General features: G+C 40.3%; 2 protein-coding genes and 1 long non-coding RNA gene across 6 annotated transcripts; 1 reads left to right on the top strand and 2 right to left on the bottom strand.

Moving 5' to 3' along the window:
- The first annotated feature begins 434,208 nt into the window (after positions 1 to 434,208).
- On the top strand, positions 434,209 to 1,117,609 carry LOC132405639 (follistatin-related protein 5-like). Of its 4 annotated transcripts, XM_059990614.1 has the most exons (15): positions 434,209 to 434,413; positions 440,160 to 440,290; positions 552,520 to 552,547; positions 676,827 to 677,075; positions 878,671 to 878,861; positions 886,927 to 887,047; positions 1,047,344 to 1,047,510; positions 1,049,540 to 1,049,660; positions 1,053,272 to 1,053,433; positions 1,069,501 to 1,069,635; positions 1,093,691 to 1,093,809; positions 1,095,038 to 1,095,169; positions 1,098,474 to 1,098,581; positions 1,103,478 to 1,103,602; positions 1,116,416 to 1,117,609. In XM_059990614.1, the coding sequence occupies exons 2-15, from the start codon at positions 440,165 to 440,167 to the stop codon at positions 1,117,116 to 1,117,118; spliced, it is 2,487 nt and encodes an 828-aa protein (XP_059846597.1). In that variant the 5' UTR covers positions 434,209 to 434,413; positions 440,160 to 440,164; the 3' UTR covers positions 1,117,119 to 1,117,609. The 4 variants fall into 4 exon arrangements, with proteins under 4 accessions (XP_059846597.1, XP_059846598.1, XP_059846599.1 ...); XM_059990615.1 differs by lacking the exon at positions 552,520 to 552,547; XM_059990616.1 differs by lacking the exon at positions 676,827 to 677,075.
- LOC132405208 (uncharacterized) lies at positions 483,283 to 485,451 on the bottom strand. Its single transcript, XM_059989897.1, has 2 exons — positions 483,693 to 485,451; positions 483,283 to 483,414 (listed from the first exon to the last, which is right to left on the bottom strand). Exon 1 carries the CDS (start codon positions 485,227 to 485,229, stop codon positions 484,015 to 484,017), a length of 1,215 nt encoding a protein of 404 aa, XP_059845880.1. The 5' UTR covers positions 485,230 to 485,451; the 3' UTR covers positions 483,283 to 483,414; positions 483,693 to 484,014.
- On the bottom strand, positions 632,733 to 667,160 carry LOC132405207 (uncharacterized). Its single transcript, XR_009515791.1, has 3 exons — positions 667,085 to 667,160; positions 639,192 to 639,290; positions 632,733 to 632,868 (listed from the first exon to the last, which is right to left on the bottom strand). It is a non-coding gene; the product is annotated as an uncharacterized LOC132405207 (long non-coding RNA).
- Positions 1,117,610 to 1,153,433: the final 35,824 nt, after the last annotated feature.

Below are 1,153,433 nucleotides of genomic sequence, written 5' to 3'. Positions count from 1 at the left end.
CGGAGTCTGGTTCAGGAGTCTGATGGGTGCAGGCTACAGCCACGGAGTCTGGTTCAGGAGTCTGATGGGTGCAGGCTACAGCCACGGAGTCTGGTTCAGGAGTCTGATGGGTGCAGGCTACAGCCACGGAGTCTGGTTCAGGAGTCTGATGGGTGCAGGCTACAGCCACGGAGTCTGGTTCAGGAGTCTGATGGGTGCAGGCTACAGCCACAGAGCCGGGTTCAGGAGTCTGATGGGTGCAGGCTACAGCCACGGAGTCTGGTTCAGGAGTCTGATGGGTGCAGGCTACAGCCACGGAGCCGGGTTCAGGAGTCGGGTTCAGGAGCCGGGTTCAGGAGTCTGATGGGTGCAGGCTACAGCCACGGAGTCTGGTTCAGGAGTCTGATGGGTGCAGGCTACAGCCACGGAGTCTGGTTCAGGAGTCTGATGGGTGCAGGCTACAGCCACGGAGTCTGGTTCAGGAGTCTGATGGGTGCAGGCTACAGCCACGGAGTCTGGTTCAGGAGTCTGATGGGTGCAGGCTACAGCCACGGAGTCTGGTTCAGGAGTCTGATGGGTGCAGGCTACAGCCACAGAGCCGGGTTCAGGAGTCTGATGGGTGCAGGCTACAGCCACGGAGTCTGGTTCAGGAGTCTGATGGGTGCAGGCTACAGCCACGGAGTCTGGTTCAGGAGTCTGATGGGTGCAGGCTACAGCCACAGAGCCGGGTTCAGGAGTCTGATGGGTGCAGGCTACAGCCACAGAGCCGGGTTCAGGAGTCTGATGGGTGCAGGCTACAGCCACGGAGTCTGGTTCAGGAGTCTGATGGGTGCAGGCTACAGCCACGGAGTCTGGTTCAGGAGTCTGATGGGTGCAGGCTACAGCCACGGAGTCTGGTTCAGGAGTCTGATGGGTGCAGGCTACAGCCACGGAGTCTGGTTCAGGAGTCTGATGGGTGCAGGCTACAGCCACGGAGTCTGGTTCAGGAGTCTGATGGGTGCAGGCTACAGCCACGGAGTCTGGTTCAGGAGTCTGATGGGTGCAGGCTACAGCCACGGAGTCTGGTTCAGGAGTCTGATGGGTGCAGGCTACAGCCACAGAGCCGGGTTCAGGAGTCTGATGGGTGCAGGCTACAGCCACAGAGCCGGGTTCAGGAGTCTGATGGGTGCAGGCTACAGCCACGGAGTCTGGTTCAGGAGTCTGATGGGTGCAGGCTACAGCCACGGAGTCTGGTTCAGGAGTCTGATGGGTGCAGGCTACAGCCACGGAGTCTGGTTCAGGAGTCTGATGGGTGCAGGCTACAGCCACGGAGTCTGGTTCAGGAGTCTGATGGGTGCAGGCTACAGCCACGGAGTCTGGTTCAGGAGTCTGATGGGTGCAGGCTACAGCCACGGAGTCTGGTTCAGGAGTCTGATGGGTGCAGGCTACAGCCATGGAGCCGGGTTCAGGAGTCTGATGGGTACCGGCTACAGCCATGGAGCCGAGTTCAGGAGTCTGATGGGTGCAGGCTACAGCCACAGAGCCGGGTTCAGGAGTCTGATGGGTGCAGGCTACAGCCACAGAGCCGGGTTCAGGAGTCTGATGGGTGCAGGCTACAGCCATGGAGCCGGGTTCAGGAGCCGGGTTTAGGAGTCTGATGGGTGCCGGCTACAGCCACGGAGCCTGGTTCAGGAGTCTGATGGGTACTGGCTACAGCCACGGAGTCTGGTTCAGGAGTCTGATGGGTGCCGGCTACAGCCACGTAGTCTGGTTCAGGAGTCTGATGGGTGCCGGCTACAGCCACGGAGCCGGGTTCAGGAGTCGGGTTCAGGAGTCTGATGGGTGCAGACTACAGCCATGGAGCCGGGTTCAGGAGTCTGATGGGTGCAGGCTACAGCCACGGAGCCGGGTTCAGGAGTCGGGTTCAGGAGTCTGATGGGTGCAGGCTACAGCCACGGAGCCGGGTTCAGGAGTCGGGTTCAGGAGTCTGATGGGTGCAGGCTACAGCCACGGAGCCGGGTTCAGGAGTCGGGTTCAGGAGTCTGATGGGTGCAGACTACAGCCATGGAGCCGGGTTCAGGAGTCTGATGGGTGCAGGCTACAGCCACGGAGCCGGGTTCAGGAGTCTGATGGGTGCAGGCTACAGCCACGGAGCCGGGTTCAGGAGTCGGGTTCAGGAGTCTGATGGGTGCAGGCTACAGCCACGGAGCCGGGTTCAGGAGTCGGGTTCAGGAGTCTGATGGGTGCAGACTACAGCCATGGAGCCGGGTTCAGGAGTCTGATGGGTGCAGGCTACAGCCACGGAGCCGGGTTCAGGAGTCGGGTTCAGGAGTCTGATGGGTGCAGGCTACAGCCACGGAGCCGGGTTCAGGAGTCGGGTTCAGGAGTCGGGTTCAGGAGTCTGATGGGTGCAGGCTACAGCCACGGAGCCGGGTTCAGGAGTCTGATGGGTGCAGGCTACAGCCACGGAGCCGGGTTCAGGAGTCGGGTTCAGGAGTCTGATGGGTGCAGGCTACAGCCACGGAGCCGGGTTCAGGAGTCGGGTTCAGGAGTCGGGTTCAGGAGTCTGATGGGTGCAGGCTACAGCCACGGAGCCGGGTTCAGGAGTCTGATGGGTGCAGGCTACAGCCACGGAGCCGGGTTCAGGAGTCGGGTTCAGGAGTCTGATGGGTGCAGACTACAGCCATGGAGCCGGGTTCAGGAGTCTGATGGGTGCAGGCTACAGCCACGGAGCTGGGTTCAGGAGTCTGATGGGTGCAGGCTACAGCCATGGAGCCGGGTTCAGGAGTCTGATGGGTGCAGGCTACAGCCACGGAGCCGGGTTCAGCACTGACGTGAGTGCTGGTGTCTGGAGGCTGCAGTTGCGGAGTCAGTTCAGTGCTGAGGTGAGTAAAGCCTCCTGGAGTAGTGAGCTGAACTCCGGTTTGTCTTCGGCCCACAGCCTCAACGTCTTAATCTTTTTAATCTGGCTCATTGCTTAAATCGGCCGAACATCAGTTTGTAATCTGCTCTGGGGCCTGGGCCCTGCTGCTTCGTTCCGGCTCAGAAATTCAGTCCAACCCCAAGTTCCATCCAGCAATGACTGCCAAAGCCATACCTGCATTCTCACGAGTCCAGTTTGCCAAGTATTTCAGGATAGTATAAAATGCCTGCATGTACAGATGGTTCAAAAGCACGGCTCCCAGCGGGAAATTACAAGCTGTGGATTGCAGTTATTGTAGTCCTGATTCAGCATATTTAGTAGAATTGTTAGTAGTTTTGTTTGCTGTCTGCAAAGCGTCACTGTGTCTCACTAGTACTATCTTCACAGTGATGCCTAAAATTAATGGCATCTTCCACTCATAGTTAACGTTTTTCAATAGCATAAGACAAACAACATAACTTGCAAATAAATATTCAGAAGTTTTCTGCAGCACAGCTCTGCTTCTTATGTGTTGCATTGGCTAGAGGCAACATCATACACCAGATGCTGTGTTCTGATCTGCTGAAGAAGATGTAATGAATATCCTGGCAGACAGACTCAGAACTATTTCAGCCACTTCAGTACTAAACTGATTCCACAACTATTGCACTCATTTTCAAGGGCTCTGCAACCCTTGTATTTACCAACTTAGTTGCCTATCTTAATTTGTTTATTTATTTATTTATTTATTTTTATTTGTACAGTTTGTCTTTAGCACATTGACTGTGTAGTTTCTCATGGATTCCATCGTAATTCGTTTTTCTACTGTGAATGCCTGCAAGAAAATGAATCCCAGGTTAGTATATGGTAACATATATATCATTTGGTAATAAATTTACTTTGAATATTGACTATAGAGGCTGCAGCAGGAGGGAGAGTGGTATGAAGTGTGTGGTCGCAGAGCCTATTCACACTAACGTCTTATTAAATCTACATCATAACCTGTTGCTACACTGAGCACCATTTTCCTTCAACGACATAGCATTGCTTCCAGAAATGAAACAGTTGAGGAAAGGCTTGGAAAATATTCCAACTGAGAATAAGTCAAAACTGTTCAAAAAGGCACTTAAACCCTCAAAATAGGCAGATGATGATTTAAGTAGCCATACTAGCTACCGAAATGAAGATAGCCACAGCCAAGTCCTATGTGTCAGAACCAAATAGCTTTGTGTCCCTCCGCTTCCAATTGTCTTTAAGAGGCTGAGGAGGCATTGACAGGTGGAAGCTCCCATGCAAAATGCCATTTCTGTGGGGATTGTAATTCCTCTCAGAGAATGAGAAGACAAGACAATTATTTTATCCACTCATGCTATTGTATACAGAACCAGCCCAGACTTCAATATATGTTTTGCCTGTGGAACCAAATGCATGTGTATACTAGTATACTGGCTGATCTCATTTTTATAGACAGCTTTGTTACACACAGAGGGTCATATATCTGGAATGTTCTGCCAGAGGAGGTGATAGACTCAAATATAATTACTACTTTTAAGAGATATTTCTGTAGGCAACATATTGAAAGATAGAGTCCCAATACAAGTGAATGGGTTTAGTATAGATGGGGGAAATGGTTTGCATGGATATGAAGTGCTGACGGGCTTGTTTCTGTGCTGTATGACCCTTTGACTGTATGAGCTCTAAGAGATCTGAATGGTAATGATGCACATTGACTAAGTTTGACCAGATGCCAGTAAAGGCTTGGAGTGAGCTAGGATGCAGACTGTAGAAGTTTGGATATTTCTGGAGAGTAGAATGAGGAATGCTGTATTTTCTCATGTATGATTTCCTTGGTGGCTTTGTAATGAATGAGCAGAGAAAAGCTAGGTAATGACAGAGAGCTAGAAGATTATAAGGCTAGCTGAAAGGAGCACAAGAAAGAAATAAGGAGAGCCAGAAGGGGCCATGAGAAGGCCTTGGTGGACAGGATTAAGGAAAACCCCAAGGCATTCTGTAAGTATCTTAAGAGCAAGAGGATAAGATGTGACAGTGGGAAAGTGTGTATGGAACCAGAGGAGATAGCAAAAGTACTTAATGAGTACTTTGCTTCGGTATTCACTACGGAAAAGGATCTTGATGATTTTCAGAGGTCTGAAAAGCTTGAGCATGTAGATATTAAGAAAGAGGATGTGCTGGAGCTTTTGGAAAGCATCAAGTTGGATAAGTCACCGGGACCAGACGAGATGTACCCCAGGCTACAATGGAAGGTGAGGGAGGAGATTGCTGAGCCTCTGGCGATGTTCTTTGCATCATCAATGGGAACGAGAGAGGTTCCAGAGGATTGGAGGGTTGCGGATGTTGTTCCATTATTCAAGAAAGGGCAAAGAAATAGCCCAGGAAATTATAGACCAGTGAGTCTTACTTTAGTGGTTGGTAAGTTGATGGAGAAGATCCTGAGAGGCAGGATTTATGAACATTTAGAGAGGTATAATATGATTAGGAATAGTCAGCATGGATTTGTGAAAGGCAGGTCATGCTTTACGAGCCTGTTTGAATTTTTTCAGGATGTGACTAAACACATTGATGAAGGAAGAGCTGTAGATGTAGTGTATATGGATTTCACCAAGGCATTTGATAAGGTACCCCATGCAAGGCTTATTAAGAAAATAAGAAGGCTTGGGATCCAAGGGAAAATTGCTTTGTGGATCCAGAACTGGCTTGCCCACAGAAGGCAAAGAGTGGTTGTAGATGGATCATATTCTACATGGAGGTCGGTGACCAGTGGAGTGCCTCAGGGATCTGTTCTGGGACCCCTACTCTTTGTGAGTTTTATAAATGACCTGGATGAAGAAGTGGAGGGATGGGTTAGTAAATTTGCTGATGACACAAAGGTTGGAGGTGTTGTGGATAGTGTGGAGGGCTGTCAGGAGATTACAGTTGGGCATTGATAGGATGCAAAAATGGGCTGAGTTCAACCCAGATAAATGTGAGGAAATTCGTTTTGGTAGGTCAAGTATGATGGCAAATATAGTATTAATGGTAGTGTGGAGAATCAGAGGGATCTTGGGGTCCGAGTCTATAGGACACTCAAGGCTGCCGTGCAGGCTGACTCTGTGGTTAAGAAGGCATACGGTGTATTGCCCTTCATCAATTATGGGATTGTGTTTAGGAGCGGAGAGGTAATGTTGCAGCTGTATAGGAACCTGGTCAGACCCCACTTGGAGAACTGTGCTCAGTTCTGGTTGCCTCACTACAGGAAGGATGTGGAAACCATAGAAATGGTGCAGAGTTGGTTTACAAGGGTGTTGCCTGGATTGGGGAGCATGCCTTATGTGAATAGGTTGAGTGAACTTGGCCTTTTTTCCTTGGAGTGACAGAGGATGAGAGGTGACCTGATAGAGGTGTAAAAGATGATGAAAGGCATTGATCATGTGGATAGTCAGAGGCATTTTCCCAGGGATGAAATGGCTAGCACGAGAAGGCACAGTTTTAAGGTGCTTGGAAGTAGGTACAGAGGAGATGTCGGGGTAAGTTTTTTATGCAGAGAGTGGTGAGTGTGTGTAATGGGCTGCCGGTGACGGTGGTGGAGGTGGATATGACAGGGTCTTTTAATAGTCTCCTGGACAAGTACATGGAGCTCAGAAAAATAGAGGGCTATGGGAAACCCTGGGTAATTTCTCAGGTAGGTACATGTTCAGCACAACTTTGTGGGCTGAAGGGCCTGTATTGTGGTATGGGTTTTCTATGTTTCTATGCGCTTTGGGAGATCAAATGTAAAGAGATGGTAGAGAATTAATGTCAGGACCTTTAGTAGAGTCCACGTGCAGAGGGATTGTCAGGTCCCAGTACTTAGCTCCCTGAGAGTGGCTGAACAGTTTGATCGGCTGGTGAGGAAGACAACTGACATGCTTGCATTTTTTAGTTGAGGTATTGAGTTCAAGAGTCAGGAAGTAATGTTGCAGCTTTATAAAAATCTAGATCAGCTGAAGTATTTCACCCCTTTGTAGGAAGGAATTTGAGGCTTTGGAGAGGGTGCAGAAGAGGTTTACCAGGATGCTGCCTGGATTAGAGGACATACGCTATAAGGAGCAGTTGGGCACACTTGAGTTGTTCTCTCTGGAGTGATGGAGGCTGAGGGGAGATCAGACAGGGATTTATAATGTTATGAGAGGTATGGACAGAAGACAGCCAGTATCTTCTTTTCCCAATGTCCAATACTAGAGGGCATGCATTTAATGTGAAGGGGGTAAGTTCAAAGTAGATGTTAGGGGCAAGGCTTTGCATCGAGCGTGGTGGGTACCTGCAATATGCTACTCGAGTTTGTGGTGGAAAGGTGTGCAAGAGGCTTTTAGATTGACACATAAATGTGCAGGAAATGGAAGGGATTCGTTTAGATGGGCATTTGATTACTAATTTATTTAGGCTGGCACAATATTGTGGGCTGAAGGGTCTGTTCCTGAGCAGTATTGTTCCATGAATGTTTATCATATTAGAAGGAAAAAGCCTGATTGGATAGATTGAAACATGGAGCTCCAAAAAAGATGGACGTGTACTTGAGAAACCAGAGCATTGATTTGGAGAGGGAAGTAGGCAAGATGTTGCATTAGTTTGAATGGATAGAAAGGTATGGTATTTTTTCTTTGAAGAGAGGTAATAGCAGAGAGGAGTGACATTAACTGATGCAAATGAATGTTTCAAATTAACAGCAAATGGAGTTAGGGCATTTAATAGGTTGAACGTTTGTGGGGGAAAAATTGATGGAACAGTCTTTGGCACTTTATCACTTCTTCTTGATCATGTTTCTTTAGGGTGCCTGATTGGTTGGGGAAACATGGATGCATGGGGGCAGCAAGTCATAAACACAAATTTCTGCAGATGCTGGAAATCCAGATCATCACACATAAACTCAGTAGGTCAGGCAGCATGTACGGAAATGAATCAGCAGTCGACTTTTCGTGCTGAGACACCTTCATCAGGACTGGAAAGGAAGCGAGAAGAAGCCAGTATAAGAAGGCTGGGGGTGGGAGTTATAGGAGTACAAACTAGAAGGTGATAGGTGAAGCCAAGTGTCTGGTGGAGGGTGGATGAAGTAAGAAGTTGGGAGGTGATAGGTAGAAAAGGTAAAGGGCAGGAGAAGAAGAGGGGGGCAACAAGGGGAGGAGATGAGGAGGTGAGGGGAAGAGAAGACTAAGGGGGAGCCAGAGGGTGGAATTGAAAAAGAGGGAAGAGAGAGGAGGAAAAGTTGCCGGAAGTGACAGTAATCAATGTTCAATTTTGGCAGATTGTTGGGGGGAGGGGGGTTGGTAGTCTCTCCTTTCATTCTCTTGTACAGATTCTAAAGCTCAAGTGATTGCCTTTTCCGATGGTCAGTCAGCATCTGGTTTGGAATTATCTCAGCATTTTTCCAGTATTCACAATGCAGCTTCCCTGAAGAGGTTCAGACTGTTCAAAGTAAGGTGAGGCATTTTCGATATTAGCCCTCCACAGCTGCCTACAACCACAAAATACGATGCACAGCAGTCCTGAAATAAACAGAAGGCATAACAATAGCATCCTGCCTGCTTTGTAATGTTATCCACACAGCTTGTTTTGGGAAGTATCTGCATTGACCCTCCTTGACCTCTGCAGACTATTTAGTAATGAATCTGAAAATTTCCTGGCATTACTGACCAGCTCTTTTAATCTAAACGTTATTCCTACTTGAGTGCCTCCGGGACCTACACTGCAAACTTAATCGAGAATAAGCAGCAGAGACTAGTTTCCAAATCCTCTGGAAATGTTGCTGAGGTGAAAGATCAGCCAGTGATTCATTGAACAGTAAAGCAGGCCAATTCCTACTTCTATTTCTTTCATCCTTATCTCCTTGTGTTTTATGGTCCAAGGCTTAGGAATCCCTTTGGTATTAACAGGCAATCTTCTGAGAATTTACCTCATCTATTCCTATATACTGTTCAGTCTTTTGTGACAAGTTGCATTAAGGAAACACAGTCCATTTATCAATTGCAGAATCTGTAGACTAATGAAAATCAAAAACAAAAATAGAAGACACTGGAAATTTGAAATAAAATGAGAAGGTCTGGGAATGCACAGCAGATTAGTCAGCATCAGTGGAGAGAGATGCAGAGTTACCCTTTCGGGTCAATGGTCCTTCATCACAGCTGGAATTTTTGTTTAATTTTGTAGACAATAGGAATAGTGGAGAGAACAAAAGGAATATTGTTTTAGGGCAGAACCTAAGGTAAACACAAATGCTTTTGTTGCTATCTACTTAATAGATGAATGAGGGGAAAAGAGAAAAGAACATCCTGAAATTGTGTGAGGCAGAGCCAGCAGTTGCAGTAAATTTGAAATAAAATAAAATACAAGAACTAGTCAGCACACCAGGCACCATCCGTGAGAGAGAAAAATGGCAATAGTGTTACTGGAGGATAACATTCACATCAGAACTGGCCAGTTATTTGAAATTGATGAATTCCCAAAGACCACAACGTGCCTGGATGGTAGAATAGGCACTGGCCCTCAAGCTTCAGTAGAGCTTCATTGTACCAGTGTTGAAGGATGAAGATAAAAATGGCAGTGTGACAATGATAGATATCTGGAAGTTCGGTTATCTATCTTATAGACTCAATAGAAGCATTAGGGATTCACACAATGTGTTTTTGGTTTTCCAGTGCAGAGGAGACCATCTCAAGAGTGTCAGCTGCAATATACTAGATTGAAAGCTGTGCAAGTGAATCAGAACTTTACCTAGTTTGCATCCCCGGAGGGAACTCTTCAAGGCAGAGCAATATCAGCTCCCGACTCAAGCTAAGCCTGACCCTCTGTGGGATACGTGGAACATCCTTTGTTTCAGGATTCAGGATTCATGGATTCATCTTCAAACCTGGGTGAGTATGCTGCAGTTGTTACCGACTTCATTAAAACCTGTGTGGATGATTGTGTGCCCACAAAGACTTACTGTACATTCCCAAACTGTGGTGAACTACATATACCTGTCTGGACACGCCCCTCTGCTGACTGCTCCTGTGGCTCCTCCCAGAGACCCCTGTATAAAGGCGATCGAGGGCTGATCCCAGCCTCTCAGTCTCCAGGATGTAGTATGGTGGTCACTCACTGCTTGTTCCTTCTTCCAGCCAATATCTCGCCTTACGTCTCAGAGTGAGTTATTGATGGTGCATCACTCCCACAGACCCCTGTATAAAGGTGGCTGGAGGCACTGCTCCCCCTCTCAGTCTCCAGGATGTCATGTGGTCGTTTCTTGCAGCTAATAAAAGCCTGTCGTTCACCTCCCGTCTCCGAGAGTTATTGATGGTGCATCACAAACCAAAAGCCGTGGATGAACCAGAAGATACATCACATGCTGAAGGCGAGATCTGTGGCATTGAAGTCTGGCAATCTAGGCCTGTACCAGAAAACCAAGTATGATTTGTGAAGGGCTATTTCAAGGGCAAAGAAGCAATTTTAAATGAGGTTGGAGGTGACATCAGATGCACGGCAACTCTGGCAGGGTATGCAAGACATTACTTCCTACAAAGAGAAACCCAATAGCATGAATGGTAGCAATGCTTCAGTACCAGATGAACCCAATGTCTTCTATGCACACTTTGAAAGGGAGAACACAGCTGTGAAGATTCCTGCTGCTCCTGATGACCCTGTGATCTCTGTCTCAGAGGCCGATGTTAGACTGTCTTTAAAGAGAGTGAACTCTTCCAAGGTAGAAGGTCCCGATGGAGTACCTGGTAAGGTTCTGAAAACCTGTGCCAACCAACTAACGGGAGTATTCAAGGACACTTTCAATCTCTCACTGCTATGGGTGGAAGTTCCCACTTACTTTAAAAAGGCAACAATTATACCAGTGCCCAAGAAGAGGGCTGCCTTAATGACTATTGCCCGGTAGCACTCACATTGACAGTAACGAAATGCTTTGAGAGGTTGGTCATGACTAGACTGAACTCCTGCCTCAGCAAGGACCTGGACCCACTGCAATTTGCTTATTGTCACAATAGGTCAATGGTAGATGCAATCTCAATGGCTCTCCACACGGCTTTAGACCACCTGGACAACACAAACACCTACGTCAGTATGCAGTTCATAGCTCAGCATTGAATAACATCATTCCCACAATCCTGATTGAGAAGTTGCAGAACCTGGGCCTCTGTAGCTCCCTCTGCAATTGGATCCTCGACTTCCTAACCGGAAGATCACAGTCTGTGTGGATCGGTGATAACATATCCTCCTTGCTGACAATCAACACTGGTGCACCTTTGGGGTGTGTATTTAGCCCACTGCTCTACTCTCTGTATACACATGACTGTGTGGGTAGGCATAGCTCAAGTACCATCTATAAATTTGCTGACGATACAACCATTGTTGGTAGAATCTCAGGTGGTGACGAGAGGGCATACAGGAGTGAGATATGCCAACTAGTGGAATGGTGCTGCAGCAACAACCTGACACTCAAAGTCAGTAAGACGAGAGAGCTGATTGTGGACTTCAGGAAGGAACACATACCAATCCTCATAGAGGGATCAGAAGTAGAGAGAGTGAACAGCTTCAAGTTCGTGGGTGTCAAGATCTCTGGGGATCTAACCTGGTCCCAACATATTGATGTAGTTTTAAGAAGGCAAGACAGTGGCTATACTTTATTGGGAGTTTGAAGAGATGTTGCATGTCAACAAATACACTGACAAAATCCAGTAGTTGTACTGTGGAGAGCATTCTGTCAGGCTGCATCACTGTCTGTATGGAGGGGTTACTGCACAGGACTGAAAGAAGCTGCAGAGGGTTGTAAATCTAGTCAGCGCTATCTTGGCTATTACCCTACAAAGTACCCAGGACATCTTCAGGGAGCGGTGTCTCAGAGAGGCAGCATCCGTTATTAAGGACCTCCAGCACCCAGAGCATGCCCTTTTCTCACTGTTACCATCAGGTAGGAGGTACAGAAGCCTGAAGGCACACACTCAGCGATTCAGGAACAGCTTCTTCCCCTCTGCCATCTGATTCCTAAATGGACATTGAACCCTTGGACACTACCTCACTTTAAAAAAAAACTGTACAGTATTTCTGTTTTTGCATATTTAAAAAAATGATTTGGATGCGTAATTGATTTAATTGTTTATTATTATTGTTATTTTATTTATTTTCTTTCTTCTCTGATAGATTATGTATTGCATTGAACTGTTGCTGCTAAGTTAACAAATTTCATGTCACATGTCGGTGATAATAAACCTGATTCTGATTCTTTCCACCATAATCAGCTCTTTGGTTTTGCTGACATTGAGTGAGAAGTTGTTTTAAAGGCACCTTTCATCCAGATTTTTAATCTCCCTCCTATATGTTGATTCGGTCATCAGCTTTGATTCAGCCAATGATGTCAGTGGCAAACTTACCACATAGCATTGGAGCTGTGCATGATGTCACAGTCATGAGTATAAAGCAAGTTGCGATGTGGGCTGAGCACATAACTGTGTGAATTGAATTGACTTTATTACTTACATCCTTCATATACATGAGGAATAAAAATCTTTACGTTACGTCTTTGTCTAAATGTGCAATGTGCAATTTATAGTAATTTATAATAAATAGTATGTACAACAGCTCAGCCAATATAACATAGAAAGACGATTGTTTCAGCGTGAATCAGTCTGATGACCTGGTTGAAGATACTGTGGTACTATTTTCCAGATGGTAGCAGCTGGAACAGTTTGTGATTGGGGCGACGTGGGTCCCCAATGATCCTTCAGGTCCTTTTTATACACCTGTCTTTGTAAATGTCCTGAATAGTGGGAAGTTCACATCTATAGATGGACTAGGCTGTCTGCACCACTCTCTGCAGAGTCTTGTGATTGAAGGCAGTACAGCTCCCATATCAGGCAGTGAGCAGCCAGTCAGGATGCTCTCAGTTGCGCCCCAGTAGAAAGTTCTTAGGATTTGGGTGCCCATACCAAACTTCTTCAACTGTCTGAGGTGGAAGAGATGCTGTTGTGTCTTTTTCACCACACAGCCGGTAGGTACACACCACGTGAGATATGTGCGTATGTGCTGATGTGGAGAAGGTGTTGTCGCCAGTCTGAACTGTCGGGAGTTGTAAGTGAGGAAATCAAGGATCCAGTTGCACAAGGAGGTATGAGGCCTAGGTCTTGGAGCTTATTGATTTGTTTTCAAGGGATGAGAGTATTGAATCCTGAGCAGAAGACAATGAAGAGCATTTTGATTTATGTCTCTTCAATGGCCAGGTGGTCTAAGGTTGATTGAAGAACCAAGGAAATGGCATTTGCAGTTGACCTGTTCTGAAGGAAGACAAATTGGAGCAGATCCAAGTTGTCCCATAGGCAGGAGTTCATATGTTTCATCAGCAGCTTCTCCAATCCATTATTTCAAGTTTTTCATCTCCATTGTATCTTTTCTAATGATGAGATCTTTTCATACCAGTCCCTCTGAAAAATCTTCCTTTTTCCTTAACCATGGCTCCCCTCCATATCGTTGACAAGATTCTCAACTATGTTTCTATTTCCTTTTCATCTCACCATTTACCTGGTCATTCTTCACATTTTCTGTTTCATCCTCTGTAATTTCTGAAAGAACTGATTGTGGACTTCAGGAAGGGTAAAATGAAGGAACACATACCAATCCTCATAGGGGGATCAGAAATGGAGAGAGTGAGCAGTTTCAAGTTTCTGGGTGTCAAGATCGCTAAGGACCTAATCTGGTCTCAACGTATCGATGCAGTTATAAAGAAGGCAAGATAGCGACTATTCTTCATTAGAAGTTTGAAGAGATTTGGTATGTCAACAAAAACACTCCAAAACTTCTATAGATGTATTGTGGAGAGCATTCTGACAGGCTACATTACTGTCTGCAATGTGGGGGGGGGGGGGGGGTGGGGGGGGGCTACTGCACAAAAGGACCGAAAGAAGCTGCAGAGGGTTGTAAATTTAGCCCGGTCCATCTTGGATACTAGCCCACAAAGTACCCAGGACATCTTCAGGGAGTGGTGTCTCAGAAAGGCAGCGTCCATTATTAAGGACCTCTAGCACCCAGGGCATGCCCTTTTCTCACTGTTACCGTCAGGTAGGAGGTTCAGAAGCCTGAAGGCACACACTCAGCGATTCAGGAACAGCTTCTTCCCCTCTGCCATCTGATTCCTAATTGGACATTCAATCCATGATAACTACCTCACTCTTTTAACACATTATTTCTGTTTTTGCATTATTTTTAATTTATTCAATATATGTATACTGTAATTTATTTATTATTATTATTACTTTTTTATTCTTCTATATTACGTATTGCATTGAAATGCTGCTGCTGAGTTAACAAATTTCAGGACACATGCCAGTGATAATATACTTGATCTATTTTCTGCCACCTGATGCTTCTATCTCAACACCTCAGCACTCTGAAGGGACTCTTGATTCACTCTTCTATCTCCATCAACCACTTCCTCTCTCAGGCACTTTCACATTGAACTGCAGGGGATGCATTACCTGCCCTTTTACCTTATCCCTTATGGTGAAGTAGCAATACACCAGTACACTTCCTGCCTCGTATACAGTATTCTGTGTTCATGGTATGATCTCCCTCTACATTGTATAATCCAAGCACAGTTTGGGTACGTTGCAGGAAATCTCCATTTATGCTGCAAGAGTGTTCTTATATTTCCAGTTGCCAGTCACATTAATTTTCCAGTCCATTCTGACACCGACCTCTCTGTTGTTGGCCTCCTACATTGCTCCAAAGAAGCCCTATAAAACGTTAAATAATAGCACCTAGATTTTGGACTAGACAGATTACAATGCTTTGGATTCAACAGTAGATTCAGCAATTTCAGACAATCGGCCCTCCCTGTTTTCTTTTTGAAACAGCCAGTTCTGATTTCACATCATTCTCTTGTGGTATTAACTAAGTTTTTCTCTCTTCGCGTAGGCTGAGTATGGTCAGTATTCTCTTTGATCTTAAATTTCCAGAACAGGTGTGCCCTGTTGCTCACATCTCCAGCATATCCTTTTGTATATTTTTCCCCTCTTAACTGCACTCAACCATCTTTGAATTCACTGTGTCAATTGGACAATCTTTATTTCAACTGTATCACATGTATTCCCTTTCTCTTTTCCACTCTTTCCTCTCTCTGCAACTGGCACTTTATTCCCCTTTCAATTAAACAGTAGATTTTTTGCACTTACGATGTGGAGAAATATTCCAGGGCACAAGATGGTGTAAAGACAAAGAAGGAAATAAGGCTAACCAGCGGTGGATAGGAAACGAGTCTGGGCTGATAACTGATGTTTTATTGGGAGAACGTATTGGAAGTATTTTGGAAACAGTATAGTTGGGTAGGAGCTTAGGAGAGTAAACTAGGACAAGCTATTATTGAGTGAGTCTGCATTTGACCTATGAGAGTCATCTAAAGACCAGATGACCATACTTCAAGACAGGCATATATTCCAGTAATGAGGAATGTCGAAAATGGTAAGGTAAGGAAACTTGGATGATGAGAGACGTAAATTTAGTCAAAAAGATAAGGAAAACATATTTAAGGATTAGAAAGCTGCAGTCAGCTAGGAGCCTTGGGTAACATAAAGAAAACTGAAAAGTATTCGCTACACTTGGGTAATTCCAGGCAGTTTTGGTCACCTCTGTTACAGGAAGGAGGTGGAGGCTTTGAAGAAGTTTCAGAAGAGGTTTACCGGGTGCTGCCAAGGATAAGGAGAAGTTGGATAAACTCAATTTGTTTTCTTTGGAATGTCTGAAACTGAGAGGAGACTTGATAGAAGTTTATAGAATTAGGAGAATAGAAGGAGTAAGATATTCATAACCTTTATCCTAGGCTAGAGATGCTGAACATGAGAGTGGAAAAGCTTAAAGGAGCAAGTTTTATATTCAGAGAGTGGTGGGTGCCAGGGGTGGAATTGGAAACAGACACAATAGTGGTGCTCAAGAGACTTTTGGATAGCCTCATGAATATGCAAGGGATAGAGGGTATGGATCATATACAAGTAGAAGGGATTAGATTAATTTAGTATCATGCTTGGTACATACCTCGGGGCTGAAGGGCCTGTCTATGTCCTGTACTGCTGTGTGTTTTACAGTCTAAACTGAGAAGGGAGAGATAATTTAGTAAACTGATTGTCTTGAGGGAATTTGGATGAAATTTCAGTGGAAGTAGCTTACATAGTTGAGTGAAGGGAGCATGGCATGCATGATAGACTGGATGTGAAGAAGCAATCTGGGACAGATTCCGGTGCAACCTCGTTGGAAATGAAAAGAGTGGAAGTTTTTAATCTATGCTTTAGATTTTACTTACTTTCTGGTCCCCTGAGTAATATTTTAAGAACATAGAACATAGATCAATACAGCACAGCACAGGCCCTTTGCCCATGATGTTATGCCAACATTTTCACAGTAAGATCAATTTAACCCTTCCCTTCTACATAATCCTCCATTTTCCTATTATCCATGTGCCTATGTAAGGTTTTCTTAAATGCCCCTAATATGCTGTTCCTGCCTCTGCCATTACCTTTGGCTAGGTGTTCCATGCACACACCACTCTCTGTGTAAAGAACTTGCATTAGACATCCCCTTTATACTTTCCTCTAATCACCTTAAAATCATGCCCCCTTGTATTAGCCATTTCCACTCTTGGAAAAAGTCTCTGGCTGTTCACTCTATCAATGCCTCTTCGTACACCTCTATCAAGTCACCTCTCATTCGTTCCAAATGGAACGGTCAAAAACCACTCAACCTATCTCGTCCTCTAGTCCTGGAAGCATCCCAGTAAATCTCCTTGCACCTTCTCTACAGCTTCCCCATTCTTCCTGTAATTAGGTGACCAGAACTGAAACAGTATTTCCAGTGTGGCCCAACCAGCATTTTATACAACTGCAACATTTTCTCATAGCTCTTGAACTCAATCCCTCAACTAATGGAGGCTAGTACACCGTACATCTTCTTAACAACCCTGTCAACTTGAACGGAATCTTTGAAGGATTGAAGGACCCCAAGGTCCCTCTGTCCCTCCACACTGCAATGAATCCTGCAATTAACCCTTTATTCTGCCCTCAAATTCAGCCTTCCGAAATGAAGCACTTCATGCTTTTCCGTGTTGAACCCAATCTCCCAATTCTTGTCAGGTCTCTGCATCCAGCCAATGTCCCGTGGCAAGCTACAATAACCATCCCCACTGTCCTCAACTCCACCAGCATTCATGTCATCTGCAAACTTATTAACCCACCCTTCCACCTTTGCACCTAAGTCATTTTTAAAAAAAAATCACAAAGAGCAGGGGTCCCTGTAGATAAGAGATAAGATCCCTGTAGAACAGCACTGGTTACCATCCAGGCAGAACACATTCCACCTACTACCACCTTCTGCTTTCTACGGGCAAGCCAATTCTGCATCCACACAGTCAAATTTCTCTGGATCTCTTGCTTCCTGAATTCCTGAATGAGCCTACCATAGAGAACCTTATGAAATACTTTTCTAATATTCATATGCATCACATCCATTTCTCTACCTTCATCAATATGCTTTGACACATTCTCCTGGGGGTTCATTCAGGCTTGTGAGAGATGACCTGCCTCTCACAAAGCCACGCTGACTATCCCTAATTGGGCTATATTTCTCCAAATGCTCATACATCTTATCTCTAAGAATCCTCTCCAATAATTTGCCCACTACTGAAGTTAGACACACTGGTCTATTATTCCCAGGGATATCACTATCCCTTTCTTGAACAAAGGAATAATGTCTGGCATCTTCCAATCATCCAGTGAGGATGCAAGGATCATTGCCAAAGCTGCAGTCACCTCTTCCCTCACTTCCTGTTGTAACTTGGGGTGTATCCTGTCTGGCCAGGGGACTTATCTATCCTAATGTCTTTCAAAAGTTCTTGCACATCCTCTTTCTTAACATTGACATTTTCAAGCATATCACCCTGTTTTATGCTGTTGTTACAATTGTCAAAGTCACTGGTGAATACTAAAACAAAGTATTCAGTAAAGACCTCACCTACCTCCTTCAACTCCATGCACATTTCCTCCACTATCCCTGACTGGTCCTATCCTTACTCTTTCCATCCTCCTGCTCTTCACATATGTGTAGATTGCCTTGGGGTTTTCCTTAATTCCTCTTGCCAAGGCCATCGTAGGCCCCTTCTAGCTGCCTGAAGTACATTCTTCAGCTCCTTCCTGGCTACCTTGTAATCCTCTAGAGCCCTGTTTGATCTTTGCTTCCTAAATCTTAAGTAAGCTTCATTCTTCCTCTTGTCAACCATGGTTCTTTCATTCTATCATTCTTTCCCTGCCTCAATGGGACAAACTTATCCAAATTCCCTACAAGTACCCAGTCAACCGCATCTACATTTCTGTTGTGCATTTTGCCCTCTAAAGTTAACACAGTTCAGAGTTGATTTTATTCCTGAGGTTCAATCTGCAGAGGTGTGTGCATTCATTTGTGTTGTGTGTAATCCAAATAGAACATACAGGGTAAATGGTAGGGCATTGAGGAATGCAGAGGAACAGAGAGATCTAGGAATAACAGTGCATAATTCCCTGAAGATGGAGTCTCATGTAGATAGTGTGGTGAAGAAGGCTTTTGGAACGCTGGCCTTCATAAATCAGAGCATTGAGTACAGAAGTTGGGATGTAATGTTGAAATTGTACAAGGCATTGGTAAGGCCAAATTTAGAATATTGTGTACAGTTCTGGTCACTGAATTATAGGAACGGTATCAATAAATTAGAGAGAGTGCAGAGACAATTTACTAGGATGTTACCTGGGTTTCAGCACTTAAGTTACAGAGAAGGGTTGAACAAGTTAGGTCTCTATTCATTGGAACGTAAAAGGTTGAGGGGGGATTTGATCGCGGTATTTAAAATTTTGAGAGGGATAGATAGAGTTGACGTGTATAGGCTGTTTCCATTGAGAGTAGGGGAGATTCAAACGAGAGGACATGATTTGAGAGTTAGGGGGCAAAAGTTTAAGGGAAACACGAGGGGGTATTTCCTTACTCAGAGAGTAATAGCTGTGTGGAATGAGCTTCCTGTAGAAGCAGTAGAGGCCAGTTCAGTTGTGTCATTTAAGGTAAAATTGGATAGGTATATGGACAGGAAAGGTAATGGGCTGAGTGCCGGTAGGTGGGACTAGGTGAGATTAAGAGTTCGGCACGGACTAGGAGGGCCGAGATGGCCTGTTTCCGTGCTGTGATTGTTAAATGGTTATATATGGTATGCGCACATGCCTCTGTGTGTGTGTGTGTGTGTGTGTGTGTGTGTGTGTGTGTGTGTGTGTGTGTGTGTGTGTGTGTGTGTGTGTGTGTCTGTGTGTCTGTGTGTGTGTGTGGTGTGTGTATGTAAGGGTATGTGGGCATACACACACATTACTCCATCTGTCCAAGAAAGAAACAGATGTTAAAGGAACAAAACAAAACAGATGGCTTTCCTAAACTATCATTTTGGATTTAATCAAACTTCCGTCATTTATCTTCACTGGCTATTGAGTTGCTAACAGGATCTCAGTGAAGAAGAATTTTTCTGGTTCCTCTGTGTACATGCATTTTAAACCTATTCCAATCAAATTGCAATCTTTCTACAGACAGTGAATGGAACATCATTCATTTTAGGTTTATCTTGTTTTTTCCATTATATTTGCGTTGATTTAAAAAATATGTCATATTTTACAGTACCCTTGGAGATTGGGAGAAAATAAGAAATATTCCATGCAACTAATCACTGTAAATGGTAACATCATCTAAATTTTCTTGCTTAATGGGTCTGTCTGTCATGTACATGAGGGTTCCTGTACTTTTAAGTACTGAGTGTACCTTAGCTGGGACTTTTGATATATTGTTGTAGCAGTCACTCCTGATAAATGAAAAGTGACTATAATGGAACCAAAGAACCCATAAACACAACGAATTATTTGTTATGAACCTTAATTTTGTTTGCCTAATTTAATAAATTCTTCCAACCAGCTTTATAATCCAAATGCTAGTGATATAGGATAATAATATAGAGCTGTGATGTATCAGTGCACTGGGCAGAGCTGCACGTTATGTACAATAATTCCATCTTCCCATTTAATTCTCAATCTGAACCTTCTTCCCTGACTCCCATGTTACAGTGAAATTTACTTCAAGTTAGAAGAGAAATAGCTAATTTTCTAATAACCGCTGTTTTGCCTACCTGCTTGAAAACTTCAGATCTTAACTGAATCTTCTTTTTCCCCACTGACTGTGCATGCAAGTAACAGCATATGGATCCATCAGTGTGCTGGGAATGGTTGACTTGTGACCCAGTGTTTGGATGGTAATTCCCCATGGTATAATGGTTCTTAATTCTTATTGATACATGGCCTTTACTCTCATCATCATCCAATTGCAGTCCATTCCCTTACATTTGTTTTCTCCCTTCCTCCACTTCATTTGCATCCCTGAAGAACTGCTTATGCTTTATTTTATTTTATTCCATTCTGATGAAAGGCCGTATGTTGAAACGCTAACCCAAACTTACTCTCACAAGAAGTGCTACCTGAATGCTTCTCAGTCTGCTTCTTTTATCTTCTGGTTTTATTTGATATTTTCTTTATCTGAAGTATTTTACTTTTCAGGCAAAGCAAAGGCAGCCAGCAGCCAGGAAGAAAGACCACAACCATGGCAACATCTTATCAAGTACAGCATGACTGAAATTATTTACAAAGGTGTACCTTTCTTCACGTAATGCACAGTTGATTAAATCAATGCCTCTGCTGGTAACATCCACAAGGACTGCATCAAAGGATAATATTTCACCTAATTCTGGAATGATATGTGAGGTCAGGTCTGTAGTGAAATGATGTGACATATCTCATCTGGATCAGTGTAGAATTATATGTAAGAGGAAATGTCATCTGAGTTTTCATCATTTTATGGAAAATCTCCCAAAGGAACAAAAGCAGAGAACATCCTCACTTTGTATTCTGACTATGCATTAGCCCTTGTAGAACACAGCCGCATCCACCTAAACTGCACTTGTGCCATAACTGACTTCAAATCCAAGAACCACTTTGTGTTTTATTACCACAAGTTAAATATTGTGCTTTGAGAAATGAACATGTGGAATTGTATATAGACTCATGAGAATTAAACTCTGTTTAACAGAATATAGCCAAAGTACAACCTTAGAATGATCTGTCTATTAATTACCTAGGATAGAAATGAAAGTGAAAATATTCTGAGCATAGCCACTTAACACCACTGCAGACATTCTCATGTCAGAAACCTCTTGTCAGTGCTCAATTCCGAGTTTAAAGAAAGAATCTTGTTAATTTCAAGGATATCAAAATGACGTTTGTAGCTCAACATGTAATTCCAAAAAAATGTCACCTCTTCTTTTTGAAATACCACACAGGTCTCATAAAAGAGCGTTAACTGTAAATAAGGGGTGGCATTGTGAGTGTAGTGGTTAGCATAATCCTTTCTAGCGCCAATAGCCTTAGTTCAAATCCCACTGACATCTGTAAGGAGTTTGAATGTTCTCCCTGTGACTGTCTGTGTTTCCTCCAGTGCTCTGTTTTTCTCCTCCTGCTGTATCTCAAAATAAAAATAAATAAATAAAATACTGGCTTTTGTCAGAGGTACCCTCTCTCCAGCGAGGGCTTTTTCTTTGCAGGCAGTGAGAACAAATGGAAAATAAAATGGAATTGTGTTGTCATAGTGAAACAATGAATGAAAAAGAGACTGACTGAGGGATTTAAAGTGAGATTGAGTGGAATTGACTAAGTAATGGAGAGTAAGTGTGTGACTAACCAAAGGGAGCAAGAGGGAAGTGAAAGAAGTTGTAATACAAGTCATGATACGCACAGAATAAGACCAATGTCAGATCAAAGTTCAAAGTAAATTTATTATCACAATACAGATATGTCACCTTGTATAAACCTAAAATTCATCTTCTTGTGAGCATTCACAGTAAATTCAAAATTCACCATAAAATCAATGAAAGACCGTAACCAACTGAATGGACAAACAACTAATGTACAAAAGGCAACAAACTGTGCAAATACAAAAAGAGAGAAGGAAAAAGAATTAACAATAATAAATAGATAACCAATAAATATAGAGAACATGAGATGAAGAGTCAAAAGGTTGTGGGAACAATTCAGTGATGATGTGAGTAAAGTTATCCCCTCTGGTTCATGACCTCGATGGTTGAGGGGTAATAACTGTTTCTGAACCTGGTGTTGTGGGTCTCAAGTCTCCAGATTGCATGGCCGGGATGGTGGGAATCCTTGCTGATGGATGCTGCTTTCCAATGACAGTGCTCCATGTAGACGTGCTCAGTGACAGGGAGGGCTTTACCCATGATAGACTGAGACGTATCCACTACTTCTTGTATGATTTTCCTGTTCAAGGACTTTGTTTTTTTATACTAGGCCATGACGCAACCAGTCAATATACTCTCCACAGCACATTGATATAAGCTTATTAAAGTTTTAAATTACATGCCAAATCTTTGCAAACTTCTAAGAACATAGAGGCACTGCCATGTTTTTTTTTATAAAGGCAATTATGTGCTAGACCTAGAACAGATCTTCTGAAGTGATAACACAGAGGAACTTAAAGTTTCTAGCTTTCTCCACCGCTGATCCCATGATGAGGACTGGCTCATGAACCTCTGGTTCCTTCTTCCTAAAGACAATAAACAGCTCCTTGGTCTTGCTGACATTGAGTGAGAGGTTCTTGTTGTGGCACCATTCAGCCAGATTTTCTATCTCCCTCCTATGTGCTGACTCAGCCAACAACAATGGTGAGATTATCAGACTTATATATTACATTGGAGCTGCGTTTAGCCTTGCAGTCATACAAGTAAGGTGAGTAGAGCAGGGGGCTAAGCACACAGCCTTGTGGTGCACTTGTGCTGATAATGATGGTGGAGGAGATATTGTTGCTTATCTGAACTAACTGGGGTCTGCAAGTGGAGAAATCGAGGATCTAGTCTCACAAAGAGGTATTGAGGCCTAGATCCTTGATTAGTTTTGAGTGGGTGTATTGAATGTTAAGCTGCAGTCAATGAAGAACATCCTGTTGTATACACCTTCCCTGTCCAGATGCTCCAGAGTTGAGTGAAGAGCTAATGAAATGGCATCTGCTGTTGATCTGTTGTGACGTTAGGTAAATTGGGATGCATCCAAGTCACTTCTCAGAGAGGAGTTGATGTGTTTCATCACCAACTTCTCAAAGCACTTCATCACAGTGTACGTAAGTGTAACTGGATGATACTCATTGAAGCAGGATACCATGTTCTTCTTAGGCGCTGATTTAATTGGAGACTGCTTGAAGCAGGTGGGTACTTCAGAATGCTGAAGAGAGAGGTTAAAGATCTCACTGAACACTCCAGCCAGTTGATCAGCACAGGTCTTTAGTACTGAGCTGGGCTCCCTGTTGGGGCCAGATGCTCTCTGTGGGTTCATCCTCCTGAAGAATGCTCTCACAGTAGCCTCAGAGACTAAAATTACAAGGTCATCGGGGGATTTCAATATGTTCTGGACTGGATGTGATTGAAGAAATTGAAGGATGTGTGAAGAAGCTCATAATGTAACATAGGTATAGCCAACAATAATTTAGATGTAAAAGAGTCCTGCATTTAGCCTAATCTCGGAAACCCTATTGTGAATCTTTTGGGTATTAATGAAGAAAGAGAGGAAATGTTTTAGTTTTGCAGAAATAATTTTAGTTAGTTGCTTAATCCAGGCATGATAAGTGTTTATGATATCCACTGTGAAGGCAGCAGAAAGTCGTTAAGAGCTGTAATGATCTTAATGCAACAGGCAATGCAAATGCAATCATTTGGCGTTTCACTCAATCTCACTCTAAATTCCTCAGTCAGTCTCTTTTTCATTCATTGTTTCACCATGACAACACAATTCAATTGGCATTTTGTTCCTAAAATACTTTAATCCTGATTGTCTTCTTGTTTAACTCAAATCAATCTCCTATAACACAGTTACATACAATATTATGATGAAAGTTTTTGTTGTTTTCTGTTAAATTTTGCCGCATATACTCCAATCTTTATAGCAGACATTGCCACTTCTATTGCTACAATGGTACTGTTACAATTGGTTCAAGGAAATCAAGAGAGGGCATTTCAAACACGGCATCTGTTCCTATAGAAACAAAGGACACACAATTTTATCTCTCACGCTATTACATCATTTCAAATGTCTCAGGAGGAACCCGCCAACAATTTCTCTGTGCAAATGTGTCAATAAATGTTGTGTTGATTTGGCATAACTAAAGAGCCGTGGTCATGCAATTTGTACTATTATGAGAATGCTGCAGTTCCAAACTTAGATTTTTGCCACAGTTAATGAGCTGCTAAAAGAAATTTGAGCAAAATTCACTTACCTTGTTTTTCCTCTAGATACCAGCAAACTTCCACCCAAACTTCAATAGCTTAACTCACTTTATTTCCTATTCCTGGGAAGAACTAATGCCTTGTCAGAGTCATTTTATCACTTAAAAATCACAAAACATCAATCTTGTCAGATCGTAATCATTATATCATGGTTTTGTGTATATTCCAGTCATATCCTTTCATAATCTAATCCCTCCATCAATCCTTCAAGTTGGTCCCTTTAGCATCTCTTCAACAAACAATTTTGGCTCTGAATTCAGAGTTGAACTGCAGGTGCACTTGCATCATACACCGATAGCATATCATCTTCCACTACAGCAAAGATGGAGCTTAAATTCTAAACCTTGCAGCAATGGTATGATTCAAGATTTCAACCATTATCAGGAGCTTTGCTTTTCACAAGCAGGTGGATAGTTCTAATCTTCAGCAATGATTTATTAAACTTCAGCAATATCAATCTGTTCATATGGTTCATTACAAAAATCTGTCAGAATTTAAATCCTTGGTTGTACTCACCTCCAGCTTCAGTTATATTGAAGTCAAAATAACTGAATGCACAGAGATGAGTATAACAAACAGCTCATATTCACACTCACATTTACTGTTAAATATGGACTTCTGCTTTGCTTTTCAAGCAGTGTTTATTTTAAAGCAGAAAAACTAAAAAGGCAAGGTGTTGTCACTAATTTTGGAAATAAACATGTTGTTAACAATACATTGCTAATTATTTATCTACAGCATAATGTGAAGCCAGGTTTTAATGTAGACTTCATTGAAGGGGACATTTTAAAAGATTTCTGTTGCTTTGAGTATTCTGTTATAATGCTGTTTGCTGGTGTTTGGTTGCATCTTTTGAATAAATAGAAAGTCAGAAAAGTTAGTAAGAGAGAGAAAGAAAGAAAATTTCTTTCACTTCTTTGCAATGACCTCAAGTTATGACTTATTTGAAAAGATATATGTAGAATTTCACACATTGTATACTGAAGAGCTTTTCATAAAACTCATGCCATTTAAGTAAAAGGAGGTAATAATTAATTAGCTTTGAAACAGCCGTTAGTCACTTTCAGCTTGATATTTTCTGCTCCATTTCACTCTGCAAACCCCTGGCATAAATTGTGGTCTTAATATAACCCCACCATCTCAAAAATAGCTCACAGATTATCTGTGAGCATACCAGAGGCTCTGTGCACATATGCAAAACAGATGATGTTAGGCCAAGAGGCCAAAACTTGACACAATTACTTTTTATATCAGCTACCATCAAAACTGACCTTGTACTTAGGCATTTGAACTTGAATCTGTTGCTCAGTAAAGGTTACAATAAGTTTCCATCCAAATCCCTTTTAACTAAGTAGACGTGGGAAACTATTATTTTCAGTACTATGAAAATAATTTAGACAGTGCATAAACATGCATGCATCTATAAATCTTTATACACAACACTGTCCATACAACATAGAATACAAACCACTGCACATAACCTTATTGCTTGATTTATAAATGGGAGCATGTAATTGTTGGGCAATAGGGAATAGATTTTCAATCTGAATAGTCACAGAGTATGCTGTTAGTTCTAAGGATGTAAGCAGCCATAAGGCACCATTTGGAGGAAGGGTAAGTGAATTAATCCTTATGTCTGGGATAATATTTAGCCCTTAATCAACACTACTAACAGAAGATTATCAGGCCATTATTAAATTGTTTTTTGCAGACCCTTGCATGTGAAATCTGGCTGCTGTTTTTCCTAAAAAGAGTTTACATATATTCCATTACCTGTAAAATTCTTTGCGATTTTCTAAAAGGAAGACTCAAGAATTAATTTTCCTTTACATTCTTTTGGTGTTGAAATGGATCTTTTGAATGAAATTGCAAGTTTACATGTTAATGCAGAAATTGTTTTATTTGTTGAGCCAGCTGTTTCTTAGTGTCCTTTAACTACCATGACAGTTGTGTTCACTCAAATGACATTTCACCTTCCAGAAGGTTGCCATGAAGTCAGGAAAGGTTTTCTGGTATTGTGCTGGCTTTCAGCTTTGTGAGATGATACCCTTAGTACTGAGGAGAAGGTTTATTTTCCTGCTCCTCTTTGGACACTAGGGGTTGGGAATGGATTGTCATGGAAGATTTGTTATTGTGATGGACAGACCCAGCAGAACAGAAGGCACAGCAACATCCATATCATCTCCTTCATCCCTGACAGGAGCATGCACAGCACATGGGATTGATCAGTGGCTGTGGCAACCCAAGCATACAGTAATTAAAGTAAGTAACATATCAGTTAAGGCATTGGATGACAACTAAATATAGGTAACATTGATCCAGAGAAATGACTTTGAATCCCACCATAGTAACTAAAGGCCCTCAACCTATGTTCACCTGTGACAAATCACTGTTATATAAAGGGAAATTATTTTTATGATTTCTTGAACAATTTACACCTGAAGTACTCCCTGCACAGCTGGCATTGACCTGCATAAGCCTTGAACTTACAGGAAACTTTCAGTAGGGTACTTTTATGACCATGCTCCACAGCTGGATTCCTTGTGTAGTCCGTAGGTGAAGTGGAATGTTCTAGCAATTACCAAGCATTGACAGTGAGAAATCTGTTTGCGTAACCTGTGCCAGGGAATTTTCCTCCAGTGATTTCAACAGAAAATGGCATCGCAAGAATGAGGTAAATATTAGTTGTAATTACAGATTTTCCAAGTTATCATGATTTTTAATGTATAACTTTTCAGAATATTTGGAAAATTTAATAATTTTTAACACTTCTGGATGGCTTTTGATATGGATCTTTGACAACAATCTGAGCCAGAGGGCATGGGTAAACAATTGCTAGATTCCTATTGTTCCCATTGTGACATTATGACATTATGCTGTCATAGATTGACAATACCTGCCCCCCTCCCCCCAACTCCACACTATCCTATTGTGATTGGATTGGAAACTTGCGGTTGCAGTTGGAATCAACACCATCCTGCAAGTTTCCAATGAGTAGATGGGAAAATGGAAATTATGACCTTTATCTGGATATCAATGGTCAGCACAGGTAGGTCACTGCTGTCTGAAAATTTCGGGCCATTGAATTAACAAGGGAGATAGAATAAAGGACTTTATTGATTGATGAATTTCTCTAAAGAAAGGGCACCATGAATGAGCATGTGTTATTTGCAAGAGGTCAGCAGCTTGAGGTAAGGAACAGTTATCCTACTACGAGAACATCATCACAAAGAGATCTGTGCTGCTTTGCTGCCATAACTGCCTGAATAAAGTTCAGGAATAAGAAAACATGGCTTTCCCTTGACCTTAGGGGATATAAATCTCAACAGCATTTCCTTGGGTTCCTGCATCAATGCTGTAAGCCCCTCTCTCCTGAGACAGAATAAATATAGAGTTTTTCTGCCTTCTTCTTCAGAAAGAAAAAAAAAGATTTTTCCTGGTACTTGCATTCCACCTTCATATTCAACACATTGTTCTTTGCAATCTTTGTCAGCTCCTGGATCCCACCTCCAGACGCTACTTTCCCTCTCAACTTTCCGATTCCCATGACTCTCGCTACACGACTCACTGGTATGTTTTCCAACGCTACCAGCCCCCTCACCAACCTTGTCCCATGGCACCTTCCCACATAATGGAGGGGATGCAATTCCCATCCATTTACCCCTCTTTCCCATAATCAATACACAATAATACCAGGTGATTCACCGGCATCTTATCCACCTCAGTATATGGCAGATCTGGATTGGGTGATCACTTTGCAAAGTACTTGAACTCATTCTGTAGGAATCGCACTGGCTTTCATGTTGCATGATATTTTAAAGTTCAAAATCAATTTATTATCAAAGTACATAAATATCAACACTTACAGCCCTGAGGTTCATTTTCTGTCCAGTATACTCAAGAAATCCATAACAGAATCAATGAAAGACCACACCAACTTGGGCGTGCAGAAGACACCAAGCTGTGTAACTGGAAAAAGAAATAAATAAGCAATATATATCGAGAACATGAGATGAAGAGTATTTGAAAGTGAGTCCATAGTTTGGGCAAACATTTCAATGATTCAAAGGTTTCAAAGGTGCTTTTAATGTCAGAGAAATGTATAGAATCAGAATCAGGTTATCACCATAATGTGACGTGAAATTTGTAAATTTAGCAGCAGCAGTTCAATGCAATAAATAATCTAGCAGAGAAGTAAAAAAAATAAATAAAATAAAACATAATAGTAAATAAACAAGTAAATCAGTTGTGCATATTGAACAGACTATTAAAAATGTGTAAAAACAGAAATACTGTATATTAAAAGAAGTGAAATGGAGTCCAAAACTTCAATGTCCATTTAGGAATCGGATGGCAGAGGGGAAGAAGCTGATCCTGAATTGCTGAGTCTGTGCCTTCAGGCTTTTGTATCTCTTACCTGATAGTAACAGTGAGAAAAGGACATGCCCTGGGTGCTGGAGGTCCTTAATAATGGATGCTGCTTTACTCAGACATCGCTCCCTAATGCCCAAGATGGAGCTGACTAGACTTACAACCTTCTGCAGCTTCTTTCAGTCCTGTGCAGTAGCCCCTCCATATCAGACAGTGATGCAGTCTGTCAGAATGCTCTCCACGGTACAACTATAGAAGTTTTTGAGTGTATTTGTTGACATGCCAAATCTCTTCAAACTGCCAATAACGTTTAGCTGCTGTCTTGCCTTCTTTATAACTACATAAATATGTTAGGACCAGGTTAGATCCTCAGAGATCTTGACACCCAGGGATTTGAAGCTGCTCACTCTCTCCACTTTTGATCCCTCTATGAGGATTGGCACGTGCTCCTTCGTCTTACCCCTCCTGCAGTCTACAATCAGCTATTTCGTCTTACTGACGTTGAGTGCCATGTTGTTGCTGCGGCACCACTCCACTAGCTGACATATCTCACTCCTGTACACCCTCTTGTCACCATCTGAGATTCTACCAACAATGGTTGTGTCGTCAGCAAATTTATAGATGGTATTTGAGCTATGCCTAGCCACACAGTCATGTGTATACAGAGAGTAGAGCAGTGGGCTAAGCACACACCCCTGAGGTGTGCCAGTGTTGGTTGTCACTGAGGAGGAGATGTTATCACCAAACCAGACAGATTGTGGTCTTCCAGTTAGGAAGTTGAGGATCCAATAGCAGAGGGAGGTACAGGGGCCCAGGTTCTGCAACTTCTCAATCAGGATTGTAGGAATGATAGTATTCAATGCTGAGCTATAGTCGATGAACAGCATCCTGACATAGGTGTTTGTGTTGTCCAGGTGGTCTAAAGCCATGTGGAGAGCCACTGAGATTTCTTCTGCCATTGACGTATTGTGGCGATAGGCAAATTGCAATGGGTCCAGCTCCTTGCTGAGGCAGGAGTTCAGTCTGGTCATGGCCAACCTCTCAAAGTATTGACGATGTGAGTGCTACCCAGTCCACATTATTCTTCTTAGGCACTGGCATAATTTCACAACCATCCATGAAAACAGATGAGTGCCTCAAAGAATGAATGTCAGTTAAATGTTAGAACCCCAAAGCCCCCCCGCTCCCCCCTCCCACACATAAGCAGCAGCAAAGCAACAACTCCCTCCCCACCAGCAAAAAAATCAGTGCCCCCCCACTGAGCACTCAAGCACACAGCAAAGCATCAATAAAGACACAGACTTGCAGTACCCCAAAGACTACTCGTTCACCCAGTAATTTGACATAGCACAGGAATCTTAAGGAGAAATTTGAGAAGGAGAAGCTGAAGTCAGATGTATCAGTATTACAGTAGAGTTTAGGGAATTACAGAGGCATGAGAGAGGATCTGGCCAAAATTGACTGGAAAAGAACACTGGCAATGGTGACAGCAGACCAGCAATGGCTGGAATTTTTGGGAGAAATTTGGAAAGCACAGGATAGATATATCCCAGAGGAAGAGGTATTATAAAGACAGAAGGACACAACCGTGGCTGCCAATGGAGGTCAAAACCAACATAAAAGTCAAAGAGAGGGCATATAATAGAGCAAAAATTAGTGGGAAGGTAGAGGATTGGGAAGCTTTTAAAAGTAGCGGAAGGCAACTAAAAAAGTCATAATGAAGGAAAAGATGGAATAAAAAGGTAAACTAGCCAATATCATTAAAGATGATGCCAAAAGTTACTTCAGATACTGTAAATAGATTGTAAAAGAGTCGAGTAGACATTGGTTCACTGGAAAATGACGCTGGAGAGGTAGTATTGGGGGAACAAGGAACTGGCAGAGATACTGAATAAGCATTTTGCATCAGACTTCGCTGTGGATGACACTAGCAGTTTGCCTGGAAGTTTGAGATTGACAGGAGGCAAAAGTATGTGAAGTTACCATTATGGGAGACAGTTCTTGGGAAACTGAAAGATCTGAAGGTAGGTAAGTCACCTGGACCAGAGCACTGAAAGAGGAGGCTGAAGGGATTGTTGGAAGCATTAGTAATGATCTTTCAAGAATCAGTTGATTCTGGCATGGTTCTAGAGGAATGGAGAATTGCAAACGTAATTACACTTTTCAAGAAGGGAGAGAGGCAGAAGGAAGGAAATTATAGACCAGTTAGTCTGATCTCAGTGGTTGGGAAGATGTTGGAGTCAATTGTTAAGGATGTGGTTTGGGGGTACTTGGAGACACATGATAAAACAGGCCATAGTCAGCATGTTTCTCTCAAGGGCCTGACAAATCTTTTGGAATTCTTTGAAGAAATAACAAGCAGGAGAATGGGTTGATGTTGTGAACTTGTATTTTCGGAAGGCCTTTGACGAGGTGCCACACATAATGCTGCTTAACAAGGTAAGAGCCCATGACATTACTGGAAAGATATTAGGATGGATAGAGTATTGGCTGACTGGCAGGGGGAAAAGAGTGGGGAGAAAATGGAGCCTTTTGTAGTTGGCTAGTGGTGTTTTGTAGTACTAGTGGTGTTCCACAGGGGATCTGTGTTGGAACTGTTTGTTTTTACATTAATGATGTCAATGATTTGGATGATAGAATTGATGGCTTTGTGGACAATACAAAGATAGTTGGAGGGGCAAGTGGTTTTGAGGAAGTAGAGAGACTTAGATTAGGAGATTGGTCAAAGAAGTGGCTGATGGAATACAGTGTTGGGAAAAGTATGGTCATGTAATTCGGTAGAAAAAGAACTATTTTCTAAATGGAGAGAAAATTCAGAAATGTGTGGTGCAAAGGGACTTGGGAGTCTTCGTGCAGGATTCCCTAAAGGTTAATGTGCAGGTTGAGGGGTGAGGAAGGCAAATGTGATGTCAGCACTCATTTCAAGAGGACTAGAATATAAAAGTAAGGGTGTAATGTTGAGGCTTTGTAAAGAACTGGTGAGGTCCCACTTGGAGTACTGTGTGCAGTTTCGGCCTCTTGTCTAATGAAATTCGAAAGAATGAGGGTGATCTCATTGAAGCTTATCAAATGTTGAAAGGCCTCAATAGAGTGGCTGTGGAGAGGATATTTCCTCTGGTGGGGGTGGGGGAGGGTTTAGGCGTTTAAGACCAAAGGACACAACCTCACAATAGAGGGGCATCCTTTTAGAAAGGAGATGTGGAGAAATTTCTTTAGGTAGAGAGTGGTGTACTTGTGGAATTCATTGGCACAGGCAGCTGAGGCCAAGTCATAAAGTGCAGCATATTGAAGGCAGAGGTTAATAGATTCTTGACTAGTTTGGGCATGAAGGAATACAAGGAGAAGGCAGGAGATTGGGTCTGAGTGGGAGCATTGGATCAGCCATGATGAAATGGGCCAAATGGCCTAATTCTGTTCCTGTATCTTATGGTCTTGTGGTCAAATATCTTATGCTCCACTGTGATGATTTGCAATCCCCTGGAGTGGACATTGAGTTGTCCAAAATCAGGTAGAATGCCTTCATGTTGTTTTCCATTATTATTCTTTTGTCCCTTTCTGCCTGCCTCTTTGAAATACATTGTCAATGGCACATCCCTGTGCTCATAATCACTTGATTACCTATCTCATATAGCCTTTTTTGTAGTTCCGGACTCCTTACTTGAGAAAAGACACAGTGGCGTTGGAGATAGCACAGAGGAGGTTCACCAGGGTAATTCTGGAGAAGGGGATTAACCTATGAGGAGAAATTAATTCGCTTGAGACTGAGCTCACTGGATTTCAGCAGAATGAGAAGGGATCTTATAGAAACATATCAAATTATGAAAGGGTTAGATAAAATTGAGGCAGGAAAGTTGCATCCACTGGTGAGTGAGAGTAGAAATAGAGGACATAGCCTTAAGAATAGGGCAAACATATTTAGGACAGAGACTGCTTTTCCCATAGAGTAATGAATCTGTGGAATTCTTTGCCCAGGGAAACAATAGAGGCTACCTCATTAAGTGTATATATGACATGGTTAGATGTACTTTTGCATAGCAGGGGATTTAGTGATTTTGGGGAAAGGGTAGGTAAGTGGAGCTGAGTCCACGACCAGATCAACAATGATCTTATTGAAAGGTGAAACATACTCAATGGGCCAGATGGCGACTGCTCCTATTCCTTATGTTTCCTATGTTAATTCTGAAATAGGGTCCCTGACAGGAAGCTATGACAAGTTTATCTCCACAAATGCTGTGCGACTGTCTGTTCATCCAGCATTTCTGTTTCTGTGAGGTGCCCTGCTGATTCATTGCCTGGACTATGCTGCATCCACGTGTTTTCTGTGTCACTGGAACAACAGACTATTCCATTCCTCAGGTATAACATTATTTACTTTGGTAAGCAAAAATCCAGTTACTGATTAAGACATTCAGGCAGATCTTGAAGCTTTAGATCTATCAAAGACGGATTAATATAGTGATTTATTCTCAAAGTGATTCACTTTTGGACAGATTTACAAGAACATACCCTTCAGCAAAACATACCCCAGGCTGCAGTTTATCGATTACAGCTTGACGTTCAACACCATCATTCCCTCAATATTAATCAACAAACTTCAATATTTAGGTCTCTGTTACCTCCCTTTGCAACTGGGTCCTCAGTTTCTTATTGTGAGATTAGTCAGTGTGGATCAGTATTAAAATGCTGATAAAACAACCATAAGAAAGTAGTATCCATCATCATCCTACACCCCCACCATCCAGGTCATGTTGTCTCACTGTTGCTGCCATCGGGAAGGAGGTAAAGGAGCATTAGGACCAACACCACAAGGTTCAGGAACAATTATTACACTTCAACTATCAGGCTCCTAAACCAGTGTAGATATCTTCGCTTACCTCAACACCAAACTGATCACCAAACACAATTTATGAACTCACTTTCAAAGAATCTACAACTCATGTTTTCCACATTATTTGTTTACTTATTTATTATTACTTGTTTTTGCATATGCACAGTTTGACTTCTCTTGCATATTTGTTGCTTGTTAGTCTTTATGCATGGGTGGCGGGGTGATGATACAGTTCTACCAAAGGAGCTGTAAAGTGCTTCTTCCCTTCACTAGCCTGCACATCACCCTGGGGCAAGGTGAGGCATTTCCTTAGCCCCCTGATTAGGGTCTCGTCAAACCATGGGAGCAGCTGGTGCATATCACACTCCTGGTTACGCGACCACTGATGCCAGGCTGACAATCTCTGAAGGGTATTGATAATGGCTAGGGTCTCCTGTCTTGGAACAACATTGCCAAAGAGAGAAGGTAATGGAAAACCACTTTTATGGAAAAAATTGCCAAGAACAGTCATGGTCATGACAGATAGAAGACCAGGATCATACTCATCATAGCACTAAACTAATCTGGCAGGACGTTGGGAATCATCACAGAAAAGAAGAGGGAAGTGATGCAGAGACCAAAGCTAGAGTTAGTGAAGAAAAAGTAAGAGTAGAGTGCGTAAAAGCAAAAAACAAAAATCGCATAGGCCACTAGATTCTAAAAGGACAATGAATGTGAGGGCACTTTATCTAAATGTCCATAGTATTGGAAACAAGGTTAGTGAACTTGTGGCATAGATCAGTACCAAGGCATATGATTTAGTGGCCATTACAGAAACCTGGTTGCAAGGTGGAGATGACTGCGAATTAAATATCCAAGGGTATCAGGTAATACGGAAAGATAGGCAGGAAAGCAAAGGAGGTGGGCTGGCGCTCTTAATTAAGGGTGAGATTAGGTCGATTGTGAGAGACGATGTAAGATCTATGGAGCAGAATGCTGAGTCCATCTGGGTAGAGATTAAGAATAGTAAAGGGAAAAAGTCACTGGTGGGAGTTGTCTATAGGCCTCCTAATAAAAACATTGCACTGGCACAGGCAATTAACTAAGAAATAACTGAGGCTTGTAAGAACGAATGGCAGTTGTCATGGGGGGATTTTAACGTGCACATAGATTGGGTGAATCAGGTTGGTAAAGGAGGTCTTGAGGACGGCTTCATAGAATGCATCTGTGATGGCTTTCTTGAGCAACATGTTAGTGAACCTACAAGGGAAAATGCTATCTTAGATCTAGTCCTGTGCAATGAGAGAAGTAAGATTAGCGATCTTATAGTCATGGATCCTCTTGGAAAGAGTGATCATGGTATTGTCATGGCCCCTTCTGGTAACTGCCCACCTAGCTCTTTACCTCAGGAATTGGACCTCAATCACCTCTTTTAGTTCCAATCATTCCCAGGTTCCACTAACTACAAACACCTGCTTTCCATCAGCAAATGCAGCATAAAAAACCCTGTGAGCACAACAAGGAGCTGCCAGTTTGTTGGTTGACTCTGGTGTGAGTAACCTTGTTTCATGGTTCTTAGGACTGCCAGATCCAGGTCAAGCATTGCTCCTGGATACCGGCTCCACGCTTGCCATGTTAATAATGCCTCCTGACTCTGCCTCTGTGCCTGTGTTCTGCACCTGGGTTCGTTTCCACTGCCATGTCCTTGCAACAAGTATGATTGAATTTTGCATACAGATGGAGGATGAAATAGATCTAAAACCAGTGTATTATGCTTGAACAAGGGAGACTACAACGGGATGAGGGAGGAGTTGGCTAATGTGTTTTGGGAGCATGGGCTATTTGGTAGGACAATTGAGCAACAGTGGAATACTTTTTGTGGCGAACTATGTGTGCCTGTCTGGACACGCCCCCTGCTGACTGCTCCTGTGGCTCCTCCCACTGACCCCTGTATAAAGGTGATCAGAGCCTGGGCCCGGCCTCTCAGTCTCCAGGATGTAGTATGGTGGTCACTCACTGCTGGTTCCTTCTTCCAGCCAATAAAAGCCAGTATCTCGCCTTTTCGTCTCAGAGTTATTGATGGTGCATCACTTTTAAAGAGATTTTTCACAGTGCTCAACAAAAGTATATTCCAGTTAATAATAAGGACAGTAAGTGTGGGGAGAGCCAGCCTTGGATAACTAAGGAAATAAAAGATAATATCAAATTAAAAGCTTGTCTACAAAGTCACAAAGAGTAGTGGGAGACTGGAGGATTGGGAAAACTTTAGAAAGCAACAAAGAACAACTAAACAAGAAATAAGGAAAGAGAAGATAGAGTATAAAAGTAAATTAGCACAAAATATAAAAACAGATGGCAGAAGTATTTAATATATATGTATATATTAAGTGAAAGAGGGTGGCTAAAGTCAATGTAGGTCTTCCCTTGGAAGACGAGAAGGTGAAATTGATATTGGATGATAAGGAAATGGCTGAGGCATTGGATGACTATCTTGTGACCGTCTTTATGGTGAAGGACATGCCTAATATGCCAAAGAATGATGTAAATGGATGAAATGGGAGGTGAGGAACTCGATGAAGTCACTGTCACTGAGGTGGTGATGAGCAAACTAAAGGGCCTGAAGGTGGGTAAGTCCCCTGGTCCTGATAGGATGCATCCAAGGAGTTGAAGAAATTAGCGGAGGTTATAGTAGACTCGTAGGTGATCATTTACCAAAATTCTCAAGGCTGTGGGCAGGTCACGGCGAATTGGAAGACAGCAAATGTCACGCCACCTTTTAAAAAAGGATGTAGGCAAAAGACAGGCAACTATAGGCCAGTTAGCTTAACATCTGTAGTCGGGAAAATGCTTGAAGCTGTCATTAAGGAAGAAACAGTGAAACATTTAGAAAGGAGTGGATCCATGAGACAGATGCAGCATGGATTCAGAAAGAGCAGGTCCTGTTTGACAAACTTACTGGAGTTCTTTGAGGACATAATGAGTGCAGTGGATAGAGGGGAACAGGTGGATGTCGTATACTTGGATTTCCAGAAGGTGTTCGATAAGGTGCAGCACAAGAAACTTACAAATAAGATACGGATGCATGGAATTGGAGGAAATGTATTGGCGTGGATAGCGGATTTGTTAACCAATAGAAGGCAGAGAGTTAATATAAATGGGTGTTTCTCCAGTTGGCAGTCAGTGGTGAGTGGGGTGCCACAGGGGTCGGTGCTGGGCCCGCAGCTGTTTACCATTTACACTGATGATTTGGAAGAGGGGACTGAGTGTAGCGTAGCAAAATTTGCTGATGACACTAAACTGAGTGGAAAAGCAAATTGTACAGAGGATGTGGAGAGTCTGCAGAGGGATATAGATAGGTTATGTGAGTGGGCCAAGGTCTGGCAGATGGAATACAACATTGGTTAATGCGAAATCATCCACATTGGAAGGACTAATAGAAGAGCAGGTTATTATTTAAATGGTGAAAGATTGCAGCAAGCTGTTCAGAGGGACTTGGGAGTACTTGTTCATGAATCACAAAAAGTTGGCTTGCAGGTACAACAGGTTATTAAGAAGGCAAATGGAATGTTGCCCTTCATTGCTAGAGGGATTGAATTCAAGAGCAGGGAGGTCATGCTGCAACTATACAGGGAACTGGTGAGGCCACACCTGGAGTACTGTGTGCAGTTCTGGTCTCCATACTTGAGGAAGGATATACTGACTTTGGAGGCAATGCAGAAGAGGTTCACCAGGTTGATTCCAGAGATGAAGGAGTTAACCTATGAGGAGCGATTGAGTAACCTGGACTATACTATCTGGAATTCAGAAGATTGAGAGAGGACTTTATAGAAACATGCAAAATTTTGAAAGGGATAGATATGACAGAAGTAGGAAAGTCATTTCTATTGTTGAGGCTTCTTCACTAAATATATTTAAGATACAGTTAGAAAGATTTTTACAGTATAGGAGAATTAAGGGTTATGGGGATAAGGCATGTCGATGGAGCTGAGCTTATGGACAGATCAACCATGATCTTATTGAATGGTGGGGCGGGCTTGATGGGCGGGGTGGCCTACTCCTGCTCCTACTTCTTATGTTCTCATAGCACATAATGATATTGATAATGATGAGTCTTTGAGTGTAGTTTTCATTGATTCTTTATTCAACTGTGAATACCCGCAAGAAAATGAATCTTTAGGTAGTATATGGTGACCTATTTGTATTTTGATAATAAATTTGATTTGAACCTTTAAAGTTAACATTTTCACTATCAGCACAGTCAAACCTCAAGGATGCATACTTAGCCAGCTGCTCTACTCTCTCTGCACCCATGATTGTGTGCTAAGCACAGCCATCTATAAATTCTCTAATGACACCGCTGTTGTTGGTAAAATCTCAGAGGGCAATGAAGAAGTGCACAGGAGTGAGATGGATTGGGTAACCTCAATGCCAGCATCACCAAGGAATTGATTGTGGATTCAGGAAGAGGAAGCTGGGAGAACATACACCAGTCCTCATTAAGGTGTTAGTGGTAGAAAGAGTGAGCAACATCAATTTCCTGGACATGAATATCTTGAAGGATCCTATCCTGAGCCCCACACTTTGATGTAATCATGATTAAGGAACACATGCAGCTCTATTTTGTTTGGAATTTGAGAAGATTTGGGATGTCATCCAAAGTTCCTGCAAATTTCTACAGCTGTGTGGTGGAGAGCTTTCTGACTGGTTGTATCATGGCCTGCACACAATCACGAGGCAGCAGAGGGTTGTAGACATCATGGAAACAAGCCTCCGCATCTTTGTGGATATCTTCAGGAGTCAGTGCTACAAGGAGGTGGCATCCATCACTAAAGAACCTCTTCATTCAGGAAATGCTCTTCTTGTAATTACCATTGGCGAGGAGGTACAGGAGGCTGAAGACACACACTTCTTCCTCTCTGCAATCAGATTTCTAAACAGTGTATGAAACCATGAGTATTCCTTTTCTACTACTGTTTTATGATTCATAGTAATTTTTCCATTGTATGACACTGCTGCAACAAAACAACAAATTTCACAACATATATGTCAGCCATAATAAACCTGATTCTCATTTTGCTTGATTTAAGATTTATACTTTTAACAGGGGGTATGTTCGATTTAAACTTTATTTTGAAGCTAATCTTGAGAAAACCAATTTAAAAGTAATTGATACCTTTGGAAATTGTACCCCAGGCCTTGAAGTGATTTGATAAAGATTCACCAGATAGCTCATTTATAAGAATACCTCAGGTAAAGTGTTCTTGCATTACTTTGGCTTTTGACTGTCAAGATTGAAGATAACCAAGTTATTTGGTTTGATATGGCAGTTACAAAGAACTTCTATTCCCAGAAAAAGAGGTCACAGTAAGAAAATTAGAACTATGCTATTTAGTTGTGAAAAGGAAGCATTTTTCACATATTTTTCTAATGCTAAAAGTCTGTAAATTTGAGGCAATGTAAGTCTCCAAGACTGAGACTCATGAATTATTATTATTAGAGAAGGGTATCAAGAGATATAGGGCAAATGAGGGTAAAAGAAGTTGACGTAGAGAACAACCAGAATCTAATTGAAAAGCAGAACAGTCTCAAAGGAGTGAATAAAGTAACTCAGTCTCTGATACCTTTTATCAACGCTGGCATGGTCTCTCCCATGAATGTGATGTATGGCATCTCTCCTGATTATGTGATGGTCTGTGCACAGATCTTCCCAGACCAGGCTATTAACACCCAGTTGAAAATATTACTAACCAGGCAATACTTCATGTGCCATGGAGTCCCAGACACAAGCTGGATTCAGAGCAGTGCTGCCTATTGGTTGTGTGATGTTCCCACAAGCATTCCCTTGCAGCAGATCATAAACCTGCCAGAAAGATTTATTGTTACTTATAAGTCAGATTTGATTCAGATAATTTTTCAATGTCCCGTTTCCAGTAGCATTGCACAAAATGGAATCATAATTTACTGGTTGATTGAATGAAAGTTCTTTTTATGAAAGCAGAAAGGGACGGAATTTAGACCAAATATTCACAGTTGTTCCTGCTAATTGGCAAATGAATGTTTAATGGTAAGTGACTTGGTGAACAAGTTGCTTTTGACTGGAGGTGCATCTCTTCCAGTTGGCAATGTGCAGTGAAGAAGAGAGGATTGTGTTGAATTTGCAATGGATATTATTGCACTGGAATTCAGGCTTTCTCTATAGAGAAAGGAACATGTAGTGAAATGTGCATCAGTTTAATTGTTTTTTTATGGCACTCAGATACAATGAGAAAGGTATTTTGTGTTATAAGCTTTACCTTTAATTTGAATTTCCAGATTTTCTTTTGGGAAAATTGATGTACTGTACATTGTCTATTTATTATTTTGATAATTATTCTGGCACAACTGACATAAATATTGATTAAATAATAAAAGAATTGTGGAATTCATGTTGATTAACAATGAAATCACTTAACATTTTATTTAAAATATGAGATGATGTAATGAAAGGTAAGCACATCAAGGGTCCTTTATAAGTAGGCCTAAGAAGAGGAAGACATTTAAAACTATTAATTGGGGGTTCTTCGAGTGAATCTGCAGATGCTGGAAATAAATAAAAACACAAAACGCTTTCAGAACTCAGCAGGCCAGACAGCATCTATGGGAGGAGGTAGTGACGACGTTTCGGGCTGAAACCCTTCATCAGGAAACCCTTCATCAACCCTCTTCACTTACATTATTTTAGGAAACTGGGTGAATAATCTGAAGCAGTGAGAAGAAGTAATGGGCAAATACTCCAGTTGATTATACATGACTTGTGCCCTGCAAGAATCTATGTTGTGATGTTATTAAGCTTACTTCAGAATGACTTAGTTGATGAAGTGTTAACTACAAATGTATGTATAGCAGCATTGTACATTTCTAGTTGGAGGCATTAATTTGTAAAACAAAGGAGGTAAATGATGAAAAATGTGGCAACTCATTTTCAACTTTGGCACTTCCAAGATTTGGAACTTCTATTGCTTACATGATTTGTGTATTTTTTCTCTTTCTCTGCTCATTAGGTGCTGGTCTTACTTTTTTAAAATTGGGTTAGAAACAGAAAACCTACAGAACAATATAGGCCCTTCGGCCCACAAAGCTATGCCAAACATGTCCTTAGTTTAGAACTACCTAGGGTTACCAATACCTCTATATTTTTCTAAGCTCCATGTACCTATCCAGAAGTCTCTTAAAAGACCCTATTGTTTCCGCCTCCACCACTGCCACCGGCAGCCCATTCCACGCACTCACCACTCTCTGTGGGGAAGAAAAAAACTTATCCTAACATCTCCTCTGTACCTACTCCCCAGCACCTTAAGCCTGTGTCCTCTCATCCTAACCATTTCAGCCCTGGGAAAAAGCCTCTGACTATCTACATGATCAATGCCTCTCTTTATCTTGTACACCTCTATCAGGTCACCTCTCATCCTCCGTTGTTCTGAGGAGGAAAGGCCAAGATCATGCAACTTATTCTCATGAGGCATGCTCCCCAATCCAGGCAACATCTTTGTCAACCTCTTCTGCACCCTTTCTATGGTTTCCATGTCCTTCCTGTAGTGAGGTGACCAGAACTGAGCACAGTACTCCAAGTGGGGTCCGACCAGGGTTCTATATGGCTGTATCATTATCCCTTGGCTCTTAAACTCAATCCCATGGTTGACGAAGGCCAATGCACCAAATGCTTTCTTAACCACAGAGTCAATCTGCGTAGCAGCTTGAATTTTCTAAGGACTCGGATCGCAATATCCCTCTGATCCTCCAGACTACCAAGAGTCTTACTATTAATAATATATTCTGCCATCATATTTGATCTACTAAAATGAACAACCTCACACTTAACTGTGTTGAACTCCATCTGCCACTTCTCAGCCCAGTTTTGCATCCTATCAATGTCACACTATAACTTCTGACAGCCCTTCACACTATCCACAGCACCCCCAACCTTTGTGTCATCAGCAAATTTTCTAACCTATCCTTCTCAGCCAGGTCATTTATAAACATTACGAAGTGAAGGGGTCCCAGAACAGATCCCTGAGGCATACCACTAGTCACTGACCTCTATGCAGAATATAACCCTTCTACAACTGCTCTTTGCCTTATGTGGGCAAGCCAATTTTGGATCCACAAAGCAAGGTCCCATTAGATCCCAAGCCTCCTTTCTTTCTTAATAAGCCTTGCATGGGGTACCTTATCAAATGCCTTGCTGAAATCCATATACACTACATCTACTGCTCTACCATCATCAATGTCTTTAGTCACATCCTCAAAAAATTCAATTAGGCTCGTAAGGCATGATTTGCCTTTGACAAATCCATGCTGACTATTCCTAATCATATTATGCCTCTCCAAATGTCCATAAATCCTGCCTCCCAGGATCATTTCCATCTACTTACCAACCACTGAAGTAAGACTCACTGGACTATAATTTCCTGGGTTATCTTTACTCCCCTTCTTGAATAAGGGAACAACATCTGCAACCCTCCAATCCTCTGGAACCTCTTCTGTCCTCATTGATGATACAAAGATCATTGCCAGAGGCTCAGAAATCTCCTCCCTCGCTTCCCACAGTAGCCTGGAGTACATTTTGTCTGAGACCTATCCAATTTGATGCTTTCCAAAAGCTCCAGTATAATCCTCTTTCTTAATGTCTATATGCTCAAGCTTTTCCATCCACTGTATGCCATCCCTACAATTGCCAAGCTCCTTTTCTGCAGTGAATACTGAAGCAAAGTATTCATTAAGTACCTTTGCTATCTCTTCCAGTTCCAAACACTTTCCCACTGTCACGCTTGATTGGTCTATTCTCTCACGTCTTATCCTCTTGCTCTTCTCACACTCGTAGAATGCCTTGGGGTTTACTTTAATCCTGTTTGCCAAGGTCTTCTCATGGTCCCTTCTGGCTCTCCTAATTTCATTCTTAAGCTCATTCCTGCTAGCCTTATAATTTTCTAGATCTCTATCATTATCTAGCTTTTTGAACCTTTCATAAGCTTTTCTTTTCTTCTTGACTAGATTTTCAACAGCCTTTGTACACCACGGTTCCTGTACCCTACCACCCTTTCCCATCTCATTGGAATGTACCTAGGTTGAACACCACGCAAACATCCCCTGAACATTTGCCACATTTCTGCTGTACATTTCCCTGAGAACATCTGTTCCCAATTTATTCTTCCAAGTTCCTGCCTGATAGCTTCATATTTCGCTTTACTCCAATTAAACTCTTTCCTAGCTTGTCTATTCCTATCCCTCTCCAATGCTATGGTAAAGGAGATAGAATTATGATCACTATTTTCAAAATCCTCTCCCACTGAGAGACCTGACACCTGACCAGGTTCATTTCCCAATACCAGATCAAGCACAGCCTTGCCTCTTGTAGGCTGATCAACATATTGTGTCATGAAGCCTTCCTGAACCCACCTAACAAGATCCACCCCATCTAAATTCCTTGTTCTAGGGAGATGCCAATCAATAGTTGGGAAATTAAAATCCTCCACCATGACAACCCTGTTATTATTACACCTTTCCAGAATCTGTCTCCCTATCTGCTCCTCAATGTCCCTGTTACTATTGGGTGGTCTATAAAAAGACTCAGTTGAGTTATTGACCCCTTCCTGTTTCTAACTTCCACCCACAGAGACTCAGTAGACAATCCCTCCATGAGTTCCTATTTCTGATCAACAGTGCCACACCCCCACCTCTTTTGCCTCCCTCCCTGAAGCATCTGAAGTCTGGCACTCTAAATAAACATTCCTGCAGCTGAGCTATCCACGTCTCTATAATGACCACATCATATTGATATTACAAAAGGGGAAGTGCTGGCAGTCTCTTGAGTAATATTAAGATGGATAAATTCCCAGGATACACCATAAGACCATAATACATAGGAACAGAATAAGGCCATTCAGCCCATTGAATTTCCTCTGCCATTCCATCTTGGCTGGTATGCTGTCACTCTCAATCCTATCCTCCTGACTTTTGGTTTAAGGTGGCTCTGGCTGGTGTTGTCAAGTGACTACTTATCTTTGGCTAAAAACAAAACAAAGAAAACTATTAAACACCTCATTAATACCACCTTATTAATAATGACCAACACTAGCAATGAAGAGTCGAGTGGTGGTGGGACTGGAGGCACAGAAAAGGCATGGTCGAGACAAGTGAAGATAGAGGTGGGGTCAAGGCAGAGCTGTGCCATCGCTGAGCGTGAGGAAAATCCGAATGTCTGATTAGTTTAAGCTCTGAGCCAAATTGGAATGGTCGGGTATGGGCCAAAGTGTGGTGGTGGGGTTCAGGTCCCAGATCAGTCCAAGAGTGAGGAATGATTTGATGTTTGGATGATTTCATACCGGGCCAGTTTGAAAAGCTCAGGGTGTCTGGATCAGCGGTGAGGTGAGGGCAGGTTCTGCCCCGTTTAGCTCAGTTCTGCTCACTGTTCTGTGATGTTTACTCAGTTCCATGCTGGACTGAGTCTGCTCCAGCTGTGGTAATGCTTGGCTTCCTGTCTTGCATAAAACTTCAGTGTGGAAGCTATTTGCTTACTTTTACTGTTGGCACAATTTTTCTCTCTCTCTGCACATTGAGTGTTTGACAGTCTTTTTCATAATGGGTTCTATTGGGTTTCTTTGTTTTGTGGCTGCCTGTAAGGAGGCGAATCTCAAGGTTGTAAAATGTATACATACTTTGAACATTAACTTTCCCCATAACCTTTGACAAACTTATTGATCAAAAACCAATCAACCTCCTTTGTAAATGTACCCAATGACTTGGCCTCTGCAGCCACCAGTCGCAATAAATTCCACAGATTTACCACCCTATGCCTAAAGAAATTCTGAGGCTGCATCCCTTTGTCCTTGGCTCCCACATGAGAGGAAGCATCTCTTCTACTCCCACTCTATCTTGGACTTTTAATATACAATAGGTTTCAATGAGATCCCCCCCTCATTCTTCTAAACTCCATCTAGTACAGGCCATAAGCCATTAAAAGTGCTCCTCAGATGTTAACCATTTCATTTTCAAGGTGATTCTTGTGAACCTCCTCTGGACTCTCTCCAATGCCAGCTCATTCTTTCTTACATAAGGGGTCCAACACTGTTCACAATATTTCAAATGTGGTCTAACCAATGCCTTATAAAGCTTCAGCATTGCATCAGCAGCATATGACAAAATGTATCCTGGGATAATTTAGGAAACCAGGGAAGAAATTCCCGGAGTATGTCTTTATTTAAGAAGAGCCACAAGATTAGGCCAGGACTGACAGGCTTGTGAGCCTAAGATCAGCGATGGGGAAGTAATTGGAGAGGATTGTGAGAGACAGGTCTACCTGCATTTGGAAAGGCAAGGATTGATTAGGGTTAGTCAGCATGGCTTTGTGCATGGGAGATTGTGCCTCATGAATTTAACTGAGCTCACTGAAGAGGAGACTGAGAGGACTGACGAGGGTAGGACATTACATGTTGTCTGCATGGACTTTGTTAAATCTTTTGACAAGATCCCACATAATAGACTAATCTGAAAGAAGAGGTAGTTCGGGATCTAGAGTGAGTTAGCCAAATAGATACGAAATTAACTTTGTGATGGGAATCAGAAGAAGGTAATAGAGAGTCTTTTTGTCAGATTGAAGGTCTATGACCAATGGCGTGTCATAGGGGCTGTGTCCACTGTTGTTTGTCATATACATTAATAATTTAGATGAGAATGGAGATACAATTAAAAACTTTGAGGATGACATCAAAGCTGGTGGTGGGGTGGAGAGTGATGAATTTTGTCTCAGGTTACAAAAGGATATTGAATAACTTGTAAATGGAATTTAATTCAGCCAAGTATGAAGTGTGGCACTTTGGGAAGTTAAACCAGAACAGGTGATACACAGTCAATGGCAGGGCCCTAGGGAGACGTGCAACAAAGAGACCTGGGGCTACCTGAAAATGGAAACATAGATAGACAAGGTGGTGAAAAAGTCATACGGCCTGCTTGCTCATTATTTGGAGCAATGAATTGGAACATCATGTTACTGCTGTACAGAATTGTGGTGATACTGCACTTGGAATATTGTACACATACTATCAGAAGGATGTGATTAAGCTCTAGAAGGTGCAGAAAAGATTCACAATAATAGTGCCAAATCTGGAGACCCTGACTTATGAGGAAAGATTGTTTAGGCTCAGACTGTTTTCACTGGAAAGAAGGTGGCTGAGTAATGACCTTTTAGAGGCTTACCATGCCATGAAGTGCATTTATAAGATGTATGTTCACCCGTGATAGGGAAGTCTAAAACTCAAAGGCATAGGTTTCAGGTGAAAAGGTAAAAGGGGACTTGAAGGGTGAGTTTTTCTTAGCAAGTGTGGTGGGTATATGGAATAAGCTGCCAGAGGATGTGAGCATAATTGTAATGTTTAAAATGTATGGTACTCGTATGTGGATAGGAAAAGTTTAGAGACATATGGCCAAACACAGGTAATTGGGAATAACTCAGGAAGACAGTCTGTTTGGCATGGATGAGATGAGATGAAGGGAAACTTTCCATGTTCTAAAGCCTCTTGACTCCATGAGATCATTTTCAGCAGCTTTACCCAGCTGTAATGAGATCTGAAAGGGTTGTGTAAGCATACAGAGTGCTTAGATTATGAGCAAGGGGTCACAGACTGAAGAGAGTTCACTAATTAAAGGTTTTGGAACTGTATTTAGTATGTTATTTTACTTTTGCTTTGTGTATAATCACATTAATAATGTCATTGCATTTCTGCAGCCAGCATTAATGTAAAATGCTCCTGACACGTGATCAGTGTGCCTTAGAAAATACATTATAGTTCAACAATGTATCTAGAAATAACCAATGTTACCATGTTTAGCATTTATTTATCCAGAGGCCAGTGAAGAGATTGGCCAGAGATACAGAAGATTTGAGGTTAGTAGTATAAGAATATTGCAGAGATAGGGAATTCCAAAGAAGGATTAAGAACATAGAACATAGAAATCTATAGCACATTACAGGGCCTTCAGCCTACAATATTGTGCTGACCATGTAACCTACTCTAGAAACTGCCTAGAATTTCCCTCGTGCATAGCCCTCTATTTTTCTAAGCTCCATGTTCCTATCTAAGAGTCTCTTAAAAGATCCCTATTGAATCCGCCTCCACCACCGTCACTGGCAGTGCTTTCCACACACCCACCACAATCTGTGAAAAACTTACTCCTGACATCCGCTGGGTACCTTAAAACTATGCCCTCTCAAGCCCTTTCAGCCTCGGGGGAAAAAAAGCCTCTGGTTATCCAAATGATCAATGCTCCTCATCATCTTATACACCTCTGTCAGGTCACCTCTCAACCTCCGTCACTTCAAGGAGAAAAGGCCGAGTTCACTCAACCTATTCTCATAAGGTACGCCCTCCAATCTAGGCGACATCCTTGCAAATCTCCTCTGCACTCTCTCCATAGAATCCACATTCTTCCTGTAATGAGGTGATTAGAACTGAACACAGCACTCTAAGTGAGATCTGTAACATTACCTCATGGCTTTAGGACTTATCCCCACAGTTGATGAATGCCTACACACCATATACCTTCTTAACAGCAGAGTCAACCTCCGCAGCAGCTCTGAGTGTCCTATCGATATGGACCCCAAGGTACTCCACACTGCCAAGAGTCTTACCATTATATTATATTCTGTCTTTAAATTGGATCTACCAAAATGAACCACTTCACACGTATCTAGGTTGAAGTCCATCTGCCACTTCTCAGCTCAGTTCTGCATCCTATCGATGTCCTGTTGTAACCTCTGACGACTCTCCAGACTCACCACACACCCCCATCCTTCATGTCATCAGCAAACTTACTAACCCACCTTTATACTTCTTCATCCAGGTCATTTAAAAAAATCACAAAGAGGACGGGTCCCAGAGCAGATCCTTGAGGAACAACACTTGTCACCAACCTCCATGCAGAATATGAACCATCTACACCACCCTTTCCCTTCTGTTGGCAAGCCAATACTGGATCCACAAAGCAAGGTCTCCCTGGATCCATATTTTTAAGACCTTGCTTCTCAGGATCTTCTCCAACAACTTGCCCACCACTGAAGTCAGACTCAATGGTCTATAATAGTTACATGAATTAGAATTTTTTTTTATTAGTTTTTTTTATACATTTTACAGATTAAAAAACCCCAAATCACAATGAGGAACATTAATACAGTGCAAAATTAAGCATACAATGACAATATGATACAGAGAAAGAGAATTTTAAAAAAAAGCACCTCCCCAAGCCCCACAACACAAAAAAAAAACTCCAGACCAACCACAACACAATATAGAGAATATAAATCAGGACAATCAAACTCCCAGACTGTGAATACACTTAGCAACAGAGGATAATTAATGCCTACTACCAGAAAAAAAAAGGGAGCTGAAAGCAAGGGACCGAAAAGAAAAAAAAACCCTAGTCAAGAGGAAGGTTATGAAAGTACTCGATAAAAGGTCCCCAGACCTTATGGAACTTTAGGTCTGAATTAAGAACCGAATAATGAATTTTTTCGAGGTCCAAGCAGGCCATAATGTCGTTAAGCCATTCAGCATGAGTGGGCGGGGCGACATCTCTCCATCTGAGGAGGATCAAGCGTCTAGCCAGGAGAGAGGCAAAGGATAATATTCGGCATTTGGTCGGACTCAGACGTAAATCTGTCTCGCCCCAGAAACCGAACAAAGCAATTAAGGGGTTTGGTTCTAGGTGCTGATTCAGTATATACGATAACGTAGTGAAGACATCTTTCCAAAATTTCTCCAAGCTTGGACAGAACCAGTACATATGAATGAGAGAGGCTTTGCCCCTCTTGCATTTATCACAGAGCAGACTAATGTTAGGGTAGAATCAAGATAGTTTAGATTTAGACATATGGGCTCTATGAACAATCTTAAACTGTAAAAGGCAATGGTGAGCACAAAGGGAGGTTGAGTTAACCAATTTGAGAATGGAGTCCCAGCTCTCATGAATTAGAATTTTGAATCTAAACAATTGACTGTGCTCTAGATTTTGGATAAAAAACTAACAAGCAAGTAGTAATGAGAATTTTCAGAGAGGATGTATAATGTACAATTAGGAGCAGGAGCAGACCACTCATCCCCCTTCAGCTTGCTCCAGCATTTAATAAGATCCTGGACGAGCTGATTGTAGCCTGCATTCCTCATTCCCATTCACCCATGATAGGCATTCACCCTCTTGTTATCAAATATATATCAATTTAAGTCTGAAAATATTCAAAGTCTATTCTTACATTCTTGGGACATTAAATTTTTCAACAAAATCTCTTCTAAACTCTACTGGATAAAAGCTGATCTTTTCTCAAAAGACAATCTGCCTATTAATCTTATAAATATTCTCTGACCTTCTGAGTACAGACTAGAACTTAGATTAGAGTGAGCTGGAATAGATAAACTGAGCTAGTGTTGTCGACAATATTTCAAAGCTAGTGGCGTTCATGATGAAAAGGAAATAAAATCGGGTGCTGAAGTCAAATCATTTGTTTGTTTTTACATTTGACGGCACCTGTTGAGGGGAGTGTACTGTCGGCTCTCTTGCAAGGCTTTGCACCAGGATGAGAAATTGTTAGCTTCCATCTTCTCACTGGTTACGGAATAAATTGTTGCTCCTTTAGGTCTGAATCTAATAACAATCAATGGAAGAGTTCAGGAGGTGCTGAAGAGGAAGGCTTGGACCATCTTTCCATCTTTATACATGTTTGTAAATAATTACTCAAGAAGACAGCACATGAATAGGAAGAAGAAAATGTCTGGCATAAATTCTGGAAGATTAGCATGTCCTTCTGTCTATCTAGTCTATGCTGAACTATTAATCTGACTAATTCCATCAGTCTGCATCTGGATCATACCCCTCCCATTCATGTACCTATCCAAATTTCTCTTAAATGTTCAACAATTCACCTTTGACTCTTAAATCATACCTTCTAGATCTAGTCTCATCTAACCTTTGTGGAAAAAGTCTGCTTGCATTTACCCTATCTAAACCTCTCATAATATTGTAAACCTCTGTCAAATCTCTTATCATTCTCATACACTGTAGGGAATAAAGTCCTAAATTATTTGCATTTTCCTCCTAACTCACATGCTTAAGTACTGGCAATATCAGTGTAAATTTTCACTGCCATCTTTCAATCTTATTTACATCTTTCCTGTAGTAGGTGACCAAAACTGCACACAATACTCCAAATTAGGCACCACCAATGTCTCATGTAATTTCAACACAACATCCCAATACCTGTATTCAGTATATTGATTTATGAAAGCCAATGAGTCAAAAGCTTTTTTTATGACCCTATCTGTGATGCCACTTTCATGGAATTATGAACCTGTATTTCAAGATCCCACTGTTCAACTGTACTCTTCAGTTTCAATAGACAATAGACAATAGGTGCAGAAGTAGACCATTCGGACCCTCGAGTCTGCACCGCCATTCTGAGATCATGGCTGATCATTCACTATCAACACCCAGTCCCTCCCTTGTCTCTATATCCCTTGATTCCCCTATCCATCAGATATCTATCTAGCTCCTTCTTGAAAGCATCCAGAGAATTGGCCTCCACCGTCTTCCGAGGCAGTGCATTCTACACCTCCACAACTCTCTGGGAGAAGAAGTTTTTCCTCAACTCTGTTTTAAATAACTGACCTCTTATTCTCAATCCATGCCCTCTGGTACTGGACTCTCCCAACATCTGGAACATATTTCCTGCCTCAATCCTATCAAATCCTTTAATTATCTTAAACGTTTCAATCAGATCCCCTCTCAATCTCCTCAATTCCAGTGTGTACAAGCCCAATCTCTCCAATCTCTCTGCGTAAGACAGCCCTGCCATCCCAGGAATCAACCTAGTGAATCTACGTTGCACTTCCTCAATTGCCAGAATGTTCTTCCTTAAACCTGGAGACCAAAACTGTAAACAATATTCCAGGTGTGGTCTCACCAGGGCCCTGTACAAATGCAAAAGGACATCCTTGCTCTTGTACTCAATTCCCCTTGTAATAAAGGCCACCATTCCATTTGCCCTCTTCACTGCCTGTTGCACTTGCTCATTCACCTTCATTGACTGATGAACTAGGACTCCTAAGTCTCTTTGCATTTCTCCCTTACCTAACTCTACACCATTCAGACAATACTCTGCCCTCTTGTTCCTGCTTCCAAAGTGGATAACTTCACATTTATTCACATTGAATGACATCTGCCAAGTATCTGCCCACTCACCCAGCCTATCCAAGTCTCCCTGTATTCTCCTAACGTCCTCTTCGCATGTCACACTGCCACCCAGTTTAGTATCGTCAGCAAACTTGCTGATATAGTTTTCAATGCCCCCATCTAAATCATTGACATAAATCGTAAAGAGCTGTGGTCCCAATACAGAGCCCTGTGGTACCCCACTAGTCACCTCCAGCCAGTCCGAGAAACACCCATTCACTGGTACCCTTTGTTTTCTATCTGCCAACCAGTTTTTTATCCATGTTGAAACCTTGCCCCCAATGCCATGAGCTCTGATTTTACTCACCAATCTCCTTTGTGGCACCTTATCGAATGCCTTCTGAAAATCTAGGTACACTACATCCACTGGCTTACCCTCATCTAAGATCCTTGTTACACCCTCAAAAAACTCCAACAGATTAGTCAAGCATAATTTGCCCTTGGTAAATCCATGCTGGCTCGGCCTAATCCTATTACTGCCATCAAGATTCCTTCCACTCACTGGCTAAGTCCTACCCTGGTTTGTCCTCCACATCTTTGTCAGCAATAAGTTTCATCTGCCATTTTTCAGCCTATTTTTTCAGCTGGTTGAGATCCTGCTACAAACTTTGATAATATTCCTTTGCTTTCCATAACACTCTCAATCTAGGTGTCATCCACAAATTTGCTGATCCGGTTTATCACGGTATCATCCAGATCATTGATATATACAATAGATGACAAACAACAGTGGACCCATTACTGATCCCTGTGGCACTCCACTAGTTACAGGACTCTAATTAGAGAGGAAACCATCTAATACCACTTTCTGGCTTTTTCTGTGAATCCTATTTACAACCTCACCTTGAATGTCGAGTGACTGAAACTTCTTGACCAACCTCCTACGTGGGACTTATCAAAGGTCCTGTAAAATCCACGTATACAACATCCTTGCCTTCGCTGACTTTCCTGGTAACTTCCTCAAAAAGCTCTATAAGATTTGTTAGATACAACCTATCATAACCTGTACTCAAATCCTCTGGCATCTCACCTGTGGTTAAGGACGTTTTAAATATCTCCACTAGGGCCTCTGGAATTTCTGCACTAGCCTCTCACAGGGTCCAAAAGAACACTTGGTCAGGCCCTAGGGATTTCATCATCATCATTATATGCCATGTCATATGATGTGGGAAATCATGGTCTTGACCATGATTGTTCTTGGCAAACTTTTCACCAGAAGTGGGCAGTGCTTTTACAAGATGGGTGACACCAGCCATTATCTATACTCTTCAGAGATTGTTTGCTTGACGACAGTGGTCATATAACCAGGACTTGTGATATGCATCAACTGCTCATGAGACCATCTGCTACCTGTGGCCATGGCTTCATATGACCCTGGTTAGGGGGCTAAGCAGGTGCTACACCTTGCCTAAAGGTAACCTGCAGACTAGCAGAGGGAAGTAACATCTTTTGCCTCCTTTGGTAGAGACTTATTTCCACACTGCCTAGGGATATAGTCACCCTAAATTGCTTCAAGACAGCAAATGTCTCTTCCTCTGTAATCTGTATGTGGTCTATGACCTCATTTATTGCTGCTTTGCCTCATTTCTATAGACTGTGTTCATCCCCCAAATAAATACAGATGCAAAAAAATCCATTTAAGACCTTATCGATCTAATATCAGAGCATAGGCAGAATGAAAGTGGTAATTTACCGGTGCACTAACCGGAACTCTGAACTTCAAGTTAATTAGGCACATGATACATTCTATAACTTTATAAATTACTGAATGGACCTTGGATAAGCCCCATATATGAGGAAGGATTTTGTGGCAGTCAAGGGTGATGAAGGGATTATGTTGCCTGACACTAGAGAAAGGAAACCTAACCTAACATGAGGTTGTTGCTTTTAGAGCAAAGTAGAACTGGAGGGTGAAAACTTAATAATGATGTTCAAAATTGCAAAGGGTTTAATATAGAAAGAAACAGTTTCTCCTGGCATAAGGATCGATAATCAAAGAGCAGAGTTTGGAGAGCAACGGCAAAGAACTGGGAGAGTAATTTTGTAACATTGCTCTAATCTGGAAGAAAGCAGATTCAACAATAACTTTCAAAACTAACTTTGAAAATATATGTGAAAAAAGTATGACTGTTATGAGGATTAGTCAGTGTTTTCAAAAAGCTGCACTTTTACCAAGTATTAGGATTCTATGATTAGATAGGGTCAAGTTCTATTTAATTTATTTTCTAAATGATTATTTTTTGAAAGCAAGCCAACCTTTGAGCTGGTCAGGCAATTGAGCACAATTAAATGGACAAAGGTCTTTTAATAGGGCCCACAAGGTAGACTAAAACATAATTTCGAGATGATTTCTTTTAATTGGAGTTTATAAAGTAGAGTATACATTTTTATATATTCCAATTTACATGTGTATACATCTCAGCTTGAAATGAATGGGATTTTGGCTGCACATCACTGTCACAAAATTGAACAATGCTATTTGTATAACTCCTTTCAATGTGCATGATACTTGCTACAGATTAGATTTCGAGTCTCTTTTGAAAGCAGCCAAAAAATTTTAAAGGAAAACTTAATACAACTGACAGTCAGTTCGAGCACATTTGGTGAACTAAAGGTTTAATCTCACTTTTCTATATATGTACTTAAACTCTGACAGTCTTTAACACATTAGAACACTTCAGATAACAAAGAATATCATTCTCATTGCCTTCCGACATGTGATTAAATCTGTCAGAAAAGATTCAATAAATGAAGTCTTTGGTATGAGTTCTGCTCAGTAAAATACAATAAGCCTTATTTGCATATAGAAAGAATTTGCTGTGTAGGTGGTTTGTTTAAGGTTTAATCTTTGGTGAAAATGACTGAGGTGCATTCTTCCTGTTTGTTCAGTCTATATATCAATGAAAGAGTTGAGTGATTGACTAAGTGTGGAAATGCTGACAATAATAATACCTTGGTATCTTTTAGATGATATTTTCAACAGTTGCAACAGGTGGTTACGTTTGCACTGAACAACTTAGATAAATCTCATCACCAAAGAAAATCAAATTAGTGTAAGTACAAGGAGCAACAAAATTAATAATGAGACAGGGTTTTTATGTAGCTGTTTCATCATTTCAAAAGGTATTCAGAATGACCAAGGATGTCGAAAGTTAAAGAATACTGCTTCGTGGTGTGAATGCTGAAATGGTTGAATGTGTCATTTTTGCTTGTGGGCAAAGCCATTTATCTCAAAGGATAGATGTTCTGGCTCTTTTAAAATTGCAAAGTACCTGCCATCAGAAAATTCTGGCTTATAGACAGTGGCTTTCTAACAGAAGATCATGGTGCTTGATCTTTCCAAATCGTACCATATTTTTGACAGCAATTGGGTTGGGTATCTTTTCTCTCATGATGAACCTCTTAGTTAGGCAGTCAATCTTTACACAGTGTTCTGTATTTCTTTGTGATGTGCTGCATTCTCACGCAATATGCTGCTGTGTCACAAGGATCTAACACAAGTATTGGACAATCAAGATTCACAATTTCACATTATTTTGTCAGAAGATTCTACCCCTTGTAATAATGATCAACGAGAGACAGAAAGAAACTATAATTACTGACAAGTACCTTTATTGTCACAATGAAAGGACATGTGAATATACTGAACACCTGTGTGCACACCTACTAAGTTTCCCTGACATTCTATGAATAGTCAAAGAACAGAAAGTATAATACCTGTTGAATGAGAGTTTCTGCTGCTGGTCACATGTTCCTCATAGTCCTGTTTTGAATCTCCACATATCCACAATAGCTGTTCTCCTACAGAGTTACCACTGCCAGCACACTTGAGGCGTTGCTTTTATATTCATTTCTTACCACTTCAAACATTGCATTCCAATGTCATTAGCTATAGTAATGTGTCTGACCTTTAATGCTTTTTTATTGGCTCTGCTCCAGGCTAGCATCCATTTATTGCCCTCTTCCTAGCAAGTAACAATTGGTAATTTATAGCTCTTTGTTCTCAATCAGCAACCAGCTTGAATCTCACAGGAAAGATTCAGATCCAGCAGTCAAATAATGCATGTTATATCCAACCAAAGAAAACCTCACAAATAAACTTCTTATTTGGAAGTGATCCCTAGTTCAGCAGATTACTTGGGACGTCATTGTATCGACTTTAAAACACTGATCAAGCCAAGCGACTGACTCTCAAGATGGAGAATAGAGTGCCTTCATAAAATGGCAGCTCCATCTCCTCCCATATGGCAAGAACAAAGGCAACTGGTCCGTCTGATTCCACTGTCCTTGATTCATTTGAATTCATTGATTTGCAGACTGGCCAACAGTTAATTGCCCTTTTTCAGTATGCAAGTGAACAGGAGAACAAACTGATCATTACACTGGATCTGATGCAGCAAAGAAAAGCACAACAGGCATAAAGAACATGATAAAGTAATAAATATACAGTACACTCAGTAGCCAATTTATCAGGTACACCTATACACCTGCTCACTAATGCAAATAAACAGCCAATCATGTGGCAGCAACTCAATGCACAAAAGCATGTAGACGTGGTCAAGAGGTTTAGTTGTTGTTCAGACCAAACAGTAGAATGAGGAACAAATATGATCTAAGTACCTTTGACTATGGAATAATTGTTGGTGCCAGACAGGGTGGTTTGAGTATCTCAGAAACTGCTGATTTCCTGGGATTTTCGTGCACGATGGGGTCTAGAGTTTGCAGAGAATGGTGCAAAAAACAAAAAAAGCACTCATTAAGTGGCCGTTCTGTGAATGAGAGAAGCCAGAGGAGAATGGCCAGATGGGTTTAAGCTGGCAGGAAGGTGACAGTAACTCAAATAATCATGTATTACAGCAGTGGGGCACAGAGGAGCATCTCTGAACACACAACATGCCAAACCTTGAAGAGAATGGGCTTTCACAGCAGTAGATCACAAACATACACCCAGTGGCCACTTTATTTGGTGTAGAAGGTACCTAATAAAGTGGCCACTGAGTGGAAAAAATACATAAGATTCACTAATAGATTGATTATAAGTACATATCGTTGTGTTAGGTCCAGGAGTATCTGTACTTCAGGTAACTCTAATGGGAAACGGTAAAGTAGCGGTGGTTGGGGGTATGGGGGGGTGATGGGCACGTAGAGGGGTTAATCAGCTTTATTTTGTGAGGGGAAGTCATTGTTTTTGAGCTTGATGGGTCTGTCATGGATGCTGAGTTGTTTCTTCCCTGATGGGAGTGGGATTGTTGGTCCATAAGCAAGGTGGATTGGATGTTTAATGATATTGCTGGCCTTTTCCCTGTATGTATTTCCTTGATGATGTGTAGGCTGATGCAGGTCGAGTCAAGTCAAATCAAATCACTTTTTATTGTCATTTCAACTGTAACTGCTGGTACAGTACACAGTAAAAACGAGACAACGTTTTTCAGGACCATGGTGCTACATGAAACAACACAAAAACTACACTGAACTACATAAATCAACACAAAAGCTACACTAGACTACAGACCTACCCAGGACTGTGTAAAGTGCACAAAACAGTGCAGGCATTACAATAAATAATAAACAAGACAATAGGCACAGTAGAGGGCAGTAAGTTGGTGTCAGTCCAGACTCTGGTGTTGAGGAGTCTGATAGCTTGGGGAAAGAAACTGTTAAATAGTCTGGTCGTGAGAGCCCGAATGCCGGAGCCTTTTCTCAGATGGCAGGAGGGAGAAGAGATTGTAAGTGGGGTGTGTGGGGTCCTTCATAATGGTGTTTGCTTTGCAGATGCAGCGTGTTGTGTAAATGTGATGCATTGGGCAGCTTTAGCCACCCATTGTAGAGCCCTCTTGTCCACTGCAGTGCAGATTCTGCACCACAGAGTGACGCATGATCATATAGAAAATCATAACGATTTAGAGAGGATGTGCTTTGTGCTGCTGATTAGGTGACATCTCTCTGCTCACCCTCCCCAGCTATTGTACCTCCTTCTCATTGACTAGTGTTCTCTGACCTTGGGTCTCTGTCTCATAGCCTCCTAAAGCACGTTCCACCATTTGGATTTACATGATTTTGTTTGTGCATCTTACAATGGTATAGGGCACAAAGAGAAACTCTATAATATGTCAGGCCATTGAGGACAATATGCAGCTTGTGGGCAGTTGCACTTGAACCAGCATGATGAGTGCTCTGCCTCCCTTTGTCACGTGATCAACAATTCAGCTCCTGATTGGGAAGGCAATAGCAAATAACAAGCCAGGGCCCAAAAGTATTTTGACAACTGATTAAACTTTGCTTCTCCTCATCCCTTCCCAGGAAAGTGTTTCTGTCCTGCTGGTTAGAATGATTAGAGCTGTCCTTGATCAATTGCAAATACAACATTGTAATCACTCAATAGGTCGAGCAACATCTACTGTACTTGAAAAGAAGCTTGATTAACAGACTGACTGCTGGCCTTACATTTGAGCGGGCAAAAGTTAAATTTAAACAGAGTTCAGATACAGGAAAACTGGGGGAGGAAGTAGAAACAGAAGTGATGTCTCTAATAGGGTAGCACCGGAGATCCCATTTCAAACCCAACCACGGCAACTATGGTACTTAAATATGGGTTAGTAATCTGGAGATTGGAATAGCTTTTAGTAACTAGTCTTTGCAAGAATGATGAAGAACTTGAATCACTGGTCATCCTTTAGCGTATGCATTCTGCCAGATGTACCTGGTTTGGCAGATGTATGACTGCAGACCCACTTCTTCAGGTTGAATCTTTTTTAATGTAAAATGTCCCATGAGGTGATTGTCACCACCACCTTCTCAAGAAGCATTTAAGGATGCGCAATGGTGCCATCTTTGCAGGTGATGTTTGGATGCTGACAAAACTTTGTTATATAAATGAAACATCAATGGGGAAAGCAGAATCATTCTCTGAATGAGTAGAGAACTGGTATGACTGGGTCACATAGTAGCACAGCAGTTTGTGCAACATTTACAGCACAGTCAGTAAGATCTGGGTTCAACTCTCCGTGCCATCTGTAAGGAGTTTGTGTGTTTCCCCCATGACCCAGGTGCTCTGGACTCCCCCCTTTTTCCAGAGATATCTGGGTTGGAGTAAATAAGTTGTGGGCATGCTACCTTGTCACCAGACGCTTGGTGAGACTTGCAGGCTGCCCAACACAAAGCTCACTGATCTAATTTGATGCAAATGATGCATTTCATTCTATGTTTTGATATATAGGTGACAAATAAAACTAACCTTTATTTCCCTGAATATTGGAAAAGTGAATTAAGGTGCAGGGAAAGCTGATCTGAACTTGTTGAACTCATTGTTGGATCTGGAAGGCTTAAATATGAGGTATTGCCTGTTGAACATTGTTTACATGGGGCAGGGTAGGTGAGGGAGGTGTGAGATTTGATACATCATAGATGGAGAGTTTATATCACTCACATCTGCTTGAGTGACTCTGCTTAATAAGAGGCAAATGGCCAAAGGGCACACTTGTCTGAGATTGATAAAGAGATCAAAGTAGACTACAAGAGTAATCCTGCAGAGACCTTAAAAGCAGGAAGCAAAAACTTCTGTACTGTATATACCAAAGGCAGATTTATACAAGAAAATGACATTTCCTGACAGTCATAAACAGAACTTATTTTGTAGGACCTAGATAAATGTAGAGCACTTACACAAATACTTTAGCTCTGTCCTCGTGGAAGAAGATAAAATTACTTCCTAGAAATACTGGGGAACCAAGAGCCCAATGAATGGAAGAGATTAAAGAAAATTAATATTTGTAACAAGCTGCTTGAGAAATTAATGGAACATGAAAGCCAATAAGTCCCTAGAGTCTGATAATCAGCATCCCAGAGTTCTAGAAAGTTATTTATACCCTCTTTCATGAAGGCAGAAATACTTTTAATTGTTCTGCCATTTCTTTGTTTTAAATGTTCCTCTTTCTGATCAATCCTTTGCACATTCTTGAGAAAAAGTTTCTACAATACATTTTTTTGCATTTTCCCTGCTGCTGTTGATAGACTAACAAGAGGTAGTTCACTGTTTTCTCTCCCCCTTTTTAACCAGAGAAAGTGCATTTACTATCTGATCAACAATAAGGATGTGATTACAGGACTCTTAGAAAAGATCAATGAGACGTTAGTATGCTAAAGAGGAGTAGTGTTTGAGAAATTTAGAAGACTTATTGTGTCATGGTCCGGATTGCGATCCCTTTAAACTTACCTTGTTTGTGTTACGATCCGGACCGTTGACTCCTTGTTTCCCTTTAATTCCCTGTTTTCCCGTGTCTTTCGGGCTTGGTGCTTAAAGGCAATTTACTCTCGACTGAACTGGCAGTCTATAAATCTCTGGCTTCAGCCGTTTGGGGCGAGAGTGTTATGGAAGGGTTAGCGAAGTCACCGAAGCTAGTGCAAGCCAAAGTTATCTAGCCGGAGCCAACTAAGTTTCTTGCCGGAGTAAGCCAAGTCCCCCCCGAAGCAAATGCCTTCCCTTGTCAGAGCGGGTCCGGCAAGGTTAACCCGCCAGGGTGAGTCAGGAGCTCACCTGTTTGGAGCAAACTTGTGCCCAGTTATAGTACCGTCTATTGTAGTGTGGTCTCCATATCCACGTCCTGTGTTTAAAAAGGGTCCCCGCCCTGTACCCTAGAAGGGTCCTGACCCTCTGTCAAGAAGAGTCCCAACTCTGTCCTGCATCTAAGGAGGAGTCCTGGCTCAGTGTTCTATGTCCTGTGTTCAAGTATCAAGTCCTGGCTCCTGGGTTCAAGTATCAAGTCCTGGCTCTGATCCCCGAGCTCCAAGTCCTAGCCCAGACCCTGAGTCCCAACCTAGCCCAGGGCCTGAGTCCTTGTTCATTACGCCTATTCCCGCTTCCACTTTGCTCTCCTTGATTTCTCTCTGTTCTATCCTTGCGTCATGGCTCTCCTTGTAACTAGTAATAAACTCTATTTAGTTAACCCTACAAGACGTGATTGTGTCTTGCATTTGGGTCCTCCCCCAGCACCCTTGCCCCCACATTGTGACATATTGTTTTTGATGTTGCAGCTAGCAGAACTGATAAGGGTGAAGTAGTAGTTGTAACTAATCTTGATTTTCAGAAGTTACTCATAAGAGATTAATATGCAAAACTGAAACACATGGGACTGAGGTAATACATTGGTGTATATTAAAATTTGATTCACAGACTGAAAACGGAGTAGGAATAATTGGCAGGCACAGCCAATGAGGACAACGTAGATCAGGGCTAGGACCTTAGCTGTTAGCAGTATATGCCAATGACGATTTGGACAATGGCACTGTATCTAATATTTCAAAGTGTAGGTTCAACAAAAAAATGAGGTAAGAACACAAAGCTTCATGCTGATTCAAATATACTTGAACAAGTAAGCAATTAAATGTTGTTCTCCAGTATAACATGGATAAATGGGATAGTTAGCCAGCCATTTTTCCATGGAGGAATTGTGAAATACTAGAAGGCATAGCTTTAGGGTGAGAAGGGGAAAGTTTAAAGATTTATGTAACAACTTTTTTGTTTACACAGACTAGAAGAAGATTGGAATGCACTCCCAGGAGAACATGCATTGAATGGAGGGATATAGTCCATGAGCAGGCAGGTAGGATTTGGCACCATTGTCTGTGCATAAATAGCAAGTTGAAGTGCCTGTACATCAGCAAGTGCATTGATGGTGTCACTCTGTCCAAGACCATCAGTATATGCGCTAACCAGAAGCCATGGATGACCGCGGAGGTGCGTGCGCTGCTGAGGTCCCACGACTTCGCCTTCAGATCAGGCGATAAGGCAACTCTAACAACAGTGACGGCCAAACTGTCCCCGAGCCATCAGAGGGGCAACACGTGCACACTTGCAATGAATCCACAGCCACTTCCAGGACAGCAACGACACACAGTGCATGTGCAAGGGCATCCAGGACATCACTAATCACAGAACATCACCTGACTGTGCAGGTGATGCCTCCCTCCCAGATGCGCTGAATAACTTCTACACCTGGTTTGAGGCTGAAAATGACGTGGCGGCGAGGAAGTCCATCCCTCCTACAAATGACCAGGTGCTGTGTCTCACCGTGGCTGATGTGAGAAGAACCCTGTGCAGGGTCAACCCACGGAAGGCTGCTGGACCAGACAACATCCCTGGTAGAGTGCTCAGAGGATGTGCAGGTCAGCTAGCAGATGTCTTCAACATATCCCTGAGTAGCGACACCATTCCAATGTGCTTCAAGGCCGTCACCATCGTCCCCGTGCTGAAGAAGTCTTCAGTGTCCTGCCTAAATGACTACAGTCCCGTTGCACTCACATCCATCATCGTGAAGTGTTTCGGGAGGCTCATCATGAGGCACATCAAGACCCTGCTGCCCCCCTCACTGGACCCGCTGCAGTTTGCATACCGCCCCAACCGCTCAACAGATGATGCCATTGCCACCACCCTCCACCTGGCCCTAACCCACCTGGACAAAAAAGACACATATGTTCGAATGCTGTTCATAGACTTCAGTTCAGCATTCAACACAATCATCCCTCAGAAACTGATTGGAAAGCTGAGTCTACTGGGCCTGAACACCTCCCTCTGCAACTGGATCCTAGACTTCCTGACTGGGAGATCTCAGTCAGTCTGGATCGGGAGCAGCATCTCCAACACCATCACACTGAGCATGGGGGCTCCCCAGGGCTGTGTGCTCAGTCCACTGCTGTTCACTTTGCTGAACCACGACTGTGCTGCAACTCACAGCTCGAACCACATCATCAAGTTCGCTAATGACACGATGTGGTGAACTACATATACGTGTCTGGACACGCCCCCCCGCTGACTGCTTCTGTGGCTCCTCCCACTGATCCTGGTATAAAGGCAATTGGAGACACAGCCCCGGCCTCAGTCTCCAGGATGCAGTGTGGTGGTCAATTGCTGCTTGTTCTTTCTTCCAGCCAATAAAAGCCTATATCTTGCCTCACGTCTCTGAGAGTTATTGATGGTGCATCACACGACCGTGGTGGATCTCATCAGCAAGAACGACGAATCAGTTTACAGAGAGGAGGTGCAGTGGCTAACGGACTGGTACAGAGCCAACAACCTGTCTCTGAATGTGAACAAAACAAAAGAGATGATTGTAGACTTCAGGAGGGCATGGAGCGACCACTCCCCACTGAACATCAACGGCTCCTCGGTAGAGATTGTTAAGAGCACCAAATTTCTTGGTGTTCATCTGGCGGAGAATCTCACCTGGTCCCTCAACACCAGCTCCATAGCAAAGAAAGCCCAGCAGCATCTCTACTTTCTGTGAAGGCTGAAGAAAGTCCATCTCCCACCCCCCATCCTCACCACACTCTACAGGGGTTGTATTGAGAGCATCCTGAGCAGCTGCATCACTGCCTGGTTTGGAAATTGCACCATCTTGGATCGCAAGACCCTGCAGTGGATAGTGAGGTCAGCTGAGAAGATCATCAGGGTCTCTCTTCCCGCCATCACGGATATTTACACTACACGCTGCATCCACAAAGGAAACAGCATTATGAAGGACCCCATGCACCCCTCATACAAACTCTTTCCCCTCCTGCCATCTGGGAAAAGGCACCGAAGCATTCAGGCTCTCACGACCAGACTACGTAACAGTTTCTTCCCCCAAGCTATCAGACTCCTCAATACCCGAAGCCTGGACTGACACCTTGCCCTATTGTCCTGTTTATTATTTATTGTAATGCCTGCACTGTTTTTGTGCACTTTATGTAGTCCTGTGTAGGTCTGTAGTCTAGTGTAGCTTTCTCTGTGTTGTTTTTTTACGTAGTTCAGTCTAGTTTTTTGTACTGTGTCACGTAACACCATGGTCCTGAAAAACGTTGTCTCATTTTTACTATGTACTGTACCAGCAGTTATGGTCGAAATGACAATAAATGTGACTTGACTTGACTTGAAATTACACACTAGTAGGAAGAACAGAAAAGCAAGAGATTGCTTAAATTGTGATGGATTGGGAAATGTCATCTTTGTAACACCCATCAAATTCAGTGATCATGCCGATGCAACAAGCAGCATGAAAGCAATGTCATGTAGGCCTTCTTTGCAGGAGCTCTCAAGTTAGAGATGAGAAGCTGTAGTGTAATCATACAAGGCCTTGGTGAGACCATGTTTGGATTATTGTGTTCAGTTTTGGTGATCTTACTGAAGGAAGTACCACAGAAGTTTTCCAGACTGTTGCCTAGATAATGAGACTGTTGTGTAAGAAGAGACTGGACTGATTAGGCCTGCATGCATTCGTGTTGAGAAGGCAATCTTACTGGAATGACCAAAAATTCTCTCTGAACTGGGGAGGATGTTTCTCTTGTAGGTGGTTGTGGTGACAATCTCAGGACGCAGGGGGAGAGATATAGGACTAGGATTTAAGCACTTCTTAATGCAGTGGGTGGTGAACTTCTAAAATTCTCTACCACAATTGACTATGGAGGTCAAGTCACTGAATATATTTAAGATGAAGATAGATTTTGAGATACAAAGTGCACCGGGGAGTATGGAGACAAAGCAGAAATATGATATTGATTTAGATGATGAACTTGGATTGTATTGTGAAGCAAACCAGGGTTGAACATTGTCCTAGTCTGCTTCCAGTTTTCTAAGCTTCAATGTTTACACCTTTACCATTATCGTTATTTCATTATTGTATTTTACATTTCCCATAATAGAAATGTTCCTACAACCTATGGAATCACTTTCAAGGACTCTTCATCTCTTGTTCTCGTTGATAATTATTTCTTTCTTTTTGTATTTACACAGTTTGTTGTCTTTTGCACACTGGTTGAATGCCCACGTTGATCTTGGCCCTTCATTGATTCTATTACGGTTATTATTCTATTATGGATTTCTTGACTATTCATTGCCATTGTCCAACCTTAGGGTTGTATATGGTGACATATATATATATATATATATATATATATACTTTAATAATGAATTTACTTTGAATTTTATGTAAACCATTCTGTAAACACATTGGCTGCCACATTTTACTGCCTTACATAATACAGCATTGTTTTATGAGATCATAAAAACAGTGATAAATTTGGTAGGGCTTGAAATCCGCTGAAGAATATCTGCCTATTGTATAAAGTACTTGATAGCTCTTTCCAAGGCTGTTCCGTTTATGATGGGTCTTTCATGTCAATGAAGCTGAATGTTAGCCCAATAATTTCCATTATGGAAGAATTAGCATCTAAGTATTTAGCATAGCCTTCTGATCTTTTCTTAAGTAGTTTAATCTCAACTCTTATGAGACATAAACTGAATGCAATTTGTGCTTTCAGTAATCTTAAATTGGAAATCAATTAATTACTAAGCGATAAAAATCAGTTTGTGGCTCCAACAGAATTATTACAGCTGTTAATTGATATAATTTCTGAAGTCCAAGTATTTACTATAGACTGAGAAATGACAGAGGATCTGCATGAGAGGGGAAAAGAATACTAATGATTGATTTGCATTGAAAAACAAAGACAATCTTCATATTTAGTGGCATTGTGACATCAAACAATTGATTTAGTTGTAAAAATAACCCGTTAGCTTCATTATGTCCCACTGATTAAGCAAACTTCTCTTGTTTGTTCTTTCTATTGATTTCTTAGCAGAAAATACGTTAATTATCTCCAATGCATTATGTACAAAGTATCATATGCACTGAAATATGCATGATGAATTCATTTCATATTTCCAAACACTTGCAGCAACCCTGCCACGTGATTTGTCTCTGAAAGTATCACCTATATCTTGATAGAAAGTAATTATCTCAAAAATACAACAGTTCTGTGAATTAATACAAATTCAAATTCCCTGCTAAACTTTGCATTTCATTACACTTACAGTGCCACCATGGAATTTAAAGTGTGCTTAGGCTCTGATGTTTATGCATCCATAACTATGATTAATGGTTACAGTTTTCTTAAGTAAAATAGGATATTATAACATTAGGATGATTTATTTTCTATGTGGTGTAATAAACAAAACCATTATTTCTGAATTACACCAGATGAAAGACCTACTGTGCTAAGACTTAGAGGTTTAAATACATGTCAAACTTTTTCATCAAACATATCAGATTAGAAATGATTGCCATACTAGATGGGATTAATAGAGGTTCATGAAAGCATTACAAGATTTCTTTCCGGACAGTGTAAAGGAAATTCACTCTGGACATCACAGTTTTAGATGTATTCATGAGTTTTGATTACCTCATGGGTTCTTTGGTAGAATACTGGTCCTGATCAGCAGGTGGGATGGCACGTGGCTAACTTCAGCTGACAGTTACCTGATTTTATTTCTGCAGACCACTAGGGCTTGCTGTACAGGGGTTATAAAATAGATGTGGATGGAATGAAAATACTATGTGTCCATAACCAACAGTGGGTGGTGCAAAGTACTGAAAAATAGAAATGGGGAATTGGCCTGCATGAGATGGAGGACTACTCCAACTCAGACTAAAATGACCAGGAAGCACTACTCTCAGAGTAAGTAGGAGAAATATCAGAGACAGAAATGAGTTCAAGGCAGGGGCAGAGAAAAACAAAAGTCATGATTGTGCAAGTGAAAGGAAGCAGGAATCTTCTGCTAAACATCTGCTAAATCAACTGCCTAGCCTCGTTATAATATTTTCCATGAAAGTATTATGGTGTAGCAACATTTCCGTGGTAGTTTGCTCAGAGTTGTAATCTCTGGCTACACATTGCACTCTGTTTCAGAGTTTAGGTTCCATTAATTTTCAAGGGAAATGAATTTCAGGTCTGGGATGCATTATATATTTGTCACTCTCGTACTTTCACTACAAGCCAATTTCACTTCAATCAAACTGTGGGAATTCCTTTCTATGATAAGGTCACATAACAAATAAGCATTCTTTGTATGTCATCGACTGTATAGAATTACTATTCATTATATCCAAGCTCCATTGCTTTCACCAGATGCATCAATTGTACTCCTTCTAAGATATAACTGCATGTACCATCATTACCCTTATGCTTAATAAATTATTTGAATACAGGTCGCCTGAAATCCCTCAAGATACAAACTTCTTTCAAATGATTAGATTTAGTATTGGTTTTAGTCTTCATACTATTAGTAAGTATGTGTGTTATTCTGACACTAACTTCACCAATAACTGGTAAATATCTATGACCCTACCACTGATCCCCTTGGCCCTTGTCTCCAGGCTTGTTGCCCATAAGTATGCGCCCAGTTCTTGACCCATTGTAGCAGCTTTCCCCTAGTTCTATAAGGTTTTATTTTCTTGTTTAGCCTATGAAGAGATATTTAATTGAATGCTTTCTGAAAATTCAAATGGACAATGAGAACAGAGATAAGTTCAAAGTAAATTTTTTATCAAAGTATGTACTGTATGTGTCACTACAGACTAACCAGAAATTTGTTTTCTTTTGGGCATTCACAGTAGGCACAAAGAAACACAATCAGAGCAATGAAAAACTACACCCAAAAATAGACAAACAATCAATTGCAAAAGAAGACACACTGTGCAAATACAGAAAACAAATATTACAATAATAATGGCCTGTGAGGCAAGTCCCCAGCTGGAGGATTGGGAAACGCTCTGCAGATATTCAGGGCAGGTGGAAAATAAAATACCACCTGCAGACCAAAACAGAAACAAATTCAGGCACATCTGCACCCAGACTGGGCGGTGCTCTGGTCAGCATCTTATTTCAATGCTGGGGTAGCTGAATCCAAACATGGCTGTAGGTATAAAAACAATACCCTTTCACTTTAGAAAGAAAAGCATTTCAGGATGTATATTCTATATATTTCTCTGACATTAAATGTACCTTTGAAACCTTTGAAACGGAGAGATATCTATGGAATAGAGTGACATGGCAGCTGCTTGGGGAACGGCAGGCATGCCTGGAACTAAAAGGATACAGCCAGAATTCAAAGTAGCCCATAGAGACCTTGGACTGTGACTGTTGCTGGTGTTTCTCGGGAGCAGTCCACTTACAACTGAGACCAGTCAAGCAGTTAAGAGAAGAAAGATACACATGAAATGATCATTAGAAGTAAACATATTTCTAATGCATATATATTATCGAATAACAGAGTTGAAACCTGACCTGACAGCATACAGGTCATATTGGAACTGGGAATATAAGTGGCCCTGGTATTGAGTGTGGTTGGGGGTTGTCTTGTCAAGATACTCATGGAACAGATGACTGGCGGAAGTCCAGAATGGACTACAGTTCATCTACAGTTTATAACATCATATCCCTCCATGTTAGTAAGTGAACAACGAATCAGCGTAGAGCGATAGTTAAAAATGTAATCCCAATAGACATGTTAAACCAAATAAACATGAAGTTGCACAAGAGCTAGAGAGAAACCAACCTAAAGACCTGTGGTGAACTACGTGTGCCTGTCTGGACACGCCCCCTGCTGACTGCTCCTGTGGCTCCTCCCACGGACCCCTGTATAAAGGCGATCAGAGCCTGGGCCCGGCCTCTCAGTCTCCAGGATGTAGTATGGTGGTCACTTACTGCTGGTTCCTTCTTCCAGCCAATAAAAGCCAATATCTCGCCTTTACGTCTCAGAGTGAGTTATTGATGGTGCATCAAGACCATAACAATGCTCTGCAAGAAAATAATGAAGATAGAGCCCACCAAAGTGCTGATGAAAATAAGATTACTTCAACTGTTCTGTAATGCGACAGTAACAACAACAACACAGATATAGAGCTTCTGCAGAATGCTGCTGATGAAGCTGAGCTTACAGACTACATTGCCCTAATACTTAACACCACACTAACAGAATATATAGGCATTGATCTAGCAAGAAGACACTACATACCAAAACAAAATACATCATCCAAATTTTCAAAACCTGCTAATATATTCAACAATATTACAATATTTAGGAAAACTTGTAACATTTGAAGAACTACACACAATAACATATTGTGCAGGATTAACAGCAGTGCAGTACAGTGTCTCCAAAATAAAGTCACACAGTAAAAGAAACACAAAACTGAGTAATGAAGTGAGAACACCAAAATGGTAGAAGAGATTAAAAAACAAAATTGAAACCTTAAGAGTGGAAATGGACTATAAAATGAATAAAGTGAGCAAGAAAATTAAGAGAAAAGCTAAGGAAATTCTAAGGAAATATAAGGTCCTTACGAGATACAATCAACCTAACAAAAGTATTGTAGAATTTGTAGATACACTAAAAAAAAGGTTTTGTCCATACAAAGCCAGACTAAACATGAAATGCACCAGACATAGAAAACAGAATTATCAGTTCAGAAACAATGAAAAAAATTCATACAAGACATTGAAACTAAAATCTATGTGCTAAAATATCACCAATCCTAGCACAGAATTACCAACAAACACAGAGATAATGAATTTTTGGTCTAATATCTGGCCAGACTTGGTAATGCACAATCAAGAAAGAAGCTGAATTAGGGAGGAAAAAGAACACACTCAAACAAATGAAGACATGCAATGCAACCATCTGAAGTTACAATGGTTATAGTAAAATAGTTATAAAAATACTCACAACTGGAAAAGTACTGGCAGTGATAATATTCATAATTATTGGTATGTGAACATTTGCTTGCCTTCATACATATTAATACATATCACCAATTTTCTTAAAAATCCTGAAAAAGTTGCCAAATTTTTGACAGAAGGTAAAACATACCTCTTACCTAAAGGAGAAATCATAAATGATCCATCAAAATATCATTATATTACTTGTTTACAAACTATATTTAAAATTGTACCATCATGCATCTCACAACTAATCACCACTCACTTAGATAACCACAATATACTTACAGAAGATCAGAAAGGATGTAAAGAACAACTGATAATAGATTCTGCAATTCTAAATCAAGCCAAGCAGCAAAGCAAAAATCTTTCATGTTGTTATATTGAATACCAAAAAGCATTTGACTCTGTCCCACACTCATGGTTAATATATATAAACTACACCCAATACTTGTGAAATTCCTTCAACATCTGATGAAACACTGGGATATCACCCTACCTATTAACAACTGATGACAACAACCACCGTTATCAAAATAAACCGAGGCATTTTCAAGGGTGACTCTCTAAGCCCACATTAGATTTATCAAGCTTTAAATCTGCTCTCTAATTTATTGAATCAAGTGAAAATTAGGTATCAAACCAGAAACAACTAAATGAATTATACCTTGACACACCTTCAATACATGAATGATTTGAAATTATAAGCTCCTTCATCAGTAAAGCTAAAGCAATTAACTCAAGAAGTAGAAGTATTTTCTAAAGACATGAACATGAACTTTGGATTAGATAAGCGCAAAACATTAAACATAAAGGAAGGTGCAATAGAGCGAGTAGAATACAAAACAGCAGCAGGCTACAATACAACCAATGGATGAATATGAAACATATAAGTGTCTGGGATATCAACAAGAAAATTGATGATATTGCGATAAAGGGAAAACTTTTGATAGAGTTTATTTCAAGGTTTAAGAAAATCTGCCAAAAAGACCTCAATAATAAAATTATGACAAAGGCAATAAACCCTTTTGCTGTACCCATACTAACATATTCTTTTGGCATAAATCTTGTTCCAAAACAAATCTGGAAAATTTGCAAAGAAAAATAAGAACTGAAATAACAAGGATCTAGTGCTTTCCTGACATATGATGGTTAAACTCCTCGCAGGCTTCCAGCTGGGTACCACTGAAGGCCATGCAGACCTCCAGCATTACCTCCTCAATAGTATCCGGTGTTAATTTTCAGATTGCTTGCTCTACTCCGCCAATGTAGTCACGATAAGGTATAGCTCTGGGGACAAGAGTGAAAGTTAGCCCCTTGGCAAGGACCTGGTTGGAAGCCCGAGATGAGTTTATTCATTGAAATGACAAAGTTTAGAAAACACTACATGTACTCAAATATGCTTAGATTAACACTAGCTAGGACAGAAGGAGGAAGAAGAATAACAGACACAGACATAAAAAAAATTACACAACAGTCAGATGAAACTTCTAGGGATAAAGTATATTTTTATCAATAAATACAGGATTCATCACTCCTCATGAATGTTTGTAATTCTGATAAGAAGTACACACCACTACTAAACTTAAGTGAAGGCACAAACCAGAAAAATGAAGAAATTATAACTATAGAAGAAAAAGTCAACCAACGGAAGAGCATAACCTTCCATGAAAACATTCCTGTGATCTGAGCAGACTCGATGTTGACAAGAAAGCTTACAATGCCTTGCTCAGAGCTGGAGACCTCTTCCCAGAAACAGAAGGGTTCCCTGCGGCAATACAGGACCAGGTGGTTAGCACAAAAATTATTAAGAATACATGATAAAAGACCAACAAATTCAAGGTGATAAATGCAGAAAATGCCAAGAGAAAACAGAAATAATCCAACACATTATAGGATCCTGTAACAGTTTAACTCAATCTGATTACTCAGGCACAATCACATGGAAAACATCATTCATTAAAATCTTGTTTTAAGGTACAAACTCATAAAATAAATCATATCTTCTTACAATTACAAGTCAAAGTGCTACAAAATTATATTATGACTGATCCATTATTACTGATAGGTCAATCCATAATAACTTTCTGGATATAATAATATAGGATAAGCAAGCAAGAACAACTTACTTAATAGAAATATTCAACCAAACACACATTACTTATGGGGATCAATAAGTGAACAACACCAGAACTATGCTGAATTCAATGAGGAAATTGAAAGACTATGAAACATGAATACTTCATCCCAATAGTAGTACCTGCGATTGGTATCACCCCAAAGTCACTACACAATAGTGTTAAACAATTAGGGCTACTCAGCAATATTTATGTAAATCTCCAGAAAGCCACAATGCTAAACACTCCTAGAATAGTCTGAAAGTTCCTAACAATTGAGAAATGACTGTGCTTGGCTATGCCTGTACCTCAGGTTTTACCTGCTTGAGCTGAGAAAAAAAAATCCAACAGTAATAAATAAACAAGTAAATAAATAGATAAATGAATAAATAAAATCAAGTGCATGAGTTGTAGAATCCTTGAAAGTGAGTCTGTCAGTTTAGAATCCGTTCAGTGTTGAGGCGGGAGAAGAAATCCACACTGAATGAAGGGTAATAGTTGTTCCTGAGCCTGTTGGTTTGTGTCTGCAGCAGTGAGAAGAGAGCATGGTTTGGATAGTGGGGATCCTTGATAATGGATAAAGTTGTCTTGTGGCCTTGCTCCTTGCAAATGTGCTCTGTGGTAGGGAGGGCTTTTCCTGTCATGGACTGAGCTGTATTCGTTACATTTTGTAGGCTTCTATGATCATGGGTGTTGGTGTTTCCATACCAGGCAAGATGCAAATAGTTAGGATACTCTTCACTGTGCGTTTATAGAGTTCATCGAATTTTTATATGACATGCTAAATCTGCACAAACTTCTAAAAAAGTAATGGAAAGTTGTACCTACTTTGTCCTAGGACAGATTGCCTAAAATGATTACGCCAAGGAATTTAGAGTTACTGACTCTCTTTGAACAGTTGCCCATTATCAGCAACAATTATTATCCCTCACCCATCAAGCTCAAACCAAAGGGGACAACTTCACTCAATTTCACTTGCCCCATCATTGAAATGTTCCCACAAATTACGCATTCACTTTCAAGGACTTTTCATCTCATGTTCTCAATACTTATTGCTTATGTATTTATAATTATATTTTTCTTTCTGTAGTTGCACAGTTTGTTGTCTTCTGCACTCTGGTTGAATGCCTAAGTCAGTACAGTTTTTCACTGATTCTATTATGGTTATTATTCTTGTCATGAGCCCTGCAGTCCTGTGACCTGTATTTGTTAGTTGTGTCTTAGCTAGAGTCATTAAGTCCTTGTGCTTTCTGATTAATCCTGTCGTTTATTTTAACTGGCACGTGTTTTCTCTATACTGTGATTATTTAAAGTGGACTCACAATTAGTGCCTATCACAGGGCCCTTGCACTTCACGAATGATTCATCTCATGGTGTCACTTAGTCATGCCATCAACGTGTTGTTGGAATTCCTATGAACAAACTCTTGTTTCTGTCTCGACATAGGAGTGTATCGTTCCTGCGCACCTGGGTTCTGTCATCCGTCAGTGCACACCATGACAATTCTATCATGGATTTATTGAGTTTTCATTACCATTGTCCAATTTCAGGGTTCTGTATGGTGAAATATATGTATTTTCATAATAAATGTACTTTGAACTTTGATATTGAGTGAGAGTCTGTTACAAGAACAAACTCACTCAACATCAGCAAAGCCAAAAATAGCCAGTGGGTTCAGAAAACATCCTAGCCAACTGCAGTGTTAGTGGCAATTCTGTGCATACATACTGAGGGCAAAAAGTGAAAATATCCTTGAGGTCATATGAGATAAGCACGCTTTTTGTTCCCTCTCAGTCTGAATTCAGCGTTAAAATTTTTAAAATTCTTCTTTATTTCATATATGTTTTAAATCATGTGTAATGTATGAAGTTTTCCCAATAGTTTCCAACTGTTTTCAATCATTAAAGAGATTAGAAAATGGTGATAAAGTCTCTGGAGTTCACAGACTGCCAGAATGCCAACTGGACGGTCCATGGCTGAGCCTCCTGTGTATAGTGGTCACTCTTTGTCCATTGCACGCTGCGGTATGACTGAAGCAGTGCTGATGTGCTGATAACCAAGTCAGGAGCTGTGAGGCATGTTTGGGACCAACAAGATCTGGCCCACATTCTCCATTTTACCCTCATCCAATAACGGCCTCAGAGAATGACTCAAATATTGAAATGGCCTCCAATGGAATGAGTTGTAAGTGGCAAAAATGAGCTACTGAGCTTCTGGGGACCAACCTTTGATATAAGCACAAAGGAAAACAACAAATACTTTGTGTCACCTATGGCTTTTGTAAATTGGAAAGAATCCCAATGATATTTTTCCACATTTGATACTTTAAACATCAAAACTTCTTAATATTTTGAGAATGGGTGTAAGTATTAAGAGATGGGAAACTGGATTTGATTTTTCTGATCTGTTTACACCTTCCTAAGATTAATCAAAGATTTCATTTGGTGATCATATGTTGATCAGAACAAGTCTCATCTACTGTACATGATCTTCAAACTTTTAATTTAAGTGGGTCCTTTGACTACAACTTGCATGCCAATAATAATTTTAAACTAAATTAGTTTTGACTTTAAGCAGCTTTCCACTGGTTTTACAAAACTATGATATGGCAGCCTTTTGTGCTTATCGGTTTGAAATGCTTTCTAACTAACTAGGCCCCATCTATTAATGGAGATTTCTTACCATGATCACAAGAAGTAGGACTGGATTCTGATTATTATGGGGTAGTCAATTCCAGTTGCAGCTCCTCAGATAATAAAAGTCTTTTCTGGGCATGCAGCAGATGGAAGCAATTTGGCCAATTATTTGACCACTGTAAATTGATCGGATTGTGTATGCATCTGGTAAAATTTCAGGTGTTTGGTGTTGGTGGGAATGTGAAGAGAGTAAAAAGGATTTGCGTAAAGTTGGGGTAAAAATAGGTTCTTAGTTGTCAGTGCAGACATGATGGGTTGAAGGACCCGTTTCCTAGCTGTGGCTCTCCATTACTCAATAACAACAGATGTACACTTGGTGGCACTTTATTAGTTACCTCCTGTACTTAATAAAGTGGCCACTAAGTGTACATATGTGGTCTTCTGCTGCTGTCTATCCACTTCAAAGTTCAAAGTTCAGTGTGTTCGACAAGGTCCCTCACGAGGGACTCATCCAGAAAGTCATGAGGTATGGGATAAATGGAACCTTGGCTGTTTGGATAAAAAATTGGCTTAAAGGAAGAAAGCAGAGGGTAGTTGTGGAAGGAAAGTATTCTGCCTGGAGGTCAGTAACTAGTGGAGTGCCGCAGGGATCTGTCCTGGGACCCCTGCTATTTGTGGTTTTTATAAATGACCTGGATGTAGAGGCGGAAGGATGAGTGAGTAAGTTTGCGGATGACATTAAGATTGGAGGAGTTGTGGATGGAGCTGTAGGTTGTCGAAGGTTACAAGAGGATATAGACAGGCTGCAGAGTTGGGCAGAAAAATGGCAGATGGAGTTCAATCCGGACAAGTGTGAGGTGATGCATTTTGGAAGGACAAACCAGAAGACTGAGTTAAGGATTAATGGTCAATTACTTAAGAGTGTGAATGAACAAAGGGACCTTGGGGTTCAAATTTATACATCCCTCAAGGTCGCTGCACAGGTTGATAGGGTAGTTAAGAAGGCCTATGGGATGCTGGGCTTCATTAACAGGGGGATTGAGTTCAAGAGTAGAGAGGTCATGTTGCAACTCTACAAATCTCTGGTGAGACTGAGTATTGTGTTCAATTCTGGTCACCTCATTACAGGAAGGATGTGGAAGCTGTGGAGAGGGTGCAGAGGAGATTTACCAGGATGTTGCCTGGATTGGAGAATAAGTCATATGAAGCAAGGTTAGCAGAGCTGGGACTTTTCTCTTTGGAGCGTAGAAGAATGAGAGGGGTCTTGATACAGGTCTACAAGATTATGAGAGGCATAGATAGGGTGGATAGTCAGAACCTGTTTCCTAGGGCACCAATAGCAAACACCAGAGTGCATATGTACAAAATTAAGGGAGGGAAGTTTAAGGGAGACATCAGGGGTAAGTTTCTTACACAGAGGGTTGTGAGTGCCTGGAATGACTTGCCAGGGATGGTGGTGGAGGCTAAAACAGTAGGTGTATTTAAGAGCTTCTTGGACAGGCATATGGATGAAAGAAAAATGGAGGGTTATAGGGTAGTGTGGGTTTAGTACTTTTTTCTAAGGATTATATGGGTCGGCACAACATGGAGGGCTGAAGGGCCTGTACTGTGCTGTAGTGTTCTATGGTGTTATGCATTCAGAGATGCTCTTCTGCAAACCACCATTCTAACATGTGTTTATTTGAGTTACTGTCACCCTTCAGTCAGCTTGAGCCAGGCTGGACATTCACCTCTGACCTTTCTCACAAACAAGGTGATTTTGCTACAGAACTATCACTCTTTGGATTTTTTTTTTTGTTTTTTTTTGCACCATTCTCTGAAAACTCTAGAGATTGTTGTCCATGAAAATCCCTGGAGATCAGCAGTTTCTGAGATATTCAAACCACCCTGTCTGGCACCAACAATCATTCCACGGTCAAAGTCACTTAGATCACATTTTTCTCCATTCTGATTCAAACAACATCTCCTTGACCATGACTGCATGGGGCTCTGAATGGAGGTGAGGGGGGAGGTGAACAGGCAGATGTAACACTTCAAACAGTCCTTCCATATGAGGCAACACCTCACCTGCTACTGTATCCAGTATTTCCAATTACACTGGTGAAACCCAATGTAGATGGGGTACTATTTTGTTGAGCACCTTTGTCCCATCTTCAAAATGCAGGATTTCCTGGTGGCCAACTATTTCAATTCCAATACCCATTCCTATTCTGACATGTTGATCCATCGCCTCCTATACTGTCATGAGGAGGCCACTCTCAGGCTGGAGGAGCAACATCTCATATTCCATCTGGGTAGCCTTCAATCCAATTGACTTCTTCCCTTCCTTCTTCCCCTTTCTTCAATGGTCCCCCCTTACCTTTTCCCTTCTCCTCACCTGCCTATCACCTCCCACCAATGCCCCTCCTCCTTCCCTTTCTCCCATGATCCACTCTCTCTTCCTATTAGATTCCTCCTCCACCCTTTACATTTTTCACTTATCCCCTCTCAGCTTCTTACTGCATCCCCTCTCCCTCACTACATTCACCTGGCTTCATCTATCACCTTCTAATCTTATTCTTCACCTCCCCCATCTTCTTATTCTGGCTTCTTCCCTTTCCTTTCCAGTCCCGATGAGGGGTCTCAGGCTGGAACATCAACTGCTTCCTCATTTCCATAGATGCTGCCTGACCCACTGAGTCCCTTTGGTATGTTGAGTGGGTTGCTTTGGATTTCCAGCATCTAGAGAGTCTCTTATGTTTGTAACATCTGGTCAGTTACTTCTCAGATTTCACATAAATAAGTGAAAGAGGTTCACTGTGCAACTAGTAATCCCATGAGGACTGATGATGAAAACATAAACATAACATAGAGGAACAGGCGCTGGCCATTCTGCCCATCAGGCCTGGTCTGCCTATCATCAAGAACATGTCTCCTCTTCTACCTCGGTGCAATTTTTCTGCATAGTCCTTTTGTTCCTCAATTCCCTTAATATGGTGAAATCTATCAGTCTCTGCTTTGTTTGAATTCTATGACTAACCATGGACCTCAGGGAAAAACGATCTGAAATAATCACTAAACTCAAAGTGAAGGAGTTTCTGCTTGCCTCACTCCTAAACTGCATTACATTCAGAGACAGTGACCTGGGGTTCCACACCCCTCACACCCCTGCTGAGTCTAGGAAAACACTCCAAGCACACCTGGTTCACCTTGCCCATTCCCTTGTCTTCTTCCACCTACTGTTCATCTGTGTCCTTCTCCCAACCCCACACCTACCTCCTTAATCTGGTTCCATCTGCTCCTCATTCTGCAAAATGTCCTCTCAGTCTTCTAAATTTGAAACAACAAATGCCTCGTCCACAGACTCTCTCTATATTTGGCAAATCAGCCATACCCCTAGACCATCTAGTGAATCGTCGCTGCATTACCTCAGTGTCAGGTGTATCCTTTCTGAAGTAAGAAGTCTAAAACTATAGGTAATACTGTAGATGTGTACTGTAATATAATTTCAGTAAGACATCTTTACAAAGCCTCTTGTAAAAAGACCAACATAGCAGTTGCCTCCTAATTCCTTGTTGAACTAACATGTTGGCTTTCTGTAACTTGACAAGACCACTTAGATCCTTTTTCTGAATCAAAACTATCCAATTCCTCACCATTTAAAGAATATCCTGCATTCTTGTTTTGTGCACCAAAGATCACTTGGAACATTTTTTCAAATAATCTTGCACCCACCAACAGTTAGTCACTTGTTCTTATCCACATTAACTTTTTTTTTCACACACTTCTTCATGCAAACAATCCCATCTAGAGTTGTCTAACCTAGTGACATGATGTGGGAAGAAAGTCAGTAATTGAAACTTCTCACTTCTGTCTTATCACCACCACTCTCTGACATGGTGTCTTGATGCTGAGTCAGGTCCTGCGTGGCTGCAGGTGGAAAAATCTATGACAAGGCACCAAAACACAGAGCAGCAGTTAAAGGAATGTCCCCAGAACAGAAATTCTGCTTACTTCTATCTCTGCAGAAGCAACAAGGGTTGCATTCTGTAAGTACTTTAGGAATGTGGAGATTTTTAGTTGCACAATAATACGCTTATTTTTTTTACATGATGTTCGGTGCTAAGTTTCAACTCCTTGGGCAACTGAGGGTTCCAACTGATCATCTGAAAAATGTTCGTGATTAGTGACGGAAAAGTTGCTTTTGTAGATCAGAGAAAAGTAGGCAATTCTTGTATGGCTGTTTCCACGACTGCTTCGTGAAAAGTTTGGGGAATTAAGAGGAAGGGGTATATTAGTCATAGAGTTGTAAAGCACAGAAATAGGCCCGTTGGCCTATCATACTAATGCTGGCCTTTTGTCTGTCCACAACATTCTCATTTGCCCAACATTAAGGTTGTAGTATTTTCTGCCTTACCTATTTAAGTGCTTGTCTAAATGTCTCTCAAACTTTGTGACAGTATCTGATTGCACCACATCCTCTGTCAGAGTGTCCATGATATCAAACACTCTGCATAAAAGAATTTTCCCATCAACCCCCCATTAAAACTCTTTCCTCTCACATTAAGACCATCCCCTTTGTTTCTGATACCCCTACAATGGGAAAAAGACTCTGAAAATCAACCCTGTCAATTTATTTCTCTCATAATTTTACACATCTGTCGCTCAGTCTACTTCACTCATGAGAAACGAGCCCAGCTTATGCAGTCTCTTAGCATAGCTAAAGTCCTCCTAACTAGGAAACATCTTGGAGAATCTTCTCTGTACTCTCTCCAGCACAAACACATCTTTAAAGGGAGGATCAATGGATCAGAGGTAGCAATGTGTACCAATCCACTTGTATACCCACATCATTCTCCACTTCGAACAAAACCTCCTTCATTTGCCAACTGTTGGTTCTATCATTTCCTTTGTCATTGTTAGACCAGAAGAACATAAGACATAGGAGCAGAGTTAGGCCATTAGGCCCAACACCTCTGCTCTGCCATTCCATCTTTGCTGATTTATTACCCTCTCAAACACTTTCATCTGCCTGCTCCCCATTACCTTTGATGCCCTGAGTGATCAAGAACCTATAAACTTCTGCTTTAAAAATACTCAATGATTTGGACTGTCCATGGCAATAAATTTCATGGATTCACCACCCTCTGGCTAAAGAAGTTCCTCCTCATCTCTGTTCTAAATGGACATTCCTCTATTCTGAGGCTGTGCTCCCTGGTCCCAAACTACTCTGCTACAGGAAACATCCTCTCCACATCCACTTTATCTTGGCCTTTCAATATTCAATAGGTTTAAATGAGATCCCCTCTCATTCTTCTAAATTCCAGTGAGTATAGGCCAGGCCCATCAAATGCTTCTTATATATTAACCATTTTATTCCAGGAATAATTCTCGTGAAGGTACTCTGGACCCTCTCCAATGCCATCACAACTTTTTTTTAGATAAGGGGCCCAAAACTGCTCACAGTACTCATTTGCAGTCTAAAAAATACACTAGTAAGCCTCAGCAGTTCATCCTTGCTCCTGCATTCCAGTCTTCTCATACTGAATGTTAAAAGTTGCATTGGCCTTTCTTACCACCTTCTCAACCTGCAAGTTAACTTTTAGGGAATCCTGCACAAGAACTTCCAAGTCCCTTTGCACTGCTGATTTTTGAATTTTCTCCCCACTTGGAAATAGTTGCAGTGTGTGGTGAAACTGTGAAGAAGGACAGGCAGATGATAGAATAAAATTTCAGTGAGTGCAATGAATTTAAAGAGTAACATACGGGCAAAGTTGAAAAGGCTGATGAAAACAGGACTAAAGGTGATATATTTGAATGCATACAGTACACAGAATGAGGTAGATGATCCTATAACGCGGTTAGAAATTGGCAGGCATGATGTTGTGGGGATCACTGAGTTGTGGCTGAAAGAAGAACAGTGATTCCCGCAGTGTCGTACCTGGCAATTTTATTCTATCATCTGCCTGTCCTTCTCCATAGTTACACCACATACTGTAGATACCCGTATAACACCTGACCCATCCTCAGCCCTATCACTCTGCTCCCATTCCTCTACCAATTAGTTCAAAACAGGGGTTTCCAACCTGTGGTCCATGGACTCCGTGTTTAATGGTAGGGGTCCATGGCATGAAAAAGGTTGGGAACCCTTGGTTTAAACCTTTCTCAACAGTTCTTGCAAACCTGCCCACAAGGATATTGGTGCCCATTAAATTCAGGTGCAACTAGTCCTTTTTGTACAGGTACCTTCCACAGATGAGTTCCCAATGGTCCAGACATCTGAAACACTGCCCCCTGAACCAATTCCTCAGGCAGCCATTCATCTGCCAAATCATCCTATTCTTATTCTCACTGGAGCAATCCAGAGATTACTACCCTTGAGGTCCTACTTTTCAGCTTTCTACCTAACCCCCTGAATTCTCTCTTCAGGACTTCATCCCTTTTCTACCTTAGTCATTTGTGCCAATGTGAACCATGACTTCTGGCTTTTCACCCTCCCACTTAAGAATGCCGTGGACCCTATCTGAGACATCCCTAACCCTGCACCTGGGAGGCAACATACCATTCATGTTTGTCTTTCATGTATAGAGAATCTCTTGTCTGCTCCTCTAACAATGGAATCCTCATTACTACTACACTCTCCTTCTCCCCTCTTCCCTATGGAGACATAGAGTCAGACTTGCTCTCCTTCCTTCCACCCATTCACAGATGTCCCTTTTGGTTTTGTCTGTCTATCTACCTTTTCTGTCCCTTAAATCTTATTTTAAGATGTTCAAATTCTGTTTCTCCCTCCATGGATGCTGCTTGACCAGGTGAGTACTTTCAACATTTTATATTTCACTTTAGACTTCTTATGAAAACCTTTTTTATTATCTGACATTCTTCAACAAAAAAAAAACCCTGAAATGTCTGTTACTTTTCTTTAAGTGGCTGCAATTCTTTCTGCAAAAGGTGGTGTTTGAATAAAATCAGGTAAGACCAAGTGGATGCTGATAATGGACTATTAATTAATGCATGGTCAGTGGTTCAATTGGAAAATCAATGCTTTTTGTTGCAGTTTAATAGTAAAGTAGCTCCTCTGGTCCTATTTAAAACACTGAAGTATTCACTGGGAAATCTTGATGTGCCATGACAGTTAATGTCACTACTTGCTGGTGAAACACTACCACAGTAATATTTTTATGAACTAGAAATGAACTAGGGCTGCATGAAAGCTGGAGCTGAACCATCTGCATTAACAGCACTGACACACAGCCTGAGCAACTCTTCCCCATCAGTGAAAGAAATGGTTCACCCTGCTTTAAAAGGGTTTGCTGTGGTCATAATTCAATTTATGCAAGTTACTCTTGTCAAGCCTTCTTCTCATATAATTCTCATATAATCTCTTGCGGCCGATAGTTATGTTCTCGGAGAGATATACGAATATATACACTCAGTGGCCACTTTATTAGGTTCCTCCCATATCTAATGAAGAGACCACTCAGTCTATGTCTGTGATATTCTGCTGCTGCAGCCCATCCAATTCAAAGTTTGACATTGGTGCATGCAGCTATACTCTTCTGCATACAACCCTTGTAACACATGATTATTTTAGTTACCGTTGCTTTCCTGTCAACTTGAACCCGTCTGGCCATTCTACTCCAGCCACTCTCATTAACAAGGCTTTGGCACCCATGGAAGTGCTGTCCTTTGGATGTTTCATTTGTTTTTATCTGTAAATGATAGTGACTGTTGTGCGTGAAAATCCCACGAGATCAGTTTCTGAGATACTGAATAAACCCTAACTGGCACCAACAGTCAGAGGTACTTAGATCACATTCCTTACCCATTCTGATGTTTATCTGAAAAACAACTGAAGCTCTTGACCATGTCTGCATGCTTTTTTTCATTGAGTTGCTGCCACATGATTGGCTAATTGCATTAACAAACAAGTAGTGAACAGGTGTACCTAATAAAGTGGCCGCTAAATGCTCTCTGTGGCCACTTTATTAGGTACCTGCCATGCGAAATAGTGGCCATCGAATGTGCGTTCGTTGTCCTCTGCTGAAATAATCCATCACTTCAAGGTTTGAAGTGCTAAGCATTCAGAGATGCTCTTCTGCGCACCACAGTGGTTAAGCATGGTTATTCGTGTTACTGTCACTTTCCTGTCAACTTGAACCAGTCTGGCGATTTTCCTCTGACCTCTCTTGTTAACAAGGCATTTTTGTCCACAGAACTGCTGCTTACTGGATGCTTTTTGTTTTTCACAGCACTTCAGTCAAAGTTGGCTAGATCACATTTCTTCTGCATCCTGAACAGCAACTACATTGAGCTCGTGCCAAGAAATTGGCTGATTAGATACTTGCACTAACAGGTAGGTCTACAGATATGGTGCATAATAAAGTGGTCACTGAGTCTATGTTGTTATATATTAGTTATAAGCAGGCCCTTCTGCCCATCAACTGTGCACTGACAGTCAACCACCCATTCTACACTACTTTTGCACCTTGTATTTTAAATTAATTGAACCCATGAGCACTACCTTACTACTTCTTTATTTCTGTTTTTGCACTACTTATTTAATTTAGCTATGAGTTATATTTTCTGTAATTCCCAGATTTTTTTTCCTGTATTTGACGTAGAGCATTGTACTGCTGTTGCAAGGTTAACAACTTTCACAGCATATGCAGGTGGTATTAAACCAGAATCTGGATCTGAATTCTCTGCACATTCTCACAGACTCTTTCTGTATTTCAGGTATTCCCACTCTGTTCAGGGCTTTCCCTCTCCCTCAGTCTTAACTAGTCTCTATCTCTATCCCATGTTTTCCCTCTCATAATCCCCAGTTATTCTTATTTTAAATGTTTGGTTTGTTGGCAAACTGCTCAGAAATAAGACATGAGGTGTTTTTTTTCTATTGAACAATGCCTGTCCTTTGTGTGCTCTTTGTGTGCTCTCAAATTAAACTAATTTGCAAGGGGGATGGGACCTGGAGCGATAGAGCAGTGAAAGAAGTGCATGGAGTAAAGCCAGATCTAACATATAGAGAGGCTTTGAGGAAAGAGCAGCAGAATAAAGGGCGTAACGGTAGTAAGGTAGAAGGACTAAAGTGTGTGTACTTCAATGCAAGAAGCATCAGGAGCAAAGGTGATGAACTGAGAGCTTGGATACAGATATGGAATTATGATGTAGTGGCCATTACGGAGACTTGGCTGGCATCAGGGCAGAAATGGATTCTCAATATTCCTGGATTTCAGAGCTTTAAAAGAGATAGAGAGGGGGGGAAAGGGGAGGAGGGGTGGCAGTATTGGTCAGGGATACTATTACAGCTGCAGAAAGGGTGGGTAATGTAGCAGGATCCTCTTTTGAGTCAGTATGGGTGGAAATCAGGAACAGGAAGGGAGCAGTTACTCTACTGGGGGTATTCTATAGGCCCCCTGGTAGCAGCAGAGGTGCCGAGGAGCAGATTGGGAGGCAGATTTTGGAAAGGTGCAAAAATAACAGGGTTGTTATCATGGGTGACTTTAACTTCCCTAATATTGATTGGCACTTGATTAGTTCCAAGGATTTAGATGGGGCAGAGTTTGTTAAGTGTGCCCAGGATGGATTCCTGTCACAGTATGTTGACAGGCTGACTAGGGGGAATGCCATACTAGATCTAGTATTAGGAAATGAACCGGGTCAGGTCAGAGATCTGTCAGTGGGTGAGCATCTGGGGGACAGTGACGACCACTCCCTGACCTTTAGCATTATCATGGAAAAGGATAGAATCAGAGAGGACAGGAAAATTTTTAATTGGGAAAGGGCAAATTATGAGTCTATAAGGCTAGAACTTGCGAGTGTGAATTGGGATGATGTTTTTGCAGGGAAATGTACTATGGACATGTAGTGGATGTTTAAGGGTCTCTTGCAGGATGTTAAGGATAAATTTGTCCCGGTGAGGAAGATAAAGAATAGTAGGGTGAAGGAACCATGGGTGACAAGTGAAGTGGAAAATCTAGTCAGGTGGAAGAAGGCAGCATACATGAGGTTTAGGAAGCAAGGATCAGATCGGTCTATTGAAGAATATAGGGTAGCAAGAAGGGAGCTTAAGAAGGGGCTGAGAAGAGCAAGAAGGGGGCATGAGAAGGCCTTGGCGAGTAGGGTAAAGGAAAACCCCAAGGCATTCTTCAATTATGTGAAGAACAAAAGGATGAGAGGAGTGAAGGTAGGAATGATTAGAGATAAAAGTGGGAAGATGTGCCTGGAGGCTGTGGAAGTGAACGAGTTCCTCAATGAATACTTCTCTTCGGTATTCACCACTGAGAGGGAACTTGATGACGGTGAGGACAATATGAGTGAGGTTGATGTTCTGGAGCATGTTGATATTAAGAGAGAGGAGGTGTTGCAGTTGTTAAAATACATTAGGACAGATAAGTCCACGGGGCCTGATGGAATATTCCCCAGCCTGCTCCACGAGGCAAGGGAAGAGATTGCTGAACCTCTGGCTAGGATCTTTATGTCCTCGTTGTCCACAGGAATGGTACCGGAGGATTGGAGGGAGGCAAGTGTTATCCCCTTGTTCAAAAAAGATAGTAGGGATTGTCCGGGTAATTATAGACCAGTGAGTTTTGTGTCTGTGGTGGGAAAGCTGCTGGAAAAGATTCTTAGAGGTAGGATCTATGGGCATTTAGAGAATCATGGTCTGATCAGGGACAGTCAGCATGGCTTTGTGAAGGGCAGATCATGCCTAACAAGCCTGATAGAGTTCTTTGAGGAGGTGACCAGGCATATAGATGAGGGTAGTGCAGTGGATGTGATCTACATGGATTTTAGTAAGGCATTTGACAAGGTTCCACATGGTAGGCTTATTCAGAAAGTCAGAAGGCATGGGATCCAGGGAAGTTTGGCCAGGTGGATTCAGAATTGGCTTGCCTGCAGAAGGCAGAAGGTCGTGGTGGAGGGAATACATTCAGATTGGAGGGTTGTGACTAGTGGTGTCCCACAAGGATCTATTCTGGGGCCTTTACTTTTTGTGATTTTTATTAACGACCTGGATGTGGGGGTAGAAGGGTGGGTTGGCAAGTTAGCAGATGACACAAAGATTGGTGGTGTTGTAGATAGTGTAGAGGATTGTCGAAGATTGCAGAGAGACATTGATAGGATGCAGAAGTGGGCTGAGAAGTGGCAGATGGAGTTCAACCTGGAGAAGTGTGAGGTGGTACACTTTGGAAGGACAAACTCCAAGGCAGAGTACAAAGTAAATGGCAGGATACTTGGTAGTGTGGAGGAGCAGAGGGATCTGTGGGTACATGTCCACAGATCCCTGAAAGTTGCCTCACAGGTAGATAGGGTAGTGAAGAAAGCTTATGGGGTGTTAGCTTTCATAAGTCGAGAGATAGAGTTTAAGAGTCGCGATGCAATGATGCAGCTCTATAAAACTCTAGTTAGGCCACACTTGGAGTATTGTGTCCAGTTCTGGTCCCCTCACTATAGGAAGGATGTGGAAGCATTGGAAAGGGTACAGAGGAGATTTACCAGGATGCTGCCTGGTTTAGAGAGTATGGATTATGATCAAAGATTAAGGGAGCTAGGGCTTTACTCTTTGGAGAGAAGGAGGATGAGAGGAGACATGATAGAGGTGTACAAGGTATTAAGAGGAATGAACAGAGTGGACAGCCAGCACCTCTTCCCCAGGGCACCACTGCTCAGTACAAGAGGACATTGCCTTAAGGTAAGGGGAGGGAAGTTCAAGGGGGATATTAGAGGAAGGTTTTTCACTCAGAGAGTGGTTTGTGTGTGGAATGCACTGCCTGAGTCAGTGGTGGAGGCAGATACACTAGTGAAGTTTAAGAGACTACTAGACAGGTATATGGAGGAATTTAAGGTGGGGGGATTATATGGGAGGCAAGGTTTGAGGGTCGGCACAACATTGTGGGCCGAAGGGCCTGTAATGTGCTGTACTATTCTGTCTATGTTCTATGCTCAGGTACATCAATGCTCAAGTTTCAGATCATGTGGACAGAGACATCTGTGGATGTAGACGGCAGAGCCAGGGATTGGGAATAATTGGCTTGTTTCCCAGGAGTCGGGGATCAGTTAAGCAACTGTTTCATTGGTCAGGATAGATATCAGCATGATCTTCAGAATTATGGGCTGTAATTTCACATCGGAGGTTATGAGGCAGTTCTCATAGAGTGTGTCAGGTGCTGAAGGGCAGCCATGTCCAGTAGATCAGTGAGTGAGTTGGGTGGCTCAGGTAGTGTCAAAAGGTTCTCAGTGGTTTGGAGTTGTCACTGGTTTGGGCTGAGAGTTAAGTGAGTCCTGCAGGAGAACTGGTGAGTATGTTGCCTGAAGGGTGGCATCCTGAGCAACGATTTAAACCCTGGCTTGAAGCAGCTTGAATATCCTCACATCACTGTTGGGAAGTTGGTGCTCCCACGCAAATGTGGAAGTCTTAAATATGGCTGTTGTTGGTAACTTTCCATCTTTCTCTCCAGTGCTGGATTCTGAGCAGCCAAGCACCAGCTTCCCGCAGTTTCCCAGCAGTGTGCTAGAACGGACAGCTGAGATGGAGGGAGGTGATCCAAGTTCTTTACTTTCTTTTTAACTGAGTTAATTTAAATTAATTTAAATGATTTTAATCATTTTCCGTGTTTGTTTTAAAATTTTCATTTTAAGAGTACCCCTAATAATTTCCAGCATCAAAATTTAATAGACTGTTCAGTGTTCAATAGTTTGAAAGCTTTGCTTTCTGACAAGCAGGACAGTATAGATTAATTAGCTGTCAAAGCATTTTTGTGAGATTCTGACCCAAAATGATAGTCCTGTTTTTCTTCCTGCAGATGTAGCCTGACCCAATGAGTATTTCTAGCACATACTGTGTTTATGATCTGGGGGATTTAAGTCAGAAAGGCTACATTGTGTGGCCTTCTGGGGAGTAAAGTTCGATGAGAATCTGTCCTGCAGCTTCAGAGGGCTTGATTTGCTCTTGCAGTCGAGGTCATGACCTGGGTGTTACAGACCACTCCCCAGTGTATAATGATGCCAGGGTGATACCAGTGGCTCACTGACCAATGACGGGGTGGGTGGGTCAAAGCCGATTGACCATTGTCAGGGACTGGTGTGGAACATTGACAACTTATTTCTTATGTGATCAAGGTTTTGTTGTGTTTGGGCACAGAATAGCTCTTCATTTGGATGTTTATTCTATAGAGTGGAGTCCTCAAATGAAATTAAGAATGATTATTCATACCATGCTGAATCCAGAAAGATTTGGTCAGAATGTGATATTACTCGATGTCATGGCTCAGACTTTTTGGGTTCATAGGGATGGTTTTGTGGATAGCACAGGGAGGTAAGGGTCAGGTTAGGATTTAGGGATAGGGAGGAGAGGTAGAGGTCATGGGCAGTCAGGGGAAGGAGCCGGTGTTTGGGTCAACATGGTGATGAGCTGTGTTGCCCACCAGTGTTGTGGTTCAGACATGGCTTTGTTTGTTTAGGTCCATTGGAATTGCTTTGGGGTCGGTGTAGGGAGCTAGGGGTTAGGTTAGAATTTGGGCGCCGGGACAGGGGTGAATGAAGAGACCGAGGCAGGAGCTGGTGGTCGGAGTCCACGTCAAAGCACTTGGCACGGACTGATGGTTGAAAGTCAGCGATCCTAGAGGTAGGGTCGGCAGGTGCTGAGGAGGCCAGCGATTCCCAGACTGGTAAGTTCTGAGTTGGCGATCCATACGGGCAAGTGTCACTAGAGCCAGTAACTCTCCCAAGTCACTGGTGAAGGAGGTCCCTGTGAGTCCAAAGGTCAAGGCCCGAAGGTCAAACGCTTGATCAGAGAGTCCTAGAGTTGAGGCCCAGAGGCTGGCACAGTTCAAAGTCAAAGCTGATGGTCAATGTCCGAAGCTCAGTGAGTCCGCAGGTAGAAAGCCTGACCATCAAAGACTGAATTGGTGAGCCCGGAAGGTGAGGCCTGAAGATGAAGTCTGTGAGTCTGGACTAGGAACTGGAGGTTGGAGGCCCATTGTTAGCAAGTCAGAGAGTCCAGGTCCAAAGATTGGAGGCCCAGAGGCAGCCTGTCCTGGGGTTGGAGGCCAGTCTGTGACGGATGGGAAAGAGGCTTGCGTGTTTCTGTGTTGTTGTTGTTGCGGCTGCTGCTTGTGGGTATGCTGTGCTGACACCGGAATGTGTAGCAATACTTTTTGGCTGCCCCCAGCACTTGGCTGCTAACACAGATGACATATTTCACTGGATGTTTGAGGGTACAGTACATATCATTCATAAAGCTGAAATGGAACCAGAATCTGAATCCGAAGTGGCTTCTTGCTGCAGTCATTTGCCTTCATCATACTTTTCCTGTTGCTGTTGTTCAGATAGCAAGGACTGTACCAGCATGTAAGATGTTGAAGGTAATGGGGAGGAGGTAGATCCTCCCTGGATAGTGTTGTGTGAAGCCCCTGACCTATCCAGCTATTGAAGCCACCACTGACTGCTCCATAATATTGCTGGTAGTCCAGGGGCTGAGGATGTTTTTACAGACTGATACTTCTAGGAGGATTCATGGGGTAGAAGCTCAAGAACCTTCCAATGGTCCAGTATTGTCAGTGAAATATAGTGGCCCCAGTGGATCCCTCTATGATGTTTCTGCAAGAATTTGATCGTGAGGATATTTTTAGTGGTCCCAAACTGTTTGCCTGTTCAGCGACTGATGGACTTTTTTTGCTCTTGCAGCACCTGCACAGATCAGTATTCCTTGAATCTCAGGAAGCCTGAACCCCCCAAAAAATTGCTCTGTCTGCTCGAAAGAAGAGGGAACTCTCCCGTCACATTGGTAGAAAACCTCCATCACGTCACGAATACAGTGGTGCATTGTGGTCAGTGAGACGTACAGTAGCTGATATATATCTGGAAATACATGACCCAAACACAAATCCCAATACCTGACAGGACAGGTAATGGAATGTGTGTTTGCTACACATATTGTCGCAAAGAACAAGGGATGCATTACATTTCTGCAATTCTAAATCATGATCGAAGTTGTGGTCTGCTGCATGTAAATCTTTGATGTAATATCATTAGACTTAAGTTCCAAGTCTCCCCATAAAAGCCAGCAACAAATCTTGGGGCAGTTGGCAATAAGGTGAAAACCATCTTATTTTTTTGCTACTGATTCAGACGTATCTGCCATGAATACTTTTCGTAGTAGTAAATAATAACCACTTAGAATGGAGATGAGGAGGAATTTCTTTAGCCAGGGAGTGGTGAATCTGTGGAATTTGTTGCCACAAGTGGCTGTGGAAGCCAAGTCATTGAGTATATTTAAGGTAGAAGTTGATGGATTCTTGATTAGTCAGGGCATGAAGGGTTACGGGAAAAGGCAGGAGATTGAGGCCGAGAGGGAAATGGATCAGCCACGGCGAAATGGCAGAGCAGACTTGATGGGCCAAATGGCCTAATTCTGCCCCTATATATTATAGTCTTAACATGTTCTGAAAATCTCGTTGAACTATTTTAGTTTTAACTGAAGGGGCGGTATGGTAGCGTAGCAGTTAACTTAACACTATTACAGAGCCAGTAACCCAGTTTGATTTCCATGGTTGTCTGTATTGAGATTGTAAGTTCACCCTGCGCCTGCTTGGATTTCCTTCAGGGGCTCCGGTTTCCCCCCTCATTCTAAAGATGCATGGATTAGTACGTTAATTGGTCACGTAGGTATAATTAGGTCTCATTGAGGAGGAAGGATCTGTTAATGCGTTGTATCTCTAAAAGAAATGGAAAGTTCTGCTCTATTGGAACATACTGTGTGGTGACCTACATATACCTGTCTGGACACGCCCTCCCCCCCCCCCCCCCCCCCGTTCCTCCCACGGACCCCGGTATAAAGGTGATTGGGGACACCGCCCCAGCTTCAGTCTCCAGGATGTAGTGTGGTGGTCATTTGCTGCTTGTTCTTTCTTCCAGCCAATAAAGCCTATATCTCACCTCACGTCTCCGAGAGTTATTGATGGTGCATCATAATGTTATATCGCAAATATTAAGCAGTTATTCTAAAGGAATTAGAACAGAAGGATAGAAGGTTTCTTTGATAAATTTGACGCTTGTCTATGACTTGTCTTCAATTTTTGCAATATCTTTCCAAAATATTATGTGACTAAGAATTAGTCATGAAAACAGAAAATGCTGGAAACACACAGTATGTTAGAAAGCATCTGTGAAAAGAGAAAAAATAGTTAACACTTTAGGATCTTCAACCTGAATCATTAAGTCTGTTTCTTTTTCCACTTACCTGCAGTGTTTTCAACAGTTTCTTTTCTTAAAGACTGCTGTGATCTATTTCTATTTTGCTTTTCACTGGTTGGTAGTACAATGCGCTTAATATTTCAGTACTAACTGAGTAATATTGTAAAAATATTGCTTGATTAAGTATTCTTGCTCATTTAAACAGTTCATTATGTGTTACATGTAAAAATAAGTGAATTGCTTATGTCATGCCTCTACAACGTGATACATGTGTGTCTCGCTTAAACAAATAATAAAGTTAGATACATTATCTCCAGTTCCTTGTTTTTCTTTTAATTAGTTTAATGTTTTGGAGTTACAAAACATAACATGTAGTACTATATTTCAAAAATCCAAAAATACAGGATGAAAAGCTTAAGTGCAGTTGATAGAAACCTTCATTATTTTTTAATCTGTTATTTAAAAAATAAATATGATAATTTCAATTTTCCTTTATTGGATGTAAACATTTGGCTTGGAAATATAGATCTAACAATGCAGACCTGGCCATTCTATGAATAAAAATAAGCAAGAGTGTAACATAATATAAAAGTGGCTCTTGCATCATTTGAAGCTTTGAAGAGATTAGGTATGAGTAGGTGGAAATAGTTTTCATGTCCGTTATGTTCTTAAATAACTGCGGCTCAAAATCAATGATACCTGTGAGAGTGACTGAATAAATTTGTGAGGCAATTGTGATCATATAAATGAGCCAGCATTATTTAGAAATGCATCAGAAAACTAGAAATAATATAACTAAGTAGATACTGAGAATTATAGACATCTTACTTCAGTTACCTGTATATAAATATATTTTTTGGAATAAATCATTATGACAAGTTTTTGGCTATTTTTGTTAATATTTCCTCAAAGAGAAAATAATTATTTTTTGATTTGTGGCAATTTCCAGAAAGAAAAAGCAATAATCCAAAATTCCTTTTCTGAGAAATGGTTTTGAGTATTCTGAAGGGCATCACTCAGGATTAAACATGAACTCAATTTACATTAATAGAAGGAAACAAGAGGAATCTGTTGCAATGCACACAAAATGCTGGAAGAACTCAGCAGGTCAGGCAGCATCTGTGGAAAGGAATAAGCAGTCAACAGTTTGGTCCAAGATCCTTCTTCAGGACCTGATGTTTTGGACTGCTGTTGATTAGTGAAAAGAGCTTATAAACATTAGTTCTCATTGTGACTTGGAGCCAGGCGTTACAAGCAGCAACAAAAGAGTACAGTGAGCGTGTTAGACCAGATTCGGGAAAATACATTTGCTCTTGGAAAAAAGATCATAATGCAGATTAATTATTTCATTTACATCAAACAAAATGAATCATCAAAATGAGTTTGTTCTCAAATCATTTAATATTTAAATTAGTATGCAAGTGTAGTTTGTACTAATTGGACAAAGTAAATTAGATCATTCCTATGATTTTTTTCATATTTCATTTTATTTATATACATATATATATGCATATGCATATACAGTGGCATGCAGAAGCTTTGGTACCCCCGGTCAGAATTTCTGTTATTGTGAATAGCTAAGTGAGTAAAATATGAAACGATCTCCAAAAGTCATAAAGTTAAAGATGAAACATTCTTTTCAATATTTTAAGCACGATTAAGTAGTATTTTTGTTTTGTACAATTTTAGAGTGAAAAAAAGGAAAGGAGCACCATGGAAAGTTTGGACATCCCAACAAAGGGTTAGTTAAGTAAAAATATGTAACTATACTCATTTGCTTCTACCATGTCCAACCCACGTGACAGCTTACTGTTATAAATGTGGCATAAAATACAATACAGACAAAAAAAACATGGCTCCCACATCCCAGCCCATAATTATTACTCTATAAAAATGACAACTACATACTACTAAATAAGAGACATAAAATCTTCAAGGATTTGGAGCAAGAAGGCTGCGAGTAAAGCGGCTAAGGATTTCCGTAGCGAAGGCATTTTACTACTCGGGGTAAAAGAGAAGCAAGACTGCGCAGGTGCGTGACGTCAGCCAGTAGAGCGGGAAAAGTTTAAAAAGAAAACCGCCGTATCCAGCGGGCAGCAGAGTGATAGGGCTTTGGCTCAGCAGGCTTAGGCGGTAAAGAGGCGAGGTAATTAACCTGCGTTAGTTGCGGAAAGGAAGTATGTGTGTGAAGCCGGTGTTCTGTGCTTGGTGTCAGATGTGGGAAGTCCTGGAGTTGCCCAGCCTCCCGGATGGCCATATCTCCACCCGGTGTCTTGAGTTGCAGCTCCTATGGGACCATGTTAGGCAACTGGAGATGCAGCTCAATGACCTTCATCTGGTCAGGGAGAGCAAGGAGGTGATAGAAAAAAGTTATAGGCAGGTGGTCACATCAGGGCCACAAGAGACAGACAGATGGGTCATGGTCAGGAGGGGGAAGGGGAAGAGTCAGGTACTAGAGAGTACCCCTGTGGCTGTACCCCTTGACAATAAGTACTCCTGTATGAGTACTGTTGGGGGGGGGACAGCCTACCTGGGGGAAGCAACAGTGGCTGTGCCTCTGGCACAGAGTCTGGCCCTGTGGCTCAGAAGGGTATGGAAAGGAAGAGAAAGGCAGTAGTGATAGGGGACTATAGTTAAGTGGTCCAACAGGTGATTCTGTGAACGCAGGAAAGAAACTCGGATGGTAGTTTGCCTCCCAGGTGCCAGGGTCCGGGATGTTTCTGACCGCATCCATGATATCCCGCAGTGGGAGGGAGAACAGCCAGAGGTCGTGGTACATATTGGTACCAATGACATAGGCAGGAAAAGGGAAGAGGTCCTGAAAACAGGGAGTAAGGAAGGAAGTTGAGAAACAGGACTACAAAGGACAGGTAGTGATCTCAGGATTATTGCCTGTGCCACGTGACAGTGAGTATCGGAATAGAGTGAGGTGGAGGATAAATGCATTGCTGAGGGATTGGAGCAGGAGGCAGGGGTTCAAATTTCTGCGTCATTGGGACCTCTTTTGTGCAGGTGTGACCTGTATAAAAAGGATGGGTTGCACTTGAATTGTAGGGAGACCAATATCCTGGTGGGGTGGTTTGCTAAGGCTACTGGGGAGATTTTAAACTAGAATTGTTGGGGAAGGGTGGGACCCAAACTGAAGAGACTGGGGAAGAAGTGGTTGGCTCACAAATAGAGAAAGCTTGGAGACAGTGTGAGAGGAGGGGATAGGCAGGTGATAGAGAGAGGACTCACTCAGACCGACGGTCTCAAACTGAGATGTGTCTATTTTAACGCAAGGAATTTTGTGAACAGTGTTGGTGCGTGGCCTAGTGGATAAGGCATTGGTCTAGTGATCTGAAGGACACTAGTTTGAGCCTCAGCTGAGGCAGCGTGTTGTGTCCTTGAGCAAGGCACTTAACCACACATTGCTCTGTGACGACACCGTTGCCAAGCTGATTGAGTCCTAGTGCCCTTCCCTTGGACAACATTGGTGGTGAGGAGAGGGGAAGGCTTGCAGCTTAGGCGACTGCTGGTCTCCCATTAGACCCTGCCCAGGCCTTCCAAGGTGCAAATCCACGGTCTCACGAGACTAACAGATGCCTATAAAAAATTGTGAACAAAGTGGATGAGCTTAGAGAGTGGATCAGTACTTGGAGCTATGACATGGTGGCCATTACAGAGACTTGGGTGGCTCAGGGACAGGAATGGTTACTTCAAGTGCTGGGTTTTAGATGTTTCAGAAAGGACGGGGAGGGAGGCAAAAGAGGTGGGGGCATGGCACTTGTTCAGAGATAGTGTCACGGCTCAGAAAAGTTGGATGTCATGGAGGGATTGTCTATGGAGCCTCTGTGGGTGAAGGTTAGGAACAGGGAGGGGTCAATAACTCTACTGGGTGTTTTTTATAGACTGCCCAATAGTAACAGGGATATTGAACAGCAGATAGGGAAACAGGTCCTGGAAAGGTGTGTTGGAAAGGAGAGGAGAGAGAGATACTGCTTCTACCTCTTCCAACGATTCTGAGTGAGGCACAGAGAGATCGGTATTTACTGACGATTACCTTTATTATTCAAACTAACAAATACGTGAATTTATACACTAAATACCTTGTGCGCATAACTGCTAAGTACCCCTGACTCTCCTGGATAGTCAAACAATAGCAAAGGTATTACCCGGGTGGAGGAATTTACGCTGGCCAGGCGCTCCTTGTTCCTCATGGTCCTGACTCACTCTCCCCGTGTCCACGCAGGGTTCTTCTCGCTTGTGTCTGCGATGGTTATTCTTTGAAGTTACCGCCACCGGCGCACACAAAGCATCCACTTTTATATCCATTGCTTATCAATTCAAATGTCACATTCTCGTGTCATTGGCTGCAGGTCATGTGTCTGGCCTTTAACACCTGGTCATTGGCTCAGGTCCAAGGCAGCCTCCATCTATTGTCCTCTTCCCATCAAGGGACAGTTGCTGACTCATGGTTCTTTGGTCTCAGTCAGCAATGAGCTTGAATCACCTCAGGCATCCACAAGTCTGCATGTTATAGCCAACCAAAGAACACCTCACAAAGAACTCTTTATTTGGAAATGACCTCCAGTCCAGCAGATTACCTGGTCTTTGTGCCTTCTTTAAAACACTAATCAAGTCCAGCATGTCAAGCTCACAAAATGGAGAATCGAGTGTCTTCACAAAATGGCAGCCTCCATCCGCCAAGCACACGGCAAGAACAAAGACTGCTTCCACTGTCCTTGATTCATTTGAATTCACTGATTTGAAGATTGTCATTCTTTCTGGCCAACAGGTGTAATAATAACAGAGTTGTCGTGGTGGGAGATTTTAATTTCCCCAATATCGATTGGCATCTCCCTAGAGCAAGGTGTTTAGATGGGGTGGAGTTTGTTAGGTGTGTTCAGGAAGGTTTCTTGATACAATATGTAGATTAGCCTGAAAGAGGAGAGACTGTACTTGATCTGGTATTGGGAAATGAATCTGGTCAGGTGTTAGATCTCTCAGTGGGAGAGCAATTTGGAGATAGTGATCACAATTCTATCTCTTTTACAATAGCATTGGACAGAGATAGGAACAGGCAAGTTAGAAAAGCATTTAATTGAAATAAGGGCAATTATGAGGCTATTAGGCAGGAAATTAGAAGCTTAAATTGAGAACAGATGTTCTCAATTTAAGGTACAGAAGAAATGTGGCAAATGTTCAGGGGATATTTATGTGGAGTTCTGCATAGGTACGTTCTAATGAGACAGGGGAGTTATGGTAGGGTACAGGAACCGTGATGTACAAAAGCTGTAATAAATCTAGTCAAGAAGAAAAGGAAAGCTTATAAAAAGTTCAGAGAACTAGGCAATGTTAGAGGTCTAGAAGATTATAAGGCTAACAGGAAGGAGCTTAAGAAGGAAATTAGGAGAGCCAGAAGGGGCCATGAGAAGGCCCTGGCGGGCAGGATTAAAGAAAACCCCAAGGCATTCTACAAGCATGTGAAGAGCAAGAGGATAAGATGTGAAAGAATAAGACCTATCAAGTGTGACAGTGGGAAAGTGTGTATGGAACCGGAGGAGATTGCAGAGGTACTTAATGAATACTTTACTTCTGTATTCACTATGGAAAAGGATCTTAGTGATTGCAGTGATGACTTGCAATGGACTGAAAAGCTTGAGCATATAGATATTAAGAAAGAGGATGTGCTGGAACTTCTGTAAAGCATCAAGTTGGATAAGTTGCCGGGACTGGATGAGATGTACCCCAGGCTACTGTGGGAGGTGAGGGATGCAATTGTTGAGCCTCTGGCAATGATCTTTGCATCATCAATGGGAACGGGATAGGTTCCAGAGGATTGGAGGGTTGTGGATGTTGTTCCTTTATTCAAGAAAGGCAGCAGAGATAGCCCAGGAAAGTATAGACCATGAGTCTTACTTCAGTGTTTGGTAAGTTGATGGAGAAGATCTAGAGACAGGATTTATGAATATTTGGAGAGGTATAATATAATTAGGAATAGTCAGCATGGCTTTGTTAAGGGCAGGTCATGCCTTAGGAACCTGATAGATTTTTTTGAGGATGTGACTAAACACACTGATGAAGGTAGAGTAGTAGATGTAGAGTATACAGATTTCAACAATGCATTTGATAAGGTACCCCATGCAAGGCTTATTGAGTAAGTAAGGAGGCATAGGATCCAAAAATATTGCTTAATCCAGAACTGGCTTGCCCACAGAAGGCAAAGAGTGGTTGTAGATGGGTGATATTCTGCATAGAAGTCAGTGACCAGTGATGTGCCTCAGGGATCTGTTCTGGGATGCTCATTCTTCGTGATTTTTATAAATGACCTGGATGAGGAAGTGGAGGGATGGGTTAATAAGTTTGCTGATGACATAAAGGTTGGGGGTGTTGTGGATAGTGTGGAGGGCTGTCTGAAGTTACAGCAGGACATTGATAGGATGCAAAATTGGGTTGAGAAGTTGCAGATGGAGTTCAAACCAGATAATAGACAAAAGACAATAGGTGCAGGAGTAGGCCATTCGGCCCTTCAAGGCAGCACCGCCATTCAATTTGATCATGGCTGATCATCCACAATCAGTACCCCATTCCTGCCTTCTCCCCATATCCCTTGACTCCACTATCTTTAAGAGCTCTATCTAACTCTTTCTTGAAAGCATCCAGAGAATTGGCCTCCACTGCCTTCTGAGGCAGAGCATTCCATAGATCCACAACTCTCTGGGTGGAAATTTTTTTCCTGAACTCCATTCTAAATGGCCTACCCCTTATTCTTAAACTGTGGCCTCTGGTTTTGAGTGTGAAGTGTGAGGTGGTTCATTTTGGTAGGTCAAATATGATGGCAGAATATAGTATTAATGGTAAGGCTCTTGGCAATGTGGAGGATCAGAGGAATCTTGGGGTCCGAGTCCATAGAACCCTCATAGCAGCTGTGCTGGTTGGCTATGTGTTTAAGAAGGCATTTGGTGTATTGGCCTTCATCAATCATGGAATTGAATTTAGGATCCGAGAGGTAATGTTGCAGCTATATAGGACCCTGGCCAGACCCCACTTGGAGTACTGTGCTCAGTTCTGGCCGCCTCACTACAGGAAGGATGTGGAAACCATAGAAAGGGTGCAGAGGAGATTTACAAGGATGTTGCCTGGATTGGGGAGCATGCCTTATGAAAACAGGTTGAATGAACTCGGCCTTTTCCCCTTGGAGAAACGGAGGATGAGAGGTGACCTGATAGAGGTGTATAAGATGATGAGAGGCATTGATCGTGTGGATAGTCAGAGGCTTTTTTCCAGGGCTGAAATGGTTGCCACAAGAGGACACAGATTTAAGGTGCTGGGGAGTAGGTACAGAGATGTCAGAGGTACATATTTTACGCAGAGAATGGTGAGTGCGTGGAATGGGCTGCCAGCAACGGTGGTGGAGGCGGATATGATAGAATCTTTTAAGAGACTTTTGAATAGGTATATGGAGCTTAGAAAAGTAGAGGGCTGTGGGTAAGCCTAGTCATTTCTAAGGTAGGGACATGTTCAACACAGCTTTATGGGCTGAAGGGCCTGTATTATGCTGTAGGTATTTTATGTTTCTAAACAGCTTAACATTCATACAAATGTCCAGTTTCTACTTTCTTCTTCCAGACAAGTCATGTAACAGTCATCTAGGAGAGAAGTTACCAGCACTTAGCCCAATGCACAGTGATTTTTAGATAGATAGACAGATACTTTATTCATCCCCAAGGGGAAATTCAACATTTTTCCAGTGTCCCATACACTTATTGTAGCAAAACTAATTACATACAGTATTTAACTCAGTATAAATATGATATGCATCTAAAATCACCCTCCCAAAAAGCATTAATAAATAGCTTCTAAAAAGTTCTTAAATAGTTTACTGAAGTGCATTGAGTGGTAACTTAAGCTCAGTCCTAACCCCGGCACTTTAACATGTCTTGCCCCTGGTGGTTGAATTGTAGAGCCGAATGGCGTTGGGGAGTAATGATCTCTTCATCCTGTCTGAGGAGCATTGCATTGACAGCAACCTGCTGAAGCTGCTTCTCCGTCTCTGGATGGTGCTGTGCAGAGGACGTTCAGGGTTTTCCATGATTGACCGAAGCCTACTCAGCACCCTCCGCTCTGCCACCGATGTCATACTCTCCAGTTCTGTGCCCACAACAGAGCCCGCCTTCCTTACCAGCTTATTAAGACGTGAGGTGTCCCTCTTCTTAATGCTGCCTCCCCAGCACGCCACCACAAAGAAAAGGGTGCTCTCCACAACTGACCGATAGAACATCTTCAGCATCTCACTACAAACATTGAATGACGCCAGCCTTCTGAGGAAGCACAGTCGACTCTGTGCTTTCCTGCACAGGGCATCTGTGTTGGCAGTCCAGTCTAGCTTCTCGTCTAACTGCACTCCCAGATACTTGTAGTTCTTAACCTGCTCGACACATTCTCCATTAATGATCACTGACTCCATATGAGGCCTAGGTCTCCTAAAGTCCACCACCATCTCCTTGGTCTTGGTGATATTTACCACCACTCTCTGTCAAGTCAGATGTTAAAGTCAAATGCTTCTAGAGCTGTAGAACTCAAATCTCTGCCTCCATTAGAAGACAGATCTTAGTTGTAGGCCTGTCCAGGCAGGCGGTCTTGGCTTCAATGTGCACCTGCCACACAATTCATCTTCTGACTCTTCCGACGATCCGTGAATTTTGTGGCTCTCTGTCATCAACTATAAGCACAATGTCTCCTTGGATGAAATTGCACTTCTGATGTTCCTGTAACTATGGTAAATACTCCCGGAGTCTCCACTTCCAAAGCAAGTTTGACATGTGCTGGACTTGCTTCCATCTAAATGTTTTCCTTTCGGCAATCTCCTGGCATTAAAGATGATGAGCTCCTCAGAAGAAACAGATATTGCGTAGGTGCAGCAGATGTTAGGTGTTAGTGCTTCTGATTCAGTAGGCTCAGAGGATGCTTTAGTAATTGGACGACCATTAATGATAGCATCTACTTCATAAAGGAGTGTGGAAATCCTCTTCGTCAAGATTCCGTACTGTTACGGTGGAAGTGAGGACCTTTTGCACAGACCTGATCAATCTCTCCCATGTTCCTCCATGATGTGAACCATCTGGGGTTGGGGGGGGGGGTTAAAAATTTACTTGTTTCACCTTCAACCCTTTAGAGGCCACATCTTTTGGGTTGCTTGAAATGTTTACATATCCCTATTCAGATGCTTGTGGGACCATAAGGCTTTCTGAAACTCTCTTTTTAACAAAAGTTCAGAACCTGGAATTTTAATTCTTGCTATATTTCAGCTCAGAAGCACTATCAGTCCAAAACACTGAGTCATAATGCTGCATGTGCAAATCCTTCATCCATAATGTGTCCATACAGCTTGTTATTGTAGCAGCGTGAGCTCCATGAGGGATGGAAACTGACTTCAACTGACCTACCCTAGATATTCCCATCATAAAAGTACTGTGCACCTGGAACTTCTCCAAAATTCAGGGGTTTCAAACTTCTGACAGCTTTAAATTCTTCCAACTGGCAGAGCTCTTGACACAAATGAATATGAGGTCATGACAGAGAGACACTGCTTCTTCCTCAGAGGACACTGACACAAGGCAGTCTTCAACACAGAACCAATACCTTATCCATCATTTCGTGGCTGAATTGTTCTTCTGTGTATTCCTGAAGAGTGATGTTGGCACAGCTCAGTGATGAAGTTGCATCTAAGAGATATACCACCAATCTACAGTGCACCATGTTTTGGCTGAGGTCTCCGCTAGGCTACTAGAGAAACCTTGGCAGATTTACATCTTCCACTGGTACTTTAATCTGATGAAACATTGATTGAGTATCTGCTATGATCACCACTGGTTCATTTCTGCATCAGGTTATGACTCCAATCATCAAGCTAGTAAGATCTGGTCCCAGAGAAAGCTGAGAATTAAATGATATTTCCTGAAGCATCGCTCCACAGTCAAACATATCACGGAGATGGAGGTGGAATTAAAATGGCACTAAACAGCGACTCCTTTGCTTGCATCTTCAGAAACAGCTCTATTTCTATCTTTAATCTCTTTATATTTCCTCTTCAGGGTTCTTTTGAAGACCCTGACCTGGAGTTACATGTTGACTTTGGTTCTTGGTGGGAATGGGACCTGCTTTTGGGGTTTCAGGACTGGCTGGTGTTTGGCACGCCAAGGGTTAGGCCTGAGAGGTGGCCTAGTATTCTGAAGCCTAAGATCTTGGGACTCTGGAGATGGGCGGATTGAGGGTCGGTGTCACGGCAGGAGACTTGTGTGTCATCAGGGAGATTGGAAAATCTTTCACTGAGGGCCCGAAGACCCAAGACCTTTGCAACCTTCGGGCACAAAGCTCGTAAGAAACAACAAAATAAACTTTACAACATCATAAACCAGCGGGTTGTTGTTATGTCTCCCGCTCGTTGTGAAGATGGGGGAACACCTCCCTCTCCCTTATTAGGGAGAGAGAGAAGCTTTGGGTTGCTGAATGCTGGAGGAATTGTGATTGTCTTTGGGGTAACTGCAAGACCTGTGTTTTTGCTATTGCTTAGCTCACGCTTGTGCTCGGTAACAGGTGAGCTTTTTGTTTTGGCGATGGGGGGATGGGGGGTTATTGCTCACCACCACTTATGCGTGGGTGGGGGATCTTTGGAGCTCTCATGTTTAACTTTTGTTCATTCTTTGGGACACTTCTCTGTTTTTGTGGATGTTTGCAAAGAAAAAGCATTTCACAATGTATATTGTATACATTTCTCTGACATTAAATTGAACCTTTGAATCTTTGAAGTCTCCCATTTCCGGGGTGATAAACACCGTGATGTGGAATATACTAGACTTTCACATCATTGTATTCCAGATCCACTGCCGGCACTCTTTTGGCATTACCTTTGGAGATGACCTACTTCGTGAAAACCATGTAGTCAGTGTGAAATGACGAATACTTCTTAAGCCTCTTCCTTAGATTTAGAGCATGCTGTTCAGCAATCTTTTTATTATTTGGCATGTTAAATTCCTTCTTTCTCGAAGCTAAATGAATGTGGTAGCTGCCTTCCACCAGCTTTGCAGAATTTGTGACCAGCTCCATGAACTTGTGATCGTCCCTTGACAAACCAAGTTGTTCATCCTGACCTCAGTTATTTAGAGAAGTCTGCCTTAAACTGCTGAGGGCAATGCTCGTCCAGTGGTCTGTTAACAGTCCAACCCAACATTGTTCTGATTGCAAAGGGTCCGACATTTACACTGCAAATCACTTACAATGGCTCCAATGCTTTAGGCACATTCATCCCTATTGGCAGCTCAATTTCTGTGTCAGTCTCTGGCAAATGGACATGTTTCAGGTGAGACCATCCCTGGAACTCTCCCTGAGATGGCATGTTCCTTTTGTGGACAGGCATACTTTCCTGTTTATAGACGTTAAGTAGTTCACAATAGATTTTACCATCTGAGCCAGCCAGGTCCATTTCTTCTCCTGACTCATGGCGTGTAAGAGAACATGTGTTCCTTTTCATGTCAGGTTGGGCTTCTTCATGAGGCCCAGCTGTACAGACACTGCCACACTTCCTTGATCTAGGAAAGCACAGGCAACCACTGTCTTGTTGCCCTTCTTAGACTTCACTTGGACTAGAACGAGTGAGAAGTTTACAAACATGATCACCAACCCCTGTAAGGCCATTGGATACCAGGGCACTGCTCCCTTCTGTGTCAGATTCATTCATGGCTTGTCTTGATTCCGCATTCTTTTCATCAGGGTAACATGAAGTATGCTGGGGTGCTTGCAACTGCATATGTTGCATGGAAGACACTTTCTGCAATCTTTGCTGATGTGGCCTGAGCACAAACAGCCAAAGCAGACAGCATTTTTCTTTTGGAAGACAATTTTCTCAGTTTTCTTCTGCTGAAGGCATGAATCCAATGTATGTTCACCCTCACACCCTACCATTCTGACATCTATTAGCTGAAACAAGACCATTTCCATGCTGTAAGTGAATGACCCTATGAACCATTTGAGCTCTTGGGTCTGATATGTGCCTTTTTTGTGCAGGCTAAGAGTAAGCACCCTGAACTAGTTCTTTGAGGCCTTGTTCATGTTTCACAGATATTTGAGGAACAAATGAATCACAATTGACAGAGTGTTTTTGTTTTTCTCTGTGCCTTTTCAATTTAGGAACTCTCACCATTGGATTGGCCTGCTGCAGCACTTTCAGCACTTAGCACACCTGAAGCCCATTAGCTTTGGCCACCTGTGCAACAATTTCTTCCTGCAACATAAGATGTTCCTTCTTTTTCTGTAGCTGCGCCTCTTGCTCTTTCACCACGTTTGTCCTTCAATAATTGCTTTTCTTTCTTTTCAATATTTTTTATTGATTTAAGATAATAAGGATAAATACAAATCAGAGGAGAGGTTATCTCAAATACATATTTCAATAATATACAAAGAAAGAAAGGAATATACACTGTCAACATCATATATAATATTAAGCTAATATAAAGAAAAAAAAGAACCACATTTCCTCTTAACAGTTCATAGAAAAAAAGACTCAAAATTTCTGTTATTGAGAAAAAAAACTCCACTAAACTAATCTAAAACAAAAAAAAAGGGACTGGGCAGTCCATTTTGAGGACACAGTTTAAAAAAAAAGAAAGATCCTTCTGGTCAAATCTAAAACTTTATGGAGAAGAAAAAAATCAACTGAAAAAGTAAAAAAAATACTGAATAAAAGGTCACCAAGTTTGCTCAAATTTAAAGGATGTATCAAACGTCCCACTCCTAATTTTCTCCAAACTTAAACACAACATAATGGAGGAGAGCCAAAAAAACAAAACAGTAGGTGGATTGGAATCCTTCCAGTACAACAGCTCTCCTAGCCAATAAAGTTGAGAAAGCTATCATGCATTGGAATAATCCCAAAGTTTGCCGTAAATGAATTAGGTTGTAGGTCCAAACTTATGACTTTTGATAACATTCTAAAAACATGTCTCTAAAAATTAACAGGCAACACGAGTGAATCTGCAGATGCTGGAAATAAATAAAAACACGAAATGCTGGCAGAACTCAGCAAGCCAGACAGCATCTATGGGTGGAGGCAGTGACGACGTTTCGGGGTTTCACTACCTGATGAGGGGTTTCAGCCTGAAACGTCGTCACTACCTCCTCCCATTGATGCTGTCTGGCCTACTGAGTTCTGCCAGCATGTTGTGTTTTTATTTTCTCTAAAAATTATTTAATTTTATGCAGGACCAAAGCATATGAGTTAAGATGGCCACTTCAGTGTTGCAGCTATCACAGGTGGGATTTGTATTAGAAGGAATATGCGCTAGTTTATCTTTTGACATAAGCGCCCTGTGCACTACCTTGAACTGAATCAAGGAGTGATGGCTGCAGATAGATGAATTGTTAACTAAATGACAAATTTTATTCCATTGATCATCTGAAAGTGACTCTTTAAGTTCCAATTCCCAAGCACGTTTAACCTTATCATTAGATGTCATTCGTAAATTCAATTGCCGTTTATATACAATGGCTATCAGTCCTTTTCGAAATGGTTTAAGCTGAAAGATAACATCTATCATATTTGGTAAATGTGCAAATGGGTAATTCGGTAACAAATTACGTAAAATATTCATGACTTGTAAATATCTAAAAAGTTATGCATTAGATAAATCATATTTGTCCACTAGCTGTGAAAAAGACATTAAACTATCCTCTAAAAACAAATCTAGAAAAGTTTTTATTCCCTTGGTTTTCCATGTTAAAAAGGCCTTATCTAAAATTGATGGTTTAAAAAAATAGTTAAGATGGATATTACTAGAAAGAACAAAGTTATTAAAGTCAAAAAATCTGTGAAACTGAAACCAAATTTTTAATGTATGTCCAACAATGGGACTAAGATCTTGTCTACCAATCCTGAAAAACAAAAAGGGAAGAGGAACTCCCAGTAAAGAAGCCAAAGAGAACTGCCTTACTGAGTTCTCCTCTAAGTCCAACCATGAAGGGCAGTCCTGGTTATCCACACATTGAATCCAAAAAGTAATGTAATGAATATTAATTGTCCAGTAATAGAATCTAAAGTTTGGTAAAGCCAAGCCTCCATCTTGTTTTAATTTTTGCAGTAAAGGTTTACTCATTCTAGAACTCTCATTATTCCAGATATATGACAAGATCATAGAATCTATTCTATCAAAAAACATCTTTCAGGACAAAAGATGGAATAGCTTGAAATGTGTATAAAAACATTGGTAAAATTGTCATTTTTATAGCATTTATTTGACCAATTAACGAGATTACCATAGGCGACCATTTGGAAAGCGTTTGTTGCGTATATGCAATTAAAGTAAGAAAATTATATTTATATAAATCTTTAAATTTTTTAGTAATTTTAATACCAAGATAGGTAAAATAATTTTTAGCAATATTAAAAGGTATTTGATCATATTGATCAGAATAATTATTAATGGAAAATAATTCACTTTTATGTAAATTTACCTTATATCTAGAGAAAGTACTAAAATCAGTAAATATGGATAACATAGACAGAATACATTTCCTTGGATCTGAAATGTAAACTAATAAATCATCTGCATATAACCAAACCTTATGTACTTTATCATCTCTCTTAATACCCTGAACAGAGTTGGAATCCCTAAGAGCAATAGCAAGTGGTTCTTAAACCAAATTAAATAATAAAGGACTAAGAGGACAACCCTGACAGGTTCCTCTATATAGTCTAAAATACGGAGATTTTTGTATGTTAGTTATAACAGCAGCCATCGGGGCTTGATAGATCAGTTCGATCCAGGATATAAATCCGGACCAAAATTATATCTATCCAAAACCTGAAATAAGTAAGGCCATTCCGCCCTATCAAAAGCTCTCTGCATCGAGAGATACAATACATTCAGATTCTTTAACTGAGGGAGAATAAATGATATTTAACAATCTTCAAATATTAAAATATAAATACCTATTTTTAATAAATCCAGTTTGATCATTTCAAATAACAGTAAGCAAAATATTCTCAAGCTTATTAGCCAGAATCTTAGAGAGAAATTTAAAGTCCACATTCAATAAGGAAATTGGTCTATAGGAGGCACATTCAGATAGATCTTTTCCTTTTTGTCCTTCAATAATTGCTGTTGTGTGATTAATGAAGCCATATCAGCTTTAATGCTTGCAGAGGAGGTATTAGATACCGAAGAATTTCTTCCTGCGACAGAGCTTTGGGAACTGACATAAGACACACTATCATTCAGTTTTACATCATCCTATGGGCCACCTGTTCCATGCGTGGCCTTGGAATTTGAGAAACGTTGTCTGGTGGAAGGTGAGATACATGTTCACTTGTTGCAGGAACATGACCTTCAATGGAATGTTTTGTTCAACCATTGTTTCGAATCCTCTGTGAATGCACTGCCATAGCAATCAATGCTTGAAAAACACTGGTTCTGTTTTCTTGTTTGACCTTTCAAGGTCAAACAAGAAAGAAGATTAGCAAGTGATGTTGCTTAGCAACAGCTTCACAGAGATTAGTCATGTCCTCAAAATGAGATTTCACTTGTAAGGCATTAATGGATGGTACTGAACTTTTAATTTTGTTCACATTTGTTTTATACTACTTTCGAAGATTTTTAATTAGATTAGTTTTAATTTCTCTTTTGCAAGCCCCAACTCCAGGGCCATTGCTGCCAGTTCCATGCTTTAAGATACTCCTACTTTCTCTAGTTGTGCAACTCACAATCAACTCTTTGCTTGGCTGTGGTGCTGGTGATATTTGATTTGATAAATGGAGGCAGCAAATAAACTGTCCACACATCCATAGCACTTAAACCAGACCAAACAAACAGCCTTCAATTCAAATATCAGCAGCCAGAATATTTCAGCACTTCAATAAAACAAAGCAACAAACTCCCAGGCAAACACCACATGATCGAGTAATGGTCCTCAATAGACAGGCAGTGCTGACCATTCAAAATTGTGATCAAACACACAGCAAGAATCAACAAAAGGTCGTTTACTTGCCGCAGGCTGTTCAAGTTTTGCTAAAAGGTCTGAGGTAATCCTCTGCCATAGACTGGTGTTCATTTGGCATAACTATTCTTCTTGTTGACAAATGTAGTGGCCACTTGAAAACAAACCAAAGCCACTGGGCACTAAGCCAGGGTAATCGACACTGAATCACGCACTTCCAAATATCAAATTCCAAATCCAAAAAGGTACATTCGATCCTTTATTATGAAACCAGCAATGGTGAACAATCTTGTAGCAATAAAAAATTAATGGAACTAAATTAGTGATATTACAGTCTAATTAATGTAAGTAGTGATACTAGGAGGTGTAATAACATAATTAGTGGCCAAATATCATAACCAAGCAATCCAATTAATGAGGTCAGTGATTAAAGAGCGAAGTTAATGGTCACCAAAACTATAATTCCTGGCTACCTCTAACTGTCCTGAGTAAACTAACTAATGAAGACAAAGTGTGAATATGTAGCTATGCTCATTTGCTTCTACCATGCCCAACCCACGTGACAGTTTACCCATAATAAACATGCAACACACAATACAATATAGATGGACAGAAAATAGATACATGGTTCCCACATGCAACAAATAGAAGAAAGGATTGCAAGAGCTTCTACAATAATATAAAAAAGAAACAATTAATGAAGCGAGCATGGATCTGCATGTTGTTTGAACACGATAGAAAATAAGGAAAGACCAGAAGCTTCAGAAAGTCATTCGTAGCTGAAAGCACAAATAACATATCAGAAACAGTGGGTAAATAATCTATGCCCATTAACTTTGGGATACTTCAAGTAATTCACATCATTACAGAAATACTGCTGAAATTATTCATGAAACCTAAAGTCCTGCCAAGTCTCCTAAACTGGATGACTTTTGTTCTAAAGTTCTGGTAGAGATAATGGACGTATCAGTATTGAAGTTGCAGAATTTTTTAGATGAGAATAGTTGTTAATTATCATACTTAATAAAATTAACAGTGGTAATTTTATTAGAGTGTCCAATTAATCTATTTTTTTTAAACATGGTTTCATATTGGCAGTGGAATTGAGTGTTTCTGGATATCAGATTCAAATAGCATCACTTCCTCAGGAGTATCAAACTACTTCTAAATTCTAGAGTCTAGTCTAGAATGCAGTTTGTAAGCATAAGTTAAATTAGTCCTTAGACCCTGATGGATTTATACCAGGTTATTGAGAGAAGATTGCTAGAGTCTTGACAGTGATCGTTGTATACTCTTTAGACCATAAAACCATAAGATTTTTTATTGCACAAGATTGTTCACCATTGCTGGTTTCATAATAAAAGATCAAATGTACCTTTTTGGATTTGGAGTTTGTTATTTGGAAGCGCGTGATTCAGTGTCGATTACCCTGGCCATTTGGCCCATCGTGTCTGCTCCACCAGTTCATCATGGCTTATCCATTTTTCTCTCAGCCTCAATCTTCTGCTTTCTCCCTGTATCCCTACATGACCTGAACTATCAAGAATCTATCAACCTCAGCTGAAAATACACCTAAAGACTGCCTCCACAGCTGCCTGTGACAATGGATTCCATAGATTCACCACTCTCTGGCTAAATAAATTCCTCCTCATCTCCATTCTAAAAGGACACCCCTCTATTCTGAGGCTGTGTCATCTGGTTTTTGACTCTCCCACCATTAGAAACATTCTCTCCACATCCAATCAATCAAGGCCTTTCACCAGTCAATAGGTTTCAATGAAATCACCCCTCATTCTTCTGAATTCTAATGAATACAGGCCCAGAGCCATCAAATGCTCTTCATACGACAAGCCTTTCAATCCTGGAATCATTTTTATGAACCTCCTTTGAACCCTCTCCAGTTTCAATACATCCTTACGAAGACAAGGAGCCCAAAAACTGCTTACAATACCCCAAGTGAGGCTTCACCAGTGCTTTATGAAGTCTCAACTTTACATCCTTGCTTTTATATTCTCGTCCTCTTGAAATGAATGATAACATTGCATTCACTTCCTTACCACAGACTCTACCTGCAACTGAACCTTTATGGAATCCTGAACAAGGACACCCAAGTCTCTTTGTGCCTTAGAGTTTTGTATTTTCTCTTCATTTAGGAAGTAGTCACCCCTTGCATTTCTTCTACTAAAGTGCATGACCATACAATTCCTGATGCTATATTCCATCTGCCATTTCTTTACCCATTCTCCTAATCTGTCCAAGTCCTTCTGTAATCTCTCTACTTCCTCAAAACTACCTGCCCCTCCACCTACCTTCACACTTCGCAACAAAGACTTCAATTCCATCAACCAAGTCATCAACATACTATATAACAGGGTTTGTTGCAGTTGTTATATTGGAGAAGGAGAAGATAGGCTGAGAGTTTAAAGATGATGGGCAATGGACACTTTACAGTAGCTACCAGCTGCTCTGGCTTCCTGAAGGAGCATTGTATGAGATGTGACTGACATATGCCATCTGGCCATTTTCAGGGCTAGTTAATTATTTGGCATACCCTAGGTTTTAATTTCCTTCAGTTTTTGTGTCACAGGGACTACCTAGACGTCTGCAGAACATTTATTTGGCTCCTTTCTGTGGCAGAGACAGTCATGTACACTTTGTAAGATAGGATATTTTTGTTTCTAAGAAGACTTGAAAGGTGACCACAAACTTGATCAAATGATCTGGATTTTGAGTTAACTTCTAAAAAGATAGAAAAATAGAGAAACAGTAATTAAAGAAAGTAATTATATAGAGTAGGGCCTAGATATCTCTGTATTCACCTAATAAATAAGGATCCCACAGAGGATACAGATCAGGGGGGCAAAGAACAAGCTGTAGAAGGTGTCAGTATCAGGTAAGGAGACAACAGCAGACTTACAGAAACAAAGGAATTTCAAATTGGATTTTTAAGGCATGAGGAAGGTGTATGACTGACACATAACATTAAAGTTGAAAGTGATAAATCATATTTTTTTTTATTTTAATACATTTGTATGTTGAAATATTCATATGAAAGCATTGAAATGACATACTTAATGCTCGTTCTTTAGGGCCGGACAGTTTTGAAATCGAAAGCTCCCAATTTATATTGGTTGCTAATTCTCATCAGCCAACATCCACATAAAGTCTCCATGGGAGTAATTAAATCAACATTCTTAAATAAACCAATCTTAGCAAGTCTTTGAAAATATGTTGTTTTTCTGATAAAATTGGAATGCAGATTGTATAAAAAGGACAGACTCCTTCCCCTGAAAGTAATTAATAACGGTTTTGCTTCAAATTAAAAAAATCTTATACTGTATGAAGTGTAATGTTGAATTTTGTTTCAGGACAAACACAGTTTGACAGATTGACTCCCATATATTATCTCAATGGGAAGCATTTACCTTATATGTCATTCAAGATATGGATTTAAGATTATAGAAATTAAAGCTTTATCCACCACACTCTTTGGTTTGTCTTCTTTAAAGCGGGTATGCTTTAAAATGCTTTAGTAGGAATTTTGCTTTCTGGGTGAAAAAGGTGCCCATGAAGAGAGTAACTTGCTCAGGCATGGTAACAGGCAATCAAACAAATTGGGTTGTAAGGATTTCATCAGTAATATGATGATTGGCATCCCAACTCAAATGTCTGGCAAGTAGGTGGAATGAGATGGCAACTCAGGCAACCTTGGTGCTTTCCCTTTGTCTGTGGTCTGAGTGAGGGTTACAATAACGAGTCTGTAATCCCAAAAGGGAAAGGAAGCAGACGAAAAGAGTTCTGCAATTTATACATGTGATCTGACGGATCCCTTTTTCCCCCCAGCTAGAAGTTTTATACTTACTTCACAGAACATCTTTGATTTCTTGACCAAACTGTTGCTGTCAGGGCAAATACTTCAGCTCTTCTTCCTGGTTTACCTTCCGACATATGTGCTTGTCTTTCAGATATGTTCGCACTCAACCCATTCAGGACACAGGCTCCAGCTTTCAGTTCGTGCAGTGCCCCTGACAGGTTAATGTAAAACCAATCCTATATTCTAGGTCCTAAAGCCAGAATTTAGGAGACACTGTCCAAGTTCAATCTTGTGTAGGTACCTACAGGCCAAAAAGGTTTAATGCAGAACAAGAATACAGTTGTTTTGTGATTAAGTTACCACTCTAATATCCATTATGTTAGACTATCAATTTGGAGACTTGAGTTTAAGTTATACCAAGGCAGCTGGGAAATTAAGCTCAAGTAGTAAATTTAAGACATAAACGTAACAGGAATAGTGGTCATAAGACCATAGAGTATTGTAAACATCTATCTGATTCATGAGCAATGCACAGGCAAGGACATTTGCTGTCCTTATCTGCTCTCAGAAAAGGTCTGGCGAGCCGATCAGTTCAGGGTCAGTTAAGGACAGACAATAAACATTTCTCAGCTCCCAAGAAGGAATACAGGAACTGAGGATTTAATATTATTCAGAAATTACAAGTGGGCCTGGGTTAAAGTATCAAGGAGATCATACAGTTTGAATACAGACCCAATTTGCATGAAAGAATGAGCTTCCCACTTGATTCAGACATTTGGCTTCAGTCTGAAAAACTTAGGAGAGGTAAAACCCCATCTGAACAGGGACATGACATGTATATTAACTATTCCATTTTAATTCCCCCTCATTCTGGTGACTGATGAGTTAAAATTCATCTCAGTGTGTAATAACTGTATGAAAACATTTTATTTCTTCAGATGCTTAATTTGTTTTTCATGTTTGTCTAGTAATTGTCCATTTCTGACAATCTGTTATTGTCTAAATTTAATTTTTTTGTATCTGTGGAGCATCTCCTGAATAGAACTGGAAAAGTTAATGAATAATTTTTCCAAGAAACAATTGGTAAAATAATAATCCTTTTGCTAATCTGCTAGAAAAATATATTTCATCCTGGCAGAATCCCACTGACACCTAAGAATGAACCTCGTACATTAACATATTGTTTCATTTCCTCTTGTGTGATTTACATGTGTGAATGCTAAGAAAGGTCTGTACAATGCTAATTGGTAACTGACGTTGTTGTTCAATTAGGGTGTTTCTATTCCCTTAATCAAGTAAAACATGGTTAATAATTAGACTTAAGGTCTTCATCACCTTCCAGACAATTTTCATTACTATTGTCAAGTCAAATCACTTTTTATTGTCATTTTGACCATAACTGCTGGTACAGTACATAGTAAAAACGAGACAATGTTTTTCAGGACCATGGTGTTACATGAAACAGTACAAAAACTAGACTGAACTAGGTAAAAAAACAACACAGAAAAAAAAGCTACTGACATATAACATAAAAAGAATCAGTCCCAACACAGACCTCTGTGGAACACCACTGTCACTGGCAGCCAGCTAGAAAAGGCTCCCTTTATTTCCACATGCTGCCTCCTGCCAGTCAGCCACTGTTTTTGTTATGTACCCTGTAACTGGGTGTCTGACCAGCAGAGAAAGACAAATCCGTTGGAGTCTGGTGGTACCAAACTAAAGGTGTTTATTAGTAAACTACAATATCAAAAATGCAAATATACATATAAAACAAGTTAGCAGTAATAAACCTAAAAGTGTAGGAATAATAATAATCAATAATAAACAAGCTCTATCGATGTCTAGGGGTAAATGAATTGTCATCGTAAAGTATAGAGTTCAGTTCATAAATGCTGAGGTGGTTATGGTTGTTGTATTGAAATCGTTGGAGAGAGAGAGAGAGAGAGCTAGTGAGTGAGATGTAACAGTAACAGCAGCCAAACCTTCCGTTGCTTTCTTAATCCGTCATATTGTTGTGGCCATTCAGTTATGACCCCTCTGTCCTTCAGCTAGACCATTCTTCTGTGGTGGACTCATCACTCTGGCACGAGTGGACACACACACAAGTCCCCACCGGCCCTGCTGTCACACTGTGAGCTTTACTGACTGATCTCCTGATTCGGTCTCCGAAACCCCCACCTTTCTGTGGGTTCCCAACACTCAGTCAGTGTCCACTGGTGTGTCTGAAGGGTGTCTCTCCAGACCTGTCTTTTATCCCCACTCACGGGGTCTCAGCTATCCATCAACTCTGAATGACCGTGTCCATCAAATCAGGCCACTCCTGCTATCTCCTGAGGAATGTTAACGAGCAAAGTAAAGTCCTTGTAGTGGAAGGTAAATAATCCAGGAAGAGTCAAAATACAGTAAATCAACAGTCTCTCTCCCCCTCTTATCTGTAGCAAATGTTCTTGCCTGGGCTTTATCCCTCTATCATGAGCAGCATAGCAACAGCAATAGTTCGTAGTTCTCAGGAGTGGGGGCTGGGATTGGCTAACTCTGCACCCCATTGACCATCAGGTCTGTCCATCACTCATAACACTTTATCCTTGCTGGAATCTTTCTTGTAAGTCCATGGGCTTCTTCCTTGTTAAGCAGCCTCATGTGTGGCACACTGTCAAAGGCCTTCTGAAAATTCAAGTACACAACATCAACTGATTCTCCTTTGTTTATCCTGCGTATTGTATCTTCAAAGAATTCCAGCAGATTTGTCAGGCAAGAGGAAGCCTACCCAGGACTGCATAAAGTTCACAAAACAATGCAGGCATTATAATAAATAATAAACAAGACAATAGGGCAATAAGGTGTCAGTCCAGGTGCTGGATATTGAGGAGTCTGATAGCTTGGGGGAAGAAACTGTGACATAGACTGGTGATGAGAACCCAAATGATTCGGTGCTTTTCCCAGACGGCAGGAGGGAGAAGAGTTTGTATGAGGGGGTGCTTGGGGTCCGTCATAATGCTGTTTGCTTTGTGGATACAGCATGTAGTGTAAATGTCCGTGATGGCAGGAAGAGAGACCCCGATGATCTTCTCAGCTGACCTTACTATCTGCTGCAGGGTCTTGCGATCCGAGATGGTGCAATTTCCGAACCAGGCAGTGATGCAGCTGCTCAGGATGCTCTCAGTACAACCCATATAGAATGTGATGAGGATGGGGGGTGGGAGATGGACTTTCCTCAGCCTTCGCAGAAAGTAGAGACGCTGCTGGGCTTTCTTTGCTATGGAGCTGGTGTTGAGGGACCAGGTGAGATTCTCCACCAGGTGAACACCAAGAAATTTGGTGCTCTTCATTATCTCTACTGAGGGGCTGTCGATGTTCAGTGGGGAGTGGTCGCTCTGGGTCCTCCTGAAGTCAACAACCATCTCTTTTGTTTTGTTCACGTTAAGAGACAGGTTGTTGGCTCTGCACCAGTCTGTTAGCCGCTGCACTTCCTCTCTGTAAGCTGACTCCTCGTTCTTGCTGATGAGACCTACTACAGTGATGTCATCGGCGAACTTGATGATATGGTTCGAGCTGTGTGTTGCTGCTCAGTCGGGGGTCAGCAGAGTGAACAGCAGTGGACTGAGCACACAGACCTGGGGGGCCCCTGTGCTCAGTGTGATGGTGTTGGAGATGTTGCTCCCAATCCCAGACAGGAAGTCTAGGATCCAGTTGCAGAGGGAGGTGTTCAGGCCCAGTAGGCTCAGCTTTCTGATCAGTTTCTGAGGGACTATTGTGTTGAATGCTGAACTGAAGTCTATGAACAGTATTCAAACATATGTCTATTGAGCGGTTGGGACGGTACGCCAACTGCAAGGATTCCAGTGAGGGGGGCAGCAGGGTCTTGATGTGCCTCATGACGAGTCTCTTGGAACACTTCATGATGATGGATGTGAGTGCAATGGGACGGAAGTCATTTAGACAGGACACTGAAGACTTCTTCAGCACGGGGACAATGGTGGCGGCCTTGAAGCACGTTGGAACGGTGGCGCTGCTCAGGGAGATGTTGAAGATGTCAGTGAGAACATCTGCTAGCTGATCTGCACATCCTCTGAGCACTCTACCAGGGATGTTGTCTGGTCCAGCAGCCTTCTGTGGGTTGACCCTGCACAGGGTTCTTCTCACATCAGCCACGGTGAGACACAGCACCTGGTCATTTGTAGGAGGGGTGGATTTCCTCACTGCCACGTCATTTTCTGCCTCAAAACAGGTGTAGAAGTTACTCAGCGCATCTGGGAGGGAGGCATCACCTGCACAGTCAGGTGATGTTGTCCTGTAATTGTTGATGTCCTGGATGCCCTTCCACATGTGCTGTGTGTCGCCGCTGTCCTGGAGGTGGCTGTGGATTCACTGGGAGTGTGCACGCTTTGCCCCTTCGATGGTCCAGGACAGTTTGGCCCTCACTGCTGTTGTTGGAGCTGCCTTGTCGCCTGCTCTGAAGGTGGAGTCGCGGGACCTCGGCAGCACATGCACCTCCGTGGTCATCCATGGCTTCTGGTTAGCACGTATAGTGATGGTCTTGGACAGAGAAACATCATCAATGCACTTGCTGATGTAGCTGGTCACTGATGCTGTGTACTCCTCTAAGTTGGTAGAGTCGCCATCGGTTGCAGCCTCCCTGAACATGTGTCAGTTAGTGTGCTCAGAGCAGCCTTGAAGAGCAGAGATGGCTCCTGTTGGCCGGGTTTTCACCTGCTTCTGAACTGGTCTGGAGCATCTGATGAGCGGTCTGTATGCTGGGATTAGCATAACAGAGATGTGGTCTGAGTAACTGAGGTGGGGACGGGGCTCTGCCCGGTACATGTCTGGTATGTTTGTGTAAACAAGATCCAACACGTTCTCTCCCCTTGTTGCAAAGTCCACATACCGATGGAATTTGGGGAGCACTGACTTAAGGTTTGTGTGGCTAAAATCACCGGCAACAATAGACAGCCCATTAGGGTGTGCGTTCTGCAGTTCGCTAATAGCCCCGTACAGTTCACAGAGCGTCTCCTTAGCATAAGCGCTGGGGGGAATGTAGACACCGAATATAAAGACAGAGATGAATTCCCGTGGCAAATTAAATGGTCTGCATCTAACAGCCACAAACTCCACTAACGATGAGCAGTGTCTGGAAACCAGCACAGGGTTCTTACACCATTCCGTATTGATGTAAACACACAAGCCACCACCGCGAGTCTTACCGGAGACAGCTGCGTCCCTGTCTGCTCGAAACAAGGCGTGCCTGTCCAGCTGAATGGTGGCGTCCGAAATTCCATCGGTGAGCCATGTCTCTATAAAAACATATGCACAACAGACTCTGTACTGCTGCCAAGGATGTCAACTTTACTGTTGTTATTGGACAGAACTGATAGCAGTTTCTAATGATCAAAACAGAATCTAAGCACAAATGTCCAGAAGTTCATAGCATTATAGAAACCCATGGCATGGAAAGAAGCCGGCTGGCCTTCTGTGTGGCCAAAAATGGATGTCAGGTTAAATTCTACCTCACAACTTTTAGGAATTCTTTGGGTACTTACTCAGGCAGTAAATTCCAGACCCCACACTTTAATGAGTGAAATAATTATTTCTTGGCTTCTCTCCAATCCCTCTATAACATAACTTTAATCCATGCCCCTGAGTTACTGACCACAGTGCTTGAGGAACAGGACTTCTTTTTTCACTCTGTCCATTTCCCTCATTTTTTTGTCAATAGAATTTGCATAGACCCAATTACCATGGTCAGATTTGAACTGATTATCTAATATCTTTGGACGAAAGCCAATTGAACACCAAGACATTGTGTGTTCCTTCAGCAGGACTTCAGTTTGCTGCCTCATTTTATACTGCAGTCATTAAAATGTAGAAGTACTGGAAAAGCTGAGAAAACCAGATAGCTCCTGCGAAAAGAAACACGGTTAACATTTCAGGTTGAAAACCCTTCTTCAGAAAGAATTGCCTGTAATAGGGGGAAATGATGCAGTCATTACACAGACAGTTGAACTCATTTGTTCATGCAATAAGATTCTAAATATAGGAGCAGATTTAGGCCTTTTGGCTTATTGAGGCTACTTTGCCATTTATTTTCTGATTGGCTGATTTATTTTCTCTCTCAACCCCATTCACCAGTCTTCTCCCCATAACCTTTGGCACCTTCACTAATCAAAAACCTTATCAACCTCTGCTTTAAATATACCCAATAACTTGGCCTGTACAGATTCAAGACCGTTTGGCTAAAGAAATTCATCCTAATTTCTGTCCTAAGGGGACATCCTTTGAGTCTGAGACTATACCTTCTGGTCCTAGGGATTTCCCGCTACTAGAAGCCACAATCTGTCAATCCCAAGTAAAGATGTTTCAAGGGAAATCTCTCCCACAAGTATGTTGTTAATAGAGTGAAGTCAGGCTGATATTGAATTGTTTGACACCAGGCTTGATCCCAATATAAAAGAAAACAAAAGGTGGATGATAAATACAAATGACCAGTTTTGCTTTCTCTCACATTTCTGATGAAGGTTTTTTTTTTGTCTCAGATTTCCAGTGTCTAGTTTTAAAACTAATGAAACTTAATAAGTGTATACGTTGTACTTCCTGCTTTGATCCCTGAAAGGAGTGTTCATTCTGATTGTTCCAGCAGACTCCTTAACTGCTTTATCTGCTCACAGTAAATTTGAATGTACATCAGAGGACTGGGACTCAAAGCTGACATGCCGACTCAGAGAAGTGGACAGACCCTTCTTTGCTTCAGGCAAAATCCTGGGAGCTATTTATGATGCACATTTGATAGTTGTCTATGACACAAGGAAATATGTTTTTTTTCTCATGATGTTCAAGACAGTGAGGAAGTGACAAAAAAATCTAAGAACCGACGAAAAGATACAGAATTCGTGTTTCTACCCCTACCTGTCCACTGCCAGTTCACAAAACCCTGAACCAGCGGTTTAATAAAGGACAAGAGACCAGATTGCCCTTGATACATTCTTCCCTGAGACTGAGAGATCACAGTAACCTTAACGTAACAGCTGACAGCATGCTACCCCTCTGCCACAAATTGAGCTCCATGTTGCTATGGCTGTCCCTTGGTTACGGCCTCATAAATTGTAGTTTCAGTGGAAAATCAAGAATCTTAGTGGCCAGAGACAAAAAAAGGTTAGTCTCAACAAACAAACACATCTCACTCTCTCGCTCTCTCTCTCTCACACACACACACATGCTCTCTCCCTCACTCACTCACTCACTCTCTCACACACTCACTCTCTCTCATTCCCACTCTCAATCTTACTCTTTCTCTCTGTATCCTTCTGTCTCAAAGCTTGTACATTTTTGGGCACCATGGTTCTCTCACAGTGCGATGCCATATGAAATTTTGGTCATTTCTGGGTATGTGAGCCACCCAACAGTGGTGCTGAGCCAAGCAGCACTACTAATGTAGGTAGTTTGTTATATGTCTCAATGTACTTGTGGCCTCAATGTGCAAGAGCAGGAAGTTAGGTTTAACTACAGTAAGCAAGCAAATACATTAGAATGCTTTTACAGTATTCAGGGGACACTTGAGTTTGGCATCCTCTTGTTGAGCCTGGAGTTCAGGGTCCTGTCATTAGTGAGTCCTGGAATTGATTCTGATGTCTGAAGCTTGAAGGTTGAAGGCTGAATCATGGAGTCCGGAAGTCAAGGCCTGATGGTTGAGGTCTGATGCGGCATCAATAACTCTAGGAGACTGGAAGTGAACGATAGGGTTTTATTAACAGCAAAAAGGGAGCACGGCATGTCAAAGACTGAGGGAGGAGCAGTGCCCTAATCGCCTTTATACAGGGGCCTGTGGGAGGAGCCACAGGAACAGTCAGCAGAGGGGCGTGTCCAGACAGGTATACGTTGTTTACCACAAAGTCCGGGGTCTACGAGTCTGCGATTCCAAAGGGGAAGTTGCAGGCTTGATGTCTGCAAGTCCATGAATGCACTGCAGACTTGCAGACTGGCTGGAAGCCTAGAGGAGGCCTGTGGAGGGAGGGAGAGGGAGAGAGAGAGAGAGAAAAGCTGCTTGTTTTGCAGTTGTTGTTTTACTGCTGTTATTCTGTTATCATTGTTGCTACTTATGTTGTTTTGCTGAACATTGTGGCATGTTATGTTGGTGCTGGAACATGTGGGCTGCCCCCAGCACATCCTTAGTTTGTGTTACTTGTTAATGCAATGTGGTAAACTATGTATACCTGTCTGGAAACGCCCCTCTGCTGACTGCTCCTGTGGCTCCTCCCACAGACCCCTGTATAAAGGTGATTGAGGCACTGCTCCTCCGACAGTCAGTCAACATGGTCGTGCTCTGTTTTCGCTGTTCGTAAAAGCCTATCGTCGTTTACTCTACTTCCAGTCTCCTAGAGCTATTGATAGTGCATCATGCATATGATGCACTTATCTGCATGCTTTGATGTACATGTGATAAATAAGGGAATGAATCTGAATCAGAATGAATCAGTGCATGGAACCGATGTGCCAACATTCACAGGTCTTTAAGCCCAAATGACTAATTGCAAGTCGAAGCTTTGATGATGTAAACCAATGTGGGATTAGGAACAGAATTTGAAGATGACAGAATCTGAGAATTTATAGTTTATAGAGAAATATTTCCTTGATAATAAGGTAACTGTGATTACTAATAGAAAATACAAATGTTACTTTAACAAAAAGTAACTAAACTATTAGAGTCTCACATAATGTAATGAAATGAAATGAAAGTTATGACCAGAAGAAAATGGACATTGTGATGTGGCAATATTAAGAAAGGATACATCATGGAGGATTCTGAAGCCAGTCAACAATTTCCATTGGAATACAAATGTCTGCCAATTCATGAATCATCCTATCCTGTAAAATAAAAACTGCCATTTTATAACAAATTATGCTACCATATTATTTTAATTAATAAATCTGTAGGGTTGAAATTGAAATTGAATCATTAAATGCCTGATTAATTTGGGAGGCCTGCAATCATATAGATTTAGATAGAAAGTTAGCAGATATTCCTTCATCTAGAAAATACCTATAAATACCAATTGCTGCATATAATTGTTTCTTTATTGACTCCTTGCATTTTTCATTGAGCCCTCAAATAGAAATTTGTTCCAAGCATTGATTACATCTTGCTTATTAAATCTCCCTGAAAATTTCACTATAGTTACAGTTTACTGATATGAACCTTTACCTACTTGTTCTTTTCGCACTCTGTATTTCAAATTGAAGAGCAACCCTTTAGTATGAATGTCACTGGAACAGTGAGTAAAAATCGGAAGAGCCTGAGAAAGCAGCGGCGGTGGAGGTAGCGGGACTGTTGCCTCACAATGCCGGAGACCAGGGTTCAATCGAGTTTATATTCTCCTCCCTGAAACACATGGGTTTCCTCCGGGCCCTCCTGTTTTCCCTCATGCTTGAGGGTTGGGGTTGGGAGGTTAAGCGGCCACTGCAAATTTTCCCTAGTGTATAAGTGAATGTTAGAATCTGGTGAGAGCTGCTGAGAATGTGGAGAGAATAAAACGTGGGTTTAGTGTATTGGTATTGTAAATGGGTAGCTGATAGACACAGTTGGCTAAAGGGACTGTCCCCCCCTGTTGCCTCTATGATTCGACGCAGATGCTGGAACTCTGAAACTAGAACAGAAATTGCCATTCCACAATTCAAAAGAAAGATCTTGAACCTGAAATATCAATTCTCCATCACTCTTTCCTTGTTTTGCATCACACAACAATATCACAGCATGCACCTCGTTGATGTTTATGTGAACTTGCAGGAAGTTGCCCAGCTTGTTTCCTTACTGTTGAACAGCGAGTGGCCATCATGATCGTTTTTCTTGTGATTGCAAGACCCCTTATGGGCATTGTTAATCTGGTCAGTTTGATTCACTGACTTATTGAATAGCAGGGAATCTGCCTGGCCTGACCAGGCTTTAAGTCATTGCGTTACCTGTTTGCAGCTGCTGATCTTCGCTGGAGGTAGTGCGGTGCTGCCCTCCCGGCATTTCATTTGGCAGAAGACTATGTCTGTTGGAGCTGATGGCAGAGTTCTTGGCTGCACGCAACGGACTTGGGGCCTCAAACCGTGGGGTCGCCTGCCTGACAGCCACCAGAAAAGAGTCTTCCGAGAGGGTGCACTCTACCGGAGAGGTGTGGCACAGCTGTGGTTGTTGAGAAATATATCTGACATAACCACTATATATACCTGAAATATAATCACTATGTATTAGCTATTTACTGTACTATGTAATCACTTCTAGGTACTGAATATTACTATGTATTATTTTACTAGACACATTTTGTTATGTGTTGTTTTCACTAGATACTTTGTACTCTCTTAGCTGCATATTATGGCACTTACAGAACACCTGCTTGTTTAGCAGCACTACCAGCTGAGATGTATCCCATGTATTACACTCAGCCTTTGTTTAGTAAGAGATAACGGTGGCGGACAAGATGCTGCGAGCAGGAATGTAATGTGAGGGAGGTTGTCTGGAAAACATAATCTTGGCCACGAATAAGGTCCCAATGCGAACGGGTGAAAAATACTGGTGACGCACCGAGAGCTGGGCAAGAGCAATTGATTAGTTAATATATCGATGATACGCAATTATAAATTGATTGGTTATGCTGATGAAACCGGAATGTAACTGAGATAAGAAATTACTATAAAGAATGCTGTACACCGGAGCTCGGTGGGCTTTTGGTGACAAGTTCATTGATTGCCTCAGCCTTTGTTTGTAAATAAAGGTTTAAACTTCTCGAAGAATTGTCCGCGTCTCCTGGTCATTTCAAGTAACCACGACATGGTCAGCTGGACTGAGGGGTCTGGACTTAGACACTTATGTTTGTCTGGTTGTCTTTTTACTAATATTCCATATGCACCTGTATATGTGAGCACTAGGCCTTAGACCATGGTGTTGCCTGGCAGGTGTTGGGCCGGTGTGCTGTATTGTGATCGACAGATGATCTCGATAGGCTGGGGGTTCTGGACTATAGACGTGCATATTTTGCATTATTGCATTTTACTCATATTCTTTATAGGTTTGTGGTCTTGCATATGCGGGCATTGGGCCTCAGGCCGTGGTGTTGCTCGGGGCGTCAGGGCCAGTGTGTTTCATTGGTGGTGGTATGGCGTGTCTCATTTAATTCCTGATGCTCGGCTTGAGAACATCACTAGTGAAATTATGGAAGGGTGTTGCCTGTCTGATTTCCCTCCTGTAGAGACCAAGTGGAGGAAAAGGAGAAAAGATATTTCTCTGAAAGTAGAAAAGCACCAAACTTGAGAAAAAAAGGCACGAATAGTGTAAAACACACACAAAATGCAGGAGAAACTCAGCAGGCCATGCAGCATCTATGGAGGGGAATAAACAGTTGACATTTTGGGCAGAGACCATTATAAAATCCTTTGGGCTTGGCTAGTCAGTCTGCTGTTTTTAAAGATTTTGGGAGTGGAGGTTCCACTTCCAGCATTATTTCCAGCTGTCTAGAAAAGTAATTGATTACATTGCTCTTTTGGCACAGTGTTGTCTAATATCCACTTAACTGGGGAAAAATTATTCTATTCTAACCCCTTCAGCACAGCTTGAGTTATTGTGATCTTTTGCACTTTTTATGCCAACCTGCAGTGTAAGAACATTCACCCAGAAATCATTCCTAACTGAATTAATCACCTCTACAAATGTATGCATGTGCAGAGGCTTTTAACATTCAACTAGAATGTTTGACCACAAGGAGGGCAGCACATACATCATGAGCAAATTTTAACCAACATAGAAGACCAACAACTCTACTCTGAAGCAACTAGAAAATATTTTGTTATCTTTCTATAGTTTTCAGTCATTTAAAATTTATGAGTTAAACTTGATGCAACTTGATTAGTATAACTAAAAATCCATTTATCACGATTAGCCATGGTATTTATTCTTTAACGTATTCACAAATGCATATAATATGTATAATTAATTGTAATAAATTATAAATATATTTTATAATTAAAACATGGGGACTCATGGTGACACAATGCTTTACTGTACCAGAGACTGGGTTCAATTCCCGCCACTGCCTATAAAGAGTTTGTGCATTCTCCCCATGACCGCGTGGGTTTCCTCCAGGTGCTCTGATTTCCTCCCATAGTCCAAAGACAAACCAGTTGGTATGTTAATTGGTCATTGTGAATTGTCCCATGATTAGATTAGGATTAAAATCAGAGGGTGGCTGGGCAGTGTGGCTTGTAGGGCCAGAAGGCTTATTCCGCGCTTTATGTCGATAAAATGAAATATATAATCTACAAGTAAATTCCTAATAGTGTCATGATTTGTCAGTGCAAAAAATAATCACTTCTGTTTGGTTCCATTTGATGTCTGCTGAGGTTTTACTTTGCATTCACAGAACTGGCTCTTGCTTTCAAATACAATTCCTCCTGGGTTATGAACGGCTGATTTATAAATGAGCATTTGGGAGGCTGATGTGATGGAGGCCTTTTTCTGCCAGGTGGAACTTTTCATATCCTTTCTCATCCTTTCTGTCACTCTCCACACCCAAACCACTATGGTCAGTCGCTGGGTTGAGCTAAGCAATGACAATTGCTACTCTTCTCACTATTACCACCAGCCAGGAGGTACAGTAGCTTGAGGTCCCACATCACCAGGCTGATTTATTACCCTTTAACCAGCATGGATAACTCCACTCACCACAACTGATCACCTCAACCTATGGACTCACTTTCAAGGACTTTTTGCAACTCGGTATTATTTATGTTATTTGCACAATTTGTATTCTTTTGCACATTGGTTGTCAGTCTTTCCTCTATATAATTTTTCATAAATGTTACTGTATTTCTTTAATATCCCGTAAATACCAGCAAGAAAAGAATCTCAACCTAGTATATGGTGACATATACAGTACATACTTTGACTTATAGATTTAACTTTGGCTTTGAGCAGAGCGAGCACATTCACTCTCTCTCTCCGAGTCAGTGAGGCTGACCAGCGGCTGCTCATCCCATGCCTGCTCATTCTCCATCCCATCTGTTTCTGTGATCCTCTCCCACAATGTCTGTGTTCATTTCTGATGTACAAATGGTTCTGGTTTACAACAGTTCTCAGGAATGCATCGTGCCTTAACCTGGGGGACTTACTTACCATAATTATGTTTTTATTCTTCAGAGCTAAGAAAGCTATCACAGTTCTTTTTTTTCCTCATATTGTCTCTGTATGTTGGTAGATATTGGCAATTAATTCTAATTTATTGTTAGAAAGAATTGAATAGAGCTTGACTATTGAAGTTGGGAACTTATTAAATGTATTTGATGACTCCTCAAAGACTACTGAAGTGGCTTTAATGTGATTTGTACACATGACTGAAATGGCAGAAGTGATGATCCATTCTCAATGGGTTTGTTTTTGGAACATTTTTAATATAGTCAATCTACATTAAAACTTTGATAATTTAGTACTTTATTGTTCAGAAATCCAGATGCTTCAGCATCTGGCTCACCTGATCCTCTTTCTCATGCTCCCTTAAAGCAGACAGCTGCCCGATTCTTGCTCTCCTTTTCAGCTAACCACTGCCACATTCTCAAATTCCATTTAAACACAAATAGGTTTTGTTTCCCGTACTCCTTTTACATTCACCTGATTCAGTAGAAAATTTATTATAACTCTATGTAAGACAAGTCAAATGAAAGCACAATCTGGTATCAGCCCAAAACATCAACTGTACTCTTTTCCATAGATGCTGCCAGGCCAGCTGAGCTCCTCCAGCATTTTGTGTGTGTTGTTTGGATTTCCAGCATCTGCAGATTTTCTCTTGTTTCAATATGAGTAATCCAACTGGCTGGAAAATCTACTGGTCTTTTACTGTCAAAATCCCAAGGGTGTTGGAATATCAAAGTTGTACTATATATTAAATTTCTCATTAATGCTATTTAATAAATGGATAGTTATATCACAATGTCATTTTAAAGAGGAAGATTGCCCTGCCAAAGTTATCATGAGCTGCTGAAAGTGCAGGTTTTTGTCACCAATAAAATAACAGTCCTACAACATTTAGAGCAGATTGTTAATCCAAAAAGCAACGATTGTACTCCAAGCATCCAGCCACAGAGTCGAATTCTCTGAGAAGATGAGACTTTTACCTGTCTGTTACAGTATTCACTTTACCTTTCTGTTTTGCTGTTGATATATTTGATTCAGCTTAGAGAGGAACTAGCTCTCAGAGGTTTTCAGCATCTTCTTAACATCGCCCTTTAGGAATTAATACATTTTTGCTGGTGGTGGACAGAATCAATCTGCCTTTTGAGAACAAAGAAATAGGCCATGCGTCCCTTAAGCTTGTTCTGCCATTCAACAAGAGCACAGTTGATCCGAACTTGGCTTCAGCATCACTTTCTGCTCAATACCCATACATCTCTAGAGACCAAGAACCCATATAAGATCTGAAACTAGTCAATCATTCAGTTTCTAGAGCAGAGTGTTCTCTGTCTTAAGAAGGGATAAATTTACTCCGAAACTGTGTCCATTACTGCTAGTTTGACCCCTCCTCAAGAGGAAACATGCTTGCAGTATCTATTTTGACAATCCCCCTTGGATTTCTCTGTGTTTAAATAAGATCACCTCACATTGTTCTTCAGTCCAAAGAATATAGCTTCAACTGCTTAATCGTTCTTCCTAAGACAATCCTTCATCTGAACAGCGGAGCTGCTGAACTTTTGCTGAACTGCCTTTGTGAAATTGCTTCGATCTGATCTGACATGCAGAAAACTTGCTACAGGAGGCACAAGTCAGAAATTCACTCACCATGACCCAAAAATAACCCTGTTTTCTAGGAATGCAGTCTAGAGCTGTTTTGTATACTGAACTGTTGTACATTATACACACACAGGCAGGGCGCACACAACATATTCCGTAAATTAATACTTCACAGCTTGTATACCCTTTGTGAATATTAGCTGAAGTTAATTGCCTCCCTGGTAGAGATTATGTAGACTATTCAACATCGTTATAACATACAACTACAATGTCTGCACAACATTTAATCTTGAGGTGAGTAGTGTTTCCTGATTACATATTTCATGTTTTACATGGATTGAACAGTCATATTATAATCCACACTTACCGATATATACAATGTATATAGAAAGCTAATTCTGTAAGTATGGGCAGTATCTTTATTTTGATGGACTGTATCTTGACTTTGTTGGGCTCTGCAAGAATACACAAGTCCTAAATCTACCAGCAACTCTCTGCTGGTGATTTCCCAATCGGACTTTCTCATGGAATCCAGCTGCAGGGTGAGAATTGATGGCAATTCTTCAGCGTGTGCACTGATTGGTTGATAAATCTTCATCAGGCTAGACATGGCATAATACAATAGCACTCTTCATTTGAATGGAAAAGAAGAGCTGCAAAAGATTATGTACTTTACACTTACTTGAATTACTTGGATTCGATTTAATGGTTTTAACCATTTGGAACTATTTTAAGTGGTTTGAAGTGATTTATTTTTTTTATTTTTCTAATGCTTTAATATTTTTGCATGCCTTGGATTTTTTTTTATTTTTGCCATTGTTTTTGATAGGTTTGAAAGCTGTATGAGATGGCATCAAATTAGTCCTCTATCAGATTCCTTCTTCAGGCTTTTATCTTTTTCACTTATCACCTCCCGGTTTCTCACTTCCCCCTCCCCGCCCCCATCCACCTTCCCCCCTCACTTGTTTTGGCAAACACCTGCCAGTTTGTACTCTTTCCCCTCCCCCTAACTTCTTATTCTGGCTTCTTCCCCTTTCCTTTCCAGTCCTAACGACGCTTCTTGGCCTGAAGCATCAACTTTTTATTCCTCTCCGTAGATGCTGCCTGACGTGCTGAGTTCCTGTTTGTGTTGCTTTGGATTTCCAGCATCTGTAGAATCTCTTGTGTTTATTACAAAGCTTTTATTTCTTTATTTTTCACAGTCTGGGCATTACTGGAAAAGCCAGCATTTGTCATCATATCCATATCCCCTGAGAAGATGGTGGGGAGAGCTGCCTCCTTGGAATTGTTTTGGAGTTGTGAATGGTACCTACTATTTATCAGTTCACATTTGAATATTATCTTGGACTTGCTGCAAGCAGATTTGGCCTGCTTCTTTTTTTTAAGTATAGTAAATGCTAGAAACGGGTAGCAAGTCAGGCAGAGAAACAGAGTTGATGTTTCCATTCTGAGACTCCTCCTCAGAACAGGAAAGAAAACAAATTCAGTTTCCCCCAAGTTGCAGTGAAAGTGGGGGAGGGGTGCAGATGGGGAGATCAAATGGATTATCAATGATAGGGTTAACCTGGGTTTCCACTGTAATGTGCTTGCTTCTTCCATTTCTGTTCTCAAGGGATGTCAAGCTTGAAATGTTAACTCTTTTTTTCTTTCCTTAAATTTTATTCACTGCTGACAGTGCTTTCTGTTTCAGTTTCAATTTCCCACATCTGTATTTATTTTACAATTTTGGTTCTAGAGAAGTTGCAAATGGAATTAAACGTTGTGTAATTGTCAGTATACTACCTCACCGTTGAGCATGTACTGAAATCAAGGTAATTGAAAGGACAGCTGTGTGTTGCTTGGATTTCCAGCATCTGCAGATTTTCCCTTGTTTTTGAAGATTGTTAAACTAAGGACACTGGCCAGTGGAAAACAATGGCAGCAGTTAATCTCACTGCTGTCTGTGTACATCATGCCATCTGCCAGCTCAGACTGTTGTTGTGAACGTGTAAGTCTTATATCAAGCCATTTCAGCCCAAAGCTGCTTGAGTTTGATCTTTAAGAATGCTTGATATCCTTTATTGAAAATCAATAGATTTACACCAGTCTGCTGTAGCCACATCTGGTGGGAGTCTGTTGACTTAGTCAAAGTATTTCGGCACAGGCAGAGGTACAGAGAATACAAACTTACAGAATATTGAAAGGCCTGAATAAAGTCAGACATGAAGAGAGTGTTTCCAATGGAGGGAAGGTCTAGGGCCAGAGGGACATCACTTTTGAAATGAAATGAGGAGAAATTTTGTTTGCCAGAGCCTGGTGAATCTGTTGAGCCTTCTGCCACAGACAGTTGTGGAGGCCAAAACATGGGGTGTATTTAAACCAAAGGTGAGAGGTTCTTGATTAGTAAGGGTGTCAAAGGTTCTGGTGAAAAAGCAGGAGGATGGGGTTGAGAGGAATAATAAATCAGCTATGGTATAATGTCGGAACAGACTCAATAGACTGAATAGCCTAATTCTGCCCCCATGTCTTATGTTCTAAGCATGAGGGAAATATGGAAGAGTTGACATGTCCATGCAATCTTCTGTGCTTTGATTTATATATTTTGTTTGGAATATTTATTTTGTGTCAGGTTTTGTTTCTGGATGGCCAAAGAAATATTTAAAAGATAAGCTTTATTTGTCACAAGTACAGTGCATAAAAACATTGAAACTTACAGTGAAATGCATAATTTTGTGTCAATGGCAAACACACGTTATGCTGGGGGGAGCTTGCAACTGTTGCCATGCTTCCAGTGCCAACATAGCATGCTCACAACACACTAACCTGAGCCATACATCATTAGATTTGGGGGGGGGGGGGGTGGTGAGGACCAGAGCACACAGAGGAAATGAAGAACATCCAAACTCCTTACAGACAATGGCTGGAATTGGACCCCGATTGGTGATAGTTGGTGATTCAAAGCTATTGTGCTACATACGTATAGTTAACTATAATAGACAAGAAGAGGGAGAAGGGAGGGGTGACATTATTGGTAATTGGTGAATTATGGTTGTATTGTTGGTGTCAGAACTGGCAACTTGTGTGGTCGTTAGGGTCTGTCTCAGTTATATTTCTCTTCTTTCTCATTCTCGGCTGATTGTTGGATAGTAGTGGTAAGGGCCATGCTGTGGGAATGTGAGCAGAAAGGAGAACATTGTAAATCTTGATACGAGTCCTCCCAGGATGCAAACACCTGCCTCATGCACAGCCTGTACGTATGCACAAGCGTTTGGGAATGGGCGGTATGGATTTTCCAGTCACTGCACCTTCTGCCACCCAGGGACTTGGTTTGCAGCTGTACTTTGGACTTACAAATTGTCTATGTTACAAACAGCTCACAGAAGTGAAACTCTGTTGTAATCTGGGGATGACCTGTACTCACCAAAGTAGAGCCACTGTCTCTCCAGAATGGTCCAGACAGCAAAGACATTGTTGGTGCAATGTCATATTCTGCATAGTACACAGCGTTGGGCACCACATTTGAGAGCCATATCACTTACAAATAGCCACCTTTTGGATTGCGGTACTGGTGTGACAGCAATGCAGATGGCTCTGTGAATATTATACTTGCAGTGTGTCCTTTAGGGTACAGGGCATTACCTGTGTGATTCTCTGCTTATAGTGACTCACCAAATAGAGTGAAGTGCCTTTTTCTTGCAATATGAATCAGTACTGATATCTGGTGGCCACACAAAGACAAGTGCACGCTGTCTGCGGCACGCTAAGGCATTGGGAAGCATTCACTTTACCTTCTTCTCTCTGTTTGTAGGTAGGCAAAGAGTGATACGTTGTAAACAATGCAACCTGTGACCAAGAAGGGGCACAGAACGTCAGCTCTGATAGCCACTGAGGTTACACAGCCATTGCTCTGGGTTTGCAGCTGCTGCTGTAGCAACTGGCTGATTTTGGTGAAATACTGAGATTGCACAGCCTCTTCCTCAGTGACGTTCAGGAGGAGAAATACTTCCTGAACAATCTTGCCAAGAACTCTGATCTTGCTGCTTGTTTTCCTGATCACATGTTACTCCAGGGGCTTTCCCCCCACGACAACAAGTAACTGATATGAGTTGACGTCTTGGAATTTGGTCAATATCCTACAAACTTGCTAACCCTCATTTGTAGCTGCAACTACTGGAAGACCCCGAGTGTTACTGAATACGGCTTCAGAAAACTTGCTGCAAGATAAGATCAAAGATCAACTTTATTTGCTACATACATTTACATGTATTAAGTATTTGCTGTGCTGTGCTCACACAACAAAAAAATTACAATGTTCAACAACAATCCAGAATATATTATATAAAATAAGTTAGAAGTACGGATAAGAATAAAATGTGCATAAATACATAAATAGCAGCATGTATTTACAATATAAACAGCATTATAAAAAGTGGTTGAAATTGTTTGCAGGGCAGTGACTGAGGGAATAGGTAGAGTGGGTTTGCTAACTAGAATGACTGCTCAGATTAACAGCCTGGGGGATGCAACTTTTAACATGGTGTGAAGTTTTTGTTTTAATAGCTCTATAGCTCTTTCCAGAAGGAAGAGATTTTGGAATAGGCAGTTTGTAGGGCGGGTAAGTTCTGCAGTGAGGGTAGACTGCAGCCAATGACCTTTACTGCTGTCTTGACAGTTCACTGTAATCTTCTTATATTGTGTTGCAGTAAGTTAGACAGTAATACTGATGTGAGGATGCTCTTTATGATGACATTGTGGCACTGCGCCACCATCCTCTGTTCTGTTTTATTAAAGGAGCAGATAAGGCTCATCAGCATGAGGTCTTGTGAAAAAATAAAGCTGAATGTTGAAATGGTGCTAACCGTAGAGCAGTTGATGATGAATAAGTGGAGAAGAGAGACATTTCTCCTGAAGTTAATAAACATCTCTATGACTTTGAGGCCATTCAGCTCCAAGCTGAGTTAGTAATGCGTGACATGGAAATGGTGAACAATGGTGAATGAGTGTTTTGCATCAGTCTTTACTGTGGAAGACACTAGCAGCATGGTGCAAGTTACAGGGGTCAAGGGCATGAAGTGTGTGCAGTTACCATTTCTAGAGAGAAGGTTATTGGGAAACTGAAAAGCTTGAAGGTAGATAAGTCACCTGACCATATGATGTACACCCCAAGGTTCTGAAAGAGGTGGCTGAGGAGATTATGGAGGTATTAGTAATGATCCTTGAAGAATCACTATACTCTGGAATGGTTCCAGAAGACTAGAAATTTACAAATGTCATTCCACTCTTTAAGAAAGCCAGAGAGGCAGAAGAAAGGAAACTATAAGCCAGTTAGTCTGACCTCTGTGGTTGGGAAGATGTTGGAGTCAATTATTAAGGATGAGGGTTTAGGGTACTTGGAGGTACATGATAAAATAGGCCATAGTCAGCATGGTTTTCTCAAGAGAATATCTTGTTTGACAAATCTGCTGGATTTCTTTGAAAAAATAACAAGCAGGAAAGACAAAGGAGAATTGGTTGATGTTGTGTACTTGGATTTTCAGAAGGCCTATAACAAGGTGCCACACATGAGACTGCTTAACATGCTATGAGCCCATGGTATTACAGGAAAGCTTCTAGTGTGGATAAAGCAGTGGCTAATTGGCAGGAGGTAAAGAGTGAGAATAAAGGGAACCTTTCCTGGTTGGCTGCTCGTGACCTGTGGTGCTCCACAGTTGTCTGTGTTGGGACTGATTCATTTTACATTATATGTCAACCATTTGCATAATGGAATTGATGGCTTTGTTGTAGTTTTGAGAAAATATAGAAGCTACAAAAAGACTGACTGATTAGGAGAATGGATAAAGAAGTGGCAGATGGAATGCAGTGTCATGAAGTGTATGGTTGTACACTTTGGTAGAAGAAATAAAAGGGTTGACTGTTTTCTAAATGGAAAGAGAATGCAAAAAAAAAAACTGAAATGCAAAGGGATTTGGGAGTCCTTGTGCAGTATTCCTTAAAGGTTAATTTTCAGGTTGAGTCTGTGGTGAGGAAGGCAAATACAATGTTAGCATTCATTTCAAGAGGACTAATATATAAAAGCAAGGATGTAATGTTGAGACTTTATAAAGCACTGGTGAGTCCTCACTTGAAGTATGGTGAGCAGTTTTGGGCCCCTTTTCTTAGAAAGGATGTCTTGAAACTGGAGAGGGTTCAAAGGAGGTTCAGGATTGAATGGCTTGTCATTTGAAGAGTGTTTGGTGGCTTCAGGCCTGTATTTTGGGCCGAGAATTCAGAAGAATGAGGGGAGACCTCTTTGAAACCTATCAAATGGTGAAAAACCTTGATAGAGTGGATGTGCAGAGGATACTTCCTATGGTGGGAGAGTCTAAGACCAGAGGACCTAGCCTCAGAACAGTGAGATGTCCTTTAAAACGGAAATGAAGCAAAATTTCTTTAGCCAGAGAGTGATGAATCTGTGGAATTCTTTGCCACAGACATGTGTGGAGACCAAGTCTTTATATATGTTTAAGGCAATGGTTGATAGATTCTGATTAGTCAAGGCATGAAGGGATATAGGGAGAAGGCAGGAGTTTGGGCCTGAGAGGAAAAATAGATCAGCCATGATGAAATGACAGAGCAGACTCGATAGGGCAAATGGCCAAACTCTGCTCTTATATCTTGTGGTCTAAGTTGCTGAGATTAACTCTGGACACTAGCCTGTTCACTTCCTGGCAGTACTGGAATTTGTTGCCTCTGGTGATTAGCCCAATGACTGTGGTGCCATCCACAAGCTTTGAGTTCAGCTGGAGATGCAGTCATGATTGTATAGAGGAAAAGGAGAGGGGAGGGAACACAACTGTGGTGGACCAGTACTCACTCAATGGGATCACTTTTGTCAAATAAACAAAATATTCTGATTGGCAATTCTCACAATGCAGCCACAGAGACACTGAGAGGATTCACATAGTGTGTTTGTTCAATTAATATGGACCAACATAAACAGGGTACTGTGGAGCCAATTTCTGTGCATGATATCCAGCACCAGTACTTAATGGAATCAGATTTATTATCTCTGACTTGAATAATATGAAATTTGTTGTTTTGTGGCAGCAGTACAGTGCAAGTTCCTAAAATTATTATAAATTAGTAAAATAAATAGTGCAAAAGGAAAGATATATTGAGGTTCATGGACCATTTGGAAATCTGATGGCAGAGGGAAGAAGCTTTTCTTAAATTGTTGATTGTGATTGGTTAGGCCAATGATGGTGAAGGTTCTCATTAAGGGATGCCGCCTTCTTGAGGACCTGCCTCTTGAAGATGTTGTCAATGATGGGGAGGGTTGTGCTTGTGATTAAGCCACCTGAATCTAGAGCCTTCTGCAGCCTCTTGCGATCCTGTGCATTGGAAACTCCATTCCAGGCTGTGATGCAACCAGTCAGAATACTTTCTACTGAGCATCAGCAGAATTTTGTAAGAGTCTTCAGTGACATAGCAAACTTCCTTAAGCCATCAACAAAAATGAGCTGCTGACATGCAGCCTTTGTGATTGCATCAGTGTGATACCTCTGATACCTGGTTCCTGACGCTCAGGTCTTAAACATGCTGGATTGAATTTCTGGAGAACAAATTGGCTTTTCTAACTCAATTGGCCAAGTCAGCACAAACATCAAAAATCACATTACATCTACCACCAATCACACTTCTGCAATTTATTCCAATGTTTTCACAAAAAATTGTGCTGGACTAGATACTGATTAAACATTCTTTTTATGTGATGAAACCATTTTCAGCTGCATTAATCAAACTGTCACTTCTAAGTGCATCATGGAATATTTTTAATTGAGAGAAAAGATAGGCAATTGCATAATGTAATATTACCTTATTTCTGTGATTCATGGGAGATATTTTTTTAATTATGAAGAATGTTGTAGAATTTCAGAAACTGGTGTAACTTACTCCCTGATTGTTGATTGCCCCCCAAAGGAAAACTTAATGTGAAGCAAACAGGATAATTTCAAATCAGATAATGGAGTGTATGAGTTTACTTTATATAGCAACCTATAATTTCCTACAAAGTTATAATGTTGATCAGAAGGGTGAAATTGTTGAATGTAAAAGGATTGTATACCTACGTATTATGACATGGTAGGATGCTGTTCTGCAAAACTTGTCCTTACTGTCTCATAACAAAGCAATCCATCAGTCTCACTTATTTCCCTCCAGCCCTGCAACTTTATCCTTCTCACATGTCCATTGATTCATTTATTGAAGTACTCTTCTTTCTGGCATCTGGGCTTAAATACAGATTTGAGTAGTGAGTAACTTTAATGGTCGAAATGATTGAATGGATTTGTAAAATCAATGGCAAATCATGATCAGAACATCGCAGCACTTGATAGCCAACTGATTATTTTAATTCCCTTATATATACTTAACCAAAAAGTAGGTAAGCAAAAATTAATTATCATGTAATAATGTATGTTTGGTGGTCCTGTCACAATAGAGCATGAATTAACAATACTCAAACATCTGAGGATTGGATTGTCAACAGGCCATGGTCAGAGAAGGTCCAGTGAGTACTCCTTAAAGGGACGGGCCTTTCCTGAACTGTTGTTTGGGGGATTGCCAATGAAGACAACAAATGATGCAGTGCTAATAGATTTTTCACTGTTTTGCAGATGAGGTCTTCTGTTTTCACTGGAGGGGAAGGGAAGGTGTGAAGTCGGTTCTGACCTTCACCACTAGAGCCCAATCACGTGTCTACGTGCATCTTCCAGTGGTTCTGTTTGGTGGCCTGAATTCACTCCATTGCTCCTAACAGGAGTTCCTATCATAAACTGGGCAGTTAAGAGCTTGAGCCATAGCATGAGACAGTACAGGGAAGCTCTTAGTGCCTGCACTACTAAAATTACACATTGTTATGTCTTTGAACTCTGAACTAAACTAAAGGCTGAGAGTTGTGTTGTTTGTATATATAAAGCCAAGCACTTCATGTGCACATGAAAATTACTCCTTTGGATTTATTGTGGAGCAACATCTTATTGTGAATTTGGGCCATATAACCATATAACAATTACAGCACAGAAACAGGTCATCTCGGCCCTTCTAGTCCGTGCCGAACGCTTACACTCACCTAGTCCCACCTAGACCATAAGACTATAAGTCATAGGAGCAGAATTAGCTTCCTATCAAGAGCCGATTCTGTTTAACGATTGATTTTACAAAATCATTCAATCATGTTTGCTGTTAAAATTAGGCCGTTCAGCTTGTTGAGTCTGCTCCACCATTCCATCACGGATGAGTTATTATCCCTTTCAATCCCATTCTCCTGACTTCTCCCCATAGCCTTTGATTAATCAAGAACCTATCAACCTCCGCCTTAAAAATACATAATGACTTGGCCTGGACAGCTGTCCGTGGCAATGCATTATACAGATTCACCACCCTCTGGCTAAAGAAATTTTACCTCATCTCTGTTCTAACTGGATGCTCCTCAATTCTCAGGCTGTACCCTCTGCCCTAAACTCCTTCACTATAGGAAATAACCTTTCCACATCCAATTTATCCAGATCTTTCATTGTTCAGTAGGTTGCAATGAAATCCCCCTCATTCTTCTAAACTCCAGGGTACAGACCTGGAGTTATCAAGCGCTCCTCATATGTTAACCCTTTCATTTCAGGGATTAATATCATGAAGCTCCTCTGGATCATTAACAACACAGCACATCTCTTAGGTAAGGAAAACCAAAACTGCTCACCATGCCTCAAGTGCAGTCTGACCAAAACGTTATAACGCCTCAATGTTACATCCTTGCTTTTATATTCTAGTCTTCTAATCGCAGTACAATTTTTGGATCGATATACATAATGGACATTTCCATCAACTTTTGATTTATTTTGAAACCTGACCTCTAGCTTTTCTATTGGCATCAATTTCTGGTCTTTTCTTCTGATCTCCAGCTGTTTTAGATTTTCACCCATTAGTTGTTTTCCGAGTTTTTTGTTTTTTGAGTACTTCATTCATTACTTGATTCAGAGTAAAAGGTTGTTGCACTTCTCCACTCAATTGCGCACTCAATTTTGTTCATGTTGTTAAGATCATTCATCCGTTTGAAAATTTCCCCTTGAATGTTGATATGTTTCCAGTTATTTAGCTTCTATATTTATCAAACCAAGTAAACTTCAAGGAGAATTGTAAGACCCTTTTGGAAGTCAGAGAGTCAGGATAAAGGCCTTCCAAATAAATCCCACCACTCAGTAATATCGCTGCTGATTGGTGTTTTAACTGCTTATAGAGGAATTCTGGACAACATGTGAAGCAGTGCAAAAGATGGAGAATTAAACCAGATAGATGGTTGTGGAGGAATGAGAAATACATGATTTACTGATGTATATAATTAGGATCCGGATCAAGTAACAAGAAGATTTTGTGCATTATGTAAGTTAAGTTTCAACAGAACATTGTGAGCTTGCCACAAGTACCATGGTTTCCATTCCAGGAAATTATTGTGTGTCTGATGCACTGATATACAGAGAGGCACAGACACTATGGTGACATGCAATGTTGCACAATAGAAACTTTGAGTCCTCTTCTCAAGTTTCAGGCATGAATGGATTTGCAGTACTTGTTTTAAATTTGCCCAAGTAATCGACTGCAAAAGCTCTCCCATTTACACCCAGCTGGTTGCTATGAGCCACTCATTCAACTTTGAGACTCACGATTTCTTAATCTAACACCCAATTAACATACCAACAACCTTCAATTGCCCCCAATGATTCCTAGAATTTTACCCTCAAGTTCAAGTTTAATTATCATTCAACCATACATGAATATAGCCAAGTGAAACAAGGTTCCTCTTCTCTGCGCATTCCAACAGATCTCCTTGTACCAACCCCACAGGTGATCTCAAGCAACTAACCCTCCAATGACCAAATCCATAAAACAAAAGAGCAGAATTAGGCCATTCAGTCCATTCAGTCTGCTCAGGAATCTATCAACCTTTGCTTTAAATATACCTAAAGACTTGGCCTCCATAGCTGTCTGTGGCAATGAATTCCACAGATTCACTACTCTCTGTCTGAAGAAATTCCTCCTCATCTCTATTCTAAATGGACATCTCTAATTTCTGAAACCATACCCTTTGGTCCTTGACTCACCCACTATATCCTCTCTACATCCACTTTGTCTCACCCTTTTAATATTCAATAGGTTTCAGCAAGTACAGACCCAGAGCCATCAGACACCCCTCATATGGTAACTCTTTCATTCCCAGAATAATTCTTGTGAACATCCTCTGGACCTTCTCCAATATCAGCACATCTTTTCTCAGATAGGGGCCCAAAACTACTCACAATACTCCAAGTGCAGTCTGAGTAACACCTTATAAAGCCTCAGAATTATATCCTTGCTCTTATATTCTAGTCCTCTCAAAATAAGTGCTAACATTGCATTTGCCTTCCTTCCCACTTACACTACTTGCAAGATAACATCCTTGTGCAGGATTCCCAGTTCCTTTTGCACCTTTCATCTTTGACATTTCTCCCTGCTTAGCAAACAGTCTGTGCCTTTATTCCATCTATCAAAGTGCATGACCATATATTTCCCTATATTCCATCTGCCCTTTCTTTGCCCATTTTCTCCTAATTTATAAGTCTTTCTGCAGACTTCTTGCTTCCTCAACATTATCTTTCCCTTCACCTATCTTTGTGTTGTATGCAAACTTGACCTCAAATCCATTACTTGCATCATTCAAATAATTGATACATACCATGAAAAGAAGTCCCAATACCAGACCCTGCAGAACACCACTATTTACAACCATACAACCAGAAAATATCCCTTTATTCTCACCCTTTGCCTCCTGCTGGTCTGTCAATCTTGTATTCATCTTCTTTTCTGAAACACCATGGATTCTTATCTTGTTAACCAGCCTCATGTGCAGCACCTTGTCAAGAGCCTTCTGAAAATCCAAGTAAACAATGTCCATTGACCCTCGTTTGTCTATGATGCTTGTTATTTCCTCAAAGAACTCCATCAAATCTGTCAAGTAAGATTTCCCCTAAAGGAAACCCTGTCTATTTTGTCATGTGTCTCATAGTACTCCAAAATCTCAAGCTTAGTAGTGAACTCCAACAACTTTCCTATCACTAAAGTCAGACTACAACTTCCTTTCTTCGACCTCCCACTCTTCTAAAAATCTCGAGTAACGTTTGCAATTTTCCAGTCCTCCGGAACCATTTGAGAAACTAGTAGTTCTTGAAAGGTCATTACTAATGTCTCCGCAATCTCTTCTGCTACCTCACTCAGAACCCTGGGTGCAGACAATTTGGTCCAGGTGACCTACAGTATCTACCTTCCGGCTTTTGAGATTCCCAATCACCTTCTCTTTAATAATAGCAACCACACACAGTTCTGCCCTCTGACACTCTTGAATTTCTGGCATATTGTTAGTGCCTTCTACAGTGAAGATTGACACAAAATACTTAGTACATTTGTCTACCATTTCTTTGTCTCCCATCATTATCTCAACAGCATCACTTTTCAGAGGTCTGACATCCACTTTCACTTCTCTTTTGCTTTTTAGACTGAAAAAAAACTTTTGGATCCTTTTTTATTTTATTGGCTAGCTTTCCTTTATACTTCATCTTTTGTCTCCTTAAGGTCTTTTAGTTGCCTTCTATCTGTTCTGAAAAGCTTCCCAGTTCTCTAATTTTTCACTATTTTTTGCAGTAGCATATGACCTCTCTTCCTTTTATGCTGTTTTTGACTTCTCTTGTCAGCAGTGGTTGCTCATAAGAACATAAGAAATAGGAGCAGGAGTAAGCTATCGGGCCCATTGAGCCTGCTCTGCCAATCAGTAAGATCATGGCTGTAAACTCAGCTCCATCTACCTGCCTTTTCCCAATAACCCTTAATTCCCCAACTATGTAAAAATCTATCTACCTGTATCCTAAATATATGTAGTGAAGAAGTCTCAATTGCTTCCCTGGGCAGAGAATTCTACAGATTCACCACTCTCTGGGAAAAAGTTTTTCCTCATCTCTATCCTAAATCTTCTCCCCTGAATCTTGAGGCAATGTCCCATAGTTCTACTCTCACTTACCAATGGAAACAACTTTTCTACTTCTATCTTATCTATCCCTTTCAAAATTTTGTATTTTTCAATAAGAACCCCTCTCATTCTTCTGAATTCCAGAGTATATAGTCCCAGGCAACTCAATCTCTCCTCATTGGTTAACCGCTTCATCTCTGGAATCAACCTGGTGAACCTCTTCTGCATTGCCTCCAAAGTCAGTATATCCTTCCTCAAGTATGGAGACCAGAACTGCACACAGTACTCCAGGTGCAGCCTCACCAGTTCCCTGTATAGTTGCAGCATGACCTCCCTGCTCTTAAATTCAATCCTACCAGCAATGAAGGCCAACATCCGTTTGCCTTCCTAATAACCTCCCTTCTTGCTCATCCTCCTTTTCTTCATCCTTGGCATATATCTATCCTGCACCTTTTTCAAATTGCCCCCAGATACTCCAGCCCTTGCTGTTTTTTAAATCTTTATGTTTATAAAGGAGTAGGTTCTTTCGGTCCTTCAAGCAATACAGCCCCAGCAACCCCCAACAAACCCGATTAACCCTAACTTAATCACAGGACAATTTACAGTAACCATTTAACTTAACAGCTGGTAAATTTTTGGGCAGTGGGTGGATCTGGTGGATACCCAGGCATTACATGGGAAGCACGTATCAACTCCTTACAAAACAGCACCAGAATTGAACTCCAAACTCTGGAGTGCCATGCACTGTAATAGCATTGTGCTAGTCACTACTGAACTGTAATGGGCTGGGTTGATCAGACCCAAACTATTTGAGTGTCCTGGCGATTTGGTAATAAGCATACAAGCACAACAAAGTAACGTAAGTCTAATTTATTATCATAAAATAGAAAGCACAGATAAACCACACTAACTACTTTGTCGTAACCAGTAGATTTTCACAAGATTGAGGGCTCATGATTCTTAGTCACAAGCTGGTTGTCACTGCGGTTGGGGGAGCTCCGAATCCCGACTCACTGATGAAGCCACCCTGGCACCGGTCGCAATTTCCATTCTTGGGAAAGTCTGAAGAACCTAGGGAAAGGTGCTCCAATAAATATGAGTTTCAGAAGCATAGAGAGACACACAGAAACAGAAACTCAGAAACTCTTTGATCATTTGTTCTCATGCCATTAACTCAGCCTGGTTCCTTTCATTCGGGCAGCACGTGTTCAGTAACACAGTGTTCAGCATACCCTTGCAAATCTATTAGGCACTGTAATGGGCAATCCTTATTCATCAGCCCACCTATGGTTTGGACTTAACATTCCTTTAGCTACAAAAGAACATTAATATTATATATAAGCGATAAACTCAAATCAAAAAAAAAATCCATCAAGCTAATTTGACAGGCACCAATCCCAGCACTGGGCCCTCATGTAAATGCTATTATGAAGGACCATGGACACACCTCTACTTCCTTGGCAGTTTGGAAAGATTCGGTTTGACATTTAAAACTTTGGAAAACCTATAGAAGTTTCTATAGAAGAAGCTATAGATGTGTACAGGGAAATATATTGACTGGCTGCATCACAGTCTGGTATGGAATCACCAAGGCCCTTGAACAGAAAATCCTACAAAAAATGGAGGATATGGCCCAGTCCATCACGAGTAAAGCCCTCCACACCATTGAGCACATGCACACAAAATGCAGTCGTAGGTTGCTATGGTTATTATTCTATGGATTTATTGAGTATGTCCACAAAAAATGAAGCTCAGGATTGTAGATGGTGACATATATGTATGTTGGTAATAAATTTACATTGAACTTCGAACTTTGTTAAGGGTAGAACATAAAGCCTTTAATTAATAATAGCATAGACTTACCAAGGTCATACAAGGAACATAAAATGATACATATGGAAAGATGAGATACTTAGACAATTTACACTCCAATAAGGAAAGCCAAAAGTAGATTTAATAGGGTTATAAAATTACAAGGGGTTTTGATGGTGCAAATAACAAAAGACTGCAGTATTTGCACTGTTTGGGGAAATCAGTGATGAAGGAGCTGCAATTTAAAACTGTCACTGAGAAATGGGAAAGAAGCCTTTCAAGAAATTTACTTTTGCAGGAATTTTTACAACTTAGATTGCTCTGCCACAGGGAATAATTGAGGCAAATGTTATTGTGTCTCTTCAGAAGAGAACAGATAAACATTTGTAACAGAGGAAGATATAGGGCTGTGGGGATCCAACAGGACCGTAGTACAATTTTTGGATTACTCAAGCAAATAGCTGACTCAGAGATTATGAATTGATTCACATCATTCTGTGGTTTAAAGCCATTTGGTCTATGATTGTTCCTATGATTGCCAAACATTTTGATTATTAGTTTAGTCAGATGTCCAAAAAGGCATTAAAGAAACATAGCACAAAGGCTCCCAAATGCAAATTATTAACAGTGTTCACATATGCACATACAAAATTAATCTCGTTTCAGGTCAAGCAGTTGATGAATTTCAAAGTATTTTGGTATACTTCAACATTGTTGATAAGTTAGTGTCAAGATTTTCTCCCTCATGGGAGTGGAGGTTAGTTCACCAGTAGAGCAAGTAAATAGACAGTGTGTGAGGGAGGAAAGGCAGGTGATGGAGAAGGGATGCGCTCAGCCTGAACATGTAGGGGAGAAGAAAGAAAAGGATAATAAATTTGAATGCATTGTTAGGGATGAAAAGAGAGAGGAGGGGGTGGAGTATCTTAAATGTATCTATTTTAATGCTAGGAGCATTGTAAGAAAGGTGGGTGAGCTTAAAGCGTGGATTGCTACCTGGAATTATGATGTTGTAGCTATTAGTGAAACATGGTTGCAGGAAGGGTGTGATTGGCAACTAAATATTCCTGGATTTGGTTGCTTCAGGTGTGATAGAGTAGGAGGGGCCAGAGGAGGAGGTGTTGCATTGCTTGTCCGAGAAAATCTTATGGCAGTGCTTTGGACAGATAGATTAGAGAGCTCCTCTAGGGAGGCTATTTGGGTGGCATTGAGGAATGGGAAGGGTGTAGTAACACTGATTGGAGTGTATTATAGGCCACCTAACGGGGCGCGTGAGTTGGAAGAGCAAATGTGTAAGGAGATAGCAGATATTTGTAGTAAACACAAGGTGGTGATTGTGGAAGATCTTAATTTTCCACACGTAGACTGGGAAGCTCATTCTGTAAAAGGGCTGAATGGTTTCGAGTTTGTGAAATGTGTGCAGGATAGTTTTTTGCAACAATACATAGAAGTACCGACTAGAGATGGGGCAGCGTTGGATCTCCTGTTAGGGAATGCGATAGGTCAGCTGACAGATGTATGTGTTGGGGAGCACTTCGGGTCCAGTGATCACAATAGCATTAGCTTCAATATAATTATGGAGAAGGACAGGACAGGACCTAGAGTTGAGATTTTTGATTGGAGAAAGGCTAACTTTGAGGAGATGCGAAGGGGTTTAGAGAGAGTGGATTAGGTCAGGTTGTTTTATGGGAAGGATGTAATAGAGAAATGGAGGTCATTTAAGGGTGAAATTATGAGGGTACAGAATCTTTATGTTCCTGTTAGGTTGAAAGCACCATGGTTTTTCAAGGGATATTAGAAATTTGGTTCGGAAAAAGAGGGATGTCTACAATAGATATAGGCAGCATGGAGTAAAGGAATTGCTCAAGGAATATAAAGAATGTAAAAAGAATCTTAAGAAAGAGATTAGAAAAGCTAAAAGAAGATACCAGGTTGGTTTGGCAAATAAGGTGAAAGTAAATCCGAAAGGTTTCTACAGTTATATTAAAAGCAAGAGGATAGTGAGGGATAAAATTGGCCCCTTAGAGAATCAGAGTGGTCATCTATGTGTGGAGCCGAGGGAGATGGGAGAGATTTTGAATGATTTCTTCTCTTCGGTATTCACTAAGGAGAAGGATATTGAATTGTGTAAGGTGTGGGAAACAAGTAAGTAAGTTATGGAACCTATGACAATTAAAGAGGTTGAAGTACTGGCGCTTTTAAGAAATTTAAAAGTGGATAAATCTTCGGGTCCTGACAGGATATTCCCCAGGATCTTGAGGGAAGTTTGTGTAGAAATAGCAGGAGCTCTGACGGAGATCTTTAAGATGTCATTAGAAACAGGGATTGTGCCGGAGGATTGGCGTATTGCTCATGTGGTTCCATTGTTTAAAAAAGGTTCTAGAAGTAAGCCTAGCAATTATAGACCTGTCAGTTTGACATCAGTGGTGGGTAAATTAATGGAAAGTATTCTTAGAGATAGTATTAATAATTATCTGGATAGACAGGATCTGATTAGGAGTAGCCAGCATGGATTTGTGCTTGGAAGGTCATGTTTGACAAACCTTATTGAATTTTTTGAAGAAGTTACGAGGAATGTTGATGAGGGTAAGGCAGTGGATGTAGTCTATATGGACTTCAGCAAAGCCTTTGACAAAGTTCCACATGGAAGGATAGTTAAGAAGGTTCAGTCGTTAGGTATTAATGCTGGAGTAATAAAATGGATTCAACAGTTTCTAGATGGGAGATGCCAGAGAGTAGTGGTGGATAATTGTTTATCGGGATGGAGGCAGGTGACTAGCGGGGTGCCTCAGGGATCTGGTTTGGGCCCAATGTTGTTTGTAATATACATAAATGATCTGGATGATGGGGTGGTAAATTGGATTAGTAAGTATGCCGATGATACTAAGGTAGGAGGTGTTGTGGATAATGAGGTGTGTTTTCAAAGCTTGCAGGGAGATTTATGCCGGTTAGAAGAATGAGCTGAACGTTGGCAGATGGAGTTTAATGCTGAGAAGTGTGAGGTTCTACATTTTGGCAGGAATAATCCAAATAGAACATACAGGGTAAATGGTAGGGCATTGAGGAATGCAGAGGAACAGAGAGATCTAGGAATAACAGTGCATAGTTCCCTGAAGGTGGAGTCTCATGTAGATAGGGTGGTGAAAAAGGCTTTTGGAACACTGGCCTTTATAAATCAAAGCATTGAATACAGAAGTTGGAATGTAATGTTAAAATTGTACAAGGCATTGGTAAGGCCAAATTTAGAATATTGTGTGCAGTTCTGGTCACTGAATTATAGGAAAGATATCAATAAATTAGAGAGAGTGCAGAGACGATTTACTAGGATGTTACCTGGGTTTCAGCACTTTAGTTACAGAAAAAGGTTGAACAAGTTAGGTCTCTATTCATTGGAGCGCAGAAGGTTGAGGGGGTATTTGATCGAGGTATTTAAAATTTTGAGAGGGATAGATAGAGTTGACGTGAATAGGCTGTTTCCATTGAGAGTAGGGGAGATTCAAACGAGAGGACATGATTTGAGAGCTGGGGGGCAGAAGTTTAAGGGAAACATGAGGGGATATTTCTTTACTCAGAGAGTGATAGCTGTGTGGAATGAGATTCCTGTAGAAGTAGTAGAGGCCAGTTCAGTTGTGTCATTTAAGGTAAAATTGGATAGGTATATGGACAGGAAAGGATTGGAGGGTTATGGGCTGAGTGCGGGTAGGTGGGACTAGGTTAGATTAAGAGTTCGGCATGGACTAGGAGGGCCAAGATGACCTGTTTCCGTGCTGTGATTGTTATATAGTTATATAAAAAAACTACAGTCCATTACCCATCACTTCTGTATTTCAGACAGGCTCGAGTAGTTCGCTGTTTTGATGTTCCAATCTTCAGCTTCGCTTCCCCGAGTCCTCCAACTCGAGGACCAACATGCTCTCACTCACCCTCAGAGAGGGAGAGAGAGCAATGGGATAGCTCGAGTACAGGGGCCTTCCTCTGACAGCAGCAGACACTGCCTGCTGTCTTGATGTTTCACTCTTCCACAATGTTTTAGTCAGCGATATCGGCAAAGAACCGAGTTGTCTATGGGGCCACACCCTGAAGGCACAAGTGTTATGGATCTCACCTGGAGATATCGAAATACCAGGCTGCACTCTGAGTCTCAGTTTGAAAACCCACCGGTTGCGGAGAACTGTCATTTGAGTTGCAGTTGTAGATCACAGACTGCAACAGGACCCCAGCCTCCTTGAAAGGAAAAGAAAAAATTGAGAAAAGAAGAATAAGCTGTTTCACAGAGGAACTGGAATAAGTTGCCTTGGGTCTACAAAAGCCTCCGGTAAAATCTTTTCTAGCTCCTCCCCAGGTGGTAATGTTTTCAAGCTTTTGTATCTTCTGCCCAATTGAAAGTGGGAGAGGGGGATGCCCAGGGTGGGAGGGCTCTTTGATTATGCTGACCGTTTTTCTGAGACGGTGAGAAGTATAGACAGAGTCAAAGGAGGCGAGTCTGGTCTCCATGAAGGACAAAGCTGTATCCACAACTCTCAGCAACTTCTTGAGGTCATGAGCAAAGCAGTTTCTATACCAAGCCGTGATGCATCTGGAAAGATATATTGGGATGCAGAAAGCTCTAGACGAGTTGGGTTCAAAGGATTTATGTGCAAATATAATTAGGAAGACAAATGGAATGCTGGCCATTATTTTAAGGGCCGGAATATAAGACTGAGAAAGAAATGTTTGAAATTTCCCAAAGCTATGTGTGGCCCTAAAAAAAAAATCAAAGAATGTAACTAAAAATTATTTTTTAAAAATCATGATGTGTTCTTTCCTAGTTCAGCTCAGAGTATTTGCATCTGTATTCACAAACAAAAGGAGACAACACGTGTTCCAGGCCACAAGAAACTTTTTTATTAGAAATAGTACAAATGGAATACAAAAGTAAAAACAAATCTCTATAGCAGTACTGAAATCAAAATAATACAGCTCTCTCCTCTCTCTCTCTCCCCCTCCCTCTGCTTTCTAAGTCGAACTCTGACTCGACATACTCTAGCCCTCTTTGATATAACGTTCCCTATCTTAGCACTGGTCTCCAGCTGTGGCCTGGCGTAGGACAGAACTCTTTATTTTCTTTGGGCCACAGTTCTCAATGTCCAGCAAAATACAGACTCCTTAATATGATGTTTGCACAAAATCCATGTTTTGGCTTATGGTGTCGTAGACAAAAACATTCTGATGAACAGTGTGCCTCTAACGCAGATGACAATCAAGCCAGATTGAAGGCACACTGGAGCTTTTGAAATTAACTGAACCAGACACTACCTGCCTAATTACTTTCTACATGAGGATAATTCCATTAAACCTGGAAATATTTAGCTTGTGTGTCTGACCAATTTATAAAGCAAAACATTAGGTTTGCATTTTTCTAAACAATTTATTTTCATAGGTGATTCATTTATAGCAACAGGAACCCCAGTAATTTCTTAGGATTTAGGAATAAGACTACATTCAATATCCAACAAAAGCAGTAGAATACCATACCATCAAGGTAAAAAGAATTTATAGCTAGGATGTGGACACTATCCAAATTTGATTGGATCATAACATTATGACACTAAAATTATACTTTTTGACATACCTGATTACAATCTATTCTATAATACCAAGGATGTGTCCAAGATCACCGGAAGTAATGGAAAGTCAAAAGGTTTGCAGAATTCTAGTAGCTTTGATTAAAGGAAAGGAGGAGGAGGGCAAAATATTTTATGCTCAGGAACGGCTAAGCAGATTGGTGCAACATCAGGATCTTCAGTGGGGAACTGACTTTGAACTTAAATACTCCTGGGAGTATTAGTTTCCAAACCAACCTCCCACACAATCAGCCAAATGCAATGCATAGCAGATGGTAAAAATCTAATGTAAAACCAGAAATTGCTCAAAACATTCAGCAGTCAAGGAATATTTTTGTAAAGTGATTCAGAATTAAATTTCCTCAAACCAATGTAATTAAGCAAGTCTTGCAATGAAGAAAGGATAAATGGAGAAGAAGGAATAAATAGTGAGAGAGTTACACTGGACTACAGGGGAGATCACATGTCAGTCCTGATGAAGAATCTCAATCCAAAGCTTTGAGTTGAGACTCTTCCATCCATAGATGTTGGCTGACCTGCTGCATTCTTCCATTGCTTCATGTTTTGACAGACAGACAGACATACTTTATTGATCCCTAGGGAAATTGGGTTTTGTTACAGCTACACCAACCAAGAATAGTGTAGAAATATAGCAATATAAAACCATAAATAATAATGTTAATCATGCCGTGAAAATTGTCCAGGATCAGCCTATTGGCTAAGGGTGTCTGACAATCTGAGGGAGGAGTTGTAAAGTTTGATGGCCACAGGTGGGAATGACTTCCTATGACACTCAGAGTTACATCTTGGTGGAATGAGTCTCTGACTAAATGTACTCCTGTGCCTAACCAGTACATTATGGAGTGGATGGGAGTCGTTGTCCAAGATGGCATGCAACTTGGACAGCATCCTCTTTTCAGACACCACTGTCAGACAGTCCAGTTCCACCCCCACAACATCACTGGCCTTACGAATGAGATTGTTGATTCTGTTGGTGTCTGCTACCCTCAGCCTGTTGCTCCAGCACACAACAGCAAACATGATAGCACTGGCCACCACAGCCTTGTAGAATATCCTCAGCATCGTCCGGCAGATATTAAAGGACCTCAGTCTCCTCAGGAAATAGATTTTTTTCAGTTTTTTTCAGTATTTTCTGTTTTTCTTTCAGATTTTCTCAAATTTAATTTGATTTTCATAAAATGTGAATCAAAAGCAAACTGGAGAGAGTGATGTGACAATGAAACAAGAATGCACAATAGCAAAGGGCCTGAGGAAGATGTGGGGAGAGTAGGATGATTGGACATGGACTAAGAGATGAAGAGGCGCATGGTGAAGAGCCAGGTAAAGTGAAGCAGGAATATATATGGTGGCAAGGATTTGAAATGGAGATGGCAGAGTGGATCTAATGCAGACCTGAAGGGGAGACTGCAGGATGGATCGCCAATCATTTGACAAGAAGAATGCAAAGAGAAACCAACGTGGATCTGAAAGGCTAAGGACAGGAACCAACATGGATCTGAAAGGTGTTGGAGCAGGGGTCGGGGAGCTCAAGTGGAAAGGTGATGGTCTAGTGGACCCTGAAGGGTGAACCAAGGGAAGAGATGGACAGATCAAAGAATGCTCAGCCCAAAGGTGAAGCATTGGAGAGCAGGCTGTTTGGAAGTGGACCACAAGTTAAAGAGGATGTGGGTAGTGCAGGGTGAAACAAAAGCAATATGGGAGTATAGGATTGTGTAGGTTGCTACGAGCGTGTCATTGTCCTGTTTGACTGAAAGGTCTGTTTCTGTGTTGCATGATTCCATGACTCAATGGCTCAATATTATTATTTTTATTTAAACTTCTAATCTAGAGGAGTAATTGCAGAGGTTCTTGTGGAGATATTTGCTTCATCATTAACCACTGGTAAAGTCCCTGACAACTGGAAGGTGGTTAATATCATTCTGTTATTTAAGAAGGGTAGCAATGAGAAGCCAGTAAGTTACCAGAGGGCATTCTGAGGGACAGGATCTATCAGCATTTGGATAGAGAGAGTGTGATTATATTAAGTCAGCATGGCTTTGTGCATGGCACGTTGTACAATATGATTTTTTTCAAGAGATTTTTTGAGGAAGTAATCAAAAGGCTAGATGGGGAAAGGGAAGTGTATGTTATCTACCTGGACCTTAACAAGCCTTCGACAAGGCTCCATATGGTGGGCAGGTCTGGAAGGTTAGGTCCCATGGAATCCAAGGACAGATAATTTGGTCTATTCAAAATTGGTTCAGAGGTAGGAAGCAGAGATTGTTTTTCAGAATGAAGGCCACTGACTAGCAGTGTGCCAGAGTTGTTGATCTTGGGACCCTTATCATTCATTATTTATATAAATTATTCTGATGCAAATACACAAAGCTTGATTGCTAATTTGAAAAATGACATGAATTGAAGTGTGGCTGATAGTGAAGGAAGTTATTGGAGATTACAGAGGGATTTGATTAGTTAAGTAAGTGGGTTAAGGAGTGGCAATAGGATTTCATTACAGTTAAAGTCTTGCAGTTTGGAAAGTTGAACTAGCATATGTCGGTCTTACACTATGAATGGTAGGATATTAGGAATGGAACAGACAGACTTAAGAGGACAGTTGCATTGTTTATTGAGAGTGACATCACAAGTACACAGTGGTGAAAAGAGTGTTGGCATGCTGGACTTCAACAATTACTGCACTGAGTATAAGGGATGGAACTTTTTGTTACAACCGTATAATTCGTTGGTGAGGACACTCGGAGTACTCTGTACAGTTTTAGTTCTTATTACAGGAAAGAAGAAGTTAAACTGGACTGGGGTCTGGACTCTGACTTAGCTTTAACTTTAACTTTAGCTTTAACACCAGGACTTTAACTTTGTTGCTTTTAAGCCATTCTTGTGTGGGTTTGGCTTTATGCTTGTCTTGCTGGAAAATAATTCTCCCAAGTCACAGTTTGTTCTCTTGCAGACTGCAACAGGTTTTCCGCCAGAATTTCCTTGTATTTTGCTGCATTCATTTTACCCTCAACCTTCACAAGCCTTAAAGTGCCCATTGTCTTGAAGCATCCCCACAGCATGATACAACCACCACCATGCTTCACGGTATAGATGGCGTGTTTTTGATGATGTGTGGTGTTTGGTTTGCACCAAACATAGCATTTAGTCTGATGGCCAAAAAAGCCCAATTTGGTTTCATTAGACCATAGAACCTTTTTCCAGCTGACTTCAGAGTCTCCCACGTGCCTTCTGACAAACTTTAGCTGCGATTTCATGTGTGTTTTTTTCAACAGTAGCTCCCCCACTCTCTTTGCCACTCCCCCATAAAGCTGTGACTGGTGAAGCTCATGAGCAGCCGTTGTTGCATGCGCAGTCTCTCCCATCTCACCCACTGAAGCTTGTAACTCCTCCAGATTGTCACAGGTCTCTTGGTGGCCTCTCTCACTAGTCCCCTTCTTGCACGATCACTTAGTTTTTAAGGATGGCCTGCCCTAGGCAAATTTACAATTGTACCATATTGTTTCCATTTCTTGACTTAACTGTATTCCAAGGGATATTCGTGACTTGGAAACTTTCTTGTATTCATCTGCTGACATGCTTTTCAAGAAGCTTTTTGTGGAGTTGCTTGGAGTGTTCTTATGTCCTCATGGTTTAGTTTTTGCCAGGATACTGACTCATCAGCAGTTGAACCTTTCCAGATACATGTGTATTTTTATTACAATCAATTGACACACCTTGACTGCACATGGTGATCTCCATTTAACTAACTATGTAACTTGTAAAACCAATTGGGTGCACCCAGTGATGATCAGGTGTGTCATATTAAAGGGGGAGAATACTTATGCAATCAATTATTTTGTGTTTTATATTTGTAATTAATTTATATCACTTTATAGAGATTTGATTTCACTTTGACATGAAAGAGTCTTTTTCTGTTGATCAGTGACAAAAAAAATTCAAATCCAATGTGATTCAATGGTGAAAAACAATAAAATATGAAAACTTCCGGGGGGGGGTGTGAATACTTTTTCTAGGCACTGTAGATAAGGTGATTGATTACAGCCTTTTCCCCAACATAGGTGAATCCAAAATTAAGGAGCACAGGGTTAAGGTGAGAAGGGAAATATTTAAAAGGCACCTGCAGGGAAATCTGTCCATGCAGAAGATGGTGAGTATATGGACTGAGCTTCCGGGTGAAGTGGTCGAGGGAGGTACAATGGTTTTATTGAAGAAACACTTGGATAGGTACATGGAGGGTTGGACCTGTGAGGGATATGGGTGAATGCAGGAAATTGGGACTAGCTGGCTTCACACCATGGTTTGCATTGATATATCTTTGCTGTATTGCTCTATGACTTAAAATGATGATTAAATGTTTAACACAATAGGGCACAGCAATAAATCATGAAAAAAATTCACTCCTTCTTTCTTCAACTTTTCTGTGTCTGCTCTTGCTGTTGATTACCATGTCACTTCCAATGCTTGTCACAACTTCCAGTTACCTTATGGAATTGCCTCATAGAAACTGAAAATAACTTAGAATTTATCAAGATAATTAAATGTCTTTAAGAATATAACTTTTCTCCTGCAAGATCTTAATATTTGATTACATTCAGTAGAATTAGATTTTTATTATGTGCTGTGCACTGGAAAATTGGGTAACCAATTATAAGGAATTATTTTATAGCTTTGTTTGTATAAAGAAGAAAAGACACCTCTTCTATCCTGGCAATGATCATATATACAAGCTTCTATGAGTTGCTTATATTTTTAGAGGAGAAGTTTAAAAACCAAGACTGCAGCTTAAAATATTCTCAAATTATTATTTTTTAATAATAAAAGACTTAAAACCCACACTACACATAGGCTCTATTTTTTCTTGGCAATGTCTTATCTTTAAAAAAAATGTTTTCCTATGTTGCAGCTTTGAAGGGATTGTATGTATTTTCCACTGGTGTGATTCCATACTTACTGAATGTATGAGCCCTCCTCAATTATTTTTAGTGACTTCCATTCTGTGATAGAAATGCAGGCAACAAGTGACAGGTGTCCAGAGCAAGTAATGAGTGAAATCTATTTTTATGACATGTCGGGACATTACAATAATATGTAACCAGTCTCCAACTGAAGGGAACAAAGGTAGTAACAGAAATTATTAAAAAAAAATTAAAATGATCAAATACAAATATATAATCTGACCTTATTATTGTGATAGACTATTTGAATCATAGAGAATTATCAACTGAAAAAAATTATGCAAAAATCTAAATTAATTAATATCAGTTATGAACTAAATGAGCTGGAGCTATGTTTACATTTATGAAAAAATTCTTATTATTTCATACTAATATTTGAAATTCAAACAAATTATTAATCATACATTACAAAAATAGTTAAATAAAATTTGATATAATGGAGGAGTAATTTTATTTCCTCTGAGTAACATTCCACATAGATTTAACAATAACTTGAACTGTCCATTCAGCTGGAGTGAGTGAGGCCAAGACTAAGATGTTCCAACTGCCTATGCACTCTAAGTTACACTGGGCTTAGTATAGTTACAGTTCATGTACTAATAATTTTGTAGTCTAATGAATCAATGATTAATGGAAATCATATCTGTCACTATTAACAGAAATACAGATGCTTCAAATATCAAATGCTTCCAGAATTGAAAGCAGTTCTTGATAAATAACACTGAAAGGAGGGTGTGAATTGCAAGAAAAATGTCCCAAGCAGAAGTACAAATACAATGAAACATTGAAATGAGATAGGATTGAATATTATTTAGTCAGTTCCTGTGGTAACTGCAGACAGGGGGAGGACATCCTTTACAGAGGAAGAAAAGGAGGTAATTTAGTTGATACAGAGCTGCTGGGAGCAGATCCAGTTGTGTGTGTGTGTGGGGGGGGGGGAGGGTAGTTGATGTTTTTGTTGTCATTTTCATGATTTGTTTTTTGTTCATGGTGGGTTGTTGACATTCTTACTGTCATTTGTGTGATTTGTTCTTTTTGTGAGTGGGGAGGGTTGATGTTTTTCGTTGAATGACTCCATGTTTTTTCTTTTTTTTTCATGGCTATCTGGAGAAGACAAATCTCAGAGTTGTATATTACATAAATACTTTGATAATAAAAGTACCTTTGATCTAAGTGACTGACTGTGGAATAGTTGGTGCCAGACAGGATTATCTCAGAAACTGCTGATCTGGAATCTTCATGCACAATGTTCTCTAGAGTTTACGGAAAATGATGCGAGAAACAAAAGGGAGTGGCAGTTCTGTGCGTGAAAACACATTGCTAATGAGAGAGTGGCCAAACTGGTTCAAGCTGACAGGAAAGAAACATAAACTCAAATATCCATATGTTACAACAGTGGTGTGCAGAAGATCATCTCTGAGTGCACAACATATTGAACCATGAATCGGATGGGCTGCAGCCGCAGAAAACCACACTGGGTTCCAAGGTGCACCTGATAAAGTAGCCACTATGTTTTAAGTTTGGGAAGTGTTGCTTCAGAGTTTGCATGCATGTTTGTGTGAGCTTTCTCTCAAGTAGAATTCCACCTGTCTCTTCCTCCTTTTAATGTATGAGTTGTTGCTGCAATAGCAGAGATTTTCACAATATAGTCATTTTGTCCTGAAGCAACAAACAATCTGCTAGAGGAATTCAGTGAATTAAACAGCATCTACGGGAAGAAAGGAACGGTGTCCATTTCAGGTTGACCAGGATGGAGAGTGGAGAGGAGAGATGTCCTTACAAAGATAGAAAGGGGAGCAGTGAGAGGAGCCTGAGATGATTGGTGGACTGAGAATAGGTGTATGACGACAGGCAAATTGTGTCACCTAGGAAGATGGGAGACAGTGGCAGGTAAATGATGAATGCAGACAAAGAGAGAAGGGGAAATTACATTGAGAGGGAGATGGAACAAGGTGGGTGAAGGGGAGTGTGAGGTTTGGAGATAGCTGCTGGAAGGAGATGAATAGGAACACAAAAGGTTACAAATGCTAGACTCTAAAGGAGGTAAGGAAAGGAATCATCAGGTGAGAGGTGGATGACAATTGGAACAGAACTGGAAAAGAAGTGTGCAAGGGGCATTGAGTTTGTAGATTTTGTTGCTCCAGATTCCAACATCTGCACTCTTTGTCTTCAAATATTTTTGTTTGGCAAAGTTCTTGCAGGTTGTTTGGTTGACATCACAGATACAGAGTTGGAGAAAGGCAAATAAGTTCAGGAGCAAAATTCATCCTACAAGTTACTTATTATGAAGCATTTGAGTTTATCTTCCAACAGGACTCAGTACACTAAGTTAATTAGCAGACTCAAAATAAAATTTGCCACCTATAGATATTAAAGCTGAATCTTGACAGACAGTGGCCATAATATACAATAAACATTCTCTCAGCTGGATTCATTATTAAAATAGAGAAAGCTGTTAAGGTTTCTGAGATATCTAATTTAGATTTGTAGGTAAGAATGATTCTCTGGTCCATTTACTTCAGTAGGAAATTTCTGATTGATTTGATAGGAGAGTGATTATTAGGTTAAATAAGTCTAGGTAAAATGTAGTTTCATACTAAGGTAGAGTGAGAGAAGCAATAATGATTTTTTTTCTTCCTGAGGTTATACAAAGCAGTCATAGAAAAGAATAGGGGCTCTTAAGGAAAAAAATGAGGGAACTAGATTTAATTTTATTTTCATAGTAAAATAAATAACATAATTTTATTGGGGTCAAAAATAAATTGCCTTTTTAAACTATAGTAATTTGTACAAATGATATCTTGTGGCAATTCTAATGCGACCCATATCTCTATTCTGCAGCAGTTCGCTAGACATGACATGGTGAATTTCATTGTTGGAAATTACTGCATCCAGTTTGCATGTTAGGAATTTAAGTTAGTTCTCCACAATAGTCTGTGCAGTGGCAAGACGATAATGATGAATGAGCTATGACAGCCATATGACTGAAGATCAGCATGCTTAAATTAAGATGGAATGGATCCAGTTGGATAAAGACCCATATGGAGGAACTACTGAGACAAAGAGGTTGCATATGGGAAAATTTGGATGGAAAAATAGTAATGAGTCTGTTGGCAAAAGGTGGTCTACATTGGTGAGATGCTATGACATCTGCAGCTAATCTGATTAGGTGGACTAACTGCCTGACCTATTTTTTTTAATTTACTCAGAAAAAGTGAAGTAATAAAAAGAGTATTTATTTAGCTGCTGAATTTGGCATTCTGATGTAATTTTCATCCTAGTGTCCTTGCAGATGTTGATGTTGAAATCACAGGGAAAAATATACAATGAAAACTTATCTACATTGGTGCATATGTGTGGATTAGGTACGTGCATATGATGGTTATTGGATACATAAGACGCTGGGATGACGTTCAGAGAGGAAATGAAGAGAGATATGATTTGTTATTCATGTAAATCAAGCCTTTGAAGGCTAGGTAGAGAATTAATGTATACAGTATGTCAGTTGTATAACACAAATGGGCACTTGGCCTTGCATGTCTTGGCCTTAAAAGTATTGGTCTATATAATTCCTTAATATTTACAAGCATCCACTACCCTTTCAGGTATATCTAATTAAAGTGCTACCACACATGTGCAAGGATTGGAGTGCCCACTTGCTAATTTTAGGAGCATTTTTACAACCAGAAATAAATGTTAAAATTATTTCTGAGATTGAAAGGCTTCAAATTGCATTCAATTCGCACATCTGACAAGTAAAGAGGAGAACAGAAAAAATGGTAAGAAGAACAGATGGCAAGAAATTCATTTACATTATATTCATTATTTTATGCTGATGGAATTTAAATTTTTATTTTTTTCCAGACTAAAGAACAATAACAACATTTCCAGCTTATTTTCTGTCACTTACAAGATAATGTTATTGATTGGGAAGAACTGACTTCGGGGAATTGTTAAGTTGACAGTCCTGGAAAATTACGGTCCTCCTAGCACAGCTCTACATTGAAAGGCTCTTTGAATAGTTCCCCTCACCTACTCTGACCCACCCTCAGCAATCCCCATCTCCATGAATGTTCCCCCCACTCTGAGTCACAGGACAGAATATCATTCTAAGCACAAGTAAGTCTACAGATGCTGGAAATCCAAAGCAATACACACAAAATGCTGGAGGAGCACTGCAGGTCAGGCAGCATCTGTAAAAATTAATAAACAGTTGATGTTTTGAGCCAAGACCCTTCTTCAGGACTGAGAAGAAAGGGGTAAGACACCAGGATAAAAAGGTGGGGGGGGGGGAAGGGAGAGGAAGGAGGACAGCTGGAAATTAACAGGTAAAGCCAGGTGGGGGGGGGGGAGAGGAGAGTGGACAAGAGGAGAAAGGGAAGGAGAAGGGACACTGGGGGGATGTATTAGGCAGGAGAGAAGTGGTAAAAAGTCAGAGCGGGAAATAGAGGAATGGGAGTGGTGGGAAATTTTTTTTACCGGAAGGGGAAATCTATATTTGTGCCATCAGGTTGGAGGCTACCTAGATGGAATATAAGGTGTTGCTCCTCCATCTGGAGGGTTGTCTCATCTTGGCACAAGAAGCCCCCCCTAATGTTGCCTTTAAACTTTTCCCCCTTCACCCTTAACCCATGTCCTCTGGTTTTTTTCTCCGCTAGTCTCAGTGGAAAAAGCCTGCTTGCATTCACTCTATCTATACTCATCATAACTTTTGACACCTCTATCAAGTCTCCCCTCATTCTTCTACACTCCAGGGAATAAAGTCCTAACCTATTCAACCTTTCTCTGTAACTCAGCTTCTCAAGTCCCGGCAACATCCTTCTAAACCTTCTCTGCACTCTTTCAACCTTATTAATATCCTTCCTGTAATTAGGTGACCAAAACTGCACACAATACTCCAAATTCGGCCTCACCAGTGTCTTATACAACCTCACCATTACATTCCAACTCTTATACTCAATACTTTGATTTATAAAGGCCAATGTACCAAAAGCTCTCTTTACGACCCTATCTAGCTGTGATGCCATTGGACCCCAGTGACCCCAGTGGATTGCAGTTGAAGTGTTGCCTCGCCTCAAAGAACTGTTTGGGGTCCTGAATACAGGTGAATGAGAAGGTGTATGGGCAGGTGTAAAACTTAGGCCACTTGCAAGGATATGTGCCAGGAGGGAGATTAGCGAGGAAGGATGATTGAACAAGGGAATCATGGAGAAACCTTCAGAAAGCGGGATGGTAAAAATATTAGAGGTGGGTCCTTTTAGAGATGGCAGGAGTTGTGGAGAATGATGCATTGGATGTGGAAGCTGATAGGGTGGTAGGTAAGGACAAGAGGAACTTTATCACTGTTAAGTTGACGGGAAGATGGGGTGAGTGCAGATGTTCAGGAAATGGAGGAGGTGCGGGTGAGAGTATTCTGCTCTCCCTCCCCTTTGCTTTATAAACAATCTGTATCAGCATTCTTCATCCAGCTTCTCTTCTGTCCACCCAACTTCGCTGACATCTCTGATCAGTGATCCTGTTCTATCCCTAATTCAGTGTGCATATACCTCCACATTGTCCTCCCAGTTTGTGCCAATATCCCTGATTCTCACTGCCACCCTGCCATGCAAACCTACACACACACACTCGCACACAATCATCATTCCACAACTTTGCATTTCTGCCTGTCTCCCCATTTCCCAGTTTTATCTTCCCAATCATCCATTTGTCTCATACAAAATTTATCCCGCCAATCTCACCTATGTTGATATCTCCAAATTCTTCTACCATCCCTCTTCATCTCCACTTTTAATGAAACAACTTGCTGTGTCAGACATCTGTTGATAACCCAGTACCTGGACTTGTAATGGATTACTGGATAAGACAATGTTGAATTGGAAAATACTGTAGAGTAGATCTGAGATGGTGCTTTGGGGTGAGGAAGTGTCAATGAATGAAATAGTTCAGAATCAGGTTTATTATCACCAGTGTGTGACATGAAATTTGTTAACTTAGCAGTAGCAGTTCAATGCAATACATAATATAGGAGAGAAAAAAATAAAAATAATAAATAAAATTAAAAATAATAAAATTAAAATCATAAATAAACAAGTAAATCAATTACATATATAAAATAGATTAAAAACCTGCAAAAACAGAAATACTGTATATATAACAATGTGAGGTAGTGACCAAAGATTCAATGTCCATTTAGGAATAGGATGGCAGAGGGGAAGAAGCTGTTCCTGAATCACTGAGTGTGTGCCTTTAGGCTTCTGTACCTCCTACCTGATGGTAACAGTGAGAAAAGGGCATGCCCTGGGTGCTGGAGGTCCTTAATAATGGACTCTGCCTTTCTGAGACACCGCTCCCTGAAGATGTCCTGGGTACTTTGTAGCCTAGTACCCAAGATGCTGACTAGATTTACAACCTTCTGCAGCTTCTTTCGGTCCTGTGTAGCAGCTCCTCCATACCAGACAGTGATGCTGTCTGGTTGACAAGCCAAATCTCTTCAAACTCCTAATGAAGTATAGCCGCTGTCTTGCCTTCTTTATAACTTCATCAATATAGAACATTACAGCACAGCCCTTCGGCCCTTCTAGGCTGTGCCAATCCATTTTTCTGCCTAGTCCCACTGACCTGCACCTAGACCATATCCCTCCAAACCCCTCTCAGCCATATACCTGTCCAAGTTTTTCTTAAATGTCAAAAGTGAGCCCGCATTCACCACTTAATCTGGCAGCTCATTCCACACTCCCACCACTCTCTGTGTGAAGAAGCCCCCCAATGTTCCCTTTAAATTTTCCCCCTTCACCCTTAACCCATGTCCTCTGTTTTTTTTCTCTCCTAGCTTCAGTAGAAAAAGTCTGCTTGCATTCACTCTATCTATACACATTATAATTTTATATACCTCTATCAAATCTCCCCTCATTCTTCTACACTCCAGGGAATAAAGTCCTAACCTATTCAACCTTTCTCTGTAACTCAGCTTCTCAAGTCCCGGCAACATCCTTCTAAACCTTCTCTGTACTCTTTCAACCTTATTAATATCCTTCCTGTAATTAGGTGACCAAAACTGCTCACAATACTCCAAATTCGGCCTCACCAATGTCTTATACAACCTCACTATAACATTTCAACTCTTATACTCAATACTTTGATTTATAAAGGCCAATGTACCTAAAACTCTCTTTACGACCCTATCTACCTGTGATGCCAGTTTTAGGGTATTATGTATCTGTATTCCCAGATCCCTCTGTTCTACTGCACTCCTCAGTGCCCTACCATTTACCTTGTATGTTCTACCCTGGTTTGTCCTTCCAAAGTGTAATACCTCACACTTGTCTGCATTAAACTCCATCTGCCATTTGTCAGCCCATTATTCCAGATGGTCCAAATCCCTCTGCAAGCTTTGAAAACTTTCCTTACTGTCCACTACACCTCCAATCTTTGTATCATCAGCAAGTATGCTGATCCAATTTACCACATTGTCATCCAGATCATTGATATAGATGACAAATAACAATGGACCCTGCACTGATCCCTGTGGCACACAGGGACTCCCTGTGGAGTCATAAGCCTCCACTCAGAGAAGCAATCCTCCACTACCACTCTCTGGCTTCTTCCATTGAGCCAATGTCTAATTCAATTTACTACCTCACCATGTATACCTTCCTAACTAACCTCCCATCCGGGACCTTGGTCAAAGGCCTTACTGAAGTCCATGTAGACAATCCATTGCCTTCCCTTCATCCACTCTACTGGTAACCTAGAACCATAGAATCATGTTGGGACCAGGTTAGATCCTCAGAGATCTTGACACCCAGGAACTTGAAACTGCTCACTCTCTCCACTTCTGATTCCTCTATGAGGATTGGTACGTGTTCCTTCATCTTGCCTTTCCTGAAATCTACAATCAACTCTTTTGTCCTATGTGTCACTGCCATATCCATTAGCAGTTCGCCATCAATGTATTGTATTCAATTTTATTCTCTTTGCTGGCTTCCCTAACATCAACATGTATTGCCAGAGAGTGATCTTTGACCAGAAACTGTGGCTACAAACTATAAAGCACAAGTTAGGAATGTGAAGAAATAATATCCAAATACCTGAAAGAATGCAGCACAAACAATTTTCCATCAAAGACATAACATCCAATTGATTTGCATTCCATCCAACACCCTAAATATTGATTCCTTTATGTATAGGTGCTGCATTGTGAACTGCAACTAAACACAGTAAGGTGACTCCCAGAGCATCCCTCATGACCTGTACCATCAGAAGGGAAAGGGTAGCAGGCATATGCAGCTGCAGTGTTTCTATGTTCTCTTGCAATTCCCACACCACCCCAACAAGTGATTCTGCTGATGTTGGAAGTTCAGAGTAATGCACACAAACCACTGGAAGAACTCATCAGGTCAGGCAGCATCTATCGAGAGGAATAAGGAGTTAACGTTTTGGGTGGGACCCTTCGTCAGAAGTCCTGATGAGAGGTCTTGCCCCGAAACATGTAGTAGATGGCTTACAAGAATATATGTAGTGAAAGGGAGTGATGAAAATGTTAAAGCCTTCATAGTCTTGATGGATCGAATGCCCTTCTTTTGTTAAGAAATATGGAATAGATATAAGAAGCTTTACTGACCCATCTCCAATGAAATAATCTTGCTGTAAATATTAAATTGTTTGCAATATTAGTTTCTTGTACAGTAAGGCTTCCAAACTCTTATATTGAAGCATTCTTGAAATGATAATAAACTTTCCCCATTGCTTCTGTCAATTTTATTCCAGCTTTCCATGTTTTGAACAGAAGAATCCTCAAATCCCTGTGTGCTGCAGACTTCTGATGCTCTTCTCCATTTAAAAAATGTTCTTTTATTTTTCTTTCTCCAAAATGAACAATCTCACATTTCCTCTTTATTTACTTTATTTTCCAACTTTTTGCTAACTCTCCTCACCTACTGAAATCTCCATGTAAATCTCCTTTCACAATTTGCCCTCCCATTTACTTTTGTGTATTCTGCAAATCTGGCCACCATGCACTTTCTTCCTTTGTTTAAATAAACTCTTTCAAATTTCTACAGATGTAGGTGGAGAACATTCTGACTGATTGTATCATAGCCTGGTATGGAGCCTCAATCACTGGACTACAAGCTCCATTATGGGCTTGACGCTCCCCACCATTAAAGACATATTCATGATGGAATATGTCAAGAAGGCAGCTTTGATCATTAAGAACCTTCGCCATCTAGGACATGCCCTCTTCTTATTACTACCAACATAGAGGAGATACAGGAGCCTGAAGACCCACACTCAAAATTTTATGAATTTTTTTTCCCTTCCACTATCAGATTTCTAAATAGTCCATGTGCCCATGAACACTGTCTTATTACTTTTCTTCACACTATTTATTTATTGAATAATTTGTAGTAAATTTATGTCTTTACATGGCACTGCTACTGCAAAACAACTCATACACTATATAAGACTATGATAACAAACCTGATTCTGATTCTGTGTGGTTAAACTCAAATTCACTAATAATTGGATTAAGGTTCTTCAGAAAATCATTCAGAGGTAAAATTTCATGTTTTTCCCTTGTTGTCCCATGCCATTTTATCCTTCCTTGCTTTTCTACTCCAGACGGTTGTGATTTTATCTCAGTCAATGGATGCAGAGAATTGCCATGCTCTACACTTTGATTATCAGAGCACTTTCTACTTGGGAATATCATTGCTCTCGTCCAGATCAGAAAACTGTATACATATAACTGAATATTTGATAGAAATAGAATCCTTGGAAAATCCCCTTTCGTTATTATGATATAAAGACCAGTTGGCAAACTCTTATGACTTGTGCTTGTAATGATTAACAATTAAGGTTCTACATTTTTATTATCTTTCTAGAGGAATTGAGTGCAAAAGACAAGAAAGTTATTCTTCAGTTCTATTGGGCATTGGTGAGAACTTGTCTGGAATAATGCATAAAATATTGATCTTATTTTATGAGGCAGAATTTTAATACACTGGAAGCAGTTCAGAGAAGTTTTATACAATAGTACATAAAATGGATTGTTGTCAATGAGGAAAGTTGGACAGGCTAAGCTCATGTCTGCCGATTTCCATTTGTTCTCACCTGCTATCTCATGAGCCTCCAAATACATCATTCTCTGCAACTTCTGCCATCTTCAACGGGATCCAACCACAAAACGCATCTTTACCTACCTCCACTGTCTGTTTTCCACAGTGATTGCTCCCTCTGTGATATCCACTTCTCTCTCCCCACTAATCTCCTTCCTGGCATATACCACTGAAAGAGACAGAAATGCTGCACCTGATCATTCACCTCCTTCCTTACCTCAGTTCACAGCCACAAACAATTCTTCCAGGTGAGGCAACACTTCACCTGTGAACCTGTTGGGGTTGTCTGTTGCATCTGGTGCTCCTGATGCATCTACATTGGTGAGACCTGACGTAAGCTGGGGGAAGCGCTTTGTTGAGCGCCTCCACCCCATTCACGAAAAGAGGAATTTCCCAGTGGCTGATCATTTTAATTCTTATCTCCTTCCTATTCCAATATGTCAGTCCACTGCCTCCCCTTTTGCCATGATGAGGCCTCTGTCAGGGTGGAGCAGCAGCAACTTATATTTTGTCTTGGGAGCCTCCAACTTGATGGCATGAAGACCAATTTCTCCTTCCAATAATTTTTTCCCTCTTATTTTATTCCCAACTCCGTCCTCCTTCCTCTTCTCCTCACGTGCCTACCACCTCCCCTGGTGTTCCTCTTCCTTCCCATTAGACAATAATAGACAATAGACAGAAGGTGCAGGAGAAGGCCATTCGGCCCTTCTAGCCAGCACCGCCATTCACTGTGATCATGGCTGATCATACACAATCATTACCCCGTTCCTGCCCTCTCCCCATATCCTTTGACCCTGCTATCTATAGAGCTCTATCTAACTCTCTCTTGAATGCATCCAGAGACTTGGCCTCCACTGCCTTCTGGGACAGAGCATTCCACATATCCACCACTCTCTGGTGAGAAAGTTTTTCCACATCTCTGTTCTAAATGGCCTACCCCTTATTCTTAAACTGTGGCCTCTAGTTCTGGATTCACCCATCAGCGGGAACATGCTTTCTGCCTCCAGTGTGTCCAATCCCTTAATAATCTTATATGTTTCAATCAGATCCCCTCTCATCCTTCTAAATTCCAGTGTATACAAGCCCAGTCACTCCAACCTTTCGACATATGACAGTCCCGCCATTCAGGGAATTAACCTTGTGAACCTACGCTGCACTCCCTCAATAGCAAGAATGTCTTTCCTCAAATTTGGAGACCAAAACTGCACACAATACTCCAGGTGGGGTCTCACCAGAGCCCTGTAAAGCTGCAGAAGGATCTCTTTACTCCTATATTCAATTCCTCTTGTTATAAAAGCTAGCATGCCATTAGCTTTCTTTACTGCCTGCTGTACCTGCATGCTTGCTTTCATTGACTGATGTACAAGAACACCTAGATCTTGTTGTACTTTCCCTTTTCCTAACTTGACTCCATTTGACTCCTTCCTGTTTTTGCCACCAAAGTGGATAACCTCACATTTATCCACATTAAACTGCATCTGCCATACATTTGCCCACTCACCCAATCTGTCCAAGTTACCCTGCAGTCTCATAACATCCTCCTGACATTTCACACTGCCACCCAGCTTTGTGTCATCGGCAAATTTGCTAATGTTACTTTTAATCCCTTCATCTAAATCATTAATGTATATTGTAAACCATTCTTGCACGGTCCACTCTCCTGTCCTATCAGATTCCTTCTTCTCCAGCCCTTTACCGTTCCCACCCACCTGGCTTCACCTATCACCTTCTAGCTAGTCCTTCTCCTCTCCCCACCATTTTATTCCGGCATCTTCCCCCTTCTTTCCTAGTCCTAAAGAAGATTCTCTGCCTAGATGATGCACCATCAATAACTCTTGGAGATGTGAAGCGAGAGATAGGCTTTTATTAGCTGGAAGAGAGCACTAACAGCAGCAAGAGACCATCATACAACATCCTGGAGACTGAGGGAGGAGCAGTGTCTCCAATCGTCTTTATACAGGGGTCTGTGGGAGGAGCCACAGGAGCAGTCATCAAGGTGGGGCGTGTCCAGACAGGTATATGTAGTTCACCACACTGAAACATCGACTGTTTATTCATTTCCTTAGATGTTGCCTGACCTGCTGACCCACCAGCAATTTGTGTGTGTTTCTCTGTAAGCTCATGTCGGGTTAGAACAGTGAGAAGCAATGACTGAAACATAGAAGATATTAAGAAATCTGACAGTGTGCTGCAAAGAGAAGAATATAAAGCAGGAAGTCATAGCTTCCAAATAGATCATTTTGAGCCACGTGAATCTGCACGTGTTTTCTTTGAGCCATACGTTGTGCTTTTATAACATGCTGAGCACTTCTGGAGTACATCAGGTGCTCTCGCTTGATTTTTGTGGGTTGAGAATATTACCTAAATAACATGGGGGGGGGGGGGAGGTGGGAGAGGTGTCATGTATTTAAGACAGAGGAAGCTTTTCTTTCTCCTTCTCTCTCAGAAACACTCTTTTTTTTCTTTGGATATAAGAATATATGGACACTTTAAAAGGATGGAGGTCTAGAATAGAAAATTGAGTTTACATCAGATCAGCTGTTATCTTTTGAGTGGTGCAGAAAGCATGATAAGTTGAGCTCTTCCTTCTCCTAGTTTGTATGTTAGAAGCATATAAACTCTGTGCGGCTGGGTTTTGAACTTCCTACGAGACAGAGCTCAGATAGTCAGGATGCACTACTGCTCTTCCCTGCCCTTCGTCCTCATCACGGGTGCCCCCCAGAACTGTGTGCTGAGCCCACTGCTGTACACTCTCCTCGCACATGACTGCATGGCTAACTCCCAAGTAATTGCATTGTCCAGTCCGCTGACGGCATGACAATGGTGGGGCTCATCCCCCCAGCAGAGAGAAGGTGGACAAGCTTGAAGCTGGGTGCCAGGCAAGTATCCACTTCCTCAATGAGACAAAGGTGATGGTTATCGATTTCAAGAAAAGTCATATCACTCGCACCCCTCTTTTACATCGGCAGCATAGTAGTGGAATATGTGAACAGTTTCAAACTCCTTGGAGTGCACATCTCACACATCTTATGGTCCCAGAACACATCCTACACTATCAAAAAAGCTAACAAATGCCTCCACTTTCTGAAGATACTCAAGAGAGCTGTACTATGCACATCAATACTCCAGAACAGTTACTTCCCCCCAAGACATCAGGCTGATCAACACCTCCAGCCTCTAACCCACCCCACCACCACTACTTCATCGTTTCCTGTCAGAATCACCTTGTGTACAGATACTCCTCTACCTAGTATCACTTTATGTACATATAGTCCATCCACATATATAAGCTAATCATATGTTTTTATGTTTATTGTGTTTTTATGCTCCTTGGATCAGGGAAAACAATCATTTTGGTATACTTTATATGGTGTGGCAGTGTTGGCACGTGGCCAAGTGGTGAAGGTGTTCATCTAGTGATCTGAAGGTCGCTAGTTTGAGCCTTGGCTGAGGCTGTGTGTGTGTCCTTGAGCAAGGCACTTAACTACACATTCCTCTGCCAAGCTGTATGGGTCCTAATGCCCTTCCCTTGGACAACATCGGTAGTGTGGAGAGGGGACACTTGCAGCTTGGGCAACTGATCGTCTTCTATTTAAAAAAATACCTTGCTCAGGCTTGCGCCCTGGAAACTTTCCAAGGGTCAAATCCATGGTCCATCGAGACTAATGGAGGCTACACACACTGTGTGGCAACAAATAAAATAGATTTTGATTCTTGAATAAGACACATAAGAAAAAGGAGCAGGTGTCAGCCATGTTGCCTTTCAAGCCTACACTGCTATTCAATAATATCATGTCTAATCTGCTCGTGAATGAAACTGCAAGGGTAAAAGGACATTGATGGCAGTTATATACAAACCTCCCAACAGTGGCTGGGAGGTGGACCACAGGTTACAACAGGGAATAGAAAAGGTGAGTCAAAAGGGCAATGTTATGGTAGTCATGGAAGATTTTAACATGCAGGCTGATTGGGGAAAATTAGGTTGGTAATGGCTGTCAAGAGAGTGAGTTTGTTGAATGCCTAAGAGATAGCTTTTTAGAGTAGTTCGTTGTGGAGCCAACTAGGGATCAACTATACTGGATTGGGTGTTATGTAATGACCTGGAGGTGATTAGGGAACTTAAGGTAAAAGAACCTTTGGGGACCAGTGATCACAATATGATTGTGTTCAACTTGAAATCTGATAGGGAGAAAGTAAAGTCTGATGTAGCAGTATTGCAGTGGAGTAAGGGAAATTACAGTGGTATGAGAGAGGAGTTGGCCAAAGTAAATTGGAAGGAGCTGCTGACAGGGATGTCAGCAGAGCAGCAATGACGTGTGTTTCTGGGAAAATGAGGAAGGTGAAGGACGTTTATTCCAAAAATGAAGAATTACCGGTAAGATAGTACAACTGTGGCTGACGAGGGAAGTCAAAGCTATTGGAAAAGCAAAAGAAAGGGCATAAAACAAAACAAAAACTAATGGGAAGGTAGAGGATTGGGAATTTTTTAAAAAACCTACAGAGAGCAATGGAAAAAAATCATTAGAAGGGAAAAGATGAAATATGAAAGCAAGCTAGCAAATAATATCAAAGTGGATAGTAGAATTTTTATCAAATATGTTAAAAATCAAAGAGGAATGTGAGTGGATATTGAACAGCAAGAAAATGAGGCAAGAGAAATAACATGAGGAGACAAGGAGATGGCTGATGAACTAAATGAGTATTTTGCATCAGTCTTCACTGTGGAAGACTAGTAGTTTGTGAAGGAAGAAAAGTGGGTGCAGTAATTGTTACAAGGGAGAAGGTGCTCTAAAGCTGAAACACCTAAAGGTACATAAGTCACCCAGACCAGAGGAACTGCACCCTAGGGTTCTGAAAGAGGTAGCGTTAGATATTGTGGTGGCATTAGAAATGATCTTTCAAAAATGATTGGACTCTGGCACGGTGCCAGAGGACTGGAAAATTGTAAATGTCACACCACTCTTTAAGAAAGGAGAAAGGCAGCAGAAAGGAAATTGTAGACCAGTTAGCCTGACCTCAGTGGTTGGGAAGATGTTAGAGTCAATTGTTAAGGATGAGCTGATGGAGTACTTGGTGACACAGGAGAAGGTAGTACAAAGTCAGCATGGTTTCAGTCAAGGAAAATCCTGCCTGACAAACCTGCTGGAATTCTTTACAAGTAGGATAGATAAAGGGGATACAGTGGACATTGTATATTTGGACTTTCAGAAGGCCTCTGACAAGGTGCCACACATGAGGCTGCTTACTAAGTTAAGAGCCCATCGTATTACAGGAAAGTTACTAACATGGTTAGAGCATTGGCTGATAGGTAAGAGACAGAGTGTGGGAATAAAAGGATCCTTTTCTGGTTGGCTGCCAGTGACTAGTGGTGTTCCACAGTGGTTGGTGTTGGGACCACTTCTTTTTATGCAGTATATAAATGATTTAGATGATGGAACAGATGGCTTTGTTCCCAAGTTTGCAGACGATACAAAGATTGATGGAGGGGCGGGTAGTATTGAGGAAACAGGTAGGATGCAGGAGGACTTAGACAGATTAGGAGAATGGGCAAGAAAATGGCAAATGAAATACAATGATGGAAAATGCATGGTCATGCACTTTGGTAGTAGAAATAAGTGTGTGGACTACCTTCTTAACCGGAAGAAAATCCAAGAATTTGAGATGCAGAAGGACTTGAGAGTCCTTGTGCAGAACATCCTGAAGGTTAACTTGCAGGTTGAGTCGGTGGTGAGGAATGCAAATGCCATGTTAGCACTCATTTCAAGAGGTCTGGAATGTAGTGACAAATGGTCAAATTTCAACATCATTCCAGTTAACAAGGTCAACTTGACAAGGCTGTCCATTATCACCTGCCCTATTTGTATTGGCGATAGAACCATTAGCTGAGTTAATTAGAATGGATCCAGATATTGTGGGCTTCAGAGTTAACCAGGAGAAATATAAGATTAATTTATTTGCTGATGATGTTCTGATTTATTTAACAAACCCATTGCATTTGTTGCATAAATTATCTTTCAGATTGGAAGAATATGGGAAAATATCAGGGTATAAAGTAAACTGGGATAAAAGTGAAATTTTACCCCTTACTAAAGGAGATTATATTCAATGTCGATTAGTAACTCAACTTAGATGGCCGACAAATGGTATAAAATATTTAGGTATAAGTGTCGATAATGATATAAAGAATTTATATAAATTAAATTATTTGCCATTATTGAAAAAAATCTTGATAAAGATCTTGATCAATGGATGACGTTACCAATAACATTAGTAGGTAGAGTTAATGCTGTAAAAATGAATATATCTCCTAGATTACAATATTTATTCCAAACATTACCAATACAACTGCCCCAGAAGTTTTTTCAAGAGTTGAATAAATATGTGAGGAAGTTTCTTTGGAAAGGTAAGATGTCAAGAATATCGTTGGAAAAATTGACATGTAAATTTGACCTAGGAGGGTTACAACTCCCAAATTTTAAGAATTATTATAAAGCAAATCAACTTAGATTTGTTGCATCTTTTTTTGATGAAGAAAAACCAACATGGATTAGAATAGAGTTAGATAAGATAGGAGAAAATATATCAGAATATTTTATATATAAATGGGAATCCAAATGGATACGGGAAAAGAAAGAATCTCTTGTATTAAAACATTTGATTGATTTATGGAATAAGGTAAATGTGGATGATGAGATGAAGAAATCTTTATTAGCAAAGAGAACCCTAATTCAAAATGGACTTATTCCTTTTACAATGGATAACCAACTTTTATATAACTGGTTTCAAAAAGGGATCAGATATATAGGTGTTTTTTTTTCGAAGGAGGTAGATGATGTCATTTGATCAATTAAAGAATAAATATAAAATATCAAATAACACTCTTTTCTGTTATTTTCAATTAAAGGCCTATTTAATAGATAAACTGGGTCAAACAATGTTAATGCCAAAACCTAATGAAATAGAAACTTCAATTCAAAAAGGAAAAATTAAAAAATTTACATCTTGTATGTATAATTTGATTCAAAAACAGACAATTAAACCAGGAATTCATAAGTCAAGACAAAAATGGGAAACTGATTTGAATATTAAAATTGATGAAAAAAATTGGTTAAGACTATGTCTTGATAGTATGACAAATACAATAAATGTCTGACTTAGATTAGTACAAAACAATTTTTACATCAATTATATATTACACCACAAAAAATAAATAGATTAAACCCAAATTTATCTGACCAATGTTTCCGATGTAATCAAGAAATAGGTACTTTTTCACACTCTACTTGGTCTTGTTTTAAAATTCAACCTTTTTGGATAAATCTAAGACTTTTACTGGAACAAATTATTGGAATACAACTTCAACATAACCCAACATTACTCTTAATAGGCGATATTGAAGGGATAATACCGAAACCTAAATTGAATAAATATCAGAAAAAAATTATAAAAATTGCATTGGCAGTAGACAAAAAAGCTATTGCATTTACTTGGAAATCAGATTCATATTTAACTATGGACCATTGGAATAATGAAATACATAGCTGCATTCCACTTGAAAAAATTACTTATAATTTAAGAAATGAATATGATATATTTTTGAAAATTTGGCACATCTATCTACAAAAGATAGGATTAAATATAAAGGTCCTTTGAAGATAAAGTTACTATTTAGGGAAAAAATAAAGATATATACTAAAGTTATTTTGAACTCCATGGAGCATGTGAGGATCCTCTGATATCCAGGCAATCTCTCTTTCTTTCTTTCTTTCTTTCTTTCTTTCTTTCTTTCTTTCTTTCTTTCTTTCTTTCTTTCTTTCTTTCTTTCTTTCTTTCTTTCTTTCTTTCTTTCTTTCTTTCTTTCTCTCTCTCTCTTTTTCTTTTTTCTTTCTTTCTAGACAGGGATGCAAGGGGGGAAGGGTTAAGGGGAGGGCTAATATTAATTTTCATTACTCTATTATTCTATTCATTGTATACAATTGTCTTAAAAATTTAATAAAAAATATTTTGAAAAAGGTCTGGAATACAAGAGTAAGTATGGGATGCTGAGGCTTTTTAAGGCACTGGTGTGGCCTCACCTTGAGTATTGTGAACAGTTTTGGGCCTCTCATCTTAGAAAAGATATGCTAGCATTGAAGAAGGTCCAGAGGAGGTTCACAAGGATGATTCCAGAAATGAAAGGGTTAACATATATTTGTTGGCTCTGTATCTGTACTCACTGGAATTCAGAAGGATGAGGGGGAATCTCATTGAAACCTTTCGAATACTGAAAGGTCGAGACAGAGTAGATGTGGAAAGGATGTTTCCCATGTGGGAGAGTCCAGGACAAGAGGTCACATCGTCAGGGTGGAGGAGCACCCTTTCAAAGTTGAGATGCATAGAAATTTCTTTAGTCAAAGGGTGGTGAATTTGTGGAATTTGTTGCCACATGCAGCTGTGGAGGCCAAGTCACTTGGGTGTATTTAAGGCAGAGATTGATAGGTTCTTGACTGGACATGGCATCAAAGATTGCGGAGAGAAGGCCGGGAACTGAGGTTGAGGAGGAGAAAAAAAGGATCAGCCATGATTGAATGATGGAGCAGACTTCATAGGCCAGATGGCCCAATTCTGCTCCTGTCTTATGGACTTAGTCTTTTCCCCATAACCGTTAATTCCCCTGTTGTGCAAAAATATATTTAATTGTGGCTTAAGTATATATAATGATGTAGTCTCTACTGCTTTCCTAAATAGAGAATTCCACAGATTTACTATTCTCTGCAAAAAGCAGTTTCTCCTGATCTTCATTCTAAATCTGTTTCCCCAGATCCTGAGACCATGTCTTCTAGTTTTTTCTGACTTACCAATAGGAACAATATTCCAGCCTCTGTCTTACCTATCCCTTTCGTAATTTTATATGTTTCTGTAAGATCCTCTCTTATTTGTCTGAATTCCAAAGTGTATAGCCCCAGGTGATTCAATCTCTCCTCAAAGGTTAGCTCCCTCCTACGGAGGGAATCAACCTGCAGGTCTCCAAAGGCAACGTGTCTTCCCCCAGGCAAGGAGACCAGAACTGCATGCAGTACTGTCGGTGAGGCCTCATCAATACCCTGTACAGTTGCAATATAACCTCCATGCTTTAAAATTCAACTCCTCCAGCAATAAAGGCTAACATCGCATTTGCCTTCTAGATAACCTATTGCACCTGCAAACCAACCTTTTGTGATTCATGTACAAGTAGTCCCGTCCCTCTCCAAAGCATGCTCCAATCTTTCATGATCTAACTAACAATCTGATCTGTTTTCCTTCTGAAGTAGATGACCTTGTGTTTATTAATGTTATACTCCATCTACCAGATCGTTTTCACTCTCTTACCCTTTCTACATCTCTCAGCAGACTCTCTGGAGCCTCTGCATAATTTGCCTTTCCGCTCAATTTGATGTCATCATCAAACTTAGGGAGCTATTCTTAGAACCCTTCCAAATCATTAATGTTATGAACAGTTGCGTGCCCAGTACCAACCCCTGTGGCTTTCTGCTCACTACTGACTGCCAACCAAAGAAACACTCGTGGTCTCAACTCTCTGCTTTCTATTGCTTAACTAATCATCTACACTTACTAATATGTTACCCCAACTCCATATATCCTTATCTAATGGATAAGTTTTTTTTATGTGGCCCTTATTGACCATCTTCTGGAAATACAAATACACAACATTCACTTGTTTCCCTCTATCCATGCGCTCTCATTATATCCTCAAAAAATTCCAGTAAGTTCATCAAACAGGACCTGCCCTTCATGAATCCACGTTGTGTCTGCCTGATTGAATCATTTTTGACTAGGTGTCTTGCTAATCCTTCCTTAATAATAGTTTCAAGCATTTTCCCAGCTACAGACATTAGGCTAACTGGCCTGTAGTTACTAGCTTTTTGCCTATATCTGTTTTGTAACAGGTGTGATATTTTAAAAATATATCACACAACTGTCTCTGAATCATCTAGTCTAGAAGATCTGGTAAATTATCACAAATGCATTTACTATAACCTCTGCCATTCCTTTCAGTACCCTGGGAAGCATCCAGTGAGGACCAGGGGATTTGGCTATCTTGAGGCTCTCGAGTTTACTCGTCACTACCTCTTTAGTGACAGTTATTGTATCAAGGTCCACACCTATAACATGTCTCTTTGGCATGTAACAGTAGATATGTCCTCAACCATGAAGAAAATAATCATTCAAGGCTATTGTTATTTGCAAATATTTTCGTGACCAGTGCAGTACTTTTCTGGTAGTTGAATCTCTGCCAGCTACTTAATGCATACAAATATTAATTTCCCGAACAAATTTCCAGTTAGGTTTAAAAGAAACACAAATTCTACTCTACTAAAGTATTTAAAAACATAAATTCTATGCTGCTACAGTAAACTTCAAAAACATATCTTTCCAATTTATTTGGGAGAACTGTTATAGCAGGTAGAAATATTCCTTAGAATATTCACATCTTAGTTGTTAATCTAATTTCACTTTATTGTAATCCTAATCAGTAATTTCTCTGTCATACTTTTTGTGAGAATGACAGATGCATATAGTTAACATTGTAATGACCTTCCTTGCACTTACTGCAACAAAAAGGGATTAATAAGGAAATAATCCATCATTGGTGACAAGTTTATTTAGATTGGTGGATTCGTTGGTCTCAGCAGCCTATACAGCCACTTCCGCACTATGTTATTAAGTGTAATGTGCCACTGGTGTCTGGATTTCTAATGAGGAATTTAATTAAGATCTGATCCTTGAAATATAATTGTAAAAATGCTGAGATCCTTGCCTCGTTCTGCTTAAACTATAATTAAAAGTATTCACATTAAACTTCTATTTTGTGTTATATATAGCCATTCCTACAGAAGTTAATGTGAAGATTTATTAAGGATATTGCCAAACATTTCTATGAGTGCTTGGCTGCTTCACTGGTGTTTGAGCAACTCCTAGACACAACAAACTGTACATGAGATAAAGGTGTACTCTTTTTTTTGACAGAGGCTTTCTTTGTGGCCCTGAGGCCTGTAGAGCTATAATATTTATCTTTGAATGTTTCTGTCATTGCCTTGGGCCTTCAGTCCACAATGAAGCTTGACACAAACTCAGATATCTGGTGTATTGGAACGACTGACCACTAAGATCCCTTGGGTAAACAAAGATGAAACTGGGAGGAAAAACCCTCTTAACTAATTAACATTCTACCTACTCCATGCTGTCAGTTGCGTGCATCTGGGAAATCTCAAAGGAGTGTCATGAAAACAGACACTTAACCCAATAGAATATGAAAGCAGAATAGAAATACAAGCCTCATTAGTAATCAGTGAGAAGGAGAGACGGAGGTGATGGAGGGAATTAAAAATTACAGACCACATTCCTAGGCTGCTGTAAATAGCTTTGATGCCATCTTCACTGAATGCGATCAGAACCTGATTTAAATTGAATAGTTTCTGTCTGGTTTTCTCTGGTCTTAAAAAAAATACTGAGGTAAAATGAAGAGGATGTAATACCCAGGGATTCCCTTGCATTGTTAATTGCATAAGAAAATGAATGAGGTGCTGCTAAAAACTGAACATCTTTATAGAAGTCAGTAACTATCAGCTGCAGTGTCTGATACCATAAGATACAAGCTAGTTCTTCGATCTATCTTAATCCATATAGAAATACTCATACACATGCATTTATGTGTGTTCGTATAACTTTAATAAATGAAAATAAATTCATATGAACAACTAAACTATTTATACTTTTAAATTATACTGTCAGCTTCTGACTTACACCAGCATGCAGTTATATTTTTAACCAAACAGGAAGGCTCTCAGTCACTGGGCCTTCTTATGTGCTGAACTCTTCATTGCAAACTGCACTTAACATCTCTGAAGAGCCTCTTTCAGACACTAGCAATCAACCCTTTATGCAGCTTTCACATACATTTGGCCTGCCATTCTTGTTGGAAATCTATGCAAAAGCAGTCTCTTCATAAATTTGAATGCTTTGTATTCTGTGACCTGAATTTCCATCTTCTTTGTGTCACTCATTGCACTGAAGAATCACATAAGCCTTTACACAAAATCTAATTACTCTAATTAATGTCAACAATACATGCAGTTGTGCAATGTATCTGAAATTGGCTGACCCCCTAAAAAGATTGCTAGAGTTATTATTTCAATGTGCACATATTTTATCTCACTGGAGTGAGTGTGGAAAATCAGTAGTTGATGGCTCTGGTTCCTTAAAATAGTTATAGCTAGGGGATGATAATGGAGCTAACCTCCCACTGCCCATTAAGTACTGCCAATAGCATGTGCCTCAAATAGCCTCTGATAACCAAGTCCAGCTCCTTTCCTTCATGTTTGGCTTGGCTATTAAGCCTGGCGGAATTGTTTCTACTGACAGGGGCAGGGGGAAAGGTGAGTTTCTGGCACCCTAAAACCAGTTGCCGGACAGATGGGGCTTGTTAGCCATGGTTGGCAGCTCATCTTGGAGAAGAAAAACTCTGATCTTAGCCCCCACTGCCTTGCGGCTGTACTCAGTCATAGGTATTGGTCTCTGCTATTCCTTCGGGTTCATCAGATGCGTGGAGAGGGGGAGCTTACTACATGGGCAACAGCTTGCTCTCCATATCATACTGCCTAGGCTTGTGTCTCTAGGTAGCGAGGACGCAACATCCATGGTCAACCCTGACCAACAGAGGTCTCACTCACTCACTGATGGCCATTACCTTGTTAATACCTGCACCCACCCATAGCTGGAGGCATTCCACAAGTCAATATTGGTAAGGCAGGATTCATTATTATGAGGTTTTGTTCCATAAGTTTATTATTAATTGTTGTTCAGTACCCTTGGATGACACAGTATTTTTGTAATTGCTTGTGAAAGGGACCTCTAGCACACAGTCCACAAAATTTTTTAGTGATACCACAACACGCCTAGGAAGGAAAGTTCAATAACATCAGTCAGTTCCTTCACTCTGATGAGCTGCCACCCTTTATTGATTCTGCTACCAAATAGACCACTCTAAGCTTCACAAATACACACCTTGTCTTGTTTGAACCATTTGAACCATACATTATTCTTCTATAACCTGTTGTGTTTCTCTTTACCATCTTCAGGTGCTCATGTTTGGTCAACTAAATACATTGTGGTTCCGTGGAACATTTTATTCATTACAGCCCAAAAGACTTAAGGGCTGATTTAACTTCGCACATTATCTTGGTGAAGGCATGCATCCCCTGATCTGTTCCAGTTCTCAGATAATCCCAATCCTCTTGAGCCCATGTTTAGTTGCTCATTGACATGAGAAAGGGCAAGCTTGTCTTTGTGAGCTCACCGATGTTGCAAAAGATCTTGTGAATTTAACAGTGAATGCTTACCTTCATCAATGATTCTGTTTGGTATTGGTGTTGGCATTGGTTTAGTATCATGGCATCAAGATACAGTGAAATGCTTGTCATGTTTAGTACTTATACAGATTAAATTATGATCCAGTGCATTGAATTAGAATAAGATAAAACAATAACAATACAGAAGAAAGCATGAAAGCTATTAAAAATAACAGTGCAGGCAAATGACAAAGTGCAAGGTCATAATGAGATAGAGGTCTTATTGTACAAGAGACCCTTTCCAGAGTCTGATGACACTGGGATGCAAGCAGTCCTTGAGCATGGCGGTACATGCTTTCAGGCTTTTATCTTCTGCCTGATGAAGAGAGAATATCTGGGGTGGATGGGGGCTTTGGTTATGCTGGCTGCTTTATTGAACCAATGAGAAGTATACACAGAGTCTGTAGAGGGGAGGCTGGTGCCTGAGATGTGTTGAGCAGTGTCCACAACTCTTCATGGTTTCTTGCAGTCACATGCAGAGCAGTTGTCATACCAAACCACTCTGCACATAGACAGAATGCTTTCTACTTTTTTTTGATCTATATAACTGTATAATTTTATGCATTGGAAACTAATACAAATGTGTCTTCCATTCGCTATATTGATCTTCATCAACTCAATTCTGTTCTGACTGATATACAGTAGCTCTATTTCCACCTTAAGGACACGGTAAAATGGTCTCAGTTAACAATAAATAAATTTGGATATCAGCTTGGTAACCATCAATATCACTGTGTAAGTCAGTGAAGTGGTGTTTTTATTGTGTCATGCACTTCTGCAGGTCATCAGTTATTGTGACAACACTCCCAATCAAAGTGTTAAGCCTTGATTTACCTGTTCCACGTCAGTATTGGCTATTTTATGTAATTGGTTGTGGCCTCTAGCAATATTATATTCATGCCCATGTATTGGACCATGCATGATACTGACAAAGAATCTTTGACCAGAATCTTTGTTGTACTATTCTGTTCTAAATGTCTGCTCTGCTTCTCTGCCCACAGATGCAGCTGAGCCTACTGAGTATTTCCAGCATTTTCTGTTTTTCTTTCAGATGTTGTGCTATGTTCTGTTTCCAGCATTTGTAGTTTATTGATTTTTCAGTCTGCATTGAACAATTACAAACAAGAGAAAATCTGCAGCTGCTGGCAATCCAAGCAACACACGCACAAAAAGCTAGAGGTACTCAGCAGGCCAGGTAGCGCCTATGGAAAAGAGTATTGACAATGTTTCTGGCCGAGACCCTTCATCAGGACTGAAGAGAAAAGGATGAGGAGTCAGATTTAGAAGGTGGGGGGGGGGGGGGGTGAAGGGTAGGAAGAAACAAGGTGATAGGTGAAACCTGGAGGGAGGGGAGGGGTGAAGTAAAAAGCTGGGAGGTTGTTTGGTGAAAGGGATACAGGGCTGGAGAAAGGGGAATCTAAATGGTGAAAGAGACAGAAGGCCATGAAAGAAAGAAAAGGGGGAGGAGCATCAGAAGGAGTTGAAGCACAGGTAAGGAGATAAGGTGAGAGGAAAAAGGGAATGGTGAAGGGGGTGGGGGCATTACCAGAAGTTTGAGGAAATCAAAGTTCAAGCCATCAAGTTGGAGGCTACCCAAATGGAATATAAGGTGTTGTTCCTTCAACCTGAGTGTGGCCTCAGCACAACAGTCGTGGAGGCCATGGACCAACTGCATTTTGTGTGAGTTGCATTGAACAATTGCTTGTACAAGTCATGGACCATTGGTGAGTGATCTTCTCTTGTGCTAATTGCCATTTCATTGGACAACCATGACCTTGTATTCATCCCAATGATACAGACTTGCGTCAACATCATTCTTGGAGCTGCCAGATGTGCTTCCATTAGCCTTGTTGTGGATTGTTGTGACCCTCCACACACTCAACTTCCAGGTATGCCATGCCGAGAATTTCCTGCCACATCACATTCCATGAGGACATGACACTATTAAGAAGACAAAGCATTTTGTTGTTCTTTGGAATTGACCTACTTTGCCCTTTGGAGTCACAACCTGGGAAAATCTGCTTCACATTCCTAAAGGTTATTTCCACATTGCTAACCATCCTCCCTGTCCCCTGGGGCACTAAATCCTCTGGGTCAAATAGCTTCCTTGAATTATTGTATCAGCCAATCCAAACACTCAGCAATTTTGCACCACCAGCTCTAAAAACATATGGAAATTGCATCTCTTTTCTAGTATTTTCAACTGGAACAATTAGACATTTTCTTCTGGTCCTTGACTACATGTGACAAACCTGTAGCTATTGGGCTAAAATGTTCATTTGGGGTTTTCACTTCATCCTTACATGAGACCTTCTATGATCTGAGGCACAGCTAAATTCGGCAATGTCTTTTATGACTGCAGCCATCTAACCTTCCTCCCCTCAAGTATGTCCATTTGGTCTGTTCTACACCCTTCCCCCAGCATTTGAACAATATTAATACTCCTCAGGAATAACTCGACGGGAGGAATGGATGGAACACCTTGTATCTCTTAGGGTCATGAACATCTGCCTCATCCTCTACCTGCTTTTCGTCACTGGTCTACCTAGATTTTCATACTGAATCAGCTCCTGCAACTTGGCCAATATAGAAATTGTGAGGTTTTTAGTGTTGTTGCTAACCAGGGCTAAAACACAGACACAGCTATCAACAAATTATCCTTCACTGAAGGCATTAAACTCTCAATTAGCCTTGCAGAATGACAATTTCCAACCCCTTCATTGCTAAGATTTCCAGTCTGTCTGCTGTCTAAGTAGTAATAGACAATTTTATATGTTAATTAGGTTAGTTGCTTCTCATACCTCTCAACAGCAGGGCACTCAGATGTCCTGATTTCTGCTGCTGTGCAAAAGGGACATGTCATTTCTCTACACACAAGACTGCCTTCTTCATATTTAACTTCTCAGCCATCCCATCAATTATGGACACTATTTGGCTTTAAGTCCAGATATGCTTCTGCAATAGATATTGTCTCCCAAACTGTCATGCACTGATTCATTGCACCTCATTGAAATAAAGGAAATAAGTAAGCATTGCACTCACCGAATTCATTCACCTCTGTCGAGGAAACTAGTTGGCACCACAGGGATCGCTAGACATTATATGATCAAAACCTGGATTTAATCCAAACTGTCAGGGACAGTGCGAGACTTTGACATCTTGTCTGTTCAGGATGCATTAATCATTAAAGCAATCCATTAGTCTCTCCAACATCCAGTACTGCAGGGGTACACAGATTATCGGGTTTGTCTTTCTCTTGTACATTATGCTTATTGGTGTCCATCTGCTGCAGAAAGGCTTTACGTTAGAGCCAGCCATCAGGGAAGCAACATGGCATTGAATACTAAATTTAAAATGAGGCTGCTAATAGAGATTTGCCTACATATCATATTAGTGGATGAATTATTGAACACTGGCTAAAGGTACAAGGAATAATGTGCAGATATAAGCTGTATTCTAAGAGAAAGCTTAATTGGTGCATTTTAAGATCATGTCAAACTCTATCTGCTAATGGCCTGGTGAAAGTCCAAACATATTTAATGCAGAAGAAAGAGGATCCTGCACTGTTAAAACATTCACTGCCTTGTAGACTAATCAGATCATCAGACTTGCTGTCCAACATGGGAGTTGCTGGAGCATTCAATGAACCAGCATAGACATATCAAGTGCATTCTTTTGCTAGACACAGTGATCGATTCCACTTCAGTCTCTTGTAAACAACTTCCTAATGGTTCTTACTCAAAAATAGACAATCTTAATTTCCAACACCATCTTGTTTAAGACAGAACCCTTCTTATTTCCTTTCAATATCCCTGGGTGTTTCATGGATGTGGTTAGAACTATTTTTAACCCTGACAGCCAGTTGAACTTTGAAGATGTTGAACGTCACTACATAATGGGATTGGAGAAATTATACTCTAAAATTCACAGGGGGAAACTTAGCTGCCTTTTCCCATTCAAGCAGTTGCCATTGTTATTTTGTTTTTGAGGACAGGTCGCCGCTGAATCAAATACATTGGTTAGTTAACTTTTTAAACGACATATGGATGCCTAAGCCAGGACAGGTTGACAGTCTGGCCAAAACAAAGCCCAAAGGCGAATGCTTATTTGTGAGGCTGTGTAGAGCAGAACGCTTTTTGTCAGCTCCAGTAGAGCAGTCTGCCAGCTTCCTTCTCCCCTCACGCTGCCTCGCAATCCATGAGCAGACTGCATCAGCCGGCCTTGCACTGGACCTGCAGACAGCTGCGGCAGCAGAATCGCTGACAGCCCACTGAGCCCATGTTAATGAGGCTCCAGCCTGAGAGCAATCAAGTCTCCATTTGGTGTTTTCCAGTCAGTTGGCTAGCTGCCTGAAACTAGTTATTATAACAGTATTGTGCAATGTTTACAGAGATCAATTAACACTGCGGATCAGAAGTTTTACCATACATTTTTTGGTTTAAGATGATATTGGTGGTGCACAGCGATGACTTGCTGGTAGCATACACAACTATTAACTGCTTTATTACTCTTTTTTTCTTGAAAACTATCACAGCAATCAATAACCTGTAACTTCCCTTTTTGGAGCTGAATTTTCAAACAGACTGTATGACCTGGCATTTTTGCGGTGTGAACTGAAGTCTGGAAGGTGCAGGGTGGTTGCAGTGTGGGGTCTATGGGCTGAATCAGCAAGCCCCAACAGTGTGGAACGAAGAGCGTTTGGCCATTGCTGGAGCGGAATTGGAGGCAATTCGAAATGGTAGAACCAAGGCAAGATTGAGTTGTGGTAGCAGGGCCCAGACCCAAGAGTGAGGAACAACCCGCTGTTTGGCCAATTTAAACACTGGGCCATACCCATCTGAAAGGTCGGGTATGAGCTGAATCAGGGCAGATCTGAGAATGTATCGAAGTGGCAGGGCCTGGGGCATGAGAGCGAGGAGCATCCCAAGTTTGGCCAATTTAAGCGCCGGGCCAGATTGAAAAGGTCAGGATATTGGGCCCAGAGGCAAGGGATGGGTCAGTGTTCAGCTCGCTGGTCATGAATTTTGCTCATCTCTGTGCTGAACGGAGGGTTTGGCCTGCATCTAAAGTGGTCCTGGATTGGCTGTGACTGCCTTCATGACTGTGAGCTCACTTTCATGAACTTCAGTTCTGAAGGCTACTGGTGTGTTGGTGTGTGGCCAAGTGGCTAAGGCGTTCGTCTAGTGATCTGAAGGTCGCTAATTTGAGCTTCAGCTGAGGCAGCATGTTGTGTCCTAGAGTGAGGCACTTAACCACACATTGCTCTGCGACAACACTGGTGCCAAGCTGTATCAGACCTTGCCCTTCTCTTAGACATCGGTGGCATCTGCCGGTCACCTTGCCCAGGCCTCAGTCAACATCGAAATCGATGGACAGCTGAAGAAGAAGGCTTACTTTTATTGTCTGCAGGACATGTTTTTTTGTCCTACACATTGGGTGTTCCTTTTGTATGGGTTCTGTTGTTTTTTGTTTTGTGGCTGTCTGTAAGGAGACAAATCTCAAGGTTGTATATAGTAATAAATGTACTTTGAACATTTCTCTATGTGTGAAGCTATTTTATTTTGTGTCATGATCTAACCACTAGAGGGAGTTGATAACGATTCAAAAATCTAATAAATCTCTCCCAACAAGGATCACTACACCAATAACCTGCTCACCATGTTATTGTTTGCCTTGATCACAGCTTAAATCATTTGTTCTGAGATATCTGATTGCAGTGCGTATTTAAAGAGGACAACAGCAATTCAATGCCTTTGGTAATAATAAACTTCCAATTACTAATCAGCAATTCTTCTTGAAGTGCATTTGACAGAGTAAGATACCATACTGTGGTGCATTTGAAACTGAATTTGTGCCTCCAATCTTCCCAAAGGAATCACTGGCCTCTGAGTGAGGTACTGAATGGTGCTCTGTGGTTGTCAAATGCACTCTATGCTGTACACCTGAGGGTGGGGAGGTCTTCACTGCATTGGCCGAGTGCTACACTGCCTCTGGCCTCTCCTCTCCTGCGCTGCAGCAGGCAAGACTGCGGCTCACTGCTGAGTCTTTGCTACAGCCGAGGCCACACACTCCCCTGCTGTCTGTCAATCCATCATCTTACATTATCAACGTCCAACAGGGTCTTGCAATCACAAGAGAAACATCCAAAGCTTGCACCACAGTTACACTGTATGCCACTTTAACACATAAACTCTATTGCCTCCCTGTAGCAGCAGTAACAGAGTCTGCATCCAGTCCAGCTACTCCGAACCCGATCTAGTTACTCCGATCGACGATCAGCTCACTGATGGGGTAGACCTGCAGTACTTGGAGTCCAGCATTTTCTTCTGATCGTAAAAAAAGACATTTAACAAAAAAAAAAGCACCTTCAGTTGGCCTCTGACATGGTGTTGGAAAAACACAGGAGCTGGGATGAACGTGTCTATTTACTTACTTTCCTTTTATTTAGTGAATTTAGTAGCATTGTAAATTCTAAATTGTCCCATTCAGGCCTAAAGATTTAATCGCTGTGGAGGCTTACTTACTCTTGTGAAATAACTTCTTTTCTTACTGGTGGGTGGGGAAGGTCACTGGGACTTGTGGCTATGACACAATCTTAAGTTCTGGTGCCTTCTCCGCGGTGGAGGTAGGAGTCAACTTTGGGATTGGAGCACATGGTTCTGACAGCTCTGGACACCTTTTGTCTCCAACAATTGACTGCCATCCTGAACTGATTAACACGTTGTGTCTGGATATCATCCACAGTGTAGGAGAGTGATCCAGTTCTGCCCTTAATCTTTCCAAGTAGTCACTTTTGATCATCCTCACCTGGACTGCTTGTCCAGGACTGAAATATCCCACCTCCTTATTTGAGGAACCCTCAATTTGTTCTGCATACTGCTTCTGAGAACACAAGACAATAAGACCAGATTAGAAAGGAGCAGAATTAGGTCATTCAGCCCATTGAATTTTTTCTACCATTTCATCATGGCTGATCTAGTTCCCTCTCAACCACATTTTTCTGTCTTTTCCTTGTAACCTTTCACATCTTGACTAATCAAGAACCTACCTACCTCTGCCTTAAACACACCCAATGATCTGGTCTCCACATCCTCTGTGGTATTGAATTCCACAGATTTACCACTCTATGGCTAAAGAAATTCCTCCTCAACTCTATTCTAAATGGAGGTTCCTCTATTCCAAGGTTATTCACTCTTGTCCTGGACTCCTCACTATAGGCAACATCCTCTCTACATCCACTATAAGTCTTTCAAAATTCAGTAAGTTTAAATGAAGTGAGATCGCCTCTCATTCTTCTAAATTCCAGTGAGTACAGACCCATAGCCAACAAAATCCTTCTGGTATAACTGTTACGTTCCTGGAATTATGACAGTGAACCTCCTCTGAACCCTCTCCAATGTCAGTCTGTTCTTAGATAGGGGGCTCAAAACTGCTCACAATATTCCAGATCTGTTATAAAGCTTCAGAATTACATTCTTGCTTTTATATTCTCACCCTAGCGAAATGAATGCTAATATAGTATTTGCCTTCCTCACCACTGACTCAACCTGCGAGTTAACCTGCAGGGAATCCTGCATAAAGGACTCCCAAGTCCCTTTGCCCTCAGATTTTTGAATTTCCCATCCATTTAGAAAATAGTCTATGGCTTTGATCTTTCTACCAAAGTACATGACCATACCCTTCAAAACACTAAATCCCATCTGCCACATTGTTACCTGTTCTCCCAATCTGTATAAGTCCTTGTGCAGACTACCTGCCCACCACCCACAGCTATCTTCATATCTTCCACAAATTGGGCCACAAAGCTATCATTCTATCATTGACATATAATGTAAAAGAAACAGTCCCAACACCGACCTCCCGACCACTGCAGAACACCACCCACTGGCTCTCCTTTGTCTATCCTGCCAGTTATTCCTCAAAGAATTCTGACAGATTTGTCAAGAAAGTACCCTGAGACCTTATCTTTAACAATCATCTTCAATAATTTACTTGCTTCTGCTTCCCTCCCTACTTGTGACTCTTGAAAGACCATTACTAATGCCTCCACAATCTCTTCAGTTACATCTTTCAGAACACTGGCTTGTACTCCATCTCCATCTTCAGACCTTTCAGCTTCCCAAGCACCTTCTCCCTAGTAATAGCAATTGCACTCCCTCCTGCCCCCTGCACTCTCAAAGTTCTGCATACTGCTAGTGTCTTCTACAGTGAAGACTGAGGAAAATACTTATTCAGTTTGTCTGCCCTTTCCTTGTCCCTTGTTACTACCTCTCCAGCATCATTTTCTAGATGTCCAATATCTTCTCTTGCCTCTCTATTACTCTTTGTACTGTATACGGTATCTGAAAAATCTTTTGGTACCCTCTTTGCTTGTGTCCCCTTCCAACTTTGGTCAGCTCCTCTCACGTTCCTCTATAATTTCCTTTACTCCACTGTAATACTGATACATATGACTTCTCCTACTCAATTTGCAGGGTGAAGTCTTTCATATCATGATAACTACCTTGTAAGGGTTCCTTTACCTTAAGTTCCCTAATCAAATCCAGTTCATTACACAACACCCAATCCAGAATAACATTTCCCCTAGTGGGCTCAACTACCAGCTGCTGTAAAAAGCTACCTCGTAGGCATTTGACAAATTCTCTCTCAGGATTCAGCAGCAATCTGATTTTCCCAAACCACCTACACATTGAAGTCGTGCTGGACTATTCTTACCTTGTCTTTATGATATGTGTTTTATAAATCCCTTTGTAATTTGTAGTCAACTGTTCAGAGGCCTGTATATGTATAACTCCATTCAGGGTCTGTTTATCCTTGCACTTTCTTAACTCTACCCACAAGAATTCTACATCTTTCATCTCTTTCTAAGGATTTTGACTTAAGTTTTTTACCAACAGAACTACCCTATCCCCTCTTCCTACCTGTCTATTCTTTCAATTTAAAGTATATCGTTGCATGTCAACCATGACTCAGTGTCTCTACAATGTCATAGCTACCAATGACTAACTGCATTACAAGATCTTTATACTGTGTGCATTCAAATATTAAACCCCCAGTCCTGTATTCATCGCTCGCTTTGATTTTGTCCCCATGTTACACTACAACTCATCCCATAGACGACAATTTTGCTCTTTCATCTGCCTGCCCTTCATGATGGTCTCACTGCACACTGCATCCAGTTGCATACCAAATGTCCCATCATCAGCCCTGGTACTCCATTCCTTCCCCCCCCCCCACCAAGTAAGCTTAAACACTCCTGAACAACTCTAGTAAATCTGACGCAAGGGTATTTGTCCCCTCTGGGTTCAGGTGTAACCCATCCCTTTTGTACAGGTCATGCCTTCCCTAGAAGTGATGCCAATGATCAAGAAATTACCCACCTTGACCCAACGACCTTGGAGGCAACAAACCATCCATTGTTCATGCGGCCGTGAAAGATTCTGCAGTCTCTTTCACAACCACAGAATACCATGCCTACTTCTCAAGCTATGGAAGCCCCTATTAGTACTGCAGTCCTTTTCTTTCCCATTCCCTTCAGGGCCACAGTGCCAGAGACCCGGTTGCTTCAGTTCCCACTTAGTAGGTCATTGCCCTTTTCCACCACAATAGTATCTAAAGTGGTATACTTATTATTGAGGAAAACAACCACAGGGGTTCTCTGCATAGGCTACCCATTTTGTTTCACTCTCCTGACAATCACCGAAGTACCTGCCTCCTACATGTTAGAGTGACTACGTTCCTGTAGCTCCTATTTATCTTGTAGTTTCCTGTAGGAGCCAAAGACCATTGAGCTGCAGTTCCATTTCCTTTTCACATTTTTTGAGGAGCTGCAGCTCGGTTCCTCGGTGCCCCAGGTGCAGATGTTTTTTATACAGGAGGCCAGAGGTCTCCCAGAATTCTTATACTTCACAATAAGACACAACACAGCCTCTGGAGCCATTCTCAGGGCACTATGCACTAACAGATGGAGAAGGAAAAAGGACAAACTATGAGAAACTTTCCTTGTCTAACCCTGCTGAGTCACAGCCTCCCCACTCTAACAGTGGTCCAATCACACAATGGCTGCTCCATTTGTACTTCGCCAATAAACCTGTCCTTGACAATGAATCGCAATTTGATTGGGCTGCCGGAGAGAAGGTGGTTGGGTTTGAGGAGATCCAAAGATGAGAGCAAGGGATGTTACTGAAACAGTATAGCAAGGTAAAGGCCCTTAGCACAAGAGGTTACTGTAGACCAGCATGTTGGAATGGGAATGGGAATTGGAATTAATATGTTTGGACAATGGGAAGTTTTGCTTTTGGGTGTGGGTGTGCTACACTGCAACATGCAATGAGAAAATTGGCAAGCTTGCGATCCGGTGTTGGAGCAGTGTGTTCTGCTGACATTGCTCACAGTGCAATGCACAAAACACTGGAGGAAATCGTCAGGTCAGGCAGCATCTATGGAAATGAATAAACAGTTGATGTTTTGAACCAAGACCCGTTTTTAGTGCTGAAATAGAACAGGGAAGATGCTAGACTGAAAAGGTGGGGTTAGGGGAAGGAGGCTAGCTCAAAGGTTATAGATGAAGTCAAGTGACTGGGAAAGGAAAAGGGCTGGAGAAGAAGGAATCTGATAGGAGAGGTGAGTGGACCAAAGGGAAGGAGGAAGGGACCCAGGGGAAATTGATAGGCAGGTGAGAAGAGGTAAAAGGCCAGATTGGGAAACAGAAGAAAAGAGAAGGGGGAAGGGAAAAAGGATCACCAGAAGGAGAAATTGATATTCATGCTATCAGGTTGGAGGCTACCCAGATGGAATATAAAGTGTTTCTCCTCCACCCTGAGGGTGCCTTTATCTTGGTAGAAGAGGAGGCCATGGACCAACATGTCAAAATGGGAATGGGAATTGGAATTAAGACATTCTTGTGCAGTTTGGCCACCAAATTACAGGAAGGATATTAATAAGATTAAAAGAGTGAAGAGAAGGTTTACAAGGATGTTGCTGGGACTTGAGAAACTGAGTTACAGAGAAAGGTTGAATAGGTTAGGACTTTATTCCCCGGAGTGTAGAAGAAAGAGGGGACATTTGACAGAGGTATATAAAATTATAATGGGTATAGATAGAGTGAATGCAAGCAGACTTTTTCCACTGAGGCTAGGGGAGAAAAAAAACCAGAGGTCATGGGTTAAGGGTGAAGGGGGAAAAATTTAAAGGGAACATGGGGGGGGGGGCTTCTTCACACAGAGAGTGGTGGAAGTGTGGAATGAGCTGCCAGATGAAGTGGTAAATGTGGGTTCACTTTTAACATTTAAGAAAAATTTGGACAGGTACATGGATGAGAGGTGTATGGAGGGATATGGTCCAGGTGCAGGTCAGTGGGACTAGGCAGAAAAATGGTTCGGCACAGCCAAGAAGGGCCAAAAGTCCTATTTCTGTGCTGTAATGTTCCATGGTTCTATGGTTTGGCCAACAGTAAGTTCTGCTTTGGCAGATGGAGTGGAGGTGCTAAACAGAATAATCCCCCACTTTACAGCGGGTTTCACCAATGTAAAGGAGACTACATCGGGGGCATTGGACACAATAGATGATAGCAGCGGATTTATAGGTGAAGTGTTGCCTCACCTGGAAAGACAGTTCGAGGCCCTGAATGGAGGTAGTACTTAGCTGCTTGCAGGGATAAATGTTAGGAGGGAAATTAGTGTGGGGAGGGGGAAGAAATAGACAGGAAAATTGAAGAGGAATGTTCCCTGTGGAAAGCGGGGGCAGAGATGAGTTAACGATATGTTCAGTTGTAGCCACTTTCTAGCCGTCCTATACCCACTCCCAGCTTTCTTTTATTTTTTTACATACCTTAACAAGCTTTTACTATCCGTTTTGATATTTTTGCTAGCTTGCTCGCATATTTCACCTTTTCCAACCTAATGATTCTTTTAGTTGCTCTCCATAGGTTTTTAAAAGATTCCAATCCTCTTTCTTCCTGCTAATTTTTGTTTTGTTTTATGCCCTCTGTTTTGCTTTTACATTGGCTTTGACTTCTCTTGTCAGCTGCAGTTATACCATTTTGCCAATAGAGTACTTTTTCATTTTTGGAATACAACTATCTTGCACCTTCTTCATTTCCCCTGGAAACTTACACCAAAGCTGATCTGCTGTCATTCCTACCAGCATCTTCCAATTTACTTTGGTCAACTTCACTACCACATCACTGTATTTTCCTTTACTCCACTGCAATACTGCTACATCAGACTTTACTTTCTCCCTATCGAATTTCAAGTTGAATTCAGTCATATTGTGATCACTGCCTTCTGAATAGTGGTCACATTAAGTGATGCTTAGTTTAAAGAATTCATACCTGTTTCATCATGCTCTGAGCCCATAATCTGATCTTTTTAATACTGTTTTGAGATTTTAGAGATGTTCCTTTTCATCCTCACTGATAACAATGATGTCATCCAGGGAAACCGGTGCGCATGGGCAGCCTTGCAACTCCAGACCCATAGCATTCAGCTAGAGTGCAGGTGCAGATGCTACTCCAATAATAAGCCTATTATAGCAATAAAGTCCTATGTAAGTGTTTATGGTTAGAAACTCTTCATACTCTTCTGTCATTTTCTAATGTCATCCTTTAATATTGCAGTTCCGTCATACAATACCTTTGTAATTCATTTTCAGTTTACTCTGTTGCAGGAGATGTGGCTTATAAATGGTGGATAGATCTTCAATGAAGTTGTAGTTGTTTTTGCCAATTGTGTCCCCACAATGCTGACTCTCCTGTTTATACCACATACCAGCTTAAAATAGCTAGTTAGTTGTTCTATTTCACTGTTACTGATGTTTTTTCCCAGAGCAGGTATCTGTTCTGCAATAGAAACTTTTAGTTGGATATCTGCAGGCTTCAGTTCAATATCTGTGAAATGGCTTTCAAGCTCTTTTTGTGAAATGACTGAAAAGCTGAGCCGGTGTCCAATTTCATTTTGATTAATTTGCTGTTCACTTCTGGCATAAGTTCTATTACTTGAATCAGGTTAGTTTTCACATTGTAAATCTCAAGTCTATCCAGTCCTGTGTCATTCGTTATCAGATTTTTCACCAACATATTGCAGACTAGTGCTTTTTTGATACTACAACTTGATTTTTTATCTTTTTCTCTTCTCCATGTAGTCCATTTATTTTTGTCTACCTAACATGCTCTTTGTATGTGTCCTACTTTATTGCATTTTCTGCTAGTTTCACCTTTAAATCCATTTTGGTCTGGAGCATCTGAGTCCCTGCACAATGGGACATAATTTTTTGGCTGAGCAGTTTTCTGTTTACACAATGCAATTTGATTCACTCTCTCTTTCATTCCTGATTACAACTCAATTACATTTCTGGCTGTTGTTTCCATTGATACAGTAATTTCCAATGTTGTATAAAATGTGAGTTTTGCTTTAGCTGCTTTTGATCACTTTCTTATAAGATTCCATAAACTAAATGAACTCTCAATGTATCAATAAACAGACTATGGAACTGATAAAGCTTGGACAATCTCTACAATTCAGCCACATATGCTGAAATGGACTCCCCTTCCTTTTGATTGCATATAGGAAACCTAAAGTGTTCTGCAATAAACAATGTTTCAGTTCTCAATGTACCTATATTACGTCATGATATCAGCAAAGCTCATTTTGGCTGGCTTGGTTGGAGCAGTTAAAATTCTAAGTTAATGATATGCTTTTCCACCTATTACACTCAGAAAGACTGGCACTTGTTTTGCATTGGCTATTTAATTTACTTCAAAATACTGCTCAGTTCATTCGGTATGTATCATTTGGTTAACGGATGTGCAATTGAATATGTCACTCTTTCCAATATAGCCAGCCATTTCTGCTTTTTAAATTTATGTTATTATCATCTAGTCCTCATTGTTTATGATCCCTTGAATTTTGTTCATTTCCTGCCTTTTCAAAAATCCGAATGTCTCATTTTCATCCCAAAGAAACAAATGCTGCGCTTTTTGAAGTGCTGCACTTCAAAAGGTAGCTAGTTGTTGTTGCATTTACTTTAGAACTATGAAATTTCCAATGTTATATCTTGTAACACTAGAAGCTAATTGAAAGAAAAACCTGAGAACCAGGATGAATGTGTTTATTTACAAACTTTGTAGTTATACTTTCCTTTTCTTTAGTGAGGCACACACATGATATTGTGGCATAATGATGTATGCCATTCACATACTTCTTCATGCATATAACTCATAATGAATCATGTAAACAAACATAGAAAGCTTAATCAAACAATATATTTGCAATATTACTGAGATGTTGACCACTATAGAGCCTTGTTAGACCCCACTTGGAGTAGTGTGTTCAGTCCTTGTCACTTCACTCCAGGAAGAATGTGGATACTATAGAGTGCAGTGGAGATTTACAAGGATGTTGCCTGGATCAGAGAGCACGCCTTATGAGAATATGTCGAGTGAGCTTGGCTTTTTTTCCTTGGAATGATAGAGGATGGGAGGTGAACTGATATAGGTGCATAAGATGATGAGAGGCATTGATCACATGGATAATCAGAGGCTTTTTCCCAGGGCTGAAATGGCTAACATGAGGGGCCATAGTTTTAAGGTGCTTGGAAGCAGGTACGTTTTTCACACAGAGAGAGGTGGGTGTGTGGAATGCACTGCCAGCGATGGTGGTGTAGGTAAATACAATAGGGTCTTTTAAGGAATTCTTAGATAGGCACATGAAGCTTAGAAAAATAGAGGGCTATGTGGAAGGGAAATTCTAGGCAGTTTCTAGAGTAGGTTAAATGGTTGAGACAACATTGTGGGCTGAAGGACCTGTAATGTGCTGTAGATTTCTATGTTCTGTGTTCTGCTACAGGTGCATTCTGGTTAATTGAGCCATCGGTTAACTGAGGCAGTGCATATTTGTGTCAGCTCTTAAAGAACAATAACTAATAAAAAAGATTATCACTGAGATTTCCTTAATTTCTTTGACACCTTTTGGCACACTATGCTGGTTAGTTGGGGCAGGACACTGTTGTCAAATAGTTTCTACTGTCAGATGTGTACACTTGTGTGGCCATTATGCACTACTGTGTGTTCAGAGCAAACAGTTTTCAATTAGTGTCAATTGACGCTATTTCTTCAGATATATAACGAGCAAAATAGAGAGAAAGGATATTGGACTACTGGAAAATGATGCTGGAGAGGTAGTAATGGGGGACATTGAAATATTGAATGAACTGAATAAGTATTGTATCAGTCTTGACTGTGAAAGACATTAGCAGTATGGTGGAAGTTCCAGGTGACAGGGGGCATGAAGTATGTGAAGTTTCCATAACTAGAGGAAAGGTTCTTGTTGAAACTGAAGGGTCTGAAGGTGACTAAGTCACCTAGATCAGATGGTATGCACCCCGGGGTTCTGAAAGAGGTGGCTGAAGAGATTATGGAAGCATTAGTAATGATCTTTCAAGAATCAATAGATTCTGGCATGGTTCTGGAGTATCAGAAAATTGCAAATGTTACTGCTCTGTTCAAAAAGGGACAGAGGCAGAACAAAGGATATTATAGGCCAGTTAGTCTGACCTCAGAGGTTGGGAAGATGTTGGAGTCGAATCTTAAGGATGTGATCTTGGGGTATTTGGAGGTTCATGATTAAATATGCTGAAGTCAGCATGGTTTCCTTAAGGGAAAATCGTGCCTGACAAATCTGTTGGAATTCTTTGAAGAAGTAACGAGCAGGATAGACAAATGGAGATTGGTGGGTGTTGTGTACTTTGATTTTCAGAAAGCCTTCGACAAGCTGTACACCTGAGGCTGCATAACAAGTTAAGAGCCCATGGTATTATAGGAAAGATACAGCATGGATAGAGTATTGGCTGATTGGCAGGAGGCAAAGAGCAAGAATAAATGGAGCCTTTTCTGATTGGTTGCCAATGACTAGTAGTATTCCACAAGGGTCAATGTTGGGACTGATTCTTTTTTATATTATATAGTATACAAATGATTTGGATGATGCAGTTGATGGCCTTGTGCCCAAGTTTGTGGATTATACTAAAATAGGTGGTGGGGCAGGTAGTGTTGAGGAAGCAGAGAGGCTGCAGAAAACTTAGACAGATTAAGAGAGTGGACAAAGAAGAGGCATATGGAATACCGTGCTGAGAAATGTATGGTCATGTACTTTGGTAAAAGAAATATAGTGTAGGCTGTTTTCTGGGAGAGACAATTCAGAGGTGTAAAGGAACTTGGAAGTCTAAAGGTTAACTTGGAGGTTGAGTCTGTGATGAGGAAGGCAAATGCAATGTTAGCATTCATTTCAACAGGACTAGAAGATAAAAGCACGGATGCAAAGCTGAGACTTTATAAGGCACTGGTAGGGTCTCACTTGGAGCATTGTGCGACATCTGGGCAACTTATCTTAGGCTACATCCACACTAGACCGGATAATTTTGAAAGTGCCGGTTTCACGTAAAAACGATAGGCGTCCACACTATGCGTTTTTGAAAATATCTCTATCCACACTGAAACGGAGATTTCGGCGAGTCTCCTCCTCCTGCGAATGCGCAGGACACATCTACAGAAAACAAGCGACATGTTTGGTGTTGAATCTCACTGTGAAAGTGTGTGTTTGTGTAGTTACAGTCTAGAAAAACTTAAAACGAGGGACAGCTGTTGCCTCTCGTGCAGGAGAACTTAAAACTGAAACAAAACAAATACTGGAGCGTATGGCGGCAACTGCCAGGGAGTTCACGGACAGATTGACCCGGCTGACGATGAACATAGAAAAAATGACTAACTCTTGCATTAATAAAGCACCTTGTTAAATGTATAAAACATGTCTGCATCAGTGTTATCTTGTATTTCCATACAATGTTACATTAGGCTGTTACACATCTATTGTCAGAGAAGTACTTGCATAAATAGGTAAACCACTTTCATACGAGCAAGGACAGAAAACAGGACAAAGTGAGTACAGCACTCTTATTTATTCAGTAAGTTATGCATCAAAGTATTTGGTGAGTACATTTCTAACTCTACTGGCTTCAGTCTCGATGCCGTCTGTTCTGAAATTGTTAGGTTGCGTTCAAGAAAACAATGAAATAGCGCGCTGCCGTCTGACAGCGTTTTCAGAAGTCTCTGGTTACCCCGTCCACACTGATCTGCCTGAGCAACGTTTTCAAAAATATCCACCTTGGAAAGTGTTTTTGGAAAGCTCCGGTTTCAGGAGACGAATACGCCATTTTAGTGTGGACGGAGGGTAAAAACGAAAAGAAGACGCTTCGGTTACAGATTTATCCGGCATAGTGTGGATGTAGCCTGAGAAAAGATGTGCTGAAACTGGAGAGGGTTCAAAGGAGGTCCACAAGAATGATAATGCGAATGAACAAGGACTGATTGATGGCTCTGGGCCTGTACTCACTGGAATTCAGAAGAATGATGGGGGTGTGGGGAGTGATCTCATTGAAACCTATTGAATGTTGAAAGGCCTCGATAGAGTGGATGTGAAGAAGTTGTTTCCTATGTTAGTGGAGTCTAGGACCAGAGGGCACAGCTTCAGAGTAGAAGGATGTCCGTTTAGAATGGAGATGAAAAGAGTTTTTTTAGCCAGAGAGTGCTGAATCTATGGAATTTATTGCTTCAGATGGATGTTGAGTCCCAGTAATTGGATATACCGAAAGTGGAGGTTTAAAGGTTCTTGATTAGTCATGGCATAAAGGGTCATGTGGAGAAGGCAGAAGATTGGTGCTGAGAAGGAAATCAGAAATCAGAGATTTTTGTCACTGATAGTTTGCAAGAAATGAGCAAGAAGACAACTCAGAACTGTTTTGCTCACTGCTGTTTCAAGCATTCAGGCTTGGAGATGCCAGAACGTCTTGGGAATGAAAATGAAATGGTTTACTACTTCAACAAATTAGGAACTACGAAGAATTTGAAAGTATCAACAATCATCTTGAATGTTACAATGAACATTTGAAGGATACTATCATAGATAGTATTATATGAAGGCAGTCCATTGTCTACATGAGAAAATCTGCAGATGCTGGAAATTCAAGCAACACACACAAAATGCTGATGGATCGCAACAGGCCAGGCAGCATCTATAGGAAGAAGTACAGTCAATGTTTTGGGCCGAGACCCTTCGTCAGGACTAAATGAAGGAAGAGATAGTATGAGATTTGAAAGTGGGAGGGTGAGGGGGAGATCCAAAATGATAGGAGAAGACAGGAGGGAGAGGGATCATGCTAAGATCTGGAAAGTTCATTGGCGAAAGGGATACAGAGCTGGAGAATGGGGAGGATCATGGGACGGGAGGCCTAGGGAGGAAGAAAGGGTGAGGGGAGCACCAGAGGAAGATGGAGAGCAGGCAAGGAGTGATTGTGAGAGGGACAGAGAGAGAAAAAAGAAGGGGGGGAAAGGAATAAATAAATAAATAAGGGATGGGGTAAGAAGGGGAGGAGGGGCATTAATGGAAGTTAGAGAATTCAATGTTCATGCCATCAAGTTGGAGGCTATCCAGACGGAATATAAGGTGTTGTTCCTCCAACCTGAGTGTGGATTCATCTTGACAGTAGAGGAGGCCATGGATAGACATATCCGAATGGCAATGGGATGTGGAATTAAAATGTGTGGCCACTGGGAGATCCTGCTTTCTCTGGCAGACAGAGCATAGGTGTTCAGCGAAATGGTCTCCCAGTCTGCGTCGGGTCTCAGCAATATATAGAAGGCCGCACCGGGAGCACTGGACGCAGTATACCACACCAGCCGACTCACAGGTGAAGTGTCGCCTCACTTGAAGGACTGTCTGGGGCCCTGAATGGTGGTGAGGGAGGAAGTGTAAGGGCAGGTGTAGCACCTGTTCTGCTCACAAGGATAAGTGCCAGGAGGGAGATCGGTGGGAATGGATGGGGGGACGAATGGACAAGGGAGTCGTGTAGGGAGTGATCCAGTGGAAAGCAGAAAGGGGGGGGAGGGAAAGATGTGCTTGGAGGTGAGATCCCGTTGGAGGTGGCGGAAGTTACGGAGAATTATACGTTGGACCCAGAGGCTGGTGGGACGGTAGGTGAGGACAAGGGGAACCCTATCCCTAGTGAAGTGGTGGAAGGATGGGATGAGAGTAAATGTGCGGGAAATGGGAGAGATGCGTTTGAGAGCAGAGTTGATGGCGGAAGAAGGGAAGCCCCTTTCTTTAAAAAAGGACATCTCCTTCATTCTTGAATGAAAAGCCTCACCCTGAGAGCAGATTTGGCAGAGACAGAGGAATTGTGAGAAGGGGATGGCATTTTTGCAAGAGACAGGGTGGGAAGAGGAATAGTCCACGTAGCTGTGAGAGTCCTACACTAGGTGACTGTGCTGATTTTGTTAATTTACAGACAATCAAAAGAACATGACAGCATACTCTGAGCTCCACCGTTGATAACTATTAAACAATAATACAGTTTTATCGCACTATAGTAGTATTGATAGCATTTTAATTTAATCTGTTTCCCATTGAAACACATAAATTGTTATGCAGCTAAAGGGTAGTTTGTCCTTTTTATACCTTTTTAACTTTCTCCGTAAGATTTTGGCTAACTGGGGCAGCCACTTATTTGGGCCAAAATGTATTGGCCCCTATGTGTCCCAATTAATCAGAATCCACTGTATTCCATTAATGTTTCTATGATGTACACAATTCACATTTTCACATGTCATCTCTTATCATTTCAATTGCTGATAAATCTGAAAAATTTCTAAATTGTGCAAGTATCGAATTCTGTTCATTATTAATTTTCTATAAGAGTCTTTATTAGTGTAAAGCTTGTAATACATTTGAACATATAACAAACCTTTACAGGGTGTCCATAAAATAGAAATTCAATTTCTAAACACTATTATTCAAACATTAGATCCTCAGCAGGTTAAGTTATTGTCTCAACCAATACTTGTCATTTTTTTTTGTGTGGCCAGCAGTTTTTCCAATTAACTTCCCAGCTTTTCTGCTGGATACAGACTATGAACATATTGGTGAAACGAAATCAATACAAGGTTACAACTCAAGTCTGACATCAAATGGAAAATTGTGCCACACTCCTTCCATATGTATATAAAAAAGAATAAGCAAAATAAAAGCCCCACCTCTTAAAACAAACCTAACCATCACACAATGACTGCACCAGCATGTTCTTCTGACCTCACTGTTGATGCACCATCAATAACTCACTCTGAGACGTAAAGGTGAGATATCGGCTTTTATTGACTGGAAGAAGGAACAAGCAGTGAGTGACCACCATACTACATCCTGGAGACTGAGAGGCCGGGCTCAGGCCTCGATCGCCTTTATACAGGGGTCTGTGGGAGGAGCCACAGGAGCAGTCAGCAGGGGGAGTGTCCAGACAGGCACACGTAGTTCACCACAACTGTACAGCAAGAAACATCTGAATGCAATTTCTAGAACCATAAATTGGAACACCTACCATCACAATCTTGTGCACTACACTATTAATTTGAATGAAACATAAAAGTTAATAGAAATATGGGACTTGCAGTTAGTCTCAGAGTCTATAAATTTCCTTGCAGGTCCTCTGTAAGAAAATAGCAGGAACTGGGTCAATTGGTCCCTTGAGACTGTTCAGTAATTATTGAGGCCTTCATGGTAATTCAATCTATTATTTTCACTCTGTTCCCACACATTGTCTCAAATTTAGTTTAAATATCTGTCAATTTCTGTTTTAAAAACATGTCGTGACTGTGAATTCCAAGTATTTATAGCAACACACACAAATTGCTGGAACTCAGTAGATCAGGTGCGTCTATTGAAAAGAGTAAACTGAAGACTGAAGAAGAGTCTTGGTCTGAAATGTCGACTGTTTGCTTTTCCATAGGTACTGCCCAGCTTGCTGAGCTCCTCCAGCATTTTGTCTGTGTTGCGTTGGATCTCCAGCATCTGCAGATTTTCTCATGTTTGTAATCTAAACATGTATGATTTGTTGAGAGAAGAAATTCCTTCTGTTAAATGGGCAATATTCATTTTGAAATTATGTCCCTTAATTAAGGATAATCCCACTATGGGAAATAGCCTTTCAGAATTCCTGTCCAATACCATCAAAATCATATGTTTTAATTAGATCACCTTTCATCCTCCTAAACATTTTGAGTAAGTGCCTAACCAGTGCAGCCTTTCTTTGTATTCCAGAAATCAGGCTGACAAACCTTCTCTACAGTGCCTCCAATGTAGATCTCCTTCCTTAAAGAGGGGGAATCATATGCAATATTCCTGATATGGCCTCATCAGCAGTCTCTTATGTTGTATCAAACTTTGTGGGCCAAAAAGGAGATATAATGGAATTGTCATTTCAGGTAGTTGAGTTTAAATTTTAATTATGGTAACTATGCCCAGGAATCACCACAAAAACAACAGCAGCATTATCTTTGTAAAGTATCTTTAACACAAAGAGTAAAAGTTTAATGATACAGGTGTACAATCCTCATTAATAGTTTGTACAAAGCTTCATTCCATAAATAATAGCAGATGTTAGCCAATCATTCTCCTGTACTCCCACAAATAGCCTTTAAAAATATTCTGGAATGCAGACATTGGGCCATTTGCACAAGTTCTTTTTTAATGTCGTCTTTTGAACATTAGCTCATGAAAGCAATCATTTCTGAGTGCGTGTTCATTCTTTGAGAAATTGACCTCTGCACTCTAGCCATGATTCACCTTCATGCAGCCGAAAATAGACTAGCATTAGCTTTACGTCTAATGATGTCCAAAGTTGCAGAAATTGGAGCTTTTAGCTCGGAGCCTTAATGCCTCCATTATTTGCTCATGGTGCACTTGGATGCTTGTCATGCGGGTCCTGCTTTTCATGTGTCTGTGGCCAGTTTTGCAAATGCTTTAGAGGGTTTGAATAGGCATCAGTGTGATACACAGCATGTATTTAGTGCACTAAATGAGTTTTCGTTTTAAGTTCTAGACAGATTTCCTCATACTTGTGCTCCATACATAATATATTGACTAAAACAGTTAATGTTGCATGTGCTTATTCCAAAATGGTACCATGAAGATCAAAAGTCATCATTTTTATGTATGTAAACGTGCATTAATTTCCTCAACCTTCCCCTTGAGCATTCATGTTACCTTTGATGATCACTAATGGGAAATTAAAAGGATCCTATGTCTGATCCTCCTTCCGGATGTAATGTCTGAAAGCTTTAAGTTTTTAATGTGGTTCGCTGGCTGCCTCATGCACAGTCTAATTAATTGGCAGCTGGAAAAAGTGGATTTTTAATCTTACGTGAATCTTAGATCCTGAAGCACTGAATTACATCATTTTACCAATATGAGCCATTTAAACCATTCTGAAGATACTCAAAAACTCTTGTAATGAGCTGGTGTATCAGAAAGGGTAAACCTTCTCCCATTTCATGGGCCTTATTTATTACTGCATTATGAGTTTCAGATGGGCTGACGTGCTGGTAAATGCAATCATTTAATTAAAGTGCTACATTTGCACTTGCTAGATTTTTTTTGTATTTTATAGCTCCCATATTGCAACAGACAGTTTTCATTTTCTCTTACAATTTCCAAATTGAAAAGGTCACTGTAAATTCTTAGAATTGGGTAATTTCTGTGTGATCCTAGTATTTAATGTAAAAAAAAACCTCATTAAAATATTGCACTTCACCTGGAGGGCCACAGAGGGCAATGGAAGAAATATATGACCTGCTACACTGGGAATCATGCAGGTTTTACACAAGTCACCCTAGCTGTCTAAAGTATATGCATGCTTGGATCCTTGGCCATTTGTTCTAAATACCTTGCAGTGATGCAACAATACCTGTGTGTTGATCTCTGCTTCCAGAATCAGGCCCAGCCAAAGTAACTGAAATTGAACTTTAAAGCAGGGTGCAAAATATGTTAGATTGACATATGTGACCAGATTTTCTGATGACCAACTAAACTGGTTAGTTTGTTCTTTTTATGCATTGCTTTAGCTGTAGAAATTGTGACTCATTAATTCCATGGTAAATCTAAAATGCTGTAAATTAAAGAATTGTTACCATATTGTCAGCAAAGTGAACATTGTCATAGATCAAGGACTAATATTACAAAAGCAGGTCTTTCTGCCAATAAACCATCAAGACTAATCCCATTTTTTTCTTCCTTCATTGCCTTGACTCTCCAAGATCTTACCATACGTATGCATTTGTGGGAGAGTGCTTTACAGTAGGCATTTAATGTACAAACCTGCATGTTTTTGAAATGTAGAAGACCGAAACACCCAGAGGAAACGCAAATGAGCCTGTTGTGCATTTTATACAGTATTTCAGTAATATCTGAGTGATATTGTAAATATTAGGCATTAGGCATTTCTCGCTCTTTACATAATATGTTTAAACATATGCAAATAGAATACGTCATTACGCTACCATGTGGTAAGGGTGGCCTTGCTAAAAGTAGGAACAAACTAAGACCCATTCTCCTGGGCTCCCGTATTTTAGCTTTCAATTAATTTTATGTTTCGTAGTTACTAAACATAACAGTGGGAACGGGAATGTTTTAAATGAACCGGAGATGACTACTAATCCCATTGAAACAAGCAAGATGTTGGATTTTAAAAAGGTCAGTAAGACTTTGAGTTACAAAAAAGCAGCACAGCACTTGTCTCCTCAGAAAGTAGGGAGAGAGAAAATGGTGGAGTTACAAAAGAGGAAAAAGAGCATGTGGGGCAGACAAAAGTAAATGGACTGCACAGGGAAGAAAAAATGATAAAAGGTCACATTGGAGTTTTAAAAAGAGCACTATTCTGCATGCTGCCAGGAAAACGACGAGAGTGGGCAGTCTTGAGATTTACAATGTGAAAACTCACAACAGGCAGGCAATATGGGTTACACCAGAGACAAACAGCAAATTAATTAAAATAGATTGCATACTGCCTTGGCTCTTTCAGTCATTCCACAAAAATAATAAACTGAGTCCTGCAGAGAGCCAACTAAGAGCTTATACTGCAGAAGAGATAACTTCTGTGGGAATTACATTTATAACAGTGAAATACAACAACCAACAAGCCATATTGGGTTTATATGTAGTGAAAACAGGAGGACCAGCAATGCAGGATTGAGATTGGCTGAGACAACTACAACTTGATTGTAGAACCATCCACCATATGCATGCATCAGCCCTTGTAACAGAGTCAAGTGAAAGTGAATTAAGGAAGGTATTGGATGATGACACAGCAGTGTTCAAGAGTGGCATTGGAAAACTCAAACATATCACGCGAAAAATAGCGTTAAACAAAAATGTCACACCCAAATTATATGAAACCCTTCCACTTCCTTACACTGTCCACGATAGTATAGCTAGTCAGCTACATTGAATGCATGGAGACTGCAGTGGATCCTATGGGCAACAGCAGTGGTCCTTTTAGCCAAAAGGAATGAGTCTGTCAGGATATATGGTGATTTAAAGGTCACCATAAAACCAGAACTGAAAGTAGGTCAATACCCTCTTCCCAGGAGAAGAGGATACCTTTGCAAACCTTTATGGGGGGAAACACCTCAGCAAAGCAGATCTGGTTGAGGCCTACATGCAGATGGAAATGGAAGAAGGGTCTGAAGTGTTTCTCACTGTAAGAACTCATTTAGGGCTTTATCACACCAATAGGCTTATTTTTGATGTAGCATCTGCACCTGCACTTTGGCAGAAAGCGACATAACGTGCTGTAAGTCATTCAAGCATTCAATGTTACCTGGATGACATAATTGTTACCAATAAGGTTAATAAGGAACATCCCTAAAATCTCCAAGACTTTGTTAAAAAGATTAGAAGATTATGGGCTTAGAGTATGATGTAACAAATGTGAATTCCCTAAATCCAGCATTGGTTATTGTGGTCACACCATTGACACGCAAGTTTACATGAGTGTGCTGATAAAATTCAGTGACAGTCAGCCCCGAGATAAAAGAACATGCCACAGTTATAGTTCTTTTTTAGTTTTTGTCGAATACTGTAACAGAATCCCACAAACCTGGCTACTGTATGCAGGTGACATTGGACACTGTACTCACACATTATGACCCACATCATCCAGGGAAGCTTGCCTTGCACTGCTCGGGATGCCAACACATCCAGTGAGAGGTGTCCGGAGTCAACCACACTTCCTGTAGCCACAGAGTCAACTCCTACAACCACTACAGAGGAGGTCCCAGGATGCTCTGGGACCTGGGACACACTCTCACCCAGGCAACCCAGCCAGGGTTGGTCAATCCCTGGCACGTTTTCCAGCAGTATTGGTCCACGGGTCTCATCTCTTGATCCATAACTCTCCGGAGACTTGCTCAGCTGCCTCTGTGACGGCTCTTTTCTTTGCAGCCCTTGAAATGCCAAGAAGAGAGTACGCTTTGCTCAGCCAGCACCAGGTGAACCTCTACACCCCATCTCTATAGGCTCACAATGCACCTCCACCCCTGTCTTTGGCACTGCTTTACCAGCTCCTGGCATTTGGCTTTCTTTCTTACGCTCAAGCACCTCCTCAATCCAGTATTTACAAACAGCTGTCAGCTCTACCATGACCACCTGCTTCGTGGTTTCTGACAGGCCTTAGGGATGATGATGCCACGGTCAGTGAAATTTGATTGCTTGCCAATGTCTACTTTCACTTGCTAGTCAGATGCCATGGTGAGCAAGCATGCTGGTGGTCCGGGCTGAGGGTGTGGTTGGTCTTCAGCTTTGACAAAGGCTATGGGCTTTCTGAGTTGGCAGAGCTGCCTGGTGTTAATGGGCAAGAAGATATTTTCTGACACTGCATTTAGCACCTGGTCATAGGTCAGCAGTAGCTGCCTTCTTCCAGGGCTTTTAGGCAGCTGCTGAGGGTATGTTGCAGGGTCCCTCTGCCAGAGCAGAAAGGACATGATGGTGCCTCACTTTTGCTTCAAGCAATAAAGTTTGCTGAACTAGGCAGGACGTCGTACACAGCCTGGATCATGAACGATGCACTGGGATTTTGCCTGCCAGATGTAGGACCAGGAGATCCTCTGCTATAGTCCACCCTCCCACCTTGTCCAAGCTCCCTACTGCTCCATTCCTACCATCCTGGTGGTATGTGTTTCCTTGACAGCTGCTCACACCTCTTCCTGAACAGGTTTGCAGCTGTCCCCATCAAAGCTGGTCGAAGTGAAGCTGCCCAGCACTTCCTAACCAAACACAACCATCCCTAACAGATCCCTGTGCTTGAGATGTGATTCAGCTATCTCCACCGCATCTCTGGCCTTCCATTTCCTACCTGTCCAGACCTCAATGACTGCTGACGAGACTTTGGGTTTGCTGAAATCTCTGTAAAGCAGCAATTCTCTTGTATGGGAAACCATGAACTCCTCTGTCAGGCTGCTCATTCCTCTTCCCATACAGAGCAATAATGCTCCAGCTAGGTGGGAGGCCCAACCATATTCAAAGGCAGCCATTGACCTTTCTTTCAAGTGCCTCAACTGTTGGCATGAGTCCCTCATATACCAGCATGGGCCAGAGGTTTGGGGGGAAGATGCCTGGTGGGAGATTGAAGCCTTGAATTTTTCAGGTAGACCTGACTTGTCCGCACTGGTGAGCTAGACTTCAAACTCCTTGGTCGTTTTCTGGATGGTAGCTGCATCCCCAGGCGCTTATATATGTATGTAAGTTGAGATGGATTCTATATTGTGTTGTTTCTTTCTGTGGTCAGCGGTGCATTGGGCAGAAACCTTGCCATTTCTTTAGCATTTTTGTCTGTTCTTTTATGAAGCCAAGTTGCTAGCTCAATGCTCAACCCAGCATGGATGGGAAGTGTGTAGTCCGGTGTGGATGTCACTACACCACCAGCTGGCCAATTCTATATCGAGTTGGAGTTTATAGCTAAGCAGTGAGGAGTGTTATGTATTTAATATTTGAGCAATATTGTAAATATATTGTTTGATTAAGCATTCTTTCTTGTTTACATAATGCTTTGTGAGTTACATGTAAATGGCACACGTTATTACCCTACTGCGTGATAAGTGTGTGCCTTGCTAAAAGTAAAAATAAACAAATACCCCATTCACCTGGGTTCCCATCTTTCTGCGTACCATTAGTATTATGTTTGCAGTTACTACCCATTACAGAGACCAGCACTGAACCCAGATAACTGGAACTATGAGGCAGCGGCTGTATCAGCTCTGCCATTGTACCAGATATATCTCCTTACAGATCTTTTCTTTTGAAAGAAGTCATAATATTTTGATTACTTTATTCAATCACAAGATGTGCCATTACTGAAAATACTGATCTTTATTGACCCTCACTAATTTTTCCAGAAACTGAGGAGAAAATTAAGAGCCACCACATTGTTGAGATCTGGAACTATGTGTCAGGCCAGCCTAGTACAGATAGTAAATTCCCTTCTCTGAAAGACATTAGTGAACCAGATGGTTAATTTTAATGGCAGTCATTTAGCTTCATGATGACTGTTACTGAGATTAGATTTTTTTAAATGCCAAGATTTATTTAAATACTTGAATTTTAATTCCCAGGCTGCTGTAGTGAGATTCAACCATCTCTGGATCAATGATCCGAAGCTCTTACTATTAACGTAGCAACTAAACCACTATAATACTGCACCCCCTCAAATGAGCTTGAACCTTTTGATGCAGGAGGGTTCTTTGAGAGTAACTGATGAGTGATATATCGGCTCGAGTGAAATTATGAACAATATCATATTGAGGATCTAATAATGTTTCTCATTAAGGGAGTATCATGTGGCTGGTGAGGAACTGTCATACAGTCTATATATTTTTAAATCTTCTTGCTTGTTTAAAACTGTGTAAACATTAGAAGGACAAGATATATACAAAAATGTCTAAGAAATAAGACTTCTCAATTCTTTTGACAACCAAAGAAAACAATTAAGTCATGACTTGGATGGAAACATTTTGCAACAGTCTTCACCGTGGAAGACATTAGCAGTATGGTAGAAGTTTCAGGTGTCAGGAAGCATGAAGTGTGTGAAGTTACAATAACTAGAGAGAAGGTTCTTGGGAAACTGAAGGGTCTGAAAGTAGATAAGTCAACTGGACCAGATAGTGTATACCCTAGGTGCGGTGATATGATGTGTCAGAATGTGATCGGAAAGAGTTCTAAGCATGCGCAGAAATGATAGAATGATCAAGAACATGGTACTGTAAAAACGTGGTTTGGTTGTTGCTGTAAATAAAAGTTCTATGTCTTCCAGAATATGATTCTTTATTAGTAACCCACGGTATGTATAAATATAGAGAACACAACATGGTGTCAGAAGTCAGTCTGGAAGAATATGGTCTGTAATATGTTTCCTAACAAGGGACAATCGAAGATAAAAAAGAGTTTGAATTGTTTTAGAGTTCGCAAACAGTTTTACAAATGGAAGGTTTGCATTCTCCACTGACACTTCAATTGTCTGGGAACGTAGCTGAGAACTGGAGAAGATCTAAGCAGCATTTTGAATTATATTTATCGGTGATTGATGCTGATGGAAAACCGGAAAAAATGAAAGCTGTGCTTTTACTCCACGTAATAGGTGACGATGCGATTGAGGTATATAATCATTTTAATTTTGAAAATGGAGATAATTTAAAGTTGGAATCGATAATGGACAAATTTGAAGCATCTTATATACTGAAGCGTAATGTGACAGACAAGAGGGATAAATTTTTTACATGTGCGCAGAGAGCTGCTGAAACAATTGATCAATATTGAGTTGAGACATCAGAGTAAAACATGCAAGTTTGGAGAACTGACAAACTCTCTCATTAAAGACAGAATTGTTTGTGGCTTTCTGGATAATGGTCTGAGAGAAAGGCCGTTAAGAGAATGAGACTTAGACTTGGAAAAAGCTGTGATGCTCTGCAAAGCTTCAGAAACCGTGATGTCACAGGCTAAAGGCTTTTCATTGAGAGTTGCAACATAGATGCTGTAAAAAAGCGCAAACGTATTAGGAAAAATAATAAAACAACAAAAAAACCGACAGAGAGCAAGATGTCATCTGAGAGAAAGCTATGTAAAAGCTATGTAATCGCTGTGGGTGGCGGTATCGGCCAAAACAGTGTCCAGCATTTGGAAAAATGTGCAATGACTATAGTAATCATTTTTCATGCTGTTACAGAAGTAGAAAGAAAATAAAATGTAAATGCAGTGCTTGAAGATGAACTTGAGGAGTTTTATTGATGTGTTTTGTGAAAACAATCAAAGTAAGAATGACTGGACTATCCCATTGCAAGTGAACCAACACAATATTCTGTTTAAACTGGATACTGGAGCACAAGTAAATATTCTTGCAGAATCTGAGTTTAATGCATTAAAGCCAAGACCATATTTACATAAGACAAATATAAAAGTGACTGGGTATTCAGGTGCAGACATTCCAGTTAAAAGAACATATGTGGCAAAAGTATCACACAAAAATATTGTGCACACACTTTCATTTGTGATGGTACCAAAGAATGTACAGTCAATACTCGGTTTATCTGCCTGTGAGAGACTGAATTTGGTGAAAAGAGGATCAGTCCTGGACAGTGACACAGAGTCAGAATACAGTGACTTGATGAAAGAGTATGAGGACTTGTTCAAAGGGCTTGGTTGTCTTCCAGGAGAGCACATGATTCAAATTGAGAACACAGCACCACCCGTAGTACATCCATGTAGAAAAGTGCCTTTTGCATTACATCATCAACTGAAAACAGAGCTTGACAGAATGGAATGGCTAGGAGTCATTAAAAAAATTGATGAACCGACTGAATGGGTCAATTTACTTGTCACTGTTGATAAGAAAAATGGAAAACTGAGGATTTGCTTAGATCCAAGAGACTTGAATCGAGCCATTGAAAGAGAGCATTTCAAATTGCCGACTCCTGAAGAAATTATGTCACAGTTTGCTAATGCAAAGTACTTCAGTAAATTAGATGCATCCTCTGGATTCTGGCAACTAAACTAGATGAACCGAGTTCAAAGTTGTGTACTTTTAATACTCCTTTTGCCAGATCTTGTTTTCTTAGGCTTCTGTTTGGAATTGCATCAGCTCCTGAAGTGTACCATAAAACAATTCCCATGCTATATTGAGGGCATAGATACTTCCATGGATGATATTATTGTTTGGGGATCATCTAAACAAGAGCATGACTCCAGACTCAGACAAGTCTTTGAGGCAAAGGCAAACCTGAAGTTGAATAAAGACAATCCTCAGCTAGGAGTGACTGAACTTACCTCTGTGGGTGATATCATCAGCAACGAGGTTGTGCTTCCTGATCCATTGAAGGTTTCTGCTATTGAGAACATGCCAAGACTTCAATGTAAAAAAGATGTTCAAAGGTTCATGGGAATGGTCAACTACAAGGGGAAATTCATACCCAATCTTTCAGAAAAGCTTGCTCCATTGAGGCAGCTAACGGAAAAGAAAAACAAATGGAGCTGGAATCATGAACAGGAGAAGGCATGGCAAAATCTCAAGACAGTTCTTACTAAAGAACCTGTGTTGAAATTCTCTGATGCTAAGAGACCCATTAAAATCTTGTGTGATGCATCTCAAGCAGGCTTAGGGGCAGTATTACTCCAGAAACATGATCAGGAATGGTTACCAGTGGCATAGGCATCTCATTCATTATCTGATCTAGAAATAAGGTATATCCATATTGAAAAAGAATTGCTCAGCATTATGTTTGCTTGCGAGAGATTTCATCAGTTTGTTTCAGGGCAATCTATTGATGTTGAAACTGATCATAAGCCTCTGGTTACATTGTTTCACAAACCTTTAAGTGACTGTGCTTTGTGAATTCAGCGAATGATGATCAAATTGCAAAGATATGCATTGAATGTGTCATACACGCCTGGAAAATTCTTGTACATGACTGACACACTTTTCAGAGCTGTGGATCCAACAATAAAAGACAGTCACAGGGACGCTGTTGATATCCTGGCATTTGTTGATATGATCATAGAGACTGTACTTGTTGCTTCTGAAAAGTTGAAACTGCTGTGTCTTGAGACAGAGGAGGACAAAATTCTCAGTCAGGTAATACAAGTGATGATGGATGGATGGCCAGATAATAAGCATGACTGTACCTCAGAAGTACAAGAATATTGGAACCACAGATCAGAACTTTCTGTTGTGGATGGGATATTGTACAAAGGTAGCAGAATTGTGATTCTTAAAAGAAGAAGAAGAATAGCCCTTAACTCGGCAGTGGAGTTATCGGGGCACCGTCATGACGGTGTTTCCGTAGCAAGCTATTCTTGTTTTTATGAGGCCAAGTTGCTAGCTCGATGCGCAACCTGACTTGGATTCGAACATTCCTAAAAGTCTCTGAAAAGAAATGCTTGGGAAAATTCATGAAGGCCACATAGGTATTGAAAAATGTAAGAGAAGGGTGAGGGAAGTGATGTTTTGGCCCAGGATGAATCAAAAAGTTGCAGAATTGGTGTCTCCTTGTCAAATATGTTTTAAATACCAACCAACCTAGCAACCCTAAGGAGCCACTGCATCTACATCCTAGTCCTCAGAGACCTGATCAGTAGGAAGGCGTTGGTCTTTTTGTAACTGACAACAAAGATTATCTATTAATAACAGATTACTACTCATTGTATCCTGAAGTATGTGGTCTGAGCAGAACAACTGCAGAGAATGTAATTACATGCATGAAATCAGTTTTTTCCAGACAGGGTGTACCTGATGAAGGTTTCACAAACAATGGTCCACAATTCAATGGTGAATGCATGAGACATTTTGCTCAGGAATGGGGCTTTGTTCATACAACACCTAGTCCATTTCTCCTCAGTCTAATAGATTAGTTGAGATGGTTCTCAAAGCTTGTGTAGGTTTTCAAAGCTTGCAGAGAGATTTAGGCCAGTTAGAAGAGTGGGCTGAATGATGGCAGATGGAGTTTAATGCTGATAAGTGTGAGGTGCTACATTTTGGTAGGAATAATCCAAATAGGACATACATGGTAAATGGTAGGGCATTGAAGAATGCAGTAGAACAGAGTGATCTAGGAATAATGGTGCATAGTTCCCTGAGGGTGGAATTTCATATGGATAGGGTGGTGAAGAAAGCTTTTGGTATGCTGGCCTTTATAAATCAGAGCATTGAGTATAGGAGTTGGGATGTAATGTTAAAATTGTACAAAGCATTGGTAAGGCCAAATTTGGAGTATTGTGTACAGTCCTGGTCACCGAATTATACGAAAGATATCAACAAAATAGAGAGAGTACTGAGAAGATTTACTAGAATGTTACCTGGATTTCAGTACCTAAGTTATAGGGAAAGGTTGAACAATTTACGTCTTTATTCTTTGGAGCGTAGAAGGTTGAGGGGGGACTTGATAGAGGTATTTAAAGTTATGAGAGGGATAGATAGAGCTGACATGGATAGGCTTTTTCCATTGAGAGTAGGGGAGGTTCAAACAAGAGGACATGAGTTGAGAGTTAGGGGGCAATTTTTAAGGGTTACACAAGGGGGAATTTCTTTACTCAGAGAGTGGTAGCTGTGTGGAATGAGATTCCAGTAGAAGTGGTAAAGGCAGGTTCGGTATTGTCATTTAAAGTAAAATTGGATAGGTATATGGACAGGAAAGGAATGGAGGGTTATGGGCTGAGTGCGGGTCAGTGAGACTAGGTGACAGTAAGTGTTCAGCACAGACTAGAATGGCCAAGATGACCTGATTCTGTGCTGTAATTGGTGTATGGTTATATGGTTTATATAAGTCAGTAGGAATTATTAAGAAACTGATGCACAAAGCAAAAGATAGTGGAGGTGGTTTTTATAAAGCTTTGTTAGCCTATCGCAGTACTCCACTTGAATGTAGATTTTCACTTGCTCAGCTCTCGATGAGATGCTGTTTGAGATCCAACCTGCCAACAGATGAGAGCCTTCTGAGAACAAAGGGAGGTGAACAAGTGAAAAGATGGAAAGATGAACACAAAGCAAAACAGAAAACATACTTCTTTACAGATGTTCTCGTCCATTACCTGAAATGCACCAGAGAGATGAAGTAAGGATACAAGACAAAATGAACACATGGACACAGAAAGCTACAGTACTTGAAGAACAAACCAGATCATACATGGTCCAAGCAGAAGAAGGAACAGTGTTAAGAAGAAATTGCAAATACTTTAAGAAAGATCCAGCTTCAGAGTTTCAGTTAACTGATGCAGACCAGACAAAACATGGAAATAACAATGAAATACAAGAACTGTGTGAACCTTAGAAGATCTACTCGTGTTTGTAAACCCCCAGAGAGACTGATAGAGACATGTTAAATTATGTATTTGCTCTGGTCAATGTTGCTAATTGTTTTTCTTTTTAAGGAAAGCAAGATGTGGTGATATGACGTGTCAGAATGTGATTGGAAATAGTTCTGAGCATGCGCAGAAATGATAGAATACAGTAAAAACATGGTTTGGTTGCTGTAAATAAAAATTCTATGTCTTCCAGAATATGATTCTTTATTAGCAACCCACAGTACATATAGAGAACACAACACTAGGGTTCTGAAAGAGGTGGCTGACGAGATCATGGAGGCAATTATAATGATCTTTCAAGAATCATTAGATTCAGGAATGGTTCTGGAAGACTGGAAAATTGAAAATTCATTCTACTCTATAAGAAAGGAGAGAGGCAGAAGAAAAGAAACTATAGGCCAGTTAGTCTGACCTCAGTGGTTGGGAAGATGTTGGAGTTAATTATTAAGGATGAGATCTCAGTGTACTTGGAGGCACATAATCAGCATGGCTTCCTCAAGGGAAAAATCTTGCTTGACAAAGCTGTTGGAATTTTTTGAAGAAGTAGCAAGCAGGATAGACAAAGGAGAATCGTTTGATGTTCTATACTTGAATTTTCAGAAGGCCTTTGACAGGGTGCACTCACGAAGCTGCTTAACTAGCTACGAGCCCATTGTATTACAAGGAAGATTCTAGCTGGCTGGTAGTGTAGTGGCATCAGCGCTGGACTCCGGAATGGTCCCAAGTTTGAATCCAGCCGGCTCCCTTGCACGCTTTCCAACCATGCTGGGTTGAGCGTCGAGCTAGCAACTTGACCTCGTTAAAAAAAACTGGAGAATGCTACAGAAATGCCACATGATGAGCAATCACCAAAAAGATCGGTGCGAACAGCTTGTCATGACGGTGCCCCGATGACTCCACCAGGAGTTAAGGGCATTAAAAAAAGATTCTAAAATGGATAAAACAGTGACTGACTGTCAGGAGGTAAGGTATACAAATAAAGGGAACCTTTTCTGCCTGGCTGGCAATAACTACTGGCATTCCACAGGGTCTGTGTTGGGACTGATTTTTGAATGTTATATGTCAATGATGGAATGATGGATGATGGAACTAATGGCTTTGTTGCAAAGTTTGAAGATGATATGAAGATAGGTGGAGGGGCAGGCAGCTTTGAGGAAGTAGAGAGGTTACAGAAGGACTTAAACAGATTAGAACGGGCAAAAAAAATGACAGGTGGAATACAGTGTCATGAAGTGTATGGTCATACACTTTGGTAGAAGAAATGACAGGGTTGACTATTTTCTAAATGAGTAAAAATACAAAAAAAGAAATGGAGCTGCAAAGGGACTTGGAAGTCCTTGTGTAGGATTCCCTAAAGGTTAATTTGCAGGTTGAGTATGAGGTGAGGAAAGCAAATGCAATGTTAGCATCATTTTAAGAGGACTAGGATATAAAAACAAAGATGTAATATTGAGGATTCATAAAGCGCTGGTGAGACCCCACTTGGAGTATTGTGACCAGGTTTGGGGCCCTTATCTTAGAAAGGAAGTGTTGAAATTGGAGAGGCTTCATAGGAGATTTATGAAAATGATTCCAGGATTGAGTGTCTTGTTATATGCAGAATGTTTGCTTGCTCTAGTTCTGTATTCATTGGAATTCAGAAGAATGAGGGTTGACCTATCACTATCAAATGGTGAAAAGCCTTGATAGGGTCGATATGGAGAGGATGGTTCCTATAATGGGAGAGTCTAAGACCAGAGGACATAACCTCAGAATAGAGGGATATCCTTTTTAGAACAGAGATGAGGAGGAATTTCTTTAGCCAGAAAGTAGAGAACCTGTGGAATTTTTTGCCATAGGCAGCTGTGGAGATCAAGTCTTTATGTATATTTAAGGTGTAGTTTGGTAGATTCTTAATTGGTCGGGGTATGAAACGATATGGGGTGAAGGCATGAGATTGGGGCTGAGAGGAAAATTAGATCAGCCGTGAGGAAATGTTGGAGCAGACATGATGGACCAAATGGCCCAATTCTGCTCCTGTATCTTTTGGTCTAAAATGTAGATGCATGAGTTAGGAAGTTCTCAGATGATACAAAGATTGGTAATATGAAGAGTGTGGAAGATTACCAAAGGATAGAGCAGGATATAGAATAGTTGTATATATTGGTGAAAAATGGCAGATGGTGTTTGGCACAAAATTATGTTTCTGTGCTATATTTTTCAATGATGTAGGTTGGGATTAGGAAGTTCGAGAAATTGCCTTTTATAACCTCAGGAAAGTTACTAGTTGCTGAATCAATGTGCTAAGTCAATGATATTTAAATGTTTGATAATATGAATATCACATACTTTGCAAAATAAAGTATCTGTTTGTGTGTTTGTAATAATATTGGAAGAGAATCATGATACATTACTTTATCATCAAATACATTGTGAAGGTTCTGAGAAGGCATCCTAGTGGATTCTGTTCCAAATATCTATCTTGTTCACTGCCTTCACCCTTTCCCTTTCCTTCTATTTTATCACATTCTTTTCTGTCCACTTCTGTGTTGCATGAACCAAATATAATCATTTTTGTGTAACCAGGTCAACTTTAACTATTATGTTTTTTTGTAAAAGTGCACTTATGTATTCACCCTGGTAATGCTAAAACAGATGTCTGTGCCTTTAAGAGAAAATAGTGACATCATTATATTAAAGTTTAGGGGTAACACGAGGGGGAACTTCTTTACACAGAGAGTGGTAGTTGTGTGGAACGAGCTTCCAGTAGAAGTGGTAGAGGCAGGTTCGATTTTGTCATTTAAAAAAAATTGGATAGGCATATGGACAGGAAAGGAATGGAGGGTTATGGTCTGAGTGCAGGTCGGTGGGACTAGGTGAGAGAAGCATTCAGCATGGACTAGGAGGGCTGAGATGGCCTGTTTCCGTGCTGCACTTGTTATATGGTGATATGGTTACTTTATACATGTATGGAGTGCAAAGAGGTGTTACAATGTTCTAGAAAGTACATCAAGGACTGGGAGCTGATCATTTTCCCCTCGGAGTACTGGTTGTATGATTTTTAGTAAAGTTTTGGCGCTGGATAGCGTAGTTGTGCAAAGTTCCTTATCGGTCTAGTAGGTTAGTCTTTCTAATGAATTAACTACAAGGCAGTTGTATTGTAAAAGTTTTTGTAGAAGTTTATTTTTGTCTTACTTTATTGTTTCATGATCGAATGTGAATGTAGCAGAGTAATGTGAGTATGTTAATCTCTGTTCACATGGCATGAGTGAGGAGAACTTGTTTCAGGGTCTCGCCTATACGTGTTTGAAGTTAAGCATGTGTGTGCCAAAGTGAGTATCCCTTGATGAGATGCACTTATTCATATCTTTGATGTTGTGTATAAGGTATAGGGTTGGTAGGATTCTAATGTTGTCTGTATTTTTTGGGGATTGCTACTACCTTATTGGTTTTGTATACTGTGTTTTATTTATCTTCATAATGCATACATAACTGGTCAATACACATGTGTGTGGACTGAAATTAAGCTGAGGGTGTAACAGCAAGAACTTTGTTTTCTTAAAATAAATATTTTTGTTTTTATTTTGATACCCTCTTTCTGCATTAAAACATCTAAAACAATAAAGGAATTAAAGACACAAAATAGTATTTGTTGTCCTGAGTGTGTGTTTTTCCCAAGCTACAAAATTTGCTTGAAACAAAACACAATGGAAGTCGATCACTCCAAGTGTTTTAAAGACTTAATGTGTCACTGAGAATTATTTAAAAATAATTTGCTTTCAGTAAATTGGTTTGAAAATACTTGGGACTCACCAACTAGTTAAATTACATCGAACCAATATCACCGGCAGCTGCCCCTTGCTCCAAATCAGGACCTGTTTCCCTTTAATCTCGACAGAACTTGGTCCTGATCTTAACGATATTCCTTTACATATTCTGTCCCGTTGCTGTTAGCAAAATAAATATCTTATTGCTTTGGTCACTTCTTTGTGGTAGTTTACAATGGGTGATGAAATTCTTAGCCAAAATGTCTGTTTTAGTAGAAAGCTAGCTTTACTCAATGCCATTTTAAGTCCTTATTAAATTCTGAAATTTTTGATGTAAAACTAATAATCATGCCCATAAACCTGTGCTAAATCAGCCCAAATTATTCAATTATTATGAACGTACTTAGTTCTAATACAGATCCTGTCACATTGTGATGTATTTGTGTGGTGAACTACATATACCTGTCTGGACACGCCCCCACTGCTGACTGCTCCTGTGGCTCCTCCCACAGACCCCTGTATAAAGGCGATTGGAGGCACTGCTCCTCCCTCAGTCTCCAGGATGTCGTATGGGGATCTCTTGCTGCTGACTGTTCTCTTCCAGTGAATAAAAGCCTATATCTTGCCTCACATCTCCGAGAGTTATCGATGGTGCATCAATTTGGTGTCTCTGTGAATCTTTTTAAACATCTCTGTGTAACTACTTGCTCTTCTTTGTCTATCCCGCTTGTTATTTCCTCAAAGAATTCCAACAAACTTGTCAGAAACAATTTTTCTTTAAGGAAACCATGTTGACTTTGGCATACTTTACTAGGTACCTCCAAAGTACACCTAAACCATATCCGTAATAATGGACTCCCACAGTTTCCCAACCACTGAGGTCAGGCTAATGGGTCTATAACTTCCTTTCTTCTGCTTACCTCTGTTCTTAGAGTGAAGTGACATTTGTAGTCCTCCTGAACCTTTCCAGAATCTAGTGATTCTGCCTCCATTCTAATGTATGGATCTATTTCTTATAGAGCAATGACCTCTCCCCCTTAACACTACATTTGATCTGTTGACTGTGCATGCGCTGTTGTCTACGCATGCACATTGCCCTCCCCCCCTCTCTCACACACACAAGCACACACACTGCAATATAAAAACACCACTTAAAGCCATCTCCTGCATTCATGCTTTTATCTAATTGACATGTAGTTGTGCACAATCACAATAAATTGCTCACAAGTACAAACCTGAATGTCAGAATTTACCACAAACTGCACCGACAGTTACGGGACGAAACAGCAAGAGTTAAGCAACACAAGTATGCTGAAGGATCATGAGTAACAGAGGAAGACATGCTGAACTTAAAGTGAAAATAACATGGTGATGGCTTCAGTCGGGAACGTTGATAAATTTGGTAGCGCTAATGAAAACTGGGTGTCATATATCGAGAGTGTTGAACTGTATTGTAACACGAACAAAGTGGAGAAGCTCCTGCAAATCTTAGCTTAATGGTGCAAGGACGTACAGTTTCTTACACAACCCAGTAACCCCTGCAAATCCAGCAAGCTAGATGTTTGACAAAAGTGTTACAATTTTACAAAATTACTTGAGCCCTAAACTGCCGGTAAAAGCTTAGAAATCTATACTTTACAAAAGGAATCAGTCAAAAGATAAAAGCCTTTCTGAATACATTGCAGAACTGTGCAAACTTTCCCAGTACTATGATGTCAGAGGTGGACTTTCTGATGCATTAAGGAACAGGCTTGATAGTCAAAAGCACTCAAAAGAGTTTACTGTCCAAAAGAGATCTAACCTTAGAATGTGCATTGACCATTGCAATATCATTAGTGCCTGCAGCAAAGCATGCAGCAGAACTACAGAAAAGGAGGGCGGAATCTGAAATGCACTCAACACTCCAGAGTGGTGCAAAAAGGCAAAGATGTTATTGATGTGTCAAATCCTCCCATGATGCAAATGAATGCAGGTTCAAAGAAAAAGTCTGCAGAATGTGTCACAGACGAGGTCACATAGAGAGAGTGTACAAGGCAGACAATAAGCACAAGCGAATGAAAAGTCTCAAACACAAAAATAAGCAAATGCATAAAGTTACACAATGTAAAACAGAATCAGACAATGTAGAGTCTGACAAAGGTGACCTGTCATGCCTAGAACTGCGTAGTATTACTGAAGGAGATCACAATATATTATTGATCAGAATAGATGTGTCTGGTGTAAAACTGAAAATGGAGTTGGATATAGGGTTAGCTTTGTCCATGATTCCAGAGGCTGACTACAATAGGCTGTTTTCTAAGATACCATTAGAGAAGACCTCAAGGATGCTAAAGACTTACACAGACGAAGAAGTACCTCCCAAAGGCAAACTGAAGGTAAATGTGCCTTATGGAGGCCAAACAACAGTTAGAGTTTCACGTTTTGAAAAGTGGAGCGGTAGCACTTTTCAGACATTAATGGCTGAGAAAAATCCACTAGACTGGCACTCAATCAAAGCTCTCAGTGTGGCTTCAACAGGCAATTGCAGTCCAAATGGTATCACTAACCAGAGGCTGTCACAGCTGTTTAATGTTAATGAGAAGGTGTTTGAGAAGAGAATAGATAAACAGATTGAAGACTTATCAAAAGCTGTTTAGGGTGCCAAAATATACAAAATGCATCCACAAAGGCTCCGTTACATGTAAGTGACCGTCTTCACCATGACCAAGGGTGCATATTGATTTTCCTTGGCCATTCATGGACCCCATGTTTCTGATTGCTGTGGATGCTCATTCCAAGTAGCTGGAGCTTATCACAATGAAGTTAACTACCTCAGCAAAGACTGTCCCTGCTCTGAGGACTATCTTCACTAGAAGTGGCTTACCAGAGCAAATTGTGAATGACAATGGATCAGAAGAATTTCGGCTGTTCATGATGAAAAATGTCATCAAACATTTCAAGTCAGCTCCTCTCTACCCATCATGAATGTGTTAGCTGAAAGTTTTATTAAAGCAATGGACAAGGAGACAGTTCTCTAAAGCACAAGGTGGACAACTTCCTTTTTGTGTATCAGAACTCTGTTCATTTGATGATAAATCAAACTCCTGCAATGCTGTCCATGACCAGGAATCCGAGATCTCTTGTAGACCTCCTGAAACCAGATCTATGGTGGGAAGTGCAGAATAAACAGTTCAGTCAGTTGCCAAGTGAATCAGCAAGGAGCTTTGAGATTGGACAGGAAGTCCTAGCGATGAGTACTGAAAAAACGAGTGGACACCCAATAGGATAGCAAAAAGAACTGGACCGCTGATGTACACAGTGGATGCTGGAGAACAGACATGGAGACTTCATGTGGACCAGAGACTGGATGTTCAACCAAAGAACGCACCTGAGTCAACTGCATCCGACAAGATGGACACATTACAGTCACCGGACTTAGCTCTCAGTAATGATGTCACTGAGAGCAACATGACACCAGAAACCGAGAATGTTGTCTTAGCCAAGACAACTACCAAACCTGATGCTATTCCACAGGTCCAGAGGCTGTACCCTGAAGGAAACAGGGTGCCACCCAAATGACTGAATCCTTAGATCTGTGAAGTTTGTGATATATGTGAAAGCATGTTTATTTGGAATATGGGTTGTGAAAAGGAAATTTAATGTTTTGTACATATACCATTTATATTGCATTAATCTAAAGGGGGAGGAAGTTCAATGTATAAATCTATTTCTTTTAGAGCAATTTACAGTGCTACATCTAATCTGTTGACTATGCTGATGCAAAATACTTATTAAGTTTGTTTACCATTCCTTTGTCCTTGATTACTATCTCTGCAGCATAATTTTCCAGAGATCCGATATCCATCCTCACCTCCATTTCATTCTTTATATATCTATTAAAAAAAACTTTGCATCTTCTTCAATATTATTGGCTAGCTTACCTTCACATTCCATCTTTTCCCCCTTTATGACTTTTTTGTTGCCTTCTATTGGTTTTTAAAAGCTTCCCAATCCTCTAACTTTCCACTAATTTTTGTTTTATTATATGCCCTCTTTTTTTTCTATGCTCACTTCCTTTGACAGGCACAATTGCCTCATCCCCCATTTAAAATACTTTTTCATCTTTGGGATATATCTATCCCATGGCTTCGGAATTACCCCCAGAAACTCCAGCCATTGCTGTTCTATAATCATCTTTGCTAGTGTCTCCTTCCAATCAACTTTGGCCAGCTCCTCCGTCATGCCTCTGGAATTCCCTTTACCCTGCTGTAATACTGATACTTCTGACTTTATCTTCTCTCAAGTTGTAGGTGAATTCTATCATATTATGATCACTGACTCCTAAGGTTTCCTTTACCTTAACCTCCCTCATCAAATCTGGTTCATTACACAGCACCCAATGGAGAATTGCCTTTCCCCAAGTGGACTCCACCACAAGCTGTTCTAAAAATGCATCTCATAAGTATTCTACAAATTCCCTCTCTTGGGATCCAGAACCAATCCAATTTTCCCAATCTACCTGTATATTGAAATTCCCCCAAGACTATCATAACATTGATCTTCTTACATGCCTCATCTAATCTCCAGTTGTAATTTGCATTCCACAGCCTGGTTACTGTTTGCCAAGTGAATCAGCAAGGATCTTCAGGGTCTTTTTTACTTGTGCAGTTTCTTTACTCTATCCAAAAGGATCTTACACCATCTGATCCTATGTCAACTCTTTCTAAGGATTTGATTTCATTTTTTTACCAACAGATCCATCCCACCCTTCTGCCTACCTGCAGAGGGGATGTATCCTTGGATGTTAAGCTCCCAACTATGATCTTCCTTCAGCCACGAATCAGTGATGTTCACAACATTGTATCTGCCAAGCTGTAACTGCGCTACAAGTTCATCTATCTTATTCCATATACTGCGTGCATGCAAATAAAGTATCTTCAGTTCGGATATTCATCACCCTTTTCAATTTACCCCCATGTCACACTGCAACTCATCCCATTATCTGCAGTTTTGCCCTGTCATCTGCCTGTCCTTCCTCACAGTCTGACCACACACTGCATCAACTTGTATACCAACTGCCCCATCCTCAGCCCCGTCTCTCCGGTTGCCTTCATCCTGCAAGCACATTAAAAAAAACATGTAATTATAATAATCTCCTTGAAGGCATACCAGCTGAGCTATTATTAAAATAATTAATCTGATGAAGAGACACAGCCTGTTTTGTGGAGGGTTTGACTGCCAGTGAAATGTTTCTTCAACTAGCTTAATGTCATGGAAGCTCAATTGCTGAAATATCTCTGGCAAGTAATGCAAAATACATTAATAAATTGTAGCTCCAATTGAATTATGAAAGTCAATTTAATCTACAGTTCCAAGCATTAACTGGAAATTTAATGTCATTCTCCTGTGAGAACATAGAGCACAGGCATTAACAAATGATGACAGGATGGGCAACAGATATGATGGAATAGGCTTGCCACAGAGAAACAAACAACAGGAACTGGAAAGAAAAGCTAGCAACTATTTCTTCCAAAGTAAAAATGCCTATTCATATCAGAATAGTTTTATTTCAACATTTTCAAAATTTCTAACACATTTGCTTTACTGTCTTTGTGTGAAATGTCTACAGCATGATAAGACCTGAGGCAAATGGAAAATATGTATCTTATAATCAGTACAAATTTCATTTTGTCGATTGAATAGTTAGTTCCAATTTGAAGCCTATTTGAGGGAAAAGTCATTAAGTTCTCATACGGTCTTTCAAGGGTCAAAAGAAAGTGTAAAGATACTGAGTTAGCAGCTAGTTTGGTAGTTACTGATGAAAACTTTTTGGGTTTTGGTGTAGAGAGAATTGAAATAACTCCATGGCAAAGGCCACTTGTAAAAATTATAAAACACTTTTTATGTGTAAATGTAGGATTACAATTGATTGAAACTCCCGATTAAAGTACTTTATCTATTTTTATTTATAGAAGAGTTAAAGTTTGTTCCCCTCGGCTTGATCCATCAGGGTGTTGCTTTGTGGTGAAACAGTCTTAACTTCCCTCTTTTTTTGGTAGAGGATAGAATCAACTGCTTCTGCCACCCTAACATTGTTCGTAAAATTCCCAACAGATCTAAACCTTCAGCTGTGAAATTTAAACAATAATATTGTCAGTGTTAAACAGTGCTGAAACAGGCATTTGTTAGCTTTGACACAGTGTTGTTTACTGATGTGTTGCAAATTCTCACAAACGTCAGAGTGCAGCTTCACAAATGTAATCTCTGTATTCTGCTCCTAAAGTGACATACACCAATATAAACAACACTCTTCCAGCCACAGGGGAATGTTGCTGCTGAATAATGGATGCTGCAGTGATACAAGAGATGTGGAAAAGTGGGTCAAAGAGACATGGTACAAGCTGTTGAAGAACAGTGTCCTCAAGAGACAGATGCCTTGTGCACATCTGCTCCCAAACAATTTTGGCAATAGATTGGTCACACTCTTTAGAGATGTGAGTATAGTTTATGAATGTCTAGTAGCCTGGAACATAAGGAAATGCCCACTCGTGCTCTACTTCCTCCCCATTGAGCTAAAGTGACTTTAGAGCAGCAGTGAGAACATATCTAGACCAGGGCCATCTGTCTAGAATTGAAATTTGTCTTTTATTATCTGCTAAACAGGTCTACATAGAGCTGACCTATTAAAAATCAATAAGGAAATCAGAGAGAAACCCAGTAAAAGAATTTGCTCAGGAGGTTTTCACACTAATTCATTGATGTGAAGATAAGCGATTTTAGTCGGAGGTAAACCTGAGAGAGTGCCAACGGATCAAGTTTCCAACATCAACCACATGTAGCAGGGTGCAAACAGTCAACAGACACTGGGTTCTTTTTCCCAATCTTTCCCATAGCAGCAACACAAGAGATTCTGCAGATGCTGGAAATCCAGAGCAACAGACATAAATTGCTGGAGGAACTCAGCTGGTCAGGTAGCATCTACCAAGAGAAATAAAGAGTTGACCTTTAGGGCTGAGATCAGTCATTAGTACTGGGAAGGAAAGGGAAAGAAACAGAGAGGTGTGGAGAGGTGGGAAGGAGCACAGACTGGAGAGTGCTAGGAGAAGACTGGTAATTTGGAAGGTAGGCAGGTAGGGGAGGGGATAAGGTGAGAAGCTGGGAGATGATGGGTGGAAGAAATAAGGGGATGAAGAAAAAACATATCTGATATTTTCCATAGCAAATCCTTCCCCAGAAACAGCATTTCTGTCCCATTCTGCCTGTTAATATTCGGTGGCAATCTTGCTTTCAGGATGATAAGTTTTTAAGCATTTTCAACATTTAATTCCATTAAATTTAATTTAATTGGCTTTTTGTTGAAATTTATCCTTCATAGGCATTAGATTCATCCAATCTGTTCGCTCAATATAACACCAAGACTTGTCTATATACACCCAATACACATAAGGTAATGGATCTATACAATATTTTGCTATGGCTGCAACCAGTCCCTGTACAACACAAGAGTTTTATCTAACAATATGGAAAATACTCAAGTGCATATTATTTGTAGAATACTGGATAAGCTTAAATCACTCTGACCAGTGATTCACTAACCTCTCAGCCATCAGTACGATGGAAGCAATATCAGTTATGCCATTAATAAAATGCTTTGTAATGCTCAGATCAAGTTCTATACCACCTAAAAGTCTTTTTTTTTGTATACTGTACAGAAGGGATTCTGTAGATGCAGGGAATCCAGAGTAACAGATACAAAGTGTTGGAGGAAGTCAGCAGGTCAGGCAGCATCTGTGAGTGGAATAAATAGTCGATGTTTTGGGCCGTGATCCTTCATCAGGACTGGGAAGCAAGGGGGAAGTAGCTAGAATAAGACGGTGGGGGAGGAGAAGTACAAGTTGGGAAGTGAAGGTGAAACTAGGAGATGGGGAAGGTGGGTGGGTGGGTGGGAGAGCAGAGATAAAGTGAAAAGCTGGAAGGTGACAGATGGATGCTGCCTGACCTACTGAATCCTTCCAGAATTTTGTATTTGTTATTTCTTTATATGGTTGCCAATGGTTAAACGTGAAAGGAATTGAAAAACAGTGCCTGCTCAGAATTCCACACACTATTTATTGTAACTTCTGGTGCTTGTTAAGGAAAAAGAATACTTTCTCTATGAAAGCAGAGCAGAGAAAGTAGTAGGCTTTTCAGGATGAAGGATAAAAGTTAGAGCCCCTAGTGATGTTCTCCGATTCCTTTCTCCAACAATTTCAGGGCAACTGTTGCCTTATCTGAGTCCAGCAGTACTCCTCATATTCTTGAATCAGGACTTGTACTTGGTTGCTCTACTAAGGATAGGTTATTCTGTATGCAAACAGGAAAGATTTCTGAGGCCTGAAAATCAAAAAAACAGACAATATTTTCTAGACTAGCGAGAATGCTGGTCTTTGATTTTACTACATATATGGTAGAGACAGTGAGATCTCTATCTATCCTTGTGAATGACAGATTTGAATATTGTTAAGAACAGGAGCATGACACTATCATGGATCAGAGTAGCATGTACTGACGAAATCTGTTCAGTATAGGACTTCAAACTGATAGAAAAACTTTGATCCGTGGACACAACTCATATATCTGGAGTGTATTCCTTTGTCTGGTGTGTAAAACTATAAATAGCTGGATGTTTTACGTTTCAAGAAGGGAAAGCCCTACCCTCACCTTCTCTGACAGCATCTCACTGGCATTGTTCTCAAAAGAATGAATCCACCATATATGCAGTGGCTGTTTAATTCCGCAAGCTATGTCAAACTGATTCCGCCATCCACCTACCTAGACCAAATGATGACAATATGCCAGAGCAATGCTAGGTTATGTTTGGCTCTTCAATAAGGAAAGCAATAATACTACAGTTGCAGGAGAGCAAGATAACTCTGTGATATTGTTGATGAGCTGCAATAAGAGCTCAGCGTTATCGTCGAATTTCTTGAGCTATGATGATTGAAAACAAAATAATTTCTTCTGCAATCATGTCAAAGAAGAAATAACAAAGATGAGTTTGTACAGATTTCCAATGCTGAAGTAGAGTAATAATATGTCCTTTATGGACGACTGAAGTTCCTACATTACACACAGGTCACTGCACAAGATCACAGTTTCAGATCCAGAGATCAGCTGGATGCCAAACTAACAAAGAAGTTTATATACCTTGATGAGGTTGCTTCCCTTACTAGCTAAAAGGTCAGTCTCCTCCAAGCTCTTTCATGAGTTTGTATAACAATTTTCCAAATCATTCTTCTGCCCCCTTTCACTGTTCACTGATGTGTCGGACAGAAAGTGTTTGCTTGGCTGCCCAGTGCCACACTCGGCACTAAAGCTCACTGATCACAGTTCAGCAAGAGTCACATCCCTGAAATTTCAACCGCTGCTTCACTGGAAAAATATCATCAACTTTTAACTGATTCCTCGCCACACGAGTGCTTGACAAGGCACCATATCATTGTGAGCAAACAAGTAGAACTCATGAGATCGTGGATATTCAGGTATGAATTTTTTTTTTGAAATGGAGAATGGAAAAGTTACTTAATGACTATAACTTTTTTTTTGAAATGGAGAAATGAAGAATTTTTTTTGAAATGGAGAATAGAAAATAGTTACTTAATGACTATAATGAATATAACTATAACTTAATGACTATACTTAATGAAAATAGACACTTAATGAGATGGGGTCAGGGACTTGCAATTATGTTCTTCAGCACTGGAACTTGCTCTTGTTTTTAGAGACATCTAACTAGAGACTTGACTGAGTTGTTCAAACTGTTAATTAGTTGATACGAGTAGAACAGTTCCAGTGTCTAAAGGGTCTGAAATCAGTAATGTGATTGACACATAAATGGAAGGAATCTCTTTTAAACAGAGAATTGTTGATCTGGATTTCACTGCTTTAATTGATACGGTGCATACTCAATAGACAATTGACAAAGGAAGGAAAATTATGTCCAAAACAAGGAAGAAATGCAGGAAACTAGGTTTAACATAGAAATATAGAAAACCTACAGCACAATACAAGCCCTTTGGCCCACAATGCTGTGCCGAACATGTACTTTAGTATTGACCTAGGGTTACCCATAGCCCTCGATTTTTCTAAGCTCCATGTTTAGTTGGATAGCTAAACTCAATACCTGACACAAACAAAATAGCCTGGATTTGATCTCCTTCGTTGCTGTGTCCTTCTTATGTATCATTGTTAAAATAGGCATTAAGATGAAAGGATCATTTCCTAGTTGCTTTCTTTAGATTGGCATAGCCTTCCTCTTTCTTAGGCATCTAGAGATTCCCTGATAATGAATAGATCCAATTTTAGTCATAGTGGGAAGGGACAAAGTGAACAGTGACCATGTGCTCTGTAGCTGAAAAGAGGTGGTAATCTGCATATTTTGTAACCTGCTGCTCCTCTTCCTTTCTTTTTCAATCTTTTTATTGAGTTTCATATATATATATAAGAAAAAACATAACATAATAATGAATAGGTTATAAATGCAATAGAGTTGAAATTACATTAGTGATAGGATAATAATATCCTATTAAACATCAACAAAAAAAGTACATTAATCAATCAAGTCTATATAATTATATATGAAAAAAAACAAAAATAATCATCAAAAGAAATGGAAAAAAAAATTGAAAATATATAAAAGAGAATATATATTGAAAAAAACTCTAAACTAAACTAACATGGGCAATAATAACAGTTTATAAGTATATGATAGTGTCAAAAGTATATGCTGCTCCTCTTTCTTATTACGTACAAGGGAAGAAGATTGGGATCCACTGTGTCTACAAGGTAAGCAATTATGTGGGCAGAATTCTGTAGCCTGGAGCAAAGAGGTGTGATTCTGAAATTGTCACATATCTACATTATAGACAGAACTGGGCACATGATGTGCACTTTCAACATCTCAACAATGTGCCCAGTAATGACATGCTGGATGAATTAATATATTGTTCCAATACTCAACTGGCATCCTGGGAGAGCACTTGCACAGCATTAATCTTTGCTGCAAATGAATGTTATCTCCAAGGATGCAAGGGGCTTGTCTTTAATTGAAGAAAATGAAAATGCTGCCATGGTGTCCTGCATTAAAATGAACATAAGGTAGAAACTCCAAGAAAGCAGGCAATCAGTTGCATGCGGCTTGCAAATGAGCTTCAAACTGTGGAGAGTGTAATCCTTTTCTGACACCCTAGTTATTAAGCATTGATCAAACAGGTATATTTTTCCAAAGGAGTATCATTCCTTACACCCAGGAGCTCCTGCAACCTTGCTGTTCTGTTGCATCATGATTATATATCTATAGGGAAGGAGTTCAATTTTATTTCTGAAACATATGAAGAATAATTCCCTAACTTGCTTAAGTCGACCAAACACAGCTGTGCGTTTAATGCTATATGTTCCCCGTGAGGCAGCTGAAAACAATCCTGCGATATCGGAATTGAGGGCAGCTGGATGGCAGCTGTGATGATTGGGGACACTTGTGAAATGTAACCTTGCTCAGCAATGGGTCCCTCTGTGAGCATGAAGTCCCCACAGGCAATGTTATCAGGTCAGAAGTTGGCAAATGTCAGCAAATGGATAACACCGAGCCACAGTCTCACTGGCCCACCTCACCACTCTCATGGCTCTTTTCCTCTTTGCTGAAGCTCCAAGGGAAATTATCAGAAAAGCAAAGGTATTAAAATGGGGGAGGGAATAGCAGCCTCTCAAGAATAGGGCACAAGACAGACAATGTGATAATTCGATCAGGAACAAAAGAGCAAAATTTACAATTGGAGCTATATTATTAAGCTATTTTTCAAAAGGCCAAAATATAAGGTTAGCAGGCTCTTGTTTGAAACTGAATCCTTTAAATGTTCTTTCTTCCACCACTACCTCACTGCTTTAAAGCTCTTCTTTATATCAGCATGAATCTAAATGAAGGCAATGTGAGGAGAGAAAAATAGGGAGTTTATTGCAATTTCACTATCACCTTATGCTTCACCGTGAATTGGCAGGGGTGCATGCAGGTAATGAGGAGCAGAGATCTCCTGTTCTGGTTCATCGCCTTATCTGTAGTCGCCAAGTCACAAAATTGATTGGTCAGTGGTAGCACTGGATTATAAATTCCTTCTCTATGAAATAAACACATCAAGAAAAACAGAAATTATTCAGATCTCTAAATTTACATTCCACAGCGTAAAGTAACTGGATAAATGCAAAAGCAGCCACTGAAGTTTAATATCTGTAATAAGTACAAATGGATTTTATTGCCTATTAAGCCATATGCAAAACAGGTTTGGAACTTATTATCAAACAAAGGCTTACAAACAATACCTTAAAAGGAAATCTTGTTGTAAATAAGACTTGTAGGAATTCTTTGAGGACATAACAAGCAGAATAGACAAGAGATTGAATTTTACAGAAGGCCTTTGACAAGAGGCCACTTATGAGCTGCTTAGCAAGATAATAGCCCATGGTATTCCAGGAAAGAGACCAGCATGCATAGACCATTGGCTGATAGGTCAGAGGCAAAGAGTGGGAATAAAGGGAAACCTTTTCTGATTGGCTATCGGTGACTAGCAGTATTCCACAGGGTCAGTGTTGGGACCACTTCTTCTTAAGTTGTATGTCTATGATTTGGATGATGGAATTAATGGTTTTATGGCCAAGTTTGTAGATGATATGAAGACAGGTGGAGATGCAGGTAGTGTTGAGGAATCAGGGAGTCTGCAAATGGACTTGTACAGAAGAGGAGAATGGGCAAAGAAGTGGCAGATGGAATACAGTGTCAGAAAGTGCATGGTCATGTGCTTTGGTAGAAGGAATAAAAGCATAGTCTATTTTCTAAGTGGAGAGAAAATTCAAAAATCTGAGGTGCAAAGGGACTTGGGAGTCCTCGTGCAGGATTCCCTAAAGGTTAATTTGCAGGTTAAGTCAGTGGTGAGGAAAGCAAATGTGATGTTAGCATTCATTTCAAGAGGATTAGAAGGTGGCATGGTAGTATAGTGGTTAGCACAACGCTTTACAGTACAAGCGACCCAGGGCGATTTCCCACCACTATCTGTAAGGAGTTTGTATATTCAGCCTGTGATCATGGGGTTTTCTCCAGATCCTCCAGTTTTCTTCCACAATCCAAAGACATATCAGTAAGTCATTGAAAATTGTCCCACGGGTTGAATCGCATTAGGTTTGCTGGACAGCATGGCTCCACGTGCTAGAAGGCCTATTCTGCTCTAAAATAAAAATAAAAGCAAGGATGTGATGTTGAGACTTTATAAGGTACTGGCGAGGCCTCGCTTGGAGTATTGTGAGAATTTTTGAGCCCCTTATCCACAAAAGGATGTGCTAACATTGGAGAGTGATCAAAGGAGGGTCATGACATTGATTTCTCTAACTTCCATTAATGCCCCTCCTCCCCTTCTTACCCCATCCCTGATTTATTTAGATTCTTTTCCTCCTCCCCTTTTTTTTCTCTCTCTGCCCATCACTCTGCCTGTTCTCCATCTCCCTCTGGTGCTCCCCTCCCCCTTTCTTTCTCCCTAGGCCTCCCGTCCCATGATCCTTTCCCTTCTCCAGCTCTGTATCACTTTTGCCAATCACCTTTCCAGCTCTTAGCTTCACTCCACCCCCTCTGGTCTTCTCCTATCATTTTGGATTTCCCTCTCACCCTCCTACTTTTAAATCTCTTACTATCTTTCCTTTCAGTTAGTCCTGATGAAGGGTCTCGGCCCAAAATGTCGACAGTGCGTCTTCTTATAGATGCTGCCTGGGCTTCTGTGTTCCACCAGCATTTTGTGTGTGTTGCTTGATTTCCAGCATCAGCAGATTTCCTCGTGTTTGCTCATGAAAATAATTGCAGAATTGAAAAGCATATCATATGAGGAGCATTTGATGGCACTAGACCTGTTCTCATGGAATTTAGAAGAATGAGGGGTGATTTCATTGAAACCTATCAAATGTTGAAAAGCCTAGATAAAGTGGAGAGGATGTTTCTTATGGCGGGAGCATCTAGGACCAGAGGGCACAGCCTCAGAATAGAGAGATGTTCATTTAGAACGGAGATGAGGAGGAATTTTTTTTTAGCCAGGGGGTTTGAATCTGTGAAATTTTGTTGCCACAGGTGACTGTGGAGGGCAGGTCAGTGGATGGTGGAGGTTGATAGGTTCTTGATTAGTCAGGGTATGAAAAATTACAAGCAGAGGGCAGGAAGATGAGGTTGGGGGGGAAACGGATCAGCCAGATGAAATGCTAGAGCAGACTCGATGGGTCAAATAGCCTACTTCTGCTTCTATGTCTTATGGTCTTATGTCCTAATTCATTAGTGAAAGTTATCAAAATGAATCCAAAGTTAACTCCAAATTTTGTTTACACAAGGGATTCTGCAGGTGCTGGAAATCTTGAGCAACACAAACAAAGTACAGGAGGAACTCATAAAGTCAGGCAGCATCAATGGAGGAGAATAAAAAGCCAACATTTCAGGCTGAGACCATTCGCCACACCTGAGGGTAGAACAAAGGGCTTTAGCAAAGTGGTCAGCTTAACATGGACAACTATAATGAAATTCTTCATGTCAGTCGTCTGTGTTATCCTGCAGTCACCCTAGCTCACAACATCTGTGCAATGTCACTGTGAAAATGAAACCTGCTCATCGCCAAGTAGAGTTGTTGTACTTAGATATTAAAAATAGCTGTAATAACAATAGAGATGTCTGGAAGTACTCATCAACCAAGCAGCTTTTGTGGAACTAGAAACTGGAGTGTTGAAAGAAGTTTTAAGAGCTCAAACTGAGGTCTCAAGGTGGTGTCCTTTTCATTAGTGATCTTGCAGCTTTCAGAGGATAGCATGGTAGCATTAAAGCTATTCTGCCACAGTCTGTAAGGAGTTTACGTTCTCCCCGTGACTGTGTGGGTCTCTTCCAGATGCTCCGGTTTCCTCCCACATTCCAAAGGCATATGGGTTAGTAGGTTAATTGGTCACATGGATATAACTGGACAGCAAGGACTCATTCGCCCAGAAGGACCTGCTACCCTGCTGTATCTCTAAATAAAAGTAAAAATAATTTTAAAAATCCTATTCCTATAATGAAATGAACTGAGCTAATTTCTTTAATGGTAATGTTTTAATATTGAATGTTGGAATGACTCTGTTATTGAAATCCAATATGATTTCTTCCTTTTTGACAATGCACCATTTTCTCCAGATGTGTTATTTGGATAAAGTGTTAATGATGCTATTGAAGTTAGCAGAGCATAACCCTGAAAGGTCGTAAATCTTCACCTGCAGTCAGGATGTACAACAGGTTAACGTGGTTGCTATCGTAATGGAATTATCCATAAAGCTTCCCTCAGATGTGTTTTCATCATACATAGAATACAAAGGCTTACCTTAAAAAATATAAAGATGTAATTAGGTAAAATGGATTAATTGTCTGGAAAATTTCCTATTTTGAGCAAGGTCACCAAGGCAGCTGTCCATGACTCTTCTCTCCAGCATTCCTGTCAATCACAATCACAGACAGTACCTCAGCTGTTACTGGAAAGTGAACAAACTGTACGTGAGCAAAATTAATTTTTAAGATACAAAGTGTAACTTAAATAAATGATGTCTTCAGGAGAAAAGATGTCTGTTAAAGCTTTCCTTTAAAGAAAATTGCTTAATAATATATAGCATCTTATTCTATATCAGTTCCTAAATGAGCAATTATGTTTGGTTAAATTTGTTTGAGGTTTGCTTCCATGGAGAATTAAAAATGTGGCTTGCTGATATTTTAATTTCTCACCATGAAGCTAGAGTTCCTTCAGAGGACCACTAAGAAATGTTCAGCGTTGAGCATAGACTGAATTGATGCTCTAATGGAGTTCAATTACATTGAAAACTGTGGCATGTCTGTGTCTTAAGATCCATTCTATATAACAAATTTCTGGTGGAGAACCACTGCAGAATAACGTGCTGTCAGAAAATTGAAGTTATGAGTCTGTTGTCCAGCTTCTAACTTGCACTCAATTTACCCTAATATCAGCCAAGATTAAATAACTTGTAGTCTAATGTAGTTAGGTTATTGCATGAAGAGTTGTGTTATTGGTATACCCTGTTTCTATTTTACAAAATGGATTGTAATAATATCAGTTTATAGCAGAGGTGGCAGAAGAGACCTAAAATGCTTTGGAAATGAAGATTTTTTAACTTCTGAAAGAGTGCTGTCACAGTGTGTAACCAGATAATTACAGAGAGTGAGAAGCTGTATGCTACTTCTTTATTGCATTGTAAAACAGAACAAAAATTGCCAGTCTTTCATGAAATAAAAGACCAGCACACAGTCTACTCCTTATGATTCTAAATGCTTTAAACTGAATTGTCAGCTAATTTACACTTCCTACGTGACATTGATGCAACTGCTTAAGTTGAATGAACTAATTACTAGATAATTCATATAATTGTCAACTTTAAATTGTGAAGAGAAATCTATATTTCATAACACAATTCCCTATCAGGAAACCGTTCCACCATATTATGTAGCTTTTTTTAAAGTATTTCTTTACTGAAAGCTTTGTGAGTATTAGTGATCATGTATAAACCACGTACTTCCATACAGCACCTGACAAGCGTCACGGAGTAACTATGAGTCACCTACAATCAGTGTTGAACTGAACTGGAATTGAAATCCTACTGGAAAGGATGAACAGGTGGACTATAAGTAGTATGAAACATTAAATTAAAGAGGGTGTGATCTGTCAAATGCATCAGTAAAAATGATAGTTTAAGGATTTTTCTGAAGGGTACAACAACAGACAGTGTTCCAGGCAGTTGGTGTGAAGTGAATACTAAGACAACCAAGGTAATTGCTGGTAGAGGCAAATTGAACAGTATGAGACAGAACACTGACAGATTTTTGATTCCTAGAGAAGAAAGCCAGATTTGGATCTTTTGTTCAAGTTAATTTAGTGTTGTGTACTGTGTTAGAGATAAACCCAGTGATTTGGTGGTTTAAGTATAGATTGCAATAAATGGAATGGTGACCGTTACCGAGACAGGTTTGCAGGTTGGTCACGACTGAGAGTTAAACACTGAATTTTTACAAGATCTATAGAAAGATTAGTTTTATAAGATCTATAGAAAGATTAGAAAAAGAACTGGAGTACTCTTATTGATTAAAGTTACTGAAATAATCTTAATTCATCAGAACTAAGGGAAGCAAATCAGTAGTGATTCGATGAACATATCTGAGAAGTAGCAGAGGACTATAAACTATCCATGCTCCCTTCTGTAGTCAGCCCATAGGTTCCCGCTCACTTAATGGAAGGAAAAACCATGCTCTGAACAAACAATTATGCCTTCTGCCTTCCATGCAAAATCCAGCATTTGCTGGGTGCAAGCCAGTATTAATTAGTCCAAAGACATATAAACTTCTGCTTTACTCTAGTGTTTATCATAGTAAAGACCGATTTGAATTAAATTAAATAACAAAACTGTTTCCAGACTTTAATTCAGGTGACTAATTTCCAAGCCCTGTTGCCCAAGTGGCAAAGCTTGCCCTCGAGTGTTGATATCAAGCACTCTCAGCTCTGAAGCAGCACTGGTCACCTGACAATTACAGCTCTCCCCACTTTTCTCGACTAATTAACCTTACAACTGAATTCAAAGCAGCTTTCTGTCACTACATATGTGTTAGTTAATTTATTATCCATGTTAGTTATCCAAACAGTGCTTGAGTTTGATTGCTCAATCAGTTGCAAATTATGGCTGGTTTCATGCTCTATATTTGAATCCACTAGGAACAGATCTGAAGTTGCATAAACTAATCTCATTCAAGTCTTCTATCAGAGGACCTTTATTAGATAAATCACCAGCTCCCTGTTCATCCTCAGTTCAGACATACATCCCAGAGATAACATCGTCATGGTGGAATTAGTTTTCATAATCCAATGAATGAAGAAGGCTTCGGTAGTAAACCCTGAGGGAAAAATCTGGAGCTGGAGTCCCTAAGGCAGTCCTACACTGAGTTCAAGTTTGACTGGCAACTCCTGCGATGCTGTTGGTACCAGACCATATCGGTCTCTGGTGCTCTTTTGGGTTCACCAGAAGCATGGGGAGGGGGAGTTTGTTACATGGGCAACAGCTTGCTCTCCATATCGTACTGCTCAGGCTTGTGTATCTAAATGGCTAGGACACAGCATCCATGGTCGAGCCGGACCGATGGAGGCATCACTCACTCAATCCAAAGATGGTCTGGTTTGGTTTATGTTTGAATGAACATTCAATTGTTGTGTATTTAATATTTCAGTAATATTTGAGTAATATTGTAAATATATAGCTTGATTAGTTCAAATAATTCTTTGTGGGTTATAAGTAAAAGTACTGTATGTGATATCATGCCACCATGTCATAAATACGGATTTCGCTAAAAGAAAAAAAAATTAAAGTAAAGGCATGTTATCCCTGGGCTCCCTGTGTTTTTACTTTCAATTAGTTTTATGTTTTGGAGTTACAAAACGTAACAGTGATGACGAGGAAATGAACCTGAGATGACTACCAACCTGTTGAAGTAGAGCAAAATGTTTGATTTGGAAAATAAATCCCAGTGAGATGTTTGAGTTAATAAAAAAGAGCAGTGAGGCATTCAAGTTTAATAAAAAAAAGCAGAAAATGGATAAATTCAGAGGTTCACAAACACAGTGGGTACTGGGTGATAATTAAAGACATAGGTGCTGAATTAGGCCATTTGTCCCATTGAGTCTGTTCCAACAGTTGATCATGGCTGAACCTATTTTCCTTCCTCAGTCCCACTCCCAGCCTTCTCCCCGTAACCTTTGATGCCGTGTCCAATCAAGAACCTATCAATCTTTGCCTTAAATACCCCCAATGTCCTGGCCTCCACAGTTGCCTGTAGTATCAAATTCCACAAATTCACAACCTTCTGGCTAAAGAAATTTCTCCATGTCTCTGTTTTAAATTGACGCCTCTCTATCCTGAAGCCATGCTCTCTTGTCCTAGACCCCCCCCCCCCCACTATGTAAAACATCCTTTCCACACTACTCTGTCTAGGCCTATCAACATTCAAAAGGTTTCAACGTGATCCCCCCTCATCCATTTAAATTCCAGCAAGCACAGACCCAGAACCATCAAACGTTCCTTGTATGATAACTCTTTCATTCCTGGAATCATCCTTGTGAACCTCCTCCGAACCCTCTCCAGTGCCAGCACATCTTTTCTTTGATGAACAGCTCAAAACTGTTCACAATACTCAAGGTGAGCCCTCACCAGTGCCTTATAAAGCCTCAGCATCACATCCTTGCTCTTGTATTCTAGACCTCTTGAAGTGAATACTAATATTGCATTTGCCTTCCTCACCACCGACTCAACCTGTACGTTAACTGTTAGAGTGTTCTGCACAAGGACTCCCAAGTCCCTTTGCATCTCAGATCTAGTACTAAATGGCCCGACTATGCATTTTTCAACATTGTATTTCATTTGCCATTCTCCTAATTTCTCATTCTGCAGCCTTCCTGTTTTCTCATTTCTACCTGTCCCTTCATTAATCTTCATATCATCTGCAAACTTGGTAACAAAACCATTTATTCCATCATCTAAATCATTGATATACAGCATAAAAAGAAATGATTCCAACACTGAACTCTGCAGAACACCAGTAGACACTAGCAGCCAACCAGAAAAGGATTCTTTTATTCCCACTCGCTGCCTCCTATCATCATAATTTTTTTTTAAATCTGGCTATGCCAGAAAGATAGACAGGTCGATCTGCAGAAGAGCTAATTGGATATTGTATACTGGGTGAATTGAGCTGTATTTTGAAGCAAATGGAATAGCCAATGAAAAGTGAGTACCAGTTTTGCCTAGTGCCTTGGGCTTAAAGACATACAGTTTGCTTAGAAGCTTAAATACTCCATCCAAACTAACTGAAATGAGCTTTACTGATATTGTGAAAGTAATGTAGGATCATTCAGAACTGAAACCATTGCTGATTACAGAGCGCTTTTGGTTTCTGTGGATTCAAGGGGAAGGGGGGTCCTTGTCAGCATTTGTGACTGAATTGAAGAGATTGTCTGAGAATTGTTAGTTCAATGATGAGCTAAAGATGTATTGAGAGATTAGCTGTTTTTTTTGGAATGTTACAATAAAACATTAAAAAACGTTCCTAACTGAAGCACAACTCACATTTAAAAGAGCAGTTGAAATTGCTGTATCAATGGAAACATCAGTCAGAGACACAATTGAGTTGCAGTCAGGAATGAAAATGAGTGTGAACAAAACTGCAATGTCTAAATAGAAACCAGCCTGATCGAACAAATTGTGTTCCCGTTGTTGCAAGGACTCATGTACATCAGACTGTTGCAAGGACTCATGTACATCAGACTGTTGCAAGGACGCATGTGCATAGCTTTAAAGGTGAAAACTGCAGAAAATGCAACAAAGTAGGACACATACAAAGGGTACATTGAGTGCCAAAAATGGACTGCACAGGGAAGAGAAAAAGATAAAAATCAAGTTGCAGTTTCAAACAGAGCAGTAATTTGCATGCTATTGATGAAAAATCTAGTAACAATGAGACTGACACAAGACTGCATAGCCTTGAGATTTACAATATGAAAACTAATGATGGATAAGCAATATGGCTTATGCTAGAAGTGAAGGGAAAATTAATTAACATGAAATTGGAGACTGGCTCGGTTGTTTCACAAAATTAGTTTGAATGGCATTTCAAAGGTACTAAGCTGAAATTTATGGATATTCAGCTAAGAATCTCAAATGGAAAGAAGGTAACTCATGGGAATGACATTTGTAACAGTGAAATACAACAACCAACATCCACCTTGGGCATGCATGTGATAAAAATGGGAGTGCCAGCAATGTGTAGCTTTGATTGGCTGAGACAATTCACTTTGATTGAAGATCCATCCACTATTTGCATGCCACATCCCCTGCAATAGAGTCAACAGAAATCGAATTAGGAAAGATACTGGATGATGCCACAGCAATGTTCAAGGATGGCATTGGAAAACTCAAATTTATAAGGTAAAATAGTGTTAAATGAATATGCCACATATAGCTTTTATAAAGCCCTTCTGATACCTAATACTATCCATGATAAAGTAGCCGGTGAGCTGAAGGAAGTCTTTCCAAGGTTGAGTGGAGTCCATAGGCAATGCCCGTACTCCCAGTAGCCAAGATGAATGGGTCTGTCAGGATCTGTGGTGATTTTAAATTCACCATTAATCCTTGCTGAAAGTAGATAAATACCCTCTGCCCATGATAGAGGATATCTTTGCAAAGCTTTTTAGAGGGCAACGCTTCAAGAAAAATGGACTTAGCTGAGGCCTACCTACAGATGGCCATTTTATCATGTACAGGAGATACGTAATAAAGTGGCCACTGAGTAATATTGTGGCGACCCACTTTCTGCGCAGGTGAACCGGCTCACAAATAGCCAGCGCACGGGGGGAGACTTCGGTAATGCACCTCTGACGACATTTCCGCCCAGAGAGGGTGGGTGCTAGAGATTAAATGCCAGCGCCGCGAAGTTTGAATAAACTAGTTTCGAAATGATTTACTGACTGTGTGTCATTATTTCAGCGTTGTGTGTAGCACATCGCCACATTAAACGGGATTTGGATCAAAGATGACCAACTCTTCATCTGTTCACACAGTTTCACTAAAACTGCCGACTTTCTAGACGCTACAACCACGCTTGTGGTTTAGCCAAGCAGAAGCCCAGTTCCAGATTCGGCAGATATCCTCTGATTCCACGCATTACTACCACGTGGTGAGCGCCCTTGACCAGGAGACGGCCGCCCAGGTTGCGGATTTCATACAGTCGCCCCCGTAAGAAGGCAAATATGAAGCATTCAAAACGCTGCTCATGGGGACCTTTGGCCTCTCACGGCGTGAGCGGGGTGCCCGCCTGCTTCACCTGGACAGTTTGGGAGACACGACTGCCGTCAGCATTGATGAACGAGATGCTGTCCCTGGCTGATGGACACAAGCCCTGCCTCATGTTCGAGCAAGCGTTCCTAGAGCAACTGCCCGAGGACATCTGCTGCTGACTGACGCAGATTTCAGCAACCTCCAGAAGGTGGCAGCCCGGGCAGACGTGCTGTGGAAATCCAAGAGGGAGAGCGTGGCGCCCGTCGGTTAGATTACCAGGCCACGCGTCCAACAGCAGACCAGACCAGGCCTGGCAGGGGGGCGCACACAACACAGAGGCAGGAGTAAAGAGGCCAGTGAACAGTGGTGTATCTACCACCAGCGATGGGGCACAAAAGCCCGCCGTTGTCGCCCACCCTGCAAGGGCCAGGGCTAGCTACCGCTAATGACTATGGCGGCTGGCCACCAGGACAGCCTCTTGTACGTCTGGGACAAACAGTCGGGATGCCGCTTCTTGGTCGACACCAGAGCGGAGATCAGTGTCTTGCCCCTGACAGGGTATGACATCCACAACAGGAAGCCAGGACCCACCCTGAGGGCCGCAAATGGCAGCACGATACAGACCTACGGCACCTGCATGGTGCAGCTGCAGTTCGGCGCCAGCCGGTTCACGTGGGACTTCACACTGGCCGCAGTGGTCCAACCACTCCTGGGGGCGGACTTCTTGCGAGCTCACAGCCTGCTGGTCGACTTACAAGGGAAAAGACTGTTACATGCCGAGACTTTCCAGACATTCTCCCTGGGTGAAGCCAAGCTGCCGGCCCCACACCTGGTCTCCATCACACTGTTGAACAACGAATTCACCAGAATCCTGGCGGACTTTCCATCGATTCTGGCACCGCAGTTCACGGCAGCCATGCCCAGACACGGGGTACAACACCACATTCTGACCCAGGGACTACTCCTCCACGCCCGCACATGAAGGCTCCCTCTGGAAAAGCTCCGCCTGATGAAGGAGGAGTTCAAGAGGATGGAGGAATTGGGGATCATACGGAGGTCCGACAGCCCATGGGCCTCCCCCCTGCACATGGTGCCCAAAGCAGCTGGGGGTTGGAGACCATGCGGCGACTACCGCAGACTGAATGAGGCTACAACTCCAAACAGCTACCCCGTGCTGCACATACAGGACTTTTCAGCAAACCTGCACGGGGCAAGAAACTTTACCAAAGTAGACCTCGTCTGGGGATACCATCAAATCCCGGTGCACCCTGAAGACATCCCCAAAACAGCACTCATCACCCCGTTCAGCCTGTTTGAGTTCCTCTGAATGCTGTTCGGCCTGAAGAATGCCGCACAGATGTTCCAGCGGCTAATGGATGCAGTGGGACGTGACCTGGACTTTGCATTCATCTATTTGGACGACATCCTTATAGCCAGCAGTAGTCGCCAAGAGCATCTGTCCCACCTCTGCCAGCTCTACTCCCAACTGAGTGATTTCGGCCTCACAATCAACCCGGCCAAATGCCAGTTCGGTCTCGATACCATCGACTTCCTGGGCCACAGGATTACCAAAGACGGGGCAACCTCTGCCTGCCAAGGTAGATGCGATCCGCCACTTTGCCCGGCCCGACGCGGTCAAAGGCCTGCAGGAGTTCGTTGGTATGGTGAACTTCTACCACTGTTTCCTCCCCTCAGCAGCCCTCATCATACGCCCTTTGTACACCCTGATGTTGGGTAAAGGCATGGACATTACTTGGGACAAGGAGGCTGTGGCCGCTTTCGTTAAAGCCAAGGAAGCCTTGGCAGATGCCGCGATGCTGGTGCACCCCAGAACGGACGTTCTGACCGCCCTCACAGTGGATGCATCCGACACAGCAGTCGGTGGGGTGCTGGAGCAGCTCATCGAGGGGCGCTGGCAACCCCTGGCATTCTTCAGCAAGCACCTAGGACCACCCAAACTCAAGTACAGTTCTTTTGACCGGGAGCTGTTGGCACTGTATCTGGCAATCCGGCATTTCAGGTATTTCTTAGAAGGTAGGCCGTTCACTACGTTTACGGACCATAAACCATTGACCTTCATGTTCACGAAGGTGTCCGATCCCTAGTCGGCTCGCCAGCAGCGACATCTGTCCTGCATCTCCGAGTACACGACGGACATCCAGCATGACTTGGGAAAGGACAATGTCATGGCGGACGCACTCTCCAGACCAGCTGTCCAGGCCCTGTCCCTGGGGGTGGACTATGCAGCATTGGCGGAGGCGCAGCAGGCAGACGAGCAGATGCCCAGCTACAGGACCGCAGTCTCGGGTTTGCAGCTGCAGGACTTTCTCGTAGGCCCAGGTGATAGGACCCTCCTGTGCGACGTGGCTACCGGCCAACCTTGTCCTATCGTCCTGGCAGCCTGGAGGCGGCGAGTTTTCGACTGCAAACACGATTTGGCGCACCTATCTATCAGGACAACCGTCTGGCTGGTCTCCAGCAAGTTCGTGTGGCACGGACTTCGCAAGCAGGTCAGTGAATGAGCCAGAATGTGCGCGCAGTGCCAAACAGCCAAGGTGCAACGGCACACTAAAGAGCCGCCGCAGCAGTTCGAACCCACCCACCGGAGGTTTGACCACATTCATGTGGATATTGTGGGCCCCCTACCAGTGTCCAGAGGAGCGCGGTACCTCCTAACTCTGGTTGACCGGTTCACGAGGTGGCCAGAGGCGGTCCCCCTCACCGACAGATCTGCCGATTCCTGCACCCGAGCACTGATCGCAACCTGGGTAGCATGCTTCGGGGTACCGGCCCACATTACCTCCGACAGAGGCGCCCAGTTCACCTCCAGCTTGTGGTCAGCTGTGGCCAGCCTGTTGGGAACGCAACTACACCACACAACTGCCTACCACCCACAGTCGAACGGACTGGTGGAACGCTTCCACCGTCACTTGAAGTCGGCTCTCATGGCCCGCCTGAGAGGATGAGCTTCCTTGGGTCCTGCTTGGAACTCGTACAGCGCACAAGGAGGATCTGCACGCCTCGTCAGCCAAATTGGTGTACGGTGAGCCCCTGGCCATCCCAGGAGAGTTCATACCGGCCCCAAGGGGGCAAGAGGAAGAATCCGCAGCAGTCCTGGACAGGCTGCGCAAAAGGCTCGGCAATCTGGCCCCGGTACTGACTTCACAGCACGGACGGACCCCGACCCATGTACCCAAAGACCTGCAGAACTGTAAGTTTGTGTTTGTACGAAGGGGTGGACACCGGGCACCGCTACAGCGGCAGTACAAGGGGCTGTTCAAGGTGATCAACAACAACGGGTCCACATACGTTCTGGACATTGGGGGGAGAGAGGAGGTTTTCTCGGTGGACCGACTCAAACCAGCCCCTGTGGACTTGATGCAGCCGCTCGAAGTTCAGACACCGCGGCGCAGAGGCAGACCTCCCAAGCAGAGGCTGATCCAGACTGTGGACATTGGGGGGCGTATTGCCGGTTCTGGGGGGGGGGGGGATTATGTGGAGACCCACTTTCTGCGCAGGCGAACCAGCTCACAAATAGCCAGCGTGCAGGGAGAGACTTGGGTAATGCACCTCTGATGTCATTTCTGCCCGGAGAGGGCGGGCACTAGGGATTAAATGCCAGCGCCGCAAAGTTTGAATAAACTAGTCTTGAAACAACTTACCGACTGCGTGACGTTATTTCAGCGCTGTGTGTAGCACATCGCTACAATATATTACATAGTTGCTGAGGAAAGTAAAATAATTGAACCATGTAACATATATATATATATAAAAAACATAAAGGATATCTGAGAGGTTTCCTGGTCTAAACTATCTGAATTGCTATGGTTTCAACATTCTCATCAGGATTTGCCAGGTAACATTAGATATGAATAAGGATAACAAGAACATGTGATTTGAAGTAACTGATTGGAAATAGATGAAACTGTTTTCACTAAAACAGAACAGAGCTGTGCTTTTTGATTAGTGAGACCATGTAATGAACTACATGGTTGGACAGACATACAATAAATTCTTCTCTTGTGGCATAGTTTCATAAAGTAAAATAATAAGACTTTATGCATGATTGAAATGTTCATGTAATTTCAATAGTGTTCTAGCATTAAGAGTTGAAATCTTTTTTCAAATGCCTTTTAAAAAATAAAACCTTACTATATTATTCCTTAATTGAAATAAAATGATATCATTTTATAAAGTTTATTTTATCTGGTATCCTTCTAAATATTTTATTTATCTGCACTGTAGTAATAACTAATGGACTTGGTATCATAATAATTATTGCTACATTAAGTTGTTGGACTAAAAGCCAGAATTGAGGACCTTTGAACAAGACACAAGTTCAAATACCACCGCACAAACTGGAATTAAAGCAAGTCACAAAACTAGTGGATTTTTGTTAATAAATTTTCTTCTTCACTGATGTCTATCAGGAAAGCAAATTGACCATTCTTATCCAAAGTGGTTTATTATTCAGTTCAGGAGCATGCTGGGATGGACAAGAAAATACCAATGTGTCCAGTGACACAGATGATGAACAAAACAATCAAAACAAAATTGTAGATTTCAATAGAACAGAATGAAGCTTTGTTGGTGGGTAAATGATTAAGAGGTTTCTGATTCTTCATGCTCAGTTATGTCCAGCTTGTACTAATGTCAGGAACAGAATATGGTTCCAGGACTACTGTGGTTCAGGGAGTCACAGGATCATATAGGGAGCCTCAGTCGTGTAGCAGTTAATGCAACAGTACTACAGCTTGAGGCATCAGATTTCAGAGATCAGTTCAGGTGCCGTCTGTAAGAAGTCTGTGCATTCTTCCTGTGAGCGCATGGGTTTTCTCCAGATGCTCCAGTTTCCTCCCACAATCCAAAGACTCACCAATTCCAATCAGTAGGTTAATTGGTCATTGTAAATTGTCCTGTGATCATAGAGTCAGCGCAAAAACAGGCCCTTTGGACCAGCTAGACCATGTCAAACCATTTAAATCGGCTCCACTCATTGACCTGCATCCAGACTGGCATCCATGTACAAATCCTATCCAAACTTCTTAAACATTGAAATCGAGCTTACATCCACCACCTGCACTGGCAGCTCATTCCACACTCTTATCATCCTCCAAGTGAGGAGGTTTCCTCTCATGTTTCCCTTAAACTTTTCACCTTTCACCCTTAACCATGATCTTAGTTCCAGTCCCATTCAACTTCAGTGGAAAAAGCCTTCTTGCATTACCCTGTCTATACCCCTCATAATTTTGTATACCACTATCATATCTCCCCTCAATCTCCTAAGTTCCAAGTATTAAAGTCCTAACTTATTAAATCTTTTCTTATAACTCAGGTCTTCCAGGACTGGCAACATCCATGTAAATTTTCTCTCTGCTCTTTCAAGCTTATGTACACATCTCCTGCAGGTAGGTGACCAAAACTGCACCCAATACTCCAAATTAGGCCTCACCAATGTCTTAAACAACTTCAATATAACATCCCATCTCCTGTACCCAATACTTCGATTTATGAAGGCCAATGGGCCAGAAGCTTTCTTTACGACCCTATCCTCCTGTGCCTCCACAGGTTAAATAGGTAGAGTGCTGGGCACTGTGGCTCACTAGGCCAAAAGGGTACTTTCCGTGCAGTGTCTTGACATAAGATAAAATATATTTTTTTTACAATTGAAAGCATTGAAGATGTTTTGCTTTTCACAGGGGTGTATTCCTGCCATGATTCACCTTCTTCCAAGTACCAGGACAGCTCAACTGTCCTCCTGGAGTACTGGCTAAAAATGACCACAGCTACAGTAAAGCTGACATCACTCCACATCATCATCTGACATTTATAAGTGGTGACCATACATGAATGGCAACATACCTAGAAATGTGACTCATTTTACATCAATAATGCACAAAAGACAATTTTGCCTATGCTTCAATGCAAATATATCCATATCTGATTGAAACCATATGACGAAGAGATAGGAGTATAATTAGGCCATTAGGCCCATCATGTTTGCTCCACCATTTTATCATGGCTAATCCATTTTCTGTCTCAACCCCATTCTGCTTTCTGCCCATAACCTTTCATGCCCTGACTAATCAAGAACCTATCAACTTTCGCCTTAAATAGACCCAATGACTTGGCCTCCACAGTATTCCATGGCAACAAATTCCACAGATTTATTACCCTCTGGCTAAAGCAATTCCTTTATATCTCCATTCTAAATGGATCTATCTCTATTCTGAGGCTGTGCACATTGTGTCCTATACCCTCCACCTATAGGAAACATCCTCTCCACACCCACTCTATCTAGGCCTTTCTACATTCGATAGGTTTCAGTGAGATCCCCCTCATTCTTCTAAACTCCAGTGATTACAGGCCCAGAGCCATCAATCGCTCCTCATTCATTAACCCTTTCATTCCCAGAATCATCAATCGCTCCTCATTCATTAACCCTTTCATTCCCAGAATCATTCTCATGAAGCTTCTCTGAACCCTCTCCAATGTCAGCTCGTCCTTTCTTAGATAAGGGGCCCAAAACTGCTCACAATACCAAGTGAGGCCTCACTACTGCCTTATAAAGCCTCAGCATTGCATCCTTGCTATCGTCCTCTTGAAGTGAATCCTTGCACTGCATTTGCCGACTCAAACTGCAAATTAATTAAAAGTCATAAGGAGTGAAAAGATGAAATATGCAGGTAAACTAGCCAATAATATCAAAGAGCCTTTTATAATACCATAGTACTAAAAACATAATAAGACAAGTCTTTTCAGGTATAATAAGAGTAAAATAAACACAAGAATAGATATTGGACTACTGGAAAATGACCGCCAAAAAAATAACGAGCAGGATAGACAAAGAAGAACTGATGGATGTTGTGTGGATTTTCAAAAGGACTTTGATAAGGTGCCATGCGTGAAGATGCTTGGCTGGATAAGAGCCCAGGAAAGGTACTAGCTTAGATAGAGCATTGGCTGATTGGCAGGAGACAAAGAGTGCGAATAAAGTGAGCTTTATTTGATTGGCTGCCGGTAAATAGTGGTGTTCTGCAGGGGTCAGTGTTGGAAATGCATCTTTTTATGTTGTATGTCAATGATTTGGATGATGGAATTGATAGCTTTGTGGCCAGGTTTGCTGACAATATGAAGATAGGTGAAGGGGCAGGTAGCTTTGAGGAAGTAGTGCAGCCACAGAAGTACTTAGACCGATTAGGGGACTGGGCAAAGAAGTGGCAGATGGAATACAGTGTCAGGAAGACGATGGTTATCCACTCTGGTAGAAGGAATAAAAGTGTAAACCATTTTCAAAAAGGGAGAAAATTCAAAAATCTGAGGAACAAAGGGACTTGGGTGTCTTGTGTAGGACTCTCTAAAGATTTACTTGCCAGTTGTGTCGGTGGTAAGAAAGGGCAATGTTAACATTCATTTCGACAGGATTAGAATATAAAAACAAGGATGTAATGCTGAGGCTTTATAAGGCCATAGAGAGGCCTCACTTGGAGTATTGTGAGCAGTTTTGGGGCCCTTAAATAAGAAAGTACGTGCTGAAATTGGAGCAGGTTTAAAGAAGTATTACAAAAAAGGGTACTGGAATTGTAAGGCTTATCATATGTCATTTAATGGCTCTGGACCTGTACTTGCCGGATTTAGAAGAATGGGGAAGAGCCAAATCTCTTATTTAGTTCTTATTTAGTTTGCCCGCCATTTACTTGTCACCCATTACTAACTCTCCTGTGTCATTTTCCAGCATCCAGTATCTACTCATCTCTCTTTCACTATTTATACATTCTCTCTGAAAATATTTGGTATTCTCTTTGATATTTTTGGCTAGCTTACCTTCACCTTTTGAAAAGATATTTCACCTTTTCCCTCTTTGTGGCTTTTTTAGTTGCTTCCTGTTGGTTTATAAAAGCTGAGACAAATTTAAGGCTCCTCAAACAAGGAGGTTCGATGCATCATTTCAAGACAAGCAGTCCTGGTGAGGGATACAGAGGTGATCAAAAGTGGGTACTTGGAGGAATGAAGGACGAAACTGGACCACTTTTTTATACAGCAGAGATAGTGTCTGATGTCATCTGGAGATGACCCATCAATCAGCTGAGGAGAGCAAAGTCAATCATTAGATAAGAAAGGAGCCCAGAACTGTTAAACCACATCTTACGATGCCAGAGTCAACTCCTACAACCACTATGGAGGAGGCCACAAGTCTGAGGTAGTTTCATACCCACAGGTCTTACCTGCCAAGCAGATTATCCTCACTGGTAAGGAAAAATATTATCTCACAAGAATAAGAAATCCCCCACAGCAATTAAATCTCCAGAGCTAAATGGAACAATTTAAAATTTACAATGCTGTGGATGTGTATATCACACTTATATTGCATAGTATACGATGTTTGTATATATACAGTGCTTATAAAAAGTATTCACCCCTCTTGGAACCTTTTAAGTCGTATTGCTTTACAGCATTGAACCACAGTCAATTTAATTTGGCATTTTTGACACAGATCAACAAACAAAGACTTTTTTCTGTCAAAGTAAAAACAGTTCTTTTCAAATGATCTAAATTAATTACAAATATAAAACACAAAATAGTTGATTGCATAAGTATTCACCCCCCCCCTTTAATATGACACACCAAATCATCACTGGTGCAGCCAATTGGTTTTCAAAGTCACATAATTAGTTAAAAGGAGATCACCTCTGTGCAGTTGGGGAGTGTCAATTGATTATAGTAAAAATACACCTGTGTCTGGAAGGTCCAACTGCTGGTGAGTCAGTATCCTGGCAAAAACTACACCATGAAGTAAAAAAAAACACTGCAAGCAACTCTGTGAAAATAGTTATTGAAAAGCACAAGTCAGGAGATGGTTACAAGAAAATTTCCAAGTCACTAAATATCCCTTGGAATACAGTTAAGTCAGTCATCAGGAATTGGAAAGAATATGGCGCAGTTTTAAATTTCAGACTTCAGTGGCTGAGATGGGAGGGACTGCATACGCAGCTGTTGTCCAGGTCCTTCACCAGTTGCAGTTTTATGGGAGAGAGACAAAGAGAAATATGAAATCTTGGCTAGAGTTTACCAGAAGGCATGCAAGAGACCCTGAAGTCAGGTGAAAGAAGATTCTATGGTCTGGTGAAACAAAAATTGGGCTTTTTTTGCAATTGGACTAGACACTATGTTTGGAGAGAGCCAAATACTGAATATAATCAAAAACATACTATCTCTACTGTGAAGTATGGTGTGGTTGCTTCACTGCAGCAGGCCCTAGAAGGTTTGTGAAGGTAGAGGGTAAAATGAAAGCTGCAAAATACAGGGAACTCCTAAAGGAAAACCTGAAGCAGTCTGCAAGAAAACTGTGACTTGGGAGAAGATTTGCTTTCCAACAAGACAATGACTCCAAGCATTAAGCCAAAGTTACACAGGAATGGCTTAAAAACAACAAAGTCAATGACCTAGAGTGGCCAAGTCAGAGTCCAGACCTCAATCCAATTGAGAATTTGTGGCTGGACTTGAAAAGATCTGTTCACTCACGATCCCTATGCAATCTGACAGAGGGTGAGTAGTTTTGTAAAGAAGATTCGGGAAAATTTGCAGTGTGTAGATGTGCAAAGCTGATTGAGGCCTATCCACAAGGACTCAAGGCTGTAATTGCTGCATCTGCTAAATACCGACTTGAAGGGGTGAAAGCTTGTGTGATTATTTTGTAATTAACAAATGTATAATTTAGATTATTTTTTTTAGAGGTCTGTTTTCACTTTGACATGAAAGAGTCTTTTTCTGTTGATCAGTGACAAAAAAAGCCAAGTTAAATACACTGTATGTAATGTTGTAAAAAACCTCATACTTCCAAGAGGGTAAGTACCTTTATTGAGAATATATATATATATATATATATATATATTTGGGTGATGGCCCCGCTAAGGTGGTGGTAATTGCTGAGTGGACAGCAACTTCCATCAGGCTTGGGGACCATATGGAGGGGTGAAACCCAAGGGCTATTCAGCTTGAATACAATGCCAAGTAATTCCATGTTAGCAAACTCAGCCTTCGCACTGGCCAGCATTTTTGAATAGTTATATACTAGAGAGGAATACGTTATATATTTGAGATGAGTTTCATTCTATATTGAATTAGAATTTATACTTAAGCAGGGAGGAGTGGTGTGTATTTAATTTTGCAGTAATTTTTGAGTAACATTGTAAATATATTGTTTGATTAAGCATTCTTTAAATCATTACAGGTTATATATATTAAAGTATATATTCTTGTAGTATCCTCTTTGATATTATTGAGTACCTTACCTTCATCCTTTGAAACGATATTTCATCTTTTCCCTCTTCGTGGTTTTTGTAGTTGCTTCCTGTTGGTTTTTAAGTTTCCCAACTCTGTAACTTTGCACTAATTGTTGCTCTATTTTCTGCCCTTTCTTTTGCTTTTATGTTGTTTGTGTGATTCCTACTTTACGATTAATAATACTCACATTACAATAGTTTGAGTCACAGTTGCATCATCCTGCATTTAGTATACTACTTCTTTGGAATGTATCGATCCTGCTGCTTCTGAATTTCTTGCAGAAACTCCAGCCATTGCTGTTCTGACATCATCCCTGCTTGTGTCCCCTTCCATTCAACTTTGGCCAGCTCCTCTCTCATGCTTCTATAATTCCCATTACTCCACTGATACATCTCTAGGATTTTGTGAATAAAACATGCAGGAGTCATTTTATGTGCTTAACAGCAATTGCAGGTCTTTACTTCCATTATGAGCAAACTAAAAACGATTGCCTTAGACTGGTGTCATTACATCAGACACCATCTCTTAAAGTGAACAGAACAGAATGACAGTCTTTGTGAATCATGTGGAATAGCTTCTATTATGAACAATTGTGTCAGTTGTCACCTATTACCCTATGCATCTCATGTTAGTTTCTCCCTTTCAAATTGCAGAGTCAATTTGATCATATTATGCTAACTGCCTCTTAAGCATTTGTGGTCAACGAATGCTGTGAAATTCCGACCATCCAGTAGAAAGTAAAAATGATGGATGGCTATTTAGAGACTGAGGAGCTCATGGTCAAGCATGCAGTACTTCCACTTGGGGCTGGGCAGAGCTGCTGGCCGAAGAAGGGGAGCAGCTCCCACATGCCTTCAACAGACTGTTAGTCCATAGAACCTAGAGCACAGACTGAGGCCTCTGTAGTGATGGCTACAGGTCTGTTGGGGAACGAGTGTGCTGGTAGGGTTGCGTTCGAAAGAGCTGGTTTGGTGACATCAAATGCTCTGCTCACGTCTGCTGACGGCTCACGCATGCAATTAGGGACATTGCTTTTAAGAGCTCTGTGCAAGGGGAGCCTAAGCTCAGCAGCTCGTGGAATAAAGCAGTGATAGAAATTCACCATTCCTAAATACTCTTGCAGCGTTTTGGTAGTGTGGGGCAGTGGAAAGTTCATAATAGCAGTGACTTTTGATGGCAGGGGTGTTGTGTCTACTGCAGAGATGTGGTGGCCAAGAAAGTTAATAGTAGGCAGCCCAAACTGGCATATCGCCGGGTGAATAATCACCCATGTTGGCTTAAGCACTCAAAGTGTGCAGAGATGTAATAGGTGTTCGGTTTTGGATGTGCTGCTGACAAGAATGTTGTCCAGGTAAACAAAAATAAAATCTAAGTCTGTTAACACTGAGTCCATTAGTAGCTTGAATGCCTGTGTTGCATTCTTTAGTTTAAATGGCACGTTCAGAAAATCAAATAGGCCAAAAGGGGTTGTAACAGCAGTTTTGGGAAAGTCTCCAGTGTACACAGGCACTTGATGGTAGTCCACTTTAGAAAGAAATTACCTTACTGGCTAAATGTGCTGAAAAGCCTTGAATATGTGGCACTGGGTAATCATTGGAGGTGGTGGCTTCATTAACCTGCACGGACAGCAGCCACCATTAGGTCCCAGGGTGAGTACTCGGGATATGCGCAGCACATCTGGCAGGCATGTTTACAGACATTTTTAATCTTTCCCTCTCCCAGTGTAGAGTGTCCTCCTGCTTCAAATTATCCACCATTGTCCCTGTACAAAAAAAAAGACCAAGGTAGCATGACTGAATGACTCCCGTCCTGTTACAGTCACCTCAATAATAAGCAAAAGCTTTGAGAGGCTGGTCAAGGATTACATCTGCGCATGCTACCAGCCACACTGGACCCCCTACAATTCGCTTAACAACACAACCTATTGACAGACGACGCAATAGCCACTGATCTACACACTGTCCTTACACATCTGGAGAAGAAGGATGCTTATGTGAGAGTGCTGATCTTGGACCACAGTTCAGCATTCAACACCACAGTTCCATCCAGGCTCAACAAGAAGCTCAGAGAACTCGGCCTTGACCCTGCCTTGTGCAGCTGGATCCTGAACTTCCTGTCAGATCACTGGCAGGTTGTAAGAGTAGGCTCCCTCATCTCCACCCCTCTGACTCTCAATACAGGAGCCCCTCAGAGCTACAGACTGAGTCCCATCTTTTACTCCATGTATACCCATGACTGTGTCACCACCCATAGCTCCAATCTGCTGATTAAATTTGCCGATGACACTACATTGATTGGCCTAATCTCAAACAATAATGAGGTGGCCTACAGGGAAGGAAGTCATCTCTCTGACACGGTTGTGTCAAGAAAACAACCTCTCCCTCAATGTCACAAAAACAAAGGAGCTGGTTGTGGATTACAGCAGGATTGCAGGTGGGCTAACCCCTATTGACATCAATGGTTGAGAAGGTAAACAGCTTTAAATTCCTTGGCATCCATATCATCGAGGACCTCACATGGTCTGTACACACCAACTGTGCGGTGAAAAAGGTAGAACAGCGCCTTTTTGTATATAAGAGCCCTGAAGGATCATTGCGAACCCAAATCACCCTGACCATAATCTATTCCAGCTGCTACCATTTGGGAAATGGAAAGCTAGAACCAACAGGCATTGGGACAGCTTCTTCTACCAGGCCATCTGACTAATTAACTCACCCTGATTTGAGTGTACTCTATATTACCTTGACTGTTCTATTTATTATAAATTACTATGATTGTACATTGCACATTTAGGCGGAGACGTAATGTAAAGATTTTTACTCCTCATGTATGTGAAGGATGTAAGATATAAAGTCAATTCAATTGAATTAGGCTTAAGGACCATGTGGAGGAGTGAAACCCAAGGGCTATTTGACCTGTATACAATGCCAAGCATTTCCATGTCTGCAAGCTTAGCCTCTGCACTGGCCAGCTTTTCTGAATCTAGTTTACACACACAAGGGTGGATTGGCAAGCCAGTTGTGTAAAGATGATGCTCAGAATCAGATTTAATATCAGCAGGATATGTTGTGAATTTTTTCCACTTTACGGCAACAGTACAATGAGATACACTATAAATAAATAAGGAAAAAAATAAGTCACATTAAGTGTGTGTGTGTATATATATATATACACACATATATATATATATATACACACATATACACACACACACACACACCCCTTTATCTCTATCTATATCTGTATATCTATTAAATAGCTAAGTTAAAATAAAAACAAAAATAAAGTAGTGAGATAGTGATCATAGGTTCAATGTCCATTTAGAAATCTGATGGTAGAGGGGTAGAAGCTGTTCCTGAAGCACTGAGTGTGTGCCTTTAGGATTCAGTTCTGCCTTCCCAACACGAAAAGCGTGAAAGGGGCATGTGTTGGGTGGTGGGGATCCAGAATGATTGATGCTGCCTTCCTAAGGCAAAATTCCTTGAAGATGTCTTGGATACTACGAAGGTTGGTGCCCATGATAGAGCTGATTAATTTTACAAGTTTCTGCAACTTGCTTCTATTTTGTGCAGTAGCCCTCTTCATACCAGATGGTGATGCAGCCAGTCAGAATGCTCTCCATGGTACATATTTAGAAGTTTTCAAGTCTTTTAATTAGCAAACCAAATCTCCTCAAACTCCTGAAGAAATATAGCCTCTGTCTTGCCTTCTACATAGCTGCATCGACATGTTGGGACCAGGTTAGATAATCAGAAATCTTGACATCCAGGAAATTGAAGTTGCTCACTCTCTCCACTTCTGATCCTTCTGAGGATTGGTTTGTTCTCTCTCGTCTTACCCTTCCCAAAGTCCACAATCAGCTCTTTTATCTTAACTGATGTTGAGTGTAAGGTTGTTGCTGTGACACTACTCAATTAACTTTTATATCTCGCTCCTGTACACACTGTCATCACCATCTGAGATACTGCCAACGATGGCTGTATCATCAGCAAATGTATACTGTAGATGCTGTTTGAGCTGTGCCTCATCACACAGTCGTTGGTGTAGAAAGAGTCAACCCTAAGCTTTGTGACTGTAGTAGAAAATGTGGGCTTGGTGAGATTTTGGGTATTTGCCCAACAGGTGAGTGAATTGACATGTGGTGGTACGTGTGCCAGACAGAGTTGGGAGGAACTTACTGGACGTACAGGGTAACGACCCAAATTTTTTTTTTGTGTGCACAAGCCAAGACTTCTTAAGACCAACAAACAGTCCTTTGTCGCACAGGAAATCTGTACTGAATAGTGGACTAGCATGGGCCACTTGCATTGTGTGCGGGTTTGTGGGTTACGGGTGGCCATACTGAGTGAAGACACATACTCCCCTTTCTAAACACAAGAGATTTTGTAGATGTTGGAAACCCATTGCAAAACACACATGATGCTGGAGGAATTCAGCAGACCAAGGTCAAGGTCTTGGCCTGAAATGTCGACTGCTTATTCCTTACCATAGAAGCTGCCTGAACCACTGAGTTCCTTCAGCACCTTGTGAGTGTTTTCCCTATTGGCTTTTGGACTGTGCTCTCCCAGCCTGTGAGTGATGGGAAATAAAATAAATGCATGCACAGACTCCTGTGGTCGGGTCTTTAATGCAGATTCACATAAGAGTGCTTTTGTAATCAGCCTAGTAGGGGTCATTAAACCATTTTCGATGCACCACTGACAGCCCTCCTGTGACAGGACCTACTGTGAACCCTGACTGTCCCACTGCTGTGTGCTGGTGAACCTATAACATTGATGTCAGGGACCTACTGTGAACCCTGACTGTCCCCACTGCTGTGAACCCATAACCTGGATGCTAGCGACCTGGTGTGAACTCCTACCCTTCTCACTGCTGCGTGCCACTGTGCCGGGTTAAGGGCTTACCCTTCTGTTGATGCCCCTGCAAGCAGTGAAGCGGGCACAGTCATCTCATCGTCATATGCTTCAGAGCTGAGTGAGCTGATGTGTCTGTTTGAGATAGTGCTGGGCAGGTTCAGGCCTGTTGTGTGGCCACTCAGCTCAGACTTATGATGGCCAGGCGTGGCATGGGGGTGCAGGCCATTGCAGGTGACAGGAAGTGACTGCTTTATATGTTGGTGAACCTGTTGTTGTTGGATGTAGTGTCAGTGGCTGTCTCCTCCTCTCTTTATTTGGTTGCATGTCTCACCCATCCCAAGGTTTTTTTTTGTGTTGGAACAGGCTCAAAGCCCAGTGACCATAATAAATTTTATGGGGGTAAACTTTTCTGCTTGCTTATCAAGGATTCAATAATTAAGAAGTTTCTTCTAGCATTTACAGGTTATTCTAATGTAATTAATTTGGAAATGTGGCGCTTTGTGCAATATCTGTACGCCTCATAATACATTTGTACTTTGAGCCTGTTTTAACTATTTACTATAGTTAACATTTTTATCAAATTTCCTCAATCTTTATAAGAAAGAAAATAAAACCTTGAATTTTACTGAATCTAAGATCAAATGTGCATCTCTTTTTGGAATTCTCTCATATAATATATGTTAACTTTGTTAACATAAGGAGTGCAGCACAGTATGAAGTTAAGATAAAGACCAAGCATGTATCTTAAAGTACAACCAAATACAATCTCAACATTTTGGTGATTGTATCAGCTTGGAAGCACTGGGTTTAGTAGTCTGTCCACACAATTTATGTTCCAGTAATTACAAGTATTAAAAGCCTGTGTGTAACATGGTGCAGCAGTCAACAAAGCATGGGGAAATCTGAACGATGCAATAAAACAAGGGGAATTCAAGTTATAAAAAGACATGTCATATAATATGGAGTTCTGACTTAGTACTCTTCCACTTTGATGTCACTGAGCCACTGAAATCACTAATACCCTGGAAATGGTGCAGGTAAGAGCACTGAAACAGATCAATAACTTCAACAGACTGAATTATGAGGGAAAACTGGAAAGATGTGTCCCCCTTCAGACCTGAAAGAATACAGTAGAGAAATCATTTTAAAGAGAGATGCAACTCAGCAAAAGCAGTAAATTGGGAAAACTTGAGCGTGCTTTCAAATTAAGTTGTGACAGGAAGATAAATAGATTAGTTCAAATTAGTAAAAGACAAGCTTAAGACTGATTTCAGGAATTGATATGAACAGTAATCATTGTGTGAAATGGATCTCTGCACTTCCATGTTTATCCAGAACAGATCTCACATTGGCACACCGTGTGATCCAGTTGCTATGAAAAATAAATCAGGAGCAAAAATACATTGGTAAATTGGTTTATTGTTGTCAGATGTACTGAGGTACAGTGAAAGATTTGTCCTGCATACCAGCTGTATAGATCAATTCATCACAACATTGCATTGAGCTAATACAAGGGTAAACAATAACAAAGTGCAGAAAAAAGTGTTATTGTTCAGAGAAAGTTCAGTGCCGGTGGACAGTAAACTGCAAAGTTACAAGTTAGACTGGATTACCTTCACTAGCAACTGACCCGGCACGAAATGAGAAACTGTTATGTGCTTAGTCTTACAGGATTGCGGCTCCAGGAAAAAACACCCATGCACCATCAATCATAAAGCCATAACACTCAGGGACCTATGCCAATATAGTTTTATGACTGTATTGTGTTGTATTAGAGCTATATAAGACCATAAGACCATGCGACTATAAGATATGCGAGCAGAGTTAAGACATTGGCCCATTGAGTCTGCTCTGCCATTTCATCATGTCAGATCCAATTTTCTTCTCAACCTCAATCACCTGCCTTCTCCCCATATCCCTTCATGCCAATCAAGAATCTATCAACTTCTGCTTTAAATATATATAAAGACGACCTACACAGCTGACTGTGGCAAAGAATTCCACAGACTCACCACTCACAGGGTAAATAAATTCCTCCTCATCTTCCTTCCAAAAGGACGCCCCTTTACTCTGAGGCTGTGTCCTCTGGTCTTAGACTTCCCCACCATAGGAAACATCCTCTCCACATCCACTCTATCAAGGCTTTTCACTAAAGAAAAGGCTTTTCACCCATCATTGTACTGAATTCTAGTGAATGCAGACCAGAGCCATCAAGCACTTTTCATATGACAAGTCATTCAATCCTGGAATCATTTTCATGAACTTCCTTTGAACCCTCTCCAGTTTCAGCACATCATTTCTAAGATAAGGGGCCCAAAATAGCTCTCAGTACTCCAAGTGAAGTGTCACCAGTGATTTATAAAGTCTCAATATTACATCCTTGCTTTTATATTCTAGTCCCCTTGAAATGAATGCTAACATTGCATTTGTTTTCCTCCCCACAGACACAACCTGTAAATTAATCTTTAGGGAATCCTGCACAAGGATTTCTAAGTCCCTTTGCACTGCAGTTTTTTTGTTTTTCTCTCCCCTCAGAAAATAGCCAAACCTTTCATTTCTTCTAACTAAGTGCATGGACATACACTTCCCAACACTGTATTCCATCTGCTATTTCTATGCCCATTCTCCTAATTTGTTTAAGTCCTTCTGTAACCTCTCTACTTCCTCAAAACTACCTGCTTCACGTATTTTCATATCGTCTGCAAACATTGCAACAATGCCATCAATTTCATTATCCAAATAATTGACATATAACATAAAAAGAACCAATCCCAACCCAGACCCCTGTGGAACACTACTAGTTACTGTTAGCTAACCAAAAAAGTCTCTATTTATTCCCACTCTTTGCTTCCTGCCAATCAGCCATTGCTTTATCCTTGCTAGAATCTTTCCTGTAATACCATGGGCTCATGACTTGTTTAGCAGCCTCATGTGTGGCATCTTGTCAAAGGCCTTCTGAAATCCAAGTGCATAACATCAACAAATTCTTTTTTGTCTATCCTGCTTGTTCTTTCTTCAAAGAATTCCAACAGATTTGTCAAGCAAGATTTTCCCTTGAAACCATGCTATAGCCTATTTTATCATGTGCTTCCAAGTACCCTGAGACCTCATGCTTAAAAATCAACTTAGTCATCTTCCCAGCCACTGAGGTTGAACAACCTGGCTTATAATTTCCTTTCTTTTGCTTCTCTCCTTTCTGGAAGAGTGGAGTACCATTTGCAATTTTCCAGTCTTCTGGAACCATTCCAGAATCCAGTGATTCCTTTTTTAATTTTTTTTTTAAATTGAATTTTCAAATAAGTTACAGAAAGAAAAAAATTATCAACCCTCCCTCCCCTTAACCCCTCCTCCCTAACATATCCCTATAGAAAAAAAAGAGAAGAAAAAAGAAAGAAAGAATGCCTGGATATCGGAATAATTTAAATATAGGATTAAATATATAGGAGCTCAGAAGATAAAATTATTGGTTATCTGGGGAAAGAAATAAATATACATATTAAAGCTATTATGAACTCCATGGAACATGTGGGGATCTTCCGATATCCAGGCATTCTTTCTTTCTTTCTTTTTTCTTCTCTTTTTTTTCTATAGGGATATGTTAGGGAGGAGGGGTTAAGGGGAGGGGGGGGGGAGGGTTGATAATTTTTTTCTTTCTGTAACTTATTTGAAAATTCAATTTTATTTTCTGAGCTCCTATATATTTAATCCTATATTTTGTAAATAAGGGTGCCAAATTTTCAGAAATATTTCATATTTATCTCAAATTATAAGTAATTTTTTCAAGTGGAATGCAGCTAAAAATTTAATTCTTCCAACTATCTATACTATACTAAAACATTTGATTGATTTATGGAATAAGATAAATGTTGACGATGAGATAAAGAAATCTTCTCTTTTGTTATGTTAACTTCACACACTCCATGCCCTTTGACACCTGGAACTTCCACCATAAACAGCTTTAAGTTCCTCAGCATCCACATCACCGAGGACCTCACGTGGTCTGTACACACTAGCTGTGAGGTGAAAAAGGCACAACAGCACCTCTTTCACCTCAGACAGTTGAGGAAGTTTGATATGGACCCCTATATCCTAAGAACTTTCTACAGGGGCACAATTGAGAGCATCCTGACTGGCTGCATCACTGCCTCATATAGGAACTGTACTTTCCTCAATCACAGGGCTCTGCAGAGAGTGGTGCGGACAGCCCAGCATAATTGTAGTTGTGAACTTCCCATCATTCAAGACATTTACAATGACGTGTGTAAAAAGATCATTGGGGACCCAAGTCACCACAACCACAATCTATTCCAGCTGCTACCATCTAGGAAATGGTACCGCAAAATAACAGTCAGGACCAACAGGCTCCGGGACAGTGTCTTCCACCAGGCCGTCAGACTGATTAACTCACGCTGATTTGAGTGTATTTCTATGTTACATTAACTTTTCTATTTATTATAAATCATTATAAATTACTATGATTGCACATTTAGATGGTGATATAACGTAAAGACTTCTTCACATGCACGAGTAGGATGTAAGAAATAAAGTCAATTCAATTCAATTAGTGTCTTCCACAGTGAAGACTCATGCAAAATTCTTATTCAGGTCATTCACAATTTCATTGTCCTCTATTACTATGACTCCAGCACCAATGGTCCAAGATCCAATCTCACTTTTCTTTTCCACTTTATGTATCTGAAGCTTTTTGTACCTTCTATAATATTATTGGCTGGCTTACTTTCATATTTCATCTTTACCTTCTTAATGACTTTTTAGTTGCCTTCTATTGGTTTTTAAAAGCTTTCCAATCCTCTAACCCCATTAATTTTTGCTCTGTAATATGCCCTCTCTTTGGCTTTAATATTGGCTTTGATTTAGCCACAGTTGTGTCAACTTACCTTTAAAATATTTCTTCCTCTTTGGGATGTCTATTTCCTCTATCTTCCTTATTTCTTCCACAAATTCCAGCCATTGTTGATGTGCTGTCATCCCTGCCAGTGTTCTTTTCCAGTCAATACTGGCCAATTCCTCTCTCATGCCTCTGTAATTCCTCTTACTCCACTGTAATACTGATAGCTCTGACTTTAGCTTCTCCTTCTCAAATTACAGAGTGAATTTGATCATGTTATGATCACTCTATCTTAAGGGTTCTTTTACCTGAAGGTCTCTGATCAATTCTGGTTCATTGCACAGCACCTAATCCAGAATAACTGAGACTATAATGGGCTTAACCATGAGCTGCTCCAACAAGCCATCTTGTAGACACTCTAGAAATTCCCCCTGGAATCTAGAACCAACCTGATTTTCCCAATCTACCTGCATTTTAAAGTCCCCTATGACTATTGTAATACTGCCCTTTTGGCGTGTATTTTCTATCTCCCATTGTAATGTGTAGGGCCACATCCTTATCACTGTTTGGGGGTCTGTATAAAACTCCCATCAGGGTCTTTTTACCCTTGCAATTCCTTAGCTCTGTCCACAATGACTCAACGCCTTTTGACCCTATGTCACTTGTTTCTAATAATTTGATTTGATCTTTTACTAACAGAGCAACAATGCCCCCCTGCCTTCCTGCCAGTGTGTTTGCTACAATGGGTACCCTTCAACATTAAGCTCCCTCACTATGTTCTTTCAATGATGTTTCCGTGAGCACCGTACATGCCAATCCGCAACTGTGCTGCAAGTTCATGTACCTTATTCCGTATACTGTGCACATTCAAATACCACATCTTCAATTCTGTATTCACCCTTTTTGATTTTCTCTGCCTTTTATGTTGCAACTCATCCTGTTGACTGCTATTTTGTCCTATCAACAACCTCTCATCGTTAACCAGCTACCTCATCTTCAGCACTGTATTCTGCCTTTCCTACAATGATATATACACAGCTCAGGACGTTAGTCTCACAATGCTCAATCTTTCGATTCTTAACTTTGTCTGAGGTCTTAGCTTCTGCCTCCACAACCTCTCCACTAACTGTTCTGGCACTCAGGTTCCCATTACCCTGCAACTCCAGTTTAAACTCTACATGTTAAACTGTATAATCTTCCCTCTTCTGGCCTCACTAGCATGTTGCACAGGTAACAACCCTGCAAGTCCTGCTGTTTAACTTAGCACGTAACTCCCTATACAGAACCTTGTCAGTGAACCTGATTGAAGTTCCCTCCTCTCTAAATTTCTGATATCTGGATTGCGCTGTATGTGACTATATGTGCTGTGCTAGCACGTTGGCCCCAAAGGAATGATGTTTTGTTTAGCTGTATACATGTGTATAATTGAATAACAATAAACTTGAACTTGAGGAGTCCATCTTATTACACAAGGGAGCCTTTAAGTAGTCTTATAATAGAAACAGTGAGTCTCATCTCAAAACTTTGACTGTTTAACCCCTCCATAGATACTGCCTGTTTGCTGAGTTCCGTTATCATGTTGTCTATGTTGGATAGAAACATGGAAAATAGGTGCAGGAGTAGGCCATTTGGCCCTTTGAGTCTGCACCGCCATTCAGTATGATCATGGCTGATCATCCAACTCAGAACCCTGTACCTGCTTTCTCTCCATACCCCCTGATCCCTTTAGCCACAAGGGCCATATCTAACTTCCTCTTAAATATATCCAATGAACCGGCCTCAACTGTTTCCTGTGGCAGAGAATTCCACAGACTCACCACCCTCTGTGTGAAGAAGTTCTTCCTCATCTCGGTCCTAAAAGGCTTCCCCTTATCCTTAAACTGTGACCCCTCGTTCTGGACTTCCCCAACATCGGAAACAATCTTCCTGCATCTAGCCTGTCCAATCCCTTTAGAATTTTATACGTATCAATAAGATCCCCCCTCAATCTTCTAAATTTCAGTGAGTATAAGCCTAGTCGATCCAGTCTTTCTTCATAGAAGATAGAAGCTGTCCTTGAGCCATCATTACCTACGGGGCCCAGATTTTCACTGGTCTGGCCTATCACATTTGTGGAGAAGTGTAAATGGAAATGCAATACTATCTTCATTGTAGTGGTCCATACTGTCTAACGTCCTCAAAGTTCAGAGTCAGAGTAAATTTATTATCAAAGTACATACAATATATGACACCTTATGCTGTATAAGCCTACGATTTGTTTTTGAAACATAGGAACATAGAAAACCTACAGCACAATACAGTCCCTTCAGCCCACAAAAGCTGTGCTGAACATGTCCTTACCTTAGAAATTACCTAGGGTTACCCATAGCCCTCTATTTTTCTGAGGTCCATGTACCTATCCAGGAGTCTCTTAAAAGATCCTATCATATCCACCTCCACCACTGTCGCCAGCAGCCTATTCCACACACTCACTACTCTCTACATAAAAAAACTTAGCCCTGACATCTCCTCTGTACCTGCTTCCAAGCACCTTAAACCTATGCCCTCTCGTGCCTTTTCTTGCAGGTATACACAGTAAATCCAAGAAGCACAATGGAACAGTTGAAAGACTACATCCAACAGGATGGGCAAATAACCAATGTGCAAAAGACAACAAACTGTGAAAAAAGGAGAAAAATATAATAAAAAAATCAGCAGTAAGTATTGAGAACGTGAGATGAAGAGTTCTTGAAAGTGAATCCATAAGTTGTGGGAATAATTTAGTGATGGGAAAGTGAAGTTGAGTAAAGTTATCCCACTGGTTCAAGAGCCCGATGACTAAGGGGTAACAACCGTTCCTGAACCTGGTGATGTAGGTCCTGAGGCTCCTGTGCCACCTTCTTGATGGCAGTAATGAGAAGAGAGCTTGGCCTGGGTGTTAGGGGTCCTTGATGATGGATGCTGCTTTCCTGCGATACTGCTCCATGTAGATGTGGTCAATGTAGGGGAGGGCATTACCCATGATGGACAGGGCAATATTCATTACTTTTTGTAGGATTTTTCATTCCAGGGCATTGGAGTTTCTATATAAGGTCATGATGCAACCATTCAATATCCTGTCCATTACATATCTGTAGAAGTTTGTTAAAGTTCCAGGTGTCATCTTTGTAAACTTCTAAGGAAGTAGAGGTGCTGCTGTGCTTTCTTCATAATTACACTTACATGCTGTGCTTAGGACAGAACCTTTGAATTTTCTGACACTTCCCTCCCCCTCTCGATCTCTGCCTCCATCTCTGGAGAGAGTCTATCAACTGACATCTTTTACAGACACACTGATTCCCACAGTTATCTTAACTCTACCTCTTCCACCCTGTCTTCTGAAAAAAAAAAATGCTATTCCCTTTTCTCATTTTCTTCATCTCTCCACATCTGTTCCCAGGATGAGGCTTTCCTTTCCAGAACATCAGATATGTACCATACGCCTTCTCAAATACAAGGAAGTCTGTTCCCAGGATGAGGCTTTCCTTTCCAGGACATCAGAGATGTACCATACTCCTTCTCAAATACAAGAGAAGTCTGCAGATGCTGGAAATCCAGAACAATACACACAAAATTATGGAGGCATTCTGCAGTATCTATGGAAAAGAGTAAACACTCAATGTTTCAGGACTGAGAAGAAGGGAGAAGATGCCAGAATAAAAAAGGTGGGGGAAGGGGAAAGAGGCTAGCTGGAAGGTGATAGGTGAAGCCAGGTGGGATGGAAAGGTCAAGGGCTGAAGAACAAAAGAATCTGCTAGGAGAGGAGAATGGGCAATAGGAGAAAGGGGCCTAGGGGAAGTAATAAGCAGGTGGCAAGAAGTGAAAGGTCAGAGTAGGGAACAGAGGAAGGGGGAGAGGATATCTGTTCACCAAAAGCAGAAATCGAAATTCATCCCATCAGGTTGGAGGATACCCAGATGAATATAAGGTGTTGCTTATCCACTCCGAGGGTGGCCTTGTCTGGGCACAAGAGGAGGCCATGGATCAACAGGTTGGAATGGGAATGGGAATCAGGATTAAAATGTTTGGCCACTGGGAGGTCCCAGAGATGATCTGGAGATGTTTGACAAAGTAGTTTCTCCAATTTACAATGGTTCTCACCAACATAGAGGAGGCTGCATCCGGAGAACCAGACACAATAGTCGGCTCCAGTGGATTCACAAGTGAAGTGTTGCCTCACCTGGAAGGATTGTTTGGGGACCTGAATGGAGGTTAGAGGGGAGGTTATGGGTACATGTAGCACTTAGGCAACTTACAGGGATGGGAGCCTGGAGGGAGATCAGTGGGGAGGGATGAATGAACAAGGGAATCATAGAGGGAAAAACCCCTGTGGAAAGAATGGGGGGGGTGAACGTAAAAGTATGTTTAGTGGTAGAGTCCTTTTGGAGATGGCAGAAATTGCGGAGGATAATGTGTTGGATGTGGAGTTTGATGGGGTTGTAGGTAAAGATAACAGGGACCTTACTATTGAGGCAGAGGGAAGATGGAGTGAGAGCAAATGTATGGGAAATGGAGATGAGGGTGAGGGCAGAATCAATAGCAGAGGGAGGGAAACCCCACTCGTTAAAAAAGGAGGATATCTCTGATGTCCAGGAATGGAGAGCCATGCGGAGGCAAGGAAACTAACAAATGGGAACAGCATTTTTAAAGGAGATATGTTGAGCGGAGGTATAGTCGAGGTAGCCATTGGAATCAGTAAGGTTTATTAAAGAGGTCAGTTGACAGTTTGTCTCCAGAGATGGAGATAGAGAGATCGAGAAAGGGGAGGGAGGTATCAGAGATGGCCCAAATGGACTTAAGGGTGGTGCCGGAGTAAGCGGTGAGGTTGAGAAAATTGAAAGCTTAGCATGGGTGCATGAAGCCGCGACAATGCAGTCATCAATGTAGCGGAATACGAGATGGGGAGCATAACTGGGGAAGGCTTCATGCATAGACTCTTCTACAAAGTTGACATAGAGTCAGGCATCCTCGAGTTTGGAGTAAGTAGTAGGAGCCAAAGGAAAAATTGTTCAGGGTGAGGACAAGTTCTGCCAGATGGAGGAAGGTGGTGATGGAGGGAGATTGGTTGGTTCTTTTGTCAGAAAGAAGCAAAGAGCTTTGAGGCCTTCCTGGTGGGAAGTGTATATGACTGAGCATACAACGTGAAGGTGAGGTAATCATATCCTCCTCCTTCGAAGAATGGGGTTTCAGTTTCCTCCAACGTTAACGCTGCCCTCTATTTCCCAATCATCCATGCACATGCCATCTTCCCTCCACCTTAACAGTGATAGAGTTCCTCTTGTCCCTTCCTACCACCCCATGGGCAACGCTCTCTCTGAGGTGTGAGCATGTGCACCTTTTACTACAAGTACACAAAAGAATTTAAACCACGCACAGAAGCTTGTCCCCCTCTACCTCATTGCCATGTTACGTATACTTCACGATCGTACACAATCATATTTCCTTTTCTGGTTTCTGATGGTGTTGACAACTTGGAGCTTGAGATGATTTGACTTCAGATTTTAGAACTGGCTTATTTATACTATTTTTATTGAAGAAATTATTCAGTGCGCACATGTTGTCACTGGGCAAAAAATAACATTGCACAAGATCTTTGCATATGCTGGTCATTACAAATTAGAGGGAACATTGCCCATGAGCCTTTGTATCTAACTCGTCATTCTCCGCAACTTTCATAATCTCCAAAGGGATCCTACGACTAAACATATCTTTATCTCCCCACCCTCTCCACTTTCCTCAGGGATTGCTTCTTCCATGATTCCCTCATCCATTCATCCCTCCTCACCAATCTCCCTCCCAGCACTTAACTCCTTAAGCAGCCCAAATGCTACATCTGCCCATTCACCTCCTCCCTCTCCTCCATTCAGAGCCCCAAACTGTCCTTCCAGGTGAGGCAAAACTTAACCTGCGAACCTGATGGTCCATTGTGTCCAGTGCTCTCGATGTGGCCTCCTCTACATTGGTGAGACTTGTCATTATTTGGGGCACTGATTCATTAAGCTCCTCTGCTCCATCTGCCAAAAGTGGAACTTTCTGGTGGGCAAACATTATAACTTGGATTCCAGTTCCCAACTCAACATGTTCAATAGTTCCATTTAATATCGGAGAAATGTACACAGTATCCATCCTGAAATTCCTTTTCTTTGCAGACAACCACAAAAACTGAAGCGTGCCCCAAAGAATGAATGACAGTTAAAATGCTAAAATCCCAAAGCCCCCTCCCCTTCCCCCTCCCCCACACAAGCAGTAACAAAGCAATGATCCTCCCCGCTCACACCCACTCGCAAAAAAAACATCAGCACCCTCCACCCACCAAGCAAGCAATAGCAAAGGCCCCAATAAAACCCATGATCTGCAGTAACCCATAAACTGATCATTCACCTGACAATTTAACATGTCCTCTCTCTCCCTAATAAAGGGGAAAAGAGGTGTCCCCATTTACAACGAGAGGAGAAACGTAATAAAACAACTCACAGGTTTAGGGTGTTGAGAGTCTTTTGCACCACTTTTTAAAAAAAATACGGGTTCTGTGACCCGAGAATTGGCAACTATTTCTCACCCACCAGTGAGAGAGAGAGAACAACAACTCACTGAGCACAGAGCCTCTGACTCTGATCTGCTCCCGATGTTCCTTTCTCCCAGCTGGTGGCATCAGCTTAGAAACAGCCTACCCTCACAGGTACGAAACAAGGTGTGCTTTTCTTCCAGGTTGCATCCTTGGAACATTGAAAAGCAGTGGGCTGTGAGCCAGTCCCACCGCTGCAAGGAACAAGTTTGAGTGTAACTCCAGGTCAGGGTTTTCAACAGAACTCCACCCACCCTGAAAAGTAAAAGGAGAGACATTAAAGGTAGAAATTTAGCTGTTTTTGTAGACAAAAAGGAGTTGCAATTTAGTGCCACCATAACCCCGCCTACAAAACGTCAGTCCATGGCATCCTCTTGTGCTATGATGGGGCCACCCTCAGGTTGGTGAGGCAGCACCTTATGTTCATCTGAGTAGCCTCCAACCTGAGTACCAATTTCTCCAGTAAAAGAAATCCCTTCCCTTTCCCTCTTTTATTCCTCACGCTGGCTACATATCTCTTCTCACCAGTCCCTGGGTCCTCTCCTCCTTCCCATTTCCCATGGTCCACTCTCCCCTCCTATCAGAGTCCTTCCTCTCCAGCCCTTTACCTTTCCTACCCACTTGGCTCACCTAGCTCTTACAATAAAATTTGCCTCAGGCCAGGAAAGAGGAAAAAGAAACCAATTCATAATACAATAATTTTCTGTTAGTTCTGAATACAAATGAAACTCTACAATAAATGCTGTTTTCCTAACCTTGCTCGTTTATTACAACTGAAAGTGCTGCAGTGTAGTTCCCAATTACCTCAGTTGAGATGATTCATTGGATAAAGTGGAAAAGATCTGTATTTTGTAGGGCCACCTAATTCTTAAACAAATGGCAAATTGGAGGAGGAAATTAGCATCGGTTAATGTCTTCGTGATGGCGGTTGATCTCTGTTGTGGCATTATTACAATGCAACATGAAATAATTTCTTTTAAAGGTGTTGTGTGTCGCACTGCTGGAAGGAAATAATGTGACTTGCAGGCAGTTTTGACGTTGGATGAAAGTCTGAATTGGGCATTATTGATTTGACTGCCCTTTGTACCTCACTCTTGCTTTTCATTTCCCAAACTATAAAGCAAATAGAGATTAAACAAGGGCCTGAAGTGATATCAATGAAAGTCACAATGGCTCACTCTAGCCACCTTTGGTCATGATTATTAGGGCGAGACTGCATATGGAATTAATAAAAGTTTTGTGTCAGGAAGGCTTTATCAATTCCTAAATTGCTGGCCAACTTGAAAATGCTGAGTGACATTAGCACATAAACTTTACAGATCCTTACACTTTTGCATTATACACGTGAGTAATGTTTGAGTAAAAGGAAACCTTTAAATGAAAGCATTTATTATAATTCATGAACAGATAATAACTATTTAGAAAAATTAATCACAGGAGTTGTATTAAAATCAATTGTATTACAATTTATTGAACCTGCTTGAATATTTTAGTGTCTTTTACATTTCTTGCAGGATGAAATACATTCATTTTTAGCAATGTTAATTACTCTGAAAAAGTATGAATCATAATTTCACCACCCAATAGAGATTAGTGCTGCTGCATGTTCTAAGAAATACAACTGATACTTCATTTAACAAAATATTTCCACCACCCTTTTATTGGGCTGACGATATTTCTGCTAAAACCGATGTTGAATCTCCCCAGTGGCTCTGGCAGCTGCAGGCTCTAATAAGTACTGGAAAGGTTATCCTCAATAGTTTACAGAAAATAAAAAAATGTATTATGTATGAAGCCTTTTATGTGATATGACTGGATATTGCAACTGTAATCCTGATTTTAGAGGTTACTTTCAACTTGTTGCACATTGTCAGTGTGTCTGGAGTGAGTCCTTGGGGATATTTCCAATTGGCTTACAGGTCATGCTTTTGTTGCCCAGTCTGATTTCCACATCTCATTATAATGATTACTGTACAATGCCAGGTGTAACTATACTTAAAACTTTGTTCTCTAAATTTTCACATTGACTTTCCTGAATTAGTTGCCCTTCCAAACAGTGCCTAATACACAAGTAATATTTATCATCCAATTTGATTAGTTAAAAAACATAGTGAAATTAATAATGTTGATCTGCAAGTCTTTAGTTTTAATCAACAATCTGTCTGCTGGAAGAATGCCGCAGCTATTTGGTTGCTCCAGATTCCTGTATCTGCAGTCTTTTCTCTATCCATTTAGTTTTAATCAGTTTTATTTGGACTGAAACACCTCGAGATGTATAAATATAAACATTAGGAACAAAATAATTCAGAATTCCAGTTTATTCTTATTTAAATAAATGTTTTTATTGAATTTTCAAATGGTTACAGAAGGAAAAAAATTATCAACCCTTCCCCCCTCCCCTTAACCCCTCCCTCTAACATATCCCTGTAGAAAGAGGAAAAAAAAAAGAGGGAAAAAAAGAAAGAAAGAATGCCTGGATATCGGAAGTTCCCCACATGCTCCATGGAGTTCACGATAGGTTTATTATATATATTTATTTCTTTCCCCAAAAAAACAATAATTTTATCTTCAGAGCACCAATATATTTAATCCTATATTTTGTAAATAAGGGCGCCAAATTTTCAGAACTATTTCATATTTATCTCTTAAATTATAAGTAATTTTTTCAAATGGAATGCAGCTAAAAGCTATATCTATTTTCATTTTCTTAATGTATGTTAAAATTCTTTTTCTTTTCACCAGTCCATTAAGCCCATTAACATTAAAACTTTAAAAATTCAGTAAATTAGTCATTATTTTTAAAAGAGTTACTCCAGTCTATGGTAATACCTAACTTTTCAACTTTCGTAGTACCTTGGGGAATCTTTTTAAAATTCTCCGTGTTGCTATGTGTCTCCCCCCCCCCCCCCAACTCCCGATTGTCCAGGCAAAGAAAGAAAGATTAAAGAAAAATAGATTATAAAGAAAAAAATAACAAAATACCTCCCTAACTAATGTTGTGAATAAAAAAAAAACACAACATTCCCCCCCTCCATTGTACGGGTCATGGCAAATGCCATGATTACACACGTGAATCCCGTAGCAGTCAATCCAAAGTTCCCCCAGCTCCCCTGTAACATAAAAAAGTATATATAAGAGAAGAAAAAATAATATCACTACGATCTATTAATATTTCTCAAATTTTTACCTTTCTTCCCCTGTATCATATAATTAAGAATATATTTAAATATTCTTCTGTCCTTAAACATCCATCAACTCCATTCACTGTCCCTGACTTCATCTTTAATCCGTTTCACTTTTAAATCTTTGGCTGTGGTTAGCGAATATTTGGGAGTTCTTGTGCAAATTCTTCTGCATCCCGATAATCAGTAAAGGATCTTCTTTTTCCGTCATCCAAAAAAAGTATCAGGGTTGCCGGGTGGCACAATATAAATTCATAACCCCTTTCCCATAAAACTTTTTTCGCTGGGTTAAATTCCTTCTTTCTCTTCAAAAGGTCATAACTTATATCAGGATAGAAAAGAACTGTTTTCCCTTCTATTATCAATGGCCTGTTTCTGTTTCTGGCACGTTGGGCAGCCACCTTCAGGATCTTTTCTTTATCTTGATATCTTAAGCATTTTATCAAGATTGATCATGGGTTTTGATCAACTTGAGGTCTTGATCTTAAGGCTCTGTGAGCCCTTTCAATTTCAATTAACTGGGTTCCTTCTTCCACTTCCAAAATTTCCGGAATCCATTTTTGAAAAAAAATATTGGATCCTCTCCCTCTATACCTTCTTTAAGTCCAACAGTCTTAATATTATTTTGTCTGCTAAAATTTTTAAGTACATCCACTTTTTCCAACAACCGTTTTCTTTCTGATGTCCAGGCAGAAATATTATCTTCCATTGTATTCACTCTATCAATGGTGTCTCCTGTTGTTTCTTCCAAGTTTTTTATTTTCTTGTCCATTTTGACCTGTCTTTTCATCATTTTATGAAACATAATCTTCATATTTTTAATATCTTTTTATTACTTTTAATGCTTTTAATTCATGCATTATTTGCACCAAAGATTTTTAATGTCTCCAATATCACCTCCAAACTCTTTCTGTTGCTCTTCTTTGTTTGTCTCTTCATCTTCATCTGATTTATCCAGAGAATTTGATTCCACCTCATATTCACTTTCACTTTCAGTTCCGATCATAGCTGGGATTTGTAGTTTGGGTTTCTTGTGTTTGCGCATGCCCCTTCCTTCACGCATGTGCAATTCCTGTTGCTCTTTATTTTGGAAACGGTTGATGTTGCCGCAGTTTCCTGTTCTGTATCGCCGGAGGTAAAATACACATGAGCCTGAGGCTCTGTCATGGCAGCCGGCCTTGATTCTTTTCCAACATGTGTTGTCTTCAAAGTAGTAGTTTTCTTCTGCTTCTGTTTACGAGACATATCTTAAGACAATCCTGAGTAGTTTATAAGTAATTTTTAAAAAGTATTTACTAACTTTTCTTCACTTAAACATTATTTTACTGGTTTTTTACGGGAGAGCTGGATTTCCACATCTCGATCCTACGTCATCACGTGACATCCTCCCGTTTATTCTTTTTTTAACAGTCTTTATGTTCCAAAAGAAATAAGCGGTGTGATTAAAGCTAAGACCAGCCTAAATTTTAGGTCAAATTTCTATCCAGGTGTGATCCAAGAAACTTAAAATGACAGTATTTCCTTTTCATATTCTGGATTGTTAGGAGATTGACTTCTATTATTGTATTCCTGTTGATCACTGCCTGATAAATCATTTCCGTTTTAAAATCATTTTCAATTTTCTCCTTTTCTTTGTAGAGTCTGTCTTATTCAACAATCCTTTAATAATATTTTAATAAGATGTTTAGGATGACCCTTTTAACGTGTTTTGAAATACTTAAGTCTTGAAGGTTTTGAGACCAAGGTGCCCAGGCAGTAGCTTTTATATCAGAGGATGCTTGGAGACGTCCATAATTCAGCCACCTCTAGCTGATGTATGTGAGGGAAATATCTTATTAGGTGGTTCTTCACTTATTTACACTTTACTAGGTCATACTTCCAATGTCAGTATTGATGGAGATTTGAGAATGTATAGGACAGGGAAATTCACAACTCAATGTTTTGTCCCAGCATAAGCAAATGTATGCTAAAATAAACACTGAGTATCTTTTATTTATTTGTAAACTAAATTGACTATAATCTTTGGGTTTTAATGACATCAGGTGCTTATTGAAATAATCTAATATATAATATTTTGGAAGCAAATCCAAATGGTTCAACAATCCTCTTGAGACTAACCTGCAACCCCTTTCCTTTATCATGAGAATTTCATCAGTTCCTCTGAATGCTGACTAAATTGGCATGAGATAACCTCATGTTGGAATCATAAGATGCCTTATTCCACAGCAAGGTGAACATACAAATCAGCAAGTATTATCAGGTTTAGCTAATTCAATCAAATATATATATATCGATGGTGTCTAAAATGCTACTTTACTTTAAACTGGTGTTATATTTTAGCCTTTCCAAAGAATCCCCTTGTATCCTATTCAGAAGCACAAGATAATGTTATTCTTTCTCAATGTCTTTTACTTTTAGCTATCTTTTGCAACATTCTGCTTCCAAAGGCCTTGGTTCTGTTAAAAGCATCTCACTGTGTTGAAAAATAAATAGATCATTTTATGGACTGACGGAGATCAAAGGTTAGCTTTGACCATGGCTGATAGAATTAAGCAACATTAACTCAGATACACATCACTTCCAAAGTCAAATGAAATGAAAATTGAGAGATGTATAACGTGAGACTGAATCAATATCTCCCATTTTGCCCTATTGCCCAAGGTCAAAATGATCTAATAGCACTAACCTTCATATCTAAAGTTTCGCTGAGTATATCTCATTTACCAAATCAAGTTGGTATCTGATCCTTTTTTGTTAAGCCTCAGGAGCTAATTTTCTGTTTTCCCCCTTCTATGTAACATGATGCAACTTTTATCATGATTCCATCTTTGACCTCTAACAGCACAGAACATACAATGTTTAATATCCTCAGATCTGCAGTCAGCAAGTAGCCTAAAGGCTGAAACACCCAGCAGGTACTACACCGACATGCAGGCTACTAAAAACAGTGACCAGTCAAAATTAGATTTGGAGCTGATCTTCTGACAATTGCCCAAGATCACTAGGCGCACACCTTTTACTGTGTTGGGTGTAATCCCAGATGAATTGTTCAGTCAGGGAGACCATTCTTGGTAGGCTCGCCCAGCTGAACACAGCTAGTAACAAGTTGATTTGTCCTTGACATTCACAAAGTTATAAAGACACTTGGGGACTATTAGAAAATAAAATTAATACAAAGTAAAATCATCCATTTAAAAACATCTTCTCCAATTAAAATCAATGAAATGCTTTTAAACAACTGAACTATGTCAAATAGAGGGCTACTTATTTTTCTGTAGGAAGCAGCTTCTTTCGAACATTTTCATGTGGGGGTGGGGGTGCTCTAGACACTCATGCAGTAGCAAAGATCGGAACTCCAATGGATTCTAACTTACAAGCTAACTGGAATATCAGGCTCTGCTTGGGGAGTCACTACTTCTTACCTATTTAAGATTTTAAAAACTGCAGATCAGAAAAATTATACATGCTTTGTAACAGAAGATCTGAAACATTATTTCTAGACATTTCATGTAACCGGGAAAATGTTTGCCTCGAAGTTCATTCCACATGAAGTCAAACAAATGCACTATGTAGGTGTTAGGTACTATCGGATGTGTCCTAATTCAGCCCATTGATGTCAACAGAATAAGTTTTAGAGTTAAGTTAGAAATCATAATCTTTTTTCTGGCACTTAGCCTACCAGATCAGGATGAATTTCTGCACATTACTGCCTTCACAGTGATTCTTTTGATAGTATTGTAATCATACCAAGAAATTGAGTCATCAAAACTTTACAATATTTATTTGTCTAAATAATCATGAACAGAGCTAAAGCTGGCAGCAGTGTTCACTGATATCATTTTTAAGAGCCTTGGCCAGGAGGATCTACTGATGTTAATGATACAAGGAATTGGACTAACATCCTGAGAGATGCAATCAGTTAGCTAGGATGCTGGCAGTGAGAAATTATTGAGCCCGCCAGCATGATGGAGCAGGATTAGAATCAGGATAGATAATAGTCATTAGCATAAGGGATGATTCATATTGAATTTTCTTACACCATTGAGCGCAGAAACGCCTCCAAGCCATTTCTTCCTACTGCAATCATTAATTAAACAATATAAATTTGAAGATGACAACATTACTTTTAAACGGAGATGTTAATTCTCAGTAAGATTTTAAACAAACTATGAAGCATTGAGAGTAAAACATTAAATGCTTTATTACTAATTGTAGTATTTAAAGGATGGTTCATTCAAAACCACACAACTCTGAAGATGACATGGGGAAACTTACTGAAGTTTCTTTCAGTGAAACTGTATTTGTATCCATGTGCAAATTCCACTCATGTGGTCATGTTATTAGATGCATCAAGGCATCAAGACTTTGACTGAATATAGATGGATATAATGCAAACAAGGTGAGTTAAGTTTAATAGTAATTACATTGTGAAAAGGCCCCTGTGGAAACATGATCATAATGTAAAAGAATCTCACTTTCAGCTTGAGAATATCAAACGTAAGATTAAAGCAAGAAACTGAAGCTTAAATGAAGGTAATAGTGCGAGATGTGGAGGGTGATGGGGAAAAGTGGGTAGATGGGGAAATGACACAAGGTAGATTCAAAGGTCAGATTAAGAGATAGAGGAGTGGCAGTCGACCAAATAAATTTCCTTATGATGTGCTTTAATAAATTTTAATGATATGAAAACACTTTTAAGTGTTGCTTTACTACCACTTGTGACAGACCCATAAATATCGCAATTTTCAATCACAAATTTTGCAGAACAGCAATATGTGGTTCTCCTATGTAACAAGGTCTATTCTACTCTTGATCTATTGCAAGCACTCATTCTGCTACAGGGGAGTAGCATTATTTAAAGAATCAATGCTACGATGACAGGAAGGGATGGATGAGTACTATCCTGGTGAAGAATAGTACCTGCATGCTCCTTCTGCAATGGGAAGATCCATGTTTACAGCTTGGACTCCTAACACTCGGTTACCAGGGAATTTTCTGTAAGGTGCCACCAAGACAGGAAAATGGTACGTCCATGCCGTCTTGTAAGCTAAAGATATAATGGTCTGGTCTGTGAAGTCCGCGTTCCAGTTCACGGTCCGGTCCATGGACTCCAGACTCCGGGTCTTCCGGCTGTCCCTTGATTCATTTGGGCTTAATCATAGGCACCTGATTCTCATCTTGGAGCCGGGAATATAAATGGCCCTGGATTCGTATGTAGGTGCTAATTTGTCTTGTCAGTTTCCTGTCCTTGTCTCTGTGGGGTTCGTCTTGTCAGAAATCCTGTTCTTGCCTCTGCGGGGTTCATATCGTCAGTATCCTGTCCTCTCCTCTGTGGGGTTTGTCTTGTCAGTATCCTGTCCTCGCCTCTGTGGGGTTCGTCTTGTCAGTATCCTGTCCTTGTCTCTGTGGGGTTCATATCGTCAGTATCCTGTCCTCTCCTCTGTGGGTTTGTCTTGTCAGTATCCTGTCCTCGCGTCTGTGGGGTTCATCTTGTCAGTATCCTGTCCTCACCTCTGTGGGGTAAGTCAGGCCATCTTTGTCATTACTCTGTGGTTGGATCTGTCCCTTCCTGTCCTTGTCTCCGTTTTGGGTAAGCCAGGCCATCTTTGCTGTTACCCTGAGGCTGGACTGTTCCCTTCCCTTCCCCTTCTTTCTGTAGCCCTCGCCTTGAGCCTTGCCTTCTACCCTTGGCTGCATTGTGGATTCGGTCATTTTCGTGACCGGCTGAGTTGACTGCTGTTTGTGTCACTTGGAGCCAAAGGTACGAATTCTGTTATTTCCATGGCCAGTGGAGTTTTGCTGGTCCGGTTGCTGTTTCTCCGAGCCGAGACTCGAATGGACTGTGGTTGTTTTGTCGTCTCGTATCCAGCTCAGCAGGCAGGCCATTTGACACTACTCGAATGGACTGTCATTTGTCATTCCGTGTCAAAGTCCAGTCCGGTTCAAAGGCCCCGAGTCAAGTCCAGTCCGGTTCAAAGGCCCCGAGTCAAGTCCAGTCCGGTTCAAAGGCCCCGAGTCAAGTCCAGTCCGGTTCAAAGGCCCCGAGTCAAGTCCAGTCCGGTTCAAAGGCCCCGAGTCAAGTCCAGTCCGGTTCAAAGGCCCCGAGTCAAGTCCAGTCCGGTTCAAAGGCCCCGAGTCAAGTCCAGTCCGGTTCAAAGGCCCCGAGTCAAGTCCAGTCCGGTTCAAAGGCCCCGAGTCAAGTCCAGTCCGGTTCAAAGGCCCCGAGTCAAGTCCAGTCCGGTTCAAAGGCCCCGAGTCAAGTCCAGTCCGGTTCAAAGGCCCCGAGTCAAGTCCAGTCCGGTTCAAAGGCCCCGAGTCAAGTCCAGTCCGGTTCAAAGGCCCCGAGTCAAGTCCAGTCCGGTTCAAAGGCTCCAAGTCAAGTCCAGTCCATGTCCAATGCTCCGAGGAGGTTCCAGTCTATGTCCAAGTCCTAGTCATAGCCCAGGCCCTGACTCCTGGTCTCATTCAGGGCCAATGTCCATATCCAGCTATGCCTCTCCCCGCTTCTGCTTTGTTCTCCCTCAACCAAGACTTGAGCTTCAGGTCCAGCCCTGAAGTCCCGCGTCCTGCCCCACTTCCAGTCCTCGCCTGGGTCCGGAGTCCGAGCCCGAGTCAAGACCCAGGTTCCGGGTCCCTGTCCAGTCTCTGGCTTGGAGTCCTTGTTCAAGTTCCTAGTTCCTTGTCTAGGTCCCACTTTCCTACTCTAGTCCTAGCCCATGCCCTGTCTCCTAGTCTTGTCCAGCAATGTTTCTTCCGCACGTTCCTTGCTTTCTTGATACATCTAGTCCTCTCCCTAGTACCTCAGTGTCTGTGTCTTGCATTTGGGTCCATTCCCAATGCCCACCTTATGACAAAAGAAAAGGTACATTAAGTCTTCACCTCTGGAATGTAAGATTTGGATGAGCTCCCTTAGCCTCTGAGCCTGTACTCTTTGGAGTTTAGAAGAATAAGAGGGAATCTCAATGAAACATATCAAATATTAAAAGGCTTAGATAAAGTGGACAGGGAAAGGATGCCTCCTATAGTGAAGGACTCTAGGACCAGGGGGCAAAGCCTCAGAATGGATTAAATCCTTTTAGAACAGAGATGAGGAGGGATTTCTTGACCCAGAGGATGGTGAATCTGTGGAGGCAAAGTCATTAAATATATTTAAATCTGAGGATTAGTAAAGGCATCAAAAATTACAGGGAGAAGGCAGCAGAATGAGGTTAAGTGGGAAAATAAATCAGCAAGGATTGAATGGCAGAGCTGACATAAGGGGCTAAATGGCCTAACTCTGCTCCTATGTTTTGGCTTATTGGAGCGGTGAGCAGCAAACTGGGGCTGTGGCAAAATCAACAGTAGGTAGGCGGGAATGTTCCTGAGGCTGAGATGCTGAGAGTAGTCCTAGCAGATTTGTGAGGTAGTACTTGAGGTCAAAGATTATAGATCTTGGTGAGGACATAAATGTTTTGAGTATTAGATTCTTAAATAATAGGGGAAGTACAGTGAACAACATCTGTTCATCCTATGAGTAAATTGGAACTACCATTTTCACAGCAATGAAATAATAATGTCATGTCAGGTTTGGAGCAGAGTAAAGGTTGATGTTCCCTGGGTGAGCTTTACACTGGAAAATAGGTTCTACTGTGAAGAAAAGTCCCACTGGAATAGCAGAGACTGAATTTCTTGATGGGAGGTGTCAAGACCTTCTGAGATGGCTGCATTGCTCTAGTCCAGCTTAACTCTGTTTTCAACTCTATATCACCATAGTTGCTGGATTGTGTACAAGAGTTTCCAGGGACCCAGTTGCTCCTTTTATTCACAAAATGCTGGTGGAACTCAGCAGGTTGAGCAGCATCCAGAAAAGGAGTACATTCGACATTTCAGAGTGACAGGAAATGAGTACAGTCGATGTTTGAGTCCTGCTGAAGGGCTTCGGCCTGAAACGTTCACTGTACTCCTTTCCTAGATGCTGCCTGGCCTGCTGAGCTCCTCCAGCATTTTGTGTGTGTTGCTCGGATTTCCAGCATCTGCAGATTTTCTCTTGTTTTCTCTTTTTATTGCATGTTTCATGTATGAAAGCCAGTTTGCATGCACTAATTTGCACTTCTAATTATCTCCACGTCAATTAGTGATCATAAGGGATGTGTCCAGGCATGATTCAAGTTATGGAGGCTGATATCTTCCTGACTGTCCTGATTACTATTATTTTCATCAGCAGTAGCAATTTCCAGAGAAATTGGCTGTTAAAGGTGGGACCTAGAACCTGTATTTTCCACTCAGGGTTCTAGCAGAACACTCCATATCATGTTGACAAGGTGACAGCAATTAAAAAGTCCCCACAGGGAGATTGATGTTTTGCCCACAGCCTCTGCCAGACTCATTTGTCTGAGCTGCACTTGTATTCACAGCCTCACTGACGATGATCAGAGACTCTCCATTTTATATATCTTAATGCAAGATGCTGTAATCACTGGCCATTTGCTAAGCCTGCCATTCACGATGGCTTGAGCCCAGTGAGCTAGGCCGTCAGGGAAACGTGAATGCCTGATTCGCAAGTGACCTCTATGGCCCCCAGCACTCTCCTCCCAGTTTCCTTCGCCTCCTTTCTACGCGGTATCGTAGTTGCATGCAGAATATCTTTCAAGAGCTGAATCCCTTTCTCGTGATCACTGCATTGAAAGAGCTAACAATCATACACACCCCTAAAATTTATTAAAGGCTTTGATCCATCTTAAACACAATAAACAAACTTTACATTTTACCACAGCAACCGATTTCCGTAACTCATTTAAATGCAACTTACTCACTCCAGGTAGGCTCTCCAGTTAGAGAGCTGGGAAGCCTAAGTGAGTTTGTGCTGTCCCATTGGACTCCAATCATACACAATGAATAGGTAATATTTAACTAGGAACAGAAAAGGGAAGATTGTAAAGGAAGCACATAGTTAAAAAAACAAACTGGCAGGGAGTAAAACACTCAGTGGAATGTGTGTGTGGACACGAGAAGATGATTAAATGGTAAAATCATAAACGACAAAATGAGGCATTATAGGGACATTATGTCCTGGCCAAGGGTCTCGTCCAGAACCTTCAACTGTACACTTTTCCACAGATGCTGCCTGGCGTGCTGAGTTCCTCCAGCATGTTGTTTGGATTTCCAGCATCTGCAGAGAGTGAGAAGGGTTACGATGGATGAGTAAAGGGAATGGGAAGTAGGAAACAGTGGCAATGTCTTGCAGGTTTTAGTAGTAGGGGATGGTGGCCAAGGGAGCAGGTGATCAGCCCAGCTGGAAGTGGCTCTTTTAGATTCCACACTGAGTAAGAATCTGATTTTCTATCCAAGCCATGGCACAACCAGCTCATGATGTCACCTCCAACCTAAGGAGCAATGGCATGGTAGCATTGTGATTGATGCCATTGCTTTTCATCGCCAGTGATCACTGGTTGAGATTTGATTCCCGCCGCTGCCTGTAAGTCATTTGTAACTTTTCCCTGTGACTTATGGGCTACCCCAGCAGATTCTTTGAACTATGTTGGTCATTGGTGCGAAATAACATATTTCACTGTATGTTTCAATAAAGCTAATCTTTAACTACTGTTGAGTTCTGGAATCACTGTTGTAACGGAGGACTAGAAAATGTCCAGCAGGATAATGTTCTTTGGGCCCATGATCCACTTTATTGTTGCAGAATACATCAGTGATAGCGCAGTGCAGACTAGGCTTGCAATGAAAGTTTAGGAATGCATTAACTGAACAAAGGGGTGCTGATCAAAGCATCACCAAGTTGTATTTGTTTTCGTATTTGATATTCCTTTTACTCTAATGACATAGATGAAGATCAGGTGGCTGATCCAACTATTGTCAATCATTCTCAACCTATCATTCTCAACCTATTGTCTATTTCTCAGTCATTTTTATTCTTCAGCACATGCCCATTTAACACCCAATTGATCATTCTCTTGCCCAGCTTCCATTTTACAGTAGCTAATTCAATAACAGCGCCACACCTTCAGGATGCGAGATGAATCTGGAGCACTCAGGAGAAATCCACACAATAACAGGAAGAAATTGTCATGTCCACGTTGATATTTCTTGAGATTAAAATCAAGCCTGGGCCACTGCAGCTGGGAGGCATCTGTACTACCTGCAACGTCGTTATGCTGTTCTTAACAGACATGTCCAGAGTTTTAACAGCAGGTGCGAATTTGTCCAGTTGGTGGAAATACACGTTTCTGATTCTGCCAGAAAAAGTTGATTCCTGGAAGAATGGGAACTCCTGTGTTTACAGTGGAAAGCACTGGTAAATATGAGCAGTGCTGAGAGAGACATTTTTGCATCAGTGAGGAAATAAAGTAAACCAGATATGAGGAAATGCATCAGTATTCCTCACACACTTTTGAAGACGATTTTGATCCTGATCATTGCTTCAGTGTAAAGAAAATCCTGGCATGAAATCATTCACTTGAAGTAGTTCACCTGAAGATGCTGCAAATAGAGAAACCTCAACTAATTCCAAGTGAAGGAACTCTTTAGGAGACACGAACATGAATGTTAGGTTAAGGGATTTCCATTCAAATGGATTTTGGCATGAAGGAAAATACGCTCTGCACAAATGGAGAAACGCCAGCTCAGAATTCAGCAGTTTATATAGCTGGGATGTAAGCCTATGGATTGTTCAGGCCATTAATTATTTGCCAACACATCAAAGTGGCATGTGGCTCCTAAATCACAAAGGCTCTTGCCAAAGATAGGTAATATTTTGCTAAGAAATTAAGAAGCAACTCATAGGTGGGGCCTTCTCTTCTGCTTCATTTCATTATTGCATTGTATAAACTTCAATGAAAGGAAATGTTTATTATTTTAATTAGCATGAGCTTCTCAATATTGTAGAGGTAGATGTTTAAACAACCCCACTGTAATTTTTCAGGCTATGCTGATTTCAGCAAAATGCAGATACAAATGGACTGTGCTGCCACGTAGACCCAACATTTAATCACACAAATTGGCTGAGTTGAGCACTGATTTTCCTTTCTCCAACAATGGCCTAAGGAACATTCATAAGCTGCCTGCCTTTAGGTTGTTAGGAGAAAGATTAAATTAAATCTGGAAATTGTGCCGTTTTACACAGCTGCACCATCAAGGGAAAAGTTCGCATTTTACCTCAGCAACATGAATATATTGAAGGATAATCTATCTTTGTTACACTTTGGCAGTGGGAGAGGAGAGACAGCTTTCTCTTTTTTTATAGCCAATATCTGTAACTTGGGAGTGTCGACCTTTCACCATTTCAGAAAATTCAAACAAACTTCTTGCTTTAAAAGCTTACTCAAGTTCAGCTAAAGCTTAATGCTAAAATATAGGTTATAAAGGTGAGTGGACAGAACATTTCCTTCCACAATGAATCTTTGTAGCATGTAATCTGTAAATGCTTGCAGTTAACAATAGGAAGGAAGACTTTCTTGTTCGCTATTTGTAGGGGTGTCATACAGGTGGAGAAACCATCCTTCGTGGTTTTCCTACAAATAATGCAGAGAAAACCTTTGCCCAGATATTACAGAGAAGTGTGTTGCTTTTGGTAGCCTTTAATGGACACTCTTGTTATATTGGATAGTAAAGTATTTGGAGTGGAGCTTTAGCTCTGATGCTGTATTCAACCTCTAGCTCTGTTCTTTTCATTCCTACCCCCAACCCACCAACCCCCTTGTTGAACAAGGAAGTGTCTGTACTTCTAAATCAAAGCATGTCTCTCTTGACTGAATGCACTGTCACCTCAGATGTTGTTATTCATTGAAAACAATTTTGATTCTTGACTGAGCTGCCTTTGAAGATTGAAAAAGCAAGTTATTGAAATGCTACCTGTTTGCAAAGGGCAGCTGCTCATAGGTGATTGAAACCTCAAATGACAGATAGCATTACTCTGTTAAATGGCACTTTCGAAGCTCCTGCAAGACTTAGAAGTAACATTGCTATGATCAAGGAGAGATGGAACAATAACAAGCAATTTTGGATTGCTGTAAATTTCATGCTTGGTACATACAAAGAAGGACATATGTTTGTCTAGTAATATAATCATTTTATGAAACTAACATTCTGTATTGTAATTGGGACCTAGTCTTATGACTTTCCCTCAAGTTAATATGTCTGAGACAGCATTCTGGTATCCAATTCATTTTTTAATTAACATAAATTAAAAATGAAGGTCAATACAATTAATTGATTAGCTTGAAGTTATGGTTGAAAGAAGACCTCTTGAATTGATATATAGGATTGGCAACATACTATAATGGTATTTGTGTCTCTGTGGTGATGTCCTGGAGGGTGATTGCAGTCTGGGCAGAACAAATTGACAATGAATATTTCTGACTCTTTCAGCATATTCATGATGAATGAATGACCAGAAATTTTAACAGTAACATAATTGGGCTATCTGTATCTATTCTGATTTTAAACTTACAACCATTTTTTAAGCATTGTATTGAGTTCCCATCTCTTGTATGTTGGAGGGAAAATTATATGCTATTGTCATTTCATTTTATTGTAGTCTGGAAATGGTGACATTTCATTCGACCATTTTCAATTGTCCTCCCTACTCCCCATAGGGCCAGCAGTGTGTAGAATAGCTGGAGATTCAGTTCAATTCAGTGACCAGCCACTTCAGGATAGCCCGCAGACATCTGCTGCTTATTGCTATCAGATAAATATGTTCTGGGGCCCTTCTTTATCTGATTCACTGTGGCTGATTGGAAAACAATCATGTTCTTAGGGTCAAAATGTCAATGGGATTCTTCCCCCCCCCCAACGTCACCTGACTTTTTTTAATATCAGAAGCAGCTGTGGTATTCTCTGCAGGCATTGCGTTATTCGGCATCGTCACAGCAGTGGGGAAGGAACACAAGATGGAAATGTTGTGACTCAGGCAGCGTTAACTGTGCATTAACATGCTGTCATTGCAGCTTTCCTTTCTTTGGTATAAGGCATACCTTTGACATCTCTTGCTTAATTACTCTTCTTTCTCTTTCAAACAAGCAGCTCATTAGCCTCCTTTTACTGTTGTAGATAATGGTATCAATCATCACATGAGTGAAAAGATCACTGTTAAATGGGTCCTTTGGCTTAAACAATTCTAACCTCCATCAATAACAAAGTGCAAAGTCTGTGCACATTCTACTTTATTGCAGTGAATTCCCAAGTGTACATAGTCTAATATTAACATTGTAAATTCCAAGCGTCCTTTCTTCCTTTCCTATTCTGTTATCTCCTGATGTTCACTATCGCAGGAGATGGTTGGCCAAATGATCATGGGATAAACTGGACGTGCTCTCTGGGCAGTGTGCTTGTACATAGTGGTTAAGCTAACTATTTCTCTCAGGCAACAGGGTCTTGCCTGTCACATGAGTGTAGTCCTCTGATAGACTAGACTAGTGCCTGACCTTTACAGGTGGGCTGGAACACTCAGCAGATCTGGAGTACCTGGTGCTGCTGTGTAGACCTTTCTGGCTGCCTTTCGTGTTACCACCCACGCTGCACCTCCAACAATTCGCCTACCGACACAACCAATCAACAGATGACATAATGGTCACAGTTCTACACACCATCCTTACACATCTTGAGCAGAAGGATGCTTATGTGAGAATACAGGCTAACCCCTATGAATATCTGGGGTTGAGAGGGTGAATAGCTTTAAGTTCCTCGCCATAAACATCACCGAGGATCTCGTGGTCTGTACATATCGGCTGTGTGGTGAAGAAGACACAGCAGCACCTCTTTCACCTCAGATGGTTGAAGAAGTTTGGTGTGGGCCCCCAGATCTGAAGAACTTTCTACAGGGGCACAATTGAGAGCATCCTGACTGGCTGCATCACAGCCTGGTATAGGAACTGTACTTCCCTGAATTGCAGGACTCTGCAGAGAGTGGTGCAGACAGACCAGCGCATCTGCAGAAGTGAACTTCCCACTATTCAGGACATTTACAAAGACAGGTGTGTATATATTTTTAAAAAAAGTGCCCGAAGGATCATTAGGGACCTAAGTCAGCCCAAACACAAACTGTTCCAGCTGCTTCCATCCAGGAACAGTACCAGAGCATAAAAGCCAGGTCCACCAGGCTCTGGGACAACTTCTTCCACCAGGCTATCAGACTGATTAATTCATGCTGACACAACTGTATTTCTATGTTATATTGACTGTCCTGTTGTACATACCATTTATTGTAAATTACTATACATTGCACATTTAGATGGAGATGTAAAGAGTTTACTCACGTATATGAAGGATGTAAGAAAAAGTCAGTTCAATTCAACCTGTGCAGCACTGAATGCTGGATTATAACTAGATTTTTGTGGACTCTTTTCCCCACTTTTTGTCAACAATTTATAGTGAACTTACAACTCAGAAGACCCATTTTGTTCAAGCCAGTTAGAAAGAGCTACCCAGCGGAATCCCACTTTATGGCATTGATTTTTCCTAGGTTATAGCTCTTCATGGGCACATATATGCATATAAATATATGCAGAATTGAATTAGATAATTGTACAAACATTTGTCTCATCAAGCCTATTCCATAATAAGATCTGCATTGTCATCTACCAGCAATGCTCTTTCATTGCCTTGCTTATCAAGAATCTATCTATCTCTGCCTTAAAAATACTCAAAGGCTTTCACTGCCCTGAGAGAGAGACAATTATAAAGCCTTATGATCTTCTGAGAGAAAGAAAAAGGCCCCATCTTTGACTTAAATGGATAAATCCGTAACCCTTGGTTGTGGATTTTTCCGTAAGAGGAAAGAATCTTTCCACATCAACCCTGCCAAAACTTTTCATCATCTTGCATCCTTTCACTCCTCTAAACTCCAGCTGATACAGGCCCAGTTTGTAAGACCTCCCATTATATTCCAGGTAATAGTAAACCTGCTTTGAACTGTTTCCAATACATTGACTTTTTTCTTTGAAAACAGAGACCAATACTACAGGGGTTGTTCAACCATTGTTTTATATTACTGAAGCATAACTTCATTACTTTTGTATTCAACCTCCTAGCAATGGGCCAGACTTTTTATAGATGTGACAATGGTTTCAACATCTTCTATCCTTTGAAATAATGATTTGAAGATCCCAGTCACTATATGAATACAAAATATATTACTCGTTTCTCTTCTGCTCCTTATACCAATTATTTTGAAACTTGGTCCTTTGGTCTGTGCTAAAGGAAATAGGATTCTCAACCATTCAAAAGTCAAGCCAGCCATAAGCAGTGCAGGTAGTCCACATTGCTGGTGTATCTGTTCTACCTGGGTGAAGCCCAACTTGCAAACCTGCATCATTTATCACTGTGGCTATTTTACAAGTCCATAAAATTATGAGGTGTATGGATAAAGTGAATTCTCATCTTTTCACGAGAGTTGAGAATCTAAAACTCAAGGACACAGATACAAGATAAGAGGGGAGATATTTTAAAGATACTGGAGAGGTAACTTCCTTACACAGAGGGTAGCAAATATCTGGAAGGAGCTGCCTCAGGAAGTGGTGGGGGCGAGTACAGTTGCAACATTTAAGGGACATTTGTATAGGTAGATGGACTTGGGGGGTTATGGGCTAATCACAAGCGCCCGTGACTAGCAGGGTGGATATTGTGAACTGTATGGACAAGATGGAAAGAAGAGCCTGTTCTCCTGCTGTATTACTCTAGGTAACCGTGCCAAAACCAATGCCTTCTCCATAGCCAGCTTAATTTGTCTTCCTAATCTAGGAGATGCAAGTTGTAACTTAACTCAGCAGGGAAAATCAACAATAACATTTTCTTTACAATTAAGACAAAATCATATTGATTGAATTTTTTTGAGCTAATGTTCCCCTCAGAATTACACCTTGAAGCTGATTTGCTATGCGCAGAATGGGGTAGACGATTTGCTTCAGACAACGGCTTTAACCTTACATCTATTAGTCTCCAGTGTTTAATTTCACTGGTTTACTGTGAAATGCCAGAAAATATCTGAAAGATATATAATAGCCAAATAATATAATCTACACCATGTTAGGATTTATGAATAAAAATATGAGAGTTAAGGCAATTTGAGTGTGATATCAGAGAAACTTTCCGAACTTTCCAGGCTCTTGTAGTTGGAAGGGAATTGGGAAATAGAGAAAAAGAATCTTTTTCATAATGTCACCAACAAAAAGGAAAGAAATATATTTCCATTTCAATTGTACAGACTTCTGTTGTTAATATGACAAATGTTATATTGCCTTATATTTTAATTCATAAATCCTAATATGGTGTAGCTTTTTATTATTTGGCTATTATATATCCTTCAGCTACTTTCTGGCATTTCACAGTAAACCAGTGAAATTAAACACTGGAGACTAATAGATGTAAAGTTAAAGCCGGTGTCTGAAGCAAATCAACTATCCCCATTCTGCACATAGCAAATCTGCTTCAAAGTATAATTCTGAGGAGAACATTAGCTCAAAAAATTCAATCAATATGATTTTGTATGCATGGGCAGATAATAATGCATGACTGAGGTATGAAAGTGAGGATTGAATGAGTCATATTCTCTACTGTTCAGGAGACATCACTGGATAATGATCAAAAGCAGAAATGTTGGGCAATTTGTAGTTTCTTTCTACTTAAGTCAATAATGACATCTTTGTTGCTGACCCATCTGAGGTCATTGCGGATCAAGCATCTACATGGCACAAATGGTAGACTGGTTACCAGACTCTCCGATCCAGTTACCCAATGTACTCTGGCACCCGCTGAAATATATTACCCTCTTGTGTTCCCTCTGCCAATAGCAATTAACCTATTACATGGTGTGCACAATAAACAGTGAACTTGAACAGAAGAAGAATCAGGAACAACTGGCCCCTCAGGTCTGTCTGTTCATTCAATAAGATTAGAGCTAATCCAATCTTGGCCTTAGCACCACTTTCCTACTACTTTGCCATATTATATTAAATGTCCATCAATCTTTACCTTGACAGTATTCAGAGAAACCATCTCCAAGGTCTCTGCAATAGATATTTCTAAAAACTTATAAGACTGGTTCTCAGAGCCTTGTAACACCCATTGTGTCAACCTTCTCAGATGCTTCAATGTTACTTCCAATTATTCCCATATTTGCTCATCTTCACCTTTCTTTACACATCAACAACTTCATCCCAGGAATTGAACAACTGAACTATCTCTGCATTAGGGATTCGTCCTTACTTCCTTAAATAAGAGCAAAAGAGCATGTAGTGCATCTGGAATCTCACCAGCTTCCTATTCATATATGCATTTCCTTTACTAAAAGATTAATTTTCCATTAGCCTTCCAAATAAGTACCTATACCTTGTGGTTCATGTAACTCTTTGCATTGAAGTATTCTGTAGTCTTAATTCATTTAAATAATAATTTGTATTTTCATTGCTCATATCTGCTAACTTCTTGGTTACTCACTTAACCTACTTGCTGTACAATCCTCTGAAAGCCTCACATCCTACAAATCCTCTGCATGTTCAGTAAACGTGGCCACTCTATGCACAGTCCTTGCATTCAAGTAATCAATACAGATTGTAAGTAGTTGAGGAGTCAGCATCAGGAAAGCTTTAAAGACAAGTAAAGGAAAACTAAAATAAATTATGAAGTGGAAAAGATGGTAATGGTAATTAACTAGCAGATAACATAACATAAAGTACAGTAAGTGCTTTGACCGGTATGTAAAATAAAGAGAAATGTTAATATTAGTTCCATAAAGATGAGAATGTGGAATTAAGAATTATGAAGGGAAAATAGAAAGATGGCAGAGATACTAAATGATGATTTTCCATTGTTCTTCAAGTCAAAGGCACCAAAGATCTTACAAGAATAATAGATAACAAAGGGAGGGAGGAAAAAATCAGAAGAAATGCAAGAAATTTATTTAGAAACATAGAAAATAGGTGCAGGAGTAGGCCATTCGACCCTTTGAGCCTGCACCGCCATTATTTGCCCATGTGTAGTCTACGATTGGCAAAAGGTGCAGGCCATTTGCACAGAGTCAGGCTCTCAAGGCAGATGAGAATTGCCTTTGTACCATTAAAGAGAGACTGTCCTTACTCTGGGAATTCAATGAGTGTGTGATCATGTAGCTGCAAATATTTTACCTGTCTTGTATATGCAATCCCTTAATCCAACTTTACTGTCAATAACTTCCTGGTTCTCCACTACCTGATCCTGTGCTGATTCTGTCCACAAACCATCATCAGCTTAATTGCCTCCCCAACACCCGGTGCCCTGAAGTGATTTCTGAAGTCACACCTTTACCCCTCCCCGATTACTGCCCTGACGATCCTCCGATGCAATGGTGAAACCAGCAGAAGAATGGTGTACGTTCACGTGGTTGCATTCTACTGCACAAAATGTCCTCAGGTTCATTTGCAACAGAATATTTCTGGAACGGAGGGCAGCTGCACACAAAGCGCACAAGCAAATAAAAATAGAAAATGGCAGACAAAGAAGGGAGAGTTTGGGCCTTTGTTCAAAGCAGTGACGGGCCCTCAGCTCATTCTTTTGTTTGATAGGACTATAAGATTAGAGAGAATCCCAGGGCATTCTACACATACATCAGGAGCAGGAGGATAATAGGGGCAAGGTAGGACCACTCAAGGTTCTAAATGAGTTCCTTCCATCGGTATTTATCAAAGAGAAGGACATGAGGGATTGAGAATGCTGCATAGGGCATTTTGAGGTAAAGAAGCAGTAGTGTTGGGTCAGTTAAGGAACGGTAAAGTGGATAAGTCCCCAGATCCTGACAGGGTATACTTTGAGAGAAGCAGAAGATCAAATTGTTGGGGTCTTGAACAATATCTTCTTGCCCTCTCTAGCCACAGACATAGTGGAATTTAGATCAGTTGCAGGCATGGGTGGAGAAATGGCAGGTGATGTTTGACGGATAAATGTAGTGTTGTACAATGAGGTAAGACTGCACAGGCGTTGGATGTCGGGCAGTGAAGTGCGGAAGATTTAAAGGGACAGGAATCCTGATTTGGGTTTAATTTGGAGAAAGAAGTCTGCGAATCAGAACGGGAGCGCTGCGGGAGCCATTTTGATCTTCTCATCGGGGTTAAGAGAGGCCGGACTGCACAGGCGTGAGACGCCGGGCAGTGAAGTGAGGAAGATTTAAAAGTAACACAGCTTTGTACAGCAGGCAGCGTCGTGTGATGGGAGCAGAGTGAAGGCATAAGGGCTTTGGCTCAATGGGCTTAGGTGGAAACGGGCGAGGCAAGGTAGGTTTAGTTTTCAACTTTTTCCTGTTATTTGAGGAAAAGGGGGAAGTATGAGTGTGAGGGCAGCTTGTTGTTCTCGGTGTCGGATGTGGGAGGTCCTGGAGTCTCCGAGCCTCCCGGACGTCCACATCTGCGCCAGGTGCACCGAGCTGCAGCTCCTAAGGGACTGTGTTAGGGAACTGGAGCTGAAGCTCGATGACCTTCGTCTGGTCAGGGAGAGTGAGGAGTTGATAGAGAGGAGTTACAGGCAGGTGGTCACTCCGGAGCCACAGGAAGCAGACAAGTGAGTCACGGTTAGGAGAGGGAAGGGGAAGAGTCAGGTACTAGAGAGTACCCCAGTGGCTGTACCCCTTGACAATAAGTACTCGTGTTTGAGTACTGTTGGGGGGACAGCCTTCCTGGGGGAAGCAACAGTGACCGTGCCTCTGGCACAGAGTCCGGCCCAGTAGCTCAGAAGGGTAGGGAAAGGAAGAGGAAGGCAGTAGTAATAGGAGACTTGATAGTTAGGGGGTCAGATAGGCGATTCTGTGGATGCAATCAGGAGATCCAGATGGTAGTTTGCTTGCCTGGTGCCAGGGTCCGGGATATTTCTGATTGTGTCCAAGATATCCTGAAGTGGGAGAGTGAGGAGCCAGAGGTTGTGGTACATGTAGGTACCAATGACATAGGTAGGAAAACGGAAGAGGAGAATATAGGGATTTAGGAAGGCAGTTGAGAAGAAGGACCGCAAAGGTAGTAATCTCAGGATTACTGCCTGTGCCCTGACAGTGAGTGTAGGAATGGAATGAGGTGGAGGATAAATGCATGACTGAGGGATTGGAGCAAGGGGCAGGGATTCAAGTTTCTGCATCATTGAGACCTCTTTTGGGGCAGATGTGACCTGTACAAAAAGGACGGGTTGCACTTGATTCCTAGGGGGACCAATATCCTGGCGTGGGAATTTGCTAAGGCTTTTGGGGAGACTTTAAACTAGAAAGGTTGGGGGGTGGGAATCAATTTGAAGAGTCTAGGAGAGAGGAGGTTAGTTCATAAGTAGAGAAAGCTTGTAGACAGTGTGTGAGGGAGGATGGGCAGGTGATAGAGAAGGGGAGTGCTCAGACCGAAGATGTAGGGGAGAAGGAAAAAAAAAAGAAGATAGTAAAGTTGTTTGCACCATTAAGGATAAACAGAGTAAGAGGTGGAGAATTTCTTGAATGCATTTATTTTAATGCTAGGAGCATTGTAAGAAAAGTGGATGAGCTTAGAGCATGGATTGATACCTGGAAATATGATGTTGTAGCTACTAGTGAAACATGATGGCAGGAGGGGTGTGATTGGCAACTAAATATTCCTGGATTTCATTGCTTCAGGTGTGATAGAATCGGAGGGGCAAGAGAAGGAGGTGTTGCATTGCTTGTCAGAGAAAATATTACAGCGGTGCTCTGGCAGGATAGATTAGAGGGCTCATTTAGGGAGACTATTTGGGTGGTATTGAGGAATGGGGAAGGTGTAGTAATACTAATAGGGGTGTATTATAGACTACCTAATGGGGAGCGAGAATTGGAGGAGCAAATTTTGGAAGGAGATAGCAGATATTTGTAGTAAGCACAAGGTTGTGATTGTGGGAGATTTTAATTTTCCACACACAGACTGGGAAGCCCATTCTGTAAAAGGGCTGGATGGTTTGGAGTTTGTAAAATGTGTGCAGGATAGTTTTTTGCAGCAATACATAGAGGTACTAACTAGAGAAGAGGCAGTGTTGGATCTCCTGTTAGGGAATGAGATAGGTCAGGTGATGGAGGTATGTGTTGGGGAGCACTTCAGGTCCAGTGATCACAATGCCATTAGTTTCAATATAATTATGGCGAAGGATAGGTCTGGAACCATGGTTGAGACTTTGGTTAGAGAAAGGCTAACTTTGAGGAGATGCGAAAGGATTTAGAAGGAGTGGAATGGGACAATTTATTTTATGGGAAGGATGTAATAGAGAAATGGAGGTCACTTAAAGGTGAAATTTTGAGGGTACAGAATTTTTGTTCCTGTTAGGTTGAAAGAAAAGGTTAAAGGTTTGAGAGAGCCATCGTTTTCAAGGGATATTGGAAACTTGGTTCAGAAAAAGAGGGAGATCTGCAATATAGATCTGCATGGAGTAAATGAGGTGCTCAAGGAATATCAAGTCAAGTCCAGTCAAGTCACTTTTATTGTCATTTTGACCATAACTGCTGGTACAGTACATAGTAAAAATGAGACAACGTTTTTCAGGACCATGGTTTACATGACACAGTACGAAAACTAGACTGAACGACGTCATGAAAAAAAAACACAACACAGAGAAAGCTACACTAGACTATAAAGCTACAACGGACTGCATAAAGTGCACAAAAACAGCGCAGGCATTTACAATAAATAATAAACAGGACAGTAGGGCAAGGTGTCAGTCTCGGCTTCAGGTATTGAGGAGTCTGATAGCTTGGGAGAAGAAACTGTTACGTAGTCTAGTCGTGAGAGCCTGAATGCTTCGGAGCCTTTTCCCAGACGGCAGGAGGGAGAAGAGTTTGTATGAGGGGTGCATGGGGTCCTTCATAATGCTGTTTCCTTTGAAGATGCAGCATGTAGTGTAAATGTCTGTGATGGCAGGAAGAGAGACCCCGATGATCTTCTCAGCTGACCTTACTATCTGCTGCAGGGTCATGTGATCCGAGATGGTGCAATTTCCGAACCAGGCAGTGATGCAGCTGCTCAGGATACTCTCAATACAACCCCTGTAGAATGTGATGAAGATGGGGGGGTGGGACATGGACTTTCCTCAGCCTTCGCAGAAAGTAGAGACGCTGCTGGGTTTTCTTTGCTGTGGAGCTGGTGTTGAGGGACCAGGTGAGATTCTCCATCAGATGAACACCAAGAAATTTGGTGCTCTTAACGTTCTCTACCGAGGAGCCGTCGATGTTCAACGGGGAGTGGTTGCTCCGTGCCCTCCTGAAGTCACCAACCATCTCTTTTGTTTTGTTCACATGAAGAGACAGGTTGTTGTCTCTGCACCAGTCCGTTAGCCACTGCACCTCCTCTCTGTAAGCTGACTCATCGTTCTTGCTGATGAGACCCACCACAGTCATGTCATCAGCGAACTTCATGATATGTTTCGAGCTGTGTGTTGCAGCACAGTCGTGGGTCAGCAGAGTGAACAGCAGTGGACTGAGCACACAGCCCTGGGGAGCCCCCATGCTCAGTGTGATGGTGTTGGAGATGCTGCTCCCAATCCAGACTGACTGAGGTCTCCCAGTCAGGAAGTCTAGGATCCAGTTGCAGAGGGAGGTGTTCAGGCCCAGTAAGCTCAGCTTTCCAATCAGTTTCTGAGGGATGATTGTGTTGAATGCTGAACTGAAGTCTATGAACAGCATTCAAACGTACTTGTCTTTTTTGTCCAGGTGGGTTAGGGCCAGCTGGAGGGTGGTGGCAATGGCTTCATCTGTTGAGCGGTTGGGACGGTACACAAACTGCAGGGGGTCCAGTGAGGGGGGCAGCAGGGTCTTGATATGCCTCATGACGAGCCTCTCGAAACACTTCATGATGATGGATGTAAGTAGATATAAAGAATGTAAAAAGAATCTTAAGAAAGAAATTAGAAAAGCTAAAAGAAGATACAAGGTTTCCTTGGCAAGTAAGGTGAAAATAAATCTAAAGGGTTTCTACAGTTATATTAATAGCAAAAGGATAGTGAGGGATAAAATTGGTCCCTTAGAGAATCAGAGTGGGCAGCTATGTGTGGAACCAAAAGAGATGGGGGAGATTTTGAACAATTTCTTTTCTTCGGTATTCACCAAGGAGAAGGACATTGAATTGTGTATGGTAAGGGAAACAAATAGGGTACTTATGGAAACTATGATGATTAAAGAAGAGGAAGTAATGGCGGTTTTAAAGAATATAAAAGTGGATAAGTCTCCAGATCCTGACAGGATCCTAGGACCTTGAGGGAAGTTAGTGAGAAATAGCAGGGGCTCTGGCAGAAATATTTTAAATGTCATTAGAGACTGGGTGGTGCCAGAGGATTGGTGTATTGCTCATCTGTCTCCATTGTTTAAAAGGGCTCTAAGAGTAAACTGAGCAATTATCGGCCTGTAAGTTTGACGTCAATGGTGGATAAATTAATGGAAAGTATTCCTAGAGATGATATATGTAATTATCTAGATAGACAGGATCTGATTAGAAATAGTCAACATGGATTTGTGCGTGGAAGGTCATGTTTGACAAATCTAATTGAATTTTTTGAAGAGGTTACTAGGAAAGTTGATGAGAATAAAGCAGTGGATGTTGTCTATATGGACTTCAGTAAGGCCTTTGACAACGTTCCGCACGGAAGGTTAGTTAGGAAGGTTCAATCGTTAGGTATTAATATTGAAGTAGTAAAATGGATTCAACAGTGGCTGGATGAGAGATGCCAGAGAGTAGTGGTGGCTAACTGTTTGTCAAGTTGGAGGCCGGTAACTAGTAGTGTGCCTCAGGGATCTGTACTGGGTCCAATGTTGTTTGTCATATACATTAATGATCTGGATGATGGGGCAGTAAATTGGATTAGTAAGTATGCAGATGATACTAAGCTAGGTGGATAATGAAGTAGGTTTTCAAAGCTTGCAGAGAGATTTAGGCCAGTTAGAAGAGTGGGCTGAAGGATGGCAGATGGAGTTTAATGCTGATAAGTGTGAGGTGCTACATTTTGGTAGGAATAATCAAAATAGGACATACATGATAAATGGTAGGGCATTGAAGAATGCAGTAGAACAGAGTGATCTAGGAATAATGCTGCATAGTTCCCTGAAGGTGGAATCTCATGTGGATAGGGTGGTAAAGAAAGCTTTTGGTATGCTGGCCTTTATAAATCAGAGCATTGAGTATAGGAGTTGGGATGTAATGTTAAAATTGTATAAGGCATTGGTGAGGCCAAATTTGGAGTAGTGTGTATAGTTCTGGTCACCGAATTATAGGAAAGTTGTCAACAAAATAGAGAATGTACAGAATAGATTTAGTAGAATGTTACCTGTGTTTCAGCACCTAAGTCACAGAGAAAGGTTGAACAAGTTAGGTCTTTATTCTTTGGAGTGTAGAAGGTTGATGTGGGATAGATAGAGTTGACGTGGATAGGGTTTTTCCATTGAGAATGGGGGAAGTTCAAACAAGAGGACATGAGTTGAAAGTTAGGGGGCAAAAGTTTAGACTTAACACGAGGGGGGACTTCTTTACTCAGAGAGTGGTAGCTGTGTGGAATGAGCTTCCAGTAGAAGTGGTAGAGGCAGGTTTGATATTGTCTTTTAAAGTAAGATTAGATAGGTATATGGACAGGAAAGGAATGGAGGGTTATGGGCTGAGTGCAGGTTGGTGGGACTAGGTGAGAGTAAGCATTCGGCATGGATTAGAAGGGCTGAGATGGCCTGTTTCTGTGCTGTAATTGTTATATGGTTATATAGTTAGTGTAAAGAGACAGTACTCTGTTAGTGACAAGACGCTTAACAATGTTCATATATGGAGGGTCCATAAAGTCCATAACTCATTGAAAGTAGCAACACAGCTTTATAGGATGGCGAAGAAGACATATGACAAGCTTATCTTTATTAGTCTAGGAAATGAGTTCAAGAGTTGGGAAGCTACATTGCAGCTTTATTTTATTAGGGCCCCTCTGGAGTATTGTATTCACTTCTGGGCACCCCATCATGGGAGAGATGTGGAGGCTTTGTGAAGGCTGTAGACGAGGTTTATCAGGATGTGCTCTAAGGAGAGCTTGAACAAATTTCTTTCTTTACTCTGGAGTGTGAATGCTGAGGGGAAATCTGATAGAGGTTTGTAAGATCAGGAGAGACATAGCTGGTGGTGGAGGTGGATATAATAGAGGCATTCAAGAGGCTCTTAGATAGGTACATGTATGTGTAGCAAGTAGAAGGATGTGGACAGAAGTGATGTGTAGGCAGAAGGGATTAGCTTCGCTAGGCATTTGATTATTAATTTAATTGATTATGGACTTCAAGAAGAGGAAGTCCAGGGAACACACACTAGTCCTGATCGAGAGATCAGAAATAGAAAGGGTGAGCAGTTTCAAGTTACTGGGTGTCAACATGTCTGAGGATCTATCCTGGGGCCAACATATTGATACAATTACAAAGGCGACACAACAATGGCTATATTTCATTAGGAGCTTGAGGAGTCTCGGTATGTCAGCAAAAAGCACGTGCAAATTTCTACAGATGTAACATGGAGAGCGTTCTAACTAATTGCATCAGCCCCCTAGGTCAGAGGGACCACTGCACAGGATTGAAGAAAGCTGCAGAAAGTTGCAAAAGACACTAGCCTCCCCAGCATCGAGGGCATCTTCAGAAGGCAATGCCTCAAAAAAGGGGCATTCATTGTTAACGACCCCCATCACCCAGGAGATGCTCTCTTCACATTTCCGCCATCAAGAAAGAGGTACAAGAGCCTGAAGATACACATTCAACATATTCTTCTCCTCTACCATCAGATTCCTGAGTGGACAATGAAGCCATCTACACTACTTCACTATTTTTTTTCCTGTTTTTGCTCTTTTTTGCATTACTTAATTAATTTATTTAGAAAAAGCATATTTTTATTATCATTTGTAGTTTTTTGTTATTATTTATTACAATGTACTGCTGCCACAAACAACTAATTTCAAGACATATGCCAGTGATATTAAACCAGTTCTCATTCTGATTCTAATAAATTTGGCACAACATTGGGGGCTGAAGAAACTGTTCATATGCTCTACTGTTCTATGTTCAGTAGGCTGGTTGGAGTTCAGTATTGAGTTGGTCTGTTTCATTTTAATGATTTCAGCTTCTGTTAGTAACAAAGTTATTTGGGTCAAATGCACATTTTATTCCATTATAATGTGCGTATAAGGCAATCCCTCCATACCTCCATCACTCACCTGGATGGCTTGAGAGCCTGTCACTTGTTCCTTAAACTGGGGGCTGACCTCTCCCCCTCCACCACCATCCACATTCATACATGAACTCATGATATCACCATCATCATTTCCTTTTATTGAAATTTTCAGCACATGTAGCTTTTAGTTTCTGGCAGTTGACAAATTGCTTTGGAGCACTATTCGTGGTGCAGGCATGTTTCCAGGCCATAATGCCTGATCCAATTTTCCTCTCAGCTGAATGCTTTAATGAATGGTTTGCTTCGTCCTTTGCCAACTATTCTTTGGGATGAATGTATTAATCCTTATATCTCCATGCAAACCCAGACATACTGTAACCTATCCTTTGCATTTCCAATAACATTTTCTCCAATCGACTGTCCTGTGAAAGTGCTGATTAAAACACTATTGCCAATGCACTTAATAACCTTCTGCCATGTTGGATATGTTTCAGTGTATGGTGAGTATCATTTAACTGTATCATGATGTGAGTATCATGATGTATCATGATGGTGAGTATCATTTAACTGTATCATGATGTGAGTTTCATGATGTATCATGATGGTGAGTATCATTTAACTGTATCATGATGTGAGTATCATGATGTATCATGATGGTGAGTATCATTTAACTGTGTAAATTACTATAGCCTAATCAAATCCTATTCACACTCAGCATCAATTGTTGGGTACCCTAAGGAATGAGAGACACAAGGAATTCTGCAGATGCTGGAAATCTTCGTCAACACACAAAAATTGCTGGCTAACCTTGGCAAGTCAGGCAGCATTTGTGGAGATTATTAAGCAGCCAATATTTTGGGCTGAACAAAAGTTCTTTCTCACTTTTCTTTTCACTGACTGACAGGCTTTTAGATCATATGGAATCACCCACTTTGCAGATCTGTGGAGAGAGTGCATGGGAAAGGAACTGGTTTCATTGGGTAGCCAAGAATCAATGTAAAATTAGAGACAAATGGACACTTTTTGTGCTATAACTATTATATAATGCTGTGACCTAAAATAAAACAGATCAGAAATCAGACCTGGGGCCTTCATAGATAATTAATTACTGTTAAACCAAAAGGTAGCTTTGCTTATTAAGTGAAGCTCAGAAACAAGACTAGTTTGCTAAAATGTGATAGCTTGTAACTCCAACCAGGCTATATTGCCAACTACAATGGGATGTTGAAACATCTAAATTCAATGTTAATGAAATAGTAACAAATTGAAGATGTCTCAATTTTTGTCAACTTTCACTTGCTCTCAGTCACTGGTTGGCAAATGGTGTGACAGTAAAATATCACAGTGTAAGTCTGTGACCCACTTCCTTGTGAGATTGTGCATTGAAACCCTAACAAGGAACAGGGAGTCTGGTTGACCTCTGTCTGGAATTCAAATGACCCAGCAAATTGTGGCGTTGTGGTTACAGTGCAGCACTGATCAATGTACTTATCACAGAACAGCTTTAAAACTTGGAGCCTTTAATCATGCACAGACACATCAATAAATTGAGAAGGTGTCCTCCTCAGATTAATAATAATTATTGAAATTGGAGTGGGCAAAGCAAACTCTGGAATTACATTACTGTACTTGTATATACTTTACCTTGCATTTCATAAAATATTTATCACTTAATGCTACAGTATTGATTGCTTAATGGTCTAACAACTGAGTACAGAATCGTCAAGGACATCAGCGCTTAAAAGATTTCCTTAATTATTTTTGTGTTTACCTTATTTCTTAAACCATTAACCCTTCCACTGCCAGGTTATTTAGTATTGTGCTGTGATTGCATGACTCCCCATGACTGCATGGGTTTCCTCTGGGTGCTCCAATTTCCTTCCGCATTCAAAATACTCAGGATTAGGGTTAGACCATAAGATATAGGAGCAGAATCAGGCCACGAAAAACTGTATTACATTAAAATATAACTGATTTCAGTTATATTTCTGATCTCTACCTTTAACTTTGTAGAAATGATGCATTACAAATAAAAGTGAATTCAGATGATGTAATATTACTTGGTACTTGTGAGTTTTACTCAAGGCCTGGCTTCTTTATTGCTGGATTTTCTGGTGAATTCCAGCATTTTACATGGTTTATTTCAGCAATTTTGTCAGAGAAATGAAAAAGGAACAAGGTTGATGAGAGGTTTTGGAGAAACCAGCTCATTTTCTAACTTGCTATGTTTCTTAACATGTACTTGATGTAAACCAGCATCAGTAGATGTCTGAGTCAGAAGATTCAGATCAGCTGCCAGGCACTTAGGCTGATTTTCCATCACTGATGCACTGTTGTCAATGAGAGTTTGTAGACAACATTCACTGCCTTCTCTTCATCCACTTTCCTTGTAACCTCCTCAAAAATCTCTAATAGATTTGTTAAACATGACCTACCACACACAAAGCTGTGTTGACTCTCCCTAATAATTCCCTGTCTATCTAAATACTTGTAGACCCTATCTCTTAGTACTCTTTCCAATAATTCACCTACAACCTATGTCAAACTTACCAGCCTATAATTTCTCAGATTACTTTTAGAGCCTTTTTTAAACAACGGAATAACATGGGCTATACTCCAATCCTCCAACACCTCACCCATAGATACTGACATTTTAAATATATCTGCCAGAGCCCCTGCAATTTCAACATTAGTCTCCTTCAAGGTCTGAGGGAATACCCTGTTAGGTCCCAGGGATTTATCTACTCTGATTTGCCTCAAGACATCAAGCACCTCCTCCTCTTCAATCTGTATAGGTTCCATGACCTCACTACTTGTTTGCCTTATTTCCATTGTCTCCATGCCAGTTTCCTTAGTAAATACAGATGCAAAAAACCCATTTAAGATCACCCCCATTTCTTTTGGTTCCATACATAGCCGACCACTCTGATTTTCAAGAGGACCAATTTTATCCCTTGCAATCCTTTTGCTCTTAATATACCTGTAGAAGCTCTTTGGATTATCCTTCATCTTGACTGCCAAAGCTACCTCATGTCTTCTTTTAGCCCACTGATTTCTTTCTTAAGTATTTTTTTGCACTTTTTAATACTCAAGTACCTTATTTGCTCCCTGTTTCCTATACGTGTCATACACCTCTCTCTTCTTTATAAGAGTTCCAATAACCCTGGAGAACCAAGGTTCCTTATTTTTATTCACTTTGCCTTTAATCATTAGACAACAGGTGCAGGGGTAGGCCATTCAGCCCTTTGAGCCAGCACCACTATTCAATGTGATCATGGCTGATTATCCATAATCAGTACCCCGTTCCTGCCTTCTCCCCATATCCCTTGACTCCCCTATCTTTAAGAGCTCTATCTAACTCCTTCTTGAAAGCATCCAGAGAATTGGCCTCCACTGCCTTCTGAGGCAGAGCATTCCATAGATCCACAACTCTCTGGGTGAAAAAGTTTTTCCTCAACTCTGTTCTAAATGGCCTACCCCTTATTCTTAAACTGTGGTCTCTGGTTCTGGACTCCCCCAAAATTGGGAACATATTTCCTACCTCTAGCGTGTCCAATCCCTTAATAATCTTAAGTTTAGATCCTCTCATCCTTCTACATTCCAGTGTATACAAGCCCAGTTGCCCCAATCTTTCAACATATGACAGTCCCGCCATTCCGGGAATTAACCTTATGAACTGACGCTGCACTTCCTCAATAGCAAGAATGTCCTTCCTCAAATTTCGAGACCAAAAGTAAACACAATACTCTAGATGTGGTCTCACCAGGGCCCTGTACAACTGCAGAAGAACCTCTTTGCTCCTATACTCAATTCCCCTTGTTATGAAGGCCAACATGCCATTAGCTTTCTTCACTGCCTGCTGTACCTGCATGCTTACTTTCAGTGACTGATGAACAAGGACACCTAGATCACCTAATCCTGAGGAACATACATACTCTGCACTCTCAAACTTTCTCATTTGAAAGCCATCCACTTACCAACGGCATCCTTGTCAGAGAACAACCTGTCCCAATCCACACTTTTTAGAACCTTTCTCGTTTCTTCAAATTTGGCTTTTTTCCAGATTAGTACCTCAACCCAAGGACCAGATTTATCCTTATCCATGATCAAGTTGAAACTAATGATGTTATGATCACTGAAACCAAAGTGTTCCCCCACACACACTTCTGTCACCTGTCCTAGCTGGTTTCTTAATAGATCTAATATTGCATCCTCTCTAGTCTGTACCTCTACATATAGATTTACAAAACTTTCCTGAACCCATTTTACAAACTCTAATCCATCTAGACCTTTAACAGTCTGAGAGTCCCAATCAATATGTGGAAAATTAAAATCCCCTACTATCACAACTTTGTTTCCTGGAGTTGTCTGCCATCTCTCTGCAGATTTGCTCCTCCAATTCCTGCTGACTATTGGGTGGTCTATAATACAACCCCATTAATGTGGTCATACCTTTCCTGTTTCTCAGTTCCACCCATATGGCCTCAGTAGACAAGCCCCCTAATCTGTCCTGCCTGAGCACTGTTGTAACATTTTCCCTGACTAGCAATGCCACCCCCCACCCCTGCCACCCTTCATCCCTCTGCCTCTATCAAGTCTAAAACATTGGAACCCTGGAACATTGAGCTGCCAGTTCTGCCCCTCCTGTAGCCAAGTTTCACTAATGGCTACAATGTCATAATTCCATGTGTCAATCCAGGCCCTCAGCTCGTCAGCCTTCCCCACAGTACTCCTTGCATTGAAATAGACACACCTCAGAAGATTATTACCACCACACACAACCATTCTATTTTTGACTTTGCATGAACATTTAATATCATTTATTTTCACCCCTGCTCCACTATCACTCTGGTTCCCATCCCCCTGCAAATCTAGTTTAACCCCCCCCCCCATAGCACTAACAAACCTCTATACAAGGATATTGGTCCCCCTGTAGTTCTGGTGTAACTCGTCTCTCTTGTACAGGTCCCACCTGCCCCAGAAATCCCAATGATCCTGAAATCTGAAACCCTGCCCCCTACACCAGTTCCTCAGCCATGTGTTCATCCTCCATAGCATCCTACACTTACCCTCACTGGCACGTGGCACAGGTAGCAATCCTGAGATTACCACCCTCGAGGTCCTGCTTTTTAACTTCCTACCAAGCTCTCTATACTCACTCTTCAGGACCTCCTCACTCTTTCTTCCTGCATCATTGGTACCGATGTGTACCATGACATCTGGCTGCTCACCCTCCCATTTCAAAAAGCTGTGCACACGATCAGAGACTTCCCTGACCCTGGCACCCAGGAGGCAACTAACCAACTGGGACTCTCTGTCGCGACCACAGAACCTCCTGTTTGTACCTCTAACTATCGAGTCCCCTGTCACTACCGCTCTCCTCCTCTTCCACCCCCCCCTTCTGCACTGCAGAACCAGACTTGGTGCCAGAGATCCAGCTGCCGCGGCTTGTCCCAGGTAAGTCATCCCCCCCCCACCCCAACAGTATCCAAATCGGTATACTTGTTCTTGAGGGGAATGGCCACAGCAGAGCCCTTCCCTCACCTGACGGTAACCCAATTACCTGTGCACTGCTCCTTTGGCTACTGCCCTGAAACTACTATCTATAAACTTCTCATTCTCCCAAATGATCCAGTGGTCATCCAGCTCCTGCTCAAGTTCCCTAACGCGGTTTGTTAGGAACTGCAGCTGGATGCACTTCGCGCAGGTGTCGTTGTCAGGGAGATCTCCGGTCTCCCTGACTTACCACATCCTGCAAGAGGAGCATTTCAACATCCTTCCTGGCATTCTCTCTACTCTAAACGAACAAAACAAAACTTACCAGAACCTACCCTCGCCTCTGCCTGCCAGCGCCAAAGCCATCCCTCTCTCACTCAGTCCACTCCGACGATAGCCACTCTATATGGCGGTCTTTTTTTTTTAAACCTTTGGCGCGCTATGTCACGCGCCTGTACAGTCTAGCCTCTTTTTCCCGATCAGTGTGAAAAAGAGGCTTCTCTCTGAGATGTCTTTAGTCCTTCACTCTCAGCCTCTTGCTTCGATTTAAAAGTTAGGCAATGAACCAGTGATTCCCAGCAGTCAAAGTTCAAAGTGAATTTATTATTACAGTATATATATTTCACCATATATAACCCTGAGATTCAATTTCTTTTGGGCATATGCAATAAATCCAAATACTGATATCTAGGAGTCAAGATCCTTTTTTCAGTTCTATTATGAAGTGCTTAGCATTCATAGTAAACAGAACAAGATTTCAGCTGTTTCTTATACTGTATTCCAGGAGTGCAAATAGTAATATTTCTTTTTTCATTTTCAATCTTTGTTTATTGATAACAAAGTAAGTAATAGTTCTTAGGGATGTAGAAGTTGTTATTGCTGCTTTGTTTCTTAATGATCGTTTTGTTTTTTAATAATTTTTTTTACCATTTTCCCATTTTCAAAGATGTTAATAAATTAGACAATCCGTAGAATCGAAGAATAAATTAGTCGTACACTTTCATGTACTTTTTATACTTTTAATATGTCTTAAAACAATCTCTATCTTTTGGATACTTTAGATGTAAATTGACTGTCTGAAAAATAACAGAATATACAACAGACAATACAAAGTTCACATGCTTTTGAAATATGGTTCATTTTATTTCTCTGCCCGGCAATCAGAAGCAAATAAATAACAGCTATGGCTCTAAGAAATTTTAAGTTAGTATGAAAATCAACACTAAAAAATAGATTCATATGTTTGAGAGGCTGTTCCAACTGTTAGAGTTCAGAAACTTAAGCTTTTCAGAAAATATAGTATCAGAAAGTGAGAGTCAGAACAAATTAATCATTGCCCCTGTTCAAGTATATTGGAGAATTACTTTTCTTGGGCTTTCACATGACTCTCTTGACTTTAAAGGACATTTCTAAATAAAAATATATTTTGAAAGCCTTTTGTCTGAGCATGAAACTATCAGACTGATAGTTCTATACATCACTGTTTTCTTAGAATTTTCTGTAATCATGTAAGAAGTGACCAAGTGCTTTTCTGTCCTTTTTTCCCCAATCAAAGAAATACTTGAGAAAATGAAACACTTCATGAACATAGTTGCTTAGAAACCCATCCTGGTTGGTAATGCTGAATAATATCACAGAGTCAGCACACGACATCTTGTCTTGTCCTACCTTTGAAATTCTAGATGGAGACAAATTTCTTGTTGATTAAATTTTCCCATGCTTATAAATCAGCATATTGGTCAGAGATTTGGGACTGTTTCTCTGTAAACTTTGATTTGTCATTTATTCTCCAGCAAATCTGCCTCTTTAGTAGCTGAACAGAGAAGAGTACAGAACAGGCCACACGGTCCACAACGTTGTGGCAAACCGGCTAAAAAGCATATCAAAAACACCCGAACACTAAACCCTCTTACATACACCATGTCCCTATTCCTCTAATCTTCCTTACATCTATGTGCTTGTCCAAGCATCACTTAAAAGCCTCTAGTGTGTTTGCCTCTACCACCATACCAGGCAATACATTCCAGGCATCCACCACTCTCTGAGTAAAAGCCTTACAACCTACCCCCTCTCCCCTTCAATGCATGCCCTCTAGTATTAAATGAGTAATACAATTATTATGGACAAATGGATAAAAATTAATCAAGTATGCAGGATCCAAATTCATGGGATCTTGGGTAGTTTCACAAGGTTTACTTCATAATCAAAAATTGGCTTTGGCATTGGAGATTCTGTTAGTTGGTAGATCAAATTTCTACTTTTATTGATGGTTTTCCTTAGTTCACAAGTAATTTTCACTGTTCTGAATTAATAGTTCTTATAATTTCTGTTCTGTAGAAAATAGTTGCAATTAAATTTGATTTTAAATGCTACTGAATTTACACTTTGTAGTTTTATGCTAGAATTGTTATAGTGCAAACAAAATTCACTCAAGTCAGTCATGATTTTCATTCCAGAAAGGCTTCTGTGGATTTCAAGAAACTAATCAAAATCCAGGATATCAAACTTAAATTGCAAGCATTCAAGTATTCAAAACTGGCTCAAGTTCTATTATTCACTTAGTTTGGTTGTATTGCACTGACAGTATTTTGGTTTAAATGTGATAAAGATTATCCAGAATGTCAGTTGCTGTGGGAAGTTAAGATAGGCATTGGAACTGCTTTACCTCTTTGGATACAGATCAATAATGATGCTTTTTGTTACTTTGATTCTAAAGAAGAATTACGTCAAAAATGCTAATCCACCTTTTAATGTTCAGGAGCTGATTGAAGTTCTACCAATTTTAGCATTTATTTCAACAGTTCAATGCTCAGTTTACCTTTCTCTATTTGTGTTGTGTAGGTCACATACTGTTTCTTAGCCAATAAGGTGGGCAGGTGTTCTTTTCCAAGCTCTTTCAAATTTCATTCTAAAAGCAGTTCAAAGATTTGGAAAAACAACCCAAACTTGGCTCTGCCTTTTGCATTTCTCCTTTGTTATATGTGTCTTATCAATGTTTGATGCTTCTACTCAGCTATATTCCTGTGATTTACTCTTGCCAACTACTTGGGAGTGCAGTACATCTCATACATACAGATGCTTTCTACTATTTGACTTTGAGTCGCCAGTTTGCTGCACCACCCCTTCTTAAACAAAACAACCTGGTGAGCTGAGAATGCAGTCAGACACAACCTGATTACTTAGGAACTGTTTCTTCACTCTCACTTATCATATCAATTATGGATTCTAAGCCATGTGTTATTACTTGCAATGTAATCTAAATGATTGCATTTTTTCCATTCACAATTGGGCAAAAATATTGTGATTTTTTTTGAAGTTTTATCACTTCTAATCTATTAAATATTTAAGAGCTATTAAATCTCTGTGAAGAAATGAGTCATTGGAGCACTCTTCTTTTATCATTACTTACAAGAATTATTATTTTGCATTCCAAATGCTGCCTATAAAGATTCCCAGTAGTGCACTTACAAAATTAAATAAATCTATTGCATATCCTGGGAGCATAAAGAATGCCAAGGGCAGGGCTTAAAAGTCTATAACTACGGGAAGTAGTTGGCAGCTTGAGTATGTTAGATCCTTAATATTCATATTGCACCGTGCACACGAACACCTTGGGCTGCAACAGACCACTGAAGAACTGTTTATGACTGCAAATAATGTTTAACATTTATCTTCTGCTCCTTCTCGAGTTCTGCTCTTCACAAGAGCAAATAATTAATCCAACTTTTTGTTGCTGAGAGATCTTTAAATTTTCAACAAGAGATGCTAATGTTTTGACATCTACCAAAAGACCATGTTTCTTTTTCATGAATTTCCCAGTGTGAATATTATTGCGATCCTGCAATGCTGTCAAACACTCAAAAGCACAAAATATGGAATGTAAGGATCCATCAGGCCACTCGAACGTGTTATCTCCACAGACCATGTAGAATCTGCCTCATCGGGAGGTAGCTCCAATTTCTTCTGTTTCTGTGAGCTGATAATCGTATGCAAAGATCCACATCAGAAAAGGCTCTGTGCAATTTCTCTTCAGCCCTTAAAGATTTTCAAATTAACTTCCATGTTATTAATGTAATCAGCCAGTCCAGTATATTCAGCCATGAACAGTTGTTTTTATAAAAGTGATTCATGCATATTCTAAGCAGTAAATGAACCTCTGTTTTCTTTGAAGTGCCCGATTAGCCACTTCTCATAGCTTTTTTGTTTTATTTATCTTGTCAGGCTTAGTCAGTTTACATTAAGCTCAGACTGTGTATATTGATATCCAACAGATGTATCTTAAGCAAAATGACCAAGGAGGTTTGTGTTTAGATGTCAATGCTTAAATGAATTTGAGGCCAGCTGCTAGCTATGGTTCTACATGGAGGCGACATGGATGATGCAATATACTGCAGAGGGTTCCCCTCCAGCTATTGAATGCAGGGCTGATATTAGGTTAATGTCATATGTAGCATGCTGTTAAATGTGATTATCCTGAATATGCCTCCAGTAAGGGATATCCTGCCAGATCCAATATTCCTCAAATCCAATTGAAGATGTACATAAATACTTGCAGGCACTAAAGACTGCAAATGCCGGGATCTAAGGTGAATCAAACAACTTTAATAGACACTATGATGCATGCAGCACAACACCAGGCACGAGAGCTATCCCACTTCCAGGTGAGCAGCCAGTGTCTGTAACAGTAGCAGATGCAGGAAGGACAACCCCACATAAGGCTGCCGGGACAGAAAAGCTCCCAGTTTGAGTACGCGTGCATACCAACTCACTTTCAGCACTTCACCCATCCAGGTTGCTGTCCTCACACAATTCCATTCAGCTACCATCATTCCTGTACCAAAGAACTCTACACCAGACATAAAAGAATACCATCTGGAGACATTGATGCCAATCATCATGAAGTCCACAAATGAAGATGATAAAAACAGCTCTTCATGGTAGTGAGAATGGCTTCGGGGCTGTGTTGTGTTCTTTCTGCGAGATATGACCACATATTTGTTATGTTAGTCTCAGCATACAGACTGCTCGTCAGGCACTCCAGACCAGTTCAGAAGCAGGTGAAAACCTGGCCAGCAGGAGCCATCTCTGCTCTTCAAGACTGCTCTGAGCACACTAACTGACACATGTTCAGGGAGGCTGCAATCGATGGCGACTCTACCAACTTAGAGGAGTACACAGCATCAGTGACCAGCTACATCAGCAAGTGTATTGATGATGTTTCTCTGTCCAAGACCATCACTATACGTGCCAACCAGAAGCCATGGATGACCACGGAGGTGCGTGTGCTGCCGAGGACCTGTGACTCCACCTTCAGAGCAGGTGACAAGGCAGCCCTAACAGCAGTGAGGGCCAAACTGTCCCGAGCCATCAGAGGGGCAAAGTGTGCACATGCCCAGTGAATCCACAGCCACTTCCAGGACAGTGGCGACTTGCCGTGCATGTGGAAGGGCATCCAGGACATCACCAATTACAGGACAACATCACCTGACTGTGCAGGTGATGCCTCCCTCCCAGATGCGCTGAATAACTTCTATGCCCGTTTTGAGGTGGAAAATGACATGGAGGTGAGAAAGCCCACCCCTCCTACAAATGACCAGGTGCTGTGTCTCACCGTGGCTGATGTGAGAAGAACCCTGTGCAGGGTTAACCCACGGAAGGCTGCTGGACCAGACAACATCCCTGGTAGAGTGCTCAGAGGATGTGCAGACCAGCTAGCAGATGTTCTCACTGACATCTTCAACATCTCCCTGAGCAGCGCCACCATTCCAACGTGCTTCAAGGCTGCCACCATTGTCCCTGTGCCGAAGAAGTCTTCAGTGTCCTGTCTAAATGACTACCATCCGATTGCACTCACATCCATGATCATGAAGTGTTTCGAGAGGCTCGTTATGAGGCATATCAAGACCCTGCTGCCTCCCTCATAGGACCCCTTGTAGTTTGCGTGCCATCCCAACCATTCAACAGATGACACCATTGCCACCACCCTCCACCTGGCCCTAACCTACCTGTACAAAAAAGACACGTACGTTCGGATGCTGTTCATAGACTTCAGTTCAGCATTCAACACAATCATCCCTCAGAAACTGATTGGAAAGCTGAGCTTACTGGGCCTGAACACCTCCCTCTGCAACTGGATCCTAGACTTCCTGACTGGGAGACCTCAGTCAGTCTGGATCCGGAGCAGCATCTCCAACACCATCACACTAAGCACGGGGGTCCCCTCGGGCTGTGTGCTCAGTCCACTGCTGTTCACTCTGCTGACCCACAACTGTGCTGCAACACACAGCTCGAACCACATCGTCAAGTTCACTGATGACACGACCGTGGTGGGTCTCATCAACAAGAATGACGAGTCAGCTTACAGAGAGGAGGTGCAGTGGCTAACGGACTGGTGCAGAGCCAACAACCTGTCTCTTAATGTGAACAAAAGAGAGGAGGGCACGGAGCAACCACTCCCCGCTGAACATTGACAGCTCCTCGGTAGAGATCGTAAACAGCACCAAATTTCTTGGTGTTCACCTGGCGGAGAATCTCACCTGGTCCCTCAACACCAGCTCCATAGCAAAGAAAGCCCAGCAGCATCTCTACTTTCTGCAAAGGCTGAGGAAAGTCCATCTCCCACCCCCCATCCTCATCACATTCTACAGGGATTGTATTGAGAGCATCCTGAGCAGCTGCATCACTGCCTGGTTTGGAAATTGCACCATCTCGGATCACATGACCCTGCAGCAGATAGTAAGGTCAGCTGAGAAGATCATCATGGTCTCTCTTCCTGCCATCACAGACACTTACACTACATGCTACATCTTCAAAGGAAACAGCATTATGAAGGACCCCATGCACCCCTCATACAAACTCTTCTCCCTCCTGCCGTCTGGGAAAAGGCTCCGAAGCATTCAGGCTCTCACGACTAGACTACGTAACAGTTTCTTCTCCCAAGCTATCAGACTCCTCAATACCTGAAGCCGAGACTGACACCTTGCCCTACTGTCCTGTTTATTATTTATTGTAAATGCCTGCGCTGTTTTTGTGCACTTTATGCAGTCTTGGGTAGGTCTGTAGTCTAGTGTATTTTTTTTTTCTGTGTTTTTACGGTAGTTCAGTCTAGTTTTTGTACTGTGTCATGTAACACCATGGTCCTGAAAAAACGTTGTCTCATTTTGACTATGTACTGTACCAGCAGTTATGGTTGAAATGACAATAAAAGTGATTTGGCTTGACTTAACTTGATATGGGAATTCTGGGAGACCCCCAGCCTTCCTGATAACAACATCTGCTCCAGTTGTTAAGAAACTGGAGCTGCGGCTTGATGACCTTTGGCTTGTATGGGAAACTGAGAAAGTGGTGGACGGGAGCTACAAGGAGGTAGTGACCCCCAGACTGCAGGAGGCAGGTAACTGGCAACTGTCAGGAGAAGGAAGGGAAATGAGCAGACAGCACAGAGTCCCCCTGCGGCCTTTCCACCAAGCCTGGTGCTGTGGTTTAGTACAGAAAGAAAGGTAAAATGGACTGCAGTAGTGATAGGAGTTCCATAGTTAGAGCAGTAGAGATTAGATTCCGTGGATGTGATAATGATGCCCAGATGGTATGTTGCCTTCAGCTTCCAGGGTGGAGGATGTCCTGGATGGGATCCAGGGCTTTCAAAAGGGGGAGAACGAGCAGCCAGAAGTATTGGTATATATTGGCACCAATGATGTAGGTAGGATAGGCCAGGATTTCCTGAAGAGAGATTTTTGAGAGTTCGAATGAAAACTGAAAAGCAAGACCTCCAGGCTAGTCTTGACGAAGGGTCTCAGCCCAAAATGTCAACTGTACTTCCTATAGATGCTGCCTGGCCTGCTGCGTTCCACCAGCATTTTGTGTGTGTTACCTCCAGGGTAGTAATTTCTGGATTGCTGCCTGAGGCATGTGCTAGTGAGGGTAAGAAAAAGATGAGTTGGCAGATGAAAGCGTGGTTAAGAAACTGGTGCAGGAGGCAGTGGTTCTTCTGGGGAAGGAATGACCTAAACCCGAAGAGTGCAATATGCTTGCAGATAGGTTTGCTACAGCTGCTCAGAAAGTATTAAATTAATTTAGTAGGGAGATGGAAACTGGAGTGAAAGAGCTGGGGGTGGGGCAGTTGCTTTACGTGCAGAGTCTAATGGGATTGCTAGCAAGAACAGGCAGATGACAGGGCAAAATTGCAATCAATGGGATAAGTTGCAATGTAAAAGGGGGACAAAATTGAAAAGGGCTATGAATTCAGGACTGAAGGTGTCTAATTTGAATACATGCAGTATACAGAATAAGGTAGATGAACTTCTAGCACCGTTAGAGATTGGCATGTATTATGTTGTTGGCATCATTGAATCGCAACTGAAACAAGATTATAGCCTAGAGCTTAACATCAAAGGATCCACATTATTTTGATGGGGAGTGAGGCAAATACACTGTTAGTATTTGTTTCAAGTGGACTAGAATATAAAAGCAAGTATGTAATTGTGAGAACTTATAAGGCACTAATGAGGCCTCACTTGAAGAGTTGTGAACAGGTTTTGGCCCCTTATCTATGAAAGGTGGTGCTAAAATTGGAAAGGATTCAAAAGAGGTTGATGAAGATTATTCCACAATTGGAAGTGTAACGTTCTCCTTCGCGTGTAACGAACGCCGAATTTAACGTCGAGATAAACCACAGTTAATAAGAACCAGATCGCAGTAAGATTAACCATTTACTGTTCACTCTTCACATTAACATATGGTGAAAACTGTTGATAAAACAATACAAGATTGATACAGTATTTGTTCCTTCCTTAATATCACATTTCAAGTGTAAATACTTGCAAAGGTGACTATAACTACATTACACTAAGGTGCAGTATACAGGGAGAGTTTACCTGCTCCATTGACTATTTTAAATACACTTCCATGCAAACTATCCGCGACTCTTTAACTAATGAAAGCATAAACATTATCTACCGTCGTTACTTCTAACAGGATCGGCATTAACATCTTAGTTCAATATATCGATTATCTATTAACTTACAGCGTTGCTCTCACTGTGATTTCTCATGCCTGCAAAACAACTTCAGCTCGGGTCTGCCTCGTGGTGAGCCCCCACCCTCGCGTTAATTCCAAACCAGTATTTTCCCACAAGACGCGGCGAAACCGGATGTGACGTCATCGGATGCCAATATATTTTACATGCAATGAATATACTTTAAACACTTCTAATTCTAACTAGAAAATACTATCGAATGAATTACTAAGCAAAAATATTATAAACTAAATAACTGTCGTAAAGACAGCACAGGAAGGCTTATCATATGATGAACGTTTTAATGGTTCTGGGCCTGCATTCACTAGAATTCAGAATCTCATTGAAACGTATTGAATGTTGAAAGGAATTGGAAGAGTGGACGTGGAGAGGATGTTTCCTTTGGTGAGGTGGTCTAGGAGCAGAGGGCACAGCCTCAGAATAGAGACACATCCACTTGGAGCAGAGATGAAGACAAAATTCTTTAGGCAGTGTGGTTAGTCTGTGGAATTCAGTGCCGCAGGCAGCTGTGGAGACAAAGCTATTAGGTATATTTAAAGCAGAGGTTGATACGTTCCTGATTAGTAAGGATGTCAAACTTTATGAGGAGAAGGCAGGAAAATGGTTTGAGAGCTAAGATGGAATGGAAGGGCAGACTCAATGGGCCAAAAGATCTAATTCTGCTCCTATGTCAGGGGCTGGCAGCTAACAGGTGGAACCAAATGAGGGAGGGGAGAGGCTGGATACTGACTTACTTGATTAGATTAGTATATTTATGTTTTATATTGTATCCAAATGTCTATTATGCTTTGCAAATACATACTCAAAAACTTTCTTCTCACTCTGACAAGAGAAAACATTTAAAAGTTAATTTGTAAAAGAACTTGGTCATCAGGGTATTAACTGGAGCATTCAGAATCCATTCTCTACAGTATATCCTTAAAGAAGGGTCCAAGGTTCATTTATTCATGTAAGTAACCCAGTTTGCAATGGTTCTAAAAGCCAGCATCCACCCAGCTGATTGAAATTATACTACAAATTCTCTGCCAGTCTTATTACAATTTATGAATGATAATTTCTACCTTCCAGTGCTACCCATGACTGCTGTACACTGTGCTTACTGAATTGTGATGCAGCAGTGCAGTAGGAGAAGTTGTTGAATGTTTATTCCATGGACGAGGAAGCCATGAGTGTCATTCAAGAATAGAAAAGAGTCATGGCATGGAGAGTTTGAACTTAAAATACCCATTCTCTAACTATAGTATTTTTTTGCTATGTGCTTATGCATTAAAGTTTGATGTTGTTTTGTTTGAATTAAAATATAATTCTTTTTTTCTTAGTGCTTTGGAATGGTATAGTGATATTTTACTTTCATACTGTGGAGGACCAGCAGTCCATAGCACAGTAACCATGGTGACGGATAGGATGTTTGCAGATGCTGAAACAATGTTGAGAATACATGATAAATTTCAGTGTGTTGCGTTACTTATGCAACAGAGATTCTGCCGCGGTTATTGGCACATTATCGTGGTTACAGTCTGTGGCTTCTGGAATTTTGCTTTATGACTTACAGGATTGTATCTTTTTCCTTGCATTATGTGGAATGAATTTCATAACCTATCCAGTGCCTGTAACTTATTATAACATTTTGGCACACATACCAATGATTAAATCTGAGGCATAAATATAGCTTAGCTTTATAACTTAATCCTCACTCTTTGCCTCAGATGTGAAGCACAACCTGGGAGCATACACACTGACTGGGCCTTCAGCGGTGTTGAGGTGAAGGGAACCAAGTCACTCAGATCCATTCCTCCATGGTTACCCTTTCTTCAACAATGTATTCCTCACTGCAAGGCCTGCTCCATGCCTTCTGGACTCATCTGAGGTGATAGTCCTTGCCCTTTAATATTCCCTAGTTGGTCAGATGCATCTCCTGGAGGGTGGCAATGTCTTCATTTACTACAGCTGTCTTCCTGACATTACTGATATCTTAGAGGTTATCAAAGAGGCCAGTCATCATCATCTGGGCACTCCAACATCGCAGCTTTAATAATATTAACAATAATGATAATAAAATAATAAATTCTTTATTGATCCCAAATGTGAAATTCTTTCATTACAGTAGAAACATTAAAAAAACACTTAGCAGTGTGCAGACTTTAATAATAAAGTACAGAATAATAATATACCCAATAATAATTTACCAATGTACAAAATAATAAAATGGAGACTATTGTACTGTGAAGTGTATTCTGTCGCACAGAGGTGAACTGTTGTATATGCTTATTACATTTGGTAGGAAAGATCTTCTGTAACGATCCTTGTGACAGCAGAGCTGAACGAGTCTGTTTGAAAGGGTGCTCCGCTGCTTACTCAGTAGGTCATGGAGAGGATGTGTCAGACTGTCCGTAATGGATAAAGGTTTGTTTAGTGACCTCCTCCCCACCATTAACTCAAGAATTCTGGTTGTAGTGAAGAACAGATCCAGCCTTTTTGATGAGTTGACTTAGTCCTTTTGCATCACCAGCACCGATGCTGCTCCCCCAACATAAAGTCGCAAAGAAGACTGCATGCGATACAACAGGTAAGAGATCTCCAACATTCTGCTGCACACATTGGAGGATCTCAGCTTTCTTAGAAAATAGGATCTGCTCATTCCCTTCTTGTAAACAGCCAGGGTGTTGGTTTTCCAGACAAGTCTGTTGTCAAGGTGAACTCCGAAGTATTTTTACTCCTCCACCACCGCAACTTCTTCTCTCAGAATGTATGCAGGACTTGCCACAGTCCTCTTCCTCCTAAAATCAATCACCGTCTTCCCGGGTTTGGCCACAATCCTCCCACACCACTCCACAACTGTCCACCAGTCCTCTGTACTCCAACTCCTGCCCATCTCTGATACACCCAACTGCCGCAGAGTCATCAGAGACCTTCAGCAAGTGACAAGACTGGAGGTCTGTGTACAGTCTGAACCGAAAGGGAGAAGGGACAGTCCCTTGCGGCACTCCAGTGCCACTCACCACCGTCTCAGACAGGGAATGCACAGCCGAACAAATGGGCTCTATCTGTCAGGTAGTCAGTATTCCAGGAAGTAGTGGATTTGTCTACGCCTATTCTTTGCAGCTTCTCGGTCAGGAGAAGTGGCTGGGTTGTATTGCAAGCACTAGAGAAATCAAAACATGGGATTCTCACGATGCCACCAGCATCATCCAAGCGGGAGTGAGCTCTCTGCAACAGGTAGATGACAGCATCATCCATTTCCACAGGAGGTTGGTAGGCGAACTGTAGAGGGTCCATTGAAGATCTCACCTGCGGTCCAAGGTAAGTCAGGATCAGCCTCCCCCAGCACCTTCATCACATGAGATGTGAGGGCAATTGGTCTGTAGTCATTAAGTTCAGATGGAGTCGCCTTCTTGCGTACAGGAACGAAGCAGGAAGTCTTCCACAGCACTGACGTCTTTTCCTGACTGTGACTCAGATGGTGAAGGTTCTGCAAAATACCGGACAGCTGGCTTGCACAGGCCTTTAGAGCTGACTCATTGTGCTGTTTTGCCTGGCGCAGTGTTTTCAGTCTGCAGTTTGGATAACACCTCGTCCCCGTGCACTCAATGAAGAAAGCAGACCAAGCCGGGGCAGCACCTTTTAGAGTGGAGGCTGTCCATCTGAACGTGGGCAGTAGCTGCCCGGTGAGATCCAAGAATCTCTCCCACCATCGAAAGCCCACCCCCTGTGCCATCTTCTACGTCAATCGAGCGTTGTGACTTGGAGCCAGTAATTACTAGCTTCCTGTGTTGTGTCAATGTCATGAGGGGAAGCAGGAGTTTCCTGTCCTGAATACTGTTGAGCTGCACGGTAAAGTCGATATGCAAGCCAGGGCAGTATAACGCGGAGAGCAAGCTGTTGCCCATGCAGCAGATTCCCCCTCTCCATGCCGTTAAAAATAATGGCATCACAAATTAATTCTGGATTGATGATAGGATTTGGAAGTGAATCCTGATTTGTATTATACAGCGTACTTGAATTGCATTAGCAAGATCTTGGTGAAAATGATCTGAAGCTTCCCCTGCATACAGTTCATTACCCAACTGCTCCAAAGGTGATTTGATAATCAATAATTTCTTCGTAATTTACAGACTCGGTGAGGGAGAAATTAATCAGTTCCTGACCACCTGGCCAGAGGATTGCTTCAAATTGATCCTTAGGCATCTTTATCATAAAACTATCATCTGCCGGTGCAGCTTGTCAGTTGGCCCAGAGTAGAACTGGCTGACTTGGTTGTCTTGAGCTGCAGTATAGATTTGTTTAGTAATATTGCGCCCTGTAATTTCTTGACTAAAATTGTTTCAAATTCCTTGTCATGCAAGACAATAAACTGTCTAAGTTATTGCATCACAAAACACTAGTCACTCATAAGTTCCCTGATTTTATTGCTTGTGCACAAGATTGCAATTGTTCATGAATCAGACCAGAATTATTACCTTGCAGCTTTACTGTAACATCTTTGATTCAAAGTTGTCACCTATCATTAACAAATGTTGGAAACACTCAGCATCAGTGGCTACTGTTTCAGGTTCAGTATCTTCAGTCAAGGAGAAGGGCGCATTAGCAGAGAGGTGGGAGGATACTAAAACAAAGGAAATATCTCTCACCAGGATGAGGGCAAATGAGTTAATGGGACAGTTGCACACACACATCATGGTTCTTTGCCTGTGTAATGTCTTGTTAATAATGAGCTTGTGGAACATACCCAACAGGCCGGACTATATCGGTAGACAATTAAAAACCAAAATTATTACAGGCAGAAAGAAAAAGTGAATTATCTAAAGTAGAAGGATTCAAAATTGAAACCAAAAGCTTCAATATGATCAGGTAGAAATGAGGTCTTGTTTCTCAGGCTGTTTTGGGCCATATGCCAGAGGCCACAGACAGAAAGGGCAGCGTGGGAGTGGCATGGTGAATTATAGTGGCAGGTAACAGGGAGCTCAGAGTCACTTCTACAGAGTAAATATAGGTGCTCTGATAAGACTTACAATTACTATTGTCACCAGTCATTGCTTAGAACCCATTAATGGCAATCCATGGAGAAGAACTGACTGGCACATGTGTCAGTTTGTTTTTAATGTCACTTCAGAGCAGTCCAACATGGAAGTATGGAACATACTGTTGCTCTTTACAAAACTGTTGCCTGGTTTGCTGAATACTTTGTGCATTCCCTATTTCTTTTTCAGTATCTGCATTCTTGTTTTGCTTTTCTTTCACTGGGCTGCTAAAGGGCTCCACAGAATGGCTTCAAGGCCAGCAGGACTCATGCAGCTTGAAATGATAAGTACAAGCATGAGAATCCTACATGAGGCAAAAGTGAAGAGAATAGAATTGAGGGCATCCCGCTTGTGAAGTGGTGTACTGGCAAAAAAATGAACCAAGATATCAGTTAGACCATGGGCTTCATGTGAAATAGACAATAGACAATAGGTGCAGAAGTAGACCATTCGGCCCCTCGAGTCTGCACCGCCATTCTGAGATCATGGCTGATCATTCACTATCAATACCCACTCCCTGCCTTGTCCCCATATCCCTTAATTCCCCTATCCATCAGATATCTATCTAGCTCCTTCTTGAAAGCATCCAGAGAATTGGCCTCCACCGTCTTCCGAGGCAGTGCGTTCCACTGCCTTACTTACTGCCTTAATATGCCTTACTTACAGACTAAAGCAGAACTGCTTACACCCAGCCCTGTACCAGACAGGCCGTACTTCAATTTTGAAGTGGATTTGTTTGATTGTAATGGGAGGAGTCATGTTGTTGTAACAGACTATTTTTCCAATTACCCAGAAGTTGCAACATTGCAATCAACACTAGTTTCCCGGAAGCTGTGTGTGCGAGATATGGAGTCCTATGTGAAGTGGTATCTGATAATGGCCCACAATTTTTGAGCTGTGAATTTCAGTGCTTTGCCAATGTTTGGGAATTTCAACATATAACTGCAAGCCCACATTACCAAAAAAAAACCTAACGGCCTAGCAAAGAGTTTGGTCAAGGTAGTGCAGGGCCTCATGAAGAAAGTGCGAGATGGACGAGAGGACTTTTACAAAAGTCTGATGATTTACAGAAGTGCACCACTGCAGAATGGCCTTTCACCAGCCCAATGCTGTTGGGTTGATGCACACACACTAACCTTCCAGTGCATGAAGCCTGTTGACACAATAAAGGAGGTCAAATTGGCTAAAGAAAAAGGGAAAGAAAAACAAACTGTATTATGGCAAAACTGTAAAATGCCTACCAGTCCTGAAGCCTGGAGATCAAGTGCAAATCTGAGATCACAATTCCAGCACGTGGTCCATGCAAGGATATATGCAAGAGGAAGTTGTTCCACATTCTGACCAGATCCAGAAAGAGCAACGGACGCCTCTGAGAGGAACCATTTTAATCTACAACCACAAGCTCCAACCCATAGCTGTCAGTACACCAAAGGGGTCAGAAAATGTGAAAAATATGCTTGTTCAGAGTTCTCAGAAAGACAATAATATTAACACAACAAGTGAAAGCAATACACCCGTGGAGACAAATAGCAAACCAAAGAGAATAATCAAAACACTTCAGAGTCTGTTTGGGAGTTGTTGAGTTAATATGGGACTGTATTTGCTCATTACAATTCACGTTAATGTAAATATCTTTGTGGGATAGCATTATTGTTTCTTGCAGGTTTTTGAGGACATAGCATTGTGTTTTTTCTCTGTAAAAGGGAAAGATTTGTTATTATGTGTGTGTATATAATAAAGAACTTCAGTTCCCAGTGTGCAATGCTAGCAGTTCACACGGAACTGGAAGTGATATTTGAGAGCCGGTTGCAAGCGCTCAAGTTGAGCTGAAACCATGACTGGAGTGACCTATAAATGCATACGTGCTTGTTTTATATTACAATAGTGACTACAATTTTAAAACAATTCAACTTTAATTGCCTGTGGAAATTCATTATCATTATGAGCTTTTTGCATAGTATTGGATTCATTCACAGTTGGAAGTTTCTCATTTTTCAGGTCTTAAATGCTTCCCTGATAAGGATAATTTCTCATGTCTATAATATACATTCTGAACATTTACTAGCCTCTCAGTATGCATGTACAGTACTGTGCAAAAGTCTTAGGCACATATATAGCTGGGGTTGCCTAAAACTTGCACAGTACTGTAGTAATTTTATGTATTAACCTGTACTGCTGCTTCTGCAGCAAAAAATAACCCACATTGTTTTTGAGTAATGATAAACCTGATTCTCCTATGGTTCTCTATTGTGGACTGTAAGTGGGAAGAGAGCGGGAAGCATCAGAGAGACAGTCTATAATGATCAATAAACTACTTGTATGGAATCAAATTATCTTGCCTGGTGTCTCATGGTGTGGTAGAACCCATGCTACCCCCTCCCCTGGCATTTCTTCTCTGCCACCTGCCACGCACCCCTCCTGCGGCACTCTACCCTTGCCATTCCTAACATCCTTTGCTCCCACCAGATATAAAAACTCATTCTCCCCTCCATGTTGACAAATACAATACTGTGCAAAAGACTTAGGTACCTAGCTATATACATGTTTCTAAGACTTTTGCACAGTACTGTATAGTATGGTGTTAAAAACTATATATAGTACATAATACTGCAAGTGTGATCCAAATATGTTTTTGTATTAATTCAACAAGATATTTCCTTGTTTTTGTTTGCCTTTACATATCAGCTGAAATGCCTTGTTTGTTGTTTTATTAACCTACGCCACTAATTTTAGAGATTTATGCATGTTATTCTCAACCCCTCTGTTGCTCTATCCTGTTATGACGCTTCTTTCCTGAGAACAATGTGGTCTCCTTGTTTTTATTTTCTAGCATAGCATACCACATCCATTCTGCACAAATTAGAAGCTGCCTCTGTACCACCAGTTCAGCAATGCCTAACCAGAGTCATAGTATTTTCAGGCATGGAAACAAGCCATTTGGCCCCTCTATTCAACAACAATCAATAGGCATTCTTCTGTGTTAATTCCACCTCCCCCCCTTTTATTTGAATCTATGAAGGTATCTTTAATTATTCCTTCATGCTATGATTTGGTTGTTTATGAACACAAACTGTTAGAATTGTCCATGGAGAGGAATACTGAAGAAAAACAGAGGATTATTGAATTGCAAACGTTTGTATAGCTTGAACCAACAATTATTGAAACATAGGATTTCAAAAAGTAGATTGCTTTGTTTCAAAATTATGTCAACCAATGTCACAAACTGGGACAAGCTCAGTGCATTTATGCAATAATGGCCTCAGTGAAACTCACCATTAATCAACAATAATGCGGTGACTAACAACATTTTAGAAATGATCGTCATTGCTCCAAATAGCTACATGTAAAATAAGTCAACGTTATGCCAGAATGTATTTGTGATAGAGAAGCGCGAACAGGTTGATTAAATACCACTTTGCTTGCATCATGCATTGTATCTCAGTTCGCCAGATGGTATTTCCCTCAGATGCTGGTAATCCTGGTGATGAGGGTTGTCGGTAAACTGAAGAGGTAGGGAAAGTTCCCAGAAAAAGTTACATTGAAAACTGCTGAAACTAGCACACTGAGGATATTTTTATGTTAAGCTGATGACAAGCTCAATGTGGTAACTGCTTCCAGTTGCCAGCCAATAGTCTCACAGAATGCTTTGCAGTATTATTGTTCATCCTTTGAGATGCTGATAGCAATTCTTTAACATAGTTTGGGATAAGTGGAGGAAGGAGAGGAACAGAGTGAGAATGAACAAGTTGAATTGCAGAATTTATCATTTTGGCTTTCTGTAAAAGTGTAAAACAGTAATAGTGAATTGATTTGAAATTACCTCCGGATCTTTATTCAGTTGATTTCATGACTTCAGGATGTTCTGAAGCACTTTAGCCTTAATGAAGCACTTTTGAAGTCTACTCACAGTTATAATGTAGGAAAACACAGATTTACCAGATGGTTCTACAGAGAAATGAATGATTAGCTAATCCGCTTTGAGACACAAGAAGAATTCCTCTATATATCTTTGAAAAACTGCCAAAGGGTCTTTTATAATCATGTGAAAAGATGGACATATTTTGGATTATGTCTTTGCTGCAAGGTGGCATAGTCACACATGCAAGTAGACTTATCTTGGAATATATGCTATATTTTAATCATCAGAATAATTTTCTTAATGATGCTAAAATCAGGTATAATACCACATAAATGGAAGCTGCCTAATTTTATGAGGTATGTGTAAGATAATGCTCCAAGATGCCATAGTTTCTTACAAGCAAATGCCAAACTGCTGTTCTGCATGAAGGCATGCTCTCATTGTCAGAGCCACTCAGGAACCAATTGCATTCTCGCATTATACATGTTATTATGGATATAATCAGGATGATTAGTGATCCTTTTGCAAAAAATTAACCAAGCATGATTTCAGGAGCTGTGTATAAAATAGAAACTAACCTACTGGATGTAATGTTATGTGTTCAAATTAGATCCATTGCTGGATATAATAGCACAGATTGGGATGGGCTGCCAGGACAGAAAGGGGAATATGCACGCCACCTCTCCACTTCCTTCCTGGAGCCTGAGATTGCGGAGGTACATCCAGAGTGAACCTCAGGAGGCATATCACTTCATCCCGGCACTCCCTGACTCTCCATTACCTCATGTCTAATATAGAGGCTTTATCTGAACAATGATCAGAAACCATTTGCTGTAACTGAGTTGAACCTGACTTTTAACGTTGTAGATCAGCGAGTTGTTTGTTATGCTTCCCCTCTCGCTGTGAAACAGGGACACCTCTTTCTCCCTTATTAGTGAGAGAGAGAGCCTGTGCTACATCAAATTACTGGGTGAACGAGTAGTCTTTGGGGTACTGCAAGTCTGTGTCTTTATTGATGCTTTGCTGCGTGCTTGAGTGCTCAGTGGGGGGTGCTGGGAGGGCTTTCGGGTTCTAGCATTTAACCGTCAATCATTCTTTGGAGCACTCCTCTGTGTTCGTGGATGGTTGCGAAGAAAAAGAATTTCAGGATGTATATTGTATAGATTTTTTTGACATTAAATGTACCTTTGAACCCATCAAAGCATTTTCACACAACTAGCATCAACACTCTGTGTCTAGTGTCTTTCATGCACTCATGCTTTATACCTCCATAAACTCACACTTCATATTTGACTGTGTCTTTAAAGACCATTAATGTTTAGATTACACTCTGTGATTGATATTATAATTCAATTAGTCATGCAAGGCACAAAACATGAACTTTGCATTTGAATTCCCCACTAATAGAGCAAGGCAAAACAATGGCAAGGGTCATATCTTTCTCTTAGCCTTCATTTGCTGACCAATCATCTTTAACAGTGACTTCTGCTTTACTAAGCTGTTCCAATGCTGATTCTTTGTGTGAATATTTTGCTTCCCCATAAAAAAATCAGGAAAAAAAAATCTTCACATGACTTGCATGAAAACGGCACCAATTTTAGGAATACAGCATTTACGGGCATCCTGTTGCGTCGTTAACCTGCTAGTCTGCAGGATTGCACAGCATGGATCTGTTTTGTGAATCCTTCTGATGAACTGCTCCCTGCTGTCCAGAGATCATCTTGAGTGGAAGCTAATGATTTCACCTGCAAAGTAAAGAGAAAGGAGAGAAGCTTGCAGTCTGTCTGTAAGTAGGTATTTTTCTGGCAGAACTGTTGAATTCTATTCACAGGCATATTGTCAAATCATTCAGCCTGAGGAAGGATGTACAGATACTGGACTAAGCATATCAAAAATGGATTAAATTGAGTTATCTGGTAAACTCTGGAATTGCAGTGGAACTGACAATTCCTGAAAAATATACAACCATATTTTCTGATGAGAAACTGGTCTCAGCTGCTGCATCTTTCCTGAAATAGGTCCTAGGGAGAGCCTTTGCTCTGACAGCACATCCAAAACTGGCATATCGTCATGTGGTAAACATCTTCTACTCCACCATGAAGAGTTAGGTCCTAATGCACAAAACTACTGTGTTTATTTTCCTACTATCACACATTCAGATATTGCTTTAAAACAGTTTTGTATTCATTTGGAGGTAGAATTCTGGAGTCACCGTATGTATAATAACTTTTATTTTTTAATTAGTTTCTTTGAATCATTTGCCAATTCAGTTTACATACCATGATATGGTTTGCATAGATTCAATAAGATGGTGTTTTGAAGGATGGACAATATCTATCCAGATTTTCTTTTAAATTGGGGAATGTAAGTTCAGGGTTCTTTTCGAATTGCTACAATCTACCAATCACTGAATGGTACAGTTTACTCTGATTATTTTTGTTCTCCTCTTACCAAAGTTTGGCATTATATATTTGTGTTGGCTGAGACTAGCTGGTTGAACAAATAACAAGGATTTAATATGAGGCATATGTAGTCTTTATGACCTGGCTACTCATTGGATAAACCTATTGCCTAATCAGGAAAGTTACAGAGTGTAATTTGGAAATGTTTTATAATACATGGAAAGTGATGCACACATGCACCCTCAACAATGAATAATGTTTCTAATGCGGAAGAGGAGAATATATCTAAAAAAGACGTCCTTTGAGATGTGCACAGTAATGGGGAGGTTCCACACCACCAAGTTTAGGAACAGTTCAACCATCAGGCTCCTCAACACTGAACTGATTGTACAACCTATAAACTCACTTTCAAGGACTCTGCAGCCCATGTTCTCGTGTACTTTTTATTATTATTATTATTAGATTTTTTTCTATTTGCTCAGTCATCTTCAATTGCACATTGGTTGTCAGCCTTTGTGTGTAATTTTTCATTGATTCTATTACATCTGTTTGTTCTACTGTTAGAAAATGAACCTCAGGGTAATATATGGTGACATATACATACTTTGATGATAAATTTACTTTGAATCTTTGAACTTTGGGCCTTGAAAAGAAAGAATATCAGTGTAAAAGTCCAGAAAGAGTGAATATCTTCAACATAATTATTAGATGGGTATTAAAGCATCCAGCAGTCTTTATTCAAAAGAGGAATGAAAGAACATATTGCATTCTATCGAATAAAATTTAATAAAGAATTATGTTATTTCTAGCCATCATTCTGAGGAACATTTTTGGGTAATAGTAAATCACTGATGAAAACTCGTCTCTTCCTGTATCCAGCTCAGCTTCAACTTAAAAGCTAATTACCCTGAAGATTGTTGAGAATCCTTTCAGGCAGAGGAATGGTACCTGGATTTAGGAGGAGGTGTGAGAGGGATTATTCTTCCTGATGCTAAACTCATGAAATAAAACATGGATATCAAATGGAATTAGTAGAGTCCAATTTAACAACATAGTGTCAAGTGCCAGTTATAAGAGGACTGATCTACTCTCTAGAGTCTTTGGTCCTCACTGGTGTCAAATAAATGCTCTGATATGCACCCCTTTTTTTTGGAAAAGATTGTCAGTAATTTTTTTTTTGAAAATTTAATTGTCAGTAATCCATAAGCAATGCTCTATAACTTAGGTTGTTAAAGCTGTTTTATGCACTTGTTATCCTGGGTTTAAGCTTGGGGAAGGAAAGTACTGTGGCAAAGCCCCTTTACTTTCTGATATTTCTGATCAACATTCTGATATACTATCTAATGTAAATGGTCAAGTCCTTAGATTAGAATAAATTTGGGAGCAATAATGAAGCAATTGGAAAGGATCTGCAGAATGGGATATTTTGTTTTCAGATGGACCATTATGCTGTGGAAATGTGGGGCTGATGCTTGCCCACTTTGGAAACAAAACCATAAACTAATGGCTTTCTGCCTCTGTGATGATAAGCAATTGAGTGCCTTTGCTGGGAAATCAAACCAGCTTTACAATGAAGACAATGCCTTAAATGATATACATATAATTTCCCAGTATCCAGTGGGTCCTGAACATGACTCCCCCCTCAGCACCTTGTACGCTCCTTTAACATAAGAGCTTCAAGGCTCCCAAGAATGATGTGAAGTAAAATATGGCAAGTGCTATGTGTGCCCTGTATGCATCTTTTTAATATTCATCTGCCCACACATGATGCACTAACGAGTAGAGACCAGATTTTTGTAAGCACTTGTAAGAATTATGGCAAAAGAAATTGAATGCAGTTTGGTGTAATGTACCACAGTGGAAGGAAAATTAGATTTTGTATATATATCATGAATGATGAAACAATGACTGATGATGAAGTGGATGAGGATCAGTAATTGAAGTAATGTTATAATATAGAAACAAACCTGTGGCAGGAATAGACTAACACTGTGTCCATTTGTCCACACATGTAGCTGCTATCCTGATTCACCTCAAGTTATCACTCAAAGTATTAATGTTGCTAGTTTTCCTTTGGACAAGTCAGTCAGTTTCTGCATTATTCTTTCTCCTTCCTTCCAGATTACTAACAGTATATGTTTCCTCTTAAATTCCTCGTGTCCTAAATGTGTTTTTGTTGTCTCCTTTTCCTTTAGTCTCCCTCTTCTCTCCATTTCCTGAGAGGTATAGTAAGACTGGTTCTTTAGTTGAAATATTCAGATAGAAAACTAAACTGAAATTACTTGTCTTCCACTCTCCTATTGCAATGATGCTTTCTCCTGCTATTTGTAGCCATTATTTATTTTAATCTGCTCTACAAATTCAGCTGTGCTAACACATACATCATCTTCAAGAAAATAAGAGCCATTGCAGCTCCTCTTCTGTTCGCACTTAATGCAAATCAAAGATATTCACAAGTTTAACTGAATTATCAAACAACAAATCCTCTGTTTGTGTATCTGCATCTGTCCCTGATTGAAAAGGGATTAAATACAATTTAGCATCAGCTGCAGCATTTTTGGTATTGCATATTTATTTAGTGCATTAGCTTTCATATACATTTAAATACCTTTGTTTTAATCATATTTCAGCTCTTTTTCCTAAAAACATTTATCAGTGAAAGGGAATGAGCATGAAACACTATTAGACATTCATTTATATTAGTTGAGAACAGACTGCCAAACACTTCAATAGGGTGTACATTGACTCTGGGGACTTGCTATCGTGGCCAAAGCAGAAACATGACTGAGAAGTGGGCAGAATTGGCAGCTCACAAACAAAAGAAAAGCTGCCGAGGCTGGAAATCTGAGAAACACACAAAAAATGCTGGAGGAACTCAGCAGGCCAGGCAGCATCTATGGAAAAAAAAGTACCGTCGATGTTTTGGGCCGAGACCCTTTTTCCCATAGATGCTGTGCCTGGCCTGCTGAGTCCCTTCAGGTGTGTGTGTGTGTGTGTGTGTGTGTGGGAGGGGTCGGCCCTGGTTCACTCTATGTGTGTGTGTGTGTGTGTGTGTGTGTGTGGGAGGGGTCGGCCCTGGTTCACTCTGTGTGTGTGTGTGGGAGGGGTCGGCCCTGGTTCACTCTGTGTGTGTGTGTGTGTGTGCGTGTGTGTGCGTGTGTGTGCGTGCGTGCGTGCGTGCGCGCGCGCGCTAGGATTGGCAGCTCAATATTTTGGTATATGATACTTTAGATGTGACTCAGGAACAGGTAGGAGTAGGGGGTTCCTTCCCTTTTAATATGGGAGGGCAGAACAGCAATACCTAGAGAGGATGTCATTGAGGGATCATCTAACATGGCTATTTGCGTAGAACTTAGAAATAAGAAGTGGACGGTCACCTTGTTAGAGTTATATTATAGACTCCTTCCCATCTAAGGAATCCTGAGGAACAGATGTGTCAAGAAATTGCATGTAGTTGTGAGAATAGTAGGGTAATATTAATGGGAAATCTCAACTTTCCCAGTATAAAAGGACCAATCAGAGTGTAAAGGGTCTGGATGGGTTGGAGTTTGTGTGGAGTATTCAATACTGTTTCCTCACACAATACATAGAGGTACCTGCTAGGGAAGGAACTATACAGGAGCTCTTGGGGAACATAGCAGATGGAGTAACTAACGTAGCAGCTGGGGAACACCTTAGGAGCAGTGGCTACACTTTTATTAGATTTAAAATATAGGAGACAATTAGGATAATGGGCAAAGAAGCGGCAGATGGAATACAGTGTCGGGAAGTGTATGATCATGCACTTTGATTGAAAAAATGAAAAGGTTGACTGTTTTCTAAATGAGGAGAAAATACAAAAATCTGAGGTGCAAAGGGATTTGGGAGTCCTTGTGCAGGATTCCTTGAAGGTGATATGACAGGTTCAGTCTGTGGTGAGGAAGGCAAATATGATGTGAGCATTCATTTCAAGAAGACTAGAATATAAAAGCAAGGATGTAATGTTGAGACTTTATAAAGCATTGGTGAGGCCTCACTTGGAGTATTATTAATAGTTTTGGGCCCCTTATCTTAGAAAGGATATGCTGAAACCAGACAGGGTTCAAAGGAGGTGCATGAAAATGATTCCAGGATTAAACTATTTGTCACATGAAAAGCATTTGATGGCTCTAGGCCTGTATTTAATGGGATACAGAAGAATGGGTAGTGACCTAATTGAAACATATCAAATGGTGAAAGACTTTGACAGAGTGGATGTGGAGAGGATGTTTCCAATGGAGGGAGTGCCTGACACCAGAGGATACAGCCTCAGAGTAGAGAGGCGTCTGTTTAGAATTAGAATTTATTTAAATCTTACATCCATCCCACAACATGAGGGAGTAAAAATCTTTGCGGTATGACTCTGTTGTAATGTACAGACATGTGATTTATAAGTTTAATGGCTTGTAGGAAGAAACTGTCCTGTACCTGTTGGTCCTGGCTTTAATACAGCGGTAGCGTTTGCCAGATAGAAGCAGCTGACACAATTTATGGTTGGGGTGACTTGCGTCCCCCATGATCTTCCAGGCCTTCTTTATGCACCTGCTGCTGTAAATCTCCTCAATGGAGGGATGTTCACATCCATAGATGCACTGGGCTGTCCATACCACTCTTGGCAGTGCCCAGCGATCAAGGTTGGTGCAGTTCCCGTACCAGGCGGTGATACAGCCAGTCAGCATGCTCTCAATGGTGCCCCTGTAGAGGGTCTTGAGGATTTGGGGGCCATGCCCAACTTCTTCAGTTACCTGAGGTGAAAGAGGCACTGTTGTGCTTTTTTTTGCCACAAAGCCCGTGTGTACAGTCCAGATGAGACCATCAGTGATGTTTATACCAAGGAACTTGAAACTACTCACCCTCTCAACTGCAGACCCATTGATGTTGATCAGGCCATGTCTGTCTCCATTCCCCCTGTATACCACAATCTGCTCTTTAGTTTCTTGGACACTGAGGGAGATGAGGAGGAATTTCTTTAGCCAGAGAGTAGTGCATCTGTGGAATTCATTGCCACAGGCAGCTGTGGAGGCCAGGTTTTTATGTATATTTAAGGCAGAGGTTGATAGATTCGTGATTGGTCAGGGCATGAAGGGATAAAGGGAGATTGGGGCTGAGAGGAAAAATGAATCAACCAAAATGAAATGGTGGAGCAGACTTGATGGGTTCAATGGCCTAATTCTGCTGCTGTGGCTTATGGTCAGATGGAAAAGACAGAATAGGTCCAGAGGTTAATGCTCTTAAACGGAGCAGAGCCGGCTTTGAAGGCGTGAGGCAAAATCTAGCTGGAATCAACTGGGTGACTCTATTTAAATGCAAAGCTACAGTGGGCAAGCAGGAGGCCTTCAAAAGGGTTATTCTAAAAGTTCAGGAGCAGCAGGATGAAGGGTAGACACAGCAAGCTTCTGAACCTTGGTTGGCGAGACATAGGAAGTGTGCATCACTTTTAGGCAAATGGGTACAAATGAATCCCTGGATGAATGTAATAAGTTTAGGAGCAGGCTAAAGAGGGTATGAAATGGATTTGGCAGGTAGGGTTTAAGATAAACCTAAAATGTTCTTCAGTTATACAACAGTAATAGCTCAAGTTCACATTCAAATTCATTATCATCTGACTGTACATGTACACAAACAAACAATCTTCTTTGTAGCTTGACTAAGGAGAGATAAGCTCCTCTTAAGTCATTATATCTGTCATGCCTGAGGTGCCGCAGGAGGGGGCTGAGATTTTTTAGGTGTATTTTTCCTCGGTGTTTACAAGGAAGATATCATGGTTGACCAAGGAATGAGAGCAATATGTTGTGGCCTGAGCAAGTGCACACCCAGACCTTAGGGAGGGTAGGCAAGAAATTGTGGAAGACCTTGTGGAAATGTTTGCTTCATTCTTAGCCAATGGCTGGTTAGCAGAAGACTGGAGGATGGCTAATGTTGTTTTGTTTCAAGAAAGCTAGCAAACGCAGACCAGGGAACTACAGGCCAGTAAGACTGAATTCATTTGTAGGGAAGTTACTGGAGGGAATTATGAGAGATGAGATCCACCATCACCTCAATAAGCCTGACCTGGAACTGTCAGCATGGTTTTGTGTATGAGAGGTCATGTCTCACAAATCTATTGCACTTTTTTTTTAAAGAACTAACTGTGGAGATAGATGCAGATAGGGCAGTGGATGTTGTCTACATGAACTTCAATAAGACCCCACATAGCAGGGGGATCTGCACTAGAATACAAAAGCAAGGATATAATGCTGAGACTTTATAAGGGATGATCAGACTGCACGAAGTATTGTGAGCAGTTTTGGGCCTTACCTAAGGTAAGATATGCTGCCATTGGAGAAAGGCCAGAGGAGATTCATGAGTTATTCTAGAAATGAAAGGGTTAACCTACGAAGAGTGTTTGATGACTCTGGGCCTTTACTTGCTGTTGTTTAGAAGAATAAGAAGGGATCTCATTGAAATCTATTGAATATTGAAAGGTCTAGATTGAATGTGGAGAGGATTGTTCTTATAGCGGGGAAGACTAGGACCAGAGAGCACAGACTGAAAATAGAGGGTCATCCATTTAGAACACTGATTAGAAAAGTATACTTTAGTCAGATGATGGTGAATCTGTGGAATTCATTGCCACAGACGGCTGTGCAAGTCAACTCGTTGGGTATACTTAAGGCTGTGGTTGATAAGTTCTTAATTAATCAGGGTGTCAAAGGTTACAGGGAGAAGGCAGGAGAATGGGGTTGAGAGTGATAATAAATCTGCCATGATGGAAAGGTGTTAAAGACTTGATGGGCTGAATGGGCTATTTCTGCTCGTATGTCTTAAGGTCTAAATGATTTGTATGAGAACGTGCATGGCATAATTAGTAAGTCTGTTGATGATACTATACTAGGGGTTCTTGCTGACAGGATGCAGAAGAGATTTATGAGAATGCTGCCTGGACTAGATGGCCTGAATTGTAGGGAAAAGTTGGCCATGCTGGATCTTTATTTCTTGAAGCATAGAAACACAAGAGGTGAACACATAGTTTATAAAATCAAGAACGGTATTGAAAAGGTGGACTATCATCTTTTCCCCAGGGTTGGGGAGTTCACAATTAGAGGGCACAGGTAGAAGATACAAGGGGAGAGATTAAAGAGACATGAGAGATAACTTTGTTCCAGAGAGGTAAGTGCAAAAATTATTAACAAATGACACTTCTGTTCCTCAATTCAGATTTCATTGTTCATAAACAATAAACCACATCCTCTCTTGTTGTAATTTGCTAATTGACTTGCTTTTAAAATTACTTTTCATTCTAGCTAACTTCTAACAATGTAAGTGTGCTTCCTGAATGTCAATTTTCAGGTCTTGAGTCGGAGCTTCCAATTTCCTTTGTAAAGTTTTGTTCAACAGTTCAATTGTTTCTTTTATGTTTGCTGATCTTGAATTTATACATGGTAAAATAGACAATAGAAGGTTTCTGATAGTCATGCATGTTCATCATTTTGCAGAGTGGAAGACTGATATGTATTGTTATTAATGGATACGTATTTTTCCAATGATCAGCTGCATTGCATTTACCTTTAGTTAAAAATCTGAGAGGAAAGAAGCATGTCCTGAGGAACCAATATCCTAATTCTTTTCCTTTTCTGACTGTAAATTTCCTCCACACCAGTAACTTCCTTGAACAAACTGGGTGCCAATATCAAATATCCTTTACTGAGTTAGTGGCTGGGTTAGTGAAATGCCTTAGTGTCTTTTGGCGTAATGGGTAAAGGAATCCGACTATGGTCCATCTTGTTGGTTCAAGCCTGAAGTAGTCCTTGCAAAGTAAAATTTTATCATGACTCCCAGAACATTTTGTGTTCTTATTTCATTCACAGCCTCTGCCATTTGACTCTTTGAACATGCTGATTTAAGTAATCCATCAGACTTATTTCAGACATCCAAGATAAAAAAATTCTTTAATGTTGGTTTAATCCCTTGCCTGTTCGAGTAGTATAATTGTGCTGATTAATACTAAAGTTAAAACAAAAATATTCATGGAGTGGTGTATGTTTAATCCATGATTTTTTAGATATATTTGAAGCTGTATCTTCTCACAGCTCTTTAATATCTCAAAGACTCTGAAGTCCAGCAACATTTTCATAATGTGTCACTCAGGGTCATTTAGACCAGCAGTTTTAAGGGAACTTCTTTGTGCTCATGCTGTGTGGTATCTCCTTCTGCTGCCTTTATTTCTGCAATAATGTATTAATGTATCATTAGCTAGGGACATACTCTTTCATCTTCGTAGTGATATTATTAAGCTAATGAGTTCTGTGATGTCAATTCGTTTCAGCATTAGGTTCAAATAAAGGGCTTATAATGTCACTCCAGAGCGCTAAAGTGTTTAGTTCTTAACCATGGGTCAAGCCTATTACTGGCACACAGCACAGAATCTCTGAATATGGTACAAAATGCAATAAATTCATTCATACTTAATGTCTGTGACTGCTTAACATTAAACTTGAAGTATCATATTGAGAATATTTCACAAATATATATATATTAAACATTAATTTATTCCAGTAGGGTCTACGTTTTTGACTCTGTGTTATACTTTGTAGAATTTTATTTTTTGCTGTAATGGGACCATTGAAATTCAAATGAAGGCATTGTAATCATGGCTACATATGTAAATATGATGAGAAGGCTTTACTGTTCACACTTTTGATTTCAGGTCCGTCGTTGTACTTAGCCTGGGAATGTCAAGGATCTTGCTTATGTTTCCTGCATCCCTGGAAGGAAACAAATTGTTTTATATGGCTACTGGCAAGGATGACCACAAGAGATGCATTGTGAGGCCTGTACCCCCAGCATCAATAACAGCAAAATTATTGTCTAACACTGAGCCAGAATATCATGTGTAAAGAGGTATGTTGCTGTTCTCAATACAACAATATTTATTCTTCAAAAATGAGCTGTTATAGTGCTATATAGAATATGAAAGTTATAACACAAAAGCAAATCTCTTTTATTCTTTTTTCTTTCACTCTCCCTTTCTTTCCTTTGTTATTTCTTTCATCGATAATGATTTTGTTGGTTTTAGCATTATTAACAACAGTTTAGACTGAAATAAAATAGTCCTAGGATAATATAGTTTCTTCTTGTTTACCAATCACTTCAAATTACTCCAGTCAAGAGAAGTTTCTGAGACAAAACAATGTCCTAGCTGCAGTGTGGAGGTCCCGCTCTAAAGGCATTGCTGAGCCTCTGTCCAAATTGCTCCAGGAGAAGGTTGCCACAAATTGCAATATTGTTTTGATAGGGCCTCTTCTCAAAAGCAAGTTATCAAATCTGCTCTCAGTTATCAGATGGAGGATGTCAGTGACACTGTTATTACCATGGGTTCCATTGACTACCAGTGACTACTTAGATCCAAACATGATCACAGCCTTGGTCTACAAATGAAATAAGTAAATAAAATGTAGTGGTGAAGAGAGGGTGGTTACCCAGTAAGGCAGCGTTTGACAGAGTGCAGCAGGAATCTGAGTGAAAACCAAAGTCAATGGGCATCAAAGGGATAACACTTCAGGAGCTGGAGTCACCCCTTCTCAAGTCAAGTCATGTCAAATCAATTTTTATTGTCATTTCAACCATAAACTGCTGGTACAGTACACAGTAAAAATGAAACAACGTTCCTCCAGGATCTTGGTGGTACATGAAACAACATAAAGCTACACTAGACTACAGATCTACACAGAACTACATAAAGTGCACAAAACAGTGCAGGGCAGTACAATAATTTACTAATAAATAAATAATTAATAAACAAGACAATAGTCACAGTAGAGGACAAATTTCAATATAATAATAAATGATGTAGATGTCAGACTAGATTTTGGGTATTGATGTGCCTGATGGCTTTGGGGAAAAAAATGTTGCACAGTTTGGTCGTGAGAGCCCAAATGCTTTGGTACCTTTTGCCAGATGGCAGGAGGGAGAAGAGTTTGTTTAAGGGGTGTGGTGAACTACATATACCTGTCTGGACACGCCCCCCCCCCCACCGCTGACTGCTCCTGTGGCTCCTCCCACGGACCCCGGTATAAAGGCGATTGGAGACTTCGCCCCGGCCTCAGTCTCCAGGATGCAGTGTGGTGGTCAATTGCTGCTTGTTCTTTCTTCCAGTCAATAAAAGCCGATATCTCGCCTCACGTCTCAGAGAGTTATTGATGGTGCATCAAGGGGTGAATGGGGTCATTCATAATGCTATTTTGTTAGCTTTGCACGTGCAGCGTGTGGTGTAAATGTCTGTAACGGTGCTAACAGAGACACCGATGATCTTCTCAGCTGACCTCACTATCTGCAGCAGAGTCTTGTGATCTTGAAATCACAACAAAACAAGGTAGTTATTGCTACTGGAATTCTTTAGGGTAGTGTCTTAGATCTAAATATCTTCAGTTCTTCATGTTCTTCCTTTCATCATAGGGTCAGTAGTGTGCCTGTTCACTGGTGATTATTCGATGTTAATTCCCTTCACAACTCCTCGGCAAATGATATAGTCCACATCTACACACAACAAAATCTAATAAAGATTCAGTTGTGGGGCAATATGTGGTACATATCAAGTGCACCATAAAATGTCAAACATGGCCATCTTCAACAAGAATGTCTAACCACCTACTTCTAATATTCAATGACTTCACCAACACTGAGTCCAGAACCAAGGGCATCTTAAGGTTCACAATTGACCAGAAACTCAGCTGGACTAGGTTTAAGAGCATATTAAGGCTTAGCTATCCTCCAGTAAGTGGCTTACCTACTGGCAGCTCAAAGCTTTTTCACCATCAACAAGGTAGAAGTCAGAAGTGTGATAGCATACCAGTTGCCTGAGTGACAGTGACTCCATCAACAATAAGCTCGTCACCATCCTGCAGTCTTCTTGACTGGTTCCTCATCCACCATGTTAGGTGTACACTTCCACCACTATTGGTCACCATGACTGCTCCAATATTCTAAACAGAACTATCCGTTCTAACAGCAGAAATTCTCACCAATCATCTCTAACACCTAAAGAAAAAAAAAACACAGAAATGCACAGGATCACGATTTGGAAGCATACTGTTTGTTCCTTCACCCTCACCCCGTCTGAGCTGTGGAAATCCTTCTACAATATCATTTTTGAGTACCCTCAGCAGAACGGTTTAGTTGTTTAATCAGAGATCCACACCAACTTCTCAAGATCTCCTTGGGATGGGCAATAAATGCAGAATTTGCCAGAACAGGCACATCCTGAAAATAAAGGAAATTAAGAACAATCACATCACTAAATAAAGAGTCTACTGTTTATAATTTTCTGACCATTAAATGGAATTATTCTAAATTATTGATTGTTTCTATCTCTAGTTTTAATTTATATGGCTGGACTCATAAAACCAGCTTAATACTGCAAACAATCTACTGCATACTATTAGTAAAATTCATTTTCTTGGTCTAATAGTTACTGTTGTGCTTTCTTGCATTGATTTTAACCAATTCTGGTACTGAATTACAGGCAGCAAAACTGGAACACCTACAAAAGGGCAATGGTTAAATGATGCAGAACACAGAATTCAATGCACATCCTTCTCTCGTAAGTAGTTGTATGTAAAGACATTGAGAATATGAGCTTATTCAAGAGCAGTGTAATATTCAGTCCTTTTAAAATGAAGTGGTTTATGGGTGCAGATAGTATAGTGGCCCATCCAGGCACAAAACTGTTTGGAAATGCAAATGTAAGGTCTCTATATATAAACAAACTTTTGAGTTATCATAGATCCATACAGTATTTTCACCAAATGCAAATTACATCAATAAACTGTGATAAGTGTTGAAGTGATGTTAATGAATAAACTGCAGGTATTACCCTAGAAATAGTCTTTAATTGTTTTGCAGCTGAGATCAGGTGAACTGACAGTCTAAGAACTGTAGTTTTGTGAATTCTTGAGGCTTCAGCTGTATTTGAAATCTCTAACATCTGAAAGTGGAAATAGCTAATCAATTAAAAAGACAATGAACTGTACTTTATAAGTAATTGTCTGAAGGTTTGAAACAAGATGATGTGGAAAATCAAGCAGAAACATGACAGCATCAATATGTGAGATATGATCAGATTTAATACTACCAAAGGACATATTGGTCAGAATTCAAATGAGATAGCTAAGGGAATATTACTGAGAATGAATCCAACCTCTAATTAGAAGCTTGATAATGGGTGGTCAACATCAAAAGAAGATTTTATATTCAAATTATTAGATCCCTTTTCCACCTTGGCACCATCAAATTCCATTACTAATGCAATAAACCTCATTTTAAATTTCATCATTCCTCTGCCTAGATTTATAATATCATCTAACAATTCCAGTCTTGTGTATGCTTTCCATTTCTTTATCTAGAAGATTTCCTTTGCAATAATTTTGAGGTTGGAGATGCACAACTCCTCCACAGTTTCTTTGACATATTATGGAATTCCTTCTTGCGCTGCCATCGGTTTATTTAAAATATCTGTCGTTTCTTTCTTTTACAATTAGCTACCCCAATCATTTTTCAGTTTATAAGTTTTTCATTGTTTTCATGGTGAAATGATTCTGAAGATCTTTATTGGACTTCTTAGTTATAAAGATACCAAAAAATCAAAATTTGATCTGGATCAAGACATTATGAAATTTCAACAGAATATCTGGCAAGTCAATAGTGTTTCAAGATTATAATATGCAGTATCATCTTGTTCCTTTCCTGAATAGAAAAAAATATTTTTGTTTTATTCATGGACTGGAAATGGACATCACTGACAAAGCTGATATATGTTGACTATCACTAACTGCCTTTAGATTGGAGGTGATTTATCTTCTTCAGTTCTGGCAGTCAGTTTAGTAAAGATACTTACGCAGATCAGCTAGGCATGTAGGTTTCCATAATTACAATGAAAGAACAGATGCATATACCCAATACTGGATGATTTATGAAGGAGAACTTGGAAGTGCTGGTGTTCCCAAGTGGCTGCTGTCCTTATTTTTCTAGTTGTTAGAGTTTGTAGATCTTGAGATACTGTTAACAAGGTCTCTGAAATTACTGCAGTGCTTTCTGACTTTATACAGCATTTTTGGTAGAGGAACTGAATATTTAAGCTGGTGGATGGCTTGCTAATCTGGTTTGTCCTTAATAATCTTAGCTTCTTTCATATTTTTCTCATTGAGGCAACTTCACAATATTTCATCACGTGTTGATGGAATTCAGTGTATTTTATCTTCTTATCTCCAAGAACAATTAACCCTGGCACTGCACTGTAAGACATTGTTACCTAAACAATCACTAATCTTGTTTTCTTTTCTCCATAAGGATTCATATATTAGATTTATTTTGATGTATTTGTTGATGGATCCTTCTGTAGAGAAGAACCATACTTAGAGAGATTCTCAAATAGGAGAAAATCTGCAGATACTGGAAATTCAAGCAACATGCACAGAATATTGGAGGAATTCAGCAGACCGGGCAGCATCTAATCCTTCAGGACTGAGAAGGAAGGGGAAAGGTGCCAGAATAAGAAGGTGGAGGGAGGGAAGGGAAAGAGGCTAGCTAGAAGGTGATAGGGTGAAGCCAGGAGGGTAGGAAAGGTCAAAGGCTGGAGAAGAAGGAAACTGATGAAGAATCTCGGCTCAAAAGGTCAACTGTACACTTTTCCATAGATGCTGCCTGGCTTGCTGAGTTCCTCCAGCATTTTGAGTGTGTAGCTTAGAGAAATTCTCATTTTTTTTCTTCTTCTTGCTTGATTCAAGACTCTGGCTATTGTCCAGTTGAAGAAGAAGAAGGACACAATTTCAAATGGACAACAGCCAGAGTTTGGGCTCAAGCAAGAACAAGAAAGGAATGAGAATTTCTCGAAGGATGGTTCTCTACAAAATGATCCATCAACAAACACATTGATATGGATCTAGTATATGAATCATTACAGAGAAAAGTGAAACAATGATGTCAACAATCAATGAATTGCCAGAAATCTTGGGATCTGGCTAATGAAGCAAACAGTTCCAAACAGTTCGAAGTTAGCCAATCAGAATTTTCTACTGATGAACTTTTCACAGGGTTTTGAAACAGCCAACCAGATCACAATGTCTAATCAATATCCATTTGGACCTTGGAGGGGTGTATAAGCCGGCATTCTGAGGAGACAACACCCTCAACTGCGCACAGAAGATGGCTTCTCGATTGGAACCGAAACATCTGCAAACATTTTGCCAAGCTCGATAATCAACCAAACTTCCAAATAGCCAACCTGTGCTACCAATATTCCGCAACATTTCAAACCACACACCCCCCGTGCTCCCTCACCCTCTTTCCATCCATATGACCTGCCCATCACCTTCCTGTGGTTCCCCACTTTCTTTCCTTTATTCTACTTCATTCCTTTTCTTTATTCGACATGATCTACTGTCCTCTCCTATCAGATTCCTTCCTCTTTCGCCCTTTCGTTTCCACCTACCACCTCCTAGCTTCTCAAACGATTTAATCTAATCCCTCCTCTCTTGTCCTATTTTTTTCTTCTGGCTTCTGGACCCAGCTTTACCACTCCTGATGAAAAGTTTTAGCCTGAGACATCAACGGTTCACTTCCTTTCTTGGAGAAACTCAGCCTGACCTGCTGAGTTCCTCCATTTTTTGTGTATTGCTCAAAATTTCTATCACCTGCAGAGTCTCTTGTGTCTCCAACTTAAAACTAATTTGTTTTTCTCTTTCCCAGTTGTGTCAAGGGGTCTTGCACCTGAATTAACTCTTGATGCTGATGCAGCATTTCCTCTTTTTGTTCCAGATTTCCAGCATTTGCAGCTCTTGTTTGTTTCCATTTCTGCGTGCAGATACAGATGACTTAAGAGTACAGACTTGTGAATGCTTTTGACTTCTACATACACATTAGTTATTATTCTTCCTTCTGACCTTATGATGATAAAAAGGTTATTGATGAAGCAAGAGAAGATGTTTCTCAAATTTGATAAATAAATTCCAAATAATTTATGTATGATTAATTGAAGCAGCATTCAAAATCCAATAAATATTCTTCAGAAGGAATAGAATTTATCTGTTGAATGCTGAAGGAAATTTATTCTTGTGCTGCCATAAAGATTGTTGATTGTCTGCACATTTGTTCTACCAAGCAAAGGATTTATTTCAAAAGCAGAGACTTATGTGTTGATACAATTTAAAAAAAATCTAGATGGCACATAGAAAATATTTAAATAAATAGGACCAGACCTTGTGAACAATAGCTGTGAGTGGTCAGGACAGTGACAGATGAAATGCAATATGGTGATGCACACAGAAATGGAAAAAAAAACCTTTTGAAAAGGAATTTGGACTACATTATACTGTAAATGCTGGACCTGAATCAATAACTTTTACAATTAAAAATGATAGACACATTTACATACCAAGTGTTCATCTTGGCTATCTCTTGAGGATCTGATCATCACAGATTCAACCATTAACCAATTCACTTTGTGTCCACACAACTTGCTCTAGTGACGGTGAACTCAACAGTGGTCCCAAAGGCAAGGGTAGAATATTTACCTTCAGTAAATAATCCTTCTTTCAAGATTTTGACAGTCAAGGGAACAAATGGTATGTCGGTTTAATTCACCTCACGTGACAACAAGAAACCACTCTCTTGACATCAAACAGAAGAGGCTCAGGCAATATCCTTTCAGCAAGTCCTGAAAACTTGTGCTTCTGACTCAAACAAACTACACCTTACTTATTAGCATTTACCTAAAAAGCTGAAGCTGCCGAGATATACCGTGTCCAGAATAAAGCAGGCCTAATCCAAATTAGCCAAGCGTTTCTTCATAATTTACTCACAAATATCAACAAATTTTTACTGAATGGCGGCAGTGATAGTGAGTTCCAGTTGCTTATGAATAATGCTCAACGCTGCTGACACTGGATACTTCCAGGACTACCTGACCCCTCACCTCAACGATGCCTAAGTTCCAAAGATAAGGTCAAAACATCAGAGTTCAAAAGGTGACATTTGTTCAAGTGCTTCATTAACAAAATTGGAGTTCAATCTTGGGAATGTAGGGAAAGGAAGGAGGTTCTAATTGTTGCAAGCCAATCATTAATAGACACAGGCTACACGTCACTTTGGATCATACTCTAGTGACAGCCTTGTAGGTGGTGCAAATGTTTCAAGGAATCTCAAGATGAACTAGTTGGGTATAGTTCCAGATATTTGGCAACACTTTGTACATTTAACAGAAAAGGAATTTATTTGGTATTTTGAGCTATTTTTATATTATTGGTGTATGTTTCTGTCAACAGCAACTCTTGTGTACCTCATCTATGTGCCATTTGTTAGGCATATACGAACATACCACCTGAGTTCTTGATCTTGATCCAACATACATACTACATGCATAATATATCCATAAGATGATAAGACATAGGAACAGAATTAGGCCATTTGATCCGTCCAGTCTGCTCAACCATTCAATCTTGGCTGATCCTTTTTTTACCCTCCTCTGCACCACTCCTCAGCCTTCTCCCCATAACCTTTGATGCTGTGTCTAATCATAAACCTTTTAAGCTCTGCCTTATATATACCCAACGACTGGGCCTGCACAACTGCCTGTGTAGCAAATTCTACAAATTCCCCACACTATGGCTAAAGAAATTTCTCCGCATCACTGTTTTAAATGGACACTCCTCTCTTGAGGCTTTGCCTTCTTGTCTTAGGCTCCCCCATCCATGGGAAACATCCTTTCTACCTCCACTTTATCTGGGCCTTTCAACATTTGGATGAGATCCCCCCCTCATCCTAAAATTTCAGTGAGTACAGACCCAGAGTTATCAGATGTTCCTCATATGACAACCCTTTCATTCCTAGAATCATCCTTGTGAACCTCCTCTGAACTCTCTCCAATGCCAGCACATCTTTTCTTAGATGAGGAGCCCACAACTGTTCACAATACTCAAGGTGAGGCCACACCAGTGCCTTATAAAACAATAGACAATAGGTGCAGAAGTAGACCATTCGACCCCTCGAGTCTGCACCGCCATTCTGAGATCATGGCTGATCATTCACTATCAATACCAAGTCCCTGCCTTGTCCCCATATCCCTTGATTCCCCTATCCATCAGATATCTATCTAGCTCCTTCTTGAAAGCATCCAGAGAATTGGCCTCCACCGTCTTCCGAGGCAGTGCATTCCACACCTCCACAACTCTCTGGGAGAAGAAGCTCTTCCTCAACTCTGTTTTAAATAACTGACCTCTTATTCTCAATCCATGCCCTCTGGTACTGGACTCTCCCAACATCTGGAACATATTTCCTGCCTCAATCCTATCAAATCCTCTAATTATCTTAAACGTTTCAATCAGATCCCCTCTCAATCTCCTCAATTCCAGCGTGTACAAGCCCAATCTCTCCAATCTCTCTGCGTAAGACAGCCCTGCCATCCCAGGAATCAACCTAGCGAATCTACGCTGCACTTCCTCAATTGCCAGAATGTCCTTCCTTAAACCTGGAGACCAAAACAGTACACAATATTCCAGGTGTGGTCTCACCAGGGCCCTGTACAAATGCAAAGGGACATCCTTGCTCTTGTACTCAATTCCCCTTGTAACAAAGGCCAGCATTCCATTTGCCCTCTTCACTGCCTGTTGCACTTGCTCATTCACCTTCATTGACTGGTGAACTATGACTCCTAGGTCTCTTTGCATTTCTCCCTTACCTAACTCTACACCGTTCAGACAATACTCTGCCCTCTTGTTCCTGCTTCCAAAGTGGAACCTCAGCATCACATCCCTGCTATTTATTCTAGACCTCTTGAAATGAATGCTAACATTGCACTTGCCTTCCTCACCCACTGACAAGTTAACCTTTAGGATGTTCTGCACAAGGACTCCCAAGTTCTTTTGCACCTCAGGTTTTTGGATTTTCTCCCCATTTAGAAAATAGTCTGCTTATTTGTTTTTACTATCAATGTGCATGACCATGCATTTTCCAACACTGTATTTCATTTGCCACTCTCTTCCCATTTTCCTAATCTGCTTAAGTCCTTCTGCAGCCTTCCCGTTTCCTCAACCCTATCTACCTTTCCACCAATCTTTGTATCATCTGCAAATTTGGCAACAAAGCCACCTATTCCATCATCAAAATCACTGGTATACAGCATAAAAAGAAATTGTCTGAACACCACCACTCACTGGAAGCCAACCAGAAAAGAATCTTTCCATTCCCACTCGCTGCCTCCTACCAATCAGCCAATGCTTTAACCATGCCAGTAACTTTCCTGTAATACCATGGGCTCTTATCTTGCTAAGCAGCCTTGTGTGTGGCACCTTGTCAAAGGCCTTCTGAAAATCCAAATATACAACATCCACTGCATCCCCTTTATCCAATTTACACATATCATTCAGCTGATGGCACTGAATGAATCAGGAATTGGAAAACATTTCCTTGGCTCCAGCCTCTGGTCAATAAATCTGTACTACCTATACTTAGAGTATAGATTTCATGATTAAAAAACTTAAATAATTTGAATGAGATCTATTCTTATTGCTTCAGAGTTATTGAAATATCATCAATACAAGTCTAGTTCATGAATAAGAATTAGTTGTGTCAGTATACTATGTAATACATACTAGTAATAAGTTTTCTTCATGATTTCTTAGATTTTTCATTTTCAGATATTGTTTGATGCTACGATTCAATTTATTATTGTGCTTCAAATCAGATTAATATATATCAAAACTTACGACATTGATACACATTGTAGTGGATTCAGGACAGCTTCCATTCCTCACTTATCCCATTAAGAGATAATCATTTTATACAAGTGTCACATAGATTTTGAGCAAGGATGGAATGAATATTATTCCACTGAACATACAGGCATTATTAACTCCAATCATCTTTCCATTGCCAATGAGAAATGATAAGCAATTAATTCTTAAACTTTCAATGGTTGCCAATGGTGGCTCAGTGGATTGACTTCTTATCACAGTCAGAAAGATAATTATTTGCATGCCCACCTTCAGAAAATGGAGCACAATAATGTTAACTGAAACCCCAGTACAAGGTGGTTCAATATAAGAGATTCCATCATACAAGTGTGACATTAAATTGGGGTATTGTCTGCTTGGTAAATGGACAGTTTCAGTTTACAAAAGAGGAGGTGCTGGTGGTCGTAAAGTGCATACAGAGGGCAATTCCCCAGGGCCTGAACAAGTGTGTATTGGGACATTGTGGGAAAGTAGGGAAGGAATTGGCAGGGTCTGTCAGAAATATTTCTATCATCTTTAGCTATGGATCAGGTACAGGAAGACTGCTAATATAATGCCTTTATTTAAGGAGGACTGCAAGGACAAACCAGGATAATACATACCAGAGAGCCTAACATCAGTGGTGGGAATATTACTAGAGAGATTCTGAACAAGAAGGTCTACCAGCACTTGAAAAGGCAGTGCTGCTAAACCTTCAGTATTGCTTTGTGCATTGGAAAACCTGCCTTGCAAACATGATTGAATCTTTTGAAGAAATGACAAAGAAGATTGACAAGAGCAGGGCTGTACAAATTGACTACATGGATTTTAGCAAGGGCTTTGACAAAGTCTGGGATGGGACGCCGAGGGATGAGTTCATGGAGGTAGATAAGATCATGGGAGACATCGACACTGTAGGGGAAGTACAAGTGAAGAACACAGATTTAAGATGAGAGGAGAAAGATTTAAAGGGGACTTGAGGGACAGCTTTTTCACACAGACAGTGGTAGGTCTTTGGAATGAGCTGACCTTTGAAGTAGTACAGGTATGTATATTTATAATATTTCAAAGACATTTGGGTAGGTATATGGATAGGAATGGTCAACCAAATCAAAGCAAATGGGACTAGCTCAAGAAGGCAGCTTGGTTGGCATAGATGAGTTGGGTCAAAAGGACAGCTTCCATGCTGTCTAACTCTATGAATCTATTCTATAAGGAACCAGCAACAATATTTCAAAATATTGGGAAGTTATTCATTTTCTTCACCAAGAGCCATCATTTGATCAGTATCAAAATCAATAAAATTGATTAACTCCATGCCACACCAGTGTTCTGGCTGGATTTACTGCATGCGGTCCCTGACACACTGATGTCAAGAAAACAATCTCTCCCTCAAGGTCACAAAAACAAAGGAGCTGGCTGTGGACTACAGGGAGGAATGGATGCAGGGTAGCCCCTATGGACTTCAATGGATCTAGGTCTGAGAGGGTGAACAGCTTCAAGTTACTCAGTATACACATCACCAAGGATCTCACGTAGCCAGTAAATACCGGCAGTGTGATGAAAAAGGCACAGCAGCATCTCTTTCACCTCAGATGGTTGAAGAGGTTTGTTATGGGCCACCAAATCCTAAGAACTTTCCATAGGAAGTCAGACTTGCTGACTGGGAGACCTCAGTCAGTCTGGATTGGGAGCAGCATCTCCAACACCATCACACTGAGCTCGGGGGCTCTCCAGGGCTGTGTGCTCAGTCCACTGCTGACCCATGACTATGCTGCAACACACAGCTCGAACCATATCATCAAGTTCATCGATGGCATGACCGTGGTGGGTCTCATCAGCAAGAACAACGAGTCAGCTTACAGAGAGGAGATGCAGCGGCTAACAGACTGGTGCAGAGCCAACAACCTGTCTCTTAATGTGAACAAAACAAAAGAGATGGTTGTTGTCTTCAGGTGGGCACAGAGCGACCACTGCCCACTGAACATCGACAGCCCCTCAGTAGAGATAATAAAGAGCACCAAATTTCTTGGTGTTCACCTGGTGGAGAATCTCACCTGGTCCCTCAACACCAGCTCCATAGCAAAGAAAGTCCAGCAGCGTCTCTACTTTCTGCGAAGGCTGAGGAAAGCCCATCTCCCACCCCCCCATCCTCATCACATTCTACAGGGGTTGTATTGAGACTATCCTGAGCAGCTGCATCACCGCCTGGTTCGGAAATTGCACCATCTCAGATTGCAAGACCCTGCAACGGATAATGAGGTCAGCTGAGAAGATCATCGGGGTCTCTCTTCCCGCCATCATGGACATTTACACTATACGCTGCATCCTCAAAGGAAACAGCATTATGAAGGACCCCATGCACCCCTCATACAATCTCCTCTCCCTCCTGCCGTCTGGGAAAAGGCTCAGAAGCATTCAGGTTCTCACGACCAGACTATGTAACAGTTTCTTCCCCAAAGCTATCAGACTCCTCAATATCCAAAGCCTGGACTGACACCTTGCCCTATTGTCCTGCTTATTATTTATTGCAATGCCTGCACTGTTTTTGTGCACTTTATGCAGTCCTGTGTAGGTCTGTAGTCTAGTATAGCTTTCTCTGTAATGTTTTTTTTTGTGTAGTTCAGTCTAGTTTTTGTACTGTGTCAAGTAAACCATGGTCCTGAAAAACGTTGTCTCATTTTTACTATGTACTGTACCAGCAGTTATGGTCGAAATGACAATAAAAGTGACTTGACTTGACTCGGGACACAATTGAGAGCATCCTGACTGGCTGCATCACTGACTGGTATGGGAACTGTACTTCCCTCAATCGCAGGACTCTGCAGAGAGTGGTGAGGACTGTCCAGCGCATCTGTAGATGTGAACTTCCCACTATGCAGGACATTTACAAAGACAAGTGTGTAAAAAGTGCCCGAAGGATCATTGGGGACCTGAGTCACCCCAACCACAACCTGTTTCAGCTGCTACCATATGGGAAACAGTACCGCAGCATAAAAGCCAGGACCACCAGGTTCCGGGGACAGCTTCTTCCATCAGGCCATCAGACTGATTAATTCATGCTGATGCAACTGTATCTCTGCTATATTGACTATCCTGTTGCACATAATACTTATTATAAGTTACTAATTACACATTCCACATTTAGACGGAGACGTAACGTAAAGATTTTTACTCCTTATGTATATAAAGGATGTAAGAAATAAAGTCAATTTAATTCAATTCAACATGACAACTTTCTCACCAACCCTTCGTGTTCTCAAGTTGGTGGATGAGGTTTGAATGATAACCAGACCTCAGGGCGTTTAGACTAGGTGCACCTTTAACAGGCAGAAATAGGGCTATGCTAACAGTTAAAACCACCCTCAGATTCACAGTGTTTAAGAAACATTAAGAACTATTAATTCTAATAAATAATTCTAAAACAAAAATACCGCTTTGTCCAACATTAACAAGTTATTTAAGACACATGACAATGATTATAAATCATTAAATCAAAGTAAATGAAATCCAATAGTTTACCTTTACTTGCCTGTTAATCTCTTCCTCCCAGAATCTCAGATCTTTCATACATAATATGCTGTGTAAGGAAACAGATGTAAATAATCAATTAGATGAATCTCTCGTGAATGTTAACAAATTTCAAGACAAGCAACATTTATGCAAGAAAATTAACATTAGCATGTTTCACTCTATCCAAAAAGTTCTCACCTTTTGTAGAAATAATAGTGACAGAACAGGTGAAAAATTTAACTTTAGTTGTTCTAATTGGAAGCACCAAAACTTTGCCACCAGTATCTTTTACCACTTGCCATTCCATTTTGTTACTAGCTGGCACCTGAGAATCCCATACTTATTTAGAGACAATAACCAAAGGACAAATATTCCCACTGTTGGATTGGGGGTGTGGTGCAGAACTGTGATTTTTTTCTTGTAATTTAACTTTCTTATGCTTGTTTGTATTTTTATATAATAATCTCTACACACATGATTGTTCAATGTTTTCCAGCAGTTACAATTGCCTCTGTATTTTTGTGGAAACTTCTTGGTTTCAGTGGTGGGTGTCACATTAATTCAGTCTGATTATTTTATTGGTTAACTATCTATCACTGCAATTTCCTGTTATCGGTAGTCTGGTATGAGAAAATCACACATTTTAGTCTTTTCCTTTGTCTTTTGCCACTCTTCTTTTTCCTTCTTCTTTGCTCTTAACCATCAATAAAACGATCATAAGCAACAAGCTTTATGCCTCATTTTTGACTTTTGAAGGACCTTTGAATTGTAAAAGCATCAGGATTCGACACCACCAAAACGTTTTATGTAGTGAGAAATTCCTAAGTGATGAGATTCAGAGGGATTTAAATCTGCTTGCTCAGCACACAAATGGCTCATTTGCAGGAACAGTGTGCAGTGAAAGAATGTCAGGTTGTATTCTATTGAAATAGAAATAAAAATTATGTACAAAAATAGGAATGTCGTATTGAAATGTTAGAGGTCTTTGAAACGATGAGCAACTTTTCGTCTCTGTACTGAAGGAAGAATATACATCCATTAGAACTCATTTGTTCAATTCTTTTTTTTAGTATATTTTACTGTTTTCTGTGAACAGACTTGGAAAAAACTAACGAAAAATCATATACAGCACAACCACAAAAACCACAACCATAGCAAAATCAAGTTAAATATTGAGCAGCAAAAGAAGAAAAAAAATATAAAGGCAAAATGTAAACATACACAGCAGAGGTGCTTGGCACCAAAAAACCTCAGTCTTCACCCCGTAAGAAAGTCCAATACAGAGCCCCATATCCTTTCAAAGATGTCCCCTCTGTCCTCATTACGCAATCTCAGTCTCACCAAAGATCAGCCACAGATTGTACGTAGGCACAGAGTACATTTTCCACATTTGCAGGATTAACTTCTTAGCAATCACCATTCCAAACAATACAGACATTTTTTCATGCTTATTGGCTGAAGGTAGGGAGCTTGTTGCTCCAAGGATGGCTACGAGCGGGTCTGGTTCCCACCGCTTCCCATAAGCCTCAGAGAAACAGTGAAAGATACTTTTCCAGTATGCATAAAGCTTACAACATGACTAGAATGAATGTGACAGGTTACTGTTCACAGATTTACATCTATTACAAACTGACAAAACATCTGGTTAGAAGCTGTGCAACTTTTCTTTAGAATAAAGGAGTCTATGTAATGTTTTAAACTGTGTGAGACTGTGTCTAATGTTGACCGAATAATCATGTATAGTCTTTAAACCCTCATCCCAGACCTCATCTGTCACTTCTATACCCAATTCATCCACCCATGCCTGTTTAAGACCTGCAGTATTCACTCGAGCTCCATTATGTAGGATCTGATAAAAAAATAGGATACGGCACTACGAGTAACAGGATCAAATTTATTTATTGCCTCCAAGATCTCATGTTTGTCAACTTATATTGACACTCCAATCTGAGACAGTTTTTCCTTTTTGCCTGGCCTGAATGATACTGTTTTTTCCACCTGGAAACAGAGAGGCATCTGTAGTATAGGTAACCTATATATTAATGGAAACTTTGCCTCACTTGCACAGTTACAAGCAGTTTATAATATCCCTGCATCTAGTTTTTTTTTAGGTATTTACAAATTTGATTTGTTCTTTTCTAACACTCTAAAACCTCTATAGTTGTACTGTGGAGAGCATTCTGACAGGCTGCATCACTGTCTGGTATGGTGGAGTTACTGCACAGGGCCGAAAGAAGCTGCAGAAGGTTGTAAATTTAGTCAGCTCTATCTTGGGGATTAGCCTACAATGTACCCAGGACATCTTCAGGGAGTGGTGTCTCAGAAAGGCAGCGTCCATTATTAAGGACCTCCAGCACTCAGGGCATGTCATTGAATCTTTGGACACTACCTCACTTTTTTTTAATATACAATTTTTCTGTTTTTGCACATTTCTTAAAATCTATTCAATATATGTAATTGATGTACCTTGTTTATTTATTGTTATTATCATTTTATTTTAATTATTATTATCATGTTCTCTTCTAGATTACATATTGCATTGAACTGCTGCTGCTAAGTTAACAAATTTCACATCTCATGCCAGTGATAATAAACCTAATTCTGATTCTGATTCTGAATTTATTCCTCGGGGAAAGGGACTATTCTCTACTATGAAGGAATACTCAATAGGACTGGCAGTGCAAGGAAGTTCCTGAGTAGTGTTTTATAAAGTAAACGATAAAGTAGAAGCTAGTTACACTTGCAGGTCCTGAACTTGGCCTAAAGCTTAGGAAAAACAAGATGTTATTTGGAACTGAGAAAAGAAATTTAATCACTCAAGGTTTAGAGTAATCTTTGAAATTCTCTGAATGCCCATTTTTGTCGAATATTCAAATCTGAAACAGATTAGCCTTTTGGAATTCATGGCAATCAAATTATTTGGGAAATGTGCAAGAAATTGACAAGATAAGGATGGACCAGGGCTTTGCTGTTGGCAGAGAAGACATGAAAGACTGCTCTGCCACTCCTCAAATAGTACCTGCTTCTTGTTCTTATGTCTTTCAGATCATGAAAAAACACACACACAAACACACCCCACCATGATGCTGATCTCTTCTTCCATTGCTTCTGTCTTCAGGCCTAATTCTTTGGCAAGGAATCACTATCGCCCACTGAAGTCTTTTGATGCACCATCAATAACTCTCGGAGATGTGAGGCGAGATATAGGCTTTTATTCACTGGAAGAGAGCAGTCAGCAGCAAGAGATCCCCATACCACATCCTGGAGACTGAGGGAGGAGCAGTGCCTCCAATCGCCTTTATACAGGGGTCTGTGGGAGGAGCTGCAGGAGCAGTTAGCAGGGGTGTGTGTGTCCAGACAGGTATATGTAGTTCACCACATCTCTTCTCCCACCTTCACCCCTCTTTGTCTGCTTCAGAGCCAGGTCTAGCCTTCTGCCTGCTCTGGAGCTTTTCTTCTCTGACTACTGATAAGACATTAACTGTATTGACTCCAGCACTCCTCTCACCTATTCTAAACTCAGCTGCACTGAATGCACCGCCCTTCACCGCCCAAACGCTTCCTCTTACTTACCACTTAACCAGGACTTCACTAAGAAGTTTCAGACACTGTCTTCCACATCATCGCCAACTTCAAGAGAACAGCTTTCAACCTCATAATTTCCCTACACCTGCACTGACTATTTCTACCTCATAACAAACTCTCACTGTCGAGTAAGGCTCATTGTTTCCACCTGGATCCTGCTCCACCAAGCTCATGTCCTAGTATCTCAGCTCCATTTTGTCCCACTTGGATGTCCTTCCCCATCTACAGCCATGAAACTTAGCATGCCCTGAACCACTTGAACAAATTTCTATACTCCAGCCCCAACTGCCTCACCTTCATCAGAGATATCCAGTCATCGTACACTTCCATTCCCCATCAAGAAGGCTTCAAGACCCTCCATATTATTTTTCTTGGTAACAGACACAACAGCTCCCTTGCACCACCACTGTCCTCCATCTGGCAAAACTGGTATTTACCCTGAAATAACTTCTCTGTCAGCTTGCTCCAATCTCTCCAGAGCCAAGGTGAAGCTATGGGCATTCACATGTGTTCCAGCTACTGTGTTCCAAAACTACCATGGTAACATGAACCAATGCTTTCTCTGTTACTTTGGTGAATGCATTGGTGCTGCATCCTGCACTCATTATGAAACTTGTCAATTTCATCACCTTTGCCACTAACTTTCACTCTGCTCTTAATTTCACACAGCCCATCTCTGACACCTAATTTCCCCTTTCTTAATCTCTCTGTCTCCAGCTCTGGACCCAATATTTATTGATATTTTTTACAAGCCCACTGATGCACAAAGCTACCTTGACTACATCTCTTCTCATCCTGTGTCTTGCAGGGATGTCACCCTCTCTCATTTCTTCCTTCTCCATCCTACGTGTTCTCATCATTAGGCTTTTGATTTCAGAACATCCAAGATATACTTTTTTAAAAAACAAGACTTTCCCTCTATGGGCTATCAATGCAACCCTCACGTATCTCTTCTATTCTCTGTTTTCATCTCATTTTACCACCCTTTCCAAAATATCAGGGATAGGGTTTCCCTTGACCTTACCTATCACTCCAGGAGCTTCTGAATCCAACACATCATTTTCCACAAGTTCCTGTCTTTATTACTTGTCCATCATCTACTACTTCCTTTCTCTGGTTCTTTACCTCCTTCCTTTCTCCTATGATTCACAGTCCTCTCCTATCAGATTTTTCTTCTTCATCCCTTTGCCTCTTCCACCTTATCATTCCTTTGCCCTCACCCCCCCCCCCCCCAACCTTACCATCTCACCTGGATTCACCTTTTGCCCACCCATTTGTGCCTCTCCTCCTCTCCTCACTCTTTAATTCTGGCTTCTGCCCTCTTTCTTTCCAGACAAGATGAATGGTCTTGGCCTGAAACATTGACTGTTCATATCCTTCCGTAGATCCTGACTGACCTGCTGAGCTCCTCCAGTGTTCTATGTGTGTTACACCAGCATCTCTGTCTCTCTTGTGCCCAGATTTTCTCTTTCGAGAGCATCAAAGATACCACTCAGTGATAAAATGCAAGCTGTAAGGGAAACAGACTGGCAATTTGTGAAAAAGTCAACTTATAGGTGAAGTCAAATGAGCTCTCTTGCCATATTAAGACCTGTATATGGACTAAATCTTTAGTTCACTCAGCAGTTACTCCAATGTTGTGTGTCAAGATGGATGGTAATTGGGAAATCTTTAGAGAATTAACATCATATATTGTGCAAGCACCAATCTGAACCCAAAAATGGAGCTAGTTGATGACATACTGCATTGCAAGTAATCAATTCTTCTCTTAGACTTGATTAATGAACAGGAAATTCATCAATACGTATTTTCATGTTAAAGATCTGTGCATTGCTTATGGCAGTCCTAACCTCACACACTGTTATGAGGAATTGGGTTCATGGATTTAGTAAGTGAGACAGAAGACAGTGATTACAAATAAGCACATTAATCATTTATTTATCAACAGTAAAGCACATTCCACCAAACATCTAAGTGCCCCAAGTTATACAACTACAAAATTAAACATTGAACAAACAGATACTTAGCTAAGGGTGAGTGCCAATGTGCCTTCCTAATCTGCAGCATACTTTCCCAATATTTCTTCAACACCGGTTGCAACTTCAGTATGAAAATGAGGACCTAGGGACAAAGGAAACTATGAAACGCCTAATTCCAGGCACCAGTGCTGTGGCATGTATGACAGATTGTTTATTCCTCTCGATAGATGTTGCCTAACCTGCTGAATTCCCATAGTATTTTGTGTGTGTTTCTTGAGAACACTGTACGTTCCTGAGGGAACATTGGTTTGACAAAGGGATCTTGGATGTGGTGAGAAAAATTGCTTAGTGCTGGGTGAAGTGAGTGGAGGAATTTGGGGACGGAGAGGGAGGGGTGAAGATCACAATCAATATGAAAATAAGGCAAAATTTTTCTTTAAGGAAGATTACAACCCAAGGAAGATTCCCAAGCGAGAGCCCAAGTGGAAGATGGTTCTTTAATTATAGCAAAAGCAGTCTCGAATCTCCAGGAGAAACCTGTTCAGCATCTGAGGCTCATACGGTCTGTGGGCTACACATGAATGGTTAAAAACCAAGCAGGCAGCATCAATTCTACATTTTATCTATGAGGGTAATAATTTATAACTGAAAACCTGAAGCTGTGCCAACATTTATTCTTGACTATACACCATTGAAATTGTTTTATCTAGTGAATTACATCTTTTCCGCTTGTCTAAATTTAAGGTGCGTATATTGGCTTCTTTGTTTCCCTATATTATATCATTTTCTTCCAGGCATTTACAGGTAAAAAAGAAATATATTAGAATTTTCCAAAAATATATCTATATGAACAAAGACTGACAATACCAATGTGCAAAAGAAAGACAAAATGACCAATTAAAAGTAATACTGAGATCATAAGTTGTAAAGAGTCCTCGAAAATGAGTATGTATATTGTAGAATACGTTCTGTGAAGTGGTGAATGAAGTTTTCAATGCCAGTTCAGGAGCCTGATTGTTGTTGGGTAATAACTGTTCCTGAACCCGGTGGCATGGACCTGCGGTTTCTGTACCTCCTACCTGACGGTAGTAGTGAGAAGAAGGAACAGCCTGGATGGTGGAAGTCAATGACGATGGACACTTCTTTCTTGTGGCTATACTTCTTTAAATGTACTCAATGGTGCGGAGATGGGCTGTGCTATATCCATCACTTTCTGTAGCCTTTTCTGTTCCTGGGCAATGGTATTTCCATCCCAGGCTGTGAGGCGACCAGTTTGGATGCTCTCCACTGTGAATCTAAAGAAAATTGCCAAAGTTTCTGGTACCACAACAAATCTACACAAAATTTAAGACGGTAGAGACATTGTCATACCTTTGTTATGATGATACTTATGTTCTGGAGAGCACAGCAAACAAGTAGTTGTATCGTGAATAATTTTGGAACATTCTAAACTTGTGAAAGATAATGTTTTCCTTTTCTCACTTTCAAGGAATTTTCAAAGGTTATAATTAATCTTTTTTCACTTTTATAATGTCACCCAAGTCTAGGTCCAACCTCACATTTACTACTTCCTTCTGGACTTCATTGCCTCTAATTTAGAGTTACACCATACAGAACCAGGCCCTTCAGCCCAGAGTCTGTGCTGGTCTTCAAGCACCTATTTGTATTAATCCCAAATGTTCCCATCAATTCCCCTTAGTTTCTACCATACACCTACACATTCAGAGCAATTGACAGTGGCCAGCTAACCTACCAATCTACACATATTTGGGCTGTAGGAGCAAGTCTGAGTTTCTGAAAGAAACCCACATAGTCATAGGGAGAATGTACAAACACTACATACTGTAGATGACACTTCAGAACTGAACCCTGCCTGGTCATAGGAGCAATTATAGTGCATAGCACTTTGATTTATGCTCTCCTGCATGAGGTCCTCTAAATTCTGCTGCACGCATCTTCATCAACCCACGCTCACTTCAGCTCTTACCCCTGTGTTGCTGATCCTAAATTGTGTCCAGTTATGCTGTGATTTAGAGTTTGCACACTTGGTTTCTATTATTTTCAAGGTTTTGCATTTCTCTATTTCCATAATTTCCTTTAACTCTGTAAAACTCTTAGGTATCTGTATTCATCCAGTTGTGAACTCAGCTGAACAGGTTTACAGTGTCATGCAAAGGTTTGGGCACCCTTGGTCAGAATTTCTGTTACTGTGAATAGCTAAGCGAGTAAAAGATTACCTGATTTCCAAAAGTCATAATGTTAAAGATGACATATTTCTTTAATATTTTAAGCAAGATTACTTTTTTATTTCCATCTTTTACAGTTTCAAAATAACAAAAAAGGAAAAGGGCCCGAAGTAAAAGTTTGGGTACCCTGCATGGTCAGTACTTAGTAACTCCCCCTTTGGCAAGTATCATTGTGGATTTTGACGTGTGTTTTGGATCATTATCCTGTTGTAGAAGGCACTCTCTTTTTATCTTCATCTTTTTTACAGACGGTGTGATGTTTGCTTCCAGAATCTGCTGGTATTTAATTGAATTCATTCTTCCCTCTACCAGTGAAATGTTCCCCGTGCCACTGGCTGCAACACAAGCCCAAAGCATGATCGATCCACCCCCGTGCTTAACAGTTGGAGAGGTGTCCTTTTCATGAAATTCTGCACCCTTTTCTCCAAACATACCTTTGCTCATTGTGGCCAAAAAGTTCTATTTTAACTTCATCAGTCCACAGGACTTGTTTTCAAAATGCATTAGGCTTGTTTAGATGTTCTTTTGCAAACTTCTGACACTGAATTTTGTTGTGAGGATGCAGGAAAGGTTTTCTTCATGGTTCATATTTGATCAGATGTCGCTGCACAGTAGAACAGTGTACCACCACTCCAGAGTCTGCTAAATCTTCCTGAAGGTCTCTTGCAGTCAAACGGGTTTTTGATCTGCCTTTCTAGCTACTCTACAAGCAGTTCTCTTGGAAAATTTTCTTGGTCTTCCAGACCTCAACTTGACCTCCACTGTTCCAGTTAACTGGCATTTCTTAACTTACGAACCGAGGAAACAGCTACCTGAAAATGCTTTGCTATCTTCTTATAGCCTTCTCCTGCTTTGTGGGCATCATTTATTTTAATTTTCAGTGTGCTAGGCAGCTACTTAGAGGAGCCCATGGCCGCTGGTTGTTGGGACAAGGTTTGAGGAGTCAAGTTATTTATAAAACTTCGCAATTTGCATCACCTGGCCTTTCCTAACAATGACTGTGAACAAGCCTTAGCCCTAACAAGCTAATTAAGGTCTGAGACCTTGGTAAAGTTATCTGAGAGCTCAAATCCTTGGGGTGTCCAAACTTTTCCATGAGGCTCCTTTCCTTTTTTCCACTCTAAAATTGTACAGAACAAAGATAATACACTAATCTTGCTTAAAATATTGAAAAGAATGTTTCATCTTTATGACTTTTGGAGATCAGCTCATCTTCTACTTACTTAACTATTTACTGTAAACGGTTCACAAACTTTTTCTTGCTTATTATATCTCTTTCCTTCATCAAAAAACACATTACTATTTACCAGTGGTGGCGTGTGGCCAAGTGGTTAAGACGTTTGTCTAGTGATCTGAAGGTCGCTCGTTTGAGCCTTGGTGTGTGTCCTTGAGGTCCTTGAGCAAGCACTTAGCCACACATTGCTCTGGGACGAAACCGTTACCAAGCTGTATGGGTCCTAATGCCCTTCCCTTGGACAACATCAGTAGCGTGGAGAGGGGAGACTTGCAGCTCGGGCAACTGCTGGTCTTCCATAAAAAAAAACCTTACCCAGGCTTGCGTCCTGGAAACTTTCCAAGGCGCAAATTCATGGTCTATCAAGACTAACGGAGGACTACACACACTATTTACCACATTACTATGGTTACTTCATTAAATTTTGACCAGGGGTGCCCAAACTTTTGCATGCCACTGTATATGAAAAAAATCGTTGTGGCATTAAATTCAATAATCTCCCCCCCCCCCCCCCAAATCCCTCTGCTCTCCACTTTTTCCCTCTTTAATAATATATCTTTGACTGTAGCAACTTGAGGAAATTTGCATGGTGACATGAGAACATGCAAACTCCACAAGGCAACACTTGAGGTGAGAATCAAACCAGGCCACTGGAACTCTGAGGCAGCAACTCTACTGCTGTCCTATTGTGCAATTCAGTGTGAACTGTTGTCAGCTAAGTTTCCTGTTGGATATTTTGGCAGTGTTACTACATCAAAAACCACAATACTATTTACCACATTACTACAGTTACTTCATTAAGTACATATCTAAAAGGAAAACAAAAATGAGCAGTAGATCATGTAATAAAAAACAGGTAATGATAGAAACATTCACTGGTCAGGCAGCAACGACACTGGAGAATGATAGAATGGAAGTTTCAGGTGGATGATATTTTGTTCGAATAAGAAAATATTAGAAATGTTTTAGGTTGGTTGGCATTTGGAAGGGGTGGAAAGAACAAAGAGATCATGGGCACTGAGAAGGACTGAATGACACAAGTAGTGACTGAAAGGGTGGTGAAGGTCTGTTAGATGCCACTGAGTAAATTGAAGCTTGCAGTTTCAAGAAGGAAAGAGATATAATTTGCAAGAATAAGTTTGTGAACCTTTTACAGTGACCTGGTTTTCAGCATCAATTACTCATAAAATGTGGTCTGATCTTCATCTCAGTCACAATGAAGATCAGATCACATTTTATGAGTAATTAATGCAGAAACCAGGTCATTGCAAAGGGTTCACAAATTTTTTTTCTTGCAACTGTAGTTGTGAAAATAGGATTTTGTGCGACTATTGTTGGATGAAATTATGATCATCGCATAAAACTAAATCTGATGTTTTCAAATGAGCAGTTTACTCTGAAATTGCTGAAATTAAAGCTACTCTGAACTAAACTGACTTTGAAAGCCTTTTCATTCCCCCTTAAGCTATCATTGACACATATAAAGCTGGCAACATCCCCAGAACAGTAATACATTTGTCCAAAGATAATAAATGCAGAACCGTCACAATTCTATTCTGAATTACATCATTGAATTCTGTTGTGAAATCACTGAAGGTAAACTAGTGTTCACTAAATGGATAGAGCATTAAAATAGCAATTTGGGCTGTTGAGGCCATACTAACTCTTTGTAAAAGATATCCTGCTGGTCCTATTGCCAGGTTGAAGGACAATAGCTATTCTTTAAGTAAATATCCTTATGCAACCTAACATGTGAGTCTGGAGTTAAGGTTTGTTTTGCTTAATTCCTTTTGTCACCAGGTATTTGCTAAACATTTTGGGAACACAGATGAGTAGATTTTTTAAATTTACTTTAATATATTTCCATAATCCATGCACAAGTGTATTATTATTTACAACAAAATGGGGACTATATCCAAATGACTGTTCCTTTAATTTTTCAACCTTTCTAAATGAAGTATGTTTTATTAATAGTTTCGTTTAGAGAGGAATGCAGGAAAAATGAGCCAAATTTATTTCAAATTGATCTTGTATCTAAAAGATGCAAAGTTAGTTAATGCACCTTATCATTTAGGCCATGTGTTTGTGTCTAAAATTGCTAAAGTATTTTCATTCTTTGACTTTTAAACTCTTTAACATACCACTTGTTAAAGTATTCACTTAAAAATTGTTCCTTTGACTTTGGCTACATGCTGGTATATGAAAACTGAGTATCAGGTTTTTCATTCTTGAACAAATTTAAGGAAAGAAGTTTTTGTATTCAGCCTTGTAATGAAAGACTTTAGGAATCAAATCCAAGATATAATTGGTAGAAAGAATGAATTTCTTTTAATATTTTATTCATCTATTCCTTCTGAAGAATAAAAATTGATTTGAGAGAGAAATGAATCAAAAGTAATGTTGGAGGCATTTGGGGAAAAGCTGGAGGGTAGATGGAATAGCAACATGGTGCATTATTGATTTAGATTTTGGTTATTCAGTAATAGATTTAAACCCCAAATCTGTCGATAAGAAGCTTAGAAAAGATTTAAAGCATGATTTGGTGGGGGATGCCAAGTGCAGACTTATTTATAAATGTAAATAAAGGTCAAATGAAAATGCATTTTACAGCAATTATACCAGAATATGTAATATAGGCTTGAGGCATTATCATTATAAAACAATACTAATTAAAAGTAAATTGACATGCAATCAGGTATGCAATCTCAAAATTGTTTTATGTTTAGATCAACAAAAGTGATGAGATTTTGGAGTGAATAACATTGGATCATTTAATCATGTGTTTTGCTTCCATTTAGTTGGAATCAAATAGCTGTAAATCCCAAATTAAAAGTTTACTATGGTATGGAAATTCACTGCTTTATTCAGCGTAATGCAACATGACTATTAGAGTTAAACACAGATGTAGTGTTATTATATTGTTGTGTTATGTAATTGTTATGGTCTGTTACTGCAGACGATGTTATGTGCATTGCCTTTTACAGGCATTTTTCTGACCATGACTAGTATTTCAGTTGTTATAATAATGAAAAGCAGCCATTGTTTATATCATGTTCAGTGGTGAGTGTGTTTAACAATCTCAAGTGTAAGAGTTAAATAGTGCTTAAACTGGAAATGAGGATGAGGATACAGGAAATGTACTTGCTTTCAAATCTGAGCATTTTGTGCATGCAAATACCGTAATTTAATTGTGGTCAGATGTCTTTGGTAAATTATCCATGATTTGTGGCTCCACCATTATTGCTGTGGTGTTTCAAAAATGATTCAGCACCTTGCTTATCTCTGTACGTTTTAAGTTAAAAACTCTAATTAACTCTACTCTAATTAAGTTAAAACCATGCAAGTGATCCAATATTGAACAGGTACTGTAAGTAGAAGAAAATATATGCTCTATACATACTGTCACAGTGCCAATAGTCATGCCTAATCTTATGAAATTTACCTTGCTTTCTGACTCATTCTCACTTCTGTCCTTCCTTGTTGAAGAAACATCACTGGTGTATGGGAGCAATGACAGGATAGGGAATCAGAGATGACACAAGAAAAGCTAACTCTTGCTTACGAAATAGCAATTTATGACCATAAAGACATAGATAAGTTCGTTGATTGCTTGTCTTATTGCAAACCAAAATGTTGAGCATGAGACAATTACAGTTCACTGCACAAGGCAAAAAGCAAATGAAGTACTAATCAATGTTGCATATGCTTGGAACAACCTGTTGCAACGTGTGAAAATTCTACTCTCTTGAATGAGAGCTGAAAATATAGCTCATTAATATTGAGGTGGCAACTATCCTCAAAAAGTATTTTGTCTGCAAAGAGAAAACATTGCAAGCCTTATAGAAAACTTAAAGGTATTACAAAAGTCTGCCATCCACCCAGCCCAGTGCATCAGAACTCATCCAAGCATGGAGTGAATGTTGAAGCTAATGCGGAGATCAAAGACAAATTCCAATAATCTGGGTGTGCCCACCTGGAAGGACAGCAAGCCACAGATGTGATATGAACATCTAAAACTCACAACCAGTGTACTGGTTGGAACAGAAAGGTGAAGTATTCAGTGCAATGAGCAAAAAAAAAAAAATCTACTCTAACTCAGCAAGAAAAGGCTGGGAAAGTTCATTATAATAATATTATAATTTTGTCAGTTCTGGCAACATTTTCATCATAAATGATAATCAAATCTGAGAGCATCATCATAAGATTCTATTTAACCTCAGGTGTCCATGGTATTTCTCTGCGGTCTCACACAGCATCTTTTCATTACATTATAGTGATCATATATGCAATATTGACAGCTGAGCCCATCTGTCTCAGGAAAAGGATGCATGTTGATTATGTAAGCATGAATATGAAAGGAATGACACTGAGCAAAATCAGAAGCTGTAACAAAGCAGATTGTTGGCCCATCACTGCCAGCATTAAGTCACAAGAGTGCAACTCATGTCAAAGAAACTGCACCCTCTTGTGATATCACATAAAAACTGCAAGATATGCACAAAGTTCACAGTAGACTCACAATCACACCTTTGGTCTTGTGGTACAACAAATGCATAATAGACATTTCTCATGAAAGCTATCAAGGTATCATGAAATTTAGAAAGAATCATGGAAGCAAGAAGCTTGTTGCAGAGGAACAACTCCTTCAACATGAAGAACATCAATAACTACCCTGATTTTTGCTCACTATGTGCTTGCATCTTCCAGTGATACCCCATGAAGTGGATGATAAAAGTCTACTGAGAAAAAAGTGAAACAGTATGATAGGAATCTCAGACAAAAAATACAGAATGAACACTCAATGGCTGCTTTGTTAGGTACCTTCTGTACATTTGTCGTCTTCTGCTGCTGTGGCCCATCCACTTCAAGGTTCAACATGTCGTGTATTCAGAGATGCTCTTTTGCATGCCACTATTATAGCCTCTTGACCGTGTCTCCATGTTTCTGTGCATTGAGCTGCCGCCACATGATTGGCTGATTAGATACTTGCATTAAAGATACTGCTGTACCTAATAAACTGAGTGTAGATGTATGCTATTACGATCAGCAGATACAGTACTTGTGAAATACAATAACTTTTTAGATACAAGGAACTCCATATAACATGCAGGCCTTTAAAGTGATTACAGCAGTAAGTTCCACAAACACTCCATTGTGTGGTTCACTAATTATCACCTGAAACACACTATTTCTTGAAGTTCTCAGTAATAGTGAAACTAAAGTGGATAAAGTCAAATTTGCAACTAAAACCAATAAATCCCAATTGGCACAGTAGACAACACCCTCACATGAGAAAATAATCAAGTGCTGTCCATTGTACTTATAGAAAGCACCTTCTGAAAGACTTTTGATCAAAGGATATAAAATGCACATACTACATACTCAGAACTTTTAACATGTGGAGAGATATGCTATTGTTTACTTATTTTGCTATGCTACCATTAAACTATGTTATTCATGAATGAGTATATAAATAGGACAAGAGACTCAGTAAATGAAGCAGACCTGGTCAGCATGCATACAAGCTACACAAAATTCAAGAATGAGCTGATAAGTTGCAAGTTATAGTCCTGCCAAAAAAGTGCTAGACCTTCTCCAACATAAGAGAGTTGAGCAGCCTAGCCTGGGTGTTTAATTGCATTACCAGCACAAAGTACCAACACCATCAGCGTGTTGAAGACCATAGTCAATTGATCACAGAAATTCAGCTAGACCCACTGCAACAATATTGTAGCTACAAGAGCAGGGTTCCCTACAAGTCACCCTCTGTCATCCTAGCTTACTTCCACATTTACAAGGTACAGTCAGGAATATGATGGAATACTCTTAACTTGCCTGGATAACTGGAACTCTAGTAACAGTAAAGGCACTAAAGACACATCTAGACTAAATAGACTGCTTGATTGCCACCCCAAAGCTTCTTTCTCTTAACAGCAATGAATGGCTCTGTTGTAGCTATGTGCAAAATGCACTGTGTTTACCTGCCTAGGCTTTTCCAGTTGTATTATCCAGCCCCTATACAGCACAGTGTTTGGCAAAGCGCTTTTACAATGCCGGCTGTAACATCAGGGTGCGAATGCCACTGTGGTCTGTAAGAAGTTTGAATGTTCTCCCCATGTCCTTCGGTTTCCTTGGGTGCTCTGGTTTCACCCCATCTTGCAAAAATAAAGACATACATCTAAGGTTAGTGAGTTATGGGCATGTTACATTAACACCAGAATCGTGGTGACACTTGTGTCATATCCAGCACAATCCCCACTAATTAGATTTGACAAACAACATATTTGATTGTATGTTTTGATGGTGCAACAAGTAAAGCTAATCTTTAACTTTAAAATGGAAAGGTGCTTCTGCCACATGGTATACCAGCATTTATAGATCTCACTGCAAGTCACACACTATCCTGTCTTGGAATTTTATCATCATTCCTTCAATATACTGGGTCCAAATCCTGAAATTAAAGCATAAGAGAGATCCAACATTGTTTTCTGGTCTAATGTTAGATTATTGGCATAAGAAACTGAACCAAAGTCTTTCATAATTATGAGATCCAGTTGTAAAGATCTCTATAAATCAATATACCCTGCTCCTGAAAGCTTACTTCTTTGACCAGCTATTTGATCATCAGTCCTTGCTGCCCATTTTCTGCTGTGGGACCCACCACCCTGTCTCACCATGGATCTTGTCTTCACTTGGACTGTAGACCTGATGACTGAGGCATCTTCAAACCTTGCCTGACTTGATTGGTTCACAATGCTTCAATTGGCAATAAAAGGCAGTTTTATCTTCTATCGACTGTCAAGGTTTTGTAATGCTCAGAATGTGTCTGAGATTCAGAAGCTATTAAAAATAGAATAAGTAATCAAAATGTTAGAAGTTACCAATTTAAAAAATACAATCTAAACTATTTATTTAGAGTACTGTACATATTAATGTGTACCTTTCCCCTGTAGTGCAACAGTCCTCACTTAAATGAATGAATGAATACACACGTGTATCCAGCACCAGGTGTAACTCAAGCAAGATATGAGAGCGGATTTCCTGGAATGAGTGTTGGGAATTCCAGTGTTTGATTTCATGCAGAAACTTTGGCAAAAGCCATCACAATCTGGCCCAATGTCTTCATTCCTGGCCTAGTGCCAGATTTTGTTTGTTAGCTCTCCAAAAAGTAGCAGAGAAAATCCAGTTCTACACTTCATAAATAGAATAATAACACTGGTCTTGTAATTCCTTCTCTGTATGCTTCCAGCAGTGAAAAGACTTTGCGATAGGATTAGCAATCAGCAGTGAGCCTCTCAATGAGACCTCTGAAGAAAGTTCAGGCCTACCTTATGCAGCTCCCCAGTTGGAACATAGTGAGAAATCTGCAACATGCCCATTGCAAGGTCCTATAAGTGAGCAGTGCTTTCCTCACTACACAGGCAGCACACAGTGATGGTACTGGTGGTAAGATCAAGGGAATTTTCAAATGTTGGCCAAGATATGCTCTGCCTCTTGCTAATCTAATAGCATTTTTTTGTATTAGAAAATCCAAAGAATTAAAAACTAATATGACTTTTTAAATAACATAGAAAAACATAGAAACATAGAAAATAGATGCAGGAGTAGGCCATTCAGCCCTTCAAGCCTGCACCGCCATTCAGTATGATCATGGCTGATCATCCAACTCAGAACCCTGTACTTGCTTTCTCTCCATACCCCCTGATCCCTTTAGCCACAAGGGCCATATCTAACTTCCTCTTAAATATAGCCAATGAACTGGCCTCAGCTGTTTCCTGTGGCAGAGAATTCCACAGATTCACCACTCTCTATGTGAAGAAGTTTTTCCTCATCTTGGACCTAAAAGGCTTCCCCTTTATCCTTAAACTGTGACCCCTCATTCTGGACTCCCCCAACATCGGAAACAATCTTCCTGCATCTAGCCTGTCCAATCCCTTTAGAATTTTATACTTTTCAATAAGATCCCCCCTCAATCTTCTAAATTCCAGTGAGTATAAGCCTAGTCGATCCAGTCTTTCTTCATATGAAAGTCCTGTCATCCTAGGAATCAATCTGGTGAACCTTCTCTGTACTCACTCTATGGCAAGAATGTATTTCCTCAGATTAGGGGAAATAACTGCAGACTTCCAAAAATAATAAAAATCTCCCTCAAACACAAAGTACATTAAAAGGATTTTTACCAACAGGAAATCAACCTAAAACACATCTTAGAGATGTGAGAGGAAATTTTTACACAGGGAGCATGTCCAAGCCCCACACAGACAGCACCTCAGGTCAGGATTGGGCAGACTCCCTGAAATGTGAGGTAGCAGCACCAATACAATACCTTGTTTCTGCCTCAGACCCAATCTGATTGGGGTTGTTCATATGGATTCTCCACTCTAACTGTGCAACTCTGTAAATTTAAGACAGCAACTATAAAAACTGAACTCAATATTAAGTTTAATGTGTTACAGCAAATATCCCTAAATTGCTATCGGAACACAGAAAATGTCAGGAAATGCAAGTGTACCTGCCAAATATTTCCCCACAAAACCAGGTCCACAATTGCAGAATAAATGAATGTTAAAATATTTGCAAACTGCTCTCACAAATTAATAAGAAAGACTAAAAGTAGTTTGTTAAAAGTCAAACAATTTGAACAATTAAATTTATTAACATTGATAAAGTCTTTTATTATTATTACCAGCATCTAAGCAGTCAAAATGCAGATAAATTCACATCAATCATAAAGGAACTTTGCTGAGTTCAACAGAATCTTGCAAGTGAGTCTTCATCCAGCCTTCATATAAAAACTAACAAACAAAGCCCCTTCGTCTTGAATATACTAATATCAAATGTTTGTTCTCTTGCATTGAAAACTATTGTATAATTTACTAAAAGAAACCAACTTTTGAGAGAAAAAACTATATTTAGACCATAAGACCAGAAAAGATAGCAGCAGAATTGGGCCATACGGCCCATCAAATCTCGCCTGCGATTTCATCATAGCTGATCAATTTTTCCTCACAACCCCATAACCTTTCACGCCCTGACTAACCATGAACCTATAAAACTCCACCTTAAATCCACCCAATGTCCTGGCCCCAAAGCTGCCTGTGGCAACATGTTCCACAGATTCACCACCTTCTAGCGAAAGAAATTACTCCTCATCTGCATTGTAAATAGACATCCCTCTATTCTGAGGCTGTGTCCTCTGGTCCTAGAATCCCCCCACTCACCCACTCCCTCACACCCCCAATTCCAGTGAGGATAGGCCCAGAGGCATCAAATGCCCCTCACGCAATAACCCTTTCATTCCGAGAATCATTCCTGTGAACTTCCTCTGAACCCTCTCCAATGTCAGCAAGTCCCTTCTCTGACAAAGGGCCCAAAACTGCTCAAATATTGCCTTGCCTACCCTGCTTGTTATTTCCTCAAACAATTCCAACAGGTTTGTCAATCAAGATTTACCCCTTAGGAAACCAAGCTAACCGTTGTTTATTTTAATTTTAATTATTTATTTATTGCAAAACTGTGTTGGGTAAGACCTTACGGCCTTCAAAGCGTGCTGTTCAACAACCCCAGATTAGCCCTAGCCTAGTCACGGGAGAATTTACAATGTCCAATTAACCTGCCAACCAAGCCTTTGGACTGTGGGAGGAAATGGGCGTCAGTGAGAGGAAACCCACACTGTCACGGGAAGAATGTACAAACTCCTTACAGACAGCAGCAGGAATTGATCCTAGGTCACTGGTACGGTAAAGCATTGTGCTAACCATGACACTATTGCACTTTGAAGTACCCTGAAACCTCATCCTGAGCAATGGACCCCAACATCTTACCAATCACAGAGGTCATGTTAATTGAAGTATAATTTTCTTTTTCTGCCTCCCTCCCTTCTTGAAAGAATTATTACTAATGTCTTCACAATCTCTTCGGCTACCTCTTTCACAACCCTGGACAATTAATTGTGCAAGTGGCCCAGGTGACGTACCTACCTTTAAAAAGCCATCTCACAGCCTAAGTGACAATTCTGGACCAAACTTGAATCAATGAAGGAGCTCAACAGTTGTGGCAGGGCTTGAATACTACTACCTTTTATAAAGCTAAATCAGGCGACATAGGTGACAATAAGTCTTTGCTTTCAGACGAGCTCGATGCCTTCTATGCTTGCTCTGTCCATCAAAACATGGAGAAGTTATCACCACAGTTCCACAGTCCTCGATGACCCCGAATTTCAGCCTTCAGGAGTGGGGTCCCATGTGAAGTATCCAACCCAGTCACTGTAGCTGGCCAAGCATGAAAAACCCACGCTGATCAACAGGCTGGAGTGTTCACTGAGATCCTTAACCTCTCACTCCGTCAGTCTAAGGTACCCACCTGCTTCAAGTAGGTTTCAATTATACCGGTGGCTAAGAAGAATATGGTAAGTGGCCTTAATGACTATTGTTCAGTAGAACTCACATCCACAGTGATGAAGCTTTTTGAGAGGTTGGTGATAAAACATCTCAATTCTTGCCTAAGAAGCAGCTTGGATCCTCTATAAATTGCTTACCGGAGCAACATGTCTACAGCAGATATCATGTCATTGGCTCTTCACTCAACCCTCTACAAAGCAAAGTTGTACACATCAGAATGTTCTTTATTGACTGCAGCTGAGCATTTAATACCATCATCCCCTCAAAACTAATCAGCAAGCTTAAGACATTGTCCTTAAAAACTCCTGGTGTGATTGGATCCTTGATTTCCTCATTTGCAGACCCCAGTCAGTTCAGATTGGCAACAACACTTCCTCTCACTTTCAAGGACTCTTCATCTCATGTTCTCAATATTTATTGCTTATTTATTTATTATTATTATTATTCCTTTCTTCTTGTGTTTTCAGTTTGTGCTTTTTGCACACTGGTTGAATGCCCAAGTTAGTGTGGTCTTTCATTGATTCTATGATGGTTAATATTCTATTATAGACCTGTTGAGTATGTTTTCAAGAAAATGAATCTCAGGGTTGTACATGGTGATGCATATGTACTTTGATAATAAATTTACTTTGAAATTTGAACTTCAGACATTTCAGCTCCCCACACACTTTCTCCCTAGTATTAGCAATTTGCATTCATCCCTGACAATCTTGAACTTCTGTCATACTGCTAATGACTTATACAGGGAAGATGAATGCAAAATACTTTGTTTAGTTTGTTAGCCATTTTTTGTCCCTGATTATTACATCTCCAGTGCACTTTCCAATGGCCTGATATCTAGTTTCACCTCCTTTTTACTCTTAATATAACTGAAAAAAATCATTTGGCAACCTCTTTGATATTATTCACTAGCTTATGTCATCTTTTTCCTCTTTATAGCATTTTTATCTGCTTTCTGTTGGTTTTTAAAACTTTCCCAATCCTCTAACTTCCCAATAGTTTTTGACCTATTATATCTTCTCTGTTGCTTTTATGTTGTTTTTGACTTCTCTTGACAGCCAAGCTTCATCAGCCTGCCTTTAGAATACTTCTTCTTTGCAATGTATCTATCCTTTTCCTTACGCATTTCTCCAGAAACTCCAGCCATTGATGTTCTGCCATCAATTCTGCTTATGTCCCCTTCTGGTCAACGTTGGCCAGCTCCTCTTTCATGCCTCTGTAATTCTTTTTACTCCATCATAATACTGATACATCTGACTTTAACTTCTCTCTCATATTTCAGGGTGAATTCTATCATATTATGATCACTGGCTCCTAAGGGTTCTACCTTAAGCTCCTTAAGGAATCTGATTCATTACACAATAATCAATCCAGGATATCCTTTCCCATAATGGGCTCAACTGTAAGCTACAATTCCTCTTTTGGTTTCCATCTCCAACCTAATTCTCCCAACATATATTTTCAATAACAGTGTTGCTGAAAATTTAATAATAGCTTGTAAATTATAAACTGTTTGGAGCTGCTGTTATACTGGATGTCACGTGCTAGTTATGTTCTGATGTATGTTCACACTGAACTACTGCATGTACTTACCTACTGTAGCCACGAGGAAACATACTAAACTGTTACATGTCCATAAGCAGTTTTTTAAAAATACAAGCAAACAATTAATTGTTAAACTGCAAAAAAGTAACATTTAAACAGTATAATCCAACAATCCATCCATTGTTTCTAAATCTCACATTTTTAATCTTTGTATCTGGTAATTCAGAGGCAGAAAAACTTGTGGTACCTCAGTAAAATACAAAATATTTAAAAACTACCTAAGTGATGGAAATATTAAAAAGTATATATTCTTCCAGGTATTCATGAGATTATGTCATTGTTAGACCATAAAACCATAAGATATAGGAACAGAATTTTGCCTTTTGGCCCTTCGAATTTTCTCCTTCGTTTCATCGTGGCTGATCCAATTTTCCTCTCAGCCCCAATCTCCTGCCTTCTCCCCATATCGCTTCATGCCTTGACCAAGCAAGAACCTATCAATGTCTGTCTTACATATACATAAAAACTTGGCATCCACAGCTGCCTGTGGCAAAGAATACCACAGATTCACCACTCTCTAACTATAGAAATTCTATCTCATCTCCATTCTAAAAAGATGCTCTTCTATTTTGAGGCTGTATCCTCTGGTCTTAGACAGTCCCACCTTAGGAAACATCCTTTTTACATCCATTTAATCAAAGCCTTTCAGCATTCAATAGTAAGTTTCAATTAGTTCACCCCTTATTCTTCTTAATTCCAGTGAATACAGACCCTGAGTCATCAAACATTCTTCATAAGACAATTTAATTTTGGAATCATATTTGAATCCTCTCCACTTTCAGCACATCTTTTCAAAGATAAAGGGCCCAAAACTTCATACGATACTCCAAGTGAGGCCTCACTGTTGCTTTAAAAAGTCTCAACTTTACATCCTTGCTTTTATATTCTTGCCTTCTTAAAATGAATGCTAACATCGCATTTGGCTTCCTCACCACAGACTCAATCTGCAAAGTAACCTTTAGGGAATCCTGCAGAAGGGCTCCAAAATCCCTTTGCTCCTTCAATTATTGTATTTTCTCTCCACTTAGAATACAGTCAACACTTTAATTTCTTCTAGCAAAAGTACATGACCATACACTTCTCAACACTGTATTGAATATTCCACTTCTTTTCCCATTCTCCTCGTCTGTCTAAATCCTTCTGTAGTCTCCTTGTTTCCTCAAACCTACTTATCCTTCCACCTATCTTTGTATTGTTTACAAACTTTGCAACAAGTCATCAGTTCCATCATCCAAATCATTAACTTTTAATGCAAATAGAACCCGCCCAACGTAGACCCATGTGGAATACCACTAGTCACTGGTAAGCCAGCCAGAAAAGACTCCCTTTATTCCCACTCTTTGCCACCTGCCATTCAGCCACTGCTGTATTCATGCTAGAAAGTTCCCTGTAATATCACAAGCTCATAGCTTGTTAAGCACCCTCAAGTGTGGCACCTTGGCAAAGGCCTTCTGAAAACACATCAAACAATTTTCCTTTGTCTATCCTGCTGATTATTTCTTCAAAGAATTCCAACAGATTTCTCAGGCAAGATTTTCCCTTGACTACAGCCTATTTTATCACGTGCCTCCAAGTACCCCGGAAACACATCCTTAATAATTGACTCTAACATCTTCCCTACCACTGAGTTCAGACTAACTGGCCTATCATTTCATTTCTTCTATCTCCCTACTTTCTTGAAGAGTGGAATGACATACGCAATTTTCCAGTCTTCAGGAACCATTCCAGAATCTAGTGATTCTTGAAAGACCATTACTAATACCTCCACAATCTCTTCAGCCACCTCTTTGAGAACCCTGGGATGTACACCATATGGTCCAGGTGACCTCAGGCCTTTCTTTGAGTTTCCTAAGAACCCTCTCTCTAGTAATGGTAACTTCACACGCTTCATGACCCCTGACACCTGGAAATTCCACCATACTGCTAAAGTCTTCCATAGTGAAGACCGATGCAAAAAACTTACTTATTACATCCGTCATTTCCTTGTGCCCCAATACTCCAGTATCATATCAGTCAGATATCCACTATTGCCTCTTTTTCACACTCTATGAAACTGAAGAAACTTCTATTATACTCTTTAACATTATTGGCTATCATATTCCACATATTTACCTTTTCAATGACTTTTTTAGCTGCCTTCTGTTGGTATTTAAATGCTCCCCAGTTCCCTAACCCATAGGTGTCAAACTTAAGGCCCACGGGCCATATCTGGCCCGGCGTACAATTATATCCGGCCCGCGAGATCATTTTAGATAAATCTATTATTTTAATTATTAATGGCCCGGCGATATGAAGCCTATGATTGTAAGTTAATACCAATCATAAAAATAATGCTTGCTCAGCAGTCTTCTTCATAAGAAACGGAATTTGTGAAGTGAAACACTTTGTAGTTATAGCAGAGACTGAGACACAAGAGAACAGGCTGAAAAAACGGAGGCAATGAAAGCTGCGTTCGCACGTGCCCGGCTGATCCGGGCTCTTGAACTCATTCCCAGTTGATGAAGGCCAATACACCGTATGCCTTCTTAACCACACAGTCAAATTGCGCAGCAGCTTTGAGCGTGCTATGGACTCAGACCGCAAGATCCCTCTGATCCTCCACACCGCCAAGAGTCTTACCATTAATACTATATTCTGCCATCATATTTGACCTACCAAAATGAACTACCTCAGCCTTATCTGGATTGAACTCCATCTGCCACTTCTCAGCCCAGTTTTACATCCTATCAATGTCCCACTGTAACCTCTGACAGCTGTCTATACTATCCTCAACACCCCTTTGAGTCATCAACAAATTTACTAACCCATCCCTCCAATACCTCATCGTGGTCATTTATAAAAATCATGAAGAGAAGGTGTTCCAGAACAGATCCCTGAAGCACACTACTGGTCACCGACCTCCATGCAGAATATGACACGTCTAGATCCACTCTTTGCCTTCTGTGGGCAAGCCAATCAATTTGTGTTCTTTTCCATCAATTGTGGCCACCTCCTCTCTCACGCCTCTGTGATTTCCTTTACTCCACTTTAATCCTGATAGCTCTGACTTTAGATTTTCCTTCTCAAATTTTCCTAAGAGTTCTTTTACCTTAAGCTCTCTGATCGATTCTAGTTTGTTGCACAACAGCCAATCCAGAATAGCCGACTCCCTAGTGGGCTCCACCACGAGCTGCTCTAAAACGTCATCTCATGTGCATTCTCAAAATTTCCCCACTTAGAATCCCACACCAACCTATCTGCATACTGAAATCCCCAATAACTGTTGCCCTTTGGTGTGCACTTTCTACCTACTGTATACCACATTCTAACTAGTGTGTATACTTTCTGTATATAACTCCCATCATGGTCTTTTTAGCCTTGCAGTTCCTTAGCTCCATCCACAGTGATGCAAAACCTTCCGATCCCATGTCACCACTTTCTAATGATCTAATTTCAGTTTTTATCACCAGAGCCATGCCATCCACTCTGCCTTCCTGCCTATCTTTTCAATATGATGTGAATCCTTGGACACTAGGCAGATTAGTAAGCACAATGATACAAGTTTGAACTATTCGATTAATGAACTATCAGCTCATACAAGGAAAAGAGAATGTAAATTAAGATAAGGCATATTGAGTATGAATAATATGACTCATAATATCATGTAACCTCAGCATTAAAGACTTAAATGAATCCAATCAGAGAAATCCCGGTCAACAGATTGATGCATTTTAGCTGCCTCTTTATGAATATGATCAGTTATATTCAGTTATATCTTCAGACTCATCAGGTACGTAAATATGACACTCCATGCCAACAACTGCACATGTTCCCATCTTAGCTGCTAGGAAAAGATTAAATGTCAGATAATTTTAAAGAATCATCTTATGCACGGCAAATACTTCTGCTGTTACTTTCCCCGAGGCATTGATAGTGCCATTGCTTACCCTTTCGAAAGCTGCTGTGGCATTTTTAATCTCTCATACTCCTTGCAACACCATAAAATGGAAATAAAATTGATGCAAAATGATCTCCTTCTGAAATCCCTAGTTTACTTCTAGACTTGGGAGCTAAAGGTAAGGTGTGTGTATGTCTCTTATAGCAGGGAAAATATATCGTAGCCACTGTGGAAAGAGTCCTAACCAATTTGGAAGAGGGGTGTTGGTTCTGTTTTTGCACATAAAGTGCATATTGTTCCACAAACTTGGGCTGGTTCTCTTATTACTTGACAGGAGCCTTGTTTAATTGTAATATTTTTCTGATGGATATCGTGAATGAAAATTCCAAAGTTATTACCCTAATAAGGTCAATGTAAGGCATAATTGCATGAACTACACTATGCCCGACTGGAATGGTACCTTCTGAACTCAAGCGAAAGGTAGCTTTTATAGAGAACTCATGAAAAGATTTAATAGCTTTATCATGAACTTTAGATGCAAATATTGAGTTAGTCCAAGTAAGACAAATAGGGTCAGATATGATACAATTTCCTAAATTATGCTGATTATATTTACACAAATGATCCCATTTAAGATAGTGTGTGGGGGATATGATCATTATATTATTAATATTATGATCATTAATAACATATTATTAGTCTCCCTTAGAATAATGAATCATGGGCATAATGTCAACTTTGCCATTGCTGGTATGTTTAATAAAGGTGATGCATGTTTGTTCTGGATCTGCAGGAATGCCAGGCATTGGCAAATATTTTAAAGTGTATGGTATATATTGACATACCCAGTAGCTAGAGCAATTAACAGCATCAGCAAATTCATGTGATATTTGCAAGTATCTAATATAAGTCATCTCAACTGACAACATTGTGGGTAGGGAAATAAATCATACCAGGAAAAACTTCTTAATGCCCAGTAGCTGTCAACTTTGTTTTAAGTCTCTTGACTGGTTGGTGATTTGCTCACTGTAGCCCAGCAGCATTGGCACAGTGTCAGACGTTACTAGCCATTAACCACAGTACTTGTTGTCCTCTTCTGAACCACTTTAGCTTGCTTGTAGTGCTTGGTGTATATGCATTTACTGTATTTTTGCCTTCTACCTTCACCGTCAAGCTGGTAGTGGATGGGACTTGATAAAGACCCTCCCACTGAGCTCCCAGTGGTTGCTTCTGCAGTTCCTTGGTCGGTGCCTACTCACCAAGAATCCGGGTGTGTCCCCCTTCTGTTGGATCTCTCCAAATGCCAGAAACTGGCTGAGAAACAGTCTGGACAGCTTTGGTTAATTTCAAGTCAAGTCATTTTTATTGTCATTTCGACCATAACTGCTGATACAGTACATAGTAAAAACTGAGACAACATTTTTCAGGACCATGGTGTTACATGACACAGTACAAAAACTAGACTGAGCTATGTAACAAAAAACAACACAGAGAAAGCTATACTAGACTACAGACCTACCCAGGACTGCATAAAGTGCAAAAAAACAGTGCAAGCATGACAATAAATAATAAACAGGACAATAGGGCAAGGTGTCAGTCCAGGCTTCGGGTATTGAGGAGTCTGAGAGCTTGGGGGAAGAAACTGTTACATAGTCTGGTCGTGAGAGCCCGAATGCTTCGGAGCCTTTTCCCAGACGGCAGAAGGGAGAAGAGATTGTATGAGGGGTGCATGGTGTCCTTCATAATGCTGTTTCCTTTGCAGATGCAGCGTGTAGTATAAATGTCCATGATGGTGGGAAGAGAGACCGCGATGATCTTCTCAGCTGACCTCACTATCCACTGCAGGGTCTTGCGATCCGAGATGGTGCATTTTCTGAACCAGGCAGTGATGCAGCTGCTCAGGATGTTCTCAATACAAACCCTGTAGAATGTGATGAGGATGGGGGGGTGGGAGATGGACTTTCTTCAGCCTTCACAGAAAGTAGAGACGCTGCTGGGCTTTCTTTGCTATGGAGCTGGTGCTGAGGGACCAAGTGAGATTCTCCACCAGGTGAACACCAAGAAATTTGGTGCTCTTTACGATCTCTACCGAGCAGCCGTTGATGTTCAGTGAGGAGTGGTCACTCCGTGCCCTCATGAAGTCAACATCCATCATTTTTGTTTTGTTCACATTCAGAGACAGGTTGTTGGCTCTGCACCAGTCCATTAGCCGCTGCATCTCCTCTCTGTAAGCTGACTCGTCATTCTTGCTGATGAGACACACCACGGTCATGTCATCGGCGAACTTGATAATGTGGTTGTGTAATTTCACACAATAGTTAGCTGAACTGTCTACCATAATGTGTATATCAGCCTCTCTGAGATTGACTGAGTTTTAGGATGCCCTGTTACCAGCTTGACTGACTTAATTTAGTTTTCTTGTTTGGAGTTGCTCTAATGTTACACAAGAGCAGTAAGCCATGGTATACCTTCCTCATGATGTGTAGTCAGTCATTGTTTGATGAGTCCATTCATTTCTTTGACTTGTCCTGATGGTTCTGGATGACATTGACTATAAGAGCCATTCTTCTTCTTCTTCTTCCTCTTCTTCTTCTTCTTCTTCTCCTCCTTCCGACAGTTTAGACGTATCTAGGTGTATTACTGCCCTCTGCAGGATGTAGAATTAGTTACAGAGTTTCAAGAAACTCAAATTCTTGAGTAGGTCTATACACTAGTCACACGTAGAAACAGAATAATAAACAGTGGGGGCTACAGTGTGGAATGAGCTACCAGCAGTACTGGTGGATTCAGATTGAGTTGTAATATTTAAGAGAAGTTTGGATAGATATGTGGATGGGAGAGGTATGGAGAGCTGGGACAATGCAGTGTTACGTACCCGTGACACTTGACAGTGGTACCCTTGTCACGTGACTGGGGTTAAAGCTATACTGGACTTGAGGTAATGGTCTTGTGATGGTGGAGTGACATCATTTTCCTGCCAGTAGAGGTCATGTGACAAGTTTTTTATTACAGGGTATAAAAGGAGGACCCCTCTCTGCGAGGAGGGGCAGTTCGTGGCTGGATTTGCCATGTTGACTTCATGCCATTGTGTGATTAATGTTATGATGCAGTTTAGTTGAAAGATGAAGTTTTATCTAATGCCTAAAGTTTAAAAGGTCATTGCCAGCAGTTTCTTTACAATACTGCTAGTTGAGAATCAGTGGAGAGTGAAGATCGGAGTTCAGGAGTTAAAAGATCGAGGAGAATCGATTTCGACGGTGAAACGGGTTCGACCTTGTTTGATCCTCATTCGGAAGGAATTCATTGACTATTCTCGTGTTAATCCCTGTGAATAATAGCAGAAAGGTTTGGAAACAGTTCTGTAAAGGAAGGGTCAGTGCCTTTAAGCCGTTCCATTTGTCCATCTATGTAAATTCTTCGTGGGAAAAGTTCGATTTGGGAACCGAAGCAACAAGACGTGAAAGAGAATTTAAATCTTCTTAAAAAGTCTCTCCCTTAAGTGGACTGTGAGCATTTTGAACTTTTGCAATACTACTTTGAAGAACAGTTTTTGCAACATCGCTTTAAGAACTGTTTAAGCTTCCTTGCTTTAAGAACTGTTTAAGCTTCTGCACAGTAGCTGATTTCCAGTTAAGTTAGTGATTTGTTTATTTTTGGGGGGTTGGTTTTCAGTGTTTAATAAACATGTTATTTGTTATAAAAACCCCTGCCTAACTCATATATTTATTGTTGCTTGAATCCGTAACAGCGGAAAAACATTGACACAGACTAGATGGGCTGAAGGGCCAACTTCTGTGCTGTAGTGCTCTATAGCTGTAAGACTCTAATTGCACAGGATACTCATGAGTCCACACTTAGAGTGTTGCATGCAATTCTGGTCTTTTTATTTAAGAAAAACAATATACTGCCTTTTGGAGATGGTGCAGAGGAGGTTCACCAGGTGGATTCTGGAGATGAAGGAGTTGTCAGGAGATTGAGTCACCGGAGACTGAAATCACTGGAATTCAGAAGAATGAGAGGGGTATCATAAAATTATATAAAATTATGAAGGGGATCAATACGATCGAGGAGGTGTCTAGAACTAGAGGACATAGCCCTATTGAGAGAGTAGATTTAGGACAGAGATTAAGAGGAACTGCTTTTCACTTCTCTGCCCAAGTATACTGTAGAAGCTACATCATTAAATAGTTTATTGGGAGAAGTGGGTTGGCAGAGCTGAAACCATGGACTAATCAAATTGAATGTCAGATCAGGCTCAAAGGACTAAATGGCTTACTCCTGCTCCCATTTCTTATGTTCTTATTTGACTTCTCAAATGGATATGGCCCAGGCTTTCATGTGCATATGCTGTGGTTGCTCTGTGATTGGATCCTGGTTCCTTTGTGATGCCATCTGCAGTCACGTTCCAGGTTACCTATTGATTAGTAAAGGACTTTGGATCAGAATCAGAATTGGAATGGGAATTGGAATCAGAATAGATTTATTTCACTGACAGACTGTAGGGTTTGTTGTTTTGTGGAAGCTTTACAGTACACTACATAAAAATTACTATAGGTTACAATAAGAATATATAAAAAAATTTTAAATATAAAAAATAAAAAATAAATAAATAGTGCTAAATGAAAGCCGAATAGTGAGGTAGTGTTCATAGACCTTTCAGAAATCTGATAGTGAAGGGGAAAAAGCTGCACTAAAATATTGAGTGTGTGTCTTCAGGCTCCTGTAAGTCCTTTGTGATGGTATCAATGAGAAGAGGGCATATCCTGGATGATAAGAGTCCTTCATGATGGATGTTACTTTTGAAAGATGTCCTCAGTGGTGAGGAGGCCAGTGCCCACGATGGATCTGGATGCTTCTACAACCCTGTGCAGCTTTATCTGATCTTGTGGATCAGTGTTTCCATACCAAGTCATGATGCAACCAGTCAGACTGTATTCCACCATACATCTGTAGAAATTTGCTAGAGTCTTTGGGTGACGTAGCAAATCGCTTCAAACTCCCAATGAGGTACAGCCACTGGTGTGCCTTCTTCGCAATTTTAGGGCCAGGTTAGATCCTCTGAGATGTTGACACCCAGGAATTTGAAACTGCTCACCCTTTCCACCGCTGGTCCGTCAATGAGGACTTGTGTGTGCTGTCTTGACTTCCCCTTACTGAAGTCCACAACAGTACCTTAACCTTACCGATGTTGAGTGTAAGTTGTTTTTTTGTGATACAACTCAACCAGCTGATCTATCCCATTACACTGCACCTCCTCATTACCATCTGGGATTCTGATGACAACAGTTGTATCATCAGTGAATTTGTAGATGGTGTTTCCATTGTGCCTTGCCACTCATTCGTGAGTGTAGAAAGAGTAGAGGAGTGGGCCAAGAATACATCCTTGAGGTGTGTGTGTGTGCAAGGATGAGATCTTATTTCCAATCCACATTAATTGTATTCTCCTGATGGGGAAATCAAGGGTCCAGTTTCAGACCCAGTGTAGACCTGTTATGGTGTGAGGCAAATTAAATGCACTTGCTGTAAAGCAAGTCACAAAGATTTCCACAAAGTTTTCAGGGTTCATGATTCTTAGTCACCATTTGATTGCTGGTGTTGTCGTGAGAGCTCCAACTTCCAACTTGCTCATGAAACCACCCCTGAGTCCCAGAATCCGATTCCAATTTCCAGTCTGTGCAAAGTCCAACAAACCCAGGAAAGGCACCCCAATAAATATGAGTTTCACAAGGACAGGGAGAGAGACCAGCTCGTTCATGTTTTATCCCAGTGCAGCCTGGTTTCTTTCATTCAAACTGCACAAGCATCCATCAATACAGCATTCAACGTACCCTCATGAACCAATTAGACACGTTAATGGCCATTCTACATCGATTAGTCCCCCAATGTTTTGGACCCAAGATTCCTCAGGCTTAAAAAAGAACATTAGTGTTACATATTGTACAAGCAATAAGTCCGAATCCATTTAAAAAGCGTACAATGAATCCACTTACACCAGCTCACTATTTTTTGTTCTCTTTTTGCACTGATTTAATCTGATTTTAATACATATTTCTTACAGTAATTTATAGGTTTTGTAATGTTAATACACTGCTGCTGCAAAACAACAAATTAAATGACATATACCGGTGATATTAACCTGACACTGTTTCTGATTCGAATTCATTTGATAGTATAATGCTGACTTTATGTTTAATACAGGCTGTGTATTTTGATGGCTGTACTTGACAAAGCAATTAAAAAAAAGTATTTTGAATTAAAGTCATTTTTGATAGTTCCAAATATATGTTCCAGAATAAATTATAACCATTTCCAGATTTAGAGGATCTTGAAGTCAACAGATGGAGAAACAGATGAATTAATGCCTCATCAAATGGGGATGGAAAAACATCAGTGGATTCACAAAGCATATTTGTGCTGAATCTATTTATTGATCTATTTACTGATTTATTTAGCAATACAGAGCAGGGTGGGTCCTTCCGGCCCTTCGAGCCTTGACAATTCCCAGCAAACCCTGACAAATCCAATTAACCCTAACCCTAATCACAGGACTATAGACAACAACCAATTAATCTACATGGTACATCTTTGGATTGAAGGAGGACCTGGAGAAAACCCATTCTTTCCACCAGGAGTATTTATAGAAGCTCCTAACAGAACAGCCCCAGAAATGAACTCAGGACCCGAGAATGCCCCCAAGCTGTAATTGCGTCACACTAATTACTACACTACCTTGACACCTAACTGAGTTGATGTGCCTCACTTACTGATGGTAGAGGAGTTGCATGTTGTATTTACTAGTTTTGCCTAATTTGGCTCTTTTTAATGAAGTTAGTTAGTAAACCTTTTTGCTAATATTGATTAAGTAACAATAATGATAGGTAAAGCACTCCCATTGATCTTTATAAATCCTGCAAATGAAAAAGCAATTTTAGGAATTGGTTGTCAGTGGTACAGCATACTTTTACAGTCTCAAGAATTTAGACTGTTTTAAAAGACATAGGAGCTGAACTAGACCACTCGGCCCATCGATTCTGCTCCACCATTCCATCATGGCATTTTCATAATCCTTCTCTTCTCAACACTATTCTGCTGACATTTTCCCATAACCTTTGACACCCTAACTATGCAGGAAAGTATCAGCCTCTGCTTTAAATATACTCAAAGACTTCCCCTCCACTGTCGTTCATGGCCACAATTTCCACCGATTCACCAAACTCTGGTTATCAAAATTCCTACTTGTCTACTTTCTAAATGGACATCCCTCTATTCTGAGGCTGTGTCCTCTGATCCTAGACTCATCCACTCTATCTAGGCTTTCAATATTCAGTAGATTTCAATGAGATCCTCCCTCATTCTTCTAAACTCCAGCAAATACAGGCCCAAAACATCAAACACTTGTCAAATGTTAAACCCTTCATTCTCAGATCCATTTTCACAAACCTCCTCTGGACCCTCTCTAATGCCAGCACATCTTTTCTTAGACAAGGGACCCAACACTGTTTACAATACTTCAAGTGAGGTTTAACCAATGACTTATAAAGCCTCAGCTTTACATCCTTCCATACTACTGACTCAGACTGAAGTTAATCTCTATGGAATCCTGCACAAGAACATCCAGGTCCCTTTGCACCTCTGATTTTTGAATTTTTTCCCCATTTAGAAAATAGTCTACACTTTTATTCCATCTACACAAATGCATGACTGTATAATTCCGTATACTATATTCCACTTGCCATTTCTTTGCCCATTTCCCCAATCTGTCTAAATCCTTCTTTTGGCATGAGTCTCCAAATCCTAAAGACTTTCTACAGTGGCACAACTGAGCGCATCCTGACTGGCTGTATGACTGCCTGGTTTGAGAAGTGTGATTCCCTCAATCGCAGAGAGTGGTGTGGACAGCCCAGAGGATCTGTAGATGTGAAATTCCCACGATTCAGGACATTTACAGAGATAGATGTGTAAAAAGGGCCTGAAGGATCATTTGCAACCTGAGTCACCCCAACCACAAACTGTTCCTGCTGCTACCATCTAGGAAACTGTATCACAGAATAAAAGCCAGGACCAACAGGTTCCGGGACAGCTTCTTCCACCAGGCCATCAGACTGATTAATTCATACTAATACAATTTTATTTCTATGCTATATTGACTGTCCTGTTGTACATACTATCTGTTACAAATTACTATAAATTGCACACTGCACATTTGGACAGAGATGCAGCATAAAGATTTTTACCTCTCATATGTGTGAAGGATGTAAGAAATAAAGTCAATTCAATTCTGCGGATTCCCTAATTCCTCAACACTACCTGCCCCTTCACCTATCTTTGTATCATCTGTAAACTTGGCCATGAAACCCCATCAATTCCATCAGCTAAATCATTGTCATATAACATGAAAAGAAGCAGTCCCAACACTGATCCCTGAGGAACACCACTAGTCAGTGGCAGCCAAGCAGAAGAGGCTCCCTTTATTCCAACTCTTTGCCTCCTGTCAATCAGCCAATCCATGCCAGTAACTTTCTAGTAATACTGTGAGCTCTTGTTAAGCATCTTCATTTGTGGTACCTTGTCAAAGGCCATCTGAAAATCCAAGTAAACAACATCCACTGACTCTCCTTCGTCTATCTTGCCTTTTATTTCCTCAAATCTGGACAGGTTATGTTGTGCAAAATAATTGTGCTTAGTGAGAGAGAATTCCCCACTGTGTCAATGGTTGTTGATTCTCCTGTAATGTCACATAGAGGTAATTTGAAGCCCCTGGTTATCCTTGTTCAGTTGTAGTGGGAGAAGTGATGGAGTACTTGCCCATAAAAATGAATTTAATAAAAAGGTAAGTAATATAAACAAGAATCATTAAAATTAAATTATTCAAATGGAAAGTAATCAGGATTATCAAAAGAATTGCATAGCAATTTTTATAGCATCATTGATTTTTGAATTTTAATTATCTCTCTCCTTTTAAAAGACTGTTGAGGTGAACTATGTTAAAGAAAGGCATTTTGGAAAATCTGATCATCTGGCTGTAGTTCTACTCCCAAATCTTTGACTGGACAATGCACTATTTAATTTAACTTAAATATATATATATCCAAGGTTGTCAAGCTGAGGAGTGGTAGAGGGTACAAACTCTCACTACTGAAAAGTGCTCCTCCACGGCATGGACCTCAAATAGCCTCTGACAACCAAGTCCAACTCCTGGCCTTCTCGTGTGGCTTAGCCTCTAAGCCCGGCGGAACTGTTTCTACTGACAGGAGAAGGGGGCAAGGGCAGATCCTGGCACCTTAAAACCAGTGCTTCGGGTAGATGGAGCTCATCAGCCTGGGAAGGCAGTCCATCTAAGAGAGGGAAAACTCTGATTTCAAACCTTAGCTGCCTTGCAGCCATGCCCACTCATGGGAAAGGCTTCGGGAGTAAACCCTGAGGACAAATCCGGAGCTGGAGTCCCTAAGGCAGTCCGACTTTGTCTTCAACCTCGTTCTGGCAACTCCTGCGACAACACTGGTGCCAAGCTGTATCGGCCCTTGCCCTTCCCTTGGACAACATCAATGGTGTGGAGAAGGGAGACTCGCTGCACTGGCAACTGCCGGTCTTCCATACAACCTTGCCCAGGCCTGCGCCCTGGAGAGACTGAAGCAAGACTTTCATTATTATTTCCAAAGACTCACTGTTTATGCAACCAATCACACTTTATGACTTTTTTTTAAAACATCCATAGAAACTTACAGTTTTTTTATATCTGGCTTGCTTTATCTTTTACTCTGTTTTATTACATTGAAACATTCTTGTCAATTTTATTTTTCTGCTGTTCTACCCAGTCCTTAACTGCATATGCACAATTATGTTTCCATCCTCTTTGTTTTCTCTTTAAGTGCTTGGAGTGCATTTCAGCCAACCTAGTTTGCCCAGTCACTTTAATTAGATTGGCCTTCATCAGTATATATATTTACTGTAATTTATATTTTGTTATCATTTTGTATTGTAATGTACTGCTGCCACATAACAACATATGCCAGTGATAATAAACCTGTTTCTGATTCTGACCAAGATCATACAGCATCACCAGAATGAGTGAGACTGATTGTTCTATTTATGGAACTTCCAGTTGACCAGAAACTCTCAGCTCCAAAGTTGGAATGAAACTGTAATTGTAACTGTGAGTTCCAAGTATGTTTATTATCAAAGTATGTACAATATACCATATTCAATCTTGATATTTATCTTCTTGCAGGCAACCACAAAACAAAGAAACTCTATGAAAAACCCCACACATCAAAGACCATCAAACATCCAATGTGTGAAAAGAAGAACAATTTGGCAAACAATAGAAATTAAACCAATACACAGAACATGCAAAGGTCTAACCAGCTGCTGAGAATGGGGGTGGGAGGTGTTGGCTATCATAAGCCATTGGTTGATATTAATTCAATACATGTGTAAGCTTATCCACTGAATCTTTAACATGTAGACTTATTTCTATTCTGTACAATTATCTTGTATCCAAACAGGTTTGCTTCATTGGATTGCATCAGAAAATTTGTGTGCTGTGACTTGGCTCTGCTTATTGAATAAATCATAGTGAAGTCATTACCTAGCATGTTTTATCGCACTTCTGGCAATTGAAAATAAATGAAGAGGAACATTAGTCTGTTTCTTAATTCATACCATAACTATCTTTACTGTTAGAAGTGTTGATGGTGCTTTCTTTCATTATTGTCCAAATTAACCCTTTACTTATTGCTAACAATGTTACACAAAAGGAGACCAAGGCAATTACGAGGGCAAGAAGGCCGATCCAATTAAAGTGACTGGGTAAACTAGGTCAGTTGAAATGCACTTCAAGCACTTAAAGAGAAAACAAAGAGGAAGGAAACATGTAATTGTGCATAAACAGTTAAAGACTGGGTAGAACAGCAGGAAAGTAAAATGGACAAAAATGATTCGATGTAACATAACTTAGAGTTAAAGATAAAGCCAGCCAGATATAAAAAGACAGTAAGCTTCTATGAATGTTTTTAAAAAAAGTCATAAAATGTAATTCGTTCCATAAACAGTGAGTCTTTGGAAACAATAATGGAAAGCAAGAAGATGGCAATGAACTGATAAAGTATTTTGCATTAGTCTTCACTGGAGAGGATAAAAGTAACATCTCCAATTCAGCTGTAAACTAGGAACTGAAAGCAATGGAGGAACTCTGTCAGGGATGGTAGGTATGAAGGCACAATCTCCAGGGAAGTGATATTGTTGGAGTTGTGGGCTGAGAGGTCTCCAGGTCCTACTCAATTTCATCCTGGAGCCTTAAAAGAAATGGCAAATGGTGTAGTTAATATGTCAGTTTTAACTTTCCAAAATCCCTGAATTACAGCTGAGTTCAATTATATTAGAAAATAGGAAATGTAACATAAAAGAAGAAGACAGAAAGCAGAAAACTACAAGCTTGGAAAAAAATAGAAGCTAATGTTAAAGATGTTTGTGCAAGATGCTTAGAAAAAAATTCAGAGTAATACGGCAAATCCTCTTTTTTTTAAAGAAATCATGTTTGACAGATCTATTGCAGTACTTTGAAAAATACGTGGAATAAAAGGGAATTGGTGATATACTTAAATTTCCAAAAGGAATTTGATGAACAGCTCATGGTGTAGGTGGTGACCTTCTGAATGGAAAGTTGGCTGGCTAACAGGACAAAGAATTAGCAGAAAAGGGCATGTTTCTATTCGCTTAGTTGTAATGAAAGGCACATCATAGAGATCAATGCTAAAGGCTTGGTATTTAACAAAGTGATTTGGATGAAGATAACAGAAATAATGTTTAAAAATTTTAATGAAGGCACAATCCTTGTTAAGAAAGTAAATTGGTCAAATAGAATATAAGGAAATGACAAAAAGAAGTCTGTGGGTAGGCAAGGAGCTAGCAGCTGCTATTTAATGTCGGGCAAATGTAGATTATCCACTCTGGCTGGAAATTTTTAAAAAACTATCCAAACAGTACAGGATTGCACAGATGTGAGATGCAGAGAGATCTGAATGTCTGGGGTTAACAAAAATGTCTGAATTCAAATACGGCAAGAAATTAGGAAAGGGAAACAGAATGTTATTGCTTGTTGCAAATGGAATTTGAATATAACAAATTGAAGAAGATATGCTTCACTTACATTGGACATTGATGAGACCACATCACCCTGTAGATAGTAGCTATCCCCACACTTAAGGAAATGTTTCTGCATCTGACGATGTTCATGCCATAATCTTCACGTGCCGGTAAACTGAGGGTGCTTTAGATTGTGCGAGTAGCAGAATCAATAGATGACAGATTCTAATGAAATGCAATTCTGCTGCTGGTGAACTGCAATGTCTTTTCATTCAAATTTTCTTTCTTCTACGAAGGGTATGCACATATTGCAGGCAGTTCTGTGAAGTTTCATTTGTTGTTTCTTGGGTTTAAGATGTTGTCTTTAATGAAAGGATATTTTGAGTGTATACCATTTGGAGTTTAGATGAATCAGAGTGATTGATTGAAATATAAACAGTTTTGAGGTTGCCAGGTACAGTAGTCGCTGACAAGATATTTTCCATCTTGGGGGAATCCAGAATTAGGGAGACTGTTTTATTAAAATGGTTACTCATTTATGAAGGAGATGGGAATTATTTCTTTATTTGCATAAAGGTTTAGGAAGGGCAGACAAGAAAGTGGCTTTAAAGCCATGAGATCATAAGACCATAAGACATTGGAGCAGAATTAGGTCATTTGGCCCATCGTGTCTGCTCGAACATTTAATCATGGCTGATCCATTTCCCTCTCAACCTCATTCTCCTGCCTTCTGCCTATAACCTTTCATGCCCTGACTTATCAATAATCTATCAACCTCTGTTTTAAATACATTCAATGACCTGGCCTCCACAATCATCTGTGGCAATGAATTCCACAGATTCACCATCTTCTGGCTAAAGAAATTGTCCCTAATCTCCATTCTAAATGAATGTCCCTTTATTCTGAGTGATGCACCATCAATAACTCTCTGAGACGTGAGGCGATATTGACCACCACACTGCATCCTGGAGACTGAGACCGGGGCGGAGTCCTCAATCGACTTTATGCCGGGGTCTGTGGGAGGAGCCACAGGAGCAGTCAGCAGGAGGGGCGTGTCCAGACAGGTGTATGTAGTTCACCACACTGAGATTGTGCCCTCTGCCTCTAGGCTCCCCCACTCTATCTAGACCTTTCAACATTCAATAGTTTACAATGAAATCTCCTCTCAGTTTTCTAAGTTCCAGCTAGTACAGGCCCAGAGCTATCAAACACTCCTCATAAAATAAGCATTTCAATCCCGGAATCATTTTCATGAACCACCTTTGAACCCTTCCCAATGTTAGCACATCCTTTCTTAGATAAGGGGTCCAAAACTACTCACAAAAGCCACAATCAAATCTCCCATGCGTTTATTGAGGGACCATATGAGCTATGAGCTATTTCTGCCCCTAATACTTAATACTTATGTCTTTCATTCTTAATTACCAAGAGATAGGGTTTAAATTAAGGAACAGGAAAATCAATGGTTATGATTATCCATTTATTACATGATCTCCATTCGGTTCGACTTATGGATGAACAAGATCAGGAAGCAAGATATGTGGTTGAAACTATGGTTGAGAAGGAGGAGTTTATTTTCATAAAATGTTAGCGCTAGTACTGGGACAAATTGGAAGTAGCTGAACCGGTAGTGACCAGAAGATAAATAGACATTCAATAGGTTTGAATAGTTACATCTAATGTCAGAGAGGCATATATGTAAGCCCTGGTTCACATGGTTCATATTTTTTCTCTGTTATGCTTTTCTGTTCTCTGTGTGAGCTGTTTGTTTGGTTTACTGTTGAAGATAAGAGATAGGAGAAATGAGTGCCACCCAACTGGGATGAATGGATGCAGGGGAGCTTTCTCTGGTGAGGGACACTGAGGTTGGGCATGGGGCTTTTGAGAGAGGAGAAGAGAGAAGACGCCAGAGAGAAGAGGTCGGAGGAGTTGACCTGGAGAGGGGTCATGATTCGATGAAGCCCAGAGGTCGAAGGAGGATCAGTGGAAGGGAAACTGTGAGCTCCAACTTGTGCACATCAAACTGATAAATTTCAAATGGGCCCTTTTCTTTTTTTTTTGCTTTTTCTTTATGAACCCTTTAGTCAAATTAAGAATTATAAAACTAAATCTCTTAATTGTATGCAGTGCACTGTCTGTTACTTCATGGTACTGATTTGTAACTGGGTAACAAATCATGTAGCATCCACACGAACAAGGGATTTGGGGGGCTTGCACTTCCATCGCCCACATTTGGCAGGGCCGGAGGATATCTTCATAGGCTTAAGCACAGAGCGTTACATATGCAATATACTTCCTCAAATTCTTCTATTTTGCAAATGTCCACAAAAATACAGGGGTGCCCCAAATAATGAATAGCAGTTAAATGTTCGAACTCCAAAGCCCCACCCAGCTCCCCCCCCGCACATAAGCAGCAGCAAAGCAATGACTCCCCCAGCAGCAAAAAAGAAGCACCTGCACCCTCCACCAAACACTCAAACGTGCAGCAAAGCATCAATAAAGACCCAGACTTGCAGTACCCCAAAGACTACTCATTTACCTGATAAGTCGACATACCAAGTCTGTTGCGTCACTTTTTCTGAGCTCTATGCCCAAGAACTCGGGTCTCTGGGTACGCAGACAGCCTCCAGCTCACTGCTTTCGATCTTCCATGTACTCTCACGACCCATCACACATTCCATAGAGCTGTTAATTTTCAGGTTATAGATGGGATAGTCTTTGTTATCAATATTTAACTTGAAGGAAGTAATGGCCAGCAGTACATTCAGTGGCCACTCGTTGAGTATACCTGCTCAGTAATGCCAATATCTCATAAGCCAATCATATGGCAGCAATCCAATGAGTAAATGCACACAGACATGGTCAAGAGGTTCACTTGCTGTATAAACCAAACATCAGAATGGGGAAGAAATGTGATCTAAGTGGAATGATTATCGGTGGCAGACTGGGTGGTTTGAGTATCGTAGCAAATGCTGGACTCTGGGGATTTCCATGCACAAACATCACTAGAGTTTACAGAGCATGATGCGAGAAACAACAGACATCCACTGAGTGGCAGATCTGTGGGTGAAAACACCTTTTTAGTGAGAGAGGTCAGAGGAGAATGGCCGGACTGGTTCAGACTGAGAGGATGGCAACAGTAATTCAAATAACCACATGTTACAAGAGTGGGGTGCAGAAGAGCACCTCTGATTGCACAGCACGTTGAACCTTATAGTGGAAGGGTTACAGCAGCAGAAGACCACAACCGTATACTTAGTGGCTATTTTATTAGATACAGCAGTACTTAATGAAGTGGCTACTGAGTATAGAAGCAGCAGGACAGATTTGGGTTGAAATCTCCAGCTTTATTTTCCAATGGTCCAATACCCATTCTAAGCTTTATTTTACTTTTTATATACCTGAAAAACTTTTGGTATTTTTTTTATATCATTGGCTAGCTTCCCTTCATAAATCATCTTTTTTGTCATTATAGATTTTTAAGTTGCCTTCTGCTGGTTTTTAAAAGCAACTAACTTCCTACCATTTTTTGCTACAATATATGACCCCTGATGACTTCAATGCAGAGATTTGGCATGATATCAGAAACCTCGGCAAACGTTTATAGATGTGTGATGGGAAGTGTGCTGACTGGCTGCGTTATGGCCTTGTATGGGAACACCATTGCCTTTGAGCAGAAAATCGTACAAAGGTTTGTGGATTAAGCCCAGTACATCACGGGTAAAGCCCTCCCAATCATTGAGCACATTGGCATGAAAGATCGCTGTAGCAAAGCAGCATCCATCGTCAAAGATCCTCACCACCCAGGACATGCTCTTTTCTCACTGCTGCCATCAGGTTAAAGTTACAAACGCCTCACAACTTGCACCATTAGGTTCAAGAACAGTAACCATCAACCATCAGGCTCTTGAACAAAAGGGAATAATCACACTCATTCTATTTCTCGTGTTCCCAATACTGATGATCTCATGTTAAGGATTCTATATCTTGCTATTTCATGCTCCTGTTATTTATTACTATTTATATATAACTGCATTTGCACAGTTTGTCATTCATTGATCCTGGTTACAGTTATTGTTCTATAGATTAGTTATGTGTGCCACAGGTAAAAGAATCTCGAGTTGTTTATGGTGACATGTACTGTATCTAATCTGATAATAAATTTTACTTTGAACTTTTTTTAAAACTATGAGCTCACTTTTGCCTTTACGCTGTCTTTGTCTTCAGCCGGAGTTGCTTCATCCCCCTTGTGGAATAGTACTTCATCTTCGGGATATATCTATCCTGCTCCTTCTGAACTGCCCCAGAAAAACCAGCCTTTGCTGTTCTTTATCATCCCTGATAGTATCCCCTCTCGTCCCAATCAACTTTACCCAGCTCCTCCATCATGCCTCCATCATTCCCCCTTACTCCACTGTAATACTGATATATCTGACCTCAGCTTCTCCCTCTCGAGCTCCAGGGTGAATTCAACCTTATTATGATCACTGTAAGGGCTCCTTTACGTTAAGTTCTCTAATCAAATCTGGTTCATTACGCAATATCTACTCTAGAATTGCCTTTCCCCTAGTGAGCTCAAGCACAAGCTGCTCTAAAAAGCCATCTTGTAGGCATTCCAGAAAGTAATTTGTTTGGGACCCAGCACCAACCTGACTTTCTCAATCCACCTGCATATTGAAACCTCCCATGAAAATGTCACTCATTTGGGATCCAGCACCAACTTAACTTTCCCATTCCATCTGCCTGTTGAAACTTCCTATGATATTCATACCATTACTCTTACTACATGCCTTTTCTATCTGTTGTATTTTATATCCCACATTCCAGCATGTTACCTTTGCTACTTCCCATGAACAGGGTTTGTATCCTTCACCAGGCTGGTAGCCATTTTCTGCTTCCAATAATTATTCTGGATTCATTCAGTTTAGTAGGGTGGTAGCAGAAGTGTCATGCAACTACTGGCCATCAGTACTGGCGTGAATTTTGGACTTCGTCTCCCCAAACTCTGTGAAATAGTTATTATTATCCATAAATCAAGAAATTAAACAGTTCATACTGGTTCTCTTGAGACCATCGAGTATGGCAGCCATGCCTTTTTTATCAGTTAGTGATAGTCCTAATGCACAAGTTTTCTATTGGAAATTAAACTCTGAATTTTCAATAAAGTTTGTGATGATGAATGGTACGCTGATCAAGCAGATTATTTTGCTCTAAATGGTATTGTTATTTTTGAGGCAGATGGAGAATAGCCCCTCTGCCTCCTACCTTATCCCTTGTCAGTGATAAAAAGTCTTGTAGACTCATAGTTATTCACTTAACATAACATATATAACTACTAATTAGCTTACAGAAGCATATACTTTTACATAGCAGGTACAATTAAGTTTCATTTCAATTGTAACACCCTGGCTATTTATGGTGAAGTATTTGACAATGATAATGTGAATATAATAACACTGGGAGACAGGGAAATTGTCTCTTGTTGCAAATAATAATTACTTAGCACTTTTGCAGCACATCCATTGCTTACTGCTTAAAAGCTTAAACATGTTTTTGCTCTTCTTGGACTGCAATCATAATCTAACAAAGTCTGAGTAGGAATATGTATTGTGCCTCACTCAGATCACCAGATCGAGCATTTCAGGCCGCTATGTCCTGGGTGAGATGATAGGTCTCAAAACAGAACTGTTCTCCTTATGACTCCATTCTGTGGTGAAGTTTTGACCCCTACAATGAACAGTTTCATTGAGTGTGTTGTAATATTCTGCAATGATGTCATTGGCAGTTATGTTCTGGAGCTGGAAGTCGTTTTTTTTATGTCTTTGTCATGTCTCATTTATAGAATATAGTCACAATGAAACCTGGAATGAAGTAATTCTTGCAAAGGAGAAATTGCTCCAATAGACAAGTTTTTGGTCAGTTTGTGCAACTTTAATGAACTGTTCAAAACTCTTTTCAGCAATATTTTGTTCTGCTCATCCATTTTGGATATTATCAGAATCATAGCTATTCCTGTTTCAGTCTGCTGAACCAAATCAAGTAGAGGAAGTATCAGCAAGAACTGGAAATATTATCTGCAGGCATGAGTAAGATGATGTCAGAAATGTATTTAATGTCCCAGAAAATGCTTTAAGAAGGGATATAGATCATTTATATTTGTAAACAATACTATATATTTTATTTTGAAATTATTCTTAGGCAGTCCTTTGGAATTGAGTGATTGCTTTCATTCCACTTCTGTTGGTTGTGAACCTGAAGGTAGCCAATGTGGGAACCAGACTCTTCGACAGCGGAGACAATGGTAAACAATGGGATATTTAAATAACTTGTGAAGAAGTCAACCGCTGCTGCCTCTTTGTGATCCTGACATTGTTGAAACTTTTCTTCTGTCTATTTGGTTGCTGTCTTTTCGTAACAAAGTTTTCAATACACTACCTTTTATGCTGGCCTGGGAAAGGACAGTAATGTTGGTTCATTTACCTTTCTGTGAATTTGATCATGTGGATAGTCAGAGGCTTTTTCCCAGGGCTGAAATGGTTGCCACAAGAGGACACAGGTTTAAGGTGCTGGGGAGTAGGTACAGAGGAGATGTCAGGGCTAAGTTTTCTTCTCAGAGAGTGGTGAGTGCATGGAATGGGTTGCTGGAAACGGTGGTGGAGGCAGATATGATAGGGTCTTTTAAGAGGCTTTTAGATAGGTACATGGAGCTTAGTAAAATAGAGGGCTATAGGTAAGCCTAGTAATTTCTAAGGTAAGGACATGTTTGACACATCTTTGTGGGCCTAAGGGCCTGTATTGTGCCGTAGGTTTTTTATGTTTCTATGTTTCTATGTGCTGAATAAATTTCTCTCGGGCTTCCAGCCAGGTACAGCTATTGATTATAACCAATGTTTATATTCGATACCTGTACTTGACCGGAAGCTTGAGAAGAGTTTATTTGTAATTAGTGGTATCTTTTCACAGAGGTTAAAGAAAGTAGCTTTATTTGTCATAGTGAAATGAGTAGTTTGTGTCAAATCAAATTAAATCAATGAGTATATGCTGGGCAGTCCCCAGATGTCACCATGCTTCCAGTGCCAATGTTATATGCCAAAAACAGTACCTCTGAGCTGCCTTTGCCATAGCATTGTTTTGAATTGCCTGCTGTAGGTACAGTGGTCAGGAACCTATAGCTAAGGTTTGCACTGAGTAATATATCACGAGTTTCCTGTGGGTTTCAGGCTTTGAATTTCAAGTATTCTTTTCCACAATTAACAGAAGGCTGTACTGGAACATTGAAGATGATAGTTAATTTCATCACTGGGACATGCTCCATATTTTCTAGCGTTTCACTGTGAACCTTTATTATTGAAGGTTGGTGTGGTACAGTCGGGCAGATGAGAAGATCATCTGGATCTTCTGAGGATGCAGTAATGTAAGCCCCCATCTGCCTGCTTTAGCTCAGCTACTGAGATTCCTGTACAGTGCGGGGAAAATAAACAGCAACAAGAATGAATGAATGAAACCACTGTTGCCTGCTTCTAAACTGGAAAGATTTTCTGGGAAATTAATGAAATCTGCGATATTAACTACAATCCCAATGAATTTTCTTTTTTTTTTAGTTTTGATATATGTTTTATTTATTTTTAATTTATTTTTTAATTGAAGTTCATCATCAAACAAACATTTCCATAAGATGTATTTCAGACATTGTACATCCCAATGAATTTTCTAAGAAAATTAATGGAAGCAGCATGGTAATGTACCAGTTAACACTATTAGAGCAATGGTGACTCAGGTTCAATTCCTGGTGGTATCTCTTTGTTCTTACTGTGACCACGTGGGTTTCCTCTGGGTGCTCCAGTTGCCTCCCACATTCCAACAACATATGTAAGTAGTTAATTGGTCACATGGGTAAAATTGGGCAGTGCAGGCTCACTGGGCTGAAAGAGCCTGTTAACTGTGTTACATCTCTAAATACAAAATGCAAGTGAGGGAATAATGGTATATTTAATGTATTTCTACATTAGCAGAAGCACTTCAACTTGTAGAAATATGTTTAGAAAAGTGAAAGTTACCTCTTGTGGTGATGTGACCAAAATGGATGAACTTTTAGTAACAGCCAAGGTATCAAAATTCCAATATTATGTTAAAGGAATTACTCTATTTTTTTTATATAATTTCAGGCACTATTTAGGAAATGAAAAAGATTTTGATATACAGATGTCAGAAAAGCACTAAGTTTTTATACAAAAGTGACATATAATTAAAAGGTAGAACTCTCTCTACACCTTGTCTGAAGTATTGTAAGCAATTTCTATTCCAGCTGCTTTCAAGGAAGGAAGGAAGGAACAAAATATCAAAGCATATATTCAATGCTATTTTGCTTAGAAGTTCTGGATACTCCGATGAAATGTTGCCTGGAATATTGGAGAAAGTTCATGTAAAACTGACAAAGTATTAATTTGCTGAGGCCATGTACTTGCTTGTCTAGTGCTGAAGGTAGCACAGAGAATAAGTTGAAAGGTGTTAATTAATGGGAAGTGAAAGATTTGTGAAGCTGTAAGTATTTGCAGACACTGACAGTGTTAGTTCAAGAAGAAAATGCAAAGACAAAATTAAATGGCAAATCAGTTCTTGTTAATGAACCAGCAGGAGTGAGTTCCAAGAACTGTAGGATACTGAGAGAGACTACAACTCTAGATGATGAGAGAATGTTGGGTCTGGATGGAGAGTTTTGAATTAAGGGGTAATTCACAATGTAAGGTCATAGCCATTTAGAGCTAAACTGGGTTGAATATTCACATTGCCAAGGGTTCATAGATGATAATGATGACGGATACATTATTGATCCCAGAGGAAAAGACAGTGTCACAGTAACATTACAAGCACACAGACATGCAAATACCAGAAGAGAAGTAAGAAAGAGCAAAAATAAGTTACCTTAAAAGTAAGATTCCCAAGATTTACAAGTCAAAGATTACAAGATTACTTCCCCAGCTATAGGTTGACTCATTATAGAGCCTAATGGCTGAGGGTAAGAATGACCTCATTGTGCTCTTTAGTTGTAAATATTTGGAGCTCACTGCTTTGTTGTCGATACACATCATTGTGTATACTCAAGGCTGAGGTGGAAAGGTTTTGGAAAATATGGGGAATATGAGAATTGAGGAAAGGGAAAGTAGAGAGGCAATGGCATAATTTGATGATTTTAAATTACAGGACAAGGTTTATGTACCTTTTTGCCTATGCCTGCTTTTATTTGTTATGCTTTTGCAATTGATCGTTCATGCAAAAAGAAAAGCCTAGCAGTTCCACATGGGACTAGTGAGCTTTACAGATGTTTGGAGTTCTCTTGCAAGAATCCAAGAATGAAGGCCTCTGTAACTCAGCAGCTGCCATCATTCTTGACAGTGATGCAATGGGAAATTGCCCAGTGAAAGGAAAATGATAAGCAATTCCATTCGTTTGGAAAGAAAGGAACAATCAGTAACGGTTTTAGAAAGATTACAGATAGGTTACAATTTTTTGTATTTAATTGGGTTAATTTAACATTCAAGTTTTCTGATGTTTTTAACTATGAATTTGCTGTCAAAGGTAAAGATGTAAGCATTTCAGTCTGATGAACTGTTACATAGAGATTGAAAAAGTGGAGGTAGATAAAAAGTTTCATCAGTCAGTGTATGATATGTCACCTACCCCGTGACCGGGTTAAAGAACCAGCAGAAATGGAAAACACTTTGGAGTCTGGTATTGCTATAAACTAATAATGTTTATTAGTAAACTACGCAATACAGTAATATAAATGCAAATATATCAAACAGGTTAGCAAAGATATAGATATATATATATATATATATATAAATATGGAAATAGAACAAAACTAGGCTCTTTCAAACCTAGGGGTAAATGGATACAGTCTTACAATGTGATGAAGAAAGTTCAGTTCAGTTTGTGGTATTTAGTTGAGTAATGTTGGAGAGAGAGAGAGAGAGGTGGGAGGTGAGCTGTTGCCATCGATCTTCCCGTTGTCTTCCGAAGTCCCGTTGTGGTCACCGACTATGACCATAATACGTACGATCATTCTTCAGTGGTGGAATTATCACCCAGGCGAGGGTGGACACACAAATAATTCCCCACTGGTCGCACCTTTTCACTCTGTGAGCCACTGATCGATTTCCCGGAATCGATCCTCCAAAAACCCACCTTCACATGGGTGCACAAAGCTCGTTCAGTGTCCGACACAGTGTGTGCCCGTGTATCTGCTTTTTATCTTCCCATGTTGGACACCAGCTGTCCATCAACCTGCTCCACCCATCACTTTCTGCAGACTCTCTACAAGCAGGCAAGTGACCTTGGAGAAAAGTAAACTATCAGCAGAGGAACCAGAACATCACTTTCAAGCAGTTTCTGTCTCTCTCTATCTCTCTTAATATTGCGCTGGATGTCTCCCTCTCTCTCTTAATAGCAGCACAGTTCATAGGGTCTCTTCTGGACCCCTTTCCGAACTAGGGTGACCCCTAACATATATGATCCAAGTTGTCTTCTGAGATTTATGTGACTCTATGTTATCCACGAGATTCAACACACAACACAGAGCAGTCCAGACGAAGGGTGTCGACCGCAATGTCGACTTCTCTCAATGTCTATTTCTCTCCATGTTTGTTGCTGGACATATCATGTTTCTCCAGGATTTTATGTGCAGATCCAGATTCTGGATCTGTGATCTCTCGTGTCACCATTTATCCAGTAGATGGAGTGATAACCAGGCTTGTACATGTTCTGCCACTGGAATACAGCACCTGTGTGGTATTTCCTACTTGTTTGGAGAGACTCTTGTAGGTCAACCTCCCAGGGATAATCACCAAAGATCCCTGTGCAGCCATGTTTCTGTGGGTCAAATGCAAATAGTGTAACATGACAAGGCTTTACCGGTGACTTGGTTTTAAGCAACAGATTGATGTTGCCATGCTACTGGATCTGTCCTTCTACAGACCAAACTAGGGAAGGAAGCATTGCCTACTGTTGAAATTCCTGAGTCAGTTTAACTTTTTATATCATTGACATTCAGAAGTATTTAATAATAATGAAACCAGAAGCAATCATCCTTACAAAAAATAACTTAATTAAAATACACACAAACACACAAAACATGAAACATTACACCAAGCAAAATGAACAACACACACACAAAATAATTAAGTAAAATAATATTTTACAAGTATTCATTTTTCCTCCTGATCAGCAAGCCTAGAAGTGTCATTAAAGTTGGTGAGATTATAGCTCCTACAACTGGTTTAAGTCCTGATATCAGATTCAGATTCAGTTTATTGTCATTTAGAAACCACAAATGCAATGCAGTTAAAAATGAGACAATGATCTCCAAAATGATATCACAAAAAAACACACGACAAAACAGACCACACCAGAAAAACCACATAACGTTTGGTAATCCCCAATCCAGAGTCCGGAGAGGCTGCTGCCTATCAATATCGCGCTACCATCTTAGCACTTTCCCTGGAAAGGAACTCCAAACCCATCAGACAAAACAAGACTACCAGACACACCAAGTCAAGAGACCAGCACTACCACCCAACAAAGCAAAAACCTGCACAAAACCACATAGTTATAGTTAACATTTAGTTACAACAGTGCAGACAATACCATAGTTGATAAAAGATTAACTGACAAAAACTGCATAATTAAAACATATAGTTCCAACAGTCCAAAGCAATACTGTAATCTGATAAAGAGCAGACCATGGCACGGTAAAAAGTCTCAAAGTCCTGACAGCCCATCATCTGACGCAGATGGTAGAAGGAAAAAAAACTCTTCCTGCCATGATCCTCCAGTGCCACAACCTTGCCGATACAGCCCCCTGGAAGCAGCTGACCACAGCCAACTCCGAGTCCGTCCGAAAACTTCGAGCCTCCGACCAGCTCTCCGACACCAAGCACTGAGCACCATCTCTGCCGAGCGCTTCGACCCCGGCCCTGACCGACAAACAGCAGGCAAAGCCGAGGATTCGGGGCCTTCCTCCCGGAGATTTTTTGATTGCACAGTAGCAGCGGCAGCGAAACAGGCATGTCAAAAGTTTCACCAGGTGTTCCTCCGTGCTTCACCCGTCCGCCTCCATCAAATCAGGATTGTACACAGCATCCTACTTGACAGATTAGAGATATTTATTCGGAAGTGGCCGCTGCGCGCTACTGCGTCGCGCCACCATCTTAAAGCATTTTTATAGCATGATATTTTTAAAGCATGATATAGGATCATGTGGTGACTTCTGAGCACTACACTTGAGTCTGGTAATAGAGGATAGGGTTACATGTGACTCCATTTGTCTATCAGTATTTCTCTAACTTTATTGTCAGTACACTTGCTAAAATTTAAACAGCTGCTTGGTGGTGGTTCCTACCTAACCCATTCGGTTGAACTGCATCTTCCACACAACCTTGCTGTCCTAACAGGAAATTTAACTCATTGCCAACTATATATAAAATACTGAGCTAGCTATCTTTTATGTGTTGAAAACTGGCTGACAATTTGAACTCTAACAAAATGACGTTTGACAATATGGAACCACTTGCACTGAAGCTGGTGCAATGGGGCACACGCCTATAAGGAAAGTCTTCACCAGAAACATACAGCAATATTTAAAGTTGTTTAGTATTTTATTGCTAATTTCATAGCATAATAGTTAAAATAATAAGTTTGACATATAATAATGCATCACTTTACAGTGCCTTAAAGTGACATTAATGGATTAAAATCTGCTTTAAGTTAATTCCATCAAATTCAATGGAATGAATTTTAGAGCTGGATCATATTTGGTATCTTTGCTATGGGCCATATTTTACTGGGTGGATAGGATGTACTTTTTAGGTTTTCATACATGATATGACACTTGATTATCCACTTGACATAGATTGTGATATGATAGTGTGCTTGTCAGCAATGCAATTCTGGCAAGTTGAGTGTTAACATATTTGCTACTCTTAATATTCAGAAAGAAAATATTATTTTAGCAAGTATGTTGATAACATGTTAAATCATTTTTTCTTTGTTTGTCTTGTTCAATAATTATGCTTATTCACACCATGAACTTCATTTGCAAGTTGGCTGGTGATATCTACATTGATTGCTATGGAATAGTAAGCATTAAAGTTTTGCATGAACAAGAAATTAAAAATACATCTGGTGCATTATATATCTTTTCTGTAATAAAAGCAAGATATATGCTTCACAATAAGAACCAATGCTAATAAAATATCCTGGACTCTTGGGAAGTTTTGAACATCACCCACAGGCTGTAGCAGATATGGATGCAACTTCTTTGATGACCAAACGCAAATTTAAAAACTCTTTAGTGTGCTATTGTAATCACCTAGAACAAACAGTAGAATAAATAATAACTCCATTGCTGATCCTTAAATACAAAGTAGAAACCTTCCCAGTAACACACTCTATTACTCCCATTGCAATTTTTAGTTAAAACTCCTTAAGAGCAAGGCGTAATTGTTGTTCTGTGTCAACATCAGCCATAAGAATGAGGGTTTTATTGTCTCCTTATCCTAGATAAAGTAATAGCAATGTTTTCAAGACAGCTTTGGGACATGCAGATGGTTTGAGCATCTTTTTGGAGATAATCCAACTGAAATTTCAGAGAAGGCTTTGTGAAGCATTTTGAGAATCTGAAGGGAGTACTGGATATTTTGATCTATGGTACAAATAATCAGCATCATAAATGGAAGCTAGGATACTTTGAACAAAGTAGAAAACAAAAGAAGGATAAAAAGAAATAAAGGCAAATATCCTGCTGAAGTCACCATGTGGCATATTCCACTGCAAAAGCATCGATAGAATTGTCAGAAGGATTAAGTTAATAAAATGAGAAATAAAAAAAGTTGTTTGCAATTTGACTTTTCCTTGTACTGTCTATGTGTTTTTCTCTCAAAGGCATTAGAATATAATAATTCAAACTAATAGCAAGACATTTCAATTCCTTTCCCTTCTGTAATTCAGTAAATATCAAACATGAGAACATCTGCAGATTCTGGATTTCCAAAGCAACACCCACAAAATGCTGGAGGAACTCAGCAGGTCAGGCAGATTCTACATGTATAGAAAAAGTAAACAGTTGATGTTTCAGACCAAGACCCTTCTTCAGGACCTGAAAAAGGGCATTGACCCAAAACATCGACTATTTACTCTTTTCCATAGATGCTGTCTGACCTTCTGAGTTCTCCAGTATTTTGTGTGTGTTGCCAGAGTAAATACATTTTTTACCTGTTTGCAACAATCCTTACTCAGTGAAAGTACATGTGATAACCTTCCTCTAATAAGGAAATAAAAAGAAGTGAAAAATCATTATTGAAAGTACCTCTCCAGTCATTCCTAAAATACTGTACTTTAACACAGATTTCCAGATATTCAAAAATAGAATATTCATCCAGGGCATTTTTCCAGGTGCTTGATGTCAAGGTCTGTCTGGTACTCTGGTCGTTGTAGCTAGGTGGTGCATCTGCTAGTGACTCCCTATCTCTTCCAGTAAAGTTAAACTCTTCAGTGAGCTACTCTGATATGCAAAGTCTTCCGTTGTCAGGGTTGCAAATCCACAGGTGTGGTGGGCATTGCACCATTATCAGTTTACTTTAAGAATGTGTGAAGCAGAATTAGGCCTTTCAGTCCCCTATGCTTGTTCAGTCATTCAATAAAATCATGGCTGATTATCTGGCCTTACCATCACTTTCCTGCAATAGCTCACAATCATTGGCTCCTTAACTGAACATTGCCTGGTATGTTGAATATACTCAGTGCCCGAGTCTCCGCAGTACTCTTGGTCAGAGCATTCCCAAGATTCATTACCTCTCAGATGAAGAAATTTCTGTCACTGAAATCTCTCTACTAAATCTCTTCACTGAGCCATTAAGGTGTGACTGTTTCTACACACATCAGCCTGAGAAAACATCAACTCCACATCTGTTCTGTTGAGCCTACCACAAATTTTGTAGATATTCCAATTTTATCACCACTTTTTCTTCCCCCTAAGGTCTAGAGTATAGAGTCTGTCTGCTTCATCTTGCATTCTACAATGAGCCACTGTTTCTGAAACCGATTTAGTGAATCTTCATTGCTCTTGCTCTATTGCAGATATTACTTTGCTGGATTAGATGTGTACGCTTATTCTAGATAAAGCCTTACCAGTGCCAAGGTACCTAGAGCACATCACCTCTACTCTTGTATACAAATACTTTTACAATTAAGCAACTTAGTGGCTGTTGTGTCTGTACAACTACGTATCAAATAAATGAAGGCACGCACAGCAGGTGAGCTTTAACTCGTATTCACATTGCAGTGAGAAAGCAGAACAGATGAATTCACACAGGTAAGTTATCAGTCCATGAGTCATTGCTCCAAAACAAATGGTCCCATATGTTACACTTCTTCCCCTTTCAGATTAATGTAACACAAAACTGTATATGTAACAAAACATTCAATTTCAAATTAACAAACTATATTCAAATAAACTTGCTTTTACAATAACAGTCCATAACTAACTTCACTATACTAGATATTCAGTCTTTTGGGTGGTGCTCTGTTTCTTTCAGGATTGTGCCTTTGTGCCTGTGGAGTGTAGCATCAGGTTTGGCAGGTGTTTTGTTGAGAACAACTTTCTCTGATGCAGGTGTCACATGATCCTTACTGGGGGTAGTAATGTGTCCATCTTATTGGATGCAGTCAACTCAGGTGTGTTCTTCGGTTGAGCATCCAGTACCTGGTCCACATGACATCTCCAGGTATAATCGCCAACATCCACTGTGTACTTCAGCGGTCCAGTTCTTGTAGCTATCCTAGCAGGTGTCCACTTGTCTTTTCTGTAATCATTCTCTAGGAATGCCTTTCCAACCATGAAGCTACTTGCTGATTCACTTGGCAAGTGGCTGTTCTGTTCATTCTGCACTTCTCTCAGGAGGTCTGTACAAGATCTCAGACTCCTGCTCATGAACAGCATTCCAGGTGTTTCATTTGTCGTCACATGAGCAGAGTTCTGATACACAGAAAGGATATCATCCACCTTGTGCTGGAGAGAAGTGTCCTCCTTATCCATAGCTTTAATGGACTTGAAGGTTTGGATAAACCTTTTCACTAACTCATTTATTGCTGATGGTGAGGTGCTGACTTGAAATGCTTGATGTCACTTTTCTTCATGAATACTTTAAACTCTTCTGACGTGTATTGTGGTCCACTGTCACTCACATTCATTCAGGTAAACCATTTCTGGCGAAGATAGTCCTCAGAGTTGACTTGATTGGTATAACCTCCAGCCACTTCGAATGAGCATCCACAGCAATCAGAATCATGGAGTTCATGAATGGCCTAGCAAAGTCAAGGTGCATTTTCTGCCATGGAAAAGATGGCCACTTTCATGGTGCCTGTGGGAGTGCTTTACGAACTTTTTGGCATTCTGAACAACTTTTGGTCAAGTCTTCAATCTGTCTATCTATACTCGTACACCACATGTATCTCCAGGTGAAATTCTTCATCTTGACTGTACTCAAGCGTCCTTCATACAAACTCTCTAACACTCTGGTGTGCAGTTTAGAGGGAACCACAACACGAGATCCACACATCAGCATTCTTTGACATATGGACAGTTGGTCTCGTCTCACTGAAAACTCTGGAAACATAGCATCACCCTGAGCTGGCAATTCTTACATGGTAATGTCATGGGCTTTTGTTTTGTTTCTCTTTGCATTACAGAATTAGTTACTCGCAGTTAATCTACCAATGCTCTGTGGAATGCCTCTGCTTGATCACAGAATGAAATTGCCACCAGTGGTCAGTGCCAACAAGTTGTCAGTATTGCTGTGTTGTTTGGTACCCTTGAACTCGACGTCATAAGAGTGGGCTGCTAGGAAATGTGCCCAATGTTGTAACCGAGTAACAGTCATCACTGGGACTTTCTTCCTGGGATTGAAAATTGACTCAAGGTTCTCTCATTAGAGTAAACATTTGTCCATAGAGGTAGAGGTAGTGGTAGAACTATTTTATTCTCCATACTAGACTAGGGGCCTCTTGGTTGATCTGCGCGTAGTTGCAGTCTGCACACATCAGTGATCTCGAAGCCAATGCAATTGGATGTTCAGATCCATCTTTCATAGTGTGTTACAAAACAGCTCTAATGCCACAAGAAGACACATCGCAAGCCATTCTGATGGGCAGAGTTAGGTCATAATGGGTGAGCAATTCATCTGTTGTTATGAGTTTCTTTGTTTCCTTGAATATTCTGACACATCTTTTCTCCTATCTGTAACAGTGCATTCAATGGATGCAAAACCGTAGCAATATTTGGGAGAGACCAGTGGTAGTAGTTTATAAGGCCCAAGAATGACCTGAGTTGTGACAAATCTTCCTGTTTCAGTGATTACAGCACTGCTTCAATCTTTTCTTGTGACTTATGTAAGCCATGCTTGTCAATGACCTGTCCACAATATCAGATTCCATTCTTGAAGAACACACATTTCTCTGTCTTTGCACGCAGACCATATTCACTCAACCCGGTAAGCACCTTACCAAGGTTCAGGAGGTGCTCTTCATCAGCCTTGCCAGTCACGATGATGTCATCAAGGTAACATTGTGTTCCTGGGATATCTTGGAACACTTGATCCATTGTGCTTTTCACGTGTGGGTTCGAATCCCATCCTCGTCGCCAATTTGTCATGTCTGTACGACTACCTATCAAACAAATAAGGGCATGCACATGGGAGGGCTTAACTTTGTGTATTCATATTGCTGTAAAAGAAGGAGAGAGAGGGAGAGAACAGATCAATGGGCATGTGTAGACAACAGATCAATGCACACAGGCAAGTTAACAGTTCATACGTAGAGCTATAAGGGGAGTCATTGCTCTAAAAGAAATAGATCCATACATTACAGTAGCCATTTCTCTAATTTATTCACCTATCTTGTATGTTAACTCTCAATGATCTGTGCACAAGAACAGTTAGATCTGTGCTCCCTCTATGTCCAGTATAATGAATTGATATGCATGAATGTTATGCAAAACAAGGTTTTCACTGTACATGTGACAATCACAAACTGATTCCAATTGCCTCTGAACACCAACACCTCTCTGTCAATCTCTCACCATTTAATTAGACCACCTTTCTATTTTTTCTACCTTTGAAGATGACCTCACATTTGTCCATATAATATTCCATTTATTATATCCATGTCTGTAGCAATAATTTGTCTATATCATCTATTATATATGTTACATTTTTATCCCCCTTTTCAAGTTATTGTACTAAATTGCAAAAGCTCAAACATGGCCCTGAACTTGTGATAGCCCTCTGGTCATACCCTCTCACATTAAAATGACCCATTTAATTTTATTCTCTTTTTTTTGTCCATTAACTATTTCTCAAACCACTTCAGTTTGTACATTCTACTTTTGTTTAATATTCTCTTGTGTAGTGACTTATAGATGACCTTCACAGTTTTCTCTGCCTTTTCATTACTCTGGGGAAAGTGATGATGCGAAATGATCAAACTGCCAGTCTTTTGAGGACCTTAGGTATGCTTGCTGTGAATTGAGATTCACTATACATAATCTGCACCACAAAAATGTTATATCTCACAAAATAGTTATTGGTTTATTATTATTGTCAAAGTGAAAAGCTTGTCTTGAATCTTGTTCATGCAGATAAAATCATTACATAGTGAACTGAGTTAGATTAAAGTAAAACAATAACAATGTAGAATAATGTGTAAAAGTTATTGAAAAAGTGACTTGCAGGTAAACAATAAAGTGCAAAATTGTAACGAGGTGAATTGTGAGGTTATAAGTCCATCTTATTGTGCAATGGTCTGATAACAGTAGGGAATGAGCCTGATGCTCTCAGACTTTCTGACGTCTGTGTTTCTATCCAATGGCAGGGGGAAGAAGAGAGGGTATCTGGGAGGGGTGGGCTCTTTCATTATGCTGCTTGCTTTGCTGAGACTACAGACTTCAGAGTGAATAGATCTCCTGGTTCATCAATGTCCTTAACCTTCAGAATGTCCCTAAACTCCATCACCAATAAATAGCTGTTCACTAAGGCAAAACAATCTACTGTGACCAGTTAAATTTCCCCTATTCAGTAGGTGAAACAGATCTGACCAAACTTTTGGTCCTGCATATTTCTGGGGCTTTTTTCTCTCTGCAGATTGTTTGTTGTTCCAGTTTCCAGCATCAGATTCAGATTTATTTATCGCATGTATATCAAAGCATTCAGTGAAATGCATGATTTGCATTAACAACTGACAGCAGCAACAGAATTCGGCCTTGAAAAGAACAACACTTAGTTACAAAGACACTGCACTCAGGGAGATCTGATCTAGTCAGACATCATAAGATATTAACAGATTTACCAATGACTCTGTTCATAGATCGTATGGCACAGTACAGGCTCTTCAGCCCACAATGATGTGCTGAACTTTTAGCTCCAAGATCAATCCAATACTTCCCTTCTACATTTTTCTTTTATCCATGTGCCTATCTAAGAGTGTCTTAAGTGCCACTAATGTATCTGCCTCTATCACCACCCCGTGTGATCCCACCAGTCTGTAAAAACCCAATGACCTCTGACTTCTCCCCTATACTTTCCTTCAATCTTAATAAAATTACGTCTTCTTATTTGTGCCCTGAAAAAAAAGAAGGAAATTCAGGAAGAGATGATCCAGTCAGTCTTCAGAGGACATATGTAGGTCTCTGAATCATGGGCAAATTGACCATCAAAGTAGCTGAGTGTACACAAGGCTTGTAATTTAGAGAGGATGGTACTGGGACTTGTCAGCCATTCTGTGCAGTTATTGTAATCTCATAAATTGGGCAAAGGTAGATCATCTTTGATAAGAAGTTCTTGTCTGACACTATCATGTCCCAGGCTTAGATCCAAGTAAGCTGATAGTAATTCTGTTTCTGATCTTGCAAACATGGGGAGATTTGGTGGAGAGGCTCGTCCAATAATAGATAGATAGACAGATACTATATTCATCCCCAAGGGGAAATACAACATTTTTCCAGTGTCCCATACACTTATTGTAGCAAAACTAATTACATACAGTATTTAACTCAGTATAAATATGATATGCATCTAAAATCACCCTCCCAAAAAGCATTAATAAATAGCTTTTAAAAAGTTCTTAAATAGTTTACTAAAGTGCATTGAGTGGTAACTTAAGCTCAGTCCTAACCCCGGCACTTTAACATGTCTTGCCCCTGGTGGTTGAATTGTAGAGCCGAATGGCGTTGGGGAGTAATGATCTCTTCATCCTGTCTGAGGAGCATTGCATTGACAACAACCTGCCGCTGAAGCTGCTTCTGTCTCTGGATGGTGCTGTGCAGAGGCCTCATTTTATATGACAATAGCATCTTACTGTCATGGACCTTCTTCAGGAAAGATGCTATTGAAGGGACGGATAGGATCTATCCCAAGTTATTGAGAGAGGCAAGAGATAAAATTGCTGGGACTTCAAAGCAGAAGGGTAATGATATGCCAATAGAAATGAAAGTTATAAACTTGTGGCACATAGAACAATATTCAATCTGTGGTGAATGAAGGTAGTTAACGTTGAACTAAAGGAAGATGATAATAAGACTAAATAAGTGAAAGAGTTAGGATGCAGTAATGAATAAGCAAAATAGAGGAAAACATAAGACACTCTATAATTATGTGAGGAAGAAAAGTGGACCAAATACAAAAATTAATTCCTTTGATATAAACACAAAAACAATTCTAATGAGGCAAAGTAAATGGCTGATACTTTGTATGTACTTTCACTTTAGAAAATAAAATATAGTATTGGAGAAATTAAGAGAACAAGAAAATGATGCCCTGGATTCCTGTTTCTGAGGGGGATAGCTACAAAGATAATGACCTTTAGAATGCTGTAGAGTCAATTTGAGATAACACTTACCCTGGCACATGGGAAGTAAAACACCAGCAGGTTTTGCTTTTTCTTGTCCACAGAATCTCCTGTCTGCTCTTGTGACTGCGGAATCCCCAATCACTTCCACACTCTTCATCTCTCCTTTCCCTTCTGAGCCACAGAGCCTATTTCTGGTAGGGCGTTTCCTACACCACCCCACCCCCCAACAGCATTCAAAGCAGTATACTTATTATTGAGGGGAACGGCCATAGGGGATCTCTGCACTGGCTGCCTATTCCCGTTCCCTCTGACAGTCACCCAGGTACCCACTTCCTGTTATTTAGGGGTGAGTACCTCCCTGTAGCTCCTACCTATTACCTCCTTGTTCTTGAAAGTCATCGAGATGTAATTCCATTTCCTTAACACAATCTCTAGGGACCTGCAGCTCAATGCACTCCCTCCAGATGGAGTTATCGGGCAGGCTGGAGGTCTTCCAGAGTTCCCACATTTTACTCAAAGAACATACCGCTACCTCTGGACCCATTCTTAGCAACCTACCTTTGTAGTAACAGATGAAGAAAGAGAAACTAAAACAGTCCAGAAACTGACTTAGAATCTCTGCCCGTTCTCACCCAAGCACATAGAGCCAAAGCCAGACCACTCTATCAGTGGGCCACTTACACAATGACTGCTCTGCTTACACCTCACTTCCTTTCATTGGCTCAAATAAAACTCACTCTTGATGAGGCTTGTTCTTCTCAAATGGCTCCAGCCTTGCAATGATGTCTGTCTCTCATTTGCCACTTCGATGACTCACTCTTCATGAGACTTGCTGTTCTCAAATGGCTCCCGCCCTGCAAGATATCACTTTCTCACTCATTACTTCAAACAAGTCCCATCATTTGAGAACCAGCGGGATCACAGCTTGGTATTCTCAATTTATATTGATGTCTTTGAAAAGACAGAACATAATACATTTCAGTTCACTGAAGTTATGAAGCTAGGTGTGAAACTGAGCTGTGTAAAGGGCACAACAGATTCCCAGAGTGGTAGTGAAGTAAGTGCTGAGAGGCCATTTCCCTGAATTAAGGATGCTAGAATCAGGGGCATAATCACAGAATAAGGAGTTGGACATGTGCTTTAGCGATGAGGAGAAACCTCTTTGTTCAAGGGCATGATAAATCTTTAGGATTCTCTGCTGCATAGAGTTGTGAGCCTCAGTCATTGATTATATTCAAGGCAGAGATCAATTAATATGAAAATTAGGTGGACAGTGAGCATGGATCAGCCATCTTTATACAGAATAGAAGAGCATGCTTGGAAAACTATATATTCTACAGCTGTTTCTATTACTTATGATCTTAACTTCCTATGAAATATAATAGTAAATTCAAGATGATATGACAAAAACAAATTTATGACTGTCCATCCAGCAAAGACTGAAAAATAACATTGTGAGTTCCTTGACCTCTGTGTAGCATATGCATAATCCAAAAAAAAATTAAATTTGAAACAGATTCCAGTCAATTTCACTATTAGCCCAACAAAATACAGTTTATATTGAAGAGACTATTAAGATTTAAGGGAATAATATCCAATATTTAACACTGCATGGCTGTTTTAGCTAAGTGACAGCTTTTGGAAATGCTAGTTGAAGAATTAAAGATGGTGGCATTTAGAAAATGATTTCTTCTACAGCAAGATGTTAATCAATTTTGTAATGCACAAATGTTTAATTGATTCACAGTCATTTAGATATTTTATAAACTTAACAAAAACAGTTTCACTGGTATCCAGTAAAACTAATTCCTAACAACTTGGGTGTGAATAAATTTAACAGAGGTTATCAGGTTTTTTCTTCTTCATGAATGTACGTCACCAGGACATCACTCTTTTGTGCAATCTAACTATGAGAACTGCAGGCAGAAATATAATATATAATTCATTATTAAATAACTTTGTTACAAGATGGCAATGAGAGCCTTTTAGTTTCTTCGTATTAGTCATTACCGGACACTTTAAAATCTTCCATTTATGACTTGTTTATCTTTGAGTATCTCGAATATCTTTCTGCCAAATTAGGGTGGTTCTTTGATATAGTATTCCTAATGGCAAACATGAATCCCCAAACGAGAAACAGCAATCTTATTGGATTTATTCAACTGTTACCAGTATTGCTCAAGATATAAAGATATAATTGAGTACATGCTTTCCAAATGTAACAACAGAATTGTAGTAAATGTGTTGATTGTGGAATTGTTTCAGTTAACATTTTTCGCTTCTGAAGATAAGTCCATACTTGAAATATTTATTCAGTTATTCACTGCATAACTGTTCAGCATTTCTGTATATTCTGTGTTTGTTTCTTGCTTTTATGTTTTCTCTGCTTAAGTTATGATTCAATGTAATACTAGTGCAGTGATACCCTAGACATTTTGATGAAATCCAGAGCTGACTTGATTTCCTTTGTGAATACAGGTGGTGCCAGTCCTCAAACATGTTCTTTCTTTTCATTGACTATGATGAGGGCAAATGTTCAGGATGAACTGGCATATCTGTGCTGAGGTTGATTTGCAGACTGAAAAGAACTGCATTGGAGAAAGATCATAAAAACTGTTGACACCCAGACAGATCTTACATATTAATGCCTGGAATACAACATCTACTGTAGTTCAACTTTGATGTTCTGCAGCAGTAAACAAGTCTTCATGGAATGTTAACAACAAAACTGCACTTCCTAGAAAATGTCAGTGGCTGGAATTCTGACTGAGCAGTGCAACTAAAACATTGCTTGATCTCCTCTGGATATAAGCAGATGCCTTCAAATGTTTTGGGAGGAGGTCTTGATCAGTTTCTGTCATTTTATTACCTCACCTGACCCCACCGCCAAAAAGCACGTCCACTCACCACTATGATTCAAGTTTCAAATCCTCAGAAAGAGTTCCCTGCAGTTGCATTTCTTTAACCTAGAATTTAAGGTATGACTGAAAACATGCTTTTAATATTTTGCAGTTTATTATAGTTTTATGAAACTATTATCTTGTACTTTTAAATACTGATTTTATGTCATAAATTCAAGTTACATTAAAAAATCCATAATCTCGGGGGTTTCCGGTGATGTCATTGTCGAGAACGGCAGCTTAAGTCACTAGCTCCTCCGGAAAAGCACATATTAAGCCCCGTTAACCCATCAAATATAATATTTTTTGAAAAATATTTGAACTGAAAAGAGGGGCAAGAATGGGGAGAAGAAATGGAAATAAAAAAAGCGACACTGCAGAGCCTGCATCCGAGAGGAGTGCAGCAGGCGGCTCTCCAACCCGACCATGTGCTAGTGAGGCGGCTGCTGGGCCTCGCTCAGACGAAGCAGCGAATGTCTTCGAAACCCTGAAAGAAATAATGGAGGTCCAGAAAAATATAAAGCAGCAGCTCCGTGATATGAAGGCAGAGCTCGCCAGCGGTAATCAAAAAATAATGGTGGCAGAGACTCGCACTGAGAAGGTAGAAGATCGCATTCAAAACGTGGAATGGACACTGAGCAAGACGATAAAAATAATATATTACCAAGAAGGTAAACTGCTTGACCTGGAGGGAAGATCATGGTGGAAAAATATTAGAATCTACAATGGTACGCGCTGGAGCTTCCGCCGGCTATGGAGCTGGAAGTCAAAAGAGCGCACCACGTGTTAGTCCCAAAACCTACCCAGGATAGAAAGCTATGCTCTATTATAATTAAATTCCTTCGGTACAGCACCAAGGTGGAGATTCTACGAAGGGTCTGGGGTAAGAAGAGAGTGTTTTTAGAGGATAAATTAATATATTTCGAACAAGATTACCCCACCCCCGCAGACCTCCAGAAACGCAAAGAATACTCCGAAGTAAAGCAAGTATTAAAGCAAAATAGGATTAAATTTCAAACTCCGTACCCTGCTAAACTTCGAGTGTTTTATGACAATGGGACACAGTTGTACCAGACAGTGGAAGAGGCGACTACAGACATGAAGGCCAGATGGTTACCCGTTAGTATTACCAAAACAAAAGAAAGCCTGGCTGAGGAATTGTCCTGCTCGGCTTGGGAAATAGTGCAAGAAACGAGAAGGCAGGAGACGGGAGGGGGCTGAGAGAAACATATCAGGAAGAGACCGAGAGTTTCCCAAAGACAGTCCTCACCCCCTTCAGAAGAGCCATAAGGTTTGGCTAACTTTAAAAATGTTGAGAAGCTAAACAGAAGCAAAAGTACACGGTGATATACCTATCTTGAGAAATACTTATTATAATGTGGATTTTATATTACTTAGAAAACACGAGGAAATCTGCAGTTGCTGGAAATTCAAACAACAACACACACAAGATGCTGGTAGAACACAGCAGGCTATAGAGAGAAGCTGTATTACTTAGTTGTTATTCTTTATTCGCTCACTTACTCCTTTTTCCCCACCAAAATGAGAATATATATATATGTGTGTGTGTGCATATATGTGTATGTGTGTAATGTGTGTGTGTGTATGTGTATGTGTATATACGTATATATATATATATATACACACACACACACACACACACATATATATATATATATATATATATATATATGTATATGTGTGTATATATATATATATTTATATAGGAGGAGTACACAGGGAAATATTTTCTGTGTAATGAATTTGTTCACTGACTTTTATGAATACTGCAATGGGGGCCCTCAACTCACAAATAGGAGGGGTTATCCCCCACAGCTAGACATTTCCTCTAGCTCAACGCAGGGCCATTTACTAGAGACCTCAGCCTTGGAATCACATGTTCGTTGCCATTTTTGTTATTATTTGAGTTTCTTGGTCCTTATTTGTTCAGGGAGTAGATCAATAATGTTTTATTCTAATTTCAATGATACATTGACAGATAAATACAGATGGCTAAGGACAAGGTAAAATTCATTTCTGTTAATGTAAATTAGCTATTAAATCCAATCAAACATAAGAGAATTTTATCCAAAATGCAAAAAGAACAAGCCCATGTAGTATATTTACAGGAAACTCATTGATAATGACCATAAAAAACTAAAGAGAATGGGCTTCACTAATCTGTTTTTCTCTTCACATAAATCAGGACATAGGAGAGGAGTTGCTATTCTTATCTCAAGTAAGCTAAATTTTGAAAAAATATTTGAAATGGCAGATAAAGAAGGCAGATATATTCTGGTAAGGGGGAATATAGACGGCAATTCAGTTACTCTATTGAATATATACGCACCCCTGGGAAGTGATATTGGTTTCTTTCACAAAATTACTGATATTATGATAACAGAAACAGAAGGTCTCTTGATATGTGGGGGAGACTTAAATTTACAATTACAACCAAACAGACTCTTCGAATAGAAAAACCTATGAAGCAAAATCTTTATGTAAGAAGGTTAATACACTTTTTGAGGATGTTGGTTTAGTTGATATATGTAGGGACCTTTTCCCTGACAGAAAGGATTACACTCATTATTCTGCTCCACATTCTGTATATACAAGAATAAACTATTTCATAACATTTCATGCCACCCAGTTGGAAGGAAGCGATAATCTCAGCTATACCGAAAGAAGGCAAGGATAAAATGGAATGCAGGTCATTTAGACCAATATCCATTCTTAATGTAGATTATAGGTTATTTACCTCCATCATGGCCAAACGATTAGAGGAATTTCTACCCATACTGATACGTAATGATCAGACAGGTTTTATACAATAGCGCCAGACTCAAGACAATATACGAAGGACACTTCACATTATGGATCATATACAAAAAAAAAATCGAAGCAATAGTGATAAGCGTGGACGCTGAAAAAGCATTTGATTCGGTTAATTGGAATTTTCTTTACAGAGTTTTGCATAGATTTGGTTTCCATGACACAATTATTAAAACTATACAGACACTATATGACAATCCTACCGCTAGGATTAAAATCAATGGATATTTATCAAATAGTTTTACCCTAGAAAGGGGCACGAGACAGGGTTGTGCATGGTCACCACTACATTTCACGTTATATCTGGAACCATTAGCTCAATACATCAGACAAAATGAAGATATCAGGGGAATTACTATTAAAAGGATAGAGCATAAATTGGCTTGTTATGCAGATGACATTTTGATCTATCTAGGGCAACCAACATACTCTCTACCTAAATTGATGCAATCCTTTGAACAATATGGTCAATTATCAGGATACAAGATCAACATAGATAAAACCCAATTACATTCATATTACTATAGCCCAGCAAGAGAAATAGAAATTCGATATCCCGAGGCATGGCAAACAGATTCTTTCAAATACTTGGGCATCTGTTATATCTCTTTCAGACCCTACCAATAGAGATTAATCAAAATCAATTCAATGAATGGAACAAGATGCTATCAAGGTATATTTGGCAGGATAAAAGGCCTAGAGTTCGTCTCAAAACCTTGCAATTAGCAAAGGAAAAGGGGGGATGGGGCTTATTAGTGATTATTATTTTGCAGCACAGTTGAGAGCTGTGATATGTTGGTGCAACCCATCATATGACGCTCAATGGAAAAACATTGAGGAGCGGGTACTTCCCATCCCCATACAAGCAATTTTGACTGATAACAACCTGCAAAGGTACATAAATACTATTGATAACCCATGGGTGAAATTGACTCTTAAAATATGGAAAACTACTATAAAAGAATATAATCTAGAGGGAGATATTGCAATTCTTAAATGGTGTGCATATGACTCTGATTTTACACCAAATAAATTGGATGCTAGATTTAAGGACTGAACAGCTAAAGGAATAACGGTTCTTTGCAACATAATGAAAGAAGGAACACTGTTCAGTTTTGAAATGCTTAAAGAGAAACACTTATTAGAAAAACAAGATTTTTATCGGTATTTACAGATGTGACAATATGTTAATAAGATGCTTAAAAAGGTAACCATGGCAAATGCATGCTTGATAGAGCTCTTTAGAAAAGCATATAATTTAAATAATGGTAGTAGAATCAATTCAAGCATGTATAAGGGGTTGTCAAATCTTAAAACACGTTCGACTTCATATATTAAAACAAAATGGGAGAAGGAAGGAGGGATAAATATATCTGAGGAAGAATGGACAATAATATGGGGATATCAATGGAAGTGTACCAGTTCACAGAAATGGAGGGAGTTCGAATGGAAAAACTTTATAAGATATTTTATTGCACCCTCTCAGAAATCCCATTATGATGGTAACCTCCCTGTTTGCTGGAGAAATTGTGGAAATCAAAATACAAATCATTACCATATTTTTGGGACTGCCCTGTTATCAAAAACTATTGAAGGGGGATACACAATGCCCTACAAGACATCTTTAAATGCGAAATTGCCTTGGAGAGTAAGACCATATATTTTGGATATATACCTCAAGAATGGATGAAAAGAGATAAATATTTAATGTATATACTGTTGGCAGTTGGTAAAAAGACTCTTACTAGGAAATGGTTATCACAGGAGAGCCCAACTTTAAATACATGGATGGAAATTACAATGGACATTTACAAAATGGAGAAGATAACAACAGCTGTTAATCATAAGCTGGAACAATTTGATTCATACTGGGAAAAATGGTTTAACTACATAACGTCTCATAGGCCTGATTTTATTCTCACAAATCAATGAATATGTTGTAAAAAAAAAGATCACTTCCCACTTGTACATAGCTTTTTCCTTTTGCTTGTTTTTTCTTTCCACTCATTTCTATAAGTGTATACCCCAGATAAATACTCTGTGGAGATTTTGTGATATATGTGATTATATGATATATATGTACAATGTCTGAAATACATCTTATGGAAATGTTTGTTTCATGAACTTTAATAAAAAATAAATTACAAAAAAAAAAATTCACAATCTCTGTAAATTACCAGATCTTAACTGTGAGCCCCAGATGTGCTTGAGTGATAATTGAAGGAGCTGCCACTTCAGTCTTCAGGAAAAAATACTCGACTTAAGTTTTCATGAAGTATTTGACTATGATACAGAGGAAGGTCTATAATGCATCATATCAGTCCCAGAGGAAGAAGAAACACACACACATTCTAGTACTAGACCTGCAACCTAGTGATTACAGCTCTTCAAGTATACAAACATGTGTTTCTTTTTTAAATATGCTGGTTTCCTGCATCTCTCATCCTTTCAAGCAGCGAATTCCCGACTTCCAGCACTCTGGCTGGGAAATACTTTCCTCATCTTCCTAATAATCCTGCAACCTATGACTTTTACATCTTTGTCTCAGATTTTTGGCCACTCAGCTCTTATATTTGCCTCTAGGCCCTTCATAATTCAATACAAGCCAACTTGCACTTTCCCCCAGTCTCTATATATAAAATATACGGTTTTGATAGTATTTTAATCATGCATACAATAGCATTTTACAATCCAATCTCTGGGTTTTCCAAGGTACCCTTTATGCCAAATAATAAAAAAAGGCAGCTATAATTTAATACTAAGCATTGTCTTATTACTGATGATATATGAAATTGTCAGTAGGTTTCAATAGAAAAATGGCCAACATTGAGTGATATAAGGCTGCATGGACCCAAGTTTTAGCCCTGATTTCTTCTGATTTACATCTTCTCGGCCAGATGACTAGTCAAAATACATTAGTTTATCACTCATTGGATTAATTTCAGTGCCATTTAAATCAACATTCCATAGCATGCCAGGATGAAAGTTGCACCTTGTTTTCTTGGTAGTATTCTTGTCTCTAGATGATGGACAATTTTAGGTTCTCTGCAGAATTTATCAAGCTGTTGCTCTAGACTTGCAATAAGAGAGTGTTGCATTGTTGGAGTTAACCTATTTCAGAAAAGCTGTAAACCAAGGCTCATTAAAAGATTCCATGCAATATTCACAGAAGAAATGAGACCCCTTTTAGTGCCTAGGTAAGGTTGTGAGCTCAGCAATAACCAGACGAAATAACTTTGCAGTTTATGCAGACTCTCTATTTCATTATGTGTAAAACACATTAGCCCATTTCAGGGCATATTCCAATGCTATGTGTTTTCTTTTCTGAAACTAGATGTAATGATAAAGTTCAATTTCAATTTTATGTAGGAGTTAAATTAACTCCTGTAACTATATCTTGCAATTGAATCAATTGCTCTGGAGGACAATTGGCAAGTAAAAGCAAATGAAATGCCACTTGTTCAATGACATTTCACTTAAACATCACTTCTACAATTTATGACATTGTCTAACCTTCTCAGTTTGACTACTTGGCACAATCATTACTAAACTTATTTAATAAGATTTTACAATTCAATCTCTAGGTTTCCCAGATATTTTATATTGTAAATAAAAATATAAGGTAATTGTAATTTTAAAATAACTATAATTAACTGTCATTAAACTGACAATTAATGAGATTCTTAGTACGATTCTTTCTAATGACAAATCTAACATAAATAAATATAAGATTTTTTTTATCACAGTCATCCTACCAGAGTTTAGCTAGGATGCTTCATTCTGTATTGATAGACATGAAAAGGAGAAAGAAGTCATTAATCTGATGGTCAAAGGATAATCAAAGATTCAAAGGTTCACTTTATTATCAAAGTATGTATGCAGAATACAACTCTGAGATTTGTCTTCACCAGATAGTCATGAAATACAGAGAAAAACATGGAAGTCATAGAAAGACATCACCCACCTCCCCCCCAAAAGAGAAAAGAAACAAAAGCTCACAAACCCCAATTGCCCACCAAAAAAATGAAACAGAAGCAAAAATTCACAAACCCCAAATCACCATGCCCCTCCCTTGCTCAAAATGTAACAAACCACCCACCTGAAAAACAGCAGCTAAAGCATTACCTTCAAACCCCCAATCCCCTCCCTTGCAAAAAAAAGCAACAATAACATTAAACCCCCAACTACCTCTCTCGTACATAAAAAACTAATGGATCATCCACACAGGTGAGCATCATGAGCATCAGACCCCAAATCCCCAACCCCTCTCTTGGAAATAACCAAATAAGTAAGACATTCTTCTCTGCTGGACTGGACATTACAGACCAACAGCCACTTTAATTCCATGCCTGCCACTGAATCTTCAGTGAGCTTAAACCATAAGGCACTGAGCACCACTGCAGGATTTAATACACAGTACATTGCAGCCATACTCCCATGGAACACATATAGGAACTCTTGGATAAGTCTGGAAGTTGAACTGTCTCAAGAAGCTCATGAGATGGTTAAGGCTCGTGGTGAGAGGTAAGAATTCAGATCAGTAATCTATGGGAATTTGACTGTCAGACGGGGCTTTGAGAAGGGTTTGCAGTTCAGTAGGGCCTAAGGTCAAAGGGAATCACATGCTCAAACACATTGGAAGAGGTTGCTCAGCATTCTTGAGACAAGGGAAGAGGATTCATCAGGAAATTTATAGAAAGTATTAGCCAAAGATTATCACCCTTGGGTTTGCTGGTGGTAATTTCAGCCCAAGGAGGAATGATATAGAAAATCTGGAGCACATTACAGATCCTTCGGCCTACAAAGTTGTACTGACCATGTAACCTACTTTAGAAGCTACCTAGAATTTCCCTACCACATAGCTCACCGTTTTTCTAAGCTCCATGTACCTACTTAAGAGTCTTTTAAAAGACCCTATTGTATCCTTCTCTACCAGCTTCACTGGCATTGCATTCCATGCACCCACCACTCTCTGTGTGAAAAACTTACCTCTGGCATCCCCCTCATACCTATTTCCAAGCACTTTACCATTAATATCAAATTCTGTCTTCAAATTTGACCTTCCGAGTTGAAACACTTCACACTTATCTGGTTTGAACTCTGCCTGCCACTTCTCAGTTCTGCATCCTATTGATGTCCCGCCATAACCTTTGTCAACCCTCCGGACTATCCATAACACCCTCAATTGTTGTGTCATTAGCAAACTTACTAACCCACCCTTCTACTTCCTTATCCAGGTCATTTATAAAAATTACAGAGAGGAGGGGTCCCAGAACAGATCCCTGTGGAACACCTCTGGTCACCGTCCTCCATGCAAAATACAAACCATCCACAACCACCCTTTGCCTTTTGTGTTCAAGCCAATTCTGGATCCTGAAAGCAAGGTCTCCTTGAATCCCATGCCTCCTTACTTTCGGAATGAGCCTCGCATGAGGAAACTTATCAAATGCCTTTCTGAAATCCATATAACACTACATCCACTGCTCTACCTTCATCGATGTGTTTTGTTACATCTTCAAAGAATTCAATCAGGTTCGTAAGGCATTACCTGCCCTTGATAAAGTCATGAATGATGGGCCAAAGAGAATCAATGGATAGCTATATTAAAACTAATGAGAATTTCCCTGAATGGGAATCCTAACACCAGACTGGGAGTAGCTCTAACAGGTCTGTTGGCTCCAGAAGTAGCTAACAATTGACATAATTCAGTCAATATGATTCAATTTTCATTGCAATATTTTGCAATTTCATAGATTTATTTTTCTAAAAAGTCTGTAGATTCAGGGACTTTGACATAAAACTGGAAAATACTCAACAGACCAGACAGCATATGTAAAGGGCATAAGGCTAGAACACTCCCAATGATTCTGTTTCCTTTCTCTCTCTAAACTACCTCCTATAAGCCCAATAAGCCATTTATTGGGGGTGGTGCAGTGGTGGAGGTTAGCTGTGCTCGGAAGTTCCACATTGTACTTTGGTCTTGAGATCCTGGGTTTCAAAATACCCTGGTAGTTTACTTTTCTTATGTAACATCTCGGAAGGATCAACTGACCTAATTGTAAAACTGACTTTCTCAAGCAATGCTTCAATTTAAGCAGCACCAGGAAAGATTTAGAGGTCGAAGAGCAAGAAGAAGCATTAGAAGAAATAGAACTTCTATGGCTCTAATGCAAGAAGCAGTCAGTTTGCTGAACTCTCAAATGATTTTAAAATCTGGACGATAAAGTTATTGATATTTTTTACATTTCCATACAGCTGGCAAATCTGTTTTCTTTATGGACAGCTGTCAAGCATTGGACAGTTACAGGTCCTCCTGGAACATCGAACTGAATTTCATTCTAAGGGATCATGCCAGTTGTACTGTAAAAATGAAAGTGTTTTCTGGTGTTAGCTATTTAATTTGCTTTCTATTCTATTGGGCATATCAACAAAGGTATTTAAATAAGAGAAATTACTTCAGACATATAATAGGTACTAGTGCTACTGTTGGTTCTACATAGGAATTATATAGCCTGTCCTTTATTCCAATATCTATTTGCACTCTGCTTCATGAATATGATTTTTTTTTCTGAATTGGCTTATAATTCACACTTGATATTGGGCTTCCTATTCTAATTCAAAACTGGGACTGACTATTAATCCTAAACACATACTTCATTATTAAATATTCACTGCTCAGTGGAAATTGAAATGATCTGTTCCTATATACCAGTTGCAATGTATGTACATACAGTATGGCCTTGACAATTGTTCCTAATTATCAAATGCTACTGTTAATTGACTGTTTAATGTATTCATTAAAGGATATTCTGTTGATAATTCTAACTTTGTTTATTTGCTTATGCAATCAGCTGACAGATATATTGAGATTAGGTTCCTCTGGTTTGAGAGTGGAACAGGACATTGTGACAGATAAAAAAAGATAGAGAGTAGAATACTCTAAGTCTAGCAGTGATGATGAGAGAAACTGAACATTACATTCATATTGGAGAGATGTAAGCAAGATCAGCTACTTTGCTCTGTATGTTGAAAGACTGAAGGTGTTCCAGAAAATAAGCCATATTGTGAAGGTATTGGGGGCTAAGAATAAATGGATGAAGGATGCAAAGGAAGGAGAAAGTAATATTGTGACAGGTGTTAGGGATGGAAATACAAAAGAGATTAGTAGCGCCACAGAATAAGTTCCTCATACGGGGACATACTGAAACGTAAAGGAATTCTAATCCAGCACCAATGGAAATTTCATGAAAAATATTTGCATGTGGAACCAGAGAAAATGCCTGTTGATTTTATAGCTGATCTATAGAGATGGGCTAAATAGCTTAAGACTTTTTGGAGTTGGGCATTTTGGGTTTACCCAATGTTGAGGCTTCTGGTTGAAAATGTTCAGCCAAAATGTGGTGTGTTTTTCAATACAGAGAAATATTATATAAAATGAAGAGCTGTTTTGAGATGCAATGCATGCAGACACTAAAGTGAGAAAAGCACGAGTCAAGCAAGAGTAGAAGGAAGAAAGACTGCTAGTCATGCAACAGTGGGAAGGCCTTGACTTTGCTATTGTGGGAGGAGCCCAGCCTTGGAATCCCTGGTTTAGGGGGGCACCTTTTTTGGCTATTTGTTTTATTGCATAAGGATTGAAAGGCCTAAAGACAGCATCTGTTAGTCCCCATTATCTTGGAGAAAACAATAGGGTATTGCAGCAATTCACTTGCACTTCTTCCAGTCTTGTCTATTGGACTCAACATTCACAATGTTGCCTTCCCTATACTGGTGAAGCCAAATATAGATTGGATGCTCACTTCACAGACCACCTGTACTTATTCAGCAGTGGTGATCCTGAGTTTCCATTTGCAATAAGCCCACAAGTCATAGGAGCAGAATTAGGACATTCAACCCATTGAGTTTACTCCAGCTTCTCATCATGGCTGATTTATTTACTGTCTCAACCTTATTCACCTACCTTCTCCCCATAGCTTTTGACACACTTAATGTTCAAGAACCTATCAACTACCACTTTAAATGTACCCAAATATTCTGAAGTTGTGCCCTGTGGTCCTAAACACTCCCACTATTGGGAATGTGCTGTCCTCATTCACTCTATCTAGGCCTTTTGTTATTTGGTAGGTTTCATTGAGATCCCCTCCCAATGTTCTAAGCTCTAGTGAGTATAGATCGAGAGCCATCAAATCGTCCTCAAACTTCAACACTTTCATTCCCAAGATCCTTCCTAGGATGTGGGGCCCAAAAGGCTCACATACCCCGCACATAATATGATCCATGCTTTATAAAGTCCTAGCATTACGTCCTGGCATTTATATTGTAGTCTTCTCAAAATGAATGCTATAATTTTACTTGCCTTCCTTACTACAGTCTCAACCTGCAAGTTAATCTTCAAGGAATACTGTGCTAGGGTCCCAAAGTCTCTTTGCACCACCAATTTCTGAATTTACTTCCCATTTAGAATATAATCAACACCTTTATCCCTTGTTCCAAAGTGCATTACCCTACACTTCCTTACACTGTGTTCAATCTGCCACTTCTTTGCCATGGTCTCCTATCTTGTTTAACTGCCTCTGTGTAGGACCTTATCAAATGCCTTCTGAAAATCCAAGTAAAAACATCCACAACCTCTCCTTTGTCTATCCTGCCTGTTGTCACCTCAAAGAATTATCAGGAAAGATTTCCCTTAAGGAAATAATGCTGACTTTGACCTATTTATCATGTACCTTCAAGTGCGGTACCTCAATACCTCATCTTTAATAATGGATAAGTCGCTCTTACCCTTACACCCTGTAGCCCCAACACTCACCTGCTACTTAGTTGTGTCTCCTTGCTGATGTTTCTTGAGCCAAATCCTCAGATCTTAAACTCCCCTAATGGCCTACTAACACAATGGCCTTGACCTCTCCCACTTCTTCCTGAAGCCTTTTCAGCCATAGCCTTTGTTCCCCACACTAACTTCATCTCACTCTAACTCTAGCTGACCTCACAATGCCTGTTCTGCTTAAATCTCACTTCTTTTAATTGGTCCAAGTTAAACTGACATGCAAGGAGACTGGCTCTTTGTGATAGTTCCCTCTTTTGCACTTTCTATACAACAAAGCACGTCACTTTAATTCTCATTCCCATTCCCAGTCAACCTGTCTGTTTGAGGCCTCTCCCAATGTCAAAGTGATGAATTTACATTAATATGTTAATTTATCACCTGTCTAGGCACTTTGCAACCCTAGGAATTTTCTGAAGAAATGTAAACTATTCTCAATTATTCTCCATTATCATACTCATTCCTTTCTCACCTCACTTCTTTAAAATGTTGCTAATGGTGAGTACTCTTTCTCTTTATGACTTAATCTCTCCACTTTCCTCTTTATAATCTTTGGTCTTGCATCTCATTCCTCCAATCCCTGATGCCAAATTTACTGGTTTCTCTTTCCACAGAGATACCTGACTGAGTTGAGTGCTAACTTCTTTCAACATTTCTGTTTTTGTTAAGGAATAATCCCACAGCAGTGCCACAGATAAAATAGAATCAGTTCATTTAAAAGAGCTAGAAACAATGATACTTACAACACACACACAATGCAAGCCAGGCAGCATCTATAAGGAGAAGCACTGTCGACGTTTCAGGCTGAGACCGTTCGTCAGGACTCCATATTTCAGTGATGAAGTCCTGACAAAGGGTCTCGGCCTGAAATGTCGACAGTGCTTCTCCTTATAGATGATGCCTGGCCTGCTGTGTTCCACCAGCATTTTGTGTTTGTTGCTTGAATTTCCAGCATCTGCAGATTTCCTTGTGTTTGCTTTTGAACAATGATACTTCATGGTTTTTATTACTAAATAATAAAGATAGTATATTGAAACCACACTTTGTTGAATAAGGAAACAATTACAGGTATGCACTTTAGTCTCTCATAGGTCAGGACATGTTTCTGATATACCTCGATTGTTTTCTATTGGGCAATGCAAAATAGATATTGTTGCAGAAGGACAAGTCAAGTTAGACCACAAGAGATAGGAGCAGAATTAGGCCATTTGGCCCTTCGAGTCTGCTCCACCATTCAAATATGGCTGATCCTTTATCTCACCCTCAACTTCATTCCTTGGCTTCTCCCTGTAACCTTAGTTAAAGAGAAGTGGACTGCTAAATCTGCGGGAGAAGGAAAAGAGTCCAGTTTCTAACATAGTCAAGATCAGTAAGCATTTCCAAGTGATCTGAGAATCAATTGGCTCAAGTCATATGAAATGAGGGAATTTATTTTTGAGATGCCATTGCACAAGTTTTGAAAGTTTGGTGTCCATAAGAACTTTGTTTCTTCAGATTTACTGAATGGGTAGTTTTTTTTTGTTATTGTTCTTCATATAAGGACATAATCAACCATAATTCTTTTATTAAAGGCACTAAGTCTCGACTATCTCATACAATGCATCAAAGTCACGCATGTAATACACACAGTTATTAAAGGTACACTTATACTTGTGTACTCTACTCCTTTCATATCTATCCATTATTTTGATTTTTTAGATCTCTTTTCAATCTGTTTCCATATTTTAAAGCTTATATATATATATATATATATATATATATATATACAAAAAATAGTAATGTTCTCTAGCAAAAAAAGTGTATTCTGTTATTAATATTGTATCTTATCACAGCTGAGAATCCAACATTGATAAGATGTTCTATACTTATTAGCAAGATGATAAATTTGTTGTTATTTTGCCTCTGTATAATTCTGTATCTTAAAAGTGAGTTTTCTATAGTGATATCCTGAATTATACAGGCTTGCTTGGAAATTTGTAGGGATTTCAAAGATACATGAAGCTGTGGTCTTGCAGAGAGCTAGCAGAGTTCACCACTGAGAAATTCAGTTTGTAGCAGCATGAGGTCCAAGGAGTGCTGAGCTATTGAATAGGCTTTGGACATTCTTTTTCTTTACACAAAGGAATCAATTTAGTCCAGATCTGAAAGCAATGTGCTTTACTGCGGAAGGTTAGAGAGCATACGGTGAAAGAATATATCCCTCACCACTTGAAAATTACTTTGCATTTCTATTTCTTCTGAGACAGATAACCTCACAGTTTTACACATTGTCTTCAATTTGCATATTCATTGATTTGTTTATATCTTGACACATCTTTGCATCGTTGTTGTGACTAGCATGTCAGTGACAAACTTGGAAATGAAATGACCAACATCGACAGATCTTTTACCCTTACAGTTCCTGCTCACCTGCTCAATTTATCCAGCTATTTTTGTATTCATATTCTAGCATCTCATCTCCTGTGCCTGCTTGGAGATGTTATATATGGTCCCCTCAGCTAAATCATCATTACAGATTGTAAATAGTTAGGAACCAAATAGTGATCCCTCTCCTACTCTTTTGGTTACACTTAGCAACCAGATCAGGATCTTTTCATTCCAAATCTTTGTGTTACAAAGTGGTAGTGCTTTATTCCTCAGTACACATACACTAGGACTTGATGAGAACAAATGTGTTTCTTTTACTATCTTTCCAGAGTGCTATACTGTTCTTTAAGAACATCTTTACTGAGTGTGAGTGTAAGCATTGTTTGGAAGAAATTTAAAGTGTGCATTTTATTTTATGTAAATTGAAATATTCACATAATATGGCTACATAACCTACATAATTATGCTCATATATACTGTATATTGCACATGATAATATGTTATAGCCTTGATTTGGGGCAGCACCCATCTGTTTTCTATCATGGTTACAGAAAAGGCTTTGAGGTTCAAATAGATGTTAAAAGACAAACCTGTGGTCGTTCCGATGGAGATCAAAACATAAATTAAATTGCACTTGTAAAATAATGTTCCTAGGTAGTGATCTAAGTTTTCTTATCATAAACAAGAGAAAATCTGCAGTTGCTGGAAATCCAAGCAACATATATGAAATGCTGGAGGAACTCAGCAGGCTAGGCAGCATCTATAGTAAAAAGTACAGTTGACTTTTTGGGCCGAAACCCTTCGGCAGGACTGGAGGGAAAAAAAAGCTGAGGAGTAATCTTAAAAGGTAGGGGGAGGGGAGTGAGAAACACAAGGTGATGGGTGAAACCAGAAGGGAGAGGGATGAAGTAAAGAGCTGGGAAATTGATTGGTGAAAAAGACGGAAGACCATGGGTGAAAGAAAAGGAGGACTAGCACAAGAGGGAGGCAAGGGGAAAAGGTGAGAGAGGGTAAAAGGAATGTCAAATGCTAATGGTAAAGGAGTAGGGGGAGGAGGAGCATTACCAGAAGTTTGAGAAATCGATGTTCATGTCATCAGGGTGGAGGCTTGACCTGGCAGTTTTCTTCTTTTCATTTTAGCAGGTGAGAGAAAAAAACCTTCCCCAGATACAGTATTTCTTGGTGTAACTATACTTAGAATATAGGATATAGAACAGTAGAGCACAGAAATAGGCCCTTTGGCCCATAATGTTGTGATAAACCAATTAAGGTAGTATTCAAATTGTCAATGGAATTAATCCCTTACACCTACACAATGTCCATACCCCTCCATTTTCCTCACGTGCATGTGCCTGTCTAAATATCTCTTAAAAGTCCCTAAAATATCTCCCTCACCCACCATCCCTGCAGCACTTTCCAGGCACCCAACACTTTCTGTGTTAAATCAACTTGCCTTTCATATCTCCTTTAAAATGACCCTCTCTCATCTTAAATTCATGCCTCTGGTATTAGACATTTTCACCCTGGGAAAAAGATACTGTCTGTCTACTCTAACTATGCCTCTAATAATCTTATAAGCCTCTATCGGATCTCCCCTCAGCCTCCGCTACTCCAGAGAAAATGACCCAACTTTATTCAATCTCTCATTATAGCAAATGCCCTCTAATCCAGGCAGCATCCTGGATAACTTCTTCAGTACGGTTTCCAGTATACACTCTCTGGACATTTGACCTACCAAGATGCAACACTTCACATTAGGCCGGTTAAACTCCATCTGCCATTTCAAAGGTTCAAAGGTCCAATTTAATGTTAATTGCATATCTGCAGCTGATCCATATTCTGCTGTATTAATTGCCTGTCAATTACACTATCCGCAACATCTGCAATCTTTGTATCATCTACAAACTTAATTACCCACCAATCTACATTTTCATACAGGTCACTTATATACATCGCAAACAGCAAATGTCCCAGTAGACATTCCTCTGGAATACCAGTAATTACATAACACCAGCTAGAATAAATCCCCTCCACTCTCTGTCTCCTATGGGCAAAGCCAGTTCTGAATCCATTGACCCCACGCATCTTAACCTTCTGAATGAGCCTCCTATGATGGACCTTGTAGAGTACCTTACTAAAATCCATATAGACAACATCCACAGCTCTATCTTCATCAATCACCTGCATCATCTCATCAAAAAATGCAATTGTTAGTAAGACGTGACTCGCCCTGCACAAAGCCATGCTAGCTTTCCCTAATTAAGACATGGGTTTCGAAATGTTCATAAGTCCCATCCCAAAGAATTCTCTCCAGTAACTTCCCTATGACTGATGAGACACATACCAGTCTATAGCATTCAGGATTATCCTTGAGCAATGGAATAACATTTGCTCCTCAGCATTCCTCCAGGATAATGCCTGTGGCTGGATAGGACACAAAGATATTGGTCAAGGTCTCAGCAATCTCTTTACTTGCCTGTCTCAATAACCTGGGATATATCCCAACAGGCCCTGCATACAATGCTCTTTAAGAGACTCAACACTACCTCCTCCTTTACTTTGAAATGTCTAAGCGTATCAATACTCTCAGCGCTGATATCCCTATCCTTCACTTCCTTCTCTGTGGTGACTACCAAAATACTGATGTACTCATGAAGGACCTCACCCACATCCTTCACATCCAAGCAAATGTTCCCTCCTTTATCATTGAGTGGTCCCACTCTCTCCTTCTCCTAATGCATGTATAGAACTCCTTGAGAATCTCAGAGCCCCTTCTGGCTTTCCTAATTGACTTCTTGAGTTCTTTTCTTTATAATCCTCCAGGGCTCTATTTGATTCTAAAGCTTTACAAATTTTTCCTTTTTTTCTTAAATAAATTCATCACCTTCCTAAACACCAAGGATCTCTTACCTTTCCATCCTTGTTTATCTTTCTGACTGGAAATACACTGTCCTGTTCCCTGTGCAGTTCATTTCAAATCATCCTTCGCACATCGGGTGTGGACTTGCCCAAATACACCCGTTCCAAATTAACACTCCCTTGTTCCTGCCTAATGCTCTCGTAGTTTGTCCTGCTCCAGTTTAATACTCTCTGCAATGTCCAAGCTTATCCCTATCGATAGCTATCTTAAAACTTGAGGAGTTATGGTCACTGTTCCCTAACTGTTCACCCACTGTAAGGTCGGTCACCTGACAAGACTCGATATCGAACACCCGATCTAATACATCCCCTCCTCTTGTTGGATTATCCACATATTGGTTTAAGAAACCCTCCTGGATGCACCTAACAAATTCTGCCCCATCTAAGCCACTTGCATTAAGAAGGTCGCAGTTTATATTACAGAAGTTGAAATCCTCTGTGACAGCAACAATGTTGTTTTTACACCTTTCCTTAATCTGCCTGCACATCTCAGTGTCCCAATGCTACTGGAGGGTCTGTAACACAATCCTATCAGAGTGATGGCATTCGTTTTATTTTTGAGATCTGCCCATATAGTCTCAGTGGACAAGCCCCTCTGAGAGCAGATGTGATATTGTCCCTAGTTCATAGTGCAGCTCCCCCCACCCTTGCTATCTTTTCTATCTATCCTGATATTTCCTCTCCTGTCCTGTACTGTTGGGAAAAATGCATCCCTTATATTTCTGACTAGTTGTCCTCTTTAACTACTAGCTGCATGGTGCTTGGCAACACAAAAAGTAGAACAGGGAATTGGAATAAGGTAGACTTTAGAATGATGAAGCTTGAGTCAGATGGGAAAAATTATAACATGGCTTAAATTCAACACTAATATTGTTTTATACGAATAAAATATTCTTCTAAAGCACAAAATAAGTTTATTCACTGCCAATTTTCCGTAACTAAATAGGAAAAAATATTGAAAAGTTAAACAAAATCATAGAGGGCCATCAAAACCTGTAGGGAAAATAATGTAGAATAAGAGAGGACATTTAGAGCCAGACAAAGACTCTCAGATAATGAAGAAAATCTAGCAACGCGGACAGAGAACTTTTATATAAATACACAAGATATAAGAAGGTAGTTAAAGTGTTGCATGATTTCTAAGAGAGAAAAATAATACCTCCTTAATAACATGTTTTGTTAAATTGATGAGCATTTGAGAAGTAAATCAAGCAGTCATTATTGCCAAGGTATACAATATAATAATTAATAATATATTGGCATAAAGGAAAGAAAGGACCTGGCTTACATCCAATAAACTTGAATGTAACAAAGGATTATTAAGACACATATCTTGAACATTCATGGATTAATATATTCATTAAAATATTTAATTTCAGATCATTGTTACATGTTGATAATCTCAGGGGAAAAAATCAAGATATAAAATGATTATAAAGAGAATAAGTTATTCATCGACTTTTTTTGCAAAAGCTCATAATTTACACAGTAGAACATAGTTTGTAGAAATTCTATTAAAATATTGTCAGAGAACTTGTTTCAGTCTATTTTAAATATTTACACTTCCTGGTGATTCTTGAATTAATCAAGATGTGAGAAACCACTAATAAACAAAAACAAATTTAAATAATGAAACATTAAGTCCTCATTTTTTTTGATACTAAATGTACAGTGTAGGATTTGATGCTATGTGGACTAGATCTTGCAAGCAACCCTTTCCAGTTGAAACACAACCTGACACAAAACTGGTGATGGCATTGCTACCTATGATTCGCTTGCTTCTCTCTGCATCCCCAACCCCTCCTTGCCCAACTTTAGATGTTCTCTAAAGTTGTGCGCTGTTTTCTAAACCTGTCAGTAAAAAAGATAGAAGTTCTGTGTGCAACCTATGACTTTTGAGTTGTCATCTACAATAAGAAGTTCATCGTGCCACTTTGTTCCATTGATGATTATGTAAAGTGACTGTTTAATGACCTCAAGAGAATGAAATATAAAATTACCAGAAGCAGTGACAAGCCACTTGGCCACACACAGTTGCTCTACCATTCAGCAAAATTAAGGTTGCTCTTTTACCCCCAAACCCACTTTCCTGTACTAGTCCTATATCTCTTGATTCACTGAATATCCAAAGATCTCTGTCTTGAATAGCTGGGGAGTTCTGAAGATCATCATGCTCTGAGTGAAGAATTCCGTTTTAGCACAGCCCTGAGTGGCCCCACACCACCACGTTCAGGAAGAAGTATCTTGAACTGGTTTGGATAAACTTCATCTACCACTACTATGAACTGATTCTATGATGCACAGACTCATGTTTACGGGCTCTTTACAAGTCATGTTCTCAGTATTATTTTATTTGCACTGTTATTTCTTCTTTAGCATATGGGTTGTTTGTCTGTTTTTGCCTGTTTATACTGTATGTAGTCTTCCATAAAATTCTATTGTATTTCTTTTTTCCCTGTAAGTGCCTGCAGAAAAAAAAAGAATCATGAGATAGTATATGGTAACTTTAATAATAAATATACTTTGAACTTTGAAAACTGAGATGGATAGATTTATCAATATTACAGGAATTATGGGATATGGGGATCAGGCAGTTATAACACTTTGAGGTAAAAGATCAACCATGGTCTTGTTGAACGATGAAGCAGAATCATTTTCCCGTTAGTTTGTGATCCTCAATTATAGATAACTCAAACAGTGAAATCAATGTCTTACATATGAACTATAAAAATTCTGTCAGAATTTCATTTGTTCCAACTACTTATTATTTTTGCTTATGTTTTTGTGTTTGCACAGTTTGTCTTTTGCACAAAGGTTGGTTGTCAGTCTGTGTGTAGTTTTCATTAATTCTGTTGTATTTCTTTGTTCTACCGTGAATGCTTACAAATAAATGAATGTCAGGCTAGTATGTGGTGATATATACATAATTTAATAACAAATTTATTTTGAACTTTGAATATCCAGTATAGGTCCGGTGTGTTTAATATCTTTACAGTGTTAAACCTGTGAAAAGAGATTATGTAAACTTGATTATGGTTTCCTGTATGCTGCACTATTTTATACACTAAATGCTGCACTGGTGCCTGAGGAAAATACAAGCAGAGTAGAAATAGGACAGTCAGTCTCTCAGTCTTGCTCTATTGTTTAATAAAACCATAGCTAACCTTGTCGTAACCTCAACTCGATGTTCCTATCTACCTGACACAATCATTTAACCTATTTCTTATTTAAAAAGTGATCTAACTTTGCCTTAAGAGTAATGTTTAAGATTCCGCTTGCACCATCCTTTTGAGAAAGAAGGTTTTACAGATTGAAACTCTAACAGAGAAGAAATTGGTGCCCATCTCTGTCTTAAAATGACAATCCCTTACTTGGGAGAGATAACACCATAGTTGTAGATTCTCCTTAAAAGAGGAAACATCCTCTCCACATACAGTCTGCCAAAACCCCTCAGCATCTTGCTTGCCATGTACACGATAATAAAATTTGCACATCTGCTAGGTTTTTGTATTCGAGGGCACTCTCAGATTGATATAAGCAATGATATGGCATCCTGAGGAGATAGGTAATTAATAAATAGGAGCAGGAGTCACCCGCTTGGACCATTGATTCTGCTTCATCATTCAACAAGACCATGGTTGATCTTTTACCTCAAAATCTTATTACTGACCTATCCTTGTATTCCTTAATTCCAGTAATATTGATAAATCTATCTACAATATCTCAGTTTTCAAAGTTCTAGATAAATTTATTATGAAAGTTATCATATACTATCTTGAGTTGCATTTTTTTGCAGACTTTTAAAGGGAAAAAGAAATACAACAGACAGTATAAACAGGCAAAAACAGACAAACAACCCGTGCACTAAAGAAGAAAAAAACAGTGCAAGCAAAATAATACTGAGAGCGTGAGTTGTAACGAGTCCTTAAAAGTGAGTCTGTGGGTCATAGAATCAGTTCATAGTCATGGTAGATGACATTTATCCACACCAGTTCAAGATGATAATGATAGTAGGGTGATAACTCTTCCTGAACTTGATGGTGTGGAACCAAAGGCTTCTGTACCTCCTGCTTGATAGTAGGAGTGAGGAAACGGCATGGCCTGGGTGATGGGGTGTTCGATGGTGGATGCTGCTTTCCTGTGGCAGCTCTCCATGTAAATATACTCAACTGTGGTTTTGAATGAGTCTCTATTCAATCTCCAAAGCATCGATAGATATCACTGTCTACTCATTCTTCATAGGATAACTTATTCATTCCAGGCACTAATCAAGGAAAAGCAGCAAGGAAATGTAGAAACTGAGTACCATGAGGCAGAGGCTGAAGAGCATTGGAATAAGAAACTTCCATGAAATGACCCTGCTCAGCATCAACAGCTTCACCTCAAAAATGAGTGGAAGTGGGAAACATGTACCTCAGTTTCCTCGTGCGGACAGAGCTTCCAAAATCATATCACCTAATGCAAGACTAATGACCACCAATGGGGCACCACAGTAACATAGTGGTTAGCGCAACATTAGTAAGCTCGGGGCATTCAATTCCAGCACCATTCTGTACGTGCTTCCCATGGATTGCATGGGCTTTGCCCTGCTGCCTAGCTTTCATCCCACTGTCCAAAGACATACTGGTAAGTCAGTTAACTGCTAATAGTAAATTGTCCTGTGATTAGGTTAGGATTAATTGGAGTTGTGGGGTTGATAGAGTGGCGGGCCTTGAAGGGCCAGGAGAGTCTACTCCATGCTGCATCAGTAAAATAAAAATGTGGAGCTTAAGTAATGAGGCAAAGAACACATTTCCATAAGATAAGAATCCCTCCAAACATACACGTTTGGCCAACCTTCTGTGTTGATAACACATGAATGAATTATTTCCTTCTCCATTTACTTAAATGGCTGCTGCAACTTGGTTTCCTGATGAAGCGTATATCATCTTCCTGAGACGATTTCCTTTCAATAAGCATATCTGCAGATCACTCAGATACAAAATGTCTTTTCATGTTGCTCCCTTGTCTGAGGATTCTCAGTCTTGGATCAGACCATACAACTCCATCCTACCATGATATTATCAATGGTTGGTCTGCCATCTATCAGGATCTGCAAAATTCATGGGACCTAGAACCTAGCGTAGTTATCCTTAACCTAACTTGCTTATCTTGTTAGAGCAGTATCCCTCTTTTCTCTGTGCCATGGCCATTGTGTGGCTGCCATGGGGACGTGTGACATTACCCTGAATATTGTAAAGTAAATTGACAGGAACATGCCAGACTGAGTCAGGTCACAATGGGAATCACACATTCTGCTTTAGTGGTTATTCCTGGGCTGCACCATTTCATACTGAATTTGGTGCTGTGTGACTAAAGTGAGTAGAAGGAGAAAGATTTAGTGATTTGCATTGATATTTATTGACATAAAGATATACAGTGGCAATTTTTTTTTCATTAGGTTATTATTCAAAATGGAGGGGCATTGATTCGTCAGCTGAAGGAGGAGGAGGCACAGTGGTAATCAGAAGTAAGTATATTTGCCCATGGAATCAGGAGTCAAACTGGACTGTTAGGATTATTCGTTCTTCCCATATGCTACTGTAGCACCACTGCTGGTGGGCCCGAACCTACCAGAGGAACTAGGTGTAGACTGGGATTGTAAAGGCACCTTCACATCATAAAACTGAGTGACATGTTTTACCATTTCAGAGACATTAACTACATTGGGAGTCTAGAGCCATGTCCATGCTAGATTGGGTAATAATGGCAGATTTCTTTCTCAGAGGGACTTCGATGAGTCAGGCTGTTTTTCTTTTAATGACAATCCAATAGCTTCTGTTATCATCATTCCTAATTGCTATTTTGAAAAAAAGTAATTAGATTTCAAGATGATATTTGAGTTCTTGTCTCTGGATTGTTGGGCCAGGCTTCTGGATTATTTGTCATTGACTTACATCTACCTTTGAAACAACAGTGGTTTATATCAGTGCTGACATTTTGGAGCATAATATTCAAGCTGATGCCCCTATTCTCACATACCCATGAAGGAGGGTGCATCAGCACTGTTTAATTAGATCATCCACCATTTGTTCTACCTCTACTGGATTCTTCTTGCTGCTTTCTAGACTGTGGAGTTTCCGAAGTCCACAGGGATTTGTGCAATGTGCAATGGGACTTGCCTCAACCTGTGCACAGTTATGTATAATCAGTTACTCCGAGACATCAGCAAACAATGTGCAGAGCTTGCAGGAAGAAAAAGGTATTGTAACAAGCGGCATCTGTCCACAGTGTTCAGGAGGACGTTCTCTGAACTGAATGTCAGGGGGCAGCAATGTGTGAGTGTAATGAAAATTACCTTAAAATTTATTATGTGCTCTTTTTTTCAGTTCAGACTATTCAAATATATATTCACAAACAAAGGATACACTGCACATGCATTGAAGACCACAAGAAAACTCTTGAGTAGAACTAGCACAAATGCAAGACAGAAAGATAAAAAACAAAAGTCTAGAATAGTAGCAGTACAGAAATCAGAATAGTACTTATCATTCACTAAACAAGCCAATCTCTGCAACATCAGAGTGGAGCCACAAATCTGACAATACCTCATGCATTTTTTTTTCTCTCTGTTACTCTGACCAGAGATATTCTAACTTTCTCAATGTTTTTCTCCCTATCTTCTTAGCACTAGCAGTGGTTGTGACCTAACCTAAGACCAAAACTCTCCTTTAAGATTCCTTCAAAGCATAATATAATTACACATCAGTGCTTTTCCACCCCTTGGTGGTACCAGCTGCACCCTCTTATCTCTTACAGTATTTGACATCAGCTGATACATTCTTCAACAGCTCCACTGGGGAACCAGTGATTTTAGACCAATGCCGTCAATTCCTGAAATTAACTATGGTCACCATTCTTAACTGTGACCGAGTGTGGAATAATTTTGTGCATAATGACAGTACATTGACAATTTCCCCCATGGCTATCATAGATCTCCATTCAACTCTGTTTTGGCATATTGCCTTCCTGAATAGAAGAATACACAATGAGAAGGTATGGTGAAGGGAAGCTGGGAAAATTGAGTAGTATACATTTGCCATGTGCAATCAGAAGATGCTCGACCAGATGAACAGTTGGATTAGGTATGAGAATGGTACCCATATGACTGTAACATGACATTCACTGACACATTTTCATATTTTTAGAAGGCAATTTGGCATATATCTGATTTAACTCTGAAGCAAGAATTAGCCATAGGATTAAGGCCAGCTTCATGTGCCTTTATCTAGTTGAGGATATAATGCTTAGTGTCACTGGATCAATAAATACCTAAGTTATGACCACAGGCAGGGGTTTAAAGACATGCGAGATATTGCCTACACATTTGATGCTATGTACAAAAATAGAACGATTTGTGCTTCTTTACCACAGTTAAGCACATATTTGCAAGTAATTTCATGAATTAAAGCTGAAGATGTAGAAGTGCTGGCTCCCCACTGGAACTGCTGCAGGCTGATCCACTGTGAACTGTTCACTGTTTGAGTGATTTAGTTATAAACCATCTGGGCACTGATGCAATGGAATCCTCTTGGATGTGATGTGGCATTTAGTTGTTATTTACATCCCATAATGCCACATTTACATTCATATTGCCTCCTGCTCTGGGAACTGAGATTAAGTGTAATATAACCATATAACAATTACAGCATGGAAGCAGGCCATCTCGGCCCTTCTAGTCTGTGCTGACGCTAACTTTCACCTACTCCCACTGGCCCGCACTCAGCCCATAACCCTCCATTCCTTTCCTGTCCATATACCTATCCAATTTTACTTTAAATATGAGGGCACCATGACTACCAGTAAGTAATGGAGGACAGCATCGTAGGGTGATACTGTAACTATTTTTGGTTCTATCCTAAAAGGAACCCAACAGAAATACTGTCTTGCCACTGCACATAGGTTGTCTACCCTGTTGGTGCCGTCTTCCGTTGACTGTTATGGTTATTGGACTTACTGAGAATGCCCACAAGAACATGAATCTCACTGCTGTTTATGGTGACTTATATGTACTTTGATAACAATCTTACTTTGGTCTTTGAGCATTTCTGACAGTGTCAGGAAATGTAGTAATTGATGTACTCAAATGTTGAAGATATAGCTTGCAGGAAGTGGAAGCTTTTAGTGAGCAATTCTGAAGTGAACTTCAGACACTTCTCACAGTGTTTCTTGCTGGGATTCGGTTCAGAGAACTTCTGAATACGTCTCTCTTGTTACGAACCCTTTTCTCTCTGTTACTAACTCTGCATGAAGTTTCTCCATTCTTCTGGTCATGCTGGAAGACCTATTAATGTCCCATGTCTGGGAGTAATCATGCAGAATTGATTGTGCAAAGGTCGGAGCACCTGTCCTTTAAACGGGAAGAAATTTGGCTTTAAACTGTATAACCTAGCTTGAAATGGAACAAACCATTCAGAGTTATAGGCCCCCTGCTGTGATAAGGCAAATCAACAGTGTCACACTAACTGCATGGCTGAGCAGTACTTGCTATTAAATTAGCAGGCAAGGCAAAGAATATATACTGCCTGCTCTACAATTAACCATGCAATGTAATTAGCTCATCAATTTCTTTTGGCAGGATTATGCTCCTTTCCTAGAAAACAGCTCAGGTACCACATCTTGGGCCTTTCCCTTGTCATTTGTGTGAAATACAGGCTGTAAATAGTGATTGGAACCTAAGGTTGTCACTCCTTTATTGTTTGTTTCATATTATTAACTGCATTCTGTTACTGTGTCTTTGGAAAGATTCAGAGAGATATTGGCCAGAAAAGAGCTCACTAAACGTAGGAAAAGTAGCCAGAATAAATAACACACGGTCGTTTGAATTTCTCATGACTCATATTATACAATGAACTTCATTAGAAGTTAAGAACTCATAAATAACAAGAACGTTTGCAGATGCTGGAAATCCAAAGCAACACACACAAATGCTGGAGGAACTCAGCAGGTTAGGTAGCATCTACGGAAAAGAATAAACAGCCGATGTCTCGGGCCAAGACCCTTCTTCAGGACTAAGAAAAAAAGGGGAAACTGTACCCTAAAACCATGAGTATTGATTTCTCCTTCAGGTGAATAAATTCCACACCACCCCCACTTTTCTCTATTCCACTCTGACCTCTTCTCACTTCCCAACTACCTCCTGCTGGGTCCCCTCCTACTTCCCTTTCTTCTATGGTCCAGTCTCTTCTCCTACCAGATTCCTTCTTCTCCAGCCCTTGACCTTTCCCACCCACCTGACTTCACCTATCACCTTCTAGCTGGCCTCTTTCCCCTTCCCTCCCACCAGCTTTATATTCTGGCATCTTCCCTCTTCCTTCTCAGTCCTGAAGAAAAGGTCTCAGCCTGAAATGTCGACTATATTCATTTCTATTGATGCTATCTGACTTGCTGAGTTCCTCACTATTTTGTGTGTGTTGGTTAAGAAAGCATTGAGCATTGAACATCTTGTGTGTGTTGCTTTGGATTTCCAGTTTCTGCAGACGTTCTTGTTGTTTATGAGTTCTTAACTTCTAATGAAGTCCATTGTATAACATCTTGGGTAAATCACTTTACCCCAGTTGTGTGCTTAAAGTACAATCACAAAGATTGGAGGGATTAGAATCAGGTTTATTATCAGAGACCATGTGATGAAATCTGGTGTTCTGCTGCAGCAGTAGACTGCAATACACAAACATTACTCTGGGTTGCAATAGGAAATATACAAATAAATAAGTTATGCAAAAAGGGTGCAAAATAGTGTAATAGTGTTCATGGGTGCATGAAATCTGGTGACAGGGAGGAAGGAGCTGTTCCTAAAACATCAACATGCATCTTCAAACTCCAATCACTCCTACCTGATAACAGTAATGAGAAGAGGGCATGTCCTGGATGGTGAGGGTCCTTGATGATGGATGCTACCTCTTTGGGACACTTATTGAGGTACTCGCATTAATAGAAAAGATTATAGTTTGGAATTAGGAGGCCCATTGACATCAAGTAAGAAATATTTAAGTACATAGAACGCAATGATTTAGGATAAAATGACACTAGCAATAAACATCTACTTTCACATATTGCCTCACATTGCCTTACATTTGCGTAAATGTTACTAAAAATAAACAGTACACTTGTAAAAATATTATTGGTAAATGTTTCTAATTCTTTTCCTTTGTTATATTTTCCTGCTTTTTAATGTTGAATACTTAAAATTTACCATGCTGTGATTTCTGACAATTAGTATCGATTGCATGTAGAGACTGCCATATATTTACATAGCCCATCAAACAATTATATTCCTCTGTTGATGTGCAAGAGAATTAGGTTCTTCCTGAAATAATCCTTTTATATGCGTTACTGCCTATTGCTACTGATCACAGCCCATTGGCAGGAATGGCAAGGATCTAGTTGCAGAGGAAGGCATTAACTCATAGGGTCCATAATTTGCTGATGAGATTCTTTAGGTTAAGAATATTGAAGATTGAACTGAATTCAGTAAAAAACAGTCTGATATTGGTGACTTTACTATCAGATGTTCCAGGAATGAGTGTAGGGCCTAGGAGATGGTGTCCATCATAGACCCGTTTTCTCTGTATGCAAAATTCAGTGGGTCAAGGTTGTTTGGAAAGCTGGAGTTGATGTGTGCCATGATTAGCCTCTTGAAACATGTCATGACGATAGATATCATAGCCACTGGGTAGAAATAATTAAGACAGCTTATCTTGTTTTACCTGAGTGCTGGAATGATAATTGGCTTCTTAAAGCAGGAGGGAACCATACATTGCCTGAAGCAGGGAGAGGTTAAAAATATCTGCAAATATCCCTGCCAGCTGCTCCACACAGGATCTAAGGACATGGACAAAGACAAAATCTTGGCCCAATTCTTCCCACAGTTTTACCCTCTGGAAGACTAAACTTACAGTACAGCCACGATGGTGACTGGAGGCTGTCAGGATGGATGGTGACACACCCATTCCTTCCATTTAACACATGGATAGAATGTTTTAAGCTCAGTGGAAGGATGTGCTGTTGTTGGTGATGCTGCCTAACTTGGTTTTGTAATGCATTATATATGTAAGCCCTGCCACAACTAACAGCTGGACTGAGACGATTTTGGACTGGCACTGTAACTTAGCATCTCTGCTAGCTTTACAGAAGAGATATCTTGATTTCTTATAAAGCTCATGGTCAACTGATTTGACTGTTGCAGATGAACTGTAGCCCTCAGGAGAGAGGGATCTTGTGGTCCATCAATGGTATCCAGTTTGGAATCACCTGGATTACCCTCTTTGGTTTACTGTCCTCAATGCTGTTGATGATAAAGTCCATAATGGTATTAACATACTTATCTGGTCTGGCTGCTAAGTCTTTTAACATGGACCAGTCTACTTACCCAAGGCAATCCTTGAGCCTGGTGTAAATGCTTTAAAGCTTTTGTATCTTCTGCCCAATGGTCGGAAGGAGAAGAAAGAACAACTATGGTGGAAGGTATCTCTGGTTATGTTGGCTGCTTTCTTAAGGTAACAAGCTGTGTAGATATGGTCAATAGAGGAGAGGTTGAAGATACTGCTCAATTAAGATGGTAAACTGATACTCTGCCAACTTGTTTAGTTAGTTCTGGTAAGTAAATAATTTCATTATTCAGTTTTTTTTTAAATGCAGTGATTTTTCTTGTACACTGGACAGCATTCCTTTCCCAGCTATCAATATCACCAAAGTAAAATATTTGACATATCCATTGTTACAAGTTTTTGCTTTGTGTAAAACAAATGCAAACTTTTTCTTATGATAACAGCTGCACCTCAAAGTACACTCAGTGGTCACTTTATTAGGTACTGGAATGAAATCCAGTGTGGTCTTTCTGCTGTTGCCCAACCGCTTCAAGGTCCGATGTGTTGTGCTTTCAGAGATATTCTTCAGCACACCACTGTTGCAATGCTTGGTTATTTGAGTTACTGTTGCCTTCCTGTCAGCTTGAGCCAGTCTGGCCATTCTCTTCTGACCTCTCTCATTAACAAGTTGTTTTCACCCACAGAACTGTCCCACAGTGGACATTTTTTGTTTTTGCACAATCATCTATAAACTCTCAAGACTGAGTGTGTGAAAATCCCTGATCAGCAGTTTCTGTGATATTCAAACCACCCCATCTAGCACCAACAATCATTCCATAGCCAAAGTCACTCAGATCACATTTCTTCCCTGTTCTGATGTTCGGCCTGAACAACAACTGAACCTCTTGACCATGTCTGCATGCTTTTATTCACTGAGTTGCTTCCACATGAGTGACAACTGATTTTGTAGGAAATATGGGAAAAATAAAATAGGGTCAGTGTAGAATTCTGAGAAATGGGTACTTGAAAGTTAGCATAGACTGAGTGGACAAAGGGACTTTGTTAATGTGCTGTATGACACTACGATTCAGCAGCTAACTGATTACTTAATGGTTTTCATAAATCTGATCCATTGATACAGTTGTGCCAGATGCCTGCAAAAATATTCCATCCAGCATTACTCCCCATGAGCTTCATTAGTGATCAAAATGTATCGGAGAATCAAAACAAAACAGAGAATTTTTTTTATCTTGAAAGAGATTCTGGCAAAGAAAGGAAATCACAGAGTTGTAAATTGGTCAATAAGGAAAAGAAAATCGAAATGTTTTTTTTAATGAAAACATGAAAGGTAAATACATTGACAAATGAAGAAGGTGGCTGATTAAGTAGCAGAAAGTTTGTCTTAAGTAGGTAGAGGGTATGAATGGAGTGCAGGTTGAGTATATTATACCTGTCTTCAGTAGAATAGAGGAGGTTACAGAGAATTTTATTGACAGTTCTCAAAGTAATAAAGATCATGCTATGGACAGAATGCCATTGGGTTACTGAGGAATAAGAAAGCAGCAAATGTCGAGGCCACAATCTCTCTGAATATGATGGTGGTGCTGGATTACAGGATAATGGAAAGATGTTACAGATCTGTTTGAATAAAAAGGCGTGAGATAAATCTGAGAACCACCAAACAGGCAAACTTTGAGATTTAATAATCTTGTGAAAAGAATGATTTCGCACTCTGAAAAGAATGAATTTGAAGGCTAAAAATAAATGAATAATGAACGGAAGTCAGTGAGACTTGGTTAACAAAACATTGCTTTCGACTAATTTGATTGATTTTCTTTTGAAACAAAGGCAGTGTTGATGAGGGCACCAGAATTGACATTTGTGTTTGTGGAGTTCCAAGAGGTATTTGACAAAACACCTTTTTAACAATTTTGTTAGTGGAATTAAAGTCTTTGAGAAAGGGCCAATGGTGAATTTAAAGTATTTGAAGGACAGGGCAGGAATTTGTGGTGAGTGCTTGCTTTGTATTCTGCATGGGTGTGTCTGTCAACCTTGGGCTTTTGGATCATTGTATATATACATAGATGACCAAAATTATGGTACTTTTAATCATAAGTTCCATAATCTGCATATGAGAATAAATGTACAATGCAGGTAACAGATTTCTGAATGAAATAAATAGTTACACAACAGATAAACTTTAATGCAGAGAAGTGGTTTGTGCAGGTCCATTCCTATGAATATATGGTTACAAGTCTTTACAAGTACTGGTCTAGAAAGCTGATTTCTTTTGAAGTGAGAATATTTGGCATTGCAGAGGGAATGAGGTTATGCTGAATCTTAGTTTATAAAATATATTTAGTTTCTCTAACTTCCACTAATTTCTCCACCCTCCTCTCTTTTCCTGTTCCCATTCTGGCTATCTTCTGCCCATCACCTCCCTCTGGTTCCCCTCCTTCTTCAATTTCTTCCATGGTACACTTTTGGTATCCTCTTCAATATTATTGGCTAGCTTGTCTTCATATTGCATCATTTCCTTCTTTATGACTTTTTAGTTGCCTTCTGTTGGTTTTTAAAAGCTTCCCAATTCACTAACTTACCATTAATTTTTGCTATATTTTATGCCCTGTCTTTGGTTTTTATGTTGGCTTTGACTTCTCTTATAAGCCACAGCTGCATCATCCTATCTTTAGAATACTTCTTCTTCTTTGGGATTTATATATCTTGTGCCTCTGAATTGCTTCTAGAAACCCCAGCTATTGCTGATCTGCCATCATCCTTACTAGTGTTCCCTTCCAATAAACTTTGGCCGGCTCCTCTCTCATGTTTCCGTAATTCCACTTTACTCCACTGTGATGTGAATACATCTGACTTTAGCTTCTCCTTCTCAAATTGCAGTGTGAATTCTATCATATTATAACCATTGTCCCTTCAGGGTTAGACCATAAGACTATAAGACATCAGAGCAGAATTAGGCCATCTGGCCCATCGTCTGCTCTGCCATCCAATCATGGCTGATCCTTTTTTCTAACTCCTCCTCAACTCCAGTTCCCTGACTTCTCATTGTAACCTCTGATGTCATGTCCAATCAAGAACCTATCAATCACTGCCTTAAATACACTCAGCTGGCTTCCACAGCTGCATGTGGCAACAAATTCCACAAACTCACCACCCTCTGGCCAAAGAAATTTCTCCGCATCTCTGCTTTGAAAGGGTACCCCTCGATCCTGAGGCTGTGCTTTCTTGTCCTAGATTCTCCCACCATGAGAAATATCCTTTCCTCATCTACTCTGTCTAGGCCTTTCAACGCTCAAAAGGTTTCAGTGAGATCCCCCCCCCCCCCCATTCTTCCGAATTCCAGCAAGTACAGACCCAGAGCTATCAAACATTCCTCGTATGATAGCCATTTCCTTTACCTTAAGCTATCTAATCAATTCCATTTCACTGCACAACACACAGTCCAGAATAACTGATCACCTAGTGGGCTCAACTATGAGCTGCTCTAAAATATATACATAGCCATCTACAAATTGCCCCTTTTGGGATCCAGCAGATTTACCTGATTTACCCAATCTCCCTGCATATTGAGAAATGTTCTCCTGCAGCAGCAATACCTCCTTCCCCTTGTCTCAGGTTCCTGCGCTGCTGTGCTAGTTGTTCCTGTGGTAAGAGAGTTGGCAGATGCAGTTGTTGATGGTGACACAGCTCTTCTTTGGAGACAGTACTTCCTCCAGCATCTCCACCCAGCCCTGTGACTGGGCTGCAAAACACTTTGACTCATCCTCAATCTTGATGAATGTTTTTCTGATTTCCTCATCTTCTGTCCCCTCAAGATTCTAGGACATGTATTGTAATATTGTCCCCTCAAATTTCTTCATGATGGTGTCTATAGTCTCGGTTGGGGTTGGCCCCTGCTTCCAAATGTTGGCATTGTCGCACTTATTGTCTGGAGAGAAACTACTCAATGTCAGCTGTGCTCCTCTGAGGGGGTGGTGCAGTGTGTTGAGGGAGAGGGTTTTGGGAACCCTTCTGGTTGATGATGGGCGCTGGTGACTCTCACTGTGTGGTCCCTGTGGGAATGTGCCAGAACTAGGTCTCTGACATGCCGCACGGCCTCATCTAGCCCACTGGCAAATCTGCATCCATCTCAAAGGAGCTTCGATCACAGACAGTATCAGTGTTGCTGGGTGAACATCATGTCACACTGCCCTGGGACAGGCTGGTCCAGCTGGAGTCTTCATAACCAGAGACCATGTTCCTCATCCCAACGAAAAGGCAGAACCCCTTGCTGGTATCAGAGGAGGCCTCCAGGGGAAGGTCCAGCCTGCTGTATCTGGCGTTCACTGCTGTCTGCTCCCTGTTCACAGGAAGCTGCACCATGCTGTTCTCACTATCCATTCAGTGTCCAGGTTCTGGGGATGCCCCATCCAGGCACAGCTCCTGCTCCATGTAATTGCTGAGGAAACTCTTTCTTGCTAAGGCGACCTTTGGGCAGAGAGGCTGCCTGCACTTTGCTCACCACTTCCTCCCCCCTTCTCCGTGAGTGATGTTGCGATTCTAGACCTGTCTCTCATGCTCCATTGCCTTGTGCATTCGGCTTCCACCTGCCCTTCACCCACTTGGAGTTGACATCTGCAACCAGTCCCATGGTGGACTGCAGGTCCATTGGTGAGGCTGCAGTGCTTCAGGTTGGCATTGAGCTGTTCGCTGTGAGAGGACAGCAGGTTGAGTGTCAGTGAAGGGGCCATGCAGCCACTCACGTTGACTATGTTGGTCTCTTTCACCATGGTGTCTGATGAGGTGCCTGGATCCCTCTCTTCCTCCTCATCTCCTCCTCTCTGTAGGAGATAATATAACCACACAACCAAGGAATAGGCACTGACCAACATCTGAATTCAATCTTCTATGATTTTAATATACAAAGGTAATTACATCATACTTATTTAACTGCAATATGATTATTTAACACTTACAGCAATGTAACACATCACCAAAGTCTGATAAAATAATATAGACCAAAGGACATACAGAGACCACACCGTAGTCCTCTAATCTAAAGATCAATCAATCCTTCACTAACATTTTCTTCCTGCTTTGGCAAATCTGTAATCAGTTTAGTTAGCTCACCCTGGATCCCATGTAACCGTACCTCTGAACCATCTTACCAGGCAGTACCTTGTTAACAGACTTACTAAAGACTATGAAGATACCATCTACACTTATCCCCTGCTGACTATTGGGGGACCTACAATATAATCACCTTATAGTGATCACCTCCTTCTTATTTTTACCATATAGCCTCACTGGATGTTTCCAAAGACTATCTTCTCTAGGTGCTGCCATGATGTCCTCCCTATTCAGAAGTGCAACTTAACTCCACTTTTATCATGCCTATAGTATCTGCACCATGAAACATTGATTTTCCAGTCCTGCCCATTTCTCCTGCATGCTTGTGTAATAGTTATAATATCAGAATCCCAAATGTGTATCCATACAGTGAGTTCATCTCTCGTGTCCAATAGGTTTCTTGCAGTTATTTAATAGTGTGAAGTAATGTTAGGCTGAATACTAGAGGAAGTTTATGCACACTGATATTGTATGGGTACCAGAAAGAAATGGATGCTCTTGATTTGTGGAAAATTGGCTCACAGATAGATATCAGGAACAGAAATGTTTTGTAAGCCTTGATTACCTGTGTTAGGTTAATTGATTGAAATCTTGGTTAAGGCAAACTTTTGGAAGGGTCTAGGGAGGTAATGTGAAGCCTGGGGCCTATGCAGAAGATATTGGCAGCACAAGAAGGGAAAATTGGAAGAAATCCTTGTGAGTTGAGGATTGATGGAGATTATGGACAGTAAGGCATTTGAAGAATTTAAAACCATGGGAGGGACTTTAAGATCAAGGCAATAAAATGACACCAGATCAAAATTTGTTGCAACAGAGATTCTATTGCCATTTGGTGTAAGTCAGAATTTGACCCTACAACAAAACTTATAGAGTGAAAAATCCTGTGCATACGGTAGATATGAACAAAACCTACTGCCAATATTTAGAGATGGTATTGTACTTATTAATAAAAATGTTGATATTCATTTCATGTAATAATTGCTAAATACTGTTTATTTGGTGTTAATGAAGGCACAGAGTCTTAATACTTTGTATTATAATTTTCTGGAATTATAAACTGCATTTTTTTTCGCTTTCTTATTTTGCCTGTGTTTCACTTGCCTAATCTCTGCTTATTTGGTATCAAATTTGACAATGAATTTGTGTTCATAATTTACCCTCCTTTTATTTTTGTTTTAAAGATATCTTTTGTTTGTTTTCAATTTTTGGAGTATTATCGGTTATGTTGATATCTTAAATAAACACAGAACCTGTTGGAAACAACAAGTCAAACAGCAGCTGTGAAAAGAGAAGCAACAGGTAACATTTCAGATCTGCTACCCTTCATCAACACGGTAAAGACAGGAAAGAATTTGTTTAATTCAAAGCTGCAGAGTAGGTGGGGATGGATGGATAGGACAAAGAGAATATCTCTGATAGTGTTGAACTAAATAAGGTAATTAGAAACAATTATGCTTCCTTTCTGTGCTAGGTGTTGTCCTTTGCATATTTGTGACATGCCCAGCAGTCAATCTGTACAAATGCAGAAACAAGATACTTGTTCGTTACACAATTCATTGCCAAATTTTGTTCAAGGATATTGAGTGCAAATCAGTCATGAGTCAAATTAGTGAATGACACAAACATACAGCAGCTTTTGCTTATTCATATTTAACTGCTCTTCTTCTCATGGCCTGAAATAGCTGTATCATACATGACTAATTAATGTTGAAAGCCATTAACCTAACTATCTTATTATAACAACTTCTGTTTCATTATTTGTGTGTCAGCCTGGCTTGGCACTGGAACACTCAAACTTGGCTTTGCTATCTCCAGATGTAAAGATACTTTCCTCAAGTGTATCCTACATTCAGCCCACTCTTTAAAACTCTTCTCTCCACGAATTTACTCATTCTCCTCATACCTTATGTTAGTTGATTCACTTTGGCTACTGCTTCATTGACAGTGTGATTTTAATATGCTCATCTATATTTTAAATCGTTTCTTGTCAGTACATCTTTTACTTTGGCTTGTATTCAATTATCCAGAGTTTAAGCCTCCCTTCCATTCTGTTTCCCTTTTCTCATCTAAATAGCCCTTAAACCCACCTATTCCAGCATGTTTTTTGATCTCCTAAGGCCAGTGTCAGCAACTTGAACCACCGTGAAGCATTATAGAATATGTTTCTATGTTAAAGATGCTACATACAGTAATTACATAAATGTTGTTTTCTTAATTGACTTGTGTTTATGTTTTGGAATTCAGTTTATTTCTTCAAAGCTTTATGGGTTAATATGGTCATTTTTTTTGGTGGCTTCCTATTCGACTGAATTTTTTAATAGAAAATACCTATGTCTTTTTTGTGAATTTAGTACTAAAGACTACCAATTTATTAATGGACTATGATATTATTATGGGACTTTCTTGAAGCTCAAGGTATAACTGAAAGATGAAACATTAATGATGATTAAATGTCTTAATGTTTCTTCATGGTGCAAGGTGAATGGTAAATAAATTTGTTTCAATAAGTGCAAGGGTGGAGCAGAGTGTCTGTGTTGTGAAATTGTGTAAGGGACAATTCTACAGTTTACTGTCATCAGGTACGAGGTACCATATTCTTATAAACTAACCCAAGTGGTTGTGATGACTCGTCACTGAGATTTTCTGGTGGATTCTTCACATCTGAAGAAAGTGGGATTTAGAGTATTGAAATATTTGAGTTTTTTTCATCATGTTGCATATAAAACCAAGGATTTATTCACTACATGCATTAACCCAAAGGATAACATGATAACAAGTGCACATTCTGTCCAGCTTGAATATGTTTCCAATTTTCTGCATAAACCATCCTTACAATTGTCACAAATGATGTTATCAATATGTGACATATTATGGCATTTCTATGCTTTGGGTTCTCGTGGTTTTACTCAAATCCTTTGCAGACGGGACCTCTACAACTAAATGAAAATGGAAAATTATATCTTAACAGTCAGAGTTGAATTGAACCAAGGTCCCAAAAGCTAAAAAGAATTTGCTAACCTATTTTGACACGCTGTCCATTTGATTTTGAGATAAATGACACATCGAGACTACACAATTAAGAGCAGCAAGTGATCACATTGCTCCGTTATTTTTGAAGCTGAATGATCTGTTCTCAAAGCTGTTTGTCAAAATCAGAATAAAGTGTCTATTACACTGTTGTCTTTCCCCTGTATACTGTTGTTACAATGTGCCAGGATAATCAAAGAATAATTATTGTCTCCAATTTTCTTCGATGCTACAAAAAAAAGCAATGATATGATACAATCCTGGTTTGACAGCTTGATGGGATTTCTTGTAATCGGAGTATCAGAAAGCTTTTTAGCCACTTGGGAATCAAAACTGAACCCATTTCTCTGCAGCATTGGTTACATTCCTGTCTTGAGTCAGAATGTTGAGTCAGACACTGCAAATTTGTACTGATGTATCAGGGAGAGTATTCCAATTGGTCACAATACCAGCTGGGATGAAGGAACCACTGTACAGGAGTGGAAAACGGCTGCAGAAAGTTTGGAGCTCTGCCAGTTTCCCAGCATCCAGGCCAACTTCGAAAGTTGATGCCTCAGAGAGGCAGCTTCCATCATTAACTTCACCCATCAACCAGGAAATGCCCACTTCTCAGTGCGGCCATCAAGGAGGAGGTATAGGAGCCTAAATACACACACTTACTGTTTCAGGAACAGCTTCTTCTCTTCCACCATCAGATTTCTGAACGGACAGTAGACCCATAAAAACTACCTCGGTATTTTTTCCTCTACTTTTGCACTGCTTATTTAATTTAATTTTCCTTTTTTATATATACTTATTGCAATTTATTGTTTTCATTATTATCTACTGCATTGTACTGGTCCTGCAAAACACATTTCATAACATTTTCTAGTGATATTAAAGCTGATTCTGATGTAAGTATCATTCTGCAGGCTTAATATATAACACTGGAAATGGGAGAAAAAGTGCATTCAGCAGTACATCAAGCTGGTCTTCCACTCAATATCATGGCTGTTTAACTTCCCATAATTTCACAAGTGCCCAAAAGTCTACTAATTTTACAGTATTACAGTACATCTTTTGACTAAATCCAACAAACCTAGATAACAGTTACTAAACAAATGGTTCTGGATACAACATGAGCGATGCAATGGATTTTGAGCAATAAACTTTTCTTTTGTCCAACAAGTTCTGGTAGAAGTTGATACCTTGCCATATATTCCAGCATATATTATGAGTGGTGATGGGGTTGGAGATGATGTTGTTAGAACTGACTGCAGTATTTCCAATCATGACTGCAGGTGTCTACCACCAAATGCAGTTTTGGAAAATATATGAAATCTGGATTGAGAGGATTCGTAAAAATCAATAAAACTTCAGCATGCCTGTCTTTGAATGAATTCGTTGATCGAATGCATCTTGTAAATTCAGAATGATAGGAGATTGGAATTAATTAGTTCCCCACTTGTTCTTCAAATAGCTTTGACTGGTCAAGAATTGACCCCCGAAGACGGGAGAGCGCTGGCCCTGCGGATAAGTTGCGAGGCAGGGTACACGCAGATATAGAAAAACACGAGGTACTGCGGTCATTGGTTGGCATCCACTCGTGGGTGTGTCGGAGCCGTGTCGCGTGTTAGCATAAAGATGAAGAGTGGAGGTGGGACCCGCTGCTGCGAAGCGTGGTGTTGATGCTGCCGGTGATACCGACCCTGAGCCTAAATCAGGTTGCTCGCCGCGCTCAGGTCTCCGTTAGACCCGGAGCACTTCTTGGGCAGTAAGCGAGGACTCGTTAACATTTTCTTTGCCTCAGTTGTGGCTGCCGGTATCGGATTTCTCCCGTGACTGCGGGCTGTTGCAGGTAAAACTCGGGAATGCAATTGTCATCGCTGCATCTGGCTTTTCTGCATTATTTTAACGTATTTCTGTTACGATAAAGAGACAGATGGCCGCGATAGACTTATCATTGTTTCACCCACTAGAGAACCTTATTTGACTTGCGATGCACGAGTCTCACGGAACACTGGGAATGGCTAATAATTCAAAAGTCTAACTCTAAGCAGAAGCGCGGAAACGTTTCTCTGAGCGTCCAAACTACAGAGGACACTGTTCCCGCTAGAACCACAGAATGATACAGAGCAGAAGACATTCCGTCCATTAAGGTTGGTCGGTTCCAAAAGCAATCGAATCAGTCTTAGAAAGGGTTAATTGAAGAATACCCCCCCTTCTTTCCCCCTGGTGTAATTGATGCATTTCTTTTTGAATAATTCATGTCAATGACTTTCAGTTATTTTAAAATGCAAATTGGATGTGGCTGTGATCGGACGCCGCAGAAATGGCCAACTGTTTTTCCCAGCCGGGAACTAGTTTACTCTCGCTAGTTCTGAACCTGCCTTTAAATGGTTTGATTTGAGTTGCTCTTAGAAAACGAGCGATATTCACCCCGCACGCGTTTGCTTTATCCAGCTGGTGCCGTTGACATTTCTAAACTATTATGCCCGTGGTGTCATATATGCCGCGTTCACCCGCTGGCTGCATGTATCGGGAAGGTTTTCCTTGCGGCATACTTTGATAAAATGCAGGCTAATTAACTTTAATGTATTTGTCCACATGTATCGCAGATGCAGAAAACGACTGAGCTTTAAATGACATTCTTAAACCCTTGCACTCTGTGGATTTCTCTTTTTTTTGGCCAGGACTGCTGTATTTATCTCTCAGCAGGCTGAGAGCGAACAGCTGAGTTTGGTATTCATCATTTTCTTATCAATTACCCCAGAAACTGCAGCAACTTTTAGAACTACTAAATCTCCACTACTTCCGTTTGATACTGCATGTGACGCTGAATGCCAACACTATTTTCAGCATCTCCTCCAGCGAGCTGCTATCAGTGTGAATGTTTCTTGAATAAGTATTTGGAAAGGCATTTAGTGTACCTGTCCCAAGTGCTCTTTGAAGGACTCAAGAGGAGCCATTCACAAACGAGTCATTTCTTCCCGGTGCTTTAATTCACCTGTTCCAGTGAATATTAATTGTAGTTTTGTTCTTTGGTGAAAACACAGCTTTCCCGACTGTGCGCAGAGTGTGGCGCAATACTGGTTTGCACCTGCAGCTTATAAAGTGCTGTGCAGATGCTGCGCTGAACTGTACTCACCGGCCAAGTAAACTAGACGGCGTTCACTGCCCACAAAACTGAATGGAACCCTCAATGCAAACACATTTTCGCCCGCCATAATTAATGACTAGCCACGGCTGATACTTTTGAAGTGGGAAATCTTTTGAGTTAAACGGCTTCATTCCAGGGTGTAGTTCGTCAATTAGAGTAATTGGGTACACATGCAGGCACATCTGATGTTGTTTTTAATTTCATGCGATCGGTTTTTGTCAGCTCTCTGGAAATTTCCGCTTGAATATGCCGATAAACAATACCAAGCATAATTTATGATTTGGTATCATCAGGTCAAATCTAATTGAGTCGAGATCAGCCAATTTAAAAATACCTTTTAGGTTGCACTTTGTCCTTTTGTGAATCGACTTCTCTAACCGTACACAGAGTGGCGCAATATCAATTTGCACTTGCTTTTTACGGAGCTAAGGGCAAGTTTAAGTAAAGTCTCGCTTTGGTGTTGGTGTCTGAATAAGCCGGAGATGGGTATTGTGGGGAGTATAGTGCAGTGTGGTTGGAGCCCCCTATGAGCTGTTCACATACCAGTGCTGAAACCCAATCCTGTCTTCCCCGCTTCAGCAACTGTAATCCTACTTCACACTTGCACACAGCACCATAAAGTAAAACCTAGACTTTAAATTGCAGGTGCACATAAAAATATTGAGCTGCTACGGTGAGTCATCAACATGTGTTAGTTTAGAATGCAAGCATATCCTTGAATGTGTTGTACCTTTGCCGCGAACCTGTCTTGGACTAGGTCGCGTATGCTGTTGAGCATTCGCTATTGAAAACCGATGGCACATTATACAATATTTAGCCACTTTTTCTTAGAATGTCTTTCATTCCAACTGTGATATAGTTTGCTTTTCAGCTGCTGACCATGCTAATAGAATTTTATTGTCATACGGCATTATTTTCTGTGAGTTCATCAATGTTTTCCCTCAGCATGACAGTACCAGCAGCATTTGACTAAGTTCTATTTTATTTTGTAAATTCTGTTTTTTTTTTCACTTCCTCCTCTCTTCGCCAAACCTTGTTCCACGACAGCGAGGAGCAGGAGATAACGGTGCTGTGGGGTTTAGTGGCGCTGTTTACCCGCGAAGAACTCGGAAACCTTTTTTTGTTTGTAACCAGGAGACGATGTGAATAATTTGGTTTTGTTTGCTACTTTAAAAAATGCAAAATTTAATTAACTTTGATTTAATTATTAATTCAAAATGAATTCGAATGGACTCGTGTGTTGGTGATCTTAAAATCATCTTTCAAATTTCAGTCTTCGAGCGTTGTTTGATCTCCACGTTTTGTTTCAATGGCAACTACAGAGAGGCTCGCAATGTACAACAACCTGCCTTGTAGCGTTAATGAGTGGGGTCAAAATAAGCTCTAATCTAGAAAGAACAAAATCTCTAGAAAGAATAAATGAGAATATCTACAGATAAGTTAGTTTGAAATTTAAACTTGAAGTTAATTATCTGGCTAAACTGCGGATTATTAAGAATCTGCTACGTTTGCAATTTTTCTGTAATGGGATTTGGGACACGAATTTGCAAACGTATTTTCAATGAGAAGTTGTGCTTCCTTGGGTTGCAGGGTGATTCTTGGGCGTAATATAGCTCAGTACCCATCTGAACTGAGAACACATTTTAAAAGATATATAATTCTCCTGAAGTGTATAGGAAATGTGTTTTGTAAAATCATTCTTGTTTAAAAATCCATACATGCTTCACTTAAGTCTGTGCCCTTCTAAGACTTTCTTCTCTATAGACCAGCACTTTCCAAATAAAGGGCATGGGTGGATTCAAAGTGGGTAAAAATAAAAATGTTCTAAGTTAAACCTTGTACTTCAATGAAACTAAAACGTTGTTTACCAGAACTCCCATAGAATGATAGTTTATTTAAAGTCTAGGCATTAGTTTTAAGAAGCATTTTCAAGTGAATTCAACATAAATAACTTTATATAAGAAAATTGACTTTAATTGAACTTTGGTCTTGTGTCTAGGCCTCTGACTCTTGTTTTAATATGCTGATATAAGAATACATTTTAATTCAAATTTATGAGTTGCTATATTTAAGTTTTATTTTTCACTTTACTGAATATTTGTCTGTATTATTCAATCCCATCCAGCCCATGCCCATATTTAATGCTGTAATGTTCCACTGGTTCCTCATGCCTGAGTGAAGCAGCTTAAGTTTCCCATATCCATCCTCAACCCTATCCTCTATAAACTCCAGTCAGTTATCACTGTCGACACTATTTCTTGTGCTCTAAGATTACTCTCCATTTAGTGGTTCATCTGCTGTGGATCATGGAATGCTCTGGCAAATTGCTTTGCCTTTACCTTTTTGCTTCTCTCTTTAAAAGATCACAAAGTCAACTTTCTCCCTATCCTGTTGATTACTGGGAATAAATGTATTTTCACCTGTAAATTACTTCTCTGCTATTCCTTAATTGGCGTGGTATCTGATGCAAATGCTCAACATGTTTATGAATTCACAAAATGAGCTATAAGAAAGGTCGATTGAAGCTTTTTCTGTTTGACATGAATTCCAGTTCAAAGTGCATCTAATTGATTAATTCTATAACTACTGAATCATTGTTTCTCACACTAATTTTGAAATGTTCATGGAATGCTGCTAGACAGAACCACACTATCCATGGAGGCCAACAGCTGAATCTAAAAGTGGAGTAGCAAATCATGTGGAAGGATCCTAACTATTCTAGATTCAGTCCTGACACAAGGCAGTGACACCCTCTTGTATATTGTGGTGATGTAGCAACATGCAGTTTTAATGATAGTTGTTATTCTGTAATTGTATTTTATTTCCACTCTGCCAGATCACTACCAGCATTTTATCTGACTTGCCTTGCCTATCTCTAAGATTTGTTGGTTTACATACTTTGAGTGTTTAGAGTACCATTTATTTAATAAAAAAATTCAAACTCTAAAATGGTTTCTTTCACACATCCTTGTTTCTGTTTATAATAACTATTCTTAAATTTTATGACTTCATCACTTCAGCTGTTGGACTCCAAACTCCAAAGTTGCTGTCCCAAATGTCTCTGCATCTCTTTCGATATGCTTCTTAAAACCTTTATACAGTATAAAGTATAGAATTCTACAGTATAGAATTTAGTTGCAACAATATGTACAAGTGTCAATCGTTTTTCTAGAATGGAAGACATTGGTTTTCAATTGAATGCCAGGAAATTTCAATAGTTCCATTTAATATCAGAGAATGTATGTAGTATACAACCTTAAATTCTTGGCTTTCAGACAACAATGAAAACAGAAGTGAACCCTAAAGAATGAATGGCAGTAAAATGTTAGAACCCTAAAGGCCCCTTGCTCCTCTTCTACCTCCCCCCAATGCACAAAGCATTAACCCTTCCCACACCCTATACACACATGCAGACTGCTTTTGACAGGAAGCATCAGCACCCACCACACACCAAGCAAGCAGTAGCAAAGCTCACAGATAGACCATGATCTTCAGTCCAACAAAAAATAATTGTTCACCTGACAATTCAACCTTCTGCAGGTTCTCTCTCTCCCTAACAAGGGACAAAATCTCTTGGTATCTCTCCTTTGTTAGTCCTGATGAAGGGTCTCTGCCTGAAACGTCGACAGTGTTTCTCCCTATAGATGCTGCCTGGCCTGCTGTGTTCCACCAGCATTTTGTGTGTTAGCTGATTATGATGTTAGTTTGCTGTGTTGTTTTTATTCAGAGTTCTTCAACTCTCCTTTACAATCCAGAGAGGGAAGGGGTATTTGGATAAACACACAAAATGTCACTCCCCATGCAATGAGAGAGTGTTTTTTTTCCTGAAATGTGCCTGCCATTGAATATTCTTAGCTCAGACCAGTTTTCCTCAGAATGCTTGTTCTGAAGCAAAGAAATTTCAAAAGGCATCCTTGTACCAGTGCAGCAGTGGGGAACTCATTACAGGCAGGTCAAATTATTTTAACAACTTTTCTGCTACTGCTTCTAGCTTAACAACACTCTATAGCAAGTCCTTCTCAATCAGCAGTTGCATACCTGCTCCCTTTTGGCAACACCAGCTGCCCCCACCCTTTCAATGACATCTACCACTTGACCCAACACCACCTCTGCCCAGGTTGCCTACCTATAGAGTTCTCCTATCATGCTCATTTTTATTTGTGCATTTCAAGGAAGAACAGCTACAGTATCTTGCAGTTAATTTCAGTAATGTCTGAAGCTATTGGGCAGGATTAAAATTTCAAGTGGTATGCTCATGACAAGTGTGCATGCACATGCCATCCTGCAACAATTAATACCTCTGTAGGCACTTGATCTCTAGCCTTCTGTTTATTTTGAACATGTTTTGGCATAATCATTTGAGTCAAGTGAAATCAAAGCAAGTCTTTGTTTAAAATTAAAACAACCAGAGCACAATATGACTGTTGCCTTTCTGACATATTAGATCCAATGAAGTCCAAACTGTGGTGGCCATTTCTTTGCTTGCTTGGAATATGCTTGTTGATGGCAGAAGGATGGTTGGAAAAGAGAGCACCCAGGAAGCTTTTTGTGCATGGAGCTGCACTTCAGGAAGAGGTAACTCTGTTTTACACAGTTCATTGTTATATGCACATAGACTTTGCTACAAGTGAGCAATGTCAAATCAGATGTAACAGCACTGGAACATAATTTGCAACTCGGATTACTATCTGAATGGTGTAAGTTAGGAAAAGGAGAAGTACAATGAGATCTAGGTGTCCTTGTTCATCAGTCACTGAAATTAAGCAGGCAGGTACAGCAGGCAGTGAAGAAAGCTAATGGCATGTTGGCCTTCATAACAAGGGGAGTTGAGTATAGGAGCAAAGAGGTTCTTCTGCAGTTGTAAAGGGCCCTGGTGAGACCACACCTGGAGTATTGTGTGCAGTTTTGGTCTCCAGATTTGAGAAAGGACATTATTGCTATTGAGGGAGTACAGCATAGGTTCACGAGGTTAATTCCTGGGATGGCAGGACTGTCATATGTTGAAAGATTGGAGCAACTGGGCTTGTATATACTAGAATTTAGAAGGATGAGAGGGAATCTGCTTGAAACATATAAGGTTATTAAGGGATTGGACACGCTATAGGCAAGAAACATGTTTCCGATGTTGGGGGGAGGGGGGTCCAGAACCACAGTTTAAGAATAAAGGATAGGCCATTTAGAACAGTTGAAGAAAAACTTTTTCACCCAGAAAGTTGTGGATCTATGGAATGCTCTGCCTCAGAAGGCAGTGGATGCTTTCAAGAAAGAGTTAGATAGAGCTCTTAAAGATAGTGGAGTCAAGGTATATGGGGAGAAGGCAGGAGCGGGTTACTGATTGTGGATGATCAGCCATGATCACATTGAATGCTGGTGCTGGCTCAAAGGGCCGAATGGCCTACTCCTGCACCTTTTGTCTATTGCAACTCAACCAAGGGACAGCTCCCTGCAGTAATTAGCAAGTTTACACCCAAGTTTTAGATGGATTAGTGGATGTGAAATGAATTTGTAAAATTACTGATTTTTTTTTAGGATGGTTTTTCTTTAAGCTTCCTATCCAAGTCATTTAATTCACATTCACACCCTGGATATTATGCAGAAACCTGATTCTGACCATTGGAACCTATCTGAGACTTGGAATCCCTCACATCGGAACTAGTTAAACATTGCAACTAATTTAAATGTTCATTGACCAGCTGAGACACAATATCACTGTTAATTGTTAAATAAGTGTTGAAAAGACTTGTGGAAAGCCTTGCATTCCCCACAGAACATCTGACTTGTAAGTTGTGCTGCTATATCCTGTTGGAGAGCTACTATTCATCAGTCATAAAAATGGCATGAGCCCTCCTGGCTCTGAGTTAAAATGAACTAATGTATGGGCCAGTAAAACATAAACACAAGAAGTGGCTGCAGGAATTGACTTTGAGGATCTCCAGGCATGCTGTACCATTTAAGATTGTCTGCTCTTCTCCTTCAGCGTAACTTTCCATCATATTGCAAAACTGTTTCATGAACATCTAGTAATCTGCGGCTTGCTGAGTTGTAGTAGAGAATTCTAAGGTTTCATCACCACCTTATCCTATACTCTTCAGCCAGGGGAAACATTCAGCCTGATGAGCCTTTAAGGAATTGTATATGCTCCATTGTGAAATGGCCTCATTCTTTTCAGATCTAAAGCTTTTAATCCCAGTTAACCATTGTCAAGGTTGCCATGTCCAAAACTAGTCCTGTGATTTCCACACCCCTCCCCCGCTCCACCGTATTCCCTCTAAGGTAGCATATTTTAAGGAGACCAAGATCATGTGCAACACTTCTCTTGAAGAATCTACATATTTGCCTAAAGACTAACATATCATTTTAACTTGTCAAGCATTTGCAGCATTTCTGCCTGCTACTTTCCAGAAAATCAAGTGCAAGTACAATTGGGTCCCTTTTAACAAGCTCCCATTTAATAAATGATTACTTTTGTTATATATAAAACTTTACATTTTTAATGTTGTATTTTATCTGCCGTGTTCCTGCTCTTGCATTTAGCTTATCCATACCTCTCTGAAGCTTCTTTGCAGCTTGCATCCTCACAGTCCCATCAAGTTTATTATTAACATGAAAATTATTCCTTTGGCCAAATCATTGCTGTAAATTGAAATTCCGCAACCCAAGCAGCAATTTCTCTGGTTTCCTACATCAATATCTTACCAATTTGAGAAGGATGCTTCTAGCCAATTATCATTTTTTTGAATCCATGCTAGTTCAATGTGCTTTCTGTTTGATTAACTTGTGTGCAACCTTCTCAAATGCACCACACCAGACTTCAGCTACTGATGGGTACTAAGATTAACATGGACTCAATTGCATGGATACTCAGTCATGAAAATCCAGTTGAAATACTTGACCAATCTAAAACACAAGTGACTAATTTCATTAAAATATTGCAACATTTTCAAACTGTATTTAATTAACTGGTTTATTTTTAAGTGAATTATATGAAAGTATTGCAAAGAGTGGCAAAATCCATAAACTTTTAATTTAAAGGTTTTATTTGCTCTTCCTTTACTAAAGTCCATTGTAATGAGGCAAGCATAAAGAATGATAATGAATTCTATACTTGAATAATTTGTCCTAAATATTACTAATTGAAATTTATTCATTAAGGTACATTGAAGACATTATGATTGGATTAGGAGCAGAATTGAGTTTCTATATCTGATAGAAGCCAGAATCTAATATAATAATTTAGTAGTCCAATCAATTAATTCATTCATCTGATTCTCCATACTAAGTTCCTGTTTGGCAAGATGTTACTTCCTAAGATGCAGTCAGATGAATTATTCAGAAGTGAGCCAAGTGACCTGCATAATTGTTTTTTTTTAGCAATTTTGCTTTATTTAGTTTGTGTACTTGTGTATTTGATCAGACTGGAAACAAGATTCATTTGAACAAAAAGGTTCACTTATTTCTACAGTTCTTGTAAAAGTGAAATGCATGCTATTGGGGGGGGGGGGAATGAATTTAAGTACAAAAAAGGCTATCACAAAAATGAAGGCTACTCTAATATTTATGATCACAGCTTGTATTGGGAAATTTTACTAAGTTTCCCAAGACAATTCAGAAAATGTGTGCTGAGCATTAACTGGGGAAGACAAAGAAACAGCAATAATTTCAATGGAGCTGGTTGAAGAGAGCTACCCTAGGGTGAGTCACTGTAGCTAGAGAATTCCAAAATGGTGAGCTGCAATTGTCTTTTCCAGTGATTACAAAGCAGTTGGATATCTCTGCAGAAAGCAATTTGGAGTGATCAAACTAAATCAAATCACAAACAGTTTGTTGCACTAGAATTAAGATTGTAAAGATGGAACTGCTGTCAGTGGAAAAGGAATGGGACATTTGCTGAGTTATTTAGCAGGGACAATTTCATGAGATGAAAGAACATGTGCATCCAAAATTTAAGACCTCAGAGCTTTGAACTTTTTTTTGAAGTGAGCCCAAGACTAACATGGTCATTAGTCCACTATGCATTTGTTCTTAAGTACAAATAACTTTTGGCTGTAAATCTTTTGGTACAAATTGCAATCAAGTCATATGAGGGGAAAAGCTATTATCACTCCAATTCATATTAAAACCTCAAATATTAGGATTATCACTGGTAAGCTTATCACTACAGATTAATAATCAACAATAACTTGCATGCACATATGTATATAGCATTCTTACATGGTGAAACATTACTAGCTTTAGCTCTCCACAGGGGCTTAAAAATTATTTGTGTAAATTTGATGAATGACAGTTCAAATTGGATAAACAGTTGAACGGAAATTTATAAATGATCCAACTCTAAATCTACGGATAATTGTACAATTTGAAATCTGCATTTGCCAACTACCCATGAGCACATTAGGAATGCAGATCTCTACAACCATCCTCAAATGATACTTGATTAAGGAAAGCTGACTGTAGTTGATGCCAAAAATAGAAATGGGCACATGGTTTTATGAAATGAGGTTCATAGAAATAATGGAATGCAATAGAAATAGCTTGTCTGTTCCAATTATCTGTGGTGTGAAATAAAATAACAGACTGCGATAACCTCTAGGGAGTGTAACACTAGTTGTGAAGCATTATTTCTTGTGTTAAGCAAAGGATTTAGTCCTGTGCTTTTTATACATGTGACAATCAATAATATATCTTGTCAATTGTAATATGAATGACAATGATTTGTTAATCCATGAACATGTAGCATAGTGCCAAACCCACGTGGGTGTTGACACAATTAAATAAAAGTAATCAAATAACAGCCAAATCAATAATAGATGTGAAGCACTGGTAAATGATGCCAGTCTATGGATTAACTTTGCATTCAAGCAGATTTCACACCCTCCTTCCCAATCAGTCGCCATGACAGCTTTTGTGGACAATATTCCTGATTGAACCCAACTCTTCTCCATCCAATTGTTGTAATTATCCTAAAATTGGGAGCAGCTTGTAGCTTGCTCCAGAGACGAGTCTTAATTTAACTGCAAGCCACATCTTGACAACATCATTAAAACATCAAGTTTACCACTGCAAGTTGCATGAAATTTTGGCCACAGTATGAGTAGGATAAGCAATTAGTCACAAATTCAAGCTTGAACTTTTCAGATGAGAGCACATCACATTTCTGTTCTTATTTCCCAGTTCCTTAGTGGGGACAGTTACCTTGCATCTTCAATGGAGCTTCTGGGGTTTTTATTTTTTCATCTCGTGTCTTTGGGAAGGTTATTTCTGCAGGGCTTTGTTATGAAATGTTAATGAGGTGTGCATTGTCATTTGCTTTGTCCATTATGTTCTTGCTCTGCGTTTAAAATCTGGACTGTTCAAGTTTATTGTCATTCAACTGTACACATGTATACAGCTAAACAAAACTACATTCCTTGGACCAAGTACAAAACAAAGTACATACAGTACATTAAATAATAAAAGATTTAAAGTGTTCTGTTGGTGTACAAGTAGACATATGACCTAGTTACATATACAACAGTACACTGCTGTTGACCCTGTCATTGATAATGTGTACTGTGTGGTGGCAGGATGCTCAGAAGTCTCAGCCTGGGGTAAAAGCTGTTATTGTGTTGTGGTACCTTCCGCCTGATGGTAGGTGGTCAAAGACATAATGAGATGATGGGAGGGGACTTTGACAATGCTGAGGGCTCTGGAAATGCAACACATCAGGCCTATATCCTAGAAGGGGGAGAGAAACCCTGATCTCAGCAGTCCTGATGTTCTGTTGCATGGTCTTGCAGTCCCATGCCTTAATTCCCATACCAGATGGTGATCCAGCTGGTGAAGACACTCGCTAGTCCTCTGGTAGATTGTGGTCAGAATGAGGGTGGAGAACCTTGCTCACCTCTTTCCCGACAGAAAGTGGGGCTGCTGCTGTGTTTTCCTAACTAGTGTTGAGAGATTAGATGAAATCATCTGATGTCCACTCCAAGAAACTTGTTGCTTCTGACTCTCTCCGTGTTGAAGTTGATGTGCAAACAGGCATGGTCAGCCTGCACATTCCTGAATTCCACAGTCGTCTTCAGTCTTGACCACATTGAGTCTCAAGTTGTTGTGTTGACACCAGTCCACAAGCCACTGTACCTGTACTTCCTCTCACTGTTGCTAATGAGGTCAACCAGTATTGCATCATCAGTGAAGCTAATGTGGTTATCATTAACAATACAGTAGTGCATCAGCAATGTGAACAGTTTTGTATTGTCTCAGCATAATACGGAAACATTTTTGAATGAGACTTCATGCTCTGGCTGTAACTAGCAAATAGTACTTAAATTTACTCCTTCTAATAAAAAAAAGTTTTAAATACCTTGCGCAGCAAGCAACATGAGTAATAGTTTACTTTCTTTGTATTTAAAACCTGTATTTCAGAGGGATAACCTGATGCTGTTTTAATTGTACAACAAAGTTAATTTACCACCAATGGTGTTGCTAACTACTCCATCCTTCACCAGAGAGTAAGCTGATTATTTAATGTTGAAAATAACTTTGAAGTGGCAGGGGAAATGAGCAGTTCTAACTCATTTTATTGTTTGTTCCTTTAATTTGAAAACCTTTGAGATTTTTTCACTAACAACTTGTCTGTAAAGGCAAACTCAAAATAAAGACTCTTTGAACAGGCGAAGACAGATTCAATGAAAACCAGCCATCCTTGTTTTGATCTGGCTATTGGCTCTATGCAAAAATAATTTAATCATTAAAAGCTACAAAAAAACATATTTACACTTAATGTAGCTTGCTCTTAAAACAACAACTTTTTACCTGAATTTCTGTGATTTTTTTTTTCCTTTTGAGTGATCGTATCCTTGGATTTCTGCTATAGAATAATACCCACATGATTTGGGAATGGCAAATAGGATCATTGGTGTATAGACATGAATAGAAAACTGCTTATCCTTCATTCAGAAAGTCATTTTTCATGACATTTTTAAAAACAATGAGCAGAAGCTACTCATTATAGGCTTCTACACTTTGAATTTGGTAGTAAGGGACAGCATTAGAACTACAAGAATAATGTTAAAGAGTTTGTCCTGATCTAACTGGAGCATTCGTACTTTGGTAGTGTGGATCATTAGGTGCAAGAGCATTTTATAACAGTGACTTTTGATTGGTACCAACTGTTTATGGCTCGCTCAGAAGAAACACAAAAGCTAAATAGAGCATTCACCTCATTATAACAAATGGTCTGTCATTATCTAGGAAATCAATTTGCATGATTTGTAAGCCATATGCAGTTTTAAGTCAGTCAGTCAGTTTAATCATCACTAAAGGGATGTTAATCCAAATGCCTTGTATACTACAATAAATGAATGACAGAAGTGTCTATACTGGATTAACAGAGCATGTATCACTTGGTACTATACAAAGAAATATAACCCAGGATGATCTCAAATTCAATACCCATTTGTAAGTAAGGTTGACCTTTGAGCTATTCAGTCACAAGGATCAAAAAATTCACCTTGTCACCAAGTTGTAAGCTGTGGCTTAGTGCTTCTGTTTGATCTGATTAAGATGGTTGTAGGTGAGTCCCAATCCAGAATCCTGAGTTCAAAGATCCAGCTGACCCTTTAATGTTAAATTGAAGGAGTAGTTTTCAGGGATGTTATGACAAACTAACATTCTCTCCAGTCAGGATGTAAAAGATTTTGGATTTATTTTGAAAACTAGGAGTGTTCTGGCCAGTACTTGTCTCTAACAATAATGAAAACAGCTGACTATAACCAGTCCTGCATTCCTATCACGTTGTTCTGCTGTTGCAACTATCCTTAATCTTAAGAAAAAACACATAATTGTGGGGGAGTTTTAGGCACTCACTTTGGTTCAATCTAAATTATCAGCCTGCAGCTTATGGTGTAGTTGTAGGAAGCAATGGGATCTAACTTGAGCCGGAGCAGATATTAATAATCTAACTGAATGTAATAAAAGGACATTCAATTGCTGGATGGCATTAGGTATCTGTCATCCTTGGCATGGGATGGAATGGAAAATATTAAGATGTGGCATATACTGGTATAAAATGCTTTCCATGTTTGGAGAACAAACATATATCCCTAATGACACCAATGTAGGAATATAATATCATAAAAACTTCAAGACATATTTGAAGAACATTACCAAACACAAGCTCCTTTTTCTCCTATGCCTCAGTCTCTCTATCAAAGTGCTGTGAAAAAGATTTTCATTTTTCTGTACATGTGTATTCTTTGGACACATGCCAAGGATTCAGTTGTCTGCTGTAATTTGACTGATGGGTCAGATAGATTTGTATGTAGTTACAATAATCAAAACTTTAGTAATAAGTGGATTGAATGAAGCTTAAACACCACCTCTAAACTGAACCAAGATTAACCATCTTGCAATATCTCTTACATTTGCACAGTTTTATAATTAAAATGTTGAAAGAAAAATGCTTTGCTGAAATCTCCAGGTGGGTAAGTCAAGGGGTGCACATTTTAAGCTATTATTACACAATTCATCATATATCTAAATTTAGGACTTTTCCTTTTGTGACCCACAGTGTTAAAACAGACTTATGAATTTGTAAGTAATGTCATCAAAAAGACATCAGAGCATTGTCTTCATGGTTAATAGTGTAACTCTAAATCAAAATGATCAAGTTTCAAGTGGGCTTATTAATAATTTGGGTTGAGGATTAAAATTTTAGTATGATTAATTGCTCCAATCTAAGTGGGAATGTTCAGAATGCAAGCATGTCCTTGAAGCTAGATGAGGACTGCATCATGATACTAGTGTATATGTTCAGTTGCTAAGGAATGAGGAAGCCCAAAAAATTAGATCTTGAAGACCTCTCCTTACAAGCAACTACTAGACAGGTGATTCAAGGTGTGAAGCTTATAAATTGGCTGTGGTGGAACAGCACCATTTTGGTCATGAGGGTATCGGTGCTTTATAGATTACATAGGGATGCAAGCTGCACAAGGGCAAATGGAAGTCTGAGAGAAAATGCCTGATCACCAAATGAATGGTTTCCATCTTTCATGTTTCTAGCTGATCATATATCATTTTATAACCATTGAAGTGAGCAGTCTGCAACCTTCTTGCCTTGTACTCTTGTTTATGTAACATGCAATTGCCTCTTTAGATGAGTATTGCTAGTGGCAAAAGAAGGCTAATTTAACTATAAACCTAAAAATAACAAGCTTTGCTGAAACCAGAATGTTATATAAACTAATTCATTCATTTGTTGACCTTTTTAGTTGTCAATTTTTGCTATCCTTAAAGTAGATAATGATTTGAAGGTGCAAGGATGAGATTAATTTCAATCAAAGTTTTGCTCAGTCAAGGCGATATCATAGCTTGCAGCAACATCTGATTCATATCTTGGAGCACAACTGAATAGTTGGCTCATCAGTTGAAAACAGTAACTATCTGCCTCTTGGATAGAGATAATTATCACTTTTTCCTATTACTCTTTTTGCATATAGCATTTTTATATGGGGGGAGTAAGTGTAGAAATCAAAGTAACATCTTTGGAAGATTTTTCCCCTCTTACCAAGTTTACATTATTTATGTTCCTGGATTTTGACGCAAAGGCATTTTTATCCTTTTTTATAATTTAACCCATGGCATTCAGGGGGAAATTAACAGTGAAACTCGTGTATTCTCACCTTCATTTCCTTCCCCTCTTTACCACTGCTATCCTGTGCATCTTGCCCAAATCACATTCTAGGATCTGGTGAGCCCAAAGGTAATTAAATACAACTTAAATGTGCATTCCATAGTATTGGAATGAGTGTTTTATATAGCCTTTCTCAAACTTGTCTCCAGTTATGCACACAACCATATTATCTTTCTGTAAGATAAAATCAAACCTGGGTTAATCCAATGGTATAGCAATCTCTGGTGCCAGAATTGGGTTCAAGTAGCCAATCTGTGGTCCTGCTTACTACTCTTGCCTTCTGAAATAGGATTTCTTAAATTGTCAAATTCCACACTACTTTCCATGACAAGCTGCAAGTAAACAGTTTCAAGAATTAATAATATTCATTGCTAATGTTAAATTGCAATTGCCTTCTGTATTTTATACAGATACATTGATTCACAATCAACTTTTCTTTTTGGTCTAGAAATTCAGTTCAAGCAGTAGTATTTATTTAGTGTAATTTTACTGATTATTTGCATAATTATGTAAATCCAGTCTGGTGAAATTAAAGTTTGTTGTCTCAAAAGCAACCAGTGTTGGATTTTTCCAGGATCATATTTTCATAACACTTCCACAAAAAAATCCTAAATGTCACTTTTATTCCTACAAACCAGACAACCCAACCCCATCTTACTCCAACAGGGCTTCTGTTTATTGGCTTCCTCTCTCCATCTCTATCTGTGAAATCATCGACTGTTCCTCTTCATTCTGAATAGCTAACAGCATGTAAAGGAGCAAGTACCCTTTTGTTTTTGTCGAAAAAACTTTGCATATACCCGATTGGTGTGATGGGTCCCAATTGAAGTGGTTATTGTCAGACTGCACAACATCCACAGAGCACGGCTATAACAATGCATTAAAATATCTAGACTATTTTCTTTTGAACATGTAGACAGAATCCATTTCCTCCTGATGTGTGCTACTGTAAAGTTGCTCTATGCATATATTGGATCTAATACATTGGCTAGCTAATTCCCCTATTCTCCTCTTGGATAAATGTGATGGCTTTGTAATTTAAGTTTTTACCTTCACTGCACTTATAACGTGTATGTCTGCCGATGACCATACATTTGGAAATGGTCTGTGTTTAAGCAAAGGTACCTCAGAATTTCAGATTAGTCTTGAGGATTGATTGTAAAATGTCAATAGAATATCTTTACTTTCAAAAAATGCTCTAACATGTATCTCATTGAACATGGATGTAGTTCTTGAAGCCTCAAGTGTGCTATGAGCCTTGTATTAATCAACCTTGCTGCCCCAAAACCATAATTTCCATAACAAGGCATGAATGGATACACCCCTTCAGAAATGATGCTGGAGAGGTAGTAATGGGGGAGAAGGAACTGGCAGACTAACAAAAGTATTTTGCATTGGCCTTCTCTGTGGAAGATGCCAGCACTTTGCCAGAAATTTGCGTGTCAAAAGGCAGAAGGTAGTTAAATCACTAGGCCCAGGTGGACTACACTGCAGGGCTGTGAAAGGTGGTTGAAGAGATTGTGAAGGCAATCTCTTCAAAAGTTACTAGATTCTGGAATTGTTCCAGTTGACTGAAAAAATTGCAAATGTCACTCCACTATCGTCTGTTTGGTATTAACATCAACCATTCCGAGATGCTTTGAGTGGCTGGTCATGGATAACATTAAAACCTTTCTTCCGTCAATACTGGACCCTCTCCAGTTCACTTATTGCTCAAATTGATGCAATAAACTCTGCCCTCCATTCTGGAAAATGGGGTCTCGTATGCCAAACTTTATAGATTTCAGTTCGGCGTTCAACGCATCATATCCCAGAAACTGATGGGGAAACTATTCTCACTAGGTCTGAACACCTCCCTGTGCAATTGGATACTGGACTACTTAACAGCAAGGCTACAGCCCGTGTGGGTAGCAACAACCCTCATCCTATTACGCTGGTGCTTCCCAAGGCTGTGTACTCTGCCCGCTGCTGATGAATGACTGTCACATCACCCAGCTCAAACTGTGTCATCAAGTTTGTGGATGACACAGCAATGGCTGGCCTTCTCAGGAATCATGAGATGGAGTATAGAGAGAAAGTGGAGTGGCTGGTGCACGTGTGAGAAGAACAACCCGAATGTGAAGAAGACAAAGGAAATTGTCTGGGGGATGGTTTGTCTGGACTTCAGGAAGGTCCAGACAAACCATCCCCTGTGTGAATACAATGCTTCTCCATAGAGAGAATTAAGTGCACCAAGTTCCTTGGAGCTCACATCAGATGACCTCACCTGGTCCCTTAGTATTACCTCCCTGAACCAGGAGGCACAGCAATGCCTCCACTTTCTAAGAAGATTGAGGTGAGAAAGGTTCCATCTCTCTCCCCCATGCCCCACCCTAACCTCTATCTTAACCACATTTTACAGGAGCACCATTGAGCGTGGCCTGACAAGTTGCATCTTCATCTGGTCCAATGCTTGACTGCTTCCATACCAGAAGTCCCTACAAAGGACTGAGAGAGCTGAGGGGATCATAGGGGCCTTCCTACCATCGGGGACATCTATCAGGAGCTCGGCCCTTGGTATTATTAAGGATCCCACCCATCCCTCTAGCATCCTCTTTGATTTTTTTTTTGATCTGTCAGGCAGTAGACTCCGATGCATTAAAAATAAGAGCCATCAGTGAGAACCAGTTTCTTCCCCCAGGCCATTAGGCTACTGAACTCCCTGCTGAATTGTATTTGAAATGTCATTGGTTTGTATATTCTATACCTTCCAATATTTAAAATTGATCTGATTTCATTTATTCCTAAAGTTATGTCTTCTACTGTGCTTAACACCCTGGTTCAATGAAATGTCTTGTTTCTCTATATGTGTTTAATATACATGTACATAGATAAATGGCAATAAACTTGACTTTCTTCTAGGAAGGGAAGGAGGCAAATGACAGGAGATTGTAGATCCTTGAGCATGATTTCAGTGGTTAGGATTGGGAAGATGTGGATTCCATTATTAATTGTGGTTTTGGATATTGGGAGTCATATGAAGTAGACCAAAGTCAGCATGGTTGCCATAAGGGGGAATCTTACTGAACAAATCTGTTGAATTCTTTGAGGAATTAACAGGCAGAATCAGATGTTCAGACCTGGAACATCAATGATTAAATGCTGACTGTTTTATATGTGAGTTCTCTGCCGTGATCTTGACTGCAGTTTACATACTACCCAAGGCTGATATTAAGGAAGCACTCTATGTATTGAGAGCTATGACAAGCATGTCAACACAAACTTTCAGAGTATTCTCCAACCAGAAGCCCTAAATCAACCAAGAGATCCACAATCTGCTGAGGACTAGATCAGTAGCATTCAAGTATGGTGACCAAGGAAACTACAAGTGGTCCAGGTTTGACCTCCAGAAAGCCATCTTGAATGCAAATGGAAATTCCAGACCAATCTTGAATCACAGAAGGATGCTGAATAACTGTGGCAGGATTTGAATGCTATCACCTCCTACAAAACAAAACCCAGTGACCCATGTGTCAAACAAAAGAAAATCTGTGGATGTTGGAAATGCAAGCAACACATGCAAAATACTGGAGGAACTCAGCAGGCCAGGCATCATATGTGGAAAAGAGTAAATAGTCAATGTTTTGGGCCAAGACCCTTTATCAGAACTGGCATGTGTGACAAAAAGTTTCACTCCCAGATAAGTTTGATGCCTTTTTATACTTTGACCAGCAGAACATGGAGGCACCTTCATGAACTTCACAGACCCTAGTGACCCTGTTATTTCAATCTGAGTGTAACATGGGAGAACCCTTCAGGAGGGTGAACCCACAAAGCATCTGGCCAAGTACAGAAGACCTCTGCTAATGAACTGGTTGGAGTGTTTACTGACACTAACCTTTGGCTTAGGCAGTCTGATACACACATTTGCTTCAAGCAGGCTTCAGTCATACTGCTGTCCAAGAAGAATGCAGTAACCTGCCTCAATGACAATGGTCCAGTAGCACTTGCATCCACCGTGATGAAGTGCTTTGAGATGTTCATCATGAAACTTATTAACTCTTGCCTGAGGAATGACATGGATCCACTCCAATCTGCCTAACATCAAAACAAGTTAACAGCAGATGCCATTTCACTGACTCTTCACTCTGCCTTGGAATATCTGGGCAGTGAAGATGCACACATCAGAATGTTCTTCATTGACTATGGCTCAGCATTCAGCATGATCATCCCTTCAAAACTAATCCATAAGCTCCAAGACCTAGGCTTCAATACCTCCTTGTGCAACTAGAGCCATGATTTCCTCACTTGCAAAGTCCAGCCAGTTCAAATTGGCCACAGCATCACTCCACAATCACCATCGGCATAGGTGCATCACAAGGCTGCGTGCTTAGAGCCTGCTCTGCTTGCATTACACTTACTGTGTGGCTAAGCACAGCTCCATTCTAAAACCTTGACACACATTTATCAGTGAGAGTGTACTGACTGTTTACATCATGGCCTAATATGGAAACATCAAGGCCCAAGAACAGCAAAGACTACAAAAAGTGAATACAGCCCAATCCATCACTGGAAAAGCCATCCCCACCATTGAATGCATGTGCAAGGAGCACTGACATAAAGCAGCACCTAATCATCAAACCCCCCCCAAAGGAAAAATCTTCAAACCCCCCAATCATCCGGGCCATGCATTCTTCTCACAGTTGCCATTGGGAAGGAAGTACTGGAGCCTCGGTTCCCACACCAGCAGGATCAGGAGCAGATATTACCCTTCAATCATCAGGCTCCTGAACCAGTGTGGTTAACTTCACTCACATCAACACAACTGATTTGCTTTCAAGAACTCAATAACTTGTGTTCTCAGTATTATTTTATTATTATTCTGTATTTGCAGTTTCTCTTTGGCACATTGTTTGACCGTATGTGTGTAGTTTATTAATCATTCTGCTTTGTTACTTTATTCTACTGTGAACGCCAACAAGAAAGTGAATTTCGGTAGTTAATGGTGACGTATACGTGCTTTGATAATTTTACTTTGAAATTTGGATAGTCAGTCAGTGGATGTGTTACTCAGATTTTTAGAAGGTCTTTGACAAGGTGTCATACATGAGTGTGCTAAATAAGATGAGCACCCGTGCTATTTCAGGAATGATACCAGTAGAATAGAACCTTGGCTGACTGATGGGAAACAGAGTGGGAATAAAGGGGGCCTCTTCTGGCTGGCCACTGAAGACTAGTGTTCTTCAGGGGTCAGTGTTGGGATGGCTTCTTTTCACATTGATCATCAATGCCAATGATTTAGATGATGGAATTGATGGCTCTGTGACCAAGTTTGCAGACGATGCAAACACAAGTGGAGGAGCAGGTAGTGATGAGGAATTGGGGAGTTTGCAAAATGAATTGAATTGATTAGGAGAATGGGCAAATTGGTAGATGGATGACAGTATAGGGAATTGTATGGTCATGCATTTTGGTAGAAGGAATAAAGGAGTAGACTATTTGTAAATGTGGAACAAATTAAGAAATCAGATGTGCAAAGGAACTTGGGAGTCCTCGTGCAGGATTCCCTGAAGGTTATCTTGCAACCCCAGGTGGTAAAAAAGGCAAATGTGATGTTGGCATCCATTTTGAGAGGATTAAAGTTTAAAATTGAGGGTATTTTAATGCTTTAATAATGCGATGTTCTGGTTAGACTGAACTTGGAGTATTCTGAGCAGCTTGGGGGCCTTTTTTCTAAGAAAGGATATGTTACCATTGAAAAGCTGCCAGTTAAGGTTCAGAAGAATGATCCTGGGATGAAAGGGTTAACTTAGGAGGATCATTTGATAGCCGTGGGCTGATACTTGCTGGAATTTCATAGAAATTAAGGACAGATCTCATTGAAACCCATCAAATATTGAAAGGCCTAGATAGTGGAAGTGGAGGGGGTGTTCCCTATATTGTGGGATTCTGGGAGCATGGATTTGCTTCAGAATACAAGGATGTTCCTTTAGAACATGGATGAGGAGGATCTTTTTAGGCAGAGGGTGGCGAATCTGAAATTCATTGCAAGGAAGGCTGTGGACTCCAAGTCATTGGTATATTTGAAGCAGAAATTGATAGCTTAATTACTGAGAGACTCAAAAGTTACAGGGAGAAGGTAGGAGAATGAGATTGAGATGGATAATAAATCCACCATGATGGAATGGCAGAGAAAACATGATGTGCCAAATGGCCTAATACTACCCCAATACTCGAGTTCTATGCCACAACCCATAAACAGTTAAGTGCCTAGGCATTCAATTGTTTAATCACAATTGTTTGTGCTATGTTTATGGAAGTAATTTTTCCTTCTGAAATAAAAGGTAGTTGTGTTAATTTTCAATCTAAATTGCATGACTACAGAAACTTGAGCACTTCCAGTTGTGAATTGCACTCATGATGGCATAATTCTTGCTTTTGATATGCATGTATTCTTACCACATTTATTAGAGTATGGCTAGAGAGTACTGTTAGTCCATGTAATTCTGAAGGTCCCCATTTGGATACACTAGGCTCAATTGTATTATAGTACTGCTTTCACTGTTAAATATTTTGAGATGGTATCTCCCTGAAAATGTCGCTATCTGATTACACTAAGTACTGTATGTTCTTCTGGATCACAAGCCAGATGGCAGTCCCAACACTATCTTCCTCCAGGTGGGTACTGGTTGGAGTAGAATGCATTAGCAGTTGGCGTGATGCTGTTGCAGCTTGGGATTTCAGAGTTTAATGCCGGCATGATTTTTAAGAAGTTTGCATGTACTCCCCATGAATGTGTGGGCTTACTCCAGGTTCTTTGGTTTCCTTGCACATTCCAAAGGTGTACCAATTAGTAGGTAAGTTGGTCATTTTAACTTGTTCTGTGATTTCAGTTAGGGTTAAATCAGTGGGTTGCTGGGTAGTGTGGGCCATTGGGCTGGAAGGGCCTCTCTAAATAAATAAAACAGCTGGTGGCAGAGATACTACAGCCAAATGTTGACAGTATTCTGCAAAAGTCTCTTTTCTAGAGAAAGCTGCAAGAATAGGGATCTAGTCATCCCAGTCCCAGGACATCACAGCGTGAGATCTTCCAGACAGGGCCCTAAGCCCCACATCTGCTGCTTAATCAGTGGTCGTCTTTCCAGCATGATGTCAGAAGTGGTGATGTTAATTTATAATCTCTAAAGGTGTATTTATGACCTCACTACTTCAGTAAATGAAACATTCTATGCTTGCATGAAGCAAGACTTTAAATAGCATTAGGGGAATGGAATAATAAGTGATAAGTAAAATGTTGTTTAAGTACCTCATAGTGACCCTCTCCAATTAAAAGGTTTAATGGCTGCACCTTGATGTTCTAAAGCATTACTGCCAATTCTAACAGCAAGAAAGAGACTCTGTATGGGGCCTACAAGATGGCTTTTTAGAGCAGCAAGTGGTTGAGCCCACTAGGGAAATGGCAATTCTGGACTGGGTGTTGTGTAATGAACCAGATTTAGGGAGCTTAAGGTAAATATCCCTTGGGTGTTCCTAATATGATAGAATTTACCCTACAGTTAGAGGGAGAAGATAGTCAGATATATCTGTATTACAGTGGAGTAAAGGGAACTCCAGAGGCATGAGAGGAGCTGGCCAAAATTGATTGGAAGGGGACATGGCAGAGATGATGACAGAACAGCAATGGCTGGAATTTCTGGGGGCAATTCAGAAGGTGCAGGATTGATACATCCCAAAGATATGAAGTATTACAAAGGGAGGATGAAGCAAATGTGGTCGATAAGGGAAGTCAAAGACAGCAAAAAAGAAAAAGGGCATAGATATAGCAAAAAAAATCGTAGGTTAGAGGATTGGAAAACTTTCAAAAACCAGCAGAAGGCAACTTTAAAAAAACTAAAGTAGAGAAAATTAAATATGAAGGTAGACTTCCCAAAAATAAGGGGATATGAAAAGTTCCTTTGGATATATTGTAGGTTTTTGCAAACAAAAAAAGTGAGGTGCCAGGGTCAGGGATGTCCACAACATTTTGGAGAGGGAGGGAGAGCAGCCAGATGTCTTGGTACATACTGGTACCAATGACATATGAGGGATAAACAAAGAGGTCCTGAAAAAAGAATTTGGAGAGCTAGGAAGAAAGCTGAGAAGCAGGGCCTCCCAGGTAACTTCTGGATTGTTGTTTGTGCCACATAACTAGTGAGGGTAGAAACAGGACAATTTGGCAAATTAATGCGTGGCTGAGAAGCTGGTGCAGGGGGCAGGGCTTCAGGTTCTTGGATGATTGGGATCTCTTTCAAGGGAAGTATGACCTGTTCAAAAGTGGCAGGTTGTACCTGAACCCAAAGGGAACCAATATTCTTGCAGGCAGGTTTGGTGAGGAGGACTTAAACTAAATTGGAAGGGGGAGTGGGGACTGGAGTGAAGGGACTCAGGATAGAATGGATGGTTAAGAAAAGCAAAGATGGCATTCAGTCAGTAATGGGAAGAGCAGGCAGATGAAAGGACATAATTGCAGCCGGCAGGGTATATATATCAGTGCATAGGGTTGGGAAATCCAAAAGGGAAGCAAATACAGTACGCAAAGTGTTATATCTCAATGTACAGAGTATAAGAAATGAGATGGAAGATCTTGATGCATTATTATAGATTGTCAGGTATGATGTTGTGGCCATCACTGAATTGTGTATGAAGGATGGTTGTAGTTGGGAGCTAAATGTTTAAGGTTACACGTTGTATCAGAGGGATACAAAGGTAAGCAGAGGGGATGACCTGATGGTAAAGAATGGCATCAAATCATAGAAAGATGTGACATAGGAATGGAGATGTTGAATCCTTGTGGGTTGATTTAAGAAACTGCAAGAGTAAAATGACTCTGGCAGTTGTATACAGGCCTCCAAACAGTAGCTGGGATGTGGACCACAGATTACAACAGGAAATAGAAAAGGCATGTCAAAAGGACAATGTTATGATGGTCATGAGCAATTTCAACATGCATTTCAATTGGGGAAAATCAGGCTGGAAATAGATTTCAAGAGTTAATATGTTGAATGCTTGAGTTTTTTTTTTGAGCAATTTGTTGTTGAGCCTATTGGGGATCAGCTGTACTGGACTGGTTTTTTATGCAATGAACTGGAAGTGATTAGGGAACTTAAGGTAAAAGAACTCTTAAGAGGCAGTGATCGCAATTATGATTGTGTTCAACTTAAAATTTGATGGGGATAAAGTAGTCTGATGTAGCAGTATTTCAGTGGAGTAAAGAAAATTGGAGGTATGAGAGAAGACTTGGCCAAAGTAGATTGGAAGGAGATGCTGGCAGGGTGACAGTAGAGCAGCAGTGTTGTGAGTTTCTGGGGGTAAAATGAAGGTGCAGGATGATGTATTCCAAAAACAAAAATGCTCAATTAACGAAATAGTACAACCATGGCTGACCAGGAAGACAAAGCTAATATGAAAGCAATTGAGGCATTGATCATGTAGATAACCTAAGTCTTTTTCCCATGGGCTGAAATGGCTTCCACGAGGAGACGTAGTTTTAAGATGCTTGGAAGTAGGTACAAGGGGGATGTCGAAGGCAAGTTTTTCCTCAGTGCTGGATGCATAGAATGACTGCCAGCGAAGCTGGTAGAGGCTAATACAATAGGGTCTGTTAAGAGGTGCTTGGATAGGTACATGAGCTTAGAGAAATAGGGGGCTATACGGCAGGGAAATTCTAGGCTATGTGGTCAGCACAACTTAATGGGCCAGAAGGCCTGTAATGTGTTGTAGGTTTCCGTTATAACCATATAACAATTACAGCATGGAAACCAGCCATCTTGGCCCTTCTAGTCTGTGCCAAACGCTTACTCTCACCTAGTTCCACCGATCTGCACTCAGCTCATAACCCTTCATTCCTTTCCTGCCCATATACCTATCCAATTTTACTTTAAATGACAATACCGAACCTGCCTCTACCACTTCTACTGGAAGCTCATTCCATACAGCTACCACTCTCTGAATAAAGATCCCCCTTGTGTTACCCCTAAACTTTTGTCCCCTAACTCTCAAACAAGAGGACACGAGTTGAATTTCCCCTAATCTCAATGGAAAAAACCCTATCCATGTCAACTCTGTCTATCCCCCTCATAATTTTAAATACCTCTATCAAGTCCCCTCTCAACCTTCTATGCTCCAAAGAATAAAGACCTAACTTGTTCAACTTTTCTCTGTAACTTGGGTGATGAAACTCAAGTAACATTCTAGTAAATCTCCTCTGTACTCTCTATTTTGTTGACATCTTTCCTATAATTCAGTGACCAGAACTGTACACAATATGTTATGTTTCAAAAGGTGTACAACAAAGCAAAAAATAGAGGAAAGCCAGTGGATTGGGAAGCTTTTAAAACCCTACAGAGAGCAACTAAAAGAATCGTTAGGAGGGAAAAGATGAAATATGAAAGCAAGCTAGCAAGCAAGATTAAAATGGATAGTAAAAGCTTTTCAAGTTTTTTTTTAAAAATGAGAGTGGATATAGAACTGCTAGAAAATGAGGCTGGAGAAATAATAATGGGAGCCATGGAGATAGCAGATGAATTAAATGAGTATTTTGCATCACTCTTCACTGTGGAAGGCACGAACAGTGTGCCAGGTATTGAAGGGCGTGAGGGAAGAAAAGTGGATGCAGTTACTATTACAAGGGAGAAGATGCTCAATAAGTGAGAAGTTCTAAGGGATCATAAGTCACTCAGACCAGATGAACTGCACACTGGAGTTCTGAAAGAGGTAGTGGTAGAGATTGTGGAGGCATTGGTAATGATCTTTCAAAAATCATTGGACTCTGCCCTGGTGCTAGATGACTGGAAAATTGGACATATCACTCCACTCTATGAAAGGAAAGGCAGCAGAAAGGAAATTGTAGACCAGTTAGCCTGACCTCAGTGGTTGGAAAGATGTTAAAGTCAATTGTTAACAATGATATTATGGAATACTTGGTGACACAGGACAAGATAGTACAAAGTCAGCATGGTTTCCTTCAGGGAAAATCTTGTCTGGCAGACCTGTTGGAATTCTTTGAGGAGATTACAGATAGGATAGACAAAGGGGATGCCATGGATGTAGTATATTTAGATCTTCAGAAGGCTTTTGACAAGATGCCACACATGAGGCTGCTTACCAAGTTAAGAGCTCATGGTATTACTGTACAGGAAAGTTTCTGGCATGAGTAGAACATTGGCTGATTGGTAGGAGGCAGCAAGTGGGAATAAAAATATCCTTTTCTGGTTGGCTCCCAGTGACTAGTGGTGTTCCACAGGGGTTGATGATAGGACCACTTTTTATGCCATCTATCAATGATTTAGATGATGGAATAGATGGCTTTGCTGCTGAGTTTGCAGATGATGTGAAGATTGGTGGAGGGGCTGGTAATGCTGAGGAAATGAGTAGGCTGCAGAAGGACTTGGAAAGAAAAGAGAATGGACAACAAGTGTGGCAAATGAAATACGATGTTGGAAAATCCATGGCCATGCACTTTGATGTGCAGACTATTTTCTAAATGGGGTGAAAATCCACAGATCTGAGATGCAAAGGGACTTGGGATCCTTGTACAGAACACCCTAAGGGTTAGCTTGCCGATAGGGTTGGTGGTGAGGAAGGCAAATGCACTTTTATTCATTTCTAGAGGTCTAGAATGCAAGAACAGTGGTGTGATGCTGAGGCTTTATAAGGCACTGGTGAGGCCTTGCCTTTATTGTGAACAGTTTTGGGCTCTTCTAAGAATTGATGTGCTGACGTTGAGAGGGTTCAGAGGAGATTTACAAAGATGATTCCATGAATGAAAGGGTTATCATATGTTTGATGGCTCTGGGCCTGTACTTGCTGGAATTTAGAAGGATGAGGGATGATCTCATTGAAATGTATTGAATGATGAAAGCCTAGACAGTAGATGTGGAACAGATGTTTCCTGTGGTGGAGTCTAGAACAAGGGCATAGCCTCAGGATAGAGGGGCATCCATTTAAAACAGATGCAGAGAAATTTCTTTAGCCATGGTGAATTTGTGGAATTTGTTTCACAGGCCAGGTGGAAGCCAAGTTATTGGGTGTATTTAAGACAGAGCTTGATAGGTTCTTGATTGGACACAGCAGCAAAGGTTATGGGGGGGGGGGAGGGCCAGGGAGTGCTTTTAAGAAGGCGGTGGGGGGGACTATGAGCCATGACTGAATGGCAGAGCAGACTTGATGAGCCAAATGGCCTAATTCTGCTCCTCTGTCATGTGGTCTGTCGTATTGTTTTATGAAATCCATAATGCATTTCATTGATTGTTTACCATGTCATCACATCAGACCAGCCTCTTAAAATGAAACCTAACTCGATATCAGTGGTTATGAATTGTGTACATTTCTCCAATTGTACAACCTTGCACAACCCCCGCCACTCCAAGAATTCACTAAAACTCACATTATGAGCCTGTTTGCAGCTCAGACTAGCTGTCCAGCTTGGGTCCTGGGTTCTGTGTGTGGAGGAACTGCAGGTACCTCTGGCTCATCCAGAGGTGTGTGGACACGCTCATGGTCATGTTGTGAAGCTAGGGGCATGGCAGTAGAATACTCCAAATCTTGGTGAGATGGTATAAGGTGATCTACCAAAATGCATTCAGGTTTATCCCCCTCATCTATAATGTCTTTTCACCCTGTTCTAAAACATAGAACAGGCCATTGTAAGGGGGACTAAGGGGATGTTGGTGTGCATCATAATGGATGAAAACAAGCAAGGCGTGTAGGTAAAGTGGAAGTTACCCTGGTCTGAGTTGAGTGGAGCTGGTCTAAACACCCAGCCCAATTGGAAAGGTTGAAAATGGCTTCTCCAGCAGTGAAATCTAGGCAGGGAAGGATTTGTCATGGTGGAGCCGGGTCCTAGTGTGAGGTTTGGACAACTTTAGTGCTGGCCCAGATGGTCTGGGAGATCCTCTCTCCATGATGCTAGGGCTGTGAGACTGCCCTTGCTTCTGTACTTCGTGTCAGCAAACTTTGTGACAATTTGGCCTGCTAATATGCTGAACTGAATACAGAGCCTTTGGACCTACTCTGGGCTGCTCCAGGGATTTGTATCCGAGGACTCAATTTGGTTTGGAATTCTGTTGCTTGCTTCTGTTTCCATGACTTTTTTTTCTTTCTCTGGGAGTTGGTCTTGTTTCATTTTAATTGGTTCTTTTGGGTCCCTTGCTTTTTGACTATCTGTAAGCAAACAAATCTCGAGTATAATTTGTACATTCATTGTTAATAGATGTACTTTGAATCTTTGAACCCAGGAGTGCTGTATGCTATGATGGGAGGTAGAAACAGGTAAAAAGGGACTGGTTTTACTGTGGAGGGTAGAATGCTGTTGAGAGACCCACCAGGCAGTCACGGCTTCGGGAATGAAATTGTCTGGCACTTGTAATGACTGTTCGTATAGCAACTGCAGGTCCTCTTTTTGGAGTAGTTCTGAGCCCTAGCAGAGCCCAAAGGAGACAATCATGCCAACACTCACCAGTCAGGAAAGCCTTCGGAGCAGCCTTTCAAAAAGTGGTAAAACCACTCATAGGCTGTCGGACTGAGTGATGTGGTGTGATGTAGCCTAACACTGAGATTCTGGGCCATCGCAGCCCAGAGGTCTGAAATGAACTGGGGACAGTGGTCAGAAGAAATATTGGGGTGCCAAACTGGACAACCCATGTGCTTATGAGTCACATCTGTGACTGTCTTTGATGCTAGAACGATGACCTCTGGCCAACCGGTGGTACGGCTCACCATGGCAAGAAGGCATGTGGAACTGCTAAAGTGGGGGAAGAGGTCCAATAACATCCACATTAGCATGGTCAGACCATCACTCAGGCACCTTAATAGATACCGATGCCACCTAAACATGGCTGTTAATTTTTTGCCCACAGGCATCCAAAGGGGCTGCAGACCAACCATGCACGTACTTTGAGGCCCTGTCAACCAATCTTTAGTGCAACCAGTTTTTGTGAGGCCTTCCAGAATCAAAAACAGTCTGACTCCAGTTTGCAGCCACAATGGTGCAAGAGAAACTGGTTTACACATCACACAGCAGTGCAACCTCAGCTTCCCTGACCTTAATGTCAGCCAACTGCAGACACGTGACTGCTGTTCTGTATGTCTGGACCTCCGGATCAGTAACTTAGTCGGCTGCCATGCCAACATTGAGGCAACTGACCATGGCATTGTGTTTCCCTTGATGTGTTGTGTAGCTGTTGTGAACTCTATGTAGACCAGGTGGTGTTGCAACCTTGCAAATCAAGGGTCTGATATTTTGGCCATCGCCTGCAAGAAGGTTTGTTTTCAATGAGCACTGAAATGGTGACACTCGAAGAAAACGAAAATGTCAGGCAGTTAGATAGTCAAATGTACTGTACTCTCAGGTGATGGGGTTGCAGACTGAAAGTGAGTGGCTGCCACGTGCCTTGACCGGCATCTACAGCATATTCGGAGGCGTCTGTAATAATGGCTATGGGTGCATTGGTGTGAGTGTGTGCCAGTAGGGTCACGTTAGAAAGAGCTCGTTTGGTATCATCAAATGACTGGTCATGTCCACTGACCAGTAAAGCATGTGGCTGGGGTATTGCCTTTAAGCAAACTATGAAGGGGAAGCTAAGTTCAACAGCCCATGGATTGAAGCAGTGAAGGGAATTCGCCATTCCTAAAAACTACTGTAGTTTTTTAATAGTGCAGGACACTTCTGAGAGCAGTTTCACACCCTCTGCAGAAGTCCTATGGCCAGGAAAGTTGATGGTTGTCAACCCAAACTGGCATTTTGCAGGGTTAATCATCAATCCAACTTGGCTTAAGCACTCAGTGTGCAGAGATGAGATTCGTTTTCAGATTCGGGTACATTAGCCCCAACTGGCATCCAGGCCAACAGGGTAAATCTAAGTATTTTAATACAGAACCCCTTAAGCCACTGGAAAGTCTGTGCTGCATTTTTCAATCCAAACGGCTTCGAAACAAACTCAAAGGCCAAATAGGGTTATCACAGCTGTTTTGAGAATGGCCTCCGAGCGCACAGGCACCTGATCGAGACCGACTTTGCAAAAAGTTAACTTTCTAGCTAAGTATGCCAAAAGTCTTGGATGTGTGGGACTGGGTAGCAATCGGAGGTGGTGGCCTCATTCAGGCATCGATAATCACCATGTGGGTGGGACCCATATGGTGAGGCAAAGCCCAGATGCTATACATTGTACGCCCGTTGAAGAGTCTTTCCGTGTTGGTAAACCCGGACTTTGGTTGCCAGCTTTTCTGGGTCCAGTCCACATGCGCAGGCATCGACTGGCAGGCCAGTTGTAGAAATGTAGTGTTTGGCCCCATGTTTTGTGACTGTAGTGGAGAATGTGGGCTTGGTGGGGTTTGGGAATTTGCCCAGCAGTTGAGTAAACTCACATGCGCATGTGCTTGACAGTCATTGTGGGGTACTTGCTGGGGAAGCAGGACAACAACCCAAAGTCCTTGACACCCACAAGCCAGCAGTCCTTGAGATCGACCAACAGTCCGTGGGCACACAGGAAGTCGATACAGAGTAGAGATCTAGCCAGGACAAAGTCCCACGTGTAACATCACCCACTGAGGCAGAGCGTCGCCTGTCATGTCCTGTATGTCTGGATCCTGCTGCCGTCAGCAGCCTTCAGCGAGCTTGCGTAACTTTTCGTCTTGTCAATAGGTGCTACTGGCAACACACATTTCAGTACCTGTGTCAAACAGGAACAGTCACCCTGAAAGGGTGTCTGTAATGAACAGTAGACGACTCTGGCAGCTGAAACCCACAGTGTTCACACCGCTAATGTCCCAACATGCCAGCACTGCTGAAGCTGCCAGGCAGTTGGCACTCCCCAGCATTCCTATCAAAGTGAGCATGGTAAACAAATAGGCCTGGCATCATCTGTTTTGCAGACGAGGGCATCCTTATGTTGAGGGCCTTGTTGAACTGGCTTATTGAGATAGAAAGGAGGTATGCTGTACCTCGAGCGAATTGTGTGTTGACCATCAGCCATTTTACTAAGCTCCCTTATAGTCCTTCATGGTTATATCAGCGAGGGCTATGCAAATTTGATCAGACATTTGCTGCATAAGGAATTCATTGAAAATAAAGCAAGGATGGTGGTTTCCCAGGAGAGTCAGCATGTGGTCCATTAGCTCTGAAGGCCTAGCATTGCAGAAACTGGGTAAGGACAGCAACTGTTTAGTGCATTCAAACTCGGATAATCCAAAAATCTGACAGATGAGTTTTCAGCAATCAGTATTTATCATGTTCAGGCAGGTGCTGAAGTAGACTCATCACTCTTGCAGCTGTGGAATGGCTGAGCAATGCTACCACATAGTAGAATTTGGTGCAGTTGGTTGAGATTTCTCAGTGAACTGGGCCTTGGCTTCTTTAAACCAAGTGACGGTGGTTTTCTCCCAAAACTCCAGCAGTTTCAAAGTGACTGGCTGACAATTCAATAACTTTGGAATCGTCCTAGAGCACCAAGGTCATCGATGTCGGTTTTCAAAAAGAACAAAATGAATTATTTTGTTTAATGAAACCTGTAACACTTCATAGAACTCCATATACTAAACACACAAGCATACTAAAAATCTTGTAACAATGTCATGTCAGACCAGCCTCTTAAAGCTAATCCTCATCTTAATATCAGTGGTTGTGAATTATGTACATTTATTCCAATTGCATTACTCTATGATATAAAGAGTAAGGGCTGAGTGGATATTGGACAGCTGGACAATGGCACTAGAGAGGTAGTAGTAGGGGAAAAGAAATGGTGGATGAGCTAAATAAGAGTTTTGCATCAGTCTTCATTTTGGAAGACACTAGCAGTATGCCAGAAATTTGAGTGTTTGGGTAGGTGAGTATAGTTGCTATTATTAAGGAGACAATGCTTGGGAAGCTGAAGGGTCTGAAGGTAGATGAGTAACCTGGAGTAGATGGGCTACACCTCAACATCTGAAAGGGGTAGCTGGAGAAATTGTGGAGGCATCAGTAATGATCTTTTAAGAAACACTAGATTTGGCAAAGCTTTTGGGGGACTGGAAAATTGCAACTCCACTCTTTAAGAAGGAAGGGAGGCAAAGTAAAAGTAATTTAAAGGCTAGCTGGTTTGACTTCAATGGTTGGGAAGATATTGGAGTCTGTTAAAGGTGAGGTTTTGGGGTACTTGGAAGCACATGATAAAATGGGGTAAAGTCAACATTGTTTCCTTGAGGGAAATTCTTGTTTGACAAATCTGTTGGAATTTTCTGAGGAAATGATAGAATAGTGGGTGTTGTTTACTTGATCTTTAGAAACCCTTTGACAAGGTCACATACAAGGTCATACTTTGGGTTCAAGCATGGATAGAACATTGGTACAGGAGGCAAAGTGTAGGAATAAACGTTAGGATGACTTTTCACATTTTATGTCAATTATTTTGATGGAATTGATGTCTCTGTGGTCAAGTTTGGGAGATGATATGAAAATCAGTGGAGGGGAAAATGTTGAAAGATCAGGGAGTCTGCTGAGAGCCTTTGACAGATTAAGAGAATAGGCAACGAAGTTCAGATGGAATTTTGTATAAGGGAGTGCATGTTACTGCAATTTGGTAGAAGGAATAAAAGTAGACTATTTCTAAATGGGCAGAATATTCAGAAATCAGAGGTGCAAAGGGACTTGAGTCATCTTGCAGGATTCCTAAAGGTTAACTTGCAGGTTAAGTCAGTGGTAAGAAATTGGAAGTTGGCATTCATATCAAAATGACTATAATATAAAAGCAAGGATACAATGTTGAGGCATTGGTAGGACTGCACTTGGAGTACTGTATGCAGTTTTGGGGCCCTTATCAAAGAAAGGCTGTGCTTGCATTGGAAACCCTCCAGAGGAGGTTTATGAGAATGATTCCAGAAATGGAGTTGACACAAGTGTTTGATGGCTCTGGGTCTGTATTTGCTAGAGTTCAGAAGAATGAGAGTGGGAATCCCATTTAAACCTATTAAATGTTGAAAGGCTGAGATAGAATGGATGTAGATAAGACGTTTCTTATATTGAAGTCTAGGACGAGGGCGGATGGCCTCAACAGAGGGGCTTCCTTTCAGAATAGATGAAGAAATTTCTTGAGTCAGTCTGGTGAATCAGTGGAATTCATTTCTACAGATGGTTGTAGACTCAAGTCATTTGGTACATTTTAAATGGGGCTGATGGTTTCTTTATTAGTAAGAGCAACAAAGGTTATGGGGAGAAGGCAAAAGGGTTGAGAAGACTTGATGAGCCGAATGGCCTCTTTGTGCTCTTAGATCTTGATTTCTTATTTGAAAAGCTCAACATGACCTCAGTAACTGCTTTGTATTTAACTGGTTGTTTAAATGGAATTTGGGACAAGGGAGAAAGCGTACTGAAAATTATCCATAAGAGGTCTGAGTGTTTAATGCAGCATTGACATTTTGAGGATCTATCCGAAAGTAACTTTTTTATTTTCATATAGAGTAACTTGTTTTGCCTATGCTATCATTTTAATTGTTTTAAATTTGGACCGAGAGTAATATGGCCCAAGAGGTTTGTGATCCTAACAAGCTAAGCAACCTAAAGCCTTGCAAGATGTATGGTGATGATGGAAATTAAGGCTGGTAATTAATGAAGAACCCATTTTAATTACTTCTGGAAACAATAAGGTTTCTAGACTGCCCTGTATATGAAACAATCCAGCATCCTATTGATGAAGAAAAAAAATGGGGAATCTGTATTTTGGAAATCAGCCATCCAGTGGTTTGCAATGAATGTTGGTATCAGAGCTAGAATAATATCAGTAAGCTTTGTCACAGCCTAGATAATTGTCCTCAGTAATTCTAAATGGCGCCGTGTGTAGTTCAAGTGATTAATTATGACTGTCAGAACTTGAAATTGGCTGCTTGATTAAAGGATGAGGGTTCATTTGACAGATAAATCTTGCAAATAGATTAGGAGTTGAAATACAGCATTTGCATTTAGTACAGGCATCTTTAAAAGCACATGCACTTAATTGAATCTAGAAACTAAGTGAAGGTATACCGGTCCGAAGCAGATCGGACTGAATGTGATGCTGAAAGCAGCTTGGCAATCTCCAATAATGTATCAGCTAATCACTTTTGGAATATACTGAGTATTCAACCTCAAGGGAGGCTCAATCTTCAGGTGTCTTCCAAAAGAAAATCAATTACTTTGAAGAGTTTCATGTCAAGATGTACAGTCAATGTAGTTGCATGGGATAACACTGCATTCTTCAGTGGGCATGGTGAGGGAAGAAAAAAAACTATCCTGTAAAACATTATGATTAGCCCTCAGTAGAAACTGTCTACAATTTCAGACAATTTCTGAAGTTTACTTCTCATTTGAGAAATATCCCAAATCTAGAAAGTTGTACAATTTTAGTGACTAGTCTAGTTATTTCTTTTCCTACCCTACCTCCATGAACCCACAAAACATCTTTCACAAAGAACTGAAATGCCTTAATGCATCCGATGAAATGCTCTATTTAAAAAAAAATGTAGTTATTCGATTCAGTTGTTTTTTTTAATGTTAGGGGACAGTATCATTGTGCTGTGTCATATGGTGTTCATGGTCTTAAAGATAATGATTGTTCTTGGCAATTTTTTCTATAGAAGTGATTTGCCATTCCTTTTTGGGCAGTGTCATAAGGTACTTCTGATTTTTATAATGGGTACCCACTTCATTCTAATATCTGCAAGCTTATTTGCAATATTAAACACACCAACCCATTGCTTTCCTGACCTGGTGTTCCTAAGTATTGACTGAAGTATGTTTAGCGGAGGCTTTGAATTTCAGTAAAGAAAATTGCATGTATCTTTTGAAGGGTGTCCTCCAGCAAGACTGAGCCCAGAAATAACAGCTACAGCATAATGCACCTCCATTAAGAAGAGTGCGTTAGCTGGAGCAACGCAAGTGAGATAGAAGTCATAAAGATGAGATTCTGCAGATGCTGAAGGGTCTTGGCATGAAACAGCAATTGTTTTTTTTCCCCATCATTGATGTTGCCTGATCTGCTGAGTTCCTGAAGCATTGTGCACCACTTCAATTGAACACACACTGTGAAACTTTAACACCGTCTTGATGTATGCGGCATCCCTAATTGAACATAATCACATTCATTGAAGGTAAGATAATTATATGCACAGAATCGCTTTAAATAAGTATTGAATACACATATTCAAACTCGGAAAAAAGGGCAAGTTTCTTTCCAATATGCAAACAGAAAAAATTAGAAGTATTGGGAGTTTACTCTATGCCTTGTGTGTCCTTTGCCATTGTTAACCTTTTACCGCAGTCTCCGTTTTCTTGCTTGCTTTAATATCTTGGGGGGGGGGGGGTGGAATCTATTGCTCTTTTCAATTAAGCTCCAGAACATCCACTGTCCTTTTAGCTAGTAAATTCACAGTTTTGCTACCTTCTGCCTGGGGGGAAAAAAAAATTCTAATTTCTATTGTGAACTGTTGGTTTGATTTTTATATGAACTTTGATTCTTGTCCTTAATACTCCAACCAGGCAACATGACAACTCTACATCTCCCTTGTGCATTTGCAGAATCTTGTACATCTCAATGACATGTTTATCTAGAATGAAAAATCTCCTCACACTAAAAGCCTGCTATCACCAAAACAGGGAATAACATCAGTTCTACAGATTACCTCCTCTCATTCTATGCCACCCACCCAACATGTTATGGCAATTTGATTTATGTAAATATACTCTAGCAAAAGTCACAGATCATTCCCAAAGTTACTAAGCAATTACCATCAACAGATCACTTGTAATACTAGAGGAAACCAATACACTGGACCATTGTTACATTACCATCAAGAATGCCTACCAAGCTATTCCACACCCTCACTTGGGGAAGTCTGATCACCTGGCTGCACTTCTACTCTGAGTATAGGCAGAGACTGAAGACTGAAGCACCATTAGTGAGGACCAAGAATTTATGAAAAAGAGAAGCACAGGAGGGCCTACAGCACTGCTTTGAATCAGTGGACTGGACTGTATTCAGGGATTCATCCTCAAACCTGGATGAGTATGCTGCAGTTGTTACCAATTTCATTAAAACCTGTGTGGATGAATGTTTGCCCACAAAGACATACTGTACGTTCCCAAACCAAAAGCCGTGGATGAATCAGGAGGTACGTCATCTGCTGAAGGCTAGTTCTGTGGCATTTAAGTCTGGCGACCCAGGCATGTACCAAAAAACCAGGTATGATTTGGAGAAGGCTATTTCAAGGGCAAAGAGACAATTTTGAACGAGGTTGGAGGCAACATCGGATTATATCAACTCTGGCAGTGTCTGCAAGACATTACTTCCTACAAAGCAAAACCCAATAGCATGAATGGCTGCGATGCTTCACTGCCAGATGAACTCAATGCCTTCTGTGCCCACTTTGAAAGGGAAAATATAACTACAGCTGTGAAGATCCCTGCTGCACCTGTTGACCCTGTGATCTTCATCTCAGACGCTGATGTTATGCTGTCTTTAAAGAGTGAACCCTTGCAAGGCAGAAGGTCCCAATGGAGTACCTGGTAAAACACTGAAAATCTGTGCCAATGGGAGCATTCAAAGACATTTTCAACCTCCCACTACTAAGGACAGAAGTTCTCACTTTTTTCAAAAAGGCAACAATTATACCAGTGCCTAAGAAGAATTTGAGCTGCCTTATTGACTGTCGCCCAGTAGCGCTCACATCGACAGTGATGAAATACTTTGAGAGGTTGGCCATGACTAGACTGAACTCCTGCCTCAGCAAGGACCTGGACCCATTACAATTTGCCTATCGCCACAATAGGTCAATGGCAGACACAATCTCAATAGCTCTCCACACAGCTCTAGACCACCTAGACAACACAAACACCTATGTCAGGATGCTGTTCATCGACTATTGCTCAGCATTTAATACTATCATTCCCACAATCCTGATTGAGAAGTTGCAGAACCTGGGCTTCCGTACCGCCCTCTGCAATTGGATCCTCAACTTCCTAACTGGAAGACTGTAATCTGTGGATTGGTGATGACAGCTTCTCCTCGCTGATGATCAACACTGGTGCACCTTGGGGGCATCTGCTTAGCCTACTGCTCTACTCTCTATACCCATGACTGTGGCTTGGTTTAGCTCAAATACCATCTATAAATTTGCCGATTCAACCATTGTTGGTTGAATCTCAGATGGTGACAAGAGGATCTATGGGAGTGAGATATGTCAATCAGTGGAGTGGTGTTGCAGCAACAACTTGGCATTCAAAAACAGCGAGAGCTGATTGTGGCCTTCCAGAAGGGTAAAATGAAAGAACACATACCAGTCCTCAGAGGGGATCAGAAGCGAAGAAAGTGAGCAGTTTCAATTTCCCGGGTGTCAAGATCTGAGGAACTAACCTGCTCCCCCAATATCCATGCTGTTATAAAGAAAGCAAGACAGCGACTATACTTCATTAGGAGTCTGAAGAGATTTGTAATGTCAACAAATACACTCAGCTTCTATAGATGTACCGTGGAGAGCATTCTAACAGGTTGCATCACTGTCTGGTATGGGGGGGGGAGGGAAGGGCGCTACTGCACAGGACTGAAAGAAGCTGCAGAGGGTTGTAAGTTTAGTTGGCTCCATCTTGGTACTAGCCTACAAAGTACCCAGGACATTTTCAAGGAGTGGTATCTCAGAAAGGCAGCATCCATTATTAAGGACCTCTAGCACCCAGGGCATTCCCTTTTCTCACTGTTACCATCAAGTAGGAGGTACAGAAGCCTGAAGGCACACACTCAGCAATTCAGGAACAGCTTCTTCCGCTCTGCCATCCGATTCCTGAATTGACAGTGAACCCTTGGACACTACCTTTTTTTTAATATATTATTTCTGGGTTTTTATGCATGATTTTAATCTATTCAATATACATATACTGTATGTAGTTATTTATTATTATTTTAATTTGTTTTTTTCTTCTATGTTACATATTGCATGAACTGCTGCATCTAAGTTAACACATTTTGTGACAAATGCCAGTGATAATAAACCTGATTCTGAAATTCTCTCTTGTGAAATTTGTTTTCGGGGTGGGGTAGGGGAAGGAGTAGAAGTAATTTTTTTTCCATCTGGTGTTCCCCAGTGAATACAGATAGTTCCCTCACATTCTTGAACTTCTTAAACATTTAAAGATTTAAGAATGCCATTTCTTAACTATGCATTGTACCTCTTCTATTATGCAGTAGATATTCTATTATGTAGAAGAGATTTTTAAATGAAATTCTTTTTCAAGTTACAATAACCAGATTTTCACAAATTATAGTAAAAATCTATTCATGAAAAATCACTTAAGCCACTTTAATTCAGATCATTGTTTTATTAACTAAATGCAGAACAGCTAGGGTTATTAACTTGACATCTTAAGGAAAGAAGTGTTCATTCCTTTCCCTTTTCACTACTTAGGCATTTTTCCAAGTGACTGTGAAACTGAAGAGGTTAGCCTTTCTAAACAAAATCTTTACAATGCTATAAAAGTCTAAATCAAACACTGAATATAGAATGCCACCCGTTGCAGCAAAGAGAAACCATTGGCAAAGGCCTTGATTGTAAAACACAGGATATTCATTTCCATAACACCACATAATACCATTTGGCTCATTGAGTCTGCTGCCCCATTTTGAATGATGATGCATTATTCCTCTCAGTCACAATCTCCTGCTTTCTCCCTGCATCCCTTAATGTCTTCATCTTTAAATATTTGTAAAAACTTGGCATCCATAGCTGCCTGTTACAACAAATTCCACATTTTGGCAGACTATCGTTTGTAATGTAAACATTTCATCATACTCTCCTAGAGTGACCTTGTCTTTTTTTGTGAAGCAGTTTTCAATAACCAATGTAATACTTGCTTCCTAACTTCTCTCTCTCTGCTGATGCAAAACTCCAAGTTTTTTGTCTGGGTCCCCACCGATCTGTTATGATCCATTCAAAATTAAAGTGTCTTGGTGATAAGTGACAAGCGTAATAATGCAAAAATAAAGAAGAAAGCAAAGAGTCTAAATGAAAGACACAGTCCCTGCATTTTTCTTCTCCTAGAAATTTTGCTGTCTCACAAAGTGATGGCAGATCAGTTGATGTTTTGGACCAAGACCTTTCATCAGAACTGGAAAGGAAGGGGAAAGAAGCCAGAAGGAGAAGGTGGGGTGGAGGGGGGAGGAGTACAAGCTAGATAGTGACTAGTGAAACTGGTAGAGTGTAGAGGAGGGGATATGAAGGACAGAGCTGAGTGGTGACAGATGGACAAGGTAAAGGACTGGAGAAGGAATCTGATACCTGTTTGGAGAGGAGAGTGGACCATGGGTGGGAAGGATGAGGGGCACCAGCAGGGGGTGATAGGCAGGTGAACAGAAGAGGTAAGAGGAAGGCCAGAGGGGAAAAATTACCAGGTTGGAGGAATCGATCTTCTTGTTATCAGGTTGGAGGCTCTACAGATGGATTAGTTGCTTCTCTAGCCTGTGAATGGCCTCCTTGTTCATTAATAACATGACAGGACTCATCACCAATGCTGATGAGACAGCCAGCCGAGGAGGTGGAAGAGCTTGAAGCCAGGAAATGACCTCCTCCTCAATGTCAACAATGACCAAGATGGTGCTGTGTACAGCTGCCATGTTGCGATCTTTCCAAGGTCACTGATGGAGTCACATACTTCATTCAGAAATGTATCGATGTTGTCCTTCAGTAGTCAGTCAGGGTCTTCGTGAACCAGAAACTTTGGATCAATAGATCTGTGTGAGCAGCACAACATCGAACTTGCGTCATTGGAGATCAACTAGAGCTCAAGAAATGCAGCTATGATCTGCACCAAGCTATCAAGGCTGCAGAACAACAATATAGGGACAAGATTGAGTCAAGACTCACAACAAATAGCGCACGTGACTTGTGGCGAGGGCTGCATACCATCACAGACTTCAAAGCCAAATGTTGTGGTGCCGCCAATATCATTGTCTCTCTCCCAGATGAGCTCAATTGCATTTATGCTCGGTTTGATGTCGTTAACTCTGAACCTCTGCGGAAAGCCACTGTTACAACCTGCAACCTGGTCATTTCTGAGGCTGAGGTACACAGATATTTCCAACAAGTGGACAGTTGCAAGGCTGCGGGACCAGACAGCATTCCAGTGCAGGTACTTTGCAGCGCACCTCCTAGGTACTCGTGTGTTTACAGACCCCTCTCCCTCTCCCCCTGTACCAAAACAGACCATGGTAACAGGCCTGAACAACTGGCATCCTGTTGCACTCACCTCAATAATAAGCAAATGCTTTGAGAGGAAGGTGAAAGGTTACATCTGCAGCTTACTGGCCCCCCTACCGTTTACCTACAAACAGATGATGCAATAGCTTCTGCTCTACATACTGTCCTTACACATTTGGAGAAGGATCCTTGTGTGAGAATGCTGTTCTAGGACCACAGTTCAGCATTCAACACCATAGTTCCATCCAGGCTCAACAAGAAGCTTAGAGACCTTGGCATTGACCCTGCCTTGTGCAGCTGGATCCTGGACTTCCTGTCAGATTGTCAACAAGTTGTAAGAGTGGGTTACCTCACCTCCACCCCTCTGACTCTCAACACAGGAGTCCATCAGGGCTGTGTACTGAGTCCCCTCCTTTACACCCTGTATACCCATGACTCTGTCACCACCCACAGCTCCAATCTGCTAATTAAACTTGCCAATGACACTACATTGATTGGTCTAATGAGGTGGCCTACAGGGAAGAAGTCATCTCTCTGACACAGTGTTGCCAAGAAAGCAACCTCTCCCTCAATGTCACAAAAACAAAGGAGCTGGTTGTGGATTACTGGAGGAATGGAGATGGGCTAACCCCTATTGACATCAATGGATCTGGGGTTGAGAGTGTAAACAGCTTCAAGTTCCTTGGCATCCACATCACCAAGGATCTCAGGTGGTCTGTACGTACCGGCTGTGTGGTAAAAAATGAATATCACTGCCTCTTTCACCTCAGACAATTGAGGAAGTTTGGTATGGACCTCCAAATCCTTTCTACAGGGGCACAATTGAGATCATCCTGACTGGCTGCATCACTGCCTGGTATGGGAACTGCACTTCCCTCAATCATAGGACTCTGCAGAGAGAGGTGCGGACAGCTCAACACATCTGTAGTTGTGAACTTCCCATGATTCAGGACATTTACAAGGACAGGTGTGTAAAAAGGGCCTGTAGGATCATTGGGGACCCAAACCACCCCAACCACAATCTATTCTAGCTGCTACCATTTGGGAAACGGTATCGCAGCATAAAAGCCAGGACCAACAGGCTCCGGGACAGCTTCTTCCACCAGGCCATCAGACTGATGAACTCACACTGATTTGAGTGTACAATGTATTACATTGACTGTTCTATTTATTATAAATTACTATGATTGCACATTTAGATGGAGACATAATGTAAAAATTTTTACTCTTGTACGTGAGGGATGTAAGAAATAAAGTCAATTCAATTCAAGACAAAAGAGATGGTTATTGACTTAAGAAGAATTCAGACCACTTTGCACCCCTCTTTAGAGCAGCGGAGACAGAGCAGTTTCAAACGGCTGGGAGTGTGAGTATCAGAACGCGCGCCCAGAACACATCCTACACAATCAAGATATCTCACCAGTGTTTCTGCTTTATGAAGTGGCCGAATAGAGCTGGACTATGCTTATGACGTTCTGTGGGTGTACTGTAGAGAGCTGTGAAACAGTACGGTACTGAAACTGCTCTGTGGCAGGATGGCTCTGGAACAAGTAGTCAAAACTCCCCAAAGCACCAAAGGCACCAGCCTACTCGCTGTCAAGGGTATAGATATCGATATGTCCTTGTGTACAGACACTCCTTTGCCTAGCATCATTTTATGTGCATACAATCAATGTTTATAAGCTATTTAATGTATTTATATCATTCTATTTTTTTTATTATTATGTTCTTTATCTTTGTGCTGCAGCAGATCCAGAACAAATTAATTGTTCTTCTGTTACACTTGTGTACTGGAAATGACATTAAGCAATTTTGAATCTTGAATTTGAGACAGTAAGGAATAGCATTTGTTGAGGGAATAATGATACTGAGATGAGGGAAAGAGTAGCATTTTGCAACAGGGATTAAGGCACAGTGAATTCTGCAGGAGATCAAAAATACTGGTCAGAGTTTGGGTGGGTGAAAGAAGTGATTATTTTGTATCAAAGCTTGGATACTGAAGTGTGGAGTGGTTCTGGACAGGCAGCACTTTGGAGGGGTTATGTCCATGGGCTTGAAGTGTCCAGAGTGATTCAGTCAGGGAGCAAGATTGGGGCTTGTTGTGGTGGCAAAATGCACTCCTGTGTAGTGCTGATAGTGGGGAAAGTCAAAGATACAAGTGAGTATTTCCCTAATTTTATAGGTGTTTCATTCTTGTGCTTCAGAGGTGAGCCCAGGTTGATCTGAGAGTGCTGAATAACAGGTATCCCAGATTAATACCTTGCAAATTTCACTGCAATACTCTTTCATGGGAAATAACGCCATCTCATTCAACACCAGCACTGGCAAATCGCAATTGAACAGCAAAATGCAGCTGAATTCTCTGTGATGTATAATAACTTGTCATTAGCTTTTCTCATTCCACAAGAAAAGAATTTTCAATTGTAGAATTCTGAAAATGTCTTTGTTAACAGAAAGTGGATTAAAAATAATATCCTACAAAGCTAGTTTTCTTACAATGCAAGGGACCAAATCACATAGGAAAATAATTATGAGACAGAAGGAAATATGCAACCAATAATTTTGATTCTATTTTTGAAGCAAGTCTAGACTGTTGAGGATTTACTATGAGACCATTTTATGAAATGGTGTTTGTATTAAAACCAGTTTATACTTTAATCACATTAGTTAAAATACTAACCTTTTTAAACTTTTTTTAAAAAGAAAATAAAACTGTATTTCCTTGAACTTTTTACCCCCTTATTTAATATTGGGCGACCGCCTTTTGGCATTGCAGGGGTGGTCTTCCTGTTAGATTTGTAGCCTGGCCTCAAGGGATGTTGAGTTCCTATTGCTCTACTCAGATTTATTAGGCTGATCTGAACCGATGTACCGATGGCTGAACCAGGAAAGTTAAAATATCAGCCTAGTTTCTCACCTTTTATTCTTGCTCAATAACCTTCTCTTGAAGTTCACTCAAACAACTGTCCGTATTCTGGATATAGGTGAGCTATGCAGATGCAGCAATGATTAGAGGGCTGCTGTTTTCACTGTTTGGATATGAAGGGTTGGGGAAAAAGGGAATGGATTTTCTTTTATGAGATTATTGGTTGCTGCTTATCTAGTTTCAAAGCAAGGAAAATAAAATTCGAATTGGTAAAACTGAATTTGCATTTCTTTCTTACAAATACACAGCGGAACTTTTAAATTAAAATGAGTTATTATGAATTGTATCCCTAAAATGTTTATCAGTTAACTGTGAGCGGATGTTGCAAGGTATAGAAATGTCATGTTCCAATAAAGAATATTCTGCTGCCTCCTTATATCTTTTAAATCCTGTAACTGTGGAAGGTAGAGTTCACAAAAAGGGAGCAGAATGCATGTATTACACATCGCACCAGCTAAAAAGACCATAAGACATAGGAGCAGAATTAGGCCATCTGGCTCTTCGAGTCTGCTCCACTATTCAATCATGGCTTATCCTTTTTTCCATCTCCTCCTTAACCTCCGTTCCTGGGTTTCTCCCCTTAACCTTTGATGCCATGTCCAATCAAGAACCTATCAATCTCTGCCTTAAATACACCCAACAGCCTGGCCTCTACAGCTGAAAGTGGCAACAAATTCCACAAATTCACCACCCGTTGGCTAAAGAAATTTCTCTGCATCTCTGTTTTGAAAAGGCGCCCTTCTATCCTGAGGCTGTGCTGTCTTGTCCTAGACTCTCTGACCATAAGAAACACCCTTTCCACATCTACTCTGTCTAGGCCTTTCAACATTCGAAAGGCTTCACTGAGATCCCCCTTCATCCTTCTGAATTCCAGTGAGTGCAGACCCGGAACCATCAAATGTTCCTCGTATGATAACCATTCAATTCCTGGAATCATCCTTGTGAACCTTCTCTGGATCCTCTCCAATGCCAGCACATCTTTTCTAAGATCAGGGGCCCAAAACTGTTCTCAATACTCAAGGTGGGGCCTTACCAGTGCCTTATAAAACCTCAGCATCACATCTTTGCTCTTATATTCTAGACCTTTTGAAATGAATGCTAACATGGCATTTGCCTTCCTCACCACCGACTCAGCCTGCAAGTTAACCTTCTCAGACATCCCACCCTGCAAAAAAACATTTCAGGGAGGTAGCACCATCAACTCCCAGAACTTCCGGGAGAGGTGGGATGTCTGCAGCTAGCCAGCTAGTTTAAATAATGTTAGCTATGCTAATGAACTTGTTAAACTCACTTCAACATGTCTTTTACATTTTAACCCACCATGGGCAATGGAACAGTCACTGTTGCAAACAGTGCAGCAAGCAACACTGTCATTATTTCTCTCTCTCTCTATCCTCTCCTCCTCTCCGTCACTCTGCTCTCCATTCCTCTCCTCTCCTCTCTGTAGCTCTAAAAAAAAAAAATTGATTTCTGGGATATTGTATATAATTTGTGGGCATAGGGAGCCACTATCGATTTGCGGGAGACTTCCGGAAGACGTGGATTGTCTGCCTTCTGCACAAGTACCCCCAAGTCCCTCTGCATCCCTGATTCCTAGATTTTCTCCGTTTAGAAAATAGTCCACACATTTATTTCGACTACTAAAGTGCATAACTATGCATTTTCCAATATTGTGTTTCATTTGCCACTTTCTTGACTACTCTCTAATTTGTCTAAGTCCTTCTGCATCTACCGGTTTCCTCAGCACTACCTGCCCCTCCACCAATTTTCATATCATCTGCAAACTTGGCAAAAAAGCCGTATATTCCATCATCCAAGATACTTATATACAGCATAAAAAGAAGTGGTCCCAACACTGAACCCTGTGGAACACTACTAGTCAGTGGCAGCCAACTAGACAAGGATCCTTTTATTCCCACTCACTGCCTCCTACCTATCAGCCAATACTCTAACCATGTTAGTAACTTTACTGTAATACCATGGGCTCTTAACTTGGTAAGCTGCCTCATGTGTGGCACCTTGTCAAAGGCCTTCTGAAAGTCCAAATATACAACATCTATTACACCTCCTTTATCTATCTTACTTTTAATCTCCTCAAAGAATTCCAAAAGGTTTGTTAGGCAGGATTTTCCCTGAAGGAAACCATGCTGACTTTGTCCTATCTTGTCCTGTGTCACCAAGTACTTCATCACCTCATCCTTAACAATTGATTTTAATAACTTCAGTTGCTGAGGTCAGGCTAATTAGTCTATAATTTCCTTTCTGCTGCCTTCCTCCTTTCTTAAAAAGTGGAGTTACGTTTGCAATTTTCCAGTCCTCTGCACCATGCCAGAGTCCAATGATTTTTGAAAGATCATTTCTAATGCCACCACAATCTCTAATGCTATCTCTTTCAGACCCCTAGCATGCAGTTCCTCTGGTCCAGGTGACTATTGTAACTTTAGGTCTTTCAGCTTTTTGAGCACCTTCTCCCTTGTAAGAGTAACTACACTCACTTCTCTTCCTTCACACACTACAACATCAGGCATACTGCTAGTGTCTTCCACATTGAAGACTGATGCAAAATACTCATTTAGTTCAGCAGCCATCTCCTTGTCCCCCATTATTATTTCTCCTGCTTCATTTTCTAGCAGTCCTAAATCCACTCTTGTTTCTCTTTTATTTTTAACATACTTGAAACATCTTTTTCTATCCACTTTGATATTATATGCTAGCTTGCTTTCATATTTCATCTTTTCCCTTTTAATGATTTTTTTTTCCATTGCTCTCTGTAGGTTTTTAAGAACTTCCCAGCCCAATCCTCTATCGTCCCACTAATTTTTGCTTTGTTGGAGGCCCTTTCTTTTGCTTTGACTTCCCTTGTCAGCCATGGTTATACTATTATACAATTTAAGTATTTCTTCATTCTTGGAATACACATGTCCTGCTTCTTCCACATTTTCCCCAGAAATGCATGGCCTACTGACATCCCTGCCAGCAGCTCCTTCCAAATTTACTTTGCCCAACTCCTCTTTCATAAGTCTGTAATTTCCCTTACTCCACTGAAATCCTGTTACATCAGACTTTATTTTCTCCCTATCAAATTTCAAGTTGAACACAATCATATTGTGATCACTGGTTCCTCAGTGTTCTTTTACTTTGAGATCCCTAATCGCCTCTGGTTCATTACATAACACCCAATCGAGTATAGCTGATCCCCTAGTAGGCTCATTGACAAACTACTCTAAAAAGCCATCTCATAGGCATTCAACAAACTCACTCTCTTGAGATCCATTACCAACTTGATTTTCCCAATCAGCCTGCATGTTAAAATCTCCCATGACTACCATAACATTGTCCTTCTGACTTCCCTTTTCTGTTTCCTGTTGTAACCTGTGGTCCACCTCCCAGCCACTGTAGGGAGGCCTGTATGTAACTGCCATCAACGTCCTTTTACCTTTGAAGTTTCTTAACTCAACCCACAAGAATTCAACATCTCCTGATCCTATGTCACAGCTTTCAACTGATTTGATACCATTCCTTACCAGTAGAGCCACACCACCCCCTCTGTCTCCTTTCCTATTACTCCAATATAACATGTAACCTTGGACGTTCAGCTCCCAATTACAACCATCCTTCAGCTATGATTCAGTGATGGCCACAACATCATACCTGGAAATTTGTAATATTGCAACAAGATCATCCACCTTAATTCTTGCACTATGTGCATTTTGATACAACACCTTGAGTACCATTTTTCCTCTCCTTTCTAACTCTGCATCCCTAATGATTTCAACTCAGCCTGTCGGCTGCAACTAAGTTGCCTGCCTGCTTTTCCTGACAATCTGACTGCACGCTATCTTCACTTTTTTTACTTCCTTTCCTGATTCCTTTCACTCCAGTTCCCGCAAAAGCATTTGACCCCTCAGGTTCAGGCACAGCCTGTCACTTTTGAACATGTCATACTTCCCCCAGAAGAGATCCCAATTATCCAAGAACCTGAAACCCTGCCTCCTACACCAGCTTCCCAGCCACATATTTATCTGCCAAATCTCCTGTTTCTCCCCTAACTGGCCCATGGCACAGGCAGCAATCCAGAAATTATAACCCAGGAGGTCCTGCTTCTCAGTTTTCTACCTAGCTGTCTAAAACCTCTTCAGGACCTCATTGCTTTTCCTTCTTATGTCATTGGTACCAATATGTACCAAGACATCTGGCTGCTCCCCCTCCCTCTCCAAAATGTTGTGGACACGATCTGAGACATCCCTGACCCTGGCACCTGGGAGGCAACATACCATCTGGGTGTCCCGTTCACATCCACAGAATCTCCTGTCCCCCTCACTATCAAGTCCCCTATCACTACCACTCCCTCCTTCTCTCCCTTTCCCTTCTGCACCACGGACCCATGCTGAGTGCCTGTAACCCGGTTGCCATAGCATTCTCCCGGGAGGTCACTCCCACAAAAGCAGTATCGGAAGCAGTATACTTGCTTTTGAAGGGAATGGCCACGGGGTGCTCTGCTCTAACTGCCTATTTCCATTTCTCCCGACAGTCACCCAGCTACTCGCCTCCTGCAGCTTTGGAGTGACTACCTCTCTGTAATTTTGATCAATTATCGCCTCGCTCTTCTATACCTATCAAAGGTCATCCAGTTGCTGCTCCAGATTCCTAACACGGTCTTCAAGGAACTCCATTCGGATGCACTTCACGCAGATGTAGTTCTCCTGGAGACTCTGGGTCTCCCAGTTCTCCGACATCTGGCACGAAGAGCACACCACAGCCACTTAAATCGTACAGTAAGAGAGGGAAAAAAAACCCAAAATGGAAACCTTAACATGCACATTTACACAGAGCCGATACTTCTTCTGAGTTGAAGCCTGGTTTGAGCCGAAATCTGTCACTTCTACTCTTGCCACTGGCCCACTCCCTTCTGTACTTTTATTTAGTTCGTACGATTGTACTATGGTGGGTATGCTAATCCCTTTGTGATTGTGGGTGAAATTAATCAGGAAAAATCACAAGAACAGGGATGAACTTGTCTATGTTGCTGTACTTTAGTGAGTAAATATAGTGTGTGTGTGTATATATATATATACATATAATTTACATATACACACACAAATACCTGGGTATTCCGTAGGTTTGTGGAGGCAATGATGAGGACACAAGGAAGACTGTGACATCCAAATACCTCCAAAGAGTGAGACAGGTCCTATAATGCCAACTGAATGGGAAGAACAAGAACAAAACCCTGAACACATTTGTCATCAAATGCTCAGCTGCAATAGTGTGCTGGCCAAGGAATGAACTGGAAGCCACTGACTTCAAGATCAGGAAACTATTAACAACACATGGAAGATTCCACTCAAAATCCAACGTTAAATGACTGCACACCTGCCGGAATCAAGGAGGATGGGGGCTTGGATGGGAGCATCCATGCCCTGAAGGTCAACCTGCTAGGATAGTACCTCAGACAGCAGGCAGGGATCATGGAAATAGAAGTGGGTGAAGCAGAGCCAGAGAACCTGAAGCCATGGTAGGACAAGCCTCTGCAGAGGATGGACTGTCACTTGATATCAGAGGTGGCTGCCATAAGGAAGTCCTGCCAATGGCTGGAAATGACAGCACAGAAACACTGCTCATAGTTGCACAAGATCAGGAGCTGAGCGCAAGAGCAATAGAGGTGGGGGTCTATCACACCAGACAAGACCCACAATGCAGACTGCAAGGTATCTGCTGAAACCATGCAGCATGTAGTAGCAGGGTGGAAGATGCAAGCAGGGACAGTGTAACGTTCTCCTTCGGGTGTAACGAAACGCCGAATTTAACGTCCGGATAAACCACAGTTAATAAGAACCAGATCGCAGTAAGATTAACCATTTACTGTTCACTCTTCACATTAACATATGGTGAAAACTGTTGATAAAACAATACAAGATTGATACAGTATTTGTTCCTTCCTTAATATCACATTTCAAGTGTAAATACTTGCAGAGGTGACTATAACTACATTACACTAAGGTGCAGTATACAGGGAGAGTTTACCTGCTCCATTGACTACTTTAAATACACTTCCATGCAAACTATCCGCGACTCTTTAACTAACGAAAGCATAAACATTATCTACCGACGTTACCTCTAACAGGATCAGCATTAATATCTTAGTTCAATATATCGATTATCTATTAACTTACAGCGTTGCTCTCACTGTGATTTCTCATGCCTGCAAACTGCTTGTGCTCAGGTGAGCCTCGTGGAAAGCCCCCACCCTCGCGCTAATTTCAAACCGGTGTTTTCCCACAAGACGCGGCGAAACCGGATGTGACGTCATCGCATGCCGATATATTTTACATGCAATGAATATACTTTAAACACTTCTAATTCTAACTAGAAAATACTATTGAATGAATTACTAAGCGAAAATATTATAAACTAAATAACTGTCGTAAAGACAGCACACTCCCCGCTTGACCTTCGTAAGGTCACAATGAGCAGAGTACAAACTTAGTCTCTTAATCAGTCATTGGGTAGAAGTAGAATAACTTCTGTAACTGGCCTTTGGTAAATTTTCACATCGCCTTGGTCGGTAGTCTTCAATTCGATCTTCCTGACATGTCCATCCTCGCTAGGGAATGTAGCAGTGATTCTGGCCGTTGGCCAGCTGTTGCGAGCGACTTGCTTGTCCCTGAGCAGGACTAGGTCTCCAACTTGAAGATTCCTGCGGGGTTCTGTCCACTTTTGTCTCTGTTGCAACAAAGGTAGATATTTTTGTCTCCAGCGGGACCAGAACTGATTTGCCAGAGCCTGGACTTGTCTCCATTGCTTTGTGTACAAATCCTTGTCTGAGAAGTCTCCTGGTGGAGGAGGTGCTCCTGCCTTCTGCGTAAGGAGCGTTGATGGCGAAAGTATAAAGGGGTTTTCTGGGTCAGAAGACACAGGTAGGAATGATTGTGCGTTTATAATGGCTGTGACCTCTGCCATTAGGGTGCACAGTACCTCGTGGGCCAATCGGGTGCGTTGCTGTATCTCAGGTTTCCTTTTCCAGGTTTTCCGTAAGGATGTGAACCGTTTGACTGCCTGCTCTTTGTTATCTGGTGAGCGCTGGCGTGGTTCTCTGATTGGCAATGGGGCAACCCCATTATTTGCTTCATCTCTGAAGACCTTGGTGTCTTTGGTTTTTAAAGAAATGGTATCTTGAGCTGATTGTGCAAGTTTGTTGTCATACTTCGTTAGAGCGAAGACTGACTGGCCCAGCGACTCGTCGCTTGCCTCGCGCTTGTTAACGCCTTGTTGTGCTTCCTTGATATACATGGAACTTGTGCAGGGTTGAAAAATCGAATGGCGGCCACTCTCTAGCACATTGGTCTTGAGTGTGTCGACCGTCGGTTTGTGTACGTCACCGAGACACACCTCTCCTATCACCACCCAGCCCAGATCCAGACGTTGCGCGAAGGGGGCGTTGAGTGGTCCATTGATCTGCTGCCTAACCTTGTGTACCTGGATAACATCTCTTCCTAATAGCAGGAGTATTTCCGCTTTCGGATCCAGTTCTGGGATGTGTTTGGCGATGTGGTGGAGATGCGGCTGGTGTAGCACCGCACTTGGTGTCGGGATCCCAGCGCGGTTATTCATGATTTCATTGCACTCTAAGAGCGGAGGGAGACAGATGACGACTTTACCATCCAGGGACTCGATCTGGATGCCTTCTGCCTTCCTTCCTTGGGTTTCCATGTTGCCTGAGCAAGTTTTGAGGTAGTATGGGAACCGCTCACTCTCAATGTTGAACAATTTAAAGAACTCTGGACTGACTAGTGAACGATTGCTCTGATCGTCCAGAATCACATAGGCTTTGATGGCCTTGTCTTTGGCTCCTTTAGGGTACACCTTAGTGAGGCAGATCTTGGAACAAGAACGACTTGACTGAGCTTGACCGCAAACTTCTGTACAGTTCGTGCTGACAGCTATTGACCTAGAGTGAGCCTCTCCCTCCCCGCCGTCCTGTTGTGGGGGTGAAGGAGCGCTCTCGGTTTGTGGTGACAGGTCGGGATGCATGGCCTCGACGTGATCTGGGCTGCCACATTCCGGACACTTCACGGCGATCGTACACTCTCTGGCGAGGTGAGAGGTTGAGGAACAGCATCTAAAACATATTCTTTTCTCCTTGAGAAGAGCCGTCCTCTCTTCAAGGGGTTTTTCCCTAAACATTCTGCATGCTTTCAGGGGGTGAGGTTTGTTATGCAATGGACAATACTTGCCAGGGTCGTTGTTAGTCGTAAGGGCTTCGGTCTTGAGCACTGACACGGGTTTATCAATGTTGAAAACATTCGAAACGGATCTGCCTGGCTTGGTGTAAATCGAACTGCTTCCTGGACCTACAAGGCTAGGGTCGTTTCGCCTCTTCGCCTCCTTGCACACAAACCTAGTGAGGAGCTCAAAGGGAGGAAATCGACCATCGTGGTCTTCCTTGTACTCTGAGGCAACAGTCAGCCACTTGTCCTGCAGCCCAAATGGAAGTTTGTCCACAATTGGTCTAATCCCGGATGGAGTATCTAGGAATACTAGACCAGCTGAATAGCCATCTTCTTTGGCGCCTTGGATCTCCATGAGTAAATCTCCGAATTCTCTTAACTTAAAGTGATCTTTGGCTGACACCTTAGGAAAGTTTCCCAGACGTCGATATAGCGCCGCTTCAATAATGTCGGGGGACCCATATCTCTCCCAAAGTCTCTCCCACGCTTCGCTTAAGGCTAGCTCAGGTTTGTTGATGTACACTGAACGCATGCGTCTCACCTGGTCGCGTGATTCTTTCCCCAGCCATTTCGCCATAAGGTCCAATCTTTGGGTTGCACTGAGCTGGACCCCGTCAATCACGTTGGTGAATGTGGAGAGCCAAGCACGGTAATTTTCGGGTTTATCGTCAAACTGGTACAGTCCCGAAGTGACGAGATCCCGTCGTGCTAAATACTGCAGCGTGGGATCGGCTGCAAGCGGCATGCGGGCTGGGGAAGTACGTTGGCGCCCATATGACTGAGAACGCACGTTTCTCATGGAATTTGCCATCCTGGATTCAACCTCCGCGTCTCTTCGCATCGAACTTTGTAACTTTGGTGTCAAAGTATATCGGTTGTCAGCTCTTTCATTCTTGACTTCATCGCGGGGCCGCGAGGGTAAATTCTCTTCCTCGTAGCTGGGGAAGTTATCGAATAGGTATGGAGAGGGGAGACAAGCCTGCCTGTCTGCTTGATATTGTACATAGTCGCTCGTGCGTTCCAGTCTGGTCCTTTCCAAAGCAGAACTTGTTTCGGTCAGATCACGCGACCCTTCAGCTTCTTCTATGTACTCTGCTTCCACCCTGGCAGCTTCTCCTTCTCCTTCTAACTGCAGCACATGCAACTCTGTCGATATTTTTGTCATTTCCAACTGGGTTTCGGCTTCTCTGGCGGCCTCTTCTCTTTCTCTGGCAGCCTCTTCTCTTTGTCTGGCGGCCCTTTCGGCTTCTTTGGTGGCCAGTTTCATTTTCAAAACTGCCTCTTGTTTGGCGTAATGCAGTCGCACCTTGGCGGCTTCTGCCTTGGCTCTTGCCTGTGTGGACTTACTTGATGTCGTTCTACTGCCCTTGTCGCTGGGCGCCATCGACTTGATCCCGGATCGAGCTGACATTGCAGCACTTGGAACACCTGATAACGCCTGGGTGGGCTTACTTGATGTCGGTTTACTGCCCTTGTCGCTGGGCGGCGTCGACTTGATGCTGGATTGAGCTGACATTGCAGCACTTGAAACACCTGATAATGCCGCTTTTTCACTGTAACGTTCTCCTTCGGGTGTAACGAAACGCCGAATTTAACGTCCGGATAAACCACAGTTAATAAGAACCAGATCGCAGTAAGATTAACCATTTACTGTTCACTCTTCACATTAACATATGGTGAAAACTGTTGATAAAACAATACAAGATTGATACAGTATTTGTTCCTTCCTTAATATCACATTTCAAGTGTAAATACTTGCAGAGGTGACTATAACTACATTACACTAAGGTGCAGTATACAGGGAGAGTTTACCTGCTCCATTGACTACTTTAAATACACTTCCATGCAAACTATCCGCGACTCTTTAACTAACGAAAGCATAAACATTATCTACCGACGTTACCTCTAACAGGATCAGCATTAATATCTTAGTTCAATATATCGATTATCTATTAACTTACAGCGTTGCTCTCACTGTGATTTCTCATGCCTGCAAACTGCTTGTGCTCAGGTGAGCCTCGTGGAAAGCCCCCACCCTCGCGCTAATTTCAAACCGGTGTTTTCCCACAAGACGCGGCGAAACCGGATGTGACGTCATCGCATGCCGATATATTTTACATGCAATGAATATACTTTAAACACTTCTAATTCTAACTAGAAAATACTATTGAATGAATTACTAAGCGAAAATATTATAAACTAAATAACTGTCGTAAAGACAGCACAGACAGCATAAACTCAATGGCAAAAGTTGCAGGAATTGTGTGTAGGAACATCTGCACAGAGTATGGACTGGACACTCCCAAGTTAAAATGTGAAACACCCAAGAAGGTAGTGGAGAATGACAGAGCTAAGGTTCTGTGGGACTTCCAAATGCACTGCTAAGCAAGTACTGGCCAACCAACCAGACATAATATTGGACAAGGAGCAGAAGAAACTAATAGTAATTGATGTGGCAATCTCAAATGACAGTAATAACAGAGAAAGAATACGAGAAGCTGGAGAAATACCGGGGCAGAGGGAAATACAGGCCATTCCCAAGGATGGAGAGGCACTGCTGTAATTTTTCTCTGTAGCAGTAAGGGAACGGAGCATTCTCTTCCATCATTTAAACATGAGAGATGACTGCAGCGAAAGTATAGTGTAAGCTTCACTGGATGATATGGATCATAATGTGTAAGCACACTGTCCAACATTACCTAACAACAACACACACAAAATGCTGGTGGAACACAGCAGGCCAGGCAGCATCTATAGGGAGAAGCGCACCCTATATTTGTTCCACCAGCATTTTGTGTGTGCTGTTGTTTGAATTTCCAGCATCTGCAGATTTCCTCATGTTTGTTGTCCAACATTACCTTTTCCTTTGCCTTTTCTAAAACCATCTCGCCCAGCTTTGTCCATTGCCATTTCATCCCGATCTGTACTAATTTAAAGGGTGGAGCCCAGTGGTCTGGTTTGTCAAAAACCTGTTATAGTAGTTGACAAATCCTAAAAAAGGACCATAACTGTGATCTGTCCTTTGGCCTTGGGGCATTCACTACCACTTGAATTTTCTCACCATACCTGTGGAATTCAATAGTGTGACCATTGTAAATGATGCTTGGTTTAAATAACTGACACTTGTGTCATGCTCTGAGCCCATAATCTCCAAATCTTCTTAACACTGTCTTGAGATTTCGAAGATGTTCCTTCTCATCCTCACTGGTAACAATTGAGTCATTGAATGTCTAGGGGGCTTTACATAGCTTTCATAGCTTAATGCCAAAATGGTATAGCATCATCCAGTATCTTTCTTAATCTTCTTTCAGTTAACTCTATTGTATGCAAATGATGGATGGATTTCCAATCAAGTTGTAGTTGTCTTAGCCGATCACAGCCACAGAATGCAGGTTCTCCTGTTTGTTCCACATATAGTCCTGATGCAGGGTTTTGGCCCAAAACATTAACTGTTTACACTTTTCTGTAGATGTTGCCTGACCTACTGAGCTCCTCCAACATTGTGAATGTGTGTTGCTTGGATTTCAAGCATCTGTAGATATTCTCTTGTTTGCGTCCTGTTGGTTATAGTATTTCACTCTGATGAATGTCATTCCCACAGGAGTTATCTTTTCTCCAGTATAAGTTGTTAGTTTGATATCTGCAAGCTTCAGCTTAGTATCTTTGAAATGCCATCCAAGCTTATTTTGTGTAACGACTGAAACAGCTGAACCAGCACCCAGTTTCACTTGAATTAATTTTCTATTCACTTCTGCTATAAAACATATGGTTTATCTGTTATTTTTCACATAGTAAATCTCCAGGCTATTCAGTACTATGTCACTCTCATTATTATGAGACTTTTCATCAATGGCATGCAGATTAGTGCTTTCTTTTGAAACTGCAACTTGACTTATTTATTTTATCTTTATCTCTTCCCTATGCAGTCCATTATTTTTATATGCCCAATATGCTCTCTGTATGTGTCCTACTTTGTTGAAATTTCTGCAAGTTTCACCCTTAAAACTACGTTGGTTTGGTGTTTGTGAGCCTCTGCCTCAACGGTAACACTTCTTGTTTGCTCAGGCCAGTTTCTGTGTAGGTGTTGCTCTTTTGTTCACACTCACTTTAACTCTGGACAGCAATTCAATTGCATCTCTGCCTGCTGTTTCCAATGATACGGTAATTTCAACTGCTCTTTTAAATGCAAGTTGTGCTTCAGTTAAGAGCCATTTTTTAAATGTTTTCTTGTACAATTCCACCAACAAAACTCAGTGCATCATTCAGCCTATCATTGAACTGATAATACTCAATCTCTTCAATTTAGCCACACAAGCTGAAATGGACTCGCCTTCCTTTTGATTCTGCTTATGAAACCTAAGTCATTCTGTAATCAGCCCTAGGTTTGGTTCTGGATGTTCCTATATTACCTTCACAATAATGCTCATTTTGGATGGTTTGGTTAGAGCAGTCAAACTTCTAAACAAACTGTGTTTTTCCAGCTATTGCACTCAATAATACTGGAACTTGCTTTTTTCCTCCTTTCTGATGTAGCCAGCCATTTCTGTTTTTCATTATTATTATCACCTGGTACTCACTGTTTATGAACCTGTTAATGCTGTCTATTTTGTCTTTGTTTTTTTAATTTGGTCTTCTCTCTCCCCTTCCAAAGATATACATATTGAGCTTTTTTAAAATCTTGAACATTTCTCTACTCTTGCAAAGGGAAAAATAGTGCGGCACTTTAACTGGTAGATGATCACCACGAGTTCATTTTAAAATTACCTCTTTGCCACTATTATATTTTGTAACTCCAGAGATTATGGGAGTTCTCCCACTTCTCCCTCTGGTGACTCACATTCAACATGGGAGCCGGGATGAATGTGTCTACTTCATTTTACTTTAGTGAAGCGCTCACCTATGATGTGCCGGTGCAATGACGAATGCCATTCATGTACATTGTGCATATAACCCATAATAAAGTGTATAAACAATGCATAATCAAAGACCATACTGCATTTACAATATTACTCAAATATTACTGAAATATTAAAAGCACAACAATGTGTATCAAACATCATTAGCTATTCTGCTGTGCTGTGTACTGATCTTTGAAGATTAGAATTCAAATTGAATTTTCTGCAGAAATCCAATTGCATTATGTGTCTTTTTTTGTCAGCATTATGCAACAGAAGTTCATTTCATTTCACACTGAAATGCAATCACAATTGTCTCTGAATCATTTTGTGTCATTCTGGAAATTTGAATAGGTATTTACTGGCCTGAGTCATCTTTGCACTCCAGACATGATTTCTGTATTGGGGTGGAGAGGATTACATTTTCCAATGCAGCAATCCCTCGAAGCCATCTGAGGAAACTTAGTGTTTTCCTATGGCAACCATCACTGAACATCCCTTTCATCTTTCTGGACGCTCATCCTTCGCTCCTGATCTCTGTCCCTTCACAAATCTCCTTACTTATCTGAAGTTCACACTGCCCTACCCCAAAATCATCCATAACTGTTGGCTGCATAATTTATTATAGAAACATAGAAACATAGAAAATAGGTGCAGGAGTAGGCCATTCGGCCCTTCAAGCCTGCACCGCCATTCAGTATGATCATGGCTGATCATCCAACTCAAAACCTTGTACCTGCTTTCTCTCCATACCCCCGATCCCTTTAGCCACCAAGGGCCATATCTAACTTCCTCTTAAATATAGCCAATGAACCGGCCTCAACTGTTTCCTGTGGCAGAGAATACCACAGATTCACCACTCTCTGTGTGAAGAAGTTTTTCTTCATCTCGGTCCTAAAAGGCTTCCCCTTTATCCTTAAGCTGTGACCCCTCGTTCTGGACTTTCCCAACATCGGAAACAATCTTCCTGCATCTAGCCTGTCCAATCCCTTTAGAATTTTATATGTTTCAATAAAATCCCCCCTCAATCTTCTAAATTACAGTGAGTATAAGCCTAGTCGATCCAGTCTTTCTTCATATGAAAGTCCTGCCATCCCAGGAATCAATCTGGTGAACCTTCTTTGTACTCCCTCTATGGCAAGAATGTCTTTCCTCAGATTAGGGGATCCAAACTGCACACAATACTCTAGGTGCGGTCTCACCAAGGCCTTGTACAACTGCAGTAGAACCTCCCTGCTCCTGTACTCAAATCCTTTTGCTATGAATGCCAACATACCATTTGCCTTTTTCACCACTTGCTGTACGTGCATGCCCACCTTCAATGACTGGTGTACAATGACACCCAGGTCTTGTTTCATCTCCCCTTTTCCTAATCGGCCACCGTTCAGATAATAATCTGTTTTCCTGTTCTTGCAACCAAAGTGGATAACCTCACATTTATCCATCATCTGCCATGAATTTGCCCATTCACCTAACTTATCCAAGTCACCCTGCATCCTCTTAGCATCCTTCTCATAGCTAACACCGCCGCCCAGCTTCGTGTCATCCGCAAACTTGGAGATGCTGCATTTAATTCCCTCGTCTAAATCATTAATATATATTGTAAACAACTGGGGTCATTTATTTAATGTGATTCAGCACAGAGTAGGCCCTTCCGGCCCTACAAGTGGCACCATCCAGCAGACCCCAATTTAACCCCAGCCTAATTATGGGGCAATTTACAATGACCAATTAACCTACTAACTGGCGTGTTTTTGGACTCTGGGAAGAAACTGGAGCAGCAAGAGAAAACCACACTTTCTACTGGGACGGGACTCCTTACAGATGGCATTGGTATTGAACTCTGATGTCCCAAGCTGTAATAGTATTGTGTTAACAGCTATGCTACTGTGATATCCCCATAGAGCACAGGACTGTTGGGTTTGTGGATCTTGGGTAGAAGGTGGAACAGAGCAGTGTGGTGTGTGGCTGGTGGCAGTGAATGCAAAAATTAGCTGTCAATAACTATTTGTAAACAATGGATTGTTGTTCTTTTTTCCTGGAGTGCACACAGTCAAATTTTGATGTTTAGATGGAGTGAATTGGGCGGGAAAATACTTCTAAGTGAAGTCGCGCTGTGTGAAAAATTAAATTGAGTACATTCATATAAGCATGGCTGGTATCTTATAGTCATCAAGTGAGCATCAAGTGACATCATCATTCCCATAATATCCATTTCCACCCATAGCAACATAAATTGATCAGAAAGCTGCCACCAGTGACAGTCAGGGATGTTTTTCTGTTGAGTTGGGACTATATTTTCTGGAAGGGGGGGATGCAGTAAGAAGGTGGCGGGTGGAAGAGGGGAAGGGCTGAAGAAGGATACTGATAGGAGAGGGCCATGGACCATGGAAAGAAGGGGAGTCACCAGAGGGAGTGATGGACAGGTGAAGAAAAGGGAAGCAGTAATAGGGGAGTCAAAATGAGGAATGGTAAGCGAGAATGGGGAGAGAGGAGAAATTGATGGAAGTTAGAAGTCAATGTTTATGCACCAGGTTGGATGCTACTGAGAATAAGAGGTGTTTCCCCTCCGACCTGAATGTGGCTTTATTGTGGCAGTGAGGACATGGATCAATATTCTAGAATGGGAAGTCGAATTGACATATTTAGGTGTTTGGTTTTTTTCTCTCTCTCCCTGCCCATCACTCTGCCTGTGCTCCATCTCTCTCTGGTGCTCCCCTCCCCCTTTCTTTCTCCTGAGGCCTCCCGTCCCATGATCCTTTCCCTTCTCCAGCTCTGTATCACTTTCGCCAATCACCTTTCCAGATCTTAGCTTCATCCCACCCCCTCTGGTCTTTTCCTATAATTTCGTATTTTCCCCTCCCCCCTACCTTCAAATCTCTTAGTATCTTTCCTTTCAGTTAGTCCTGACGAAGGGTCTCGGCCCGAAACGTCGACAGTGCTTATCCTTATAGATGCTGCCTGGCTTGCTGTGTTCCACCAGCATTTTGTGTGTGTTGTTTGAATTTCCAGCATCTGCAGACTTCCTCGTGGAATACAAAACTAACTGTTTGAATATAATTGATAGAACTCCTCTCCTCAGCATTTCTCCCACCTCTCTGAGTGTGCCATCTTCACCAGCTCTGTCCTGTTTGCCTGCCATGTCCATGGACTGCCCAGAAAAGAAATGTTTCATTTTTGACTGCTGGAATAACATTAATATTTTTTTTGGGAAAGCCAGAGGCTTTTATCATTCTAAAAGGATGGTGAGTGAATTTTCTTGTGATGATCTTGATGCTTTACCTCCTTCAAAGTGTTCTGGGGCTGAACCTGACACACTGGCTTCATCTTCATTATTTATGTATTGACTTGTAAATTTTCGCTGACAGTCATACTCCAGGGGTCCCTGTTTGTGTTTGTATGAGCAGGTTTTTCATAGATTCCTCTAAGCTCAGAGCCTATGTGAGAATTTCATGATAAAGTTCTTTTGTTCCTCAAAACATGCTGGGATGGAAATTTTGGGAAATTTTTAATCCTAGTCATATAACTGAGAGCCAACATGCACATTCTAAAGGCTTTGGTTACAGCAGTTGACCCCAAAGTACGGATGATAGAAAAGTGACCTCAAGGAATTAATCATTTTACACCACTTTTTTCTATTGCTGAACTGAAATCTCGTGTCTTTTATTTTTCATTCTTACTGCGTTCGTTGTTATACCTCTGCATTTCATTGGCTGGAGCCGCGTCTGGGAATCTCTTCCCAGACCTTCCGTCTGGGAAGGTCAAAGCCTAATGTCTGCAGGCCTAAGTCCGTTCGAGGCCTGTGCTGGGGTTAAAGGACTGTGTACGTGTATGGGTGGGAGGGAGGAATGGGGCTTGTTTCTGCTGTTGTTGCTTGTTGGGCTCAGTGTTGCTCTGCTGAACTTTGCAATGATGACAGCAGAGTGTGTGCCAACACTTGCAGGCTGCTCTCAGCGCACACTTGACTGTTAACACAAATGACGAACTTCACTGTATGTTTCCATGTATACGCGACAAATAAACTTGAAATTTGAATCATCGCTAGATATAGTGTGCTGATCACAATGGCTGATTGGATTAAAACCAGTACAACTTCAAAAATTTATTTCAGCTGCTCTACCCTAAATTCATTCTGGCGGCCACCAAAGAGAAATACTAATGTTTTGTGTGCCTTTTCCCACTTAATTTTGTCTTTGATTTTATGTGACATCAGGGTAATCCAGTCACGGTGACAGGAGAAACTGCCGATGCTGGAAATCTGGATCAACACACAATGCTAGTGGAACTCAGTGGGCTAGGCAACATCTATGGAATGAAATGGGTAGTTGACCTTTCACCAAGTCTGGGGAAAAAGAGGGCAGATAGCTGGTATAAAGAGTGGGGGAAAGGCACGATGCAAAATTTGCACCTGCCCCTGCATCTCTCACAATCATTCACGGCCCGAAACAGTCCTTCTTGGTGAGGCAGTCCTTCACACAAAAAATACATTAGTGTCTTTTATTACATCTTGTGCTCCCTGTGGGTCCTGCTCTACATCAGTGAGACCTGACCAAGATTGGAGGATTACTTCATCGAGTTTTGCTGTAATCACCCAGTGACCAACCATTTTAACTGCACTTGCTACTCCTACACTCATATATTTGTCCATGACCTCCTCTACTGCCAAACTGAGGCTCAGTGCAGATTAAACAAACAGCACCACCTGTTCCACCTTGATAGTCTCCAACCTGACAGCATGAACATCGATATCTCTATCTTATCATTATTACCTCCGCATCCAACTTTTTCCCTTATTCCACTGTCTCCATTGCCTTTTCTCTTGCCTTTCTCCCATCTTTTTCTTTCCATCACCATACATTCCTCCTTCAGGTATGCCTCTCAACTCCTTCCCTTTATTCCAAGGCCCACTGTCCTCTCCTGTCAGATTCTACCTTCTTCAGACCTTTGTTACTTGCAGCTCTAGCCTCCCAGCTTCCTGCATCATTCTCACTCTCCACTCCTTAACCTGCCTGCCACCCCCCCCCCCCCAAATGGATCTGTCTATCACCTGCCAGCTCTTGCTCCATCCTTTTCCCCTACATTTACGTACTGATTGTCTCCCCTCTTTCTTTCCATTCCTGAAGAAGGGTTCCAACCCAAAATGCTGCCTGAACATTTCCCCTCAATTAAGGTTGCCTGACCTGGGTTAATCCAGTATTTTGAGCATTGCTCCAGATCTTTCGGGTCTCTTGGTTAATTCAGTCTGGGCTTCAGTATCATTTCAAAATTTGCTATTTTTCAGGTTTACTTTGGGCTATTTTTCAGGTTTACTTTGGGCAATTGATCAGGTATATTAATATTCAGTTTGTTTTCTTGGTGTAAGGGTTGTAGAATTTTGTGTCCATTTTGACAACCCTGAGTGAACATTGGGGTCAAACAAAAAGTTCAGAACATTTTAGATTTTACACAGTGCAAGGTAATCACAAAATATTTCATGGGAAAGTATTGGCTTGCAATTATTTATCATTCTACTTTTCCAGAGGTACTACCCCAGACAAATCCACGTACTGCTGAAATATGTTCCATGTTTCTGGTTCAAATACAGGTTCATACAAGTTTCTTAAAATACAATACATATATACTATTTGTAACACATTTATCAGGAACATACAACGATGATCAAATCCACCCTTAATACATAATTTGGTGGAACATGGTATTTTATCATGTGGCTTCTGTTCAGAAATTCTGATGAAGGGTCTCGGGCCAAGACGTCGACAGTACTTCTCCCTATAGATGCTGCCTGGCCTGCTGTGTTCCACCAGCATTTTGTGTGTGTTGTTTTTATTATCACTGATGTATGTTGTGAAATTTGTTGTTTTGTAGCAGCAGTACAGTGTAATACATAAACTATTATAATACAGAATAAGTTAAAATCAAATAAATACTGGAAATTCAGAGCATAAATAATGTTTATGTTCATGGGTTCATTATCCATTCAGAAACCTAATGGCAGAGAGGAAGAAATGTTGAATGTCTTCAGGCATTGTACCTCCTTTCTGATGATAGCAATAACTGATAAGACAGCTGGACTCCACCGCATTTACTTCTCCCATGGAATATGAACAATCCTCCTGAATTCTTTGTGTAAAGTTATTTAACTTGTACACTGACTACATGTCGTATTAGCTTCAGTACTACAGTAATACTTCCCACCTCCACCATTCCTGATGTCAAAAATGCAGCAGTTGGAGACCATCACATTTCCCAAACTAATTGTAAGGGATACTTTATTTGTCTACCATAAAATATCTCCTAAATAAGTGACATTGATTCACAACCTTCCCTGCTGACTGCTTCAGCGACATGATTTAGGCACTGTGAGAATATCCCTTAGTTCCTTAAAACTGTTCCTTTAACTTGAGAACAGAAGGGGAAATGTAGTTCTGTCATTACTTTTTCCATTCTCTGACGCAGCCCTACATTATATAAATCACACTCTTCCTGCTTTCTATGCCCTGGCCACTATTTATTTTACTGGTTGAGGTTCGGGAATTTTACCTGGAACCCTGAGAGTTTGGAGGGGGGGGGGTGGTGCTGGAGAAGCAAACAGAAAAACCAGAGGATAAATGAGCACACTACTGAATCTCTACCCTCTGGGTAAAGCATTAGTGCACCTGCCTACATTACTGAAGTTAGGAACTAGGCATGTTGCCCCATGTTAGGGCAGCATGGTAGTGTAGTGATTAGAACAACATTTCACAGCTCCTACGGGCAATCACTGAGAGGGTATCATTCCCCGCTGCTGTCTGTGAGCTGTTTACACATTCTCTCTGTGACTGTACGGGTTTCCTCCAGGTACTCTGCTTTCCTCCCACGTTCCAGAGGTGTAAGGGTTGAAATTAGGGTTAGAAAGTTTTGGACATGTTGTGTTGGCATGACGACACTTGGGGGCTTCCCCCAGCATGTCCTCAGACTGTTGGTCATTGATGCAAACAACGTATTTCGCTGTACGTTTCAGCATACGTGAGACAAATAAACTTAATCTTAACCTTTTAAACATTCTTTGCAGTCAAAGCATTCAGAACTTCATTAAATCTCATTGATAACTGCTGGAACATTCAATACTTATTCCAAATTCAACAATTCTGGGCAGCTGCCTGGAATGTGACAAAGCTGGTAAATCTATAATATAATTTTAAGCCAGGCTTGTTGTAGTTACTTCAGGTGGATACCAAAGGTGGTCAGGCACCACAGTGCACAACTTTGTTGAATTTGTTATGTCTCTTGTGAAGTTAAAAAACTTCACGGCACATGCCGGTGATAATAAACTTGATTCTGATTCTAAAGGAGGAATATATTTGCCTATGGACTTGGAGCTTCCAAATCTCCACAAGATAATGCTTTTACCTTAAACTTTAATCTAAAGCTGATGATCTCGGGATATCCACTCTGGCCTTTGATTTACTGTTAATGCCATGGTACTTGTATAGCGATTTTAAGTTTCAGTTCAGTAATGAAGAGCTGTCAGTAAAGATGGTGCTGTTGAATCTCAGGGTAACTAGACCTATTTCAGCTGGAGACTGTCATTTGCCTAATACTTCGTTGCTTGAAATGTCACGTAACTTGAGTTCAAATCAGAATACAGTTCTGATCCTACTTTATTATCTTAGTGGTTTGAAATGGAATTGAAAGTTAGAATTTCCTCACTTCTGACCTTGTGATTGAATATGTTGAAGCAACCAGAGTTGCTCAGGCCCAGGAAATTGAAGATGTTTTGCTAGAACGATCCAAAGAATTTAAAGAATTAAAATCTTTAATGTGGAGAGAAGAATAATGACACAGTGGTAAATAGTGTTTTTTGTAGAGAATCATCTGTTAGCATCTCGTAAAAATAATGAGGCTCTGTTTAAATTACTTTTGCATTGTAGTCCCTATGTGGGCAGGGGTTAATCTTCACCAAGATATTATAATTAACAACTTGACAATTTGATTAATTTACATGAGGGTGACAAAGGTGTTTCTATTTAATATTTTTTATCTATTCATTTTCATGTTACAAGTTAGTCAGTATCATATGAATTGGATGTTATCAGTGGTAATTATTATAGCAATGGATTGAAACTCACAGTGAGACCAAAAATTACTCAATGTCAGATTATATTGCTACTGGCATGGTAACAAAGAACTACGATGATTGCTTGCAAGTACTTGATGTAGAAGAAACATTAGCCCATGCATCTTTTACCTTCATTATCTGGGCAGGCAATTATAAGAACATGTTTCCCTTGAGAAAAAAGATGTTAAATAAAATATACTACTATAATTTATAACACATTTACCAAGACTATACATTTCACCAGTGAACTACCTGCTTGAGATATTTTAAGAATTGATCATACTTAAATTTAAAATAAATAGGCTAACACCTATGAAAATATTACAGGTAAGGCTTCGTGTGAATGAATGGAATAAAATGTATGCAGAAAATTAATTTGATAAATAGCTGGAAAAATTCCCACAGTATAATAGTTTGCCTTTATGTCCAGTTTTGTTGACTGGTTATGTGTTGTCTCTAAGAATCAGATGGAAGGAAACAAAGCTTATTGGTTAGAGAAGGAATATCATTAATGTAAATAACAACTTTGATTTTACTGATGGTGATCTGTAGCATATGGATTTGGTATAATGCACTAGTATGATTTTCCACTGCTATTTAAACAGAAGTGTTAAAATCATTTAAGACCATGAGACGCAGGTGCAGAATTAGTCCATTCAACCCATCAAGTGTACATAATGTGACTGATGGGTAGTGGTTGTTGGGAGTGTGTTAGTGGCGGGAGCTGTTGATCAGCCTTACTGTTTGGGGAAAGTAATTGTTTTTGAGTCTGGGGATTCAGTGTAGAAGCAACACAGCCTCATTCTTGATGGGAATAGGAGCAACAGTCTATGAGCAGAGTGGATGTGTTCCTTCATGATGTTACTGGCATCTTTTATGGTACCTTTCTGTATATGTGTCCTTGATGATGGGTATGCTGGTGCTAGTGATATGTTGGGCAATTTTACCTGTACATTATAGAGCCTTCCAGTCTGCTGCAGTGCAGTTTCCATACCATACAGTGATGCAACTTGATAGGATGCTCTCTACTGTGCATTTATTGAATGACGTGAATATAGACGTGCATAGTCCAGCTCTCTTCAGTCTCTTCAGAAAATAGAAGTATAGAAGTATTAAGCTTTTCTGATCATGTGGAATGTGTTCTGGGGCTATGAGAGTTTGTGTATGATGTGTACTCCCAGGAATTTGAAAGAGCTTGTAGTTTCCACTGCTGTGCAGAAGATCTAAAGAAGGGTATGAGTGGTGCAAGTTCTCCTGAAGTTGATAAACATCTCCTTTGTTGACATTGACAAAGAGGTTATTTGCCTGGCACCAGGCTTTGAACTCTTCCACCCCCTCACTGTAGGCTGTCTCATTGTTGGTGATGAGCTTAATCGTTGTCATGTCTGTGGCAAACTTGATAATGTGATTACTCAACACAAGATTCTGTAAGAAAATTAGATTATCAATGAGATAATTTTCCAGCATTGGCTTTTGTAGTTATGAAAGGAGCAGCCAGCTATTTGTCCATTTATCAGTTGAGACTTGGTGTCCATTTAGTGAACAGTCGATTTGGGAAGGCAGGACCTGTCACCCGTGGTTGGCAGCTCATCTAGGAGAAGGAAAACTAATCTCAAGCCTTCCACTCATGGGGAAGGCTTTGGGAGTAAAACCAAAGGGAAAAATACTGGAAGCATTCAGCCAATAAGGCAGTATTGTCCTCTCACTGCTACGGGCAGAAGTTCCCACTTGCTTCAAAAAGGCAACAATTATACCAGTGCCTAAGAAGAATAATGTGGGTTGCCTTAATGACTGTCACCCAGTATCACTCACATCGACAGTGATGAAATGCTTTGAGAGGTTGGTTATGACTAGACTGAACTCCTGCCTCAGCAAGGACCTGGACCCATTGCAATTTGCCTATCGCCACAATAGGTCAACGGTAGACACAATCTCAATGGCCCTTCACACATCTTTAGACCACCTGGACAGCATAAACACCTATGTCAGGATGCTGTTCATCGACAATAGCCCAGCATTTAATACCATCATACCCACAATCCTGATTGAGAAGTTACAGAACCTGGGCCTCTGTACCCCCCTCTGCAATCGGATCCTTGACTTCCTAACCGTAAGACCACAATCTGTGCAAATTGGTGATAACATCTCCTCCTTGCTGACAATCAACACTGGCGCACCTCAAGGGTGTGTGCTTAGCCCATTGCTCTACTCTCTATATACCCATGAATGTGTGGCTAGGAATAGCTCAAGTACCATCTATAAATTTGCTGATACAACCATTGTTAGTAGAATCTCAGATGGTGACGAGAGGGTTTACAGGAGTGAGATATGCCAACTAGTGGAGTGGTGCCGCAGCAACAACCTGGCACTCAACATTAGTAAGACGAAAGAGCTGATTATGGACTTCCTGAAGAGTAAGACGTAGGAACACATACCAATCCTCATAGAGGGATCAGAAGTGGAGAGAGTGAGCAGTTCCAATTTCCTGGGTGTCAAGATCTCTGAGGATCTAACCAGGTCCCAACATATCGATGTAGTTATAAAAAAGGCAAGATAATGGCTATACTTCATTGGAAGTTTGAAGAAATTTAGTATGTCAACAAATACACTCAAAAACTTCTATAGATGTACCGTGGAGAGCATTCTGACAGGCTGCATCACTATCTGGTATGGAGTGGGGGGGCGCGGGGATACAGCACAGGAATAACAGAAGCTGCAGTGGGTTGTAAATCTAGTCGGCTCCATCTTGGGTACTAGCCTACAAAGTACCCAGAGCATCTTCAAGGAGCGGTGTCTCAGAAAGGCAGCATCCATTATTAAGAACCTTCAGCACCCAGGGTATGGCCTTTTCTCACTGTTACCATCAGGTAGGAGATACAGAAGCCAGAAGGCACACACTCAGCGATTCAGGAACAGCTTCTTCCCCTCTGCCATCCAATTCCTAAATGGACATTGAGCCCTTGGAAGCTGCCTCACTCTTTAAACATATACTATTTCTGTTTTGCACAATTTTTCATGTATTCAATTTCTATACGTATTGATTTATTTATTATTATTATTATTATTATTTTATTCTGTTTTCTTCTTCTATATGATGTATTATATTGAACTGCTGCTGTCAAGTTAACAAATTTCACGTCACATGCCGGTGATAATAAACCTGATTCTGGAAAATCCGGAGCTGGATTCCCTAAGGTCATCCTAAGTTGAGTTCAATGCTGACTGGCAACTCCTGCAATGCCGCTGGTACCAAACTGCCCTGGTCTCTGCCGTTCCTTTGGGTTCATCAGATGCGTGGGGGGTGGGGGTTCGCTACATGGCATCAGCTTGCTCTCCATATTGTCCAGGCTTGCATATCTAGACCGACGAGGCAAAACATGTATGGTTGACCCGACCAAAGGAGGCCTCTCTTGGATGAAGAATCTTCAGCTGAAATATCAACTGTCCATATCCCTCCCTTGATGCTGCTTGACCTACTGATTTCCTCTGGTGTTGTGTGCTTTTCTCTAGAGTGCAGCTGCTGCGGTCTCTTGTCTCCAGTTCGTGTTTCAAACCTTCCACCCTTCACTGGATTTAGAAAGCAGAAAAACAAGTTAGTTTTAGGAAGGAGGAAAGGTGGGGGGTGGATGGATTGAACAAAATACATCTCTGACAGGATGAGACCAGATGATTTAATGGGATAATTAACTTCCAATTAAAATCATATTAACATTTCTGAACTATTGACTCAGTCACTGATAATCCCAGTGGATTACTTCTCCAGATAGACTTTGCTCATTTGGTGTCACAACTTGTTTTTAATTTATTTGCTATTACATAATTATTTCCATAACCACGAAGGCACTTTAACCAATTCTTGATTATAAATACCAAAATGTTTGTATAAAACTCAACATAGTTAACAACCATCATCAGTTATTACGCACAGTTATGCATTGTGTTTAGTACATTACAGGACATCATGAATTCTCAACAATCTTTGGTTGGAGTTTTTTCATCTTCTGTGCTTTCTCCAGCATTGATCTTGCATCCTGATTCCTAGTAGGTACCAGGACTTTGATCTTTCTACTGGCCTTCTTGATCTCATAAAGTCACCACTTTCAACTTTGCAAATTTGGATCATCTCCAAGACTTTCAACTCTGCTGTCATGGTTGTTAATCTGTGATGCCAAAATGTGGCTCCTCTGTGCTGGGCTGGCATCCTGTGACACCCTTGATAGGATCTTTAGCATTTGAACACTTTCTATATTGTGATGTAGTCCTCTCAACACAATCAGCTCAGTTGACTATTCGGTAATTTTGCTAAGAACAGTAGACCTGAAGATGGTGAGATCTTACCCAAAACTCATGCAAACTAGTTATCTCTGTTTATGTCATCATTGCTAGATTATTCCTATCACCTCACTCAGCAAATCAGATTGAGCATTTTGCAAGTCACAGGCACAGTCACACACACTGCTTTGTCTTTGTTAAAGCTGTTGCTTTTGAATGATTCTAAATGTTCCTACCATTTTGAAATATTAAATAGGTATTAAAAATGAAATAATGAAATGTAGTGTTTTAAAACAAATATTAAGTTATTTTTGTAAGGGTAAAAAGCACTCTTGATTAATGAAAGATGCTATAACAAATGGAACAAATTAAGAAGTGTAATTTATTTACACCTGCACCTTCAAAGGATCAGTTAGCAGATATCCCAGCCTGAAGTATGGGGAATTTCAGCAGATTTATGATGGCTGAAATCTTTCAGGAAATTCCTTGAAAGCACAAATCTCCTGAACTCTTGTTGTACTTGTGCCCCAGAACTGCTCCAACTTCCCAGTAATTTTCCAATATTCATTATCCTGGCATGATTTTAAAAATTGAATTCTGGGAAGCCAATACACACCATAAATGCTGTTGTGCAATACATATCACAAAAAAACACTGTGAAATTTAAGGGCAACTTTGCTTTTGCTCAGGCTGAAATTTGCTTCAAGTGATCCTCACAAATCAAAAATGTGGTTGAGAAAATAATTGAACTTGCAAACATATTTGTATATTTATTTTGAGTTTACACTGTGATCACTGCAGCATTAAGTTGGACACTGTTAAGGTATTTTCCTTCCTTTTGCTTCCATTTGCAAATAACATTCAATTTGTCACACTGCATTTCCAATTATTATTTAATTAGAACTATTACCCAATTTTTATTTAATCAGAGTCATTATCAGTGAAGTTTGCCTGAAAAATATTGCTTTATTTTTCTCCATCTGACACAGCTGAATAACTGTACAAACTTAAGATTAAATTAGTAATGTCATACATCAAAATCATAATCATGTAGCTGGTTTGTCAAATGGAAATGACATTAAAGTGTGACAGATTGAGAACTGAAGGAGCCTTGCTTTTAATCTGCCACGCTCTTGATATTACAGTGCCAAATTCAAACACTGGATGCCAGAAGCGGAAGAGTCCTCTTCATCTACACTTGTGTCTTACACCTAGAAAATAAACAACAGAAATACTTTAAATAAAAGCAATGTGCTTTATTACCAACTCCAAAGACATTGAGAAGAGGTGTTGAGCCAATGTCTTGAACAATTTCAGTTATTGTTGTAAATGTACCCCACAGGATTCTTGAGAAAGTCTGGGGTTTAGGCCCAGCAGAGACGGTGGAACAATTCTAGATTTCTATGTCCTGCTGATGTGTGACTGGGATGGGAAATTGCATGTGATAATGTTCTCATATTCCTGTTGCTTTGACATTTGTAAAAGGTACAGGTGATGGGTTTTGTCAGGGTAACTGAAGTGAGTAACTGCTATGCACTTTATACGTAGTGCATGTATACTACAGCTGTGGTGGAAGGATTGAATGTTTTCTTGGGTGATAAGGGCCATTCAGGAACACTGCTTTGCCCTGAATAGTTCTGAATTCCTTTTGTATCATTGGAGCTACATGTTTCTAGGCATGTGCAGAATATTTCACCAAGCCCTTGATTTATATTTTCACCATCTACCACATCCATTGAGCTCTGAGGAGTTGAATCACACTGTAAGGTACATATCTTCTGACCTACTCTTGTAGACACAGTAATTACATGGCTGATGCAAGGAGGTAATACAGATGCTAGAAATCTGGAGCAATAGAAAACGAGTACAGGAGGAGCTCAGCAGTCAGGCAGTACTGATCAATGAGAATAAGCAGTTGACATTTTGGGTTGAGACCGTTCATTAGGACTGCTGTCATCCAGTCCTGATGTAGGGTCTCAACCCAAAATATTGACTGTTTATTCCCAATTATATGGCTGATTTACTTGAGTTTCTCTCTAATGATGTCTTTCCAGGATGTTCTTAGCTATAGTAGTGCTATTTGATGTTAAGGGTGAATGTTATTTGCCATTTATCAGCCCGTGTCAGAATGTCATTTAGAGCTTGGTATATTAGATACTGGTTCATTCACTCAGGAGATGCAACTTGGTGCAGTCATCAGCTAAGGATGCTTTAGTTTAGCAATGTCCTGAAGACATCCTGTAGTGAAGTTCCAGAGCTAACCTGATTAACCACCTATAACTATTTTCCTTTATGCTTGTTAGGACAACAGCCAGTTGAGTGTTTTTTCCTCCTTGTATGTTAATTTCAGTTCTACCAAGCTCTCGACAAATGTTGCCTTGATTTCAAGGGCTTCCACACTCATTATACCTAAAGAATTTAGCTCTTTTGGTCCATGTTTGGTTCAAAGCTGTGATGATGTATGTTTGTTGTGAAATCCAAATTAAGTATTTATGTGCAATTATTTGTGAATAAATGCTGCTTGATAGCACTTGTCTGATAGCTTCATTGTTGTGTTAAAGATTAGAGGAGATCGTTTTTGTAATAATGAGCTGGATTGTCTTTCTTATGCTTTTTATGGCTAGAACATGCATGATGAATTTTTAAGTTAATACCAGAGTTGCAGTGGCTTGGCTAGAGGTGCGGCTGTTCTGGTGTGCACGTTTTCAACACTACAGCCACACTGTTGTCCAGTTCCATAGGTTTTGTTCTCAGCAATGTTTCCAGTTGTTTCATCATATTGTGTAGTAATTTGAATTTGCTAAAGCCTGGTTTTATTTGTATCGATGGGAAGAGACTGAAATAGAACTATGTGGCACTTCTTGCTAAACGTTGTTGTAAAACAATTTGTTTTGTCCTTGGCACTGATAGGTCAGACTTTCATGTACCCTTCTCATTCGGTTAGCTATTTAATTGGCTAACTCCAATCGTGATTGGACCGCTGTGCTTGTATTGATCTGTTGGTTGTGAGATTATTTTGATGCACATTGCATGTTGTTTCTGCTGAGTCCTGAATTGCACTATCTCCAGGTTGGGACCTCAATCTCAAACGTGCTTGGTGTTGCTGCCAGTATACATTTTCTGCACTCCTTGCTGTACCAGGATCGATCTCTTGGCTTGCTAGGTGAGCTCTACACTCAGTAGCTACTTTATTAGGACACCTACATGTTAATGCAAGTATCTAATCAGGCAATGGTCACTTCACTACAGGAAGGATGTGGAAGCCATAGAAAGGGTGCAGAGGAGATTTACAAGGATGTTGCCTGGATTGGGGAGCATGCCTTATAAGAATAGGTTGAGTGAACTCGACCTTTTCTCCTTGGAGTGACGGAGGATGAGACGTGACCTAATAGAGGTGTATAAGATGATGAGAGGCATTGATCGTGTGGATAGTCAGAGGCTTTTTCCCAGTGTTACGTATCCCGTAACTGGATCACTTACCAGCAAAGATAGAGAGGTCCGTTGAAGTCTGATGGTACTATTTTTAAAAGTCTTTATTTATAAAGAGGCACAAAAGTAAGGTTAATACAAACATTCAGATAATATACGTCATCAATACTCAATCGAAGGCGCAGGTATAGTAATAATCATCATTAAGAAATCGTTCTATAGTTTGTCTAGGGGATAATATATTGTCCGCTGGAAATATAAAAGTCAATCAGAAGTCTGCAGGCTTCAGCCTTTTGGGGACCGCTGGGTTTCACTTGTTGGAAAGAGAGATTTGTGAGAAAAGAAACTTGCCCAGTCGTTTATGAAGCAAATCCATTGAATCGGGAACGTTGGTTCCCCATTGTTAGTTCAAAGTCCTTTTCGGTGTTATCAGCCACCCGCTCCCCAGGCAAAGGAGAACGGAACGCACGTGGCTTTGAATGGCTTCCCGCTAGCACGGGAGCGATGAGCGATGGTGTGTCCTTCTGGTGCGTCGCTGAGAGATTGCCCCCTGCAGCCTACCTTTTATCTAGACTTACAGGGTTGTAGATGTCAATCAGGGTGGGGTGATGCAATCCCCCAGCCCACTTTGCCTGAGGGTGTGCACGTAGCCCAGCCCACGTTGACCTGAGAGCTGGCACGTAGTATAGGATCGTAATCCACAAAGGTGTCTCCAAGAAACAATGGCCAAATCCGTTGCTTTGTCCTGCTGAGGATTCTCTCTCATTTCCTGGGTCCAAGACCCGAATTAATAGCGATCTGGCGATTCTCAAAAAGGAGAGGGCTGGGATCATAACACCAGGGCTGAATTGGTTGCCACAAGAGGACACATTTAAGGTGCTGAGGAATAGGTACAGAGGAGATGTCAGCGGTAAGTTTTTTACTCAGAGAGTGGTGAGTGTGTGGAATGGGCTGCCGGCAACGGTGGTGGAGATGGATACGATAGGGACTTTTAAGAGACTTTTGGATAGGTACATGGAGATTAGAAAAATAGAGGGCTAGAGGTAAGCCTAGTAATTTCTGAGGTAGGGATATGTTCAGCATAACTTTGTGGGCCGAAGGTCCTGTATGGTGCTGTAGGTTTTGTTTCTGTGTATTAAAGCATGCAAACATGGCCAAGGGGTTCCATTGTTGTTCAGAACGAACATCAGAATGGAGGAGAAATGTGATCTGAGTGGCTTTAACTGCAGAGTGATTGTTGATGCCAGACAGAGTAGCTTGAGTATCTCTACGTGCTGATCTCCTGGGATTTTCATGCACAACAGTCTTCAGAGTTTAGAGAATGGTGCAAAAGAAACAAAGAGCATCCAGTGAGCAGTTCCGTTGTAAGGGAGGTCAGGGGAGAATGGCCAGACTTTTGGAAGTTGACGGGAAGGTGAGAATAACCAAATTGACCACTTGTTATGACAGTGGTGTGCAGAGAGTATCTCTGAATGCACAGCACATTGATCCTTGAAGTGCAGGGTCTACAGCAGCAGACGACTGTGGTACCTAATAAAGCGGCCACTGAATGTATGCTGAAGTATGAGCTTGCAGATAGAAATGCTGTGCACTTCTGTTGATTATGATGTTCCATTGACCCTCCGTGGACATCTAGTTTTGAAATGTCATGTCTCATACTTACTAGTCTATAGCGCTGTAAAACAAAGCAGAATGTGTCATCAGTGTGAACTCAGTAGTTTGTCTCAATGAGATATAAAAAGATTAGAGATTAGATTTGTTTGTACATGTACATCAAAACATACAGTGAAATGTGTTGTTTGTGTCTGTGGTAATCAGGGGATTTTCTTGACCATTATTATAGTGACATAAAGTCATCATTCACCCTCAGCTCCACTAGATGCATTCTACTGAGTATTTCTAGTTGTTTACCAAGCATATTTGCCACCACCTATGAATCCACTAATGTTAACCTGCTACCAATAATGCTAAACCATTCATCAATAAACTTCCCTGCTGCCAGATCTTGTTATTTTTCTTTTAAACCATTTCAATAACAGGAGTGGAAGTACTTGGAAGAATAATGATGTTCATTGGAATGTTCAACCAAGCATGATAATCCAGTGTTTGTGCTAAAGACTGCCTGTTTAAAGATCATGGAGAGTAGAAGTATTTGGTATAATTTTGTTTCTGTCCATTTTGACTGCAGTATATCAATTCTGTGGCTATGATTACGTGGTGCCTTCCTTGGTTCGACTCATTGGTTGGAAATCTAGTGTGGCTCTCAGACGTGCTTCTTGACTGTAAATTACTTCTTACCAGATTATCTACTGAATGAACTTCCCTAAACTGGTGTCTGGTTTTACAGAAGTTCTCCAGTCTGCTATTCCATAGTGGTTTATTGTCCAAAGCTGCATCATCTTTGTCTGCTGATAAAGAAGGACAGAAGACAGATATGGCAAGAGTGGATGAACGCATGCTGTGCTGGTATTAGGGATCTCATTTTTGCCATAAATAAAAACCTTAACATTTTTTGCCACCATCCTGGTCTAGGTACATACAAGACAAATTCATGGTCTCCACTCAGATGACTAAGATTGACAGAATCTTACTTGTGTTCAAAGAGAGTCCACTTGACTCCCTTGAGTTATTTATTAATTTATTTGAAAGCTTTGAGACCAGAAAAAATCCTTAAAATGTCCATGCTTACGGTGGCATCTGCTTGTAGATCATTCCGCGGTATAAGAAATAGTGATTTATTTTTGTAGAGAGAAAACTGTTAATGAGCCCAGGAAGTGGTAAATGGCCAAGGATGAAACAAGAGCAAGTAGAGACTTGGGCCCATGATGTTCTTAGCACTAACCAGGACGAGGGGAAACCCAAGACCACAAGCAATGATTGGATGAAATATGAAGTTAACGTTTTTAGCACTTTGAGTACAAACCTTTGGAAAAGTGCAAAATGTGCACCATTGGCTCTCGTCTTTTATTCCTGTCTTTGTGCGGTTTATCCTCCTTCAAGCCCTTGGAAGTACAGACATATACCCCCAGAAATATACTCTTTCTCCCTTCCTAACCTCCTCCCCACGGGAAAACCTCAAACCCTTTCATCTTAAGTAAGTTAGGATTTAAAAGTAGTCCTAGATTTTGTATGTTGTGATAGAATGATAAGAAACTGTTTTAAATTTCTGAAGATTTTCCTAAGCAGTAAGATCACTCAGCCACGAGCATTCTATTTTGTATTCACACAATGTCAAGAATTTCTCTTTTTGGTAGGCAAAATCATTAGCGACCTGCCTGTATTCTCTCACAAAGTACTCAATTATACCCTTTCATTAGTCAGCCAACAAACTCTTAATATACAGTATTCATCTTTAGGTAGTTTTTTCTTGCTTTCTGTTGGTATCATAACTGGCATTTCTGCTTGCCATTAAGTTAGCTCAATTTTTCTTACTCCATTCATATGGTCTGGTTTGTTGGGCATATCCCATAGGCTCATTTACAACATAATAGCAAAATATCTCAATTTTCTCAGAAAAAAACTATATTTTTTAAGTCAAAAGAGAAATGTGTGAATACTAGAAATCTGAATTAAAGACAGAAATATTAATCCCCTTTCTCTTTTCACAGACGCTGCTTGATCTGCTGGGCATTTCTAGCAGTTTTATTTTTATTTCAGCTAACCAGTAGTTAATGTAATGGGCATGGCACTGTACCGAATACTTGGAGGGTTCACGCAAATTCATAAATCCTTCATGATCTTCAAAAAAATGTGGTCTGTTGAAAGCATTATATATAATCTTGCTTACAAGGAATGGATGGTGATGTGACCTGGTGGAGGCTAAAAAAAATTGTTTATGGTAGGCTTGGGAGTTGACCAAGTCAAAACAATGCTATCTCCAGCTCTAACAGAGCTGTATCTGGGGAAATATACCAACTGAATCAAGGACATTAATATGGATAGAAACATGCGTCACAGCAAGAACTGTGAATAGTTAGCATCTGTGCTTATCAGTTCAAATGAAAGGTCATTAATGTGAAATAATAACTTTATTTCTCCATCCTGAGTTGCTGCCTGATTTGCTGAATATTTCTAGCATATACTGTTTATTTCAGACTTCCAGTAGCCACAATGCTTTAATCCACTGGGAGATGTTGACATGGAATGCTAATATTGTTTCAAATTGGCTACTAATTTTCCTTGAGCATAAAAGGCTTCCTGGGGCTCAAGAACCTGTCATGCGAAACGGGACATTTGCACTTGTTCTTTGAAATCTGAATAAAGTATTCCTAGACCAGCTACTGCTGCCATTCCTTCTGGCAATATTCATGTGGATTTAGCTTTTTATTGATGTTGGATAATATCAAACTGTCAAAACCAGGAACAAAGGCAAGAATTTGGCAGCATTTTAAAGGAGGACGGTCGTTATCATTGTAACAGTGTGAGTATTCTATGGCAGGGATGTCTACAGGGAGGAAGATTAGAATTAAAGAACATAACTCTGATCAATAACCTCCAGCTGAGGAAGTCTAGGTGGAAGATGAGAAAGGTGAAGTGCCAGATTGGTTTTAAAAATTGTCAAGTATACAAAAAAATGATTTGAAGATTCCCCCAGAATGAAATCTGATATAAAAATACTTTGGACCACTCCTAGCTGCCTGACCATCTTCCAAAACAAGGTCATAACACCCAGGCCATAATTCTCTTTGTACCAATTGCAGTCCCTAAAACACTTACTCGTGTCTTAAAGGTCCATCCACCTTGAACAAAGCAGCATTTGACTTTAGGAATACGAATGACCACTCTGCAAGAGTATAAATCATTATGTCTTTGCCATAGATTCATAAAGTGATGCACCATCGAAACAGCCAATTCAACTCCGAGTCCATGTCAAACATCATACACCCATTTACACTACATAAAAATACAACTGCAGATGCTGTGGATCAAGGAGTACGTACACAACATTGGAAGAACTCAGCAGGTCAGGCAGCGTCCGTGAGAAAAAGTAGCCATTTGCACTATCCTGATGTTAATTTTTTTAACTCATCAATACCCCGGATTCCACCACTGACCCACACACCGTAGACTAATTACAGTTCCCAATTAACCTACCAACCATCATGTCTTTGGGATGTGAGAGGAAAGCACAACACCCAAGGGGAAATGTGCAAACTCCACATAGAGATTACTCAAGGTTAGAATTTGACCTGGTTTTATTTATTTGTATGTATTAAGATACAACACAGAACAGGCCCTTCAAGCACGCTGCAGAGCTATCCCCAGATTAACCTACCATCTTTGGACTGTGGGAGGAAACTGGAGTATCAGGAGGAAACACATAGTCACAGGGCGAAGGTAGAAACTCCTTAAAGGCAGTGATAGGAATTGAACCCATGTTGCCTGTACTGTAATGTTGTGCTAATTATGTTTCTTGACGATGGCGCTTCTAGCTGCATCATTGTACTGCCCCCTATAATTTTTTTTTAAGGAAGAAATTTTCTGAAGTATAAATATCTGTCTGCAAGACCCCATTGAGTTACAGTTCCTTCACAAAAAGCTTTCTGTCTCTACTGCATAGTTACGAAACGGTAGATTCTGATACCCCTTTGTATTCAGAGTCAGTCTTAGGCATTTGGAATGCTCAGGAGCCCCACCTCAATTTTTACCTATTCCAGGGCAGACTTGAGTACTGGGAGACAGAATAGCACATTGAGATCACTAACATGAGAAGTGAGAATACAGCCTGGAATTGCTACTTCTGTTGTCTTTTTGCTGTACGAGTGCTTCACTCCAGTTGCTGTTCTCCTTCAGACCAGAGTGATATATCTTTTTCATTTATCGTCCAGTACCACAACACTGCTGCTGCTTTGCTGCAGGTAAAGTATTTGCTACATTAATCAAGATAACATAAGTTGCCGTTCAAATTCTTCATGACCATGGTCATTGGTCTGTAGGATTTCTTCTGCTCAGCATCTTCGCAATTTCCTACACTGTCAGTCAACTAACATTTTAGATGGGTTTTTCCACTCCCTCTACTATTTAGACTGCCTCACTAAATTGCTGATGGTGATCATCCCTGCAGTTCAGCATGTGTCCATCTATTAAAATACAGAGAGGATTGAATTCTTGACATTAAACTCTCCATTGGTGTGCGTGCCACCTGTGTTTGCTCTTGTCCAATTTCTGGCCCTAAGAAATAATAAAATCTCTTTTGAAATCTATCCTATAAAATATATTTTTCTGTCTGTCTTAATGCTAATAAGAAATGCATCCCTCATAATTTTGCTGATAACTCCACCGCACAAGGCTTTGAATGTTGCGAAAACTGGTTAAATTGCTTGTCCATCTGCCTGGGGAAAGATATTAAATAAATTGTATCGTCTAACTGTCTCTCTCCTTTCCTTCTGCTCTATGGCAGTGAATCTTGTTCTCTCCTAAAGTATGGCAAACATTAAGGTGATTTAAATTTATTTGAAATTAATTGTGACTAATTATCATTTTTTAAATTTAATTGCATACCTCCAAGCCCATCTGTAGACATACACAAGAAATCAGGAATGTCTCGATTGCAATAGCAGATACCTAAATCACTGTCTTAAAACAGATGTTTGCAACTGGTTGTGAGGAGACCTGGGAGCTCAGATGAGCTGAATGCTACAATTCAGTAATTTGATGAAGGGCTTCTCTCCCTGCACAATTTGACAGAAGTAATGATTAAAGCAGTTACTTTTTTATGGTTGATGAACAAATCCTCCACCAATAGTGATGGGTGTGATAGTTACTGTACACTTACTAACACATTAGAAGAATTTTTGTGTTTAGTAATGCACTGGTGGCAAAAATCAAATGTGAAAGTGGGTTCGAATTATTCTGTTCCTAATTGGTATATTAGTTAAGCACTTTCACTTTATCCCCAGTACAGACACCTTAAAAATGAACCTTGTAACATCAGTAAATAATCTTGCCAGGCAGAGCTTCCTATACATCAAATGGTATGCAGTCTCTGCAGCCCCATGGAGTATACGAGTGCTTGATAGATTCCGGAGAAGCAATGAACCGATCATTACACCAGCTGGTTTTGACTGGAAGCTATGCGGAAATTAAATGAACACTTAACACTAACTCTCAACTCTCCCTCCTGATAACCCTGGTTTGAAAATTCTGTTCAATCTAAATGAGATAAATAAATTCTGCATCCCTCAAACATGGGAAAACGTGGCCCGAAAATTATCGCGTAAGCTGACAAAAGTGATCCTTTGAAAATGAGCTCAGCTCGGGGTGGATTATTATTGCGCCCTTGGCACCGGGCAAGGATCTTAACCCCTGACATTCTGGCAGGATTTTTGTTAACACTAAGTTATTCTTCCCAGTGTTAAGCTCCCTCAAATGGCATCAACAGAAGTGTAAAATCCAAATTGTCTCCAGCAGGACTGTCTCCCTGAAAAATAAAGTTCATAATTACTAATAGACCAATCGTGTTTTACTGATCCAGCTCCTCCTGAATCTCTGCCACCCATCAAACTCCAACTGCTCTTCTTGCTAACATCTTTGAGCTTCTACGGGCACACTCACTGCTTGGCTTTTGCAGGCTTCCTGACTTTGGGGTTGTTGCTAGCTGCTAATCTCTGCCGCATCTCACCCTGTGCAGTGCACTATCACTAGAGGGTGGTCATTCCAACTCTCTACTCAGTTATGTAAGATTTAATCAACCTAAGATCATAGGAGTGGGCAGGGTGAGCATGGATATAATTCTGGATGGTCTTGGTCTCTGTATGTAATAAGATGCTCCATGTGGGGGCAGTTCATCAGCAGCTTGTCCAAATCAGTGCAAGGACCTGGGAACACTCTTCAGCCATATCCAGCATGCAGATGCATTATTTAAGGAGGTTCAATCGCCAGCAACGAGGTGTATTGTGTGAATAACCCTATTAAGGGCCAGCTTAAGTTCCTACTATGAGGCTAACTACTGGTAGCTGTAAGATCTTGCAATTCACCTTTCAAATAATGTGGGCTGAAACTGACAGGGAAACTCAACAGTGCTTTTTCAGAGGTTTCAAAGGTGCATTTAATGTCAGAGAAATATATACAATATGCCTTTATGGACCTTTCTTCTATGGAGTGTTTATGAAGCTTTCTTCTAAATGCAAGAACACAACAGGATGATGCACAAACTGGTTTAACTTCATTAAAACATAATAAAGCAATTTTTATGCCATTGAGTTTTTAATGTTGGGGATTGGGACATAGAAACATAGAAAGAAAATAGGTGCAGGAGTAGGCCATTCGGCCCTTCGAGTCTGCACCACCATTCAGTATGATCATGGCTGATCATCCAACTCAGAACCCTGTACCTGCTTTCTCTCCATACCCCCGATCCCTTTAGCCACAAGGGCCATATCTAACTTCCTCTTAAATATAGCCAATGAACCGGCCTCAGCTGTTTTCTGTGGCAGAGAATTTGGTCCTAAAAGGCTTCCCCTTTATCCTTAAACTGTGACCCCTCGTTCTGGACTTCCCCAACATCTGGACATTTACCTTAGGCATGTGACACTAAATCCTTCGTCCAATAATCTGATGAAATATGAACAAGATGTCCTTTTGATCATATTAAGTTGCTCTCCCCAGTGTCACTATACATCCTTTATGGTCATATTCAAATAGTCTGTTCAATGTATTGGATACAATACTCTACATTGTGAAAAGAGGACAGCAATATTTTCCAGGGTTTGTAATAAATAGGTTTCTTGTTGCAAACTTCGAGATGGATATTTTTAAGATTGAGATTAGCTTTATCATCACATGCATTGAAACATACAGTCTGATGATATACTGTGGATATGTTGACAAATTTAGCATTTAGTAAATAATATGAAACTGGTTGTTGAAGATTTTGTTTGGGGCAATTTAGGACAGATACAGAAATCACATTAATTTTGAACAAGGAAAAACTCAACTAAAGCTCATCTCATAAAATAAAAAGTTTTTTGAGCTCTATCTTGGACAACTTTGTTTCAAAGAACAAATAATATATAGAGGATTCAGTACCATACAACTAGAAAGTCAAGTTCAGCACCTTTTCTGGGTGAAATGTTGGTTTAAATAATTTATTTCCTTCTGGAATGGCCTTTAGCAAAGTAAGAATCACCACCTGATTCTCATCCTGAGGGTTTGTGGATGTGAAGCAAATACATGTCCTCGTAACCAAGGTCCATGATGTATCTCTGCCACCATTAATTCCAATAAGACAAAAGAGACTGCAGATTCTTGAATCTGGGGAGAGAAATCAGAATTCTGGAAGATCTCTGTGGAATTAAAAGGGTGTAAATTCCTCTGGACTATGAGCCCACCAATCGATATCAGACCACCTTCTCCTGTACCTATACAGAACTCATCACAGCAAGATGACTACTCTTCCTCACCAACAGTCTGATTATGTCCTAACCCCTGCAACTTGCCAGTACTGTCTCTTACCTAAGATCCTGAAACAAGACTCCCCTGGTAGGCTCCTTGTTTCTGCCTGCATATATCTCACTGACCTCATTTATTTATACATGGGCTCCTTTCTGTTTTTCCTTGTTCTGTTCCTTCCCACCTTCATCTCAGTGTACCTCTCATACCCTCCATCACTTCAAGCTTCTAATTTCCTGGTCCCAACCAGCTCATCTTTATAATGTATTGATTTTCTAAACACATCCAACCCCCAACCTTTAAGGCCAACCAATTATTCCTTGTTAGCATTCTCATCCATTGGTAGAACCTCTCCTTGTTCTCAACATCTTCTCTTTCAATTCCTCCCAGTTCCTGCAGATCAAAAGGGTAGTTAAGAACGTACGTGGGTCCTAGCTCTGCATGTCTCTTTGATGGCTATGCCAAACAGTACTTGTTCCAAGTCCATTACATACTATTTATTATAAATGACTATAAATTGCACATTTAGACAGAGATGTAATGTAAAACATTTTACTCATATATATGAAGGACGTAAGTAATAAAGTCAATTCATTTCAATTTTGGCACAGCCTCACCTTTCTTTCATTGCTGATTGATGCACATGTGCAGAACTTGTCCATTTCATTTCCTTTGCTGCCAACTTCCACCCGGCTCTCAAAGAGCCCTGGACTATTTCTGACACTTTCTGTTCTGGATCACCCGGTCTCCATCTCACAAGACAAACTTGCAACTGATATCTACAGATGCTCAATGAGCGCTCGCTCTGCTGATCATGTTTTGTAAGTCCTGTATTAAGAAGGGTGTTGGATGAGGAAAGACAGAATGGGAATATAATTTCTGCTCTTTGAAGAAGGAGAGGTTATCTTATCTTTTTCTCTTTTACTTCTGGGATACCAAAATATGGACGACTCAATGTAGTAGCTGTGATTGAAATGATGGAAATCATCAAATACTCTTGTTTTGGTCTGCTACAGCTGAGAACCACAACTACAGCTAAAGTGTGTACAGTCAGTAATGACATTTTAATGCAATTAAACAATCTATCGCTGCTCAAAACTGACAGAAATAGATTGGATAGATCTTTAAGCCACTGGTGGGATCAGGCTGGTGAATGGTGCGCTTAAAAAAATGAGGTATTTGACTACCAATACCAATGAACTTTCTGGCAATCATACAGACTCCAGTAAATAAAATTAATGAACTCAGAGCTACGGTGCTGTATCAAGGGCACATTAGGACTGCTTGTGTTTAATGGAGTCTTGGTTAACACCTTATGTATCTGTCGAGTCTTAAGAGCAGGGGTGGAGGTGTATGTTACAGAATCAGTTCCTCATTGTGTTCAAATGTATCAGCGACGTCCCAATTCTGCGCACCAGAGCTGGAATGCCTCATAATCAAGTTTCGTCCATTTTACCAGCCACGGAAGATTTCAGTGATTTTGGTGGCAGTGTACATTCTACCTCAGGCTCTAGGCAAACTGAGTGATGCAATCAACAGGCATAAAACAACACATCCTAGTGCCTTACCCATCACTTTGGGGGATTTCAACCAGGCCAGCTTGATATAGTCACTAAATAATTATGATCAACAAATAACTTGTAGGAAGCAACACACTGGATCAGTTGCACTAAGATCAAGAGCACTTACCTTTCTATTCCACGACCACATTTCGGAAAGTCTGATCTCCTGGCTGTACGTCTACTCCCTGAGTATCGGCAGAAGCTGAAGACTGCAACACCAGTAGTGAGGACCAAGAAGGTATGGACCAGGGATGCACAGGAACGCTTACAGGACTGCTTTGAATCAGTGGACAGGACTGTATTCAGGGTGCCATCTGCAAGCCTGAATGAGAATGCCATCGACTTCATTAAACCCGTGTGTATGATTGTGTCCCTATGAAAACTTGCTGTACATTCCCAAACCAAAGGCCGTGGATGAACCAGGAGGTACGCGTAGAACTGTGGCATTTGTCTGGAGACCCAGTTTTGTAGAGGAAAACCAAGAGTGACTTGTGGAGGGCTATTTCAAGAACTAAGAAACAATTAATTAGGAGGTTAGAGGTGACGTTGGATGCACATAAACTCTGGCGGGGTTTGCAGGCCATTACTTCCTACAAGACAAAACCCGACATCATGAATAACTGTGATGCTTCACTACCAGACAAGCTCCATATCCCCTTTATGCTAACTTTGAAAGCCAGAATAAAACTGCAGCAAATAGGATCCCTGCAGCATCTGATGGCCCTGTGGTCTCTGTCATAGAGGCCGCTGCCAGGTTGTCTTTTGGGAGGGTGAACTCCCACATGGTGGCAGGCCCTGATGGAGTACATAGAACATAGAACAGCACATTACAGGCCCTTCGGCCCACAATGTTGTATCGACCCTCAAACCCTGCCTCCCATATAACCTTAAATTCCTCCATATACCTGTCTAGTAGTCTCTTAAACTTCACTAGTGTATCTGCCTCCACCACTGACTCAGGCAGTGCATTCCACGCACCAACCATTCTCTGAGTAAAAACCTTCCTCTAGTATCTGAGTGAAAAACATGCCTCTCATATCCCCCTTGAACTTCCCTCCCCTTACCTTAAAGCCTGGCGATGCTCTGAAAACTTGTGCCAACCAACCGGTGGGGATATTCAAAGACATTTTCAATCTTTAGTTGCGATAGTCAGAAGTTCTGACCTGCTTCAAAAGGGCAACGATTATACCAGTGCCCAAGGAAAGCAGTGTGAGCTGCCTTAACAACTGTCATCCAGTAGCACTCACATCTGTGGTGATGAAATGATTTGAGAGGCTGGTCATGGCTGGAATCAACTCCGGCCTCAGAAAGGACCTGGGCCCACTGCAATTTGCCTGTCACCACAATAGGTCTACAGCAGAGGCAATCTCAATGGCTCTCCATGTGGCCTTGAACCACCCAGAAAACATAAGTACCTCTGTCAGGTTGCTGTCGATAGCTCACTATCATTCCTGTAGTCTTGATTGATAAGCTACTGAACCAGGGCCTCTGTACCTCCCTCTGCAACTGGATCCTCGACTTTTTAACCAGAAGACCAAACCGTGTGGATTGGAAATAACACCTACACCTCGCTGACAATCAACACTGGCGCACCACTGCTCTACTTACTCTTTACCCCGCGACTGTGTAGCTAGGCATATTTCAAATGGCATATATAGATTTGCTGATGATACAACCTTTGCTATCAGAATCTGAGATGATGATGAGTGTGCGTCTAGGAGGAGTGAGATGTAGCAGCTAGTTGAGTGTTGTCGTGGCAACAGCCTTGCACTCACCATTAGCAAGACCAAAGTGTTGATTGTGGACTTCGGTAAGGGTAGAACGTGGGAACTCAAATCAATCTTCATGGAGGGATCAGAAATGGAGGAAATGAGCAATTTCAAATTCCTAGGTGTCAATACCTCTGAGAATCTAACCTGGTTGAGAACATATTGAAACATCTTTAAGGAAGGCCAGAGAGTGGCTATATTTCATTCGGAGTTTGAGGAGACTTGGTTTATAACCTAAAACACTCGAAAACATCTACAGATGTGCCATGAAGAACATTCAGATTGCATCACTGTCTGGCATGGTGAGGATTTTGCACAGGGTCAAAGCATGTTGCAGAAAGTTGTAAAATTGGTCAGCTTCTTTGTGGGTAATAGCCTCCAAGACATCTTCAACAAGCAGTGCCTCAGGAAGGAGATGTCCATAATTAAGGATTCCCACCACACAGGACATGCCCTCTTCTCATTGCCACCATCCGGAAGGAGGGGCAGAAGCCCCTCATACTCAGTGATTCAGGAACATTTTCTTCCCCTCTGCCATCCAATTTCTAAATAGACTTTGAGCCCATGAACATCACCTCACTTTTTTTTATTTATTTGTGTTTTTGGACTACTTATTTTAACTTAACTATTTAAAAAATATATATTTACTACAATTCAGTTTTTTTCTTTATTTATCATGCTGCTACAAAGTTAACAAATTTCACGACATATACCAATGATTTTAAATCTGATTCTAATTGATTCTTATCAGATCGCTGACTTTCTAGAACCGGCAGAATACTAACGGGGAGAAGTTTCTAGTCGCTATATTTCAAGAGATCAGAGTGATGCACCATCAATAACTCTCAGAGACGGGAGGCGAACGATAGGCTTTTATTAGCTGCAAGAAACGACCACGATTAGCAGCAAGAGACCACCACACAACATCCTGGAGACTGAGGGAGGAGCAGTGCCTTCAATCGCCCTTATACAGGGATCTGTGGGAGGAGCCACAGGAGCAGTCAGCAGAGGGGCATGTCCAGAGAGGTATATGTAGTTCACCACATTCACCCCCCCCCCCTTTGTTTTAAAAGAGAGTCCCCATGGGCGAAGATACGTAGCACTGGTGGTGATTGCTCCAGTGCTGATGGTGATTGCACCGGTGGTTGTGCCGGCTCCGGCCTGACTTGAGGTGTCAGCCCATTAGGTGTCAGTAATCTCTCATGCGTGTGCGAGGCGCCCGGTATGGCAGTATCGTGAGGGGTCTGTGTAGGGCTTGTTGTGCGTGGTGTCTCGTGGGTATATACATCGGTGGGTATGGGGTTCATAGTCATCGTGGAGTGTTCAGGGTAGGGGTCTGCTGCACCTGCGGGCGCCAGGTCGCGAATGGAGACCGTGTCCTCCCGCCCATCAGGTAAGACCACGTAGGCATACTGGGGGTTCGCATGAAGTAGGTGAACCCTCTCGACCATCAGGGGGTATTTATTGCTCCGCGCATGTTTCCAGAGCAGCACTGGCCCTGGGGATGTCAGCCAAGCCGGTAGGGTGGTCCCAGTGGCAGACTTCCTGTGGAAAGAAAAGAGTCACTCATGAGGGGTGGCATTGGTGGACGTGCATAACAGGGAGCGGATGGAGTGGAGAGCCTTGGGGAGGACCTCCTGCCAGCGAGAGACCAGCAATCCCTTTGACTTAAAGGCTAAGAGTGTGGCCTTCCACACAGTGGCATTCTCCCTCCCCACCTGTCCATTTTCCCAGGGATTATAGCTCGTGGTCCTACTGGTAGCAATACCCCTAGCCAGCAGGTACTGGCGCAGCTCGTCACTCATAAAGGAGGACCCTCTATCACTGTGGATATAGCAGGGATATCCGAACAGAGTGAAGAGCTGGCGCAGGGCTTTTATGACGGACGTGGCGGTGGTATTGGGGCAGGGGATGGCCAAGGGGAACCGCGAGTACTCATCGATTATGTTGAGAATGTAGACATTGTGGTTGGTGGAGGGAAGGGGGCCCTTAAAGTCGATACTCAGTCGCTCAAAGGGGCAGGTGGCCTTGATAAGTTGCACCTTTTCAGGATGGTAGAAGTGCGATTTGCACTCAGCGCAGACTTGGCAGTCCCTGGTCATCGTCCTGATGTTCTCAAGGGAGTAAGGCAGGTTCCGGGCTTTCATGAAATGGTAAAATCAGGTGGCCCCCGGGTGGCAAAGATCTGCATGGAGGGCGTAAAGCTGGTCGAGCTGTGCGCTGGCACACGCTCCCCGGGATAGGGCATCAGGGGGCTCATTGAGCCTTCCAGGCCAGTACAGGATATCATAGTTGTAGGTGGAGAGTTCTATTCTCCACCGCAAAATTTTATCATTTTTGATTTTGCCCCGCTGTTGGTTGCTAAACATGAACGCAACTGAGAGCTGGTCGGTAAGCAAGGTGAACCTTTTGCCGGTGAGGTAGTGCCTCCAGTGCCTAATAGCTTCCACTATGGCCTGGGCTTCTTTCTCCACAGCGGAGTGCCAAATTTCAGGGCCTTTAAGGGTACAAGAAAAGAATGCTACTGGCCTTCCTACCTGATTGAAGGTAGCAGCCAACGCGAAGTCAGAGGAGTCACTCTCTACTTGGAAGGGAATGGTCTCGTCTACCGCATGCATCGTTGCTTTGGCAATGTCCCCTTTAATGCGGCTGAAGGCCGCGCGGGCCTCGGCTGAGAGGGGAAATGCGGTGGACTTGACCAGGGGGCGGGCCTTGTCTGTGTAATGAGGAACCCATTGGGCATAGTAGGAAAAGAAGCCCAGGCACCTTTTGAGGGCTCTGAGGGTGGTGGGCAGAGGGAGTTCCAACAGGGGGCGCATACGGTCGGGGTCAGGGCCAATGACCCCGTTCTCCATGACATACCCAAGAAGAGCAAGTCAGGTAGTTCCAAACACACACTTGTCCCTGTTATAGGTAAGGTTAAGAGCTTTGGCCGCTTGGAAAAAACGTTGGAGGTTAGTGTCATGATCCTGCCAGTCGTGACCGCAGATGGTGATGTTATCCAGATATGGGAACGTGGCCTTCAGTTGGCACTGGTCCACCATCTGGTCCATTTCCCTCTGGAAGACAGAGAGACCATTCGTGACACTGAAGGGGACGCACAGGAAGTGATAGAGCCTGCCGCCCGCCTCAAAGGCAGTGCAAGAGCAGTCCTCCGGTCGGATGGGGAGCTGATGGTAAGCGGATTTCAGGTCTATGGTTGAGTACACCTTGTACTGAGCTATCTGATTGACCATATCCGCGATGCGGGGTAGGGGGTACGCGGCAAGCTGCGTGAACCTATTGATGGTCTGGCTATAGTCCACGACCATCCTATTTTTCTGCCTGGTCCGAACAACGACCACCTGGGCCCTCCAAGGACTTGTGCTTGGCTCAATGATCCCCTCCTTGAGCAGTCGCTGCACCTCTGACTAAATGAAGGCCCTGTCCCCCACGCTGTACCTCCTACTTTTAGTTGCCACAGGTTTACAGTCGGGGATTAGGTTGGCGAACAGCGGTGGGGGAGGGATCTTGAGGGTGGAGAGGCTGCAAGTGGTGTCAGTAGCGCAGCTGTCAGCATGGTGCAGGGTGGGATGTGTGGGTCGGTGTGTGTGTGTCGTCATTAGCGGGGTATATGATGAAGTCCCACAAAACTGAGGATTTCTGACCGTGATTGGTGGGAGGGGCCCATCATACTCCATTGTCACACTTTTCAGGTGGCTCTGGAAGTTGAGCCCCAATAGCACAGGGGCACACAGTTGAGGCATGACCAGTAACGCAAAGTCCCGATATTCTGTGCCCTGCACCACCAATGTCGCTACACAACCCCCCCCCCCCCGGATGTCTGTGGAATGCAATTCAGAAGCCATGGTAACCCTCTGGCTTACCGGCCGTGTCACGAGTCCGCAGCGTTGCACTGTGTCCGGGTGAATAAAACTCTCAGTGCTGCCCATGTCAAACAGGCAGCTAGTCCTGTGCCCCTCCACCAGGATGTCCATCATTGACCTTGCAGCTAATAAAATTGATGCACCATCAATAACTCTCGGAGACGGGAGGTGAACGATAGGCTTTTATTAGCTGCAAGAAACCACCACACAACATCCTGGAGACCAAGGGGGGAGCAGTGCCTCCAACCACCTTTATACAGGGGTCTGTGGGAGGAGCCACAGGAGCAGTCAGCAGAGGGGCATGTCCAGACAGGTATATTTAGTTCACCACACAGAGATCACTGTTTAGAATTTGGATGAGAATTATCTTTACCCTGAAAGCATTGAATCCTTAGTATGAACTAAAATGGATGCTCTGTTGTTGAGTTCTCTCACCACTGAGATCAGGAGGCATCCGGGGAATTAAAGGCTGCTGAATTAATGCAAGAATTTTGTCATAATTTCCTGGAATGAGTGGAGCAGACTTGAGAGTCCTTGTGTAACCTGACATCATGAAATTATTTTCTGAAGAAACCTTCTGCAGGTTGCAGTTTGTGATTTGATCTGATACTTATCAGTCTCACCTCATTAGGGAATTCAGTAATAAACACAAGTATAAGTATAATGAATACCATTTCACCTACTTCAATATATTTATCAGTGTATAAATTGGGTAGGAGATTGCAGGTTAAATAGAATGCATATCTGATTGTAGGTTTGTGATTGAGCATGGATGGAGATTAATTTACTGTAGCAGATATTTTGCAATTAGGTCTTCCCAGAAGGTGGGAAATGCCTAGAAATTCAATCACCTAACTTTGTTTGCTTAACTGAAATGGTTGAGAATTGCTCTTTATTTTCCACAGAGAAGTGGAGACCATTTTGGGTTGTTTCATGCAGTTCTGAAAATTGATGGACCAGAGGTTCTTGTTTCACTTGTATCTGAAATTTTTAGGTTTTGCTAACTTCTATGTTGCAAGATTTGTTATCAGGAGCTGAGTCATGGTTGAGGGTACAGAGATAGTGTGGACGTGGAAGAGAAGTTGTTAGCTCTAGATCTGATTAGGAACTACTCTGTGATGAAGGGGTGTTTGAGATTCAGTGGGGTGGCTACTTCCTGCTGCACTTCAATCAAAGCTTGTCAAACTTGTTAAAAATCTCACAGTTCAAAGCTCAACTTACCACTATTCAGGACATTTGCAAAGACAGGTGTGTTAAAAAAAGGCCCAAAGGATCATTGGGGACCTGAGTCACCCTAACTACAAACTATTCTAGCTGCTACCACCTGGAAAACAATACCGCAGCATAAAAGCCAGGACCAACAGGCTCCAGGACAGATTCTTCCACCAGGCCATCAGACTGATTAATCCATGCTGAGACAACTGTATGTCTGTTATATTGACTGTTCTGTTGTACATAATGTTTACTGTACATTATTATAAATTGCAGATTTATAATGTAGGACGTAACGTAAAGATTGTTACTCATGTATATGGAGGATGTAAGTAATAAAGTCAATAAAAATTCCATATTATATATGTATGTATATGTACACAGATGCAGTATTATTTATCCTGAGTACCGGCTACATTTGTGTGAGCAAATCCAGAAAATGCTCAGGATATCACTGTCTTGCAGAAGATCGGCCATTGGGCACAGCCCAAGAAAATGACAAACAACCTCCCTGTGCTGTTCTTGGAAATGGTATTGAGCTTTCTCCCCATTGTCTTTGTTCCCTGTGCATCTTGGGGTGCTCAAGTTAGCTGCCATGCTTTGTTTACATTGCATCATTAGCGATGACATTTCAAGGGTAATTTATTGGATGCAAAGTGTTTTGTGTCACTTTGCTTAAAAAGCTGATGTATATCACATTATTCTTTATGATCTGGGGGCACAACAGAATTAGCAAAGCATTGATAAGGTGAATGGGGTGTCTAGAGATAGAGGACATAGGTTTAAGAAAAGAGGGGATTGGTTTATAAATTATCTGAGGGGAAATTTTTCAGAGTTGATGGTAGGTGTACAGAAAAAAGTTGCCAGAGGCAGCTATGCATGTGGGTCCAATTAGAACATTCAGGTTATTCTGATAGGTAAATTGATAGGAAAGATTTAGTATGATGTGAATCAAATTCAGGCAAATGGTCTAAGCTCAGGTAGACAACTTGCTTGTCATGGATAGGCCAAGAACCTGTTTCTGTACTGTATAACTCTAAGCAAAATAACGGTCATGAAAGAGCAATGATTTTAGAAGTCTGGAATGAACATTTTCTTGTCACGGAATTGTCATTTCTCAAAAGAAAATGGCTGAAAACATTGCAAATGCCCTAGTATAATTTTCCAGAGCAAAAAAACAAACTGCTGGAGAAAACAGTGGCTCAGGCAAGTTCTGTGTAGTTAAAGGGATAACCATTGCTTCAGGTCAAGAACTTGCATCAGTCCCTTTGTTTTCATGGATGTTGCCTGATCCCCTGCGTTCCTCCAGCAACTTGTTTTTATTTGTGCTCCAGACTCCAAATCTGCAGTCTCTTGTGTCTTCAAAATTTTCCAGAGTTCCTTTGATTTTTAAAGAGATTATTTTAAAGTCCATTATTTCAATTTTTTTAATAAAAGGTGAAAGAGGGAAGAATGTAATTATAAAGCAATTAGTCTAATGTCTATGATTGGAAATGCAATAATCTATAGTTAGGAAAAACATGAATAAACCCATGAAGTTTTTAGCAGAGCTGAGGGTGAATGCCAGCATTTGTTCAGGGTGGGTCACAGCTGATGAACCTGACTGAGATTCTTGAGGAAAGATTAACAATGAGTATTACTCCCTGGGAGGGAGATCTTTAGAAACATTTATCTAAAGATAAAATCCATATACTTGAAGACAAAATTGTGAAACAGATACAAAAATTGTCTGAATAACAGGAAACCACGATTAGGTATGATGGACAGGTAATTGTCAGGATGTGACAAGTGGTCTCTTGTAAAGATCTGTGTTGGATCTATTACTATTAATTTTTTTATAAGTTAATCCAGTAACCGTATAGAAAGCTTTGTTTTTCTATTCACCTTCTTAGTTCTTTGGTCAAACATCTTAAATCTTTTGCTCTTAACCATTCCACCAAGGAGGTGTCCAAAATCTTCCTTTGAACTTTTCCATCACGTCCTAATTGGTTAAGTAAATGGAACACCCAAAGTAAAAGAAAAGTTGGTACAATTGGCTGTAGAGATATTTTTAATATTTGTTAAGACCTTAAAATGAGTAGAATATACTACCTTTTAAATGATGGTAACAACCGTTGTAGTTGGGGATTTGTGTATGTAATGATTAAATTTCTGTGAGCAAGTGCAGAAAATAATCAAAAGGACAACCTGAGTCCTTGCCTCAGTAAAAGATGCAATGTTTAAAGCTGAAGATCATTTATTAGGATAAAAGATGTGCTGTAGATAAATAGTTCACTTAGATTACATGGAGAGTATTGTAGCAGTTGAGGTCAACATCCTTCGTAAGACGTGTTCTGGTTTGAAATGGAGCATTGTCTCTGTACCAGAATGATGCTCATACTCCCAAGTGTTGAATCATTATGAAAGAATGCAACTCCATGCTGATTCCTCAGGATGTAGAAGAAATGTGATTTTTTCAAAGTTATAGTAAGGAAAACTGATAGAATAGTATTATTGAGCTTTAAGGATCTTATGTCCAACTTGTCCATCTTAACCTAGATGCCTAAGGCGTCTAATCCCATTTATGAGTTTTTTCTTCACAGGATGAAAGGTTTATGGAACAAGCAGCCAGAGGGAGTAATGGAGAAGGGTATAATTACAATGTTTAAATGAGAGGTGCATGAAAAGGGAAAGGTCTTGGGAAGAATGTGGAGAAAACAAAAGTACTAAAGACAGAATTTGCTGGGTTCTCAGTTGGCAAAATGGCTATGGGTAAATGGGGGAAAGCATGAGAATGAGAAAATTGGCTGTAATTGAATGATGGATCAGACTCTGTAAGTTGAATGGCCAAATTATTCTTTGTATCTTATATTCGTCAACACCTTAATCACTTGGAACATGGAATTCCAACTTTGTGCTCAGTGCCCTGAACAATGAATGTCAAGTACCTTCACTGCCCTCTCTACTTCTGTTCTCCCTTTGCTGGTATCCCTATATCACTGTTGGATTGAGGTTCTTTGCTGCTTGGAAATTAGATTCAAACATTTCAGGAGCAGTCTGAAATCTGTTAAGGTTGAATGAAGTTTCAAATTCTCTGCTGCAAATGGCAACCAATGCTAAGTCAAATGTTAACTTTAAATCTGAGATTATTGTCTTATTATACAAGGGCAGTAAGGGATAAAGTACAAGGGCAGATAGAAGGCATTTCATGATATATTAACCATGATCTTCCTGAATAATGACTTGGGGACAAACATGTCAGCATTCATTTCAGCTCTTCTGGGTCTGTTGGTCAGGGTTCTGCAAGGCCATTTTGACCTAGCCCGTGGAGGATGCAGTGCAGGAAGGGCGAGGAGTAGCATTTTGTATTAGAGGTCAGGGGACTAGCCTGGTATTATGCTACAGGAAATCAGAGGCTATGTCTAACACATTTTGTTAGGCAAGATGGAGTTCAGGAGAGGGCGGGAATCAGAAATGCTAGTCAGGGAGCTTATTAAAGAGGCTTCACATTGTAGAGGGGACAGTAAGGGCACATGGGTACTGTGCTGTGATTGGTCAGTACCAAAGTATAATGATTTTATTCTCCGGTCTCTCAGCTCATCATGGTATTGATAAGGTATATGTTGCCCTAGGGGTGCTTGATAAATCTTGTCAGTGCAAGATGTTCTGAGTTCACATGAAAGCTTGAAGAGCAGGGAATAACGTCCCCTCCCCCCCGCAGCCCTGTGCACAAATTCTGTTGATTTTGCCAGTTGACTGATTCCAGGAAGAGTTTGAATATGATTACGAAGGGATGTTTGATGAGCCATTGCTAGGAAAATGGAGGAAGTTTCTGTTTCCACAGCAATGACTGGATATTTTGCAGTGACTTGCAGTATCTGTTTTCTTTTGGTGTAACAATAACTTAATGGCGACCAAGCTGGTAATAAGACTCTACAGTTAGCTTCTGTAACCCAGGTTAGTTAAGCCCAAAGACGTAATGTTAGAAAGCTCCACCCACAGAGGGATGAAAATGAAGCTTACTAAATTTTTAAAAAAGGACTTGCGAGGACGAGATGTAGTGCCACAGAGGAGAAGACATGAAACTTGGCGAGAAACACAGCAAACTGTAGAAACTAACAAAAAATATAAATGGCTAAAAGAGGGATTAGTGGTTTGTATCCCTACCCTATTCTTCAGAAATCCTTAGGGTGAAAACCCTGGAAGAGAGACAATATCAATAAGAGATTTATTGAAGCTATGACTATAATGAGCTATAATGAGATGATATGGGCAGAGATGGAGGTCCAAGACCTCTACCGTGTAGATGGGAATTAATTCTATTAAATCATACCAAGGGTTTTGGTCAGTTTTGTTGTGTAATTATGATTTTCCATGGATGACCCACCATTTAATCCGATGAACTAAGGAACAAGATGGCAAGCAGCCAAAGATTGAAGAACCAGCAGGGCTGGAATGCTTCAAGATGTAAAGGATTTACTTGTAATACAGTTGGATGTACAAGTTTATTTCTCATTCAAAGGATATGAATTTGATTTTGTTTTCTGGAAGAACTGTATTCTAACGCAAGGACAATAAATAGTGCTGGTTATTAGGATTGCTGAGGCGGGTTGCTGACTATGTCCGTCCCCCCCCCCCGCCACACTGCTCCCACCCGAGGAGTCAGCCGTCCCTGGCAACTCTGAGCCCACAACAAAGTGGTGGTCGACGCTACCGCCTGGGGTGCTGGTGGGGGGTTATGTTCTGGAGCCCCCCCCCCCCACCGCCCCAGGGGAGGCACCGTTTTGTGAGGCAAGAGGCAGGGCACCAGGGCTGTCACTTCCTTCCTTCAGCCTCGCGGGGTCAGTGGTGGCCAAGGGCCGATGCAGTAGCAGCCGGCTCCGCTGCAGCAGAGCTGACTTCCGCCACTCAGGCCACCGCGCCCGATACACCACGTCAGAGCTGCACGTGAGCCCCTCGCCTGGCCCCTTCCTGTGGCTTCCCAGTTTCAGGAATGGTCCCCTCTTCCACAAGGGGCAGAGACACATACTATATCCCCTCCGGTAAAGCCCTGTCCCTGGATGCGGGCATCATAAGCCCACTTTGGGCGGCCGCTGGCTGCGTTTTGGTTCTGCCAAGCCACAGCAATAACAGCCTACAAGCTGCTGCAGGTAGTCCAACTTGGCCTCCCCAGGAATCTCTGGCTTGGGAGGAGGGGAGGCCAAACACCAACTCCCAAACAAACGTGAGCACAGCCGGTGTTCATCTGGTGCTCTACTGGTACACACTCCAGTATGCCCACAGTGCTTAGCGTAGGTGGTGATCTCAGTCACGTTAGTGCTGGCTAATGAGGATGGCTAGCTGTGTGCCACAGTGCACCACCAGCCCGTGACTCTGTGGGTGAAGGGGGGTGGCCCACACTTTGGTAATGCCCAGTTGCCCCTGCAGACTTCACCCAACACCTGCTCTGCAAAATTGCACCCCTGGTCATTGTGGAGTTCCTTAGGGACACTGAAACAGCAGAAGAACTTCTCCACGTCTCCGCAGTGATGGTGGCACTCTGGCCCAGGACTACATGCACCTCTGGCCACTTTGTGATATAACCCGTGGCCTCGAGGATGTAGCAGTTCCCAGTGGGAGAACGGGCCCAGGGCCCCCACTCCACTGGGCTCCTGCCAGGTACGGGTGCCTTGGTGCCCCAGACTGACAGCCGCCCCCTTCTGTGACGTGCAAGTTCCACTTCCTGCCTGCACCCAGACCAACGGAAGTGTCCGCTAAGCTTGTCCAATGTCTTTGCAACCATGGAATGGCTGGCCCCTGCCAGCCCACGCACCGTCCCGGGGACCACCAGCTGCAGGAGATGTCTGTCGCTACTAGGAAATTGCTGCTGCTAGAACAGCACCTCCAGTGTGGCCTGCTGAGAGTATAAGGACCCCTGGATCCGGGGCTGAGACCTCCCACCTGGATCAGTGTGGGATCACTGTGAAGCTGCTGGGGGTCAGTGGAGGGGTGATTGCCCCCACTGCCGCTTGCCCTTGGCTTTGTTCCTCGAGGTGGCAACAGTAGTGACACTCAGTGGGCTCGTGGGGTCGACGAGAGAGGGCATCGCGATTGCTCCGGCGCCTTCTGGCACGGTGCTGTATCAAGAAATCAGAGTCCTGGAGAGCCCCCAGCTGCCCCTCAGAGGCTCCACAGCCAGGTCAGTGACGCATGGACTGTGCAAAGCAGGAGCAGTCGGCCAGAGAGGTAGGGGGACCTGGATCACAGTCAAGAATTCCTGGCGGCTGACGATAGTTCTGTGCAGCTCAGGTCATGGCTGAATTACACCATAACGCGTTCTCCTTTGCCCCCCCTCCTGGCCTCTGTGCCACCAATGAAGGGGCATCGAGGTACTCCAGTACCAGGGACTGGGTGAGTGAAGCTCAGAGCTGATCAAAGCCGGCAGTGCAGATCTCAGTCCAGGCGAAGGGCCTCCCCTTCTCAGGGAACTGGCGATAGTGATGGTGGCAAAGTCAGTAATAAACTGGCGGGAAGACGACGCCAGTCCCAGGAAGCTGCAAATCTCTGAGACATCGCGGAGGGTGGGCCATTCTCCAACCATCGCCGCCTTCTCGGAGTCTGTTGCCGCTCCTTCTGCACTCACCGCGTGCCCAGGAGCTTCATCCGGAGGCGCTGCTGGCAGCATTTTGCGGGGTCGAGGCGTGGGTTCACCTGGCGGATGGTGGCGAAGACCTCTTCCAAGTTCCGCAGGTGGTGTGCTGCGGGAGATCGTCCAAGTAGATGAGACAGTGGCTCTGCGGAATGTGTGCCAGCACCCTCTCCTCCCGTCTCTTCAATGTGTCCGGGATGTAACAACGTTACCTGGAAATGCCACAGTCCTTCGCCAGTGATGAGGGAGTCTTGGGCCTGGCCCTGGGGCCAGTTTGACCTTCCAGTAGCCACTGTGGAGATCAGGACAGCTGAACCAGGTCAAGCCTGTGATACAGTCCAGGACATCATCAATTCGGGACAGTGGTAGGAATCTGGGTCACAGCATTGAGATAGTGGTAGGCTATGTAGAAGCACCACAACCCGTCTTTTCTCCTGATCAACACCACAGGGGCTGCCCACAGGCTGTCAGAGGGCCTGACAATGCCAGCCGCTGCCATCTCTTTGATCTCTTGCTCCGCTGCCTGGCGCTTGGTGAGGGCCAGGCGATGGGGCCGCAAGTGGAAGGGCTGGATGTATCTGGTGTTAGTGTTGGACCAGCCCCCTGCACCTGCAGTCCTCATCTCTGGCTGCAGAGATGTCGGGGTGCTGGTCCTTTCAGCCACCGATGCTGGTCCTGATCCAAACCCTTGTTGTTCTCTGCACTGCCTGGACAGTCCCGTTGAAGGACGGCACAGTAGCATTGCCAATGTCATTGTGCTGTGCCGATGTGATTGCTGATGACGGGCACGGTGGGCTGTGTTGGGGTGATCAGTGGTGGTTGTTGCCGGGTCCTCCTGTTCTGCTTCGGAGCTGCCCTGCCGGAGAGCTGTGGCTTCAGTGTAAGCCTACTCTTCATCCAAACGGCACACCCAGGGAGATGACAACGAAGGGATTCTGCTGGAATTTTCAGAAGATGCTGGAAAGCCTTGTGGAGCTATAGTTGCTTCTGCCCTCTCCACCTCTGCCAGCATTTGCTTATAATGGTGGTTATAAGCAAAACTGCTGCCAGAGGTGCTCTGGCATTAGTGTATTTACAAAGCAGTGGAGGGCAAGCTCTTCCTGGGCTGGGGGTAGCTATGCCGAGCACAGCAGCAATCTGCTGCCAATGCCCCCAGACTTTCTCCCATCCGCCGCCCCCTGCTGCCCAGTTCTTCCCTCATTGCTTCCTGCAGTGGCCTCTGCCCAAAGTGCCACTCCGAGGTCACACTGCTCAGCCGGCATTAGGTCAGGAAGGGCCCAGAAGGCATGCCGATCCAGGGGAAGGTGTGCCTCTGTCTCGGTGGGGCTCCACCTGTTGTGCCTTGGGGCAAGTTTAATGCACCAGGTAAAGCTCCAGGCTGCCAGTACCATTGCATCCAGGGAGCTTCAGGGTGGATCTTGTGGTGTGAATTGCTGAGGCTTGTTGGTCTTCCTCTTGGTCTTGCAGTGTCGGTGATGCCTGCCCTGTTGCCTTTCCTCTCATGGCTGGGGTATCTTGGGTTCCCCAGTGTAGGACATGAGGGAGATGGGTAATGCTCTCCACTGTGTCGGGGAGCCTTGCTATGCTGACCCAGTCGGGGTTCCCTTGGAAGGCACGATGCTCTACCCAGGTTCTCCCTCAGGATCGGCGTCCCATCTTTGTGAACATATCCTGGGAATGTGCTAAAGGCATACTGTTCAGTCCCTTGAATTATCGCTTTTCAATCTCGCCAATGTTGTGAGTATAATAACAGATGAGGAAGCTTATTTAACTCCACAACCGTTTTTATTGTGATAAACACAAAACAGACTGGGCACTATGACCCAGGGAGAGAAGAGATTAGTTTTATACAGATGAGAGAAGTGATTATCACACTCTGCAGTTACAGTCACAATGACTCACCAATACACAAGTGAATAACTGTATCACCTAGGCTAAAATGTAACAATAAATTAACTTGAACATCCCACCGTAATTCCACAAAAGCATTTTAACACAAGAACAATAAATAGCACTAATCATTAGGTATGCTGGGGCAGGCTGTCAATCACACACCCCCTCCCCACCCCCCAAGCACCACAATATATTATTTTTGGGGGGAGCGGTTGAATTTGAATTTGTGGCATACTGAGTTGAAACTGAAACTGAAGTTAACCATAATACTTAAAAATAGGAATTCAGTGATTCCTCACTAACTAGGGATAAATAAAAAGACAAATGTTTAGTCTGTAAACCTTTGAATAGGAAATAAAACTAGACCTAATTAGTTAGAGAAACTGGAGTAGTAAAGGTTATTTGAATGAATCTTGCTGATTCTAACTAAAGTGGAATTTGATTTTCATTGATACCTGAGATTTGGAACCTAAACCAGAAAGTTGGAATTTTAAATTGTTCACTGGCACCTGGTGTAGTACTATGTAATTAAATTTTTCTCATAAAGAATGGGGCGACCGGTCAAGCAAGATCAGACCAGCACTACACAGGTGTTACTTAAGTTATGGAATTTATAAAAACTGTAAGTTAAGAGACAATAAATAACCTTTTGCCATATATCAAGGCAGAAATTCTGCTACCACAGATATCTGCTTAATAAATGCTTAAGTTCATTACAATTTAATGCATATGTTACCATCTTTTCACTTCAGTTTGGCACTTCTCACTTTGTTCGTTCAGGAGTATGCATACAAGCAGAAAGTAGCAATTTTACCATTCATTACCAAAATGAACGCATTACAAGTTAAACAGAAACAGCATTTTACTGTAAGTGCAAAGCGTCAGTTGTTACCAAACATTAATTTCGCACCGTGATAAAATATTCCATTATTTCTACTTAATGCAATTAAATAAATTATTCTGTTTCTATTATCTGTAGACTGATTAGGAATTTAAAAAAAACACATCCTTTGTCCAATAAATAACCTATCTTTTGTCTTGATCCTCTGTCTTATCCTAGAACTGCAGCAGGTTACCTGTCATTACTTATGTGCCTAATCTGATCTTCAGGCAGTTGACTCCTTTAATATATTCATTGCCCTAAAATCAGCTCCAGCTAGGTATCTTAACAAGGGTTATACATCTGTTAAATCTCGACTTTGCTCATATTATGGATATTATTCTGCTCTCTATCTCATATTGTTTAATTTCTAGATGAAAATTGCTTAATTGTCATGAAATTAATAAATGGCTGTACTAAACAGTTGAACAGAGGTAATAAATTCTGGCACTCTTATCACATTTAACCCTTCATATACCATTTAAATTATATGTTGCTTCAACTAACATAATTCTAATTGATCCTTGCACCATAATGGAGTCCTAATCTATGTGTGTTCATTGAAAACCTATTGATTTGTCATTTGGTGGACCTTGAAATATTACTTATATATGATCAGTCCTTGGCTTGGTCTGCTGACTTTTTTTTAGTATGGGGAAGTTATGCTCCATTTTTTTTACTGTAAATGATTCTTTGCACTGCATTTCATTTTATCTATATATATATATATATATATATACACCAAGCAATTGTACCACCACATGTAATTTATCATGCACCATTCAGATAGTGACATGGCAAGCGTGAATAAAATTCTAATGACAAAAGCACACCTTCTTTAGCTTGCATTTAGTAAAATTCAAAAGGTTGAACACCTTTCTCATTCAGTGTATTTGCATAGGACTATTGGATTTTAAATACTCAACCTCAATCTCAAATGCCTCTCAATCCACAGGTAAACTCTCTGAAGAGCAGATTTTACATGTGAAATAATTTGTCTATCGGACTATAATTTTCGGGTTGTGTTTAAATCAATGAACTATTCTTTGTCGAAAATTGATGGGAAACTAGAGGTTTGCAAAATATTCTTTGGCAGACATGGTGTCTATATTCAGTAATTTAGTGTGCATTTCCAATCTTAAAACAAATTTGTTTAATTGTTTCAAGACAATTGTACATTGTCTTGAAAGTTGAGCTGCTTTCCTGCCTGAGGTCGTATCAGAGACCTGCACAGCATACAGGGCTAGGCCAAGAATTTTCACTTGAGTCTGACCTTAAATTTAGTCCAGACTTTAAGGACCTTACGGCTTTGATTCCTTCAGATAGTATTGCACAACAAAAAACCGTACATTTCCAGAAATTCAATTGGGAACTTCTCTCTATAAATCATCCTTGTGACAATGCTGTGATTTCCACATGAGTTAGCCTATAAATGGACATGGGGAACCGGACCAATACAGTCCCTACCTTTTTATATTTAACATACTTGAGGCATCCACAGACTTCTGCAATCTATCCACTCGACATTGACTAGCTCAATCACCTCACACAAATCATTGAATATTTCAACCCAGACTCCTGTCAGTCCATCAATTGTTGACTCCTTCTCCTGTGCATTCCTCATTCCAGTAATTTCTGTGCTCACAGCAGCTTAGAATGTGATAGATAACTCTCTGCCTATCCATCAACTCTACAGTTTTGTGTGAAAGGCCCATAGATGAAGTGGTATGAGAATTTTATATAATGATAAATTTCTTTTCCCTTTTTTGATCATGCAAACACTGTTTCTTCTTCTTCACCCTTACTTTCTCATTCTGGTTTCTGCCCCTTCCTTAACATTCCTGATGAAGGGTCTTTCCTGAAATGTCGAATGTTTATTCTCCTCTATAGATGCTGTTTGACCTGTTAAGTTCCTTCAGCATTTTGTGTGTGTTGCTCAAGATTTCCAGCATCTGCTGAATCCCTTGTGTTACTGTTTCTCAGTATTTGCCCTCTAGCCAATGATTGGTTACTGGCAACCTTCTAACCTTAACACTTGTAAAGGATGTTGGAATGTAAACTGAGGTCTGTCAAAAGTTTCCTTGGAGATTTGTTATTCTGCTTCATGTAACCCTCTCCCCGTGACTTGTAACAAATAAGATTAGTTAGCTATCTCTGGCTAACAGCCTCATGACTCAGATGTGTGTTACTTATTGGAAATGGCCACCTCCCTATCACTAAGGTCAGTATGGTTTTGGGTTCAACTAAACAGGAAAGTTGGAATATTCTGAGGAGGAAATGAAAATTTTGGTGAATGGTGTATAAGCATTGCCCCATGCAAAAGTTGTCATTCACCAGGAAATAACAGAACTTACACCAGCATAAACTAATGTAGATGTAGATTTACAAATATTTCAACTTTAACAAACAGTTAACAGATAAGTGAGCCATTACAGTTAAATCAGTCTATAATGTGCATATAAACATTGGAGCTCATTGTTGTGCAGTCATGTGCTTCGCTTTAATTACTCCCAGTATTGAACTCACGTTCTGTATGAAAGACAAGACCCCTTTTTACTTGGTGTCTCTGGAACTGTGGCTTGGTAGCTCTTTGCTAATAGTCTCTAGATTCTGTGACTCAGTCTTTGTATATCTAGAGTGTATACAATTTGGTCCTGCCAAATCCATGAGGTTGGAATGTTTTACACACCCAAACTCCAGTTTGTGCGAATGCTGTGTGATTCACTGCCCCCCTGCAATTGCTCATCGGCAAGAAGTAACAGATCATACAATGCATACAATTATAAAGGCGGTATATTTATGAATGTTAACTTAAGCTAAGAGTTATTAAAAACAAACAAACAGGGTCCACATAAATTGGAGCTTAACTTGTCTGAAACTCACGTGCTGGACCCTTGGTCTGCGTGAGAGCACACACCACCTTCCCAGCATTGCTCAAAATCCATCTTGAACAAACAGATCTCCCAAGGGAATGTTGGTCCTACCTCCATGAAGACACTCATCTGCATAAAGCACCTTGTGCAACAGGGGCTATATCCACAGTCATCTTCCCTCCTGGCTTTTGCCAGCTCCTGCCAAAAAAAGATCTCGACCCACACCAGTGTCCCTCACAAAACCTCTCCGCCCAGCATTCTCTAGAACCTTCTTCCAATTCCACTATCCTAATTGACTGACACCAGATTCCTAAGTCGAACAATAAAGCCTGTTATCTTAGCTCAGACCCAAACGGACTGAAAGCAGAGAGACTACACTAATGAAATACCTGAGCATAGCAGTAAAACCCTTAACCAGAGCGTTGCAGACACCAGCTGCAATACAAAATTCCCTCAAAGTCCGATACAAACTAACTGGCTACCTCAGAAGTATTGGCACTTCCTCTATGGAGTCATTTGTCTGCCCAAAGAACTTCTGAGAATGGTGTCTGTCCTTCAGGCAGGGTTCTGTGAGCGATCTCTGTTATCTCTTCTCCGCACCTCACTTCCCCCCCAACTGCTGAAAAAGACCCAAAACCAATCCATGTTCTCCTAGAAATTTGATGCCACTTATCTCTCTCGGAAGTTCTGCGACATTCCACCAGAGAGAATGTTATCAAGCCAAATTGAGTGGCTGACACAACATTCCTAAGCAGATCAAATGACTCTTTAACAGAAACCCAAAGTACTGGACAATAAAGTCTGATTAACAGAACACACTGCCTTTTACAGAAAAGCTGCAGAAAGTAAAATACCCAACAGCATAACAGTAGTACTGCAATAAAACATCATCCTAACCAGTGTTGGGTGAATGTTGGGGATATGGGTGGAATTTTCCATATATCATTGCTGCACCATCAATAACTTTTGGAGATGTGAGGCGAGATATAGGCTTTATTGGCTGGAAGAAAGAACAAGCAGCAATTGACCACCACACTACATCCTGGAGACTGAGGCTGGGTCTGTGTCTCCAACCGCCTTTATACAGGGGTCTCTGGGAGGAGCCACAGGAGCAGTCAGCAGAGGGGCGTGTCCAGACAGGTATATGTAGTTCACCACAATCATCAAGGCACTTTGGACAGTAGTGAATAAGCTTCACAAAGTTATTAAACATTGGTTAAGTCACACATGGAGTTTTGTATCTGGTTCTAGTTGCCCCATTATGAGGAGGTATGTGATTACACTGATGATGGTGCTGAGGAGTCCTCAGATACAAACCTCGGTGTTGTGTGACACTGTGTGATGTACAGCACACCATGGCCATTCTGAAAAGTCTTACTGGTGTTACTGAAAGGCACATCCTAATCTCTCAATATAGTTATGAAGCCTATTAGGTAGCAGTACTTAATAGGCTTCACTCGTTCCCCGCAAATGTATTGAGGACAAGGAAGTGGGGATTCTGATGATTTTGAGAAGAGGAAAATGAGAGAAGGCAAGAAGCAGAATTAAGGGGAGCAAGCACATTATGATCAGTGAACTATTGTAGTCAGACAGCACAGAAACAGTCGCTTCAGCCTGCCTTGTTCATGCAGCCCACTTTCCTGTTGATATTATCCCATTACCCGCATAAGTTTGTAGCCTTTCATGCCCTGCTGGCTCAAGTGCTTGTCTAAATGCTTCTTAAATGAAGTGTGCATGAAAATCAGGTAATCATTGAAGAACCAATTTGTTTGCTGAGGCTATACTGTGAGGTCTGTTGTCTCTGAGTAACAGTAGATGATGTGTTCAAAATTACCTGCCCATGAAGCCTGTAAACTATATATCTCTGCCAAGCTCTCCTTTCAAGTGGAGTCGCAGCCCGTGAGCAGCAAGTAATGGCTCCTGTTTCATTGCCTGCTGCTGTTGTTCTCGTGAGGCGGTTTCTGCTTCTGTTGTTGACTCTGTCCTCGGCTGAAGCTCAAATACAACAACATAAGCTGTACCTGTTCATACTTCCTCGATCGGTGATCCTACAAAGCTGCCTGGCCTCACTAGCTGCGTGTGCTGATCAGGCTCATGCAGGATAATCTTCTGAAGCTGCACAAATTTTTTAGATCAATGCGTAACAGGCATACACACTTTCAAAATATACATGTAAACTTGCAGCGTAATTATTATGAAAGAGTGGAAATGAAGGAGCTTCTATGATATTCCAGTGGTTAGTTCCCCTTCTCTGAGCTCTTTCATTTAGAACCATCTGAGAAGTTCTACAAGTGAAATTAATATTCCCCACATTCAGATCTGGACCATGCATGCTAGTTGCTACTTCCTATCATTGACCTATCTTTAAGATATTCCTATATTATTGAAAACTGATGAGGAAAGTTCTATGAATTCAACAAAAATGCTAAGCACGCAGGCTTTTCCAGACATTTGCTAGCTGCCCAGCCCAAATCAACTTTTACTTGTAGCTTGGAAAACAAGTATTCTGTAGATTCTGGAATTTGAAATGAAAAAGGAAATACTGGAAGAACTCAGTCAGCCGAGCAGAATCTCTGGAAAGACAAACCAATCAGTGTTTTGAATCAATGACCCTCAGAACTGGGGGAAGAAAGTTTATTTGTCACATGTGCATACAGTAAGTTGTGTACTTTGCGTCAATAACCAAAACAGTACAACAGTTGTGTTGGGGGCAGCCTGCAAGAGTTACCTTGCTTTGAGAGTCAATGTAGCATGCCCACAACTTACTTCGCAAGAGTGCAGGTTTTGAAATTTTATAGCAAAGTTTTGGGAGGAGTGAAGTTTAAGGTAAAAGGGCATTTGGAGTTGAGGCTCATCAGGTGAAAAGGGACATGAACACCAATCATTGGCAAAAGTGTTTTAAAGAAATGAGATGTGTTCTTTTTATTCAACATGTTATCCTTTGCAATTTCTGCTAGCGCCAATCGAATCCACCATCAGTTATATTCCTTTTTCCTTTCTGCATTTCATAGGGGCTGCTAACTTCATTATTTACACATCTCCCCCCCCCACCTCCCAGCCTGCACTTCAGTCCCCACCCACTACTTCTGTTTCCACGGCACCCTCTCACGCAACTGGAGCAGACGCAATACCCGTTCATTCACTCGTAGCCTTCCCATCATCCAGGCACCCCAATCATTCCAAGTGGGGCAGCTGACTACTTGCATCATGGTCAGGTACAGCAAATCCAATGCACAGGGACATCAGTTGCAGAGATTAGTGGACTTTGCTCAACACATCACAGGCACATCAGTCTCCACCGTTCCTTATATCTCACTGGAGGTGCTGTCTTAAAAAAGTAACACTCATCAACAAAGATCCAGACCATGCCATCTTCTTGCAACTACCATTAAGCAGTAAACACAAAAGCCATCAGCTTCACGAAAAGCTAATTCCCTGCGGCTATTTGGTTCTTGAACTAACCAGTGCAACTGGAGTTGAGCAATACTATGACCACTTTTGTTGTGTTGAACTAAAATGTACTTTGTTTATTCAAATAGTATTTATTGCTAAAAAAAGATAGTTTTTCTTGTGAATGTTGCTTGTATATGGTCTGTCATCTGTGATGCTGCTTCAACTAAACTTTTCATTACACCTTTACTTACTGTATACGTACTTGTCCATATGTCAACAAACTCAACTTTGACTTTGACTCTGATTCACTTGAACTTCATCCAACCTAATTTACCACATTTGGTGTTCTCAACTTGGCAATTGAGAAACCAAATACAAATTGGATAATCGCTTGGCAGAGCGCCTGCTATCAGCTTGCCAGGGTAACCCTGAGCTTGCTATTGCATGCCATTTTAATTCTCAATCCCTCTCCCATTCCAAACTGTCACTCAGCGGACAGTGAGGCCCAATGTTATCTAACAGAACAACATTTTATCTTCTGTCTGGGCACTTTGCCACTCTGTAAATGAACACTGAATCTCTAAATCCAGGTAGTCAGTTCTCTCATCATTTCCCTCGTTCATACCAATGTACCTTTTTCACCCAGTGTCATTAAATGCAGTCACTTTCTGACCAGGGCTGTCTTTACTTGATTCAAGTTCTGCTGTATTTCCTTGCTTTACTCCCTTTTGCATTTGGATAGATTAATGTTACGTTATTACACGTGCAAAGTCACTATTTATTTTTAAAAGCTCTTAAGCTTTGTGCTCTGAATTCTTCTTAAAATTTTGTATGGTGCTACACAACAGATGATTCAAACTTTGTGACAGGGTTTGCTAGGAATTTTCTGGCTGCACCCTATCAGCAAACTCCTCATGAACTTCAGAAACAGAATGCAAATTTCCTGGACTTCTTCTGAAATATGATTGTACAAGTATCATCAGAGGCCATTTCAAACAGCCATTCCTGTCACCACTCTATTTATAGTCTTCTGCTTATTCCCACATATATGCCAAAGCAAAGTCTATTTGCTACATACCACAAAGATGAGAAAATCTGCAGATACTAGAAATCCAATTAATGCATGCAAAATGCTGGAGGAACTTAGCAGGCCAGGCAGCATTTATGGAAAAGAGTAAACAATCGACGTTTCGGCCTAATGTAGGGTCGCAGCCCGAAACACCAACTGTTTACTTTTTTCCATAAATGCTGCCTCGTCTGCTGAGATCCTGCAGCATTTTGTGTGTTGCCACATACCACACCTCTTTTTCGCAAATGACATTGGAATAAAAGACAATGAATCTTGATGACCAATAATAATTTAAAAAGTAAAATCAGTTGTTTTTTTGTTTAGTGAAAAGTCTCCAGAAGTGTAGATTTTAGACAGGGAAATGCAGTTGAACTGTAGGTTACCACACAACTGTCCATTTCCCTCAACAGATGACTCCAGATCCACTGAGTTCCTGCAGCAGGTATTTGTTTTTTGGTACAGATTACTATGACCTGAGTAAATACTGGAAACAGTTAATGAGGCTGAATGGCCTTCTGTGCCTGTTTCTTCAAATGAAGAGATTTGTGCTCCATTCCATTTCTCATCCCCTGTACAGCAGACAAAATGTAAATATATTGGCTCTGACTTACTGTAAATAGTATCATGAGATGAATTAGAAAAATAAATATTAAAATACTTCAAATTTTGACACCAATTCACCAAAATTAGTGAGGAATGCTGCCATCTATAAGGGTATCAGTAATGTACTGCAATCTCTCTGTTATGACAGCGGCATTTAAAAAAGAAATTACCTAGTAACTGTGACCATGACAACAGAGGTGTCCCAAAATTAAGCCCCTTAATATTACATGCAAGCACCTACAGCAGTTTCTGCTGTGCCTGTATCAAATAGATGGCAAAGACATACTTAAAGTAGTTATTGAAAATAATTAAAGATATCCAAGGTCCTGACGGGCATGCAAAACAGCTCTGCTTTTTGAAATGACTTGAACTCAGTATAATATTAAATGCCATGCCGTTTATTATTAGCAAATTCTGACATGGAGGGAAAGTCAAATACTTCCGTCTGACCTCTGGTAAGTATTTATCAGCGCTCTCTGATAATACCCTTGCTTCAAGCTAGTATTCGCTATGTGTTTTATTTTCCACTTTGTTGAGTTACTTTTTGGCACACTCAGAAGGAATTACTAAATATAAGCAATCTCTTGTCTGAAAGAATATCTAGTTCCTCTTAATTGCTGATTGTGCTGAGTGGAAACAGTTGATTTTGTTGTCATAATTCAGCTACCCTGCTTGAGTAGGTTTATGAGTCAGCACATAATTAGAGTACGGTTTGAGAAGGTCCTGGCACCTTGAACATCAGGCTTTCATAAATTGATTCATAGATGTGTGAAGCATAAATCTCAGAGCTCGTCTAGTTTAACAGAAGTAATCTCATGGACCTGAGTGATATGTAGGAGGTGTAGTGAAAGTGATAGTTTGTTGAAATCACTGGGCAAGTACTGCTTTCAATGTGTTTCTAGTGTCATGATCATTATGAGTCAAGAGGGTGTGTATTCAAGTTCCTTTCCAATGACTCAGCACACAACTTGAAGGTACTCACACAACACTGAGGCAGCTCCACACAAATGTGTAATTTGTTAGATACGGTGTTAAGGCTTCCTCTGTCCTTTTGGTTCATATAGAGCAACTTTATTTCATACAGTTCCTTTTACATTTAAAAAGGGTGAAAATTACTTAAGATTGAGATTCAAACAAGAGGACATGTGTTGAGAGTTAGGGGGCAAAAGTTTAAGGGTAACATGGGGGGGAATTTCTTTACTCAGAGAGTGGTAGCTGTGTGGAACGAGCTTCCAGTAGAAGTGGTAGAGGCAGGTTTGGTATTGTCATTTAAAGTAAAATTGGATAGGTACATGGACAGGAAAGTTAATGGAGGGTTATGGGCTGAGTGCGGACCAATGGGACTAGGTGAGAGTAAGTGTTGGGCACGAACTAGAAGAGCCGAGATGGCCTGTTTCTGTGCTGTAATTGTTATATGGTTATATGGTTAAGATGTACCTTACTAAACAAGATTTTGAACTGAATTGCATAGTTAAATATTCAGAGAGATCATTAGAAGGAGGGCAATAAGAATTTTAAAATAGAAGTGTTTCCAGAATCAGTATTGGTTACCAAGCAGAGGTGAAAAGTGAACAGGACTAATTTTAGGTGAAGAAAGAGGCATCTGATTTCTCCCTCATTCTTCTAAACTCAAGAGAGTGCGGGCCCACAGCCATCAAATGCACTTCATTCATTAACCCTTCCATTCCCCTGAAACTCTTCTGAACCCTTTCCAAAGCCAGCACATCTTTCCTTAGATGAGGGGCCCAAAACTGCTCACAATGATCCATGGATTAATATTTCAATAGAGGGTCAAGTGAGGTGGAGGTGGGTAATTTTACAAAGATCTAGTTCAAAACCCCTGATCACGCAACTGATAAATAATAATTGCACTTCTGAGTTGAAGAGCCTGTCTGGTTCAGCCTTTCACAGTGACCAGGTAATGCATTTTGCATCAGGTACTAGAAACATTGAGCTTGGTCTTGCCAATATTCAGCTGGAGGAAATTTCTGCTCATCTAGTATTGGATGTCAGACGAGGAGTCAGATCTGAGGGAAGAGAGATGTAATACCAAACAAACATGTGGAACTCAGTACTGTGTTTTCAGATAATGCTGGCAAGTAGGGTTGTAGAGAAGAAAAAGAAGTTGAGGTGGATCTTTGAAGGACTTCAGAGGTGAAAATTCAAGAACAGGAAGAGAAGACATGCTATGTGATTCTCTTGGTATGACTGGACAGATGAAAAACAATCAGTAGTTGGATCCAATCAGTGTATGGAGGAAAATACAAGAATAATGTAGTCCACTAGATCAAAAGTTAAAGAATAAGATCCAATATATTAATACTGTCAATTTCAAATAAAGTGCTTTTGCAACATTTAGAAAGTCTACCCTCTGTGGCAACTTTATTATGTACAGCTGTACGCCTGTTCATTAATGGAAATACCTAATCAGCCAATCATATGGCAGCAGGTCAATGCTTAAAAGCATGTAGACATGGTCAAGCAGTTCAGTTGGTGCCTGAAGTGGTGGTTGAGTATTTCAGAAACTATAAGACCATAGTCATTATGCCATTTGCCCAACTGAGTCAATCCCACCATCCCATCTTGGTTTACTTATTTATTGAGATACAGTGCAGAATAGGCCCTTCGAGCTGTGTCTCCCAGCAACTCCAGCCTAATCACAGGACAATTTTACAATGACCAATTAACCTACCAACTGGTATATCTTTGGACCGTGGGGAGGAAGACTAGAGCCATTGGAAGAAATGTAGGCAGTCATGGGGAGAACGTAAAAACTCCTTACTGGTTGATTCCCTCTCAGCCCCATTCTCCCTATAACATTTGATGCCCTGAATAAACAAGAATCATCAACCTCTACTTTAAACATCCCAATTAACTTGACCTCCATAGCCACCTGTAGCAATGAATTCAACTGATTCACCTCCTCCTCTTTGTTCAAAATGGACATCCCTATGTTTTGAGGCTGTGCTCTCAGGTCCTAGTCTCCTCCACTATAGGAAACATCCTCTCCATACCCACTCTATCTATGTCATTTAGTACTTGAAAGGTTTTAATGAAATCTCCCTTATTATTCTAAACTCTGGAGAACACAGGCCCAGGGCCATCAAAAGTTCCTCGTACATTAACCCTTTCATTCCTGGAATCATTATCGTGAAACTCCTCTGGACTCTTTCCAATGCTCCACGTGTGGTCTGACTAATGCCTTATGAAAGCCTCAGCATTACATCCTTGCTTTTGCATTCTAGTCCTCTCAAAATGAATGCTATCATTGCATTTGCCTTTTCTCATCCCTGACTCAACCTGTAAGTTTACCTTTAGGGAAACCTGCATGAGGACTCCCCAAGGCCTTTTGCACCTTCAATTTTTGAATTTTCCTCCTGCTTAGAAAATAGTCTACATCTTTATTTTTTCTACTAAAATACACTTCCCAACACTATATCCCTCTTTGCCAATTCTTCATATTTTCTGTAAGGCCTTTTGCAAACTCCACGTTTTATCAACCCTATCTGCCCTTGTACCTTTTTTCCTGTTGTCCACAAACTTGACCACAAAGCCATCAGTTCTGCCATCCAAGTTTTGACATATAATGTAAAAAGAATCAGTGCCAAAACCGACCCCAGTCACTGTTAGTCGATCAGAATAGGCCCCCTTTCTCCCACTCTTTGCTTTATACCAGTCTGCAAATCTTCTATTCATTCTGTTATCTTCCCTCTAATAACATTGACTACTGTTTTGTTAAGCAGCCTCATGTACAGCATCTTGTCAAAGGCCTTTTGAAAATCCACCCAATAACATCCACCTAATTCCCTTTGTCCATCCTGCCAGTTATTTCGTCAAAGAATTCCATCAGATTATTCAGGCAAGAATTGCCTTTAAGGAAACTATACTGACTTTGACCTATTTTGTCATCTGCCTCCAAGTACCCCGAAATCTTATCTTTGGAGCACCACGATAGCATAGTGGTTAGTGTTCTGGAGTTCAGAGATCATTTCTGAATCCATTATGTAAGGAGAGTCTGTAGTTCATCATCGTGGGATAGCTGGGTTTTTCTCCATGTCCTCTTGCTTCCCCCCACTGTCTAAAGATGTACCAGGTAGGTAGGTTAATCCATCATTGTTGTAGAAACATAGAAAACCTACGGCAAAATACAGGCCCTTTGGCCCACAAAGCTGTGCTGAACATGTCCCTACCTTAGAAAGTACTAGGCTTACCTATAGCCCTCTATTTTGCTAAGCTCCATGTACCTATCCAAAAGTCTCTTAAAAGATCCTATTGTATCCACCTCAACAACCATTGCTGGCAGCCCATTCCATGCACTCAACACTCTCTAAGTAAAAAACTTACCCCTGGCATCTCCTCTGTACCTACTCCCCAGCACCTTAAACCTGTGTACTCTTGTGGCAAACATTTCAGCCCTGGGAAAAAGCCTCTGACTGTCCACACAATCAATGCCTCTCAACATCTTATACACCTCTATCAGGGCATCTCTTATCCTCCTTTCCTCCAAGGAGAAAAGGCCGAGTTCACTCAACCTATTCTCATAAGGCATGCTCCCCAATCCAGGCAACACCCTTGTAAACGTCCTCTGCACCCTTTTTATGCCTTCCACATCCTTCGTGTAGTGAGGCAAGCAGAACTGAACACAGTACTCCAAGTGGGGTCTGACCAGGGTCCTATATAGCTGCAACATTACCTCTTGACTCCTAAATTCAATTCCACGATTGATGAAGGCCAATGCACCGTATGCTTTCTTAACCACAGTGTCAACCTGTGCAGCAGCTTTGAGTGTCCTATGGACTCGGACCGCAAGATCCCTCTGATCCTCCACACTGCCAAGAGTCTTACCATTAATACCATATTCTGCCATCATATTTGACCTACCAAAATGAACCACCTCACACTTACCTGGGTTGAACTCCATCTGCCACTTCTCAGCCCAGTTTTGCATCCTATCAATGTCCCACTATAACCTCTGACAGCCCTCCACATTATCCACAACACCCCCAACCTTTGTATCATCAGTAAATTTACTAACCCATCCCTCCCTCAACCAGGTCACTTATAAAAATCTCGAAGAGTAGGGGTCCCAGAACAGATCCCCGAGACACTCCACTGGTGACCGACCTGCATGCAGAGTATGACCCATCTACAACCACTCTTTACCTTCTGTGGGAAGCCGGTTCTGAATCCACAAAGCAATGTCTGCTTGGATCCCATGCCTCTTTACTTTCTCCGTAAGCCTTGCATGGGGTATTTTATCAAATGCCTTGCCGAAATCCATATGCACTACATCTACAGCTCTACCTTCATCAATGTGTTTAGTCACGTCCTCAAAAAATTCAAAAAAATTGTCCCGTGATTAAGTTAGGGATAATTGGGTTTGTCAGGGTTGCTGAGGGGTGTGGCTCAAAGGGCCAGAAGGGCCTACTCCACATTGCGTAAATAAATAAATACAGTACATTAATAACAGACTCCAACATCTTCGCAACTAGTGAAGTCAGGCTAACTAATTTCCTTCCTTCTGCCTCCTCCCTTCTGAAAGAGTAGAGTGACAATTGCAATTTTCCGGACCTCCAGAACAATGCCAGAATCTTGCGATTCTAGAAAGATCATTACAAATAAGACCATAAGACATAGCAGCAGAATTCGAATTTGGCCTTTTGAGTCTGCTCTGCCAATCATGGCTAATCCTTGTTTCTCCCCTCCTCGGCCCCACTCCCTAGCCTTCTTCCCGTAACCTTTGATGCTATATCCAGTCAAGAACCTATCAAGCTCTGCCTTAAATACATCCAACAACTCAGCCTCCTCAGCTGCCTGTGGTAATAAATTCCACAATTTCGCCACCCTCTGTACATATATTACTACTACAAAAGTGCATTTTCCAACATTGTATTCCATTTGCCTCCTTGCCCATTTTCCTAATCTAAGTCCTTCTGCAGCCAACCTTTTTCCTCAATATGACCTGTCCTTCCACCGATATTCATACTGTCTCCAAACTTGGCAACAAAGCCATCTATTCCATCATCTAAATCATTGATATACTGCATAAAAAGTAGCAGTACCAACACTGACCCCTGTGGACTACCATTAGTCACTGGCAACCAACCAGAAAAGGATCCTTTTATTCCCAATCACTGCCTCCTACCCATCAACTAATGCTCTAACCAGGTCAGTAACTTTCCTCTAATACCATGATCTCTTAACTTGGTAAACAGCCTCATGTGTTGCACCTTGTCAAAGGCTTCTGAAATTCCAAATATACAACATCCACTGCATCTCCTTTATCTAGCTTACTTGTAATCTCCTCAAAGAATTCAAACAAGTTTGTCAGGCAAGATTTGCTCTCAAGGAACCCATGCTGACTTTGTTCTGTCTTGCCCTGTGACTGCCGAGTACTCCATAACCTCATCCTTAACAATTGACTCCAACATATTCCCAACCACTGATGTCAGGCTAACTGGTTTATAATTCCATTTCAACTGCATTCCTCCTTTCTTAAAGAGTGGTGAGACATTTGCAATTTCCAGTACTTTGGCACCAAGGTTTTTGGAAGATCATTACTATTGCCTCCACCATCTCTACTGCTACTTCTTTCAGAACCCTAGTGCTAGTGATCCCTACCAATCAACTTTGCCCAGCTCCTCTCTCATGCCTCTGTAGCTTCCTAAACTTCACTTTAACACTGATGCATCTAACTTTAGCTTCTCCATCTCAAATTACAGGGTGAACTTTATCATATTTTGATCACTGGCTCCTAAGCGTTCCTTTACCTTAAGTTCCCGAATTAAATCTGGCTCATTACACAACATCAAATCCAGAATTGATTTCCCCTATTAACCTCAAGCACAATCTGCTCTAAAAAGCCACCTTGTATGCATTCTTTAAATTCTGTCTTTGGATCCAGCACCTACCTGTTTTTTCAATCTACCAGCATATTGAAATACCCCATGACTGTTGTAACATTGCCCTTACACATGCCTTTTCTGTCTCCTATTGTAATTTGTATCTCACATCTGGCTACTGTTTGGAGGCCTGTATATAACTCCTGTCAGGATATGCTAATCTCCTGGGATTTTCATGCACAGCTGTCTTTTGAGTTTTCAGAGAATGACTCAAAAAAACAAAACAAAAAAAAAAAAAATCCAGTGAGCAGTAGTTCTGTGGGTAAAAATGCCTTGTTAATGAGAGTGGCCAGAGTGGTTCAAGCTGACCGGAAGGAAATAGTAACTCATATACCATGTGTTACAACAGTGGTGTGCAGAAGAGCCTCTCTGAATGCAGAATACACCAAATCTTGAAGTGGATGGGCTACAGCAGCAGAAGATCATGAACGTACACTCACTGGCCACTTTATTAGGTATAGTATGTGTATTTCTGTGCTGTGGAGGAAATAAAAGGTCCAAGTTACTCTTTGAGAAAGGCAGATTAATTCATTTGGTGAGTTGGCCCAAAATTATCTTTCAACTATCATTGCTTAAAAAGAAATGGTCTGCATTTAGTTTATAGTTGCCAGTGGTTCCAAGTTGCCTGTTTTTAAGTGGTAGCAAGTCTGTAACTTCTACACACACTGAATTAAACATGGAAGTCCCAAACGTACTGAACGGAATTGTCACGATTTGTATGAAGGCTGTTGAACTGGGTTATTAGCTGTCAGGTTCTAGGCCTGGGGACAAGAAAGCAAAAGAAAACATACGTATTCTTGAGTTAGTGGATTTCAGTTCAGTTTAATTATTTATGTTTAATTAAATTGATTTTCCTCTTGTTTTCTTTAAGTTATTTATTTTATCTTTAATTGTCTTTTAAATGGCGCCATGGTAGTGTAGAGTGACGATATTACAGCTCGGGGCATCCGAGTTCAGAGTTCAATTCTGGTATCCTCAGAAGAAAGTCTGTTTGTTCTTTCCATATGTGTGTGTTTCCTCTGGCTGCTGCCATTTCCTCCCATAGTCCAAAGACATACCCGTCAGTAGGTTAATTGGTTGTTGTAAATTGTCCTGGGATTAGGCTACTGTTAAATAGGTAGGTCGCTGGACACCACGGCTCATTGGGTCAGAAGGGTCTGTTCCATGCTCTACCTATAAAATGAAATGTTTCTGCATATCAGAAAGAGAGGGAATGGGAATGATGAGATTATTCCGCTGGGAACTGACAGGGATGTGATGGGCCAAATAGTCTCCACCTTTCGTTGTAGATGTATGTTGGTACTCAACATTTGAGATACCTGCCTAGGTATGACAGCATTCATGGAATTTGCATTAAAATGGATCAACAAGGCCCATATAGAGAGAGATACAGTACTCAATTCCTTGCTTTCTCTGGAAATTGGTACAAACCCCTGCCCTCCCCTTCCTTGGTAGCAAGTTGCTACCAAGTGATTGCTGGTCATCGAGTTCATTACCATAGAAATATCTTTTGGCTGTTCAGAGCTATGCGGCCTCTCAGCCAGAGGGGAAAGACAGTAGCTTCCATTCATACCATAGGAGGTTAGGAGAAAGACTGGGAGCAGATGCTGTTTCACATCAACAGAAGACTACACTCACTGTGCAGGTCCTGGCATCGCTTCTCAACCCTGGGCAGTGGGGCTGCGGCCCTGACCTGCCTGCAACCTGCCCTTGCAGACAATCTCTTCAGAGCAAGCTGCGGGGATGCCAGCAGGAAGCCTGGAGTAATACCAGTCTTCTGGCACCTGTCCGCCTGGTGCTGCAGCACATAGCGGGCAGGACAGCGGTTCATCCCAGCTTCTCAACACAGCAGCGTTCAACTGAGAAATGTCTCTTTTTTAATGTACAGTAGGTATGTCTGTGTATCTATTCAGACTGGTGGAACAAAAGCATTGCAACAAGCCAGTGGTCTGTGAGTACTGCAACTAGCAGAGTAAGTCAAGGAAAGTTAAGTTTTAGAAACCCTTACAGCAAACCAGGGTCATCTCTTTGTTGGATGTTAAAGCTAGTGGTAGCTGTTTTCTACCGTGCATCAAGGAAGACCAAATAGGGAACAACTGATCAGCTTTTGCTGACAAAGACTGGGTTGTCTGTTGTTTGGATTGATCTTTGGGTGACTGTGGTTGGTGATCTGCTGATAGCATATGCAAGCCATTACTTCGTCACATCACGGTCCTTAAAGACCTTTCTCTACACATTTGGCTACTGCAGTGTATCACATTTACAACCATGAGAACACTCTTAAAGCCCTTCAATGGTTGTAGAATGCCTTTACAACAGCGCCATATAAGTTTCTACATGTACAAGTTTCCTTCACTTTGCTTCTGTAATTTTAGTGGTGATACAATGACACATAAACTATCAATAATTTAACCTGATTGAACAGAAAAAGTCACAAAATGTTCAATAAAAATGAAGATGATACAAAATTTAGTGGCATAAGTGATGAGCAGGGTAGTCATTGGCTCCAGCATGATGTTGATCAGCTGTTAAACTGGATGGGAGAACGGCAGGTGGAATTTAATCTGCATAAGTGTGAGCCGATACATTTGTGGAGGAGGTGTAATATATATAAAGGTAAGATATATACCATGAATGGTATGGCCCTAGGTGGTATTGAGAAATAAAGGAAATTTGGTGTACAAGTTTAAAGATCCCTGAATGTTATAGTTTACATAGAAAGTATGATGATGAAGACATGCAGGATGCTTAGGTTTGTTAATCAGGGTAAAAGCAGAGAGATCATGTTACAATTTTATAAAACATTGTTTGAGCCACAGCTGGAATACTGTAAGCATTTCTGGCCACCAGGTTAACGGAAGGAAGTGATAATGCCGAGGAGATTCACCAGTACGTTGCCAGGGATTGAATGCTTCAGTCATAAGGAGAGACTGGATAGGCTGGTCTTGTTGTCCGGAGAGCAGGGGAGGTATGGGGAACAAAATTATGGGAGGCATAGATTGTATAGATGGTAAGAAACTGTACCTCCATTATGGAAGTGTCTGAAAATTAGGGGGTGAGATTTAAGTTGAGGAATAAGAGGTTTTGAGGCGATCTGATAAACGTGGTGACAATTTGAAAAGCACTGTCTGAGAAGGTAGTGAAGGTGAGTACTTTCACAACATTTATGAAGCATCTAGACTTGAATTGCTTAAGCATATACTGTACCAGGCTATGGACCAACTGAAGGTTGATGGGGTTAGTATAGATCTGTTATTTACAGCTGGCATGGACATAATAGGCCAAAGGACTTGTTTCTGTGCTCCATGACTCCAAAATGCTCAGCATGTTACCTGCAGGAAAATGATGTCAACGTTTCTAGTCATTTGCATTTCATCCAAAACCACTTTCATCTGTAGTCAGTTGTAATGTATCAGCAGTCTTAGTATTACCTAATGATTGGTTGTCCTGTTTTACTTCTGTTACCAATTAGTTATCAATTTTGTCAAAGGTAAGTTAATGGGTTTGTACTATTTAAAAGAGCAGTTGATTGAAACATTGGGTATCTAAGTCCAACCCCCTTGAGCTGGAGCAAGCTATTGAAGATAAATACTTGGAATGCATCAGGGTGGCTTTCAATATTCAGCCATTTCAACCATAGTATCTTAATGCAAGCTGTTTTGAAGATCGTAGAAATGTACAGTTTGATTTGTCAGATTAGAAGACAAGAAGTGATGCAAAGAACAATAATAACAAAAACAGAAAATGCTCAGACATTGAACAGGCCAGGCAGCATATGTGAAAATTAGAGACAGAGTTAATGTTTCGGGTAGATAACTCTCTACTGGTATTGTCCAATATGCTGAGTATTTGAAGCATTTCTGTTTTTAATTCAGAATTCAAGCATCTGCAGTTCTAAGCTTTTGGGTCAAAGAATAGCACTCACCTCTGGAGCAGTGATAATAAAATTGCGCATTTTGACTAAAATGTAATTGTAAGATATTGGATGTAATAATATGCTGTTCATGTAAGTAACTGCTATTTTGATTACTTAAACAATTTTTTTTATTTTCCTTGCAGCAGAGTGAACCTTTAATGAAGAGAAGAGGTAAGAGAATATCATTTTGAATCAGACTTAAATGTATGCTAAGTGAATTTCAGTCAGAGAACCACAGTAGGGGGCAGGATACAATAAGTGTTTCAGCTGGGTGCCTCGTGAATCTGTCATCATCTTTTTTTTTCAATTCAGCAACCTGTGGAAATGCCATAGGTGATCTGCTGTTGGAGATTTCATTCCTTGGTTTACCTCCTGATGTACTCCACAACTCCTTCAAAGAATTACAAAAGCACGTTATTCATTCATGCAGTTCCTATCTGTCACTGAAGGCTTAGGATTTAACCCTATTTGAGAGTTTCCTTATTGATATTGTGTTGAAAGAAGCATTCTGCTTGCTTGGAGAAAACAAGATCAATCAGATGGGCACTCAATGTCAGTAAGACCAAAGAACTGATTGTGGACTTCAGAAAGGGTAAGACAAGGGAACAAACACCAGTCCCCATAGATAGCTCAGTAGCGGAAAGAGTGAGCAACTTTAATTTACTGATGTTAATATTTCTGAAGATCTAACCTGGGCCCAACATATTGATGCAGCTACAGAGAAAACATGACAGCGGCTATACTTTATTGGGAGTTTGAGGAGATTTGGTATATCACCATAGACACTTGCACATTTCTACAGATGTACCACAGACAGCATTCTGACTGGCTGCATCACCGAATGGTGTTGAGGTGTTGGACTACTGCACAGGATCAAAATAAGCTGCAGAGAGTTGTAAACTCAGTCAGCTCCATCATGGACTCTAGCCTCTGTCATCTCCAGGACATCTTCAAGGAGTGCTGCCTCAAGAAGGTGGTGTCCATCATTAAGGACCCCCATCACCCAGGACACACCTTGTTCTCATTGCTACCATCAGAAAGGAGATACAGGAATCTGAAGGCACACACTCAATGATTCAGGAACAGCTCCTTCCCTCTGCCATCAGATTCTGAATGGACGTTGAATCATTGAGCATTACCTCACTACTCTTTGTCTGAACTACTTATTTAATTTAACTGCTATATATATACTGTAATTCATAGGTTTTCTCTTGATTATTATGTATTGCATTGCACTGCTCCCCCCAAAACAACAAATTTCACGGCTTATACTGGTGATATTAAAAATAACTCTGATTCTGCGAAGAGAATGGTGTGTGAGAGAGGACAGGAGAGCTTGAGTGAAGGGGGATTGAATTAGGGTAGTAGGGTTCAGGAAGAAGGGAATGAGGATGTACTCAGAAGAAATGAGTTTCAAAGTGACCACAAGCAAATGAGATTGAATGGTGGGGGTTAGGAGGGAGGGTTGATGTGTGTTGGTAAGGAAGAATGTTATCCTATTATACAGATTTAGGCATAGAAGCATTGATTTCCATCTATACCTGCAAATGAATCTTTTGCTCTCACCAAGTTTGTTGGAAAAGCAAAAGTGTGCATGGAAATTAATGTCATTGTGAGAGATGCAATCTGTAAGGAAGAACACTCCTCACCCACTCCTCTTAGCCTAATAAAACCTTTAGTCATCCATGACCTTCAAATAATGCACCATCAGTCATCACAGCTCTCAAACTGGAGGGCATAGTTTGACAATATGAATACTTTCAGAATCCAGCAACCATTATGTATGAGTTAAGTCAATGATGCCATTTGAGGCATCTGTGAGACAGACCATGTGTTTCTGATAGTGATGTCACTTGCATTGATTTCACCAGTACCTGCTTCTGATGAATGAAATCTTCCTCACAAAAAAACTACTTTTCAGCCCAAATGATGTGAATTAGTCAAGGCTGCAGGTTTGTCAGATCCGGCTTCTGAGAAATAACTGCAGTGGTCCACCTTGTCATATGTTGCTTGTTCATGAGGTCACATTTTTGAAGGGCTCCATAAATCACCCCTGTGTTAGCAAAGGCATGCTGCTCTGTGCAAATGTTGCCACTATTCTTGATTCTTGCTACCACTTTCAGCATTGAAAGTAAAACACTGAAGTTGATGGAAAGCTAGATTGCTGGAAAATAAAAAAAGAGCTCCATTTATGGAGAGAGAAACAGAGTTAACTGTTCACATTTCTAATAAAGGCTGAATTGCTAGCCTGTTTCTCCCTCCATAGTTGCATGTTCGGTTTCCTTCATCAATCAGTTGAAGACTGAATAGACATTGATGAGGCACACTACTTATAATTAACCTTATTGTATTGCGACTGATGATAAAGCTTCTTTAATGGCTTTCAATAAACATATTAGATTAGGATTCGGAGTAGTCCACCTGGGCTCTTGAACTTAATTCACTATTTAATAAGGTTCTAGCTCACCTAATTGTGACATCAATTCTATTTTTCTCTTTACCTATAGTAATTCTTCATCCCCTGATTTGTCAGGTATCTATGCACCATTGCCTTATAAGTATCGAAAGGATTAGCTTTTGAAGAAGAATGTTCCAAATATTCACCATTCTCTGTGTGGCATAAAAAATCCACCTCAAATAGCCAGCCTCATTTTTTTCTTAAACAGTGACCCATGGTTTTAGTTTAACCCAGAAAAGGATGCATTCTCTCTGCATCCACTCCATCATGACCCCTCAGGATATGTTTGAAACAAGTTCCCCTCAACTCCACAAATACAAGCCTATCTTCCCCAATCTTCCACATCAATATTAGTCTGGTAAACCTTTTCTGAACTGCTTAGAGTGAATTAGTATATTTCTTTAGAGAAGGTGACCAGTGCATGTATGGGAGGACAGGCTTTGCTTGTACTTCAAGAAAAAAAGTACCATGCAGTCTGTTTTTGTTTTACAACATGGCCCTCGTTTGCAGCAAAATCCTGGAAGATGTGAGTTATATCAGCCCTGTTACTAAAGGCAGTCATTGATGATGAAATCCACTATCGCCTTTAGTATGCTTCCATAGCCTTTGGTTGATTGAGGAAGAAGATGTGTGAAGATCAAGACCTGACTTAAAACACCTGATCTTGTTGGCAACAGTAATCACTGTCCCTTTATGTACTTCTGAGACATCAGTACCACTGCAGGAATTTCAAGGCACTCAAAACATGCCACTATCACTGCCTCTGAAAACTCTTCCAAATCTGATGGAAAGACAAAAGGGCAAGTGAACAAATATATGTGTCCTTCCCCAGATTCACATCCCCACATCTTACTCCGTCAGTTTCATTAGAAAGCAAAGCAACTGCTGATGTTGTGAATTTAAAACATTTAGGTTGACTGGGTTGCTTTAAAGTAACAGGAAAGATAGATGAGAAATGTATGTGATGCACCATCAATAACTCTCAGAGACAGGAGGTGAACAATAGGCTTTTATTAGCAGCAAAATGGAGCACAGCATCTCGGAGACTGAGGGGGGAGCAGTGCCTCCAATCGCCTTTATACAGGGGTCTGTGGGAGGAGCCACAGGAGCAGTCAGCAGAGGGGTGTGTCCAGACAGGTATACATAGTTTATCACAGTATGGTTAATATGTACAGACATTTTCAACAGGCACGCACAGCACACTTTGCAATTTGTTTGGCTTATGTGCTAAATACTGGTATCAATATAAAATTGGCTAAGGTTTGGAAAAGTAATGTTGGTAAGCAGTTATTTTTCTGAATGGAAGAGAGCATGTTGCAATGTTCACAGTCCAACTACAATAATTTGGGTAAGGAGGAATTTTTTAGTGATTGAATAGTGAATCTGTAGAATGCTCTGCCACAGACTATGGAGGAGGCCAAGTCTGTGGATATATTTAAAGCGGAAGTCAATATTCACCTGATTGGTCAGGGCATCATAGTATATGGCAAGAAGGCAGTTGTATGGGGTTGAGTGGGATCTGGGATCAGCCATGATGGAATGACAGACCAGGCTTGAATGGCCTAATTCTGCTCCTATGTCTTATGGTCTTTTGGTTTAATAATCCTATTGGGATCATATTTTGTATTACCTAATAATAGGTGAGAAGAACACTCATGCATCAAGAACATGCAGACTCCGCACATTCATTTAAAATGGCACACTGATGCAGCTACTAGGGTTGCTCCCTCACAGATATAGCAACTCAGGTTCAATTTGGTACTGCACTGTGGAATCTGCAGGTTCTCTAAGACAGATGTTCATTACTAAGGACCCCCGTCACCTAGGCATGCCTTCTTCTCACTGTTACCATCAGGAAGGAGGTACAGAAGCCTGAAGGAAGCACTCAGTGATTCAGGAACAGCTTCTTCCCCTCTGCCATCCTATTCCTAAATGCACAACGAACCCAAGAACGCTACCTCACTTTTTAAAAAAATGAATATTATTTCTGTTTTTGCACCATTTTTGATCTATTATATATACTGAAATGTATTTATTTGCTTGTTTATTTTTTTCTATATTATCATTTATTGCATTGAACTGCTGCTGCTAGGCTAACAAATTTCACAATACCTGGCGGTAATAATAAACCTGATTCTGATTCTAGCGTAATGTGCAACATTCATTGTGCTCAGTTTCTGAATTTCCAATAGAGCTTTAAATGAACAGAGTTTTGAAGGCAGAGTTTAGCAACTATCCATGAACAGGTCACATCAAGTACTGATGGTGGGTTATACACTCACTTTTGTTTTTTTTCTTTTTTTGACTTGTCAGCTGTATGAAAATCCACTGAGAGTTACATAGTTACCAAATTTATTCAAACCTATTGTACAACTTCACCAAGGAATAACTTGACTTTCTAACTAAACCACGGTAGTCAATTTCCTGGGGCTTCTCTACCATCATAATTTTGTTGGAAATGCAGTAGAAATCTCTTTTGGGCACATAAACATTTTTATTGCAAGGCCTCCAAGAGATTTCCAGCCCACATGATTTCTTGTATCAATTTGAGACTTTTTATTACAATTACTCTTGAAGTGAAACCATAAAAGAGGTTCAGAGGGGTCAGATAACACATTTTTCAGAGCTTCCCAGTCACCTAGCAACTGAATACGAAATGCCCTATAAAAGAGGAATAGAAAATAATTAATTTCAGTGCCAAAGCAGCAAATACAATTATACAGTTGACAATATATTATTAAATGAAATGCATTAGGATAAAAGATTTATTATTTGTCTCTAAGTTCAACATCTCTTCCCAATAAGCTATCAATAACTTAAGTAATTCTGTTATCGGATATACAAATTAGGTGGTTGGGTTTATATTCGGAAGAGGGTGACTTCAAACTTTCTCAAATAGATGTTGCAGTTTGTGGGGAATATGTGAATGCATCAAAAGTTGTTGACAGTAGCAAAGTATTCCGTAGGTGGAGCATGCCAAATCCCAAGGTGCTCATCTTTCCAAAGTCCATAAATAATTCAAGGAATTTGTAGCACTTAGTCTATTTAAACTCTGGAATAAACATCTTGAGTTTCTTCAATACCCAAAAGATGAATATCTAGAGCACTTATCTTCAATTATATCTTATATTGTTTGCCTATCATAGTATGCCATTTGCAGAGCCCCAGCATGTCAGGGTTCAAAGAAGAACATTACCTTCAAACCTGTTTAAAAACATGACAGAGATAAAGTAAACCTTTTCATTTGCCTTTGTCAGATACACCACGTCATAACAAGATTTACATCGGAACATTTTATGTTATATTTGGTTTTGAAATCAATTGCAATAGAAATGATTACATAAAACGTAAAGCTGATTACGTGGTTCTGATTAACAATACAATATTGCTGAATGCAGGCGGTGACACAGTAACGTGGTGGTTCACATAACACTATTACAATGCCAGTGACTTGGATTCAATCCCTGCCATCGTATGTAGGGAGTTTGTATGCTCTCCCAGAGACCAGGTGGGTTTCCTCCAAGTGCTCTGATTTCCTCCGACATCCCAAAGATGTACAGGTTGGAAGGTTAATTGGTGTCATGGGTATATTTAGGCCGGAAGGTCCTGTTACCATACTGTATAGATAATTCCTCTTACAATACAGCATAATCCTAAGTAGTAGCTTGGATTTGCAGGGGTGTACAAAAGTCAATCCGAGTGGATAAGAAGGCAGAGAAATAAGAGCAGATGGATTTTGAAGCAACAAAGGACAGTCCAATGAGCAGAGGTGGTGCCGTATGAAGAGCAGGCAATAAAAGAGTAGTCAAAGCCATTACATACACAAGTATGGAGCATTTGTGACTAGTTGTGAATGATCGTTGCTCTCTGGATAAACTTGTTGAAGAACCATAGGATTGAAAAGGCAGAGGTGTACAGCATCGCTCACTGTGAGAACCCGAAGGCTATGAAACACAGTTGTAGGAAAACAGATTGTCTGGGAATTTTTCTGTGGCACTGCTTCAATGCAGCGGATTAAACCTCACATTGAGTGATAACTCCTGAGGCCTTCCTTGGGGGCAAAGTATTTAAATCTGATGGCCACTAACACCTGCAGAAATTCAGCATTCAAATCCATAATAAATGTAATAATGATATGAAGCATGTAATTTGAAATTTTTTGAAACAAAATTATTATGATGTCTGTGAGAGAATTCAAGTGTGACAGGTTATATTTAATGTAAATAATCGAATCTGACTTCCTTGATACTTGCCTGGCTTTCATCTTCCTAATATGTTTGCATACTGCATGTGCATGCATCAGGATGAAATAAATGTGGATCGCCATTGTGGAAAACACCTCTATTACAAATGTATTCCAGTGAATCAGTGCTGTATTCCATGGTTGATCACTGCAAACCTCACTGCCTTCCTTGCTCTGTTCTAAATGTGACTGTGTAGTTTCAGTAGTGATGCAGACAGGCTATTTTAAGCAGAAACACAGAGAACAGGTGGTATTTGTTCTGTACCCACACTGAATTGGATAGTTGTTCACTTCCATCAGGATTGCAAGATAGAAATCAGCAGTAGACTGTTTCTACCGATCCTTTATCCTACTGCTGGCACTTCTGTTGAGATTTATTAACCAGGTACGAGCTTGGGAGTACCTGCTCTGGGACATTCTTTTACTTATTGGAATGACTCCTCTTCTCTCACCTGGGGTGTAACAGGCTTGCAGAGATTAGTGAGCGCATGTCATATAGGAGTCAAACCAGGGAACATTTAAGTCATTATCCTCAAATGGCATAGATAATCATTATTTTTAAATAGATTGGAAAATGCTATGCTGGATATTTATTACTTTTTTTTAGCATTTGCCATTATTATTTCCAGCAAGTTCAAGTAACATCCATCAAACAGGAAGCTATCCACCTTTTTAGGGTTGGCCTTGTATCTTCATTGTTGAAGTGCAGTTTGCAAGGGAAGCCCACCTACTTGTATATTGCTGTCAAAGTATTGATGCTAGCTTGAGATTTGACCACTGAGCATGTACAGCCATGAGCATCATTTGTATTTTGCTGTTGGACTAGTATCATTAGGACATTTTTTTTTCCTGGAGTCCAGTTTTAACAGCTTCCCACCAGTTATGAAATTTGTTGGGAAGTCAGATGCAATATTGAAAGAGGAAAAGTTTGAAGATAGTTCTGGGCTGAAGACACTGTGTTTGACATTATGTTCTGCAGTGCACCCATTGATGGATTCCATGCCATTGTGGAGTGAGGTTGCGAAGGTTGTGATACTTTGTGCAGAAGGAGGTTACCAGTCTTTCCAGACTGATACAGTCAGAAGTCTTGGTGAGGACATAAAACAACATGTATAGTTCAGTTGCTGTTTGCTGTATTTTACTTGGGGTCACTGCTTGGCTGCTGGGAGAAGGGAGCTGAGGAGGACTAGCAGCATGGTAGAAGGCCCAGGTGTCAGAGGCCATGAAGTGTGTGAAGTTACCATAACTGGAGAGAAGGTTCTTGGGAAACTGAAAGGTTTGAAGGTAATTAAGTCACCAGGACCAGATGGTACACCCCAGGGTTCTGAAAGAGGTGGCCGAAGAGATAGTGGAGGCATTAGTAATGATCTTAAATGAATCACTAGATTCTGGAATGGTTCCGGAAGACTAGAAAACTGCAAATGTCACTCCACACTTCAAGAAGGGAGAGAGGTAGAAGAAAATAAATTTTTGGCCAGTTAGTCTGGCCTCAGAGGTTGGGAAGATACTGGTGTCAATTATTAAGGATAAGGTCTCAGTACGATGAGACACATGATAAAATAGACCACAGTCAGCATGGTTTCCTCAAGGGAAAATCTTGCCTGACAAATCTGTTGGAATTCTTTGAAGAAAAAACAAGCAGGATAAAGGAGAACAGTTGATGCAATGTTCTTGGATTTTCAGAAGGCCTTTGACAAGGTGCCACACATGGGGCTGTGTAACAAGCTGTGAACCCACAGTATTACAGAAAAAAATCTAGCATAGATAAAGCAGTGGCTGATTGGAAGGAGACAAGGAGTGGGAATGAAGGGAACCTTTTGTGGTTGCGGTTGGCTGCTGGTCACTAGTGGTGTTCCACAGGTTTTTACGTTATATAACTTGGATGATGGAATTGATGGCTTTGTTGTAAAGTTTGTAGAGGACACGAAGCTAAGTGGAGGGCAGATAGTTTTGAGGAATAAGAGAAGCTACAGAAAGACTTAGACTGGAAGAATAGGCAAAGAAATGGCAGATGGAATACAGTATTGGGCAGTGTATAGTCATGTATTTTAGTGGAAGAAATGAAAGCATCGACTAATTTCTAAATGGAGAGAAAATGCAAAAAAAAAAACTGAGGTGCAAAGGGACTTGCGTGCCCCTCCGCAGGATTCTCTAAATGTTAATTTGCAGGTTGAGTCGGTGGTGAGGAAGGCAAATGTAATGTTAGCATTAATTTCAAAAGGACTAGAATATAAAGCAAGGATATAATACTGACACTTTAAAAGACACTGGTGAGATCTCACTTGGAGTATTGTGATCTTAGAAAAATGTGCTGAAACCAGAGAGGGTTCAGATGAGGTTCATGAAAAGGATTCCAGAATTGAGTGGCTTATCATATGAGGAGCATTTGCTTGCTCTGGTCCTGTATCCACTAGAATTCAGAAGAATGAGGGGTGATCTCATTGAAACCTATCGAATGGTGAAAGGCCTTGACAGAGTGGATGTGGAGAGGATGTTTCCTATGATGAGCCGGTATAAGACCAAAGGCCACAACCTCAGAATAGAGACGTTCTTTCAAAACGGAAATGAGAAAGAATTAATGAAGGGACATGAGGGAAAGGCAGGAGACTGGGGCTGAGTGAAAAATTGGATCAGCTGTGACTAAATGGCATAGCAGACTTGATGGGCCAATCAATCTAGTTCTGCTCCTATATCTTATGGTCCAGTGGACTTTGTAGTGGACAGCATAAAAACTCCTCCACAGCTATCATGCTCTGACATTTTCTTCTTGAAGAAGGTCACTGTCACAATATTTCTCAGACACAAGAGATTCTGCAGTTAGTGAAATTCTTGAGAAACACACGCAAAATGCTGGATGGAACTCAGCTGGTCAGGTAGCTTCTATGCAGAGAATGAACAGTCAAAGTTTCAGGTTCTAATGATGGGTTTTGGCTTGAAACTACATCTGTTCATTTCTCTCCATACAGGCTGCCTGATATGTTAAGTTCCTTCACCATTTTTGTGTTTGTACTACCCTGGGTATTTAGGTTGTGGATAGACCTGTGATAGAGTGACGTTCAAAGGTTCAAAGTGCGGCAAAGGTTTACCAAATGGATTTGTTCCATGGATGAAGGATTTGTTCCATGAAGACAGAGTTAGAAGCCTGGGCTGATCTTCTCTGGATTCTACAGAGACAGAGGTGATCTCATTGAAACATGCAGAATTCTTTTGTAGCCTGACAAGCAGGAATGTTACTTGTCTTTGCTGGGGAGTGCTATCGCCAAATGGACAACAGTGGTTCAAGATAGTGGCTCACTAACACACCTTTGAGGGTAATTAGGAATGAACAATGAATGCTGACTTTGCCAGTGACATGAACACCCTGAAAAATGAATAAATAACAGGATACATTTACAGATGATGTTTGCCTTAGCTGGAGTATCTCAAATTTTGAGCTTGGCTACTCAGGGTTATGATAAGAAGAAAATTTTCAACTGGAGGTAGGATATCTTTGGATTTTCCTACACAAAAGGCCTTTGTAGGCCCAGCTGTTGTCGTTATTCAAGATGGGAATTGATTGATCTTTAGATATTAAGGATATCAAGGTAAATGGGATTAAAACCGGAAAATGGCAGCAATTAAAGAGTAGTCATGATCTTATTGAATGGTAGTGCAAGTATAAAGGGCCAAATAATCTTTTCCTGTCTAGATTTGTCATTGGTATGCTTTACATCTTTCAGGCTCAAGTCTTTTATTATTGCCGTGAATGAGCCCAACCCCCTTAAGGGTTTTGTCAATCAGTCAATACTTGATAGTATGCTGAGACAATGGAAAATTTTCATCAGTTATTTTCATGGTATTGGAAGTACTCTTTTGCCTCTTAATAAGAACTCCACAGCACTCCATAAATGGAATTTTTATCTAATCATATATCACTATATTTAAAATTTATTAAGCAAACATGTTAAACAGAAAAAAACAGTACAATATATAGCAGCAAATAATATATGTATGGCAGAAAAGCTCTCACACCATCTCAGAGACTCTTAAAAATTGCTGGTACAAAAGGCAAGCTTTTGTCTTTATGAACAATTGTTCTGTATAAAAATCACTATGATTTTGTTTCCTAATAAACTCTGCAAGCTGATTAACGTTAAGCATCTTCTTGGATTCACCTACACATTGATCAGTGCTGCTAATTCACTATTTGTGCAGCACATGAAATGTTGCCAAGACTCCACATAAATTCATAACCGCCAGCCACATTGAAAAGAAGAGATAATCATGTCTATAACTGAGCTAGTCACAAATCTGTATGGAATTGAAAGCCATGTCTTGTACTTAAGCACGGTACTTTGGAGATCAAAACAATAAACATTTCATCATATGCAACAAAATTGGTTTTAGACTTTGTGGATATTTTTTAAATCTCTTCTGCTTGGGAGCTACAAACAAAAGATGAAATTATAATGAATTTTTCACCTACCCTGCAAACAAGCACCAACAGCTGTACCAATCTGGCCTTATGCTAGACTGCTGTTGGCAGCGACTATCTTCTCAGGGAATGCCATTTTTGAGTCTTAGAGGAATAAGCTCATGCTTTTCTACAACATCTTTCACACTATCCAATGAACCATAAAATAATTACGAAACATTTGGCTGATGGGCCACATAAGTGACCAAAAGATTAAGCAGTGAGTCAAGTATTGGAACGTCTTTAAAGAAAGGCAGAAAAAAAACTTAGCAAGGGATTTGAAGAAGGTGATACAAAATATACCATTAGCAGCTTCACTGAAGGCATTTATGGCTGCCAATTATTAATAATGCTCTATGTGCAGGACATTGCTTGTCCTTTAAAACTAACTCTGAAGGAATTTCATGTCTTTTCCAATAAAAAAACAATGATTATGACAGACAAATACTGTTTAACATACGTGGCAGGATTCAAGTGAGGAACACAGTGGGTGAGATCAAGAGGTTGCATATTCTACTTAATGCCACAGATGACATCAACAGGAATGAATATTGTTCCTTCAGCTTAGGCTTTGTGCTTGGCTAGCAGCATTGAACAGTGCAAGTCAATGGTAGATTTTCCTGTAGTTTTTGTACAGCATTTGCTTTAGGGTAGCCCATTGTATTAGTATACTGCCACTTAGAAAGGAAACTTCCAGAATGACTTCTATTCTTGTTGATTCTGGTGTTATTAGTCAGTACTTCAAATATTGGAATGATGTGCATAAATTTGTTACATTAAACACCAGCATTTTCAAGGAATAATTGCTTCATATGGATGAATCACTTTTGGAGGCAATTGCAATATGGTCTGCTTGCCTCTGAAAAAATAGTAAAATAAAAATAATTCTTAATGCCACAACACTTAGTTAACTGATTGCTTGTTTAAATGTTATTCTGAGATTTTGAGACAATGTATTATATTATTGGTGACCTTTGTTTCAGATGTACTTACTTATGATCAAAATATTTGTGCAATCAAATTGGTGCATTCTGAGCAAATTCAGCAAACTTGTTCTGTTCGTCTCTTCAAAATTGTCAGTCCTACAAATTAGATTCTGTTTTTGCCAGCAAATCATCTTGCATTCAGTGAAACAGCTGAAGAAAATAAGTGGAGGTGTTTTGTGCTCTAGATCTGCCTTTGGAAGTAAAACACTGTGTTAAACAATATGACCTATATGCTTAGATTCACTAAACCAGTATGCAGCCGACAGCTGGAAGACTTCTTCTTGCCCATGGTTCCTTGCAAGTCGCTACTGCTGATTCCTGTGAAAAATGACAGCAGAGGTTAGATGCTTTGCTATCAGGAGATGGGAAGGGTTTCCCAAGCTGCCCAAAAAGGGCCTGGGACTGTATCCCCATCTGTTCTTGAATGACTTTGGGCTAAGGGCACATATCCACATGCATAAACAATAAAATTTCCCCAAAAATAGCCTGCAAATCTGACCATTTCCTGTCTTCTAGTCACTATCTGCATTGGTTTCCTGCTTAGATAATGGGGGAGTATTGGTTCACTTGCAAATTGAAAATGACTTGCTTTACGAAACAAGTTATTAAAGCTGGATATAGTGGAAGCGTTATTCTCAGCTGCCATGGAAATATTTGGTAATGCGTCAGTCAATCTTGTCTGAATGCTGTTTTTTTATTCATTCATCAGCATGTGGGTACTAATGGGTGGATCAAAAGCTCAAAAGATCAGCATTTTTTGCCCATCCCAGACTGATATTTATGCACATTTCCATGCAGTCGTCCTATATTCAGAGTTTTCTGAAGTAGTTGCCCAACTTAATTTGGAGAAGTTTCCACAATTTCAGACTCATTCAGTTCCCTCTATTCTTTAAATCGACACCTTTTTTCCAATAAGTATTTGTTCAGTATGAACCTATTCAATTCCACCCCTGCCTTCCATTCATTCTCTGAAATGGAGTTACCAGAGCACACTAGCCTAGAAACTCCTTCCTTCCTTTTAATCGTGCCCAAGCAATCCCATATGTCACATTAGCATTGTTTTGAAAAGTTCTGAGGAAAATAACAATTATCAACGTAAGGTTTACCTGAACAGTGTTCTTGGGTTTCTTTACAAAACAGCACACAGTATCAGTTTCAACAGTTGTTCTTCCATTGATCTATGGCAAGATAGCTTTGCAACTGTGATGCATAGGGCGCCTTAAACATAGGCAAAATACTAGCTGTGCTGTTTCACTGTTTAAAATGCAGCTTGTTTCAGAAATGGGTGCACTGCAGTGATGGGAAGGAGATGAGTCGAGTGCTCCCTGAGGCTCAGAGAGACATGGAGACACTGGCGAAAGACTCTGCCTGCAGGAGCAATTTACTTTGTGCAAGGTAGCCTTGTAATGCCTCCAGTGGCAACTAACTGGTAAGCATCTCCTGCAGGAGGTTACCAGATGTGTCTTGATGAGGAATGGTACTCTCTTTGTTCCTGTCATTTGGGGAATAGTAGAATACCCACATTCATGCTTTTGTGATCACATAGAAAAGTAGATGGTTTACTTCAATATGGAACTTGGGTGACCTGTCTTGTGCAGAATTAAGCAGAGATGTGGCAGTGATCTTTGGCTTCATGCTAACAGGACTGAGTGAACATGGCATTGATCTCTATGGAGAAACAAAGACAAATATGTGTCTTAGTCTGTATTTGGGGTTCAAGAAGTTACAGATCACAGTAAGGATAGTCTTGATATGGCCTGGCTTTGTAAACATTGTCTTTCAGCAAAGTCTTGCTCTGATGATGTGGTATCTATAAATAGTGGGTGTATGCAGTCCTGTAGGATGAGCCTTCTTATACTCATCCTCAAATGATCTCTGTGCCTGCCTGATATCTTGACTCCTGTGATCCAACTCCATGCCATCCAGCAAGAGAAATGTTGAACGTTGATAAACTTTCACTAGAGTTCTGAACACTGAATATCAAGTGTGAACAGTGTGAGAAGCAAGTGGTTGGACTGCAGAGTGTTCTGGAGCAGTCTGCCAACAAGTGTAATTCAAATGACATTTTCCTTTGAAATCAGGGTCGGAAAAAAACATGGTGGTTCTGTGATAACCAGGAACTGTTTCTTTTTACACCAGTGTGCTGGAAGTCATACTACCAAGGAATATGGAGCAATGTTAATGCCATTTGGGGACATTGCATGGAAACAATGTTCTTAGGGAATACTGCTAGAAAATCAGGGGTTTCATTTCCTTCATGGTCTTAAGAGATTCTGAAGAGAAAAACTATTTTACACTATTCCATGTTAAACTTATTGTCAATTGTGAAGTTTTCTTTTTTTTAACAAGAAGGAGTTTCTCGGTGTTGTAATCTGAGTATTATTAAAATTAAGTTAATACTAGTCGGGGAGCTGTTGGTAGCAAGAGGTGGGATCCGGGGTTGGCGGGGTCTTTACTTCCGTTCTTTTTACTCCCAGTGTGCATTGTATATAGTTCCTCCACCCTTGCTGCACGAGGTACCTGGAAGCCTCTGTGTTGTAAATATCATTTGCCGTACCAGATAAAGATGCTCTTTTGGCCATCAAGTTGTCGAGTGGTCTTTTTGTAAAGTAGAAGTTACCACACTAGGTTTGTTTTGTTTTATTATATTTTGGTTTGTAAGGCAAATTATGTTGAAACATGGGCCTGGGTTTAATAAAATTTCTCACTACTGGCAGCGATCTTGAGGAAAACACCACAATGTTGTATCAGCTCTTCCACAGAGATTTCGCCTTTCTAGTCTTTAATTTCATTTTAGTGTATTGGTAATGGTGTCTAGAAACAGTGATGTCATTAGACAAGGTGAGCAACCAATCACAGAAATGCCTTAGCTGGCAAGCTGGAAGCAACAGGTTTAATTTTCAATTAACATTTTAGGTAAATTGAAGATTGGGCTATAAAAATATAATTGTGAGAAGCTGAAGTATCACTCAATCACACAAAGTAAGTATATATCTTTTAATTGTTTTAAAAGCCATGTAATTGTGAAATGACTATTCTGATAAAATTCTTCCAGTATGTTTTTTCAAGGTCAGAGATCTTGCAAAGTAATATGATTTAGTACATTGCTTAAAAGCTCAGTTACACTTTGTGCAATTAGGTTCACATTTTTCAAGAAATTAAAGAAAATTGATGCTTCCTAAAATGAAATTTCTTGTCAAATAGGTGTTTTTTTTCTTTTTCTTTAAAAAAGATTTCCATCAGTGGAGATTTTGACAAAACACTCTGTCGCTGAGTTGGGTATCACTGACAACTACATGTGGATTATTGCATTTAACAATGTCTTCAGAAAGTGATGCCAGCTTCACAGTGTAATGATAGAAAATTCTGACTTTCTGTTGTCATTTCAATTACAAGCTCTGGACCATAACTGTCATTTAATATGGTGATTAAATTGGGCTAGGTATCTTTTTAAAATGTTGCATGAGCACCAAGTGCTCAAATATGGTTTTTAACCATGCAGCAAAAACTTGCAACCAGTAAGATAAGATTTAACATGTTGATAAAGTGTTTTAATGCATTGCCACTCAACTGCTGATAAAGTATATTGTTACTGAATGCTGATTTACAATTACTGTTTACATTTTGGGCAACATGTTCAGCCAATTTCCTCTCTTAACCTTACAAAGAAAGAAGGTCTAGCCACTAGTGCTAATCAAAAGTGTCATGGTATTCATGGCAGGGTGCTGAATTATTTCTTCTAGCAGTTTGTACAGATTTTGAGCCTTCTGTGTCCTGATTTAGTGTCTTGAACCAAGATGCCTCTGCCTCCTTAAATCCATCTTGACTGCTGAGTTACTCCAGCAGCTTACTTTCTGTTCCAGATCACAGCAAATACAATCTCGTGTCTCCATTGTGCAATTTTATGAGTCTTTGCACAATTAGCTAAGGTTTGAATGTTTTTAACGTTAGCAGTTTGGCTGGTCTGGAAAGATATTTCAGTCATTTCAGTGGTGAAATCAATTCTTCCAGTTTAGTTGCAATGAATTTCCTCCGAATATTGAGCATCACTGTGAACAAAGGGTGTCCACTCTGAAGGTATTTAAATGGGGGGGAGATAAGTTTTTAAAAGTTCTGGGCATTGAAGGCTTTGCAAAACTGGCAAAGAAAGAGCCGAGGCCTAAGGCAAATGGCCCACGAGCACTTTAAATGGCAGCACATGCTTTGAAGCCCAGTAGCTTGCTTGTGCTCCTGCTCTTGCTTTCCAGCGTGTGTTTCTTCCCTGTGATGACGCTCTGATATCTGCAAGTGTAAAAATTAATTAGGATGTCTCTTCATTTTTAGCCTGTCCCAGCTACTCTCTGTGTGCACTCTTTCCTTTTTCTTTCTTGATCTTCTGCCACTAATTCATCAGTTTTGTTTTATCACTCGTGCATTAAAGCATTGACTTTCTCTGCTGTTTTATTTGATTTTCTCATAGCATGCCGTTTCAAGCATTAATTCCCAATGTAACTGGTCATCAAAGTCCAGAATATAAATCAACCAGATGTCCTCGATGACCAGTACTTTAGAGATGACGATTGATATAGTAGTTGATCATTAAAACCATTTCAGTACCAGACATTTATTGTCCTTTGTGTTAATAGCTATTCAGCTCTTTACTTTTAGTTTTACTGTTAACTGTGTCAAGTGTAGAGTCATGAAAAGGAAGGTGCAATTATGATGATGGGATATGTGAGTACAGGTATCCTTTGACTGGTCTGATACCAATGTGGAAAAAATTCCAATAATCTACAGTTTATACCAGTTGTGCACATAATACAGTAAGAGACTCTCGTGTACAATATACCATGATGTATTATATGAATCTGCAATATATTGGAAACTTTAGAGGCTAATATGCAAACACTATTGTAACAAATAACTATTAAATTTCCTTCTTTTCTGTTACCATTTTGTGAAAAAAATGGTAGAGTCTTCTGCATTTGAATGAATGTGCATCTGTAAAATGATACCCAAGAAGTTTCCTATCATCACACTGTCCACAGTATTCAGAATATAAGACTATTCTTTCTGTAGTAGAATTAAATTGTGATCATTTCCATGTTGAATTGTACCTTCCCAGAAATTTATTGAGGTACTTATGATATGACTGTGTTGCCTTAATGGCATTTGTTTAGTTTATTGTATTTTCACTTTAGTAATTTGTTTGTTATCATTTTCTAGTTAAAGTTAAGATTGTTTAAAGTAAATTCATTGTCTGTGATATATCGCGGCATGCGATGACGTCACACCCAGTTTTGCCGCGTCTTGTGGAAATGGGAAGGAGGGGGCTCACATGTGCAGGATCAGCGCAAGAAAAGTTTTCTTTCTATGCACTAGAAACATAGTGAAGCAACGACGTAAGTTCATGAGATAATCGATATGTTGAATTAAAAATGTTAACGCTGATTCTGTTAAAAGTAATGACCGTTGATAAGGTTTATGTTTTTGTTATTTAAAGAGTTGCGGATAGTTTGTGTTGAAGTGTATTTAAAGCCAGTCGAAGGCGTAGTTAGACTCTGACTGTATGTTGCACTTTAATGTAATGTAGTTGTTGTAGTTTTACTTTTGCAAGTATTTACGATGTTAATGTGATATCAAGAAGGAAACAAATACTGTATATATTTTGTATTGTTTTATCAACAGTTTTCACCATACGTTAATGTGGAAGAGTGAACAGTAAACAGTTAATCTTACTGCGATCCTGTCTTCATTGACTACAGTTTACCTCGGTGTTTAGTTCAGAGTTCTTTTACACCCGAACGAGAACACTACAGTGAAAAGACGGCATTATCAGGTGTTGCAAGTGCTGCAATGACAACTCAATCCAGCATCAAGTCGTTGCCATCCAGCGACAGGGGCAGTAGGGCATCATCAAGTAAGGCTGCCCATGCACGAGCTAAGGCAGAAGCCACCAAGGTGCGAGTGTTCTACGCCGAACAAGAAGCAAAATTGAAAATGGAAGCGGCTGCCAGAGAAGCCTAAACCAGAAAAAAGCAGCTGCCAGAGAAGCCAAAAAGGGTAAGGACAGAGTCAGAGTTAAAAGTGCTGACGCTACACCGAGAAGCAGAAGCTGCCAGGGTGGAAGCAGAGTTAATAGAAAATGCCAAAGAAATGCATGATCTGGTTGACGTAAAATCTACTTCAGAAAAGATCAGATTGGAATGCACAAGCGACTATGTCCGATCTCAAACAGACTGGAAGATTCGTTCTTCCTCTCCAAACTTATACGCTAACACCCCATTTCATGAGGAGTCTCAGAGAGGCCCAATTGCATCACATCCATCCGAGGAAGACAACTTACCCTTGCAACTCCGCGATGAATTCAAGAATGAAAGGGCTGATGACAAATACTTCTCGACACCAAACTTACCAGATTTGGCAAGAAGAGAGGCAAAGGCTGAATTCAGAACAGCAAATTTCATGACAGATGTACGCCCTCAGTCATATACCCGCTGACATATTTCCCCAGGCCGCATGCCACTTGCGGTTGAACCCTTGGCACAGTATTTAGCACAACGAGATCTCATCACTTCAGGACTATACCAGTTCGACAATAAACCTGAAAATTACCCTGCATGGTACTTCACATTCGCCAATGCTATCGATGGAGTCCAGCTCAGAGCAACCCAAGAGTTGGATCTTATGGCAAAATGGCTGGGAAAAGAATCATGCAAACAGGTGAGACGCATACGTTCACTGTACATCAACAAACCCGAGCTAGCTTTAAGCAAAGCATGGGAGAGACTTCGGGAGGGCTATGCGGCCCCTGAAATTAAAACGGCACTATTTCAACGTCTGGAAAATTTTCCTAAGGTGTCAGCCAAGGACCACACTAAGTTAAGAGAGCTCGGAGATTTACTCATGGAGATTCAAGGCGCCAAAGAAGACAGCTATTTAACTGGTCTAGTATACCTAGATACTTCATATGGGATTAGACAAATCGTGGACAAACTTCCATTTGGGCTGCAGGAAAGGTGGGTGTCTGTTGGCTCAGAGTACAAGGAAGAGAACGATGGTCGATTTCCTTCCTTTAAGTATTTCACTAGGTTTGTGTGCAAGGAGGCGAAGAAGCGAAACGACCCTAGCTTCATGAGTCCAGGTAGCAGTACAATTTACACCAATCCAGTTAAATCCACTTTGAATAATTTCAACATTAATAAACCCGTCTCAGTGCTTAAGACTGAAGCCTTTACAACTAACAATGACCCTAGCAAGAATTGTCCATTGCATAACAAACCCCACCCCCTCAAAAAATGCAGAACGTTTAGGGAAAAACCCCTTGAAGAGAGGATGGCCCTTCTCAAGGAGAAAAAAAAATATGTTTTAAATGCTGTTCCTCTGCCTCTCACCTCGCTAGAGAGTGTACAATCTCCGTGAAGTGCCAGGAATGTAATAACACTAATCACGATGGGGCCATGCATCCCAGCCCATTACTGCAAACCGACAAAGCTCCTTCACCCCCACAACAGGACGGCGGGGAGGGAGAGGCTCACTCCAGGACAACCGTTGTCAGCTCAAGCTGCACAGGTTTGCGGTCAAGCTCAGTCAAGCTGTTCTTATTCAAAGATCTGCCTCACTAAGGTGTAGCCTAAGGGAGCCAAAGGGGCCATCAAAGCCTATGTAATTCTGGACGATCAGAGCAATCGCTCACTAGTCAGTCCAGAGTTCTTTGACTTGTTCAACATTGAGAGTAATCACTTCCCATACTACCTTAGAACTTGGTCAAGCAGCGTGGAAACTCATGGAAGGAAGGCAGAAGGCTTCCAGCTCGAGTCCCTGGATCTTAAAGTTGTCATCTGTCTCCCTCCACTCTTAGAGTGCAATGAAATTTTGAATAACCACACTGATGATCCCGACGCCAAGTGCGGTGCTACACCAGCCACATCTCCACCACATCACCAAACACATCTCAGAACTGGATCCAAAAGCAGAAATACTCATGCTATTAGGAAGAGATGTTCTCCGGGTGCACAAGATTAGGCAGCAGATCAATGGACCACACGACGCTCCCTTTGCACAACGCCTGGATCTGGGCTGGGTGGTGATAGGAGAGGTGTGCCTTGGCAATGTACACAAACCGACAGTTAACAACACTCAAGACCAATGTGCTAGAGAGTGGCCGCCATTCAATTTTTCAACCCTGCACAAGTTTCATGTGTATCAAGGAAGCACGACAAGGCTTTAACAAATGTAAAGTAACCGACAAGACGCTGGGTCAGTCAGTCTTCGCTCAAACTTAGCATGATAATAAACTTGCTCCATCAGCTCAAGACGTCATTTTCTTAAAAATAATGGACACCAAGGTTTTCAGAGACGAAGCAATTAATTGGGTTGCCCCACTACCTTTCAGAGAACCATGCCAGTGCTTGCCAAACAACAAAGAGCAGGCAGTCAAGCGGTTCACGTCCTTGCAAAAAACCCTGAAAAGGAAACCTGAGATGCAGCGACAATACGTAGCATTTATGGAGAAGATCTTCGCTAATGGACATGCTGAAGTAGCAGCGCCACTGAGGGAAGGCGAGGAGTGCTGGTACCTCCCAACGTTTGGGGTTTACCACCCACACAAGCCCAATCAGATCAGGGTGGTCTTTGATTCCAGTGCTCAGTGGGCTGGTGTCTCCATTAACGACGTGCTCCTTACAGGCCCCGACCTTAACAATACCCTTCTCAGGGTCCTGCTGCGCTTCGGGAAGGAGAAGGTCGCAATCTTAGCGGACATCCAGCAGATGTTCCATTGCTTCTTAGTACAGGAGGACCATCGCAATTTCCTCCGTTTCTTATGGCACAAATGTAACTTCTTTCGCACTGCAGATGAATTGGCCCAAGCAAAGGATGTAATCTTTAAAGCAATTCAAAGAGCGGCTTTTGCAGGGGAGTTTTCAGCTCTCCAAGTTACTAAACCAATACCAAAGGACAGCTCTTTGAGGAAACTCAGCCCGATCATGAAGAACCATATCATCTGCATTGGAGGCCGGTTAATACACTCCCAACTTCCAGCGCAGAAAATAGTCCAGTAATCCTGCCCAAAGACAGCCATGTGTCCTTACTGCTCACTCGCCATCACCATGAACAGGTAAAGCATCAGGGCCGTCACCTGACGGAAGGAGCAATAAGGGCAGCGGGACTGTGGATCTTGGGAGGTAAAACACTGATCAATTCAGTACTTCATAAATGTGTAACCTGCAGGAAACTGCGAGGCAAGTTGGAAGCTCAACGTATAGCAGACCTCCCAACAGAACGCCTCAAAGCCTGCCCTCCTTTTACATTAGTGGGGCTCGACGTATTTGGTCCCTGGACTATCACTACGAGATGCACCAGAGGAGGACAAGCAGAGGACAAGTGGTGGGCCATCATGTTTAGCTGCATGAGTTCAAGAGCGGTACACATTGAGGTCATCGAATCTTTGGACATATCCAGCTGCAATAACGCTCTCAGGTGCTTCTTTGCGCTCAGAGGCCCTGCAAAACAGTTAAGGTCTGATTGCGGCACAAACTTTGTTGGAGCATCAAAGGAGCTGGGGATGGACAAAACAGTGCAAAGGTACCTCAGTCAGCAGGGATGCAACTGGGAGTTCAACACACCACACGCCTTTCACATGGGAGGCACATGGGAGCGGATGATTGGCATCGCCAGAAGAATTCTTGATTCAATGTTTCTGCAGCAATGCACCCGATTGACCCACGAGGTGCTGTGCACACTAATGGCAGAGGTCACAGCCATTATAAATGCACGACCACTCCTACCTGTGTCTTCTGACCCGGAAAACCCCTTCATACTCTCGCCATCAATGCCCCTTACGCAGAAGGCAGGAGCTCCCCCTCCACCAGGGGATTTCTCCGATAAGGATCTGTACACAAAGCAATGGAGACAGGTCCAGGCTCTGGCAAATTGGTTCTGGTTTCGTTGGAGACATGAATATCTACCTTTGTTGCAACACAGACCAAAGTGGACAGAACCCTGCAGAAATCTTCAAGTTGGAGATTTAGTCCTGCTCAGGGACAAGCAAATCACCCGCAACAGCTGGCCAATGGCCAGAATCACTGCCACATTCCCTATTAGGGATGGACATGTCAGGAAGGTTGAGTTGAAAACTTCTGACCAAGGTGATGTGAAAATTTACCAAAGGCCAGTTACAGAAGTCATTCTACTTCTACCTAAGGACTGATTTAGAGACTGAAGTTTTGTATTATGTTCATTGTGACCTTACGAAGGTCAAGCAGGGAGTGTGTTGCCTCTATGGCATTTGTTTAGTTTATTATATTTTCGCTTTAGTAATTCGTTTATCATTTTCTAGTTAAAGTTAAGAATGTTTAAAGTAAATTCATTGTCTGTGATATATCGCGGCATGCGATGACGTCACACCCGGTTTTGCCGCGTCTTGTGGGAAAATACCGGTTTGGAGAAATGGGAAGGAGGGGGCTCACATGTGCAGGATCAGCGCGAGGAAAGTTTTCTTTCTACGCACGAGAAACATAGTGAATCAACACCGTAAGTTCATGAGATAATCGATATGTTGAATTAAAAATGGTAACGCTGATTCTGTTAAAAGTAATGATGGTTGATAAGGTTTATGTTTTTGTTATTTAAAGAGTTGCGGATAGTTTATGTCGAAGTGTATTTAAAGCAGTCAATGGCGTAGTTAGACTCTGACTGTATGTTGCACTTTAATGTAATGTAGTTGTTGTAGTTTTACTTTTGCAAGTATCTACGAAATAAATGTGATGTCAAAAAGGAAACAAATACTGTATATATCTTGTATTGTTTTATCAACAGTTTTCACCATACGTTAATGTGGAAGAGTGAACAGTAAACGGTTAATCTTACTGCGATCCTGTCTTCATTGACTATGGTTTACCTCGGTGTTTAGTTCAGAGTTCTTTTACACCTGAGCAAGAACACTACAATGACACTGAAATGTCCGTGTATATCATGCACAAAATCAAGCCATTCATATTAGAGTGCCCCTTTAGAAGGTTGCTCTGGAAATTAGATCAGTGCTCCCCAATCCAGGCAACATCCTTGTAAATCTCCTCTGCACCCTTTCTATGGCTTCCACATCCTTCCTGTAGTGAGGCGGTCAGAAATGAGCACAGTACTCCAAGTGGGGTCTGACCAGGGTTCTATATAGCTGCAACATTACCTCTCGGCTCCTAAATGCAATTCCGCGATTGATGAATCACTGAATTGGAGGCCACTCTCAGAACAATCATGCTTTAATATCAAAGCTGCTTGAGTAAATATCAGCCTGTGGGTGAGAACCCTGCCAATGTCTGATGCCTTCAACATTGAGTGATGCTGAATTTTACTACAATGGTGTGTCACACAGAAACACTTCAGCGTGTCTACACTGGGCCCATTTAAGTGCGCTCATTGTTTGCAGAACTCATGAGAAAACTAGATGCACATACATCTTTTTTTTTTCCAAATAGTTTCACTGAAAATGCAAGGTTTGTTTCTCTGAGGTGATTTTTTATATACACTTACTGGTTAGAATTTGACTTTGCATATGAGTAATGAACTGACAGCTCATCTCTTTTAATCTCACCCAATTTTTTTATTTCAGTTCAATTTTCAGACTGATGTCTTTGATGATACAGTTCTTCCTTAGAAATGCACTGAAATGCTAGCTTTTGGTTATGTGTTCAAGTGGAAAGCAGGGCCTTAAGATATACATTCTGATTCTCAGTGAGAGAATGACCTTTGACCTTAGTTCTCTCACTCTCACACACACACACACACACACACACACATATATATATATTTATATATGTCAAATGCATAATTTAGGATCATTTGAGCTATCTTCAGATTCTGACACATTTATTGTTTTTTTTTCTGCCACAGATTTCCTAACATTTGGCCAATTTATTTTCTTTTTATTTGTGCTGTTTTCCCTGAAAGAAATTTATTTTCTGTCAACTAAACGTGACTGAGAGAACTGCAAAAGGGTTCAAGGCAACAAAATAAATCTGAAAATGCTGAAGCCATTCTGCTGGAGGTCTTTCATCCCTGTTTAGTAAATTGTGTTCACGTCTCTGCAGTGTACACATCTAAGTGGTGTAAAGCTGGTACTGGTCTCTCAGAAGTTGTTGCTATGGTAATACCAGTCATTCCCAATATAAAGATTTTTGCATGCTTTATTCTTAATGCTATTTATTCAGTTCAGATTGGCAACAACCTCTCCTCCATAATTCCCATCAGCACAGGTGCACCTCAAGACTGTTGCTTAGCCCCCTGCTCTACTCTCTTTACGCTTATGACTGTGTGGCATTTGGCATGACATCTAAAACTTTGACAAACTCTCTAGATGTGTGGTGGAGACTGTATTGACTGTCTGGATCACATCCTGGTATGGAAAAACCAATACCTTGAATGGAAAATCCTACAAAAATTAGTGGATACAGCCCAGTCCAACACGGTAAAGTCTTCCCCTCACTGAGCACATCTATACCAAACGTTGTCACAGGAAAGAAGCATCCATTATCAGATAACTCCAACACCTAGGTCATGCTCTCTTCTCAATGCTACCATCAGCACTCACAGCACCAGGTTCAGGAACAAAACCTTCAACCATCAGGCTCTTGAACCAGAGAGGATAACTTCACTCAACTTCATTTGCCCCATCACTGAACTGTTCCCACAACCTATGTACTCAATTTTAAGGACTCTTCATCTTATGTTCTCCATAGATAATACATATGTATTCACTGTAATTCACAGTTTGTTAGTTTTTTGCACACTAGTTGTCCAGTCTTTTGGTGAGGTATTTCAGTGATTTTATTATGGTTATTAGATTATTGAGTGTTCCTGCAGGAAAATTCAGGGAGTTTAGAGAGTTCAGGGAGTTCAGTGCTAAGGAACAGGGCAGGACCACCAGGATTGTGATCTCAGGACTTCTACCCATGCCACGTGCTAGTGAGCCCAGAGCTAGGAAGATTATACAGTTTAATACGTGGCTAAGGAAATGGTCTAGGAGAAAGGGTACAAGATTTTTGGATCACTGGGCTCTCTTCTAACGAAGATGGGACCTGTACAGGAAGGCTGGTTTGCACCTGTACTGGAGGGGGACTAATACCCTAGTAGGAAGACTTGTTAATGTTGCACGGTGGAGTTTAAACTAGAGTTTCAGGGGGATGGGAACTTGAGTACCAGTGCAGTTAGTGGAGGGTTTGTATAAGCAGACATTGGTAAAAATTGAGACAGAATTAGCAGGTAGTGTGCTGAGCTGCATATATTTCAATGCAAGGAGTTTTGTAGGAAAGTCCATAAGACAAAGGAGCAGAAGTCAGCCATTCGGCCCATCGAGTCTGCTCCGCCATTTCATCATGAGCTGATCCAATCTCCTCTTTAGTTCCATTCCCCTACCTTCTCACCATAACCTTTGATGCCCTGACTACTCAGATACCTATTAATCTCTGCCTTCAATACACCCAATAATCCGGCCTCCACTGCTGCCCGTGGCAACAAATTCCACAGATTCACCACCCTCTGGCTAAAATTTTTTTTTTCACATCTCTGTTCTGAATGGGCGCCCTGCAATCCTCAAGTCACGTCCTCTCGTACTAGACTCCCCCACCATGGGAAACAACTTTGCCACATCCACTCTGTCCATGCCTTTCAACATTCGAAATGTTTCTATGAGGTCCCCCCTCATTCTTCTAAACTCCAAGTACAGTCCAAGAGTGGTCAAACGTTCCTCATATGTTAACCCTCTCATTCCCAGAATCATTCTGGTGAATCTTCTCTGAACCCTCTCCAATGTCAGCACATCTGTTCTTAGATAAGGAGCCCAAAACTGCACACAGTAAGGTCTTACCAGTGCCTTGTAGTCAGATGATAGTGCTGAAGATGAGGTAGCCAGTTTATAAACAGAGGCAATGTGTTGTGAAGAGAGGCTGTTGACAGCGCAAAATTGCAGTCAACAGAATGAGTTGCAACATGAAAGGTGGACTAAATACAGAATAAGGTAGATAAGCTTGCAGCACAGTTGCAGACTGGCAGGTATGATGTTGTAAGTATCACTGAATCATGGCTGAAAGAAGGTTACAGCTGGAAGCTTAATGTCCAAAAATACATTTTGAATCAAAAGAAGAGGCCGGACAGCAGAGGTGGCACATGTCTCTGCTGGTAAAAGGTGAAATCAAATAATTAGAAAGAGGTGACATAGGATCAGAAGGTGTTGAATCCTTGTGGATAGAGCTAAGGAACTGCAAAAGTGAAAATACCCAGTTGGGCATTGTATACGGAACCTCAAATAGTAATAAAGATGTTACTATGTATAAAATGCATGCCAAAAGGGCAATATTACAATAATCATACTGGACTTCAATATGCAGGTAGATTGGGAAAATCAGGTCTGTGCTGGATTCCTGCTCGGAGAATTCCTGGAGTCTCTATGAAATGCCGTTTTAGAGCAGCTCGTGGTTGAGCTCACCAGAGAATCAGCAATTCTGCATTCCATGTTGTGCATCAACCAGAATTAATTAGAGACCAAGGCATGAGGGAGGAGTTGGCCAGAGTTGTTTGGAAAAGAGCACTAGCTGGGATGGCAGCAGAGCAGCAATAGCTGGAATATCTGGAAACAATTCAGAAGGCACAGGATATATACATCCCAAAGTGGAAGAAGTATTCTAGAGGAAAGATGACATAACCAGGGCTAACAAGAGAAGTCAAAGCCTACATAAAAGCCAATAAGAGGGCATATGATAGAGCAAAAAGTGATAGGAAGTTAGAGGATTGGGAAACTTTTAAAAGCTAGCAGGAGGCAACTGAGAAGTCATTAAGAAGGTAAAGATGGAATACAAAAGTAAGTTGGTCAATAGTATTAAAGAGGATACCAAATAATTTCTTCAGATATATAAAGTGTAAAAGAGAGGTGAGACTGTATATTGGAAGACTCAAAACAATGCTGGAGAGGTAGCTGTAGGGACAAGGAAATGGTGAATGAACTGAATAAGTATTTTACATCAATCTTCATTATGGAAGACATTAGCAGTATGGTGGGAATTCCAGGTATCAGGGTCATGAAGTTTGTGAAGTTACCATTACTAGAGAGAAGATTCTTGGGAAGATCTCAAGCTAGATAGTGTACACCTCAGGGTTCTGAAAGAAGTGTCTGAAGACAGTGTGGCGACATTAGTAATGATCTTTCAAGCATCACTAGATTCTGGAATGGTTCTGAAAGACTGGAAAATTGCAAATGTCTATTCCAGAAGAATAGTTTGACCTCAGTGGTTGGAAAGATGTTGGAGTTAATTATTAAGGATGAGGTCTCAGGGTACTTGGTGGCACATGATAAAATAGGCTGCCAGCAGCATGTTTTCGGCAAGGGAAAATCTTGCCTTACAAATCTTTTGGAATTCCTTGAAGAGGTAATGAGCAGGATAAACAAAAGAGAATTGGTTGATGTTGTGTACTTGACAAAGTGCCACATGAGGGTGCCTAACAAGCTACAAGCCCGTGGTATTCCAGGAAAGAGGCTAGCAGTGATAAAGAAGTAGTTGATTGGCAGGAGGCAAAAAGTGGGAATAAAGGGATCCTTTTCTAGTTGGCTTTCAGTGACTAGTGGTGTTCCACAGATGTCTATGTTGGGGCCAATATTTTTTACGTTATATGTCAATGATTTGGATGATGGAATTGATGGCTTTGTTGCAAAGATTGCAGATGATATGAAGATAGGTGGAGGGACAGGTAGTTTTGAGGAATTAGAGAAGCCACAGAAGGACTTAGATTAGGAGAATAAGCAAAGGGGTTGTAGATGGAATACATTGTTGGGAAATGTATGGTCACGCACTTTGGTAGAAGAACTAAAATGGTTGACTATATTCTAAATGAAGAGAAAATTAAAACAAACTGAGGTGCAAAGGGACTAGGGAGTCCTTGTATAGGATTCCCTAATGGTCATTTTGCAGGTTGAATCTATGGTAAGGAAGGCAAATGTAATGATGTTATTCATTTCAAGAGGACTAGAATATTGAGCCTTTATGAAGTACTGGTGAGGCCTCGCTTGGAGTTTTGGGCAGCCTTATCTTACAAGAGATGCGGTGAAACTGGAGAGGGTTCAAAGGAGGTTCGCAAAAGTGAATGGCTCGTCATATGAAGAGTGTTTAATGGTACTGGGCCCGTATTTATTGGAATTCAGAAGAATGAAGGGTGACCGAATTGAAACCTATCAAATGGTATAAGGCCTTGATAGAGTGGATGTAGACAGGATGTTTCCTATGGTGGCAGAGGCTAATACCCAGTCTCAGAATAGAAAGACATCCTTTTAGAATGGAGGTGAGGAGGAATTTCTTTAGGCAGAGTGTGGTGAATCTTTGGAATTCTTTGCCTCAAGCAGCTGTGGAGGTCAAGTCTTACTATATAGTTAAGGCAGAGGTTGATAGATTTTTATTTTGGTCTAGGAGGCAGGAGATTGGGGCTGAGAGGAAAATTGGATCTGCTATGATGAACCGGTAGAGCAGATCGGATGGGCCAAATGACCATATTCTGATCCTATATTTTATGGTTTAAAATGAACCTCCGTATTGTTTGTATTGACATATCAGTGCTCTGATAATAAATTTACTTTGAAATTTTTTGCTTTCATTATGTCATCCTCTTACAAATCAGAACTGTTATGCAGTGGCAGCAATGTAAATAAGTCAATCTTATAACACCACTGGCACTAATGAACTCTTGTGTCTCAGACTGGCAATTACTGTTGTAAGCCTTTGCAAGTAACTCTCAGTTCAGCAATCTCTCAACACTAGTACACTTAAGTGTACTGTCTGCAAAAATATGACATCTATTGTTTTTAAATTTGCCACAGAATATACAAATGAATTTTTTTGGGGGGAGGGTGATTTTTTTCACTCTGGGGAATGGACTTTCAATTTAGCACATAGCCATTAAACAAATGCTGGCAAACTGATATTCCATTTCTCCTATCTCCAAATTTTTATTTCTGTTAAAGAGACAAGAAACTTTTAAAAAATCAGCGGTGATGTGAAATAAGCAGCTGATTTGCTATCAGCCATTTTACAGTATTGCCCTCTAGGCATTATGAATTGATACTAAAGAGGCTCCAACGTGTTCACATCTAGTTTCTGTTAATGCACCTATGACTTTTTAAAATATATTTATATTGAAGTTTCCAGCAGTTTCCATTTATAGAATCTTAAATTAGTCAGCTCTTTTATTGTTGAATTATATAATGATTATACTCCTGCTTGAAATACCAAATGTTCCATCTTCACCTGACAACAATAAAAATAATGCAAAGTAGTAACCTTGTGTTTCATTCAAGCACAAGTATGAAGTAAATATTTTATCAACGAGATTTAAAGTATATCATGTAGCCTATGATTTGGTTTTGCTTTATAATCTATTATTCCTAGTCTGGTCTATTACTTTTTATCTATAGATTTTATGTTACACATGACAAAATAGAAGGCTTATTATGAGGTAAATATTCTGTCTTTTTGGGCTAGTTCAGGACCCTTGCCTGCCAGCTGTTTGTATTGGAAAGTTGTAGAGAGTGCGTGTCCAAATTGTCAATATGCGCTGTCAAGAGAGAACACATCAAGTCAGAAAATTACCCTATTCTCAAAACTTGACTTGACTTGAAACTTCAGTGCAAACTTTAATGCTTTCAAAAAATTGTAGGAAATTGAGATGTGCTACAAATAAAACCTTAAACTCTTTGAATTAGAGGAGGGTGTTCCTGCTGCAAAAAAAAGGGAACCATTTACCTGCCTCAATCTTTCAATCTTCATTAAACCACATATTATGCCCTCATTAGCAAGTGCTACTTTAAACATTAAATTAAATAAGTAATGCAGAAAGAGAGCAAAAATATAGCGAGGTAGTGTTCATGGCTTTGTTCATTGCCCGTTCAAAAATCTGATGGAGGTGGGGAAGAAGCTGTTCCTAAAACATTGAGTTTGCGCTATCATGTTTCTGTATCTCCTCTGATGGTAGAAAAGAGAGTAGGGCATGTCTTGGGTGATGAGGTCCTTTATAATGGATGCTACCTTTTAAAGGTATTGCTCCTTGAAGCTGTCCTCGATGCTGGGGAGGCTAGAGCTCTTGATAGATTTAGCTTAATTTGCAACCTTCCACATTTTTTTCCAATCCAAGCAGTGGCCACTCCATACCAGATAGTGATGCAACCCGACAGTGCTCACACCCAGCAGGAAGAGTTTAGTTATTAAATCTTGCTTCTCATAGACGCAGGACATTCAAGATTGAATAGTTACCACTTGCCCCCTTTTTCACTATCTGACAATTGGTTCTACATTCTGCTAGCTATTATAGTGACAACATTCCTCCAACCACTCAGACAATGGTCTTCTCTTATACTTAATTTCACTTGGAAATTGTATATTGCTTTCTGGCAAATCCACAACTAATTCCTGTTGAAGCCATGTCTTCATCTTCCCACTGCTAGTTCTGTTTTAGGAGAAATAAATCTTTAAATATTGCAGCTCTAATCTCACTGATAATTCTCCTATATATTTTCTAAGCACTCTGTACAGTGTTAGGCCTGGTGATTGTGCTTATGAACCTTCTAATAATATTCTAATGAGTTTTTTACTTGATTCTTGGCATAATTTCACTATTGGCAGGGAGAATTTGCAACTCAATGCACTTCAAGAAATGGATCATGGGATTCAGAAACCTTGCACAAATGTTTATAACCTTTTCAAACTCGCTCATCTGTCACATTCATTGCAAAGGGAAACTACACAATCAATAAATAATTCATACTTCATGCTCTTCAATTACCAGCTTTTGTGAAAGTCCGTGAACAGTCTCACATTTTACAAGGCTACTCGAGATATGTGCACTTAAGCACCAGTGAATAGACATTCCAAATTCTGGATCTCAGCTGACGGGCAATGAAGCATGAAATGGAAGCAGGGCAAGGGAAAACAAATCAATGATTAGCCTCCTTTTCTTGTGCTGTTAAGATGATTATTATCCGATTAGTTTGGGCTCGCATCAAAGCTTCAAAGCACTTCCCTTTTAACGAAAGAGGCTCATGTGAAAAAGATAATATCTGGGGAAATGGGTGTAGTGATAGATGATTATGGGAAAAGGAGAGAGCGAAAATGGGTATATTCCTAAACTTCACAAATACATCCCTATTTCAAAAAAATGTTTTCTTATTTAACATTTGATTTCAAAATTACGTGATACTTACTGGTGAACTTCCATTCCCTTGTTAAAGAATGCAGTGAGCATTTCTTATTCTCTACTAACCTGATAAATTAAATCCTGAGCGATGCAGAGTTGTTGATTCTTCTCATATGTGCCAATAAAAGAATTAGTGGTGTAAAATTGCTTTGGGATTATAAAAATATCACCTTGACGATATTCTGGGAATTCACAGCCAAGCTGTGTAGTCCGACTGGATTAATTTTCTTTGTTCTTGTAACTCTAGTAAGTTGTAACATAAGCTTGAAAGAATTTACATTTCTAGTGATGTTGAGTGTCTTGCCAAACTAGATTTTGAAAGGGAAGATAAAAGCAGTCTGGCTTCTGACAGTAGTGCTATTGGAAATGGGGGGGATTATTTCAGTTTGCAGGGATAGTGGTTGGATGGCAGTTGAAGGATTTTGTGGACAGTTCATCCATCAACTTGAATGTCTCTGAAGCATGTTAGGTGGAGTAACAGAGGAACACAATAGTAAGAGTGGCCTTCCCTGGTCATGGAGATGTAATTTAGGATGGCAGGGGATTATTACTCTTGGGTCTGAAATTTTCAACTTCCATTCCAATAATATCAAATTAGATTAACTATTACAGTGCATAATTAAACTGAATAAGAACTGGCCATGGAAATGATTACGTGGAATATCTATTTGATTCCATATAGAATTAAAGCCACTGCATGTAAGTTTTGTGAAATATTTTCCATGTAACAAAGCACTTTATTTCAAATTTAAACAAACTAGGAACTGGAACAGACTATTTAGTCCCTGAGGCTACTATTGAGTTAAGTTATAAATAATCTATTCCTCAGATATATTTGCTCTGTATCTATTCTTACCATTACTTCTATATGATCCAGTATCCATAGACTTTTTATGGGAATTTGAGTCTGGGATGATACGAAGAGTTTCAGAATTAGCCTTCTATTTCATGTGGAACTAGTCAATCTTGATATCATTTCTAAGCTTGCATTCTATAGTTCGGAATTGATTACCTATGTCCATTCTGTTAAATTCCTTTTTAAAGATCTAATTTAGATTGCAACCCCACCTACATCCCAACCTTTGAAATGCCAGGGATCATAAACTAGCTACTGTATATTTAGCTTGACTTTATAATTTAGTTTTTCAGGCATTGACAAAATTCTTTTGGATTTATATCCATTTCAAGACCAACATTGAAGATCAAGTTGAGTTCTTTACAACTGAAGAATTGCATTTATATTTTAACCCTATTCTGATGAAGAGCAATGCTTTTTTGGCATACCTGTATGGGAGCTATTGATGATTTATGCATATAGGCACTCAAATTACTTCTCTTTTTCATTGTTTCTAATCTATTGCCTCATGCAAGATCTAAAACCTGCAACAGTGAATAATAAATGTAATAAAGATTATTACAAAGCAAGTAGTTGCATTTATATTGGACTTAGAGACATCTAAAGTACTTCGTAGACTATTAAGCATGTTTAAAGTTCAACCGCACCTTTAATGTTAATAATGTAGTGATCACTTTCTAAAGAGTAAAATGAAGCAAGAACTTGATATGACTAGATGATTTGTTTCCATCCTGTTGACTGTGGAGATTTCCCCTGGTGTTCTGCAAAATACTGGCACTGATTCGTTTATATCTATCTGAGAAAGCAGGTACTAGTTTGACAACATTTCATTCAGAAGGTAGCTTCATTATTCCCTTGGTACTAAACTTGAATATCAGACTAGATTTTGCACAAGTCTCTGTGGTGGGACTTCAACCAACTAATTCAACACAGCATGCCATCATTGGACCACAGCAAATAGCTTGACTACCAGCCAACCATGTATGTCTGAAATATACTTTTATTTCATTGTCTTAAATGCTATAAGAATTTTGTTTTAAGTTGCACTGAGATTTTCAAAGATAGAAGTCTTTTTTTGCTCTATTAAATTTTGTATTGTATTAAAATACATTTAAGCTTGTGAAGAACTTGAACTCCAATCTGTTGTACTGGATGTGACCAAGGCTGCATAATCTACAGGTAAGTTTTTCATAAAAACTCTTAAGGCTGATGAATGCAGGATCCAATGTGAAAATGATGCCACCTCTATCCTGTTCTTGTCTTCAAAATTACTTGTGACAGGTGAAAACATAGAAACATAGAAAACCTACAGCACAATACAGGCCCTTCTGCCCACAATGCTGAGCCAAAAATATACTTACATATACACCAGATAATGGTAAAGAATTATCATTATAGTGGGACACAATGAGTTAAACATTACCTTATGAGTTTAGTATAAATAAATCTCAGACTAGTCCATCTTGGGAAATCCACTGGTTTTGAAAGACAGGAAATTACATTAAATATACTTTATTAGGAGTATATGCACACAAAAACTTCTATAGTTGTACCTTGGAGAGCATTCTGACAGGCTGCATCACCATCTGGTATGGAGGGGCTACTGCACAGGACTGAAAGAAGCTGCAGAAGGTTATAAATCTAGTCAACTCTATCTTGGGTACTAGCCTACCCAGGACATCTTCAGGGAACGGTGTCTCAGAAAGGCAGCTTCCATTATTAAGGACATCCAGCACCCAGAGCATGCCATTTTCTCACTGTTACCATCAGGTAGGGGGTACAGAAGCCTGAAGGCACACACTCAGTGATTCAGAAACAGCTTCTTCTCCTCCGCCATCCAATTCCTAAATGGTAATTGAATCTTTGGACACTATCTCACTTTATTTTTTAATATACAGTATTTTCATTTCTGCACACTTTTAAAAAAATCTATTCAATATATGTAATTGATTTGTTTATTTGTTATCATTAGTGTTTTTTATTTTAGCTATTATTATTTTCTCTCTGCTAGATCATGTATTGCATTGAACTGTTGCTGCTAAATTAACAAAATTCATGTCACATGCCGGTGATAATAAACCTGATTCTGATTCTGAAAGACTGCACATATTTGAATCTGGAGCCAAAGGATAATCTGCTGGAGAAACACAGCAGGTCCAGCAGGATGTGTGGGGCTAGTGGAAGCTGGGGGAGAAGGAATTGTTGCCATTTTAGGTTGAAACGCTGCAATAGGATTGAGGGTGACGAGGGAAGTTATGGGGAGGGGAGTGGAGGAAGATTGGTGGACTGAAGAAGGGTGAAGGATGATGGACAGAAGAAACCTGGTAGGAGAAGAATAGATGAAGGTGGGGATGACTAGATAGTGATAAGCAGAAACATCAAAGCAGCTGGTGCTGGACTCTGATGACTAAGGAAGGTGATAATGGAAGAGATGAAGGGCAAATGCAATTGAATGGTGAATGGGGAACCAACAGGTTGGAGGTCATAGAGCAGAGATCTCCCAATGTAATGAGGTCTGTAGCAGTGCAATAGTGGCCTGGTGTCTATCGATGGGCTCGTGGTCCTGGGGTGGCGATGAGGAACTTTCCAGGAGCTGCTGCCTGACCTCTGCAAAGTAGAGGTTAGCCTGTCAGAGGACAGGGGCACTGCGTACAGGACTGATGACTAGATTGCAATTGGTGCAAAGTGAATTGAGGCCTGTGCAATTAGTCAGTGTGAGGTTGGAGTAGGGGAGGGAGTGGAGACATCAGTTGAAAATGACAAGGTGATGAGAAGGCAAGAGGCCCAAATGGAGTGACCAAGAGAAGAAGTAGTGTTGGAGATGCAATGAGGTCATCAGTGGGGATGAAGGCACTGTGCTAAAGAAATAGGCACAGAGACAGAAATGACAAAGAAGAACTTAATGTCACTGTGAGTCCATATCTGTCAGATGCAGGCTCAGGAGTACAAAGTTTACCTGATGAGGAATGCCAGCCCAGTGTCAGCAAGGGAGAGATTGGTGGGTGAAGTTGTTGGGGTGTGGTGTGCTTGTTGAAGACATGGAAGAAGTTAGAGCTGAAGCAAGGCCTTATTTCAGGAGAGGCTGAGGAAGATGATAGGAGGGGGAGAGAGGGAAGGAAGAGAGAAGTGTGGTAGAGGTGGATGAGGTTCAAGGCCAGAGGAGGGTGGTAACGGCAGGAGAAACAGTAGGAAGACCCAGTGGAGCATTGAGACACTATTGTGCTCTGCCTTTGTTACAATCAATTACATCAGTGACTTAGGCAATCACAGCTTTTGCATCCAGAGGAGTTCAATGCTCACTTTGACTGTCAAAACATGGAGGAATCATCATGAACTCCCACAACCCTCGATGATCTTCAGGAGGGTGAACCCAAGAAAAGCATCCAGCACAGATGGGGTACCAGGTCAAGTACTAAAGACCTGTGCTGATCATCTGACCAGGATGTTCACTGAGATCCTTAACCTCTCACTTCGGCAATCTGTTGTACCCACCTGCTCAACATAGGCTTCAATTGTACCAGTACCCAGGAAGAACATGGTAACATGCCTCAATGACTATCATCCAGTAGCACTTACATCCACAGTGATGAAGTGTTTTGAGAGACTGGTGATGAAACATATCAAATCCTGCCTGAGGAGCAATTTAGATCCACTTTAATTTGCCTGCCAGAGCAACAGGTCCACAGTTGATGCCATTTCATTGGTTCTTCACTCATCTGTAACCCTGGAACATCTAGACAGCAAAAATGCATATAACAGGTTGTTCTTTATCGACTACAGCTCAACATTCAATACCACCATCCCTTCAAAACTAATCAATAAAATCCATGACCTTGCTCTCAGTACCACCTTGTGCAATCAGATCCTCGATTTCCTCACTTGCAGACTATGGTCGGTTTGGATTGGCAATAAAATCTCAGCGATCTCCTTGTGCACCACAACGATGTGCTTAGCCCCCTGCTCTACTTGCTTTACATTTATAACTGTAGTTAAGTGGAGCTCCAATGCTATATTCAAGTTTGCTGATGGCAGCACTGTTGTAGGCCAAATTAAATGTGGTGATGAATCAGCATATAGGTGGAAGATTGAAAATATCCCTGAATGGTGCCATAACAACATCTTCTTATTCTAAGTCAGCAAGAACAAGGAGATGATTTTTGACTTCAGGAGATGGAGACTAGAGGTCCATGAACCAGTCCTCATCTGAGGATCTGAGGTGGAGAGGGTCAGCATCTTTGTTACATTGGAGGACCCGTCCTGGTCCCAGCACAGCAGCACCTCTACTTCCTTAGGAATTTCCCAAGATTTGGCATGACATCTAAAACTTTGACGAACTTCTATAGATGTGCAGTGGAGCATATTTTGACTGGTTGCATCACGGACCTTGAAACACCAATGCCCTTGAATGGAAAATCCTACAAAAAAGTAGTAGATACCACCCAGTCCATACAGGTAATGCCTTTCCCACTATGGAGCATATCCATATGAAATGTTATCACAAGAAGGCAGCATTCATTATCAGGGATGTCTTTCCCACCATTGAGCACATTTACACAAAATCACCATCCATCATCAAGGATCCCCTACCACCCAGAACATACTTTCTCCTCACTGTTGCCATCCAGAAGAAGTTTCAGGAACAGTTATTACCCCACAACCATCAGGCTGCAGAAATGAAAGGCATAACTTCACAAATTTCATTTGCCCCACCATTGAAATGTTCCCACAAGCTATGGACTCACTTTTATGGTGTCTTCCTCTCACGTTCTCAATAATTGTTGCTTATTTGTTTTATTATTTTTATTTTGTTCTTTTTATATTTGCACAGTTTGTTTTTGCATGCTGGTAGAACACTCAAGGTGTGTGTGTTTCATTAATTCTGCTTTGGTTATTATTTTATGGATTTATTGAGTATGTCTGTAATAAATTTCAGGGTGACATATATGGTGATATACATCTACGTTGATAATAAATTTATCTTGATCTTTGTTTTTCAATCTTGGAAACTCCAGGAAGGCAATTCCTGTGAAAAGTGAACAAACCACAGTAGGGAGTGATCGGTAAAGGCTGAAGTTGTGATTTGACATTGGTTCAGTATAGACAGAAAGAGCTTAATTCTGCATTTAATCAGAAACTTCACCTGATTATACTTGATATCTCACACATTTTGGATGTGCTTCAATGGCCGGTGATAATATCTGTCATATAATGAATGCACCATATTAATAAAACCAGAAATTATAGCTGCTGTTCCTTTGAGTCCAGATTTCATTAATTGTATGATGAGCTGAAAATTGTAGTATTGTTGATAAGCAGAAGTCACCTGTTGTGTACTTTGGATTGTAGAGAAAATAGGATGGCTAGAATAAATGGGTAAAATTTTATGTGACAAATTACAATGGAATAAATATTCTTACTGACAACGTTTTGTGATGCACAACTGAATTGCATTGTTTGTTCCCTTAATTAAGCATAGCTAATGCTGTTCTAGCAACAGGAGATTATTTATTTGATATAATGATTGTTATCTATCAAACTCCAATCTGCTGGCTTGAGTGTTCTTGGACTTTTATTTTCAAGCTTTCCATCATATGCATTAGTTCTCTTGTCACATTTATTGTCCTAATTGCTTTGACTGTAGCACAAATATTTTCTTACATTTGTCCATGCTTCATCTAGTAAGAATTTTCAAATTAATATTGCCTGAGGAATTAGTCTCAAGCTGTATGTAGATGTGACCTTTTCAATGGGTTTCTTCTAATCTGCATTGTTATTTCATTTATAATTGTTCATTTGTGGCCCTTAGTCTTCCATCATTTGCATTCAATGCATTGTATCTCCTCTTGGGATGTGACAACATTGACTTCAGTATTGCCATGTCTGTTTGTCTTGAAAGTATTGAGAGTTAACCATTCAATGTTGGATTAGAATGTGGAACGTGTAACTTCAACAAAATTGTGGGGATAGAGCAAAGCAATGTAATGGATGTCACTGATGAATGTTAATTTTTATGATCAAGTTTCAGTGTAATACATTCTTGTTCTTGCAGTCATTCTGTAAACTTCCAGGACTACTAATTTCAATGTCATAGCATGCTATGATTGGGTATGAGTTGCCAATCTTTGGATTATTGTCTCAACATTATGTCTATCTGGTACATCTGAACTGCATTGCAGTCTTTTCATTTTATACAAAGGTACTGGAAATATTCAGTAATTAAGTTAACAAGGTGCTTGAACAAAATCCTAACTTTTCATAATATTTATTAGGGTTGAATTAATATTCTTTCCTTGACATGCTTTGGAATTAGTCAGGATATTATGGTATTGTGTCTTTCACCAAATACAGACTCCGAAATGTACACCATCAGAATAACCACTTATCACAACATCTTCAGTACACACTGATTAAGTTAATGGCATTACTGGTTCACTGATAGGTTAGACAGTATAATTTTGTAATTATAAAATCAGGTTTATTATCACTGGCATGTGTCATGAAATTTGTTGTTTTGTGGAAGCAGTATAGTGCAATGCATAAAAACTACTGTAAGTTACTAAAATAAATAATGAAAAAGAGAAATAATGGTGTAGTGTTCATGTATTCATTCGCTGTTCAGAAATCTGATGGTAGAAAGGAAGAACCTCTTCCTAAAACACTGAATGTAGGTCTTCAGGCTCCCGTACCTCCTTCCTGGTGATTGTAACAAGAAGAGGACATGTCCTGGAATGTGAGGGTCCTTAACAATGGACACCGTCTTTTTGAGGTACTGCCTGTTAAAGATGTCCTCGATAGTGGTGAGGATTGTTCCCAAACATTCCAGAGGGACATATCCTACCTTTTGGAAAAGCCAAGGGAAGTGACAGTCTCAGACATGTGTACTGACCTTCTTGTCTCAATCTGATCGATCTCCATGGCTAGCTGTGTCTTTGCAGGACAGACAGACACTGACCGAGTGCAATACTTCGTATGGAACTGAACACACATTCACGTCTGCACCACAATCTGTTAATTTAATAAGGCATTGAACAGTGAGTCAGATGATCCAGCTCACTGTATTTAAATTAGTGTGATAACAAAGAATTTTCACCTATAGCACCAGACTACTGCTGTCCTTGACTATGTCAAAAGCTGTTTAACTCAGATAGCAGGAGAATGAGGGCAAAGAGAAAATAAATCCAAGTCACTGTCACACCACAGGAGATTCTAGTGGAGTCACATCTCAGACAGTTTTTCTTCCATGTTTATCACATTACTGTTCATAGGAGATCAAACAGCTGTGTATCGAACAGGCACTCTGGAGACGTGCTTCTGCAGATCTGTGTTATAATCTGCATTCCTCTGTTCATGTTCTGTACATTCAGTACAACAAAATTGTTCCAGTTTGCCTACCTATCTTCTTGGTAACAAACTGCACATAATGCAGAAAAATCTCCAAGGAGTGAAGAGGAAAGAAATAAAAAGCATTGGGCTTAAAGGCATTTTCTGAAAAGACTTTCCATCTTAATGTACTTCCTAGCTGTTTAAATTTACATGTTTTAGCTTGATTTGTGCAACACCATTGTGTTTAACTATCAGCAGAGCCTTTTATTGGTAATGGAAACATTAGTTTTTGTCAGGTCCCAGTGTGGAATTGAGCTACGAAGATCAAGAGTTGCCTTGTTTTAATTTTAAGTTTTCACTAACGTAGCCAAGCTCAGCCTGAATGTTAACCAGGACAATTTATTACTCCAGGATTCAGAAAGGGGAATAAAAACAATCAGCAGATTTTTCATATGTTCTGGATTTCACAACACTAGTTTTGTGCACAAGGCAGATGAAGGCAGGATTAAGTTTGTATATAATGGTCCTTGACATCCACAGAAAAGTTGTTGGACACCTCACGCGAAGCCAAATCCAATGTTGGTAAGAAAATGAGATAAGCTTTAGAAGATAATTTACTGCAACACACACAAAATGCTGGAGGAAAACAGCAGCTCAGGCAGCACCTATGAAAATGAATAAACAGACAACGTTTAGGGTCCCGACCCTTCATCAGGAAGTTAATTACTCCTGTATTAACATTGCATGGGTGAGCTTTATCGAATTTAGCTTTTAAATGTGGGTAGAACAGAAGACTGCAGAGGAGAATTGCACCAAGTTTTGAAAAAGGATGTTAGAACGAGAAGCAGTATGGCATGTGGTAGAACCGCAGCCTCACCAATGCTGCTGACCAGGTTGAATCCCAACCTTTCTGGTGCTGTCTGTGCAGAGTCACCCATTCTCCCAGTGACTATGAGCGCTTGAACTGGTGGTTCCAGTTTCCACCCTTATCCTTAAAACATGCAGATATGTAGGTTAACTAGCAGCTATAAATTGCCCCAAGTTAGTATATAGGTGGTAGAATCTTTGGGAAATTTGTAGAAATATGGGGAGACAGGATGTGTTAGAGCAAGTTCAATGTAAAGATGTGCTCGACTGGTTGGTATGAACTCAGTAAGCCTGTATCTTTCAATGACTCTAAAATTTAATTATGACAAATTCTACTTAATGTGTTAATTGTCATATAAAATATTTGATATTGGTTATTTATTACAAGGAAAACAAAGCAGGTGAATACAACGGTGCAAAATGGTGCTATAATGTTACATTACCATTTATTACAGGAGAATGTCAGAAATAAGCATTTTTTTTCAGTTCCATTTGTCTTAGCTACTATCTGGGAGTGTAAGAAACTCCCTGGTTTTGTGCAGTATTAAATTTCTGGATAGAATTGTGATTTGACAGGAGTTTAAGAACAGATGAATCAAAAAGGAGTGTTTGATACAAAAGAGAAAATTGAAATTATAGCCACAGTTTAGACATTGAAATGAAATGAGATCCAAGGAATGCACACAGACTGTGGGAGGAACTCAGCCGGTCAGACAGCATGTATGGAGAGGAATAAGCACTGATGTTTTGGACCAAGACCCTTCATCAGGACTGGAAAGGAAGGGGGAAGATGCCAGAATAAGAAGGTGGGGGAGGGGAAAGAGTACAGGCTAGAAGGTAATAGGCATAAATAGGTGAGGGGAAGGTAGGTGTGTGGGGAAGGGGGGAGGATGTGAGAGCTGGGAGGTGCTAAGTGGAAAAGGTAAAGGGCAGAAGAAGAAGAAGGAATCTGATAGGAGATGAGAGTCTATGAGGAAATGGGAAGGAGGGGGTCACCAGAGGGAGGCGACAGGTGAAAAGAAGAAAAAGGGGTAAGAGGGAGTCAGAATGGGGAATGGAAAAAAGAGAGTGGGAGGGGAGAGGGAAGAGAAGTGATCTTAACTGATTTATTGACCACTGATCACTGATTTTTTACTGAAATGGTCAAACCAAAGGTAGAACATAAGAGCATAAGAAATAGGAGCAGGAGTAGGCCATCTGGCTTGTCGAGCCTGCTCCACTGTTCAGTAAGATCATAGCTGATCTAACCATGCACTGACTTCCACCTGCCTCCTTTTTTTTGCTAATTTATATGTTTCTTCTACTATCCCTAATACTATCCCTAATTTCCCTTGTCAGCCACAGGTACACTACCTTCCCTGGTTTATTCTTTTGCCAAACTGGGATGAACAATTGTTGTAGTTCATCCATGCGATTTTTAAATGCTTGCCATTGCATATCCACCATCAACCCTTTAAGTATCATTTGCCAGTCTATCTTAGCTAATTCATGTTTCATACCTTCAAAGTTACCCTTCTTTAAGTTCAGAACCTTTGTTTCTGAATTAACTATGTCACTCTCCATCTTAATGAAGAATTCCACCATATTATGGTCACTCTTACCCAAGGGGCCTTGCATGACAAGATTGCTAACTAACCCTTCCTCATTGCTCAATATCCAGTCTAGAATGGCCTGCCCTTTAGTTGGTTCTTCGACATGTTGGTTCAGAAAACCATCCCACATACATTCCAAGAAATCCTCTTCCTCAGCACTCTTACCAATTCGGTTCACCCAATCTATATGTGGATTAAAGTTACCCATTATAACTACTGTTCCTTTATTGCACACATTTCTAATTTCCTGTTTAATGCCATCCCCAACCTCACTACTACTGTTAGGTGGCCTGTACACAACTCCCACCAGCGTTTTCTGCCCCTTAGTGTTATGCAGCTCTACCCATATCGATTCCACATCCTCCAGGCTAATGTCCTTCCTTTCTATTGCGTTAATCTCCTCTCTAACCAGCAATGCTACCCAACCTCCTTTTCTTGCCTGTCTATCCCTCCTGAATATTGAATATCCCTGGATGTTGAGCTCCCATCCTTGGTCACTCTGGAGTCATGTCTTCGTGATCCCAACTATATCATATTCATTAATAACTATCTGCACATTCAATTTATCCACCTTGTTACAAATGCTCCTCGCATTGACACACAAAACCTTCAGGCTTGTTTTTACAACACTCTTAGCCCTTATACAATTATGTTGAAAAGTGGCTCTTTTTGCTTTTTACCCTGGATTTGCCTGCCTGCCACTTTTACTTTTCACCTTATTACATTTTGCTTCTACCCTCATTTTACACTCTTGTCTCTCTGCACTTGTTCCCATCCCCCTGCCACATTAGTTTAAAGCCTCCTGAACAGCAGTAGCAAACGCTCCCCCTAGGACATTGGTTCCAGTCCAGCCCAGGTGCAGACCATCCTGTTTATACTGGTCCCACCTCCCCTAGAACTGGTTCCAATGCCCCAGAAATTTGAATCCCTCCCCCTTGCACCATTTATCAAGCCACGTATTCATATGAAATATCCTCCTATTTCTACTCTGACTAGCACATGGCACTGGTAGTAATCCAGAGATTATTAACTTTGTGGTCCTACTTTTTAGTTTATCTCCTAACTCCTTAAATGCACCTTGTAGGACCTCATCCCGTTTTTTTACCTATATCATTGGTACCTATGTGCACCACGACCACTGGCTGTTCACCCTCCCAGTCCAGAATGTCCTGCAGCCACTCAGACGTCCTTGACCCTTGCACCAGGGAGGCAACATACCATCCTGGAGTTTTGTTTGCGGCTGCAGAAACGCCTATCTATTCCCTTTACAATCGAATTCTGTATCACTATAGCTCTCCCACTCCTTTTCCTTCCCTCCTGTGCCACAAAGCCACCCAAGGTGCAATGAACTCGGCTGCTGCTGCCTTCCCCTGATGAGACATCTCCCCCAACAGTATCCAAAACAGTATATCTGTTTAGGAGGGAGAAGACCCCAGGTGACTCATGCACTACCTGCCTATTGCTACGCTGTCTAGTGGCCACCCCTTCCCTTTCTGCCTGTGTAGCCTTTACCCGTGGTGTGGCCAACTCACTGAACGTGTTATTCACAACTTTCTCAGCATTGCGGATGCTCCAGTATGAATCCAATCGCAGCTCCAGACGTTCAGTGCAGTCTGCCAGAAGCTGCAGTTGGACACACTTCCTGCACACATAGTCGTCAGGGATACTGGAAGTATCCCTGATTTCCCACATGCTGCAGGATGAACAAACCACAGGGCCGATCTCAGCTGCCATGACCTACCCAATACTTGCCTCAACTTTTGAAACTTTCTCCTTTGAAAGGAACTTACCTGGCCTTACCTCACTTGGAGTGAAGCTCGTCCTCAACCTCTTCTTGTTGAAGCCTCTCGAGTCAAAGCCTCAAATCTTCACTGGCCACTTTCCACAGGCCGCTCCACTTGAGGTATCCCTCTATTTATTTGTTTGAGCTTTTCAAACTGCTTGGTTACCTGACCTCGATTGCCCAATCAGCTGCTTTCTGCTGAGTCCGAGCTATTCAAATCTTGATTGTCTAATCAACGGCTTTCTGCTGAGCTATTCGAATCTTGATTGACTTGATTGCACAGTCCAACTGCCAAAACTGCCAGAATCTCTCAAGTCGAAGCCTCAAATCTCCACTCCTTCACTGGCCCACTCACTCACTGGCTGATTTCCTCTGGAATCAACCTGGTGAACCTCCTCTGCACCATCTGCAGAGCCAGTATGTCTTCCCTCAAGGAGACCAGAACTGCACACAGTACTCCAGATGCGGCATCACCAGTACCCTGCACAGTTGCAGCATAACCTCCATGCTCTTAGGTTCAATCCCTCTAGCAATGAAGGCTAACGTTCTATTTGCCTTATAAATGTCTGTTGCGTGACAAACCAACTCTTTGTGATTCACACATGAGCTCTCCTGAGTTCCTTTTGCACAACACCATGCTGCATCTATCGTCATTAAGGTAATAATGCGATATTCTATTTTTCTTTCTAAAGTGGATGCCATTAATAATCACAATTATTATACTCCATCTGTCAGATGCTTGCCCACACACTTAATAAATCCTGCAGACTTTTCGCACGCTGCTTTACCACTCAATTTAGTGTTGTCGGCAAACTTAGATAGGCTGTTCTGTCATCAATTCCAAAACATTAGTGAACAGTTGTGGGCCCATCGCCAACCCATGCAACATTCCACTCCCTACTGTCTGCCAACCAGAAAAACACCCATTTATGCCAACTCTCTATCTTCTATAATTAAGCAATCCTCTGTCTTTGCTAACACATTACCCTTAACACATGCATTCTTATTGTATGAAGATTATGAGAGGGAGACTCTAATTCCCCCACTGTTGACAGGGCCACCCAGAGTGTTAAGGTCCTGGATGGGGTGAAGTTTGTGAAATGTGCCCAGGGAAGTTTCCAGAGTTGATATATTCAGGGCCCTGCTTAGGAATGTACAATACTGGACCTCTTAGGGAGTAAGGCAGGGAAGGTAACTGAAATGGCAGTCAGAACACATATTGGCTCTAGTGGCCATGACTCTTTAAGCTAGTGATGGAAAAGGGTAGGACAGTTTAAGATCATAAATTGGAACAGGGTTAATTTTGGGGGAATTAGGATCTAGCAAAAGTTGATTGGGTGCACCTGTTTGAAAAGAAAGTAATTAATAGCCGATGGAGGGTGTTTAAAAGTGCGATATCAAGTTCAAAGTAAATTTATTATCAAAAACTGTTTGTATACTATATACAACCTTGAGTTTCATTTTCTTGCAGGTAGCCACAGCAAAATAAAGAAATTCAATAGACTCCATAAAAATATCTCCCACTAACATCCAGTGCGCAAATCGTGCAAATAATAAAAAAGTAAAGAAGTAACATGGGCTGCAGAGTCCTCGAAAGTCAGTCCACAGGAGTCTAGGAGCAAAGCTGTGTTTATGAAAATTGAGTTTATTATCATATGCACAAGTACATGCATACATGGGTACAATGAAAGTTTACTTGCAGCAACATCACTGGCACATGGCACCATCTAAGCAGCTTTCATAAGAAAACTATAAACATAAATCATACATGGTTTTTCCAAGATAATACAATTACAGCAAAAAAAAAGAAATCCATTGGAATGTAGCGTTCAAGTGCTAGTGTTGCTATACTGTAGTGACCAGGGTTTTGCCGGTTGATGGGATATGTTAAAGGATGGATGGGATGGTATTTTCCCACGGGAGGAGAGTCCAGAACTAGGGAGCATGCAGTAAGTTCAGCGTGAGAGGGGAAAGATTTAAAGGAGACCTGGGAAGGCAATGAAAAGAGTCATGAGTATATGGAAGGAGCTGCTAGAGGAAGTGGTTGAGACAGTTACAATAGAATCATTTAAGAGGTACTTGGATAGGTGCCTGGAGGGGTGGGGCTCAGAGGACTATGGGCAGTGGGTCAGCATGGACTGGTTGGACTAAGGGACTTCTTTGTATTCTTCTTTGACCCTAAGACTCTATGATCCTTTCTGTTACTTACCTCTTCTTGACATGTATTCTTACGAACAGAAGACTTACATATGCTTCACTTTAATCTGTCTTAAAAAGTGAAAGATTTATACAGGCATTGAATAGTCATCAACTGAAGTTGATGCCCATAAATTATTCAGTGAAGTAACTATGTGTACAGAAATCAGAATCACACCTGCGCAAGGTGTGCACAATACTAAACAAATTACAAAATTGAATGTTGTAAATTTAGCTGCCCAATGTTTTCTCTGGGTTAACTCAAGCTATCAACATACCTTAGTCACTTCAAGAACACATGGTTGAAAATTACATAATTAACAGTCACTAGTGAAGTACTACCTTGAACTAGAAAGCTTTACATGGCACTATGCAGTGTAGTTTTACTAATTGGAGAATGGGAATGCAATGCTGAACATTTCCATGTGAATGTAACTGTTTTGTATCCTAACTCGATCCATCCATCTTAGCTTACTATTGTTTATATATTCGCAGAAAGCAAAAATCCATTTGAGCTCAGGTTTGAAATTATTAATTAAGCTATAATGTATTGCTTTTTGTGGGGGTGGGAGGAATTGACACCTCTACTTGTCTTTATATCAAGTTTCCTAACTTTTTTTACTTAGTGGCCTGACTCTGATTTTCAGGCTTTGCTTCCATATTCCAGTTTCCCTCAGCACCCAAACATGCTTATCTCGATCTATCATACCACTTTCTTCAAACTTACTAAAATACTTCACTTGCTGGGTTGAGTACTCAACAGCCCAGTCCGCATGATCTCTGTTCATTTCTTAACCATCTGAACGTGATCTGATGAATATGAAACTTTTGCCTTCCCGGTGCCTGAAGCTACACACAACATTCCAGACATGGCCATACTTCCAAGCTTTAAAATCTATAGATAGTCCAGAGAAGCCTCAGCATGTGGGCACAATGTTCACTAGTCAATAGCTCACAACTCATGACATTGCTATGGCTTGAGCCTTTTTCAGCCTCCAGTTGAGGATTAATGATGGGACAGTGATGAAACTCATAGCTTGGATACTAATGACCTGTCTTCAATCCGGACCTTGGATTCCGTCTGTGTGGAGTTTGCACTTTCACCCTGTGACTGTATGAGTTTTCCCCTGCTGCTTGGGATTCTCCCACTTTACAAATATGTACTGGGTTGGTTGATAACATGGAAACTGTAAATAGGATGAGTGAGTGGAAGGAAATTTGGGGAGAAATTGAAGAGCACGTTAGAGATATTGGGTTACCAGAAACTGGAGTGATTTGACAGGCTGAATTCCATCCAGGTTGCAAGAAAAACAGAAATGTAAAAAAACCAAGAAATCTGAAATAAATAAACAAGATTTCTCTTATCCCTTCAGAATACATGTCCACTTTTCCATCTCTACCAACCAATCTCATTTTCATGGTACTTTCCTCTGTAAATAAAGTAAATGAACATGCACTTTTCATGTTATCCAAGGACCAAAACAGCTCAAAGCAGCAATTCACTTACATTTCTTCCAATTTACTGCACTGCACTCAGTATTCATGACGTGGCCTTTTCTATACTGAGTACTTTATTGTAGAACACAGAGATGATCCTGAGCTTCCAGGTACTTGTATCCCTATCAAGCTCTCATTCCATTTTCTGTCTGCTTGCATCCTATAGTGTAATGTAAACTCAAAGGACTGTGCCTCATCTTCTGTCTGGGCAGTTTTCAGCTCTCATGCTCAATATTGAAGTCAGTTTCAGAAAGTCAGCTTTCTTTATTGGTGCCAGAACCAGGCCAGTACTGTTCCAAGGTCATTTACAATATTCTCAATTTTCTGTCTGCACAATGCTACCAAATATGATGTATTTTATTTTTGATATACAGAAAAGGCTGTCTTCTGCATCTCACATTTCCAGCATTGTTTCATTTCTCTATACTGTCCTTGTTCTTCTCTTTCTTTTGACATCTCTGTAAGCAGACCGGCAGATATTAACAAACATCTATTCTGAGATGACACCCAGAACATTTGTGTCACCTTGCTCACCTTGAGTCTTGCTCTCTGCCTATGGCAGACATCTTTTTATTCTTTCTACCCTTCCACAGGTTAAATTTCCTTTTCTCACTTTTCTCATTCTGACTAAAGATCACTGAGCTGCAATGTTAACTCTCCTAGGATGTTCCCTAACCTGCTGAGTATCTGAAGTGTTTTTCATTTTTATTGAAGTGACAGTATATTTTACTTATCTTGATATTGAATCTATGCATAAAGAAAGATCTCAGTGAGATTGGTTCAAATTTACCTAAAGTGGTAAGGTAATGGACTGCCTTCATTATCTCACCTTGAATATTCGTAAATGAATATTCAGATATTGTAAGATAGTCAGATCCATAGGTGAAAGTACTTGATCTCATTAAGGATTGTTTGTATGTCAATAAGATTTAGGAAACTGACCTACATTGAGGATGACCATCATCTAAATTATTTGTTGATCACAGCAAAAAAAAACTTAGGAAGTGAGTTTCAGATTAATAATGGCAGCCTCAGCCAACTATCTTGCTAATGATGTTCTTCATAAGTTAAAAACAGTAAGAAATGACATGACCTATTCATTCTACCTCCTCATTTCTTGCCACATTGGGAGCACCATTCGGTCGAGTCAAAATCACTCGGTCAAAGCAGTGACATGTAATATTCAGTAATAGCCAACATCTGTTTCATCAGTTGCTGCATCTTGGGACTTTGATTGTTTATTGGGACTGAGGTGCCCCATCCTTTCTGAATGTGTTCCACTGAGGAGAACTCTAGCCTGCAGAACTGTTGCATACTAGTAAACATTGGCATGCAGGACAAAATATCATGCAAATCATTATGGATCCACATTGCCTTTGCCATCAAGACACCGATTTAGATCCTCATTCTAGCACTGAAGAGTTGGCACTAAACTGCTCTGGACCCTGCTGTAAAATTGTAGCCCACAGCCATATAAAGTGATCTCTTGACCTGATGGTGGCCTATCAATTTTGGGAATCAGGACAGTGATTGATATAATTATGTTGTTGACGTGAGAGAGGTGTTGACATTGGTTTGCTTTTTGAGAAAGTGGGTATGGAGGATATTGTGGAAGATGTGAACTACATCCAATGTTACTCTCAACATGAGCCATTTTCAACTTGGCAGATAGTGATGATGAAATTCATGATTGGATTTAAAACGCCAGCACATCCTTTAGTCGGATGAGAAAAAAAATGGAAGATCATCCCCAAATCTGACACAAGGCTCCTTGGTATATATAAATAGATGTGCCAAGCTTTTGGTACTATGAGGAAAGGAAAAACAGTTTAACTAACTGAAATCCTTTCACCATTTTATCCTTGCTTCCTGGGGCTGTTTGCTTATGTCATTGCTATCCCTCGTGACTTCAGCACCTACTTCTCTAGAAAGATGAATCTTGGGACAGCAGAACCTCTTTCCATCTGTGTCCTGCTTCTGGTAACTTCAGCTGGCACATCAAAAAGAAGTGTATGTGTAAAGTAGCTGCGATAATTGGTGTGTGTGTGTGTGTATTTTTGCATATGTAAAGGGGGTATCTTCTTTTTCATTGTTACTGTGTATGTTACTCAGAATGGCTTCTTTGTTTTGTTAAAAGTAGGAATGTTTCTTTGTTGCGAGAGAGTGCTGGAAGCTTGTTTGGGTTAAAATTTACCGTTAAGGAGAATTGTATTCCTTTGTTAACCAATTGGGATTAATGTTGTTCTTTCTTCTGAGTCTGTAAACTATTGTTGGCGGGCTTTTGGGAGATCAGCGCGAGGGTGTGAGAGAGAGAGGACATGTTTCTGTAAACTGGGCAAGAAATGGACCTCAAGCGGGGGTCCGAGGCTAAGAGGTACCCCAAGGAGAAGAGACGAAGATAGATGTGTTTGGTTGACCACTTCGGATGGTCCTGAGCTGTGAGTAGAGGAGTTCAGAGGGGGTCAAATGGCGGCCAGAAGACTTCAGTAATTGAGCTGCAACGGTTGTGCACAAAGTGGTTTGGACTTTGTTAAGTTTGGCGCCTTTTGCTTTTTCTTTTCTTTTATACATATATTGTATTTCCTAGTACTCTCTTAGTTTTAGTAAACTCTTTAAAGTGTATTCCGTAACGGTATCTGGTGTGAGTTTGATATTGTGTGTGTACGCACTGCATAAACTTGATTCTCACAGCACCTGCGTGTACGGGAGGTGGGGTTGGTGAGTGGCTGGATCTCCTTTTCCTCTAGACATATACCAGTCTGTTGGGTAAGTGTTACACATATTTTCCAGCAATTCTTAGAGTGCTGGAACTTGAAGGGTCATATCACCAACTCTGACACACTAGTGGGATATGATTTTATTTGCCCCTGATCCATGGGGATGTGTTATTTTTCTGGCCACTACTCCCACTGGTACTATGATCTCCACTCATCCAAATGTCTGAGGATCTATTCCCTGTATCATAGAACTACTTTCATTATCAGAATCAGAATCAGATTTAATATCACAGGCATATGTTGTGAATTTTGTTAACTTTACAGCAACGGTACAATGAAAGACCTGATAAATAAATATAGAGAAAAAAACTGAATTATATTGAGTATATATATATATCTACTAAATAGTTAAGTAGTGGAAAATAACAGATAAAAAGGTAGTGAGTAGTGTTCATGGGTTCAATGTCCTTTAGAAATTGGATGGTAGAGGAGAAGAAGCTGCTCCTGAATTGCTAAGTGTGTGCCTTCAGGCTTCTGTACCCTATACCTCCTTCCCGACAGTAACAGCCTGAAGAGGGCATATCCTGGGTGCTGGGCATCCTTAATGATGGACATCACTTTCCTAAGTCAGGACTCCTTGAAGATTGCAGATGATACAAAGATAGGTGGAGGGGTAGGTAGTGCTGAGGAAGCAATGCGATTGCAGCAGGACTTAAACAAATTGGAAGAATGGGGTAAGAAGTAGCAGATGGAATACAGTGTTGGGAAATGTATGATAATGCATTGGTAAAAGGAGTAATAGTGCGGGCTGTTACCTAAATGGGGAAAAGGTTCAAACGTCAGAAATGCAGAGGGATTTAGAAGTCCTCATGCAAGACTCCCAGAAGGTTAATTTACAAGTTAAGTCTGTGGTAAAGAAGTCAAATGCAATGTTGGCATTTATTTCAAGGGGAATAAAATGTAGAAGGAAGGAAATAATGCTGAGCCTTTATAAGACACTAGTCAGGCTGCACTTGGAGTATTGTCAACAGTTTTGGGCCCCATATCTCAGAAAGAATGTGTTTTCATTGGAGAGAGTCCAGAGAAAGTTCATGAGGAAGATTCCAAGAATGACGGAGTTATCATATGAGAACAATTTGGCAGCTTTGGGCCTCTACTCATTGGAATTTAGAAGATTGCATGTGGATCTCATTGAAACCTACCGAATGTTGAAAGGCAAACACAAGGAAATCTGCAGATGCTGGAAATTCCTGACAAAGGGTCTCGGCCCGAATTGTCGACAGTGCTTCTCCCTATAGATGCTGCCTGGCCTGCTGCATTCCACCAGCATTTTGTGAATGTTGAAAGGACTAGATATGGTGGATTTGGAGAGGATGTTTCCTCGCCTCAAAATTGAGGGACAACCTTTTAGAATAGAGTTAAGGAGGAAGTTTGTTAGCCAGAGAGTAGTGAATCTATGAAATGCTCTGACATAGACTGTGGTGCCAAGTCAGTGTGTTCCCATGTTTTGCCCTTCCTGAAGTCCACAATCAGCTCTTTGCTCTGGCTGACGTTGAGTGCAAGGTTGTTGCTGCAACACCTCTCAACTAACTGGTATTAGCTCGATCCTGTATGTCCTCTTGTCACCATTTGAAATTCTGGTTGTTTCATCAGCAAATTTATTGATGCTGTTTGTGCTATGCCTAGCCACACAGCCATGGGTGTAGAGAGTCTAGAGCAGTGGGCTAAGCATATATCCCTGCGGAGGACCAGAGTTAATTGTCATGCACTAAATAGTGTGCTTTAGAAGTCAGGGGTGCTGACCTCTATTAACTCCGGATGACATTAATAGATGTGCAGAATTTTCATGGTCTCATAGTGTCCTTCAGCTAGATGCTCCCAGAAGGCACTGGCAAGAATGGTCCCCAAAATGAGTGGTCTTTAAGTGGTGTGCATTTACCTGATTATGTCTGACATCATAGAGCCTGTAACAACTATTGCAATTTTGGAGGATTTCAGTCTCTTTATCTGGGGTGGCTGTCAATATAGTAATGATGGCCCTGAGGAATCCTCAGGACTCTATTTCCAAATATTAAGTGTACAAAGAGAACAGTTCTGTAATAAAGATCTTTGATGGAGAATTCATTTGAGCTATTCCTGAACAGTCTTGGTAACTCCCAAAACTTGAATGCAATTTCATTTTTTTTTACAAAAAAAGAATTTTCCTTTGCACGTGAGGCAAAATGTTATATTGACAGAACATGAAGCACTCCAAGCAAATTTCCTCCGTTGGTTTACTAAGTTCTTGCTCCTAACCTCGGCACTACAAAACTATTTCCACCCCTCATTCTATCATGCCCTTGCAGCCAGAGGTTTGAAAGAGTACAAGGAATTACAAACGCAGTAGTTTCAGTTGTCACAAGTTTTAATGAAAGCTTATTGATTGATTCCCACTGTGCAGCTCCACAAGTATTACCTTCTGTTCTGAGTATCTTTCAAATGTGATTAATGCTCCAACAGGTAACTGATCTAATTAAAATTGGCAAAAGAAAAATAACATAATTCATGCCTATTGTCTACTTGGCAGCCTTGTCAGTGTATTCACAGTAATTAATTGCATAATAATTGTGGTTGTTTCAGGCTGGTTGCAGTTTAGAAATGAATGCAAAAGACTAATGGGAGTGCTGTTGTCTTTTAAAATGCATTCAAAAATAGCTAATCAAAGTAGCTCAGTTCAGATTTTCATTATTAAAGGCTATCACTAGAAATGCTGCACAGCCCAGAATGTATCGATGCGACAGGTCCCAGGTCTTAGGGCGAGGAGCGACCCAAAGTTTGGACAATTTAAATGCCGGGCCAGGTGGATTGAAAAGGCAGGGTGTTGGGACCAGACGAGAGGGTCAGGCCAGTTCTGCTTGCTGCTCGGTGACATTGACTCCTCTCTGACGGCACCAACGTGAGGCACGTGGCCCTGCTGTGGTTGCTCTGGGGCTCATGCCTGCATGCTCTGTGACTTTTACTCCACTGTGCACTGCACTGAGGTGAGGCAGTGGCTTGCTCTGGCCGCTCGGGCTTCCTGTCTGAGGACTCACTTTCATCTTCAACGCTATTTGCTTAATTTTATTGTTATCACAACTTGTTTTCCGTCCTCTCTCTGCACAATTGGGTGTTTATCAGTCTTCTTTGTTATGGGTTCTTATGTGTTTCTTCATTTCCTGGCTGCCTATAAGGAGGCAAATCTCAAGGTACTTTGATAATATACTTTTTGGAATTTGAACTTTAAGGTAAGCTTATACTATTTTTAGCCTAGAATCCTGAACTAGTCCCTGATGGTTTTATACTATTAAGCTGTGCTTACTTTTTATGGTTATAGAATCATAGTTCAGCTTTCTTACTTACAAGGGTAAAATGAGCAGGATAAAAGAATTAGAGAAGTAACATATAGGGTATCAAATCTGTTCACAGATCCTAGACTTCCATAAACTTTTTCAAACCATTGTCTATAACTTATATTGGGTTTGTAACTTATTCAGAATTTGAAAGAACGGTCTCACGGAAACAACATATGTAAGAACTCAAAGCAAGTTGTGCTGCAGCATGTGACATGTCTAACTGAAACGTAGTACTGTTCATCTTCATTATACATGCAAGTAATTTCTCTCAATAAGAGGTAAATTGTCATTAACAATACCTAGCTATAATTCCAGATGTTTCCACAATTCTTGCATCTGCTACAACCACCAAAGAAAATGCAATAGATTTTGATTTCAATATAATTTATGTATACCATAATTTCTCTTTGGTCACATATTTATTAGGCTTTGATCCAGTTTTCAGACCTCCATACCTGAAAGTATATGTTTACTTTCTTACTTGATCATTAAGTGTGTTCTTCACAAAGTCAAATGCAGATATGGATCATATCTGATGGATGGCTTTGACATTAAAATGAAATGTCAATTTTACTGCCCAATCATAGATTTTCAAACAATGCATCATAAGGCTTAAAGTAAATGTTTTTTACTCTCTAGATATCCCACATGTATTACAGATAAAGAGTAAGAAATTGTCCTTGGTTTGTAAAATAATTGAATTCAATACAGTGTTTAAACTGATTTTATATGATGTGTCACGATGACGTTTCTGAGAATAGCAAAATGTAGTTTTTCAAATTAATTATAAAACCACTTTCAAGTCATGGAAACAGGCTGTTCAGTCCAAATCAACCATGCTAACCCATATTCCTCTAAACCTTTCCTGTCCATTAATCTGCCCAAATTTCCATTAAAAAATTGTTACTGTACTTGCATCCACAACTTCTCCATACCCATCACCCCTCATATTCCCTTTAAGTCTTTTCTCTCTCACGCTATAGACTTTTCTGATGTGGGTAAATGCAGTGTTACCATTCACCGCGTCCATGCCTCTCAGGATTGTATACGTCTCCTTCAGGTCATCCCTGTGCCTCCTATAGTCCAGGGTGAGAAAACCTATCCACAGCTAATCCAGGCTCTCCTTATAACTCACATCCTCCTGTCCCTGTAACATTCTTGTGAATATTTTTGTATCCTTTCCAGTTTAATGACATCCTTTCTATAGCTTGGCAATCTGCACTGCCCACAACACCCCAAGAATAGACTTCCAAATGTCTTATTCAGCATAACAACCAACACTTGTACCTAGCACCCTGACTAATAGATAGATAGATAGATACTTTATTCATCCCCAAGGGGAAATTCAACATTTTTCCAGTGTCCCATACACTTATTGTAGCAAAACTAATTGTGACATCTTCACCACCAAGTCTACCTCTATTGCCACTTCCAGAGACAATGCACTTGTTCTCCTTGATCTCTTTGTTCTACTGCAGTCTCCAGAGCCCTGCTATTACTGCGTAAGTCCTGCCCTGATTTAATTTACTAAAATGCAACCTTTCACACTTGACCTAGTTACATCCAATCATCCATTCCTTGGCCATCTTTCCAATTTGATCCAGATCCTGTTGCAATATTAGATACTTCTCTTCATTGTGAACGATACTGGTAATGTTGGTATTCTAGAAATATATCACACTTGAAATGAATGTGTGCATCTAAGAGGATGGTACAGGTGCCTTGCCGAAAATTTAATATACCAACTCTTCCAAGGTAACCAGGGCTTAGCTCCAATACTTCCCAAAATAAGTATTTGTACTTTGGCTTATTTTGGGTTCAATGCAAATTTGTTGTATCTATTTAAAATGTGAACTTTGGAAATTGCAGGACTAGAGTAAAATAGGCATAGGGAAGCAAAACATCAGCCATTATAATACTGAGATGATCAGGAACCATCTTCAGGAATTGACCAGTTGACATGAATTTTAAGGTATTTTTTTGTCTGCTATGTCCTTCTCCAGCCTCTGTTTCAAATAGCATTTGGATCTATGATTAATTTTCTGCTTGCAGTAATAGGTTTTCCTACATTATCCAAAGTGTTTGTTAGGCTTTAATTTGTAAACAGCAAGGAAAGCACATTTTACATTTTTATTGTGACACATATTGTCCATTATATCTAATAGCAAAATGCTGTTAGTGTTTTAGTGCTGAGTGATTGCATCAACCTTTCAGATTAGACTTCCATTTTGACCTCATAGTATTATTTATGTCATTGCTTTTTAAAAAAAATAAACTGAATCAGCTGGAGCTTGGTTGGAAACAAGCACTCTGATTTAGAGTATAAAGGTTCAGATTGTGCTCCAGGGATTTAAACAAAAAATCTAGGCTAACGATGCAATGTAGCACTAAAGGAATGTCAGTAAGAAGTAAGTCTGAAGAAGCATTTCTTGAATGTACTGTTAACCCAGGACTCCATATGTCTGCTGAAGTTTCTGTTATACAGTTTTGAAAAAAGAGTATTTATTCTTCAACTGACAAAATCAACAATATTTATTTCCCTCCATAGATGCTGTCTAGCTTGCTGAGTTCCTCCTGCATTTTGTGTGTGCAGCACTGGATTTCCAGTAACTGCAGAATCTTTTGAGTTTAAAATCAACAATGGTAATTATTATAATAAGTTTGCCAAAGTTCCTTGTGACCAGATTGGTTTCATTCCTTCAACTTTAATAACTTTGGCACTGAAAAATAATACATAATGAAATGAAGCATCACACACAAAATAGTCATAGAAAAGTACAGTACAGAAGCAGACCCTTTGGCCCATTCAATCCACAGCAAGCCATTTAAACTGCCTACTCCCATTGATCTGCACTGGGAGCATAGCCCTCAATACCCCAACCATCCACGTATTTATCCAAACTTCTGTTTAACATTGAAATCAAGGTCGCCTGCATCACTTGCACTGGCAGTTCGTTCCACCCACTCATTGAGTAAAGAAGATGTTCCCATTAAACTTTTCACCTTTCAACTTTAATCCATGAACTCCAGTTGTAGTCCCACTCAACCTCCATGGAAAAAACCTGCTTGCATTTACCCTATCTATACCCTTAATAATTTTGTATACCTTTATCAAATCTCCTCTCAATCTTCTACTGCACAGTCTAAGGAATAAAAGTTCAAACCTATTCAATCTTTCCTTATAACTCCAGACCCGGCAACATCCTTGTAAAATTTTCTCTGTACTCTTTCAACATTACTAACATCTTTCCTATAGTTAGGTGACCAAAACAGTATACAATACTCCAAATTAGGCCTCACCAATATCTTATACAACATAACATCCCATCTCCTGTACAATAATTTATGAAGAACAACATGCCAAAAGATTTCTTTATGACCCTATTTACCTGTGACACCACTTTTAATGAATTATGGACCAGTATTCCCAGATCCCTTTGTTGTACCATACTCCTTGATGCCCTACCGTTCACCATGTAAGACCTATGCTGGCTGGTCATTCCAAAGTGCAACACCTCACACTTGACTGCATTAAAATTCATTCTGCTATCTTTCCAGCTGGTCCAGATCCCACTGCAAGCCTTCTTCGCTGTCCACTATAGCTCCAATTTTGGTGTTATCTGCAAACTTACTGATCCAGTTAACTGCATTATCATCCAGATCATTGATATAGATGATGAACAACAATGGACACAGCACCGATCCCTGCAGCACTCCATTAGTCACAGACCTTCCGACAGAGAGGCAAACATTTACTACCACTCTCTGGCTTCCCCGATAAAGCCAATGTTTAATCCAATTTACTACCTCATCTTGAATGCCAAGCAACTGAACCTTCTTGATCAAACTCTCGTGCGGGACCTTGTCAAGCACCTTGCTAAAGGCCATGTAGACAATGTCCACTGACTTGCCTTCATCAACGTTCCTGGTTATTTCTTTGAAAATCTCCATAAGATTGGTTAGACATGATTTACTATGTATGAAACATGCTGACTATCCTTAATCAGCCCCTGTCTATTTAATTACTCATATATCTGGTCCCTTAGAATACTTTTCAATAACTTTCCAACTACTGATGTCAGGCTCACCGGCCTATAATTTCCCAGTTTATTTTGAGAGCCTTTCTTAAACAACAGAACAATATTGGCTATCCTCCAATCCTTTGGTACATCACCTGTCACTAAGGGGGATTTTAATATCTCTGCTAGGGCCCTGGCAATTTCTGCAATGCCTTCAGCCGGGTCAGAGGGAACACCTCGTCAGGCCCTGGGGACGTATCCACCCTAATCTGCCTCAAGACGGCAAACAGCTCCTCCTCTGAAAAAAGTATAGAGTCCATGAAGTTGATGCTGTTTTGCCTCACTTCTAAAGACTCTGTCTGTCTCCTGGGTAACTACAGATGTGAAAAGTCCATTTAAGATCTCCCCCATCTCTTTTAGCTCCACACATGGATTACCAACCTGACCTTCCAGGGAGCAATCCATTTGCTATTAACACATCTGTGGAATCCCTTGGGATTCTCCACTTCTTGTCTGCTAAAAGAAACCTCACACCTTCTTTTCACCCTCCTGACTTCTTTCTTAAGTGTTCTCTTCCATTTCTTGTACACCATAAGCCCCTCTTTATTTCCTACCTGCCTATACTTGCTTAACCAGTGCCTCAATAACTCTTGAAAACCAAGGTTCCCTAAATGTGTTTTCTTTACCTTTTATACTGATAGGCACATATAAGCTTTGTAGTTTCAAAATTTCATTTTTGAAGGCCTCCCACTTACCAAGTACACCTTTACCAGAGAACAGCCTGTTCCAATCCAGACTTGCCAAATCCTTTCTGATACCATCAAAATTGGCCTTTCTCGAATTCAGAATTGCAAATAGGCCTATCTTTTTGTGTATTTCTTTTGAAACTAATGGCATTGTGATCACTAGGTGCAAAGCGTTCACCTACAACAACTTCTGTCACCTGGCTTGCCTCATTCCCTAAAAACAGATCAAGTATTGCACACTCTCTCTCATTGGGACTTCTATGTACTGATTGAGAAAACTTTCTTGAACACATTCAGCAAACTCTATAGCATCCAGTCGTTTAACTGTATGGGTGTCCCAGTCAATATGTGGAAAGTTAAAATCACCTACTATAACAACCTTACGTTTATTGCAACAGTCCGTGTTCTGTCTACAAATTTGTTCCTCTAAATCCCTTGGACCGCAAGGTGTTCTGTAATATAGCCCCGTTTACATGGTCTTTCCTTTCTTATTACTCAGTTCCACCCATGACACTTCACTAGACGAGTTCTCCAGACTGTCCTGACTGAGCACTGCCATTACATTTTCCTAGATTAGTAACACTCCCACTCAGTCAGTCACGTCTAAAGCAACAGAACCCTGCAATATTGAGCTACTAGTCCTGCCCCTTCTGCAACCAAATCTCACTAATGTCTACATTATCATAATTCCATGTGTTGATCCGTGCTCTGAGCTCATCTGCCTTTTCTATGATACTACTTGCATTGAAATATATGCACCATGCTCAACCTTTTGTTAAGACCTTTTGACTTTGTCTGAGGTCTTAACAACATGTCTCCACAACCTCTCCACTATCCATTTTGGCACTCTGGTTCCCACGCCACCGTAATTCTAGCTTAAACACTTCCCCGACTCCCCACCCCCCAACATTGCTGTAGTAGCAAACCTTCCCGCTAGAATATTTGTCTTCTTTCCATTCAGGTGCAAACCATCTCTTCTGTGTGGGTCCCACCTGCCTTGGAAGACAGCCCAATGATCCAAAAATCTTATGACTTGCCTCCTATACCAAAAATGGGGGAGGAATTCAATGGGTATGGCAACATCTATGGAGGAAAATGAACGGTCAATGATTTGAGCACAGACCCTTCATTAAGACTGGAAAGGAAGAGGACAGAAGCCAAAGCTATAGGGAGAAGGGGAAGAGCTCAAGCGGGTGATACGTAAATCCAGGGTAAGGGTGTAAGGCAGGAGGGTGAAGGAGAGGATGATAAGTGGATTGATGTGAGAAGCTGGGAGGTGATAGGTGTAAGTGGCAAAGGACTAAAGAAGAAGGAATCTGACAAGAGGGCAGTATACCATGGAATAAAGGGAAGGAGGTGGGGAACCACAGGAAAGAATTTGTGAGTGATGAGAGATCACTGGGAGGGCAGCAGAGAGGAAAGAGAGACCTTTGCCTGTTCCCATATCACCTCCCAGTTTCTCACCTCATTTTCCTCTTCTCTCTCGCCCCCGCACTCTTGCCTCCACCTTCCCCCATTAGGAATTACCTATCACCTGTCAGCTCATGTTCCTCCCCATCTTCCTCCACTTAACCTTTTATTCTGGCTTCTTCCCTCTTCCTTTCCAGTTGTGATGAAAGGTCTCAGTCTGAAGTATCAATATATTTCCCTCCATAGTTACTGCCTGAGCCACTGTGTTCCGCCAGCACCTTTGCATGTTGCTCCAGCTTCCAGCATCTGCAGTCTCCCTTGTATCTACATAGGAAAATTGGTTAGTACACAAACTTTGACAAGTTGTAAGAAACATTCATGTGTATAAGTAGTGAATACAAAAGTGTTAATGCAGACAAAACCATGCCTAATCGCATCACATACCAAGTATACAGGAAAACATCTTGATCCAGAACACAAGAGATTCTGAGAATGTTGGAAGTTCTGGGAAATTCACACAAGAGCCTTGAGGAACTCAAGAGGTCTTTGAAACAGTCGATGTTTCAGGCCAAGATCTTTCATCGGGACTGGAAAGGAAGGAAGAGGGAATCAGAATCAGAATCAGACTTTAATCGCCAAGTACCTGTGCACATACAAGGAATTTACTTCCGGCAGTATGTCTCTCTGCTCATAACAATAATAATGATAAATATAAATGAAAATATAGATTATACATACAGGTAGTGCAATCCAAGTAATAGTTAGCCGACAGTTAACTGGCAGTTAACTGTTCAGCAAAGTGACCACAGTAGGGAAAAAACTTCTCCAGTGCCTATTAGTCTTAGTCTGGAGGGATCTGAAGCGCCTACCAGACGGAAGCAGTTCAAACAGTCCGTGAGCAGGATGGAAGGAGTCCTTTATGATGTTCCCAGCCCTCTTCTTCAACCAGAAACCAGAAAGGGAGTCTTTTTCCCCTCCATAGACACTGTCTGACCTGCTGAGTTCCTTCATTTTGGTTGTGTCTTTAACCAGAAAATGGTTAGAAAGTGAAAGGTGCTGCTTGTATTGGGCACAGTGAATTAAAGAAGAGTTTTGTACCTTGTGATATGACTGGTGTGTTGTGCTAAACTCCATTTACAATTCCTGTCATAATGAACTGATTGATACCTAGACATCAGGAGGAAAGAAGTAACATGAAGATTGTGTTGTTGTATGTCCTTATATCGACAGTCTTTGGTTAACTATAATCAAAAGCTGAAACAACAGCTACGTGAGAACTGTAACCTCAAGAGCACGATGGAACATGAGTACCATGACAAGTTGGTTATATTCTCAGCCTTGGAGTCCATTTACCTTCACCTTCTGAACAGGACTAGAGTGGCTCAGAACAGGGATACAAATGAATATATGCAAAGCATTGGATTTAAATATTGCATCCAAAACAGCACCCAGGAGGTCTGATATCACTCAGGAGTCAGATGTACATTAAACCATTGGTACTATCACTCAATGAGTCTTCATTCTCTGTTTAGCACCTGCAGAGTTGAGAACCAAGGGCCTTCATTTCAGGAGGAAATTGCCAGTTTAGTACTGGGAAGTAGAATTTCTTCACACAGAGATGTGAAACTTTGGAATTCTCTATCCCAGAGGTCACTGGACAAACATTAAGTACTGTATGATACAAAACTGAGGATGATAGTTCACTGATTCTAATGGAATTAAATAATATGAAGAACTTTGAGGCTGAGGGTCGGCCGTGATTCTAGTGAATAGTAGATTAGGTTTTCGAGGCCTTTTGTGTTGTGTTCTTGTTTCTTTTGTTGAAATCTTAGGAACAGCAGGTGCTGTCAACAGAATGCATTACAGCAGCTCACCAAGATTGCCTAGTCAGCAGTTCCTCCTCCGCAATTACACTGCTAAAGATTACAGGAACATCATTGTTGGTGAGAATATTATCACATTCACGCCACACATGCTTCTTACTTGGAAATGTATTGGTGTTCCCTCTTTGTTATTTGATTCTGTACTAAGCAAATATGAAAAAGTATTAATGTCAGAAATTTTGCATTAGTTGAAGGAGAAGACAATATTTGAACAAATCAGAACTGTATAATAAAGCTAGTTTACCTATATCTTCTTATTTCCAAGAATAAATAAAAGCCAAAGAAAATGAACTGAGTGGCTGGAACTCCAACTTCTGAACTTTGCAGAATGATTAATTATACAAAATTAGGCCATGCTTTCATGTGTGAAGAAAGAGTGAGAGAAATGGCAGTGGTCCAATGTAAGCAGAAAGTATACAGTAAATGGCAGGACCCTTTGGAGCTTTGATGTACAGAGCAATTCTAGGGTGCAAATCCTTTACTTTCTGAAATATTAACATATGTGAACAGGATGGTAACTAAGACAATTGGCAAACTTGCCTTTGCCACTTGCGGCATTGTGTGTGAAAGTTAGGAAGTAAAGTTGCAGGCGTAGAAAGCTTTGGTTAGGCCACATTTGGAGTATTGCACGTAGTTCTAGCTGCTGTGTTACAGCAAGTATGTGGAGTCTTTGCAGAGGCTGCAGAGAGGCTCCATTGGTATGTTACCTGGATTAGACAGTATTAGCTATAAGAAGAGGTGTGAGAAACCTGTATTGATTTCTCTGGGATATCAGAGATGAGGGACAACATGATAGAAGTATATCTAACTATCAGAGGCATAGGTAGGGTAGATGGTTGGTCTTTTGCCCAATTTGGAGGTGCCATATACACAAGGAAATAGGTTTAAGGTGAGAGGGGAAAGTTTAAAGGGGATTTGTGAAGCAAGTATTTTTATACATTTAGTGGTAAGTGCCTGGAAGACACTGCCAGGGTCGTTGTAGAACCAGATATCAACACTGAAGATCTAGGAATTTAAATGAGTATGTGAACAGATGGGAAAAAAGGGTTTGTGATCATTAGTAGAAGGATGTAGAAGCAAAGATGAATTACCAGGATGCTGCCTAGATCTTCAGGAACATTTGAGCAAGCTAGGGCTTTTCTGTTTTGGACTGATGGAAGGTGAGGGATGACTTGATAGACATGTATAAGATGATAGGAGGTATGGACAGAGTGGACTTTCATCACCTTATTCCCAGAGTGGACATGAGAGGGCATAGTTTTCAGAATCAGAGTCAGGTTTATTATCACTGGCATGTGACGTGAAATTTGTTAATTTAGCAGTAGCAGTCCAATGCAATACATAATATAGAAGAAAAAAAACAAAATAAAATAATAATAATAATAATAATAAATAATTAAGAAAATCAATTACAGTATATGTATATTGAATAGATTAAAAATTATGCCAAAACAGAAATAATATATATTTTAAAAATGAGTTAGTATCCAAGTGTTCAATGTCCATTTAGGAGTCAGATGGCAGAGGGGAAGAAGCTGTTCCTGAATTGCTGAGGAAGGTGATTGAAGGAAAGTAAGGAATGTGGGGAAGTCAGTGAAAGTTTTTATGCACTTATCAAAGTGTACGGAATGAACTTCTTGGGAGTAGTGGTAGAGGCAGATATGTATGTTAGGGGCATGTAAGAGACTCTTGGCTAGATGCATGGATGACAGAAAAACAGAGGACTATGTGGAGGGAAGGGTTAGATTGACTTTGGAGTAAGTTAAAAGTTTGCACAGCAATGTGGACTGATGTGCCAGCCTATACTGTTCTATGTTCTATGTGCAGGCAAATATGATTTGTTTAAATTGGCATGGTGGGGTCAAGGACCTGTTCATGTGCTGTACTGTTCTATGTTGAATATTTTTATATATTTGTTTAAATCAAAACAGAATATATTGATTTGATACCATATGACTACAGAAAAATACTGCTTTTTAATTACAGCATGTAACTAAAAAAAAATTCAATTGGGCTAAAAATTAACTGTCAAGACTGGGATCTCAACTAGGCAAAAGTCATTAATCTTTGACCTGACTGTATCATTTCTCCCCCACTTCATCCATCTCCAAGTAACACTTATGTACTTCATAATGGTCTGCCAGACATAGAACTAGAAGCAGATAAGTTAGTTATAATTTCATAACATGAATTCTTTTTCTGGATCAGAAATTTCAGTAATCCTTATTCTGCTATTGAGCTCCACCAGAATTAATTGGTGTTTAAATTAAATTGTCATGGGCTACATTAAAATTATTTGGCAAAACTTGTGCACAAGTAAGACTAGTTTTGCTTGAAAAATCATGTTTTCAATTGTACAACACTAATGTACTTGAGTATGCATCTTCCAATAGTACTTGAGCTTTCATCCCATTAAAAGTTATAAAATGTTGCTCAAGCACTACTACATAAAGGTATAAGCAGGATTTTCAAATATTTGTTATTATTGCAAAGCAAAGTGTTGAAGATTGGAAATAAGGCAAGTACAGGTTGACCACCAATTTTCCGGAAACTAATGGTTCGGCACCTTGTTTAATTTGGATGAAACTATGAGACATAGTTAACCGAGTAGCCATGTGTAGCACACAAAGTGCCATATGAGTCAAGACTCATTTTGATGAAAGAACGCTATTTTTATTATTTACATTGCACGTGCTGGTGGTAGTCCCAATATTTTGTGATTATTTTTGCTTATTTTACACAAATTTAACCCTAACTATGGCTTCTAAGACAAGTGCAAGAACCAGTGGTAGTGTCAAATGTCCATATCAGTCCATATTGAACCAAGAGAAGGTTTCAAACGTTGAAAAATCTGGACCAAGGTGTTACTATGCGTAATCTGTATGTCTCATATGGCATTGGTTCATCAACTGTGTATGGTATAAAGCACCAAAGAGGAAAAAAGCAATTCTATGCATACAGTGATTTGCCAAAGTAAATGAGCATTTGACAAACTATGAGAGTTGGGAAGAGCTCTGAGCATGACCGAGTGATGATTGAAAGGTTTCACCAGTGTCCGAGTGCTGGAGTCGATTTGTTGGGCAGTATGATAATGAATCAACTAATTTGATCCGTAAAGAACATAACTTAGAACATGTGTGTGACTATAGTGAAGGATGACTTCAAAGGTTTAAGAAGTGCCATGGAATTTCCATCCATAAGGTGTGTGGAGAAAAACGGTCTGCAAACCGTGAAGGAGCTACCAAGTATATGGGCGAATTTACTAAGCAGTCCTGAGCAGGTGTGTAATCCATTATACTGGCAATGCACACCTAGGAAAACATTAGCAACAGAAGACGAAGAAGATCCCACAGGATTCAAGCGATCTAAGGACAGAGTTACCATTTTAGGGTGCTCCAGTGCACCAAGTACTGACAGATATAAACCACTAGTGATTGGAAAAAGTAAATTCCTAGGACCTCAAAGGTGTTAAAATTTACCTAGTAACATATCACACAAATAAAAATGGCTGGATTACCACTGAGATTATGTTAGAGTGGTTTGAAAAATATATTGTGCCAGAAAGAAGAGCACATTGCACATCTGTAGGACTACCCAAAGATTGCAAAATTCTTCTTATTTCAGATAACTGTTCAGCTCACCCCAAAGCTGAACTCCCATGTAAGAATAATATTTTTACTCTATATTTAGCACTAAACTGTACATCACTTATCCAACCCAAACACCAAGGAATACTGCACTCTTTCTGTTAGATGAGGTGAATGTTGGCAATTCTGTACAGATATTTATTAAAGAATTTAACATGAAGGACATTCTTTGGTTCATTGCTCGAGGGTGGGAGAAGGTAGAGCCCTCAAAACTAAAGAATGGCTGGCATAAGTTGTGGCCTGCCTTGATGTTTAATAATGTGCCTGATGTAAAACTTGATGGTGATTTTACAGGATTTCATGTACCAAAGGAGAAAGTAGTTGTTCATGATTTGTTTGTATATGCAAAAGGTGCTACAGGACCTTTCTTCAAATATATAGCAAGTAGTCTTAATGAAGAACATCTAAGTGGATGATTATTGATGATGAAACACCTGTTATGTATCACTTTACGGACAGAAACTATAGACAGTGTTCTGAATGCTGACAAAAACACTACAAGTGATGAAGATGGAAGTAATGATGACAAAACGGGTGAAACTGCAAGGAACTGAGGGTGCTGGAAATTTGGTCGTCAACCTGCACTGGAAACAATCAGCTGATGAAGCTGTGTCTAAGCAGGGGGGAGTGAGGGGGGGGGATTAAAGTTTCAGTCTCATGACCTCCGGCTTATTAACCTGAAATATTAACTTTTACTTTCTTGACAGATCCTGTGTGACCTGCTTAGTATTTCTAGCATTTTCTCTTTTAGCTATAATCTAAAGTTGCCAGTTTGTCATGATGTGTTTAATATATGAAGAACTAATCTGTATTGTTGCAAAAAGATGTTAACAAACTTGAGCAATAGATATGCAACTGAAAAGTAAATTACTTTGGGATAAAATGGCTCTTACTCATTGTAGGAGCATGAATACATAAACCAATTGTTCCATGGAAAGTAAAGATTCAAATGTGATAAGGGAACAATGGGATTCTGGATGAAAAATCACAAATCATCCAAGGTAGACTTGCAAGACTATGAAAAAGTATGTAAGCAAATCATTTTTGAAGGAATAAATCAGATAAATAGAGAAGTTTGATTGAGCCTGAACAGATCAGTTTGATCACACACTCAGAACATCATTATATTTTACTCAGAATTTAGAGCATTAGATTTGGTGTAGCCAACATTTATACCAATTATATCAGAACTGAGAGGCTATAATAGTTGGGAAATATTGAAAATATTGAGTCCTTTTATACTCAACAAGAAATTAGCTGTGAACTAACAAGTTTGCAATCCTTAGAGTTATGAAGGGGTTTTATTGCATACATGTAGAGAGATATTTCAGTATGAATCAGTCCAAAACTAAGGAACCATAATCATAAAGGGGTTCCTTACAAAGCCAATCTAAGGAGAATATTGAGCTCTGTGAGAATGGTCAGAACGTGGAACCTGCTAATACAGAGTATTCAGCAAAATAAAATGGAAGCAAAGTGGGAAAGGGAGAAGCTTATGAGGAGGTTATATGTCCTATGGTCTATTTCTGTGCTGTGGATTCAATGGAAAGAAATATAAAATTTTTCGATACAGATTTGTGTGCAAATTGATTGAAATCTAATTCAAAGGGGTGTTCAGACAGATGTTAGTGAGTTGACAGTGATTTAAAGCTGATCAGCCCATGTCATCCGCATTACCCAAGTGTATCATTGACCCCTAAAAAGTGATCTGGTAAACGTGAAAATGTTGATTGCCACAGTCCCTGAGAAAAGGCATTACTTAGATACTTGGATTAGTCCTGGTGGTGCAGTGCACGGTTAATAACTGAATATTGCGATAAGTCTTTCAATTTCCCTCAGGAGATCTCTTTTAAACAGCTTCAAGGACACTTTGATGCATCCTAGCATCTATATTTAACCTTTCAACTCTATTAGGGCTCAAATTTACATTAAAGCAGTTGTGCGACATTATTTACACTGTAAATGCAAATGAACAGCACAGCACTTGAACTTCCAGCTGCAAATGCTGACATTATTTGCGCCATTAGATCGGTTCATTGCTGAAGCAATTTGTTACGGAGCTGAGCATCTTACAAGGCAGTTTCTCTGATTTAAGATGAGAAGGATTTCAATTGGAACAGCCCAGAAGCAATTTTCTTTATGTTGAATTCAAATGAAGATTTGTTAATCAAAATGAAAGCAAGTGTGTTTTCAAAATTAAAACATCGTCTGCTGTTGGTGAAAATTGTTGCATTCTGTGAGAATGCACAATTAGACCTATTAACCCCAGGGAGATGAGTTGAGTCTGAATGATATAACTTGTGGATAGGAACCACAGATGTTATGATATAGGGCATATGTTAGCCAGGAAAATGTGTAATAGATGATAAATAGCTTCAAAAAAGCTGCAATATCCTGTAAAAATAATATTAACAGCCAATACATGGTTCTACATATAGATCATGACCAAAGTTACTTTCACGATAACTGAACAGAGTTTTAGTTGCAGTATGAAATTTTAGCAAATATTCAGGGAATTTGTATTTTATATTTGCTCTGCTTTTCTATAAGGACTGAAGTTAAAATGATTTATCTATGAAATGGGAACAGAAAGTTACACTGAGAGTTCCATGCAACATAACTAACTGAGATGCAGCTGAACAACAGTATTCATCAATTATCGTCTGTGAAGAAGCATCTTTCTGGCCATGACATTTAAAAGTTGTTAAATAGGACTCTTTCAGGTCACCTCCTGCTAGCACATAATTGGGAGGGGGTTAGTGGGGAAATCTCTCCCATGTTATCAGTAGCAAGGCTCCACAGGAATAGATTGACCAGAAGTAGCAGGTCACAAGCTCACAGATCTTCAACATCATAGCTAAATTGTGGTCATGCCCTATTGCATTTATTGTGCCCTTTGCAATCAACCATTGATTTTCTGTAACTGATTTTAGTTAAAGGATATTGACACTGAATATATAACATTAAGTTGAGGAACCTGCATTGACTTGTTCATCTTGCTAAGGTTTCTACCTTCATAAGATTTCTCAGCTTCATGGCGCAATATCTATTCAGATCTAAAGAAGAACAAAAAAAAATTAAAGCAATCTATATATTTGTTAAAAGCATTTGACAACCAGTGTTACAGCTGACACTTGAACTTCTGACTTTGTGGTTTATTTAGCTGCGAGTATGTATGAGAACCGCATTTTTCAGATTAAAAAGACGTTACAAGACACAAAGCCAACTTGCTGGAGTACAGCATGGTGTTTCACTTCCTCGTACCTTTGTGATGGTGTAGGGTTTGCTGACCACACAGTTTTAAACTCAAAAGCTTTAAATTCAATCCAAAATAAAGAGCTATGGGTACCCTCATTAAAGAGAGATTGCACTATAACTAATTACTCTTCAAAGACTAGTTCAATTTCCTTTTTATTCTACATGGCAAATTTAGCTGACAATATCCACTATTTGAGTGGAGGGTCACCCTTTTCCACCAAGGAGGAGATACTTACAGCTAACAAATTAGTGTAAATACCGTTAATTTATTTTTTGTGATAAACATTTAAATCCAGGCAAAACTCTTAAAACTCATGTAACGCCCTGGGTCGCCTCAGGCTCGCTCAGCTCGTTTCGTCTAGGGGGAGCAGCCTTTGGCCCCGCCAAACTGGGTAATCAGCTGGTGTGGATGCTGTGTGATGTCCCCGCCTCGCCCAAAAACAGTCAGTACACCATAAGCGATTAAATGAGTACAATTTATAAAGGTTTCTATAACTAAGTGATTAATAACGATACAGTATATATGAAGAAAAAAAATAAAGAAAAAAGGTGCCAAACTTATCAAAGTCCAAACCACTTGGTGCACAACCGTTGGAGCTCAATTTCTGAAGTCTTCTGGCCACCATTCGATCCCCTCCGAACTCCTCGACTTGCAGATTAGGACCATCTGAAGTGGTCAACCAAGCACATCTAGCTTCATCTGCTTTCCTCAGAGTACCTCCTGGCCTCAGACCCCCGCTTGGGGTCCGTTCATCGCCCAGCTTACAGCATTGCGTCCTCTCTCTCTCTCTCACCCCTTCGCGCCGATCTCCCCAAAGGCCCGCCAACAATAGCTTACAGACTCAGAAGAAAGAACAACATTAATCCCAATTGGTTTACAAAGGAGTACAATTCTTGTTATCAGTAAATTTTAACCCAAACAAGCTTCCAGCACTCTCTCGCAACAAAGAAGCATTTCTGCTTTTAACAAAACAACGAAGCCATTTTGATTACATACACAGTAACAAAGAAAAATGAAGAAACCCCCGTTACACTCATTTAAAATTCAGGTTTTCTAACTTATAAAACATTTCCAAATTACGAATGATTTCTAAAACACAAAGGATTTCCAAAACACAGACACATTTTCTGTAAGCTAAAAAAAATACCAACAATGCAAACAAATGAATCATTCATCACAGAAATCGATGGCAGAAGAATGGATTCTAGTTCACCCTATGCTTCTGTCATTCTTCTTGCTGTTCCTAATAAGCCTGAATGCTCTCTACATTTATACTGTTTTTCTGCCACATGCGTGACTTCACATATATATGATATTTTTCAGATACCATTTTATACAAATGGTCTAAAAGCTTCTGGAGACAGAGTTCCTAGATTCCTACAATTAGTGCTATGAAGCCATCTCTCTGAGCACACAAACCTTCCAACTATTAACAGATCAGCTATTTGATGTGCTAAGTAATAATATCAATCTGGTCTGCAAGTTTCCTTCAACTAAATAACTTAGCCACTGTTGTTCAGTTTGAAACAAATCCAATTAAATATTCCCATTGTCTTACACTGTACCTTTTGAGAAATCTGCCCAGCTGCTGTGAACCATCATTCTGTGCTCTATTGACAGTGCATTTGTTTGCAAAATTGTCCTTTTAACTTTAACCTGATTATTGTTTAAACTGAAGACTGGCTTCCATGTATGACAAGAAGCTGAACTAAGAATGTTGGTTGGAAGTTGATCCTACTCAAAAACAACCCTTTGATCTCTAGAAGTTCCAAATGCTATGTTAGAAAGCTGGAAAAAGAAAAGTCCCTCTGGCCCTGGACAGTGAATATCCATCACACTTTCAGATTTTTCTCAATGATTGCTGCACCTATCTGTGCATTCATATTAATCAATGTTGCCCATCTAACTGTGTGCAAAGGTTTTCTTTCCCCTGAGGTCTTTAGAATATTTTTGACATTACCTGTTTCATGATTTATTGTATAAGGGCCTCAAATAATTTGTTATAACCTGAAAATACTTCCGCAGTAATAGCCTTCATTTACTTCTGACTTTCTGCATCCCTCTGAATAATTTTGAAAATTAAGGCCACAAATCATTATTGTATATGAGTCACAAGGAAAGACATGTATGTAGACATGCTGGTATATTTCCTGCATGGTGATAGAGCACATCAAACTACTTCAATGGCAACAATAACCACAAACAAATCTGCTGGAAGAACTCGATAGGTCAAGCAGCACCTGCGGGAGGAAAGGAATTGTTTGCATCCTTCACAAGATTGTTGCTCCAGATTCCCGCATCTGCATTGCCTTACGTTTCTAATGGTGATAAAACAACAAGATTTTTCAAAAAGCCCATGTCATTCAGCCACAATCTACTTGGTCTGGCTACCATGCAATTCCAGACCCAGCATTGTGCTTCACTTTTAAATGTCCTCTGAAATGGCTCTGTAAACTACTCAATCTCCCTTTACAGTTGCATTGAACCACAGAGTATTATAACCAAATTCAGACCCAGCAAAGTTGCTTTGGGCAAAGTCAATTTTGAAAATCCTCCACACGTTATTGTGCAACTTTGCTGTTTTCTTTCTACATCCCAAACAGGCAACGTTTAATATTCAGATGAAAATGAGAAGTCTAGTCTATGGTGTAATGTGTTTCACATCTTGTGGTGAGTCTTACTGACCAGCTGCATTATTATTAATCTTCTTTGTGACCATACTGTATAAGAGGCAGCTACAACTCACTTTGCATTTGAATCAGTCGGCTGTGAGTTAAGTCCTGAACCAGTGATTTCAGCATGAATAATGCAAGTTGGCACTTTGGTGCCACTGCTAAAAGTGCTGTCTTTAGTTGCCATCTGTTCTCTCTGGTCAACAGAACAAAAACACATGACACAATTTCAAAGCCTTAGAGATGAGTTATCCTGGCCAATCTAGTTTTTCCTCAGTCATTGCTTTTACAAGACTGAATATTATCACATTGCGGTTTTATTTGGACTTGCTGTGCACAAATGGGCTGTTACATTTCCCACATCACAAGTGTGGCTATGAAACACTTACAGTCATCCTAAAAATGATGTGAAAGTTGCTGTGGAATTGTAAGCTGGGACATATCGAGACACGTGCATTTTGGCCCAATCAAGTGGCTGCTCCGATTAGTGAATTTCATGAAAATAGTTAAAAAGGTATAAAAAAGAACAGAGTAACAAGTTATGTATTTAAATTAAATACCGAACAAGGTGGAACACAATCAATAGTACCACAGTACTATAAAACTGTATGTTAATTTCTAGTGGTTATCAGCAGAACGATTAAGATGTCGCTGGAGAATCTCAGTGACTTCTGGCTGGTAGCTAACGAAACAAGGAAGACAAATACTTTACCTGGCTGTTAGGAGATGACTGTCAAGGTTTTATAATGTATACATACTTTGATAATAAATCTACTTTGAACTTTGATTCATCCAGTGTATGCAATGAATAGAATCAGTGCAGACACCTGGAGCAGAAGGTGTCATTGTAATGTTCAAGATGATTATCAATACCTTCAGATTCTTTGTAGTTCCTAACTTGTTGAAGTGGTGATAACATTTCATTTTCATTCCTGGCCATTTCTGGCAGCTATGAGCCTGAATGCTTGAAACTACAGTGAGCTGAAAGGTTTGGACTTGTCTTGCTGTTCATTTCTCAGCAAGTATCAGTGACAAAAATACACTGCTTTTTGAACACAAACACATGTAAATGCCACAACGTATTTAAGAACTGTCCACTTGAAGCAGGGTGTAGCGTCTAACAGACACACAAGTACACATGGCTGATCCTTGTTAGTACCTATTCAGTAAGTCTCCTGCCCCGTTTAAGCAGCATAGCGTCCCAAATAAATAAAGGGAGTCCCAGCAAATTTCTCGATTAGGTTTTGTTCTAGAAGAGTTGTCCCAAATAAGCAGCTGACCTGTAACTGATGGCCCAATTAACCAAATTCCACTGCATTTCTTTTTTTTTGATGCCATACTTATTAATAGTTAAAATTTTGATTGTTTCCTCCTTTGATCGCTTGGTTATCCTAAGCATCAGGGCTTAAAATTCACAGGGCCAGGTATAACTGCTTGAGCAACCTGTATAATGGTCAATTGTTCTTGCCTTCAGGGCAAATCACCTTTACGTAGAAAATAGATTTTACCTGTTTTTTTGATCTGCTAAATTATTTTTGTGACCACATTGCATCATATTCTCTGCAAAGTTCTATTACATTGGCCATAATACGCAGGAACAGCTTTAAGATCATTTACACCCAGAAAGGAGTACTAATACTGAACATTCACTGTGTAGAGAGAGACATCTTTAATACTTTATGTTGCAACATTCAGAGAAAACATTAATTGTCCTTAAAATCAGATTCTGCATGGCATCCAAATAACTCAAATGGTTGAAATAAAGGATATAGGAGAGAGGGAGAGACCTCCCACATTCCTTCAAACAGACATTGAAGCCCTGGTCAACAAGATACATTACTGAGCATAAGGAGTCATGAGAACTATATACCCCATCTCACCAACAATGTTTCCTTCATCTTCTGGAAGGTGAGGCTTTGACTTTGGTTTGCATGGTTCACAGTTTTGCTTCATATTTTCACATAAGAGTAAAACCTCCACAATTTCTGTATTTAGTGTTTACTGTAGTATATCTCAGAAATAGTCATGGCAATAAAAACTTACAAACAGTATTTTGAGGAGATCCTAAGCAGTTTCCCCCACCATTATGGCCTTCCACTGCTCTTTTATTTCTGTTCAGCTGCACAGCATACAAGTGTGAGGGGCTAGGGAAATTGAGATAGACACTTTCTCCTCGAATTCATCCTTCTGGACAATGAAAATGGGCAACACTGCAATTCCCTTCAGGAAGAACTAGGGTTTCCATCTTCTCTAAACCGCAAGAAAGTAAATATCGATGGGCGGAAAGCTTTCCAGTTGATACAAACCTCAAGTCATATGTTTGTGGTCCAGCAGGAGATGATTTAGTAGAGGCAGAAGGAATGCTTGATGTGCTGATAGATTTCTTTCTACCTCTCTGAAGATGATGGTTCTGATAAGATCTCAGTAAAACAGGGAGTGGCAGAGGCATATGATGGGATATGAATAGATTGAATATTGCCACCTATAAATCACATGAAGTTTCAGAGTATATAGTTACTCGGTGGATGGTGTTGCAGATTAGACTCATGAGAAGACATATAACATTTATTAGCAAAATTGCAGCCCGTAAAATTATAAGAGGAATTGATATGAAATAGGAAGGATTGTCATCAAGCTGGAAAGAGCATAGAAAAGATACTGTAAGCTGGAAAGTGTGTAGAAACGATTCTTGAGGATGTTACTGGATCTGCAGATTGTGAATTATAAGGTGAAGATGGGATTTCTTTCCCTGGATAATAAGATACAACCTTAATCAAGGTACATAAGATCATGAGGGGCATAGACATCTTGGATAATCACAGTCTTTTTCCTAGGTAGGAGAGTCTAAAACTAAAGGACGTAGATTTAAAGTGCAAGGGGAAGTATTTAAAAGGGACCTGAGGGAAATCTTTTTCACACAGGGGGTGCTAGGTATATGGAATGAGCTGCCAGAGAAAGCTAGAATAGTGGATATAATCGCAATTTTAAAAGGTATTAAGATAGATACATGGACCCGAAAGGTTTTTGGAGGGATGTGAGCTAAATGCTGATAGATGGGAGTAGCTTAGACAGGCATCTATCTGGAAAAACTGGGCCAAAGGGCCTGTTTCCCTACTGTGTAATTCTCTGATTAAAATTGACTCAGATCAGAAGACAGTAAAATTGCTGTGGTTAAGTTGGTAGTGAAAATAGAGGCACATTGTGTAGCATAGAGGCAAGGCTCCAAAACTGGGTAATGTCATTAGTTCTGTGCACCACACGTTAGGCAAAATGTCTAGCTGTTGGAACAGCTACAGTGGGATTTAATGGAAATGATCAGGGATAAAGGATGCCAGATACATGGAACGCTAGAATAATTTTGTCAATGAGGATGTCAGTCAGCTGATAGTAGCAATTGCTAGCACAGGGTTCTATCAGAGTTAATTGACCATGCCAACGTGGAAGCTGGTATTCTATCAAGAGCAGAGAAAGTCAAGGGGGTATCTGATCGAGGCAGTAAAATTAAGAAGGGTTTTCAATAGAAGGAAAGGTGAATTAGTTTTCAAAGGCAAATGGCTGTAACAAAAGGTCACAGATGTAAGGTAATTGGCAAAAGAGCCAGAGTCAGTGTGATAAAAGCAATTGCTATATAATAAAATTTTATGAGCTGGAATAAGTTTCATGCATGGATGGTGCAGCAGACTATGACAATTATTCAAAAATATGAATAAATACTTTAATAGAAAAAAGCTTATATAGGTAACGGACAAGGGTAGTAAGTGGGGAAAAATTGAATTAAGTTCTTCAAGAAAGTAAATTGGCATTGTGGTAAAATAGCTTCATTTGTGCTTTGTTTCATACTTTGTTTCAATGAGAGTGGCCCTTTAAGAGCATTTTCATTTCATCTCTATAAAATGCTGTCTTCTCATGATTTATTCACCAATTGTTCTATAATAACATCATTTGGTCTGCTCTTGTATTGAGTTGTAGCAGTGGTTAAATGAGGTGAATTCTGAGACATGTTGATCATGCTTGTGGTTTTCAGGTAAACTTAAAATGCTGCTTCTCTGGAGTGAATGAAAATGCACAGAAGAGATGCATTGGTGCATTGACAGATCAGCCAAGTGCAGAAATGCAGCAGATATTATATGAAGTAATCAGTGACCATAAGACACAGAAGAGAAATTAGGCCATTTGCCCTAGCAAGTCTGCTCTGCCATTTCATCTTGTCTGATTCAGTTTCCCTCCCATCCTCATTCTCCTTAACCTTTCATGCTCTGACTAATCAAGAACCTATCAACCTCCTATGTAAATACAGCCAATGACCTGGCCTCCACAGTCGCCTGTGGCAACAAATTCAACAGATTCACCACCCTCTGGCTAAAGAAATTTCTTCTCCTCTCTGTTCTAACTGGACATCTCTCGATCCTGAGACAGTGCCCTCTGATACTGGATTACCCCACTATAGAAAACAACATCCCTACATCCACTCTATTGAGGCCTGTCAACATTCGATAGGATTCAATGAGATTTCCCCTCATTCATATAAATTTCAGTTAGTTCAAGCCCAGAGCCATCTAATGCTCCTTATAAGATAAGCTTTTCATTCTCTGAATCATTCTTGTGAACCTCCTCTGAAACCTCCCCAATGTCAGCACATCATTTCTTAGACAAGGGATTCAACACTGTGCACAGCACTCCGATTGAGGCCTTATTATGCCTCAGCAGTACATACTTGCTTCTATATTCCCATCTTCTTGAAATAACTGCTAACAGTGTATTTACCTTCCTCACCACTGACTCAACCTGCAAGTTAACTTTTAAGGAATCATGCACAAGAACTCCCAAGTCACTTTGCATGTCAGATTAAGGAATTTTCTCCCCATTTAGTAAATAGTGTATGCTTTTTTTTAAAATACCTTCTCCTAACATCCATGATGAAACACTTACTAGCACCATATTTCATCGTTCCCTTCTTTGCCCATTCTCCTAATCTAAATACTGCTGTAACATCCCTGCTTCCTCAACACTACCTGCCTCTCTACGTATCTTAATTTATATATCATCAGCAAGATTAGTCCCAAAGCTGTCAGTTCCATCATTTAAATCATTGACGTATAACATAAAAAGGAACAGTCCCAACACCGACCCCTGTAGAACACCACTAGTCTCCAGCAATCAACCAGAAAGGGCTACCTTTTTCCCACTCTTTGCTTCCAACCAATCACCCAATTCTCTGTCCATGGTAGCAGCTTCCCTGTAATACCATGGACCCTTAAATTGTTATGCAGCCTCGTGTGAGGCACCATGTCAAAGGCCCTCTGAAAATCCAGGTAACAATATCCACTGTTTCTCCTTTGTCTATCCTTTCTGTTATTTCCTCAGAGAATTCCAACAGGTGGGTCAGGCAACATTTTTCCTGAAAGAAACCATGCTGATTTTGGCCTATTTTATCATATACCTCCAAGTACCCTGAGAACTCAATCTTAGCAATCAACTCTGTTACATATCCCGTAACTGGATCACTTACCAGCAAAGATAGAGAGGTCTGTTGAAGTCTGATGTCACTATTTTCAAATGTTTTTATTTATAAAGGGGCACAAAAGTAAGGTTAATACAAACATTCAGATAATGCACGTCGTCAATACTCAATCTAAAGCGCGGGTATAGTAATAATCATCATTAAGAAATAAGCTCTACTGTTGTCTAGGGGATAATATATTGTCCATTGGAAATATAAAAGTCACTCAGAAGTCTGCAGGCTTCAGCCTTTTGGGAATCGCTGGGTTTCACGTGTTGGACAGAGAGAGAGAGATTGGTGAGAAAAGGAAAACTTGCCCGGGTCTTTATGAAGCATCCGTTGAATCAGGGGAGCGGGCTCCCCCACCCCACCCGATGTTAGTTAAAAGCGGTTTTCCTTGATTCCAGCCACAGATTCCAAGCCCAGAATCTAACGCACGTGGCTTCCTTCAAAATGGCTTCCCGCTATGACGGGATCGCTATCGTGTCTCCTTGGTGCGTCTGAAGGGGCTGTCCCCCTGAGACCCTCCTTTATACTTCCTCACGGGGTTGCAGGTGTCAATCAGGTTGGGATGATGCAATCTCTCTCTCAACCAGCCCACTTTGCCCGAGGGCTTTACACGTGGTCTCCATGAGACAATAGTCAATGTCACCTTATTTTGCAACCCGGTGGAACGCGGTATTCAGCACATCTCTCTCTCTCCCACTTCCTGTGTCTATTCAGCACGTCTCTCTCTCTCCCACTTCCTGGGTCTACTGACCCCCCCTCAACTAGTGCTCTTGCGATTCTCACAAAAGAGGGGGCTGGGATCATAACAACTCCAACGTCTTCCCAACCACTGAGGTTAGGCTAACTAGGCTATAATTTCCTTTTTTCAGCATCTCTTGAAGATTGAAGTGACATTTGCAATTTTCCAGTCCTCCAGAACTATACCAAGATCTAGTAATTCTTGAAAGATCATTACTAATGCCTCTGCAATCTCTTCAGCTGTCTGTTTCAGAACCTTGAAGTTGGATCCATCTGTTCCTCTACCTTCATACCTTTCATCTTCCAAAGTACCTTCTCCCTAGTAATATCAATTGCACTCTCTTCTACCCCCTGACACTATTGAACTCCTGGCATTTTTCTAGTATCTTCCACAGTGAAGACTGATGCAAAATACTTATTCAGTTCATCCACTATTTCCTCGACCCCCGTTACTACCTCTCCAGCTTTATTTTTCAGTGGTCTGATATCTACTTTTATCTGCATTTTACACTTTAGACTGTCTATCTGAAAAATCTTTTGATATCCTTTTTGATATTATGGGCTAGCTTACATTTCATCTTTTTCCTCCTTATGGCTTTTTAGTTGCCTTCTGTTAATTATTAAAAGCTATCCAATCCTCTAACTTCCCACTATTTTCTGCTCTATTATAAGCCTTATCTTTTTCTTTTATATTATTTTTGACCTCACTTGTCAGCTGCAGTTGTGTCTCCCTGCCTTTAGAATACTTAGTCTAGTTTGGGATGGGTCTATCCTGTGCCTTCTAAATTCCACCCAGAATCTCCAGCTACTGCTGTCAACCCTGCTAGTGTCCCCTTCCAATCAACTTCGGTCAGTTCTTTTCTAATGCCTCTATAATTCCCTTTATTCTATACTGATATATCTGACATTAGGTTTTTCCTCTCAAGTTAAAGGGTGAATTCTATTATGTTATGATCACTGCCTCCCATTGGTTCCTTTACCTTAAGTTCACTATCAAATCCAGTTGATTACACGACACCCAATCCAGAATAGTATTTCACCTAGTTGGCTTAACCCCAAGCTGCTCTAAAAAACCATCTTGTAAGTACTCTCTCTCTTGGATATTGAACCAATCTGATTTTCCCAAACTAGCTGCATATTGAAATCCCCCATGATAATCGTAATATTTCCCGTTTTGACATGCATTTCCTATCTCCCATTCCACTTTTTTGCCCACATCCTGCTCAGAGTCCTGTATATAACTCCCTTCAGGGTCTTTCACCTTTGCAGTTTCTTTATTCTGCCCATCTCCAGATCATCTGTCACCTCTTTCTAAGGATTTGATTTCATTTTTTACCAACAGAGCCACGCCACACCCTCTGCTTACCTGCCCGTCCTTTCAATATAATGTGTATCATTGGATGTTAAGCTCCCAACTATAATCTTCTTTCAGCCATGACTCAGTGATACCCACAACCGCCTTATTGGCAAAACCTACCAAACTCTAACTGAGCTACAAGATATAATCCATATACTTATTCTGTATACTGCATGCATTCAAATATAATACTTCAAAACCTGTATTTGTTATCCTATTCAATTTTGTTCCTAGCTTAGACTGCAACTTATCCCACTGAATGCAATAATGCTCTTTTGTCAGCCTGTCCTTCCTAATAGCCTCACTACACACTGCATCTGCTTGAATACTTACTGCCCTATCACTCCAGTTCCCACCCCTGTGGCAAATTTGTTTAAACCCTCCCCAACAGCCCTAGTAAACCTGCCCACAAGAATGTTGATTCCCCTTTGGATTCAGGTGTAATCTGTCCCTGTACAGGTCATACCTTCCTCAGAAGTGATCCCAGTGATCTAGGAATCTGAAGCCCTGCCCTCTGCCACACATTCAACTACCAATTCTTTATATTCTTATCCTCACAGATAGTAATCCAGAGATTACTACCCTGGAGGTCCTGCTTTTCAGTTTTCCACCCAACTCCCTATATTCTCACTTCAGGATCTCCTCCCTTTTTCTACCTACAGTATGTCATTGGTGCCAATATGAAGCAAAACCTCTAGCTGCTTTCCTTCTCCCTTTAGGATGCCATAGACCTGATCTGAGATCTGAGACCATGGCACCTGGGAGGCAAGATACCATCCGTTGTCCCTTTCACACCCACAGAATCTCATGTCTATTCCTCTAATGGAATCCTGTATCATGACTGCACTCCTCACTTCTCTTCTGAACCACAGCACCAGACTCACTGTCAGAGACCCAGTCACTGCAACTCCCCACTGTTAGGTCATTCCCCCTCAGCACTATCAAAAGCAGTATACTTATTGAGTGGAATGGCATAGGGGTGCTCTGCCCTGGCTGCCCATTTCCTTTCCTTCTTCTAACAACTACCCAGATACCTGCCTCCCCGTGGTTGGAGTTTGTTGCAGATTGCAAAATAAACATGGAATTCAGCCAAATTTTTAAAATTCTTTTTTCAATACATAGTTTGCTGGAGAATTGAATAGACTGAGATGCTTGAGTGATCACATTTCGTATTCAGCTTCTTTTGAAAATATCTTGGGATGCCTATTCTCTATGTATTAACAAATCTTTTTAATTGACATTGATGGTAAATCAGTAGTTTTCTCCCAATCGCTGTTGCTAACACCATCATGTAATATATTGGTATGTAAGCCCAATACCTTTTGGTAAGTTATCTCTTTACAAGTTCAAGTTCAAGTTTAGTTGTAATTCAACCAGACATATGAATATAGCAAAATGAAACAGTGTTCATCCGGGGCCAAGTAGCAAACCACAGTACCGACAGCACATAGCATGGAGCACATATAGTAATGATAGCAGAAAACCAGACAGTCACAAAAACATTATATAGCCCAAGTCCCTGCGTGGCATTGCCCATAGACTGACGGTGCATGGGATGTTGTCCTGGACCAGCTTGTCTTCCACTGAGGAAACAATGGAGAGCACCACCAATGGAGGAGCCAACCCCGAACCAGTTCAAATTTCAGCGCACCTGCAGAGGCCTCTGCTCTGTCCCACATCGCCGCTGACGCTCCCTCTCCAGGATGGCTGAAACAGACAACTTCCACGGCATGAGCATTTGGTCCGCACAGCAACCAAGGCAATGCGACTCCCCTGTCATTGGTCTCATCAATGAAGCAGTGAACTAGACTTGCAGTATTCTACATTACTAATGTCCAACAGGGTCCTGCAATCTCAATAAAACTAATTGTGCAAGACAATCATTTGCACTGATTATTTAACCATATATCATTTCTGCACAACACTGTACCTGACAAGTCCATCTTTGTACCCATTGAACAACTCACTGATGGGAGAGTCCTGCAGTATTTGACATTCTTAATATTTGGCAGTGTATTGGAATCATAAAAAAGACATAAAGGATGAACTATTACAGCTTTGCTTGGACCCAGAAAGGTTGCTGTGACCATGTGCTCTACCATCTTAGTGGATTTTTTTTTTTCAAAGTAAAGAATCAAAATATTGATGGAAATAGATCATTTGCACTATGTATAATCTCAGCTTTGTGCATTGAGAGATATATTAATAATTTTATTTAATAAGGTTTTATTTCTTTTTGGTTTTCCTCCCCAGACTTACCTACTTCTTTTAAAAGCAAGTAGCACATAGCTTTCCACAGTTTCACAAGCACTGGCTACCATCATGCATGTTATCCCTCTTTCATTTTTCATATGTTAGCTAGGATAAGCAAGCAAACTGGACTGAAATGGACATTGTGTAATACTGACATTATGCCCCTATCCCTTCAACATTCACCCTATTGACTCCCTCAGAATCTTATCTTTCAGTAAGATCATCTCTCATTTTCTGATCACTTCAAAGATGATTGGCCTAAAGCATTTACTTCCTTCACCAACTTAGAGGATATTTGTGAGAAAAAGGGAACTCCATCCCTTCAAGCTTTCTTGATTGTTCAGTTGGATCACAATTGAGCTGATTTTTGCCATTTTGTTACCTATTTCTATAATGCTTGATACCCTTTGTAATTCCAATGCTTCGTAACTACATTGAAGAAAGACATACCTCTTCATTTCAGTCTTAAGTGGTTAACTTCTTACTTCATTCTTTGCAACTAAGTTCTTGGTGTAAGAACAAGGAAAATATCATCATTAAGTCTACCCTGTCAAGCTCTCCCAGTATCTCATGTTCTAACGGATGACCCCATTACTCTAAGCTCCAGAAAATATGTTTTGAAGCAATGATGATGCCCAGGAGGAGTGGCTTGGTGGCACCCATTATTAGATGGGTCCAGGTCCTGGTTGCTCAATAGTATTCTCAATACACTTCCCATCAAAGGACACACCACCCTAAATATGCAGAATTTCTGAGGAAAGGTGAACGTTTCTGAACTAATAAGCTCTTCTAAAATCAGTTATGTTTACTCCCATTCCCCTCCTTTGATTTGTCATTTGCTACCATACCATAATGTAATGGTGAGAAGAGACCCTTCTATTTTTTTATAATTTACCATTATATGAAGTGCTATATTAATACATTGAGATAAAAACAATTATAAATGTTAATATATCAATAAATGAATGGGTGCTAATAAAAAAAAGCCTCTTTGATTTGTAATCTCTTAATTTGAAAAAGGAATTAGAAAAGCCAAGCAGTATTTCAATTCCATGTTTTGCACAGAACACATAAAAACTGCAACACCAAGGCCTCCATGTGTCAAGTAACTGCTGGGAGAAAGTTCTGCATAAATCTCCCTGGGCTCTGGATGTAAATAGCTGGAAGTGGAGAATGTCTGTCTATTCACATCTCCAGAGTTCATCCCCAGCTGGCTCTCCATTTTGACATATTTTGCTGCAGTCCCTTGGGTGCTTGAGAACTTTCCTGTCAAAAGTAAATAATACTTCACCGAACAAAAATTAGAAAAAACTGACTTAATAATTGATGCATTTTCTATAGCTATGTGGGCTAGATGGCATATTAAAGCTTGTATTTACATTTTACATGATAATATCATTCATATGGATTAAAATTTTTAAGCCATTGAATCATAGTAGAGGTATAGTAAAGTGCTGTAATACATTGAGCAAGACAGTGGTAAATGGATTTCTTTGATGGGTAACATAACACCATTTAATTTGGAATTTAAAAGGGAAAGTAGAGTAAACATAAATAGAAGCATGAATGCAAAAAAAGTTCCTTATACTTTGTCAGTCAAAAAGCTCCTGTCTGGTCTTTTAGATATACACCTACTTCCTTCTGCTCTAGCTTCTCCTCTTCCTTTCCAGTCCGGATGAAGGGTCTCAGCCCTAAACGTCAACTATTTACTCTTTTCCATAGGTGCTTCCTGGCCTGCCGAGTTCTTCCAGCATTTTGTGTGCATTGCATTGGATTTCCAGCCTCTGCATATTTCTTCATGTTTGGGTTCCCTCTAATAACTTTATATCTCTTTCCATTAATATTGAACAATATATTCACTATACTTAGCAGCTGGGCCTTCACAGCCTTATTAGTTAGAATATTTCAACAATATGCCTGCCTTCTGGGCGAAGATTTTTTTCTCTCCTATCCATCCTGACTGGCCATCCTCTTATTTTGAAACTGACCTTGTTCTGGATTTGGCAATCAGGAGAAATGTTTTTCTTAATCTATCCTGTTATGCTTGGTAAGAATTCTGCATTTCTGAAATAGAGTATCTCTCTATTTCAATTCTAGAAAGTATGAGTGAGCCCGGTATATTTTATATTTTCAAAATGGGGCAAACATGATATATCAGGAATCAATCTAGTGCACTCTTGTTGTGGTGTTTCTAGTGAATGTATATTCTCTGTTGAATAAAAATGTATTAGAAAATAGACATATACGTAAATGGAGTAGCCCTCTGTGCCTACTCTGCCATTCAGAAAGATTGTAAGAACATACTCACAATGTCAGGATAATTGGTCTGTAGCTTCATTTATGTTCTCCCTCCTTTCTTAGATAATGAGATAGCATGTAACAATATAACAATTACAGCACAGAAACAGGCCATCTTGGCCCTTCTAGTCCATGCTGAATGCCTACTCTCACCTAGTCCCACCTACCTGCACTCAGCCCATAACCCTCCATTCTTTTCCTGTCCATATACCTATCCAATTTTACTTTAAATGACGATATTGAACCTGCCTCTACCACTTCTACTGGAAGCTTGTTCCACACAGCTACCACTCTCTGTGTAAAGAAGTTCCCCCTCATGTTACCCCTAAACTTTTGCCCCCTAACTCTCAAATCATGTCCTCTTGTTTGAATCTCCCCTACTCTCACTGGAAAAAGCCTATCCACGTCAACTCGATCTACCCCCTCATTATTTTAAATACCTTTATCGTCCCCACTCAACCTTCTACACTCCAAAGAATAAAGACCTAACTTGTTCAACCTTTTTCTGTCACTTAGGTTCTGAAACCCAGATAACTTCTAGTAAATCTTCCCTGTACTGTATCTATTTTGTTGATATCTTTCCTATAATTTGGTGACCAGAACTGTACACAATACTGCAAATTTGGCCTTACCAATGCCTTGTACAATTTTAACATTACATCCCAACTCCCATACTCAATGCTCTGATTAATAAAGGCCAGCATACCAAAAGCTTTCTTCACCACCCTATCCACATGAGATTCCATCTTCAGGGAACTATGCACCATTATTCCTAGATCACTCTGTTCCACTGCATTCCTCAATGCCCTACCATTTACCATGTATGTCCTATTTTGATTAGTCCTACCAAAATATAGCACTTCACACTTATCAGCATTAAACTCCATCTGCCATCTTTCAGCCCACTTTTCTAACTGGCCTAAATCCCTCTGCAAGCTTTGAAAACCTACCTCATTATCCACAACGCCACCTATCTTAGTATCATCTGCAGAGTTACTTATCCATTTTGCCACCCCATCATCCAGATCATTAATGTTTATGACAAACAACATTGGACCCAGTACAGATCCCTGAGGCACACCACTAGTCACCGGCCTCCAACCTGACAAACAGTTATCCACCACTACTCTCTGGCATCTCCCATGTAGCCACTGTTGAATCCATTTTACTACTTCAATATTAATACCTAATGATTGAACCTTCCTAACTAACCTTCCATGTGGAACCTTGTCAAAGGCCTTACTGAAGTCCATACAGACAAAATCCACTGCTTTACCCTTGTCAACTTTCCGTAACCTCTTCAAAAAATTCATTAAGGTTTGTCAGACATGACCTTCCACACACAAATCCATGTTGACTGTTCCTAATCAGATCCTGTCTATCCAGATAATTATATATACCATCTTTAAGAATACTTTCCATTAATTTACCCACCACTGATGTCAAACTGACAGGCCTATAATTCCTAGGTTTACTCTTAGAACCCTTTTAAACAATGGAACAACATGAGCAATACGCCAATCCTCCAGCACCATCCCCATTTCTAATGACATTTGAAATATTTCTCTCAGAGCCCCTGCTATTTCTACACTTCAAGGTCCTAGGGAATATGCTGTCAGGATCTGGAGACTTACCCACTTTTATATTCCTTAAACCCGCCAGTACTTCCTCTTCTTTAATCATCATAGTTTCAGTAACTTCCCTACTTGTTTCCCTTACCTTACACAATTCAATGTCCTTCTCCTTAGTGAATACCGAAGAAAAGAAATTGTTCCAATTTTCCCCCCATCTCTTTTGGCTCCACACATAGCTGTTCACTCTGATTCTCTAAGGGACCAATTTTATCTCTCACTATGCTTTTGCTATTAATATAACTGTAGAAACCCTTTGGATTTATTTCCACCTTACTTGCCAAAGCAACCTCGTATCTTCTATTACCTTTTCTAATTTCTTTCTTAAGATTCTTTTTACATTCTTCATATTCCTCGAGCTCCTCATTTACTCCATGCTGCCTGTATTTATTGTAGATCTCACTCTTTTTCCGAACCAAGTTTCCAATATCCCTAAAAGACCATGGCTCTCTCAAACTTTTAACATTTCTTTTCAACCTAACAGGAACATTTAGATTCTGTACCCTCAAAATTTCATCTTTAAGTTTGACCTCCATTTCTCTATACATCTTTTCCATAAAACAAATTGTCCCAATCCACTCCTTCTAAATCCTTTCGCATCTCCTTAAAGTTAGCCTTTCTCCAATCAAAAATCTCAACCCTGGGTCCAGTCTTATCCTTCTCTATAATTATATTGAAACTAATGGTATTGTGATCACTGGACCCGAAGTGCTTCCCAACACATACCTTCATCACCTGATCTATCTCATTCCCTAACAGGAGATCCAACACTGCCCCTTCTCTAGTTGGTACCACTATGTATTGCTGCAAAAAACTATCCCGCACACATTTTATAAACTCCAAACCATCCAGCCCTTTTACAGTATGGGCTTCCCAGTCTATGTGTGGAAAATTAACATCTCCCACAATCACAACCCTGTGCTTACTACAAATATCTGCTATCTCCTTACAAATTTGCTCCTCCAATTCTCACTCCCCATTAAATGGCATATACCTCCTTTGAATACCTAGGAATTGTTCTGGAAGCTGTGATCCGACAAACAATTAGAGCCTATCTCAGTAGAAACAACATTAAAATATATGTATACAAGAGCAAGGATGTTCTTTTGCATTTGTACAGGGCCCTGGTGAGACCACACCTGAAATATTGTGTACAGTTTTGGTTTCCAGGTTTAAGGAAGGACATTCTGGCAATTGAGGAAGTGCAGCGTAGATTCACTAGGTTGATTCCTGGGATGGCAGGGCTGTCTTACGCAGAGAGATTGGAGAGATTGGGCTTGTACACGCTGGAATTGAGGAGATTGAGAGGGGATCTGATTGAAACGTTTAAGATAATTAAAGGATTTGATAGGATTGAGGCAGGAAATATGTTCCAGATGTTGGGAGAGTCCAGTACCAGAGGGCATGGATTGAGAATAAGAGGTCAGTTATTTAAAACAGAGTTGAGGAAGAGCTTCTTCTCCCAGAGAGTTGTGGAGGTGTGGAATGCACTGCCTCGGAAGACGGTGGAGGCCAATTCTCTGGATGCTTTCAAGAAGGAGCTGGATAGATATCTGATGGATAGGGGAATCAAGGGATATGGGGACTAGGCAGGGACTGGGTATTGATAGTGAATGATCAGCCATGATCTCAGAATGGTGGTGCAGAATCGAGGGGCCGAATGGTCTACTTCTGCACCTATTGTCTATTGTCTATTGTCTATATGAAAAAATAAGTAATGGTTATAATTTAAAGGACTGAGATCATTGCCACAGCTACATCTTTCAAAGCCATGTCATGCTCCAGGGAATTACCCAATTTCAATCTCTTGATTTTCTCCAATAGTATTCTTTTGGTTAGTGCTCATACCTCATTCGCTTAATACATTGGTTCTCTGATATTTTTTGAGAAGTTTTCTGTCTTCTTCTTCATCTTCTCCTCCTCCTTTTTCTTCTTCTTCTTCCTCTTCTTCAAGAGAAGTGAGAGAATAGTTGTTTTAATCTTTGTTATTTGATGATTTCCCAATGTATTTTCACCAGTTTATTTTCTTAATCTTCCCCCACATTCTACTTCCCTTTGCTTATTTATTTCTTGGTCGTTTGCTGAAATCTGACCTAATCTTCGGGTTGATTGCTTTATAGGCCTTTCTCTGAAAAATTCACATACTCCGCAGCTGAACTACTTTTCCTATTATGTTTGTTCCTTAAAAGGCGACAATTTTGTGACAAACTAATTATTTGTATTGGTATTGATTTATTACTGTCACATGTACCAATATACAGTGAACAGCTTGTCTAAGTATTCATTTGTTTGTAGCCATTGTCACACGTTTTTTTCATGTGTTTAACTCAAACCTCCGATCTTTATAATTGACTGTGATTAGAATTAAGATTCTGGCTTTGTTTGGATTTAAGATTCTGGTTTCACGTTGAACTAAATCACTTTAAATCCTGATATGAAATTCCATCTTCCATAAAGGCTGCTTAACAACCAACTTATTAAATCACTCTTTCTCCTTGGACAATTCAGCCTGTTCCCAGGTTACCAATTGCTGACTTATAGACACCAGCAGATAAGAACGAGCTCTTTAACATTACTAATTTTTAAAGCTGGACATATAGTATATACATATATTTTTTCCTACAAATGGCAGAGCTGTTTCAAACCTCTCTACTTCTAGTAATCATTCTTTCTTGTAAGTGTTGTGTGCTTTTGATACGATTGACATTTTGATGCTCTGCAATGTCCATCAGCACTGTGTGCTTAGACCTCTGCTCTACGTGCTTTACGTTTATGAATGTGTGGCTAAGTACAACTCCAATGCCATATTTAAGTTTGCCAATGACATCACAGTTGAATCAAAGCTGCTGATGAATCAGCATATAGGAAGCAGGTTGAAAATCTAGCTGAGTGGTGCCATAACAACCTCTCACTCAATGTCAGCAAGATCAAGGAGCAGACTATTGACTGCAAGAGGAGGAATCTGGAGGTTTTAATCTTGACCTGTGTCCAGTATGTAAGTGCAATTACAAAGAAATCATGATGGCACCTCTACTTCCTTAGAAATTTGTGAAGAATTGGCATGATATCTAAAACTTTGGCAAACTTCTATATCTGTGTGATGAAGAGTATATTATCACAGACTGGTATGGAAACACCAACACTCTTGAATGGAAAATCCTATAGAAAGTACTGGATGTGGCCTAGTCTGTCACAGGTAAAGCTCTCCCCACCATTGAGCACATCTACACAGAGCACTGTTACAGGGAAACAGCATTCATCGTTGTGGATCCCACTACCTGAGTTATGCTCACTTCTCACTGCTGCCATCAGGAAAAATGTACAGGAGCCTTAGGCCTCACACCATAAAGCTAAGGATCAGTTATTACCCCTCAACCATCAGGCTCTTGAACCAGAGGAGGATAATTTAATTCAATCTCACTTGTCTCATTGCTGACCTGATCCCACTATCTATAAACACACTTTCAAGGACACTTTGTCCCATGTTCTCGATATTTATTGGATATTTATTTATTATTATTCTTTTTTTTGTATTTGCTCAGTTTGTTGTCTTTTGTACACTGGTTATCCGTCCTGTTGGAGCAGTCTTTCATTGATTCTTTTATGGTTATTGGATTTATGGAGTATGCCCGCAAGAAAATAAATCTCATGGTTGTATACGGTGATATCTTTGTACTTTGATAAAAAATTTACTTTGAATTTTGAACTATTCATTAAAATAATGTGGAGATATTATTATCATACTGAGTGTCTTTTGTGGAATTTTTGATTTATGGTCAAAGTTGACTTATGGATGTCTATAAAAATGAGACCCATTCATTATCTGCAGGATGCCTGTATTGCATATAAAGTAGCCTTCTCTGTCATTGGTTTCTTAATCGGCATAATTCATACTCACAAATTTGTGCTTCTGTTACTGCTGATTTCCCCACCATATATGTTTAAAGTCTCCATGATTATTGTTTCATCCTTATTATATACACCATTAATTTTCTAATTTATTCTAGGTTCTATATGACTATTACAGCTACTAATAGTGCTGCTTCTTGGCTCCATCCAAACAGATTTTATTACTTCATTTTCCAAATGGTGATATTTTTTCCTCTACAGCCTTTATGTCATTAACTATTATGAGGACTAACCCTCTTCTATTTGACTATCTTTTCTAAAAGTCTCCCAGAATATTTAATTCACAATCTTAGCCATGTTGCAAACTCACCTTTGTAATGGTTGTGGAGTCAAGCATTTATTTGTGCCAATAATTCCTGCATTTTTGAACTTAGGATCAGGTTTATTATCACTGGCATACATTGTAAAATATATTGTTTTGTGGAAGTAATAAAGTGCAATTACTATAAGTCACAAATGAATAATGCAAAAAAGGAATAATAAGGTAGTATTGATAGATTCATAGATTGTTCAAAAACATGATGGGGGAGGGAAAAAAACTGTTCCTAAAACATTAAGTGTGGGCTTTTAGCCTTTGATACTTCCTCCTCGAAGGCGGAAGTACAAAGAGGGCATGTCCCAGAGTCTGAGACTCCTTGATGATGGACATTGACTTCTTGACGTACAATCTCTTGATGATGTCCGCGATAGTAGGGAGGGCTGTGCTAATGAGTCTAGCTAAGTCTACAAACCGCTGCAGCCTTTTTCAATCCTGTTCATCAGAGCCTCCATATCAGACAGTGATGTAACCATACAACTGCACAAATTTCTGTGTCTTTGGTGACATACCAAATCTCCTTAAATTTCTAATGAAGAAGAGCTACTAGCAAGCCAGGAACTTGAGGCAGCTTACCCTCTCTATTGCTGACCCCTCAGTGAAGACTGTTGTGCATTCTGACTTTCCTTTCCTGAAGTTTATAATCAATTCCTCTGCTCTTCTGAAAATGCTGGAATCACTTAGTAGATCAGCAGCATGAGTGTGAAAAAGAATTTTAAACATTTCAGGTTAAAACCCTCTTCCTTCCCTTTCTGCCATGATCCATGGTTGTCTCTTCTTCAGCCCTTCACCTCTTCCAGCTTCTTACCTCATTCCTCCTTCCTCATCACCTGATTTCACCTATCATCTGCCACCTCCCCCACCTTCTTATTCTGGTTTCTTCCCCCATCCTTTCCAGACATGATAGTTGGCATTGACCCAAAATGTCAGCTATTTATACCCCTCCATGGATACTGCTTGCCACGCTGAGTTGCTTCAGCACATTCCGCATATTGCTCAAGATTTCCAGCATCTGCAGAACTTTGTGTCCCATTCAGAAAGGTGTTTTACTTGAAACATTAACTCCATTGTTCTTTCATTCGATGACGCCTGATTTACTGAGTATATCAATCATTTCCAATTTTTATTTCTGATTTTCAGTACCATTTTTTCTTTATTTTCATTGTCTAGGGATGTGGATGTTGCTGAGAAAGCCAGCATTTAACACAATCACTAGTAGTTCTCAAAAGGTTGGTGCTTTGCATTTCTTATTAGCTACAGTTGAAAAGGCAATTGAAGCTTTGTGTAGTTATCGAATCTTCTGTTGAAATCCCAGAAGTTCCACATAGAATGGTCAGCATGTAATGCTTGAAAGATCAGAGCTTTCATGGACATCTCAAGCTTCTGCAACATAGACAATCAGTGATAGCTGGGCTCATTCAGTTTCCTAGCAGTGTGCTAAGAAACTTACCTATTGTCTCTGTATTAGATTGTAAGATTAGATCTGATGCATGGACAACAGGATATGCATTTAAATGGGAATGGGTGTGAGGGAAAGCAAAGCAGAATTGTAAAAATTGTTTTTAATGTTTTGAATTATCTTTAGTTTTTTATGGATATGGATGATTTTGGATATATATAAATGTAACAGTCATAAAAGCTCTTTAGCATCTTTAATCTGTCTGTTTTAAACATGGGTCTCTGTGTCTCCCTCTGTAACTGCTTCCTTAGACTCCTCATTGGAAGTCCACAGTCACTTTCAAAGTAAATTTATTATCAAAGTACATAGGGATATGTCACTATATACAACACTGAGGTTCGTTTGTATCTGGGCATACTCAATAAATCCATAGTATAATAATAACCATAATAGAATTATTGAAAGACTGCACCAACTTGGGTGTTCAACTAATGTGCAAAAGATACAAATTGTGCAAATATAAAAAGATTTAAATAATAATAAATTGATAAGTAATAAATATCAATATCATGAGATGAATCATCCTTGAAAGTGAATCCATAGGCTGTGGGAACATTTCAATGACGAAGTGAAGTTGAATGAAGTTATTCCCTTGGGTTCAAGAGCCTGATGGTTGAGGGGTAGTATCTATTCCTGGACCTGGTGGTGTGAGGCCTAAGGCTTGTTCCTGATGGTAGCAGTGGGAAGAGAGCATGCCCTGGTGGGGGCCCCTGATGCTGAATGTTGCTTTCCTATGGTGTCTCATGTAGATGGTGTGAAGGGCTTTACCCGTGAAGGACTGGGCCACCTTAGAATGGTGATAACATCTCCATGTTAACAATCAACGAAGTGTACTACAATGATGCGTGCTTAGCACATTGATCTACTTTCTCTTCACTCATGACTGTGTGGCAAAGCAGAGCTCAAACGTAATCTATAAATTCACAGGTGACACCAGTGTTGATAAAATTGCAGATGGAGATGAAGAGAGGTGTAGCAGGAATGAGATAGATTGGCTGGTTGAGTGCTGTTGCAAGACCAAAAAATTGATTGAGGACTTCAGGAAGATCAAATTTAGAGAACACGCAACAGTCCTCATTGAGGGATCAGTGGGGGTAAGAGTGAGAGCTGTAAATTCCCGGGTGGCTTGTCCTGGACTCAATGCATTGATATAATCACAGAGAAGGAACATCTGTGGCTGTACTTGGATAGGAGTTTGAGGAGATGAGGCATGTCACCAAAGCTTCTTCAAGTTTCTACATATGGAGTTAGAGAATCACAAGAGGTTGCAGGGAGTATTAGATTCATGCAGTTCCATCATGGGAACAATCCTCACCACCATTGAAAACATCTTCAAGAGCCACTGCCTCAAGTAGACAGCATCAATCATTAAAGACTCTCACCATCTGGGACATATCTCTTCTTGTTACTAACATTAGGGAGGATATACAGTATCCTCAAGACTTACACTCAACGATTCAAGAACAGCTTGTTCCACTCCACCATCGTATTTCTGTATGGTTTAGATGCTTCCTCATTAGTCCTTTTTCATTTGCACTGCTTATTTATTTTGTAATTTATAGTAATTTTATGTCTTTACAAAATGCTGCTGCTGCAAAACATCAAATTTTACACCAGGTCAGGCAGTGATAATAAACCCATTCTGATTCTAATGGCCAGCTCAGTCTGTTAAAGGATTTAAGTCTGACTTAAAATCAGAAGATCATATGCTGCAGGTTCAGATGGGAGCTGGCTTTCTGGAGAAGCCACAATTTGTTTCTGACTTTTTCTTGTTATTGATGTGAATGTACAAGTGCTCGGTGATTTTTACCCTTGCTTTAACCCAGGCAACCTGTTCATATTCTATACCTTCACAGTATGGTCTGGGTCAATTTTGACCCAGCCCAAGAATCCCCTCATAACAAGTGTCTATACCAAATTTTGAACCTCAGATCTATTTAGAATGTATAAATAGCCAATCTGACATTAATAAATGGGTGATTAATCCTTAATAATGTTTCAGAGATTTAAAATCCATTTCAGTAGAAACGGGTCAAATTTGACCTGGAACAGCCACAATGTATAAAACTTTGTAGCACCTGTACAAAAGTTTAAAATTTTTTAAAGTATTTTCATTTTTGCATATTTTGGGTCACTTTAGGAAAAGTCATTAAATTTTGACTAAAAAAATGGCATTTAGGGTGTTTTTACTTCTGTCAAGTGTCAAAATGGGTCAAATTTGACCTGAACAGTATGTAAGAGTTAAATTGCAGAACTCCACAGGGATGTGACAGCTGCTGTGGGATTTTTGCTGACTTTAGGCTTCTGAGCCACCAGTTGCTTGTGGAAATGGGTGTATTAGATACATTTCACTTGAAGTATGGTCTGTATGGGAGAATCAGCAAATCCCTGTAGTGCAGAGTAGAGAGAGAATATAGCTTTCTGCAGGAGGCTATCTTCCAGCAGCCTGCACAACTTTTCTCCTTGCATCTCATCAGAAACTGAGATATGTCTCTAAAATCTGCCAGCTGTTAGAATCGTCTGCAACGTTTAAATAGGATACCAGTTGCTATAAAGAGAATCATGGCAAAGAACATTTATTGTTTCCAGCAAAATTGAGCTGCAATAGGGTTGGGGGTTATTGTGTTCTTAGAAAAATAGGTATCCACAATATGGGCCAAAATCATCTGCACTTTTGTCAAGAGGCTCTACTCAGAAACAAATTTTGTGGATTAATTCACTTTTTTCACATAAATTTTATTCTCAAATGTTTGGGTTGTTATTTGTGAATTCCGTAACCTGTACAGCCGTAATCTGAGGGGTTTCATGTACTATTTTAGGTGTAGTGTTTTCTGTCTTGAACTAGTGCTAATCAGTCACTATATTTGATCACTTTCTGAAAGATCCAGCTAACACAAATGGTAGATCAATGCACAGAAAGCTGGATGAGCTCAGAAGTTCAGGCAGCATCAGGGATGGAAATGGATAGTCAACCTCTCAGGTTGAGATCTTAATCTGAATTCAAAAATCAAGGTGTGATAGGCAGTATAAAAGGGTGGAGGGAAAGAGGACATACCCTCAAGATTCAGGGGGAGTAGATTTAGGACAGAGATGAGGAGGAACTGCTTTTCCCAGAGAATGGTAAATCTGTGGAATTCTCTGACGTGTGAAACAATGGAGGCTACATCAGTAAACATTTTTAAGACAAGGTTGAATAGATTTATGCATAATAGGGGAATTAAGGGTTATAGGGAAAAGGCTGATAGTGGGAAATGAGTCCATGGCGAGATCAGCCATGATCTTATTGAATGGCAGAGCAGGCTCAATGGGCCAGATGGCCTACTCCTGCTCCTATTTCTTATGTTCTTATGTTCAATAGCTGGATGCAAGTGGGTGGTGTGGTGTTGATAGGCAGAGGGGAAAATGAAAATAGTAGCAAAATCTGGGAGGAGATAAATAGAAGTGAGAAAGAGATGAAGATGATGGAATCTGATAAGAAAGAGAAGTGGAATTTGGAAAGAGAGAGATGGGAGGAGTTGGGGAGGGGAATTAGTGGACAGAGTGTGGGGGTAATGGGCAGATGGAACAGGTGGAGAAGGATAAAGATTACCAGAAGTTGGAGAACTCAGTGTTCATGCCATTAGGTTATAGAATACCCAGTGAAATATGGGGTGCTTTTCCTCTAGTTTTCATTTAACCTCATCTTGTCAATAAAGGAGGCTGATGAATGAATGTTGGCGTGGTAAAGAGGAAGAAAATTAAAATGGCTGGCAAGCAAGAGATCCAGTTGACTGTAGTGGGCAGAGTGAATGTGGTTTGGAATTCAGTGAAGAAGGCAGTTAGCACTGGCTGGATGCTACAAACATTACAGGCAGCTGGCAGCTTAACTAGGCACACAGTCTATATTTTACTGGATTGCCTTCTTTAAATATGTATCATGATTCCTTTACATAGTTTTGGGGCTCTTAATTTAAAGTTTTCAGCAATGCCACATCTATACATTACCCTCCATGCCTACTTCTGCCCTGGAAATAGAAGATGTGAGTGAGAAAGATCTGATTCTAGGTTGAGAAGTGACAAATAAGATGAGATGCTCTTTTTTGCTGGGCTTCTCCTTCTAGTCCACAGTAACTTCAGCTTCTGAAGTAGAGAATTCCCTAGGGTTTCCATGGCTTTTCCATCAAAGTTATGGAACCAGGCAGATAAATCACACAGGAATTCAGTTCTGTGTTTTGGAGGTTTAAAAATATGTATACAGAGAAGGAATTGGGCTATATGCAGTGTTGTAAAAAGGATGAATATTACACTTTTGAAAGATTGGCTTACAAAAGAGAAAAATGGGCACTCATGCATATGTACATGCAATCTTCTATTATTTACTAAGTTAAGTTAGCTGTTTGTGAATCACAGATGACAGCCTTCCTGTTCACTGAGGCAATTATGGGCCATTTCCTTCTGCATGAATTGAAGCCCAGCTGCTGCAGAGCAGTAATGGAGCTAATGATACAGCACTCTGCGGACACCATGTCTGCCTCATGTCGTTCTACTTTATTTAAAGTTCATGATTTCATATTCGTGTCTCACTTCGATTCCTGCTGAAGAACTGGGTATTGTCCAGTCATGCACTCACGATAACCCCCTTTCCCACTAAATTATGGATGAAGCAATCACGCTGCCTGTAAAAGCAAAAGGAAAATGCTGAAATGCTCAGTAAATCAGACAGCATCTATGAAGTGAGAAACAGAGTTAACATTTCTGGTCAATGATCTTTCAGCAGAATTATGAAGATGTTGGAGGGCGATGAACACTACTAACATTGCAGGGAAGGGGGAAATGAAGAGAGCTATCAAAAAGGAAGGATAGAGACCAGGAGACATTGAACGACAATAAGCGATAGTGGTATTGATTGAAAGCAGGTGTCAAGATCATAATGAAAGGCATATCAGGTGAAGGTAGAGATGCAAATAGGAGATCTGTGGAATCTGAAATTACCGGATAAGGACAAAGAAAATAAATGGTGGAAACATGAGATGCAAGGCTGTGATAGCTGATTATCTGAAATGGTGAAAATCAGATCCTAAAGGCAGTAAACTGACTCATTGGAAGATGATTTGCTGTTCCTTACTCATTATAGCCAAAGACACAGAGATCAGAATGTGAATGGGATGTTAAAGTGATGGGTAACTGAAAATTCACGGTCACCCTTGTAGACTGAGTGTTCTCCAAAACAGTCATTTAATCTGCATTTATTCCCCAAATAAAGGGCAGACAATCAATTGGAGTAGAGTAAATTACAAAATGTATGAATAAATCTACCAAACTGGAAAAGGGTACATGGACTCTGTATTGGGGCTGTTTAGAACCCAAAAATTAGAAAATAGTATTGGCTCAAACATTTAGTAATACTCCAAGTATCAATCTGTATTACTCAACAGAAAGAAAGATATACAGACAAGTGATTGATGATTTAGTGAACTTTTAAAAATGCACTCTGTAGCATTAACAAGTTAAATTAGACAAGGATAATATATATCTACTGTGACATTTTATTCAGAATTTTAACAATAATATGTAAAAGTCAATACTGCAGGCACACTTCCCAATTATAGGAGTCTAGTTTGTTATTCAGCAGAGGTATGGACTGAAAACTAGAGTGTCTTATGTATTACCTCATCACTTTTCTTTGAACTGATGATAATACAGAGTGTGATTTTTTTTGAAGAGTCTCATAAGGAGCATTCTTCAGTCCTCTGTCTCAGTTGTTCATTACTGTCATGTGAGTAAGTGATACTAATAAGAAGAAAATGATTTATTTTTCTGAATGACTAATTTTAAATAAGGTTTGTAATACTGTTCAGGGATGGAATAGGAATACATTGATGCTCACAGTATGATGAGTTAAGGGGAGATATAATTTTTGTATCGTATAAAGTGAGTTAATGAGTCCAAATTGTTGTAACAGATAAAAAACTTCTCTAAGAACTAAGATGATGGGCTGATGACTTATTAAATCTTTGTAGTAAGCTCTGAAACCAATGTAAATTTACAATAAGATCCATTATTAATTTCTTCTACTCCCTGTTTTAACAACATACATAGTCACTTGACTTACATTTCTCAGATATATTACTACATAGTGTTGAGGTATGATATCACTCAATCACAAGAAGGACCAAAGTAAACACGAAACGTGTGGTTGCATTTCATAGGCAACACGAGTGAATCTGCAGATGCTGGAAATAAATAAAAAACACAAAATGCTGGCAGAACTCAGCAGGCCAGACAGCATCTATGGGAGGAGGTAATAACGATGTTTCGGGCCGAAACCCTCCCATAGAAGCTATCTGGCCTGCTGAGTTCTGCCAGTATTTTGTGTTTTTTATTGGTTACATTTCATGTTTAACCAGTATACTTTAAATCAAAGTAGTTCATTATTTCAGGCTGGGATCTGGTAGTCTGAGTTCCATAAAAATGACTGTGGGTAAATACTAGAAGAAATTACAATAGATTCTGCTGCTGCTCAATAATTCAGTCTTTGCTATAAGAAATTAATCTTGGACTTATTAAAGAGAGCTGTTCCCCTATAATTTAATCATTTGAGATACTTAACAATGTGAGGAATTTCTGTAAAATTCCATAAGGTTCAACATTTTCCATTGAAAGAGAATCTCATTTGATCCACATTATATAGGATCAAATTGTGTGGGTTGACTTTTAAGGTAACCCGAGATGCTTGGGTAATCCACTGGAAATATTCCTGGTCCCTTAAAAGCAATTCATTTAAAAAAAAGGAATTATTATAGGACACTTTGTCTATACATCAAAGGTGCTATATAAAGTTCCAATGTCCACTCCAGTGTGTGATCGAATAGAAGCAACGCTGTGGCCTTTGGCCTGATTCACATACTGAAATGGAAACTACGGTATGCAGTTCTTGTGACACTCTGAATGCTGAACTTCTAGCTGTTATATCATTACAGTGCTGAATGCTAGGAAGGTGGTCAAAACTTAAAAGACCTCTTTGATGGAAAACCAACCATAGAAAAGGCTGCCACAGGGGTTAAAGGAAATGCAGAGAGGGGAAACAGCAAATCTGAGTGTGTGTGGCCCACTCTACATGATTTACTACCATTGATTGAATACAGTGCCACAAGATGCATTCTGGTCAGTCCAGCAGTTAGTTAAACATTTAGAATCGAGCAGTATAGCATCAAGGTGCTGCAGTAACCAAGGAGGCCCTCAGTGATGTTCGCGCATACAAATTGAACACGGAAATCAAGACTGACACAATCTGCGTATAAACATCAACGTTACATTGGGAACCTTTTAATCATATGTTTTTTTTCCAAAGAGCTATCAGGATTACTTCGTGTTTTGAAATACTAATAAGGGAAGATTTTAAGTAGCACTTTTATGCACTAACATTTCGATAATTATGGCAATAGCTACTGTGCACCTGATAGTGTCATTAGGCTTAATTTTTGCCAGGCAAATATCAGACAAACTGAAGAAAATTGTGCGGAATAGGTCCTTACAGCCTTTCATGTTGTGCAGCCAGCAGACCACTGATTCAATCCTAGCCTAATCACGGGACAATTTACAATGACCCATGCGGGAGGAAACTGTAGCACCCAGAGGAAACACCATGGGGAGAACGTAAGAACTCCTCATAGAGGACACTGGGATTCAGCTCCAAATTCCAACAGCCTGAGCTGCAATAGTGTAGCTCTTACAGCTATGTTATTATGGCACCCCACGAGGACAGTAGAAGGAATAAAATAATACAGAGATAGAGCTGGATGAGATCCAGGTTAGGTACATATTGTGCTAGCAATGAAAGAGCCTTACCCTGCTACTATTAACTTAAAGGTGGCAGTAAGGCATGAGGACAGAGGAAATGTGCTCTATTCATCAGCAAAGCAATCCTTATCTGGCTAAGCTAAAAAAAATCCTGCTAGGAGATAAATCAAATTAAGGAATACTTGAGGGGGAACTGTTAAGGATTCCAGTCGCATTCTGGCATCTTCTTCTCACAGTTTATTGTTTAATTCAAATCTGTCTTGATGGTTGCACAACTTAGCAACATACTCCAAATATTCCTCACATTAAATCAATTCAATCGATTCCAGAATAACAGAATTTAGAGACTGCTCCTTCAAGGGTTTTATAATGTTATGATTTGGAAAGCTAAACAGCGAGTTCTACAGTGCAGCAATGCTGAAGCACTCGCAGCTGAAAGAAAATTAACTGGTGCATTATATATTGAGTGGTCCAGAGTTTGTATTGATTTGGCTCGCAATGATTTGTTAAAAACCTAAAATCAAAACAAAACCCCAGAGGGAGAAATTGATTAAACAGATAAGTTCTGTTTGGTGCCTGGAATATAAGCAGCCACACCCAACGTTTCATGACAAAACCGAGTTATTTCATACTAGTAGAATTGAGCTGATGTTTGTGATTTACACAAAATTCCATCCTTTTCACCTATCAGTCACAAATCTTTCATTGCTTTCTCCCTTAAGTGCATTTCTAGCTTCTCATTTACTGAATTAATGTCCTGCACTCCAAGCAGAGAATAGAGGCATATAATGTTTCCTTCCATTTATAAACGGACAATTATTGACACTATTCTTCTAATTTTCTCCATCACCTCTGTACTATTGTAATGCAAAGTACAGAATTAGCCAAGGTTCTATACATTTTAAGGTAATTTATCTCTTCAATTTCATGCTTCTGGAAATAAGCTCCAGTGATTTGTTCACATTGTTTGCAGACTTTTCCCCCTGTTTTGCTATACCTGATCATTTATCTACCTGTCATTGACTTAACATTCCTTTGCTTTTTTGTTTAGCGGTCACCCTTCCAGAATTGAGAATCTCAAATCAAGTTTAATTGCCATTCAACCCATACATACAGTCGGCCCTCCTTATCAGCGGATTCCGTATGCACGGATTCAACCAACTGCGGATCAGAAAAACCCGGAAGTTCTCTCTCCAGCACTCATTGCTTGAGCATGCACAGACTTTTTTCTTGTCATTATTCCCTAAACAATACAGTATAACAACTACTTACATAGCATTTGCATTGTAATAGGTAATCTAGAAATGACTTAAGAGTACAGGCAGTCCCCGGGTTCTGAATGAGTTCAATTCCTGAGTCCGTCTTTAAGTCGGGTTTGAAGTCGGAACAGGTATATCCCGTATTATTTAGTGTCAGTTAGTCAAACGTTTTTCTTAGTATATAGTACATATTTTACCTTTCTATCCATATAAAACACTTAAGAAACATATGTATTTCAATAATTAAACCACTGTGTTGCTTAGTAATAATTGTAGCTTTCATTGGGGCAGGGCCTTTCACATTCTCCATTAAAGTTATTCCGATCGTTGACCGACTGTAGCCTAACGCTTTTCCAATGACCGATGATGTTTCACCTCTTTCCGATCGCTTTATTACTTCCACCTTATTTTCAATCGTGATCGTGATTATTTTTGTGAACAGAAACACTGCGGATTCGGAGCTGCACTGCCAGGTCCTAATGTCCACCGCACAGAGACAAGTTAAATAAATTCCGGGGTTCCGCTAGGTCCTAAAGACCAACACACTGATACATGTTAAATAAGGGACTTGAACATCTGCAAATTTTGGTTCCGTGGGGGTCCTGGAACCAATCCCCCACAGAAAAGGAGGGCCGACTGTATATCTATATTGAGGTTCATTTGGCAGTTATGTTTTTGTTTTATTCATAATTGCTTATGTCATATATTTGCTATGTTACCATATTTCCTTAAAACATGGGCCATTTGGCCTTTCAAAACTAACCTAGCTCACAACACAATCCCATTCCACATTAACTTTTGCTGTAACTTATCTCTTCATGTTCTCATCTAGTTACACACAGATTTCACACACTAAGGGCAATTTACAGTAACCAATTAACTTACCAAGCTGGACATATTTGGGATGAGAAACCTGACAGAAACCCATGTGGTCAGAGAGAGAACATAGACAGCACAGGGAGTCAGGACAGCAGCCAGACCACTGGACCCATGAGGCAACAGTTTCACTAGCTGTGCCATTATGTTGACCCTTTATCTTGTATTTTATCACAATTTTCATTATTATTTATATTTTATCAATGTTGAAGCTATCCAAATATTTTGATATTCTAAACATCTGAAAATGTTGCTTATAGAGGAGTGATTGATAAGTTTATGGCCTAAGGTAGAAGGAGTCAATTTTAGAAAATCTAGCTCATTTATTTTTCAACATAGTCCCCTCCTATATTTACACACTTAGTCCAGCGGTCGTGGAGCATACAGATCTTGGACCTCCAGAAAGTGTCCACAGTGGGGGTGATTGATAAGTTTGTGGCCTAAGGTACAAGGATTTGAGTTATTAACTTCAAACTTTCTGCATAATCACTCAAAGTATTGAACTTCATGTGCATGTAACCAAAGCTGTATAACTCATCTCCTTCTACTTTAGGCCACACTGCTTGGATTTTCTCAGTACACTTGTGTATTCCTTGTGCATCAATAGTGCAACCACAGGAAGTGGTGGTTGGTTTAAAGAATTCACACTTGTTGGGTCACGCTCTGAGCCTATAATCTTCTAATCTTTTTAACACTGTTTTGCGACTTTGGAGATATTCCATGTCATCCTTGTGGGTAGCAATGAAGTCATCCAAGTAACAGAGTGCCTGGACATCCTTGCAGCACCTGTTCCATAGTCTTCATCCAGAGTGTAGGTGCAGATGCTACTCCAAAGAAAAAGCCTGTTGTAGCGATAAAGCCCTTTGTGTTTGTGTTATACTAAAAAGCAATTTGGACTCATCTCCATCTGTAGGTATGCCTCAGCTAATTCCACTTTACTGAAGTGTTTCTCCCCAGAAAGGTTTGCAAAGGTATCATCTATCCTGTTAGAGGATATTGATCTACTTTCAGCACAGGGTTGATGGTGACCTTAAAATCACCACAGATCCTGACAGAGCTACTGAGAACACTGACATTGTCCATGAACTCCTCTCAAACTTGGAAAGAATTTCTTTATCCTCCAAGCAACCTAGCTCTCTGGCTATAAGGATGGTATAAGGATCCGGACAGCCTTTGTAAAACTTCAGTGTGGCATTTTCATTTAACACAATTTTATTCTTGATATGTTTGAGTTTCCTAAGACCGCTGTTGAACACTGCTGTGGCATCATCCTCTACCTTTTTTTAGTTAGATTGTCTCTATTACAAGGAATGTTACATCCACATTACAGGTGGATCTCCAATCAAGTTGCAGTTGAGTCAACCACTCATGCCCCCACAATGCTGGCCGTCCTGTTTATACCACATATAAGCCTAGTGTGGCTTCTTGGTTGTTGTATTTCACTGCTACAAATGTCAGTACCACAGGAACTATATTTTCTTCAGCATAACTCTCTATCTGGAGATCTACGTGCTTCAGTTCAGTATCTTTGAAATGCCATTCAAAGTCATACTGTGGAATGACTGAAACAGCTGAACTAGTATCTAATTCCATTTTAATTAATTTGCCATTCACTTCTGGTATAAACCATATTGCTTGTCTCTTGTTAGATTTCAAATCTCAAGACTACCTTGTCCTGTGTCGCTCTCATCATTATCGGATTTTTCATCAACAGCATGCAGATTAGTGCTCTTTTTCAAACCTCAACTTGACTGTTAGCTTTTTCTCTTCTCTGTGCATGCAATGTTCTTTGTATGTGCCCTACTTTGCATTTTCAACAAGTTTCACCTTTAGACCTGAATTAGTCTGGTGTACTTGTGCCCCTGCCACAATGGTAACACAATTTGTTTGGCCAGGCTCTTTTGTGTTTAGACATTTCACTTTAGTTCATGCTCACTTTCATTCCAGACTGCAAGTCAATTGTGACTGCTATTTCCATTGATACAACAGTTTCAACTGCTCTTTTAAATGTGAGTTGTGCTTTATTAGGAGCAGTTTCTGAATGCTTTCTTGTAAGATTCCACAAGTTAAACAATTTCTCAGTGCATTATTAAGGCATTACCAAACTGACAATGCTCAGTCTCTTCAATTCAGCTGTGTACATTGAAATGGAAACACAAAATGCTGGCAGAACTCAACAGGCCAAACAGCATCTATGGCAGGAGGTAGTGACAACGTTTTGGCCTGAAACATCGCCACTACCTCCTCCTATAGATGCTGTCTGGCCTGCTAAGTTCTGCCAGCATTTTGTGTTTTTATTTATTTCCAGCATCTGCAGATTCACTCATGTTACATTGAAATGGACTCCCTTTCCTTTTCATTTCACTTCTGAAACTTAAAGTGTTCTGCAGTCAACAATAGTTTCCATTCTAAATGTCCCTGCATTACTTTCACAATATCAGCAATACTCATTTTGGTTGCTTTGGTTGGAGCAGTGATACTTCTAATCAAACTATATGCCGTTAAATCTAATTCATTCAGCAAAATGGGTACTTGCTTCTCAGTGGCTATTTCATTTGCTTCCAGATATCACTCAATTTGTTGAGTTATACGTGAGCCAGTTGCCTATTGTTCAATCAAATGCGCTTAGCTTTCCGATGTAACCAGCCATTTCTGCTTTTATTAGACTTATGATTATTATCACCCAGTACTCTGTGTATGAACCCTGGAACTCATCTGCTTACTGCCTTTTTAGAAAAATATTCAATCAACTCATGCACCGCTGTTTTGTTTTAACTTGAGGGTCTCATTGCACTTCAACAAGTATGTAGTCTTCTTAAATTTGTTTTATCCCACCCTTGTTGCAACTGCTAAGTTTTGTAACTCCAATACATAAAACTTAATGGAAGAAAACTATGGAGCCAGGAATAATGTGTCTTAGGTTCAATTTACTTTAACAGGGCATGTACATATGACATGGTGTCATGATAACATATGCCATGTACATATTTTTGCATATATAACCCAAAATGCATTATGTAAACAACAAAGAAAGCTTAATCAAATAATATATTTACAATATTACTCAACTATTTCTGAAATATTAAATACATGACCGAGGATTTGCATTCTTTTAGGGATGAGGAGTATAAACGGCAAGCAAAGTTTCGGGAAATAGGAGGAGAGTGAGTCACCAGCAAATAATCAATCTATGACCTATTTCTGGAGCAGTATACTTGGCATTTACACTTCTACACTTCGGGAAATAGTGAAAACAAAGGATAGTAAACTGGTTTTCGGCCACATAGTTATATTTGTATTGTTTGACACACAACCCTGTCTCACCCCACCAAGCATACTCAGGTGTATATATAGTAATGATAATGGCATGGACTAAGGAGATGATTCACTCTCTCATTAGTTACTGATGGCATAAATGACATGAATATCCTTAACAAATTTCACCTCTATCTTGAACTGGGATAAGGCCTATCATTGGCTATGATCCGATCCGGCATAAATCATCCAGGACATCTTTAAGGACCAATGCCTTAAAAAACAGCATCCATCAATAAGGACTCCCATCACCCAGGATATACCCTATTGTCATTGCTACCATCAGGAAGGAGGTACAGGAGCCTGAAGGCACACACTCAATGATTCAGAAACAGCTTCTTCCCCTCTGCAATCCAATTTCTGAATGAATATTGAACCCATGAACACTCGCCCACTACTTTTTTATTTTTGTATTACTTATTTAATTTGACTATCATTTAAGTATGATTGTCATATTTGCTGGAAGAATCTGTCCTCTTGATGTGCTATCTCTAAATATGTATTTAAAATGTGGTTAGTTTGTGGACACAATTTTGGCACAATTCTAAAGATGGATTTAAAGAACTTGCTGGATGAGTTGTCACTTTGTCCAATTCAGTGATGCCAGTTGCTTTATCATTTTTTGTGGTGTTTTGTATTCTGAGTGAAGGCTGCACATTACTTTCTCTGAAGAACATTAGTGAACCAGATGGGTTTTTAACTACAATCTGGTAGTTTTATAGTCAACATTACTGAAACTAGCTTTTTGAATTCCAGATTTATTTAATTAGCTGAATTTAAGCTCCCTTAGCTGCTGTAGTGAGATTGGAACTCACAACACTGGAACGTTAGTTCAGGCCTCTGGATAACCAGTTCAGTAGTGCAGCCAGTATGCTATTATACCCATTATGTTAATTCAGGAATTGTGCATATCAGTTGTCCATGCTGTCAGCTGCAAGCAGTGTGCATCCTTGGGGAATTAGCGAAAACAAAGGATGGTAATTAATTTGTTTTCAGACAAATACTTGTGAATAAAATTAATGTAGGGTTTTATCATGGAGTGTGCCCTAATGAGCAGAACAAAACTTAATCTAATCAGATAATCTTTATTCAGTGCCCATGATGATAGTGAATTTAGGAAAAAAACATGACTGATGCAAAATTTATGTTTAGCATCTGTCAAATTTTGCAAGAATGGGACATAAGCAAGAAAAATATACATCACCCACCCCAGCTAATCCCTTGCGTGCTTGCTAGATTCTCCAATGCTGTCATCTCACAGTATCATCTACCCACATGTACAAGAGGCATCCTGCAACAATTTTTCTGTTTAATTATATCATTATGGCACTTTGCTGACTTGTAATAGTGGTGATCTTCCTTCTAAAATGAAGATATTGACTTTAATAATCTCTTATGGCACATCCTGGACAAATGTTCATCCTTTTTCAGTAGAAGGCAATGATATCAATTCATTCTGTGTAATATCCATTTTGCAAAAGGGCTGACCTCAAAAAAAAAAGTTAGAAAAGAGACTTAAGCAAATACAGCCACGTTTTCTGTTCCTCAATTTCCTCTTCTCCAGATGCCTTTGTGGATTATTGAACATCTGGCAATCTGTTCAGCTTTCTTTTTGATAAAATAGTATCTGGATCCTCACTTCCTTTATTTGTAAGTAAACTAACTGATAATTTAATAGCTACACATACTCTGAGGATCCAAATACAATTTAGAAAACACTTTGGTTTATTTAGATTTTCCCTTTCAAGTACCATCTTTTCTCATTTTTTAAACCCTCCATGACCGACTTAGTTTTTAAAGAATGGGACAAGTTGGGTATTAAATGTTTTTAGGATCTTTTTGTTGGAGGAAACCTTTTTTCATTTGAGTAATTGTCAGCTAAATATAGCTTACCCAAAACCCACTTTTGTAGGTATCTACAAATCAGAGACTTTCTAAGATCTCAATTATGCACATTTCCTATAAGTTCAGATAAGAACTTACTAGATGTAATTTTTAGTTTGACACCTTTTCATAATGGTTCAATATCTAATATTTATGGTATGTTACTGGAGATGAGGAATGTTCCTTTAGACAAAATTAAGAATCTCTGGGAACAAGATTTATAGACATCAATATCGGAGGGAACTTGGAATGAAATTTTTAAACTGTTTAATACTTCATCGCTATGTGCTTGTCATTAACTCATACAATTTAAGGTGGTACATAGAGCTCATATGACTAAGGATGAGCTATCTCATTTTTATTCGGATATATCTCCTTACTGTGACAGATGTAATATTGGAGAAGCTTCATTAATTCATATGTTTTGGACTTGTCTGAATCTTGAAAAATATTGGAAGGAAGTTTTTCAAACTTTCTCCTTACTCTTCAAAGTCAGTGTTAAGCCTAACCCTCCAATGGCCCTATTCAGTATTGTTGCAGAACAAGTTATTAAGCTGAAGGCATCTGATTTACATATTTTGGCCCTTAGCTCTCTTATAGCTAGGACGATGCTTTTGTTTAAATGGAAAGATGTTTTTCCTGCTACTCATGGTCAATGGTTATGTAACATTATGTCATGTTTAGATTTAGAGAAGATTCGTTGTTCAATTTCTGAATCGCGTCAAGACTTTCAAACATTGTGGGGACCTTTTCTGAATTATTTTCAAAACCTTCAATTCGTTATTTAAATTCAGGTGTTGGCTATTATTAATTTTTATTATATGAGGTTATTTTACCTTTTTTTCCTCCTTAATAAGCAGCTTCAGACTTGGTAGGGGTTAGATTCATTTTTTGTAATAAATTAGTATATTTCAATATAACTATTGATTATCATGAATATGGGGTAATGATTAATAATTATTATGAAAAGATATAATACAATTGGTAGGTTTTTAAAATCTTTTTTGACCTTTTATATATACTTTCTTGTACTCTGTATTTTTCTATGTAGAAACTAATAAAAAATATTGGAAAGAAAAACTAGTATCTAATAAAAAAGATGAGGAAAAATGGAAGCATTAGACAGGTTGTAGAGGAGATTTACCAGGATGCTGCCTGGTTCATGACCTATGAGGATAGGCTGAGCGAGTTAGGGCTTTTCTCTTTGACTGGAGGATGAGAGGTGACTTGATAGAATGGACAAAATGATAAGAAAAGGATTACCAAAAACTTTTTCCTAGGGTGCAAGTGGCTAATACAAGGGGGCATAATTTTAAGATAATTGAATGTAAATATACAGGAATGTTAGAGGTAAATTTTTTACACAGAGAATGGTGAGTGCATGTAGTGCCCTGCCAGGACTGATGGTAGAGGCAGATATATTAGGGGCATTTAAGAAACTCTTAGATAGGTACCCGGATGAGAGAAAAGGAGGACTATGTAGAAAGGAAGGGTTAGAATGGTCTTAGATTAGAAAGGTCAGCACAACATTCTGGGCCAAAGGGCCTGTACTGTGCTGTAATGTTCTATGTTCTAGATCCCTGTCCAGACATCTGATGTCTGGTGATGTGGCAATGGAGTGCATTTACTTTCCTTCTTGATCTTGCGCTGAGCTGTTGCTGAAACACACATTCTGTGTGCTTGGCAGATTGCACTCTCAATCCTTAGGTGTCTGAGACATGGAATCTGCCTTAGTTAATTACAGGAAGAGAAACTGCTGAAGTACTCAGCAGGTCAGCCCACATTTGTGGAGAGAAAGGCAGTCTAAAAGCTTTAGGTGGATAACCCTTCATCAGAACAGCCTTTCCTTGTTAGATCTGATAATTTTGGCATCTCTCTTGTTTTGAATACAAACTGAGAAATGAGGCAAGATGCTATATCAGTAATTTTAAGATACTAGAGGTTAGCTGGTAAGTCAAACTAACTTTTCATAACAAAAGAAGTGACAGGAAGGAAAGGAACATTTCTTTTTGTCTGTGCATCCACTCTTAGACTACTCAAGCCCATCCAATACACTTAACATAACAATATATGAGAACTTGGTACAATTCTTAAGGTACACATCGATTTTAATATAAGCCAGGTATGTTGCTGATGAGGTAATTATTCATTAATTTAAAGAATTTAACTTAGCATAAAGTATAATTTGCGCCACAAAAAATGTTAGTTCTTCATAAAACCATTATCTTTCTGAAGAGAGCAACTCAAAGAATGGTTCAGTCATTTTAGCCTGAACAGAGGGAGGGAGACGACAGTAGTTCTCCTTTCATAAGAACATTAGAAATAGGAACATGAGTAGGCCATCTGGCGAGTCAAGCCTGCTCTGGCATTCAATAAGATCATAACTAATCTGGCCGTGGACTCATCTCCACCTACCTGCCCTTTCCCCAGAACCCTTGATCCCCCGACAATGCAGAAATCTATCCAACTTTGTCTTAAATATATTTACTGAGGTAGCCTCCACTGCTTTATTGGGCAGAGAATTCCACAGATTCACCACCCTCTGGAAAAAGCAGTTCCTCCTCATCTCCATCCTAAATCTGCTCCCCTGTATCTTGAGGCTATGTTTCCTAGTTCTAGGCTCAACTATCAGTGGAAACAACTTTCCTGACTCTATTTTATCAATCCCTTTCATAAGTTTATATTTTTCTATAAGATCTCCTCTAATTTTGGGCCTGAAAACCTGGGAGTCAAAGAGTCATACTGTATGGAATAGGCCATTGGGCCTACCAGTTCCGTGCCAACAAGTAGATGCCCATGCATATTAATCCTGTCATTCAGCAATTAGCCTGTAGCCTTCAATGCCTGTATGATTCAACTGTTCACATAGTCATTTCTAAAATGCTTTCAGTGGCTCAGCTTCTATTACTAACTCCACCAATGATCATAGAGACCTGACAAATTTCAGGAGCTTTAGGAGCTAGTTAATTATTTTTATCTCCATTTCCAGCTCATAAGCAGCCAAATTGTGAAAATGTATTGGCAAGAGGCAGGGATGCTTTGATTGTGGAAAGATAGGATCACAGACTCCCACTCCAATTATGCCTACCCATCTATAAAGATAAAAAGAAGGCATGTGTGGATGCTGTTCCACAACATTGAGAAGGTTGAAGACCAATTTTTGCTCTCTTTAGTCAATGAATTTTTTGAAGCCTAGAAATTTCAACCAGATGGATTTAAATTAAAAATGTAGATTAAATATGAGATAACCAGCTCTTCCTTCCAGATCCTCTTTTCCATTGTTTCAAATCCCCTGGTTTTAATACTAGATGGATTTTAGTTCTCATTACAAATTTATGGTTATTTTAAATATGGCCATTATTAACCTCTAGTCAGCCTTCCTTAATTTCCTATTTTTTCCTACAAAGTGTATTAATTGTACTAAATTTAGATCAAATTGTAGAAATTTGTTTTCACTTTGACACGAATGAGTCTGTTCTGTTGATCAGTGTCAAAAAAGCAAATTAAATCCAATGTGATTCTATGCTATAAAACAATAAAACTTGAAAATTTCCAAGGGAGTTAATATTTTTTATAGGCACTGTACATCTCTCTATCCTCTTCCTGTTCATGTGCCTAAGTGCCTCTTCAATATTACTATAATATCTGCCTCCACCATTTCCCCTGAGTAGATCCAGCCACCTACCACTAAAAATAACTTGCCTCATAGATCTCCTTTCATCTTTCCCCTTCACATCCTGTAACTATGCCCTCTAGTATTTGACATTTCCACGCGGGGTGGAGTGGGGAGAAGAATCTGACCCTATCTACTGTATGTCTCGTAATTTTATACATTTTTATCAGGTCATCCCTCAGCCTCTGCTACTCCAGAGGAAACAGCATAAATCTGTAACTCCTCTCTTTATGGCTAATACACTCTAATCCACACAACAACCTAGAAAAGTCTTGTCTGCATTCTCCCCAAACCTGTCACATCCTTCGATACTACGGCAACCATACTCTAGCTGCTGTGTAACTGAAGTTTCGTACTTGACTTCCTGGCTTTTATGCTCAACTCTCCAGCTGATGAGGGCAAGTACCTACAATATACTGTACTTCTGCTCTCTGTCTACCTATGTTGCCATTTTTTTCAGGGAAGCATGAACTGGACTCCAAGATTCCTCTCTACATCATGCTCTTAAGGGTCCTGCTTCCTGCTGTATACTTTCCTCATACATTAAACCTCATAAGGTCCAACACTCTACAGATGAAACTCCATCTGCCATTTTCCATCTGGTTTGTATCTTGCTGAATCCTTTAACCATCTTCTTCACTATCCACAACTGTGCCATTTTTTTTTCCAGCTGCAAACTTACATTTCAGTCCAACTACATTTTCATCCAAAACATATATATATATTTTTTTTTTCCTCACCCCTAATGGATGGTTTGTTAGTGTATTCTTCCTTAATCTTGGGTCCTCTATCAGAGGCCCAGGAGCTTAAGGGTTCAGCACAGAATCCTTGCTGTTCCTATTAGTGCACTTTTCTGGACCGAGATCTCAGATGTTGTTCCTGGGGTTTATTGGAGTCACTCCCCCAGTCCAGGAGTCACAGCACGAAGTGCCCCTATCACCACTGGGATTACTGTGGCTTTAAACTTCCACATCCTTTCTATCTTCTCTTTCAAGCACTGTTATTTCTCCAACGTCACCTCCATCACCTCCTTGATGGTGACTCTCATTGGGCATTGCTACATTTATTACTATTGTTTTCTTCTGTTCCTCTTCCAGTATTACTACGTCTGATTGGGTGGCCAGTGCCTATTTATCAGCCTGTATTGGAAAATCCCACAGAATCTTAGCTCTGACATTCTCCACTACCAACTCAGATGTTTCCCATTTGGACTAGGGAATGTCCAATCCATACACAGCACTGATGTTCCTGTACACAGTTCCTGCAGCTTGGTTGTGTCACTCAGTGTATGCTGTCCCTGCCCGTATCTTGCACCCTGCTGGATGGTTTCAGTGGATTCCTTGCACAGTCTGCATGGTGGGTCTTGTCTGGTGTGACAGACCCCTGCTTCTATTGCCCTTCTATTCAGTGCCTGTTCCTGTGCAGCCAAGAGCAGTGCATCCATGCTGTCCCACAGCCCTACGATTTCCGGCCACTGATTGGGCTTTCTTCTGTCAGCCACCTCTGATATCAGGTGACGGTACATCCCATGCAGTGGCTTGTCTTGCCATAGCCTCTGGTCCTCTGGCTCTGATTCACCCATTTCCATTTCCCTTTCCCCTGCCTGCTGTCTGAAGTATTCTCCTAGCAGGTCATTCTTAGGGGGCATCTTCCTCACATATTTCTTGGATGTTTCACATTTCTTCCAGGACAGTGGCCTTGACATTTCCAAGTCCCTGTCCTCCTTTATTCCTATGGTTGTACAGTCACTTGATATTGGACTTTGGGTGGAATACTCCATGTATTGTTACTAGTTTCCGGGTCTTGAGGTCAGCAGCTTCCACTTTATTCCCTGGCCAGCACACTATTGGGTCGGCACAGCATTGTGGGCTGAAGGGCCTGTACTGTGCTGTACTATTCTATGTTCTATGTTCTATATTGCAGTTGGGTATCTGATGACTGGTAGGGAAAATGTGTTGGTGGCTCTGATCTTGTTCTTTCCACTCAGCTGGCTTTTTAGGACCTGTCTCCCTCTTTGGAGGTACTTTGATGTTGTAGCCTTCATTGTGTCCTCATTGTGGTTTCCATGCAGCTGCAGGATCCTCAGGTATTTGTAGGTCGCCTGTTTACCTTCAGGAACAACGCTGGTCACAGACCTCCATCATTATTCTATCTTCTTGGCCAGGCCAATTTTGAATTTAGAGTACCACATCTCCATGCATTCAACATGCCTTAATGTATTAAGAAGGCAAATGGAATGTTGGCCTTCATTGCCAGAGGGATTGAATTCAAGAGCAGGGAGGTTATGCAACTATACAGGGTACTGGTGAGGCCGCATCTGGAGTACTGCGTGCCGTTCTGGTCTCCATACTTGAGAAAGGAGATACTGGCCTTGGAGGAAGTGCTTTCACCAGGTTGATTCCAGAGATGAAGAGGTTAACCTATGAGAAGAGATTGAGTTGCCTGGGACCATGCTCTCTGGAATTCAGAAGAATGAGAGGGGATCTTATAACCATATAATAATTACAGCATGGAAACAGGCCATCTCAGCCCTTCTAGTCCATGCTAAACACTACTTTCACCTAGTCTCACTGACCCGCACTCAGCCAATAACGCTCCATTCCTTTCCTGTCCATATACCTATCCAATTTTATTTAAATGAAAATACTGAACCTGCCTCTACCACTTCTACAGGAAGCTCATTCCACACAGCTACCACTTTCTGAGTAAAGAAATTCCCCCTCGTGTTACCCTTAAACTTTTGCACCCTAACTTTCGACTCATGTTCTCTTGTTTGAATCTCCCCTACTCTCAGTGGAAAAAGCCTATCCTCGTCAACTCTATCTATCCCCCTCACAATTTAAAATACCTCTTATCAAGTCCCTCTTCAACCTTCTATGCTCCAAACAATAAAGACCTAACTTGTTCAATCTTTCCCTGTAACTTAGGTGCTGAAACCCAGGTAATTTTCTAGTAAATCTCCTCTGTACTCTCGCTATTTTGTTGACATCTTTCCTATAATTCGGTGACCAGAACTGTACACAATACTCCAAGTTCGGCCTTAATGCCTCGTACAATTTTAACATTACATCCCAACTTCTATACTCAATGCTCTGATTTATAAAGGCCAGCATATCAAAAGCTTTCTTCACCACCCTATCCACATGAGATTCCACCTTCAGGGAACTATGCACCATTATTCCTAGATCACTCTGTTCTACTGCATTCTTCAATGCCCTATCATTTACCATGTATGTCCTATTTGGATTATTCCTACCAAAATGTAGCACCTCACACTTATCAGCATTAAACTCCATCTGCCATCATTCAGCCCACTCTTCTAACTGGCCTAAATCTCTCTGCAAGCTTTGAAAACCTACTTCATTATCCACAACGCCACCTAACTTAGTATCATCTGCATACTTACTAATCCAATTTACCACCCCATCATCCAGATCATTAATGTGTCTGACCAACAACATTGGACCCAGTACAGATCCCTGAGGCACACCACTAGTCACCAGTCTCCAACCTGACAAACAGTTATCCACCACTACTCTCTGGCATTTCCCATCCAGCCACTATTGAATCCATTTTACTACTTCAATATTAATACCTGACGATTGAACCTTCCTAACTAACCTTCCATGTGGAACCTTGTCAAAGGCCTTACTGAACTCTATACAGACAAAATCCACTGCTTTACCCTTGTCAACTTTCCTCGTAACCTCTTCAAAAAATTCAATAAGATTTGTCAAACATGACCTTCCATGAACAAATCCATGTTGACGGTTCCTAATCAGACCCTGTCTATCCAGATAATTATATATACCATCTCTAAGAATACTTTCTAATAATTTACTCACCACTGACGTCAAACCCACAGGCCTATAATTGCTAGGTTTACTCTTAGAACCCTTTTTAAACAATGGAACCACATGAGCAATATGCCAATCCTCCAGCACCATCCCCGTTTTCTAATGACATTTGAAAAATTTCTGTCAGAGCCCCTGCTATTTCTGCACTAACTTCCCTCAAGGTCTTAGGGAATATCCTGTCAGGACCCGGAGACTAATCGACTTTTACAAACCTTAAAAGTGCAAATACTTCGTCCTCTTTAATCATCATAGTTTCGGTAACTTCTCTACTTGTTTCCCTTACATTACACAACTCAATAACCTTCACCTTAGTGAATACTGAAGAAAAGAAATTGTTCAAAATCTCCCTCATCTCTTTTGGCTCCACTCTGATTCTCTAAGGGACCAATTTTATCCCTCACTATCCTTTTGCTATTACAAACGTAATATAACCTTTGTAGAAACCCTTCAGATTTATTTTCACCTTACTTGCCAAAGCAACCTCCTATCTTCTTTTAGCTTTTCTAATTTCTTTCTTAAGAATCTTCTTACATTCTTTATATGCCTCGAGCATCTCATTTACTCGATGCTGCCTATATTTATTGTAGATATCTCTCTTTTTCCTAACCAAGTTTCAAATATCCCTTGAAAACCATGGTTCTCTCAAACTTTTAACCTTTCCTTTCAGCCTAACAGGAACATAAAGATTCTGTACCCTCAAAATTTCACCTTTAAGTGACCTCCATTTCTCTTACATCCCATAAAAAGAATTGTCCCAATCCACTCCTTCTAAATCCTTTCACATCGCCTCAAAGTTAGCCTTTCTCCAATCAAAAATCTCAACCCTGGGTCCAGTCCTACCCTTCTCCATAATTATATTGAAACCAATGGCATTGTGATCACTGGACCCTAAGTGCTCCCCAACACATATCTCCGTCACCTGACCTATTTCATTTCCTAACAAAATATCTAACACAGCCCCTTCTCTAGTTGGTATCTCTATGTATTGCTGCAAAAAAATATCCTGCACACAATTTACAAACTCCAAACCATCCATCCCTTTTACACTATGGGGTTCCCAGTCTATGTGTGGAAAATTAAAATCTCCCACAATCACAACCCTGTGCTTACTACAAATATCAGCTATCTCCTTACAAATTTGCTCCTCCAATTCTCACTCCCCGTTAAGTGGCATATACCTCCTTTGAATACCTAGGAATTGTTCTGGAAGCTGTGATCTTGCAAACAAACAATTAGTGCCTATCTCAGTAGAAACAACATTAAAATATATGAAAAAATAAGTAATGGTTATAATTTAAAGGACTGAGATCATTGCCACAGCTACATCTTTCAAAGCCATGTCATGCTCCAGGGATTTACCCAATTTCAATCTCTTGATTTTCTCCAATAGTATTCTTTTGGTTAGTGCTCATACCTCATTCACTTAATACATTGGTTCTCTGATTTTTTTGAGAAGTTTTCTGTCTTCTTCATCTTCTCCTCCTCCTTTTTCTTCTTCTTCTTCCTCTTCTTCAAGAGAAGTGAGAGAATAGTTGGTTTAATCTTTGCTATTTGATGATTTCCCAATGTATTTTCACCAGTTTATTTTTTTTTAATCTTCCCCCACATTCTACTTCCCTTTGCTTATTTATTTCTTGGTCGTTTGCTGAAATCTGACCTAACCTTCGGGTTGATTGCTTCATAGGCCTTTCTCTGAAAAATTCACATACTCCGCAGCTGAACTACTTTTCCTATTATGTTTGTTCCTTAAAAGGCTACAATTCTGTGACAAACTAATTATTTGTATTGGTATTGATTTATTACTGTCACATGTACCAATATACAATATACAGTATCAATCCATGCTCTAAGCTCATCCACCTTTCTTACAATGCTCCTTGCATTAAAATAAATGCATTTAAGAAATTTTTCACCTCTTCCTCTCTGTTTATCTCTAACATTACAAAGAACTTTACTGTCTTCTTTTTCTTCCTTCTCCCATGCATCTGGTCCTACACTCTGGTTGCCCAACCCCTTTGTATCTATTTTAAATCCACTGGAGCCTCTCTAGCAAACCTACCTGCAAGAATATTTATCCCCCTCCAGTTCAGATGTAAACTGTCCGGATGGAACAGGTCTGACCTTCCTTGGAAAACTGCCCAATTATTTACAAATCTGAAGCCCTCCCTCCTGCACCATGTCTTCAGCCACGTGTTAATCTGCACTTTCTTACTATTTCTAAACCCACCTGCTCATGGGTTTATATCTTATAGAAACATACAAAATTTTGAAAGGGATAGATAAGGTAGAAGTAAGGAAGTTGTTTCCTTTGGTAGGTGAGACTAGAACTAGGGGGTATTGCCTCGAGATTAAGGGGAGAAGATTTAGGACGGAGATGAGGAGAAACTGTTTTTTCCCAGAGAGTGGTGAATCTGTGGAATTCTCTGCCCTGGGAAGCAGTTGAGACTTCTTCACTAAATATATTTAAGATACAGTTAGATAGGTTTTTTCCTAGTAAGGGACTTAAGGGTTATGGGGAAAAGACAGGTAGATGGAGCTGAGTTTACGGACAGATCAGCCATTATTGAATGGCGGGGCAGGTTCAATGGGCCAGGCGGCCTACTCCTGTTCTTATTTCTTATGTTCTTATGTTCTGGATAAGTCTACTGTGAGGGATCCTGTGAAAGTTTTACTGAAGTCCATGAATGTAATATTTACTGCCCTACCCTCATCAATCATCTTCTTCACCTCCTCAGTGAAAGAGCTTAATCAAGTTTAAAAGAAGTAACCTCCCCTGCAGAAAGCTGTATGAATTACCCCAAATAAGTTTATGGTTTTACAGATAGGAATGGATTCCATCTCCAAGAATATTCTCCAATAGCTTCCCAAACATTGATATATGGCTTACCAACATATAATGGCCGGGTTTGTTCCTATTGCCTTCCTTAAAAAGAGGAACAGTTTCAGCTATTCACCAGTCCACTGGGACCTCACCCATGGCTAAAGAGGATACAAAGTTGACTGTCAGGACATCTGCAATCTCCTCCTTATACCCTGTTCCCTACCAAATGCTTACTGCTTTGTGTACTAATTTGGGATGTATACAGTATTAGCTGATATTTGTAATAGTTTGCTCAACTCAGATGTAAACCCAAGGAACACATACAAAATGCTGGAGGAACTCAGCTGGCCTAGCAGCATCTATAGAAAAGAGTACAGTTGAAGTTTCTGGACGAGACTCTTCAGCAGGTTTGCAAGATTTAAACTTCTTCAGGGCAGGCATCACTGGAAGAGACTTCACAGTGCAGTAATCCAATCACAAACAAGAGAAGATCTGCAGATGCCGGAAATCCACAAAACACACACAAAATACTGGAGGAACTAAGCAGTCCAGGCAGTATCTGTGGAAAAGAGTACAGTTGACTTTTCGAGTCCTGCGGAAGGGCCTTGGCTTGATTCGTCGACTGCACTCTTTTCCATAGATGCTGCCTGGCCTGCTGAGTTCTTCCAGCATTTTTTGTGTGTTGCTTAGATTTCCAGCATCTGCAGATTTTATCAAAAATAAACCCCTCTGTTTGAAATCTCCCATTGCCACGACATCACCCTACCTCAAACAAAACATCAGCCTCTTTGTTCTTGGAAACTACCATTCACATTCTAACTTCCCTTCTTCCAGAGCCTATGAATGCTTGCCTTTCTTTTCCCAAATTTCCAAGAACTCAACTTTTCAATCCCTGTGATTACTTTTGCCGTAGAAGGAAAAATATGCCTTTCCAGGTATAACATAAAACAAATTTTAATAGATGCTCCTTGATGTTTTGTTACTTTTGTTACTGCTTATGTTGTTCTGCTGAACATCGTGGGCATGCTGGGCTGGTGCTGGAATGTGTGGCAACACTTGCGGACTGCCCCCAGCGCATCTGCAGTGTTCTCGCACAAGTGTAAAAACTCTGAACTAAACACTAACAATAAACCGGTCAATGAGGCGCAATCCCAGTAAGATTAACCATTTACTGTTCACTCTGCCACCTTAACGTATGGTGAAAACTGTTGATAAAACAATACCAAATATATACAGTATTTGTTTCCTTCTTGGCATCACATTTACATCGTAAATACTTGGAAAAATAAAACTACAATAAACTATATTACATTAAAGTACAACATACAGTCAGAATCTACCTATGCCATCAACTGCTTTAAATACTTCAACACAAACTATGCGCAACTCTTTAAATAACAAAGAACGTAAACATTATCAACCATCATTACTTTTAACAGAATCAGCGTTAACATTTTTACTTCAACATTTCGCTTCTCTTAAGAACTTATGGCGTTGCTTCTATGATGCTTCTAGTGCGTAAACAGAAAACTTTTCTCGTGCTGAACCTGCACACACAAGCCCCCTCCTTCCCGTTTCTCCAAACCGGTATTTTCCCACATGACGCAGCAACACCGGGTGTGACGTCATCGCATGCCGTGATATATCACAGACAATGAATTTACTTTAAACAACCTTAACTTTAGCTAGAAAACAATTACAAATGAATTACTAAAGCGAAAATATAATAAACTAAACGAATGCCTTAAGGGCAACACAACATCCTTGGGTTGCGTTGGTTGTTAACACTGTGAATTGTATCATTTGTGTTTTGATGTACTGTACAAGTGATAAATAAGTGAATCTGAACCTTCTCGAACCATGTGCAACTTTGTCATACCATTTTTTTGTCGTTGTAGATCTGGGTGCATCTATCTCATCAGGTTCTTTCTTGTCTATTCAGCCATAAAAGAGAATCAGCTGCTTTGGCTTCTTGTCATCATACTTGAAACTTCCAAGTTCCCCTGAAGTTCTTCCTTGCACCCCAATTTTCTCAATCCTATAAAGAAGATTCCAGTTTCCATTTGTGAGCTTAGCTGCACATCATTGCTCCTCTCAAACTCTTATTTGACCTGCTGTTTGACATGCATCTCATACTCAAAGATTTTCTCCAAATAAGTATGTAAAAGACCAAAAATGCCATCATCATCATCATTAGTTTCTTAGCTAAGTCTAATTGAACAAATAGATTTTCAATCCTTTTCTCTACAGTTATCAGCATTGCTCTTTATTGTCAGGTGTAAGTGCATGCAGACTCCTTTGCATTTCATAGAGATTCACCGTTTCCTCCCACAGCAAGTGGTCGATAAGTGTCTTGACCTCTGTCACTGTGCATTATATACGTCAGCATGTAAGTGAGAGTTTCATTCCACGTCCCTTATTTTGATTATTTTATGAGTTAAAAGAAAATAAAATCTTTCATTGGGTATTATACACCCATTTCCTGGTACTATGCAAATTCTGATTCAAAATTTCATTCCGATTTATTTTATTTTACTTCAATTGCTTTAATTAAAAGAAGTGATTAAACATATTTTTCTTCTAAATGAAACCCTACCTTTCTCACTTTGTGGTTATGAAATTTATAAATAGTAAAATCCATTAATACACAGTCTCAGTTGATTACACTTTCCATTAATGCATTTCCCAATCCTTGTGGATTCAGGAAATAATTCAGTTTTAATAAAAAAAGGAAATGTTGATGTGGGGCCGGTTTAATTAATCCATTACATCTAAATTCAATGTTCATTAAATAATGCACTGACAACTGATGATCTTGCATTCAGTTCTGTGTTCTGTAAGGAAATTCTTTTACTCTGAGGAGTTCTCTTGTCTTTAGACCATATCAGGCTGACATTTCTGGCTGACAGTTTGTCAGATGCAGATATTGTTAATAACCTTAAGAATGAGAGCACAGCAAAAATATGATCCCTGGGATTGTAACTAGCTCAGGCCCTTAGCAGACCTGGATACCAATTATTAAAGTGAATGAAATTTCAACCATTATTCCTTTTAGGACATGTACCATTTAAGCTTCCTGCTGCTACACTGGCCATGTAGTTCATTATCAAAATTAGGGAGTCAATTTTACTCTTAAATGCCTGGGCATAAGTGGGTATCATGAGTTGTTACTTGGATTTTAATTTGGAAAGTACCTCTGACTCTCTTTCACTACCCTATTCAAAGGTACTGCAAATTAAATTTTGTTGTGATTTTTGATGCAGCTCTGCGGCTAATAGCTAAGAGCCTGCAAAAGGCTAGATAGGGAGAACTGTCAGAGTAATAAATATTATGAACTATCAGAGCTAGCCCAATAAAAATTAATGAATGTTGGAAATACTTAACAGATCAGGGAGCATCTTTGAAGAGAAAAATTAAATAGCAATTCATGTTGATGATCTTCATTATAAATGGGAAAAGTGTTTTAAGATGCTGGAAAGAAGAGAGTGAGAAAAGAATAAAAAAGGAAAGGCCTTTAATTGGATGGCAAGCAAAAGGATAATAGTAATGGGCCAATTTTACAAAAATTGCAGAAGATGCGGGTGAAAGAGGGTAAAAGGGGAATGGTAGTAATTTAGCTTTATTTATTTAGCAACACAGCTTGGAGTAGGCCTTTCCAACCCTTCAAGGCACACCGCCCTATAAATCCCCAGCAAACTCAATTAACTCAAACCTAATCATGGGACAATTTACAATGACCAATTAACCTAGCAACTGTGCCATTGGACCGTGAAAAGGAACTGGAACTGGAACACCCTGGAGCAAGCCCACATGTTCCACAGGGAGGATGTACGGACCCCTCACAGGTAGTGCTGGAATTGAGTTCCGATTTCTGAAGCAACCCAAGCTGTAATAGCACTGTGCTAACTGCTGCACTACCCTGGCACTCAGAGGGTAGTGAATCTGTGGAAATCATTGCCAATAACAGCTGTGGAAGCCAAATGATTGAGTATATTTACAGCAGAGGTTAATAGGTTCTTAACTAGCATAAGCATCAAAGGTTGCAGGGTGAAGGCAGAAGAATAGAGTTGAGAGGGATAGATTCCAACCTTAATGGAATGGTGGAACAGACTCGATGGGCCAGATGACCTAATTCTGCTCCTATGTCTTATGCGCTTATGAAATTCTGTTAATTAGCCAATTTCGGATTTGTTAATTTTAAGATTACAATTTTCAATATTTTTCCCCTCAAATCTTGTTTATATTTTGAGTAATATTTATTTATGTTCAATGTTTTGTTCTGTAATAAAAATAGATTGAGTTTGTAGTTCTGGAGTTCTAACCTGAGAACTTTTCATTCTGCTATTATCTTTGGTAGTTGTCTGTTCACCCGATTCATGGAAGGTGCCTCGTCTTGTAAATATTACAAATAGGACATTACCGGTATAATGTAAGATATACCTGTCACCAAATGACCCTCAGCACAAACTTCCTTTTGTTGTTCAGAATTTTACATTCAGTTTATTGGCTGTGCACTTTTGTCACCTTCCCTTCTCTCCTGACTTTATAAGAAAATCAACTAACCATTACATGGTTGAGTATTGGTTGGTATATAACAAAGCTTTTAAGTATTTTCCATTCTGCAATCTCCACTATGGTTTTCTAACTGGCTGCTGTATACTTACAGTGATTATTCTTTAAAATTAGATTGTTAGAATCTTCAGTGTTTTGTCTCTTGTTGGGTTAGATTGGTCTATATACTCAGGAAGTGCAGGTTTAGGGTTAGATAACAAAAATGAATATTTCCTTTGTCCATTGGTGATCCAAATTAAAACATTTTTAAATCATGAGCCTGCAATCAAACACATAGCCTAGAAGTTGTTTTGCTAAATTTTAGTGCTGTTAAAACCGTGTTGGTTATTATTTAATGCTTTTTTTAGAAGTCCCATAATTGCCATTGTTTTCATTTGCAATGCTTAGTGAACAATATTTTCAGTGCTTCTTTCAGAGTGTGCTACTATATTAATCTCTTCCAAATTCTCACAGCAGCCAACACTTCACCTAGCAGCTGCAAGCTAAGTGACTAGCTGTTAAAGAGATGTGTCACAATGGAAGCAACATTATTCCAGTTACATGGGAGTGTTACTGCTTTATTAAAAGGAAAGAAGATGAATGTTCCAAGGGACTAGTAAAAGACGGTTGTTCTGTGAGCAAATAAGAACTGTCACTCTTCAGAGAAATTTTGGGCGTTGCACCAATAATAATGTCTTTTTGATGAGCTTTATAAAGGAGGAGGAAAGGTACTAACGCAACTGAAAATCCTGCCAGAAAGTCAGATTTCAAGTTTTTGAATTAGTACTATTAGTTCCAGAAGTGAAAGTTAAATAAGTCTGTTTACGCTTACTTCATAGATGATGCTTGTCGAGTTCCTCAAGCATTTTGTGTCTGTTGCTTTGAATTTCCAGCATCTGCAGATTTTCTTGTGTTTGCTATTCTGGATTAAGCCAATTTTTAAATGAACACTTGTGCTTTTGTTCAGCATCATGCAGAAGAATTTCCAAGCCATCAGGTCAATAGTCTGTTCTCCCAAAAATGCATCATCAGTTGCTACCTTGCATAATGAAGTTCCTGGAATTTCCATTATTGTTTATGCTCTGACAAAGTATTTCAGTTGGGGATTGAAGGCAAGATAATTTGGTCAACTGTATTACCCAATAAATTACCGGAGGCTTGAGAACAAAGGTAGTCCCCAGTCCTACAGACATTCAAAGATTGCTGTTTGTGGAATTAATATTGGTCAGATAACTGGGGAGTAGTCTTCACATAATAAAGCCAAATAATTTTTAGAATTCATTGACTGGCAGAATGAGGATTTGATTTAGCATTTCATCCAAAAGAAAGCATCTTTTGATAGTATCGCAGCCTTGAAGCCCCAACTGAGATGTGTTTTCAAGTCAGTCAAGCAGTGCTTGAGTCTTTATGTTCAATATTTTATAATTGATAATAGCATTTATAGTCAAGCATAAAAAAAACTCTTACTGACTATAATGTGTTGAGTATAATGATCCAAGCTCTACTTCACAGTGCATCCGACACAGGAGCATAAGACTTGAAAACAGAAATCAGGCTGATTGATAAGTTACACAACCGGGGCCTCGGTACCTCCCTCTGCAATTAGATCTGGGACATGCCCTTTTCTCATTGTCACCATCAGGTAGGAGGTACAGAAGCTTGAAGGCACTCACTCAGCAACTTAGGAGCAACTTCTTCCCCTCTGCTATTTGATTCCTAAATGGACATTGAACCCATGAACACTACCTCACTTTTTCAACATATATATTATTTCTGTGTTTGCACTATTTTTAATCAGGACGAAGGGTCTCGACCCGAAACGTTGACTGCTCATTTCAACTGATGCTGCCCGACCTGCTGAGTTCATCCAGCTTTTGCACGTGTTGATTTGACCGCAGTGCACTTTGTGTTTTCTGATTCTTTCAGTGCAGTACTGAAGGAGTCATAGAAAAATGCAACACAGAAAGAGGCCCTTTGGCCCATCTAGTCTGTGCTGAATCATTTGAACAGCCTGCTCCCATCAGTCTACATCACTTCATACCCTTACCTTCCTTGTACTTATCCAAACTTCTCTTAAATGTCAAAAACGCGCTCACTTACGCCACTTGTGGAGGCAGCTCATTCTATACTCACGGCCTTCTGAGTGAAGAAGTTTTCTCACACGTTCCCCTTAAACTTTTCACATTTCCACCCTTAACCCATGATCTCAAGTTGTAGTCCCACACAACCTCAGTGGAAAAAGCTTGCTTGCATTTACCCTAACTGTACCCCTCGTAATTTTTCATACTTCTATCTAAACATCCCCGAATCTTCTACATTCCAAGGAGTAAGGTCCTAACCTATTTAATCTTTCCTCATAACTCAGGTGTTCCAGACCCGGCAACATCCTTGTAATTTTCTCTGTACTCCTTCAACCTTATTTACATCTTTCCTCTAGGTAGGTGACCAAAACTGCACGTAACACTTCATATTATACCTCACCAATGTCTTATACAACTTCAACATAACATCCCATCTCTTGTATAATTTGCCATTGTACATGCTACTTCTTAATCCGAGATAAATGGTATTTAATCCAGGCATGACTTGTGAAACAGTTAAAGTTTTATTCTTCATTATCTATGTCTTTTGACACTAATATTTTAAAGCCATAGAACTGTACAGCATGGAAATAGGAAAACCTGGCCCTGCTCACCCATGCTGGGCAGAGACAGCTTTCTGTATTAACCCTGTTTCCCGGCACTTGGTTCGTAACCTTCTTTGCCTGCGTGACCCGAGTGCTCATCAAGATGTTTGAGAAGTGCTCTCTGCGACCCAGCTTCATTCACTCTTTCAGCCATTCTAGGTACTTACCACTCTGTGTGTGAAGAAGGTCCCTCAGTTTCTTAAGGTTGACACAGCTAGGGGAGGTCGTGCAGATAAGCTCCCATTTCCATTACCTATTCAATATTCCCAGTGGCCTGGGTCTCAAATGGCCTCTGACAACCAAGTCCAGCTCTTAGCCTTCCTGTGTGGCTGAGCTACTAAGCCCGGCTGAACAGTTTGTACTGACAGGAGGTGAAGCAATGGCGTGTTATTGGCACCTTAAAACTAGTCACTTCGAGCAGATGGGCTTGTCAGTTGTGGTTGGCAGCTCATCTAAGAGAAGGAAAACTCTGATCTCAATCCTCCAATGCCTTGCGGCTATACCCATGCATGTGGAAGGCTTTGGGAGTAAACCCTGAGGGAAAAATCCAGAACTGGAATCCCCAAGACAGTCGTACCTTGAGGTCAGCACTGACTGGCAACTCCTGCGATGCTGTTGGTGTCGAAATGTATCGTTCTCTGCCATTCCTTTGGTTTCATCAGCTGCATGGAGAGAGGGAGCCTGTTGTGTGATAGACAATAGACAATAGGTGCAGAAGTAGACCATTCGGCCCCTCGAGTCTGCACCGCCATTCTGAGATCATGGCTGTGGGCAGCAGCTTGCTGTCCATATCGCCCTGCCCCGGCTTGCCTATCATGTAGGCAGCTAGGACTCAACATCCATAGTCGACCTTGACCAATGGAGGGCTTCAAATCAATATACACAAGTTTTATCTAACTCCAACATGGGAACAATTTTCCTGCAGTCCATAACCTCATAATATTGTATATCTCGGTCATGTCCCCTCTTGACCTTCTAACTCCAAGGAGAATAAATATAATTGCTATGAACAAATATTAAGTCTCTGACAAATACCATGATTCAATGACATTTGACCCACTCTAATACACAATTTAAATTAATTTTTTGTTTCTGCAGTGCACTCTGGTCAGGATGGTCTGCACAGAGCTTGTCAAAAGAAGTACTGTGGCCGTGGACAGCAGTGCATCATCAGTAAACAGACTGAGCTGCCTGAATGTGTATGTATACAAGAGTGCAAGCCAAATTATTTACCCATTTGTGGCTCCGATGGGGAGTTTTATGAGAATCACTGTGAACTGCATCGTGCCGCCTGTCAACAGCAAAAGAGAATCCACATTGTAGACAATAAAGAGTGTTTTTTCCAAGGTAAGGCACCGTTTAACATCAATTATGAGAGGTTCGTTTTTGTGAAGTTAGGCAGTTGTTACTACTTAAGATTTGGTTTCCCATTGTTTTCTTACTTCACGCTGCATTGAAATCAGATGGCATTTTCCTCAGGAATCAGAACAGGAACCTTGAAGCCATATGCAATTTAAAGTAGTCCTATAGCATATATGTAACAATAGTTTCTCAATTGTACCATTGATTTTCTTATTATAAAACAATTTAATAGATGCATCAAGGACTTTTCAGGAATTGCAAAACTATGTTTAAAGCAGTTGAGTTTGGAAAAACAGAGGCTGCTACAGAACTTGTAAGTTTGTGCTATTTTGATAAAAATATGATAGAATATGTGCTACAAAATTTGACTGAAAGTTATGCATCCATATACGATTGACAATCCCCGTGATGTACTTTAAAATATTGGTTTGAATAATTATTCTTGCTATTCTGTTAATGCTATTTCAGCCTTTGACCCATAGGATATAGGGACATAATTAGATCATGAAGTCCGTCGAGTATGCTCCATCATTTGAACATGGCTTATTTTTCCTCTCAACCACATTCTCGTGCCTTCTGCTCATAACTTTTGGCAGCCTCGCTAATCAAGAAGCTACCAAACCCCACTTAACAAATACCTAAAATACCTAAAAACCAATATTTTAAAGTACATCACGGGGATTGTCAATCGTATATGGATGCATAACTTTCAGTCAAATTTTGTAGCACATATCCTATCATATTTTAATCAAAAATACCTAATGACTTGACCTCCACAGCCATCTGTGGCTCCAGAGAGTCACCATCCTGTAACAAGAGAAATTCCTCCTTATCTCTGTTCTAAAGGAATATCCTTCTATTCTGAGGCTCTGCCCTCTGGTCCTAGACTTTCATACTAATAGAGTGGATGTGGAGAGAATGTTTCTATCTAAGCTTTCAATATTCAGTAGATTTAAATGAGCACCCGTCCACCCATTATTCAGATCTCCAGTGAGTACAGGCCCAAAGTAATCAAACCTTTCTCATATGTTAACCCTTTCATTCTAAGACCATTCTCATTAACCTCCTCTGAACCCTCTCAATAGCCAGCACATTCTTGAGTATGGAACCCAATATGCAATCTGGAGTCTATATGCAGTCTGACCAACAACTTATAAAGCCTCAGCATTACACCCTTACTTTTATATTTTAGTCTTCTTGAAATGAATGCTCACATTGCACTTGCCTGCCTTACAACTGACTCAATCTGTAAGTTAACCTTTAGGAAATCTTGCACTAGGCTTCAAAGTCACTCTGCATCCCAAATTCTGTATTTTCTCCCTACACTGTATTCCATTTCCTGCTACTTTGCCCATTCTCCCAATCTGTCCAAGTTCTTCTGCAGACTCCCTGCTTCCACAGAACTACCTTCCACTGACCTTTGTACCATCCACAAAGTTGGCCATGAAGCGGACCCAACACTGACCCTAACAGAACACCAGTTTTCATCATAGGCCAACCATTAAAGGCCTTCAATTCATTAAAAATGTTTAAAAGCCCAGGAGAACACAGAAAAAGCTTAAGTGGAAGCAGAAACTATAATTAAACAGGATTATTTAGGGTAACTTGCAATAGGTTAATTGACAGAAACTGTGCACTGTGCTCTCTTCGAAAGGAGTTATTGCTGACTATTCAGCAGCCCAAATGCAACATATTGCACAAGCTGGAAGACTGTATGACCATAAGATATAGGAGCATAATTTGACCCATTGAGTTTACTCCACTTTTACATCATGGCTGATTCATTTCCCTCTCAGCTCCAATCTCCTCCCTTCTCCCCATATCCCTTCATGTGCTAACTAATCATTAATCTATCAACTTCTGCCTTAAATATACCCAATGACTTGGCCTCCACAACTGCCAATGACAATGAATTCCACAGATTCACCACTCTCCGGCTTAAGAAATTCCTCCTTATCTCTGTCCTAAATGGATGCCCTTTTGTTCTGAGACTGTGCCCTCTGATCTAAGACTCCCCCTCCATAGGAAACATTCTCTCCACATCCACTCTCTTGAGGCTTTTCAACATTTGATAGATTTCAATGAGATAACTCATTCTTCTAAATTCCAGCAAGTAAAGGCCCAGAGCCATCAATCGCTCCTCATTCATTAACCCTTTCATTCCCAGAATCATTCTCATGAAGCTTCTCTGAACCCTCTCCAATGTCAGCTCGTCCTTTCTTAGATAAGGGGCCCAAAACTGCTTAAAGCTAGAGAGTTGTGCTTAAGCAGTAAATGAAGCAATTCAATCAACAAAAGTGCTAAAGGATGGCTCGACTTTGTCCCACTGGATGTGATGTTGAATTTGTTACCTCCTCCAACTGATGCTGAAAGGTGCAATTATTAGTGCCTCATCATGATGTTCTGCTTGGATAATGTCGGTTGGATGGATAAATACTGTGTCAATTGTGATGGTGTTGCTTTTGTTTATCAATAGTTATAAATAGAGGTAACAGTAATGGATTTATGCTCTTGATGCAGCTGCCATTACTTTAAGTGCCACTCTGTTATCACAGCGGTCTACTATTGCAGGCTGCTCTTTCATGTTCTCCAATATGAAGCTAAAACAATAGCGACAAACTGATCCAAAGTAAAGCCCGAGAACCTGTCCGGAGCTAGCCAAGTGAATTATTCATGTCAAATATGATATTGCAAATTCAGAAAGATGGGAGTAGGACCTTTTAAAAAGATGTTGTGAAGACATTATAATGCATGATATGATTGAAACCTTATGAAAAGACATCAGTATTTTTAGGATTTGGTGACTGTTTATGAAACTTCATCTGTGGATATGAGCTGAAGATTCAGCATTTTAACTTCACAACCTCTTTGACTTTAAAAAACAAACAAACATGGCATCAAGAACTTTATGAAATTGTTTAGCTCAGTATTTCAAAAACGCGCAGAGCAAGATCATGTTGTTGAAGAGTACTGAAGCAGGTAAAGAGCCCATGCTGATGTAAAAGGGTGGCAAATCACATACAACACCAGCTCAATAACAGGGGATTCTGCTGTTTAGATTAATGCAAAGAGAATTCCTCGGTGTGGCACTCCAGGTTATCTGTCCCACAGGGAAGCTATAAATGATGTCTGACCCGTACTGGAAAGCCTGTGTGGCCAGTCATGGACCTGTGTTCAGGAAGCAAAGAAAGTCACTTTGGTTTGGGGACCCACCATGATAAATGAAGTCCTATGGAACCATTTACTATTTTTTTGCACAACAAAATGTCGCTTATACTGTATATTTGTTCCACATTTATGGCTGGCCAACAATAAGCAACCTTGCAGCTTGTTTTCTGTATATCAGAGTATTCAGAAAAGTTGCAGATCATCCCTGGTATCATCATCACATGGCCATTGTAATACATGCAGGTCGGGTCCAAGTCTTGTCTCAACTATGAAGTGGGTAGTCTTACCACTGCCCGAGACCTACCTTGAGTGTTTTTCTAACAAGTCCTGAGCCACAATTCTTGTCCAGAATAAATACAAAATGACTTGTGAGAAATCAGCAAACAATATTCAAGCATAATACTGATTTTGGCTTACAAGTAAATATGATATATTGTTAAAAATAAATGAAAATACTTTTCATGAAAGAAGTAATAAGATCAGATACTGTGAAGTGAGGCGGCAGAAGAAGATGTATACAAAGCTTGAAGACTTGATTCTTTTCTTGTGGAAATATATTTGGGAGCCATTCTGTGTCCATGCTGCGTCCCAAGGAAAGATCAAATCAAATCCCCTCCGAAGCAATGGAGAACTGTGCTAAGCTGCATTTCAGTGTTATGAGTTCAAGGAAGTCTTTGGATTTTTACTGCTAGTACACATGAGATTAGTCTAAGTGATTTGCTAGCAGGCTATTCCTAGCAATAATGCAGAATAGATTTAGTGACCATTTCTAGTTCTCTGGTGTCCATTGTGGATCAAATCTTTTAATGGCTTTACACAAAATTAAACAATCTGAAATCTCAGCACACTTCATGCATGCACATAGCATTAATTATGGTTTATAATTGAGTCATTATTGTCACATGCATCAAGATGCAGAGAGAAACTGTTTTGCATGCCACCCAAACATTATGCATTGATGCATAATGCATTGTTACAGTTACAGAGTGCAATGCAAAAATAAGGTATAAGGGCCACAATGAGGTAGATGGTGAGATCAAGAGTTCATCTCTTTCGTACAAAAGGTCCGCTCAAGAGTCCTGCAACAGCAGGATAGAAGCTGCTGCCCAGCCTGGTGGTGTACAGCGTTAGCATCTTCTGCCCAACAGGAGATTAGAAAATGACCAGGTTGGGAGGGATCTTCGATTATGTTGGCAGGTTTTCTGAGGCATTGGGAAGTGTAGACAGTGTCAATGGATGGGTGTTTATTTTTCATGAAGGACTGACGTGTGTCCAGAACTCTCTGTAATTTACTTCAGTCTTGGTCTGAGTGATTGATATTCCAAGCTGTTTGGATCATTTCAGCAGCAACAGTAGAACAGTTTTCTCCTTTGTTATTTTAATGAAAACATCTATGCTTTTGTAAGGTTTATGTGCATTATGATGCAATATCTGAATGGTTACCTCAGCCACAACAACCACTTAAATAACTGGGCTTTAGGCTCCAGTGACTGTCTTCTCAATCTTCTAACCAATTCGCCTCAAGCTATGCATTAACTTGCAGCAGTGATTAAAGGTGAACACCGCATCTTTAAGTTCTAGCCATTTTCTTTATTTTATAAACAATTATATATATATAATTTTCAAGTCTAGATAAAGCACAATATTTACAGTTTCAAATTAAAATGCTGCAATGCTGTCTATAACATACCTGAGCCCTTGAAGGGCACATTATTCCCATAAATTCCACATTATAACCATGGATACAACATGCTCTTTTCCAGGGGCAACTCGGGGTAAATGTAGATGTAAGCCCAAAAGAGCACAGGTGATCAGTTTGTCCTTTGCTGCCCATCACCTGGAAAGTTCCAGGCATGACACCACACAGCGTAGTGTGAATATGGCTCCTTACTGACCTGATTAATATTCCAATTCCTTAAAATATTGTGACCCCTGCCACGCGCATGTATGATAGCTGCCTGTGAACTTTTTCCTAGAATGGTATCAGAATAAGCTGATAGGTCCCCCACACAATGCCATTTTAGCACACTTTTTTCATGTGCGAATAAAATTTTGAGCTGAAGAATTCTGAGTTGAAATTGTATTTGATATTTGTATAATCTAAAATCATAATAAAAGAGCAGTCTTATATTTTTGTTTGAGATTCAATTTATCTAATTGAAGCAATATCATAAGATGCATTTTAATAATGCCTATTAATGTGTAAAGGCTTGTGTCTATTATGCATGCAATTTCTATGAGATTCGCTTAAACAATAAACACGTAGTAGTTCTAAAGGGACTGTGAATATTTTGTTCTCTGAATTAGAAAGACTAGTTAGGAGGCATCCAATTGGCCCATATAGATATTTTTGAGTAATAAAGGCCAGCTGTTTGTTGGGATTTATCATTTTCATGCAGCAGAGTTGTGAAGAAGGTAGTGGCAATTTCGATAATCAGATTAAAATGCCTCAGAGGAAGGATCACGATCCATAACAAAATTGGAAAGCTCAGTAGTCTGATTGTCACAGCTAGTGGAGCTCAATGACTGAAAAACATTTTTTTATATATATGAAAGCTGGTTATGACCCGATCCAGAATGCTCACACATTATTAAGACATCTGGAAAGCAGTGAAGAATTTATGATTGGATTTTTTTTAATCTGTTATTTTACCGAGAGATTTGGGAGGTTTGAGATGGAGGAGGTTGGTTCTTTCAAAGACCAATCAAATGCCTCGATTGAAATGTAAATTGCACTCCAGTGCTTAATCAAATTGAAAAATTTGGCCAGAAATATCTTAACAATTATCAATGCTTTGGACTAACACAGTCCTCTGGGTTAATTTCATGGAGGTAATTAGTTGATGTTCCAACTCATGCTGTGATATTAGCGTATTCAGCCATTTAACTTGTTATATGTGTATGTGATGCATTCTTAATGATTGCAATCCAATTAGATGCATATTTTGATAAATTAAGCTTCTTAATTTTATGGCAACGTACACTGAAGAGATTGTAAGATAAATCTTTAGAGAGTCTTTGGCCTGCTTAGCAAGAGTAAAATAAGGATAATGGAGCAATGAGATATTTTTGCTTGACACCAACTCAAAAGCACTTAGCATTTTTTCTCCTTAGAACTCTGTTTGAATTCACTTTATCAAAACCAAATGAAAATATCAATGAATCCCATGGTTATTCATGCTTCTGCTCCAAGACCACTGGAAATATGAAATAATAAAGGTCAGTGTAATATCTATGTTGGCACTTAAAAACAATAGAAATAAATGAAGTTAATTGATCACCTTATTCTCATTGCTCCGCACTTTTTCATTACAATCTTAATCACATTTTCCTACCTGATTCTAATGGCCTTTTTTATTTTATTGACCAATCCAATGTTTTTGAATATTGATACAGTCTTTTCCCCAAAATATCACTCTTGAAAATATTCTTACACAATCACAATTCTTCAAATAAACATTTCTTTTACTCATAGTTCTACATACATATTAATTTATAATATCCACTGAGATGCTTCAGTTTCATATCCAGAGTTTTGAAAAATGTAATTCTTGAAAGCCTAGAATAGATAGAATTTTGCTTAAATTTTACCGCAATCATTTTTTGTTCGGCAAAATAAAGGACCCCCTATAGTAGAGAAGCAATAATCAGAAGCAGGATATATATAATTAAAAATAGTGCAAAAGATAATTAGTATATATAAAATAGGTATTGTTCATGGGTTCAATATCCATTTAGGAATCAGGTGGCAGAGGGGAAAAAGCTGTTCCTGAATCACTGAATATATGCTTTCAAGCTTCTGTACCTCTTTCCTGATGGTAACAATGAAAAGAGGACATGCACTGGGTGAAGGGGGTTTTTAATAATGGATAGCACCTTTCTGAGGCATTGCTCCATGAAGATGTCTTGGATATTACGGAGGCTAATGCCCAAGATGGAGCTGACTAATTTTACAACTTTCTGTAGCTTCATTTGGACCAGTGCAGTAGACCCTCCCCCTCATCCCCTCCACTCCCATTCCAGACTGCGATACAGCCTGTCAGAATGCTCTCCATGGTTCATCTGTAGAAGTTTTTGAGTGTTTTAGATGACAAATCAAATCCCTTCAATAAAATATAGTCACTGTCTTGACTTCTTTATAGCTGCATCAATATGTTGGGACCAGGTTAGATCCTCAGAGAGCTTAACACCTGGGAACTTGTAATTGCTCACTCTCTCCACTTCTTATCCCTCTGAGGGTTGGTTCGTGTTCCCTCGTCTTACCCATTCTGAAATCCACAATCAGCTCTGTTATCCTACTGACATTGAATGCAAGGTTGTTGCTGTGATATCACTCAACCAGCTGGTATATTTCACTCCAGTACACCCTCTCATCTCCATCTGAGATTCTACCAACAGTGGCTGTATCATCAGCAAATTTCTAGATAGCATTTGATCTATACCTAGCCACACAGTTATGGGTATAGAGGGAGAGTCTGATCATCTCAGTAACTAGGAGTTATTGATTTATGTTAATAAATAAAGTGTTAAGACAGTGTGAAGCATATAGTTCTTTTTTTCTCAGAGTATTGAGGGTATGAAATTTGTCAGAAGTGGTGGAGTCAGAAATCAACATCACACTTACAATGTATCTGGAAGAGGAACATGGAAGTGCGTAATGTGCCAGGCTCCAGATCCTGAGTTGGAAATAGAATTACTCCAAAAGCTAAATTTTGGCTAATTTTAAACATAAATTAACATTGTTACTGTAAATATCTTTATTTGGAATTTTGTTTATTCCTCTGTTGAAAGGAGCTAAGCTGGAGGTTAGATAAGAGGGGCATTACAGCACCAGTATAAAGGAGATCTTTAAAAGGCAGTGTCTCACAAAGGTGGCATCCATCATTAAAGACCCCCATCACCCAGGATATTCTTTCTTCTTATTACTTCCATCAGAGAGGAGATACAGGAGCTTGAAGACACACACTCAATGTTTTAGAAATAGATTCTTCCCTTCCACCTTCAATTTTTCTGAATGGACAGGTAGCTGATGAGATTACTGAGGCATTAGTAATGATCTAGTGACTGTCAAAAGGCAAAGAATGGCTGACTAGTGGTGATTAGTGGTGTTCCACAGGAGTCGGTTTTGGGACAGATTATTTTCATGGAATTAATGGCTTTGTGGCCCAGTTTGCAGATGATATAAAGAAAGGTAGAAGGGCAAGAAAAAGAAGCAGGGAGTCTGCAGAAGGATTTAGACAGATTAAGAGAATGGACAAAGAACAGACAGATAGGATATAATGTAGGGAAGCTTATGGTTATGCACTTTGGTTGAAAGAATAAAGGCATAGCCAACTTAGAAATCAGAGGTGGGAAGGGAGGCCTCACGTAGGATTCCCTTAAGGTTAACTTGCAGGTTGAGTTGGTAGTCGTGGTGAACTACATATATCTGTCTGGACACGCCCCCTGCTGACTGCTCCTGTGGCTCCTCCCACAGACCCCTGTATAAAGGCGATTGGAGGCACTGCTCCTCCGTCAGTCTCCAGGATGTAGTATGGTGGTCACTCACTGCTTGTTCCTTCTTCCAGTCAATAAAAGCCGGTAGCTCGCCTTTACGTCTCAGAGTGAGTTATTGATGGTGCATCAGTAGCAAAGAAGACAAATGCAATGTTAGCATTCATTTCAAGAGGAGTAGAATATAGAATTGATGATGTAATGCTGAGGCTTTATAATGCATTGACCAAATTGCACTTCGAGTATTGTGAGCAAATTTGGACACTTTATCTGAAAAAGGACGTGCTGGCATTGGAGAGGGTTTAGAGGAAGTTTGTGAGAATGAAAATTTTAATGTACTGTCTAAGAGGTGTATGGCTTTGGGCCTGTACTCACCGGGGATTAGAAGAAAGAGATGGGGCAGTGGAGAGTAATCTCATTGAAACCTATTAAATACTGAAAGGCCTAGACAAAGTGGATATAGAGAGGATGTTTCCTTTTGTGGGGGAATTCAGGATCAGGGGACTCAGCCTTAGAATAAAAGGACATCCCTTTAGGTCAGAGATGAGGAGGAATTTCCTTAGCCAGACAGCGGTGAATCTGTGGAATTCATTGTCACAGATGGCTGTGGAGGCCACATCACTGGGTATATTTAAAGCACAGGTTGATAAGTTCTTGATTAGCAAGGCCATCAAGGGTTACAGGGGAGTGGGGTTGAGGAGTTATTAAACCTGTCTCTGATTCTCATTCTAATACAGGAATTTCTATCTGCCTGGATCATGCCCAATCTATCATTTCCTGCATGTTGCATAAGGGTCTCCCAGGTGACTGCTGAAGTTTGCAGTTCATATCGTCAAGCAACACCATTGTTTTTGTAAACTCTGGTCTCTTGTTGGGTTCTACGAATATGTTTCAAATGATGTAGATAACATTGGTCCATTGCTGACTTAAGTAAAGGAGAACACCTTCTATAATCACGTTCCAAAGAACAAGTGAACAAGCAGGGGAATTTACATCAAAGGACACAAACATTCTTGCACAAATGCATATTCTCATACATATGGAACATATAGATTAAGAAAAAGCAATGTTTGTGTTTCCATTCAATGCTGTAAACTAGAATCTATCCATTAGTTTGATCTGCAGGCTATCATTTGATTTTACACATTATAAAGCTGTATAGCTTGACAATAAAGTACATCTACATGAATGCACCAAAACATTTTCATCATTCATTGACCTACCTTATAAAGTGCAGGGGGATGTGGGAAGTTATACATGTAAGGAGACTCTTTAAGCAGCTTGAATTCTTATTGAATTGATGGTCAGAATACTTAGTTAGACTGAGTGCCTTGAAAGATATGCTTGAGGCCTGTACACTGTCCCCAAGGCCAACAGAACAATAGAGGCCTGCTGCACCATTAGTTCATGCAATTTTTCACAAAGGTCAAGTACTTGAGTTGAAGCAACTACCACAAAGGAAATGATTTTTTAAAAAAAAGTTCTTTACATGTGACTTTGGTGATATATTAGAGCAAAAAAGTCTTACTAAAAGGACAAATGAGTGAAGATGATAATAGCTCATTATGCCGTGGGCAATTCAGACCATTGCCAATTTATTCTCGACAATGTGCCTTGTATTTCCCAATCTTCCATTGCCTCTTGATTTTGTGGACTTGAAGCACATCCTCCTTATCTACACTTGAAGCATTGACGATTGCTGTTCTGACCCTTGAGGCAGTTCTTTCCTGCTGATTATTGGAAATCTTTCTCTTTGGAAGAGCAACACCAATTTGAGAAAGTTATCTAATTAGCTCACCATTTAACTTCATCCACGTGCTGAAAGACACCCTCCATAATCACCTGCAAACTTTCACTATGATCTTTGTTTGGGGGAAAAAAATCACTTCCTTAGTGGAAATCTGAACTCAAGAAATTCTGAAGATGCTGGAAATCCACAGCAACACACCAAATGCTGGAGGAATTTAGCAGGTCTGGCATAATCTATGGAGAGGAATAAATAGTTGATATTTTGGGCTACGATCCTTCATCTGGACTGATGAAGGGTCTTGGCCTGAAGTGTTGACTGTTTATTCCTCTCCATTGATGCTGCCTGTGTGTGTCAATGGAAATATTTAGAGTTGTTATAGAACACTACAGCACCGAGCCAGGCCCTTTGGTCCATTTAGTTCATGCAAGTTGTTGACTCCTACATAAAAAATCATAAACTTCCATTCATGCTCACGTCACTACTTTCAACCATTGTTGTTACTTGTCAACTGGACAATCTGTAATGGTGCCAAACATATTGAAATGGTGCAATGCCCATTTCTGTTTTCTGGTCTCAGAGTTCCTTGTGAGCGGCCTTTAAATCTGAAAGGTTTGATTTGAAATGGATATTTAGTAACAACTTTATTTGAGGTGTTTTGGACTGTGATTTTCAATGAAAAAGGAAGAGATGGCTTGGTGAATGAGAAACTGACACTCTGGTTAATGCTTTTGCAAACTTTTTGGAGATTTCAGCAAAATTGATTGTCTAATTTGCCTAGTTCCTTCCCCCTTATTTGAAGGACAATGCTGGACATTAAGAACTCTCCTAATTGCTCTCCCTTATCGAAGGCAAGGAGTGTATCCTCATGTCAATGAGGTAGTTTGTCTTCTAGCAGGTCATTACAAATTGTGACAGTTAGTCCATTGAATGCAGCAAATTTCTCCAGAGCCTTCTAAGCAGTGTTGTTTCATTATGCCAGTGCTCTGCCCTGTCATGTTTTCTCTATATGTGCATATTGCACATCTGCATTGTTTGCACAATGGAGTCCTTGGTCTTGTTACCTATCAGCCACCTTTTGGTTTGACATGATAGTCCAAATGTGGCACGGCTATGAAAGCATAATTTTTGCTGCCAGAATAGTAGGAATGGTTCGGTACCACTCATCACATTGGAGCTACATATTAAATTCCTATTGGTTTCAGTATACAATCAGTGGTGACTCTATAAAGTACACCTGCTTGTTAATGCAAAGATCTAATCAGCCAATTATGTGGCAGCAGCTCAGTGCATAAGAGCATGTAAGCATGGTCAAGGGGTTCGGCTGTTGTTCAGGCCAATCATCAGAAAGGAGAACAATATGATCATAGTGATTTTGATTGTGGAATGATTGGTGGCAAGCAGGGTTGTCTGGGTATCTCAGAAACTGTTGATCAGAGATTTTCAAACTCAACAGTCTCTAGAGTTTACAGAAATGTTAAAAACATAAAAAAATCTAATATGCAGCAAGTTCAGATTAATGTGTAATTATCATTCAACTACATATGAATACCCATGACTACAGCTAAATGAAACAACATTTCTCTAGGGCTAAGATGGAAAACAAAGTACAAACAGTCATACACAACTCAAGGCACATAGGCACATACAATATAGCAGTAAAACACAGTCACACAAAATATTTTTTATATAGCCCATCCCTGTAAGTTGATGGTACATGACTGTTATCAGCAAGAGCAAGTAGTTCTGAGCAATCTACAAATAAACATGCACTCATGCAGTCCAGCTTGTCATTCCACCAATCGTACGCTGGAGGGCAGCACTGACAGGAGGGGCCGGCCCCAATCCAACCTGGATGCCACGCTACACCACATCTGTCATCTCCCCTCCTGGACTGCTGCAACAGGCATGCCCACTGCTTGAGGCCCAGTCCTTTCTATGACCAAGGCCAAGCAGCTCCCTTGCAATCACAAGAGAAACCTCCAAAACAATCACTGACAATTAGAAAACACAATGACCCTGATGCCTTCTTGTAGCAGGCATACCAAGTCCAGCTCCTCAGCCAATCTGCAGAGTTCACTAATGGGGTAGATCTGCAGTACCTGAAGTTCTTAATGTCCAGCATTGTCCTGCGATCATAAAAACAGACAAAAACAGTCTTAGTTGCCCCCCACCCCCCAAGAGGCCGTTGCATCCAAATGCACTGCCATCTTACCAGAAGCAGTTCTGTGGGCGAAAAGATCTTGTTAATGAGAGGTCAGAGGAGAATGGCTAAACTAGTTCTAGCACACAGGAAGGCAATATGAACTGACATAACCACGAGTTACAACAGTTCTGTGGAGAATAGTATCCCTGAATGTGCACCATGTCAAACCTTGAAGTGGGTGGGCTGCAGCAGCAGAAGACCACCCCAGGTTCTGCTCCTGTGGCCACTTTACTAAGTATACACCAGTACCTAATAAAGTGGTTTCTGAGTATAGCTGATACGGTAACCACAAAGTAGCAGCCGTAAAGCCAAATGTCACAATATCCTATAAGGAAACCTCGTCAAGCAAGGCTGTATATTGCCACTGGTTTCTAGAAAGAAAATTAAGAAGAAGAATCAGATGTATTATCGCTGACTTACAGGTACTGTAAATGATGTAATATTTGTTGTTTTGCAACAGCAGTACAGTGCAAAGACATAGTTATCAATTGCACAATAATAGTGCTGAAATAATGAGGTATTATTCATGGACTGCCTCAGAAATCTTGTAGCAGCTGGGAAAAAGCTGTCTGTGAATCTTTCCTGAAAACATAAATGTAGTCAGTTCTTTTTGAATAAGGTCTCAGTGATCCTGTTTCTCAATTATAGATGGCAAAATGTGACATACTGTAAATACCTCCAGTTCCAGCCTGGCAGAAGCTAGAGGTATAAATATTCATTGGCACGGTGCTTGGCGACCACTATGTCTCTGTCCTGCTCTAAGTTTAAAGCAGTAGTTTGCAGATTTTGGAGAGGATATTATTCATGAATCACAGATTATTGAGCAAGCAGGGGTTCACAACCTGGGGTCCACAAACCCTTTGTTAATGGTATTGTTCCATGGCTGTCATTGAGGATCAGATAGGCAAAGTACTCCTAAAACAGTTGTAACTACTTGTCCATTTCTGTATTACAAGGATGATCCCTATAAATTTGTTTCTGTAGCAATAGCTTTGTTATTAATCCAAGAAGCCATCACATCCTGTTCAAGTCACATTTGATTGCTGTAAAGAAATCAATTGGAGCAAACGAAAGAAGAAATTAACCACAAAGTAACCAGTTAGCAGTTGATGATTATTTTCAACCATTCCTTGGTGATGAACCTCTTTAACTCTGTGAAGCTTAAAAGATTGCATTGAGCTCAAATGATGGTATTGACTACCAACGTCAAGCTAACATTGCATGCTGATTAACTTCATTGCCTCCCACCTCTGGGTCTGTACATCCCCATCTAATGTGTATGAGCTACTGTGTCTGCCAATGGAGTGTTGTAAATAAATGCTCTCGCAAATACCCATGTTCCACAGAAACCACGTTAGACATCGAAGGACACTTCCACTGCCTGAGAAATTTAAGTTTCAAATTCCTTGTTGTAAGGGTCAGAGACAAGTAAAGAATAAATACAAAAAAATAAATGTTCCATGCAAGGAGAAATAGTCAAAGATAATTTGACTTGGGTGAGCAATCCCCACCTATTGTTCTCTTAAGTAACCTGTTTCCCAGGTCTTGACTTTTTTACCCATTAACGGCAATACCAGGCTTCTGGATAACTTGATAGGATAAATTCTGTAAATGTCCCGGGCGTTCAAATTATCAGCTTCTCCACTTCTCTCTGGTATTTGATTTAATGAAATGAACATTAACGTCTGAACTCTAAAATGTTTGCTCCATTGAAACAAGAAGAACAATTCTCAAAATGGATGATAATGTGTACATTTTTGGGGAGTTAGGTGTGTGACCAAGGAATAATAAGATTCTCCTGTTCACTCCAGCTCCAATTATTCATCATTTCATAATCAATCCGATGTGTGAGTTGTACAAATTAGTTCTGACCCTTTTACCAATACTGTATGGATTTTTTTTTGCCCTAGAGAATGTAATGAAGGAGAGAAGTGAAGGGGGATTTCAGCCTTTTTCTCTCTCTTACTTACTCATCAACTCATCTATAAGTGGTGTGCTGGAGACAAATTCTCTACAAAGTAGGACAGTATTGTGGAGTTTTGTATAAAAGAATGATGAGCAAATAGTGCTTTCTGTGGAGATATAATGCAGACCAAATAATAACTTACAAAGTATTTCAGATTCAAGTTCTAATTTTTAAGGTGACACAATTAATTTGAATCTATCCCATGATTTTAAATTGATAATTCTTCTTTATTTTACATTTTACTAAATTTGTTGGATAACATGTTTCTTAAACATGTTTGAGGTCAATGATGTGGTTGAAATTAATTGCGATTTAAACGTGGTCATAAAGGCAAAATAAAATTACTTCTCTCGTCCTGTTAGGTATACAGTATGCCAGTTCACTCTGGGACCCATATAATTCATGAATTTGGAACAATTGTGTCATTACTTTATTGATTCCTGAATGATGCCTTTTTAAACTCCTACCAGAACACAATTCACACACCCCTGGCATGGATGTCTAACGTGTTTAAGATATCTATCTTCAATATTCAATATCTATCTTCGGGAGTTTGGTGTCCTAACACATGGAGCAGACGTCCAATCAGTTCAATGTACTTAATGCAGATCAGACTTGATGGGCTGAATGGCCTAATTCTGCTATATGCTTTATAGCTTTAATGCGGATGCATCTTGAGAGCTTTAACCTTATTAAATATCATGTGAAGCCACAGGAGCAAGGGTTTTCCAAAGTAAGCTTGCTCATAAGGATCCTCCTCAACTTGAGTAATGTACAGACCATAAATACAAGTGAGCATTTGGGATACGAGTAGGACAGATTGGCCAGCCTGGGAATTTGGTTAGTGGTCACAGTTCCGACTTGTGACCTGTCTATGCAACCAGCAGCTCACCAGAATGGCTCCCTGCCATAACCTAGGGAGAACCAACAACTGCTTCTTGCATGAAGGCACACTGTCAGTGAAGATGTCAGAGAAGCTCGCAGCTTGCTTGTGTTAGTCGGGCAAAGCTTATCCTCATGACGAGTACTTCAGTTTCCTCCCATGTTCCAAAGACGTGCAAGTTAATAGATTGATTGGTCACAAGGATGTAATTGGGTGGCATGATCTCATTGGGCCAGATAGGTCTGTTACTGTGCTGCATCTGTAAATGAGTAAATAAAAGAATTTATGCCCCTCCAAGGGCTTCCTGCCTTAGGTATCTGTTGCTGGCAGACCACCAAGGGGAAATGAAAAAGAAAGTCCGAGCTGCAGATTCTTCATTCTGCTTCCACTCATCGGCCTATTGTGCTTCATGTTTTCTTCAAAAGTCTGTACAATGAAATCCTGTTTAAAGTCAAAGCATCTGGCATAAAAGAGACATCAATATCAGGGACACAAAATAGAGAGGAGAGGGTTGAGGTAAATATTTGGTTTTGAACTGGGGGAATTGCTTTGTGGTACTCCTTACAGTTCAGTGTTAATTTTATTTTAATGATCACGATTTGGTAGGGCAAGCCACAGTTTCTAAATGTGCGGTTGACATATGCTTGGCGGTATTGTGTGTTGCAAACAGAAGTGATAAATTGTAGCAGGATTTAAGCAGTCTGTTAGAATTGGCAGTTGCTTGGCAGGTGAAGCTAAAAGCAGGGATCTGTGAGGTGATGATTTTTGGTAGGAAGACTGAGGAGAAGCCTAATAGAATAAAGGATATCATTCAAAAAGGAATGCATGAATAGATAGACCCAGGGATAAGTGTGCAAAAATCATTGAAAGTGGCAGGATAGGTTGAAAAAGTAGTTAATTAGCCATGTACACACACACTTCTAGGCTTCATCAACAGAGGTACAGAGTATAAATGCAGGAAAGTCATGCTGAGACTTTATAAACCACTGGGTCAGTTCAGCTGCAGCATTCCTGCAGTCCAGGTTGCTTTTGATTGAAATTCTGTGGATGCAACAGGGAGGGTGGGAGGAGATATACAGGAATTGATGCTGGGATGGAGGACCAGTTTCAAGGGTAGATTTAAGAGACTGATTCTGTCTCTTTAGGATAAGAGAAAGCTGAGGGAAACCTGATGGAAGTCTATAAAATGACAAGGGATCTGGGTAGAATGGATAATAAGAGACTGTTCACTTGGAGGGAGAGATCACGGGCTAAAGCGGATGGGAAGAGAACAGTGACAGGTAGAAGAAACTTGTTTATACAATGTGTGCTTAGGATCACAGGCAGATGAGGCTCAGAAGCTGCAGTTGGCAGCTCATCTAGAAGAGAGAGAACTCTGATCTCAAACCTCCTCTACCTTGCAGCTATACCCACTCATGGGAAAGACTTCAGGAGTAAACCCCGTGGAAAAATCTGGAGCTGGAGTCCCTAAGGCAGTTCTGCACTAAGTTCAATGCACACCAACAACTTCTGCATTGCTGTTTGTGCAAATTGAATTAGTCTCTGCTGTTCCTTTGGATTCATCGGCTGCGTGGGGAGGGGATCCCACTGCGTGGGCAGCAGCTTGCTCTCCATATTCTACTGGCCTGGTTTGTGTACTGGCTTGCGTAACATGGGCAGCTAGGAAACAGCATCCATGATTGTCTCCAACCAACAGAGGGCCTCAACATTTGGAAACTGAAAGTCATTGCCTGTATAAATGTTGGAGACAGGTTCTCAAAGAGAAGTAGAGAGAAAAATAATTGCAAGTCTGTGGAGAAGGAGTGGGATTAGTGAGTTGCCCTGGTAAAGGGAGTCCAGATGCAATGGGCCAAATGATTTCTTCTTGTACTGTAACCACTACTAGCTGCTCGGCAAGCTTTTCTAGCTTCATATCCTTTTATTTTGTATTTGCAATGTATTTTTAGAAGGAAAACACATGCTTCCTGGATGCAGGCTTGCCAGCATGGTATCATGTTTGCCATCACTCATTCACTTGAAAGGAGCGGGCCAGAGGCATTTATTACAGGGGGATTAGAGAATAAACTGCAGGTGTACATAGCAGCTGCCTGGTCATGGTGCTTTGATTTCCAGAGCAAAGCAGATTACTCTGCTAGGTTTATAGAACAAAGCAACATCTGTAGCCTGCTTTATATATTTGTACATAATTGTTTGGTTGATTCACTCTTTTTTAAAAAAAATTAGTTTGTTCGATGTAGTGTCACTGACAACATAAGTACATAAGGAATAGCAATAGGAGTAAACCAGACCCTGGTGCTTTCTCCATTGTTTAACTGGGTCTTTTACCTCAGTGCCAGTTTCCTGAACTCGCCACATATTCCCAATACACAATATACAAAAATATATTAATTTCTGTCTTGAATGTAGAGTTTGTTGGAGAAGTGTATCTAATAGAGGGACGAGTAGTTTTGTGAGATGTCTGCAAAGCATCACTGTTGGTTGCCAGCACCATCTTGCAACTTAAAGTAATAGCTTATAGTAATTCCTAGGTCTTGCTGGAGTCATAAAACACTACAGGGCAGAAACAAGCCCTTCAGCCCATCTAGTCCATGCCAAACTATTAATCTGCCTGGTCCCATCAATCTGTACCTGGACCATAGCCCTCCATACCCCTCCCATCCATCTACCTATCCAATTTTTTCTCAAATGTTGAAATGGAACCCACTTACACCTCTTTCATTGGCAGCTCATTCCACACTCTGAGTGAAGAAATTCCCTCTCATGTTTCTGTTTCACCTATAACCCATGATCTAGTCTCATCCAACCTCAGTGGATAAAGCCTGTTTGCAATTCCCCTCATAATTTTGCAAACTTCCATCAAATCCCCCTCATCAGTCTACGGTCTAGGGAATAAAGTCCTAATCTATGTAGCATTTCCCTGTAACTAAGTCCTCCAGTCCTGTCAACATCCTTGTAAATTTTCTCTGCACTCTTCCAATTTTATTGATATCTTTCCTGTACGTTGGTGATCAAAACACACACTATGCTCCATATTAAGTCTCACCAATGTCTTATACAATTTCAACATAGCCTTACAACTCCTGTACTCAATACCTTGATTTATGAAGGCGCAAATGCCAAAAACTTTCTTTGCAACCCTATCTACCTGTGATGCCAATTATGGATCTGTATTCCCAGGTCCCTCTGTTCTATTACAGTGCTCTATGCCCTACTTCTTACTATGTAAGTCCTACCTGGGTTAGTCCTCCCAAAGTGTATTACCTCACACTTCAAATTGCGATGAAAATTTATTCTCTGATATACATACATAGCACCACAAACAATCCCAAGATTCTTTTTCCTGCAGGCATACTCAGCAAATCTATAGAAAAGTAACTGTAAACAGGATCCATGAAAGAGCAAGAGCATAGAAGAACAACAAACTGTGCAAATGCAAATACAAATGAATAGAAATAAATAACAAGAGCATGAAATAATAAGATAAAGTGTTGTTAAAGTGAGATAATTGGTTGTGGCAACTCAGAAGTAGAATGAGTGTAGCTACCCTCTTTTGTTCAGGAGCCTGATGGTTGAGGGGTAGTAGCTTTTCTTGAACCTGGTGGAGCAAGCCCTGAGACAGTTGAACCTTCTACCTAATAGCAGCAGTGAGAAAAAGAGCATGATCTGCATTACATTCCAACTGCCATTTTTCAACCCATGTTTCCAGCTGGTCTAGATCCCACTGCAAGTTTTGATAGCCTTCCTTGCTGTCAACCACATCCACAATCTTGGTGATATCTGAAAATTTCCTTGTCCATTTTACCACATTATCATTCAGTTAATTGATATAGCTGACAAACAGCAACCGACCCAGCACCAATCCCTGTAGCACAAACACTAGTCACAGGCTTCCAATCAGAAAGGCAACCATCTACTTCCACCCCCTGGCTTCTCCTGTGAAGCCAATGTCTAATCCAATTTATGACCTCATCTTGAATGCCAAGCAATTGAACATTTTTGACTAACATTCCATGTGGGACTTTGTCAAAGGTCCTGCTAAAGTCTATGCAAACAACCTCCACTGTGTTGTCTTCATCAACTTTCCCAATAACTTCCTCAAAAAACTATGAGTTAGGTTAGATATGACCTGCCACAAACAAAGCCATGTTCCCTGCCCCTAATCAGTTCCTGTTTATCCAAATACTCATTTATTCAGTCCCTTAGAATACCTTCCAATAACTTACCCACTACTGATGTCAGGCTCACCAGCTTATAATTTCCTTGTTTTTTTCCTAGAGCCTTTCTTAAACAAAGAGAGCAATTTAATAATATATGTCAGCAATAATTAATCTGATTCTGACCTGAAAAGTCCCTTAATAATGACTTCTTGAAGAGAAGGGATCAGCCTTCTTGAACCATTGCAGTACCTCCGGTAAAGATACTGCCAACATGCTGTTAGGAAGTTCCAAGTTTTAAAAGCTAAAAAATGAACCGTGATGGTTTATAAATAGCTTATTGGGGACCATGTGAAAATATCTCATGCATTTACCACTGTAATCCTCCTTGGCAGTAGAGGTCACACATTTTGGAACTGGTGTTGAAGAAGCCTTGCAATATTGCTGCTGTGCCCTTTGTAGGTGGTCGAGAGTACAAGGTGGAGGAAATGAATGTCAGCTATGTCGAATTGGGCACAAATTAATTGATCTGCTCTGTCCTGGATGCTGTACAGCCTTTAGTTTGTTGTTAGTGTTGGACTCAAGCATAGAACATGGAACACAGAATGCTACAGCACTATACCGGCCCCTCAGTCCACAATGTTGTCAATCTAAGCTTTTCCTCCTACATAGTCCTTCATTTATTATCGTCTGTAGCCCTCCGTTTCTCTATCATCCATGTGCAAGGGTCCATGTTCCATAATACTCATGACTCAACCTTGTGATTGGTAGAATAGCATTTGGGACTGAGTTACTTATTGCAAGATAACCAGCACTTGCTTTTGTGGCCATTGCATTCACACGTCTGGACCAGTTAAGGTTGAGGACTACGACCACTTCTGCTTCTCCTGCAGTTCACCCACACTAGCGCACCTTCCTACTCCAGAGCTGACGTTGGGGAACGTGGTGAACGTAATGTGTTTCAACATCAGGGGTAAAGGTTTAGAGTCTCTCTTCTGAAGGATGATCCTTGTTGTGAATGTTAGTTCCCACTTTTTAGTCCAAACAAGAATGTTGATTAAGTCTTAAGCTATGCAGTCTTCATTACTGAAAGACTGCAATCTTCAGCCTGAGAAACTCCCTGTTTCTGACCTTATCAGGCCTTACTGTGTCAAACCAATTAAAGGTGAAATTAACCTATCTGCACAGCTATCTATGATAGCTTCATTTCCTCTTCTTGATGAAGAAAAACAGTGACCATAATAAATCCAGCTTTGACTGTGTTCATTACAGGAGTCATTACTCACTCATCCACTTGTAAGCAACAGATGAGAGACTCCAAGGAAACTCCAAGTAGGAACCTCTGTTCAGGACTTCTAGTCCAGATACAGGACCAAGACTCCAAATATCAGCTTGTACTTTTTGCCTCTGCATGTGCTACTTGATTTGATAAGTTCTTCCAGTGTTCTGAGTTTCTGAGTAAATTGCAGATGTATTTGTGATCAAGTGGCAATGAAGTGTTGGTTCCTGGAGCAAAGCAGGTTATATAGCAAGGTCTAGAGAACAATATACCTGAGGAATGCACACAAAACACTGGAGGAACTCAGCAAGTCAGGCAGCATCTATGAAGGGGAATAAACAGTTGATATGTCAGGCTGAAACCCTTCATCAGGACTAGAAAGAATGGGGGCAGAGACCAGAATAAGGAGATGGGGGAGGGGGAGGAGTACGGGCTGGCAGAGGATAGGTGAAACCATTTGAGGTAAAAGGTGGGTAGCGAAGGGGTTTGAAGTAATAATCTGGGAGCTGATAGATGGAAGAGGAAAAGGGATGAAGAAAGAAGAATCTGAAAGGAGAGGACATTCAACCATGGAAGAAAGGGGAAGAGGGAAAGTACCAGAGAGAGGTGATGGAAAATGAAAATGGGTGAGAGGGAACCAGAATGGTGAATGGAAAATGAGTGAAGGGGTAGGGGGAGGAATTACCAGAAGTTAGAGTAATCGATATGCATGCCATTGGTTGCCACCTCAATGGAATATGAGGTGTTACTCCTCCCACCTGAGTGCAGCCTCCTTGTGGCAGTTGAAGAAGCATATCTTGTATGGTTGTGTAGTTGCTTTGACATTTCTGAATTGCAGTGTAGAAATGAAGGAAACTGTATTAAAATGGTACCTGTATGTGAGCTGCAAAGATGTTCGCAGTATGTGGAACAAATTTGCTGTTGCATTGTGGAAATACCTCTCCTGTCAAAACTGCTCAAACAAATGCAAATAGTGAATAATCCAGCTGTGCACTGCAAGTGGTGGTGCTTTTGTGTGGACTGCTGTTTGCTTTCACTTATAACTTCTTCAATCTGATTACTATATGATGTTCCCCAATTTCTCAAGGGAAATTCAAAAACTCCAAGCAAGTGAGTAAAATGCCAAATTGATTGAGCTTTTCATTGCATCCATGAAAATTTAATCTGGGCCCTTAATCCTACTATTTCCCTGGCACCAGACACCCCAGATAATCACTTCAGCTGTTTTCCATTGATGTAAATGTTTTCAGCAGTAATTGTTTTTATTTCAGATTTCTACTATCTGTATTTCTTGATTTTCAATCATTACCATTATTCTTAATCCTAACCTTCTTGTCACTTGGATTTTTCTATTGCCCAAAATAGAATCTGATGAGTTATTTCTGTTGTTAAACTCTTGTTCTTAGTCTATTGCATTGGCTAATTCATCACCTCATTTCCTTTTTATAAAATTTGAGATTATTCCTTAAGTTGCTACTTTCTTTATCTTGCTGACTTTCTTCACATCTCCAAGAGAAATGGCATATCACTTTTTTTCAGGTGAAGCCTTGTGTTGTGCCATGTCACTCTGGCATCATCTGAAGTAAAGAAGTGACCATCATTTTCTTCCATGGTGCCAAAGGGGCACTTTAGAAGATTGTAGTGTATGGTTCAATTTCTTTTAGTGCAGTGACTCCACCTAGCTCTAGTTATGGACTGATAACTTATCCATGCATGTTTTGTATGGATACAAAACATTTGTATGTTTTGTAGTACTCTCTGCAAATTGAATATACAAGTTAACTTCACTTCCAAGTGCATGCCTTACACTATTTGAAATGTACTACAAATTGGCAATAAGTACAAACCTGAATGCTAGCAAGTATCACCGACTGCAGCGACTGTTATGAGATGACAGAAGTTGGAGGAAGGGAGAGGGATGGTGAGAGGAAAGATTGAACCAGTACAGAGAAGCAGTCATGGATGCTAACACAGGGAGGTATGAGTGACAGTGCACAGTACATAGTGAGAGATTCACAACTAGCAAAGCAAAAAGTGAAAATAATGTGACAATGGCATTAGTTTGGAAAATTGATGAATTTGATAGTGCTAATGAAGACTGGGAATTGTATATCGAGAGGGTTGAACTGTATTGTAATGCTAATGACAAGCATGAGGAAAACAAAGTCTCCACTTAGTCTTAATGGGTGCTAAAATGCATAATCTCTTATTGCAACGTAATAACTCCTGAAAAGCCAGCAAGCAAAAGACATTCAACAAAATTATGGAAATTTTACAAAATCACCAGAGCCCAAAGCTGCTAGTGATAGCTGAGAGATTTAGAGGAATCAATCTGAATACATTGCAGAAATGCAAAAAAAAAAGCCAATACTCTGATTTTGGAGATGGGCTTTCTGAATCATTAAGGGACAGGCCTGTGTGTGGCACACATAGTCAGAGCACTCACAAGAGGCTACTATCAGAAAGAGACCTAACCAAAGAGCAGGCATTGACCATTGCATTATCATTGGAGACAACAACAAAGGATGCATCAGAACAACAGAAAAAGAGTTTTGAATATGAAACACACAAAATGTCCCTGAATGGTGCAAAAAACCAAAAATGTTATCAATATGGCAAATGACTGTTGGTTCAAAGAAATCAAGTTTGCAGAAAGTGTCACAGACAGGGCCACATAGATTGAATGGGTAAGTCTGACAGTAAAGCACCAACCAAACAGAAAAAACACGCAGACTGAAAAGTTTCAAACACAAAGCTAAAAAAAAATGCATAAAGTGACTGAATGTGAAACTGAATCAGACAGTACAGAGTCTGACAAAGGTGAGCTGTCATACTGAGAACTGATACAGATTGTGAAATCATATGGATTACAACAGATGTTTCAGCTGTAAAACTGAAAATGGAGCTGGGTCAGCATTGTCTATAATTTCAAAGGATGACCACAACAGACTGTTTTCTAAGCTAGCATTAGAAACACATATGGTGATGCTAAAGACAAGCACGGGCTAAAAAATGTCTCCCAAAGGCAAACTAAAAGTGAATGTGACATATGGAGGCCAAACACAACAGTTAGCGCTTTGTGTTGAGAAATGGAGACCAGCACTTTTCGGACATGAATATTTGAGGAAAAATCCAACTGGACTGGCACACAATCAAAGCTCTCAAAGTGTCATCAACAGGCAATATGGTAGCAACAGCCCAGATGGTAGCACAAACCAAAGACTGTCACAGCTGCTTAATGCTAATGAGAAGGTGTTGAGGAGGGTACTGGTAAACTCAAAGGCATGAAGGCCAGAATTGAACTTGGTGAAGCAGCAACACCAAGATTCCATACAGCGCATCTGGTATCTTACACACTACATCCTAAAGTGGATGCTGAACTTCAGAGCTTGGAAGCATCTGGCATTCTCTTCAAGTTGAATGAAGTGATTGGGCCATGGCATTGTCCCAGTGATTAAGAAAAGGAAGGCTAGAGCTGTTTGTATATGCAGGGACTTCAAAGTGAGCATCAACCGTGTGCTGCATACTGTATAGTATTCCCTGTCATGTATAGAAGACACGTTTGCATCTTTGGCAGATGGGGAGAGGTTTGCTAAGGTTGTCTTGTCAAAAGACAATCTTAAAATGGAGATGGAGGAGTTGAGTAGGAAGTTCCTCACAATCAACATTCACAAGGGAATGTTCTAGTATAATTCTCTCATCTCTGGTGTCACATCAGCTCCAGCAATGTGGCAAAGAGCAATAAATCAAGTGCTCTAAGGTATCCCAAAAATACAATGTTACCTTGATTACATCCTTGTAACTGGCCAGAATGATGTGGAGCACCACCAGAACCTTGGCAGGGTGCTCACCAGGCTGAGCAAGTGTGGTCTGCGCACAAAGAGAGACAGATGTGAGCTTTTCAAGAATGAAAAGTGTCAGTGCGAGCAGCGGAGCGGGAGTAAGGAGTGCTCATGATCGACAGACGACTGGAGATCGGAGGATCAGCCGTTGTAGGTAGGCCGAGACCCTCGGACCTACCTGAAGAATACCTGAGGAGGAAGGCAAAGCTGCGCAAGCGCGGGTGACGTCAGTGGTGAGCGCGGGCTTTAAAAAGCGACCTACTTTCAGGACCGGGCAGCTTCGGTGCGGGCAGCGGAGTGCTGGGCTTTGGCTCAGCGGGCTTCAGCGCAAGAGGACTTCGGCAAGAAGCCTGCTTTTCATTTATTCTGACTAATCTGGGATCAGGTAATGGAGGAGACAGTTAGAGCAGTGCTGTGCTCCGTATGCAGTATGTGGGAGGTCAGGGTCAACACAGTTGTCCCTGATGACCACACTTGCAGTAGGTGCATCCAGCTGCAGCTCCTATCAGACCGAGTTAGGGAATTGGAGCAGGAGCTGTATGAACTACGGATCATTCGGGAGGCAGAGGCAGAGATAGATAAGAGTTATCGGGAGGTAGTCACACCAAAAAGACAGGAGGTAGGCAATTGGGTGACAGTCAAGAGAGGCAAGGGGAGCAGAGAGAGCAGAGCACCCCTGTGGCCGTTCCCATCAAAAATAAGTATACCGTTTTGGATACTGTTGGTGGGATGACCTACCAGGAACAAGCTGCAGTGGTCCTGTCTCTGGCACTGAGGTTGGACCCTCGACTAGGAAGGGGAGGAGGGAAGGGAACAGAGTGGTATTGATAGGGTATTCTATAGTCAGGGGGAGCAGATAGGAGATTCTGTGGGGAAGATCGGGAGTCTCGGATGGTATGTTGCTTCCCTGGTTCTGGGGTCCGAGACATCTCAGATCGGGTGCAGGTATTTCTCGAGAGGGAGGGCAAGAATCCAGATGTTGTGATCCATGTAGGGACCAATGACGTGGGTAGGATGAGTGAGGGGGTCCTGCGTAGGGAGTTCTGGGAGTTAGGTGCGAAGCTGAAGAGCAGGACCTCCAGGGTAACAATCTCAGGATTGCTACCTGTGCCACGTGCGAGTGAGGCAAGGAACTGGAGGATTATAAAGATTAATATGTGGCTGAGAGGATGGTGCAGGAGAGAGGGCTTCAGGTTTGTAGATAATTGGGCCTTGTTCCAGGGAAGGTGGGATCTGTTCCGAAGGGACAGTTTACACCTGAACTGGAGCGGTACTAACATTCTTGCAGGGAAGATTGCCAGAGCTTCTTGGGAGGGGTTTAAACTAAATTTGCAGGGGGTGGGAATCCAGAATGAGAGAGGATAGCGAGAAGAAGAATAAAGGACAGTTGGGGACTACACGGTTCCAGAATATTAAATGTGTAGTAAAGGAAGGTGGGGCGGAACAAGTGATAAGGAGGACTCGTGTACAGAGGGATAGTCTGACGGAACATGGAGTTAAAAGTGTTAAAAGAATAAGTAAATGTAGGAAGGACAACAAAATTCTAGGGGCGTATAGCCCGATGGGAGTTCGGGGAGCTGGGTTAAGCACAATAGGCAGCGATTCAAACAGAGAGAGGAGAAATGGGCTAAAAATTCTATATCTGAATGTACAAAGTGTCAGGAATAAGGTGGATGAGCTTGAAGCCCAGGTGCGAATGGGTAACTATGATGTTGTTGGGATAACGGAGACATGGCTGCAGGGAGATCAGACCTAGGAAGTGAATGTACAATGTGCTATCGTAGGGACAGAAATGTGGGCAGAGGGGGTGGGGTGGCCCTGTTGGTGAGGAATGAGATTCAGTCCTTTTCAAGGGGGGACATAGGGTCAGGAGAAGTAGAGTCTGTGTGGATAGAACTGAGGAACAGTAAGGGCAAAAGGACCCTAATGGGTGTTGTCTACAGGCCACCAAACAGTATCATGGATATTGGGTGCAAGTTGAATAGGGAGTTAACATTGGCATGTGGCAAAGGTAATGTCGCAGTAGTTATGGGGGATTTCAACATGCAGGTGAACTGGGAGAATCAGGTTGGTGCTGGACCACAGGATAGAGAGTTTGTAGAGTGCCTACAGGATGCATTCTTGGAACAGCTTGTATGAGAACCGACCAGGGACAAGACTATTCTGGATTTAGTGTTATGTAATGAACAGGATTTGATAAGTGATCTCGCAGTAAAGGAGCCATTAGGAGGTAGTGATCACAATATGATAAGCTTTTATCTGCAATTTGAGAAGGATAAGGGCAGCTCGGAGGTGTCAGTGTTGCAATTGAACAGGGGAAACTATGGAGCCATGAGGGAGGAGCTGGCCAAAGTTGACTGGACGGATAGCCTAGCAGAAAAGACAGTGGAACAGCAATGGCAGGTATTCTTGTGAATAATGCACAAGGTGCAAAATCAGTTCATCCCCCAGAGAAAGAAGGATTCAAAGGGGGGAAAGGGGCCACAGTGGTTGACAAAGGAAATCAGAGATTGCATAGCATTAAAAAAAAGGAAGTATGACAGAGCTAAGGTGAGTGGGAGGACAGATGATTGGGAAGTTTTTAAGGAACAACAGAACTTAACAAAAAAGACAATATGGGGAGAAAAAATGAGGTACAAACGCAAGCTAGCCAGGAATATAAAGGAAGATGGCAGAAGCTTTTTTAGGTATGTGAAGAGAAAGAAGATAGTTAAGAACAATGTTGGGCCCTTGAAGAATGAATTGGGTGAAATTGTTATGGGAAACAGAGAAATGGCAGAAGAATTTAATGAGTACTTTAGATCTGTTTTCACTAAGGATGACACAAGCAATCTCCCAGATGTATGGATGGGCCAAGGACATAGGGTAACAGAGGAAATGAAACAGATTGACATTCGGAAGGAAACGGTGATGAGAAAACTGATGGGACTGAAGGCTGATAAATCCCCAGATCCAGATGGTCTGCATCCTAGGGTACTAAAGGAGGTAGCCCTGGAAATTGCGGATGCATTGGTAATCACTTTCCAATGTTCCTTAGATACAGGATCAGTTCCTGAGGATTGGAGAATGGCTAATGTTATCCCACTTTTTAAGAAAGGAGGGAGGGAGAAAACAGAGAACTATCGACCTGTCAGCCTGACATCGGTGGTGGGAAAGATGCTAGAGTCCATTATTAAGGATGAAATAGTGGCATATCTAAATAGCAGTGATAGGATTGGGCTGAGCCGGCATGGACTTACCAAGAGTAAACCATGCTTGACTAATCTGTTGTAGTTTTTCGAGGATGTAACCAGGAAGTTAGACGGGGGAGATCCAGTGGATGTAGTGTACCTCGATTTTCAGAAGGCATTTGTTAAGGTCCCACATAGAAGATTGGTGGGTAAAATCAAAGCTCAGGGCATCGGGGGGAAGGCATTGACATGGATAGAAAACTGGTTGGCAGATAGAAAGCAAAGGGTAGCAGTGAATGGGTGTTTCTCGGAATGGCAGGTGGTGACTAGTGGGGTGCCACAGGACTTGGTATTGGGACCACAGCTGTTTACCATTTACGTTAATGATTTGGATGAAGGCATAGAAAATAACATCAGCAAATTTGCTGATGATACTAAGCTGGGTGGCAGTGTGACATGTGATGAGGATGTTAGGAGAATTCAGGGTGACTTGGATAGGCTGGGTGAGTGGGCAGATACTTGAGAGATGGGGTTTAATGTGAATAAGTGTAAGGTTATCCACTTTGGGAGTAAGAACAGGAAGGCAGATTATTATCTGAACAGTGTACAGTTAGGTAAGGGAGAAATACAAAGAGATCTAGGAGTCCTTGTTCATCAGTCACTGAAGGTGAATGAGCAAGTGCAGCAGGCAGTGAAGAAGGCTAATGTAATGTTGGCCTTTGTTACAAAGGGAATTGAGTACAAGAGCAAGGAAATCCTCTTGCATTTGTACAGAGCCCTGGTGAGACCACACCTGGAGTATTGTGTACAGTTTTGGTCTCCAGGGTTAAGGAAGGACATCCTGGCTGTAGAGGATGTACAGCGTAGATTCACGAGGTTAATTCCTGGGATGTCTGGACTGTCTTACACAGAAAGGTTAGAGAGACTGGGCTTGTACACGCTGGAATTAAGGAGATTGAGAGGGGATCTGACTGAAACATATAAGATTATTAAGGGATTAGACAAGATAGAGGCAGGAAATATGTTCCAGATGCTGGGAGAGTCCAGTACCAGAGGGCATGGTTTGAGAATAAGGGGTTGGTCATTTAGGACAGAGTTAAGGACAAACTTCTTCTCCCAGAGAGTTGTGGGTGTCTGGAATGCAGTGCCTCGGAAGGTAGTGGAGGCCAATTCTCTGGCTGCTTTCAAGAAGGAGCTAGATAGGTATCTTATGGATAGGGGAATCAAGGGATATGGGGACAAAGCAGGAACCGGGTATTGATAGGAATTGATCAGCCATGATCTCAGAATGGCGGTGCAGACTCGAAGGGCCATATGTTCTACTTCTGCACCTATTATCTATTGAAATCTCATATTGTGGGCAGGTCATTGACCAGCATGGCTTGCATAAACCACAGGAGAAGATTGAAGCAGTGCTGCAGGCACCCAGACTGAAAAAATGTTTCAGAACTCGGGTCACACCTGGGCCTTGTAAACTACGACCACAGGTTTCTCCCAAACCTTGCTACAGTGCTGATCCCACTGAATGCACTGCTGCAGGCAGTTATTATCACCTCCGAGTGCGTGACTTGATGTATTTGATATGCAGTTCTACAGAGACAACAAAGATTATGTCAGAGAAGGTTCTTTATAAGGTTTTGACGCCTTTGGTGTGCATACAAAATAAAACAAAAATGTGATCATAACTTCAGAAATTTTCATACCATGGCAGTGCCAGTTTTATGCCTTTATATATTTGTGATATGATGAATATATTTTATTTTATTAAAAGTGCTAGATTTTGAATAAAACATTTGTGTCACTGAATTATCACTGTGGGTGTAGAATTTACTATTATTGGGGGATATGCTTGTATGGAGGATTTCACATAGAAATTCCTCAACACAGTTTATGTAACCAGTGATATTTTTGCTCTTCTTGATAAAGCAGAGATATAGCAGTTTAAATTTCTAAAAGTGATGTAAATCATTAAAATTCTCAAACAAGTTCCTAACCAGTCATTGTAGAAAATACTGAATGTTCTTTGCAGCTGGACCGAGACTGAGGTCAATAACTTGGCTGCACTGAAGGGAGTTAATTTACTTTCATCTTCTGAAGATATGACTAGAGGAATTTTAAAATGCAGAGATTGCTACTTCTGATTATACTCAAACATAGATGCCAATATTTTGACAGAAATTTGGAAGTTATAGTCACTGCCTCTGACTGACTGACTTTCCTCACTGTCCTTTCATTCGATAGATCTTTGTACTTCAGTTTAAAGGAATAAAAACTTTTCTTATAAAAAGAGGTGCAAGAAGTGTTTTTCGCATGTTCTTAACAGCCAAATTACTAATTCTAGATTTCATGAATTTTTTTTTGATGTGCTAAAAATGCCCTCTGTTATTGGGAAGATCCAGTTGGATCTCCCTCAGTAAATGGTGAATTTGGCCAAAAATACATCAGCAATAGTTCACTGGTGATGTCTGCCTTGATTCATGCATTAATATGGGATCTGCTTGATCCCATAAGAGGCACCCTTCTGTCTTTAGTGTGATAATCACTGGGAGAGATTTCAGACCTTAAAAGAACTTCTCCATGGCAGTGAAGAAGATGAAAAATATTATGGGAGTGAGGGAAACAGGGAAGAAAGGGAACTCTGATCTGTGCATATTGGCATTCAACTCGCTCCTGACTAAGGCCTGTGCCATCTTACTGAGTGTTGTGGAATGATTCTGAAGTAATGCACCATTAATTCTGATGTGTACAATATGAAAGCACATCAATCAGAAATGGACTACTAGTTATAGATCTTAAGTATTTAAAACAAAGATTGGTAAATTATATGTGCTTGGTAGTAACTTTTTTTTTGCCAAGGCAGGCACTAATTAACACACCAGTGCAGTCTTTAGTCATTTAAAGATCTGGACGGCACTGCACCCTAGCAGATAATGCAACAGTTTACAGTGATCACCAGTTGGTGTTCAATTCCTGCCACTGTCTATTGTTATGATCCCAGCCCCCTCCTTTGTGAGAATCGCAAGAGCACTAGTTGAGGGGGGAGTCAGTAGACCCAGGAAGTGGGAGAGAGAGAGAGACGTGCTGAATAGACACAGGAAGTGAGAGAGAGAGAGAGACGTGCCGAATACCGCGTTCCACCGGGATGCAAAATAAGGCGACATTGACTATTGTCTCATGGAGACCACGTGTAAAGCCCTCGGGCAAAGTGGGCTGGTTGAGAGAGAGATTGCATCATCCCAACCTGATTGACACCTGCGACCCCGTGAGGAAGTATAAAGGAGGGTCTGGGGGAACAACCCCTTCAGACGCACCAAGAAGACACGACAGCGATCCCGGCGTAGCGGGAAGCCATTTTGAAGGAAGCCACGTGCGTTAGATTCCGGGCCTGGAATCTGTGGCTGGAATCACGGAAAACCGCTTTTAACTAACATCGGGGGGGGGGGGGGAGCCCGCTCCCCTGATTCAACGGATTCACTTCATAAAGACCCGGGCAAGTTTTTCCTTTTCTCACCAATCTCTCTCTCTCTGTCCAACATGTGAAACCCAGCGATTCCCAAAAGGCTAAAGCCTGCAGACTTCTGAGTGACTTTTATATTACCAACGGACAATATATTATCCCCTGGACAACAGTAGAGCTTATTTCTTAATGATGATTATTACTATACCCGCGCTTTAGATTGAGTATTGATGACGTGCATTATCTGAATGTTTGTATTAACCTTACTTTTGTGCTCCTTTATAAATAAAAATGTTTGAAAATAGCGCCATCAGACTTCAACAGACCTCTCTATCTTTGCTGGTAAGTGATCCAGTTACGGGATACGTAACACTATAAGGAGTTTGTTCATTCTCCCCATGATCGCATGGGTTTCCTCTGATCTCTGGTTAGGGTTAGTTAGTTAGTTATGGGCATGCTATGTTGGCGCCAGAAGAGTGCAACACTTGCGGGCTGCCTCCAAAATCATCCTCGGAGTGTGTTGGTTGTTGGCGCAAAAATGATACATTTCATTGTATGTTTCAATGTAACTGTGACAAATGTTTGTTGAAGGTAAGAGATCTCACATCTGGCACAAAGTTTATGGTCTACTGAGCAGTAGTATATGCTTTTGAGACCTGGATTATCCAGAGCAGACATCTCCTCAAAATCCTTCAAGCTCACTGGAAGGGCAAGTCACTGGAATGTCACTATCCTATGCCTGATGAGCTTTCATTCTGTGCACATTATTTCAGAATTATTGAGGCCCTGTTTATGTTCACTTAGGCCACCTACTCTCAGTAGCCACTTTATTAGGTACATCCGTACACCTGTTCATTAATGCAAATATACAATCAATCAATCATGAGGCAACAACTCAATGCATATCAGAATACAGACATGATCAAGATGTTCAGTTGTTCAAAGCAAACATCAGAATGGGGAAGAAATGTGATCTAATATCATTGCCATCCATTGGGAGCACAGAGAAGCTCTACATATGTAAAAAAAAATAGACCATCTCACAAATTTTCCATTCACCAACCCCATCCATCACCACCTGATCCATTTGCGGAAGGTTCTGCGGTTCCACTTTGGTCTGATTAGTCACCTCAACACCCACAAAGCTGGAGTGTAAGTGAGTCATCCTTGATCCCAAGGGACTGCCAAGATGAGAATGATGTGATGTCCATTTAACTGATGTCACTTTGGTAATCTCAGTGAAATGGACTCAATATTCCTGTGTTAAAGAAAAGTTGTATATTATACTAAAAAATCCAGTGTAAGCACATTGCATGACTTGTAACATCACTTGCAGTACAACAGAGATACATTGAATATGTTAGGGTAAAGTGTACACAGGAACATTGGGGCCAGGGCTGAAAACACAAGCAGTATCAAACTCTTTTCAAGTCATTTTATTATGCAATATTCTAATGAATTCAATTTCTAGGCATTAATATTTTAGATATGCTAAAAATAATCTTAGAGTTTTAGTTGGTAAAAGTTGGTAAAAATCCCAGTTTCATTATGTAGACTGGCTATGTCCACCTAATCGAGGTTGACAAGTGCTCTGAATAGAAGTGAAGGCATTCTTGTAAAACTTCAATATTTGCTCTATAAGTCTCTTAAGATATTTGACTATTTCTTTAGTCCAATATTTTTATCATCATTGCTGGTGCAAGAAGCATATTGCGTGAACGTGATGGTGTTTGTTATAACAATCTGATTCTGATCTTTGACCACGGGACTGATTTGTAGAATGATTTTGTATTCAAAAGGCAGAAGCTCATATTTTTGTAAAAAAAATCAATTTTGCAAATCTCCATTGTGATGTCAGAGGCTACATACATCAGTTGTGTATTGCACATAATAAGCTGAGTTTAAATATTATCATACTGAATAAGAGTACTTAAGTATATTTAGACAAAATTGCATTTTCTAATGCATTTGTTTTATCCATGTATACAAACTTAGCAATTATTATAAGAATTCATATTGAATTCAACTCTGCTATTTTAATAGATATATAAACTGAAGAAACTATTATGTAGCAATCATTTTATAATGTTGTTTGTAGTAATTTCAGGCTCAGAGTTATGTTCTTTCTTGGTGTTTTTATTGGATTTAAGATTGAGAAGATGGGAGAAGCTATATGAGGCAAGTGCAGATTAAATTAGAAGATGTTTAAAATGAGGTTTCAGGGAAGGAAGGATATATTTGGACTGTGATGTCTCATACTCTTGATATAGATGTACAAATCTAGGCAATGTAGATTGATTCCAACAGACAACTTGTTTCATTTTTTGAAGAATATGAGAAAGGCAACAGCTTTTAGATTTAAATTTTAAAAAGTCACACATATTTGGAAAGCATTTTTTGAATTGAGATGCCTCAAAATAAGTATCAGAAGATCAGCTGGTTCCTTTTTCAGAATGATCTCTGTTGCAATGGAAACAATGTGTCAGCCAATATTTGAAGTGCAAGGTCCTATGATGAATAATGTGTTTATTTGTCTGATTAGATCTTAGGAATTAACATCTTCCCCTTTCTTTTACATGTATATCAAGCATAAAGAGTTTTCTTTTGTGAGTCTTGATGTTTGCACCTATCTCTTGTGAAAGTCCTGGCACTCAGCAATACGGGAAAATTGATGGCTACCAAATATAATTACCTATTCTTTTTCCAATGTCAGATATTCAAACAATTTTTAGATTTATGCCTTTGAACCATAATCAGTTATTTTTCTCTGCTTTCCCCTTCTTTCCTATGCCATGCCCATTATCTTTGTTTTCTTCCCAATTTTCGGTTTTCTCTTAAACCTCTACAACTCTCTGGAGATCTAAGTATAAAGACGGCAGTTACTTATTATGATTTAGCTTTGTTTTCATTTTCACTATTATAAGAGAGTGTTTGAGGAACATGGGTTCTGCAATAGTCATCCCATGATTTACCAGTTGGACTTAGTTGAATTGACATTATTTAAGTGTACTGTATACTGTATGCATTGACTCACTGATATATGAAGGAGGATTTCTGGAAAAATACAGGCCAGTCCTTTAAGAATGGACATCGTCTAGGAAAATATAGCTGTTGTAAATTGTTTACAATTCTGCTTGGTGAATTGATTGCTCTTTATATTTCATTATTTTTAGTGGTTGAGCTCTTGTGCCTCCTGTACTTGGTTGTCAGTTCTGTAAATGAATGGGTGAATAATCAATAAAATAAAATATTGTGCAAATATTCCTGTATACTCAGAGAAACTTTGAATGGAAAAAGAAGTTGGAAGGGAAGGTGAAGTATAATTTATTTTACATGGTGGGAATCTTTTTATATTCTTTTGGGGAATGCAGCATATTCATTATGATGAGCCTCTTAATTTCTAATCTAGATAGAGAAGGAGTATTGCTTACTTCTGTTCAGAGTATTTCTTGCACTAAATTTGCAAAAAATATGAGGAAAATGAATCAAATTTTAAAACCCTCCAAATATCTAAGCTAGTGATTTCCAAATGTTGCAGCAAGTTTCCATTTCTTTTTTTCAATAACTAGTGGAAGATTTGAAGTACCCTTTGAAAGTAAGTGGTGTAATGATGCTGAATGATAAAGTGAATAAAAATGTATTTAGTTTCATTTATGTCCATCACCACAAAGTACAGTGAACCTTTAGCCAGAGGATGGTGATCTGTAGAATTCATTGCTTTAGACAGCTATGGAGGCCAAATCATTGGGTATATTTAAAGCAGAGGTTGATAGATTCTTGATTTGCAAGAGTTTCAAAGGTTACGGGGAGAAGGCAGGAGATTGGTTTGAGAGGGATAATAAATTAGCTCTGATCGAATGGCAGTGCAAACTCAATGAGCTGAATGGCCTAATTCTGCTCCTATGCCTTAAGGTCTAATCAAGGAATTGGCCTGGCAAGACCTGTTGCAATTAAGCTTGACAAGGTGCCACTTCCCTGTTAATTGCTCCCACTTTTGAGTATTTTTTTAAATGGAGGGAGAATGGGTAATACTGATGTACAGAGGGATATGACTGTGCTTGCAAATGGATGCCAGCATGCAGTTGAAGCAAGCTGCTAGTATGACGATTGATATGTTGTCATTTATTGCAAAGAGATTTGACTAATGATTTTTCTATTGCATTATATAGGGCCTTCAGGAGATATAACCTGAGGTGTTTTGTATAGTTTTGGTCTTTTTACCTGAATAAAAAAAAACATACTTTCCACAAACCTGCCTGTCCAGGTAGATCTATTGTCTCAGCTTGCTCCTGCCACACCGAACTCATTTCTGCATACCTTGACACTGTTTTATCCCCTCCCTTGTTCAATCTCTAATCTCTTCCCACCTATGTTTGTGACACTTCTCACGCTTTGAATTTTTTCAATGATTTTAAGTTCCCTGGCCCCCACCGCCTTATTATCACCATGGATGTCCAGTCCCTATGTACCTCCATCCCCCACCAGGACAGTCTCAAAGCTCTTTGCTTCTTTTTGGATTCCAGACCTAACCAATTCCCCTCTACCACCACTCTCCTCCGTCTAGCCGAATTAGTTCTTACTCTCAATAATTTCTCCTTTGGCTCCTCCCACTTCCTCCAAACCAAGGGTGTAACCATGGACACCCGCATGGGTCCCAGTTATGCCTGTCTTTTTGTTGGCTTTGTGGAACAGTCCATGTTCCAAGTCTATACGGGTATCCATCCCCCTCTTTTCATTCACTACATTGATAACTGCATTGATGCTGCCTCCTACACGCATGCTGAGCTCGTTGATTTCTTTAACTTTGCCTCCAGTTTTCACCCTGCCCTCAAATTTACCTGATCCATTTCCGACACCTCCCTCCCCTTTCTTGATCTTTCTGTCTCCATCTCTGGAGACGGCTTATCTACTGATATCTACTATTAGCCTACAGACTCTCGCAGCTACCTGGACTATTCCCCTTCCCACCCTGTCTCTTGCAAAAATGCTATCCCCTTCTCACAATTCCTCCGTCTCCACCGCATCTGCTCTCAGGATGAGGCTTTTCATTCCAGGACGAAGGAGATGTCTTCCTTTTTTAAACAAAAGGGCTTCCCTTCTTCCACCATCAACTCTGCTCTCAAATGCATCTCTCCCATTTCCCGCACATCTGCCCTCACCCCATCCGCTCACCACCCCACTCAGGATACGGTTCCCCTTGTCCTCACCTACCACCCCACCAGCTTCCAGGTCCAACATATAATCCTTTGTAACTTCCGCCACCTCCAATGGGATCCCACTGCCAAGCACATCTTTCCCTCCCCCCCTTTCTGTTTTCCATAGGGATCAATCCCTATGCAACTCCCTTATCCACTCATCCCCCCCATCACTTCCCACCGATCTCCCTCCTGGCACTTATCCTTGTAAGCAAAACAAGTGCTACACCTGCCCTTACACTTCCTCCCTCACCACCATTCAGGGCGACACTTCACCTGTGAGTCAGCTGGTGTGGTATACTGCGTCCGGTGCTCCCGGTGTGGTCTTTTATATATTGGTGAGATCCGACGCAGACTGGGAGACCATTTCGCTGAACACCTATGCTCTGTCCGCCAGAAAAAACAGGATCTCCCAGTGGCCACACATTTTAATTCCACGTCCCATTCCCATTCTGATATGTCTATCCATGGCCTCCTCTACTGTCAAGATGAATCCACACTCAGGTTGGAGGAACAACATCTTATATACCGGCTGGGTAGCCTCCAACCTGATGGCATGAACATTGACTTCTCTAACTTCCGTTAATGTCCCTCTTCCCCTTCTTACCCATCCCTGACATATTTAGTTGTTTGTTTTTATTCTCTCTGTCTGCCCATCACTTTGCCTGTTCTCCATCTCCCTCTGGTGCTCCCCCCCTTTCTTTCTCCTGAGGCCTCCCATCCCATGATCCTTTCCCTTCTCCAGCTCTGTATCACTTTCGCCAGTCACCTTTCCAGCTCTTAGCTTCATCTCAACCCCTCTGGTCTTCTCCTATCATTTTGCATTTCCCCCTCCCCCCACTACTTTCAAATCTCTTAGTATCTCTCCTTTCAGTTAGTCCTGACGAAGGATCTCAGTCCGAAACGTCGACAGTCCTTTTCCTTATAGATGCTGTCTGGCCTGCTGTGTTCCACCAGCATTTTGTGTGTGTTGTTTGAATTTCCAGCATCTGCAAATTTCCTCGTGTTTGAGTCTTTCCCAAGGTTGTTGGTGGGGGGGGGAGGGGGGTAGTTTCTGTCAAAATTCTCCAGTGTAGGCCTGCATCCTCAAGACCCCAGAAGAATGACAAGCAGATTTCATTGAAATTTACAAAATTTTTTGCAGGGTTAAACAGGCAAGATGCAAAGAGGATATTTCTCCTGGCTGTGAAGTCTAGAACTAAGAGCCTGAGTCTCAGAGTAACAGGTAGACCATTTAGGACTGAGATGCGGAGAAACTTTGCCAAGCAGGGGGTGGTGAACCTTTGGAATTCTCTAACCTGAAGAACTGGGGAGGCAAAGTGATAGAGATGATTCTAAACAAAGATTGACATATTTCTGTTAATTACATGAATCAAGGGATACGGGGATAGTATGGAAAGATCACTGAGGTAGAAGCTCAGTTAAGATAAGGATGAATATGAAAAAGTTACAGTGATAAATTAGAGATTCTGATATTATATTCTTCAGGAAAAAAGGTGTGAGTCATTTATATTTTTGTGGGATCACAGATATAAAACAGAAGGGAAGAGAATTAACAGTGACACGAGGGGAAACTCTACCATGGCATGTTTTTGGAATCTTGTGGTTGCTGCCTGCAGATGTGAAGGCAGGTTTCATCTTAGCCTCAAGTGGGAAATAAACACAGTGGGGAAAAATTTGTAAGGAGAAGTCCAGAAAGGTTGAGCTGATGAGTAACTGTGGTGGACCAGAAGACACTAACACGATGGGCTGAAAAGATTCCTTTAGTGCTATGACCATTTGGTGATAGTAATCTCTAGGGTGGCACTGTAGTGTAGGAGATAGCATGACCCAGGCCCAGTCCCTGCTGCTGTCTGTAGGGGTTCTCTCCTTTTTCCCCATGACCGTGTAGATTTCGTCCAGGTGCTCCGGTTTCCTTCCAAAATCCAAAGACATGTAGGCCTCTGTTAGTCTCGCTAGGCCATTTGGTAGATTAATAGGTCAAGGTAAATTGTCCCATTAAATTGGGGTTTGCTGGGCACAGCTTGAAGGGCTGGAAAGGCCTATTCCATGCTGTATCTCAATAAATAAATAACTTTGGTGTTAGTGCTATGCGGAAAGTTAAATGCACTAAATAATGGATGAAATCCATCTTTAAGATAAATGTGTTTTGATTCCGAGATGATGGTTGAATAATAAAAATTATCACTACAGTGGAAAGAATTATTTTGCTATTCTTTGAAGTATTGCCAAGAGATCTTTTATGAATTACTTGAGAGGACAGACAGAGCCTCAGATTAAAGTCTCATTTGAAAAACAATTATTGATATTCACAATTATAAAATTACGTAGGATCCAGTGATTACATTCCTGCCACATAATACTGACTAAGTGAGAGTACTTTGTGCTTCCAGTTTAGGATGGAATATTTTTCATCCATTCACAAGAAAAGAGTTCCTGCAGAACAGGTCAGATGTGTGGTCATGCCAGATGATGAGCTATCGGCATCAGTCTAACTGGATTAATTCATGTTGCATGAGTAAAGTCTAGGCTATCAGTAGATGTGCCTTTAGGAGTTTCTTTCTCTCTCTCTCTCTCCCTTCCTCTCCCCCCTTCTTCTCCCCCCTTCCTCTCTCCCCCTCCCTTTTCCCACTCATGCACTCCTCTCCCTCTCCCCCTCATTCTCTCTCTCTCTCTCTCTCTCTCTCTCTCTCTCTCTCACACTCACTCTCTCTCTCTCTCTCTCTCTCTCTCTCACTCTCACTCTCACTCTCACTCTCACTCTCACTCTCACTCTCACTCTCTCTCTCCATTCCAAAGAGTTTTAATTAGGCAGAAAGGGATTTTGCCTGGTCACTGAAATGTGTTGGTAACGATTTTTATGTTACGAGAAGTGGTGATGCAGATAAGAGTGACAAGATTACCAAAATGGCTTTCAGGGATTTGCAACATTGATAGCATAATGATTGTTTGTTTGGTAATCCATTGGATCCAATTCCGTGGGTCAGTGATGCAGAGGATGGTGATAATGTTGACCATAACAGGAAGTAGTAGTTTAAACATTATCAGCTGGAAATGACCATGCAGTGTTACAGATACTGGGATGTGTATCATAAATTCAGTAATGGTGGCCTTGCAACTTGAAGTCCAACTTGCTCCCTGTTTAATTTTTTAGCCTATAGTTGTACACCATAGTAATGCCTCTGAAACCGTACATAGGCGCCTTGCTGTTGAAACTATACAGCTTCCTCTTTGGGATTGGGATAAAACTGGGAATACATTGCACAGGTTCACTAAGATCTCACTGAGAACCATTTTGATTATAATATACACACAGAAAGTTTTCAAAATTTGGATGAATTTAATAACTTAGTGCACTAATCAAAGAACTTACACCAGGGAATGAAGAAACTTCATATTGAAATTTGATTGCTGTTGTCAATATGTTAATAAAAAATGTGTAAAATGAACACCTTTCAACTGAGTACCCAAGTGTTAGAAACTGCATCCTGGCTAGGGATTTGTAGTTACAATTTTTTTCCTCTTAAACATCGTATGCCTCAAAGGAAGTCCAAGCAAAAAGCCTGCTTACTTTTGAGCAAGACTGATCCTTACGTTCTTTGGTTGATATAAACTAAGCATTTGCATGTCCTTCAGTGCGCTGCAAAATAATTATTACAGATGAGTTGTTTCCACCATTCAGAATTTGAAAATGAAAACCCATTAGTGGGTAGTGAGATGTATTTAAAGTTAATGACTTCATGAACGGATAAAATTGGACCTGTTATGGTACTAAGAATCAAAGCATAACTTTGAATGATTAAATCTCCAAATCTGCCTATTAATAAAATAACAGTGAGGATTTCCAGAAATGTGAGACCTGCAAAATTGAATGTAATGAAGTAGATTTATTTCAATCACTTACATTTGTAAGCTGACAGGGTAGGTGAAAGCAGCTGGAATTATAGCTGCAAAAGCACAAGCTAGACCTTCAAAAATGTTCTGTCTCAGAAGATTGTTAAGTAGAATATTTAACTCTTTTTGACGGTTTGAAAATGCATGCAATGAGGTCCTGACCATACTGTTTAGATATTCATGCAGTTTCTGTAGAACTTCACATCAGGAAAATTGCCTCAGCAAAAAACGCCCTCATAATGTGGGCATCAACCTTCTTGGATATGAATTTAAAAGAATACTTGTAATGCTAAACTACAAAAGTTTAAAATTATTGGATTCAATGTTCAAAGAAAATTTATTATCTAAGTACATATATATTCATTTTATTGTAGGCATTTACAGAAGAACAAAGGAATATAATAGGATAAATGTAGAACTACAGACAGCCTGACAAACAACCAATGTACAAAAGACAAACTGTGCAAATGCAAAAAAAAGATAAATAAATAATACTAAGTGCATGAATTGTAAAATCCTTGAAAATAAGTGCCTAGGTTGTGGAATCAGTTCAGCGTTGAAGTAAGTGAAGTTATCCAGGCTGGTTCAGGAGGCTGATGGTTGAAGGGTAATAACTATTCCTGAACCTGGCAGTGTGGGACTGAAAGCTTCATCTGCAAAATAGTGGACTTCTTAATAGTGAATTTGCTGCATTCTGCATTTTCTAAAAAGGCATGAAAATGAAGAGCAAGAGTGTATCAATGTTGTACAGTTGGGGATGTACCAGCCAAATTCCCTGCCTGTTAACTATCATTAAAAATCAAGTAGCACAGTTGTAAGAATCCGGAAACAAAATCAGCAATGAATGGAAACACCCAGCAGTTCAGTCAGCATCTGTATAAAGAGTTTAAGTTCTACGTTGAAAACCCTTTTCGTCAGTACTGATTGATGTCCATTCATCTGCATCTCAAGACAGAGAAGTAGCCAGGTGGATTTGCTGAAGCTGAGTTTATATAGGGGCAACTTCACTTTGGAGAAACAACACCATACTATATTCAATAAACACAAAGTGCTGGAGGAACTCAACAGGGCGGGCAGCACCTATTGCAGGGAATACAGTAATCAACATTTTGGGCTGAGAACCTTCATCAAGAATGGAGAGGAAGGGGAATGAAGCCAGAATAAGAAGGTGGGGGGAATGAAAGGGGTACAATCTGGCAGATGATTGGCGAACCCAGCTGAGTGAAAAGTAGACACGAGGAAATCTGCAGATGCTGGAAATTCAAGCAACACACACAAAATGCTGGTGGAACGCAGCAGGCCAGGCAGCGTCTATAAGGAGAAGCAGTGTTGACATTTCGGGCCGAGACCCATCGTCCTGATGAAGGGTCTCGGCCCGAAACGTCGACGGTGCTTCTCCCTATAGATGCGGCCTGGCCTGTTGTGTTCAACCAGCACTTTGTGTGTGTTGAGTGAAAAGGTGCATGGATGTGGTGAAGGTGAAATAAGAAGCTTGGAGGTGAAAGGGGTAATGGATTGAAGAAGGATGAATCTCATAGAAGAGGACTATAGGCCATAGGAGGAAGGAAAGGAGGAGCACCAGATCAATAAACTCCAGTAACTATGAAAGTTACTTCAGATTTTAACTTGTACTCATCTGGTTCATTCAAGAACACCTAATAACATTCAATCTATTGTACATAAATTTGTAAAATGGATGGCTTAGACCTCACTTGTCAAAACAACTTTATTAACTTCCTGATGGAAATAAACATTGAAGGACATTAGTTTTCAAAATTGCAGATACAATTAAATTCCAGTCATTCCATTGATAATAAAAGGGTCAGGTTGGAACTTAAGACAACAAGATTACACTATGGTTGCCTGACCTTTGATAGGTGCTGGTATCTGTTAAGCAGAAGTACAGGTCAAAAGAAATGTCTGTATCAATCTGAATAACACCAGGCCCTATTTATCCAACACCATTGTGATTGGTGACCTATGTTCTTTGCTAAGCAAGCAGGAGATGTGCGGGCAAAGGAAAATAATGAGTGTAAAGACTGATGACTGGATGGAAAGAAGGAGAGATGTATGTTGATGACATATTTAAATGATACTGAAGGAATTCATGTGTAGCATCTACCTGCAGCAGATTGATGAACGCCAATCAGCTATATAATTTCTCCTTTTCCATCCCTCTGTTCAGTAGTAACAAAGCTAGATACAGAGGTGGATGAGATCAGCTGACTCAGATCAAACTTGAAATTTTCCCATCTGTATAATTCAGCTGCTCCCTCCTTTAACCAGCCTGCTCAGTCCTCTGGTGGTTAGCCTGATGAACTGGTTGAATTTTTTTTTCATTAATCAGATTAACAAAAAATGTTGGATCAGATTTTGAAATCTGTTCTAGAAGGAGCAAATGGACATTTTCCTGTCAAATTTGGGTCTCATTTCAATGAAGCATACTCAATTAAATGCTTATATCCCACAGTATTATCAGGAGGATTAAAAAAAAGCAGAAATAATGGAGTATTGAACTGTACTGAGACCTGAATGTGTGAATATAGAAGCATATTATATAAAAAGATCTAACATGCCTAATGAGGTTCCAGGGGCCAAATGTAGAATTAATTAGAATTACATTCACTAACTTAAAGAATTTGATGTCAATTCAGGCATTAAGTTAACGAGGCAACTGTGATCTCAGCAAACAATCGACACTTCAACATGAGTTTAAGGGGGAGCAACAAACAAGGTACTGGAAGAACTCAGGAGGATGAGCAGCTTAAGTTAAAGGAGCAGCTTAACTTAAGGGGGCATGGCTTTATCTGGTCTATTAGAGTGCTGAGGTCGGTCCTCATTTTAATTACTCTCTGCACACCTGTCTCACCATTTATGAGCTCAGAGTCATTGATTGTGTATCCGTCTCCTTCCTGAGCCTCACCATGAACTCTGTTGCTTATGTAAACACCACTTCCTCCCAATTCTTATTACAACCAACCTGCAAGCCACCTGCGGTAACACCTTTACTGTAAAAGTAATACTGAATGGATTTCACAATCTGCGGACTCACCTTCATAGACTCTGCAATTCATGTTCTCGGTATTATTTATTTATTTGTTTATTTGTTTATTTATTATCATGTTTTGTATTTGCAGTTTGTCACCTTTTGCACTTTAGTGGTTCTTCAGTCTATGTGTGTAGTTTTTCACTGATGGTATTGTATTTCTTTATTCTAATGCGAGTGCCTGCAAGAAAATGAAACTCCGTGTAGTATGTGGTTATATATAGGTAATTTAATAATAAATTTACTTTGACCTTTTGCATTTTGACTGGCTGGTGGCGTAGTGGCATTAGCGCTGGACTTTGGAACAAAAGCTCTCGAGTTCGAATCCAGCCAGCTCCCTTGCGTTCCATCCGTGCTGGGTTGAGTGTCAAGCTAGCAACTCGGCCTTGTTAAAACACGAAAGCCTGCCAAAAAAACACTGTCATGATGTCATCCTGATGACTGCACTCGGAGTTAAAGGCTTCCTTCTTCTTCTTCTTCTTCTTTGAACTTTGACCCTTCCTAATTTTGCCCAGTTCTATCTCTAGTCCATCTGCCATACTTCTCATCTTGTCTGGTTTTTCTCTATTGCTGGAAGCTGTTTTTACACGAAGTATTTTTTGTGCCTTGAATTGTCATTGTAATATTTTGCTGAGAGGTGCCCTCTCTCAAATTTGCCATGAGTGCCACATTCAACCTATACAATGCTGCTCTGGTTTGCATTTTAGTCAGTGTAGAATTTGTAGCCTATAGTCTTTTTCTGTGATCACTTGTAATTTGTTGGTAATAACAGAATTATTTTATTCAGATGATACAATGTTAATGCCAGTGGTAAAATCAAATCTATGCCTGCTAGCATATAGTTCATCTTTTGACAGCTGATACTCATACCCAATTATATATAACATGGAAACGGGTAGAGTCCTTGGCAAACTGAGTTTATATAAATATATTCAAATTGAGTTTATTAAAATTAATTTCATTTTCTGCCTAGTTATTGGTTATGCAGTGAAAAGGCTTGTGTTTAAATTAATATATTAAGATGTCCGTCTTAGTTCAAGGAAAAAGGAAGAGGTTTTATTTCTGAGTCAGAAGGTGGCAGGTATATGCTCTATTCCAGGCACTTGAGCACATTGCTGATAAAATATTGTTTCAGATGCAGGAACAATAAACATGTGTCTCTTCAAGCCGATGCAATAAATTTTATGGATGCAGCATAAGCAACAGCCATTTTCCTTAACAGGGATTTTGGAAATCATATTATCCTCCTCTAGTGTGGGAAAGTACCATTCAACATGAGGGAGGAACAGTTTTGAAATAGTCGCAAGAATAATTTTGTTGATCAGCACATTTCCAGGAAGCAGTGGTTTGGCAGAATGAAATGATGATGTATGGTTTCAACTTGTAACGGCAACAATTCCTCCTCCCACAGAGGCTGCTCAATACACCCAGTTTCTCCAGCAAACTATTTACTGCTAGTGCACATTTCACCGGGAAACAGTGATCAGACCAGCATTTAGTTTAAAGTTAAAAGGAGAAAGGTCAATCAAATCTGATAACACTCATCTGAAAGGTGACTAACTTCAGTGAATTGAAAGAGAATCTGGATCAAGTGAATTGAAATAAAGAATTGGCAGGTACAGCATAAATGACTAATGAGAAAGCTTCGGAGAGCACACTTTTTGGCTAGACACATTCCCTCAAGAGGGGAAGGAGCTTCATTCATAGCTTAGAACACACAGGATAATTGAAGAAATCTGCCTAGAAATTAAAAAGTGCCCATTTAGGCAAATTAAGCAATTAATTTGCATAGGTCAGTGAATATTTTAGTCCATTTGCAGCAGCTGAGAAATACATGACAGATATGAGTCTAACTTATAGATTGAAAGGCACTGGGGAGTTAGAGATAATAAACGTGAGATTCTGCAGATGCTGGAAATCTAGTGCAACACAAACATTCGGTCCTGGTGAAGTGTCTCGGCCCAAAACATTGATTGTTTATTCCCCTGCATGGATACTGCCTGACCTGCTGAGTTCCTCCATGCATTTTGTGTGGAATCTTAATGTGAAGAGGTATGGTCAGATTGTCAAACAGAATGGTTGGCCCTGAATCGATAAGGAGTGTAGCTGGGAAGGAGGCAGAGGAATCAGAATAAGGTATGATTGTGATGTTGGAGTACTGGTGCGAGTGAGCAGCCAGAGGTTTGCAGAGTCAAGACTACAGCAAACCAGATATACTATGGGACTACACCATATCCTCTGTCACATTAAATTCAACAGCAAAATATTGCCTCTGCTGGAAATGTCAAGTGAAAACAAACTCGGCAGGCCAGCTAGGACATGTGGATAGAGAAAGGAAGTTCAGATCAATGATTTTTTAATCAGAATTAATGCTAGGACTTCAACCAGAAACTGGCAATAGCAGTTCAGATGGCCATCCATCTTTTCCCTGCACCCAGCACTGATTCCAGCAATATTCTTCATATTTTTAAAAATACAGAGCTGGAGATAAGCATGAATTGGGAGGAACCAGGCAGAGGAAGGATTATTTAACATGGTTGTAGAAAATTAAAGACTGAGGATTAAACTGTGCTGGGTCTTGCCTATTTAGAAAAAGTAGAGAGGGGAAAGGAAAGATGGATTCATCTCTTTCCAATTCAATAAAATAGATCTAGCCATTAAAGAAGCAAATGCAATCATTCGCTGAGCTGAAGAGGGAAGATCAATCATTGGTAAACCAAAAATTGCAGTGATAGGGTGAGGTAAATCAATGTGCAAAACTGTAGAAAATGTATCAAAAATATCTTTCCAATATTTTTCCAAAAGAAGGCAAGCCCAAAACATATGAGTCAAAGAGGCTAACTCAGAATGACATCTATCACAGATTGGATTTATATGAGAGTAAAAACAAGCTAATTTATCTTTCGACATATGAGCCCTATGCACCACTTTAAATTGCATCAACAGATGTTTAGCACAAATAGAAGAAAAGTTAACTAATTGAAAAATGTTCTCCCATTTCTCTATAGGTAAAGAAAGTTGAAATTCCTTCTCCCATTCATTTTTAATTTTATCGGATATATCTGCCTTTATTTTCATAATCATATCATAAATGATTGCTATTAAACCCTTTTGATAAGGGTTTAAGCCTACATTTTTTTCTGTGATATCGGTTCGATATGAAATTGGAAAAGTAGGTAACATCATATTCAAAAGATCTCTGATCTGTAAATATCTAAAAAAAAATGGGATCTGGGCAAATTATATTTGTTAGCCAACTGTTCAAAAGACATGAAACAGTTATCCAAAAATAAATCACGAAAACGTATTATACCCTTCATTTTCCATACCAAAAGGCTTGATCAATGACAGAAGGTTGAAGGAAAAAATTAGATATAATAGAACTTGATAAAATAAATTTATTCAAGCCAAAAATTTTATGAAACTGAAACCATATTGATAATGAATTGGAAAGTGATGAATCCTCCAACTACTTCTCAGTGGTTTTCCCAAACCATATCCTGTTTAAACTTAGAAAAAATTAGAAGTGGTACCTTTGATCCCTTGGTTAAATTTGAAGAAATTTGGAGGCCATTTATCCAAATACTTTTCATGGAATGTAATTTGACCTTTTCTGATGCCTTTATATTATTTATTAATTTGAGTAGAGGAGCGGAGTTGACGACATTAATGATTTTATCCAGTATAATAGAATAGCCCTGCTTTGTTTAGTTTAGTTCACTTTGTTATTGATTTTTTCAATTTGGGTTTTTTTTTCCATCTTTTAATTTCCTTGTATCTTGTCTATATTAAGAGTTTGGGAGATCAGTTATATTGGTGTTACCTATAGTTTCAACTCATGTGTATTAATTGCCAATAATGCAATCCCACTTCCTTTGTACTATTATGACCACTATGTTCAATAAAAAGATTGAAAAGAAGAAAAGGAAAGATGAAACAACAGTATTTGATAGGGAACCAGATCAAAAGAAATGAAAACTTGATTATAATGCAGTAAAATATCAAAATGTTCTTATTAAGTCAAATTTGTAAATTTAGTAGAAAGGATGATACCTATTCACATGCAATAGGAAGTGAATAGGCCAGCTGAATGGGCATATATTTGGCAGGTAGAATTTAATACTGAAAAGTATGGTGTACTTTATTAGAAAAGACATGCAGAGCCAACATTGAGTAACGGCACTGTCCTAAGAACTGCGCGGGATTATGAGAGCCTGGAGACTCCGGTGCATCAACGTTTGGAGACGAGAAATGATGAGTGCATAATTAGGAAAATATGTGGCTTCATAAAGATAGGTTATCAAATAGAATATCTTTATAGAAAGTCTGGTTAAGCCATAATGAGGGCATTGTTCATGACTCTACACTTTAGGATGGATAGGAAAGTTCTTGAGAAGATGTATCAGAGATGAGGTCATTTGTTCACAAACACGTTAGAAGTAGGGGCAGGAGTAGATGATTCAACCTTTCAACCATTCAGTTGCTTCTCTCAGTGGCACTGAGATAACCCCATATCTCTTGGTCTCTAAGCAGCTTATTTATTAGGTTTAAAGGTCAGTTTGGAAATGCCGAGTTTTCATCTGCCTGAGGCAGAGGTAGCTAAGGGGAGGTTTGATTTAGGTCAACCAGTAATGGTAGGTTTTACAATACAATAGGATGAGATACAGCAGAAGTGTTTGATTTCCATTAGCTCACAGCACAAGCACTAGGGGGACACAGATTTAAGATTCTGGGTAATAGATATATGAAAATGTGAAGAATGAGAGCTGAGCTAGCATTGGACAATTTGGGCTGAACGGCTGCTCTCCCTGCAGTAGTGATTACAGAGGTGGAGGTTACAGTGATAAAGAATGGAGAACAGCAAAGCATAACACCTCATCATGTAAAACAAATAATTCTCCTTTGCTGACAGGCAAAAATCTACAGAGGCTGGAAATCCAAAGCAGCACACACAAAATTTTGGAGGAAGTCAGCAGGTCAGGCAGCACTTACGGAAAAGAGTAAACAGTCAATGTTTTGGGCCAATACCCTTCTTCAAGACTGAAAGCTAAGTTGGGGGGGGGGGGGTGAGGGGAAGAAGATGTCTGAATTCGAAGGTTGGGAGAGGGGAAAGAGGCTAGCTCGAAAGGGATAGGTGAAGACTTGTGGGTGGGAAAGATCAAGGGCTGAAGAAGAAAGAATCTGATAGGAGAGAGAGTGGATAATTGAAGAAGAGCAAGGAGGAGGGGACCCAGGAGGAAGTAGTAGGTAGGTGAGAAGAAGTAAATAGAGTGGGGAAGAGGAAGAGAGGAGAGATGGAATTTATTCACTGGAAGGAAAAACTGATATTCATACCATCAGGTTGGAGGGTACCCAGATAGAATATAAGGTTTCCTCCTCCACCCTGAGGATGGCATCATTTTGGCATAAGATGAGATCGTGGACCAACTCGTTGGAACAGGAATGCGGATGGGAATTAAAATGTTTGGCAACCAGGAAGGCCCACTTACAGCAGATGGTGTGGTGTTGCTGAATGAAGGGGTCCCCCAATTTACGACGGCTGTCACCAAAGCTAATATGGCAGGAGAATGGGGAACAGAGTGATGGTGCTGAAGATGAAGTAGTTGGTTTACAAACAGGCAGTGTGTAGTGAGACTCCTAGTAAGGAGGGGCTGATGATCAGGCAAAATTGCAGTCAATAGACTGAGTTGAAACATAAAAGGTGGACAAAATCAAAAAGGGTGAGTACAGGACAGAGTGTGTTATATTTTAATGCACACAGTATATGGAATGATCTAGATGAACTTTTAGCACAGTTACCAATTGGCATTTATGATGTTGTAGGCTTCAATGAGTCTTGGCTGAATGAAATTTATATCTGGGAGCACAAGGTCCAAGGATACACATTATATTGAAAAGATAGGCAGGAAAACAGAGGGGGTGGTGTTGCTCTGTTGATAAAAAATGAAATCAAATTATTAGAAAAAGGTTTGGAAGATGTTGAATCATTGTGGATAGAGCTAAAGAACTGTGAGGGTAAAAATACCTTGAAAATGGTTGTATACAGACCCCAAACAGAAATAAGGATGTGGTCTACAAATTACAAATGGAGATAGAAAATGCATGCCAAAAGGGCAATGTTACAATAGTCATGGTGGATTTAAATATGCTGTTAGATTTGGGAAAATCGGGTTGGGGCTGGATTCCGGGGGGGGGGGGGGGGAGTTTCTAGAGTGCCTATGAGATGGCTTTTTAGAGTAGCTCATGGTGAAACCTACGAGGGGAATAATTATTCTGGATTGCGTGCTGGGCAATGAACTGGATTTGATTAAGGAGATTAAGGTAAAAGAACCTTGGGGGAAAATGATCATAATACAATTGAAATTCACCCTAAACTTTGAGAAGGAATAGTTGAAGTCAGAGATATTAGAATTACAGTGGAGTAAAGGGAATTACAGAGGCATGAGAGAGGAGTTGGCCAGAATTGATTGGAAAAGAACACTGGCAGGGGTGACAGCAGAGCAGCAATGGCTGAAATTTCTGGAAGCAATTTGGAAGACCTAAGATATATACATACCAAAGAGGAATAAGTATTCTAAAGGCAAGGTGATGCAACCATGGCTAACAAGAGAAGTCAAAGCCAATATAAAAGCCAAAGAGAGAGCATATAGTAGAGCAAAAGTTAGTGGGAACGTAGAGAATGGGGAAGCTTTTAAATACCAACAGAGGGTAACTAAAAAAAAAAGTCATTATGTAGGTAAAGATGGAATATGAAAGTAACCTAGGCAATAATACTAAAGAGGATACCAAAACTTTATTCAGATACACAAAGTGTAAAACAAAGGTGAGAGTGGATATCAGAGCACTGGAAAACTCGGCTGAAGAGGTAACAATGGGGTACACGGAAATGGCAGATGAACTGAGCAAGTATATTGCGTCACTCTTCACTGTGGAAGGCATGAGCAGAATGGTGAAAGTTCCAGGTGTCAGGAAGCATGGAATGTGTGAAGTTATCATTACTAGGGAATGTGTGCAACTCAGGGTGTGTGCTTAGCCTACTGCTCTGCTCTCTGTATACATATGACTGTGTGGCTAGGCATAGCTCAAATACCATCTACAAATTTTCTGATGATACAACCATTGCTCGTAGAATCACAGGTAGTGACGAGAGTGCACATAGGAGTGAGATATGCCAACTAGTGGAATGGTGCCGCAGCAACAACCTGGCACTCAATGTCAGTAAGTCCAAAGAGCTGATTGTGGAATTCAGGAAGGGTAAGACGAAGGAACACATACCAATCCTCAGAGGATCAGAAGTGGAGAGAGTAAGCAGCTTCAAGTTCCTGGGTGTCAAGATCTATGAAGATCTAACCTGGTCCCAAAACATTGATGTAGTCATAAAGAAGGCAAGACAGCAGCTATACGTTATTAGGAGTTTGAAGTGATTTGGTATGTCAACAAATACATTCAAAAACTTCTATAGATGTACAGTGGAGAACATTCTGACAGGCTGCATCACTGTCTGGTATTGGGGGGGGGGGGCGCTACTACACAGGACAGAAAGTTCTAAATCTAGTCAGCCCCATCTTGGGCACTAGCCTACAAAGTACCCAGGATATCTTTAGAGAGCGGTGTCTCAAAAAGGCTGTGTCCATTATTAAGGACCTCCAGCACCCAGGGCATGCCCTTTTCTCACTGTTACCATGATGTAGGAGACACAGAAGCCTGAAGGCACACACTCAGCGATTGAGGAACAACTTCTTCCCCTCTGCCATCTGATTCCTGAATGAACTTTGAAGCTTTGGACACTATTTCACTTTTTTAATATACATTATTTCTTTTTGCACATTTTTAAATAATATATTCAATATATGTAATTGATTTACTTGTTTATTATTATGCTTTATTTTATTTATTATTATTTTTGTTTCTCTCTCTGATGGATTATGTATTGCATTGAAGTGCTGCTGCTAAGTTAACAAATTTCACGTCATATATCGGTGATAATAAACCTGATTCTGATTCTGAGAAAATTCTTGGGAAACTGAAAGGACTGAAGGTAGATAAGTCACCTAGACCAGATGGTGTACACCCCAGGGTTCTGAAAGGGGTGACGGAAGAGATTGTGGAGGCATTAGTAATGATCTTTCAAGAATAATGGGATTCTGGAATGGTTCCAGAAAACTGGAAAATTGCAAATGTCATTCTACTCTTCCAGAAGAGAGAGAGGCAGAAGAAAGGAAATTATAGGCCAGTTAGTCTAACCTCTAACCTCAGTGGTTGAGAAAATGGAGTTGATTGTTAAGGATGTGATTTTGAAGTACTTGGAGGCACATGATGAAATAGGCCATAGTCAGCATGGTTTCCTCAAGCCTAACAAATCTGTTGGAATTCTTTGAAGAAATATCAAGCAGAATAGACAAAGGAGAATTGGTAGATGTTAAGTACTTGGATTTTCAGAAGGCCTTTAGCAAGGTGTCACTCATGAGGCTGCTTGGTATTATAGGAAAGGTTCTTGTATGCAAAAAGCACTGGCTGACTGGCTGGAGGCAAAGTGCGGGGATAAAGGGAGCCTTTTCTGGTTGGCTGCTGGTGATTAAAGGTTTTCCACAGGAGTCTGCTTTGGGACAGATTCTTTTCACATTATATGTAAATGAATTGGATGATGGAATTGACAACATTGTTGCAAACTTTGCAGATAATACAAAGATAGGTGGAGTGGCAGATAGCTTTGAGGAAGTAGAGAGGACAGACGGATTGAGAAAATTGGCAAATAAAATGGCAAATGGAACACTGTGTTGAGAAGTATATGGTCATGCACTTTGGTAGAAGAAATGAAAATGTTGACTATTTTCTAAATGGAGAGTAAATACAAAAATCTGAAACGCAAAGGGATTTGGGAGTTCTTGTGCAGGATTTTCTAAAGGTTGTTTTGCCAGTTGAGTCTGTGCTGAATAAGTTGAATGCGATATCATTCATTTCAAGAGGACCAGAATATTAAAGCAAGGAAGTAATGTTAAGACCTTATAAAGCAATTCATTTAGGAGAATTGTGAATCATTTTGGGCCCCTTATCTTCAAACGGATGTGCTGAAACTGGAGAGGGTTCAAAGGAGGTTCTCAAAAATGATTCAATTTTGAACAGTTTGTGATATGAAGAGCATTTGATGGCTCTAGGTATTCACCAGAATTCAGAAGAATGAGGGGTGACCTCCTTGAGACCTACCAAATGGTGAAAGGCCTTGATAGAGTGGATGTGGAGAGGATGTTTCCTGTGATGGGAGAATCTAAGGCCAGAAGACACTGCCTCAGAATAGAAGGGCGTCTTTTTTAGAATGGAGATGAGGAGGACTTTCTTTAGCCAGAGAGTGGTGAATCTGTGGAAGTTGTTGCCACAGGCAGCTGTGGAAGCCAAGTCTGTATGTTTATTTAAGATAGAGTTTGATAGAATCTTGATTAGTCAGGGCATGAAGGGATATGGGGCGGGGATGGGGGAATGCAGGAGATTGAGACTGAGAGGAAAAATGGATCAGCCATGATGAAATGGCGGACCAGACTCGATGTGCCAAATGGCCTAATTCTGCTCTTATATCTTATGGTTTTATTGTCTCATGTAAAGGAGGCCTCATCGGGAGCACTGGACACAATATTCAACCCCAAAAGGTTCACAGATGAAGTGTTGCCTCACCTGGCAGGATGGTTGGGGCCCTGAATGGAGGTGAGGGAAGAGATATATGGGCAGGTGTAGCACTTAGGCCGGTTGCAGGGCTAAGTACCAGGAGGGAGATTAGTGTGGAGGCAAGGGACTCGTGAAAGGAGTGAACTCTGCAGAAAGCAAGGAGGGGGGAGGTAAAGATATGTTTAGCCCCTTTGGAGATGTCAGAAGCTGTGGAGAACAGTGTGTTGGATACTGAGGCTGATGGGGTGGTGGGTATGAACAAGAGTGACTCTATCACTACCACAGCAGCGAGAAGACAGAGCGAGGTCAGATGTACGGGAAATTGAAGAGACGTGGGAGAGGGCGGCATCACTAGTAGAGGGGAGGGGACCCTGCTCTTTAAATCAAAAGGACATCACTAATGACCTGGAATGGAAAGCTGCATCTTGGGAACAGATACGGCAGAGGTGAAGAAACTGAGAAAATGGAATAGTATTTTTACAGGAGATAGGGGAAAAAGAGGTATAGTCGAGATAACCATGGGAATCAGTAGGTTTATAAAAGATGTCTGTTGACAGTTTGTCTCTAGAGATGGAGACAGAGGGATCAAAGAAGGGTAGGAAGGTGTCAGAGACAGCCCAAGTGAATTTAAGTGGAACTTAGCTGGAAGTTGGAGGCAAAATTGATGAATTTGACGAGCTTAACATGGGTGCATGAACCAGCACCAAAGCAGTCATCACCATTATAGAGGAAGAGTTGGGGAGTATAACTGGGGAAGGCTATGAACATTGACTGCTCTACATAGCCGACAAAGAGGGAGACTTAGCTTGGGCCCATGAGGCTGCCCATGTCTATCCATCGGAAATGGGAAAGTAGAAGGAACTGAAGGAAACATCGTTCAGGGTGAGGACCAGTTCTCCCATACGGAGGAAGTTAGTGGTGGATGGGACTGGTTCGTTCTTTTGTTAAGAAGGAAGCAGAGGGCTTTGAACACTTCCTGATGGAGGATAGAAGTTCATAGAGGCTGAATATTCATGCTGAAGTTGAGGTGGTCAGGGGCAGGGAATTTGATATTTCACATTTGTCTTTGATTCTTTGTCTAATTTCTTAAGTCCATTGGTTAATAACCATTTTGCCACTTTAAACTGATTTTTCTTGTTCACATAATCTAAGCCAGTTGTGACTGGATGATAATAGCTACTATTTTACTCTTCTGTGCTCAAACCGAAACTACCTCAACTTCTACAAGCCTTTTAGGTAACTCAATTTCCATATTCTTGGCACTACAGGAAGTCTTTCATTTTTTTTTTTGCCGTTTCAGTAATTCACAGTCAAGCCCTTCGTGAATACTGTACAGTAATTTCTGGAAAAGTGACAGGACAAAGAAGAATAAGCTAACAGTGATCCTACCCAGCATTCAAATTGAAATTTGGAAATGAAAGCCATTTACTGAAATTCAGCTAGTCGGCAAATGATGCTCTTCCATGTGGCGTTGCCATCAGCGGGAGCACGCAGTTCAATGAATAACTTGTGTGTTTCAGCTTGTCAAAGCGAGCATGGTTTGCTTTTGATTTACTGCTAGTAGGTAGTGCTTGTTAGTGAAGCGGCAAATTGCAGAGTTGCCAGCACAGTAGATGATTATAGTGGTTATATTATGGAATATATTTATTAAAAAGTGTTGCATTGTTATTTGTTACATGTTACTGTACTTGCCTTTTTGAGGTGAATCTATGTAAAAATTATATTTAGCTTTTCAGGATTCATGGGCATTTCCAGATTATAAGACTATAAGACCTTAAGACATGGGAACAGAATTAGGCCATTTGGCCCATCGAATCTGCTCAACCATTCAATTATGGCTGATCCTTTTTTTCCTCCCCCCTCAACCCCAGTTCTTGGCCTTCTCCCCATAACCTTTGATGACATGTCCAATCAATAGTCTATCAATCTCTGCCTTAAATAGACCCAACAACCTGGCCTCCACAGCTGCCTGTGGCAACAAATTCCACAAATTCATCACCCTCTGGCTGAAGAAATTTCTCTGCATCTCTGTTTTAAATGGGTGTCCCTCCACCCTGAGGCTGTGCCCTCTTGTCCTAGACTCCCCCATCCTTTCCATAACTTCTCTGTCAAGGCCTTTCAACATTCGAACGGTTTCAATGAGATCCCCTCTCATCCTTCTAAATTCCAGTAAGGACGGACCCAGAGCTATCAAACGTTCCATGTATAATAACCCTTTCATTCCCAGAATCAACCTTGTGAACCTCCTCTGGACCCTCTCCAATGCCAGCATTTCTTAGATGAGGAACCCAAAAACTGTTCAGGACACTGAAGGTGAGGTCTTACCAGTGCCTTATAAAGTCTCAGCATCACATCCCTGCTCTTGTATTCTAGACCTCTTGAAATGAATACCAACATTGCATTTGCCTTCCTCACCACTGATTCTGCCTGTAAGTGAACCTTTAGGGTGCTCTGCACAAGGGCTCCTAAGTCCCTTTGCATCTCAGTTTTTTGGATTATGTCCCTGGTTAGAAAATAGTCTGTACATTTATTTCTACTTCCAAAGTGCATGACAATACATTTTCCAAAATTGTATTTCATTTGCCACTCTCTTGCCCATTCTCCTAATCTGTCCAATTCCTTCTGCAGCCTAGCTGTTCCATCAAGAGCTGTTGCCTCGCCATATCAATCTTCATATCATATGCAAACTTGACAACAAAGCCATCTATTCCAACATCAAAATCATTGATATTTCCCCAGTGTCAATTGTATTGACAATGTATAGCACCATATACATAGCATTCAATTGTATAGCATTGTCAGTGATCCTCCCATTTGTCCAACAATTTCTCAGACTCCCTACCATAAGGCAGGATGTACTGTTGCATTAGGACAAGGACAAGCACGAGAACAGTCAACAAATTCCTTCTGAATAAGGATCAAACAAGGTCGAATCTGTTTCACCGTCGAAATTGATTCTCCTCGATCTTTAACTCCAGAACTCCGATCTTCACTCTCCACTGATTCTCAACTAGCAGTATTGTAAAGAAACTGCTGACAATGACCTTTTAAACTTTAGGCATTAGATAAAACTTCATCACGCAGTGGCATGAAGTCAATATGGCAAATCCAGCCACAAACTGCCCCTCCTCACAGGGAGTGGTCCTCCTTTTATACCCTGTAAAAAAAAAACCTGTCACATGACCTCTACTGGCAGGAAAATGATGTCACTCCACCATCACAAGACCATTACCTCAAGACCAGTATAGCTTCAACCCCAGTCACGTGACAAGGGTACCACTGTCACGTGTCATGAGTATGTAACAACATGCATTTTGTTTTAACAGTTATCACCCCTGTGGTTGTTGGCTTATATAGCGTGTCTGTTAAGGCCAACTCAGTTTTAAAATTCTCAAGCTTGTTCCATATCTTGTTAGAAATTAATTCTTTCCAGCAGCTATAACCTCTTCCAACCTGACTACTTGCCACTTCCAGCCTTTATGGCATTCCTAAGCCTAATGATGTCACGATTGCCAGTCAATCCTTCAGCTAGAAGGCTTACATTTCTGGACCTCTACTCCTTTAAGATGTTTCCAAAATCTGATCTCATGAAAATGCATTAGCCCTAATATCATCTCATGTGCTTCAGAGTCATATTTTCTCTGATAGTGGTCCTGTGAAGCATTTAGGATACTTTAAGCTTAACAATCAACCTTATTCACCATGTACAGATATATGTTGTGGTATATTGCTGTGATGTGCAACAAAAAAAAATTCAACAATTATAAAGGATTATAGAAAAATAAATCTAAAGTACAGTTATGGAATAGAATGGACAAATGTAAATACCAGCATGTACATATTTACAATGTAAACAGCATTATAAAAAGTGGTTTAAAATATTTACAATACATTGCAGTGACTGCAATAATAGGTAGAGGGGAGTGGGAAGTACTGGAGCTATCTAAAATGATTGATCAGATTAACCTCCTGGAGGAAGAAACTTTTAAAATGGCATGATGTTTTTGTTTTAATAGCCCTATAGCACTTTCCAGTAGAGAGCTTTTGGAAAAGGCTGTTCACTGGGTTTTATATGTTTAAAGGTCGTTGACAATCACAAGTTTATTTGCAGGCCAGAAAGATTTGTGCCTATCTCAACTAAATGTCTCTTCTTGTTTAAAATGGAAGTATTTGGTTTATAAAAGAAGATAAAATACTTGAAATACTCTGTATGTCAGGTAGCAATGACCTTTCACCAGACTGCTCTCTTCTGCCTTCCTATCAAAGTCCATCACTTGACACTTACCGACATTAAATTTCAGCTGCTGGGTGTTTGCCCAGGTTCACAGTCTTCTACCTCACTAGAAGTTCCTGCACTTACCGTGTTTGTAATGGATTGAATGAAAACAGCAATGATTACAATATGAAAAGTGCAAGAGTGGAAAGTGTATGTGATAATATTTCTTCAAATTCACTACAAATACTTTACAGACTACATGTGTCTTTGTCAAATACTATATAAAATTGTAGTCTGGAAATGGGACCACTTGTGCAAATGAACAAATAAGTGATTTTCTCCAAAGTTACGTGAATTTGATGATCATGTCCAGGTCAAACAGGGTCCTTTGGGAAATTGCATTGTGTGGTTCATCTTAGTGTGGCTGACATGTACTGAATTATATTATAGGCTTGCAATGCATGCTTCCTTCAATGTCAGCAGAATTTAGAGATCTTGGCTGTATTTGGATTACTGACTGGCTTACCGGTGGAAATAGATTCTCCCTATTTACTCTTTGGCAATTTAACTGTAAACCAGTTAGTAATCAGAAAATGCTGCTACCGGTACATGATAATGTCTGCATTGTTCTCTGTGGTAAGATTCAGAAGGAAGTCCTGTTGTTTGCCTTTTGGGACACATTGTTTCATGACTATAGTCTCTGTTGATGTAATTAAATTGAAAAGACAAACCTGGCATGTTAATTTGAATTTCAATGCTCCCAGTTGAAATTCTGTGTTATACTCTCTAAATCTTGTGTTGAAAGCCCAAGTCATCTTGGCCACCTGAGAGCTTCTTGACTACACTTGTCAATGCCTTTATAAGAAGGGAGTCCTCCAGATGGTCTGAACATGCTGCTGTGCTCACAACAGAGAATAAAGAAAAGCAAAGCATGCTTCTAAGTTGTGACAAGGTAGAAAGATCAGATTGAATTAAAAATGATGATGCAAAATTCTTGCAGCTCACACAGTTATCTGACAGCCTGCTACAGATTAGGTTAGAAGTTCATAAACCCATAAAAATGAGATAACATTTCCCCACATGAGGGACGTTATTGATAATGCATGATTTTTTGTGCTCCTGCTTCACACCTTCATGTTCACAATTTCCTGCATGTTGCTGTTGCTTCAATAATTAAGTCCCAGATCATTGTTAATTCCAAGGGAATCTGTTAATGAGCAAAACTACTCCTGTTGAGTGTCAAGAGGACAAAATGAGACCACAGTGAAGGGGTGATCATAGTCAGTGTTGATATTGTCACAATGGCAATCCGAATTTAAAAATCCAAGCCTTGCAGCATTATTGGAAGGACTTTCTCACTGCTCCTGCCCAGGGCCAGTGGAGTGAGTCCTCAGGAGAATCTCAGGGTTGTAAAAAATGTTCAGAGAAGTCTTCTTATCCTCCTCACCCTGCTTCTCCTTCACTCCTTCCGCTGCCGTACCACAATGATAAGGCTTTTCACCCTCTCTGGAAAGTGTTACAATATTGCATCTAAATACTCCACACATTGGAATCAGAACTCGGTGACTCTGATGGCACACTCTACCTGTCTTCTTGAGTCTGCCCCTCTGGTTGTAATTCTGATCCACATGGATTGAGGATATCCCTTTTCTATTATTTTATTTGTTTTTACTTAACGATACAGCGCAGAGTAGCCTATTCTGACCCTTCAAGCCACATCGCCCTAGCAGCACCTGACAACCCCAATTAACCCTAACCTAATCAGAGGACAATTTACAATGACTAATTAACCTACAGTCTTTGGACTGTGGGAGGAAACAGTAGCTCCCGGGGAAAACCCATGCATTCCACAGGGAACACGTACAGAGACTTCTTAAAGACATGGCCAGATTTGGACTCCGAACCTTGACGGTTGAAACTGTAATAGCTTTGCATTAACCGCTACGCTACAGTGGCACCATATTAAGAGCTATGTGCTGATCTGACACAAGGATTGAAATGTGACAAATGTGGCTGAGTACAAACACAGCATATTTGCTTTTTGTAAATGGTAGTGCTCGTGAGAATTTTACTTCCAACTACTCAGAAGCCAGAGAATCTGAAAGGAGCTGACAGGAATTTGGGGGGATTACAATTGTATTAGTGCAAATAGGTACTCAATGATCAGGGTGCACTGTGTATCCTGGGGGAGGGGTCTCTTTCCATGCTATATGATTTTGTGTCTCTGTATCAGGCTGCAGTTCAATGCTGCCACGAGCTCACCATTCACCTGCCATGTGACTTCCATTTGCACCCTTTGACCCAAGAAATAAAGTGTGTTCAAACCATTTTCCTCAACTGATCTAAGCAGATATTGCAAAGCCAGTAAATATGATATTGTCCAAAATACATTAAAACAGCATGGTGGTGTTCAATTAGAAACACCAATGCCCTTGAATGGAAAATCATACAAAAATAGTAGATACAGCCCAGGCCTATCATGGGTAAAGCCCTTCCCACCATTGAGCACATCTACATGAAACACTGTCACAGAAAAGCAGCATCCATCATCAGGGACCCCCACCACCCAGGATGTGCTCTCTTCTCACTTGCCATCAGGAAGAAGGTACAAGAGCCTCAGGACTTGCACTATCAGGTTCAGGAACAGTTACTACTGCTCAGCCATCAAGCTCTTTGAACCAGAGGGGATAATTTCACTCAACTTTACTTGCCCTATCATTGAAATTTTCCACGACCTATAGACTCTTTCAAGGACTCTTCATTTTATGTTCTCAATATTGACCTGCTTATTTATTCATTAGTATTATTTCCACTTTTTTTATTTGCACAGTTTGTTGTCTTCTGCACTCTGGTTGAACGCCCCAGATGGGATGTCTTACATTGATTCTTTTATGCTTTTTATTCTATAGATTCTATAGTTATGCCCCTAAGTAACTAAATCTCAGGGTTGTATACAATAACATACATGTACTTTGCTAACGAAATATAACATTGACGTTGCTAAGGAGCAGAAAGATGCTGAGGGGAGAGCTGCTTGGATGTGGGGGTGGGGGAGGATGAGAGGTGCAGGAAAATTGGGGTGAAATGAGGGACACTCTATGACTACCTGGCAGTAAATACTTCCACCATGCCTCTTCCATGTTTGATAATTCTCTCTCAGTCTTCAGTTGCAGAACTAAATTTTATATCCTCACATATATCTCAGGGTAAGATGCACAACAGGATGTAAATAATTACTATTCAGCATCTAGAGTCCTGCAAATAATTATCGGTGAATTATATTTGTGTTAAAGACTGGAGTTGGTAGATGGTCACTTTTGTCTTGTTTAAAGACTTTGTTGGTATCTTTTAACAAATGTTTCTCTTTCAGGAGCTTCCTTATTGCCCTTACAAACAATTTCCTTTCTCCTTGGAAACTATAAAATTTAGGAGTGAATTTGGCCATTTGGTCTATCAAGTCTGCTCCACCATTTCATCATGGCTGCTAAATGATCCTTCTCAGCCTCTTTGATGGGCAATAAACTTTTTGGTATTTTATTGTAAATTTCTATAGTGACTTACCTCATTCTGCTGGTCTACGTCCCTTGTCTCCTGGCCCTCAGGCAGAGTCTGAATGCTATTCTTCCTCAAGCACCAGCTGCAGAATTTAAATCGCTAGGCTATGCACCATGCATAGCCATGTTGAGTGGCTAATCAAAGATTGCATTATGTTCCAGGAGCTCTATAGGCCACAATCTCAAAAGCAATTGATTTTGCACTCAATCAATCACTTAGCACCTTAAAAAGCATGTACTTCATGATTGAATTTCAGGGCCACTGATTTGACATTTTTGTTATAATTCGGCTATGATAGTATTTTTTTTTCAATATTTTTATTCATGTGTTTTTTGCAATAGTGGCTATGAAACATCAGTTTCTCTGCTCAAGTTTCCTGGTAGGGTTTTAAGAAGGGTCTTAGGCAAGCTAAAAGGGGAGATGACAAGGCCATAGAGATTAGGATTAGAGAAAACCCCAAGGTGTTCTACATGTACGTGAAGAAAAGGAGGATGACTAGAGTGAGGAGAAACATATGCCTGGAGTTCGAGGAGGCAGGGGCGGCCCTTGATGAATACTTTGCTTCAGTATTCACCAGTGGAAGGGACTTTGACAAATACAAGAACAGCCTAGAACAAGCTAACATGCTGGAACATGTTGAGGCTAAGAAAAAGGCAGTTTTTGAAAAATATTAATGATATTCAATTATTAAATATAATGATTAACATCCTCCCATATTGGACAGATGAGTACCCAGGGCTGGATAGGATGTACCCCAGGTTACTACAGGAAGTGAAAGAAAGATTGCTGCATGTTTGATGATGACCTTTGTGTCTTCACTGGCTACAGGAGAGGTATCAGCAGACTGGAGGATGGCAAATGTTATTTCTTTATTCAAGAACGGTAATAGGGATAACCCAGGGAATTATAGAACAGTGAGTCTATAATAGTGTGCAATTGATTGGAGAGGATTCGTAAAAACAAGGTTTATGAGCATAGTATGATTAGTGGTAATCAGCATGGCTCTGTGAGAGTAGGTTATGTCTTAGGAGCCTGACTGACTTTCAGAGTCAGAGTCATAATCAGGTTTATTATCAGTGACATAGGTTGTGAAATTTGTTGCTTTGCTGCAGCAGTATAACTCAAAATGTAACAATTGCTATAAATTACAATAAGAATATGCAATTCATAAAAGTAGTGCAATAAGAGAGTAAATCAGTGAAGTGGTATTCATGAGCTGGCCAAAAATCTGATGTTGGAGGGGAAGAAGCTGTTTCTAAAACATTGAGTGACTTTTTCAAGGAAGTGACAAAACAATTCGATGACGGTAGATGGGGTGTGTATGGATTTCAGCAAGGCGTTTGACAAGGATCCTCATGGTAGGCGCATTCCAAAAGTTGGGAGGCGTGGGATCCAGGGAAACTTGGCAGCATAGATTCAGGATTAGCTGGTAGTAGATGGAATGTATTCTGTCTAGAGGTCTGTGACTAATAACGTTTTACAGGATGGTCATGCTTAATATGGGCGAACATATTTTTTAAGGAGCACAGACTAAGTTCTTGAGGAACTCAGCAATTTACCACCCCATCATCCAGATCATTTATGTATATTACAAACAACATTGGGCCCAAAACAGATCCCTGAGGCACCCCGCTAGTCACCGGCCTCCATCCCGATAAACAATTATCCACCACTACTCTCTGGCATCTCCCATCTAGCCACTGTTGAATCCATTTTATTACTCCAGCATTAATACCTAACGACTGAACCTTCTTAACTAACCTTCCATGTGGAACTTTGTCAAAGGCTTTGCTGAAGTCCATATAGACTACATCCACTGCCTTACCCTCGTCAACATTCCTCGTAACTTCTTCAAAAAATTCAATAAGGTTTGTCAAACATGACCTTCCACGCACAAATCCATGCTGGCTACTTCTAATCAGATCCCGTCTATCCAGATAATTATAAATACTATCTCTAAGAATACTTTCCATTAATTTACCCACCACTGATGTCAAACTGACAGGTCTATAATTGCTAGGCTTACTTCTAGAACCCTTTTTAAACAATGGAACCACATGAGCAATACACCAATCCTCCGGCACAATCCCCATTTTTAATGACATCTGAAAGATCTCCGTCAGAACTCCTGCTATCTCTACACAAACTTCCCTCAAGGTTCTGGGGGATATCCTGTCAGGACCTGGAGATTTATCCACTTTTAAATTTCTTAAAAGCGCCAGTACATCCAACTCTTTAATTGTCATAGGTTCCATAACTTCCTTACTTGTTTCCCACACCTTACACAATTTAATATCCTTCTCCTTAGTGAATACCGAAGAGAAGAAATCATTCAAAATCTCTCCCATCTCCCTCGGCTCCACACATAGCTGATCACCCTGATTCTCTAAGGGACCAATTTTATCCCTCACTATCCTCTTGCTTTTAATATAACTGTAGAAACCTTTCGGATTTACTTTCACCTTATTTGCCAAACCAACCTCGTATCTTCTTTTAGCTTTTCTAACCTCTTTCTTAAGATTCCTTTTACATTCTTTATACTCCTCGAGCAATTCCTTTACTCCATGCTGCCTATATCTATTGTAGACATCCCTCTTTTTCCGAACCAAGTTTCTAATATCCCTTTATATCCCAGGAACATAAAGATTCTGTACCCTCATAATTTCACCCTTAAATGACCTCAATTTCTCTATTACATCCTTCCCATAAAACAACTTGACCCAATCCACTCTCTCTAAATCCCTTCGCATCTCCTCAAAGTTAGCCTTTCGCCAATCAAAAATCTCAACTCTAGGTCCAGTACTGTCCTTCTCCATAATTATATTGAAGCTAATGCTATTGTGATCACTGGACCCGAAGTGCTCCCCAACACATACATCTGTCAGCTGACCTATCGCATTCCCTAACAGGAGATCCAACACTGCCCCATCTCTAGTCGGTACTTCTATGTATTGTTGCAAAAAACTATCCTGCACACATTTCACAAGCTCTAAACCATCCAGCCCTTTTACAGAATGAGCTTCCCAATCTATGTGTGGAAAATTAAAATCTCCCACAATCACCACCTTGTGTTTACTACAAATATCTGCTATCTCCTTACACATTTGCTCTTCCAACTCACGCTCCCCATTAGGTGGCCTATAAAACACTCCTATCAGTGTCGCTACACCTTTCCCATTCCTCAATTCCACCCAAATAGCCTCCCTAGAGGAGCTCTCTAATCTATCCTTCCAAAGCACCGCCATAAGATTTTCTCGGACAAGCAATGCAACACCTCCTCCTCTGGCCCCTCCTACTCTATCACACCTAAAGCAACTAAATCCAGGAATATTTAGTTGCCAATCACACCCTTCCTGCAACCATGTTTCACAAAGAGCTACAACATCATAATTCCAGGTAGCAATCCACGCTTTAAGCTCACCCACCTTTCTTACAATGCTCCTAGCATTAAAATAGATACATTTAAGATACTCTCCACCTCCTCCTCTCTTTTCATCCCTGACAATGCATTCAAATTTATTATCCTTTTCTTTCTTCACCCCTACATCTTCGGGCTGAGCGCATCCCTTCTCCATCACCTGCCTTTCCTCCCTCACACACAGTCTACTTACTTGCTCTACTGGTGAACTAACCTCCTCTCCCATAGTTTCCTCAAATTGATTCCCGCCCCCCCCCCCCCCCCATCTTACTAGTTTAAAGTCTGCCCTGTAGCCCTAGCAAACCTCCCCGCTAGGATATTGGTCCCCTCAGGATTCAAGTGTAACCCGTCCTTCTTGAACAGGTCACGCCTGCCCCAGAAGAGGTCCCAAAGATCCAGAAACTTGAATCCCTGCCCTCTGCTCCAATCCCTCAGCCACGCATTTATCCTCCACCTAATTCCATTCCTACTCTCACTGTCAAGTGGCACAGGCAGTAATCCCGAGATTACTACCTTTGCGGTCCTTCTTCTTAACTGCCTTCCTAGCTCCCTGTACTCTCATTTCAGGACCTCGTCCCCTTTCCTACCTATGTCATTGATACCTACATGTACCACGACCTCTGGCTCCTCACCCTCCCACCTCAGGATATCTTGGACGCGATCAGAAACGTCCCGAACCCTGGCACCAGGGAGGCAAATTACCATCTGGGACTCCCGATCACCTCCACAGAACCGCCTGTCTGAACCCCTGACTATCGAATCCCCTATTACTATGGTCCTCTTTCTTCTATCCCTACCCTTCTGAGCTACAGGGCCGTCCTCTGTGCCGGAGGCTCGGCCACTGTCACTTCCACCAGGTAGGCTGTCCCCCCCAACAGTACTCAAACATGAGTACTTATTGTCAAGGGGTACAGCCACTGGGGTACTCTCTAGTACCTACCTCTTCCCATTCCTGACCATGACCCACCTATCTGCCTCCTGTGGCCCCGGAGTGACCACCTCTCTATCACCTCCTCACTCTCCCTGACCAGGCGAAGGTCATCGAGCTGCAGCTCCAGTTCCCTAACTCGGTCCCTCAGGAGCTGCAGTTCTGCACCTGGCGCAGATGTGAACGTCTGGGGGACTCGGAGACTCCAGGATCTCCCACATCCGACACCGAGAACAACAAGCTGCCCTCACACTCATACTTCCCGAATAACTGAAAATAACAAGGAGAACTAAAAGATAAGCCGACTGTGCCCTCTTCTGCCTAAGCCCTCCGAGCCCAAGCCCTACACTCTGTTCCTGGCTCACTCCGCTGCCCGCAAATGAAGCTGCCCACTGCTTCAGGCTGCATTCTTTTTATATCTTCCCTCCTTCCCAGGCCTCCTTCGCGCGCCTGCACGGTCCCGCCTCTCAGAACTCCAATCTGAAAAGCAATTTGAAAATGTCCACCGCCGCACTTCTTCTCAAAGCCTCGCTGTCTTCTTCCAAAAAAAAACTAAACATGAAAAAGATTCAAAAAAAATGTTTTTTTCAAGAGAAAAAGAAGTCCCCCTAAACTAAAAAAAAAGCACAACATAAAAAAAGCTGGGCTGCCATGTTTCATAAGTTAAAATCATTATTTGTCATTATACACAAACAAAAAGTTATTGAGAATGATTCGGAAAAGGTCAGCTTACATCATATGAAAATGTTGAATAAATGATCTCAAAGTTTCTTCAAATTTAACCGAAGGGTCGATAGTGCCACTCCTAATTTTTTCCAAGTTATAGTTTATAACGTGTTATAGTTTGGAAGAACCATTGAAATGTTGTAGGGGGATTGGGATCTTTCCACTTAAATAAAATGGATCTTCTGGCTATTAATGTAACAAATGCAATCAAACGGCAAGCTGAAGGGAATAATTGACTAGAGTCCATCACAGGTAATCCAAAAATTGCAGTAATAGGATGAGGTTGTAAATCAATATGCAAAACTGTTGAAATAATATCAAAAATATCTTTCCAATATTTTTCCAAAAGAGGGCAATACTGGAACATATGTGTCAAGGAAGCTACCTTAGACTTACATCTGTCACAGACAGGATTTATATGGCAATAAAAACAAGCTAAATTATCCTTGGGCTTATGAGCCCTATGAACCACCTTAAATTGTATCAAAGCATGGCTAGCACACATTGAAGAAGTGTTAACTAGTTGGAGAATTTTCTCCCATTTCTCTATAGATAAAGATACCTGAATTTCTCTTTCCCATTCATTCTTGATTTTATCAGATGTACCTAGACGTATTTTCGTAATCAGATCATAAATAATTGCTATTAAACTCTTCTGTTAGGGGTTTAAACCTAAAAAAGATTCTGTAATTTCAGTTTGATGTGATATCAGAAAAGTAGGTAAAATAATATTCAAAAAAATTCTGATCTGTAAATATCTGGAAAACTGTGATCTAGGCAAATTATATTTATTAGACAACTGTTGAAAAGACATGTGATAGTTATCAATGAATAAATTACAAAAACATGTTATTCCCTTCTTTTTCCATAAAAGAAAAGCTTGATCAATTCTGGATGGTTAGAAGAAAAAATTAGATATAATAGGACTTGATAGGATAAATTTATTCAAACCAAAAAATTTACAAAATTGAAACCATATTTGTAATGTATGTTTAGTTATTGGATTAGTCAGTTGTTTATTCAGTTTAGTAAGTGCAAAGGGAAGTGAGGCCCCTAAAATAGAAGCCAATAAGAACCCCTGTACAGACTCGTGCTCAAGGTTCACCCATCATGGACATTGAATTTCATCCACATCTTGTGTCCAGAATGTTAAATATCAAATATTTATTGTCCAATAATAGAATCTTAAGTTCGGCATTGCCAAACCACCATCCTTTTTTGATTTCTGTAAATATTTCTTATTTAACCTAGGATTTTATATTCTGCCATATATATGAAGAAATTTTAGAATCAATAATATCAAAAAAAGATTTAGAAATGAAAATTGATACCACCTGAAATAGATATAGAAATTTAGGTAAAATATTATCTTAATAGCAATAATTCTACCAATCAACGATATGTACAATGGGGATCATTTAGTAAGCAGTTGTTTAACATGATCAATTAAGGGTAAAAATTTAACTTTAAATAAATCTTTATGCTTCTTAGTAATTTTAACACCCAAATAAGTAACGTAATCAGTAACCAATCTAAATGGTGATTGTCTATAGATTGGAACTTGCATATTTAATGGGAAAAGCTCACTGCTATTAAGATTCAATTTATAACCAGAAAAACTACTAAACTGATCAGGTAATGATATTATTGCAGGGATGGATTTCTCTGGGTTAGAGATATCTAGTAGCAGGCCATCTGCATATAGTGATACCTTATGCATTTCATTCTCTTGAATAATGCCAAATATATTGGGTGAATCACGAAGAGTGATTGCCAAGGGCTCCAAGGCAATATCGGATAATAAGGGACTTAAAGGACAGCCCTGTCTAGTACCTCGAAAAAGCCAGGAAAAGGGGGATGTCTGATTATTGGTAAGTACAGAAGCCAAAGGTGTATGATATATCAGTTTAATCCAAGATATAAACTTTGGGCTAAAATTAATTTTCACAGGCATGTTAAATAAATATTCCCATTCACTTCAATCAAACACCTTCTTGCTGTCAAGTGAAATAACACATTCTGGTGTTTTAGATGAAGTATGTACAATATTCATTAACCTCCTAACATTAAAATATGAATAACAATTTTTATTAAATCCTGGCTGGTCGGCAGAGACAATTTGTGTCAATACATTTTCCAATCCAATTGCCAATATTTTGCAAAAGATTTTGGAATCCACATTTCAACAAGGATATAGGTCTATATGATGCATGTTCAGTGGGGTCTTTATCTTTTTCAGGAATTAAAGAAATAGATACATCATAAAAGGATTGTAGTAATTCACCTACAAATAAGACATCCTTAAAAATTCTACATAACCAAGGAGAAAGTAGATTTGAAAAAGATTTTTAAAATTCTTCTGTATACCCATCCAAACCAGGTGCTTTACCAGAATTCATCAAATAAATTGCTTCCTTTATTTCTTCTTCCATGATAGGTGCATCTAATGCTAAACATTCATTAAGTGGTAATTACAGAATATTCAATTTCCTTAAAAATTCATGCATTATGGTAGAATCATCAGGAAATTTCGATTGGTATAAAAAGGTATAGAATTCTTGAAAGGATTTATTAATTTTGTCATAGTGAACTGTTAAAATGCCATCCCGTTTACAAATGTTAATAATCTAACGTTAAGCTGAAGCAATTTTCAGTTGGTTGGACAATGTTACCCAATTTATCACCATACATATAAAATTGACACTTAGTTTTAAGTATTTGATTTTTTCAATCAGGGATATTAATAACAAACGGTGTTGCATCTGAAGTTCAACTCTCTTTTTATAAAGCTCAAGATTAGGAGCAGCAGAATATTTCTTTATCAATTTCTTTAATCTTATCAACCAATGTACGTATTTCATTATTAATTCGTTTTTTCTACTCAGCAGAATATGAGATAATTTGACCACGGATGTATACTTTAAAAGCATCCCATAATATCCCACTGGAAATTCCTTCCATAAAGTTAGTTGAGAAGAAAAAGGCAATCTGTTCTTTAATAAAGTTAACTAAATTTAAGTCCTGAAGTAGAGTAGAATTGAATCGCCATTGTATAGCGCTATAAGTTACATCGTTAATTTGATTGATAGTTTCAAGGGCACATGATCAGAAACAGTGATTGCATCGTACTCACAGGCAGTAACAGACAGAACTAATCATGTCCATAAAAAAGTAATCAATTCTAGAGTAATTATGATATACATGAGAAAAGAATGAGAACTCTTTATCATTAGCATGTAAAAACCTCCAAATTTCTAAAGTTCCGGAGTCAACTAAAAAGGAATTAATAAAAATAGCAGATTTGTTTGGAGGTACCTGATTGGACACAAACCTGTCCATCAAGGAATTCAGGCAACAGTTAATATCTCTGCCCATTATCAACATATATTCATTTAAATTAGGAAGAGATGCAAATAGATGTTTAAAGAATTCAGGATAGTTGGCATTTGGTGCATAGATATTAACCATAACAACTTTTTGGTTATAAAGTAAATCAGTAATTAATAGAAATCTACCATTTGGGTCTGAGATTGTTTCATAGAGAACAAATGAAATCGAGGAGTTTATAAAAATAGATACACCTTTCACCTTAGCCTGTGAGTTAGAGTGAAATTAATTTATCTTTTCTAAATCTAAAAAAATGCTGATTATCCTCCTTCCTCACATGAGTTTCCTTGGCAAAGATAATCTGAGCATTCAATCTATGAAAAACTTTTAAAATCTTCTTCCATTTAATCGGATGCTTCAAACCATTTGTATTCCATGAGACAAAGTTAATAATATTGTCCATTATATTTGAATAAACCACATGGTATGTAAAGGGTTAACCTTACTGCATAAGAAACTCATGAATCAGGAAGAGGGAAAAAGGTTTAAAGGGGAACCGGAAGTTACAACAATTCAGACATATTTGTAGTTTCAGTTCAGCCCAGATGGAAAAAAAACTAAACTAAAGATAGCCCCACCCCATCTGAAAACTGGCCAATAGACATCCAGAATGCTAACTAGAAACTCCCTTACCCCTACTCCTTTGAAGGCAAATCTCCAAAATTGAAAAACAATGCAAAATACCATTCATCGTCAAAACATTGAAAGAGGAATGTCATATGAAAACATCAGATAAATCTGCCATTTGCAAAACATTTTGAAAAGTGAGATCTTGAAAAGCGAAACAGAATACAATCTTATTAATATTTCAGGGGGAAAAAAAATCAATCTCCAGATCAGATTCTCGATTATTTTCAAAAATGAACAATTGAAAATAATAAAATAAGTTAATAAAGAAAAAAAGAACTTTAACATAGAAGCATGATACACATATATAATCCAAAACAAAGTATGAGTAGTAGAGAGAGCTTCACATCCATTAAAAATTGAGAAAAGAATTTAGAAGGTCACCACTCTCAATGTCCTTATGGTGTCCTATTATTTGCAGGTTCTGTCTATGACTGCAACTTCCCAGGTCAATAATCTTGAGTTCATACTGTTCCAGTGTTTGAGTAGTCGAAGTTGATTTCTTTTCCAACGTGTCCAATCTGCGATCTCTCTGTCTTCCAGCTTCCTTGAGTTCTGAAATTTGCTGCTGTTGTTTTTCACTCTCCTGCTTATGAGCTCCCTGTCTACTTTTGATCTCCTTTAACAGTACTTCCAAAGTAGACATTTTTTTATCGAATTTATCATCCAGGAGCTTCGACATAACTTCCAAAGTGAGTGGAGACCGTTTAAGTAGTTTAGGATCTCCTTCTTTCCTTTCACTTCCATTACCAGCTTCCTTGCCTTCGGCTGATGCCTTTTGCCCTCTGGTATTCATTTCCAGTGATTAAAAATCAAAGTTCAGGCATATAAAAGTGTTATAAACACTTTAATATAGATAGTGAAAGGGTGGTAAAAAAGTTGAGAAATGAACGGAACAAAGCCAAAATACAACTTACTCCATCCATGCCCCAAGGGAACTCTGTTCTGTGTTCTTTGAGGCCATTCTGTTGAATATTTTGAAGTCAAGGGCAATTGCTCACTTCTTCAATTCAGATCATTATAAGAATGTTCCAACCAAGTTTATCATATTTGGAGCCAAGTGTTATTGGAAAACCAAAAATGAGCATTATGAGCAGTGTATTAGTGATGGATGTTGCTCAGTTATGATAATTTGCAGTGATTTACTGATCATTGAAAGCAAGCCGATAGGCCAATGCTTTTTATAGATGGTATATGCTTGGGTACTCTTCATGTTAATGGGCAGTCACCAGTGCTGGAATTGTTTTGGAACAGCTTGGACTCAGCAAGGTCTATTTGTTGTATGCCAACATCATTGGCTACTGTTGGGATGTTGTTGGCCCACAAAAACTTCATGTTATGAACTCTGGCTGTGTCTTGTGTAAACAGTATTTTTCCCTACTAAATATCAGCTGCCTGCCTATCTCTGTTCCATCATCTGATTATTAGCATCAATTTTCCAGGTCCCTTTCTTTAGACCTTCAATTGATATATTTAATATATCAATTAACCATCTTACAGCCATTTCCTTGTGATCACTACTGTGAAAATCCAAATTGGTTTGATGTCTATGATCTATCTAACTACTTCTATGTGTTATGTATGGCTATGGAGGCCAAGTCATTGCATATATCAAGACAGGAGGTTGATAGGTTCTTGATTAATCATGGTGTAAACTGCAATGGGGAGAAGGCAGGAGAGTGGAGTTGAAAGGGATGATAAATCAGCCCATGATGGAATGTCAGAACCGACTTGATGGACTGAATTTCCTAATTCTGCCCCTATAAGTTAAGCAAGAGATACTCAATTAATCACATGCACCAAGCAAATAATAATAATAATCATCATCAATATTATGTGCCCAGACATGTGACATGGGTAATCATGACGCTGACCATGATTGTTCTTGGCAAATCTTTCTACAGAAGGGGGTTGTCATTGCCTTCTTCTATGCAGTGTCATTACAAGATAGGTAACCCCGGCCATGTCAGTACTCTTTGGAGATTGTCTGCCTGGCATCAGTGATCGCCTAACCAGCACTTGTGATATGTATCAGTTGCTCATCCACCACCTGCTCCAGTGGCTTCATAGACTCTGATTGTGGGACCGAGCAGGTGTTACATCTTGCCCAAGGGTGACCTCTCGGCAAGTGTAAGGAAGGAGCATCTTACACCTCCTTTGGCAGAGACATATCTCTGCTATAGCATGTGAATCATAAATTTCTCATTTACCTTGCTCCTTAATTCTTCTAGCTTTCCCTTTACAGTAGCACCTTAGTCACAATGGTGGATGAATCCAATCTACTCTGCTCCAGGTTTAAAATTATTATTTTTGTACTCTTGCACCAATCACCAATCTCCTCCATTTCATTTCTTCATCTCCTTATCACTAATATGGTGTCTCGACTGCTTCCTGGTTGCTACTTGCCTGATCATTACTCAGGCACTCTGTGGATATGAGGAGGTGTTGAGAATACTGTAATGTGTTTTATCACCACATTCACACATTGCTCTCTCCTTCAGTGTTGCAGAATTTGGCATTAAAGTGTCATCTCCAATGTGAATGTTTTTCATTTTATTTCATAAAGTGCAGGCAATCTCCCCACTGTTTGATATAGGTGTTAGGTCACTCATTTGAGATGAGAATTGATCTTGTCCCGCTTTTTGAGGAATTTTTAACACAGTTCTTCTGACCTCCCTATTAATCCATTCTGTTAGCACCTAGGCTCCATTGTGGTAGAATTTATCTCAATGGTGCCACTGAGTTTCGTAAAGGAACCCTTTCTTTCCAATTGAACTGCTCTCTGGACATAATGACAATTTTCACATCTTGCAGTAATTGAGTTCTAATCTGGAATGTCGAAGTTTGTATCTCCCAGAAATCCTGTTATTAAATACCTATTGCTTTGAAAAGCTCTGGCTGTTTCCATGAACTCCATTCTGCACAAAAATGCTTATAAATAGAAGTTTACAAAGGTAGAAAATTATATTTTTTTCAGTGAATTGGCTCTGCATGGCTTGTTGCATTCAATTAAAGTAAATTACAGGGATTTTTTTCAGAGCAAGTTTAAAGTGGATTCTGTTTTATCCTGTGATTATCAGCAACCTTTATTATAAAAGCTTGCCAGATTCCAGGTTATTTGCTGCTAAAGTGGAATTACAGAAGCACATGCAGTGACATTTTAATATAGGGCCATCTGGAGAAGGAGAAATTATGACTGTGGCAGATTGTAGAATGCTCTATCACCAAAGAGAGTATCATTTTCTTAGTCTTCTGCACAAGGCTTCAGATTGTTGTATGTCCAGCACCTGGGAGGCACATGATGAAATCCAGAACTAGGTCTGAACCAATGGCAGAAGGTACAGTTGATGCCAGAAGACTCAAAGACAAGGAATGATGAAAACAGTCAGCATTTAGACAACATCTGTGGAGGGAGATAGACTAGTACATCCAAAGTCTGAAGCTTTAATAGAAAATCTGGTTTTGTTTTATCCCTGGTTAGAGCAACACTTAATATAGATTACTATTGTAATTTCATTGTCATTGCTTTCTCTTAGTTGCATTGTATACTGAAGGTATACTGCACAGAATTCTTTGTATTAATTTTGTAGGATCTGGGCGTCCCTGACAGCCACCTTATTGGTAGAGATTGTGGGCTTGGGAAGTCTACGTAACTGTAGCTTGCATTGAGATGGAAAGAGTGTACATTTGGGGTAATGCATTAGGTACAGTGGCTTTGTCTGCACCCTCACGAACAAGAGAGAATCTGCAGATACTGGAAATCCAAGTGGCCTACAAGGAAGAAATCATCTCTCTGACACAGTGGTGTCAAGAAAGCAACCTCTCCCTCAGTGTTGTAAAAACAAAGTAGCTGGTTGTGGATTACAGGAGGAATGGACGTGGGCTAACCCCTATTAACATCAATGAATGTGGGATCGAGAGGGTAAACAGATTTAGGTTCCTCTGCATCCACATAACCAAGGATCACACGTGGTCTGTATACACCAGCTGTGTGGTGAAAAAGGCACATCAGTGCCTCTTTCACCTCAGGTAGTTCAGGAAGTTTGGTCTGGGCCCCCAACTCCTTAGGACATTCTACAGGAGCACAATTGAGAAGCATCCTAGCTGGCTGCATCACTGCCTGGCACGGGAACCGTACCTCCCTCAATCGCAGGACTCTGCAGAGAGTGGTGCGGTCAGCCCAGCGCATCTGCAGTTGCAGTCTTCCCATGATTCAGGACCTTTACAAAGGTAGGAGTGATAAAAGGGCCCGAAGGATCATTGGGGACCCGAATCACCCCAACCACAATCTATTCCAGCTGCTACCATCTGGGAAATGGTACAGCAGCATAAAAGCCAGGACCAACAGGCTCTGAGATAGTTTCTTCCACCAGGCCATCAGACTGATTAAGTCTTGCTGATTTGAATGTATTTCTATGTAACATTGGCTGTTCTATTTATTAATCGTTATTATAAATTACTATGATCGCACTTGGCACAATTAGACGGAGATGTAACAGAAAAATTTTTACTCCTCATGCATGTGAAGGATGTAAGAAATAAAATCAGTTCAATTCAAAATGCTTGAGGTACTCAGCAGGCCAGGTAGCATCTGTGGAAAAAAAGTACAGTCAATGTTTCAGGCTGAGGCCCTTTGGCAGGACTGGAGGTCTGCTGAGTTCCTCCAGCATTTTGTATATGTTACTTGTCTGCACCCTGGTGAGTTTATAGACTGTTGTTGAGAGTATTCTATTCCTCTCCTGACTTGCACTTTGTAAGTGCATGGTGGAATTACTCATAAGTGAGTCACTAGCTAAAGGGCACTTGTGTATAACCTATGTTTGTAGCTACTGTATGTTATTTGTATGACTGGTGCAGCTGAGACTCTAGTCAGTGGTGATTACCAGTGAGACTTGGCAGTGGTAGTACCACCTGTTAGGGTTCGGGTTAGTGTTAGGAATATCAAGTGTATTCTAGGTACTTATACTCTTGCTTTCGAGACTGAACTTTGGCTCCATTGTGGCACAAATATTGCTTGCCACTTCCAGCTCATTTCTGAATATTGTCTTCATTTTGCTGCATACAGTGCTGGACTACCTCACTTGCTGAGGAGTGGCTTGAGGAATTGAACTTTGTACAGGCATCAGTAAAACATCCTCACTACTGACCATGTGATAGGAGGAAAGCCATTGACGGAGCAGTCTAAGAAGTTTAGGGCCTAGGTCACTGACTCAGGAACTATTACAGTGATATCCAGAGGCCGGAACAATCACCCACCAATGGCCACAACCATCTTCCTTTGAGAAAGGTTTAATGCACTCCATGGGATTTTTCTGTTGCTGCACATTAGCTTTACTTTTTACAAAGGATCCTTGATGCCACGTTATGTTAAATGCTGTTTTGATGTTTCTGCCATGTCAACTTAGAATCCAACTCATTGATTCTTCTTGGATTAAGATTGCATTAAAGATTGGAGCTGAATAGTCCCACTGCATCCTTGAAGTCCTCTGTGCCGCAGTCTGATGGCTCACACTGAGTCCGACCCTCAGTGAATTGTCAACAAATTTTTTTGAAGCTTCGCATCTCTTTGGTCTTACCGTCAGCCTACGCCAGACCGAAGCTCTATTTCAGCCTGCTCCTGGATCAGCTGCTACCGCCCCCTCTGTCACCATTGAGGGTCAAGACAGAGACCAGTGGAGGAACTCAAGTATCTCAATAGTATCATTTGTAGTGTTGGCTCTCTAGACAGAGAAATCAGTGCCAGAGTTTACAAGGGCAACCAGAACCTTGGTTGACTACAATAGCATGTTGATCCAAAACAACATCCACCTGTCTACAAAATTAAAGATATACAAAGCTGTTATCCTCAACAATCTCCTAAATGGATGTGAAATCTGGACTGTATACAGAAGGCACCTCAAAGAGCTTAAGGGGTTCCATATGTGTAATCTAAGGTTGATCCTTGGCATCTGTTGGCAGGACTAAGTCACAACCCTAGAGTCCCTCGGCAGGGCAGTGTGAGACCCTGGTTGTAAATGCACAGCTTTGGTGGATGGGGCATGTCATACGCATGAAAGATACCCAGATCTACAAGAAGCTACCATATGGCATGCTTTCACTGGCCACGAGGAATCAAGACAAGCCTCGGAAGAGGTTCAAAGACAGTGTGAAAGATAATATTGCACACGTTGGGCTTATACCAAATGGCCAGGACATTGTGCACCAGACCAGAGTGGCTGGCGAGTCTTGGTTGGAACAACTCACGACCACCTAGAGGAGAGGCACCAAGCAGTACTAATCGCTGCCTGATGAAGAAGGAAAACAATAACAGCGGTTTCACTTCCAGATCCAGCGCCATTCTCAAGTCCTTATTGTGGGCAACTATGTTGCTCACAGCATGGACTCAGCAGCCACCTGCACACACAACAGAACTGCACAAATCTAACTGTTGCTGTTGGATATGATGGACATCCAATCTGTCCTGGTGGAACACAACTGGAGTGTTAGCGATTATCAGTTCATTACATGCTTCACAATTCCTTGTGGTGATGAGTAAGAACTTTGGGACTACAGTTCCTAGGATCATACTTCAATGAATTTTCACAGTTGTTATGATGGACAGCAGATTTATTTCACTCCTGCATGTCTCCTCATAGGCATCTTAGTTTCTACTCACGACAGTGCTGACATTGGTGAATTTGTAGATGGTGTTTGAGCCTTGCTTAGCAGGACAGTCATGAGTGTCAAGAGACTAAAGCTGTGGGCTAAGAATACATTCTGGAGATGTGTTGATTGTCCATGAGGAGGAGATGTTATTGCTGATCTGCACTGACTGTGGTCTCCAATAAAGAAACTGAGGATCCTGTGCAGAGGAAGGTATGGAGCTCCAGGTTTTGAAGCTAGTTGGGTAATATTGAGGGGATGATGGTATTGAATACCAAGGTGTAGTTGATGTACTGCAGCCTGATGTAGGTTCTCATATTGTTTGACTGCTCCAAAACAGAGTGGAGAGCTAATGAGATTGTGTCCACTGTAGAACTGTTGTGGCAGTTGGCAAATTGTTGTGTGTTCAGGCAGGAGTTAATTCTAGCCATAACCTTGGTTTTGGTCTGACCTCGGCCTTGAGACAAAGATCACGGGGTTGCCAGATGCTGTAGGGATTTGCACAGATGTAGTGTTATTCTCCCTTTCAATTGCTGCATTATTGGTTTGAAGCTCATTGGGGAGTGATACTTCATTGCCATTTATGCAGTAGGGTTCACCTGAAAGGAAGTAATTTCATGCAAACCCTGCCACAGCTGGTGTGTATCTGATTGTGTCTCTAACCTCACATGCAATTACGTTCTCACATTCACAATAGTCTTCTGTAGGTCATACATGTTAGTCTTGTTTGATTTTTAATATGTATTCAGTAGCGTGAATAGAGAATAGTTTAAAAATATTTCTGAATGTCTGAATTGAAACAGAAATGCCTACCAAATGTATCTACTGATTATATTTTGCATTAATATTAACAGCCACGGTAGCAAAGTGATTAGTGCAAAGCTATTACAGTTTGGGGTGTTGGAGTTCAGCGTTCAAATCCAGCGCCATCTGTAAGGGAATGTGTACATTCTCCCCGTGACCGCATGGGCTTCCTTCGGGTGCTCTGGTTTCCTCCCACAGTCTAAAGATGTACCGGTTAGTAGTTTAATTGGCTATTGTAAATTGACCTGTGATTTAGGTTAGTGTTGCTCGGTGGCACAGCTTGTTGGGCCAGGATAAATAAACATAAGCTGATAGATAGTATCTCATAGAAAATTCTCAGCAGGCATTTGAGGCAGAACAACTACAAATAATTGATAAATTATTTACAGTAGTCAATTACATTCATATTTCTCTACAGAATGAGAGCAGCTTAAGAGTTTCCACATGAACTTAGACATTTCACATGACAATGGTTTTCTCTACAAATCTCTTCAAATTGTGCTTTTAAATCTTTTTTTCCCATATACTTGAACCAGTGAGTTGGGACCTCGGTTTTACATTTCATCTGACATTCAGCAGTGCTTCAACTTTGACATGAACTCAACTGGGTTTGAATCCCTGACTCTTGTTCAAGTGAGAGTGGTACCAGTGAGCTGCAGAGAAACAGGGTGTTAAACATTTTCATTGTGGTGAGATATATCAAAGGGTAAAGAAGTCGGCATAAAATTCAATTTCAGTCACTTTTCTGATGTTAAGTTGGTTTAAACCATCTACTAGGCTGTTTCCGAAAGGCCTTTATACAAAAGAAACAAAATTCCAGCAGACAACTGCAAATATGTACGGCCTCGATGAGACCAAATGTTGAGCATCGATTCCAATTTTGGTTTCCTGAACTAAATGAAAAGGAATCAATCTGCTTTATTATTACTGAAATACTGTATGTAGTGAAATTTGTTATATTATGGCAGCAGAACAGTGCAAGACATAGAAAGTTGCTATAAATTACAATAAAACATAAAATGTGTAAAGAGTGCAAAAAAGGAATGAATCATGATTAATTTATTGCTCCTTCATGGCCGCATCAACATGTTTGGCCCAGGATAGATCCTCTGAGATACTGGTATCTAGGAACTTGAAACTACTCACCTTTTACATCTCTGATCCCACAATGAGCATTAGTGTGTGTTCTCCTTAACCCCCACCCTTTCCCAAATTCACTAGTCTTGCTGACATGGAGCAGATAGAAGGTTGTTGTTGTTGTGAAACACTCAACCAGCTGATCTATCTTACTCCTGTACGGCTCTTCATCACCATCTGAGATTTTGTCAATGATAGTGGTGTCATTGTTGAATTTATAGTTGCAATTAAAGCTATGTCTAGTTACACAGACATACAGTGTATTTTTCACAGAGAAAGTGCACATGACATTTAACAAACTTATCTAGTGTCAATGTTCCATCTGTATGAGAAGTGGTTAAATAATTAGGTATTTATTCACTAAAGATTACACGAATATGAGATGAGCTCACTGAAATTTAACAAATTCTTGAAAGGCTTCATAAGGTGGTTTCAGAAAAGACATTTCCTGAGGATGAGGAGATCATAATCGGTCAGTTAAGAATAAGGGACGGAGAAATTTCTTCATACAGAGGCTTAGTCATTTCAAGATAGAGATCTCTGATCTCTGATCACTAAAATATGATAAATATGGGTACAGAAGAAAAACTGTGATCTTGATGAATGGCAGAATAAGTTCAAGCAGCTAGATAACTTATTGTTTATTCATAGCTGTTCTGCTTCTTCATGTAACACCACTCTGATTTGGGAACAGTGGTCGAACATTGCATAATGATAGCAACTTTCCTCCAAGCTCTGACCTTGGGAAGTACTCTCTAAATACCACAACACAATACAACCATGAACTACTGGGAAATGTTGGCAAAGGATGTGCATGTCCTACAAAGATGAAAAAGGCCTCCTCAAGGAACAGAAGAATCTTCCACATGAAAAGGACATGTTATGCAAAGGACATTTATGGGAGGAAGTTACCAGAGATGTGATCATAATGACAAGAATGCTGTCTGTGTATGCTAGCATTTTTTCCAACCCTGCAATATAGCAACTGTTCCTTCCTTGTTTACAGTCACATTTATTAACATTGAAAGGTTCTTATTTTGCCTGTAGAGCTCTTATTGACCTTTGCAAAGCAGCACAATGTTGCATATCAGCAGAGGCAATCTGTGAGAATCTTGGGAGTAATCCTGACTTCCAGTGTGAGACTAGTGCAGGTGCTTGTCTTTGTTTTCTGCTGATATTTGTCTGGTACTCTGCCTATAACTGATCCTTTAATAACATTTGGTTTGAGCTTTCAGTGTTATTAAAAAGTGTTTAATTTTTTTTTTAATGAAAGAGTCCCAATTGTATTCAGACCAGCAGAACCATATTCTGTGCACTACAGTACCATCAATGCCATTTGAGCAAACCAGATATAACAGCACTATCTTGAATGAATTTTGTGGGCTATTGACTTTTGTTCATATAGGCTGCTCTTATATCTGGTTCTTACATTTACTCATGGTATCAACAAATTTGAACCACTAAATTTGTCTACACCACACTCTGTGAGCATTATACATGTATTCAGATGAACTGTGCTACCTGCTTGCTTGGATTTATCTGAGGATCAAAAGGGAATAAATGAACAATCCTTTCTTTTCTGGTCTCCATGTAGTTGCTGAGCTACTTCAACCTAATCTAGCTAGGGAAGTCCTTGCTTATGACCCACGGTGGACATATGCTCTGTAAAATCAACCCCAGGTTTGATAACCTCACTGTCCAGTGCTGGTCATTTGTCAGGGTCATAATTTGTCATAATAGGGTCATAATCAGGAGCAGAATTAGACCACTCAATCCATTGAGTTTGCTCCATCATTCCATTATGGCTGATTTATCCCATCAACCCCAAGCTCTTGCCTTCTCCCCATAATCTCTGATGCCCTCACAAATTAAGAACTATCAACTCTCTGCATTAATTACATTCTTTGAGCTGGCCTCCACAACCATCCGTGGCAATGAACTCGACAGATTCACTAGCTTTGGCTAAAGAAATTCCTCCTCATCTCTGGTCTAAATGGACATCCGGCTACTCTGAGGCTGTGCTCTCTGGTTCGAAACACATCCACTGTAGGAAACATCCTCTCCACACTCCACTCTATAAGGGTCCTTCAATACTTGATAGATTTCAATGAGATCCTCTCCACCTCATTTTTCTTAACTCCTGCAAGTACAGGCCCAGAGCCATAAAAAGCTCCTCATACATTCATTCCCAGAATCATTCTCATGAAACTTCTTGAGACTGTTTCCAATGTCAACCTATCTTTTCTTAGATGTGTCCCAAAAACTGCTCACAGTACTTTATATAGTCTAACCAATGTCTGATAAAGTCTCAGCATCAGATCCTTGTGTTTATATTCTAGTCCTCTTATAATGAATGCTAACATTACACTTGCCTTCCTTACCACCAACTCAGCCTGGAAGTTAACCTTCAGGGAATCCTGCAGAAGTCCCTTAGCACCTCTGAGTTTTGAATTTTTCCACATTTAGAAAATCGTCTATGCCTTTATTCATTTCTCCAAAGTGCATGACGGTACGCTTCTCTACACTATAGTCCATCTGCTACGTCTTTGCCCATTTTCCCAATCTGTGTAAAAACTCCTGCAGACACCTTGCTTTCAACACTATTAGCCCCTCCACCTATCTTTGTATCATCTGCAAACTTGGCCATCATCTAAACTGTTCATCCATGATGTGAAAAGAAGCAGTCCCATTACAGTCCCATCTGGATCACCTCCATCACTTTGGTTCAGCCATGCATCATATCAAAAATGTGCAACAACAGAAATACCGTATATTAAAAAAAGTAAGGTAGTGTCCAAAGCTTCAAAGTCCATTCAAAAATCGAATGGCAGAGGGGAAGAAGCTGTTCCTGAATCACTGAGTGTGTGTCTTCAGGCTTCTGTATCTCCTACCTGATGATAACAGTGAGAAAAGGTCATGACCTGGGTGCTGGAGGTCTTTAATAATGGATGCTGCCTTTCTGAGACACTGCTCCCTAAAGATGCCCTGGGTACTTTGTAGGCTAGTACCCAAAATGGAACTGACTAGATTTACAACCTTCTGCAGCTTCTTTCAGTCCTGTGCAGTAACCTCTCCATAGCAGACAGTGATGCAGCCTGTCAGAATGCTCTCCATGGTACAACTATAGAAGTTTTTGAGTGTATTTGTTGACATGCCAAATTACTTCAAACTCCTAATAAAGTATAGCCGCTGTCTTGTCTTCTTTATGACTACATCAGTGTGTTGGGACCAGGCTAGATCCTCAGAAATCCTCAGAGATCTTGACCACCCAGGAAATATGTGATTATTTCTTTTAAATCCACGGATGACATTATGTATTGTTCCAGACTGATGTCTACTCAAAACTGGGTAATGATTTTTCTCACCTGTGCAAATGACATTAGATATTCTTTTTGAAGATTTAGAATACTGCATACTAGATTTGTCTTATAGTTCTTCATAATGCCTGCTAAGCTACAAAAAAAAAACGGATTTGTGAAGTTACTGAACTTTCAACAGGATGTCCTTAACAAGGTTAGTCTAGGGTATGTGGTTAGAAATGGAGGAACCAAAGGCAACTTGTAAAATATAATGAGATAATCGGAAAAGAGGACAGGCAACATTTGAGCTATATTCTGGCTCCATTATAGAGACCAGAAACCTACAGTTTAACCTCTCTTAATTATGTTACACATGCAGTATAAAGGGGATTACTTAAGCACCAACGAGCTCCATCTTCAGGCATCAGCCATGGTTGACAGTTCATCTGGAAGAAGGAAGTCTCTGATCTCAAACTTCTGCCTTGTAGCTATTTCCATTCATAGGGAAGGCTTCAGGAGTAAAACTTGAGGAAAAATCTGAAGCTTGAATCAAGACAGTTCTACGTTGAGACAAAAGATGACTGTCAACTCCTGCAATGCCGCTGGTGATAAACTGTACCGGTTACTCCCGTTCCTTTGGATTCATCAGCTGCATGGAGAGGGGGAGCCTGTTACATGGGCAACAGCCTGCTCTCCATATCGTACTGCCCTGTCTTGTGTATTAGCTTGTGTTTCATGTAACAGCTGGGATGCAACATCCATGATCGACCATGACCAATGCAGGGCTTTGGATTCAAGAACTGTCACAATTTAGCAATCTCACTGTCAGCAAACCATTATGATGACATATATGTCCTGCAACAAATCTTTCTACGTTAGAGAGCAATGCATCTCTGAAGACAACTATTAAGTATTCAGTGCTGAAACATGCTATACATTATTCTGTTGTAGAGGCTGCAGGCATTAACTGAAATGGACTATAGGCTAACCATAAGGATAACCAAATTATGAAAAGAGTATTATTTTAAATGTCATATAATGAGGGATATGCCATAAATAAGGCACTTTATTGCATTGGATGATGAGGACTATGCTTCATATATTTCAAGCAAAATGGGGCTTAAAAGCAAAAGAAGAGGTGTAAACACGAGGAAATCTGCAGATGCTGGAAATTCAAACAACAACACACACAAAATGCTGGTAGAACACAGCAGGCCAGGCAGCATCTATAGGAAGAAGCGATATCGATGTTTCGGGCCAAGACCCTTCGTCAGGACTAACCAAAAGGAAAGATAGTAAGAGATTTGAAAGTAGAGTGGGGAGGGGAAAATGCGAAATGATAGGAGAAGACCAGAGGGGGTGGGATGAAGCTAAGAGCTGGAAAGGTGACTGGCGAGAAGAGGTAGAAGAGGTGTAATATATTTCAGCAGTTCAGAAGTATTTTTCAAAGTGACACTTCTCCCATGACTTTTATGCAAATCTTACAATGATCTTAAATTAGTTGTTAGACTTCTTTTAGCAACACACCCCCCACCCCCCACCCCACCTTTTGGTTCTGCTATTTTGTTTCTGCTATTTTGCAATCTGCCAAGTTGTATTTACCCAGAGAGCAGAGTCAAAATTTGATATTCAACTTTCACTGAGTGGGATTGGTTTGGATGTGTTCAGTGACTGGTCAAAGGCTACTTTCCCTACACTAGACTATTTAGTAAGGAGAGACCAAACACCAACTATAATCTGTCAACAGGGTCTGTGATGCAAGTCACCACAACATCCATCTCATGCAGAACATCATTTTCCAAGTGGCACCTGTGTGATGCAGTAGTGTCCTGTAATCATTTCTTGTCACTGTCCTTGTTATCAATCATGCTACATGGCACTTTTGTAAATATAAAATAATGTTTCTTCTCTTGAAGCACATCAATAGCTATTTGATTTATATGGTAATTTTGAGTCAATAGGTCAGTAATTCAGCATCAGTGCAGCACACTTTAATGGCCTTACTGTACATCCATCTTGTATATGGAGGTGTAACTCACCACAAGTGAACTGCTAGTTAGATGTACACACCATCAATGTTTGTTAAAACTACTACAAAGAAGAGAGGCTGTACAAAACATTTCATAGTGTTTGGTAGTTTTATTCTTTTACCAGACAGTTCCCCATCTTCATCCTACACAAAAACAGAAAATTACTGGGTTTTTTTTCATTTTTTAAAAGAGGAAAATGTTCACAAAGTACATTTTAGAATACAGAGGAGATTGAAATGTATCTGCTTATGCAGAAGCACAGTAATGTTTTCATTGGATGCACAATGTTTCTTTCGAACTTCAAATGTCTAATAGTGACAAAAGGAGCAGTTTGAAACAACTTTCACAATGTCCCAAAATACCTCAGGACAAATCAAATGTCTTGAGGTTGTATTATGGGAAAGAGCAGCAGCCAATTTAAGTACAGCAAGAACCCAGAATTCACAGATTCAAAGTACATTAATTATCAAATAATGTATAAATTGTACACATTGAGATGCGTTTGCTTGCAAGCAGCCACAAAGCAAGAAATCAGAAACCAATTAAAAACAAAAAGAAATACCATAACATGTTGGGAGTGGTTTAATCTAATATGGCAGGGGGATGGGAACCAATATGATAGAGCTGAGGATCAGCCAGCAGGTTTGCAAGTAGAGGATGTAATATGTAATATGAATTTAAGGAAGGACAAGCCAATGATCGGGTACAAATGTAGACAGAGGCAAGAGATAAGTTATACCATACAGACAAAATTCATTAGGGTGAAGAATGCATGACTGAAGGTGCTGTATTTAAATCCACGTAGCATTCAGAATAAGATGGATGAACTCGTGGCGTAATTAGATCAACCAGTATGAGGTTGTGGGCCTCACTGAGTTGTGGCTGAAAGAAGGTCATAGTTGGGAGTTTAACATAAAGGATATACTTTGCATTGAAAGCACAGGCAGGAAGGCATAGGTATTGGCAAGAGATCTATTGGTAACAGATGGAATTACATCTTCCGAAAGAAGTGACGTAGGGTCAGCGAATGTCTAATCTTTGTGAGTGGAGTTAAGAAACTGCAAGGGTAAACAAAACCATGGTGGGAATCATATACAGGCATCCCCCCGCTTTACAAACGTTTGCTTTACGCCCCTTCGTTTTTACAAAAGACCTACATTTTCGCATTGCTTTTACGAAAATTTTTCCCGTATAAATTAATGGTTCTTTGCTTTTTGCCATTTCGGCTTAAGAAAGGTGTATAGGAACACTCTACCTTTGTAAAGTGGGGGGGACCCCTGTATAGGTCTCCAAATAGTAGCCAAGATGTGGGGTTGAAATTGAAAAGGGAGCTAGAAAGGGCATGTAATAATGGTAATGTCACATTTGTAGTGGGGGACTTCAGTCTGCATGAAATTGGGATTGGGTTGCTGCCAGGTCACAAGAGAAGGAATTTGATGAATGCCTACAAGATAACTTCTTAGAGCAGCTTGTGTTTCGGCCTTCTCGGGAAAGACTATCTTAGATTGAGTGTTGTGTAATAATCTAGATTTTATTAAGGAGCTTAATATAAAGGAATCCTTAGGAGGCAGTGATCATAATATGTTTGAATTCATACTGCAATTTCAGAGGGAGAAGCATAACTCACAAGTATCAGTATTGCAATGGAATGAAGGGAACTACAGAGGCATGTGAGAGGAGCTTATCCAGGTGGGCTGGAGGACGATACTGGCGGGGATGATGGCAGAATAGAGATGGCTGAAGTTTGTAGCAATAGTTCAAAAGGCACAGGATAGATATGTTCCAAAGAAGATCTTGTTCTCGAGTGGCAGGGGTAGGCAAATGTACCTGACAAGGAAGTCAAGGACTGCATAAAAGCCAAGGAGAGGGCATGTAACGTAGCAAAATTAAATGGGAAGTTGACTGATTGGGAAGCTTTTAAAATCCAACAAAAGGCAACTAAAAAAGCTTTAAGAAGGGAAAAGATGAAAAGTGAGGGCAAACTAGCATACTAAAAGTTTTTTCTGTTATATGAAGAATAAAGGGAGGTGAGACTTGATATTGGACCACTTGAAAATGTTGTTGGTGATGTAGTAATAGAGGTCAAAGAAATGGCAGATGAACTTAATAAGTACTTTGATTCAGTCTTTATTGTAGAATAAACTAGCTATATGCCAGAGGTTCATGAGTGTCAGGGAACAGCAGTGAGCGGCATTGCTATGACAAAGGAAAAAGTGCTGGGCAAACTGAAAGGTCTTAATGTGGATAAGTCACCTGGACCAGATGGACTACATTCCAGCATCCTGAAAGAGATTGCTTCAGAGATAATGGATGCATGATCTTTCAAAAGTCACTTGATTTTGGCATGGTCCCAGAGGAATGGAAAATTGCAAATGATACTCCACTCTTTATGAAGGGAGGAAGACAAAAGAGAGGAAATTGCGGACCAGTTAGCCTAACCTCAGTGTTCAGAAAAGTATTGGAATCCATTATTAAGGACAACATTTTGGTTTACTTGGAGACTAATGATAAAATAAGTCAAAGTCAGCATGGTTTGTGTAGAGAGAAATCTTGCTTGAAAAACTCTGTTAGAATTCTTCAAGGAAGTAACAAGCATGGTGGACAAAGGAGAGGCAGTGGATGTCATTTACTTGGATTTTCAGAAGGCATATGATGAGGTGCCACACATGAGGCTGCTTAACAAAATAAAATCCTCTGGTGTTATGGGAAATATACTAGCATGGATAGAAGATTGGCTCTTAGTTAGGAGGCTGCAAGTGGGAATAAAAGGGGCCTTTTCTGGTTGGTTGCCAATGACTAATGGTATTCTACAGGTCAGTATTGGGACCAGTAGTTTTCAAATTGTTTGTCAGTGATTTAGATAGTGAAACTCTTGAACTTGGAACCAGATTTTAAATGACTGAAAGTAATTTACAAACATTGAATCACAGCAATTTAAGCTTTTAATTTGTATACAATGGAGAGTGTATACTAATAAATTAAAAGGCCTGGATTTTACAGGCGACAGTCGTCAATACCAGGAAAGCTAGTCACAAATTTCTTGGGATCTCTGCTGGTACAGACTGCTGTCTTGACGTGTAACATCAAGCATCAGTTACAGGGAACCTCTGAAACTCAATGTCTATGACATCATTCAGCATTATAACACAAATGTTGAAGGATTCTCTTAGAACCAAACATGGAAGAATACATCAGGTATTTTCACAAACATTTTGAGCATAATACAGAAGGCAAAGTAAGTATTTTTTTACTAATGTAGTATTAAGGTAGAAGCAGAATGAACATGAACCAATTTTAATTTAAAATGCATTGGCCTAGAACATGTTTGACACAATTTTGACACATCGATGTTGTGCTGTTTGTGAACGTAGCATAATGAGCGAGGTATTACAGGAACGTTGTCTGATGGAACACTGCAGTGAAATTGGCATTGTCAGTTTCAGTGTGGCGTTCCCTGTTCACAGATGTAATTTTTCAGACTTCTCATGATGTAACATGTCAAGTACTACACTTGCCAGCAACTCTTAAAGGGATATGACACATTTGAGGCACTATCTGCCACAGACATGCCACAAATAAGTGGATGCTGCAGTGATGAAAGGAGATTGAGGAAATGTGTTTGGAACGGTGGAAATGAAAGATTAAAGGTGAACTTTATTTGCCATATGTACATCAATAGATACAGTAAAATGCATCAAATCAAATCAGCAAGGATTGTGTTAGACAATAGACAATAGACAGTAGGTGCAGGAGTGGGCCATTCGGCCCTTCTAGCCAGCACCGCCATTCACTGTGATCATGGCTGATCATACACAATCAGTACCCTGTTCCTGCCCTCTCCCCATATCCCTTGACCCCACTATCTATAAGAGCTCTATCTAACTCTCTCTTGAATGCATCCAGAGACTTGGCCTCCACTGCCTTCTAGGGCAAAGCATTCCACATATCCACCACTCTCTGGGTGAAAAAGTTTTTCCGCATCTCTGTTCTAAATGGCCTACCCTTTATTCTTAAGGGGGTTGGGGCCAGCCCGCAAATGTTGCCATGCTTCTGGTGCCAGCAAAGCATGCCCACGTCTCACTAAGTCTTACACTAACCATGCATCTTTGAAATGTTGAGGAAACCAACACAGTGACAGGGAGAATGTACAGACTCCTGGCAGGCAAGGGCAAGAATCAAACCCAGATCAGCAATCGTTGGAGCTATAAAGTCATTGTTCTCATCCCTGTGCTACCATGCTGCCCACTGGAATATGGACAGGCTACTGAAGCCACGATGCCTCTCCCAGTTACATCCAGAAGGAAGCTATCAGGGCAGTCTTTGTGAAGAAGGGAGTCCAGTTTATTTTGGTGGAGTATTTGGTGGCGGGAGTTGCCTGCCGATGAGCCTGTGGAGCCTGCTGAATGAAAAGTAGATGAAATCCTCTTCCCTTTACTGTAGGGTTTGAAGCCATGAGCAGTAAACCATAGGTGTGGCAGAGATCAGCAGCAGCGTCCTTGGAATATGTGAGGCCAGGTATTTTAGATTCTAATCTTTATTAGCAAAGCAGCAACGACACATGACATGATTTTTGAAGATATAGGAGGGCACAGGTTTCATTGAAGACAATGCAGTTTGAATGTTTGCTCCAAATGCAACACAGTTTCAGGCAAAATAGTCAAAGTCAAAGTAAAGACAATGTAAAATTTACTATCAAAGTACGCATATGTTGCCATATACTACATTGAGATTCATTTTCTTCCAGGCATTTAGAGGAAAATAAAAAAATACAATAGAATTTATGTAAAATAGATTAATAGAAGTCAGCTTTGAGCAAATAAGAAAAAATGTGTTCCTAACTAGTGAGTTTGAAAATGGTGCTGCTGGCAAACATTACAACTTACCCTACAGTTGATATCATTTGAGGAACTTATCCTGGATATAAAGTGAAATGATGAAATTTATAGGGGGGCATAAGTTACTCAGAAACATTGTCCTACCCCTGGTGATCTTGATTTTCACCAGCAAATTGCCTTTTGTTTTGGAGTTGTATTTCTACCCAAGTAGTTTGGAATTCCTACGTATTGTATTTGATTAAGTTTTTGAAGGGTCAGAAAGTTAATTGTGTTTATGGCTCATCTTGTCATTAATTGTTCAAATGCAAAGAGTAACAGTTTCACAATAGTTTACATGGACAATAAATTTTGAGTATCTTGCCTAGAAGTTCTTTTCATTTATCTAACATGTACTGCGCACTTTTCATAATTCTTCATGACATTAATGGAGGCCATTTGGCCCATTAGTTCTACACTAGTTTTTAAGGCTGCCCTCACTCCTATTCTCCTGCTTATCACCGTGCAATCGAATCTTTTTTTATGTATGGATCAACTGTCCTTAAGCTGGCCATGATTTAAGTGGGATTGTTCGAGTAGTGCTACACCATTGTAGTAGTAATTGTTTCAAAGATTGTACAGTGGTTAGTGTAACATCATTACACCACCAGCATGCTGGGTTAAATTTCTGCTGCTGTCTGGAAAGAGTTTGTACATTCTCATTGTGACTGCGTGGGTTTCCTCTGGGTGCTCTGGTTTCCTCCCACAGTCCAAAGGTATACAAAAAATTGGTCACATGGGTGTAACTGAATGGTATGTGCTCTTTCAACTGGAAGGGTCTGTTACCTTGCTATAGTGCTAAATAAATTAAATAATATTGTTCTGTTGATTGTACTACTGCCAAATGCGAGCACCCTTTCCCTGTCGAGTGAAAATTGTGAAATTGATCATAAGCACATTTGAAAGAGTTCCCACCCTAAAGATCTTCCATCAAAATGGAATCTGTGCTTTTCTTGTCAGCTTGAACTGTTTGTTATTTGTCAGGAGTTGTTCATCAGCAATGTGCCGCTCACTGCAGAGGCCTTAAATGATCTCTCCCCAGAGCAGCTGCAAAAAAATGTGCCATGGAAGGTGAGAGAAAGATAATTGTCAGGAAAATAGTCCTTCACTGTGTGTGTGCGCACACCTAACATATAATTATGCCTTGCTTGATCAAGTCCTGGCCCCATGTCACTGCAAGTTGTAGGGTGACAAAGATTGTAGTTTTCAGTTGTGAAGTGATTGATGTAAGAAGGCTGTTGACAGTAAAGTACAGCCAGTGATTCCATTTCCATTATCCTGAGAACTGAAGACTGAGCCCGGTAGATGTGTGTTAGATATCAATGTCACAGTGGAGACCATTTAATTAATGTCTTGTTGCCAATCTCAGTATGACGTGCTCCTGGTTATATTGTGTGTATTCAGCAAAGGGGGTCAGATGCATCCACTTTATGCTGGTGGTATAGTAAATGGGGTGGGCACCTGTGATGACATCCTCAAAATCATACAATACATACTGTATTAGTGTTGGTACGTGCTTATCTTACTGAACTAATGGGCACAATTTTGCCCACAAATGGTTAAAATGAGCTTTGAACAGTTTTGATGTATAGGCTGTGCGTGAATAAACAATATTCATGGATTCTATTTCTAGACTTTGAGGTTCTTAACAATTCATTGATTAACTGGACAAGGTGGCAGGGTGAACAAATCACAGACGAACCTCTGCATTCTTTATGCTGGCAGTTTTGATGTGCAATTACAGTGTATCCTTGCTACCACAGAATGCTCATCAATGACTTTAAAAGACATTTTCCAATCTAGAGCATATTAGCAAATTCTGATAATTCAATCAAGTTTTACAGGTGGGGCTTGATCTGACAATTGAATCTTAAATCTGTTTTAAATACAAAAGTTAAGTCTTGGACAAACTAATATAGTGATTAGTTTGTGTTGATTATACTATTCCACACCCATCGCTACTGCCTGTCTTCTCTATACTTGCATGGTTTCTGAAATGATCACCAGTATCCTGAAGAAATGCTGAATTAATACCATCCATAAACCCACAAGGAAGTTCAAGTCACAGCTTATGCGGGTCAAAGGTGACCTGGGACTCAGGTTGGCTGGCATTTACAGGATTCCTTGTGAATGCAGAGCAGTGTGTATCGGCCAGAAGGGACACATGGTGGAAACCTGCATCAAGGAGCACAGGAAGTGTATCCATTTGAGTTAATTGGTGAAATCAGCGGGAGCAGAACATTGCATTCGCAATGGCCATAGGATTGACTTTGATGGAACAAAACTACTGTGTCGTGCCAATGGCTTTTGGGATCACCTGGTGAAGGAAGCTATTGAGATAAAACTAGATGAAATTAATTTTAACAAAGCCAAAGATCTAGCTCTAAGTAAGAACTGGAATTTGATTGTAAACAAAGTGGGAGAGCGGAAACCTGATTAGATGAGGACGAACCAGTAAAAAAAGATAGCAAAAATATTTTTAAATATATAAAACAGAAGAGGGCATCTAAAGTCAATGTAGGTCCCTTGGAAGACGAGAAGGGGAAATTGATATTGGGTGATAAGGAAATGGCTGAGGCATTGAACGACTATTTTGTGTTGGTCTTCACAGTGGAGGACCTCCACAGTGGAGTCTAATATGCCAAAGAATGATATTATGGACGAAATGGAAGGTGAGGACCTTGATAAAATCACTATCACTAAAGAGGTAGAGATGAGCAAACTAGAAGGCCTGAAAGTAGATAAGTCCCTTGGTCCTGATGGGATCCATCTCAGGGTGCTGAGAGAATTGGCAGAGGTTATAGTAGACACATTGGTAATCATTTACCAAAATTCTCTAGACTCTGGGCAGGTCCTGGTGGATTGGAAGACAGCAAATGTCACACCACTTTTTTAAAAAAGATGTAGGCAAAAGATAGGCAACTGTAGGCCAGTTAGCTTAACAACTGTAGTCAGGAAAATGCTTGAAGCTGTCATTAGGGAAGAAATAGCGAAACATTTAGAAAGGAGTGGTTCCATTAGACAGACGCAGCAAGGATTCAGAAAGGGCAGGTCCTGTTTACAAACTTACTGGAGTTCTTTGAGGACATAATGAGTGCAGTGGATAGAGGGGAACAGGTGGATGTCGTATACTTGGATTTCCAGAAAGCATTCAATAAGGTGCTGCACAAGAGACTTATAAATAAGATATGGATGCTTAGAGTCGGAGGAAGTGTATTGGCATGGATAGTGGATTGGTTAACCAATAGAAGGCAGAGAGTTAATATAAATGGGTGTTTCTCCGGTTGGCAGTCAGTGGTGAGTGGGGTGCCACAGGGGTGGGTGCTGGGCCCACAGCTATTTACCATTTACACTGATGATTTGGAAGAGGGGACTGAGTGTAGCATAGCAAAATTTGCTGATGACACTAAACTGAGTGGAAAAGCAAATTCTACAGAGGATGTGGGGAGTCTGCAGAGGGATATAGATAGGTTAAGTGAGTGTGCCAAGGTCTGGCAGATGAAATACAACATTGGTAAATGCAAGATCATCCACTTTGGAAGGAATAATAGAAGAGCAGATTATTATTTAAATGGTGAAAGATTGCAGCATGCTGTTGTGCAGAGGGACTTGGGAGTGCTTGTGCATGAATCACAAAAAGTTGGCTTGCAGGTACAACAGTTTATTAAGAAGGCAAATGGAATGTTGGCCTTCATTGCTAGAGGGATTGAATTCAAGAGCAGGGAGGCCATGCTGCAACTGTACAGGGTACTGGTGAGGCCACACCTGGAGTACTGTGTGCAGTTCTGGTCTCCATACTTGAGGAAGGATATACTGGCTTTGGAGGCAGTGCGGAGGAGGTTCACCATGTTGATTCCAGGGATGAAAGGGTTAACCTATGAGGAGAGATTGAGTCACCTGGGACTGTACTCTTTGGAATTCAGAAGAATTAGAGGGAAACATACAAAATTTTGGAAGGGATAGATAAGATAGCATTAGGAAAGTTGTTTCCATTGACAGCTGAGACTAGAACTAGGGGACATTGCCTCAAGATTCCGGGGAGAAGATTTAGGACGGCGATGAGGAGAAACTGTTTTTCCCAGAGAGTGGTGAATCTGTGGAATTCTCTGCCCAGGGAAGCAGTTGAGGTTTCTACACTAAATATATTTAAGAAACAGTTAGATAGATTTTTACATAGTAAAGGAATTAAGGGTTATAGGGAAAAGGCAGGTAGATGGAGCTGGTCTTCTGGACAGGTCAGCCATGATCTTATTGAATGGTGGGGCAGGCTCAATGGGTCGATGGATCTGCTCCTGCTCCTATTTCTTATGTTCTTAGGTAGGAGGGTCAAATGACGAGTGTATAAATACCACCAACTTATTTACCACCAACTGTTTTATTGAAATGCCGGTACTGTTCTTGTGCACTTTACGCAGTCCAGTGTAGGTCTGTAGTCTAGTATAGCTTTCTCTGTGTTTTATTTTTATTACGTAGTTCAGTCTAGTTTTTGTACTGTGTCATGTAAACCATGGTCCTGAAAAACGTTGTCTCATTTTTATTATGTAGTGTACCAGCAGTTATGGTCGAAATGACAATCAAAGTTGACTTGACTTGACTTGAACTAGACATGCCCAGGCATCAGCCCTGATGAAGATGGTAGCGTTTGTCATTGAAATGGTCAGAATCAATACCTGTAGCCAACTGGAAGCCTGAGAAGAGTTTATTCATTCCACACATTGTCCTAGTGCAACTAGCCAAGCAAGCAGTAAGCCTTGAGGAGATTAGGTTTGTCAACTAAAACAGTCGCAAACTGCTACAGATTACCATAGAGATCATTCTGACTGGCTGCATCTCCGTCTGGTATGGAAGTGGGAGGGGCTACTGCACAAGATTGAAATAAGTTGCAGAAACTTGTAAAATTAGTCAGCCCCATCATGGGTACTTAGCTCTGTAGTATCCAAGACATTTTCAAGGAGTGGTGCCTTTGGAAGGCAGTGTCCATCACTTAGGATCTCCCATCCAAGATATGCCCTTTTCACACTGTTTTCATTGAGTAGGAGGTACAGGAGGCTGAAGGCACACACTCTGCTTCTTCCCCTCTGCCATCTGAATTCTAAGTGGACATTGAACTCACGAACTCTTCCTCACTACATTTTTTTATTTCTGGTCCTTTTTTTTGAGCTACTTATTTCATTGTACTGCTGCCATAAAGTTCACAACTTATGACAGTGATATTAAATCTGATTCTGATTCTGCTGTACTTTCAAATGACCCAGAACTTGCATTCTTACTCGGTAATGCACTGTAAGTGATTTGCATCATCCATGGCATGGCTTAGAATTAGTAATGTTTCACACATATTAGTTCTAGCCCAATGATTCTGCTTACCTGTGAAATTTCAGACAAGGAACTAAAATATCCAGGGTTGCTCTCAGGAGTTGATGTTAAGGATGTACCTGTTTCAGAACAAAATCTGAAAGTGGTGTTGCCTGGCAATCTCAAACTAAGTCCACCTCAAATTCTTCAGAGAGAAAAGTAAATTTAATATCAAAGTACATAATGTATATGTCAGTATATACCACCCCGAGGTTCATTTTCTTTCGGGCATACTCAGTAAATTCATGAAACATAAAAGAATCAATGAAAGATAGGCAAATAACCAGTGTGCAAAAGACAACAAACAGTGCAAATACAGAAGAAAAAATATAATAATAAATAAATTAGCAATGTAACCTTCTCACCACAGCTCTTAACAAATTTGACTCGTTAGCTAACTCTGACTAACACCCACGTGACTCAGCATTGCATGGGTAATGGTGAGAAAGCCACCTTTCTTAAGTAACACATGTCTAGGGTTGGTATGCTTCAACCCAAAAGCATAGTTGGAATGTTCTGACAAGGAAACAGAAATTGTGGTGAATGCCATTTAAATGCTGCCCCATGCAAAGTTATCTTTATCAGGAAATAACAGACCTTGCATCAGCATAAAATTAAAGTGAAAGTACATTTACAGATATTTCAACTTTAATAAACAGTTAACAGGGGAAAAAAGAAAAGGGCCCAGTACAGTTAAATCAGTCTAAATGTGCACATAAACATTGGAGATCATTTCTGTTGTAGTCGGGTGCTTCACCTTGATTACTCACGCACTGAACCCACATTCTGCATGAAAGACAACAGCCACAGTTTTAACTTCCCTCGAACAAAATGGTTAACTCAGGAGTATTGGCACTTCCTCTTTGGACCCATTCGCCTGCACAAAGCACTTCTTACAAGGGAGTCTCTCCTTCTGGTGGAATATCTGCAAGCATCTTCCCTTGTGCCCCACACTGCACCACCTTCATCTTCCAACTCCTGCCAACAAATGACCCCAAGAGCAGACCACTGTTCTTCAGAAATCTGATTCTGTCCAGCTCTCTCGAATTTTCCATGACATCCCACTGGGCACAATACCAAGCCAAACCCAAGTGGCTGCACAACATTCCTTGGTTGAACAAATGGCTCCTTATGTCAGCTGAGGCCAAAACACTAGGCTATGAAGCTTAACAAACAGAATATGCTGCATTTGCAGAAAACTGCTAAAAATAAAATGCTTCACAGCATAGCAGTAGAAATACAATAAAACGTGTTCTTAACCAGGGCATTACAAAAGTAGATATTGAGAACATAAGATGAAGAATCCTTGAAAATGAGTCTATAACTTGTGCAAACAAATCAGTGATGGGGCGAGTGAAGTTATACCCTCTGGTTCAAGAGCCTGATGGTTGAGGCTTAACAACTGTTCCTAAATCTGGTACTGTGAGTCCTGTGGCTCCTAAACTTTCTTCCTGATCACACAAGTGAGAAGAAAGCATGGAGGAATTGATGATGGATGCTGCTTTCCTGCAACACCACTCTGTGGAGGTATGTACGATAGTGGGGAGGGCTTTACCCATGATGGACTGGGTTGTATCCACTACTTTTCATTTGCACTTTCCACTCAAGGGCATTGGTGTTTCCATACCAGGCCATGATGCAACCAGTCAATATACTTTCCTCCATACATCTACAGAAGTTTGTTAAAATTTTAGATGTCATGCCGAACCTTTGTAAACTTCTAAGGAAGTCGAGGCATTGCCGTGCTTTCTTCGTGATTGCACTTATCTGCTGGGCAAAGGACAGATCCTCTGAAATAACATTGAGGAATTGAAAGGCACTGACCCTCTCCACCTCCTATCCCCCGATGAAGACTGGTTCATGAACCTCCAGTTTTCTCCTCGTACAATAATCAGCTCCTTGGTCTTGATGATATTAAGTGAGAGATTGATGTTGTTGCCCCCCTTCAGCCAGATTTTTAACCTCCCTCCTATATGGTGATCCATCACCATCTTTGATTTGACCAAGGACAGTAGTATCATCAGAAAACTTAAATATGGCAGTGGATTTGTGCTTAGCCACACAGTCATAAATGTAAAGTGAGTAGAGCAGGGAAAGATGCAGAACAGCCTTATGGTGCACCTGTACTAATGGAGATTGTAGAGGAGATGTTATTGCAAATCTGAACTGACTGAGGTCTGTCTGCAAGTGAGGAAATTGAGCATCCAGTCGCACAAACGGGCATTAAGGCCAAGGTGTTGATGCTTTTTGATTAGTTTTAAGAGGATGGAAGTACTGAATGCCAAGCTGTAGTCGATGAAGAGCATCCTGATGTATGCACCTTTGCTGTCCAGATGCTCCAGGGTTGAATGGAGAGCCGATGAAATGACATCTGCTGTGGACCTGTTGTGCCATTAGGAAAATTGGAATGGATCCAAGTTGCTTCTCAGGCAGGAATCGATATGTTTTATCAGTAACCTCTCAAACGCTTCACTGCAGTGGATGTAAGTGCTATTGGGAATAATCATTGAAGCAGGTCACCACGTTCTTCTTGGGTCTTTAATTCAAGTGGACATATAAAACCCAGCACGGCATATCTGTTGCTATGTAGTAGCTGATCCAGCTTGCACACACTGGGAACAGACAGTAAGGCCATTTTCCCTTCCCATTCTCCAAGAGATAATGCTTTTATCAATAATTTTCCCTACCTTGGCACAGGTTCTGTTTGGGATGCAATCCACTGGGTGAACTCTTACAATGTGCTGCTATGTGCAGATTGATGGACAACGTAGAGTTTCAGTCGACCTGAGCATGTTTTCACAATATTAACTGGAAATTGATTTTGTGTCAATTTTGATTCTGACCAGAGATGACAGAGTTGGTATGAAAAATGGTCACTTCCAGTTTTGATGCATTTTTTTTTGTTGTCCCTAAAGTCTGTCACTAGAGCAACTCCCTGGATAAGACAATATCCTAAATTGCAAATCTCTGTAGGAGAAATTTAGATAGCTAAGAAAATGAAACGTCACCTTTTTTCCTCTTTGTAACATCACCCCCTCCTTCATTGTGCTATTTATCAGAAACAACCGAAGTCTATGACTCTAATATTGACAGAGATTAATTGAATCTGCAACTACCTTATTCTTAGAATAATAAGTACGATGACATTCTCTGGGATTTTGTCTTTGTACAATCCACAGGTTTTCTGGAAACTGTCATTCGCTGAATATTTTGAATTGAGTTCTGGGACGATTGCTCTGAGATTCTGGGCCCATTATCCACATTCTGCCCAGTTTACTTTTCATCTCACTTCAAAGACATTTTAGCTGCTTTGTTCTGTAGGTGTGGAATAAAGTAGATGTGGAAAATTAATGAGAAATACAAAGCAATAGGCAAGAACCTTTGACATTTAGCCAAAAAAAATCTTTCTTGTTTGTGGTCTGGTGACTGCAAGTTTATTGATGCCCAAAGCAATTGTATGTGATTTGTATCACATACTTGACAGATCCAGCTGAGCTCTCATTAGTACAGTTTCTCTATAACAAAAAAGAGTGAAAAGTATTTTTCTTTATTCCTGTTTACTAAACTTCTCTGATTTTAGTGGGTACATCTCTAGCTATGTTCTGTAGGTATAGCCTTAAGCTATGAATCCCCTACTCTAAATGTTTTTCTTACTTTCTTTATGATAAATCTCAAAAAAATAGTTCTTTTAAGCAAGTTTTCTATTATCCACCTTCATACCTTATCTGAAATTATAACATTTTCCTGTAATAATATTCCTGCTAAATGGCTTGAGGTATTTTATCACATTAAATGCAAGCCATTTGTTTGGCGGTTTTAATGATGTGTTATGTGATATTTACTACAAATTTTCTTTCAGCTAGTACAGTATATTTGCTTGAAAAATGAAAAGTTGTAATATAAACTTGGTTGCAAAATGTGAACAGAATTAAATAGTTTACAGTCATATGTTGCAGTTAATGGTCCTCAATGTAAAGTCTCAGAAAGTACTAAATAAAATTTGAATTCATGTCTCAATATAACAGATTTTAAAGAATTCCCTAAAAAACGTAAAAAGAGAATGCTGTAGAGGTAGCACAGATTAGGAATAGAATTCGTACTTCGGGTCATATTGTCTTTTAAAGTGATGGTGAACGGTGAAGTCAAATCTGAATGGGATGAAATGGACAACATGGAGGTTTACTGTGGTGGTGAGAGGAAGGAACCAGTATATTTAGGAATTTGAAAACAGGAGATAACTGTAAAAAATGAATTGTCACTTAGCTGAAAGCCACTTAAACCCACTGGTAGAAGTTAGAATTTGAGCAGCGGATATTTGGATGAGCTTAAGTTTATGGAAAGAAAAAGGTGGAAAGAGATGTCTCGATAGAAAATTCATGGAGAAGAGCTGAGGCTGATGTTGTAATAAGTAATTACATGGAGGGAGAACAGTTGGCACAGATGTCATTTGAAGCTTAACGCAGGGTCAAATGAGATACCAAGGTTACAGTTGATCTGGCTTGGTGGCAGACAACGTTCTGGGAGAATCAGTGGCCAGGGAGATGTGGTTGTAGCAGAATTTGATTTTTTACGCCAGGACATCACTCATAATGTGCTGTATACATGAAATATCCTAACTGGTACATGTCTCTGTCCTATTCTTCTTCAACATCTCTGAATGAGTTCATTGAATCTGTCTTTTCCTCACTTACTTCTATTTTTTCAATGTCTTTACCACTATTGTTTTCTCTTTAACTATATGCATGACAAAAAGAAATGCATAATTGCATTTTATGATATTATCTGACAGTGATGCTAATATATCTCATATCCAACCTAATTATTGCATAAGATCCTGTATAGCTAAAAAAAAGTCAGAAAAAAGGAAAATTCAGGAAATGAGGTAATGATTAAAATATTCACAATGCAGGTAATATGATTTCAGTATTCCAGGCCATAATTAATACTCTGTGACATCTATAATGGAGTTACATTTCCGATCATTAGCAACAATAGGCTGTGAATTTACATAACATTGTCACAAATAACACATATCTACAGGGATATTATAAGATAGTATGCAAAAGCATGAGTTAATTTTAGGTAAAATAATCAACAGCACACAATCTGCAAGCAAACACAACTTGTCAGTCTGGTGCAAAGTTTTCCCTATACATCCAATTAAAAATAATGTGATCATTTATCTTAGTATTCAGGGTGTTCCTCTTGTCCTATTATTGTAAAATATATTCTTTCAGACCCTCTTCAATATATATTTTGTTTGGATTTTCAGCTAATGAACTGAAATAGATTTCTCACGTGTTTAGTATACTTGTTCGGTTCTGTGTCTTGGTAATTTAAATTGCTGGAAAATTAGTCACGCTTCACAAACTTATGGGTCTTGCATCCTCTTCCCAATACATAAACATACCATTGTATTTGGTTAACTTTTAGCAAGTACCAAGCAGAACAGGGTATAATTAATTTGCATTAAATAGAAAGCCTGAAGGACATGTTGTTATGTATTTTGAATAGATGTTCCACATTGCAGAACTTCCAGCTGTGAAATAGGAAGAACTTTACTGACGCTCCATGCCAACACCTGCATCAAGCTCGATTTAAGGAGCAATGAAAATGTACTTGACCTTGAGGTTAATTCTATGCAGACAAATATCGGAAAAGGTTCACATCAAGTTTCCTCCCCTTGCTATATCCATGTAGACAGATCCTCCGGCAAAAACATTTATTTTGATCTATATTGTTTTTAACTGCATCCTTCATGCTAGAATAAGAATGAAGGCAAATAAATATAAATAAGTGGAAGAATTTCAACTTATAAAAAACAAGAAAATAGGAGATGGAGAAGACCATCTGCTGCCCACACCTGTCCTGCCAATCAGTATCATCATGCCTCTGTCATCATCTCCTCTTCTGTTCCAAGTCCACACTGCTCTGAATTCTCCAATCTTACAAAAATTATATGTTGCCTCTTTAAAAACCACCAACTGTGTAGCCTCCACAACCTTCTAGGGCAGAAAATTATAGATTCACCAGCCTCTGTGAAAAGAATTTCACAGACACCTTGGTTTTAAATGACTACCCACCCACCCCCACCCCCCCACCAGTTTGTAACTGCACCCGCTTGCTTTAGACTTTCCACTAATGCTTAATATGCTCCCTTAGAATGTGATGTATTTTAATCAGAACACTCTCAGTCTTCTGAACTCCAAACAATACAGATTCAATATTTTTAGCTACTCATATGACAACCCTGCTATCCTAAGAATTAGAGAAGTGAATTTCTTTTGGACTGCCTCTGGTTCTGATATATTGTTTATTAAGTAATAGGACTAAGGCTATGTGAAGTACTCTCAATGTGGCCTCAACACTACCATGTTAAATTCTAATACTATTTCCCTTTGCAATAAGCAATCTTGTGCCATTTTCTTTACCACCAACTTGCCGTATCTGCCAGTGAATGTTTTGAGAACACCAAAACCTTTCTGTGGAAATGTATCCGCAGGTACTAGAATCTAAGGCAAAAAAAAACTGGTAGAAAAACTCAGAAGATCAAGCAGCATGTCTGGAGGCAGAAGGGATGTTACGAGTTTTCAGGCCAAGACCTTGCATCAGGACTGATCTTTCTGTACTTCAGTCATCTGCGATCTCTCTCCTGTAGATAATAGTTTTGAGTTTGTTTCCTCTTAGCAAATTGTGTGACCTTGCACTTTCTCACACTGAGATCCACTCAGGTTTCAATCTCTCCCTTAACCTATCTATGACTGCAGAATCCAAATAATCTTACTGCAACGTGCCCTTCAACCTGTTTTAGTGTGATCAGCAAACACTGTTCACTCCATCAAGTCAATAATAGATACAGTGCATCATTCAAGGCCAAGAAATGATCCTTGGGGTGCTCCACTTGTTACATTCTTTCAGCCTGAAAATAAATCCATTTATTCTCTCTTTGTGCTGTGTGAAAACAAGTTTTCAAACCAAGCTGACACACTTTCCTCAAAGTTGTGAATTTTCTCATCTTGTGCACCAGACTTTTATGTGGCATCTTATCAAATACATTCTGGAAATCCAAATAGGGTACATCAACACATTTTCCTCCATCAGCTTTGCTCGTTACATCCTTAAAGAACACTAGAACAGAATAATGTAAAAGCCAGAGTGAGTGAGGCATATCGAAGGGTCTCAGCTCTCAGCCTCAACTATATGTCTTATTGTCTTATGGAAATGTCTAATGTTAATTTCCCTTCATTCATGCTCCCTGACTTGCTGAGTTCATAAGAATCTCATGTGTATTGCTCCAGTTTTCCAGAGTCTGTAATATTTCATGTTAGAGAAAAAATATGGTTACATTTAAGAAAATCATGTTGACTTGTTTTGGCTATATTAGCTTTCATAAAATAACTATCTTCTTCATTGGTTAATGTCCAGCATCTGATCAACAACAGGCATTAAACGAATGACCCGTATTTTCCCATTCTTTAATCTTCCCCTATTCCTGAATCAGGGAGTCATCGTTATGGATTTTCCAGCCTGTTGATACACACTGAAACTGTGCATTTTGGAAAAAAGAATTGACAAATGCCTCCAGTGTCTCCACAGCTGCTTCCATTAAGACTCTTGGATGCAGGCCATTGGCCCCCGTTGACCTCTTTGTATTTAGTCCCAGGATTGTTACAGTTTCTTCCATTCTATTTGAAACTAGCCCATCTGTTATCTTTGGGATATTTGCACAGTATTCAGCTATTGTATTATTTTTCCCCTTAATATGTTGTATATCAGTTGAGAACTCTGATACGTAGGCCAGGTGGCATTGCTGCCATGCAGATCAAAGGTCTGATTATTTGGACAATTGCATGCACGAGGGGTTTGTGCTCTACAAGCACTTTGAGGTGGCAACCCTCAAGCAGAAAATGAAGATGGTGGAGAGCCAGGTGGAGACTGAGAAACTCAGTCAGATGTGCTGTACTTCCTTTTAGGCTGCAGGCTGAAGAAAATGAGTCGCCGCCACACGCCTGCGACCAACTGTTCATGCACAGCACCAACAGGATACTCTGAAGTGTCAGTAGTAATGGCTATAGGTGAATTGGGGAGCTGGTGTGCCAGTAAGGTTATGTTGGAAAGAGCTTGCTTGGGATCATCAAACGTCCTGGTCATATCCGCTGACCAGTCAAGCATGTGATTGGGGCTATTACCTTTAAGTGCACTGTACAGGGGGAGCAGCACATGGAATGAAGCAGTGATAGAAATTCACAAGACCCAAAAGCTCCTCTAGTTTTTAGTAGTGCACTGCAGTGGGAAATCCATAATAGTGGCTACTTTGATGAGGGGGTTTCTCACCTTCTACAGAGATGTGATGGCTGAGAAAGCCAATGATTGACAACCAGACTGGTGGTTAGTAGGGTTAATAATTAACTCGTGTTGGCTTAAGCACTCAAAAAGTGTACGGAGATGAGATATGTGTTCAGAATTGAATGCACTGGTGACAAGCATGTCATCCAGGTAAACAAAAAGAACTAAGTCTTTTAATACAGAGTCCATCAGCCACTGGAAAGTCTATGCTGCATTTTTTTGGCACAAGCAACATGCACAGAAACTCAAAGAGGCCAAACAGGGTCATCACAGCCATATTGGGAATGTCCTCTGAGCACACAGGCCCCCGATGGTAGCTCCTAACAAAGTTGCCTTTGGAAAAAATTAACTTTCTGACTGAACGTGCTGAAAAATCCTGGATGTGTGGGACTAGGTAACAATCGTCATATGAGCAGCAAACACCACTGGACTTAGAGACCATATGGAGGAGTGAAGCCCAGGGGCTGTTCAATAGGTGTACAATACTAAGTCTTTCCATGTTGGCAAACTCAGCCTTTATGGTTGCCAGCTTTTCTGGGTCCAGTCTGCGCACGTGACCATGAACTGGCAGACCAGTTGTGGAAATGTGGCGCTGTTTTGCGACTGTCAAGGAGAATGTGGGCTTGGTGAGGTTTGGGAATTTGCTCAGCAGTCGAGTAAACTCACATGTGGTGGTGCATGTGTTTGACAGAGCGATTGTGTGGAATTTACTGGGGAAGCAGAGTAACAACCCAAAGTCCTTGACTCTCGCAAGCCGGCAGTTAACAAGAAGCTCAGCTAACAAGAAATCTGCACTGAGTACAGGTCTAGCCACTTTAGCCAGGATGTTAGCCATGTGTAACATCGCCCACGGATGCAGAGCATCACTTATCTTGTCCTGTAAGTCTAGATCCCGCTGCCTCCAGCAAGGTTTCATCGTTCTTTGCCTTCTCATCAGTAGGCGATGCTGGGAGCCCAGTCACTTGAGCACCTATGTCTCACAGGAAACATCACCCTGAAAGGGTGTCCATGATGAACAGTAGACATCCCTGGCAGCTGTTCACTGGCTTTTGATGTCACGATACATTGGCACTGTCAAATCTGCAAGGCAGCCAGCACTTCCCACCATTCGTACCGAAGCGAGCATTGTGGAAACACGAACCCGCTGTTCTCTATTTGGCAGGCGGGGACATTCTAACGTTGGTGGCCTTGCTGACCAGGCATATTGAGACAGAGAAAGGAGGAGGAATGATGCACTGCTGCCTGGCTGAGTATAGACTACAGCCATTTTAGCAAGCTCCCTATAGTCCTTCACGGCTGTGTTAGCAAAGGCCATACAGACTTCATTAAGCATTTGCTGCATGAAAGGTTCTTTAAAAATAAAAACAAGGATGTTGACTTCCCAGGAGAGACAGCATGTGATCTATTTTCTCCAACAGCTTAGCTTCGCTGACATGGGGCATGGAGAGCAACTATTTGGATTTGATGGGTAATTTTTGCCCACTGGCACTCCACACAAGTTACACTCCAATCACACAAGTCCTTTCTAAGGCCAGTTTACAAACTTTCGTACAACCAAGTGAGACATTCCAACCTGGATGCGAGAGGCCACGTATGGAGTCAAAAACAGTCCACCTCCAGTTTTTGGGCACTATGGAGCAAGGGTGACTGGTTAAGACATCACACAGGAGAGAACCCCCAGACGCCCCAAATTTAACATCAGCCAACTGCAGGCCTGTGACTGCTGTTCAGTAAGCTCAACCTTCGGGTCAGTAGTTTGGTCAGCAGCCACGTCAACATAGTCAAACCCCGTTGTACGTCCTCAACAGCTATTACATTACCCTCCAGCTTAACTTATCAATAATTTGTTATTCACTTGTGTTAACCAAATGCCTGGTATAAGTCATTTGTTGGAGCCTGTCTACTTCTACCCAGCTTCAACATCCACCCAGCCAACATGAAGCAGATAAGCAGTTCTTCGTGGTCCTATAAAGTTTCAGGGAGAAGGCAGGAGAATGGCTGTGAGAGGGAAAATAAATCAGCTATGATCGAATGGTGTAACAGATTTGATGGATCAAAATAGCCTAATTCTGCTGCTTTATCTTATGGTTCTATTGCTTAAAAGCAATGAAAACTCTCAAAAGGACTTTTGCCTTTTATTAGTGATCTTTAGAAGCCTGGAATCAATGTTAAATATCATGGTCCTGGAAAATAATTTTGTCAAACCAGATGCAAGATAAATCAATGTGGTGTTTATTTCTGAAAGACATTGAGCAGGGACCTGACGTCTGCAATACTCTGAAGTTGTACTGTTAGTTAATTGCCAATTGTGTGTCAACGCTCACATGTGGAAGCATTTTTTTTAAAGTTAATGTTTGAATCATCTTTAGACCTTTTTGGATTTGTTTGCTTTTTGTATTGCTAGAAGGGTTTTATCATCCTGCAGCTTTGTTTTCTATCACATATTTAATTTTAGAGGCTCAATATTGGGCAAACATCAGGCAAGGTATTTTGGTTAGTTTCCATTTTTCAAACAGCTATCGCCAACCGTAAGCCCCTTGTCTGATGTTGATAATACCAGCAATAAACCATGTTCTAAACTTAAAAAAAATGGTGTACCATGTCTTCTGAGGGTGCATGTATTTCTGCTAGGGAGAGCATCTCTAAGTTGTAAGCAGGTAGTGTGAGAGTTGGTGAATTGGTGTGGGGGCCAGGTGGGATACGTGGAGTTGATAGACGTATGGGAGGGAATATGGAATGGGTCAGAAGGAATGGACTGCTCAGAAATTATCAAAGCCAATAGAAACTGAATGGACTATGAAATAAAAATGTGTAATATCCAAGTACCAAGAAGACAAGCACAACATCCTGGAGGAAGCCTCTACCTGTGTAACCTGCTAAACTGTGCAATAAACATTAAATAAGATAGCTTTGGTCAGGAGAATCCTGGGCCACCAGTTGGTATGAGTTTTTATTCATAGCCTCAGAATCAGATATTTTGTCACTAACGTAACTCTTGAAATGTCTTGTTTTCCGGAAGCAGTACAGTGCAGGCATAGCAAATTGTTATAAGTTAACAAAAAAAAAGTGCAAAAGATGAATAGTGAAGTAGTGTTCATGGATTCATAGCTGAATGGAAGATGCTGTTCCTAAAACATTGAGTTTGCATCTTCATGCTCCTATACCACCTCTTTGATGGTAGTAATGAGAGGAGGGCAAGTCCTGAATGGATGCCACCGTCCTGGTACAGCACATTTGGAAGATGTCCTCGTTGGTAAGGAGGCTTGTGACGATGATGGCTGAGTCTACAATCTTCTGAAGCCTCTTGTGATCCTATGCATTGAATTGAATTGACTTTTGAATTGTTATTACTTACATCCTTCATAGACAAGAGGAGTAAAGATCTTTACTATATCTTTACCCCTATGTGAAGCTTTTGAAGTTTGCAGACGACACCACCGTCATTGGACTCATCCAGAACAGTGATGATTCTGCATATCGACAGCAGGTGGACCAACTGGCACTCTGGTGCATTCGGAACAATCTGGAGCTGAACACGCTCAAGACAAAGGAGATGATAGTGGATTTCAGGAGACATACCCCCGTTATGTCCCCCCTCACAGTCCTCAGCAGCCCTGTGCCCACCGTGGAGAACTTCAGGTTCCTGGGAACCACCATCTCTCAGGATCTGAAGTGGGAGCAGAACATCAGCTCCATCCTGAAGAAGGCCCAGCAGCGGATGTACTTCCTGCGGCTCTTGAGGAAATATGGTCTGCCTCAGGAATTGCTGCTGCAGTTCTACACTGCAGTCATTGAGTCTGTCCTGTGCACCTCCATCACTGTGTGGTTTGGAGCCACCACCAAGCAGGATAGAACCAGACTACAGCGCACAGTGAGGACTGCCAAGCGCATCATTGGAGCCTCCCTGCCCTCTATTGTGGACCCGTACTCTTCCAGGTTGAAGAAGAGGGCGGGGAACATCATAAAGGACTCCTTCCATCCTGCATACGGACTGTTTGAACTGCTTCCGTCTGGTAGGCACTTCAGTTCCCTCCAGACTAAGACTAATAGGCACTGGAGAAGTTTTTTCCCTACTGCGGTCACTTTGCTGAACAGTTAACTGCCGGTTAACTGTCGGCTAACTATTACTTGGATTGCACTACCTGTATGTATAATCTATATTTTCATTTATATTTATCATTATTATTGTTATGAGCAGAGAGACAACATCTGCTGGAAGTAAATTCCTTGTATGTGCACAGGTACTTGGTGATTAAAGTCTGATTCTGATTCTGATTCTGATTTAATGTTACGTCTCCGTCTAAGTGTGTAATGTGCAATTTATAGTAATTTATAATAAATAGTATGTACAACAGGACAGTCAATGTAATATAGAAATACAACTATCAGCATGAATTAATCGGCCTGGTGGAAGAAGCTGTCCTGGAGCCTGTTGGTCCTGGCTTTTATGATGCAGTACCATTTCCCAGATGATAACAGCTGGAACAGTTTGTGTTTGGGGCAACTTGTGTCTGCAGTGATCCTTTGGGCCCTTTTAACACACTTGTCTTTGTAAATGTCCTGAATAGTAGGAAGTTCACATCTACAGATGTGCTGGGCTGTCTGCACCACTCACTGCAGAGTCTTGCGATTGAGGGCAGTGATGTAGCCAATCAGGATGCTCTCAGTTGTGCCTCTATATAAAGTTATTAGGATCTGGGGACTCATGCCAAACTTCTTCAACTGTCTGAGGTGAAAGAGGTGCTGTTGTGCCTTTTTCACCACATAGCTGGTATCTACTGACCACATGTGATCCTCGGTGATGTGGATGCCAAGGAACTTAAAGCTGTTCACCCTCTCAACCCCAGACCCATTGATGTCAATAGGAGTTAGCCTGTCTCCATTCCTCCTGTAGTCCACAACCAGCTCCTTTTTTTTTGTGACATTGAGGAAGAGGTTGTTTTCTTGACACCACTGCGTCAGGGTGATGACTTCTACCTTGTAGGCTGCATCATTATTATTATTTGAGATTAGGCTAATCAGTGTTGTGTCATCAGCAAACTTAATTAGCAGATTGGAGCTGTGGGTGGTGGCACAGTCATGGGTGTACAGAGGTTAAAGGAGGGGGCTTAGGACACAGACCTGGGGGGTTTCCTGTGTTGAGGGTCAGAGGGCATTGGTGCCTCCATGCCAGATGATGACACAACCAGTCAGATTGCTCTCCAAGGTGCATCTGTAGAAATTTGCTAGAGTCTTCGGTGACACACCAAATTGCCTCAAACTCCTGATGAAGTATAGCCACAGGCATGCCTTCATTGTGGAGGCTTCAATATGGTGAACCATGCCTGACCTTGGACATAGATGATTGCACAGTTTGCATTTGAAATGAAAGTCAGAATATGTGAGTGCTGAGGCGTCTGAAGAACATAGAGGCTGGTAAAATGGATAGCAAATGGCAGTGGAAATTTAATTCAAAATATGAAAAGATGTAAGAGTGAGGTAAGACTACATACCTTCATGATTATTAGTAATGCCCTTCTGAGTCTGTTTGAACAAATGAAAAGTAGTCACTTGTATATGGTATTGTGGGTAGCAAGAACTCAGAACCATTTTGAGAAGTGGGTAGAAAGCCATAATTAATATGAAACACAGATCTGTATTGTGGTTTTGTACCATATCTACTTGTGCCTGACCACAGAGTCCCTTTAAGAAAATTGTGCAATTTTTGTTTGAATATTGGAGAAGTGTTATTAGCTGTTTATATACCAAATGCCTTTGTCAGGAATTTAATTTTCTATTATCATGAGCATCCTTAATTTTATGATACAGGTGATGATTGGAAATTGAATTCTTGATAATAGCTTCTCATGGAAGAGACTTGCCAATTGAAAGCAGAGAATTTGAAACTCTCCTAATGTATACTAATGTTGCTTTCCACATTTATAAATGCCCTTGTGTTAATGGTGTCAATGTAAGACCATCTTGTGGATGGCCAGTAATCTTCTGGCTTCTTGATACAATATTTCTTGGTTACCCTATATACTGCAAGTCATAAAGTACAGTAAAACTCCAATTCTGATATGTTCAGGGCTGTAGTGGTGCTGAGCAAACATGATGTTAAATATTGTTCCTATTAATACCCTAATATTTTTAAAGTTCACTTTATTAACTGTTACATAATGTTATAATAAATTTCCCAGTGAACCAGTTCTGATTAAACAGAGTGTGAAAACAGGACTCTAGACAATTCAAAGGTAATGTGAGACACAGAGCTCTAAGGATTGAATGAGAGTGTGGTAACCAAGATCTCAGTGAAACAACCAGGATCTCAATGAGTCAGGGGGATGGGTAGGAACCCGATCTCAGTGAGACACACAGGTGAGTGGGACCAAGCGTCTCAGCGAGACAGAGGAAGGTGGGAACCTGGATCCCAGTGAGAATAAGAGGAAGGTGGGTCCCAGGTCTCAGTAAAATAGAGGAGGGGTGTGGTAACTAGGATCACAATGAGGCAGAAGGGAAGGTGGGACCCAGGTCTCAGTGAAATAGAGGAGGGGTGTGGTAACTTGGATCACAATGAGACAGAGAGGAAGGTGGAACCCAGGTCTCTGTGAGAAAGAGGGGAAGATGGGTGATAACCAGGATCACAGTGAGACTAAAAGGAAGGTGGGAACCCAGTTCTCAGTGAGACAGACAGAAAGGTGGAAACAAGGGTCTCAGTGAGTCAGTGAGAAAGGTGGGAACCCGGGTTTCAGTGAAATACAGGGGAAGGGTATGAACCAGGTTTCACTGAAACAGAGGAGGAGGTGGAAGCTAGTAAACCTTGTGGAATTCATTGTATATGTTAAGCAAGTCCCTTATTTTGCATTTCATGTATTGGATTCTGCATTTGGGCACAGTAGAAGATACCAGGAGTTTGGCATTTAAGTATCCACCTGAGTACAAGCAATGTGTGCTTGTAATTCTATCCATGCGTGTAAAACATTATGCCTTGATATCTGGATAGGTGTGGCATAGGCTGCCCGCTCCGACGTGAGCTATAATTTTCTTAAAAGGTGAATTAAACTGATGTTTAACTATATATTAACAGGATCCTGACATGAATTTTGCACAAACAATATCGTATCAAATATAACCTGGTGGGATTTTTCTTTTTCCCACTTGGATCCTTTCCATGATTGAACTGCATGAGAATTGACCAGATCTGAAAGAAATTGTGAGCAATGCCTTTTACTGAGATCAATTCATTTCTGACTTCTAAATCTCTGCATGGAAACCTGGCAGTCAAAGACAAACAGGAGGTCAGAGATGGTGCATCTGATCTGCTGTATTGCTGGACTCAGCACCTTCATAGTCAGAAGAAAATGAATAGTCAAGTTTAATTAGAAGTCAGAAAATGCATTGTGGTTGAATGCACACAGATATTACCAGTAGAAATAGTCAGAAATAAATAAAAATGGGATCATTTCACAAGAATTGAAATGCCATTATTTATATTGAGGCTTTCAGAGGAACCAATCAAGACTTTTCACAAAGCAATGGCTGTGTGTGGATTAAGGAGAATTTCTCCTGACTATACAAAATTTGATTGTCTTTTTGGTTGAAATGAAGATAAAAGAGAAATCACCACTATTTATCACAGTCTAAGTACCTCTAAATAAAGACTTAGTGAAAAAAAGAATTGTAACTCAGCCAAATTGAAAGACACATTGGAGCTTCATTTTCTAATAACTTCAGTGTGTGCCTTAGCAATATTTTTGACTATTAACTCCCTCATCATCAGGACTGCAGAACATTATTGCAATTAGTTTTACACCCTTAATGGAGCAAGCAAGGTAACTACTATGTACCTTAGCCTTTTCTTCTTTGTCACGTTGGTTACCATCAATCTTCAGCCTCTTTAAGCAACTTCCATAACTAATCATTCACAATGCTCTCTGTTAAAGGGACGCTCCAAGTCAGCCTCAGCACTATGAACATATAGCTCCCCTGACGGCAATTACTTAGATGCATGACCCTGAAAGCCTGTTCTCTACATTAATAGCCTTGTACCTCCAATCTCCACATCATTTGTCCCATGACAATTGGTAGATACTGCTGGCTTTACTTTTATTTGCATTGCAATTTTCAAAGGCAAATTAATACACATAGTCTGCTAAAGTCAAGCCAAAGGAAAAGATCTCCCCTGACTTTATTTCCCCACCTGCTCCAAAGACAAGGTTACTGAGCTTGAGACTGTTACTCTGCTTCTCACAGGGGTGTTTACACCAAAATATTCATAATAGACTTTCCTTACTTTATGAGAAAAAATAAATCCTTGTTCTAGTAAATGTTAGAATTTCATTGTGTTTTTCATGATTTTCCACTTCCTTGGGATCGGATTTACAGAACAAAAAACAATCTAGTACAATGAATAGCATGGAAAGAATATCCACACAGATAACAATTTATGCCCATTGTATCATTGTTCTACAGATTCATCCCAGGTCTTTATATTTCTTACTTTTATGGTGAACAAAACTGCACATTTGATTGAAAATCTGAATAATAGATGTTTTCAAGAGCTTCGTGCACTATTTTTTGCGATGTTAAGCCCATTTTGAACTGTGACTATAAATAATTTGGTTGACTGAGCAGAAATAGGCAATTAGACAAGGTGTTAAAAAACACTGCTTTGTAGATGGGTCATATTCTGCATAGAGGTCAGTCACCAGCCTCAGAGGTCTGTTCTGGGACCCCTTCTCTTCATGATTTTTATAAATGACCAGGATGAGGAAGAAGAGGGATGGGTTAGTAAATTTGCTGATGACACAAAGGTTGGGGGTGTTGTTGGTAGTGTGGAGGGCTGTCAGAGGTTACAATGAAACATTGATAGGGTGCAAAACTGGGCTGAGAAATGGCAGATGGAGTTCAACCCAGATAAGTGTGAGGTGGTTCATTTTAGTGTGTCAAATATGATGAAAAAATATAGTAATAATGCTAAGACTGTTAGCAATATGGAGGATCAGAGGGATTTTGGGGTCCGAGTCAATAGGACACTCAAAGCTGCTGCACAGGCTGACTGTGTGGTTAAGAAGGCATACGGTGTATTAGCCATCATCAACCGTGGGATTGAGTTTAAGAGCCGAGAGGTAATGTTACAGCTTTCTAGGACCCTGATCAGACCCCACTTGGAGTACTGGTCACCTCACTGCAGGAAGGACGTGGAAACTATAGAAAGGGTGCAGATGAGATTTACAAGGATGTGGCCTGGATTAGGAAGCATGCCCTATGAAAACAGGTTGATTGAACTCGGCCTTTTCTGCCTGGGGCGATAGAGGATTAGAAGTGACCTGATAGAAGTCTATAAGATGATGAGAGTCAGAGGCTTTTTCCCAGGGGTGAAATGGGTAACATGAGAGGGCACATATTTAAGGTGCTTGGAAATAAATACAGAGGAGATGTCAGGGGCTAAGTTTTTTCCACAGAGGGTGAAGAGTGTGTGGAATGGGCTGCTGGCGATGGTGGTGGAGATGGATACGATAGGGTCTTTTAAGAGACTCCTGGATAGGTACATGGAGCTTAGAAAAATACAGGGCTATGGATATCCCTAGGTAATTTCTAAAGTAAGTACATGTTCAGCACAGCTTTGTGGGCCAAAGGGTCTGTATTGTGTTGGAGATTTTCTATGTTTCTATGTACATATTTTTTGAAATATTTGGCAACCATTATTGTCTGTAATTGTAATTTATCTGGAAGACTTATATCATCATTGAATTTATGCATTTCTGTGATCCCTAATCAAAATGTTAACACTGCCCTAATAAATTAATTAATGGCAAGATTAAGTAAGACTACTTTTCAAGATACATCCTTACTCGTTCTGCTTTTATTAACTTTCAATGAATGGGGAACTATAACGTTGGGTATAGAGCAATGCACTGAAAATCTGGTGTTTAAATGAGATTGTGAATTATACCTTTAGTTGTACAAACATCCCCTAATATTTATTGGATGAGAAATTTATTGTGCAAAATGAAGAGAAAATAAATATGAAATGTATTTATGAGTAAAAGTCTCTCAGAAATGCCATCCTCTCCATGGTGTAACTTTCAAGTGCATGGGATTTTAAAAAATGCTGATTTATGAATGTGTTAATCCCACATTCCAGCAGTTTTAATGCCTGGACAATTCAATTAAGCATCTAGACACCACTTTAATACTTTAGCAACTCCCTTTCCATCAGGCACTCACTGCTCCCTCACATCCCCTTTAAATCTCTTACTTTATCGCCTCCCCCTCTCATCTCCCTTCATTTCCAGTCCTGATGAAGGGTCGCGGACCGAAAAGTCAACTATTGATTAATTTCCATAAATGCTGCCTAACCTGCTGAGTTCCTCCAGAATTTTGTGTGTGTTGCTCTGGATTTTCAGCATCTGCAGAATCCTTTCTGTTTACATCCTCTAGTTTTAGTTACGTGAGGTCAGGGCTTAAGAAGAGCATGTAAATAACTGATCCATTTTGCCTTTTGAGTCCTCTTATCTAGGAAAAATAGACCTAAGTTCTCCGGTCTCTTCTCATTATTAAATTGTTCCATACCAGACAACATCCTGATGAGTCTCCTCCACACTTGTGTAGAACTTCCTATAGTGCAGCTCCAGACCTCCAGCTGAGGTCTGACGAATGTTGATAAAAGTTGGTCCATCCTGCCTCTGTATTCACTGCCATGAAATACAAATACCAGCATCCCATCTACTTTCTTAACTTTGCTATCTATCTGTACTGCATCTTCAAGATCTTTGGGCTTGCACACCCAGGCCTCAGCACTCCCTAGGACTATACTATTTACACTGTATGTCTTAACCTCATTTGTAATCCCAAAATGTATCACCTGATTTATCAGGATTATACTCCATCTGCCACTGCTTAGTCCATTTCACCATCACATCAATATTATTCTGTAACCTAAGGTTACCCTTCACATGACCAATAACTGCATCAATCTTAATGTCATCTACAAACCTACTACATCTACATCCAAATCATTCACCTATATTACAAACTGCAAGTGATGATCATAGTCATTGGCATCTATAACCCTTTGCAACTCCCTGTCTCCTATTACCAAACCAATCTTTTTATCCATTTTGACAAATTGCCCTGGACTCCATGGGCTTTAACCTTTTGAACCAATGACTTGTTGAAAGCTTTACTGTAATCAATGTAAACTATATTTGTGCTCATCAATAAACTTAGTTAATTTTTCAAGAAAGTTTGGTCGGGCAACCATGCTGGCTATCAATGACTAGTCCTTGCCAATCCAAATAATTATAGTCTAGTCCAGTCCCTCAAATTTTCCAGCAATTTGTTCCCATACTACTGATGTTAGGCTGATAGTTCTAATTGTGATTGTCATGTTTTTCTGATGGAAGCATGTTGGCAGATCTCCAGCAATCTGATATCTCACATGTGGCTAGTAAAGATGTAAAAGTCGCAACAGTCGAGGACAGATCTCATCTGGCCTGGGAATGTATCCAGCTTTGGCTAGGGTATTGAATACTTCCACCTTACTGAGACTTCGATGAGAATTTCACTTTCCTCTTCACTGAGTCTCCAACAGCAATGTCCCTTTCCTTTGCACATGTCAATGAAAAGTATTAATTTATGATCTCACCTATACCTCTGGCTCCTGATGGGCCCTACACTTCACTTTGTTATTCTTTTGTCCATAATAAATTTATAAAACACCTTTGGATTTGGGTTCATTGTGTCTGAGGTGATATATTGCATCACCTCTTAGCCTTATTAATTTCCTTTTTAAGCCTTTCTCTACACTTCCTATACATGAAGTTGCATCCCCCATCTTCAGTTCTCATAACTCATGATATGCTTCCCTTTTACCTCTTTATTCATCTCTCAACACTCTTCTATATTCAGTGTTCCCTGTACTTGTTACCCTTGGCTTCACTCTTACAGGAACATGATGGCATGAACTCTTGTTTCCCCCCCCCCCCTTTGAATGATTCAAAACAGTGCAGTAGACTTACCTGCAGGTAGATATTCCAGGTCTACCCTTGCTGTGTCTTATTTTAATGAAATAGGTCCTCCCCCAGTGTAAAAACTTCACTCCTGGTCTATTCATTTTCTTTTCCTTAAACACATTGAAATATACAGAGTTATGTACTATCTGTAAAACATTCCCCCACTGACACTCTGTCCACCTGACCAGCTACATTCCCCAGGACAAGAAACATTAACAAATGCTTCTTCCTTTGTTGGTTGGTCTACAAATGTTGTTAAAATGGTCTCCTGTACACATACCTCAAAACTTCCACCAATCTGAGCCTTTTATGTTAAAACAATCCTGTTAATGTTTTGGAAGATGTAATCCTCAAGTACTGTGTTCCTATTTTCATCACATTGCTTTGTCTTTTGCTCCAATCCATTCCTCTGTCTCCATCATTGGCACACCAGTGGCTATAGTTCATTAGGAGTTTGAGGAGAATTTGTACAGTATGTTGCCATAGAGTCTAGCAAATTTCAGGAGATGTACCGTGGAAAACGTTCTGACTGATTGCATCACCTTCTGGTATGGAGGTGCCAATGCAGAGGATTGTAAGAGGCTTCAGAGAGTTGTAGACTGAGCCAGCTCCATCAAGGACACAATCATTCAATGCTTTGAGAGGCTGGTCAAGTATTACATCTGTATCAAGCTACCACCCACACTGGACCCCCTACAGTTCAACTACCAACACAACTGATCGACAGTGACGCAATTGCTACTGCTCTAAATATCATCCTTACACATCTGGAGAAGAAGGATGCTAATGTGAGAATGCTGTTCTTGGACTACAGTTCAGCATTCAACACCACAGTTCCATCCAAGCTCGACAAGAAGCTCAGAGACCTCGGCCTTGACCCTGCCTTGTACAGCTGGATCCTGGTCTACCTGTCAGATTGCCGGCAGGTGGTAAGAGTGGGCTCCCTCACCTCCACCCCTCTGACTCTCAACACAGGTGCCCCTCAGGGCTCTGTACCAAGTCCCCTCCTTTACTCCCTTATACCCATGACTGTGTCACCACCCACAGCTCCAATCTGCTAATTAAATTTGCCGATGACACTACATTGATTGGCCTAATCTCAAACAATAATGAGGTGGCCTACAGGGAAGTAGTTATCTCTCTGACACCATGGTGTCAAAAAAATAACCTCTCCCTCAATGTCGCAAAAGCAAAGGAGCTGGTTGTGGATTACAGGAGGAATGGAGACCGGCTAATCCGTATTGACATCAATGGATCTGGTGTTGAGAGAGTAAACAGCTTTAAGTTCTTCGGCATCCACTTCTCCGAGGACCTCACATGGTCTGTACACACCAGCTGTGTGGTGAAAAAGGCACAACATTGCTTCTTTCACCTCAGACAGTTGAGGAAGTTTGGTATGGGACCCAAATCCTGAGAACTTGCTACAGGGGCACAATTGAGAGCATCCTGACTGGCTGCATCACTGCCTGGTATGGGAACTGTACCTCCCTTAATCGCAGGATTAAGCAGCATTCACCGTTAAAGACCCTCACCATCTCATACATGCCTTCTTCTCATTTTCCAGGTGATGTGGAAAGTGGTTGGGGGGAAGGCGAGTGGGTGGAATGAAACAAATTGCTAGTAGGAAATAGTTAAAAGTGGTAGAGGGCTGATGAAGAAGGAATTTGATGGGAGTGGACAGTCCTTTTCACTGGGAGTTATCTACCACCTGCCAGATTGTGCTCCTTCCTTTCCATTTACCCTCTTATTCTAGTTTAAGCCCTTTTCCATTTTAGCCCTGATGAAGGTTTTCAGCACGAAACGTCAACTGTTTATTTCCCTCCGTTGATGTTGCCCGCTTTGCCGAGTTCCTCCAGCATTTTGTGTGCGATACTCAGAATTTCTAGCATCTGCAGAATCTCTTGTGCCTGGACCTTCGAGGATCAATACTGAAATAATGTATCGCTTGAGAACAGTACAGTATCACCTTCTCCTTTACATCACTTTTGCCTTGCCTAAAAGTTCTGTACTGCATGATACTGGTTACCAGTCCTGCTCATCTTTCAACCATGCCTCAGTAATGGCAACAATATTGTACTCCCACATTTAAGTTAAACCTTATGAGTTCTTCAACTTTATAAGTTGGGTTCCAGCATTAAAATATATGTAATTTAGCATTGTATTCACCTCATGTGCAGTTACTCTCCTGTTTTGCATGCTGGATTTCCTCTAGGTGACTAGCCCATACCATCGGAACGCCATTCCCCTGCCACCTCAATTTAGTTCTTCTCCAACAGTACTGACAAACCTCTCCACCAGGATACTAGCCCTGCTCTAACTTAGTGTCACAGCATTTATCATCAAGGACCCCCATCATCTAGGCCATGCACTCTTATCACTGCTGCCATCAGGGAGGATGTACAGGAGACTCAGAACTCACAGTACCAGGGTCAAGAACAGTTACCAACCCTGAACCATCAATCTCTTGAACCAATGGGGATAACTTCACTCAGCTTCCCTTCCCCATCGTAGAAATGTTGCCACAACCTATGGACTCACTTTCAAGGACTCTTCATTTCATGTTTTTGATATTTATTGCTGATTTATTTACTATTATTATTATTTCTTTTTGTGTTTGAGCAGTTTGCTGTCATTTGCACACTGGTTGAATGCCCAAGTTGCTGCGGTCTTTCTTTAGTTCTGTTATGGATATTATTCTGTCGGGTTATTGAGTATGCCCACAAGACAATGAATCTCAGGGATGTACATGTACTTCGATAGTAAATTTACTTTACGTTGAATCTGTCTTTGTACAGGTCCCACGTTTCCTAGAAAAAGTTGCAATGATCCAGGAATCTAAAGCACATCCTCTTATGTCATTCCTTCAGGCACACATTCATCTGACACTTCCTTCTATTTCTGCTAATTCACCAGCTCATGGCACCTGAGGCAATCTAAAAAACTACAACCTCAGACTCCTTTAATATTTTAGTATCTCTTTTTTGTTATCTGAATTATTACAAGTATTCCAGTAGGTTATAAACACATTCTGTTTTGTTCACTCTAATAGTTTACATGGGCAAATTTAAATTTCCGGTTAATATATTTTCATTTACATGCAAAAACAGTTATACAATCAATTAGAACATGTTGTTGTATTCTTTAGGTGTAGCATATAATAAAAATCCTCAATGCCTATCATATCATGAGTTGAAAAAGAAAGACTATATTCAGCCCCTATTTTTACTGTAACCCATCAAATATTATGGCAATTTCAGTTTAAAATCTTGATGGCATTTCAGCTGTTGGTTGTGGAATAGTGCTTGATGTGCATGGAAGAACAATTAGTATTAAAAAAACAGTCATGGTTACGTGATTCTTATTAAATGATTCATGGACTGGTACTAAGAATTGCATTGATTTTTATTCAGCATATAAATATGATGTCCAGGAGACAGAATACCATATATTGGAAAGCTGTGCATTTACTAAATTTAGTTCTGTAAACCTTAGCATCAAGATTTCTTCTGTGCTGATGTTGCATTAACATTCTTGGTACAATTCAAAGTCAATACCAATGTTCATAAAATCTTTAATGGTGCTGTATGTAATGAACTTCTGAATCCCCTTGGATCCATTTTTACTAGTCCCAGTATTATATCTTAATAATTAGCCTCTTTCTATAATCATTAATGCACCCATATTAAAGAAACCTGTAAAATGATGCTGCTCTCTAAAGCATGACAAGATGAATTTGCACATTAATATGCCAACCTTGTTATGATGATGTACTATGCGCTATAACAGAAAAAGCTTTTCAAGATGCACTTGATGTAGTTCATGTTGATTAGTTGTCAGTACTACATCAATAATATGCTATCAGTTTGCAGTCAAAACTGCTTTAAGTTACTATGAATGTACACATTTAGATTAACCTCCCTGAAGTTTCAAAGAGTCACAGGATCTCCATTAAAAGCAGATAATTTTAAAGAAAGTTCAAATACAATCCTGAGGTTCTCGACTGATGGCATGCTGTCTCCAGTTCCTTTGGAAAACTATTACAGAAAGTAAGAACATGACATACTGAATATTGAATCAAATTACTGATACAAACCCAACCTTATAACTGTTTTACAAATTTTCTAGAAGTAGTCAAAGACTAAATCTGCCTTTACTTTAATTTGTAGAATTGACTATTTTACAAGCATATTAAGAATGACTTTAATCATTCTTGACAGAGTTGTATGCTACTTATTGCAATGCATCTCAAATGTGTTTGTTTAAATGAAAAGCAATTACTACAGTCATTTTACAAAGGAAATCATCTTTCATGTTACCATGATTATTCTTTTAATGGATCACTTCAGAGTGAAAGTTCATTACTTCTGGTCAGCTGGACTGATCAAAGATTAACTTAACTAATGTGAACGGGTATTTAACTTGGCTTAAACCAGCAATTCCATTTTAGATTGAAGGTATCAATAATCTGCCTCCCTTACCTCCTCTAGTGCAAACGTGACTTGAGATCCAACAGTGTGGTTGACTCTTTACTGTCTTTTTGGGTCAGTGATAATTAGGAATATATTTGGAATGCATTAGAAAAATAGTGCTGATATTGTTAGTGATGTGCATATCCTGAGAATGCATCTTACAGAAGATATACAGGCATTCCATTAACATTTTTATACTTTGCTACATATCATCACATCTTAGTTGTCTATGTCCATGGATCCACTGATGGCCAACTTCTCAAGAGAACATCATATTTGACTCAATATCACACTGTTATTGATCCATTCATATGTAGGGATGAACACCCAAAACGTTAACTCTTCATCTCTGTCCACAAATACTGCTCAACCTAGTGAGCTTTTTTAATGTTTTCTATTTTTATTTTAATTTGTTTTTTTTTATTTCTTTAGCTACTTTTTCACTGTTTAAAAGGTGACGCAAGTGTTATTAACTGTATCACACTCCGTAACCAGGAAATAGATAGAAGAAAATAATCAATGCTGCACTAGTTACAAGTTGAGTAGATTTTTAACCATGCCTTTAACCATGGTTTAACTGTTGGTTCCAATGAGTCAAGCGTAGCAGGTTAGTTGTCACCTTCTGTCAGCCAATAGAATATCTGTGTGACACCCAGGTGCGGTATGGCCCCTTCTGCGTTTGTGTATGTGTGAGCTTTTTAGCTTACGTGGACAGCAGAGTTACAGTTTGTTGCAAGACTTATTTAATGGACAAATGCTCTATGCTGGCAGCACGGCTGAGTGTTCTGTGCCTGTGTAATTAGAAAGAAGTTGAACAGTTGGCAGATCACTGTGCATCAAACTTATAAATCAGTGATGTAAAATTAAGTTTTTGGAAGGCAATTCTTGGCTTTGTATGCTTTTTAAGACCTGTCTTCCTGAGACCAATAAATCTGTCTATTTTTCACTGAAGTACATGTTTGGTGTATAAAGGAGCTAACATTGTTCCTTTTAACCATATTCAACTTGGCAGCACCCATGTTGCATTTGGCTGTAAAGTGTCTCTGTATTTCAAAGAGATCCGTGTTTCTCTGCAAGATCTCTGGTGCAGTGCATCTACAACTAGAACTCTGAATGATGCTGTTCTACCTCTGTGGCTTTCTCGTGCTATTTCCAACTCCCTTTGTTTTTACCTGCCTTGATACAGGGCCCTGGTGGAGGACTTTGTCAAATAGTATAAGTTGACTCATCTGCAGCTCAACATCAGTAAGACAAAAGAGATGGTGATGGACCTCAGAAAGACTAAGCCTGCACTGCTCCCTGTTACTACTGATGATGAGGACATGGATGTGGTGAAGACTTACAAGTACTTGGGGGTGCACCTGGATGACAGAGTTGAGTGGAACACCAACAGAGGCTGTGTACAAGACGGGCCAGAGTCGCCTCTACTTCCTGAGGAGACTGAGGTTCTCCTTCACATGTTCTACCAATCTTTTGTTGCCAGTATAATCTTTTATGCGGTGGTGTGCTGGGGCAATGACATCATCATGGATGATGCCAGCAGTCTCAATAAACTAATTAGAAAGACTGGCTCTGTTATAGGAGTCAAACTGGACACACTGGAGGCTGTGGTAGAACAAAAGACCCTACAGAAAATACTAGCAATACTGGGCGAATTTTCTCACCCTCTGCAAGCCACCTTGGCTGAATAGAGGAGCACTTTTAGTAATAGACTAAGACAACTGCACTGCTCCAAAGATCACTGCATAAGGATGTTCTTACCCGCAACCAATAGGCTCTATAATGAGTCAACCTATAGCCGGGGAAGTGATGACTGTTTGAGACTGTTAGAAACTATTTGACTGTTTGAAACTATTAGACTGAGGTAACTTATTTTTTTATTCTTTCTTATTTTGCTTGTATTATTTGTATATTTATATATCTGTGCACTTGTAATGCTACGGAGACACTGTATTTTCCTTCGGGATCAACAAAGAATCTACCTATCTTAAATTGACTGAATTCAAGTTTAATTGTTTAAGATCAAGTTCACTTGTCATTCAACCGTACATGAATACCCATGAATGCAGCCAAGTGAAACAGTATTTCTCTGGGGCCCAGGTGCAAAACATAGCACCATCAGTCATGCACAACATGTACAAGGTATCGGAAAACAATAAAAACATATAGTCACACAATAAAATACATTATAGCCCAAATTCCCAAGTATCATATCCTGTAGATTGATGGTGCATGGACATTGTTGGCAAGAAGAAGCACCCAGAAGTCTGATCATCAGCCGTGGACCAGCACAATCCATCTTGTCTTCCACTGAATGAACACTGGACCAACAGGGGGGGTCCAGTGTCCAACACAGCATGGACTCCAGCACGCCTGCTGCACTCTGCTCTCTTCCACACTGTCTCCGGCATCTCTTCCCGGGCGACTGGGTGACCCCGCAGCAAGAGGGCCTAGTCCACACTACAACTGAGGTCATGCAGCTCCGCTGCCATCAGTCTCTCCAGTGAACTACATTCTACATTACCAATGCCCACCAGGGTCTTGCAATCAAAAGTCAAACGTCGAAGACAATCACTTGTTCCATTTGTTAGGCTGCACACCGACTCCGATGCCTTCCTGAAGCAGGGGCAACACGGCCCACAACGTCCAGTCCAGCTTCTCCGTTACCGAGCAACTCGCAGGTGGGATAGACCTGTTGTACTTGATATTCTTGATAACTAGCAGTCTTGTGATTGTAAGATTACGTAAAAGATGAACAATTACATCTTTGTTTGGACCCAGAGTGGCTTCTGCGAACATGCATGCCTTCTTCCCAAATGAATTTATAAGCTATATTCACTAATTCCTGTGTGTTCACAAAGCTTTTATGAGTAAAGAGTAGACCATAGCATTGTAGAATAAAACTGCTTCCTAAACCACAAGTATTTACACAACTAAAGGCATCTAGTTTGGTAAAACTTTAATAATCCATGTCTTCCTCATTCCAGATTCGATTCATACATCAGTTATTTTTTGTCCAGCATTACTTTTCAGGGCTTTTCCTTCAATATTTTAAATACCCTATGTATATATATTCCAGAGAACAGAATCTTTCCTGCTCCAATGCAGATCTGAAATAGCCACTGAGAGACACAGCACATCATGCAGAAGAAGTCACGATGTTTAGTTAAGAAGGCATTGGCTTCCTGCAGCATGCACAGAGATAAATATTATCAATTCAGTAAAGTAGGGGAATGTCTCCTCAACACCATGGCATTTCTTTAGTACGTTACAGTAATTCACAAGAGGAGCAAGATCTACCATCATTTGGATATCACTGCCTGATTCGGAATAGGCAGCATGGTTTTGTGTATGGGAGGTCATATCATTTGAAGTTTTTCCTTTAAGTAACTCAAGAGCTGGGAAGTCCAAATCTAGAGGAGGAGAGTTATAAAATACCTGCATCTTTCTGCAGAAGGAAGTGAGTAACCCGAAAGAGCTGCTGGAGGAAGTGGTCAAGGCAGATAGAGTTTGTAATATTTAAGAAGCATTTGGATAGGTACAGTGGGGGGGGGGTGGTTTGGAGTGTTATTGTTCAAACTCGGGCCACTGGGGCTAACAGAGACAACATACTGTTTGGCATGGATCAGTAGGGCTGAACGGCTACTTTCCATGCTAACCAATTGTCCGACACCCATTTACACATTTTCCTACACTAGCCTCATTTTGTTCTTTCCACATCCCCGTAAACCAACCCCTATTCCAGACTCTACCACTCATATCACACCATTGGTTCACAATGTCTGAAGTATGAGTGTGGTTAGGCCTTGCACTTAACATCCTGAACATAAAGGTCTTCTGCAAACTCAGCCTTACTGCACTACTTTCCGCTTCTCAGCAAAACAGTCATTGACAATCAAATTCACCATTCACCAAATGCTAACTACTAAATACTCTGAGATGTAAAAGATGCAATGTAACGCTCTTTCTTCCTGTGCAGATACAGTATGGAGAAATCATAACAAATCTTTAATCTATTAAACTCACTGTATTGACTTGTTTCGTGTCAAATGTTTGCCCACTGACACATCTGATCGACCCAATAGCCACTGCTCTACATACCATCCTTACACATCTGGAGAAGGATGAATCTTGGACTACAGTTCAGCATTCAACACCACAGTTCCATCCAGGCTCAACAAGAAGCTCAGAGACCTCGGCCTTAACCCTGCCTTGTGCAGCTGGATCCTTGACATCCTGTCAAATTGCCAGCAGGTGGTAAGAGTGGACTCCCTCACCTCCACCCCTCTGACTCTCAACATAGGTGCCCCTCAGGGCTATGTACCAAGTCCCCTCCTTTACTCCCTTATACCCATGACTGTGTCACCACCCACAGCTCTAATCTGCTAATTAAATTTGCCGACGACACTACACTGATTGGCCTAGTCTCAAACAATAACTCGGTGGCCTACAGGGAAGAAGTCATCTCTCTGACTCTGTGGTGTCAAGAAAACAACCTCTCCCTCAATATCGCAAAAACAAAGGAGCTGGTTGTGGATTACAGGAGGAATCCTTATCAATGGATCTGGGGTTGAGAGGGTAAACAGATTTAAGTTCCTTGGCATCCACATCACCGAGGACCTCACGTGGTCTGTACACATCAACTGGGTGGTGAAAAAGGCACAACAGTGCTTCTTTCTACTCAGACAGTTAAGGAAGTTTGGTATCCTCAGAACTTTCTACAGGGGCACATTGAGAGTATCCTGACTGTCTGTATCACTGCCTGATGTGGGAACTGTACCTCCCTTAATCACAGGACTCTGCAGAGAGTGGTGTGGACAGCCCAGCGCATCTGTAGTTGTGAACTTCTCATGATTCAGGACTTCTACAAAGATACGTGTGAAAAAAGGGTTGAAGGATCATTGGGGACCCGAGTCACCCCAACCACAATCTATTCTAGCTGCTACCATCCTGGAAATGGTACCACAGCAAAAAAGCCAGGACCAACAGGCTCTGGGACAGCTTCTTCCACCAGGCCATCAGACTGATTAACTCATGCTGATTTGAGTATATTTCTATGATACATTGACTGCTCTATTTATTATAATTTACTATAAATTACTATGAGTACACATTTAGATGGAGATGTAACATAAAGATTTTTACTCATGTATGTGAAGGATGTAGAAATACAGTCAATTCAACTCAATGTTTTATTACCATTTGTACTTCCATAAAGTGTCTCTGTCCCTCTGTCCCTGTGCCCCTCTGCATCTATAGGAAAATTAGCTTTTACAACTGCATTAAGTAACTAAGCTATTCATTAGTACATCTTTGGATCTCACACATTGAATGAAAAAGATGAATTTAAGGATCATTGAACAGAAAGCTGAACTTAAGTTACACTCTCAGATCATTCCACATACTTCTGAAGTTCTTTTTTTTTGTCCAAAAATTACTGGGAGGTCTTTGACATCAAATAAGCCAAGCATTTTAAAATAAATGCCTTCAGGTGGAATCTTTCAGTCAAGTAATCCACCACATGAAACAATTCCCTCAAAAATATTTTTGATCTGCACTGTACTCTGATGGCTAAGGAGATTGAGCCCTTTCTCAACATGCTTCTTTAATTGTCCATCACTTTTAGCACTGGGCTTGTAGTCACTATCAGTAAATACAGCATGCCTCTTGAGCTGAAGGGATTTTATCTGAGGTTTTCTTGACAAAACATTTGGAAGCCCTTCAGAGAAACTCAATACTGAAATGAGTTGTCAAACATTTCTGACATTTCCATCACTGGATCAGATAGAATACTGGGCTGTCATGTTCCTCCACAGTTTTAAACAAGTTCAAGCTTACTTGTCATTCAATCCCACATGAATGCAGCCAAATCAATCAGCGAAACTTAGAAAATAATAACAGGAGTAGACCATTCGTCCCTTCAGGTCTGTTCTACCATTCAGTACGATGGTCCACTGTTGTAAGGCCATAACTACTAATAATGTCTCTATCTGGAAATCTATTTATATTCTTTAATATATTTAAATTCTTGGTTTCCATTGCCTAAAAAATTCCAAAGGACTACCACCTTCAGAGTGAAGAAATTTTTTCTTCATCATGATCCTTAATGTCTTACCCTGTACTTTGTGACTGTGGCTCCTTGTTCCTGACCACTCCTTCCACATTACCTACAAGCCAGGGAAAACATCCTTTCCTCAGTTAATCTCTTTAGCATAGATACTGCCTGACTTGCTGAGTTCCTCTAGCATTTTGTGTTTATTGTTCAAGATTTTCAGTACCTGCAGATTCCCTTCCCTTTATTTGATCCATGTCTCTGCATCCCTGAATGTTATTCCTGAAACAAGTTTTGGTCTTGTTAATGCTGTGCTAAATTTCCTGTGGATCTGCCATGAGAAACTCTCTGGAGGTTCTGATCTAAGTAGTTGTCAGGACATCTGCACTTTCAATTAGATGCTGTTTTTGTTTCACAGCTGCAGAAACCTTTCAAGGGGCCAGCTCAACTTACACTACACAATTTCAGGTTTAGACTTTGCCATTGTCTCTCATCACAGAATCAACTTAGAGGGCAGTACATGAATGTCACAGAGTGCAGAGAGCAACTAGGGACACAGCAGAAGAAAGCAAGTGTAGGAACATAAGACGATGAAAAAGAAGCAAGCTGGATCAAGGAGCTTTTTATTTCAGATTCAGATTTATTTATCACAAGCACTTTGAAATATGACATTTGCATCACAACCATCACATCCAGGTAAGCATCACGAGACACATTCTGGCACCAACATAGCATGATCACAATGTTCAGTAAAGCAACACAAGCAGAAGCAACAACAATAACAAAACAAAACAAAATAAGCTAACAACAACAGAACAACTCTCAATCTCAATCTCTCTCTCTTTCTCTCTCTCTCTCTCCATCTCTATCTCTATCTCTCTTCTCTCACTCTCACTCACTCACATCCCCGCTCCCCCAGGCTACCTCTGGGCCTCCAGTCCTTGATTTCAGACTTGCAGATGTTGGACCTCCAACTTCCAGTCCCTAGCTCAAACACGCAGACTTGTAGACACAAGGAATTTGACCTCCAAACAAGCCAGCCCAGCGGATCAATCCGAGCTCTCACCATTCACATGTTTGACCTTTGGTCCTCAATCCCAGGCTTGCACAAATCTCTGATTCCAGTGATAGGGGTAAGGGTCATACAGACCTCTAATCTGGAACACTCTGACCTGGAGAATCACTGATCTCCTCAGCGCCTGCTGACTCGCCCTCTGGGATTGATGACTTTCAATCACTGAGCACTCTGACCTGGACTTTGAACACTGGCTCCTGCTCCTGGCTCTTCATTTACTGCCCCTGACTATTAACTTTCCTCATCCCTCTCCCTAAACCCTAACCTGACCTGCAGCTGCCCATGCTACTCCCAACCATCTCTACAAACCTAAAATGCATGGTATAATTGTGTATGACTAGATACACCCTGCTTCGAATTTTTGGATTTGTTGAAGACAGTAGAAAGAGTGTGATTTAATGTATATCATCTACTTTATTGCAAGCATGGCATCAGAGGATGCATTTCTATGATTCAGCAGAAAGCATGTATACATTGCTGTTAAGAAAAATGGAATATATTAATTTCTTATGGTCTTGACAAGGTAGATGTAGAAATTATTTTTTACTTGACAGGGATATCTCAAACCAGTATATATATTGAAAGGAAGGGTTTTGTCATTCAGAAATGAGATGAAATTTCTTCTTTCCACAGGCCAGGGATTTGGATTTTCTGTCCCAAAAAGGCTGTGCAAGCTCAGTCACCGAGTATATTGTTCATGGTTAGTGAAGGAAAATGGCATTGAGGTAAAACATCGGCCATGCTCTTACTGAATGACAGAGAAGGTGTGAGGATCTGAACAGTCTACGTCAGCTTCTATTTCCTCCCAATTTTTATTTCCTCTTCACTTTTACAAAGAGTATTGGAGCAAGGCAGATATTTTAACCAGATCATTTTGATAGTAAATTTGAAAATTTTATATGGTATAGTTTCAAATTTCAGAGTAAATTTATTCTCAAAGTACATTTAAGTCGCCATATACAACCCTGAGATTTATTTTCTTTTCTTGTGGGCATACTCAATAAATCCATAGAATAATAGCCATACAGAATCAATGAAAGACCGCACCGACTTGGGTGTTCACCAGTGTGCAAAAGGCAACTGTGCAAATACAGGAAGAAAGAAATAATAATAATAATAATAAATAAGCAATAAGTATCAAGAACATGAGATGAAGATTCATTGAATGTGATTGCAATAATTGTGGGAGTATTTCATTGATGAGGCAAGTGATGTTGAGTGAAGTTGGTTCTTTTGCTGAGGGGTAATTACTGTTCCTGAACCTGGTGGTATGGGTGCTGAGGCTCCTGTACATTCTTTCTGATGGCAACAGTGAGAGGAGAGCATGACCTGGGTGGTGGCGGTCCCTGATGATGGATGCTGCTTCACTGTGTCAGTGTTTTGTATAGATGTGCTCAATACGTTACCTAGAATGGACTGGTCTATATCCACTACTTTCTGTAGGATTTTCTGATCAAGGGCATTGGTGCTTTCTAACCAGGCTGAGATGCAGACAGTCAATGTACTCTCCACTACACATCTATAGAAGTAGATCAAAGTTTTAGTATCATGCCAAATCTTCACAAACTGCTATCCTTTCTTCCAAATTACACTTAAGTGCTGGCCCAGGAAAATCCTTTATATATATATATGTGTACACACACACACACACACACACACATTCCAAAGATGTGCTGGGTAGGTAAATCGGTTATTGTAAATCGAGTGGGTTAAATGAGGGCTGTTGAGGATTGCTGGAGGGTAGGGTGGAAGCACTGCTCAAAGGGCCGGAAGGATCTACTCTACACTGTACCACTAAATAAATTATATATATATATACATACATATACATATACCACATTAGAAAAACTAGGGCAATAAAAGAGATGCATTTAATGCATTAACTTTTAAAATTCAAATAGCCTCAGGAACACAATCATAGGAAGAAAATGTATTTCCCAAATGGTTTTGACAGTGAAAATAAAACTCCTTCTTTTGGTTTTGTTAAATGGCCTGATGGCCGTGTTGTTAAAGTGACATGCTTCTCATTTTCCATTTCCTCTCCTCAGAGATGATAAATCAGTTAATCGAAATGACAGGTAGTCTGAAACACGTTTTCCTTCCCCTCAAAATAAGATGACTCTAATTTCTGATTAACCCACGTTCCTCTCAAACTGAAGAGCTGGGGTCCCTTTGGAATTGTGGAAAGCATCATCATGGACACATTTTCTAATATCTTCAAGTTTTAAAAACTAGTTTTCATTGATGATGTTTTTGGAGAATGGAGGGTAGGAAAGTAGAGAAGCGTGTTAACCAAAACCAGCATACACACAAACTTGTTGGAATCTTTTTAGAATATTAACAATCTATGAATTAAGTAACTTCATGTGCTTTAAGCAAAAGGGAAATTCACAAGCCTGGATTCACCAGTACCTTTCATGTATTCCTTGAAATATTACTGCATGCTGCAATCCTGTTTGTTAGAGGCAATCTGGGAACAGACAATTTTTGTAAGTATCGAAGCCTTTTGAATTAATATCATGTATTAAATGCACTGAAAACAGAACTTAGAGCTAAAATGTATATACTTTGAGTTTTAATATTATACTAAGCCACAAGCGCTACTTATCAAACTCTATGGCCTTGAGAAGATAATTTAATATAGGGATTACTATAATATTCAGTTGCTTAGTTCAATAAGCCATTCTTTCCAACATACTAAATACTTACTAATTTCAGTTCATTCTTGATATCATGTATATATCCCAAATCTTCATTTCATATCTGATATCAAGAAGGAGTTAACTACTGTTGTTGGGAATGGAGGAACCAAAAGATGTGGAAGAAAAGCTGGAACATGGTACTCATTTTGAATAATCCGAAGAGATCATAATGAAAGACAGAAGAGAATGGAGAAACTGTAGTGAATGGATGGGCTGAGTTTGTTTTTCTTGGATTCGAGGAGACGGTGGTGGCTTTGAAGGATGTATACAAGATTACATAGTCTAGAGGTAGGAGGGATATTAAGAACCCTTTTGATCAAAACCCAAACTTTTTGATTTAGGATGAAAATAAGAAAGGGTTAGCAGGGAAAAATATATCACCCAGAAGGTGATAAGAAGCTGATAAGGTCTCTCACATATTTTAAAATGTATTTGGCTGAGCACTTGAATCTCTAAGTCACTAAAGGTTAAGGACAAAATACAAATAAACTCAGTTGCCACCTTATGAGGTATACCTGTACACCTGCTCGTTAATACAAATATCTAATCAGCCAATGATGTGGCAGCAACATAATGCATAAAAGCATATAGACTTAGAAACATAGAAAACATAGAGCACAATACAAGCCCTTTGACCCACAAATCTGTGCCGAACATGTCCTTACGTTAGAATTTGTTCAAGAGGTTCAGTTGTTGTTCAGGTCAAACATCAGAATGGGGAAGAAATGTGATCCAAGTGATTTTGGTGGCAGAATGATTGTTGGTGCCGGACAGGGTGGTTTGAGTATCTCAAACATTGCTGATCTCCTTGGATTTTCACTCACAACAGTCTCTAGGGTTTATAGAGAAACATGCGAGAAACAAAACAACTGCCCTGTTAATGAGAGAAGTCAGAGAAGAATGGTTGGACTGATTTAAACTGACAGGAAGGAGACAGTAATTCCAATAACAATGCATTACAACAGTTGTGTGCAGAAGAGGATCTGTAAACACACAACATATTGAAGCTTGAAGTGGATGGGCTGCAGCAGCAGAAGATCATGAACATACACTCAGTGGCCACTTTATTAGGTACAGAAGGTACCTAATAAAGTGGCAACTGAGTATAGGTTTAGCATAGTTGGATATTTGAAAATTGATAAGGACATGATATGCCAAAGGGCCTGTTTCTATATTCTATTAATCTTTGATTCTCTGAGCAGGTAAAGGGCTAAGTGGCCTACTCCCACTTCTGCTTTTTGTGTGATTTTACAGGAGTAAATAAAAGCAGAACTGAGTTGAGACTGCATCTGTACAGGCCTTGTCTTGCTACCGTAGGCTGTATAAACTTGGCACTGAATAAACTTGGGATTGTTTCCTGGGATGGCCGGTTTGCTACATGGTGCAAGGTTAAGCAGCCTGAGTTTATACTGTTGTGTGTGTTGAAGAATGAGACAGATCAAAACATAAGGAATTCTTAGCAGGACTGAGAACATAGAGAAAATTTTGTCCAGACCCTTTTGCCCACAATGTTGTGCTATCCTTTTAACCTTCTCCAGGCCATAACCCCCCAATTGTTTTTCATTCATCTACCTATCTAAGAGTCCCTGGTGAATCAATCTCAACCACCATCTTCAGCAGTGTATTCTGGGCTAGTGTATTGATTAAATTTTGTGTAAAAAAAATCTCTGACATCTCTTTTAAACACTCATCCTCTGTTTCTCCAAAGAGAAAAGCCCTAGTTTACTCGTCCTTTCCTCTTAAGGCATTTTCTGTGTTCCAGACTGCATTCTGATATTTCTCCTCTGCACCCTCTTTGAAGCTTCCACCTCCTTCCTATAATGAGATAACCAGAAATGAAAGCAATAATCTAATTGTGCTCAGTGGTTACGTTTTCTCTTAAATGGGATGTGAAAAGCGGGAACCTGCTCAAAATAAGTTGTTGGCCATTCAAGGAAGAGATAGGAAGCAAATTCTACCCCCCAAGGGCAGTGAATCTTTGGAACTTTTCACCCAAATATCCATGAGATTCAATCACCAGGAATATTCAAGCTAGGGCCTGACAGATTCTGAGCTAGAAAAGGAATTGAGGGATGTGGGTTAATGCAGGAAAGTGGTACTGAGATAAAAGATCAGGCACAATCAGTAAATGGTGGAACCGGCAATTAAAGAGTCAATGGTCTGTTCCCACTTCTTTCGCTCTTCTGTGGAAAGGTTTTGTACCTGCAAAAGATTAAAAAAAGACCAATTTATGTAACTCATCCAAGAGAGAGAGAGAATAAAAACAAAGGTTAGATGCACAACCTTCATCAGAACTAATAACTTATAGTTTAACGTGGATTGAAAGTTCAAGTGAGGATAGATTTGGGCAGAGTCAACAGTTTTTTGTCTTAGAAGGGAAATTAACTGTTTAATATTGCTAATGGAATTCCTGAAGGAGGAGACTGTTTATCCTGTTTTGAAAATTGAGATAAAATGTCATTTTCGTCAGATAGTGACATATGATGGTGTACACAACCCATCAGATTAGAAGATTGTGATTCCAGGGATTCTGGGACCTAGTTCAGATCTTCTGCAGTTCTGCCTCAAGGTTTGATTCCACGTATAGCTGTTGTCAAGAGAGAAACTTTTAATCATTCTCTTGTTAGCCTGTTAGGCTTTGGAAAGGTGAGACAGATGTTTGAGAAGCTTTATCTGATTATATGCAGAAACACACAGCTCGTTTTCTATTGCAATCTAATTGCTCTCGCAGGATTAGAGAAGATCCTTGAAGGCAAATTGTTAATCTTTTGTATTTTAAGCAGCCCTAAGCAAACATTTTAATCTGTGCAAACAATGGAGAATTATAACTAAGACCCACATAGGGCAAGGATATAAGCAGCACGCCAGTGTATCTTGTTTACTGATGCCTTTTTCATGGTCATATTTCCTCCATTGCTGGATTGGTGATCTAAGTGAGACAATATCTACTAGATAGCACAAAGTAGAGCATATTCATGTAAGTGACAGTTTTTATGGAAATCCAAACCATGTGTATCCTGCATAGGTATGGTTTATGTATGCCTGCCAACTTATTGCAAAATAGTATTTGTCAAAGCCTCATTAATGTGAAAAGTCAGTATAAACAAGAACAGATGCTGAAACATCTTAAATAGAAGCAGAAATGCAGGAGTTACCCAGCAGGTCAGATTGCATCCGTGGTAAGTGAAATGGCGTTAATGTTTCAGGTTGGAGATTCTTTGTCAGAACATTGTGGTCAGATGAAGGGCCTTTGAACTGAAATACATACTTCTTTTCTCTTTCCTTAGGTGCCACCAGAGCTGTGGGGCATTTCCTCTATTTCTGCCTTCTTTAAGGGTGCCTGTTTGTGCACTTACCTCATTGTAAATCTGCAGGTCATCTAAAAAAGCACAAGATAATCCTTCCCAAAGACCAGAGCTATTTGTGATTCGTTAGGTAGGTGTTGAATCTGTTTTGGAGGTGATCCAACAGAGGGGAAAAAAGATCCTGAATCCAGTCCTCTGTCAGTGGTAGACTGACACATCTCAGAAGTGGTGCAGGTGTTATTATCTGACCTGCTGTATTACAAACCAGGGAGGAGAAATCCAATGTCGTTCCAGTTTAAGGTAACATGTTAACTCTTTACAAAGTGCAGTTTTGTGGATATCATTAATGAAAAATGTCAGCAATGAAAGCTGTCTTATTTATAATTCATTTGCAGGATGTGACCGATAGGTGGTGATGACAGCTTTAACTGTACATCCCCAATCACCCCGAAACTCAGGGGACAGTTTGAGACCCAACTTCACTGATAGGGCTGAAATTACATTCAGGCCAAGGGGAAAGGATGACAGAATTCCTTCCATGACAAACTTGAATGAATCAGGCAAACAGTTTGCTAAAATAGTCTAGTAGATGCTTTGGTTAACTTTACCATAAGATTTATTTAATTCCTTGAATATAAAACTGCCCAAATACCATGGTAGGACTTGAACTAATATCCCTGACCGCTGATCCAGTATCAGCTGTTCCACATCTGCTCTGCACAATCAAATATTGGCTCAGAGCAGCCTGGGAGTGAGAAACTGTCTGCATTTACCACTCACTACACAACATCCTAAGGTACTTTCAGCCTCTCATTGCTACGGTCAGAAATTCCCATCCACTTCAAAAAGGCAACAATTATACCAGTGCTTAAGTAGTGTGAGCTGCTTTAATGACTATTGCCCAGCAGCACTCACATCTATGGTGATGAGATGCTTTGAAAGGTTGGTCATGACTAGAATGAACTCCTGCCTCAGCAAAGACTTGGACCAACTGCAATTTGCCTATTGCCACAAAAGGTCAACAACAGATGCAATCTCAATGGCCCTTCAAATGGACTTAGATCACTTGGACACTTATGACAGGATGCTGTTCGTTCACTATCGCTCCGACAGTCATGATCGATAAGCTACAGAACCTGGGCCTCTGTACCTCCCTCTGCAATTGGATCTACAACTTGCTAACAAGGAGACCACAATCTATGTGGATTGATGTTAATATTTCCTCACTGACAATCAACACTGGCGAACCTCAGGGATGTGTACTTAGCCACTGCTCTACTCCCTCTGTATTCATGCCTATGTGGTCAGGTATAGCTCAAATACCATTTATAAATTTATCGATGATATTGTTGGTAGAATCTCAGATGGAGATGAGAGGTTTACAGGAGTGAGGTATACCAGCTAGTTGAGTGATGTCACAGCAACAACCTTGCATTCAACATCAGTAAGATGAAAGAGTTGATTCTGAACTTTAGGAAGGGTACGACAATGGAACATGAACCAATCCTCATGGAGAGATCTGAAGGGGAGAGAGTGAGCAGTTTCAAGCTCTTGGGTGTCAAGATCTCTGAGAATATAACCTGGTCCCAACATAAGATGCAACTATAAAGAAGGCAAGACAGCAGCTATATTTCATTAGGAATTTGAGGAGATTTGGTTTGTCAACTAAAACACTCGAAAACTTCTATAGATGTGTTGTGGAGGGCATTCTGGCAGGCTGCATCACTATCTAGTATGGAGCTACTGCACAGGACTGACAGAAGCAACAGAAAGTTGTAAAATTAGTCAGTTCCACTTTGGATACGAGCCTCCGTAGTATCCAAGTCATCTTCAAGGAGCGATGCCTCAGAAAGGTAATGTACATTATTAAGGACCCCATCACCCAGGGCATGCCCTCTTCTCACTGTTACCATCAGGAAGGAGGTACAGAAGCCTGAAAGCACACACTCAGCGATTCAGGAACAGCTTCTTCCCCTCTGCCATATGATTCTGAAATGGAAATTGCACCCATGAACACTACCTCACTTTTTTATATATATTATTTCTATTTTTGCATTATTTTAAATATATATGTATATTTATATGTGTGTGTGTGTGTGTGTGTTTATATACTGTAATTGATTTACTTATTTATTATTTTTTCTTTCTATATTATCATGTATTACATTGTGCTGCTACTGCTAAGTTAACAAATTTCAGGACACATGCAAGTGATAATAAACCTGATTCCAAGTTGTGATGAAGTGCCTCAGCTCAAAACGTTAACTGCTTATTCCTCTCCATTGACGCTGTCTGACCTGCACATCTCTTCCAGCACTTTGTGTGTGTTCCTCAAGATTTCTAGCATCTGTAGAACCTCTTGAGTTGATGATCCACTACCTGCCGCCTTCTACTTCCTGTGACAACTTGGCTCCTGAAGTTATGCCCCCTTCATATCAGTGATACACGGAGCCTTGTGCATCTAATTCCCACAAAATTGCATTTACAGCTGATTAAACCTCCAGCTGAACCAAATGTCAAAAAGCTTGAATGTTCCTGACATTTACAGCAAATAACATTTAAAAAATAAAATGTACGTGAAGATCCTTGCATGTGTAAATGAGGAGTCTGATTTGAAAAAAAAATACCTGGGAAACTGAACCATTATATGGGGAAGACATGAGACCAGCTGTGGCTGCAAATTGGTTCAATGCTTGAAAACTAAATTTCTATGCCTTTGTTTTCCATCATTGGATCTGAATTAGCCAGATACATTGCCAAGATTTAACTTGTAATTACTAAAACATTGATCTTTAACCTACCTCTTTAATTCCCTGCTAATTTCATCTCAGGGAGTGTTCATTTTTCCCTTCATTAGTCACCCTCCCATGAGAGATTCCCTCTCCTACACAAGATCCTGGCTACGTGTTAACAATTCTCATTCTAGGTCCTCAGAATTCAAATGACAATATTTATGTTCATGCTCCAGAGAAATGCAGTAAACGAGTAATAAATTATTGCAATGCTTGTCTTTATGTTCAATATATTTGTGAGTAACTAAGAAATTCCATAGATGAATAACTTGATCTTCAATTTGTCATTACTTTCTAAATGTGGCCTACTTTGAATTCTTCAGATTTTTCTGCTTCAGTCTGCAGTATGTCTATGAGACACAGTGCTGTCGGTTAGTGTAGTGTTTTTAATGGGATTATTTCACCTTGGTTTTGCTGTGTTATTTCTCTGTTCCAGATTATGTGATGATAGACTTGAGCCTAACATGTTTGCCGGCAATTTGTTTTACATTCTTTCAACATTTTACTGGTGAAGTGTCTCATGGGAGGAGCCCAGTAATTTGGAATTAAGACACAAGATTGCAGGTATTGCAATCTGGAGCAAAAACCGATCTGCTAGAGGAACAATGAGTCAGACCAAGTTTTTGGAAATATCTGGTCTATCTACATGAAAATTAAGAGTAAAGAAGGGAGATAGCTAGTATTTTGCTAGTCCATCATGGGTAAAGGTCTCCCCACCACTGAGCACATCTACACAGAACTCTGTCACAGGAAAGTAGCATCTACCATCAAGGAACCCCACCTCTCAGGCCATGCTCTCTTTTTGCTGCCACCTTCAGGGAGAAAGTGCAGGAGCCTCAGGACTCATACCACCAAGTTTAGGAAGAGTTATCACCCCTCAACCATCAGGCTCTTGAACCAGATGAGATATCTTCACTCATCTTCGCTTGCCGCATCACTGAAATGTTTCCACAACCTATGGATGCATTTTTGAGGATTCTTCCTCTCATGTTTTCAACATTTATTGATTTTTTTTTGTATTTGCAGTTTTTTTTGTCTCTTGCATATTTGTTGTCTATCCATCCTGTTGGGAATAGTCTTTCACTGAGTACACCTGCAATAAAATTAATCTCATGGTTGCATATGGTGACATATATGTAATTTTATAACAAGTTTACTTTGAACTTTAAACTTTAAAGAGGTGAGAGGGAGGGATGAGGCACAGGTGGCAAAGCGGGTAGAACAGATAGGAAGAGTGAAAACAAGAACAGATAAAGGTAGTGAATAGAAGGAAGCAGATTGAGCCAGGTGGGGAGAGGGGAGAGGAGGGTGGAGACAAAGGAGGCAAAGTGATATGGAGATGCTGGATTCTGATAGTTAAAGAAAGTTGAGCAGAGAGATAGAAAGGTACAGTACAAAACAGGCCTTTTGTCCCATGATGTGGTAAAATAGCAATTAAATGTCTATCTAAATTAATCCCTTTTGCCTACACAAGCTCCATATCCCTCTATTTTCTGCCCATTGTATTTGTCTCCACTATCACTCCTGGCAGCTCCCTTCAGGTACCCACCTCTCTCTGTATAAAGAAGCCTTGCCCCATATACCTCCACTGAACATAGCCCCTCTCATCTTAAATATATGCCCTCTATTATTAGACACTTTGAGCCTGGGGCAGATATTCCAGCTGTTTACTTGTGCTGCTTCATAACGTTATAAACTCCTTTCCATTCTCTCCTCAAATATCACAATAATTTCACAACAAACGGTGTGTCAGTAATAAACCTGATTCTGATTCTCACCCTCAGCCACTGCAGGGACAATAATGCAAGCTTATGTAAACTCTCTGTATAGCACGTGCCCGCTAATCCAGGCAGCATCCTGTTAAACCTTCTGAACCCTATCTGAAGCCTTAACATCCTTCTGATAATGGGGCGACTGAACTGATTGCAAAACACCCATTATGTCCTAATCAGTGTTCTAAAGTGTCTTATAAATTCAAAGTAACTTTATTATTGAAGTATATATATGTCACCACATACAACCCTGAGATTCATTTCCTTGTGGGCATTCACAGTAAATACAAAGAAACACAATAGAATCAATGAAAAACCCGCAGGCAAGATGGACAAACTACCAATGTGCAAAAGGAATTCAAGTGTACGCACATACAAAAAAGTAATAATAATAATATTCAGCGTGCCTTGCAAGCATATGCAATTCTGATAAGTATACAACATCTCATTAAAATGAGAGCACAACCCAAAAGAATGAAGAAATCATCACTAGTGACGAAAAAGTTAAGCAATGGAAGATCATGACTTTACATGGAAGATGTCCCCATGATCTGAGCAGATTAGATGTCAACAGAAAGCCTTGAATGCCTGGCTCAAAGTTGGAGACCTCTTCCCAAAAACAGAAGGGTTTCTTGTGGCAATACAGGACAAGGTGGTTAATGCAAAAAAAATTATCAAAAATGCAGAATAATAGACCAACAAGGTCAAGATGATAAATGTAGCAGGTGCCAAGGAAAATTAGAAACAATCCAACACATTACAGGATCCTGCAGCAATTTAACACAGTCCCATTACTTCCCAGTCCCAGGCACAATCAAGTGGCAAACATTATTCAACAAAATCTGTACAAACTCATAAAAGAAGTCATACCTTACTATAAGAACAAGTCTGATCAGACAGAATACAAATTATGTTTTGACTGATCCATTATTACAGATAGGACAATCCATAATAACCACCCAGATATAATAATACAGGTAAACAAGCAAGAACAGCTTATTTAATAGATAAAGCCATTCCAAGCACACATAACTTGCAGAAATCAATTACACCAGAAATATGCTGAATTAAAAAAAGGAAATTGAATGACTTTGGAACATGAATAGGGTAGATATTGTCCTAGTAATATCCACAACAGATATCATCCAAAGGCACTACACTATAGCATTAAGCAATTAGGGCTACATAGTAATATCTATGTAAATCTTCAGAAAGCCACAATACTAAACATCATTAGAATAGTCCGAAAGTTTCTAGCAATTGACAAATAAGTGTGCTTGGATATGACCCCACCTTAGTTTTTACCAGCTAGAGCATGCAAGAGGACTCCCAAGTCCCACTGCACCTCAGTTTTTTGTATTTTCTCTCCATTTAGAAAATAGTCCACCCTTTCATTTCTTCTACCAAAGTGCATGACAATATACTTCCCAGTGCTGTATTCCATTTGCCAGTTCTTTGTCCATTCTTCTATTATGTTTAAGTCCTTCTTTAAACTCAAAACTACCAGCCACTCCACCTATCTTCATATCCTCTGAAAACTTTGCAACAAAGACTTCAATTCCATCATCCAAATCAGTGACATATAACATAAAAATAACTAGTCCCAACACAGACCCCTGAGGCACACCACTAGTCATCGGCAGCCAACCAGAAAATACTCCCTTTATTTACACTCTTTGCATCCTACCAAACACCCAGTGCTTTATCCATGATAAAATCTTTATCGTAGTACCATGGGCTTGTAGCTTGTTTAACAGCCTCATGTGTGGCACCTTGACAAAAGCATTCTGAAAATCCAAGTACACAACATCAACCGATTATTCTTCATCTATCCTGCTTGTTATTTCTTCAAAGAATTCCATCAGATTTGTCAGGCAAAATTTTCCCTTGCGGAAAGCATGCTGACTATGGCCTATTTTATCAGGTGCTTCCAAGTATCACAAAACCATGTCCTTAACAATTGACTCCAACATCTTCCCAACCACTAATATCAGACTATCTGGCTTATAATTTCTTTTCTTCTGCCTGTCTTCCTTCTTGAAGAGTGGAGTGACATTTGCAATTTTCCAGTCTTTCAGAACCATTCCAGAATCTAGTGATTCTGGAAACATCATTACTAATGCCTTCATAATCTTTTCAGGCACCTCTTTCAAAATTCTGGTGTGTGCACTATCTGGTCCCAGGTGGCTTATCTACATTTAGGCATTTCAATTTCTCCAGTCTCATTTTCCAGCAGTCTGATATCCACGCTTATGAATTTGGAGAAACTTTTACTATTATTGGCTAGCTTATTTTTGTATCCCATCTTTACCCTTATGACTACTTAGTTGCCTTCTATTGGTTTTAAAAAGCTTCGCAATCCTCTAACTTCTCACTAAGCTTTGCTATATTATATGCCTTATTTTTGGCTTTTATGTTGGCTTTGACTTCCCTTGTTAGCCATGGTTGTGTCACCTTGCCTTTGGAATACTTCTTCCTCCTTGAGATGTAGATATCCTGTGCCAAATTCACTACAGATATTCTAGCCATTGCTGCTCTGCCATCATCCCTGCCAGTGTTCTTTTCCAATCAGTTTTGGCCCACTCCTGTTTCATGTCCCTGTAGTTCCCTTTACTCCACTTTAATACTGATTCATCTGAATGTAGCTTCTGCTCAAATTTATGGATGGATTTAATTATATTATAATCACTTTCCCTAAAGGGTTCTTTTACCTTAAGCTCTCTAATCAATTCCAGTTCATTGCACAACATACAATCCAGAATTGTCAGAGTTGGGTCAACCATGAGCTACTCTAAAAAGCTATTTCATTGGCATTCTCAAAATTTCCCATCTTGGGATCCAGCACCAACCTGATTTTACCAATTTACCTGCATATTGAAATCCCCCATGACTCGCCAGCAGTGAGAAGACATCATGGTCTATAAGGTTGGGGTCCTTGATAATGGATGCTGCTTTCCTCTGTGACAGCACTCCTTGTAGATGTGTTCAATGGTGGAGGGGGCTCTACATGTATCCACTAATTATGTAGGCTTTTCCAATCAAGAGCATTAGTGTTTCCATACCAGGCTGTGATGCTAATAATGGTATTGTGTTGCCCTTAAGGCATTTGTTTAGCTTTATTACATTTTCGCTTTAGTAATTCGTTTGTAATTATTTTCTAGTTAAAGTTAAGGTTGTTGAAAGTAAATTCGTTGTCTGTGATGTATCGCGGCGTGCGATGATGTCACACTTGGTTTTGCTGTGTCTTGTGAGAAAATACCAGTTTGGAGAAACGGGAAGGAGGGGGCTTGCTTGTGTAGGATCAGCATGAGAAAAGTTTATTTCTACACACTACGAAACATCATAGAAGCAACACCATAAGTTCATAAGATAATCGATATGTTGAAGTAAAAATTTTAACGCTGATTCTGTTAAAAGTAATGATGGTTGATAAAGTTAATTTCTTGTCCTATTGAAAGTGTTACCAGATAGTTTGTGTTGAAGTATTTAAAGAAGTTGATGGCATAGGTAGATTCTGACTGTATGTCGTATTTTAATGTAATATAGTTTATCATGGTTTTATCTTTGCAAGTATTTATGATGTAAATGTGACGCCAAGAAGGAAACAAATGCTGTATATATTTTGTATTGTTTTATCAACAGTTTTCACCATACGTTAATGTGGAAGAGTGAACAGTAAACAGTTAATCTTACTGGGATCGCGCCTCACTGACCGGTTTATACTTGGTGTTTAGTTCAGAGTTTTTACACCTGTGCGAGAACACTACAGTGAAAAGGCAGCATTACCAGGTCAGATACAGATTCAGATTCAGTTTATTGTCATTTAAAAACCACAAATGCAATGCAGTTAAAAAATGAGACAACGTTCCCCCAGAATGATATCACAAAAGCATAAGACAAAACAGACTCCACCAGAAAATCCATGTAAGGTTTGGTAATCCTCAATCCAGAGTCCGGAGAGGCTGCTGCGTATTAATATCGCACTACCGTCTAGCACGTTCCCTGGAAAGGAGCTCCAAATCCATCAGACAAAACAAGACCAAAAACTAAAGCTACAAGACCTGCACAAAACCACATAGTTACAACAGTGCAAACAATAGCATAATTGATAAAAAAAACAGACTATGTGCACAGTAAAAATAGTCCAAAATGTTAAAGGACTGTAAGTTCAAAAGAAATCACCACAGTTTCCACAAGTCCCCAGAGTCCCGACAGACTCACCATCCCACACCAGCGGCAGAAGGGAATACCCCCGCTAGGGGCTTCCAAGGCGCTGCCCGACTCATCCTCGCAGATGCAGCACACAATTGAAGCTCCATCGAAATCAGCCTCGCAGACGCAGCACACACCGAAAGCAACCTGAGTCCGTCGAACCTCCCAGCCAACAACCATCCCCTCCAGCGCAGCTTCTCCAAGCACCATCCTCTGCTGAGCGTATTAAGACAGCCCCGCCAAAGGCCATCGGCAAAGCGACCCCGAGGACTGGGGGCCTGTTCTTCCCAGCAGAGTCCCGGACCTCACAGCAGCAGCAGCAACGAAGAAGGTCTTCCTGGAAATTCCCGATGTTTCTCTGTGCTTCCACGTCCATTTTCAATCGATTATGATTGCGCACGGCACCCCATTTCACAAATAACAGATAATCAGTTCCAGAGTGTTTCAAGTGCTACAATGGCATCATGATCCAGTGTCAAGTCATTGGCATCCAGCGCCAGGAGCAGTAGGGCATCAACAAATAAGACTGCCCATGCAAGAGCTAAAGCAGATACCGGCTAAGGTGCGAGCGTCATACGCTGAACAGGTAGCAAAACTGAAAATGGAAAAGGCTGCCAGAGAAGCCGAAAACCAAAAGGAAGCGGCTGTCAGAGAAGCTGAAAACCAGTTGGAAAGGGTAAGGATAGAAGCAGAGTTAGAAGTGCTAACACTACACCTAGAAGCCAAACTTGTCAGGGTGGAAGCAGAGTTATTAGAAAATGCTGAAGAAAAGCATGTTCTGGTTGACGTAAATCTACTTCAGAAAGGACCAGATTGGAATGCACTAGCGACTATGTCCGATCTCAAGTGGACTTGAAGAGTCATTCATCCTCTCCATACTTATTTGTTAACATCCCGTTTCATGAGGAGTCAAAGAGAGGTTCAATTGCATCACATCCATCTGAGGAAGACAATTTACCCTTGCAACTTTGCGACAAATTCAAGAATGAAAGGGCTGATGACAAATACTTATCGACACCCAACTTACCAGATTTGGTGAGAGAAGAGGCAAAGGCTGAATTCAGAACAGCAAATTCCATAACAAATGTACACCCTCAGTCATATACCCGCCGACATATTCCCCCAGCCAGCATGCCACTTGCAGCTGAACCCATGGCACAGTATTTAGCATGACGAGATCTCGTCACTTCAGAACTATATCAGTTTGACGATAAGCCTGAAAATCACCGTGTATAGTACTCCTCATTCACCAACGCTATCGGCGGAGTCCAGCTCGAAGCAACCCAAGAGTTGGATCTTATGACAAAATGGCTGGGAAAAGAATCATGCGAACAGGTGAGAACATTCAGTGTACATCAACAACCCCAAGCTAGCCTTACGCAAAGCATGAGAGAGACTTCGGGAGTGCTATGCGGCCCCTGAAATTATTGAAACGGCACTATTTCGATGTCTGGAAAATTTTCCTAAGGTGTCAGCCAAGGACCACACTAAGCTAAGAGAGCTCGGAGATCTACTCATGGAGATTGAAGGCGCTAAAGAAGATGGCTATTTAACTGGCCTGTCATACCTAGGTACTTCATATGGAATTAGACTAATCGTGGACAAACTTCCATTTGGGCTGCAGGAAAGGTGGGTGTCTGTTGGTTCAGAGTACAAGGAAGAGAACGATGGTCAATTTCCTCCCTTTAAGTATTTCACTAGGTTTGTGTGCAAGGAGGCGAAGAAGCGAAACGACCCTAGCTTCATGAGTCCAGGTAGCAGTACAATTTACACCAAGCCAGTTCAATCCACTTCAAATAATTTTAACATCAATCAACCTGTCTCGGTGTATAAAACTGAAGTCTCTACAACTAACAATGACCCTAGCACGAATTGTCCATTGCACAACAAACCCCGCCCCCTCAAAAAATGCAGAACATTTAGGAAAAAATCCTTTGACGAAAGAATGGCCCTTCTCAGGAAAAAAAAGATGTTTTAAATGCTGTTCCTCTACCTGTCACCTCGCTAGAGAGTGTACGATCCCCGTGAAGTGCTCGGAATGTAATAGCACTAATCACGATGGGGCCATGCATACCAGCCCATTACTGCAAACCGACAAAGCTCCTTCACCCTCACAAGAGGATGGCGGGGTGGGAGAAGATCACTCCAAGACAACTGTTGTCAGCTCGAGCTGCACAGATGTTTGCGGTTAAGGTCAGTCAAGCCGTTCTTGTTCAAAGATCTGCCTCACTAAGGTGTACCCTAAGGAAGCCAAAGACCAGGCCATCAAAGCCTATGTAATTCTAGATGATCAGAGCAATCGCTCACTAGTCAGACCAGAGTTCTTTGACTTGTTCAACGTAGAGAGTAATCGGTTCCCATACTACCTTAGAACTTGCTCAGGCAGCGTAGAAAGATATGGAAGGAAGGGTGAAGGCTTCCAGCTCGAGTCGCTGGATGGTAAAGTTGTCCTCTGTCTCCCTCTGCTCTTAGAGTGCAATGAAATTTTGATTAACCGCACTGAGATCCCACCGCCAAGTGCTATGCGACACCAGCGCATCTCCACCACATTGCCAAGCACATCCCGGTACTGGATCCAAAAGCAGAAATACTCCTGCTACTCGGAAAAGACGTTCTCCAGGTGCACAAGGTCAGACAGCAGGTCAATGGACCACACAACGCCCCCTTTGCCCAACACCTGGATCTGGGCTGGGTGGTGATAGGAGAGGTGTGCCTTGGCAATGTACACAAACCGACAGTTAACACACTCAAGACCAATGTGCTAGAGAGTGGCCGCCATTCAATTTTTCAACCGTGCACAAGCTTCATGTGTATCAAGGAAGCACGACAACGCTTCAACAAGTATAGTAAATTAACTAACAAGACACTGGGACAGTCAGTCTTTGCTCAAACTGAGCATGATAATCAACTTGCTCCATCAGCACAAGATGTCATCTGCTTAAAGATAATGGACACCAAGGTCTTCAGAGATGAAGCAAATAACTGGGTCGCCCCATTATCTTTCAGAGAACCACGCCAGTGCTTGCCAAACAACAAAGAGCAGGCAGTCAAGCGGTTCACATCTTTGCAAAAAACCCTGAAAAGGAAACCTGAGATGCAGCAACAATACATAGCATTAATGGAGAAGATCTTCACTAATGGACATGCTGAAGTAGCAGCGCCACTGAGGGAAGGCGAGGAGTGTTGGTACCTCCCAACGTTTGGGGTTTACCAACCACAAAAGCCCAATCAGATCAGGGTGGTCTTTGACTTCAGTGCTCAATGCACTGTTATCTCCCTTAATGATGTGCTCTTCACTGGCCCCGAACTTAACAATACCCTTCTCAGGGTCCTGCTGTGCTTCTGGAAAGAGAAGGTCGCAATCCTAGCAGACATCCAGCAGATGTTCCATTGCTTCTTAGTACACGAAGACCATCGTAATTTCCTCTGTTTCTTATGGCACAAGGACAATGACAGGAACAAGGAAGTCATTGAGTACCGGATGAAAGACCAGTTTTTGGCAATAGTCCATCACCTGCCGTGGCCATCTATGGGCTGTGAAGAGCCATCAGAGAGGGCGCACAGGAGCACAGCGATGACACCATTAAGTTTGCAGAAAGGCACTTCTATGTTGACGACGGCTTGATATCGCTGCAGAAAGAAGTCGAAGTAATCGATCTGCTCCGACGTACATAAGCCTCACTCGCTGAGTCAAACCTCCACTTGCACAAGTTTGCATCAAACTGTCAGGCAGTAATGGAGGCCTTTCTGCATGTTAACTGTGCTCCGGCAATCAAAGACCTAGATCTAGATGGAGAAACCATACCCACACAAAGGAGTTTGGGCCTCCTTTGGGAGATTACAACTGACACATTCACATATTCACATTCTCCGTGCCGACCGTGATCAAGCTATTCACCCACTGTGGAGTTCTCTCCATTGTCAACAGTGTTTTTGATCCCTTGGGTCTACTGGCACCAGTTACAATCCAGGAAAGAGTCCTTCTCAGTGAACTTACCTCTGAACTCTCCTGCTTGGATACTCCCCTACCAGAAGACAAGCTAAACAGATGGGAGGCTTGGAGAGATTCACTTCAAGATCTAAATCAGCTTCATATCCCACGTAGGTACACCTCGACCTCACTCACCGAGGCAGCGCACACAGAATTGTGCATGTTTTCGGATGCGTCTACCAAGGCCATCGGTGCTGTGGCTTACTTGAAAGTAGTCGGGAAGGATGGTCAAGTTGAAGTAGGATTTGTAACTGGTAAGGCGAAGCTCGCTCCTCAGTCCGAGCCGACAATTCCAAGGCTTGAACTGTGTGCAGCTGTCCTGGCTGTGGATATGGCGGACTTCCCACCAGAACACCTCGAAGCCTGCCCTCCTTTTACGTATGTGGGGCTCGACGTATTTGGTCCCTGGACTATCATCACTAGACGCACCAGAGGAGGACAAGCAGAGAGCAAGTGGTGGGCCATCGTGTTTAGCTGCATGAGTTCCAGAGCGGTACACATTGAGGTCATCGAATCTTTGGATACATCCAGCTGCATTAACACTCTCAGGTGCTTCTTTGCACTAAGAGGCCCTGTAAAACAGTTAAGGTCTGATTGCAGCACGAACTTTGTTGGAGCATCCAAGGAGCTCGGGATGGACAAAATGGTGAAAAGGTACCTCAGTGAGCAGGAATACAACTGAGAGTTCAACACACCACATGCCTCTCACATGGGAGGCTCATGGGAGTGGATGATTGGTATCGCCAGAAGAATTCTTGATTCAATGTTTCTGCAGCTTCGCACCCGACTGACCCACAAAGTACTGTGCACACTAAAGGCAGAGGTCACAGCCATTATAAATGCACAACCACTCCTACCTGTGTCTTCTGACCCGGAAAGCCCCTTCATACTCTTGCCATCAATGCTCTTTACACAGAAGACAGGAGCTCCCCCTACACCAGAGGACTTCTCCGATCAGTATTTGTACACAAAGCAATGGAAACAGGTTCAGGCTCTTGCAAATCGGTTCTGGTCCCATTGGAGACATGAATATCTACCTTTGTTGCAACACAGACAAAAGTGGACAGAACCTCACAGGAATCTTCAAGTTGGAGGTTTAGTCCTGCTCAGGGACAAGCAAATCGCCCGTAACTGCTGGCCAATGGCCAGAATCACTGCCACATTCCCTGGTAGGGATGGACATGTCAGGAAGGTTGAGTTGAAAACTTCTGACCAAGGTGATGTGAAAACTTAACAAAGGCCAGTTGCACAAGTCATTCTACTTTTACCTGAGGACTGATTTAGAGACTGAAGTTTTGTATTATGTTCATAGTGACCTTACAAAGGTCAGGCAGGGTGTGTGTTGCCCTTAAGGCATTTGTTTAGCTTTTACATTTTTGCTTTAGTAATTAATTTGTAATTATTTTCTAGTTAAAGTTAAGGTTATTGAAAGTAAAGTCATTGTCTGTGATGTATCACGGCATGTGATGATATCACACCTGGTTTCGCTGCGTCTTGTGGGAAAATAACGGTTTGGAGAAACAGGAAGGAGTGGGCTTGTGTGTGCAGGATCAGCAATAGAAAAGTTTCTTTCATCACACTAAGAAACATCATAGAAGTAACGCCATAAGTTCATAAGATAATCGATATGTTGAAGTAAAAATGTTAACGCTGATTCTGTTAAAAGTAATGACAGTTGATAAAGCTAATTTCTTGTCCATATTGAAAGTGTTACCGGATAGTTTGTGTTGAAATATTTAAAGAAGCTGATGGCATAGGTAGATTCTGACTGTATGTCGTATTTTAATGTAATATAGTTTGTCATAGTTTTGTTTTTGCAAGTATTTATGATGTAAATGTGACGCCAAGAAGGAAACAAATACTGTATATATGTTGTATTGTTTTATCAACAGTTTTCACCATACATTAATGTGGAAGAGTGAACAGTAAACGGTTAATCTTACTGGGATCGTGCCTCATTGACTACACTTTATACTTGTTGTTTAGTTCAGAGTTTTTACACCTGTGCGTGAACACTACTGGTATACTCTCCACTGCACAATTCTAGAATTTTGTCAAAATTTTAGATGAGATGCTGAACCCTCACAAACTTCTTAGAAAGTAGAGATGCTGCTGTGCTTTCTTTGTGATGGCACTAACATACCACTACTTCCTAACTCTTGAACACAGTGCTTTGACTAATAAAAGCAAACATGGCATATAAATTCTTTATTGCTGTATAAACCTGTGCAGCTACTTTCAGGGAGCTATGGACTTAAGGTCCGAGATCCATCTACTATTAACAGTGCACTGTGCCTTTACATCTTATTTCCCAAGTGCACCACCTCACAAGATGATAAACAGAACAAGATAAAGAAGTTATGATGGGTACATGGAACCGCTTGGGAGAGGGATCAGAAGCACCAAAGGGATTAGTATGTGGCTGATATGCAGAAGGAACCACATGGGAGAGGGAAGCAAACTGGGTGACAGGGGCTGGGGTGAATTCACATGGGAGAAGCAGCATGATCAGAAGAAATGAGCTTGGGTGGGGGGGGGTAGTTCTCCTAGCCACCACCTACCACCACTCCCCACCCCAGGAGATTGCTGAAGCTTTGACAGAGCTGCAGAAAAAAACTGCAAAAGCAGGAATATGGAGCAACAGGCAATCTGGTGGATGAACTTGGCAGGTCAAATAGCTTTGGATAGAGTGCAGAAGAAGTTGTCCATGATATTGAAGGGCTATTACTGTTTTACTGGAAAAAAGCCTTCCTTATCAGAATTGAGAAACATTATTGAATTGACATGAGCTGCAGCTGTTTGTAAATAAGTCTTGCCATGAGTTAACCACAAGCGATTTTGCAGATGCTCGAAACTTAGAATAATGAACAAAATGCTAGAGGAGCTCAGCAGGTAAGCTGGCATCTATGGAAAGAAACAAGCAGCAAAAATTTTGGGCTGAGACCTTTTATTGGGTCTGGAAAAGAAGGGGGAAGAAACCAGAATAAGAAGATAGGGGAGGAGAAGGAGTAAACACTAGAAGGTGACAGATGAAGTCACAGGGCTGGAGGAGGGGGGATGAGCGATCCCCTCCTAAGAGATCAACTAAGAGATAATAAATGGAAAAGGATGAGTAGGAGAAGAGAGGGGATCTTGAGTGAAAGGGAAGGTAGAGGGGAATCAGGTGAAGTGATAGTCAGGTAAGGAGAAGAGAAGAGGTAAGAGGGGAGTCAGAACATGGAAAGGGAATGATGAAGAGTTAACATAAGTTAATGAAATCAATATTCATGCCATCAGACTGGAGGCTACCCAGCAGATGGAATATGAGGTCTTGCTCCTCCAACCTGAGAGCTGCCTTGTCATTGCAGTAGAGGATGGTATGGATTGACATGCTGGAATGGAATTAAAATGGTTAGTCATCGGGAATTCTTGCTTATTGCAGTCCCCCAATCAATTCTTGCTTATTGCAGTCTCACCGATATAGAAGAGGTTGCACCAGGATATGGTAGACGATCTCAACAGACTTGCAATTGAAGTATTTCCTCACCTGGAAAGACTGTTTTGGTCCCTGAATGGATGAGAGGAAGGAGGTGAATAGGTAGGTGTAGCACTTTTTCCAACTGGACGAATGTGCTGGAGGGAGATAAGTGGGGAAGGATGAATGGACAAGGGAATCACTCTCCTGCTGAATGTGGAGAGTGAGGGTGAGGTGAAGATGTGTTTGGTGATAGATGGTGGAGGTTGCAGAGAATGATGTTTCAAATGGGGAGGCTCATATGTTGTCATATGTTACCCCGTTAGTGCTAATGAAAATAAAATAAGTCTGCAGGTACTGGAAATAGAACCTAGAATATTTCTGCAGTGGACAGGCCATTGGGTTTGTGATATTATGTCAATCTTGTTTGCCAATTGATACTAATATCTTCTTCCTGTATCTTGACATCTTAATATTAATGTTCTCATCATGTAATTTTATTGTTAATCTTAAGTTAATGTCAGAAAGCACTAGAAATGTTCAGTAGGTCAGACTGTATTTGTTTAAATGAAAGAGAGTTAATGCTTCAGGTCAGTGATCCTCATCTAAACAGGGCAGGTGAGAACAAAGGTGTTGTCTGTGATAGGGTGAAGACCAAGGTTATTGAGGTGACACAATGCTTCTGGTGCCATCTTGTTAATAGATGAATGAAGGCAGTTCTCTCCACCCCCACCTGCGCCCCCCCCCCAGCAACTTGTTCTCTCAATTTTCCCATTCTGGTGAAGTGTGATGGGCATGAAATATTGGCCTTGCTTCTCTGCCTACAGATATTCCTGAACTGCTGAGTACTCCCTACATTTTCACATTTTATTTCTGAAAATATTAAGTTTTCTTACATAAGCTAAGAGAGATTTTAGTGGTGTACTAAATCTTAAACTACAGTATATCTTAGCAAACATTATGCCACAAATAAATGTATTTTTTTAACAGAGTTGAGGAGGAATTTCTTTAGCTAGAGGGTGATGAACCTGTGGAATTAATTGCCACAGACCACTGCCGATGCCAAATCATCAAGTATATATTGAAAGTGGAGTTTGATAGGCTGTTGATGTCAAAATGTACAGGGAGAAGCCAGGAGAATGGGATTGAGAGGAATAAAAACTTAATCGTGATAGAATGCAGAGCAGACTAGATGGGCCAACTGGCTTATTCTGCTCCTATGTCTTATGGTATTTTATGAATGCAAATAAAAAAATACCTGAATCAATATTTTAAGTGCAATGGATTTTCATTTTTAAATCTTTACTTAATATTTAATCTTAACCATTCCAAACTTTATTCTTCATAAATTATTTGAAAAATTAATGAGAAATGTTGCTTTTGCCTTCCGAAGAAAGTTTGAACAGGCTAGGCTTGTTTACTCTGTAGTTTAGAAAAGTAGCAGATAACTTGATTGAAATAAGGCAAAATCCTGAGGGGGCTTCAGTGACCTCTTGTTTTGCCCACGGTGTGACGGAGCTAGTGTTACTCAGAAAGTGCAAGATATTCTGCAGGTGCTGGGAATCCAGATGAATGGTTTGTTCCAGAAACATCGCCTGTTTATTCCCCTCTGTTGATGCTGCCTGTCCTGCTGGGTTACTCCAGCGTTTTGCTTGTGTTTGAAAGCAGGCAGAATTTTCTTATTCATGAGATGTGGGTAACACTGGCAAATCTAGTGTGCAATTCCCATAACTCTCCAGCTAATGTTTCCTTGAACAGTGAAGGTACTCCCACAGAGCATAAAAGTTCTGAACAACTGAATCACTTTCCAGACCACTTCATGAGGCAGTTAAGAGTAAATCATGTAATAGCCACAAAATAGAACAGGAAGGCATTTATCCTTCCTTAAGATATCAATGAAATCAGTTGGGGTTTTGTACAATTCATGGTCACCATCTCATTTTCTAGCATTAATTAACTGAACTAAAATTATCTTCCTTATTTTTGGATTTGAATTCCATTCTCCAATCCTTTAGTTCAGGTCTGTGGATGATTAGTCCAGTCATGGTACCATTCTACAACTTTATATCCATGACTATGAAGGAGAAATGCAAGTTGAGATCAAACTCATGAAAAACAAGTTTAGTGCCGATTTGAAGTTTTCTATATAGAAAATCATCAACAGGCTGGTTCTTTATAAGAAACAGATGGATGATATGATGGATGAGTACAAGATACTCTTGGATGACTAAAGGAGGATGAAATCAATACACCTCAGCGACTGAACTCACCAGCACCAACAAAACGCATGAGGTTACCGTAGTGTAAAATGTCAATGGAAACTACTAATAAACACAGGCAGTTCATAATCACTGATCTAATAATTTTTTTAACTGGAAAAATGGTAGTAACTTTATTCACTTGTAATACCAGTAAACTGCAGCAGCACTTTGCAGTTAGTGAAGCTGATTTTTTCCGACAGGGAGGTCTAATTTAAACAGTATGAGAATCATCAAATGATTTCCTAGGTGCTGCATGTTGACAGCTTGTCAGTTCTGTTTAAGTAGGCAATTTATTTAGTATATTCCCTGTTGCAGAAACATGATATGTGTTTTTATCCTTTGCTAGGGAAACAGCCCAGAAGCATTAGATACAATGAACTGTTGCATTTTTATTTTGAATGAAACACTTAACTTCCAGTGTATGATTTATCTACTTTAGCATCCCTGTTGCACACCTGTAAGGATAGATAGAGGCAACACAGATTTAGCATTTTACTCAACTGAACTTTATTGACTAAGATGGAACTTTGCCTCAGACTGTTCAGACTGAGGGCAGAAAGAGTTTGAAAACTGATGGGCTTGCTGGAAATAAACTAGAAAAATCAAAAAGTAAGGAGTGATTTTACCAGAAGTGGCTAAGATCCAGTTGTGATCTGTTAAACCAGTATGGATGACAAGATGAGTTAAGGGAGACAGATCTTCAAGCTGTTTGTATTGGTGTCCAGATATACTTGTGTGAATTCTTCTTCTTATATAATCTCTTGGTGTAAGCTTAAACATCTCTTATGACTGGCATATCAAGTACTTGTTACTTCCACTTTTGAATTTTTAATTTGTTAAAGTTTGAGCGGATACTCAACATCAAACCAAAATATTGATAACTAAGAGAAGTTCATCCCTCAATCCACCCTGCATCTTTGAAAGTGTTACATTTTCTTGGAGCTGTGTTTGTCCATGTTCTTTCCTTACACATTATTTGCCACATTACAATTGACAGAAAGATCTGCTATTTCTCTAACAAATGCATAGGTGTTTGATCAGGGAATTCAGAACAGGAAGATTGAACTATGATATCTATTGAAGTTATTAGGTATAAGCTTTAAAACCTGCAGACCTTTTGAGAGAATATAACTTAAGGTGAAGCATATTTCACAATATAGCAAGTATAGAAATAATAGCTAATAATTTATGAAAATTACTGTTAGAATTATTGTAGAATATACATTTTTCTTTTCACTATTATGGGGATTCTTTTGCATATGATCTACTGAAAAAATGATGATCAATTCTTATTCATCATGTAAGCATTGTCCTGAGATTTGCTGTATCTGTCAAGCTGCTTAAAAAAAGTTAGTTTGATTAAATGAATGAAAAATTTGCTGTGTTTCAGCAAGATCTTTCTCTCTTGCTGGAAAATATTGAAACTAATCTCAATCCAATATCAGACAAAAACTCTATTTTATTTTGCATTCATCATTTAGTATAAAAAACAGGCAAGAGTTTGCAGATCAATAATATATTTACTTTTATTAGTAGATGTGGCATTCATGACATGTAACCTTGAATCAGATTAGTTTAGGAAATGGCCTCAGCAGACATTGCATGAAACCTAGTTGTTTTAAAGTATATGCTTCTGTTACAGATGTAATTCTGACTACAAAAGTTCATCTGTTCCATGTCTATGAATAAAAGAAGATCGCAAGTCACAGCGTACCTGTTCTTGTTAGTTTATTGGAGAGAATGTCTCTGATGCTAACTCAATGTACCTGTTACTGTTGACAGTGATTTTGCAGATAAGCTTCTGATAACAAACCATCCCAATTATTGAGTGCAAGCAAAGGCCAGGACACCAATGGAATAACAAGAAACTGTTCAATAAACGCTACAGGTCTTTTCTGGCCAAGAAACTGAACTAACATCATAGTTTTGAAAATTGAGATTCAAGTTTCTTAATATTCAGGGACTGTTAATGGAGTTTAAATTTAGCATAGCCTGTTTCTATCTTGGACTTTCTGCTATATAGGCAGTGCCTCAAATTCACATATAATAAAATAGTGGACTATTTACATAATAACCTAGATGCCTTTGGTATAGGGGCATGATTTTACCGTGACAGCTGGTGAAACCTAATTCAGTTAACTAAATAATCTGAAAAGAAATTGCCAGTAATAATGAACACAAAACCACCCAATTGTCATATGTAATACTCCTTTGACCGTTAGGGAAGGGAAATCTGCTGTACTTAGTCAGTCTGGTATGTGTAGATTTTTATCTATTTGTGGCTTTGGGTAATACAGGCAACATCAGAACTTGTTTTCTTTTACAGCAACTGCAGAAAGATGAACAATTAACCTTTCCAGATTCTACCTTTTGGTGAAAATCATTGCCTAGGAAACACAGTGCCTATGAAAAGTGTTCAACTCCTGCCCCCCCACCCCCCGTCCCTTCATCCCTTAGAAATATTCATGTTTTATTGTTTTACAACGTTGAGTCATAGTGGATTTAATTTGAAATTTTTTGGCATTGATCAGCAGAAAAAGACTCTTGTCGAAGTGAAAACATCTAAATTAGTTTCAAATATGAAACAAAACAGTTAAGTGCATAAGTATTTACCCCTTTCAAGTCAGTATTTTGCAGATGCATCTTTGGCAGTACTTACTATATGGACTCTGTGGATAGGACTCCATCAGCATTGCACATCTAGGCACAGCAATTTTTTCCCAATTTTTTACAAAATCACTCAAGCTCTGTCAGATTGGATGGGGATCATGAGTGAACAGCCCTTTTCAGGTTCAGCCACAAATTCTCAATTAGATTGAAGTCTGGACCCTGACTTGGCCACTCCAGGACAGTAACTTTGTTGTATTTAAACCATTCCTGCGTTGCTTTGGCTTTATGCTTGGGCTCATTGTTTTGCTGGAAAGCAAACCTTCTCCCAAGTCGTAATTCTCTTGCAGACTGCAGTTGATTTTCTTACAGGATTTCCGTGTATTTTGCTGTACTCATCTTACCCTCTACCTTCACAAGACTTCCAGTGCCTGCTGCCGTGAAACATCCCCATAGTATGATGCAGCTGCCACCATGCTTCACGGTTGGGATGGTGAGTTTTTGATGATGTGCGATGTCTGGCTTATGCTAAACATAATGTTTAGTCTGATGGCTGAAAAGCTCAATTTTGGTTTTATCAGACCATAGAATCTTCTTCCAGCTGTCTTCAGAGTCTCCCACGTGCATTCTGGCAAGCTCTAGCCAAGATTTCATGTGAGATTTTCCAATAGTGGCTTTCTATTTGTCACTCTCCCGTAAAGTTGCAACTGGTGAGACACCTGGGCAACAATTGTTATATGCAAAGTCTCAACCTTCTCAGCCACTGAAGCTTGTAACTCCTCCAGAGTTGTCATAGGTCTCTTGGTGGCCTCCCTCACTAGTCCCTTCTTGCATGGTCACTCAGTTTTTGAGGACGGCCTGCTCTAGACAAATTTACAGCTGTGTCATATTCTTTTCATTTTGTGATGATTGACTTAACTGTACTCTAAGGGATATTGAGTGGCTTGGAAATTTTCTTGTATCCATCTCCTGACTTGTGCTTTTCATTAACCTTTTCGGAGAGTTGCTTGGAATGTTCTTTTGACTTTATGGTGTTTTTGCCAGGATACTGACTCACCAGCAGTTGGACCTTCTAGATACAGGTGTATTTTTACTACAGTCAATTGAAACACCTTGGTTGCACACAGGTCTCCAAGAACAGATCTCCATTTAACTAATTATGTGACCTCTAAAACCAATTGGCTGCACCAGTGATGATTTGGTGTGTCATTTAAAAGGGGGCTGGGGTGAATACTTATGCAATCAGTTATTTTGTGTTTTATATTTATAATTAATTTAGATCACTTTGTAGAGATCTGTTTTCACTTTGACATGAAAGAGTTTTTTTTTGTTGATTAGTGTCAAAAAAGCCAAATTAAATCCACTGTAATTCAATGTTGTAAAACAATAAAACAGAAACTTCCAAGGTGGGTGAATAATTTTTATAGGCACTGTACTTGTTACTTCTTCGCCAATGCCAAAATATTCATGGGCCTTGCTGACTGTTGTGAATTGAATCTGATATTGTGCAATCATAAGTGACCATCCCCAATCCTGACCTCATGATGAAGAGAAGCTTTACCGATGAAACAGATGAGAATCATTGGGTTTGAGATTGTCCTGTTCTGCTGAATTAACTGAGATTGCTACAATATTTTTAATTACAGTGGACTCTGGTTAATTGGGCCATCAGTTAATCAGGGCAGCTATTTATTTGGGACAACTCTTAAAGAACAAAAATTAATCAAGAAAATAGCCAGGATTTTCTTCTTTTACTTGGGAACAATTGGGATAGTTTAATTGAGATAGGAGACATTGCCGAACAGTTTCTAACTAGCTTGAGTCACATGCACTTGGCTTGGTCGTTTGACACTGCACTGTGCATCAAGCGAAAAGCTTTTATATTGTGTCAGTTGCATGTGTTTGTATTCAAAAAGCAGTGATTTATGGTATTGATAGCAAGAAATAGATAGTAAGATCAATTCAAAAGAATGCAGCAGCGTACAACTTATAAATTCCTTCATCAATAACTATTAGGAACTAATAAGCAGTGTTATAGTACTGCAGGAGTATTTGTAGTGTTCTGATTTGATCTGTATTTCATTTAAATACATAACTTGTTACTCAATTGAAGTGTAGATCATCTTTTTTATACCTTTGTAACTATTTTGGCTGATTGAGGCAGCCATTCAATTGGGCCAAAATGGTCCCAATGTGTCCCAGTTATTCACTGTACTTCTAAGTATTTAAGTGTCCTTAACTGATTTAATGCATATTCAGTTTTAACAGTTGTAACTTCTGTTCATGATTTTTAAGTCATGAGTGTTTCAGATTTTGAGGGATACTCAGAAACTTTGACAAAGTCATGATTTGCCAGCTGCAAATGTGTTTTTTTCCAAACATTGTGTGGCCCATTCATGTGACAATACCAGCATGCAGGGCTTTGCTTTTTAGAACGGGGACATTATTTTCTAATAACCTTGGAGAACCTGCAGAATTGAGCCTGTGGTCGGTACATCACTGAAAGGTGGGACAGATGGCTCAACCTCTCCATGTTCTGCTGCAACAAGAATTTTCTCATGAATAAATCAAGCTGCAACAAGGATTAAGCCCATTGTTCCATTGATTTATATTAACACACACAAAATGCTGGAAAAACTCAGCAAGTCAGGCAGCGTCTATGGAGAATTTTGGTCCAAGACCCTTCATCATGAAATAAATCTATGTTCTGGATTAAGTCTCAAGGAAAGTTTACCCAGCCCAATTAATCTTGAAAAATCATTCACCTGAAATCTTGTGATTTTGCTTAAAGTTGCAAGGAATGTCTTACCAGTGAGCCAAACATCAAACTCTCTGTAGAATATTTATTTTGGCTAATGATTCAGACTCTTCCATCGCCAGCACAATTGACCCATGAGAAGTGGTGGTACAGTAGTTCAGGAGTAGATGCTTCTCCAAAAGCAACAGCAGAATTTTAATTCACAAATATCATTTACATTATATTCCAATATGTATCCCTTACCCCACCTGACAAATCAATTTGGGGACCTGCATCCCTAGAATAGCATAGCTTAAAGAGAAGGAGACAGTATCAATACAAAATGTATGTCTACAAGCAGGTGGAGACAAAAAGGGCTAAGCAGTTCCTCTTAACAGTCACTGTCAGAGTCATTCTTTCTAACGTGGGAGGAAACCAGAACACCCAGAGAACCTAAAAACTCATCACGGATAGTGGCAGGAATTAAGCCACAATCTTACAACTGGCTCTGTAATAGCATTATGCTAATTACCATGCTACCGTGCTGCTGTTGGAGTTTAAATAATCAATGGGAAAAGATGGATTTCACCAGATATGTCAAAGTGATTTGCAGAACACTGTTTATCCTGCAGAATGAAGATCCTCACCGAAGATCAGTTTTATGTAGTTCATTAAGTTCTTTAAGCAAGATGCCACTAATCACTAAGTGTACAGATGTCGTAGCAAGCGATTTACATAATCAGAGGAAAGATTCAGTCACTCATATATTATTTTCTGCACTGGAAGACCTGCAGAGCAGGATGTGAGAGTTATTTATGCATTATCTGGGTTCTTCTGACTGATTATTTATGTACTATGTTGTCATTTAGGATTGCACATGGAGAAAGGCAGTTGGTTTCTTTTAAAGGTTATAATTTTCCAGACTCCATGAAAATAATTTTCGGTTAAGGAGGCTAGTACCTATTTCTTGCACTCAGCTGGAAGATGCCTTGGTGCTGAGCATGGGCAGCTCCTTTGGCAGCCTTCCTCTTCCATTTGGTCATCTAGCTCCTTCTCCACTTTATACAACCTCTCATAGTTATCAGCTGTGGGTCCCCTTGCTCTTCTTCCTTGGTCAGTAGCTGTTGTCTTTGACTGGCAAGTTTGTGCACCATTCATTAGTTGATGATTCAGTTTCCACTGTAAACCTCTCTTAGAGTGACGCTAGCATCAAAATGTCATGTTGAGGACAACAAAAGTGCTTTCACTTGTAGTCCGATAAATTGACCAGGTCTCATGTCTATGTTTGGTTGTTGCAGTTGGAAAACAAACTGGAATGAGTGGTCAGGGACGTAGAGTGTAGCACTTGAGCCCCAGGATATATCCCACTAGACCAAGGGTTTCCAGCCTGTTTTATGTCATGGACCAACAACATTAGCAGCGATCTGTGGACCCTAAGTTGACAAAGCTGTCCTCTGAAATCATCTGGCTGAGTAGACTTGTTTGGGATGGAGGAATTGTGTGCTTCCCAAAAAGATAGCATTCACCTTGGGTCCTGCTCATTGAGAGAATACACACGAAGGTCTGGATCCTTCATGTAGCCCTAATAGACACATGGACTGTCTTTTGCTGTCATAGGCTGTCTTTGCTTGTGAGAAGCCAAAAATGTTGGCAGATCCCAATGTCACAGTGCCTCCTGTTCTTCACTATGATCACAGTGCCTAAAATAATTTATTCCCAAATTTGCTGCCTTGGTGCTCCCCCTGGTGTAGTGGTAAATAACAGGTTGGGACATGTGACAGAAATCTACTGTGGCTGCTTGGGTAAGTCATGTGGTAAAGGAGTTGAGAGTTAATGTGATGCAGTGCTACTTATGATGATGAAGAAAACATTTAAATGGCTGATGTTTTTCCTACAGACTGTCACGTATGTCTGTGATGACAACCTTGAAAAACTTGAGCTTGTATTTTTGACTGGAGAGGTCTGGATAAGATACAGCATCTCTGAAGACTTATTTGGATTATTCTCATCCGTGATGGGAATGCCTTTACCTCCTCACCCAAGATCCTTGACACAACGATGGTGCCCATCCATTTTCATGACACTTCTTGTAATGGAATGCTGCCAGCAATGAGGTATCCTGTGCATACATATCTAGGACAAGTACATAGCAGACTGTCACTTTAAATAGTGAAACATCAGTATAATATGCTCTTAAGTTCTACAGAGTTCACTTATCAAAGAGTATATTGTAGACCTTTCCATACCAGTTGATGTCACAACAAGCAGAAATGTATATTTGTGAGTCATTTGTATGAACCTGACATCAGTAATACGGTACCTTTGATGCAATTGAATCTCAACTCCAATTTCAGCAAGTACAGATTTTTAATATAAAATCAAAATTGGACCATTCAGTAAACATAGATAGCAAATTAATTTATTTTCCTGTTTAGCAGTTTTAATGAGTTTTTTGTAGAGTTTTCTTCATCTTATCTCAGGATCAAGGATGACTTTTATTCACTCCAGCAGCATGGGATCTGAAGTCGTAAAAGAGGCCAGCGTAGGAACCACGAACTTCAAACAGATAGGGAATGTAGCTGGACAGGACAGACGGATGAGTGGCTTGTGAAGTGGAAATCTCTTACCATCCTTTTTTGCAAGGCTTCCTTATGCTCTCAATGCATGGATTTGATGTTCCAAATCACCCTGAGTACTTCTTCAATAATTTACTTCAGGAGTGCTTTGAGCTGAGGTTGTTTCCATCCCAAGCAAACAAAAATAACAAGGTGTTTAAGGTTAATCTAATTGTATCAAAATTACAATGGACTAAGGCAATTTAAGGATTTATGAAAGGTAAATCAAAAGTTTATTTGTCCCTGTAATGCCCAAAGTTGTCTTAAGTAGTAAAATTCAAAGTATTAACCCTGCAGTGATGTTGAGAAGTCAACATACGTCCAAATCAGAATTTAATAGAGAACATCGGTTTCTTTCTTTGTAGTGCCGAGGTTGGGGGAAACAGTTGCTCAGTGAAGGTGACCTTGGTGATATTGTGCAGCACATTCTATAGAACAAACTGTACATCCTCCAGAGATCAAGTTCCAGTGTTGAGTAGAATGAATATTTCATTGTACTAGTTTAACAAATAGCACTGTTCTACATCATTATTCATTGTCCATGGATATTTTTGCAAGCTTCAATAGCTCTGTCCTAATGTTGCTGTTAGTCCATGCAAATTTGAAATTTGAAATCCATTGACAGTGTATGAGGAATACCATAAGTAATTTGCAAGATTTTTAGGTAACTCCATCTACAAGAGAACAATGAAGCATCTTCAGGGAACAACAGATCACGACACTGTGTTGAATTGGTCATCTACATGTTTGGCCACTTTTTACTTTAATGCAGATTCATGCAGGCATTTGAGTAGTTTAAATAATTTATCTGGAGCCTAACTAATTCCATGTCTCAGTGAATCTGAGGCTGTTATCTGAGGGCAGCATTTAAGGAAGCTGTCAAATTTGTTGATGTTCTTTGCCTTGTCCTACTGAACAGTGAATTAACCAATAAACAAAAATCCTCTTCAGCAATCCACATTATTCATTGCAGGTGTGGGAGTTAAAAATCACTGACTTTTCATACTACAAACTGATTCAGAATGAGTTTTTATATCTGTAATTTACAATCACAGGAGCATATACCACAAATCATGAAACTGCCTATTTCATTGTAAATTTGAAAAATTAGGTGGTTCTTACCAAAAATGTTTTATGTCTTCCTTGAAACGTAGCTGATATACAGTATGATTGAAGGTGTAAAATGTTTCAATGACATTCCAATCTATTGCACTGTCTACATTGCAAAATATACTGGTTACTTGCAACTTGGGAAAAATTGAGGTGAATTTATAATTGTTTGCATGCACACAAACATATCTTGGTAGATATTAAAAGCAGCAATAAAAAGGAATGGAAGCTTCTTCACCAATTATCCAAAAATCATCCAAGAGCAGGAAAGGTGAGTTGTGGTGTTTGCTTGTGGGTTTCACTTTACAGGAATTTAAGAGGAAAGGCAGCTAAAATTATAGTTAATAGGTGATTGGCGAATTAACTAATTAGCAGCAGCAAATGAAAAGAAAGTTTTGGATAGCTTGAATGGGTATGAGCAAGAAGCACGAGAGAAGCATAAGCAAGTATTTAGATTCTTGAAACACTTGAGTTGTTTAATACAATTTAAGTCAATAGCATTGGGTTTTTATTTACGGATTTAGTTATTATTATTATTAGTATTGTTTGTTTTTGGGTGTGGTAGTGGTAGGTGTTGAGATCACTCTCTTGGACCATTCTTACACTCCAGTTCAGGAGGAGGTAGTAATGCACATTTTTAGTTCGTCTGCCAGTAAAAAGAAATAGAGAAAAAAAGAGTGGTCATAGTGAAAGTGGACTAGTGCGTAAGTGGGGAGGTTTTAGTGAAGGGGCACTGGTAAGATTTTATTCTTGCTTTACATTGTCTCTATTTGATTCAGCGTAGGCACGATGGCAGTCAGGGCAGTGGAATGGTCGTCCTGCATGGCGTGGGAAGTCAGGGAACCTCTGATGACTACATCTGTGGGAGGTTCTCTCAGCTTCAGCTCCTGACAGGTTGAGGATGTACTGAGGGCCACCCAGAAAGCTGAGAAACTCATAAATAAAGCTTTTACTGAGATGTTCACACCCAAGGTATGGGCTTCAGAGAGATGGATGACCACTAGGAAAGGAGAGAAGCCAGTCAAAGCAGGGTCCCCCTCTGTTCATTCCTCTCACTAACCGGTTGATCCCCACGGATACTGTTGAGGAGGATGCTCTTTAAGGGGCGAGCAGTAATAATCAGTTCCTGGCACTGTGACTAGCTCTCAGGTTCAGAGGAGAAGGATGCAATAGAATAGGCTGATAGTGATAGGATACTTGATAGTGAAGGGGGCAGACAGGAGATTCCATGGTTGTAGAAGAGATGTCAGGATGGCTTGTATTTTCTTTGGTGCCAGGATCAAGGACAGCTCTGAGTGTGGCATAAAAGTTTGAAATCATATATATTTATTTATCAAAATAAATATATATCACCATATACAACCTCATGATTAATTCTCTTGCAGGCAATCACAGTAAATGCAAGAAACACAATAGAATCAATGAAAGACTACTCCCAACAGGCCAGACAATGGCCAATGTGCAAATAAAAACAACACTGTGCAAAAACAAAAAGAAAGAGAATGAATAAATAAACAGATAAGTACATAAATAAGCAATAGATATTGGACATGGAGATGAACGGTACTTGAAAGTGACACCAGTTCAGTGGGAACTGTTGATTGATGGGACAAGTGAAGTTATCCCAACAGGTTTGAGAGACTGATGGCTGAGGGATAATAACTGTTCCTGAACCTGGTGGTGCTGTCCCGGAAGAGCCTGTAACAACCTCCTGATGGCAGCATTAAGAACAGAACATGGCCTAGATGGTGGGGACCTTGATGATAGATGCTGCATTTTTCTCTCTCACTTTATCTCCTTACCTGCCCATCACCTCTTTCTGGTGCTCCTTCCCCCTTTTCTTTCTTCAATGGCCTTCTGTCCTCTCCTATCAGACTCTCCCTTCTCCAGCCCTGTATTTCTTTCACCAATCAACTTCCCAGCTCTTTACTTCACACGTCCTCCCCTCCCTATTTCACCTATCACCTTGTATCTCTTCATCCCCTCCCCACACCTGCTTACTTTGACTCCTCATCTTTTTTTCTCCAGTCTTGATGAAGGGTCTCGGCCCAAAGCATCAATAGTATTCTTTTCCATAGATGCTGCCTGTCCAGCTGAGTTCATTTTGCATATTGTGTGTATTGCTTGGATTTCCAGCATCTGCATATTTTCTTCTGTTTGTATAGGAGGAGTCAACATAGTTTTGTGTATTGGAAGTCATACTTGACAAACATTGTAAAGGTTTTTTTAAAGGATTGATGAAGATTGGCACTGAAAGTTGTGTGTTTGGACTTTAGCAAGACCTTCAACAAAAACCTCACATGATAGACTATTCTGGAACTTTAGATCCCATGGAATGTCGGGAGCTAGTTTATTGAATTCTAAATTTCCTCGGAAGTAAGAAGCAGACAGTGGTGATTGAAATTTGCTTCTCAGTGTAGTAGCCAGTGAAGAATGCTCTGCATCAAGAGTCAGTTTTGGGATATTTATTACTTGTGATTCTTTACTGTATATATGTGGATGCAAATGCACAAGGCTTGATCTATCAGTTTCCAAATTATAGGAAATTATAAGGCCATAAGACATATATTTTACCCATGATAGGTTTGAGTTTTCCATTTCCATCCTTGAACACTGCTGTGGCATCATCCAATACCCTTCACAGTTCCCTTTCAGTGAATTCTATGCAGGGGATATGGCACGCAAATGGTGGATGGATCTTCACTCAAGTTGTAGTTGTCACAGCCACTCACCTTCTCACAATCTGGCCCTCCTGTTTTTACCACACCCAGACCCTAAGCGGCATGTTGGTGATTGGATTTCATTGTTATAAATGTCTTTCCCACAGGAATTATCTTTTCTCCAGTATAGGTTCTTGGTTGGATACCTGCAGGAGTCAGTTCAGTATCTTTGAAATGCCATTGAAGCTTATTTTATGGAATAAGTGAAAATGTCAAGCCAGTTGCCAATTCCATTTTAATTAATTTGCTCAACACACACAAAATGCTGGTGGCCAAGCAACATCTATAGGGAGAATCTCTTGTTATCTTTCCTTTCAGTTAGTCCTGACGAAGGGTCCCAGCCGGAAACATTGACAGTGCTTCTCCTTATAGATGCTGCTTGGCCTGCTGTGTTCCACCAGAATTTTGTGTGTGCTGCTTGAATTTCCAGCATTTGCAGATTTCCTCATGTTTGTTAATTAATTTGGTTACACTTTTGTTACACTTTTGGTGTAAAACTTATTGCTTGATATTGTTAGTTTTCACATTTTAAATCTCAAGGCTACACAGTCCTGTGTCACTCTCATCATTATCAAATCTTTCCTTAATAGCATACAAATCTGTGCTTTTTTTGAAACTGCAACTTGACTTTTTAGCTTTTTCACAGGGGCAGTCATTTGTTTTTGTTTGCCTGACACACTCTTTATATGTGTCCTACTGTTTCTATGTGTACTTTGTGCAAGTTTCACCATTTAACCTGCATTCATCTAGTGTATGCGACACCCTGCCACAGCAGTAGCACAATTTGCGCTGCCAAACAGGTTGTTCTCTAAAGGCTGGCAAATGTAAAGTTCCTCTGAAGTAGTGACAATTGCAGTGAGGTTAGTTATTCATTGAGAAATATTGTTATTTCCCATCATTTAATCCTTTTAAATAGATTAACTGAAAATATAGTTGTCTTATTAGTGTTTCTCTTAATGATTTAAAGAGATATTAATGTTGCTATCAGCATGAAATCAGACTAGCTTGTGTCAAAGTGCCAAACCATGCTTTGAGCTCTCAGGTCAAATCTGTAGGATAATGAAATTGAAAAGAGGGCCTTGACAATTACACATTCTGCAGCCATGTTGCCCTTTTGAAAAGATCAATATCCTGAGGGTCTGGATAATTGGATCTTCCCATCTATTATATTTCAGTTGGTGACCTTTTTCAGCTTAAGCTTTGTAAACATCAGCTCTTCACCTTCAATATTGAGCCATAATCTGTTTCAGCAATGGTTAGCATGATAAAGCATGATGTGATCATGGCACATTGGAAATGAGCAGAATGTATCTTTGCACAATGATTTAAATATTTGATGATTTCTTGTTGCTTATCTTGAAGTACCTACCATTCTTCGACTGCATTTTGAAGTTACTACATGGAGTTTTTTGTATTAACATTCTTTAACATTCCTAAAGTGTTTGTCTTCTCCTCACACTAGTCACCTGTTACTGTGACCCACATATAACAACAATTTTGTAGGCATACTTAACCATTTATTAAGTATACTTTAAATATTTTCCCTATTCCAGCTGCTGAGCTAATTTACATTTTTCTTGCATTAATTCAGGAAGGTGGAGGGATGAAGCTGTAAAGCAGATTAGCCAAATTCTAGGACTCAATAGAATCTATGATGTTGTCTTTCTGCTGCACTAATTTATGAGCAGAAGCTTCAACTAGTGTTCTTCAGAAAAGTTCCTTGGTAATTGGGAAGAAAGAAATATGGCTGTGTAGTGTGGAGAGAGATCAGAGGAAGAAGTGCTGAAGGGTTCAGTGGGGAGTGAAGTTGGGGATTAGTGTATGGAGGTAGGCTGCAGTTTATGGTGTACTTCCAGGTGATTCTTTCAGGATTGAAGGTAATTTACATTTGTTCTTACGAAAGACGAACTTGATGTGGATTTACATCAGAACATTACTGAACTGCTGTTCAACCCTGTGCTTATGCAACCATGTCACCATCATAGCTTATGTAGTGCAAAATAAACACTGCTTCGGTTCCAGCTGAACCCTTGCATTGCCTGCTGGGAACTAAAGTTCTTTATTATGCATACAAACTTACACATCTTCCCTCTTAAAAGAAACACAAACACCATACTATGTCCTCATAAGCCTATAAGGAATAATAATCTTTTCCAATAAAGCTATCTAAATTCCATAGATGGTAATTTTTCCTTTTTTTCAAATTTTGAACTGTTCAGCATTTCAACTTCAATTGTAAAGAGCAACTACAGACCCTTACTCACTCTTCATTTTCAATCAGTCTTTGAGGTGGTTTAATAATCATTTTTGATCAGCTATTTGTTTCCGCAGGTGTATTGCTTGCATTTGCTGTGTTAGTATTTGAGCCTTTCTGAGAATGCTGATCGACATGTTCATTCTTCTACATATGCTCACCCTTTTGGTGTACTGACAGCTATGGGTTGGAGCTTGTGGTGTAGAAACGTGCAGCTCCTTCTCAGAGGTGTCCCTCATTCTATCTGGATCTGATGGGAATGTGGAGCTACTTCCTTTTGCATATATCTTTGCATAGACCAGGTGCCAGAATCATGATCTTGGATTCGCACTTGATCTCCAGGCTTCGGGACTGGTGGGCTTTTCACAGTCTCATTGTGATAATGTTTCCATTTTTTCTTTCCATTTCACTTCAGCCAATCTGGCCTTCTGTGCCCCTGTAGATGTCAAGAGGTTTTCGTACACTGGACATCGACCCATCAGCTTTTGGGCTGGAGGAAGGCCATTCTTCAGTGGCACACTTCTGTAAATCATGAGACTTTTTTGGAAATCCTCACATCCATCATGTAGTTCATTCATGAGGACCTTCTCTACCTTGACTGAACTCTCTGCCGGCTATTAGACTTTGGGTAATATGGACTTGAAATTATATATCAAGACACTCAAAAGTTGGCAAAGGACTCAAATTCACAGCTCAAAAACTCTGGACCATTGTTTGATACTATTTCACATGGGACTCCATACCTTGCAAACAGTTTTCAGGAAGGCATTGAATGTTTTGCTGGACATTACCATAAATTCCGGTGTATAAGCTGAGAATTTTGCCCTAAATTTTGGTCCTAAAATTACGGGGTCAGCTTATACACAGGGTGCCAGCTTCAGAAAAATGAATACATGGAAGACAGGTTGTATTTATTGGCTGTTTTTGAATCAAATTTGTTCCACTGTCGGTGCATGAATTCTTTGAATGGTTTGTTTAAACTCACATCTAGTGGCTGGAGCACGGATTTCAAACCACCGGGGATGATTGCAATGTCCGTATTTTCAGCTTTCAGTGCTGCTTTTGTCTCACCTGACGTGCGCTTTGAACATGTCCCATTCAAGTAGCGACTTTTCCTTCCTGAAACCTACTTCAAGCAACACGCTTCGTCCATCCAGCAGCGTTCTTGAATGTAAACACACCAAGGGAAGTTTCTGAGCAATCTTTGTTTTTTGTCTCAACACAAGATCACGTCTATTCATAAATCGGGTGCATCAACTTCGTGTAGCTTTGAAATTTTCACTGACATCACGGTGTTTTTCGGCCCATTTCAACACTTGAACTCGAATCATTTCTCTGGTAACAATGTATCCGGACGATCGCTGGTGATTCACCCATTCTCAAACTTTTTCTTCCAGTTCTAGCCACTGGCATGTTTTCCCACAGTTTGTACATTTAATCTTCGGCATTTCCCTCAGCGTCGCCTCTGCCTTTCTCCACTGTCTGACTTGTTTCTCATTAATACTAAACTTCTTAGCAGCTGCAGAATTATTCGTTCCTTTAGCAAAATCAACAACCTTCAGCTTGAAGCCAGCATGATATCACATTCATTTTAATCTTTTGTACACGGTGGTCGCAATCTCAATACTGAGTAGACATACTGATCTCACCACCCCGTGTTATGTTTTAACGAGATTACGATGGGCACTAAATGGTTTCAAGGGGGTTACATTTCAGAGGATTCTTTACAATTGGAGACCTAATCCAAAATTTCCCTCCCTGATTTATTTATTAAGAATTCACTTATAACGCTCTACAATGTGTAGGGCTGTTTTCTTAGCAGGTACTGGTTCACAAAATTTCCCCATTCCAGATCCAGCAAAGGTGAGTACCGGCATGTGAGATCTTGTGATCTTTACTGGTTAAATAAAAAACCTCTACAAAAGGGGCTGGTTTTTACAAAGGTAACATGAAAAAGTCACTTTTTTAACCTTGAAAACGGGGGGGGGGGGGGGGGTCGCCTTGTACTCCAGGTTGGCTTATACTCCAGAATATATGGTAATCGCAATGTTGCAACCTCTGGGTAATTGGAAAAGTAGTCTGTTATAATAACATGACTCTTCTTATTGCAATCAAACAAATCCACTCCAAATTTGAAGTGTGGCCTGTATGGTACAGGGTATGGTGTAAGTGGGTCTGCTTGCTGCTTTGGACTGTAGGTAAGACATATTTCACATGAAACAATGGTCTAGCTGATGTCTTGGTTTTTTCTTGGCCAGTACATCACTTCACGAGCTCTACATTTACATTTTTCCTCAGCAAGATGTCATTTACGTATCCCTTTGGAGACCATATCTTTCACTACTGATGGTTCAGATCTGCATGCCCAATAATCCTAAATACTAATTGGACCATCATTCTTAGCTGCTGGCCATCCTTTCCATATTGTACCTTTGAGTTCTTTCATTGATTGATCTGACCCTGCTGCTGTTCTAATCTTCCCTGTTCTATCAGGAGATACTGAAAGGGAGGTGACAATCATGTCGACATAGGGCTGTATATCTGCATAAACCTTTGGTCACTCTTTTCTTTCTTGTCGACTGCTTGAGACAGCTCATTGGCAAACATATATTTTCCCGGTAGACAGATCATATTCCCAGCATATTTCTGCAGCCTACTGTAATTCTTTGAGGAGATTTCAAGTAGCATAGATAAAGGAGATGCAGTAAACATTGCATATTGGGACTTGCAAAAGGCCATTGACAAGGTGTTACTGATGAGGCTGCTTACCAAGTTAAGAGCCTGTTGTATTACAGGAATGTTACTGCAATGGTTAGAGCATTGGCCGATTGGTAGGAGGCAGTGAAGAGGAATAAAAGGATTCCCAAAGGGTCTAAGCCCAAAACATTGACTGTACTCTTTTCCATCAATGCTGCTTGGCCTGCATTTTGTGTATGTTGCTTGAATTTCCAACATCTGCAGATTTTCTCTTGTTAATAAAAGTATCCTATTCTGCTTGGCTGCCGGTGACTAGTGGTGTTCTACAGGGGTTGGTGTTGGGACCACTTCTTTTTATGCCATATATCAACGATTTAGATGATGGAATAGATGGCTCTGTTGCCAAGTTTGCAGATTATATGAGATTGGTGGAAGGGCATGTAGTGTTGAGGAAGCAGGTAGGCTGCAGAAGGATTTGAATGATTAGGAAAATGGGCAAGAGAGTGGCAAATGAAGTATAATGTTGGAAAATGCATGGTCATTCATTTTGGTAGAAGAAATAAATGTGCAGACTATTTTCTAAATGGGGATAAAATCCAAAAATCTGATATGCAAAGGAACTTGGGAGTCCTTGTGCAGAACACCCTAAAAGTTAACTTGCAGGTAGAGTCGGTGGACAGGAAGGCAAATGCAATGTTAGATTTCATTTCAAGAGATCTAGAATACAAGAGCAAGGATGTAATGCTGAGGCTTTATAAGGCACTGGTAAGGCTTTAACTTTAAGTATTGTGAACAGTTCTGGGCTCCCCATCTAAAGAAAGATATTCTGCCATTGGATATGGTTCAGAGGAAGTTCTCAAGGATGATTCCGGAAATGAAAGGGTTCTCATATGCGAAGGTCAGTACTTGCTGGAACTTAGAAGAATGACAGGGAATCTCATTGAAACCTTTTGAATGTTGAAAGACCTAGACAGAGTAGATGTTGAAAGGATGTTTCCCAGGGTAGGGGAGTCTATGACAAGAGGGCACAGCCTCAGGATAGATGGGCATCCATTTATAACAGATATGCGGAGAAATTTCTTTAGCCAGAGGATGGTGAATTTGTGGAATTTGTTACCGCAAGCAGCTAAGGAAGCAAGGTCACTGGGATCTATTTAAGGCAGAGATTGATAGGTTCTTTATTAGACACAGCATCATAGGTTACAGGGAGAAGGCTGGAGAATGGGGCAGAGAAGGGGAAAAAAGGATCAGCCATGATTGAATGGCAGAGCAGACTTGATGGGCCAAATGGCCTAAGTGTATTCCTGTGCCTTATGGTCTTATCAGCATGCACTGTATCCTCATGAGACAGTCATTCAGTGGTTTGGGCGTTATTGAGACCAATGGTTTATGGTCTGTCTCTACTTCACAAAAGCTTGTTTATAGACATACTGATGGAACCTTTCGCATTCATATGAGCTGGCAAGAAGCTCTTTCTCTATCAGAGCATAGTTGACCTGCTCTAGTTAAAGATGTTGATGTATTGGCCACAGGTTGCCATGTGTCATCATGCTGCTGCAATAGTACTGTTGCAAGGCTGTACTGGGATGCATCAGCCGAGGTCCTGGTACACCTTTCCAGATGATGAAACTTCAGTACGGGCTCTTCAGCTCATCAGTTATGATGATCTTCAGCATCTTGAAACATTCTTCTTGCTCATGCGACCAAATGCACTCATGTTGCTGCTCAAGGAGTGATGTACGTAGTGTTGACACGGATGACAGTTGAGGGTAAACTTAGCCAGGTAAGTCACCATTCCCAAGAAATGCCTCTCCATGTTTTCAATTGCTGAGATCTTTCTTGGGTCAAGCTGCACTCCCTCTTCTCCTATGACATCTTCAATGAAGTTCAGTATCTTAACACCAAACTCATATTTCCCTTTGTTTTAATTTCAAATTGACATTCCATGTCACGTCAGTCACTCATCTCAGTCATGTATCACATTCATTCCCAGACGATGATGTCTTCCATCCTAGTCCTGATATCAGCTATGACCTCAAACATCATGTGAATGGTTTTATGGTAGACTTCTGGTGTGGACAGAATCCCATACAGTAATGGAAGAAAGTGATGTGATGTAATGTGTTAAAAGCACACAGTCTCAAACATTTCATCTGCCAAAATCCAGATGACACGTCAAGCTTGGCACCTGCAAACCAGGGCATGATCTTCTCCCACGTTGGCAATTTGAAATGCTCTATCGTGATGGATTTCCTGAGATCTCTTGGATCTGACATATCTGCAGTGCTCCATATTTCTTTTGTACAATGACCAGTGATCTCACCAAATCTGTTGGTTTTTCTATTTTCTGTTTGGCATTCATTCATCCCAAGCAAACTAATCCTTGTTTAAGTTTGTCTCAAAGTGGAAAAGGATCTTCCCTGCATGCATGGACAACAGAAATCACTGTCTCATCTAGATAACTTTTGTGTTAGTATCTGGCCCCCTCAAAGACAGCTGTGTATTCTTTCATAAGTGTTGTGTGGTCCTCCTTGGTTTGTGAAACTACTATGAATACTCTTTCCACCAGGTTGAGCTTCTCACATGCACTCACATGTTGGCTCTACTCTCTTTTCCATAATCAGTAGCTGTGACTTAAGGTGCTATCCCTTGTGTCTGAAGGTCTCTACACAGCTCCCTTTTACTGAAGCATTGTCTCCAGTGTAGCCTCTCACTTTTAACTTCACTGGAAAATCTTGCTCTTTACTGTGAGAGTATTTTAATCATCCATGGATAACCGATTAATCTGGGCTGTGGTGTTAAGCTTAAGTGGAATTACTGTCTCAATCATAGTTGCTAGAATGACCCTTTTTTTTACCAGCCCCTGTGGTCTGTAGAGAATCCACAGAGTTTCTCCCTTTCATCATGAACCATTTGTACTTCTCTTGGTGTTGCCAGCTTTGCTGCTCTTTGCAAAGTGATTCTTCTTCCCACAATTATTGCAGGACTTTCCATAAGCAGGACATGGCTTTGTTACATCACTCTCTCCACATTTGCTGCATTTACTCTTTGAACATTCCTCTTTGCTGGACTGTTGCTTTGGGAAATGTCTTGTGCCCTGCCCCTCTGTTTTCACAGTATGCACTGTTGTGTCCGCCCTGTGCAGCTACTTAGCTTGTGCTCATGTGGTCTCTGCTGCCCTACACATATTCACAGGCTTTTCCAGTGTTGTCTTTTTCACCCAGCAGTCTTTCTCTGAGCCCATAATATGGAATTCCATAAACTATTTGTCTCTAACTAGTGAGCTTCTCAAAATTCCAAATTCACAAAACTCACTTAGTGAGTGAAGCTCAAGTAAGTTTTGGTCGAAGAAAACACCTTGTTTCTGGTCACAGCAGGAAAAATATTATATCCATCAAACATAATGTTTTTACTTGGGGCAAAATACTCTTCAAATTTTGTCATCAAAGTGTCCAGTTTAAAGGCTGTCTCCTCAACCTAAAAGCTGTTACAGATGTCCAAAGCATCTTCACCAATTATATGTAGAAAAATAGATGCTTTCAATTTTTCCATCGGTCCCTCCTGCTTGGCTAGCAGCTAAATATATACTGAATCTCTGTTTGAAGTGTTTCCAGTTGTCAGCTAGATTGCCAGTAAACTACACTGGTGAGGGAGAACCTAGCTTATCCATGATAGGAACTCTTGGCCTCTCAGCTGAATCTTTTTTGACATATCCAGTGAAAGCTGAACATCTGAAACAACATGCTCTCTCACCTCGTTGTTCAGCTTCTCTCCATCATAATTCGTGTCTGACCTCACTTGCTGCTAGCACCTTTCGTTCTCACACAGTCTCTTTCTCAGTCGTGCATGGTATTCATTTACTCCCCGTGTTTGGACCTCACGCCATATTCTGGCACCATGTTCTGTCTGTTCTTAATAAAGTCAAACGTGGTGTGCATTTATATTAGCATATTTTACTACTGAGCTACTGCTCAACCCTTTTTGTGTGGAATCAGGTTACCATCATAACGTCTGGTGAAGCCCTCCCAATGAGAAGTTATTATGCACATATAATAACACAGTTACTTTGACTTTGCCTCCGTGCGCTTTTAGGAAACTGATGGCAATGTAGAGCCTACAAGCTCTGACATAAATGAGACAAATATTGTTTGATCAGGTGGCATGTGCTTTACTTGTGTAATTCTTATCTTATTATGGGGGATCATCATATAGGAAAGGTTGCTGACATTGCTTATACTTGTTAGTTTATTTGGAGGGCTTTGCAGAGAGCACTCTGGAGCACCTGCTGCTATAGGTAGTTACAGTCTCATAGTGTACAGGGAAAGATCATAAACTTGTTGCCAAACCCTGGACCAGCTGGACAGTGAAGATGCATACATCAGGTGTTCTTCATTGACTACAGCTCAGCCTTCAATACTATCATCCTCTCAAAGCGAATCAATAAACTTCAAGACATGGGCCTCAATACCTCCTTGTGCAATTGTATCCTTGATTTCATCACTTATAGACCCTTGTTAGTTCGGATCGGCAACAATATCTCCTCCAAAATCACCATCAGCACAGGTGCATCACAAAGCTGTGTGCTTAGCCTTCTACTCTATTTGCACTATGCTTATAACTGTGTAGATAAGCACAGCTCCGATGCCATAATTAAGTTTGCTAATGTCAACACTGTCATTGGCCAAATCAAAGATGGTGATAAATCAGCAGAAATAAGGGGATTGAAAATCTGGCTGAGTGGTGTCAAAAAAAAAAATGACCTTTCTCTCCTTATCAATAAGACCAAGGAGCTGCTTATTGACTTCAGAAGGAGGAAACTGTAAGTTCATGAGCAGGACCTTATTGGGGTATCAGAGGTGGAGAGGGTCAGCAACTTTAATTTCCTCAGTGTTATCATTTCAGAAGATCTGTCCTGGGTCAAGCACATGAAAGCTGTTAAAAAGGAAGTACAGCAGTGCCTGTACTTTCTTAGAAGCTTGTCAAGGTTTGGCATGTCATCTAAAACTTCAACAAACTTCTATAGATGTTTGGTGTAGAGTATATTGACTGGTTGCATCATGGCCTGGTATGGAAACACCAATGCCCTTAAATGGAAAAACCTACAAAAAGTAGTCAATAAAGCCTAGCCCACCACAGGTAAAATTCTCTCCACCTTTGAGCACATCTAGATGGAGCGCTGTCATAGGAAAGCAGCATCTATCATCAAGGATCCCCACCTTTCAGGCCATGCTCTCTTCTCATTGCTGCCATCCGGAAGGAGGTACAAGAACCTCAAAACACACACCTGCAGTTTTTACCCCTCAAACATTATGCTCTTGAACCTGAGGGGACACCTTCACTCAACTTCACTCACCCCATCACTGAAGTCTCCCACAACCTATGGGCTCACTTTCAAGAAGTCTTCATCTCCTGTTCTCTATATTTTTTTGCTTATTTATTATATATCTTTTTCTTTTGTATTTGCACAGTTGTTCTTTACACGTTGGTTGTTTGTCCATCCTGTTGGGTGCAGTCTTTCATTGATTCTATCGTGTTTCTTGAATTTGCAGTGAATGTCTACAAGAAAATGAATCGCAAGGTTGTATATGGTGGCATGTATGTACATTGATAACAAATTAACTTAGAAAATTTGAGGCCTTGATCATTATGCAGCATTTTCATCAGTTGTGTAAAGACTATAATAGTGTGCTGAAGGCAACTGTAACGTTCATCACTGTTTCCCTTTGTTGAGATGCAACTACTGTGTGATCTGCACTTTCCATGATTTCTGTGACTTTCTATTGCTGGAGGGCAGTGCTATTGTGCATTTTGTATGTTATTAGTGAGGAATAGGTGGAAAAAGGCCTTGTTGAAGACTTGGATGAGCACTGCATCAAGCATAGAAGAGGGCCCAATGAGTACATGTTCCACTAAACTTCTGATTGTCCTCATCTAAATTTGTCAGCATTATCTGTGCTCCCTTCTCCGTATTTGGCCTTCACTTAAAAGTCTTACGTTAGCTATCCATCATTGCACAAGCACAGCACCTTCTCTTAATGGATTATTAAGTATGCGTAGTGATGTTTCTGCTATTTCTTGTCTTGCCTAAATATTGTCCATCTGTACCAGGAAGTCTATCCTTTAATGACCTTGTTAATATTTTATCACTCCATTTTCATTGATGTCTCAGTAAAGTATATTAATATTTTGATCTATGGTTTTTGATAATTTAATTTAATGTTTGCTCTTTATCTTCCTTGTACTTAATAAAGATTTTCCTTACCATAGGGGGAGGTGGATATGCCTATTGCATTCTGACTTCATGAATAGATGTATATTTACATTTTTTTTTAATTATTGAGAAGGACAGCATGTTAACAGGCTCTTCTGGCCCAAAGTTCCCATTCCACTCAATTACACCCATATGACTAATTAACATACTAACCCCTATGTCTCTGGAATGTGGGAGGAAATTGGAGTATCTGGGAGAAACCCATGGGGTCATAAAGAGAATATACTGTACAAACTCCTTACAGGCAGTGGTGGGAATTGAACCCCAGTCACTGGTACTATAATAGTGTTATGCTAACCACTAAATTACTGTGTTGCCCCGCCAATATGCAGGCTTTCTTTCTTTCTGTTGGAACTCCTTTCCATTTTAGATCAATTGAAGTTGTTTTAGAGCTATAAAAAAGATATTTTGTTCAGAGTCTTCAGACTTTAAATGCAGGTTGGCAAATATATTTATTTCAGTAATGTATTTTTAATTTCTGATTTGTGTAGAGTTATTTGATGTGCATTACCTTGGTAGTAACAAATAACTGCAGGAGAAAGTCAATGGGTTCAGTATTATCTAAGGAGAGGGAAGAAATTGACAATGTTTCAGTTCAGAACCCTGCATCAGTCAGTTGTGGTTTGCTAAAGTTGACCTTTAGCTAAGGAAGAGGAAAACTGCCAGAGTTTTTACCTCTAATTGGTTTTTGTTGATGCTGAAAAGGAGAACAAGTGCTTGATTGCACAGTGGAACTGAAAAGTTTCAGCTTTTAACTCCTATGGTTATATAGCAGGTGTCTCTGGTCCTTTTGCACAAATAATGGTCAACAATGCAAGTTCTCTGGCAGTTCACCAAACTCTCTTTGCTTTAGTCTAACATAAATCAACAGAACAGCAGAGAAGACTGCCAAGGTGTTTGAATAAATACTTAATTGCAGCTTAAAAACCAAGGGTCAAAATAATAATAAGTGGATTTACAAGGTAATTTGCAATGAGCAGGCATATTTCAAGTAATCATAGAACAGTGGATAATTGAAGATATTTATTGGTACACATTGGCTATGACTTCTTACAAAAGGAAGTCTGCTTGGATAGCTATTCTAAGATACTTGCATCACTGGGAATAAACAGATATTGATATTCCTAATTGTTTATAAATTAAAATTGTCTATAATGTCAAGAAGGGCATGCTAAAATCAGAAAAGTTTTTTTTTGAGAATATCAGGTATCTGCATACTCATTCCTGGGCATATCACTTGCATCATGCCTGTCTATCATTTTTGTCAACCTGCCAGGGAGTCTATGGTATCAATTCATTAATGATTCTGCAGAATTGTAGATTTGCTTGTTGGCAAATTTGATGTTCTCCCTTAAAATTTAGAAACTTTAAATGCAGCACTACACTTTATCTGTGAGGTATTTTCTCTGACCCTCTGCAATATGGGGAGCTTCAGAAGCCATGAACAGGTACTTCAAGCAATTCTTTGATCCGCTTCCTTTGCTCCAACCCATTACCCTCCACTGAAGTCCTTCCAAACCACTATAATATCCTGTTTAAGATTTTTGATGTTATGCTGTAGGTATTTCAATTTGGCAGATCTGTAAAAGCTGTCTGTTCGGCTTTCAGTATGTTTGGGTTTGAGCTAAAGATAAGGAGCTATGTTGTTCAACTTAGGAATGTTGTGTCAGTCAATCAAGATGGTGGAACTGCGAGAAGGTTCTGCAGAATACTGGGTGGAGAGGTTTTGGTAGCGGGCAGTGGCGTGGGTCGAGGTCTTTTTGGCAGGACTGTGAGAAGACAGGAGGGAAAATGGCTGAGGATGCCATCCATGTTGCACAAGGAGCTTTGTGCAGGAGAATGGCTTCAAGGAGGAAGGATCAATACTCCTGTGGGATAACATTCACAAGATGCTAGAGGAACTCAGCAGGTCAGTCAGCGTCTAGGAAAAGAGTGCAGGTAATGTTTCAGGCCGAAAGCAGGACTGAATGCCACCTAGATGCTTTCCTAGATGATGCCTGGCCTGCTGAGTTCCTCCAGCATTTTGTGTGTGTTGCTTGAACTTCCAGCATCTGCAAATCTTCTCCTGTTTGTGATTGGACTTCTGTGGGCTAGCCTGTTTGTTCGAGATGAATTTTAAGCAACATTAGGAGGTGCTGTGGGCTTTCATGCAGACTATGGGTTCACCTTGTGAGTTAAAGTCAACTTTGAGATTAGACAATAGACAATAAGTGCAGGTGTAGGCCATTCGGCCCTTCTAGCCAGCACTGCCATTCACTGTGATCATGGCTGATCATACACAATCAGTACCCCATTCCTGCCCACTCCTCATATCCCATTGGCCCCATTATCCATAAGAGCTCTATCTGACTCTCTCTTGAATGCATTCAGAGATTTGGCCTCCACTGCCTTCTGGGGCAGAGCATTCCACGTATCCACCACTCTCTGGGTGAAAAAGTTTTTCCACATCTCAGTTCTAAATGGCCTACCCCTTATTCTTAAACTGTGGCCTTTAGTTCAGGATTCACCCATCAGCGGGAACATGCTTTCTGCCTCCAGTGTGTCCAATCCCTTAATAATCTTATATGTTTCAATCAGATCCCCTCTCATCTTTCTAAATTCCAGTGTATACAAGCCCAGTCACTCCAATCTTTCAACATCTGACAGTCGGGCCATTCCAGGAATTAACCTTGTGAACCTATGCTCCACTCCCTCAATAGCAAGAATGTCCTTCCTCAAATTGGAGACCAAAACTGCACACAATACTCCAGGTGGGGTCTCACCAGGGCCCTGTACAGCTGCAGAAGGATCTCTTTACTCCTATACTCAATTCCTCTTGTTATAAAGGCCAGCATGCCATTAGCTTTCTTCACTGCCTGTTGTACCTGCATGCTTGCTTTCATTGACTGATGTACAAGAACACCTAGATCTTGTTGTACTTCCCCTTTTCCTAACTTGACTCCATTTAGACAGTAATCTGCCTTCCTGTTCTTGCCACCAAAGTGGATAACCTCACATTTATCCACATTAAACTGCATCTGCCATACATTTGCCCACTCATCCAACCTGCCAAGTCACCCTGCATTCTCATAACATCTTCCTGACATTTCACACTGCCACCCAGCTTTGTGTCATCAGCAAATTTGCTAATGTTGCTTTTAATCCCTTCATCTAAATCATTAATGTATATTGTAAACAGCTGCGGTCCCAGCACCAAACCTTGTGGTACTCCACTGGTCACAGCCTGCCATTCCGAAAGGGACCCATTAATCACTACTCTTTGTTTCCTGTCAGCCAGCCAATTTTCAATCCATGCCACTACTCTGCCTCCAATACCATGTGCCCTAACTTTGCCCACTAATCTCCTATGTGGGACTTTATCAAAAGCTTTCTGGAAGTCTAGGTACACTACATTATATTAGCTCCGACTTAAGCACACCATTTGGACTAGGTGGACTGCCCTTTTTATTTTTTTCCTTTTCTTTGTCCTACTAACTGTACAGTAAAGGTGAAATTTTTCAGTTCACTTTCCTTATCATTGTATGCAGTGTGTGGTCTGTAATTTCTTGCCAATGGGCAACTGCATTGGGGCAGTAACTACAGAACATTCACACAGATCGGGGTTCAGGTGGGAGAGACATCCCAATTGCCTGGGTTTGGTGGGACCCAGGTCATTTTGACCCTAGACGTACAGATCTGAGAAAGGTGGTTTTCTCACCACTGGCTCTGGTAGCTGTTAGTGAGGGACGAATGAGCTGCATCTCTAGTGAGGCTCGGTAAAAAGGGGTTACACCACCTCTCTCCCATGAGCTCTAACCCTTCCAAGTCCTTACCTAATCCGCAAACAACACACGCAAAATGCGGGAGGAACTCAGCAGCTTATGTTTCAGAGGAGATGCCTCGCGGATGAAGGGCATGGCAGTCCCATACTCTGGGATATCTGTTCCCATCTCTTCACACAGGAGAGAGTCTTGGCTGTGACTGCCACCCAATGAATGCAGTGATATCATGTCCAAATACTGTTACCTCCACTTATAATGTGACTAAAGATTAATAAAATAACGCCTAAGTCTAATGCTGGTAAATAACAGTAATGTGTTATTTTGTCATTACAATAAAATGGCTTAAAATGAGAGGAAACTATTCCTTGGGAACGCGTCTCTTATAACATGGAATTCAATGGGAAAAAGGGGTTTTGTATCATAAAATCACTCTGCAAGTAGTTTTCTGTGAATGCAACCCTTCTGTAATGTAAGAGTCACCTGTAGATCCTTCAGCCTATTTCTATGATTTTCTTGAATTGCACCATTTTGCTTTCAGGAAATGTGGTTCATTCTAGCTGAGAAAGGCTGATTTGACATGGAATCAGTATGATACTTGTAATTTTTTTTTCCTCAATCAGCAAGTTGGGTTTAGTTGTGCTATCAGAGTTAACTTCATTAGCTGTACAATAAATGTCATCCAGAATCTTTGTTTCCACCACCTCATTTGCTCATTGCCTGCTTGACCTTGAAATAATGCCTAAACAGAAACACTAAATGATTTTCAACTCTATCTCCATATCACCAGTTTGTTTGTTCTTTCCTCAACTGCATGGCCACTCTAAAAACAGCAGGCAATCTAAAAATTTCAGGAAAATATCCCTTTCTTTTGGGAACGTTAGGCTGACTATGCTTTCATTATTATTTCCTCTGGTTCTTCTTTCCATGTGCCAAACCTGGGGTTCTCAAAATATCTGAAGGTTCAAGATTAAAGAAAACTCTTCAAGGTTTTTAGTAATGTTATTTAAGAGACCTTGGTCATGATTCATTGTGTTAATAGACACATTAATATCTTATATGCATTCACCTCATTTGTCAGTAGTTATATCAGCTTGTCTTTACGTGTATGGCTATATTGCTTTGTCCTTTCCAGGGTACTGTTTGTCCTCAGGAACATTTCCACTTGGTCTACGTACAGGTCAAATTGGCTGTGACCAGTTGTATTTCTTGAGCTTGCTGACACTTCCAGAGCTGTCAACACTACTGCTCTATTAACTATTGCCAGTACTCTGACACTTGCTCACGTAGCAACATCCCATCCTCATCATTAGTGCCACATCTGTTAAAATCCTTTAGTGCTGTTTACCAAAACAAATGGAAGAGTTGGACCTACCAACAAAACATTCACTATTGAAGGCAACCTATTCCAAACTCTTAGCAATAGCAGATGCAATCATGTATTGAAAATCATGCTGAGTTCTTAAAGCCACTTAAACTAACATGCATCCTACAGCTCTCTGTGGAACAGATATTGACAGAGCCTCTGTAAAAAGATGTTTACCAGAGCAAACTGCATTTGATGCTAATTTCAGAAATCACCAATAATAGTCTCTGGTTCTTACAATTTTTACTTAATGTGGAAAAACTAAAAGCAGAGGGATATGCTTAACCCATTCACAAAGGAATAAAATAACACTTTACTTTCTATTATTGATTGTTTCTATGATATGTTCTTCTGATAGCCCTATTATGCATCACTATACTAACATAAAATGCAGTTAATAGTCTTATCTAACCAGCACAAAGCTATGAAATGAGTACAGAACTAGTAAAGAGACAACTTCTTGTCTCACTGAGCATTATATAGATCTTGCTCTGCAATTACTTCAGAAACAATAAAAAAAAGAAAATATAATTATGCCTTCAGGATACCATTTATTACAAGATGTGAGTCTTGTACTGATGCAAAAATTTAAGATTGAACTTTTGTGACAATGTATCAGGCAGAATTAATTGATTTCAACTTTGTCTTTTAATGCTGAGGAAAACAAGATGAAGACTCTAGAAGAACAGGGCAGCATCTTTTTTTTGTACACTTAGCACTCACTGAGAATGGTCTGTCCTTCTGCAATTGCTATTATTAACTACAAAACTTGAAATTGTCAGAACTGCTTGTTAGAAAACTAAGATGGTTATATCAGGGTGTGTGGAGTGTGCATTGCATTGATCCTGATACTGTGACATCCTGTATTAAATCTGAGTAAACTTCAAACTGTGCAACAGAAAAATTCTCACCCTATTTCAAAGAGGCCATATGGAAATGCTAAAACATTTTCACAATCTGACCATGTCTTTTGATCTAGCTCATAAAGCTGTGTTTACAATAAAATGTTTATATCTAGTATATCCTAATGAGAGGTTGAAAAAAATCACAGATCTCTTTCTAGTAAAGATTCACTATTGCAGATACATCATTAAAACATAGCTAGGAATTATTAATAGTATCCTCAAAATAAAAACTTCCATAGGATTCTATGGACCATGGAAACCTGGTCTGTGTATGCAGCAAGGCAAATACTTTTCATTGAAGTCTAGAGATACAGCTAATTGCTTCTTCAATTCTAACTATAGAATATGTAGTTTAATGTATGTGATATTAGTGAAGGTTGGTCATCATTTTTCATTTTGATGTTGCCAATCCGTAAATCCATGGAAGCAAAAGATTCGGAAAGCTAGGCTACATACTTTGTGAAAGAACACTTAGCTTAATTAGTCCCCTGAGCAGAAGCACTTTATACCATAAGGGAAGAAATTCCTGGATTTTTTGCAGTGAACATTTGTGAAGATTTACAATGCCTCCCACATGTGCTAAGGCTCACAATTATATTGCATCATTTCAATAAAGAGTTTGCTCGTGGTAGCTGTTGTTAAAAACAATTTTCCAAGGTGAAAGTAAACATTAAAAAAAATCAAAAAGGAAACCAAAGCTGTATGCTTGTGAAACTTGTACTGTTGTATTTTACCTTGGTTGAAAAGTGTGTGTTAAATTCCTGGTTTAATTGCAGAGTGTGATTTAAAGCAGGTTGCATGTTCTTTATCAGTAAATGACTTAGATTAGATGCAACATATATCTTCATTGAGGACCTTCCAAATTAAATAAATGAAAGCTTTCAAGAAGCGTAACATCATTAGAGATAGAGTGATGAACGGTTCACTGATTACGATGATTCTGCACATTCAGCATGTGTTGAGGCTGCACAGTGAAGATTATGCCACTATGATTGGTGTTTGGAAAAAGTACAAAACTTACAGCAACATTTTTTCGGAATGGATGCTCACCTCCTGGCAATCTCCAGGAGTTATTTCAGTGGGCCAGTGACTGTAGCAAGCTGCTTTCAAATCCGCAGCTGAGATTTGTTTAGTTGGCTGATAAGGTTGTACAGTAATGGTTGTTTTATTGCCACACTAAAACATGTTGCAGCAACTTCAACTTTTTAAGTTGCAATTACTCACACTGTAGAAGCTACTCAGGACAGTCTTCACTGAACTGTTGACTTCAGCAAATTATTAATCATGCTCAGTTGCACTTCTCTGTCCATTAGATCAAATAATTGTTTCAAGTATTTTTGCGAGGTATAGGTTCATGCCTGTAGAGCAAGGTTGAAAAGTCACCTCCCACTGAGCCACAGGTGTTTTGTTTAAGGGTATGCCCCTTAGAAATTCAGTATTATTTGAGGCCTCTAGTATCGTGCTATACTAAACTAGCCTTGCATCTTCAATAACCTTTCTTCGTTGTCACCCGCTATTGCAGAAGCAGGGAGAGATTCAGGCTTCAAAGCTCTGAGACAGGAATAGATGAAGGAATGGACGATGCTTTAGAGAATTCGTCCACGAGTACTACACTACTTCTGCTGAAGATACTCCCACAGCACTGTTGGCTAGGGATTTAAACCAAAAACAGTGAACTAAATAATTAAAATTGAAATTGGTTTATGATTGTCACATATACTAAGCCCAGCAGAACTGTTTCTGCTGACAGGAGAAGGGGCAAAGGCGGCTTACTGCCACCTTAAAACTAGTCTTTTCGAGCAGATGCGGCTCGTCAGTCATGGTTGGCAGCTCATCTAGGAGAAGGAAAACTCTCATCCCAAACCTCCGCTGCCTTGCAACTATACCCACTCATGGGAAAGGCTTCGGGAGTAAACCCTGAGGGAAAAGTCCGGAACTAGAGTCCCTAAGGCAGTCATACATTGAGTTCATTGCTGACTGGGAACTCCTGCAATACTGCTGGTACCAAACGCTTCCAGTCCCTGCCTTTCCTTTGGGTTTATCAGATGCTTGGAAAGGAGGAACTTGCTACATGGGCAACAGCTTGCTCTCCATATTGTATTCCCTAGGATGCAATATCCATGGTCAACTCTGACCAACAGAGGCCTCTCATATTTGAAGGAGAGCATGAAGGAAATGGTGTTGATGTCACAGAAGTGGTATTAAAGATGAGTAGGTGAGTGATTGAATTCACTTTATAGTAAAGATATATTAATGGATGATAGCAGAGACTGCAGTGTCCATCAATCACTTGACTAATCTGTGGGATAACCCTCAGAATTGAGGCACAAGTCCCCAGGTGTTTGTGAATTAAATCCAAGTTCAATGGCTGGAACAATGCCACGTGGTTTACTTGTACTTTTTTTTTTGGCCTGCTTTAATTGAGTAGTTTGATCAACCCAGTAGGATTTAGACCTTTCCACTGGCATTTAAGAATAAAATACATTAATGTGGGTTTGGAGCCAAAGATAGGGGCCCAACTAGCAAACATGCCAAATTTTCTTCACCTCAAAAAAAAAATCAGTGAACCTGATTTGATTTTACAACAATCTTGTCCAAATCTAAAAAGGTACCTCATGAATTTCAGTTAGTTTAGGATACAGATTTACTTGTCTGCTATCTTAAGCATTGCCCTACTTTGCTCTTCAGTCCAAACAGACCTTTATTATCCTCCTACCACTCAACTGACTAACTTCATCAACCTCCCCATCCCATCTTCCATGAGAATGTACTCTTTTCCTGTGCATTTTGTAAAAGCAAAAGTTGGATTTTGCTTATGATACCTTTAGTTTTGAATTCTTTGGAATTGAGAGCAATGGGCCTTCAGACAAAACACCTGACGTCACTACCATAACTGCACACTGACGATTTAACATGACTTTCTGGGAGCTGTAACCCCCTTTAATTATAATAATTCCCAAAATGTTATTTTGGATGCATCCACTGCCTCCCTCCAGTCACTAAAGAGTCAGTATGCTAGAATTCCCACTGTTGTTATTTTCACCACATGATCCACAACAGTTTAAGGAGAAGATCTATCTCTAACTTTTCAGAAAGGACAATAAATGAGAACTGTTTAGCATTGCCTATATCTTTAAATCAAGAAGAAAGATTTGTTTCTAATCTTTGATGAAATCTTGATGCACACTTTTCAATTGAGATATATTTGAATACAATATTGCAAAGTTCAAAATAAATTTATTACCAAAGTACATATATGTTACAATTATACAACATTGCAAGCAGTCGAAATGCAAAAGAATTCAAACTATGCAATACCGAGACTATAAGTTGCAAAGGTGAGTCTGTAAGTTGCAAAATCATTTCCAAGTTGTGGTGAGAGAAGGTATCCATGCTGGTTCAGAAAGGATGGCCTAGTAGATGATAGGGTCTTTAATAATGGATGCTGCTTTCCTGTGACAGCACTTCATGTAAATATACTCATGCTGGGAGGGGCTTTGTCTGTCATGGACTGTCTTTTCATGACAATATGCAGTTTTGAGGTTTAATTGTTATGTTCTTTATTAGAGATTAGAAAACAAGTATCTAGCCTGATTTTGCCCAATGACAAGCCAGACCAATTCATAAATGTGGTAACTTCTACTTTACAAAAAGACCACTCGACGACTTGATGGCCATAAGAGCATCTTTATCGGGGATGGCAAATGATACTTACAATACAAAGGCTTTCAGGTACCTCGTGCAGCAAGGGTGGAGGAACTATATACAATGCATACTGGGAGTAAAAAGAGCGGAAGTAAAGACCGCGCCAACCCTGGATCCCACCTCTTGCTACCAACAGCTCCCCGATTAGTATTAAATTACTTTTAATACTCACATTACAACATTACAACAATAACATTAACTGGAAACAGTATTAGAAATTATATAAAATCTTTTATACATAGAGAGGTTCAGTGTTTTCCTCTTTGGAGCAAAGGAGGATGGGACGTAATTTGGTAGATGTATGATTATAAGAGGCAAAGATAGAGTGGACAGCCAGCACCTGTTTCTCAGCTGCTAATACTACAGGATATCCATTTTAAATTGCGTGGAGGGAAGTTTTAGGGAGGTAACAGGGGTAGTTTTTACTCAGAGAGTGGTAAGTGTATGGGAGTGGTGGTAGACGTTGATATATTAGGGGCATTTAAGAGACTATTAGATAGGCACATAGATCTAAGAAAAATGTAATGATTGTGGGCTATGGAGGTGGGAAGGGTTAGACTGATCATGGAGTAGGTTAGAAGAGTGTCATTCTATTGTGAGCAGAGGAACCCGTACTGTGCTGTTCTATGCAGTGTTCTATGTTCATAACTGGGACCTATTGTAGGAATATGGGAATTGCTGCCATAATCCACAATGGCAAAACATTCTTCCTTTCTTTATTCCATTGAGTTGCTGTCAGGCAGAGAATAGGTTCTGTCCTCAGAGAATGAGGCAAAATTGAAGTCACTGAAAATGTTATTATACAGCAAGATTAAAGATTAAAATCAATGAGCAGCGATAAGTCCTAGAAATAGAATAAATATTCTCAAATTGAATGTTGTAGAAGGACTAGATACTGGACCCCCTGAAACAGGATTCGAATTTGATCTGGACTCACAAGATAATTTGTTTGCTGCTTGTGTTGAATTATCCAGGATGAAAAAATCAGTACATACGAACATGAGAAACTATAGGGAGAAGAATCCAATCAGCCCCTTGGGCCTGTTCACCATTCAATAAGATCATGAACAATATGATTTTGGCCTCAACACCTCCTCTCCCCGGGTCCCTCAACTCTTTTGTAGTTTGTGTCTATCAATCCCCATCTTGAATGGTGTGTTGCCCTTAAGGCATTTGTTTAGCTTTATTACATTTTCCCTTTAGTAATTCATTTGTAATTATTTTCTAGTTAAAGTTAAGGTTGTTGAAAGTAAATTTGTTGTCTGTGATGTATCGCGGCATGCGATGATGTCACACCCGTTATCACTGCATCTTGTGGGAAAATACCGGTTTGGAGAAATGGGAAGGAGGGGCCTTGTGTGTGCAGGATCAGCATGAGAAAAGTTTCTTTCTACGCACTAAGAAACATCATAGAAGCAATGCTGTAAGTTCATAAGATAATCGATATGTTGAAGTAAAAATGTTAACGCTGATTCTGTTAAAAGTAATGACGGTTGATAAAGTTAATTTCTTGTCCTATTGAAAGTGTTACCGGATAGTTTGTGTTGAAGTATTTAAAGAAGTTGATGGCGTAGGTAGATTCTGACTGTATGTCGTATTTTAATGTAATGTAGTTTGTCATAGTTTTATTTTTGCAAGTACTTATGATGTAAATGTGATGCCAAGAAGGAAACAAATACTGTATATATTTTGTATTGTTTTATCAACAGTTTTCACCATACGTTAATGTGGAAGACTGAACAGTAAACAGTTAATCTTACTAGGATTGTGCCTCATTGACTATGATTTATACTTGGTGTTTAGTTCAGAGTTTTTATACCTGTGCGAGAACACTACAAATGGATTCAGTTATACTTACTTAGAGATGCCACATCAATGACAACTGCTAGAGTTCTCCAGTAGCTCTCAGAGTGACAACACCTCCACTGCAGTCATAGTAGAGAACTCCAAAGACTCACAACCCTCTTGGAAATGAAACTTGTCATTTCAGTCTTAGAAACACAGCCATCATTCTAAAAACCATGTCCATCATTCTATATACCCCCACCAGGGGAATATCCTCTCAACATCTATTCTATCAATCCCCTATGAATATCTTCTACATCTCAATAAGAGCACCTCTCATTCCATTGAATTTCAGTGAGTTAAATGCCCAAACTGCTATTCCGCTCTTCTTTCAACAAACCCTTCATCCCTAGTTAATCATCCCTTACATTTGGAGATCAGAACTACGGACAGTAATAGGGTGAGGATTCACCAGTGCTCCAGAAAGTTGCATTCAAAGATTCCTAGTAAGCTTGCAGTAACAGCCATCATTTTATTTCAAATTGTTGGACGCTGGAGAAACACCAGATCACAGCGAGTGGCCTTTAACTTAAGACAGCACAGGAGGCTATTTGGTACATGTGAGCTCCCAGAGGAGCAATTCCATTAGGGCCAATCCTCTTTCCCTTAACACAAAAGATTCTGCAAATGCTGGAAATCCTGAACAACACATACAAAATACTGCCTGAAGGAACTCAGCAGGTCAGGCAGCATCTATGAAAAAGAATAAGCAGATAGCGCTTCAGGCCAAGAAACATTCATCAGGACTCAAAAGGAACCCTTTTCCTTATTTCCCCATAGCCTTTCAACTTATGCTGTTTTGTACATGCCTATCAACCCTGCTTTCTTTCTTTTTGCCATTGATCTACTCCAAAGAATAATTGATGTTAATTATTTTAACCTTCCAGCATATACCTGAGATGGTATGGAAACTGGAGCATGCAGAGGAACATTAAAGAGTGACAGGCAGAAAGTATAAATAAAGGCATAAATAAACCCTGTTGCCTGGAGCCATGGGGCATTGCCAAACTGTTAACATCATTTTGGGTGGATTTGGCACCAAAAGCAAACAAAAGTGAACATGAAAATTTCACACAAAAATGAGCATCTAATGTTAACAACTGAGGCATCCAGAAATATGTGCAAAGTTACACTTCTCAGCACTGCTTGAATTGTCAACGTAGCAGTGTCTTTTTTTGTCATTTTTTTGGCATTGTGTAGCTGACTTTAAGACTTGGTAGTACCTAGATAAATTTTCTTTATTTTTTTAAGAGAATTGTTAACATTGGGTATTGAATATAGTCTAATTTCATATGCCCAGCACTGGAAAATAGACAAGTTAGAAAAACCATGGTTTAATGTACTGAAGCATTTTTAAACAGCCTGACAATTATTTCCATTTTTTAGATGAATCAAGCCTAGCTTTCAAAGATATTATCAGTTGTACTCAAATTTCTGTCTCGTATGTTGGATCAGGATTAAACTCACCTCGCAAGATACTTATAGCCACAGAAGCTGTTCATTGTATCAGCTTGAAATGGAACTTAAGCATTTGCCACCATTCTTCTGATGAAGCAAGCTTTCATGTCATATGGTATTGCCTCCCTGTCTATCTTCTAGACATGTATCATGCAGTACCTGATGCAGTTTATGAATAAAAAAAGTATTTATTAAAATTGCAATGACATTCCAATTTTCTCTTTATTTTATTTCTCCACCAAGCATTTAAAGCTGACTTTTGAAATGAAATCCCATTTCTTTCTCCGGCACTTCTAAAGCTTACAAAGGTCACTGCCTGCACTTGCTGCATGAATAGTTATAAAGGAAGGACCTTGCGGTAATTGTCAGCTACAATTTATAGAAGAAAATGGATTTCTCTACATGAATTTGAGACCTCTCAGAAGATAATTGAAGAGTTCAGATTAATGACCTGTCATAACAACTTAGTTTAAATCATTACTGACCTTTGTGGTAGAATTCAGGTTTGATAGATGTGGTTCATTATGGAGTTTTGACTTGAAAATAAGATAATCTTACAAACTCTGTCAAAAAACCAATCACACTTTATATTCCTTTAAAATTATCAATAATTTATCTGCCTAAGGAAGCTGAAATACTAAGTAAAATATATTGTGATGATAGAGATAATAATATACAATGACCCTCTGTATGAAATCGTTTCAACCACAATTACGGATTAGTTGTCTTTGTCTTGGTGCCATTAATTGTAATGTTTCCATCAACAGAGCTCATTGTACAATGTGGCACTGATGTCAGCAGAACCTGTAGTAAATGAGAAACAGCAGGATGTCTCTTCAATTTATTTTTTGCAATGAAAAATTAGCATATTTTAATGGTTTTATTAAATTACAGTACAAAAAATTTGATCCATTGCCGTAAAAGTATTGCTAGCTCTTGTTCACAATTAGAAAATCGATTTGGATATTCATAGCTCATTACTAATTTACAATGTTGTCAAACTGCAGGTTTACAGAATTGAAAGAAAATATAACTTGTACCCTTTAAAACCGTCTCATAAAACATTTTTAAGAAAGTTTAAAAAATCTTGCACCTGTAAAAAATAATTTACCCTGTCCTTCATAATTCAAGGAATATGGTTGGTTTATGTCAATCTCAGCAATTGCTTTGTAGAATTGTCTCATCAGTATATAATTTAAAGGTCAGACTGTCCATCTGTGTTTTTCATAATTTGCTGCTGAAAACAGCTAAACAATTCTGTTTAATATGATTTTTTTGTTAATTTTCAGGATGTGGATATTGCTAACAAGGCCTGGGTTTATTGCCTGCCCCTATTTTAATTTAATTTAGATTTACAGAGCTTATTTTCCATCTTTAGTAGGGTTATTGAACCAGGTGAAGCAAACTTTGTTGTATGTTTGTACTGTATTTATAATTTTATTTAGAGGTACAGTACAGAACCAGCCCTTCTGGTGCTACATGACACTCTACTCACTGATTTAACCCCAGCCTAATCACAGGACAATTTACAATGACAAATTAACCTTCTAACCGTTAACGTCTTTGAACTGTGGAAGGAAACTGGAGCACCCGGAGGAAACACACATGCACATGGGGAGAAGCGTATAAGCTTAGTGACAGAGGATGCCGGAATTTAACTCTGACGCCCGAAGACTTAATAGCATCACTATGCTACAGTGACTCTGCACATGTGATGCTTTACCAAATATTCAGCAGTGGCTCCCAAGATAATTAAAGTCTGGGCGTAGAAAAAGGAAGGAAGAATGTTCAGAAAAATTGTGTAGTAAAGAACAGTTACTTTCCATCGACAACTAACTTACCTATTCCAATGTCTCAAGATCATGGACCTTCAGTGTATCAACACTTCCAAGTTTACATATTAACATTAAAGGAACACGGAGATTTTGCAGGCACAACGCAAGGAGTGAACTTAGCAATGGTGTTAACTAAAGCATTATTTAATGCAGCAGGAAGTTTGGTGACCTTGCCAGGAAACAATTAGTGTTGGAACCAAAAGACTATCAGAAAAAAAACTTCACTATCATCTACTTTGCCCTGTGTTTGAACTTCATGTACTATAAACCTGAAGCAAGCACAGGTGGATCTTTCCTCTTCAGAGAAAGCAAAAATAGCAAAAAGAGATTGAGTAAAGGTCATTCCACAGTCAAGTTTCAACAAGCTCAAAATGTGAAGAAACAGCACATAGTAGGTCATACACTACACTAACTAAAACCAAAGGTGCCCCAGAAGGGGAGAAGAGCATGGAATTCTTGCTCTTTATACTCAGTACATTAGGCAGCACCAGTGGAAAGTGAAACAGAGGTACAGATTCTGGTTAAAGACCTTTATTGTTCTGATAAAGGGACTTCCACTTGAAAAATTAACTCTTTCGCAAATGCTACCGACTTTGCTCAGTCTTTCCAGCTTATTTTCTGATTTTATTTCAAATTTCCAGCCCCTATAGTTGTTGATTTTTCAAAACTTGCTCCTTATCATCCAGCATGGTGTAAGTGTTGAGATCAGATGCAAGAGAGGATCTGTGAATTTTTGCCCTTCAAACTAAAAGATGGCCTCAGGTGATGAAGTAACAGAATAAAAACTGAGTTTGGGACCAAGGGATATTTAAATATGGGGCCAATGTCCCTTTTTGAAATCATAGAAACATAGAAAATAGGTGCAGGAGTAGGCTATTTGGCCCTTCGAACCTGCACCGCCATTCAGTATGATCATGGCTGATCATCCAACTCATAACCCTGTACCTGCTTTCTCTCCATACCCCCTGATCCCTTTAGCCACAAGGGCCATATCTAACTTCCTCTTAAATATAGCCAATGAACCGGCCTCAACTGTTTCCTGTGGCAGAGAATTCCACAGACTCACCACTCTCTGTGTGAAGAAGTTTTTCCTCTTCTCAGTCCTAAAAGGCTTCCCCTTTATCCTTAAACTGTGACCCCTCGTTCTGGACTCCCCCAACATCGGAAACAAACTTCCTGCATCTAGCCTGTCCAATCCCTTTAGAATTTTATACATTTCGATTAGATCCCCCCTCAATCTTCTAAATTCTTGTGAGTATAAGCCTAGTCGATCCAGTCTTTCTTCATATGAAAATCCTGCCATCCCAGGAATCAATCTGGTGAAAATTCTCTGTACTCCCTCTATGGCAAGAATGTCTTTCCTCAGATTAGGGGACCAAAACTGCACACAATACTCTAGGTGCAGTCTCAGCAAGGCCTTGTACAACTGCAGTAGAACCTCCCTGCTCCTGTACTCAAATCCTTTTGCTATGAATGAAATCAGCACCCATAGTCTGCCGATGCCGACACTCGGTGAACCTAATGCCGAGACATTACAGTTTCTCACCGGTGTTCCATAACCCAGAGTCCAGCCGTTTGGTCTGGATGGCTTCTTAGCCTCAAGTGGTCTACTGTGAAGTTTGTGTTCAAGCTAACCTCGGGAGGCTTGAGTAAAACTAAACAGGGCCTCTGCATGTTATTAAAGGCATTTGTGTTTTTAACAGGGACCATTAAATTGAAGTGCATAGATAATGATCGGCAAAATATTTATAAAATGTTAGAAAAGTCACATTAAATAAAAGGGAACAGCACACTACAGAACCTTCAGCCCACGATGTTTCACCATCCTTTATAAACCAACTCCACAATCAGTCTAACCCTTGCCTCCTACACCCTCCAGTTTTCTTAAATCCATGTGTACTTCTAACAATCTTTTAAATGTCCCTTCTTGATCATCCTCTACCACTTTTCCTCGCAGTGTATTCCAGGTACCCAGCCCTCATGGTGAGAGGAAAAAATGTCATCTTTACAGCTCCCTAAAATTTCCTTCACTTATTTCAAACAGCTGTCCTATGGTATTGGCCAGTATTGCCCTGCAGAAAGGTGCTGACTCTCTACTCTGTCTATGCCACTCATAATCTTATATGCCTCTATCAAGTTCTCTCATCCATCATCACTCCAAAGAGCTTGCTCAAACTTTCCACATAAAACTTGTTCTCTTATACAGGCAGCATCCTGGTAAATCTCCACTGCACCCTCTCAAAACCTCCACATTCTTACTATAATGAGGAGACCAGAGCTGATCACACAACTCTAATAATGGTCTAAACAGAGTTTTACAGAGGAGCACACAAAATTCTGGAGGAACTCACCAGTTCAGGCAGCATCTACAGAGGAGAATAAACAAATTTCCATGCCAGGACCCTTCATCAGGACCTACAAAGTTTTATAGAGCTATGACATTATAATGCAGCTCTTGAACTCTGTCCCCCAACTAATGAAGACCAGCACATCATAACCACCGGATCAACTAAATGCTTACAAATAATTTAAATAATTGCAAGTGAATTAAACACACACAATCTAATTCACACAATTAAGGAACAAAAGAATACTGATGGGGTAATAGGTTCCTATAAATTACCCTTTGGGTTGCATGGACGACAAAAGAATCACAGAGGACCCAAGGGGTGGCGGATAGAGAGAGGGTAAATTGCAGGAATACGGAAAAATGAAGGAAGAAAAAGAGCCAGTATGAATCTGATGGCCCAAGTGGCCTGCCCCGATAATGAATAAGATAAATAATAAACTGAAGCAAATTTACTTTTTTTTTAAAAAAGTCTTCTTTGCCTCCTTAAACTTTGTGCTACAATCCCCACTGAAGGATACAAAGTCTCAGTTGTGTCAAGTTTACACTGGTGAAGAATCTAAGAAGTAATTCAACTGACTAATAACTTAGCACAGGGCAAACTGACAGATTCAATTAACAACAAGGCCTAAGTTTGCTAGAACTACTAGTAAAGAAACAGTGCAAAGAGTCCCAGCTACTTATATTTGTTTCTCTGATAGATTGTGTTAGATCTCTGTTTTCATTGTGTCATCAAATATTGATACAAGTGACTAAGCATGAGTGAGTTCAATATATTTTTGAAGTGAAGTTTTAGTTTCTTAATAAGTAAAAAGAGCTGGAAGAGGAAAGGAAATTGTAGTATACTCAACTGGTTACAAACTGGCAAAGTACTTGACCTTGTCACTGGCATGCATCAGTCAAGTTGGCTTCTGTTGCTTCAACATGCAACTTGATTGGAAACAGTTCAATTGACGTGGTTACATTGCATGCACCGCTTATAATGTAACAATCAGCCTTAGCAAATCTGCCAGTTTTTAAACATGTTTGGAATCTAAAGAAAAAAGAAAGCAAAAAGCTAGAATATCAGCTTTTTGGACATATTCATTTGTTTACTTATCATTAAACCATATATGAATACGAGTACAGTCAAATGAGACAGTGTCAAGATTCAAGGACACATTACCAACAGTCACACACAAGATCACAATCTTGTAATAAGAGTTCTGGGGCCCTCCGCCCACCCACCCTGCAATGCCACAGCTTGACGCATACAAGTCAACAAACATGTATAAAGTATCAGTAAACATGCAACGACACAGAATATGCATGTATGTATACAGTCCAGACACCCCCAGACCACTGATATTATCTGTTGACTGGCCCTCGAAACCCACTAAGCAACACCATGGCTTTGAGACCCAGTCCTCACCCTAATGCCTGACTCCTGTTAGGCGAATCCGTGATTTTGAGGTCCAGTCCTCACATATACAAGTGCATTTAGAACAGTAGTAAAAACACATCTAGACAGATATGTATGTATATAGTCCATTTTAAATCTTCAGTCGCCACAACTGCACTACACTGCCCCCCCCCCCCTGTAGAACGTGATGCCTGACCTCCTGTGGCTGAAAAGCAAGCGACCCCACAGCCTGAGGCCTGAGTCCATTAATGGCTGCTAAAATATCTGCAGTCAGCCACAACTGAGCTTGTCTTCTGCCAAGCGAAACCCTGGGAGGTTCCGGGCACCATGCCACACTACTCTCGGGGAAGCACAACAGCTTTGTCCCTTCAGTTCTGGCAAACAGGCGGCACCGTGGCTTCAGCTCTCATCCTAAACCTGATACATCAGACTTCCGTCAAAAGTAATTATTGCTATACTGATTATTTCAATGAGTAAGGAATTATGGACAAGGGTTTAAAGATAGTTGTAGAGACAGTTACTGAAACATAGTATGGTATTTACTTGGACAAGAACAATGTCATATGTCCAAAAGTGCTTCATAATTTTGTACAGCAGTTCATCAGAAATAGAACAACAATCAGATGAGTTATGATGTTGGTTAACAGATGAATATTGGCCTCAGAGCCCAGAGAGACTTGCTGCCCTTCTCTACCCTTGAGATCTTTTACAATGACCTGAGAGAGCAGATACAGTAAATAACCATGTTAGATTAATGTTCTGGAGTTCACTGTTAATGTCTTTCATTAACCAAACATGAAGTTCATTGAATTTTAATCTGTGCACATTTGCTTACTTAAGACACAAAGGCAAAGCGATTTATACTGGGTCTGCAGTATGCCTATATCTAATGGGCTATGTTTTTTATTACCTTACTTTGAAAATCCTTTAAATTATATGTGCTTGGCTCAATTTAAAGTAATTCTCTTAGCTTCATTCATAAGGGGTGACAAACCATGGGAGTACACCATAACTGGAAGGATACTGAGAAGTTTTCAAGAGCAAAGGAATATATGCCCACATATCCTCAAAATTAGCAGAGCTGGCCAATAAGATGGCATCAAAAGTTAATTTGAGATGTTCTCCTTTGTTATCAACAATATGTAATTTAAAGTTAAAGAATATTACATGTGGAACTCCCTTTTTCTGGGCGTCTCGGGAAATGTGGCTCGTTAGCCCCTCGCTCAGAGCCACTGAACTCTATGGAGACAAACCCAGACTCCATATGTCTAGGGTGTATGTGACTTTGGTCCCACCAGACCAGTGAGTCTGGACTGTCTCACCCACCCAAGCCCTGGTTTGTGTGAATGTTGTGTGATTTGCTGCCCCCGCTGCAATTGGCCACCAGCAAGAAATAACAGGTTATTAAAAAGAAAGTATATTTAAGAATGTTAACTTAACCAAATAGTTATTAAAGAAAAGAAAGGGGAAAAAAGGAAAATAGAAGGGTCCATCATAACTAAACAGTCAAATGTGCACGTATGTTGGAGCTGATCTTGAAGTTCTCTTTAACTCAAGCACTGAATCCTCTGTCTGTGGGAAACCACACACCACCTTCTGAATGTCACTCGAAATCCATCTTGAACAAATGGGCATATCCATGGGTGTATTGGCCCTTCCTCCTGGAAGCCGTTCATCTGCACAGAGCACCTTGTGCAACAGGGATGGCCTCTTCAGCCATCTTCCCTCCCGTCTTCTACCAGCTCCCGCCAAAAATACCCTGACTCACACCAGTGTCCCTCACAAAAACCTTTCTTCCCAGCGTTTTCCAGAACCTTCTCCTAATCCCACCATTCTGACTGGCTGACACCAGATTCCTAAATTGAACAACAAAGCCTCTTATCTCAGCTCAAACCCAAACAGGCTGAGAATAGAACAGACTGCTCTTACAGAACTGCTAAATTGAAATACCTACAGCATAGCAGTAAAAATCTTAAATAGGTGTTACATAAAGACCACAAATTAGGTCACAGTTTGAGTATCAAGAGTAGCTCTTATATTCTGTCACCATGTTAAATAGAAGTATTTGCAATAGAAACATAGAAAACCTACAGCACAATACAGGCTCTTCCCCCCACAAACTGTGCCGAACACGTGCCTACCTTAGAACTACCTAGGCTTTACCCATAGCCCTCTATTTTTCTAAGCTCCATGTAGCCATCCAGGAGTCTCTTAAAAGACCCCCTTGTTTCCACCTCCACCACTGCTGCCGGCAGGCCGTTCCATGCCCTCACCACTCTCTGCATAAAAAACTTACCCCTGACATCTCCTCTGTACCTACTTCCAAGCACCTTAAAACTATACCCTTTTGTGCTAGCCTTTTCAGCCCTGGTGAAAAGCCTCTGCCTATCCACACGATCAATACCTCTCATCATCTTGTACACCTCTATCAGGTCACCTCTCATCCTGTGTCGCTCCAAGGAGAAAAGGCCGAGTTCACTCAATCTATTCTCATAAGGCATGCTCCCAATCCAGACAACATCCTTGTAAATCACCCTTTCTATGGTTTCCACATCCTTCCTGTAGTGAGGCAACCAGAACTGAGCACAGTACTCCAAGTGGGGTCTGGCCAGGGTCCTATATAGCTGCAACGTTACCTCTCGGCTCCTAAATTCAATTCCACGATTGATGAAGGCCAATACACTGTATGCCTTCTTAACCACAGAGTCAACCTGCGCAGCTGGTTTGAGCGTCCTATGGACTCAGACCCCTAAGTCCCTCTGATCCTCCAGGTTGGTTGGTTGATGTTTACAGGGTTCCCTGTGAACACAGAGCAGTGTGTGTAGGCCAGATGGGATGCATGGTGGAAACCTGCATCAAGGATTACAGGAGGTGTATTCGTCTGGGTTACCTGGAGAAATTGGCGGTAACAGAACATTGCATTCACAATGGCCATAGGATTGACTTCAATGTCACAAAACTAGTGGGCCACACCAATGGTTGTAGCACCACCTTGTAAAGGAAGCCATTGAAAATAAAACTAAAGGAAAATAATTTTTAACAAAGACCAAGGTTTCACTGTAAGTAAGAATAGGAATTTGATTGTAAACAAGGTGGAAGAGTGGAAACTTGATTGGATGAGGACTTGCCAATTAGGAGAGACAGACTGCTGGGAGATAAATACCACCAGACTAACTTAAACAAGCATCATCCCTGAAGGAGATGGCAGAGTTTGTCATTGAAACATCAGTTATAATTGATACATATGTCCGGCTTGAAGCCCAAGAAGAGTTTATTAATTTTTGGAATACTCTTCCCAAAATATATTCAAGATACATATTGATAAATTCTTAGGTATTAATGGAATCAGAGAATATAGATTAATACAACGGAGTGTTGTTAAGTTGAAAAAATTCAACTGTGATCTTATTGAATGGTGGAGTGGGCACAAGGTGCCAAATAGCCTATGTGACTCCCATTTCTTATGAGCCTAAGAGTAGCTCAGGTTTAAACAGAACTCTTTTCAATTGGAATAATTTCTCTTCATTAGGAATCAGTTTTGATGAGGTTACATTGGTGGTAGCATAACACGTTTAAAATGTTAATGAATGCAGCTTTGATTGATAATTAGGTGCAGTGTAAGGAAAATGCAAAGCAGACACAACTGTCACAAGCCGTTATCCCATTATCCACTGAGGTGTGAAGACTGCGAACCTTTTCACTGGATATCCCAATTCTGGTTGCTGTGCTTTTAGTTCTGATTAGATCACTCCTTGGATAGAAAGTGCACATAGATGATCCTCTCCACTCTGCCAGGTTACAGCCCATTTAGTGACATTGGAAATAGTTCCTCATTTAATAAATATAGAGTTTTGATGCAGAATGTCATCAATTATTTCAATAGATTATTACCCGTTATGTTGGTATGCACAAACTATTCAGATTACTACCAGCTGTCAGACATACATAGATTCATACTTAGTAAACTCCCTCACGTAATTTGCTTTTTAAATAAAAAGCTAATGAGTTAAATGTTGAAAGCTGTAATTACCACCTGCATTTTGTTGATGGTAATTGCATTTTTCTAAAAGTTATGACCGAGAAAGAGACAGACCAAAATCTGTATCTTGTATCTTTTAAACAAAAGATTTCTGTTTTTTTGTAAGTGGAGAGGCTGACTATATTTCAAAATGTTAGTACCGTAGCATTAGGATGCAGACAACTTAGTCAATCAGGACTAAACAATGAAGATAGGTTTAAAACATTTTCATGACTTTATGGATCCCAAAGTGTTTTACATTCAGTGAAGCACCTTTGATGTGGGGTCACTATTAGAATGCAGTTGCCTATGTTAGCACAGTGAGCTGCCACAAACAGCTATGTATTAATATGGTTTGGTTAGAAGGTCAATAATTGCTGACCATGTCAGAGCCTTTAAATTATAGCAGTAGGCAGCAGTTGATCTCAGGAATCATGGTTTTGCACCTCTGGTGAACTTGTCCTCTCCAGGGTGTAAGCCTGGGCGGGAAGATTTGAAGAACTGGCTATTGTCCATGCAGCAGGTTCCCCCTCTCCATGTCACTGACATAGTCCAAGGGAAGGGCAAGTGCTGATATGGCTTGGCACCAGTGTTATCACAGATGTTGCCAGAGTGAAGTTGAAAACAACATCAGTCTTCCTTAGGGACATCAGCTCCAGATTTCTTCCTCAGGGTTTACTCCTGAAGCCTTTCCCTTGGGTGGGTGCGGCTCCAAGACAGCGGAGGTTTAATATGGGAGTTTTCCTTCTTCTAGGCGGGCTGCTGTCCAAGGCTGACAGGCCCCACCCGCCTGAAGCAACTGGTTTTGAGGCACCAGTGCTCCACCTTTGCCCCTTCTATTATCAGTAGAAACAATTCCACCAGGCCTAGTAGCTAAGCCACACATGAAGGCCAAGAGTTAGACTTGGTTGTCAGAGGCTGTTAGAATCACACGCCATTTGGAGCACTTTATAGGTAGTGGGAGCTTATCTCCACTACCACCCTCGGCTACGACAACCTTAGGAACCAAATCCTTAAATTAATAGGAAATATAATTACATTCATTGAAGGACAAAATTAGACCTCGATATTGTGGCCTACCTTGTTCATACTATCATAAATGCCAGGAGACCAACCAGAGCTATGACTTAAAATTTCATTTGTTTGTATTAACTTAGAGAATGTGGCACAATTTCAGTACTGTGTCGGAGAGTCAGAATAGATTATTTGTTCTAATCTGGGATTCGCATTTGCGTCCATGGTGTTCTGATACAGAGGGCATAATGATACCAACTGAGTCAAATTGAAATGATCATACAGATATTGCTCTGAAAATCACAATCTACTGCACTTGCATATGAAGCTTCTCCCCCCACCCCCCACCCCACCAAAGTGAACCTCTTACTGATGGCAGATATTAAGATTTGATTAATAAGCTGAATTTCACATTAAACCTTACTTGAGCCAAAACTTAGACACTTCTTCTTCAGCCAAAGTCTAAAGAAGTCCAGCCAAAGCCAGATCTGAGATGAACAGCCTTTATTCACAAATGTTATAATATAGTGCAGTACAGTTGAACTCTAGATTGCCATTGTAACTAACTCCCTGTTGTCCATCTATATCAATACTAATCATGGAGTATCTGCTTCCAGCCATAAATCTGTCTACTGCAATGGGGTTAAAGTTCAGAGTGTACATGGGTTGCATTCCACTACCATAGGGAACAATGTGCTCTTTGAATCTAGGTCAAATTTCTTCTGCTACATTCTTAGTTAAAGGAATATAGCGGCCACTTGGTAAAACAACAAAAGTGATCTGGAACCTATGAGATTACAATTACCTTCAGAAGATGGACAAGCTAAAATGTATCTCAAGTGTTTTCAAGCAATGTTGTCACTGCTGATTGTAATGATTGTAATCTGTTGATATTTCCTTTGATTCTAATATCAGTTGATGTTTTTTAAGAATTGAATCCTTGTTTCACTTAGTGTAAATAACTTGGGCTTAATAATTAAGCTTCCATCAAAGGAAAGCTTCATGATATTATATTGTTTCTCCAAATGGACCATCTGGTGGGCTAGGTATTGGCCCTATACTTTAAATACTGTTTTCAAAATAAGCCTTTTTTGAAGGGATAAAACTCTCTTCCACGTGCTGTTCTTACAGATCTCATGTACAATAAATTGAAACATCAAACATTATAGCACAGTGCAGGACCTATACCCCGTGATGTTGTGCCTACCTTTCAACCTCTTCTGAGAGTGGGCGAATATAACCCATTTCATTTTCCCTAGTTGATGCGGCACTTGGGCTGAAAAGGTTAAGTAATGTGAATGTGTATGTTCTGTTTGAGGTTGAGATTATGGGGTGATGTAACTGATAACTGAAGGATTGCTAGGGAGCATAGGGAAACTATTTATTCTACTGTGGCGGGGAGTCTGGAACTGACTACTAGACAGGTCCTACCCCTCACCAAATCAAAAAAGCTCCATTTATGTCTATTCAGAATATCTAAACACATCTAACATAGCGGTATACTGGATAAACCATAATTTAATTAAACTTCCTGAAACCCTAGGTAGAACATTCATATAAAGGACTCATTGGCATTTGAAAAAGAAGTTAAAGCCCAAAAATTATTTCCAATTTATACAAGTTACAGAAATTGCAACTTTGTAGCATAAGCTACATTCTATCAAAGGTGCTGTTGGAGACACCATGCTGATTTGTTTCCTATAGCAACAGTCATTTGTTGCATCTCACTGGCAGTGCCAAGAGATTGTCAAAAAAGATGTTTCTTGAAAAATACTCCTGAGAGAAAGCAACATTGCATTTTGACAACAAAGGATAATAAATTGTTATAGGGAACCTGAAACCAGTGTGGTGTTATAGTACAGACCCTCTATGAACTGTGAGATTAAACCAATAAATTGAAAATCCATTTCTATGTGCTACTTGTTTAACAACATAGCTGCTACCATTGAATAATCATAAATTTCATGCTACAGCAAACTTCTATGCTGTTATGCTAATATATGTATATTAATGTTTTGAATTATTCTTCAGGGTATTGTGTTCTTTTTATTCACTACTATGAAACCAAAGCCTTCCTCTATTATCCTGTTAAACCCATTGTTCAAGCCTACTATTACCCTAGAGAACTTATTTATTCCTTCCATTCCCTTCTCTCTTTATGCATCCCTTCCCATTTACATACATAAATTCCTGATCTCTTCTGCCCTCTATACCCCCATCCAACAGCTGGCTGGTCTGAGGGCCCTTATACTTTCATTGAATGGTTCCTTTCGACCACTCACTCACCTGGCTGAAGTTGTTCTTCATGAAATAACTTTTCCTTTAATTTTACCTTCTTTCTTTGTCAAAGGTATAGCTATGGGAACATCCAAGAGTCCAAGCTGTGCCTGTCTTTATGTTCGATACATGGAACGATCTTACTTCAGGTCTCCTCCCTCGACGTGTTTCATTATATTGGTGACTGGAATGGTATTGCTTGGTCCACTTACAGTATATGGAACTGAAAAGGTCTTCATCTTTGCTGCCAATGTCTAACCTTCTCTCATTGTTATATAACCCATATCTGATTCTTCCCTTCTCTCTCCATCTGAAGGTGTAGGCTAGTTAGCAGTGTGAGTTTTAAGTTCACTGACATATGTATCTCCTCAGTCTTACTTTTTGCAACCATTTCCTGTTCCATTATCCCATCTCTCCACTTGTGGTGTATCTATTTATTCTGATCATAAGACTTTTTATACCAGTGTCTTTCTGTTACTTCAACCAATTTTTTTCTTATCCATAGTCATCAGGATGTTGCATCCATTTCCCACATACCTGGTCTTGGCCTGTCAACCCACAAGTCTTTACATTAAGTGGGTTATTCTTCATACTTTCCACCATTACCAATTAGTTTCCATCATCAAACAGTTCTACCCACCTCCTTTTTCAGCATTCTGAAACGATCATTATCCTTCCCCCACTCCACCCAATCTCTGGTCTATTTCTCCTTCTCCAACAGCTCCTCACCTTTACACAATATTCCGCCATGTGCCCGCAGGAGGTGCAACACCCCTTCCTTTTCTACCACCCAGGTAACCAAAGAAGTAGCAAAGTGCTTGTACTTCTTCCAACTAAGTGCACTGCCTTCAGAACTTAAGATGTGGTCTCCCCTCCACTGCAGTTTAGGTGTCTGTATTACAGAATACCTCCATTTAGTCTACAAAGGTGATTCTGAGCTCTGGTCACCTGTCACTTTAACTCTCCTTCTATTCCTGCTCTGACCTCTGACTCCAGCCTCCTTTATTACTCTAAATATACCTAATATATCTTGGTGCCTGAAGCTTGATGAACTGTGTTTCATCTTCCATCTGGTTATGGTGAATCCTACAGAACTAAATCATAAATGAACAATTTCAAATAATCACTGTTTTTTTTATTTCCTCTCTTCCTGCAGATGTGGTTATATCATTATGTTATAATTTGTTTATTTTTCTTTTCCATCTGCAGTACTGGTGTTTTACATAATGCACTCGTGACAAACTCTGCACTTTTTCAAAGATGTCTCCATTGCTCTTATCAACCTTCCCTTCTGAACAATTTAATATGCTATTTTCACAACTTCGCAGTTCTAATGAAGGGTTCCTTTGCTGAAATGTAAATTCTGATTCCCTCACCATTAAAGATGCAGCTTGATCTACTCTTTCTGTTTTATTTTCTGTCTGTTTCTCTCCAGTCAAATGCAATTTCTAATGCATTTCCTCGTGATTTTGATTCTAAAATGGATTAAAATAAAGAGAACTAGTGTTATTGAAATTGAAAGCCTTCAGTGAAAATTCTTTAACAACTAATTATAATTACCATTTGAAAAAACCTTTGGGGAGTCTATCTCAAAATAATATGAAAATTAGATTGATCTTGTGGACATTTTATTTGAAATTGTTATGCTTGCACAGTGCGGGCACATTGCACTGCTGTTGAAAGTTTAAGAGGAAATCATTTTTAGCTTGTTGTGTAATCAAGAAATCCTATCAGACGCAATTCCCACATGAGAGTATTCAAATAACTTTGCACTCTTTCTCAAGTGCTTCATTTCTTGACTTCACCACTACAGCTAAATCAGTGCAGGTAGAATATCATCACTAATGTGAACATGCAATCACAGTATTTTACACTAATGTTGTACTCCACAGCGCCTAAACCTAGTTGTTATACTTGAAAACAAGTAACAGAGAGAAGAATTGTTGTTACCAATTATCTAACTAAAATCTTATTTGACATCTAAAATGCAGTCCTAATCTTAATCATGACACAACCCTAAACAAAAATAAATAATTTTGCATGTCTTGTCTTTTGTCCAGGAGAACGGTGTAAACTGGCAGAGTACAGCAGACTGAAGAACATCTTATTGGATCTACAGAGTCAAAAGTGTTACCAGCAAGAAAATATAACAACAGATACAGTAACTTTCAAGAGGCATTTAGTGGAAAGCATGTTCAAAGAGCTTGACATCAATAGTAATGGTTTTGTTGACAACAGTGAACTAGAACAGGTAAATATCAAGATCTGAATCTCTCTTGCAAGGACTTATTTTACTTACCTTTTCTTCCTCTTAATAGTGAACTCGAAGAAAGCAATTTGACAATGTGTCTTGCCAGCTTATTGAAAGTTTGACAATCTGGCATTGTTTTTTTTGTGTTAGATTTTTCTTAACATAAGAGTGATACTATGAAGTAATACAGCATGGGAACAAGCCTTTCAGCATGATCCTGAACAACCATCAGCACTTGTTTGTGTTAATCTTACACTGACCCATTTTTTTCTCACATTTCTATCAGTTTCCCAGTTTCTGCAACACATCAACACAGAAAGGGAAATTTCAAACGACCAAGTAATCTACCAACCCACACACCTTGGACATAGGTGTAGAAGGACATATCTAGAGAAAACCCTCAACATCAGAGGTCAAGATTGAATCTTGGTAGCTAGAGTGAGAGGCAGAATCTCTAATAGATTGTCATTGTGTTGAACTATAAGTGGCTGGACAGTGGTGTCTACTGCCCACCACTGGATTCAGTGAGTGCCAAGAGTCATCCAGGTCTTGGATATGTAAGGGAGAGTTGATCAATTTGTGTTTGCAATTATGCAGAAAGCCGAGATGTATCACTGCTATTTTGAACTTCAGCATATATGTTTTGAACCATTAAACCTGGGAGCTATTAATTCAATGCTATAAACAAAAAAAAACTATTATTATCAATCCTGGGATTGTATAGAGCAAAGAACAGTACAGTACAGGCCAGCCTTTTAACCTGCTCCAAGATCAATTTAACCCTTCACTCCCACAGAGAACACTATTTTTCTTTCATCTGTGTGCTGATTTATGAGTCTCTTAAATCTATCTGCCTGTGCCATCACCCCCAGAAGTGCATTCCATGTATTTGCCATGCTTTGTGTAAAAATAAACATAGAAACATAGAAAATAGGTGCAGGAGTAGGCCATTCAGCCCTTTGAGCCTGCACCGCCATTCAGTATGATCACGGCTGATCATCCAACTCAGAACCCTGTACCTGCTTTCTCTCCTTACCCCCTGATCCCTTTAGCCACAAGGGCCAAATCTAACTTCCTCTTAAATATAGCCAATGAACCAGCCTCAACTGTTTCCTGTGGCAGAGAATTCCACAGATTCAACACTCTCTGTGTGAAGAAGTTTCTCCTCATCTCGGTCCTAAAAGGCTTCCCTTTATCCTTAAACTGTGACCCCTCGTTCTGGACTTCCCCAACATCGGAAACAATCTTCCTGCATCTAGCCTGTCCAATCCCTTTAGAATTTTATACATTTCAATAAGATCCCCCGTTAATCTTCTAAATTCCAGTGAGTATAAGCCTAGTCAATCCAGTCTTTCTTCATATGAAAGTCCTGCCATCCCAGGAATCAATCTGGTGAACCTTCTCTGTACTCCCTCAATGGCAAGAATGTCTTTCCTCAGATTAGGGGACCAAAACTGCACACAATATTCTAGGTGCAGTCTCAGCAAGGCCTTGTACAACTGCAGTAGAACCTCCCTGCTCCTGTACTCAAATCCGTTTGCTATGAATGCCAACATACCATTTGCCTTTTTCACCGCCTGCTGTACCTGCATGCCCACCTTCAATGACTGGTGTACAATGACACCCAGGTCTTGTTGCATCTCCCCTTTTCCTAATCGGCCACCGTTTAGATAATAATCTGTTTTTCTCTTCTTGCAACCAAAGTGGATAACCTCACATTTATCCACATTAAATTGCATCTGCCATGAATTTGCTCACTCACCTAACCTATCCAAGTCACCCGGCATCCTCTTAGCATCCTCCTCACAGCTAACATCACCACCCAGCTTCATGTCATCCACAAACTTGGAGATGTTGCATTTAATTCCCTCATCTAAATCATTAATATATATTGTAAACAACTGGGGTCCCAGCACTGAGCCATGCGGTACCCCACTAGTCACTGCCTGCCATTCTGAAAAGGTCCCGTTTACTCCCACTCTTTGCTTCCTGTCTGCCAACCAATTCTCTATCCACATCAATACCATACCCCCAATACCGTGTGCTTTAAGTTTGCACACTAATCTCCTGTGTGGACCTTGTCAAAAGCCTTTTGAAAATCTAAATATACCACATCCACTGGGTCTCCCCTATCCATTCTACTAGTTACATCTTCAAAATATTCTATAAGATTCGTCAGACATGATTTTCCTTTCACAAATCCATGCTGACTTTGTCCGATGATTTCACCTCTTTCCAAATGTGCTGTTATCACATCTTTGATAACCGACTCTAGCATTTTCCCCACCACTGATGTCAGACTAACCAGTCTATAATTCCCCGTTTCTCTCTCCCTCCTTTTTTAAAAAGTGAGGTTACATTAGCCACCCTCCAATCCTCAGGAACTAATCCAGAATCTAAGGAGTTTTGAAAAATTATCTCTAATGCATCCACTATTTCTTAGGCTACTTCCTTAAGCACTCTGGGATGCAGACCATCTGGCCCTGGGGATTTATCTGCCTTTAATCCCTTCAATTTACCTAACACCACTTCCCTACTAACATGTATTTCCCTCAGTTCCTCCATCCCACTAGACCCTCGGTCCCTTACTATTTCCAGAAGATTATTTATGTCCTCCTTAGTGAAGACAGAACCAAAGTAGTTATTCAATTGGTCTGCCATGTCTTTGTTCCCTATGATCAATTCACCTGTTTCTGACTGTAAAGGAGCTACATTTGTCTTGACCAATCTTTTTCTTTGCACGTATCTATAAAAGCTTTTACAGTCAGTTTTTATGTTCCCTGCCAGCTTTCTCTCATAATCTTTTATCCTTTTCCTAATTAAGCCCTTTATCCTCTTCTGCTGGTTTCTGAGTTTCTCCCAGTCCTCAGGTGTACCACTTTTTTTTGCTAATTTATATGTTTCTTCTTTGGACTTGATAGTATCCCTAATTTCCCTTGTCAGCCACGGGTGCACTATCTTCCCTGGTTTATTCTTTTGCCAAACTGGGATGAACAATTGTTGTAGTTCATCCATGTGATCTTTAAATGCTTGCCATTGCGTATCCACCGTCAACCCTTTAAGTATCATTTGCCAGTCTATCTTAGCTAATTCATGTCTCATACCTTCAAAGTTACCCTTCTTTAAGTTCAGAACCTTTGTTTCTGAATTAACTATGTCACTCTCCATCTTAATGAAGAATTCCACCATATTATGGTCATTCTTACCCAAGGGACCTCGCACGACAAGATTGCTAACTAACCCTTCCTCATGGCTCAATCTAGAATGGCCTGCTCTCTAGTTGGTTCCTCACCTGCAAACTTACTAACTACCCATCCACTTCCTCACCTAAGCCATTTATGAACATCACAATGAGCAGGAATCCCAAAGCAGATCACAGCGGAACACCACTAGTTACAGACCTCTGGGCAGAATACTACTATTGATCTGGCTTCTGAATGCAAGATAATTCCTCCCACATAGCCCTTCATTTTTCTTTCATTCATGTACCTATCCAAGAATCTCTTAAATGTCCCAAATGTATCCTCCTCTACCATTACCCATGGCAGTGCATTCCACCTGCCTTGTGTGTTAAAAAACATAACCTACCTTAGAAAGAGAAAGCTGTTCAGCCTCAAGTCTAAGGTGGCTCTGAGAATGTTTCTATGAATGCCATTCCTCATTTTTTCCCCTGAAGGTCACTTATGCCCATCACTCTCTGATGATTCTCCCGTCACCCATTTACACAAGGATAATTCATAGCAACCAATTCACCTACAAGCAACTCCTTGGCATGTGGGAGGAAACCAAAGAACCCAGGGAAGACTAGTATGCAAAATAATACTGAATATTTAAAAATGGAATATTTTGATGAGAATGTTGAACTTATTACTAATGGAAAGTGGTTGAGGTGAAGAGAATGGGTGTATTTAAAGGAAAACTAGATAGTAAATGAAGAAAAAGAAAGTTATACTAATGGAGTTAGTGAGAAAGCATGTGGCAAGTAAATCTAATCTATCTTTAAAAGGTTATATTGTACTTCCTTGCTGTATTATGGACTACCATTAACCAGACCTGTATTAAACTGTATAATGGAGATTTTTGTTGTTAATTTGAAACTTTGGTTTTCTTGTTCACTTCCTATTCAGCCATGCCTTAATATACAGGAGATTTTGTCCATCAGAATTTTCACCAGTGTTGTCGAGTGAACAATTTCACATGCAAATGAGTTGGCACATACAGTATCATTAGTTACTCTCTTGGCTTCAGGTTCCTTGTGCTCAGAGTCTACCAGTTTCTAAGCTTTCTTAGAATAATGCCCTGTCATTATCTGAGACTGTGGTTGCATGTGTGAAATCAAATGTCAGTCTTCTCAGTCTCAGACTTCGAGTTGTTCTTTCAGTATATGGCGAGGTTGCAGGAAACTGCAATGAGAAAGACTTGAGTGGTGTTGTCGTGAGAGGGAAATAAGAAAGTAATGGTGCAATTGTAAGGCAGACTTATGGGTTGCAAGGGTGGTGGGCACCAAGAAAGGCTAGGTCTAAGTTTCCAAATATCTTCAATGAATTGAGACCTGCTGCAGACTATTCCAGTGGTCAAACCCATCAGATCAAAGGTACATGCACCTACGTCCATCCTTTTCTGGTTGTCTACTGCAGACTCCAGTTGTGCATCACCTTATTTTGTTAAAGGAAGTGAGATGTATTAGTTAATCTCATGCAAAGTGATTGGCAGATGCAGCTATCGCAACTGAAAGGTCTTTGGTTAATACTGTCTCTGACCTGTATGGGTAGTAAGTGTATTTGTGTGTGGCTTACAGTGTTGCTAAGTGTGTGAAGTATAATACAACCTCCGATTGTCATATTTGTGATGTGAGACTATCAACACTCATGGTAAAATATTGAATCTATTGTGACCTTATTCATCTTGAACATTCATGAGGATCTTGAACACCTGATAGCATCTTCAACCAATTATGACCCCAATGGCTATCTTAACCAACTTGTCCTCTAAACATAAATCTGGATGACCACCTGAGCATAGGGTAATTCTCCTCATTTGCATCACTTCTGTCAGGTATGGATTAGGACAGACTGTTTTCTAGCAAAGGTGTACTTGATAAGTGGAAGGCCTTCAAAAGAGAAAATTTGAGAGCACAAAATTCATTTGTGCCTGTCTGAATAAAATGTGAAAATAGCAAGTGTAGGGAAGCCTTGGTTTTCAAGAGATATTGAGGCCCTGGTTAAGAGAAAAAAAAGGAGGTGCATAGCAGGTACAGGCAGGTAGAAACAAATGAGTTGCTTATGGAGTATAAGAAATGCACATCGCTGGTCACTGGCCTCCATGCAGAATATGACCCGTCTACAACCACTCTTTGCCTTCTGTGGGCAAGCCAGTACTCAATCCACAAAGCAATGTCCCCTTGGATCCCATGCCTCCTTACTTTCTCAATGAGCCATTCATGGGGTACCTTATCAAATGCCTTGCTGAAATCCATATTACACTACATCTACTGCTCTGCCTTCATCAATGTGTTAGGTCACATCCTCAAAAAAATACAATCAAGCTTGTAAGGCACGGCCTGCCTTTGACAAAGTTATGCTGACTATTCATAATCATATTATGCCACTCCAAATGTTATAAATCCTGCCTCTCAGGATCTTCTCCATCAACTTACCAACCACTGAGGTAAGACTCACTGGTCTATAATTTCCTGCGATACCTCTACTCTCTTTCTTGAATAAGGAACAACATCTGCAACCCTCCAATCTTCCGCAACCTCTCCCGTCCCCATTGATGATGCAAAGATCATTGCTAGAGTCTCAGCAATCTCTTCCCTCGCCTCTCACTTTAGCTTGAGGTACACCTTGTCCAGTCCCAACTTATCCAACTTTCAGGATGTATATCATATACATTTCTCTGATATTAAATTCGACCTTTGAAACTTTGATGGTTTCCAAAAGCTCCAGAACATCCTGTTTCTTAATATCTACATGCTCAAGCTTTTCAGTCCACTGTAAGTCATCCCTACAATCACCAAGATCCTTTTCCGTAGTGAATACTGAAGTATTCATTAAGTACCTTTGCTATCTCCTCTGGTTCCATAAACACTTTTCCACAAAATATACAAGGAAGATGCCAAGTCTGGAGGACCTAAGTTATAAGGACAATTGAACAGGTTAAGACTTTATTTCTTAGAACATAGAAGATTGAGAGGACATTTGATAAAGGTACACAAAATTATGAGGGGTATAGATAGGGTAAATGTAAGCAGGCTTTTTCTGCTGAGGTTGACTTGGACACCAACCAGAGGTCATGGCTTAAGGGTGAAAGGTGAAAGTTTTAAGGGGAACCTTCTTCACTCAGAGGGGCATAAGAGTATAGAATGAGTTGCCAGCACAAGTGGTACTTATGAGCTTGATTTGAAAGTTTGGATAGGTACATAGATAGTAGGGGTACGGAGGGCTATCGTCCTGGTGCAGGATAATGAACGTCGGCAGTTTAAATTGTTCAGCATGGACTAGATGGGCCAAATAGCCTGTTTCTGTGCTGTACTTCTCTATGGCTCTCTGACTTGTTATTTACAAATATTGTACTCTGTTCTTTCTAATAAAATGGCATTCTTCATGTCCCCTCACTCAAGTTCTTTTTGGACTGATTGCCTGCATTCTCTGCAGCCCACCCTTTAAAGGTTCAGCCTAGCTTTAAATGGAGTTGCCCCTCTTTGACATTAGCTCCCTGCTGATGTGTTCAGCCAATTAACAGTATTTAATGCTGGCTTTGCACTAAAATCCTGATGAACAGGCAACCCAGTAATACACCGCAGGCTGCACTGCCCTCACTGGGTATGGGTTGGTCAGCAACTGTGACGCTTGTACCTCTTAATTTCCTCAATGAACTTTTTTTTAAAATTCTTACATTTCAGAACTTTCCATTGCAGTTCTTAATTCAATTATCATAGTCAAGAAAACTACCTATCATACTAAATTAGTAAACAGCATGGACTTTTAAAAATCATTAGTTATGATGCATTAAGTGCATCACAATGAATGTTTTTAAAGAAGTCTGATTAATGATTTTCAAAGCTGTTCGAGTCCTTCCAGATTTGCCCTTACTGTAATCTGTTTTCTCGGTTATGCCAGCCAGAGTTGTGTGATCTAGGTTACCTATTTTGAAAGGATGGTGGTGGCAAGTTCAAAAGTAACTTGCACATTTTATATGACATATGTGTGTGCAATAAAAATTCCAAGGACAATTTGTTAACAGCTAGTTAAAGGGACAATTTGGATATACTTCTCAGAGAACCAGCACTCTACGATTTAGGAAATAATAACCAAGGTGCTGTGCCATTGATATGGAGGTGTAAGGATCAATTACAGAGGGACCAAAGACAAGCTTCAGTGTGCCAAGAATAATATCATTTTGCATTGTATTGTCCTGGAGTTCTCTGATTTTGCCTGTGTACGTGAATGTGTGAGAAAAGTGTGTGAAAAATAACTGTAAGTGCTTCTGTGAAGGTGAGAAACATAGTTTGTGTAGGAGGGAAAGAGCGATGCTTTGGAAGGTACTGCAATCTGGAGCAGTGAGTACCAATTATTCTTCTCAGTTTCCTTTGCTATTGCAACTGAAACTAACCAAAAATTTCAGCTCATCAAAATCTAAATTGTCTCAAAATTCTGACACTATTCTAATTATAGACTGTTTTGAAATATCTATAAAACTCTGTATCAAATGCACAATGAATTGCTGCTTAATGTGCATTGCTTGACCTTTATACCGGGATTCACTGTAACATATAGTTAATCTTCATCCCCAGCTGAGGAGAACAGCAAAATATTTTGCTCCAAAAAACAGAAGTGTTTGTCTTTAAAACTCCTGCTAACATTCAGCTCCGGGAAAGCAGCATCAGTAGACTAAAAACATATTTATTTTAAGGTTGAGATTCTAAAAACAGAGTTTGAAAAAGATTAATGGGAAATTTATGTCCTTAGTCAAATGTTGCTAGGTTCTCAACAAACCACACGGTGATAAAAGTCAGATGTTTGTATTTTCTTAAGTTTACTAAAGCCATGTTTAATTTTGTCAGGCAATGACACAGGATGCCCTTGATCACGACCCATTTGACTGCAACTTATTTGATCTTCTTCAGTACGATGACTACAATAATGACAGGATGCTGACACTAGAAGAACTCTACACAGCATTCCGTAAGTTCTGTCCAAGAAGTGTATTATTATGATCCTCTGTAAATATGTTTAACTCGGTAAAATGGCTACTGTACACATAGTGTAGCACAAGCTTAAGCATTTTAAACCACACATTTAATTCATGTTGGCAGCATGTCCTGCTGGGACCCGTATTGCATTGGGTTAACTTCAGCCTAAAGAACTTAAGACTGTTTAGGAATTGTTAGAAGTTTGTTTGTGTACTATAATATTATTACATAAGTTGAATATTTTGCAATGCAAAGCAGTATTGTGGTTGAAAGATGCAAACTGGTCCTTTTCCACCCTGAACATGTTGAATCATTTGAGTAAAAACTACAAAGTAGCAGAAGTAAGTTATTTGTTGGTATCTCTTTTTTTCCAGTTAGCACATTTCAGAGAGAGATTTCTTGCCATCTACTTAGCTATGAATGGTTTATCTGAGCAGAGAAGGAGGGGAAGTTATAGTATATTTAATATCCGATGTCACTGACGGCATCAACCAAGGACAGTCAATTTGTTGAAGTGTTTTAATGAAAACTGAAGGTGCAAGAGATACTCAGCAGTTCAAGCATTATATGTGGGGGAAGTATGGAAGTTAATGTTTCATGTTGATCTAATGAACAGTTGAAATTTCTAGCACCTTCATGATTTTGCTGTTGTTTTATTGCAAAAATACTGTGTTTCGCTTGCGGGTTTCAGTGTCCACAACAACGTTCAATGGAAAATACAATAAAATATTTTTGACCTGGCAAATCTTAGTCCTCTAGTAAGCCTGACTTTAGTAGGAGCAGTTGGGTTGATGGAGAGATAGCTCATTGGTAGCAACACAGCTCAGAGGGACTTCCCAAGCTGACACAGGAGCAGGTGTGTGTGTGTGTGTGTGTGCGTGCGTGCGTGCGTGCGTGTGTGCGTGCGCGCGCAGTTGAGGGTTGACTAGTGGAATGGATGGAGACAATATTCTATTCCTGTATATACGTATTGCCCTGGAGCTGGGTTTAAGGGCCTCTTCAGGCCCTTAAACCCAGCTGTTGCCCTGGAGAGTAGGAAAGAGACTTGCTGGCAGTTTCTAAATTAAACTCATCATTTTCTTTTTTTGTCTTCTTCGCTAAATTAATTTGGTAGCAGGAGGCAGAGTTTGCTTGAGCCAAGCATTTGAGCCTACCGTGGCCAAGGTTCAGAAATACAGCAACGATCTACTAGAATTTTATGGCTAGCCATTGGAAACTGCAACTAATTTTAAGAAAATGCATTTGATTTAACTATAAATAAAGTAGACAAGAAAGGTCTGTTTAAAAGAAATCTAACGAACAGCAGGGTAGTTGTAGGAGCACCCTCCAGTGTTGTACACAAGAAATGATCATATTTAACTATACAATTATATTTTGCCATATGTTCTAACAAATGCAACCTGCTATTTTAATAGAGCATATACTGATGCTTTTAAATAAGTTAAGGGTGATGTGATTACATTATATGGTAAAACTTTAATCCATTTAACTTTTTTTTCTGATAATGAGGAGCAATGAGATAAACTGTTCTTTGTGAAGTAATGGCCACTTATACATTTTGCTTCAGGCTATGTGGTTTTATTAACTACCAGAAGCTTGATAGTTTAGTCTTACTTGTTTTGTTGATGTTCAGCTGTCAACATTAATCAATGCTTTGTTCTTGTATTATGTTCATCCAATGTTATCAAAATCCTTTGCTGTCAATATGACAATCTTGAGCATAATGCATATTAAGCCCTTAATGGATGTATATGTGACAATGGGCAGTAGTCTCCATGTCAAAGATTTAAGGAAATTTACATTTATTATTATGATATTATCAAAATGTTTATATGTACGTATGTATATGATGCCTTTAAATCTTCTCAATATATAGTAGAACTGAGAAAAGTGCTCCATGAATCGTGTGACGTTTTCCCACTGATCCTTTCTCTCAGCTGTTGTCTCACTCCTTGTACCTAAAGCCCTTTGTTTATATCACTCACCTTCCCCTTTTCGATCATACTATTTCTTTCAAACTTATGAATGATGTCTTAATCCCAAAGTTTTACTGATTCTTTTAAACAAAGGTGTTCAGTAATTGAGATAAAGGAGGCAAGTTGGAAAGATAAGTCCTAAAGTTGAAATCCACAACTGTCTGATTGTAGTAGCTAATGAACAAAATCATCTGGACCAGCCTCTGTCCTTCTGTTTATACATGGCTTTATTTTTTATTACTTTTTTAAAAATGTATTCATCATCTATTTTCTGTATTAATGTTTTCTCCGCACTAGTTTTACTGTCAAGTCAAGTCAAGTCAAATCACTTTTATTGTTATTTCGACCAAAACTGCTGGTACAGCACATAGAAAAAATGAGACAACGTTTTTCAGGACCATGGTGTTACTTGACACAGTACAAAGACTAGACTGAACTATGAAACAAAAAACAACACAGAGAAAGCTATACTAGACTACAGACCTACACTGGACTGCATAAAGTGCACAAAAACAGTGCAGGCATTACAATAAATAATAAATAGGACAATAGGGCAAGGTGTCAGTCCAGGCTCTGGCTGTTGAGGAGTCTGATAGCTTGGGGGAAGAAACTATTATATAGTCTGGTCGTGAGAGCCTGAATGCTTCGGAACCTTTTCCCAGATGGCAGAAGGGAGAAGAGATTGTATGAAGGAGAAGAGATTGGATGAGGGAGAGGAGATTGTATGAGGGAGAAGAGATTGTATAAGGGGTGCGTGGGGTGTACTGTTCCATCCTTTGCTTCCTTTTCCTTCTCCAAATGTTTTTGGGCTCTGTGAAGTTGAAAAGTTGGCATTATCTTGTTTGACCTGAGAGAATGGTAACTACCTGGAACTGTATGATGAACAAGAATTTATCAGTAGATGCAAATGGCATATAACCATATAACCATATAACAATTACAGCACAGAAACAGGCCATCTCAGCCCTTCTAGTCCATGCCGAATGCTTACTCTCACCTAGTCCCACTGGCCCACACTCAGCCCATAACCCTCCATTCCTTTCCTATCCATATACCTATCCAATTTTACTTTAAATGACAATACTGAACCTGCCTCTACCACTTCTACCGAAAGCTCATTCCACACAGCTACCACTCTCTGAGTAAAGAAATTCCCCCTCATGTTACCCTTAAACTTTTGCCCCCTAACTCTCAGCTCATGTCCTCTTGTTTGAATCTCCCCTACTCTCAATGGAAAAAGCCTATCCACGTAAACTCTATCTATCCCACTCATAATTTTAAATACCTCTATCATGTCCCCCCTCAACCTTCTACGCTCCAAAGAATAAAGACCTAACTTGTTCAACCTTTCCTTGTAACTTAGGTGCTGAAACCCAGGTAACATTCTAGTAAGTCTTCTCTGTACTCTCTCTATTTTGTTGACTTCTTTCCTATAATTCGGTGACCAGAACTGCACACAATACTCCAAATTTGGCCTTACCAATGCCTTGTACAATTTTAACACTACATCCCAACTCCTATACTCAATGCTCTGATTTATAAAGGCCAACATACAAAAAGCTTTCTTCACCACCCTATCCATGTGAGATTCCACCTTTAGGGAACTATGCACCATTATTCCTAGATCATAATGAATTATCTGTATAAATTTCAAGTATTTCATGGCATTCATTTAAACCTTGAGTTTTATGGACTACTTTTAATCCATTGATGGAACTACTTTGTGATTTAATATTTTTCAAGAAAAAAGACTGGTTATATCTTTGGCATATCAGTCATTTCACTTCCATGCTGAATTCAAGAGGGGTATCGTGTAATTAAGGACATACGTTATTTTATGACATGTAATCACCCTGGCAATCTACTTCCATATCTTGCCACAGAAAACACCATTGACATCTACACTATCCATAGGGTCACCATAACTTAGCAGGCGACTCGACGACACTCAGCAACAACAAAAACATTCAGAAGTATGTGACAGCAGATTAGATAATCATAATGTGAGTTAACAATTAGTTTTTCTTCTATCCCCTCATCCGACATTCAATAAAAAGCAAGTCTTCCATGGTCCTAATTATTGATAACAAATGTGGTTTGGGGATAGATTTCAGGAGTACCTGTGGTGTCAGAGAGTGGTTGAATATAAGGTTTGGAATAGAGATACATTTATGCTGAACTTTCATTTGCAACCATCACTTCAGCTAAAAGAAAATGGACATCAAACAGGTTACAGCGAAGACAGGATGGGAGGTAGACTTCTTGCACAGTTCCAAGTAGTTTTCAGAGTACAAATAATGAGAGTTCGGAAGCAATTTGGGATCTGTCCTCTCACACTTAATGCATAGAAGAGGAAAAAAAGGAAAAGCAATTTTTTTGGTGCTAATAGCGACAATCTTATCTTTTCTTTATAAATGGATTTAATATAGACATGTTTATTGTCTTTTTCAGTTATTTGTTAGTTGGTCAAGTCAGCTGAAAAATTAAGAAGTCATCTGTGAAAATGTGCAAAAATAAATTCAAATATGTTACAAGGTGCTAATTATTTTACAGATAACACTTCCTAATAGGGACTGAAAGGAGCTTTCACACAACTTAATTCTTGTTAAAATGAGATGTTAATAGAATGTGTTGTCTTCATTGCAGATTATTATGTCTTTTACATTGCAACATTTATTCTTAAATAATTTGGAGCACAACTGGAGAAGATTTGGAAATAGCTGAAAATTGGGACTGCAATAGGAAGTTTCTTTACTGAGCATGGTATATGTTGGAATTCACTAACCTTGCTGTAGAGCCAAAGTCGCTCAATAATTATGAGGCAACAACAGGTGTGATATTGAGATAAATTGAATTCTGGATGATCTACTGTTACACTTGTCACCTATTTTCTTACCTTTTGATCCTCCAAGTTCTCAGTACAATTTCTCAGTACAGGATTAACAATTAGAAATATTGCCACGGGGAAGTACAAAACGCAACTCAGAAATTATCTCTTTAAAAGTTGCCAATTGACTGCAAATTTCCCAAACTTAGCTCATGTAATTAAAAAAAAGTTCTCCAAAACTTTCTGAACTATTTCCCTATACATTTCTGTGAAAATAAATTTTCACCAAATCAGTTAGTGTGGTATTTGTATACTCTTTTATATTTTAGCGTGCAGCAAATAGAGACGTATCACTATCTATAAATTGCAGTAACTCTCAACTAAAGGACAGAGTCTGATAAAACAATGTATCAAAGTTATAGTACATGGTGGCCTCAGTTTTTAAAAGTACCCTTTCACTTCTATACACTCTACTCAAGATGCAAATTGAGCTTCAACCTTGTCCAACTACCACCTTCCTAGGTGCTCAGGAGGTAGCTGTACATTGAGTTGAAGTTTTAAACACTTGGTAATATACTGAAATAGCAATTACTGCCCTGAGATTACCCTAAACTTTGCCCTAAGGGATGCCCTACATATACATGGGTTAAATGAGGAAGCTGGTGCATTGACTTTGCCACATTTAAGAGCCCATGTGCAGCTATGATATCCTTCCCTGTCCCCTCTGCCTGCTTCCAAATCTCCTCATACATTTTGAACCGTCCTTTGAGTGTCAGTTGAATGTTAAAGCAATCAAATTTAGCCTAGCTCTATTGTCACTCAGTCAATTATTCTGATAGGTGCTGCTGAAAGAAATTAGGAGTGGAAATTCTCCCAAGTTCTTTTCCTCCTTAAATTTATCTTAAAGGTGCTTAGACTGGTTTAAATACCTGCAATTGCCACTTTGACGGAGATGAATTAATCAGCTTAGTCTCCAGTATGGGACTTACTGCGGTCTCCATGGCTGTCAAAAATTATTAATTATGGAATTTGTTGACAATAAATATTCTTATGATTATAAGTAAAGTGCATTGATTAGATAGAATTAAGCACTATCAAGCAAATCAAATTAGATTTAAAGGGATAGCATAGCAGAAATAAAACCAGTAAAAGTGACTCTCTTTTTTCTGAAAAGGCCAAAAGCTTAAAATTAGCCCGTTTGCCTCCAGTTTTGTGAATTTCACTCAGGTCTGGAATCCTCTGGTAGGAGAGGGACAGCAGGCTACATTTACACACTTGTTTCCAATTCTATGTGTATAGCTAGAGAAACAAAAATAGATGGACCTCTCCTGTACATTCCTGACCCAGAGAGCTGATGGTGAATAGCATTCTGAGCCTAATGCATTTCACCTCAACACAAACAAAATTCATTGTAATTAACTTTTTGATGTTTATTGGTGCCAAGCACATGCATATCCTCAAAAATATTGTAATCAGTGCCAACCTTCAGTTATTTTATTTCACATCAAAGATAAAATTGTGTGGGAGATGGTCAATGCAATCAGCACTGGAAACTGTTTTCAGTTGAACTGGCTAATTAATCAGAAAGAAAAAAATTGCATCAACCAGTGTCTTAAGAGTCCCATTATGAATTGTGGTGACGGGCTGCAAATAATTTGTCTGAAGGTCACCTGAATTTAACAGAGCAAAGTTCTTTTAATGTTTCTGAAATTCCTGGAGAGCATGAAAGAAAGATTAAAGCAATGTCTGCTGGTATCTGTTATCACGTGGAGGTTACTGGCTTCCTGCAGAGGCAAATAATTTGTTTGGCAGGAGATGGCCAATTAAATCTTAGAAAATAAGTTATCGTTTTAACTCGGGTATAAATTCACAACAACTTAATACATCTGTCCTCTTTCAGAGTGGACTTTCTACCATGCCATTTGTTCTTCATTATAAGCTGTACTAAGTTACTGCCTGGTTGAAAATGGAAACCTGCTGCCTCTGCTCTCTGTGGTGATGCAGAGTGCAACAGTCTCCTCAAGCAGCAACCCAGACCAGTTGTTATTATGAACAGTTTGGAACTAAATGTACAGCTCAGTGTTTGTTGGATTACAGACAGTGACCTAATTTATATGTCGAAACAATCAGGACTCAGCAATTAGTCCTTGTTTCAGTTCAGCTCAAACCCTCTCCTTCACCAAGCCCAGATCAGTGATGCTTCCTGCTCTCACGAACTCAGAAATCTAACCAGCCTTTTTCTCAGTTTTCAATATGCTCTCAGTCTCACAGGATGCATTTTTCTTTACCAACTGTAACATATTCATTCAGATTTGAAGATGAATCCCTGAATATTTTACAGTCCACCAACTCAAAGCAATCCTGTAAGTACTCCTGCACCTCCCTCGACCAATTTTCTTGGTTCTCACCTCTGGTGCTGGCTGTGACTCTAGATTTCAGCTGTAGTTGTCCTAAATGGGAATATTTAATGATGCCCATTGGAACATCACCTTGGAAAGAGGTGGGGGCAGATGTGGTGGAGATGAAGGAACTGAAAGAATTACAAACCTGCCTATACACCAGGTGATCGAACTTTCTAAATCGTGAGATGGTACGGTAAGCATTCTTGATGGTGGTATAATGGTGGTCAAGTGTGTTGGCTCCTCTGATTCTACAGGAGATAGTAGTTGTTCAGACTTCTTCAAACTGGTATGGTTGAAATGATAGGGAAGGTATTCGGGTGTGCTGTTACGTGCCTACTGATCATGGTGCTCAACTCCTCCAGCGCTTGCTTGACATGGGCCTGAGGTGGAATATACACCATTGCCAGTGTGATGGCAGAAAACTCCTTCTGCAGATAAAATGGATGACATTTGTCCATTAGATGTTCCAGGTTGTGTGAACAGGATCGAGACTGAACTGCCACGTCTGTACATCATGCTGATTTAATTGTAAAGCATACTCCACTTCCTCTATCATTAAAAGACTGAACGGGCCTGCAATGAATGTTGAAGCTCTCAGGCTGCAGCGCTGCATGTAAAATGGTGGAAGTTAGCCATGTTTCCGTGAAGCAAAGTACACAGCAGTCCTTGATGTCCCTCTGGTACTGCAATATTGCTCTGAGGTCTTCACTTTTATTTTCCAGAGACTTATGTTCACCAGCAGGATAGTCAGGAAATGGGGTCTAAGTGCTCTGCATTTCAATCATACCTATAGACTGACATGTCTTCCCTGCTTCCATTCTCTTAAAGGGGAACTGCACGTGTAACCTGAGCCTGCCATCCAGAATCCACTGATTTTGAATATCAATAGATGTTTTTAACCATCTTTAAACAATACTGCTTTACCCATGGCTATGACTGTGTATTTCAGCTATAGTAGTCCTAAATGGGAATAGTTGATGATGCCCATTGGAACATCACCTTGGAAAGAAGTGGGGACAGATGTGGCGGAGATGAAAGAACTGAGTAAATGGAATGGCACTTTTGCAAGTGACAGGGTGGGAAGAGGTATAGTCAAGATAGATGTGGAAATTGGTGAGTTTATAAAAGATATCAGTAGACACAGATGGAAACAGAGAGATGAGAAAGGGGAGTGTGGTGCCAGAAATTGGCCAACTGAATTTAAGGGCAGATTGGAAGTTGGAGGCAAAGTTAATAAAATTGATACAGTGAGCCTAGGAGCATGAAGCAGCACCAATGCAGTTGTCAATGTACTGCAGAAAGAGTTGGGGAGCATTACCAATACACTTTTATCAATGCAATTGTTTATTTCCAAGAGGTTAAGGTGTTTCAGTTAAGCTAACAAGATATTTTAATTAATCTAGGCCCTTACTATTTAAAAAAATTGCTTTCCATAGGTTGTAATATAATAAACCCATATCAGTGCGCATTAGTTTGTAAGATAATCTAACTTCTTTCATGGTCTTCTGCATAGTTTTATGTAACTTTATGTCTTACTTTTGATTGGTTCATTCCTTGCACAACTCATAACCAGGCAATGTGGTCAGTGGTTCTGTGCATGTAAACTCAAAAGATGTTGATCAAAAGACAAAAGATGTCTGCTTAAAATCCAAATAAGTTTTACAACTAACTTTCAAGATCCAATGCTTGTATTACAAATAATTTATATGCACACATATGAAGAGTCAATACAGGATTAAAATTTAATCATTTGTAAAGTTCATTATGTACTATACACATGAATGATTCCAGTATCAATATAATCTGTTATACCTCATTGTACAAAGTGATGATTTATAATACCTCAGAACTCTTTTGTTTGATGCCTTTGTTCTGGTGCATTTAATCTTAAAGGAACAAGAAAAAGTTGATAATTGAATTAGATGGTGAATTAGTTAATTATGTTGTTGAATTATTTGAATTATTAGAAATCAAAAGACTAATACTTGCAGAAAGAGCCGATTTCAAAAAGGTAATGTTACATTTGGTTAAAATATATCTGACAATACTAATATGGGCTCAAAACTATTTTATTTACTCCATTTAATGGGAGCCAGATAATTTAAAAATACAGAAGTAATAAATGTAGAAATTACTGGAAATACTCAGCATGTCAGGCAGCAGAGAAGAGAGAGAAAAATAAAATTAATATATCAGGTTAATGACCTTGAATCAAAAATAGGAAAAGTTATAAATCAGTGTGTTAATTTATAGAGAAGAGGAATTAAATGGAAAGAACCAAAGGATCATCTGTGAGAGAATGAATGGCACAATTGTCATTGGTACCTCTTGAGAGAGGGCACATTATGCCAAAATGTTGATCTACAGCTGATCAACTGCAATTAATAAACCTTATCCACCCTCCCACCTGGTGAAAATAGAAAGAGATGGAGGATGGAAGAGTAAAAACAAATTACTAGATTTGCAAGTTCAGTGCACAGCAGTCAATGGAAAACTGAAGTAACCAGGTATATCCAGCAGGTCAGATGAAATCTTTGGAGAGAAAACCTTGAGTTGACATTGCAGTTGAAGAACAATTTGTAAGAACTAGCCAGTTCTCAAATTCAAAACTCAAAATACTTGGTAAATGTTGTTGAATTTGATGTTGATGTCTGAAGGCTATATAAGATGCATTGTCAGAAAATGAAGTAGGAGGCCAAAGACAGTGAAGTCAGAGTAGGATTGGGTGGCAAATTAAACTGAAGGACAATTACAGGATCAGTGTCACCCTTATGGAATGAATGAATGAAAGTGCTCAGCAAAGGGGTCATGCAGTTTACATTTGGTTTCTTAACGTAGACAAGACTATAATAAATGTAATTTTGTCATTTATTTCAAAGGGAATAGAATATAAAGGCAAGGAGATAATGCTGAACCTTTATATGACACTAGTCAAGCCACACTTGGAGAACTGTCAACAACCTTGTGCCCCATATCTCAGAAAGGAAATGTTGTCATTGGAGAGAGTCCAGAGGAACTTCACTAGGATGATTCCGGGAATGAAGGGGTTAACATATGAGAAGCGTTTGGTGCTTTGGGCCTGTACTCTCTGAAATTTAGAAACATGTGGGATCTCATTGAAACCTACTGAATGTTGAAAGGATAAGATAGAGTGATGGAATGGTGGAGAAGACTCAATGGGCTGAATTCCCTATGCCTTATGGTCTTATGGTCCATATTATGAGTACTCAATACAAAATGCTGATGTTGGATAAAATACTAGCAAATCAATGCTTCACCTGGGAAAGAAGAGGTAAAAGAGCAGATGTAATATCTCAAACAAAAGCAAATCTGCAAATGCAGACCTGCCAAAGGATCTCAGCCCGAAACAGCCTGGCCTGTTGAGTTCCTCCATCATTTTATCGGTGTTATATCTTCGCTGTTTGCATGGGAAAATGCACCGTGTGAAAGTGATCATAAAATATAGGAGCAGAATTAGGTCACTTGGCACATTGAGTCTGCTCTGCCATTTCATCAGGGCTGATCAAATTTCCCTCTCAACTCAACTCTCCTACCTTCCCCTAGTAACTTTTCACATCCTGACTAATCAATAACCTATCAAATTGTGCCTTAACTATACCCAAAGACCTGTGACTTCCACAGCCACCTCATAGAAAATATCTTCTCCACATCAACGCCTTCAACCTTTCGATAGGTTTCAATGAGATCCCACCTCATTCTTCTAAATTTGAGCGAGTACAGGTACAGAAATATCAAACCCTCCTCATACAATAACCCTTTCATTCCAGGAATCATTCCTGTGAACCTCCTCTGAAATCTCTCCAATGTCAGCCCATTCTTTCTCAGCTAAGTGTCTAACTGACTCAAACTACAATTTAACCTTTAGGGAATCCTATACGAGGACTCTCAAGTCCATTTGCTCCTCAAATTTTTGCATTTTCTCTCTCTTTAGAAAATAGTCTGAACTTTTGTTCCATCTACCAAAATGCATGACCATACAGTTCCTGAGACTGGATTCCATCTTCCACTTTCTTGCCCATTCTCCTAATCTAAGTCTTTCTGCAGCCTCCCTGCTTCCTCAACACTAACTGCCCCTCCTCATACTTTTCTATCATCTGCAAACTTGGCCCCAAAGCCATCAATTCTGTCATCCAAATCCTTGACATATAATGTAAAAAGAAGCGGTCTCAACGCTGACCCAACCAGCAGCCAACCAGAAAAGGCTCCCTTCATTCCCACACTTACCCTCCTGCCAATCAGCCAATCTTCTATCCATGCTGGTATCTTTCCTTTAATACTATGGAGTCTTGTTAAGCAACCTCAGGTGTGGTACCTTGTTAAAGGCCTTCTGAAAAGCCAAGTACACAACATTTACTGATTCTCCTTTGTCTGTACTACTTGTTATTTCCTCAAAGAATTCCAATAGATTTGTCAGGAAAGATTTTCCCTTAAGGAAACATAATGACTTTTGACTTCTGGCTGCTCACCCCCCACCCCCTTTTGGAATGTCATGGACGCGATCCGAGATGTTGCGGACCCTAGAACCTGGGAGGTACATCCTATTGTCTCACTCGTGTCCATTAAATCTCGTGTCTACTCCTCTAACTATGGAATCCCCTGTCACTACTGCAGTCCTCATCTCCCCCTTCCCTTCTGAGCCACAGCACCAGCAAGACTCACTGCCAGAGACTCTGTCACTGTGGCTCCCCCCGGTAGGTCGTCCCCTCAACAGTATCCAAAATGGTATACTTACTATTGAGGGGAATGGCTGCAGGAATACTCTGCACTTGCTGCCTATTTCCTTTCCCTCTCTTGACAGTCACCCAGTTACCTGCCTCCTGCAACTTAGGGATGACTACCTCCCAGTAACTCATAATTATCACCTCTCTAGTTTCCCATAAGAGCTGAAGGACATTGAGCTGCAGCTCCGGTTCCTTAACACGTTCTCTGAGGAGCTACAGTTCAATGCATGTGGTGCAGATGTAGTTATCTGGGAGGCTGGAGGTCTCCCAGAATTCCCACATTGGATACAAAGAACACAACACAGCTTCAGAGTGAGAGCATGATTAAGATGTAGCAATAAGGCTGATTGGATTTTTGAGTTCTTGGGAGCAGATGTATCATTGGTATGGTCTAGATGAAGGAGAAGTGTGAGTTGAACTGAATGCAAGGACATATTGTTAAGTCCTGAGGATTTTAACATTCCTGATCAGAAGATAAGGTGCTGTTCCATGAGTTTATATGGTGCTTCCTTAGAGCATTTATTGCAAAAGAAGATGATAGTAAGGAAGACAAATACAATGTTAGCATTTGTTTGAAGAGAGAACATAAAAGCTAGGATGTAATGATGTGGCTTTATAAGCACTGGTCAGACCACATTTGGAGTATTATAAGCAGTTTTGGGCCACAGATTTAACAAAGGGAGTACTGGCATTGGAGAGTGACCACAGGAGGTTTACAAAAATTATCCTGGAAATAAAAGGGTTAGCATATGAGGAACAGCTGTCATATTATTTTTGTGATAATAACCAAGTAATCTGTTTAAATGGTGAAGGATAAATGTTGGGTTTTTTTTAGAAATACTGCCATACAATTTTATATGTCAATTTGAGCTTAATGTCCCATTAGAATTATTGCACTTCTGATAGTACTGAACTCTCTTCCTGTGCTGGAATGGAATTTCATCGTATTATTTTTACTATGAATGTCCAATCCCTATACACCTCCATCCCCCACCAGGATGGCCTCAGAGCTCTCCATTCTTTTTTTTCTGGACACCAGACCTAACCAGTTCCCTCCACTATCACTCTCCTCCACCTAGCAGAACTAGTACTCACTCTCAGTAATTTTTCCTTTGGCTTCTCCCACTTCCTTCAAACAAAAAGGGTAGCCTTGGGCACTCACATGGGTCCCAGCTGTGCCTGCCTGTTTGTCAGCTACGTGGAACAGTCTACGTTCCAAGCCTACACTTGTGACTATCCCACACTTTTCCTATGCTACATCGCTGACTGCATTAGTGTTGCTTCCTGCACCTGTGCTGAGCTCATCGACTTCATCCGCTTTGCCTCCATCTTCCGCCCTTCCCTCAAGTACACCTGGTCTATTTCTGACACTTCCCTCCCCTTTCTCAATCTCACTGTCTCTATCTCTGGAGACAGCTTATCCACCAATGTCTATTACAAACCAACTGACTCTCACAGCTACCTGGACCGCACCTCGTCCCACCCCACTACTTGTAAAAACGCCATCCCCTTTTCTCAATTGTGCTGCATCTGCTTTGATGTTGAGGCTTTTCATTCTAGAACAAAGGAGATGTCTTCTTTTTTTAAAAGAAAGGGACCTCTTCCTCCACCATCAACATTACCCTCAACCATATCTCTTCCGTTTCATGCACGTCTGCTCTTGCCCCATCCTCCTGCCACCCTACCAGGGATAGGGTTCCTCTTGGCTTCACCAACCATCCCACCAGCCTCCACATCCAGCACATAATTCTCTGAAACTTCCACCACCTCCACAGGGATCCCACCACCAAGCACATCCTTGTCCATTCAGCCCTCCCCACTGATCTCCCTCCTGCCACTTATCCTCGCAAATGGAACAAGTACTTCACCTGCCCTACACCTCCTCCCTCACTATCATCCAGACCTTCCAGGTGAGACGACACTTCATCTGTGAGTCTGTCAGGGTCATATTCTGTGTTCAGTGCTCTTGGTGTGGCCTCCTGTACATCGGTGAGAACCGACTTAGATTGGGAGACCACTTCACCGAGCATCTACACTCCGTCTGCCAGAACAAGTGGGATCTGCCAGTAGTATCCCATTTTAATTCCACTTCCCATTTCGACAGGTCCATCCATTGCCTCCTCCACTGTCGTGATGAGGCCACACTTAGGTTGGAAGAATAACACCTTATATTCTGTTTGAGTAGCTTCTAACCTGATGACATAAACATTGATTTCCAGTAATGCCTCCCAACTCCCCTTTCCATTCCCTATCCCCTTTTCCCTCTCTCACCTTACCCCCTTGTCTGCCCATCGCCTCCCTCTGTTGCTCCTCCCCCTTTTTCTTTCTAGCATGGCCTTCTGTCTCTTTCACCAATCAACTTCCCAGTTCTTTACTTCATCCCCCCCTCCACTCCAAGTTTCACCTATCACCTGGTAGTTCTCTCTCCCCTCCCCTCACCTTTTAAATCCACTCCTCAGTCTTTTTTTCACCATTCCTGCTGAAGGGTTATGGCCCAAAACATCCACTGTACTGCTTTCCATAGATGCCTCCTGGCCTGCTGAGTTCTCCAGCATCTTGTGTATGTTGGTTGTGTTGGTGCTCAATTAACCACTACAAAACCATTGAAGTTCAATGTTGTTGTACCTAATAATTTGTGCACACTATGTGGAGAGAATAAAATGGGAAATCCTGTCAAACTTATTTCCTCCAAATATCATCCGCATATGCTTGACAGTAAATCCGGTGTCTTATATTGAAATTCCTTATCTTTTGGAAGGCAGTGGAGTCTTTAAAAGGGCAAGTTATTATAGAATGAAAACAATCTAATGTGCAGCTGGGATGATATGCATAAATCCCAGATTAATATTTTAAAGGAATATTTGTGTTCCTCTTTTAAAAGAGGCATCATTTAAAAACATTTTGTGAGAATGCTATTTTAACTATCTGTTAAAATATTACCATGAACAAGTGACATATTAGGAAGTAAAATAAAATTGCTGGAAGAACTCAGTAAGTCAGGCAGCATCTGTGGAAACTGAGGAATTGTCATTAATAAATTTGTAAATGAATGCAGTTGTGATCATTGAAGTTGCAAGTGAAAGATTTCTAAAAAATTAACCAATGGGTGGAAATGCCTCTGATGATGACCTAGGAAAATGTAGGTGCTATTAGAATTTAATATAGTCAGGCATTCCTAAAATATTCCAAAAAAGTAAAGTATTGCCAATAGAATGTGCATTTCATAGGAATCACCAGATACTGGAGGAACTCAGCAAGTCAGGCAGTATCAATGGATGGGAAAAATAGTTAGCAGTTCAGGTTGAGACCATTCATCAGACCTGAGTAACTGCAGTATTTTGTGTGTGTTGCTCTTGCTTTCCAGCATCTGCAGAAACTCTTGTGTTTATGAATTTAATGGAATTAGATTTCTCGAGTCAGCAGGGAAGGGAACTGGTGTTAGGCTAAAAACCAAGTGGGATGAGACTCAACATTATATAATGCTAAATGAGGAGTCTAAATGAAAAATAAAATGCAGATACTGGAAATTTCCTCAGATATTGTCTGACTTGCTGATTACTTGCAATATTTCTTGGTTTTGTTTCAAAACTTAAGACCAACATTTGTGTATGTTGGAATTTGCTTTCTAGTTCAACAATAATTGTCATATATAAAAAACTCCATAAAATGACCAAGTCTCAAAGAAGTTTAGTGAAAGGTAAGACCAGCAAAATTGTTGTCAGATTTAGGAAATTTCCTGTTGTTTTGCAGCATGCAGGAAGGCCATTCAGCCCAGCAAGTTTTTGTCAGCTCTCAGAGTATTGACATCAGTCCCAGTGGCCTGTTAATTCCTGTAATCTCTTCTCTCTAATGTAAATCAGTTCTCCAGACAATCACCTGTACTAGGCTTAATTTACTGTAACCAATTGACCTGCAAGCTAGTACATCTTTGGGAATCTCACATGGTCACAGGGCAAAAGTGCAAACTTGCACACAGATAGCAAATGAGATCAGAATTTAAAGTTGATCTCTAAAACTATGCAGCAGCAACACTAACCATTGTGCCACAACAAGGATGTTGGAAGTCATATCTTAATATTGGGGGAGTGGTGGTAGAAGTGGACATAATAGGCATAGATTTGCAGTCATTAAAGGAAATGTTTTTTTTCTCTGTGGTTATTAGAAGAAGGATGTCTGTATTGGTACCATATCTGATGTGGACTTTGGTGACCATGGTTTTCCATACAGATCTATCCCTCGTTCTTTGGATGACTTCCATTTCCTCGATGTGTAGCCAGCTGGCTAGGCTTTTGATTACATAAGCCGAGGTCTTCCTCTAGGTTTGCTCCCCTCGATCTTTCCAGAGAGTATGAGTTTTTCCAGTTCATCTTTCCACATGATGTGTCCTGGGAATCTGAGTTGTCTTTCTCTTATTGTTGGTATGAGTGATCTAACTGCTTGGGCTCTTCTGAGAACTTCTTCATTTGAAGTGTGTGCAGTCCATGATACTTTTAACGTTCGCCTGTAGAACCATAATTCAACTGCTTCTAGTCTCTTTTCCATTGCTGGGGTAATGGTCCAGCATTCACTTCCATAAGTCAGGATAGAATAAAAGTAGCACTGAAGTATTCTGCTTTTAGTGTACACTTTCATCTTTCTGTCTGTTAATATGGTCTTCATTTTCTGGAAAGCTTCTTTCGCCATTGTTATACTGTATTTGATATCTGTGTCGCACCTGCCATCACTTGTTATTCGGCTGCCAAGATATCTGAATTTGTTGACTTGTTCGATGTTTGTATTTCTGATCTTGATCACACGTTGTGGGATGTTTGTCTTTCTGGAGATGACCATGCTTTCTGACTTCTTGGAGTTGATTGAGAGGCCTCTGCGATTACTTCCTGCTGCCACTATAGTGAGTAGTTCTTGAAGTTTTGTATCTGAGTCAGCTATTAGTATGATGTCATCAGCATATCTGATGTTATTTATATTATGGCCTCCAATTGTGAGTCCTTTGATGTCTTTGATATTTCTCAAGATATTTTCGCTATACAGGTTGAATAAGTCGGGTGAAAAGACACAACCCTGCCTGACTCCTCTCGTGATATTCACACACTCACTCACTTCTCCTTCTATTCTGATGGATGCAGTCTGGTTACAGTAGAAGATTCTTAAGAAACGTGTATCTTTCCCATCTACGTCAAGATCTTGAAGCATTTCTAGGAGATCTTGGTGCCTGACAGTGTCAAAAGCTTTTGTATAGTCGATGAAACATGGGTAGATGTCTTTTTGTACCTGGTTGGCTCGTTCACAGATCATCTGTAGCATGAAAATTGCATTTCTGGTTCCAGTGTTATTGACAAAGTCAAATTGTTCTTTATTGATTTCTGGTTTTATACAGTGTCTTGCTCTCCTCATGATTACTCTGAGAATAATTTTTGCCACGTGGCTCATCAGGCTTATTGTACGATGTAACTCACATTCTGTTGCTCCCTCTTTCTTTGGAAGTGTGATGAACACTGATTTACTTAAATCATCAAGTATCTCCCGAAGATCATAGATTTCATTTGCTATTTCTGTTATTTTCTCTATTACAAAATCTTCTAAGGCTAGTATCATTTCAACAGCAATGTTGCCTGGATTATTTGCTCTGTTATGTTTTGTTTTACTTATGGCTGTTCAAATTTCTGATTCGTCAAGATTCTTCTTTATGTTTAGTTTTTCTCCTCTTTGGTCTTCAAAAAGTTCTTTTTATATATTCTGTCCATCTGTTTGGGATTTCCTCTTTGCTCATAATTAAGTTGCCGTCTGTTGCCTTGATGCATCCAATTACTGAGCAAGGTAATTTCCCCGTTAGTTCTTTAATCTTACTGTGCATCATCTTTGTTCCAGAGTTATGGGTTTGTAGCATTTCCATCTCTGAGCATTTCTCATTTAGCCATCTGTCTTTAGCTTCTCTGCATTTTTTTTATTGTCTTATCAAGTTATTTCTATCCTTCACTGTCCCTTGGTTTGATGGTCTGTTTTTATTGGATCAATTGTATTATATTTTCAGTTATCCATCTCTTCTTACTTTCCGTAAAAAAAGGTAAAGTTGATAATTTAAAGCAACAAAGAGCTCTAAAAGGGTGATGGTAGGTGGCATGTAAGTAAGGAGGGATGCATGAATTGAGTCTCCGTTAACCAACCTTGTTTCTATCAAGTGTGACTCTAGGTGGTCAGTCTGAAGAGAGAGTTGCCTGTCAGCTGATAGAAAAGTATGTGTCTGATTGGTCATTTGTAAAGAATACCGACTTGCCTTGCCTTGCCCTTTGCCTTCCTAATTTTTGTTCTACATTTGCCATTGATTACACTGAGATCTCACATCCTGGCCTGGGGTCTAAATGCATCTGCTGATTGTTTTGGTAGATTATTATTGGAAGAAAATAACACCTAGATAGTCATAACCCTTCTGATCTCTTCCTTTTGCTTATACTGTCTTGCGCAATAATTTAATACATCAGTTTCTTGTTTTGAAATAATCAATTGTTCAGTGTGGTTGTGCAAAGAAGTGGCACTTGATAGAGGAAAATTATTTACTTGGCATATATATGAGCTCATTTTTAAAAAGCATATTTGTCTGGCATTCTCTATATATTGTCTGCCTGGATTTTGCAATGAAGCAGTTCGCCTAAAAAATGTAAAAATATTCAACGTATATGGGCAAATTGGAAGTCAGTCAGGAAGTGTGACTGTTATTATATCTATAAATTCAACACTTTGAGCTTGTCACCCCAATCCCAGGATAGGATTACTCTCTCAGATCTTTTTATCAGCGAATTTTTGTTCGGAAATCATTTATCTTAATGTGCCAATGGTCCAATTCTTTACTGTGATCCTGGAAGAATAAGGTAATGCCATACATTACAGCTATATCTAGAGAATAACACTGCAATTTTTATAGCATAATAATCATGATGAAAATATTTAAAATATGAAATATATAAATATTGTATTTGATGATATTAGGCTGTGTTAGTAAAGTAATTTCTAATGACATTGACAATATGGTGTTGCAAAACCACCGGATTGAAATCCACCATTTGACTACACATGCTATTGGAGCAATTTTTGAGTAGTCAATTTTTTCTTGTATTTCATAATTGGTTTAGTTTGGAAAGTTTGCTATTTATCTCTAATGTATATGGGTTGCACTGCTTGGACATGCAGTGGAAGCAGCTTTAAGGAAGGTATAGATATTTAATTCTGCATATTCAGGGGCAAAGAACAATGCTGGGATGATTTGTACAATCATTCAATAAGCCAGTACAGGCACAGTAAGATTAAGTATTCGCAGTATTTCTACATTTTCATGATCTGAAATATATCTAATTGCCTTCTCTGACAGCTTCAGTTTAAACACTATTGTAGACAATTCCCTTTGTTCTATTACAGCCATTCTAATTAAAATTCCTAATTTTTCAACCACTATTGATCTTTTTTAGATTGTGTTCATTTCTACATTAGTACCTTTTTAATTTTTTTCTGATTTTCATATGAAGTCACACAACTGAAATATGGAAAATGTTTAGAAGGCCATTAGTTGGGCTCTGGGGAAATTGTAATAAAAACTAAAAGATGTAATTCCCAGTAAATGTCGCAACATCAAAGAACAGGTATGAACTCATAAATGATCTGTCTTTCTTTATGGTCAGCATTTTCTTCCACTGAACATCCTGATCTCCTGCCCGGTATTACTAAATTACTACATTTATTGAAGCACAATACTGGCTGTGGTGAAGCCTATCTGGAAATGAGTGTGGGAAGATACTGCTCTTGTTAAAATGGCTTCTCATCTGAAATCCTTTGAGTGGATTTTGTGGCAAGGCTTTCAAATTGTGCAAAAAGTTATTGGAAACAAAAAATTGTCACTACTATGTATGAAGAACTGGTATAAGTGCAATTGTGAACTGATATGGACATTTATGATATACATACTTGATCACTTTTGTATATTGTAAATCTTTGTAATTCAGTCTAAATATGAGCTCTGCACACAAAGTTTCCTTATATGGATTTAGATACAAATGGATGACTTCAAGGCCACTTCAGACAGCTCATAGGAATCAGTTATGTTTGAGTAGGATTAATTTGTCAGGCAGGCATCATTTCTGCACACTTCTGCTCAAAGTAAATTCATTATCAAAGTACATATAGATTACCTGAGGTTAATTTTCTTGCTGGTATTCACAGTAAATACACTATAGAACCAATGAAAGAGCTTGCCCAACAGGATGGACAGTCAACCAATGTGCCAAATAACAATGTATTGTGAATTTGGAGGAAGAAAATAAATAAGTAAATAATATTGAGAACATTAGTTGCAGAATCCTTGAAAGTGAGTCCAAAGGTTGTGGAATCAGTTCAGTGTTGGGGTAAATTAAGTTATCCATTCTAGATCAGGAGCCTGACAGTTGAGAGTTAATAACTGTTCCTGAGCCTGTGGTGTGGGACATAAAGCTTCCAAAGCTCCTTCCTGATGGTAGTAGTGAGAAGAGAGCATGGCGTGGATTTATTTTATTTTAGAATAGCAGCCACACTTTCAATTTATTGTTATGATTTCTAAAGGCTCAAAGAAAAGTGGTCTTTTGTCTTTATCCTGTCTTATCCCATCTCCTCCCAGCCCCATCACCACTCAAAGCCCCATAGAAGGGTATTCCTATTGTATCTTTTAGTAGCTCTTGTATTACTATTGTAGTTTTTCCACAAATAAAACAACATGAGGCATTTTATGTTATATTACCCTGAATAGGCACCCCCCCCCCCAACCCCCAGAATTTACTAGAACTGGCTTTGTGAGCCAGTCCGGAGCTGCCCGGCTTGGGTCATGTGTTCCTCGGGTAGAGGAACAGCAGATGCATCTGGCTTGTCCAGAGGTATGTGGATAAGCTTATGGTCATGTTATGATAGCAGGGGCATGGCAGCAGAATGCTCCAAATCTTGATGGGCCAGTTTCAGGTGATCTATTGAAATACATTCAGGTTTGCCCCTCTTATCGATACCTTTTTGTCCAATCCAAAATGCGGAATGGACCATTCCTAAGGAGACATTGGTGTGCGTCATGAGGGATGAAAGAAAGCAAGGCGGAATGTGGGTCAGCAGGAACCCAAGACCGCTGTATGCCATGATGAGGGGTAGGAATAGATGCAAAGGGATTGAATTTATGTAGGAGGGTGGAACACTGTTGAGAGGTCGACCAGGCAGTCATGGTGTCAGGAATAAAATCACCTAACACTCGTGACAGCTGCCCGTATTTGAACAGCTGTGGAAGACTGAAAGTCCTCGATTGGAACTGTTCTGAGCCCCAGCATGATGATTGTGCCAACACTCATTTTTCAGGGGCCCTCTCAGAGCAGACTTTAAGGAGTGATGAAGCTCCTCGAGTAGGCCGTTGGACTGCAGGTGATATGCTCCGCTGAGGCTCTGGGCCATCGCAGCCCAGAGGTGTGTGCGTTGTTATGTATGTACTTAATAAAGAACTTCAGTTCCCAGTGTTCAATGCAGGCAGTTCACTCGGAACTGGAAGTAATGTTGGTGAGCAGGATGCACTCATTCATGTCTGGTTGAAGCCGTTTACTGTAAATAAACAAGTGTTGGTTTTACCCACGCTAAGTTTGTCTTCATTAAAAAATCCATAGCATGGTGTCAGAAGTTGACTTGAGGACTAAACACAGAGAGTAAGTGTACCACAAGTGATTACAAAAGAGAGTCCAGGTTCCAACAGAGAGAAGCTGCCAGACAGAGAGCATGTTGTGTCTGGGAGCTGCCATTGTTCAGCAGATTTACCAAGAAAGATTCAATTTAGAGGCCAAAATGGATAACCTAAGTCCTATCTGTCCATCTATCTATTTATTTATTTATTTATTATATTTTAAATATTTTATATAAATAATTGAAAATGTCTATCTTTCTACATGTAATAAGCAAAAATGTTTTGGACATCTTTCAAATTGTGGATATGCTGATGACAACATTTGAGGAGTATTTTGTCCAAAGTAAAAACATCATGTTTCAAAGATATAGATTCTTTTCTCGTGACCAGAAGCAAAGTGTTAGCTTTGCCCAATACTTAGCAGAGCTTCAGTCACTAAGTAAGTCCTGTGAGTTTGGAGATTTGAGGCATTCAATAGTTAGAGACAAAGTTGTTTGTGGAATCCTAAATAATGGACTCAAAGAATGCTTGCTTAATGAAAAAGATTTAACACGGAAAAGGCTGTGGATATCTGTCAGGTCATGGAGACCACATGAGCACAAGCCAAGGAGCTGCACAGGGCAGAAACAATGCACACTGTGAAAACAGAGGGGCAGAGCACAAAACATTTCCTAAAGCAAAAATAAAGGAAAGAGTTAGTCTCCAACAGCAAATGCATCAAAGGTGTGGAGGTAGGTATGTCCCAACTATGTGTTCTGCAATAATTGTGGGAAGAAGAATCATGCTGCAAAGCTGGAGCTACCAAGAGAAAGGAGCTTGCTGTTGCTGAGGAAGTGGAGGAAGTGCTTGTAGATTCTCTACAGACTGCAAGCACTGGTAGAACAGAATGAATTGTTGCAGTGACAATGATTGAGACAGTAATCCATTCAAGCTTGACACTGGAGCCCAGGCAAATCTGTTATCCATGAATGATTACAAGACTCTCAAAGTAAAGAGCAAGATTTACCCAGTTGAGTTAAAAGTGACAAGCTATACTAGACAGAATATTCCAGTAAAAGGGGGCTATATAGTGACCTTCAAGCACAAGTGCCAACACCTAAAGGCACAGCTACTGATTGTAAAAAAAAGAGTACAGACAATATTAGGTCTGAGTGCATGTGAAAAGCTCAACCTGGTGAAAAGAGTTTTCATTTTTCATAGTGGCTTCATAGTCCAAAGATGACCACACTTCACTCCTGAAAGAGTACACAGATGTCTTTGAGGAACTCGGATACTTTCCTGGTGTACACAAAATTCATAGAGATGAGACAGTGGCTCCTGTTGTTCCTGCGTGGAGGAAGGTTCCGTTTGCACTTACAGACAAACTCAGACAGGAAGTAGCACGCATGAAACGGATGAATGTCATACAGAAAATTGAAAAACTAGCAGATTGACTGAGCTCGCTGGTCATTGTACAAAAGAGAAATGAAGCATCGCAGATAAGTCTAGACCCAAGAGATCACAATAAAGCCATCGAGAGAGCATCTTAAACTGCCAACAAGGGAGAAGATTGTGTCCTAGTTTGCAGGTGCCAAGTGGTTTAGCAAACTCCACACGTCATCTGGATTTTGGCAGTTGAAGATGATGAGGCAAGTTCGAGACTGTGCACATTTAACATACCAGATGAAGGATATCACTTTCTTCAGTTACTGTATGGAATCCTGTCCGCACCAGAAGTCTATCATAACTCCATTCACATCATCTTTGAGGGCATACCTGGTGAGTGTCAAGACCATGATGGATGACATCATCTTTGGGAGTCCACCAAGGAAGAACATGAAGCGTGACTGAGACAGGTGCTTGACATGACAAGGAATGTCAATTTGAAATTAAACAAAGAGAAGTGTGAGTTTGGTGTTAAGACACTGACTTTCATCGAAAATGTCATATTAGAGATGTTTCTCTTTCATTAAGAACGGGCATGTAGTCTGACAAGCAATCTCCCAAATGTATGGATGGGCCAAGGATATAGGGTAACAGAGGAAATGAAACAGATTGACATTAGGAAGGAAACGGTGATGAGAAGACTGATGGGACTGAAGGCTGACAAATCCCCAGGTCCAGATGGTCTACATCCTAGGGTACTAAAGGAGGTGGCCCTGGAAATTGCGGATGCATTGGTAATCATTTTCCAATGTTCCTTAGATTCAGGATCAGTTCCTGAGGATTGGAGAATGGTTAATGTTATCCCACTTTTTAAGAAAGGAGGGAGGAAGAAAACAGAGGACTGTCGACCTGTCAACCTGACATCGGTGGTGGGGAAGATGCTAGAGTCCATTATTAAGGATGAAATAGTGGCATATCTAGATAGCAGTGATAGGATTGGGCCGAGCCAGCATGGATTTACCAAGGGTAAATCATGCTTGACTAATCTGTTGGAGTTTTTCAAGGATGTAACCAGGAAGTTAGATGGGGGAGATCCAGTGGATGTAGTGTACCTTGATTTTCAGAAGGCATTTGATAAGGTCCCACATAGGAGATTGGTGGGTAAAATCAAAGCTCAAGGCATCGGGAGGAAGACATTGACATGGATAGAAAACTGGTTGGCAGATAGAAAGCAAAGGGTAGCGGTGAATGGGTGTTTCTCGGAATGGCAGGTGGTGACTAGTGGGGTGCCTCAGGGCTCGGTATTGGGACCACAGCTGATTACAATTTACATCAATGATTTAGATGAAGGCATTGAGAATAACATCAGCAAATTTGCTGATGATACTAAGCTGGGTGGCAGTGTGACATGTGATGAGGATGTTAGGAGAATTCAGGGTGACTTGGATAGGCTGGGTGAGTGGGCAGATACTTGGCAGATGATGTTTAATGTGAATAAGTGTGAGGTTATTCACTTTGGGAGTAAGAACATGAAGGCAGATTATTATCTGAACAGTGTAGAGTTAGGTAAAGGAGAAATACAAAGAGATCTAGGAGTCCTTGTTCATCAGTCACTGAAGGTGAATGAGCAAGTGCAGCAGGCAGTGAATACGGCTGATGGAATGTTGGCCTTTATTACAAAGGGAATTGAGTACAAGAGCAAGGAAATCCTCTTGCATTTGTACAGAGCCCTGGTGAGACCACACCTGGAGTATTGTGTACAGTTTTTGTCTCCAGGGTTAAGGAAGGACATCCTGGCTGTAGAGGAAGTGCAGCGTAGATTCACGAGGTTAATTCCTGGGATGTCCGGACTGTCTTATGCAGAAAGGTTAGAGAGACTGGGCTTGTACACGCTGGAATTAAGGAGATTGAGGGGGGATCTGATTGAAACATATAAGATTATTAAGGGATTGGACAAGATAGAGGCAGGAAATACTAACCAGATGCTGGGAGAGTCCAGTACCAGAGGGCATGGTTTGAGAATAATGGGTAGGTCATTTAGGACAGAGTTAAGGAAGAATTTCTTCTCCCAGAGAGTTGTGGGGGTCTGGAATGCACTGCCTCGGAAGGTAGTGGAGGCCAATTTTCTGGATGCTTTCAAGAAAGAGCTAAATAGGTATCTTATGGATAGGGGAACCAAGGGATATGGGGACAAGGCAGGAACCGGGTATTGATAGTAGTTGATCAGCCATGTTCTCAAAATGGCGGTGCAGGCTCGAAGGGCTGAATGGTCTACTTCTGCACCTATTGTCTATAATTAGGGGACCACGGTTAGAGGAAGTATCAGATGGGGTGCTGAACCAAGTAACCCAGGTGCTGATGAATGCCTGAGCCATGTCTGCGGTTGTCGTCAATGCTGGATGGACGACCCCTGTCCACCTTCTGATGTGGGCCACCATAATAAGGAGGTGTGTAAAACCATGGGAGGGAGTAAAAGGACCAACGAGGTCTACTTTGACATTGTCGACCTCATAAGCTACCAATGGTGCCTTGATATAATTTGTGATTTTTGTCCACTGGCACACTACACAGGCTGCACTCCAATCATGCATGTCCTTTCCAAGGCCATGGCACACAGACTTCAGTGAACCCGGCCTGGATGTGAAAGGCCACGTATGGAGTTAAAAACAGTCTGCCTCCAGGTTGCAGGCACTATGGGGTGAGGGTGGCCTGTTGAGACATCACAAATAAGAGAAACCCCAGCTTCTGCTAACATAATGTCAGCCAGCTGCAGGCCTGTGACTGTTGTTCGGTAAGCCCGGACCTCTGGGTCAGTAACTCGGTTGGCTGCCATGCCGGCTTAGTCAAACCCTATGTGCATCACCTCAACGACTGGTTGTTAGAGACAATCAGCCACAGCATTATTTTTCCCCTTGATATGTTGTACATCAGTTGTGAACTCTGATACTTCGGCCTGGTGGCGTTGCCGCCGTGCAGAACAACGGTCTGATAGTTTGGACATTGTGTGCATGGTAGGGTTTGTGGACAGGGAATGCTGTGAAATGGTGACCCTCTAGAAGAAATCAAAAACAGACAATAGACAATAGGTGCAGAAGTAGACCATTTGGCCCTTCGAGCCTGCACCGCCATTTTGAGATCATGGCTGATCATCTACTATCAATACCCGGTTCCTGCCTTGTCCCCATATCCCTTGATTCCCCTATCCATAAGATACCTATCTAGCTCCTTCTTGAAAGCATCCAGAGAATTGGCCTCCACTGCCTTCCGAGGCAGTGCATTCCAGACCCCCACAACTCTCTGGGAGAAGAAGTTCTTCCTTAACTCTGTCCTAAATGACCTACCCCTTATTCTCAAACCATGCCCTCTGGTACTGGACTCTCCCAGCATCTGGAACGTATTTCCTGCCTCTATCTTGTCCAATCCCTTAATAATCTTATATGTTTCAATCAGATCCCCCCTCAATCTCCTTAATTCCAGCGTGTACAAGCCCAGTCTCTCTAACCTTTCTGCATAAGACAGTCCGGACATCCCAGGAATTAACCTCATGAATCTACGCTGCACTTCCGCTACAGCCAGGATGTCCTTCCTTAACCCTGGAGACCAAAACTGTACACAATACTCCAGGTGTGGTTTCACCAGGGCTCTGTACAAATGCAAGAGGATTTCCTTGCTCTTGTACTCAATTCCCTTTGTAATAAAGGCCAACATTCCATTAACCTTCTTCACTGCCTGCTGCACTTGCTCATTCACCTTCAGTGACTGATGAACAAGGACTCCTAGATCTCTTTGTATTTCTCCCTTACCTAACTCTACACTGTTCAGATAATAATCTGCCTTCATGTTCTTACTCCCAAAGTGAATAACCTCACACTTATTCACATTAAACGTCATCTGCCAAGCATCTGCCCACTCACCCAGCTTATCCAAGTCATCCTGAATTCTCCTAACATCCTCATCACATGTCACACTGCCACCCAGCTTAGTATCATCAGCAAATTTGCTGATGTTATTCTCAGTGCCTTCATCTAAATAGTTGACATAAATTGTAATCAGCTGTGGTCCCAATACCGAGCCCTGAGGCACCCCACTAGTCACCCCCTGCCATTCCTAGAAACACCCATTCACTGCTACCCTTTGCTTTCTATCTGCCAACCAGTTTTCTATCCATGTCAATGTCTTCCCTCTGATGCCCTGAGCTTTGATTTTACCCACTGATCTCTTATGTGGGACCTTATCAAATGCCTTCTGAAAATCGAGGTACACTACATCCACTGGATCTCCCCCGTCTAACTTCCTGGTTACATCCTCGAAAAACTCCAACAGATTAGTCAAGCATGATTTACCCTTGGTAAATCCAAGCTGGCTCAGCCCGATCCTATCACTGCTATCTAGATATGCCACTATTTCATCCTTAATAATGGACTCTAGCATCTTCCCCACCACTGATGTCAGGCTGACAGGTCAATAGTTCTCTGTTTTCTCCCTCCCTCCTTTATTAAAAAATGGCAGACAGCCAGAGAGAAACCGAGAAGCACATGGTCAAATGTACTGTACTTACTTTTGGAGGGGGAGAACTGCCATTTCTTTGCTTTCCAATCAGCAGGCAAAGCTGGCAGCACACACACTTGAGCACCCATGTCGCACAGGAAGCGTCACCCTGAAAGGGTGTCCGTAGTGAACAATGGACGACCCCGGCAGATCTCTGATGTCCTGTTGCATTGGCACTATCAAAGCTACAAGGCGGATAGCACTTTCTAGCATTCGTACCAAAGTGAGAATGGTAAAAACACAGCCGCAGGCATACTTATGGTGGGGGCCTCGCTCTCCAGGCTTATTGAGGCAGAAAAAGGAGAAGAAATGATGCACTACTGCCTAGCTGAGTATAGACAATCAGCCATTTTAGCAAGCTCCCTATAGTCCTTCATGGGTGCATTAGCGAAGGCTGTGCAAACTTGATCAGGCATTTGCTGCTTGAAGAGTTCTTTAAAATTAAAATGGGTTGATGACTTCCCAGGAGAGACAGCATGTGGTACATTAGCACTGACAGCTTAGCATCACCGAGGCCTGGCAAAGGGAAAAACTCTTTGACACACTCAGCCTCCGATAGTCCAAAAATCTGGAAAAGGTGAGTTTTCAGTGATAGGTATTTTCATGTTGAGGCCAGTATTCCAGTAGACTCACCGCTCACGGAGCCATGAAGTTGCTTAGTGACACTACCACATAGAAAAATTTGGTGTTGTCAGCAGAGATTTCTTCCAGTCTGAATTAGGTCTTGGCTTTTACAAACCAAGCCATGGTATTTTGCTCCCAAATCTCCCACAGTTTCAAGGTGACTTAGTTGGCTGACAGTGTTTCAACAATATTGGAATCTTCCTAGAGCATCGTGCTCACCATTGTAGGTTTTCACAAGTAAAATGATGAGGCATTTTATGCTTACCAAAAGGCATAACAACTTATTTATTGTACTCCAAACACTGAACACTGATGCACCATCAATAACTCACTCTGAGACCTAGGGTGAGATATCGGCTTTTATTGACTGGAAGAAGGAACAAGCAGTGAGTGACCACCATACTACATCCTGGAGACTGAGAGGCCGGGCTCAGGCCTTAATTGCCTTTATACAGGGGTCTGTGGGAGAAGCCCCAGGAGCAGTCAGCAGGGGGCGTGTCCAGACAGGTATATGTAGTTCACCACAACTGACAGGAGAAGGGGCAAATGCGGGTTACTGGCTCCTTAAAACCAGTCATGTCAGGCAGATGGGGCTTATCAGCTGCGTATGCCAGCTCATAGAAACATAGAAAACCCACAGCACAATACAGGCCCTTCAGCCCACAAAGCTGTGCCGAACATGTACTTACTTTGGAAATTACCTAGGGTTACCCATAGCCCTCTATTTCCTGAGCTCCATGTACCTGTCCAGGAGAAGAAAACTCTGCTCTCAAACCTCCTTTGCCATGCGATGATACCCACTCTAGGAAGGATTTGGGAATAAACTACAAGGAAAAACGCAGAGCTGGAGTCCCTAAGGCAATATGTTAAGTTCAACGCTGACTGGCAACTCCTGCACAGCTGCTGGTGCCAAACTGATGTTCCTTAGGATTCGTAGAACATAGAAAACCTACAGCACAATAAAGGCCCTTCGGCCCACAAAGCTGTGCCGAACATGTCTTTACCTTAGAAATTACCTAGAATTACCCATAGCCCTTTATTTTTCTGAGCTCCATGTACCTATCCAGGAGTCTCTTAAAAGACTCTATCGTTTCCACCTCCATCACCGTTGCCGGCAGCCCATTCCATGCACTCACCACTCTCTGAGTAAAAACAACTTACCCCTGACATCCCCTCTGTACCTACTTCCAAGCACCTTAAAACTGTGCCCTCTCGTGCTAGTCATTTCAGCCCTGGGAAAAAGCCTCTGCCTATCCACACGATCAATGACTCTCATCTTGTACACCTCTATCAGGTCACCTCTCATCCTCCGTCGCTCCAAGCAAAAAACGCCAAGTTCACTCAACCTATTTTTATAAGGCATGCTCCCCGATCCAGGCAACATCCTTGTAGACCTCTTGAAATGAATGCTAACAATGCATTTGTCTTCTTTACTACTGATGCACCATCAATAACTCACTCTGAGACGTAAAGGCGAGATATCGGGTTTTATTGACTGGAAGAAGGAACAAGCAGTGAGTGATCACCATACTACATCCTGGAGACAGAGAGGCCGGGCTCAGGCCTCAATCGCCTTTATACCGGGGTCTGTGGGAGGAGCCACAGGAGCAGTCAGCAGGGGGCATGTCCAGACAGGTATATGTAGTTCACCACAAACACAAAAAGCACAGTAATAGAACTTCACATAATATACGATCACGACAGATCAGCTCCTTAAAGTGAACCCCAACTCAGTGTTGTTAATTATGTACGTTTCCACCAATTACATCACCCTACACTATGTATATCCGTATTGCTGGACTTTTGTGTGTAGAGACCTCATTACAATTATCTTATTTGTAGGTGCAAATGCAGGAAACAATAGGTTTGCTGATTGCAGAATCCAACCCATACAATCTGAATTAGATAAATTTTAGATTATTGAAACAGCATGCCCTTAAGGAAAACTGAGAAATAAATCTTCCGGTGGAATGGAGTAATGCTTCTGTGTGCCTGAAGCTGGTCAAATATTATTAATTTTATGTTGCCTGGAATGTCTAACAAAGAGTCGAGTTCATAACCACAGGTTTATACGTTTTGTGTCACATTCATGTTTCTGTGATCTATGGGACCCTGATCTTCTGACTTACTTTGTAATAGGAGTGATGAATGTAATGGTCAGCCTATTATTAGGTTCACACTAAGCAGCATCTCTCAGTATTTATGTAAGATGAGGCACAGTCCTGTTGTCATCTTGTGAGGGTAAGTCTAGAAGACAAAGAGAGTAAAATCAATTTAAGCCAATAGAATAAAATGGTCTGAAATTAAACAGGAACTGCTTTCCAAACTAAATCTGATATCTTTTCCATTTATCCTATTGTAATGTTAGTTGCTAAACTATAATGCTTAATTACTTGCCTGTCTTCACATTCAGATGACTAGTGAAATCTTGAGAGCACCTACCATTTTTATTATATAGTAAATATACACAGTATTGATTGTTTTTTCATGACAATTTCATAACCTTGTAATGATATTTATTTAGTCTATCCGTAATGATGCAAATTCAAATATTAATTCTAGCTGTCAAAGAACACATAAAAATACCACAGCCTATCTATCAATAGCATCATTACAAAATGATGCTATATTAAACATATTTATCAAATTCAAATAAAAAACTAATAAATTAGTCCTCAAATAACATTTTAAGTATCCATACAATTTCAAAAATAATACATGCAATATTAAAAATTTCCTGAGCTTCATTCTCAGAAAATACTTCACTTTAATTTGATGGCATCTAGCTTCCGGACAATGCAAAGAGAAGAGAAGAATGCTGCTTTTTACTTACCATTGGAATAAATATCCTATTTAATGCTGAGTTTGAAATACAGTGCATTCTGATTAATTGGTTCACACTGGGACCAGTACATTTTGGCCCATTTAAACTGCTGCCCGATTAGCTGAAGTTTCATAGAAATAGTACTGAATAAAAAAGACCAATTACCATTTAACTGAATAACAAATTATGTATTTAAATGAAATACAAAACAAATTAGAAAACTATCAGTATTATTACACTACTATAAACTGTGTATTTGCTCCTAATTGTTATCAACAGAGGAATTCCTCCAATACACCTGTACACTGCTGAGGTATTTTCTTTGACTGTAAATGAACAAAATCAGTGCAGACACCTAGTGAGAAAAATAGACTGCCTTCATAAAATCCTATTGGCAATTTCTTGTTCAAAATCTTCATCTTCATTGTTACAATCAAGATGATTATCAATACCTTTGGATTCTTCACAGTGCCTGACATTGTTTCATTTTCACTCCTGGCCATTTCTGGCATCTTCAAGCTTGAAGGCTTGAAACTACAGTGAGCAAAACACATCTGAGTCATCTTCCTGCTAATTTCTCACCATCAGTGACGAAAATCAGTGCTTTTGGAACACAAGGCTACACAAGTGCCATTATTTAAAGACTGTTTACTCTAAATACGGTGTTGTCTCTATTGGCCACAAAAGCGTATACTTCTGATGCTAGCTAGAAACTGTTCCGGAACAGTCTCCTGCCCCAATTAAGTGGTATCATGTCCCAAATAAACAAAGAAAGTTCTGTCTATTTTATCAATTGGTATTTGTTCTTTAAGAGCTAACCCAAATAAGCAGCTGCCTCGATTAACCAAAGAGCCAATGAACCAGAAACCACTATATTACTGAAATTAAATTACAACATACTTAGACACTATTTCGCTGCTCATGGAAAGCACACTAAATTGTCCTGACAATACATACAAGGTGCTGGTGGAACGCAGCTGGCCAGGCAGCATCTATAGGAAGAAGTACAGTCAATGTTTCGGCATGAGACCTTCGTCAGGACAAACTGAAAGAAAAGATAGTAAGCGATTTGAAGGTGGGAGTGGGAGGCAGAGATCCAAAATGATGGGAGAAGACAGGAGGGAGAGGGGTAAAGCTAAGAGCTGGAAAGATGATTGGCAAAAGGGATACACAGCTGGAGAAGGGGGACAATCATGGGACAGGAGGCCTAGGGAGAAAGAAAGGGGGAGGGGAGCACCAGAGGGAGATGGACAGCAGGCAAGGATTGATTGTGAGAGGAACAGAGAGAAAACAGAGAAAGAGAAAAAAGAAAAAAAAGCAAAAAAAAAAATTTTAATTGAATGAATGAATGAATGAATGAATAAATAAATAAATAAATAAATAAATAGATAACGTGAGTGTGGGGTAGGAAGGGGAGGGGGGCATTAACTGAAGTTAGAGAAATCAATGTTCATGCCATCAGGTTGGAGGCTACCCAGACGATATATAAGATGTTGTTCCTCCAACCTGAGTTTGGATTCATTTTGACAGTAGAGGAGGCCATGGATAGACATATCAGAATGGGAATGGGTCGTGGAATTAAAATGTGTGGCCACTGAGAGATCCTGCTTTCTCTGGCGGACAGAGCATAAGTGTTCAGCAAAACGGCCTCCCAGTCTGCGCCAGGTCTCACCAATATATAAAAGGCTGCACCAGGAGCACCGGATGCAGTATTAAACACCAGCCAACTCACAGGTGAAGTGTCGCCTCACCTGGAAGGACTGTCTGGGGCCCTGAATGGTGGTGAGGGAGGAAGTGTAAGGGCAGGTGTAGCACTTGTTCCGCTTACAAGGATAAGTGCCAGGAGGGAGATCAGTGGGAAGGGATGGGGTGGACGAATAAACAAGGCAGTCACGTAGTGAGCGATCCCTGCAGAAAGCAGAAAGAGGGGAGGAGGGAAAGATGTGCTTGGTGGTGGGATCCCGTTGGAGGCGGCTGAAGTTACGGAGAATTATATGTTGGACCCAAAGGCTGCTGGAGTGGTAGGTGAGGACAGGGGGAACCCTATCCCTAGTGGGGTGGCAGGAAGATAGGGTGAGAGCAGATGTGCATGAAATGGGAGAGATGCGTTTGAGAGCAGAGTTGATGGTGGAGTTAATGCCCCCCTCCCTTTCTTACCCCGTCCTTTATATATTTGTTTGTTATTTTTCCCCTTTTTTCCATTTCTCTCTCTCTTTTTTCTCTCTCTGTCCCTCTCACAATCACTCCATCTCCCTCTGGTGCTCCCCTCCCCCTTTCTTTCTCCCAAGGCCTCCCGTCCCATGATCCTTTCCCTTCTCCAGCTCTGTATCCCTTTTGCCAATCAACTTTCCAGCTCTTAGCTTCATCCCTCTCCCTCATGTCTTCTCCTATCATCTTGGATCTCCCCCCTCCCCCTCACACTTTCAAATCTCTTACTACCTCTTCTTTCAGTTAGTCCTGACAAAGGGTCTTAGTCTGAAACATCGACTGTACTTCTTCCTATAGATGCTGCCTGGCCTGCTGTGTTCCACTAGCATTTTGTGTGTGTTGCTTGAATTTCCGGCATCTGCAGATTTCCTCGTTTTTGCTAAATTATCCTGAACTTCATATAATCAATGTCAGTAGGAAAACCAGTAGGAGTTGCACCTCTGCTATTAGAAATAGTGGCTGGTGGGATGTCATTTCAAGATGTTAGAAAGGCTAGCTAAAGGCATTAACGTTATCTGCAAATAGCAATTAGTCAGGAAGTGAAGCTGTCCATGACTGAAAGCATCAAGATACTGGCCAATAAGGGGCATGTAACAGGTGTGCCACTGAGATTCAGACAATGACCACCTCCAAGGAGAGAGTCTTAATGTAACATTCAACATACTTACAGCACCAACCATAAATTTTTTGAGGTTACCGTTATCTCAGGCAAAAAAATTGTAAATATGATAGTTACAAGAAAGAGTGTCGTGGAATGTTCTATTTCTGGGATGAATGCTTCTCTGACAACACTCAGAAAGACTTACAAAATCTACACTAAAACTGTCTGTATGAGAACCTCCCGATCCTTTACCTGACTCTCCTCTCACTCATCATTGAGGCATCATTTGTGTAGTAAGTACAATCAGCAAAACATATTGCAGCTGTGTATAACCAATTTATAATCTATGTCCGGAAGAAGATGGTGCTAGGAAACAACACGACCAAAGGCGTCCCCCCACCACCCCCAGATGTCTGCGTATGAACAGTCTCTCTCCCTCCCTCCTGCTCGATGCTGCCAGAGGATGGTAGGTGGAATCCACGTGCAAAAGGCAAGGTTTAATCAACGCAGTTTGTGGTGTGGACTCTGTAGTTCATGTTATGATATGTTTCTGGTCGCTCCATTTTTTGTTGCTATTTTTGTGCGAGTTTGATCCTGCGGTTTACAGATGATGAAGACACAGTGCTGGTTTAGTCTGGACTGAGCGGGACTGAATACGCCTGGACTCTTTCAATAACTGCGAGACTGCAGCTGTGAAACAACAAATTCACGACATCAGTCAGTGTTAATAAATCAGGTTCTGATTCTGTTTAATACATTCACTCTGTGCTGCACACAGAAACGTTGACCAATGAATATCGCTGCCCAAAGGCTTATAGTTGGCCTTTGAATGATAATTTGAGAGGTGTGTAGGACTCATATAGACTGTAAGCACTGTCCTCCCTAAGATATCCAAACTCAGCCAGGATGAAATGTGAAAAGCAGTGAGATGAATGCAGCATCTTCCAGCAAAAATGGATGGTAAAGAGAAAGGAAATAATCTCAGATCCTCACAAACAGTCCCCTGCCAACTCAGACCACATCTGCTCCATTTTATTCTCTGAGCTATGAACAGTGAGGTGACATTTCAAAGGGAGCACTGACACAGATTAAGCAATGCCATCGACTGTGAGTGAGCCCAAAGGTCTACAATGTTGCAGTTGATCATCTACACCAAAGCAAAGCCTCACCAGTGTCTCTTGTAAAGGAATTAAACCTTGAAAAACATCCCAAACAACAAACAAGCTGTTGCTCGCTTGCTGGGAGCCGGGGGCTGATTATTCCTGCTGAAATCAGTGGGGGAGGGAGAGGGAGAAGAGGGGGAAAGGTTGAAGCTTTGCTGCTGCTGGTGCATGGGAGAGGGGGAGGAAGCTTTGGGGTCCCAATGCTGTACTGTCATTCATTCTTTGGAGTTCTCTTCTGTTTTCATGGATGTCTGCAAAGAGCACGAATTTCAGGATGTATACTGTATACATTCTCTGGGCCACTGCATGAAGAAGAGGTACTGCAGAATACAAATTTTCTCATTGTCTCAGTACATGAATTCTTTTCTCTCTCATAAAGATATATTCAGCCTGCTAAATTGTTGAGCTGTTGGATACAATGGATAAGGGAGCAGGTTTTCTCACACACTGCAGCTTTAACTAAAGAAAGATTAGCATTGATATAATATTTTCTTGGTGTCTCTACCTGCAAAATGCCTCGTGCGCAATGAAATGCTTTTGCAGTGTGGTCAGTGTTATACAATGGAAAGTACTACGGATAACTTCCACCAAACCATCACAATAGGATCGTGACCAGATAATCTGTTTCAGTGATAGTGTTTAAGAGTTAAGTATTGATTGAAGTACCAGTTATGACTGAAATAACTCCTTGGGATTTTGTATTCCAGCTGAGATAACAGACAACACCTTGGTGTAATATTCCCTTTTGAAAGATGACGCCTCTGGCAATGCAGCAATCTTCCAGTGGTTCTCTGAAGTGTCTATTTGAAATCTGAGATCAAGTCTAGGAGAAACCTGCAAGTTCACAATCTCATTGTGAGAATATTATCCAGTCAGATGCAGCAAACATCCAGAGAGAGTGAGATTAAGGCATCCAAATACATCTTCATTTAATGGAGAAGGAAGTACTTTAGAAATTTTCTCATGGAGCACTTTCCCTTTCTCCCTACATCAAAAGATTGAAAGAAATGTGAAGTTGATCATAAATGTGGTTAGTACTTCTCCGGAGCAATAAGGCATTGTGACAGTCAATTGCACACTTATGTGTGAATAGTTCTTCTTACACTCAACTTGTAGTAATGTTGTTATGGTTCTTTTCACTTACTGTGCAAGTTATGCATGATTTATGTTAATCCATCTATGTTAATTTAAGTTTGTCACGTTGCTCATGCACTGTGCTGCTGCAAAAATACTTTCAGGTCATTTATTGGATGCCTCTGTCAGTCAGGGTGGACCATGGATTTTCCATCCTAGCTGTCTAGGTATGCAGACCAGGGCAGTGCAAGATGGAGATCAAGCTCTTGCCCATGTAGCTAGCTCCCCCTCTCCTCGCATCTGATGAACCCAAAGGAACGGCAGAGACTGATACAGTTTGGTACCAGCAGCGTCACAGGAGTTACCAGTCAGCATTGAACTTAACATAGGACTGCCTTAGGGGCTCCAGCTCTGGATATTTTCTTTCGGAGTTTACTCCTGAAGCTTTCCTCATGAGTGGGTACAGCTGCAAGGCAACAGAAGTTTGAGATCAGAGTTTCCCTTCTCCTAGATGAGCTGCTAACCACGACTGATGAGCCGCATCTGTCCGTCGTGCCATATATACAGTACCTGATTTTTACTGTATATGACTGTACTGAGTAGGACTTGAATTTAGATGACACACCTAAGTGTGTCAATCAACAGGCAGCACACAGCTGAACTTCCCACCTCAGAAACCAACTGGGAAATAATATGAAGCTTACCTGAAAAGGAAGACTCTAATTAAAGGAAGCAAGTCCGCTCAAGTTCTTCTTAACAGCTAGACCCTACCTACACCGCTTAAGGGGTTGTGCAAAAGACCATAAGACATAGGAACAGAGTTAGGCCATTCAGCTCATCAAGGTTCCTCCTCCGTTCTAACATGGCCTATCCTGGATCCCACTCAACCCCATACTTCTGCCTATTTGCCATATCCTTCGATGTCCTGACTGATCAGGAAACTATCAACTTCTACCATAAATATAAACATGTACTTGGCCTCCACCACTGTCTATGGCAGAGCATTCCACAGATTTACTACTCTTTGGCTAAAATAATTCCTCCTCACCTCTATTCTAAAGTGTTGCCTCTCCATTCTGAGTTCTGGATACCCCCACCATGGGAAACATCCTCTCCACATCCACTCTTTTTTGTGTCCTTTTAACATTCGGTAGGTTTCAGTGAGATTCCCCCAGATTCTTCTAAATTCCAGTGAGTACTGGCCCAAAGCTGCCAAACGTTCCTCATGTGTTAACCCTGTCATTCCCAGAATCATCTTTGTGAACCTCCTCTGGACTCTCTCCAATGACAACATATCCTTTCTGAGATATGGGATCCAAAACTGTTCACAGTACTCCATGTGTGGCCTGACTAATGTCTTATAAAGGCTCAGCTTTATCTCCTTGTTTTTATAGTCTATTTCCTTTGAAATAAATGCCAACATTACATTTGACTTTTTTACCACAGACTCAACCTGTAAATTAACCTTCTGGGAGTCTTGCACAAGGACTCCCAAGTCCCTCTGCACCTCTGATGTTTGAACCTTCTCCCCGTTTAGAGAATAGTCGGCATTATTGTTCCTTTACTGAAATGCATTATCATATATTTCCCAACACTGAATTTCCATCTGCCACTTCTTTGCCCATTCTTCCAGTTTGTCCAAGTCCTGCTGCCATCGCATTGCTTCCTTGGCACTACCTACTCTTCTACCTATCTTTGAGTCATCTGCAAACTTTGCCACAAAGCCATCAATTCCATTATCTAAATCATGGACAAACAATGTGAAAAGTAGTGGTCCCAATACTGACCCCTGAGGAACACCACTAGTCACCAAAAGCCAACCAGAAAAGGCCCCCTTTATTCCCACTTGCTGCCTCCTGCCTGTCAGGCATTCCACTAAACATGCGGATATCTTTCCTGTAACACCATAGTTGCTTAACTTGTTAACACTTACCAACACTTACCCAAGTACTGAGGTTAGGCTAACTGGCCTATAATTTCCTTTCTTTTATCTTCCTCCCTTCTTAAAGAGTGGAGTGACATTTGCAGTCTTTTAGTCCTCCAAGACAGACCATGCCAGAATCAAGTGATTTATGAAAGATCATGACCAATGAATCTGTTATCTCTTCAACAACCTCTCTCAGGACTCTTGTGTGTAGCCAGTCTGGTCCTGGTGACTTATCCACCTCCATTCCTTTGAGTGTACCTGGCCCTATTTCCTTTTATAATAGCAATGGCATTCACTCCTACTGACGGACATCTGGCACATGGTTGGTGTTTTCCATTGTGAAGGCTGATACAAAGTACCCATTAAGTACATTTGCCATTTCCTTGTCCACCATTACTACCTCACTAGCATCATTTTCCCGTGGTCCAATATCAACACTCACCTTGCTTTTACTCTTTATATAACTGACAAAAAACTTCTGGTGTCCTGCTTTATTTTATTGGACCTCATATTTCATCTTTTCCCTTCTGATAGCTTTTTTAGTTGGCTTTGTTGGATTTTAAAAGCTTCCCAATCATCCAGCTTCCCACACACTTTTGCTACCTTATATGTCTTTTCCTTGGCTTCTATGCAGCACTTAACTTCCTTTGTCAGCCACAGTTGTCTACTCCTTCCATCTGAAAACTTATGGCTTTGTGGGTCATATTTATCCTGTGCCTTGTGAACTATTCCCAGAAACTTCAGCCACCTCTGCTCTGCTGTCATCCCCACCAGGATCCTCCTCCAATCCACCTGGGCAAGCTCCTCTCTCATGCCTCTACAATTCCCTTTATTCCGTTGTGATACTGATACATGCCACTTACACTTCTCCCTCTCAAATTGCAGTATGAAATTCTTCAACCTTCTTCCTGTTCTTAGGGTGAAACAGTCACTATTCCAATCTTCTTTCCAATATCCATCTGTAGCCACCCACACCGTTCCAATGTCCAGTCCAATTTCACAGTTGGGAACTTCCTTTTCCTGTGCCCACCCCAGTAAACTTTCCATTGGACTCCACCACACTTCCAATAATAGTTCCAAATAAGGACTGCAGCTGCAAGGGTGTGAGATATAGTGGGTCATTGTGCAGATAAGTTCAGGTTTCCTCAAGTTCTCAGATGGTTTTATGCTTTTAATGTACATAAGGTCCTCTGCTTATGACAGCAGTACCTTGCACTTTAATGTGCACAAGAACCATCTCCTTCTGAACCCGGATGTAGATGGCATAGATCTCCAGGATAGCACCATTTTGAATTGCATAATGAAAAGCAGGTACAGCATAATCCAAGCAAATGATGTCGCATGGCTGTACTTTAAGTCGCAGAGATATCAGAAACTACACAATGTACTAAACAGTCGCAGCAGATAAATGCAGCTTAAAAAAAATAACCACAAGCTAAATACAGCACATCACTGAAATGATAGCTCTTAGCACTGACAGTAAGCACTAAAATGACTGGAATAAGTGTAATGGCCTGGAAATTGCTTCTAAATTTAATATTATAGAAATGTGAAAATCTCTATGGTTGGAGGCAGTAAATGAGAACTGGGTCTGAAATGTTCCAATTTACTCCAACAACCTCTATTATTACCTTGAAACAGTGGTATGTCATTCTGCACATTGAGCCTGCTATACTATTTTTTTCATCCAAGACAGCTCTTTAAAGACACTTTCAAAGAATCCTCTAAGACACAGCATGTGAGTGAACCTAATTAGATGTCTAAGCCTTACGAATACTTCAAATTTTATGCTAATGAAACTCTGAGAGGATCTTGTAGCCATATGCCCATTGCTGATTCATGTGTTGAATTGGGAATGCCATAACCTGGATTATAAACTTCTTATGATTAAGTATCAGTTTTTCATCTTGTTTTCTGTAATCCTTCTTTTCTGCAGCTATTGCCCGTAACTCCCATGTTACATCCCTCACAGAAGTTTGGAGTAATTGAATTGTGATGCAATGATAAACAGGAACAGAAATTGACCATTTGACCTCTTGAGCTGGCAAAACCATTTAATAAAGTCATAGCTGATCTGAACAATATGTTGACTCTATTTTCCTGCCTGCTTTCCATAACCCTTGACTAACCTCTGTCTCAGCCTTGAATATACTCATGACATGATCTGAATAGCTTTCTAGGCTAGAGAATTCCAAGGACCTACAATTCTCTGAAAGAAGAAATTCCTCATCTTTGCTTTAAGTGGGTGACCACTTATCTGGAAACCAAGCAGTGCCAAACCAAACTTGCTCAAGTTTTTCACATCTGACAAAATCTTTCTTCAAGTAATTAGTCACCCAAATAAGATTAGAAATACTAAATGCTCCAGGTGTAATTTCACAGGTGCCCTTTAACATGAATTCCTTACTTTTGTACTCAGTACCCCCTTGCTATAAAGGCCAAAATGCCATTTGCCTTCCTACTTGCTGTACCAACATTTTCTGTCGTAAGTGAACAACTGTAGATTTCTTGACCTTGTACTCTAGATTTTTGCCCATGTCACTTAACCAAACTATATCTCTTTGTAGGCACACGAGTGAATCTGCAGATGCTGGAAATAAATATAAACACAAAATGCTGGCAGAACTCAGCAGGCCAGATAGCATCTATGGGAGGAGGTAGTGACGATGTTTCGGGCCGAAACCCTTCATCACTACCTCCTCCCATAGATGCTGTCTGGCCTGCTGAGTTCTGCCAGCATTTTGTGTTTTTATATATCACTTTGTAGATCATTTTTGGTTTTCCTCACAACTTGCTTTTCCTCCAGCCACACCGTCTTCAGTAAATATTACAACCATGTATTCAGTTACTTTATTTAAGTTATTAATGTAAATTTTAAGAAGTTGTGGATGTGGCAAAAATCCCCATGGTACCCCCTCGGTTACGTTTGATAACTTGAAAATGAACTGTTTACCAATTTCTGTTCCATTAATTATTCAATTCCCTATCCATACTAATATATAACACACAATTTTTTAAATAATCTTAATGTCTTGTTCAATGATCTTCTCAAATGCCTTTGTGAAATTCAAATATTTAACAACTATAGATTTCCCCTTCATCCACTCTGCTGGTAATACTTCAAAGAAGTGTGTTAAATCTGATTTGTCTTTCATAAAACTTGCTATTTCTACTGAAATGTATTATGATTTTCTTTAGAAACTTCAGTTTGATTAATAATGTTCTCTGCATTATTTCAATAATTATGCCTTGATTGAAAATTATGAATTATTTTCATAATTGTATGTCACTATTTTTGTACCATGTTCTTTTTTGATCTATTTTCCAAATCCATTTTAGCCATCTCTGCTTTTATGTTCTTACATTTTCTTTTATTTAAGTTTAAAATATTAGTTTCTCCAGCAGATCCTTTACTGTGATGTTATTAATTAATCCTGTCTCATTAACACCTGATAAGATCCACAATGTTCTGATCCTTTGACAGTTTCACCTTTATTCTTCTTTGTTTTTACTGATAGGACCCAATTCACATTCCCACCTTAAGACAATCTTTGGTAATTTAATTTGCCCAATCCCAGTGCACAATAAATTAACCACAATAATTGTAATGTCTTTCATACAAGTCCTCATTTTGTATTGATTTATATTTCATCTCATGCTGTTAATGTTACTGAAAAGCCTTTATAGCCTTCACCATTAGATACTTCTTTCATTGCTGTCTCCTGTCTTCGCCCTAAATGATTCCACATCTGGATCTGCAGAGGCATTTCTCATTACCACCATCCTTCATTAAAAAAATCTTACACCCCATTTTCCATTCTGCCAGGTGTAATGCAAAAGGATGTACCTTTGATTTAAAAGTCCAAAATATTACACACAAAATGTTACATTAATTGAAATATGCATATTTTCTTTGCAATATTATGTTAGAGAATGTGAGCCATAGATGAAAAAATCAATCCATTGGTCTTCATCAATTTATTGCAATGAAAGCATAATATGCTGGAACCGCTTAGCAGACCAAGCTACATCTGTGGAAGGAAAAAACTGTTTCTCTTTCCATAGATGTAGACTGACACGTTGAGTTCATCCAGCACTTTCAGTTTTTATTTCAAATTTCTAGCATGCATTTTTCCATAAATCCACTGACTGTTATAATTAACAAAACTCATGTTTTCACCTTCATTGACTTCATAAAGACTCAGAAGATCTTAAGAACCAAAATTGTTTCCAGAGTTTTAAATAGAAATTCTATTCATTCTGTTGTGTATTTAATATTTCAGTAATGATTGAGTAATCTTGTAAATGTATAGTTTGATTAAGCATTCCTGGTTGTCTCAATAATTCATTATGGGTTATATGTATGAAGACGTGGATTGCATACATCAACATGATACCAGTACACCTCGCTCCACCCACACTTCCGGACTCCCATGTCTTCCTTTGAATAGGTTCAGTGCTTTAAAGTTACAAAACGCAACACATTTTCTTTTAAAACTGAAGTATTATAAATTGATCGCAGTAGAGTTTACTGCAGCGAGTGAAGTAGCAGAAAGTAGTGGCCCAAACTACAACTGATTTAGCTGTTCTAAGACAAGCAGATGAGGTACAGATGTGGAATGAGGTGCAAATATGCAAAAAAGGGGAGTCAGCATTGCAAACTTAATTAGATGTCTTTAAATTTAGGTTTGATCATTTGAAGATCTTTTTATTTCCCACAACAGCATGTTGTTTGACCATTTATTACACAGCATCAAATGCTCCTTGCTATAACTCGCTGAACTCTGAACTCCTTGAATCCTTTAGAGTCATTGTTGAGCCACTGACGCTGATACCTATTGTCAGATCTCTGTTGTTTTGTGTGGTTATTGTATTCTGCATCAGTACAAACTGAAAAGCATGAGCGCACACCAAACAGAGTCCATGACCTTTGCAAACCACGGAGGGATGAGTTTCATGGTTGATGGGGAAAGCACAATAAAACTGACTGTGTATTTCTATTGCTTCAGTAGTGGCATTCAGCTCAAGGTTAATATCCTACAGTCAAAATTAATTTTTGCTGTGAAGTCCTTTGGTAGATTTACATTTTTACCTGTTATTGAATAGGTTCAAAGAATTGGATGAATTTTGTGGAACAGCTGCGTGATAAGAGGTTCTTTTTTCCTGTGGCAGTCAATAAATAGCAAAAAAAAAAGTGCTTGAAATCAGAACTAATTCATTGTGAACTAATAAATGGCCTTTGGGTTAGAATATAAGCACATTTGATCCCTCACTCTTACTCAGCATCCTCCACTTCCCGTTCTTGCTCTGCATCAGATTTCCTCTGTCTGTGGTCTTTGTGAATCTTGGGTTATACATGGTCACCGTTAAGCTAAGCCACCATAGAATTTCCATTCTTACTCCCATTGTGATTTGTGGGAGCCCGATGGGAGCATAAATTGACTGCTGAATTTTCAATGGATATACTTCACTGAACATAAAATTCTTTAGAACATTTTGATGTCATGAGAGGCAGTTTTCATTTAACATGCCAGATTCATTAATCACTTTCAAATGAGTCATGCAAATTGCCCATTGACTTCATGCTAGCTTTGAGTGAGTTCAAAAATCATCCACCCCAACATCTCTGAACTTACTAACACTAATTTACAATATACTGGTAAGCACACATACAATTTATAATGTGCAGTGGGCTCTGAATGCTGCAGTGCTTCTTCAGTATGTCAGATCTGATGAACAGTCAACCAGAGGGCGTGAGTTATTGGACAAAGGGATCCATGTAGAAGTGATTATGAAAGGAGCTGGAGAATGGAATTTCCTTTCACAGCCCTTTCAAGGGATGAACTGGGACCAGTGTGGAGGACATTCTGAGCCCTCGGCCACCTTGGCAACAGAACAGACTGACAGCAGGAAGCAAGAACAGGTAAAATATATCTCATTTGAATCCTTCCTGTATTGAGAAAAACTGAGGATTGAAGTCAGATGATTGGTAAGTTTACAAATGTCTTGCCTACCTTCTAGGAAATACGATAATTTTCTTTCAAACTCAGTTGATCAGTTTAACAGATTAGTGTAGGGTCTTCAATGTGTGTCTTGCCTTATTACTGTTAATATAATTGCATTTGAACATATTAGCAAATTAAATCATTTGTTGCCTTGTAATTTGCAACAATGTCTCATTTCTGCATTAACAGCTCATCATCGAAAAATTATTGTGTCCTTTTATTACCTAATCTTTCTTTACTTAACTATAACCCTGATCTTCTCTCACCCTATTACTTACTTTCCTTCAGCCATCTCTTTCCCTGCCTTTGCAAACTGATCAAACGACCAGCTTCTATGTCTCCAATAATATCCAGCATTGTAACTAAATCCTCATTTTATTTACCTGTTTCCTGCAGTCTTGATGTTTTTATTCCACTCATGACACTCAACAGAGCAACAGGACTCATGTATCATCAAGAGTCAGTGCTCCACTTGGTGCACCACATCGTCTTCTTTATCTGGATTTGTCAACCTCCTTAGTAACAGGAGTAATAATTGCCTGTGTTCTTCCTTTCAGACTTCTGTCTTGGTACGGGTGGCTGATTCACGTATCTTTATTGCCAGCTTACCTTCTGTTGAGACATTGATTCTTCAGAAAGTGCAGTTAAATCATTCAAGCTGATTGAATTTGCACCAAATTGTTCAAACCTGCCAATATAGTGTGAAGAAATAAGTAAGATCATCATTTATCCTTCACATTTATTATGGCATGTGTCTTTAGTGCCCAACAAGTAATGATCGGTTTGGATGAGAATTTCAATATCATAATTCACATCTTGTCATCACAGATAGCAAATATGTTATATTATTTTCCATTGGGTGATATCCTATCCTGATAGCTTAGTTCATAGCTACATCTCCATTCTATTAGTCTCAACCACCTAAAAGGACAAAGTTGGCAGACACATGCCACAACACCTTCAAATTATCTGCCAGGATGACACCATGATATCTTTAACTATAATCACCAATCTTTCCTTGTGATTTATTTCACTGTTATACATTATACCTGTCTCAAAACCCTGCAACTACAAACCCAACAGCACGCAGGGGTCATCTGATAAAAGAAGGACAATCAACATCATCTTGCCAAGTGCAGATTTGGGAATGAGAAACAAAAATGTTGACCTCACCGGCAATGTGCTCATCCCATGATCAATTTAAAAAGTTAGCCTGATATCAGCAGCAAGGAAAAAAATGATATAGCAAGTTGTTAGAGAAGTGGTGGAAGATCATTCAAATAGCAATAGTAAAACTCTGATCAGCTATTCAGACTTTTGGAGAAACCGATGAGTCAACATTTAGATAATCTGATTCTGTTTCCAGCACTCTTATTCTCACCAGGGGGGTGGTCCTGTGGTCCTTTTAAACTCATCACCAATCTGTTTCATTCATCTTCAGAAAGTCTCTGGTGCCCTATCCTAACTCCACTTAAACTTGCAGGGGTGCTGTTCAATGCTCCTTTAAAACAGTCTTTTAAAACTCCCAGGCCCTCTTTTCTCTCACTCCCTTTAAATTCCCAGACCCTGTTTTTTGCACTTTGTTTACACTCATCTGCATCACGAGAAAATACATTCTACTGCCATGTAACATTAAAATAATAGTGAGTTAGTTTATTAATGGCAGTAATATCCAATATTTCAGAAAATTTGACTTTACCGCAGTACCAAAGTTCTAAAGATAGAACTATGGCATATTACTGTGTGCATTGTGTACAATGCTGGCCATCTATCCACAGGAAAGATTTTAACAGGCTTGAGGGAGCACAGAGAAAATTTACAAGTATCTTGCTGGGTCTTGAGGATCTGAGTGATATGGAAAAGTTGACTAGGTTAGGATGTTGTTCACTGGATTACAGGATGATGAGAGGCACTGCAGTAGTGTGGTGGTTAGCGCAATGCTATTCCAGCTTGGGCATCAGAGTTTGGAGCCCAGTCCCAGCACTCTCTGTCAGGAGTCTCCATATGTCCTCCCTGTGGAATGCCTGAGTTTTCCACAAGTCTTGCAGTTTCCTCCCACAATTCAAAGGCATACTGGGTTGGTCCATGGGTCATTGTTAATGGTCCTGTGATTAGGTTAGGGTTAAATCAGAATTAGGGGTTTCTCGGCAGCGAGGCTTGAATGGCTAGACGGGACTATTCCTCTAACTAAATAAATAAAATCTTACAAAATTATTCAGAGTGAAGGTTTCAGGCTTCTCCCCTTAGGTTTGATGAGACTAGCTCAGGGTGAGAGGTGAAAGATTTAAGTAGAAATTGAAGAAGAACTGGTAAGTGTGAGTTCACTGGTAACATTTAAGAAAAGTTTGGATAGGTACTTTGATTAGAAAGGTATGGAGGACTATGCTCCAGGTGCAATAGATGAGACTAGGCAGAAGAACAGACTAGCATGGACTTGATGAGTTGAAAGGCCTGTTTCTGTGCTACAGTTCTGTATGACTCTAAGATTCTGTTGGAAGTTTACATTTGAAATTATTAGACAATGTTAACATAGTTTCATGTAGTGTTGATTAAATCTATTATATTCCTTTGAGGTGATATTTAACAGGAAAGTTAAGGTACTTAATATAGCATATTTGAATTTTCAGAACATATTCCTCATTGGCCTCCAACAAGATTAAGGGTCATGGGGAATGGTCAGAATCTTAATTAATGGAGAGTAAATGAATCATCATGAATTGGCAGATTGCAACCACCAGTCTGATGCAAAAATTGGTGCTTAACCCGCACTCATTTGTAACCTATATTAGTAACTTAAATGGAGGAATCAAGTGTAATATATCCAAATTTACACCAGTGCTAAGGTGGAAAGTAACATATGAGGGCAGGTGGAATGTAAATTGAGAAATATGAAACTATCCAATTGGTGGAGAATTTCTTTAAATATACCCAGTATGCTTTTATAGAGTATTGATTATTTTTTAATTTATTTGATCTTAAGAAACTTAGCATCACTATAAAGGCAAGTATTTAAAAGCTCACCTCTTATTTTGCCCAGAGAAATTGGGAATAGTCCTTGAGTTGCTGCAGTCCTTCTGTTAAAAATAAAACTCTCTCTGTATGACAAGCCATTCAATCCTGGAATCATTTTCTTGAACCTCCTTTGAAACCCCTCCAGTTTCAACACATCCTTTCTCAGATAAGGGACCCAGACCTGCTCACAGTACTCCAGGTGAACCTCACCGTGCTTTAGAAGTCTCAACATTACGTCCTTGCTTGTGTATTCTAGTCCTAATGAAATGAATGCTAACATTGCATTTGCCTTCCTAACCACAGACTCAAACTGCAAAGTAACCTTTAGGGAATCCCGCATAAGGACTCCCAAGAATCCTTTGGATCTCATTTTTTTGTATTTTCTCTCCACATGGAAAATAATCAACCCTTTAATTTCTTCTGCAAACATACATGAGCATACACTTCCTGACATTTCTATCCCAATTCTCCTAATTTGTCTAAGTCATTCTGTAGCCTCTCTAGTTTCTTGGAATTACCTTCCCCTCCGCTTACCTTCATATGGTCTGCAAACTTGGCAACAAAGCCATCAATTCCATCATCCAAATCACTAACAAATAATGTAAAAAGAATCAGTCCCAACACACACCCCTGTGGAACACTTACTATTCACTGGCAGGCAACCAGAAAAGGCTCCCTTTATTCCCACTCTCTGTCTCCAACCAATCTGCCACTGCTTCAACCATGCTAGAATCTTTCCTGGAATACCAAGGGCTCATAGCTTGTTAAGCAGCCTCAGGTGTGGCACCTTGTCAAAGGCCTTCTGAAAAACCCAAATACACAACATCAACCAATTCTCCTTTGTCTATCCTGCTTGCTATTTCTTCAAAGAATTCCAACATATTTGTCAGGCAAGATTTTCCCTTGAGGAAACCATGCTGACTACTGCCTATTTTATCATGCAACTCCAGGTATCCCAAAACCATAACTTTAACAGTTGACTCCAACATCTTCCCAGCCATTAATATCAGACTAACTGGCTTATAATTTCTTTTCTTCTGCCTCTCTCTCTTCTTGAAGAGTGGAGTGATATTTGCAATTTTTCAGTCTTCTAGAACTATTCCAGGATCTGGTGATTCTTGAAAGATCATTACTAATGCCTCCACAATCTCTTCAGCTGCCTCTTTCAGAACCCTGGGGTGTACATCATCCAGTCCAAGTGACTTACCTACCTTCAGACCTTTCCGTTTCCCAAGAACCTTCTCTCTAGTGATGGTAACTTCACACATTTTATGCCCCCTGACACCTGGAACCTCCACCATACTTCCACTGTCTTCCACAGTTAAGACTGATGCAAAGTAGTTAATCAGTTCATGCGCCTTTTCATTATCCCCCATTACTACATCTTTAGCATCATTTTTCAGTTGTCCAATATCCACTCTGGCCTCTCTTTTACACTTCATGCATCCAAAGAAACTTTTGTTCCGTCTTTAATATTATTGACTAACTTATTTTCGTACTCCATCTTTACCATCTTAATCTCTTTTTAGTTGCCTTCTGTTAATTTTTAAAAACTTCCCAACCCTCTAACTTTTCACTAATTTTTGCTCTATTACATGCCCTCTCTTTGTCTTTTATGTTAGCTAAGGTGTACAAAATTCTAAGGCGTATAAAGCTCTGAAAAACCTAGATAGACTGGGATAGACTAAATAGGAAGAACTATTCCCTATGACACAAGGATCAAAATCTAGAGGGCATTGTTTTACAGTGATTGATACAACAATTAGACGGCAGATGAGGAAAAGATTTTCTCTGCAAGGGGTGACATGTGGTTGGAATTCACTGCCTGATTGAGACAGAAAACTTCATTGTGCATGCATGTGAAGTGCTGCATCCTACAGTGGCATGAACCTCATGCTTGGTAGCTCTTTCTTTCAACAACATAGATAAAAGTTCCAAATAGTATCCTTTGTATCATAAATTTTCTTTGATTCATCAATCTTCTCTCATTAAAGATGTCAATTCTTGACTCTCTTCACTTCTGTAGCAACTATTCAATAGTAATAAAACTGAATTCTGGTCTATCTTTAAACTCACAATTCCCTTCTCTTGGGTATCTTGCACTGTGATGTCACCTGAGCATTTTAGAATCCCTCACCTACTCTTACAGGGAAGTTCTTAGAATGTTGTTTCTCCATATTCGCTCTGACATTCCATTTTCTCTTTTCTGACTTGTCTAATTGTGCCTACACAGCTTTATAATGTAATCTGAACCTCTTTCATAGAACATAAAACAGCACTGGTCAGGCCATTCAACCACAACATTGTGCCAAACTTGATGCTAATTTATGCTAATTGACCTTCTTCTGTTTATTATCCATATTCCTACATTCCCTTCATATTCATGTGTCTATCTTGTTACGTACTCCTGACATGTGACAGTGGTACCCTTGTCATGTGATTGAGGTTGAAGCTATACTGGACTTGAGGTAATGGTCTTGTGATGGTGGAGTGATGTCATTTTCCTGCCAGTAGAGGTCATGTGACAGGTTTTTTTTTACAGGGTTTAAAAGGAGGACCCCTCCCTGTGAGGAGGGGCAGTTCGTGGCTGGATTTGCCATGTTGACTTCATGCCACTGCGTGATTTAATGTGATGACGCAGTTTAGTTGAAAAATGAAGTTTTATCTAATGCCTAAAGTTTAAAAGGTCATTGCCAGCAGTTTATTTACAATACTGCTAGTTGAGAATCAGTGGAGAGTGAAGATCGGAGTTCGCGAGTTAAAGATCAAGGAGAATCGATTTCGACGGTGAAACAGGTTCGACCTTGTTTGATTCTTATTTGGAAGGAATTCGTTGTTTGTTCTCATGTTAATCCCTGCGAAATAGCAGAAAGGATTGGGAATAGTTCGTAAAGGAAAGGTCAGTGCCTTTAAGCCGTTTTGTTTCGTAAATCCTTTGTGGGAAAAAGTTTGATCTTGGGAACCGAAGCAACACGATGTGAAAAAGAATTTAAATCATCTTAAAAAGTCTCTCACTTAAATGGACTGTGAGCATTTTGAACTTTTGACACTACTACTTTAAAGAACCGTTTTTGCAACATCGCTTTAAGAACAGCTTAAGCTTCATTGCTTTAAGAACTGTTTAAGCTGCCGCACAGCAGCTGTTTTCCAGTTACGTTAGTGATTTGTTTACTTTTGGGGCATTTGTTTTCAGTGTTTAATAAACGTGTTATTTGTTATAAAAACTTCTGCCTGACCCATTATGTTTGTTGTTGCCTGAATCCGTAACATAAATGTGGAGGCTGCGTCCAGATTGGATCATTTGAGTTTAAATGCTTGTTAGATTTTGATTCGGTGTTTTGGATAAGGGGAATACTTGATTATTTTGTTTGATTGGCTTGTGAGTGGTATTCGGCAACAATGAATATTGATGAGTTTCTGGTTTCGCCAGGAGCGGAGTTGTTAGCGAAGGCAGAAAAAACTGAGGTATCTGAGATAGCTAGTAGATTGCAAATTAAAGGTATTTTGAAGACTACATCGAAGGCTGTAATACAGAGAAAAATTGCGTCACTCTATGTGGATTTGGGTGATTTTCATGAATTGATTTTAGAGTCGTTTCCTATAAGTAATCTGGAGATGCAATTGCAAATCGAACAAATGAAGTTGGAGCATTGTAGGTCAGAAGCTGATCAGAAAAAAGGGGAATTTGAATATGCAATGACGGAATTAAGGTCTGGGAATCAGTCTTCTGGTTCTAAAAAGCTGTTTGTTGCTAGTCAAGAAATTAAATTGGTCCCTCCATTTAGTGAAACAGAAGTGGAAAGATATTTCCAACATTTTGAAACTATTGCTCGGATGTCAGTGACCAAAAGATAAATGGTCAGTGTTGTTGCAGAGTGTAATTAAAGGTAAAGCACAACAAGTTTACACAGCTTTAACTGTTGCGCAAGCACTTGATTATGATATTGTGAAAATGCATATTTTAAAGGCATACAAATTGGTCCCAGAAGCATATAGAGAAAGATTCAGAAGTTTGAAGAAGTCTGTGGAAAAGGCTTATGTGGAATTTGCCTATGATAAAGCTATGTGTTTTGAGTGATGGGTTTCTTCTAAAAATGTAAATGAGGACTATGATACATTGAAAAAGCTGATTTTAATGGAGGAATTTAAAAGAAGCATTCCTGTTGAAGTAAGGACCTACTTAAATGAGAGGGGTACTGATAAATTGCAGGACTGTGCTAGATTAGCTGATGAGTATGTTTTAATCCATAAGAATAAATTTCCTCAGGGCAGAATTTTTAAGAGGAGAAATAACACGGAGACTCAAGGTAAATCAGAAATTAAATCAGAAGTTAGTGTGAAAGGTAAGGAGGAAGGAAAACCTGTGAAGGAAAGATGGTTTAGTCTCATTTGTAACTATTGTAAGAAACCTGGCCATGTAATAGCTAACTGTTTCAGATTGAAAAAGAAAGAGGAGGAAGCACTTCCAGATGCTTGTGTGCAACATACTGAAGCACCTGTAAAATTACAGTGTTTGATAAACACAAATGAGGGGTTGTTAGAATCTGACCAAGTTAGAAAGGGATATGATCATTTTATAACTGAAGGGTTTGTATCCTTGAAAGAAGGATCTAGTCTGGTGCCAATAAAGATCCTTAGAGATACTGGAGCTTCTCAATCACTGATGTTAGACAGTGTATTGAAGTTTAATGAAGAGTCTGATACAGGTGAGGTAAATTATATAAGAGGTTTTGGGAGTGATTTTATGCCTGTACATTTGCATAAAGTAAATTTAAAGTCAGGGTTAGTTACAGGATTTGTTAAAGTAGGATTACAACCTAGCTTACCTGTGAAGGATATTTCTTTATTGTTAGGTAATGACTTGGCAGGTGGACAAGTTTTTCCTGAAGTGCATTTGACAATGGAGTCAGAGGAACCAGAGATGAATTCTAACACAGATTCTTCCTGTGTTGTGACGAGAGCTATGGCTAAAAAGATTGATGCCCAGAATGAGGTTGTTGCTCATGACTGTTCAACTCAGGATTTGAGTTTTGAGAATGTGTCAGAGAGTTTCTTACCTTCATTGTTTGAACAAGATTCTTGGAGTAAGTCTGACTATGAAGATTTATTTCTGTCTCGGAAGGAGATGATAGCAGAGCAGAATAGAGACCCTGAGATTTTAAAATTAAGAGAACAAGCTTTACTAGATAGTGAAATTGAGAAGGTGCCAGTAGGATATTACTTGGAAAAAGGAGTGTTGATGAGGAAGTGGAGATCACCTACAATTCCTGCAAGTGAGGAATGGAATGTTGTTTACCAGGTAGTTGTCCCTAAAGTTTATCGAAATGAGAATTTGACTTTAGCTCATAGTGTGTCTTTAGGTGGACATCAAGGGGTAAGGAAAACTGTGGACAAGATTTTAAAACATTTTTACTGGCCTGGTCTAAGAAAAGATGTGGCGATGTTTTGTAAAATGTGCCATACTTGTCAATTTGTGGGTAAACCAAATCAAGTTACACCAGTGGCTCAATTACAACCTATTCCAGCATTTAGTGAACCATTTTCTAAAGTTATTGTAGATTGTGTTGGACCATTACCAAAGACAAAAACTGGTTATCAGTATTTGTTGACTATCATGTGTACTTTGTCTAGGTTTCCAGAGGCAGTACCACTTAGGAATATAAAAGCTAAAACTGTGGCAAAGGCCCTTATAAAATTCTTTACTTATTTTGGATTACCTAAGGAGATACAAACTGATCAAGGCAGTAATTTTTTGTCTGGATTGTTTCAACAGATAGTTTATAAATTGGGAGCTAAGCAAATCACTTCGTCTGCATACCATCCAGAGTCGCAAGGTGCCTTGGAGAGGTTTCATTCTACACTCAAGAATATGATTAGGACATATTGTGTGGAAAATGAAAATGATTGGGATGAGGGTATAAACTTACTTTTATTTGCAGTAAGGGAATCGGTACAGGAATCTTTAGGTTTCAGTCCATTTGAACTTGTGTTTGGGCATAGAGTTAAAGGACCTTTAGCTTTATTAAAAGAGCAGTGGACTAGTAAGGAAATACACACTAATTTGTTGGACTATGTTTTGAAATTTAAGGGCAGGTTACATAAAGCTTGTAGCTTAGCCAAAGAAAATTTAAAATTGGCTCAGGAGAAAATGAAAACTTGGTATGATAAAGAAGCTAGGATAAGGATGTTTAAGCCTGGAGATAAGGTGTTGGTTCTTTTCCCAGTGCAAACGAATCCTTTACAAGCTAGATTTCAGGGTCCTTATGAAATTGTGTCTAAAATCAATGATTTGGATTACATTATTAAAAACTGCAGATCGTAGAAGGTCAACACAACTTTGCCAGATAAGTATGATAAAACCATATTATGAGAAACAATCGGATACTGAGACTGTTGTGGTTAGTGAGAATGAGTTTGATTAAACTAGGAACATGATAGATGATTCATCTGAATTTCATTCTAAATCCAACATTGTTACTGTTAGGTTACCAAATTCAACCATTCTGAAAAATATTGATGAGAAATTAGTACATTTACAGCTAGAGCAGAAACAACAGATGAAGGAATTACTTATTAAATATAAGGATTTGTTTCCAGATGTTCCGAGAAGGACTACTATAGCTTCACATGATGTAGATGTTGGAGATGCCAAACCTATCAAACAACACCCATATAGGGTGAACATAGAAAAATGTGAACTTGCTGAGAAAGAAATTGAATATATGTTAGAGAATAATATTATTAGACCTTCTAACTCAAATCGGAGTTCACCCTGCATTATGGTGCCAAAACCAGATGGTAGTATTAGGTTTTGTACGGACTATAGGAAGGTGAATGCTGTAATGAAAACAGATGCATATCCAATTCCTAGAGTAGATGATTGTGTAGATAAAGTTGGAAAAGCAAAGTTCCTTACAAAGATTGATTTATTGAAAGGGTATTGGTGTGTTCCATTAACGGACAGAGGTAGAGAGATTTCTGCATTTGTAACTCCATCTGGGCTATATGAATACAATGTTCTTCCATTTGGGATGAAGAATGCCCCAGGTACTTTCCAGAGGATGATTAACTCTGTGATTCAGGGATTGAAAGATACTGATGCTTATATTGATGATTTAGTGACAGGAAATGATACTTGGGAAGCACACATTATTGCGGTGGAGAAATTGTTTGAAAGGCATTCAAAAGTTAATTATTAATTTAGCTAAGAGTGAATTTGGACATGCCACTGAGACTTACCTTGGTTATGTTGTGGGTCAAGGTAAGGTAGCTCCTGTTCAGGCAAAAGTTTGGGCAATTTTAGAGATTCCCACTCCAACAGGGAAAAAAAACTCTCAGAAGATTCTTGGGAATGGTAGGATATTATCGAAAATTTTGTAAGAATTTTGCTAAAGTTGCCCTTCCATTAACTAACCTTTTGCAGAAGAATGTGAAGTTTGTGTGGACAGTGCATTGTCAAGAAGCATTTGAAAAATTGAAAACAATGATATGTCAACAACCTGTGCTCAAGGCACCTGACTTTGAAAAACCTTTTTCAATAGCTGTAGATGCTAGTGATGAGGCTGCAAGAGCAGTATTAATGCAAAGGAATGAGGGTGATGAGGTTGATCATCCAGTAGTTTACTTTTCTAAGAAATTTAATAAGCATCAAAGAAACTATTCGACAACAGAGAAGGAATTGTTATCTCTTGTTTTAGCTTTGGAATATTTTGAGGTATATGTTGGTACAACTCAAAAACCACTTATTGTTTACACTGATCATAATCCGTTTATTTTTCTGAGTAAGATGAAAACCAAAAAAAGAAGATTATTAAATTGGAGTTTGATGTTACAAGAGTACAATATTGTGATAACTCATATTAAAGGTAAAGATAATGTGGTTGCTGATTGTCTATCTTGATGTTGAATATATAATGTAATTTTTTTTAATGGAGTGCTTTTTTTTCAATTGTAACTCCTACTGTATTGTGAGTTGTAAGATGTTATATGATGGTATTGTATAGTGAGTATGTTATAAAACTTATATATATGTTTTTCTTCTAAATAATTTTTGAAATTTTTGTTCTTGTCAGACCAAAAATGTTTTTTTTGGAGGGAGGTGTTACGTACTCATGACACGTGACAGTGGTACCCTTGTCACGTGACTGGTATTGAAGCTATACTGGACTTGAGGTAATGGTCTTGTGATGGTGGAGTGATGTCATTTTCCTGCCAGTAGAGGTCATGTGACAGGTTTTTTTTACAGGGTATAAAAGGAGGATCCCTCCCTGTGAGGAGGGGCAGTTCGTGGCTGGATTTGCCATGTTGACTTCATGCCACTGCGTGATTTAATGTGATGACGCAGTTTAGTTGAAAGATGAAGTTTTATCTAATGCCTAAAGTTTAAAAGGTCATTGCCAGCAGTTTATTTACAATACTGCTAGTTGAGAATCAGTGGAGAGTGAAGATCGGAGTTCAAGAGTTAAAGATCAAGGAGAATCGATTTCGACGGTGAAACAGGTTCGACCTTATTTGATCCTTATTTGGAAGGAATTCGTTGTTTGTTCTTGTGTTAATCCCTGCGAAATAACAGAAAGGATTGGGAATAGTTCTGTAAAGGAAAGGTCAGTGCCTTTTAAGCCGTTTCGTTTCGTAAATCCTTCGTGGGAAAAAGTTTGATCTTGGGAACCGAAGCAACACGACGTGAAAGAGAATTTAAATCATCTTTAAAAGTCTCTCCCTTAAATGGACTGTGAGCATTTTGAACTTTTGGCAATACTACTTTAAAGAACTGTTTTTGCAACATCGCTTTAAGAACAGCTTAAGCTTCCTTGCTTTAAGAACTGTTTAAGCTGCCGCACAGCAGCTGTTTTCCAGTTACGTTAGTGATTTGTTTACTTTTGGGGGTATGTTTTCAGTGTTTAATAAACGTGTTATTTGTTATAAAAACTCCTGCCTGACCCATTATATTTGTTGTTGCCTGAATCTATAACAATCTAAACTCCACTTAAACTCCAGCAAACTACTGTTTCCATTTCTATACCTAGTAACCTATCCTAGGCACAACACTGAAAACATCCCTTCACATTGTCTTTAAACATTTTCTCTCTTCCACCCTCAACCCCACCCCCATCCTCTGGTGTTTAACATTTCAACCCTGGGGAAAAGATTCTGATTGTCCATCCCTTCTATGCTTCTTATAATTATAAAAAAAAGTTCTATCAGGTCTTCCCTCAGCCCCTGGTACTTCAGAAAGAACAACTCAAGTTTGTCCAAACTTATAGTTCATACCTCCTATTCTAGGCTCCTATTATAGCTCCTTGCATCCTTAGACTTCCTGTAATGGAGCAACTAGAAATGCACACAAGTGTGGTTTGACTAAAGTTTTATCTAGCTGCAGTATGACTTCCATACTCTGATAACATCTGCACCAATGAAGGCAAGTATGTTATACACTTTTTTTTAACCACCTTACCTACTTGTGTAGCCTATTTCAGAAAACGATGGGCCTGGAATTCATCTGCATCTCACTGCTATTAAGGGAACCAACAACAACTGTATACTTTCTCCTTTCAAATGATATCCCAAAGTGCAACTCATACTTACACACACTAAACTCCACCTGCCTCTTCTGCGTCCAATGGTGCAAGCTGTATCATCTGCAGCTCAGCATCAGTAAGACAAAGGAGATGGTGATGGACTTTAGGAAGACCAAGCCTGCACTGCTCCCAGTTAATATTGATGGTGAGGGCATGGATGTGGTGAGGACCTACAAATACCTGGGGGTGCACCTGGATGGCAGACTTGACAGACTACACAGAGAATGTGTACAGAAGGGGCAAGAGTCACCTCTACTTCCTAGGAGACTGAACTCCTTTGGAGTATGCAGACCTCACCTTCACATGTTTTACGAGTCTGTTGTAGGTGGTGATGTCCCAAGGCAAAGGTCTTCAATGGGTCATGGCAACAGGCTCAATAAACTGATCAGAAAGTCTGGCTCTGTTTTAAGAGTTAAACTGGACACACTGGAGGCTGTGGTAGAACAAAAGACTCTATTTTAATTCCTGGCAATTCTGGACAGTGTTTCTCACCCTCTGCATGCCACCTTGGCTGAATAGAGCACTTTTAGTAATTGAATAAAACAACAGTGCTGCTCCAAAAAGCACAATATGAGGTCAATTTTCCCCTCAGCTGTTAGGCTCTTTTAGTCAACCTATAGCCAGGGAAGTTAAGACCCCGCCTGTTAGACTGTTTGAGGTAATTTATCTTTTATTCTTTTTTACTGCTCTCCTAATATTTGTTTATTTGTGCATTTGTACTACTACTGTGACACTGTAATTTTGAAATCAATAAACTATCTATCTATCTATATCTTTAACTGATCTATATCCCATCTTATTATTTGATAGTACTTTACACTGTCAAATCCACGAGTCTGGATATCACCCACAAAATTGCTAATCTACGGTTTTGTCCAACTAACTAATATATACAGTATCATTATCAACAGAGGTCCCAGCACCATTTCTTGTTGAACGCCACTGACCTCCAGTCAGAATAACAGCCTTCTATTCCTACTCTCTGTCATGTTTGGGCAAGTCAATTTTGAATTCAAATTTGCAATTCACCATGGATCCTCTATATCATTACCTTTTGAATCAACCTATCATGATATACCATGACACCCTTCATAGAATTTTTTGTGATATTTGCTTTGTTTCATGTCCCCTTCTTCATCCTTCTCTTTCAGACTCACCAGGACACTACCTGAGGCTTCTGTGAATAAGCATTTCTGTTGTAGTGTAGCACTGAACTGTGATTCTGAAAAAAAAATCCACAAGTTGAATCTTCATGTAAAACCTTATTTTCATTGCATGGCTTGCTCCTTTAGTGACTTTTTATTATTATATGTGTTTCTCTCTTAACTTCCCCATTTGAGGTTGGGTGATAGATGATGATCTATGTTTGATCCAATTGAACTTTACAATATGTTTAAATTGTAATCTCCAAAATTGTGGACCTATATCAATCAGACGCCTCTCAGAATGACCATCCATTGTAAAAATGAAGGTGACTTCTATCCTATCATTAATAGTTTATGACCCCACATGCTTTGTTTTGATCTGTTGTGAATACTCATCAACCAGCACTGTCCACACTCATGAATCACTTTTATGTTTGGAGTTGTGCTACTAATGGCAATGATCGGCAGATTTTGCACTGCAACTTGTTTCTTCCCACCTCATTATCTATGCCAAGCCATTAGGTAAAGCTAGATGCTATATATTAACAATGTCCAGGTGTCTGAATGACATTTCTCCAATACTAGGCTTTGTTATTCCTTGAGTGCAGAGACTCTGTGACTCCATTTGATATGTGGAGAGCGCAAAACATTTATGATGCTTTATATCATCATACAAAATGAGTATAAATCAGCACAGCCAATCTCAGGCTGCTCATACACCTACTTTATATCTGTATCTTTGATCAGCTAGGTGCCAAATTTACATCATCAAGACAGATACTTCAGCTAAGCTACACATTACTAATGCTCTTGCTCAGCTTTGGTTCTAAACTTGTAACTTTCTGCATCTCCAAAGAAGCCTTATTATAATTTACTAGCAAATTTCCATGGATAGACCATGGAGAGCATTCGGACGAGTTGCATCACCATCTTGGTACGGGGGCTCCAATGGACAAGAACAAAAGGGGCTACAGAGAGAAGTGGACTCAACCAACTCCATCACAGGACTCCCCACCATTGAGGACACTTTCAACACTGGTGCCTCAGTAGAGCAGCATCTATTGTTAAGGACCCTTACCATCCAGGAATACACTTATAGAATATAGACCATTGAAGAGTACTGCACAGTATGGGTCCTTTGGCCCACAATATTGTTCTGTCCTTTTAACCTACTCCTTAATCAATCTAACCCTTCCCTCTTCCACAGCCCAAAATCCTCCACCTTTCCTCTCTTTATTATCATCAGGGAGGAGGTACAGGAGCTTGAAGACACATGCTTTTCAGTGTCTGTCTGTCAGACCAAATCTGAATCACAGCAAAATGCTCAAAACCTGTATGACGACTTGAATGCTATCATCTTCCACAAAGTAAAACCAGGCAGCAAGGTTTTACTCCCAGAGAAGCTCAATGCCTTTTATGCTCATTTTGACCGACGAAGCATGGAAGCACCTTCAAGAACTCCCACAGCCCCCATCGACCCCATGCTTTCAGTCTCTGAGGTCGACGTGAGAGCATCCTTCAGGGGGGTTAACCCACAGAAAGCGTTTGATCCAGGTGGGATGCCTGGCTAATGTTATGGGTCCACAGTTTCAATTCCTGTGGATGTCACATGACATTTCATAAGTCCACCACAGAAGAACGGTCCAGCTGAAGGACAGAGGGGTCATACCTGAATGGCCATAACAACAACCCGACGGATCAAGAAGGTAAAGGAAGGTTTGCCTGCCTGTAGCTGTTACTGTTCGCTCTCTCTCTCTCTCTCTCTCTCCAACGATTACAACACCACAAAACAACAACTACCTCAGCCCGTATGAACTGAACTGAACTTTATACTTTTAAATGACAATTCATTATCCCCTAGACATTGACAGAACTTGTTTATTATTGATTATTATTATTCCCACATTTTTAGGTTTATTAGCGCTAATGTGTATTATCTATATATTTGCATTATTGATATTGATTTGTATATTTTACTAATAAACACTATTTGAAAATAGTACCACCAGACTCCAACGGATACTTCTTTCTCTGCTGGTTAGACACCCAGTTACGGGGTACGTAACACTGTCCTGAGTCCAGAACGTAGGTGCATTTACTTTCTGAGAAGTTTGCATAGATTCAGCATGCCATCTAAAATGCTGACAAACTTCTACAAATGCACGGTGTAGAGTCTACTGACTGGTTGCATCATATCAGAAAACCAATGTTCTTGAGCAGAAAATCCTACAAAAAGTAGTGGGTACAGCCCAATCCATCACACGTAAAGCTCTCCCCTTCATTGAGCGCCTTTACAAGGAGCGGTGTCACAGGAAAGCAGCATGCATCATCAACGACCCCCATCATCCAGGCCATGCTCTCTTCTTGCTGCTGCCATCAGGAAATAGGCATAGGAGACTCAAGTTCCACACCACCAAGTTCTGAATCAGAATCAGATTTAATATCAGGAACAGTTATTACCCCTTAGCCATCAGGCTTTTGAGCTAGAGGGGATAACATCACTCACACCAATACTAACTGATTACACAACCTATGGACTTACTTTTAAGGACTCTACAACTTGTTCTTGATACCTTTTGCTTATTTATTAACAATTATTATTATTTTCATCTTTGTATTTGCAGTTTGTTCTCTTGCACTTTGGTTGTCTGTCCATCTTTGGCGCACACTTGATCATTTGTTCCAATGTGCTTCTTTGTATTGTAAATGCCCACAAGAAAACTAATTTCAGGGTAGTTTATGGTGACATATACAGTATGTACTTTGATAATAAGTTAACTTTGAACACTCACTATTTTTGGAATAGAATCTTCCCATCTGCCATTGGATTTCTGAATGGTCCGTGAACACTAACTCACATTACCTCTTTTGCATTATACTTAAAGTATTTTTATGTCTTGCACTGCACAAATAATTTCATGGCATATTGTAAGTTTGTGGTAATAAACCTGATTCTGGTTCTTTGGTAAGATCTTGTCTGGAGTGTTGCCTACAGCTTACCTAAATAAGACTATACTTGTGATAGGAGAAATGCAGTAAAGAGTCAATAGGTTTGTTGCTAGGTGCAGATGTGTCACATGATCTTGAATTGATCAGCAGATCTTGAGCAGGTTAGGGGCCTCTTGTCCAGGATTTAAAACAACAAGTGACTCGGGCTACCAAATGTTTAAGGAATTAGGCAGGATAAATACAGAAAAGTTATTTCCCCTGACAAGGTTGTTGAGAAGAAATGGTTTCGATCTCAAATAAATATAGGCCACTTATTTCTGAAATGAGGTTGGCAAATCTTTGGATTTCTCCACCCTGTAGATATGTGAAGATTTGTTACAGATAGCATTCAAAGTGGTGATCCATAAAAGGGCTTTTGGATATTAGAGAATCGAGAGGTCTGGTTGTGAAAGACATAAAATGCTTTTGAGGTAAAATATAATCTGATTGGATGATAGAGCAAGATTGAAGGGTCATTTAGCCTATCTCTGTTGCTAACTTTTTATGCTTTATGCTGGGTTGAAGTGATTCTTTTGTCTTATTCAATGCCAGGAAGCCTGCCAAAAGTGGCAAATGCACCCAAGCTAATCTCTGTTAGTAATATTGTTTTTCTTCTGCTCCTTGATGGCTGTTCATTTCCTTCCTCTGTTTCATATTTTTTTAGCCTGAAGGAGATCTTCATCCATTCAAATAAATGCAGTTTTGTTTAAATGCCAAGGTTCGCGATTACGTCAGCTGAGACCTAGTCTGACAATCTTTGCCCAAGTCCATTGCTTCATGCTGAAATTTCTATGAATTATTCTGAGTATTCAGATTCATTCTACCACCATTAGTATGTTGTTCACAGATGTATTTAAAGAGCTTGTTGTTTTATGCACCTCCAATTCTTCTCCACTTCATTCTCACCGGCAGTGTATGTTCCTTTGTGGGTTACTAGTCAATAGCGAAACTTATGAAAGTGGAAAGATCTCTACCGAGTGTGCACTTGATGTTTTTTGACTGCACAAGAGCATTGTATTGACATTACATTTATTTATGTCAATATACACCCACCACATGCTGGAGGATCTCAGCAAGTCAGGCAGAGCTATGGAGGGGAATAAACAGTCGACATTTTAGACCGTGACCCTTCAGGATTGGAAACAAAGGGAGCAGAGGCCAGAATAAGAAGGTGGGAGGAGTGCAAGCTGGCAAGTGCTAAGTGAGACCAGGTGGGGGAGAGAGAATGAAAGAAGAAGCTGGGAAGGGATAGGTGGAAGAGGTAAAGAGCTGAAGGAGAAGGAATCTAATAAGTAATTTAAATTCATTACATATTTAAAACACAAAATAAAAAATTACATAAGTATTCACTCCCTTCAAGTCAGTATTTAGTAGATGCACCTTTGGCAGCAATTACAGTATTGAGTCTGTATGATAGGTATGGATAGGACATTAATTTTGTTGTTTTTAAGCCATTCCTATATTGCTTTGGCTTTATGCTTGAGTCATTATCTTGCTGGAAAACAAGTCTTTTTCCAAGTCGCAGTTCTCTTGCAGACTACATCAGGTTTTCCTCCAGGATTTCCCAGTATTTTGCTGCATTCACTTTATCCTCTACCTTTACAATCCTTCCAGGGCCTGCTGGAGTGAAGCATTCCCACAGCGTGATGTAGCCACCCCCATACTTCACAGTAGGGATGGTGAGTTTTTGATGACGGACAGAGTCCGGCTTACGCCAAACATAACATTTACTCTGATGGGCAAAAAGCTCAACTTTATTTCATCAGACCATAGAACCTTCTTCCAGCTGACTTCAGAGCTGCCCACGTGCAAACGCTAGCTGTGATTTCATGTGAGTTTTTTTCGACAGTGACTTTCTCTTTGCCACTCTCCCATAAAGCTGCAACTGGTGAAGTACCCAGGCAACAAATGTTGTATGCACAGTCTGTCCCACCTCAGCCACTGGAACATGTAACTACTCCAGGGTTATCATAGGTCTCTGGATGGCTTCTCCCGCTACTCCCTTACTTGTACCCTCACTCAGTTTTTGAGGATGACCTGGTCAAATGTAGTTAGATGTACAGCTGTGCCATATTCTTTCAATTTCTTGATGGTTGACTTACCTTTACTCAGGGGATATTCAGTGACTTGGAAGTTTTCTGCTGACTTATGCTTTTCAATAGACTTTTCACGGAGTTGCTTGGAGTGTTCTATTGTCTTCATGGTGTAGTTTTTGCCAGGATACTGACTCTCCAGCAGTTGGAACTTCCAGATACAGGTGTATTTTTACTATAATCAACTGAAACACCTTGACTGCATACAGGTTTCCAAAAGCAGATTTTCCTTTAACTAATTACATATCTTTGAAAACCAATTGACTGTCCCCATGCTGGCTTGCAATGTTAAGGGGATTGAATTAATATGCAGTCAATTATTTGAGTTTTGTATTGGTAAGTAATTCAGATCACTTTGTAGAGATCTGCTTTTACTTTGACACCAAAGGGTCTTTTTCTGTTGATCAGTATCAAAAAAGCCAAATTAAATCCACTAAGATTCAATGTTATAAAACCATCAAACATGAAAACTTCTGGGGGGGGGGGAGGTGTGAATACTTTTTATAGGCACTGTAAGTGCAAGGATGTTATGCTGATGCTTCATAAGGTACTGGTCAGATTGCACTTGGAGTATTGTGAGTAGTTTTGGGCCTAATATCTAAGAAAAGATGGGGTGGCAATGTGAAGGGTCCAAAGGTGGTTCAGGAGAATGATTCTGGGAATGAGTGAGCAGTATTTGATGACTCTGGGCCTGTACTTGCTGGCGTTTAGAAGAATGAGGAGGAATCGTATAGAAAACCTATTGAATATTGATAGGCCTAGATAAAGTGGATCATTAAGTTTGTTATAGCCTGGAGGTGGTAGAGTAGATAAGCTCCCATTACCTATTAAATTTGAGATATGCATCTCAAGTTTGATAGGCATCTCAAATAGCCACTGACAAACCAAGTCCAGCTCCTGGCCTTCATGTGTGGCTTAGCTACTAAGTGTAGTAGAACTGTTTCTACTGACAGGTTCACTGATGCCTTAAAACCAGTCACTTTGAAGAGATGGGGTTCATCGGACATGGTTGGCAGCTCATCTAGGAGAAGGAAAACACTGATCTCAAACTCCACTGCTTTGCAGCGATACCCACTCATAAGGAAGGCTTTTGGAGTAAACCCCAGGGGAAAAATCCAGAGCTGGAGTCCCTAGGCAGTCCTTCATTGAGTTCAACACTGACTGGCAACTCCCGTGACACCACTGGGTGCTAAATTATATCGGTCTCTGCTGTTTCTTTGGAGTCATAAGCGGTGTGGAAAGGGGGAGCTTGTTACAGGGACAGCAGCTTGCCCTCCATATCGTACTGCCCTTTCTTGTGTACTGGCCAACGTATCACATTGACAGCTAGCTGGGGCATAACATCCATGGTCAACATCAACCAATGGTCTCAAGATGGAGTGGATGTGGAGAGGATATTTCCTACACTGTGTGAGTCTAGGACCAGAGGATGGAGCCTCACAATAGAGGGACATCCATTTAGAACAGAGCTGAGAAGGAATTTCTTTAGCCAGAGTGTGGTGAGCTTGTGGAATTCATTGCCGTGGAGAGCTGTGGAGGCAAAGTCATTGAGTGTATTTTGGTTAGTCAGTGTGTCAAAGGTTATGGGGAGAAGGTTGAAGAATGGGATTAGGAGGTATAATAAATCAGCCATGCTGGAATGGCAGAACAGCCTTGATGGACCAAGTGGCTTAATTCTGCTCCTATGTCTTATGGTCAAATCCATGTTCTTCTTTATTGCTCAATACTTTATTTCTGATGGGAAACAAATAATCTTTCTGTGAACACATTCACAAATAACCAGTCAATATCACCCAGTGTTCCAAACCTTCTAAGTAAAGAATTTTCCCTCATTTCAATCTTTAAAAATCTGTTCTATAATCCAAAGAACTCCACCCAGTTTGGCTTTCTTCACCAGAGGAACACTGATCAGAATTTACTTGGTTAAGCAATCCAAAAATTGTATACCTTTCAAAGAGACCATCTTTAATTTTTCCTAACCAGTGAATAAAGGTCTACCCTGCCTTATCTCCCCACTGTATAGGCCTTTTATACTCGGAATCACTCTGATGCAACCATCTGTAAAACATTGTGCTCTTCTATGAATTAGGAGATCAAAATGATGCCTCTCAGTTTCATCTCATTTCTCCCCCATCTCTTGTGGCAAGAAATCTGTATCCTTATACTACAAAGTGCTTGCAATAAAGTTAAAACAACATTTTTATTTGGTAAAGAAGAATGGGGAAAAATTTGCTGCCAAAGGTACACCTACTGAATACTGATTTGAAGGGGTGAATACTTACGCAATCAATATTTTGTTTTATATTTGTAATTAATTTAGATCACTTTGTAGATATCTGCTTTCACTTTGACATGCAAGAGTCTTTCTCTGTAGATCAGTGTCAGAAAAGCAATTGTAATTTAATGCTGTAAAACAATAAACATGAAAACTTCAAAGTATATTCAAATCCTCCTGAAATGAGTGCTGACATTACATTTGTCTTCATTATCTCTGACTCAGGCTAGTTAACCTGTAAGGTATCCTGCACCAGGACTCCTAAATCATTTATGCTTCTGATTTTTGAATATTCTCCCCATTTAGAAAATAGTCTATGCCTTTACACCTATCAAAGTGCATGATTATACATTTACTTACACTAGATTCCACCTGTCACTCCTCTGCCCATTCTTCCAGTCTGTCCAAGTCCTTCTGCAGACTATCTGCTTCCCCAACACTAATTGCCACTTCCCCTATCTTTGTATCATCTGCAAACGTGGCCTCAAAGCCATTAATTCCATCATCCAAATGATTGACATATAAAGTAAAAAGAAGCAGTCTCTTCACAGATCTCTGCAGAACACCACTAGTCATGGGCAACCAACCTTTATTCCAATTCTTTGCCTCCTGCCATCAGTCAAACTTTTATCCATGCTAGTATTGTTCCTGTAATACTGCAGAAGTGATGACTGCCTCCTGTCAGACTGTTATTAAACTCTGTTTACCAGAGCTCTGTTTAAGCTCTGTTTAGCTCTGTTTACATCACCCTGCTATCATGGACACCCTATGCAATACAAATGAAATACTACCATCACTTCTTATCTGGATGGTGTGAATGTGTACACCTTGCTGTATAATATTGTGGTAATTTTTGCACTTCTGTCTTATCAGTGTAAATTAGCCAATCTTGTCAGCTTTGGCTTGTAAGTATTGTACATCATATTTTTAAAGTAACGCATTTTTAATTCTTTATTACTTTTAATATTTGTGCTCTTGTAATGCTACTATGACATTATACTTTCCTTTGGGATCAATAAATTATCTATTTAGTTCCAAAACTAATTCCAACAGATTTGCCAGGCAATATTTTCCCTTAAGGAAACCATGCTGACTTTGGCCTAATTTGTCATGCACCTCCAAGTAACCTGAAACCTCATCCTTAAGTCAGGGTAATTGGCCTATAATTTACTTCCTTCTGCCTCCCTCCCTTCTTAAAGAGTGCAATTTATCAATTCTCCAGTCCTCCAGAACCATGCCAGAATCTAGTGATTCTTGAAAAATCATTAATAATGTCTCCACGGTCCCTTCAGCTACCTCTTTCAGCAGCCATGGGGTGTAGTCCATCTAGTTCAGCTGACATCTATTTCAGACCTTTTATCTTTCCAAGCACCTTCTGCCACTCACTTTTGCCCCCGACACACTCATTTTCTGGCATGCTACTAGATTTGATGTAGAATATCAACCAGATGCACTCTCTTTGTGGACTTACATTCCGAATGCTATTTACTTGTCTTTATTGTTTGCATGGTTTGTTCCTTTTCTCTACACATTGGATGTGTGATGGGTTTTTTTATGGGTTCTTTGGGGTTTCCTTGTTCTGTGGCTGCCTGTAAGGAATCGAATCTCAATGCTGCATAATGAATACATACTTTGAGCTTAGGACCTTGAGGAGGTACGCTCGTTGAATTGTATGGTTTATTGCTACTCCAATTTTTTTGTTGTGCTTTGCCTATTTGCTGAAACAAGCATAAAACATGGCACTTAATGAGGAATACTGAGTTAATAAACAGCAATGTAATGTAATTGGAATATCCTTGCATCAACAGCACTTGTGCAATAACACAAGTGGGTATTTTTCTTGTTCATATCTTGGCATATGTTGGCGTGTGGCCTAGTGGGCAAGGCATCAGACTAGAAACCTGAAAGTCACTGGCTCGAGCCTCAGCTGAGGCAGCGTGTTTGTGTCCTTGAGCAAGGCACTTAAAAACACATTGCTCTACGACGTCACCGGTACCAAGCTGCTTGGGTCCTAGTGCCCTTCCCTTGGACAACATCGGTGGCGTGGAGAGGGGAACTTGGGCAACTGCCGGTCTCCCATACAACTCTGCCCAGGCCTGCGCCCTGGAAACTCCAGGCGCAGATCCACGGTCTCTCGAGACCAACGGATGCCACCACCATCTAGGCAAAATATTCCCATCCCAAATTATCTTCTCTAAGAGTCTTGAGAATAAAATATTTTAATGTATTTGAATTGCTAGTTAACTCTTAAAATAATCTGGCTTCAACAGCTGCAGTTGCAGAAGATATTGTAGATAAGAATGCAAATCAAACAATAATTGCTATCACTATGAATTGTGTACCTACTTCCTTGTCAAGAAGTACATGAATATCTTTGATTAGAAAGAAATATGCAAGGCTCAAAGGGCAGATTTTTTTGAATACTTCAAGCCTTCATTATCTGTTTCTATATTGTGTTGTCAGCACTGTAGCAACTCATTGATGCTGCTTTCTTCTATAAATCACTAGCTGTGTTCTTTTTTATTGTGTAGCCTGTAAAAGTGGCAGGTTAATCTGCAAGACATGAGCAAAATTGAATGAGATACTGAAACAATAAATAGAGTTTATATTTCAGCCTGAAATTATTATTTTTTGCATTGTTCTTTTCATGAAGCCTTGTTTCACTTGGAAGGAATCAGGAGCTTACTTGCAGAAATTATTTTGTAGACTGCTAGAAAGTGTATAAATACAAATGAAATTATAATTAAAATGCCGATTTCATAATTCATTGTGATTAAATTCTGTTGAAGTAATCTGTTCTCCAATTAATTTTGCAAGCACTAAAATTTTCTCAACAAAATCTAGCATGGCTGAAATGGACAAAAGAAAACATGTGAATCCAGTGTTTGTGGAAGTAGTGAGCTTTAGGAAATGCTGACGTTATTTGATAACAGTCAACAGGGAATAGCTTCCAGGAGAATGGTGAGCCAGTCAGAGTCAGCTCAGACAGCAATATATTAGTCCTCACTGTTAATGATGTGGGAGGAAGAAAATCAGCCAGACCTCTACTCTTGATCAGTATCTGAGAATTGCCACCAGGGAAAAGAGGATGTGAAACTAAATAAAATGGGATTGGATTTAATTTTAAAATAGCATGTTGATCAATGGCACTTTTTTTTAGGAATGTTGGCTTATCAGTTTTCTTTTCCACAAAATGTTCTTGATATAGGAAACAAGAGAAAATCTGCAGATGCTGGAAATCAGAGCAACACACGCAAAATGCTGGAGGAACTCAGCAGGCCAGGCAGCATCAATGGAAAAGAGTACAGTCGACGTTTCAGGCTGAGACCCTTCTTCAAGACTGCTCAAAGGTCTCAGCCCGAAATGTCGACAGTACTCTCTTCCATAGATGCTATTTGGCGGCTGAGTTCCTCCAGCTTCTTGTGTGTGTCCTTGATATGGAGTCATTTTTAAAGTATTAAGGATGGATGTAGAGTTCAAGCCTGTTATCGAAACAATGAGAATTGGTGTACTAAGAAACCCATCAGAGAACTTATCATTCGGTCATCAAAATAAATCTAGATAATCAAAACCAATCTAGATAATAGTAAACTGTCAGTGGGAAATCATATAAGCTGGTGGAGACAATTGTAGTCTCAAATTTAAAAAATTGAATTGTCTGCTGGGAATCCACATGTAAGAAAACAGTGGTTTATATACTTGTTGACAAAACCCAGAACTGGGAAAGTGTCTGATGTCAAACGTCCAAATGGCTTGCCACTACAGATCTGCACTACTCATTTTTTCCTGGTGTCTTGGCAAAAAGAGTTAGATTAGTTGGGGAGATGGCCCAAGGAATGGCAAATGGAGATCAACTTAGATAAGTGTGAGATGATGCATTTTGGATATTCAAACTAAAGTAGAATTTATACAGTCACCGCTCCTTATCTGCGGGTTCCGCATGCACGGATTCAACCAACCGTGGATTGTTAAAACCCGGAAGTTCTCTTTTCAACACTTGTTGTTTGAGCATGTACAGACTTTTTTTTTCTTGTCATTATTCCCTAAACAATACAGTATAACAACTATTTACATAGTATTTACATTGTATTAGGTATTATAAGTAATCAAGAGATGATTTAAAGTATACGGGAGTATACTTTAAAGTATAAGTGCATAGGTTACCATAGATCAGGATCGAAAAAAAAAACAGAAGTTCCTTTACTAAGTAAGTCGAAAAAGGTACATCCAGTATTAATTAGCGTCAGTCTAACGTTTGTCTTAGTATATAGTATATATTTTACCTTTCAATGCATATAAAACACATAAGAAACTTAAATATTTTAATAATTAAACCATTGTGTTGCTTAGTAGTAGTTGTAGCTTTCATCAGGGCAGGGCTTTTCACATGCTCCATTATTCTCACTTTATCCTTTAAAATTGTTCTGATCATTGAATGCCTGTAGCCTAACACTTTTTGAATAACCAAAAGCATTTCAACTCTTTCTGATCACTTTACAATTTCCACTATATTTTTAATTGTGATCGTTTTCTGTCAACGGAATAGAAATGCTGAAGATTCAGAGCTCCGCCAGGTCCTAAAGTCCACCGCACTGAGACAGGTTAAATAAGGGACTTGAGCATCTGTGTTTTTTGGTATCTGCGGGGAATCCCGGAACCAATCCCCTGTGGATAAGGAGGGCCGACTATACAATGAATGGCAGGACACTGATGAACATTGTGAAACAGAGGCCCCGGAGAAAACAAGTGTACATTTATTTGAAAGTTTCTGCACTAGACTGGATGATGAAGAAGGCATCAAGTATACAGGTCTTCATCAGTCAGACCATTGGGTTTAGGAGTAAGGACATTATGTTACAATTGCTTAAGTCATTGGCGAGGCCACATTTGGAGTACTGTGCACAGTTTTGGTCACCCTGTTATAGGAGAGGCAAAGTTAAACTGGAATGAGTGCAGAAAAGATTCATGAGAATGCTACCTGGAGGAGAGGGCCCAAGTTATAGGAAGAGGGTGGCCATTGTGACTCTTCATTCCTTAGAACATAGAAGAATAAGGGGCTAACCTCATAAAAGTTTACAAAATCGTGAGAAGTATGGACAAGTAGGATGGTGATCATCTTTTCACCAGTGTTAGGGAGGATATAGATATAAGATAAGAGCATTTAAAGGAGACCTGAAAAGTAACTTTTTACGCAGAGAGTGCTAAGAACTGTATCTTGAATGAGCTGCCAGAGGAAGTGGTTGAAGTGGATACAATTGTAGCATCTAAGGAGCATTTGGATAAGTACTCAGAAAGGAGGGATTTGCAGAATTATAGACTGAATACAGGCAACTGGGACTAGCAGGAAGAATGTGGTGTCGGCACAGAGCAGCTGGGCATTGAATGGTTGTGCTGTATACTCCCACGACTCCCAGTCACATACAGTACAATCCTTTCATTTTCCTCACTTATCTCTCTTCTGTGCAATTTATTCAATTTAAAACATTTCCAAGTTCTGATGGCAAATCATTGACCTGCAATTTTTATCTCAGTTTCCTTGGATGCTCTCTAACTCTCTGAACATTGCTACCATTAATGTTTTATTGTCTCTTTAACTACCATCCATGATGTGTACGCTAATGAGTTTTAGTCCAAAGAATAATCAAGTTTCTGATCTTACTTGACTCCAGGGTTTATTTTGGTGGCAAGATGAAGCCAGTGATGGTAGAGTTTGCTGCTATATGCAAACAAAACCAATTTGCAAAAATAATATACACAATGTGCCTGACGAGCTCAGCAACTCAGGCTGACTTTATAAAACAGTTGACATTTTGGGCCAAGATGCTTCATCAGGACTCATGAAGGGTCTCGGCTCGAAATGTCAACTGTTTATTCCTATTCATAAACACTGCCTGCCCTGCTGGGCTCGTCCAGCACATTTTGAATATTGCTCTAGATTTCCAGCATCTGCAATACCTCTTGTGTCTTCAATCTGTAGAAAGTCTGGGAATGAGGAGGAGTGAGAATTACAGAAAACATTAGATCAGGGTATAATCTGCTCCGAGATATAGTTACAATTACTAAGGCACAAATATAGTCCAGAGGCTGATTATTTTGAAAGCCTGCTCTGGCAACGTATAGATAAATTCTACCCTGAGTGCAGCAACAGTGATAAAGATGGAGGTCCAGGTGACGCATAATAGTTCATTCTTTCTTTGTTGATATGGAATCAGACTGTCAGATGGTCAATTAATGGCTAAGAGATAAAGCCAAATAAAAGTAAAACAAAATAAAAGTAGAGAACCCTGTATATAAAGGGTAGAATGCTCATAGCAACTGGAAGACAATACCAAGAAGACAGTTTATGGAACTCAGTTCTGTCACATAGAATGTGCAGTAGCCAAGTGAGATTACTTGTTTATCATTTATCAGTTTGTCTCTGAGTGTTACAGCACTATTGAGTCAATACATATTAAAGCTTGTTTAAAAACTCTTGGGCCTGAATCATGCTGCCATAAACTTGGCTAAATTTAGCATCTTATCTATGTTTAATTTAACATTTTAAACATGACAAGTGTTACAACAATTGAATAATTCTGCACCAAGAAGGAGAACGAATTGATTAGAGATTGAGCTGAGGAAAAATGAGTTGGAGAAATAGTCAATCAACACATTATGATCAAGAGCTTAACCATGGTATGTGTACACATGGTTCCTGATCTATAACCCAGGCATGCAGAAAAGAAATTAGAGTTAAATAAAGTCTTGCTAAGCAAAAGATCTAACAAGCCTATATAAAATTGTGTGACCCTGTTGAAATCTGCTAATGTATAGATGTGTAAGTTCTAATTGCTGAATGATAGCTGATGGTTAATCAATTTGAAATTCTTTAAGGCATTTTCTTATCTAATTGGATTGCAGCAAAATTTCTTATTACTTTAGTGCAGATAAATTAAAGATGTGTGGTCTTGTTTTAAATCAATTTAAACTCTTGCAAAACTTATTGTTTTCTGAAGTTGTTTATTATGAGATCTGCTCTTATAATTGAGTTTTTTCTCACTCGCAAAGAAACAAATGAAATGGAACAAAAGACTGCTTCTGGCTGGTTAGTTAGAGGGGCAAGAAGTTCAGTCCTGATCAATATCTAAGCCAATTCTAAAATTGGCAAGGCTGACCAGCCAGCCAAAACTTCATAGCCTGCCCTGGAAATATGGAAAGCACAACTAGTTTTGATTGTGAAATGAATACTTGAAAACAAAACCACTTTTTAAAATCTGTCATGTACAGGCGGTGAACCCATGTAATAAATTAACAAAGGTAGCCATCAAAGTGAAGGGTGTGACTGAAGTTATCAGCAGAGGGAGAATGCCTGAAATATTTAATGGCACTCAGTTATTACGTTCACATCATGCACTAGAAATTTGAGGTACCCATAGTTCAAGAAATGGAGTATTTTATTGATGACAGGATCTGTGGCAATATAGGTATCATCAGAGCTCAGGGTCAGTACGGAATGATCACTGAGCTAGAAGGAGATAAGTCCTCTAAAAAGTTGCCTCCCTTTAACGACAATACCAAAATGTTGATCAAGGTCTAATAATTGTGAGTGACCTTTATGGGGAAAATGTTTTCACTCTGTGAAATTCCCAGTCAAATTTTGGAGTGATATTTCCTGAAAATGGGTATTATCACATTTCCCTCCATGTACAAATAAAGAGCCTTAAATATCTATATCATATATACCCATTAATATGATTCTCAAGGTCACAATATTGAAGTGTGAGGCCTGTATAAAAGGCATAAGTAATCAGCTACAGTCTTCAAAGCCACCATAGTAAACATAATTTTATTAACTAATTCACAAACAAAACAATTCAAATGGTAATGTGAGATAATGAACCTGAAATGTTAACTCTACATTGCTCTATGTAGATGTTGCCTGACCTACTGAATAAGCTCTATCGCGCTATTAAAACAAAACCTTCATGCCATCTAATTAGGGTTTTTAAAACAATTGCAAGCAACCATTTTAGTTAGCCACCTGCACCCACTTTATCTATTACCCTAGTCACTGCAATGCACTCTAATCTCTTTAAACCACTTTATAAAATGCTGTTTAAATTGTAAATACACGCTGGTATTTATGTAACTATGCAAATTTTATGCGTACTTTAACCTCTACGTTTATTTTTATATAGTTCTTTATTCTTATAATTCTTGAATGTTGTTGTTTTTGTTGCATGTTGCACCAATACACCACAGCAAAGTTCTAATAGATGTACATGTATATAGCAAATAAAATTAGTCTTTCATCCTTGATTGAAGCTTGCATGCCATCCATTAAAAATTGGTTCTCAAAGAATTGCAGATGTTCCTGTTCTTTGCTTTGGAATTATATTAAAATCAACACTTATCTCCTTTGACACTGAAATTCAATACAATAAGTAGAACCAGGTCGAAGTTAGTACCTTTGGAATTGAACTCAATGTTTTATCAACAAGAACCTGCAAACATTTAGGAACAGAATTAGGCCAGTCAGCCCATTGAGTCTGCACCACCATTCCATCATGGCTGAGATAGTATTCCTCTCAACTCCATTCTCCTGCCTTCAACCTGTAAACTTTGATGCCCTTATGAATCAAGAGCCTATGAATATCCACATTATGATCCTTCATCAAGATTGGAAGGGGGGGTGGGGAGAAGGTAGTGCAAGGGGAAGCAGTAGAAACTTGAAGGTGACAGGTGAAGCACTCCATCTTAAACTATTGTACAGGGTATAGAGGACAGAGTAATCATTGGTGGTAAGAGAATAATCATGGCACATTGAACTCCGTTTTCATCACAACTACCAATTCCATCTAATATTCTGTCATTAACATTATTATGATTTAAGTTTGCTACATGATCTGTTTACACCAGAATGCCCAATATATGATGTCAAGCTGGCTGATATCTCACACACCTTTATGGGATCACACTAAGTTAGCTGTAATGCTCTAGAGGATTCTGGCAATTGACAGCGTTCAAGCTGGATGATCCATGCTGCACTTAGCTGCCTTCAGATCATGCAGATTGCCATGGCTGCAGATTAATTGTTTTTAAACAGCACATGGTAGGTGCAGATATGTTTCTGAAAAATACACGTGGAGCAGTACAGTTTGGTTAGTTCTCAACCACCCACTGCACACCATACACGTCTTTCAATATCTCCACGCCATATATCAGACACTGCCTAATGCTTAATGTGGATTGCCAAGGTCAATATTTAGTTATAACATTTTGTCATTTAATTTTCAAATGCCAAACAATTAAAACTAAATAGATTGGAACATGGTTAATAACTATTTTAAAATCTTAGTTTGCTTATAATTACTTGACATAATAAAATGTAAATTTGTGTTAAGTGCAGCATTATGTAATTTGCATACTACATCATTAACTTTCTCAAACACTGAAAGGCTTGGCAGGCAATTCACAATACCACATTATAGAATATATATTTCTACTACATTTCACAGCCTAAGACCTTCACCAGCACTTTTCTTCAAAATACTCTGAACTATGGTTACTACTATGATGCTGCAAACATAGCAGACAGTTTGTGTACTCCCTCAAGCAGTAATGTGATAATTAGCAGAAAATCTACTTTTGTGGATTAAAAAAATAGCCTGGACCCCAGGAATATCTTTCTTGTCCTTTCTCATGTAGTCTAATAGAACTTTTATTTCCATTTTGGGATTCAGGTAAAGCTAAGAGTTAATACCTCAGCTAAACAGCCCACTTCCCATAGTGCAGCACTCACGCTGTACTACAGGAAAGAGTCAGCATGGAATATTTTAGCTTAAATCTGTGAATTACAATTACACTTTGAAACCCTCTTATTAAGAGTGAAGCATGCTGCACTGTGCTGAACTACAACTAACAATTATAATGGAGGTCTTTTAACAAATGTAAACTTTTATCTAAAGAAATATCTCGCTATTGAGTGTGGTGTCTCTTAGATATTTCTAAGATCAAAAAATTGATTAGCAACTCGACAGATATCAGAGGATTGGAGGATAGCTTATGTTGTTCTTCTGTTTAAGAAAGGCTCTAAAAATAAACCAGGAAATTACAGGCTGGTGAGCCTGATATCAGTGGTGGGAAAGTTATTGGAAAGTATTCTAAGGTACTGGATACATGAGTGTTTGGATAGACAGGGATTGATTAAGGATGGTCAGCATGGCTTTGTGCATGATAGGTCAAGTCTAATCAATCTTACAGAGTTTTTTCGAGGATTTTACCGGCCAAGTTGATGAAGGCAAGGCAGTGGATATTCTCCACATGGACTTCTGTAAAGCATTTTACAAGGTCACACATGGTAGGCTTGTCAAGAAGGTTCTATCGCCTGGCATTCAAGATGAGGTAGCAAATTGGGTTAGACATTGGCTTTGCGGAAGAAGCCAGGGAGTGGTTGAGGATGGTTTCCTCTCTGATTGGAGGCCTGTGATTATGGAATTCTGCAGGGATTGGTTCTGGGTCCATTCTTGTTTGTCATCTATATCAACGATCTGAATAATAATGTGGTTAACTGGATCAGCAAATTAGCAGATGACACCAAGAGTGGGGGTGCAGTGGACATCGAGGAAGACTGTCAAAGCTTACAGTGGGATCTGAACCCAGATGAAAAAATGGGCTAAAAAATGGCAGATAGAAGTTAATGCAGGCATGTGAAGATGTTGCACTCTGGGAGGACTAACCAGTACAGGTCTTAGACAGTGAATGGTAGGGTGCTGAGGAGTGTGGTAGAACAAAGAGATCTGAGAATACAGGTCCATAATTCATTTAAAGTGGTGTCACAGGTAGATAAGGTTGTAAAGAAAGTTTTGGCACATTGGCTTAGATAGATCAAAGTATTGAGTACAGGAGTTGGGATGTGATTTTGAAGTTGTATAAGATGTTGATGAGGCCTAATTTGGAGTATTCTGTGCAGTTTTTATCCACTACTTAAAAGAAAGATGGAAATAAGATTGAAAGATTACAGAGAAAGTTTACAAGGATGTTGCTGGGACTGTCAGACCCAAAGGAAAGGTTGAATAGTTAGAACTTTATTCCCTAGAATGCAGAAGATTGAGGGGAGATTTGATAGAGGTATACAAATTATGAGAGTTATAGATAGGGTAAATACCAGCAGGCTTTTTCCACTGAGGTCAGGTGAGACTACAACTAGAGGTCATGGTTTAAGGGTGAAAAGTGAAATGTTCAAGAGGAACATGAGAACAATTTCACTCAGAGTGGTGAGAGTATGGAATGAGCTGCCATTGCAGGTAGTTGTTCTGATTTTGAATTCAACGTTTAAGAGAAGTTTGGATAGGTACGTGGATAGGAGGGCCATGAGGGCTATGATCCGGGTGCAGGTCAATGGGATTATGCAATTTAAATGCTTCTAAATGGGCTAGAAGAGTCTGCCTCTATGCTGTGGTTTTCCATGACTTTATGACTCTATGATTAAAGGGTAACAAAATAACATTAAAACCCAAATGAAGAAAATGGTTCTCTAACAGTTACATCTCACTGAAACCAATATCTTTTTCCCAACATTTCCAATGACTGCAATGGCAACTATAATCCAATTGTATGTAATAAAATATTAATATAAGTGAGATGATTAGTCAAAGTAAAATGTCCACTTTATAGGAAAGCACTTTGTTTTAACTCACCATGTTTTGTTAAACAATAACTGCGAGGCATGCAGATTCTTGATCTAACATTCAATAAAACTATTACACCATTATACTACACCTCTCAGTTGACACCAATATAAAGAGCTGGCATTGAGCATGTGCTTGAGAGGCATAAAGCATCAAGATGCAAAAATTTAGCAAACAATTTTATAAAGCAAAATTTTATTATGTTCAGTGACACAAATATTTGTAACCTCTTGTAATTTTGTAAACTTGCTTGTAAATTTGTAAATTAATATTTATTATTGTAAAATTTATTGTAAATATTTATTATTGCAAAATTATTGTAAAATAATTTTGTAAATTTGCTTGCTCATGTTTAATGTTTTCAGATAAGCTCGAGTTTCAACACTAACTACTAGGAATAGCGAATGAACTTGTCAAAAAGTAAAATCATAGACATATGAGAAACAATAAAATTTATCTCCCATGAAGGTCTCCAAACAGATTAAAAAGAGAACTGACACTAAATTCCTAATTAATTCATGTTTTGTCTATTTAAGATTAATGGTTGCCTTTTAATATGGTCGTAAGTATGACCTTGTGTGAAATTGCTAAATCTGCAAGTTATTCACAGAAGTGAACTGTTAATAAATTATCTCAACTAAACAGAATTGCTGGATAGTCTGAGTAATTGCACAATATGGAGATTCATTCTACGCTTTATTTTCGCCATATGAGAAATATAATCATTTCCACTTTTCCATTAAATGTTGGTCCCAACTTAATGGTTCTAATGATGATTAAACTGTTGGTGTTTATCAGTGATATTGTGAAACCAGTAATATTTCTGTTATTTCTGAGTTTCTTCACTCCTGATAAAGGGTTTCGGCCCGAAACGTCGTTATTACCTCCTCCCATAGATGCTATCTGGCCTGCTGAGTTCTGCCAGCATTTTATGTTTTTTAACATTTCTGGAGTTGAATGTAAAAGCTCATGTTGTTTAGTTACCTTAACAGCTTGATGCTATCTCTGTTACTGGGGGCCAGCAATGCACGGCAGTGCGATAACAGGAAGGATAATATCCGTAAGATATTTTTAGAAATAGTTTTATTTGTCACATGTACATCAACATGAACGACCAACAGCGTCCACAGTTGTGTTAGGGGCAGCCCGCAAGTGGCACCATGAATACAGCGCCAATGTAGCATGCCCACAACTTACTAATCCTGAGACATACATCTATAGAATGAGGGAGCAAATCACATCAGCCAGAGGAAACCCACACAGTTACAGGGAGAATGGACAAACTCCTTATAGACAGCTGCACGAATAGAAGTCCTATTGCGATCCCTGGGGCTGTAAAATGCTGTGGTAACCAATATGTAACTGTGCCACTCATAGATAACTATATCACAGATATCATAGCATAGTTGTGAACAATTTTCTTCAATTTCAAAGGTAAATGGTGTTATCTTACCTCTATCTGCAACATCTTACGATAATTTGGAATGTTGAATTGCTTTTAAGCTTACATTTTTCTTTTATTTTCTTCTTTTCCATAAGTTTATCAAACACAGCCTAGAGACTAACTTGGACAGTTACTCAATGGCCTTTTATTGAAGAAACTTGCCTGTGAATGTGTAAAACTGACCTCAGACATTAATCTATAGTTGTTCTTCCTTTCATGGGAAAAAAATCCTGTGGTTAATATTTCCCCTTTGCAATATAGCAAAGATGAAAAATTTAGCAGTGAACATATCTTTTTAAAAGGAGGAACTGAAGAACATATTTTTTCTCAAAAGAGCTAGCCTTACATACTCTCATTTACAACTGAATAAATTAGTAGATCAGCCAAACTCTGAAGAACATTTGTAAAGGACAGACTCGTGTTGCTGCAAGTTGATGAAAATGTTTATTTTTCTCAGCATTTTTAATGCATTGACTTGGAAATTCAATTGCATACAGTATTTTATATATATATATATATACAGTGGCATGCAAAAGTTTGAGCACCCCAGTCAAAAGATTCTGTTACTGTGAATAGCTAAGCGAGTAAACGATGACCTGATATCCAAAGGCATAAAGTTAAAGATGACACATTTCGTTGATGCTTTAAGCAAGATTACTTTTTTATTTCCATCTTTTACAGTTTCAAAATAGCAAAAACGGAAAAGGGCCCTAAGTAAATGTTTGGGCACCCTGCATGGTCAGTACTTAGTAACACCCACTTTGGCAAGTATCACAGCTTGTTAACACTTTCAGTAGCCAGCTGAGAGTCTTTCAATTCTTGTTCGGGGGACTTTCGTCCATTCTTCTTTGCGAAAAGCTTCTAGTGCTGTAAGATTCTTGGGCTGCCTTGCATGCACTGCTCTTTTGAGGTCTATCCACAGATTTTCAATGATGTTTAGGTCAGGGGACTGTGAGAGCCATGGCATAGCCTTCAGCTTGTGCCTCTTGAGGTAGTCCATTGTGGATTTTGAGGTATGTTTAGGATCATTATCCTGTTGTAGAAGCCATCCTCTTTTTGTCATCAGCTTTTTTACAGATGCTGTGATGTTTGCTTCCAGGATTTGCTGGTATTTAATTGAATTCATTCTTCCCTCTACCAGTGAAATGTTCCCCGTGCCACTAGCTGCAACACAAGCCCAAAGCAAGATTGATCCACCCCTGTGCTTAACAGTTGGAGAGGTGTTCTTTTCATGAAATTCTGCACCCCTTTTTCTTCAAACATACCTTTGCTCATTGCAGCCAAAAAGTTCTATTTTAACTTTATCAGTCCACAGAACTTGTTTCCAAAATGCATCAGGATTGTTTAGATGTTCCTTTGCAAACTTCTGATGCTGAATTTGAAAATCTGTGGATAGACCTCAAAAGAGCAGCGCATGCAAGGCAGCCCAAGAATCTCACAGCATTAGAAGCTTTTTGCAAGGAAGAATAGGTGAAAATCCCCCAAACAAGAATTGAAAGACTCATAGCTGGCTACTGAAAGCATTTACAAGCTGTGATACTTGCCAAAGGGGGAGTTACTAAGTACTGACCATGCAGAGTGCCCAAGCATTTACTTAGGGCCCTTTTCCTTTTTTGTTATTTTGAAACTGTAAAAGATGGAAATAAAAAAATAATCTTGCTCAAAACATTAACGAAATGTGTCATCTTTAACTTCATGCCTTTTGGAAGTCAGGTCATCTTTTACTCGCTTAGCTATTCACAGTAACAGAAATTTTGACCAGGGGTGCCCAAACTTTTGCATTCAACTATATATATGTTCTGCATGATCTAAATTTAGCACAAAATTGATTGTTAAATATGATCAGATTCTTTTAGTGTGCATATCTTCTCTCTCCAGACTCCCACCTCCCCTTACTTGAGGAATAATACATCCAACGAGTAAAATAGTCCAGGTTAGTGGCGATAAAGATCTGCCACTTCAACCAGATGGAGTTTCAATCACACACTGACGTCTAAACTCTTCCGCCAGTGTACTAGATAGACTGTCATCCTGAACTTCCCATGTGTTCTAATGAAATGCATCTGGTTGGTTTCAGCAGAAGATATGGAAATTTAATGTCTGCAAAAGTGTAATTTTTTTCTATTGACACTTCCTAGATACATCATGCATGAGCACTATTGGATTCCTTGCAGATCAGATCTCAAATCCACATTTCCATGCATAAATCAATTACTACCCCTTTGTGCTTCAAGGACTGATATTAGCATCTATCCCTGCCAACTTTTATTTGAAGCCATAGTGATGATTGAACTATACCGAGCCCTGGTTCTGATACAGAGGGGACACTGCTACCATATGCCTAGTTTTAGAAGTGAGGTATGACAACTATTATTATAGTTAAAGGGAATTGGGAGTAAGCAGAATCTGAATCAGAGTTACAAATATATACTGGATAAAATTCCCAGCACAATAAGGAAATGGTTCTGGATAAAGCCTCTGTAGCTGACATTGAATAGAGGGAGAAGGCCAAGAAATTTTAACCCTAGATCTCCATATAAAATAGTATATTTTTCCATTTCATATTTTGATTTTAAAACTAAGTTTTTTTTTTCAAAATCCATCTTTTTATGAACACTCTTAAAATATTGACTTCCTAACCTTTGGCTTTATCCTCATAGAATTACTATTGGATTGTTTTCATATTATTGAGCATCTCTGCAAATAAACATGTTGAGTGCCAGCTTACTTGCTTAGCTGGAGGATAAAAAGACTACAGTTTCTGAATCACAACAATTCAGTCCACAAACACAAGCAAATTAGTCCTCTTTATATCATTTTTTAAAATTATCTGTTCACTTGTCCAGAGTAACCATAAGTTTTGACATAGCTACTCTTAGCTCTTTCCTGTTAGATGTTGACTCTAGATCTATAATATCATAAGGATTGCATATTGGTAAATTAATATTTTCTTAGTATTAATTGCCATTCTAAGACTATATAATATGCTTCAGTTTGGCTTGATTTATTGTCTTTTCACTCTAGAGACCCAATTTTATTCATCTTTATGTTCATAATGAGTGATAATGACAACTTATCTACTTCAGTTTCTTGTAAAAGTTCTGGTTGTCATGAATCTAGATAGATAGATAGATACTTTATTGATCCCAAAGGAAATTATAGTGTCACAGTAGCATTACAAGTGCACAGATATACATGCATACAAATATTAGAAGTGAAGAAATAATATAAAAAAATAAGTTACCACAAACAGTCTATGGGGGGAGCGGTTATCACTTCCCCAGCTATAGGTTGACTCATTATAGAGACTAATGGCCAAGAGTAAGAATGACCTCATATAGCGCTCTTTGAAGCAGTGCAGTTGTCTTAGTCCATTACTAAAAGTGCTCCTCTGTTCAGCCAAGGTGGCATTCAGAGGATCAAAAACATTGTCCAGAATTGCCAGGATTTTCCATAGGATCCTTTGTTCTACCACAGCTGTTTGACTCTTAAAACAGAGCCATCCTTTCTAATCAGTTTATTGAACCTGTTGACATCATCTGTGTTGATGCCATTGCCCCAGCACACCACCACATAGAAGATTGGACTGGCGACAACAGACTGGCAGAACATGTGAAGGATGTGTGAGATTTCCTGCTATCAGTTTGATGTGGGCAATGATTCAAGTCATTAACTGAATGAAAGTTAAGGAATGTATACATTAATTGATAAACCAGAAAACTGTTATGCCATGTGCAAGAGGCTGTTCTGGAATTCTACTAGATAATCTAATTTTGGACAATACTATTCAAATATCTTAAGTGTTACCTCATACTGCACAATTCATTTCTAATATTAAACCATGATTGTTATAAATATTTTACTGGACTGCTGGAAAAAGTTAACAAGTGACATGCTTGTCAAATCATGCAAATCATTATATTCCTACAGTGCTGATTATCTTTTATTGTTGTAAAAACAGTAAAATATATTTATGGCATGTTTTTATTATCTTTTTACTGATCTGCTTTGAGTAAGCCTACACAAGTGGTAACAGCGTGTGAAATTAATAACTTGCACATAATTGGCAAAGGCATTATCGTTAAGGTTTTATATTGACTATTAAGTCCCAGCGAGATTCATGTGCTGATAAAGTATGAGTGTCTACTAAATGGATGCAGCATTATAACTGCACAATGAAGAGAAGATGAGATTGAAGTTAACAGGGATAAAGGTCAGGGACTCCATAAGAAGAATATATTGAATCTATCTTCCTGCTACTGAAGAAATTTTTGTTAAGAAATAAAGTATTGTTTTCTTAGTCTGTTGTTTTATACTAAACTGAAAAATGTTTGTAATTATAAAGTGAATTCAATATCAACAAGATGGCCTCAATTATTTAATCTTATACTTTATATTGGGAACTGTGACCACAGAGTGAAACTTGAACCCATAATCTGATAACCCTGGGGTGAGAATGGCCATATATAAACAAACTAATGTATAGGGGCACTTATTTGGCTGTCAGAATCCTGCACTTTATTCCATGTTGTAATTTCCAGATGTTAGTGTTTTCTGATGGAATATTATCTCACCTGAACCATGACTAATGATTCCAGTTATTTCCTTAATTAACACAAACACACACATGTACACAGAGAATTGGCAGAGGATTATCCAAGCTTACCCTAGGTACAGAGGCAAACAAAACCCCAACCCCAGTAGAGAACTATTCCAATGTTTAGTCAGTTCTGCAGTATCGAGATAAATATTGTTATTTCTCAGCTGTCATGCAGATCTGCGCATTACAACAATTTGTTGGAGAATGCTTATATTTTGTTTCATTTTTAGACAGGGTAATGATCTAGTGTTAGAGCATATTCTGGACTGGTGTATCACAGAACTTTAACTTCAGCGATTACTATAAATTTATCCACCAACCTCCAGATCTGAATATGGATTGTAGATTGAATTTAAAATACAGCTCTTGATGAGGGATTCCTAACAGCCATGAACCACAGTTAATTGGAAGACCAGACAATGTTTATTTAAAATTCATTTGGAGAATTTGTAGTTTGTGTGCAACGAAGGAAGTGTGAAAGTTATACATAATTCAAAGGAAAGCATTGTAGATACATTTTAAATATCAAATTATCCTTTGATCTTTAGTATGTATGTTATGAAATGTTGAGTCGCGCAGGCTTCTTCCTCTGAAAGGATCTCAATATTATGTCTGCTGTGTCTCATTTTGTCAGATAAAGAGACTACTTCTGCTACTTCTCGCAAAGGACTTTGTACACGTGACACTAGCACTTAATTATATATGGCTTACTGCTGGAAACTGCCACAACCAAATGATACTGAGATGAAAGGATTATCACTGTGTCAGGATAGTGTGGCAAACCAAAAATTATGCAATGGTGATATGACTGTACCGACACTTTGAGATTTACTTCTCACCGAGTCTGAAGTACAGGCTGTTTAGAGGATTTTGCGCTTCCTTTACCTTTTAGTTGCCATTTGATTTTAATTTGTTCTTTGGACAAAGAAATAATTTTATTTAATAACATTATAAATATAAAAGCAATTCATCTTACTACTTAACTATGTTATAATTATTTTTATGTTCAGAAGAAGATGGGAGATTGCAGTACTAAACTGTGAAATGATTAGGGTGTTGGTGATGTCTCATTTGGCGTAATGGAGGCTACCTTGGTTTTGGTATCTAAAGATGGCTGTCCCTGCCTTGAAGTCAGTGCAATTAAATTGCCAGAGATTAAGACCTGCATGCACATCTGCCATTAGTTTGAAATAGAAGGGAATATTAGCTTAAGGACTTGGCTATAAATCACAGAGCAGAATCAAAGATTCAACCTTGTACTTTCACAGATTCTAGTTCTGGAACTATGGTGTGAAAAAAATATGATTGAATATCAGCCTCTTATATATCAGTAAGACCTGACATAGCTAGGGAGAGCACTTTGCTGAGCACCTACTAGAAAAAACAGGATCTCCCAATGGCCACCCATTTTAACTCCACTTCCTATTCCCATTCTGACATGTCCATCCATGGCCTCCTCTTCTGTTGGAGGAGCAACACCTTATGTTCCATCTGGGTAGCCTCCAACCTGATGACATAACATTGATTTTTCAAACTTCCATTAATGTCTCCCCTTCTCTATTCCCCATTCCCTTTTTCCTCTCTCTCCTTGCAATACCATCACCTCCCTGTGGTGCTCCTCCCCTTTTTCTTTCTTTTATGGCCTTCTGTCCTTTCCTCTCTGATTTCCCCCTTCTCCAGCCCTGTATCTCTTTCACCAATCAACTTCCCAGCTCTATACTTCACACCTCCCCCTTCCCAGTTTCACCTATTATCTTTTGTTTCTTCCTCCCCTCCAACCCACCCAACCTTTTAGCTCTGACTCCTCATCTTTGGTACCTCCAGTCCTGATGAAGGGTCTCAGCCTGAAACATCGACTGTACTCTTTTCCATAGATGCTGCCAGGCCTGCTGAGCTCTTCTAGTGTTTTGTGTGTGTTGTTAGGATTTTCAGCATCTGCAAATTTTCTCTTGTTCAACAAAGACTTGGTTAAATAGTTTTCCCAGAGCCTCCTGATTCTGTGTAATCTCAAGAAACAATAAATCAATATCAGACCGAAATGTAGCCTGCTTTAGAACATGACACGGGGGTCTGAATAATGACTGATATCAGCGAGGTTTATTAACAATTTTTGGGTTCACTAGTCTTCTCTTTGGTGGAAAAAATAACTGTGCTTTGACAAATGAAAGTGTGTGTGCCATTTTATTTGTCAGATATGAAAGGCAACTTCAAGGTCTGCTCCTGGCTGCTGGATCATGGTCCATGACTATTGCCATTCCAACTTCAACAACAATGACACATTGACAGTTACTTCCTTTAGTATATACACTTCAAATCCTTTACAAATACCTTATCTGTCTGCCACCATCATCCCTTGACATTACTGAAACCCTCTGTTACTCAACCAGTCACGGCAGAATATCTGTAGGTAAATTAGGTGCACATTACAGAGCATCATGAGCCAGAACAGAAGCATGTCCTCATACAGGGAAGTGAGATGAATGCACTTAAAAAAGGTAACTGTGGAGCATTCAGGATTGACCTCAGAAAGATGAAGCTGCATGTGAAGAGTAGATTTTAAATGCTATATTACAAATGACAACCTTGAAAGTGTTGCACTTTGTGCTGAGTGTAAATTGGAAGGAAAAAACTTCTGAAAATGATGGAGAACACAGAAACCATAGTGATTACTTTTGATTGCATCATCGAGTAGGCTTCTGTACCTACTCCCTGATTGTAATAATGAAAAGAGGGCGCCCCATATAACTATTGGGTATATTGAGTAATCCTACTCTCAAACTGAACTGATCAATTTATATGGGTTGATGGAAGCATCCATACTACAAGCCTCCAAAATGTAGACGTTTGCTGGAAGCCACTCCCCATTGTGCAAACCCTTCAAGATTGATCTCCTTCTGGGAGTGAGTATTCAGTAATTAAACACACAGGTGATATTCTATAGATGGACACTTTAATGTACTGACTATTTGTGTCCCTATCCTTGCAACACCACAATCTCTTCACTCCTTACCTAAGCCTGAAAGCAATATGTACGTTATCATCAACATAACAATGATTTGGTTTAAGCAATGTTTCTTAAACATCTGTGAGTTTAAGAGTTTATCCCAGAGCTAGTAGTTCATCTAGAATGAAAATTTTATCCAGATAATTTGAAACTCCAGATAAATTCTGTTTTATAAAATATCTGTAAAATATCTTGATGTGTAACAGGTGATTGTTCAGTAGCTTCAAATGCATTTTAACTGGGAGCATTATTCATTAGTATTTTTATAAAAAATAAGAATGATTCCATTGCAAGACATTGCAGTTATAATTAAGTATCTATTTTGAAGCTGTTTAAGGAATTGACTACCTGGGTGTTAGAGTGATACCTGCATCATTATATTTTTACTTGGTCTCAAACTAAGTATAAATATTTGCTTTTGATGCATATTAGTTGTTCAAATATCCACTTGCAGAATTTCCTATCTGTATCCATAGAATTAAAGAATCTTAAGCTAATTTGGGGGAATGATTCTTTCCTTTCGGAGGGTGAATTAATGGAAAGCATCTGGTCCAGGTGGGACACCTGGCTAAGTACTAAAGACATGTGCTAATCAACTGGATAGAGTGCTCATTGATATCTTTAACCCCTCATTTCAACAGTCTGAGGTACCTACCTGCTTTAAACAGGCCTTGGTCTAACCGGTGCCTAAGAAGAACATGGCAACCTAACTCAATGACTATCGTTCAGTAGCACAGTGATGAAGTGTTTTGAGATTAAACATATCAACTCTTACCTGAGAAGCAACTCCCATCACAACTGGTCCACAGCAGATGCATTTCATTCAATCCTGGAACATTTGGACAGCAAAAATCCATATATCAGTATGCTCCTTATCAATAAGCTTTATTGATTTAAGCCTTTGCTTAAATATATCCTTGTACAATTGGATCCTTGATTTCCTCACTTGCAGACCCCAGTCAGTTTGGATTGGCAACAGCAACTCTTCTGCAATCTCCAACAGCACAGGTGCACCATAAGGCTTTGTGCTTAGCCCCATTCTCTACTTACTTTATACTCATAACTGTGTGGCTAAGCACAGTTCCAATGACATATTTAAGTTTGCCGACAACGCCACTGTGATTGACCAAATCAAAGGTGACGATGAATCACCATATAGGAAGGAGATGAAAATCTGGGTGAATGGTACCATAATGATAACCTCTCAGTCAATGTCAGGTAGACCAAGGAGCTGATTATTGACTTCAGGAGAAGGAAACCAGAAGTCCTCATCAGGGGAGAGAGGGTCAGCAACTTTAAATTCCTCTGTGTTATCATTTCAGTGGATCTGTCCTGGGCCCAGCATGTCAGTGAAATTACAAAGAAAGCATAGCAGCACCTCTACTTCCTTAGAAATTTGAGAAGATTCTGCATGACATTGATGAAACACCATTGATGAATTCCATTCATTGATGAATTTTTACAGATATGTGGTGGAGAGTATATAGACTGGTTACATCACAGCCTGGTATGGAAACACCAATTCCCTTGAATGGAAAATCATATAAAGAGTGGTGGAGACAACCCAGTCCATCACAGATAAAGCCCACCCCTCCATTGAGCATACCTGCATGAAGTGTTGTCGCAGGAATGTAGCATCCATCATCACCCAGGTTATGCTCTCTTCTCACTGCTGCCATCAGGAAGAAGGTACTACCAGGTTCAGAAACAGTTATAACACCTCAGCCATCAGGGCTGTTCCCACAACCTATGGACTCACTTTCAAGGACCCTTCAGCACATGTCCTCAATATTTATTGCCAATTTATGTATTTATCATTATAATTATTTTCCTTTTTTGTATTTGTACCCTTTGTTGTCTTTTGAACATTGGTTGCTTGTCCATCCTGTTGCACGCGGTCTTTTATTGATTCTCTTATGGTCCTTGGATTTACTGCGTATGCCCACAAGGAAACAAATCTCAGCATTGCATATGGTGACATGTTATGTACTTTGATAACAAACTTATTTTGAACTTTGAATTACTCATTTCTCTCAAGTGCAAGGACATTATATGATTATATCCAAAATTTGTTTTTGAAGGTCAAGAAACTTACTTGGAAGAAATTACTTCAATCCTGATTTAGACAGCAGTACTCATGTAATAGTAGGGATGGACAATAAAAGCTCAAGCTCATGGCTTTATTTGACTAAGATACCACCCAGGATCCTTATTCAAACCACAACATATTACTGCATTTGAATAACTATCCATGCTTTACTGCCTTGCATATTATATTGCACATTAAATTTTCAAATATCATTATTATAGAAATCTGATAAGGATATCATAAACAGCAGGACAATAGCATCAAAGGCAGACATGTGTGAAGAAAGATAATCTACTAATCAAAAATTTATCCACTTTTGCTGTAAAGCTTTGATTACCTTTCACAGGCAGATTCAACAATCGTTACATTTTCTTGCGAGTTGAAGTCCTGCTGTTCATCTGGAGCTGTTCTCTGAGTGATTGCTGATAATGAATTTGAGACCTTGCTTGTGATACAGACACTTTTGTCTTTTGATTCAAATGAAACACATGATTAACAAAGCTTCTCAGTTGTTTGGGGACTGGATAAATTGAGATGCAGTCTGTGGCGTGATTATGGCTGTTCCTTGAGAGAAAAAAAACTGGCTATTCCTGTTTTCTAACTCTCTTCTTCATTTGTACCGTCATCAGGAGCTGGTTAATACAAAGTGCCAGGGCCAATGATTAACCTGAGGTAGTTAGAACTATGTTTGGGACAAAAATCTTTTCAGTCACATTTTTTCTCCTTTTCCATCACGAAAAGGATCTTGGCAATTATGGGGATGACTTAAAGTGGACTCAAACACTTGAGCGTATAGACATTAAGAAAGAGAATGTGCTGGAACTTTTGAACAGTATTAAGTTAGATAACTCACTGGGACCATGTGAGATATACCCCAGACTACTGTGGGAAATGAGGGGAAAGATTGTTGAGCCTCTGGTGATGATCCAGAAGATTGGAAGGTTACAAATGTTGTTCTTTTGTTCAAGAAATGGAGTAGAGATAATGCAGGAAATTATAGACCAGTGAGTCTTACTTCAGTGGTGGGCAAGTTGTTGGAGAAGATCCTGAGAGGCAGGATTTATGAGTATTTAGAGAGACATAATCTGATTAGGAATAGTCAGCATGGCTTTGTCAAGGGCAATTTGTGCCTTACGAGACTGAATGAATTCTTTGAGGATGGAACAAAAGACATTGATGAAGGTAGAGAAGTGGATGTAGTGTAAATGGATTTCAGTAAGGCATTTGATAAAGTTCCCCATACAAGACTCACTCAAAAAGTAAGGAGGCATGGGATCCAAGGAGAACTTATTTTGTGGATCCAGAAATGACTTGCCCACAGAAGGCAAAGGGTGGTTGTACCTAGTTCATATTCTGCATGGAGAACAGTGATGAGTGGAGTTCTGCAGTGATCTGTTCTGCGAACCCTCCTCTTTGTGATTTCTATAAATGACCTGGATGAGGAAGTAGAAGGGTGGATTAGTAAGCTTGCCGATAACACAAAAGTTGGGGATATTGTGGATAGTCTGGAGGGTTGTCAGAGGTCACAGCAAGACAACAATAGGATGCAGAACTGGGATGAGAAGTGACAGATGGAGCTCAACCCAGATCATTGTGAAGTGGCTCATTTTGGTAGGTCAAGTTTGAAGACAGAACATAATATTAATGGTAAGGCTCTTGGCAGTATGGAGGATCAGCGTGATCTTGGTGTCCGTGTCTATAGGACACTCAAAGCTGCTGTGCAGATTAACAGTGTTGTTAAGAAGGTGTGTGGTGTGATGGCCTTCTCCAATCATGGGATTGAGTTCAAAAGCTGTGAGGTAATGTTAAAGCTATGTAAGACCTTAGTTAGACCCCACTTGAAGTACTGTGTTCAGTTCTAGTCATTGTACTACAGGAAGAATGTGGATACTATAGAGAGAGTGTAGAGGAAATTTACAAGGATGTTGCCTAGATCTTGGCATTTTCTTCTTGGAGAAACAGAGGTATATAAGATAGAGGTGTATAAGATGATGAGAGGCATTGATCATGTGGATAGTCAGAGCTTTTTTTCCCAGGGCTGAAAAGGCATAAGGAGGCATAGTTTTAAGGTGCTTGGAAGCAGGTACAAGGGGGATGTCAGAGGTAAGTTTTTCACACAGACAGTGGTGGGTGTATGGAATGCACTGCCAGTGACAGTGGTGGAGGCAGATACAATAAGGTCTTTTAAGAGACATTTAGATAGGTACATGGAGCTTAGAAAAAGTAGAAGGCTATGTGGCAGTGAGATTCTAGCTAGTTTCTGGAGTAGATTACATGGTTGGCACTACTTTGTGGGCTGAAGGGCTTGTAATGTGCTGCAGATTTCTATGTTCTGTGACTCTTTGTTATCCCCCACCCCTGCTTACCCTGCCCGGAGATCAGCTGGTTAGTACTTAGGTTATCCACCCAAACCTCTTTTCCAATCATCCATTCAGAAAGCAACAGAATATCCACTTTAAGTAAATTGATTTAATAACAGATTTTCTTGAAAGAAAAATTGGATGGTAGTGAATGATAGATGATTGATTCTGTACCAGTAGGTTTTGATTCTTACTCGATCTGAAAACTCTCTTCACTGACATCAGTGGAAGGGCAAGTCACTTTGGGTGTATTATAGGGAGCCAAATTGATGGTAATAGTTAGAAACTACCAATTATTCCCAGTTAATTTTGTTGCAATATATAAGGCTATTTCTTTTCTCAGTGCATTAATAGGGAAACATTGTGAAATTATATTAAGGTATCAACAGAAATGCAGGCAGAATGTAACTGCTTTGCTAAACAAAATAGCATTTTCTGAAATTACTCCATAAAACTTTAGATTACAATAAGGTTGCAGTTCAAGAAAATACCAATAGTTGCCAGTATATTAGCCAATCAACAGCAATTACATTACAGAGATGTAGAGGTCTTGTTTCCTTATGGTTCTATTCCAACACTTTTTGGATAACCCAGCAAATAAGTGGTGCCCAAGAAGAGCAGGGCAAGCTGTCTTAACGACTATTATCCAGTAACTCTCACATCTACAGTGATGAAGTGCTTTGTGTGTGCATTGTAATGAACCACAGTTCCCAGTGGGCACTGCTGGCAGATTGCCTGGAACCGAAATGATGTTGGTGAGTGGTTTGTAAGCACTATTATCAGGCTGTAAGCCATTGCTGGTGTGTCCCGAATAAAGATGTGTTAGTTTTACCCACACAAACATAACATGGTGTCAGAAATCAGTGTCAGGTCTAAACACAGAGCATAAATGAATAAAGTGGGTGACTAAGAAAGAGACACTAGTTCTGACGGGGTAAAAAAGACTGCACTAGAAGCAAGTGAGGTCCGTGGCCAGTGTGGTGACACAGCACATTGTTCCAGAGATTAATGTGAGAGATACAGAAATTCTCAGTATTGGATAACCTAAATCCTCCTGCACCTATGCAGTTTATTAACAATTTAACAGATAACTGGAAGTGCTTCAAACAGTGATTCAATATTCAAAAATAAGTTGATAGCTTTGACAAATATTTAGCTGAGGATCAAACACTGAGTAAGCCCTGTGAGTTTGGAGATTTGAAAGACTCACTAGTTAGAGACAGAATAGACTGCAAAATCCCAGATAACGGAATTAGAGAACGCCTGCTCTGTGAAAAAGATTTAGCAATAGAAAGGCTGTAAATTTGTGTAGGCCAGTGGAGACCAAACGATCACAAGCTAAGGAGCTGCAGAGGGCAGAACCAACAATGCATGCTGTGAAAACAGAGAGGCAGAGCACAAGGTGTTTCACAAAGCAACAACACAGCAAGGAGGGCTAGGAGGCTAGGAGAGCAATCTTGCTTAAGTGGAAGGAGGTTGCCCCCCTCCCCATGCATGCTCAATAGTTATGTGATATTACGTGATGTTTAAATCTAGAGAAGATACATTGTTAGATTTCTGATTCTAACCAAGATTTTCAAATGTTATGGGGACCCTTTCTGAACTACTTGAAAAATCTTTGAATTGCTATTAAAATATAGATCTGGTCAATTATTATAAAACACTATATGGTAAAGTACTCTTTTTTCTCTCTTTTTTTTTTTACCAACCAGCTTTGTCTTAGTAGGGGGTGTAGATTTTTTAAATAATATAATTAACCATACTATTGTATTTCAGCATTCAATTTATTTTATGTGATTGATCATCAATATAGGATACCATGATTGTATCAGTGTGATTTATATATAGTGCATTTTGTTCTATCTTATTTTGATTTATAATAAGTATCCTTATGAATTCTGTATTTGTGTATATGAAATTTAATAAAAATATTGGAAAAAGGAAGAAGAAAAGCTGAGAGGTAGTCTCAAACAGCAAATACAGCAATGCATAGAGTTAGGCACATCCTAAAAACATGTCCTGCTTATGGAAAGTCCTACAATAATTGTAGGAAAAAGAATCATTTTTCAAAGTGCTGCCACACTGGGGCTACCAAGAGGAAGGTGCACATGAATGCTGAGGAAATAAGGAAGTCTTTGTAGATTCTCTGCAGACTATGTTATCAGGTTTGGACATGGCCCAAGTGCGGAGTGAGGGACACTGAAGCAGGTTGATAGTTCACAGACTTTAATGAGAATAGTGTTAAAGGGGAAAAAAAATAAAACAATAAACGCTAGGCTAAACAAGGCCATTAACTATAACTCTCAAATGGAAAACGAAGCCTACACTGCGACTAAAAAGAACATCTAAACAGTAAACGAATACCGCTAGTCTTCAGAGTCAGTTGACTCGACAGTCCAATTTCTCAGGGAAGGCCAAATACAAACAGGTAGCGAAGCATTGCTGTGCTTTGTCCAAGTCTCGACAAGCACTACAATGAAAAGTATGGAGTTAAATACTATCATGATTAATAATAATTAGCTGACAAGTGCACATTCACAGGCACAATTGCCATATCTACTGTGCTGCCGAATCTATGGTTGCAACAGACTACAAGTGCTGGTAAAACAGAATGGATCATTCCAGTGACTCTGAATGAAACAGTAATTCCATCCAGGCTTGACACTGGAGTCCAGGTGAATCTGTTATCTATTGATCATTCATTACAAGACTCCCAAAGTAAAGAGCAAGATTTAACTTAGTTAAGTTAAAAGTGAAAGGCGCTGCCAGTGAGAAAGCTCCTGTAAAGCAGGCTGTATATAGGAATTATAGGAAAGATGTCAACAAAATAGAGAGAGTACAGAGGAGATTTACGAGAATGTTGAGTGGTGTTGCAGCAACAACCTTGCACTCAACATCAGTTAGACTAAAGAACTGATGGTGGACTTTAGAACGGGTAAGGCAAGGGAACACACACCAGTCCTCTTTGAGGGATCAGATGTAGAGAGAATGAGAAATTTCAAGTTCCTAGGTGCCAATATCTCTGAGGATCTAACCTGGACCTAACATATCAAAGCAAATATAAAGAGTGCAAGACGGCAGCTATATTTCATTAGGAGTTAGAGGAGATTTGGCATGTCACCAAAAACACTCACAGATATCTACAGATGTACTATGGTGAGCATTCTAACCGGTTGCATCACAATCTGATATGGGGGCCGGGGGGGGGGGGCGGCTACTGTACAGGACTGAAGTAAACTGCAGAGAGCTGTAAAATTAGTCAGCTCCGTCATGGGCACAAGCCTCCATAGCAGGATTTCTCAGCTGTGATTCTGCAGAACCCGAGGGTTCTGTAAGAGGTCACTAGGGGTTCCGTGAGAGATCATGATTAAAATAAATAAGCATCATTTTTTGAACTTCACATGACACTTGATGCTAGCGCTTCCAGTGGTGGGCAGTGACTGTGCAGCTCCGTTAGCAACCTCGTTAGAGATCTCTCAGCCCTGTATGGCAGTGCGCAGTAAGACCATGTTTATTTCATCAAGTCCTTTCTCTGTTTTTATTGCAAAATAGGGGAAGTTGTTGATAATTGGTGAGCACTGCATTGCACAGAGGGGAGGATGGTTGGCTGATAAGGAGCATTAAGTCCATTTTCAGAGCATTGAATGAATTCACCCAACTTGCGCTGTGACATCAGCCTCTCTCTCCTGAATTATCTCCCCCATCTTTCCCTTACTAATGGGAACAAACAAACTCCACCAGTGTAGTAGAAAATTGGAAGGAAATTTTCATTCCAAAGAACACCCAGGAAGCAGGTTATTTACTAACAGAATTTATTACTCAGAAAAGGAAAAGTCACACAGTTGGTGAGAGCTTAATAATTCCAGCATGTGAAATTATAGTGAGTAAATTGCTAGGACAAGGTACAGTACACAGAATTGAAAAGGTTTCACTCTCAAACAATATGTTAAGTCGGCGTATTGATGGCATGTCATATGATGCTTAAGAGGTTTTGTGATAAACTGAAAAATAACAGCTTCTTTATGCAGGTTGACGAGTCAACAGATTTCATCAATAAATGTTATGCTGTAGCATTTGTAAAATGGTGAAATTCAAGAAGACATTTCTGTTGCAAAGATGTGCCCAAAGCAAGCAAAGACGAAGATATATTTAATGTTTTTTTCTTCATATCTGGAAACAAAAGGTCTGTCTTAGAGGAACTGTGTTGGCATCTGTACTGATGGTGCCCCATCATGGTTGGCTGTATGAGAAGGTTTGTTTCTCTTGTAAAAAAAAGAATATCCCCACATTATCACAACACACTGCTTTTTTCACAGAGAGGTGCGCATGTCAAAACTCTTGGAAATGTAAATAAAAAAGTTCTGGATGATGCTACAAAAATGGTTAACTTTATTAAACAAAGACTAGTTCACTTGAGAATGTTTAAAAAACTGTGTGAAAACGTGGACACAGAGCACCCTGATTTCCTTCTACATACAGAAATCTGGTGGCGTAGCAGAGGAAGAGTTCTCAACAAGGTGTTTGAGCTGAAAGATGAATTGCCAGAGTACTTTCCAAGAAAATAGTAGGCCTGTTTTGGCTGAGTGCTTTGAAGATGAAGAATGGCTGTAGAAACTAGCCTACTTAGCAGGCATTGTTCATCATATGAACTAGTTGAACAAGTCTCTGCAAGGCCCCGGAGAAGACATTTTGACTCCAAGTGACAAAATTCTTGGATTTAAAAGGAAACTGAATCTTTGGAAAAAAGTATGTTCCCAAAGGAAATCCTAAAATGTTTCTACTGCTGCTCGGGCTGGAGAGTGGGGAAAGATATCAGAAAGTCTCGAGTCTTATTGAAAACCACCTGGAAGAACTGAAGAACAAAATTAAACAGTATTTTTCCTCCCTTTCAACACAAGTTGATAACTGAGTGAGGGACACTTTCTCTGAATTTTCTGCTGAGCCTGATAACTTGACTTTGTGATCTACAGTCTGGTTATGCACTCATGCTGAGACTTACCGACCTGCATCTGGACCAGTTCTGGATTTCTCTGAAAGAAGGGTATCCTGCCATTCATAAGAAAGTAATAAATAATTTGCTGCTGTTTTCAACTTCTTACATGTGTGAGCAAGGTTTTTCTTGTTTGCTAAGTATCAAGAGCAAGTGTAGAAATTACCTCAATTCAGTTGAAGGTGAAATCCATGTGTGCTTATCTCAAATTTGACCTAACGTTAAGTATTTGTGCAGTAAAAAGCAAGCACAGTTTCACATGCTAGGCCAATATTTGTGCCTGATCATGTCATTTAGTAAGAACATATTTTTTTCGAAGTCTTGTATAAAATTGTGTCTTAGGTTATATTTTTATTCATATTGTTTTGACATAGTTTTTTGTAACTTCACTATTCAATATTGTCAATAAATTTGCATATTGCACATTGCATTAATTAAAATCAATTTGCAACCTTTATTTAAATTAAGTCTATCGAGCCTACCTTCAGAAAAATTAAATCCCATTTTGGTTTAAGCCAGTTATTTAACAGAAATTTATTATGCTTACAATATGAGCTTTTAAAACTTATGAAAGGGGAAGAAAGGGATTAATTTCAAGATTGGTAAGCTAAGCTTATCTACCTGTTTTTTTTCAAGAAACCTTGTCTAAAGATTCATTCTCTACTCAAAAAAGCATTGACAATTATTTTTGGATTATTATATCTACAATTCACTGTTCATGCTAATGTACAGTGAGCTATAGATATAATAACTTTTATGCAGAGGTTCCCTGAGTATTATTTCAAGGTTCTTCCAGGGCAAAAGGTTTGAGAAAGGCTGTTCCACAATATACAGGGCATCTTCAAGGAGTGGTGCCCAAGAAAGGCAGTGTGCATCATTAAAGACCTCCACCACCAAAGCATGACCTCTTTTCATTGCGACCATCAAAAAAGCGGAGGTACTGAAGCCTGAAGACACAAACTCAATGATTCTGCAACAGCTTCTTCCTCTCTGCTATCCGGTTTCTGAATGGACATTGAAACCATGAACACTAACTCACTTCTTAATCTATTCTTTGCTCAACATTTTAAAATTTAGTTATTATATATATATATAGGTGTGGTATATATTTACTGTAATTCACACTTTTTTTCTTTCCATTAGCATGTTTTGCATTGTACTGCTGATGCAAAGTTAACAAATTCCACAACATATGCTGGTGATACTAAACCTGATTCTGACTCTAATTCTACATTGTCAGTATTTCTGCTGTGGCTTGTGTTTGTCTGATGGGCATATTACAAAAAAAATTGTTTTTTTCCAGGCAAATTTCAGGCTGCTCAGAGCCATGGTTGATCCATGCAGCTGCCAAAATAAATTCGAGGGAATATTAAGACCATAAAACATAAGACCAGATTTAGGCCATTTGGCCCAGCGTGTCTGCTCCGCCATGCAATCATGGCTGATCCTATTTTCCCTTCCTCAGTCCCACTCCCTGGCTTTCTCCCTGTAATCTTTGATGCCGTGTCCAAACAAGAACCTATCAATCTCTGCCTTAAATACACCCATTGACCTGGACTCCCCAACTGCCTGTGGTAACAAATTCCACAAATTCACCACTCTCTGGCTAAAGAAATTTCTCTGCATCTCTGTTTTAAATGGACATCCTCTATAGTGATGCTCTTGTCCTAGACTCCCCCACCACAGGAAACATCCTTTCCCCATCTACTCTGTCTAGGCCTTTCAACATTCAAAAGGTTTCAATGAGATCACGATTCATCCTTCTAAATTTCAGTGAGTACAGGCCCAGAGCCATCAAACTTTCCTCATATGATAACACTTACATTTCTGGAATCATCCTTGCAAACCTCCTCTGAAACCTCTCTAATACCAACTCATGTTTTCTTAGATAAAGAGCCCAAACCTGTTCACAATACTCAAGGTGAGGCCTCACTAGTGCCTTATAAAGCCTCAGCATCAATCAATGCTCTTATATTTAAGACCTCTTGAAATGAATGCTAACATTGCATTTGCCTTCCTCAACATCGACTCAGCCTGCAAGTTAATCTTTAGTGTGAACTGCACAAGGACTCCGAAGTTCCTTTGCATCTCATATTTTTGGATTTTGTCCCCATTTAGAAAATAGTCTGCACATTTATTTCTTCTATCAAAGTGTCATAAAGGTGCATTTTCCAACATTGTATTTCATTTGCCACTTTTTTGCCCATTCTCCTTATCTATCTTAATAGCCTTCCTGTTTCCTCAACACTACCTGCCCCTCTATCAATCTTCATATCATCTGCAAACTAGGCAACAAAGCCACCTATTCCATTGTCTAAATCACTGAGATACAGCATAAAAAGAAGTGGTCCCAGCACCAGTCCCTGTGGAACATCATGTCACTAGTCACAGTCGATCAGAAAAGGATCCTTTTATTCCTGCTCATTGCCTCCTACCACTCAGCCAATGCTCTAACCATGCTAGTAACTTTCCTGTAATACCATGGGCTCTTAACTTGGTAATCAGTCTCATGTGTGGCACCTTGTCAAAGGCTTTCTGAAAGTTCAAATATACAACATTCACTGCATCCCCTTTAACTATCCTACTTGTAAACTCCTCAAAAGAATTCCAACAGGTTTGTCAGGCAAGATTTTCCCTTAAGGGAGCCATGCTGACTTTGTCCTGTCTTGTCCTGTGTCACCAAGCCCTCCATAACCCCTTCCTTAACAATTGACTCTAACATCTTCCCAACACTGAGGTCAGGCTAGCTGGTCTATAGTTTGCTTTTTGCTGCCTTCCTCTTTTCTTAAAGAGTGGAGTGACATTTATAATTTTTCTGCCCTCTGGCACCATGCCAGAGCTTAATAATTTTTGAAAGATCATTTCTAATGTCTCCCCAATCTCCGCTGCTTCCTCTTTCAGAACCCTAGGATGCAGCTCCTCTGATCCAGGTGACCTGTGCACCTTTCGGTCTTTCAGCTTTTTGAGCACCTTCTCCCTTGTAATAGTAACTCCACTCACTTCTCTTCCCTCACACCCTTCTACACCTGGCACACTGCTAGTGTCTTCCACAGTGAACACTAATGCAAATACTAATTTAGTTCATCTGCCATTTCCTTGTACCGTTATTATTTCTCCAGCCTCATTTTTTAGTGGTCCTATATCCATTTCATCTCTCTTTTTTTATATAGATTTGAAAGTTTTTTCTATCCTACTTGTTATTGTTTGCTAGCTTGCTGTCGTGTTTTATCTTTCTCCTTCTAATGATTCTTTTAGTTACTGACTTTAGGATTTTAGAAGCTTCCCAATTCTTTATTTTCCCAATAACTTTTGCTTTGCTGTATGCCCTCTCTTGTGCTTTTACATTAGCGTTGACTTCCATTGTCAGCCATGGTGGCGCTATTTTACCATTTAAGTATTTCTTTCTTTTTAGACGACGTCTATCCACTACCTTCCACAATTTCCCCAGAAACAAGCCATTGCAGCTGCGCTGTCATTCCTGCCAGCATCTCCTTCCAATTTGCTTTGGCCAACTCCTCTCTCATACCACTGTAATTTCCTTTACTCCACTGCAATACTGCTATGTCAGACTTTACTTTCCCCCTATCAAATTTCAAGTTTAACTCAATTATATTGTGATCAGAGTCTCCTAATGGTTCCTTTACATTGAGCTCCCTTATCACCTCTTGTTCATTATATAATAACCAATGAAGTATAGCTCATCCCCAATTAGGCTCAACGATAAACTGCACTAAAAAGCCATCTTATAGGCATTCAGCAAATTCACTCTCTTGAAGTCCATTACCAACCTGATTTTCCCACTGTTAACATCTCTCATGGCTATCATAACATTGCCCTTTTGACACACCTTTTCTTTTCCCCATTGTTATCTGTAGTCCACATTCCAGCTACTGCTTGCAGGCCTGTATATAACTGCCATCAGGGTCCTTTTATCCTTGCAGTTTCTTAACTCAACCCACAGGTATTCAACATCTTCCGATCCTATGTCGCATCTTTCTAATGATTTGATGTCATTCTTTACCATCAGATCCACACCACCCCCTCTGCCTACCTGCCTATCCCTCTGATACTTGTAAACTTGGAATTCAGTTCCCAACTATAACCATGTTTCAGGAATGATTCAGTGAAGGCCACAACATGATACCTAATAATCTGTAAAACTGCAACAAGATCATCCACCTTATTTCTTATACTCCATGCATTGAGACATAATTCTTTCAGTACTGTATTTGCTACCCTTTTTGATTCTGCATCCCTAATACACTGATACTCACCCTGCTGGCTACAATTTTGGCTTATCATCTGCCTGCACACTGTCTTTGCTTTTTTACCATCTATTGTTTTCTCTGTCCTTTCACTCCAGTTCCCATCCCTCTGCCAGATTAATTTAATTCCTTCTCAACAACTCTAAGAAACCAGCCCACAAGAATATTGGTCCCCCCTCAGGCTCAGGTGCAATCCATCAGTTTTGTAAAGGTTATAAATCCCCCAGAAAATCCAAGGATTTGAAGCCCTGCTCCCTGCACCAGCTTCTCGGCCATACATTTATCTGCCAGATCATACTTTTTCTACCTTCACTGGCCTATAGCACAGGTAGCAATCCAGAAATTACTACCCTGGAAGTCCTGCTTCTCAGCTTTCCACCAAGCTCTCTAAATTCTCTCTTCAGAGAACCTCTTTGTTTTCCTTTCTATGTCATTGATACCAATATGTACCAAGACATCTGGCTGCACTCTCTCCCCCTCTAAAATGCTGTGGGCATGATCCAAGACATCCCTGACCCTGGTACCTGGACACATTCACATCCACATCCACAGAATCTCCTGTCTGTTCCTCTGACTATTGAGTCCCCTGTCAATATTGCTCCCCTCTTCTCCCTCTTTCCCTTCTGCATCACAGAGCCATGCCCAGTGCCAGTAATATATTGCATGCTATGTTAATTTTGTTTGGATAGGTATTTACATAATTATGAGTAGTATCATTTAGTCCATCCAGAAAGATTATAAATTTGACCCCACCCAGCATTTGTTTAAGTGGCTCTAGACGTATTGGCCTGAATTCTACTTTATGAGATATACCAGAAAAAAAATTATACAGGTAGCTTCAAGTTAATCACCCCAGTGTTGCTCTGAACTTGCTTCTGTATTAAAGACAATTCTAACTAACTTGATAGAAATTTTGATGGCTTCTCACTCAAAATCATTTCAAAAAATAATTCCACCATCCAAACCTTTCTTTAGACTTCTATTTTTTTCACATTCACAAAGGACATGGACACTATCAATCAATAGCCCAGTCATTAGTTATCTATTAGCCCTTAATTTTATTTTTTCCCTCTGACTTCATTTGGCTTCTGCCTATTATATTGCAAAATGACTTTAATAATCTGAAGAATTGAAAACTCTAATACTCTGACCACAGCCCACATTAAAATACAGAAAATTGTAGTTGACATTATATCTGCCATTGAAATGGTTTTTCAGATACTTACTTACTTACTGCCTATTATGCCCCATGGCGTTTTGAGCAGTAATGAAGATCTTCCATCTCTCGCAATGAACAGCTTCCTTCATCATTTCTTCTCTCATTTTCACTATGGTCACTCATGCATGACTTGGATGGAGACTCAGGAATACCATCGCACACAAATACAGGATTCTTCATTGCCGTACCTGCAAACAGTTTTGTTTCACCAGTCAAGGTTAGCTCTGAGCTGAACACCAAAAACTGGACCACTCTTAGTCTAGCCTCTACCCTTTGACCTGTTTGGCATGGGTGACCCTACCAAGAGCCAAATCATAAAGCGATGACTCCAACCAACATAGCTCTCCAGGTCACTGAGGCACACAAGCCTCCAAACCCAATGACAAGGTTATGGTCCTCTTAGAAGTTTGTGGGGTAGAATGTATTGTAAATCAGTAATTTAAAATCTAAAAGCAAACTTGGAAATAGTTAATTATTTAGTGATCATTATAGCACATTTGATATACTTAGTTATTAATTATAATTGTTTATAGACCCTCAAGAACCTGCTGCTGCACCAACTGCAATAAGCAGCACGTAAGTGAACTTTTTCAGTTATTAATGGGAAAAGAGAGGGCCAATGGGATAATGGGGAGACCCATTGCCTGAATTACCTGAATAACTGCTGGTATTGGAAGATCAAATGAGTCACTAGAGCAGAAGCAGCAACATTTATTTAAGGATAATGATGTTTCTGCTGTGAAAATTAATTTTAGATTCAATTACTTGGAGTACTTTCACTTTTGAGGTGAGAATTATTTGGTAACATAAAAACACATGGGCACTGCATGGTTTATTATTTGAATACATTGATTTGTTGACCTAAAATTTTATTGATGATAAAGGAAATAAATCTTTACTGAAGACTCTACGAGGGGTGATTGATAAGTTCATGGCTTAAGGTAGGAGTCAATTTTAGAAAATCTAGTACATTTACTTTTCAACATAGTCCCCTCCTACATTTACACACTTAGTCCAGTGGTCATGGAGCATACGGATCTCGGACCGCCAGAAAGTGTCCACAGCATGGGTGATTGATAAGTTTGTGGCCTAAGGTAGAAGGAGATGAGTTATTAACTTCAAACTTTCTGTATAATCACTCAAACAGTTGAACTGCATGGGCATGTAATAAACTTATCAATCAGCCCTGCTGTGGACACTTTCTGGAGATGCAAGATCCATATGCTCCACAACCGCTGGACAAGTGTGTAAATGCAGGAGGGGACTATGTTGAAAAGTAAGTGTGCTAGGTTTTCTGAAATTGATTCCTTCTACCTTAGGCCATGAACTTATCAATCACCCCTCGTATCTAGATCCAGAAAGACATCTATTGGTTCCATTATGGAAACTCCCCCCATTTGATTGGGCTGAATGACCTAATCCTGCTGCCTTGCTTTATGGTCTTTCAGAAGGGCTTTGCATTCAGGAAGGGGTATATATAACTTTGGTGATTCTTTGACAACTTACTTTTATCTGGTTCTATCATGTGACATTAAATCAACAAGGAAAGCCTGATGACAATGATGAAAGAACATGAAATATCATTTTGAATTTTGTGGGTTCTGCAGCATGTTTCATGCAACAATGGTAAGAAAGCATATGTTAGAAATACTATACTATGTGCAAGATAGTTAATTTAAGAAATGAAGGAGAGAGAGAAAGAAAATGAAAAAAATGTTCATTGGTCTTTGAATCTAGGATAATGAGTGAATCCTAGGGTTAGGAAATAGGAGCAGCTGTTCAAACTGGCTTAGGTTTTCTAGGCTTTTCTAATGCAACAAATTACATTAGTAAAATGGGATACACCGAGGATTCTTGACAATTTTATGTGCCAGCTTTTCTTCAGCAGAAACTATAGCTTGATTACAAGAATTGGACTGTTTTTACACAATTCTATTTGGCTTAATTTTATTTTGTTCCCACCTCAACCCCAGCTATTTTAAAAAGTGACTATTCTGATTAGGACCTGCTGATTATTGAGCAACACGCACAAAATGCTGGAGGAACTCAAAAGTCCTGCTGACTATTGATTTCCTTTACCAGCCTTAAAATTCTTGTCCATGAGCTCAGAGATGCTGGAGCTATCTCGGGATGTACAGTACATACCTACCTCTACCAACAATGATAGGCACTAACAGGCAAAGAGTGTAATTTCAGTTGCCCAACATCTGACATCCTGGGGTTTCAAATACAAACGTTTGTACAAGATGACATACAATTATATTTTTGTATATATTTCTCCCAGGTAGCACATAAGCAGAAGATGTAGAACAAAATTCTTTAAGTAAGAAACAGAAACTGCCTAAATATTTAAATTATTATACTTTTGTCCTAAGTGTAATATACTGGAGAGAAACACTGAGAATTGAAAGTGCGAAGACTATTGTTTATATATCAGGATATGTCTCATTAAAGTCAAATGGTTATGGAGAAATGGAGAAGAATAATGTGAGGAAATTGTGAGTGTCTGTCATCCCATTACCTTTCAGACTGAGGGTCAAAGATGATCATTAACCTTCAGTACTACATCATTTGGAAAGTCTTTGCATTTTCTGCTATCTTTCCCTTGTAATAATGATCTGTGAATGTACTTAATGCACTTTTCCAAAAGTACATTTGCCTTTCATATTTTCAGATAATTTAGTATGTAAAGTAATAACCCACAATTTGCAATGGTCACAGCTAAAACTGTAGTTTTCTAAAGTACACTTTTATTCTTGTAATCTCTGTCATTAGAAATCTACTTTTCTAAATGGACCATTTTGTAATGTAGCAACATATGTAAATGCAGTCACTGTTGATAAATCAGAAATAATCCCTTCTTCCACTCAGATAGGACTGGATATAATCTATTAACCACTTATGTAACCCAAGGGCAGACTGCATTATCAGAAACTTTTTTATCGGATCTTCATTAAAAGATGCTTTCCACTGTATATTGTATTCTGTGAAGTATGTTCAATGGAGTTTTAACCTCTAACAGTATCCAAAGCAGAATATTCAGATTGATCTGTGCAAGTCACAAGTGCTTAAGTAAAGTTTGTGTAGTCTATTCAATTACTCTTTCTAGAACATCTCTAAGACTTTCGATGAATATTGTTGCAGTCCAGAGAGCATTTAGTCATAACAATAATAATTATTGTTCAAAATCACTACTTTACATATATAACAGACCTAATATTATATATTGATTTTTTAAATATTGAAAATACACAGTATACCACAAACAAAACTTTAAAAGTTATATTAATTCCTATATATCTAAGAAACTTTAAAACATAAATGCCTAGAAATATGACATTTTTGGAGGTATAAAATATCATGCACCACCAAGTTCAACCCAAAATATGAAACAGTGTTAAGATGGTTCTCAAAGAAAAATAATGCTTTAAATGGTAGGTCCCTTATGTTGATCCCAATGAGAGGACAGTAAATTCAGTGTTACTTCTGCCACTTGCCAGCAGGGAAGGTGCCAAGTCCTTAAAACCATACTCCCCATGGCAACCATATCCGGCAGCATCATACAATATGGCTACCATGCTGAAAGGGCATGAAGAGAGTTCCTAGTCTGACAGAGACATTGGCTTGCTATTGAATGAAATAGAGTGTAGGAGGAGAATGTCCACAAATGTCAGAGAAATATCATGATCAGTAGATAAGTCTTAGTGATCTAAAGGACCTTTAAATGCTTCTGTTTAATGCTTACATTGGTGCTGCATACAAAGACAGACCCACTCCTACAGCCTCAGCCCAAGTCCCCCACACCTTCCATTGACTCTCCATTCAATGCACCTTTACAAACCCCATATATAAATCAATTCTATAAATATATAGTTAAAAAGATTATTTACTTCACTGGGAAAATGAAGACACTTAGTATGGTTCATTGGAAATTATATACTCTAGATTGCATTGATTCTGTCTTAAACATCAGTAAAATAAACAGTGGTATGCAATCGAGTTTAAGCAAAGTGGTTATTAATGCTGTCACTTGCAGAGGCGTCTGACAGACAGATCTAGTTTCAACTTGCTAGGTGGATATCTGAAGCTATGGTCCCCTGCAGTAATATGATTAAATTGACAGCTGAACAAGTAGGAGGAGTATCACAGAAATCATAGAGGGCGGTAGAGAAGGAGGAGAATTCAGATGATTTGAAGCAAATACAAAGAATTTTCAAATTGAACTGGAATGAAAGTCAACGAGCACAGGGTGAGAATACAAACAACATTTTGAAAAGCTCAGGTTTATGGAAAATGGAATATCAGAATTTGTCCAGGGAAGAAGTATGAATAACTCAGTCAACAAATAACAAAGGCTTGAATAAAAGTTTCAATAGCAGAGACGTGAAAAGCCATAGCCCTATATGTAGATATTCTTATTTAATTATATAACTCACTAAACAATTCACTTTACTAGTAAATTATATATTTCTCTTTATAATGTATGCTCTTAATTTGATAATTCAGGAAGCCAAATCAGTCATTTTATTTGTAAAAGAAGTGGTTTGAATACCTGCTGGGCTCTTTCCAGTTGAGTAAACCAAGCTGTTTAATTTTTCTAACTGTTACGTATTCAGGCAACAATAAATATATGAGTTCGGCAAGGGTTTCTTATAACAAACAACACGTTTATTAAACACAGAAAACAAACCCCCCAAAAGTAAACAAACACTACCGTAACCGGAAACAGCTGCTGAGCGGCAGCCCAAACAGTTAGTAAAGTGATATTCCAAAACAGTTCTTTAAAGTGATATTGCCAAAAGTTTGATATGCTCACAGTCCATTTAAAAGGAGAGACTTTATAGGACGATTTAGGTTCTCTTCCATGTCACTTGCTTCGATCCCCGACGTCAAATTTCCCACGACGAATTCACGAAACAGAACGGCTTAAAGGCACTGACCTTTCCTTCTCCACTACCTTCAATCCTTTCTAGTTAAACCTAGGGATTAACACGAAGATAGTCAACGAAATCCTTCCAAATAAGGATCAAACAAAGGTTGCCCCCGTTTCACCGTAGAAAGCGATTCTCCTCGATCTTTAACTTCCAACTTCGAATCTTCACTCTCCTCTAATTTCGAACTAACAGAATCATAAAGAACCTGCTGGCAATAACCTTTTAAACTTTAGGCATTAAATAAAAACTTCATCCTTCAGCTAAACTGCGTCATCACTTCAAACACGCAGTGGCATGAAGTCAACCTGGCAAATCCAGCCACGAACTGCCCCTCCTCACAGGGTGGGGTCTACCTTTTATAACCTGTAAAAAAAACCCATCACATGATCTCTACTGGCGGGAAAATGATGTCACCACCATCACAAGACCATCACCTCAAGTCCAGTACAGCTTCAACCCCAGTCACATGACAAGGGCTCCACTGTCATGTATCACGAGTACGTAACATAACCTTTAACCACGTTATGTTATTGTGACACCTACTTCAGTTTTATTACACTTTATTATTATTACAGTAGTATCTGATACAGCTTATTCTGTGAACTCAAACATCTTATATGTAAGGGATGTGTTACCGTTTGAACTGAGCAATGAAGCTTTATGATCGAAGTAATTCCAGGTGCTGCACAGCCTGTGGTGTACATCCGATCAAGCGGAAGTCAGCATGTCCTGCTGGAACTCAGCTATCGAAAGTAAGCCTCTAACTTCTGTGTATGTGCTGTAGTACAGAAGACCAGTTTTATTCAGTGACAGGTGCTATCACGTCTGTACAGGATCCTTGTTCAATTCCATTAGCAAAGGAATGTCTTGCTGGGATTTCCCAGCACTGAAATCACCAGAGCAAGTATATTTGCTGGCTATATTGATGATTCAGCAATGTACAAAATCCTGTCAAAGCATAAAATGAGTCTGCATTCAATGGAATATTTCCTCTGATGAGACACAAAGACTTGGCCCAGGTGCAGCTCCTTCATGTTCTTCCACTCATGGACTGACAGACAAGTACCCACTTTCCCTTTCTAGAATCATCCCACCCTCACCTAATGACAAAACAGTACCGTCAGCCTCTCAGCTGACAACAGTTAGTTTGACACCAATTTCTCATATCCCTGGAGCTGTCTCTGCTTCCTAGTGGTTGCCGGTCATGTCACAGGGGGAAAAATGATGAAAATCATTATATTTTACATTTTCTCCTCCCACATTTATCTTTACATTACATCTGCCATGGCATAATTTTGACATGAAAATGCAGAGCTCATAAATTTCTTCACTCAGGTTAAGATCTACTTGCGTGTTTAAAGCGTGCGTAAAATGTTGTGTATTTCTTCTTGTGTCAGCTTGCTGGCTGGTGGCGTAATGGCATCAGCACGGAACTTCAAGGAGAAATGTTCCAGATCTGAATCTGGCCAGCTCCTTGCGTGCTTTCCAGCTGTGCTGGGTTAAGTTTCAAGCTAGCAATTTGGCCTCATAAAAACCAGACAAATGTAAAGGAAATGGCAAAAATTGCTGCTCGAGGCACCACAAAGAACAACAACACAGGCATCTTCTTGTGCGTCAGGCTGTGGATGCTCAGCTTCTGAGAAATCCTTTCCTCAAAATTTCTCAATTCTTTGAGGACAACAATAATATCACTGGTTCTCATGCATCCATAAGCATTTTGGACTAGTTTCATTGGAAACATGGGAGGTGTGGTATACCATACTTTCTGGAAATCAGGAATGAAATTAAAGGCAGAAATATTTGAGGGAGCCAATGTTTAAGGCTGAGAACTTCATCAGAAGGAGGCAGAAGCTAGAAGAAGAAGGTTGGGGGCAGGAAGGAGTACAAAGTGAGGGGAGAAGTTGGGTAGGTGTGTTAGAGAGGATGAAGTAAAATGCTGAAAGAGGATAGGTGGAATTAGTAAAGGGCTGAAGAAGGAATCTAATAGGAGAGGATGGTGGTCCAAGAAAAGCATAAAGATGGGTAGGTAGTTAAGTAGAAGAGAATGGGTGAGAGGTAACCAGGATGACAAATGGAAAAAGAGAGAAGGAGGGAAGGAGAGAAACTACCAGAAGTTTGAGAAATTGGTGTTCATGTTGGCCCTCTCCAGATGAGGAGTTCCTCCTCCAACCTGAGTTTGACCTTATTAAGGCAATGGACAGAATGTCAGAATGGAGTTAGGAAGACAGATTGAAATGGGTGGCCTCCAGGAAATGATAGAGTGAAGGTGCTCAAAAGGCAGTTCCCCTATCTCATCTGGTCTCACCAATGTAGAGCAGGCCATACTGGGAGCACTAGATACACATGGGAAAGGCTGGAATTCAGTACTGTGTACTACGGAGTGGAATGTGCCTGAAAGATGAGAGTGTTTCTCAAGCTTGAGTTCCTAAATATCTTTACAAGGAATCCTGCATGTGCCATTCTGAAAATGTCTCTATTTCATTGGTGGCATTTCACTGAAAAATACGCAACAGAACTACGGCCAAGGCTAACGCAAAAGTCGAGGCCCAGCACAAGAAGATTTATGAAGACATTACTAATGTAAATGATGCAAAAAGTGTACAAAATATTCAAAAAAACAATAGGAAAGAGGAAAAGTTAAACTTTTACTTACTGAGCATGAGGAGGCAGAAAAACATCAGAGCCATAATCATTTGGCATCACACCACATCATATACTTTCCAGTTGCATTGCCAAGACTTGCATTGAGCAGTTCTTGGCACAGTTGATTCATCTGTTCCAGAGATGGAAGATTACCAGATTGAACTCTACAGAAGTCAAGGCCACATTTCTAGGGTTGCTGACTCCACCAATAGCTGGTAATATATGAGACAGAGGATCTGCCCTGATAAATCTAACAGAAGCCTTGTGAGCAATTGGTAACCTTAATGGCTGGTATACTGACAGAAATGGGTTAAATCCCATCCATATTAATGAATTATTCAGCACTCTACTGGTATAAGGCTTTAGTGAAAAATTCATTTAGCATGTATCGGATTAGTATTGAGTAGATACGTATTGTAGAAATAAAATGTGCTAAATGCAGTTTTAGACTGACGACAGCAGTGAACTAATAAAGTGAAGGTGAGTTGCTGCTGACAGGTTACTGGAAGATAAATCTCTAAGCAGATAGTTTCTTTAAGTTGTAATAAGCATGACGTAATGGTCAGAGACAAACGCAATTGCTTCAAATTTCCTAGGGCTGAGGAAGTATTTGTGGAAAACAATTTGGAACATAATATAAAGACTATGTATTGATATTCTGCAGTTTTTGTGGATACCTTGGTAAGACCAGAGTAATGTTTGTAGTATTTTCATGGAGAACAAAGGATGGGACAGAATCCATGTATGATGTACACCTTCCATGTACAGTGGAAAAATGTGCAAAACTGGCCATTTTTGATTGCATGTTTTCTTTTGACTTTCATTTGAGCTACCAGAAAACATTTAAATGCTTCCCACTATATGTCTTGATGAACATGTGAGTAATAAATCTAATCTAATAAGCTGCAAACATAAAGCATTTCTTTTTTTTTTTTGGAAACTTTTTTTATTGCATTTTTAAGTAGTTACAAAATGAAGTATGAAAAAAAATGTATATAACCCTTCCCCCCTCCCCTTAACCCCTCTCCCCTAACTGCCCTATGGAAAAAAAAGAGAAAGAGAAAAAAAGAAAGAAAGAAAGATTGTCTGGTTGTTGGAAGATCTCCACATGCTCCATGGAATTCGTAAAAACTTTAATATGTATATTTATTTATTTCCCCAAATGACCAATTGTTTCATCTTCAGAGCATCTATAGATTTAATCCTGTCTTTTGTAAATAAGGGCTCCAAATTTTCAGAAATGTTTCATATTTATCTCTTAAATTATAAGTAATTTTTTCTAATGGAATACAACCATAGATTTGTTTCTTCCAAGAGTCTATACTTAAATATGTATCCATTTTCCAAGTAACTGCAATAGCTTTTTTGGCTACTGCCAGTGCAATTTTTATAAATTCTTTCTGGTATTTATTTAGTTTGAGTTTTGGTTTTATCCCTTCAATATCACCTAATAAAAGTAATATTGGATTATGAGGAAATCCTGTGTTCCTGTAATTTGTTCCAGTAAGAGTCTTAAATTTGTCCAAAAAGGTTGAATTTTAGAACAAGACCATGTAGAATGTAAAAAAGTACCAGTTTCCTGGTTACATCGAAACATAAAGCATTTCTGTGCAAGTCCTAGTACTCCTCAGTGAAGAACTTTGATCATAAATCTACAATCTCAATGCCCATATCTGGGAAGAGGAGAATATACTAAGGGACCAGTTTTGGAATAATTGTGACTATCTTCAAGAAAAAAGACAATTCCAGTTGTAGTAGCAATTGAGGAATCTTTCAGCTTTCTGTCGTAGGATCCTCCTCAATTTCTTCTTCCCAGTGGGTGAAAAACTGCCGAATGAATCTCATCATGAATTTCATCCACTTAGATGAACAATGACATAATTTTATTGAACAATAACTTCAGGGTAAATGCAAGGAACAGCATCAGCCACTACATATTTATCTTAACTCATGCTAACCTTTGTTATCATCAACAGGAGAGACTGATTATAGCACCAGCGACACAGGTTCAATTCCACCACTGTCTGTAAGGGGTTTGGGTTTCCTCTGGTCTCTGGTTTCAATTTGTGCATTTTAATGTCAGAAAAATGTATACAATATACACTCTGAAATTCTTTATCTTCATTTCCTTCCTCATTTAAAAGATTAGTAGGTTACTTGGTCACATGGTTGCAATTGGGCAGTATGGACTTGTCGGGTTGACAAGGCCTGTTATCATGCTGTATCTCTAAATAAAATGAATCAATCTTAGATTTGATTAATGACAGTATGCACACCACAAACTTAACTGACGAGTGCACAATGGATTCTATCTCTGTGCAGGTTAGTATCAAGTAAAGTAGTGTGTGTCATTGTCCTAACACATTTGCTGTACCAATTCCCATAATGTTGTATCTCACCTTCATCAAGCTTCCTGTAAGAACAATGATCATTTTCAGAGGGAATGGGGAACTGCTCAACTACTCCTGGAACCAAGTTATCTGAAGCTCAATAGTCAAGCTGTATTTTGTATGCAATTAGATACTAAATTCAAATTATCATTTACTTGTTCACCAAAACATACAAGAGGAGGGGTTTTACTTCTAAGTTTTTCAAGTCAAAAGTACTCTACCACTCAGCCGTTAGTGCATTAGAGATTAGAGATGTTCTTGGGGTTACATGCTGCATGAGCACCCTGTCTTAATTACTTATTAGTTCATGTTGAACTTGCATGTTTTCTGCTAAATCAGAAATCTCCTTCGTTTTCTCCAAGATCAAGTTAATTTTTTAAGCCAACTGCATCACACCCTGTAGTCTTTATTTCCAAACAGAAGTTAGCCTTGAATGTATCTTCAACAATATCTGCATGAAACTGGCAACATTAGGTGGATTTTTGTAACATTTCTGCTTCGATCATACGATTTGCCATTTTTTTTGCTTTCTCCTTTTATACTTCAAAGTTCAAAATAAACTTGTAATCAAAGTACATAGAGCACTGTATATGTCACCATATACAACCATGAGATTCATTTACACCACTTAATGTTTGATTGAAGATGATGATAATGAGAATTTTTGCACCACTGTTAGATTTTATATTTATCCCACACTTTCGACCAGTGTCCAGTGGATTAAACTTTAAGCAGTAAGACACAAGGTGTGCTAGGTTCATTCTATCTTCTGCTCCAGCTTCTTTGCTGTAGGATGATTCTTCCAAGATAACTTGAATATCCTTGCCTATCTTAGCATTTTTCTGAAGTATTTCAAGATATTTTGCTAGTGACAAAGGTAGAAGTTAGTTTTTTGACACCAACTTCAAGTACTCACCAAAGTAAAAATCAAATAGCTTTATACAAAGAATTCCACCTGCTACCACATCTAGCAATCCTAAACTTATTCATGACATGTAGTGTAGATTTGTTACAAACACAGAATTGACTTTCATTTAAAGGAAAATAAACAAAATGCTTTAAGCACAAGACACAAGCTTTTACAGACTGCTTTATTTGATGCTTTCATGGAGAGACACCCAAGAACCTCTGGAATAATGTAACCTTTTCCTGTGCCCTCACTGTCACTGCAACTGCATTTATTCAGTAAAGTCAAAGATCACTGTGCATATGTTTGTTTGGGGGTTTTCTAGCAAGGATAGAAATCTCCAGCGAGGCGGCACTGTCAGCCTGGACACATGCCCTCAAGTGTCTGTCTGCTATTATCAGCAAGCTCAAGTATAAATGTATTATCTGCAGTTCCTGCAACATCAGCAACCTAGGTTTCATGGATCTTGGAATGTGTCTCAGACTTAGAAAATTTTCAATGCCGGACTATTTATATGAAGTGAAAAATATGCATTCATGATGTCTTCCTCACTGGAATAAGGCTGTTCTATGGTAATCAGTCTATAAACCTATCAGGTTCAGATTTATTTATCATATATACATACAGTGCAATTCGTCATTTGCAATAACAGCCAACACAATCAAGGATGTACTGGGACAGCCTGCAAGTGCCTTTGAGCTCCAATTAATGTTGGTACAGTTATAGAAATGGGCAATTTACATATTATAGTGCCACTAGGTGCAGCCTTGATGACAGGAAAAAATGGATTACAGGCAACATTGCGAAATACAGAGATGTGATTGGCATGATATTGCTTGGAAATAAATTACTGGTGTAAACTACTCCAGGTAAAATTAATTTTTGTATTGTTGGTGTCTAAAAACAGCCCAACACAATCTAATTTCTAGGTTTTATGTATATAGAATTTAAATAGCAGATTGCAAGAGTTCCTTTTAGCAGGACAATTAACAGATGTTTGCTTTGGTCAAAGTTATAGTTTTGGACAAAACTTATAGACACTTGAAATGCTATGACTTAAATAATTCCTGGTTTGATAACTGATTAATTACCTTGGTTGCATTATCTGTACTATTCAATGCAACATACACTTGTATGTCCTCTCTATAGAATATGTGAGACTCTACTTTTTCCTGTTGGCATTTCTCCTTTACACCATTCTTACTGTACTGCCTGTAAGGTTTGGTCACTTGGTTTTAAAATTTCCATATAACTGGCTATGCAAATACTGTTCTTGCTAGGTGTCTCAAATTGTGCTATCTATTTCTCTTGCTTCCTCAGATAACCCAGACAATAGAAAGTAGGAAATTAACTATTCTCAGAAGCTGAAATAGACAAGTGTTTCATTGGTAATCATGTTGAATCCTTTCTATCAGAATTAGAATTAGAATCCAGAATCAGGTTTGCTTTCACTGACGTAGGTAGTGAAATTTGGAAATTTGTAGCTTTGTGGCAACAGAATAGTGCAAGACAAAGAACAGCACAAAAATAAATAAATAATGCAAAAGAGGATTGTGTTCATGGATTACTCAGAGGTTTAATGGTGGAGGGGAAAAAGCTATTCAAACATAAGACATGGGAGCAGAATTAGGCCATTCAGCCTATCGACCATGCTCCGTAATTCCATCATGGCTTATTTATTATCCCTCTCAACCCCATTCTCCTGCCTTCCCCCCAAAACCCTTACTGCCCTTACTGATCAGGAACCTCTCAACCTCCATTTTAAATATACTCAATGACTTGACCTATTATGGCAATGAATTCCACAGATTCACAACCCTTTGGCAAAAGAAATTCCTTCTCATCTCTGTTCTGAATGGACATCTCACTAGTTTGAAGCTGTGCACATTAGTCCTCCACTCACTCACTATAGGAAATGTCCTCCCTATATCCACTCTATCCAGACCTTTCAATATTCAATAGTTTCAATGAGATCTGCCCCTCCCACCTCATTCTTCTAAACTCCAGTAAGTACAAGCTCAGAGCCATCCAATACCCCTCATACATTAATGTTTTCATTAACGGAATTACTCTTGTGTACCTCCTCTGGGCCTTCTCCAACGCTACACATATTTTCTTAGATATGGGGCCCAAAACTGCTCACAGTACTCCAAGTCAGACTAACACTTTATAAATCCTCACCATTACATCCTTTCTTTTATATTCTAGCCCCCTCAAAATGAACACTAACTTTGCATTTGCCTTACCTACCACTGATTCAACATTTAGGGAATCCTGTATGAGGACTCCCAGGTTCCTGTTGTACCTCTGATTTTTGAGTTTTCTCCCCATTTAGAAAATAGTTCATGCCTTTATTCCTTCTGCTAACATGCATGACATACATTTCCCTACACTATATTCCTTCTAACACTCCTTTGCCAATTCTCCCAATTGGTCTAAGTACTCTGCTTCCTCAACGATACTCAACACTCCACCTATCTTTATGAACTTGGCCATAAAGCCATCAATTATATCATCCAAATTTTTGATATATAATGTGAAAAAAAGAGATCCCAATACCAACCCCTGCAGAACACCACTAGTAACCGTCAGCCAGCCATCAAATGCCTGCAATATTCCCACATTTTGCCTCCTGCCAGTCAGTCAGTCTTCTACCCATGCTAGTAACTTTCCTGTGACACCAGGGGCACTTAACTCATTAAGCAAGGTCATGTGCGGCACTTTGTTAAAGGCTTTCTGAAAATCCAAGTACAGAACATCCACAGACTCTCCTCTGTCAATCCCGCCTATTATTTCCCCAAGGCATTCCAACAAATGTGTCAGGCAAGATATCCCCTTAAGAAAACCATGCTGACTTTGGTCTATTTTATAATGTTCCTTACCCTGAAATCTCTTCCTTAATAATGACTCTAATGTCAATGCAACCACTGAAGTCAAGCTAATTGGCCTACAATTTCCTTTCTTCTGCCTCCCTACTTTTTAAAAGAATCAAGTGACATTTGTAATTTTTCAGTCCTCTTGAAGCATTCCAGAATCTAGTGATATTTGAAAGCTCATTACTACTGTCTCCGCAATTTCTTCAGCTACCTCTTTCAGAAACTTGGGGTGTATTCCATCGGGACACTCGAATTTCTAGCATGCTGCTAATGTCTTCAACATTGAAGACAGATGCAAAATACGTATTAAGATCATCTGCCATTTCTTTGTATCCCTTTCCTATCTCTCCAGCATTATTTTCCAGTGATACAACGCCATTCCTGCCTCTGTTTTACTCTTTATACAGTATATCTGGAAGATTTTTGGTATCCTCTTTAATGTTATTGGCTATCTTACCTTCATATTTCATATCTTCTCTCCTTATGGCTTTTTAATTGCCTTCTTTTGGCTTTTAAAAGCTTCCTAAGCCTCTAACATCCCACTAATGTTGCTATATTATATGCCCTCTCTTTTGCTTTTATGCTATCTTTGACTTAACTTGTCAGCCACAGTTGCTTTATCCACCCTTTAGGATAATTTTTTCATCTTTGGAATGTATCTATGCTGTGCTTCTGATTTGCTTTAAGAAACTCTGGCCATTGCTGTTCTGCCATCATCTTGCTAGTGTCCTTTTACAATTAACTATGGCCCCCTCCTCTTTTATGCCTCTTTTATCCCCCTTACTCCACTATAATACTGCTACATCTGAGTTTAGCTTCTCCCTCTCGAATTGCAGGTTGAATTCTATCGTATTATGATCATTGCCTCCTAAGAGTTTCTTTACAAGTTCTTTAATCCCAGCTGGTTCATTACGCAACACCTAATCCAGAATTGCCTTTCACCTGGTAGACTCAGGCACAAGCTTTTCTAAAAAGCCATCTTGGAGGCATTCTACAAATCCCATCTGTTAGAATTCAAGCATATTCGAACTCTAAGATGAAAATCTTAGAATTGGTTTTCCCAATCTACCTGCATATCGAAATCCCCCAGGACAATCATAGCATTTTATTTTTTACACTCCTTTTCTATCTCCATTCTAATTTGTACTCCACAGCCTGGCTACTGTTTGGAAGCATGCATAAAAGTAGCACCCATGAGGATCTTTTTACCCTTGCAGTTTCTTCACTCTACCCAGAAGGATTCTACACCTTCTAATCCTATGTCACTTCTTTCTAGGGATTTGATTTCATTTTAACCAGTACAGCCATCCCACCCCCTCTGCCTGCCTGTCTGTCTTTTCAATACGATGTGTATGCTTGGATGTTAAGCTTCCCAACTATGAACTTCAGTCAGCCACAACGCAGTGATTCCCACAATGTCATACCTGCCAGTCTCCGACTGCACTACAAGATCACCTGCGTTATTCCATGTACTACATGCATTGAAAGATAACACCTTCAGTCCTGTACTCATTACCCTTTTCAATTTTGTTCCCATGTTACACATCAGCTCATTCCACTGACTCCAAATTTGCCCTATCATCTGCTTCTCCTCCCTCACAGTCTCATTACACACTGTACAGTGTCTACTTGCATACTAACTGCCCCGTCCTCAGCCCTGTCACTCCTGTTCCCATCCCACTGCTAAATTACTTTAAACCCTCCCAGACACTCTAGCAAATTGCCCGCAAGGATATTGGTTCCCTCTGGTTCAAGTGTAACCCGGACTTACTGTACAGGTCATACTTGCCCCAGAAGAGATCCCAATGATCTAGAAATCTGAATCCCTGCCCCCTGCACCACTTCCACAGCTATGCATTCACACTACTGTCCTAAAACCTGCTGTGATTAGCACATGATACTTAGAGTAATCCAGAGATTACTACCTTGGAGGTCCTGTTCTTCAGTCTCTTCCCCATCTCCCTATCCTCACTGCATAGGACTTCTTCCCCTTTTCTACTTGTGTCATTGGTGCCAATGTGCAGCACAACCTCTGGCTACTCACCCCCTCCCTTGAGTATATTCTACAGCTGCTCTGAATCAACCATGACCCCAGCACACGAGAGGCAGTACAACATCCTGGGACAGCCTCTTGTCTGTCCCACTACTATCGAGTCTCTATCATTATCACTCTAGAAATTCCATCTCTTAGAGTCCAGCAATGACTTTACTCTTCCCTGCTAAGCCTCAGTGCCACTGGCCTGGTTGCTGCTGCTGTGCCTGGATAGGTAACCCTCCCAGCAGTATCCAAAGGGGTATACTTGTTACTGAGGGGAATGGCCACAGGGGAACCCCACTCTAACTGCTTTCTCCCCTTACTTCTGAAGAGGTCTCAAGCCTGCACTCTGGGTTTTAAGTAACACCTCTTAAGTAATAATCTCATCTATGACATTTTCACCCTCTTGGATGATCCTGAGTGTATCCAGCTCCTGCTCCAGTTCCTTGAAGTTGTCGGTCAGGAGCTGAACTGGGGTGTACGTTCTACAGATGTAGTCAACGGTATGCTGCAGTCCCATGTCTTACACAAAGAACATTCCACTACCTTAACAGACCATCCTGTTATACCTTTAGCGCTAACTTCTTAAGCTTAATTTCTACCATCAACTACATGATTCCAAACAACTCAAAACCCTTAGCCTCTGGCTGATCTTACTAAAACCTGTTGAGCCAATGCGTAACCGCTCAAACACTGGCCCACTCTTGCAATAGGCGCTACTAGCTCATGAGTACTGTGGCATATGCTTACACTTCACTTCTTTGTAATGTCTCTTGTTAAGTTATTAATAACCCAAGCAATCTCCCCCTTGGCAGACAATTCCCAACAGGCCCCCGTCCCTTCTAATACCTGGTGAGTAAAATCCACAGGGAGTTGTCACCAACTCACTCCACGATCTGCTGCTCCACAGGTAAGTCCTGACAGACTCTGGTCGCTTTTTAAAACTGGCACGTAAAGTCTGCAAGGGCCTGTCTCCAATGCATTCTGCACTCTCCCACTCAGTAGACGTCCTAAAGGTCACTTTTGAAACCTATTGCATAAGGTCCAGAAGGAAGCTTTTCCTAAAACATTGAGTATGAGTCTTCAAGCTCCAGTATCTTCTCCTTTATAATGCTAATGAGAGGAGGAGATGGTTGTGTGTCCTCTTACTGAGGCAATGCATTTTAAGGATGTCTTTGCTGCTGGAAAGGCTTGTGGCCGTGATGGGGATTTCTGAGCCTACAAGCCTCTTTTGATCCTGTTCAAAAGACCCTCCATACTAGGCAATGATGGAATCAGTCAGTATGATGTAGAAATTTGATATAGTTTTTGTTGAATTACTAAATGTCCTCAAACTCCCAATGAAATATCCCTACTGGCAAGACTTCTTCGTGATTTGCATCGATGTATTGTGTTAACTAGATGGTATTGATGGTACGCGAATGTAGTTTGTAGCTATCCTGTGGTGGATTTTATGGGGTTAGAATTCCCACTTACATTTTGTTCTGTTAGATGACGTTTCAATAGAATGCTTTATCTATCTATAAACAGAAATTAAAGTTTTTCCACAAAGATCACATGTAAATACATTAAACATTGCAAGATTATCATTGGCTATAAAATGTTTAAAGTAATTTTATCAAGAAAATAATGCTTAGCTCATGGGTACAGTGGTATATGTTAACTTATTTTACACTCACTGTGATTTTTATTCCAGAGCATGGCAAATTAATGTGCTTTTCTTCACCACAGGCCTGTTGCTGCATGATCCAAATGCTGACCTCAATTACGTAAAGTCCTCATCTCAATATTAAACATTGCCTCTAGCAGCCTGCAGATCACGGCAACCAAATGATTTCCATGTTAAAGCAGCATGACAAGCAATAACTGCTCAGCTTAACTTTGAATTCAGATATGGTTGCTGTGTAGGATGCACAAAAATAAATATCCAATAATCTCTTGAAAATAGAGATCTGTGTGGAGTGAATGTGGGAGAGGAAAAGTCTGCATTAAAATGACTGTGGCTTACATGAACTCCTTAATTAAAGTTTTCACTGGTTTGATATTTTATTAGAAACTTCAGGTACTATGAAGTATACACTGTCATTGTCTGCTGCATGTTATTTGGAATGGGAAGATATTTTATTAAGAGAAGGAATAATTCATCTAATAATGCCAAACAATAATTAAAATGAACCATCAAAGCCTGGTGAAAAGAGACAGAATAAATGTGTTGTGCTTAACTCGAAAGTACTGAAATGATATCCCATCCTTTACTGGAATTTCAATGACTGGCTTTTCCATGTAAACAAGAATATCTGGCAAATAATTCCTGTAGTTACAAAACATAACAGTGGTGCGGAGGAAGTTTTAACCGACGACTACCTACATGTTGAAGTGTATTTAATGTTCGAATAATATTTGATTAATATTGTAAATATATTGTTTGATTAAGCATTGTTGTTTAAATAATTCAATAAGGGTAATATTTAAAAGTACATCTTTACGCCACCACATCATATGTGCGTGCCTTGCTAAAAATAAAACAAATTTAGAGTACACATTTTCCTGTGTTTTTCTATCAACTCATTTCTGGAGATACAAAACATAACAGCTTAATTAAAGTTGATTCTCTTTGCTTTCAATTGGAAGTAACCTGACTATACCAGCTGGCGGAAATTGGACATACGGTATTTATGTCAATTGTATTTCAACTGATCCAGATTTTAGTTGCTGTAAAAGGTTTCTCTTTATCCTATGCATGTCCCTAATCTGTCCCAAATGAAGTGTAATCCTGGCCTTCAAATGGCTAGGAGTGGGAGAGTTAATCTTAACTCTGCTAGAGAGAAAGAAAATCACTGACTTGCAAAGCCCTCCCAAAAGACGTTCCCCGCAGCTCAGAGGTGAGGAATGGAGAGTTTAAATAGCCCCTGCAAGAAAAGCTTTCCTTTGCATATGAAGTGCGGTCAAACGACATTCTCTACAATTCAGTAGATGAATCTCCCCTCCTTCATGCCAATCAACCTGATACTGATACCTGGAATTGCTGTCTTTCTTATTACAATGTTATATGTGCAAGACATCTCTTTCTAACATAATAGTCTGTGTTCAAATTTTTAGATTCATTTGCTCATCCAAACTTGATGAGCAATCATGGAGAAGTATGTCATTCAGTATATACTTAAAGCTTAATACATGTCCCCTTTTAAAAGCAGAATCCTCCGGGCTCCTAATTACAAGACTTTCTGTACAAAGAAGATTTGGGTAATAATTAGTCAACTGTTGCAAGCTCTAAATTCCCTTGTTGACTTCAATGAAACTGAATTTCAAAAGCAATATATAAAGACGTATTCAGCGCATGAAAGTTCAGGTAAATCTCTGCCCAATACCTCTCATAATATGGGTTACCATATAATAAGCTAAAGTACAGACATCAACGTGGAGCAGGTATGAAGCATTATCTTCATTTACTAGACCATAGCTAATTATTTTTGTTTGATGCAGTTAAACTGAAGCAATTATACAAATCTGGAATTAACAATAAAGACTGGTATCAGTAGTGCTATCTTTGAAACTTTTTTAATTGTCTAGTCCATCAGTGCCCTTCAGGGAAAAATCTGCTATCCTTATCTGAACTATGGTAAAGTTATAGGCTTGGGGTGATGGGTAGAAAGTTCAGAGGTTATCTGAGGATGATGCTTATTCACCCAGAGTTTGGAACACGCTGTTGGAATGGATGGTGCAGGCAGGTTTGTGAAGTATGTAGACAAGCGTTGGGTTTAAGAGCCGAGAGGTAATGTTGCAGCTGTATAAGACCCTGGTCAGACCCCACTTGGAGTATTGTGCTGAATTCTGGTCGCCTCACTAGAGGAAGGATGTGGAAATCATAGAAAGAGTTCAGAGAAGATTTACAAGGATGTGGCCTGGATCAGGGAGCATGCCTTATGAGAATAGGTTGAGTGAACTCGGTCTTTTCTCCTTGGAGTGACGGAGGATGAGAGGTGACTTGATAGAGGTGTATAAGATAATGAGAGGTATTGATTGTATGGATAGTCAGAAGCTTTACACCAGGGCTGAATTGGCTAGCATGAGAGGGCATAGTTTTAAGGAGATGTCGGGGTAAGTTTTTTACGCAGAAAGTGGTGAGTGCGTGGAATGGGCTGCCGGCAGCGGTGGTGGAGGTACAAATGATAAGGTCTTTTAAGAGACTCCTGGATGGCTACATGGAACTTAGAAAAATAGAGGGTTATTGGTAAAGCACAGGTAATTCTAAGGTTCTATGCAGAAAGCTATGTTCTGCATAGCTTTCTGGGCCGAAGGGCCTGTATTGTGCTGTATGTTGCCTATGGTCTATCTGCTAGCAGATACACTTCAGTAATTTATTTTTTATTTATTTAAAGATGCAGTGCAAAATAGGACCTTCTGTTCCAAGAGCAGTAGTTGAATTACAGGACAATTTACAATAACCAAATAAGCTACTAACCAGTACATCTTTGGACTGTGGGAGGAAACTGGAGCACCCTGAGGAAACCCACGCAGTCACAGGGAGAACAGACAAACTCTTTAGAGATGGCACCAGAATTAAGCTCCGAACTTTGGCACTCTGAGCTGTAATAGCATTGTGCTATCCACCTCTGAAATAGCCCAGCAAAGATTTCAGTTCAGGGGACAATTGGGATTGAGAAAAATGCTGGCCTTGCTAATGATGCCTGTATCCCACGAGAAAACAGAAACAAAACTCATATTAAGTCATCTTAGAATCTGATTTTCTCATTGTTATTACAATGCAAACTCCTCTGTGAACCATTTTTACTTGACTGACTTCCCATCATGGATTAGTTTCTGTTTTTACACTCCCCACAGCGTACGTATCTGGTTCACACACTGTGCACGATTTTCTGCCCATTAATTTATCCTAGCAAATAACTTGTGCACAGCAGACACCTGCATTGCCCATATGCATTCTGAACTTCAATCTATGCTCCTCTTGTCTTTGTACATTTATCTGCCTACCAATCAGGCAAAGATGAAATTTATCCCATTAAGATGGAAAGCCTCACAATTTACATTTTGAAATGATAATACATATTTAAACTTGGACTAGGGTATTCATATAAAGGGTAACCTTCATCCTACCTTATTGATGTTGAAAGGATTAATATCAGTTTATCCTGTGGAAATAGACACTGACAGACTACCAACTGCAGACTGGTAGGATGTAAGTTCCCCTCTGGGTGTTTCAACTTGTTGAGTATGAATTCCAGTTGCATCATATCATCTGCTAATTTACCAACCTTGGATAAACAGTTGTTTCGTGGTTAAATTGTTGTGGCTATGTGAAAAGCATAAACCATTAAACTATAAAACAAATTCCATAACATTGAATAAAGCCAATATTTAGTTTTCCATGTTTAAAATTATTAAAATACTCGATTTAATTTCCCCATTCTTGTGAATTTCAGATCAGACCACTTCATGCATTTAGAATCACCAGCTTTCTACAGTCTTGTCTGATATCTTTCCTGCAGTGTTTCATGAGATGAGATGTCACACTAGCAATTATTATTCTCTACATTTGGTCAAGATGTTGTATAATTCAGCTTCATTAAATAATCCTAATTTAACATCTTTGTCATAGTATTGACATAAATTTCTGAAGATATTCATCTGAATACCAATCCTGCTATTTAAGTTTCCCTTTTTCTCTCTTTTTTTTTTAATAATAGCATCTTTTCTTATTAGCATCATGGAGATAAAGGTTCTTTGAGTAAGGAATATTTGAAATGATGACTAAATGAGCCTAGCTTAGCCTTGGGGTGATTGCATTCATTTTATACAGGTTACTACATTTCACTTTAATGGAAAAGCATGCTATCTTCATCTAGCTGTTGCCATTTGACAATGGGCTATAGATCTAAATATGAGCTGCCAACTTCCATGGAACTAAACCATATTAAGACAATTCTTCATTTTAATAAGTAGCCATGTTTAGCTTTGAAACACTTGTGCTCAGCACCAGCATGCAGAGCTGCCTACAAGTACAACTTTTTCTAACTTCAGCACTGATCCGACAAATGTGTAAGATGATGAGAGGCATTGATCGTGTGGATAGTCAGAGGCTTTTTCCCAGGGCTGAAACGGTTGCCACAAGACGACACAGGTTTAAGGTGCTGGGGAGTAGGTACAGAGGAGATGTCAGGGGTAAGCTTTTTACTCAGAGAGTGGTGAGTGCATGGAATGGGCTGCTGGCAACGGTGGTGGAGGCGGATACGATAGGATCATTTAAGAGACTTTTGGATAGGTGCATGCAGCTTAGAAAAATAGAGGCTATAGGTAAGCCTAGTAATTTCTAAGGTAGGGACATGTTTGGCACAACTTTGTGAGCCAAAGTGCCTATATTGTGCTGTAGGTTTTCTATGTTTCTAAATGAAGCATTCCAAAGGAATGGAGGATTTAATAAGGCAGCAAATTGTCCTTTCACCTCTGAAATCTGTGATCCTATTCACACAAATTGATGGGACGCACATCTCAGCTTTCTGACTGAACCGCATGAATTGAGCTTGGTAAAGCTTTAATTTAACTACAGGCCCACAGCATGAATTTATCCAACATTTGATATTACCATGCATTATTAAACTAGTTAGTTTCAATCAGAAAGGTCAGAAGCATGGCTGTTGTAATAAGGGTACATCTCAAAGCATACTACAGGGCAAAATACTGTCCCTTTACAGCAGCTGTATTTAACTAAATCTATATTTGATTCTTATGCCAGCAGAAAAAGAGACGGAGGAGTGTTGCATGTCGGGACACGTGTTACTTCTCACTGTAAGCAGAGGGATTCACCAAATATTTAGAATCACACCTTGTATGATTTTCCCTTCAAAACATCACATAAGTATTGGATTCTTTATTTGTATTAAACTGTACTTTTAAACACACACTGTACTTACATAAAAACATAGATTATCCGCACACCATACGAGAAGTGATTGATAACCTACAGCTATAATTGATTCACAACTAAGAAATAACTGTGTCATGCCACCAATGTCAGAACTCACAAAGGGTTCTGGGCCTGAGAAGATAATTGCTTCTCTTCCAACAGATGTTTCCTGACCTACTGTGTGTTTATATCATTGTCTGGTTTTTGTGTCATATTTTCAGCATCTGCAATTGTTTGATTTTCACTGATCAAGATTTGCTTGATGAGTAGCACAAGTTTGTCATTATCCTTGCTTATCCCTGTAATACACCATCAATAACTCTCAGAGACGTGAGTCGAGGTAGGGTTTTATTAACTGGAAGAAAAGCACTGTCACCAGCAAGAGATCACCACACAACATCCAGGAGACTGAGGGAGGAGCAGTACCTCCAACCGCCTTTATACAGGGGTCTGTGGGAGGAACCACAGGAGCAGTCAGCAGAGGGGCGTGTCCAGACAGGTATATGTAGTTCACCACACCCTAATCATTTTTAATCCAAATAAGTATATTTCTGTATCATTTATGAGGTATGTAAACCCCATTAAGTTGCTTCTGTCAATGCACTGTCAATGTCATATCAAGAAATTAATAAGAACCTGTACAGTGACAAAAAAAAGTTAAGAAAACTTTCTACCTCCCTGTACCAGCAGTGATATAAACACCAGTAGAGCTTCTATGAAGCATAGTTTCCAAAATAATGCAAGAGAAATTTATACAAATCTTGATAAACAACTTGTTGCTTATTGAAGTAACGTGATTTAAGTTTCATATAATTATTTTCATATTCAATGTTTCTATGATTTGATATTAGAAAACTACACCTTAAATGTCTGCAGAGAATGTGTCTGGTGGAATAACCAACAAACAACTTATCTTGTTCTTTTCATTGCTCCTTCAAACACATTTTGAAACAATTTTGAAAGATGGCATGTTCATGCGTTTCTGCGGTCTACTCAGAAGGCAAAAAATTGCAGGACAGAGCACCACTGGGTTGTGGATACAGTTGCCTGCAGTGAAATTGATAAAACAAAGTATTCAGACTGCTGAAAGAAAATCAAAGTTGCAACTGGTTCTGAAGATGAAATTGATGGAAACCGAGAAACAATGCTGAATGAACTGTCAACAATGGAATGGATAATAACCTTTTTGATAAACAAAATCATTCAGCCAAATTGTCTCTGACCCGATCTGGTGGCTTGACCTGAATTTTTGTTGATTTGGAGGCAGAGCCAATTGATTTTCCACACTAAATAAATATTCGGTGAAGTAGTTAGAATTCCATATTTCAAACCTCATGGTCATGCTTCCAAAATGCCTAGTACACTTTTACTAAAAGTCACTAATTTTCGTGAAAGTATTAACACAGTAGAAAAACCATAACACCATAAAATAGGAGCAGAATTAGGCCACTTGGCCCATCTACCCTGCTCCGCCATTCCATCATGGCTGATTTATATCCCTCTCAAAGCCATTCTCCTGCCTTTTCCCTGTAACATAGAAAAATAGAAAATAGGTGCAGGAGTAGGCCATTCGGCCCTTCAAGCCTGCACTGCCATTCAGTATGATCATGGCGGATCATCCAACTCAGAACCCTGTACCTGCTTTCTCTCCATACCCCCTGATCCCTTTAGCCACAAGGGCCATATCTAACTTCCTCGATGCCCTTCGATGCCCTGACTAGCCAAAAGGTTATCAACCTCTGCCTTAAATATTGTCAATAACTTGGCCTCCATAGCCATCCATGGCAATGAATTCCACAGATTCACCACCTTCTGGCTAAAGAAGTTCCTCCTCATCTTTATTCTAAATGGATATCCCATTATACTGAGGCTGTGGCCTCTGGTCCTAGGCTCTCCCACTATAAGAAATACCTCTCTGCATCCAATCTATCTAGGTCTTTCTATATTCAATAGGTTCCAATTAAAACTTCAGGGAGAGTCAGAATTAGAATCAGGTTTAATATCACTGACATGAAATTTGTTGTTTTGTGGCATCGGTAGATTTCAATACAAACTGTAATTTTTAAAATACTAATTCCAATTAGTAAATATATTAAAGAGAAAAAAAAGTAAAATTAAATAAGTACTAGAAAAAGAGAGGGAGGAATAGTTTGGTAGTTAACTGTCCATTCAGAAAGCTGATTGCAGATGGGAAGAAGAGCACCACAGTGGTGTGCAGTGGTTAGCAGGATGCTATTACAGCTCAGAGTGTCAGAGTTCGGAGTTCAATCCTGGAGTCCTCTCTAAAGAGCCTCTCTACGTTCTCCCTGTAGAATGCATGGATTTACTCTGTGTCCTCCATTTTCCTTCCACAGTCCAAAGATGTACCGGGTTAGGTTAATTGGTCATTTTAAATTGTGCCGCAATTAGATTAGGGTTAAACTGGAGCTGTCGGTGGTTGCTGGGTGGAGCGACTTGAAAGGCCTATTCCGCGCTGTATCTCTAAATAAGTAATAAAATGATGGTCCTGCACATTGAATGTGTGTCTTCAGGCTCCTGTGCCTCCACCTTAATGGCAGAAATGAGAAGAGAGCAACTCCTGGGTGTCGACCGTCTGTAACAATGAATGCTGCCTTATTGAGGCATCACCATTTGAAAGAGTCCACAGTGCTAGGGAGGTCAGTGCCCAAGATGGATCTGGCTGAGTTTACAACACTCTGCAGCTTTTTCCAATCCTGTCCAATGACCCCTCCTTACCAGATGATGATGATGCAACCTGTTAGAATATGTTTCATGGTAATCCTGTAGAAATTTGTGAGTGTCATTGGTGACGTACCATGTCTCCTTAAACTCAGAATAGAATATAGCCAGAGTCATGACGTCTTTGTAATTACATCAATACATTACACCCAGGACAAGTCTTCAGAGGTGTTGAAGACCAGGAGCTAGATACTACTCAACCAGGAAATTACCGGCCAGTGAGTCTGACATCAGTTGTGGGAAAGTTATTGGAAGGTATTCTAAGGGACAGATATATACATTAAGTACTGGGATAGACATGGACTGATTAACAATAATCAACATGGCTTCATGCGTGGTAGGTCAAGTCTAACCAATCTTATAGTTTTTCGGGGAAGTTACTGGGAAAGTTGATGAAGGCAAGGCAGTGGATGTTGCCTAGAAGGCCTTTGGCAAGGTCTGCATGGGAGGTTGGTCAAGATCGATCAGTCGCTTAACATTCAGGACAAGGTAAATTGGCTTAGACATTGGTTTGGTGGGAGAAGCCAGAGAGTGGTAGCAAATGGTTGCCTCTCTGAGTGGAAGCCTGTGACTAGCGATGTGCCACAATGATCATTGCTGGGTCTATTGATGTTTGTTATATATGTTGATGATCTAGATGATAATGTGGTTAACTGGATCAGCAAATCTGTGGATGACACCAAGATTAGGGGTGTTGTGGACAGTGAGGAAGGCTATCACGGCTTGCAGGGGGATCTGGATCATCAGGGAAAATAGGCTGAAAAGTGGTAGATAGAATTTAATGCAGACAAGTGCAAGGTATTTCACTTTGGGTGGACCAACCAAGGTAGGTCTTACACATTGAATGGTAGGGCACTGAGGAGTGTGGTAGAACAAAGTGATTTGGGAGTACAGATCCATAATTCATTGAAAGTGTATCACAGGTAGGTAGAGTTGTAAAAAACGTTTTTGGTACATTGGCCTTCATAATTCAATGTACTGAGCACAGGAGATGGGATGTTATGTTGAAGACATTGGTGAGGTCCAGTTCAGAGTATTGTGTGCAGTTTTGGTCAACTACCTATAGGAAAGATGTAAACAAGGTTGAGGGAGTTTAGAACAAATTTACAAGGATGTTGCCGGGTCTGGAGGACCTGAGTTATAAGAAAAGACTGAAAGATTTCTTAGAATGTAATGTAGAAGATTGAGGGGAGATTTAATACGGGAATACAAAATTATGAGGGGTATAGATGGGGTAAATGCAAGTAGGCTTTTTCCACTGAGGTTGGGTGGGACTAGAACCAGAGGTCATGGGTTAAGGGTGAAAGGTGAAACACACAAGGGGAGCATGAGGGGAAACTTCTTCGTTCGAAGGATCATGAGTGTGGAATGAGCTGCCAGCACAATTGGTGTATGCAAGCTTGATTTCAGAGTTTAAGTGAAGTTTGAATAGGTACATGGATGGCAGGGGTATAGAGTGCTGTGGTCCCACTGCAGGTCGTTGGGAGTAGGCAGTTTAAATGTTTTTGGCATGGACTAAATGGACCGAATGTTCGGTTTATGCTGTACTTTTCTATGACTCTATGACAGTGAGAGCTTGAACAATCCTGCCAGTTGGTTGGCACAACTTTTCAGTGCCCTACCAGATACGGCATCACAAGCCTGACATCTCCTGAGATATCACCCTCTTAAAAGATGTTCTGTCATTGGCTTTTAAGACAAGGATCACAGGGTCAGATGCAGGGATTTGCAATGGTATAGTTTTATTCTCCCTTCCAAAGTGTGCATAATAGGCATTGAGATCATCTGGGAGTGAATAATCACAGCCATTCATGGCGTTAGGTTTGTTTTCTAGGAATTAATGGCCTGAAAACCCTGCCAGAACTAGTGTGCATCTGATTTCATTTCTAATCTCAATGGGAATTGTCTTTGCTCTTAAAATAGCCCTTTGTAGGTAGGAACTGAACTCCCTGTATAGCTTTCAATCACTGGTCTTGAATGCCACAGATCTAGTCCTCAGCAGACCATGAGTCACTTAGTTCATCTATGGCTTTTGGTTTGGGTATGTCTGGTATGTTCTCAAAGTCACATATTCATCCACACAGGTCTTCATGAACTTGATGACAACTGTGGCACATTCGTTCAGATTCAAAGATGGATCCTTAAATATTATCCAGTCTAATAATTCAAAGTAGTCCTGTAAGTGCTCCTCTGCCTCCCTTGATGTTATCTTGTTGGTCCTCACCACTGGTGCTGTGGTCTTTAGTCTCTGCCGATATGCTGGGAGTAGCAGAACCGCCAAATGATCTGGTATGGGATGGCACAGTGAGCGCTCTTAATGGGGAAGTGTGTTGGCTCTTCTGTTCTCCACGGGTGAAATGTTGGTGCTAGTTATTTACAGATTTTTTCAAGTTGACCTTGTTGAAATCCCGCACAATAAAAGGAAAGGTCTCAGGGTGTGTTGTTTCATGTCTGCATATTATGGAGCCACAAACTCAAGGTGTTCTTGGATCAGAAGCCCTACAAGAACAAATAAAGAACTCCGTAAGCTCCTGATATCCAACAGAAAATCTATCAGGCAAGGAACAGAGTGGGGCAGAATGAGGGAAGATTGTCCAGTCACTTCTCAACAATTGTGACATGAATGGAGTTTTCTAAATGTTGTCAAGACCATCTATTGCCTAAATAACCATGGGCCCACCCAAAGGAGAGCCAAGAATGGAGATGAACTTATCAAGGAAGTAATGGCCTACCAGATGGAACGTTTTGACACACTGCACATTTGTGACACTGATGTGAAACACTTTAACTTATTACTAATCCAGACTCAGAAGGACAAAAAGGCCACATACGACCAGAAAAACAATAAGGTCTTGGAATCATACTGTGTCCTTGCTGAAATTGTGAAACTTATTAGTGGGAAACTTCAGTCACAAAATCCATAACCTCATCTCTTATGTCTGGAAAGATGGGGATATGTCATTGACCTCAGAGACAAAAGCCATTTTCAAACAGGGAGAAGAAACCATTAAGGAAGCATGCAGGGGTCATTGCTGTAGGGAAAGTCATTGCCAGGGCTTTCATTATCTCCTGCTTTCCAACTGCAAAAAGCTACTGTCCTAGAATTACAAGGTGAATCCTATGCACTCAAAGACATGATGGACATGATCTTCACTGTGTGACAGCTCCAAAAATGGAGGCAGCAACAGCTGCACTTTACCTGAACTATTCTTACCACACAATAGCCTTTGACTCCATCAATGATGAGAGGCTGCAGTTCATCCTTCTCAATTTGACAGAACTACATCTGCATCTCATGTCTGCTATGTGGTGGCATGCAAATCATAATTTTGATTAGCATGTCATAATCTTAACCAATAAGTCTACAGCAGACACAATCTCACTGCAGAATGCTGCCAAGCAAGATGATGTCAACATCCCAATGCTTCTCCTGCAAGAGTGGACGAATCCACAGGACAACTGAGGAATTATTTAATCTATGTCACATCCCACTCCAGAACTAAAATCAAACATCAGTCAGAAAGAAGCAATATGCACATGCTGCTTGGTCAAGCTCCAAATCACTGCATTTTAGTCAACTGAGGACTAATATCACATGACAGAGGTCTCAAAGTCAAGGAGAGCTTATGGTCCACTGGTCAGTGCTGATCACTGTCGTCCTCTGTGTTTCTGGGTTATGGACTATATATGCCAGGTACATTGAAGAGTCTACAGAGTTAACGCCACTTTGTCTTCAATAATTCCTCCATAAACATATGAAGGATAAATGTACCAACACCAGATTCCTTTTGCAGGCCAAAATCCCCAATACTGAGGTGATTATTATACCCCATCTGCTTCAATGGACAGACTTTTTAGTTTGTGTGCCAAATACTGGATTCTCAAAACGCTCTATTCCATGCTTTGTCACAGGAAGAGATTACATCATCAGTGGAAGAAATAGCTCAAGAATGATTTCAAAGCCTGCTTGTAAGAGTCCTAGACCTGATCCTAGTCCTGTTGAAGAGTCTTGGGCCGAAACATCAACTCTTTATTTCTTTTCATAAATGCTGCTTGACCTACTGAGTTCTTCCAGCATTTTGTTCCTACCACTCACTAAAGATCACTTACTGTGCAAGTTCATAATGTGTTAAGAAGGTGTATGCGTGTCGGTTTTCATTAGTCTGTGGATTAGGGTCAAGAGCTATAAGATAATGTTGTAGCTCTATAAAACCCTGGTTAGACCGCAGTTGGAATACTGTGTTCAGTTCAGGTCGCACCATTATAGGAAGGATATGGAATTCTTTAGAAATGGTGCATAGTATATTTACCAAGATTCGTTGTTAGATAGCATGTCACAGGAAAATGGGTTGAGCAAGCTAGGACCTTTCTCTTTGGAGCAAAGGAGGATGAGAGGTGATTCGATAAATGTGTGCAACATGATAAGAGGCATAGCTGGAGTGGACAGCCAGTGAGTTTTTTCCAAGGGTAAAATAGCTCACATGAGAGGGCATAATTCTAAGGTCACTGAAGAAAAGAATGGGGGGGGGGTCGGGGATATGTCAGGGAGGTTATTTTATAAACAGCGACTTGTGGAATACACTGCCAGGGCTGGCGGTAGAGGCAAATGCATTAGGGGTAATTTAAGAAACTCTTAGATTGGCACATGGATAATGGAAAAATGGAGGACTACGTGTGAGGGAAGGGTCAGATTGAACTTTGACTTGGTTAAAAAGCTGGTCCAACATAGTGGGCCATGGGGCCTGTACTGTGCTTTTCTATGTTTAATCCATTGCCCATGAACCAACATGAATTTCTGAATGGAAAAATCATGTTTGACTAATCTGCTAAAGCTCTTTCAAATATGAGAGTAAGGGTTGGTAAGGGAAAGCCTTACCTATTTCACAGTGGACTTATGACTAAATTCAGAAACAAGAGGTTGGCCAACAACATTAGAGCTGGAGAATTGAGATTAACATACTGAAATGTAAAGAGAATTAGTTACCAACTAAAAAACAAAAGAGTAGGAATAAATGGTTCTTCTTAAGTTTGAGTCCTGTAGGGATCAATGCTTGTGCCCCAACTATTCACAGTACATATTAATAATGTGACTAAAGAGGACAATTGTCGTATCTCTGAACTTGCTGTAAATATTAAGCTGGAAGGATAAAGTATATGGAGGAGGATGTAAATGGATATGGGTGGGGGAGGTTATGGACAAGCTGAATGAAGAGGTGAAACATGGTAGATAGAATATATTGGGGGAAATGTGAAATCATCCATTTTGGTGAACATAACAGAAATGTAAGTTCTTGTTAAATGGTATGAGAATGCTATTGTTGATGTTCACAGTGATCTTGGTGTGTTTGTACACAAAATAATGGATGGAAGTGAGCACATACAGCAGGAGTTTAGGAAAGCAATCAGTATGGCCTTTATAATGACGATACGTGAATACAGGAGCAAGGTGAATACAGTATTGCAATTGCATTTGGCTTAAATAAGTCTGCAGTCGGTATGTTGTGCAAAATGTTGGTTTTCTTACCTAGAAGGAACTTGCCATGAAAGCAGCGAAGCAAAGGTTCATTAAACTACTTCCAGGCATGTCGGGTTTTCCCTATCAGGAGATGCTGGATAGACTATAATTATCTAGAGTGTTGGAAGAGTGAGAAGCAACCTTAAGGAGACTTACCAGACTATCAAAGGGCTAGATGCAGCGAAGATTTTTCATCTTTTTGAGGGATCTGAGTCAAGGGGTCACAGTTTAAGATTAAGGGGTTCATTTACGACTGAGATGAGAAAGATTTCCACACTGCCTTGGAATTCTCTGCACTAGACAAAGGCTCACTCATTGTGTTCATTCAAAGCAGAGATTGATAGAACTACCATTTACAGAGTCAAGGGATTTCATGATGCTGCAAGAAACTGGCACCGAGGTAAATGATCAACTGTGATCATAGTAAATGGGGAAAACAGGCTAGAAGAGCTGAATGACTTCTATTTTGTTTTCTTAATGCAGTAGAAGCATCCAGTATGGTATTGAGACCTCATTTCCAATCTTTGGGACAGCATACAAAGCCAAGGGTAATGTAGGTGGATCTACCTCGCCACCCTTCCCTATTTGTTGCTGTGTCTGTGGATCCCACATTTGCCTCATCAATTATCTACAATCCATAGAACCAGAGTGATCTTCAGTCTCTCCTCCAAACATGTCAGACATTAAGAATCCATTCAAATAGATTTCAATAATTAAAATAATTAAAATTAAATATAAATGCAATTAAAATATATTTAGAAATTGATTTGTATTTCAAAGCATTTAAAATTAACATAAATATCTTTTACTTTTTATACAAGGTCGAAGTTCCTCCATTTGTCCTCCCCAGTGTGAAGATAACAAAGTGATTAAGTGCCTCCCTGCCAAAGTTATCCTCTCTTCAGGGAGTCACTGTACTGCCATTGGATTCAGCAGTGAGTACTGTGACATAGCAGGCAGGGACTCACTGTCAAATCAAACTTTTTACTAGTAACTGCATAAGCTTTGAAGTCATTGATGTCCTGAGGTCTGATAGACGATGGTTCCCAGCAGTACAGCCTGGCCCATTAATCTAGAAGTGGCGAAGCAGTATATCATACTAATAGTACAAATATGTTATTCATATTTTAAGTGCATGCCTAGCTTTCACAGTTCAAATAAATCAAAACTAATTATTTTCTACAAAGTCACTTCCATGCCTATTCTGGAAAGGTAATTGAATTAGGATTTATCAATAGAAAAACAGGTAATTTTACCCACCTCAGCACTCCAGTTGCTGACCCACATGGGATCCCAGTCCAACAAAACTGAACTTCTGAAATTTTAATAGGAACAGAGAGCATAGTCTCATAATAATCGGCCACCCATTTAAGCCTGAAATAAGAAAGAATTTATTCTCCAGAAAAGTTGTGATTCTTTTGAACTTATTGCCTGGAAAGTTGTAGAGGGTGAATCCTTTAAGATATTCAAAGTTGAGATAAGTTTCAATCAATATAAGAGTCAAGATTCAGAGGGGAGAGTTGAAAAGGTTATATCAGCTAAAACCAAATTGAATGGCAGAGCAGGTTGAAGGGGATGAATGTCCATTCCTATTGCCGTTTCTTATAGTTTTGTGCTCAGCTTGCACTGTGGCACAGAAGTTAAGGTAATCTTCACTATTTGCGCAGTGACCTACAGAGAAAATCACTCACATTATGTAACAGTTGGAAAAGTATAAATGTTGGCAACAGAACTCAAAATAGATGTTATTCCATAAGACAATAAGAAACAGGAGCAGAATTAGGCCATTGTGATCTTTTAGTCTGCTCTGCTATTCCAGCACAATTGATTTATTATCCCTCTCAATTCTATTCTCCTGTTCCTTCTCAATTCCTTCTCCCAATAACTTTTGACACCTTTACTAAGAACCACTCAACCTACACTTTAATGTACCCAGTGGCTTGGTCTCCACAGCCATCTGTGGTAATGAACATCACAGATTTACAACACTCTGGCTAAAGAAAGTCCTGCTGAAGGGTTTGGCCCAAAATGTCGACTGTACATTTTGCCACAGACGCTGCCTGACCTGCTGAGTTCCTCCAGCATTTCGTGTGTGCTGCTTGGATTTCCAGCATCCGCAGATTTTCTTTTGTTTGTGGTTCCTCTTTATTTCTGCTCTAATGGGTTGTCTTAAATTCAGATTCAGATTCAGATTCAGTTTATTGTCATTTAGAAACCACAAATGCAATGCAGTTAAAAAATGAGACAACGTTCCCCCAGAATGATATCACAAAAGTATATGACAAAACAGACTACACCAGAAAATCCACATAACGTTTGGCAATCCCCAATCCAGAGTCCGGAGAGGCTGCTGCATATTAATATCGCGCTACTGTCTTAGCGCGTTCCCTGGAAAGGAGCTCCAAATCCACCAGACAAACAAGACCAAAAACTAAAGCTACAAGACCTGCACAAATCCACATAGTTACAACACATAGTTACAACAGTGCAGACAATAGCATAATTGAAAAAAAAACAGACCATGGGCACAGTAAAAATAGTCCAAAGATGTTAAAGGACTATAAGTTCAAAAGAAATCACCACACAGTTTCCACAAGTCCCCAGGATCCCGACAGACTCGTCATCCCACGCCGGCGGCAGAAGGGAATATCCCTCAATACTCCGGAGCTGATTATCTGTTATTTAGTGAAGTGGGGTGCCGTGCGCAATCATAATCAATTGAAAACGGACGTGGGAGCACAGAGGAACATCTGGAAATCTCCAGGAAGACCTTCTTCGTTGCTGCTGCTGCTGTGAGGTCCGGGTCTCTGCTGGGAAGAACAGGCCCCCAGTCTTCGGGGTCACATTGCCCATGGCCATTGGCGGAGCCATCTTAATACGCTCAGCAGAGGATGGTGCTCGGAGAAGCTGTGCCGGAGGGGATGGTTGTCGGCTCAGAGATTCGACGGACTTGGAGTCCGCTGTGGTCAGGTCGCTTTCAGTGTGTGCTGCGATTGCGAGGCTGGGTTCAACGGAGCTTTCATTGTGTGCTGCGTCTGCGAGGCTGAGTAGGGCAGCGCCATGGAAGTCCATAGCGGGGGTATTCCCTTCTGCCACCGGCGTGGGATGACGAGTCTGTCAGGACCCTGAGGACTTGTGGAAACTGTGTGGTGGTTTCTTTTGAACTTATAGTCCTTTAACACCTTTGGACTATTTTTACTGTGCCCATGGTCTGTTTTTTTTTCATCAATTATGCTATTGTTTGCACTGTTGTAACTATATGGTTTTGTGCAGGTCTTGTAGCTTTAGTTTTTGGTCTTGTTTGTCTGATGGATTTGAGCTCCTTTCCGGGCAACGCGCTAAGACAGTAGTGCGATATTAATACGCAGCAGCCTCTCTGGACTCTGGATTGGGGATTGCCAAACGTTATGTGGATTTTCTGGTGTAGTCTGTTTTGTCATATGCTTTTGTGATATCATTCTGGAGTAACTTTGTCTCATTTTTTAACTGCATTGCATTTGTGGTTTCTAAATGACAATAAACTAAATCTGAATCTGAACATGCATTCTGACTAGGCCTTTCAATGTTCAATAGGTTTCAATAAGATCCCTCTTCATTCTTCTTTAACTCCAGCAATATACAAACAATACAAAATATACAATATACAATATACAAAATATGTCAAACACTCCTCATATGTTAACCCTGTCATTCTCAGAGTCATTCTCATGAACCTCCTCTGTAAAATCACAAATGCATTCACATCCTTTCTTAGATAAAGGACCCAAAACTGCTCTCAATTTTCCCAAGGACATTCATATCAATGCCTTATAAAGCCTCAGCATTACTTCCTTGCTTTTAAATTTTAGTCCTCTTGAAATGATTGCTAACATTGCATTTGCCCTCCTTACCAGCGACTCAATCTGCAAGGTAACCTTTAGTGAATATGGCACCAAACCTACCAAGTCCACTTACAACTCTGATTTCTGAATTTGCTGCTGGTTTAGAAAAATGTCTTTATTCCTTCAACCATCTTAACATTCCAACAAGATGGTGCTTGCGTACAACGGTCCTTCTGAATAGATCGTGAAACCATATATTTCACTTCTTGAATATGATGCTGGAACTGTTGGAGCCTGCGATTTGCAGTTCGGAGATTGTTTGGATGTTCCAGTGCTCAGCAATCTCTGAGAAGATCCCGGGAGGCAGAGGTGGTGGGCATGGGCAGGCTATGGGACAAGGCATGAGCCAATGTTTGATTCCATTTCACTGATTAAAGCCTCCATCGTTACTGATTAAAGTAACGAGAGAGATTGAAACATCAAGGCGAATGCGGAAGTTTGGAGATTGTTTGGGTGTTTCAGCACTCTGCAGTCCCTGAGAGGATTCCAGGAGAAAGAGACAGTGTGCATGAACTTCATGGTGAGAAGGCTGTGGGATAGGGTGCAAGCAGGTGTTCAATTCTGTTTTGCCGATCAAAGCTTCCATTGTTTGCTATCAAAGTGGCGAGGGAGATTGAAACATTGAGGCGAATGAGGAAGGTGATCACCTGCTGCCTCCCTTTTGAACACTTGCAAACCCTTTGTGACCTGCGAGGGGAGAGCCTGCCACTCTGTCCGGAGAATGTTACCCAGGTTTTCTGCATTTTGGATGTGGACATGGACTATAGACTTCCTTTTTTCAGTCTTACATTTCTTTATATTCTAAGTTTTATGCCCAATTTTTCTCCTTTTTTGTGTGTGGGTGGGAGAATTTGGGAGCAGATCTGCCTGTTCCACTTATGTTCTTTTTTTGTGCAGAGAAGGGGGAACTTTGGGGACTGATGATTTTGCTACTTTTTTTTTCCTTCTTGTTTCTGTGGCTGTCTGGAGAAGAGCAATTTCAGAGTTGCACTTTGATAATAAATGAACCTTTGGACCACGGTGCATGACCATACACTTCCCTACACTATACTCTATCTGCTACTTATTTGTCCATTCTCCTGATCTGTCTAAGTCTTTCTGCAGGCTCCTTGTTTACAAATCACCACCTGCTCCTCCACCTATCTTCCTATTGTCTGCAAACCTGGCCACAAAGCCATCAATTCTGTCATCCAACTCATTGACATATAACATTAAAAGAAGTGGTGCCAATACCAACCTCTGCAGAACATCACTTGTTCTCAGCAGCCAATCAGAAAAGCCTCCCTTTATTACTATTCTTTCCACCTGTCAGTCTGCTAATCTTCTATGCATGCTCATTGTTGTGTATTTAATATTTCAGTCTGTTCTGAGTAATATTGTAAATATATTGCTCGATTAAGCCGTCTTTGTTTGCATATTGCACTGTGAGTTATATGCAAAAGTACATGAATGCCAATAGTCATCACACCACCAGCTTACATGGGCAAATCTTAGTTAAAGTAAAAATGAAACTAAGACACAGTCACAGTCCAGTCTGTTGACTTCTTGTTTCTGTTGATTTCCTTTTCCCTGTGTTTTGCCTGGCTCCTTGATTGAGGCACCTGGTTGTCATCCGAACCGGCAGCATAAAAACTCCGGCTTACACCTACTCGGGGCTGGACCATCACCTGAGCCTCTGGGGCTGTGCGGCCATGCTCATTCCGGGCTGCCACGAATACGGACCGTCCTCCGAGCCAAGACACGAATTGTCTGTCGTTGTTGGGTTTTGTTGCCTTATGTCCAGCTGAGGGTGGCTGGCTGTTTGCCACTCCTCCAAGCCAAGATACGAATTGTCTGTCTTTGTTTGGTGTTGTTGTCCCAGCTTGGTGTCCAGGTTCTGAGTCCTGGCTTGATGTCCAACTTCCAAGTCCCAGCTCGGTGTCCAAGTCAAGTCCAAGTCCAGGCTCCGAGTCCAAGTCAAAGTTCAAGTAAGCGTAAGAATCTTAACCACTCTCCGTGTCTGTGTCCTACACTTGGGTCTGCTCCAGCTGCTGACTGCAACAGCCAAACCTGGACCCAATGGACACTAACACTGTCTTACAGGGTCTCGCTAATCAGAGTTCCCTACTGGAATCCCACCAAGAGAGCAACTTGTAGGTTCTATGAAAGTGACTCAGAGCTCCCTGGTATCAAAAGAGGGACCTATGTCGGTCTGCCGTTGTGCAGTCCAGCCAAACCCCCTCCACCCTCCCAGGTCGTTGACAATCTGGGCAAGCCAGTTGTATCACCTGGAGGCTCCCATGGCGGGGTGGTATTGTCATGGTCTGGTCCATTGACTCCTTGTTTCTGTTGATTTCCTTTTCCCTGTGTTTTGCCTGGCCCCCTGATTGTCATCCAAGCCGACAGCATAAAAACTCCGGCTGTCATCTACTCGGGGGCTGGACCGTCACCTGAGCTTCCGGGGCTGTGTGGCCATGCTTGCTCTGGGCCGCCAAGAATAGGGACCATCTTCCGAGCTAAGATATGAATTGTCTGTTGTGGTTGTTGGGTTTTGTTGTCTTGTGTCCAGCTGAGGGTTGCTGGCCGATTGCCATTCCTCTGAGCCAAGATACGAATTGTCTGTCTTTGTTTGGTGTTGTCATCCCGGCTTGATGTCCAAGTCAATTTCTGAGCCCCAGCTCAGTGTCCAAGTCAAGTCCAAGTCCAGGCTCCAAGTCCAAGTCAACGTTCAAGTCTGCGTAAGAATCCTAACCTGCTCTCCGTGCCTGTGTCCTTCACTTGGGTCTGTTCCAGCCACTGATTGCAACAGACACAAATTTTCAGCTCCATGTTTCCTTTCAATTAGTTTTATGTTCTGGGGGTTACAAAACACAGCAGTGGTGACAAGAAAGTTTTAAATTAATCTAAGACAACTACCTACCTGTTGAAGCACAGCGAGATGTTTGAATTTTTAAAAAATGAAGTGAAACAGTCCAGTAAAAAAAAAAGTGCTGCACAATGTTTTTCTTCGGAGCAGCACATTTTTTTCTAAAGAGGAAAAACAACTGACTTTTAAAGAAAGGAAGAAAATCAACTAAGTTATCAAGTTCATAAATAATGAATACCAGGTGATAATAATCATACATAGAAAAGAGCAGAAATGGCTGGTTACAATTAGAAAGATAGATGTGTTCCATTGCTCAAGAGATAAATGTACATTGCATACTGAGCAAATTCAACAGTATTTTAGATCAAGTGGAATAACAAATGAGAAACAAGTACCAGTTTTGCTGAATGCATTGAGTGCTTCCATTCAAGATGTACCTCTATACAATATTCCTTTGGTCAACATCTTCTGAATGGATCATGAAACCATACATTTCACTTCTTTTATGTTTCTTTATATATTTGTTTTTTTTTTCCATCTTGAATGTGATTCTGAAACTGTTGGAGCTGGAGATTTGTAGCTTGGAGATTATTTGGGTGTTTCAGTGCCCTGCGGTCTCCGAGAGGATACCGGGAGATAGAGGCAGCATTGCAAACCTCATGTTGAGGGGTCGGTGGGACGGGGCGCGAACTGATGTTCGATCCCACTTCTCCAATTAAAGCTTCTGTTTTTTGCTTTTAAACGTGACAAGGTAGATTGAAACATCAAGATGAATGCAGAAGGTGCCTGCCCTTTGATTGCTGGTGGGATCAGTCTGCGGCAGAGAGAGGAGACTGCCTTTTCATTGGTGGTGAGATCACTCTTCTACCAGTGAGGGGAGACTACCTTTTGATCGCTGGTGGTTTGCTCTACTACAGGAGAGGGAAAGGTCTGCTGCTGTGCCTGAAGAGTGTTACCCAGGTTTTCTTCATTTTGAATATGGACTTGGATTCTGGACTTTTTTTCAGTCTTTTTTTTAATACTTGGGTTTTTGCCCGATCTCTCTCTTTTTTTGTGTGCAGGGAGGGGATTTGTGGGTTGAAGTGTCTATTCTGTTTTTGTTTTTTTTTGTGGGGAAGAGGGAATTGGGGGTTGCTGATTGTGCTGCCATTCTTTTCTTTCTTGGTTTTGTGTCTATCTGGAGAAAAAAGAATTTCAGAATTGAATACTTTGATAATAAGTGAATCTTTGAACCTTTGAAAAGCGCAGTTTGCTTAGAAGTTTGACTGCTACAATCGAACCGGCAAAATGAGCTTTGCTAATATCATGAAAGTACTGCAGAACATTTAGAACTAGAGTCATCGTTGATTCCAGAACACTTTAGCTTTCATAAATGGAATCAAAAGGAAGGGGAGTCCATTTCAGTTTAAGTGGCTGAATTGATGAGATTATCTGAGTATTGTCAGTTCAGTGATGGGCTTAATGATGCACAGAGAGATTGTGTAGTTTCTTGAATCTTACAAGAAAGCATTCAAAAAGGCTCCTAACCAAAGCTCAACTTACATGTAAAAGAGCAGCTGAAATAACTGTATAAATGGAAACAAACGACAGAAACACAAGTCAAAAGACTGAGTTGCAGTCAAGAATGAAAGAGAGCATCAACAAAATTGCAAAGTATAATCAGTAAATATCCTGACTGAACAAATTGTGTTACCATCGAGGCAGGAGTTCACATACACAAGACCAATGCAAGTTCAAAGGCAAAACTTGCAGAAAATGCAACAAAGTAGGACAAGTACAAAGAGCGTGTTGGGCAGACAACATAAATGGACCGCACAGGGAAAAGAAAAAAAACTAAAAAGTCAAGTTTCAGTTTCAAGAAGAAGACAAATCTGCCTGCTGTTGATGATCAAATTTGATATTGATGAGAGTGACCCAGAACTAGGTAGCCTGGAGATTTACAGTGTGAAAACTAGCAATAGGGCTTACACCAAAAGTGAATGGCACATTCATTAAAATGGAATTTTACACTGGCTCAGCTGGTTCAGACATTCCACAAAATAAGTTTGAACGGTAATTCAAAGATACTGAACTGATGCCTCCAGATAGCCAATTAAAAACTTACACTGGAGAAAAGATCATTCCAATGAAAATGACATTGTAACAGTGAAATATATAAACCACATTGGGCTGGCATGTGGCAAAAACAGGAGGGCCAACATTGAGAGTTTGTGAGTGGCTGAGACAAATACAACTTGATTGGAGATCCATCCATCATTTACATGCCACAGCACCTGTAATACAGTGAAATGAAAGTGAATTCAGAAATGTGCTGGATAATGCTACAGCAGTGTCGAAGGATGAAATTGGAAAACTCAAACATATCAAAGGTAAATAGTGTTAAATGAAAATGCCACCACCCAAGTTTTGCAAACACTGTCCAATTCCTTATACCACCCATGATGAAGTAGCCAGTGAGCAAGATCATGTGCAGGCTGAAAGAATTCTTTGCAAGTTTACTGGAGCCCAAGGGGAATGCCAATGATCCCAGTAGCCAAGAAAATCTGTGGTCATTTGAAGGTCACAGTCAACCAAGAACTGAAAGTAGATCAATACCCTCTGCAGAGTACAGAGGATATCTTTGTGAACCTTTCTCGAAGGGAACACTTCAGCAAAGTGGATTTAGCTGAAGCCTACCTACAGATGGAGATGGAAAGAGTCCAAAGTATTTGTCACCATTATCTCTGACAAAGGGCTTTATCACTATAATAGGCTTTTTTTAGGAGTATTATCTGTACCTGCATTCTGGCAGAAAGCTATGGACCAGGTGCTACAAGGCTGCCTAGGCATGCAGTGTTACCTGGCTGAAATCATTCCTACCAGTAAGGATGACAAGGAACATCTACAAAACATCAACACAGCATTAAAAAGATTAGAAGATTATGGGCTCAGAGCACAGTGTAACGAATGTGGATTCTCTAAGCCAAGCATCCCTTACTGCGGTCACACTATTGATGCACAATAAATACACAAGTGTGCTGAGAAAATTCAAGCAGTGGTGGATACCCCAAGACCAAATGAAATGTCACAGTTGCGGTCCTTTTTAGATTCATCAATTACTATAACAGGTCCCTGCCAAGTATGGCTACTGTGCTCCTCTCTTTGAACTCATTACTACAGATTGGGAAGAAATAGCAATTGTCAGCCGTGTCAGGTTGCTTTCCAAAAGGTAAAGAAAATGGTGATATCAGACACTGTCCTCACACATTATGATCCACATCTTCCAGTGAACCTTGCCATGTGTCATTTGGAATGCTTTTGGAACAAAGATGTTCAGAACTGACAGAACCACCCTGCAGTCCCAGTGTCAACTCCTACAACCACCAAGGACCTAAGATTGTTTCACAGCTTTTGGTTCTGAATGGGCCAATTTAAAATTTACTATACTGTGGATGTGGATAGTATATAGTATACTGTATTTTCTGTTTATATAATGACCAGAGATTAATATATTAAATAGTTGAGTTGAATTGCATTCTATATTGAGTTGGAGTTTATAGCTAAACAGGGAGGAGTGTTGTCTATTTAATATTTAAGTAATATTGTAAATATATTGTTTGATTAAGCATTCATTATTGTTTACCTAATGCATTGTGGGTTATATGTAAATTACACAAATAGCATATTCCACCGCATCATATGTGTGCATCTTGCTTAAAACTAAGGCAAGCATTCCTAGACTTCATGTTCCCCTTCCCTTAGGTAGTTTTATCTTTTGGGAGTTATAAAACATAACACTAGTATCTTTACTGTGTTACGTATCCCGTAACTGGATCACTTACCAGCAAAGATAGAGAGGTCCGCTGAAGTTTGATGGTACTATTTTTAAAAGTTTTTATTTATAAAGGGACACAAAAGTAAGGTTAGTGCAAACATTCAGATAATATACGTCGTCAATACTCAATCTAAAGCGCGGGTATAGTAATAATCATCAATAAGAAATAGTTCTATCGTTTGTCTAGGGGATAATACTGAGTCCGATGGAAATATAAAAGTCACTCAGAAGTCTGCAGGCTTTTTGCCTTTTTTGGGAACCGCTGGGTTTCACATATTGGAGAGAGAGAGTGATTTCTGGTGAGAAAAGAAACTGCCAGTCTTTTTGGACGCAAACCGTTGAATCGGGAACGTGGGTTCCCCATTGTCAGTTCAAAGTCCTTTTCGGTGTTATCAGCCACTTGTTTCCTAGGCAAAAGGGGAAACGGACCACACGTGGCTTCCGAATAGCTTCCCGTTATCACGGGAGCGATGAGCGATGGTGTCTCCTTCTGGTGCGTCGCTGAGAGACTGTCCCCTGCAGCCTACCTTTTATCTGGACTTGCAGGGTTGTAGATTTCAATCAGGGTGGGGTGATGCAATCCCCCAGCCCACATTGCCTGAGGGTGTGCACGTAGCCCAGCCCATGTTGACCTGAGAGCTGGCACGTAGTATAGGATCGTAATTCACAAAGGTGTCTCCAAGAAACAATGGCCAAATCTGTTGCTTTGTCCTGCTGAGGATTCTCTCTCATTTCCTGGGTCCAAGACCCGAATTAATAGCGATCTGGCAATTCTCAAAAAGGAGGGGGCTGGGATCATAACAACTGTAACACCTGTTATGTTGGAAATACTCAGCAAATTAGGCAGCATCTGAGCAAAGAGAAACAGAGTTAACATTTAACATTTAACATTTAACAGAAGACCTTCTGTTGGAACGGGAGAAAGAAAAGAAAGCCAGCTTTAAGTTACAAAGTGGCTGGGGGAGTGATGGATAGGACAAAGGGAATATATATGGAAAGAGCAAGAACAGGATTACTGTGGAGCAAAGTGTAGAGGTCAGTGGAAGAAGTGAAAAGAGAACATGAACTGAAACAATGAAATTCAGGCAATTGGAGAGTGAGAAAGTTTTCTCTGGCTGTATCAGAATTGGTAATTTCTGTGATATAGGGCCAGTTTTTCTCTGTCCTCATCATTGTCTGATCTGCTGGGCATGTCCTACAGCACCGCATTTTGTAACGTTTGCCCTTTTTTCTCTTTTCTCGTCCTATAAGGGGCATTCCCTTTGTCCTGTACAACACTCCTTCACCTTTGCTGCTATTTTTTTCTCTTTCCCATTTCCGACAAAGCAATATAAATTCTGTCTCTTTCCAGTCCAATTGAGCATCTCAAGCTGTCGTTTCTTTCACACTATATATTCTGATTTTAGAGAAATGACATTTATTCTACAACAGCTGCTGCATAGTTTTACAGGCAGAGAATTGGAAAGGACTATCCCTTTATTCTTGAGAGGACAATGAGCTGAGTCATGCAACATTTGCTCTCTCCACATTCTCCCAAGGCTTGTACTCATTTGGTATTGATCCATAGTCTAGTGATCCTTGAACTCCTGATCTTCATGATAGGCAGAATATGACCAAACTGGCAGGTACGCCTCAGCCACTATAGTGCTGATGTCATGTTCCTAGAATGCTCTGTTAGACTTTATCAGGAGGCAAGACTAGGGTCAGAGCCTCATCTTCTATCAGAGTTTAAAAACTTTTTAATATCTCTGCTTTACACACTTTTTTGCATGTAGTATGGAACTGGTGGAGGACATCCATCTTCTTGGCAGTGAATTAAGCACTTGAAGAAAGCAGAAAAAGCTTTATCCGGCTTGTTACTTCAACTGCTGATTATTTACTTTGTCAAATTTCAAGGCAAAATATAAATTTTCCAAGAACTTGACCCTTTCCTGCTTTTCCAAAAATTGTCTGAATTAATTTGATTATATTTGTAAAAACTGACAAGAACAATCTAGTGGAGGGGATGAGGGCAGGAAGAAAATCAATTTTTTTTGGCGTAAGGAAGAGTCAATTCTAATCGTAGCATTAGTCAACCCTGACAAATCCAGATGCTGCTAATTTAAATCCAATTCATTCCTCACAGCAAGCATAAGCCCTAAATCTGAATCTGTATTACTGCATCTTGGTAAAGCGCATTACGGAAAAGCCTTCCAGGGTAGGATTATATATCAATCTTGACTCGGTTTTGCTCTCAATATCATTAAAATGTTCACAAATATAAATTAAGAAAATGAGTTATGTAATACAGGATTTTGTGTTTGCAAATGTAGCAGGGTCAGCTACCTTGGGTTCTGTAAAATACAATGTCATTTAGTTACATGCAGCACTCAATACTCATAGTACCGTTGAAGTATTACTAGTAGTTGTTGCTACACTATTTTTACTCCAAACTCTGTGCTATTTCCGATTATGTGATTGTGTAGCTCTAATTTCATAATTGGAGGTACCACTATGGCTAGTGACATTGTTCATTCTACTATTTGATTGGAACAAATAAACAACTAGAAATTGATCAAAAGCAGAAATGATGAATGACAGTGAAAGGGCTGAAGTGGTGAATAGCTGGGAGTCTTTAGGATTTCTGTGGAATCTAAGATATTTTCAGAAGATGTCAACATGAGTGAGAATATGGGGAAAGATATAAAAGTTATAGATTACATCCATGGATGATTCTGAAGGAGTGTGGGAGTGAGTAGATGAATGACTGCACCTGGTTCTGTGATCATGACTGGTTATAGCTGGTTATTTCAGCTCCCTTGTCTTATGGTTATGAAACAAACCTGGTGAGTATGCATGTGGAGAATTGTGAAATCAGTTAGAATTAGAATCAGAATTGGGTGCAATGTCACTGGCAAATAATGTGAAATTTGTTGCTTTGCAGCAGCGGTCTATTGCATACATAATAATAATAAACTGTAAATTACATTAAATAATTAGTGCAAACAGAGAGGGAAAAAAAATCAATGGTGAAGTAGTGTACATTCAGAAGGCTGATAGCAGAGCATAAGAAGCTGTTCCTGAAATGTTGATTGTTTGTCTTCAGGCTCTTGTACCTCCTGCTTGATGGTAGCAATGGGAAAAGGGCATGTCCTGGGTGATGAGGATCCGTAGTGATGGATGCCAACTTTTTGAGGCATTGCCTTTTGAAGGTGTCTTCAATGTTGGGGAGGCCGGTGCCCTTGATAGAGCTGGCTGAGGTTACAACTTCATGCAACTTTTTACCACCCTGTGGAGTGACTCCTCTATACCAGACAGTCATGCGACCAGTTAGAATGCTTTTCCTGGCACATCTTTAGAAATTTGTGAGAGCCTTTGTGATATACTTAGTCTCCTCAAACTCCTCATGAAATATAGCCATCATAGTGCCTTCTTTGTAATTGCTTCAAAATGTTGGGCCCAGAGATGTCGACGCACAGGAACTTGAAGCGGCTCACCCTTTCCACTTCTGATCCTTCAGTGAGGACTGCTACTTGACTTCCCCTTCCTGAAGTCCACAGTCATTTTCTTGGTCTTACTGAAATTGAGTGCAAAGTTGTAGTTTGAACAACAATCAGCTGATCTGTCTCGCTCATGTGTGCCTCCTCGTCACTATCTGAAATTCTGCCAACAGTAGTTGTATCATCAGCAAACTTATTGATAGCATTTGAACTGGGCCTAGCTACACAATCATGGGTGTAGAGAGAGTGGAGCAGTGGGATAAGCATGCATCCTTGAGGTGTACCAGTGACTTTGATCGTCAGTGAGGAGGAGATGTTATTTCTAATCTGCACTGACTATCGTCTCCAAGTGAGGAAATCAAGGATCCAGTTGAGAGGGAGATATAGAGGCCTGTTTTGGAGCTTGTTGATTTGAACTGAGGCTACGATTGTGCTGAATGCTGAGCTGTAATCAAAAAAACATTGATATCGCTATTGTCCAGGTGATCCAAACCAACTGGAGAGCCAGTGAGACTGCATCTGCTGTAGACCTATTGTAGTGATGGGCAAATTACAGTGGGACCAGTTCTTGCATGGGCGAGAGATGATTTTGGCCATGACCAACATCTCAAAGCAATTCATCATAGTAGGTGTGAGTGCAACTGGGTGATAGTCATTGAGGCAGCTGTTGCCACTCTTCTTGGGTACTGCTATGATTGAAACCCTTTTAAAGCAGGTGGGAATATCTGACTGCAACAGTGAGAGGCTGAAGATGTCCATTTGGTTGGTACAGATTTTCAGTGCCTTACTAGGTATACCATCATGACCTGAAGCCTTGTGAGGGTTTACCCTCTTGAAAGATGTTCTGATCTAGGCCTCTAAGACAGAGATCACCGGGTCACCAAATGCTGCAGCAATTTGCAAAGGTGTAGTTTTATTCTCCCTTTCAAAGTCTGCATAAGAGGTGTTGAGATCATCTGAGAGTGAAGCATTACAGCTATTCATGATGTTAAGTTTTGCCTTGTGGATTTAGTGGCCTACTAATCCTGCCAAAGCTGACATGAATCCAAATCTGTTTCCGACTTCAATCAGATTAGTTTTATCATTCTTAAAATGGGCTCTGTAGGTCATACCTGGACTTCTTGTGTAGTTCTGGATCATTGGTATTGAGATCTAGCCCTCAGCTGAATATGAACCTCCTGGTTCATCTACTGCTTTTGATTTGAGTATGTCCGGTATGTTCTAGAAGGCACACGCTCATCCACATAGGTCTTGATGAAGTCAGTGAAAGCTGTGGTGCAGTCATTCAGATTTGAAGATGAATCCCTGAATACAGCCAGTCCACTGACTTAAAGTAGTCTTGTAAGTGTTCCTCCATCTTCCTTGAGTGAGCATAACTTGTTAGTCCTCATCACTGGTGCTGCATTCTTTAATCCCTGCCTAAATGTCAGGGGTAGAAATACAGCCAGGTGATCAGACTTCCCAAAGCATGGGCATCGGATGGCTGGAAATTGTTATACAAAAGGCTACAGACAAATCTTAATGTTACATGGGATTTTCATGTGTAAATATGATAAAGGTTATTTTAATCTTCTAATCAGGTAGGGGTAGAACTCTGATTTAAACTGTTCAAAGTGGATGAAGCGAAAGATGGAGACAGATTTTGGGGTTGACCACATTGCTGACGAATTTGAGGTGGCACTTTAACTTGCTAGAAAATGGTCGAGAATGGATGGGACAGAAGTAATGGTATCAGGGTTCAAAGGAATGTAAACAGAACAAAAAGAAAGAAAGTTGTGTGGATACAAGCCATTTGGCCCATCGACTCCATGCTGACCACAGTGGCCACCTAGCTAGTCTTAATTTCCTGCATTCAGTCCATATCATGCTAAGCCCCGACCCTGTATTTTCCTATCAAAATGTTTAAATGATGATATTATACTTGCATCAACTACTTCCTCTAGCAGCTTATCCGTATACTCACCATCCATATATTCACCATGAAAAAGTCACCATCAAGTCCTCTTATATCTTTCCCCTCTGAAATCTCTGCCCCTCAGAATTTAAAACTTTCTATAAAGTTGCTACTCATTCTCCTGTGTTCCAGGAAATAAAGTTCTAGCCTGGTCAGCCATTCCCAATAATTTAAACTCTCTAGTCCAAGCAACATTCTCTTAAATCCTTTCTGCACTTTTTCCATTTTCACCACATCTTTCCTATAAATGGGTCACCACAACTGTACACAGTACTCCATGTGCAGCCTCAGAATCAGCTTATACATCTGTAAAATAAAGTCTGAACTCCTATACTCAGTGTCCTGGCTGATGAAAGAAAACATGCTAAATGCCTTTTTCAACACCGTGTACTTGTGCCATCACTTACAATGAACTCTGCTGTTGTAGCCTTAGTAAGGAGAGCAATGGAATTGCCTATTCTGTTAAGCAAAAGACTAGTTTTGACTTTGACTAGTTCAAGACTTTGAATTAAGGAATGGAAGGTGACCCCCTACTTCACAAGCCAATGTGAGAGACAAAAAATGGTGTTAATGGGGATAGTGACATCAGAGGTAGACATGTAGCTGTGGAAATGGTAATCTGAGGACCAGCTGTTAGTACATTTAAAATTGGAGTGTAAATAACTCAAGAAATAGATATTTATTTCAAAACTCAGATAAAGGAGGAAGAGCAATAGGGATTAGCATGGAGCTGGATACCAGATAATGAGACTGCTTTAATCAGTGATAACATGATGGAAGTAAAACACCTCATGAGGTAGCAAAGCTGAAAATATGTGACTCTAAGTAGGCAGATTCATGTGCTGTGATGGATCAACAAAAAATTTGAGTACAATGATTTAAGAGGAATGAGGGCATGATGGGTTGAAATAAAAAAGATGAGAAGTCACTCATTGTAGGGACTGAGGGAGGAACGTAGTCAAGATCTGTTGGTGTGCAAATTGGAATGGATGTTAAAGAAAGAATTTAGATCCTGACATAGTTGTCATGTTTTGTCATGGGTCTCTCTTGTTGTTGATTCCCCAAAAGATGTATTGTGCTCCTATTCACCCAGAATTCTCCTTTATCCCTTTCCACACTATCAGTCCACCACAGTCCAATTGAGTTACTAATTCCAGTGACTGACAAAAATTGCTTTTGCTAACGGTAAACTTTGTAGCAGAGAAGTTTTACCTTTATGTCAAAACTTCACTGTCATGAACAATAGAAATTGCAGCAGTCTCTTTTCCCTTACGTTAAGTTTGACACTCCCCTTCCATTCCTGTCCTATCCTGAGTGAGCAGGTCCTTGGCTTCCCTCCCTTTCATATCAGGTATTTGTATTAGTTGATTCAATGTTTAACATAGCAAAGTCATAATTTTGAATTATTTTCCAAGTGATTAAAGATAATTATATAAATGTTACTCCCATGCAATTTTAGGTGTGAAAGTTAGTTCAATGAGGAAAGTAAAAACCATAAAAAAAGTTCCCAGCATCAGTTCTCTGTTTTTGAGCCAAGCTAACTTGTTGTCAACTGTAAACAGGTAACTTTAAGCCATTTTACTTAAAAATACTTGGAGTAGATTCAAGACATGAATAATTCATTTTATAGCAATATTATAAATATTATAGCTCTTGTGGATAATCAAAGACTGTTAAAGATTAGACTTGTGTTTCCCCTTCTCTCTTACTGTTACTGTCCTCTCAGTTTGAAATACAACAAAGCATAAGTTCTCTTGGGTTGTGATTGGATGCTGAAACTCCAGTCAGTTTCTGGAATGGTGGCACACTAATTTGTTTATTGTACAGCTGCTCGCTGTCAGTACCGTTAGCTAGCTTTCATTACCTGAGTCTTTCTGGTCATACCATTGTGCCTTTAGTCCAATGACACTTGTAATTCTTCATCAGCTACATTGTCAGTTTCTGTAAGATTTAAGTTAGTTGCCTTGGTCTTTCTTCAAGACTCTTGGGCACTTCAGCTCATGTTGAGACTCTGCATAGCCAAACTGCAAGCTTTTACTTCAGCATTTCAGCATTTAGCCTCCCATTTTCCAACACTTTGATTTATTCTCTTCATGTTCCCTTCATTCCTTACTCTGAGAATTTTTCTCCAGTTCCTCCTTTCATCTTATGCTTTTCCCTGTGATCCATGTTTTTGCGTACTGCAGTATATAAAATTATGAAGCTCTTGGAAAGGTCAAATAGGACGAATCTACTTTTCTAAGCTGAGAGAAGACAAAATCACTCATAATGAGTGATGGCAGATTGGACATCTTGCTTGCGAGTGTAACTTAGGCAGAAACATTTGCCATAGTTTTAAAGTTCAAGAATGAGCATATGATGACCTTCAAGTCTGCTACTGGTAATAATGCCAATAACTCTTTTTTTGATTGATATGAACATGAAATACCTCTTTTAGTACCGGAAATTTCTTTCATTTCCTATTGAGGCTATGAGTGCAAGAGGTTGGTTCAAGTACACACCCAGCTGATTCACAATATGCTAATGCAATGCCTGCCAAGTATATTTCAATGTGTACTTCTACCGCATAACAATGGCTGTAAGTTAATATTATCAATAAAAAGTCTCAACTTTTTAGGTAAGGGGGAAAAACAATGTTAAGTTTCAATTAGGTTCTGATCTTTATTTCATGCTAACTTTGTACCGTGCATCATAATGACAGTTGTATTCAGTGCTTAGATCCTGAGTACCTGGAGAGAAGGGAGAGCAGCCAGATGTCTTGCTACATATTGGTACCAATGACATAGGAAAGAAAAGCAAAGTGGTCCTGAAGAGAGTATTTAGACAGCTAGACAGACAGCTGAGAAATTACTTCCAGGGTAGTAATTTCTGAATTGCTACCCGTACTTGCGTCACTGATGATTTGGCAGATAAATGCGTGGCTGCAAAGCTGGTGCTGGGGGAAGAGCTTCAGGTTCTTGGATAATTTCTGGATCTCTTCTGGATGAGAGAGCTGTACAAAAGGGATGGGTTGTACCTGAACTCAAGGGGGACCAATATTCTCGCAGGCAGGTTTTTTTTAAAGAGTGTTGGGGATGGTTTAAACTAATTTGGCAAGGGGATGGGAACCAGAATGAATGGATTCAGGATAGGACGAATGTTAAAAAGCAAAGATAGTGTGTAGTCAGACTGTCAGGTAGGGCAGGCTTATGATAGGACAAAATTGTGGCCAGCAGCATGAGGATCAGAGTAATCAGGATGAAAAGTCAAAAAGGGTAGTAAATACAGTACTCTAAGTGTTATATCTCAATGCACAGGGTATAAGAAATAAGGTGGATGATCTTGTTACATTTTTATAGATTGTCAGGTATGATGTTGTGGCCATCACTGAATCTTGGCTGAAGAATGGTTGTCATTCGGAACGGGAAGTCCAAGATGATATGTTGTATCTGAGGGATAGGAAGGTAGGCAGGAGGGGTGGCATGGCATCAAATCATTTGAAAGATGTAACATAGGATTGGAAGATGTTGAATCCTTGTGGGTTGAGTTAAGAAACAACAAGGCTAAAAGGACCCTGGTGGCAGTTATATACAGGCCTCAAAATAATAGCTGGGATGTGGAACACAGATTACAATGGGAAATATAAAAGGCGTGACAAAAGGGCAATGTTATGATAGTCATGAGAGATTTTAACATTTTCAGGTAGATTGGGAAAATCAAGTTGGTAATGGATCTCAAGCGAAAATGAATTTGTTGAATGCCTATGAGATGTTTTTTTAAAGCAGCTTGTCATTGAGCCTATGAGGGTATCAGTTAAACTAGATTGAGTGCTATGTAATGAACCAGAGGTGATTAGGAAGTTTAAGGTAAAAGAACACTTAGGAGGCAGTGATCACAAAATAATTGAGTTCAACTTGAAATTTGATAGGGAGAAAGTAAAGTCTAACATAACAGTATTTCAGTGGAGAAAAGGAAATTACAGTGGTATGATTGAGAAGTTGGCCAAAGTAAATTGGAAAGAGATTCAGGCAGGGATGTCAGCAGAGCAGCAATCGTGTGAGTTTCTGAGGAAAATGAGGAAGCTGCAGATAAGATCTATTCCAAAAACAAAGAAATACTCAAAAGGCAAAATAGCACAACCGTGGCTGACAAGGGAAGTCAAAGCCATTGTAAAAGCAAAAGAGAGGGCATACAACACAGCAAAAATTAGCAGGAAGACAGAGAATTATAAAGCTTTTAAAAACCTACAGAAAGCAACTGAAAGAATCATTAGGAGGGAAAGGCTAAAATATGGAAGCAAGCTAGCAAACAATATCACGGTGGATAGAAAGAGCTTTTTCAGGTCTATCAAAAGTAAAAGAGAGAAGAACATGGATATAAGATCCCTAGAAAATGAGGCAGAGAAACAATAGCAGGGGATAGGGAAATCCAAGGTGAATTAAATGAGTGCGTTGTATCAGTCCTCTCTGTGAAAAACACTAGCAGTGTACCAGATGTTGAAGGGTGTGAGGGAAGAGAAGTGAGTGCAGTTACTATTACAAGGGAGAAGATGCTCAACAAGCTAAAATACCTAAAGGTACATATGTCACCCAGACCAGATGAACTGCACTCTAAGGTTCAGAAAGAGGTAGCAGTAGAGATTGTTAAGGCATTAGTAATGATGTTTCAGAAACACTTGGACTCTGCAATGTTCTGGAGGACTGGAAAATTGCAAATGCCACTCCACTCTTTAAGAAAGGAGAGGGACATCAGAAAGGAAGCTATAGACCAGTTAGCCTGATCTCAGTAGTTGGGAAGATGTTGAAGTCAATTGTTAAGGATGAGGTTATGGAGTACTTGGTGACACAACACAAGATAGGACAATATCAGCATGGTTTCCTTAAAGGACCATCTTGCCTGATGAGCCTGTTGAAATTCTTTGAAGAGATTACAAGTAGGATAGATAAAAGGGATGCTGTGGATGTTGTATATTTGGATTTTCAGAAGACCTTTGTCAAGGCCCACACATGAGCTGCTTATCAAGTTATTACAGGAAAGTTACTAGCATGGTTAGAGTATTGACTGATTGGTAGGAGGCAGCAAGTGGGAATAAAAGGATTCTTTTCTGGTGGGCTGCCAGTGACTAGTGGTGTTCCACAGGGGTCAGTGTTGGGACCACTTCTTTTTATGTTGTATATCAGTGATTTAGATGATGGAATAGATGGCTTTGTTGATAGTTTTGCAGATAATGCGAAGGTTGATGGAGGTGCAGATAGAGTTGAGGAAACTGGTAGGCTGCAGAAGGACTTAGACAGATTAGGAGAATGGGCAAAAAAGTGGCAAATGAAATACAATGTTGGAAAATGCATGGTCATGTACTTTGGTGGAAGAAATAAATGTGAAGAGTATTTTCTAAATGTGGAGAAAATCCAAAAATATGAGATGCAAAGGGTCTTGGAAGACCTTGTGCAGAACACCCTAAAGGTTAACTTGCAGATTGAGTCAGTGGTGAGGAAGACAAATGCAATGTTGGTATTCATATCAAAAGGTTTAGAATACAAGAGCAGGGATATGATGCTGAGGCTTTATAAGGCAATGGTGAGGCTTCATCTTGAGTATTGTGAACAGTTTTAGGCTCCTTATTTAAGAAAAGCTGTGCTGGCAATATAGAGGGTTCAGAGGATGATTCTGAGAATGAAAGGGTTATCATATGAGTAACATCTGATACCCCTGGGCCTATACTCACTGGAATTTAGAAGTATGAGGGATGATCTCATTGAAACCTTTTGAATGTTAAAAAGCCTAGACAGAGTAGATGTGGAAAGGATGTTTCCCATGGTGAGGGAGTCTAGGACAAGCGGGTACAGCCTTAGGATAGAGGGGTGTCTAATTAAAACAGAAATGTGGAGGTTTCTTTAGCCAGTGGGTGGTGAATTTGTGGCATTTGTTACCACAGGCAACCATGGAGGCCAGGTTCTTGGCTGTAGTCAAGGAAGAGCTTGATAGCTTCTTGATTGGACTCGGCACCAAAGGTTACAGGGAGAAAGCCTGCGAGTGGCACTGAGGAGGGGAAAAAGGGATCGGCCATGATTGAAGAGTGCAGCAGACTCAATGGCTAAATGGCCGATTTCAGCTCTTATGTCTTATGGTCTATTTAGATACTCTTGCTACTCTTGGGTCTTCTAATCAATATTGCCTTGTCAATGTATGAATTATTATACAATACTTTGATGCTGAAGCAGCTATATTGACTGACATGAAAAGCATTGAGTTAAGCAAGAATGGTGTTCAAGGAAGTTGTTCAAAATAGTAACAGTGTACATAACAAAGGGGAGTCTGTTTTGTTTTATTCATTTTCTGGATCTGGACTTCACTGGCATGGTCAGGAATTACTGCCCTTCCCGAACTGCCTTGTGATGGTGATGGTTGTGGTGATATTACATGTAATGACGTGGAAGAATGTGATTGGAAAGAGTTCTGAGCATGTGCAGAAATGATAGAATGATCTGGAACAAGGCTCGGTAAAGCATGGTTAGGTTTTGTTGCTGTAAATTAAAGTTCTAATTCTTTCAGAATATATTTCTTTATTGTTAATCCACGGTACGTATAAATATAAAGAACACAACAAAGGTGAGCTATCTTCATGAGCTGCTCCAGTTCTTTTATGAAGATACTTGCACAGTGCTATTGGAGAGGGAGTTCCAGGATTTAAATCCAGCAACAATAAAGTACAGGCAATGTAGTTCCAAGTTAGTGTTTTTGTACACTTTGAACAGGAAACTGCAGATGATAGTTTTACCATGTACCTGCTGACTTGGACCTTCTTGATGATGGAGATTATAGTTTTGTGAGCTCCATAGCTTGAAAGAATAACTTAAGAACATTTTGTAGATGATAGATGCTGCAATCATTGTGGACCCATGTTTGATGATACCAACAGGAGAGTATTTGATGGATTCCAATAAAGCAGGTAGCTCTGTCCTGAATGCTATCAAGCTTCATGAGTACTGTTAGCATTGTATTCATCCATGGAAGTATACACTGCACTTTGGACTTGTGCCTTGTAAATTGTAGAAAGGTCTTGGGATGTTAGACTACATGTCATCCAATGCAAGACATCCTGCTTCTGATATCCTCCTGTAGCCATGATATTTGTGTGAAAGGTCCAATTGAATTTCTTGAAAATATTGACCTATGGGTTATTGATGGTGAGAAATATCATTATAAATGCTATTACATGTGAATCATAGGTTGTAAGATTTTATTTTATTGGAGATCTTACTTGCTAATTATCAGTCCATGCTTGAACATTATTTACAGTTTGGTACAGATAAGCTAGAATGGATTCATTTACTTAAGTGTTTACAACAGAATCGGATAATGTACAAATCACCACAAGCATCACCACTTTCAACTTAATGAAGGAATGAAAATCTATTGAAGTAATTGAAGTTGGTTGACCCAAAAATACTGCCCTGAAAACCTCCTGTAGTGTTGGCCTTGATCTAGAATAATTGATTTCTGTCACACAGAGCCATCTTCCTATGTGTGATATATGATGTGCAATATATGACTCCAGTCACTGGAGTGATTTTGTCTTCATGTCCACCAACTTCCATTTTAACAATAGGACTTGTTACACATGTTGCCTTGACTCAAGGGCAGTCTTTCTCACCTCACCTGTGGGGTTCAGCTTTATTGTTCTATGTAAGCACAAAGTTTGTCATGAGATGAGAGCTGATTGGTCATGGCAAAATCCAAACTGGGCATTGATAGTAGACTACTGCTGAGTGAGTGTCATTTCAGAGTATTGTTGACAGGCACTTTTATCATCTTGCTGATGATGGAGAGTGGACAGATTGGCAGTAATTAGCCAGATTGATTTCTCCTGCTTTTTGTGAGCAGGTATACTGAGCAATTTATCAAATAATTAGCTGGATGCCAATTGTAACTGTGTTGGAACCACTTGATTAAAGATGCAGCTGGAGCTTAGGTCTTCAATACAGCAGCTGGAATGTTGTCTGGTTCCATGATGATTGTACATCCAGTAATCTCAGCCAATTCTTTATATCATGATGAGTTGGCGGAAATGAATTGGCAAAAGATAGCTTCCGTAATGGTCATCTCAAGAGGAGGCAGAAATGGATTATCTATTCAGTATGTCTGGCTGAACAAGGTTGCAAATGTTTCATCCGTTTCTCAGTGGTCAAATACTGGGAGCAAGCATTGATAAGGATGGAAATGGGAATGGGAATACTCTTCAAGACTGTTTAGTTGTCCATCCATACATAATTAGCTCTGTTAAGACCTAGGTAGGCCTGATGCCTTAGCTGAATTGTCTGCCAGTACTTCTCATTGAGACAAGGTTAATCACAACAGAGCCATGTCAGGGTTACAGAATATGGTAGTTGTGTTTCTGCTGTTGACCCACAGCACCTCAAAAATCATAAGTTTAAGCTGCCAGATCTGTATCTAACCCGTTCAGTGCAATTTTAATTCCTGTCTTTGAGGGTGAGCATTTCCACAGCATGAGGATAGCACTTTGCTTCCACAAAGATTGTGTGGTGGTGAATTCTAAAAGAGTTAAAGTGGATGGATGCTTCTGCCACAATTAGGTTAAGATTGGTGAGATTAATTTTGTTTACTCTTTGCATTGCAGGCTCAGACTGACAGTTTGTCCTGCAGCAGTTAGTCAGTTTAGTTCGTACTGGTTTAGGGAAGGGAGGAATGGGGCTAGGGGCTATAAGAAAGGAAGGAAGGAGGATGAGAGAAGTGAAACTATTAATGACGGCAGTCAGTGTCCACAGAAAGAATTGCTTTATAACATTCGTCAAGAATAACTTGTCTGTGACTTGAGCATCCTTGACACCACTACATACCTCATCTTCACTCTGAAAACTTCCAACTCATCTCCTATGAAGGAAAGATGAGAGACTCCCAAGGCCCTCAGGGAATGACGTATTTCATCATTGACCATCTTCAACAAAGGAGACATGTCGAATAGTGCTAACTTCAAAAGAGTTTCACAGTAGTTTGCCATAGAGAAAGCCAATGCGAGCATCCACCTCAACCATCTCTTTCTGGTGGCTAAAGAACTACCTTCTGAATTATAAGAACGTAAGAAATAGGAGCAGGAGTTGGCCATCCAGCCCATCGAGCCTACCCCACCATTCAATAAGATCATGGCTGATCTGTCTGTAAACTCAGCTGCATCTACTTTTCCCCATAACCCTTTATTCCCTTTCTATGTAAAAACCTATCTAACTGTTTCTTAAATATATTTAGTGAGGAAGCCTCAACTGCTTCCCTGGGCAGCGGATTCCACAGATTATTGTGTGGGATTCTGCCCACCAAAAGACATAATAGACATAAACTCCAAGTGCAGGGAGTAGCACTAATCATTATACATGGCCCTTTATTTTACCTCATTTAGTCTTTCATTCTGTCAACGCAGATGCAGAGAGATATATATGGCAGTGGAATCATAGAGCACCACATAACAGAAACAGGCCCTTCAGCCTATCTAATCCATGCCAAACCATTGATCTGCCTAGACCCATCAACCTGCACCCAGACTATAGCTGTCCATAGCCCTCCCATTAATGTATCTGTCTAAATTTCCCTAAAGTGTAGAAATCAATCCCACATCCACCACTTGTGCTGGGAGCTCATTCCACAAACTTACAAACCTTTCTGTGAAGAATCATCTCCTCATATTCATTTCAAACATCTCACCTTTCACCCTTAACCTATGACTTCTAGTAGTAGTCCCAGTCAGAGCCTTTCTTAAACAATGGAATGATATTAGCCAATCCTCCACCCCCTCACCCATGCCTAAGGATGTTTTAAGTATTTCTGCTAGAGCCCCTGCATTTTCTGCATGGCTCCCCGAGTGTCTGATGGAACACGTTATCAGCCCCTGTGTATTTATCCACCCTAATTTACCTCAAAATAGCAAGCACCTCCTCCTCCTCTGAAATCTGTATAGGGGCCATGACCTCACTGCTGCATTGCAGTGAGATCACAGACCCTATATGGAGTCCATCACATCGAATGTAGTATAATTTTTATTTTATTTTATTTAGAGATACAGTATAGTAACAGGTCCTTCCTGCCCTATGAGCCTGCACAGCACAATCCCACTCAATCCCTGACAAATTAACATACTAACGTGTACATCTTTGCAATGTGAAAGAAAACCAGAATACCTGGAGGAATCCCTCATGGTCACATGGAGAAGATACAAATTCCATGCAGACAATGGCAGAAACAGAACCCAGGTCAAGAATGGGTTTGATATTTAACAACTAACCGCTATGCCTCTGCACAATATCATCCATTTTGGAAGGAAAAATAGAAGATCAGATTTTTATTTAAATTGTGAAAAATAGCAGCCTGCTATTGTGCAGGGGGACTTGGGAGTGCTTGTGCATGAATCACAAAAGGTTGATTTGCAGGTGCAACAGGTTATCAAGATGATAAATACAAAATTTAGCCTTCACTGCTAGGGAGTGGGAATTTGAGAGACAGGAGGATATGTAGTGATAGTTCAGGATACTGGAGAGGACATATCTGGAATACTGCATGCAGTTCTGGTCTCCTTACTTGAGGAAATATATACTGGCTTTGGAGGGGATACAGGGGTTGAACACGAGAGGAGGGGATTATCTGATGAGGAAAGAATGGGTCACCTGCAACTGTGCTGCAATGGAGAGGAAGGCTTTACAATCAGCAGTCAAAACTGCGCAACGGGTTACCGGCACCAGCCTACCCGCCATCAAGAACATAGATACAGAAAGGTGCCGGGAAAGGGCCAGCAACATCATAATGGATCTCATGCCATCTTTGTTCCACTCCCATCAGGGCGGAGGCTAAACAGGATCACCAGACTCAAGAACAGTTATTTTTCTCAAGCATCAAGGCTGATCAACACCTCCACCCACTAACCCACCACCACTACTTCATCATTTCCTGTCAGAGTCACCTTAAGTACAGGTACTCCTGTACCTAGCATCACTTCATAGACATACAATCAGTGTATATAAACTATTCTATGTATTTAACTGTATTGTGTTTTGTTATTATTGTGTTGTTTATCATAGTGTGTATCTATTTCGTGCTGCAACAGATCCAGAGTAATAGCTATTTTGTTCTCTTTTACCCTTGTGTACTGGAAATTACATTAAACATTGTTGAATCCTGGATTTTGAGCCTTCAAGAAGCTTCACAAAGATGTTGAGCTAGCCGGTTTGCAGCCAAATTGGAAACTGTATAATGCATGTCTCCACTGCTCCCAAACAAAAGTCTCCACAACATTAGTCTTTGAGCTGCAGCACATGCTCAGAAGCTGAGTTTCAAGTCATCTTTGATATTTGTTCACTGGACCATGTGAAAGAATAGGTGTGCTATTTAACAACTGCAAACTGTCCCTGCTGTATAACTCTGCCTTCCTAAAATAAAGATCCACAACAAGACTCTGTAAAACATGAAAGCACTTACCGTATCTCATGAGTCATCTCTCAGCAAAGTCAGACATTATTAATTAAATTCATTATTGCCTTTGGCTTTCTGAGGAAAAGTGTCTTTGAAGAGCAAGACATCAAATCCAGTACCTTTCTCAAAGGTCTGATGAGCAGCAGTCCCTGAGCTTCTGAGTCCCTGACAACCTACAAAAGGTCGCTCTGAGCACTTTGGTTCTGTAGGTTCTAAGGTGGATGGTGGTATACTCTACCACGTAAACACAGAAGGTTGGTGTAAACAGCCAAAAGAGTGCACTGCCTTCTGAAATACCCACCCATCTAACACCACCACCTGCCCACCTGAGGCTGAATCTACAGGGTCCAACTGGCTTCATTGGTTATCTCAGAAAACCACAAATCCAGATAGAAGCAAATTGTACTCAACCTTATATTTTGCTTTTTAATTGCAAAAGCACCATTATAGACTGGTGCTTTTTGATTAAGTTTAGTTTCTCAATGATCTGTGCCTGACATATTCAGTCAATGATTGTACACTTACACTAGTCAAATAAAGAGAAGCCTTCTTGATTACAGATGATGACAAAAACTTTGTAATTTTGATTGCAGCAGGAACTAAGGAAAGATAAAATGCAAAAGCACCAGCAATGGAGCTAAAATTCTAAATAAAACATACATAAGGAGGAAATATACAAATTTGGTCAAATGTATAGTAGGGGAAATTAGTTTCTAAAACATTAGAAAGGGCTCTAAGATTCCTCTCACTCACTGATTGCATTAACTTGTGTTTTCTGCTCTTACCCACTCTTTAAATTCCTTGAGTTAAAAGTTTTTTAACAAACTCGACACTGTGTTCTCTGCAATTGATAATCCAAGTTACCTCCAAGCCCCAGGTCCTCATGTGTCAAGCAAACTTCAGTTCCATTCCTTTAGAAAACCCATGACCATTCTGGAGGAATTATTCACAGCATGGATTATCTGCTAGGATGGAGCTATTTTAGGAATGGAAGGTTGGGCTGTATGCTCCCCACCAAAGGAGAATAAGACCATTCATTTAGTTAGCAGCTGTCCACAAGTGTCTCACAAAATCTTCATTACAGGATATTTAAGCAGTGGAATTTTAAATAGTTAATCGTGTGTTTAAATTGTTTAACATGTTAATTTATGCACTATTTTTGGATGTAGGTCTTTTTGAATTGTTTGATTAGTTGCGATTTCAATATTATTCTTTCCAGAGGTTATTCAGCTGATTCTTCCAGAAAATAAGAAGGTCAGTATAACCACAGTAACTGTTGGACTGAGCGCCGTCTTGTCATGTGCTGTACAGGGCACCCTGAGACCACCGATCATCTGGAAGCACAATGGAATCACATTAAATTTCTTGGATCTAGAAGATATCAATGTAAGTTTATATAACAACATATAGTAACATTTGCCAAGAGCTTAGTGAATGACATGTTATGCAACCTTCCCAAGAATAATTTCCCATAAAGTCAATGAAAATAAAAATATGGTGACATTCAGCCAAATCAAGTCCATTGCAATATGTATTTCACCATATCAGGTGGAGTATATTACAAATGGCTGAATTCTGGCTGCCTACTTTATGCTTAGAACAATGTGGAAACCCTGCCTAAGATTCCATTCTCTAATGGTTTCATTCTTCACATTAATTAGCACATTTTTGTCTTCAATGCACTTTCTTCAGTTACATTGTATCAAAGCAACCAATTATTTTAAAATAACTGCAACACTTTCAGGAATATTAATCTATTTGGCCTGTAGCTATACAAGGGTTTTAGGACCAGATCTCATTTATTTCTTTCTGTTTCTACATTGATATATCAAGATCCAATAATGGGATCACAGACTTGTAATTAAGTCCCAGTTGTTCTTCTCTTGCTTCGCTTAAGCAGGGATTATGAAGCAGTACCAGAATGCTATTTTTGCTTCCGTATGGACTTGTAAGTTACTATTAATATAAACTTATTCTTTCAAAAACTACCTGAGAAAATCAAAAGATCAAATGGGTCTGACACCACATTTATTATTATCTGAACTCAAAATCCACGAAATAAAAGAGTGATGCAATGAATATCAAGACAGGTATTTGTCAGATGTGAGTGTCTGAAAAAAATTGCATTCAGTATTATTATTATTAAGGCATAAAATGTGAAAGTCATGGCCAATATCCAAGTGCATCTCAACCCACCCATTCCAGAATATCCAGCAAGAAATGAAGGTTGCCCAGTAGGCTGTCACATGGACTTTTGGAATGTTACAAACCCCGTAATCGGGTCACTTACCAGCAAAGATAGAGAGGTCCGTTGAAGTCTGATGGTACTATTTTTAACAGTATTTATTGATACAAATACACAAAAATAATATCAATGCAAACAAACTCTAAATACTAACTCTAAAAGTGCAGGTATAATAATGATCAATAAGAAATAAGCTCTATCGTTGTCTAGGGGATAATGTATTGTCCGATGGAAATATAAATGTCACTCAAGTTCATGCAGGCTGCAGCCTTTAGTTGGAGTCATGAGAGACAGATGTTTTAAACTTGCCAGCTTTTCCTTTTTATGATGTCGATCCTTCGAGAGTTCTGTTTTTGTGGCCAGACACTTTTGGCCTCTCCTTTAGCTAAGCCTTCTTCCGTGGTGGGGCCCCAATTCCTAGGCAAAGGGAAAGGATGCTCGCGAGCCCCCCCCCCTCCCCCCGGCTGTCACTATTAAACGCTGTCACGGGATTTCTAGCGTTTCTCCTGGTGCGTCTAAAGGGGTTGTTCCCCAGACCTTCTTTTATCCTTACTCAAGGGGTCTCAGATGTCAATCAGGTTGGAATGATGCCATCCCCCAACCAGCCCACGTTGCTCATTCCTTGAGGGCTTCGATGAATAGCACAGTGCTCAATACACAATTCTGACTCCAAGAGACAATGGCCATTTCCCGTGGCTTTGTATCGCTGAGGGGCAGGACATTCCAAACCCCTTGTGGATTCTGCATGTCTTTCTCTCATTTCCTGGGTCTCCTGACCTGAATTAATAGCGATCTTGCGATTCTCAAAAAGGAGGGGGCTACTTTGTACCCTTCGGCCCCTCAGAGTTGGGGCACAGGCGTAACAAGAACAACTCAATTTTATCATTAAGTATCACTTTTCCTCAACCTTTGTAGTCCCTACTCTTTATGCCTTCCACTCTATGCGTTTTCTTTTTACAAAATGTGTTTTACTCTTTACAAAATCTTTCCAGTTAAGGACTATCAATTGTTTAATTGTTGACTTCAACTATGATTAATTAATGCTGATAATTGCAACACTTAAAGGAATTTAGTATATTACTGAGAACCCAGTGTTGTTTTTGTACTTACTTTATATTCGCAATGCCATTTCTTTACTGCAAGGCGAAGTGTCTCCATTTCTTTTTGCAGGATTTTGGTGATGATGGCTCCCTTTATATTACAAAGGTTACAACGATCCACATGGGGAATTACACCTGCCATGCTTTTGGCTATGATGACCTCTACCAGACCCACATCCTGCAGGTGAATGGTTAGTAAATTATCATACCTGACAGTCACAGATAGTCTCCAAGTGCTATAAAACATATGATCTTACTTCCATACTTAGACTATTGTCTCTGTGGATTTGTAATTTGATGTTTCTGGTGTTTAAGATCATTACATCACCCACGTCAAACATTGGAAAGAACAAAAAAAATGATGAAAATGGGCCAGATTTTGCTAGTGGAATAATGACGTGTTAACCGCACCGTGCCGTTGCCAAAATAGAAATCAGATAAATGACAAGTTACAAATGTCAGCAAATTGCTGGTCAGCATATAAACTGGCAGCAGGATTAGTCAGTCTGTATCTCCAGGTCTGCACTTCTATTTACCTATTAAGATCATTGTGGATCTGATAGTATCTATTATCTTAATAGATGGAAAAATAGACCTGAAGGGCCACACTTCAATTCCAGATCCTTTTAATTTCTTGCTTCTCAAGAATCCATAATCTTCTGCTTTTAAAATATTCAAAATATCTGCTTCCGCTGCCTTTTCCAGAAGTGTATTCAAAGACAAAACAAAAGTATAACATTTTCATTTCATCATTGCCTTCAATTGACAACCTGTTATCTTTAGACTGTAATGCTGAGTTCTAGTTCCTTTCACAAAGAAACATACTATGTAAAAATCCCTCAGGATCTTGCACACATCAGTCAAATTACTTCCCACTCTTCTAAATTTCAACAAATAAACAATTAGCCTGCCCAACAATCCCTCAAAAGACAATCTGCCATCCCAGGTATGAGTCAAATACATTTTGTCTGACCTGCTCCTGATACTTTCACATCCTTCTTTAAGTAAAGAGAATAACATCTTGCACACGAGATTCTGCAGATGCTGGAAATCCAGAGCAACACACAAAATGCAGGAGGGACTCAGCAGCCAGTATCAACAGACCAGTCACTCTGTTGTCATTAATGCTCTAGATAACTAAAATGTGACATCTCTACTTTTGTAGGAACTCTATGCAGGCACAAAGATTGTTGGAGTTTTAATTGGAGCCCAGCATTAGAACTTGGAGTAGAGAGGAAAGATATAAAGAGATATAAAGAGGTGAAGGGGAGGGGTGACATAGGTGACAGAAGCAGTGTGAGCAGACCTCATGCTGAGAAGGTGGCAGGACTGCACACGAGCTGATGTTTGACCCCATTTTGCTGACTATAGCTTTTGTTGTTCACCAGTTGAAGTGACAAGGACAATTGAAACTTCAAGGCAATCACGGAAGTTTGGAGATCATTTGGGTGTTCCAGCACTCTACAGTCTCCAAGGGGATTTTAGGAGGTAGAGGCAGCGTGACCGAACCTTGTAGCGGGCAGGCTGCAGGACAGACCGCAAGCCGATGTTTGGCTCTATTTTTTCAAATATAGCTTCCATTGTTCATACTTAGGAGGGTGATTGAAGCAAGTGCAGGAGGAGAGCGCCAGCTGCTTGCCTTTTGATCAGTTGCTCTATATCAGAGAGGGAAGAGCCTGCCACTGCGCCCAAAGAGTGGTGCCAGGTTTCTTCTGTGTGTTGGTTGTGGACTTTAACTACAGACACTTTTCTTCAGTCTTACAGTTTCTTTATTCTGTATTTCCTTGCCTGGTCTTCTCGTTTGTCTCATGCAGAGAGGGGGATTTGGAGATCAATGTGCCTGATCCATTTTGTTCATTTTTTTTGGGCAGACGGAGGGATTTGGGAGGTCAATGTGCCTCATCTGCTTTGATCATTTTTGTTCTGTGTGAGAGGAGGGATTTGGAGGGGTCGATGTGCCTGTTCCGTTTTGCTTGTTTTTGTTCAGGAGAACGAATCTGCGGATTGATATGCCCGTTCCATTTTTGTTCTTTTTCTTTTGCAGCGAGATTGAATTTGGGGGATTGATAGTCATGCTGCCTTTCTCTTCTTACTTGGTTTCATGGCTACCCAGAGAAATGAAAACTTTTAGAGTTATATACTTTGATAATCAATGAACCTTTGAACAATCTATTTTCCTACCTTTCCTTGTGTTGTTTATAATGAAGGATGAGACCTTTCATCAGGATAGTCCTGATGAAGCACCTCAGCCTGAAATATCAAATGTTTATTCGCCACCTGCTGAGTTCCTCCCTACAGCATTTTGTGTGTGTTGCTCAGTATTTCTAACATCTACTTGTGTATAAGTCTTGTAATAAATTCATTTTCACAACATGGTCATAATATATTATTCAATACCAACAGAGCTCTTTGGCCAGCAAAATGAGCAGCCTCTTTATTTCAATTGATAAATTATTTTTAGGAATTGTAAAAAGTCAAACAAAAAATTACATCCTTTCCCATCTGCATGTTATTTTTTTCCTGCTGCACTTCATTGATACCGGTTTGGCACAAGTTTACCCTCCTCAGTTGTCCTTCACAGCACAGTGACTAATCACAGAGCCATACAGCATAGGAACAGGCCCTCTGGCAAAACTTGCCCTTGCTGACTAAAAGGCCCACCTAAGCTTGTCCCATGGTGCCTGCATTTGACACACATCCCTCAAGAATGTCTAAATCTTAATGGTTAGGAAGATATGGTCTTGCCAACTGGTCTCATACCACAGTGGGTCTCCAGTTATAATCTTGTACAGGAAAACAGCTTGAAAATCTAACTGGTGAAATCAGTACCTGTCCTTTCTGGACAGAACATTTAAGTGCTGCTGCCAGAGTAGCTGAGTTCAAATACTGATTAAGATCTACCCTATGTTTACCTGTTGTCAAAGAGGTTTGTGAATATCTCTGAGATGCTCAAGCATTCATAGACACTCAAAACTATTAAAACTTTTAAATACATTTGAATTAAATGATTAAAATATAGAAAATCTAGAAGATAATTAAATTGAAATCAATTTACATCAAAATTAAATGAAAATTACCTCTTCCCTGATGCTTGTGCCTGCAGTTATTGCTTTGAGAAGTATCAAGTGAAGAATAATCACACCTGCATGCATTAGTTCAACCTGTTTCTGAGCTCAGTATTCTATATAATCCTCTGTGATCATCTTGTTTAGCTCCTACAAAAAGGATTTCTCCTATTTTGACATGTTTTGATGAAAAAAAACAGCTCCATTTTGACAAGGAGAATATTTTAACTTACTCCGCAGCAGGATACTGACGGGTCTGGATCAATCACATATTTTAAGTACCATTTGATTTTCACTGAAGTTAACCGAGGAAAACCGGAAATGGTATAAAAAGGGCATTTATCATGTCCCAGCACATACCTTCTGGTGGGACAAGAATTACTAACACTATCCTGGTTTATGTATACATTTCTAATGCAAAATTTATAAGTGAACAAAGAATTCCTCTAATTAGTTATGCCAGCCAATGGTAAATACCATACAAATCACAAAGGAATATTTAAAAGCATAAAAAACACTCCAGCACAGCTATATAGATGAACATTTTTAAAAAATCAATAAAGAACTTTGTAAAACAGATGAAAGAATAATTACTTTCAAGTTAACTTTTATTGACATAATGTTGTTCAGTCACAATCTCTGGCTGCAGTTCATGGATAGTTTTTATTTACTTTTATGATTGATGATTATAATTGATACTTACTGAAGTATTCTCTCTTTTTTTTCCCCACTGATAGTCCCTCCAGTGATCAGAGTGTACCCAGAGAGCCAGGCACAAGAGCCCGGTGTGGCTACAAGTTTGAGATGCCATGCGGATGGAATCCCCAACCCAAAAATTACCTGGCTGAAAAATGGTTTAGATATTACTTCAACTTTGCCTAATCAACTTGTGCTGCTAGGTAGTATCTAATTCCACCCGCATTATGCATTCTTGAATACAGTGATATTTGCTTTTATATAGCACTTTACCTCTTCAAAACTTAGTAAAGCATTTCACAAGTTTAATGTCTTGTGAGGCTCAATAACTGATTATACAGGCAAAAGCTACAGACTTACTATAACAGGCAAATTCTATAACTATACTATTTTTCTGCATTGGCAAGCTCCCAACAGCAACAGCTTGATTACTGAGCATAAAATCTGTTTTGCCATGAATAATTATTCAGATCATTTGGACTAAAAACTTTTGTTCGAGACTTATTAGTCAAAGGCTTCAAGTTGTTTTATAGGAGTTTTACGTCAGATAATCAGTCTGACATAATAAAGATCTGCTTTGGCAAAAGGTATTAATTTGAGTGCAGGCTAATTACAACAGAATCTGGGAAGAGTAGACTGGGGCAGCTGCCATTGGGTAAGACTGCATCTGACATGTGGGGTGAGCTGGTCAGAATTCTGGGCTAACATAAAACATGCATCAGATTTAGAAAGACTGAGATTGGATTCTTGAGCAATACAAAGGAAGCTGGAAATTACGTGAACAGCAGATCAGGAGGGCTAAAAGGTACCATGAAATGTCCTTAGTGAAAAAGATTAAGGAAAATCCCAAGGCATTTTATACATACATTAAACACAAGAAGGTAGCTGGGGAAAGGATGGGACTGCTCAAGGACGAGAGAGGGAATTAATGCCCGGATCCAGCAGAAGTGGAGGAGACAGAAAATGAGTACTTCGTAATGCAATTTACCAAGGTAGGGTACATTCATATCCTTGGGTATGTTGATATCTCTTCTTCAAAGTGAAATTCTCCTTCCTTGTAAATCTCCTCTGCACCCTCTCCATGCAATATAACCCTTCTATATTATGGTGACCAACTGTGACCAAAGCAACTTTTTATAAATACTAACATGCTTTTACCTATTCTGTGCAATATCTAATAGGGAAAACATCCAATCTTCACCAGCCTATCTACCTGTGCTGCAACCTTCAGAATCATTGGATTTGAGCACCAAAGTCCCGTTGTTCCTCAATACTCTCTAGGCCCTACATTTCATGGGATATGTACTTTCCTCAATTGACATCCCAAGATGTATAATCTCATGCATCAAAATTAAATTCTCTTTCTTTTTATCTGCCCAAAGGACCAGGTGATAAGTTTTGAGACCTTAGATCATCCACCTCACTTTCAATACCACCACCAATTTTTCTGTCATGTGCTAACTTATCTCTTACATTCATATCTAAGCTATTAATGTATGTAACAGCAAGAGTCCTGGCACTGATCCTTATGGTACTGGTCACCGACTTTCAATTCCAAAGCAACCCTCAAAGACAAATCTGAGAGTTGCATTTAGCATACATACTTTGATAATAAAATGAACCTTTGAACCTTCACTGTCACCCTTGGTTTTCTATTACTAAACCAGTTCAAGATCCATTTTGCCAATTTCCTTGGACCCCATGTGATCTAACCTTTTGAACCTACATTCCAATTGGGACCTTGTCAATGGCCTTACTGAAGCCCGTATAAACCATATTGCCCTCCTCAATGTATTTAATTACCTCTTCAGAAAAGCTCAGTTAAATTATTAGACAGGATTTCCCACAGAAGATAGGTTCTGACTAACCTATCCCTCGGAATGTTTTCCAGCCATTTCCCTATCACTGATTTTGGACTAACTGGCCTGCAGTCCCCTAGCTTATCCCTGTTTGCCCTGTCTTTCTTGAATAATTGTTCCACATTCTTGTCTTCCAGTCATCTAGCGTCTTCATCTGCGACTACCTAAGATCTAAATACCTCCATCAGAGCTCTATCGATTTCCTCCCTTACCTTTCAAAGCAGTTGAGGGCAAGCCTTGCTATTTAACCCACTCCCTAATTCCCAAAATTAAGTTTCAGGACCTTATCGCTTTTTCTACCCATATTATTGGTACTACAGTTTCACAATTCATGCCACAATCACTGGCTGTTCATCTTTCCCTTTAAAGTGCCCTGCAGCCACTCTGACACCTCCCTGAGCTTTACTCCAGGAAAATAACATACCATTCCCCTGTCTTATTCACAATCAAAGCATATGCTCCTTCATGCCATTGATCCCATGTCACTATAGCTTTCTGGTGTAAATCATGGCACTTTCCTAAGAGACTATTCAACAGTATCCAGTATGATCCACCTGTTTGAGAGAGAGAGAGAGAGAGAGAGAGAGAGAGAGAGAGAGAGAGCACGGACAATTGCCACCAATATCTGCTGAAGTACCTGCTTTCATCTATTGCTCTTCCTGGTGGTCACATTTCACTTTTCCACTTGTATATCCAGTGTTTACAATGTGACCGATTACAGTGCAGGTGACCAGGGTTTAATTCCCTCTGCTGCCTGTAAGGAGTTTGAATTTTCTCCCCATGACTGTGTGCGTTTCCTCCAGGTGCCTCAGTTTCCTCCCACTGTCCAAAGACATACCGGTTGGAAGGTTAATTGTAAATTATCCCATGGTCAGGGGATTGCTGGGCCTATCCTATGCTGTATCTCAGTAAGTTAAAAGTAAATATTCTCTCCACAAAGTGTTCTGTACTATGGATCTCCGCAGTGAGTCCATTTGCCACTTAAGCTGTGCAGGAATTGCAGGAGAACACAACAGGAACACTGAATATCTCCCAGATTTCCCATATGTTGCAGGAGGAGCATTTCCACAGGGTCAAACTTTCCTGGCATACTTTCAGACTCAATATTTAATTACCCTCTTCAGCTTAGAGTTCCGTTTATATTGAGGAACCTTTCTACCTTAAACACTACTTACTTCAATATAATTCCCCTGAAAGGTTAAATAGAAAACACCTACCTGATTGATACTTGTCATTCAGCTGCCTCTGCTGCCACGTGACACTGCTTTGAGCTCTGCTGCAGTCTCCATGAGGTGAATGAGAGCTGATTGCTGCTTCCTGTGGCTCTCTCCCATGTCCTCCCTGCTCGCTCCTTTTAATGACCAGACTATCAGGTGGATTTAAAAATATTTAACTTCTGACAATCAATGGCCACATTTGTCACACAATTAATCCGCTTGAATTAGTACACCCAGCATTCTAATTCTGTGCACACATGCATATTTAAAACAAATATTTAACAATAAAAATGCCTTCCTCTTTCTGATATAAACAGGCATTACTGTTATCCAAAAGGGCCTGAGCACCAACTATGAATGGTCACATCTTCTAAAATGACATTCAACCGTAAACAATCATTTGTAGGAAGGGGAAGTCATTGGCGCATAATTGTATATCTCCATAAACACAATGAACTGTCACCCAAAAAGAACATTAACAATTAAAAGCATCTAATTTTGCAAATGATCTTGGTGTCAATTTAAAACAGAATTCAGGTAACCTGTACAAAAATTGACCAAAATCCAATCCACTGTGACGACCCACTTTCTGCGCAGGCAAACCGACTCACAAATAGCCAGCGCACGGGGAGAGACTTTGGTGATGCACCTCTGACGTCATTTCCGCCTGGAGAGGGCGGGCACTAAGGATGAAATGCCAGCGCCGTGAAGTTTGAATAAACTAGTCTCGAAACGACTTACCGACTGTGTGTCGTTGTCCCTAGCTCTGTATGTAGTACATCACTACATTTGTGACCCCAACGGTCCAAATGGGATTTGGACCAAAGATGACCGACTCTTCATCTGTTCAGGCAGTTTCACTAAAAGCTCTGGACGCTACGAACACACGTGTGGTTTAGCCAAGCAGAAGCCCAGTTCCAGATTCAGCAGATATCCTCTGATTCCACGCGTTACTACCACGTGGTGAGCGCCCTTGACCAGGAGACGGCCACTCAGGTTGAGGATTTCATACAGTCGCCCCCAGAAGAAGGCAAATATGAAGCATTCAAAGCGCTGCTCATTGGGACCTTTGGCCTCTCACGGTGTGAGCGGGGTGCCCGCCTGCTTCACCTGGACGGTTTGAGAGACAGACTGCCATCAGCATTGATGAACGAGATGCTGGCCTTGGCTGACGGATACAAGCCTTGCCTCATGTTCGAGCAGACATTCCTAAAGTAGCTGCCCAAGGACATACTTCTGCTGCTGGCCAACGCAGATTTCAGTGACCCCCGGAAGGTGGCGGCCTGGGCAGACATGCTGTGGAAAGCCAAGAGGGAGAGCGTGGCGTCCATCGGTCAGATTACCAGGCCAAGCAGCCAACAGCAGACCAGACCAGGACCAGCAGGGGGGAGAACACAACACAGAGGTAGGAGTGAGGAGAACAGTGAACAGTGGTGTTTCTACCACCAGCGGTGGGGCACAGAAGCCCGCTGTTGTTGCCCACCCTGCAAGGGCCAGGGCCAGCAGCCACTAATGGCTATGGCAGCTGGCCACCAGGACAGCCTCTTGTACATCTGGGACAAACAGTCAGGACGCCGCTTCTTGGTCGACACCAGAGCAGAAATCAGCGTCTTGCCCCCAACGGGGTACAACACCCACAACAGGAAGCCAGGACCCACCCTGGGCCGCAAACGGCAGCATGGTACGGACCTACGGCACCCGCTCAGTGCAGCTGCAGTTCGGCACCAGCCGGTTCATGTGGGACTTCACACTAGCCGCCATGGCCCAACCACTCCTGGGGGCGGACTTCTTGCGAGCTCACAGCCTGCTGGTCGACTTGCAAGGGAAAAGACTGGTACATGCCGAGACTTTCCAGACATTCTCCCTGGGTGAAGCCAAGTTGCCGGCCCCACACCTGGACTCCATCACGCTGTTGGACAACTAATTCACCAGAATCCTGGTGGACTTTCCATCGATTCTGGCACCACAGTTCACGGCAGCCATGCCCAGACATGGGGTACAGCACCACATTCCGACCCAGGGACCACCCCTCTACGCCCGCGCACGAAGGCTCCCCCTGGAAAAGCTCCGCCTGGTGAAGGAGGAGTTCAAGAGGATGGAGGAATTGGGGATCGTACGGAGGTCCGACAGCCCATGGGCCTCCCCCCTGCACATGGTGCCCAAAGCAGCCGAGGGTAGGAGACCATGCGGCGACTACCGCAGACTGAACGAGGCTACCACTCCAGATTGCTACCCCGTGCTGCACATACAGGACTTTGCAGCAAACCTGAACGGGGCAAGAAACTTTACCAAAGTAGACCTCGTCTGGGGATACCATCAAATCCCGGTGCACCCTGAAGGCATCCCCAAAACAGCACTCATCACCCCGTTCAGCCTGTTCGAGTTCTTCTGAATACCGTTCGGCCTGAAGAATGCCACACAGACGTTCCAGCGGCTAATGGACACGGTGGGACGCAACCTGGACTTTGCGTTCATCTATTTGGACGACATCCTTATAGCCAGCAATAGTCGCCAGGAGCATCTGTCCCACCTCCGCCAGCTCTACTCCCGCCTGAGTGATTTCGGAATCACAATCAACCCGACCAAATGCCAGTTCGGTCTCGATACCATTGACTTCCTGGGCCACAGGATTACCAAAGACGGGCAACACCTCTGCCCGCCAAGGTAGACGCGATCCGCCACTTTGCCCAGCCCAACACGGTCAAAGGCCTGCAGGAGTTAGTTGGTATGGTGAACTTCTACCACCGTTTCCTCCCCTCAGCAGCCCACATCATACGCCCTTTGTACACCCTGATGTCAGGTAAAGGCAAGGACATTACTTGGGATGAGGAGGCCGCAGCCGCTTTCGTTAAAGCTAAGGAAGCCTTGGCAGATGCCGCGATGCTGGTGCACTCCAGAATGGACGTTCCGACCGCGCTCACAGTGGACGCATCTGACACAGCATTCGGTGGGGTGCAGGAGCAGCTCATCGAGGGACACTGGCAACCCCTGGCGTTCTTCAGCAAACACCTACAACCACTGGAACCCAAGTACAGTTCTTTCGACTGGGAGCTGTTAGCACTGTGTCTGGCAATCTGGCATTTCAGATACTTCTTAGAAGGCAGGCTGTTCACCGTGTTCACAGACCACAAACCATTGACCTTCACGTTCACAAAGGTGTCCAATCCCTGGTCAGCTCGCCAGCAGAGACATCTGTCCTACATCTCTGAGTACACGACGGACATCCAGCATGTCTCGGGAAGGGACAACGTCGTGGCGGACGCACTCTCCCGACCAGCTGTCCAGGCCCTGTCCCTGGGGGTGGACTATGCAGCACTGGCGGAGGCGCAGCAGGCAGACGACGAGATGCCCAGCTACAGGACCGCAGTCTCGGGTTTGCAGCTGCAGGACTTTCTCGTAGACCCAGGTGAGAGGACCCTCCTGTGCGACGTGGCTACCGGCCAACCTCGCCCCATCGTCCCGGCAGCCTGGAGGCGGCGAGTTTTCGACTCCATACATGGTTTGGCACACCCATCTATCAGGACAACCGTCCAGCTGGTCTCCAGCAAGTTCGTGAGGCACAGACTTCGCAAGCAGTTCAGTGAATGGGCCAGAACATGCGCTCAGTGCCAAACAGCCAAGGTGCGGTGGCACACTAAAGCCCCGCCACAGCAGTTTGAATCCACCCACCGGAGGTTCGACCACATTCATGTGGATATTGTGGGCCCCCTACCAGTGTCCAGAGGAGCGCGGTACCTCCTAACTATGGTAGACCGGTTCACGAGGTGGCCAGAGGCGGTCCCGCTCACTGACACATCTGCCGAATCTTGCACCCGAGCACTGATTGCAACCTGGGTAGCACGTTTCGGGGTACCAGCCCACATTACTTCCGACAGAGGTGCCCAGTTCACCTCCAGCCTGTGGTCAGCTGTGGCCAGCCTGTGGGGAACGCAGCTACACCACACGACTGCCTACCATCCACAGTTGAATGGACTAGTGGAACGCTTCCACCGTCACTTGAAGTCAGCTCTCATGGCCCGCCTGAGAGGACCTAACTGGGTGGACGAGCTTCCCTGGGTCCTGCTTGGAATTCGCACAGTGCCCAAGGAGGATCTGCATGCCTCGTCGGCCGATTTGGTGTACAACACACCCCTGGCCATCCCAGGAGTGTTCATACCAGCCCCAAGGGGGCAAGAGGAAGAACCCGCAGCAGTCCTGGACAGACTACGCGAAAGGCTCGGCAACCTGGCCCCCATGCCAACTTCACAGCATGGACGGACCCCGACCCATGTACCCAAAGACCTGCAGGACCGTAAGTTTGTGTTTGTACGAAGGGGTGGACACTGGGCACCGCTACAGCGGCTGTACGAGGGGCCTTTCAAGGTGGTCAACAACAACGGATCCACGTACGTTCTGGACATTGGGGGGCAAGAGGAGGTTTTCACGGTGGACCGACTCAAATCAGCCCATGTGGACTTGGCGCAGCTGGTCAAGATTCGGACACCGCGGCGCAGAGGCAGACCTCCCAAACAGAGGCTGATCCAGACTGTGGACATTGTGGGGTGTATCGCTGGTTCTGGGGTGGGGGGGGGGTTATGTGGTGGCCCACTTTCTGCGCAGGCGAACCAGCTCACAAATAGCCAGCGTGCAGGGAGAGACTTGGGTAATGCACCTCTGACGTCATTTCCACTCGGAGAGGGTGTGCGCTAGGGATGAAATGCCAGTGCCACAAAGTTTGAATAAACTCGCCTCGAAATGACTTACTGACTGCGTGTCATCTCTAGCTCTGTATGTAGTACATCGCTACACCACTATGCAATGAGACAGATATGGAGTTTATTTTTAGTCCAGTCTGGCAGAGTTTGAATTAACATTTCCAACTAGACATGTGCTCAGGATGTATGTGGGCCCCACATTCTTTGCACAAAAACATAAGTACTTAAACACACCTGGATATAACCAGGAAGGAAGCCTTACTAGTGTCCTACCTTGCTAATAGACAATAGACAATAGGTGCAGAAGTAGACCATTCGGCCCCTCGAGTCTGCACCGCCATTCTGAGATCATGGCTGATCATTCACTATCAATACCCAGTCCCTGCCTTGTCCCCATATCCCTTGATTCCCCTATCCATCAGATATCTATCTAGCTCCTTCTTGAAAGCATCCAGAGAATTGGCCTCCACCGTCTTCCGAGGCATTGCATTCCACACCTCCACAACTCTCTGGGAGAAGAAGCTCTTCCTCAACTCTGTTTTAAATAACTGACCTCTTATTCTCAATCCATGCCCTCTGGTACTAGACTCTCCCAACATCTGGAACATATTTCCTGCCTCAATCCTATCAAATCCTTTAATTATCTTAAACGTTTCAATCAGATCCCCTCTCAATCTCCTCAATTCCAGCGTGTACAAGCCCAATCTCTCCAATCTCTTTGCGTAAGACAGCCCTGCCATCCCAGGAATCAACCTAGTGAATCTACGCTGCACTTCCTCAATTGCCAGAATGTCCTTCCTTAAACCTGGAGACCAAAACTGTACACAATATTCCAGGTGTGGTCTCACCAGGGCCCTGTACAAATCCAAAAGGACATCCTTGCTCTTGTATTCAATTCCCCTTGTAACAAAGGCCAACATTCCATTTGCCCTCTTCACTGCCTGTTTCACTTGCTCATTCACCTTCATTGACTGGTGAACTAGGACTCCTAGGTCTCTTTGCATTTCTCCCTTACCTAACTCGACACCGTTCAGACAATACTCTGCCCTCTTGTTCCAGCTTCCAAAGTGGATAACTTCACATTTATTCACATTGAATGACATCTGCCAAGTATCTGCCCACTCACTCAGCCTATCCAAGTCTCCCTGTATTCTCCTAACGTCCTCTTCGCATGTCACACTGCCACCCAGTTTAGTATCGTCAGCAAACTTGCTGATATAGTTTTCAATGCCCTCATCTAAATCATTGACATAAATCGTAAAGAGCTGTGGTCCCAATACAGAGCCCTGTGGTACCCCACTAGTCACCTCCAGCCAGTCTGAGAAACACCCATTCACTGCTACCCTTTGCTTTCTATCTGCCAACCAGTTTTCTATCCATGTTGAAACCCTGCCCCCAATGCCATGAGCTCTGATTTTACTCACCAATCTCCTATGTGGCACCTTATCGAATGCCTTCTGAAAATCTAGGTACACAACATCTACTGGCTTACCCTCGTCTAACATCCTTGTTACACCCTCAAAAAACTCCAACAGATTAGTCAAGCATGATTTGCCCTTGGTAAATCCATGCTGGCTCGGCCTAATCCTATTTCTGCCATCAAGATGTGCCACTATTTCGTCCTTAATAATGGACTCAAGCATCTTCCCCACGACTGATGTTAGGCTAACAGGGCGTTAGTTCTCCGTTTTCTCCTTCCCTCCCTTCTTGAAAAGTGGGATAACATTAGCCACTCTCCAATCTTCAGGAACTGATCCTGAATCTAAGGAACATTGGAAAATGATTACCAATGCATCCGCAATTTCCTGAGCCACCTCTTTTAGAACCCTCGGATGCAGGCCATCTGGACCCGGGGATTTATTAGCCTTCAGTCCTACCAGTCTACTCATCACAGTTTCTTTTCTAATGTCAATCTGTCTCAATTCCTCTGATATCTTATGACCCTGGCCCATCCATACATCTGGGAGATTGCTTGTGTCCTCCCTGGTGAAGACAGATCTAAAGTATGCATTAAATTCTGTTGCCATTTCCCTGTTTCCCATAACAATTTCTCCCAATTCATTCTTCAAGGGGCCAACATTGTTCTTAACTATCTTCTTTCTCTTCACATAGCTAAAAAAGCTTTTGCTATCCCCTTTTATATTCCTGGCTAGTCTGAGCTCATACCTGATTTTTTCTCTCCGTATTGCTTTTTTAGTTAAGATCTGCTGTTCCTTAAAACTTTCCCAATCATCTGTATTCCCACTCATCTTAGCCCTGTCATACTTCTTTTTCTTTAATGCTATACAATCTCTGACTTCCTTTGTCAACCACTGTGGCCCCTTCCCCCTCTTTGAATCCTTCCTTCTCATTGGAATGAACTGCATTTGCATCTTTTGTATTATGCCCAAGAATATCTGCCACTGCTGATCCACTGTCTTTCCTGCCAGGGCATCCGCCCATTTAACTTTGGCCAGCTCTTCCCTCATGGCTCCGTAGTCTCCTTTATTTAATTGCAACACTGACACCTCTGATCTGCCCTTATCCCTCTCAAGTTGTAGATAAAAACTTATCATGTTATGATCACTACTTCCTAATGGCTCCTTTACTTCAAGATCACTTATCAATTCCTGTGCATTACACATCACCAAGTCCAAAATAGCCTCGTTCCTGGTTGGCTCAAGCACAAGCTGTTCCAAAAATACATCCCTTAGACACTCCACAAACTCCCTATCCTGGGGTCCAGCACCTACCTGATTCTCCCAGTCCACCTGCATGTTGAAATCTCCCATAACGACTGCATTACCTTTAGCACATGCCAATGTTAACTCCCTAATCAACTTGTACCCAATATCCACGCTACTGTTTGGGGGCCTGTACACAACACCCATTAGGGTCTTTTTACCCTTACTGTTCCTCAGCTCAATCCACACAGACTCTACTTCCCCTGTTCCCAAGTCACCTCTTGCTAAGGACAGAATCTCATTCCTCACCAACAGGGCCACCCCACCCCCCCTTCCCATATTTCTGTCTCTACGATAGCACGTATACCCTGGTACACTCAATTCCCAGGCCTGATCCCCTTGCAGCCATGTCTCTGTTATCCCAACAATATCGTAGTTCCCCATTTTCATCTGAGCTTCAAGCTCATCTGTCTTATTTCTGACACTACGCGCATTCAAGTATAGAATTCTTAGCCCATTCCTCCTCTCTTTGCTTAAAACACTGTCTACTGTACCTAACCCAGCTCCTTGAACTTCCATCGGGCAAATTGCACCCTGAATTTTGATGACCTTCTCAAGATCACCCAGACCTTGTACACATTTAACCCCATGCACCTTCTGACCAACCCTCTGGATCCCTGCCCCCTGCACATCTAGTTTAAACCCCCCCCCCCCCCCGAGCAGCACTGGCAAATACTCCTGCAAGAATGTTAGTACCCCTCCGGTTCAGATGTAGACCATCCCTTCGAAACAGATCCCAATGTCCCTGGAACAAAGACCAATTATCCAAAAACCTGAACCCTTCCTTCCTGCACCATGCTCTCAGCCTCGTATTAATGTGCATAATCATTCTATTCTTTGCCTCACTCGCACGTGGCACAGGAAGCAATCCCGAGATTGTCACCCTGGAGGTCCTGCCTTTCAGCTTCACTCCTAACTCCCTGAACTCTCTAAGCAGGACTCCCTCACTCACCTTACCTACATCATTGGTCCCTACATGGACCACTACATCTGGGTTCATGCCCTCACTCTCAAGAATAGCCTGCACCCGATCTGAGATGTCCCGGACCCTGGCACCAGGGAGGCAACATACCATCCGAGACTCCCGATCTGCCCCACAAAATCTCCTATCTGCCCCCCTAACTATAGAGTCCCCTAAAACTATCGCTCTCTTCTCTTCCCTCCTCCCCTTTCTAGTTGAGGGTTCAACCTCTGTGCCAGAGGCAGGACCACTACAACTCATTCCTGGTAGGTCATCCCCATCAACAGTATCCAGTACGGTATACTTATTGTTAATGGGAATGGCCGCAGGGGTGCTCTGCTCTCTCTGCCTGCTCCCCCTGCCTCTCTGGACCGTCACCCATCTGCCTATTTCTTGGTTTTTTGGTGTGACTACCTCCTGATAACTCCTATCTATCTCTGCCTCCACCTCCCGAATGATCCGTAGTTCATCCAGCTCCTGCTCCAACTCCCTAACTCGGGCTGATAGGAGCTGCAGCTGGACGCACCTTTTGCAGGTGTGGTCATCAGGGACAACTGTGTTGACCCTGACCTCCCACATACTGCATACGGAGCACACCACTGCTCTGACTGTCTCCCCCATACCTGAACTGGATTAATAGAATGTCTAAAAAGCACCTAGCGACCTTACCTTCTACCCCTCAGCGAGCAATCACACAAGCTTACCAAAGTCCCCTTACGCTGAAGCCCACTTAGCCAAAGCCCAGGACTCTGCTTCCACGGACTCCGCTGCCCGCTCTGAAAAGAAGTCCTGCCTAATAATGGACCACATCTGATATCTCAAGAACCAACTCTCACCAAGGCAAAATTCAGTGATGAAATTGACCACTACTGTACCTTAAAAGTTGGCAATGCAGACATTGCTCAATTAATGAAAAAGGTATTTGAAGAGACATATGTGTTAGGGTTCGTAATTTGAGGGCTTGCTATGTTGGCACCAGAAGCATTGTGTTTATTGTGGGTTCCCTCCACTACATTCATGCCACAAACAATGCATTTCACTGTATGTGTCGATATGCAGTGACAACTGAAGCTGATCTTCAATCTTTAAATACTTTGAATCGAGCACAAAACAATGAGCTGAACAGCACTGATAGCTGCTCTTTTTTACACTTCTAAGACCTGGACTGCTAAAAGCAGCCTTTGCTGAAATAACAACACCAACACTACCTTTGCAAAGTCCTCAAAATTCACTGGAAGGACTTTCAAAACCATGTCTTCCCAGCTCTGTTTACACTCAGTTATTTGTATGCCATACACCAGGCTCCCAAAACCAATGTTGTGGGAGGAGATTACCAAGTTATCAGAAGACTAAACATTAGACTCAAAACTTCCTTGAAGAAATGCAGTTTTCCCATCAACTCCCAGAAGTCTCTGGCTGATGAACACTAAAGGCAGAAAAAGAGAATTCGGAGTGGTACTGAGAACCTCATTGACACGTTCAGTAAAATCACAATGGAGCCTTGGGTACATAGGAGCAAGAGCATCCCACATCTGCCTCATCTACAGAAGAGACTGCACAGTGGCCTAATGAGCATATCTCTTTCCCCGTTTGAATGCTTCGCCTACCCTCCCCATCAATAGAAGCCCTCACATACCTATCTGACTCCCAAATATGGATTCATCTGACAGTTTACCACAAAAGTGCAATCTCAGATTGGACTGAGGTTTTATTGGAGTTGGATAGTGTATTGTGGAGGCAGGGGTCAGGACTGATGTTGGAGACAGAATTCAGGCTGAATTTAGATCTCCACCAGGGATTTGAGGGTCAAGGCAAAATTGTTAGATGCAAGTGTGATTAAAGAGTTGGGGGTGAGATGAAAGGCTGGGAGGAAATAGTATTGTGGGGCAGGGATCCAAAGGAGAGGAGAGAAGTAAAGGAAACCCTTCCAAAGGGTTTTTTCATCAAAGGCTCAGGTTTCCTCATAGTTGTTCTAAAACAGTCCAAAAACAGGCACATCAGAATCAGGTTTATTATCACTGACATGTTGTGAAATTTGCTGTTTGTGGCAACACTACAATGCAACACATAAGAAGTACTACAAACATAGAAACATAGAAACCCAACAGCACAATCAGGCCCTTCGGCCCACAAAGCTGTGCTGAACATGTACTTACCTGAGAAGTTACCTCAGGTTACCTATAGCCCTCTATTTTTCTGAGCTCCATATACCTGTCCAGGAGTTTCTTAAAAGATCCTATCATATCTGCCTCCACCACCATCACCGGCAGCCCATTCCACGCACTCACCAGTTTCTACGTAAAAAACTTACCCCTGAAATCTCCTCTGTACCTACTTCCCAGCATCTTACAGTTGTGCCCTCTCGTGCTAGCCATTTTAGCCCTGGGGGAAAACACCTCTGACTATCCGCACGATCAATGAGTCTCAACATCTTATACACCTCTATCAGGTCACCTCTCATCCTTCGTCGCTCCAAGGAAAAAAGGCCGAGTTCTCTCAACATATTCTCATAAGGCACGCTCCCCAAACAGGCAACATCCTTGTAAATCTCCTCTGCACCCTTTCTATGGCTTCCACATCTTTCCTGTAGTGAGGCGGCCAGAACTGAGCACAGTACTCCAAGTGGGGTCTGACCAGAATCCTATATAGCTGCAACCTTTCCTCACAGCTCCTAAACTCAATCCCATGATTGATGAAGGCCAATACACCAAATGCCTTCTTAAACACATAGCCAACCAGCACAGCTGCTATGAGGGTTCTATGGACTCGGACCCCAAGATCCCTCTGATCTTTCACATTGCCAAGAGTCTTATCATTAATACTATATTCTGTCATCATATTTGACCTAACAAAGTGAACCACCTCACACTTACCTGGTTTGAACTCCATCTGTCTCTTCTCAGCCCGGTTTTGCATCCTATCAATGTCCTACTGTATCCACCGACAGCCCTCCACACTATCCACACAACACCTCCAACCTTTGTGTCATCAGCAAATTACTAACCCATCCCGCCACTTCTTCATCCAGGTCATTTATAAAAATTACGAAGAGTTGGGGTCCCAGAACAGATCCCTGAGGCACACCACTGGTCACTGACCTCCATGCAGAATATGACCCATCTACAACCACTCTTTGCTTTCTGTGGGCAAGCCAGTTCTGAATCCACAAAGCAATTTCCCCTTGGATCCCATACCTCCTTTCAAGTTACATTAAAAATTAAAATAAATAAGTAGTGCAAAGGAAGGTTATGGAGGAGGTATTCATGAGTTAGTGGACCATTCAGAAATTTGATTATGAAGAGGAGGAAGGTGTTACTGAAACATAGAGAGTGCATCTTCAGTCACCTCTACCTCCTCCCTGAGGAAAAGGACATGTCCCAGATGTGAGAGTCCTTGATGAAGGATGCCACTTCTTGAGGCACTGACTTTTGAAGATGACTTCAATGTGAAAGAGGCCTGTGTCTGTGATGGAGCTGGTTGAGTCTACAACCCTCTACAGCTCCTCACAATCTTGTGCACTGGAGCAACCATTATAGTGCTCCCCACCGTATAGCTGCAGAAATTTGCTAGAATCTTTGGTGACATACCTACCTACCAAATCTCCTCAAACTCCTAATGCAATTTAGACAATGACAAGCATTTCAGGACAGTGTAACTTAAATGTCACAGGCACTGCTGTAAGGGAAAATAGCAAGGAAAATGATGTCATTCCATGCACAATGAACAAAGAATTAAAATACTGCTGGTGGGAAAAAACAGATCTGTGAATTTGTAGATCTTCAACTCCTAGAGATGGTTCATGACCTGCTGCACATCAATGGGTTGTCACTAGATCTGGCTGAGAATTTATGGTTCATAAATATGGATTTTGTATAATCCTTATGTTTAAGGGCAAGACTTAACATTGAGTTCCACTTTAAAATGCCTACATAGTACATTGATAACTTTGTACATAACTTAATTTTCTCTGCATATTGATTTTTTACTAACTGCTACCAGCCAGAAAGTCCTGATGGCAATTGAGTCAAGTTTTCCCCCAGATTAATGAGATCTAACAAGGTTCAGAGCTGACCATATTAACTGATATCATCATTAACCCAGTTTCAGTTTTATGTGCTAGTTCGCTTTCTTTCTAACACTGGCGTCAGCAACTTCTTCAAAAGATGTTTGCCGAAAATGTCATCAAATCCAGCACTTCAAACAATGAAAAGAAATAAAAAGAAATCAGGTCCTTGGTCATGTAAAGGTACATCTGGTTACGAGCTCCCACTTTTAAAAGCTAACAATTCAATTTTAAAGCTCATAAGATTACTTTCAAATCACTATATGGCCTTCACCAACTCTAGTTCTTGAACTGGAATTGGAATATTATGTCATGTGAACAGAGATACGGTGTAAAGCTGGTCTTGCATACTGTTCATACAGGTCAAATCATTACTTTGAGGAATGACAAAGTAAACTTCTTGAACTGTCCTCCAAGTTCCCTATATTCCCTTTGTACATTCCTTTCTTTCAATTAATTGCTATTCCAAAACCTATGTAAAGTCCTAGAATTCCCACTTTAATCTTCCACTTCATTCCCTTTATCTTTCTATACATTCTTTAAATATAGTCCAAGTTTTCTTTTATCTTCCTTAAAAGCTTTTCATATAGTTTTGTATCAACTTTAGTAGAATTATTCTCGTGCAACATCTCGAGATGCTTTACTACATTAAAAATGCTATATAAATGCTGTTATGATTCTAAATGGTGTCCATCAATGCAGAATTATTGTTTTGTGCATTTTTGTTTGTTGTATTCTGTGTTTCTATTACAGCAAATGGAGGTGAAATTCATATTAACAGTGTACGATACGAAGACACTGGGGCATATACTTGTATTGCGAAGAATGATGCAGGAGTTGACGAAGATATCTCTTCACTTTTTGTTGAGGATTCAGCTCGAAAGACTCGTATGTCTAAAATGCATTAAACCACTTGTTATGATTGAACTTTCTCCAAAGCTTATTTGGTGTAAGAAAATAATCAAAATAACATCTGTTTTTAGTTATTTTGGATGTTAGCATGAGAGGACTGAATGCTACAGTGAGTTGGAATACTACAAACACAGAATAAACTGATGAAAGTTTATTTGAAATTAGATAGTCTTTAATCTGAAATTTAGTAAAGTTGCTTTGATCATAAATTAACAGAACTAATTCTAAAATCTATACACCTGTAAGTCTTAATCATGGCAAATTTTAAATATTTTATACAAAGAAAGCAATATGGGGGGAGCAAAACTGGTTTTTCAAATTTGATGAATAATAAGGTTGCCAAACCAAGCAATGTCAGTTCAAAAAAGTATTTTTTTCAATTAGAATTTTATAATAAAATTTAAGTAGGAACATGATAGGGTCTATTAATCTAATACAAATTATACGAAAAGAAAGTCAGTGTGACTAAACTCTAATAACTATATAACCATATAACAATTACAGCACGGAAACAGGCCATCTCGGCCCTTCTAGTCCATGCCGAACGCTTACTCTCACCTAGTCCCACTGACCCGCACTCAGCCCATAACCTTCCATTCCTTTCCTGTCCATATACCTATCCAATTTTTTTTTTAATGACAAAATCGAACCTGCCTTTACCACTTCTACTGTAAGCTCGTTCCGCACAGCTACCACTCTCTGAGTAAAGAAGTTCCCCCTCGTGTTACCCCTAAACTTTTGCCCCATAACTCTCAACTCATGTCCTCTTGTTTGAATCTCCCCTACGCTCAATGGAAAAAAACCTATCCATATCAACTCTATCTATCCCCCTCATAATTTTAAATACCTCTATCAAGTCCCCCCTCAACCTTCTACACTCCAAAGAATAAAGACCTAACTTGTTCAACCTTTCCCTGTAACTTAGGTGCTAAAACCCAGGTAACATTCTAGTAAATCTCCTCTGTACTCTCTCTATTTTGTTGACATCTTTCCTATAATTCAGTGACCAGAAATACAAAACACCCTTTTCCATATCTCTTAAATCAAAGACTACCTCAACTCAACATTTTTAACATTGCCTTCTTCTACATTGCAACTAGTGAAAGAATATTTTGTTCTTTTTATATCTCCAGAGCTCTACAAGGCAGGCTCCAATCCAACACCAAACTAAACTTCATAAATTCAATAGCCTGTGTCATAACATTCAAAAATCATCATGTCGTTTCTGATCTCAGCATAAACAAATTTTGTTTGATCTGTTTAAATCTACTAATGGCATTGTAAACTCCTCTTCCTATCAATTCTCTCATTTCTCAAAGGGTATTCTCCCAAATGTCCAACTCCTATTTCCCATTAACTGAAAGTCAAGAGGATGAACCTCACTTAACATTTTCAATTTTCAAATGGACTTTTGAAAAGGGGAACAGCACACCCAATGATTTTAGGCAGGGGTCCACTTTTATCTACAATGTTGGCTCCTGCTGTAGTAAGACTACTGTCCCATTTTACAAAGCAACTGGCTGGCCCATATACTAAGAATGCCATGCAACTTGTTCATGGTGATGAGTAGCTACTGTTCCCTCTAAGCTATGCTGCTGTGTGGCTGTATAGTAACTGAAATGCTCCTGCACTCGCCTTTGTTTCCACACAGCTAGAATTGAACATCGCTAGAAAAAAAGTTTACAAAACGTGAAAGATTTTCTTTGATGTACTGTATTTTATTATACCCTACAAATAATAAATAAAATCAAAAGTATGTGATTTTTCAGCTTCCATTCTAAATATTCATAGTATGCATATTACAAAAAAAAATTTTAAATGCTGCACACAGTTCAGTCCATATAAACATTTCCTGCTCAGGGCAGTGGTTGGTCCGTGCAGCTGTAAAAAATATTCGAGAGAATGTTGTTAACAGCGTAATTGAAGTTCTAAAGGGGACTACTGTTAGCTCCATGACACAATGAATTTTTGAAGGGAATTTTTGTTTGGCCAGAAGATGGAAGAGACTTCCCTCAACTCACCAAAACAAAAGCTTTGAAATACCTTGACCTGGGACCAACTAATCTTTTTCCTTCAAAGTTGCTGGCTAGACTCAAACTGCACACCAAAGCAGCATTAAAGCCAACTGGCTCCACAACACTTCTAGTCAACAATCCCTTCCTCTGAGATGCCATTTGCACTTCTATGTATTGTATCATGGTTCTATTTATTGCTTTGTGTTCTTATTACTTGTTAAGCCTGAAGGCTTTTCACTTAATTTTAGGTCCTGTAGAATTTAAATTAAAAGCTTCTTATGATACGTGTTATATGCCACACAGCTTCCATGAGCCCAATTAGAATAGCTTGTTTTAAAATCACAACGTTAATTTTATCTAAACCAAAATTTTTCCATCAATATGTTTTTAAGCAGTTGCTCAGAAGAAATCATTAAGAGCTTAGCAGACTTATTTAATCTATTTATATGTAATAACCCAGAAAAACACTGGAAATACTTTTTGATCTGTTTAAACACATTTGTGTCATACAACCACCTCTTGCAAATTTCTTCATTTCAGTCACTCTCTTGTGATATTATAGTCATAGATTGATAGAACACAACAGCACAGAATGAGCCCATCGAGTTTGTGCTGAACCTTGAATCTGTCTAGTCCCATCGACCTGCACCCGGACCACAGCCCTCCATACTCATCCCACTCCATCCTATCCATGTACCTATCTAAACTTCTCTTAAGTATTGAAATCGGCCCCACATTCACCACTTGCACTGGCAGTTTAATTCACCCTCTCAGCACCCTCTGAGTGAAAAATTTTCCCCTCATGTTCCGCTTAACCCATAACCTCTAGTTCTCATCTCACCCAACATCAGTGGAAAAAGACTACTGGTAAATACCCTTTTTATGAACCTCATCATTTTGTACACTTCCTTCACATCTGCCATCAACCTTCTACGTTCTCGGGAATAAACTATTCAGCCTTTCCCTATAACTCAGGTTTTCAAGCACTGGCAACATCCTTATAAATTTTCTCTGCATTATTTCAATCTTATTTACATCTTACCTGTAGGTAGTTGACCAGATCTGGACAAAATTCTCCAAATTAGGTCTAAACAGCATCTTATACAATTTCAACATTTCATCCCAACTCCTGTACTCTATGCATTGATTTATGAAGGTCAATGTGTCAAAAGATTTCTTTACAACCATATCTACCTGTGATACCACTTTCAAGGCATTATGTATCAGTATTCTCAGATACCTCTGTTCTATCACAGGTCTCAGTGCCCTACTGCTCACATTATAAGACCAATCCTGGTTGGTCATTCCAAAGTATAACACCTCATACTTGTCTGCATGAAATTCCATCTGCCATTTTCAGCCCATTTTTCCAGCTGGTTCAGATCCCCACTGCAAGTTTTGATAGTCTTCTTTGCTATCCACTACATCCACAAACTTGCTGATCAAGTTAACCATGTTATCATCGAGATCATTGATATAGATGACAAACAACAATGGACACAGCACCAATTCTTGTGGTACTCCCCTAGGTACAAACCTTCAGTCAGAGAGGAAAGTATCTACAACCACGCTCTGGCTTCTTCCGTGAAACTAATAACTAATCCAATTTAATACCTCATCTTGAATGCCTAGTGACAACCTGCCTGATCAAATTCCCATGTGGGACTTTGTTGAAAGCCCTGCTAAAATCCATACAAACAATATCCACTGCCTTGCCTTCATCAGCCTTCCTGGAAACTTTCTGGAAAAAAAAACTCCATAGGATTGATTAGACACAACTCACCAAACACAAAACCATGTTAACTATCCCTGTCTATCTAAATACCTGTATATCCAGACCATTTGAATACCTTTCAATAACTTTCTCACTACTGATAACAAGCTCACTGCCCTATAATTTCCTGGCTTATTTTTAGACAGTTCCTTGAACAACAGAACAAGATTAGCTAAATCCAATCCTCCAGCACCCATGGCTAAGGATTTTTAAAACATCTCTGCTGGGGCCCCTGCAATTCCTGCACTAGCCCCCACGAAGTCCAAAGGAACACCTTGTCAGGCCCTGGGGATTTATCCACCCAAATTTGCCTCAAGGCAGCAAGCACCTTTCAGCCTCTGTAGTCTTTATAGGGGCCACAATCTTGCTGCTGTACTGCGTCAGATCAATAGAGTCTGTTTCCATCTCCTGAGTAAATACAGATACAAAAATTCAATTTAAGATCTTCCCCCATCTCTTTCAACTCCATGTATATATTACCACACTGCTGTTTCAGAGGACCACATTTGTCTCTTGCTATCCTTTTGCTCTTAATATATCTATAGAAGCCTTAGGATTCTCCTTCACCTTGTCTACTTCAGCAACCTCATGGCTTCTTTTAGCCCTCCTGATTTCCTTCTTAAATGTTCTCTTGCATTTCTTATACATAAGTTCCTCATTTGTTCCTGCCTGTCTACACCCACTCTGCACCTCATTCTTTTCCTTAACCAGAACCTCACTACCTTTTGAAAACCATAGTTCCCTAATGCTGTATCCTTGCTTCTTTTATTCTGACAGGAAAATACAAACTCTGTACTCTCAAAATTTCACTTTTGAAGGTCTCCCGGTAAACAAGAATACTTTTGCCAGAAAATAACCTGACCCAATCCACACTTGTCAGTTCTTTTCTGATACCATCAGAGTTGGCCTTTCTTCAGTTTAGAAGCTCAACCTGAGTTCCAGACCTTTTCCATAGTTACCTTGAAACTAATGGCATTATTATCACTGGATGCAAAGGTTCGCCTAAACAAGCTCTGTCACCTGCCCTGCCTCATTCCCTAATAAGAGATTTAGTGTCACATTCTCTCTGGTTGGGACTTCTATGTTCTGATTAAGGAAACTTGACTAAACATATTTGACAAACTCTTTTCCATCCAGTCCTTCTATAGTGTGGGAGTCCTGGTGTTGATAAATCTTGATGAATGGCACTCCATTCAAGAATCTATCAACACAATACATCATTTTGTACTCTACACATGTCCTTGCAGGATAGTGTTAGCTACATCCTGCTAAGTAAAGTGCCTGCCATCTATCCTGTCTCCTTTCCGTTTCATTGTATTTGCCTGATACAGACTGACAGTGGCTCCAGTAGTCTGGAGCCAGACCTAATCTCATAGACAGCATATTCATAAATAACTGATTAAACATTTCATTGCTGATAAAAATTAAAGTAGAATAGTCAATAGTCAATTAACTGAACTTTTATGACAAATTACCATTTATACATCGATCAACTAAGAATAATTTAATATTCTTTCAGTGAGACTTTAAATAATTTAATAGCAGATCATTAAACTCTGAAAGGGAATTATAACCTTTATATCACCCTTGTATCTATTTTAATTTTTTGAAATATATGAACGACGTACCAGAAAGGTTTGAGGTCATCATCATTTCTTAAGATTCTCGTTCCACAATAATCTATAAGATGATTATTGTCAGTTAAGGAAGGATGAATAACTAGGATGAATAACTTTGTTTTGAAATAATTATGATCAATTTTATAGAATATGAGAGACAGTAGCTGTTAGATTTATTGACTCAGAGAATCTAATTATTCAGATTCTCCCGCTCTCCTTAGTTGTTCTATTCATCTGGTAGAAGACGGACTTCCCATATTCATGCATTGAAAAGGGCCTAATTGCAGTTAGTGGGATGCTTGAAATGCATCTATTTTACGCAAGAAGTATCAGAAACAGAGTGAAGAACTTAGAATATGGGTCAGTACATGTTGTGGATAACACAGAAACTTAGCTGTAACAAGAACAGGAATAGCTCCAGGATGTTTAGAGGTTTCAAAAGAGACAGGGAAGGAGGTAAAAGAAGTGAGGTAGCTTTGCTTATCAGGGATAAATTCAGAAATGCAGAAAGAGAGGACTTTGTGGAGGGATCATCGACTGAATCAGTAAGGGTGGATGTCAGAAACAGGAAAGATGCAAAAGTAACAGGGTTGTTGTCATTGAGTGCCTTCAACTTCCCTAATATATATTGGCATCCCCTTAATGCAAAAGGTATAGTTGGGGCGGAATTTGTTCGGTGTGACCAGGATGAATTTCTGACGCAATACATAGACAGGCTGAAGAGAGGAGAGGCCATACTGGATCTGGTACTAGGCCATGGACCTGGTCAGGTTACAGTGGGTGGGTTTTATCAGAGACAGTGAACAGAACACTCTGATCTTTACCATTACCTTGTACAGGGATAGGAGCAGTAAAGTATTTAATTGGGGGAGGCTGAGTTATGATGTTATAAGGGAGGAACTTGGGAGCATAAATTGAGAACGTATGTACTCAAGGAAATGCACAATGGAAATGTTAGGGTTTTAGGGAGCACCTGTATGGATCTCTGGATAGGTCTGTTCCATTGAGGCAGGAAAAGGATGGCAGGATGAAACAACCATGGTTGAAAAGAGGTGTGGAACATCTGGTCAAGAGGAAGAAAGAAGCATACTTGAGTTTTAGGAAGCAAGACTGGGCTCTGGACAGTTAAAAGCTAGTCAGGACAGAGCTTAAGATGGATTTAGGAGAACTGGAAAGCGGTATGGGAAGGCCTTTTAAAGTAGGATTAAGGAAATTCTTGAGACATTCTAAGATATGTGAAGAATAGGAGGATACCTACAATGAGGTTAAGACTGATTGGGGATAGAAGTGGAAATGTGCTTGGATTTGGAGGAGGTAGTGGAGGTCCTTAATGAAGACTTTACTTCAGTATTTCTCAGTGAGAAGGACACTGACAAATGTGAGGTCAGCATAAAACAGGCTGAAATGCTTGAACATGTTGAGGCTAAGAAAGAGGATGTGCTGGAACTTTTGAAAAACATTAAGGTAGATAGAGTTGGATGGGATAACTTCCAGGTTGCATAGGGAAGTAAGGGAAGAAATTGTTGTGTCTGTTTGCAATGATGTTTGCATTCTTACTGACAATGGATGTAGTACTAGATGACTGGGAGTGGCAAACATCATTCCTTTATTCAAGGAAGGTCATAGGGAATACCCTGGGAATTACAAAAATTATAGACTTAGAAACATAGAAAATCTACAGCACAATACAAGCCCTTTGGCCCATGATGCTGTGCTGAACATGTACTTACTTTAGAAATTACCTAGGGTTACCCATAGCCCTCTATTTTTTTAAGCTCTATGTACCTATCCAGGAGCCTCTTAAAAGACCCTATTGTATCCACCTCCACCACCTTCGCTGGCAGCCCATTCCATGCACTCACCGCACTCTGCGTAATAAACTTAACCCTGACATCTCCTCCGTACCTACTTCCAAGCATCTTAAAACTGTGCCCTCTCGTGCTAGCCATTTCAGCCCCGGGAGGAAGTCTCTCACTATCCACACGATCAATGCCTCTCAGCATCTTATAAACCTCTATCAGGTCACCTCTCATCTTCTGTCACTCCAAGGAGAAAAAAGCCGAGTTCACTCATCCTATTCTCATAGGGCATGCTCACAGATCCAGGCAATATCCTTGTAAATCTCCTCTGCACCTTTTCTATGGTTTCCACATCTTTCCTGTTGTGAGGTGACCAGAACTGAGCATAGTCCTCCAAGTGGGGTGTTGCAACAAACGAGGTGAACCCAAACACAGGACACAGGCAGGGAGATTGAGTTAGGATGCAGACGCGGGCGTGAGCGTTGAACGGCAAACAGGAAGGAGTGCAGGGAAGCAGGAGGCAGGCAGAACTTATATTGACATGGAGCGTAGAAAGGGAAGCGGCAAACAAAGCTTTTCTTAGCACGGAGAGATGGAGTTACACAGGTAAACCTCGGTACTGAAATAAAACTTAGAATACTATCTTGACATGGAGAGACTGGGTTTCACAGGAAAATCTTGGAACTGAAGCAAAACTTAGAACACACAATCCTAAGTGGACGGGAAACGTTAACTACCACACTAGCTAACACACAACCTGGCAACTAATGAGTACGAAGCCAAGCTCTTATGCTGCAGGTCTTGATGAAAGCCAGGTGTACCGCTATCAAAAGAAATTATGAGAAAATAAGGAATTAACTGTCGAGACCGTGACATGGGATCTGACCAGGGTCCTATAAAGCTGTAACATTATCTCTTGGCTCTTAAACTCAATCCTATGATTGATGAAAGCCAATGCAATGTATGCCTTCTTAACCACACAGTCAACCTGCGCAGCAGCTTTGAGTGCCCTATGGGCTTGGACCCCAAGATCCCTCTGATCCTCCACACTGCCAAGAGTCTCATCACTAATACAAATTCTGCCATCATATTTGACCTACCAAAATGAACCAACTCACACTTAACACGCTTAATTCCATCCGCCACTTTGCAGTCCGGTTTGGCATCCTATCAATGTCCCACTGTAACCTCTGACAGTCCTCCACACTATTCACAACACCGCTAACCTTTGTGTCATCAGCAAATTTACTAACCCATCCCTCCACTTCCTCATCCAGGTCAGTATTAAAAATCACGAAGATGATGAGTCTTGTGAGTCTTACATCAATGGTGGGCAAACTGTTGGAAATGATTCTTAGTGAATGGCTTTATGAGTATTTGAAGATACATAGTCTGATTAGTGAAGGTCGACGTGGTTTTGTGAGGGGCAAGCATTGTCTCATGAGCCTGACTTAATTCTTAGAGGAGGAGGCAAAGCAACTTGACAAAGGCAGATCAGTGAATGTGGTGTGTATAGATTTTAGTACGCATTTGACAAGATTCGCCACAGTAGAATCAAACAGAAAGTCAGGAAGCAGTGGATCCAGGGGAGCTTGGCTGAATGGATACAGAATTGGCTTGCCCACAGAAGGCAGAAGGTGGTAGTGCATAGAGTATATTCTGCTTGGAGGTTGGTGACTAATGGTATTCTACAGGGCTCTGTGATTTTTATTAATGATTTAGATGAGGAAGTGGAAGGGTGGGTTAGTGACTATGCAAGTGACAAAGATTGATAGTGTTGTGGATAGTGTAGAAGGTTGGTGTAGGGTTACATCGGGACTTTGATAGGATGCAGAACTTGGCTGAGAAATGGTAAATGAATTCAATCCAGCAAAGAATGAAGTCATTCACTGTTGAAGGTCAAATTTGAAGTCAGAATACAGGGTTAATGGCAAGATTTATAATTCTGGAGGAACAGAGAGATCTTGGGACCCACTTCCATAGATCCCACAAAGTTGCAGCACCTGTTGATAGAGCAGTTAAAAATGGTGAGTTAGCCTTCAGGGTATTGCATTCAGTTCAGGTTGCCTCATTACTGGGAGAACATGACAGCTTTAGAGAGGGTGCAGAGAAGATTTACCAGGATGCTGCCTGGATTGGATTGCATGTGTTATGAGAAAAGGTAGAGTTAGCTAGTGCTATTCTCTTTGGAGTAAAGGAGGATGAGAGGCATCTTGATAGAAGTGTACAAGATGGTAAGAGTGATAGATACCCAGAGACTTTTTCCCAGGGTGGAAGTAGCTAATATGAGGGGGCATAACTGTAAGGGGTTTGCTGGGAAGTACAGTGAACATATCAGAGCTAAGATTTTACACAAATAATAGTAGGTGCATGGAACACTCTGCCAGGGTTGAAGGTAGATGCAAAGACATTAGGAACGTTTAACAGATCCTTAGATAGGAATGATAGGATAGGATTCTTAGACATGGATGAAATAAAATGCAAAGTTATGTGAGAGGGAAGGGTCAGTTTGATCATAGAGAAGGTTAAAGTGTTAGCACAACATCATGGACTGAAAGACCTGCACTATTCTCTGCTGTTATATGTTCTGAGTTCCTAGATTAGTTCTGTTCTGTTGTGTTCTGAGAGTTGATCTAAAGCCACTGACTCCAAGAAATGCACTACTTATGATATCTGTAGAGATCCACAGTCTGAAATGTCATAATATATAATTAAAAATGCTTCCAAAATGCACCTCCCCTCCTTGATTAAACTGTTATTTTACTAAGTTAACTATGTTGGTTTCATCTGTAATGGAGTGAAATAGTTAAGCAGCCTAACTCACTATCCTTTGCAATGGACTAATGCTTAGAGTTCTGTGTGGTGATGAAATCACCCAATATTATGCTCGTTGAAATCAAATTGAAGTTAATAAATCCATTTGCATTGGGTAGCTATGATCTAGAACCACTTGAGTTCACAGCCTGAAGACATGTTACATGGTTTAGAATGTTAGTGTGGAGATTATTCTAATCTGTGCACGATACGTTTTCTGCTTTACCTGGGGCCATGTCAAAATGTAGATGGAATAACTAATTTCTGCTGAAAATATAAGTTCAAATAGATTCATAGGCTCATGCAAGTTATCACCAAATTTCACCTCGTTTCATCCCTTACTCTTCTGACACTTTCCACTCCTTTGAGCATCTAAATCTTCTAATAGTTCCACCTCTAGGTATGACACCCTCTCTTTGAAATCTGGTGTCTTAAATTTTACCTTCCAAAAATACACTCCCATCCTGTAAACCCTCTTTCCTTGCCAAACTCCTCAAATTGCTGTAATCTTCCAAATTAAGCACTTTCTAGACACACAGCTTACTGTAAATCACTCCAATCACCAGAATTTTCACCAAAGCCACAATAACGAAATGGCTATTTTCAAGCGCACCGAGAATATCCTACAAAAGTGACGAAAAGCTTATGTACCCGCTCTTGCCCTTACCAATCTGCCAGACCATCTTGCTTCTGCTCATACCCATTGTCATTTCAAATTGTGTATTTACTGGAGCATCACTACAAGAGTGAAGGACACAAATTTAACTCCATCACTTGAACAAGGCTTGGTCCAAGTCATATTCCTGTGATGAACTTAAAGGCAACTCTCCCAGGATGAGACAATACTAGAGGATAAGAACCCCTGTCATGAGTTATGCAACACTGGTAACAAAGTGCTAGCCATTCCCACCTTCCTCCTTTAATGAATAGAAGGCATGCTTTAAGTAATTTAAGGTAGTAAAACACAATTAAGGCTGAAATGTATCTTATTTTTAATGAATGTTTATAAATGTAAATGTAAACAGCTCTTTGCACGTGTGAATGAATGAAATTTTTGACATTTTTTTCCCTTTTTTTGAATCATTTTCTGGCTTTCTCCAATCTCTGATGCTGCAGTTGCAAACATACTGTGGCGAGAGGAAGGTACTCCAGTGCATTGTTGTGTTGTAGTGATCATGTGCTTGTCCACTGTTTATTACAGGTCCTTCTCCATACTGTGCCTCCAAGTCTAACATCCTCACTACCTCTGAGACAGGCTGTTTCAATCATCTTTGCAAATATTGCTTACTTTTTCTGAGTAGATGCAAAAGATCCAGATTATCCTTAGGGCTACATGAATTAAACATCTCCCAGGGAATACTGTATTTCTATTACATGGATAGCCTCCTAAAATTTCTTAATCATTCTCAATCCACATACAGCAAGTTCATACGTTATTAATGGAAACAAAACTCCGCCAACGTTTTTTTTGGGGGGGTCAAAGTTCAACATGAATATTTTTCATCTAATGATGTGCAAATAGGAGAATAATTAATTAGAGCACTGTTAACATCATTAGATTGGATAACTAATAAAATAAAGATCTGCCAAATTCTTGAATGAAAACTAATTGCAGATAATTGAAACGTTTCTACACTTTGAGTGTACATGTCGAATGGGTTCAAACCAGACAAAGCTGAGGTCAGTATTGAGTGGCATTTGTTTACAGCGCACAGACCTAGAAGAAATACTGTAGATTGGACTGTTCATAATACAAGTGTGATCTCAAACCTATAGTGATGTCTGCAGGGCAGAAATGGGACTTCAAAGAAATAAAATCCAGTCAAGATTTCTAACTAATTCATTGTGTCAGTTACCTGTTTAGGAGTTGTGTAAGCATGAGATTATCTTTGTATTAGGCATCCAAAAAAGCAAGCTCTAACAATAAAAGAAAAAGTTTAAGGAGAGCAATGGAATTATATACAGGAATGACCATAAGAGAACATAAGATTTGAGAGCAGAATTAGGCCACCTGGCTTATTGAGTTTGTCCCATCGTTCTATCATGGCTGATTTATTAGCCCTCTCAACCCCATTTTCCTGCCTTCTCCCCATAACCACTGAAATCCTGACTAACCAAGAACCTATCAACCTCTGCTTTAAATATATCCAAAGACATATCCGCCACAGGCATCTATGGCAATGAGTTCCACAGATGTAGCACCCTCTGGCTAAAGAAATTCTTTTTTGTCTCTGCTTTAAATGAATGACCTTCTATTCTGAGGGTGTATTCTTTGGTCCTAGATTCGCTCACTACAGGAATCATTCTTGCCACATCTACTCTATCTGAGCCTCTCAATAATAGATAGGTTTCAATGAGATTCACCCTCCATTGTACTCCAGTGAAGATAGGCCAAAAAACACTCCTTATACGTTAATCCTTTCATTCCTGGGATCATTCTTATGAACCTCCTCTGGATCCTCTCTATTACTCTTTATATATTTCAAAAAAAAAAATTTGGAATTCCCTTTGATACTAACAGCTAGTTTATCCTCATATTTCATCTTTCTCTCCTTATGGTTTTTTCAGTTGCCCTAAAAGTATTGCAAACCTTTAACTTCCCATTAATTTTTCACTATACTGTATGCCCTCTCTTTTGCTTTTAAGCTGCCTCTGACTTCCCTTGTCAGTCACAGTTGCTTCGTCCTACTTTAGGATCCGTCTTTGGGATGTATCTGCCCTGCACCTTCCAAATTGCCCTGGAAACTCCAGCCATTGCTGTTCTGACATCATACCTGATAGTGTCCCCTTCCAATCATCTTTGGCCAGCTCCTCTTTCATGACTCTATAATTCCTTTTACTCCACTATAATACTGGCACATCTGACTCTATCTTCTCCCTTTCAAACAGCAGGTTGATTTCTATCATATTATAATCACTGCTTCCCAAGAATAATTTTACCTTAAGCTCCCTAATCAAATCTGGTTCATTACACAATGCCCAATACAGAATTGCCTTTCCCCAGTGATCTCAACCAGAAACTGTTCTTAAAAGTCATCCTGTAGGTGTTCTATAAATTCCCTGTCTTTGAAACCAAACTGATTTCTCAATCTGCAGTCCCTGCATATTGAAATTCCCCATTACTATTGGAGCATTGCTCTTATTACATTAACACATACAAACAAGCTGGATTAACTCAACAGGTCGGGCAGCATCCGTTGAAAGGAGCAGTCAACGTTTTGGGCCGAGACCCTTCATCAGGACTGAAGAAGAAGGGGGTCAGGGGCCCTATAAAGAAGGTGGGGGGAGGGTGGAAGGGGCCAGGTGAAAAACCAATCCGAGGAAAGATCAAGGGGTGGGGGAGGGGAAGCAGGGAGGAGATAGGCAGGAGAGGTGAAGAAGGAATGTAAGGGGCAAGCACTATAGGTAGTAGAAGAAGGCAGAATCATGAGAGAGGTGATAGGCAGCTGGAAGAGGCGGCAGAGTGAAAGTGGGATGGGGGAAGGGAGAGGGAGGGATTTACCAGAAATTGGAGAATTCAAATTCACCTCTCCTGCCTATCCCATCCCTGCTTCCCTTCCCCACCCCTTGATCTTTCCTCTGATTGGTTTTTCACCTGGCACCTTCCACCCTCCCCCCACCTTCTTTATAGGGCCCCTGCCCCCTCCTTCTTCAGTCCTGACGAAGGGTCTCAGCCCGAAACATTGACTGCCCATTTCAACGGAAGCTGCCCGATCTGCTGAGTTCATCCAGCTTGTTTGTACGTGTTGATTTGACCACTGCATCTGCAGTGTACTTTGTGTTTGCTCTTATTACATGCCTTTTCTATTTCCCATTGAAATTTATATTCCATGTCCTGGCTACAGTTCAGGGGCCTATATAAAACTCCCATCAGGGCCATTTTACCCTTACAGTTTCTTAACTGTGCCTACAAGGATTCTACATCTTCTGACCCTATGTCACCTCCTTCTAAGGAGTTGGTTTCACTTTTTAACAAACAGAGCCACACCACCCTTTTTGCCTACCTAACTGCCCTTTTGATACAAGATGTATCCTTGGATATGAAGCTCCCACATCTTAGTGATGCCCACTAGGTAATAGCTGCCAATCTCTAAATGTGCTACAAGATCATCTACCTTATTTTGTATACTTCATGCATTCAAATATAAACTCTTTGATTCTGTATTTGTCACCTTTTCTATTTTCCCCTTTGTTATATTTCACCTCATTCAACTGAATGCAATTTTGCCCTGTCATCTCACAATCTCACTACACACGGCATCAAATTTTATACCGACTGACTCATTCTCCGGCCTATCATTCCAATTGCCATCCACCTGCCAAATTAATTTTAAAACCTTCCCAAAAGCTTTAGTAAACCAGCCCACAACCCAGAGAAGACTTTTTAGAGCAGCTTGTCATTGAGCCTAATCGGGGATCAGCTATACTGAATTGGGTGTTATGTAATGAACCAGAGGGGATTAGGGAGCTTAAGGTAAAGGAAATGCCAGAGGACTGGAAAATTGCAAATGTCATTCCACTCTTTAAGAAAGAAGGAAGGCAGCAGAAAGCAAACTATAGACCAGTTAGCCTGATCTTAGTGATTTGTAAGATGTTGGAGTGAATTGTTAAGAACAAGGTTATGGAGTACTTGGTGACACAGAACAAGATAGGATAAAGTCAGCATTGTTCCCTTAAGAGAAAGTCTTACCTGATGAACCTGTTGGAATTCTTTGAGGAGATTACAAGTAGGATAGATAAGGATGATGCAGTGAATGATGTATATTTGGATTTTCAGAAGGCCTTTGACAAGGTTCCATACATGACAAGTTAATTCTTAACAAGTTAAGAGCCCATGGAATTACAGGAAAGTTACTGGCATGGTTAGAGAATTGCTGAATGGTAGGAAGCAATGAGTGGGAATAAAAGGATCCTTTTCTGGTTGGCTGCCAGTGACTAGTGGTTTTCCACAGGGATCGGTGCTGGGACCACTTCTTTTTATGTTGTATATCAGTGATTTAGATAACAGAATAGATGGCTTTGTTGCCATGTTTGCAGATGATATGAAGATTGATAGAGGGGCAGGTAGTGTTGAGGAAACAGGAAGGCTATTAAGATAGATTAGGAGAATGGGCAAGAAAGTGGCAAAAGAAATACAATGTTGGAAAATGCATCTTCATGGCACTTTGGTAGAAGAAATAAATATACAGACTATTTTCTAAACGTAGACAAAATCCAAAAATCTGAGATGCAAAGAAATTTGGGAGTCTTTGTGCAAAAGATTCTAAAGGTTAACTTGCAGGTAGAGTTTGAGTTGAGGAAGGCAAATGCAATGTTAGCATTCATTTCAAGAGGTCTAGAATATACGCGTAGGGTTGTGAAGCTGAAGCTTAATAAGGTACTGGTGAGACCCCACCTTGAGTACTGTGAACAGTTTTGGGCTCCTTATCTAAGAAAAGATATGCTAGTATTTGAGAAGGTTCAGAGGAGGTTCACAAGGATGATTCTGGGAATGAAAGGATTATCACATGAAGAACACATGGTAGCTCTGGGCCTGTACTTACTGGAAATTAGAATCATGGTGGGGGGGGGATCACATTGAAACCGTTGGAATGTTGAAAGACCTAGACAGAGTAGATGTGGAAAGGCTATCTCCCATGGTGGGGAAGTCTAGACAAGAGCCTCAGGAAAGAGTGGTGTCCATTTAAACAGAGATGCAGAGAAATTTCTTTAGCCGGAGGGTACTAAATTTGTGAAATTTGTTACAACGTCACTGGGTGTACTTAAGGCAAAGATTGATAGGTTCTTGATTGGACATGGTATCAACAGTTACAGGGAGAAGGTTGGGGAGTGGGTCTGAGGAGGGAGAAAAGGATCTGCTGCGATTGATTGGTGGAGCAGTCTTGATGGGCCAAATGGCCTAAGTCTGTTCCTGTGGGCTCATGATATTGGTCCCCCTGATATTTAGGTGTAAACTGTCCTTTTGTATCTTCCCAAAAGAAATCTCAGTGATCCAGAAATCTGAAAGCCTGCCCCCTGCACCACTTCCTAAGCCATTCATTCATCTCTACCATCATCCTATACCAGTCCTGACTAGCATATGGTGCCAGGGAGTAACCCAGAGTTTACTACCTTGGAAGTCCTGCTCTTCAGCCTCTTGCCTAACTTCCTGTCCTCATTGTGGAGGACCTCTTCCTCCTTTCTACCTATGCCATTGATGCCAATGTGAAGGAATCACCTTTTCAATGAAAGGAGAGAAAGGAAGAAGGTGAAATTAAGATCAAATCAGTACTGTATAGCACAAACTGGTTACAATCATTTTACTATTATAACAAGTATCAATCTGCACTCTGAAATATTATTAAAATTATACAATAAATTCAAAAGATCCAAAACAATAACTTAAATAACCATTAATCAGCCATCTTAATAGGTATTAATTTGTTGTAATAAAGTTTAAAGTCCATGCATATAATCATCAGGAATGACAGCCAGTCATCAAAAATTCAACAACAGTTTGTGTTATATATTTAATATTTCAGTAATATTTGAGTACCATTGTAAATATATTGTTTGATTAAGCATTCTTGTTCATTTAAATAATTCATTAAAGGTCATATGTAAAAATACGCAAATTGTATATGCTACCACTTGTATATGCATACTCCTTGCCTCCAGTAAAAATGAACATACCGAAGTTATCTCTTATACGGCATTTTGTTATTATGTTTCGGAGTTACAAAGTACAACGATGGTAGTGAAGTGTTTTTAAAACAAACCTGAGACGACTACGTAGTGAGATATTCAAGTAAAAAAAAGCACAGTGGGAAAAGATCAAGTTTAAAAAAAAACAGAGCACAGTTTTCTTCTTTGGAGCAGCAAGTTTTCTTCGCAAAAAGAAAGACGATTGAGATTTTAAAAAGGCAGAAGAATTCACGGGTTCACAAAATTGAGTACTGGGTGATATTAATCATAAAAAAGAGGAGAAATGGCTGGCTGCATCGGAAAGATTGACTTATTTGATTCCACAACCGATAACTGTATTCTGTATACTGAACAAATTGAGCAATAGTTTAAAGCAAACATAATAGTCATTGGGAAGCAAATGCCAACTTTGCCAAGTGGATTCGATTTAAAGGCATACAGCTTGCTTCAAGGTTTGACTGCTCCAACTACTCCAGCTGAAGTGAGCTTTGCTGATATCGTGAAAGTAACGCAGGAACATTTAGAACCAAAACCAGTGTTGATTGCAAAATGCTTTAGGCTTCAAAAGTGGAATGAAAAGAAAGGGGAGTCCATTTCAGCATACGTGGCTGAAATGAAGAAGCTGTCTCAGCATTGTCAATTCGGTAATGGGCACAAAGATGTACCGAGGGATCGCTTAGTCTATGGAATTTCACAAGCAGTCAAAAACATCTTCCAACTGAAGCACAACTCACAAATTAAATGAGCAGTTGAAAGTGTTGTATCAGTGGAAACAATGGATAGAAACATCAGAAATGAAAATGAGCGTGAACAAATCACAACATCTAAACAGAAACCAGCCTGGACCAATGAATTGTGTACCATTGTGACAAGGATTTACATACACCAGACCAATGCAAATTTAATGGAAAAACTTGCAAAAAAAAAGCAAAATAAATTGTCTGCACAGGAAAGGGAAAAAGATAAAAAGTTAAGTTGCAGTTTCAAAAAGAGCACTAATCTGCATGTTGTTAATGAAAAATCTGATAATGATCATAGCTCAAAAAAAGTGACATAACGAACTTATTAACATCGTAAATCAATGAGTTGTTTGTTATGTCTCCCTGCTCACTGGGAAAATGGAGATACCTTTTTCTCCCTTATTAGGGAGAGAGAGAATCTGTGGTATGTTGAATGCCGGGTGTAATGTGAAGTCTGTGGGGTAACTGCAAGCCTGAGTCTTTGCTATTGCTTTGCTCACGCTTGAGTGCTTGGCGATGGTGCTGATGCTTGCCTTGTTTTGCCGGGGGGGAGGGGGATTGGTGCTCACTGACATTCACCAATGGGGGGATGGGACTTTGGGGTTCTTACCTTTATCTATTGTTCATTCTTTGGGACACATCTCTGTTTTTGTGGATGTTTGCAAAGAAAAAGCATTTCACAATGTATATTGTATACATTTCTCTGACATTAAATTAGACCTTTGAACCTTTGACGTAGAACTGAGTAGCCTTGAGATTTACAATATGAAAACTAATAAGAGACAAACAACACAGCTTACACTAGAAGTGAACGGCAACTTAAGTAAAATACAATTACGAACTGGCTCATCTGTTTAAGCCATTCAACAAAAGGAGCTTTAACAGCATGCTAATACTACTCTTGTGGGAATGATGTTCCTAATATTGAAATACAGCAACCAACAAATCACATTGAGCTTGTTTGTGGTAAAAACAAAATGGTCAGCCTTGAGGAAGCATGATTGGCTGAGACAAGTACAGCTACAGCTTAATTGGAGTTCCATTTACAAGCCACATCCCTTGAAAGAGTCAACTGAAAATGAATTAAGAAAGGTTAACTGGATGATGGTACTGAAAGAAATGTTCAAGGATTGTGTTGGAAAACTCAAGCATATCAAGGGTAAAATCGTGCTAAATGAAAATGCAACACCCAAGTTTTACGAAGCCCATCTTGTTTCTTGTGCCATCTGTGATAAAGCAGCCAGTGAGCTAGATCGCATGGAGGCTGAAGGAATTCTTTCCAATGTTAAATGAATGGAGCCCATGGGCACTACTAGTGGTCCTAGTAGCCATGAAGAATGGGTCAGACAGGGTCTGTGGTGATATTAAGATTTTTATCAAACCAGTACTGAAAATAGGTCACTTTCTTTGCAAACTTTTCTTGAGAAAAACACTTCAGCTGAGGCCTACCTACAGATGGAAATGGAAAAAAAGTCTGAAGTATTTCTCTCCATAAATACTCACAAAGGGCTTTACCACTATAAAAAGGCTTATATGTGGAGTAGCATCTGCACCTGCGCTCTGGCATTCTAGCAGAAAACTAGGGACCAGGTGCTGCATGGCTGCCCAGGTATTCAATGTTACCTAGATGACCTCATTGTGACTGATAAGGATTGCACGGAACATCTCCAAAATCTTAAAACAGTTAAAAAAAATTAGAAGATTATGGGCTCAGAGTATGATACAACAATGTGAATTTTTTAAAATCAATTATCACTTACTGTGCTCACACTACCAGCACCATCAAGGATTTCACAAGTGTGCTAAGAAAGTTCAAGCAGTGGTGGATGCCCCAAGGCCAAAGGATGTGTCACAGTCGTGGTTCAGTTTAAGATTTGTCAATTACTATAACAGCTTCCCTCCAAACCTGCTACTGTGCTTGATCCCTTGAACTCATTACTACAGATTAGGAAGAAATGGCAATGGACAAAGGAGTGTGAGGTGGCATCCAAAAGGTAAAATAAATGGTAACATCAAGCACTGCACTCACACATTACAATACATATCATCCAATGAAGCTTGCTATACACTGTTCAAGATGCCAACACATCCAGAAGAAAGCTGTCCGGCATTGCCTGAACCACGTCCTGCAGCCCCAGTGTCAATCACCATGAACCTAAAATTGCTTCGCAGCCACAAGTCTCACCTGCTGAGCAGCGTGATTCCCTTTATCAGTAAAGACATTTTCCGACAAGAGCAAGAAAACCTCCACAGCAATTCAATCTTTAGGTCTGAAAGGCACAATTTAAAACTTGTTATGCTGTGGATGTCTGTATCGTAGTTGTATTACATAGTTTACTAAGTATAGTTGAGATGCATTCTATATTGAGTTGGAGTTTATAATGAAGCACAGAGGGGTGTTGTGTATTTAATATTTCAGTAATATTTGAGTAATATTGTAAATGTGTTGTTTCATTAAGCATTCTTGTTCATTGAAATAATTAATTTTGGGTTATATGTAAAAATACATGCATTGCATATGTCATGATGCTACCACTTAATATGCAAATGCCTCATTTAAAGTAAAAAAGAGCATACATGAACTATCTTCTGGGCTCCCTTCTTTTTATTGCAATTAGTTTTTGTATTATGGAGTTACAAAATGTAACAGTTTGTAATCAGATCTTCTTCAGAGCCATTGTTATTTTGCTTCTAATTGTTCATTAAAGAAAATGTATTAATTTCACTGATATCCCCTGCCAGCCTAACACAAGCTTGGACAGTTGTGACATGAGGAAATTGTGGGTGAAAGTCCACTCCCCAGGAGCTCAACCACATTTTAAATCTGGCTGAAAAGTTGATATCAAATCTCTCATGATCCTAATTTTGTGTCAGTGTTCGTTACTTGTTCGAATTCAAATTTTATTTGAATCTGGAACAGAAGAATAGAAAGAAACGTATCTTATTTACCAGAAAAGTATGCTCTTTCTAAGAGACAATCAAGAATGTATGAGGGGAGATGAAAGCAAATCAGTACAGCACAGAAACAGGCCATTCTGCCCACAATGCCTGTGCCAACCACACTCAATGATTCAGGAACAGCTTCTTCTCCTCTGCTATCGATTTCTGAATGGACTTTGAACCTATGAACGCTACCTCACTATTTCTTTTAATTGTTATGTTTGCACTACTTATTGAATTTAACTTTATATATATATATATGTACTGATACAGTTTTTTTCCTGTATTATTATGTATTGTAATGCACTGCTACCACAAAGCAACATTTTCCATGGTATATACTGATGATATTAAACCTGATTCTGAATTTAAAATTCACTTCTGCCTGCATCTATCTATATTCCTCAATTTCTAGCATTTTCACTTGCCTAATTGCTTCTTAGACGTTGTTCTCTTATCTGCTTCCAGCACTATCCCTGGCAGCAGATTCCACTTCTACTGGTCTCTGTGTAAAATAAAACTTTTCACATAAGTGTCCTTTAAACTTCACCCCTCCCACTTCATATTAAAGCAATGCTCTCTGTTATTTGACATTTCCACTCTGAGAAAAAGCATCGCTACACAAGATCCTTTTTCACTCGGCACGCTTCTCATAATTTTACGTACCTCCATCAGGTCACCTGTCCACCTCCAACACTCCAGGGAAAACAGTCCAAGTTTGGCCAGCCTTATCGCTAATACTCTCTAATCCAAGTCACTCAAATGCCCAGCCTTTCAGCCCTAGTGCTTGATTTTAATGGTTATGTTGATAAGAAAAGAATTACAATTTTCTTTCTCTGCCAGTGGCAATGTCCACAGATACACATGGGAAACTCAATAGTCAGCTGAATAAAAGAGCAGCTCAAACCTCAGCTAAGAAGTAAATTTTGTTTTAGTTTACGATAAAATAAAAAGGATTGTTAATAAAATATGTAATAAGTACCAATTCACGAGTAAGATATTATTTGTGAAAAAACAATTTATTTCGTAATGTCTTTATCTTCTCCTATCAGTGACAAAATAAGCTGGGTATTATTTAATTCGCAGAGGTCCATTTTGAATATGTTAGTTATACTGTAAGGAGAAATCTGAGCTAATAAAAAGGTACTGGAAAATCTTAGCTCAGCAGATATTACTCAAAAATGTCTTCTGTTCAGATTTACACATAGCAATTTTCAACAGGATAGAAAACTCCAGACATTTATCCTTAAAAGCTCGAGATCAAATGGTTAACTGCTAGATCCTGTCTGGTATAATGGACTGAGGAATCAGATATTAGCCTACTAAAGCAGAGAGGAACTATTTGTTCTCTACTCGTCAAGCAACTCTTTTTATTAGACTTCTTTATATGTTCTGTTGACTGAGTCAAAGATCCTGGCCAAAAGCCCTACATGTCTGAATCCTGTTTAATGATTCATTTCAAGAATCAGTTAACTAATTCTAGATAAACTTTTTAAATTACAGATATACTTCAATCATTTATGTTATATCAACTCATTGCTTAAATGAGCATCTGACATAAATCAGCATTTACGGTAATTTTTTGTTTGTTTTACCAATGTTACAGATGAACTGCTGGATCTATTTTCAGTAGATGTTGGTAAATTGTTAAATAAACAATGCTGACAAATGAACTATTTGAATTTACATGATTAAAAAATTGGCAGCTGTCAAATTGCCATCACAGAATGAGGTCTTCCATTGGGCATGATTGACCACGGGTGTTGGGTCCTATCTGTATTCGCAAGCCAGTACACCAGCCAGGGCATTATGATATGGAGAACAAGCTGTTGCCCATGCAGCTGTCTCCCCCCCCCCCCACGCAGCTGATGAATCCAAAGGATATATTTTGGCATCAGTGGCATCGCAGGAGTCATACTCAGCATAAGGCTGCCTTAGAGACGCCAGCTCAGGACTTTTCCTTGCAGTTTAATCTGGAAGCCTTTCCAATGTTGGGGATCGCTGCAAAGCAGTGAACGTTTGAGATCAGTTTTCTTCATCTATCACAGAATAATCTACATGCAAATACATACATACAATTTGAATGTTATATATAATTGCATGTGTTAATAAATAACACTATCCATTAACAGAACTTGTTGCATTTGTAAATCCAAAATCAGTAAGTTGTATATTGCAATGACATATATAGCTGTATACATAATTAAATTATGGTTTAAATAGTGTTCCATATAATAGATTATATATTTAATGAAGTCATTATTCATAATAATAACAGTCCATACATTATCCAAATAAAACATTATACCATTCTTATAAAGCACTATGATTTGTGTATAGACCATTAGTTTTTGAGACTGATTAACCTCAATAATTAATCTTCTTCTTTCTGGCATAGCAAAATTATAAATCCTAAAACTATTATTAACCCAAATAATAATCAGAGAAATGAATTTCAAATAATGCAGTATGGCATTTAGCCACTTATCACAATCGATACAAGGAGAATGTCATTTTAGTTACTTGTGGCTTATATCGATCCACCCGAGCAAGTCACTCTGACATGAGGAGGGGCCGAGGTTGCAACTGCATATCTGACTGGGTTTATATACAAACTTAAGCATATTTTTGATACAAGAATAAAGACTCTTGTTTGCAACTAATACCTTTATTCTGACCAAATATCAGGGGAAAAATACAAATGAGAAAGTCTTCTTGTGCAATGAACAATCGGTCAACGTAGAAGTAACATTTACAGTTTAAGATTCCCAGTGTAAAGCTGCCTGTGACAGTGACATAGCCGAAATGTTGTAGCAGACCTGGGTTTGTAGTGCTTAGAAAATTCCATCCCTCACCACGATGGAAGCATGTAGTTACAACTGATCTCTGCACAATACTACGAACATTAAATTGTTCCCACAACCTATGGACTCACTTTCAAGAACTTTTCACCTCGTGTTCTCGATATTTATTGTTTAGCTATTTATTATTATTATTCTTTCTTTTGTTGTTTCTTTGTATTTACTATGAATGCCTGCAGGAAAATGAATTTCAAGGTTGTATATGGTGACATACATGTACTATGATAACAAACTTTGAATACATGCCATCATTACAGAGAGCTGAGTTTAGAGCCCCAAATCATAACACTAGGCCCTGAATATGCTATTTAAAAGAATAACCTATAAATATATACTATACAGCAGCCCTGCCATATAAAGCATACATAGATCTGAAAATTCTAGATGTCAAAACTGTGTAAGATTTAACTTTCCATTGTAAAACAATCATCCCTCAAGCCTGTCATTGAGGTATTGTGAGAAAATTAATGTTATACTTTGAGAACGCACTGATGGAAAATGACCAATTGCATTTTTTTCACAAATTTGCTGTATTATTGTTTTGATGCTTTTCTCGATGCCAAGAGTTGCTGTAGAAAATTGTTAAATTGACAAACAAATCTGTGCAATTTCCTTTTTCTTTGAAGGCTGCAATTCCATTGCCTTCAGCTTTGCTTTTCCTTTTTTATTTCCCCTATTATTTTTGAAATTGTTTCCGAGCTTTAAAAATAAATAATTTTAATACTGTATTTTAATATCTTTTTAACATGTGTGCAAAAGAAACATTTTTCTGTTTTGTCTTGAAGGGCTAAGTGTTGGAAACATGTTTTATGTTTTCTCTGATGATGGGATCACAGTAATTCAGCCTACAGGATGTGAGATTCAAAGACAGATCAAAGCCAGTGACAAGATCATTGTAAGCTTTGTAAGTTCAAGATATTTCAATAGATTTTTAAACATCCTGATTTTTGAACTTTTATTTCTATTTTTGCACTGCTTAAATTTTCATTTGTGACCAATCTTTGAAGGCCTATTTTTATAAAAGAAAACTTTGTAGCAAGCTCCAGTGTACTACAATATGATCATACCCTTCCAAGCGCACTGCGTAGCACTGTACTTTGCCCATTCTGCTTAAATGATACTTGATCTGAAATTTTAATTAGGCTTCTCCCTAGTCATTCTCCAATATTGTAAAGCGGGTAGAACCATGATCTCTTGGTAACCATTTCCTACTCTACAAATCTGAAAATTAATTCATACACGTTCCTGGGGCATATGTTGTAAGGTACATATTTCAATCACAAATCCTTCCCATACTGAAATATTGTAACTATTAATTATGCACAGATTAGTGGTTAGATACATTTAATAGGACCAAATGTTGGTATGGGATACAAACAATGAATGTTTGAGCATTTAATTAATGCCTTCTGAAGCTTGAGATATATTAATGTTACAAAACATGGCCCTAGAAAATGAATTTCCACGCAGATCTTCAGATAATGCATGGTAGGAAATGCATGAAAGTCTTTCCTCACCCCTTCAATAATCAATAAAATTATTTCAGTAATACAATTGTTAAATAAAGCAATCACTTTGCTATGTTGCTGCACATCTTAACTAATAGTGTATTAAAACATACAAACATGACAGAAGCAAATAGTTAAGAACACAGTGGTTTTGGTACAATGATCTAGAATATTATTCCTTAATTGCTGAAGCCAAGTACAATCCCCAATCTCTTGGGATACAAGTTTTTATTCCCTGACTTCTCCAAATATTCTAATCTGAATGCAGTTCAGAAGCTTTGTTCCAGCTTGAAGTTTCATGTTTCTAAAAGGCAATCAAAATTATCTAATGAACCAGGCTGGGAAGCTTTCAACAATCTAGAAGTTTCCTTTATGGTTCCAATAAATATTCAAATATAAAAGTGTCTGCCCCATACCGCATTCAAAGGCTGGCTCGGCCTAAGATGCCTTAATGAATATATTAAGCATGTCATTCTCATTCAGAAACTTGATTCAGTAGTCTGCAAAACTAACAACGAAGTATACATCTCTTCAGAAATTAAACACAACAGGCTCAATTTGAATATTTACTTCAGATTTTTTAAATAGATAAAGTCCTTAATAATAAATTCTCCTCCTTTACAGGAAGAAATCTGTCCGTCTGAACATTGTGTTTGGGCCTCTGCTGTCAATATCAGAGACAAGTACATCTATGTGTCCCAACCCATGCAGAACCGAATACTGATCATTGACATTTCATCTCAGAAAGTATTACAGGTAACCTTAATCAATATATTAAATAATGATTGCATCTCATAAGGGATCAAATCTTCTTTATTAGCTGAAATGGGTGTTAAGTCTTGCTAAAATTGATAGAAAGAAAATTTCTAATAACCATTGATCACACATTGACAACTAAGTTTGTGCATCTGCCTCTGTTCCTTTTAGATCCAATCTTTCTAGTAGATACCATTTGAAATATATATCACAATCTGACATTTGCAAGTCACAAGAAAGAATGCAGCAAGAAATTGAAATACCACATTTGTCTGGGAGTAAAAAAAAGAGAGATGAAATTTATTGTGACGTTGCACATATTTTGGAGACTCACAGGGGTGTCAGAGCCCATAATTATTATGCATCCTGCAAGAAAGTTGTAATACAAGTTGAATTAAGTCTTTCAAATATGCCAGTTGGAAGTTTGCAGGGCAACAGTTGATTTGATCCCTTTGCTAACATTTTGAAGCACGCTACTGTTGGTTAACATGGCAGAACACATCTTTAGCATCTGCATGTCTGTATCCACCCACCATCAGTGCTACTTAAAAGGGACCATGATTTACTTTAAAGTTGAATGCAGATGTCTTCTGACTGCGATCTGACAGTGCAAGTGCTTGGTGATTCTACAGCTGATTCGAGTTGTAGAAGTCTACAGGGAGTACTGTCACAAATGTTGAAAGAGTTTTACAGACTTCAAGCTTGTACATAAACTGCCAGACATGTTTTGTTGTGATCATTCCCTTGTATCATGAGATAGCCTAGAGTTTTGAACAGGTATATCCCCTCTCCACCTGCTAGTCTATGACTCTCACACCATTTACATAGTGAGAATGATGCCTAAAGAAGATACCATCATTGCTGCAACTGTCAGTTTATGCTCAGCATGCAAGCTTGCATTTATGCCCCTCACTGAATGCGACTCCCATGCTTTCTTCAGCACTATTTCCATAGGATGAGCATTCACATATATCAATTGCATGTTCTTTTTTATTAAAATGATCACTGTAATGTAAGAAAGGGACATGCTCTCTTCTCACTGCTGCCATCAAGAATCACGTACAGGAGCCTCAGGACCCGCACCACCAGGTTCAGGAACAGTTATTACCCTTCAACCTTCAGGCTCTTGAACCAGAAGGGATAACTTCACTTGCCCCCTCACTGAACTGTTCCCACAACCCATGGACTCATTTTCAAGGACTCTTCATCTCATGTTCTCAATTTTTATAGCTTACTTATTCCTCTCTCTTTCTCTCTTTTGTATTTGCATAGTTTGTTGTCTCTCGCATGCTGGTTGTTTTTACCATCCTATTGAGTGCTGTCTTTCATTCATTCTATTAAGTTTCTTGGATTTACTATGTATGCCCACAAGAAAACAAATGTCAGGATGGTATATGGTGACATATATTTAATGTGATAATAAATTTACTTTCAACTTTGACAAATGAATGCATTTGTAAACCCACATAGAAATTGATCCCTCAATGACGACTCTAGGAACATTTCAAAATTTACAGCCAACACAGCGAAATAACTCATGGATACTTCAATAGTCTCTGACTGAATACTGAATTTATAGCTTTCATAACTTTCCCTGGTTGCTTGGTTATAGTGGCTGGCCAATATTTTGGTAACCTCATTTAAACATTGTCAATTGACCTGGAAGTCCCTAATAAATTAACAAGTCAGAGTATCCAATCTTGTTTCCACTAAAATAATTCCTGATCACGTGGCTTTAGATTGTTCAGGTATTCAAACAAGTTTAGATACATCTACATTATTACTATTTGGGAAAATACAAATATATTCTAAATGTCTCTCAATCTTTGTTATATGTAACTAATCTTACAATACATCCAACCTGACTAAATTTGTCCCTTCTCCCCAGACTCTATCTGCACTCATAGTTCCCCACACTAGTTTATATTTATTTAATTCAACATGCCTTCTGCTAGCCTGAACCATTGCCGCATTGCAAGATTATCAACAACGTGTTGCCTGGTTCTCTCTGTTCGGCAATACTTTGGAAGTGTATGACAAATGAACCAATGGCTTTTCCAGACTGACTTTGGAAGCTTCTACAAACAATACTAGAAACAAGACAACAATTAATTTAATGTAATTAAACTGAAGGTACATTACAGCAATAATTATCTTATTGCACCCCACAACACATATGCTACATTTGAATCACTTTGCAAAAACTTAACAATATGGGCCTATGGTTGTAACTACTCTGCAAAGGTATTTCTACTTTGGGTTTCTCTACTTTAAAGCATGATTTTGAAAATATTTTCCTCATTTATTTGTTTACACAATGTGTTCTTTGTTGGCAATGTTTCCATCATCATCCATCTCTAACTGCCGCAGAACTGAGGCATTCAAGAATCAAGTACATTAGTGGTCTAGAGCTACATATAACAGGTAAAGGTGGAAAATCTTCTTGTCTGAAGGATATCAGCAAACTAGATGGAATTTTATAACAAGATCCTACCTTCATTGTCCCTTTATTGTGATGAGCTTTATATATTTTTCAAAAATCCTGGTTTAATTTCTTGAATTTAAATTTGCCAGCTGTCATAGTGGCATTCAAGCCTGCATTTCCAGATTATTAGACCAGATTCTGTGGGTTAGCCCATTAGTTTAAATATATTCTGTTTTCCCTATAAATCATTCCAACTAACTAACTTGAAATCAGATCATCTAATGTCTCCATTTCAAGATTTTCTTTAAGTCATGTCAAGATTTTGAAAAGTTTGGTACCACCCATGATGTAGACTAGAACTTTAGTTTCACAAACATGAGAAAGTCTACAGATGCTGGAAATCCAAAGCAACACATACAAAATGCTGTAGGAACTCAGCAGGTCAGGCAGCGTATGTGGAAAAGAGTAAGCCGTCGATATTTCTGGCCAAGACTGTTCTTCGGGACTGAGGAGGAAGTGGTGAGATGCCTGAATAAAAATATGGGGTGGGAGGTGAAAGAAGCTAAATAGAAGGAGATAGGTGAAGCCAAGTGGGCGGGAAAGGTCAAGGGCTGGAGAAGAAGAATCTGATTGGAGAGTGGACCATAAGAGAAAGGGAAGGAGGACTGAACCCAGGAGGAAGTAATAGACAGATAGGAAGTGAAAGGTCAGAGTGGGAAATAAAGGAACTTTAGTTTATCTCGTTGCTTTTTGCATTCTGACACTATTGTAGATATTACCAGTTTCAAAATGGTAATTTTGAAATGGTAATGACGATCAAGGTGTTTATTTATGTGGGGAGTAGCTACTTATTGATAACCTCTCATAATTTCTTCACAGGCAGTGTCAACAGATCCTGTTCCAGTGAAATTACAGTATGATAAATCACATGACCAAGTCTGGGTCCTCAGCTGGGGAGATGTGAATAAAAGCAATCCTGCTCTACAGGTATGTGAAAGCTTCCTTTTGTGAGGAATATCCAAAGCTTGTGACATCAATTTTAAGTTAATAATTTAAAATAGGAAAAGACTATTTAAAGGTAGGTAAGCCTCTAATTCTTCCTAGTCAATATAAAATAACTCCTTGACAAAGCATTTCTCTCTCTCTGGTAATTTTGCATAACCTACTTTATATTTTCTTATGATACACAGGGAGGCAATTTAGACCACTGAGTCAATGCCATTTCACAACATAATCCCAACGGTCATAGGCACCAGTTATCTGCCCTTGTGACCTATTTTTGTATGTTTACTGACATCCCACTCATTCTTTTGTAAACTGGTTACGCTAAGGATAATTTACAATACACTATTAACCTAACTCCCAGCACAGCTTTTGATATGGGAGGGAGCTGAAGCCCTCAGGAGAACCACTCAGGTGTGGTCACAGGAAGCTAGACTGCATGCATCCGTGCGTCAATGCATATGTTCATTTGCAGACTGCTGACAATTGCTTGTTCTTGTCAACAACGCCATCAGTTTACTGGGCCTGTCTTTCAGGGACTAGGGCTATATATTTTTTATGCATCTATATGTTTACTGCATCTTATACGTGCCTTGTGCTGTGTGTGACTGTTGGTACTGCGTTTTGCACCTTGGCTCCAGAGGAACACTGTTTCTTTTGCCTGTACTCATGGGTATTTATGTATGGTTGAATGACAATTAAACTTGAGATTTAATTAGAACTTGAAAATGTGCAAACTCTACACAGAAATTGTGTTGGAAAGAAAAAGTTATGGGTTGAATGGTCTAATCCTGCTCCTATACCTTTTGGACACCAGCTATCAGAATCGAGTCCAAATCACCATAGTTGAGAGACATTACCATTAATTTCCAAAACAAGTAGTGCTGGAAATACTGAGCAGGACAAGCTGAAAGTCTTCCCACAGATTTCTAGCACTTCATTTTTTTGAGATTTTCCAAATCTGCAGTTTTGTTTTGATTGTCATTAATTACTTAATTATTTCTTGATTATCAAAATCTGGGACCAAGCAGCAAATGTGGGACCAAGAATACTTATAATGTAAGAATCTGACAGCATTAGACCTCCTACTTCTATACAATATTTTAGTTCCCATGCTGTACACCTCCAGGACTTGCCCTTGTAATTCCCAATCCCAGACTTCCAAATCCAGGTCACCCCTTTTCTTACACAAACATCCAGGTATTCTCCTCCATCTGGAACACTTTCCATTATCCTGCACTACTCCTTGGTCTGCAGGTGAAATCCATTCCCTATAATTTCATTACAGCATGCAGTGCTATTGCTTTATGACAATGGCTAACAGGCAGATGGCTGAATCTCTGTGTGCCCGAAATATGCAGCTAGCTGTTTGTCTTTAATTGTGAGCTGTCTGCTCATGCATAGCTGTGAACTGTTTGGAGAAGGCCTGTTGAGAACTAATAGCTGTTTGATAGAGAACTAATAGCTGTTTGTTGGTGCCTGGCTGAAGTATGGTTTCTGACAGTTGCTGGCTGCAGTTTCGAGAGTTACTTACTGGCAGTTGGATTACCTCTCGAGGGTGGCCGTTGGTTTTAGAGGGCACGTTCTAGTGACTGAGTGTTGATGCTTGGGTTGACTATAGTTTGATCGGCTGGTGGTGATGGAGGCTGAGTAGTTCCTCACAGCTGGTGGCTGCGCACAGACAGATGACAGACAGCTAATTACTATTAACTGGTTTCTTTTCTCTGTTAGTAACTGGCTAGCTTCCAACAGAACTATTGTGAGCATTCGTCTTGCCAAGTCTTTTTATACATGGCTCAAGACTGAATGTTTTCAATGTGTGGAATAGTTTTCATATACTGGACTAAGGATATTTTATAAATCTAAATATGTTCCTATACACTAGAGAATACATTAAATATATAGTAAAAAAAAATTATAACCCGCAGCTCCAGCTCATATATTTCTACTTTCTTTTCTCCATCAACAGAACAAGAAGTTCAGATTTTCTAGGTCACACTCTTTGTCACACTCAAAAAGTTTATGTTGACATTTTTCAATAAGGAGAGATTAAACAGACTGGGTCTATACTATATCTTTTAGGAGACTGAGAAACAAACTTCTTGAAAAGCACAGAATTCTGAAGGGGTTTGGTTGAAAAAAAGGTGATGTTTACTGGTCAGTATCTTAAATCGAGGGCTCACTATTCAGGACTTGCACAGTGAGCAATAGGGCTCTGATGCACCATCAATAACTCTCGGAGACGAGGGGCGAACAATAGGCTTTTATTAGCTGCAGGAGACCATGATTAGCAGCAAGAGACCACCACACAACATCCTGGAGACTGAGGGAGGACCAATGCCCTAATCACCTTTATACAGGGGTCTGTGGGAGGAGCCACAGGAGCAGTCAGCAGAGGGGAGTGTCCAGACAGGTATATGTACTTCACCACAGGCTCTGAGGAGTGCAGTAGAACAGAGGGATCTGGGAATACAGATCCATAATTCCTAGAAAGCAATGTCACAGGTAGATAGGTCATAAAGAAAGCTTTTGGCATGTTGGCCTTTATAAATCAGAGTACTGAGTCAGGAGTTGAGATGTTATGTTGAAGTGATACAGTATAAAATGCTGGTGAGGCCTACTTTGGAGTATTGTGGTCACCTAGCTACAGGAAATATGTCAATAAGATTGAAAGAGTGCATGGAATATTTACAAGGATGTTGCTATTGCCGTTTCAGGCCAAGACCCTTCGTCAGGACAAGGGTCAAAGGGTCTCGACCCGAAACGTCAACGGTGCTTCTTCCTATAGATGCTGCCTGGCCTACTGCGTTCCACCAGCATTTTGTGTGTGTTGCTTGAACCTTCACTAGCATAGCTTCTTGGCACAGGGAGCTCTTTTGCTCTATGAAATTGCCATACAATGTCCAAGCGCTTAAAAAGATTTATTCCATAGAATATATGCCCGCAAGTTGAATTAACCTAACTTCAATAACGATGTGTTTTACTTTGTATGAAGGGAAATTTAACACTGCCTGTGTAAAGTGTTATGAAATATAAAATCAAAATATTTTTTCTGAGATCAACCCCAGGTATTTCCATTCAAAAGAGATTTAAAAAAATATAAAACTCCCGAATAATGTTATGAAAATACTCAGTTATGGCAGTTTTTAATAATCTTCCTCGTTTATGTAAAATTGGTAGGTGCTTTGAACTTATAGGTTAATAAGAAGAAATAAAAGCTCTCCTGCTGCCCATTATGATTCAAAGATTCAATGTACATTTAATATCAAAGTGTGCATGCTGTATGCAACCCTGAGGTTTGCCTTCCCCACAGATAGCCTTGAAACAAAGAAAACCATGGAACCCGTTCAAAGTAAGCAGCAAACCCAAAAAAGCAAATCACGCAACCAGCAACAAAAAAGAAATGACTGAGAAAACACGGAAAATAAAACACAAAAGCACGAGTCCAACCATGTTCAGTTCAGCTCAGTGTTCAGTATCTGCCAGCTGCCTGGATTCAAGGTCACCAAAAATAGCAACAAAAAAAGCTCACAGAAAGCAGAAACGCATCATAACGTGAACTACAGAGTCCAATCCACTAAAAGCATTGATCAAATCTTGCCCAAGAACTCTGGTAGCAGCCTCCAAGAGCATCGAGGGAGAGAGATACCATTTGAACACAGGGACCTTCCTTCAAGAGCAGTGAGCAAGAAGGAGAGAGAAAGAGGCCATCACACATAGGTGCCTCCCTGCGGCAGCAACGAGCGAGAGGCTAGTAGACAGCGGTGAACACCCTGTCACCGTCTACACTTGTCTCAGTGACTTCGATCTTCCCTGCGAAATAGACAAGAAATGGAGTTAATCATGGTCTCACACCCCATCTCCAGGATTCCTGGCCTTGAAGCTGCACACTTTGCTCAAAGCCTCTCAGGACACTCTTGGAGACAGCAAAGTGCCAGATCACAAAATCAGCCTGATAACACACCACCAATATGTAGACTGCAGGCTCCAACAGTAGCAGAACCACATTTGAAAGAAAAAGAAGATGTGAAAGAAGTAGATTTGTGAACCACTTGGAGGATGTTGCCCTTGGTTACATTGTTTGCAGTGCTGTCTATGATATTAATTATGCCTCAGGACCACGTGATTAGACGTTCACTGATCCAAGCAGGTCAACATTGATTTGATGAAAATTTACCTGGAAATATTTAGTCCTAAGTAAGTTTGCAAGTACCCAATGATATAATTATATAGAGCTCCTTTGTAAGAAATTCAGTGAGGTATACAAATGTAGAAGCTGCCCTTAATTCAACGCCATCTGCATTGTAATAATAAAGTATTCAGAAAACACACAACAGATCATGCAGTATTCTGTGGGGAGAAACCCTGCATCCACACAACACAAGATTAACTGGTCTGATTCATTGTGCTCGTGGTCATACTGCAGGTATCCTAATTGTACTGAGTTCCAAATAATAAGTTCTTGTCTCAATGTACAGGAAAATTCAGGAGCAAGATCCCCATTTTTAAAATCTGGCCAACGTTTTTGTATGATCAGCTGCACCCCTCCTAAAGGATCCTTTGACTTTACATCCATTGAAATTTTAACACACATGTTGGGATACATGATACAGAAGGTTGTTCTCAGCAGTGTCCCTTTCAATTAAATATTCCACACAGTGCAGAGTTACAAATGTCGAATTCATCCTTAGATGAGACAGCATAACAGAGGCAGTGTCTATGGAGTCATAATCCAGCAGATATGCAGTATTAAAAAAGATTAAGTAAATATCAAAGAAGGTGAACTGAAGGCACCAGGATCTGGCAGTTGTAGATAGAGATCTGAATAGTAAACTTTAATTTGGAGTTACAAAACTGATTATCAGACTTGTATTTTTGCAGGTTATCACTCAAGCAAGTGGAAATGGAGACCATCATACTATCCACATGCAACCTGTTGGCAAACAGTTTGATCGCGTTGATGACTTTTTCATTCCTCCAACCAATCTCATCATCAATCACATTAGGTACAACCTTATTGTTTTCTTTTAAGGGAAGCTTCCAGTGTTGGTAGAGTAGAACTGGGTGGGTCTCTCTTTACAGGAAGACGTGGAATGAAAGTATAAAGCAATTGTACATTCTTTGTTAAAGATAAACCAATTGGAGCCAGAGAATGGAAAGCCAAAGTGATGGAGGCCATCCAAGGTATCAAGGATGTTCATGGGAAATGACTGGACCAGGGGAGAAAGAGGGAGTCAAGGCTGGAAGAAATAAGTTCAGCAAGGTTGAAAGGGTGGATCTCCCACAAGCCCTGCTTGGGGGCTTTGGGCTTAACATGGAAGCAAAGAGAGACTCTCAAGAAATTAGGTTGAAGACTGTGTGGCAGCTAGTGGCTTAATGTTTGATGATGACCTTGCACATTATTTCTTTCTGATAGCCAGTCAGTAAAATAGCAAGATGATCATTAAGATGTTAACACATACTCAGATGTATGCAACATAGATGCCAACAGTAAAGGTCATTACCTGCTGTCTACCGTCACTACAGAACTTGTGTGTGTTCAGGACAAAGAATCAGGCAGGACAGATCTTTACAAACACTACCCACCCTATAAAATGCATTATCCAAAGTCTCCCTTCTGGAAATCTCTATAGAGCTATTAAAGCAAAACTTAACACTGTTTTAAGAAGTTTCTTCCCCAGACAATTGATCAGTTCAACGAATCTAGTAGCCTCCCCTCACCAACACTCCCTCCTTTATCTATGCCGCCATCACTGCACTGCACTGTTAACACTTTAAAACATTTTTATGATGCTGTTTACATTGGAAATGCATGCTGTTATTTATGTACTGTTTTATGCACATCTTATTCTATATCTATCATTTAATCTCTACTTTTATTTTTATATAATTCATTACACTCGTTGAATGTTGTTGATTTTTATTGAATGTCGCACCCCGACCAACACACCACAGCAAATTCCTAATACTTATAATTATATATGGTGGGTAAAATAGATCTCTATGTTGCAACGAACAAGGCAAACCCAAATGCAGGACCCAAGCACGGAGATTGAGTTAGGATGCAGACGTGGGTGTGTGTGTTGTACGGCAAACAGGAGGGAAGCAGGAGGCAGGCAGAACTTATATTGACATGGAACGCAGAAAGGGAAATGGCAGACAAAGCTTTTCTTAGCACGGAGAGATGGAGTTACACAAGTAAACCTCAGTACTGAAATAAAACAGAATACTAACTTGACACGGAGAGACAGAGTTCCACAGGTAAACCTCGGAACGGGAGTAGAACTTAAGAAAACTTATGTTGACAAGGAAAGACAGAATTTCACAGGTAAATCTCAGTACTGAAGCAAAACTTAGAACACACTATCCTCAGTGGCCAGGAAACACTAATAACCACAATGGCAAAACCAACAATCTGGCAACTAGTGGGTGCAAAGCCGGGGTTCTTATGCTGCAGGTCTTGATGAAAACCAGGTATGCCACTATCAAAGGAAATCAGGAGAAAATGGGGAATTAACGGTCGGAACCATGGCACAATCAAAGGGAATTAGGAGAAAATGGGGAATTAACGGTCAGGACCATGACAGTACTCCCCCCCCCCCACCCAAGGGAGCCTTCAAGCAAATCCTCAGGCTGGTCTGGATTGCCTCGATGGAAATCTCGGATGAGGACAAGATGAAGGAGCGGGGAATCCAGGTGCGCTCCTCAGGACCATATCCTTCCCAATCTACCAGGTTCTGGAGACCCCTGCCTCGGCGGCTCACATCCAGTATTTGCTGGACAGTGTATGCTGGGTAATCGTCAATAATCTGGGTGGCTGGAGGGGGTTCAGCAGGAGGGCACGAAGGGCTGACAGACACAGGTTTCAACTGGGAGATGTGGAACGTGGGATGAATGTGCATGAATCTGGTCAGTTTGAGTCTGACCACTGAAGGGTTGATGATACTCTCAATTTCGAATGGTCCGAGGCAACGAGGAGTGAGTTTCTTGGGTTCACTCTTGAGGGGGATGTCTTTTGAAGAGTGCCAAACCATCTGACCAGGCCGATAGTTGGGTGCAGGAATTCGATGGGGACTGGCAATCCTCCGGTTGCGGTGGTTGAGCGGAACAGGGCCACATGTGTATCCTTCCAGACCTTGCAGCACCAGTGGAGATAGGCCTGATCTGAAGGCACACAATGTCGTCTTCCTGGGCAGGAAACTGAAGGGGTAGGTAACCAAGGGAGTATTCAAAGGGAGATATTCTGGTGGTGGTGCCGACCAGGGAGCGGTGGGAATACTCCACCCAAGTGAGATGGGTGCTCCAGGATGACGGGTTGTTGGCAGATATGCAACGCAGTGCTGCTTCCAAATCCTGGTTTGACTGTTAGTCTGTGGATGGAAACCAGAAGACAGACTTACTGAGGCTCCTAGGGCTTGACAAAAGGATCTCCAGACTTGAGAGATGAATTGAGGCCCTGGCCAGAAACAATGTCAAAGGGATTTCCATGAAGGCGAAAGATGTGATGGACAAGGAGGTCGGCTGTTTCATGGGCTGTAGGGAGTTTGGGAAGGGATATGAACTGCACGGCTTTGGAGAAACGGTCCACCATGGTGAGTACAGCTGTGTTACCATGTGAAAGGGGTAGTCCAGTAACAAAATCCAGAGCAATGTGGGACCAAGGGCAGCTAAGGACAGGTAGGGGATGAAGCAACCCAGCAGGTACCAGTGGGCACACACAGTACAGGCAGAGAGAAAAGAGCGAGTGTCAGCATCCATGGAGGGCCACCAGGAAGGTCATCTCAGATGGGACAGATTTTGATTGATTCCAGGATGGCAGGCAAAACAAGAAGTGTGTCCCCACTGGAGACACGGCACGAAGAGGCGATTGCGGGGTCCATTACCTGGGTCAGGTTGAGTCCGTTGGGCCTCTTTGACTGTGGATTTCATCCCCCAGGTGAGGGCAGCCACCACACAGGATGGTGGAAGGATGGTCTCAGGGTTGGGAAGGCCCTCCTCAGAGACATATTGATGAGAGAAAGCATCGGGCTTCCCGTTCTTGGACCCTGGACGATAGATGAGTGTGAATCTGAAACTGCCAAAAAGTAGTGCCCAAAGGCGTTTAGCAGTTTGGATGTACTTAAGGTTCTTATGGTCTGTCCAGATGATGAATGGATGTTCAGCTCCCTCCAGCCAGTGCCTCAACTCCTCCAAAGCAGGTTTGACGATCAGTAACTCCTGGTTCATAGTTTCGTTCAGCAGGGGATAGACGGCGAGGGAAGAAGGCGCAGGGATGGAGCTTTTGGTCTGGGCCAGACTGTTGGGAGATGACCGCACCCACCCCAGAGTCAGAGGCATTGACTTCCACAATAAATTGGTGAGAGGGGTCAGGTTGGACCAGGGTGGGAGCAAAAACACCTCTTCATCTCCGAGAAGGCTGAGTCTGCTTCGGGAGTCCAGTGGAAAGGGGTCGCAGGAGAGGTGAGCTGAGTTAAGGGCATTGCCACCCTGCTGTAATCCCCGATGAAGCAACGGCAGGAGTTTGCGAACCCCAGAAATCGCTGGAGTTGTTTGAATGTCGTGGGTTTTGGCCACTCTGCCACCACTCAGATCTTTTCAGGCTCCGCCCTCACTTGCCCGCTCTCAATGATGTACCCCAAGAAACTGATGGAATGGGCATGGAATTCGCACTTCTCTGCCTTAACGAACAGCTTGTTCTCCAAAAGCCTCTGAAGAACCGGATGGACACGGTGGGTGTGTTCCTGAAGACTGCGGGAGAAGATTAGGATGTCATCCAAATAACCGAAAGTGAAATGATTAATAAAGTCCTTAAGGACATCATTCACCAGGGCTTGGAAGACGGTGGGCACATTGGTGAAACCGAATGGCAAGACCAGATATTCGAAATGACCAAGGGGGTGTTAAAAGCTGTTTTCCATTCATCTCCCTCCCTTATCCTGACCAGGTGATAGGCATTCCGCAGGTCCAACTCAGAGAAAATATTGGCTCCGTGAAGGGGCTCGAAAGCAGAGTTGTTAAGGGGCAGGGGATACTTATTCTTTATGGTGATGCTGATCAGGCCATGGTAGTCAATGCAGGGGCGCAGTGAACCGTCCTTCTTCCCCACAAAGAAGAATCCTGCGCCTACAGGTTGGATAATGCCAGCCGCGAGAGAGTCATTTGAGTAAGCTTCCATTGCTTCCCTTTCTGGTCAGGACAGGTTATACAGCCCGGTAGGTAGAGGGGCTCTGGGGAGAAGGTCAATTGTGCAATCGTAAGGGTGATGTGGAGGCAGGGAAAGAGCCCGTTGTTTACTAAACACTTCTCCCAGATCGTGATACTCTACTGGAACCTTGGAAAAGTCGGGGGGGTTCAGAGGCAGACGAGGTCGCGGTGACTTCCACTGGAGAAAGGGATGATTGTAGACAAGGGGAGTGACAGAATGGATTCCATCTGACTATCTTCCCAGTGAACCAGTCAACGTGGGGGTTATGACGGCTTAACTAGGGGTAACCAAGAACTATAGGAGTTTGAGGAGAGGTAAGTAAATTGAATTGTATCTGTTCCCAATGGTTTCTACAGAGAAGGAGAGACAGGGGTTCCGTGCAGTGTGTGACTAGGGCCAGTAGTCTACTGTCCAGTGACCGGGCTTCCAGGGGAGCACTCAACGGTTTACGACGAATTCCAGCCTGAAAAGCTAAGTTCTTATCCAAAAGGCTTCCCTCAGCGCCAGAGACCACTAGTGCTAACAGTGGCAGGGACTGTTGGTTGTAATGCAAAATGGCTTGAAGCTGCATCCAGGTTCAGGGAACGGAAGGGAATGTTGTCTGGCTCACCAGGGTCCCCCTTTCTACTGGTGAGTCTCCCCTTTTTGACCAAAGTGGACAGGTAGAACGGAAGTGGCAAGACTGGCTGCAATATAGACACTTACCCACTCTCAATCTCCGGAGTCGTTCAGTGGGGGAAAGACAGTTCCGTTTCAGCTGCATAGGTTCCTCTCCTGGGGCGGTGGAAACGGCCGGGCTGGGAGCTACTCTAGGAGCAGGAGGAGAAGAGAGGCTTGTTCTGGTGGGAAGTGGTAATGAGTGCCGAGGAGTGGCCAAAGATGGTGGATGACCAGTTCTTTCTCTATGACGTTCTCGGAGACTATTGTCCAATCTGGTGGCTAGGGAGATCAAGGAGTCCAGGCTGTCAGTGTCGTCTCTTGTTGACAACTCATCTTGCACCGTGTTACTGAGACCATTCTGAAATACCCCTTGGAGTGCCTGATCATTCCACCCCAAGTCAGCCACTAACATCTGGAACTCCACGGAATATGAACCAGATTTGATCAGGGACCTTGAGGTAAAGGAACCATTAGGAGGTAGTGACCATAATATGATACTTTTTTTAACCTACAATTTGAGAAGGAGAAGGGAAAATTGGATGTGTCAGTATTACAGTTGAACAAAGGGAACTATGGAGCTATGAGGGAGGAGCTGGCCAAAGTTCAATGGAACAATACTCTAGCAGGGAAGACAGTGGAAGAACAATGGCAGGTATTGCTGGGAATAATGCAGAAGGTGCAGGATCAGTTCATTCCAAAGAGGAAGAAAAATCCTAAGGGAGTAAGGGGTGGCCGTGGCTGACAAGGGAAGTAAAGGGCAGTATAAAAATAAAAGGGAAGAAGTATAACATAGCAAAGATGAGCAGGAAACCGGAGGACTGGGAAGCTTTTAAAGAGCAACAGAAGATAACAAAAAAGGCAATACACCAAGAAAAAATAAGATACGAAGGTAAACTAGCCAAGAATATAAAGGAGGATAGTAAAAGCTTCTTTAGGTATGTGAACAGCAAAAAAATAGTTAAGACCAAAATTGGGCCATTGAAGACAGAAACGGGTGAATTTATTATGGGGGACAAGGAAATGGCAGATGAGTTGAACAGGTACTTTGGATCTGTCTTCACTAGGGAAGACACAAACAATCTCCCAGATGTAATAGTGGCCAAATGAACTAGGGTAAAGGATGAACTGAATGAAATTTATATTAGGCAAGAAACGCTGTTGGATAGACTGTTGAGTCAGAAGGCTGATAAGTCCCCGAGACCTGATGGTCTGCATCCCAGGGTACTTAAAGAGATGGCTCTCGAAATCGTGGATGCATTGGTAATCATTTTCCAATGTTCTATAGATTCAGGAACAGTTCCTTCTGATTGGAGGGTGGCTAATGTTGTCCCACTAAGGAGGGAGAGAGAAAACAGGGAATTGTAGACTGGTTAGCCTGATGTCAGTGGTGGGAAAGATGCTGGAGTCAATTATAAAAGAAGAAATTATGACACATTTGGATAGCAGTAAAAGGATCAGTCCGAGTCAGCATGGATTTGTGAAGGGAAAATCATGCTTGACTAATCTTCTGGAGTTTTTTGAGGATGTAACTATGAAAATGGACAAGGCAGAGCCAGTGGATGTAGTGTACATGGACTTCCAGAAAGCTTTTGATAAAGTCCCACATAGGATATTAGTGGGCAAAATTAGGGCACGTGGTATTGGGGGCAGAGTACTGACATGGATTGAAAATTGGGGGGCTGACAGGAAACAAAGAGTAGCGATTAACGGGTCCCTTTCGGAATGGCAGGCTGTGACCTGTGGGGTACTGCAAGGTTTGGTGCTGGGACCGCAGCTGTTTACAATATACATTAATGATTTAAATGAAGGGATTAAAAGTAACATTAGCAAATTTGCCGATGACACAAAGCTGGGTGGCAGTGTGAAATGTCAGGAAGATGTTATGAGAATGCAGGGTGACTTGGACAGGTTGGGTGAGTGGGCAAATGTATGGGAGATGCAGTTTAATGTGGATAAATGTGAGATTATTCACTTTGGTGGCAAGAACACGAAGGCAGATTACTATCTAAATGGAATCAAGTTAGGAAAAGGGGAAGTACATCGAGATCTAGGTGTTCTTGTACATCAGTCAATGAAAGCAAACATGTAGGTACAGCAGGCAATGAAGAAAGCTAATGGCATGCTGGCCTTTATAACAAGAGGAATTGAGTATAGGAGTAAAGAGGTCCTTCTGCAGCTGTACAGGGCCCTGATGAGACCCCACCTGGAATATTGTGTGCAGTTTTGGTCTCCAAATTTGAGGAAGGACATTCTTGCTATTGAGGGAGTGCAGCGTAGGTTCACAAGGTTAATTCCCGGAATGGCAGGACTGTCATATGTTGAAAGGTTGGAGTGACTGGGCTTGTATACACTGGAATTTAGAAGGATGAGAGGGGATCTGATTGAAACATATAAGATTATTAAGGGATTGGACACACTGGAGGCAGGAAGCATGTTCCCGCTGATGGGTAAGTCCAGAACTAGAGGCCACAGTTTAAGAATAAGGGGTAGGCCATTTAGAATAGAGATGCGGAAAAACTCTTTCACCCAGAGAGTGGTGGATCTGCCCCAGAAGGCAGTAGAGGCCAAGACTCTGGATGCATTCAAGAGAGAGTTAGATAAAGCTCTTATAGATAGTGGGGTCAAGGGATATGGAGAGAGGGCAGGAACGGGGTACTGATTGTGTATGATCAGCCATGATCACAGTGAATGGCAGTGCTGGCTAGAAGGGCCAAATGGCCTACTCCTGCACCTACTGTCTATTGTCTGTAATATTCGGTAACACTGCATGAGCCCTGGTGAAGCGTGAGTAGATGCTTGGCGGCGTCTTTACCACGGACAGGGCGGTCAAAGATCTTTCTCATTTCCCAAATAAAGGTGGCAAAAGAAGAGCAGATATCCAGTTGGTTATCCCAAACAGCTGTGGCCCATGCTAAGGCACTTCCTCGCAACAACTCCATGATATAAGCAATCCTGAGGAGCACTGAAGAAGGAAGGTCTGGTGCTTCCCCAAATCCCCAGCGTAGTGCTCCGGGCGTGATGTGAGCAGACAGGGAATGGAGTTCTTCATGACCTCCCAGAGGAGTTGCTCGTGCTGTCCCAGTAGGGAACCCTGGCTGGTAAGGGCTTGTTGAAGGGTTTTCATGTCCTCTGGGTCCATCGTGGCCAGATCATTCTGTTGCAACAAATGAGGCAAACCCAAACACAGGACACAGGCATGGAGATTGAGTTAGGATGCAGACACGGGCGTGAGCGTTGAACAGCAACTGGAGGGAGCTCAGGGCAGCAGGAGGCAGGCAGAATTTATCTTGACATGGGGCGTAGAAAGGGAAGCAGCAAACAAAGCTTTTCTTAGCACAGAGAGACGGAGTTACACAGGTAAACCTCGGTGCTGAAGTAAAACTTAGAATACACAATCCTAAGGGGCCGGGAACCGGGAAATGTTAATTACCACACTGGCAAAACCAACAATCTGGCAACTAGTGGGTGCAATGCTGGGGTTCTTATGCTGCAGGTCTTGATGAAAACCAGGTGTGCTGCTATCAAAGGGAATTAGGAGAAAAATGGGGAATTAACGGTCAGGACCGTGACACTCTAATCCTTGACAGAGATTAGCACTGTACCATGCAAAATGCTAACCATAGCAAATGGCACTCAACAGGAGAGTACTGGTCACAAAGATCTTTCTGACCTCTACTGAGTCTTAGTGATTATTCTGAAATGTGAGCTCTCGCATTATGTGCAATTAACTCTGAGTTAGTTTCCAACTTTGCCCATTACCTGATCTACAGACAAAGCTATTCATTGCACAAAAGTGACTTCTGAAACAGCTCACACCAAGTTAGCTGATTAAACCTAATTCCATTGGAAAAAAGGCTGCAGCAAGCTTAGCTGTGGAGAGGAAAACCATGATTTCTGTCATCTTCATGATATAAAGACAATAAGCTCATATTGTATGTATCAAAGGTAATATCAGAACCAATGATGTTTTGTATTTAGATTCACTATGCAATACGTCATACAGTGCAGGCATGTTGGAGGAATCTTTCCTCTTTCCTCTTCTTGAACAATTCTTATTAATTAGTATTACATTAAATCTACAAAACTGAATACTAAGTACTCAGCACAATCGAGGATAACACTGAAAATAATCGTATTGGTAGGTTTGCTCCTGGTAATTTGGCTGACACTGTGCAAGTGCAATTCATTAGAGCACACTTTTTCATCTCCAAAATGCACATCAACATGATCTGACCTGGTTAGGTTGCCTGAGCAGCTGTTTCCAGGTGTAATTGCACCTCAGGAAAATCAGCCTGTCCCCATTGGTGGACACTTCACTTGAGCAAGATTGATAACATTGGACAGAAATTCTTTTTGAAAGTGTTGCTTCCTCAGAATTTCTTTTTTGTTTACGATAGACCACTTGAAGCTGGACACAAAAATAATTTTGGACTACTTGTATCAGATTAGGAATTTGGAGAAACAACAGTTGCAAAACAGTGCTGATACATTGCAATTGTTTAATCTACTAAACTAAAAACGTTTTGTTAATAGTTTTCATTTGTACTCGGTGTCTGAGGCTTCTCACTTAAGTGTCCAACAATAATCAGCTGGCATTGATGGATTCCAGTTGCCCTGATACTGTTTCTCCATGACTGCAATATCTTGGTGAAACCTTTCACCATGCTTGGACAGTGCCAAGATTTTGCAGGGAAGTCGTCTAAACGGGAATGCAGAAAATGAATTGTTAGTGACACGTTGCACTTTATGGGTTTGTTCGCTTCAAGCATGTTGTCAATCAGCTTCATGTACAAACCCCATTTCCAGAAAAGTTGGGATATTTTCCAAAATGCGATAAAAACAAAAATCTGTGATATGTTAATTCTTGTGAACCTTTATTTAACTGACAAAAGTACAAAGAAAAGATTTTCAATAGTTTTACTGAACAACTTAATTGTATTTTGTAAATATACACAAATTTAGAATTTGATGGCTGCAACACACTCAACAAAAGTTGGGACAAAGTTAAAATAAGATTGAAAAGTGAACAGAATATTCAAGTAACTCCAGTTTGGAAGACTCCACATTAAGCAGGCTAATTGGTAGCAGGTGAGGTATCATGACTGGGTATAAAAGTAACGTCCATCAAAGGCTCAGTCTTTGCAAGCAAGGATGGGTCGTGGTTCACCCCTTTGTGGGAAAATTTGTGAGAGAATTGTTAGTCAGTTCAAAAGGAACATTTCCCAATGCAAGATTGCAGAGAATTTAGGTCTTTCAACATCTACAGTATGTAATATTGTGAAAAGATTCAGAGAATTCAGAGACATCTCACTGCATAAAGGGGAAGGTCGGAAACCACTGTTGAATGCGCGTGATCTTCAAGCCCTCAGGTGGCACTGCCTAAGAAACCATCATACTACTGTGACAATTATAGCCACATGGGCTCGGGAGTACTTCGGAAAACCATTGTCACTTAACACAGTCTGTCGCTGCATCCAGAAATGCAACTTGAAACTGTATTACGCAAAGAGGAAGCCATAGATCAACTCTATGCAGAAACGCCGACGAGTTCTCCGGGCCTGAGCTCATCTCAGATGGACCAAAAGACGGTGGAACCATGTGCTATGGTCCGATGAGTCCACATTTCAGCTAGTTTTTGGAAAAAACGGGCATCGAGTTCTTCGTGCCAAAGATGAAAATGACCATCCTGATTCGTATCAGCAAAAGTTGCAAAAGCCAGCATCTGTGATGGTATGGGGGTGCATCAGTGCCCACGACATGGGTGAGTTGTATGTATGTGAAGGTACCATTGACTCTGAGGCGTATATTAGGAATTTAGAAAGACATATGTTGTCATCAAGGCAACGTCTCTTCCCGGGATGTTCATGCTTATTTCAGCAGGACAATGCCAGACCACATTCTGCTACAACAGTGTGGCTTTGTAGACACAGAGTGCATGTGCTTGACTGACCTGCTGCCAGTCCAGATCTATCTCCTATTGAAAATGTATGGCGCATCATGAAGAGGAGAATCAGACAATGGAGACCACGGACTGTTGAGCAGCTGAAGTCTTATATCAAGCAAGAATGGACAAAATTTCCAACTGCAAATCTACTACAATTAGCATCCTCAGTTCCAAAACAATTAAAAAGTGTTATCAAAAGGTGATATAACACAATGGTAAACATGCCTCTGTCCCAACTTTTGTTGAGTGTGTTGCAGCCATCAAATTCTAAATTTGTGTACTTTTTCAAAATACAATTAAGTTGGTCAGTAAAACTATTGAAAATCTTTTCTTTGTACTTTTGTCAGTTAAATAAAGGTTCACGAGAATTAACATAGCACAGATTTTTGTTTTTATTGCAATTTGGAAAATATCCCAACTTTTCTGGAAATGGGGTTTGTAGTTTGGTGCTCTGTAGTTGCCAAGATAAATTTCAACAACATCTTTAAATGTCTTCCAATTTTCTCCAGTACCACTAGAAGCTCGTCGAAATGTCTGCCATTGATGACCTGTTTGATTTGTGGACCAACAAAAATACCTTACTTAATCTTGGCATCTGTTATTCTGATTTTATTTATGAATTGAAATAACAAATATATATATGATTTCAAAATAAAAAGGTGTATGATAAAGAAATTTCATAGTGATTTTCATGATCAAGCAGTCCAAAATCCATAAGGTACTCTTAGAAGTATCCAGGAAGCAAAATCTTTGTTGTGCAGTGTAATTACCCCGCATCAATTGCAGATTTTAAAATGCCACAGATCTCACACCTGACATTTTTTTACTCTTACCAACATAAACTAGAGTCTTTTGGTGCAACTTATGACTTTCACTGAACACTCACATAAATGACTATGAGCACATCATGCTGAGATCACCAATAAGACGTCAATTAAATGACCTGCTCTGAAACATCAGTGTCTCACTTGTAACATCCAACAGCCTGAATTTTCAAAATTTGGGATAATCAAAGGTCCTTCATTGATCTAGAGCTGCACACTGTGATCTCTGCCTCATTGATTATCCTTCCTCAAGCAGTGGCATGCAACTGTTCCTAACAAGGGACTCAATCAGAGCCTATGATCCCATGTGGGCTGCTAACACAGGTAGAGGCTCATCATGTTTCTTCCCCAGTTCTAGATATTGCAGCATAACCGACTGTATCTGCAGTGTGTGCTGAGGTGATCTATAAACCAGTCTCATTTAGATGATAATTATAATACTTAAGTGGAATTGGGGCTTCAGAATATATGGATACACTTCACTGCAGTCTTAAAGGATGACTGCATGTCACACATATGATGTCATATGTGACTTATTTACTCACAAATATGCCATAGAATTATCCAATGTTCAACTGCCTTTCTTTTTAGTCAACTTCCCTACCTGCAGAACCACACCACAGGAATATGTGGAAAACCTTTTTTTGTAGATGCCAGTTGTCCTTAGAAGACTGCAGTAGTTGTTAATTAAAAAAATCTTTGTTTAATATGAAGGGAATGCCAGTAAGTGTTCATTGCCCCTCTAGCATAACTTATTAAGAATTTGGAAACTCCAGAAAAAAGTCTCAAAAGATTTTCCACGGCTCTCCTGCCAGCTAGGTAGAATCTACCCACAACAATCAGCAACTCTCTGCATAAGGTATTCTTTCATGTTCCAAAAGTTGATTTAAGACCATAAGTCATAGGAACGGAATTAGGCCATTTGACCCATCTAGTCTGTTCCACCATTCAATCGTGGCTGATACTTTTTTCCCCACCTCAGCCTCATTTCCCAGCCTTTTGCCCATAACCTTTGAGGGCGAGTCCAATCACGAACCGATCAATCTCCGCCTTAAATACACCCAATAACCTGGCCTCCACAGCTGCCTGTGGTAACAAATTCCACAAATTCACCACTCTCTGGCTAAAAAATTTTCTCCGCATCTCCATTTGATGGAGGACTAATCATTTATGTCTTTTTGTTTAGATTCGGATTTATTGTTCATAGCTCAGAAGCAGCACTTCACAAGATTGATCTGGAAACTGTGGCCTACATCAAGACAATCAGCCTAAAGAACTACAGCTGCATCCCAGAAGCAATGGCCTACACTCATCTGGGTGGCTATTACTTCATCCATTGTCAGACAAATGACTCAAGCTTGCCTCAGTCACAGATCATCATTGACAGTGTCACTGATTCTGTAATTGGATACAATGATAAAGTGTCAGGTACTCCATATATCTCCCCTGATGGACACTACATAGTCAGCACAGATGATTACAAGGGGCTAATTACAGTCCAGTCTGTTACCTTGCGGGGTGAGATCATGTCTACATTTGAAATTACTACAAACCTACACATTGTTGATGTGACCTTCCAGCTATCTTTCACAGAAGCCAATGAATATTACATCTACGCCAGCTCCGGTGTTCAAACAGATTTGCTGTTTCTGGAACTCTCCACAGGGAACATTAAATTCATTAAGGGCTTGAAAGTTCCCATTAAACAAAAGGACTGGTTGTGGAATGGCAATAACAGGGCAATAGTTAACAGTGGTTTATTTGGACAGCATCTCATTGCTCCGTCTAAGGATTCCTTGTTCATCATAGGAGCAAGACAAAAGAAATTGAACTGTGAGATATCCAAGATAACACGAGGCAACACAATTGTGTGGGTTGGGGAAGCATGAAAACCTACAGAGCGGAGCTTAACTTCATCCAATGACCTTTTACACTGCTTTTAAGACAACTGTACAGATAGCATCTGCATTTTTTTACACACTGAAAAGCAATCTTACTGTACTCAACTTTGCTGAACTTAGTGTTTTGAATATTATTGTGAGCATAGATTGCAAGTATTAGTTAATAATAAATTAAACCCTTTATGTTTTAATGTTTTAATTTTTAAAATCATTCATCACCTCTTCCATTTCTGCAGAGAAAAAAATATATTTTCGATAACTTTTCACCGTGGATTATCATAAATGTATTCTAAAAGACAACAAGAGCTACAGGACGTTTCTCTTCCACCCCTTATTCATCTCTTCCTACAACAATTTACTTTGAAATCAATCACATTGTTCCATTTTTATTTTTAAATTTGAGCGTGATCATGAACTACAGTCCTCAAATGGTCACAAAGCAAAAACAATAAAGATACACATTGATTGAAATTAATTCAGCTAATTGTTGTTTAGTATTTTGCTCTTTCCCTCTAGTTCTGAGATTCTCTTATTAAATTGATGGACATTCTGTATAAGGTACAATTTCTAAAATTTAACAGAGCAACACATGCAGTCCCAACTCAGCTGGAACTTAACAAGTAATGCAACATCTATGGAGAGGAATAAAGAGTTGACATTTTGAACCAAAACTCTTCATCAAGACTCGCAAAGCATCAACTCTTTACTCCTCTCCACAGGTGCTGCCTGACCTGCTAAGTTTTTCCAACATTTTGTGTGTGTTACTTCAGAGTTCCAGCATCTGCAGGATCTCCTGTGTGTCCAAAAGTTAACTGATTTGCTTCTGCTATGTTATTATGTATGGTCAGACCCTTCATGCAGTGTACTGTCTTTGTACAGAAGAGTTAGAGCCAGAAGGGGAAGATAAACTCACTGTGTCATTAATGCATTTCCTAACCCTGATGCAATGCACAAGGCTGAGTACAAAATACTTCCGTAGCAGGATTTCCACCATCCTCTTAAAGTCAAAATTGAGTGCCATTTGCTGAAGTTTATACCTAAAACACATTGAATCTAATGAAAAAACAGCTGCCAAACACATACTGACAAACTGGCATTATCCAACAACTTTAGAAAGTTCCTTTGCTGTTGTCCAAGCAACCTGGTCTGACCAAGAGAAACTAAATACCGATAATCAAATCCAGAGTTTCCTTCTGCAACTTGGTATCAAAGACAGAAGTTGGATCAAGTTTTCATCTACATACCAAACGTAGGTGACACCTAGATTAGATCTGTTTTTTAGTCATTTCCAAATGAACTTGGATGTATTGGGGAATTGGATAGGCATTCTGTGAATTTCATGCCCCATGTCAAAATGGAGAGATACAGAGAAGATTTACAGAGAAGTAAAATTGGATAGGTATATGGACAGGAAAGAAATGGAGGCTTATGGGCTGAGTGCGGGCCAGTGGGACTAGGTGAGAGTAAGCATTCGGCACAGACTAGAAGGGCTGAGATGGCCTGTTTCCGTGCTGTAATTGTTATATGATTATATGTCAGGCATTTTCCCAGTACTAAGCACTCATTGCATATAATATGTTTCCTCCCTTGCTAGTATAAATTGGGGTGCAATATTTAACCTTCACATAACTAAGAGCTCACTATTGTCACTTGTTTATATTTACATATGTCTACTTAAATAGGACACTGATGACATCAGGAGACTAGACTAGACAAGAAACAGTACACAGACTGTGCTACAAATGGAAGTGTTAACTCTATCTAAAGATATTCAATAGATATTTCAGTATGAGATACTGCTGACTGCATTCTAATGTTGGTGCTATTATTACAGTCATAAAGAGACTACTCCCATGGAGTCATCAGAGACATCACAAGCTCCCTCAATGGAGATCAAGGTTCATCTTAATACTCGACTTTCTTGCCATAGCGTTCTCCCAATGCACCCCAACAACCAAATCACACAATTTGCACAGAGCAGCATGAGCGGCCATTCAGAGACTAAATCCTTACAAAATTGATTTCATCCTCTTCTAATACATTGAGGAAAATGGCATTGGTCAACTGAAGTATCAGTCCAGATGTGTTCTGCAACTTATGCTCAGCAAGAGTGGAGACATCTTCACTTGCTTTAGACAGAGTAAAGTTTGGTGTTTGAGAAAGAGCAATGCAGGTGTGAGCAGAGGCAGAAGGAGCAGTGGTAATGGCAGCTACTAGGAGGACATGGCATGACGCCAGCAGTTTTAGCTCCAAGCAGAATGAACAACTCTTTTCATAAGGAGCCTCCTAATTCATGATCCCCAGAATGGCTCTCTCCCCATTCAATTCTTTATATAAAAATAGTTCACCAATAAAAAGCTGAGAGCAACCATCCTATTCCTCCTTGCATGATTAACTGATTAAAACACTTCAGTGAATCCTGATCCATTTACAGCAAGGCTCAAATATAATGGTTTTCAGTGACCTGAAAAATTGTGCGAATTTTAAAATAAGTAGGTATTGTCATCCCTAAATTATGTAAGTAGACATAACTCATGCCAAGCTTTTCTTTCAGTTGACCTAGAAGTTCTCCTGCACCACCCGAGAAAAACATTCCAATGCCATCATAGCAGACAGAACTCCCCCCCCCCCCATCCTGGCAATTCTCCTTCTGATGAAAATACCAGGTTACATTCATTAAGTCTTTTTCATTCCTGCAGCCTCTTATACAGTTTTTTCTCACCTTCTCAAAATATGCATTTAATAAACTGCCCAATTCCGGGTGTGAACTACAATAGCATTTTCAACATATTGTTGGCCAATTCTACATTTTCAGGGGTCCAATACAGCTTAAATATTATGTACAGTACATGGTTGGAGCACGATTTTTAAAACCAGTGAAATCCTATTTCTAACAAAGTAGTTTTAAGGCATTACCTGTGTTGCAATAAGCAAGGAAATGCGGAGTACAGAAAGTGATAAAGGACGGTAACATTTCAGCCCTTCAATAACTATGTAACACCACTCATCGAGCCATTGATCTGGATGGCTCCTTAATGCTTAAGCACCTACTTTATTTTCCAGTCTTAAAATTCATTTATAACTTAATGTGTTGTTGTGTTAAGGGAACGTGAATTTGCTCTTTCTCCCTGTTATTGCAATCTCAGAGTTCACTGTTGTAATACAGCTAGTACAATAAATATGGAACCTGGAGGCAAAATTTATGCAGAAACCCTCACAAGAGTTTTTCAACTGTTACAATAAATTTCATAATTTGAAACTTTGAAGCCTAATTTTTGCTCTATTTGTTAAATACAATATTTTTTTAATTTGAACCTTATCCACAAATCCCTTGTAATGTTACAAAATATTATTATAAATCACATATATTGGCACTATAACATAGTATTTTATGACCTAAATTTAAGGATGTCATTATCCCCAGTGAAGACTATTTGTTTCAACGCCTTTTCCAAGGCATCAATTCTAATTGAGTACATTGAATGATTTAGCAAAGTGCTGTAGATTACTGTGTAAACTAAAGCTTCAGAAACACACTAAAGATAGATGAAATCTTTCCTAGAGTCCATTATAAATATTGATTAAGAAAATGCAGTGAACAAGCATAATGAGCCAAATATCCACAAATGCTTAGGAGCTGTTAAAGTATGACAACAACACAACTGAAAAGCAACATGTTTAGCTATAGAGCTGGGTTCGAGGAACTTGAGTTATTATACATCTGAAATGAACATTTCCAAATCTATAGTGATCAATTACTAACAGCAAAAAGCAATAGAGGAGCAACAGAGCACTAACATTATTGTTTTTTTATGTCTGTCTCTTTGTTCTCCTTTTCCCTTAGCCAGTCTTCCTTCACCCATCCCCAAGGTGATAGAATACTGAAAAAAAAGTTTCAAGGCCAGTTATTTCTCATTAAAGTTTGTCTAGCATTGGCTCAGTGTTGCAAATTAGCCATAGTCACTGGAAATTTTTAACAAAAGCAAAATAAATGAAAGTACTCAGTAGATCAGGTGGGACTTATCAACTGTCCTCCACCCGAATCATTAACTCTCTTTTGCCCTCCTATGGATGTTGCAAAGTATTTCCAGATTTCTCCATTTTCAAATCCAATTTATACTTTCTTCCAGAGGTCAATTTGGATGGCATTCCTTGCAAAATGTTTCCTTTTTATTCAAGATCTGAATTTTATGGGAGTAAATACAGAGCTCCACTTTTTCTAAATTCTTCAATGAAAAAGTAAAAAAGAAAATTACCTTTTTTTCATCTGGGTGAAGTTAGCTTGGTGATATTGGTGCTTGGAAAACAGAAAGGACTGATTTGCCAATTACATTACACAAAAATAACTCAAGAAAGGCTTTTCAGTATGAAAAGTATTTATCCATAGTAAGTACAAAAGTTTCCAAGGTAATTTTCAAAAGTAGTCTTTGACAGAGTAAAGACTATTAGGACCTACTAAAAATTACTAGCAGAAGGTTGTTTATGTACTGCAATTTTAATGGTATTTCCTAGCCACTGCTTTCTCTAAATTAGATTGTTTCCTTCTCATGCAAGTTTCTGTATATGAATTATTCTCTTTGTAGTTTGAGTTTATATACGTATTTATATTTTAAGTTTCTTTTTGTTTTCTGAATTTAGTGTTCTGTCTACCTACTTTATAAATCTCTGTTGGTTATTTTGCATTAAAGTGATAGTACTACTGTACAAAATTATTAATATTGAAATGACTCATTTTTAAATGAGTATCAAGACTCTAACAAATATGCATATTTTGTGCTTGTTAATATATTTTCATAATGTCAGAGGAAATGCTGTGCTCTTAATTATTTATCCCCACCCCAAAAATGTAAATATGCATTTTTAAAACAGGTAGACACAAAAATGCAAAATGGGAAGAAAATGGAAGTAAAGATGTATCATTATTTCCATTCCTGAAAACAAACGGTTTGCTGAAGTGGATGAAATAATATTTTGTTTGTATTTTAAGCCCCTTTTGTTTCAAGTGGAATTGGGAATGGGGTAGAGAGAGAGCAAAGCCATGACAGGTCAATTTGGATGCCATTCCTTGGAAAATGTTTCATTTTAATTCAAGATGGGATGTAGACAATTTAAAATTGAATACAAAAGTTTTATGTTTATTTTATTTCATGATTATAATTCATATCCAGAGCATTAAAAACAATATGGGAATTGCATTATTAGTCAAAAAGCATGTGTGATTCTATAATCTGATCTGCATAGGTGTAGTGAGACCAAGAACAAGTCTTTGATTGGCTGCAGAAGTGTTGTACCTACACCAGCACAAATCATTCAGTAATGCTCATTAAAGTCTGCACCTTCTGTTCATATTACCATTATGCCCTGTTACTGATTCCTATGCTCATTCACTCTGTGTAGTTGCAATAATAATCCATGAATTTATTAACTAATTGATTGCAAATGTGTTACCCAAAAATACAGAACATAGAAAGTGAAGGAAAGGTGAAATGAATCTCTTTAAGGACAACTTTTCTGAAAATGGTCAAGGTAACTCATACTTTATCACAGAGTTCCTGAGTCATACAGCAATCACCTAATGTGTATAGTTGTATCATACATGACAGATGGGTGTTCTGAACAGAAGCTGTGCACTTCCTCACGGAAGGATAAAAAATTGCTTGCCAAGCTATCTGAGGTTTCTGATAGCTCTCCTTGCAAACTATTCTAATAACAGCACAAGCAGTAATCAAGGAACAGTTATCTAGCCACAAATAGGAAGCAAAAAATACTGCAGATTTTTGGAATCCAAATGAAGAATGCAAGAAATAGGCTAACTGGCCCTTCAAGCCTTCTGTGCCATTCAAGATAACTGATTTATAGCTCAGTGTCAGAGCTATCTTTTGATTCTTGTAATATGCAGGAATCTATTGATCACTGTCCAAATGAACAGAACAGCAGAGCCAACAAAACTCTCCTGTATTGGGAATTCCAACGTTTATCAAATCCGAATGAAGAATTATTTCCTCATACAGCCTCCTCTACATTGGTGAGACCCATTGTAATTTGGGGGACCGCTTCGTCAAGCACATCCACATTATCCACCACAAACAGCCTGGTGGCCAAACATTTTTATTCCCATTCCTATTTGCATTCCCATGTGTCAATCATTCGCATCCTCTTGTGTCAAGATGAGGCTACCCTTAGGGTGGAGGAGCAACTTATATTCCATCTGGGTACCCTCCAAACTGACGGCATGAATATCATTTTTTCCTTCCATTTAACAGATTTATGACTTCTGCCCCTCCCCATCTCCACTCTGACCTTTCACTTCCCTCTCCTGCCTATTACTTCCCCCTGTGTTACCCCTCTTCCCTTTCTCTTAATGCCCACTTTCCTCTCACAACAGATTCTTTCTTCTCCAACCCTTGACCATTCCCTCTCACGTGTCTTCACCTATCACCTCCCAGCAAGCCTCTTTCCCCTCACCCCACCTTTTTATTCTGACAGCTTCCCCCTTCCTTCTCAGTCCTGAAAAGCCTGAAGAAGAAATATTCACTGTTTACTTTTTTCCAATAGATGCTGCCTAACCTGCTGAGTTCCTTCAGCGTTTTGTGTGTTTTCCTCATTTCAGCCCTTAATATCCTACCACCAGTTCTGTAACTATGCCTATTGGTCTAGGCTACTGAATTATGGGAAACTTCTCCCTACATCCTGTTGGGAACTCAAGAATTTGGTAATGTTCCAATGAGGTGCCCCCTCACTCACAGAAATACAGAGACATTGATTTATTGAGCATGGAAACAGGGTTTTTGGCCTAACTGGTCCATACTAAAAAAGATTCTGACCTAAGTTAGTACTACTTGGTCACTTTTGGCCCATATCCCTTTAGACCTTTCCTAGTACCTGTCCAAGTGTCTTAAATGTCATTAATGTACATACTTCTGCCACTTCCTCTGGCAGATCATTCTGTATAATGACCTGAGGTGAAAAGTTGCCCCTCTGGTTCCTTTTGAATCGCTCCTCTCTCACCCAAAACCCATGACCCTAGTTAATGATCCCACAATTCTGGAAAAATATGCCCCTTGTGATTTTAGACTATTCTATTATATCACCCCTCATTCCCCTATGCTCCTGCTCAACCTTTCATTGTAACTCAGTGCTGTAAACATCATCATAAACCTCCTCTGCACTTAGTAGGATCTTTCCGATAGCTGGGTGACCAAAACCAAACACTATATTCTAACTGAAGCCTTCCCAACATTCTGTACAATTGAAACATGACATCTCAGCTTCTGTACACAGTCCTCTGACCAATGAAGGCCAATGTAACACCTTACATTTATCTGAATGAAACTCCATTTGCCATTCCTTGACCCAAGTATCCAGCTAATAAAGGTCACTCTGCAATCCCTGATAACCAGCTTCACAGTCTACAACATGACCCAGTTTTGTGTCATCTGCAAAATTATACTTTGTACTTTCTCTTCAAAATATAGATGACAAATAGCAATAGGCCCAGCACTGACCCCTGGGGTACCGCACTAGTCACTGTCTTCTGGTACAAAAAAAAATCGAACTTCTACCATCACCAACTCTGTACCCAATTACCTAGGACTATCTGTATCCTATGTGACCCAACTTTACATAGCATTCTACCATGTGAACCATATGAAAAGCCTTATTGAAGTCCATATAGTCCAAGGGTCCACAAACCATGTCTTAATGGAATTGGTCCATGACATAAAAAAGGTTGGGAACCCCTGATGCAAACCATGTGTCTTCTACGCTGCACTCGTCAACCTACTTGGTGATTTCATCAAAAAACTCAAATTCATGAGGCATGACCTCCCATACACAATCATGCTGACTATTTCTAATCAACCCCTACCTTTCCAAATGCATGTACACCTTTTCCACAGAATTCCCTCTACTAATTTACCCACTTCAAATGTTGGGCTTATTGATGCTTAGTTCCCAGGATTTTCTTGGTAACACTCATTAAATAAAGGCACAACATTAACCGTGCTTCAAACAGCATTCCCACAATTACTTCTCTAACTTTCCACAGTAGTCTAGAATTTACCTCACCAGGCCCTGCAGGTTTATCTACCTTTATGTGTTTTAAGATATCCAGTACCTTCTCTACTCTGATGTGGACCATCTCAGGACATCCATTTTTCTACACGTCTTCATGTATAAAAGTCTTCATGTTTTTCTCCATGGTATGAACAGCGGAGAAATGATCATCGAGGACTCCACCCATCTCCTCCAGCTCCACAAAAAGATATTCACTTTAGTCTATTAAGAGGCCCTATTGTCTCTCTGGTTCTCTATTTTCCCCCTTAGTATACTTATAAAATCTATTTGGATACTCCTTAACCTTCTCTGCCAAATCTACCTTATGTCTTGAAAGGAGACCAAAACTCTACACTATATTTCAGTATGGTCTTATGAAGCTCTAATGCAATTTATATTAGACTTACATTATAAATTGCATTATTTTCCTTAACACTAATTTAGTCAAATAGGTCAGAAATTCTTCATTTTCTCTTTTCTTCCTTAAACACAAGGGTCATGTTTGCTATCTTACCACCTCAGGAATAATTCCAGGAAACATAGAAGCCTAGCAGATGATAATTAGAGCATTGACCTTCTCTAAAGCCAGGATCTTCAAAAGTTGGGATGCAGATCAATCGTCAATTCTTCTGGATTTATCAAATTCTCTTGCACTACTTTTAACTAATATTAATTCTTTCGGTTTCTCATTTTCACAAAACCATTGTTTCCTTAATATATCTGGTAGGTTTTGCACATCTGGAAAAATAGACTCAAAATAATTGTTTATTTTCCTAATATTCACAGAGTGAGGGGATTCACAATTGACCTCCAATCATAGTTTCCTTTACAATTTAATTAAGGATTTTGAAAGTTACTAAGGAAGTTGTTGACTTTTTCCACAACTTACAAATGAGCATAAATAAAAGACATCAGACTGATGTATTTCAATAAATTTCTTAGAAGAAACAGAAGGCACTTAAATAGGTAAACCCCATAATATCAGCACATCATGATGATAAACAGCTCATTTATACGAGTCTAATTTAGATATTAAAAGCACTTCTGGGAATATATCTAAAATTTCATTCTTGAATGACTTGCCTGCTACATTAAATCAGATCAGTGCCAAGCACAAAAAATAAATAAATACCATTTATTTTAAAGAAAATCAGAGAAGCAATATTTTAATGCTATCACAATGTGGCACCTCAGCACCAGCTTCACATTACTGTATCATTCTTGGATTTTCAAAGTTGAAATATAAAAGCTGATTTACTAATGATGCGCTATCAGTGAACAGTGCTTGATTTATAGAAGTTTAATTGACTGAAATTCAAGTACAAGGAGCTTGTGCTAGAGGGAGTGCTAACTAGCACTCCCACTGATATTACAGCTTACGTAAAGGATGTCCCATGGTTATTCAGTTTTGCTCTTATCAATTTTTACATTAACCTCCATCCGCCTTTGCCTTATGATTCTGAATATGGTGGCATACTAAATGACAGGTCCTCCAGTAACAAAACAAAGTTACCATTTCAGCACTTTTAACCTACAATTCTTCAACTTGTATACTGTAACGTCATTATAAGAACCACAGAGGTCCTGGAAATCTATCTTAACAACAGTTATATTATGCATTGCTTCTCTGATTTTTGCAGCTACAGTTAATGAACTCATGAAAATTGACATCCTTTGTGTCAGCTGAGTTTCTCAATTTTACTTGAATTGCCTGGTAGTAGAACTCAGGGAAATCCCTTGATTCAAAGTCCTCTTGCATTTTGTCAGCAGATCTGTAGTGAACTAATCAAGTCCTCTTCACAGGTCATCTCACCTTTGTCTGCAGTACTTGTCCACTGCATGCACAGGTCAAAGACAAGCTGGAGGACAGATACCAATGCATCTCTGCGTTTTCCGGGTGGAGTTGATGTGCTTAACATAGCAGTCCCCCAGTTTACATCGGGTCTCACCCATGTAGAGGAGGTCACATCAAGAGCACTGGATACAGTAGATGACCCCAACAGATTCGGAGGTGAAGTGTTTCCTCACTGGAAGGACTATTTGATGCTCTGAATGGAGGTGAGGGAGGAGGTAAATGGATGGGTGTAGCACTTCTGCCACTTGAAAGGATTAGTGCCAGAAGGGAGTTTAGTGGGAAGGGATGAATGGACAAGGGAATGATGAAGGGCATGATCAACATGGAAAGCAGAGAATGGAGGAAGTCAAAGATACGTTTACTGGTAGGATCCCATTGAAGATGGCAGAAGTTGCAGAGAATGAACTGTTGGATGCCCAGGCTCATGGGGTGGTAAATGAGGACAAGAGGAATTCTATCCCTGTTAAGGCAGCAGGAAGATGGGGTGAGCGCAGACATCAAGGAAGTGGAAGAGATGAGGGTGAGGACAGCAGCAATGGTGGAGGATGGGAAACAACGTTCTTTGAAGAAGGAGGACATTTCTGATGTCCTGGAAAGAAAAGCCTCATTCTGGGAATAGATGCTGCAGAGATCAACAAAGTGAGAAAAGGAAATAGCATTTTTTAGAGGAGACAGTGAGGGCAGAAGTATAGCCAGGATGGCCATGGAAATTGGTAGGCTTATAAAAGATATCAGTAGACAGTTTGTCCTCAGAAATGGAGACATAAACAGATCAAGAAAGGGGAGGGAGGTGTCAGAAATGGATCAAATGAATTTAAAGGCAGGGTGGAAGTTGGAAGCTTGGATGCATGAAGCAGCACCAATGCAGTCGTCAATACTGCAGAGGAAGAGGTGTTGAGCATTACAAGAGAAAGCTTGAAAGTTGGATTGTTCCACATAGCCAAAGAAGAAGCAGGCATAGCTGCAGACCATGTGGGGTGTCCATGGCTACCCTGAGTTTGGAGACAGTGGGAGGAGAAATAGTTGACAGTGAGAACCAGTTCCACCACATAGAGGGGAAATGATCGACTCTGTTGTCAAAAAAGAAGCAGGGAGCTTTAAGGCCATTGTGATGGTGGATAAAAGTATATAGGGACTGTGTTATGTTTTGTAACTCCAAATTAAAAAATTGAAGTGAAAAGAAACACAAAGCCAGGAATATATACACTCACTATATACCGTATACTATATAATACAACTACTATATAGATTTATACAGCGTAGTAAATTTCAAATTGTCCCAATCAGGTTTAAAGATTTAATTGCTGTGAAGGATTTCTTACTCTTGCGGGATAACATAATTCCTGAAAATAAATGCCACTCTGCTTGACAGGAGACTCTTCTGGCAGTGAAACAATCTCAGGTTTCTGGACCTCCTCTGTGGTGGCTAATAATTGAATAATTGAGAGTTGAATAATTGAGAGTTAACATACAAGATAGGTGAATAAATTAGAGAAATGGCTACTATAATGTATGGATCCATTTCTTTTAGAGCAATGACTCCCCTTAGCTCTACGTATCGACTGATAACTTGCCTATGTGCATTGATCTGCTGTCTACACATGTCCATCGATCTGTTCTCCTACCCCCCCACTGCTCTCACAGCAATGTGAATACTCAATTTAAAGACCTCATATGTGCATGCCTGTATTTATTTGATATGTATTTGTACAGACACAACAAATTGGCGACGAGGATGGGATTCAAACCCACTCGTGTAAAGAATAATGGAGCAAGTGCTCCAATATATCCAAGGCACACAACGTTACCTTGATGACATCATTGTGACTGGCAAGGATGATACAAAGGGTAGGCACTTTTCCTAGGATCCCATTCTTAGAGTTCAAGAGTACCAAACAACACAGCAATGCTGACAGCCTGTCACATCTTCCACTGTTGTTAACTGAACAATAAAAGTGCTCATACAGTGACCTAGCAGAAGTGTTAACACAGCACTGGTGGACCAGTTGTCGGTAATGAATTCTGATGTACACAGGAAAACAAGGAATAACCTGATGTTGTCAAAAGTGTATGACATCACCATGCAAGAGAGGGCAGTTCAGGGTAATCCTATGCTTTCTTAGTTCTCAATGAGACGAGACCAACTGTCTGTATGTCACAGAATACTGATGTGGTTCCCTCTAAACTGCGAACGAGAATGTTAGAGAACCTGCATGAAAGATATCTGGATACAGTCCAGATGAAGAGTTTGCCTGGAAATAGATGACAAATTGAAGACTTGTCCAAAAGCTGTTTGGAATGCCAAAAAGTTCAAAAAGCAACCCCGCCTCCTCCCCAGGCACTGTTACACCCATGGGTGTGGCCATTGTCACCATGGCAAAGAGTACGTATTGATTTTGCTGGGCCATTCATGGACTCCATGTTTCTAATTGTTGTGGATGCTCATTTGAAGTGGCCAGAGGCCATACCAATGAAGTCAACCACATCAGAAAAGTTTGCACTCTGAACATCTTTGCACAGCTTTGCCAGAAATGACTTACCTGAACAAGTTGTGAGTGACAACGGACCACAATACACATCGGAAGAATTCAGACTATTCATGAAGAAAAATGGCATCAAACATTTCAAGTCACCTCCTCGCAATCCAGCAAAGAATGGGTTAACTGAAATGTTTATCCAAGCATTGAAGAAGTTCTCTAAAGCTATGGACGAGGAGAACATTTCTCTACAGCACAATTTGTGCAGAGCTACAATGACACTGGAGAGCAGCTTCTTCAAGCTCATCTACAGAAACAGCTTAATTATTACATTCAATGTCTCTTTTTTTTTAACTTTTCGAGATGGATTGGTTTTATCAGTGCGCTTGACCTGTAGTTGCACTCAAACTGCGGTGATTTGCGGCAACAGCACCCACTCGCAGGGCTCACCAACACAAGGTGATACCTCAAGAGCACAGTCTAGAAGACAAACACACCGTCGGGGTTCCAAGGCTTCACAGCCCTGTGGACAATCTGATCCCATGCTAGTGCTTCAGAACAGCAGATCAACCATCGCAAGTCTCTGTCTCAGATTGAACTGCTCTTTCTCTCATTGGTGTGGAGAGTTTACTGCTGATTCTCAAATTCGACAACTTGGAAAAAGCGACGCAGCACACGTTAGCACAGTAAATCAATGAGTTGCTCATTTTTGCTTGTCTCTCCTCTCGCTGTGTGACACCGCTCTGCCCCTTTATTAGGGAAAGAGAGAGCCTGTGGCACAGCAAACTTGTTGGGTGAGCAATAAGTTTTTCTGTACTGCCGACCATGGTCTCTCTTGGGGCTTTACTGCTGCTTGTTTGGTGGACAGTGCATGCTGATGCTTTTTTGCTGAAATAAGTGGAAGCAGAAGGTGGTTGACACTTTGTGCGTGGGAGGGGGGAGAAGGGGGCTTGGGTTCTAATGTTTTTACTGCCACTCATTCTATGGAGTACTTATCTATTTTTGTAGGTATCTGTGGAGACCAAGAATTTCAGGTTGTATATTGTATACATTCCCTGATATTAAATGGAATTATTGAACTATTGAAGTATATTGAAGTTTTGCCTTTAAACCTGCATCGGTCTGTTGTATGTGAACTCCTGCCACAATGATAACACCATTTGTTCAGCCAGGCTATTTTCTGTTTAGATGTTGCAATTTTGTTCATGCTCACTTTCATTACTGACTGCAACTCAATTGTGTCTCTGCCTGCTGTTTCCATTGGTGCAGCAAATCAGCTGCTCTTTTAAATACAAGTTGTGCTTCAGTTATGAACCAGTTTAAATGTTTCCTTGTAAGATTCCACAAACTAATTAATCTCTCAGGGCACCACTAAGCCAATCAAATAATCTTCTCAATTCAGCCATGTACGCAGAAAAGGACTCCCCTCCTTTTTTAATCCGCTTGTGAAGTGATCTGCAATCAGCATTGGTTTTGTTTCAAAATGTTCCTGCATTATGCTCAAGGTATCAGCAAAGCTCACTTCGGCTGGTTTCACTGGAGCAGTTAAACTTCTAAGCAAACTGTCTGCACTTCCACCCAATGCATTAGCGGCTATTACATTTGCTTTTAAATACTGCTCAATTTGCTCTGAATAGAATATCCGATTACCTTATGTGCAATTGAACACATCTATCTTTCCAATGTAGCCAACTTTTTCTGCTTTTTGTTATTTATGATTATGATTATCCAGTACTCACAGTTTATCAAGCCATGAATTTAATCCATCTTCTGAATTTTTCTAACTCAACTATTTCTGTCCTTTCCTGATGAAGGGATTTATGTGCAACTTGTGAGTTAATTACTGGGAGTGCATCACTTGTGCTTGCAACAAAAACAGTAATGCACATGAATGCAGTAGTGAGTTATCATACTATTTTAGGATATTAAAGATGATATAAACAGGAATAGAACATATGATGCATTAAACAAAATAAGGATTAGATCATTGTCCTCTGTTTAAAATAATGAAGTTGCACATGGCTAAGAAGATCTCTTTCACAGAAGATACAGACGATGTTGTAAAAAAGAACATACATTCTGTGAAGCCATCTTAAATACAAAATCAGTGATGTGGTGTGATGGGGTGCATTTAGTCACAAACACGGGAAAATCTGCAGATGCTAGAAAGCCAAGCAACATACACACACGTATAATGCTGGAGGAACTCAGCAGGCCAGGCAGCATCTATGAAGAAGAGTGAACAGTTAACATTTCAGACTGCTATGCTTTATGAGACTCCACTAATGTGTAATAGGCAACGTGAATTGAACAAAGATCCAAATTTGCCCCACTATTAAATGATTTATTTAAAAAATGTACATATCAACAAAATGCAAATGTACTGGTCTAGACATATTTGATAAAGCAAGAACTACATAAAGAAACTTCACTTAATTTGACGTAACTGTCTACAGTGTTCAGCAGAATACAGGAATAATGTTAACCCTTAAGGGCACTCCCCATGGAAACAACAACCAAAATGCACACATTATGACTGGCATGGAGGAGGGAAAGTTGCCAGGGCAAAGTGAGGATGCCATAGATAGAAATCGGTGGCTACCAGGAAGGTCCTTCTTGCCATGAAATGACACAGCACAGCAACAGGGGCTCTCACCCACCAAATCAATGCCAACTACAAGGTTCCCATTTTTTTCACTAATGCTATCCTAAGATTTGTTATTCTTCCCACCTTACATCAACTTCATTCAAAATTTCTTGTTCTACTGGCTGTCTATAAACTAGGCCCAATTTGCAATGACCAATAGCCAGCCAGCCTGCAAACTTCAGGAGTGCAGGAAGAAACCAATGCTACATGAAGAACTTACAAAGTTCATTGGGAGTTGAAACTGAATCCTAGTTACTGATGCTGCGAGGCAACAACTTCAGCTCTAGCTTTAGCAACAGCTCTTCTGGCTGCACCACTTTGCCCCAGGGCAAAAGTAAGGGTTGAAGAGAGATTAACTAATCACTTGCAGGAGGAATGGCCTCACTGGTCCTTCCAGCTATGATAATTAGCACTTGCTCAGACATTGTATATAAATAAGTTCCATATTCTCATGAGACACACAAGGAAAATATGTAGAACACCAAGATTTTTCAAGAAATGGATCAGGGGATTCAGTCATTGATAAAAGAAAAAGATAAATAACTGAGCAAGTCAGGCAGTTTCTGTGGGCTGAGAAACACAGTTAATGTTCCCAGTCAGAGACCATGCTTCGAAACTGGGAAAGAGTCTCTGGTTGTTGATCATCAGTCCAGCTGGTTCTTCACTGGAAAATGTACTAAATTATTATCTACACTCTACACCAGGACAATTAAATGAATTGAAGAGAGAGCCACATTGGGTCTATGATTTTGCAAGCTCCTCACAAATTGTATCCCACTGCAGAGCAGTCCCTCATTGACCATGCAGAAAATGCTTCCCTCCTCTCTGCTGGAAGATGAGCTCCCACTTCACTTCTTACTGATTTTCAACCTTTATCTCAAGCTGCATGGGCTCCATGCTGCTTCCCTCTGGCAGCAGCTACTGTGTTCAAAGTGTGAGGTTGTGCAGCTAACAACTCAACACAGGTCCCCGCATCACCACAGAGCATCCTCAGACTGATCCTGGCTCCAGCATCTCATTAGGCAACACAAGTTGCCACTACCTCTTCAGTTCTGGTGCTCGTGTGACTCTTGCTGAAACTGTGATAAGACTGCAAATTGGCATATAATGATCCACAGTGATGTGCCCACAGCGTGTGTGAATCCTGGAGACACAGCACTCACCATCAGGAGAACCTCGTGATCATATACAACCGTCTGCACATGCGAGAAATGGGCACCCTTTCCATCAAGGAAAAAACCCAGAGAGTCCTCATGGTCACAAGTTGGATCTATGGCTGCCTGCACTCGACAAAAGAAAGCAATACAAATAAGCTCCTCACCTGAAATTCCACCTGTCCTGATCTGAAATCAAAATAGATAAACTCATCTCTGAACAATTTCTGTACTTGGGGTAAATTCAATGATCCCACTACAGCAGAAACTTGTGATACTAACCACAGATCACTTAGAAAGATCCATTTTCTAAATCATAAGTGATTATGAGATGAAGGATAAAGGCAATATTAAAATGATTAGGAATAAGAAAACTTTTATTATCTCTGCCTGATTCCTGCCACTGGCCACCAAAGACCATTCATGTGATGGTGAATGAGACCTTACTACAAAAAAAAACACAAGTACCATGCCCATCGTTCTTAAGCATTCTTAAGTGGAACAGGTAGGGGCTGAACAGCCAGAAGTCATTCTCCATGTAGGGACCAATGATGTGAGTTGGATGAATGACAAGGTTCTGCATAGGGAGCTCAGGAAGTTAGATGCTAAGTTACAGGGCAGGACCTCCAGGGGTATGATTTCAGGACAGCTACCCTTGCCACATGCTAGTGAGGTTAGAACTGGGAAGATTATACAGTTTAATACATGGCGAAGGAGCTGGTATACAAGGGAGGGCATAAGATTTTTGGATCATTAGTCTCTCTTTCAGGGAAGGTGGGATCTGTACAGATGGGACTGTTTGCACCTGAACTGGAGGGGGACTAATACCCCTGCAGGAAGGTTTGTTAATTCTGCATAGTGGGGTTTAAACTAGAGTTGCAGGGGAATAAGAACTAGAGTACCAGAACAGTTAGTGGAGAGGTTGTGGAGACTAATGTTGGTAAAGCCTCAGACAATGTTAGGAATCAAATGGTCTCAACGTATCGATGTAGTTATAAAGAAGGCAAGACAGTGGCTATTCTTTATTAGGAGCTTGAAGAGATTTGGTACGTCAATAAATACACTCAAAAACTTTTATAGCTATACCTTGGAGAACATTTTGACAGGCTGCATCACTGTCTGGTATGGAGAGGCTACTGCACAGGACCGAAAGAAGCTGAAGAAGGTTGTAAATCTAGTCAGCTCTATCTTGGGCACTAGCCTATAAAGTACCCAGGACATCTTTAGGGAGCGGTGTCTCAGAAAGGAAGCGACCATTATTAAGGACCTCCAACACCCAGGGCATGCTGTTTTCTCACTGTTACCATCAGGTAAGAGGTACAGAACCCTAAAGGTACACACTGAGCGATTCAGGAACAGATTCTTCCCCTCAGCCACCCGATTCCTAAATGGACATTGAATCTTTGGACACTACCTCACATTTTTTAATATACAGTAGTTCTGTTTTTGCACATTTTTTAAATTTATTCAATATATGAAATTGATTTACTTGTTTATTTATTATTATTATTATTATTATTATTATTATTTTCTGTCTGCTAGATTATGTATTGCATTGAACTCCTGCTGCTAAGTTACAAAATATCACGTCACATGCCAGTGATAACAAACCTGATTCTGATTCTGAGCGTGGTGCGGTGTGACAAAAAGGGTGAATACAGGACTGTATCTGAATGTGCACAGTATACAGAATAAAGTAGATTAATTTGCAGCACAGTTACAGATCGGCAAGTATGATGTTGTTGGCATCATGGAATTATGGCTGAAAGTTTAAAACTGTGAGCTTAATGTCCAAGGATATACATTGTATTGAAATGATGGGCAGGAAGGAAGGGGGGAAGCATTGCTCTGATGGTAAAAAATGAAATCAAATCATTAGAAAGAGGTGACATAGGGTCAGAAGATGTTGAATCATTGTGAATTGAGCTAAGGAACTACAAGGGTAAAAATACTTTGATGGGAGTTACTGTAAACAATAGAAAGGATGTTGTCTACAAATTACAATGGAAGATAGAAAATGCATGCCAAATGGGCAAGGTTACGATATTCATGGGGGACTTCAATTATGCAGGTAGATTGGGAAAATCACTTGGTGCTGCGTTACAGGAGGGGGAGTTTCTACAGTTGCTAGGAGATGGCTTTTTAGAGCATCTCATGGTTGGTATCAGCTATTCTGGATTGGGTGTTGTGCAATAAACCAAAATATATTAGAGAGCTTAAGGTAAAAGAACCCTTAGGGCTGAATGATTATAATATGATTGAATTAACCTGGAAATCTGAGAAGGAGAAGCTAAAGTCAGACATATCAGTATTTCAGTGGAGTAAAGGAAATTACAGAGGCATGAGAGAGTATTTGGCCAGAAAAGAACACTGATGGGGATGATGGCAGTGCAGCAATGGCTGGAATTTCTGGAAGCAATTCAGAAAGCACAGGATATATGCATCCAAATAAGGAAGAAGTATTCGAAAGGACAGATGACACAACCATGGCTAACAAGAGAAGTCAACGCCAACATAAAAAACAAAGGTAGGGCATATAATAGAGCAAAGTTTAGTGGGAAGTTAGAAGATTGGGAAGCTATTAAAAACCAATAAAAGGCAACTAAAATGTATTTAAGATAAATATGGACTATAAAAATAAGCTAGCCAATAATAGTCAGCATGGCATCCTCAAGGGAAAATACTGTCTGACAAATCTGTTGGAATTCTTTGATGAAGTAACTAGCAGGACAGACAAAGAAGAACTGACTAATGTTGTACACTTGGATTGACAAAGTGCCACACATCAGGCTGCCTAACAAGCTACGAGCCCATGGTATTACAGGAAAGATTCTTGTATGGATAAAGCAGTGGCCGATTGGCAGGAGGCAAAGAATGGCAATGAAGGGAGCCTTTTCTAACTGGTTGCTGGTGATTAGTTGTGTTTCATAGGGGTCTGTGTTGGGACCAAATCTTTTTACATTATACTGTATGTCAATGATTTGGATGATGGAATTGATGGCTTTGTTGTAAAATTTGTAGACAATATGAAGAGCATTAAGTAGAGAGGCTACAGAAGGACTTAGACAGATTAGGAGAATGGGCGAAGAAATGGCAGATAGGATACACTGTCGGGAAGTGTATGGTCATGCACTTTATTAGAAGAAATGAAAGGGTTGACTGTTCTCTAAATGGAGAGAAAATTTAAAAACTGAGAGACAAAGCGAATCAGGAGTACCCATGCAGGAACCCCAAAGGCCCATGTCAAGAGGACTGCAATATAAGAGCAAGGATGAAATATTGTGGCATTTGTCAGACCATATTTGGAGTATTGTGAGCAGTTTATGGGTCTCATAAAGAAGAAAGGATGTACTGGCATTGAAGAGGGTCCAGAGGAGGTTTACAAGAATGATCCCAGGATTGAAAGGGTTAAAGGTACAAGGAGTATTTGATGGTTCTGGGTGTGTACTCACTGGGATTTAGAAGAATGAGGTGGGATCTCATTGAAACACACCAATTACTGAAAGGCCTGTATAGAGTAGATGGAGAGAGGATATTTCCAATAGCGGGAGAATATGGGATCAGAGGGCACAACCTCAGAATGGAAGGAACGTTCCTTTCGAACAGAGATGAGGAGGAACTTCTTTAGCCAGAGGTGGTGAATCTGTGGAATGCATAGTCACAGATGGCTGTGGAGGGCAAACCTTTGGGTATATTTAAAGAGAAGGTTGATAAGTTCTCAATTAGAAAGTGCACCAAAAGTTACAGTGAGAAGCTGGGAGAAAGGGGTTCAGAGGGAATTTATAAAAAATCAGCCAACATCAAATGGTGCAACCGACTTTGGCTAAATGGACTAATTCTGTTCCTTTGTCTAATGGTTTTAGGATCTGACCCAAGTGTTTCCGGTGGACTAGTTTATGTCAGGAAAATGAATGGTATGCCAGATATATACAGCTGGGAACAAGAAAATCCCTTGAGAAATACTATATTGGAGGACATTTATGAAAGCTTTCAGAGGGCAATAAGAGGCTTGAGATAGCTTGGGTAAATGAGGAATTGGGTAAATTCTAAAGCTACAGCATATTAAAAGCAAACGGCAACAAGGGATAGAACAGGGAAGCTTAAGGATCAATGCTATTATATGAGTGTGGAGCCAAAGGAGTTGGCCAAGCTCTTAAATTAATATTTTTAGTCTGCTTTTAATGTAAGAAAGATCATGGATACTAGGGAATTCATAGAAGAGCATGGTAATGTCTTTGAACAGCTCCACATTACCAAGAAGGCAGAGTTAGCAGTCTCTGAGTTAGTGACCTCTGGAGCCTGACCAAATGTATCCTACGACATTGTGGGAATGTGGGGGAAAATGTCAGGATTTGGCAGTGATATTTATATCATTGCCAGCCACAAGTGAGGTATTGGAATCCTGGAGAGTGGCAAAGCCATGTACTTTTTGTAGAGCGGCTGCAACAACAAGCTAAGAGTGCAAAATAAATGGTGGTAACATTACTGGAGACCATTCTGAGACACGGGATTTACCTATCTGAAAGTCAAACCAGTAAGATTTATAGACAATAGACAATAGGTGCAGAAGTAGACCATTCGGCCCTTCCAGCCTGCACCGCCATTTTGAGATCATGGCTGATCATCTACTATCAATACCCGGTTCCTGCCTTGTCCCCATATCCCTTGATTCCCCTATCCATAAGATACCTATCTAGCTCCTTCTTGAAAGAATCCAGAGAATTGGCCTCCACTGCCTTCCGAGGCAGTGCATTCCAGACCCCCACGCCTCTCTGGGAGAAGAAGTTTTTCCTTAACTCTGTCCTAAATGACCTACCCCTTATTCTCAAACCATGCCCTCTGGTACTGGACTCTCCCAGCATCTGGAACATATTTCCTGCCTCTATCTTGTCCAATCCCTTAATAATCTTATACGTTTCAATCAGATCCCCTCTCAATCTCCTTAATTCCAGCATGTACAAGCCCAGTCTCTCTAACCTCTCTGTGTAAGACAGTCCAGACATCCCAGGAATTAACCTCATGAATCTACGCTGCACTTCCTCTACAGCCAGGATGTCCTTCCTTAACCCTGGAGACCAAAACTGTACACAATACTCCAGGTGTGGTCTCACCAGGGCTCTGTACAAATGCAAGAGGATTTCCTTGCTCTTGTACTCAATTTCCTTTGTAATAAAGGCCAACATTCCATTAGCCTTCTTCACTGCCTGCTGCACTTGCTCATTCACCTTCAGTGACTGATGAACAAGGACTCCTAGATCTCTTTGTATTTCTCTCTTACCTAACTCTACACCGTTCAGATAATCTGCCTTCCTGTTCTTACTCACAAAGTGGATAACCTCACACTTATTCACATTAAACTTCATCTGCCAAGTATCTGCCCACTCACCCAGCCTAACCAAGCCACCCTGAATTCTCCTAACATCCTCATCACATGTCACACTGCCACCCAGCTTAGTATCATCAGCAAATTTGCTGATGTTATTCTCAATGCCTTCATCTAAATAGTTGATGTACTTCGTAAACAGCTGTGTTCCCAAAACCAAGCCCTGTGGCACCCCACTAGTCACCACCTGCCATTCCGAGAAACACCCATTCACCGCTACTCTTTGCCTTCTATCTGCCAACTAGTTTTCTATCCATGTCAATGTCTTCCCCCCGATGCCCTGAGCTTTGATTTTACCCACCAATCTCCTATATGGGACCTTATCAAATGCCTTCTGAAAATCCAGGTACACTACATCCACTGGATCTCCCTCGTCTAACTTCTTGGTTACATCCTCGAAAAACTCCAACAGATTAGTCAAGCATGATTTACCCTTGGTAAATCCATGCTGGCTCAGCCCAATCCTATCACTGCTATCTAGATATGCCACTATTTCATCTTTAATAATGGACTCTAGCATCTTCCCCATCACCGATGTCAGGCTCACAGGTCGATAGTTCTCTGTTTTCTCCCTCCTTCCTTTCTTAAAAAGTGGGATAACATTAGCCATTCTCCAATCCTCAGGAACTGATCCTGAATCTAAGGAACATTGGAAAATGATTACCAATGCATCCGCAATTTCCAGGGCCACCTCCTTTAGTACCCTAGGATGCAGACCATCTGGACCTGGGGATTTGTCAGCCTTCAGTCCCATCAGTCTACTCATCACCGTTTCCCTCCTAATGTCAATCTGTTTCATTTCCTCTGTTACCCTATGTCCTTGGCCCATCCATACATCTGGGAGATTGCTTGTGTCTTCCTTAGTTATGACAGTCCTAAAGTACTTAATAAATTCTTCTGCCATTTCTCTGTTTCCCATAACAATTTCACCCAATTCATTCTTCAAGGGCCCAACATTGTTCCTAATTATTTTCTTTCTCTTCACATACCTAAAAAAAGCTTTTGCTATCCTCATTTATATTCCTAGCTAGCTTGCGCTCATACCTCATTTTTCTCCCCGCATTGCCTTTTTAGTTAAGTTCTGTTGTTCCTTAAAAACTTCCCAATCATCTGTCCTCCCACTCACCTTAGCTCTGTCATACTTACTTTTTTTTAATGCTATGCAATCTCTGACTTCCTTTGTCAACCACTGTGGCCCCTTTCCCCCCTTTACACAGTAAACGACAGAGTCTTGGTGGATGTTGCAGAACAGAGAGACATAGGGGTAGATGTACCAAACAAGAAAGTGAAATACTCTGGTTCCGTTGGCTGCATAAGCCTGGGGAAAACAATCTCCGGCCCCACCAAATGCATGAGCCTGAGGTGCGAGACCACACCAAAATCCCGTTTCTGTGGATGCTGCGTGATTTGTTACCCTGTTTCAAATAAGTACCAGAAAATAGCAGACAGTATAGTGCTTACAATTAAACAATTTAGCTTTAAAATTCTTAATTTGACTAAAGTGTTAGGAAATAAAAATCAAAAAGGAGAAAAGGGCCCATTTTAATGAAACAGTCTAATACGCATAAGTTGGAACTCACGGTTTCCCCTTTACCGATCCTCCTTCAATCTCCCCAGGCTTCGGCGAATCATGGCCCTGCTCCAGGTCAAGTCCCACGACCTCTCCTCTCTGGCGTCTTTTCCCTTCATCTCCCGTCGAACAAAAAGAACCAGCTCACTCCGGTGCCAGGCACACAATGCGAAAACACACTCCCCTCATTGGATGGCTCACATTCCAAAGCACACGTTATCTCTCACCAAAACCCAAGCACTGCTTCTACAGAAAGACCACTATGGCGGCAGTGAAACCTTTCCCAGGGTGTTACACTATCCCCCCACCCACCAAAATTAGTCATGTCCTCATGACATTGAAATAATTTGCCACCCCTACATACAAAGCACAAGGTCCAACCCAGGTGTAAATGGCAGTACGTTGCTCACCAAGACGATAAGTGCCAGACCCTGCTCCCCCGGTGCTACATAAGCAGCCTATCTGGTGGTCTTCTGATTCTTTCAGACCTCCTTACTCCGTCATCTACTTCTTCAGGTTCAGACACTCCTTGGAATACTTCTGGTCTACATAGCGAGGCCTCCCTGTGTCTATCATTCACACCGTCCTGCAACTTGGACCCCTCTGCCACTTGGCTGAGCCCCATTTCATCCCTTTCCTGGTCCTGCTGAACCCCAGGCTGTCCACAGATAGTCTCCCCCCTATTTCACCTGACTCAACATCAGAAGGGTTTGGACTCCCTTCCTCAATCATTGGAGAGTTAGCAAAAGGCGACATATACCACAACCTCATTTCCTCATCCTCTGAGTCCATATCGGGCCAGTCTAATCTCTCCTGCTGTTGGTCCTCTTACAAGTTGTAGGCTCCAGGTTGAGCTCTGGGTCAACACACGCCTCTTGTCCCAGAGGCAGAAGGTGGTTTCGATGGAGAATCTTGACAGGCCCATTCCTATCCTCGTTTCACCCTGAAAACTGGTACATTTGACATGTGACTCCCCACTACTTTGGGTGTAACTGTCCAGTGGTCAGCCAACCTATGCTTCCCAGGTAGACCCAAATTCTTTATAAGGACTTGGTCCCCCGGCATGAGTTGGGAGAACCTAACCTTTCGATCATGCCTCCTCTTATTTCCTTGATTCGGCTTGGCAGCCACAACCTCAGATAATTCATAAGCCCTTTTCAGCTCCCTTCTCATATCAGACACATACTTCAGATAAATCTTCAGTGGTAGGTCTTCCTCGCCAGTCCCAAAACAAAGGTCGATAGCCAAACTCACCTCGCACCCAAATATCTGATAACACCCAAATACTGTAACAGTGGACCAGATGTCCAATATGTTGACTCTACGTGGTCTTCTTCTACGTAGTCCTCAGCTTTTCGACTCCAAGCGTGCTCGGTAACTCACTCTCGAAATTCCATCCCAGATTACTATGTATCTGCCTGGGGAGGATGAAATGAAAATAAATGAAATGCTTCTCCCATAACACTTTGGCTACCATGGTGGGGAAAGCTTGTGCATATTTGGTGTAGTGATACATGATAACCAAGACATTTTCCATGTTACTTGCATCTGACTCTATTGACACGACATCCATATGCACCAGGTCCAGGGCCCCCGCACTCTGCAAGTGGAAGAACGGAATGGCCCTCACTTCAGCGTCTTCCTCCATATGCATTGAATGCACAACTCGTAGTACTCTTTGACCTCTGGCTACATTCAGGGCCAATAGAACTGATCTCTGGACAATCCATTGATCGTTTCAACCCCCAAATGTCCAGAATCACCATGAAGTGACATCAACACAATCTTTCGATACTTCTCAGGCAGAATCAGCTGAGAACGTCAAGGCTGGTCCGGAGGTGACGTGACCCGGTATAGGATCTGGTTTCTCAGTTCTAATCTGGGCCATTCTCTCAGTAATGGACGCACCACAGCGCGTTTCACTTTCTCTGCTTGGGCCATGTCTCCCTTTTCGACCGCTGAAGAAATGGTACCTATGCCCGGGTCATCTCGCTGAGCAGCTGTCATATCCCCAGGACTCAATTCTGGCAACTGGTTTATCATCAGAGCATTTAAGTTAAAATAAGCTTGTGGAATGGCGTCATCAGAAGCTCCCAATTGATAGAAACATAGAAAACCTTTAGTACAATACAGGCCCTTTGGCCCACAAAGCTGTGCCGAACAAGTCTTTACCTTAGAAATTACCTAGGGTTACCCACAGCCCTCTTTTTCTCTAAGCTCCATGTACCTATCCAGGACCTTATCGTATCTACCTCCACCACCATTGCTGGCAGCCCATTCCATGCACTCACCACTCTCTGCATAAAAAAATCTTAACCCCTGACATCTCCTCTGTACCTACTCCCCAGCACCTTAACACTGTGCTCTCTCATGCTAGCCATTTCAGCCCTGGGAAAAAGCCTCTGACTATGCACACGATCAATGCCTTTCATCATCTTATACACCTCTATCAGGTCATCTCTCATTCTCCGCCACTCCAAGGAGAAAAGGCCAAGTTCACTCAACCCATTCTCATAAGACATGCTCCCCAATCCAGGCCACATCCTTGTAAATTTCCTCTGCACCCTCTCTGTGGTTTCCACAACCTTCCTATAGTGAGGTGACCAGAATTGAGCACAGTACTCCAAGTGGGGACTGACCAGGGTCCTATATAGCTGCAACATTAACTCTCAGCTCCTAAACTCAATCCCATGGTTGATGAAGGCCAATGCACCAGATGCTTTCTTAACCAGAGTCAACCTGTGCAGCAGCTTTGAGTGTCCTATGGACTCGCACCCCAAGATCCCTCTGGTCCTCCACACTGCCAAGAGTCTTACCATTAATACTATATTCTGTCATCATATTTGACCTACCAAAGTGAACCACTTCACACTTATTTGGGTTGAGCTACATCTGCCTCTTCTCAGCCCAGTTTTGCAGCCTATCAATATTCCGCTGTAACTGCTGACAGCTCTCCACACTGTCCACAACACCCTCAACCTTTGTGTCATCAGCAAATTTACTAACCCACCCCTCCACTTCCTCATCCAGGTCATTTATAAAAATCACGAAAAATAGGGGTCCCAGAACAGATCCCTGAGGCACACCACTGGTCACTGACTTCCATGCAGAATATAACCCACCTACAACCACTCTTTGGTTTCTGCGGGCAAGCAATGTCCCCTTGGATCCCATGCCTCCTTACTTTCTCAAGAAGCCTTGCATGGGATACCTTGTCAAATGCCTTGCTGAAATCCATATACACTACATCTACTGTTTTTCCTTCATCAATATGTTTATTCACATCCTCAAAAAATTCAATCAGGTTCATAAGGCACGACCTGCCTTTCACAAAGCCATGCTGACTATTCCTAATCATATTATACCTCTCCAAATGTTCATAAATCCTGCCTCTCAGGATCTTCTCCAGCAACTTACCAACCTCTGAAGTAAGACTCACTGGTCTATTATTTCCTGGGCTATTTCTACTCCCCTTCTTGAATAATGGAGCAACATCCGCAAACCTCCATTCCTTGTGCAGTCGTGCCCCAAGCAAACCACTGAAGAAATAACCATCTCCCTTTAAACTCTTCTCACTGGCTGACATCCACACGCTTGTACAGCCATGCCTTGATCAAACCGTTGAATAAATAACCGCTCAATTCTGCCCTTGCCTTCCCTCTGGCTTCACTGTGATAGAAAACTGACACATGGCTTTCATTCCCAGGGCAGGAACGCTCTCCCACTCTTTGTCCCTGCACACATCGGGACAAAGCATCAGCATCAATGTTCCTACTTCCCTGCCGATACTTCAGGCTGAAATCATAGGCAGACAATACTGCCAACCACTAATGGTCTGTGGCATCCAGTTTTGCCATGGTCAGGATTTAAGTTAGGGGATTGTTGTCTGTCCTCACCTCATATTTGGCACCATACAGGTAGTCACTAAACTTATCCACCACAGCCCTTTTCAATGCCAGGAACTCCATCTTGGGTGTGGGGCAGTTTTCCTCAGAGGGTGACAGACTTCGGCTGACAAATGAAACAGGTGTCAACCCTGTGCCCTGATCCTGATACAGGACACCCCCAAGCCCTCTCTGCTGACGTCCGCATGCAGTACATATGGCAAATGGGGGGCTGCAAAAGCCAGCACAGGTGCTTGTGTCAGCAGCTCCTTCAGCAACTGACAGGCCTCTTCACCATTTCGCATCCCATCTCACTCCGAAAGGCTCCAAAGGGCTAAGATAATCTTTACCCTCCTCTCCTTTTGTCCTCCTCCCTTTCTTCCCCAGGGGAAGGTAACCACACAGAAGCTGATTTAAAGGGCGACTCACTTTCACGTAGTCCTTCATGAACCTCCGTTAGTAACCGCAGAACACAAGGAACGAGTTCAAACTGCTCACAGTCTGGGGCCTTGGCCATGTGGTCACTGCTCCTGACTTAGACGGATCAGTAGCTATTCCATCCCATGAGACTATGTGACCAACATAGCTGACAAACGTCTTGCTGTTCTGGCACTTGTCCAGGGAAAGTTTTAACCCTTCAGCTTTCAGGCAGCCCAGCACCTTCAGTCATCTCGCTTCACGTTCCTCCAAGGTTGACCCAAACACTATGAGGTTATGCAGATACACCAATACCTCAAGCAAGTTCATATCCCCCACCATTTTCTCCATGACATGCTGGAAGGAAGCAGGGGCTCCTGATATGCTCTGGGGCATCCTCTCGAACTGGAAAAATCCCAGGGGACATATAAATGCCATCTTCTCCTTGTCAGCCTCAATCATAGGGATCTGGTAATATCCACACCTCAAGTCCAGCACTCTGAATCACTTCACACTACTGCGACAGGCCAGCACATTTTCAATCCTCAAGACCATATACTGGTCAGGGACGGTATTCCTGTTCAGAGTCCACACACATCCATACCTTCCTATTATTCTTCCTGGCCACTACTACTGGGGACACATAGGGGCTGCTGGACTCAGTGATGATCTCAGCTTCCTTCAACTTATACAAATGCTGCTGAAGTGTCTTCCACCAGTCGCTGCGACCTTTCTCTGAACGAGGTGTCCTTGGTCACCCGGATAGTGTGACGAGTGCTCTTGGAACAACCCACATTCAACTTGTCAGTAGAAAAGACATCTTACAGTTTCAATCTCTCCTCCAGCATCCAGAGTTAATTGTTTCTTCACTGGTAATATGTTGTCAGCTATGAAATTCCAGGATTCTCTCCCTAAATCTTTCCACCTCTGTTTACTACTTAAAATATTAATGTTTGAGACTACACATGTGTAAATTTGGAGCAAAAAATACCTCCAAGTGCTTCACGTGAATATTACTAATCAAAAAATCATGGGGAATGTGATCAAAAGCTGTGTCAAATAGTTATGGACTTAATTATTTTAAGCAAAACAGAGCTAATAAAGGGAGAAACTCAAGGGGTTGAGCAGCATCTGCGAAGGCAAAGGGGCTGCACATCCAAACTGTCAAATATCTTTATAGATGCTGCTTGACCACCTGAATTCTTCCAGACATTTTATTTTAAATAATCCTTAATTTCTAACTGTTTGAGACAGCTTTTGATTACTTTTCCTAATATTCCAGTTAATCACCTTGAGATATTTTGCCACATTAAAGATATTATCTAACTGGAAATGTCGCTACTAGTTCTCACCAAGTGTGAACATTATGGAACAAATTGGGATGCTCACTACACATTCCAACTACTATTACTCTCCAATGACAGAGTGCAAGTACAGTGTTTTACCCTACAACCAGAATGAGATAAAATTCCGCTGACTCTGATTATGGATACCAGCACTTTTCCACTGAAAGAAGAAAAGCTCTGTTCAACTTCAAGTAGTGCAGCAAGTTTGTTATTAGATTGTCCAAAGTTGGTTGGGGGGGGGCGGGTTAAATAAAACAAGACCATTGGGGAAAAAAATTTACATTAACAAATTAATGCTACCACATTACCCTAAAATGGTTACAATCAATTAAGAAGTGTTAGGTGTTTTTGGTGAAATTTATTACTAAGACCTTGAGTGTACTAATCTCTTAAAAAGTTCTGCTACTTTAAAACTTAAAGTTCAAAGTAAATTTTATTATCCAAGTACTTACATGTCACCTTATGCAATGCTGAGATTCATTTTCCTGTGGGCATAGTCAGTAAGTCTATTGAATAGTAACTATAACAGGATCAATGAAAGATCAACCAAAGTACAGAAGACAATAAACTGTGCAAATGCAAATATAAATAAACAGCAATAAATAATGAGAACATGAGATAATGAGATAAAGAGTCCTTAAAGTGAAATCATTGGTTGTGGGAACATTTCAATGATGGGGCAAGTGAGTGCAGTTATCCCCTTTTATTCAAGAGCCTGATGGCTGAGGGGTAGAAACTGTTCCTGAACCTGGTGGTGCGAGTCCTAAGGGTTTACCTGTAGTATTTGTAGGCTCTTTTCATATTGATTTTTACTAATAACAGAGGAGAAGATTAACAGGAATCTTTTATTGAAGTCTGTAATTCTCAGCTAACAGCAGTGATGTTTCAGCAGTCCTACAAAATCGTATGTTAAGGTTTTCATTTTACATTTACATTTTACATTTACATTTTATATATTGTACATTGCTTCACCAGAAACAATTTGCAAACAAAGTTATGCCAGTTAAATATTTACATTGATATGCATTTGAATATTAAAGTATGCATGAATTAATTCAATGGGTTGATTGAACACAGCACCACACAACAGTCTTGGCATTTCCAGGCACGGAAAATTCCAGAGCTTCTTGCACATCTAGGTTCACATTCTGTTCTACAGTCGTTGCTCCAGCACAACTTATTTTCATAATTAACAATACAATGCTAAAAATGCATTACTATCAACTGCTAACGTTAAACTTAATGCAGAGCAATACCAATTATGTATTTATATGGTAGTTACGGTATTTGATATTGACATAAAAATGAAAGCAGCCATTTAATAAGATTATGACTCATCTTTTACCTCAGTGCCATTTAAATTTCAATTGTATTTTTACTAGCTTACTGGAAATCATGAACTGAATCTTCCATTGTGCACTTATCTGCTTTTGTTCTTTGTGAAGACTCTCCACTTATCCACTTCTGCTTTCACAATATCTTGCATTCTCTCTCCCACTTTAACACTATGTACATGGCAGAACTTACACATCCTATTCCACTGAAGCCATTTAGTGGAATGTGGAAAGTCCTCAGACTTTCTATCTCTGGATCATTTAAAGATTCAACATTCTGCTACGAGCATATTCATTCTGCCTTTTACATTTTATTGACCTGGGGTCAGTAAGTTAATTTTTACTATGAGATCTCTCAAAGGATCTTCAGAGCTTTCTCAATATCACAATGCATATCAAATGCATTTAAGACATCTGACTCAATCTACATTCAGCAACATAAACAGAGAAGTCTGGGGCACACTAAGCATTTCCCCAGAACTTGAAATGTCTACGTCAAATATTTGAAATTATTTAGCTGCACCCTTTGCGGAACTTTTTCACTTGTACCTTAACTGTAAATTCCCTTAATAGAGCCACTGTCATCCAGTGAACTGTCTCTTTCATGGTGACCAATTACAGACTTCTTTTGAACTTAAGATGTTCCAAGTGTTTTGAAAGTGCTACCTGATTGTCCAAATTCTCGTTTCCATGGGACACTTCATGCTCTAATTTCCCAGTCAGTTCAATTTTATCTTTGCAGTAATCTTTCTAAGCTTCATGGTTGTCTCTACAATGGTGGACACCTCCTTCCCTAGGATCTTGCTGCCATCATAATGTGTAACTTGTTGACTCAGTAAAATAGACATACGCCCAAAATTTCAAAAGACACTCAAATACCCAGCATTGCAGATGCACAACATTCAAAGGATGTGTTTTTTAAAATATTTTCTTCATGTCATACAAGTATATTCTTTGCTAATATTTCTCAACTCTCAGGCTATCATGTTCTCATTCTCTTCTATGCGGTTTCATTTCATCCCCCTGGCTATATAATCTTTTCACAATATAATCTTTATGCAAAACAGCTGCCCAAGAAGTCATTATATCTAAATTCTTAATTCCCCTTCAAGGTCAAGCTTCATGTTCTCCTTCAAATAGATTAATAACAAATTCCATTGGCAGCAGTGCTGCCGCCTCACTACCTATTACTTAATAATCACACCTGTGCAGCAAATACAGCAGCTCTCTCCATGCTTGGTGAATTTACTTTTAAACCTGTATCTAAAATGAAAACAGACATGCTGAAAATACACAGCTGCAGGAAGAGAAGCAGGGTCAGCACTTCAGGTTGGAGATCCATTGTCAGAACGGGGACTGAGACTAAAGAAGGTTGTTAAGCTGCAAGGAGGGTGGGGCAAGGGGGATGTCTCTAATAGGGTACAACTAATGTGAGCGAGAGGATAATGGGGTAGTCTGTGGTTTGGGTTGAAACTGTCCAAGTTACCCTCCATAGATGCTGCCTGAACAGGTGAGTTCCTCCTGCGTCTTGTATGTTGTTTCGGATTCTAGCATCTGCAGTCCCATTGTGAACATGAGGGTGAGCTGTAAATTTAAATGTATCTGATAAACAGAAGCAGCCACAGAGGGAGTTTTTAGCAAAAGTCATAATATTGGCTCATCTTTTATTTTTTCCTCCATTTTCACCGTTCCCCCACTTCCCCCATTTCTGTGAGTGGAGGATAGCCCAGACTTAGCTGCTGTGTTCGGTACTCCTACATTCTTTTACTTATGTTCTTCTGTATATGTTCTCACTGTTTACATTCACTCAATGAACAGATAACCTTGATTACAGCTTATTCCCGTGTCCTCTAACAGAGAGTTCTCCTTCCCCACAACCCCTAAAGTTTAACGCTACTTTTACTCCTTCCCAGTTCTGATAAAGGATCTTTGACCTTGAACATTAACTTTGTTTCTCTTCCCCTACAGCCTCACCTAGCGAGAATTCCCAGCATTTTCCATTTTATCTCTGCCCTCCTGCCAAGACTATACACTTCCCCTGGCTTCCCCAGGTCGTCATTAGTTTTACATATGCACAATCACTCCATTGGAGTCTGACTTTGACCTGCCAGTGCAATAAAAACCTGAAACTTTTTGTTTATCTTTAGTGATTTGCTTGGCCAGAGCCAAAAGAAAGACATTTCCTCTTTGCCCTTCACTGGTTATAGGGACAGCATACTTCTCATCTTAAAAACGTACCTCAACTAACTCCATCCAAGTAACTGTCCAAACTATATTGATGAACACTTAGGCATAGCCATGAAGAATAACAGCTCACCTCCCTTACAGCATGAAGAATTCCTCCTGTACACATTCCAACATAATTTTGTTCTTCTCAACAGAAAGTGGTTGACAGGTTGTTTTCAATAAATGTCCAGCTTACACCTGATTGGCCTGCCACAATAATCAATAAGATTGCACACTGTTTTCTTAATCAATAAGGCACCGCTAAATGCAAAGTCCTTATCACCTTCCCTGGATGCATTCCACTGTCATTTCCATTTCATGTTATCAGATTCCATGGCTTGTACAATATATTAGCTGCACTGTCTCAGACCCAAAGTTATTTTTATCTGAGGCAAGTAGAGATTGCTAATTTTTTTTCACTCATGGTGTTCCCTACCTTGCTACTATTGGCACTGAGGCCTGGTAGCACTGAAAACACCCACATCCTGTTTTTCAGCTTTACATTCAACTATTTCCTGCTGAAACCAATTGTAGTTTCAACACGTAGATACAAAAAAGATCCCCATTTCACCATTAGCTTCTGTTGTCCTGTTCCTTGCATGCATGTTGAAATCCGAAGACACACAGCAAAAATTGAAAAGGGTAAACAGAACTCAGATCCACAGCACCCACTGCATCATCTTATGCCAGTTTCCAACTGCCTAAAATCAAGGAAAAGCTTTGCTACAGTGGAGGAACTACCGCACGGAACATTCCCCCAAATATATAGGATTGACCTCTGGCAATAAACAGAAGCCAGAATCCCACCAAACAATGCAGTGCAAGACCCCGCAGAAATGTTGCCAGACTGGGCACTGCTTGAGAGACAAAGCGGTCACTCTCAACAGAGCGAGAGCAGGAGTTTGTAGGACAGGAGACAGTATGGTGAAGTGGGGTTTAAAGACCAGCGAATCCTGTGAGTGTGGCAAAGGGTGCAGAACATTGAACACGCTCTGCACAACTGCCCACTCTCACCTGATTTAGCTGACACTGATCTGCTCAACATCAACCAAACAGCACTAGAGTGGCTGGCTGTCTGGTGTGACAAGTTATGAATGAATCTTGAAATCATGCCTTGAGTGAAATTGCCTCACATTTCCAAGTGCCTTTGCACGTTCTTGACACTTATTGCTTATTTATTCATTTATTATTATTTCTTCCTTTTTGTATTTGCTCCATTGTGTCTTTTGCACACTGGTTGGTATGGTCTTTCATTGATTCTATTATGGATTTATTGAGCATGTCCACAAGAAAATGAGACTCAGGGTTGTACCTATACTTAGCTTATAAATTTACTGTGAACTTTGAAGTTAGTCTCCATTTTGCATACCCCTTTAAACATTGAATAGGAGCATGTCAAATATGTATGTTCTCATCTGCCTGCCAATACAGTAAATGATCCTGTAGCAGCCCATCTGGAAAGGTCTGAAGATTGAATCTCTTTGCTGATGTCCACAGTCTGATCACCTCTTCACCAGCTGTTTCCTCTGATCTCTGGATGCACGTGCCAACCTTCAATTCTTTTGCAGCACTGCACTCATATCTTCATAGATACTGTAGTTTTTACCATTAGAGAGATTTTGTCTACAGTTTGCGAGCTGCTTTTCCACGATCGGTATGCTCCTCCAGATTCAAACAATAATGGGAGGTCATGTGTAATGAACATTTTGGAGTTTTTCAAAAAGTTAACTAAAGGGATAGATGAATGTGGGGTAGTGAATGATGTCTAAATGTACTTTGACAAGGTCCACATACCAGACTGCTCTGGTAGTTCATAAGAATTTTAAGAGAAGCTAGCAGGATGGATTGATGACAAAAAGCAGAGGGTGAAGGTTGAAGGCCTCCAACAGGAGGCCTGTGACTAGTATGGATACCCAGGGGTCAGTATTGGGACTGCCGCTATTTATTACATAATGACGGATGCAAATATACATGGCACAACTAGCAACCTTGCTGATGATATTTAATTAGAGGGTCCTGCTGATCGTGAAGCAGGTTACAATGAACTACAAAGAGATTTTGATCAATTGGGGAAATGGATTGAGGAATGGCATATGGAATTTAACCTGGATGAGTGTGAGAGGATGCATTTTGGATATTCAAACCAGAGTAAGACTTATACAGTGAATGGCAGGGCACTGTCAAGTGTTGTGGAACAGAAGAACCTGGGAGTACAAGTACACAGTTCACTGAAAGTGACCACTCATTTAGAAAGGGTGGTGAAGAAGGCATTTAGCTTGCTGGTCTTCATCAGACAGAGCATCAGGTTTAGGAGTAGGGATATTATGTTGCAGTTACATAAGCTGTTGCGGAGACCACACTGAGAGTATTGTGTGTCATTGTAGTCACCCTGTGTTAGGAAAGATGCTGTCAAGCTGAAGAGGCTGGGGTAGAGACTTACATGGATGTTCCCAGGAAAATGGGACCCTGAGTTACAGGGAACACTTGGCTACACTGGATCTTTATTCTTTGGAGTGCAGGAGAATGAGAGGTAACTTCATAGAAGTTTATAATATTATGAGGTGTATGGATCAGGCCAACGGTCATAGTTATTACCCCAGAGTTGTTGGCGAGTCCAAGCCTAGAAGGCAGAGATTTAAAAGAGATCTGAGAAGTGATATCTTTCCACAAAGGGTACTAAGTACTTGCAAAAGTTGCCAGAGTAAATGGTCAAGGCAGATGAAATTTCAACATTTGAGAAACATTTGGATAGGTGCATGGAGGAGAAAGACTTGAAGGTTTATAGGCCGAACATGGGCATCTGGGAGCAGCAGGGAGGATGCTGTGGTCAGCGTGGACCAGTTGGGTCAAACAGCTGTATTATTCTCTGATTCTATGATTCTATTATCACTTGTCCCCAGCAACATTTCCACCCATTCTACAGCAATGGCTGAACCTGCTAGAAAATGTTGAGCTAAAGATATAAGGGAAAGTAAATGCTCGAATCTGGAGCAACAAATAACCTGCTGGAGGAATTCACCAGATCATCTTCCTGTGGGAGGAAAGAAAGTCCTGATGAAGGGTTTTCAACTAAGATTTTCACTATTCCTTTCCTCCTACAGATCCTGTCCAGCCTATTGAGTTTCTTCAGCAGATTGTTTGCTACTTTGTACATCTTGATCTCATTGATATGTCAACCACATCCAGAGCCTGCCATCATCATTGCTCAACCATTTTTCCAGCTGAATACGCTGTTCTTTATTAATGTCACAGCGAATCAGTTTTCTGTTCCTCCCTCCAGCAGCAATGTCTAAAGCTAACTCATGTAGTGCCTGTGGATTCTTCAGTGTGATGGTTCACTGCAGCAAATAACAGCGGAGCAGCTATTAAAAGCTGTAAACTCTAATTTAATGGTAGAAAAATGTATCAATCATCTTATCACATCGAGTAAACTTTCCATAAAAAAAGATTATTTATGTACACTGTATCACCCTAATAATTTTTACATAGAATCATTTCCGTCAAACTACGGTAGATAGATGCTTCATATGTTACAAGATGATGTTTATACTTAAAATAGATCATGAGTAATATGTTTGAAGAAAGGGAATCAACCTAAATTACAAAATTGCTGGACTGTTGAGTATTTCTGGCTTTATTTCAATTTTCCATTGTTTGCAATGTTTTTCTTCCTTATAACTGTATTTCAAGGTAAATTAATCAAAAATTCTATCCACCTCTAAATCTCTTGATCACTTTCTAACCTGATGAATAATTGGACAAAGTGATCACTTAATGATATCTATTTCCTGCACACATCCAAAGGTCTGTTGAATGGGCCTCTTCACTTGTCAGTTTTCTAGCCTTTGAGTGTCAGTTGTGTACTGCTGAGAGGTGGAATCTGACCGAAAGAGTTGTCCTCCTAATATCTGATTTGCTTCTGGAGATGTTATTGGATTAATATTTTATACACCTT

The sequence above is a fragment of the Hypanus sabinus genome, chromosome 15 (genome assembly GCF_030144855.1).
Source record: "Hypanus sabinus isolate sHypSab1 chromosome 15, sHypSab1.hap1, whole genome shotgun sequence".
Classification (NCBI taxonomy): domain Eukaryota; kingdom Metazoa; phylum Chordata; class Chondrichthyes; order Myliobatiformes; family Dasyatidae; genus Hypanus; species Hypanus sabinus.
The sequence above is the reverse complement of the archived record's forward strand: the minus strand, read 5'-3'. Positions and strand labels throughout refer to the sequence as shown.

Bases quoted from the DNA above. Each gene is read 5' to 3' on its own strand.
- LOC132405639 (XM_059990613.1), top strand. From the start codon at position 434,244: ATGCTGCCGGTGATACCGACCCTGAGCCTAAATCAGGTTGCTCGCCGC. The intron at 1,049,661-1,053,271 runs GTTAGTAAATTA...CCCCACTGATAG, and splicing joins CCACATCCTGCAGGTGAATG to TCCCTCCAGTGATCAGAGTG. The intron at 1,053,434-1,069,500 runs GTAGTATCTAAT...TTTCTATTACAG, and splicing joins TAATCAACTTGTGCTGCTAG to CAAATGGAGGTGAAATTCAT.
- LOC132405208 (XM_059989897.1), bottom strand. From the start codon at position 485,229: ATGGAAACCCAAGGAAGGAAGGCAGAAGGCATCCAGATCGAGTCCCTG.